This window comes from Narcine bancroftii, chromosome 9 (assembly GCF_036971445.1).
Source record: "Narcine bancroftii isolate sNarBan1 chromosome 9, sNarBan1.hap1, whole genome shotgun sequence".
Taxonomy (NCBI): domain Eukaryota; kingdom Metazoa; phylum Chordata; class Chondrichthyes; order Torpediniformes; family Narcinidae; genus Narcine; species Narcine bancroftii.
This window is the reverse complement of record NC_091477.1, coordinates 25,416,803-26,570,235: the sequence shown is the minus strand read 5'-3', so window position 1 is coordinate 26,570,235 and position 1,153,433 is coordinate 25,416,803. Positions and strand designations below refer to the sequence as shown.

General features: G+C 39.4%; 15 protein-coding genes, 5 long non-coding RNA genes, 1 other non-coding gene and 1 pseudogene across 59 annotated transcripts; 12 read left to right on the top strand and 10 right to left on the bottom strand.

Moving 5' to 3' along the window:
- The first annotated feature begins 5,836 nt into the window (after positions 1-5,836).
- clk4a (CDC-like kinase 4a) lies at positions 5,837-21,785 on the top strand. 3 transcript variants are annotated; one of them, XM_069898548.1, is made up of 14 exons: positions 5,837-5,964; positions 12,157-12,352; positions 12,578-12,729; positions 12,809-13,061; positions 14,184-14,274; positions 14,781-14,847; positions 17,034-17,144; positions 17,573-17,739; positions 18,528-18,622; positions 18,710-18,839; positions 18,918-19,000; positions 20,211-20,290; positions 21,075-21,165; positions 21,316-21,785. In XM_069898548.1, exons 2-14 carry the CDS (start codon positions 12,269-12,271, stop codon positions 21,466-21,468), a joined length of 1,557 nt encoding a protein of 518 aa, XP_069754649.1. In that variant the 5' UTR covers positions 5,837-5,964; positions 12,157-12,268; the 3' UTR covers positions 21,469-21,785. The 3 variants fall into 3 exon arrangements, with proteins under 3 accessions (XP_069754649.1, XP_069754650.1, XP_069754651.1); XM_069898549.1 differs by lacking the exon at positions 12,157-12,352 and having other exon boundaries at positions 5,838-5,964; XM_069898550.1 differs by lacking the exons at positions 5,837-5,964; positions 12,157-12,352 and adding an exon at positions 7,155-7,636.
- An 11,330-nt stretch (positions 21,786-33,115) lies between these two features.
- LOC138743336 (collagen alpha-1(XXIII) chain-like) lies at positions 33,116-145,168 on the top strand. 10 transcript variants are annotated; one of them, XM_069898535.1, is made up of 18 exons: positions 58,280-58,393; positions 65,624-65,668; positions 81,042-81,173; positions 82,253-82,395; positions 86,208-86,256; positions 86,765-86,791; positions 87,728-87,775; positions 101,594-101,620; positions 104,794-104,820; positions 106,995-107,084; positions 128,895-128,984; positions 130,300-130,380; positions 133,894-133,947; positions 135,171-135,197; positions 137,765-137,818; positions 139,451-139,537; positions 142,246-142,284; positions 144,275-145,165. In XM_069898535.1, the coding sequence occupies exons 7-18, from the start codon at positions 87,758-87,760 to the stop codon at positions 144,275-144,277; spliced, it is 597 nt and encodes a 198-aa protein (XP_069754636.1). In that variant the 5' UTR covers positions 58,280-58,393; positions 65,624-65,668; positions 81,042-81,173; positions 82,253-82,395; positions 86,208-86,256; positions 86,765-86,791; positions 87,728-87,757; the 3' UTR covers positions 144,278-145,165. The 10 variants fall into 10 exon arrangements, with proteins under 10 accessions (XP_069754634.1, XP_069754635.1, XP_069754631.1 ...); XM_069898536.1 differs by lacking the exon at positions 81,042-81,173; XM_069898530.1 differs by lacking the exons at positions 58,280-58,393; positions 81,042-81,173; positions 82,253-82,395; ... (1 more) ...; positions 86,765-86,791; positions 87,728-87,775 and adding exons at positions 33,770-33,906; positions 44,397-44,466 and having other exon boundaries at positions 139,429-139,537; positions 144,275-145,167.
- On the bottom strand, positions 40,007-58,387 carry LOC138743338 (uncharacterized). The gene is made up of 4 exons (XR_011344819.1): positions 57,585-58,387; positions 47,277-47,375; positions 43,639-43,745; positions 40,007-40,059 (listed from the first exon to the last, which is right to left on the bottom strand). It is a non-coding gene; the product is annotated as an uncharacterized lncRNA (long non-coding RNA).
- On the bottom strand, positions 143,929-175,127 carry LOC138743335 (heterogeneous nuclear ribonucleoprotein D0-like). Of its 5 annotated transcripts, none has more exons than XM_069898526.1 (8): positions 174,819-175,127; positions 174,277-174,445; positions 171,072-171,230; positions 169,216-169,347; positions 169,036-169,141; positions 168,773-168,946; positions 168,443-168,531; positions 143,929-144,060 (listed from the first exon to the last, which is right to left on the bottom strand). In XM_069898526.1, exons 1-7 carry the CDS (start codon positions 174,986-174,988, stop codon positions 168,461-168,463), a joined length of 981 nt encoding a protein of 326 aa, XP_069754627.1. In that variant the 5' UTR covers positions 174,989-175,127; the 3' UTR covers positions 143,929-144,060; positions 168,443-168,460. The 5 variants fall into 5 exon arrangements, with proteins under 5 accessions (XP_069754627.1, XP_069754625.1, XP_069754624.1 ...); XM_069898524.1 differs by lacking the exon at positions 143,929-144,060 and adding an exon at positions 163,440-163,781 and having other exon boundaries at positions 168,429-168,531; XM_069898523.1 differs by lacking the exon at positions 143,929-144,060 and adding an exon at positions 163,440-163,781.
- Positions 175,128-204,912: 29,785 nt separating this feature from the next.
- On the bottom strand, positions 204,913-237,908 carry LOC138742859 (uncharacterized). Its single transcript, XR_011344457.1, has 4 exons — positions 237,771-237,908; positions 231,428-231,553; positions 231,195-231,241; positions 204,913-205,056 (listed from the first exon to the last, which is right to left on the bottom strand). It is a non-coding gene; the product is annotated as an uncharacterized lncRNA (long non-coding RNA).
- Positions 206,453-209,182, top strand: LOC138742921 (protein Wnt-8-like). The gene is made up of 5 exons (XM_069897801.1): positions 206,453-206,482; positions 206,866-207,004; positions 207,111-207,236; positions 207,399-207,541; positions 208,619-209,182. Exons 1-5 carry the CDS (start codon positions 206,468-206,470, stop codon positions 209,180-209,182), a joined length of 987 nt encoding a protein of 328 aa, XP_069753902.1. The 5' UTR covers positions 206,453-206,467.
- A 476-nt stretch (positions 237,909-238,384) lies between the features above and the next one.
- trnav-cac (transfer RNA valine (anticodon CAC)) lies at positions 238,385-238,457 on the top strand. Its single transcript has one exon. It is a non-coding gene; the product is annotated as a tRNA-Val (tRNA).
- Positions 238,458-241,668: 3,211 nt separating this feature from the next.
- nme5 (NME/NM23 family member 5) lies at positions 241,669-250,096 on the bottom strand. Its single transcript, XM_069897777.1, has 5 exons — positions 249,800-250,096; positions 248,353-248,558; positions 247,820-247,920; positions 246,215-246,333; positions 241,669-243,218 (listed from the first exon to the last, which is right to left on the bottom strand). Exons 1-5 carry the CDS (start codon positions 249,926-249,928, stop codon positions 243,072-243,074), a joined length of 702 nt encoding a protein of 233 aa, XP_069753878.1. The 5' UTR covers positions 249,929-250,096; the 3' UTR covers positions 241,669-243,071.
- Positions 250,097-251,582: 1,486 nt separating this feature from the next.
- On the bottom strand, positions 251,583-260,135 carry rack1 (receptor for activated C kinase 1). The gene is made up of 8 exons (XM_069898515.1): positions 259,922-260,135; positions 258,060-258,231; positions 257,727-257,874; positions 256,757-256,852; positions 256,003-256,113; positions 255,280-255,420; positions 252,069-252,179; positions 251,583-251,716 (listed from the first exon to the last, which is right to left on the bottom strand). Exons 1-8 carry the CDS (start codon positions 260,028-260,030, stop codon positions 251,651-251,653), a joined length of 954 nt encoding a protein of 317 aa, XP_069754616.1. The 5' UTR covers positions 260,031-260,135; the 3' UTR covers positions 251,583-251,650.
- A 36-nt stretch (positions 260,136-260,171) lies between these two features.
- LOC138743334 (uncharacterized) lies at positions 260,172-265,252 on the top strand. The gene is made up of 2 exons (XR_011344818.1): positions 260,172-260,610; positions 264,963-265,252. It is a non-coding gene; the product is annotated as an uncharacterized lncRNA (long non-coding RNA).
- An 11,867-nt stretch (positions 265,253-277,119) lies between these two features.
- On the bottom strand, positions 277,120-307,884 carry LOC138743332 (thymosin beta-12-like). Of its 7 annotated transcripts, none has more exons than XM_069898517.1 (3): positions 307,701-307,884; positions 277,995-278,102; positions 277,120-277,750 (listed from the first exon to the last, which is right to left on the bottom strand). In XM_069898517.1, the coding sequence occupies exons 2-3, from the start codon at positions 278,092-278,094 to the stop codon at positions 277,713-277,715; spliced, it is 138 nt and encodes a 45-aa protein (XP_069754618.1). In that variant the 5' UTR covers positions 278,095-278,102; positions 307,701-307,884; the 3' UTR covers positions 277,120-277,712. The 7 variants fall into 7 exon arrangements, with proteins under 7 accessions (XP_069754618.1, XP_069754622.1, XP_069754620.1 ...); XM_069898521.1 differs by having other exon boundaries at positions 277,995-278,099; XM_069898519.1 differs by lacking the exon at positions 307,701-307,884 and adding an exon at positions 291,459-292,010 and having other exon boundaries at positions 277,995-278,099.
- fam13b (family with sequence similarity 13 member B) lies at positions 297,594-390,745 on the top strand (the record flags this gene model as incomplete). The annotated part of the gene is made up of 20 exons (XM_069899021.1): positions 297,594-297,696; positions 319,771-319,942; positions 321,483-321,621; positions 324,465-324,607; positions 328,905-328,946; positions 335,899-336,064; positions 338,972-339,075; positions 339,637-339,694; positions 341,837-341,984; positions 352,422-352,487; positions 359,460-359,676; positions 361,166-361,304; positions 363,698-363,779; positions 371,670-371,899; positions 372,305-372,388; positions 373,027-373,116; positions 379,971-380,054; positions 384,070-384,239; positions 387,417-387,518; positions 389,362-390,745. Coding segments are annotated over 20 exons (2,469 nt in total), but the record flags the coding sequence as incomplete, so codon positions are not given.
- A 5,174-nt stretch (positions 390,746-395,919) lies between these two features.
- LOC138743330 (polycystin-2-like protein 1) lies at positions 395,920-452,265 on the bottom strand. Of its 5 annotated transcripts, none has more exons than XM_069898509.1 (16): positions 452,042-452,263; positions 447,003-447,098; positions 442,871-443,001; positions 440,028-440,278; positions 435,789-436,010; positions 433,990-434,218; positions 433,037-433,207; positions 430,742-430,923; positions 426,245-426,365; positions 418,844-418,942; positions 417,579-417,694; positions 413,616-413,655; positions 407,257-407,384; positions 405,121-405,253; positions 399,426-399,483; positions 395,920-396,146 (listed from the first exon to the last, which is right to left on the bottom strand). In XM_069898509.1, the coding sequence occupies exons 1-15, from the start codon at positions 452,103-452,105 to the stop codon at positions 399,442-399,444; spliced, it is 2,025 nt and encodes a 674-aa protein (XP_069754610.1). In that variant the 5' UTR covers positions 452,106-452,263; the 3' UTR covers positions 395,920-396,146; positions 399,426-399,441. The 5 variants fall into 5 exon arrangements, with proteins under 5 accessions (XP_069754610.1, XP_069754615.1, XP_069754612.1 ...); XM_069898514.1 differs by lacking the exon at positions 452,042-452,263 and adding an exon at positions 444,012-444,194 and having other exon boundaries at positions 447,003-447,092; XM_069898511.1 differs by lacking the exon at positions 447,003-447,098 and having other exon boundaries at positions 452,042-452,264.
- Positions 452,266-452,339: 74 nt separating this feature from the next.
- On the top strand, positions 452,340-491,624 carry LOC138743329 (uncharacterized). Of its 2 annotated transcripts, none has more exons than XR_011344817.1 (3): positions 452,340-452,415; positions 467,012-467,085; positions 491,439-491,624. It is a non-coding gene; the product is annotated as an uncharacterized lncRNA (long non-coding RNA). The 2 variants fall into 2 exon arrangements; XR_011344815.1 differs by lacking the exon at positions 491,439-491,624 and adding an exon at positions 476,567-476,747.
- Positions 468,484-541,757, bottom strand: LOC138743328 (myotilin-like). 5 transcript variants are annotated; one of them, XM_069898503.1, is made up of 17 exons: positions 541,552-541,757; positions 530,527-530,716; positions 526,452-526,508; positions 525,064-525,193; positions 524,515-524,580; positions 510,953-511,094; positions 508,816-508,839; positions 502,581-502,700; positions 500,791-501,052; positions 485,476-485,620; positions 483,970-484,071; positions 476,666-476,721; positions 476,041-476,176; positions 473,506-473,713; positions 472,024-472,189; positions 471,139-471,272; positions 468,484-469,595 (listed from the first exon to the last, which is right to left on the bottom strand). In XM_069898503.1, exons 3-17 carry the CDS (start codon positions 526,457-526,459, stop codon positions 469,441-469,443), a joined length of 1,854 nt encoding a protein of 617 aa, XP_069754604.1. In that variant the 5' UTR covers positions 526,460-526,508; positions 530,527-530,716; positions 541,552-541,757; the 3' UTR covers positions 468,484-469,440. The 5 variants fall into 5 exon arrangements, with proteins under 5 accessions (XP_069754604.1, XP_069754607.1, XP_069754606.1 ...); XM_069898506.1 differs by having other exon boundaries at positions 485,476-485,617; XM_069898505.1 differs by lacking the exon at positions 530,527-530,716.
- A 14,257-nt stretch (positions 541,758-556,014) lies between these two features.
- LOC138742857 (neuropeptide Y receptor type 1-like) lies at positions 556,015-557,049 on the bottom strand. Its single transcript, XM_069897776.1, has one exon. It carries the CDS (start codon positions 557,047-557,049, stop codon positions 556,015-556,017), a length of 1,035 nt encoding a protein of 344 aa, XP_069753877.1.
- A 71,420-nt stretch (positions 557,050-628,469) lies between these two features.
- LOC138743327 (heterogeneous nuclear ribonucleoprotein A3 pseudogene) lies at positions 628,470-629,637 on the top strand (annotated as a pseudogene).
- Positions 629,638-632,517: 2,880 nt separating this feature from the next.
- On the top strand, positions 632,518-802,132 carry LOC138743325 (kelch-like protein 3). 4 transcript variants are annotated; one of them, XM_069898500.1, is made up of 15 exons: positions 632,518-632,682; positions 689,600-689,719; positions 691,276-691,382; positions 702,348-702,469; positions 716,484-716,646; positions 739,374-739,483; positions 748,268-748,384; positions 750,389-750,538; positions 773,488-773,605; positions 775,148-775,345; positions 775,544-775,645; positions 777,051-777,179; positions 786,213-786,353; positions 786,719-786,862; positions 796,138-802,132. In XM_069898500.1, exons 2-15 carry the CDS (start codon positions 689,667-689,669, stop codon positions 796,164-796,166), a joined length of 1,683 nt encoding a protein of 560 aa, XP_069754601.1. In that variant the 5' UTR covers positions 632,518-632,682; positions 689,600-689,666; the 3' UTR covers positions 796,167-802,132. The 4 variants fall into 4 exon arrangements, with proteins under 4 accessions (XP_069754601.1, XP_069754599.1, XP_069754602.1 ...); XM_069898498.1 differs by lacking the exon at positions 632,518-632,682 and adding an exon at positions 675,530-675,998; XM_069898499.1 differs by lacking the exon at positions 632,518-632,682 and adding an exon at positions 676,169-676,262.
- LOC138743326 (heterogeneous nuclear ribonucleoprotein A3 homolog 1-like) lies at positions 650,800-652,029 on the top strand. Its single transcript, XM_069898502.1, has one exon. The coding sequence runs from the start codon at positions 650,849-650,851 to the stop codon at positions 651,827-651,829; it is 981 nt and encodes a 326-aa protein (XP_069754603.1). The 5' UTR covers positions 650,800-650,848; the 3' UTR covers positions 651,830-652,029.
- A 3,274-nt stretch (positions 802,133-805,406) lies between the features above and the next one.
- Positions 805,407-834,548, top strand: LOC138743324 (methylsterol monooxygenase 1-like). Of its 6 annotated transcripts, none has more exons than XM_069898492.1 (8): positions 805,407-806,277; positions 810,616-810,764; positions 812,316-812,442; positions 813,538-813,692; positions 818,521-818,671; positions 823,768-823,905; positions 827,429-827,606; positions 834,066-834,548. In XM_069898492.1, the coding sequence occupies exons 1-6, from the start codon at positions 806,029-806,031 to the stop codon at positions 823,840-823,842; spliced, it is 906 nt and encodes a 301-aa protein (XP_069754593.1). In that variant the 5' UTR covers positions 805,407-806,028; the 3' UTR covers positions 823,843-823,905; positions 827,429-827,606; positions 834,066-834,548. The 6 variants fall into 6 exon arrangements, with proteins under 6 accessions (XP_069754593.1, XP_069754592.1, XP_069754594.1 ...); XM_069898491.1 differs by lacking the exon at positions 834,066-834,548 and adding an exon at positions 832,134-832,414; XM_069898493.1 differs by lacking the exons at positions 823,768-823,905; positions 827,429-827,606; positions 834,066-834,548 and having other exon boundaries at positions 818,521-822,972.
- Positions 834,549-835,465: 917 nt separating this feature from the next.
- On the top strand, positions 835,466-866,952 carry LOC138743323 (uncharacterized). The gene is made up of 3 exons (XR_011344814.1): positions 835,466-835,618; positions 864,496-864,587; positions 866,645-866,952. It is a non-coding gene; the product is annotated as an uncharacterized lncRNA (long non-coding RNA).
- Positions 863,196-1,153,161, bottom strand: spock1 (SPARC (osteonectin), cwcv and kazal like domains proteoglycan 1). Its single transcript, XM_069898490.1, has 11 exons — positions 1,153,000-1,153,161; positions 1,055,879-1,055,924; positions 967,842-967,956; positions 957,750-957,882; positions 931,823-931,937; positions 905,899-905,952; positions 894,497-894,616; positions 882,997-883,218; positions 878,555-878,617; positions 874,534-874,671; positions 863,196-865,443 (listed from the first exon to the last, which is right to left on the bottom strand). The coding sequence occupies exons 1-11, from the start codon at positions 1,153,159-1,153,161 to the stop codon at positions 865,271-865,273; spliced, it is 1,341 nt and encodes a 446-aa protein (XP_069754591.1). The 3' UTR covers positions 863,196-865,270.
- Between the last annotated feature and the right edge of the window lie 272 nt (positions 1,153,162-1,153,433).

Genomic DNA, 1,153,433 nt, shown 5'->3' with positions numbered 1-1,153,433 from the left:
AGTATGAATGAAATAAGGAATACTGGACTGAACTAGAGGAAGTTAAGTAAGTGCTGAGTAGGGATGAATTCTGATAAGAGTGTGAGGAAGGGTTACGCAAGTATAATAGAATAAGGGTCTTATAGAAAGAATTAGCAAGTTCTGCATATAGAATTAGTAAGTCCTGGGGGTTGAGATGTGTGAATAAGGGCAAAGGCAGATTCATGAATAAGGACAATGACATGATGGGACCCAGACAGGATACCCCATGGTCTTTCAAGTTTACAGAACTGGACTTAGCCAGACAGAATTACCAAATGCCAAACCAATCCAGGAGGCAGAAGAATGTTAGGGGGGGGGGGGGGGGAGGGTTCCTCTACACTGAAATGAACTGTATAAAAGTTGGGTGAGCCCCAGTATGTGTGTGTATTCCCAGGGTAAGGGGAAGCACCCAACTTTGCACTGTTGGACAATAAATGTTCTTTGTTCTCAATTTTTGTCTCGAGCGAAATCTGTGAAGCTACTTCTGTTTCTCACAAATGGGGCTCGTCCGGGATCGCACTCACTCCATTGACAGAGTGCCCGACGACAGGGGTAGGTGCACCCTGGCTGATTCACCTGGACTCCCGGACGACGGGTGACTGCTCAGTGGACGAAGCGAGTGATATCCGAGAAGAGGCATTGAGAACAAACGACGGGAGAACATTAAGGAAGTGCGCTAGGAATAGCTACTGGATCCCGGTAAGAGGAATTTTATTTTCCTGCTAGTATGGGAGGAGTAAGTAGCAAGGGAAACAGTCCTAAAGAAGGACGGGAAGATCAGATACCTAAACATAGTCCGTTAGGATTAATGTTATCTGATTGGGGTTCGGGGAAAACCCGTGGAAAAGATAAACAGACCATGGTCAGGTATTGCTGTCCAGAATGGGTTAAGAATCCGATAAAAGGGAGTTCGGTATATTGGCCAAAGTTTGGATCCGACGAGGACTGGATGTGTCAGGCATTGAACATTCCCTTTCTCCACCTTATGTTTCCCCTGTGCCGGCTCCTATCTCCCCCCTCTCACCTACGCTTTACCCTTCTTTACCTTCCCCTCCTCCTCCACAGTTAGAGAAAGAAGAAAGTAGGGGTGGTATGATGACCTGCTCACAGAGTACAAGATTACCGCCTCAATTGACACGAGAGGGAGGAGACTTTGATTATGAGGGTCATTGAGAACAGTGTGAGACCCTTCGGGTGGGAAGGGCAGAACCCTTGGCAGTCAAGGAAGTTGTGGGGGGACAGCAGAGAAATGTTAGGAGCTGTGTGCCAGCTCCTGGACGTTGGGAAGAGCGCCAGGAGTGGAGAAGTAGAGACCAGAACAGAGGCAGGGGTAGAGGAGAATTCCGGGGACGACGACCATTCCCGGGACCCCGTGGAGACCCTGGTAGAAATTGGGAACAGGAGCATTAGTTTGCTATTATTGTAAAAAGGAGGGACACTTTAAGAGGGAATGCCCAATGCGAGCCAGGGAGACGCGATCTTATGCATTGATGGAGGCAGATTATGAATAGGGGTGTCACGGTTCTCAGTCAATACACACCGTGGGGCTGCACGGAGAACCATTGGTAAATTTAAGCATAGGACCCCACGGTGACGAGATGACTTTTCTAGTAGATTTTGGGGCAGCCCAGTCTAGTATTTTACAACAGTCCGAGGGTGTTAAAACAGAAGGGACAGTGATGATTTCGGGAGTGGGAGGACGAGATTTTACGGTCCCATACTAAAGAATGTAAGGATACAAATGGGAGAAAAGATAATAACAGAGGATATTTTACTAGTCCCCAAGATGGAGTTTGCTTGTTGGGACGGGATTTACAGGACTAATTGGCTATCAGTACCAGACCACAGGGATCAGGTATCGGGGTTCAATTTTATGTACTAACAGAGGAGGATCGGGAACTAATAAATCCTAGAGTATGGGCAAAAAGAGGCAATAGAGGAGGGTTAGATGTTCCTCCCCTGCAAGTTACTTTAAAAGACCCTGACCAAGTAATTAGACGAAAACAGTATCCAATTCCTATGGCTGGCCGAAAGGGGCTGCAGCCAGTAATTGACCAATTGGTGAAAGATGGTATGCTCGAACCTTGTATGTCACCTTTTAATACCCCAATTTTAACATGCCGGAAGGTGGCTTACTGATTCTAGAATTTTAAAGTATGAAGCGATTCTCATGAATAGGGATGATTTGACACTGATTATAAACAAAGAACAGAATCCAGCCGCCTTCTTGGTTTCTCCAGATTCTGATACTGTCCTCAATGATTTAGAGCATGCATGTTTAGAAATGATAGATTTACAGACAAAAATTAGAGATGATTTAAGTGATGAACCTTTACGGGAGGGTGAAAGATGGTTTATTGATAGCTCTTCCCGCTGCATTGACGGCATTTGGTATAGCGGGTATAGTGTAGTGGAAGGGAATGAAGGAGTTGTGATTGAAGCCGGTCGTCTTCCCGGTCATTGGTCGGCACAATCCTGTGAATTATATGCCCTCTGAAGAGCTCTCCAGGGTTTAGAGGGAAAGGTGGGCACAATCTATACTGACTCAAAGTATACTTTTGGTGTAGTGCACACCTTTGGAAAGATTTGGAAAGAGCAGGGAATGATAACTGGGAAAGGATAAAAGTTGATCCATGAAAACTTAATTGTTCAATCCTTAGATGCTCTTATGTTACCTGAGGAGATAGCTGTAGTTCATGTACGGGGCCATCAAATTATTGACAGTCCTGAAGCACAGGGAAACAGACAGGCAGATGAAGCTGCCAAACAGGCTGCACTCACAGAAAAATAGACATGCAGCTGTTACTTCCCACCCCACATGAGGTTAAAAAGACTCCCATCTATTCACGGGAAGAGGAGGTTTATATGAAAGACCAGGGAATGCGTAAAACTGCCGATGGGCTGTGGTGGACGGCAGAGGGACGCCAAGTACTGAACAAAGCCTTGGCTCGTCAGATTATTGATCAGCTCCACCAGCAGACACATTGGGGAACACAGGCACTTGTTGATGCTTTTGTACGGTCCTTTAATTGCTCAGGAATATACACCATAGCCAAGCAAAGTACTCGGGGCTGCTCAATCTGTCAGCGAGTGAATAAGAAAGTCATGCGCCAGGTAATGCCTGGCGGTCGTGATATAGCCGTACGCCCGTTTCAACGAATACAGATTGACTTCACGGAATTACCTAAGACAGGGGCTTATAAATACCTTCTGGTGATGGTGGATCATTTTACTCGATGGGTTGAGGCTTTCCCGACCCCTAATGATCGTGCTAGCACCGTTATCCGGATATTACTAGAGTCTGTTATTCCATGTTATGGCATTATTCAAACAATTGACTCAGATCGAGGTACACATTTTACCTCTCAGGTACTCCAGGGTGTGTGTAAAATCCTGGGAATAGATTGGCAGTTACATACCCCATGGCACCCCCAGAGTTCAGGCCGTGTTGAACGGATGAATCAGACCCTGAAAAATCAACTCACTCGACTTCATGAGGAAACTGGCCTCTCCTGGATGAAATGCTTACCCTTAGGTTTAATTAGGACTCACACAGCTCCTCGTAAGGACCTTGCTGTCTCACCATATGAAATGATGTTTGGTCTTCCTTACATGGGATTCCACACTGATACCCCTACCCCTGAGGCTAATGACCAGTACATATCTAAATATTTACAGGGACTTTCTACTTCTCTGTATGACTTAAGACAGAAGGGTTTATTAGCTCAAAACCCACACGTGGACTATCCTATTCATTCTGTTAAACCTCCAACCTGGTGATTGGGTATATGTAAAAGCATGGCAAGACCATAAACTAAAACCGATATGGGACGGCCCTTATTGTGTACTTCTGATTACAGACACTGCAGTGCGAACAAAAGAAAAGGGGTGGACTCACATACAACGCATTAAACAAGCTAATCCATGAACTAAAGACGTTGATAATATACCCTCCACCTGCTATGCAGTCTCGGATCCTTCTGGTCTTAAAGTTATGCTACGCCGGGAAAAAGTGCTGTAATGTTATTATTATTTGCTGTATTGTTTTTCTGCTGGTTCCCAATTTTTGGGAAACCACCCAATTGTACACAATGTATTAAGTCCTCCTGGAATAGGGACAGCAGAGGTGATAATTACTTTGAAAAATGGACAAGTTTACCTTTAGAATGCAGACAGGGCACAGGTATAGAGTGTATTCATAGTGGGGTACCTTATTTAGTATGGTTTAATTTAGGATCCCAACATGGACCAGGGAAACAGAACTGCCCTAGGGGAGTGGATTGGGTTTGCGTCCCGGCCTCTACAGATATTAAAGAGATGAGTGCTAAAAATATGGTACAAAGAAGATGGTGGGAAAATGATAGGCAGAACATTAGTCAGGGCTATACCTGGAGTAGGGCTAAAGGGGGTATATATGCTAATGCTCACAGACAAGCTGCTACTCACAGGTTAGGTAACAATAAACGCCCCCCAACTTGGCATCTTGTAAATCATCCTTTGGGTCACGAATACATTCGGAAGGCTAAAGGCCATCACTATAAGGGGGATTCCAGTTGTAAACGGCTCAAGCTGCTCCAGAGTACCACAGCTGTTTGGCATTTAAACCGTTTAATCAGACTTCAGGCAGTTTTGGAGATTATCACCAAACAGACAGCGACAGCCTTGGATTTATTGGCTGAAGAACGACAGATACGAGCTACAGCTTATCAAAACCGCCTGGTTCTCGATTACTTGTTGGCTGCTGAGGGTGGCGTTTGTGGAAGATCGATTGATGACAACGGTCACAGTGGTCAAGCGGCTGAACTTTTTACTGGTGACTTATAGCAGTTGGACTCGTCATTTTAGCCATCATGATACTTCCCTGCCTAATGACTTGTGTGCAGTGTTTAATTCAACGGACCCTTCGTCAGATCACTACAACCCAAAGGACGTATGTTTCCCAAGCTCCGCCTGATGATACTGAGATTGCAGTTCGTTTGCTGACTCGCTGGGAAAAAGACCAAGCTTCCAGTTGAGAATTTACTAAGCGTAGTTAAAGAAAAAGTGTGGATTGTGAGAGATAATAGAATATAGGAAGTAAAGCTAGTATGAATGAAATAAGGAATACTGGAGTGGACTAGAGTAAGTGCTGAGTAGGGATGAATTCTGATAAGAGTGTGAGGAAGGGTCTTATAGTAATAGAAAGAATTAGCAAGTTCTGCATATGAATTAGTAAGTCCTGGGGGTTGAGATGTGTGAATAAAGGCAAAGGCAGATTCATGAATAAGGACAATGACATGATGGGACCCAGACAGGATACCCCATGGTCTTTCTTCACTTAGCCAGACAGAATTACCAAATGCCAAACCAATCCAGGAGGCAGAAGAATGTTAAGGGGGGGGGGGGGGGGGGGTACCTCTACACTGAAATAAACTGTTGGGTGAGCCCCAGTATGTGTGTGTATTCCCAGGGTAAAGGGAAGCACCCAACTTTGCACTGTTGGACAATAAATGTTCTTTGTTCTCAATTTTTGTCTCGAGCGAAATCTGTGAAGATTCTTCTGTTTCTCACAAAACGACAAAGGACATCTTTGGAATTGCTATCAGGAAATTCTTGTCCTTACAGCACATTCACTAGAAAAGTACAACACAGGTTCATACTATTTTAAAAATTGAGTGGACAGAAACGTGACGAGGCGCGATGCCGTTGGACATCGATGCCCGAAAAGAGGCGGCTTACCTTCTCGCCCGCAGGGACGACTCACCTCTGCAGGCATTGGTCCACGGCCCGGACCCGAGCTCCTCCTCCCCCCTCCCCTCACTCACCAGCCGGAAATTGCGTCAGAGGCTGCTGAGCCTTGCTGATTGTTCTCTCGCCGAAGCTGCGGTCACCATTTTGTGCGGAGCGTCGTCTTTTATTTAAATTTGTGTGCCTTTATTTTATGCGAGTTGCGGTAGTGTTGAGGTAAGACCGGCGAGAAAATGTATTCTTTTGGTAATACCGGCTGACTTGAGGGGGTCATGGTCTAATTTTCGCCGGCTGTTCCTACAATTATTTAATACGGGAAGTCCCCCCCCCACCCCCACCGGCGGTACGCTTGATTAAGTCGACGATTACTCGGCCTTGACTGGAGCAAATATTTCTGACATGACCTAGATGTACCGAGAGATGTTCCCGCCGGTGTCTGGTATTTAGTTGCGTTGTGGTGGGTGGGAGTGGGGTTTTAATGTGAGCACAACTCGACAAAATGGCGGCGAGTTCATCTTGCGCAGGATCTCCGGGGAGTGGCTCGTCAGGCGCTTCTTTCTAATCGTTGGTTCAGTCGGGCCTCAAATGAGTTCTAGTTTGCAGTATCTTTGAAGGAGTTGGTATTAAAATGCTCTTCATTGTTGCGGGGGCAATTTGGGGAAGTGGCGGCGGGCGATGCAATGCAGAACGGGTTTCCTTTCCCGGTAGTTGATTTAATGTTTCCCTATCATTTCCATTAAGAGCCAGCAAATAGCGCCGTATTTCTTTTTAAAAGTTTGATCCCATTTCGCAATGTTTATCGTTCTTTGGCGACCTTTGCAGGAAAAGACAGCATATGGATTACTGTGTAAAAATTTGCCGTTCGCGGACGACTTCCAAATAAACATTGCACAACATTTTCAGGTGTAATTTTTTGATCCGGCATGGGAGTTTCCTCCACTATTTATCATGTGTGTTAACGACTGCATAGTTACCCTGGTATTTGCAATTGGTGTGATATCTCGATGAACCAGGAAGGTAGGCCAAGGATAGACAGATGATATTTGACTCGGAGGGTTGTGTGCTGTTCTTTGGTTGAAAGGATAAACCAGTGCTGAAGTTAATATGGTCCCTGAGAGTGTTGTAGATTGTAAAGATGTGGGGTAGTCTGGTAAATCTGTCTTCATCAGGCCCTTGAGTGCAGGAATGTGGATGCCGTGTGACAACTGCAGAGGGTGTTTGGTGGAGTCACACTCGGAGTATTGCGTGCTGGTTCGGTCACCTAGCAAAGGTGAAAGGCTGCAGGGGAAAAAAAATCACAAGTGTTACTGGGATTGACTCACCAGGAGAGGCATTTTAGGCAGGAACTTTTTTCCCTGGAGTGCTGGCAACTGAGGGGGGGAAGGGGCTCTTATAAAATCATGAAGGACATGGGTGATGTAATTTTTTTTCATGTTAGGGGAATCCAAAATAAAAGCGTAAAAAGGGGAAAGATCTTTTTCACCTAAGATGGTATATGGAATGAGCTGCCAGAGAAAATGGCAGTGGATGTTCGATGACGACTTCCAAATAAGCATAGTTTATTTATTTGAAACGTATAAGACTTTTGGACAGGAATAGTTGAGATAATGGATTACTCCCTTGGTTGGCATGGAAACGGGCTAATTGGCCAGAGTTGTCCATGGTGTAAAAGTCTTGACTGAATGGGAACAACACTTATTTCTGATGCTGTATGCCATTGGCCACATCTATTTTTCATTCCTGTTACATATTTACTTGCTTTACCAATTAAATATCCCTACTGCTTACCTTTTGTGACTACACAGTTCTTGTTATCCTCCCAAGTATTACCACTGTGAACTTTGTGCAAAGAGAAATGAACTGAGTGCTACAGCAATAGTGACAGAAGGTAAGGGCTTGTGCACAACTGATGATGAGAAAACTGTTTTCCAGAGTTTCTCTGATCAGAGATACTTAAAAGCAATCAAAAACTTTATTAAAATATTTGCTTGAAATGTGTTGAGGATTTGGCTGACCTCTCACCCAATGTCACCAAAACCAAGGACTTCAGGAAGGAAAAACCAGAGGTGTATGATTGAGTGATCATTGGGGGATCAGAGGTGGAGAGGGTAAGTAACTTTAAGTTTTTGGGAGTTGCTATCTTTGAGGATATTTCCTAGACTAATGGCATTGTGAAGAAAGTAGTTCAGTGCCTGTACTTAATGGTGGAGGTTCGATGATATCAGAAACTCTGGCAAATTTGATGCAGCCCTAGACTCTGTCTTTTACTTTGAAAGCTGTGTGACCAGCTTTTTTTCAAGACATTAGTATGCTGCACAGGACCTTGGCATCTGCAAAAAAAATTTTGTTTGTCTTTTGAAACTGCACAAAATGCTCCAGCTATAGCTGGTGTAAATCTAGGGAGTCACTGGAGGTATTTCTGTCACATTAGTCGAGAACTGGTATTGGCTAATGCTAATTGTTATCTGGCAAAGATCCTCTACTGTTTCTGGCAAAGTATCGGGGGTATTCTTTCATTTAAGAACATTTGTATTATTTGAAAAACAAGTGAACATTCCACATGTCTTTTGGTATCAGTCATGATTGTGGTCTTAGTTTTAATCCAATCTCTTGAAGTATGTAGCATTGTTTATTCCCCATTACACACAGCTGAAATGTTTTGTGATTTGCAGCAATTTCATATATTGCAGTATTTATTCACCGGGACGTTGTTAGTAAATGTTTTGAAGACTTCAGTTTCCCTGAAGCTTGGTTTCAAATTTGATATTTTTGCCCATAGCTAATTTTTGAGTTGAAATGGATTGTGACATCTGCAACAATTTTTATCTTCAGTTGCATTGCTGCCACTTATTTTTACAATACTTCTATCTGCATCTGAAATTAAATTTTAAAAACCAAAGAACATGCACCAAGTAGCAATTCAGAATCTGGTTTATTGTCATGAAATTTGTATTGTGCATTATAGATGCAAAATTGCTATAAATTAGAGTTATATAGATATAAGATTTTAAAAATAAAAAATGAGAAAATAATGAAGTATTGTCTATGGGTTCATTCAGAAATCTGATCGTAGAGGGGAAACCTATTTTTAAGACGTAGGGTGTGCCTCTTCAGTCTCCTATACCTCCTTCCTGATGATAGCAGTGAGAAAAGGAAGTGGTCTGGGGTGCCACGGTCATTGATGATTGCTTTCTTGAAATACTGCCTCTTGTAGATGTCCTTAATGGAATGAAGGTGAATGCCCATGATAACACAGGCTGAGTTCACATCTCTCTAGCATTTTTCTGTTTTGTGCACCTCCAAACCAGACAGTGATGCCACCAATCAGGATGCTCTCCACAGTACACCTGTAGAAATTTGCATCTTTGGTGACATACCAAATCTCCTCAAATTTCTAACGAAATATAGCTGGATACATGCCTTCTTTATGATTGCATCGATATGATGGCCCCAGGATAATCAAATATATTGAAACCCAGGAGTTTGAAGTTCTTTACCCTCTTCACTGCTGACCCATAGATGAGGACTGGTTTGTGTTCTGGGTTTTTTTTTCCTGTAGTCTAGAATCAATTCTAATGTTGAGTGTATTTGTTGGAAACTCGAGAATAGAGTGGTGAAGAAAACTTTTGGTATACTAGCCTTTATAAATCAAAGCATAGAATATAGGAGTTGGGAAATGATGTTCAGATTATTCAAGGCATTGGTGAGGCCAAATTTAGAATACTTGTACAATTTTGGTCATCAAATTATAGGAATAAGGTACAGAATGTGCAGCAAAGATTTACTAAAATGTTATCTGGATTTCAGAATCTAGATTACAAAGAAAGATCAAGTGGTTTGGGTCTTTATTCATTGGAGTGTAGAAGGTGGGGGGGGGGTTGATTAAAGGTATTTAAAATTGAGAGGAATAGAGAGAGTAAATGTGAATCAGCTCTCCCTTGAGGGTAGGTGAGATTCAAACAAGAGGTTACGAGCTAAGAGTTGGGGGGCAGAAGTTTAGAAGTAACATGAGAGGGAACTTCTTCACTCAGAGAGTGGTGGCTGAGTGGAATCACCTTCTGGAAGAGGTGGTCGCAACAGTCAATTTTCCTTTATCCTGAACCCTTGGGGGACAGTGTGTTCCGAATTTCGGATTTTTCCAGATTTCGGAAAGCCCACCCGAATTGTGCTGCCGTATCCACCCCCACCCGCTTCCAGTCCCTCAGCCACCTCCCCCGGCTGCCGGTCCCCACTTGCCGGATTTTGGACCTTTCTCGAGTTTAGATGTCCGGATAAAGAATTGTGTACCTGTATATGGATGAGAGGGTTATGGGCAAAGTGCAGGTAGGTGGGACTAGAGATCACTTGGATCACTATTAACTCGAGGGGCTGAGATGGCCTGTTTCCGTACTGTAATTGTTATAAGAATTAATTTATGTCAGTACAAACAAGTTCATACAATCTTTTGCATTAGTTTGATGTTCCTTCTAAATGATTCTGAACAGCAAGGTATGAGCAAAATAGACAGACATCTGAATAAAAAGAGGAAGGGCAGGGGGTGGAGTGCATGCTTACATTCATAAATGGGAGAATAGAAGAGAAAAACTTTCAGTCCAAAGAATGAAGAACTTGTAATTGTAGAATCTGACCACATCTTTAAAATGAGTAGCTTCAAGAAAAGTTGGAAAGTCACTGCCATAAAATGGCTTAAGTAAGCATCACGAAGTTTCACACAATTCTTGGATTTGGCAAGTTAATGTGGTTGTTGTTGTAGGGCTAGGGCAGAGGTGGGCAACCTTTTAATTTTTAACTTAGATATACAGTATGGTAACAGGCTATTTTGGCCCATGAAGTCCGTACTGGCTGTGTAGGTTAACTGAGTGGTACTCATGGGCTGAAATGGCTGGTTACTGTGCTGTATGTCTAAATTAAAAGGTTTCCCACCCCATGGCTAGAGACTGATGAAGTAATTACTAGTAGCATTGTAACTAGGCTGATGAAGCAATACAGCACAGTACAGGCCCTTTGCCCTGAAATGTTATGCTGACCCATATATTCCTTCCCTACCCCATAACCCTCTATTTTTCTTTTATCCATTTATCTGTCCAAGTGTCTCTTAAATGCCCACAATGTTTCCGCCTCCATCACCATCCGTGGCAAGGCATTTCAGGCACCCACAACTCAGTATTTTTTTTTAAAACAACCCTGATGTCTCCCCTAAACTTCTTCTCTTTGTACTTGTGTCCTCTGGTGTTTGCTGATCCTGCCCTGAGGAAACAGTTGCTGGCTGTTCACCCTATCTATGCCTCTCATAATCTTGTAGACCTCTATCAAGTCTCCTTTAATCTTTCTACAAAGAGAAAAGTCCCAGCTCTGCCAACCTTGCTTTCCAATCCAGGCAAAATCCTGATAAATCTCATCTGCACCCTCTCTATAATTTCCACATCCTTCCTATACTGAGGTAACCAGAACTGAACACATTACTCTTGTATGGTCTTACCAGAGATTTGTAGAGTTGCAACATGACCTCTACCCCTGAATTCAATCCTATTAATGAATCCCATAGCCCACCTTAACTATCCTATCAATCTGTATGGCGACCTTGAGGGATGTATGGATTTGAATCCCAAGTACCCTCTGTTCATCCACACTCTTAAGTAACCAACCATTATCCCTGTGCTCAACCTGGTTTGTCCTTCCAAAATCCATCACCTCACATCTGGATTGAAATCCATCTGCCACTTTTCTGCCCAACTCTGAATCCTTTCTATATCCTCTTTTAACCTTTGACAATCTTCAGCTCCATTTACAACTCCTCTAACCTTCATGTCATCCGCAAACGTACTGACCCATCCTTCCTCCTCTTCAGGTCATTTATAAAGATCACAAAGAGCAGGGGTCCCAGAACAGATACTTACAGTACTCCACTAGTTACTGACCTCCAGGCAAAATACTTTACTTCCACTACTACCCTCTGCTTTCTTCCTCCAAACCAATTTTTTTTATCCACGCAGCCAAGGTTCTACTAATCTCATGACTTTCTGGATGAGTTTCTCGTGGGGGACCTTATCAAATCCCTTGCTAAAAATCCATGTAGACTGCATCTACCGTCCTACCCTCATCAATTTCTTGCCTCAAAAAGACTCGATTAGACTTGTGAGGCACACCCTTCACTTGACAAAGCCATGCTGACTATCCTTGAGTAGACTACTTCTCCAAATCCTCATAAATCCTATCCTTAAGAATCCTCCATAGGTTTGCACACTACTGACATAAGACTCACCGGTCTATAATTCCCAGGATTCTCCCTATTACATAACAAGGGGACTGCATTTGCCATTCTCCAATCCTTCGGCACCTCCCCTGCAACAAAGAAGATTCAAAGAACATAGTTACTGACCCACCTATCTCTTCTTTCACTTCCCACAGCAGCCTGGATTATTATCACATCCAGCCCCAGGAATTTATCAATCTTGAAGAACTTAGATGATAATTTGTGCGTGTGTGGTAGAATTTAGATGAACTAATATTTATCGTGGATATGAGATCATACAGAGATTTTTCGAATTTGGAACTGTATTGGATAAGGACTTCAGCTTCTGATGGGTTGAGGGTTGTCTTTAAGGTGAGGTCTACCTCATTATAAACTGAGTGATGGATATTTAGAGTCCAACAATGCAAGTTTTGATATGCCCTGCATTTAAAGGCAGGAAGTTCTCATTTTTACACGGTAGAAATTGTGTTAATTTAAAAGAATGTCAAAACCGTAAAGTTTTTTGTAAATATTTGAATTCAGTTTGTCAGCAGCTAAGTTTTGATATTGAATGGAAAAAATTGGCACTGTTTGTAGATGCCTCATTTGAAGTGTACACGAAGTTCGGATTGGAGCAGTGGAGAAAGTTTGGAGCACCGAGACTATTACAGTAGTCATAAACGTAGAAAACGATCCCATAGCAGTGAGAGGGAATACAGAAGGCATAAACGCTATCGTCCTTCAGACAAGTAAGTAATGTGTGCGTACAACCGGTGAAGTCTCTGCAACAATAGTTAAGATTGGTAATTTAGTAAGTTTTTTTTATAGCCATTACTTGGAAACAAAATCTGTTAATGAGCACATGGATTACCATGACGGAAAGCATGAATACAGAGATGGGTACAAAATGGAATATAGGAATGGCTGTCACAACAGAGAATGCCGACATCAGCGCTACTGCTATAGTCATCAAAATTACAGCAAGTCAGGCAAACCTGATAGTGGAAGGAGTGAAAAAAGTAGCCGGGAAAGACATAGGCCTAAAAAACATCACTCTGGTTCAAGTAACCATTCGCACTCGGTAAGAACAAATTTATTTGAAATTGACAGATTTGGGGGTACTTAAGTACTGTTTTCTTATAAGAAAATAGGCATGAGGGATAGGGCAGGAATCCCAGTTAGTTTTGAGATCTGGGTTGTTAAAACTGTAGAAAGAGAGCAATTTAGGAATAATGTTCTAGTAAATTTGAAAATTTATTCATGCATATAGTTATTGGCAGTCTTGATAAAGTTGTTTTTAAAATTAGAAAAATCTGATTTTGAAGATTACTAGTGTTTTTAATGATATTGCTTTAATGTTAGGAAGTCCCCAGGAATAAGTACAGATTATAGAGCCCATTTAGATGATTAATATAGTTTTTATCTTGATACAATCCATATACCAATCATTCTGAGGAGGAGTCATTTAATTACAGGCAATTTGACTGGTGTTAATGATCTGTGTATCATAACTGCTGTGTTGCTGTAATCTGGCAGTATGCTGTTGAATTAAACATTATTCTGCCATCCGGCTCCCTAAGACTATTCCATGCCATTTAAAGTTCTGCTACTCCAGAATTTTAAAACTGATTTCCACACTGGCCATTTATTTTTATTTTTGAAAATCGGATTATTTTAATATAGCTTTCATTTATAACCATTTAATGCTATTTAAAGATAACATAATTTTCCTTGCAATTCAGATTTGAAAATTTTGCAGATCTTCCAACATCCCCTTCACCACTCCCCCAGCAATACTAGTTGTAACCACATATTGCCTCCAATATGTGCAATGTTTTCAACCCCTCAGAATGCACTTTTCCATATTTTATTTGTAATTCCCAACATGTTTTGAACTTGATGTCTTTATTAACTTTAATTTGGAGAATTTTGTATTGATGCATTTATTGCTTTGAAATTTTTAAGAAGCATCTTATCTTAAAATCTGTTCCTTGCCATGTTTTTCTTCTGTAACATACACTGTGTGCCATGTGAATTTCTGGGGATTGAATTTGAATTTGCACCCGTCAACCTACCGTGGCCTTTCGTGGATTGGCGTGTATATGAATACCTGAATCCTCTCCTGGGGAATGGTGTGTTCTGTTCCGAAATACTATCCTTTTTCAATGGCTGGATGATGTTGCTGACTACTTATCGTGTACAGAAGAGTCACCGCCAGAGGAGAACCAAGAATGTTGAGGATGATGAGGAGGGTCATCTGGTATATCACACTGGAGACAAACTGAAAGCAAGATGTATAGAATATTTTTGTAACACCTTATTACAGGGAGCTTTAAAGGCATAGTTTGGGAAATAGAGGGGGGGTGGGAGGAGGAAGAGGACATAAATGTATGGGGGGGTGGTATCCATGAATATGTATTCTGAAGCATGTATTTTATACTTGGAGCCAAAAAAGTAATTTTAAAAAAAAATGTATTCCAAGCTTAGTTTTGTTATTCTTAAATTAGCCTATTAATCTTGTGCAGAAGACAGTCCAGACCTTCAAAATAGTTTCTAGCTTTTGGTGAATGGTGGGTGGCATTTTTTTTTCCACTTTTAATTGAAGTATGGGTTGTTTATTTTGTAGATTTGTAGTATAAGGAACAACCTTACCATAGTATTTTTAAACCTGATTTTTAATTTAAAAATTAAATTTAATGTCAGTCACAGGATTTTGTAATTTTTAATGAGATGTGCTTATTCCTGAATGAGAAATTAATTTTTGCTTGCATTCTTAAACGTCTTTTTCTTTCCCATCCAGATGAAATAATCTGTAATCTAGGTGAAGGAGCTTTTGGAAAAGTTGTCGAGTGTTTTGATTTAAAAAAGTAAGTTCTTGCATCACACCTAATTTACTTTTAACTTGTTAAATGTAATTCATTTCCCATCACAATGCCACACTTTAGATTGCGACATTAGCTTCTTTCACACTGGCACCTTGTCCCAGTAATTGATGGCCAATCTACCAGTTAAGAGTCCAGTGTGAAAGCTCTTTAATTGGCACGCAGGCGTCATCAGATAAGTAGGTAGTATCCCGAAGACTGATGACACCTGTGTGCTGATTAGCCCAGTGTGAAAGGGACATTGGGTATCCTGGGATAAAGTAGTGATGCGTTGATTTAGTTTTTGCGTGAGTTCAGGAACATGAAGGAAACAAGATTAAAAAGGTATAAACTTTGCTGACCTATATAAACCATTTTAAATGTCTAAAGGACTGTGGGAAAGTCGCAGATCTGCCATCACTCTTTCCTATGGTCTTTATATTTTGTGCACTATTGCCTCTAGGACTTTCCCACGGTGTTTAAAAATTGAGCGTCTATATATTATACAACTTTCCCAACATAAAGGTTTATATTGATCAGCGCAGTAACAGAGCTGAAGGCCTCATTTCAGTGCAAGATCATAATACATTGATGAAGATATAGGATAGGTCCAACATTGCTCGATGCGTCACTCAGACGTCACTGGTGGATGCCTTGTGATGTGTGTGAAAAGACAGAAAACTAGTTAACAGTGGTCCAGTGTGAAAGGCAAAAATGGCTTCCTGAACCATTTCACTGAGCGGCCAATCTACTGGTTAGCCAGTGTGAAAAGGGCTATTGAAAAGATTAGTCTAGAAGGAATTCAGATTCTCCAGTAAAATCTGAGCCGTTAAAAAAAATCTTTAAAGAAAAATTTCTCTTTAGAGTTTTGTTGGTTATTCAAGCGCAACTTGGATTCATTTGGTGATTTGGCAAGCACAGTTAATATAGTGCAATGGTTCTCAACCTTTCTCTTTCCATTCACATGCCACTTTAAGTATTCCCTATGCCATTGTGCTTATAGTAGCATGTGGGTGGAAAGAAAAAGTTTGAAAACCACTATTTTCATTGTACCTTATTATGTGGACTGTTTCAAAGCTCCAAAGGAAATGAGCCAATGACTTATTTCAGTAATGATTGGGTCTAGAACAGTGATTCTCACCCTTCCCACTCACATACCACTTTGTAATCCCTTACTAATCACAGAGTATTTACTATATAGGGATTACTTAAAGTTGTATGAGTGTAAAGAAAAAGTTGAGAACCACTGGTATAGGGCTTGCCACAAAAGTATTTACAGCGCTAGTGTTTCATGTGTTATGGTTTCCTCCAAAGTTACAGTAACATATGGGATTAGTAGGTTAATTGGTCACATGGGTGCATTAGGGCGGTGTGGGCTCATGGGCCGGAAGAGCCTATTTCTGTGCTGTATCTCCAAATTAAAAATAAAATCTGCTTGCTCAGTTGCATAGCAACAACATTTTCAATAGTGAATATTACTTGTGTATTTAATCACTTGCAGTTCTATTGCATCTAAATATTTTTATTAATGTCCCTTTTGAAAATTTCTTTTTAATAACAAAATCCATAGCAGTTGGGTTGATTAAGTTTGTTTGCATGGCCAGTTATGAAGTGAGAAGGTGAAGTGAAGTTTCTTTTCTGTCATTTATGGAGTAAGTGTGTTGTAGCTAATGATCTATAATCATTTGATTCATAATTCATGAATGTTATTGCTTCTTGGAATTGGTTATGGTTTTGACTTTGATATCATAACTGCACTTCAAATCATTCTGACATTTGTGATTTTTGACATTGTCTGAATTTATTTACGTCATTATTTTCTCTTTCCTCTACAAATTAACATTTTCCTAATCTAATTTTTTCGTAACGTAGAAAATGTTTAATGTTCTCTCAACTTTAATTATAAAATTAATTTGTATTTGTAAAAGGAAAAATTATCAAGTTTTTAAAAATGAAGCTTGGGTTTTTTTTAATGTATTTAGATTGAAAAATCGGTATCTTAATGTTTTAAAGTCAAATTTTGATTCAAAGAATTGTATGCAAGCAGTCTACATACATCTTGAACCTGGCTCACATCACTCAAAACTGGTTCTTAGTCTGCTAGCACATTTTGTGTGTGTGTAGTTGGGGGGGGGGGGGGGTGCGGGGGAGCATTCAGCCAATTAACATTTTAAATTGCATTGCTGTTTTAGGGGCGTATATGTTGCATTAAAGATCATAAAGAACATTGCTCGATATCGTGAAGCAGCTCACTCTGAAGTGCGTGTACTTGAAGAAATGCATAGTAGGGGTGCTGGTACACAGTAAGTGCTAATTTAAATTAGCATTATGAAATTAGCCATATTGTTTACTGTTTAGTGTTTTAGCATTGATGTTTTTGTATGCAATGCTAAGGAAGCTTGTTTGGGAGGATTGTACATCTTTCTCTGCATGATAAATTGTCTTGGGCTGAAGATATTTCACACCCAGAATACCAAAAAAAAACTAAATTCAACAAAAAACTAGGTTTATTTCTTTTTGTCTCTGTGTACTTGTCTGTTTGCTTGAACAGAAACTTGATTTAAGATGTACTCTTGCTCTTAAAACTTTTCTACTTTTAATAATGTTTTACTTAATAAAGATGCTGCCGTATCCCAAATGTTTGTACTTTGATTCTCCCCCCCCCCCCCATTGCTTGAAATCCAGAAAGTGGGGATTTTACTGTTCTGATGTGCATTTTTCTGATTTGCAGTGGATGTGTACAAATACTGGATTGGTTTGATCATCATGGACATATTTGCATTGGGTTTGAACTACTGGGACTCAGTACCTATGATTTCTTAAAGGAAAACAATTTCATGCCATTCCCAATGCATCACATTCGGCATATGGCTTATCAGATTTGTCAAGCCCTGAACTGTGAGTATAACTTGCATTAAATCAAGGTTGGTGGGTGGGAAATCATCTGTGATATAAAATGCTGTGTCCTTGATTTGAATTGGATACTTGTCTAAGCCTATATCCTATGTATACAAATTTTCTTTGTCCAGGAAATGTTTATTTATCTGTGATACGCATTGGGGTGAATGCTTTGGTGACCAAGTTAATAATGCTTAATTCTATTTTAGCCTTTTGGATGTGATCACATGCTCTAATTGAGTTGTTAAATTTTTACGAGTTATTATGGAATTGAAATTGGAACCATTCATTTTGAGATGTGACTTGAAGATCAGTTATGATTTTATATTTTAAATTACATTAGTCAATATCTGTTGATATTCTCATTTTGAGTTAGTCATTTAATACTCCATATTGGGACTTGAAACAATGCTCTTGGAATGTCCAATAGGATTGCAGCTCTGTTAAGGGGTGTTGCATTTAGAATTTAAGTAGAGGCGAATTCATTATTTGAAGAGCAATTTTGGTTTCTTGTCCAGCCATGAAGGAAAAAAATGGGATTGAAGGTCATTTATCTGTAACTGTTAGGTACAAATATAAAATTTACTTTTTACTGGTAGTGGGTTTAGAATTGTGAGAACAAATGGTTATTGACTTCATGTTATGCTTTTAAATGATACTTTTTAATTTGTGAATGCTGACTTTTCCAAGCAGCTCATTTACCTTTATAAAAAATATTTTTGTGAACAATTTTAGTTTTCTAACAATGTTGCTCTCTAAACTTGATCCTTCTATATGTTCTCTCTTAGTTTTACATCAGAACAAACTTAGCCACACAGACCTCAAACCTGAAAATATTCTCTTCGTAAATTCTGACTATCATATAGAATATAACAGTAAAACAGTAAGTTATATCCTTTATTATATCCTACATTATTTAAGATTTTTGTTTTGCTTCTGCACATGATGCTTTATAATTCCTGTATCGTAGAAACACGATGATAGAACAGTGGTAAATCCAGACATCAAAGTTGTGGATTTTGGAAGTGCAACGTTTGATGATGAACACCACAGCACTGTGGTGTCCACCAGACATTACCGTGCCCCAGAGGTTATACTAGGTTAGTGCATTAGGAAATAATCTTCAAATTTGTTAAATATTTTTATCTATTGCTAATTAAAGATTCCTCTCTTTCAAGAATTAGGATGGTCACATCCATGTGATGTCTGGAGTATAGGATGTATATTAATTGAATATTATCTTGGTTTGACATTATTTCAGGTAAGAATTTTTTAAAACTTTTGTGGTAGTATATTTCAGTTCGCCTTGAATTGTTTTGTTCTTTAGGAGGTCCTTCTAACGTATCTTGTATAGAAAGACATCTATGAGTTCATGTAGGTTTAAAGCAAACAGGCTTTTGTGTATTTAGCGTTATCTGTAGCGAAAAAATGTATTGCTAGTGCGTGGAAAGATACAAATATGATTGATATTAATAGATGGCATAATGAGATGAAATATTGTTTAATAATGGAAAAACTACATGTTTCGCGTGATAACTATAGTTTTTTAATTAATGTGGTTGTTATATTCAGAATATTTACATTTTGATTTACTTTGATTAGATCTCAATATGTATGTTTAATTGTTCCTTAATTTATTTTTCTTTCTTTATGGCTCTCCTTAGGAGAGTTGGGGGGGGTTCTTTTCTTTTTTTTCTATAAAATATAATGTTCATGTTTATGGTTAATTGTATATATGTTATTTACTATTTGTATTTTGAATGAATAAATAAACTTTTTTTAAAAAGCCAACAGGCCATCTGAACCAACCTATCAATATTGATGCTGAACTTGATCTTGCATATTTCCTGTGTTAAGCCCAGAGCAAAGTTCTTTATCATTTGTCTGCTAGTCAGCCTCCTTTGTGTATCCATTCTATTTGCTTCAATTTGCCCAGTGTTTCTCTAATTTTGAGTTCCAATAAAAAAAATGTTTTGCTTTTCTTTAACTTAATTGTGTGAAAAGATGTAACCTGGTGTATCATTGCAAAGTTGCTTCTTATTTTTAAGTTTGTCTCAATAGCTGCAGAAGAAATAACATCTGTTTAACACCATGCAATGTAGCCAACTTTGCTGATTAAAAGGATGAGTACAGGAGCAAAGACACCTGCTAGAATTGAATGGGACTGTGGTGGAATGTTATAGATTTGGCTTTGTTCAAGGAAGGTTGTACTTTGGGGGAGGGATGCAATGAATATTTAAGATTGATTCCTGGGATGATGGCTGTTAAGAGATGTTTAGAAGAATGATCATGACCCTACAAGATTGGGGTATTTGGGTGTCACAGATTCATGAGTTCTGTAACCATGTAGTATGTCTATTTTTTTAATTTAAAATTAAAGCAGTACTGAGATTGAGATCAGCCATGATTTTCTTTGAATAACAAGAGAAGGCACAATGATTCACTACTATTTAATGTTTTCTCTCAAACAGACGCATGATAGCCGGGAGCATCTTGCTATGATGGAAAGAGTTCTTGGGCCCATTCCAACTAGTATGATTAATAAAACACGGTAAGTATGTTTATAGTTTTTTGTCTGAAGTAAATATTTGTATGTCAAAAACATTTGGGGAATGTCTCTGATTTTAGTATCTTGATATGTTTCATTGTCCAGTGACTTTTCAGAAAAAAATGAATTTTCCTTGTTTTTTTAATGTTTGTATCAAGTCAAGTGAATAAATTTACAAACAACTAGCAAAGGATTAATTGAAATTTGTGTGCTTTTGAAATACATATGTGTCAATGAAGAAGGTTGGTCTGGGTATTTATTTAGAGCAATGGAGTGAAGCTTTTGCATTAATAAGAACTAATTCAATTTTCTTACTGATTGTTGGAAAAGGTCTATCTTTTAGTCTTTTAATATGGAATCTTATTCTTGCCCTAAATTTTTAAAAATTTCCTGTTTAATACTTGCACATGTTAAAGAAGTTACGTTTCCTTAACTTTTCCACCCATAACAGAATCATCATGTACACCAAATAGTGTGTTGTAAGGTGTGATTTTTTTTTGGTGGGGTAGTCATAGCTAAACCTGGAGGACAAAGTTTGCTAGCATTCTTGGAAAATTATTGAATGTTCATAAGAAAAGAGGTGCTTTAGACTGATTTCAAGGAAATTAGAATGTATGTGCATAAGTAATTCGATACAGACTTGTTTCACACTTCCCCCCCCCCCCCCCCCCAAAATGCTTGTGCTGCATCTGGTTATCTTACTGATTTCAATTATAATCAATACAAATGAGCAGAGTTATCAGGCTCCATATATGATTATGGCATATTGACAGTAGCCTTTCCTTAGGAAATCCAGATATTTCCGTCATGAGCGGCTAGATTGGGATGAAAATAGTTCTGCTGGGCGATACGTTAGGAAACGCTGCAAACCTTTGAAGGTAGGAATAGTTGAACTATATTGCACTTCTATAAATGGCCTATTCTTTATCTGCAAATGCAAGTATATTTGTTGCCAAAACTTTCGATTGGCTTAGTTAATAGCCTCTATTTGAGATTACATCTTCAAATACTAATTTTTTTTTTTACAGGAATACATGACTTGCCAGATCTCTGAACATCAGCAACTTTTTGACCTGATTGAAAAGATGATGACGTATGAACCTTCTAAAAGAATACGGCTAGATCAAGCATTGCAACATCCTTTTTTTTGCACATTGAGAAAGCCATGTGTTACAAAGTGAACTGTTTTGTATAACGTAAATTAATTTGACATTTTGTATAGGACAATGACTAGACTGTGTCAGTCTTTATTCTAATTAAGCATTTTGTAATGTTTGTAAAATTGTCAATACTGTAAAGATACAAATTTAGTAAGATGCCATTTTATTTGGTGGAGTTATGTGGGCATGTGCTGACTTTTTGGAACAACTTGCTTTACACAGTACTGCAATTCTTGGAAAGTTTGGCAAGCATTTTCTTAAACTGGAGGATTTTGTATTATACTACCTCATTAATTGTAATGTAAAAATTGTGCAATAAAGTTGCAATTTGTATTGTATTTGGATTTGTTTTCTGTTTTATGAAGTTGAATTCATTTGGTTCACGGGGGAAAAAAATCAGTATTATTGATTTGCTGGGATGACCTAGATTGGACCTATTTGAAATTCCATCGGCAAATTTCTATTGTTGAACTGCTGTAATGCAGGGTTCACATTATCTCTCGTCTTATGAATCCTCAAATTGAACAGTGACATTAGTTCATAAGTAGGCAGTGGTTGTTACAGTGCAGAGATTGAAAAGCTTTTTTCTGTCAAAAAATGTAATTGAGTTTTTCATCTGATTTCACACACAACCTTTTGAAGTAAATTCAAAACTAAATACTTGAAAATTGCTTGCATGTGTTTTTAACCCTCTGGCTCAATACATGACCAATACCCCATATTGGTGAATCAGATACTGCAGCAACTGAGGACCTTGTCATTTGATTTGGAGAACATAATGATGGGCTGGATAATAATGATCCTTTCTGATAATTTAGAACATTTAAAATCAATACCAATTCCTGATTGAGACTGCATCCTGCTGTTGATCATTGTTTTACCCCAGAGGCTTTTCATTGAGTTTCTATAGCAGTTTGTTTTTGCTCTTGATGCAATAAATTTGGATTTTCAAATTATTAGTGGTCATCTGAAGATCATTACACAAAAATCAGGGATTTATAGAATTGTATTAGTGGTTTGATTAAAATTAAGTATTTTTGATTGACTGTGGCTCAGCACAAAAATAAACTAATGCTACAATGTAATGATGCACCAAATAATTTAATCCAAAGTACTGAAGAGTTTATGATCATGCCATTATTTTCCATAAAACAATGAAGCATTAGTTATGTATAGTCCAGTATTGAATAGTTTCACAAAGTTACTTTCCAATATATCCAGAAAAAAAATTATTATACTAGCGGCTGGTGAAATGGGTCGGCTTATCAAAAGTGAAATTTGAAAGTAATGTGAATTGATAGTACATTTTCTCATTACTTTGGAAAATACAGTAAAATCCCAGGTATCTGGAATTCAAGCAACCAGAAAAAAGTTGAAGAAAATACTTTTTTTAATCTATTTAATTTTTAAAAGATGAGTTAAAAATTGTAAATATTCTCTGAAGTAACAAATCTTTGAAGATGGGAGCAAATATTCAGCCAGCAGTGTTCTTTGGTTGTGCTTTGTTCACAGCAGCTGTTTGAATAAAGTTGTGTGAAATTGCAATAGCAACGTCCAGGATGAAGTGATAGTTGATGCTTGCCATTGGGGTGACCTTGTCCCTGCTTAGCAAGAGTTGTCCTGGTCAGGCACTTCATCTGTAACCTTGGGGGAGGAGAGTTTAATTATAATGTTACTGTTTGTCTTTCAGCCAGGTCAATGGAGGAGGAACAACCTGCAGATGCAACAACAGTTAAATGTTTTTTCAAGAATTAGTAAAAAAATAAAGTTAACTGCTTTTAAGTTTTATATATTTATGCAAATGAAGTTTGTTCAGTGTTAAAGTATAGTATTTTGTCTTTTTTCAATTATTTATTCTTGATTCAGCTGTATTAGACATTGTAAGAGTGAGTCTCAAATGGAAAATGTACTTATCCAGTATAACCAATCCCCATAGGTTCAGATACTAGAGGTTTTACTGTATGACACAGGATTGAAGGGGATGTAGGAACTAAGTAATAGGTACACAAGTATGTAGGACAAGATATTAACACAATTGCACTGCTGAGATTTGCTGCATCGACTTGGTGGGATAGCCAAGTGAATGGTGGCATTTTCTGGGTTATCAAGTGGGTGCCCTCCTTCCTCAGTGTTTGACCCATAACACCTCCAGGCTCACTTGGGGGCCCAGATGGAATCCTTTATTCTCTTTCAGAGCCACTAACTACCCTTTTTGGTAGCTCTAGAGGGATCTTTGCTTGTTGGTGTATCTCCTCACATTCCCAACTCTGGGAGTAGCCTTGATGTCGATGTGGCTAAATCCTCTGCAGCCTATTTCAACCACCCTTGCTTTCCAGCCACATTGCTGCTGTACCTCCATTTCTTGTGCTCATGGGCCACTGCATCCTTTCAGGGCACTGCAAGCTCGATGATGTAAATGAGATGGGAGTGAGGCCAACCTCAGCACAAGGTCTGGTCTGAGATTCGTTTCAGTAATTTCATTTGGGAAGCAGAGCCTCTGGTTGCAATCTGCCACCATCTTCCAGGGTCAAGCTGGAATAGCCTGGAGTCTGATCCTGATATGGCTATTCTGCCTTGAACCTCACCTTCCTGGACATGCTTGTAGCAGCCAGCGGGATGAAGGGGGAGGTAGAGCGTTAACACTCGCCAATTTTCCAGCACTGCTGCAAAACACTTAACACCCGATTGTAATACCAGGTGTATTGGCCTTGAATGAGGCTGGCCTTGCAGCCCACCAATTTAGTGTTGCTGAAGTCAGGCAAAGGGAGAATGTATTGTCCTTGCCATACCACTGGCTGAGATTCGTGGCAGATGGCAAGACATTGTATGCAGTCCTGATGATGAAGCTTGCTCTGAATGTCCCATCTCTAAAGATTATAGAAAAATAAAGTGAGACTAAATTTTAAGATAGATGAAATATTTCAATGCTTATTAATGCTCTGGTCACAACTTTAGCTCATCACTGCTGCAGAAGACATGTTTGAGATTATTAGAAAAGTATAACCAATAAAAGGACTGGGTTATGTGGAAAAACTGGTGAATTTTAGATTCTTAGATGTATTATTTTTCTCATTAAACTTTATCAGCAATAGATCAGTAATCAAAGGACAAAGTTTTAAGGTATTGGAGATAGATAAACTTTGGAAAAACCAGGAAAATTATAACCAAAGGGATTGATTCAGCACAGGCAGATTTGAGACCATGATCAATCTGAATAGCAAATAATGTTTGATGGGTCAGGTGGCTCACCCTGCTCCGATTTACTTGTGTTCTTGCAAGGCCCTTGTGCATATCTTGGCTTTATTAGTCTTCCCAAAATACATAAACTTCATGTTTTCCAAGATTAAATTCTGTCTGCATTTTATTCAACAGCGATCTGTAATCAAAGATCGCTCCCAACATTCATGTCATACTGTGAATCCTGCATTTGTATCCAGAATGTTAAGTTTAACAAATTGCAAGGATCCCAGCACCAATCCCTCCAATACACTACTTGTCATAGGCTTCCAATCACAAAAGCAAGATGCAGTCAGGACATGGGGAAACAATTCTCAAATAAGCCCCAATATGCACGAATTTTCCTTGATCCCGGTGTAAGTTTGATAAAAGTAAGCAAAAAAAATTTTAAAATTTCAAACACATTTAATATTGTAAAAATTGTACAGTATGATAAAATTATTCAAACTCAATTTTTAAAAATTATATTAATCTATGAATTTATAAGAGATGTGAGTGACCAGCAAAAGGAATCTTTAACATGATCTTAGCAATCCCACATGAAATTAATTATATAATATTGCATTGGCAGACACCATTTTGGCCTCACATTAGTGATTTGTGACTTTTAATGGATACAGATTTCCTGCACATGTGTAAGGGGAAAATAAATGGATACATTTTCAGAAAATATTTGAGTAATGTAGAGAATAAAAATGACACTGGAATTTCTGCTGGTATGCCAAAAATAAAGCAAAAGGCCAATTAATGTGAGGGGAGGAGCACAGGCTAGCAGGTGGGAGGGGAAGAGTTAGGAGCAGAGGAGGAAACAGTGCTAGTGTGATAAATGGGAGGGGCTAAGGGGCAGATGGAATCAGTGTGGAGTGAGATGGATGGGTGCCCTTCAGGACTGCTTCAACTGACTGGCACATGTTTTAAGGAGGCAGCAATGGAGATCACGTCGTTAGAAGAGTACACGGCAACAGTGATCAGCCATATTAGCAAATGCAACGATGACATTACCGTGCCCAAGACCATCACTACTTTCCCCAACCAGAAGCCTTAGATGACTGCCAAGGTACGTGTGCTGTTGAGGAACCATGACTCATCCTTCAGAGGAGGCAACAAGGCAGCCTTGGCCAACACAAAAGCCAAGCTGTCCAAAGCTATCAGGGAGGCAAAGAGGGCTCATGCCTGCAGGATTCACAGTCACTTCTGGGACGGGCATCACACGGTGCATGTGGGAGGGCATCCATACCATCACCAACTACATAGTTCCACCAGCTGCCTGTGCCGGGGATGCCTTTCCTGGATGCTTTGAATTACTTCTACACGCGCTTCAAGGTGAAAAATGACATGGAGGCTTGGAAGTCCACACCTCCATACGAGCAGACACTGTGTCTCACAAAGTCTGAAATGAAAAGGACGCTGCTCAAGGTCAACTCTCATAAGGCTGCAGGACCAGATAACATCACTGGCTGGGTGCTCACAGACATCTTCAACATCTCCCTGAGCAGCACTCTTGTACTAACATGCTTCAAGGAGGCCACTATCATCCCTGTGCTGAAGAAGCCCTCAGTGTGCTGTCTCAACAACTACTGTACTGATACACTCACATCCACTGTCATGAAGTGCTTCAAGAGACTAGTCATGGAGCACATCAAGACTCAGCTGCTCCCCTCATTGGACTCTCTGTAGTTTACATACTGTCCCAACCGAGGTACAGACGACGCCATTGCCACCATACTCCACCTGGAAAATAAAGACTGTATGTTCAAATGCTATTCATAGACTTCAGCTCAGCATTCAACACAATCATACTGCAGCACCTGGTTAGGAAGTTGAACCTGTTGGGCCTAAACTCCTTTCTCTGTAACTGGATACTTGACTTCCTGACAGTAAGACCTCAGTCAATCCAGATTGGAAAAAGCATGTTCAACACCATCACACTGAGCACATGATCAGCTCTCTGCTGTTTACCCTGCTGACCTACGACTGAGCAGTGAGAGACTGTCTAATCACCATCATCAAGTTCAATGATGACACGACCATGGTAGGGCTCATCAGTAAGAACTATGAGTCATCTTACAGAAAGGAGGTGCAATCATTAATGGACTGGTACAGAGACAACAATTTATACCTGAGCATCAACAAAACAGGAGATAGTGGTCGACTTCAGGGGAACCTGGGTGGACCACTGTCCATTGATGGCTCCATCATTGAGGTAGTCAAGAGCACAAAATTCCTTGGTGTGCAACTGGTGGAGGATCTCACCTGGTTCCATGTCCAAGGCCCAACAATGTCTTTAATTCCTGAGGAATTTGAGGAAAGTTCAGCTTCTACCCTCCACCCTCATTACACTCTACAGGGGATGCATTGAGAGGATCCAATGTAACTGCATCACTACCTAGTTCGGGAACTGTACCATCTCAGAACGCAAATTCCTACAGCAGATAGTAAAGACTGATGAGGGGATTATTTGGGTCTCTCACTCTCTGCCATGATGGACATTTATAATGGCCGTTGTTTGTGGAAAGCCATAAACATTGTGAAGGACTCCACACACACCTCCTGCAATCTGTTCCCCCTCCTGCCATCCAGGAAGAGGTACAGAAGCATTCAGGCCCTCATGACCAGAAACAGCTTTTCTCCCAAGACATGAGGCTTCTGAACTCCAGGGACATAATATTTATGTGATATGTTATTTACAAGTTTCTGAGTTAATTTATCCATGTAAATCACCAGTTCCACAGTCCGGAGAAACACTCCTCATTTTTCACTGTATACTGCAAGCTTTATGGTATGAACAACAAATAAGTGTGATTTGACTTGTTAAAATACATTTGTGGCTTTAAATTGTTCCTCTGTTTCAATGGATGGTTCAGGCCCTTCACATTCCAGCTCAGAAAATTAATAGAAATAGCCATACTTTTCCATTGATTAAAAAAGGTTGATTGGTACAAATAAAATTAACATTACAAATATTAATCCAAAAGTAGGAGCTTGTGCAATTAGCACAATGTTCAAACACTAGAAAACCATAAGGTTAGGAATAAATTAGCTAAAACACACACTAATTAAAAATATGATAATAAAAATATGATAATAAAAATGAAAATAATCCCTACATCACCTCCGAAGGCTGTTGGATAATCCAACAACATGCTCAACAAAAATTAATCTAGCAAACCCAAACATTACTTCCTGCTTGATAAGGTGTTCCAGCTCCAATATTGTTTATGAATATCCTCAATGATTCTAAATAATTTGAACTAATAAAGAAATCTTATTTAGCCTACATCACAGTACAGAAAATGGTAAAACAATTAAAACTTCTCATAGAATTCTAAACAGCATATACTGAAACTAACATTCATTTTTGACCTTTTTTTAAAAAAAGAATGTCTAATAATTCTTTCATTAAAAAAACATTAAGTAATACAGTAAATTAATTATGAGAAGAAATGTTTACTTAAGTTCAATCCAAGTTCATCAAGTTCCTGATATATTACATTCTGAACTTTTTTTTCTTTGGCTTGGCTTCACGGACGAAGATTTATGGAGGGGGTAAAAAGTCCACGTCAGCTGCAGGCTCGTTTGTGGCTGACAAGTCCGATGCGGGACAGGCAGACACGGTTGCAGCGGTGGCAGGGGAAAATTGGTTGGTTGGGGTTGGGTGTTGGGTTTTTCCTCCTTTGCCTTTTGTCAGTGAGGTGGGCTCTGCGGTCTTCTTCAAAGGAGGTTGCTGCCCGCCAAACTGTGAGGCGCCAAGATGCACGGTTTGAGGCGTTATCAGCCCACTGGCGGTGGTCAATGTGGCAGGCACCAAGAGATTTCTTTAGGCAGTCCTTGTACCTTTTCTTTGGTGCACCTCTGTCACGGTGGCCAGTGGAGAGCTCGCCATATAACACGATCTTGGGAAGGCGATGGTCCTCAATTCTGGAGACGTGACCCATCCAGCGCAGCTGGATCTTCAGCAGCGTGGACTCGATGCTGTCGACCTCTGCCATCTCGAGTACTTCGACGTTAGGGATGAAAGCGCTCCAATGGATGTTGAGGATGGAGCGGAGACAACGCTGGTGGAAGCGTTCTAGGAGCCGTAGGTGGTGCCGGTAGAGGACCCATGATTCGGAGCTGAACAGGAGTGTGGGTATGACAACGGCTCTGTATACGCTTATCTTTGTGAGGTTTTTCAGTTGGTTGTTTTTCCAGACTCTTTTGTGTAGTCTTCCAAAGGCACTATTAATACAGTAAATTAATTATGAGAAGAAATGTTTACTTAAGTTCAATCCAAGTTCATCAAGTTCCTGATATATTACATTCTGAACTAAATAAGACACAATTAACAGTCATCTCTCTGAAAATATTATGAAACAAATATTAAGACTTTTCAAAGTAATAATACTAAATCATCAGGTTTAATAATCCAGTTTTTTTTAAAATGTCACACATGGTGAGATGAGGAAGAGGGCTTGATAATGCATTCCTGAACCACATCGACGGAGCGCAGCCATTTATTTTGCCAATTAGAAAGAGTAAATCAAAGATGAACAGGATAAGGCAGAGAAGGTTTAAGCCAAAGAGTATATAATTCCAACATCACTTCTTAAAAAACAGCACATTGATGCATAATTTCTTTAATGATCCTACAATGATCGTCAAGTTTTCCTCTCTGATGGGTTTCATGAATTAAAAGCTCTTTTGTTTGACATCAATGTAACCAAATAACAATTGAACAGGGCTTCTGTCCAGGTGCAGGCTTTGACAACAACAAACGGTGTGTCTGTCGATCACCGGGGCAGAGGAAAGCAGCACCTTTCCAAATACAGCAACAAGCAGATCCGAGAACAATTTTGTAAGTTGTCCTTTCTCTGTCGACTCAGCTAAGCCCAGAATGCGTAAGTTTTGATGCCTACTCCTACTTTCCAAATCATCGTTATCATTATTATCTGTTAACGTTGAGTAAGTGTTATCCAAATGCCGAACTCAGCCACTTCGATAGACAATCACCTTGTTCCTTAACAGAAAGGCAAACTTGATTGAGTTTATTGTCAATTTGACTTAGCTGAGTATGTTGAGTTTTGAATTCCTTGGAAATCAATAGTTTGATCTGAGCAATTGGAGATAGCCTCCAAGGATGGAATGGCCAGCATTTCCTTCCTTCTTTCCAGTCTTGTCACTTCTTGTAGTAATTTCAGAATAATATATATGCAAGAAGATTAAATATGAAATCTGACACCCTTAGAACAGAGAAGTAAAAGAATGTAAATTATGCAGGAGTTAGTGACTGAAGCCCTTATTCCTGCATTATGTCTTTAGCCACGTGTTAACCTACATTATCCTCCTGTTTCTAACCTCACCAGTGCATGGCATGGGTAGCAATCTTGAGATCACAACCTTGGAGGTCCTGTCATTTAACCTAGCATCTAACTCCATGAACTTTCCTTGTCGGACCTCCTCACCCTATATGGCTTGTCTCTGGGAGGTCATCCACTCCCCAAAAATGTACACAGATATACCCTGCTTTACAAAGGTAAGGTGTTCCTGAGAAGTCATTTGTATGGTGAAGACCCATTGACTACTATTGGAGGGGATTTTTGTAAAAGCAAAAACCTATTATAAACCCATTATAATTTCTTTGTAAAAATGAACATGGGTTTCTTGATATAAGTGAATTTTTGTAAAGCGGTGTATACCTGTACTTGTCTTTGAGGGGAAGGCTGTGGGGTGCCCTGCACTGCTTTCATTTCCCCTTTCCCTCTCATGATTGTCACCCATCTACCCTCCTCCTGCCTCCTAGGAGTAATAACGTCCCTGTAACTCCTGTCTATCACCTCCTCTCCCTCCCGAATGATCTGGACTTCATCCAACTCCAGCTCTAATTCCTCAACTTGACATGTCAGGAGCTCCAGCCGGATGCACTTAAATTTTTTAATTTTAATTTTTAAAATTTAGACATACAGCACAGTAATAAGCCATTTCAGCCCATGAGTCCATGCAGGCCAATTTACACCCAACTAATTTACACTCCTGGTACATTTGAATAGTATGAGGAAACCAGAGCCCCCAAGGAAAACTCACATAGACACGGTAAGAATGTACAAACTTCTTACAGACAGATTCGAACTCTGGTCCCGATCGCTGGTGCTGTAAAGGTATAATGCTATCCTCTATACCAACCGTGCTGCACTTATCGCAGACCAAGTTTTCAGGGATACTGCTGTCTTTCCTAATATCCACATTCTACAAGAGGAGCAATTCCCCTGCCTTGGCTGCCATTCCCACTGTTTATGACTAGAGGAAAAAACCTGCCCTTACCTGTTTCTACCTGCTGAATCCTCTTTGCTCCTCGAATAGGATAGCCCTTTCTTACTTCAACTCCTCCACCATCACCTCAGTCCCTACTTGCTGAAGCCCCTTGAATCAAAGCTTTTCCACTCTGACTCAGCCAACTCTGTCCTTTCAGCTTCCCAAGTACCTTCTCTCTGGTGATCATGAGTGTAATCACCTCTCTTCCAACTCCCTTGATCTTTCACCTTTACTTTGGCTTTGACTTCTCTTGTCAGCAACAGGTGTTCCGTTTTTCTAGTAAAATCTTTCTTCTTTTCTGGAATATACCTGTCCTTATTTCTCACCAAAATTCCAGCCATCTGCTGTCCTCCCTCCTAGTATGCCTTTCCAATGAACTTTTTCCAGTTCCTCTCTCATACCTCTGTAGTTCCCTTTGTTCCACTGGTGTACTGACACTTCTGATTTTAGTTTTTTTCCTCTCAAACTGAGGGCCTATTCCATCATATTATGATCACTGCTTGCTAAAGGATCCCTTACCTTCAGCTCTCATATCAACTCAAGACGATGCACAATTTTCTTTGGCTTGGCTTCGCGGACGAAGATTTATGGAGGGGGTAAAAGTCCACGTCAGCTGCAGGCTCATTTGTGGCTGACAAGTCCGATGCGGGACAGGCAGACACGGTTGCAGCGGCTGCAGGGGAAAATTGGTTGGTTGGGTTTTTCCTCCTTTGCCTTTTGTCAGTGAGGTGGGCTCTGCGGTCTTCTTCAAAGGAGGTTGCTGCCCGCCAAACTGTGAGGCGCCAAGATGCACGGTTTGAGGCGTTATCAGCCCACTGGCGGTGGTCAATGTGGCAGGCACCAAGAGATTTCTTTAGGCAGTCCTTGTACCTTTTCTTTGGTGCACCTCTGTCACGGCGGCCAGTGGAGAGCTCGCCATATAACACGATCTTGGGAAGGCGATGGTCCTCCATTTTGGAGACGTGACCCATCCAGCGCAGCTGGATCTTCAGCAGCGTGGACTCGATGCTGTCGACCTCTGCCATCTCGAGTACTTCGACGTTAGGGATGAAAGCGCTCCAATACCCAATCCAGAAATGTCATTACCCTGGTCAGCTTAGCCACAAGCTGTACTAAGAAGCCATTTGAAGGCTTTCTACAAATTCCCTCTCTTGAGATCCACTCCCAACCTGGTTTTCCCAATCCACATCGTGTTAAAATCCCCCATGACTACCATAATATTGCCTTTTCTATTTGCTGTTGTAATTTGTTGTTCACAAGCATTTAAGGGTTTCATCGATTCTGGCAGAGGGAAAGCCACAATTGCAGGAGAACATTTAAGAATCTCTGGAGTAGAAGACAGATGCAACAGAGATATAGAAATTAAGAAAAAGGTCAGGAACCCTTTCAGGAAGAAAGGTGGAGGAGGTGTAGTTGAGGAAAATGAGGGAGACAGTGGGTTTATCGACTGACCACAGGGCACAGATTTCAGGTAAGTTTGCCAGAGATTTAAAGGAAATTAAGGAAGATTATTTTCCATCTAGAGGGTGGCTGATATTCGGAATCACTGGGTAGCAAAGACAGATACAACATTTAGAAAATCATTGGATGAATACTTTAAATCTCGGAAAAATTGTGATTTCTGTCACGAGCAAGGTGAATCAAAGGTTTCTTTTGTTGGAGGCTGTCAAATGGAATATGACCACTGAAATGGGTACCATTTGGCGGCGCATGTGAAGATGGACAGACAGATTAGGATGGGGGGCTGAAATCGGTGGCAACTAATCGCAGGCAGAACCGAGCGGAGCAATCAGATTCTACCGAAAAGGCTCAACCACGTGAACACCCTGTGGCCTCCTCTGTCCGCAGGCGATGGATGACCGAGAGTGATCTCTTGCTCTCCGAGGGCCGCGTGGGAGGGTGACTTCGAGCCGTGAGATCGGCAGCGCGCGCGGATGGAATGCCGTGACCACGTGGCGTTTTAATTGTGGGCGGGGCGGTTGTTACATTAATGTGGCATTAACGTTGTCTTCGCAGTGATGACGCAGTGTGTGTGTGTGGGGGGGCAATAACGAGAGGAGGGAGTCGGCAAACCTGGGCTTCTTTCTGCGCTGGACGTCAACCCAACTCAATGCAAGCCACGTGATGCGGCTGGAAGGTGCGCACTGATTTCGCCGTGACTCAAATGAGGGCAGTTCCTAAAAGCCATGACTTAGTTTCGGCAGTTGGCAGCACTTTGGAAGTTGTTTCCAAAGCCACAATTGGATTCTCGCCCTTGGTCAACGATGGAAGTTGATGCACTTTGGCAGTGAGAGTATTGAGTTTTGACTCGAGTGCCAACACAAAGTGGGCGTGGTATAATTTCTTTCTGGGAAATTAGCTTCGCATGTCAATATTCTCCATCTGGCCAGAGGGAATCGAGGTGGGGAACTTATTCTTAGCGTTGACTGATCGCAGGCAAGTCGTTTGTTGCCCGAACTTGACAAACTTAAAACGACCTTTCTTTAATTGAAACGGCCTGCTTGACCGCCGTTAACGACAAGTGGGGACACTGAACCGTGTAAAGTGCCGGCAAACTTCTATTTGTGATTAGTTTTCTACCGACGGAAATTCTTTGCTTTTGGGGTGGTTTTTATCACCTGAACAAGCATATCTATGTGGTGCAACAGAAAGATGGCCAAGAATCAGCTGACCCTCAAGACTGGAGAATGTAAAAAGCTAATGGTACCCATTTCAGATCCTACTGCCTGTTTGATGACCCTGCCAACGCTAGTCAGCTTACTGTTATCAATTGCATCTGTGGGATTTTGTTTGTTGTTAACTGTTAAGATAGCAGTGTTGCAAGATAAAGTCAAACTGTTGGAAAATCAAAAAAGAAGCATTTCATTGCAAGCAGCGCGAGACAATGCAGATTTGTTGTTTGTGCTACAGAAAAGAATCGACCAACTTCAGGAGGTAAATGAATGTATTGTGTCTGTCAAGCCACTGGCGGTGTGGGAGCTGTATCTCGTTACCAGGACGTCAACAGTGCATGCCTTCTTTCTACTTTCACCGCGCAACTCGAGTAGAGTATTTCGTTCTTGGACGTGCGTCGTGTTGCATTTCATTCAAATCTCTCCAGTTAGTTTCAAGAAAACAAAATGCTTTTTTTTATATAAAAAAAATATGTACAAACGTATCTCATTAAACTTACACAGTGGTCTTTTCTCCCCTTTCCCTCCCTCTCCTCTACACACCCCCCTCCATAATCCATAAATATTCAACATATACAATACAATAAAACCATAAAACAATTATCTTCACACAAAGGAAAATAAACAAGAAAAATGCGTCATCTATTTATTACACACTGAATCTAGTCTTCTTATCATTTTCGTTCTCATTTTAGGGGATGGAGGTCGTAGGCAGGCTCTCTCTGTTATGTTCCATGTGTGGTTCCCAAATTTGTTCAAACATTGTGACTTTATTTTTTAAATTTTATGTTATTTTTTTCCAATGGAGTACATTTATTCATTTCCATGTACCATTGCTGTATACTCATGCTCTCTTTCCATTTTTCAAGTTGACATTATACATTTTTTTGCTATTGCTAAGGCTATCATAATGCATTTTTTTTTGCTCCAATTTGAGGCCTAATTCTCTACTTCTTATGTTACTTAAAAGAAAGATCTCTGGTTTTTTTGGTAATTTTATTTAGTGTCTGATTTAATTCTTCCCAAAACGTATTATCTTTCGTACATGCCCAAGTTGCATGTAATGTTGTTCCCATTTCCTTCTTACAGCGAAAACATCTTCCTGATAATGTTGAATCCCATTTTTAAAAATTTTTGAGTAATATATACCCTGTGTAACCAGTTATACTGTATCATGTATAACCTTGTGTTTATTGTATTCTTCATAGTTCCAGAACATAACTTTTCCCATACTTCATTTTTTATCTTTATGTTTAGATCCTTTTCCCACTTCTGCTTAGGTTTATTTCATTTTCCTTATCTTGCAGCTTGATGTACATGTTGGTTATAAATCTTTTAATTATCACGTATTCAAAGCTGTTTCCTTCAGGTAATTTCAAGCTGTTTCCCTATTTATCCTTTAAATACGTTTTCAATTGATGATATGCAAACATTGTACCATGAGTTATTCCATATTTGTACTTCAACTGTTCAAATGTTAATAAATTATTTCCCAAAAAAACAGTTTTCTTTTTTTTGTGATTCCTTTTCTCTCCCATTCTCTAAAGGAAAGGTTGCCTATTGTAAAAGGGATTAGCGAATTTTGCGTCCATAGTAATTTTGGTATTTGATCATTCATTTTTTTCCTTTCTAAGTGGATCTTCTTCCATGTATTAAGTAAATTATCCAGAACTGGTGAGTTTTTATATTGCACCAGGTTTTCATCCCACTTATAAAGTATATGTTTCAGTACCTTTTCCCCTATTTTATCTAGCTCTATCTTGGTCCAGTCTGGTTTTTCCCCTTGTCTGGTAAAATTCTGATAAATACCTCAATTGTGCGACTCTATAATAATTTTTTAAATTTGGTAACTGTAAACCACCTTGATTATACCTCTCTATTAATTTATCTAATGCTACCCTTGGATTCCTCCCTTTCCACAAGAATTTCCTTATTATTCTCTTCAGTTCCTTAAAGAATTTTTCTGTTGAGGGAATTGGTAATGTTTGAAAAAAGTAGTGTATCCTTGGGAACACGTTCATTTTAATGCAGTCTACCCTCTCTATCAACGTTAGCGGTAATTCCTTTGTTCTAAGTCTTCCTGCAATTTCTTTATTAGTGGCTGATAATTTAGTTTCTACAAGTGTCTTAAGTTATTATCTAGCCTGATCCCTAGGTATCGGATTGCTTGTGCTTGTCATTTAAATGGTGATTTTTTTTTAACTTTTGTATAGTCTGCGTTACTCATTGGCATCACTTCACTTTTATTTGCATTGATCTTGTACCCCGATATTTCTCCATATTCCTTCAATTTCTTATGTAATTTTTTTACTGATACCTTTGATTCTGTTAGGTATACTATGATGTCATCTGCAAATAAACTGATTTTGTACTCCTCCTTTATTTTTATCCCTTTTATTTTATTTTCTATTTTAATCAGTTCTGCCAAAGGTTCTATTGCTAAGGCAAACAGTGAAGGGGATAGTGGACATCCCAGTCTAGTTGACCTACTTAATTTAAAGTGACTCGATACATATCCATTTACTGTTACCTTCGCCAACGGTCCATGGTACAATACAATTTAAATATTTTTCTGATAGATTGAATTTCTGTAATACTTTAAATAAGTAATTCCACTCTACTCTGTCAAAGGTTTTTTCTGTGTCTATAGCAACAGCCACTGTTGGTTTCTTATTTCCTTGAACTGCATGAATTAGATTAGTAAGTTTGCATACATTGTCCGCTGTTCATCTTTTCTTCATAAATCCAGTTTGATCTTGTTTTACTATTTTTGGTACCCAATCGGCCAATCTGTTTGCTAATAATTTTGCTATTATCTTGTAGTCTGAGTTAAGTAGAGATATTGGTCTTTATGATGCTGGTGTAAGTGGATCCTTCCCCATCTTTGATATTACTGTAAATTATTGCTGAATTACATGAATCTGGCAAGTTTTGTGTTTCTTCTATCTGGTTCATTACTTCCAGGAGAGGAGGAATTAATAACTCTTTAAATGTTTTATAAAATTCTATTGCAAATCCATCCTCTCCTGGTGTTTTATTGTTTGGTAGCTTTTTTAATATATCCTGTACTTCCTCTATTTCAAATGGTTTTATTAGTTTGTTTTGTTCCTCTTCTTGCAATTTTGGCAGTTTAATTTTAGTTAACAAATTCCTCTATTTTATTATCTTTCTGCTCATTCTTGGTTTCATAAAATTCCTTAAAATTTTCATTAATCTCTGTTGGATTATATGTAATTTGTTTGTCCTTTTTCCCTTGATACCAGTATTGTTCTTTTAGCTTGTCCTGTTTTAAATTACCAGGCTAATATTTTGTTTTTTTTTCTCCCAGTTCGTAATACTTTTGCTTTGTTTTCATTATGTTCTTCTCCACCTTGTATGTTTGTAATGGTTTGTATTTAATTTTTTTGTCTGCCAGTTCTCTCCTTTTTGTTATATCATCCCTTTTTACTTATTCCTTTTCTGTACTTGCTATCTCCCTTTCTAACTGCTCTATTTCCCAATTGTAATCCTTTTTCATCTTAGTCACATAACATTATCTGCCCTCTAATGAAGGCTTTCATTGTGTCCCATAATATAAATTTGTCTTTCTGATCCTGTGTTTATTTCAAAATATTTTTTAATTTGGCATTCAATAAATTCCCTAAATTCCTGTCTTTTAAGTAGCATGGAGTTTAACCTCCATCTATATGTTTTTGGTGGGATGTCCTCCAGTTCTATCGTTAATAATAGGGGTGAATGATCTGATAGTAGTCTAGCTTTGTATTCAGTTTTCCTAACTGTCCCTTGAATATCGGCTGACAACAGAAACCTATCAATCCTTGAGTAAGTTTTGTGCCTACTCGAATAATATGAAAATTCCTTCTGTTGGGTGTTGCCTCCTCCATATATCCACAAGTTTCATTTCCTGCATTGATTTAACCACAAATTTGGCTACTTTATTCTTTTTAACTTGTCTTTTGTCCTATTTTATCTAACATTGGGTCCAAATTAAGGTTAAAATCCCCTCCTATCAATATATTTCCTTGTGTGTCTGCAATCTTCAAAAAAATATCCTGCATAAACTTTTGATCCTCCTCATTAGGTGCATATATATTGAGCAAATTCCAAAATTCTGAGTATATCTGACACTTTATCTTTGCATACCTCCCTGCCGGATCTATTATTTCCTCCTTTATTTTGATTGGTACATTTTTGTTAACTAGTATGGCTACACTTCTAGCTTTTGAATTATAGGATGCTGCCATTACGTGTCTTACCCAGTCTCTCTTTACTTTATGTTCTGCTTCAGTTAGATGCATTTCCTGCACAATTGCTATATCTATTTTTTCCTTCTTCAATAAATTTAGTAGCCTCTTTTAATTTGGTTATGTATTCCATTAATGTTTATAGTCATATAGTTCAACATGGCCATCTTGTATCTTGCATACATCTCTTTTCCACTTCTTTGCCACCTCCATCCTCCTTTTCCCCATTTTCATCTTAGTTTTCTGTTATTACACTTAATATACGACAACATATTTAAGACATAAAGTAGCCCCCACAGTTCCCACATCCACTAATACCTTAACCCCAAAGTGACGGCTATTCCCCCTCCACACAGCCCTCTCCAGAAAACACTTTTTTTTTTAAACAGATATCACAAAGCTCTCTCTTTTTTCCCCCTTATTTCCCTTCTCTTTTCCCTCTTTAGTTCTTGTACATTGTTTTTACATCTTCATATATATATATATATATATATATATATATATATATATATATATATTTTATCGCCATTCTTCACTCTTGTTGCATCTCTTCATCTCCTGTCCTGCAAACTTTCTGCAAATTCTTGCGCTTTCTCTGGATCCGAGAACAGTCTGTTTTGCTCTCTGGATATTAGTATTTTAAGCATGGCTGGATGTCTTAATATGAATTTGTAACCTTTTTTCCATAAAGTTGATTTCGCTGTATTAAATTCCTTCCTCCTCTTTAAGAGTTCAAAACTTATGTTTGGGTAAAAAAATATTTTTTGACCCTTGTATTCCAATGGTTTATTATCTTCTCTAATTTTATTCCTTGCACGTTCCAGTATATTTTGTTGTATATCTAAAAAAATTTTTCTAAGATGAATCTTGATTTTTGATGTACCTGTGGTTTCGGAGCTCATGCTCTGTGCCCTTTCTATTTCCATTTCTTCCTGCATTTCTGTCATTCCCAGAACCTTCGGGATCCATCCTTTCTTCATGTCTATGCCTTCTTCACCCTCCTTCAGGCCCACTATTTTTATGTTGTTTCGCCTACTATAATTTTACAACATATCAATTTTCTGAGATAACAACTCTTGTGTCTGTTTATTTTTGTTGTCACTTTCTTCCAATTTTTCTCTTGGGTCATTCACTTCCATTTCTACAGCCGTTTCCCCCTCTTCCACACTCTCTACTCTTTTCCCTATTTCTGTCATTACCAGTTCTAACCTTTGCATTTTATCTCTGTTCTTTTCATTTTCCTTTTAATTGCATTAAACTCCAATGATGACCATTCTTTTAGTGACCTCATTTGTTCTTCAAAAAAGACTTTATCTATATTCTGTTCATCAGTTTTACCTTTTATTTCTCTTTGTCCATCACTTTTACCTTCTATTTCTCTGAAGATCTTGGTCTTATTTTTCTGTGTTTGTGTCTTTGTGTGTGTGTCTCTTCTGATGAGCTGCTTGTATTTCTTTATCAGGCCTCTTCTTGCTGGGCCACTTGTTGCTGTTCCTCCCTTCTTGGGCTGCTCGTCTGTTGTGCTTCTTGACGTTGGTCTTCTTGTCGATCTTCCCGCCGTCTGTCTTCCACGTCTGTTTCGTCAGACCTTCTTCTGCTGTCTTTCTTATCCTCCAGCTGAGAGCCCTGGTGTCGGGTGTCTCTCAGCTGCTCGGTCTGTGACGGCCCGCTCCTCTGCTGAGCCCCCCTCCCACCAGCGTCCTCATTCTCCTCTGATTGCTCACTTTTGTTATGGCTCAGAGAGCCATTTTTGTAGTACACTGGCTGGTGGGTCACAACTCTGCAGGGCAGGTACTGACCTCAAGGGTTGGGCACTCCTCGTCACCACAGTGTCCTGTTCCTTCCTGCAGGTAAGGCCTTCTTCCTTCTTCTCTGATGACTTTTTTACTTCTTTTTTTCCCAGCTGTTCTTACTTTCTCCTTCTTGGAAGTAGTGGCCAGTTGGGAAAACCAGCCCTTGCCAGGAAAATAGAAAAAAAGTCAGGAAAAAGGCAAAGCATAACAGAAATAAAGTACAAGAAATAGAAGATAAAGATACAGAGAAGAGAAAGAAGATTCTTCTATTTCTTGTACTTTATTTCTGTTATGCTTTGCTTTTTCCTGACTTTTTTTTCTATTTTCCTGGAGAGGGTTGTTTTTCCCAACTGGCCACTACTCCATCCCGTGACTCCTCTAATAAAACAAAATGATTGATGTAACTCTTGCAAATTTAAAAGTAATAGCAGAGTTTGTCCATTTAACTCATGTCTTTGTGTTAGTGATTTGTTATTCGTGACCATACAGGGACATTGGTACTAATTTCATAGAATTGTTGATTTGTCTAAATATACATGATTTAAAAAAAAATGAAACACCAAGTACATAATTCATTTACTAAACTTTTGTTCCATTGTTTCATAGTCTGGAGTTTTAATGGGTTAGAAGATTATTAACTTTCTCTGAAGAATCTTGATATATGTGTTATGCTGTAAACTAACATGAATTACTTGTGGAAGTAGATTAATTTTCCTACTTTTCTGTTCTATATCATTTGTGTAATACACAAATGTGTTGGAGAAACTCAACAGGTCGCACAGCATCCACAGGAGGTAAAGGAATGTTTAGGATGAAGGGCCCATAAAGAATGAACAGGCGAGGTCTTTTTAAAAAAAAACATTGAGAGGTGACCCCCATTAAAAGTTAAAAATTCCTTAAATTACACATAATTTTTTTCTTTTTTATGGGAGTCCAAAACAAGGGGCCATAAGTATAAGATGGTCAGTGATAAATCCATTGAGGAAATTCTTTACTAAATGAGTGATTAGAATGTGGAACTCAGAATGGTTGAAGCAAGGAACACCGATGGATTATAGGTATGGTGATGTACACAAAGGACAAAGAAACTGAAGGGAAAACTGATGTAGTGATAAGGCAAGTTAAACCAAGGGGAGGGTGCCCTGGAGTTTTAAATCCTATCATGGGTTTGTTGGACTGAATGGACTGTTTCCAATGCTTAAATTGTATGTTAAACTCCATAGCAAATGCATCATATATTAGAAATACATGTAACTACATATAAATGTTTTATGCAAAACTCAATTTACTGAAGGAATTCAGTGAGTCATACAGCCTCTATTTGAGGAGGAATTGATGTTTCAAATTAAGAGCTTGCATCAGGATTAAGAATAGAGAGGTTAGATAACCAGTATTAAAGAGAAGTTGTAAATTGGGGCCACTGAGGTGATAAGTAGACTGGGGAGGGAATGAAGGATGATGGACAGATGGAGTGGGAAGAAGAATGGAGTTCAGAGGCAGGTGTGTGTGTTAGGTGGAAGCAGACAAAGGGGAAAAAGAAAAAGCAGATGAAGCCTTTTGAGAGAGAAGAGAGTGATGATGGAGTCAGTTGGTGGAAGGTGATAATAGGAACAAGAGGGAAGAAGTGAAGGCAGATGGGGGAAGAGATTAGGTGGGTAAATGGAACCGGGGGTTTGTGGGGGTTGAAAGATAGAGGATGGAAGTGGGCATGGGAAAGAGAACAAAAGTGGGAGAACTGGAGATGGATTAGGAGAAAGGTTTGTCAGTAATCAGTTAAAATGCTGGAAAACTCAACAAGTCAGACAGCTTTGTGTCCTTTTATCAGAACTGGAAAGAAGGAAGATGTAGAAACAAAAGGTTGCATGTGCTGCAATCAGCAGTGAAGAAAAAAGAACTCAGCAGGTCACGGAGCTTCTGTGGGGGGGGGGGGGGTGAAGGAAAGGGATAGTTAATGTGTTGGGTTCTGACCGATTAGGACTGGGAGTGTAGAGAGCAATTTTCTAGTATAAGGAGATAAGAGGGAGAAGAAGGTAGGTGATAGTGGAACCAGGTGAAGTGGGGAGATGATGTGTAGATGGAGTGAGGTTGGGGAGGGGCAAAGATATTTGTTCCCATTTCTTCTGACACTTCCATTGCTGGTTCTTCAACGATCCATCTTAAATGAGGGTTCCCATATAAATCTTGAGAAGCCATCATGTCCAGCTTCTAAGGTGTATGAGTGGACTAAATATTTTTCTGATACCAGGTGAGCCAATGACTTTCCATGATAAAGGTTGCTTAATTCTTTTACTTACCTTTACACTGGCCTCAACACAGTTTTGTGCTAAAATCCTCACCCATGGATTAATGTGAAGGTAGAATTCTAATAGTTTACTGGCCAACCTTCTGTCATCTAACTCCTTGAATATGTCCAAACCTTCTGCCTCATCCTGGACAGTCATCTTTGTAAATTTTGGCCCATTACGGATTCAGTGGCTTTGTGTCACCTCCACAAAATCTAATTATCAACCTTGTCTTTGCTGATCTTGACTCAAATAATTTAAATTATCGTTCTCATCCTTCAGTTTCTTCATTGTCTTATGTCCTTCATTATTGCTATAACTTACTTTCTTCTGTACAATATTCCAATTGTCTTCTCCCCCTCACCCCCCACCATCCCTTCCATACATAATTAGAAGCTGTGTTTACATTTTCTCTCAAGAATTAGTTCCCTAAAATCAACAGCCTCTTCAACTTTGCTTTCCCTGTGAAAGATTTAGGTCACTCCTCACAGCCCCTGTTTATCTTAGCGTTCATGTACATCTGATTTAAACCTGTGTGAGAAACAATGTTTTTCTGTTTATAGATCCTATTTCATGTTTGCTTTGGTTTGGAATCTCTTTAATATTGTGTCTCTGAAGGGTCTTGGCACTTTTACAGAAATAAATTCCATATTTCCAGGTTGCTGATAAATTTAAATTATTGGGTCTGTTGGGACTCCCTTAATTCCATGTCGTATTCAGGTTTTTCATTAACTTTTGGTTTTAATCAGTACTTTGTAGATATGGTGAATTCAGCCACATTAATTGGTTTGATTTGGTGTTCAAATGATTATTAAATGATAATGACTTCAGTATTGAGTTGGATGAGATTTAAGCAAGACCCCAGTTGCTCACCATAGCAGAAGATTCCATGTCACTATTTTAAAGAATATTGGTGGTGTTAATCCTGAGATTTTGGCTAACATACAAATCTCAACCAAAATCAATAGCATCTCTTGGTTCTTTCCAGTGGCAATCAGGCTCCTGAACCTCCCATTGTTTCAGTAATCACGGACTGCTCCAACAGCATAAAAAGGACAGTCTGCAGTATTGTAATGCCCCTTTTTTATCCATATTAATTGTGAATCTTAATAATTCATCTCTTTTGTATTTATTATCTTTTTAGTGTATACTATTGTAGCTTTTTATGAACTACCTGTTTAGCTGCAGCAAGAATTATGTTGCACATATACATTGCACAATGTATAGGACAATAAACTCATCATTATCATGCTTGCCAGCTTTATATTTGTGCCATGTTTCCTACCTCATAATTGTCATTCCATTTCAAGGGTTCTTTTTGGTTAAGGCGTACATTGGAATGCCTTGTTGTTCAAGTGGCAAGACTATGATTTCATTTTTTTAATTCCTAACTCACTAAAAATGGAGAAGGCATAGAATATTCTAGTTCAAAGGCTAGGTTGCTTAGAGGGAATTCTGACGTATGAGAAGAGGGTAGGAGATTGGTCCACTTGTGAAGACCGAAACAGTAGGAATAAATTTTAAAGAATCATAAAAAATGTTATTTGCCCAACAATTGCACTGTTATACTTTTTAAAGTGCCAATAAGTCCCATGGTTAAACTGCAAAGCGCTGCTGATCAATACACTAAAAATCTAATTGGTACAGTATTTAAAAATCTGGTTGTAATAAATACCTGATCCTGACACTTGCAGGTGAAAAGCTGGACAGTAACAGAGTAGCATTTTGCTGGTTTTGTGCATTTCCTTGGTCTGCTGTTTAATTTGCTGCCAGTCAGTAGTTCTGTGGTACATATGCAGTTGGAACATGAAACAGAGCTTCACACAGCAATTTTTTTCCACATGGCTTTGTTGCTAGTAACATTTATCTTTGCAACTTGGTCATCTTATTTTTTTTCTCTCAGCTGTTTAGCAATAATAATAGATTGATTGCACAACAGGAGTGCAAAGGGATGAACATTTAAAATTTAAAAAAAAAAAATTCAGATAAACGGCATGGTAACAAGCCCTATCGGCCCATGAGTCCATGTTGCCCAATTGCCCTATTTTTTTTTTTGGAGGGTGGGAGGAAACCGGAGCACCAGAAGAAAACCCACTCAGACACTGGGAAAATGTGCAAACTTCTTACAAACAGCATGTGATTCAAACCCCAGTCCCAGTCATTGGTACTGTAACAGTGTTGTGCTAACTGCTAATGTGAACTGTGCCACCCTAGATGAAGATGGGGGAAAAAAGCAAGATGAAAAAGATTTCTGGTGTCCGAACATCTAAACAGTGTAGGAATCTGAATTGATTAGCACATGCAACCTGTCTGATTTATCACAATAAACCAGACCCTTTGGTTTAAAAATTTGTGATTCAATCACATATAATCCTTGAATTTAATTGTAAGTGGATTTTACTGTATCACTAATATACAACATTATTTCTTCAGGAGTTATCAAACACAGTTGGAAAAATCAGGACAGTTAGAGAAGTTACACCTGAATGTCTCTGTCCACCAGGTGAGTGCATTTTTCTTCTGCAATATTTACTCAGTCTGACTATAATGCATCACCCTATGTGAAATCAGATTGATGTTCTTTTAGATGGAGTTGAAACAACACAAAGTTTCCATCTGACTTTTAAAATGTTTCACTTTCCATCTTCTTGGGTCTCTTGACATGCTCAATAACCCTCAATTTCTTGCTGCCAAAAGGACAATGTGCTTGTGACTACAGCTAAACTATGAGACAAGGAGATTGGAACAGAGGAAGATAAGGAGTCATGAGCAGGCTTTCTCCAACTTTTGTATGTCTTGGAGCCAGTGACAGAGTCAAAATGACTATTGTTTAGGGTTGTGAAGAAAAATCGATCTCTATCATTTTTTTATATAATTACTTTTGTTGCTTTGTAGATAAGGGGCTTGACAAGAGCATTCAACATTGTTTTCATGAACTAGATGTCATAATTGAAAGATAATTTTGTTTGGAATATAGTAATATGGTTTGACACATAATATTTCAAAAGTGTTGAGTAATCAGGTTTCTAACTGAACAGTAGTTTGTTGATTCACTTTGCTATGTAAAGGAGAGAATAGTATCAGTAATTATATCTCCATTTAATTAGAAGCAAAAATTACTGATAATTTTTATTTTTTAAAACAAATCTTCATTCAAAGAGGATGTAAATAATTAAGGTGAAATAAAAATACAGTAACTCGTATGTATTGAAGATTAAGAGTATATTTGCTTCATTCTTTATTTGGTTTCTGCTTCCTGAAGGTTTTTTTTTAACTAACCATGAAATCCACTTCCATCTCTGACTATGGTCCCACTAAAATGATAACCATTGAAAATCATTCTCTGCCCTCATACAAATGTTATCAGAAGACACCACCCTTCCTTGTATTGTATCCCATTGCATTAAATTGCTTGTATCATTATCTCTCTCAAAAAATCTACCCTTAACTCTTTAGTCATTGCAAACCAGAGCCTCAGCGCCATAATTTCTATTGGGCTCATTGAACGAGTTTTCCTTCCCAAACCTATGTTCGCCTTTGTGCAACACACAAAATGCTGGAGGAAGTCAATAGGTCAAGCAGCATCCATGGAAGTCGATAGATGTTCACGATTTTGGGCTATAACTTTTCATCAGGAATCAACTCATTGATTTTCTCTTCCCCCTCCACAGATGCTGCCTGATCCCACTGAGTTCTATAAGACCACAAGACTTCGGAGGGGAAATTAGGCCATTTGGCTCATCAATTCAGCCCTGCCATTTCCATCATGGCTGATTATACTGTCCTTTTCAACCCATTCTCATGCCTTCTCCCTGATTAAGAACGTATCTACCTCCAACTTAAATATCCCAAATGACAGCCTCCACACCTGTCTGTTGGCAATGAGTTCCACAAATTCACCATTCTCTGGGTAAAGAAATTCCTCCTCATCTCTGTTCTAAAGGGGCGTCTTATAAGACCTCCAGAATGAGATGTTGCTTCAGTTTTCCAGCAACTACAGTCTTTCTTGCTGGCCTTTGTGCATCTGCATAACCCATTTTTTTTTAATTTCACTTCTTGGCAGATACCATTATAATTGTATAAAAAGAAATGTCCAAGAGAAAGTAAATATTTAAAACATAAGCCAGGACGATCCTCTTTGTGAACTTTGTACACAAATCAAAGGTGGAACCAATTGTGATCCAGATGCAGCTTAATTTTGACATTGACGATGATTTACTTTGATAATCTGTAATGGGAATGGTATGACTCAAGTTTGAGGGGGGAAAACCCATATGTAATTTCTAGCCATCAGCACTTTCCCATGATCCTCACAAAGTTCATGCACCTCCCCAACTTCATTGCTGTAACTTGGTTGATATATGAATGATTTGACTTCAAGCAAAACTTGAAACCAACAGTTCAATGATATTTGATCACATAATGAGAGCCTTGGGGTGTGTTGATGTAAAATGGAAAATAATTGGATAGGTTTAGTGCTTGCTAATAAAGTTTTTGTTCTGTTGAAGCAATGAAGAAAAAACATAGGGTGTACTGTGTTACATCAGTGAAAGGAGGAAAAAAAGGTTAGATGCTGTACATTCCATGTCAACAGGTTTTGCATTTATTTATTTCTTTAAAAATGAACAAAATATCCCAAGAATGCAGTTATACTCGGGATATTTTAAATATGTGGCAGTATTTAACTGGTATTAGCTTGGTGGCTGAAGGTCATTTTCCAGGGTAATTCAAAATGCTAGTTCCTTCTGAACTGCTAAATGTTACAACATGTGAAGGTTGTTCCTGTAATAAATTTTTTACTCTATAATCTATGAACTGGCTATTGACACTCTTTCAATAATAAGCTTATTGATGCACAACTTAACCATAAAAATAATTTAGGCTGACGGCCAACACCTACATAGGCTTGTTCTTCTCCATCCTCCACCACTGCTCACAATGACCATATTGACCAGCACCTTGGTTGCAAATCTTTCTGATAAACATGAACAGGCCTTTACTTACTAGGTGCAGTAGTTGGCTTCAGGAGACTGAATTTGTTGCAGACTTTTAGGTGTAGGAACATTGTTGTTATTATTTAAGTCTAGGAAGATAAATTTAAACTTGCGTTGTCAGGCTTAGGCCACAGTAAACACTTGATAAAGATGATCAGTTTGTTGTCATGAACATTGTACACTAATTCCAGCAGCTAAACACCTTGGGGGGGGGGGGGGGGAATGGGACAGGACTGTATAAACCACAATAAAAGACTATAATTATATACTTAATTGAATTTGACAGCTAATAAATGCAAATAAAAATATTCACAGTTACCCTAATACAGGGCTGACTTGTCAATAGTGCACAGTCCTTTGGTGGTGTCATTGCAGTCCCCAATAATAATGAGTTTGTTGACATGTACATTCTTTTTAGCTGCAGTTGAATAGATACAATAAATAGTATACATAATTGAATTAAAACAGACAATAAATACAAAATATAGATAACATTCACAGTTATCCTATTGCAAAAAAAAAAGGTGGCTTTGCAATAATGGAGACAATTCTTTTGTGGTATCAGAGCAATCCATGATTAGTGTCATAATGGGAAGTTCAAGGACCCAATAGCTTGCAGCCTAAGGTCGTGCAGACTGGATATATGGTAACATTGACAATAATTTGGTTCCAAATGTGAGATGGTGAAATTCCACTTGGTTTCTCTTGGTCGTGGGACGTTTTGAAGAGAAGGGCCTGATTGCTGTGTAACCACCAAACACAGGTTTTCTCAGTGCTTGGGGTTCACTTCCGAGCACAACCAATTTTAACTTTGCTACCTTTCTCTATGGATCATCTTCACAAAGAAACAACAAATCCAGATCTCCAGTGGCTCTTGTTTCTAGATGATCAGTTCTGTCAGTTCAATCAGAGCGCTGGAGACTGGATGCAGACTGAGAGATCACTGAGCACCTTCTATTTGTATCAATGACAGGGATTTATCTCCCAGTGATCAACCATTTCAATTCTGAGCCACACTCCCACACTGGCATGTCTGTGCATGGACTCATGCACTGTCAAACCAAGACCACGCATAAATCAGAGAAGCAAGACCTAATGTTCCATCTGGGTTCTCTCCAACCAGATGGCATTAGCATCGACCTATGGTTTCTGCTGGTCTACTCCCTGTTCTCCCTCTCTTTTCTCAGTCTTCATTCCTCCAGCTCTCCACCCCCTTCCCTCTTCATTCAAAGAGACATCTCCCCCCCCACCCCTCCCAATTTGCTGTTGTACCCTCCCTCCCTTATCCGCCTGTGGGACTGTGCTCACCCTGGCCCTCCCATCTCCCACCATTTTGCTGGGTGCCTGCCTACATTTTGCTCATAAATTGATGAAGGGCTCAAGCCTGAAATGTTGGCTATATATTTTAGCTATATAAAGAACACTGTTTGAGCTGCTGATATGCTCCAGCATTATGTTTTTACTTTACTATCTCCCTCTTCTGGTTATTTCACTATCCAGTTCCATTCTGAGCTTAACTATTCATCAAGCCCCTTTACCCTCTTTATTACCTTGCCAATAAGGGTCATGCAACACAACAAGAAATCAATGAGCACGATCCATTGCAACACTGATTACTATGACGATCACAACATGACATAGGAGCAGATTTTTCTTTTTGAAATGAAAACCAGCTGTGCTTATCTTTTCTCTTCAGAAAATAATTGATGTGGTTCTGCCAGATCTGATGATAGATTGTCTGCCAGATGAACTCCAGATTAAGCAATATCAATGTAAACTAGTCCAAGTACCCCAAGTTATATACTGTTGGAGATGTAGACAACTGAGAGGGGACTTGATAGAGGTATTTAAAATTATGAAAGGAATAGATAGACTAGACATAAACAGACTCTTTCCCCTGACAACAGGGAAGGTTGGAACAAGAGGCCATGAGTTGAGGGTAAGAGGGGAGAACTTTGAGAAATATTAGAGGATGCTCTTCACTCAGAGTGGTGGCAAAATGGAATGATCTTCTGAATGAGATAATTGTGGCAGGGCCCCTTCTGTCATTTAAGAAAAGGTTGGATGTGTACATGGAGGTGAGGGTGTTGGAGGGATATTGGCGGAGAGCGAGATGATTGAGCTAGTAGAGTTGTTCTAGTAAACCAGTGTGGACTTGAAAGGCCAACATGGCCTGCTTCCGCTCTGAAAATGGTTATATGTATAATGAGGTAAAGTTGTAAGTAAACTTAATTTAACATTAGTTGCTCTTTTACTGAGCACTTTTATTAGCCTTGCCTCAAATGAAAAGTAATCAATACCGAACAATTTTCCCTTAGATTATCTCGAACATTAACTTGATATAATGTAAAAATACAATGCTGGAGAAACTCAGCAGGTCAAACAGTGTCCTTTATAAAGCAAAGATAAACATTTTGGGCTTAATTATGCATTTTCATCTTTATTTTATAAAAGACACTGCTTGACCTGCCGAGTTTCTCCAGCATTGTGTTTTCTCTTCAACCACAATGTCTGCAGACTTGTACTCAGCATTTTGTTGATTGAATTATTTGCCTGTAGATTTATTGTTGCTAATCATCCTGTACATAATATGCAAATATTAAACACATTTAGTTTTGTGTATTGAATATGTATGAAAATTGTGTTAGTGAGGCCATAAGAAAGTTAATTTAATAAATTATTAATGTTTTCCTTCGTGGCATCTATTAAGACATTATTGCCAGCATTAGTTCCATGTATTAAATTACAAACAGATAGTTAACTTGTGTTCTGAGGGAAAAGTTTTTACTGCGGCGAAGAGGAGGATCAATATTCTTTCTTTTTCCTTTACTTTTGTTATTGGTCTAAATTATATAATAGAAAGAATATTGCATCACTATTTTCAGTGGTCTCATGGAGCTTTGCTTGATTGCCATTAGGGAGTCAGGAAGGAATTTTTCGAGTTTTTTTTCCTGAAACTGGCCGCAGGTTTTTTCGCCTCCACCAGGAGGCTCACTACCAGTAGGCAGAGAGTGGTTGAGGGAGTTGGGGGGGGGGGGGGTAGAGGGAGAGTGTGGCTAGCGCAAGGCAGTGGAATTCTCCTCTTGTTGGATGTGGATTGTTAGGAAAGTTGGTAGTTTCCCTAATGACTACAAATGCGAGAAGTGAATCCAGCAGATGCTCCTGGCGAGCCATATTTAAGGCTTTGGAGCAGGAGTTGGATAAACTCGAGCATTCAGGAAGCAGATGATGTGATAGATAGGAGTTACAGAGACAGTATTACACCTAGGAGACAGAAAGAGGGAGAGGGGATAAATAGGCAGAGCAGGGCCCCCCAATGGGTGTCTCCCTGAAAAACAAGTACACCATTTTGGATACTGTTGAGGGGGATGACCTACTGGGTACAAGCTATGGCACTCGGGTCTCTGGCACAGAGTCTGGTGCTGTGACTAAGAAGGGAAGGGGGAAAATGAGGCAAGCTGTAGTGATAGGGGATTTCATAGATAGGAAGACAGATGAGAGGTTCTGTGGAGGAGATTGAGAGTATGTTGCCTCCATGGTGCCAGGGTCCAGGATATCTCAGATCAAGTTCACGACATTCTTAGGTGGGAGGGTGATCAGTTAGATGTTGTGGTCCATGTGGGGACAAACAACATAGATAGGAAGGATGAAGAGGTCCTACAGGAGAGTTCAGGGAGTTAGGCACTAGGTTGAAGAAGAAGACCACCAGGGTAGTGATCTCAGGATTGTTTCCCATGCCACATGCTGGAGAGGTTAGAAATAGAGGATAAGGCAGCTTAACATGTGGCTGGGGTCATGGTGTATTAGGGAGGGTTCAGGTTTCTTGGTCACTTGGCTCTATTCCAGGGAAGGTGGGATCTGTACCGATGGTACATATTGCATCTGAACTGGAAGGGGATTAATATCCTTGCGGGTAGGTTTGTTTGTCTCGTCCTGATGGGTTTAAACTAGATTTGCAGGGGGAGGGGAACCAGAATGTTAGAGCAGTTAATGAGAAGGAGGATCAAGATCATGTGAAAAATCAAAGGTTTGTACATGATAGAAATGTTCTCAGGTGTGTTTATTTTAATGCAAGGAGTATTGTTAGAAATGATGATGATCTTAGGGCATGGATTTACATGTGGGATTATGACATTATTGCTATTAGTGAGACTTGGTTGCAAGAGGGGCAGGAATGGAATCTTAATGTTCTGGTATTCTGTTGCTTCAGACATGAAAGCGGGAGGAGTGGCATTGCTAGTGAGGGAAAATATCTCAGCTGTGTGAAATCTGGACGGCCAGGAGGGTTTGTCTATAGAGCCCATATAGGTGGAGTTGAGGAACAGGGAAGGTGTGACCACACAGATAGGGTGTATTATTGACTACCCAATAGTCAGAGAGAATTGGACAAGCAAATCTGTAGAGAGATAGTAGACCGATGTAAGAAATAGAAAGCTGTGATAGCAAGAGATTTTAACTTTCCAAATATTGACTAGGACTCCCATACGGTGAAAGGACTGGGTGGCTTGGAGTTTGTGAAATGTATTCAGGAAAGTTTTCTGTCAATATATAGAGGCACCAGCGAGAGAGGATGCAGTATATGACCTCCTATTAGGGAACAAGACAGGTCAGCTGACAGATGTATGTGTTGGTGAAAATTTTGGGTCCAGTGACCATAATGTCGTTAGCTTTAATTATGGAAAAGGAAAAGTCTGGTCCTCATGTTGGGATTCTAAATTGGAGAATGGCAAATTTTGTGCAAATGAGAAAGGATCTAGAACGAGTGGATTGGGATATGTTGTTTTCTGGCAAGGATGGGTTCAGTAAGTAGATGGCCCTCAAAGGTGAAATTTTGAGAGTTCCTGTTACGATTAAAGGCAAAATTAACAGGCATAGGGCACCCTGGCTTTCAAGGGATATTGCTGATTTGGTTAAGAAGAAGAGGGCGGTGTACTGCACGTATAGGCAACAAGGAGCTAATGAAGTACTTGAAGAATACAAAAAATGTAAGAAAATACTCGGGAAGGCAAAAATAAGATGAGGTTGCATTGGCAGATAATGTAAAGGTAAACCCAAAGGGATTCTACAAGTATACTAAGAGTAAAAGAATAGTAAGGGACAAAATTCCTCTCCTAGAGGATCAGAGTGGCCAACTATTTGTGGAGCCTCAAGTATTGGGGGAGATCTTAAACATTTTTTTTTTTGCATCAATATTTACTCAGGAAACTAGCATAAGGGAAACAAACAGAAGTGTCATGGAATATATGGAGATTAAGGAGGTGTAAGTGCTTGCTACCTTACAGTGAATAAAGGTGGATAAATCTCCTGGACCAGATATGATATTCCCTTAGACCTTGAGGGAGACTAGTGTAGAAACTGCAGGGGCACTGGAAGATGTATTCAAAATGTCCTTAGCCACTGGTGTGGTGCCAGAGGATTGGCGGGTAGCTCATGTTGTTCCGTTGCTTAGAAAAGGCTCCAAAAAATAAACCAAGTAATTATAGGCTGGTGACCCTGACGTTAATATTAGGTAAATTATTGGGAAAAGTTCTGAGAGACAGGATATATAGGTATTTGGACAGCCATGGGCTGATTAAGGACAGTCAGCATGGCTTTGTGAATGGTAGGTCATGTTTAACAAATCTTGTAGAGTTTTTCAAGGAGGTTACCAAAAAGGTAGATAAAGGAAAGGCTGTGGATGTTGTGTTCATGGACTTTAGTAAAGCTTTTGACAAGGTCCCACATGAGAGGTTAGTTCAAAAAGTTAAGACACTAGGTATTCATGGAGAGGTTGTAAAAAGGATTCAAAATTGGATGTGTGGGAGAAGACTGAGAGTGGTAGTGGATGGTTGCTTCTTAGACTGGAGGCCTGCGACTCATGGTGTGACTCAGGGATTTGTGTTGGGACTATTGTTGTTTGTTGTGTATATCAATGATCTGGATGATAATATGGTAAATTGGATCAGCAAGTTTGTTGATGTCACAAAGATAGGAAGCATGGACAGTGAGTAAGATTTTCAAAGCTTGCAGAGGGATCTGGACCAACTAAAAGAATGGGCCAAAAAATGACAGATGGAGTTTAATGGAGACAAGTGAAGTGATTATATTTTGGAAGGGAAAACCAAGATGGGACATAGTAAATTTTAGGGCACTGAGGAGTGCGGAGAAGCAAAGAAATCTGTGAATACAGATACATTGTTCCCTGAAGGTGGTGCCATAGGTGGGCAGGATTGTAAAGAAAGCTTTTGACATCTTAGCCTTTATTAATCAAAGTATTGAGTATAGGAGTTGGGATGTTATGTTGAAGTTGTTTAAGACATTGGTGAGGCCAAATTTGGAATATTGTGTGCAGTTCTGGTTGCCTAACTAGGAAAGATTAAACAGGTTAGGACTTTCTTCCTTGGAGCAAAGAAGAATGAGGGGAGATTTGATAGAGGTGTACAAACGAGCCTGCAGCTGACGTGGACTTTTACCCCCTCCATAAATCTTCGTCCGCGAAGCCAAGCCAAAGACAAGATTATGAGAGGTATAGACAGAGTGGATGCGAATAGGCTTTTTCCACTTAGATTGGGGGAGAAAAATACAAGAGATCATAGTTTTAAGCTGAAAGGGGAAAGGTTTAAGGGGTATATTAGGGGAAAGTTCTTCACTCAGAGTGGTGGGAGTGCAGAATGGGCTATCATCTGATGTGGTGAATGCGGGTTCAATCTTGAGTTTTAAGAATAGACTGGATAGATGAATGGTCTGGAGGGTAATAGAATGGGTGCAGGTCAGTGGGACTAGCGGAATGATGTTTTGGCACAGACTAGAAGGGCCGAATGGCCTGTTTTCTGTGCTGTAGTGTTCTATGGTTCCATGGTATACTAGTAATATAGGAGATGGATACTTAGTCTTGTGGACAAACTGCTAGATACTAGTTCCATAACTTCTATCTAGGCAAGAAAGTGAGTCTGAGTTTTATAGCTTGGAAGCAGCCCCTACAGCCCAACTTGTCATTGCTCACCAAGACACCTATCTCTGCATTTGGTCCATATCCCTCTATACTTTTCCTATCCATGTCCATGTCTAAACATCTTTAAATCTCTTAATTGTTCTTTTCTCTACAGCTTCCTCTGACCGCTTGTTCCACATATACACCATCCACTGTGAGAAAGTTGCCCCTCAGGCAACTTTCTTTTAACCTTTCTCATCTGAAACGTATGCCTTCTAGTTTGTATATCTTTACAAAGTTATCCCTCAGCCTCTAATGCCCCAAGATTTAAAAAAAATCAGCATATCTCATCTCTCCTGATAACCCAAACCTTCCAGCCCCAGTAGACTCCTCTTGAATCTTCTCTGCATTCTTTCCAACTTAAAGAAATCCTATAGATGAAGATTTAAATATCAACCAAATTTCAATAATAGCCTTTTCCTATCAATGGGAGATGACTAGGTTCCCTTTTGCTGAAAATGGTCAGTTTGGTTTACCATTTATCAACTTAAATTAATTAATAGACAGCAAATGACCAGATATGAGAACATTCCCAATGATGGGCTCAGGCCTGACATATTAATTGCCTTTTATTCATTATGGATACTGTGTGACCTGCTGAGCTAACCCAGCAGTTTTTGCTTCACAGCAGATCTCTTGAAGTAATATCCTGGTGATGAAATGATTGGGATCCAATAAATATCCTCCTGTGTTGCTCTTTCTCCTAACTGCTGAGAATTCAGTTTTATTCGGACACTTTCATTGCATCTGAAACTAAATGTTACTTTCTCATCTCACCTCTTTTGAATATAGGTAGTATCTGAACACAACAGGAGAAGGTAATTAACAAGTAAGAAGGATTGTTAATAGTTCTTTCTACTACTTTGCTGTTGGTGGTGAAGAAGCTGAAAGGATAGAAAATGTCCTAGTGGGATGTAATATGGTTTTTACAGACGGGGCATACCTGGTCAAATTGCCTGCCATCTGGCAGGAGTACTGGAACAGCACAACTGTGCCAGTGTGTTCAGTCTTTTACTATCATGGGAACTGAATAAATCTGGCTGAAGACTAGTATCTGAAGAGTGAATGCCACGATGAATCTAGCTTGGGATAGAATTAAACAGTTGAGAATTGTCTTTGGTACTTGTATTATGAAGTGAGTATACAGAATTGGGGATGTTCATGGAACAACCTCCACCTGATGGTTGCTTAATTGTCCTACACCATGTAAAACTTGACATGTCAAGCTTTTTGAAGGTTGATCTCATTCTTTGCTTATATTGTAGTAGGCTGCACTGATCCACAAGCAAACCGGGTCACAGAGGTGCAGGCTCGCACTGGCTGAGATCACAATGGTCCTGGTGAGAAGGGCCGAAAAAATTCACAGGAGTGGTGCTAATAAACTCGCGGAGAGTTCCATTGAAGTCAGTAGATTGGTTCATCTCATTCACAGCTTCTGTGTTTTTTTTTCCTTTTGTTCACTGCACAAAGGTGCAGGCCTTCTTCAAGCCCACCACCACCTGGTGGATTTGAAAGGGTGCTGTCTGGTTAATTCCAGGACCTTCCAGGCCTTCACCCTTTGAGAAGCAAAATTCCAAGCACCCCGGGAACTCAGTAACCTTATTGGGCAATGAGCTTGCCAAATTCCTGGCAGGATTCCCGGCCGTTATAATGCCACAGTTCTCCACTGTGGTCCCAAAACATGGAAACCAGTACCATGTCCCCACTCAGGGTCCGCTGCTACATGCCTGGCATGGAGGCTTCCACGTGACAAGCTGTGGCTTGCCAAGGAAGAATTTGGGAAGACTGAGGAGATGGGAATTGTTTAGCACTCAGACAGCCCATGGGCCTCTCCTCAACACATGGTGACAAAGCCTTCTTGGGGATGGAGTCCTTGTGGGGACTACCGCGGCCTCAACGATACCACAACAGCTGACCGGTATACGTGGTTCCCCACATCCAATCTACATGGAGCGAGGACCTTCTCAAAAATTGACCTGGTCCAGGGGTACCACCAGATCCCCGTGTACCCCAGTGACATCCCGAAGACTGCTTTCATCACTCCAGCCTTTTGAGTTCCTCCACATGCCATTTGGCCTCAAAAATGCAATGCAGACTTTCCAGAGACTCATGGACCTGGTGGGGTGTGGCCTGGATTTCATTTTTATCTACATAGACAACATCCTCATTGCTAATCGTTTAAGACAGAAGCATATAATACACCTGCAGCTGCTCTGTCATCCTCTGAGCCAATACAGCTGTCAATTGGCCTGACAGCCATCAATTTCCTTGGACACCACATCGATTGACATGGGTTGTCAAAGGTTGAGGCCATTTGTAAGTTCGTTAAGCCAACTATGGTCAAAGGTTTGCAGGAATTTGGTGGGATGGACAACTTCTACCATCGATTCCCACCATCAGCTGCCAGGATCATGGGGTCTCTTTTTAAACTGCTGTCCAGTCAGATCAAAGAACTCGGATGGGACGCGGAGTCTTTGGCAGCTTTTGATTGGGCCAAAGATGCTCTGGCCAATGACACCCTTCTAGTGCATCCGTGCATTGATGTGCCCACCGCCTTTACAGTCAATGCACCCAAAACAACCAATGGCAGCATCCTGGAGCAGCTGATTGATGGACATTGGAGACTACTCACTTTCTTCACCAGAAACCTGTGGCCCCTGAAACAGAAGTATAGTGCATTTGACAGGGAGTAGCTAGCCCTCTACCTTGCCATATGCCATTTATGCTATTTCCTTGAAGGACAGGATTTCACAGTCTTCACCGATCACAAGCCCCTCACTTTTGCCTTCTCTAAGGCATCGGACCTGTGGATGGCAAGGCTTAACTCTCTTATAACTCCGAGTATTCAACAGCTATCAAGCACATTTTTGGCAAGAACGAGCTTTTGACTGATGGTCTGATTTGTACGTCTGTCCTGTCTGTTCACTCCCTGTCCCACGGAATCGACTACAGTGCTCGCAGAGGCCCAGCAACAGGATGGCGAGATACCAGCCTACTGCACTACAGTCCCATGGCTGCAGCTGGAAGATGTGAATTTCAGGCCATCTAAAGCCTCACATCTCTGTGTGTTAACTGGCCAACTTAGGCCCATTGTTCCCACCGCATGGAGGCATCGCATCTTTGACATGTAACATGGGTTGGCCCAACCATCCATCCAGGTGACAACTCAACAGGATGCAGACAGTCCTGTGGCATGGCCTGCATAAACAGGTTATCCACTGGGCCAGAATTTGCTTATACTGTCAGACATCCAAGAAATAGAGGCATGTGAAAGCCAAGATATAGAGGCATGTGAAAGCCAAGATATAGAGGCATGTGAAAGCCAAGATATAGAGGCATGTGAAAGCCAAGATATAGAGGCATGTGAAAGCCAAGATATAGAGGCATGTGAAAACCAAGATATAGAGGCATGTGAAAGCCAAGATATAGAGGCATGTGAAAGCCAAGATATAGAGGCATGTGAAAGCCAAGATATAGAGGCATGTGAAAGCCAAGATATAGAGGCATGTGAAAGCCAAGATATAGAGGCATGTGAAAGCCAAGATATAGAGGCATGTGAAAGCCACTCTTCAGTCCTTCCTGCTGACACACATACAATTTGACCACGTCCATGTGAACAACATCAGGCCAATGCTGCGTTCCAGAGATGCCACTTACCTGTTCATGATGGTGGACAAGTTCACTAGATGACCGGAAGCTGTCTTGCTCTTGGACACTTCTACGATGCTGTGCCATGGCCCTCATCGCCATCTGGATAGACTGTTTCAGCCTTCCTTCCAATATCATGTCGGACAGGGTGGGGGGTGTGGGGGGAGAGCACCGTTCACTTTTGGCCTATGGGCAGTGCTGGCACAGCTCCTAGGGACCCAGTTACATCACACCATGGCCTACCACCCACAGTCTAATGGCCTAGTGGAAAGGTTCCATCGGCAGCTGAAGATGGCCCTCATGGCATAGCTCCGAGGTCTGGATTGGATGGATGAGCTGCCTAGGGTGCTTCTTGGCATCCAGACAGCACTGAAGGAGGATTTGGCCATATCCTCTGCTGAGCTTGTCTATGGGGCCCCGCTGACAGTCCCAGGAGAGTTTATGCCAGTGGCTCGTGGCCAGGAGTAGAGACCTACGGCACTGCTAACATAACTTTGCAAGAAGGTGGGCACCTTGGCCCCCATCCCAACCTCATGCCATGGTCCAACTCCATCCTACATCCCGAAGGATCACAAAGACAACGGCTATGTCTTCATAAGGAGGCACGCACCGGACACCCCTTCAGATCCATACGAGGGTCCATACAAGGTATTATGACACAATGGGACTTCATGCCTATTGGACATCGGGGGGTAGGTAGGAAAAGTTCACAGTCGACTGCCTCAAACTGACACATCTTGACCTTGACTAGTAACTGTTCCAGCCCGTGAAGGAGAGCTCAGCCTCCCAAACATAAAAACTGTTTACGAACAGTGAAGGTACCTTCGAACACCAGTTTGGGGGGGGGGGGTGTGGGGGTGTGGGGGGAGGAGTGTCATATAGCGAGCTGCACTGATCCACAAGTGAACTGGGTCATGGAGTTGCAGGGTTGCACAGGGCTGACATCACAGTGGTCTTGATGGGAGGGGCCAAAAAGGATAATGGGAGTGGTGCCGAAAGCTCTCATAGAGTTCCAGCAAAGTCATTTGATCAGTCCATCTCACTCACAGCTTCTGTGTTTTAAAAACATTTTTTGTTTGCTGCACAGCCCACCGACCACAATATGAGTGTTCAGGTCTGTCTGTAGCATCCTGCTACTGTTATTCAACATTTGTATAATCTTTTGTTGTAAATTCAAAATTATTTTCATGGAAGTCTCCATTGCATTCTGCTCCATTATTCATTGAATCAATGTTGTACACGTTTGAAGGTGACGCGAATGTAGGAAATGGCATGGCACCATGATACGCTGCTGCTGCTGTTAGCCCACAGTTTCAAAGACGCCAAATTTAGATGTCCTGTAAATCATCTAAGAATGGTAGCATCACTATCAAGGGGTTCAGTGCCCTTCTTTTGCAAAGCTTAGAGATTTGTTCTGGTCATGCATTTTTTTTTACAAATTTGATGGACTTGTACCATTATATCAATAAACAGGATGCAGATGTATAGCTTGCACAGCTCTTCACAAAAATGTTGCTTATGCACTTTCATGTGTGTAATGCATGTGCGTGCAAAACACTTGGAAACTATGAATGATCTTGATCATTCCTCCCTGCGAGAAATCATGCCTTCCTGTGAAAAAGTTTTATATACAATCATGTAGAAGGAAGGGTGAGCCACACATGGGAAAGCATATCTGAATAACATCTGCAATTAGAAAGGATCATTAATTACCTGAAGGTATTTTGGACAGTCAGTCAGAGATAGATCATTGCATTTCATGGTATTGCTGACACAAGAACCTCAGAAATGAGAGCAGGAGTCAACCATCTGGTGCATTGAGAGTTCTCTGGCATTTAATAAGATTATGGCTGATCTGGCTGTGCATTCGGCTCCACTTATCCACCTTTACCCCATAACCCTTACTTCCCCTTCTATGCATTTTTTTTTATTTGCTTAACTTCTATCCCTAAGTATCCTTTACAATAGTTTTCCTACCTTGATGTGAGGTTTACTGGCCTAACGTTTCCCAGATTATTCTTTTTTCCTTTTGCTGAAATAACTTTAAAAACATTGTTTAACATGAACAGAACAGCAATGCCTTGGGGGCAAGCATTTGCAAGAAATTAAAATTGATCCCTTTGGATGGAAGCAGGAGAGTACTTTAACAGAAGTCAGAAAGCTGATCAGTTTTTTCAGAAATATTTTTCTACTCTTTTGTAAAACTTGGTATTACTAGGAATAGAAGCCAAACAAACTCTTGTTCCATTGTTAAATTAGGTTTTATTCATCTGTAATTTAATGCATTGATTTAATAATGAGGAATTAACAATTATACTTCAGGTTCACTTAATATGTCAAAAATTGATAGAAATGTGGGATTAGTGAAGAATTTCAATCCAAAGCACATGTAGAAAATATTCAATTAATTATCATTCACAATCATGTTGCAATCAAGCATTGAAGTTCTTGAATCACTTGGACATTCTCAATTTATTTAAATTTCAAGTGCACTTCAAGTGACTTCATTATCAAAAACTCTCTAAAAATTTGGTAATATAGAGACCCTCGTGCTACACTATTTTAGAGGTATTCAGCCAGTCCTCCGATCTCCTAACTTTGCTGTCTGATTTACTCAGTGTTCCCATTCCTGGAATGTATCCTAATTAGAGTATCTCTAAAAAGGAGACATTACATGTATAGCTTTATTTTTTTTTAAAAAAGCACAAAAGACTGCAAACACAGTGGTTGAAGTAACTCAGTAGGTCAAACAGTGTCCTTTGTGTAGCAAAGTTAAAGATATAAAATCAATGTTTTGGGCTTCATAAAGGGATGACATGTAGGCAGGTGCCCTGAACAAAATGGTGGGGGGAGAGGCAGGGGGAGGATCACAAAGAGGTGGATAAGGAAGAGAGGGCACACTAGCAGACAGGGAAGGTGGGGGGGGGGGGGGGGGGGGGATGACTCTGTGAGGGAAGTAATAGGAAGGAAAGAAAAATGGAATAGGCCAGCAGAAACCAGAGAAGTTGACGTTAATGCCATCAGGTTGGAGAGTGTTCAGACGGAAAAGTAAGTGTTGCTCATCCAATTTATGGTTAGTTTTGGTTTGACAGTATACGAGGCCGTGGATATACATGGCAGCATGGGAGTGAGGCACAGATTTGAAATGGTTGGCAACTGGAAGATCCCCATCACTGATGCGGACAGAGTGAGGGTGCTCAGTGAAGTGATCTTCCCGCTCTCCGACGTAGAGAAAGCCTCCTGTGTATCTTTATTGGCCAAGCATCAATGGCATAATAGGAAATCCTTGGCTGAGTACACTTGAACAAAATTCAACAAATTAGTTTTACTGTGGGATTATGAGCATAATGAAAGATCATGACATGGAATTGTTGGGATGAGAGGTTGTTCTGTCACAAAATAGATCTGTGCTCTTTACAGTTTCGAAGAAAGTACATTGATCATCATGAATAATTCTCTTTTAAGGGAGCACAGCAGGGTAGATGTTACAATGTTTCCACTCAGAAAGGTCTTAAAGTAACTTTGGTAAAAGGGGCATTCATTTAAAACTGAAATTTGTAGTAATTTCTCCTTGTAGAGCAAAGTGACTCTAAACTAGATCTCTGGAGATATTTAAATTGGATGCAGATAATTCTTTGGGACATTTGGGGAAGTGAGGGATGTCTAAAATTAGTCGATTAAAAGTTAAAGCCTGAGACAGAAAACCCAATGATTACATTGGCTTTTGGTGCAGGTTGAGGGCCAGGTGATCTCCTCCTCCTTTCTTGTGCTCTTGTAGAAATTTTGATGATTTTATTCTCATTTTTGTTTTTCAGCTTTTTTTTCTTTCTGAGACCTCAACTACTTTGTGCTTCACTGCACAGTGCTAAGCAGCAATATAGGGAAGTAGGTTGTATCACTTTCTCCACCCTTCATGCTGCAGTTGTAAATGTTACATTTACCACCAACCTTTGGGAGTGGCCATTTCTACTACATCAGAGAGTCTGAATTATTTTAAAATTGTATAAAAGCATTTTATTGTAAATTAATTTATTTAATTGGCTCCCTGCATCTAAATACTCCCGATGCTTGGTCTTTGTGTGATAGCTATGGCCATGATTGATGGCTAAATACCTTTCCGACCACAGCTAGGAAGATTATGATCCTCACAGCCTTCAGCACATATTGTTGAATAATTCTTACTAATTGCCTGAATCTTCTTTGCAAATCGTAATGTTTTTTAATTAGATTAAATTCTGAATCTAATTCATTTGATTTGTACTGAAATCATTCTGCATTATTTTGAAAGTGGCATATATTTTTGTGGCATCATATATTTTTGCAGCTGATTGTTAGCTACTGCTATACACTTCTAATTCATTTTAAGTAATCCTTGGGAGTACAAAAGCAAAATACAATATGTACATATTGTCTGTTAATTGCATGTCCTGCATTAGAAATTTAGCAGTCTCACAATATCCAATATCCAAAGTAAATCAAAGGCTATCAGCATTTCAGACCTGAGCCCTATACAGATGCTCCTCTACTTACGTCAGTCCAACTTGCAATTTTTCAAAGTTACAATGGTGCAACAGCGTGACTGTCATTGTATACCTTCGTGTAATATGTTTAAGGTCATCGCAACCATCCAATAAACGTTGATATTTCCTCTAAGGTGAATTCTTTGTAGCCTCCTTGATCAAATCACTTTTAGTTCTGTCTGAAAACTTGCAGGGATGGATACAGCACTATCGGGGGAGAGCGTGGCTTTGGGATCAGTGTGGGGATTGATACAGTACTGTTGGGGAGAGAGTGGGGTAGTGGGATCAGTGTGGTCTGATACAGCACTGTCAGGAGAGCGGGGCAGTGGGATCAGTGTGGGGACTGATGCAGGTCAGTCAGGAGAGAACTGGGCATTGCGATCAATGTATGACTGATGCAGGGCTGTAGGGATCAGTGTGGGGACTGAAACAGCGTGTTCAGTATTATACAAGGTATACCCGTGTTTTCTTTTTCAACTTGCGATGAGTTTGGCGGAAAGCAACCCCTTCGTAAGTAGAGGAGTACCTATAAATGCTGTGATCTTTTTCTTCAGTATTTTTGTGCATTGCATAAGCCCCCAGCCTCTGCAGATTTTTTTGCTTACCTCCAGCATTAAAAATAACTTGATAAATTTTGGCAACAAAATACTTCTGAATCAGTTGGAAAATAATAAAGACGATTTGGCCTATAGTGTGTTTTATCTTTTACCCCATCAGCCTCCACATTCATTGGTCCATCTTTCCATAGGTTCTGTTACCTTAAAGGTGATGCCACTATAAAGCAGATCCATCCACCACATCACCTTTAATGGTTCAAATGGAACATTCCATACACAGCATTTTTTCCAGTCTCCTCTCTATCATAATGCTTCAATTCTCATGACATTTTCCCAAGCAGTTGCAAGAGATGTGACATTTCCTTTTATCTCTTCCCTTTCCACCATCCAGGGACTCCTTGCAGGTGAAGTAGCTAGTCACCCCTTCCAATTCAGTGTTCTGTAATGTGGTCTTAACAATACAAGGAGAACTAAGCACAGACAGAAAGATGGTCTTGCAGGACATGCCTACGAGGGTGGCTGAGTTTCTAATGACTTTCAATTTTCATCCTACCTTTTACTCTGATTTCTTTGCTTTTTGGCTTATTATGTTTGTCTTAAATGAAGCTCATCTTCTGACTTGGTATATTACAGTCCCCACTACTTTGAATCCTTGAAGCTTCACTCCATCTCGCTCAAAGCAGCCCATTTGATTAGCTGCCCATCCCACTGCCCTGAACCTTGATTCCCTCCTGCACAGGTACTCAGCAGGTGTCTTGCGAAGTAAAGACGCAATGCTTGAGAAACTCAGCAGGTTAAACAGTGGACTTCATATTGCAAAGATAAAAATACAGAACCAGCATTTTGAGTTTGAGCACTTCAAGGTATGAGCAAAATATAGGCAGGCACCTGAATAAAATGGCATGGGGGAGGAGCACAGGCTCACATGCAAAAGTTAAATGAAAAAAAAAATTAGACCATCAGCACCGTGACAGGACATTTCAACCCATGAGCCAGTGCCACCCAATTAACCTATATCCCCGATACATTTCAAATGGTGGGAGGAAACCGAAGCCCCCAGGGAAAACCCACACAGACACGGGGAAAACATACAAACTCCTTACAGACAGCATGGACTTCGCACCCCAGTCCTGGCCATGGCCGCTGTAACAATGTTGCTCTAACTGCCTCGCTAACCATGCCACCCTAATAGGTGGATAAGGCAGGGAGGGCACAAGAGAAAATGGGGAGGGCGGATGGCTCTGTGAATGGAGAGGGAAGGGGGTGGAAAGCTGGAGGAAAGAAGACAGAGGGATGAGGAAGAGAGAGAGAGAGAAAACAGAGAGTGGTCTAGCGAGAAACTGGAGAAGTCGATGTTAATGTTCAAATAGTGGAGGGAACCATCTCCCCAACCCATCAAAACAATTATAAAGTTATGTCTGTTGTTGAAGTTAAATGAAAAGCAAGAGTAAATAAGAGTTTAGATAGCAAAGTATAAAATTGTGAAAGGGTTAGATAAGATAGGCAGGAAAGTTGTTTCCACTGGTTGGTGAGACTAGCACTTGGGGACATAGCCTCAAGATTCAGGGGAGTAAATTTAGGATGGAGATGATGAAGGATTGCTTTTCCCAGAGAATGATGAATCTGTGGAATTCTCTGCTCAAGGAATTATTTTTAAGACACAGGAGGGGAATTGAGGATTATGTGGAAAAGGCAGTTAGTTGGAGGTGAGTCCAGGGTCAGATCAGCCATGATCTTATTGAATGACGGAGCATGCCTGATAAACCGCGTGGCTTGCTCCTGCTCCTATTTTTTATGGTCTGTAAGTGAGAACTTTGAAACTGGAGTTCATAATGAGACACAAGCGATCAATATTTGAAATAATTGGCAAGGTTAAAATTTAATGTATCAAATTCTGTAAGACTATTGGAGAAACATCAACAATGAAAGGAAATAAAAGTGAAATAGCCACACAAAACAGAAATAATTAAATGCAAAAAGTCCTCACCTGTGCACCAATCAAGTGAGAATTCACAAAATGAGACAGAGGCTGACTTTGGGTAACCCCCACATGCCATTTGTATTCCTGTGCTTTTGCTCTTTGTGTTTTCTCCTTTTTCAGGGAAATAGGGATTCCCAGTGGAAAATTAGTTATAATTTCATTGCCAGTGAAATGAAAAATTACTTCCAGAGAGTGGGTTTGCAAATTGCTAGTGTGGCAAAATAATTCAACTAATAAACTTCAGTCCATATGGAATATGAACTTGCATCATCTTGCTGTGAACCTATTATTGTTTGGGTTATATATTCTGCATAGGTGTTCAATAATAGGTTTTAGATGAACACCATATGGTGGCAAAGGGGTTCAATGGCTGCGTTCACTTATGTAGCTGAGAGTAGATATCTGCACAAAATCATGTCACATTGAGCATAGAACATAAATGATTGATTAAAAGAAATTAAAGCAAAGCTAAATTGTGAATAATTTGTTACTGATGAATTAACTTCTACTGGGAATAAAGTGGAATTTCAATGCCAAAAGGTTCCACTTACTATGCCCAGAGAAATTTTTATACCTGATGCCACTATTTTTGTACATTTGCCAGAATTGCAATGGACAGAAGCATTTCTAAGGAATTCCCTGGTTTGTGTTGATGGAAGGTGGAGCAAATTAAATATTTCCTTTGTGAGATAGTTTAATTTATAGATAGCAGTAGCTATAATTTCTATATTTTGAAGTTTTCAACAATTCTTCATCTTTGACCAAACTTGCTTGTAATAATAATAAACTTTAACCAAAATTCCTTGGATGTGCAGTTAACAGGAACCTCCTCTGCAGTCTGCTGAAGGGGGATGCATGTAATGCAAGTAGAAAAGTTTCAGTTCTGATGTGATATATGATGCAACATAGTTTTATAATGGAATTAAAGAAAATATTCCTTAGATCCAATACTGAACAAATAAGTTGTTTGTTCTCAATTTTTACCCTTAGGTCCCCCAGGGAAGCGAGGCAGAACAGGAAGAAGAGGAGCTATTGGTAAGTTTTATATTTGAATTACTGTTATTCTTAGCATTTCACTGCAGTACTATCTAGTGAGCTGAATGACTTTTGTTGCCATTCTCACGTGAAACCAGCTATGAATCTGATTTTTCCTCAAAATGTCAGATACTTCTGTTCAATGCAAGCATATACTCATTTTAGATATAGCCATTTTTTTTGATCCTTATCCAGAACCCATCCTGTGATCACTTAGGCATCTATTGACTTAACATCCTGTGTTTATAACCTTAATCTGCTTGGCTGTACACTTGCAGCACACTATAGGTAAGCTAGAATGAAAGAAATAAATTGCTGCTGCTAAAGTCACCTTTTCAGAATGAGTCATTTCACCAATTGACATTTTGTCTATTTCCTCCCCCCCCGCCCATGGCAATTTTTTGTGGCTGTAACTTCATTGTGTAGCTAAGGCAAACAATGGCGAAGGTTCCATTATTGTCACATTATACTACATTTAGAATGTAGCACACGTGAAATAGTTTAATTTTTGTCTACTGTAAGGCAGACAGAGAATTGCCACTTTGTCCAGTGCCCCTCACAATGGCCAGGTGATGTTCAAAGAAGAGAGTGCTGCTACATGCTATTCCCACTCCCTCCTAGCTATGTCAGCAGCTGTGGTATTTCTATAACAGGCCCCTGGTTCCTGCACTCCCTTCATCTCACTGGGGCCTTGGTTCTTGCACTGACTCACTGGATCCCTTTTATTCAGTGGGACCCTGGTTCCAGCATTCCCTTTGACTCACTGAGGCCATGGTTCTAGCACTCTCTTCCCATTCACTGGAGTTCCAATAACTACTCTGCTTTCTACTCAGAGGACCCTGGTGTTTCATCCCTTCACTGTGGCATGCTAATTTGGGCAAAAATTTGTGGTGATGGGCCTAATGACCAGCTGTCCAAGAAGAGTAGTGTGAGCTGCCTCAACGACTACCACCTAGTAGCACTAACTTCTATGGTGATGAAATGCTTTGGCGGGTTGGTCTTGGCCAGAATTAACATGTACCTAAGCAAAGATCTGGACCCTCTGCAATTTGCCTTTCATCACAATCGCTCTCCAGCAGATGCAAGTCACTGGCTGCTCTTCATCGACTACAGCTTGGCCTTCAATACCATTATTTTCTCTGTGCTGGTCAAGAAGCTACAAACTCTAGGCCTCAACTGGATCCTTGACTTTCTCATTAGAAGACCATAGTCAGTTCAAATTGGAAACAATGTCTCCTCCTCACTGATCATCAACACAGGCGCACCCCAAAGATGCGTGCTTAGCCGACTGCTCTACGCATTGTACACCCATGACTGTGTGGCCGGGCACAATTCCAATGGTATCTGCAAATTTTCCGATTATACCACAGTTGTCGGCACAACCACAAACATCAAAACCGAGGAGATGATGTGGACTTCAGGAGGAAGTCAGGGGAACACGACCTAGACTTCATTGAAGACTCAGTAGTGAAGAGGGTCAAGAATTTCAAATTCCTGGGTGTCAACATCTCTGATGATCCGCCCTGGAGCCTCCATGTTGATGCAATCACAAAGATGACTTGCCAGCAACTATACTCTGTGAGGTGTCTGAAGAAATTTTTTATGTCACTGAAAATTCTCAAACTTCTGCAGTTGTACCGTGGAGAGCATTCTGGCTGGTTGCATCACTGCCTGGTATGGAGACGCCAACTCTCAGAACAAGAATAAACTCCAGAGGGTTGTTAACTCAGCCTGCAACATCACAGATGCCAGACCTCACTCCATTGAGGACATCTACATGAGGTGGTGCCGTAAAAGAGCAGCCTCTATCCTCAAAGATCCCCAGCACCCAGGCCATGCTCTCTTCACTCTGCTACCATCGGGGAAAAAAGGTACAGGAGCCTAAAGATAAGCACTCAACAGCACAAGGACAGCTTCTTCCTTATACAGATTCCTGAATAATCAATGAAGCAAGGACACTGCCTTACTTTTCAGGCACTATTATTTTTTAAAATTTATTTATAGTCATGTTGTAAGATGGTTATATTATGAATGTTTGCTCTATGACGCTGCCGCAAAACACTGAATTTCCTGACTTGTTCATGACAATAAATTCTCATTCTGATGGCTCTGACATTCACTATTATGAACTACTTTGAGAGGCTGGTTGTGGTTCACATGAACTGCAACCTACCAGCCTCCCTCAACTAGCTCCAATTCTCCTAGTGCTGTAGCAGATCCACACCAGGTGTTGTCTCCCTGTCTATGCTAAGCCTGCAAAACTTGAATAGCAGTGTCACCTACATCAGACTTCTATTCATTGACTACAGCACTGTCTTCAGCCCAGGAGTACTAAGTAAACCTCCCTAAATTCTCCGCACCCTCTTCCACAATTGGATCCATGGCTTCCTATCTCACAGGCAGCAATCAATGAGGATTGGTGACAGCACCAACTCCACCATCATCCTCAACCCTTGTGCCCAGCAAGAATGTGTATTCAGTCCCCTGCTGTACTTCCCTGTACACCCATGACTCTGTGGCCAAACACCACTCCAACTCCATTTATAAATTTACGGATGACACTACCCTTGTGGGCAAGGTCACTATCAATAATGAGTCAAGTGTATAGAAGGGAGATGGAGGAACTAGCAGCTTGGTGCCAGGACAACAACCTCTCGCTCAAAGTCAACAAGACTGAGGAGCTCTATAGACCTCTGGGTGTAGAGCCTAGTGTAGATCTACACCAAAAATGCTGAGGTGACTGCTTTATGTTCCTGGTAGTAAACATCTCCAGAGATCTGTCCTGGTCCACCCATGTCAGAGCAATGGCCAAGAAACTATGCTACCAGCACCTCTACTTCCTCAGATGCCAGATGAAATTTGGCAAGTCACTTGAATCCTTGATTTTTGTCAGGATAAATCACTGGGATGTATAGGGACTACAGTAGACTGCAGAGGCTTTAAGTTAAGTTCTTGGGAGTCACCATCTCAGAGGATCTTTCTTGGACCCAACACACAAATGCCAGATGAAGAAAACAACTCAGCACCTCTTTTTTCAGTTTTTCTGGGGTTTGGGATGTCATCCATAAAACATGGCAAATTTCTACAGGTGTGTACTGGAAAGTATGCTGACCAAATGAATCAATCACAGACTGGTATGGGGACACCAATAACCCTGAGCAGAAATCTCTACAGAAGATAGTAGTCACAGCCCAGGACATCATAGGCAAACCCCTCCTCACTATTAAGAACAGGGAACGCTGTTGTCAAAAGTAGCAGCAATCATCAAGCATCCATATCATCTGGCACACGCTCTGATCGATCTCACTGCTACCAGCAGGAAAGAGTTATAGGTGCCACAAGACTCGCACCACTAGATTCAGGAGCAGGTGCTACCCCTCCACCATTAGACTCCTCAACAACAAACTCAATTAGGGACTCATTTAAGGATTATTTTGCACCTTATTGATTTATTTTCTCTCTGTAGTTTGTTGACATTTCTTTGTGTTTACATGTGTAGGCTGAGTACAATTTCTTTGCATTACCAATAAGTGGTAATTCTGCCTCATCCGCAGGTAGAAGTATCTCAGGGTTGTATCTGATGTCATGAATGTACTCTGACAATAAATCTGAAATCTAATCTAGGCTTGTAAACACTTTCTCCCCACCCTCCCCCCTTTGCCACCCTTCTCCATCGATACCTCTTATTGCCTTGGAAAAGCAGCCAACAAATTGAAAGACTCACACCACCCTGCCCACACTCTCTTCAACCCCTCCCATCAGAAGAAAGTTCACGAGTGTGAGATTGCACATTAAGAGATTCGCAAAGTTCATTCTCACCATTATTAGACTCATGAATGAACCTCGATAGTAAAACTTTGTTCTCTTTGCTCCAGTCCAACTGCCTGCTTTCTGTATGTCTACACTTCTGTTTCTTGCTGAACTGTGTACATAATGGCTTGATGGACTGCTGTGCACACAAACATTATCAATTCACCTTGGTCCATGTGACAATCAACTTGAACTTGTCATCACACGTTTTATATTATCACTTTTTCAAAATGTTTCCTGGTTGATTTAATGAAAATCTGCAAGTAATAAATTTGATTTACATTTAGGAATCAGTGACAATGACTTTTAGGAATCTACCCAGTAAATGTAATGACTATTTTCCCCTTCTGCCTTGCTTCCTGCTTAGTCTGCAGGATGTCCCAGTCTGAGCCTATAGATATCTCCTTATAACCTGATGACAACATAGAATCTCCTAGTAGGAGATTTGATCCTGTCAGTGTCATTTTCCTGTCTTCGCTTCCCACCATCGAAGCATCCAAACATTCTTTCTCATTGAAGCAGCAATTCACTTGCACCTCATCGAACCTAGTGTTGTGATGTTGGTATTCTTGTTGTCATCTCCTTTACGTTGGAGAAATCAAATGTATATTGGCTGATTGTTTTGTGTATTTCTGTGATCAATCTGCAGAAATGACCTTTATCTTCCAATTGCCTACCACTTTAATACCCCATCACACTCTGATCTATCTGTTTGTGGACTCTTCCCCTATTATAACGAGGCCCAATGCAAACCAGTGTCTCTATTTTTGTCTGGGCATTTACCCTCTGGACTTTACAAAGTTCCCCAACTTTATATAACTCAGTCTTTAGGCCTGAATGGGAACTTGCCATTTTGCTTGTCATCAGTTTGTTTTTGTTTTTCTTTTTTGATTTGTATAGTTTAGCCTGCTGTGTCTATCCGATAGCTTTGCTATTTGCAACACATTACACAAAGAAGCATAATCTGATTCTGCTTAGTATTAACTGTTTGTATTAAGTAATTTGTTCTCCAAGATGTCCCCAGTGTGATCTACTCCCGCCTTCACCTTCTTTGCTTCTGAAAGCTAACTTGTTTTCATCTCTTTTCCAATTCTGACAGAATTTCTCAAACCTGAATGTTTAATTGTTTCTCCACAGATGCTGCCTGACCTACTACTGTAAAAGTTTCTAGTAAACTCCGTGTTTATTTTGGAATTCCAACACTTGCAATTTTTTTTAATTTTAATTTTCTTTCTGCCTTGCTGAATGTCCTCAATTTTGTGGATCCAGCAAACTTGCAAATTGATTCTAAGGTTAGGCATAGGGTTAATTAGGATTTGCTGAATCTTTTTGAAACTTTAAAGATCTTTGCTTTATCATGGTGAAGGATGCCACCTTTGTATGGAATACTTCTGAGGTTTTTTTTGAGGTTAATATTCTCATTACCCAACTGTGTGTCTAGTTTTCACTGAGCCTGGCAGGTGCATCTATTTGTGCTGCAATAAAGCTGTCAGCTCAAACTTTGCACACAGGCCTTTCAGTGCAACGTAAATCATCTTTGGCAGGGTTCCTGTCATCACTGATACAATTTACCATTGTAGATTTATTGGACCTATTGCCCAGCTCTAATCTGTTTTATTTGTGCCCGGAGCCGTCTTTCTTGTGTGTAATTGTTTTGTTCTGTCTGTCTGAGAAATCCTTGAGCATAAACTCCTGTAGCCAATTAGGAAATGTAACACCACCCTCAGCCATTTATAATGACATTTCTGTTACCTATTATGATGCCATATGATTCACATGTATCAGTAACAAAGAAAACAAGAAGGTTGCCTGTGTTAATGACATTATTCATAAAAATGTCCCCATACTAATAGGTTGTGCAGAATATGCATATTAATTTCTATTTAGTTATGACCATGCCAGTTACCAGTGAATTTGGAATATTTAGTTTTTTAATAATTTTCATAAATATCCTAAGTCTTCATTATTCATGAGAGACCGGGCAAAGATTTTCCATAGACAATTTTAAAAATCTATGGTTTCCACTAGGTTTGCTGTCAATGGCATTAACGCTGAATTGACATACAACACTTAATCCTGCTGTAGATATAACAACCGACTTTCAGTTTATTAGTGTCTGGTAGTTAAAACAAGTTGAATGTACAAACACTGGTGCTCCAACCTAACCAGATTTATGACCAACAGTGTTCCCTTCCTTGATCCTGTCATCCATGATGACAGCTTATTGACTACTTGCCAGCACAAGGGAGAAAATCCAATCCCTGTCTTAGCAAAAAAAAAGACTGGACACCACCAAAGAAAGCTCGGGTGGAAGGTGCTATATTTACTAACATTCCAGTTTTTGTATATATTGTAGCCACGTGCTAATTGAAGGAAGACACACGCGCGCAGTGTAGTCAGGTTAAGCTGTGCATTTTATTAGGGGGCTCAGACCTGACTTTTATACTTGCTGCATTCCCACCGTTTCCCTCTTTTTACTCAAATCACGACCCGCATAACAAAAGCGAGTTTCCTGCGCACTGGTACCTTCTTGCACAACAATCCCTTCTTCCCCTCGTGCTGTCCCTGAATGTTGGCTGTGCAGCTGGCCTTTAAGCTGCCCTTGCCATTTGCCCGCTGGTTCGCTTGTTGGGGCCAGTGCCGCTGCGTGGGCTGCTGGCCTTTAGTTGCGCTCACTGCCTGGAGTACTGGCTTGATCGCCGTCACAGTGTGATGCCACAATATAAGCATACAATCACACATACACCTGTAACGAGCCAAAAACTTCTCCCTCCCCAATCAATTCTCACTTTTCTTCTCTCCTATCGTCTTAACATATCCAGTTAACCCCTTTTGTATGTTGTTCTATACTCCCCCCACCCCCCCCCCCCATTCTTCGTTTTTCACCGGGCTTTTAGTATAGTCACCCGCATTTTGCTCAGATCTTGAGGAAAGATTCAGGCCTGAAATGTCAGTAATTTATCTTTACTTCCTATGGACGCTGTGAGACCTACTGAGTTCTGCATTTCTGTGTTTTGACTATTCTATTGTTGCCCTGATTAACCTGTACTGTATGGATCCTTTTATACTTTGCCCATTGAATGCCTGTCCAGAAATATTTTAAACATAGTGATTGCCTCTTACTTCACCATCTCCTCTGACAGTGAGTTCTGGACATTAAGCAGGATCACTGTGCATAAAATAAAAGCCTTTAAATCACATTTTCTTAAACTTGCGTGTCTTGTTCTTTCCGTAAATCTACCATGGAAACAAAATTCTATCTATGCCTCTTGTAATTTTATGTACCTCTATTAGGAAACACCTTGATCCTCTTTGCTCTAGGATAAACAAACCCAGTCTATATCCAACTATTCCCCATGATTAAAATCGTCCATTGCAGACGGAATCCTGCTGAGCCTATTCTAAACTCTCCAGCAGGTCTAGGACATTTTGGTGCTGGACATTTTGGCCTCCACAGTTTGGCGTTGGACATTTTGGTGCTAACAGTTAGGTGGATTTCACTGCGGGGAGTGCGGAGATGTTATTCCATTATATTTAATTAAAATTATAATTAATTAATAATTTTATATTTATTATATTTAATTTAAAATATGACTAAATGCCATGTCTGTCGCCAAATGCAAGCACCAAAATATCTGGCACCAAAATGCGGATGTTAAAATGTCCAATTCCACTCTCCAGCACAACCACTTTCTCTTTATGGTGTGGCAACCAAAATTGCATAACATGCTCCAAGTGCAGTCTAATCAATGATTCATAAAGTTGCAACTTAATATTCTATGCCCTGACCTATGAAGGTAAGCAATCCATATGCATCATATGCATTCTTTCACCACGCTGTCTACTTGTGTCGTAACTTTTAGGGAAATGTGAACTTGAACGTTATGGTCCCTCAGTTCATCAACATTCCTCAGTGCCATATACCATACATGTCCTATTGTCTTCCCAAAATGCATTACCTTCCACTTGCAGGGATTAAATTTCACACACCAATGCTTATTCCAACTTTCCATCTGATTCATATTGTGTTTTAACTTTGAACAACTTAAGCTCACAATCCACAAATTCACCAACCTTTGAGAGATATGCAACCTTGCTGATCATGACTCCTCCATTCATATTGCAAGTAACAAAGTTCCTACAATCAATCTCTACAGTGCACCACTGGGTCACAGATTTCCAATTGGAAAAGTATCCTTCTGTGTACTATCTCCAAGCCAAATTGGATTCAAATAGCTACATTGCCTTGGATCTAATATACCTCAAAACCTTCCTTCTGGATCAGTTTAGCATGTGGCTAAACATCTGTTTACCATCTTGTTTCCATCAATCTATTTGTTTAGCACTTCAGGACCATGCAGATTATCCCTGATCAGCCCATTCTTTTCTAATGAACTTAAATGAACTTAGAACATTCTCCAATAATTTTCCTGCCATTGATAATATAGCTCACCAGCCTGTAGTTTTCTGGCTTATCCCTGCCATCCATCTTAAATAGATGAACAACATTAGCTATCATCCAGTCTAATGGTTCCTCACCTGCAGCAACTAAAGGTACAAAGATATCCATCAGTGTCCTAGCTCTCTCCTCTTTTGCTTCCCATGGCATCCTGGGATTTATCAACCCTATTGCACTTCCAAACATCAAACAGTCCATCTTTGTTAATATCAACCTGCTTGTCTGTAAAACTGAAATGTCACTTTTATTTTTGCACTAACTGCAACTCAGTTATTTATCTATTTCACGGTTATTTTCTCTTTTTCTGTCTTGGCATATTGTGGTAATTAATTTATACTGTTGTCATTGGTTTACCTTGCCTGAAGCAAGAAAGAATTTTGGTATATGTGTACATTGAACTTATGGATATTACAATAAGTTCTCATCTTATATCCTGTTCCTTTCCTGAACTCACTATATTGGGGTGAATGCAGATGAGGTATTCATTTAGGGCCTCTCCAGTATTGCCTGGCTCCATACTAGATGATAAAGGAACTCCTAAGGGAACACCCTCTCCCTGGTGCTCCTGCCTTGTTATCAAAGGCACCCTGAAGGCTGCAAACATGCATTGAGCAGAAACATCCCACTGTAATTCATCAGCTGTGTAACATAGCCAGTGCAATGGTCAGTGAGGAGAGGGGCTGTTAGGTGCAGGGAGTTGGGTCGCCGGTTGATTGACATCAGCCCACCCCCTAGCAGCTGCTTTTAGGTTGCTGCTTTCAGGTGCCTCGGGGGCTGCTCAGATGCGGAGATTATACCTCCCCGAGGAGAGTTGGGTAAATTCTCCTTGGGGCTGGGTTTTACGCTTTCAGATGGCCTCCCGATAGCCACGTTCAGGTAGAATATACGTCTTTACATCGGGGCATTCTGGCTATCTGAAAGTGGCTATAGTCTGTTTTATATTGTTGCTTTCTATTTATAATTAAAAGCTCAAAAGTGACACCTTTGTAGGCAGTCCCTTTAAGTCATGCAGAAGCAGGTGTGTAACAGATTTATGTTATTATTAATCTTTAAGATAAAATATGCATATTATTTTTAGTAAAGGCACTTTGTGGGTTGGAAACAGGGAAACACACACACAAAGACACTTGCAAACAGAGATGCTGTGTCTGCTATAGCCAGCTGTAAGCAGAGCAATAAAAACTGGAGTGATTGTCCAGTGAAATATTAAAGACAATAAATGTTTGCTCAGAGACAGTTTGACTGCTATTTCAGAGCATTAACCAGTTTGATTAATGTTATCCATTGAAATCTCAGACAATGATGTTTAACTCAGAAAGACACCTCGTCAAACAAGCAGCCATTTTGTTTGATAGCTGTTCAGAAAAATCAGAGGCATTTTCTCGTAAACCTTTGGAAGAGAGGATCTTCAAACGCGCGCGCACATGTTAAATTTAGAGTTATGTAAGATTTTATATAAAAATAATTGTTTTGAAGATGCCATTATGCCATTGTCTTGGTGAATTTCTATTGCTGCTTGTCTATGTTGCAACAAGGCCTCAAAGACACTGAAAGATTATTTTATCATGAATGGCCAAGATGCAAATATGAAAATTGTCCAAATGGCTTCAGTGAAAAACAAAAGTCTTCAAAATTGAGGACTTCATGATGGTTGAACATCCTATATTTGTTCAGGTCCTTCACATAACTAATGAAATTTCAGAACTTTTGCTTTTTACTGTTGGTACGTGGAGCAGATTAAAATGTGGCTCTTCTTGATCCAGATGTAGCTATTTATCTCTATTAGTTGGTTTTGTTAATGTCAACATTCCAGTAATGACAGCTACAAGTATCATTAGGTTATCATAATTGTTACAAGTACTGAGTAATGGTTTTGATTGAAAAAATTTAAAGTAGTCTGTCTTTAAAGTAATTATTCATGTGTGGCAGAATGACAGAAAAAATTGCGACGTAATGAATTGATATGATTGGTTTCCATTTTTAGAATTAAACAGCTTTGGGTAGGAATGGGATAATTACCTTGTTCTTCTAAAAGTGGCCCCACTTTCTTTCAAAACTCCTGTTATTACAATACCCCGCCCCCCTGAAAACCAACCATTAACCTTTACATTTTTGAAAAATACTCCTCCAACCCTCCTATCCCTTCCAAAGCCTTTGATCATCCTGTCTGCCCCCACATCCATCTCTGCCCGAACTATTGAACTGAATGGCTGCAATCAAGATTTTCACATGCATCCAGAACAAAAACAGCCTCGTATGAAGTGATTAATACATGACTGCTGCAGTATATCCCTTCTTGACCTCTCTCCAATCTTTGATGTAATTGACTCTGGCATCCTCCTCCATTGTTGTCCAGCTGGATAGAATTGCACTTGTCTGGTTCCATTTTCATCTCTCCACGTGCACACTTTTACCTCTAGTGTAAGCCAAGGACTTACCTTTGCGGTCCCCTTTGTAGTCCTGTTATGATTTCTATATACTATTTTTATGTTTCATTTCCCTTTTTAAAAATGTTTGTCTCCTTTTGAACACGTCTCATTTTGAGCATACCTGATCTTTTGGGAGTCACATAGAGAATGTAACCATAGTTCAAACTATACTCATAGTTTGTAGAGTTAATCACAAATATAAATGTGAGATACCCAAAGTCCATTGGACTTTGTTTTTTTTAAATGTATACTGATGACGCTGTCTACACCACAATTTCTCGCCCCTTCTCTGTCTCTATATTGTCAGGATGGTTACATCCACCATCCTGCAGTGGATGATCATGAATTTTTTTTAGCCATGAACAGAAAATTGAACCTTAGTTTCCAACGAGAGCTCTATTCCCTTATAAATGACTCTGTTCCTTTCCCCGATTCTTGTCACAATTGGCACCAGGTAATAATATCCATCACATCAGTCAGTATCCCACTTTCTACCTCTGTTATGTGGCTGATTCATTTTATTTACTGCTGAAACACTTATTCATGCTTTGTAACCTCTCAATTTGACTATTTCAACCTTAGTCAGTAGGCTCAGTTGCCCATTTTGTAACTTGTACCAAGTCCTGTGGAATCATTATTGTCTTTGTTTTTCTGTGTTGGCACTGCCTTGACTTAGAAATTCTTAGCTCTGTGTAAAGTTCAAATTGTCTTCACTTGCCCCACTTTTCTGCCAACTTCAATCCCAACAAATTCATTTGGTCCATTTCTATCAAAACTCTCCCTTTCCTCGATCTCTCTGTCTCCATTTCAGGAGAAAAACTCTTGACAGACATCTTCTACAAACCCACCAACTCCCATAGCTATCTCAACTACACCTCTTCCAACCCTGTAAGGATTCCATTCCATTCTCTCAATTCCTCCATCTCCTTTGCATCAGCCCTCAGGATGAGGACTTCCATGCCAGATCATCAGAGATGTCATCCTTCTTCAAACAATGTGACTTTCCCTCTACCACCATCAACTCTGCGCTCACCCACATATCTTCCATTACCCACACATCTGCCCTGGCCCCCTCCACTCTCACACACAAGAAGCACAGGATTTCTCGCCCCCACTACCCTCCACATCCAAAACATCCTCCTCTACCATTTCTGCCACCTTCCACGTGATCCCACCTTTAGACACATTCTCCTCTTCACCTTCTGTAGGGTTTGCTCACTCTGTCACTCACTTCTTCACCAATCATCCCCTTGGTACCTACCCTGTGACCACAGGAGATGCTTCACTTGCACCCATACTTCCTCCCTCACCATCATTCAGGGCCCCAAACAGTCCTTCCAAGAGAAGCAACATTTCACTTGTGAATCTATAGGGGCCATTTGCTGCATTCAGTGCTCTCGTTGTGGTTTCCTCTACATCAGAGAGACTAGGCACAGTCTGCGAGATTGCTTTGTTGAGCATCTCGACTCCATCCGCTGCAATAGCGTGGCTCTCCCAGTGGCCACCCATTTCAGCTCTCCATTCCATTCCCTTGCTGACATGTCTTTCCATGGTTTCATGCACTGCCAGACTGAGGCCAGCTGCAAATTGGAGAAACAACACCTTATCTCCTGACTAGGCACCCTCCAACCAAATGGCATTAATATATGACTTCTCTGGCTTTCATTAACTCCCCCCCCCCCCAACCCCACCCTCCTCATTCCTTCCCCCAGCTCTGTCTCTCCCTTTTCCCTGTCTCCTTTTGCATAGACAAAATCAATTCTCACCTCTCTCCTTATTATATCCAATTGTTGGTCTGGACTCCTCCCCCAGCCAGCATTGTCTGTATTCTGAGATTTCCTGCTTTTTGATCATTCTGCTTATTCCTTAAAGAAGAGCTTAGGCCCAAAATGTCAGCAACGTATCTTTGTCTCCTATGGACGCTGAAAGACCGGCTAAGTTTCTCCATCATTTCGATGTATTTTTACTACAATCACAGTATCTGCAGACTTTCATGTTTCATTGACTTACCCCACCCTTACATAACTCGACAACAGAGGTTTCAAACTTTTTCTTTCTACCCACATACCACCTTAAATAATCCCTATGCTATAGGTGCTCTGTGATTAGTAAGGGATTGCTTAAGGTGGTATGTGAGTGGAAAGAAAATATTTGAAAACCACTGCTCTACAACCTTCTAATGAACCTGTTATCTTCCAATTCTTGTCTCGAGCATTCCTAAATATAAGCAATCCACTGTTAATAGCAAGGGCACAACTACCTAACCCATAAGCTCTGAATTTCCCACCCTAAATTTCTCTGCATTTCAACATCTTTTCCCTCCTTTAAAAAGCTCTGTAAACTCATTTTGTGGCTCTTTATATGGAATGGCATAAATGCTTTCTTCTTTGTTAACACTCTGAGAAGTGGCCTCTAACATTTTTGCCAGAATAAAGATAATTCAGGAATAAATAAATTAAATTTATTGGCCTCAGTTGTGCAAATTTATTTTGATTTAGCATGTATTATCTATCAGGAGAAAAAATATTTCAAATTTTTGCTTTGTGTGAAAGGATTCCTTTCCTGTGCAGTTACGCTAAGATTATGTCCCCTTCATTTTGCATTCCCTAGCTGAGGAAATAATTTTTTGTATATGTAAGCTGTTGAATTCCAATATTATTTTAACTCCATGATTAGATCACATACAGTCGATGAAATTCAGGGCATATCAAGTTTATGTAAACTTACTTCTTAATTAATCATTCAATGTGTAGCTTATACTTTGAGCTACAGAGCACAAACTCAAATGCAGTATTCCAAATGTGATCTGAATATGGTTCTACAAATCTAAACCACAGTCGCTTGCTCCTGTTTTCCATAGGCTAACATTCTATTTTTGATTATTTTGTGTCCCGATGAATTCTGAAAAGAACATCTAAAAGATTTGTTCTTCCATAGCGACTAGTTTCCCACCATTGAGAAAAAGTTGCAATTTGTCCTTCTGTGTTCTAAAGTGAAAAGTTTTGCACCTGAACATTAGAACTAAATAGGGCAGATCTTTTATTGCTCCAAAAATTGTTGGCCTCAGCTCCTCAGCCACAGTTTGTCCCAATTTGCACCAACCCACTACCCTTACTCACCCCAGCACGAGGGAAGTTTTCAACTAGTTCAGCTGCTAGTATTTTGACTCTACAAAGTGTACCACAGACAGCAAGCTGACTTTATTGAATCCCTTTGAAACCCAGAGGTGTACTTGAAGAGTGAAAACAAACATCAGCGTAGTTGGGGTCACTCACAGTTGGGGCTTGAAAAAATATAAACACATAGCGCACACTCACACATCACAAACTATTAAATTAAATCATTAGATCTAACCTAATTCAGTTAATAAAAACATAACTACATTGACACCTTTTGCTTGGTGTCAATGTCTCCCCTAAACTTGAAGGGGGTCTGCATGTTGGCAACACCCTCAGGTACAGATTGTTTTAAACCTGAGAACTAGGAAGATTATACATGCTGCTTGAGCTCCATGAGAAGCCACACTGGGACTGACAGCTCTACAAGCTACAGAGTAGAAGGTGCCACAACTTAGTCCAAGATGAGCACTGGAAACTGGGGTCAACCAAGTAAATGTCAACATTAGTGTGATCACTAGGATTAAAGATCTGCTCCATTCTTTCAGTGTCAGAGAGAGATTAATCCATAAAAAAGAGGAAGTTAGGTCATTAACAGTTGGGACTTGAAAAATGATGTTAAAATAAGCCTCAAGATCCTTGAGTTGAACATTAGCAAGACGGGAGCAATCAATAATGGATAACTTGGAGTATATGACAAAAGATAATGGATAAACTGTATGGTGCTCTGAGTGGACCTTGTTTAATGCAAACAGTTGTGTTAGCAAAATGCAAATTAGAGGTGCAGAGAAAAGGTTATCCAGATATTAGGAATGGAGGCTTAAGAATCTATAAATTTGTCAAGGGTTCGAGTTGTTTAAAAAAAAATGGACAAAAGATTGTAAACCTGGATTCATCTGACAGGTTTTCTTGAATATCACATTGTCAAAACCAATAGTGCCAAAACTGATCATCTAATCAGATACAGATTCTATTTATTGTCATGTAATAATGCAGAAATGTAAAATTACACAAAATTGCCTTTAGTCTGCCATAAGGCAGACAAAGATTTGCTATTAGTATTAGCAATTGCCAGGCACCCCTTACAGATGGAGAAAGGAAAGCAAAAGAGAACCCCCTCAGAATCACCGAGTGTTCATGGATTTGCCTTCAGTGCCTCTGCAGCCAAACAAGTCTCCTGTTCAGTCCAAATAATTGGCAACGTAAGCCCAGATCTAAACCTTCGACACACGGGGCCCTTTGGGAGCTCTTCTTGCCTTCATTATCCTCTTGAATCCAGGTTCGATGCCTGGTAAGTCTCCAGCAGCCCACAGCCTGGTCTGATATTCATTTAAAACAAACTCCCAATGGAATGCTCGAAGATGCATATTCATGCCAGTAGGTAGTTGGTGCTGATGTACACAATTTACTTAAATGCATAATGATAATTTATGGATTGAATAGCAGAAGAATGTATTAACTGAGGAAACTATTTAGTGTCACAATGAAGAAGCAATGCTTGAATCTTTTTGCTTTCTAAAGCCATAATGTTCTCACTCACCATTCTCTTCTGAAATTAGTGCAAAGCCTAGTGTCATCAATTACCAAAATCTCCAACTTCAAAGAACTGTATTCAACACCTAATTCCTAATATCCTGTTAACCATGTGGAACATAGAATTACTCCCTTGTAAAGGAAAGAAAATTCCAGGGGTATGTATGCATTTTGTTAAAAGTACCCCACTTTCTACAGAGAAATATAATAGACTCAGCAATAGGTCAGTGAGTTCAAATTGGTCAGAGAAACAAATAGCCCAGAGGAAACATTTGAGATGTTGGGGGTGTTGATTCCCCACTCTTTAGCATGACTTGGAAAGGTCAGACAGTTCTCAGGTCATTTGAAAGTTGCTGCTGCTTCCAGTGGAGCCATTCTGATACGTTCTCATAATTAACATCCCTCGAGTGGTACATGTATGGGGGGAGGCCTTAGGTCCCTGTGTTGTGAAGAAAACTGATACATAAAGAAAAAAGTCAGAGAATTTGATGGAAGAAGTACTTTGAAATAAAGGACTGCCTTGGATTTTCCTTGACCTTGGGTTCACCACCACTTATTTGTAATTATTGCTGTTTCTACTGAGAATGTTCAAATACCTCTTGAATTATTGAAGTAGTTTAATGACCTATCCAACTCACCATTTTTAATCTCACTTTGTAGTACATTCTATCTATATTCAAAATTATTATTTTCCTCCTGTATATTGAATTGGTATTCAATAGCAGCAATTTGGAGAATTGGGAAGGCACTGGCAAAGTAAACTGCATTCATTGAGAGCTTTCTTTTGGATGGTGCCCTTTGAATGATGATTAAAATGGTAATCTCTTTTGTATGTTTGCTTAATCAATACTGGCATTTCCACTTCAGGGAAATATGATCTGATTTTGCTCAGTTAATATTTTACAAATCAAAAACAACCCCTGAACTCTGCCAAATTCCACCTCATTCATCAGTAAAGTCCAAAGTTATGGAGGTAACAACTAAACTGAGCAAAGTAATTAAATAATGATTTGTAATTAGTTATACTTAGTCAACAAAAAGAAAGTTGGAGAATCTTGAAACCGGTTGGACTGGATTCTTGAGTCGCTATTTGGATTCTGAAGAATTGAACTCTTTTTCAAGTTTCCCACATCTGATGTTTCTGCTCTTTAAAGCATTAAATCTAAAGATGATGCTATGTAAGTATTTTGTAGTCAGCGGAGCAGTGCTCAGTCATCACTCTTGCATTTGCCTACAGGCTTAATAAGAGCTTTTGTTCCAGAAGTTGTGAGTGGTAAGTAATTATTGAAAGTGAACCCACTTTCAGAAGAATATCAAGGGCGTGTGTGAGTGAAATCAGAAGAATTCTTAGTGAAGGAGAAAAAGTGAAAACCAGGAGAAGTAAGTTAGTTAATTCAATAGTAAATATTGTACAGAGCATGAAATATAGAGACAAAAATGAGTAATAAAAATAAAATGCTTCTTAAATGATATTTTTATTTATTTTTTAAATATTCCCAACAGAAAGAGATAAAATCTGCAGGAATGAAAATATACACTTGTTTAAGTTCCATTTCAGTTCAGACAGTTGTGTGATTGATTATTGCTTGATTAAAAAATGGACTTGCTCTGGAAATGATAAAAACTTACTTGATGGTATCACATAATAGCAAGTTTTGTATTATTTAATGTGTTTCAATGGAGGTCTCTTGGTAAGGTACTTCAATCGTGCAACTTCTGGAGAAGCAGGGTAATAAGGCGAGGAATTTCCTGATTTTGGTCTAACTCTATATTCAATCAGTGAGAAATGCTGTTCAATTTATTGTTGGAACTGAAAATGTTTTGATTCTGCAAACTTGAGTCATAATGCTAAATGTAATTGTAGGGTGAATAAAAGGAACATAATTTTGTAGCCAGTTTTGAATTTTTGAAGTACACATCCTTCTGAAGTAAAATTTACCAAATTACCATACATTTAATAACAGAGCAACCAATTAAAATCTCTATCTTTGAATGAAGTTATTTCTAGTTTTACATTCATTATTGGCATAAGTAGAAAGAGAGTTTAAGTGATCACTGGTGAAGTAATTTATTTGGGTCAGTGTGGTATATTTCAGACTTGATCACTCAGATGGAATGTGATGAAAATGTCACATCTAGCTCCTGGAATGACTCCATATTGCTGACATTGTATTGTGCCCCATCATGCCTGGTGATGAAAGATGAAAATAAATTGTGAAACTTTGTTTCAGGATCAAGAATCAACAACTCTCTGCAGGCAGAGGGTGTAAAGTTTCCACAGAAAGGAGGGTGTGAATTTTTAATCTCTTATCATTATCATAAATTACATCTGGGCAGAGTGCACTGAATGAAAATTAGCTGGCAAGAATCTGTGATAAAAGGCAAGTTGAGGAGCCCTTTTAGAGGCATGCAGTACAGGAGTCTAATTTTCATTTAAACCACCTTTAAATTGCAGCAAATTAATATATTGTGAGGAAAGACATTCAAGTGAAACGCCAAAATTGTTAAAATATTGTACTGACCTGTAACAAATGAAGAAAGCAAAATATAACAAAATTGCTTTAAGAAAGTTTAGTCAGCATTTATAACAGCAATCCCATTGTAAAAATACAACTTGAACTAAAGAATTTGCATTCTGTTTGGTAACACCAGGGTTTGTACACTGCGGACATGATTGCCATAGCTCTAATGAGGTTCTGCTCATCTTAAGCGCTGTCTTAAACAAAACTCATATTTTCTTTGCATATTTGACACTGTTCACCAGGCATGCAAGCCTGTTGTCTTCATTATACAACCACCTATCAACCTGACTTGAGACTTTTAGTTGAAGGTTCAGAGGAAATAGAATATGTTGATAAGTAAGTAAGTGGATTTTCAGAAAAAAAGTTGAAAAGGGAATTGTTACTAAAATCCTGATTTATGAAGTTAAAATGCCTAATACTTTAATCCAGATAAATAGCTATTTTTTCTTCAGGAACGTTGGATGTTAGGTTCAGGAATCTGTGCCGCAATAAATAGCAAAATTGTAGGAGATAAGCAGAGTGACCAATGAAATTCATCGAAGAGAACAGTGAATAAAAGTAGTGGTTAATATTGTTCGTGGACTGACAGGACAGAAAGGCTGAGCAATGCAGATATCTAAATATTTTCAAATGTCTGGTTGCAAGTTTTAAAAAATATACACACAGACCGTACTGGATTCCAACCCACATTGCAGGCACTGTACCAAAAAGTTTTTTAAAATTTTTTACTTATAAATTAACATTTATTTTGTACTTGATCAACATGTTGAAGTGTTGAGAGTGGTTGAGGAATCCAGAAGAAGAAATAATTTGCATTGAATAAATTAGATGACAGAATATCTAATCAGAAGAACCCAATGGACCAAAGACTATAAAATTAATTAAGAAGGAACTGGATAAGAATTTGAAATAGAAAATGTAGAAGGATGCAAAGGAGTTCAGATAATTAAGGTTAGAGTTCTTGTCTCTATAGTTCAAGAGCTAGCAAACATGATTTGCTGAAGGGCTTTCATTCCATAAAAGCAGAGAGCATTTCTTGAGTGATTTTTACACATCTTCCTGATTATCTTGGTTTTTTTTCTCTCTACAGTTCCACCGACTTGGTTTATGCCCTCCATGACCTTCACAGAATGTGCTGCTCTGAGTTGAAACACATGAGCCACATTATCATTGTACTTTGTTTTGCCACCTAGTGTCAGTTGTGTCTTTAGTGGAGGGATTTGATCTCCAAAATGACACATTTCATGTTTCTCTTTGCCTTCCCTTCTTTAGTTACAGATGAGCAGGTGCTGTTACTGAAGGTTTTGCTCACTGTCACTGTCAGTCTTGTCCTATTATGGTGGGTAGCTTCATGCTTTGTCTGTGGAGATAATGCTCTTCATTTGCAAGATCTGCTTGTGAAGTGTCACTGAAGCACAATCAATCCTGGTGATGAAAGTAATATTCATAACTTGTATGTTCGCAACTATAAGAAGCAAGTATTACAAGGCTATTAAGGACTATCCAAAATAATTGAGAACTTTGATGGTTTTAACATTCATTTGAAATGGGAGAAGTTTTAATCTTTCGAAACAGGAAATTGCATCCCCATTCTTAATAGTTTTTCACTGATTTTATGTACAGGAATATATATTACCACCTGGGAGGCACCACATCAGACTTCAGACTATTTTCTGTTCAAGCATGGTCCTATGTACTATTTCCAGATTTGTTTTGATCCATCAACTGTTCCACAGAAATACATTTAAACTTAAAGCTAACTTAAACATTTTAAAATATTATTGATATAAATTTAAGCATTTCAAATCTTACAGAAATTGTAAGGTTATTGTCATTGTGAAATTGATATCCATGCTTAAATAAAGTTAGTAAACATTGAAAAATATAATTACTTAAGCTTTTTACAAGGAATAAGTTGTTATGCAGAGTGGAATTCAATTTTCGATTTATGTGTTCAGAATTGCATGAAATTAGCGCGGGAGTGATTTATTAATGACGGCATATCATTAAAAGCTTTATATAAATATAAATGGTTATGATACATGATAGATGCGACTTGCTTTTATTGAGGTACCAACTTGCACTGGTGCTGCTGCTGTGTTCTAGCAGCCTCGGTGCCTCTGACCCCAACGTCCATCTCTAGTGTTTCATGAAAGTATGGGGTTTGTGGGGCTGGCCTTGATGACTCATTTCCTCAGCACCAAGTCGAAGGAGGATGAGACCTTAGTGTATATCAGTGTCTGTTGGCCCATCACACTGCCATCTTGTGCTCACTAGGCAACATTTAGAGTGGCTTCTCGTCCTCAGTTGCACCACCACAGAGCAGGCCAAACTCTCCTCCAAGGTTCCAATCTGTTGCACTGACCTTCCATCCAGCAGGATTATTGACCTGCTTGGATTGCCTGACTTGTACTTTTGCTCCATTCTACTTATAATTTATGGAAATATTTTGAGAATATGTGTGAGAGTACAATATCAACCCTGTTGTGTTATAAAAACTGGGCTACTATGGTCAGATTCAGCTTACAAATGATTCTACTCTACTGTCATGTATGCTTTCTTACCCAAGTTCTTGTCAAATAGATTTGTGCCAAGTAGATAATAAAAAATAGCAGAAGTAAGAAAGTTGTGATATTTTGATTGTTTGTTCTCCTTCTTTGTATTTTTCAGGATTCCCTGTAAGTGCTTCAGACGCAACAGAGTTGATTAAATCAACTGAGTTAAGGAAACACATCTCCTTCATCTATATGTGTTTTTTAATCTGATATTTGTGTTATTAATTGTATATTTTGTTTAGAAAATTAATAACAGATGTTTATTGCCAATTATTATTGAAACACTATGCCTAATTTGTAACCATATGCATTTACTAACTAAACCTTCCACTCTCGCATGCCTTGAAGCTGAATTGTCCAACCCAGCGCTCTTGTTCCCTTGACTCTTGGCAACCTAGTTCTCAGCATCTAAGTAACTCAGTCCTGTCAGTGACCCCAATTTTATGTGTTGTTTAAATTTTATGGATCTGATCCTTATGAAAGGAGTGTCTCAACAATGTTGCCAATCTGGTGAATAGGTGCTAAATCACAACATCAATATTTAGTTAATGTTTATAATTAGAGATGTGTAATGGGAATATTTCTCATTTGTCAGTTAACTTTGCCGAATTTTAATTTTGAGTTTGCATAAAAAGTTTAACTGTTTTCTTATGATTAATTCCCCAATCACAGGGAGAACCAGGAAGAGATGGCTATCCGGTAAATGAGTGTTGTTTATGTTGGTGTTATATTCTCTGCATTTGCAATGAAATTGAAAAAAGATGGTAGCATATTCATTTTCAAACTAACAGGACTAATATTCCTGTTCAAATGAACACAGTTTAATATAATCTTCCTTATATAATAGTGAATAATCCTCTAGATAGAGCATATAAACTGTTAAAAAACTAAAATTGATAATAATTGTGCTTCATTACCTATTGCCCATGATTGATCAATGTCGATTTTTGACTTGGAGTATTGAACAAATATCTTGGATGAAGCAACTCTAAAAAAATTTTTTAGTGTCTCCTCCTTGTGTCGAATGTCACTGAGATGCACCAAAATTGCAGGTTTCCCATAGATTCAGAGAATGATAAACGGCATGATGTGATCCAGACTTTCTTATTAACCTATTCATGAACGACAAAACTTGTTCAATCTGAATGCACTAATGCAGTGGTAAGAAAAAGGTTGAGAACTGCTGCACTAATGTGACCGCTGCAAAAAATAATAAATCTGAACGGTCACCACCATAGATCTGGAAATGACATTTGTTCCTGAGACAGACACTGAGTGACTGGCTGAAATAACATAATATAGGTTTCATATACTACAGTGAAGGTTTCACTTCCTTACATAAAAAAGCCATTCTGCCTTTTGCTGAATTTTAAATAGGGTTGGCACAGGTCTTTAATGCACTCTAATTGTCTCCATGGTACAAAAACACTGAAGGATGATCTATTGCCACCCCCAAAACCAGTAACTTTTTGCTGCAATTCAGCATTGCTGGAGAAAAATGAGCAGTTGTCATTGAGTGATGATGAGGTGTTCTCTAATCCACTGACAACTTAATTTGAAATATATTTTCTCTTTTCCATTTGCTCGATCACTCTCTAAATTGGTGACGACTCCTGTCCTCCACCGTGACTGCAGCAGTGGATCAAGAAGCCAGTGCAGGGGCAAATGGGCATGAGCCAGCATGTTAGTGAGTGGTGATTGGATTTAATGTTAAGGGAAAATGGCGAGACTTCCTCTTGAAGTAAATGTCGCCGCTGATGCTTTCTTGTTCCTTCTTCTCCTTCACTTCCTCCTTCATGCTGCTGGGCAGTGGAAATGGGCAGTGCTCTAAGAGGCATTGTTTCTTGAGGACCTTCCAAGCAATCTTCACAAAGCTCTAAGATCCATTCACTTGTCAATGAGAACAAAAAAAAAGAGAGAAGGCCAATCCTAACAGTGAAACACTTGCCATCTTTATGTTTATCTTACTGATTATTATTGTATCCTCTTCTATACAAATTATGAAAGATTGAATCAAGCAATTCAATATGCCACACAATTTTCTGCATCCAATCAAGTGCAAAGCCATACAATTCCACTAACCACCTTTGCATATTTTTTTCTGTCCATCTTCTGTATGAAATAAAAACAATCAGCAAGTCAGGCAACAATTGTGGAAAGAGGCATCGCTACAGTTGGCGTAGCGGTTAGCGCAATGCTTTTACAGCACCAATGATCTGGACTGGGGTTCAAATCCCGAGCTGTCTGTATGGAGTTTCTACGTTCTCCCCATGTCTGCATGGGTTTTCTCTGGGGACTGGTTTCCTCCCACCATTCAAAACGTACCGTGGATGTAGGTTATTTGGGGATAAATTGGGATGCACAGACTCGTGGACTGAAATGGCCTGTTACCGTGCTGTATGTCTAAATTTAAATTTTAAAAATTTAAAGTCTCTTGTTGAAGACCCTACATCAGAACTGGGTAAAGTCAGAAATCAGTCATGTTTAATATTGCAAAAAAAGTTGATAGGGAAAACCAATGAAAATTTGAGTTAGGGTGGAGACTTCCAGGGACTATGGTAAATGGTTTCAATTGATGGTGGTGCTAATGCTAAACTGTTACAGGTTGACGTTGTTCACCAGAACTGACCAAAGTAGAAAGGTGATTATCTGAAATTACCAAATTCTGTGTTGAGCCCAAAAAGGTGTTCCATCTTCAGTGAAGATGAGAAGGGTATTTTTGGATTTACATTGGGCTTTTCTATGAAATGTGGAACATTGTAAAAGCCAAAGACAGTGAAATCATAGAGTGAGTACGGTGGACAATGAAACTGAATCCAACCGCAAGCTGAGATTCACACTTGCAGACTGAACACAAGTATTCTGCAAAGTAGTCATCCAATTGGCATTTTATTTTCTCCAATGGAGAGGAGATCGTGCTGCGAGGAGTACACTGAATTGGAAGAAATGCAAATGAAGTAGTTTTGTATCCCTGGATGGTGGGAGGGAATAGGATAAAAGTTAAGTGTTGCAATGTATTTGGTTGCATGAGAAGGGGAGAGGATGAAGTTGGAAAACATAAGGAAATCATAGTAATTGTGCTTTTGAAACAAGAGGGAACAGATAAAAGTGTTCAGTGGAGGTAGTCAAAATTAGAGAATGTGGAGGCTGGTGGGTGAAGGGTGAGGACAAGAGGAACCCTATCCTTTCTCTGAGAGATAAGAGAGGGGAGTGAGAGCAGACACATGCAGGAAATGAGTTCAAGAGCCCTCTCAACAAGGCTGGAGGGGAAATCACAGTTAAGGAGCAAGGAAAGCATGTCGGAGACACCCATGTGGAAGGATGATCAATATGATGGAGGTGGAGAAACTAGAATATGGATGGAGTCTGTGGGGTCTAAATGGATATTGGTTGCCAGCCTATCTCCTGAGATGGAACTGAAGGAGTTAAGAAAGGGGAGAGATGGACCAGAGAGACCTGTTCGGAGTAAGGGCAGGGTGGAAATTAGCAACAAATTTGATGAAATTTATTTACAAAAGCAGAAAGCATAAAAAGAGGTAAGAGAGATCCATCACCACTTAAAGTGGAGAAGTAGAATTTGGAAAGGTATTGAAAACCTCAAGACTTTCTGTTGGGGGCATGCAAAGGCACTGTATGTGGTGGAAGGAGGTTGCAAACTACCCACCCAATCATGGAGGAGACCAGATACGCATTCATTGCATAAGAAGCCACAACTGACCCTTGGGCAGCACAGTCAGTGTAGCACAACACTGTTACAATGCCAGTGACCAGGGTTTGAATCTGGCACTGCCTGAAAGGAGTTTGTACATCCTCCCCAGGTCTGTGTGGGTTATCTCTGGGTACTCTGGTTTCCTCCCACCATTCAAAAAGAACTGCGGATGTAGGATAGTTGGACAGCACAGGCTTGTGGGCCAAAAGGGCCTGTTACAGTGCTGTATGTCTAAATTAGTTTTTGAAATTATAAAAAAAAAACTGGAGTGGAAGCAAGTCACCCTTGATCCCAAGGGGCTGCCAAAGGAGAAGGAAAATATTTTTATGTACTACTTTGTATAAACTTGTTAAAGCAGTTTTGATCTAATTTCCTTATTAAAAACATGCATTTTTTTCCCGTTTCTCTTTATTCTACCTGCACTGTCTTTAATCAACAGCAAATTTGGCATGAGAGTGAGCAGTGTACCCTTGGGGCTGTTATGTAACAAGGTCCAAATGAAAGATATATAAAAGCCATCTGGAGCAATTTAACTTTTGTATTCCTTCACAAAATAAATAAAACTTGCAGCCTCTTCAAGATAGAAATTCATTTTGTGATGAAATTAATGTAAGTGCCCTCATATTTCTTTGGCTTGGTTTCGCGGACGAAGATTTATGGAGGGGTATGTCCACGTCTGCTGCAGGCTCATTGGTGACTGACAAGTCCGATGCGGGACAGGCAGGCCTCGTATTACAATGTCCCTAATACTCTTTCAGAGTCCACAAAGATTTGTGAAATTGGACGAAAGATAGTCAAGCGCAGCAATGTAGCATTTTGCACAGACTTGTGTGCTAAACTAAGATCTGTGATAGAGATCTGTGACTAAGATCCAAGATAGTTAAACCCAGCAATGTGGCATTTTACACAGAATTGTGTGCTAAACTAAGACCTGTGTGCTGCGCAGTAGGAATTGCAAGATCTTGCGTCCGCTGCCTCTTTACCTCACTGACTCTTGAGAATCATGCCGGTTAAAGGAACTGTCCTCATATGAGCCACAGGCCGCAATGTGGATGTCAAGCTTAATTAACTATCAGGCCATGAGTGGCCCCCGAAATACCGTGCGATGTGGGCTGATCGAGCTCAACTCTGATTTAAACAAAAACCTGTGTAAAGTGGAGAGAGCACCAGTGGTGCAGATTCCATAATCCAAATTGTTAGAAACCGAGGCTGATGGATATGTGTGCAAGACATTAATGTCACAGTCCAAACCCTTTATTTGCTATCTCTTTGCCAAGTGTTGAATGATTTATTCATGAGGGATTAATGAAGTTCGTCCATCACACTCAAAAGTTTCATTAATTCCATTCAATGCAGGAAATACATAGTGAAATTCAAGGCATTGACAACCATGAAGGTGTCTAAGCCAATTTCTCAATGAATATAATTTTATCAGAAATTATCATGAATCCAAACTAGCCAAGGTAAATCGGTTTCTATTTGTGATTTGTAAAACAAAAATGTACACAAATGGATTCAATTTGTAGGCTTGAAACTCTGCCTATTTGGACCCAAGTTTTAGTCCATCGTATGGTGGGGGCGGCAGGAATAATCTTTGGTTATCTGAGCTAAATTAATGCATGTATCTCAGCCATTCTTATCCACTTTTGTAGCCAGTTATTTTTCACTGAGCATTCAATGTAGAGTTTATTTTTCTACATTCTACCACTTGTGTGCTGGGTGTCCGTTCTGTGAATGCTTTGGATGCTTTCTGCACTGTGGAATCAGAATTTATTGTCATGAACAAGTCACGATATTTGGTGTTTTGTGGCAGCATCAGAGTGAAAACATTCATAGAAACCACCCTTACAACAATAAATTTAAAGTAAACAAAATAATGCACGTAAAGTAAGGCAGTATCTCTGTCGTGATTAGCGCTGTCCTGTACTGACAGCTGGTCCTGCCTCACAACCCCTCCCCCCCTGGTTTCCCGCCTAAACCCTGAACCCCTCTGAAGCCTGCTCATGAACCATTCCCGTGTTGTAAGCTAATAAGCTAATAAAAGCGTTAGTTGTCCCTCCAGTCAAGTTTTATTTACACTACTATCCATTGATTATTCAGGAATCTGATGGCAGTGGGGAAGAAGCTGTCCTTGTGCCGTTGAGTGCTCATCTTTAGGCTCCTGTACCTTTTACCCGATGGTAGCAGAATGAAGAGGGCATGGCCTGGGTGGTGGGGTCTTTGAGAATAGAGGCTGTTTTTTTAAGACACTACCTCATGTAGATGTCCTTGATGGAGTGAAGGCTGGTGCCTGTGATGTCGCAGGCCAAGTTAACATCCCTCTGGAGTTTTTTCTTGTCCTCAGTATTGGCATCTCCAGACCAGGCAGTGATGCAACCAGCCAGAATGCTCTCCACGGTACACTAGTCAGTTTTTCGACTTATCGAATCTCCTCAGACACCTCACAAAGTATAGCCACTAGCGAGCCTTCTTTGTGATTGCATTGACATGGAGGCTCCAGGACAGATCCTCTAAGATATTGACACCTAGGAATTTGAAGTTCTTGACCCTCTCCACTACTGAGCCCTCGATAAGGTCTGGGTCATGTTCCCCTGACTTTCTCCTGAGTTCACAACAATCTCCTTGGTTTTGCTGACGTTGTGCGCAAGATTGTTGAATTACACCGTTCAACGAGCTGATCTATCTCCCTCCTTTACACTTATTCATTGTCATTTGTGATTCTGCCGACAATTGTGGGATCATTGGCAAACCTGTAGATGGCGTTGGAATTGTGCTTGGCTTCACAGTCGTCGGTGTATAGAGCGTTGGGCTAAGCACATATCCGTCGGGTGCACCTGTGTTGATGATCAGTGTGCAGGAGACATTATTTCCAATTTGTACTGACTGTGGTCTTCTAATGAGGAACTCAAAGATCCAGTTGCAAAGGGAGATGCAGAGGCCCAGAGTTTGTAGCTTTTTGACCAGCACTGAAGGAATAATGGTGTTGAAGGCTGAGCTGTAGTCGATGAAGAGCAGCCATATGTATGAGTTGATGTTTTTGAGGTGATCCAGAGCTGAGTGCAGAGCCAGTGATATTGCATCTGCTGTGGAGCAATTGTGATGATGGGAGAATTGCAGTGGGTCCAGATCTTCACTTAGGTACGTGTTAATTCTGGCCATGACCAGCCTCTCAAAGCATTTCATCACAGTAGAAGTTGGTGCTACTGGGTGATAATCGTTGAGGCAGCTCACATTACTCTTCTTGGGCACTGGGATGATTGATGCCCTTTTGAAGCAGGTGGCTGCTGAATCAAGAGGTTAAAAATGCCCATGAATGCTCTGGATAGTTGGTTGGTGCATATTTTTAATACCCTGCCAGGTACGCCGTCAGGGCCTGACTCCTTGCAATGGTTAACCTTCTTGAATGATATTCTGGCCTTGTCCTCAGAGACAGACATCACTGTGTCCTCAGCCTTTGCAGGGATTGTAGTAGGCACTGTTTGGTTCTCCTTCTCAAAGTGGGTATAGAGGTGTTCATTCTTCAGGTAATGAAGCATCACAGCCATTTATGGTGTTCGCCCTTGCTTTGTAGGCTGTTATGGCCTGCACTCCCTGCCATAGCTGGCGTGTCTCTGTCTCTAGCTTCCACCGGAATTGCCACTTTGCTTCAGAGATGGCCTTCCACGGGTCATACTTGGACTTCCTGTAGTGATCTAGATACCTCCCCCCCCCCCCCCCCCCCATCAGATTGTTAATCCTCTGATCCATCCAAGGCTTCTGGTTGGGGAGCACCTGGTATGTGCGTGTGGGCACCCACTCAACCACACAGGTCTTGATAAAGTCGGTAACACCTGCTGCATATTCATTCAGGTCTATGGATGAATTCTTGAATGTGTTCCAGTCCACCGAGTCAAAGCAGTCCTGCAGACACTCCTCCGCCTCCATCGACCAAACTTTTGCCGTCTTCACTACTGGTTCTGTGGTCCTCCGTCTCTGCATTGAAGGTATACGTTTACTGTTGTGTCTTGTGCATGAACCAAGCTAGTACGTTACTCCACAAAGCGAAATCATTGCTTACAAGAGCTAAGCATCCTCAAATGAGGATTATGTATTTGGAGTTTAACTCCCTTTAAGCATCCAGTGGTTCAAAGAAGTTAACAAACCCATTTTAAAACTGTAACTTTTGGAAGATAGCTGTTTTACATGCAAGTATATAGGTTTGCCTGCTGCGGGGGGTGGCTAGATACCCTGCAGGATGAAAATCAAGACCTGTCAAAGGGCGGACGAACCTTCTCGTAGGATCAACGGCCATCTAGCAAACACATGCTGTGAAGCGCGGAAAGGGCATCCCTTGCATTGAAACCTGGTCTGGTCATTCAGTGCAACAGAACTTCCCCCAGCCTTCTTGAACCTCACCATGCCTCTGGATCCAGGAGGGGATGTCGAGAGGGTGGGTCTGGACCTGTGCAACCCCCTACTCACCTAAAATCCATTCATGCTCATGCTGCTCCTTTCTAAGGAATGGGGAATAAACACCACAAACTGACTGAAAGGAACCATAATCATCCTACAGAATGGATAGCCAGAAGAATATAGACAAACATAGATCTTGCTCCTAAAGAGCAGGGTTAAGCTTCAAGCTTGGCAGAAAACAAAATGCAAATCAGAGCAATTCTTAGATTTGTGGTTGCATAGAAAAACCATGTCTGATCCTGCAGGTTAAGTGTTATCCTGGTCATGAGCCATAGAAATTGGACCAAATTTTCGTTTAGTTATTCTTAAAAGCTGATCCTGAGATACTTTCCAATTCAGGGTGCATGCATAAAAAAATAAACATTCACAATGAACAATGGGGAATTGATGCAACTGCATTGCCTGAAGGCAAAATCTGGAACAATGGGTTTAATTTGATTATGCAACCAACAACCCATTTTAAATTTCTTGAATTATTTGTACAACAATCTATTTGTTGTAATATTTTAATTGAGAATAATTGCTCTCAATGTTGAAATGCGAGATTTTTGAAATTATTGCTCAAGGCCAAAATGGCCTGTTTCCGCTCCGTAAATGGTTATATGATTAAGAAACTTATAGGATCTGTACAGAAATGTGCTAATTGTGACATTGATATAAAATATTCAAAGCAATTGGATGAGGATTTGTTTACACCATGGTCACAAGTCAGTTACACCCAATTTACACCCAATTAACCTACAACCCTGGTGCATTTTGAATGATGGGAGGAAACCAGAACCCCCAGGGAAAACCCACGCAGACCCAGGTGAGCACGCAAATCCTTACAGACAGCGTGGGATTTGAACCCAAGTCCCGATCACTGATGCTGTAAATGTGTTGCACTAACTGCTGCGCCAACCGTGCTGCCCCAATGTTCTCATTGAACGTCCAATGCAAGGTTTTCTGTTGTGTCAAGTAGAACTTGTCTTGACATAGAACAATACTATATATTGAACAGGAATAAATCGTGAGATAGTGGGTGAAAATTTGGAAAGGGGCACTTTAATCTGAAGGATATAAGCTTCCTATAAGATCTTTTTTATCCAGCCATTTGAAATCAGTGGGGAGGCTGATAACTCTAGATGAGGACAATTTCCTGTTCTGCCACAACTTAATATTAATGCAGTTGCACACTATCTCACCGGTTCTTTCACCTGCAGCTATTTTTTGTCCACTTTAGTGTCACAATTTATTTTTCTTTTATAATATTTTCCAGAACAGTGCACAGTTTTTAGTCAGGAAGATGAGTAGGCAATTTGCCTTTTTCATTCTTCCATGCTCCACTTGGCTTGCATGGAGACTCCTTGTCAGACACTCAGATGTGCAATTAATTATAATGAAGATTGCATCTTCCACACATTCTAAAATGTCAGGTTATAAATGCATTAATCCAAAGTAACCTATATACAGTATGTTACTGGATGAGAAGCTGTTGAATTTATTAAGTCTCCATATTACTGTTTCAAACACATTGAAGCTATTGCAACAATCTTGTGTTGTGCTCTCCTTGTTGTCCTTCAATTTTAACTCTTTTTCTGCCACCTTCTGTCAGTTATAACCAAGTCAAAATTTGGAAATTCACTCAGAGTTCACTTTTGTTTAATGACATTTCATATACCACCTTTTAAAGTTGTAAAAATGCTTTTGGACTCTTAAAATAACATTTTTGTGGCAATGCACGAGGTATTAAAGGGGAATTGAGGAGTTTCTGCCATTCATTGTATTTGGAATCTGTTTCCTGAATCAGATTCAGAATAACTTTCAGATGAAAATTGGATATCGATTTGAGAAGAAAAAACTTGCATTGAAATAAGGAATAAATAGGGGAGTGGGATAATTGGCGACCTCGTTTGAAGGGCCTGCATAGGGCATGATCTCCTGATTTTTCATAATGAAAAATATGGGTGCAAAGTTGAAATAAAATAATCTAACCTATTCAGATCAGCCAGCTATTTCCAAACTCCACGTTGTCTTCCTAACCCCCTCTGAAAGTATGATAGGAAGAACTCATCTTCCTTTCTGAAATAAAAACACGTTTGCAAGGTTCACAAAGTTATAAGGCATTTTTTTTAAAATATAGACTGAGCTTGATGCAGGTGGCATGACTACAGTTTATTGAATCTGTCTATCTGTGTAATGAGACTAATGACTTCCCAAGAACTAGATCTACCAGACCCCGGGATAGGCTGTAAAGTACCAATTGGCATTTAGAATAATATACAGCACAGAACAGGACTTTTGGGCCTTCTCTTGACATCTAAACTTTCTCACACCTATTATTCATGTACAATAGCTTGGTAGAGGGGCTCTGGAGACAGAAGTAGGTTAAAGTGGAAGACAAGTTCATTTCACATCAGATTCATGCATCTTTACTTAGGTGTAAGGAACCACGGGAAGGTCGTTAGTCTTCAGAAACTAAGCCTGATTTTACTGACAAAGTCAAAGGCCTGGAAGGAAGATCCAAGTGTTCCTGAGAATTACATACTTGGGCCATTAGCACCAGTGCCACCTAGTCTGTCTTTGGTCTGTAGATTCTTTGTTAGAGGTCAGAGAGAAATTCATAAACAAGACTGAGTTTAGTTCTGGTCCTTGTTCATTGTTCAGCAATGTAAGGGAGGAGATATAAAAGGAAAAAGGCATAAATGTATATTATGAGATAAATGGGCTTAATAAACTGTTTGTGATTTTGGATGCCTGCATGTATATGTGTGCATAATTCCCCTCACCCCTTCTACTTGAAACGATTACCATCTGCCATTGCATCATTCAATGGTCTTTAGAGTGGTTTTCCCTCTATAAACCTACTCAGCTTTCTTTCCTTTCTTCATACCAAGTACCTTCTCACATTCTTCTTACTTTCACAACTACTTACTCCCAATGCATAAACAGAATAAGTCAATGTGGATTTGTTTGATACATTTAAATGGTTTGAAAGCTTGTCAGTTTAAGGGATATTATTTTTGACCTTAAGTGAAAACACAAAGCTGGAAAAACTCACCAGGTCAAACAGTGTCCTTTATATAGCAAAGGTAAAAACTACATTTGCACTTTTACTTTTGCCTTATAAAGGTTTTTGTGTTTTACTTTATTTATGATCCAATGGGCAGTCATTAGATTGCTAATTCCTTTAACTGGGTGTCCGTGCAGTGATATTCTGTGCTGATATCTCGAGATTTAGTAGAATTAAATATGCGTACCTTAGGTTTCCCTGCTCTGGCCATCCTCACATCCCAAAACCATCTTGGACTTCTATATAACTAATGCCTAAAGAGAGATAATTCAGGGCTTGGGAGAATCAGCTTAATGCAGTGGTGAGAAAGTTGGACTTGTCACCAAAAAATCCAGTCCCGAGACCAGCATTGACGGGGAAGATGATAAATACAATTCTCAAGAGAAAAGGATGGAGTTAAAATATTATGGAAGTTCACCTAGAAACTGTACTCTGCTGTTGTTTGCATAAATTGACTGTATACACACTCCATTCTCACAGTACTCCACACTATCCTGGCCATTTGTCTTCTCTCATTCTCCTGCTTCAGTATTTGATACCAAATTTATTGTCATGCATGTAAGTACAATGTACATATGCCTGAAATTCTTACTTGCTGCTGCCCAACAGATTGTGGGGGAAAAACAATTCCAATGGCATACATGTTGCAGTATAGAGAGATAACAAATATGAAAGATGGTTAATAAAAATATTCACAATTACAGTGGTGTAAAAAAAGAAGTGGTTTTTTAGCAGTGAACAAACAGTCTCCTCATCTCTTTCTGCTGGAGCAGATTGCATACAACACATTTTTTGAGTATCACGGGCAAAGAGCAGCTCTGGCCATTACTTGCAAAGAGAATGATAAGCACTGGTGGTTTACCCAAGCCGTGTATAAAAAAGCAACTTAGTCGAAAAATGTAGCATTCTGAGAACTCTTGTTGGGATGTGAATGTGGGCAGTAGCTGTTCTTAAAATAAATTATAACTGATAGTATTACTGTTGACATGAAAATTTATTTTTGATTCTGGGTACTAACTGAGAGCTAACTATCAATATTAAGATTCATGAAATAAGGGTAAATTCTTGAAAATCAATGCCTGTTTAATTTCTAATTCTGTATGACTGCAGGTTCCTTTAATACACGAAAAGAGACAAAATGAAAGTGAAAGTTGCATGCGATTTTTTTTAGTTTAGATAGTTTTGCAAATTTTCTAAATAGCTTCCGAGTTTACTAAGTGAATAGCTAAACCTTACTGACCCTGGAAAAGAACCTGAATTAGTTAACTTCATATGAATGCTTGCAGGGAGTGAGGTTACAAAGGGAAAACTGGTTTACCTTTGTTAGAAATCTGTAGGCCCTTTCAAACTACCATGTAAAACGGGGTTAACCAAGCAATTTGAACAGTTATTGACCTAGGTGATTTGAAAGGGTTCAACTGGGTCAACCCGATCAGAATCCAACCGAGTCCCTGATCTATCTCAGAGGTGGTCAGGGAACCCAGTAAAACATACCCGGGCGTCCTGCTCTTGCGGTTTGAAAGGGGAAATGGCCAACCCGGTTACTCTGGTGACATCAGCACTTGCATGCATGCATCACAGAGAAACCCCTGACTGAAGTGCCACTGCCGTGATCAGGGGGAGATTGGCTGCTGCGATCGGGGGGTGGGGTCCGCGATGTGCCGCTACTGTGAGCGCCGCTCCGGTTTGTGGCGATGGCTTAATGAGGGAGTGCGGGAGCAATGACCATCTTCCTTACCCGTAATCCCACAGGCAACTGGAACTGCTCTGCCAGTGCCAGAGTAGTTCCAGCTGCATGGGGGTTTATGGGTAAGGAAGATGGCCATTGCTCCCGCACTCTCGCATTGAGCTGTTGCCGCAAACCAGAGCAGCACATTGCGGCAGTAACCACACCCCACCCCACCCCGTCATTCGCAGCAGCAGCCTGTTACTGGGGGGGGGGGTGATGGATGGTGGGGGTGTGGCAACTGATGAGGGGGCTACTGACGACTGGTGGGGAGGGGATGACTGACGGCCGATACTTCCAGTGAGTGCGTGACACATCACTCACTGCGTCATTGCGGGGCGGGATTTTCCTTAAATTGCTGGGTTGGTGATTTATCAGGTAGGACTGGCTGCAATTTGAAAGGTTTATTCTGCACCCATGACCCACTAATCACACCCAGGTACCAGAAGGGCTGTCTGGTTGCTGCAATTTGAAAGCACGTTATGTGAGGATGTCTGGTAAGGTGGGAATGTTCTGAGCAGTAATGGCCCTTGAAATCAAATACACCACAAACTCTTGTATCAGCACCTAGCCATTAACCATGACCAGTTGTGAATTGCCAGAGGGCAATCACCAAAAGGCTTCACATATTTTCTAGATTTTAATATTTTGAAACAATTCTTTTATAATAAATGTGCTTGTGTACGTATTGAATTTTGTACCTGAGGTTAGGGCCGGCAAGGTTGGCATAGTGGTTAGCGCAGCACCTTTAGAGTGCCAGTGATCGGGACCAGACCAGGGTTCAAATCCCTCTCTGTCTGTAAGGAGTTTGTACATTCTCCCCGTGTCTGTGTGGGTTTTCTCCGGGGGCTCCAGTTTCTTCCCACCATTCAAAATGTACCAGGTTAATGGGGTGTAAATTGGATAGCACAGACTCATGGGCTGAAATTAATATTTCTATTCTAATGGTTAAAAGTGTCTCATAGATATTTATTACTTGCTGAGGCTATTATTCTAGCGTTGCAATATTTCGACTGGAAATATTTCAGCAACTAGAGAAGGAAACCCATAGGGTGGTGAAGAAGGTATTTGCTATGTTGGCTTTCATAAATCAGAGTATTGAATACAAGAGTTGGGATGATATGTTGAAGTTGAATAAGGCATTGGTGAGGCCAAATTTGGAATACTGTGTGCAGTTTTGGTCGCCGAATTACAAATAGGATATAATCAGAATACAGAGTGCAGAGGAGGTTTATGAGAATGTTGCCGGGGTTTGAGTTACAGGGAAAGGTTGAGCAGGCTGAGACCTTATTCCCTTGAACGTAGACGATTGAAGGGTGATTTGATAGAGGTATTCAAAATTATCAGGGGGGCAGATAGGGTCAATGTGGATAGGCTTTTTCCATTGAGAGTGGGGGAGATTCAAATAAGAGGACATGGATTAAGAGTAAAAGGGGAAAAGATTAAGGGAAACATGAGGGGGAATTTCTTCAAGCAGAGGATGGTGGGTTGTGGAATGAACTTCCGGCAGAGGTGGTAGAAGCGAGTTCAATGTTAATATTCAAGGAAAAGTTGGATAGGTATATGGATGGGAGAGGTATAGAGAGTTATGGGCTGAATGCAAGCCAGTGGGACTAGGTGGGAGAAATTGTTCAGCATGGACTAGAAAGGCCGAACTGGCCTGTTTCTGTGCTGTAAATGGTTATATGTTTATGGTTATATGAAACTTGTATGTCTCCAATTGCTGGTGCTTTAGAAGAAACGAACAGTGTTATTTGAGGAGATAAATAGAAAATAGTTGTGATATTACAGTTTTTTGAGAATGTTTAGTGCAGGAAATGTATAAAAGAAATAGAGGTGTTCTTAAAATATTTTTGAACTGGTGCGCTGCAAATCAAGATTTTCAGTGAATTAATGGTACTATGTATGGCTTTACTCTGAGAACATGAGTAAATTCTTTATTGGTTCTTACTTTCTTTTTGGCTCAACTGACTTCTGAACACAGTACTGTATTAGTGCACAGCTGACAATTCTGTGTCTTTAGTCAGAGTGAAAATGGTAGGAATTTTGCTGAACATATTTATCTCTCGTTCACTTGCTCAGTTCTCAGACGGTTGGTTACAACAGATCATTATCCCTGAATTTGGTTCATCTATGGCAGTCTGCAGATCCTCTAAAAATCAGAAGACTCCATTCAAAATGGTTAATTGTTTTACAGGCACAATAAAAGAACAGTAAAAAAATTTCATTTGATGCTCATTTTAATAACATTTTAATGGAGTTACTCCCACTTATTGATCATTATGTTGTTCTAATATGTGTCAATAATACCTTTCTATGCAAGTGTTGTCTTTTAAATACATCTACATGAATTTTCAAACTGAATTTTTTGGAGTTTTTCACATTGAATTTTACTGACTGTATCAATTAATAAAGTACAAAACTGAAAAATTTCATTCATCATTTGTAAATCAAGGAATATACCGTAGATTCCAAGTTCTCTGTGTACTTAGCCATGTTGATATATTCTGACAATTTAATAATCCAATCATCCTAATTTTTTGTTTTGCTTTTGGATTCTAGGGCCCTCTTGGATTGGATGGAAAGCCAGTAGGTACCTTCTGGTATATGTGTTCAAAAGAATCCTGCTTTATTTTTCTGTTACCTGCTATTGGAAAGAGTAGACAATAGAAAAATACAATTTTGTTTAAATAACTAAAGATTAAAGCCAAAATCAAATATTTTCTTACTGAAAATTTCCATTTTGCAGGAATAGGTTTTCGTTGTTTACTAGAAATTTTGCGAGTTAATATTAATCTATTGTTGTAATTGTATCATTTTAATGTTATTCATTATTTTTTTAATTTCCCTGTATAAAATGTAGTAAACTTTTCTTAAATCAAGATCTTTATAACTAAACATAAACTGATTTTGGTAAGTGTTCAAATTTCAAGCACATTGGAGCAGACTTTGGTACTGTTGATTTCTCAATACATTTCCTTTTCTTGTCTGTTCTCTTAAGACCTCCCTGAGTCCCTCACTCCAGATTTAAATTTCTTTTTATGCTTCAAAACACAAGAAAATGTGTTGTAAGTAGATCCAACACTTGAAACTATTTTTAACATCTTTCACCCTGCAGAGAATACAATTGAGTTTCTGGGGGGCGAGGGGTTGTGTTATGGAGGGGGGGTGGGATGAAAGATGTATCAGGGCTTTAGTCCAGTGTTAGATCAGTGAATCAGAGGCTGAGTTGGGAGAATTTAAGATTGGGACTAGAGCCATTGAGACGGAGGATGATGGGAACTTGATAGTTGAACCTGGATCTGTTGGTAGTCAGGTAGATGTGGGCATTGTAGCTTTTACAGTCCAGTGCTAATTTGGGCACACAAATCTTCCAAACAATTTTACAGAATTTTGTCTGGGCTCATTTCTCCTTAATTCTCTCATTCAGAAGCTTGTTAGTGGTACTGCAGTAAACTTGTGTTCCATCTGAATCCGATAATGTAAAAAACTGCAGTGAGCTAAACTTTAACATTTATTGTTGAGCATCAACTTGGAGATTTTGGAAAGTAAAATGAACAATCTAGCCAACCTCCACATTTAATGGGCCACATTACTCAGGAGCAAGGCATCTCATGGCTTATTCCATGAGTTGTTTTTTTTTAACCTATAAATTTTCTGGAAAAAGGCAACAATAATGTTAGAGCAGGACAACTGGGATTTTGGTGAACAATTCAATTAAATCATGTACTGCCTTATCAATGAAGTATTCACATTGAGAGATTAAAAGAGGAAAGGTTTAGATGAGGAGTGGATGAATGCAATATCCTAGGCAAAGACATAAAAATAAGAGAATGGATGATGGATTAAGGGAGTGATAGAAAAACCAGGGAAACAAACAAACCACCATCTTTTCGAAGATCTGATCAACAAAGATTTGAATGGACTCAACATTTCCCTTTCCACTACCCATGTACTTCCCCGATGTAACTTCACAGACCTTATTTTCAAATTCAATTTCACTTGGAACGTTTTCTGGAAAAGCGACTTAATCCAGAAAATGCAGCTTCAATGACTGTTATATGTTGTTTGGAGACATAAAAGACTACAGGTGTTGGAATCTGGAATAAGAATTTGCTAGAAGAACTCTGCAAGTTGATGGCTATCAGTTGGATATCAAGATTTAGGGTTAAAACCATTCATCAAGACTGATCATGGAGAGAGGAGATAACCAGTATAAGGAGGGGAGTGTGGGAGGGGTGAGGCAGGGGCTAGAAGAGGATCACCTATCAATCACCTGCCTCTGTCTCTCAACTCTACCCCTCAGCCTTCTTATCTGTCCATCATTTTTCATTCCTCCATCGTTCACCATCCCCACTGGCTATATAATCCCCCTTCCCAGACTCTCCTCCTTCTGACCATCTCCCTTCTCTATGATCTGTCTTGCTTGATGAAGTATAACCCAAAATATTGCCAAATTCATTCTTCTCTCTACCAACCACCACCACCACCCCCACTCCCCCTGCCCCCGGCCCCAGCGGTTGTCACTTGACTCAACAGATTGTTTTTTTTTGTTTTATATGTTGGCTGTTGTGTAAATAATTAGTGATATATCCCTAACTTCATAAGTTTGTTGAGAAAATATTATTCAGAAAGCTAGATGTGCACTTATATTGTAAATGCACATTTGTGCATTATAATTTTTTGAAGCTGTTGTTCTTTGCCAAGGGCTAAAATTTCCATTTATTCATAAATAATTTTGCTTATTTAACTAAGTAGCTATTTTGTCCATTAACTAATGAATTGTTAGTGTAAATGATTTACCATTATTTAACTTGCCTGAGAAAATAATATTTTCATTACCTCTTTGTTTGGAGAAATGTAATGTTTGATAAATGAAGACATGCCTGCTACGTGCCACTGAGCTAGAAAACACCTTCCTAATTGCAAGTGAACATATCCCATTGAAAGTGTTTAAAATGTAAATAATGGAAGTCTGGGGGAAAGAAAAACAGAAAATGGTGGGAATGTTTCTGAGAGGGTGATGCCAGGGTTTTGTAGCTCCAATTAAATTTAAGGTTAGCGATTTTAGCCAATTACCACCTTTAATCTGGATTTTTAACACAGACTATCAGTGTGGTATCTTATAGCCGCTGCACGAAGATGAAAACAAAGATACCTTAATCCGGCACTGATAACGCTACACTATATATGAGGAAGACTATATACAGCTCCAACACCCCTTGAGAACAAAAAAACAGCAGTATTCCATTACTTTCTGCCTCACTATTCCTCATTTTTGTGTATTGGGTAATCTACAATATTTCTGTTTCTTAATTCTGAGCTCACACAATTGCAGTGTATCTCTGATTCAAAATTGTACACCTCTCACTTTTCCACTTTAAAATCCATCTGGATTAATTTATCCTTGTCCTTTTAGGGTCCCATTTACCTAAATTACTGTAGCTCTTAAATTCTTGTGTTCCTTCATCCTATAATAAATATATATGCTGGAAAGCAAATTAAATTGTTCTTAATCCTTGGGGAATATTTACTAATTTACCCCAAATCTCTTTCCAGTTTCCTAAACAAATGGCGGAAGCATTACTGTGCATGTAACATTGCATCTGAGGAAATTGTGACTGGGTGGCAAAAAGGCTAATCTATTTAATTTTTTAGGTCCCAAGAGCTTAATCTTGTTGATGGTAAATAATTACCATAAGGCATTCAAAAAAGGAATCAAGTAAAATATGCATTAATACAAGTGTTATTTTTTTCTCTAGGGCCTTCCTGGACCAAAAGGAGAAAAGGTAGAGAATTTTCATGTGTGCAGTATTTATACTTATTTAATAAAAGGTTTCAATTTGTCATTTGTCCTTGTTGCTCAGATTCCTTTTTTCAGTTGTTGCCCTAGCACCCAAAACATCACCCTGCACGTTCTATCCTTTGATGCTCCAAAACCTCTTGTCTATTCCATATTTCAAAAAGCTGAATATTTTTATCATAGAATAAAAATATTTTAAATGTTCATAGATGAAATGCTTTTAGTATTTCAGTCTACTTGTTCTTTATGGTGATAAGAATGTGCTGCTATAAAAGTGGATTAATGGCTGTCTATATATATGTCAAAAATAGAATGTCATATTTGAACAGAAAATGTGCAGTATTGAGGTGGTTTCACAAAGTTGGAGGTTCTCTCTTTGACATAGAACATCAAGCCTAACCTTTGCTCTCTTCCTGCCATAGCAATGTCATGAAGACCAAAGACTTTATCCATGTTGTTCTATTTAAAACTCATTCTTCAGCTTCACTCAAACTGATTATCTAGCATGGTTAGCATTACATTTTAGAGATCTTACTGTGTATAAATTGATTGCCATGTGTTGTGCATTGCCATTGTTACAGGTTATATTATATATTATATATAGATATGTCTTTAAAAAAGATAGATTATGGGGGTTTAGTGTAGGTCACTTCTCAAACACAGTAACACTTCACAAAAGACATCTTATTTAAACTTCAAGAGCTTTGCTGAAGCCAGATATTTTGGCCCTGGTTGGCTTTGCAAAAGACAATGGAACTGCTTTGGAAAGAATTTCAAAAGCAGGTGCAAATGGAAAAGTCCAGGCTCAAGTGCTGATAAGATCTTTCAACGATTGGGTTTGGAGCCTTGGTTTTTACAAGCAGAAAGAGGAAAGAACAAACAGGATTCTTCTCTAAGAAAGAGAGAGAGAGAGAGAGAAGTCAGTTCTATAGTAGCAGTTGAGGCTGAAAAATGGCAAGCTGGTTGGCTTATTGAAAAACCCCATTCTGAAGACGGGTTGTGAGTTCTGAGTTCAACCTGTTCAAACCCCTTGTAGTCCTTACAAGAGGAAATTAATGGCTAGGGTGTTTCTCCTGAAATAAGGGAAGCAAGAGGAACTCTGTGGTGACCTGGAAGAAGAGGTTATCATTTGGAAAACCCACGATGGGGCAAATTTCTTCAGCAAGATACTGAAGTGACTGATTGGAGGAAATCAGTTTGTGTGTGTCCAACGAGCAACAAATCTCTCTCTAAAACCAACAAAAACCTTCCTGAGTGGTAACCATTTAACTTTAAGCACCAAAGCTTGTTGAAGAATCATAAATGTTATATTCTGTTCACAGTACAAGAATTGCCTGATACTGGTGAATTTGGAGGAGTGAGAAGTGAATGAATGGACTGTGAAACAAAGAACTTTCCTGAACATACACGTGTGCTTAGAATTAGAAATTAAATTAATAGTAATAATTTAAAGATTGATCCTGTAATTATGTTTAAAGAAAATTATAAGCAACTTTTGATTAAGTAACCATTGCCTTGGTGAATTTCTATTGCTGCTGGGTTTTGGAGTCCTCTGGGCTCATAACACTATCCACACTTCAGTCGATTCTAAACCGCTTTGGGACATCTGGAAAGGAAAGTGAACACCTTAAATTGTTTCTCTATTATCTATTCTCTATTATCACTTAAAATATTTTAATTATTTAGAAAAATATATTAATTTCATTTTGTTAATTTTAAATGTTTTCAATGGATTAAATGCTATTCTAAGTATGCTGCCAATTGCTGGGTCAAATCTAAAGCCTTATACCCTTCCGTGATGCGGGAGTCAGCTTTATCACCAGTTTTTAAAGGGCAACTGAAAAAGGAACTAAATCTGGTCTTCCCAGTGCCACCCAGATCGCAAGTGAATAAACAAAAGACTTTGCCCAGAATGAAGTCCAGAATTAAATACCACAAAGAAGTGTAAATGATGTGGTCTAAAGTCTTGTCTTAACTTCCTTGAATTTGTACTTTAAGCCTCAAATAATAAATCTAAGGGCCTCATTTCCTCTTTTAACAGCTCTCCATCTTGTCTGCCAGATTGAATGATTCAGGATACTCTGATGCTACATCCACTTGTTAAAATATTATCTTTTATTAAATATTACTAAATATTACCTTTTTTGAATTATTGTGCAGGGTGATCAAGGTTACTCTGGACCAGCAGGTTCTCCAGGTGCTCAAGGAATTTCAGGAAAAGATGGTTCACGTGGATTTCCAGGAGTTCCAGTAAGGAAGTTTATTACAAAGCAGATATAAACTAAGTTCACTATTTTATGTAATTAATTCTTACTTGTCAGATTTTATTTTAAATGATTACCAATGAACAATAATTGGGGGGTGGGCTTCACTAAGGCATGGTGACAAAAGCACTTGATAATTAACCAGCAAATACTAGATACCTTCCTGATTTTCTGGTTAGACCAGTGGCAGCCTAATTTGTGCCAGTGTTATTAACTGTATTTCATATTCATCCATGGTCATTAAATAATGACTCTAAGCATTACAAGAAAATGCTTAGAATCCACATTATATAGGCAAGAGTTTTCACCATGTAACATAATTGATTTGATTTGATCACAGGCACTTTTGTCTAAAAATTTGTGGGGAAGTAGTGGGACTTGGGATTGGTTGGGTGGTAGATAGATGCAAAATGAGTCAGCAAGATCCTGTGCAGAAACCTGCATGCTCCTGTTTCTATCATCATTCACTATCTGCTCATCAATAAAAAAGTAATTCTGTCGATAAATTCTCTGGCTAGGGTTTGGGCACCTGAAGCCAACTTGTGTACAGTCAATGTTGAGGGATGCCAGTCTCTATATTTTTCAGTATTCATGGGAAAGTTGAGAATTGAAGGATCGGTATTTTGATGGTGTGTTAGAGTGGGGATACATGACTATACATTCCCAAAGTTATTTTGAAAGGAGCCATTGGAGAGATTCAAACCTGTGATGACTTTAGTAGTACTTTAGCAGACCTGATCTTAGGAAGCAACATGTCCTGTCACAAGTGGCTCTAGAGACCAAAACAACTTCCTTAGGGATTACAGACCAACAGATCTGAAAATGACGGGCCCAGTATATCTCTGTGCTGAAATTATCTCTGTTCCTATCTGTTGTCTTCTGAAAGGCTGACTGATGTAGAGCCTATTCCTTTATTCAAAATAAACCAACAATGGTAGAAGCAAACTGATGCCGATAATGCCAAAGCGTGTAGAAGGTGCAATATGGAAACTTGTCAATATGGAAAGTCTCCTAGAAAAAAATGAATCAAGGATATTATTATTTAAGATTCGAGGAAAAACATAAAGCTTGGACTGAACAAAATATCTAATGTAAATATCTAAAAAAATGTCTATTAGAAAGATTAAATTTGGCTAATAATTGTTCAGAAGAGGCAATGTTAGCTTGAATAAAAGGATCCTATAACTTTGGATACCTAATCTATACCATTCCTTGAAACCTACGTCCAGCAGAGACAGCTGAAAAAGATGATTGTCTAGAATGGGACCAGACAGAGAAAAATTATTAAGCCCAAAGAAGTTTCTAAATTGAGCCCCCTTTCTCAATAACACATTATGAGTCAATTTAGAAAATGAAAATTATACAAAAGATCCTAAAATTGCCATCATAGATTTTTTTCTGGCAAACTTCAGATCTATTTCTACCTAGGGTTGATTCACTAATTTATCAAAATGTAATAATAAAAGTAAATTATCTATATTAATCACCCAATAATATAATCTAAAATTTGGAAGTGATAATCCTCCATTCCTTTTAGTCTTTTGAAGATGGGTTTTATTGCTTTACAGTGATTTATTGGATTTAAAATCAGACTCATTGGTTGGGATTAAGAATGATTGGGAATGAGATTTTAACATAATATTTTCAGCTGATGATTGGTTCTCCACTCTTAGCTTGATTAATGATTCTTCATTTTGTGCAAGGCATTGCTTATTACATTTTAAGGTGGTACATAGAATACATATGTCCAAATCTCATTTTTGTGCAAATATTGATCTACTATGTGAGAAGTGTAAAATTTTTTGAAGCTTCACCAATCCATATGTTTTGGGAGTGCCCAAATTTAGAGAGATTTTGGAATGACTCTTTCCAAACTTTATCAACAATTTTTAAGATCAAAATAGAACCATGTCAATTAATTGCTTTGTTTGGTTTCCCATGTGAGCCAGATATATTTCTGTCTGCAACCAGGAGAAAGTTTTAGCCTTTACCACGCTGATAGCCAGATAAGCAATTCTATTGAAATGGAAAGATGACTCTTCATCTACCCATACACAGTAGTTACATGATGTAATATCCTACTGAAGCTTGGAGAAAGTTAGATACAACATTAAAGATAAGAAGTTTCAATTTGTAAAAATGTGGGGTCCATTCATAGAATACTGTCATGATTGCAAGAATTAAGAATTTTGAATGTTTGAAGATTCTCTGTCCGATGTCTGGAGATCGCTATCCGATCCACAATTTTCCTTTTCTTATACGAAGGTTACCTTGATTAGACGGTGGGGGTAGATTTAGTTTTTAGGTTTTTTTCCTTTTATCAATTTTTATTTGAATTAATTTGGCAAATATGGGTTTCAACATGGTTATCATAGATTAATTCAATAATTTGTTTCTCATGTGGATTAAGGAACTGTCTAATGAAGTTCCATCCATTTTTTTGTACTTATCTATATATGAGATGACTTGTTATATGTTTCCTTAAATTTTTTATGTAAGTTTATATGTTAAACTCAGTAAAAATATTTAAAGGGAAAGTCTCCTATAAAATCAAAACTGTGAATAAAATTTGCTGATCTACTGGCCTGGAGCTAGTTATAGAGCCCAAGGTCTCAGTACAAGCTGTGTTTTCAGATAGTCTTGGGGGTCTTTTTCCAGCTTTGGCAGGCACCGCTTAAATCATAAAACGGTGTAATTGGGATGGCAGCAGGCAGTAGTATCCTGGGAGTGCAATACATCACATATCTGTTTTGTTCTAGTTGAGTTTGCAGGATTGAATTCAGGTCTAATATAAATAGCACAATTTTATGACTTGCTTGCCACACTGTACTTGTATTCTTGAACTTTCAATTCTGTACCCTCACACATCTGAATCATATTTTAAAAATATATCCTGCAGAAATAATATAATGTAATTATAATGATGCTTTGGAAGTTTGTTAACTGAATGAAACAAACTGTTTTTGAAAGATTTGTTGACTGGTCACAGTGAAGCCTAAATTAAATACAGACTTGCCTGTTTTGTGGCTAATTCTATTTCCGTGCCAGATTTTGAGATGATTTTGAAAGTACTTGCAGAGATACTGCAATTTTACTCAAAGCCTAATTATGGAAACAATTGAATCACACCAAGCACGCACTATCTTACAAGCTTGATGTTTGCGATTCAAGCGCATTAGAGGCACTCTGCTTTTATTATTTTTTCAAGTGTTGCAAATATTCAGCCTCTGCTTCAATAATTTACTGTAAACTGCATCATTGGTGTAAGAAGAAAATGCTGACAATCTTTATTGTTAGATGAGTTTAAGGAAGATCTTGGAGAAGAGAGAATAAATACTGTAACGAGGCCTGGCAAAACCCAAACTGAGCATCAGTGACAGGTTATTAGAGAGTAAATACCACTTCAAAACACTGTCCACAGCCCCTCTATCATTTTGCAGATAATTGAGAGTTGATTGATAAGGTTTAATTACATTGGACTGCCTCACCTTTTGTGGACAGGACATGCTGGGTGATTTTCCACATTACTGAGTAGATCCCACTCCAATAGCTGTACTGGAATGGAATGGCCAGAGGCACAGCTGGTTCTGAACTCAGGATATTGTGGGGTCTCTAACTTATGCAGTATCCACTGCTGGCAACTGTTCCTTGCTATTTATTGTGTGCCATGGATCACACTGGCTTCTTTGGCATTGGGACCTTCAAGAAGAATTGAAGATGTTAAAAGTTTCAGACTTGTCTTTATCTTTCATTGACTGGTTTCCACCATTGTCATGGATCAGAATCATCTTGGAGGTTGCAGTGCTAGAGGACATTGAGATCACAGAAGAATTTGAAGACATTGGATGAAAGTCAGAGTTTTGTTTGACCAAGAGTGAATGTAAGCCAGTAAGCACAAAGGTGGTGCTTGAAAAGCACTCGGTGCAAGTGAGAATACAGGCAGCATAAATAGTTTCAAGTATGGAGAAGATGAAAGAAGGGAGACAGATTAGCAGTTTGGAAATCCAGACCTAGATTTAACCAAAGCATTAATGAGAATTTCAGCACCATTTGGGAGGTGTACATCTAGTTCAAAACTATCTATTTTTCATCCCATTTTTACAGCACCTCTATGATTTCAGTGGTTTCAGTTATATTCTTCCTTCAGCTTTTACAAATTCATTCCAACTTTATGCATTTGTCTCAATGTTGAACAGCAACACTTTAGAACTGAAGAGTAGGAAATGTACAAATGATAATGAAGGAAATTGTAATTCCAATCCTGAATGAACATTCAGGACTGATTGCATGGATTGTGAACCAGTAGAATCAACAAATATGCATTTTTTAAAAATATATATATAGCAATATATATATATAGCAAGCAAAATTACCAATGTCCAGCATAAGCATTGGAATGAAATATAAATATCCAAAAAAAAACATCACAGCATACTGTTCTCCCTCACCATCAATCAATACATATAATTTTTTTTTGTCTTTTAATACCATTGTCATTTTTTTTTACAGTACTTCACTTTCACTTTCACCCATCACCTCTGCTTTTGCTGTCTCAAAAGCCTGGGCTTTGATGTCATAGTTTTGCCCAACATAACCAAATGCAGTTACCAATCACCTATTGGTTCAACTTTGTGAAAAGAGCATAATTATCCATTCACTTTCATGGTGGAAGAGAATTTTGTCTTCAACTATTCTGAAGAGATTTATGAGTTCTATTTTATTATCCTCCAAAATTTCATACTAAAACATAAAAAAAGCTTAAATATGAGAAACTATTGTAAAGATTTCTTTGCGAGCTACTGTAAAATTCCTGTTATCCGGAATTCAAGCAACTGGCACCCTCAAGCAACTGACAAAAATAATCGCAGAAAATAAATGGGTTAAAAAATATGAAAGTTTAAAATTGGTACTCTTAGTGATCAGTTCATCAATCAAGCAACATGCAATGTCAAGCAACCAGCAAATTCATTTATCCAGCATTTACCAATCCCCTTAGGTATTGTTTACTGGAGGTTTTACCTATTCATTCCTCTGGTTGTGGATGTAATGTTTAAATTACAACTTGTAATTTACGAAGTCCCATCTGCCATCATTGTTCAGTGCTTGGATTTCCCTTTGCATTTGTGCAGACTTCCCAGTGTTTCCAGTATCATAGATTGCTAGACATTTGTCGGCTGATTAAGAGAATAAGTTTTTTTTAAATCTGAAGACAGAGTTCATGTTGAGGCTACTAGGGTCATTCCCTCTTCAGGCTCCACTCTTGCTTTGTTGGATATAAGCTTGCTGAATTCTCAAGATATGTTCCCAGGAAAGAGCGCTATGGAATAAAAACATAGAAAATGGGAGCAATAGTGAATGATTCAGCCTTTGAGTCTCCTTCCCGTTCAATGCAATGGCAGCTGATCATCTGTCCAGTACCATGTTCCTCTGCTTTTCCCTTTGAAAATTTATTAATTTCCTCCCCTTAGATAAATTCAGCAACTAGTTCTCCAGGAGGAGGTAACAGGTTCAACAGATCGATCTTTGGGATGATGATACTGCCGTATGAATAGAAATTAGTTCAAGTGTGTTTATAGCCAATAGAATTTAAAAGGACAAGAGAAAATCTAATTGAAAATTACAAATTTCTAAAAGAGATAGACAAACTAGAATAAAGTTAAAGGACAATATTTAGGTTAATTTAGGTTTTCCTGGAGGACAATATTTAGGTTAATTGGTTTTCCCTTGGTGCATTCCATTAATTATGTCATCAAAAAAACTCCAATAGGTTCGTCAATCATGATTGTTTTCCAGAAATTAACATTTAATTTGTTGAATCCTGTTGCTCTTTTCCAAGTGTTGTGCTTTTTTTCTCTTTGAGCTTGTATCTAGCAATTCCCCGACGAATAATGTTACATGATGAATATAGTATTGTATGTAGAGAGATGCATTAATGGCAGTAAAGGAATCTAGCATGAACCCCTATTCTCCTTGCTGCTATGCTGAGAACATAGTTAAGGGATCAGCCTTTAGCTGCTGTTCCAGCAGTTGTTGCTGAAAGGCTCACTGAGAGTGAGTCACTGAAGCAATGGCTGCCTGTGAGGGCTGGTTTTGGATTAGAGGTTATTCACAGCTTCACCGCCAAACCAAGGCTACCTGCACATTGGAGAATCAACACCTAATATTCTGCCTGGGCACTCTCCAACCACACAGCATTAACATCAGCTACTCAGTTTAACCCCTGCCCTGAGTGTCTCTCTCTCTCGCTCTCTCTCTGTCCTCATCCCTCTTTGTCCTATCCTCCAGCTCCCTACTTTTTTTTCTTTCCCTCGTCATTCAGAGCTACCTCTCCCCTACCACCTCTGCTTTTTTTCTCTTCTCCCCTCCCACCCATATCCATTTATGACCTGTTGTCCTGTACCCCTTCCTCTCTCCTCTCCTCCCCCCACCTTTTCATTCATGCACCTGCCTCTTTATTGCTCATTCCTTGATAAAGGTTGGTTATCCCTTACTTCCTATTCATGCTGTATGACCTGCTGAGTTTCTCCAGCAATTTTGTGTGTTGCACTACAGCCACAGCATCAGACTTTCCTGTTTAACCCTGATCAAAAGGTGTTACTGCTCAGTGTTGAGATATGAGGTCTGCAAGCTAGCCAACTAGATGAGTGTGTGCTGTTGCTGAGACTGGCAGCAGCGTCTCCACATGTTGATCGATCATGTGGATCCTGCAGCCTCTCACAACCCCTAGCTGAATAAAACGGAAGGCATTGTTTTCCCCTCTCTTTGTACAACTAATCAGCACACCCCAGCGACAACCATTGGACGTTATCAAAGTGTTAGGGGGCTGCCCACCATTCAGCCTGACCCATCCCACTCCACATTGCCTGAGCAGTTCATTCCATTCCAAGCTGAGTGGGTGAGATCAGTGCTGCATTGTGGTGGGATCTCCAGCAGTGGGAAGAAGAATGCACACCAGGTTTCTGGAATGGGGCGTACAACCAGTGCACTTTTTTTTAAAGTATGGTTGGGATGGGTGTGTGCTTATGAATGCCAGTATTCTGTCAGGTAGTTATTGAACCCGAGCTGTCCCTGGCAATCAACGTGGCAAACTTGGACAGAAGCACAAATGGCCAGGCTTACTTCAGTTTCACAATTTGCCACGGTGGAGCATGAACCTTCAGCAGGTTTTTTTCTCCAGTGCATAGACCAGCACATTTCTGCAGCAAAAAGAGCTGATCATAGAAATTAACTGAACTGCCTTGTGAAACATTATGAAAAATCTGTAGCTGCCTCAATTTGTCAGCTCCACATTTCTGGGCAAATAGATCAATTTGCCAAAGACCCCATTTCATGCTTCCCGAGTTTTGTCACACTATTATGTTTTCTTGTCAGGCAGATGTTTTATTATCTTCCATGTATTTCAAGAGCTGTAACAATTTTTAAAAACTAGCTATCTTTAATACAGTTAATCTAGTTCTTTAAATTAACACATTTACCTCTATGTCCAGCAGTGATCAAACAAGCTTAGAACTGCTGGTATTAAGTGCTGGGATGAGTTTGTGTTGAAAATTAAAATGAGTAGAATGTAAGGTTTTTTCACAATTGGTCTTAGTCAATGAAGGTAACGTAAAATTCATTTTCCCTGTTGTCACTTATACGTTAAAATGTTGCCAAGTTTCTTGCATATTTATTGCTTTAAAGTCAGTTTCTATCCTCACACTAGTTTATTATGCTGAATAGTAAGGTCCAAAATCCCCATAGCTTGTTATCTCTTTTCTATCCAATTGTATTTATCAGTGTGGTTTTGATTTAAAGAGTTCAGTTGCCTGCAGTTAGCCTTTGTCTTTGCAAGATGTTTGTGCTGTTGGATCCAATTTTCAGGTAAATAAAGCACAGCTGTATGGAATTAATCAATCTCTCCATCATGTTTACTTGAAAAACTCTCAAAGTGATTTCAGTTTGTTTGGGAAGAAAATGTTCAGAAATCAATTCAAAATGGGAATGATACGTAAAAATATATTCTATAACAAATATTATTTTCAGCTTTTTTGTGCCTTGTCCAAAGGAAAATTGCACCATTGGACATGCATTGCAATGAATCACAGACAAAGCATCCTGGTGTCAGGGAAGTTATAGAACAGGGAGGGAGTAGGGGAGATAGTCATCTTCAAACTTGCTGTTGACACCACAATCATAGGGTGAGAATGAAATAATGATGAGACGGAACACATAATGGAGATTGAAATTCTAATCACATGGTAACAACCTCTTTCTCAACGTCAAGATAAAGGAGATGATCATATAATTTGTGATAGTACAGATTCTGTCACCAATGTGTACATGTACATATGTACAGATGGTAGTGTAGGATGACTGTGATTGGCTGAGAGTGTAGCCACACCTACTGGCAGGTCTTAAAGGATTGCTCCACCCAGACCAGGTCATTCTGGACTGGTTGACCTACTTGTGATATGCTCCAGTCTTTTAGTTAATAAAAGCCTTGGTTTGGATCAACAAGTCTTTGGTTCTTTCGACGCGCATTACAATTTTATTAACTAAAAGACTGGAGCATATCACAAGTAGGTCGACCAGTCCAGAATGTCGACAACGCCGTGGGGGAATTGAGCGAAGCAGTGGCCGCACCCAGCGACACGACTCCGGCGACCCCTATCCCGGCATCACAGCGGTCATGCCAGATGGTCAGGCCCCCTGACAGGTACAGCCCCTAACCTCCATCCACCCTGGGGTCGGCTCAAAGAAGGGGTGAATGTGATAGTACAGATTCTATCACCAATGTGTATATGTACAGATGGTAGTGTAGGATGACTGTGATTGGTGTGTAGCCACACCTACTGGTAGGTCTTAAAGGATTGCTCCCACCCAGACCAGGTAATTCTGGACTAGTCAACCTACTTGTGATGCTCAAGTCTTTTAGTTAATAAAAGCCTTGGTTTGGATCAACAAGTCTTTGGTTCTTTCAATGCGCATTACATAATTTAGATGAGGGGCAGATCTGTCCCTGACTACATCAAGGACACTGAAATGGAGGGAGTAAATAGGTCTTGGGAATAAACATTTCCAATGACCTGACAGTCAGGAGAGCACAGCAATCCCTCTACTTTCTTAGAAAACCAAGGAAGTTCAGCTTTTGAACATCTTCTTGAGGTGCACCATCAAAAGCCTACTCGTCGGACTCACGATAGTATGTATGGGAGTTGCTTTGCCTTATTGGAAGTTTCAAAAGGTGGTGAATGCTGCCAAGAAAATCATGCAAACTTCCTTCTTCATACATCTATATCTCCCAATGACTTGGTAAGGAAGCAGCATACTAAAGGACCATCACTCCTAGGACACAGTCTTGTCCCCCTCCTCCCATCAAGGAGAAAAATCAAGAAATCACACACCAACAAGCTCAAAGACAGTTTATTCCCCACAGCCAACAAGCTCTTGAATGAACTGTGCAATAGTGCTCCCACACTGGCCTTACTTTGTATTAGCTCACCTTTACTATTTGAACTCTGTCCTCTGAAATTGTGCTTTTTCCATTCTACTTTATAAGGCTGTATGAACGGTAAAGTTGACAAAGTTCGGTTGTTCACAGAGAGCCATTCTCATTGTACCAAGGATATGTGACAGATAAGTTTGGACTTGAAAATGGTTATTTTGCAAATATAAGTAAACTGCCTAATGCTTCTTTCAGACTTGGACAGGAAAATTATTTGATTTTCTTTCCCACATTAAAGACAATGATTTTTCTTTTTGAAAGTCAACTCATAATTCATAAAATGCCAGTTAGCGCATGAAAAATAAATACTGAATGGGTACATCTAGAGGATATTTAATTGTATTAAGTCTAAAAAGTTGCATGTGTATTCATTTCATATGGAATGTTCTTTAACTCTAAAACTCCCAAAAATTAATTATCTCTAAAATAATGATGCATAATATATCTCCCCTTGCTGTCTTCTGCCTTTACTTTGAGAGAACATTTTCTATTCAGTCAACTTGGAGTTCATAAATTGGATGGTAAGAAAACTTGTTATTTTAAAACTTGAATTGCATAAATTAAACTCGTAAATAATTTGTAAATAGGTTTAAACATAATTTCAGACAATTATTTGTGTCTTGAGTACAAATAATTTCCTATTAATGTTTTTTTTAATTTTTAGAGATACAGAACGGTTACAGACCCTACTGGTGCATGAGCCCGAACTGCCCAAATATTGCCTACTCATAATCTTAACCTACTAATTCCATAATTTTTTGGAATGTGGGAGGGAACTGGAGAATCCAGGGGAAATCCATGCAGACATGGGGAAATGTACAAACTCTTTACAGAAAACGCTGGATTTGAACCCACTGTTGTGCTAACCACTACACTTCTATGCAGTCTTGTCAATATATTCTGATCTGTCAAAAAGAATGTTATTAATTGAATCTAAATTGTGAAAATATAGAAACATTATTTTTGATAAAATTATTTATCTAAGCGTCTTCAACTTCCTCAGTTTGAAGATGTATCCTAAACACAGAAGTGGTGGAGAAACTCAGCAAGTTACACAGCATCTATAGAAAATAAAGAGTAACCTTTACCCAATTACATTTGGAAGGATGTTTATAAACCAGCTGAGTTGAAAAGTTGGAGGTTCATTCAGACAATGGAATTGTGATATTGAGGTTTGGTTTCAGATATTGAATGTTAGTGTCTTAACCTGCTGCATTTTGATCTGGGACATGTTGGATGATGATTACAGGAAAGGTGGATGGGGAAGTACTTGAGATATTATTCAGGTCAGAGTTTAATGTTGAAGAGCTCGAAGGAGGCTTGAAACAACAGCAAAAGCTTAAAATGGATGGGACCTACAGTGTTCTCAAAGACACTTTTTTTCTTTATTTTCCCCTGTGCTCCACCATTTTAAATTTGTAACAAACAATTCACATGTAATTAAAGTGCACATTCCAGATTTTATTCAAGGTTATTTGTATACATTTTGGTTTAACCATGTAGACCATGTCAGGGCACCATTAGGTTTGGGACATAAGCAATAGTAGTAGTCGTGTTTAATGTTTTGTTGCATATCCCTTTCATGCAAGTCTGTGATTCATAGGCAAGGTGCTGAGTATCTTCTCTGGTGTTGCTCTGCCAGGTCTCTACTGCGGCCATCTTCAGCTCCTGCTTGTAACAGGGGCTTGTTCCCTTACATTTTCTCTTCAGCATATGGAAGGCACGCTCAATTGGATTTAAATCAGGAGAATGACTTGGCCATTCAAGAATTTTTCCAGTTTTTAGCTTTGAAAAACTTTGTTGCTTTAGCAGTATATTTGGGATCATTGTCTGACTGTTGGATGAAAAGCCATCCAATGAGTTTGGAGGCATTTGCTCGAACGAGCAAATAAGATGTTTCTCTACACTTCAGAATTCATTTTGCTACTGCCATTATCAGTTACATCATCTAATATCTGTGCCAGCCATACATGCCGAGTCCATAACAATCCCACCACACCACAGCTGAGGTGGTAAGCTTTGGATCTTGGGCAGTTCCTTTATGCCTCCACACTTTGCTCTTGCCATCACTCTGATACAGGTTCATCTTGGTCTCATCTGTCCACAAGACCTTTTTCAGAATTATGCAGGCTCTTTTAAATACTTCTTGACAAACTGTAATGTGACCATCCTTTCTGTGGCTAACTAGTGGTTTGCATCTTGCAGTGTAGCCTCTGCATTTCTGAACATGATGTCTTCTGCAGACCGTAGTCATTGACCCGTCCACACCTGTCTCTTGAAGAGTGTTTCTGATCTATCAGACATACATTTGGGGATTTTTCTTCATTATGATGAGAATTCTTCTGTCATCAATAGTGGAGGTCTTCCTTGGAATACCAGCCCCTTTACGATTACTGAGCTCACTGGTACGCTATTTCATCTTAATGATGTTCCATCCTGTTGATTTTGGTAATCGTAAAGTGTAGGCAATATCTCTTACTGTTTTATTCTCATTTTTCAGCCTCAAATGGCTTCTTTGATTTTCATTGGCACAACTCTGGTCCTCATGTTGGAAATTGGCAACCACAAACTCCAAAGGTGATCAAAAGTTTAGAAGCAAGCCCAGCTCTCTGATACCTGACCAATGAAGCCATTAAACATACCTGAGTATTCACAAACATCTGTGAAGTCATATGTCCCAAACATTATGTTGCACTGAAGTGAGGGGACTATGTATAAGAAAAACTGCTGTAATTTCTACATGGCCAAACTAAAATGGAAACAAATAACTTTGAATAAAATTTGGAATGTGCACTTTAATTACATGTGAGTTTTTCAATTACAAGTTTACAAATGTGGACCACAGGGGAAAATAAAGGAAAGCAGTGTCTTTGTCCCAAGCATTAGGGAGGGCACTGAATATGCTGGTTTTGAATACCACAGTTTGACCAGACAGATCATCAGTTACCTTCTGTTTTTATTAAGGTAATGCAGGGTGTCGCTGCTGAAATTCAGTGGGGCTCATCTGTGGAAAATTACAGTTTTTCTCATTGGCGTGCAAAGCCAATCAAATGAAAGGACATTTTGTTTTGACAATAACTACAATTATTTAAGACCATAAGACTTAGGAGCTGAATCAGGTCATATTATGTAATGCTTATATGGTTGATGTATTTTTCCTTTCAACCCCTTTATCCTCCCTTCTCACCATAACCTTGGACACCTTTACTGACCAAGAACCTATCAACCTCTAATTTACATATATCCAATAACAACTGCCACAGCTCTCTGCGGTAAGATTCACCACTCTCTGGCTGAAGAAATTTTTCCTTGTATCTTCTCCAAAACCAGCACATCTCCTTCCTCAGAAATGGGGTCCAAAGCTGTTTGCAGTATTTCAAATGTGGTCTGATGAATGCCTTTATAAAGCTGCACCATTACATCTTTGCTTTATACTTTAGTCCTCTTGAAATTAATCCTAACATCGCATTTGAAAATAGTCCACACCTTTATTCCTTTGACCGAAGTGCATAACCACTTCCCTATGCTTAATTCTAACTGCCATTTGCCCATTCTCCCAACCAATCCAAGTTCCTCAGCAGACACCTTGCTTCCTCAACACTACTTACCCTCCACCTATCTTCTTTCATTCACAAAATCTGAATTTATTGTCATGAACAAGTCATGAAATTCAGTGTTTTGCGGCAGTATCACAGAGCAAACATTCATATTATAACCATTTTACCACATTACTATAAAAAAAATTAAAATAATAGTGCACGAAAAGTCAGGCAGTGTCTTTGGTTCATTGATTATTCAGGAATCGATGGCAGCGGGGAAGAAGCTGTCCTTGTGCTGCTGAGTGCTCGTCTTCAGGCTCCTGTACCTTTTTCCCGATGGTAGCAGAGTGAAAAGGGCATGGCCTGGGTGGTGGGGGTCTTTGAGGATAGAGGCTGCTCTTTTAAGACACTGCCTCATGTGGATGTCCTCGATGGAGTGAATTCTGGTGCTAATGACATTGCAGGCTGAGTTAACAACCTTCTGGAGTTTATTCTTGTCTCGAGGGTTGGTGCCTCCATACCAGGCAGTCATGCAACCAGCTTACGAGAGTCTTTGATGACCTCCCGGTACCCAAGAAAAGTAATGTGAGCTGCCTCAACAACTACCGCCTAATAGCCCTAACTTCTGTGATGAAATGCTTTGAGAAACTGGTCATGGCCAGAATTAACACGTACCTTAAAAAAAAAATCTGGACCCACTACAATTTGCCTGATGTCACAATTGCTGCACAGCAGATACAATATCACTGTCTCTCCACTCAGCTCTGGATCACCTCGAAAACAGCAACTCATACTTTCAGCTGCTCTTATTCGACTGCAGCTCAGCCTTCAATACTATTATTCAAGAAGCTACAAACTCTAGGCCTCTGTTTTTCCCCCCCCCCACCCCCCTCCCCTCCCCCCACCAACTGGATCTTTGACTTTCTCATCAGAAGGCCACAATCAGTATGAATAGGAAACAACGTCTCCCCCTCACTGATTATCAACATAAGCACACAGGCTGATATGCAGAAAGATGTTCCGTATAGCAGGAATAATTTATATTGCTTTCTCACATCAGTCTGAAATGTTTCACATCTTATAAAGATTGACAACCATGTAAGCAAATGCATCAAGATGTGGTGATATATGAAACATAATCCATGTTATTTTTTTTAATACAGAAAATTTCAGTGTATCATAATCAATCTATTCTGAAAGATATTCTGCTTTTCTGTTCTTCATTGAAGCCCTGTAACTGATATCCTTCTTAAATATTTATCCAGTGCACTCCTAAAAATTATTGAATCTGCCGCCACAATCCTTGCAGGCAACGCAGCAAAAGGTAAAATCGTGCACAGAATAGGCTAATGATATCATGCTAAGTCTGTGTGAGAAACAGCTGGTCTTGCATGCTAATCCAAGGTCAGATCACTTATAGAACTAATTAGTACTCCAGGCTTTTCTCCTGAAAGCCAAAGGTAGCAGCTGGACCTCATCAACCAGTGAAAAATCACTGATTTCCTGCTGTGTGCTTGATGTATTACTGCAAGAGGAAAGGGAATAGCCCAGTAGATACAAAGGTATGAGATATGAATTGCTGTGGCCCCATTGTCTTTTGGGAGCTGCTTCACTCCCTTTCCTTGCTGCATTTGGTCCATTTCTTCTTCTTGTGGAGCCATTTGACCATGGAGATATAGAGGCTACCCTCACCACATTGATTTTTCGATACTGTCTAATCATTAGACACAGGCGGTTAAGCGTACTAGTTAGCGCAATGTTGTTATCGCACCAGCAACCCAGGTTCAAATCCGCCGATGCCTGTAAGGAGATTATTTGTTCTTCCCGTGCCTGCGTGTGTGTCCTCTGGGTGCTCCAGTTTCCTCCCACCGTTTAAAACGTATGGGAGTTGTAGGTTAATTTGGGTGGCACAGGCTCGTGGGCTGGAAGGGCCTGTTACCATGCTGTATGTCTGAAAAATGAAGTTAATTTTTAAATTATCACTCCTAAGTTACAAATTTCTATGAGAGATGAGAAAGATGAAGAAAGAACATTAGTTAATAGACTGTGATGGAAAGGTTGAAGAAGCACTCCAGGTAGTGATTTCCTCGTAAGTATGAATATCAAATTCTATATTGCAATTTGGAGTAGGTGAGAGGAGATTTCTTCTAAATGTGACCAGATATGTGCCGTAAACTTTGAATGCATCAGCATTTCTCAGCCTGTGATACTAGTGATCTTTGGGTTTGCTACTGGATGGGTTTGTCTCTAGCAAAGGCAAATATTACTGATATAATAGATAAATAATTATGTGAAATAAAGGTGTAAATTTGACAAAAAAAAGGAAGTTCTCAAAATCTTCTCAACAATACAAAATCCCTTTTAGCAATGCAGATCACACTCACCTCCCTCCACTACACTAGTGGTCCATGGGTTCCTTATAGATGGTTGTTGGCAAGTAAAGAAATACTTAAGATGACCTGATGGTGAAATAAAAAGTTGAGAACTACTGTTCTCCATCAGGTGATCAAGACGGATTGTTTGCTTTTCTTAATGACCTCGTGTTTCTAAAGCCTCTTCCATTTACTGATAGATTCCTTTGTCAACTTTTGCTTGTGTTAAAGGTGCACAAAGGCACCACTGGCATGGCCTGGTACTCCCAATCATAATAGGAAAAAAAGCGAGAGACACTGAGTGTCTGTGGATTCTCTTCCAAAGCTCCTGCAGCCTTTTGTTTGATCCATTGGCAAACCTGAGCTCCCAGATCCAAACCTCTGATATAATCAGGTTTTCAGCACCCTAAGTCCCTTTGAGAATCCCCTCGAATCCCAGGCCTGATACCTGGTTTCCATGACCCAGTCTCCTGCAGCCGGTGTGGTTCCTTCAGCCACTGAGCCCTTGATTGTCCATTGCCATGGTTTCATTCCCTGCAGGGGGACCCCTAGACTTCTCCTCAACTTGGGAGTGTCCTCCTGCTCTGGTGCCCTAAACTGGTCCACTGGTCGCCTAGTGTCATCAATCTCTCATGGTCTGCTGCCAAGCATGGATGCTGCCATCATGGGCACAGACCCCTGTGGTTTTTAGATGTTTAAAAAAAAGCACCATCGGCTCCTTTAACAGGATATTCAAACCCTTTACAGGGCTGTGAACATCATGGCCAGGCAGTAGGATTCTGCAAAGGAGCTTTGTGTCTCCACTCCCCGTTCTCCTGGATCTGCATCAGCACCAGAATACTTTGTATTTTATTTTTTATCATTGTGGATGTATATGATGTAAGCATGATATTCAGGTTACTTCAGCTAACTCAATTAGATCAAGGTAAATAAATATCAGTGAGGTTCCATATCTCATAATTATCAATCTGGTTTACAAGTCAGGGTTTTATGCGACTTCAATAACACACATGACAGTGTGATACAATGTCCTCCATAATGTTGGGACAAAAACACTTTTTTTCCTCTTTTAAATATATATATATTTAAATTTAGACACACAGCACAGTAACAGGCCATTTTGGGCCATGAGTCCATGCCACCCAACCTACACCCCCCGATACATTTTGCCACTCTACTCCACATTTTTACATTTGTAATCAAACAATTCACATGTGATTAAAGATCCATTCTGTCCTATTGTTTGTTAAAGTAATTTCAATATGCAAACTACTAAGCAAGTGTCCTCGTTCAAACTTGAGCACAGAACACAGAAGAAACAAAGGGGAGTATATGATAATCATCACATCTGAACTTTGTAACTGCCAAAGCACAAGCAGCTGAAAACCAGTCCAACTTCAGTAGGAGACAGGCGAATCTACATATGCTGGAATCCAGGGAACAAAAAGAAAATGCTGGAGGAACTCAGTAGGTTAGACAGCATTCATATTGGGTTGAAATGTTGATTCAGGGCTGAGAAATGAGGGGAAGGCAGGCAGTACTAAAGAGAGGGAGGGGGTTGATAGGTGAATAAAGACAGAGGAGGGGTGAGGAATGACAGAACTAGGTGGGCTGGAGTTGGGAGATGCTGATAGGTTGGCCCAGACAAAAGCCAAAAATGGGGATGAGGGTAGAAGGGGCCAGGAGGGTGATGGTGAAGACAATTGCTGAAGAAAGGAGATAGCTGGGACCATGGGAGTTCGTGGTGAAGTTGATGAAACTGACAAGTTCCACATGAGGCAGCACCAGTGCAGTTCCCAATGTAGCAGAGGAGATGGTGGTGGTGCCAGAGTAGGTTGAGAACAAGGTCTGCCTCATGTTGCTGATGAAAAGGCAGATGTATTTGGGGCCTATGACTACATCTTTGATCTGAAGAAAGTGGGAGGAATTGAAAGAGAAGCTGTTTAGGCTGATTTAAAAGTTATGGAAGTGTTCTGATACCTTCTTGTTCTTTGCTTATGCCTTGAAGAAGGACTCAGGCTGGAAGGACCTAAACCAGGCCTTCACAAATCAAGACAGAGGAGGGAGTCAGACCTAGGAATAACGATTGATGAGCAGTGACCTGTATCAGACCAGCATGACTGCAATCATTAATGTGCGGTACAGGCTGTACTTGACACCTTAACAATTGAACAGATCTAAACTAGAATTATCAGACCAATGCTTCAGATGTGGCATTGAGACAGGAACCTTAATGCACACAACATAGATATTATCAAGGTGAGACCCTTTTGGGTGGAACTGGGCCAAGTCCTAGGAAAAATTATCAGTAAGGAATTGTTCCTGTTGGGAAACATAATGGACATAAGACTTGCAATGAATCTGGCCAAATTTCAAATCCAATTCATAATGATTGTATTGGCAGAGGCCATGAAGTGCATAGCAGTAACTTTGAAATCTAACTCCTGCCTGAGCATTGCGCGCTGGAACACAGAAACACAAAGCTGCATGTCCCGAGAGAAAATTACTTACAACTCAAAAAAGAATCAGAGGGCCATCATGATGGGGGAATAGACATGTACGGGTCTTTTTGTATTTGGTAAAAAGAGAGGCAGAAGTCAGGGAAGTTGTAAAATGGAAGAGAGTGAGCAAGGTGTCCTGGATGTCAGTCGGAATGAGCTGGACAAGAAGGTACAAGGAGATAATGGAACATTTTTGCTTACGATAAAGCAGATGAGAATATCAGAAAGTGGAAGGGGTAGGTAATTCAGCTGCTTTTCAATGTGACAGCGGCTGATCTGCTCTGGGCCTCAACTGTTCGTCTTTGTCAACTCCTGATTTTTCAGATTACTTGCATATTCTTTAAATAGCTGCGAAGATCTAGTTTCCACAGCTCCCAGGGACAGAGAATGCCAGCGATTCACCAGCCTCCACAAAAAGAAATTCCTGTGCACCTCAGTTCTAATCTTGTAACTGTATCCCTTTGACACTCTCCCAATAATGAAAACTAAGATATCTAGTCTGTCAGGTCCCCTGAGGTTCATTAAGATCATCCCTCATTCTTCTAAAGAGTGAAGAATTTAGATTTTATTTTTCTTCCTCTTGTGATAGGACAGCCCTCTCATCCCAGGAAATAACCTCACAAACCTCTGTGGGACTGCCAAAAATGACAGCATGTACTTTCTGAAATAAAAGTACAGGTACCACAAGGGTACGGAGCAGAGCAGTTGTGGCCTCACCAACACCCTGGCCAATTGTAATAGAGATTTCCTATTTCTAAGCTACAAAGCACATGATCCAAAATGGAATTGAAATGTCCTTCATAGAAAATATGGTTGAAATTGAGGGGGCTGATATGTGTCTGCCCAAAATGAAGCCACATGAGAACAGAAGAAGCAACCTTACCAATGGAAATAGGCTCCAATACATGTGCGACTTTGACAGGGCCTGCTGGCAAAAGCTGTTGCTTCTGAAAAGAGATTGCAGAATCACGTTAATTCACCAATTTCCAAGATCAGAGAAAATTACAAGTTTGCAGCCAGAAACTAAGGCCAGATGAGATCTTTTGTGAACTTATAGTTTTGCTGAAGAATCTGCCTCATTGCAATTGTTTTAGTTCCTTCCTGAAGCAGTTCCACAGGACAGATCCCTGTGCGGTTTAGCAAATTTAATGTAAATTATGAAATGTACAAAATGTAACACCCAAGCGTGAAACTAATCCAAAAATGCTAAAAAAAAAACTTCAGCTGAGCCTAATGTCAAGGCTATATTTGGGCAAACTGCAATATGAGTAAAAATGAAGGATAAAGCATTTGCGGTCATCTCCAGTCCCTTCATGTCCCCACCATCAGAAAAGCCAACATTTAGCCTATTTGGCCTATCAAGAAATAGCTGACAACATTAGGTGGAGCGAAGATTAGGCTTGATGAGGATGTGTGCCTTAGTGAAACAAACCTCTCGGCCCCAAGCAACAACACTGCCATCTACTGGCCAGTATGGAAAGTACAGTTCACACAGCCATGAAAATTCAAGAGATACACGGGGTTCTGGAATCTGAAGGCAGACATTATCAGATGGACAAACTCAGTGGATCAAATAGCATCACTCAGAGAAGAAGAATGGTTGATGATTTGAGCCCAAACTCTTCATTACTCGTGAAGGAGAGTTTGGGTTCAAAATATTGACCATTTTCTTCCACTGATGCAGCTTGACCTGCTGACTTCATCCAGCCATAATAGTGTTGCGCTAACTACTACTAACCACATTGTACAAGTTGGCTAAAGCAAATAGGTTCTAATTCAAAAATTATCACAAGGAGAAAAATTAATTGAGAACATATTAAATAATAAAAAATAGTACATGTGGTTTGAAGTTCCAGGGGGCATGTCCACTGACCAAGATGAAGCAGAGCAGAAATGTAGCAGATAACCTGATGTTAGAAAATCCCCTGCAAAAGCATGGATCTCCCAGTGGCATCTTATTTAAATTCCCCACTCCATTCCCTTGCCAACAGGTCTGTCCATGGTCTCGTGAACTGGCATACTGAGTCCACTCATAAATTGAAGAAACAACATCTTGTATTCCATCCGGGCATTCTCCAACAAGATGGCATTAACCTCGACCTTCAGTTTCCATTAGCCCACCTCCCCCACCCCCACCCCACTTCTTGTCTCTTTTCCTCTAACTCCATCTCTCTCTTTTTCCTTCTGTCTCTTTTCACAGAGCCAAACCCCACCCTCCCCCAATCAATTCTCACCTTTCCTCTCTCCTGTCATCCCATCCACATCCTAATTAACACCTTTTGTCTGTGGGTCTGCACTCCTCCCCCTGTCATTCTTCCCTTCTCCCCAGCCTTTCAATTCAGGTACCTGCCTGCTTTTAACTCACACCTTGAAGAAGGGCTCAGGTCCAAAACATCGGTTATATATCTATGTCCTATGGACACAGCGAGACTTGCTGAGCTCCTCCCAGCATTTCTGTGTTTTTATGACAATCACAGTGTCTGCAGACTTTTCTATTGCACTCTATTAGAAATTGTAGGTTTGGAATCCTTGACAAACTCTACATCACCTGCATGGAGACAATAGGGATCTTGACTGGTTAAAGAGGGGCCTGTTTCTTCCAGTCATAGATTTGCCTTGACTCTAAAGGAACTAAGAAGTTATTTGCTGACCTTTCAGGATTCATTATCTGTTCCCTCTTAATCCCTTGGTTCTTTCAAATGGTTCTCCTACCCTCACATATGTAATCCAGTCTGCTAACAGCCTGCTTTCTTGTCCATCCTGACATCAGGCCTTCTTACTATGAGACAAAACCCACTGGACTGCTCAATTTATGAGTAGACCAGTTATTTTTGGGTATTTGGTATTTGCAAATGGTCTACAAAATTTAAATGAGGATCAAATACAAAAGTAGCACAAGAAATGAATCATCCCCAGATGGAGACTGAAAACTTGGCTGAATGGTGCACTAACAATAACCTTGCACTAAATGTCACCAAAACTAAAGAAAGGAACTGATTGTTGATTTCAAGGAGGGAAAGACAGAGGTATACAATCCTGTGATTATTGGGGGATCAGAGATGGAGAGAGTGAGCAAATTTAAGTTCTTGGGAGTCACTATGTGGGAGGATCTTTCCTGGACCCAACACACTAATGGTATCATGAAGAAAATATGTCACAGCCTCTTCTTCCTCAGGAGTTTGCAGAGGTTTGGTATGACACCAGAAACCCTGGCAAATTTCTACAGATGTTTGGTGGAAAGTGCGCTGACTGGCTTAATCGTGGTCTGATATGGGGACACCAATACCCCTGAGTGTAAAGCCCTCCAAAAGATAGTGGACACAGCCTAGAACATTACAGGCAAAACCCTCCTCATTATCGACAAGATATACAGGGAACTCTGCAGTCGAAGAGCAGCAGCAATCATCAGGGATCAACATTTCCCAACACATGCTCTGTTCTCGCTGATCCCACAAGATTCTCACCACCAGTTTCAAGAATCTCTACTGCCCTTCCACTATCAGATCCTCAACAACAAACTCAATTAGGGACTCATTTAAGGATGCTTACTTGTGCACTTTATTGACTTTTTAATTATCTCTGTACTGCACAGTCAGTTTCTTTACATTCATTACCTGTTTACAGTTCTTTGGTTGTTTACATGTGTACACTGTGTACAGTTTTTTTTGTACTACCAATAAGTGGTAATTCTGCCTCACCCACAGAAAAAAGTGTTGTATGTGATGTCATGTATATACTCTGACAATAAATCTGAAATCTTATTTTGCAATCTTTGAGAGAAACCAAAATTCCACCGAATGTTCTTGACATATATATGTGTGTGTCTTCTTTGTGCAGGTGGTAAATGTGAGGTTTCCATTCAGGTATTGTGTTTCTTGAGTATTGATACTTATATTTTAGGGTTTAGTTGGTCGTAAAGGAGATTCAGGAGTCCCCGGAATTCCAGGAACGAAAGGCAACAAAGGAGAGACCGGATCCATTGGTCCTCCTGTAAGTATCTATGCTAATTTCTTCCATTTCCTAAAAATGACAGTGTAACTTGTGCTTGAGTATCTAATAATGAGGCTTCTTTCTTTGGCTTGGCTTTTCGGACGAAGGTTTACGGAGGGGTATGTCCGCGTCTCCTGCAGGCTTGTTGGTGACTGACAAGTCCGATGCGGGACAGGCAGGGATGGTTGCAGTGGTTGCAAGGGAAAATTGGTTGGTTGGGGTTGGGTGATGGGTTTTTCCTCCTTTGTCTTTTGTCAGTGAGGTGGGCTCTGTGGTCTTCTTCAAAGGAGGTTGCTGCCCGCCGAACTGTGAGGCGCCAAGATGCACGGTTGGAGGCGATATCAGCCCACTGGCGGTGGTCAATGTGGCAGGCACCAAGAGATTTCTTTAAGCAGTCCTTGTACCTCTTCTTTGGTGCACCTCTGTCTTGGTGGCCAGTGGAGAGCTCGCCATAGAACACGATCTTGGGAAGGCGATGGTCCTCCATTCTGGAGACGTGACCCACCCAGCGCAGTTGGGTCTTCAGCAGCATGGATTCGATGCTTGCGGACTCTGCCAGCTCGAGTACTTCGATGTTGGTGATGAAGTCATTCCAATGAATGTTGAGGATGGAGCGGAGACAGCGCTGATGGAAGCGTTCTAGGAGCCGTAGGTGATGCCGGTAGAGGACCCATGATTCGGAGCCGAACAGGAGCGTGGGTATAACAATGGCTCTGTACACGCTGATCTTTGTGTGTTTCTTCAGGTGGTTGTTTTTCCAAACTCTTTTGTGTAGTCTTCCAAAGGTGCTAGTTGCCTTGGCAAGTCTGTTGTCTATCTCTTTGTCAATCCTTGCATCAGATGAAATGGTGCAGCCGAGGTAGGTAAACTGGTTGACCGTTTTGAGTTCAGTGTGCCCGATGGAGATGTGGGGTGGCTGGTGGTCATGGTGGGGAGCTGGCTGATGGAGGACCTCAGTTTTCTTCAGGCTGACTTCCAGGCCAAACATTTTGGCAGTTTCCGCAAAACAGGACGTCATGCGCTGGAGAGCTGGCTCTGAATGGGCGAAAACCAACTAATAATGGGTAAGACGTTTCTAAACCACAAACTATGGAAGGTATCAATAAGCTTATGAGTGAACTGAGCACAAAATGCTAGATACTCAAATCTAATTGCAGTCCCTCTTTTTTTTAAAAGATCATGAATTAATTGTCATGTACATTGTATGATGTGCATATGCACCAAAATTCTTTATTGCTTCAGCTGAACAGATACTTCACAAAACAACGGAACTCAACGCAGTATATCAATAAGACTATTTCTGCTTTCTGTTTAGGGTGAACCAGGATTACATGGTAATAAAGGTGAAAAAGGCCATGCTAGTGAAAAAGGTGACAGAGGATTCCCTGGCATAAAGGTATGTGAACAAATTTATATCTTTAATCAATGGGAAAGCTGAGCTTTACCTGAACAATGATATTTTGGTAGAATAGTTATACAAGAGGTGATTATTTAGGCTTATAGGCTCTCCACTGGCCACCGTGACAGAGGTGCACCAAAGAAAAGGTACAAGGACTGCCTAAAGAAATCTCTTGGTGCCTGCCACATTGACCACCGCCAGTGGGCTGATATCGCCTCAAACCGTGCATCTTGGCGCCTCACAGTTTGGCGGGCAGCAACCTCCTTTGAAGAAGACCGCAGAGCCCACCTCACTGACAAAAGGCAAAGGAGGAAAAACCCAACACCCAACCCCAACCAACCAATTTTCCCCTGCAACCGCTGCAACCGTGTCTGCCTGTCCCGCATAGGACTTGTCAGCCACAAACGAGCCTGCAGCTGACGTGGACATTTACCCCCTCCATAAATCTTCGTCCGCGAAGCCAAGCCAAAGAAGAAGAAAGGCAACTGTAAGTTTAATTTGACAATAATTCAGTGATTTTAATGTGTGGAATTAAATGAGTTGGTATGGGTAAGCATGTAAAAAATGTAAAAAGCATGTAAAACATAAAATTCTATGTTTACAAGGGAGCACTTCTTAACTGACAAGACTATCAAACAACTTTGTTAAGGCAACGTAATTCACATGCTTAGTCTAGAAGCTTCTGAGCACAAATGGCAAATACTCAAAATATATTATTTCTATCAGAATATCGAGGAATAGTTCTCTGGATACACAAATAACCCAAATATCGATGAGCAGAAAATGTGACTATGTTTTACATGCCAAGTCTCAAAATAGAATATTCTATGGATGGTGACTGTCACCTGTGACATCATCCCAAATTGTTGATCTGGTCTCGTCACTTTTTCTTGGCTAATGATGTCTGATGCCTGGTTTGGTCAGCCAATTAGCATAGCTATAGTGTCACTATATCTGGTCAACGTGCATGTGAATGTTTTATAGTCATGTCATGTTCCAAACCATATGTTTTGTGGCCTCCACTATGAGCCAGGAGCAGGCCTTCTTCACAGACTATGGTGTTTATTCATGTAGCTGTCCTATCATTTCAAAACTGATTGCTGCTTGCATTGGTTATGTTCAAAATTGCTTGAAAACTGGGTGTTGTTCATATTAATGGCTTCTATATCCTACACTTTGTACTTTATAGCCTATGATTGCTGTTCCCCAACATGAAGAGGCAGAGGATATATTAACATATTTAATTGGGCACGTTTCTCATGCTTTTGTCATGGTTTTGAATTTCATGGCTCTAGCGTGCTTGCTATACATCCAGTGAAGTAGAGTTTGAACCCCTGATAGCTCCAAATGAAAATAAATCAGGACAAATTTGGTTTCTGAGTTCCCTGTGATCAAAGTGCTATCAGATCAACAATTTGGGATGATGTCACAGGTGACAGTCACCATCCATAGCAGGAGCATCATGATGCCTGTTCTTTTTATTCCACTGATGCTGTTTGACCTACTGAGTTCCTCTAACAATTTGTGTTTTTTATCACCAAAGTCCCGAGTCTGCTAGGTTAAAATGTTTTATTACAGTTTAATTTGCTTGGTGTGCCTTTCATTGAATAAACCTCTACTCCAGGTTTGGAGTATTGTGTGCAGTTCTGGTCTCCAAATTATAGGAAGGATATAAATATGGTTGAGAGGATGCAAAGAAGGTTTATGAAAATGTTGCCTGGATTGCAGTATCTTGAATACGGAGAAAGATTGAGTAGACTGGGACTTTATTCACAAAAAAACGTGAACTCAAAGCAGTATATTGGAGCGTAGAAGGTTGAGGGGGGATTTGATGGAGGTATTTAAAATTATGAAGGGAATAGATGGAGTAGATGTGAATAGGTTCTTTCCCCTGAGGGTAGAGGAGTTTGGAACAAGGGGTCATAAGTTAAGGGTTAGGGGGCAAAACTTTAGGAGTAATATAAGAGGATGCTTCTTCACTCAGAGAGTGGTGGCTGAGTGGAATGATCTACCGGAAGAAGTAGTTGTGGCAGGGTCAATTCTGTCATTTAAGAGGAGGCTAGATGAGTACATGGATATGGGGGATTGGAGAGTTATGGGCATGGGAGTGGGTAGGTGTAACTAGTGGAGTTTCACGTAAATCGATACGGACTAGAAGAGCTGATACGGCCTGTTTCCGTCCTGTAAATTGTTATATGGCTATATTTAATTGCATTGTTTTCCTGTTCCTATTTTGTAAATGTTTTTCTTGAAAATCTTAATGGGAAGATTCGTGACTGGTCCTACAGACAGATGTATTGAGTCAGATCATACTATCAGCTACTCACTGACTATTGTCTGGATACTTACATCCTCAAGATCTGATGTTCCTTCACCTCCCAAAAGAGACCCCTTGCCTGGCAAAACACATCTGATGCTGAAATGCCCTGAGTGCACTGAAGACAACTTGACTTGTTTTCAGGTGCTGTTGTTAAATTAATTTTCAGAGGTTGTTCTGTGAATTGAGTCGCTTTGAAGAATTGGGGTTTATACTTGCATAGAGCTTGGGGAAAGATATATTGAGGGATTTTTTTGAGTTATGTGTACAGAGAACTGAGACTGAAGCACTTTAAAGGGTTCAGGGAATTTGAAAATGGTGTTTGGGGGGATTGTAACTGGAGCTGCTTGGAGCAAAACACATTGAAGGATGTAGAGGGATTGTATAGATTAAGATAGGAAGGACACAACTATTTGTAAGTACAATATCCACAGAGATATTGGAGAGTCCCAGCAGTAGGGTTGCAGTTTTATATACAGAGAGAGCCAAGAGAAATGCAGATTGAGGGATATGATGTCACATTACATACTGAAAGCTGGAGAGAGACAGTAAGGGCTTCAGAGATTATAAGATATGCAGAGCGATCATAGCATACTTTCAAAAGGTGCTTCAGACATCTAATATCACCTCCAGTGAAACCTTCTCCCCTCCCCCACCTGTCCTAGCCCAAGATGTAGCTCCTGTTCTCATTCAGTAGAGACCTCCCATATTTAAGCAATTCAGTTTCATCAACAAAGTCTCAGGTGCCGCCTACATTTCCAGTGGCAGCAGGCCACCTCTCCATTTATAAACTCTATAGCAACTCAGGGACACAGCAGGAGACTGTCGGAAGATCATTGTATGGCTCCACCAAGGCACCCAGATGATCTGGCTCAATTTCTCCCATGATGCAAACTCTTGTGATTTTTTTATAAGTCAGAAGAGCAAACAAGATTTTAACTCTTGCATTTAGATTCCTTTGTTGGAGGTGGGATGTGCCTTGGTCATTAAAAGGAGACTGTTAAATACACTTTAAAGGAATGCACATGAAGCTAAAATTGTCAGTAGCCTCATTACCATAACTAGCTGAGACGTCTGAAAATGTTCTCGGTAGTGCTGATCATAAATTAATTGAGTAACTTAAACATAATTGACAAATTGTAGAAATTGAATGACAGGCTAATTAATGACTTTGTGGCATGTCCTTTTTAAAGGGAAATCCTGGTTCCATGGGCCTGATAGGTCTTACTGGTCAGAAAGGAGAAAAGGTAAGAATTCAAAATGTTTGATGCAAGAATTTAAACAGCCTAACTTTACATTTTTAAATTGTTCCATTTTCTGTGCCTCCACCTTCTAACAAATTGTTCTCTTCTCTGGTCAGGCAAACCTCTACCAGCCGTGAAATCTTCATCAAGGCTTTGCATGTTATAACCTTAATGTTGTTTTCAAACAGGAGATTAGCTCCCAGCATTCCATTATGGACAATGTTGGGTCAACACTTGTAGGTCTCAGAAATTTGGTGCAACCAAACAAGGTGTTATCCAAAAAAATCTCCTGCAAGATTAAAAAAAAATTATATATGCATGCGCGCGTGAGCGCGCGCACACACACACACACACACACACACGCACACGCACACAGACAGACAGACAGACAGACACACACACACACAGACAGACACACACACACAGACAGACACACACAGACAGACAGACACACACACGCACACACAGACACACACACAGACACACACACACACAGACACACACAGACAGACACACAGACACACACACAGACAAGACACACACAGACACACGCACACAGACACATGCACACACACAGACACACACACGCACACAAAAACACACACACAGACAGACACACACAGACAGACACACACACAGACACACACACACAGACACACACACCCACACACACAGAGTTTGCATTTGTTATTTTTGCAGTACCTTTCAAATGATATTGTATTGCAAAAACAACAAATGAAAACACACTGTATACATATATGCCTATGACCATATCCTCCTTTGGAATGGCCACCCTATCACATTGAATGGTGGAGCAGGTGAATGGCCGACTCCTGCTCCTATTTATATGTTCAACTAGCATATACACATTCAGGGACACTTGACTTTCAGAACCAAGTAATGACATAGAACCTTTCACATAGAATTGCATCACAGAGACGATATCAAACAAAATTTGATACTACTAACATAAGAAGATGATTAGGTTACTGAACAGAGGAATCATTTTCTTCAACCTGAATTTGTTTTGGAATTGAGCCTTCTCTGGCAATGTTTGATTAATGAACTTGCTCTGATACATACGACTGTTTAGGACTGTTGGTGTTATTTAATTTTAGTTCTGACATCTGGTGTGGCATGGTATATTTCTTATTTTAAGGCAAAGATTAAGTCTGGATATCTGGCACTGAAATTTAGCATTTGCTTCCTTTCTCTTTTTTATGCAGGGAAAACCTGGTGAACCAGGGTTAGATGTAAGTATATTTTGGCATTATGTTCAAAATACTCTTCTAAATTGGAAGGCAAAATTGATAATTAAATAGATGTTGAAAATCAAAACAACCTGAGATTACTATATCAAGAGCCTGCAACTGTACAGATTTCTACTTCAGCATCATCTATCTGGCAAAAAATAATCATATTTTCTAGAACATGTAAACAGAAGATGTTATGAGGATACTATTTATAGAGATAATTAATACACATGATATTAACAGTGGACACAAAATGAATGTTCACTGACAGAATCCCTAAGGTTTGTCATTTTAGATTCAGATATGTCATTACCCAGTAAAAGACAAATTGCAGTCATGCTTCATGACAGAAACAGATCATCTTCTGTATGGGAGATTTTATAATCTGAACGTCAGTATTTTCCAAAATGTTCTCTTTTATCTTTTGTAAGCCTCTCACCAAAACATCATAAAGTGTCTCATAACCAGGATCTGGTGTTGATATTTTTGACCAAAAAAAGTTATGTAAAAATTAAATACAGTAGGTTTAGGAATCTGAAATACAAATGGCATTGATTGGAAAATGGCTGTCTGCATTCTTTCATTGACCTGTCCCTCACATTTCTGCCTGTTCATAGAATCATAGATCTTTACAGCACAGAAACGGGCCCCTTTGGCCCTTCTAGTCTGTGCCAAATCCTTTTTTTCTGCCTTGTCCCACTGACGTGCACCCAGTCCTTATCCCTCCACGCCCCTCCCATCCATGTACCTTTCCAAATTCTTCTTAAATGTTAAAATTGAGCCTACTTCAACTGGAAGCTCATCCCACTCTCCCACCACTCTGTGTGTTCTCTCTCATGTTTCCCCTAAACCTTTCCCCTTTCACCCTTAACCCATGTCCTCTGATTGGAAATTTAAATTGTCCTGGAAGACCAATTTTTCGCTCAGTAGTAACTGCCAGTGGCACGTACAATTACATTAAAAACATGGATAGGAAACGTTTAGAAGAACATGGGCTTAATACAGGCAAATGGGACTAACAAAGATAATTTAGTTGTCAAGGGCAAGTTGTGGCAAAAGGCCCTTTTTTTGTTGTGCAACTCTATAATAACCAGATATTCAATGAGGCATGAAGGCCAGAATCTTATCGTAAACCATAGAATTCTACAGCACAGCACTACCCTTTGACCTAATAACCTTCTGTAACAACTGCCTCAGATTTCCCTATTACATAACCCTCTTTTTCTCAGTTCTCTTTTGATTTCATGCAACCAGTTTCTCAAGTTCTTAAATTCACAGCAAGGAAATGGGATCTTCTTCCCAAATTGTCCATGCTGACCAAGATTACCACCTATGTATCCATTCCATTTTCCTTTATTTATCCCATATCCCGCTAAACCTTTCCTATCCCATTTTAATATTTCTATATACAAACTGTGAATATAGTTTGTATGTGTGTTTCAGAGTGTTGCACAAAGGACTGAAGAATGCTGTTTCGTCGGGTTATACTTGTACAATCGGATGGTGATAATCTTGAACTTGAACTGCAAATGTACTTTCCACTATCACTTTCTCTGGCATCTCATTCCATATACTTACCATCCTATGTGTGAAAAGCTTGGCCCCAGATCATCCTTAAATATTTTTCATATCACCTTGATCCCATGCCCTCTTATTTTAGACTCCCCTACTCCAGGGAAAAAAATTGTGACCCTCTAACACACCAATCAATTGTATAAACTTTAAGGATAACCTTTGCTCCAGGAAAGAAGTAGGCCTCTTGTGCGGCACATATATTTGTAACAGCGAACCGCCTCCACTTGTTAAGTGTGGTCAGCAGAGCAGCTGCGGCAAAGATGGCGTCACAGGTCCTTCTCTTCCAGAACAGACCAGAAGTATGCGTACACGCTTACATCAGCGTGACGTGAGTTCTGGGATGTAAGCGTGGGCTCCAGAGGGTCTTAAAGGCTGCAGCGCAAAACTGGAAGTAAATGAGTTGTGCTTAACAAGCTCACAGCCTGCTGTGCAGGTCTTCTCTCTGCGCTTTTCTGTTACCTGATGAGAATCTGTTGACCACTATTTAAGTAGGGATACTTGAAGAATATTCCATATTATTTTTGGTTATACACTATTTTTATTAGCAAATTAGAGTTCCCAAGTGCCTGAAATTTTCTTTAGATTTATAACACGAGCTCCTGCCGCCCAAATACACCAATTAACTTATAAACATGTTTTTTGGAGGATGGAGAGGAAAGGGGAGAACCCAGAGAAAACCCGTGCAGGCACAGGGAGAACGTACAAACTCCTTACAGACAGCCCAGGATTCGAACCCAGGTCGCTAGTGCTGTAGTAGCGTTATGCCAACTGCTATGCTAACCATGTTTCTGAAGAAAAATTCCAAATAAAATGAATATTCAAATGTTTTACTGTATAAATTTCTGTCACATGCATTTGTAATGACTCTGAACATTTGTACTAGATTACATTTGTATTAAATTACAATTTTCTGAGAGCTACGTTACACATATAAGTAACATTGCCACATTGAATGATTGTATACAAATATTTCACATTATTATTGATTGTAGGGCTTTCCAGGACTCAGGGGACACAAAGGGAACAGAGGAGAAAGAGGAGACAAGGTAAAATATATATTAAAGCCAGAAAGAATTATAACTTGAAATTAAAAAGAAAAATTATAAAATGTATGCCTTTTATGTGATTATAACATTGCAGCTATCAGTGATAATGAGTTTATTGTTCAAAGTTCTTTTTATTGAAGGTTCCTTTTATTGTCATGTAATAATGGAAAAATGTAACATACTGTGCATGATATGCTTCAACTTTTGTCTGTCATAAGGCAAACAAAGAGTCTCCATGAGCATTGCCTGGTGCCCCCAACAATAAGAGAAAGAGAAGCAAAAGAGAGTCTCTTCAAAGTCACTTAGTATCCATGGATTCCCCTTGAGCGCTCCCACAGTCTTTACAGCTGCACGGATTCCTGTTTGATTTATCAGTAAACCAAGCTTAAGGTCCAACCTCCAATACAGTCAGGAACCCTTCACCACCCCAAGCCCTTTGGGAGCTCTTCTTGCCCTCAGCACTCTCTAGAATCCTAGTTCCAATACCTGGTTCCCATGAGGCTGTTTCCCGCAGCCTGGTGTGAGTCCTTCAATCACTTCACCAGCTGCCTGTCCTTCCACTGCTGAACTCCTTGCTGATTGCCTGCCTTAGTTAACATCCCTGATGGGTTGTCTCCCATGCTTCTCCTTTTCAACATGGGGAGGGGGAGCATGTGCTCCCTGTTTCTGATGCCCTGTGCCGGTCAGCCGCTCTCCTGGAGTCTGCATCGCTCATGGTATGCATCCCAGCCCAGGTACTGCCATCTTGGTTCTGGTTACCTCATTACAGGAAGGATGTGGAAGCTTTAAAGAGGGTACAGAGGAGATTTACCACGATGTTGTCTGGATAAAATAACTTGTCTTATGAGGCAAGGTGAACAGAGCTAGAGCTTTTCTTGTTGGAGCAAAGGGTGAGAGGCCACAACTGAAGGCCTTAAGCTGCCAGACTGTGTATGGGGCAAGTGGGATAGACTTGACTGCTTAAAACTCAACACCCATTAGCAACTGTGAAAAAGCAGCATCAGAAATGTACACCATTATAATCTGTAAACTCATGGCCCTGGCATATGCCATTTGATTAAGCCTGGTTCTCTGAAGCATTGGCCAGTTAGAATTGTCAAGTTGATTATCCTTCTCAGTGGCTTCAGAGGTATCCACCATCACCAATTTACTTTACTCTAGATGATAATCAAGAACTGGATGAGAGCATTAGATGCACCGGACAAACTGTTTGTGTTCAAATAGCACATCAACTTACCCCTGACAATATAAAAAAATGCCCAGGTATATTGTACAAATAAAATACTATTTTATTTTCAAAATGTTGACATAATACAAATAAACAAATACAGAATTCACAAATGTGTTTTGGCACACTCCCAAATGCTTCAGTATTTTTAAAAAATGGAAAGAGAGCAAAAATTCCACATTGGTCATTTTACTGAACCACCAATTCTGTGCAAATCTGAACTCTATCAATTGGGCCAGAACTAAAAAAAATCACCATGCTGCAGACTACTGAAAATTATATAATAGAGGAAAAATATAATTATAATTGGACTCAAATATGTATATTTAAAGAATGCCAGTGCACAATAAATTACAAACAAGTTGTCTTTTTATTTCCTAAGCCCTCCACGATTATCTTCACAGGGCGAAAGAAGTCACCCGGGCAAAAGAGGACCAAAGGGGCAGAAAGGAGATCAGGGCCCTCCTGGATTAGATCAGCCTTGTCCAGTGGTATGTGATGTCTGCATTGTTGTATTGAAAATTTCACATTAAGTAATTATACTCAAAGGAAAAAGCACATTTTAATTTAAAATATATATATTGTAAAATGTTGGCAGCACTCGAATTATTCTGCCAGATAGGCCATTAGAAAGGAAATAGATTTTTTCACATGGAACTCCATCATTGAAATGGTGTTCAGATTTAAGATTTATTGTCAGATTTATTGAATGAAGGGCTCAAGCCCGAAATGTCAGTTATGTATTTTTACTTTTGTAAAAAGGCACTGCTTAACCTGCTGAGTTTCTCCAGCTTTGTGTTTTTACTTCAACCACGATGTCTGTGATTTACATTTAATTTACCAAATGGATTTATTAGTAACTACAGGTATCTTGTATCTACAACCCCTAAATCTCTCACATGTGAAAACATTCATTATTGAAAGATTTCTTTCAGATCACTTTTGTCTGAAAAATGTCTGAAACTGCAACCATCATTTTCATAAAGTGTCTTTGTACTTTGCCCAGTGCTTCCCTTTAGTACAGGAATATATTTGATACTGACTCACATTAAGAAGTAATATGGCCAATTTTAGTATTGTCTTAATTTAATTTAATTTAGACATAGAGCACAGTAACAGGCCATTTCGGCCCACGAGTCCGTGCCACCCAATTTATACCCAGAACAAGGCTGGCCCAGAAGGTCAACAAATGAGATCCAAGGTGTGTTGGCATAATCGATCCAAAGTAGTGGTCAAAGCATGTTTTTCTGACTGGAAATCTGTTACTAATGGTGTATCGGTGTTGTTTGTCATTTGTATAAGTGGCTTCAATGGGAATGTGGGAATGAGAATGACTGATTAGTAAATTTGTTCATGACACAATAAATAGTGGAGAAGTTAGTGAAAGGATACACAGGGGACATTGATCAATTGTAAAATTGGATGAAGTGGTGGCAGATGGAATTTAATACAGACAAGTGTGAGGTGATTAAATAACAACAGGATATGCGTTGTAAACGGCAGGAACCTCAGGATTGTTGATGTGCAGTGAGGCTTTAGTGTGTAAGTTCATAGCTCATTGAAAATGGTGACAGAGATGGACAGCATAATGAAGAAAGCATTCGGGCAGTTTGCCTTCATTAGCAAAAGAATTCACTAAAAGAGTTAGCACATCATGGTGCAGTTGTGCAAAATTACAGGCCAAATTTGGAGCATTGTGTATACTTCTGGATGCCATACTACCAGAGGATGCAGTAGCATTAGAAAGAGTGCATAGAGATTCACCAGGATGTTGCCAGGAATGGGAGGGATTTACTTATGGATTAAATACGCTGGAATGTAGAAGGCTGACAGGTGAATTTATAGAGGTCTATAAGATTATGAGGGGGTTAGATAAGGTAGATAGTCAGAGTAGTTTTTCCCCTTGATTGGGAGAGTCTAAAGCTAGAGGTCATAGTCTTAAGGTGATAGATGATTAATTTAAAGGAGATATGTGGGATAGGTTTTTCACACAGAGTAGTGATTATATGGAACATGCTGCCAGAGGTAGTGGTAGATGCAGATACAATTCCGATGTTTAAAAGCATTTGGACAAATACTTGAATAGGAAAGCAGTAGAGGAATTCAGGTCTGATGTTAGGACATGGGATAAGTGCAAATAGGCATCATGGTTGGCATGGATGAGTTGGACTGAGGAGCCTATTTCTGTTTTGTACAACTCAATGATTATAAAGGCATCTTGTAGTAGGATTGATCTTGCACAGGGAGCTTTCTTCCATTGTTATCAATGGAGGATATTAACTGGAAGGAATCCTTGTTAGTATTGGTATGTTTGGCTTTTATTAATTGCTTGAATTTATTTTTGTATTTTAGTTTTTAATGCTGAAATTATTTTTAATAGCTCTGTCATCTTCAATAGTTTTGAATTTTCCTGAACACTGGAAGCATTTAAAGTCTTTGGCTGCTTGATGAGGGTCTAGAACTGTCCAAATATGTTTCAATAATTTCATGGTAATATTTGTATGTCTGTCAACATTCTATCCCATCCCCACCGACAACTAAAAATGTGATGGGTTCCCATGACACAAGGTACTGCCTTAAAGCCATGCTGTTGAAGATTTGTGCCTTTTTCTTCTCAGCTCACTCTTTCCTAATTGTCCTATGAAGGGCAAGTACGATTCTCTTGCCCATCAGTGGCATGCATAGCTGGTCTGTTGAATACTGCATAATCAGGCCAGTGTTTTCTGATATGTGAAAGCTAATGCTCAAACCGCATATTTACCATATTCTTCATAGCACAACAATTTTCAACTTCCCTTCTTATTCTGCTAAGAAGTGAAACATTAATACTCCTCTTAAACAAACTCACAATTTAGCCAAGTAAGTCAAAAGCAAAATGCTGCATTTGTTACAGATCTGAACACCCGTCACACTCATCCTCTGCCAAGAAAATATTGGCAACAGTCAGCAGATCTGGGAGTATCAATGGAGAAAACAGGCAATTGAATGCTGCAGTGCTGGGCCTTCTGGTTCTGATAAATATTAAAAGTAACAGTTACAAGCATGATCAAACTGCTGTCAGCAGTTTTTGTTTACCTTGAAGATTTGAACATTCTTTTGCATGCTTTTCAAACAAAAAAATCATCAAGAAATGGTGTTACTTAATCGGGATCAATCAGTTTGTTCATTCCTTACTCTAATGTATCTGTGTTAATTATAGGGCCCTGATGGTCTGCCGATTCCAGGATGTTGGCACAAGGTAACACTGTTGAGTTTCCTTAATTCACATGGGAACATTCAAATCACAAACAGATTTCTTTAGTTTCTAAAAGTGAGCTTACTGACTTAAACAAATGTACAAGATTTGTTCAGGAGAAGAATGCTGGACAAATTCAGTGGCTCAAACAAAGAGAGAGAGAGAAAGAGAATGCCTTGCCAGGGGTGGTGGTGGAAGCTGAAACATTAGGGGCATTTAAGAGACTCTTAGTCAGGCACATGGATGAAAGAAAAATTGAGGATGACAAGGTAGGAAGGGTTTCCTGATGGATTGATAGGACAGTTTGAAAACCTCATGCTGTGAGATATTGTGAATTAATGTTTTAAACTGAAAACCATGTTAGGGAAATAACATAAGTTTACTTCATCAACCCAACAGCACAGATATGACCAGCAACAAGTAACATAGTTTATGGGGCCTGAATCAACCAGGTGGCTGGAAACCTTTGTCTTTCCATTGGTTACTTTTGTCAATCCTCCTTTAAACTAACCATTGTGTCACAGATCCACCCAATAGAGTTCATTTTTCTTTCCACTTAGATACAATTTAATGCAAGATTTATTTTGATAAAAAAGCTGCTTGCACAAATTGTTTGTGATTTACTTTATTTCATCACATGCATTTTTCACTTCTTGTTTTTTGACATTTTGAGGTTTACTCATTCACTGTGACTTAGTGAATGTCTGGGAAAACAAGTATTTCTGTAGACAAAATGCTAATTACTTCATGGTATTTTCAGATATATCTTTTTAACAAACTGAAAATAATTTATTTCTAACCTTGCCCTTTGGACCTTACCTGGCTGTTTCCAATGAGTTCTCTTAATCAGATGTGGACCCCTCACAGATATTTTGTTTATCTTATCTCTTTATCCTGATCAGCTCTCAATAAAACACACCTTTGTCTCTCAACCAGCTCAACTGAGTTAACAATGTGATTTTCAGTAATAAAAGAGTTAGGCAGCTGTAATAGTCAGTTTAGCACTCAGCTTCAGTTTAAGATTTTAAATCTCCATGCCCTTTAACTTGTAAAAGCAGTAATTTCTTACAGTGCATGAGCCATGTAGGTAGGCATTGTCCAACGGTTTGCTCAGATCTTGAAGCCCATCCTTTACAGCATAGGATTAGAGAGGCAATTCCATTAATACAAAGCAACGAAGGGAGGTGAGGGGTGGTCTACATAGTGAGAATTATATGGGGTAGAGATCATGGCAGAAATCAAGGGATGGGGAAAAGATCTGGATGAGATGGGTTTTGTGATCAGAGAGGGAGAGTGATTTGGACAGATATCAGGATTCTGAGGAAATCATCAGGAGTTGGGGAATACTGGAGCAGATCTCAACTCTGAGGTTAAGGGCTGATTTGAAATCACATGCCCTGCCTGCATGGAATAATTTCAGTCCCATGTTAATGGATCACTTGCTGCTCTTTGACAGCGCATGCTCACCAGCCTCCAGATGATCAAATGACATAGCCCTTATGCACACAAAGCTGACATTTTTCATTTGAAATACTGTATAGCAGAATTTCTAGGCTTAATAAGTCTATTTCATCAGAAAAAGTACACATAAATCAAAGTTTATGTCAAATCATGGCCAGGATTGTAATTTTTAAAATGGGATTCTTTTTTTACCATATTTCTGAGATTCCTTGCCTTCTAATCCAATATTGCTTGAGCGGTGGTTGAATGTTAGCAAATTGTCTGTTGAATTTCTTGTATTAGTGTAGTGACTAAAAGTCAGAAATATTTTGTGATGTCCTGAAAGGAATATGAAAAGGAAACACATTAATTCATTTTAAGTGCTCAATTTGGTAAGATAAATCATCTGCAAGAATTGAACCTAGAACCAAATTATATTGTTTTGTATTACAAAATTACTATGAATCTTGAGTGAGTGTTTACACCTTCACTGGATGGAGGGGTTGAAATTTGCATTTATAATTATAACCAATTATTTTGTGTTCTTTTTCAGTGATCACTCATCAGCAAGGAGTTTGTACATACTACTTGTTCTTCATCATGTTGTAAACAAACAACTGATAACATGTCAAGCCTTGCATATTGGACAAGGATTGAGTTGAATGGAACAGAATATAATTACCTATTTTTATCCATTTTTTCTTAAAAAATTGAGGAAGAAAAGTAAAATGAATTAGCTATGATAAATTGATGAATGAATATATCTCACAATTTCACTTGTGGAATTCAAAGCACCAGATATAACAAGTAACATCAGTTGGATACTAGAATAGTAACTTCTGGAAGTATCCTCTCCATTAGACATTGTGTTAGCTGAAAGTAAATAATACTTTTGGTAACATCATTTTACATGTAGCTGGTATTAAATCCTTCAGGCTACAAATATGGTAATTATACAGTCTTCCATCCTATATCATCTGTACCCACTACCCACTCGGGCAAATCCAGGAATGCCTGGAGACTTGCCTGAGTGCATTTTTAAAATTCTGTTCAGTTGCCCACTTCAAGCCATATTTATCAAAATGTGAGCCTACTCCAGAATATTATAATATAAACCACAGTTAGTGCATTGGTACATATTAATAAAGATCAATTCAGACACTAATTTTAAATAAACTGATTTTGCTGTGTTTTTAAAAATTCAGCTAACAACACTCACTTCTGTAATAACTCTCCTAGGCATCAAACATTTCTGGACTAACATTAAGTCAAAATTGTACAGCCTTTATGTTAAGTCTTGGAGCTACTTCATTGAAAATTAAATATATTCATCATCATTTACAATATATGTTATACATTTAAATGCTTTAAAAATGCAGAATATTAATGTTTGGAGTCGATGACTTTTGGTCTTGAATTATAATCTGAAATAGCAAAAATAAAGATGTTTTTCCCCAAAAATGTGTATTTATAAATAATGTTTGCATAGTAATTGATTTTTATTAAAAATTGTTAGACCATTTTCTGAAAAAGTATATTGAAATGAATAACTAAGGCTTTCAATTCTGTTAATTAAAGATGTGAGTAATTGTGCAGTTAAAATATTAATTGTGTTAATTGCAATTTAAATTGTGAAATATTGACAAAACTTTATTTTTAATATAAAGCAATCAAAAATCATTTAACATCTCAATTATGAGTGGGAGTGGACCACTTAAACCTCCTCTGTCATTTAATGAAATCATTGCTGATCTAGATGCTCCTAGTCATTGAAGTAAAATGCACATTACTGGAGAAATTCAGCAGGTCTTTATAGAGCAAAGATAAAGATACACAACCAACATTTCAGGTTTGAGCCCTTCATCAAGGTGTGAGAGCCAATAGATTAGAAATGGTTGTCATCAGTATACATGAAGAATTGTTAAACAGTTTTGGAGAATGGCATTGCAGACCTTCACATAAATGAAGAACTGGATGGATGAGAATTGATCTTTGGTGAGTCCAAAACAGGCTGGGATTGGTTAAGCCATTGTTAGAGCTATTGCTGTGTAATTGGATGGGAGAGATTGAATCTGAGTGAGAGTGATCCCAGAAAACACAAGGGGAAGGATATTTGAAGAGCAGATTAGGAGCTCAAGAGGATATAGCCTAACCAGAGTTTGAGTGCATCATGAATATTTTGATCAGGCCACAGAAATGATGGTAAGTCAACATTTAACACAGAATGTTTAGCATTGGGAGTTAACAACTAATAATCTATCAGCTGTAAGCAATAGACAGTATTTACTGAGTTGCAGAGCTGTGTGAGTTGCTATTAAAAAGATGTGGCATAAAAATGTTTAAAAGTAATATATGGTGATGAATTTGAGAATTAAGGAATAGAAGATTTTGATTCGAAACAATTTTTTTTTTGCTCTGATATTGTAACTCTTGAAAGCCTGAGCCAGTGTTTAAAATGTTGTCTGGTACAAAGATGGGAAATTAATTGGTTCTGATGAGTAAATACACATTTTTGAGTCAGTTATTTTGAAAGAACAGTGTTCCAAAATTATGTTTAAGTTGAGAAGAATGTAAGTGGTGATATTTAAAGGAAGATGAAGAGTATCTAAGAAGAGGGATCAATTTACAATATTAGCAGAGAGGCTGTGAGGGAAATGGAGTGTAAGCAGTTTAATATGATCCAGAGAGCATAAAGAGGTGGGCATGACTAACAAGAAGACCTGATTATGGAGAGAAGGAGCAAGAGTTAGTTCAAGGCTGAGGGCTAAGGAAGGAAATGTGTTTAAAAGTCCATGAGCTCATACTTATTGAAGTGTTTGGAGATTTTAAGGAAATTATGACAATTTGGGGGGGGGGGGGGGGTTACCATGGAGCAAGCTTGTGGAGTAGATAATAGGGCACACTGTAGATGGAGTGTGAAGTTGGTGAGTTTTGGCAAGTTGTGTAATTATTGGATTGAAATTTGAAGTTTAAACATTGCAAGAAAACCTGCAATGTGTTAACACTTAGCAAATTGCTTGGCAGTTGGTGATCAGCTGAAAGCAATAGGCTGTAATTAACGAGCAATCTCTGGGCTCCTGCTCCCAACTTAAATATTTTTCACAATTAATTGTGGAGTCCATTAATGAAGTTTTATCATGAACCAAGTGTAATTTGAGAATAATGAAATTGAATTTGGGTTCAGAGGGAGGAGGATATGTGCTGTTTCTTGTAAGCTTGAGGGATTTAAAACTTTGCTTAGTACAAGTAGGTAAGAAAAGCGCTAATAGAGGTGAAGATGGAATTTGATATGCCTCCTTGGTAAGGACACTAGGAAGAGGAGTTAGGATGTCACATAACAGCTGTACAAGATGTTGATGATTTACATAGAGAATTGAGTGCAGCTCTGATCACCCAACTAATGGGAAATATGTCTATAAGCTGGAATGGGTGCAGAAAAGATTTGTGAGGATTCTATTGGCATTGGAGGGCTTGAATTGTAGAGAGATGGATAGTCTGGTTCTTTACTCCTGGAATGTAGGAGACCAAGGGATAACCTGTTCTGAGGTGTATAGAATCATGAGGGAAGGTAGGTAATGAAAAAGCATTGGTACAAAATATAAAAATGATGTGAAATCCTTCAGGCTCTTCTTCTTTGGCTTGGCTTCGCGGACGAAGATTTATGGAGGGGGTAAAAAGTCCACGTCAGCTGCAGGCTCGTTTGTGGCTGACCAGTCCGATGCGGGACAGGCAGACACGATTGCAGCGGTTGCAAGGGAAAATTGGTTGGTTGGGGTTGGGTGTTGGGTGTTGGGTTTTTCCTCCTTTGCCTTTTGTCAGTGAGGTGGGCTCTGCGGTCTTCTTCAAAGGAGGCTGCTGCCCGCCAAACTGTGAGGCGCCAAGATGCACGGTTTGAGGCGTTATCAGCCCACTGGCGGTGGTCAATGTGGCAGGCACCAAGAGATTTCTTTAGGCAGTCCTTGTACCTTTTCTTTGGTGCACCTCTGTCACGGTGGCCAGTGGAGAGCTCGCCATATAATACGATCTTGGGAAGGCGATGGTCCTCCATTCTGGAGACGTGACCCATCCAGCGCAGCTGGATCTTCAGCAGCGTGGACTCGATGCTGTCGACCTCTGCCATCTCGAGTACCTCGACGTTAGGGGTGTGAGCGCTCCAATGGATGTTGAGGATGGAGCGGAGACAACGCTGGTGGAAGCGTTCTAGGAGCCGTAGGTGGTGCCGGTAGAGGACCCATGATTCGGAGCCGAACAGGAGTGTGGGTATGACAACGGCTCTGTATACGCTTATCTTTGTGAGGTTTTTCAGTTGGTTGTTTTTCCAGACTCTTTTGTGTAGTCTTCCAAAGGCGCTATTTGCCTTGGCGAGTCTGTTGTCTATCTCATTGTCGATCCTTGCATCTGATGAAATGGTGCAGCCGAGATAGGTAAACTGGTTGACCGTTTTGAGTTTTGTGTGCCCGATGGAGATGTGGGGGGGCTGGTAGTCATGGTGGGGAGCTGGCTGATGGAGGACCTCAGTTTTCTTCAGGCTGACTTCCAGGCCAAACATTTTGGCAGTTTCCGCAAAGCAGGACGTCAAGCGCTGAAGAGCTGGCTCTGAATGGGCAACTAAAGTTGCCCAATCCTTCAGGCTACAAATGTTGCAATTGTACAGTCTTCCATCCCATATTGCCTGTACCCACTTGGGTAAATCCAGGAATGCCTGGAAACTTGCCTGAGTGCATTTTTTATTCTGTTCAGTTGCCCACTTCAAGCGGTATTTATCAAAATGTGAGCCTACTCCAGAATATTATAATATAAACCACAGTTAGTGGATTGGTCCATATTAATGAAGATCAATTCAGACACTCATTTAAATTGATTTTGCTGTGTTTTTTTTTAAATCCGCTAACAGCACTCATTTCTGTAATAACTGTCCTGGGCATCAAACACTTCTAGACTTTTCAGAGTTTACAAAAACTGGAAATACTGCTCGTTTACAACTCAGTTAGTACCACCTCATTGCTAATCTCTGCAATTCTGCATGAAACACCCTCAGAATTAGGAATAGAGTTCACCTTTAAATTATAAGTATTAAATACGCATGAGCCATCAAATGTATTCACAATGGCACTTTTGAGTTAATTGACATGGGGAAAAGTTCTGAACTATTAGTGCTTAAAGTGAGCCAGAAAAATCAGCAAACGCCATTCATGAATGTTTTTACAAAAAATATTACTTCAGTCTGCCAAGGTTTAAGAACTCTTAGGTTTTACTCCTGATCTTAGCTGCAATTTCATTAAAATAGGAACTACTGTACGCTGAAAGTAATAGTTCAGGTCAGGAACAGGCTCTAGCCTGGTGCACTTCAAAACAGAGGAGATGAAATTCTCTGCATCTTTCTCTACCAGACTTAAAAGTGTATTTCATGTTTCCATTCTTATGACATTGCTTTATAGCAATAAAAATATTCACTATTAAAAACACTTCCACCTCACCTGCTATGAAAATGAATCAAGATCCATGATAGTGAAGTTCTTCACAAAGCTCACTTGGTAAGCAGAGATTCTCTGCTCATCAAGATACAATAATAGTCAGATAAAAAGACTGCTGAAAGTATTAAAATCCATCTAAACTAAAATTCATATCTATTCCATCATTAATGAGATTCCACACAGGTCTTGGAGACTTTAAAAATTTAATTTTGTAGATGTGTGCCAAATTTGTAAAAAAAAATATATCATTTTTTCCTTGTATGTCATTTTCTCAAGGGGGACACAACTATACAATTCCCAATTCCATCATTCCAAATGTAAATCAGATTTTACACCAACGGCAATGCTCTTTCTGGCCACTGCTAATGCAATTTTAACAAATTCTATCTGATATCTCGTTAATTTCAATTTAGGTCTTATCCCTATATTACCTAATAAAAATAGTTTTGGATTTTGTGGAAATTGGACTCCTGTAATTTTTTTTTTTAAAAAAATGTCCTAATTCCAACCATAAATGTTTTACTTTATAACAAGATCATGTTGAATGTTTTTTTCAAAAAATTCCCACCTCTAAACACCTTAGTGGGGAGGATTGTGTCCACTACCTTTTGGAGGGCTTTACATTCAGGGCTATGGGTGTCCCCATATGTAGCCAGTCAGCTCACTTTCCACCACACATCTGTAGAAATTTGCCAGGGTTTCTGGTGTCATACCAAACCTCTGCAAACTCCTGAAGAAGTAAAGGTGCTGATGTGCTTTCTTTGTGTTGGGTCCAGGAAAGATTCTCCAAGATGGTGACTCCCAAGAACTTAAATTTGCTCTCACCCTCTCCACCTCTGATTCCCAATGATCACTAGATTGTATGCCTTTAGCTTGAAGTCAACAATCAGCTCTTTGGTTTTGGTGACATTGAGTATAAGGTTGTTGTTGGTGCGCCATGCAGCCAATATTTCAATCTCACTCTTGCATGCTGACCTTCATACAACTAAAACATGAAGGTCTGCAGATACTGGTTGAAGTAAAAATACAATGCTGACAGTACGAATTAAAAACAATGTTTCGGCCTCACTGAAAATCAACACAGGCGCACCTCAAGGATGCGTGCTTTTACTCATTGTACACCCATGACTGGTAGTTAGGCACAATTCAAATGCTATCTACAAATTTGCCGATGTCACCACATTTGCCAGCAGAATCACAGATGGCGATGAGGAAATGTACGGGAGGGAGATAGATCTAGTAGTGGAGTCACAACAACAATCTTACACTCAACGTTAGCAAAACCAAGGAGATGATTGTGGAATTCAGGAGAACACAAAACAGTCCTCAAGAGGTCAGCAGTGGAGAGGGTCAAGAACTTCAAATTCTTGGGTGTCAACATCACTGAAGATCTGTGTTGGAGCCTCTGTGTTGATGCCATCATGAAGAAGGCTCACCAGCGGGTATACTTTGTGACGAGTTTGAGAAGGTTTGGTACATCACCAAAGACTCTTGAAAACATCTACAGATGTACTGTAGAGAACATTGTATCACTCTCTGGTATGGAGGTTCCAATGTTCTGGACAGGGAAAACAAAACTCCATCAGGTTGTTAATTTGGGCTGTGACATCACGGGCACCAGTCTTCACTCCACCATTGACATCAAAACATACTGGGGGTGTGGGCTAATTGGGTGTAAATTTGGCGGCATGGACTTGTGGGCCTGTTACTGTGCTGAATGTCTAAATTAAAAATCTATGAGACCGTGTTAAGAAAACAGCTTTTATCCTCAAGAATCCCCACATCTTCCCCTCCACCATCAGATTTCTGAATGAACAATGAACTACAGACTTTGTCTTTTTCTTGCACTATTTATTTGAAATGTGGTTTATAGAAATGTTTGCAGTGATGTTGCCACAAAAACAACAAATTTCATGACAAGTTCATGACAAATTGAGATTCTGACATGTTTAAACAGTTTAAAACAGTGGTACAGACTGAGGGAGACCGATAAATTGCTAGATTTGTTTTGGGCACTTATCACTTTATCCTAAACTTGATTAAGTACTGGTATTTGTGCTGCTTGAAGTTTGAAAGAAAATAGAAAATGTTGAAGCATGCCAGCAGTTCAGGCAGCATCAATGAAAAGGGAAAGTTAGTTAACCCTAACACTCTGTGAGAACTTGATGCTGCTGTGCCACCGTGTACCTGTGGTGCAATCTCAGAAGTGCCAGAGATCAAGCCACCCATGAAGACGACATTCCACTTCCATCCCCTCAGTTGTAGGTGCACCTTTAGATACTGCCTAACCTGCTGAGCTTTTCCAGTATTTCCCTGAACTCCAGCTTGGTAAGTGAATTTCATCGAATGATAGAAATTACCATGCAGTAGAGCTGTCCCTGATCCAAAATATAAATGTGTACTGTTAATGTTTACTACCTCTTCCAATATCCTCTAAATTATTTCAAGAAGTGCATTTTTGTGTATTTTTTACATTTGGTTAAATTAAAAACTGTGGGCATTATTTTCCATCTCTTCACCCCAAAAAATCACATCCTGAAATATTATAGTTTTGCAAATGAACAACAGTGCAGCCCACTTTACTGTGGTAACTGAGATGCAGTGTGGCTTCAGATATGTGTTCTGTCCTACTTAAATGTGAGCCTGTGACGTTACTGTGATTGGTATGGTCAGGTTGATAGTAAAGCCAGAACCGAATGGTTTGCTGTGAAGTCAGGGGGGCTGATGCCAAGGACAGATTCAGAGTTGGACAATTTTTCAAAGGGTCCTTCAAGTGGGCAGACTGTCTTTCTGCCCTTGATATGACCTCTATACTTGCCCCTCACTGGTATTAACCCTTGATGTTTGACCAAGTTGTGGCCTTGACAGTGTCATAGTAATCACAATTCATCTCCCCCCCCCCCCCCACCCCCCCACCACCCTCTCCATTCACAGAGTCATCCTGCACACTTTCCCTGCCTAGCATTTGTTTTAGATCTAGAGTTTTGCAAAGACTTTTTGGCCTTTGGGTTCCTATAGAACTGCTCTTTTTTTCTTTCATGAAATATGGACCTTCCAGAACAGGAATGCATCACTTTTCATTTAATTAAATCCTGGATCTCCTGTTTCTCACACACTAGTCCTAGTGGTTAGAATGAGACCCAAGAGATCACTTGCTTTAAGATTTAAAAATGCAAAGTAAGACCATTTGGCCCATCAGGTCTAGGCCAGCTGTTAGAACAATCCCATCAATTCCTTTCACTCCTCATTTTCTGGTTACCTCCTCCCTTGTGTGCCCATCTATTCTTCATGGATATTTCAGTGGAGTAACTTATTCTTGAGAGAATGCCAGCCCATAAAGACAAAACTTTCACTTGGCTAACTCGTCCTGGTGAAGAGGCACCCACTGCTTTGTTCTATCAGCTGGTTGTTGCCTGCCCATTATTCCACAGAACAGTAACGTAAAAGTGTCAGTTCCTTTGGCACAGTGGAGTAACAGCCAGGCCTAGGGCTCCCTATGAAAGTCAGGTCTCTGCTGGGGTGGAAGTTTCCTATGTGTGCTTTCAATGCACACAATTACCACATGGATTTGGTGAAGCAAGATAGATGATCCAAGAAAATAGAAGACCAAAGCCACTATTTAGACATTAACATGTGTATGGGTGAACATGTGTGCATACGTGTACCTCATGATTTCCCATATACATGTTTCCCTTGCTGACTCATCATTAGTTATTTTCCACTGCCAGGTCCCTGTGGCCAAAGAGTTGCTCCTCAAATTGTACTGCGAGTTTTATCCATTTAGATGCATAATGGACATTATCTTCTTAGTGCAGTAACTCCAGGAAGTATGCAGAAAGCAGCATCAAGCACTATAATATGGGTTTGTTGATTTTGCAAAAGCCTTTCTCAACTGAGAAGGTCTGTGGAACATCCTCCTCAGATATGACTGCCTTATAAATCTATCCCCATCTTTGGTCTGCTTCACATGTGTTTATAACTGAGCCAATCTCATTGCAGGTCGGTGCTAATCAATGCTGTATCATTTCCCCACACTATTCTTTTCTTTAATGCATATCATTGGAGTTATTGTTGACATTCACAACAGCTTATGAGAAAATGTGGCTGACTCTTATCCAAGTCCTTTACCAAATTGTCCCTTACTATTTACAACACCATCCTTAATAAATGTCCTCCACATGACTTTGGAAAATAACCCCTATCTCAGAAGAAATCTCTTGGTGTCGATGGCTATCTTTGGCCTAAATACTTTAGAGCTATCCCTACTGAGAGCCAAGAGTGGAGGTAGAATTAGTGGTGATGGAGACGGCCACTTATGACCATCAATACTGTCTCCACAAAATAACCCAAATACATTAGGAGGATAAGCATATTCCTCCCTTGCTCAATCATCTTCTCCAGCCTATGACTGTTATCTGTGATCCTCTACTATTGGTCTTTTGTTGCTCCATATGTTGCTTTGCTTTCATCTAGCTAAGCCTTGGGTTCTGGGATTTCACACTAAATGCCCTCATCTTATACCTCTCATTCCTTTTAATTTAAAATTTGACCTTTCCCAAACCAACAACACCAACACTGGGGCCCATAATTACACTTCACTGACTAGGTTCAGCATGACACTTGGTTTACACACCTAACACCATACTCCTGAAACAAATGCTTTACTCTGAGTTTTATCATGGAAAGAGTTTATCAGAAGGGCAAAAGAAAACATGCCAGTATATTCTTTAAAGTGCCTGTGGAAAATAGTGTAACATCTCCATCAACTCTGCCATTTATATGCTCAAAATGGAGAAGAATTCAGAATAGGATGAAAACCCTTGAGTCTGTGCATTGGGAACACGTGTAATGCTGGCAATAAAGGGAGTATGTCATGTCCCAAACTATTTGTGGCTTTCCTTGTCAAGCACCTCACCTCAATGTGTTTGCAGGTCCAACAATGGCCTCATCAAGCCTCCTCAATCCCTAGAAATGAAGTGGAAGCAAATCATTCTTCATTCTGAGGGACTACCTAGGAATATCATTCAAAATAAATGAGATTCTGCAATGTGAATGGCTCCATTGAATTTCATGACTATTTGCAAACTTGACCTTGAGATCCACCTCCTGCTCCTTTAACCCTTTCCCCTCTATCCTACTGGCTGTTCAGCTTCCCTCATCTATTAGCAGGGACTTTTAGTGATTCTCTCCGGTGGACTCCCCCTTTTGCTACAAATCTCATTATCATCCCTCTCCTTTAGAAGACCTTGAGCACAACCACCCCCCTCCCGGCCTATTATCATCCCATCTTTCTTCTCCCTTGAATCTATTGTAACCTACCAAACTCTGGTCCCTGAACTCTCTTCAAATTCCTCCAAATGAGTTTACAGCCTTGGCACAATAGCAGAGCTGTTTCTAGTCACATTGACTGTCCATGTACATCCAGCTGGTAGCAAAGGCAATCTTATTCTCCTTGTTCACTTCTACCTGATACTGGGGAGATAGACCTGTTCCATCATAATCCCCCTTCTTCTCAACTGTTTTATACTGAACCAGTCTGTTGGCACCTTAAGATGCCAATCTCCATCTATGATATCACACATTTCAATTTGACTGCTACTTAAAACATGAGACATTCAAAGCAACTCTGCTGCTCTGCCTGATTACCAAGCAACTTCAGCCACCCGCAATGACCCAGACCAGCTCCCAGTTAAGTATTGACATAGCTTTAAAATTCTCTTCCTTATTTTCAACTAATTTTCTTGCTTATCGCTTTCTATCTCTTTCATTTGCAAACCCCTTAAAGTTCTCCAATTCGTTATTGTACACAATGGTAAAATTAATGACCCTCCCCACCTGCCCCCTCCTCTTGCACATCATCATTAGTATCCCTACAAATAGCATAGCACTAAGCTCTCAAATCCATTCTAAGCACTCCCATTTACTCCTTTTGGTGTCCTTAATTATTTAGAATGTATTCATTGAGCTGCATTTAGTTCTGTTTGGTTTAATTATGTAATGCAAAACAAATGTTGAGCTCAAGACTAATATGTTGGATGAGGTGGAAAGAAGATACTTGGACTATATTAACAATGTTGTTCATGATTTTTTTTTTAAAAAACCTTGTATTGCAATGTGGCACATCTGTAAAAGTTGCATATTAATATCTAAAAAATTTGGGGCAGTACAGAGCAAGAAAATCTTGGGGATAGCCTAAGTGCTTTCGAAGTTGTCAGTTGTTTGCTGGAGAGGTGACGAGGCTGCAATTGGTGTTGATATCTCAGATCCACAGGATAGGCTGTCTCCAGTAACATGCATGAAAAGTGAGTTCTGAAGGTTTGGTTCTAGTGCACCCTTGTGTTTGAACAGCTCCCTGCAATTGATATCTGAAGGAAATTATGCTTTTTGATATTGCCCTAAAAAAAAATGCTGATTTGCTTACTTTAGCTAAGGTACCTTGCCTTGGTCTGTTGAAGAAGCATTATTAGTGCCTTTCTCTTGCTAAATAATTGAAGTTTCCCAGGTTATGTGAAATAAACTCTCTTGATGATGATGGTAGAATGTTGTTTTCAAATACCTGTGGGGGAAAAAAAATATGCAGCATAATCCAACCAAATTGAATTTTGATTATTTGAACATCTGCAGTGTGTCGTCACCTAATGAAGAAATCAGTGTTGGGTGGAAGTATAATTTAATCATCTATAACTTCTCACATTCCTGTTATCTTCATATATCGGTAAAGTAACAAATGACCCTCCCATCAAAGAATTTTGTTCTTTCAGAACCTTTATTTGAATTTGCTATATGGTTAATTATTTGTGGTGAATCTAATGTACCACACTATCATCCAGATCAATATATATGACAAACAACAATGGGCACAGTACCGATCCCTGAGGCACTTGAGTCACTGGCCTCCAAGGTGACACTAAGATTGGTAGTGTGTTGGACAGTGAGGAATGTTTTCAAAGCTTGCATTGGGATATAGGCTGGTTAGAAGAGTGGGCTGAAAGATGGCAGATGGAGTTTAATACTGACAGGTGTGAAAAGCTACATTTTGGTAGGAATAATTAACAAAGGTCATACACGTTAAATGGTAGACAACTGAGGAGTGCAGTAGAACAGAGAGATTTAGGAATTCTGGTACAGTTCCCTGAAAGTGGAGTCACATGTAGATAGGGTGATGAAAACTTTTGGCTTTCATAAATCAGAGTATTGAGTACAGGATGTCATGTTGAAATTGTACAAGGCATTGGTAAAGTCAAATTTGGAATAATGTGCAGTTTTGGTTGCTGAATGAAAGAAATCAACAAAATGGAGAGTGCAGAGGAAATTTACAAGAATGCTGCCTGGGTTTCAGGGCTTGAGTTACAGGGAAAGGTTAAACAAGCTGGGACTTGATTCCCTGGAGTGTAGAAGATTGAGGGGGACAGATAGTCAATGTGCTCAGGCTTTTTCCATTGAGAGTGGGGAAGATTCAAACAAGAGGACATGGACTGAGATTGAAGGGGGAAAGTTTTAGGGGGGAAATGAGGGGGGATTTTTTTCACTCAGAGGATGGTGAGTGTGGATGAGTTTCTGGCTAAAGAGGTAGATGTGAGCTAGATTTTAATATTTAAGGAAAAGTTGGATAGGTATATGGACGAGAAAGGTATGGAAGGTTATGAGGTGGGTGCAGGTAATTGAGACTAGGTGTTCAGTATAGACTCGAAGGGCCAAACTGGCCAGTTTCTGTGCTATAATTGTTATATGGTTGTATCTTGCATCAAAAATGCTGAATGCCCCAAAAAGGAACAAAAGAATTCATGATAAAATATTAATTATTAGTTTCTTCAATTTATTTTGATTGTTTTATATTCCTACTTCTACTGTTCCATTTTTCCCACCAATGCATCTTCTCCCTTTGACATGTACTATGACTCCCATGTTGCTTTTACTTATGTTTAAATTGATTTTATTTCTTGCCAATCTCTCATCCCTTTTTCCTTCCAGTAGTGCACAATCTGATGCAAATAAATCCAACCTGCCATTCCACAATGACACAAGAAAATAGGAGCAGGCAAGCCACCAGGTCCCTTTAGCCTGTTATTCAATATGGAGATAAGGGGAGTAAAACGTGCAAGTCTCCAGACACCATGATTGGAGTTAAAACACAAACCTGGAAAAACTCAGCTGATCAACCAAAGCATTGTATATAGCAAAAGTACATTACCAATGTTTCGGGCTTGAGCCCTTCATCACAGTATGGGCAGCTAGATATGGCTTCAAGCTCCAAATTTTAATGATGATTTTTTTTATCTTTGCTACATAAAGGACACTGTTTGACCTGCTTAGTTTCTCCAGTATTGTTTCCTATCACATTATACCATCCCACAACAAGTAGGCATCTTTTAACTGATCTGTCTAATTCTATGATATTTTGAACTAAAATCAGTATTATTATCCTCAGTCTTGCTTTTCATTTGTGGTCCCAACTGTTATAATATTTTAAATCCCACATCATCTGTTGAAATAATCAGATTTCATGGTCAACTGGGAATTGAAACCAATTGCTGCTTCTTAAATAATTTAATTGAATTGTTTCCAGTAACCTTTGTTGCAAATTAAGGTACATATTTTTAATCAATAGGATATATTGTACTGCCAAATACCAATTCTGAAATGAATAAAAATATATATTTAGTCTAACTCTAAGAGGTCAGAAGTTGCATGTAAACACCCTGATCAGACTGGAGCAATTCATGTGGAATCAAATAAGAAGTCTGGAGTCTCTCTCTGGGATATTTTGCCCTCTGCAGCTGAATTGATATCCATATAATCTTTAGGGAAGGAAGTTCAAACTAAATTTCATTCAAGACATTTACAATTACATCAAGGTCACGAAGTGAAAGCAGACTATATAGACACTGTGCTCCTGCATACTTCCATCATATAATTTTATCAAGACTGCAGGTTTTGGAGTATATTTGACAATATGGCAAATAAGAGACGTTGGTATTGGTTAACTATCAGGTCAGATAATCCTGAATAACAGTGCTGTAATATCCACATCAAAATAAACTTCATGCAAAATGATGTAGGAGCACAGTAAGCTTACATTGTAAACTTCCATCTTATGACCTAACCAAATTATTCCCTGCAATTGTAAACCTCTCAAGATTTAGCTTTATCTCCAAGAACAAAACCTTTCTTATTTATAACATTTGAGACAAATCTTAAGACGATTGCTTCATGTGAATGGAATCTACATTGTAGGTGTATGACTACCAAATGAAAATTCTGTATTAACGCATTTAGATTCACCACAAATTAATTAACCATATAGCAAATTCAAATGAAGGTTCTGAAAGAACAAAATTCTTTGATGGGAGAGTCATCTGCTACTTTACGGATATACGAGGATAACAGGAAAGTGAGAAGTTATAGATGATGATTAAATTATGCTTCCACCCAACACTGGCCTCCAAGTTGACAAATTCTTTTCCACCACTATTCTGGCATCTCCCAACTAACCATTGCTGAATCCATTTCACTACATCAACATTAATGCCTAATTGAACCTAAGAACTAACCTCTAATGCAGATGACCTGAATAAACCACTGCAGTCCTGATGGTGAAAATCTTCCCATTGGGCCACTGATGCTTTCTCTTCAATCTCTTGACTTCCATTTTATCAGAGTGCCTTGGTGCTCCACTATGTCACCTCACCTCTGGAATTTGGCTCTTGGGTGCGTGTTTGGACATGAATTATTCTGGTAAAACCCAAACTGGATATCAATGATTAGTTATTGGTATGGTTTCCATCACTCTGCTAGTGATTGACAGTAGATGCATTGAGCAGTAGTTGGCCGTCACTGGATTTTCCTGGTGGTGAGATGCTTAATTCTGTCTGATCCACTCTTTGTAGCATGAGTACTAGTGATGACTTATTTGGCTGGTTCCTCAGTGTTTTTAAGTAGGTTTGGCACTTGCTTCTGCCAGGAACCAACCTGATTCATTGCAGAAGCAAGTCAATTGTTACACAAGAGATTTTGATAGACTTGTGGATAGGAATAACCAGGCAAATGGGACCATCGTGGTCGAAGACCATGTTTCTGTGCTGGAGAACTTTGATGCCAAGCTGCTCTTGTATAGTTACAACCAGTGCATGTGTCCAACAATGTGCAAAGAAGGGGTGGGTTGGGTGTCAAGTCTGGATAGGGTAGATGTTTATCCTTGTGAGAGAACCTGAAACCAGGGGTCTCTGCTTAAAAATAAAATCCAGACAAGGTGAAGTTTTCTGTCTGAAGTCTATGAATCTTTGGAATTATCTTCCTCCAAGTACAATGAAGGCGGTGTCTAATATTTTGAAGGAGACAGAAAAGTACAGGATCGGCAGAGACGGTTACCTCCAGTAAATGACAATTTCATATCGGCCTACATCAATTGCATTGCAAGTTCTTGTAACTACCTGCAGTAACACAACAGTTGTATTGTGGCACCCTAGCACTTGAATCCCATAAAAATGGTAATCTTGCATTGTGGGTTCCCAAAATGGTAATCTTTGACTTTCTAGTGGAAACTTGGCACAATCATTTTCAGTGATACTGACTGTTCTGTTGATGCATTCAAAATCTTATGGCTGTCACCTTGAGGGCCAACCTTTAAAGGGACACACGTAAAATCCAAACATAACTTCTCCATCGACTGGATGCTCCCAAGAGTTTATGGGAACCTGGACAAGTAGCTAGATAGGAGTTTTCTTTATGAAAGTGGACTGCAGAAATTATCCAAGGCTAAACTTGGGTGTTAATGGCAGAAGGCTGCCAAAGAGTTTTCTGCAGGGTGCATTCAGTCTATGAATGCCTACACTTTGGGAAAGCCCACAGTGCAAGAAAATACCTGTGCTAACTTTGGCTACCTCTCTAGGCTGAAGGTAAAGTAGATAAAGCCTTACTCCTTGAATGTAGAGCTTCATTCCAGTGCATTTTTAAGCGCTTTTCTTCTCGTTCCAATTCTCACCCTTCCTGACGAGAGAAATCATTTTTCCCTTTTTGCCAACGTAAGAGGCATATTTCCAACTCTAAAAAGATGTGCATTAGATGTAGCATGCTTTGAGGAAGCCTAGATGTGTTGATTGTGATGCAGGGTGAAAAAGACTGAATAACTGAGATAAGGAGTAGGGGATTTGAAGCAAGGGTGAATGGCAATTATATAGGTAAATATATAAGATGAGCCATACACAGTAATAACAGGAGCACTGTTGCTTCATTATAGATTGCAATATATTCTGTGCTAATTATGTGAAATTATTATTGGTAGCTGTTAAAGTGCATTTGCTATTCTTCAATCTACAGGAAATATTGCAGAATATACTTGAAAGAAAGATCAAATGTCTTTCAAAATCCTTAAATTTAGATCCTTGGAATTTATCAGCTTTCAGCCTATCAACTAGTTTTTTTGGGGAAAAAAAGCCTAGTTCTTTATTTACTCATTCTCACTAGCTGCTTTGTTCTCTATTGGTTATTTCAGAAAAGTTTTTTTAATTATATTGGTGTGTTGGTTACACACCAATACAAATTCAACTTTTGCCAAAAGTAAGCCCACATTTGCTCTCAGTTCTATCCCTTTTGCATATCAATGGAATACTAGAGAAGAACTGATCACCTTCAATAGCTTTGCCAACTTTTTTCTTCTCCTGCTTTTAAAATGCTTGGTCCTCAGGACTACTGCAATTTTAACTACTTTATAGTTAAAATTATTCCACAACCCAAAGTCAGACCACTTTTTTTGATGGAATTTTTAGGTCTAGCTTTCCTAATCAAGCATAGTCAATTCTCCTCTCAAGTCTTCATTCTATTTAGATTTTAATATCCTAGTTTTGGATTGTACTATTTTTACAAAATGCATATATCCAATTGATAGTTGATTGGATTGTAAATTTGGCCTATCAAGAGCACCTCATTGGAAACACTCAGACTAAATGCCATTAATTTCTCTCACTCCACTCATCACCTCCTCAGGAGGTGTTCCCCAATGTCAAAAGCTGGAGTGTTGCTAATATGATAGAAAATTCCAGAAATAATGTTAGATGATCTTGTATAATAACTAATGAAATCTTATTGACCTGTCTCTTTCCTAATTCTACCCATCTGTTCAGCATTTCCAATTCTACACTTCCCTGTTTTTGCTTATATACTTTTAAAAGGCATTTAAATCCCTTAGTTAGTGTTTAAATAATATCACATCAGTTTATCAGGAACATGTGGTGAGTTAAAACTCTTGAGACCAGCTATTCTGAACACCTTTCTGTCAGAATGGGAACTGTTTGCCTCAAGAATATGGCAACATGTTACCCACTCATCCTCAACCACTTTTTCCAAGATTGCCAAGACTCACATTTACATGCTGGTGAGTATATGCAAGTAAATTCTGGAAGAGATGTTCATTAAGAAATAATTCAATGATGCTTGCAGCTCTGTAACAGTTATCTTTAAATATAATTTGCATTATAGTGATACATCTTGTTCAAAATAAAGGCCAACAAGAAACTTTACTGACGATAACTGAGATCCAGTGCAGTACACAAGAGCCGGTGAAACAGGATCAATCCTAGTACTAGATTTCCTTGTGTGGATTTAGCCACAATGGCTAGCATGGTGAGAGGCCAAATGGATTGTTGTAAAGTCAGCAAATGTCAGTTACTCAGATTCAAGTTCAGGCCATTATTTTAATAAAACTCTGCTTCTCTATTTTTGGTATGATGGAAAACAAGTAAAAATGGTCAAAAGATTTAAATAATAGTTATGGTTGAGAATGTAATTAGCAATAATGCCATTATTTTCTGTCCAAAAATATGGAACATTACTATAATTTTTGCATGGAAGGAATGGGCCAAAATTAGAAGTTTAAAAAAAAAATCCTTGTTCAACTGTTCATACTAGCATAAAATGTTTTTTTAAACATTTGAGGAAAGAATTAAGACCAGATAGAAATGTCAAATTTAAACCCCCAATGTACTTCACCATAAAGGATACTCAATTTCTTGTTGAAAATATTGACAGGTACTTACTGATAAGTATTTGAAATAGAAGTGAGAAAATGTATTGTTATTTTCCAAATATAAGTGGAGTTTGCAGATTAAAATCAATTCTGCTTTTCATGGATTTACAGATCTTGTAAGATTGCCCACACTAACAAATGTTTACACTTCATCTTGAGCATCACGAATCAAAATTTTGGTATATGGCATGACCATCTACTCCCTAAATGTTTTTGATGGGTAGAAAACATTGATTTAATAATTTTTATTCTACTCAGTGGTTGGGTCAAGACAGAATTAAACAGCGAGTGCCACCAGGAAAGTGCCCTGACCATTCATGTACTGTGTTGGGAAGTGTTAAATTTTAATACCAAAATTCTAAATTAAACTGGCTGTTATTAAAGCTGTTTAATACAATTGGTTTGAGCATTCAAGCATAAAGAATTTCAGAAATAATTATTGCAGAAAAGGAGAAGACTGGAACAAATTGAAATAACTGAACTAGCAGAGTTCCAAACCTCTATGAAAAGAGCAACATTAGAAAATGGACTCACCAGCTCATGATGGTAATTCTAAACATGTTTAACTCCAATATCCTTTGCTACTTTGTACAATTTCTTCACTAAAATCACATTCTATTTGTAAATATGATTTCAGGTGCCCTCCTCATCTTCATAGTTTGATTCAAATAGAATCTAATTTTTATTTACACTTAAAATGCAAATGTAGATTGCACATTGTGACAGAAGGCCATGGTAATTAATTTTTTGGCATACAGCATAACAGGCCCATGCTGCCCAATTACATCCAATACATTTTGAAGGGTGGGATGAAAACCCACGTAGACACGGCGAACATACAAGCTCTTTACAGACAGCGCAGGATATCACGGTCCCGATCGCCAGTGCTGTAACAGTACTACTCAAACTACTGCAAATAATGAACCATTTGACGTTTTCAGACTTATTTAAATTGAAAACAGCTTCCACATAAAAAAATTTCTAATAAGTAGTGAATTATAAACTACTGTATCACTCAACTGCAATCTACGTGCAGCTCAAGATCTGTCACAATCATACAAACCAATTACAAGTGCCAGAAGAAAGTTTCCCACAAATTTAAAAAAGAAAGGTTGCTTCTTTGGTGCCCGCCGAGTTAATATCTAACTTTTTTAAATAGCAGTAGTCAGAACTCCTTAGTAAGCTAAGTGAAATAAACATCTGAAAACAAACAATTCATGCAATTCAAAATGCACAAAAAAGAACTTTATTTCAGGAACTTTGACTGCTCCATTAAACAAGTCATTAATGCAATTCCAGCAATTTTATGTAAAATACAAACTTACATAATACATTATCAGCATCCATTGGGCACCAAAAAGTATAGTTTAAAAAAAACATTTCCATCACAGGAAATGCATGACACAAAGGCAGACTACAAAATTAAAAGTTGTGAAGCTTCCCTAAAACAATCTGCTCTGTACATTTAGGGAGTCCTCCAGAATGAAAACAGTTCAAAGAAATTGGTCCCCAATTGCAACACAGTTGCATTGAGAGGACCAGTAAGTTTTTGCCAAGTTGATGACCTGAAAGAGCACAAAGAAAAACCATCAGTGCCCTCAAATTAATAATTTGACACAATAGGGATGTCTTTTGTATGCAGTGAATATTTTTCTTACCACATACCCAAATTGAAATAACTACTGTATATTTCACCGTATAAGTCAAGTCTTGAAGCCCTCAAAAATCAGGATCAACTTCTATGCCAGATACAAAAATGAAACCTTAAATTCAACTCAAAAAAAAAATCATAATGTTGATTCAGCATACGAGACAACCCTTGAAACACCAAAAAAGAACCCAAGCTACAACAAATTTTCTTACAGCAGCAGTCACTGGATTTCTTGGCCACTTCTATTACTTGTAACTTAAAACTCGTTTTGCTGGAGGCTCCATGATAACAAACACCTTTCGGCAATGCCATTCTTGGAGGTCCACCTATACACCCAATATGATAAAACCATGAAAATTAGGGACCGACTTGTACGCCAAAATACACAGTATTTCCATATTCCCCCACTGCTTCTCTCTCCACTCCCCATAAAAATCTATAATGCATATTTAAGCCTTTTGTACAATAGTATTAAGGATCTATTTTCCAAGATAAGAAAACCTTTTAATCCTGCTAATGCAGCAATAAATGGAAATAATGAAAAGAATTTTAAAACCTGATACACTGAGTGCATACAATTAGACACCTCTGAAATTATAAACACCTGTGCAATCTGAATCTTGGCAGTCTGCAAATTATTCCAGCTAGATATAGCAAATCAATTAACACATATTGTACATCTTCATAAAAGCAGCATTATTTGCAACTTCAGAACAATTTTACTGATCTTGCCTCACTTCTTGTGGGCCTTATTGGTGACAATTTCTCAATCGTTCCAATTTGTTACTAATCTGGAATATACCAGCATTACCAGCTCATCTAGAATAGAGTGAATGCAATGATTTAGTCAAAAATCACAACACATCCAACAGTTTGGATTTTGAGTTTGCCCAATAAAGGCAGATCAAACAGACAAACAAACAGTCCAAATGCTTGAAGTGACCAGTGTTTTTGCATTTTTCAACCATTTACTTACACACTGATCTGATTTAAGAGATTTCTCTCCTTTACCTTGCTGTGGATGAAATAGTTGACAATGTCCACAAATAATGACTGTTCTTTGAATGTGTCTTTCAATGGAATTTTGCACAGATCCTTATCCCTTTATCTGCGATATTGGAAACTGATCTTTTTTTAAAAAACTGCACTTGTAGTATATTTTCAGGTGTCTAGAGAGCGGCCCGAAGAACGTGGAAGCCCAGCAGGAGTTGGAGCCCGCCAAGCAAAGGGACCCAGGTGCTGAGCTCCATGGCCCAGAGACACGAGCCAGCACCAAGGAGAAGCTGGGGGACGCCCGGGAAGCTACTGATCCTGAGCAGCAGCAGCAAGAGACAGGCCCAAGGGAGGAGCAGGTGACAGAAAGGGATCCTTCCCCCCCCCCCCACCCCCACCCTGGTGCAGATGATGGGAAGCAGCCAGGCCGGAAGGAGTCAGACAAGGGCGCAGTGGAGCCCAGTGGGGTGAGCTTTTTTGTTTTAATGCGAATTCAATGGCTGTCTTCGTTACCCATAATCTCCCCACACAGCTTGAACCCCTCCACTTTTCCCAGACTGGCTCAAGCTGCGTAGGAAATTATGGGTAACAAAGATGGCTATTGTTCACTGAGCCCACTTCAATGGACAATGCTCCATGAAAAGGTTTTGCGCAAATCTGTACCGCCGCCATTTTAATTCCATAATATGGAATAATCCGAAAACAAAAATGTCTGGTCCCAAGGGCTTGTAGGGTGACCCAAGAGGTCCCTGAGGAAATGAGAACAGAGGATAAATACACGATCCCCCAAAATGAAGGAAGACAACCAAGAATACGAAGTGAGAAGGGGAAAAAAAAGGGAAAAAGAATGAAGAGACAGGACAGAGAAAGACTCACTGTGTGGTGGGAAGTGGAGAAGCCGATCTTGGCCTGCAGGCACTCAGCAGTGCTGGCAGTGCCTACGGTGCCCCGAAGCATCCCAAGGGAACGAGTCTTGCTCACGAGGGAGATACAGGATGGCCCTGATAAGGTTGGATCTCAAGAGGGCTGGGGTAAGGACGCAACCGAAGTGGTGAGAGTGCTGTCAGGCACGGGAGAGGCGGAGGCTCAAGGTCACAGGGGCAGCTGAGGCAGGAAGCAGACAGCGAAGGGAGTGCTTTCGTGCAGAAAGTAGAAAAAAGTAGTTAAAGACAAGGACAAAGAGGTCTGGTCTGAGGCATCAGGCCTGGAGGACTCCAGGAGCAGTGTGGATTTCGCAGAAAAATAGCGTGGCAGGATAGCCTGGAGTCAGAAAGTGATGTGGAGGAGTCGGAAGAAAAAGAACATTATAGGAAGGTGAAAGACAGATAATGGGGGAAGAGGGCCTGATGCCCTTTGCCAGAGAGATACTGGAGGCCACTGGCCTGATAAAAAGAACTTTGAAGTCACTGGTGGCAGGGTAGGGGGCAATCAAAGAAAGGCTGGAAAATCTGACAGATCTGAAATAGAAGAGAGAATTGAGAGAGTGGAATAAAGATTTGATAAGAGAGAATAAAATGGATGTCTGGGAAAGGGATAGGGTAAAGATGTGGGAGTAGATACCTTAGAAAACATCAGCAGGATGAATACAGATAAAATTGTGGGGTGAAGGAGGGGGAAGAGACATGGTGGAGTTCCTGAAAAGTGGATCCCAGATACATTGGAGGAAGGAACAAATTGGAAATGATTCAAGAATAGAATGGGCCCACCCAGGGTCAAACCAACAGCCTTGCTCTCACCCCCCTGCCCAGGGCCAAATCAATGGCCACACTCTATCCTGGCACAGCTCCTTCGCTACCAGGAAATAGGATTTTTACAGGCGACGGCAGTGGGTGAGAAGGCAAAGGGAGGTTATATTCTATCCGGACATAAGTGCGGCACTATTGAAATGCAGGAGGGAATTTGACCCAGTTTAAAAGAGCCTTAAACAAAAAGGAATTGAGTTTACCCTCCTTCACCCGACAACACAAAAGATAGCAAGGGAAAGTGTTTTTTAAGGATCCAAGGGAGACAATGGACTTTGTAAGAACCCTGCCACCGCTTCAGGATGAAATATAAATAAGGTGGAAAGAGGGAATCAGGGCAAAGATGGACTGTAAATATTTTAATTGTGAGGAATACAAGGGGGATGTTTTATTCCATAATGTTAATGTTTAAAGATGAATGTATATTAGAACTAAGAATGAATATGGGGAGCTCAAGGAAAGGGAGGGAGACAAGTGGTAGATGGGTGCATTAGGCACATCCAAAATGGCAGGGGGTGGCACCAATAGCTTGGTTATTGTTGCCCAGGGTGTAAAGATAAATTGGGGGGGGGGAGAAAATATATGGGGTTGCTTTTCGTTTTGCTATCGAGGTAGTTGAATTGATGGTACGACTGTGGTAGAAAAATCTTTGTTTGACGAGTCTGTGAAAATTAAAATATTCAAAAAAATGTCTGGTCCCAAGGATCTTGGATAAAAGGATAAGCATCTGTATTACCAAACAGCTGAAGACAGATTACTCTTTCATTTCTCATGGGATCACGAATCCAATTCATGGTACTTGAAGCTATCGACTTAATCTTCATGTAACTTTTTTTTTAAATCTGGAGAGTGGTGTAGTCTTTCATCCAAATAGTTAGAAAAGATTTTAAAACCTAATTGTGCAGAACAGATCAGAAGTTAAATAAGAATTGTGAACCCAAGATTTAAAAGCTAGTATTATTTGTACTTCTCACTTGGATTCTTTTAAATTGTTCTGAGCACAAAAAAAGCATGGTCTACAACGTGCTACAAGTTTGGCAGTGTGAACTTTAGTCATTAGAAAAGGTCAAATGTTGGCATTGTGTTATCTGCTAGACCTTGAAATAGGCAAGCGCATGCAAACATATATGTTTGATTCATACCAAATTACTTATAAATTGTAAAGTTTAAAAACAATTTAAAAAATCTAGTCAACAAAATATACTGCAATGCACCCGCAAGTTTGTGGCTACACTATACCTAGTACACAAAGTCCCCGACTTACGTAAGAGTTCGGTTCCGGAAGCCGTTCCGCAAGGCGAATTTTACGTAAGTCGGACTTCACTGGAGCCATATGCACGCTTACTATTTTATACTTTGGTGGCAGTAGGTTCCTATCCTATCATGTTATATGCACTGCATGAATACACAGTATTCTGCAATAAAATGAAAAAGAATCATGGATTAAGTAGACTGTGATGGAAAATGTAGCCACACATTCTACCCGTGGCTGCAAATAGTTCCCAGTTACGTTCATAAACATTTGTGCAAGTCAGATTTTTTTTTCATAAACAAAACTGAATTTGCGCCAAGTGTTATGTAACCCAGGGAGGACTGATAATAATCAAGTCTTGAAGCAGATAATTAATTAGACTCAACAGATTAGGGAAATGCACATAAACTAACTTTCTTCTCTCCCAACAGCCCAATCCAGAGGCATTCAGGACCATGTGTTCTAAGCATCATTCAGCTGGAATATCACATTTTTTTTAAATTAAAATATTCTTTAAATAAAATGATGAAGTTTTAAAGCGTCAATGTCTTATAGACTCAATATATTCCCTTACCAGTATTAACATACCTGCATTCACATTCCATTTTAATATGGTTTGTAGCTACCTTGAGCTGCTCCGCGTCTTGGTGCTTTCCCATAATTTCCATTACTCTGATCTAGTTAAGAATAAGCCATGTTAAATGTCTAAATCTCAGTTTTACTTAAAAAAAATTCTGAAAGCCGGTAATGAATTGCGGCCACTTTTTAAAAAAATTCACAACGTACAATCTTTTAATGGAGAACTAACAATGAAACGTGCATCATTTCTAGCTAATCATTTGGAAACGTACAAATCTACCAGTTTCTTAAACATTTGAACTTCAACCCTCACTTCAGTGCAGCTATAAAAATACTCACTGTAGTCATATCCTTGTCCATATCCACCATAGTAACTACTATTGTAGTTATAGCTAGTATAATCATAGCCTCCGTAAGCACCATAGCCACTTTGCCCGCTGTAACCATAACTGCTGCTGTAGTTTGGATTCCAGTAATTATTGCTGTATCCTTGACTCCAGTTCTGACTTTGACCTTAAATTTATTAAGGACACAGGTAAGCACCGAAAGAAAAACAGATGGTTGTATCCCTCATTTTTAAATATTGTAAGCAAGCAACTCACCAGTTCCACGACCACCACCTCTGCCCCTTCCTGTGAAGCTGCCTCTGCCTCCCCACTGTTGTTGTTGCTGATAAACTTCTTTAGGCTGAGCCACTTTAATTTCACACTGTTTAAAACAAACACATTAATGCCCAAAAATACCATCAAAATGTCCTCGAAAAACATTTTGAGCTTTATTACCTTGCTATTTCCAATATCGTGGTACTTCTTCTCCAAGATCTTTTTCACTGGCTCCTCTTCTTTAAATGAGATGAAACAAAATCCTCTTCTCTTGTTGGTTTTACTATCCATTGGAAGTTCAATTGATTCCACCTAGATTCAAATGCACAAGAAAACAATGAATGAAGGGACAACTGATATTTCCTCACATCTGCATGAACTTGTTAGTACAGCCACTACAATTAATTCCCTAGTTGCTGTGTGTGTGTGTGTGTGTGTGTGTGTGTGTGTGTGTGTGTGTGTGTGTATATAAAAAGGTACATCAATTTCAGATCCAGCCCGGTTAGGGCAGAGCACTAATAGGCAAACTGGCTGTTTTGTCAATTGTTACACGTTTAGAATCTATACCACTCATACAAGGGAAATGTATTTATTTCAAATGCAAAATCTGCACCACAAACACATAGCAAAAACAAGTGAATTGGAAATATGGAAAATAGGATATTCATCCTTGTCCCTTCTCCAACATTTAACACTATCATGACTTCAGTACCCTGTTCCCAATTTCTCCCTGTATTTTTGAATCCTATAGTGTTAAGAAATACAGCTACCTTCCTGTATTTAATAATTAGACTCCAATGATCGAGAATATAGCAGGTTCACCATATTTCTCCTGATCTTAGTTCTATGCACCCTGCAGCTGTAACCTGACTCCAGACTGCACCTCTTTGTATCCAGTCTTCCTAATCCTGCTAGTATTTGATGTATTCCTTTCAAATCCCTTCTCACTCTTCAATAATGAACATAGACATAATCAACTTAATGCCTTCTTGTGTATTAGTTCAGCCATCTGAGTGATCAGCCTTGTAGCATTGTGTTGCATTCTCTTCAAAGCAGGAACATCCTTCTCAGATGATGAGAACGCTGCTCAAATTCTAACGTCTCAGAACGATAGCCTACAGAAATAACTTCTCTAGCCCACCTTATCCTTACTAAACATTAATTCCCAGTTATAACCATCCTGTTTTCTTAGACTTGGTCCATACTTTCTATGCCATTACAATTCAAATGTTCTCTAGATACTTAAATCTTAAGGGTCTCAGCATCCACAACAATTCAGGCAATGTATTCCAGATTTCAACCACCCTCTGGGTAGAAAGAAATTCCTCACAAATCCCCCTCCAGATCTCCCACAGGCCCTACATTGTTGCAGCTAAATATCCATGCTCTTATACTCTTCCTCTTGTGATGAAAGTCAAGAGAAAATTTGTGTTCCTAACTGCACTCAGCAACTGGTGTACAAGAAAACCCAAATCTCCTCATGCCTTCCCAATCTATCACCATTCAGATCATAATCTGCCTTTGTTTCTGCAATTTTTTTTACAAGATAGCCTCGTGTTAAATTACTCAAATCACATTGGTGCCTTTTTACATCATCTCACAGTGGATATTTCCCATCCATCCCCAACTTTCCCTCATCTCCAAACTTAGAGGTTACATTTAGATCCCTAGGTTTATCAAAAATCAAACCAAAATCATTGTGAATAGCTGATGCTCCAATTACTGTACCACAAGTCACAGCAAACAGGGGAAAAAAAGACCTGAAAATATCTCCCAATGCCATTAGAGAAATATCAGCTATTCTTACAAAATATCTAGTTGCAGTTGACCGTCATGTAATCCAGAAGCACATGATGAATCACAACAACCCTGTCCAAAATAATTCTATTACAAAATTGAAAATTTGATATAATGTTCCACCCAATAGCCTGTTAGAATACCTATTAAGCATTCCAATATCCTGAAGGTCACCTCAGTTGATTTAAAGACAGTTTTTATTACATACCAACATTGATATTATATATCAAAATACCAACCTCACCAAAGCTTCCAAAGTACTCTCTGATCTTATCCTCTGGAGTATCTGGATGAAGGCCTCCAACAAAAATTTTCTTTACAGGTTCTTTCTTCATAGCCATTGCTCTTTTAGGATCAACCACTCTGCCATCTAATTTATGTTCTTTTTGTTCCAAAACCTATTTTAAAAAACTGTATTACAGGCAAGAAATTTTGCTCAAAGGTTTTTGAATTAGAATTGCAAAAGCAATCAAAACAAACAAATAAACCTGCAAATACAGTAAAACCCCTGGTATCCAGAACATATGGGGATTGGTAGATTCCAGATACATATATTTTCTGGTTGCTCAAGACTTACTCTTACAATGCCCAACTAATACCTGCATTAAGAATAAACAGTTTTAAAGACCAAAGACAAGAATACTATACTTTCACGGAATAAACTTCACTTGCATGAGTATGTATGTACATCTTAAAGCATTTTACTTTATTTTCAGTCACATTCTTTGAAAAGATTCAACCCTCACTGCATCTGCAGGTTCTTCCCCCTCCATGAAGCCACCTGACAGACAAGCAATAACATCTTAATTAACCTCCCACTCCCTCAAGTTTACAAATAAAGCCTCTGACTGGGGCAACTATTACTAAGCAGGGATAAGGAGACAATTTAAGAGAGTCATCCTAACAGCGAGCAACATCAACCAGCTCTTCATCCTGGGCAACTGCATTTTATTCAAACAGCTGCTGCGAGCAAAACACGACCAAGTCACTCCTCTGGCTAAATATTTGCTCTGACTTCAAAGGTTTGTGTTTCTTCAGAGAACATTTACATTTATAATTTTAAACATATTTTTTACCTTTTATTTTATTCCTTTTTTTAAATGTATTTATTTTCCTCTAATCCAAAATAAAATCATACAATTCTGGAAGTTCTGAAAAGATCAAGCTGTATCCATGGGTGAGAAAAGATTTCAGCTAAAGATTCAAATTTTAAAACTGTTTAAAATGAACACAAAACTTCTTTACATCACTTTACACTTAACATATAAATTGTGGTAAAACATTTAATGCTGGCATCCATTTGCTGATAAGTAGGGCAGGGAGAAGCTTATGTGGCTCAATGTGGTGAAGTAGTACAGCGGGCTAAATCAAACAATGAGGTGAGGGCACCATGGAAATTTAAATTGTCCTGGAAGACCAATTTTTCACTCAGTAGTAACTGCCAGTGGCACGTACAATTACATTAAAAACATGGATAGGAAACATTTAGAAGAACTAAGATCAAGAGAACATGGGCTTAATACAGGCAAATGGGACTAAGAGATAATTTAGTTGTCATGGTGCAAGTTGTGGCAAAAGGCCCTTTTTTTGTTGTACAACTCTATAATAACCAGATATTCAATGAGGCACGAAGGCCAGAATCTTATCGTAAACCATAGAATTCTACAGCACAGCACTATCCTTTGACCTAATAACCTTCTGTAACAACTGCCTAAGATTTCCCTATTACATAACCTTTTTCTCAGTTCTCTTAAAATATACTATTGTACGTACCTCCTCCACCATTGCTAGTAGCGCATTTCAGTCACCCACCACTGTGTGTAAAACTTACCTGTACTTATTCCATAGTACCTGTACCTTAAAATTATGTTCCCTCATCTTAGCCATTTCAGCTCGAGGAAAATGCCTCCGGCCATCTACACAATCTTATACACCTCTATCAGGTCACCCCTCATTTTCTGTCACTCCAAGGAGAAAAGACCAAGTTTACTCAACCCATCCTTATAAGGCATGCTTGCCAATCCAGATAGCATCCTTCAAAATCACAGCAAGCAAACTGGTTAATAGTTTGTATTCAACAAAATCATGACATTTAGTGCTGTAATAATATTAGAACATATAGTTGTAGCTTTATTTGGAAGGAGGTGAAGTGTCCAATCCCAATAACTTGCTTTTTGGCATATTGGCCAAATCAAAGTATTGAGTGGATAAGTTAGAATGTTATGTTAAAATTGTACAAGACATTGGTGAGGCCAAATATTGGAGAATTGTGTGGAGTTAGTTCACCTACATATATAAAAATACAAGACTGAGAGAGAAGAGATAACCATAAAACAAGATATCTGCATATGCTGGGGTCTAGTACAATACACAAAAGTGCCAGAGAAACTGTAGCATCCATAGAAAATAAAATAGACAAAAATAATAGATGCCTGAATAAAAAGGTGAAAGTGTAGGGGGGGCTCACAGAGACTTCATATTGGAGCAATCAATTTACAATGATGCTGCCAGGACTTAAGGTGCTGAGTTGTAGGGAAATGTTGAATAGGACTTTATTCCCTGTGGTGTTGGAGAATGAGGGGAGATTTGACAGAGATATACAAAGTTGAGGGGTATATATTTTTCCAAAGAGATTTTGGCAAGACAAAAACAAGAGGACACAATGATGAAAGGTAAAGTGTTTAACAGGTACATTAGGAAGAACTTTTTCACTCAGAGGGTGGTGCGAGTGTGAAATAAGAAATAGGCGCAGGTTTGATTTCAACTTTTTTTTTAAAAAAAGAATTTTTTTTTTATGTCCATGAATGAGAGGGGCATGCAAGGCTATGGTCTGGGTTAGGTCAATGGGACGAGACTGGATGGGCCTGTTTCTGTGCTGTCATGTTCTAGGATTCCATAGAAGGTTTTAAACAATGAGCAAAGAACAAAGCAGCTTTCGTTGGGGAGATTTAATTGCACACAAAATGGACAAGGGATCTCAATAAATCCTCTCACTTTGCTCTATCCCCATAAGCAAAGGGGCCAGAATCCAGGGATACCAATTTAAACCGAAAGATTAAATAAAAATCACAAGAGAGAAGTGAAAATCTTATGACAGAAGCTGATAGGAATTTGGAACACGTTACCCAAAAAGCTGGATCAAAGGAATTAAAAAAAACCCTTTGAATAGACATGTAAACATAACGATAACATGCAGTGCTGAGGACCTATTGGTGAAAAATTGAATGAGGCCAATGGCCTTTTTTCAGACAACATGGGACATTCTGGGGCCCCTTTTCTGCATCTCAAACTTCCAATCATTTTTCGGCACTTCTAACATTCTGCTCTACGACCTACACAAATGAACGTGAACTTAAAAAAAATTGCATTTTTAACCACGATTTCTTCAGCGACTGGCTGGATAGTTCGAGCAAGTGTAAAATGTAAAGCCCATCTCAACCTTACCCTATCGGCGGATGAGCAATCTTTGAAAAGGATAAATCCAAACCCCCTCGACCTTCCCGTTGCGGGATCCATCTTAATTGTACAGTCCACAACTTCGCCAAATTTGGAAAAATAATCTTTCAGGTCCTTTTTGCTGGTGTCCCAGCTCAAGCCTCCCACGAACATTTTCCTGTGGGGTGGGGGGAAGAGGGAGAAAAGACAGGGCTTTGTCAGCGTGTGCTGCTCCCCTCCCCCAGATGAAGAAAGCACATGGCGCGAACAAAGATGTAGCCCCGAGTGAACAAAGAGGCGGCCGCCGGCCACACATGGACTGTCCGCCGCTGCCTCACGGGCGGAGACCGGCGCCCTCTCCCGCAGCTTTGTTCAAACCGCGTGGAAACGCACGAAACCCGGGGCTCCGGCCAGCGCCTTGGGCTGGAAGGCGGCCGGCGGGCCTGGAACACCATTGCCCCGCCACCGGGCCGCGTGCGGTGGGCGGCAGCTCCGCCCGAGCCCCGGTGGAAACTCGGCTGTGCTGGGCTGGGCTGGCGAGGCCTGCTTACCCAGCGTCTTCTTCATTCTTACTGGCGTTGATCTTCGAGCCCTCGGTCTCGGCGCTGGCCGCAACTACCGCTCCGTCCGCCACCATCTCTTCCCCGCCATCCGGCCCCTCGCCGTCGTCGTAATGGCCGTTCTGGGATCCCTTGGCGTGCTGCTGTTCCACGTCGGTCATTTTCAAAGTCGCGGCCTGCCTCGGGATGATATCCTCGTCGTTGTTTGAATTAGCTCATAAAACGACCACCCTCTCGCCCCACTTCCAACTGGTAACGCGGTGCGGTTTGCGGCCTCCTATATAAGGATCAGCACGTGTCACGGTTCAATAAACACGGCTCTCATTGGTTCTACTGAACAATAATTCAACATCACGTTCTTCTATTCGTTGAGACATCCCGGTTCTCCTTCCCTCCCTCGCTCCCGGACTCTTTATCGGTATTGGATCAGGAGTTTATGGTCAGGCACAGTGCACCGAAATCCATCCTTCCTGCGGCCGAACAGGTTCTTCATGAAAAAAAAAACTACAGTAGGCATAAAGTTAAAAAAAAAATGGATTGTGAAGTAATGCAAAGGTAGTTAATAAATATTCAGTGACAAGAGAAATAAGTGGCTCTACAATAGTGAAGACGGTCGTGTTACAGAAGGAGGTTCAAGGATATTGTAATGCAATTTCTGGAGCGATAACATAAATAAAAATATTCCTCTAAACCATATATTCTTATTTCACTATATTTCTATCTGGTTTACCCTCCGTTTTGTGTATCTATCTCTCCATCCATCCATCCATCCAATTTCCTCAATGTTATTCTATTTCTTCATTCTCTTCCTACATCTCCTCTAGTTGCCTTTTGCCCTGTTACTTAAGCCACTTTCAGGTGGAATAGTTGGGAGAATGCTGCTCCAGAGCCGGCTGCGGGTGTGTGCGAAGCGACATTCGGGTGGCAGCGCTGAAGGCGCCGTTCTGGCACCTGAAAGGTCCGCAGCAGGGAGAGACGCCGCGGAGCAAACGCCGGCTCCTGTCGACTGTGGCCGGGGTCCCGTCCGCTTTCTCTCATCTCTATTTCAAGCCTCCAGTTTCTTTCCTGCTTCCTCAGCTCTACATGCTTCTAATTCTTGCTCTATCTTCTTTCTTTCCCTCTCAGTCTGCCTCTGCCCATCTAATCTGTTTTTTCTCTCGCCAGCTCATTCTCTCTCACACTCAATTCTATTTTTTTCTAATTCCATCTCTCTCAGCTTTAACTGCTGCTCAAGAGGTCTATTCAAGAAATTGTTTTAACATAATCGCTTCAAAAATATTCTCTTTTACATACTCGTCAGTCGTAATTCTTTTAATCACAATTTTCCTCATTGACACTTTTAACTCCACAAGTTTCAACTCTTTAGCGATAAGCAACAACTCCTTTTGTAAATCTGAAAAGTTTGGTGATTCCAAAATCTTTTTAATATCCATTGCTGTTATTTATTCACACACACAATAAACCTTTTAATTTTTTTGTACAATCACAAATGTTCCCCCAATTATATTTCAAACTAATAAAATCTTATTAGTACCAACAAAATAACAGCAATGGAAGATTCACCAATGATACATTCAAAATAGTTTTTATTAAACTATTAATAACATTACATTTCTTACTTGTCTCTAAACTCAACATTTAACCCCATTATGCGCAAATGTAAATGTGTGTGCATTAAAGTCCAAAACCCTGGTGTGCTCCACACCAGGGTCATGCCTAGCGCGGAATGCCACACTGACCACCGGCTGGTTCGCTGCAAGCTCAACCTTCACTTCAAGCCAAAGCCCAGGAACAATAAAGCCCCCAGAAAGAGGTTCAATGTTGGAAACCTGCAGTCAGACGAAGCGAGAGGAAACTTCCAGGCAAACCTCAAAGCAAAGCTCGACGATGCAACCCGCCTCACGGACCCGTCCACTGAAACCCTCTGGGATCAGTTGAAGACTACCATACTGCAATCCACTGAAGAGGTACTGGGCTTCTCCTCCAGGAAAAACAAGGACTGGTTTGACGAAAACAGCCAGGAAATCCAGAAGCTGCTGGCAAAGAAGCGAGCTGCCCACCAGGCTCACCTTACAAAGCTGTCCTGTCCAGAGAAGAAACAAGACTTCCGTCGCGCATGCAGCCATCTTCAGCGCAAACTCAGGGAGATCCAAAATGAGTGGTGGACTAGCCTCGCCAAACGAACCCAGCTCAGCGCGGACATTGGCGACTTCAGGGGTTTCTACGAGGCTCTAAAGGCTGTGTACGGCCCCTCACCCCAAGTCCAAAGCCCGCTGCGCAGCTCAGACGGCAAAGTCCTCCTCAGCGACAAGATCTCCATCCTCAACCGATGGTCAGAACACTTCCAATCTCTTTTCAGTGCCAACCGCTCAGTCCAAGATTCCGCCCTGCTCCAGCTCCCTCAACAGCCCCTAAGGCTAGAGCTGGATGAGGTTCCCACCCTGGATGAGACATATAAGGCAATCGAACAACTGAAAAGTGGCAAAGCAGCAGGTATGGATGGAATCCCCCCAGAAGTCTGGAAGGCTGACGGCAAAACTCTGCATGCCAAACTGCATGAGTTTTTCAAGCTTTGTTGGGACCAAGGTAAACTGCCTCAGGATCTTCGTGATGCCACCATCATCACCCTGTACAAAAACAAAGGCGAGAAATCAGACTGCTCAAACTACAGGGGAATCACGTTGCTCTCCATTGCAGGCAAAATCTTCGCTAGGATTCTACTAAATAGAATAATACCTAGTGTCGCCAAGAATATTCTCCCAGAATCACAGTGCGGCTTTCGCGCAAACAGAGGAACTACTGACATGGTCTTTGCCCTCAGACAGCTCCAAGAAAAGTGCAGAGAACAAAACAAAGGACTCTACATCACCTTTGTTGACCTCACCAAAGCCTTCGACACCGTGAGCAGGAAAGGGCTTTGGCAAATACTAGAGCGCATCGGATGTCCCCCAAAGTTCCTCAACATGATTATCCAACTGCACGAAAACCAACAATGTCGGGTCAGATACAGCAATGAGCTCTCTGAACCCTTCTCCATTAACAATGGCGTGAAGCAAGGCTGTGTTCTCGCACCAACCCTCTTTTCAATCTTCTTCAGCATGATGCTGAACCAAGCCATGAAAGACCCCAACAATGAAGACGCTGTTTACATCCGGTACCGCACGGATGGCAGTCTCTTCAATCTGAGGCGCCTGCAAGCTCACACCAAGACACAAGAGAAACTTGTCCGTGAACTACTCTTTGCAGACGATGCCGCTTTAGTTGCCCATTCAGAGCCAGCTCTTTAGCGCTTGACGTCCTGCTTTGCGGAAACTGCCAAAATGTTTGGCCTGGAAGTCAGCCTGAAGAAAACTGAGGTCCTCCATCAGCCAGCTCCCCACCATGACTACCAGCCCCCCCACATCTCCATCGGGCACACAAAACTCAAAACGGTCAACCAGTTTACCTATCTCGGCTGCACCATTTCATCAGATGCAAGGATCGACAATGAGATAGACAACAGACTCGCCAAGGCAAATAGCGCCTTTGGAAGACTACACAAAAGAGTCTGGAAAAACAACCAACTGAAAAACCTCACAAAGATAAGCGTATACAGAGCCGTTGTCATACCCACACTCCTGTTCGGCTCCGAATCATGGGTCCTCTACCGGCACCACCTACGGCTCCTAGAACGCTTCCACCAGCGTTGTCTCCGCTCCATCCTCAACATCCATTGGAGCGCTTACATCCCTAACGTCGAAGTACTCGAGATGGCAGAGGTCGACAGCATCGAGTCCACGCTGCTGAAGATCCAGCTGCGCTGGATGGGTCACGTCTCCAGAATGGAGGACCATCGCCTTCCCAAGATCGTGTTATATGGCGAGCTCTCCACTGGCCACCGTGACAGAGGTGCACCAAAGAAAAGGTACAAGGACTGCCTAAAGAAATCTCTTGGTGCCTGCCACATTGACCACCGCCAGTGGGCTGATATCGCCTCAAACCGTGCATCTTGGCACCTCACAGTTTGGCGGGCAGCAACCTCCTTTGAAGAAGACCGCAGAGCCCACCTCACTGACAAAAGAAAGAAAAGTCCAAAACCATTACATTTTAAGCTTAAATCTGAAAAAGTCCATTTTAAACTCCAATTTCAAACATTTTGTTCACTTCAGGATCTTTTTAAATTGCAGTTCAGAAGTAATTGAGAAGTACTTTTAAACATTATATTTTCAGATCTCTTTAAACTCAAGTCTCTTGATGAGCTGTCTTTCAGAAATATTATTCATGAGTGTTTTCACGTTCCCCTTTTTTTTTGTTAAGAGTTGCCAAACTGTGATCTTCACGACAAAGTTATTTCTTAAACAGGAGTAACCATTGTCTGTGCACATGAGGTTGCCTCATTTTTCTTAAAAGTGGTCTTACTTATTTAAAAGCCACTTATGTTGTGTACCTCCTATAATAAGGATAATGCAAGACCTGTTTTTTCAGGAGGTCAAGTGTTTCTCAGTCTTCTGATGAAAATGTCTCTGCCTTCCATATACAGTTTGCTGATATCATATGACATTACATCATCAATGAGATCAGTGTAAATTCCTGGAAACCATGTGACCTTCTAATTCTTGCTCTATCTTCTTTCTTTCCCTCTCAGACTGAGTCTGTTCTCTCCCAATCTAATCCAAGTTTTTCTCTCTCTAGCTCATACTGTTTATTGTCATTCTCTCTCACACTCAATTCTATTTTTTTCTAATTCCATCTCTCTCAGCTTTAACTGCTGCTCAAGAGTCTATTCAAGAAATTGTTTTAACATCACCTCTTCAAAAATATTCTCTTTTACATAATAGTCAGTCATAATTCTTTTAATCACATAACTCTGGCTTGCAGACATCATGTCTCTGAAAAATGCCCTCAATTCCGAATGTATTGTATGGGTATATGTAACCATGTTCCAATTCCACTACATTACCCAAGACATATTTATAGGAAATATAGCTTAACGTTATCCTAAATATTATCACAGATCGATTACAAGTCCCTAGAACCATAGAATACTACAGCACAGAAAACAGGCCGTACAGTACATGTATTCATGCAATATAAATAAAGAACTGAAAGAAATTAATTTTCAATCCCAGGACATCACATTTAACAAGTGTCCCCTCCCTTGCCCTTTCTGCCCCTACACCCCCAAATGGACATCAGCTCGAGGTGACACCAGAGGACAGAGTGCTTCAACACCCACACTGTCCGGCCACCCTGACATCACCCTTCTGAGGTCTGAGGTCTGCGCTCTAGGCGGCTGCCTAGTTGGCCTAATGGTAGGACTGGCACTGCTGTCATCCTTGCTGCACACTATCTTCACTTTACTGCCGTTTCCCCTTTCTGCAGCCCTAGCACTCTGGTCCTCATCCCCTGCCAAATTAGTTTAAACCTTCCCTAACAGTTATATTAAACCTGCACACAAACTTATTGGTCTCCTTTGGCTTCAGATGTAACCCATCCTTTTTGTCTAGGTCGTATCTTCCCCAAAAGAGATCCTAATGATCCAAGAATCTGAAGCTCTGCTTCCCAGGCATAGTCCCTCCAAGGCCCTATATAAATACTGTAAACCATCTTTACTCCTGTACCTAATCCTTTCAGATAACCTAACTGCTTCCTGCACCTGCAAGGACATCAAATTTCCTGTGAACATCAATATTTGTCAATCTGTCTGTTTAAGAAATACTCTGTTTTACACATTTAAGTGGACAACTGGATCTGCCTCAATATCTTTTTCAAGATCCATGGTAAATAGGTCCTGAAACATCTTTGCTTCACTCATTCTTTTTCTCCTCTTTATGATGGTCTTTAAAACCTTGTTTTTCTGTAAACATTCAAACAGCTGTTCCAATATCTCTTTACAGACCCTGCTGCAATTTTTCTATAATGCTTCCATGAAGAGCATTGGAACATTTTGTGACCTTCTGAATAAATGGAGACATTCAGAGAAAAAAAAATCACAAGGATGTTATTAGACTTAAGAAATACAACTATCAAGAAATATTAAAGAGAAATAACGTAGCTCTATGGAAAATTCAATGAAAAAAGGGAGAATACCCAGGTGGTGACAGAATGAAAATGATTAAAACTCTAAAAACATTTTCAGAGGACTGATGTGTTCAAAAATGTTTAAGAAAAACTTTTTTTTTTCTCCCAACTACCCATTCATTTTTCAGAAGTAACAATGGAGATATTTTTGAATGGAGGGTGTAAGAAATTTAGATCTTGAATTCTCTTCTGCAAATAATGGCAGATCAATTGTTAACTTTGAATCTGAGATTGATAAAATTTTGTTAATCACAAGTATTAAGGGGTTTGTTCCAAGGCCCATTTATCAGATTAGATTGATCAGCAGATCAGGTTTGAAGATTAAAGTGGACTATTTCTTGATCTTATGTTCCTATTTTCAGTGCATTATAAAATGTTTAAATGGACAGTTTAAAAAACATCAACCACATCATGGAAGTTTACATTGGAATTTCTCCTGGATTGATACTATAACTATTGCTTTTTTTTTTATAAACACAATTGATTTGGGCTTTGGTGTAAAGAGAATAATTTCTAATCTTCCATACAACCTGAAACTGCAGTGAACAATAAGGATAAGATAGCAACAGAATTCAAGACTGGTGGAATGGATGGACAAGTATCAAATGAAATTTAATCCAGAGAGATTACAAGTGTTATGTTTTGGTAAGAAGAATGAGGGGGGAAAAAAAACAGCATAAACCAGAAGGTAACATTCTAAAAAGGATACAAGAGGAGATCTGGAAAAACAGGACAGCTAGAGGAATTATCTAGCATCCTGAACTTTTATAAAAAGAATGTATATAACATATACATTCATAATATGCTGGTTTAGCCACAACTCACTTATTGTATCCCATTCTTGGTGCCACAATTTAAAATATTTCTTAAATACTCAGAGGGTGCAGTAGACTTTCAGGAAAATTGCTCTCTGAATATTAACTGATTAGATTGGAGAAGCTAGGGTTGTTTTTTCTCCAACAATCATACAGCCCAACTTGTGCACACCAACCAAAATGCCCCACCAACATTAGTCCCACCTGTCTGTGATTGATCCATATCCCTCTAAATCTATCCCATCCATGTCCATGTATCTGTCCAAATATTTATTGAACATTGCAATAGTACCTGCCTCAACCACCTTCTCTGGCAGCCCAATCCAGACCCTCACACACTCTGGGTAAAGGTTACCCCTCAGGTTCCCATTAAATATCTCCCCCCCCCCCCCCTCACTGTAAACCCTTTGGTTATTGATTCCCCTACTCTGGGCTAAAGACTCTGCCTTCACTTGATCTATTCCTTTTGTGATTTGAAAACCTTCATGAGATCACTCTCATCCTTCTGTGCACCAAAAAATAAAGCCCTAACTTGCTTAACCTCTCCCCATAGCTCAGGCTCCTGAGTCCTGGCTACATCATTCTAAATCTTCTGTTCCCACTCCAACTTGGCAACATCTTGACCAAAACTGAACACAATACTCCAAACAGTGTAACTGCAACATGACCTATCAACCTCTGTACACATTACTCTGATCGACGAAAGCCAATGTACTGCAAGTTTTTTTTTGACATTCCCATCTACCCATTTCTCCACTTTCAAGGTACTATGTACCTGTACTCAGAGATCCCTCTGCTCTCTAATACTCCCCACATTGCTCTGCAGCACTTCCCAGATCCTAACTATTCACTGTGTAGGTGCCACCAAAGTGACCTTTTCTCTACCCACTTGTTCAATCGTTCAAGATCCTGCTGCAATTTTTGGCAACTGTCTTCACTCTCTACAATATCAGGCACTATAATGTCATCTATAAACTATTATGTCATATAAATTTTCATCCAAATCATTGTGCTGTATTATGAGCTCCTGTTTCATTTAGTGTGAGTATCCCTTTAAGGGCTAGTACAGCCTGCAACCATTCACAGCATTGGAGAGACTGGGTGGCATCAACTAGTACAGGCTGTACCCAAATTCGTTACTTTGTAGAGGAGAAAGGACACTAGTGATTTTTCCATGGACACAGGTGGTGAAAGGGTCCTGTATGTAGAACACTAAAGGAACAGCACTTTATGACCAGTGGCCATATCATTAAAAATGGAGTAGAAATGGACTGTATGATAATGGACAATTTGGCTGATTGTCCCTGCCAGGAATTATTGAACACCACTGTGACCAAAAGAAAGGACACTTTGATGGACCTGTACCTGGGTTTTGGAAGCATCGTGGAAGTCACGTGTTTCATTTTCCCTACGCAAGGAAAAATGGAGTTGTGACAACCGTTCATACGAAAGGATATTCCTCTGGAAGAAAACTCGACGAGGATTTGTGAGCTTTTGGCAGACCGATTACTCAGTCTCTTCCATCTCCTTCGCGATTATTTCTGTGCATCGGTTTAGAAGGCTGCATTTCAACAATGGATTTCTAAGACTGAACTTAAGAATTACTTTCCAGAATTGTGCCTAAGCTGTAATGGTTTGGGTATCCCACATACATTTGCACATAGTTGGTATTGATTTGACTAATGTGTAATATTACTAGTAATTAATAAAGTGTTTTTAAAAAAAATAATAACACTGCCTTGGTGAATTTCCATTGCTGCTGGTCTGCGACATATACAATGGATACCAATGGGGCCAGCACTGATCCCTCCAGTCTTCTGGCACATTACCAGTACTTAATAACAACTCATAAATCTCAGCTAGGGCACCTGCAATTTCCTCTCTAGCTTTGAGAGAGTTTGAGAGTATCCTCCAATATATCTGATCAGGCTCAGGACTGTCTAGCTTCATACAAATCAAGACTTTCAGCTCCTCAACTGTAATACTGACTGTCCTCAAGGCACTACCATTAACTGCCCAAGTTTCCCAGTCTTCATGTCTTTCTCCACTGTGAAAACAGGAGAAGTGCTTGTTGGGGACCTTGACCATCTCCTGTGGCTCCACAGCTGACCATATTGATTCCCGAGGGGTCCCATTTTTTTCTTTAATCTGGTTACCCTTTTTCCCTTATAAAATTTCTTGGGATTATCCTTGAAGCTACCTGCCAGAGCTACCTCTCATCCCCTTTTGCCCTCTTGATTATTTTATAACTTGATCCTCAGTTCCCAAAACTCCTCCAGGTATCCATGCTACAAGGATCCTCAACTCTTCCTCTGCTATATTGAGGACTACTTTGGTGTTGTCTCATGCACCCATGATTAGCTCATTGACTTCATCCACTCTGCTGGCAACTTCCACCGTGACCACAAATTCACTTGGTCCATCTCCAGCAACACTGTCCCCTTTCTTAATCTCTCTCTCCAATGTCAGGAGACAAACTCTCATGCACATCTTCTACAAACTCATCAACTCCCACAGCTACATCGACTGCACCTCTTCATACCCTGTCCCCTGTAAGGATTCCATTCCTTTCTCTCAATTTTTCTGTCTCCGTTACATCTTCACCCAGGACGAGATCTTCCTTACCAGATTATCTGAGATGTCCTCCTTCAAAAAAACAAAGGGGTTCTCCTCTACTACCATCAACTGTCTATCCTTGTATCTCCTTTCCTCTATCTCTCTCTCTTTCCTTTTCCCTCTGCCTCCTTTCCCCCAGCTCTACATTCATGGAGCCAAACCCCCACCTCTCTCCCAATCAATCCTCTCCATATCCTAATGAACTTCTTTTGTCTGTTGGTCTGTACTCCTCTCCCTGCCCATTCTTCCCTTCTCCCCAGCTTTTTAATTTAGATGCCTGCCTACTTTTGCTCATACATTGAAGTAAGGCTCAGGTTCAAAACGTCAGTTGTACATCTTTACATCTTCATGGATGCTGCAAGGCCTGCCAAGTTCCTCCAGCATTTGTGTTTTTATTACAATCAAAACATCTGCGGACTTTCATAGACTTTCATGTTTCAGAGGTACAGGATACACTTCATCCTAGCTGCTCACATCTGCACCCTGCATCTTCCTTGCTATTGACCAGAGCCTGAATTTTCCTCATCGAGCATGCCTCCATATGCTTACACGTCTGAAACTTCGGTCTAACAGAAACATGCATACCTCAATTCTTGTTAACTCACTTTTAAAAACATTTAATTTTCTTAATGTTCCTCTTCCTTCAAACACCCTGTTCCAATTAGCTTAGCTAGTTCTTGTTTTATACCGTCAAAGTTGGCCTTCAGAATCAGAATTTTTTGTCATGAACATCATTAATTCCAATTCTGCGGCACCATCACAATGCAAACATTCACATTCACATTATGAACTATCTTACAACACTAATATATATATATATATATTTTTTTTAAGTAGTGCATGAAAAGTAATTAGTTATTCCGGGGCAGCAAAACAAACTATTCTCGGATCCGGAAGAAGCACAAAAATTTACAGAACAACTACAAAACAGACAGAGAGATGAAAAGATGTAACAAGAACAAAAATGACAACAAACTATATGTATGTGTGTATGTAGGTGTATATATAGATATACACACACACACACATATATATATATATATATATATATTTCTTTGGCTTGGCTTCGCGGACAAAGATTTATGGAGGGGGTAAAAAGTCCACGTCAGCTGCAGGCTCGTTTGTGGCTGACAAGTCCGATGCGGGACAGGCAGAAATGGTTGCAGGGGAAAATTGGTTGGTTGGGGTTGGGTGTTGGGTTTTTCCTCCTTTGTCTTTTGTCAGTGAAGTGGGCTCTGCGGTCTTCTTCAAAGGAGGTTGCTGCCCGCCAAACTGTGAGGCGCCAAGATGCACGGTTTGAGGCGTTATCAGCCCACTGGCGGTGGTCAATGTGGCAGGCACCATATATATATAAAAATATATATATATATAAATATAAATATATATATATATAAATATATATATATATATATATAAATATATATATATATATAAATATAAAAATATATATATATATAAATATAAATATATATATATATATATATAAAAATATATATATAAATATATATAATTTATATATATATAAATATAAAATATAAATATAAAACTACTGACATGGTCTTTGCCCTCAGACAGCTCCAAGAAAAGTGCAGAGAACAAAACAAAGGACTCTACATCACCTTTGTTGACCTCACCAAAGCCTTCGACACCGTGAGCAGGAAAGGGCTTTGGCAAATACTAGAGCGCCTCGGATGCCCCACAAAGTTCCTCAACATGGTTATCCAACTGCACGAAAACCAACAATGTCGGGTCAGATACAGCAATGAGCTCTCTGAACTCTTCTCCATTAACAATAGCGTGAAGCAAGGCTGTGTTCTCGCACCAACCCTCTTTTCAATCTTCTTCAGCATGATGCTGAACCAAGCCATGAAAGACCTCAACAATGAAGACGCTGTTTACATCCGGTACCGCACGGATGGCAGTCTCTTCAATCTGAGGCGCCTGCAAGCTCACACCAAGACTCAAGAGCAACTTATCCGTGAACTACTCTTTGCAGACGATGGTGCTTTAGTTGCCCATTCAGAGCCAGCTCTTCAGCGCTTGACGTCCTGTTTTGCGGAAATTGCCAAAATGTTTGGCCTGGAAGTCAGCCTGAAGAAAACTGAGATCCTCCATCAGCCAGCTCCCCACCATGACTACCAGCTCCCCCACATCTCCATCGGGCACACAAAACTCAAAACGGTCAACCAGTTTACCTATCTTGACTGCACCATTTCATCGGATGCAAGGATCGACAACGAGATAGACAACAGACTCGCCAAGGCAAATAGCGCCTTTGGAAGACTACACAAAAGAGTCTGGAAAAACAACCAACTGAAAAACCTCACAAAGATAAGTGAAAACAGAGCCGTTGTCATACCCACACTCCTGTTCGGCTCCGAATCATGGGTCCCCTACCGGCATCACCTACGGCTCCTAGAACACTTCCACCAGCGTTGTCTCCGCTCCATCCTCAACATTCATTGGAGCGACTTCATCCCTAACATCGAAGTACTCGAGATGGCAGAGGTCGACAGCATCGAATCCACGCTGTTGAAGATCCAACTGTGCTGGGTAGGTCACGCCTCCAGAATGGAGGACCATCGCCTCCCCAAGATCATGTTACATGGCGAGCTCTCCACTGGCCATTGTGTCAGAGGTGCACCAAAGAAAAGGTACAAGGACTGCCTAAAGAAATCTCTTGGTACCTGCCACATTGACCACCGCCAGTGGGCTGATATCGCCTCAAACCGTGCATCTTGGCGCCTCACAGTTCGGCGGGCAGCAACTTCCTTTGAAGAAAACCGCAGAGCCCACCTCACTGACAAAAGACAAAGGAGGAAAAACCCAACACCCAACCCCAACCAACCAATTTTCCATATGTGTGTGTGTGTGTGTGTGTGTGTATATATAAAAAATAGAGTATAGGTAAGAACTAAGAAGGGAAAGAAAGGGAAGAAAGGAAGTAAAGAGGGAATTAAGTGACCTTTGTTATATATGAAGATTAAAATCTTTTCTGGGGGGGCTGGGTGGGGAAGAATTACAGTCACTGCGAAATTAGTTGACACTTGCGAGCGGATTCGCAAATCCAAATGGAGAGGGGAGATGTGGTTGCCCGACAAGGGACAAAGGGCAACTCAGAAAGGGGGGAAGGGACTATTGGGGTTAAAGGAATTTTAGATATGAGAATAGTGGAAATATTTTATGTTTTAGAAATGTTGTCTTATAATGTGTTCAAAAAAAGAAAGCAGAAATGGATAAGAAGGGAAGGTGGTGATGAGGAAATGGAAAGGAAAGATAAACAAAGTATGAAATGGCTATGTTGAACTATATGACTTTAAATATTAATGGAATACATAACCAAATCAAAATGAAGAAACTGTTAAATTTACTGAAAAAAGAAAAAATTGATATAGCATTCGTACAAGAAACACATCTAACTGAAGTGGAACACAAGAAATTAAAGAGAGATTGGATAGGACATGTAACAGCTGCATCATATAATTCAAAAGCCAGAGGAGTAGCTATATTAATCAATAAAAATGTACCAATCAAAATAGAAGAGGAAATAATAGATCCAGCAGGTAGATATGTAATGATAAAATGTCAGATATATTCAGAATTTTGGAATTTACTCAATGTATATTCACCTAATGAAGAAGATCAAAAATTTATGCAAGATATCTTTTTGAAGATAGCAGATACACAAGGGAAGATACTAATAGGAGGGGATTTTAACCTTAATTTGGACTCAAACATGGATAAAACTGAAAAAAAAACTAACAGAAAGAACAAAGTAACCAAATTTATAATTAAATCGATGCAAGAAATGAAACTTTTGGATATATGGAGGAAACAACATCCAAAGGAAAAGGAATATTCATACTATTTGGGTAGACATAAAACATACTCAAAGATAGACCTATTCCTGTTATCAGCCCACATTCAAGGGAGAGTTAGGAAAACGGAATATAAAGCTAGACTATTATCGGACCACTCCCCCTGATATTGGCAATAGAGCTAGAGGACATCCCACCAAGAATGTATAGATGGAGATTAAACTCCATGCTACTTAAAAGACAGGATTTTAGAGAATTCATTGAACGACAAATTAAAATGTACTTTGAAATAAATACAGAATCAGTGAAAGATAAGTTTATACTATGGGACGCAATGAAAGCGTTCATCAGAGGGCAAATAATAAGTTATGTAACTAAGATGAAGAAGGACTACAATCGGGAAACAGAACAGTTGGAAAGGGAAATAACAAATATAGAAAAAGAATTAGCAATAAAGGAAGATACAACTAAAAGAAGAGAATTGGCAGATAAAAAGATAAAATATGAAACACTACAAACATATAAGGTAGAGAAGAACATAATGAAGACAAAACAGAAATATTATGAGCTAGGAGAAAAAACGCACAAAATTCTAGCGTGGCAGCTTAAGACAGAACAAACTAATAGAATGGTATTGGCATTAAGGAAAAAGGACAAACAAATTACATATAATCCAACAGAGATCAATGAAAACTTCAGGGAATTCTACGAGCAATTATATCAAACTGAAAACGAAGGGAAAGAAGACAAAATAGATGAATTTCTAACTAAAATTGAACTACCGAAATTACAAACAGAGGAGCAAAATAAATTAATAAAACCGTTTGAAATAGAAGAATTACAGGAGATATTAAAAAAAACTACCAAACAATAAAACACCAGGAGAGGATGGATTCCCAATAGAATTCTATAAAACATTTAAAGACTTATTAATTCCTCCTCTTCTGGAAGTAATCAACCAGATTGATAAAACACAAAGCATACCAGATTCATGCAAAACAGCAATAATTACAGTAATACCAAAGACAGGGAAAGATCCACTTGCACCAGCGTCATATAGACCAATATCTTTACTTAACACAGATTATAAGATAATAGCTAAACTATTAGCAAACAGATTGGCCGACTATGTACCAAAAATAGTAAATCTAGACGAAACTGGATTTATTAAAAAAAGACGAACAACAGACAATATCTGTAAATTTATTAACTTAATTCATGCAGCAGAAGGAAATAAAACTCCAACAGTAGCGGTTGCTTTAGATGCAGAGAAGGCCTTTGACAGAGTAGAATGGAATTATTTATTCAAAGTACTACAAAAATTCAGCCTACCAGAGAAATATATTAATTGGATTAAAGCATTATATAAGGGGCCATTGGCGAAAGTGACAGTAAATGGATATATATCAAAACAATTTAACTTAAGCAGATCAACAAGGCAGGGATGTCCACTATCTCCCTCACTGTTCGCGTTAGCTATAGAACCACTAGCAGAACTGATAAGAACAGAAAATAAAATAAAAGGGATAAAAATAAAAGAGAAGGAATATAAAATCTGTCTATTTGCAGATGACGTTATAATATACTTAACAGAACCAGAAATATCAATAAAAGAATTACATATGAAATTGAAGGAATATGGAGAAGTATCGGGGTACAAGATCAACGCAAATAAAAGTGAAGCAATGCCAATGAATAATGCGGATTTCACAAAGTTTAAGAAAGAATCGCCATTTAGATGGCAAACACAAGCAATGTGATACCTAGGTATACAACTAAATAAAAACCTCGGCCATCAATATAAACTCAATTACCATCCATTAATGAAAAAATTACAAGACGACTTAGAGCATTGGAAAGACTTACCACTAACACTGATAGGAAGGATAAACTGTATTAAAATGAATATTTTCCCACGGATACAATACCTATTTCAGTCATTAAGAATTATTATAGAGCCGCATAATTAAGATACCTATCAGATTTTTATCAAAGAAGGGAAAAACCAGATTGGACCAGATGAGAACTAGATAAAATAGGGGAGAAGATACCTGAACATATACTATATAAATGGGATGAAAAATTGGTGCAACATAGGAATTCACCGGTATTGCATCATCTGCTCAACATTTGGAAGAAGATTCATGTAGAAAGGAATAAAACAAATTACCAACTACCAAAATTAATATTGATGCAAAATCAGCTAATCCCTTTCACAATAGATAACCTTTCCTTTAGAGAATGGGAGAGAAAAGGGATCAAAAGTATAGAAAATTGTTTTTCAGGAAATAAATTATTATCCTTTGAACAAATGAAGGATAAATATAATATAACTCACGATACAATGTTTGCATACTACCAACTGAAAACCTACTTGAAGGACAAATTGGGAAACAGTCTGAGGTTATCAGAAGGAAGCAATTTTGAATATGTGATTACAGACACAATGATAATTAAAAAGTTTATAACAAACATGTACATCAAACTGCAAGAAAAGGAGAATGAGGAAACAAATAGTAAACCTACACAAAAATGGGAACAAGATCTAAACATAAAGATAAAGAATGAAACATGGGAGAAGCTATGCTCCAGAACTATGAAAAATACAATAAACACGAGGTTACGCATGATACAATATAACTGGATACACAGGCTATACATCACACCTCAAAAGTTAAATAAATGGGACCCAACAGTATCAGACAGATGTTTTCAATGTAAAAAGGAAACGGGAACAACAATTCATGCAATTTGGACATGTGAGAAAGTGGAAAAATGTTGGGAAGATCTAAACCAGATATTAAATAAAATCACAAAAAGCAATATACTAAAAAACCCAGAGATCTTCCTCCTAAGTAATATAAGAAACAAAGAATTTGGACTTGATTTGGATGGAGCACAAAAAAGATTTGTTATGATAGCCCTAGCTGTAGCAAAAAAAATGCATCATGTCAACCTGGAAATTAGAAGACAACTTGAGAATACAACAATGGTATATGGAAATTAATAAATGTATTCCATTCGAAAAAATAACATATAATTTAAGAAATAACATTACAATATTCAAACAAATATGGGAGCCATACATGAAACACAATAGAGAAATCCTACCATGGACTTCCACCACCTAAAATAACAGAAGGAGAAGATAACGAAAAGAACTGACTCAGTAAAATTTCTTGTTTATTTTTATTAAGTGACAACATTGTTTAAACGGGTTTAATGTATCTTATAGATTGAACTTTAAATAAATGGGGAAGGGAGTGAGGGAGGGAAGGGAGGGGGGAAAAGGGGGAGAAAACGACACTGTATATATTTAAGAAGAAAAATGTCTGTATGTATCTTGGTCAATATAGTTTATAGTGTGAAAAATAAAAAAATTTAAAAAAACCATTTGGGGGACTGCAGTACAATCTCAACAAGTTGATCACATCTTACTTGTTCCTCAGCTCTACCCATACAGCCTCACCAACCGATCCGTCTGTTATAACCATATAACCATTTACGGAGCGGAAACAGGCCATGTTGGCCTTTTGAGTTCGCACCAGTTCACTAGAACAGCTCCACGAGCTCAAGCCTCCCGCTCTCTGCCAATAACCCTCCAACCCCCTCACCTCCATGTACACATCCAACCTTTTCTTAAATGACAGAAGGGACCCTGCTGCAACTATCTCATTCGGAAGCTCATTCCATTCTGCCACCACTTGCTGAGTGAAAAAGCCACCTCCAATATTTCTCCTAAAATTTTGCCCCCTTACCCTTAACTCATGGCCTCTTGTTCCAACGTCCCCTGCCCTCAGGGGAAAGAGTCTGTTTATGTCTAGTCTATATATTCCTTTCATAATTTCAACCTAGAAAAGATTCATCTTTTGCCTCAACATCCTCTGGTGTTCCAAAGATTCAAAAAGTGAATGTATATTTCTTTATATTTACAGTATTTTAAATGGGTGATCTCTTACTTTGAAGCAATGCTTCCTTGTATGTCAGCATCTAGAATGTCATCCCCTCCAATCCATAACTGTTTCAATAAATACATATCTTATTATTTTATGCTTAAATCAGCGTAGGCTTAAGCAGCTCAACTGTTTCTCATGAGACAACTTTTTCATCCCAGGAATAAATTTAAGAAAAAAAATTGGAAGATTAAAGATACGACTTAGAAGGCAGTGAGTTCAAGTTCAGCTCCTGGACTAGACTACATCACCTCGACGGATTCTGATGATGGCTCACTTATTGGTGCATGTGTTCTCACAGACAACAGCTATCATTTCCTGAGAACGATCTCAAGATTTCTGTGACATCTTCCTTAGCCAATAATGCAACACTCCCTCCTCTTTACCCCACTGTCAGCCCTGCTCCACCTATAACTGTAATGATTACCACACCCCAGTCTCATGTTTATCCATGCCTTAAATTTATCTGCCTTATCTGATAAGGCTCTAGCATTAAAATAAGTACAATTTAAACCAACAGTCCTTCCTTGCTCCCTGCCTTTCTCCTGCCCACTGAACCTTATTCCATCAGCCTCAATGCCATCTTCTAACCTCTAACTTGCATAGGAACCTACTCCCCTGCCAACCTAGTTTAAAACCAGCCCTGCAGACCAGGATATTGGCCCCTCTCTGCTTCGTGCAACATTGAAAGGTCAGTCCCTCCCAAGAGTATTCAATGCAATATGCCTATTAGAATGGGGAATGTCCACAAGATAATCCTTTACTGTGTGCTTACTCCACTTGCCTCTCCTGATGGCCACCCATCTTTCTGCCGGCTGTCCCCAAACGTTTGAGCACCTAAGGTGAAACTCTTGTGTGATGCTGTCAGCATCATATATGATCTCAAGTGCATCCAACTGTAGCGCCTTGACCATGTTTGTTAGGAGCTGCAGCAGCGTACACTTCCCACAGATGGAACCAGCCGGAAAAGCACAGGGATCCTGGACTTCCCACATCTGGCAGGAGCATTCCACTGCCCTGACTTCCAGGCAACCTGGCTTTTGTCATCAAAATATAGGACTTGAACTTATTTCTTTCATAACTATTTTAAAACAAATAATAACCATCAGTGGTCCCAAATTCTTCCCCCACTGACACTTCTATCACTTGTCCAGCCTCATTTCCCAATACGAGGTCCATGTTTGCCCCGTCTCTAGCAAGGTCAGCAACATATTGATTGAGAAGACTTTCCAGGACACCCATCCAAGCCCTTAGCACTATGGCAGTCCCAGTCAACATTAAAGTTAAATTTCCTTCTCTTATAACCCCACCATTCTTACAGCTATTTGCTGCTCTAATTCCACTGACAATTGGGGGACATTTAGTAGGGGTGCCTACAGTTCCATCCCATCAAAATTAATCATTTCCTTCTTAGCCTCAATGGACAATCCCCAGGAATATATTCTCTAAATACTGTTATGATGTTCTCCATGATTAAAAAAAATGCAACTCTCTTCCTCTTTTAACTCCATATCTATTAAACCTTTAGCATCTGTAGCCTGAAATATTGAGCTTCCAGACCTGCTTCAATTAGGTTTATGTAATAACTACAATATTCCAGTCCAATGTACCTCTTCATGCCCTATGTTCATCTGTCTTACCTACCAGATATTGAAACAAATGTAGATTAGTCTATCGGAACCCTGCTTTATCACATCCACTGATCTTGCTTGCTTCAGCTTCTATATTTGCCTCAACTTTCCCATCTGCCAATGTACTGCTTTGGGGTGCCACCTCACAGCCAGACTAGAGTTTTCTCAAGTTTCTGCTTGATGCTACACGTTTTCCCAATTGTGCATTTTTTTTGACATGGTCTTAATTGTTAACATAAATTATGAATAACAATGCTCAAAAATAATGAATGACAATACCTCAACAGCCACGAAACACAAAAGTCTGTAGATGCTGTGATTGTAGTAAAAACACAGAAATGATAGAGAAACTCAGCAGGACTCATAGCATCTATAGGAGGTAAAGATACAGAGTTAGTAGGTTTGTAGAAGATGTCTGTCGAGAGTTTGCCTCCCAAGATGAAAATAAAGAGATTGAAAAAGGGGAGAGTGTTCCTAGAGATGGACCAAGTGAATTTGAGGTCAGGGCAGAAAATGGGTGCAAAGAGCCTGAGGCCAATAAGCTCATCAGGGTTGCATGAGGCAGCACTAAAGTAGTTGTTGATGATGTAGTGGAGGGTGTGTTGAGAAGTCTTGGCTGTGCAGGCTTGTAGCATTGAGTGCTCCAAGTAGCCAACAAAAATGCAGGCATAGCTGGAGCCCTTTGACTTAGAGAAAATGGGATGAGACAAAGGAGGTTATTGTGGGTGATGACAAATTCTGTCAGCCGAGGAGGATGGTGGTGGTGGAGGAGGAGTGGTTGAGTCTGTTGTCAAGAAAAAAATGAAGGGCTTTGAGGGCTTCAGTATGTGGGCTGGAGGAGTATAGGGATTGAATGTCTGTGATAAAGATGAGGGGGTTGAGTTCAGGGAACTGGAAGTTGTTGAATTGATGGAGGGCCAAAACAACATTGAGGTAGGCAGATACTAGTTTGGTGTTGCAGAAGCGCACAGAAATGATGGGTGTAACAAGACAATTGGGTTTGTGGATCTTGGGAAGGAGATAGAGCCAGGCAGTGCAGGGTTGGGAAACTATGAGGTTGGAGACCGTGTGAGGAGATGACTGGAAGTGACAAGTTCAGAGATAGTGTGTAAGACAGTAGTTTGATGAGTTTTAGTGGGGTCCTTTTGAAGGTACAAGTAAAAGGAGGTGTCTAAGAGTTGTCGTCTGGCTTTAGCCAGATGGAGGTCAGCGCGCCACCCTTGTCGAAGGGCAAGGTTAGGATTAGTGCAGAGAGAATGGAGGGCCAGGTGTTAGAGGGGGTGAGATTGGAATGAGTGAGGGGAATGGTGAGGTCAAGACAGTTGATGTCTCAGTGGCAGATGGAAATATAAAGGTCCAGAGCAGACAGAAAAGTGGAACAAGGTGTCCAGGAGGAGGAACGTTTAAGGTGGAAGAAGGGGTCTGCAGTAGGGGGCGGAAAAGCCTGTTTGTAGAATTGGGCATGGAGCCGGGATCAACAGAAGAGTTCAGCATCATAACAAGTGTGGAACTCATTCAGGTGTGGGTGAAGGGGGATGAAGGCCAGGCCGAAACAGAGGACAGAGTGTGCCGGCTTCGATAGGGGAAGGTCGGAGGGGATGGTAAGGACCAGACAGAGTTTGGGGGGGGGGGGTGATGGTCAATGGCTGGGGGGGGGGGGAATAAATGAGGAGGATGAGAGGATGAAGTGTAGGAACGATCCAAAGGAGGGAAGGGTTGTGGAAATCAGAAGGGGAGGGGGGAGTGGGGCCAGGGTGCGTTTGGATCAGAGGCTTGGTCCTGTAGGTCACCAGGGCAACAGTGGTTGTCATTAAGCTGACCCTCCACTCTGCATTAGATTACCAGATCCACAAGAACACCAATGGAAGGCAGTTCTTCATTAATTATAGCTTAGTATTTAATAGAATCATGCCAGCAAAACCAATGATCAAATTCAGGGATCTGGAACTCTGTTCTTCCCTTTGCAATTGGATTGTTGACTTCCTCATCAGAGACCCAAATCAGTGAAGAGTCAGCATCACCTCCTCCTCTCTGACCTTCAATACAAGCACCTCAAGGCCGTGCACTTAATCTCTTGATTTATTTCTTCTATAGTCACGATTGTATAGCCAAGTTCAGGTCCAACACAATATATGCATTTGCTTTTTTTAAAAAAAAATGTTTAATTTTATTTGCTGGTTCAAATCACATTCCTTATCATGTTTGCCCAAAGTAGTTGGAATTTGATAGAAAGAAAACCAACAAACAACTTGAAAGTGTAGGCTGCTGGCATCAGATTGATTGAGCCAGTGTGCGAATCTGGTGAAGAAGACATTAAGTTTAATCACCCTGGCTAGGACGGTTTCTGATAAATGGCTTGTAAAATGCATTTGTAAAAAAGGCCCTTTATACAATAGCAGATCATTTGTACATGAAAATGTGTGCATCCATTTTGTACACACTAGATTGCATCAGCAATCATTTGCAGAACAGTTGGGGTCCACTGGAAAAATCAACATGGGGTTTAGTAAATACACAAAAAGTGCTGGAGAAACTCAGCAGGTCCCACAGTGCCCATAGGCAGCAATGATAACCAACGTTTCAGACCCAAGCCTTTCAATTCTGCCTCCTATGGCCACTGTGGAAGTCTGAATTTCTCCAGCATGTCTGTCTATTTACTACAATCACAGTATCTGCTAACATTCTTGTTTCATTATTATTCACTATAGCAAGTTTCAGGTTTGTCCAGCAGCAGACAATGGCGCAGGTTTTGTATTACGTTCTTCTTCCAACGCCAGCAGAAATTGGAGCTTTTGGGGGAAACACGTGATTTTTGCTATTAATTAAAAAAAAACCTTGGGGCAAATAGTGCAGGCTTCAGGAATGAGACAGCAGATAGAGAACATTCACAAGGGCGCTCTCCCTGCTGCATTACTGTGGCTGCAGTGGAAAGTGTTCTTTCACCTCCAAATTGCTTCCCACCAATCAGTGAGTTCTGCACAAAGGTCTGAACTGGAAATGACAGTGTCCCATTTTAGTGTCTGATATCAAATGTTGTATCTCTATTTTCCATGTGTTTTTCCCAGTTTTGGGAATATTTTTAGGAAATGCATTGCCGCAAAAACACGTGGCCAGCATACGCCTCCCACAGCAAAAAAAAAGACAAACATTTTGTGATTAATATACTAAAACAGTCTAAAGCTCTTCACTAGTGTGTTCTTATATTTAACCATTAAATCACATGGGTAAATACTAGGCTTATGACCAAAAATACAGCTTTTATTTTGAATGTGAAGAGGTTCGGAGAAAGAATTCAACAACTTAGGAGCCTCTGTTGAAGATGACATGCTAGTGGCATCATTAAAATCGGTAGTGGTAAATATGCAACTCCCTCCCCCTCAGAATGTACCAAAAATAAAAAAGTATAAAGAAAAAGTCTGGAGAATGTCAAGACACAACACCTTAATACTAATAATCGAGTTACCAACAGGACAGGCTTTCAGAGAGTCCCTCAAATTTTCAAACCAACATATTGTGAATATGGGCTCCATATTTTCCAAAAATATGGATATTTATTACATAAATTATCTTCTCAAGTGGAATACAGCTACATAGTTCAGCATTCCATCTTTCCATCCCTAAATCTGTATCTGATTTCCAAGCAATGGCTACGCATTTCCTAGAAACAACTAAAGCGACTCGTAAAAATTCAATTTGATACATAGTTAATCTCAATTTAGGTCTAATCACTTTTATATTACAGAAAAAAAAATAACATCAGATCCCATGGGAGTTTAACCCTATTATTTTCTCCAAAAAAATTCCCTTCCTCTAACCAAAGAGGATTTACACCAGGACACTTCCAAATACAATGCAAAAAAAAACTTCCTGACCACATCTATATCATAAATCTGATAATGTTGGGTTCAATTATTTTTATTTTTGGGGAGTTAAGTATAATTGATGCAAAAATTATATTGAACCAATCTATACCCAACGTTAATAATTTTCTTCATATTTTCTTCACACAATTGCATCCAAACATTTTCATCGATTTGTCTATTTAGATCAACTTCCCTCCCATCTTTCTCAATTTATGCATTTCTAATTTAGGAGCTTCTTTTCAAAATAGTTTATAGATTATCAAAATAAACTTATTCGGACTGCCCTTAAAATTAATCATTCTGTTTAGGTTAGTGGTTCTCAACCTCTTTCTTTCCACTCACATACCACTTTAAGTATTCCCTCTGCCATAGGTGCTCTGTGATTAGTAAGGAATTGCTTAAGGTGGTAGGCGAGTGGGAAGAAAAAGGTTGAAAAATCACTGTTTTAATTGTACCTAATTGACTCATTAAGTGCATGGTTTCATAACTCCAAAGGAAATAGAACAATGAAAATTTTTAATCAAGCAAAATATTTCACTAACATTTGGGTCTAGAGCAGTGATTCTCAATTTTCCCTTCCCACTCGCCTACCACCTTAAGCAATCCCTTACTAATCACAGAGCACCGATGACATAGGGATTACTTAAAATGGTATTTGACCTCTTAAATATACTTTCAAAGCATCCCACAAAATAAATTGATTATCCACTGAATTCTAAAAATTCTTGAATTTATTTCCTTATAAAATGACAAAAATCTACCCTTTTCTACAATGTAGAATTAAATCTCCATCTAAAAAGTGATTTTCTTTTTCAGAAACTAAATGTGTCATCAAAAGTGGTGAATGGTCTGACAAAATCCTAGCTTTATACTCTGTATGTATAACTCTTCCTTGTAACTGTGCTTATATTAAAAACATATCTATTGTCGAATAAGAGTCATACCTAAAAGAATAAAAAGAATCCTTTTCCTTCAGATTTAATCTTCACTGAATTTCTATCAAATTCAAATCCTTCATCAAAGTCAAAATGCCATCTGGTTGGAGGGTGCTCAGACAGAAAATGAGGTGTTGATCCTCCAATTTGTGGGTTGTCTCATTCTGGCAGTGCATGAGACCATAGACGGTTATGTCAGCAAGAAAATCAGACAGGGAATTGAAATGGGTGACCACTGGGAGATCCACACCATTGTGGTGAACAGAGCCAAGGTGCTCAACAAAGCAATCTCCCAGTGTGTGCCCAGTTATACCAAAGTGAAGATCTGGATCAACTGCAATTCGCCTACTGTCACAATTACTCCACTGCAGATGCAATGTCACTGGCTCGCTACTCAATTCTGGATCACCTAGACAATACATAGATCAGTTTACTCTCCAACCAGATAGCATTAACATCAACTTCTCCAGTTTCCATTAAACCCTCCCCCCACCTCTTCTTCCCATCACTTTTCCCCCAGCTCTGTCTCTCTCCCCTCAACAGTCTGCTTTATTCTGATGTCTTCCTGTCCTTTGCTTATTTCTTGAAGAAGGGCTCAGGCCTGAAATGTCGGTAATATATCTCCATCTCCTATGGATCCTGTGAGACTGGTTGAGTTCCTCAGCATTTCTGTATGTTTTTAACTACAATCACAGGATCTGCAGACTTTCATGTTTCTTATGAGTTAATTCTGGCTATGATCAACCTTTCAAAGCATTTCATCACAGTAGATGTGAGCGCTACTGGATGATGATCATTGAGGCAGCTCACTCTGCTCTTTTTGGGCACCAGAATGATTGATAACCTTTTGAAGCAGATGGGAGCCTCCAACTGCAGCAATGAGAGACTGAAAATGTCCATGAACACTCTGGCTATTTGGTTGGCAGAGATTTTCAGTACCCTGTCAGGAATGCCATTAAGAGCCGACACCTTGCAACGGTACACAGCCTAGAAGGATGTTCTGACTTTGGCCTCGGACACAATCCTTCTGTTAACATCAGCAAGATCAAGGATCTTATTGTGCATGTGAAGGAGGGAAGGCAATGGACCTCACACCTGTCTTCATTGGACAAGTGAAGAAGATTAGTACCTTCAAACATCTGGAGTCCACGTCTTGGAAGACCTCTTGTGGGCCAGCACATTGAGGCAACTTTGATATGATATACCAATGACTACTTTTCAAGGAGTCTGATGATATTCAGGACATCACTGATTGATCATACTTCTACAGGTACACTTTGAAAAGTATATTGGTATACAATTAAAATTACAGACACAGGGGTCTTGTGCAGTACACAAAAATGGGGGAGGAACTGAGCAGGTCACGCAGCATCGTTAAAGTAAAAGGTTGTCAATATTTTGGTTAAAACTTTGATAAGACTAATCTACACTAAAAATAATTCAAATAAGAAAATCCATAATTCATAATTCTTCTATATGGAAATCTCCTGGCATTCTGTTGCATATCAGCAGAAAGCCAAAGACAACCCCCCTCCTCCAATCAATTCTCATCTTTTTTCCTCACAGTGAAAAACACAGCCAGTAATTTGTATGTTTTGTATTTTCAAAAACATTACTCATCTAGTTACATTGGGTTAATATAAATCATGCTTCATGTGAGAGTACCATTAAAACGGATACAAGTTGCCAATCTCCACAATTTTAAAAACGTGTGCGTCACTGCCAAAAACATTGCCATGCCCTCTCTTGCTGGATGTGGACAGTGGAGGACAAGCATAAGATTCCACAATTCCAACATCTGAAGTCTCAACAAAAGACCCTTCTAATCCCCCTCTATCTCCACCCTCCTCCACTTGGCAGAACTTGTCCTCACCCTCAATAACTTCTCCTTTGACTCATCCCACTTTCTCCAGGTTAAGTGGGTAGCCATGGGTACATGCACAGTGGGCCCCAGCTCTGTCTGCCTATGCTACAAGCCTATACAGCAAGGCTCCTTAACTCTTCCTCTGCTATATCAACGACTACTTTGGTGTTGTCTCATGCACCTTGATGAGCTTGTTGACTTCATCCACTTTGCTGCCAACTTCCATCCTGACCTCACTTGGCCCACTTCTAGCAATGCTCTCCCCTTTCTCGATCTCTCCATCTCAGGAGACAAACTCTCACCAGACATCTTCTACAAACCCACCAACTTCTACAGCTACTTCGACTACACCTCTTCACTCCCTGTTCCCTGTAAGAATTCCATTCCTTTCTCTCAATTCCTCCATCTCCCTCGCATATGGTGCTCTGTTACAGAGAAACTGGTCACAGACTGAGATTTCACTTCCTTGAGCACCTCAGCTCTGTCCATTCCAATAGTGGGGATCTCCCAGTGGCCATCCATTTCATACAAGGTACCCGTTTCTTCCATGACCGGTTGACCTCCTTTCTTGACCTATTGTTTGCTTTCAATTATATATGGCGGCCACGAAGGCCAGGTATCACAAAACCACCTTGTTGCCATTTTTGGTAAGTTCCAGCACCTAAAAAATTAACACTGTACCCCTGACTCCACCCCTTGCCCATTCCTCTTTGCCCCAACCTTTTAATTCAGGCTTCTGTCTGCTTTTTACTCATACCCTTTACGAAGAGCTCAAGACTGAAACATCGGTTTTATATTTTTACCTCCTATGGATGCTGCTGGACCTGCTGTGTTCCTCCAGCATTTGTGTTTTACTTGCAGAGTCTTGTGTCTGTCACATGGAGTCGCTGTTTAACACCTCATCCAAACGAAAGCATCCAACAGCAATATTGTAGGTAAAATCCTCAAATGCTTACATTGGGTCTTAAACTTGTGATGTTAAAACATGTACCGAGTCTCCGAACTCGTAAATCAACAAACCCTAATGCCTGGGCTGGACAGGAAACTGGATAAAACAAAAATATGGCTCCAAAACGGAAGCAACCCCAAGCCAGTTACAAGCTGCAATGCTGCTGAGAACCTATCGACCACCCATTCTTTTCCTCATACTGATCCCGCTTGACCTGCTGAGTGTTCCTCCAGCAGATTGTGTTTGGCTTCAGATTCGAGCCATCTGCGGGCTCCTTTAATATCGTCATGACCCGACCACTTTCTATGCATAATACTATACAACTACGCATATTGTGTTATCTATAGCTGGAGATGATTGTTTGATGGTCTCTTGAGAAAAACAATCGGCGGATAAATTCATTATTACCTGTAGAATCTAACAGCAGCTGGATGGAATTAAAATAGTTCAGCATTACAACTCATGTTTGAACTCTTGGATCTTACTTTTGAATATTCAATAATACTAGCGACAGACTTTTTATAGATATCGAAAATATTTAATGAATTATTAATTTGAGTATTTAACTCGTCAAAATCTGAATAAAATATAAAAGAATACCTATCAATACTTATTAACATTTACATTTTACCAATTCAAATGTTGGGACAGACCAGTCAATGTACGTTGCAGATTCGTTCTCCGCAAGAACGCAATTCTTCGTGTCTTTTATTGAACTTAACTACAAACAGAGCCAGCCCCGCACAATCAATTTGGAAAGATCCGGTAGATATCTATCATATTTAAATTCAGTTGTTTGTATTCTGTCCATTTGTCCCTTGACTCGTTTGAACAGTTTATGTTAACGTCGAGAGAATTTCTTTGCTTTAACAGGATTAGAACAGAAAATTCACACGTTTTTTTTAAAGTGTGGTTTGAGACACATTTGGGCCTTTCAGGATCTACAATTCGCTTGATGCCCTGAAGGCTTGGCGTCTCTAATTAGTTTCAAACGGCGAGTTCCTCGCCGACTTGTAATTGACCCTCACAATCAAAGTAAGTGCCGAGTCTCGTTCAAAAAAGGTATCAATAAACTCTTGTATACCAATATGGAAAAATAATTAGAATTTTAAAAGCTTGGAACAGAGGAGTTTCAATTACCAATTACAAGTATCAAAATCGAGTAATTTAAAACGAAAATGACTTAAAATTCAAATCAATCACCATCGTCTTTAAATTGACGTAATATCTTGCAACGGAGCTTGAATTAAGTGTTTACAAAGATTAACCACAAAATGCTGTGGTGGAAAATAACATACCGATAATTCAAACAAATCGAGGGTCCATTGTAAAATTTGTTGGAACCGTGCAGTTCATCATAATTAATTATGGAATGGGTTTATAGTTTTTGTTTGATGTGGTGATTGTCATTTTGTTTTTTTATAAATTACTGGAATCTGCTGTACTGGAAGCACATCCATCCCAACTAGGTTATTTATCCATCTTTAGTGAAACATTCTGTCTAAATTTTAAAATCTAAAATCCATAATTTCTGTGTTTCTAAAAAAAAATTTGGAACCCTGTACATTCAACGCAAAGGCGAATCTTTCCTCATTCAACCTCAACACGAGGTATGCATTTCATCTGAACTGGAGTCAGCTGCGTGAACCCGCCCCTGCACATTCAAATTTCAATGCAAGTTATTTGCCTACTTTTAAACCTATGAAATAGAGTCTGGGTCCACTCAGAAATGCGAGCTGTTTGACAATATTGTAAGCTTCTAAAACATTTTTTCTGCTCTTATCTCAAAGCCTTTTTACTCTTAATTAATCTTGATACTATAACTGATAACCAGTTTAAGGATTGTTTTTAAAAAGACAAGCTAATAAATTATGTGCATTTAAAGGCAAGCATCGCTTATGTCTGATCAAAGTGGTTGACGACTACCCTAGAAAGGTGGAATGAGTGTTTCAAGACCTGGGTGATGTATTTTGCCCGACAGTGGTTATGTGTTGAAATATGTTTTTATCGAATCTAGTGACCTAGCGTTTGGAGGCGTTTTCGTAGTTTGAACGTAGTTCTATTATAATATTAGGAGATATAGCTGTTGAGTACAGTGAAATCCCATTGAGATAGTGAAGCAGCGGGATAAACTCGGCGGGACTCATTATTTCTCCAGTTCATCATATGGTTACTTTGGATCTTAAAGGGGATGGGACCTCCAGTTATTTGAAAACCCATGTTCATAAGTGTCTTGGTCCTACTATTTGAGAAGTGATGGGGTGAAAGTAGGATGAAATGGCATAGATTAAGTCTGAAACCAGACTATAATGGAAATGCGGAAACTATTTCTAATGGCGGATTTCGGGTTTGAAATTAAATGTGCACACCTGCTTGTAATGAAAGGGAACCTGGATCTTGTTTACTTCGGCAGCATCTTGAACCTACAAGAAAACTAGCTTTCTGTTGAAAACTGTGGCCCGTCAACGATCCGAAGAATTAATTATAAAGTTTTTCAGTAAATAACCCATAAATACGATGACTTCCAAATTGATATCGTGTAGATAATCTTTGGCCAACCAAGAGGTCGTCCAGGTGGTAACTTTTGTCCTTCTTGTTCAGAGTACAAATTCTACTGTGTAGAAGGAAATTCGAGTCCTAATAAAGGCGTTATTGGTTTACCTTGAGGTAGATAATCTGAAGGAAGGACTATTTTGAATTAGTTAGATTCAATGTACAAATATGACATATTCCTTGAGGAATGACGCCAATGTTTTGATCCTGAATTCAATTTTTCACCATGCGATGCAACCTTTAAAAAAAAAAAGAATTAATTTCCTTTGGCCTTCATTGGATTTGATTTAGAAGTTGACGGAAGTGTGGCAGTTAGTGAACATTTTTTTCAAATAAAACTTGAAACATGTTTGGTATAATTTCACACTACGTATTTTTTTAAAAGTCAATTTATTGTTAGTGGTAAGATATTTATCTGCGGTAACTTCCCCAGTATATATTTATTGTTTTAAAAATCCATCGTTTTCATTACATTTATCAGAATTCTAAACTAGTTTCTTTTGGAGGTTCCAATCAAAAATAGAAACTTTCAATAACAGCTTATTTGAAGTTACAAGTCAACGCGTTTCCTTTAAAAGTAAAGACGTTTCTTGAAGTCTTGTGTTGGATGTTGAAAACGCAATTTACGTCAACCCCCTTGATAGGGGTTAATCTGGGTGTTGTGTGTGTAAAAATGACACGAAGACTAGACATAGTATGATCACAAGTTGGTACTCTCGGTGGTTGAAGGAATTGAAAGCGAGTATGTTTGGAGGTATATCTTCGAGGGACGAGATCCCGGGAGACGGTTTATCAAATCAGCGGCAGCCTGACGATGTATATCACTGCTAACCTAATACCTATTGAAATGCCATTCGTATTTTCAGAAGACCAGGTGCGGCCGATCTTTAACAACTCCGAAAAAAAATGTAGATGGTCTTAGTTTTCACGAAACGAAGCATGTTAACCCATTAAACCTGCCGTCCCGCTACTCATTGTTCATAGTAGAAACATGATAAGAGTCTGCAATTTTATTAATTGTATAGCGTTTTAATTGCTTTCATGTGAACCACAGTTATGTGGAAGCCAGCGGGAAGTCAAATTGTGTGAGACTACTGCGAATAGTCTCGCCCCGCTTGCTAAAATTTAAATCGCATTTGAAGAATCTTAGATATAAGCAGGTCGGGCAGTTTCTGTGGGGAGAAGCAACAGTGATGAGTCAGGTCGATAGTCTTTCATTGCAATCCTTGAATTATCTTGGATAACCATTATACCTTAATTCGTCAATGTATTGCCATAATGATGAGGCACCCATATGAAAAATTACAAAAGTGCATGGCATATCTTTCAAAAATGAGAGCAACTAAACCATTGATGTAACGTTATCTTCTCAAAGTCCCGAAACTCGCAACCAAATTTTGGAAATTACATTATCAGTTCCTTAATGAACAGCCAATTGCTTTATTTTTTGATTGGGGAAAAGTGTTCGATCCCCGCATGCGGAAATCTTTTAACTGAGCTATACGACGATTGAAATTCGCTTGAATAGACAAACCAATTTATCCGATATCTTGGTGCTACATTCTGAATACCCCTGTTTGGCACCAGATTCTGAGTTGAATGCTTCAACCATCTAAAATGGGCCTTTTTTCAGGAAATTATTGCAAAATGTCGATATTGTATTTGGAAATTCAATATTTTCCATTCAAAATAAGCTTGTGTAAAGGATTAAACCGGAAAATATACAAAATTCGAGCATTCTGCTTTAGTCAGACGGTAGTATACTATAATATAGATTTTTTTAAAAAGCGAACTGCCGGAGGAACTCAGCGGGTTTCTGCAGCAGTTGCTTTTTTGGCCGCAGATTCCAACTTCTACAGACTCTTGTCTCTAATGTAGATTCCCAAATCCTCTTCGGTAGAACAAAGCCGTTACAATGCCATCGAAACTGAAGCAAGCGATTCACAACTCCACTCACTCGCCAATACAATTCAAATGAATCGTCTATGCGCTAATTCCCAATGAACTATATTTCTAGTAAAGTTAATTAGGAGAAAGTAATGTGTAAATTGTGTATCACTAATTGACACGATTAAGATATTTAATATATATACAAAACTACAATGTTTTAAGGTTGAAATAATTATCTCTCAATGATTAAATACGAAAGGCATAAGGTTAACTAAATTCAATATATAACTATTGGCGCAAACAACAGCTCTTTTGAAATTCATTATTCCGCCTTTCTAGTCTACCATTGGTTGCAGTCTATGTTTACACAGTGCTCGGTTCCGAACTGGTTCATTTACAACAGAAGTATTTCGACTAACCCCTTATAAAGGGTGCAGCAACTCCCTCCGAGTTGAATTGAGTCTCGAGGTATTAAAAGTTAGTGAAACTACGGGCACCGTTATTATGGAATTCGCACAAGTAATTGCTTGTTTGGTGATTGTCTGCAATACTCCTTCGCCAACCGCATCGTGGTAAGCTTATTTCACAGGAAGTTAACGTTTTATTTCAACATGTGAGGGGACGGTGTAATATTCAAAGTGACCCGCTTCAATGTTCTCATATTCTCGTTATAGGTCGGTAAGCAACTTCTTGATGACCGGGCCGAAGGTGAGCGACGTTATTTAACAGATCAGCATTTTAAAAATTCGTTTAAACTTTAGTTTCTCTTTAGTGTTCGTGGTTTTTTGAAAGTTGGTCATTTGTACATGTGTCCACGTTGAAACAATGTGGCATTTGAACCCGTATATTCACAGGTGCAGCCACATTCCACTAATTACTGGCGACCCCTAACGCTTTGATTTTTAGTTAGTGAAAGATTCTCCACAATACAAGTAACTATCGATTGTTTAGGTTTCTTGCAATTTCTAAGAATTTAAAACAAAACCGAGTGGAGTATCTGTAGTAATTCTCCCAGAAGCTATTGTCTGTAGAACTTCACAGGGTGTTACTAAATCATTAGCTGAAATATCTGTGGATCCTTTTTCTTTCAGGCGTTTCTGACCTATTCCAGCAGTGTGGCTGTTGGAGCGGAATCTGGGATTGAGGAATGTAAGCACCAGTTCGCCTGGGACCGCTGGAATTGTCCAGAGAGCGCGCTGCAACTCTCGACACATAATGGCCTTCGCAGCGGTAAGGACCGTGTACCCACCGCGTAGTTCTCGGGGAAACTTTTTTAAAACCGATAAGGACAGTTAATTAGAAAATAAACGCTATCAATTTAATGCCCTTTTATTAGCCACGAGAGAAACCTCTTTTGTGCATGCGATAAGTTCTGCAGGTGTCATGTACACCCTGACAAGAAACTGCAGCCTGGGGGACTTCGATAACTGTGGATGCGATGAATCGAGAAGCGGACAGGCTGGTAGGTTGCCAACCCTTGAAGAATCTTTAAATTGTTTGCGTCTGAAATTCTTCTTGAGGAAGAAAGTGCCTGCTTTTAACACACTTTCGCTTAAAACCAAACAAAATGCTGAAAGGCTATTTTGTATCGATTTCAATGATGACGTGCCTGCATATTTTTCAGGTGGTCGGGGCTGGATTTGGGGAGGATGCGGTGATAATATTGAATTTGGGGAACGGATTTCCAAACAGTTTGTCGATGCCCTGGAGACTGGACAAGATTCCAGAGCCGCCATGAACCTCCACAACAACGAGGCGGGAAGACGAGTACGTATATGGATAGAGTGAACCTATAGTATTTTCACAATTTTAAAAATGTTCCACACAAACGGAGTCGTGGAGGTGAGTGAGAAATTCAAGCCATCTGCGGAGGCGTGTATTCCGTTGTACTTCCCCCAAAGCTAGGAAAAGTGTCCATCCTTTCTACTGTGATCCAATCTGTTAACGAGTGATGGATAGCCTGTACTTAAGCATCAATAACAATGCAAACACAACGGGATTTAGACCCTCTACGTGAGGAATGGTCATTTGTACTGTTCCTAATCGGGACAAAAAAAAACAATGCTTTGGAGAAGTTGGAGGTGCGGTTTCATCCTCTCTTTCTGGACCACACGTTTTCACAATATTCCACTCTCAGCATTGTAAAATATACCTACTTCTCTCCACCCTCCTTGCATAGACGCGATCTTGGTCACTCTCCCTCCGTGAGAGGAATATCCGCGAGCAAACGGCAGCGGTTGTTCTTTGCTGATTTACACTGTTGGACTTTCCACGGTCTTGGAAGGGAAAAGAAAACTTGTAATTTTTTGTTGTCTTAAGCCGTATTACACAACTTTTTTTTTTAAACTGTACCATATTCAAAATATTTTTTAGTGATCAGTCAGCAGTGTCCGAATAAAGTTCTTGTGCTTCTCTTTCCACGGACCCGTTGAGCATTTTTAAACATTGAATTCCGCAAGACCAGATGGAACCTCCAGTCTGGAGGTCCGGGAATTTGGAATAAAGGTTTGCTGAGGACAAAATAAGTTGTCCACAGGGTTTCAATCGTTTATTGGATCCATCGAGCACTGATCTAGAATTGGGATCCAGATTGATCGCTGCGTCATGGGATGAATCATCAAATCGTGTAAATAATATTCACTTGGTAAATTACTACGCATCTTTTTGGTCAAAATGAACATTCCTTCGAAGTAGGCGACTAATTGTCGGAATTGATAACGTGCTGTATTCAGGGCAGGCGTGAGATATGATGTCACTAATATTAACCTAATGTGGGCACTGATGACACAAACACAACTGGATACGAATTGCGTGTGAGATTTAATTTCGATGTTGATTCTGTAGGCTGTCAAAGAAACGATGAAGCGAACTTGCAAGTGTCATGGGGTGTCGGGGAGCTGCAGCATCCAGACATGTTGGCTCCAGTTGGCTGCTTTTCGAGATATTGGGAACTTCCTGAAGGTGAAACACGAACAAGCTGTGAAGATAGATTTGGAAAAGCGGCGGATGAAAGGCGGGAACAGCGCAGACAACCGTGCAGCAATTGCGGACGCGTTCAGCGCAGTGCCACAAACAGAACTGGTCTACTTGGAAGTCTCGCCAGATTACTGCGTCCGTAACGCCTCGCTCGGTCTGCAGGGAACAGAAGGAAGAGAATGTCTCCACGGTAGTAAGAACCTCTCCCAATGGGAGAGGAGGAGCTGCAGACGGTTATGCGGAGAGTGCGGGCTCCGGCCGGAGGTGAAGAAAACGGAGATAATAAGCAGTTGCAACTGCAAATTCCACTGGTGTTGCACAGTTAAGTGTGAGCAATGCAAACAAATCGTAACTAAATATTATTGCTCCCAGCGAGAAAAAAATAGATCTTTCAACAATAATAAGCGTAAAAATCGAGCTAGGAGTTGGTGAACGAGGCGTAAACTCTCCACCGATTTAATAGACTTTGTAATTAGCGAATTGAACAAATGGGATGAACATCTGGAACTGGTGTATTCATATCTTAAAACTTGAATCAGTTTACACATTCTTGTAAATCTTTGGCACCAATATTTAGGATTTTTAATTGAGAAACGTTCAAACCCGGGATTATTTAATTGCATACGAGTAACTTTGTGGATATTTTGTCTTCTACATGGTTAATAGTTGCATATTTGAATACTTTGAATTGAGCAGTTTTTTGTGAAGGTAGAAGTAGAATTTCAAAGAACTTGTTTCTGCACGTTTTATGCACTTATAAGTAACTTTTTTTGCACTGGTTCAGAAACGTTTGCACTAATGGAAACTGCACATAAACGCCTAACTGATCAGAACTTCTGATGCTTGATTCTATAGAGCGAAGGAGATTATTCTCACTTCAACTGATTTGTTTGACTCCCGATCACTGGCACTGCTATCTTTAAAATTGTCCAATTTTGTAGTGCGCATGTTCCCAACATTTAATGTAATAAGATTACCAATGTATCCAATAAATCTATTTTATTTCAACCAACTTGCCTAGATCTGTGACACTTCGATCTGCTTGATGACATTTGAAATCTGAAGAAAAAATATTATTAATTTCCAGGAAATTACATTATCTGGAGTGCTGCAGAGTAGGGCACATTGGCTTTCATCAGTCAGAGTGAGTATAGAAGGTCATGTTGCAGTTGCACAAGACGTTGGTGAGACAACATTTGAAGTATTGTTCAATTTTGTAGAACTAAATGTTATCAAGCTGGAGAGGGTGTAGAGAAGAGTTACCAGGACTGGTGGGTCTGAGCTATAGAGAGAAGTTAGGCAGGTGCATGAAGACCAAGCTCATGGAGGTGAACAAAATCATGAGGAATAGATTGGGTGAATGAGTAGACTTTACCCAGAGTTGGGGAATTGAGAAGCAGAGGATATAGGTTTAAGGGGAGAGATTTAATAGGAAACTGAGGTGTAGACTTGAACAACAGCTGCTGGGTATGTGAAACAAGCTAAAGGAGGAGGTAATTGAGGCAGGTACTGTTGCAATATTTGAAGAAATATTGAATACATGGATGGGATAGGTTGAGGGGAATGGGCCAATGCAAGCAGATGTGGGTGGGCTATTTTGGGCTGAAGGGCCTGTTTCCATGCTTTATGACTACTTAGTGAATAATAATAAAACAGACCAGTAGCAATTCCCAAAAGCTTGTTGGAGGTGGGATTTAATAATATCCTGGCACTGGATTGGAGGTGAAAGATTGGTTAAGGATGTGAATTTTGGGGTATTACTAAGTCTGGAGATGTGTTCTGCTCATCAAGTGATGAGAGAAAGGAATGTTGTCAGATGAGGCTGCTGGGGTTTGGGTGAACTGGTTTGTTCTGGGTACCCGTTTATCCTAAAATTTAATTTTTTGCACCAACTATTGTATTTGATTTAGATCTTGTGATTTAAATTACTTCAGGAATATGTAGGACACAAGGAAACCTGTTGGTTCATGCTGGATCTCATACACCTGCCCATCAACTACCCTCTCATTCTTCCCACCATTAAGGATCATCAAAGTGTTCAATTAATGTTCCGGTGTGCCTTTGGGATTTGAGAAGACCCAAAGGGAATGCAGGAGGTCAATAAACAGATGCTACAGTTTTCTCCCATCCTCAAATGTATGAGGTTGGTAGGTTAATTGGGTGGAAATGAGTGGCACAGATTTCAATGGTCATAATCAACTTCTCCTGTACCGTAGATTTTTTTAAAAATGAATACCTGTGATGCCAATTTTGAGAGTTTGTGTATCTATAGTCCCAGATCCTTCTGTTCTGCTGAACTCAATTCCCTACTGCTTATCATGCAAGTCTTATCCTGATTTGTCCTCCCACATTAAATTCCATCAGCCTCTTTGCATCCTATTTTTCCAGCTGGTCCTGGTCATGCTACAAATTTGCTGATCCAAATGACTACATTATCATCCATATAATTGATGTAGGTGACAATCCCTTAGCCACACTACTAGTCACATGGCTCTCAGAGAGGCAATCCTCTATTACCACTGATTGGTTTTGCAGAAGTCAATGTTTAATTCATCCTGGAAACCAAGTGACTGTATCTTCTTGACCAACCTCCCATGCAGGATTCTGCTCAAGTTCTTACCAGTCCATGCAGTACAGAAAACATGGTAACCACCTTGAAAAATTCTAAATTGATTAGACAACCTTCCACACACCAAGCCATGTTGATTTTCTTGATCAGTCTAACCAAGTACTTGTATACCTGGTCTCTTAACTGTCAAGGCAACTGGGTAAATAAAAATCACACACGCCTCTATTTTCTGAAAACTTGGAAGCGATTTGGGATGTTGTCAAATATTCTGCAGTTGTACTGTGGAAAGAATACTGACTTGAAAACATAAAATGCTGGAGAAGTTCAGCAAGTCAAACATTGTCCTTTATGTAGCAAAAATACATAACTGACATTTTGGGTTTGAGCCCATTAAAGTGTGAGAAAATGCTGGCAGGTGTCCAAACAAGAGTGGTTGGAGGGAGGGGGTGGAGTAAGGAGGGAGGGTTCAGCAGCAATAAAGGGGAGGAGTGGGAAGACTGGAAAGGGTGAGGAGAAAGAAAAGGCAAGCAGGTTTAATGGAAAGCAGTAAAGTCAAATGTTAATGCCATCTGGCTGGAGAGGGCCATGTAAAATAGGGTGTTCCTCCAATCTGTGGGTGGTCTGGATGGGATAGTACACAAGGCCAAGGACAGACACGTGGGCACATGAGTGGGCTCAGAGTCCTGACCTCGCTACTGGATCCCACTTACTTATCCCCTTCACTACTCTTTCCCTATCCTCTTACACCTCTCCCTACTCCATCTCCTCTCCTGAACCCTCAGATCTCATCTTTCACGCTCCCCGACTACCCCAGACCTTCCCCTCTACCTCCCCCTCTGACTTCCTACCTCTGATCTCCCCCATCCCCCTCCTCTGCCAACACCCCCTTCCTCCCTCAAATTTCCCTCACCTTCCATCTCCACCCTCTGACCTCCCCAACCCTCCATAATACCGATCTCCACTCTAACCCCTACTTGGATTTTACTATCCCCTCTGACCTCAGTAGAGGCCTCACCTTCATTCCCCCTCCGCCTACACTTCAATGAGTTCTGCTCACACCACGATACCAAACTCTTCTTCCATCACCTCTGCCTCCAGGCTCATTTCCATGGCTGTAACTCTCCATTCCACACCCTATATCTTTTCTCCCGCTTCAAGCAGTCTTCCTCTTCCTGGGCAGATGCCCACTCTGGACATTTTTATTTCCAACTGCTGCTGACACATCAACCATCTCAACTTTACCAACCCCATCTCATATTCCAACCTCACCTCATCAGAATACTCTGCCCTCCACTCTCTGCAACAATCCCAACCTTGCATTAAACCCACAGACAAGGGTGTTGCAGTTGTGGTCTGATGTTCTGACCTCTACCTTGCCAAGGGCAGTTGGCAGCTCTGACACCTCCTCCTATTGATCCCTCACACAGGACCCCACCACTCCATATCAAGCCATTGTCTCCAACCTCATCATCTCTCGTCACCTCCCCTCCATGGCCTCAAACCTCATTCACTCTCACCTTGACACTGCCCGTTTTTACCCTCTACCCAAGATACACAAACCCAACCATCTGGGTAGACCCATTGTTTCTTCTTGCTCTTGCCCCACCAAACTAGTTTCATCTTGCCTTGACTTTATCTTCCCTGGTCTAAACCCTCCCCACCTACATCTGTGACACCTCACATGCCTCCATCTCCTCAATGACTTCAAATTCCCCGAACTGGACGGCCTCATCTTCACAAAAGATGTCCAATCCCTTTATATTTCTATCCCCCACACAGGTCTGAAAGCACTTCACTTCTTCCTGGACCAAAGACCTGACAAATCACCCTCTACCAATACCCTCCTCCATCTGGAAGAACTTGTCCTCACTCTAAATAACTTCTCCTTTAACTCATCCCACTTCCTCCAAATCAAAGGAGTAGCCATGTGTACCTGCATGGGTCCCAGCTATGCCTGCCTGTTTCTGGGCTTTGTGGAGCAAACCATGCTGCAAGCCTGGAAAGACCCCTCAATTCTTTCTCTGGTATATAGACGACAACATCGGGGCTGCCTCATGCACCCACAATGAGCTTGTCAACTTCATGGACAACCCTGATCTCAAACGTCGGTGGTGGGGAAGATATTGGAGTCTATCATAAAAGGAGTAATAGCAGAACACTTAGGCAGAAATAATAGTATAAGGGCTAGTCAGCATGGATTCCTTAAGGGTAAGTCATGCTTGACTAACCTGGAATTTTTCGAGGATGTGACAAAGAGGGTGGACTTGGGAGAGCCAGTGGATGTGGTGTATTTGGACTTCCAGAAGGCCTTTGATAAGGTACCGCACGGGAGACTAGTGGGGAAGATCAGGGAGCATGGTATTGGAGGTAAGGTGCTGACATGGATAGGAAATTGGTTAAGAAATAGGAAACAAAGGGTTGGGGTAAGCGGGTCTTTTTCAGGATGGCAGGATGTGACGAGTGGAGTGCCGCAGGGATCGGTATTGGGTCCTCAGTTGTTTGTAATTTATGTAAATGATTTGGATGAGGGGATTATTAATAACTTGAGCAAATTTGCAGATGACACAAAACTGGGTGGCGGTGTGGGGTGTTAGGAGGATGTCAGGAAAATGAAGAGGGACTTGGACAGGTTGGGGGAGTGGGCTGCTGAATGGAAGATGACGTTCAATGTAAGCAAATGTGAGGTTATCCATTTTGGGGGCAATAATAGGAAAGCTGAGTATTATTTAAATGGAGACAAGCTAGGGAGTGGGGAGGAGCAAATGGATCTGGGAGTACTTGTTCACCGGTCACTGAAGACTAGCATGCAGGTTCAGAAAGCTGTGAAGAAGGCTAATGGCATGTTGGCTTTCATAAAGAGGGGATTGGAGTATAGGAACAGAGACGCCCTTCTGCAGTTGTACAGGGCCCTGGTGAGACCCCACCTGGAGTATTGCGTCCAGTTCTGGTCTCCAATTTTGAGGAAGGACATACTAGCTATAGAGGGTGTGTAGCGCAGATTTACAAGGTTAGTTCCAGGGATGGCGGGGTTGACGTATGCTGAAAGGCTAGAAAAACAGGACTTGTATCCGATGGAGTTTAGAAGGATGAGGGGGGACATGATTGAGGTATACAAAATCATCAGGGAGATAGACAGGGTGAAGTCGGATTACTTATTCCCAATGATGGGGGAGACGAGGACTAGAGGGCATAGTTTAAGAATACAGGGTAGGCCCTTTAGGACGGAGATGAGAAAACATTTTTTTACCCAGAGAAGTGTGAATCTGTGGAATGCTCTGCCACAGAGGGTGGTAGAAGCAGATTCGCTGATTATGTTCAAAAGAGAGTTAGATAAGACTCTAGTGGGCAAAGGAGTTCAGGGTTATGGGGATAAGGCTGGAAAGGGGTACTGATGGTAGTGATCAGCCATGATCTGTAAAATGGCGGTGCTGGCTCGACGGGCCGAAGGGCCTACTCCAGCGTCTGTTGTCTAAACTCACCTGATCCATCTCCAATGACACTCTCCCCTTCCTGGATCTCTCTGGCTCCATCTTGGGAGACAAGCTTTCCACTGACATATACTTCAAACCCTCCAACTCCAATAACTACCTGGATTACACTGACCCATGCAAGGATTTCATCACCTTCTCTCAATTTCTCCATCCCATGATGAGGTCTTTCAGTCTAGATCTTCTGAAATGTCTGCCACCTTCCACAAACATGGCTTCACCTCCACCACCATCAACTCAGCCCTCACCTGCATGTTCTCCATTTACCACTCATCTGCTCTGGCCCCTCTACCCCCAGCCACCACAAACATAGAATCCCCCTCATCTTCACCTACCACCCAACCAGTCTCCGCATTCAGCACATTATCTGCCAGAATTTCCAGCACTTACTACAGGATCCCACCACCGGACACAATTTTCCTTCTCCTCCCCTCTTGGCCTTCCACAGGGACTGCTCCCTCTGCAATTCCCTCAGGCACTCATCCCTCCCCACCCATTACACCCCCAGCACCTTCCCCTGTGCCCACAGGAGGTGCAACACTTGCACCCACACCACAGTCTGGGGCCCCAAACAGGCTTTTCAAGTACATCCAGAGGACTTATCTACTGCATCCAGTGCACCCTTTGTGGTCTTCTCTACATCGGAGAGACCAGTCGCAGATTGGGAGATCGTTTCGCTCAGCACCTCCTCTCTGTTTGCATCACAGTGACCTCCCAGTGGCCAACCATTTCATTTCCAAGTCACACTAACGTGCCCACATGTCTGTCCATGCCTTGTGTACTATCCCACCCAGACCACCCTCAGATTGGAGGAATAACATCTTATTTTCCATCTAGGCACTCTGCAGCCAGATGGCATGAACATTTGACTTTACTGCTTTCCATTAAACTACTCACCTTTTCTGTCCCCTCCCCCTTTCCTGTTCTATCCGCTCGGGTATCTCTACTCCCCTTCATTGCTGCTGTCCCCTCCCTCTTTTCCTCACCTACCACCTATCCTGCCGGCCCCCCACCCCACCCCCCACTCTTCTGTTCGGACACCTGCCGGCATTTTCTCATACTTTGATGAAGGGCTCAAGGCCAAATCGTTGGTTCTGTATTTTTACTTTTGCTACATAAAGGACATTGTTTGAGCTGCTGAGCTTCTCCAGCATTTTGTGTTTTTAATTCAACCACTGTATCTGCAGATTTTTGTGATTTACTTCAAAGTATACTGACTGGTTGCATCACAGCCAGGTTTGGTAATTTCAATGCCCGGGAATGGAGAAGGCTGCAGAAAGTTGCAAACATTGCCAAATCCCACATGGGCTCTGACCTCCCATCCACTGAAGACATCTACTGAGGCATTTCTTCAAGATGGCAGCCAATATTATAAAGGACCCTGGTCACAATTTATCTCTTCTTGCTGTTACCTTTTTGAAGAAGTTGCAGAAACCTGAAGGCCAGCATCTCCAGGTTCAAGAACAGTTGTTTATTTGTCAGGTTATCAAACCTTCCCTCACTACCCTAACTATAAACTACTCCCAGACCTCAAAAATAGCTGCTGGCACCATTGACAGCTGCTTTTCTTGTATTAACTAACTGAATATTTATCTGTCCATCATATTTATTACCTCTCTCTATACTGGGATAATTTAATGTATACAATTGTAGTTGGTATATCTTATTTACCTGTTTGGCTGAAGCAAGAAGGAATGTTAGTGCAAATGGACATTGTTCTTAATGCATGACAGAGGATCTTGGCTTCAAAGTCCATAAATCCTCAAAGTTGCTGTGCAAGTTGATATGGTAGCTAAGAGGATGTATGGTGTGCTGGGCCTCATTAGTCAGATTACGTTCAAGAGCTGCGAGATAACATTGCAGCTGTTAGACCACATTTTAATGTATTTTGTTCAGTTCTGATTGCCTCAGTATAGGAAGATTATGGAAGTTTTAGAGAGGGTGCAGAGATGATTTGTCAGGATGCTGCCTGGATTGGAAGGAACGTCTTACAAAGAATGGTTGGGTGAGCTTGAGCTTTTTTCTTTGGAGCGATGGACAATGACAGGCAACAATAGAGATGCCCAAGATATGAGAGGCATAAGTAAGTGGACAGACAGCACCATTTTCCAGGGCAGCAATGGCTAACACCAGAAGACATTTGTTTAAGGTGGATGGAGGAGTTAGGGGAGACATCAGAAGATTTCTTTTTAATTGAGTAGCGAGTGCCTGGAATGCTTCACCAGGGGTTGTGGTGGAGGTTGGTGCAATAGAAATATTTAAGACTCTTTGACAGACACGTGGATGTAAGAAAAGTAATGCTTATGGGCTGTGAGGAGGGAAGTGTTAGATTAATGTGGAGTAGATTTATACAGATCGGTCCAGGATTGTACACTGTTCTATGTTCAGTTCTAAAAACTTAAGCTAGAGTTGGGGAAAAATATGTGGAAGCACATGAATCCAAGAGAAATTGATTCAAAATCTTCCCTGTGACAGGGAATAAAGGGTAATAATTGGTGTTTTTGTGATCAGAAACAATGAAGCCTCACAAGAACCAGTACTTTGTCTCTTATTTGTTCAATATCTTAATGATTTAGGCTTGAGTGGGGGGGGGGGTCATTAAAAAATGTGCTGATGATGATTGTGTGGTTGACATGGAGGTGTAGAATGAAAGGATGCAGATGGTTTGGCTATTTGGGCTGAAAAAAATGGCAAATGGAATTTGAGATAATGCATTTGAGGAGATGGACAGGTGAGGGAATATGCTGTACAATGAATGAGATAGTAAGCAGGGGTGTGGAGCAGAAGGGAGCTTGGAGTGTACAATAACTGGTTGTTGATGGTAGCTGGAGAGTTTGATAAGGTGATTACAAGGTGCTTGGATTTGGAGCAAATAACAAACTGCTAGAAGAACTCAAAGGGTCAGGTGGCTTCTGTGGAGGGAAAGAGATGATTGACATTTTGGTTCAAGACCCTGCATCAGGATTCTGATCGCAAAAGCATACAGGATGTTTTCCCTAATTAACTGAGTTATAGATCATAAAGCATGTTAATTAAACTGGAATGGTACACAGTGTTGTTCAGACACCCCTTGGGTACTGTATTTCCAGACCATAATTACAGGAAGATGTTATTGCAACAGAAAGGGGACAGAGGAAGTTTTCAAGGATGTTCACAGAACTGGGAAAACCTTAGCCTAGAGGAAAGATTAGACTGGATTGGTTCCTTTGGAAAAGAGTTTGATGGGACACTTAATTATGGAGGTCTAGAGAGAGCAAACTGAAGGACCAATTACCCTTGGCTGAGGCATCGAAAAAGTGAAAATAACAATGCATAAAGAAATTGGTGGAGCAATTAGAAGATGAACATTTTGCCCAGTGGTGGAATGCATATAGAACCTATTGCATGAAAGAGTGGTAGAGACAGATACCCACATTGCTGGATGTGCACTAAAAAAAACATGAAATACAGGAATATGAATCGACCACTTGACCAGTACAATTGCCCCCTCCCTTCCCTCAATGACATATTTTCTATGATTCTACATGTTTGGGGGAAAACCTATCAATAAAGCCATTAGTCTTGTGAGCAAGGACATGGCTTGGAATCCAGCAAGTGGAACACTAGTCAGCTTGCAATTAATTCTATTAATTAACAAACAAATTACCAGTAAATTCATTTTGGATGCATGGATGTGATATTTGTGAAGCAATGAATTACTTTTGGAGATTAATAAATGAATATGCCGAATCCAATTTAACAGCAATGTAGTAGGTCAGTCCACAAATAATTAAATCTAAATAAATACAGTCAAACTTCGGTGGGCTAACTGCCAATGAATCATTTGAATAAAAGTTGTCAAAATCTAATAAACATTTGGGTGAGAATGTCTTTCGAACTAATTACAAAAATAATTTCATCTATAAAATGCAACTTGTGAATTACAAATCAATGTTTAAAAATTGAATTGATGCAATCACAGTTTTAGGACAACTTGCCAACTTCAATTTAATGAACGAGTTAATTGTTTCTTTGATACTGCAGCTATATGCTTTGGATTTCCAGTTGGTAATGTAATGGGTGATGCCATAGTGTTGAATCAGCATTATTATTTTAACTGTCTTCCAAGTCATCAGTTGTATTCAATCTACTTATTTTGGATCCTAGGGTATTAGCATGGACTAAATAAAAGTGACTATTCTGAGCCTTCACCTAATTGGCCAGTGGGGAGTTTTACAATTATAATTACTTTATACAAGGTATCAAGATTGAAAATCATTAATTATATTCCATGGACTGACCTAATCTAAATGTAATTTAAACATTTTTAAATGTTGCTTTTCCTTTTTCCCTGAGGTTTCATACCCACTACTTGTTGACAGGAATAAGGATTATCAATCACAGAAAATAACAAATGGCACATTCCCTTTTATACAAGTGCCATGAGGGCTTTTCATATGTATCCCAATCAATTGGTCACACAGTATTCCACCTGTCACAATTTTTAACCATGTTTAACTTCAACCACTTCTTTTGAATTGAAACAAAGAGAATGCTTCCTTTGATTTGTAAAATCTCTTCCTTTAAATAACAATAACAAGAGGACATTAATCAACACTTTTGGGCATGGTGTTAAACCTGACAGTTGTACCTCTACTCTGATACTGCAGTAATATTAGCCATTTTACTCTAATGTGGATCAGGACCAGATGAAATGATTGAGCAAATGGTATTCTTAAATGGATCAGAAATTGTTTTACTATATTGTGCATTAAAATTTTTCCTCAGCAAAACATTGACTATAATATTGTGATTGTGATCAGTATATATGAAGGATAAAACAGGAGAGTTAAAATATCTAATTTACCCTATCCGCTATCATACATACAACAGTATGTAGAAGAAATAAAATAATTTAGCCACATTTAGTTAGGAAATATGTCTGTAAATTGTTAATTTTTCATTATTCTCTTCATTGATAGGCACCATCACAACTTGGTTTTGAAGGCATGAGAGAATGCAGATGCTAGGAGCTGGATCAACAATCTGCTGGAGGAAGACAGTGCATTTCAGGCCAGATTGCTTCATCACTGCAAGACTCGCTGAGTTTCTCCAGCAGATAGTTGCTTCTACTTGGTTTTAATTTTATTCCATATTTTGCCAAAGCTTTAATATCTTTATTCCTACTTTGATCAAAGAAGCAACATCAGTGGACTTTCAAGGTTCTGTAAAAGAAATGTTCCACAACAAACTAATTCTACAAGAATGATTTGTTGTATAACATGCATATTATTTTACTTGATTAATGATAATTGCTTTAAATATCTATGATTTGGACTGATTTAGTTATATCCCTGAAAATATTAAATGCAAGTTTAATGTAGATTATCTATACATATGTGTTTCCATCAGAACCAATAGGAAAATAAGAAACAGGAATCGGAGGAAATGTTATGACTCTTTAGCAACTATGAAGATAATGACAAATCATGTGGCTCATCTTCACTTTCCCATCCAGACTCATTCCTCTGTTTCTTTAGATGTCCAAACATATATTTATGTCCATCTTGAATGTTCTTAATAACTGACCTCTAAGGTGAAGCATAGACATACTTACTCTATGTTTAAGAAAAGGTTTCTCTCAACTCTATGCTTAATACCAACACCTCTAGTTCTATATTTTCCAGCTACAGGCATCTATCATGTCAATTACTCTGAATTTTTCTGTCTCCATATTTTCACTTCCCAGTCTTGAAAAATGTGTAAATCCAGACAAATCATAACTCCAAAGGAAAACCCCTTCATCCCAGGAATTAGGCTATTAATTCAAAATGCATTGGGTTCTACCACATAGCCTTCTTAATCAGGAGGCCAAAAACTACAGTCCGAATGAGACTTCACCAGTGCCCTGTGCAATCTCGCTAAGATTTGCACTATCTAAGATTTATTTTCTGGATCCACAATAATCAGCTTAATTCCTCTGTATACCAATTACCTACTAATTTATTGGTTAATTAAAATATATTATATTCATAATGTACCATTTTGCTGCTGTTCAAAGTTTAAAATTAAAAGGTATTTAAAAAATAAACTGCTAAATAATTACTTCCTATAATCATCCATTGAATTTCAAGTACTTTCCCTACAGAACAAACTGAAAACTTTGTTTTCCACTAACATCTGAAAATAATTACAACTAGATACCTTCAGCTAGCTTGTTAGTTTTAATTAAAACAATATTAATGATGCATATAATTAAAAAACAGAAAACTAGGAAATTTGAACTGTAGAAATATGTAAATTTGTAATAGGTAGGTCATGGCTAATTAACTCAACTGAAATGTGAGGAAATAGTGGTAAACAGGGAAAAGTCTTTGAATAGATGTCTATGTTGAAAAGGATGAAGCTATTTGCCACAATTAAAGCTGTAAAATATTTTTTTAAATAAATGATGAGAGTGGCTAGTCAGCAGAAAATAGTGTTGGCGTAAGGCTAAGAAAAGAGATAGTCCAAAGAGATTTTGTGGTCCATGCAGAGTCATCTAAAAATATCAGGTGCGTGAATAAAATAAAAAAGATAATTGGCATGATAAACTTTACAACTCGAGATTTTAAATACAATGCTGAGGAACTTTTGCAATAGCTCGACAAAATCCCTGGTTTGTTCTTATCTAGAATTTGTTTAATTTCCAGGCAGTGAGACCAAGAAAGACTTCAGAGAAAATTCACTAGACTGTGTTACCAGGCCTCTAAAAGTTATGATTACAAGGGAAAATTGCAGAAAGTAGTCTTCTACTCTTTGAATGAAGAATATAGGAAACAGGAGCTGGAGTGTGTATCTTTGGATGTTTAGCTTGCAGCAGTTTTCCTCCTTCAGACATGACTTTGTTATGCCCAAAATATCATACCTGCCAATTTCTAACTGCATTTTAAGCTCGTCTACCTTGTTTTGTAAACTACGTGCATTTAAATACAACACCTTCAGTCCTATATACAACGCCCTTCTTCTCACGCTTGTCTGACATTGCCTGTGGTTAAATTCTTATCCCTTTCTGATGTTTCTGACCTCTTATAGAGACTTCAGTAACCTCCCTGTGCTTCTCTTTCCCTTTATCTATGATTTCCCAATCTGTTGAACCCTATCCCCTACTATTTAGTTTAAAGCCCTATCTGCAGGCCTTTTCTATTGTATTTCATCAACCACCTTCTTGCATATAAAAGCTTAGGGTTGTTATATTTGGAGAGTTTTGGATTTTTGAAATAAATTAATCAGGTAGATAGAGAGAGAACTTTTCTTCCTTGGTGGGGATTTAATCTTAAAATCAGAACCGGCACATGAACAAGGAAAGAACTGAAACAGAAAGTGTGGTATTTATGTGACAGCCTCTCTTGCACAGAAAAATTGAAAGATGCTGGCTCAATTAATAATTTATGTGTTCTGATTAATAGCTTCTTGTGAGCCAGGGATATGAAGACCAGTGGATCCAAGCCAATTGAAAAGAGTTGGGACACAGCTTATCTATGATCTCATTGAGTAAAACAACAGACTCCAGAAGTTGAATAGCCTACTTGGTTCATTCTAAGTCAGATAGGTTTGCTCCAGTATGGAGTAAAACACTTAAAGTCTGCAGATGTTGTGATTGTAGTAAAAACACACAGTAAAGCTGGAGGAGCTTAGCTGGTCCAGTATGGACATGGCTTCATAAACTTTTAATGTGGATTTTCATGCTTATTTTGAATAGAATTTACTAAGTTTTAACAGTTTTTATTTCCTTTGAATTTGTATGTCATAAAACACATTTTGTTGTTAGGTACAAAAGCATGAATGAAGTCCAACACATCTAAGATTAAGAACTTTTTTTTTCCCCCAAGAGCTATCAGGTTCCTGAACCTTCCAATAGCTCAGTGATTAGAGCACTGATTTTGCAAACCAGGGGTCACGAGTTTGTCCCTCACTGGGGCCTCATTTCAGTGAGGAGTGCTGGACAAAGTGGCGACTCTCTGTCTTCCTTATGGTAGACAAAGTTAAAGTATTTCATATACATTATATTCTAAATGTAGTATTACATGGGAATAATGGAATCTTTACATTTCAAAACTCTGTGGGTGAGAGGGTTGGTTGGTCACATGGATATAATTGGGCAGCATGGGCTTGTAGACCAGAAGGGTCTAATACTTGTATATATAAATTAATTTTTTTTACATTTATAAATATCATGTATGATGATAAATGTGTTATCATCTCATAGCGAAAATGTTTCTTACTCCCTATCTACGTCTCTCATAATTTTGTGTACCTCGGTCAAATTTCAGATTCTAATTCAAAGTCTGAGATTATTTTTCCTGAGGGGGAATCCACAATCCTCACTGATTGTGGTCTGGGGGTAGGAAATCAAGGATTCAATTACACAGGCCTCCCCTTTGCTTTCTCCACCCCAAGGAAAACAAATCCAGGCTAGCCACATCACTGAAATACTCCAAACAGACAAAAGCACAAATAATAAGAGTGGGAGTAGACCATCTGGCCTATCAAGCCTGCTCCACCATTTCATAGGATTTGATTTGATTTTCCCCAAAACCTATCTATCTGCATTTTAAATATATTCAATGAGGTAATCTCTACTGAATTCCTTGGCAAAAATTTCACAGATTCACCACTCTGCAAAAAGCAGTTCCTCATCATCTCTATCTTAAACCTTCACTCTGAATCATGAGACAAATTTTCCCTTGTTCTAGTCTCATTTACCAGTGGAAACAACTTTCCAGCCTTTATCTTATCTATTCTTTCATAATTTTATATCCTGCATTTTAAATTCCTGGAGAACCTCCTCTGAACATTTGCCAAAGTAACCACTTCATTTTTATTGCAGGGTGACCATAGGTGTTCCTAGTACACCAGACACAGTTCATCTCGTACAATTCAGCTTATACAGTTGTACCATACCCTTCAAGTTCTTACTTTATGCCTTGGCTAAATTCAGAGAAGATTTACAAGATTTCTTAAGAGGTCAGGCTGGGCTTATATAAGCTGGAGTTTAGTAGGAGAGATGATTGAAACATGCAAGAGCAAAGTTAGGAATAAGCTTTAGCGGTTAAACTATTATAAGAACAAGGAAGCAGTCATAAGATTGAGAAAACAAAAGTCAAGAAGAGTTCACGAGAATTTTATGGTAGTGAAGAAAAACAAGAAAGGATGGCATGTCAGAGTAAGAAAAATCCTAAGCTATTCTACACGTACATGAAGAACAGAAGGATGACTAGAATGATGATAGGACCAATTATTGATAAGGGAGGAACAAAGGCCTGGAGGTAGTGGAGATACGGGAACTCCTAAATGAATACTTTGCTTCACTGTCCATCAGCAAGAGGGGCCTTGGTGAGTGAGGTCAGTGTAAACTAGGTTAATGTACTGGAGAATGTTGAGGTTAAGGGTAAGTACTGGATCTTCTGAAAAGCATTTGGATATAAAAGACCCTGGGACTAGACACGATAGACCCAAGATCACTACAGGAAATTAGAAAAGAGATTCAAAGTTCAAAGATTACTGGGGAGTTGGTGATGATCTTTGCATTCTTCCTGGCCACAGGCGAGGTACTGGAGGATTGGAGCATCAGCTGCCTTAAAATATTCTTATGCAACTTGCTATAGTTTTTCTGTTTGATAATGCTAGTTAAGTACCTCACTATGCTTTTGTACTATTGGGTTCACTCTACAAATGCCAATTGTTTTTGTTGATTATGAATTTAAACATACAGCACCTTTTGGCCCATGAGCCTGTGCCGCCCAATTATATGCAACTGATCTACAACTCTGGTATGTTTTGAACGGTGGGAGGAAATTGGAACACCCGGAGGAAACCCATGCAGACATGGGGACAACATTTAAATTCCTTACAGTCAGCACAGGATTTTAACCCCAGTCGCTGATGCTGTAACAGCATTGTACTATCCATGCCACCCTCGACATGAACCATATGCATTAAAAAATATCAATATGATAGAGGGATCATTGCAAAAGATCTCCTGCAGAGCAATATGCCAAATGTCACAGTTCAAAGATTTAACACTGAATTTCACAGATTATTTGCTAGTGGGAGGAAAAATTCACACAGTTTTGCTTTTTTTCACAATCAAGTGTCATTGCTATTGTTTCTGTCTCCAAATTAAAGGCTATCTCTATTCAATGTCTGGTTTCACAAGTTATAAAGGTAATGCAAAATTCTAAATTGATAGAGAAAATCTCTGCTGTAACTAAAGGCCATTTCGTGTCGGGCCTCCGCCTTGAGACCAGTTACAGAGTGGATGGAAAAATGGGAACTTACCTTTCAGACAGCAGCCCTAAAAGGCTGCTCCAGCATCTCATTCATATCCAGAGGCACCTCATAGAGCTCTCCGGATCCAACGGAGGTGAGGTGACTGGTGCCATAGCACACCCGTCATAAATACACGGCAGAGCGATGGTCGTCTTCCCTACCCATAATCCCCCACACAGCTAAAACTGCTCTATGGTTCCCAGAACAGTTCCAGCTGTGTGGGGGATTATGGGTAGGGAAGACGGCCATTGCTCTGCCGCAGAGAGAATCCCCGAAGGCCAAAGCAGCCCAGTGTGGCTGTCCCAGCCCGCACCGGCCACTCCCTGCCGGTTCCCGCTGCCCCTTGCTAATAGTCCCCGCTGCCCCGATAGCCCCCATTGACAGCTCCTGCTGCCCTGCTGGTCCTCGCTGACAGCCCCTGCTGCCCGGACGGTTCTCGCTGATAGCCCCCGCTGCCCCGCCGATCCTCACTGACAGCCCTCGCCGCCCCTGACTTGGAGGGAGAGGGGTGAGTGGGGAGATGGGTCGCAGGCTGACGCATCATCAGCACACCCCTACATTCAGATTGATCAGCGGATGGCTGCGCTGTGGAGATTATCACTCTCGGAGTGGGGTTGGAATATGCAGCTCGGAGACCACCTCCGCACATTCAGAAAGGTAGGCATTTTGGCGGAGTTTCTCCACCTTTACATCTCAACTTTTGGGCTATCTGAAATGGCCTTAAGCCAAAAGAAGAGGGGGGGGCACTATCTTCCACATTTGCCAGCATTTCTGATTTTGCATTCACTTCAACCTCAAAACCTATATTCCTCTTACAGAGAAATGTCATACTTTTTCTGTTTACTGTAAATGTTTTCAAATTATCCATGTTTTTCATATTTCCACAGTTCAGCATTATAAGCTACTTTGACACAAAGAGGTACAAGACAACTTATCTAAATACATAATGTAATACATTTAGAGAAGGTCAAGAATGACTCTATGACGTGAAGACCTTTAATCATTCTTATAGCATCACAGGGATCCCTTTATTTGGAGAATCTGAAAGGAAATGTTTGCAGCTAATGGTATCACCCTTAGAACTTCCAGATCTAGATTAAACAAATGCACGTTTGTTTTGGCACATGTAAAAGGGCACTTGTGGCATTAATCCATGCAATCCAAATAATTAATGCTTCCCCAACAATAGTGACTCGTGTATTCAACTATCACACTGGTGGATGGACAGCTCAAACAAACTCGGTATCTATGGTATTTGAAGGGAATTATCAATTATTTAGTAGTTTATTGCGAAAGACATGTAGATTTGATGATTTTGTGGTGAGGCATACAGAAACCTAGAATAGCAGAACTTTGTGAGCATTTGTAATATTGAAATGATGAAACCGTCTCCACATTAGATCATTCCGTTGTTCTATTGAACTTCCAGCATGATTAGGAGCAGGGAGAGAAGGCCAAGAGGGGAAGACAAGGAGCACCTCAGCTGGAAAAGGCTTTGATCCTATTGGTCTTCTGTAATTCATACTTTGGAGTGATTTTGTCCTATCTACCTGAAGCGATCTGGCACCTACAATTTTCTATGCTAATAGCGACAGAGCTTCAGTTACCCATGCCTATACTGCTCTGCCAGTTAAGAATCAGAATCTATTGTCATGAACAAGTCACAAAATTCATTGTTTTGCAGCAGCATCTTAGTCCAAACATTCATATAAACCACCTGACAACAATTTTTTTTAATAGTGCATGAAAAGTAAGGTAGTGTCTTTGGTTCATTGATTATTCAGGAATCTGACGGCAGTGGGGAAGAAGCTGTCCTTATGCTGCTGAGCGACTCATGTATCTTTTTCCCAATGGTAGCAGAGTGAAGAAGGCATGGCCTGGATTAAAGTTAAAGGTTACCATCACATTGAACTTCTGTATCCTTCCTTATGATGCAAGTGATGTATGCCAAAATTCTAATTTGTAGTTCTCAACTAAAGATATTGTTCACAGTTACTCTGCTCAAAGGGAAATTCATCAGGCACAGGGACAAATTGTGGACATCCCTACATTAGTGCATTTTAATTTCAGTTCATAATCTTTTCAGCTACTCTGCCCTTCAGAAAAAAAATTGCTTGCAATCATAGACAAAAATATGGGGGAAATTGAGCAAATGCCCATACACCTGCACTTTCCTGGGCTTGACGTGGAGCGGCAGCCAAGATAACTTTCAACCTTGGGAATTTTATGGTGAGGCATACTGGGAATTCAACAGCCACTATCTCGCAGCTGGAATACTGTTCAGGGCCCCCTACCCCAAGAGGTTTATGGAACACTAAATAATTAAATAAAATAACATTTAAAACAATGAAATTAGTTTCTTCTTAATCCTGTTCCAAGTTTGGCTGGTGTGGAGTCACAGAGATAGATTCCCCAGACTAATACTGGAGAATCTCAACATGATTTGAAGCTGCTGCGCCACATGGAATCCAGAAATAAAGCAGATGTTTTGATGGAAAAGGTTCATATAGGCCCATACTGTACTTTAGAACGTGGTTTGTCCCAAAGTCATAAGAAGTGATTTTTCAGGCACATGTGCCAGTTTTGGCTCTTTTGATGGTACACGTGGTCTTCTTGAGCCTCCTAGTTTACTTTTTTGGTTGACTTCAGCAGAGAAATATGTGATGTATGAGAGAGCATACAGATATCTTTGGGATGCAAAGCAGGTTTTGTTTCCCAAAGTCAGAGGAAAATGTCCTTCTTCCTTTCATTTGAAGCTTCCAGCATTTGTGAGAATGCATTGATGATGTAGTGTGTTGGTTGCATGTTAGACTTGGGAACATAAGATTTTCACAATCTCAGCAGGGTGAGTTAGTGAGTTGCCACCACATTAACTCATTCTTGATGGCAAAGCTCACTCCTTGAAGATGGATTTCCTCTTTCTTTTCCTATTTTCCCATCCAGAAGAAGTTGTGCCCATTGCCTTCTTCTTTAAGATAGCCATCTTCTGCCTAACAAGCCTTCCTCAGTGTGGCAGACTGGAAAAAAATGGATTACATTGTACATAGCAGGAGTTATTTCTTGGTGAAGAGAGACATCAATGATGAAATTCACCCCAACCTTTGTTTTGCTGGTACAAACTTTGTTCCATTAAGAAAGGGCACAAAACTCATGGTCCAAAAGGCAGTAGTGATCCCTAACAACACAGAAATGCTGGAGGAACTCAGCAGGTCTTGCAAGGATCATAGGAGTGATCTTTGCCCTCCTATTTCTTCTAAGATCTAGATGACCTACAGCTGGTATTTCAAGGCACTGGAAAATATCAAAACTTTCTCTATAAAATTCTCCTATGTCAACATCACTATATTGAGGCCCTAGTTTTTCTCAGTCAATTATTGGGCTGGCCAAGTTATTTGCATGCCTGTCCACAGATACCTGAAACATATACTATATTCCAAGCTGTGTCATTAATGTAGATTACCAGGTGAACAAAGGAAGAAATTCAAGGATGTGCTCGAAGTTTTTCTGTAGTAGTGAAACATCTAGTTTGGTCCATTGTCACAAGTACCAATATTTTATGAAAAACTTTGTTTTGTGTATTATCCAAGCAGTCAACCCATACTTAAATGCAACATACAGTGTAAAATAACACAAAAGTGCAGAATATAGTGCTATGGAGAAAAGGTTCCGTTAAAAGGGTATAATTATTTTACTCATGAGAGGTCCATTCAATAGTCAGATAACAGTGGGAAAGAAACTGTCCTTGAATGTGGTGGTGCATTCTTTTCAAAGTCATGCAACTGTTTCCCAATGGTAGGAGAGAAGATCATGTGACTGAGGTCCCATGTCCCATTGACCCCCTCCCGTCCCATCTCTGGAAGAATCTGGTATCCAACATTGGCCTCATTAGCCACTTCATAACCCATAAAATCAGATTATCATGAAGGACTACCTAAAAGGTGCTCAGATGCCCCCTGTATATAATTACAGTAATTTGTTCTAATACAATTCATTTTTAAAATTAAAGAAACTCTATACGATGTCTTCTTATCACTGCAATGATCCATGCATAAGATAATTATCACATGAAGTGCTTTGAGATATTTCTGATAGTTTTGATAAATACATCTCTCTGAAATTCTTTTTCAACTTGAAAAATTAAACTACTTCCAAAGTATTTTTTTCCATCCAGTCCCAATTTATTCACTTACAAAAGTAGCAATTTTTTTTTGTATGAGCCCAGACAATAAGTAACACTATGATTATCAATGTGTCTTCTCCATTTCCTTAAAAGTATATGCTTGGGAAATTAGTTTATTAACAAAGTCCATTTAAGGGGGAACAACAAAGAAGATGTAGTTCAGTTGGTTGTATTCCCATATTTAAAACATGTGAGTGAGGATTACAGACTTATTATTACTTAAATATATACTCTGGATATATATTTATTACAATTGTCAATTAAGCTTTTGGTTCAGTTAAGTGGGTTATGATAGACGGTAGAATCATACAAGGCCATATTCAACATTTATGATCTGTGGTTAATTAGCAATAATAGTTATCCATGATAGAATAAGCATTTTGATTTGTTCTCTAAATCTCTATCTCTAAAGCATTAGTTTGAACATCAAGTATGAAGAAGTGAAAAATAGTCAATGCAGCAAAAAAAACAAGTGGAGAGAATGAAAAAAATGAAGAAAATAGCTAAGATTGCTTCCTGATGTTGTTTATACTTGTATTGTCCCTGTGATTGTCTTAGCCTTACCGACATTATGTTAGCTAAGATGAAAGTTTAAGATTGATTCACAGCAAGGAAGTTACCTTGCCATAAATCTTAGGTTTAGTCTAAATTTTAATTGTGAGTATAATCAATCACTGTAAATTCTGAAGATATTGACACTAGCAATTTGTAGTGAGTTTCTAAAAGTAGTGAACAAGGTTGCCAATAGAAGGTATCATATTAAACTCCCTGCAGTGTGGGCTCCTGATGGAAATGGGATGCATCGTGAGGACTTGTAGCAAAATAAATGGTGGTTCTCGACAAATGATCCCTGCAGTGTAAAAGGTTGGGCTCAGAGACAAACATAAGAGGAGGGTGATAATAGAAATCCAGCAAAACAAAATTGTTTATTTACTTAGCTCAGCAACGTATCTCATTAATTTAGATTTAACATTAATTAATTTATTTCAGCAGAATCAATCAAAAAAGTTTCCATATCAGCAAGCCAGCTAATGCATAATAGATTCTAGTTTAAAAACTTTTAAAAGCATGTGCTGCAAAATATAATCTGAAGAAATAGTTCAATCTCTGGGACAGTTTTTAAATTTGTTCTTGTGATGAAAATGCCAATTGTTCATCACTGTTTGCCCTAAAATTATCATAATCGACTTTTTCATTGAAAAGTCAGTTTTAATGCTACTCTCACAGTTTCTTCAGATCGAGAATTCTGGGTTATTGGCCCATGCGCAAGGAAGCAGGGTGGCAATATACATCTAAATAAGGCAACCATTCTTTATTAAATGAATATAAAATAACTTTGACTTCCACTATCCAAAAAATATGCACATATGAATGTGTTGAATAAGCAAGGGACAGCTTCTACAGCAAAATAGCTCACAACAATCATGTCTGAACTCACATAATGACTCTGTAAGGAACAAGGAACTAATAATCATTGAACTACATGCCTCCTTTGACAAGATAGGATCATTTATTTATATCTATTTTATAATTGCTGTAAATTTGTGCTACAGCATTTCTACAAACCCAATTATAGTTTACTTATTTCCATCTAAAAAAACCATCTTCAAAGCTGAAAAATAAAAGCAGATCTGATGTGGTAATTTTACTAGATATTTTTAGGGTGAATAACCATAATAATTTTACAGGTACAGTATAACAAAATATATTTGGTATCAAAAGACAAGAAAAATCTGCTTTTTAGCTCTGACATCAATTACTTCAATGTATATCCCAACAGATTTAATTAGCTTAGCTTCTTTGCCTTTGTGGAAATTAGCCATAGTGTTATTCAACAAGTCAGCATGATGTCTGATAACTCATGACATTTGTAAAACAAAGAAACACAATCAAATTCAGTTGTCTGTCAAAACTCACCCTAAATTCTTCTGAAAACCCTGAAGCAAGTAATCCAGAGAAACACACTGAAAATAAACAATTGCATAAAAAAGTCTATCACTTATATAGTCCAAAAGCAGTAATCATACTTTATATTTGTTACATATAATACAATATGTTTGGGATTTAGGTATCCCTGGCAATGATAAATTGTTAATCACCAGCTCATATTTCTTAATGGTTTTTAATGTTTAAAAGTTTAAGGATATTACCTGGCCATTTTACAGGATAATGTGCCACACTTAAGGATCAGGTGTAAGTTCATGTAAGTTGGGAAGCTGATGTCAGTAAACACATGTTCTAACTGGAGATGACAGAATACTGGTGATCGGGACCTTCTGCAGTGGGAGTGGAGAACAACACACTGTTAGACATCCTAGCCTGACCAGAATTATGTTGGATCTATTGGATGCTTCTACCACCCCTTCTGATGAATGCCTGATTTTCCCAATATCCAGTGAATAGTTTCACAGTAAATGTTTAATTCCAAATAATCCTCATAGGAGGAAAGGAGGGAAAGGTTATACAGAAAACAGAAAGTGGACTTACTGGTTGAAGAAAGGGGATGGTGGAAGGGAGAGATGCAAGGAAGCAAAGAGAATTGGTGCAAATGAATGTGTACAAGACATAAAAAGTGATAGGAAAAGGACAGCCTAATGGGAATGAATCGGACAGGGTATGGAAAGAAAGATGGAGTAGGGGACAGTGGGTATGAATGAAAGGTTAGGAGAGCAAAGGTTGCAGGAAAAATGAGAGGGCACTCTTGAAGAGAAAAAACAGGGTAAGAGAAAGTTAGGCATATGGGGGAGAGAGGGTTTTGGGAATCAGAGAAAGACCATCATCAGTCTATTGATGATCTCACTTTCTCTCTTATTCGCTTCCTCAAAACAATTTAAGATCAAATCTGGGGCGATTCACTGGATTTCTTATTCCTGTTTCCTTGAAGTACCTCTGAGAACAATATATGCTTATTGCAATGTTGGTCATTTGACAAGCAGGGAAACCTTCCTTCTCTTTTGATTAGCACAGTCCCAACATAAAAATATGCTGAAATATTCAGAAGTCTCATAAGCCCCAATATAAGTGCACAACAAAATTCAGTTCTTGATTTGCAAATTGACACTATATCATAAGAAAATGAACACTTCAGAGATACACCATGACAAGGCCTGATATGTTAGTGAATATTATTATTTTTTTGTCTACCAGTTTTCCTTGTGTGAAATGTGAGGTGGCTAATGTGAGTGATCTGTGTTCTCGTGCATCAATTACAAAATAATTTAGGTAGTTAAGAAGCAAATGGCATGTTGGCCTTCATTGCAAAGGGGTTGGAATTTAAAAACAAAGTGATTTTGTTACATTTGTACAGGGTAGGTGGGGGCCATACCCAGAAGTTGTGCACAGGCTTGGTCCCCATCCCTAAAACCTGTAGTTGCATTAGAGAGAGTCCAAAGAAGGTTCACCACACTAATTCCTGGGATGAGAGCTTATCCTACCAAGAAAGGAAGGACAGTTTGAGTTTGTTTTCCTTGGAGTTTAGAAGAATGTGAAGTGATCTTATTCAATCATAAAGGTCTTAAAGGGGCTTGACAGGGTAAATGTTGAGATGTTTCCACTAGTCATGAATAAGAGGACATAGCTACAAATATAAGGACCATTTACTTAAAACTGTACAGGGCTTTAGTGGCCAAGTGGCCTACTTTACTCCTAATTTCTTGTGTTGTACATAAAAATTTGTGCAATTCTTTTCCTTTGCTGCTTGTGGTGGTGGTGTGTGCAATTCACTATCCCTTGGACACACACACACACGCACGCAAGCATAATCCTCAGTCAAAATGCAAGCTCAATTTGAAGTAGAAATTCAAGATAGGAATGGAAGAAGCAGCTGTTAATGGCTCCTCAGACATCTGCCACCCACTGAGAGGTAGCCCTGAGATTATTTGCATGAAGAGACCTGCATGGATTCAGCAGGAAGGAGCAGGAAGGCAGCTGGAACAAGTTGTGCTGAGCAGTGAAGTAAATTTATAGTAAATTCTTAAGCATAATCCAAATCATCACTCCATTGGACTTTTATTCCACAAGCTCATTTGAACCAAAGTAAATAATTTAGACCAATGTTTCATTGCAAAACTGCCTTTTCTAATGATTGAACTTAATTTTCACTTTACTAAACAGAAACACCAAAATGTGAACATGCACCAGTTTAGTAAATAATCAGATTATCAAAAGTATGCAATCTAACTGGCTGCACTGATGTTACTTTTAGGACATGTAACTGTTAAATTGGCATACTGTATACAAATCGCAAAACATTCCCAAGTTTTATCTGTTTGCAAATGGGAGTATAGAACAAATTATGTTTTAATTGTTGTGTTTTAAAATTAAATGAATTCTCACTGTCTTACAAAATGAAGATGCATGCTAAACCCATTGATAATAATGCCAATTTGTAGAGTTGCAACTCATTATCTCACTGCATGTCAATAAGTTGGAATATACAGCACATTCCGGTTCCACCCATCCTTCCTCAGCTATGCATTTTTAAAACAACAGGCGATGTTCCCTTTAAACCAGATGGCCCAAAGAGCAACAAATTTTATGGGTTAGCTTAATGGGAAGTTACTGACCGGAGAAAGTCAATATGCTAACATATTCTCTGCCTGAGTGCACAGAAGAATTATAGAAATGGATTGAAATGCATCCAATGTTTTAAACAAGGAGTGTGCTATAGTTATAGGCATGGGCAAACTAAAATGGAGATCATCTTTTGCACAATGCCAGTCTCCAGCTATTTGAAGCATCTTCTGTGTGAAAAAGATACACCAGACCCCTCTTAAATGTCTTCCCTCACCTTAAATTCCTTCCCTGGGAAAAAAAAGATTCCGACTATCTATCCTATCTATTAAATAAAAACATCTAAAAGGTCACCCCTCAGCCTCCTTGGCATTGAGATTAAACCCAGCCTTTCCAAACTTTCCTTTGATTATAGCCAATATTTTGCTGAATCTCTTATGTAAGCTCCCCATTGCTACCTACCACATCCTTCTCATAGTGTAACAATTGTGATATTCTGGAATGTTTCGTTCAGCTGCAAAATGACATCCCAATTCTATTATTCAATGCCTCAGCTGTCTGGCAGCTCTATTCCTTCCCGTCCCATCATCAACTCCCCCATCCCACCCTCTACTCCCCTCTTCCAGTCAACAGTGGGATAGGAAAGCAGCTGCTGTGAGCAGAGGTTGAGGCATGGAGCGGTCTAACCTTTGCGCTGCCAGGTGGGGCCAGGGTTTGCCTATGGCAACTGACAGGATGTTTGCTGCTGCCAGCTCCAGCTCTGTCCTGGCACCTGAATGAGGTCCTCATTGGGACCACCTCCGGTCTTTTCTACCATCTTGCTTCCCACCAGCCAGAGTATCTTGGACAGACATCCTCCTTCTGAGGCAGGCCATGCATTATTGGACTACAAGAAGAATACAGATTATTGGAAAATAAAAAGCTAAGATATAATACAATAGAAACATATAGAACAGAAAAAGCTCTATTAAAAACTAAACAACAATACTATGAGTTAGGTGAACGGGCACACAAAGTTTTATCTTGGCAGATGAAAGCAGAGGAGTCATCAAGAATGATAAATGCTATAAAAACAGACAGAGACTCTAACATTTAAACAAAAGAAAATTAATTACATTTTTAGACATATTACATGAAATTATACAAATCAGAACTACTAGGAGATGAGATGGAAGAATGTTTGTCGAATGTTGAACTTACAAAACTAGAAGAGAGAGAAAGGATAGAAGTTGGCACTCCCTTTACAAGGGAAGAAATTGAAAAAGGCACCTGAGTTTTACAGGCAATTTAAAGAACTTTTAATGCCCCTGTTAATGGATGTTCTGGGCCAAGCGGTAGAAATACAGACCCTCCTGGAATCATTCTCAACCGCAACTATTACAGTGTTACCAAAAAAAAGGACCCATTAAAAACTTTGTCATATAGACCAATATCCCTGTTAAATGTTGATTATAAGATACTAGCAAATGCATTGGCTAATCGGTTAGGACAATATTTATCAAAATTAATACATACAGATCGAACAGGATTTGTTAAAGAAATAGACTCGCAAGGTTATTTGATATAATACACATGGCAAAATTCGAACGGAATCCAAATATTATAGTCTCCCTGGACACAGAAAAGGCATTTGACCATTTGGAATGGTCCTTTCAATTTAAACCAATGGAAAAATTTGGCATAGGCAGAACATTTATAAACTGGATAAAAACCTTATACCATAAACCTCAAGCTAAAATTATATCCAATAATCAGACCCCAGCAGTGTTCCCCTTGTGTAGATCAAGTAGACAGGGATTTCCCCCCCCCTGTCCCCAGCACTCTTTATTTTAGTGATTGAACTGCTGGCGGAGATAATAAGAGGGGGATCCGGATATAAAGGGCTTCAAAGTTGGACAAGCAGAACATAAAATTGGTCTATTTGCTGATGATGTGCTACTATACTTATCAGACCTAGATAAATCTTTGGATGTTATATAGTCAAGATAATGCGAACTATTTTGTAACCGCGTAAGAATACACCCTTCTCACTGAAGTAACTGTAGTCCACCATTGTGGGGCATATGTATATATGTGAGTGTGTGAACAGTTTCCTGAGATGGTGGAAGGCATCAGTAAGTAAAGTCTCTTTTGTTATTTGAATCTTGCATCTCTAAGTTATTTAAGAAGCTTCCCAAGTAACACAGAGACATAACAGGAAGGTTGCTTTATGAGAAAAGGTTTGTCAATTTAAAATTTACAGGTTGGGCTTCAATCCACTGGAGTTTTGAGGGGAGGAAACTTAACTAAATGGATGTGGAAAGAATGTTTCCATTTATTTGAGAATTTGAAAGTGGCAGCCCCTTTATAAATACAAGATTTCATCTTTTTATGATGGAGTCTTTTTTTCTTTCAAAGAATTTTTGGAAATTTCTTCAAAAAGCATTGTCTTTGAATATTTCAAATCAGAGGTGGTGAGATACTTGGCAAGGAAGAGGATAGATGGGAATGCAGAGTTAATTTTGCAAGTCTGAGTGGTCCATTAATTCTTCTAATTTCTTCTGATTCCTTTGGTTATATCTCTCTCTCCTCTCTGTCTGCATGATTTTTAAAATTTATCTGTATACCTCCTGTCATTTTCTTTGTTTCTTCTCTAGTTTCCCTTTCTCTCTGTGACTGTTAATATATTTATTCTCCTTCACTTTTTCCCCCTTGTTATCTCCCTCATACCTCATCCCACTAATCGACAAGCATTTAAACAATTTATAATTAGAAAGTAAGGTGCATTACTTTGGAATGAAATATCATAGGATACATAGGGCAATCGTGGTTCACAAAGGGTCAGCATTAATAAAGGTAGAAGGTAGAGTGAAAGGAGACATTAATAATATTTGCAAAAAAACCCAATACTTTTGAGAACTCTGATTTTGAAAAGTACAGCCAAGCAACTGATGGAGAAAGAAAATACAATATTAAAGTAAACAACTAAGATGTAAAAATTTTACCAAGGCTGTGTAAAATGAAAAAATCAGCTACAACTATAAAGCATGCCAAAAAATGTTCGAAAAATTAAATGCAAGCTACAAATCATGCATTTAATCATTCAAAGATCTATCACAAGTGAAAAATTGAGATTTGTAAAGTATTCAGAGAGTGACGAATGGGATTAAAACTCAATAAATGTACTGGACATGTCAGCCTATATCCTGAGCATTCAAAGGAATCTCCTCAGGGATAATTCTTCGATTGGTTTTAATCTTCACTTAATCCTTTAACAGAGAATGCTCCCTTTGGATTGAAAGATAAATATATCCCTGTCCTTCAAGAAAGAAGGCAATGTGTACAACAGAACCATGTTCATTAGCCTCTCCAGAAGTATGAGGGAAAATGTTGGTGGCAATGATTTATGATAGATTTGGTACCAAAGCATTTATATTAAAAAAATATAATTTGATTGGGAAGAATTAGTGGATTTAAGAAAAGGAAGTTGTGTTTGACAAGCATTTTGGAGGAGGTTCTGCAACCAAATGTAACATTCCCAAGTTTGCTTGACACAAAATTGAGATTGTGAATAATAATGAGAATGCAAAGAGGTACGAAGGAACAAAGAAAAGTTGAATCTGCAGGCAGATGGAGTACGTGGAAAAAGTGTGAGGGACTGCGGGTTATTCGTTATGGTAAGAAAAACAGAAATGCTGAGTTTGGTTTAAGTTGTGAGAGATTGGGAAATGTTGATAGTTAAAGGAATCTGTGGAGAGAAGTCACTGGACATGTGGGCAGTGAGGATTAGTGGGTGTTTTGAGTCAGGGTGAAAATGTTTTCTTACCCTTTCATGTCAATTAAAGAAATCTGGCATGCAAGGCCTCAGTTTTTAAGAGTCTGGAAATTTCAACCAAGTATATTTAGAGGACTCCAGCTGGAGTCTCGAACTCAAAGTTAACATCTCAAAAGATGGGATAGGCCATTTGAAATGAGCAGAAATATATTCACTTAAAAATCCACCTCGCAAGGTTTGAGAGGCCCAGTCATGAATGAAGATGCTCCCTTTCTGGAGTTGGCGGGATACCAGCGGCGTAGGCACGGATGGGGAAATGGGAGTGAGCCGGCCCAGCCCTCGATATCATCCCACCGCCCGGCCCCTGAGGAACGATCACGGGGTAGCTGGTGTGGAGGTTTCCGTAGCGTAGTGATGATCACGTTCGCCTCCCACGCGAAAGGTCCGCGGTTCGAAACCTGGGTTGTCAATTGCTTTTTATTTTCATGTAAATTCCACATATAGAGAAAACCTACGACTTTTGGAAGTCGGAATAATTTAATAACCATAAAGTCAGACCTCAGGCTGCAAATCGCTTTAATCTTAAAGGAAACGGCAAAGGAATAAATAAGGGAGACTTGCAGATGCTGGGACCCTAGTGAAGAACACGAAGTGTCGGAGAAACTCAGCAGGTCATGCAGTGAATGAAAAGTATTATCTCTGTTCTCTGCGAAGACCATTTGGTACAGAATCATTTTGAACTACGGTCACAACACAGTCATGACTTCCTATCAAATAATAAACTTGAATTCTGACAGCAATACTCGACAAAAGAATTTCCAGCACAGTTTTAACCATGACGGTTTCCGTAGTGTAGTGGTTATCACGTTCGCCTCACACGCGAAAGGTCCCCGGTTCGAAACCGGGCGGAAACACGTGGCTTATTTTTTTTAAATCTTGGCCTATATGCACAGCAACAGGCCTTTTCAGCCCACGAGCCTGTGCAACCCAATTCCCACCAAATTGACCACCGCCAGTGGGCTGATATCGCCTCAAACCGTGCATCTTGGTGCCTCACAGTTTGGCGGGCAGCAACCTCCTTTGAAGAAGACCGCAGAGCCCACCTCACTGACAAAAGGCAAAGGAGGAAAAACCCAACACCCAACCCCAACCAACCAATTTTCCCCTGCAGCCACTGCAACCGTGTCTGCCTGTCCCGCATCGCACTTGTCAGCCACAAACGAGCCTGCAGCTGACGTGGACTTTTACCCCCTCCATAAATCTTCGTCCGCGAAGCCAAGCCAAAGAAAAAGAACCTACAACTTGGTACATTACAAACAGTGGGAGGAAACCGGACCCCCAGTAGAAATGCACGAAAATTGCAAACACATAGAAGAAATTGCTTTACCAAACTTTCCTTCTGGTCTAAAGTTGCACGATAATTATGAATGGATCGGTGGTCCATCAGTCAATTTAAGCATTCCCTTTCTAAACTGAGAAGGGATACGAATATGTGGAATAATTTGCTCATTTTGCACATAAATCTCATTAGCTGCCGGCAAGCATGGTTTATTAGCAGCTTGTTACAGCCTTTTTTTAATTCTCTGGAATAATGATGCCGACGATGTGTAGGAAGGCGCGCCCCAATCTAATTTTATCCCTTATTTCAGCCGATTGCAACTCCCTGTTGAAGACAATGTTTCGACTCAAAATCTTTTTTTTATATTTGATTTTTGATTTTCAAAGACCCATACATATCCAAACAACCAACACCCTCTCTTTCAACAATAATATATAACATATAGTCTATTTTTCTCCCTACCCCTCTCTGCTCCCTCCCATACGCTAATACAACATAAAATAAACAAATACAAATAACCAAATATCGGTAAAGTCACAAACCTAAAATAAAAAAAATACAAGAGCATGTAATCTGCACCACAACCCACTTCATTGATTGCAATCATTTCACTATTGGACAGGATTGTTACATTTCCTTTATTCAGATGGGGTATATTATATCTTTTTAGTTGGAAAAATTTCTGCAAGTCCAATCTTTCCATCAGTTCAAACGAACCAGTTATGAACCCCTCAGCCATAACAAAGAGATTCACACTTTCTGGGCCTTTCATAGTCTTGCTCTGTTAAATCTCCCCTTATACCTCCTTGTACCAAGGATAATGACCTTAGCTGAAGAACCCTTTCATGGGTTTAATTCTCTGGCCTTGGCAATCTTCTTCTACATCTGGTAGTTTAGCAAGAAGATATAAACAAAGATACGTAAAACAAAGATATGTAAAACATTAACATATGGAGAATAAAGAAATAGCAAAGAAATCAAATGCTTTCATTGGAATCAGAAAATTCCTCAAAATAGTGGAAAAAGTTATCCCCAGTGAATGAGAAGTTCAAAAAAAGCATTTGTAAAAAGAGAATGCAATTGAATTAAACCCTCAGGGTTTGATGGCCTGCATCATACCCAAGGTTTTGAAATAAAATCTGCCTGGATGCCCTGGTTGGCATTGTCCAAATTGTCATAGATTCTAGAATATAGTAAAACACGAAAGTCTGCAGATACCATGATTTAAATAAAAACACAATGCCTCATAAAGTCAAACAGTGTACTTTATAGAGCAAAGATAAAAATACCTTACTAACATTTCGGGCTTGAGTCCTACATACCTTGATAGCTCAAGTACCATTTTCTGCCTGACTAACCTCTTGGTTTCTTTATAATCGAGAAATCTATTAATCTACATTTTGAGTGAGATTCCACAACCCTCTGCTAAAGATCAGCTACGAAATATTTCCTTGTTTCAATCCAAAATGAACCCTAGTTCTAAACTCCTGAGCCAGGGGAAATGTCCATCCCAAATCTAGACAGCTCAGATCATAAGATATAGGAGCAGAAGTATGGACCAGACCTCATGAATTAATTATTTTTTTTCCATCAATTACATTTCATTATTCCAAACAGAGTAAAGCTTCGCCTCGATTCTCCTGCCTTCCCTCATGTGACAGACTGCCATCCTAGATGTAAGATGCTCAGCGGATGTGTCAGGAAGTTCTTATGGAATAGTAGTGTCATGTAAAAGTTGACTTAGGACTATAAATTGTTAGGTCTGAAATTGCCAGATTAAAAAAAATATTACTGGGCGGCCCAGTCGTGGTTTATCACCTCACTCTTTGAGGGAGGTGGTACCCCCTCCTGGGCACAAATTGGACTATAGACAGTAGGAGAAAAGATAGCAGGAGAGTTTATATATAAGTGGGACACTAAATTGATATCAAAGAAATGGATAATCCCATACTAAACATGCAATTCAGATGTGGCAAAAAATAAATCAATATATTGGAATAAAGCTGGGGATATCTCCTAAAGTGCTCTTGACCCAGAACAAATTAATCCCCATGACTCTGGATAATAAGATCCTGGACACCTGGATCAGGTGTATCGAGCAAGGCCAACTTATGTCATTCAAACAGCTAAGGAATAAATATGATTTGTCAAGTAAAACTTTCTTTTGCTATCTTCAGCTAAGATCTTTCTTAAGGGATAATTTGGGACTGTCTATGGCCCTGCCCGAGTGTAGTGACATGGAGATTCTAATTCAAATGGAGAATGCACATAAGTTCATCTCTATGATATTTCTCCTATTCCAAAGTGAAGGCCCAAAGCTGGGCTTACGCAAGCCTTGGGAAAGGTGGGAGACAGAATTTGGCACAACAATCCATAAACGGTGCTGGTCAGACCAGTGTCAGGTCAGCATGACAACAATTATTAATGCAAGGTACAAATTGGTGCAATACCATTTTCTGCATCAACTATACCTCACAGCACAAAAATTACATAAATCTAAATCAGAAATGTGCTTTAGGTGTGGAGATTGGAAACTTTATCTATTCAACCTGGCTGTGTACAAAGGTGAGATCCAGAATTGTATCTTCTGGGTAACATTAAGGATATGAGTTTTAAAATAGCCAGATACCAAATTCAGTCAGTAGCCAGGAAGTGTATAGTGGTCACATGGAAGTCTGACTGCCAACTAAATATTACACGATGGATTAAGGAAATGCAGAGTTGTATTCCCCTGGAGAAAATCACGTACAATTTAAAGAGGAAATATGGCACATTTGCTAAGGTGCGGCAACCCTGTCCTGAAACACATTGCCTCAAAGGCAGAAAGATGCAAAAACCCTCAATATATGGATTGAACCAAACTGAGCATCTTAAGAATTAGAAGCTAAAGGACTATAGATTAATAGTTCCAAATGCAGCCAATTATAAATCTGATATGTTTTGCCTAGTGTCATAAATATTTATGACTCGATGATGATGAAAACTGGCAGAAGTATTCAATATTCACTTACAAATCTTTTTAAAAAATATTTACAATGACTTATGTATTCGACACTAACAAGCATTAACTTTAGGTCTGTGGACTAGAACTAGATGCATAAAGGTGTTTGGAAGTGGTATTTTATTTTACAAGGCTCATTGGAATGCAGAATGAATTATCATATTTTTGATAAACATTGTTGTGAATCACAAATGAAGAAAACATTTCACATTTCTTGAGCAGAATGCATACAAGGAAGGTGGAGACATCAAAACAATATCCTTCAGGGGTTGTTGCTTGAGAAGAATCACAGGACTATCAGTACAATGATGGTCAGCTTGGCAACCTCTAAAATGATTTTAAATATAAATTTTAGCACAGAAATCTCGTTCTAACAGCTGGGGGTTTTTTTGAGATCATCTGAAAATGTCATTAATGCTTAGTAACTTTTCTGTATTTGCTATTTGTGGTGAATATAAGTTGATTTTAAAATATTAACAGCATCAAAACCATTGAATATACAGTAAACCCCCACCCCAGTATTTGGCACCTATAGTGACTGATAGATGCGGGATATACAAATTTTCTGGTTGCCTGAGACTCACTCTTACAATGCCTAACTAATACACCAGCATTAAAGAATAAACAGTTTAAAAGACGAAAGACAGTGAAAAATGTAAAGTGATTTGAAAAAAAAATCAGTATTGTAGTCCTTAATTATAGAAAGTTCATTTTAATCTAGTAATTCCTGTAATTTACACTAACCATGCCACCATCATAATTAACCCGCCCCCCTCAAGTTTACGATAAAGCCTTACTAATATACTTATGGTGATAAAGACTCTTACTAAACAGGAATAAGGAGACACTTTAAGAGAGCACTCCAATGGCGAATGGCATCAACCAGCTTTTTATCCTGGGCGAAGCCATTTTATTCAAACACATCCTTATTCGAACAGCTGCTATGAGCAAAGCACAACCAAGGCACTCTGCTGGCTGAATATTTGGACCCATCTTCACCAAAGAAAATTTACTTTTACAATTTTAAACTTTCATTTACATTTGCACTCATTTTAAAAATTTAATTATTTTCATTGAATTTTTGCTGATTGCTTAAGGTTGTCAGTTGCTTTAATTCTAGATAACAGGGGTTTTGCTGTAATAAAATTCAGACACTTGTTGTTTCCATTGACCGAATTGCACCTACAATTAATAATTCCTGGAAGCGAAATTGCTTTTCATCTTTCCAAATTTTTTTAAGATGCCAGAATAGTTATTTTGAGGCTCTTCTGAAAAATCCATATGAACTCTTGGTTTATTGGGATTGTTTGCAATCAGCCAGTCTGCAAGCCAAGTCTGAAAGAGAATACATTATAAGATTACAATGAAAGTAAATTATTTTTTAAAAACAAGTAATTTTAATAAACTTTTCCTTTGCATCAGTGTATTGAACACCATTGGTAGAAAGAGGAGTCATATCATCTCTGATCACAAAGTTTTAAACATTCATTTCTCCAATTGATTCTCCATCCATTATTCTCTAATAATGCAATTCAGTCCAATCTCAGTGCCTTGTCACCTGCTGTCCCATCCTGCACGCTAGTCATCCTCAATGGCCTTCTACATGAATGACAAATTGTGATCATGGTCATGCAAGTACATTACAATCAGGATTTGGTGTTCCGGAGATTTGCTGTATCACTCACCAAATGCTCTCTAAAACTTCCACAAGGGTACCGTGGAGAGAATTCCGGCTGGTTGCATCACTATCTGGTACAGAGATTCCAACGCTCAATCAAAAAACTCCAAACTGCTGTATATGTCATATATTATTTGTTTTTTGAACGAATAAATAAAGCTTTTAAAAAAAATCAAAAAGGGAGTTTTTACTTCGGCCTACGACATCACGAGTACCATACCTCGCTCCATCGAGGACATCTACAAGAGGTGGTGTCTTAAGAAAGCAGCCTCTATCCTCAAGGACCCCCACCACCCAGGCCATGGTCTCTTCACTCTGCTATCATCGGGGAAAAAGGTGCAGAAGCCTGAAGATGAACACTCTGCCACACAAGGACAGCGTTTTCCCCTCTGCTAACAGATTTCTGAATGATCAGTGAACCAAATACACCACCTTGCTTTGACTTTTTGTGCACTATTTTTACTTATTTTTGTAAGGTGGTTTATATGAAAGTTTGCACTGTGACGCTGCCTCAAAACAACATATTTTGTGATCTTTTTTCATGACAATAGATTCTGATAGGTTTGATGAAAAGTTATTGTTCTGCAATAGTAACTGTGTTTCAACCTCCTCAAAGGCTGTCTCAACAGTTGAGCCCTTTCAGTTTTTAATCACAGATTTTCAGAATCTACAATATATTCAAAAGCATTATAGTATACCTTTCTCTCTTTACAATTTTATGGCATTAAGGTCAAATACACTGATTTTAGCTCTTCTGAAATGTAAAAAATTTTTTGTAACGTCTTGAGAATGTGTCTACGAGCTACAGTAAAAAATATTTTCAGCGTGATGCTTGTGACCAATTTGATTAGAAGTCTCAAGACACAAGACACAAGAGAAACTTGTCCATGAACTACTCTTTGCAGACGATGCCGCTTTAGTTGCCCATTCAGAGCCAGCTCTTCAGCGCTTGACGTCCTGCTTTGCGGAAACTGCCAAAATGTTTGGCCTGGAAGTCAGCCTGAAGAAAACTGAGGTCCTCCATCAGCCAGCTCCCCACCATGACTACCAGCCCCCCCACATCTCCATCGGGCACACAAAACTCAAAACGGTCAACCAGTTTACCTATCTCGGCTGCACCATTTCATCAGATGCAAGGATCGACAATGAGATAGACAACAGACTCGCCAAGGCAAATAGCACCTTTGGAAGACTACACAAAAGAGTCTGGAAAAACAACCAACTGAAAAACTTCACAAAGATAAGCGTATACAGAGCCGTTGTCATACCCACACTCCTGTTCGGCTCCGAATCATGGGTCCTCTACCGGCATCACCTACGGCTCCTAGAACGCTTCCACCAGCGTTGTCTCCGCTCCATCCTCAACATCCATTGGAGCGCTTTCATCCCTAACGTCGAAGTACTCGAGATGGCAGAGGTCGATAGCATCGAGTCCACGCTGCTGAAGATCCAGCTGCGCTGGGTGGGTCACGTCTCCAGAATGGAGGACCATCGCCTTCCCAAGATCGTGTTATATGGCGAGCTCTCCACTGGCCACCGTGACAGAGGTGCACCAAAGAAAAGGTACAAGGACTGCCTAAAGAAATCTCTTGGTGCCTGCCACATTGACCACCGCCAGTGGGCTGATAACGCCTCAAACTGTGCATCTTGGCGCCTCACAGTTTGGCGGGCAGCAACCTCCTTTGAAGAAGACCGCAGAGCCCACCTCACTGACAAAAGGCAAAGGAGGAAAAACCCAACACCCAACCCCAACCAACCAATTTTCCCCTGCAGCCGCTGCAACCGTGTCTGCCTGTCCCGCATCGCACTTGTCAGCCACAAACGAGCCTGCAGCTGACGTGGACTTTTACCCCCTCCATAAATCTTCGTCCGCGAAGCCAAGCCAAAGAAAAAGAACCTACAACTTGGTACATTACAAACAGTGGGAGGAAACCGGACCCCCAGTAGCCAAGCGAAGCCAAGCCAAAGATTAGAAGTCAACATCGTGAATGCTCTGCGTGGACTTATTGTCTGTATTACTTACTTTTTCAATTTTTTTTTGGTTTTTATAGGAAATACAATATCAATGAAGAAAAGGGAATGAAACTGAAAATACAATATCACATATTAATGAAAAAAAAATCAAAAGTATTGTATAAAAATCCCCACCTACCCTACTCCAATAAAAAAACTAACAAAAAAACAACTGAGCATCTTAACCTGAGGGTTACATATATTTTGTAGTTTATTTTTCCTACTGTAAATCTAAAAAAACAAAGGTAAGACTAAATCTCATCTGGAAGAGTAAATACATCAAATCACATTAGATTACATCATATGAAAATAAGACATAAAAGGTCACCATGTATCTTCAAATTTAACAGATGAATCAAATACATGATATCTATTTTTTTTCTAAACTTAAACAAGGCATAATATGAGAAAACCATTGAAACACTGTTGGAGGTCTGGAATCTTCCTCTTTGAATAGATATTGTCTGCATTACTATGCAGGATGGAGCAAGTTCTTGGAGATTTGTAGCAAAAATCTGATGCTATGAATGTGACTACATTAAGAATAAATTTAGATTATTGAAGATAGTAAATAGGGTGAGTTTATGAGCATTTTCCACAAATATTAAAATACAGCATTTAATGAAGCTAAATTACTTACAATAGAATCTGTGGGTTTCTTCTTGCAGAGTTCAGTCAGTCCTGATAGCAAAGTGGGAATTACATATCTACTGAGGTAATCCATTGCAGATTGTGTGAAAAGCATTAGATCAATGGGTTCTGTAAAATATTAAGTATTCAGAATTTTGCCTCAAGATTTTTTCAAACTTAGAACAAGATTTTCCAATGAATTTTGTTTTATTTTTTGCTCCCCCTAGTGAAGCTACAAAGAACCTACAGTCCCGAGTGTGTAGTGATCATTTTCATATATCGGATTCAATTAATTAATCTGCTTTAAGAAAGCTCGATTAAAATCAAGACTTTAACCTCAAATAGAATGTGCAAACACATGTCAAATAAATGGCATTACAGGTCAATCTTTATGATAATGGTGTATCCACTATAATAAAGCTTTTAACAGAATGATAATTTATTCTGTTGCTTGTGCTACAAGACAGTAGACACTAAAAAAAATGTAGATTTTGCAGATTTTGTTTTGAGAATAATTGTGATTAGGGTCAAATTAATATACATTGAAGCAATCTTTAATTCAATATTAATATTTTGCTCCAGTAATAGTTAATAAATACAATTTTGGAAGTGCAGACAAATTTGCAAATAAGTGGTAGGTGCTTGGAAATGTCCACCAGCAGTGGTGGAACCAGATATAAAAGTAGCATTGAAGAGGCTTCCAGATCAACACATTGAAGGAATAAAGAGACAGGAATCATGTGCAAGCAGCAGAGTTTAATTTGGGCATCATGTTCACCACATGCATCATGGATTGAAGGGCCTGTTCCTGTGCTGTACTGTTTAATGATCTACGTTAATATGTTCAGCAATGTTCTTGTTAAATTGTGAAGCTAGTTTGAGTGAACAAATAGCCTACTTCCGCTCCTAATTTGTAAGATCATATTTTATTCAACAGGTCCTTCCTCGCATTCGAGGTCCCCTTTGAAAAATGTTTTATATTTCTTGTGCTTTTTCTTATCCTACTCCCATATTTATGCCAATTATGTTTTACAACCTATACCAAGGAGCACCAGAGTAGCTATATCTCAGGATTTTAGGCGTCACTTGAAGACTGGCAAATATTTTGCTCTTCTTTCTTCAGGTCACATCAGTGCAGTATGCACCATTTTCTGTAAAGAATCCAAAATGGTTTCTTTGTATCTTTTTAAAGGACAACTGCTGTGCACAAAGTTTTTTTGACATTAATTGAAAGAGAATAGCAACGCATTTCTACTCAATTTATTGGTCACTTGTGCAAGATGAACTGTCTTTTGAAAGGTCACTTATATTTGCATATAATTTAGATGTTTGCACAGATTTTACAGCACTAACAGACATCCAAAATGTGAAGCAGAACCTGAAAAGCTGCAATTGAAATTTATTTTCTGAATGGGCACCAAGTGAATTGGAGAAACTCTACAATTATGGTTTTATCAGATATTCTTCATAATACTGTATTGTAATTTTTTTTATTGCAAATGAAAATCATGAATTTTGTCATTTTTGTATCACCAGATAATAAAAACACATAAAGTGAAATTACTCTTCATTACATTCATTAAGAAAAAGTAGCACTTCAAAATTAAAGACTTACCATCAGGAAAAATAATCTGAATTTCCTTTATTGCTTCAGTAAAGGTCTCACTGCCATGTACAGCATTCCTAAGATTATCCGTCCCATACAATGCCCTTAAACTGGAATGGTCATTGATTAAAAAAATGATCATTGTTCTACTGGCTTTTCTCACATTAAAAAATGCAGAACATTTTAATAGCAAAAATAAAATGAACTAAGCACATTTTGCCAGCTACAGTGATTATAATAAAGTTGTCTCCTCATAATAAATGCAAGGATTTGAATTTCACAGAATTTAATGGAGGGGCTACTAAATATAGACTACCCAAATAAAAGAAAACTATGTCTTCATTTGGCCTCTATGTACTGTTTTTCTAATCAGGGAGGAGAGGAAATTTAACCTCTTCCACCAAAAGGGAGATTGATAGGATCAGATTCATTTTATATTTCCCAATACTCAGCAAGATTTCCTATCATATTATGTTCCACCATTATTTCCTGACAGAACTAGTGGAAGAGAGCAAATATCTTTATCGCTAAGAAACACTCACCTCTCTGGATGTGTTTCTTTTGCCTTTACACTATCTGCAGGTCCAATCAACTCATTCCAGTATTCAACAGCTTGATCTCTCACAATAACCATGGCAACACTTGTCCCAGAACTCATGAATGCTGTTAAACTGGGAAAGAACATTTTCCCATAATGCGCTGCATAAAAGTCACTGCATATCTCTGGGCTCAAACACACTTTCCTTTTCTGCAATGGGTTAAAACAAAAATTAAATGAAATATACCTGAGGTTTCTGTGCACAAAGAGAAGGGGACAGACAAAAGGGAAGGAAAGAGAGAAATAAAAATAAAGTGAGAGAGAGAGAGAGAGGGGAGAAAGGGAGGAAATATAAAGATATTATCCACACAAAAAAAAACTGTCAGGTCTGAAAAGCAAAATGTATATTAATAAGGAAAAATGCAAAATTTCAACCCACTATTAAAATATTTTGTTTCTGTAATCTATCATGCAATATTTAAAATGAAATTAATACTAGTAGTGTAAGCCATCTCCTTTAAAATTATTTCATTTTAAAACCCATTTTTGCAAAATAGTTATTTTTTATTTAAGTCACAAATAATAAATGATAGAGAACAAAAAAAACATAGGCACCAATTGTTTTTAGTAATCAAATAATGAAATGTCTTATTTTTTCAGGAAGTGTGCATTCCTGCACACATTTCTACTGACAATCCCACTCTACAAGTGAAAAAGCAATTAATTTCCTTTAGTCCTTACTTTTCACCCCACCAAAATCTACCGCTAACACATCACCATCCATCGTTTTTGTTAGCCCCATCACTATCCCACCACCTCATCTTCCACTCTCCCACCTTCCATAGGATTCCCTGGTCCACTCATCCCTTCCCAACCTGTTCCATCCTGAGCTTTTGGTGCTCTGGATAGGGGCTCCTTTACATTAAAACCAGCTGTAGATTTGTGGAACACCTGTGCTCTGCAAGGAACTTCTCAACCTTCTAAATGAACGTCAGTGTTTGGCAATGGAGTGGCCAAACGCAAAGTAGATGAACAACATCTCAGATTCTACTGGGGTAATTTACAACTCGATGGATTTTCAATTTACAAACCATTGAATTTTCCACTTGCACCCCAATGCTCTCCTTCCACACACACCATTCACTGAGTTTTCTTCTTCCTTCATGCTGTCACCAAATTCAATCTGCCCCCCCCCCCCCCAAATCTGGCTCCATCCATTACCTCCCCCCCCCCCTTCCCATACTACTTTATACTGGCAAAAATCAGTGCCAACATTTATCAAGGACACTGGAAGAAAGTTTGATGACAATGGGACATCATTGCCTTCTCCAGTCAAACAACAGGTGAAGTTTGAGAAAAGTTGCAAACAGGTCATTGCACCAATTCTCAGCCGCATGACACTGAGCGTTGAATTCGCACGGACAGCATCCCGGATTTTGGCCAGGACAAACCTGAATAATGGTGAACCCAGATCCGAGAATGAGCTCTTCAATTTCGTCGGCCTTGTCGATGGCGTCGGGTTTAACCAGGGCCAGCGTCCTCTCCACGAACACCTCGGCTGCAGACGCCGCTCTCTCCATGAGGCGCCCTCCCCGAAGAAAGCTCGACGCTGTCCTTGTTGCTAAGGTCTGCTGATACAAAGCAGAGAGAGGCGCCAGGAGGCTTTCGCCCGCCTTGTTCGGCCTGCCTCACTCACAGCTGTTGCCAAGAGACGTGTACTTGTGCCAGGACACTCGCCCAACATCAGTAATAGGAGGGGGGGGGAACATTCAGCGACACTTGGCTGAGGGGAGTCGCAAACTCCCACTAATTTCTGGAAGCTCCAGCAAATGCTCCAGATTGTGCCGCCCATGCACTTGTTAGCTTAGCTACCATTATTTATTCAATACATGTTGGAGGTATTGCGGAGGCGATGCTTTTGTTTTGGACAAATTAAACGTACGTGGAGGGAACCAGACATCTCAGCTGTCAGCTGGATCCACTAAAGCTACAGTATTTCCAAAAGCAGATTAGAGGTTAGGTATGGTCCTGATACTGATTGCCCCCCCCTCCCCCTCCCCCTCCAGCATCAGAAGTGGTAGAGTGCTCTCCATTTGCCTCAAAAACTGCTGTGGCCACAATTCTTACAAATTTCAATACCATTTTAAATATTAATTTCCTCCACACTGTTCTCTACAAAATACATATTTGTCCACACTAACAACTCACAAATATTGCATGCCTATCATGGTTAGATACAAATCCTGGAACTCTGCTTAACCGTATGGTCCAATAAACTGTCCATAATCCTGAAAACACCCAAAACTAATGCTATGAATTCATAGCTGACATTTTTTCCACAACACTGAACTCCATTCAGATAGATTATTATTGCCTGCTCTCTGCATTTTATGGATGGACAAGTGCAATGTGAAAAGTGCTGGACTACTGGAGCAGATTACTTGTCATGTAATACATTGAAAATGTTATATAACTTCTGTCTGCTGTAAGGCAAATAGTTGCCATTAGCATTGCCCAGTACCCAATGGGAGAAAGAGCAGCAAGAATCAGAGTGCCTGTGGTTCGCCTCCAGCACTAACACAACTGCACAGACCTCAGTTCAAATCATCAGTAACCCAAATTCCAGATCCAAACCTTCTGAACCAATCAAAGCCTTCAGCACCCAATGCCCTTGCCCTTCTTGAGAACTCCTTGCCCTCATTACCCTCTCGAATTCCAGCTCCTATACCTAGTTCCCAGTTTCCAGCAGCTGGTGTGGGTCCCCCAACTGGAAGTTGACAATTTAGGTCCCATTGGAGCTGGTAGTTAGTCCTACAACATCTCAGAGACCCAAAGTTCTCATACTATGGAACGAATCACATTTTAGGAATTTGTGCAATCCTAAATTTTTAAGGCTTCAAAGATTTGTAGTAATGGAAGGGTGTTCAAAGTTGAATGCAGATGAATAAGCTGATAGGAATGACATTCAAGCATTGAATCAAGATAGGAATGTCAAGCAATGACATTATAACAATACAAAATGCTGGAAATACTTAACACAGCAGACTGTTTCTATGGAAAGAGAAAATCAACTTTTCAGGGCAAAAATCTTTCAACAAAACTTCAATCTATAGAATACTGATAAATGTGAGAGTGAGAATGTAGATTGCAGTCAGTATAGTCACACTTTGCCAGTGATGGAAGGAAAGAATGCTCCAAAATCATGACCAATCATTTTCAGGCAGCAAAAAAGCATTCTCTACACAGAGTGGAATATTTTATTTTAAATCATGGCAGACAAAAATCTTCTTGCAAAAAGCATTTCATCTTGTTCCAATGGTGACCTGCCAGACTCTGATAAGGTTATCTGTGTAGCCAGCAAACAATGTCTGAAAAATACAAAACAATTAAATCTTAATGTTGCAGATTTTTTTTAATATAAATTGGAAAACAATAGTTTTCTAATGCAGCGCCTCTGGGTTGCTTGATTCACAAATAACTAAAACAATTCACTAAAATTACAAGATATTGTTGACAGCCATAAAAGATATTGAACTTGGATATAGCACACTGATTGACAACAGCAATGTGTAATCATTACCGCAAATGAAAATTCCAGGCTTAAATCCCTCATATTTGCAGGACTTGTAATCATCCCCACAAAGGTCAGATACTTGTGTGAATGAATATAATCACTGGGATACTGGCCATATTTCGACATGTTAAGTAAATAAATGGTACCTGTCCATCTGCAGACCAAGCCAGGCAGGTACACTGTGGAGGTTCTGCTTTACTGCTGGTGCTAATTACTTCCTGTCGCAATTCATCCACAATGATTTTTCCTTCCAGGTCCTATGAACAATTCAGAAATACATTCAAATTTCATCTAAAACAATTAATGGTACCTACACAGGGGAAAATTTCTACTAAATAGGAATCTGGTTAAAGTAAATATAATTGTGTTTTTTTTTAAGTGATTTTTAAAAACAACTATGACCTTCCAGGGTACACAAAACCAGCATTGATCAAGCAATGCTTAGTTTCAGCAAAAGAGAGAATTGCCTACTTTTCCTTTTTGAGTAAGAAGCTAAATAAAGAAATTCTGCAGATGCTGGGGTCTAGTCCAGTATACAAAAGTACTGGAGGACTTCAGCAGGTTTGGTAACATCCATAGGAAGTAAAAGGACACCAGAGTTTCCATCCTGAGCCCTTTATCAGCAAAGCCGAAAATCAGGCTCATCTACTGCTAAGTTGGCACCACCACAAATTGGAGGAACATTAACCATACAGCAATATTGACTTCTCCAATTTCCATACTACCCCCCCCCCAACCATTGTCTTTCTCTATCTCTTCCCCCCGCTCGCCAACCCCATCCTTTCCTTCTCCCATCAAAAGATATAGAAGTAGTGCTGTTGGCCCTACGAGTCACTCCGCCATTCTAATCATAAACGGATCCGCCGTCTGAGCACCCTCCAACCAAATGACATTGATTCTCTGGCTTTTGTTAAATTCCTGCCACTTCCCCATAGCTCTGTTTCTCTCCCTTTTCCCTGTTTCACTTCACACTGACAAAATCTATTCTCACCTCTCCCTTTATCATATCCCGTTAATACCTTTTGTTGGTCTAGACTCCTCGCCCAGCCAGCATCGACTCTATTCTGAGATTTCCTGGTTTTTTGCTTATTCTTTGCCCATTCCTTGAAGGTGTCAGGCCCGAAACATCATCAACATACCTGTATCCCCTATGGACGCTGCAAGACTGGCAGAGTTCCTCCAGTATTTTGGTATGTTTTTACCTTTTCCATGCACCCACTCAGCCCCACTCCCTGGCTTTCTCCCCATAATCCTGATGTCCTGACTAATCAAATACTTGTCAAGCTCTGCCTTAAATACACTTAACGATCTTCCTTCTACAGCCACTTGTGGCAATGTTCCACAGACTCACTACCCTGTAACTAAAGAAATGTTTTTTTTTGCAGTATTCAAAATGCCCCTATGAGATCCCCCTCAACCTTCTGTATTCCAACGAGTACAGTCCAAGAACCGATAATTGTTCCTCATATACTATTTCATTCCTGGTATCATTCTAGTAAATCTTCTCTGAACCCTCTCCAATGCTAGCACATTCTTTCTCAAAAAAGGTGTCTAAAACTGTACCCAGTATTTGAAAAGAGGTCTCACATGCACCCTATAGTCTCATTATATTCACCTTCTTCACCACCAACTCAACCTGGAGGTCTACCTTTAGGGTTATCCTGTACAAGGACTCTCAAATCCCATTGCCCCTCTGAATTTTGAATTTTTCCCATTCTATTTCTTCAAAGTGCATGACCATACACTTTCCAACATTGTATTTCACCTGTCACCTCTTTGCTCATTCTCCTAATCTATCCAAGTCTCTCTGCAACCATTTGTTATCCTCAGCACCACCTCCTCCATTGTATTATCTGAAAATTTAGCTACAAAGCCATCTATTTCATAATCCAAATCATTGGTATTCAACACAAAAAAAAAGCAGCCCCATCACCAACAATTGCGGAACACTACTGGTAATCAGAATAGGATCCTTGTTTTCCTGGCAATCAGCCAATGCTTTATCCATGCTAGTATCCTTCCTGTAATTCCATGCTCTGATCTTGTTTAGCAGCCTTTTGTGTGGGCACCGTGTCGAAGATCCTTTCAAAGTCCAAATACACATCCACTGCATCTCCCCTGTCTGTCCATCCTACTAATGATCTCTTCAAAAAAAGGAAACCATGCTGACTTGGAGCTAGCTTTGCATGCACCTCCAGGTATTCCGTAACTTTATTCTTGACAATCGAATCCAACACCTTCCCAATCACCAACCTCAGGCTAATAGGTCTAGTTTCCTTTCTGCTGTCTCGCTTCCTTCTTAAACAGCGAAGTGACATTCGCGATCCTCCAGACTCCATTGATTCCTGAAAGATCATTATCAATGCCTCCACAATCTCTACAGCTACCTCCTTCCAGAGAGCTATCTTTCCTATCCCCCCCCCCAATCACTTCACAGCTTTCTCTTCTACCATCCAACCTGTAGTGACCTATTACTTCTTGCCATTTAGCCTATGCTCTTCCCCATCCCCTCTTTTCAGACACCTGTCTGATTTTTGGCATTCCTGATGAACGCCTCAGGCCCAAAACATTAACCATCTTTTACTTCCTATGGATATTGTGCCACCTCCTGTTTCTTTTTTTTTGTAAAAATATACTTTATTTCACATGTACATCATTGCACAAATATACCTGAGTCACCAAACAATTACCATAAACAAGACAACTATCTAGTTGTATTAAAATATTGCCATCCCTGTCAAGGATGATGTACACATCCCACGGTGCCCAGCGCTCCCAAAACCCCTCCATGGCTCCCGTGGACAACGTGTGCTCTTTTTCCCCAAAGAAACCCGGGCGCGAACATACCCCCGGAAGATGTCCAGCGCTAGATTGCTGGGTGAGCCCTGAGCCACTTGCTTCCATGAGCCACGGATGGTCAGTTTGGCCAGGCCCAGGAGCAAGGCAATCAGGATATCTCCCTGCTGTTTCTCCAGCACTTTTATTCCTTGAGTAAGCAGGACTGGTCGAGGAAGCTCCTGCTACAGTCATTTGCTTTGATTTTCCTACTGACTTGTATTTTCTATTATACATAGTTGTAAATTATTGTGCTATCCGAAGTGGACTATCTACAAACCAAACAAAGATGCCAGACAGCTACCTCCAGACCACAGGAAAATGACAAGCAAAACAGAATTGAGCAGCTTGGTTCATGCACCGATCACTTCCTGAACAATCAGAGATAACTATTGACACAAGATTACAGAAGAAAACAATATATTTTAATATAGAGTAGTTGTAACACCATGCTAAAATTAGTGACACTAAAATTTATCTTGGAAACAGCTTCACTTTGAAGTGTTCATAAGAAAATCTCACCCAAATTTTAATGCTTGGTCCAGTGGCAGCACACAGCCAATACCTATTAGGGCTGAAGCACAAAGCATTGATGATGTCACCACCATCCAAAGTATAGAGATGTTTTCCTTCATTGAGATCCCACAACATGGCTTGTCCATCCTACAGAACAGAAAATAGAAAACGTCAGGTTACATATACAGATTGAACCTCTTTAATCCGGCGACATCGACACCTGGCCATTGCCAGACCATAGAAAATGACCCCAAGGGAACCCCCTATATAAAGATATCAAAGTAGAATCTTATAGACCTCTATAAAGTCTCCTCTCATCCTTCTTCGCTCCAAAGAGAAATGTCCCAGCTGCCTCATAAACATTTTCCAATCCAGGAAACATCCTCAACCCTCTCCACATCCTTCCTATAATAAGGTTACCAGAACTGAACATGATATTGTGTGGGCTCACCAGAAATTTATAGAGTTGTAACATGACTTGTCGACTCTTAACTCAATTGCCCCCCTCCCCCCCATTTAATGAAGTCCAGCATCCCACAGGTCTTCATTACTATCCGATCAACCTCCACAACAACCTTGAGAGATGTATGGATTTAGATCCCGTCCCTCTTTTCCTACACAAATCCCATTTATAGTTGATTCAAATATACAATTGAAAAGGAAGTCATTATTATTAAATTTAGCCATCTAAATCTTATGAAAAAATGTACATCAATCAAAAAGGATTACTTTGCCCCCTGAAGCACACAGGGATCCATCAGGGGAAACAGTAACAGTGTTCAGGTAACCAGGGTGTCCGATGTGATTTGTTTTCAGTTTGCAGTTAGCTAGGTTCCAAACCTAGAAAAAGGAAAAGAATACTCAATTTAAAAAAAATTCATCTATTACATCTTTATGAACCAGAGAACTTAAAGCAATCATAGTGGGTAATAGTGATACAAGCAGTATCTCAACAGCTCCAGAATGGTGTTGATACTGATCTTTGTAGCTATGTGGTTCAAACATTCTCCATCACATCTCCCCAAATAATCTGTTTTCCTCCCACAACCCAAGACATGTTAGTTAGTAGGTTTATTGGTTACCGCAAATTACCCCTAGGGTCGAATGGGTGGTAGGATGATTAGAGTGGAGTTGATGGCCATGTGAAAGAAGTCTAGGATGAGGGTTAGGTCAGAGGGAAACAAGAGGTAGGATGGAATTGATGGGTAAGTATCACAGTGGAATGGGGTGGAAATTAACCCATCTTATTTATAAACATGATCCTTCTGCACCACAACAAATTATAAAAGGCAAGCAAACCTCAAATTGAAATGAACAAGAGGATTTAACACAAAAATCTTAATCAAACTACATCTTAAAAATGCTGTATTCAACTAATATACACACACGCACAATGAACTAATAATTGGATGCTAAAAATTCTGGTATAACACTTGCACTGAAATTCTAATCTGAATCTACCACCTGCCACATGCTTACTTACCTTAACCAGCTTATCCCAGCCACAGGAGACAATGATGGGATTGCTGCTATTTGGTGAGAAGCGAACACATGAAACCCATTCATTGTGGCATTCATCCTATAGAATTACAATGGATAAAAGGTTTACAAATTTAACAAAGTAATTATAACAAAATTCACCATTTCACCTCTTTCAAATTCTTACCGCAACAGTGCATCAATAACAAAGATGGCATCTAGAAATGTGAACAAACCTGATTCCATATAATTTTGTGTAACTCGATTTAAGTCTGCCTTCTGTTTTAAATAATCAACCTCATAGCCAAAATTTTTACAAGAAATCTCCATGTGCTTTCCAGTACAATTATATATACAGTGAAACCCCTGTTGTTCAGAATTTAAGCAACCGCCAAAAAAAGGTAAATAGGTTAAAAAAATACCAGTTTAAAACTGGTATGCCTCATCTTTCACCAAATCATGCCACACGCAATCTCAAGCAAATTCACTTATCTAGCATTTACCAAACACCAAAACTGCCGGGTACCAGGAGTTTTACTGTACATGTAAAGCAATGGCCAGAACGGCACACAGTATTCAAATTGTCATACAATTAAGTGCATATAGTTGTAGCATGACTTCCCTGCTGTTATTCTGTGCCTCATCTAATAAAAAGAATTTAGTAATCAAAATTCTTTCAAGGATCTATGTGAAAACACTCCAGGTCCTCTCTTTATTCTTCCACAGCTTTCAGTATCCTTCCATCATTTGCACATTTAGCTGTGAAGAGTTCCATCTGGTACACTTAAGCCTGACTGTTCAGACCATCTAGATCTTCCTTCAATCTAAAGCTTTCCTCTTCACTGTCCACTATTATTCTTTTCATTTTCAAAATGCAACTTGCTTTCTGGATACAATCAATTTTATTGATGTGTGAAGACCAATTTTTTAAAAAGACTACACAGAACTGTAAAAATTTACAGCTTTAAAGTTACCTGAATGGTGTATTTGCAAACTCCCAATGTGTTCCACAGTTTAACAGTTTTGTCACGGGAACCAGACACAATCTGGCGATTATCTGCCGAAAAGGCAACACTCAGTACATCCTTAGTGTGACCGACAAATTGGCGGGTGGTTAAACCTCTGGAAAAAAAGTGAAATTGGCCTCTTACCTAATCCAGCAATTTGCAGAAAAAAAATGCCATTTATTGTAAATAAAGATCTAAATTCTGCAATTGGAAATAACTCGCATTTAAAATAATTTTTTTGAAATAAATTGTTCCACATAAAATCAACGATCTCAAAATAGTGATTTATCTGATTCTTACGTCGTCAAATCCCAAAGTCGCAGGGTTCCATCCCAGGAGCCAGAAAGGGCAAATTGACCATCAGAAGAAATAACTACATCACTAATAAAGTGAGAATGACCAGTGAGAGAACGCTGAGGCACACCATAACTGGTTTCATCCCTAGTTAGTTTCCACATGATGATACTTTTATCTGAAATAGAAAAATAATGAACACAAAAAATTAAGATTGAAACTTACCCACACCTCATTTTGACACAAGTTTTTGACAGCATATGTACTAAATTAAAGGTTGAAAAAAAAAATGGCTGCCGCTGGTGTAGACCCAGGAAGAGCTGAGACAGAGCGATGCTTTGCAGGGTCCTACTGTCTGATCCTGATGCCGACAGCTCTGAACAGGAGCCAAAGGTGCTTTATTAACATCTTGTAACCATAGACCTCTGCAGCCAAGAGAACAGTGCCTGTGCTTGGCAGCGGACCAGCGCGGGGCACCATAACCAGGGGAACACTCCACATTGAGGAGAAGCCTGGAAGACAGGAAGGTGACCAGAGCAGTGTATCAGCGAGGAGCTCAACAGCAGAAGGACCCACACAGGTTACACAGGCTGTTGGCGACTTGGGGTTAAACAACCCACACCAGGCTGCAGGAAACAATACTAATGGAAACCAGGTATCAGAACCGAGCACAAGGCAAGAAGGGTCCCTGAAGGGTTTTGAGCGCTGAAAGCCTCCTGATTGAACAGGAATTTGCGTGGCTGCAGGAGTGAATCCACAGACACTCAATGTCTCTTTTACTTCTCTTTTCTTACTGGGGGCATGGGCAATGCTCATGCCGACCCTTTCTTTGCCTTTATAGCAGGCAAAAGTTGAAGTACATCGTGTATTTTTTTTTGTATTATTATTATTATATGAAAATATAAGGAACCTTTATTTCCACTTGATAATTGCTAATACAAAACACTTGAAAGGTACATACATCACTGCTTCTTCCTCCCCTATTTTATTACATTGAAAATCAATATAAAGGGGCAAAGAAATCTTGCTGGAATTGTTCAGAAATCTTGCCAATTAACCAACATTCGAAGCACAGTGCAGTTATGCTCACAATACTCTAGAACATACAGTACCTGCATTGCAAACTGCATAGTGAGTGTGGATTTACTATATTGTTTCTTTGAATTATAGGGACAGGGATGGCTTTATAAAAGTTTTAAAGGGATTGCCCATACTTACTTGCTTAGAAAAATAAGCAACCATGGGAATCTAATCAACACTGGCAGGTTTAGGTTCCAAAATGGAGAACCTACAACCAGAGATCTAAGAAACAAGCAATTTGAGGATTTAAAAAAAAACAAAATTCGTGCATTGCAACTTTTGGCAATCTCTGCTCGGGAGCATCTTAAATGCTTCAAAACTGAGGACAACCAAATATTTGCACAAATGGGGATATGGGAGAAACATCAACTTACTGAAAAAACACTGCAACGATAGAGCCTCAACAGTGCCTCCTACTTCTTAGTTTTCTTCATTAAGTTGAAAGCACTTTTGATTCGTACAGGTTTTGATAGATTTTTTTTAAGATGCAAAGATATTGTGTTCGTTTCATTTTACACAGTTTTGATTTTTAAACAATCAACCTTAAAAATATGCCGTTCTCTCCCACTTTTTAAGGCTACACGGAGTTAAGGTTCTGCCTCACCGGCGGATTCAGCACACTTCCTGAGTTAAATGTGGCAGCCGGCTCCGCGAGTAACTCAATGGTTCCAAAAAAAAAAGTACGACCAAGGGAAGGGCGAGCAAAATGAAGTGCAAGAAGGCTGCTCCGCTCGTCCCATACTGCCAACACCGCGGGTTGGATGCCTGCCCGGTCCGATGTGGCCTACCTCGGGACGCTGACAGAATCATGTCTGGGAATTGGGGGGTCGTAGCGATCTGTGTCACCCAGCCATTGTGGCCCTTCAGGGTCCCACGAAGGGTCATCTGTTCCGTCATTTCGACTGGAAATGGAGCGCCCTCGAGGCCGATGGAAGCAGATTACGGCGCAGCCTTGACTTCAGTCAGCCGCCTTCTGCACGGCCCCAGAGAAAGAGGAAGCGGCTCGCCGCCTCCCGGATGTGACGCAAAGGCGCAGAACCCGCCGGCCGGGTCGCTGACGAAGATTTGGTGGGAGCTGGTTGTCTCGGCTGGGGGCGGGGTCATCGTGTAGAATTAGATTTCAGTTGGCAGTTTGTTGGAAAACATGAAGTTGGGTGAAAATGGACTCGTGCGGCATTCTCCCTCTTAGTCGGAGATCCTGCCGCGTTCGCCTAGTGTCGTCACTTCATTTCCGTTTTACGGATAACTGGCATCTCAGTAATTTCCCAACAACAATCTCACGAGGTAGAAAATGAAAACGCGCAAGGAGTGGGGAGAATGACCCTAGAACAGCCACTGGTTTACGGCCTCCATCGCAACCAGCGTGAAGCACATCGAGAGCTCTATAGATAGAAGTTCTTTTCGCCACGTACAGCAATAATTCTTTTGTGCTGGCACCTGTGTCCTCACAATAACACAGAAAACACTGGATGAACAGGTTAGATAACATTTGGGCCGAAAGTTGGAACTTTTCTTCGAAGTTCAGGTCGACCGATGCTGCCTCCTATTTCTAATTTTTCTGTTTACATTTTCATATTTCCAACTTATCGTTTGAACTTTTCAATTAAATGGTAATAATTAAAATAATTGTCATGGATAGGAAAATGTGATTAACAATTTGAGACCAAAAACTTAAGCTTTTAAAAGTTTTAATCAAAAAAAAACATTGCAACTGAAAATAAACCCTCCTCAAATACAAGAAATGATGTAAAGTTGTAATAAAAACAGAACGTGCTAGATAAACTACTGGTCTGGCAGCTGCTCTGGAGAAAATAAGTCAGGTAATATTTTAGGTTGATCTTGTATGAGAAGCCAGGAAAATGTAAGCCACTAAAACATTAACTCTTTCTTTACCGGCTCTACTCAACCTGTTGAATATTCGCAGTACCTCGTGCCTTTCACATTTTTCAGCATCTGTAGATTTTTTTTTGTTGCAAATTTGAGTTTTTAAAAATGTTTTATTTGCTGTCCCCAGTTTTTATACACACACTATTTGCCGCCTTGTTCCTTTTCATGGTAATGACACCTCACATTTCTGGATTTTAATGTTTTTTTTTAAATGAGAAAGGTAATAATTGGTTTACTTGATTACCGTAATCTTTCTGAGAAACTGTTAATGAGGGTTGACTTGGTACTTTAGTCAATAGAGCATCTGTGATTCCACAGAGCTCAGAGCTAGGTCCTTTTGCTTTTTATTAAATAATTGACTTTGATGAAACCAAAATTGATACTTTAATATTAACTTTCTCTTAGAATTATCTCAAAAGTAAATACCAAAAAAAATTAATACCCTTAAATTAACTCCATGCCTCAGGAGGGAAGAAGGAAAGAGGGGCAGTTAGCATCACATCAGGTGTTGGTAAATTGCTGAAATCCATCAATCAGTATATGGTAACAAGGTGATTAGAAAATCACAGTATGACTAGACAATGCCATATGTTTTTATGATTGATAAGTTTAGTGTCCATGTCAAAATTAGTTGATCTAATGTATTTGAATATCTGAAGGTACCAAACAAAAGATTGGTAGAAAACAAAGACTTAAACGTTGGTTGGATGGGTGGGGGGGGAATGGGGATGTTTGTGTGTGTAAGAGATTGGAATGGAGAAATAAATTAGTCTATTTTGAAATAATAGGATAAAACATTTTTAAAATTGCTGCTGATTAAAGATATGTGAATTGAGAAAGATGTAGAATGTTCGTAAAAGAACACATACAGATTAAACACAAGGTAGTTTATAATGTGAGAAAGCGAGATTCTGCATTTTGTTTTTACAAAGAATATTTTTCCAGTGGTGAAAGACCAGCAAATCCCCAGTTCCCTTAAATCCCTTATTACCATGGAGTATATGCCACTTGGTCTACTCTGACCATAAAGCACCCACTAATATTAATCCATTTATCTTGCTATCCTATCAAGTCCACTGAGGGCAAACCCATCAACCTTTGGAATGTGGGAGAAAAACGAAACACTTCAAAGTCATGGAAAGAATGTATAAACTTTATAAACTGTTTAGTTGAAAACCAGATATCTTTGTCATGTCTGTCTTAATGTAAGAAACAGCAACAGGATTAGATTCCGTAAGATGGTTCCAGTGCCTCAAATCTACTTTCCTGGCTGACCCCATTAGCCTCTTACGTTTAATTATCAGTCCATTTCAGTCAGAGAACACAGCAGTACAGCATAGGAACAGGCCCTTAGATCCAAGTGTTTATGCCAAAAATGATATTCAAATTAAACTAAAACTCTGCCACTTGCACTAGGTAGATATCCCTCCATCCCCTTCATATTCATGTGTCTATCTAGAAGCTTCTTAAATACTACTTCGAAATATCAACTCTTTAGAGTCCTGCCATTAATTCCCATTGTAAAGTGAAACACCTCACACTGGGCTAGATTAAACATCATCTGCCATTTCTCTGCCCATATCTGTAACGGGTTTATATTGTGTTGCATTATTTGATAGCCCTCTTCAGTGTCCACAACTCCATCAATCTTTGTATCATCTGCAAAATTACTAACCAACTCGCCTACTTTGTCATGTAGAATACAGAGGTTCCAACACCAAATTCTACAGAACACCACTGGTTGCAGGCCGTCAACCCAAAAAACAGTTGTCCACCACAGTTTGTCTTCTCTGGGTCAGGCAAATTTCTATTGAACTCACCAGGAATCCTAGTCTTCAAAGAACTAAATGGGAATTCACTGCATTTGGAGAATTCCAGACATTTACAGTTCTCCCAAGTAATTTGTTGTCATGTCAGCCTGACTTGACCAACATCTTGTTCTGAGACTATATCCCCAGTTCTATATTCCTGATTCTGAGGATTCATGCCCTCAGCATGTATCTTACAAATCCTTTTCAGAACTACTTTATTCAAAGAAACTGTCTCTTATTCTTTCTATACTGGTGTGTTTACTGGTGTCTTTCTCAGGCACTTACCATCAACAATCACTCATCCCAGAAATCAATTTAGTGGAACTTTACTATAGTGCCTCCACAGTATATGTATCCTTCCTTGGGTATTGATGCAGATACTGTGCACAATAGTTCAAATAATGTCTCATCAGAGGCAAATGACTAAAGATTTCCTTGTACCATTTCCCTTGCAATCGTTGCCTTCCTGATTGTTCTCTGTACTTGCATGCCAATTTACTACATCTCAAGGACTTGGACACTAGGATCCCTCTGTAAATCAATATGTATTTGTTTCTTACCATTTTTTTAAAAATCCAGTTTTTTTGTTCTCCCAACCACAGTGAATATAGTAACTTCACATTTTCCTACATGTCAGTTTCATTTCAACTTCTTTTCCACTGAGTATTTTATTTGACTTTAGAAACACTCTCTGTCCACACATAACTTTTCCAACCAGCTATGTTGTATTGTCTGCACATCCTTTCTTAATTAAATGAGGAGCCCAAAACTGCACGCAATACTCCCAAAGTGAGATTTCAACAGTGCCTTATAAAGCCTTAATATCACATCCCTGCTCTTATATTCTATTCTTCTTGAATGCCAGCATTGTATTTGCTTTCTTCACCTCCATCTCAACCTGCATTTACCTTCAGGCTATTCTACATGAGGACACTCAGGACCCTTTGCATCTGGTATTTCAGTTTTCTCCCCATTTAAAAAAAAAGTTTGCTTGTTTAATTTTTTAACCACTGTGAATTACATATACCTTCCAACATTGTATTTCATTTGCCACTTCTCTGCCCATTCTATTTTTTTGTGTAAGTACTTCTGTAGCCTCCCTGTTCCTTCAACACTCCTCCACCTACCTATATATAAACTTGACCACAAAGCCATTCGTCCTATAATCCAAATCGTAACTAGCAACCGGCAAACAAGAGTATTCTGACTCTCTGCTTCCTGCCAATCAGCAAATGCTCTACCAAAGCTAGTTTCCTGTTTTACCATGGGTTCTTGTTAAGTAACCTCACGTGTAGCACCTTGTCAAAGGCCTTCTGAAAATCCAAATACACAACATCCACTGCATCTGCTTCATCTAGCCTGCTTGTCCCTTCTTTAAAGAATTCCAATAGGTTTGTCAAGCAAGATTTTCCCTTAAGAAAACCATGCTTGTTTGGCCTTTCATCTTTCTTGAATAGTGGAGTGACATTTGTGATTTACCAGTCCTCCAGGAGCATACCAGAATCTGTTGATCCCTAAAAGTTCATTACCAATGACTCCACATTCTACGGCTGGTTCTTTCAGAACTCGCAGGCACCATCCATCTGATCTGGGAGACTTATGCACCCTTAAGCTATTCAGCTTGCTGAGCACCTTCTCCCTTAAAATAGTAATTGCAATCACTTCCTGATACCCTTCAACATCTGGCACACTGCTAATGCCTTACTTTTTTAAACATTTGTATAGAGTTTAACATATAAACGGACATAGAAAATTTTAAGGAAAACACACAAGTACAAAAAAATGGATGGAACTACATTAGACAGTTCCTTCATCCACATGAGAAATGTTATTGAATTAATCTATGATAACCACATTGAGCCCATATATGCAAAGTTAATTCAAATAAAAATTGATAGAAAGAAAAAAAACCCACAAAAAAAACTAAATCTAATCTACACCCCCTCCCTCCAATCAAGTTTGCCTCTGTAAAAATAAAAGGGAAATTATGGATCAGATAGCGACCTCGGACAGAGAATCCCCGGAACATCCAAAGTTCTTAATTCTTCCAATCAGGATAGTGTTCTGTGAATGGGTCCCACATCTTTACAAATTAAAACTGTCTTTAATGTTGCATCTCATTTTCTCCAAGTTTAAATAGGACATTACATCTAGGGGTGAGCTTTGGATACCGAGATTTACTGCTGAACCCCTTAGAGGTGTCGTGGGTCTATCAATGAAACACTGAGGAAGGAGAGCGCCCACTTAATAACCCAGAAGATGCCACCAGTCGATTGGCTACTCCACAGAATCCAGGCAGCAAGTCTCAGGAGTGCAATAAAGGATATTAACATCTTGTCCTATATAACGTACCATATATCCACTGTGTATGGGTAGGTGAAGAGTCATCTTTCCATTTGAATAAAATTGCTCATCTGGCTATCAGTGTGGTAAAGGCTAAAACTTTCTCCTGGATGCAGACAGAAGTATATCTGGCTCACGTGAAAAACCAAACAAAACAATTAATGGATTCAAAGGCATAACAAGATAAGGAATGAAACAAAGTATCCCTTTACACAGATGATTATTGTTTTTTTTTATTTCAAATCCTGAGGTTTCTATACCAAGCATATTTATTTCCACAATTTAGCCAGTTTTCAGGTTATCAATTAAATATACATAAGAGTAAACTTTTACCCTTAAAAGGATCTTTTGCAAGCTATTCTAATTTCCTGTTTAAAATAGTGAAAGATCAATTCCAATAATTAGGAATTACAATTATGAAAAGTTACAAAAATTTAGTGACATAATTTTTGGTCTTACTTAATAAGATTAAACTACTATTATCGGGATGGTCACCCTTATCTATTACAATGATGGGCCATTGTAATTTGAATTAAATGAATATTTTACTTAAATTTCTGAATCTTTTTCAAGCTTTACCAATATTTATTCCTAAATCCTTTTTTAGCTCATCAGATTCAGTTATTTCTATTTATATATGGCAGGGGGGAAAAACATGTATAAATAAAGCCTATCTTCAAAAGACTAAAAGGAATGAAGGATTATCACTTGCAGATTTTAGATTCTATTATTGGGTGATTGATAGACATAATTTACTTTTATTATTACATTTGGATAGAAATTATTACATTTGGGTAGAAATGGAATTGAAGTTTTCCAAAAAAAACTTTTATGTTGGCAATTTTAGGATTTTTTTTTACCGTTTTCCTTTTCTAAATTGACACATAATCTGTTAATGAAAATATGGGCTCAATTTAGAAAATTCTTTGGGTTTAATAGTTTTTCTCTGGCTGGTCCCATTGTAGATAATCATCTTTTTCAGCTGTCTCTGCTGGACATAGGTTTCAAGGAATGGTATAGATTAGATATCCAAAGTTATGAGGATCTTTTTATTCAAGATAACTTCACCTCTCAAACAATTCAGCTAATGTGAATCAGTGAAGACTGATGCAAAATACTCATTTAATTCCTCTGCTATCTCGTCTCCCATTATTATTTCTCCACCATCATTTTCGAATGGTCCTATATCTGCTTTCACCACTCTTTTACTCTTTATATACTTGAAGAAGCTTTTCATGTCCTCATTGATATTATTTGCTAGCCTACTTTCATACTTCATCTTTTCCTTCCTTATAAGTTTTTTAGTTATCTTCTACAAGTTTTCAAAAACTTCTCAATTCTCTATCTTCCCACTAATTTTTGCTTCCTGGTATCCCCTCTGGTTTTTTTCATGAAACCAAATGTATTATGGGAAGCTGAGAAATACAATAAATTGTGCCTTTCACAATTCCAGAATGCCTCAAATTACTTCACAACAACAAAGTATTTCAAAATGTAGTTAATGATGCAAGAATAAGCAAGCTCATTTGTACACATTGTTGAAAATAAATGGCCAGATAGTTTTTTGAAAAATCAATTGTTCACCACACCATATTCCTAGAATGTTCTGTGAATTTTATTATAATGTAGGAAATAAAACAGCCAATCAATGCACTAGATTCCACAATCCAGTTCAGAACTTAGAAAACAATAAAGTTCATGCCAGAGCAAGTAACATTCATGAAACATTATTGCTTGACAATAACTATCTCAAATGATATTCAATAGCATTTTCATGGCCAAGTTCCCCCACCATAATATTGGAGATCACCATTTAGCACAAACTCAACTGGAACAAGTAGAAAAAGAATAGAGCTGCAAGAGCAGGTCAGAGGCTTGGTATTCATGGCAAGTGACTCACCTCGACATTATCTCTTAGTGACAAAGATCGATGATTAATTTATTGTCATATACATTGTATATGATCAAAATTCCTTCTTGCTGCAGCTGAATGGGTTCTTTGTTAAAAAAGAAACTATATAAACAAAACGTAACTACAATAATGTACTTTATTGAATTAAAAAGAGAATAAAGACAAAACGTAGAAATAGTTAAACCTAGTACAAAAAAGTGCAACACTGCAGACGATCCTTTTGCAGTGGTGGAGCAGTCTCTGCAAGGAGAGGTTCAAGACCTATGATATCCTAGCTGGTATAAATAGTAGTTTGAGTGGATAGGGTAGAGAGGTTTAAAGAGGGCTTTGGATAATGGAGAAAAGGAACCTGGGACTTTTTCATTCCAGGGTGATTCTGGGTCAGTTTTTTTGCGGAGCAAAGGGGAGTCCAATTGTACTTCATGCAGCCTAAGCAGATCAGAATGAAATAATTATTTTAAAATGTATGTTCACCATTAAGATTATCAATGGAACTGCAACATTTTACATCACCAACAATAGAGTACCCAATGCAACAATAATCGAGATATTGTCTGGTTGAACCCTAAAGAGTAATCTAATAGAATTGTAATACAGAAAGACCTTTATTCAACTTGGAACTGCAAATACTAATGAATAAAAATACCTGGTAAGTTATCATTCCAACAGCATTTTTAATACCATTGCACTCAATTACTGAAAATTATTCTTCCACCTGGGAACTAAATAAGCACCGTCATGCCAGGAATAGCTAAACAGACTGTCTGCTTGGCACAGACATTGATGCTGTCAGCTGACTGCCTTTTCCAGACACAGTGCAACAGTACACACACAATGCAGCACACAGAACTAGATCATTGTTTAATACTCAAGTATTCACTGGGTAGAGGAGTCACGTGATGGAGTAGTGGCCAGTCGGGTAAAACCAGCCCTCTCCAGAAAAAAAGTCAGGAAAAGACAAAGCTCAACAAATATAAAATACAAGAAATAGAAGATAAAGTTACAGAGAAGAGAAAGAAGATGGCACCCAAGAAGGAGAAAGTAAAAACAACCGGAAAAAAAAGAAAAGTCACCAGAGAAGAAAGAAGAAGGCCTTATGTGCACAAAGGAACAGGGAGCTGTGGTGGCGAAGAGTGCCTGATCCCCGAGGTTGGTGCCTGCCCTGCGGAGTCGCGACCTCCCGACTGGTGGACTTCAAAAATGGCTCTTGGAGCCAAACAAAAGTGCGCAATCAAAGGAAAAAGAAAACACCGATGTGAGAGGGGCTCAGCCAAGGAGCGGGCAGCGTGACCAGCTGAGGGACGCCCGTCACCGCCCTGGCGACAGGGGAGAGAGCAAGGAACTAGTCGGGAAAAAGACGGCGGGGTGACCAACAAGAGGATCAACAGCAGGAGGCCTGACAGACGGACAGCCCAGGAGGGGAGGACCAACAGCAAGATGCCCAGCGAGGAGGCCCAACAAAGAGATATAAGCAACTCATCAGGAAAAACAAAAGAGACACAGACACAAAGAAGAGAAGAAGACACAAACACAGGTACAGACACAGAAGAAGAGGAAGAAGAAGACCAAGATCTTCACAGTGAAATAGAAGGTAAAACAGATGGACAGAATATAGATGAAGCCTTTTTTGAAGAACAAATGAGAGCATTAAAAGAATGGTTATCATTAAAATTTAGTGCAATTAAAAGAAAAATGAAAAGAGCATAAGATAAAATGCAAAGTTTAGAAATGGTCATGACAGAAATAGGGAAAAGAGTAGAAATGGAAGAGCAGGAAATGGCTGTAGAAATGGAAGTAAATGACAAGAGAAAAATTGGAAGAAGGTGACAAAAAAATTAAAGAGACACAAGAGTTGTTATCTCAGAACATTGATATGTTGGAAAATGATAGTAGGCGAAACAATATAAAAATAGTGGGCCTGAAGGAGGGTGAAGAAGGCACAGACATGAAGGAATTTATGAAAGGATGGATCCCGAAGATCCTGGGAACGACAGAAATGCAGGAAGAAATGGAAATAGAAAGGGCACACAGCACTAGCTCCAAAACCGCAGGCACATCAAAAACCAAGATCCATCTTAGTAAAATTTTTGAGATATATGACAAGACAAAATATACTGGAGCGGGCAAGGAATAAAGTTAGAGATAATAAACCATTGGAATACAAGGGTCAAAAAATATTTTTTTACCCAGACATAAGTTTTGAACTCTTAAAGAGGAGGAAGGAGTTTAATGCAGCGAAAATGATTTTATGGAAAAAAGGTTACAAATTCATATTAAGACATCCAGCCATGCTTAAAATACTAATATCCGGGGAGCAAAACAGATTGTTCTCGGATCTGGAGGAAGCACAAGAATTCGCAGAATGTTTGCAGGACAGAAGGAGAGATGAAGAGATGTAACAAGAATGAAGACTGGCGATAAAGTATATATAATGATGTAAAAACAATGTATATGTAAAGAACTAAAAAGGGAAAAGAAGGGAAGGAAGGAAGGGGAAAAAAGAGAGAGCTTTGTTATATGTGTAAAAAAAAAAAGTGTTTTCTGGGGGGGCTGGGGGGAGAGAGAATAACCGTCACTGCAAAATCATTTGACGCTTGCGAGCAAGATCGCAATCCAAATGGAAAGGGGATTTGTGGTTGCCCGGCAAGGGATAAGGGGCAACTCAGAGAGGGCGGGAGCATTTGGAGTTAAGGTATTATTGGGTGTGGGAATTATTGAAGTATTATGTTTTGAATGAAACATAAAACACCTGTTTCAAAATTACATTGAATTTAAAAAGGGAAAACTAAGAGATGAAAATGGGAAAAAGGGGGATGGAGGTAGTGAGGAAGCGGAAGAAGTGTAAGCAAGATATAAGATGGCCACATTGAACTATATGACTATAAACATTAATGGAATGCATAACCAAATTAAAAGAAAGAGGCTACTAAATTTACTGAAGAAAGAAAAAAATAGATAATGCATTTTGTGCAGGAAATGCATCTAACTGAAGTGGAACATAACAAATTAAAGAGAGACTAGGTAGGACACATAATGGCATTATATAATTCAAACGCTAGAGTGTAGCCATATTAGTTATCAAAAATGTATCAATCAAAATAGAGGTGGAAATAATAGATCCAGCAGGGAGGTATGTAATGATAAAGTGTCAGATATACTCAGAATTTTGGAATTTGCTCAATATATATGCACCTAACAAGGAAGATCAATAGTTTATGCAGGATATTTTTTTGAAGATTTTAGATACACAAGGAAATATATTGATAATATAGGAAATATAGGGATTTTAACCTTAATTTGGATCCAATGTTGGATAAAACTGGACAAAAGACAAGTAAAAAGAATAAAGTAGCCAAATTTATGGTTAAATCAATGCAGGAAATGAAACATGGATATATGGAGGAGGCAACACCCAAGAGAGAAGGAATATTCATATTATTCAAGTAGGCATAAAACATACTCAAGGATTGATATGTTTTTTTTTGTCAGCCCATATTCAAGGGAGAGTTAGGAAAACTGAGTATAAAGCTAGACTACTATCTGATTATTCACCCCTGTTATTAGTAATAGAACTGGAAGATATCCCACCAAGAACATATAGATGGAGGTTAAACTCCATGCTACTTCAAAGGCAGGAATTTAGAGAGTTTATTGAATGCCAAATTAAAACATATTTTGAAATAAACACGGAATAAATGAAAGACAAATTTATATTATGGGACTCGATGAAATTAGAGGGCAGATAATAAGTTATGTAACTAAGATGAAAAAGGATTACAATTGGGAAATAGAGCAGTTGGAAAGGGAGATAGTAAGTACAGAAAAGGAACTAGTAAAAAGGGATGATATGAAAAAGAGGGAATTGGCAGACAAAAAAATAAAATACGAAACATTACAAACGTACAAGGTGGAGAAGAACATAATGAAAACAAAGCAAAAGTATTACGAACTGGGAGAAAAAACACACAAAATATTAGCCTGGCAACTTAAAACAGAACAAGCTAAAAGAACTGTATTGGCATAAAGGAAAAAGGACAAACAAATTACATATAATCCAACAGAGATTAATGAAAAGTTTAAGGAATTTTATGAACAATTATACCAAACTGAGAACGAGGGGAAAGATGATAAAATAGAAGAGTTTTTAGCTAAAATTGAACTGCCAAAATTGCAAGAAGAGGAACAAAAACTAATAAAACCATTTGAAATAGAGGAAGTACAGGATATATTAAAAAAGCTGCCAAACAATAAAACACAAGGAGAGGATGGATTTCCAATAGAATTTTATAAAACATTTAAAGAGTTATTAATTCCTCCTCTCCTGGAAGTAAATGAACCAGGTAGAAGAAACACAAAACTTGCCAGATTCATGTAAGACAGCAATAATTACAGTGATACCAAAGACGGGGAAGGATTCATTAACACCAGCATCATATAGACCGATATCTCTACTTAGCTCAGATTATAAGATAATAGCGAAATTATTAGCAAACAGATTGGCTGATTGTGTACCAAAAATAGTAAAACAAGATCAAACTGGATTTATGAAGAAAAGATGGACAGCAGATAATGTCTATAAACTTATTAATCTAACTCATTCAGTTCAAGGAAATAAGAAACCAACAGTGGCTGTTGCTTTAGACACAAAAAAAGCCTTTGACAGAGTAGAGTGGAACTACTTATTTAAAGTATTACAGAAGTTCAATCTACCAGAAAAATATATTAATTGGATTAAAGCATTGTATAATGGACCGTTGGCGAAGGTAGCAGTAAATGGATATGTATCGAACCAATTTAAATTAAGTAGATCAACTTGACAGGGATGTCCATTATCCCCCTCATTGTTCACCTTAGCAATAGAACCATTGGCAGAACTGATAAGAATAGAAAATAAAATAAAAGGGATAAAAATAAAGGAGAAGGAGTATAAAATCAGCTTATTTGCAGATGACATCATAGTATACCTAACAGAACCAGAGATATCAATAAAAGAATTACATAAGAAATTGAAGGAATATGGAGAAATATTGGGGTTCAAGATCAACACAAAGAAAAGTGAAGTGATGCCAATGAGTAATGCGGTTTATAAAGAATTTAAAAAAGAATCACCATTCAAATGGCAAGCATAAGCAATCCGATACAGATTATAACTTAAGCAACTTGTACAAACTAAATTATCAGCCACTAATAAAGAAATCGCAGGAAGACTTAGAACATTGGAAAGAATTACCGCTAATGTTGATAGGGAGGGTAAACTGCATTAAAATGAATGTGTTCCCAAGGATACAATACTTATTTAAAACGTTACCAATTCCCTTAACAGAGAAATTCTTTAATGAACTAAAGAGAATAATAAGGAAATTCTTGTGGAAAGGGAGGAAACCGAGGAAAGCGTTAGATAAATTAACAGAGAGGTATAACAAAGGTGGTTTGCAGTTTCCAAACTTTAAAAATTATTATAGAGCCGCACAATTAAGGTATTTATCAGATTTTTACCAGACAAGTGAAAAACCAGACTGGACTAAGATAGAACTAGATAAAATAGGGGAGAAGGTACTGGAACATATACTTTTTAAGTGGGATGAAAAGTTGGTGCAATATAAAAGCTCACCAGTATTGCATCATTTACTTAATATATGGAAGATATACCAAATACCAAAATTATTATTGATGCAAAATCCACTAATCCCTTTTACAATTGATAACCTTTCCTTTAGAGAATGGGAGAGAAAAAGAATCAAAAGAATAGAAAATTGTTTATTGTGAAATAATTTATTAACATTTGAACAGTTGAAGTATAAATATGGAATAACTCATGGTACATGAGTTATTTGCATATCATCAACTGAAAGCTTATTTAAGGGATAAATTGGGAAACAGACTGAGATTACCAGAAGGAAGCAGCTTTGAATATGTGATTACAGACACAATGATAATTAAAAGATTTATAACCAACATGTACATTAAGCTGCAAGATAAGGAAAATGATGAAATAAGCTATAAACCTAAACAAAAGTGGGAAAAGGATTTAAACATAAAGATAAAAAATGAAGCATGAGAAAAGTTATGTTCTGGAACTATGAAGAATACAATAAACACAAAGTTACGCATGATACAGTATAATTATTTACACAGGGTATATATCTCTCCTCAAAAATTAAAAGAATGGGATCCAACATTATCAGATGTTTTTGGTGTAAGAAGGTAATGGGAACAACAATACATGCAATTTGAGCATGTACGAATGTGAATATGTTTTGGGAAGAACTAAATCAGATATTAAAAGAACTTACCTAAAAATCAAGAGGTCTTTCTTTTAAGTAACATAAGAAGTAAAGAATTAGACCTCAAATTGGATAAAGCGCAAAAAAGATTCATTATGATAGCCTTAGCAGTAGCAAAAAAATGTATAATGTCAACTTGGAAAATGGAAGAGAGCCTGAAAATACAGCAGTGGTACATGGAAATGAATAAATGTATTCCATTGGAAAAAATAACATATAACTTAAAAAATAAAGTCACAATGTTTGAACAAATATGGGAACCATACATGGAGCATAACAGAGAGAGGTTGCCTTGGACCACCATCCCCTAAAATGATATGAAGACAAAACGACTTGATTCAGTGTGTAAATATAGATGATGCATTTTTCTTGTTTATTTTCCTTTGTGTGAAGATATTGTTTTATGGTTTTATTGTATTCTATATGTTGAATATTTATGGGTTTTGGAGGGGTGTTGGAAGAGGGGAGGGAGGGGAAGGGGGAAAAAAGGGAGAAAATGCCACTGTGTATATTTAATGAGAAATGTTTGTACAATGGTTGATATGGTTCACAGTGTGAAAAATAAAAAAATTATATAAAAAAAAGGCTACTACCGAATCTATCTAAATCATAAAAGCCGAACAAAAACATGTTGGGGTAAAAAAAGTGGTTAACTTTAATAGAATTTTCTTTAATTTTATCTGAGGGACAATTTAAATGCTTATTATTAATTTCCAGGGACAGTCTGGCCTTTGCGCAAATTAGTCTGTACTATTCAACAAAGACATCCATTGCCTTGTCTGTTCCTCTGTGGTGCCAGCTGTTCCAAGCTCAGAGTGTTCCAAAATCAATTGCCCATCTGTTATCTGACTCACTTTGCCTAAATTGGGCTCTTTGCTATTTACATAATAAATGTTAGCCCTGACATTAACAATACTGAATGTGTTTATAGTGTTTAGATTTTTTTGTCATAAGAGATGATTTTATTTCCTGTGGATATTAATATCAGTGAAATTGGAAATGTTTTACTTCAGATTGTGTATAAACACAACAGAAGATTCAGAGCACAAGAAATATGTTCTTGGATGTCAAATAAGTTAAGTTCATTTAGCTTTTATTCAGAAAGCTTATGTTTATTCTAAAAACAGTGCCACTAAATATGTCATTCTTAATTTTGAAAACCATGTAGAGTCTGAACAAAGAAGTAATTAGATTATATCTTTAGTACAGAAATTGATATTATGATATAATGCAAACTTCACTGTATTTATTAAAACATAAACATTATAATTTTGCTGCTTAGACATATTGTAACAAAACCAGAGCTATGTTCAAACCCAAAACAAAATTATTTTTGCATATTTCAGGAAATGATATTCTTTAAAACATTTAATACCCAATCTGTGCCAGTCATCGAAGGCATTGACTTGTAAAGAAGATAAAAAAAATGTGATTAGATATAATAGGGCTGGCAAAAACTGAAATCTAAAAAAATCCTTTTAAATTGTGCCCATACTGTCAAACTACATTTTTTATTGGGTTAATCAGTTAGTTTATATAAAGAAGACCTTTTTATTGGCAAAAATTTTTAATCTTTCAAACAATTGGTGGTAAAATTTAATTTATCCAAAATTCAATTTCTTTAGATATTTACAAATTATATTATATTTACATTCGATAGATACTTTGTTCAATCTCAAATCCCTGATTTTCCTTGAATTCCTGACACCTATTTTGATCTACAATCTTCCCATAGATGCTTAATATCTCATAATAATTTGGATGATCTAAGACTAGCTCCTCTAGTTAAAATCAAAAACACCTGGAAGCAGGATTTGAATCTTTCATTGCCGATGAGGTTTGGGACTCCATTTTTAATTTGATTAATACTACTTCCTTTTGTACACAGCATTGTTGACTGCAATTTTAAGTGCTACATAGTGTACATATGGCTAAAGTTAAATTGTCTCATTTCTATCAGACATAAATCCTCTGTGACAAATGTAAAATAGGTGATGCTTCTTTAGTTCATGTGTTCTGAACCTGCCCTGGCTTAAAATAATTTTGGAAAGATGTTTTTCAAACACTATTGGAAATTCTTAAGTTAAAATTGGAATCTTGTCCTTTATTTACTCTTTTTGGATTACCTCAAGATGTTGATGTATTACTGACTTCAATTCAAAGCCAAATTTAATCTCTTACATCATTGTTAGCCAGACGAGCAATTTTGATAAAATGAAAAAGATACTTAAGTAGGCACAATGGGTAAGAGATATTATGGCTTGTTTAACTCTAGAAAAAAATAAATATGCTATCAAGGATTCAAATGTTAAGTTCCAAAACACATGGGCCTATTTATGGACTATTATCATAATCTTAAGATTTAAGGTTGTTCTGGAATTTTGGCGCTGTGTTCTCCTCTCCAAGTTGGTGTCATTTTAAGTCAACTTTCAACCTTGCTGAGAGGAAGGGGTTTTGAAATTTTTCTTCTGGTGTTTTTTTTTTGTTGTTAAATCTTATTTTATTGTTATGATTGTACTCTGTGCTCTCTCTAGATTTCCTTATTATGAGAATATTGTATAATGTTTTAATTTATTTTTCTTTTTTCTGAATCTTGTATCACATTGTATAATTAAATGTTCAATTGGTTATATTGTAAAACAGTAATAAAAATATTTTAAAAAGGAAATGATATTCTTAACATTTACATGAAGTAGGGTTAGGGATGAAAAGGAATAAATCCCTTTGTGAATTTGAATGTTAAAATTTGTAGATTCAAGAAGCAATCTAAAATTTGTATGCAAATCAATATTGTATTAAAACTAAACAATCCAAACACATTTTTCAAAATGAAAGTGATGATATAAGTCAGCATAATATTCACAAACAAGCCTCGATATTTGTCAATTATGGGGTCGGATATAGTGGAAGGGTCATCCCAAGCATCTCAAACTTTTACCTACAACTTCTCTCTTCCCCAGTCAGGCAATGTTCATCTGCATCCACATAATGCTGATTTACAGGCCATTCAGAATCTACAAATTATCATTGCAGTTGACAATTATATGAAAAGATAACATTACAGACTATAACATATTGCAGCTGTGACATTTCATAGGAAACTATTGCAAATATGTTCTCATAAAATAGTTTTTACTATCTGATTTGATGTTTATCTTCTGGGAGGGCAGAGAAAAAAATCAATCAAAATTGACTAGCTGATGGTTAGTAACAGATCATTCATCATCAATTTATACTTAAAATTGGTAATGTAACCAAATTATCAACTAAATCAAGAATGAAACACGAAAATGGAGACTTCTAAATGATGCAACTTCCATTTATTGTAATCTTTTAAACTTATAAAATGGCTAATTAAAAAAGTATTCTGTAGAGCATTTCTTTTTTCAAAGTTTTATTTTCTGAAAAAATTAAATTTAAAATATTTTTTAAATAAGAATAAAAATTAGCTATTATAATAATTACACTTACGGTTGAAATGTCCTTGGTTGGCTGCAACGTTCAACTTTGATTAGATCATTCACTGGGGATACACATGTCAATATCTACCAAATTAGAGTAATTTATGTTTTAATACTGGATGGCAGGTACTCTCAAAAAGTACATACATTTCATAATTGTGGGTACAGATGAAAATTAAACAATTATAAATTCCCCATGATCCTGGAGAGATTTTTCATTAATACAAATGTTGATAACTATGCACATGAATTATAGATTTGTGGAAAAATTACACTTAATTGCACATATGTATTAATAATATTTATTTTAATAATTTGACAATTTCAATACCAGTGACAATGTTAATACAAGAGACGCAAAATGTTACAAGCATTTACAAAGTTCATTCAATTATTCTTTCAAGAATGAGTGAATGAACAGTTTACAGATGCTGTATAGCAATTGCAACTTTTTTAAAACTAAAAATGCATTTTGCTAGTATTCCGAAAGCATTTGAGGTAAGAATGGCAGGAGAAGGGAAAAAGAGGTGGATGACAAGAATGAAAAGAAACAAAAAGTCTAAACTATTCCACACATTTCCTTATTTAATTGGTTTTTATTTCCTTTGTAGCATGTTAAACAGGTGAATTTAAATATACAAATAAAATAAAACTGACTTTACATATTTAGTGGACAGATACATTGTTTCCTTAGACCACACAATCCAATCACCATTATATTGATAATTTGGTCCCTCAACATTTTACAGGAAGTAGCCCCCATCTTGAGTTAGGAGTGGATGTCCCAGTCCCATCAATGAGACAGCTGTAAGAATTTTGAAACTAAAACCAGTCAACTTAAAAATAACACATTTAAACGTTGCATCTCCTCCATTTCACATTCACGAAGTTGATTCTTGCCTCTTTTCCTCTTCAATCGCTGGAACACACACACAAAAAAAAATCAGCCATTTAACAAAACAAACCAATCCAATTTCAAATATCCAAACTAGGATTTCTCCAAGATAGAGTTAATATTTTAAGCATGTCACATTAATCCTAAATATTCCAAAGTAATTTGCAACATTGAAAAATAATGCCAAGCTGATACGATTTCATGCCAAAATCAATACTATTGCACAGGTCAACAGTCTGAAGATTGTATTAAGCTTTAGTATACTTACTCTCTTTTGTTGGCAAAGGATTTTTTTCTTGGGTTTCTATCTTCTTCAGTTTTTTCTTATCAAATTTTATGATTTCACAAAGATCTGGTTTGTCTGACATGGCGTCTACTGCAAAATAAAATCCCAATCAAAGCCTTGTCCAGTGCAATGCGGCATTTAAATACCTTACTACGAATACAAAGAAAGTACTGGGTTGAAGACATAAATCAAAAGAGTTCCTTTTTATATTTATCAGAATTTTCACAAATAAAAACTCCCGTCCTGTTAAATGCTAAACATGGCAAAATCATACAAATGTAGAAAATGACAAATTGTTCACATGAAAATATATATTCTAACATAGTCTACTAACATTCCTAGTCTCTGGGTCTGCAGATATTTTTCTCCCCAACAATGTATTAAGACCCCACAGTAGTGAAAAGGAGCCGCCCGACTGAAGGGCATTATCAAGTACAATTTAATCAAATTAATGAGTTGAATTTCACATACTGTTTAGTTTTAAATGTAGCATTATGGAAGAAAACGTTCCAAATTTCAAAATGGATAGTTGTGTTTGGGAGGATCGCAATTTTCGCAAATCCCTCATAATTCAATAAAACCTTCCTACAATAACACTGTTTAAAAAAAGTGATGTACACATTTATCCAAATAAATCAACATTTTGTTCACTTATTAATTACTCGTGTTTAAAGAGGTCCTAGCTTCTCAAAACGGTCAGAATGTAGAAGATCAACAGATTTTAAATCCAAATACACGTAAATGCGTGGTACTATAAATATTCCCGATGTTAATTGCAAAAACACGATTAAAAGAGAGTCCAGGAATCCTACTTAACCGTTATCTTTGTCCTGCTCCACGAAAGATTCAAATAATATCCTCTATCTGCACTGCCTGGGCGTGGATTAAAAAGCGCAGAGCTTCGCGTGATTAGCATAAATATCTGACACAGCCAGGACCGCCTTACCGGATATCAACCGAGCAGCAAATGGCATTGCAGTGTTCCTGGAGATGGTGATGGGCATCGGTGGAAAACCGATGCAAAGGTTCGGTTTGCAGAAGCCATTTCTCCGGACTTAGGTGGCAAACAAATGATCGTGATGACGAACAGTTCAAGTGATCGTTTAAATAACGAGAGAGGTTTATTTTCCATAGTGATATGTACACACACCAAAATGCAGGAGCACATAGATACTAAGCTGCAAGGAATACACGACGAAGTCCAGGGTAGAGATTCTCTGCTGCCGGGAGACATATTCGCCCATTATTCGGAATGCAAAGCCGGGGACACACAATACTATGAACTCTCAATTTTTCTATTGACATCTCCTCGCGAAGCACACATAGCAATTTCGTAACCTTTTAACAAAATAAAGGACTCAATGTTTTTTAAATCCAAAGTGTTATTGGTCGCTGTCAGAGCAACACCACAATGGTCCAAGCCTTCGCCTGCTCAGATCCAACAAAAAGCGTAGTGAATAATGTAACTAAGGAGGATGTGGTGAGAATGAAAAATCTTGGTGGCTGCTTTTCAAGCTTTACTCAATTGTACAATTACAGTTAGAATTTAGAATTATTTAGAACCATCAAGAATAACTTGGTAAAATTGCATTCTTCCCTCCTAAAATAAAACACTAGCAGTATCAAGCAACACTCTACAGGACCACTCCCATTCATACTGATTAGGAGGTTTTGGTACACGACCAATCTCCGTAGTTCTTACACTATGGCATGTCATAATCTTCCTCCTCCTCCTCCTCCACATTTCTTTTATCTTGTTCCACAAAAGGAGATGTAGGAATTGCTTGGGCTTCTGGACAAGGTGCCAGACTCCCGTCCAGTTGAATACCTGATGCTTGCATATGTTGGATTACTGTCAAGGAGTTCAACATGATCTACAAGTGGTTCGTTCTTGTTACTTCTCACAGGCCTTATTAGTAGTTGTAGCGCAATCAATGACTACCCACAGACAAAAAGCAAGCAGCCAACGGCTTTATTTATCAGAAAACTCAGATATGCCTCGACATTGATGCTGGCTCACATAAAAGGCAGGTATGAGGGAGGAGACTAAGGCTCTCAGCCTTTATTAGGGGATCTTATGGGGAGGGCTACAGATACAGAAGGTGGGCCAGCCTGCCCAGCCCAGTGAGGACATGCCCAGTCATGGCTGCAGTACCGTGTTTCACCACAGCAGTCTGGGTCCAGGGGTCATTAGCCAGGAGGGCAGTGAAATTTCATGGGATGAGCAGCTTTGGAATGCAAAAAAATGTTCATGGGGTGTAGTATCTGTTGCTGTACACAACAGCGATCTTTGGGAGTGTATTACCTCAGGAAGCACCAGTTCCCATTGCTTCTCAGGCAGGTTTCATGATCTAAGGGCCAACGGACTGCCTTCTATTTGATGCAGTTGAACCTCTCTACCTGTCCATTCCTGATTGGGTGGTATGGGGTAGTATGACTTGTGGCAGATGCAGATCCTTAGACACTCAATCAGACTGTATGTAATTTGGGATTTCACAAAGACTAAATAGCAGATCCAGGCATCTGATCACTGTTATAATATGCATATTGAGAAATGGAAAGGCAAAGGGGAAAGGTAAGTATTCATCAACTACTGTAAGTATGGGTTATGCGATGCTGTAAGAAAGGGCCCTTTGAAATTAATACTAAGCTGTCAGCCAGTATATTTTGTCTTCCTTCTGCTGTTTAAAAAAATTCTTTCATAAAGGCTTTATCATCATAATTTACTGCATAGATGCTTATAAACATCCATGATTTTGCATAATTTTACAATGTGCCAAGACAAATCTTTTGGCTTGGCCAGTCAGTGCCTCTTCTATTATTATTGGTATATTTTTATTAATTAAAATCACTACACCTCTTGCTTTTGAGCCAAATGAAGATGATATTACTTGTTCCACCCATTCTCTTTTTAATTTAGCATGTTCCGATTTGGTATGGTGCATTTCTTGTAGAAAGACTTTATTTTTTTTTGGTGTGCCAAGAACTGCCTTATCTTCACCATCCCATTCATCCCATTAACATTAAAATTAATAAATTTTAACATTCTATCCATAATGATTTTTCAAACAAATATTGTTTAACAATAAAACCTTTTTGATTGTTTAAATTGTAGTGATCATTCCCCTTTAAATTATGCATACAATGTCCCTGCCCTGATGGTGACATAAACAGGAAACCCCAAAAGCCCGCGAAAAAAGCCTGCGGAATCTCTCAAGGAAGAAGTACTCCTCCCTTTAGTGCCATCTTTTATAGATACTCCTTTCTGGGAGCTATTCTCCCCTTAGAAAGGAGTCTCTATCTTGCTTCTATTTTTCCTAAGTTTTCTCTCTTTTCTGAGCTCTTTGTGATCATTTCATTAAAGTTTACTTTTCAACGACTACTCCAGTTGAGTATGACTAGCACCAGACATAGTGCTAGTCAGCAAAGACACGTTAATTTGAACTTGCCTCCACTTTTAAATGCCTCCCAGCCTGGAACTGGAATTGACATCACCCTGTGCCTGCCACTCACCTGCAAGGCTCATGTTTTAAAATAAAGTCGACGGGAGCTCCGCGCCATCGTGAAGATGAGTGCCCAACTCTCCAGTGTACCATGACCCAGCCTGCAGTGCTGTGCACGGCCCCCTGGTCAGGTGAGTGAGCAACAACCAGGCCCACTGCGCGATGTGGCCACTGGGCCCGCTACAAGACTTTAAAAAAAATACAACTTTTACTTAGTCCCATTGTAGACATTCTTCACACTCTTCCTCTTTGGCAGCCTTATCATTTTCATAATCCTTGCAGGAAGTCTTCCACTTCGTTCTTAGTCTTGAAAAATCCCCGATTACCTTCTGCTACTTCAACCCTCAGAGTTTCAGGGTATATGAAATATTTCAAATTTTTGGAATTCAATTGTCTTTTTATTTTCCTTCCTTCCTTTGCTTCATCAAAGTAGGCCTAGAATCTTGAAAATACAGCATTTTTTCATGGTCAATCTCAGGCGGACCATTATTTTGCTTAGTATATTCATACGCTGCTCCCAGAATTGTTTCCTGCTCCCAGTAACTCAACTTTTACCACTCACAGTTAAACTCAGACAAAGGTTCTCAGTATTCAAATTTCACACTCAGATGCTGACGCTGTAAATCCTGGCCAAGTATTAAGTCAGAACATAGGTCCTTCAATACAACAAATTGTGTGGCAGCATATGACTGGCTATTAAGACTAAGAGTTAGGACAACAACAACATATCCTTGGGAACTAGTGTGTAAAGTTTTCTGAACTATAGTAATGTCTCTACTAGATGGGTGAACCTTTAGTTTTAGTTCTCACGTGACCTTCTTGCTAATATAACTATCAGTGCTGCATGAATCCAATAGACCACTTAATCTTTTACCATCGACAGTCACAAAGGTTGCGGTTTGAGCGAGTCCTTGTGGCACAATAGTATGTGTAGCCAGTACCTGAGAATTGACCACTATTGCCACAGAGCTTGGTGAGGCCTTGGATTTGCACATCTGGGCATAATGTCCCTTCTTGGCACATTTAAAACAAGTAGGCGCACATGCTGGACAGTTATCCCATGAATGGTAAGAGAAACATTTCCGTTTTGTATTATAAGTGGCAGCCACAGCAGGTTTCTCAAGAGCAACTGGAAGTTTATCAGACAGCCTTGCTAAAGAATCCTTCTCACATACCTGCAGCTGAATGGGCCACCAGGTGGGTAGCATATGCATCATTATTATGTAGCTATGTATATCTATGTATATCTAAGCTATGTAGCTTGGATACAAACAGTCTGTAAATCCAGTTTTTTGTTTTGTAAGAGATGCTGGTGTATTGCAGGTGAGGCAATGCCAGCGATGAACATGTCACACATTGTCTCGTTTCCACACTGCTCTGCACTATGATCTCGAAAATTACAGTTTCTCTTGAACTCCAACTCCCTGAAGAAATCATCTAACGATTCTCCTGGCTTCTGCCACCTGGTAGCCTGGCAAAAACCTCATTAGGAATCTTCACATATAAACTGTCCAACTTAGAGATAGCTGAGTAAAAATGTTCACATCCTTCTATATATTCAAAAACGTTGCAAGTCACACAGCCTAATAGAGTTCTGTACTTATTGGTATTTTGTCCATGAAAAATCGTACGCCAGTGTCATCACTTCTTGGCAGTTGTCGGTGAGCTGGGGTCAGTGTCTAAGTACTTGGGCCTCCATGCCGTCTCCATGCTTGTTAATTAAGTTGAGTAAATAGCTGTGAGAATGAAAAACTTGGTGGCTGCTTTCCAAGGTTTACTCAACTTGATTGTACAGTTACAGTTAGAAGTATAAAGAAAGGCTAGAAGTTGATTGGAGGAAGAAGAATTAAGAATAACTTTGTAAAGTTACATAAAGTTTATACATTCTTTCCATGACTTTGAAGTGCTTTGCTTTTCTCCCACATTCCAAAGCTACAGGTCAGTGGGTTTGCCCTCCGTATATTGTCTGAAAATGCAGATGAGTTTGGTAATGGTATAGAATCTCAGTGGACTTGATGGGAATGTAGGCAAGATAAATGGATTAGTGTTAGTGGGTGCTTTATGGTCAGAATAGACTACTTGGCGTATACTCTATGGCAATAAGGGATTTAAGGGAACTGGGGTTAATATCGCTCCATTAACAAAGATTACCTTGGGTACAGTGGTACCAGTACCACCCCTCAACTGATCAGAGGTCCAAAAGCATGCACATACCCCTGTGGGTACAGTGGTTTCAGATACACCTCCTCATTCAGGGGTCTGGAAAGGTGTGTATAACCCCTGTTTATAGTGAGCAAATGTCTGCATCACCTGTGTGCATTAATAATTGTGTACTGTTTAATGTTCTTCCCTGTTTGGTTAATTTTTTTTCCCCCACACTCCTTTATAAATCGTGTGCATATGTTCCCACGTTTCCTTATAAATAGTGTACATATGTTTCCACACTCCCTTATAAATTGTCTCTCTTATTAATTGTTGTGTTAATAAAATTAGGTTTGATTGCAAACCCTTGTGTCCAGACTTGTCTCTCTTTGAACCCACTGAACCTAACACTTCCTCAACAAAACAACTGGCGCTGCAAGCAGGGTTCAAGGAGCTACAATGAGACAGTCATGGAGTTTTAACCATGTTGGAGTGGGAGACTGTTTTATTTTGAATATTTTATTTATGATTTTCCAAACTTAAACATTATCAGTGTCAATGTTAACAGTATCAGCATTGACTACAATTTACAATGATCAATTCTATACAAAGTTTTCTGCAGTGTTCAAGGACTTTCCATCCCATCCCCCCCACCACCAATATTTAACACTTAACTAACCACAGTTACACACGTGATTGAAGACACTCACAAGGTATGAAACAAATATTAGGGGTTTATGGGTTTGTTATGGCACGGCAGCAAGCGCTCAGGCTGCTTTCTTTTCTTGACTTTTCCTGGTTGTGGTGGGATGGACCCCCTCCCACGATTCAGGAATAGACGAGGAAGGTATGGCAGTGAGAGGGAGATTGTTTTAACTGTGTAGAAGATTGTATTGATTACTGTGTGTGTGGGTGTCCTGATGGGTGCATGGTTTATTGTGTACCTGCTCACTAACAAGGGTAGCAGCAGGTGACCCACAAATAGAAAAAGGACCCTGGGGTTGGAGTATAAAATTCCTGGGTGGACCGATAACCATCAGGGATTCAGCCATTCCACCTGTTCCACCTTTATAACATCTTCCATTGATATGAAATACTACCTCAATTTTCCTTCTCCATAATGCTGGTTAACTGTCAAATATTTTAAAATATTTATATTTTAAATAAATATCTTGAAAATTTTCTGGCTTAGCTTCAGATTTCGAATGACCAAAACATTTGGTTTTGTTTTTGTTTCACATGGTTGGGTTTTGATTTAAATACAAATTCAATCCCCTGTGTGGAAGTAACTGTTCTTAACAACAGCTGAAAGTGTACCTCAGGATGCCAGTAAAATTAAAAAAAAACAAACATAGCAGTCATCGCAAAACTGTTAATATTCATTGTCTCTACACATGAAACTGCCACCAGTTTTTTGAGAATGCTTTGTAAAAATACAGAAGAGTAGTTGAAAATTGATTATGGAGAAATATTGGGGTACAAGATCAATGCAAATAAAAGTGAAATGATGCCAATGAGTAACGCAGACTATACAGAATTTAACAAAGAATCACCATTTAAATGGCAAGAACAAGCAATCCGATACCTAGGTATCAGGTTAGATAATAATTTAAGCCACTTGTACAAACTAAATCATCAGTCACTAATAAAGAAATTGCAAGACTTAGAACATTGGAAAGAACTACCGCTAACATTGATAGGGAGGATAAATTGCATGAAAATGAATGTTTTCCCAAGGATACAATACTTATTTCAATCGTTACCAATTTCCTTAACAGAGAAATTCTTTAATGAACTAAAGAAAATAATAAGGAAATTCTTGTGAAAGGGGGGAAACCAAGGGTAGCTTTAGAAAAAATTAACAGAGAGGTATAACCAAGGTGGTTTGCAGTTACCAAACTTTAAAAATTATTATAGAGCAGCACAATTAAGGTATTTATCAGATTTTTACCAGACAAGGGAAAAATCAGACTGGACTAAGATAGAACTAGATAAAATAGGGGAGAAGGTACCGGAACATATTCTTTATAAATGGGATGAAAAGCTGGTGCAATATAAAAGCTCACCAGTATTGCATCATTTACTTAATATGGAAGAAGATCCACTTAGAAAGGAAAAAAACGAATTACCAAATACCAAAATTGTTATTGACACAAAACCCACTAATCCCTTTTACAATAGATAACCTTTCCTTTAGAGAATGGGAGAGAAAAGGAATCAAACAAATAGAAAATTGTTTTTTGGGAAATAATTTATTAACATTTTAACAGTTGAAGTACAAATATGGAATAACTCATGGTACAATGTTTGCATATCATTAACTGAAAGTTTATTTAAAGGATAAATTGGGAAACAGTTTGAGATTACCAGAAGGAAGCAGCTTTGAATATGTGATTACAGACACAATGATAATTAAAAGATTTATAACCAACATGTACATTAAGCTGCAAGATAAAGAAAATGATGAAATAAGCTATAAACCTAAACAAAAGTGGGAAAAGGATTTAAACGTAAAGATAAAAATGAAGCATGGGAAAAGTTATGTTCTGGAACTATGAAGAACATAGTAAACACAAGGTTATGCATTACACAGGTTACATATCACGCCTCAAAATTTAGAAGAATGGGATCCAACATTATCAGATAGATGTTTTCGCTGTAAGAAGGAAATGGGAACAACAATACATGCAATTTGAGCATGTACAAAAGTGAATATGTTTTTTTGGAAGATCTAAATCAGATATTAAATAAAATCACAAAAAAATAACATACCAAAAAATCCATAACATAAGAATAAAAACTAACATAAGAAGTAAGGAATTAGGCCTCAAATTGGATAAGCGCAAAAAAGATTTATTATGATAGCCTTAGCAGTAGCAATAAAATGTATAATGTCAACTTGGAAAATGGAAGAGAGCCGGAGAATACAGCAATGGTACATGGAAATGAATAAATGTATTCCATTGGAAAAAAATAACATATAATTTAAAAAATAAAGTCACATTATTTGAACAAATTTGGGAACCGTACATGGAACATAACAGAGAGGGCTTGCCTCGGACCTCCACCCCCTAAAATGATAAGAAGACAAAACGACTTGACTCAGTGTGTAAAAGTAGATGACACATTTTTCTTGTTTATTTTTCATTGTATGAAGACATTGTTTTATGGTTTTATTATATTGTATATGTTGAATATCTATTGGTTTTGGAGGGGGGAGGGTGGGAAAAAAGGGTGAAAATGCCACTGTGTATGTTTAATGAGAAACGTTTGTTATATTTTGGTTGATCTGGTTCACAGTGTGAAAAATAAAAAAATTACTACAAAAAAAGAGTAGTTGAAAATTATGCATTTTACTCTCTGGTTTGCTATGAGAACCCTTCAGTTTGCTTGGCTGCTAAATCATGCTTTATGACATCAGATAGGAACTAACATCAAAATGGGGAAGTCCAATTGCAAAGATTGTTCTGTCTTTGTGAGCAGCTTTGTTTGAAAAAGTGGTGTTACTGCCGCCACTGACTGCCAAATCTGGAAGTTGGTCTAGGTGTGGTTTAAGAAGTTCTTTTGCCCCATATTTTTCAGAACAATGTGAATGACCATATTCAAATCCAATCCCTATGGATCTGGTTATTAATTGATTCATATTTATTTGCACTACTTACAATGCTGTTAGTTTTTGTTCCATTGGTTGGTTTATTTATGTTCTCATTTATGATCTTTTTAAATATGGTGAATTGCTATGTGCCCAACTATACATATACAACCAGGTTGAACAGCAGTTCTCCAAATAGACACACATAATACGCAGTGTCACATAGTCACATATACACATGAAAATATAATTTAAAATAAAAAATATATATAAATATTTTTTGGATTTACTTGGTTAAAGGATATTGTTCATCAAACTCTCATCCTGTGGGAAGAAATTATTTCCTAGCCTCGTGATCCTGATTTTAATGATCCTATACCTCCTTCTTGATGATACTGTGTGCTGGATGGATAGGGTCCTTTTCTTTGAGCCCTATTTAAGCAATGCTCCTGGTAAATATTGTCAGTCGAGAAAAAGGAGCACAGAGATCTTGGCCATTTTGATGGCCCTCTGTATTGACTTCTGGACTGATGGTTTGCAGTTGCAGCCAGAGTACCACACAATGCAGGGAGACAGTATACTCTCAATTGTGCTCCTATAAAATGCTGTCAAGCTCAGGGCTGGTAGCCTTGCTCTCCATAACCTCATTAGGAAATGTAGGCACTGCTGCACCTCCCTAGAGTGTTGTGGATCCAGGATAGGTCATCCTTTGCATGCACACCAAGGGACTTTGTGGTCTCCATCACGGAACCATTGCTGTGTATTGGAAAGTGGTTGACCTTCATCCTCCTGAAGTCCACAATCATCTTCTTTACCTTGTCCACATTGAGACCCAGATTGTTGTTCTCGAACCATTTTAGCGAGACGCCCAACTTCTTCTCTGTAAACAGACTCATCATTGTTGCTGATGAAGCCAAATATTGTTGTATTATCCACAAACTATGATTCTGTTTTAACTGAATCTGGCAGTAAAGTCATGGGTCAGCAGCATGAACAGTAGAGGGCTGAGCACACAGTCCCACGGTGCACCAGTGCTTAGCATGATGGGACAAGTTTTGCAACCAACCTGGACTGTCATCTTTTGGTCAAGAGTCCAGAAGAAAGTTGCAGGGAAGAGTGTTTAGTCCCAATAATAACAAACTGGAATGGGTTCAATGTTGCTGGAAGGTGTGATTTGATGTGTTCTTTTACCAGTCACTCAAAGGACTTCATGATCATAGAGGTCAATGCCATTGAAGTCATTTAATTAAAATAAAAGACACAATAAATACATAAGATTGAGAATAAATATTCACATTTATCTTGGTGAAAAAAAGGTGTCTTGCAATAGTGCAGATATTCCTTTTGTGCTGTTGGGATAGTCCAGTGAACTTGTCTCCTCAGATTTCTTCACACGTAGAGGTGTTGGCATGCTGGTTGCCTCAATGTGTTGGCTCAATGAAAAGTCTTCTGAAATATGAACTCCCAGGAACTTGAAGGATCTGATTCTCTCCATTGCCTTCTCATTAATGCAGATGGGTACATAGTCCCTTGGCCTCTCCTTCCTAAAATCAACAACAAGCCTCTTGGTCTCAGTGATGTTGAGAGCAAGATTGTTTTTCTAGCAATACCCTATCAGTTTCTCAAATCTCCATTCTGTATTCTGACTTAACATTTCCAGTTTTTTGGGCAACAACAGTGGTGTTGTTTCATCGTCAGTGAATTTGTAGATTGAGTTGGAGATGAAATTTGCTACGCTGAAGCTGGACAAGATTTAAGTATTCAAAGTGTGTTTTGAAAGAAAACATTGATGCTCTTTTGGTAAATTTGTGCTCCCAGTTTCTGAGACTGACATGCAAAGGATCTTCAGAGGGGTGAATCATCAGAAAGTGTGTGGTCAAAATAGAGTACCTGGCCACATCCTTAAGGCCGCCAGGGACAACTGTCTGGAGTTTTTGTAGACATTGTCAATCTCTTACTGCTATGATGTGAGGTCCCCACCTGCTTCAAAACAACATCATACCTGTCAGTGCCCAAGAAGAGCAAGGATTCCTGTCTCAATGAGTATTGGCAAGTGGCACTTCTGTCTACCATGATGAACTGCTTCGAGAGGTTGGTAAATGAACAAATCAAATAGAGCAAATCAATTCCTGTGTCAGGAAGGTCCCACTTCAATATGCCCATTGTCACAGCAGGCCACCTTGATGGCCCTCCCCTCTGCGTTAGAATACCTGAACTACAAGAACATCTAGGTCAGGCTGTTGTTGATGACTACAGCTCCATGATAATGCCATGATAATGATGATAATCAGATTGTCATACATATAAATGAAATATTTTATGCTCCTGTTAATAAGCATCCCAAATTCCTTTTCAAACTGTTCTGTAATCTTTAAGTATTTCAGCTCCAAATTTCTTCTGTTCCACCCACAATATTCTGTATTCACACTTGGCTTGTAACAACTCCCCAAGTACATTATTTCACACATCCTTGGATTAAATTTAATTTACCATTTTTCTGTACATCTAATGACATCATCAATATCAACTGACACTAAAGATTTTTTTCCTCATTGTCAACCATGTGGCTAAATTTTATATCAACTGGAAATTGCTTTATCATGCCCATATCAAAAAAAAGTGACTGAACCAATAATGAGTTTTGTGAAACTTCACTGGCAACAGTTGTCTAGTTACAAAAAAACTTTTCAACTCTCAGTTTCATGCTCTGGAGACAATTTTGAACCAATATGAGATGATTTCTTGGATCCAAGAGCTTTTACTTTTTTAATAAGCTATGTGGGACCGAGTAAAGGTTCTGTTAAAATTAATGTAGACTAAGTTAAATGCATTACTCTTCGTTACAACAAAAAAAATGAGACTCTGAAACATGTTCTGCTGTTAATCCACAATGAATGCCTTTAATTAATCTGTTCCTTTCTTAAATTAAGGCACCTCAGAAGGGATTCCAATAATTTGCCCACAATTTGTTGAAGTAACTGACCTGGTTTATCCCTTCCTCTCCTTCTAAACAATGGTACAATGTTATCAATTTCCCAGTCCTTTGGGTCAAAATTCAATAATATTTCTGAAAGCATTATTGAAGTATATACATTGCTCAGACAGCAGGAATTCAAGGGCAACCTGGATGAGTAAATAAATGGTGCTTTGCCAGGAATCCCATTTCCCAAGAATAAATGGATTTTAGTTTTCCATTGCAGTTGCTGGTCAATTCATAAATATCATTGCCAAATGCTGCTCTAAAAATATTTTTTTTTGTATTTTCTCAACTGGATTGCCTTGTTTAAATTGATGCATACAGTTATGAATATTTCAAAGGTAACCCAAAATTATTTTAAAAACTGACAGTTTTCTTCAGATTTTCCCAGTTCATTGTAAAATTAGAATAATGATTACTCTATTTAAGCAAATTCTTTTTCTATATTTAAATTTTAGCATAATTGTACCATTTTATAGAAACATCTCTCTCACTGCACAAGTAGTCTTGTTTCTTCAGTAACTATGAATTATCTGTTTTACCACTGTTATCACCTGCAAATCCTTATATTCATAGAATTGTTCAGCACAGAAACAAAGTCTTATGTCCCACCTATTTATGCTGACCATAGTGCTTATTTTCACCAATTCTCTTTGCCTATATTAGGCCTATATCCTACTATGCCTTTAAATTTGTTTATCCCATTATGCTTCATACTTCAGAAGAAGGATTCTTCTGCAAGCAGTCTAACAGCTTAACTCTTAACATACATAAAGCCAAAGAAGTGGAACAGAGTATGGATGCAGAAATAAATTGGATTTTGCTCTTTGGACAACATCTGTACTATCATTTCAAATATGGAAATTTGCTCTGATGGTTTTTCTTATCAGGCAGCACATTACCTCCACAACCATACAATAAAGAATTGTCAAGGGGTAAAGTCCTGAACACTGCTGATTTTAGAGCCCTCTCAGACTAGATCTTATTACAAACTCTGGACTATTACATTGCCAGTTTTGACTGAGTCACTGCAACATTTCTGTACAGACTAATTCCAGCGTGCCCCTGATTTCAGTTTGACTGCAGCCATAACCTACTCTCACTAGAACAATTATTACCTTCTTTCATAAGAATGAGTTAACTATAAACAACGATAGTAGTGATCCATAACTATTTAATTGACTGAACATATTACATTTTAACAAGCAAAATAATAAAATGGAACTATTTACCGCTTTTATTCAGACGAATAAACAAAACTAAACGTACATCTGATTTATTTGCTCAAGGGTGCTTTTCTAGGTCCATTTCAACCCAGAATTTCTGAACCCACCACTCCCATCTCCGGCACCATAGTAACGAACAACCTGACAGCAACCATTTGACGGTGACGTAATTGGGCAGCTTGTCTGTCAATGGCTAGCATGGTCAACCAGGTGACGTAACTTCCTGTAGCAGTTCGGTTGGTGACGCAGTGTCGTCTAATCATTAGCGAAGAAAATATACTGGGTGGAATAAAAAAAGTCGAAACGTAAAGAAAGCAATTCTAGAAGAATATTAGATTGCTTGAATAAGTTAAAGCAGAATTTTCCGACGTGACGGCTAGAAATAGACGATCCCGGGGTTGTCGGTGCCGAGCTCCGTCGCTTGGGCCCGAACAAGTAAGTGCGGAATCGGCCTGAGTTTGACTTCAAGCGGTCGCGATTTTAATCCCCGCGAATGGTTTGCACTGAGCATGTGCGGGCGGGCAGGGAGAGCAGGCACCGCGCCTGCGCAACGGTCGCAATCAGCTGTGGTCCGCTGCAGGGCTGCGGGGATGGAGCATTGTTGGGAGGGTTGTCACTTTTGAAATAAACAGTCAACCCTTTGAAATAAGAATTGCTGCACTCAATCACGACGTCCTGTGTAAACATTCTCAGATAGCCGGCACATCACTGGTTCCTAAACAATCGTACAAGTCTTTCTCTGTAATGGTATTTTAAAATTGTATGGTCAACCGGCAGAAAGTGAGCACGGAATTAAAAGTTTCTGCGGAATTGTGTAACTTGCGCCCTATTGTCGCAATCGACCGAGAAATGAACGTTTCAGTTCGGACAAATGTTTTGGTTTCTGTACCAGACTTTTAACAGCGCCGTGGCTCTCTGGTTTTGTTTTTGGGTGGTGGCAGAGATCGTATTTCGAGATTTAGATTTTTCTTGACGTTAAACTACGCAGCGTGTATGGCACTGTTTTTTAGGAAGTTTCTCTGTATTTTGCGCCCGTGCTGAGGCAGCGGAATTTGGTATTTAATCGCCCCACCTTAATGGCTGTGGGGGGTTGGAGGACCTTTGACCATTACAATGCACTATTCGTTTTTTTCAAAAAAAAGGAAGTACGGACGAAATATTAGAGATGGTCTGTTTCTGATTTTATGCGCTTCTGGAGGTGTTCGTTTCCTCACAGAATACTCTTCTAATGGAAAATTCTGTAGTTTGCCAACTATTTATTGAACTCTGTATATCATTTAATCATGAGGATTATTCTTAACCCCCCGCCCCACCCCCATCGTGATTCTTTTGGGCTTAGACTTTTCAACAGACTGTCGCCCGAAGGATTCTATCAATCCATTATAATTCCCTATTAAACTGGGGAGTTCATCCAATGCTTGTGGTATTTTAGGAAGATAGCGACATTAGGGATCAATCGTGAAAGCTTGTTGCTTGACCCTCCTGCATTCAGCCAGCCTGATTCAGATCATCTAATTCTTCAGAAAACGTTAGTCAAACCTTATCGAGGCTGTTCAAGATGTTTACTTTCTTGTATTACATTAATCCTAGTGATATAAAATTTTGCTGTTCTGTTTTTATTTGTAAATTGGTCATGATTAATGATAGTTGCACGTTAACTAAAGCTTTAATTGTAATAAATTACCATTATTTTAATTTTGATCATTTCAAACAGTTTTAATAGATAATTATTTTGAACATCAGATGCTTAGAAAAAAATGGTTTTGATAGGAGCCTAACAGTCATTTAACCCTCTGAATTTGGCCATCTTAAGTTTTTGCCAGCAGGTTTATGAGTGAGTGATGACAATGACTCAGCAGAGTCATGCCATTGATGATTTCCAATGGCCATTTGATAGTTTCTGGGGATTCATGCTAAGTACATATACTGCAGTAAACCTGCACGATTACGGTACTGATTTAAAGTTGCTTAATTTTGAGTTGATTATCGTTGTAGATAAGCTAAGAATTTTTAGTAGTTCAAGAAATTCAGCACAAATATTTGTCTAGCAAAAGGTGAACTTGTGAATTGAAAAGGATTTGGCCAAGGCAAGTTGCAATCTCAGATTTACTGAATATTCTAATGAAATAAAAAAAGGGTCATGACTGAGTTGAAACTAGATGTACATTTGATAACCAAAACCAGATGTTTTTGAATGAAGATGATATTTGCATTTTGGTCACCACAAAAATGTAATAAACTTTAATTTTCCTCTTTTCCAATATTTACATATACAGATCTTTGACAATGCCATGAGATATCCATTGTTCAGTCCTATCCATACAATAACTGAACCTTTCATTTCCTGCACCTCAGTTTGACTAAACAGTATGGGTCATCATCAAATTTTCTAAAAGCATTTGAAAACTAAGGCTTCTGCATTCAATGATCTCATCAGGGATATTTTCAACACACTTGCTATTTAATACTTTGTTTTCCATTTTTGATATTTAGTTTATTTACAGTTGTCAGTTACCTTTTTTCCTCTGTTAAGATGTTGGGCATTAAGGAAAAATGGTGTTTCATGGATTAATGTGAAGACAGTAAAACTTTTGAAAATGAAAGATCATGTTAGACCTTTGGAGCCATCTTTCAGGACACAGCTGCAGTTTCATAAATGTAATAATGAATGATGGCAATTTGTGATTCCTTGTTGTATAGTAAGGTCTTTAGAGAGGATATTGCAAGAGAACTGTTATATGAGTCAGTTTGGATGGAAATCAGGAACTAAAAAGTAGTCACATTGATGAATGCATACTGCGGGGCACCAAACTGGAAGCTATAGGATCAAATATATTAGTGATGTCTGTAAAAATAGCAAGCTGTTATTGTAGGTGATTTCAACTTTCTCCAACATTGACTGGGAATGCCAAAGTGTTAGAGGATGGGATGAAGTAAACTTTGGCATGAAGTATGAAGTATGTCCAAACCTTTCTACAGCAATTTGTGGATAGACTACAAAGGAAGTGGCAATGTTGGACCTTGTATGAATGAAGCTTGTTATGTATCAGTAGGGGAAGACTAAGGACCATTGATCACAGTTCCATTAGCTTTAAGATTGTTATGAAGAAGGATACACTGGTTCTCAAGTTAGAATCCTTAATTAGGGCAAGGAAAACATTGACAGGTTTCGGCAGGAGTTAGCAATAGTTGACGCAAATATGAGAGAGCAAGAGCACAACTGCCAAATGGGAGGCTTTTGAGGGTGTGATATAGAAGGTCCAGGATGGACATGTATCAAGGTAAAGAAACCCTTGTTTATGAGCTGTTTATAGAGATTCTAATCAGCAAATCACTGATCTTTCAAAAGGAAGCATGTAACAGATGCAGGCACACAGGTTTGAGGGAATCTCTTGAGAAATGTAAGGAATGAAGGAGCATAGTGAAGAGGGAAATAAGGAGGGCTAAGAGGTTTTAACAGACAATTTAAAGGAGAATTCAAAACTTTCCCAAATATATTAAGAACAAAAAAGGTCAAGAGGGAAGTAATAGGTTCCCTTAAGGATCAGGAGCAGTGCTTTTGTGTAGGACTGAGGAGGTGGGAAAGATTTTAATGTATATTTTATGAATGTGTTTATTGTGGAGCAGGAGTGGGTGGTAACTAAAAATGGCCCGTGGCAGTAGTGGTGTTAAGTCTTGGATTGTATCAAGGTAGATGAATCTCCAGACTAGGAGCATCCAAGAACATTGTGGGAAAACCAGATGGATACTGTAGGGGGTGTGACAGACATTTTGAAGTCATCAATGAGGACAGAAGTTCCAAAGAATGGCAATGTGGGGCTGCTGTTTAAAAAGCTCTGTAAGAGTAATCCAGGTAAAAATAGACCTGTTGGTCTAACATTAATGGTTGGGAAACTGCTGAAGAGGATTTTTATCAATGCCCAGATGGCCAGTGTGAATTTGTGGGTGGGAAATTCGAATCACAGATGATGGAGTTTTTAGAAGAGATGATATAGAGTGTAGATGAAGGCAAAGTTGCTTATGTTGTGTTTGTATGTCTTTTAGTAAAGAGTTTGATTTAGTCCCATGTGGTACATTGGACTGGAAGATTAGGGCAGATGGGACAGAAGGTCAGCCAGTCAATTAGATTTAAAAAAAGGCTTTGTAATGGGAATCAGAGAATGGTTGTAGAGGTCATTTTCTCAGTCTGGTGTGTTTCGGTACTTCAGTATGAGGACCCCTGTTTTTTTGTCATGTACATAACTGATTTGGACAAGAATGCTTGTAGCAAAGTAACAAGTTTTCTGATAACATGAAACTTCGTTATGGTGGACAATGAAGAAGTTTGTGTGTGTGTTTACAACGGGATTTGGATCAGATTGGGAACTGGGCTGAGGAATGGGTGATGCAGTTCAACTCTAAAGTGTGAGGTGATCTATTTGGGTAAATCTAACTTTGCAGGACTTGTTCTTTCAGTCACTTCTGTTAACAGTGAAATGGAGCAGAGGGACCTAGAGAGGTCCTCTTTAAAGATGGCAACAAATCTGGACAGAGAAGTGAAAAAAGCTTTTGGGATGCTTGTCTTCATCGGTGAGGGAATTGAATACAGGTGATGTGTCATGTTGAAGTTGTACAAGACATTGGTGAGGCCACTCTTGGAATATTGTGTACATCTTTGGTCACCTAGCTATAGGAAGGATATTATAAAGTTGGAAAGGGGGCAGAAGAGATTTATGAAGTTGTTGCCAGGATTAGTGGAGCTGAGATGAGAGACTGGAAAAACTAGACCTGTTTTCCTTGGAGGTTGAGAGTTTTTAAATTGAGGCCTGTAAAATTATAAGGGGAATGGAGACTCTTTCCTCGAGAAGGAAAATCTATACGGTGAGGGAGTCTGATTTAAAAGGGATGTGAGGGGACAGTTATTGACTCAACGGTGGGTAAATGGAATGAGCTGCCAGGCAAAGTGGTATGAACTTCTTAAAGAAACATTTGGATATTGAAGGAGTATGTATGTTATGCAGTTGAATAGTACATTGTTTGGCATGGAAAAGCTCGGCCTGTTTCCATGCTGTATGACCCTGACTCTGAAACCGCAAAATATTTTCTTTGAATTATTTTGTATTTTCGCAATTGTATTCACAAAGAGAAGCTGAATAATTCTACAAAAATTGTAAATTTAGCCTTGACTTAATTTAAAAATAAATTAACGGAAGTTAATCAGGCCATTGGATCTATGCCTGCACCCAATTCCTTTTTGATCATTTTTGCAATCAATCTCCACTAAAGGGTACTCAATTAACTTAACAGCTAGTATTTGGAATGTTAGAAACCCACATTAAAAAATGTAAATTCTGCACAGATGCGCTATTAGCCTTTTTTAAGAGCTGGATTTGGAGATGATGATGCTTTCTACTGACCTTGAAAAAAGGTATCCCAAATGGGGTGGGTGGGTATATGTTTTTCTGTTAGCTGATGTCAATTTAAGAAGAGCACAGCATTCAAGGGTTGTCATTGATGTGGCTGTAAGGCAAGAGAGCTTGCTCATCAGCAGTTGGTCTCTGGATTAAAAGATTATTCTTTTATACTGACAGTTGTATTATGTTATGGAGATTGAATACTTTCTTGACAATCCCACCCACCCAAGAAGAAAGATCAAATCATGAGCTATCTATTGGCCAAAGTGTTAAATTTTCTCTGAAGAAAGTTCTGTGGGATTCTCTCTCACTGCTCCCTTTCTTGTGTATCTTTATCTTTGCTATATAAAGTATATTGTTTGACCAGCTGAGTTTTTCCAGCATTGTGTTTTTAGTTCAACCATGGTATCTGCAGATTTTTCAGTTTTACTTTTGAATTTGATCTTTCTGCTTCCTAATATGTAGTTGAAAATTCCTGAGGGAAATTTGTGGAATAAATTTTTTATGAGTGTATGCATATCTTAGTTGGATGTGATTAACCAGATTTCTCGAGTATTTGATAATAGTATCCACATTGTTACTAGTTAGTTTAAGATATGAGTTCTTTATAGTTATCCCTTCAGTACCTTTTCACAAATTTTTTTGCATTGCATATTAAGAATGTTATCTGTTTTCCCTTTTCAGGTTAATTGCCAAGAAAGATTGGACAAATTCTGTGTTTCTTCAATGAGGAACTACAGGTTGATCTTTTGCCACAATCTCAAGCAACCATAGCTGGCTAAAAAAATGCTTATTCACTAAGGGTGATTGGTGTATAAGTTATTTTTTTCATTGGGTGTCTGTGCTCAAAGGTAGGTTTCCAGATTAGAGCAATATATTTTTTGATCAGTTGACTCGGCTTTTATAAAAACTCTGAAAATCCTTTAATAATTTATTACCTGGTACTTGGTGTGTGTTTTGATGTGTTTTTATAGAATTTTCCGAAGCTATCTTTTTGTGAGATGATGTTATAGAATATTTATAGAATATCCTTGAAAAGTATACTTGGGGAAAATTTGAAAGGAGGAAACCCTGTGGAGTAGACAGAAAATTAATTGTAAAATATATTTTAAAAAAAAGCTTCAAAAAATTGATGTTTTAAATGAGTGATACCTTTTTTAAAAAGTGTACTTTAAATCTAAGTGTCAACTTTCATGTATCCTGGATGCTTCTGAGTTTCTAAACCTGCTTCTCATTTAGCAGCTTGTGCTAATGTGTGCATCTGCAGTGTATTTTTTTTGTCGATTTTGGAACCTAAATAATAAATGTTTCTATAGAGAATTGGGAGTGTAGTACTTAATTTGCAACTCTAATAAGATTTGGGAATCAAATTTATGAAATATTGTGAAAATTCCAAATTGGATAGTAAAAATGCACAAAACTGGTGGTTGCTTTGAATATGCTGTGGATCTTAATGCATTGTTACTTACCATGACATCTCTATTATTACAAAGAAGCTAACTAAAAGTGAGCAACACAATAGAAAACAAAGTAATTTTGTTGCTCTCCTTTGTGCTCTCTCACATAGATTTCTTAAGTGTTGCAAGCCTGAATCTAATGTGAGGATGCTTTTTTTTTAAAGACCTAAATGGTTAAATTGAATTTAAAATGAAATCCTTGAATGTCTTTTATTCCAGAGAGCCGATATTTGCACAATTTTATTTTGTCAATTATTTTAAAATAACAAAGAGCTCAAACAATGCAGATGGCTTAAGCTAGAGTGGCAGATAGTCTTGGTTTCAGTTTAGACTTTGAATTCCATCCTTGCCCATGGGATGGTTCCTTTATTACTAAAAATCAAGGTCTGGAAATGTTCTTATGGAGAATTTTCTTCACAATATCAGAGTTATTGCTACAACATTTTTTTTTTGCAAGAGCAAATTAAATATTTATGGTATCTAAAGAACTAGAGGTAAACCAGAAACATTTATGTATTTAGACATACAGCACGGTAACAGGCCATTTCAGCCCACAGGTCCATGCTGCCCACCCCAGTATGTTTTTAAAAGTGGGAGGAAACGAGCCCCTGGAGAAAAATACATGCAGACATGGGGAGAACATACAAACTCTTTACAGACAATGTGGGATTTGAACCCTGGTCTGGTCCTAATTGCTGACTCTGTAAAGGCATTGCACTAACTGCTAAGCCAACTGTGCTGTACCTTGCCAACCGATGCTTGGGTTTGGGATGGGATCCAGTACAGGAATTTGAATATTTTAGACCCTCAGCTGGCAGAGTGCGAGTTTAAAAACAAGGCTTGTATTGGATTTCATAGTAACAATGAAAAGTTGGTGACAAACTGTTTTCTTTTAGCAGTTTTGTTAATGCAGGAGAAAAATTTTTGGGAGCTTAACTGTCTATTGCTGGCTGTATTTTTGCCCTCCCCCCACCCCTCTGCCTCTGTTGCTTTCTTTTAGAAAGGAAGGGTCTTCAATTTGAACTGTTAAATGTTTCCCTTTCTACAACTGCTGTCTTGAGTTTTTTTAGTATTTTATTTTTTAAAGATGATGTTCTAATTTAAAACTATCACAATAGTAGATTTGGGGTGTACAGTTTCTAAGATTTTAAGGTTGTTTTGAAACAAATTGGTGAAGGGAATTGTATTTTTCTTTGGCTCTTATTCTAGACAAAAGTTTTATTTTGGAAATCCAAAAGTCTATGACAAGTACAGAGACACAGGGCTGGTTAGAGAAACTCAAATGGAAATGCATGATTTTCTTCTCTCTTCCCATTGTTAAGTTTCTTTTAATCACTTGGCAGTCTGAATTTTCATTATCTTAATGTTTATAGTATACCATCTACTCAATCCAATGTTGTCAACAGCATCTTGTCTTTGCATAATAATTCAAAACTCTGTGAGCTGTTCCAATACCTGCAACTGTTTTCCCCATTCTATCCTGAATATACCACCACCTCTGTAATCTGCCGAGCTAAGGCCTTACCTAAATTGAAATACCATAGAAATTATGATTCTACAATATCAGACCTTTATTGCAGATGGCTGGAATTGTCTAGCCAGATTCAAGGTATCCTGGTCTCCATGTTGGGTACTCTCCATCTTTCTGATCTCTCATAGCCATTTCCAAGCTACCTGTACGTCCACTTAATCCTAAACCTTAGACTTGCTTGTTTCTGCTGCAAACCAAATCAATTATATCTTTTAATTTAATTTTATTTACAGCAGGATAGAAGCTGATTCTGGGCATTTAAACGTGCCACCCAATTACACCTAAATTGACCAACAATCCCTGTACGTTGTAGAGGGTGGGAGGAAACTGGAGCACCTGTAGGAAATCCCATGCAGACATGGGGAGAATGTACAAACTTCTTGCCAACAGTGCTAACTTTAAACCTGGGTTTCTGGTGCAGGGATGCTGATTGGGGGTAAAAAATGAACAACTGGGGCAAAATGATCTAATGATATTATTTAAAAGGTTTTAAATTATAAGAGTTAATATTTTTGAACCAGAAACAAGTGAACCAACTGAAATTTGCTAATTACTTTCCATTTAAGTTTGTGCCTTGACTGTAAATTTTAAAAGTTTATCATATGATTTTGGTGGCTTTATTTTATGAGGCCAATTTTATGTAATGACAACAAATGTGAAAGATCACTTAAAATAGTCTTCTCTACATCGGAGAAATTGGGCACAGACTGGGAGATCGCTTCGCTGAGCACCTTTGCTCTGTCCTCACCCGTGACAGAGACATCCAGTAGCCAACATTTTAGTTCTGTGTCACACTCCCATACTTGCATTTCTCTCCATGGTCTTATGTACTATCCCACCAAGACCACCTGTAAGTTGGAGGAACAATGCCTGATTTTCTGTCTGGGCACTCCAGCTAGAAGGCATTAACATTGACTTCTCTGATTTCTGCTAACCTACTCTCCATTCTCCCTTCCCTTCCCCCGTCTTTTTTCCCTCAGCTCTTCCTCCTTCCCTCTCTATTCACCCAATCATCCCTCCTCTCCTTGCTTGCTGCTGTCGCCTCCCTCCCTCTCTTCTCCACCTATTACTTCCTGCCTTTGTGACCATACCTTCCCCATTCTTTTATTTGGACACCTGCCAACATTTTTCCATATCTTGATAAATGGCTCAAGCCTGAAAAGTTGGTTATATATTTTTACCTTTGCTATATAAAGGACCTGCTGAGTTTCCAGCGTTGTGTTTTTACTTCAACCACAGTGTCCACAGATTTTCGTGTTTTACTACTTAAAATCATAGTTGGATAGTACAGTGGAGGCCCAGTAACCCACTGGGCACAGGCCCTTTGCGGAGCAATTTAGTAAGTCTTATTCACTGCTCTTTATTTGTCTTCCTGTATTTTAAAAATATTTAAGTATTTATCCAGTTCCATAATTTTCCCTTCACTGCACCTGTGGTTAGCACATTCCAGATCATGGCCTTTATGTATTACTTGTACAGTACTTAAAATTTTGTAGGTTGCCTCACCATCTTTTGCTTGTTGCTATCATTCTGTCTTTGCTGCTTGATACTTCAATCATACTATTTGCCCTCTCTGAATTCATCAAGATTTTGTACATCTCTCTCTCTTCACCCTTCCTCATTTTGTCTGGAAGTGGTTGAATTTCTTTAGTTCTAGATTTATCAGATATTTATGGAGGTTTAATCGCATTTGAGCTGTTAGCCCATTTTTACAACCAGTTCTGCGAACATCAAGACTCCAGTCTCCCTGTTCCTGCACCCATTGGAAAATTATTTTGTAGTGGCCCACAGAAGTAATCGCAGACCAACACAAGATGGCAATTGAATGGGCTGTATGAGGCATCAGGAGTGTGTTCCCGTGGGCTGCTGCAAAACGGGCTCTGCCAGCCAATTGCCGGCGATGGATCACGGAAGGGCCAATTGGCGCCTAGGGTGACACAAACCACACTCATTGATGAGGCTGCAGCAAAATGGTCCAATCCAGCCAATCGCCGACAGTGGGTCGTGAGAACACCAATCAGAGCCTGAAGGAACACCGATCATGCCCGTAAGTCACATGGCAGCCAAGGACACCCTGACTATATAAGAAAGCAGCCAGTTCATTTACTCAGTGTCAGCTGCACTCCTTGTGTGTGACTTATTCCGAGCTATAACCTCAAGACATGCCACAATTTAATCTCTATTGCCTCTTGTTTGTTCATGCTGAACTATCACTTTGTGACCTTCAGCATTGAACTTCATCTGCTCTTATTGTATTCTTTTGAAGTCTCCAGCTATTTTCAATGTTTATCCTGCAAACCCATGTCTAAAATATTTCACATCAATCAAAATTGGCAAATTGACCCCCAGGGAATGCCACTATGTACTGGAAGAGCAACCGCTTACCATGACTTTGCTGCCACTGGCTCTTGGTCCGTGGGTTTCAGTTTTGTAAACAAAACCTGTCTTGCTTTATTTCCTACTGTTTTTGAAAATTCAAATACTATGACATCTATTACATTTTCCACATGAGCACTATTTGTTAGCTCATTAAAATGACAAATTGGGTTAGTTAAACATGATTTGACTTTAACAAATTCAGACATGGTCACAAGAAAAACCGTGACAAATACAACTCTATAATTGCTTTAAGAAAAGCAAGCAAATGGCCTTTTCTGTGCTAGTTATGTACTGTATGCAAGAAGGCCACCAGACCAAGGACTGTGCAGAGAGCAAATGCTGCAACTTGTGTGGAGAAGCACATCTCTTCAAAGCCTGTCCAAAACGTGTCACCACCCACGCACAGGCAATACAAGGGTAAACAGTCAACATCAAAGTGAGGTCAACATACAACTACGGCAGAGACCCCAGTACAGATAGAGGTCAGAGGAGTAAGGAGGTGCCAAACATGTGCAGTTCCAACCTCCAGTCCCCAGTCATGAGGCTGGAGGTCCTTCCTGAAGATGCAATGTCGATGGAGAAGAGAATGTGGAGGAAGAATGGCAGATTATCAGGAACCAAAGGGAATTACACCAAATCCAGACTGACCTCTTTAGGCAGTTGAGTGGAGTGGATTTAAGAGGAATTTGGAGGAAATAGTCTTTTAGGATCATCTTCTGATCTGGAGTCTGCACAGTGGAGCAGGATGAGACATGGTCACCCTCCTTCCAAAAGATTCACTGAAGGTGATCCATAGCCTAAAGGAAGAGGATGACTGAGTCACAGTCTTGCAGACTGACATATTGAGAATTAGTAGATCCTTAAATATGGACTGCATGACACGAAGGCCACAGGCAGCACAGCCTCGCAGAACTTCCTGTCTTCTATCACTGAAGTCTTAGATGATTTCAAGCGGGAGAGTCTGGACCAGCCAAGGACCCTGGGAGAGCTGACAAACTCCATTTGTTCCTTTTGGTTAAGTAAATTCCTAGAAGCGATAGCTTACCCACTAAGTTGTACACGGCTCTGTGGGACTGGGGGGATCAGGATCTTCTGGAATGTACAACCCTATGCTGCTGGCAGGCAGTATATCAGACTCCATGAGGAAGGGCATCATCACCCTCCTCTTTAAAAGGAGTGGGAAGAAGGAGGGTATCAGGAATTGGAGACTCATATCATTGTTAAATGTTGACTACAAAATCCTGTCCAAGGTCATTGCCTGTTCTCCTGTCTTGTGTTCTGCTTAGAGGCCTTTGCAGAATCCATTGGGAAGGATTGGGGTATTAGGGGGTTGGGTGATGTTGCCAGATAGTGGAGGGATTCTGGTCAAAGCCTCCCTGAAAATTGATGATGTTGCTGCCTTCTATTCAGGCACATGATTGGTCTGCAGACTGATCAGCATCTGTCCATAGCAGGAAGAAGACTGAGGCAATACTGTTCATTAACTGATCTGATCAGTCTGCCTTTCCCTTGTCATTAAGATCTGACCACATGAAAGTGCTGTGGATCTGGTTTGGAGAGGCCAAAGCGTGTAGAAAAAAAAATGGTTGGACTGATAGCAAAGATCCACCAGAAGTTGGTTATGGGGAATGGTGCTCCCTCTCAATAACAGGGAAGAACCTGATCATCAAGTGCAAAATGCTCTCAGTATTGCTGCATGTGGCGCAGGTGTGGCTCATTCTCTGCACCTCTGCCTTGGTGGTCACCAGAGAGCAGTTTCTTGGTTTATAAGGGTCCAAATGGTAACTATGTACAAGTGATCAGACATCAGGGGCAAGGGCATACTAAATGTGGCCTTCATCCTGATGATCAAATTCATGTGTGGCTGCATCAGTCTGTGTGGGGAACCAAAATACAAGGGTTATGTGCTGAAGTTCTCAGATACTGCGAAGAATGGGTCTGGCCTCATTACTGCACAATATCCCAGTCAGCTGGACATTTCCACACTACCTCTCTTTCATGGAAAAGATTTTTTCCAAAAAAACACCTTTGACTACAAGTCTATCAGACAGTGATCAGCACGGATCATCCTGCAGACACTGAGAGTCAAGGACTTGACTGTGGGGTGTTTTCCTGAGTAGACTCTCCAGGTCATCTGGCAGAACGCTTCATTGCTAGAGCTCTCTAATAAGCACCAGGACTTAGCCTGGCTGGCTGAGAGAAGACAAATTCTTCCTTTATAATAGAAATATCACCCACAATGCACGTTGTCTCCAAGGTGACTGTGGAGACAGTCACCTACCTCTTTGTAGGATGTGGATTTCCTTAGAGTGTGTGAAGAAGGATGCAAGAATTCTTGTCACAATTTATATCTAAAAAACAGTGTGACAAAGGACTTTGATTTGTGAGCTGTTCTCTGGGATACACACAACGACAGTTATCCAGAGCTGCTGGAAGTTTATTAATTCTATGAAAGCTGCTCTTTGGTCTGCTCAAACCTTCTTGGCCTTGGCAAACCAAGATGTTAGTGAGGGAATGCTGCCGACTGGCACATTCCAGGCTGCAGGAGTATGCGCTGAGAGATGCATTGAACCTTGGTGCAGCCAACACAAGGGTGTTGTGGTTTTCAAACTGCCCCCGTAAACTCACATTCCACCTTAAGCAATCCCTATGCCATAAGTGCTCTGTGATTAGTAAAGGATTGCTTAAGGTGGTAGGCGAGTGGGAAGAAAAAGTTTGAAAACAACTGTTTTAATCGTACCTAATTGACACATTATGTGCACATTCGTAACTCCAAAGGAAATGGGCAAATGACATTTTTTTCTCAAGCAAAATATTTCAATAACCATTGGGTCGGTCTAGAGGAGTGATTCTCAACCTTCCCTTCCCACTCACATTCCACCTTAAGCAATCTCTTACTGATCACAGAGCACTTATGGCATAAGGATTGCTTAAGGTAGAATGTGAGTTTGGGGGGGGCATTTTGAAAACCACTGATCTAGAACATCTATTCTCAATGTGGGCCATACAGTCCCCTGGGGCCACAACACATTTAAAGGGGGGAGCCCACTGTCTGAAATCATAAAATGTATATTTTATGTTTTTCATGTAGTTGATAGGAGAGCAGTACAGAAGAAACCATCTGAACTTAACTGCCCATAAACTTTGAGCAGGGTCCTAAGTGGACCATAGCCATAAAAAGATTGAGAATGGCTGATCTAGAGTCCTTCTGAAACTGGGCATTAAGGGAACTAAAACTGAGGGGAAGGCCCTCAAACAAAAGAAGGGGTGTAACTACAAGGTGCCTCAGTGCTGACAATAGTGCTAAATAAAGAATGAATGTAATAAAATACAGTGATGGAAAAGGGATCCCGAAGGGCCTCTAGCACTGAAAGCTGCCTGATTGGGATGCCAATGTTTTAAACAGGAGTCTGTGCATCTGCAGAGGCTGTGGAAGAGCTGGAGGTGAATCCATGGACACAATGTCTCTAAAGGGACCCTCTTGTGCTTCTCTTTCTCATATTGTTCATGGCAACTCTTTGTCTCACGACAAGCAAACGTTGATCATGTATATTACATTTTTGTACTATTATGTGACAAAAGGAACTTTGAAATTTGAAATGTAGTGATACAACACTAAGGATTTAATAGGATTTGTATTTTCCTTTTGTAAATCTGTTGAAAATTGTTTATTTTTGGGAAAAGTATGATTTCTATAAGATTTGAGATCCATTGCAGTGTATGTTTGTGATGGAGGAAGAGTGATAAATGTAACACAATTAATTCCTGGAGTGGTGGTGGGTGATGATGGTGTACCCTACTAATAAGGGTTATAAAGACTGATCTGAAAGAGTGTAAAAGTATGATCAAAATGCAAAGTTCTTGGAGCTTGACAGAGTTGATGCAAGAGCAATATCTCCATTTGTTTGGGTGTCTAAAGTTTAGGAGTTGCAGTCTCAAATTGAGAATTTTGGTATTCAGGGGTGAGATGAAACTAACATTCTTTTTTAAATTTTTAAACATTTTTCACACTGTGAACCATATCAATCAAAATACATACAAACATTTCCCTCTTAAATATACACAGTGGCATTTTCTCCCCTTTTTTCCCCCTACCTTCCCTTCCCCCTTTTCACCCCCCTCCAAACCCATTAAACATTCAACATATACAATACAATTAAAGCATTAAACAATGTCATCACACAATGAAAATAAACAAGAAAATTGCTTCATCTACTTTTACCCACTGGATCAAGTCATTTTGTCTTCTTATCATTTTAGGGGGTGGAGGTCCGAGGTCCAAGTACGGTTCCCAAATATGTTCAAATAATGTGACTTTATTTTTTAAATTATATGTTATTTTTTTCCAGTGGAATACATTTATTCATTTCCATGTACCATTGCTGTATTTTCAGGCTCTCTTCTGATTTCCAAGTTGACATTATACATTTTTTTGCTACAGCTAAGGCTGTCATCATAAATCTTTTTTGCGCTTCATCCAGTTTGAGGCCTTATTCTTTACTACTTATATTACTTAGGAGAAAGATCTCTGGATTTTTTGGTATGTTGCTTTTTGTGATTTTATTTAATACCTGATTTAGATCTTCCCAAAACTTTTTCACTTTCTCACATGCCCAAATTGGATGTACTGTTGTTCCTATTTCCTTCTTACAGCAAAAACATCTATCTGACAATGTTGGATCCCATTTTTTTAACTTTTGGGGTGTGATATATAACCTGTGTAACCAATTATACTGTATCATACGTAACCTTGTGTTTATTATGTTTTTCATAGTTTCAGAGCATAAGTTTTCCCATGTTTCATTTTTTAATCTTTATGTTTAAATCTTTTTCCCACTTTTGTTTGGGTTTATAGCTTATTTCATCCTTTTCTAAGCTATATCATACTCTGGGGCTCCATAACTAAGTTGCCCAGACTTTATCAGCTAAATCTAATCTTTTCTGAAATTTCTGTCAACAGCAGCAGCAAAATATTCTCTTTCTTGCCTACCACAGATATTTTCTGAGCATATTTGTATTTTAGACTCTATTCTGAGGTAGTCAAGAAGTTTCAGTGCTTACTTCAGCAGCAATGTTCAAACTTGCATAGAAATACAGAATGACTGGAATTAATTGCTTATTATAAAGTCTGGGCAACTTAGTTATGGAGCCCCAGAGTATGGTATAGCTTAGAAAATGATCTTTAGCTCATTGTGTCTGTGGTGGTCCTTGTCTTTGCAATAGGACATTGAGCTCATTAAGATGGCTGTATACAATTCCATTCAGTATCTTTCTGCATCATCACAAAGTACTTTAAGCGGCTTGCCATGGGGAACATCAAGCTCCTGTTGCCCCCGTCACTGGACTCCCTGCAGTTTGCATACAGATCCAACTGCTCTACGGGTGATGCCATTGCCACTGCCCTCCATCTAGCCATGACCCAAATGGAAAATAAGGGCTTGTATGTTTGACTGCTGTTTATCGACTATGGCATTCAATACAATCATACCTCAGAACCTGATAAGGAAGTTGAGCCTGCTGTGTCTAAGCACCTTCCTCTGCAGTTTTGTTCTTGACTTCCTGTTGGAGACTTCAAGCAGTCCGGATCGGAAACAGCACTTCCAAGACCATCACTCTGAGCACAGGGGGCCTGCGTGCTTAGTCCACTGCTGTTCACTCTGGTGACCCACAACTGCAGCTAAACAAAGCTCAAACTACATCATCAAGTTTGCTTATGACATGACTGTGGCAGGCCTTATTAGTAAGAATGAGGAGTCAGCATACAGAGATGAGGTGCAGTCACTAACAGACTGGTGCAGAGCCAGTTTAGCCAGTCTATCTGAGTGTTAAACAAAAAAGATGGTTGTTGACTTCAGGCAGGTGGGCCTGGGTTGGGGGGGAGGGGGGCACGTTCTGCTAACCATTGATGGCTCGACCGTTGAGGTTGTCAAGAGTTCAAGTTCCTTGGAGTGCACTTGGTAGAGAATCTCATCTGGTTGCTTAACACCAGCTCCATGGTCAAGAAAGCCCAGCAGCACCTCTACTTCTTGCGAAGCCTGAAGAAAGTTCATCTCCCACCCTCCATCCTCAGTACATTCTACAGATGATGTATTGAGAGTGTCCTGTGCAACTGCATCACAGCCTGGTTTGAAACTGTTCCTCATCGGAGTCCAAGACCCTGCAGAGGATAGTGAAGTCAGTGGAAAAGATAATTGGGGGCTCTCTTCCTACCATGAGGGACATCTACAGCACCTAATGTAGGCAAAAAGCAATAAACAATATGAAGGACTCCATAGGAAGATCTTTGGTAGGTGCAGAGAGTGGTTTGTTGGACACACAAACTGATTCCCTTCAATCAGCAACTGGTGTCTTTCTGAAGAAATGTGCCTTCTTCCAGGTTACCACAGTAGAGTTCTTCTTTTCCCCTATTTCAGGAAAAATGCAATAACCAGCCACTACAGAGATTTCAAATAAGATGAATTCAGAACTCCAAACTCTTCTTGAAATGGGGTCTTTAGCAGGCTTTTCACTTGCCAGTCTTTCACTGACTGCTGGAGCTTTTATCTTCCTCGCTTTCTTTTTGCCTCTGCTTCTGAAGTGTGATGTTTGTTTGTGAAAAGTTACCTAAACTACCTAATTTTATTCCCCCTTTTAAACATTTTTATTAATATATTCCTTTACATTTTAATAAATGGGCTATTATTTGTCAAAATAACAACCATTTTTCCCCCTTCCAAATCCTTGTGTTTGTTGCAAGGTGCAAAAATGTTACTATCTGAGCATTCAACCATCATGCCCACTACCAGCAGTAAAATTGTAGTTTCTAAATGCAGTACACAGGGCCAAACAGCCATAATTTTTAATCTTTATAGTTTCAGTACAGTACAATTTTATTCATACTGTACTAAAAAAGTCTGAGATGAATTGGCAATTAGCTAATTTTGTAGCATCCCTGCAAGACTACTTTGGATTCTTTCTGCAAATTATGAAAGAAGCTTTGGGTAGCTTATTTTCCATAAAATCTATATTTTTTTCAGTTTAATTAATTGTCCTGTTAATTCTTTAGGATTTTTGTTTTTGGCAGTCATGTCCCTTGAGATTGAATTTGTTTGGCACCTCAATGTTCCCCTTACAAGTTAAATATGTATCCAGACCTCTGTGCTCAACAAGGCAATGTTTTGTTTATGTCAATCTCCAAAATCTTTTGATATGTGAAAAGATTATATTCTTATTCCACACTGATTTCTACCCACTTGTGCTTTTGATATTTGTGCTTATTTTTTCCTGTACTGCCTCTGACTCCTTGACATGTCATCTCTGAGAGGAGAACCATACCTGTGGACATGTTAGGTGAGCAAACAGAGTATAGCACATTCTAATGACTATCTATTATTTTTAACATGTTGGAACATACCAAGGCACCATTGACCAGAATATCATCCATCAATTTTGATGCTGTGTTTGAAAATGAAGCTTCATGTCATGCCAGATAATTGAGGAGGTGGTGCATTTATAATGGACAATTTTATCCAGTAAGATTACTGAAAAATTGCTAAGTCGGGTTTCTGCATGAAGGGATGAGTTACCATTCAACACATTTAGCACAGTTATCACAGCGATTAGTGCATTTCTGTTACAGCACTTGGGATTGGGAATTCCATCCAGCCTATAATGAGTTTATACATTCTTCCTGTGACTTTATGGGTTTTCTCTGGGTACTCCAGTTTCATTCCACCCTTCAAAATGTACCGGGGGTTTTAGATTAATGGGGTGGCATAGGCTCGTTGGCTGAAAGGGTCTGTTACCATGCTGGTTTTATTTTTGGAAAACTTTATTTAATAACTTGCAAAATACAATATAATAAAACAAATACAAAAAATACATAAAAACAAACAAAAACTATAAACTACAACCCCTCCCCCCTACTAAACTTTAAAAAAAAAACCCCAACTCACCCTCTCCCTTCGGAGCCTTAAAAGAAGAGTATTGAATATTCTCTGTTTGGTGTGCCATTTACTTAAATTCTATAGATATATATTTTAAATACAAGCTCCATGTATCAACCAAAAAAAATAATTATTTTGTAAATTATATGGGTTTTTTTCTAAATACAAACACGACTGCAGTTCATTGTGCCATCTTTGCAAACTCAATTGTACATCATTTTTCCATATAACAGCTCTACATTTTCTCGCTACTGCTAACCCTAATCTTACAAAAGCTGAGTACGGTTTAATCATTCGTAACTCTGTAAAAGGCACATTAATATAACCCATTAAACACATCAATGGATCCAATTGCAAATCTATTTTGAACAAATCTCTCAAAAACTTTATAACTTTCTCGCAAAAATATTTAACTTTCTTACATAACCAAACTGAATGTATAAAAGTACCTTTCTGCTCTCACATCTAAAACACAAATCCGTTAAAGTAAATCCATCTCTTCAATTTCTCAGGCGTCAAATATAATTGATGTAAAAAATTATAATTAACCATATTATACCAAACATTAATTAACTTTGTAACATTCTCCACACATATTTTTGACCATTCTTCCCATGTCAAAACAATGTCTAAACCATTTTCCCATTTCTCTTTAGCCTTATTCATATCTACCTTTTCTATCTTCTCCTGTAACAACCTATACATAACTGAAATAAAACCCTTTTAAACTTTATCCGCAATTAATAACTCAAATTTTGTTTGACCTGGTAAAATTAATTCTGCTTATAATTCTTCTTCAAAAAATTATGAAGCTGATAATGAGCAAAGAATTTGACAAAATACCATATCTCTCCTATAATCTTTCAAACAAACAAAATTTCCCTGCCTCAAAACAATCCAATATATTAACTATTCCTCTAGTCTCCCAATCTTTAAATAAGGGTTATAAAAAGAAAAAGGAATTTATTTATTTTGATATAATGGTGACTTTATAGATATTATCCCTTTAGAACCTATAAGTAAATTTCGATTGTACCAAACATTCATTATATGTTGTAAAACAGGTAACTTAAATGTTTGTAATAATAAAGGGTTTCATTTATAAATAAAAAAGTAATATTATTTTCAGAAATCTGATCCATCTCTATTTTTTCCCATCTAGGGCCTTGTTCAATATCAAATAACCTATTAATAAACTTCAACTGTCCTGCTTCAGAATAATTCTGAAAACAAGGTAACTGTAAACCACCTAACTCATAGTGCCAAGTTATTAAAAATAACTCTTGAATTCAAAAATTCAAGATTTTTTGAATAGAAACTCTTGACAATTTACCTTTCTATAAAAATAACCTAATTACTTTATTTATTTCCTTTAAAAAAGTTTTGGTATTACATGGTATTGATTGAAAAAGATATTGTATTCGAGGGTATAAATTCATCTTTATACAATTAACCCTTCCAATTAAAGTCAATGGTAAATCTTTCCACTTATTTAAATCAATTTTAATTTTATTCATTAAAGGTACATAATTTAAATTATATAAGTCCTGATATTCTTTGTTTACAACTACTCCTAAATATTTAATTTTACTGGACCATCTAAATTTAGTAATTTGCCTATAATCTGTATAATCTTCATCAGCCATTGGTAAAATCTCGCTCTTTTCCCAATTAACTTTATATCCTGATAACCTACCATATTGATTCAGTAAATCTTGTAATGACTTCAATGAACTTTTTGGGATTGTTAAATCTATCAAAACCTCATCTGCAAACAAACTAATCTTATATTCATTTCCTCTCACTGTAATTCCTTTAATATTAAAATCCTGCTGAACAGCTTCAGCCAAAGGTTCTATTACCAAAGCAAACAAAGGAGGAGAAAGAGGACAACCCTGTCTTGTAGAATGAGATAAATTAAAAGAATTTGAGATCTGACCATCATTACTCTTGCTATAGGTCCAGCATACAAAGCTTTAACCCAACCTCTAAATAACAGACCAAAATTAAATCTTTCTAATACTTTAAACAAAAATTTCCATTCAACTCGATCAAATGCTTTTTCAGCATCCAAAGATACTATCATTGGTTGATAAAGTTGCTGTTTTGCTGCGTTAATATTGTTAAATTGATTTCATTAATTATCTGCTGAGTATCTCTTCTTTGGCTTGGCTTCGCGGACGAAGATTTATGGAGGGGGTAAAAAGTCCACGACAGCTGCAGGCTCGTTTGTGGCTGACAAGTCCGATGCAGGACAGGCAGACACGGTTGCAGCGGTTGCAGGGGAAAATTGGTTGGTTGGGGTTGGGTGTTGGGTTTTTCCTCCTTTGCCTTTTGTCAGTGAGGTGGGCTCTGCGGTCTTCTTCAAAGGAGGTTGCTGCCCGCCAAACTGTGAGGCGCCAAGATGCACGGTTTGAGGCGTTATCAGCCCACTGGCGGTGGTCAATGTGGCAGGCACCAAGAGATTTCTTTAGGCAGTCCTTGTACCTTTTCTTTGGTGCACCTCTGTCACGGTGACCAGTGGAGAGCTCGCCATATAACAGGATCTTGGGAAGGCGATGGTCCTCCATTCTGGAGACGTGACCCATCCAGCGCAGCTGGATCTTCAGCAGCGTGGACTCGATGCTGTCGACCTCTGCCATCTCGAGTACTTCGACGTTAGGGATGAAAGCGCTCCAATGGATGTTGAGGATGGAGCGGAGACAACGCTGTTGGAAGCGTTCTAGGAGCCGTAGGTGGTGCTGGTAGAGGACCCATGATTCGGAGCCGAACAGGAGTGTGGGTATGACAACGGCTCTGTATACGCTTATCTTTTTGAGGTTTTTCAGTTGGTTGTTTTTCCAGACTCTTTTGTGTAGTCTTCTAACAAAACCTACTTGATCAATATGTGTCAATTTTGGCAAATAATTTGTTAATCTATTAGCTAAAACCTTAGCCACAATTTTATAGTCAACATTCAATAATGATATCAGTCTGTGTGAAGCCACTTTTAAGGGATCCCTATTTTTTTTGGTATAACTGTAATCAATGCTTTTTTTAAAAAAATTTTTATTTTTCACACCTTAAATCACAATAGCCATGATATACACTTTTTCTTTTTCACACATTTACAGTGACTTTTTCTCCCCCCCCTCTCCTCCCAAGCCACCCCCCCACCCCCCACCTCTCATCCATTTTAGGTATACAATCTAGGTTGCATTAATTCAGTCAGACAATGTTGTCATTCAACAAAAATACACCAGATATTCTACAGAGTCCATTCTTTTCTTTCCTTCTCCTTCCATCAACTTAGGTAATGTTTGTCCCCGGTAGGTTTTCGCTATTGTATTTAATGTAAGGCTCCCATACTTGTTCGAATATTTTAATATTATTTCTTAAACTATATGTTATTTTTTCTAATGGAATACATTTATTCATTTCTATATACATAATCTGGACATGTGAGAGAGTAGAAAAATTTTGGGATGATCTCAATCAGATATTAAATAAAATAACAGAAAACAATATACCAAAGAATCCAGAGATCTTTCTCCTAAGTAACATAAAAAACAAAGAATTTGGAATTGATTTGGAGGATGCACAAAAAAGATTTGTTAAGATAGCCCTAGCCTTAGCAAAAAAATGTATTATGTCAACCTGGAAATTGGAAGATAATTTGTAATCAATGCTTTTGAAGAAGATTCTGGAAATACACCAATTTCCGTGGCCTGTTTCAATACATCTTTATATAGCAGAAATAACAAATCATTAAATTCTTTATAAAACTCTATTATAAATCCATCCTCTCCAGGAGACTTCCCATTGGACATCAAATGCAAAGCTTCCTTCAACTCTAAATCAGTAAAAAAAAAGCATCTAAATCTTTCATATCCAGCTCATTCAATAATGGCAAATCTAATCTAAAAAAAGAGTCAATTTGATCCATCTCTTGATCACCCTCTGATGTGTATAAATTTTTATAAAATTAAAAAAATTCCCCATTTATATCCTCTCGTCTATAAGTAATCTCACCATTTCTCTTAACAGCATTAATTGTTCTCGATACTTGCTCAGTTTTAAGTTGCCTCGCCAAAACTTTATGGGCTCTTTCACCCAATTTTTAATAACATTGTTTAGATTGCAAAATCATTTTTTCACATGTATATGTTTGTAAATTATTATAATGTAATTTCAATTGTGACTTATCATCTTCAGTACATTTTCTCTGTAATTTTTTCTCCAAACTTTCAATTTCCTTTTCCAAACTTAAACTTTCTGATAAATACTGCTTTTTAATCCTTGCTGTATAACTAATAATTTGATCCCTCAAATAGGCTTTTAAAGCATCCCATAAAATAAGTTTACTCTGTACTATACCTTCATTCATTTGTAAATAAAAAAATTATTTGATCCCTTAAATATTTAATAAATTTCGGTCTCTTTAATAACATCTCATTAAATCTCCAACGATAAACCGTCTCAGTTACTTCAGCACCTAAACATTTGACTAACAACAAAGAATGATCCAACAATAATCTACTTTTATACTCTGCATAATTAAATCTCCCCTGTAACTGCGCAGAAATAAAAAAAATCTATTCTAGAAAAAGAATTATGTTGAGCTGAGTAAAAAGAAAAATCTTTTTCAGTTGGATTTCACCTCCTCCATATTTCCATTAAATTCAAATCTTTCATCATCTCAAGTAATCTTTTTGCTATTTTTGTTCTTTTTACAGTTTTTGGGGATTTATCCAAAAAAGGATCCAAACCATTAAAATCTCCTCCTACCAATACATTCTCAGTTGACTGATTCAAATTTAAAAATACATCAGAAATAAATGTTTCATCATCTTCATTTGGTGCGTATAGATTCATTAATGTCCAACATTCAGAAAAAATCTTACAATTGACTCCCAAAACTCTCCCTGCATTGGCAGTAAAAAAAAATCCAAACTGAACAAAACCTTTTTATTTACCAATATCGCAACCCCTCTAGCTTTAGAATTATAAAAAGAAGCAATTACGTGTCCTACCCAATCACTTTTCAACTTCAAATGTTCTTTTTCTGTCAAATGAGTTTCTTGCAAAAATGCAGTATCTACTTTGAACTTCTTAATGTAATCTAAAACATGTTTCTGTTTTATCGGATGATTTAACCCCTTGACATTAAAAGTTGCAAAGTTTAAAGTATTAATTATGTCTTACCAAATGGCACCCAAACTTATACAATTGGCTCCGTCTAAAGCTAATTCTAAAAAAAAACCCTTAACAAAAAAAAAGCCTTATTAACCGGGTGTGGTTAATACCAACAGTGGCTGACGACTTCAGATTTAGCTGGGTCATCATCTTCTCTCCAACCGGACAAAAAAAACCCCATCAGGTATTAGATACTTCCGGAAGTTCCTCTTGCTGTTTCATCAATTGTTCAGCTTCCAACTGTTTTTCACCTTTCCCATTTCCAGCTTTATTCAGAGTTACCAATGGCTTCGAAGAGAAATCCTGTATCAACTTAGAATCTGGTGAAGAATTAGCAAAAATTAATGCAGCCTGTGGATTTTTTTAAAATTGGGACGGGTACTGCCCCTAAAATATTTTTAAAATTGCTGGGTATCTAAAAGTAGATCTATACCCTTTCTTCCATAAAACTGCTTTAGCAGCATTAAACTCCTTCCATCTCATAACAACCCCCTGACTCAAATCTGCATTAAAAAAGACCTTAGTATTCTGTACTATCATTGGACCATTCGTACGAGCCTGTAAAACTGCTGCACGCAAAATCATCTCTCAATCATGATACCTTAAACACCTCACCAAAATTGCTCGAGGTGGTTGATCTGGTAACAGTTTTTTCCTTAATGCACGATGAGCTCTCTCTAACTCCAAACCCTCTGGAAAATACTCTGGACCAAAAATTTCAACAATCCAATCTTTAAAAAACTTTGCAGGATTTGTTCCCTCAAAACCCTCTGGTAACCCTACTATTTTTATATTATTCTGCTGACTTTGATTTTCCAATGAATCCACCTTCTGCAAAAGATTCTTCTTCTCAATTTGCCATCCAGCCACCGCTTTTTTAACTTGATCCACTCTGTTTTCTACATTCTTAATTTTATTTTCAACCATGTCAACTGCTGTCAGACACTTATTGACATCCACCTTCATTGAAGCAATCTCACCAGACATATCAGTAATTTTAAGTCTAACATCAGCAAGTTGTTGATCAACATTTTGAAAACTAGTGGACTTTCATTCTGCTTAGTTGTTGTTTCTAACATTACCATCATATCAGAGGCAGGCATAGGGCTTATTGTGCTCGGAGGCTTATAAGGTGAAGGTAAATTTAAAGCTGTAGGGGTACCTTCCACTTTAGCTGCAGCGAATAAAAGTTGACTATCTTCTTCCAAATATTGTTCCAGCTCTTTTTCCACTTCCTCTTGTATTAGGTTGACTCCTCTGGACTGATTGCGGGTCTGCATTCCACTCCACTTTGAGCTGAATTCCTCAGCCTGACATTGAGCAGCAACCCCTGCAGCCCTCACCCGTTCGAGTGTCTCGCACACGCGTACCGCTGCGCGAGTCCCGGCAGCGATGGCAAAGCGTGGATAGGCTGACCCCGACCCTTCCCCAGCGTGCTGCGTCAAAGATGCTGCCGTTAGTGGCGCATCACGTCCTCCGACCCCCCCTGCGCTCGGCCATGCTACCTGACGCGCTTAGCGCAGCGGTCTCCCGCATGTCGTGCGGGTCCCGAAGTGACACCAGGGACATCGTGGCAGTGCCATCTTGCGCCGATCTGCACATAGAGGATGCCGCCGCTACATTCAGTCTTACTGAAGAAGATCGTTGAATTTTCGGGTCCATCTGTAATTGATGTCGAGGCTCCAAATTTTCGGTAGGCACAAAATTTTCATGACATCCAATTTGGATTTTTTTTTCACTTGAGCATAGAAGACTGAGGGGCCACTTGGTAGAACTACATAAAATTATTATAAGGCATAGATGGAGCATGTGGTCAGAGTAATTTCCATCCCCCCACCCCAGTTCAAAACATTAAATACTATAGGGCATAGTTTTGAGGTGAGAGGAGGAAAATTGAAAAGAGATCTGAGGTTTTTAAATAAAGTAGGTATCTGGAAGGTGATGCTGGGGGACATTGGTAGATGCAAGTATGATGGAAACATTTAAGAAGTATTTAGACAAAACAGAAGAATAGGCAGGAAATAGAAGGGTATATAATTTGTACAAACAAATAGGATTAGTTTAGATTGGTTATTAGCACAGTCCTGCTCGGCCAAAGAGCCTGTTCCTTAGCTGCATTGTTCTATGATCTCTGAACACTTGAATTATTTTTCCAAGTACTATTTCAGTTCATTTATTAAAACTTGTTTTTTTTCCCTTATTTACATCAGAATTGATGATTTGGGTTGCTGGACATATTCCACAGCTCTGCTATTAGCAACACTGTTCAAAGAAGCTTAATGCACTTCTAACTGTTACATTAAAGCTTCTGGAGTTGCCGTCACCGAGATATTGTCTTTGTTTTATCCTCCTCTGTTGATGAAAATCAGTTTGTTTTGTCTTCACCAGTTCTGACAAATGTTCTTGAACTGAAACTATTATTATTCTTTCTGTGGATGCTGCATGATCTGTTAAGTATTCTGCTTTTATTTGTATTTAAAAACTGCATGAATTACCCCTATTGTCGAGTGTCTTTTCCCAGAGGACCCCAAAACCCAGCAGCAATAGAAATTTGCCAAGACAAATTATTACTTAAACAAAAGTTGCTTTTAATTTTCTTTAAACATGAAAACAGGATCAAACTTTAACTTATTACTATTAACTTAACCCCTTTCTAATTCTAAGTGCATGTGTATGTAATGCGCACAAGTTTGGAAAAGCTCTTTGGTTCTCAGTCCAAATTCACTTCTCACTCCTCCAAGTTCACCGGTATCAGGCAATTCTTGTACTGTGCACAGAATTTAACAGTTATGAATTTTCACCAGGCGCTGGTGCTTAAAGGTAAATGATTACCACTTTGGAAGGTTCTGTTGGTTTCAGAGAGATATTTGTTGCTCGTTGGACACACACAAACTGATTCTCTCCGATCAGCCACTTCAGTGTTTTGCTGAAGAAACTTGCCCCATAATGGGTTTTCAAAATGATAACCTCTTCTGCAGGTCACTACAGCATTCTTCTTGTTTCTCTTATTTCAGGAGAAACACTCTAGCCAGCCATTTCCACTTGTAAGGAGTACAAGGGTTTTGAACAGGCTGAACTCAGAACTCACAACCAATCTTGAAAATGGGATTTTCAACAAGCCTGCCAGCTTGCCATGTTGGAGCCTTAAAAGCTATTGCAGAACTGACTTCTCTCTCCCTCGAAGAGAAATCCTGTTTTTTTTTTCTTTCCTCTCTCTCTGCTAGCAAAAAACCAACTTCTCCCAAGGCTCCAAACCCAATCCTTGAAAGATCTTTATCAGCACTTGAGCCCGGACTTCTCCATTTGCACCTGCTTTTGAATTCTTTTCAAAGCAGTTCCATTGTCTGCAAAGTCACAGCCTGAATGTCTAACTTCAGGAAAACTCTTGCATTTTAAATGAGATGTGAAGTGTAAGTATTTGTTTGTGAAGTGACCTACACTAAACCCCCCACAATCTATCTCTTTTTAAAATATATTTATATATAATGTATAATATAACCAATAACAGTATCATGCTGCAATCCACTGTCATACAATTGCATTATGGTCTGTGCCTCGGAAGCACTACTTTTGCTCTTGAGTGCATGGACTTTCTTGCATTACCATTTTAGTTCTAAGGATATCTTTTGGGGTTGTGATACTTTCCTGTTTTCAGCATTTTGTAATTGTTTGATGGACAAATCCATTCAATGCTTAAGCTATTTTTGCACTCTTGTGTTAATCAATTTGTTAGATTGTTTCTTATAAGCACTGAATAATTTCTGATCCAACTACATACTCAAAGGACAAAGTTCATTACATGTTAATTGAAAGTTAAGATTAACAACTGAGCAAAGCTGAAAACTTGAGATTTATCTATTGGATAGAGTGAAATGTTAAACTTTCTTTCCTCAGGTACTATTTTGACATTCTGAGTGTTTATCACTTTCTCTTGTAGTTTACTCCTCTCAAACTTTGATTTTTCTGACTTGAGGCTGTTGGAGTGTGGTCAGTGTGAAATCCATCTTTAGGAGTTTTATGTTGGCTATGCAGGCTATAAATTACATGCTATAGATATAGTTTGTATCAATTGTATGATGTAAAGGTGCTCTAGATGCTGCTATTTTTGTGTCCTCTGTGTTATTAGCTGTAAATGCTGCTAATGTTTTTTGATTCTGTAAGCATAAAGCAACCCATGAAATGCTATCTATCAGTGGCACACTATTTTAACTTTTAATATTCTGATATCCAGCACTTTTAACATCCAAGTATTCCAGTGAATTAGTGACAGATTATTTTTCAGATTAAATATTATGAAACATTGGCTATTCCAAATGGAGAAAGGAATCAAGTATAGTGAATTACTTTGATTGGCACTAGATTGGAATTTGGCTTGAAAAAGTTCAAATCATTATTATAGTAATTGTATTTTGCTGTCAACACCCTTCTGTCAGATTTGTTGTTTACTTTTTTTTTCAGGGAATATTGAGGATGAACTTAGGAAGTTGAAATGCTTCTTGGATGAGTTTTCAGCTGTTAACTACGATCTCCTGAAGTTCTTCCTTAGATTCCTGGTCAAGGTAGGATTCCAAAAGAAAGAAAAGTGGACCTCAAGGAATCTTTCTGCTGTATTTGACTTGGATGTTTTCAAGTAAGCACATTTCATTTTTAGACTGATTACATAGTGTTAAAATGTATCTATTTACATTATTTAAATTGCTTCTGAATGTTATTGCAAGCTGCCTTGGTTTGATGTGACAAAGAAATGCATGGAATAAGAAAAGAAATATTAATTTGTTTTTATTGATGAGCAACTGAACAGAAATTGTGCTAATTGTAATGAAACATTCATACTAACTGCAGAATTCAAATTACATTTGCTAAACAAAATGAACACAATTGTACTTAAAACCAGAATCCTATTCATTATTAAAATAGTGCTTATAAAGTGATGATAAAATCTCTAGCTTAATTACACATGTAACCAGAAAGGAACAATCACTTTGGAGCTAAATAATAGCCAATGGAAATTGGAAGAGCAGATGCTCAAGAATAATAGTGTAGTATTATTGGGAGATTTTTAATTTCTTTATTAATCACTAGGGCACCCGTAGTGCAAATCCCAACCTTGCATGGGATGGATTGTTACATGACTCCAAGAAAGCTTCCTAAATCGATGCACTAAAGGCCCTATTAGAGAGAGTGCAGTGTTGGATGGTGGGGATCCTTGATGATTACTGCTGCTCTCTGATGGCAGTGTTCCCTGTAGATGTTCTCAATAGTGGGGAGGGTTTTGCCTGTGATGTCCTGGACTGCATCCACTACCTTTTGCAGGGCTTTGCGTTCAGGGGTATTGGTGTCCCCATACCAGACCATGATGCAGCCGTCAGCACACTTTCTACTACATTTCTGTAGGGATTTGCCAATGGTGTCATACTAATAAATCTCTGCTTTCTTCATGGTGCCTTTAGTGTGTTTGGTCCAGGAAAGATCCTCTGAGATAGTGACTCCCAAGAACTTGTCTTTCTCTGAGAAAGAAAATATTTTGACTGGTTATTTCATGCGAAAAAAAACCCCAAATTTTGTATCTGTTGATTTGAGTCATAAGGCATGGGGACATGCTATTTAGCCCATCAAGTTTATGCCAACTAGCACCCATGGTGCTTCATAAACTATTTTAGCAAATTTTGTGTGCCATCATTTTAATTGCATTTGGAGCAAGTTCTGCAGTATTTTAAAAAATTTATTTTGACAGTGTTACCTAAAATGACCTTGCTCCGTTTTCTACAGTAAAGTTAGCTTTAGAAATTCCTCCCTGGGAGAGAACAAAGTAAAGACAAATATCCAATTTCTGATTACTTAACCTGCGTAATAGCATTTGTGTACCCACAACATGATTGCTTTGGGCTGTCATGGAACAGATTTTTTTTGAATTTTTTTTGGTGTACAGTATAAGCTTTATCACTTTCAGTGGAGCAGCTTTGCAATAGTAATGGATCTTTCAAATGATTTTGCATCCTTTGTTTTTAAATGTAGAAACAAATCCATTTGAGGCATTCTTTTCTGACAAATGCACTCTCAAGAGTCAAACATTAACTGATGTAATGTCTGGAACTTTTGGTGCTCTAGATGTCCAATATTAAAAGTAGATTTACGATTTTAGTAAACTTCATTAAATGTTTATTTTACAGTATTTACACAAATGTGGAAGATATGAAAGAACAAGAAGCAGCTAACAATATAATGTCTGAACTACTGGAAAATTACAGTGATTTCTTTGGTACTGAAGAGTTTCTGTCCACAGATATTTCAAATTCATTTTGCGTTGAGGTAACTCAGTTTGTTGCATCTATTCTTGCCAAGCATTTCATATTTACCAAGCATTTTGCATTTACCAAGGCCATATGTCACGTCTTGTGTAGTGTCCTGAACTTTGCATTATATTAGAGAGAATCCATTCATTTGCCCTGCTATTGCCACATTTCTTTCAAGCATACGCTATCCTTTGCTCCTTTATTTAAAATTAGTAGTTAAATGGTAAAGCAGCCAAACTACCATTAAGGAGGAGGCTGATTTGCATATTTGGTTCTTGTGATCTAATCTCTCCCTTCAGCCGCTATTACAATGCAGTCAAGCAGGAATTTGCAAAGTGATTAGGCTATTGTCCTGTATTACAACTCCTTATTGATTGTTGAGTACATTCCATCATTTTAGCTGCTGCCACTAATAATAGTTGTAACATTTTCAATCTATGGGGCTAGAGCACACTTATTTACTTTATTCATGAGAATACAACTGTTGTGCGGAGAATTGCTGACCGATATCCTGCTTGTTCCTGGCATCCATGCCTGCGTAATGCAGCACGGGTGTCAGGAATAAGCTGGATATCAACTGTTCTACACGAGTCTGTCTCTTGTGCCTCTAGGCTTAGTCCTGACTCAGTCTTGCCAGACACTTGACATCTGTATATAGTATATCCTCATTCATTTAAATGAAGTTTGAGTTTGCTTGGAATATTTAATATACTTGATTATGTTTTAATTTTTTAGCCTTTATTGTATTTTAATTGTTTAAATTCATTATTACTGTAGTTTTATTTTAGTAAAAATATTTCAGCACTTTTTTCCAGTTGATTCCTAATAAGCTGTCAAGGATGCTTCTATAGTGACTTTTATACAGGCTCTGCATTTCCAGTATAAAATAAATCAAATGATTGTTTATGAATTCCTTTTAAGGCTCTTTTGTCTCTGCATTTTCTTGCAGCCCCAATGTTATCTGCTTTTAATTATATATATATATATATATATATATATATATATATATATTATTATATATACACATTGAGAGAGATCTAATTCCCAGAATCCATTGAGATTATGTATTTATTCAGATACAGATACATAATTTTGTAAAAGTGGCATTACAGGTAGATTGTGTCAATACAAGAGTTTTTGCCATGTTGACCTTTATAAATCAAAGTATTGAGTATAGGAGTTGGGATGTTATAGTAAAGTAGTCTAAAATGTTGGTGAGGCTAACTTGGGAATATTGTGTGCAGTTTTGGTCACCTAATTACAGGAAAGATTTTAATAAAACTTAAATAATGCAGAGAAGACTCACTACGATGTTGCCGGAGCTTGAGGAACTGAGTTTTAGGTAAAGGTTAAACAGGGTAGGATTTTATTCCCTGGAGCATAGAAGATGAAGGGAGATTTGATAGAGGTACACAAAATTATAATGGGTATAGACAGAATAAATACAAGTAGGCCTTCTCTACTGAGATTGGGTGAAATACAAACCAGAGGACAAGAGTTAAGGATGAAAGGGAAGAGGTAGAGGGGGAACATTAGTGGAATTTATTCACACAGAGTGGTGAGAGTATGGAACGAGCTGACATCTGAAGTGGTGAATGTGGGCTCAATTTTAACCTTCAAAAAAAATTTGGATGTATGTGGATGGGAGTTGTGGATGGATATGGTATAGGTGCATGTCAATGGGATAAGGCAGAATAATAGTTCAGAACAGTCTAGAAGGGCCAAAGGACCTGTTTTCTACACTGTAATGTTCTATGGTTCTATTCTTTTGTATATTTTACCCTTCTATGTTGTCTGTTACTGGCAGAATCCTTTAATAGAACCCATCTTAATAGAATCTTCTCCGAATTTCTCCATTTTAAAAATGTTTCAGCAGCTCATTTTTTTGTCCAAATTTTTCTTTTAATTGTTCTTTCAGTTACTGGTGCCTGATGTCTCTTTCTATTTTGCCTATTTGTAAATAGCAACAGTTACTTTTGGTCCTTCTAATGTACTGAATTGTTCCAAACACAGACATTGTTTAAATTATAATAACATTCAAATATTACTGCAATAATAAAAAAAATTATTTGGATTAGGTTGTATAAAGGGCTCCACCAGAACACTATTCATCAATGTTTTCTTCATCTGAAGTAGTTCTGATTCATAGACTTGTGGAGACATATAGCATGTAAACAGATTCTTCAGCCCATCGAGTCCATGGTGACCATCAACCAATCATTTACAGTAGTGTTATATTAATCCCATTTTTATTCTCTTCAGATCCCTTCCCAATATTCCACAACTTGCCCGCAGACCAGCAGCAACTTTGTGGCTATTTAACTTGGCAACCCACATGTTGGAGGAAACCAGCACCTGGAGCAAATTTACATGCTCACCAAGAATTTGCAAACTCCACACACGTACCCAAGATCAGGTTTGAACTCTGGTCTCTGGCACACTGGAGAAATTGCTTTACTCACTGCCCCATGGTGGCACCCCAAAGTAATTGTGACTGATCATTGAATTTTGTGTTCAAGATAGGACTTGGTTTAATGGTCAAGGACTTGAATCACTATTATTCTTGAGTTAGCACTATATTTTCTGAATTTCTTTCCTGAATGTTTTTTCTTTTGGCTGACGATCATAAGAGGTTCTGTCATGAGGGTAATGTCCTAGTTTAATGTTCAAATAAGGTGGCATTCTGTGATTAAAAAAAAAAATTCTTTCCCTCCCCCCCCCCCCCCCCCCCAAACCCAGCAGAACGCGAACATCAATATCCTGTTATTTTCTTTTGTTCTGTGGATAATAAACTCAAGATATTACTGAGATGGCCTTGTTTTCTCCTGGATGCTGATGTTAAAATGTTTGTAATTTCAGGTGACTGAATCATGTGAGGAAAGCAATAAAACAGCACAAACGGACGAACTAGCTAAAGACAGGATGTTGTTGATGGTGAATACTGAGCACTTGATGATGACCATGAACATAACTGAAGCTGACAATATTGTTTTGTCTACGAGGTAAATTGATGTCTGTTAACACGGAACAAAGTTCAAACAAAGGTGCAATCTCTTGTTCCAAGCAAAGGTCCAGCTCCAAACTTGAACATATTTGAAAAGTACCTTTATTTTATGCTTTTGTTTTGGTTTTCTGCCTCAGAGTTGGAACTATTGGACTCTTCAGTTTCCTGGAAAGAGTTGTACAGCACAGGAACAGGACCTTTGCCCCGTGTCAATGCTGATCAAATTGTCTATTCACACTAATCCCCATTTCCCTGCATTCGGGCAGTAACTTGTGGCCTTCTCAAAATTTTGTCATTTTTGTATGTATTTGAGGTTGAATTACTAAGATCTTTGGATTTGTACTATTTTCCAGGTGCAGTAAAGTAATATCCTTCCTCTCCATGCAGTGCTTATATTAGTTATACAAGATATTTAATGGTTCAACTAGGTGCACTTTGATTTGGTGCTGTAAACACTCCAGTTTTAAAGAAAAATAGTTTAGAATAAAGAAGCAGAATTTTGTTACTACAGGTACACAATCCTTTATATCTGGACATCTAAAATCCGGAAAGTTCCAAGATCTCGCAAGTGGGGAGAAAGATCAGCAGGGTGAGTCGGGGGGAGGAGGGGGAGACCAGAAGCGCAGGTCGGGGGGCGGGGGAAAACTGGCAGCGTGTGTCGGACAGGGGTGGGGGGGGGGGGGCTTAAATCTGGTTTTCCGAAATTCAGAACATACTGTCCCCCAAGGGTTCCGAATAAGGATTGTGTACTTGTATTTGTATTTTCAAGTGTTCCTTCAGGATTTAATAAAAATTATTTGGAATGTTGCCTTAAGTTAATTCATGAATTTCATCAATATTAATATGTGACATTCCCAATTGTAAAACTTTAAGAAGCTCTTTAATGTTAAGCTAATTCTTGATTCTTAATGCACAATATAAAACTTTGCTGGAAATAGTTAAATGTGATAAATGTGAGGGCATAATGTTGTAAATGTTCAGTAATATTCTGGTTAATTTGCAAACTATGGGTGGTGACTAACATTGCTCCAATGTAGATGCTTGCTGATTTAGTGTTTTCAAGAGGTAGTCAAAACTACTGTTGGTGGCTGAGCAAATTTGAATATTCTTCTTTGAAATCTGAAAGCTGCTTCATCATTCACTGGTGTTTCAGGTGGTTAAATTCCTCACATTAAAAATCTTTTTTAAAAAAAAAAAGACCTACAGGATGGGAACAGGCCCTCTCAGCCCATGTGCCCATTTCACCCAATTGACCTACAATTCCTGGTACTTTTTGAAGACTGAGAGGAAACTGGAGCACCCAGGGGAAACCTATGCAGACATGGGAAGCATGTACAAATTTTTTACAGACAGCCCATGATTCAAACACCGGTCCCAATCGCTGGCACTGTGAAAGCAATGCACTAACTGCTAAGCTGTGTCGCCAAATATCCCATAAATACTTGTACTGTACTTTCTGTTTTGAGTGGATGATAGAATTATTTATTATATACTATTAATTTCTGTACGTAAAGCTGATTTTGGTACAAATATTTTAAAGGCTTGGATGGATACAGACTGGGCTCACACGTAAAATTTTGAGGAGTCGGGATGCTGCAATTAGGAAGCATTGTCTTTCAGAAAAAATCAAAGCTCAGTTGATTCTGCCCCTTTAGAGCCTACGACAATAACTTAAACAGAGCTTGGAACTTCTCTTTGTCTGTGTTTATTCCTCAGTAAATATCTAAAAACAGATGATTTAGCCATTTGTTCTTTACAATGACACTGGACAACAAATTTTTTCAAAGTTTGCTTCCTGAACAAAAATTGTGGATTATGATAGACAACTTCAAGCTAAACACAAAGATAATTTCAGATTTGCTGAATCATATAGGAAGTTGGAGAAACATTAGATTTAACATTTATTCAACTTTGCATTAAGTGCATACTTGCCACAACTGTAACAGAATGTATGGCAGGTATTGTGACATTGACAAAACATTTTTTGCTGCATTGAATCTTCCTGAAGACAATAAATGTTGTTGTTATGAACACTCACTATGCTATTGCCTGAAGAACATGTGCATCAACATGTGTTCAATCTATATCAATGTAATGCGCATTTGTACATGCGAACTGCTTTTATAGCTTGTCTGCATCCATCCTGACTAAGCGTGCCCAGGCCTCAGACAACATTTTCATAGCACCTGTACTGGGTGCATGCCCAGGCATGCTTGGACATAACCAAAACAGCTTACTTTGTAGGCCATATATTAGTAGACTTAAAATATGACAGGAAATCACAAAATGGGTTCCCGTATATTTTGGCGTATAAGCTGAGTCGTGAAACCCCAAAAAAACCTCAAAAAATAGTGGTCGACTTGTATGATGGATATAATTCTAATACCTTAAATTCAGCTCAAAATCCAATCCACACCAATTCAGCTTATGTCGACCCACGAAAAACAGGTTCAGTGTATGTTGACCCTTGAAAAACCAAAAACAATCCCGACTGTGACAGATTTTAATTGAGATTTTTATTTAAAACAGCACCACAATAAGCACCCTTCAAAATCGCTATCATTGTTTGAAAACAACTCATTTAGAAACCTTCGAAATCACTCTCACTGTCATTCTCTGAAGCAAAGATGGCAGTAAGCACATACATACTCTCACTGTTTAAAGTCATCATATAGATCCTAGTCTGATCTGTTGAGGCAGTTTTGGCTTCGTTGTCAGTGTCGTATAACAAATCATCTTCCGTGTCATCAATTGCAGAATTTTATCACAGTCTCTACTTTAACTTTGTCCCATGCCTTGAGCACGAAGTTACACAGCACATCAAGCAAGGCAGCACGCATTACCCTGCCTTTTGTAAATGACTTTTCTGCACTCGACATCCATGTATTCCATTTCTCGCGCACGTGGTCTTTGAATGGCTTTTCAAGCAGACATTGAGAGGTTGCCATATAGACGTCAAACTACCCGTGATAACCGCCATGTAAGGATTATAGTGCTAATCTACTTTTAGTGTTCTCAGTGAAGTGGCTACGAAACTTATCCCAGACCAGCAAACTCTTCTTCGCAACAACCGCCTGGGTGCCTGCTCCACATATTTGTATAGCCATAGTTTCACACCATATCTGCAGGGAACTTTATTTTGTGTTTAATTTTGCATTTGAAGATTACCATGCATCTTAACTTTGTCCCATAGGCCATGCACGGTAGCAGCATGGTAAACCTGGTCCTTTCATGGCCTGTACTTGTGGTTTGCACAGTTTTTACACTGTTCCATCCCACTATTCTATTGCCTATCATGTCAAAATTCATGGGAGTTTCATCCATGTTTCCAACATTTGCCAATGCAAACTGGTGTTTCTGCCAGTTGCATATAATAAACTGGTAAAAACTAACAACTTCATGATCAAGATCTTTTGGTAGTTTCTGTGCAATTTTTGTTTTTTGTCGTAATACCAGATTTTTCCTGTTCAGAAAACTATTACACCAGCCGACTGTAGCCTCAAAATCTTTATTGAGGTCTGGGTGCGACTTGACCCACTGCAGTGCAAATGCTCTTATTTCAGGTGACTATGTAGCAATCTTGCCTTTGTTCACGTTCCCATGCTGTGACATGATTTTCCAACCCTGGCCAATGAGTGATTCCTTTTCTAAAGTATCTTGTTTCTTCCTCCAATCTCTTACTTGCTTTTCATATACATCAACAACTGTGCTGCTGCAAGAAAATGTGGTTTTCTTGGCCATTTTTATAATTTTCAACTTAAAATTACTTCATTTTTTCATCGCGACTTGCATTGTGCCAATGGACCCTTCATCACCTCCAGCCAACGCCCAGCAGATCAATCTGTGCAATCTCTGGGGGGGTTGACTTGTACGCTGGTCAACAGGCCAACTCAGGCATCCCGAAAATTGGGGTTGACTGATATGCGGGAAATACCATAAAATTTTTAGAATGAGGCTGAAAAATGGGATTGACTTGTACGCCAAAATATACAGTATATATGTGATAGGAAAATTTTGAAATATACCCAAAAGTGTTCAGTAAGCAACATTTTTGTTGTCCGGTGTAATGGATTCTGTCCCTAAAGTGTCTGCTGAATTTTCATCAACAAAAAAAAACCAAGAGATTTGCCTTACTCAGAGACTCACTAGGATGACCAAAGGACATGAGAAGTTCTATAAAAATTGAACCTTTTTGTCTAAAATATACTTGTAATATATTGAGGTTCTTTTGTAAATTACAATTGCTGTGCATACTTTTGCACTCTTTCCATACTTCATGTACTTTTCTCTTGCAGTGCTCATGGTTCCCCAGGCAACCAAGTGACTGTACCTGCAGAGTAAGTACCAGCTGGTTTAGGTACATAAACACCCCTAATTGCTAAAATAATTTTTGACTTTTTAAAAAATTCCTGAGGAATGAATGGTAGAAATTCCTGGCTCTCTATTTAAAATGACACCATTGTTTTTTTAAATTAATACCCTGTTGCCTCCTTAACTGAAATCGGCTGCTAAGAATGTTTGAACCTATCATTTCTGATTTGGTACAATTTAGCTCTTTGCATTGTAGGAACCTGGATGAATATTTTGAAATGCTTTTGGAAGAAAATATTTTTATAATTGACAAATGATTTGGATGAAATCACTGAAATAACTCTAGTAAAATTTAGATGAGACGGAGTGTGAAAGTAAGTTGAGAAGAGGACATAATGAGTTATTGTTTGAGTGAATTTTCAGAGGTTTGGCAGATGGAGTACAATGAAGAGAAAGTATCTAATTGTACAGCTTGATAGAAAAAATATAGTACATTACCTGATAGTTTGAGATTTTAGAACTCTTCGATGTGATTCTCAAAGTTGTAATCGGTGTGTACAGGAAGTGATGAAAGATTTTTTTAATGGGAGAATTCATTTCAGCTCCATAGGGACTTTGCTAAGGAACTGGAGCTGCCACTTGATGACTTACAGCTCATTAGGGAGAATGAGTAGACAGGAGCTACGGGAGTTTGTAGAGAATACCTCTGTATCCACCCCCCACCTCAGCAACTGGTATATCATCCTGGATAGTATTGCTGAGGATGACCTGATGGAGGACAAGCATGGTGACCAGGTCTCCAGCAATTACTCTGGCACTATGACATAGAAGGTGAAGAAACTTGGTTGTGATCGGCGATTCTATCATGAGGAGGACAGAAAAGAGATTCTGTGGGTCTGATGAAGACACCTGGATGGTGTATTTACCCAGGTGCCAGGGACGTGATGAACAATCAGGCGTCTTAGTACATGTTTGTACCCATGACCTAGGAAAGATCAGTTGGGGAAAATATGACCTATACAAAAAGGATGAAATACACCTAAACCCAAAGGGGTCCAGTGTCCTGGTAGGCAGGTTTAATATGGCTGTTAAGGAAGATTTAAACTAATTTTGCAGGGGGTTGGAAATTAGAGCTCATGAAGGGTGAAATAGAGATAAACCAAGGATGGTGTGCAGTGAGGATGACAAGCAGGTGATGGGACAAAATTGTAACTGGGAGGATGACAGAGACACAGTACATACAAAAACTGGTCTAAAGCTATTATATACTTAAATGCACGCAGCATTAGAAACAATGTAGATGATCTTCTAGTACAGTTATAATTTGGAGGGTATGATATTGTGGCCATTACTGAGTCATAGCTGAAGGATGGGTGTCATTGGGAGCTGAATGTCCAAGGATAAATGGGGTATCAGAAGGGTAGGCTGAGGACATAGTATGGCTCTGCTGGTAAACAACAGCACAAATCATTAGAAAGAAGTGTCATAGGATTAGAAGAGGAAGAATCCTTGTGGGTTGAGTTAAAGAATGGTAAAAGGACCCTAATGGCTGTTTTATATATCGGCCTCCAAACAGTAGCCAGGATGTGGGCTACAAAATACAACAGGAAATAAAAAAAACATGCTTGAAGGACAACATTACAATAATCATGGGGGATTTAAACATGAAAGTAGATTGGGAAAGTCAGGTTGGTATGGGATCCTAGGAGGGAGAATGCCTACAGAATGGCTTTTTGGAGCCACTTGTTAAGCCCACCAGGGGATTGGCTATTTTGGACTAGGACCTATTAAATGAACCAGAGGTAATTAGGGACCTTAAGGTAAAGGGACCCTTAGGAGACAGTGCTCACAATATGATTGAGTACACTATGAAATTTGTAAAGGAAAGGCCAAGCTCAGATACATTAATTATTTCAGTGGAGTAAAGAAAATTACAGTCGCATGAGAGAAGATCTGGACAAAGTCGATTGGGAAAAGCCCACTATTAGAGAAGACAGCAGATCACCAATGACTGGAAGTCCTGCAAAAAATGAGAAAAGCGTACGAGAGGTACTTGCCAAAATGAAAGAAAGTTGTGAATAGAAAAATGAGCCAATTACAGATGACCAGGGAAGTAAATGCAAAAGAGAGGGCATACAATTAAGCAAAAATAATTGGGAAGATAGAGGACTGGGAAACTTAAAAACAGAAAACAGCTATGGTGATTAGAAAGGAAAAGAGAAAAGGAGAGCAAATAATAGAGGATTCTAAAAGCTTTTAAGTATATAAGGAACAACCGAGAGACCAGGAAATGGCAGAGGAACTGAATGAATATTTTGGATTATTCTTTACGTGAGATGACATTAGTAGCTTACTGGACTTCAAGGGTCTCTGGGAAGTGAAGTGAGTGCTGTCAAGATCACGAGAGAGAAGATGCATGGAAAGCTAAATGTGTAGATAAGTCTCCTGGACTGGATAGAAAGCACCCTTGAGTTCTGAAGAGGGTTGCTGCAGAGACTGTGGAGGCATTGGTAATGATCTTCCAGGAAGAATACTAGGATGGGTAGAACATTGGTTAATGGGCAGGAAACAGAGTGGGAATAAGGAGATCCTATTCAGATTGGTTGCTTATTATTAGTGGTGTTCTGCAGGCTCAGTGTTGGGGTCGCTCTTTTTCACATGGTATATAAATGATTTGGATAATGGAATAGGTAGCTTTGTGGCTAAATTTGCAGTTGACATCAAAATACCTGCTGAGGACGTGGAAAGGATTGCAGGTTGGAGAGGTTAGGAGAATGGGCAAGAAGATAGCAGATGAAGTGCAATGTTGGAAAGTGTACAGTCATAAACATTAGTGCAGGAAATTGGGCAGACTATAATTCAGGTGGGGAGAAAATTGAAAATTTTGAAGTGCAAAGGGACATGGGAGTCCGTGTGCAAAATACCTTAAAGGTTAACCACTAGGTTGAGTCAGAAGTGAAGAAAGCAAATGCATTGTTGGCGTTCATTTCTAGAGGAATGGAATAAAAGAGCAGTAATGTAAGGATGAGACTCTGTAGGACGCAGGTTATACCTCACTTGGAGTACTGTGTATGGTTTTGGGTGCTTTGTTTCAGAAAGGATGTGCTACTTTTGGAGAAGATTTACTAGAATGATACCAGGAATGAAAGGTATATGAGAAACATTTGTTGGCTCTTGGACTACTTTCTGGAGTACAGAAGGATGTGAGGAGGACCTCATAGGACATTTTCAATGCTGAAAGGCCTCAACAGAGTAGAGGTGACAAAGTTGTTTCCCATGGTCACAATTTCAGGATAAAAGGGTGTGAATTTAAAACAGAAATGCAGATAAATTTCTTTAGCCAGTGGGTCGTGAGTCTGTGGAACTTGTTGCCACAGGCAGCAGTGGAATTGACCGGTATTTATTTAATTCAGGGCATTAAGGGTTATGGAGATAAGGCCAGGAGGTGGGGCTGAGTGATAAGGATCAACTTGTGATTAAAAGGCAGAGCAGGTACGACAAGCCGATTGGATAACTTCTGCTCATATCTTTTGATTATAAAAATATAGGTTAACCACTAGGTTAAGACATTAGTTAGACCACATTTGAAATATTGGGTCCAATGTAAATGGTCTCATTTATTAAAGGATGTTGAAATTGCAGTGTAATGTGCATGATGCAAAAAAAAGTACATTTGAGATTTTGGTGCTAGGTTACTGGATATTACTCTTTTAATTCATTTTTCAGTATTATAGCTTTTTGTCCTCAGTTAACTCTGGGATATCTTGGTCAGTTGAAAGGTAGTGTGATGTGGGCCCTTAGTGAGAAGAAAGGGAGAGTGGAAATTAGGGTCCAAATAAGTTGAATAGTAACAAAGTAAACACAATCTTGTGAACCAGGTGTGAAACCATCAGGAGCTCCAAATCATTGGATAGAGTTTTTTGGATTTGCTCCATACCATGGATAATTTTAACATGAGCTTTGAGTGAAACACTGAAGTCTGCAGTTGCTGTGATTGTAGTAAAAACACACAGTAAATACTGGAGGTACTCAGCTGGTCTCACAGTGTCCATAAGAGGTAAAGATATATTACCAACATTTCAGCCTGAGCCCTTCAAGGTATAAGCAAAAAGCAAGCAGCTGTCTAAATAAAGACTGAGAATGGTGGGAGAGGAGTCCAGACCAACAAACAAAAGGTGTTAATTGGATATGATGAGGAAAGATAAGAACAGATTTTGGCTCTGTGAAAGGAGACTGGGAAAAGGGAAGAGAGAACTAGAGGAAAGGAGACAGGGATGAAGATTTGTGGGAGGAATGGGGAGTGGTTTAACAGAAACTAGAGAAGTTGATGTTAATGCCATCTGATTGGAGGGTGCACAGATGGAAGATGATGTGTTGTTCCTCCAATTTGCAGGTGGCTTCAGTCTGGCAGTGCTCAAGACCATGGATAGACATGTCAGCAGGAGAATGGGGCAGGGAATTGAAATGAGTGGCCATTGGCAGATCAACACTATTGCGTTGGACAGAGCCGAGGTGCTTAATGAAGTGATCTCCCAATTTGCGCCCAGTCGCTATGATGTAGAGGAGACCACAAATGGAGCACTGGATGGAGTAGATGACCCCTACAGCTTTACAAGCGTTGCTTTTGGTGGGTAGGGAGGAGTGGATGAAGGAGTCACTCCTGCAGAAGGCAGAGAAGGGACATGTGTCTGCAGGTGGCAGAAATGGCAGAGGAGGATATGTTGGATGCAGCAGTTGATAGGACAAGCGGAATCCTGACCTTGTTGTGCATGGGGGTGGAGGGAGCCAGGGAAGATGAGCTGATAATGGAGGAAATATGTGTATGTGTCTAGTCGAGGGAAAGCCATGTTGTTTGAAGAAGGATGATGTCTCTGAATCTGGCATGGAAGACTTTGTCCTGGCAACAGATGTGATAGAGAAATTGAGAGATAGTACTGGAATCCTTACAGGGGACAGGGTGTGAAGGGGTAGCTGGGTGAGTTAATGAGTTCATATAAGATGTCTGTCTAGAGTATGTCTCCTGAGAGTGTTGCTGGAGATGGGCCAAGTGAATTTGAGGTCTAAGTGGAAGTTGGCAACAGAGTAAATAAAGCTGGCAACCTCATCATGGGTGCATGAGACCTTACCAAAGTAGCTCTAGATGTAGTTGAGGAAGAGTTGAGGGTCTTCTCTGTGTAGCCTATAGCATGGATTGCTCAATGTAGCCAACAAAAATGCAGGCACAGCTGGGGCCCATGTGGGAACCCATGGCTACCCCTTTGACTTGAAAAAAGTGGTATATCAAAGGAGAAGTTATTGAGGGCGAGGGCAAGTTCTGTCCTCTGGAGGAGGTGGTGGTGGAGGGAGACTGGTTGAGCCTATTGTCAAGAAAGAAACTTAGGGTACTGCCTGTTTCTACCTCCTACCCAAGATCCACAAATCCATTTGTCTCTGCAGACTGATAGTTTCTGCATGCTTTTGCCCCACCCAACTGATATCTACTTGCCTTGACTGAAGGAGGACTCAGCCAGAACCATCAAGAATATAGCTTTACCTCCTATTGACACTGCGAGATAGGCTGAGTTCTCCAGCATTTACTGGGTGTTTTTAACATGTGCTTGAAGTTGAGATTAACCAAACTTCCATCTTGGGGGTGTATCTCTGGTCCATTTGAAATAGTGATAGAATGAAGCATATTGTATTAACGTTGTATGATTGCTGAGAAGGTTTAACAAGTAAAAGATTTGAATGGGTTTTCTCTTGTTAGGAAAATTGGAAAGGCTTTTTTAAAAAGAAATCTCCCTTGTGTTGATAAGTTCTTGTTACTTTATTCTCTCTCAATATTAGAAGCTATATGGCTGATTTGAGGCTCTTCCAGTTCCCAGAGCAATTCCATTTTCCACTTATTTCATTGCCGAAGTCATTTTTTTTTTGCAACCTGAGAATGATTATTTGCATATGCTGTGGAAAGTTTTTCCCTGCCAACAAATGAACTTCTTCATTGCTTAAATATTCTGGGAAATATATATTTTTAAAAATTTAGATATACAGCGTGGTAACAGGCCATTTTGGCCCATGTGCCCCTGCTGCCCAATTTACACTCAATTAATTTGCATCCCCGGAACTTTTCGAAAGGTGGGAGGAAACCAGAGCTCCCAGGGAAAACCCACACGGACTGTGGGAGAACGTACAAACTCCTTGCAGATAGTGCGGATTCAAATCCGATTGCTGGCGTTGTATTAACTGCTACGCCAACCGTATTTTTTATATATATTTTGACGTATATATTTAAAGATGAGCCTCAAGCTATTAAGATACAAGTCAAAATAAATTGTGCATGGTAAATTTTTTTAACATATAAATAAAAACATTGGTTATTCATTTGGCTCCTTTAAGCCAACTTTGCCATATATCAGGATCATGGGAGATATTCTATATCAGTGCCACTTTCTTGCACTACGCCTTTTATAAAATTGTGAAATGATTTATCTGTTTTGTATGAAATTGAAAGTCAGATTTGTACTTTGATAAATTGTGATATTGTAGAAATTTTGATTCTTTTCTTAAAATTTGAATGCTATTAAAATGCTTCATAATTTTGCATAGATTTGTATGCTTGTAAATGTCTTTTCTATACTTCATATTTCAAATTAAACAGTTCTGCTAATCAGTCATCAAAATATTGAGTGATGTACCAACCAAACTGGAGAAGTCTGTGTCAAATTAAAATGTAAAGGAATTCTTAACTATTTCACATTTGTTACAATTTAAAATTCTTCCCATCTCTAGAACTCTTTCCATAGAAAACTGGGATAAATGTCAAATTAGTGAATCTAAAATAGAATGTCTTCAATCTGCATTTGCACCAGTGAAAATAGTTTATCAAGTCTCCATGATGGTGATATTCTGCAGATTTGGGAACAAATTGGATGCCTAATTTTAAATAGCAGCTCTCCATTTACTGTGAAGTTGACTGCAGTTTATTTTTTTTAATTTTAGAGAAGAGTTCACTGAAGAGAATATTCAAAATGCAGGTGTTGACAAAATAGCCCATTCAGAAACTTTGCAGAATGCAGATAGTTTGGAAGACAATGATCAGGAGAATTCACTACATAATTGTACTCTGGAAGTACTAAGAACTCATTTGCACCAAAGTGTTGAAAACGTAAGTAAAATGATAAAGATCAGGTATGAAATGAAATTGAAGAATCTAAAGTAGAATATTAGAAATATTTAGTAGATCAGGCAACCTTGTTGAGAGAGAAAAATAGGATTAAAATGTCAAGTTTGTATTCTTGTCAGGATTGGAGAAAAATGAGTTAAAGTGGCACCTCAGACTTGGAGGGGGGGGGTGATGGGGAGAGCTATAATATTAATTGCTAGAAGTTGAGAAATTATCCCGTCCTTTTGCTGAGAATTTCTGAGGATGAGATGAGCAATTTCTGACAACACTTTACCTCAGATACCTCTCAAATCATAGTGTAGTTTCTGTCCATCTGCAAAAACTATGGACATTACCTTCACAGTGTGACAACTAAAAAGAAAATTGGAGGTGGTGTTATCAGCTGCTCTGTGTGGCCTTATTTAACTTTAAAAGCATTTAATTCAGTCAATTAGGGACTCGTGGATAATTTTCAAATTTGGCTTATTGCAGGAATTTGCCTCATTTTTATATCCAGATGGTTTTACAAATGAATGTACAGCGCACTAATCTAGGTGCAGACTGGTGTCAAGCAAGGCTGTGCAATCACGCCAATGGTTTTCAGTATTTCTCACCACATTGCTGCATCTTGTCTGTAGCAAGCTTCCTTCTGATGTGAAGCTAATCTCCAGGACAAATGCAGAAAAGGTTTTCCCACACTACAGAACCAAGATCACCTCATTTGCAATTACTATGCTGTATATGCAGAAGACTTGTTCACTGAAGTATGAGATAAATCTCTCTCACACTTAACATCTACAAAATAAAGGTCCTTTACCAATGATCCACTACACAATTCCATCGTTCCATAATAAAGTCCATGGCATGTTTTTAGTAAATATGGACTGCTTCCCATACTTCTGCTATCTTTCAATAAAGGTAGACACTGCAGATGAAATTCACCAATGTCTTTAGTGTTCCATTACAGCCTTCTGTCAATGCAGCCTTTTGAGGAAAAGTGCCTGAAGATCCTGGCATCTTTTAAACTTGGCACAAAGCTTGGATCAGTAGGCGCTTTCAAATTACAGCACCCAGGTAGCCCTCCTGGGACTCATGTGAGATTACTGGGTCATTTGTGCCTCCTGCACCTTTCAAATAGCAGCCTAACCTAACTGTTAAATCGCCAATCCAGCCATTTAAGGGGATTCCCGTCTCTGTGATGACGTGGTGAGTGATGCATCATGCAGCCACAGGGAATTCCATGTTTTATTTCTGTTCTCTTTCTGTTTAAAGTTCCAGAGTAATGGGAGTTATTTCCCCTTTCAAATAGGCGGAGGGCACCCAGGTAAGTTTTACTGGGTTCCCTGACCACCTCCATTTCGGCCCTTTCAAAGACCCTGTACCTAGTTAATTGTCCAGTTAGCCCTATTTTACAATTTGAAAGGGCCTAGTGGTTCCTGTTCTCTATTATTCTGTGACATGAACTATAGCAGGCAACTCTTAAGCAGTGGTGAGATAGTATTAACATGTCAAAGCAAATACCTCCTATTGGCAAGATCAGTGAACTAATCAGACAGTAGTTACTCCTCAGCCAATGCCCTCATCATTGCAGCCAACTGATTGTAATTAAGCCTCATTGGTTAGATTTAAGAAATGTACAATATTCCAAGCTGTGTCACTGTAAGTGGTTTACATAGTGAAGAGAGGAAAAATTGCAAGTATGTTCTCTGAGCTACCTCTGAAAATAGAGAAGGAACATTCAAGTTCATAAGTAACATGAGTATACAGCCTCCCAAACTTTGCACCCCATTATAATTTACCTGCTGTTAGTAGCAGAGCATTTGGTGTAACATTGAACCTATAAAATCGGAATGGAAATAAGCCATCCTCATTTCTGGGAGTTGTTTGCAAAAGAGGAGATTTGTCTTGTTTACTTTATATGTGTGAGTGTTTTCAGGTTTATTATTTAGCTATCATTTCATAGGTCAAGGTTTTGCAGGATATTTTAAAGCAGGTCTAACTTCCTGCCTGTGTTCTGATTTGGGGGAATTTTGCCAACAGATAATCTGGCACAGAATTTTTAAAACTTATATACTGGAATGTGGGCTGTATTGCTTGAGGAAGAAAGGTAAAAATGCAAGTTAAAATTTTACCATAATAATTTGTATGCACTTTCATGTTTTCAGTACTTTGAAAAATTTCTGATCTTAAACAATTAAATGTTTTAATTGTATACTTTTAAATGAACAGTTGAGATATTCAAAAGAATTTAAAAACCATGCCTCCATGGCCAAAAGGATAGATCAAGGCATTGTTCTCTTTAGAGTTTTCTGGGCAGTGCTTCTTGTAGACCACTGTATCTCCAAACTGTTGTCTCCTGAGCTTCTGTATCTGAGTAGTGAGTCAAGAGTTTGCCTTTAGCTTAGCAAGGTTGACCTTCTAGAACCAGGGTTGGCATATTCGAGAGGAATAATGAATGTAAATTGGGTTGCGTGGGAAAATTTTTCAGTTTAAAAAAAAAACGTCTGGAGTACTTGAGCCTTCTCCAAAATTCTTTCCAAGAATAATCACGTTAGTTACCAGTAGAAAAAGAATGAGACTTTCTGATTTATCATTCGGTTTTTATTTTCGTGTAAAGTACAGAACTCCTTTTCGTTTGATTATATTAAGTAGACTTTTTGTGATTAATGTTTCTTGGTGGTTCAGCAAATCTTAAGTAGAGAAAATTGTGACACTTTTACCTATTTAATAGAATTGTACAAAAGTGCATCTTTTAAAAAAAATTATTTGTGCATTAAATCAAATGTGAGGTCTGAAGCAAACAAGCTCACAACAACGTGTAATTTTTTTCTAAGAATACCACATCTTTCAGATTATGTACACATCTTTCAGATAGACCTGAATAGTTTATTTTATTTTTGGATCTTGTAGGATGTGGAAAACCTTTCTGTACCCAAAGTTCCACTTCTGGATGTGCCTGAAGAAAGCCTGGACAATGAACCAATCATACATGAAGAAAACAATAATAAAGAAAGGTGCTCTTTTTTCCATTGGGAGAAAAAATGATTCAATTATATTTATTAAAATACAAAAGTATTCTTTGTCCATTTCATAATCACAAATATAATTCAATCTTAAAATGCAGTCTTTAAGTTCATGAAAGAGATGATATTCTGCTTATATTATCTGCAGATGGTCAAATTAATTATTTTGGAGTAGCTTATAAGTAAAAGAAAAACATATGAAATGTGTAAAAGGCATCTTCTGAAGTATATTTTTGAAGACTTTTACCATGCTTTCAAATAACTTTAAAGATGTCTGGTGATAAGAAAATTGGTAACCAAGTTATTTTATCTTTAAATATCTTGGACAATGTAGTGGTACTTTTGTACAAGTTGTATTAGTATTTATATTTATTTTATAATGTCATATCTTAAGTGTACTTCATTTCTTGAATAATATATTTGAGATGAATTTTAAATCTTACGTTGGCCCATATTGATTTTCTGTGAGAACATATGGAAAAGGCCCATGTATGGAAAACACTTTGAAAATGAGCCAGAGGCAAAATATGAAATGCATTTTCGTTTATGCAGGAAGGAATGCACTTCAGTTTCTGAAATTGGCATGGATAATTCTTCAAAATTAACTTTGGTGAGTAAGAACACTTTGACATTCATTTAAAAATCTCAAATCTTCAGAACAGGGTTACTCGGTTACTCTGATCTACATATAGTAATTAGTTAAATATGACATGACCTGCCTAAATCTTTACTGCATTTGCCAGTGGAACAGCTACTATCCAGATACAGTAAAATCCTTGTTATCCAGAATTCAAGCAATTGGCAGCCTCAAGCAACCAGCAAAAAAAATGTGGAAAATAAATGGGTAAAAATACGCATTTAAAATTATCCCCCCCAGGTCAGTTTGCCAATCCAAATAGCAGCCAATCTCAAGAAATTGGCAAATTATCTGGCATCAAATAGTCCCCATAGTTGGCATATATATTTGTTTTAAAATTATCTATTTAAATAGTAACAAAGAGAGGAAATAAAGCTCGATTTACCAAAGTAGGTGAGAACATAGTTTTTAGGAATATTATTAACTAGAGATTGTGTTTGTTTTTGTTTTGAAGGATGACAAAGATTTGATTTTAGATTTAATCTTGGTGGAAATGGAAAATTGCTTGTTGCAGCAGACATGAAGAATAACAACATTGTAACAAGAAAATAGTGGTTGCGCTGTTTTTAAAAAAAAAAATAATTAAGTGTACACAATCTTGCATGCTTCTTCAGGAATAGAAATTAGTCCATGGTCATTAAAACAAGAAATGCAATACCATAGCAGTAGAGTGATGTATTTATTTTCCAAAATTAAATTATTTTCATTTTGGAGTAATTGAATTTTTGAAGGTGAGTGCAATGTCTATACATTGTTGAGCATTTTGTTCAAATAATTTTTTTTCTCTAAAAGATGCTTTTCTCCTAACTCGTACTTATATTTCCGGAATTAGGTCTTCCACTCCAGGGCATCCAAAATGTTTTTTTTTATATAAACGTGCATTGTCCTACTTTCATTAATAAAGCCCATACCCAGAATTACTCTATTTCCTGTACTTTCAGCCTCACCTACTCCCACCCCCCCCTCGACAAAATTAGTTTAGGATCCCCCACCAATCTCTGCATCTGACTCTCCTGCACATTCCCACCCCCAACCATATCTTCCAATCCCCACTCTTGTCATCTTTTCACAGGAATTTTTTTTCCTGAGAATCCATGATTTGCCTTTCACCCACCTACCCTTCCACCTCCTTCATCAGTTCCTGCTGTCATTGCAGAAAGCACAAAACTCGTCCCTTCATCTCCACATAGGGCCACAAGCTGACATTCCTAGTGAAGCAGAGCTTTGCATGCACAGAGACCAAGCACCAATTGAGTGACCTCTTCACTGAACCCCTGCATTCTATCTGTGGGTCTAACCTTGAACTCCTGTATCCCACTCAACATTTCACACAGACATGTCTGTTCTCTACCACATGCGCTGCTCGAATGAAGCCAAATGTAAACTTGAGGAAAACTCATTGTATTGCTCCTGGACAACGTTCAACTTAACATCGTTTTTTTTTTAAATTTTGGATAACCCTCACCTCTATCTGGTTCCATTGTTTCCAACTCTACCTACTCCTGTTATTTTCTCTAACATTTTCTGTCCCTACCATTGATTTGTCTCTCCCTGCTCTTGCCTTCTGTCCAATACTCTGTCACCTCTTAGCCCCTCTCCATCTTTTCTTTCAACCGCACCCCCAGCACTATTTTTTCCCCCCTTGATATACTTGATAACACCCGTTCTTGTAGTCTCAATAAAAAAATCCTGATCATATCTATTCAACAGGGCTGCCTGATCCTCTAAGTTTTCTGGCCTCTCCTTGTTTGCATAATCTACTGTTTTTCCCACTATTACAGTCAAGTGCTGTGAACCTGGGTACTTGTGCAGTAATGATTTGTCCCAGACCTCAATATAGAAAAGCTGCCTTTGGGTGGCTGGGATATAGTGAGTAGGCAGCTACTTTGCATCCTGGGGGTATTTCATTATTAGAAAGGAAGCAAGTTGCTAGCCATTTTTTTAAAGCATAAAGTATGTACCTGTGTATGATAAACCAAGTGCACTGTAAGAAATCAGAGCAGCTCTGAAATCTTAATATTTTTCTCAGAAAAATGCTGACTACCATGTGAACATTGCAGATTGTTAACAAATTGCTAATAGTTCATGAACCTTTTGTCCCATCTACTCTTTCAGAATTTGTGTTCTGGGACCTATGATCTAAACGCTAATAAAGAGTCTGATGTACCAAAAAGTCTAGAGGTTTCAACTCGAGATAACAGAATACGCCCAGAAATTGCTCGCCTTGATCTGAAGCAGGTGACTGAAACAAATATCTGGGAAGGTAATTGCATATTCAGAAAATTTAAGACTTAAAATGATGGGCACAATGGATTTATTTGAGTTGTTCTGCTGATTACCTTGTTTTTGAAGTTTTCATTGGCTTGTTGTCAACTGATTGGGGGGAAAAAAAATGACAGCTTCCAAATTTCATGTAATTATTGGCTTATTCAAAAACATGGTTAAATTTCTGCTCAGATGTATGTTTGCCCAATTGGCTTAATTTGTACTTTGGTATGTTTTACCTACCTGGGGAAAATACAAGCAAGACTTTCATTCATCTGTACATTGGTTTATTGTCATAGCCACAAGTACATTCATTTATTAATGCATTAAATTTTTGCAAATAATCTAAGAATTTCAAGATTAAAATCATATTGAGCCTCAGTGTTTCGGCAATCTTTTGTCATAAAAGCACAATCCAGTGAAAGTAGCTGTGGCTAGATAGCTCACACCTCCACCTCCATTGCACCAGCTAAGCCTTCTGAGGAGTTATTTTTAAAATTATAATCTTCAAAGGATTAGGCACCTTTTGAAAAATCTTTTTTTAGTTTTAAATAAATTTTCCAAGTACAATATTTGTTGCAACTCAAGAATCTAGTAACTGGATCTTAAATGTTATAAAATCAGTTTGGTTTGAGGGTGCAATTAACTAAATCAATATTTGTCCATTATTAGTTACCCTTTAAATTCAGTAACTTGCCACTCATTGTTTCTGGTACAAAATCTTACTGATGTAAGGATGGTCGATTTCCTTCTGTGGTTAATTAATATTTTATAAGACAGGAATTAAATTATTTGATTATTTAATTTAAATGCTCCCCCTACTATGAGTGAATTTGAATTCCTGTCTCTGGTTCATTATTCAGACCTCTACATACTGAAAAAGGGGACACAGATTAATTTTAGTTTACCTTTGAAAGAAACTGTGGCTGGTGTGTGATCTAATCTTGGGGAAGATAGCTTAAGTTCAGTGAGGAGCATTTCAAAGATGTTAACCATAAGTGGTAAATATAAAGGTAGTTATGAAAGGGAATTGGGTGGTCTGGAAGATAAGGCCTTGAACTGAAAGAAGGCCAACTTCAATGATATAAGACAGATCCTGACAAAGTCGACTGGGAACTATTCAGGTAGGTTTGCTGACTAATCATTACATGTGAAATGATGCATTTGTGATGAATCTGTTCCTGCAATGGTGAAAGGAAATGAGAGCAAGTCCAGGAAATCTTGAATATCAGGGGATATTAAAGACTTGGGGGGAGAAAAAAAACACAAGCATATAACAGTTGGAAATTGAAAAGGGTCTTTCCTGTTTCGGGGTATATAAAGTTTAGGGGGCTACTGAAAAAAGAGCACTAGTGGGCAAAAGTAACAAAAATCCCAAAGATTGTGCTCACGTTCAGGTCTGAAGATCCCTATGTTCAGTTACTCTGTTGCCCATGAGGCTCAAGACACTGGCATAGACTTTGCAAAACTAAATGCTCTCACATTTTTCTTTGTGGGATATGATGGGTTGAACAGTATCTGTGATGGTGTGGGGATTGAAGAGAAGTTGTGGTGGAGGTTGTAGGGAAGAGAAATCTCAGATTATGACAGTAGTAATATTTCAGATGCAAGACGCGGAGTGGGATGTTTGAAAAATTGTAAATTGGGTGAAGCTGTTCAAAGGCAGGTGGGGAGAAAATTGGACGTTGATAGAGTCACTGTTTTGGGTTGGGTTGTTTGAGATGCACACCATTTTTAATTTAAATTGGAGCTTGAACAATGATCCATCAATGCACTGTAAATACAATGTGGCTAAGTTAACCTGCAAACAGTATTTTACATGGAAAAAATGGCAGGGATGCTGTAATGACAGAGCTGCTCCTGGTGCAGACACATGAGAGTTAAGACAATGCTCTGTGGTGTCCTACTTCCCGATGTTATGCTGATATCCCCATACAAGTTTTAAACTGCCTGTAGAAGGGGCCAGTGTTGTGGTTTTTTTTAATATCTGTGAACCCATGGAGGTCTATGCCCAAGATGTTGTCTGTGCTTGGTAGTAGACCTCAAGGGCTTGTAGGCTTCTGAAGATCAGTGGATTAGTTCAGGGTATCAGAGTGGGAGAACACCCATCCATGCACTCCCCTCCCCGCCCCCTCAACTGAGAAGCTGCTTCCTGGGAGAGGAAGGAGTCCACAACAGTGGGCTTAAGGCCAAATACATTACACCAGACTGGGCTGCTGGAGACAGGCTTGTGATAATCAAATATCAGGATCAGGATTTTTGAGCCGATGACCAGAAGTGTTTCTGGATGGCCTTGTTCGCTGATCGGGTTCATTGATGGAATGGACAGGATTACAAAGTGAATCCATGGACATTGTGTCTCTGAAAGGACTCTCATGTGCTTCTCTTTCCTTTGATGAAGGTGCTGTCTAGTGGCACCTTTTTGTGCAGGGTAATTAAAAATTAACAGATTTTGTGTATTGTGTACATGACCATAAAGGAATCTTGGCCCAGATTTTGATGTCTTTCTCTGCACTCTTGAAGTGGAAATCATGGAAGAATTATTTATTTTTTGACTGAAAAAGTCTGATTGAATTTGAGTGATGCAAACTGACTTGCACAGCAATCATTATGTTTCACACCAGAGAATAAACAAATTTCATTTGCTAAAGGAGTTATACAGTTCAAATTTTAGATGAATCAATTTTTGCAAAAATGAACTATGAAAGTCAGATCTTTCCAAATAGATTTGTAGTGTTTGCCAAGACAAAATTTGTACAACAGGACATAAGAAGATTTGGTTCTTGTTGAGGTTTTATATTTAATGTTTTAAGGTATTATTTGAAGAGCAAAGAGCTATTTGGATATTCTAATCTAGTTGGTAATTAAAAACACCAATTAACTGGATGTTCTTGCAGTCATCCTGATTTTTAAAAAAAGATCATTTGTTTTTGATGGAGAATTCTTGAATGTGAAATTTTCAGTACATTTCGGTGAGACCAGTAGTAGTGTATGTTTGGAATATTTAAAATCTTGTACAACAGATTGTTAAACAAAACTAAGGATTTTAGATTAACAGTGCCACATGAGCATGGTTTGAGGATTGGTTAATCACTGTAGCATTAGCATGACGCTATTACAGTACCAGTGACTGGGATTCAAATCTGGAGCAGTCTGTAAGGATTTTGTACATTCTCCCTGTGTTTGCGTGGGTTTTCTCTGGGTACTCTGGTTTCCTCCCACCCTTCAAAATCTTAGAGTTTGTGGGCTGGAATGGCCTGTTACTGTGCTGTATGTCAAAATTTAAATTTAAAAATCATAGGAATATTTGGCCAATTTTCAGTATGGCAATGTATAATTAGTGAAATTCTGGAAGGATCTAAGCTATTTATCATATCAGTTACTTCAATGGGACAATAAATTTAGTTATATTTGCTTTATGTTGTACATAGCTCTATGCTGTGAAGACCTAAAGAAAATAATAATTGAAAAGGATTATAGGAGATGAATAGAAAAGTATGTGGGAATAAATGAAAGTAACCACTTAAAAGGGAAAAATTCTCAGAATTAAACAAGAAAGTCTACAGATGCAGGGGTTGAGTGCAAACAAATGTCCAGGAGAAACTCAGCAGGTCACACAGCATCTATCAAATGGTAAACAATGTTTTGGGTTTGAACCATTTGGCAAAGCTTAGGCCAGAAATGTTGCTTACCCTTTGCTTCCTATGGATGCTGCATGAGATCCTGATTTTTTTTTTTCTCCAGCACATCTCTTTATTTAGAGTTTTCTATTTACCCATGAACACATCAGAAAGTATGATGCAATTAGTTCATTATGTATTTGTCTTTATTGCAATGGAGTTGATTAAGAATAAGAAATGTTAAATGTTTATCAAAGCACTTTTTGTCATTGGGTGATTGTTTTCAGTGCAAATGTTACCTTCCAAATTAAAATATAGTATAACATTTGTGCTCATGAGAAATTTTGAGCATTCTTCTACTTAGAGCAGTAGTGTAGTACAATTTTTTAAAGTAAACTTGTCTTTTAATTTGCCTTTTAATCTTAAAACATTTATGTCAAATTCAAAACTTGGACCTGACATGGGAAAAGATCTTTTGAGTGGAGCACACAGATTAGTCAAGTGAAATTTGTTGTTTGTTGAGGGTGAAATTAACATATGCCTATAATTTGGATGGTATGAAATTTGGTTTGAAGGAAACTGAAAGCAAAGAAGATCTATCATGGTGTTGCCAGTCACAATTACATCTGATATGGTCAACAAATTGAAAACACTGTTCATTGGTTAGAACTTGGTGCTTGATTTGGTCTCTTCTGGTAAATTTGCTTATTGTTACATCTGATGCTTACTGTATCTATTTACACGAATATTTCAGTGTACAAGTCGGCTCCCCATTTTCAGCCTCATTTTAATGGTTTTATCATATGTGTATAAGTGGATATTTCCCCCCCCCCCTGCCAAAACACCACAAATTTTCTGCAAGAAAGATACCAAACGGTGCTGGGTCCAAGTCTTCACCATCGGCTGCAGCCTGAGTTGGCAACTCCATTCTCAACATTGAGGGCAGTGCCGTCCACATTGAAGAAGTCACATCACTGCCCAAGTGTGCTCAGTGCAAGAATTTCGGCTACATGTTGGCTCCGGCAGGAGCAGCGACCTTGGGCACTACAATTGTAAAATGCAAGGGTGGGTTATGGTGACGCCCAGCAGTGGGGAAATGTCAGGGAGCGGCAGTGTCTGTAATGGATCTGTGTTAATATTGATATTTAGGTTAATGTTAAGCTATATTTCATATAAAAATATCTTAGTATAAGTCTTCTTCTTTGGCTTGGCTTCGCGGACGAAGATTTATGGAGGGGGTAAAAAAGTCCACGTCAGCTGCAGGCTCGTTTGTGGCTGACCAGTCCGATGCGGGACAGGCAGACACGATTGCAGCGGTTGCAAGGGAAAATTGGTTGGTTGGGGTTGGGTGTTGGGTTTTTCCTCCTTTGCCTTTTGTCAGTGAGGTGGGCTCTGCGGTCTTCTTCAAAGGAGGCTGCTGCCCGCCAAACTGTGAGGCGCCAAGATGCACGGTTTGAGGCGTTATCAGCCCACTGGCGGTGGTCAATGTGGCAGGCACCAAGAGATTTCTTTAGGCAGTCCTTGTACCTTTTCTTTGGTGCACCTCTGTCACGGTGGCCAGTGGAGAGCTCGCCATATAATTCCTGCTTTGCGGAAACTGCCAAAATGTTTGGCCTGGAAGTCAGCCTGAAGAAAACTGAGGTCCTCCATCAGCCAGCTCCCCACCATGACTACCAGCCCCCCCACATCTCCATCGGGCACACAAAACTCAAAACGGTCAACCAGTTTACCTATCTCGGCTGCACCATTTCATCAGATGCAAGGATCGACAATGAGATAGACAACAGACTCGCCAAGGCAAATAGCGCCTTTGGAAGACTACACAAAAGAGTCTGGAAAAACAACCAACTGAAAAACCTCACAAAGATAAGCGTATACAGAGCCGTTGTCATACCCACACTCCTGTTCGGCTCCGAATCATGGGTCCTCTACCGGCACCACCTACGGCTCCTAGAACGCTTCCACCAGCGTTGTCTCCGCTCCATCCTCAACATCCATTGGAGCGCTCACACCCCTAACGTCGAGGTACTCGAGATGGCAGAGGTCGACAGCATCGAGTCCACGCTGCTGAAGATCCAGCTGCGCTGGATGGGTCACGTCTTAGTATAAGTACGTTAGAGTTAAAAATATTTCGAATGCAGGAAATGTGGGCTGAATACTGGGTCTCAGGTCACAGCACATTTGCCAAAACACCACTGCAATAAGAGAGAACTCAGTTGGAGTCTTGGCAACTGGAAAATAGAACCACAATAGTACTGGTGTTCTTAATTGAAACTCAAGAACAATGAAGTATTTGCTTTATGAAAAACTCAAGTAGTCAAGAAGAACTGCTGAAGGGGGCTATCTGATTAAACAAAACAGGTTTGTGTTTGTGATCATCAGACTTCCTAGAATCTTAAAACACTTTCGGTACTTGAATAGAGATGAGGTCAGAGGTTTTTATGGATATGGAGTAGTTTTGAAGAAAGGCAGGAGGTTTTGGAAAAATGAAACTAAAACTGTGGTGATGTCAAGTCATATGTTATCAGAAGACGGAAGAAACTTGACATCCTGGAAAGACAGGACTAGTACAATAATCTCTATAAAGTGAGGGAGATACTGTTCTGTATTGTATTATCCTTATTATAGAGATAAACAACATAAGTGGCTTTTAAATAAGTAAGACCACTTCTGACTGCTCTTTGAAGAAAAGAGAGGCAGCCTCATGTACCCGGAAAAAATAATTTATTGTGAGATCACTGTTCTACAACCCTAACAAGAAAGGGGGAAACTTGTGAAAACACTTGTGAAGAATACCTCTCTGAAAGACAGCTCATCAAGAGACTTGTAAGTTTAAAGAGATGTGAAGATATAATGTTTAAAAGTGCATTATAATTACCTCTGAACCACAATTTAAAAAAATCCTGAAGTTTAACAAGAAGCTTGAAACTCGACTTTAAAATTGACTTTTCAGACTCAAGTTTAAACTGAAATAGTGTGGACTTTAACACACCCACTCACACACAAAATTTAAGAGATAAGTAAGAAATGTTATTAATACTCTAATAAAAACAATTTTTTAGGATTGGGTGAGTTTTCCATTGCTGTTCCTTTGTTAGTATTAATAAGGTTTTATTAGTTTGTAACATGCTGGCGGTGGGGTGGTGCTTCCAGGGTCATATTATACACCAAATCTATGTTGAGAGGTTTTTTGAGTTGAATTTAAGGTCTTAAAAGTATATCTGGAGAATGTCAATCCCTGATTTTTGAGTGATTTTTTTTGAGGATTTCAAGACCCTATTTATATGCTGATATATATGGTAATCCAAAAAAACTTTTTGCAGGTATGTTTTTCAGCAGAAAAGTCTTTTAAAATGAGATTTGCCATTATATTAAAATATTGTCTCAGCTGTGTGGTTGTAATTTTTAGAGAAAGAAGAAAAGGATATGGATCAATCTTTAGTTCCATGAAATTAATATTGTGGCCTCTTTTAGAAAGGAAAAGCAATAATTTATATCATGGTTACTACTTAATTTCATGTTTTAGAAACATTCATTTTTCTTTCACCCTGAGTATATTTCACTTTCTCTGCAATTACTTAAGTGTGATTTGTATCTCTTTTTTGTAAACTTTCCAGTATTTAGAAATTTTTTTGTTGGATTGCCTGACTTACCTGTTCTACTGCTGCATGTTGCAATTCTTCTGTAGAAAGTGCCTATTCCAAGTGGCATCAGAACAGACATCCACATGCTCTGTAGGATTTGTAAAAGCTTTGTGGGCAGCTTTTTAGCCTGCTGTCTCACCAAGGATCAGAGTGAACAATTTAAAATGTAAATTTAGACATACAGCACAGTAGCAGGCCATTTTGGTCCACAAGCCCATGGTGTCCAATTTGCACCCAATTTTAACTTCTATGTTTTTGAAGGGTGGGAGGAAACCGGAGCCCCAGGGAAAGCCCACACAGACACAGGGAGAACATACAAACTCCTTACAGACTGCATGAGATTCGAACCCTGGTCCTAATTGCTGGCGCTGTGAAGGCGTGCTGCCCTATGTTTCCTTGTCATTGACCATATGAACCATTTTAATTTGGAACTAAAATCCTTCAGCCATTCTAACGGGACTTGTCTCAACATCACAACTAAGATTTCTATTTTTCAAAAGCCGTTAAGATTGGCACTGGCCTATTTTACTTGATGAAGGGCTCAGGCCCAAAATGTTGATTACCCTTTACTTCCTATGGATGATGTGTGACCTTCTGAGTTTTTCCAGTGTGTTTATGGAGTGCATGATTCTAATGTTTTACATTCATCACAAAAATATTACCAGGCTATGTGAACTAGGTTAGGCAAATCATTAAAAGGGAAAGTTATATTATAAATAAGCTAGTATCTGAACTGCATGAAAATGCTAGAGAAATTCAGCAGGTCACACAGCGTCCATAGGAAGTAAAGATATATAACGAACGTTTCAGCCTGAGCCCTTTGTCAAGGTACGAGCAAAAAGTCAGGCAGGCGCCTGAATAAAAAGTGGTGGGCGAGGGGAAAGAAGGAAGAATGGGCAAGGTGAGGATCATAGGCCAAGAGACAAGAGGTCGTAGGTGGAGTGAGACGGGAGAGAAAAAAAGCTGAGGTGATGGAGGAGGGAGTAGATCTCTAAATGGAGAGGGGAGAGGGGAGTGGGGAACTGGAGAAAATGAGGCAGGGTTAAAGAATGAGTGAGAAAAAGGGGAGGGACCTTATAGAAACCGGCAAAGTTAATGCTAATACTCTTTGGTTGAAGAGTGCCTAGACTGAATATTAGATGTTCCACCAAATTGGAAGTAGTCTCGGTTTGGCATTGCTGTTGTGGAGAAAGAAACATAGGGCTTTAACACCTTAAATAAGGGGGACAGAAATTGGATGCTCATGATTAAAAATGAGGTGCTTGAGTTCCAGGAACTGGGAATTGTTGAAGTGATGGAGGGCATGTGAGATATTATGGATATGGGTAGGGAGGGTCTGGACCAGAGGCGATTAAAGTGGAGTAAGATGATACCAGTTTGGTGGGGAAGAGACGACAACACACCCAACCAGTTCCCCTCCATCACTACCCTCCTCTGCCTGGCAGAACTTTTATAAATTCTCCTTTGACTTGTCCCACTTTCTCCAAGCCAAAGGGGGAGCTATGGGTACCTGCATTGGCCTTAGCGATGCCTGTTATTTGTTGGCCATGTGGAGCAATCCATGCTAAAAGCCTAAACTCTTCCTCCACTATATTGTCGACTTCAATGATGCTGCCTAATGCACCCATGATGAGCTTTTCAACTTTTTCTACTCTGCTGCTAACTTTTACCTCTCTCAAAGTCATTTGGTCCATTTCTGTCAACACACCCCAATTTTGATGTCTCTTTCTCCATCTTGGGAGACAAACCCTCTATAGACAATTTCTACAAAACTACCAACTCTCATAGTTACATTGACTTCACCTCTTCACACCTAGTCCCCTGTAAAGATTCTATTTCTTTTTCTCAATTCCTTTGTCACATCTGCTCCCAGAATGAGTTTTTTCATTTCAGAACATCTAAGATGTCCCTCATCCTTCATAGATTGTGGCTTTCCATCTCCTGCCATATACTTACCCTGGCCCCCACCACAACAAGGAGAGAATTCCCTTTATCTTCACCTAACAGCTTACTGGCCTCGGCATCCCATATATTATCTTCAGCAATTTCCATCACCTACAACATGATCCCACCACTAGACTCCTCTCCCTTCCCCTCTCTGCTTTCCATCCTTCCATGATTCCTTTGCCCACTCATCCCATCCCATAAATCACTCCCTCAGTACCTATCTGTAACCAGAGGAAATGCTACACTTGCACCCACACCTCCTCCCTCACCACTATTCAGGGCCCCAAACAGTCCTTCCAAGTGAAGCAACATTTCATATGAATCTGCAGGGATCACCTACTACATCCATGCTCCTGCTGTGGGCATCTCTACACTGGATACAGACTGGGAGATCATTTTGTTGAGCACATTCCCTCTGTGCACTACAACAGTGGCCATCTGTTTCAATTCCATACCCATTCCCACATCAACGTGCACTGTCATACCTAGTTCTCCCGCAAATTGGAGGAACAGCATGTAAAATTCTGCCTGAGCGCTCTCCTGCCTGCTTTTTGCTGAAATATTGGTTGTATGTCTTTGCTTCCTTTGGATGATGTGTGGCCTGCTGGGTTTCTCCACTACTTTTGTGTATTATACTACATTTCTCAGTATCTGCAGGTTATCTGTTTAACTCCACTATCTATGCTTAAAACTGGATTTAAAGAGAAATGCGTGTAGAGAAATGAACTGCTTTAGAGTTTCCAAGGAAGTCCCTCTAATGTTAGAAGATGTGAAGTTGTTCATGCTTGAAATGTAAAGGTATATTTAGCAATTATTTTAAGCACTAATTGTTCCATAAGAATGCATGTACATTATTTGAAATATATGCAATTCTGGTTAGGATGATGGGAAAAGGGGATTTTGTTTTAAATGGCTTTGTGGCTTTCAGAGGAAAAAGTGATCATTCATGCAGTATTTTACTTTTATGAGGTCCATTCCCCAAAGAAAACTGATTTGATGCAAATTGCAATTTATCCCAGTGATTTATATTAATGTAAATTCATATCTTAATCTTCTTAAATACCTTGCTGTCTTTTCATCAGTTAACTTGTGGTATATGTTTACCATAAAAGCAAATGCTATTTTGACTTGGATATTGAATTAATTTTAATTGTTTTCTGTTTTATGGGTTCTGTCTGCTTGCTGCTCACACTAGTGTTTTTGCCATTTTTTTTGTTCTATTAGCGCCATGTACAATCACTTTTCCCTTCATTGATTTCAAAACAATGCATCTGCAAAGAGATGGGGTTGGTAAGTATGCTTTGGCATCAATCTGCATTCAGTCAGCCAACATTAGAAATAGGAATTCTTATTGATTTGGCTAGTTTAAAATCACTCATGGGAAATGGAAGCTTTTTGAAATTTAATATTTAATCCTTAGAAAACCGGTAAGCTGCATAATTCATTCTGTAAATAACACAATGGAAGATGTTTTGTGATGTTTTTCACTTGCACTGAACTAATTTTTAAATTATACACTCTTTGAATAGTCACAAATCAAAAATAGTTTCTAGTTTATACATTTGATTATTTTATGTATCAAATTAAAAATTTTTGCACATATATAATCAGCATCTACTGTATTCACAACTGACAGATCTTTTATCTTTTTGTTTAGGTTATAAAGTTAATGATTAGCACCAGACAAATTGGTAATTGGCAGAACCATTCAATGCCATGTTTGTTGATTCTAATCTGCTTGATAGATAGGCTGCTTAAATTCCTCCCATCTCGATGACAGAAATGCTCAGAATCCTGATTACTATCCATTGACATCTAAAATAGGATTGTCTGGACCTAGTTTGATTGTAATAACACTACACTTATGCAACTTTACCCATGACTAATGTGCATTGGAGGCAAGGTGGTAAGAGAAAGGGAATTTGGAATGTGTGACAGCACTAGTGAAACTGTTGAATGCCAATATTTTGAGCAAGGGAAAAGGAAAACCCACTTTTGTAGGACACGATTACAATAAGGAAAACTTGTCACTTTAAAATTGGCCCCTTTGTTGTTGAGATTTTATCATGAAGTTTGATTGTCACATTTGAATGATGGCTTAATAGGCAGTAGTTAAAGTTTTTTTATTATAACTTGTACTAAGTATTCAAATAAAAACACAAAAGGCAAATGTCTCCTACTGTATAGTTAATTTATTCACTAAATGTAATAAAATTTATTCTTGTATTTGATTTACTTTTATTTTTAATGATTTAAATGTCAACGTTTTTAGTTAGTGGTATGATACAGAAAAATAGCTAATAACTTTGAAAAAGGTATCTAATTTAGTCAAAAGTTAAAAGTAAATGCCAGCTCTGGGGAAATTAACTAAAATAACACATGGTAGATTGCTCCTTTAAAATGGACTTATTTGTAACTTTCCCTTTACCTGTTAGTGGTAAAATATTGAAAAAATATTTTCCATTCATTTATGATTAAAAGCAAAAAGCTTTCAATGGATGCAACAAAGCCAAGAAATAATTTTGTCTAAAAGGTGGTTTTGGTTTGGGGGGGGGGGGGGAGGTGGCGGGGAAGAGTGAGTGCAAGGAAAAGGAGAAATGCTGCATTAAATTAGAAGGCTTAATATTCAGTTTTATTTTTAATTATTTAATTATCTTGATTTTTGCAAACTGTACATGTGACCACCAACTCTAAGGGGTGGGGGGAGGGAGATCGCATTTCTAGACAACTGTTCCTACTGGATTTTAGTCTTGCATTCAACCATTTTATTGATGATAACAGGTTGTTGTTATTTAATAGCTGAGGCCAACATTAGACTTGGTGGGGAGTTAGGAGGAAAGGTTGATAGGCCCATTCAAAAGAAACTAACATCTTTATCAACGTTTAATTTTTGGCACTCTGTTCTGTGCGGTGATTACTTTTGTATGATGACACTGCATCAATTGGATTTGTGGTGACAGCCGAGTCTCTCCTTTGCCACACGTTATCCATTCTGATGACAAGGAGAGATGTCTGAATACAGTACTGCTAAGCTCCATCTGTGGGACATTTTCTTTAATATGCAAGGATCTTGAATTAGGAAAGGGTTGAGGAAATTGGAGATCATTGGAGAAAGGAAGTGGAGAAAGAGTTCCAGGGGGGAGGGGTAGTGTGTTGAAATAATGGTTTGAAGTACAGTGACTGGGTGGAAATAGAATAAATGGATTTCTTTAAGGAACTGGCCATGCCCACTGTGGCTCCCCACAATGCAGCACATATTTATTTAATTTTGACTCAAATTTTGCCAGTATTTTTTCATTTGTATCATGCATTTTTAGGTAGTGATTTGCAAATGACAAGATGATGAATTTTCATAATGCAGGGTCGCCTTTATGATTTTGCAAAAACTATTCCAAGGATGTAATTTTTGTGAACCCATCGAGAACTGAAGTACTGATTGTAAAGGCAAAAGTAATTTCTTTGGTCCTATGTTTCCATGTGTTTTGTGAGTGAGGAAACAAGTTTGGTAGGTCTTCTAGGCAAGGACTCTGAACACAGTTTTGGTTGGGGAGGCAAGTGTGGGAAATGGTAACTGATGCAACATGCATACACGCACACAACCATGGGAAAAAAATAGCAGACAACTAACAACAAATGTGGGTAAAATAGCATGGGAACAAAATGTGCACTCATGCTCTCAGAATTGGTACATACAGTGATCAAAGAAAAATCACTATGATGCCCCACTCAGTGCAGACATGGCTCTAGGCTACAAGGGACACTAATTAAATGCTCCCAACCCTTTTAACAGTGCACATCTTACCAAGTTTCTCCAGTGCCCTTCTACATTTCTAGGCCTGGAGTGAAGCAGGGTAGTCCCAAGCTGGCAAAGAGAGGGAACAAAGAACACATGGCACCTTTATAGTGCTGGAGGGACAAGCCCAGGTCGTAGCAGAACCAATTGCTCAGTGCCAGGAGGGTTAATCCAATTACAACAGCCAGTGGCCCAAGGCCAATCACAGGCAGACTGGAGAGTCCAGTCCAGGTAATTTACATGGATTCGATGGCAAGGTGTGCACTAAAAGGTGGGGTGGAACCAAACTGATTGGCAGCTGGTGTGTCCTCCAACTAGGTAGGAGTCAGTGTTGGCACATGACAGCCATAACCCTTCCCAACACGTGTCTGAATATTTGTTTTTGAATTTTCAATATTAAATTTGATTGTATTATTACAAAATTTGAGTAGCATGTAGTTAGTCTGCTTGAAAGTTGTTGGGGGTTATTCTTGTGCAACAGTTTGAAATATTAATTTATAAAAATATTCCAAGTTGGATCACAAATACTTTTTGGAGAGAAGAGTCAAAGAAATGTATTCCTTTCAGCATAAACCACAACCCAGCTGCAGTTTGCAATTTTTCAAAACTTGATTGTCCCTTTGTTTCATCTTCCAAATTGCTATGTGCTCTTTCTATTTAAACAGAAACTCTTCAGAACTGAAGGTATTTAAACCTTAGTTACTATAGTTTGTCACAGATCTTGACATCAAAAAGGTCCTCGCTATGTAGTAAATGTCATTGCTATGACATCCCAAGATACCATAATCATTTAATTACATACAACTCCAATAATCCAAAATGGTCGGGACCTGGTCTATTTCGGATAAACAATATTTTAGGATAACTGGTCATTTAAAAAAAAAGCCCAGTAGCAAAAGCAAATCAATTGTAACAGTGTTTAAACAACAGCAAACAACAAGGGAAGGCTTTTTAAGCCTTCACTAAAAAAAATTCTAAACAAAATAAGATGAATGCAACTCCAAAAACTTGAAATTCTACTCAAAGGTTTTTTCAAAATATTTTCAACCTGTGACATCAGTTCAGCTCCAAAAAATCTTTTGGATAACTGAGGATTTCTAATTGTTTCGTATATCCTCATTTATCTGAAAATTTTTAGAGGTGAAATTACATAATTTTGGCTTCAAAATTTTTTGGACAACTGAGGATTTCTGATTTTTTTCTGATAATCTGATTTCAGATAATTGGAGTTGTACTGTATGAAATGTGGTCATTTAAAAGAAAAACATTTTCACACAGTAAAATCCAAGGAACAGTTTTACACAATTAATTAGGGTGTGTCTATTTGTGCTGTTGGTTGAGGGATGAACTCACTGAAAAGTGCCACAGGACATTTATTCATATGAGAAGATTAGTAAAAGATGCAGCTCTAATGTAGAAATCATTAAAATTGTATAGGTATTTCTGTCCAAGATGTTTTGACTAGAATCTGAAGGAGAATCTCCATCCAAAATTCCAGTTATTGAATATCATGGATTCTATTTTTATCCACTGTATTTCTCTGAACTTGTGCCGTTCTGTTTTGCGTGCATTCCAAATGTTGTCTTCTCTGTAAGATGTCACATTCATCCTGTTCATTGTTGCTGTCAGCTTTTGATCCAATCCTCCACTTGTGTATGAATGACATTTTTCCTTCATTTGAATTTTGGTTCATGTTGCACTCAATTGTGACTATAATGGGTAGCTCAGGTTGACAGTTAAACAAGAAAATCCACAGATACTTGAGTTTAGCGCAACACAAATGCGCTGGAAAAGCTCAGCAGGTCACGCAGCATCCATGGGGAGTAAAAGGTAACCAATGTTTTATTTGGTAGTTCACCTGTTTTTATTTATTCCTGATGATTGACTCAGGTCTGAAATGTTGGTTACAGTTTACTTCCTATGGATGCTGTGTGACCTGCAGTAACAGCTGGGACTGATGTCAGAATGGAAAATTGAAATTGGAGTTGAAAATGCTAAAATCAATTTTTAAAATAACACACTGTAAAATATAAGGGTAGTGCTGCTTAAAATCCAAATTTATTTTGGATACTTGCAAACTATAGAAGATGTTTTAATCTGCAGGCAGTTCCCGGGTTTTTTTTAAAAAAGTCCTGTTTACAAACAGCCCGCAGTTATGAACTGACAAGTTGACCGGAAGTAGAATGGCATCAACTTCTGGTTTGAGCATTTACGGAGTCATAATTCTAATAGTAATGATTAAAAATTGTTAAATTTTATTAGTATTGTGTCACCAACAGTCACAGCACTGGTCCAACAGCCCCCCACCAGCCCCCACACTAACTTTGTGGGGGGGGGGGAACTGGGGGGAAGAAATAGAAGCAGCGGCGTTCACCATTGTGGCGCTGCTGTGAGACTGCATCGCACTGGCCTGAACAAAGCAGCAGGCGGGTGAGGGGATGAGCAGCCTGGCAGGGGGGAGGAGGGAAAAGAAGCATCAGCATGCGCCATCGCGACGCCGCTGTCAGACTACACTGCATGCAGCCTGGAAAAGGCAGTGGGTGAGGGTATAAGCAGCCTGGTAGAGGGAAGGGGAAGGGAGGGAGTGGGGGGGGGGGCGCGAGAAGAAAAAGCAGCAGCAGTGTGTGCTGTTGGACTACACCGCATACAGCAAGCAGGTGAGGTGCCTCTGAGGAAGGGGGGCGGGGGCAGAGTTAGTAGCGAGCGAAGGAGCTGAGCATGGATCGGAAGGAGCAAAGATGCGGGAGGGCTGTGGAGTACCCGTACTGTCGCCATCTCTCTATCATCTTTTATGTAGTTACTTTTATTATTGTGTACAGTACTATATTATGTACTGTATTATTACCTGTATTATTATGTTTTAGTATATAAGTACCTGTTCCGACTTGCATACAAATTCAAATTATAGACAGACCTAGGTAAAGGAACTCTGTTTTAACCTGGGGACTGCCTGTATTGGATCACTTTATTCCCATTCTGGTTTAATGCAAAGTTTTCATATCTTTCCCTTCAAGGTGCAGAAAAAATACCTTGAAAAATCTCAATGGTATGAATAATTTGAAAATGGTGTAGAATTTATTAAATATGGTGTCCCTGATGTTTGTGCACTAACTTGAATAACTGCACCTCCATATTATTTCTCTGAAGGAAGAGTTTTTTGGAAGGTTCCAAATTTATCCCATTGTGTAGTTGATTCATGTAGATTGTATGTAACCATACTGTGAAATATTACTGATCTGAACCATGGTGGTGGCAAATGATATTATATTTGATATCAACCCAGACTTCTGATTCTGATTGAAATCTGGGGCTCTTGTTGAAAATGTTTTGTTTTGGAACTGTGGGATTTTCTAGACAGTGAAGCTTCAAAAACTAATTGATTCAAGATGAAAGAAAACCATCTTTGTCAAGGGAAATGGAGAGGTGAAAATGCCTGAAACAATGCTATAAGATTCTGAAAATGTACATCTATTTATCAGAACAAGAGTTAATGATTTGGATGGGACTTCTGAATAACTCTTTAAAAAAATTTTTTGTTGGATTATTATCCATATTAAATGGAAATCAAATCCTATTTTTAAGAACATTTCCTTGACAGGTGTCTTGAGCCTGTGGGCCATTCATGCAAAATCTTCTTTTTGTCTGATTTGGATCCCATTGATGATCTGGTGACCACTGACTAAAACACAGATCCTGAATTACTTCAGAAGTCTTGGTTGCAGTAATTTGATTTGTGTTCCTGAGCCCTTTGACTTATTACCAGTTTTACTGCAGTTTCTTAGCAGTTATTCTGGCAAATCAGATTTTGAAATTCCACCAGGTTAGTCATAATATCAGATGAGTAACTTTCATTTCTGTGGAAAGATGAACAGTTTTGACAGAGATGGGAATGTTTTGGGTAATTTACATTTTTGAATCATTTTGCATTTATTGATTTAAATGTATTTAATTTTTTTAAAGAAGATCATCCTTCTCCAGCTGACAGCCTCTTAGGTTTCAAATTTCTTCTTGCTTATTATTGTCATCCAAGGTTATAAAGTTTCGATCTAACTAAGAATTATCATTGTCGAGTCTTGTGTTCTGGTAGGCAAAAGAAATTCCACCTGAGGCCATGGTGCATAACATACTACCCAAATGAATCAAATTGTTGTCATAAGTAAGCAGGGGTGGAGGAGTAGCAAGCATTGTTGGCTTTTGCTTCCTGAAGCAGGTTGGATGGAGCCATTCCATAGTCTGGATTTGGCATGTAAACTCAATACTCCTTGGCTTCCAGGTAAGGTAGAATAAACATCAATTTGAGAGGTGATATTTTAGCATGCACCAAGACAAGCAATGACTGTTTAATGAAATAGAATAATGACATTTTTGGAACTTCTAATCTTCTGTTAGAGCTGTTGGCTTAGTTTTTACTAAACTTGCGTGGTGTTGAATCTCTATATTCATTGGCTTTTCTTTTGTTATTTGTATAGATCCTGTCCCTGCATTTAAATCATGGCAGGATGATTATGAACATGAATTGGGAGAGGCACAACTCTCACCACAGGCAGGAAGACTGACTAATCACCCACTTGAAGAAGACTCACAACATATGTTATGCCGTCGTTACCTTAATTTTGGTCATAGGCAGCGCTTTCTAGATGAGTCTGATTCAATAACTGCCTCACTGAAAGGATTTTCCACCTTTAGGTAATTTTTTAATATAATTTTCCTCCTTTGTACCTTTTTCATGATGCCAATTCTTCTGTGAATTTTTTTGGAGCTTTATTTCTTTCAGTGTGGTAACCAGATTGGATTTGGTCCTTGAACTGCACATCTTTCTGTACAATCACTTGCCATCAGAATTAAGCATTTGACCTCTACTCCCCACCAGGGAATAAGTCTATTGCCAAATCATTTAATAAGTTAACAGAGCACTTGATAATTTTGTAGTGTATTGCAATCTCATGAATGGTAGCCAGGCCTGCAGTTTTAATAGTAACTCACAATCATTTATTGTTTCATCATGTCATTCTGGTTTATAGACCTGTGCCCATTTCAACTGAATTGAAAATTGGGATTGATTGTCTTGATCTCTTGGATCCCTTTAACCAAAGGTGATTGTAAAAATCCTATAGTCATCCTTTGCAAAATGAGATAATTTTGAATAACCAGTCTTATTGTCCCAACTGTTTGAACTGGGCCTTCTGCCCTCCATGTCTGTGCTGAACATGAAGCCAAATTAAACCAAATCTCTGTTCCTCGCAAGTGATATATTTCTTTCTATTTCCTGCATATTCACGTGATTGGATAACCTCACTCTCTCAATCATTTTATTTCTGTTCATTTTTAATTGCTATTGTTAAATCTTTCCACAATAATCTGCATTCAAGTTATGATTGTTCCGGTATTTGACAGCATATAGGACTCCCCTTTCCTTCCCTTCCCCCCCCCCCCCAATTTTAGCATGAGATTTCAGGGAAAAATTTGTTTTAATGTATTTACCTCCTTCATTTTGCTCGGGGGTCCCATTGTTCGCTTGCTCCCACAGTACTTTGAGGGGAGCACTGGGCCTCAATGATCAGGACCCCCCCTCCCCCGAGCAAATTGAATGAGGCGCGGGGGCAGGTGACAGTGAGAGAGCGACTGGCTGCTCACTCAATGTCACCCACCTCTGCGCCTCATTCAATCTGTTCAGGGAGCTGTGGTCATTGAACAAAGCTTGATCATCGAGGACCAGTGGTCCCTCAAAGCACTGTGGGAGAGAGGGAGAAAGAGTTGGCAGATGGGAAGAAGGGAGGGAGGGAGCCTTCTTACCTTAGGAACTGAGTGGTGGCAACTCAGAAAGCATGGTTGTGTAGTTTGAGAGCTTTCCTCTGTCACCATCTTGCAAAATGGTGGCACCGAAATGTCACCTTCACATCTAGGACCCAGAGTGGTTTTGAGGCAATTTCTTTTTGGGTTGGGGGCGGGGTGGGGAATGGGGTTCCTCTATGCTCAAATACAGTATTTAAAATAATGTACCGAGGGTATAGGTTAATTAGGTAGCATAGACACATGGGTCGAAAGGGCCTGTGTGTCTAAATTAAATTTGATGGCAAGCTCCTTGTAATGAGTGGTGAGAGATTTTACATATTTTGTACTTCTAAGTGTTTAAGTGAAAGTTTTATTTCCTTAAATATTGTAATTGGTTCTCAAGGCCTCGAAGATCATCATTTGATTCCAAAGATGATGAAAAGGAAGAGCAGATTCAATTGCAGTTGTCTAAAAAAATTCAGAATATCAAAAAGAAAATAAAGTTATTTGAAGAACAATTTGAAAAGGATCGAAAGTACAAGGTGAGCTTTTGAAAACTTTAAATGTTAATTAGCATAACGGATTGCTGATTAAGGTAAACACTAGAAATATTTTTGTTAAATTTCCCTTCGTTAATTGAATAATTGATCCTTGTTGGAAATTTTGTGAAGCATAAAATATTCAGCAAGCATCTTGGCATCCTCTGGCAATGCATAATTTCCTGCCCATGTTCACACACAATAGTGAGACAGACATGTTTGTGATGTTTCTACATACTTGGTAAGTATTGAAAGCACCAGTGATGAGAATTTTCATTAACGTGTTTTATGATCATGTTGGACAAAAGTTCCACCAAACACAAACGGAATGTGGAGCAAATAAAAATGAGATTACTATTCAATGGCTGATGCAGTCTCAATGGACAGAACAGACTGTACATGTTGTATCTTGGACTTTCTAATGGGAGAAGAGAACCCTTTTTGTGCAGCACGAAGCCAGTAAATGCTTGTGCTGAAACATTGTTTTGCTTTCTGCGTGGAGTCATTTTGAAAAGTTGATGAGATGCTCCAGTTCATTAACATTTTTTCCCCCCAGTTGAACTATTAAGATGTCTCTTTTGACAGATTATGGGTAGTTATCTTGATCAACTATTACAGAGCAGTGGCCTTGGGTTCTTTGGTTAATGAGGAAGAAAAATTTACTATCCTTGCTGCTTTCTTAGTATCTTCAGTAGCCCCTGTGCTTTTAGAAATAAGTATACACAAATTCTTCAGAATTTTCAATGCGGTTACAGGGCAGTCAGGTGTTAATCTAATGCATTTTTAGGTATATTGGGTGATACAGGGGAAAAGATCAAATATTGTTGAATTTCTTCATTTTGGAGGATACTAAAAGTGATAACTCTGTAATTTCATGTGGAACTTTAAGATCAGTTAATCTGTATATCATAAAATATTACATTTTATAATGTAATAAGTCTCCTAAAGTTCAGGTATTTTCATTGTATGAAAATTATCTCTGATTTACACAGTCATAAGCCTATTAGAATATTGAATACCTTTCACCAAATTTTTTTAGATAATATGCAGCAGATGGAAGGCTCGAGTTGAGAGCAGAACTCATTCTGGGACTGAATTTCATCTGCCACTTCTACTTCATCCCCAATGTTGGCACTTTTTAAAGTCCATTTACGAAACAATAGATCCAAATAATTTTGGCTCTGAATTCTTCTCCATCTTCTACAATTTCACCTCTCAATTTGGCAATCTGGGGGATTGCCAGGATTATAATTAGCAGTTTTGATAAAGAAGGAGCATGCATTGTATTTGGATTTTCAAAAACCATAAGGGGCTAATGGCCATTATGACTGATTAACCCCTGTGAATTTGTGGCTAGGTATTGGCGTGCTTGAGTGATTTGTGGAATTGTTACTGCTTTTGGATTTAAGACTAAATGGTTGGATGTTTCAAATTTGTATTTAATCCTTAGCTATTTATAAATAATGATTTGGTTGAAGGGACAGTTTTTTTTAGAAAAGAAGCAAGCATGCTACTGCAGCAAAACCAGGTAGAAAACTTGAGAGAAGAACAAAAGATTAGAATTAATATACCCTTTGTACTGTACTCGTGTATTAGTCAATCCCATGTAAACATCGACGATCCCTACGCCCTTTTTTGGCCCAAAAATTGCATATTTTCTGTATGTTGCATGTTAAATGTCGACCCCCCCCCCCCCCCCATTTTTGACCCCAGCTGCATGCTTATCTGAGTTCCTGATGCCCCAAATGTGAACCCTTGCCACAGCTGCCCATCTCCAAACTTCAGATGCCCTGAACACGGACTTAGCACCCGGTCCCAGCCATCAGAGCTCCCGATGCCTTGAACAATGCAGCTACTTACGACAGTAAAAAGTTGTATCCATGTAAAAGTCCACCCTCAATTTGACCCAAAAAATTGGTCCCCAGAGCTCTACTATTACACTAGCATATGCAATAGATCTGTTGTGCAAGTGGGTCGAGATTTGTCTGACATAATATAACAAGAGAAATATAATGAGTTGCATTTTGTTAGTAAAATAGGTGAGAATTTTTGAGCTTCTGATTTTAGGAAATGTTTTTTGAAGGTGGGGATTCCAGGTTGTCTTTGTATGTGATACAAGTGGTAATAATGCAATAAAACAAAGAACCAATTTGCAGAGCACCTGTACTCTTTCTCCCTACCATGCCGCCCTCCCCTCCCCACCCTACAAAGAGGCCATGCTGAGTTATTTTCATTCTTTTGGAATTAAATTTCATAGAAAATCAATATCTTGTGTAGTATGCCTGCACGCAATAGCCTGTTAAATGTGACTTTGGAAATTTGGAGGTAAAAGTTTTGAAATTATATTTTTGTGCTAATGCTTTAATTTAATGGTAAAATGTGGTATTTTCTTCTAGCCATCTCACAGTGACAAAGTAGCAAATCCAAAGGTTTTGAAATGGATGAATGAATTAGTCAAGTTACGCAAGCAGTTTAAAGGTAAAAACATTTTGGCATCATTGTTGTAGGGAGGATACTGACACAAAACGTTGACTGGCTCTTGAAAGTTAATATCTCTTGTGGAGATGTCAAGTAGAAAACTATTAACTGGAAAACTGAAATTAAAAGATACGCTCTCCTTATGAAAGCATCTTTGACAATTTTTTAAATTAGTTTTGCACCCAATGATGTCACAACAGAATGTCACAGAACTTGTTCTTATTTTACTGCGAGTATTATGGATGTACTACATTTCACAAATGGAAGAACTTACTCATCTGGTTAACATGACCACTTCATCTCCATTCTCCTCCAAGATGCTTTGCTGAAAAGAATAGCTTCCTTTAACTTTGAAAAGTGGATTTAATTTGGTAAAGCTCATGGCAAGTCAAGTTGTAGCTTTCAAGAAAAAGAGCACTGTAACCAAATCATGGTATTCTGATAAGTTTGTCCTTAAAGTATAATAATTTGGTAAACACACTAATGTGGTATGGACATTTGGGTCAAAGATGTTATGAAAATGAGGATACACCATAGCATCAAACAGTGTCATAGTCATAAATCATTAAATGAGCCCTTCAGATCACCAAATCCCTGCCAGTCATCAGTCACGCATTTATACCCATCCTGCACTAATCCATTTTATTCGATTGAGCTGACGCTTCGGGTGGTGAGCGAAGCCCACACAGTGGCACTGACCCCAATAAGCGAACCAGTGGGTGAATGGCAAGGGCAGCTTAAAGGCCAATGACCCCAAAGTGGCGCTGGCCTTGCTGCGCAGCCAACAAACAGGGTCAACATATGGGGGAAAAAGGACATTGCTATACAGGAAAGTACCCACGCACAGGAAACCCACTTTTGTTATGCATGTTGTGACATATTTCAAGGGGGACCATGGCAGGAACAGTGCAAGTGTAAAAGTTGGGCCACTCAGGAAGGTTCTTGTCAGTTTTCAGAGAGAGAGTTGTTGTTCCAGGACATCCACAACTGATGTCACCTCAGTGTCTTGCAGATGAAACATGCCTATTCAGGGTTCTCTAGATGATAACCTCTTTCTTTCAGGTCACCACAGAGTTCCTTTTTGTTTTCTTATTCCAAGTGAAATATTAGACAGCCAGTCCTCTCCTCTTGCATGAACCACAACGGCTTTGACTAGGCCGTCTTCCAAAAGGGGCTTTCCACAAGTTTGCGAGCTTGTCCTGTACCAGTCCCGTCTGCTGGCTATAACACTGTAAAAATGATCGCTCGCTCTTTCTCTCTTTTTTTCCACCCCCCCCCTGGTTTTACTCTCTCTGCTTGAAAAACCACATGATCCTCTTGGAACAGCAAGTTCCACTTCAGACAGCCTACGGTTCCAACTAGTTCTTGCATCTGTTGCAAACAACAATCCATTAGTGAAGTCTCTTGGGCACTCTCCAAAGCTTTTGCAAAGGCTCTTGGCGCTGGACTGTCTAGCATGAGCAGAGCTTCAGTATTTAAAATTAGATCTGTTTTGAAGTGTTTGTGTGTGACCTACACTTAAAAAAAAACCTGTCCCAATTTATCTCCCAAAAAAATATCTGGACAGGACCACAGCATTCTCCACTCTAAAACACAAGGTTCTAGGAGCAACACATATTCAATGGACCAAACTTCCTTTTACAACCTTGGACAATATACAAAGTAATCTTCAATAAACAAGAGGAAATAGAAAATACCAGTTATTGGTTCCTGAAATCTGGCCATTTTTTGGAAGTACTCCAATTTTGAAGAGATGCACTTTCAGATAAACAGTCTAAAGGCAATATTCTTGGCTAAATAGTACTGTAAACTTTGTATTGTTCACAGGAATAATTTATGAAAAGAACTACAAAATTTCACAGGTGAACTGGAGCTTTATCTTTTAGACAACTTTATTGAAATAAGCAATAATTTAACAAAATTCCAAATCTCATTTGTTAAAATAGCCTTAGTAGTGGCTAAGAAATGTATTGCAATTACTCTCCTCTACATTTAGCATGATGGATTGCAGAGATGAATAGTTGCATACCCATGAAAAAAATTACATCCACTTGAAGAACAAATATGGCATATTTGTGAAGATATGGCAACCATATTTGCATATAGGGGCCCAATTATAAATACAATAAGAAAAAGCTGCTATAGTACAAATACAAGCGACTTCCCCATTTATTATTTTTTTTTAATGGTTAATATAAATGTGAGCCCTGACAGTGTGTGGATTTATATTACAAAAAGGAGGGGGGTTGGGGGGGGTGGTTTGTTTTGTTTTTTGTAAGAAAAAATGGACTGTGAGAGCTCCGGATGCAGGGCAAGCACACAGCCTGACGGCTGACATCAAAGGTCCCAGGAGTCGCAAGCGTTATCAGGTTCTGAGAGATTTAAGTGCATGTGAGAGTTCCATTAAAGTCAGTTGGTTCAACTCACTGCGTGGTTCTTTCGCTTGCTGCATGCCTAGTACGATCCCTATGGCCCAAACAGCATTTAGACCCAATGATGACCGACCCAAGCACACAGAATGTAGTTTCACTGAAACTGCCGACTTTCTGGACTCACAACCGCAGGTCTGGTTTTAACAGGGTGAAGCCCAATTCCAGGTCAGGCAAATTGTCTAGGACACCACAAGGTACTACTATGCAGTCAGTTCACTCGACCAGCAAACAGCAGGCCACATCATCGACTTTCTACACCAGCCACTGGTGTGGACAGGTATGAAACAATCAAGGCACTCCTGATCTGTATTTTTGGCCTCTCCCACTGTGAGCGTGCAGCACTGTTGCTGCACATGGACAGCTTAGGCGATCATGTGCCATCAGCCTTAATGAATGATATGCTGGCACGAGCAGATGGCCATAAGCCTTGTTTACTGATTGAACAAGTCTTTCTCAAGCAGATGCCAGAAGATATCCGCCTCCTCATCGCTGACGACGATTTCAGTGACGCACGCAAAGTAACAGGCCCATGCAGATATTCTGTGATACGCCAAACAGCATGGCGGGAACTCCATCAACTAAATTGATGCATTACGCCCTAAGGCACAGGCCTTCCCACGCCAGCAATGTAGCCGGTGATGCCTGCATCAGGATGCAACTCCAGTTCGGACCGTTGATGTTTTCATCCATCAAAAGTGGGGTTCATGAGCCCACCATTGCTGCCCACCCTGTTCTTTTCCAGGAAACCCCAGGGCCAGCTGTCACTAATGGCTATAGCCTCCTTTATCTATGGGATCGACACTCCAGGCGAAAGTTCCTCGTAGACAATGGGGTGCAGGTTAGCATCTTTCCCCCCTCAAGCCACAATACCTACAACGTGAAGTCAGGACTGGTGCTCACCGCTGCCAACAGCAGTATTCACATTTACAGCACATGAACTATCCATGGTGTACAGCACCACATTCCCACTCAAGGACTACAACTACATGCCTGAGCATGCAGGCTCCCGCCTGACAAACTCCACCTCGCTGAGCAGAGGTTCAGGAAAATGGAGGAGGTGAGGAATCGTCTAGCGCACAGACAGTCCATGGGCCTCTCCACTGCACATGGTGCCCAAGTCAGCTAGAGAATGGAGGCCATGTAGCAACTAAAGGCTCAATGATGCCACCACAGCCAACCACTACCCAGTGCCCCATATTCAGGACTTTACAGCCAATTTGTATGGGGCACACATCTTCTCCAAGGTTGACCTGGTTTGCAGGTATCACCAGATTCCCATCCACTCCAGTGATATCTCCAAGACCACCCTCATCACCCTGTTCGGCCTATTCGAGTTCCTGTGGATACCTTTCGGACTCAAGAAGGCGGCACAGATGTTCCAGAAGCTCATGGATTCAGTGGGGCGCGGCTGGATTTTGTCTTCATCTACTTAGATGATATCCTGATTGCCAGCTGCTCACACCAAGGGCATTTGACACACCTGCACCAACTCTGCTGCTGCCCTGCGAGGTGCCAGTTCAGGTTGTCAGCCATTGATTTCCTTGGGCACTGTATCGATCTGACATGTAGTGGTTCCTTTGCCAGTGAAAGTTCAGGCTGTATGCCAGTTTTCCAGGCCCAGTAGTCAAGGGCCTATAGGATTTCTTGGGCGTGATCAATTTTTACCACCAATTCCTATTGTCAGTGGCCCGAATCGTGACCCTTGTTCAGCCTGATGTCCGCCAAGGAAATCACCTTGGACACAGAGTCAGCAGTGGCTTTCAAACAGGCCAAGGATGCCTTTGCAAAAACCACCCTCCTGGTGGATGTGCCCACAGCCCTCAAGGTTGACACTTCCAATTCAGCAGTTGGCAGCGTGCTGGAACAACTAACTGAGGGTCAGTGGAAATCACTTGCGTTCTTCACAAGACAAAGGAACAGAAGCAGGCCACTAGGCCCATCAAGTCTGTTCTGTAAATCTACACTAAGCTACTCTACACTAGTTCCAATTTCCGGCCTTTTCCCCATATCCCTTGATGCCCTCACTAATGAGATACTTGTTTATTTCATGTTTAAATACTCCCAGTGATCTGGCCTCCACTGCTGTATGCAGCAGAAAGTTCCACGACCCTCTGGCTAAAGAAATCATTCCTAATCTCTGTTTTATATGGATAACCTCTAATTTTCAGACTATGAAAATTCACCCACCAAGGGAACATCTTACCTGCATCCACCCCATCAAAACCTTTCAAAATTGGAGTACTTTTAAAAAATGGCCAGATTTCAGGAACCAATAACTGGTATTTTCTATTTCCTCTTGTTTATTGAAGATTACTTTGTATATTGTCCAAGGTTGTAAAAGGCAATTTGGTCCATTGAATATGTGTTGCTCCTCGAACCTTGTGTTTTAGAGTGGAGAATGTTGTGGTCCTGCCTAGAGCAACTAGCAATCCCTCAGCCACAATTGGAGTTCAACTTTGGCAACTAATTTAAGAGTTCCTCTCTTGATTCTTTCAGTTGACTTTAGTTTCATTAGGCTCCTGGGTACTAGTTGTTTCAGAACTAATATTCTTATTTGGCCTATGGAAATAACTTTTTGCTCATGTTTGCTTCAAGGTTGTTGTATGGACCTTATAAAACCCAAGATGAACTTGAGCAGATTATTGGTGACCCAAGTCCCACTTTATCATGGGACATCTTGTTGAACTGTTACCTCATAGCTTTAGTGTTCTCAGTTCTGCAATGATCTCCAATGCTGCCTATGAAGAGTTTGCATATTTTCTCAGTGGCCATGTGGGCTTTCCCTGGGTTTTCAACTTTCCTCATAATCCCAGGAGTCCCAAAGACATTCATATTGGTAGTTTAATTGGCCATGGCAAAGTGCAGCTGAATGGTTGATTCTGGGTGGGTTTGAGGAGTTTGTGGGAGAATCAAATAGGATGTGTAAATGGGTACTTTATGTTTGGCATGAACTCATTGGACCAAAGGGCCTATTTTTGTGCTGTATGATTCTGAGCTCTGTCAACTTCCATCACTTTACCTGTGGTTGAGTAGGTGATTTTTATCAAGACAATTTCCCAATTTGACTGCAAGATGCCAGTTTGTACCTGTTTAGGAATGGCTGGGTTTCTGCATCTTCGTATTCACTTCATGATATCACTCAATGAAGATTGCCTTATGTAACAACCTCAGGGAAGAATGGGATGAAATATTCACTCTGCATTTTTAGCTAAACATAGATGTAACTTTTCATCCTTGTTTTTGGGATGTCTTCACCACATTTGGGGGTGACTTTTTTTCTTGCTACTTCAGATATTTGACTCTTTTGGGTGGAGGTTGAATAGCCCTTCATGTGTAATGTGGCTGTGTTGGTACAGCTACGTTTTAGTTACAACACAGGTAGTTGTGTGGCAGAATCTCAGTAATGGAAGGCAATTGTTATCTGTTGATCAGAAACCCTGAGGAATTAGCTTCCTGAATATAAATGACAAAACAGGTAGAAATATTCTAAAGGCTTCTTTAAAAAAAAACAAACTAAGATTCTTCATAGTAAAACTCCTGGTATCTGGAATTCAAGCAACTGGTAAAAAAATTGAGGAAAATAAATAACAGTAAATAAAAATTGGTAAAAATACACAAATTTAAAATTGTCAATGATAATGTTCTCTTTATCCCTGCTTAGTAAGAGTCACCCCGGTCAAGGGGTTTAATCTGTAAATTTGGAGGGGGGGGGTGTGGTTAATTATCTGTAATGTTATTGTTGGCCTTTCGTGTGACTCAGTGGAGGGGAGGAATCTGCAGATGCAGCAATGGTTAAATGTTTTCAAAGAATGTGACTGAAAATAAAGTAAAATGCTATAGGGTTTACATATTCATGCAAGTGAAATTTGTTCAGTGTAAGTACAGTATAGTATTTTTGTCTTTTGTTTTTTTTTAAAAGTGTTTTTTCTTAATGCAATAAACACTTACCCAGTATTTACCAATCCACAAAGGTGCCGGATACATGGGGTTTTGCTGTAATCTGAGAGTAATTTGCCCTTCTCAAAGGAGCATTGGACTGAGCCATATTATCCATCTTCACAGAAGCTCAGCAATTAAGATCTTGTTTCAAGTTTTAAAAATTAAGCAGAATAGCTCAGTAAAGAGATCATGGCCAAGGTGCTAGCAGCAAACAATGAGAATGAATGAAAAAAAAAGTGAACACCAAGACTGCTGCATCTGGTGAAGTAGATCTTGTTTGTTATGCATATGTTTGTTTGGTACTTACTACACAGCAGCTGTAGGATGACCATCTTGATACATTAGTTGATTTGGAAGTAGAAGGCTACAATAACTGTAAGAAGCTGTTTGGTTAAAGGATGCTAAATCACAGACAAACTTCCATAAGGGACAGGTGGAACTGAGCAAAGTAGTTTCCTACAACCCAGAGGAAGGTGTGGGAAGGAAGTAATCTGTATGGGAAGATTTGGTCATGGTTTGATGTGCACATTTGCTGGGGGAATGGTAAAGGCTCCAAGAGGAACTTAGAGCTTGCTGCAGTGTGGAGAATTGGCAGGACCAGTGTACATGGCAGCAACAGTTGGGAGCCATGTCAACTGACTACAGTTGATCAGAACAACATTATGTGGAGAAGTTGATGCCGCAGCGCTTCATGATTGTGAGGCAGAGTTGTGAAGATAAGTTAACTCCTTGTCTCTTTCTGGGAGTTGATGGGAATCTATACAACCTTGCAACACAAAATAAACTTTGAATCAATGTTTCTTGGAAGAAGTGTCATAGTTAAAGCAAGAAGGAACAAAATTAGACTGTGTTACATAACAGTTCATACTATTTCACCTCATAACCCTCAAATGACCTGAATGCTTCTAAAGTTTCCCTTTTACATTAATCATCCATAGCTTCATGGTGGTCTCTTCTAGTATATTGCCAGGCAAGTGCTTTCCTGTCATGTTTTGTAATTTCCACAATCATCCTCATCTTGACTGCCAAGTTCTTAAAAAGTATATTATTAGGTTGACATTTCTGTGGAATTTTCAGTATTCTTCATGCTTTTTGATATAAATTTTCTGTTATAGTCTTTGATAAATGTGCCTTTCATCTTTTCTGAGTCATGAAGCAGTTTTTTGAGGTGATAGCTGCATTTGACAAAGTTCTATTTATTGATCAGTTATTAATTTTAAATGATCATGTCATTAATTCTAGTTAAATAAACTTGTAATTGGTCAGTGTACGTTCAACCAGAATTGCTTTTAATGACTGCTAGCTGAGCTAACTCATGCACAACTTCAACAATGTAATTCAATCTCCAGGAAAAAAAAACTAGATTTATCAAATGATATTCAATGCACAATTTCATTAACATATTCTGTTCAAAATGTAGAGATCACAATAAAGTGGAAATTTTTGATTGGAATGACAATCTATTTTTGTGAACAAGTGAACTATCAAGCACCAATATATTTTTGTACTTTCATAATAGAGATGAAATATAAAACTTCAGAAAGTGATTTGGAAACTTTACCCATAGTACGTCCAAGAAGCAATACTCTTCCAAAGAGCTTTGGTTCTTGTCTGGAACATGAGCCAAGAGATGTTTATAAGGAAACATTTGAGAAGGAGAAAAAGCCATCTATGGAAACAACAGTAGAAACAATCTTAAAAAGACTTAAAGAAAAACGAGCTGAAGAAGACTGGCCAGAGGACATTAAGGTATTGCTCAGCAACCTTTTCTCTCTAGTTTTTAATTTATTCAATAGAATATTCCATTGTTTCTTGTTCCCATTTCAACTGCAAGGATATTAACAGTTTTTACTTTTACACTTAGTGTCTTTTCATACATTAAGTGGGTAACACATTTATTTTGGTCAATATTGGATCATAGTGTAAAGAATAAAAAAGTGGGTTACACATTTGTTGCTCAGTACTTTGGATATACTGCAGATATAATGTGAAGTATGTTCTTCATTTTCATTGGTCGACATAGAAAATCTGAATTGATGACGTGTGCATGGTGCTGAAGAGACACTTCATAAATTAGTTCACAACATTTGCTATTTGAGAGTTACTATAATAATTATTCTGATTAATTTATTGTATTTAATATCTTTTTATCAGGAAATGAGACAAAATCATTTAACAGCAGAAAAAATTGCCCTTCAGAAGAGTCTGCTACATTTTGAGAGCATTCATGGACGCCCGGTACATACACTTTTGTTAGGACTTTAAAAAGTAAATTTGTAAATGAAAGTGTCTGTCATTAAATTCACTTAAGCATGTTGTTTATTGCAAACTAAGATATAGGTGTGTGTTAAAGTGGAGTAAAACTAGTACAGGTCAACAGTAAAATATTTGCAAATTGACTGGGGAGATGTATAAAGTCAAGTGTAAGTCTGGAGTAATAGGTGTTAATGAACATTCAGAACCTTTGAGAACTGTATTCAGGTGAAATTAATATTTTAGGATTGAAAGCAACTTTAATGAAATATTAAAGGACTGACTTTCAAGCATTAAATTTTCATGAAAACTAGGGATCAGGTAGCGTTAAAAATTGTCAGTGAAGATAAAATTGTTTTATGATTTCTATCTGAAACAAAAACCTGGATAAGACTGTAGTCTTTATCCTATTTTCTTTGAATAATTCAATTGTACAAAATATTTGTATAATATTTGAACATTCAGTGTATTATGGTATCTGTTTAATGTGGATGAATCAGCTAGACTATCCAAGTAGTCCTGCCTTAAATTATCCTGTGAAAGTACAGTACATTTTAATATTCCTAGCAGTTTGAGCCTTTAATTAATATTCCATTTTTAATAAGGCTTATTTAATTTTCTAGGTCACCAGGGAAGAAAGGCAGTTGGTGAAGCCTTTATACGATAGATACCGACTTGTGAAGCAGATGCTGGTCAAAGCAATACCACTTATTGTAAGTGAAAAGCTTTACTTAAATATTCAGATGAACAATTTTTCTATTTATGATGAAAAGTGTCAAGAAATTTTAGGAGTATGATCATATAAAATATGAAAACAAATCTCAGGAGGATAGGTAATCAGATTTTTTGTCAAAAAAATTGATTTGAGGTTGAAGATATTTCCTGACTTCAAGAACTAGAAATCTGAAGGCTTGGAATGAAGAAAGTAGGAGATGATGAGCGCATGAGAATTGGAGAAGTCGTAGGAAAGGCTTGTTGAAAACATGGACTAAAAATAAGGATAGATTTGAATATGGGGATAAATTTTTTAAAATGAAGCATGATGAAGGGCTTGAGAACTTTGTATTGGTGAGCATGGGGGAGGAGTAAGCAGGAATTGAAAAGTTATGGACTGCAAAAATTTGTAAGAGCTGAACTTCATGGCAGATGCATATTATAAGGGAAACCAGAAATAATTGTATCCCATCAAATAAGATTTCAGAAACAGATGATGTTATGGAGGCAGAAATTAACAGCCTTGGTGATGGAGAGTTAAAGTAATGACAATCAAGTTAATTGTCAAATTGGTCATAGATTCTATAAATGCCTTTGTTTTTCTGAATATGCCTAAAGAGGAGATTGAAATTGATGAGTAGGCAGACTTTGGACTGAAGATTGCCTTTTTGTCTGGTTGGGAGGGTATTTGCACTTAGCCTGGCACGATGCAAATGGTCCACCCTGACGCACTATAAATCGTAGTCAGTGACGTTAACCTGGCCTATCTTAAGAAAACCCTGTCCAGTTACCACCAGCATGTAACCTGCTGTACCAGAGGTCTCATCATACTTGATCACCACTATACCAAGTAAAGAAAACCCATGGATCTTTTCTAAGATTGTATTTTGGCAAGTCAGATCACCTTGCTGCTTTCATACAGCTTAAAGCCTCAAAAGAGAGGCTCCAGAGATCATGACAGCCAGAGGGTGGTCATGGGAGACTAAAGAATGGTTACAGGGCTTTCTTGAGTCAGTGGATTGGGCAGTGTCAAGAACTCAGCTGAGGATTTTAATGATTACACCAGGGCCATTAGAGACTTTATCAAAACAGCTGTGGACAAGTGCATCCCCACCAAATCGTTCAGTTTTCCCCAACCGAGAGCTTCAGATGAATAAAGAAATCTGTAACTTCCTGAGAGCCAGATGACAGGCATTTGAGTCTGGAGATCCAGAGCATTATACAAGGACCAGGTGCAACCAACAAAAAGCAATCTCCTAGGTGAAGTGGAGATTCCAGACTAGAATGGAAACAACAAAGGATTCCTGACAGCTGTGCAGAGCCAAAATGACATAACCTGCTACAAAACCAAATCTGTTGCAGTAGCTCCACTCCCAGATGAACTCAATGTCTTCTACCCTGATTTAATCACCAGAACAAGGAAGAACCACTACACACCCCATGTCTCCTAATGATCCTCTACTATGTGTATCTGAAGATGTCATGCAGGCTACCTTAAGGAGAATAAATCCAAGGAAAGCATCTGGCCGAACAGAGTACCAAGTTGAGTTCTGTAAGCCTGAGCTGATCAACTTGCCAATGTATTCATGGATATCTTCAGCATCTTACTCTGGCATGCCACTGTTTCAAATGGGTCTTAATCCTCCCAAGAAGAGTGTGATAACCTGCTGAAATGACTACTGACCTGTGCATTCATATCCACAGTGTTTAAAGAGGCTGGAGTTCAAGCATATCAGCCCTTGTCTGAGCAATGACAAGGATCTGTTCCAATTTGCCTACTGCAGTAACAGGTCTATGGTAAATACCATCTCACTGGCTCTATACAAGGGCATAGAACACTTAGACAGCAAAGATGCATACATCAGGATACTTTTTTTTATCAACTGCCATTCTGCATTCAACAACATCATTCCCTCAAAACTGATAAACAAACACTAAGACCTGGGCCCTAATATTTCATTGTGTAATTGGATTTCCTCACTTCCAGACTACATCACCTCCACAATCTCCATCAGTTCAAGAACACCACAGGTTTAGTTTCCTGCTCTACTTGCTTTACAACTACATTGTGACTGTGTGACTCAGTATGACAATAACACCATTTTCAAAGTTATTGACAATACCACGGTAGTGGGTTATTAAAAAGGAGCAATGAGTCAGCATACAGGAGGGAGATTGAAAGCTTGGCTGGATGGTGTACTAACAACAACCTTGCACTCAATGTCACCAAAACCAAGGAGGACTTTAGGAGGGGAAAACCAGAGGTGTACATTCTAGTGATCACTGGGGGGAATCAGAGGTGGAGAGGGAGTCACTATCATGAGGATCTTACCTGGACCCAACACACTCATAGCATTGTGAAGAAAGCACATCAGCACTTCTACTTCCTCAGGAGTTTGTGGAGACTTGGTATGACATCAAAAACACTGGCAAATTTCAACAGATGTGTGGTGGAAAGGGTGCTGATTGGCTGTATCATGGTCTGGTATGGGGCACCAGTACCCCTGAGCATAAGGCCCTGCATAAGGTAGTGGACACAGCCCAGTACATCATAGGCAAACTTTTCATCATCGAGGAAATCTATATAAACGCTGCCATCAGAGAGCAGCAGCAATAATTTTATATTTACTCTAAATCCAGATATATTCTTATTGGGGAATATAGAAGGAACAAGACCCAAGATGAAATTATTAGTATATCAAATGAAATTTGTTAAAATAGCATTAGTAGTAGTAGTAAGGAAATGTATTGCAGTGACTTGGAAATCGGATTCACATTTAGGTATGGGAAGATGGAATAAAGAAATTCAAATCTGTATCCCTTTAGAGAAAATTACATATAATTTGAGAAATAAATATTGTATTTTTGCGAATTTGGAGTCCGTGTATGCAAATTTTAGGTATAAATACATAGAAATATTCTTCCAGCCTCTTAAGACTTGTGATGACCACACAAACTCTGTGGAATTCGTGTGTTGAGGGGCAATAATCTGGAAAATCCTTGATATTGTTGGTCTTTCCTATTTTATATTGCTATATACATCTCTATAAAGGGGAGGGGTTATAACCATCATGTAATGAAAGAAATTCTCTTCAGCTTAAACTTTATTATATGATGGTTTATTAGTTACAAGCATATAAACATTTTTTAACTAAAATAACAAAAAAAAAGAACAGCAGCAATCATCAAGGATGCACACCACCCAGGTCATGCTGTGTTCTCACTGCTGCCATCAGTAAAGTGTTCGGTGATGTGGCTGGTGATGAAGTGCATCAGCTCCAATCTGAGAGGCGACATGGATATGTTCCATTTTGCCTGTCGTAGCAACAGGTCTACGGTGGATGCCTTCTCATTTGATCTACACAAAGCCCTGGACCACCTGTGCAATAAAGAATTATATATCAGGATGCTTTTTATCAACTACAGTTTGGCATTAACACCATCATCCTTTCAAAACTGATTGGCACACTCCAAGACCTGGGTCTCAACACCCCACTGTGTAATTAGATCATGGATTTCCTTACCTCCAGACAACAATCAGTGAAGATTGGTAAGAACTTCTCCACAATCTCTTTCAGTACTGGAGCACCACAGGGCTGTGTTCTTAGCCCCCTGCTTTACTGACTTTACACTTACGACTGTATGGCTCGTTATGATATTAACACCATCTACAAATTTTCCAACAATACCACTTGGCTGAATGGTACACCATTGACTTCAGGATGGGATAACCAGAGGTATACAATCCAGTGATCATTGAGAGACCAAAGGTGGAGAGGATGAGCAAATTTAAGATCTTGAGAGTCACTATCTCAGAGGATCTTTCCTGGACCCAACACATTAAGGCATCGTGAAGAAAGCATGTCAGCACCTCGACTTCCTCAGGAATTTGCAGAGGTTTGACATAACGTCAGAAACTCTGGAAAATTTCTACAGATGTGTGGTGAAAAAAATGCTGACCAGCTACATCATGCTCTGGTATGGGAGCACCAATACCCCTAGAGTAAAGCCCTGCAAAAAATAGTGGACACAGTCTAGAACATCACAGGCAAAACCCTCCCCACTTTGGAGAACACCTACAGGAAACAGAGCTGTCAGAGAGCAACAACCATCATCCAGGATCCACACCACCCAGCACACACTATTCTTGCTGCTGCCACCATGTTCAGTTATCGCTGCTCCCCCTCCATCATCAGATTCAACAACAAACTCTATCAGCAACCCATTTAAGGACTCTTTCTTGTGCACTTTTTTGAGATTTTATTCTGTTTGTCTATCAGTTTGTTTACATTCATTATCTGTTTACAGTTCTTTTTGTTTGTGTATATGTATGTGCTGTGTATAGTTTTTTTTGCACTACCGGTAAGTGGTAATTTTGCCTTGCTGCAGGAAAAAGAATCTCACCTTATATTTTATATAGCAATATAAAATAGGAAAGAACAACAATATCATGGATTATCCCCCCTGAACACAGTTGTGTGTGATGTAATGGCAATAAATATGAAATTAGCAAAGAGATTTGGATGTCACAAGACTCATACCACCTTATTCAGAAACAGTTGCTGCCCCTCCACTATTAGAGTCTTAAACAACAAACTCGATCAGAGAATCATTTAAGGACTCCTACTCTGCACATTTATTATTGAATATTTATTTTCTGTATTGCACAGTCAGTTTGTTTACATTTATTTCTTTCCCTACTCTTTTGTATATGTATCTTGAGTAGTTTTTTTTTCCACTACAATAAATAGAAATTCTGCCTGGCCTGCAGGAAAAAGAATCTTTGGGCTATATGTGATGTTAAGTATATATTCAGACGATAAATTTGAACTTTGATCTTGGATAGTTAATCCGATCCCATGACTTCAAAGGTGCACCAATGAGCATTGCAATTGTTATTAGATGGATTATTTGTGTTAATTGGAAGTTCCATATTTTAGAAAATCATTCTATTAATTTTCTTGGAGTCAATCATCACTCTAAAGATGATAGACGGTGAAAAGGGGTAAATAACCTATGAAGTAGAACTTTTTTGACTTTAGAAATTTCAGAATTTGTCTTGAACACATGAGTGAAATTTATTTTGCAGCCCCATTACAAGGTCCACACATCATTACCTTAGTGTTCATTGACTGTAAATTTACATTTGTCAAGCAGCCTGCAGCTTTGGAATATACTTCAGTTGAGTAGATAGAAAATTGTTAATAATTGCCGTGTAGGGATACCACATGAAGACTTATTTTTGCAGGGTTGAAGAATTATAGATTATGGGGAAAAAGCATGTAATGGAGTTGAGTCCATGGCCAGATAACTCATGAACTAGTTGAATGGCAGAGTGGACTTGACAGGCTAGATGACCTACTCCTGTTCCTATTTCTTATAAATATAGAGAGGATTCAGTGTTGCCATTGGTAAGCAGCTGTGAGCATTTGACAGCTATCATCCAGCTAAGGGAGATCTGATCTATTTCAGATCCATTAGAGATTGTATATTCCACATGCCAGAAGACTTGTACTCCTTTTATTCTTCCTTCACTCTTCCTAGAATTGTGATGACCAATCCAAAATGTAACCTCTTATTAAGAGGTCTATTAACTATTTGGCCTGATGAACATTGTAGTGAAAAAGAAACCACTCAAGTACTGGGGTCTGAGAATGATTGAGAAAGAGTCTGAAACATTGAATAAAGGAAGTGAGGCTTGGCTCTTAAATTAGGCACAGATTGTACTTTGTTGAACTTGAAAAAGAACAAACTTATTGTAGCAAAGTCCATAGGTAACTAATCTAGAAATTCTTCATAGAAATTCCCAGAATACCAACATACAAATTCCCAGAATAGCAACTCCACAAAATCTAAACATTTGGTGCAAATGTTGCAGCAATTGGACAGTAAATTTAACAAATAGTGTAATATGGTAAATAATGATGTCCAGGGCAGCACGGATAGCATAGCAGTTAGTGCAATGCTGTTACAGTGCCAGAGATCAGGACCAGGGTTCAATTCCCGTGCTGTCTGCAAGGAGTTTGTACATTCTCTGTGTAGGTTTTCCCTGGGTGCTCCACCTTCCTCCCACCATTCTAAAACGTACCAGGAGTGCAAGTCAATTGGGCAGCATGGGTTCGTGGGCCTAAAGGGCCTGCTACTGTGCTGTATGTCTAAATTAATGTTAAATTAAATTAACAGCCAAGATTTCCAATCATTGTGAATTAAAAATTTCTGGAATATTTAAAATCAAGTGATTTATTAAACTGTTTGTTTATAAACAATTTTTTGCAAGTAGATCTATTTTTGATTTTGGGCGTACTACTGTAGTTGACTGTTACTGCCTCCTTAGTTCTAGAGCAATCAAGGATAGGTTCCTATCCTCGAAACAATTATATATTTTTGCCGAAATTTTGCTGTCATGGGCGAATCATCACTGCATTCTCTCAATGGATTTTAAACAAGTAAAATAGGGAAAAAAAAACTTGTATTTACAATGCCAGCCAATTTCAGAATTTATTATCTTGGGAGCATTATCAATAATTCAGTGCTTGTGGTATTCATTTGACTTAAATTTAAACCATACCACAGGTTACATTAATAAGCCTGTTGTCAAGCCAGTCATTATTTTGAAAAAAAATTCACTTGCATAAGTACGTTTGTTAATTCTTTACTTCGGTGGATGTGTTCTTGAAATTAATATTACATGTAAGGATTGCAGCTTTATTTGTCTAGAATCAATACATGATGCTACTTGAAAATATTGTCTCTTTTGAAATAGCATCCGTTTTAACTTAAGTTTGATTTCCTTGAAATCCCGATTACTTGTGCATTTACCTTGATTAATGGTAAATCCATCATTTTCTTCCAGGGCTCTCCATCAACCAAACGTCGTGGCCAGACATTACAACCAATCATTGAAGGTGAAACTACCCAGTTCTTTGAGGAAATAAAGGTTTGGCTTTAATCACAAAATCCTCATTTATTTGTTAGTTTTGCAGTTTTTCAAATTGTTTTTAAATTTCATTGACTATTTTGTGGATGGTGCAACAGTACTTATTTGAGATCAAATTGTAGTGGGACGCCACGTTTATACCTCGAGGTATAATGTGGTTATAGTTCAAGGTTAAAGAAAGAAGAATCTCACACGAAGGGAGTGTAATCGACACTGACATTATTGGGCTGCAGCTCTGTCTTTTATAGGCAGCCGGCCACATCACCACTGAGGCGTGGCTTTAGTGGGGCTGACTGCCGATTGGCTATCCCAGATACGTGGGCCTGGACTTGACCCCCTGCGATCCACTGGCAGTGATTGGTCAATTTGACTGCTATTACTGCAGCCTATGGGAGCGGGTCTCTCATCCTGCATGCTGTTTACTCGATTGCCGCGTTCAACAGCTGTTTCCTGTGTTGGCCCACTACACGATCCCCCTGTCTGCCCCCACCACCGAACCGCAATCAGGTCACAGAGGCCGAACCCTGCGTCGTGAGATCGGGTGAGTGACTAGCTGGTTAAAGTCCGAGTGGGCCAATTTCAGCCGGTCAAGCGAGAAAGTGCCTTCCCTGCTGTCAATGTCCAACATGCAGGTGGAGCCGTTGTGTCTGATGACGTGGTATTGGCCCTTCACAAGACCACTGGAGTGGCCGGTGAGCCCCGTGCCGGACGAATACATAGTGACAGTCTGCAAAGTTCTTTGGAACAAAGATGCTGGCTTGAACGTGGGCTCTGAGCTAAACTGGGGCCAGTGTGCCCAGGCACTCATGCAGTCGAGACATTGTGGCTGCCGGGAGCTCCCCGATATTCTCGGAAGCAGCCACGAATTTGTCTGGAATGACCAGGGGTGTGCCATAGACCAACTCGGCAGATGACGTCTTGAGATCCTCCTTTGGGGCGGTACAGATGCTGAGCAGGACCCAAGGGAGTCCATTGGCCCAGTTTGGTCTGGTGAGTCAGGCCATCAGGGCTGTCTTCAGGTGCCTGTGGTACCTCTCCACCAACCCATTGGCCTGCGGGTGGTATGCTGTTTTATGGTGGAGTTGGGTTCCCAGAGCATTTGCTAAGGTGGTTCACAGGCTGGAAGTGAATTGGGCTCCTCACCAGATGTTAAGTGTTTGGAGACTCCAAAATGTGCTAGCCAGGTGTTCAGTAATGCCCATGTACGTGCCTCCATAGAGATTTCAGGTAACGGTACCGCATCTGGTCAGCTGATGGACCATGGTCAACAGATAGGTGCACCTCTGGATATAGGTAGAGGACCCACAATGTCTATGTGTGTGTGGCTGAACCAACGGCATGCTGGTTCTGGAGCTTGGATGCTTGGCCCTGAGTATGTTTTGGCCCACTGAATGACCTCTTTATGGAGGCCGTGCCAGACATAACTGTTGGCCACCATTTTAGTCCTGATAGCGGGGTGAGCCAAATTGTGGATCAAATTGAAAACTTGCCTGCTCCATGTGGCCGGAATGACAGGGGGCATTTGCTAGTTGAGGTATCGCAGAGCAGTGTACGGTTACCTGCAGCAATCTGGATTGCCTCGAGTTGAAGGCTGATAAGTGCTGTCTGGTACGCCGGTATGTCAGGTCCACCTGCTGCACTTCAGCCAGGGCCACATAGTCAATACCTGGTGCAGGGTCGTGCTCCACTAGATAGCCGGACGGGATAGAGCATTGGATTTGCCAACGACGTGTTCAATATCTGTCGAAAATTCAGATGTATAGGACAGGTGCCGCTGTTGCTTGGTTGACCACGGGTTTGTGGTCTATGTAAATTTTGAACTTCCTGCACTCCAGGAAGTAATGGAAATGCCGAATTGCCATATAACGTTAACAGCTCCCTATCAAAAGCACTGTACTTGAGCTCTGATGGCAGAGATGTTTACTGAAAAAGGCCAGCAGCTGCCTTTGTCTGTTAACCAGTTGCTCAAGTACACCCCCGACCGCTGTGTCAGATGCGTCTACCATGAAGGTGGTCAGGGCGTCTGTCCTGGGATGCACAAGGTGCGTGGCATCGGCTAGGGTGTCTTTGGTAGCTAGGAAAGCCTTGGTTGCTTCCTGTGTCAATTGAATGTCTTCCCTGGGCCCTGCCATGAGGGGAAATAAGGGACTCATGATGTAGCCTGCTGTAGGTATAAAGCAATAATTAAAAAAAATTGACCATGCCTGCAAACTCTTGCAGGCTCTTCACCATGGATGGTCTGGGGAAGGAACGAATGGCGTCCACTTTGGTGGGCAATGGCCTCGCCCATCTCGATCAATGCAATGGGCCAAACTGGAGTTGAACTCACTTAGCCTGGAGAACAATAGTCTTAAGTTAGTACGGGTGTGGCTGGCTATTAAAATGTCATCGAGGTAGATGAAAGTGAACTGTAGATCCCAGTCCACTGCGTCCACCAACCTCTGGAAAGTCTGAGCCGCATTTTCAGCACAAATGGCATGCAGAGGAATTCAAACGATCGAAAGGGTTATAATGGCAGTTTTTGGAATGTCATCTGGGTTGAATGGGATCTGATGATAACCCCTGATGAGGTCCATCTTGGAGAATATCTGTGCCCCCTGCAGGTTAGCGGTGAAGTCCTGGATGTGGGGTGAGAAGGCTGACAACAGCGCAAGAGGTGCAGAAGAACCCATTCGCCATCTTACCATAAATATACAAAATATTTTTCTTAATATTCCCAGTTTTAATGTGGGAGTTGTATGCCCGTTGGCCTTGTATGCCATCAAGTACGGTAGTTAAATGATTAAAATAAATCCTGAAAATACTGTGACATGATGGTCATGCTGAATGACCAATAATTGTGCAGTGTTGGAAGCCCAGAGGATTCCAAAAACCAGCAACAACTTCAAGACAATAGTTACTTAAACAAAAAATGTTTTTAATCTTCTTCAAACATAAGATCAACATTTAACTTATTATTGCTAACTTAACCCCCTCCTAATTCTAAGCGAATGTGCTCAGGAAATTCCTTTGTTTCACTGTCCAATCATTCATTTTTCATTTCTCTTAAGTTCACTGGCATCAGGCAATTTTTATACTATGCACAGAGTTTAACATTTATGATCTTCGTCAGGCTCTGGTGCTCTAACTTAAAATTGTTACCGCAAAGGAAGGTCTTTGTTGGTTTCAGAGAGAGAGATATTCGTTGTTCGTCGAATATGCACACAAACTGATCTCCTTCAATCAGCCGCTTCAGTGTCTTGCTGAAGAAGGTTACCACAGAGAGTTCATTTTCCACTACTTCAGGAGAAACACGTTAACCAGTCACATCCTCTTGTAATTGACTACAAAGGTTTAGAATAGGCTGAACTCAGAACTCCAAACCCGTTTCAAATGGGGTCTTGTAGCAGGTCTGCAAAACTTGCAGTTTCCAACACCTCTTCCTGCTGTAAGCTGAACTCTCCCACTCTCTGGCATTAGTTTTAATAGCAATAAAAGACTAATTGGTTTCTGAGCCTGACACTGTTCAAACATGCTGATCCATTAACATCTACTTGTAAAATGCTTACAAATACTCTCCCATTGTATCAGCATAGCCAATTCTAAACATGTCCCTCCTGCATAGCACTTGAGATGTTTGTTTGTGAAATGTAACTGAGATGTTTGTGAAGTAACCCCCACAATCTGTACCTTTTTAAGATCTATTTTATCCCATAATTGTATTAATTTATTCCGTAACAGTAGTTAATAAAAATGCCTGCAATTGAAGTAACGTAGCTTGTGAGATGTGCAACAACTCTTAAATCAGTAAATCTCTGCATCTTGGTTAGAAATGTGCATGATAGTTTTGACCAATCACAATGTATTAAATCAGTTATTAAATATGGCTCGTTCTATGAATTTTATAATAAAACATAGTCTCATCACCTTCACGTACTTAAGCTCTGAAGGTTTAAAATTTAGTTGAGCATTTAATATTCACAGCATTTATCCTTGCAGAATGGTTGACTAGAGGCTTCCAATGTTTTGTTTCTAGGAAGAGGAGCAGGAAGAGGATTGTAACATGGCAGCTGCATCAAGGCCAGGCTTCCATGCTGGGAATTTTTTGGATCATTTGGATAATGATCATAACACAATTGCATCCACTGTAGAGGAGACTAGTCTGAGGCTTGACTTGGGAGTTTCAAGCACACATGCTGCATCAATGTAAGTATGTGATTTTAAATACTGCAATATCAGATTTCAATATGTAATTTTAATTTAATTGACTTGGAGATTAGAGAAATAGAATGCCTTGCATGGAAAAAATGGCGGCGCTGCCAGAGTTGCGGCAACAGCGGGGAACAAAGTCAAAGTGCTCCCCTGCACGGTCCAACTGCCCAGTCAGGCTGCCATCAATTCTGAACAGGCTTTAAATGGCCTGTTAAAGGAACTGATGGTGGTTCATTTTTAAATCCTGCAACCACGGGGTCTGGGCCTAGATGGTAGCACCCATGGTTGCCGGTGTCCATGAGGGGAAGCAGAAGAGTAGGTCACCAGAAAATAGGGATACAACCCATAGGATGGTGACCCCAGTGATAGCCCAGTGAGGGGATCTGAGGCTGAAGAACACGCAGCTGAAGAACACGCAGGCAGCGGGATGTTGGTGACTCGGGGTGAGGAACCCACATAGGCTGTGGACTGCTGGTGACTGCAGTCAAGGGATTCGCACCAAGCTGCGGACTGCTGGAGACTGGCTCAAAACAGGCTGAGGGGGTACCAGGTATTGGAACTGAAATGTGTGAGGGTGCCTAGGGTATTGGAAGCTTCTTGATTGTGTCAGAAGTGTGCTTTGTAGCTCAGGTTGCTGATGGTCTGGACTGAAGGCTGTGTGGCTGCAGATGCACTGGAGGAAAATCGGTGTCTCTGGGGATGGGGACTCCCTCTTTTTCTTTTCTTTCTCTGGCTATAAGGGACACTAAGCAATTTTGCTGATAGAGAATATTTGTCTGCCTTACAGTAGACAAAAGAAATTATATATATCATTTTCTGTTTTATTACATGACAATAAAATGTTCTTGAATCACCTTTCTTGTTTTCAATTTGAGTATAATTTTGATATTCTTAGTGTTATGTCTGTACATATTATTATCACATGGAAACACTTGCAGTGTTCAGAATGGCTTTAATGTACAAATTTAGCTGAGGCATGCCTCTATAATCCAAAATTAATGGAAATTCATTTGGCAGCACAGTACAGTGAAGGTGCATTTGTACTGTTTAACAAACATTGGTACCTGGCCTCCAAGAAAATTAAAGGCTGATTCTTAATCCTTTGACCAGCTTTTTATCAATCACAAAGTTGCATCTTGCAGGTCAATCTTAAAGCATTCTGAAAATATAAATGGACAATCATGACTGGGTTAATTAATGTTGCCTAGAAACAATGGCAACTTAAAAAATTTCAATTAGATTAGGTTCTTCTTCAACCTCCGATTTCTTTTATTTACCAAGAAATGGACAATTTTGTTTTAATCTAATTAGCAACTCTTATTTATCATTTGACAATTTTACACATGGACCATACACTTTGCGTAAATTTGGATTTTCGGCTGTACTAATCAAGCTGAGCCAAGTTAACACTCACAAATAGATCAAGGGATATATTTTAAAATAGTATACAAATAAAACTGTGGAAACTACAGGGGTATCTCACTGCTGTCCATCACAGGCAAGATTTCCACCTGCCACCTCCTGAACAGAATCTCCAGGAGGTGCAATGCGACTTTCGGCCAGAACAGAGTTCAGTGGACGTGATATTTGCCGTGAGACAAGTTCAGGAGAAGTACATCGAGCAGAACAAACCTCTTTACTCTGTCTTTGTTGACCTGACAAAGGCATATGATAATGTAAACAGGGAAGCTCTCTGGACCATCCTGAGTCATTATAGATGCCCAAGGAAATTTGTCAAAATGATTCAGCTGCTCCATGCTGGAATGACAGGGCAGGTCCTCTACAGGGGTGACATATCAGCTGCATTTGTCATTTCTAGTGGGGTGAAACAGGGCTGTGTACTAGCCCCAGTCTTGTTCAATCTGTTCTTCATTTACACGTTGTCACATGTCTGGAGGAGGGAATATACATCAGATACCATCTCTCTTTGACCTTCGCTGCTTGAACGCACGTTCCTCTACACCGTCATTCAAGAAACTATTTTTGCTGATGAATGTGCCCTCTTGGTGCACAAAGATAATGATCTACTGTTAATGCTGAACAAATTCTCAGACACTGCTATGCTCTTTGGCCTGACAGTCAACCTGAACAAGACTGAAATACTCCACAGGTCCATGCCAAACACCAACAGCATAGAACCAAAAATCACTTGACAACACCCAGCTGACCAATGTAAACAGCTTCAAATACTTGGGGAGCATCATCTCGAGTGATGGATCTTTGGACAAAGAAATTGACTCCAGGATCAGCCAGGCTCTGGGGAGGCTGTGTACCAAAGTGCTCAATCAACACAATGTCCACATTGTCACAAAGCTGAAAGCTTTGTCATCTGTGGTCATCACTTCTCTTTATGGATGTGAGACCTGGACTCTGTATCAACGTCATATTGAACAACTGGAGAAACTGGCATCTGTTGGCAAGATTGTGTCTCCAACCTGGAGGTCTTGGGTCTGGCGAAGTCCATCAGCATCAAGACCCTGATCATCAGAGCCTAGATGTGGAGGGTGGGACATATCATCAGAATGGATGACTACTGTATGCCTCTCCAGCTACTCTATAGTGAACTGAAGACCAGAAGGAGACCTCAAGGTCATTCACGCAAGTGCTATAAATACGCTATGAAGAAAATTCTATGCTACTATGGCATCCTGCCAAAACAACTAGCAGCTGTGGCTGCTGATGGGTCCCATTGGCGAGCCCTGTGCGATAAAGCCTACTCCAGTTTCGAAGACGGGTGCTTCCAAAATTAGGTGGAAGGCTGTGAACAGCGTTGCAGAGCAGCAGCTACAGTTATTACAACAACAGACTTCCAGTGCTTCCATTATGCTAGACTTTGTACTTCCAGACTGGGGATGCAGTCACCTTCATATCCAGAGATTACAACAATGTGTTTTCTTCGAACTGAAGGATGACCAATATTTTAGTTAGATAGCAAACAGTAGATATTGCAAGTTCTAGATGGATCTTTCTTTGAAAATGAATGAGTGGAAATTTAGGAAGCTGAGAAAGACTTTTTATTCAATCATCAGATGGCACAAATCAATGTGAGTTGGTGAATCAGTTGTAAATGATGTCAGCCAATACATTTTTTTTGATTAAAGATGCATTTGAGATTGCAATTGCTGCTCTATTCCTAAAATGTGCCACTAAGTTTTTATTTACATCTTTAAGGCCTGAACTACTTGAACAACTCTGGAAAGCAAGAGATGACAGGAAGAATTTGCGTAAAACTCTGCGTGAGTTTGAAGAAGAGTTCTACCAAAAAAATGGAAGGTTTGTTCTTATTCGACTTTAACCAAAAGACCACAAACTGAGGAAAAAAATCAGACAAAATGCCATTCATTTGATTTTCAAAGATAAGTTCGAATCTTCTTTCCACAGATATTATGGTAACCCTGTCACCACGAAGTTGTGTAGCTACTTTGTAATATACCTGTATGGCCCTTTTTTAATAACTGAATGATTAATTGATTTGCATTTTGAAAGAATCAGAAAGAGCTATGTCGGCCCATAAACATAGTTTCCTCATCCATATTCTCTATTATTCAACCTTTAAAATTTTTTAAAAAAAATTTGCTGCTTTTCCATATTTTTAATCCTCTTCAATTTATTATTTTTTAATTCAACAATTCCAAAAATATTGCTCTAAAATCTTATGTGGATGAGTGCTTTCAAAGTTGAGTGAAGCCCTTTTCAGTATCATGTACAGAGTTGCTTATGGTATTGAGTGAAATGATTTTATTTTTATTGTCTTCAGGTTCAAATTGTAAGTTTTTGGGGTATGAATAGTTTAATATTACCAAATTCTATTGAAGAATAGGATACCTTGCAGTTAATTTTGAAACACTAACAGGCAGTTCAGCCCAATAAATTTATGCTGTACACAAGTCTGTCAGCATTCTGGAGTTTTATCTGTATTGAGAGCATGACTGATAATAAATTGGAGTAACTGTAATGTTTTCACCTGTGAGCTGGAACGAAATGATTCAATCAGAAAAGTGCTAAATGCCAGCATTTAAATTTGGATCAGTTTGATGATCATCTTCCTCTCACTCCCCTAATCTTTCATCTTCCATCTGCCTTGCCTGATAGTTATCCTGCTGAATACATCTATTTGTACCTACAACTGCTGTACTTTTGATTGCCTGTGTAAATGCTGAATATCTTGAGATTATGATATGTTTACTTTCATAAACATTATGTAATGTACATGTCCAGTGCAGCTGAACAGGTACTTGTAAAGAAAGTCAGGAATAGTGAACTAATTGAATTAAATTAAAAGTCAAATAATATTCAAGTGCAGACTAAATAAAAAGCAACTTGCAACAGTGCAGCCGTCTAAGGGGAATGTACTAAGTACATTCTGTAAACAGGGAGGCTGTACTAATGTACTAAGGGGAAGTTCAGGAGTCTGTCTCTGTTGGCTGCTGCCTTGACATAGATGTCTGCAAAGGATGAGAGTTCAGAGCCTATACTGACTGTCTACTATCTTCTGCAGCCTCTGTGTTCCAGGGCAGTCAAACTGATGTTACTGATTCACACTGATTGTAGTCTGTCAATAAGGAAGTCACGATCCAGTTACAGAGGGACAGAGAGAGAGTCCCAGATCCTTTAGCTTGGTCTTCTATTTTACTGGTATAATGGTGTTGACTGCTGAGCTATAGCCAAAGAACAGCCTGATGTAGGTCAGACCTTGTTGACCTTGTCAGTAGGTTGGAGCATTGGCATTTTCAGTCCCTATGGGGCATCGTAGATGCTTTTTTTAAAAACGAGGTTGCCCATCTCTTTTTTTCCCACTCACCCCACCATGCCCCTTTCCTATTGATTAAGATACAAAACTCATTTAAAGCATCAAAGAGATTTTGATGGATGAACTGTGAGCTGTTTCAGGACTAAAAGCAATGTCCAATCTTGTCTCATATCTACAAGTTCTCTACTAGTTAGATGTGAATTTAATTCATGCTTTGAAACATTAGAAACTTGTTCATTATGTCAGTATTGGAACTTTATAACTTTTAATAATGATTTAGTTCATTTTAAGGACATAGTATATATCAGTTTAATTAAAACTGCCATACATGCTTTTCCTGATTTATAAATGTTTTGATTATTCTAGAAATGTACAGAAAGAAGATCGTGCTCCAATGGTTGAAGAATACAGAGAATATAAACGCATAAAAGCCAGAGTCAGACTTTTGGAAGTTCTTATTGGCAAGCAAGATTCTGCAAAATTTAAGTTGGTTTGATGTTACGATGTTACTATCTTCATCAGGAGTAATGTGTTGAATATTTTATCTTCTGGACCTGGTGCTTACCTCTTTTTGTAACATTGCCTTGCCCAATGCCAATATGTGCACTTTACACTGGTGCTTCTGACAAAGTAATGAACTAAGGGTAAGTTTATATCCCAAGGTTGTTATGAATAGTAGATGGCTCTGGAATAATAAAATATCTGATTAAATTAGTACTAATATTTTATTAGGTTGATGCAACTTGTTCTGAAATGAATGGTTATACTACATTGTAAACGGGGGGGGGGGAGTGGAGGGGAATTGGGATGATGAATTTTGAGGTATGATGATGAAAGCAGCATGGATTTCAAGAATAATATTCTCTCAGTTTAAAGGCAGATTGCAAACTATTTATTTTGTCTCCAAATGCGCTTGCTACGTGTAGCTGTGCACAATGATTTTTGATTCCTCATAATATCAAAATGTTTGGTTTTAACTTTCAGAGCAGTATGGTTTTCAGTAGAATTCTTCTTAAATCATTCATACTCATTTTGTGAAGTGATCAGATTCTGAGCCAGAAAGTGGAGGTGTACACTTGTATATATCTGAAGTTGTTTGATATTTGTAGTTGTCCACAATGGTACAGAAAGCACTAATAAACAGTGTTTACTAAATTGATGTTACCTTTAATAAATGTATTAATATTTTGAGATTTTCCTGTAAAATTAAATATTTGGCAGTGTTCAATTTATGAATGTGTTTTAATGCAAAATACCTGCTTTCATTATAACTTGTCACCTTGTGCCACTTTTTACTGCTGAAGATTGATCAAAGTTCAGAAAAGGTGTTTGTGCAGTGACCTTGTGATTTTTAAAGAAACACTTTTTTTGGAAATATGAAAAATGTTTTTGAGAATCCTTGTCATTTGAAGAATATGATGGATGTTGCCTTATACTATTTGTGAGTGATCATTGCATGCACCTACTGTATGTCATTTAAGCAGTTAACATTTATTTTTGCATGATTTTAATTAGTAATTGCAAAAACATCTGAATGTAAACATCACAACCCTTTGAAAGCAGAGAATTATTAAGATTGAATAATGCTGCATCTTAAAATCAATCATTTTTGTACATGATTGCATTTGCTTTTGTGTAACAAAACCATGCAGTTTTTGGGCATTGTATGTGTCGACACTTCATTGTTGAAAATGACAATATTACTACATTACTACTACATGAAGAATTTAATAAATGCATGGTATCAGCACTTTCTGGTGTTTCAGTGTGTACATATGTCAATAAGCTGGTGCATTTTGTAGTCTTGAATAATTTCTACGCTCCTTTTTATGAAAAGTTATCCCCGTATATTTTGGTGTGTTGAGATTTTAATTAATCTTGTGTCATCCATATTAATTTTGCTTGAAGGTTAAATCTGTTGAAAAATCTGAGCAATAACATTGAAAGAACATTAATTGCGCAACAATATTCTAATAGATGCTTAAAGTAAGTTTTGTATAGCATTCTTTATAACATGTACAATGCAGAAATTAATAATTTTGCCATCTTAGGACAGGTTTGCAGTGATCTGTAAGATTTGCTATAGTACATATTTCATAGAGATAATTTATCTTGGAAGTTTTATGCAATTTCCCTCACTTGCAATGTCATTTACTTCCCTACCATTGCAGTCTGGCATGTAAAACAACTTCATGAGATAAAAATTCCGATAATATTCAAATAAATACCCTGCTTGTATAAATCTAAAATTAGTGCATGTAGTTTGGTGTGTTCATTCGTCCATCATATTTTTATCATGTACAATAAAACAGATGTTTGATTATCCAATTGTTCAGAAATTCTGATAGTTTGGCATCGAGTTCTCAAATGGTTCTGGTTCCTCCGTTCCCTTTGACATTGTCTGTGGTCCTGGTTCTGTTGCTCCCTTGAACACACCAGGGCCCTGCTTCCCATTCTCCCTTTGCGCACACTGTGTCCCTCTTTCCCTGTAAGATCACTGGATTTGCTAGAAACTTTATTATGATGCCATCATGTAACTTTTTCATTGTGTGTTGGAATATTCTAATAACATATAATAGAAAATCTGCTAGTCCAACATTAGCAAAGTACCATGAATGCAGATTAATGGAGTTTTACTGTATGTGGGATTATTACTTGCTTTAACCTATTCTGGATTGAAATTTGATTTTTCAAAAAGCCTTGGCCTGTTTTGGAATATATTAGGCTTAGAAGCTGGTGCTCAGTTTCTTTGATAGAGCTGGTATCAATCTTTCAACCTGCATTCTCCCCTTGTACCCAGCTACTAAAACTGGTATCAATCTTTCAACCTGCATTCTCCCCTTGTACCCAGCTACTAAAACTGGTATCAATCTTTCAACCTGCATTCTCCCCTTGTACCCAGCTACTAAAACTGAGTAACATTTTCAGTCTGCCCATGATTCAGTGTTAATAGATTTTCTGCTCTGTATTGTACCAGAAGAAAATAGCAATGGGACAGGAAAATGAACTTAGTGTAGAGGTTCAGCTTTGATCTTATTGAATAGTTTAAAGCTGATTTGAGTGACCATTTGGCCTATTCCAACTCCTATTCTTTGTTTTGGTGTCATATGGAGTATAGTGAGAAGGGTTCATCTGTGAACAGACTAACAGGTTATCTCTCTTTGGCTTGGCTTCGCGGACGAAGATTTATGGAGGGGGTAAAAAGTCCACGTCAGCTGCAGGCTCGTTTGTGGCTGACAAGTCCGATGCGGGACAGGCAGACAGATAACAGGTTATCTCTAGAATCCATGTAACCATGAAAGGAGCACTGGATTGGAATGTAAAGATCAGGTATCACCAAGCAAGCCCAGCAGGATGGTATTGTGGGGGTAGACTCAGGTGCCTGATGACTATGGGGAAGAAACTGTCTTTAAGCTCATTGGTGCTTGCTTCTCTCCAGTGGGAGGAGGGAAGAAGAGAGCATGTCCAGGGTGTGCTGGGTCCTTCAGTATGTTGGCTGCCATTCCTAGGGAGTGGTTTCTGATCTTCATCAGAGCAGCTGCTATATCACTGATATATCCAGCAAGTGTATTTTTGATGGTGCAGCTATAGAGGTTGTTGAGGACAAAGGGGGTATGTTGAACTTAATTTTCAAAGAAAGTAGAGTCATTGCTGTGCTTTCTTGGCTAATGTCATCATGTTTATCCCAAGTCAGGTCATTGGAGATGTTTTTGCTGGTGGATTTGAAGCTATCTATTTTTTTACACTTCCGCACCATTTATATGGATTGGAGTGTTGACTCTGTCCCATTCTGCTAAAGTCAGTGATCTACGCCTTGCTGTTGTTGAGAAAGGTTGTTATCCATCCCACCACATTTTAATTTTTTTCCCGTATTCTGTCTTGCTGTTATTTGATATCTGGTCTATTTACTGTGATGGCGACACATTTGAAAATGGAGTTGCGATGGTATTTAGCTGTGTAGTCATGGATGTAGAGGGACGATAGAAGGAGACTGAGTACACATCCATGAGAAGAACTGGTGTTACATAATTGTGGAGATACCTGTATTATCAATCTTTCCTAATTGCAATCTATTAGACAGGATGGCAAGGATCCAGTTGTAGAAGGAGGGGGCTGAGATCCAGGTCCCATAGTTTGAAAATGACTTAACTAGGGAGCTGTAGTTTATGAATCGGTATTCCAGAAATAAGTGGAGACCCAATAAGATGGTGTCTGTTGTGGATCTATTTGTGTGGCAGGCAAATTGATGTGGATCAAAGCTGGCAGGTTGGCAATAGTTGATAAGAGACATGACCAGCCTCTTGAAGCACTTAAAGATGGTGGATGTCACTGGTCAGTTGTCATTTTGGCCCAATATTTATGCTTTTGGTATAATGTCGCCTTCTTGAAATAGGTGGGAATTACAATGTTCTGTAGGGAAGATGAAAGATATCTCTGACTATGTCTTCCAATTGATCAGAGGAGGTTGCAAGGTCATATTCTGGGATTCTGTCTTGGACGGTTGCATTCTGCAGGTTCACTGCAGGAAGGCTACCCTTACTTCAGCAGCAATGATTAAGGGTGCGACATCACTTGTAGTAAATTAGGGGTCTCCAAAGTGGTCAATATCGACCCCTAGGGGTTGAAGACAATCCAAGGGGTTGAAAGAATTGTAGACCCCAAGGTCCCCATTCCTGCTGGGAGTCCAAGGCGATTTCTTCGATGCAGACGGCACTGTACCCATTGTTAAGAATGGAGTCATTGTTGATGTAATGAGGAACGAATAGCAGGATGTCGAACTCCCCCAGAACTCCTGGACCAGGAGAATAAAAAAAAGTTTAAAGGACAAAAATAAGCACCAAGAACAAAAACAAATAAAAGTTCTTACCTTGCAACAATGGGAAAGAAGAGCATCAGCCAGGAAAAGGCAGCCAGGAAGGTAGGAGGAACGGTCGGCACCCGATCCAGTCCACTTTGAGGAGGCCAAGATGACGACGCCAAATCCAGGCCTGAAGCCTGGGAGGCCCCATCACTGGAGGGCCAACTTGGTGAGGATGACCGAGGCCGACATCGGGAGAGAATTGCAGGTAAGTCCTGGGACCCATGGAGGGAGCAAGATGGCATTGGCAAGAGGGGGAGGGGGCACGAAGCCCTCATTACAAGATATTTGCAGGCCATGGAAAGAATGGAGAAGGGACTGGCCAGGGACTTGAAAGAAAAAATACAGGAGAGATATATGACAAAATGGATAGATGGGAGAATGTCATAATTGGATTGTCAGGAAGGGTATCTGAAGAACTAGAGATAATGAGGACCGAATAAACAAATTAGAAAGAGGTCGCTGCAAGAGAAGTGGAAAGGGGTCACCTCTGGCAGAGGATCGACACTTTAGAAAATCATAGCCAGAGGAACACCATAAAGATGGTGGAGTTGCCAGAGAGTAGAGAAGGGAGGGATCTGTAGCATTTTTTTCAACACTGGTTCCCATAAGTCTTGGGAAGGGAGAAATTGGGGGAATTAGTGGAGTAGAGAGGGCCTATCAGACCCTCTTACCGCACCTAAACCCTGGTCAAAAGCTGGTGAAGCTCTTGCGTCTCCAGGACCGCAAGAAAATTTTAAGGACAGTGGTAATCAGGGTGAAAGCGAGATGCGGTGGGGGGGTGGGGGGGTGGCTGATGGAGCTGGAGGGGGGAAAAAATCTTTTCTCCCCAGTCATAAGTGTCTTTAGTGTTGCCTGATGCCCCTTACAGTATGAGAGAAAGAGAGTTCCTTCAGGGTTGCTGTGTGTCTGTGGATTTGCCTCCAGCTCCCCCACAGCCTCTACAGCTGCACGGACTCCTTATTCAGTCCATTGGCAACCCAAGCTCCAGATCCAAATCTGATATGATCAGGAAGTATTCAGTGCCCGAGGCCCTTCGGGAGCCTTTCTTGACCACAAGACCCTCTTGAATCCTGGTTCTGATAACTGATTCCCATGGCCCCTTCTCCAACAATGCGTAGCTTGTGTGGGTCCCCAACTGCAAGTCATCCACAGACTGTGTTCTCCCCATTTCTGCTGTCCTGTACCGGTCTGCTTCTCTCTTGGAGTCCACAACTCTTTGTGGCAGCTGCTGAGTACAGGTCCTGCTAACTTGGGCATAGACCTCCACTGTTGTAGAAATTTAGTTCAAAAACACATGGAAGTCCTCATCTTGGGTGCAGATGCAACAGAGATGGAGGAATTGAGAGAATGGAATGAAATCCTTGCAGGGGACAGGGTGAGAAGTGGTGTAGTTGAGGTAGCTGTGGGAGTTGGTGGGTTTATAGAAGATGTCTGTCGAGAGTTCATCTCCTGAAATGGAGACAGAGAGATTGAGGAAAGGGAGAGTGTTGCTAGAGGTGAACCAAGTGAATTTGAGGTCGGAAGTTGGCAGCAAAGTGGATGAAGTCGACGAGCTCAGCAAGGGTACATGAGGCAGCACCAAAGTAGTAATTGATGTAGAAGAGTTGAGGGGCCTTGTCTGTGTATGCTTGTAGCATAGTTTGCCCCATATGGCCAAAAAAATAAGGTAGGTATAGCTGGAGCTCATGTAAGTACCATGGCTACCATTTAACCTGGATAAAATGCGATGAGTCAAAGGAGAAATTATTGAGAGTGAGGACAAGTTCTGCCAGCTGGACCAAGGTGATGGTGGAAGGGGACTAGTTGTTTTATTGTCCAGAAAGAAATGAAGGGCTTTGAGGCCTTCATTATTGGGAATGGAGGAGTATAGGGATTGGATATCCATGGTAAATACAACACAATTGAGTTCAGTGAATTGGAGGTTGTTGAAGTGTCCCGGATGAAAGTGGGTAGGGACTGGACCAAGGGGGGGACAAAACAGAATTAAGGTAAGCAGAGACTCAGTTTTTATATCCACTCTTTTCCTATCCTATTTATCCTTGTAACCTATTAATTATTGAGACTTGTTTAAGAAGAATAGTGGTATCAACCCAACTATTTTTTATTAATTCATTCTTAGTGAGATATTTTTAAAATTATGAATATTATTAAACTCATTTCTTTTGCTTATGTTTCTGTTCCCAGCTGGTTTACTCTATCTTCCAAAATTAGAACAAAAAAAGTTGTTTTTTTTCCTCATCAAAGGTCTCTTATTCCTCTTCAGAAATCAAGGTTTGAATTATAATTCAGACTGGAGAATGAAGGCAAAATATTATTGTTAATAGCTTAAATATTAAGTGCATTTCAGCTAAAAAGAACTAAGAATAAAAATCTGCATAGTTGTATTGTCAATCAATAAATATTCCTCCCAGGTCCCTGATATAAGAAAATAATAGTAAATTCTGTTGGTATTAACTCTGTTCCAGCAATAGAGATCTTATTGACATTGTGAAAGGAAATGCATTCATTTCAGCCTTCAGTTGTAAGCCTTGTTCATGAAGGGAGAACTGAGATGCGTTTTAAATAATGCAATGACCATTTATTATATTATAATACCCCTTATCATACTTAAAGTTAATAAAAATAGGAGACTACTTAAAAATACTAAAAATCAATTTTCAATCAAATTAAGATTCCTTGTTCTTACCCAACATAGAAAAAAAATGAACCCTTCAGCTCACATATACCTTAAAAAAATTCAGTATTTGCACATAATTAACTTCTTTACAAATTAATAATTTAACAAAAATGGTGGAAAGACTGAAAAAAAATAGAGGAAAAAACCCTATAATTTAAACTCAGAAATAAACTTAAAGGGGGGAAAAACACTAGAAATCTCCCTTCTCCTTGTATCAAAATCCATCCATTTCAGAATGGATTCAATTCTTACAACACCACTTATTTCAAACTCATTTTATATCCGGTGAAACTGCTTCTCCCTCAGTCAAAATTTGACTGGCTTTGATCACTGACTTCATAAACGATCCTTAGTCAAGCCAGAAATAACAGTGCTGGTTTTAAACCTTGTTTGTACAAGTCAGCCATAACTTTTTAGAAATTCTTCCGCATACCAACTACCTCTGGGCCATAATCTTCAACCAATCAAATATTCTGTTCTCGGTATGATAAATGTTTCTTTTTGCGAGCTTTAAAGATGATCCCTTTTTGTTGAAAATAATGAAAGTGAATGATCACCGGTCTTGGACAGTCCACTGAGGGTTCCTTGGAAGAGATTGTTAACTTTCCATAAAGAAACTGGCTATTGTTTGTATTTAATATAAGGTAAGTAATTCCTCACTGCAAACCATTAAGTCAACACCTCTATGTGAGAAACATTCTGGTCCTTTAGCATACAAACCTTTTTCTGTAAAGATGTTTTCTCAGAGCATTTAAAATATACTCTGGACTTTATAGAGGCAATTAAAACCACCATTCACATATAAAGGTGGTCCTGGTTGCAGCACACAGGGAGGTTATTTGGCTCATTTTTTCACAACTTCCTATGCAAGATCCCTACTCACCCTGGTTTCTTTTCTTGTCTTCATAGTTCTGCAAATTTGTTCCTTTTAGATATTTAGTCAGTTTTATTTTGAACTCTACATTTGTATGTTTCCCCCACAATTATCTCTGGAAGTCCCATCCAGATACTAACTACTCACTGATTTAAGAAAAATGTGTTACTTTACATTCTTTTACTTATCAATTTAGTTTTAAGTCATCTTGTTCTTGACATCTCTATTCCATCTGCTTAAAATTTATATGGTAGGACTTGGTCCTTCTTTCTATCTGTTGAAATTAACCATAACCCCTGTTGTTCATTTCCTATGGAACACTACAGAACAGAAATAGGCTCTACTGCCCATCATTGTCTATCCTGCAATTTAGAATCTTAGTCCAAGGAACAGATCTATCTTTTTCCATAATTATCTTGAAACTAATGGCATTATGATCACTAGTTCCAAAGTGTTCGCTTACAAACACTTTCATCACCTGCCCTGTCTTGTTCTCCAATAGGAGATCCAATATTGCACTCTCTCTAGTTGGATCTCTTCCATTTATTAAGAAAACCTTCCTGAACACACATGACAAACACTAACTCATTCACCCCTTTTACATCATGGGAGTCTCAGTCAATATGTGGAAAGTTAAAATCATCTGCAAGCACAACTTTGTGTTTCTTGCAACTGTCCATCTCTCTACAAATTTGCCCCTTCAATTCCTGCTGACTATTGTGTGGACTATAATATAATTTAATTAATGTTATCATCCCTTTATCATTCCTTAGTTTCATCCCTATAGACCAGTAGATGAGCCCGGTCAGTTGTCGACCTCTCTTTGCAGTACCATGATATTTTCTCTAACAGTGTCAAAATCCCCTCCAGAACTTTCTGCAAATGCTCAATTATATCCTCAGTCCTTGAATCAAGGAATCAATTCCACAAACACAAGATGTCTGCTCCCCTGACTATAGAATCCCCTAAAATTATTGATGTCCAGATATTTTTTCCTCCTCTTTTCCACATGCAATGAATCTCCCATCAGAGGTTGGAGCTGCATACTTGTTACAGAAATATTTCCTTTTTTTTTAATCTGTGCCATTGCAAAGAGCACAATCACAATTTCTAACTTGCCCCAATTTTCCCCAACTCCAGTGACCCAGCCTCAGTTCTAAGCTCTGATGCTGGTGTTTCCTTTTTCACTGTGACTGCACAAGTTTCCTCAGTGTGCCCTGGTTTTCTGTTTGAAAAATTTGTATCTCAATTCATAAGATGAAATGTGATAACTATTACTTGAAAACACTATGGTCTGTATTGTCAAGTGAAATTTCCTTATCAAAACCCTACTCATAAATTTGCACAAGGCAGCATGGATAACATAGCAGTTAGCACAATGCTGTTACAGTGTCAGTGATTGGGACCAGGATTCGAATCCTGCACTGTCTGTAAAGAGTTTGTATGTTCTCCTGTGTCTGCGTGGATTTTCCCCAGGTTTCCTCCCACCATTCAAAACATACCAGGAATTGTAGGTCAATTGGGTGTAATTGGATGGCACAGGCTCATGGGCTGAAAAGGCCTGTTACTGTGCTATATGTCTAAAAACAAAGCTCAACTCCTGACCTCATTACAACCTTGGCCCTAACGTGCGGAAAAAAAGTTGAATAAAAAGAGTAAGATGTGAATGAGAGCCCTTAACATCGAGGCAGTATTTGACCAAGAGTGGTGTGAATAAACATAGTAAGACAAGAATGGATAGCTGAATTTGGAGAAATGTTGTTTCCACTGGATAGAGCTGTTCTATGGTAAAATGGAGGCCAATTCTCTCAGCTCAAGAGTTTCCGCAAGTTACAGAAATAAGTGTTTAGAACCATAGAACACTACAGCACAGAAAACAGGCTATTTGGCCCTTTTCATCTCAAAATACTATTCCACTTGTCCCATTGACTTGCACCCAGTGCATAATCCTCCTGACCCCTCTCATCCATGTAGCTATCCAATTTATTCTTATAACTTAAGAGTGATCCCACATTTACCATGTCAAATAGTAGCTCATTCCACACTCCCATCATGTTCTGAGTGAAAAAGATCCCCCTAAAAAAGGAATACATGAGGGAGGTGGAAAAATTGGAACAGGAGAGTACTTGTTTAGAGAAGGACTTTCAAAAATCCGGATTCGAAGAATAAAAAACTGAAATACAATACGCTTCAAATATATAGTATAGAAAATGCCATAATGAGGTCAAAACAACAATATTATGAATTGGAGGAGAGACCCCATAAAGTCTTCTCCTGGCAATTAAGGGCAGAACAGGCCTCCAGGATGATCAATGCTATACCAACCAGGAATGCCGAGATCTCATACAAGTCAAAATAAATTAATGAGACTTTTAGGCAATTTTATGAAAAATCTATAACAGAATTGGCAGGTGGGGTAGATAAAATGAATGAGTTTCTGTAAAAATTAGAACTACCAAATTTAGACCTAAAAGAACAGGAAGGGTTAATTTCCCCTTCACAGAGGAAGAAATAGGAAAGGCATTGAGTTTACTACAGACTAACAAATCTCTGGAGGAGGATGGGTTCCCACCTGAGTTCTACAAGGAATTTAAGGATTTATTGATACCTCTTTTTATGGAGGTGGTAGACCAAGCAATTGAGACCCATACCCTTCCAGAATCCTTAACAACAGCAATTATTGCAGTCATTCTCAAAAAAGGCAGGGATCCACTGAAACTGTCCTCTTATAGACCAACCTCACTATTAAATACGGTCTACAAGATACTTGCCAAAGCACTGGCAAATAGATTGAAAAAACATACGTCAAAATTAATAAATAAGGGTCAAGTGGGCTTTGTGCAAAAAAAAAAGGAATGCAGCAGACAATATAAGCAGACTGCTGAGTATAATACATCTGGTACAATCAAGGGATGAAAGAAGAGTAACTGTAGCCCTGGATGCAGAGAAGGCATTTGACAGACTGGAGTGGGATTTTTTTGTTGAAGGTGCTGGGAAAATTGGGGCCAGTGCCAACGTTTATAAATTGGATAAGGACTTTGTTCACAACTTTAGCCTTGGGTGCATGAACAAATTTCTTCAGCCTTCCCACTGTCAAGATCTAGTAGACAATGGTGTCTTTTATCTCCAGCCCTATTCATACTAGCTATGGAGCCAGTAGCTGAGGGCATTTGGCAGAATCCAGACATTAGGGGATTTAGGATAGGCCAGGAGGAACACAAAATTAATTAATTTGCTGATGATGTGCTGATACATCTGACAGATGCAGTAAACTCACTGGCCAGGCTGCACTCTACTCTGGGTATAAGATCAATTGGGGTAAGAGCCAGGTCATGCCACTTACTAAAGGGGATTACAGTCAATATCAAGAGAATAGTAATTTGAAGTAGCTACAGAACAGGATCAAATATCTAGGAGTTACGGTGGTTAATAACCTAAATAATTTATAAGAAGCTAAACTATACCCCCTTGCTCAAGAGAATTGAGGAGGACTTCATAGGTGGTGGGCAGGGTCAACTGTATTAAAATGAATGAGTTTCCAAGGCTTCAGTACCTCTTCCAGACTCTGCCCATGGTGTTGCTCTGGGAATTCAGAACTTACATTCACAAGTTATAAGATTTATGTAGAATGGCAAGGTAGCCAGGGTCTCTTTGAAAAAATTAACTTGGGACTTCAGTCTGGGCAGTTTAAGGTTACCAGACTTTAAGTAATATTAATCAGGGAGCCCAGCTGAGGTATATCCCCTCACTATTTGAGGGGTCTGCATAAGCTGAGTGAAAAGATAGCAGGAGAACTTTATTTATAAGTGTGATATTAAATTGTTATCTGACAAAAAAGACAGTCCCATATTAAAACACATAATTTATATATAGAACAAAATTAATCAATATGTATGCTCTAAAGTGGGGCTGTCCTCAAAAACACCCCAACTCCAAATAGATTAGTTACATTAATGGTGGACAACAAGATCCTGGACACTTGGTGCCAAGAGAGGGTCAGATGTATCGAGGACTGTTACAAGTGGGGGAAACTAATGTCATTTGAGCAACTCAAAAGTAAATGTGACTTGTCAAATAAGACGTTCCTCTGCTACCTCAAGATAAGATATTTCTTGAGGGACAAAAGGGGAACACAAGGAAGTTCACTGTGGCAATGCATTTCTCGCTCAAAGCGGAAGGCCCTAAACCGGGCCTTCACAAATCAAGGCAAAGGTGGGAGTCAGACTTGGGAACAATGATTGATGAGCAGTGCTGGTCAGACCTGTTTCAGACAAAATGACTACGATTATTAATGTGCAGTATAGGCTGATGCTGTATAATGTTCTCCACCAGCAATATTTGACACTGCAAAATTGAATAGGGCTAAACTAGAAATTGCAGACCAATGCTTCAGATGCGGCATTGTGACAGGAACCTTTGTGCAAGCAACCTGGACGTACCAAGGTGAGACCCTTTTGGGTGGAACTAGGACAAACTCGAGAAAAAACATCATAGGTAAAGAATTCCCACAGGACCCAGAGCTATCCTATTGGGAAACATGATGGACACAAGGATTAAGATGAAGCTGTCCAAATTCCAAATCCAATTTATAATGATCACATTGGCAGTGGCCAGGAAGTGCATAGCAGTTACCTGAAAATCTGACTCCCTCTTTGGCATTATGCACTGGAATACAAAAATGCAAAGCTGTGTTCCCCTGGAGAAAATTACCTATAACTTAAGGAAAAAAAATACATCTTCCTTAAAATTTGACAACCATATTTAAGTTTCATAGGAGTACATTTATACTGTGGACCAGCGTATCTCACTGCCCTGCCTTTCCCATCTATCCTTTTACTGAGGGAGGGGTGTCCATTCAATCTCAATCAAGTAAAGTCAAGAAAAATGTAACAGCCTAGGTGCCAGCTGTTAGGCCATGACAAATTCCTGATATGTTCGCTACCTTTGTTGTGGATGTCTTGAATGTTGTGGGTAACTGTGGTCTGTTGAGTGTGTAGAGGGAAGGGGTAAAATTGGTGCGAATTTGACAGCGAATTTTGTATATAATTGATAACTGTAATTTGTGATTGATTACTGGAAACTGTTGGAAACTATTTTAAAAAAATGTTTGCCCTAATGCTTCCCTTAAACCTTTCCCCTTTCAACTTAAAGCCATGTCCTCTTGTTTTATCTCTCCTGATCTAACTGGAAAGAGCTGATTTGCATTTACTCTGTCTATACCCCTTATATTTTGTAAACCTCTATCAAATCTCCCCTCATTCTTCTACGCTCCAAGGAATAAAGTCCTAACCTGTTTAATCTTTCCCTGTAACTCAACTCCTGAAGACCTGGTAACATCTTAATAAATCTTGTCTGCACTCTTTCAATCTTACTGATATCCTTGCTGTAGTTAGGTGACCAGAACTGCACACAATACTCCAAATTTAGCCTCACCTCACTAATGTCTTATACAACCTCACCATAACATCCCAATTTCTATTCTCAATACTTTGATTTATGAAGGTCAAGATGCCAGAAACTTTCCTTACAACACTATCTACTTGTGACACCATTTTCAGGGAATTGTGTATCCTACCAAAATGCAACACCTCACACACTTGTTTGCATTAAATTCCATCTGCCATTTTCTGTCCCATTTTTTGTTTGTCCAGATCCCTTTGCAAGCTTTGAAAGCCTTCCTCACTGACAACAACGCCTCCAATCTTAGTGTTATCAGCAAATTTGCTGATCCCATTTATCACATTATCATCCAGATCACTGATATAGACAATCAACAACAATAGCCCCAGCACAGATCCCTGAGGCACACCACTAATCACAGGCCTCCAGTTTGAGAAGCAATCATCCACTACCACTCTCTGTCTTCTCTCAAACAGCCAATTTCAAATCCAATTTACAACTTTTCTGTGGATACTTGGTGCCTGAACCTTCTGAACTAACCCCCTAGAAGGAACCTTGTCAAAGACCTTACTGAAGTCCACGTAGATAACATCTACAGCCTTTCCTTAATTTACTTTCTTGGTAAACTCCTTGTAAAAAAAAAAATCGGTAAGATTTGTTAAACACGACCTACCATGCACAAAGCCATGCTGATTATCTTTAATCAGTACTGTAATTTCCTGGTTTACTTTTTTAAACAAAGGAACAACATGAGCTACCCTCCAATCCTCTGGCACCTTACTTGTGGCAAAGGACATTTTAAATATTTCTGCCAGGGCCTCTGCAATTTCTACTCTAATCTCCCTCAAGGTCTGAGGGATTTATCTACTTTTATTCACCATAAGACAGCAAGCACATGCTCCTCTTTAATCTCTATATGTTCCATGACACCACTGCTGTTTCCCTTCATTCTTTATACACTGTGCCAGTTTCCTGAGTAAATGCTGTTGCAAAAAAAAATGTTTAAGATCTACCCCATCTCATAAGGCTTCACACACAGACAACCACTTTGATCTTCTAAGGGACAAACTTTGTCCATTACTATCCTTTTACTCAAATATACTTTAGAAACTCTTCAGGGTTAACTTCATATTATCTGCCAAAGCAACCTCATGTCTTCTTTTTGGCTTCCTCATTTCCTTCTTAAGTATTTTCTTACATTTTCTATACATTTGCTTCTTGTTTGCATATATCTGCTATACACCTCTCCCTTCTTAACCAGATTCCCAATATACCTCGAAAACCAAGGTTCCCTATGCCTGTTAACTTTGCCTTTAATCCTGATAGGAACATTCCAACTCTGCACTCTCAAAATTTGACCTTTGAAGGCCTTCCACTTACTGAATACATCCTTGCCAGAAAACAACTTATCCCAATCCATTCTTCCTAGATCCTTTCTCATTTCCGCAAAATTGTCCTTTCTCCAATTCAGAATCTCAACTCCAGACCTATCATTATCTTGAAACTAATGGCATTATGGTCACTGGACCCAAAATGTTCACCTACACATACTTCTATCACCTGATCTGTCTTTTTCCCCAAATAGGAGATCAAGCATTGCATCTTCTCTCATTGGTACCTCAATATATTGATTGTTGAAAACCTTCCCGAACACATTTCCTATTTCCTATATTCCAAAATGAGTTCTTTGGCTACTTAGCTTTTTGATGTGTAGCAGTTATTGTAAAAAGGAAATTAACTTAGAAAATAGAAATTAAAAATGGTAGAAGGCTTTGTTTCTTGGATCATAAACTTGTTCCACTGCTTAGACTACTTTAGTGTGTCCATTAATATTGACTTATCGAAACACTAGCTAAATCCAAGACAAAAATGTGCAGTGGTAACTGTTTATGGCCACCAACAAAATTCTGTAATTGGGGAAAAATGGTAGAAAGAAAAAAATGAAGGCTGTGTATGTTAGTGTTTACAATGATATTTTAATAGGCTTCATTTTTAAATGTTTGAAAGTCAAATTAAGCAATGATTATTAGATTTATATTTATTATTTTAGTACTCTTGATTTTTTTTAATCTTGTGTGTTGTGCTCTAGTTCAATCTTTTAAATTGGTTTTGAACATGTCAGTTTTTAAAGAATTAAAGTGAAGATTATTCTTGTATTATCATTAATTTAGACAGTTGATAATCAGAATCATCCATATACAAAGATTTATTTTATGAAAAATATAGCTCTAGATTGTAAGAGAACACAGCTATAGCAGATTTAAGAGAAATAATATTGTAAAATGTTACCAAACTGTAACATTGCCTACCTACCTTTACAATATCAGATGTTACCTGTTTCCCACTCTGCACATATCTTTGGTTTTCAAATTGTTCCATAATCCAGTCTATTTTTGATGACATGTCATTCATTCTCTCTTCTAGTTGATTTGTGCGCATAATAAGACTAAGAGAAAGTTGCATTTAAATAATTGAATCCCATTAATCCACGAGTTTCAATGTAATGTTTGATAATTATAGGAACCTTTTAAAATAGCAATTATTTTCTAGTCAAGCTCAGTCAGTCAGTTTGCTGATTGAAAGTGGAAAGATAGACACCCACCCATCTCCATGACTCCAAATACATAATTGTTCCCAAAACAATGATCTCACCTGCAATTTGATTATAGTTCCTTTCTTATTCTTTCTCTGCCATATAAATTAATTACCTCACTTTATCCCACAAAATATTAGCAAAGTGGATATCAAGGTAAAATCTTTAAATATGGAATATTCATATTTTAATATTTAATACCTAAAGTAGTTTGGTAAACAAGAATTATGGTAAACATGTAAATTTGGATTTACCTTTGAAAATAACTCCCCTCATTTTGGTTTTCACCTGACACTTCAGTAAAATTGGGAGAGAAGTTTCAGCAGAAATGAGGAGATACAAGACAAAAGAAAGGATACTGTTTTGAAAGGAGTGTAGGAACAGAAGGTCTTGGAGCTGTCTGCACAAATCATTAAAAGTAATGGACATGTTATGAAAGTAATTCATGAGACACATGCAATGTATCAATAGAGGCACGTGTTATAAAAGTATTAGAAGTTATTCTGATACTTTATAAAACATTGGCCCACATTAGCTGGAGTATTTTGTTCAGTTCTGGTCTCCACTCTATAGGGAGGTGTTGAGATCAGGCAAGTGTGAAATGGGCAATTGCATTACAGGCATTTCCTATTAAAGGTAGAACAGACAAACGCTAGGGATAAACCCTTGCAAGTGTGAAAGCATTCAATGTCCTGATTAAGTGGTCTAAAGTGAAAGGCCAAACCCTCATTCCTATCCAGAAAAGAATTATGAGTACAATTTCTAGACAAATGGACCACAATTACAAGGATAGTTTAGAGGCTTGAGCTTTGGAGGAAAAATGTGATAAAAGTAAATGTTGGAGGGATTGAATGGGAAGGGATTGAAGGCTGGAGATCATGAGAATTAAGAATGACATGAGGAAAAACATTTTATACAGCATTTGGTTCAAATTTTGAAAGTGCTGCCTGCACACAATGGAGGCAGATTCCATATAGCCTTCAATGGAACTGTATGATTACATGTGAAGAAAAAAAAATGCTGAGGAGAAAGGGATATGAGGTAGAGCTATTGAGGTGGAGCTGATGGACGTGTGATATCTGTGAAATGGACTATGAAATCAATACATCCACAATCTCCCTATCCATCTCTTTCAAAACTCCAGGATGCAGGTTATCATAGGCTGACAGTTGATTGGTTTTCAGTTCCATTAATTTCTTCAATATCATATTTCAAATGTTTCTTGTCATAACCTAATATGGTTTACAGATCTTTTCAGCATTTCACATTCTTTAGATATTCTATTCAGTTGTCTCCCAATTGAGAAATCTTCATTTCTTGAGCCCTTTTCACACTTGCCAGTGTTCCCAGGAATCAGACGCCAATCGCCTTTAAAGAGGCAAGTGTGAAAGCAAAATCTGTTCAATGCCAGTGTCAGATGACGTCATCTCACGCCAGGAATTGCCAGCCTCAACCCCTAGCACAATCCCCAGCGTCTGCAGATGCCGATGTTGAGATCAGACAAGTGTGAAATGAGCAATTGCATTACAGGCACTTCCTATTAAAGGTAGAACAGAAAAATGCTGGGGATAAACCCTTGCAAGTGTGAAAGCATTCAATGTCCTGGTTAGGAGTGGTCTAGTGTGAAAGGCCAAACCCCCATTCCTATTCCGGGACACTGAACAGCCAATTTACTGGGATGCAAGTGTGAAAGGGGCTTTGGACTCGATGACTACTGGCTATCAAAGACTAATAGTGCATTAAATAAATTGTAAATACTTAACCACTTGTATCTTTCAACAACTCTGTGAAACTAGCATTTCATGTCAGATTTTCTTTGCTCTAACACCAACAGTTAAAATAATTAAAGAACTTACAAATTATTTTTAGCAGTAGTTTCTCTATTAGATTTCTTTATAAGATTGGCAGTGACAATTTCAGGTTTTTGCTCAGGCTCAGTGTAATAATACTGATTTGAAATCTTTTGTCGATGTTGTATCCGTTCCTCAAAAACAAGAAGAATGGATAATTGAGAATCATGGACTAAACCACTTCAATGATAAATTATATTTGTATAACTTACAAGTGACAAGAAATGAACTGCAGTCATGTGGAATCAATGGAATTTGAGGCTTACTTTATTTTTTTCAAATATACATAGTTACTGTCATCTGTAAACTGGGAAATTTAATGTAGCTGCTGATGGCTGTATATTTTAAAATTTGTAAGAGATACTTTTTGCAAATAATATAAAATGAATGTATGCATTTCAAGACAGAAGAATAGCTGGTTTTGACAATGTTAAATTAGATATTATGAGCTCCCATTTTAGTAAAATTAGATTATCATTGTAAGGGATAGTATAGACAGGAGGAACTGAATGGTCACAGTTAACATTTAACATTTCATACAAGCACCATCACAAGTCACTGCCCCGTGACAATTCGATACATTGGAAGAACTGAGGGAAGGCTTGTCACAGTCTTTTCCAGATTTGATACATTTGCAAAGACATTGTGATTTTGCAAGGGAGAACCATTCTGATTGCTAAAGAGAAAACAGCTTTTTGAAGCAGCTCTTGTGGCCAGCCATTTTTGTGGAATTCAGAACAAAGGATATTCTGTGAATGACTGGGCCTTTTTGGTGGATTGATCTATGCCAGGAGGGCTTTTTGGGAAGCAAAGTGCTTCATTTTGATTGTGACTAATGTCGTAGTGATAAATAATATAGTTTGGTTATCAACTATAATGCCTTGCATGATAATATAGATTGGTTATTGACTGTAATGGCTGGCATGTTGTGCAGGACCATGGGGAAGTGAAAAACAGTAATGATGGAATAAAAACTGAGCATATTTGAACTCAACCTAAGAGTGATGACTTTATTTGACTTCAGGATTCGACATTGGCAATGAGGATGAACTGAGATTCTTGATATTTAGCTACACAGAAGAAAATATGGCATTTGGAGGAATTGAAACCGCAGGAATGAAAGGTTTGTCTCCATTAGATTCGACTGGAGAAGCAAGAATAGTTAGTGTTTGCTGGGTGGTTGGTACGAGGATTTCGATTCATATGCCAACAGCTTGGAACTGTTTGTTGATGGGACGACGCCAGCAGAGCTCATCGGAGGAGAGCTCTACTCTTGTATATTGGTGGAGCAGCAGGGCAGGAGATTTTCAGTACGCTGGCTGACTAGGGGAACAAAGCTGATTATAACAGGGCTGTTGACACCTTGAAAATGCATTTTGTTGTGGAATCAAATGTCACATTCCAACGCCATATCTTTTGACAGATCAAACAGAGGGACATTGAAAGTGTTGTGCAATTGGTCACATGACTCAGGAAGGTGGCTGAAGGTCGCAATTATGGAGCAGATTTGGAAAACCAGATTCAAGATCAGGTGGAACAAAGTTGTACATCAAGCCACTTGAGATGTAAGTTGTTGGAGAAAGGTGCAACACTCACACTGGCAGAAACATTAACAATAGCAGCATCATTTGAAGCAGTGGAAACTCAGTTTCATACTATGAAATTGGATGGTCCCCCAGCTGGACTTGATGGTGCAGTTTCTGGTCAAGTTCATAAGATATTTACTGCCCCAAGCAAAGGACAGGAATCTGGTAAGCACACTAGTTATTTGGAACATGGTCGTGAATGTTATTGATGTGGCAATATTGGACATTTTGGCAAGGACTTGTGCTGTACAGCCAGGGGTCAAGTGTCCAGAAGCTGTGGTAGAAAGGGCCATTTTGCCAAGACATGCAGAGCCCCAGTCCAGGCAAGAGATGAACCCGGACATGCAAATAATTGTGGAGGAAGAAGGGGGATGAGAGACGGACATAGGCCAAGGGGCAAACAAAATGTATGTCATGTTGAAAAAGGTTCATGTGAATGTGAATGTACATGTGATGATGATCAGGGAAAACAAACTGAGACAAGATATGCTTTTGGCATTAACAATAAACATGCAAATGCAAAGGTGCCAGTAGTGATTGGAGGTGTGGGTTGACATCATGGTGGACAGTGCGAGTGACACCAACATGATAGACAGAGAATTGTGGGAGGAATTGAAAAAGGTAAAATGAACAATCAGAAGATTTGAGAAAAAGTTGTTTCCATACACCTCATCGAAGCTGCTTCAAACAATTGGATGCTTTACAGCGAAGGTGTAGGTCGATGTCCAGAGTAATCTTACACCACCTACCACAATGGTAGAGTTTGTTGTCACAGAGGAATTAGGGGAACCTCTACTGAGTAGGGAGACGGAACAGGCAATGCGTGTATTACGTGTAGGCCTGAATGTGAACTCCGTCCAATCCTATATTGATCTGAAGGAGGAATTCTGGTCAGATTTTGAAAGATTTGGAAAACTAAGGAACAGGCAGATCAAACTGAAAATAGATCCAGAGATCAGGCTAGTAGCACAACCCATGAGAAAGACACTGTTTGGGCTGAGGGAGAAGGTAGAAGCAAAAATATATGAACTTATCCAATTAGACATAATTGAACCAGTGGAGGAACCAACACCTTGGGTCAGCCCAGTCATTGTAGTCCCGAAACCCAGTGGAGATAATGGAGAGATCAGACTATGTATTGATATGAGGAGAGCAAATGAAGCAGCACTGAGGGAAAGGCACCCCATTCCTACAGTGGATGAAGTCTTACAGGAACTATTGACGAGCAAAGCCTTCTTGAAGTTGGATTTGAAATGGGGATTCTACCAGCTAGAACTAGAATTAGAGCCAGAGTCAAGAAAAATCTCTACATTCATCACACATTGATACAAGAGGTTATTATTTGGTGTAAACGCTGTTCCAGAGATCTATTAACACAAAATTTACTAAGTGCTCCAAGGAGTTCCAGGCACAGCTAACATCTCAGATGTTATCATTATCCATGGTGCCATACGTGAGGAACATGATGAAAGACTTAGACATTAGCCCAGTTGAGAGATGCTGGATTGATAATGAATACAGACAAATGTTTGCTGGGTGTATCTGAGATGGTGTTCATGGGTCGCAAGCTGATTAGTGAAGGTATCAATCCAACTGAAGATAAAATCAAGGTAGTTGCAGAGGTTTGAGAACCAAGGAATGCAACAGAAGTGAGGAGCTTCCTGGGCCTAGTGAAATTTTGTGCAAGGTTCATACTAAATCTAGCATCTATTGCAGGACCACTGAGGAGGCTAACAAGGAAAAATGCTCACTTTGTGTTCGAACCCGACCAAAGGAAGGCATTTCAGAAATTAAAAAGAAACCTGATGAGTGCATATTCATTGAGATATATTGATCCAAAGGCTCAGACACGTCATAGCTGATGCAAGTCCAGTGGGACTAGGAGCAGTCCTAGTTCAGAAGCAAGGGGAACAATGGATGGTGATTGCATATGCAAGCAAGTCACTTACTGATGTTGAAAAATGTTATTCACAGACAGAGAGGGAAGCCGTGGGACTTGTATGGGCCTGCAAACATTTCTATACTTATCTATGTGGCATAGAGCTCCAGCTCTTAACTGATCACAGACCACTGGAAGCCATTTATTTTCTGAGATCAAAGCTGTGTGCTAGAATTGAAAGATGGATCCTGAGACTACAACAATATCGCTACAGGGTGATTTACATAGCACGGAAAAACAATATTGCCGATTCACTATCAAGGTTGCTGAAAGACGATAGGGTAAAGCACTCAACACTTGAGATGGACGCTGAATCATTCGTGAGATTCGTTGCAGTGAATGCACGGGCAGTACAAACAAGGGAGAGTGAGGAGGAATCGTGCATGGACCCAGAACTGATGGACATTAGGGATCGGATTAACAGCAGTGATTGGAACAGCTGTCAAAACAAATCCTATGTGGCCATCAGAGATTAAATGTGCACAATTGGAAGATATGTACTCAGGGGAAACCAATTTGTCATTCTACAGAAATTGAGAGGGAGGATGGTAGCACTGGCTTACAAGGGATATTTGGGAGTTGTTGAGACAAAGCAAAACCTCCATACAAATATTTGCTGGCCAAGGAATGGAAAAATATGTGAGATCATATCATGGGTGTCAGGTGACAAGCAGACCTAACCCACCTGAATCAATATGAAGCACACTGCTACCAGTAGGACAATGGGAGGATATTGCAGTGGACTTCTTGGGCCCATTCCCAACTGGAGAGTCGATTATGGTGGTTGTTGACTATTACACCAGATATTATGGGTATGACATAATGAAATCAAAAACAGCAGAAAAGACTGTCGCAGCACTGAGGGAGACCTTCACAAGACATGGCTTACCAGTGACTTTGCATTTCGAGATATTCCAAGAATTCATGAGAACAATTAGTGTAGACTACCCCAAGGTTACGCCAAAATGGCCACAGGCCAATGGAGAAGTTGAATGTCAGAATCAAGCAGAAGGCAAGAACTGGAAAGAAGCTCTTTTGACCTTCATAGCAGAAAACAGAGCGACACCACATAGTACCACAGGAAAAAGTCCAGCATAACTCTTGTCGGAAGAAAGATCAGAACCAAAATACCACTGGTCGTTGACATAGTGAATGATCAGGAAGTGGAAGACCATGATGTTGAAAGAAAATGGGCAACAAAACTGTATGCAGACATGAAAAGGAATGCCAGACCTTCAGATGTAATACCAGGGGATGAGGTACAGGTGAGGAAAGAAAGTCAGAATAAAATGGACACAACGTTTATTCCCCAACCATATATTGTGGTGTCCAGAGAAGGAAATCAGGTGACAGTCCAGTCACTAGAAGGTGACTGAAACACATCACATGTGAAAAAGTATTATCATCGCAATGCTTCAGTGATGTTGACATCAGACAAAACTGCGTAAGAGCAGAACTGAGATGACCAGCTTGATGGACCTGGAATGCACCAGCTGGAAAAAGAAACTACTGGAAACCAGCATCAAGGCGGTAGACAAACTGAGCTGGATATTGCAGTCAGCAGTCCAGAAGTGGGCTTACAATACCAGGAGATAGACCACAACGTCAGCAACGACCACCTCGGAGATTTCAAGACTTTATGGAGAACTTTGTATTTTATGGTTTGGAAATCTGTGGTTTGCAAATCATCCAGGAAAATATATGATTTGGAAATTGAATTTGATATTGGTATTGAAAATAATCAGCATCGAAAGTTGACTGTTTTAAAAGTAGTTTCAGCATTATTCATTTATTTGATGAACCTTTTATTTGATAAGATGGTGTTAGCATGTTGTGCAGGACCATGGTGGAGTAAAAAACAGTAATGGTGGAATAAAACTGAGCACTTGCACTCAACCTAAGAGGGTTGACTTTATTTGACCTCAGGATTTGACAACTAACTTTGGAGAGACCAGTGTCTTGGAAGCTTCATGGAGGTCGCCTAGTTCAAGTCTTGCCTATAAAAGGACCAGGAATGTTATGACCATAGCTCGTGTGGATGCATATTTTTTCAAAGGCAACACAATGAGAATTGATGAGCCTGTAACAGTCACAACTCCAGTCTTCCCATCAGTTCATCATTAATTCTGGGCATCACATTTCAACGGCCTACACTTCAACACTGAATTGAAAAGATTTAGAAGTAAGCCTGCAGAGACACACACACACACACACACACACACACACACACACACACACACACACACACACTTTAAGAGTAAGAAATAAATTTAGTGTTTTAAAATTAGACACTGTCTGGTTCATTATGTGAGGTTCGATTATGTGTGGTTCGTAACATAGAACAGAATTAGCCATTGACCAAAATTGAATGAATAGGTGCACATGATTGGAAACAAATATTAGCATTAATTTTTTTTGGTAAAGTGATATTTATTCATACCTCCTTTATTTCACATCATTATTAATATGGTATATGAGACATGGCAATATTTTGTTCTGCTACTGCCTCAGGATGTTTTATATGTTATTTACAGCATTTTCTGATTTATTCCAGATTTCCCAGAACTGCATGCATTCACATTATCAAATGCTTACTGAGATCTTTAAAGGAATTATTTGATGCAGAATTATTCTTGCATTACATTATAACAATAGGTAAAAGACTATAAACCACTGAATAGTTTATATTCTTTGATAACTTTACATATCCTAAATATTTTGATCAAAATTGGGCCTGAATTTTGATTAAAAATTCAGATTTATTTACTTCAAATCTTCTTTGTAGAGATAGTCATTTAGATAATTTTTCCATTTGTGTTTTTATTAATGTCAAATCTCACCTTTATAGATTCTGTAAGATCAAGTTCTTCATCTTCATTCCTACAATAATTATTGAAGGATAATTAAGCTTGCATCAGTGTTTTCTCTACTAATTTTAAATACATATTTTAAAATTTATTAGGTGGAAAAACTTATTTTATCTAGCAATTAATGAAATAAATTACTATTGGAATCATTGATGTCAATGCTAATTTACAAAATAGCATGTTGAAGTCTGTTTTGGTATGTTTTCACAAAGTAACTAAGATAATTTGATAGTCAATTTTTATTTATTTATTTTTAAGTCTTTATTGGAAACAATTCATGAAACGGCATGACAGCCCATCTATATTTTGTTATTCTGTATCACAAAGTGTTCACTATGCAATTCTTAAAGGAAAAGCATTTGACTTGTGGCCGCTGTGTGATTGTTATAAGATTACAACACCAGTCTTCCAAGAATAATTTTGCCAACTGTCTCCACTTGCTAATGCTTCAAGTGCTATAAAACTGTATCTGAAAGACGGAGATCACAAATACCTATAGATAGACTTCCAACAAATTTTGTGCAAATATACAGTAACGACATAGAAAACATCAGGAAAGTAAAAGGTTCTAGTCCAATCACATCTTCCTAGTCAAGTTGTGGTCCAACTATTCTAGTTTGACTTATCTGCTCTAAATTCTTTGTCTTAGCTAATCAGGTGAGGATAAAGGGAGTCCTGTCCTTGTTGCACATGGGGGGCTGGTGCCAGACTATTTTGTGCCCTAGGCTAGGGGTTGGGAGGGTGCTAGATGGGCTGAGCGGTGGATGCAATACCTGATGTGATATTTGACGTGCGTATATCACTTCCTCCCTCTGTCTTACCAGACTAACATGCATGCTTATAGTCGTTAGTCAGAACCACCGTCATTCATGATGCAGAGCAGGGCACAGCCAGACTTTAACATTAGAGGGAGTGAGAGCACATAAAGTCGTATATGCACACGCAAACATTTTGCAACTTGCACTCTCTCACTCACATACACTCTCACACTGTAGGGGGGTCTCCCTATTATGTGGATGGGAATAGGTTATTAAATTAAAGGGGGAAGCTTGTTATCATGATGTCTGTGCAGTTCGTAAGACTAGAGATTGCAACAAGTTACCCAGAGGTTCCATTTCGGCTTCAACCCTCTCTGACCAGCTTGGCCACAATAGAGACACTGATCTTTACCCTCATCTCTGGTTGGTTTGCTCTCTCATCCTGGCATGGACTGTCCCTGCTTTGTGGAGCCACCTTGCTGCAACATAAACTGCCCCTAATGGCTAAATTGTCTTTTGTTGAGCAATCCTGTTAACAAGGGAGGCAACCACTTCAGTGTATCCCTGCTGTTGCCATATTAAAGTACCTAGAGTGACCCGTGAGCCCAGGCAGTTTAGGAGGATCTGTATTGCTGAGGGAACACCATCAATACCGGCAGAGGATTCCCGAGTATTGTGGAACCGGAAAATAAACTTAGTTATGATTTCTCCTGAATTTTTTGCCTCAATAAAGTCATGATGTTGAGAGACCATGCCTTGACCATTATCACTTTGTGCCCAGTCTCCCGCTATTCCTCTTGGCATACCAGCTCCCTTTCACAGTGCACCATACGCCATCTCCAATAATATTTGAACATCCCTTGTAAATGATTATTTCCCTTATTAAGGATTATATATCTCAGATATTTAAACCCATCATTGTTTAAAAATTGGGGTGGGAACATCCTGTATCAATCCCCAGACTTAGAAGGGGTCAATGGTCGGGGATATTGTTCCCTCTCTCTTCATTCTCCTCATCTCTCTCCTTAGGTTGTATTGGTTCCTGTTTTCTTCTCCTCCCATCATAACTTTGGAAATTATATTTATTGTCCCTCTAATTCTCAACTGCCTGAAGCACTGTTAATTTCACTGTTGTGTTGGACCACCCACAGGTGGGTTGACTGGTGAATTGCCCACATCTGCATGAGCAGTGTACCTTGTCTATGGCACTGCCATAGTTCACCCTGATACAGGGCTGGATGGGAGCTCCGGTGTAGGCTAAAGGGAGGGTTCACAGTCGGGACTTGGGTGTTTGGAGTCAGGCATCAGGAACTCCTGGCTCTGGTGACTGGAGCTCCCGATGCCCGACTCCGAACTCTCCTCTTGGCCTACTACCGCACAGACACATCGGACTCCAGTGTGCATGTGTGGTAGGCCAAAGAGACGGGAGGGTTCAGAGTCGGGTGCTTCGGTTTAGGCCGAGGGGAGGAGTTGGGTGCCGGCAGCTCCAGTCACCGACTCCGAACCTCCCCTCGGCCTATCCGAACTGTGGGACACAATTTACAAATCAATTCAGTTTTAAAATAAAACAATAATTTTATTCACAGCTCTTGCCTTTTGGGCTTTCACTCTCCAATTTACTGCTCGAACATCAAACTCAATTTCTTTTCGCACTTTGCATTGCAGCAATTCACGCATGAATGACACGCAATCTACACCAGCTAATAGCCCAGTCATCAGGGACACACACAAGGAGATGGCAGGGCAGATCAGTGGCGACTGCTTTGGAAAAAATGTGCTCAGGGGAGCAGTCACTTCCCCTGCACCCCCCTCCCCCACCCCAGCTATGCCTCTGATACAGAGGTGCCAGAGCTGTTGGAATCTCTCTTCAATAGCGCCTCTCTGAGGACTGTGCCCTAGGTGGCAGATATATGGGTGAGGGCTGAGTTGATAGTGGTAGAGGGGAAGCCACGTTTTTTTGAAAAATGGGGACACTTTGGATGATCTGAAATGGAAGACCTCATCTTGGGAGCAGATGCAACAGAGAAAGAAGAATTGAGGGAAAATAATTGAATCCTTGCAGGGGATTGAGAAGAAGTGTAATCAAGGTATTTGTGGGAGTTGGTTGGTTTGGAGAAAATGTCTGTAGAAAGTTTGTCTCTTGAGGTGGAGATACAAAAATCAAGAAAGGGGAGAGTGTCACCAAAGATGGTCCAAGTGAACTTGAGGCCAGGGTGAAAGTTAGCAACAAAGTGAATAAAGTTGAAAGCTCATTGTGGATGCATGAGGCAGCATCAATGTAGTCATTAATATAGCAGAGGAAGAGTTAAATGGCCTTGCCTGTGAAGGTTTGTAGCATGAATTGCTTCACAAAGCCAACAAAAAGGCGGGCATAGCTGTGACCCATTCATGGATCCACAGCTACCCTTTTGACTTGGAGAAAGTGGGATGAATCAAAGGAGAGGAGGGTGGTGTGGAAGGGAACTGGTTGATGCCAATAATTCATTCAAGAAATCCCTATTGTGTTAATATCATGCACCAGAATCTGGCACAGAAGTTTAATCAGTTATGTCATGCCTTCAGGCATAATTTTCAAACTCCTTGCCAGCCATTTCAAACCTTTAAATAATTGCTGCCACAAGGGAAGCATACTTTGTTTAAAGACTGGTCAACTCATGTAAATTTAATAGCCTGTCACAAGGGAATAATTGCTGCCACAAGGGAAGCATACTTTGTTTAAAGACTGGTCAACTCATGTAAATTTAATAGCCTGTCACGTAACTGAGGTGAGAAAGAAATTTGAACTCCAATGTTTCTCGTTCAAAACAAAAATATCACCAGGGCAAGAAATCATTCAACTGATGTTGTCCCATCACTCAATTAAATACACACATTACAACTAACTTTAAACCCATTTTAACTTTGGAAACAGTAGGGGCAAGCATACCAGACAATTTTATACTGTTGCCCTCATTTATATTTATTTAAATTATGGTCTGGTTATATCCATTCTATTGGACAAACTTCACGAAAAAAATGCAAAATTGCTGGCATTACTCTACTACTTCAAGTTCTGGAGCTAAAGCAATTCTAAGGTGATTCCTTGTCATATTTGCCTTCAGTATTCTTGCCTTGTTAAGTCTATCAGAAGTGATATTGTAAGTGGATAGAAATATATCTAAGTCGATATGTATTATACCTCTCAAAATTATGCCGTAGAGCTGCCTGACTTCCTCTTTCATCTTTGAGGCCAGGAGATTGATGAGCTCCAGTTTGTTTGTTTTTTAGATTGAATTTAAAAAGACTATTGTAAATCTGTAATTAACATTACAAAATAATCTATTAAACTGAATGTTCACATTAGAAATCCTATGAATTCTTTAGAATTTTAAATTATATCATGATCTTAGAAGACACACATTCAATACTTGTCTCATATTCTATTACAAACATAACCTTTTATCTTCATCAATTCTTGAGAACAAAAAATGCAATAATTAAAGTAACCCTCTCTGTATAAACTGTTCATTTTTATTTATATTCCAGTGTTGGAATTAATGCAACAAGGAACTCAGAAGCCAATATTATGATGAATTTCCTTGTCATTTTTGTCACTGGTCAAAAAGCAAATTAGATAAGTAATCTTTTTCTCTAGGAAAATAAGACTGAATCTGCTTGTATTTTTGCTTTAATAAAACTCTACGACTTCAAGATCTGCTGAGAAATGTGGAAGAACTCCTTAACTTGAAGAGATAGAACTTCTACAGCGTAATTATTATTCTATCTGTACAGATCTGGATATATCTTAACAAAAGTAATCAGAGTACTGTATATTAAAGTTACTAAGATAGTAACAGCTCCTCTATGGGTAATCATTTTATAGAATTTATCTCAAGATGTACTACCCAGCTCCCCATATAAAATGCAGGAAGAACATTAGGCAAATATTTGAGATATACAAGTAGATGTGTACAAGAGTGTATCTAATAGCTGAACAAAATGAAGATTTGTTTTCCAAGATGGGAAGACTGGCATTCATATTTATGTAGCACCTTTACAATGTCAGGAACTCTGAAGAAACTTGTGAGCAATTAAGTAATTTTGGAAATGTGGCCATTGTTGTTAATGTACTAGAGATAAGAAGTGTAGTTATTTTATTATCAACAATGAGTTGATTGCAGGACATTTTTTTCACATACTGGAGGTATAAAACACTAAAGGACATAGGTTAGGGTAACAGATAAGTGATAGAGGATATGAAGGGAACCTGAGGGTGTTGAGCACCTGAAATACACTGTCTGAGTGGTAGAATCAGAGTTGCTTACAGCATGCAAGAAGTGTCTGGATGAGCATTTGACTGCATCAGCATAGAACTTTCAAATGAAACATGTATCAGAAAGTGTAATATAAATAATAATTGAAAGTTTTTATTCTAAAGAATTGAGGTTATGATTAATTTCCTACCTTTCTGACCAGATCGTAAATATCAAAATCTACTTTTTGTAATGTTTTGTCATCCTTGACTTCAGAATAGGTGTCATTAATGATAGCCAAAAACACATTCTGCAAAGCAACATAAAATGGACAGAAGTAAAAATGCAGAAATGCTCAATTGGAAGGTACACTCTGTGTCTGCACTATATACAAAAGGTCAGGAGTAAGATTATTTGTATTTAACAATGTTCATGCTAAAACAGAGTTCTTATAAAGCATCACTTACATAATTAAAACCCACATACACTTCAGTCTTAGGTGATGATTTTCAGTTAAGTTCCAACTTCTAGGATTTGGTGATAGGCAGCAACCTCCTTTGAAGAAGACCGCAGAGCCCACCTCACTGACAAAAGACAAAGGAGGAAAAACCCAACACCCAACCAATTTTCCCCTGCAACCGCTGCAACTGTGTCTGCCTGTCCCGCATCGGACTTGTCAGCCACAAACGAGCCTGCAGCTGACTTGGACTTTTACCCCCTCCATAAATCTTCGTCCGCGAAGCCAAGCCAAAGAAAAATATAGCATGGATAGCATTGAATCTTAAAGACTGGATCCCCATCTAGTGCACACGGTTTGAAGTGCATCCAAGGTTAGAAAAAGATCAGATGCTGCACCACTGTGATGCACAATTCTAATGCTATTCATATCTTCATCATATGAACTAATCTGCTGATAGTCATGACATTGCACATGGACATCCAAGAGTGTAATGTGGACACAGATAATATATTCACCATGGAAAGAAATAATTTCGATGGTCTTTTAAAGAAAATATGCTCTTTTCATTTTGAGTCATTTGAAACATGTTTTTTAACTACATTGCTCCGCTGTGCATTTAATGCCAGGGCAATTGTTTCAAGCTCAATATTACTTTGAAAAAAATGTTCACTTCTAACAATATCCGAAGATTTATCTCCTCTCTGGATATTAAAAAAAACTGCTTCTCTTTTATTGCAACATCAGTAACCAAATTATGTGACCTGCTGATAGTCACAGGAACTCTAGCTCTAAAGGTCACCTTCTTAGCTTTTTTTCAGTAAGATCATTCCAGATGGCTGTCGGTGACATTAGCTAGACACTTACCAGACAGTCATCTGCATGTTTGCCAGGGAAAATCATGACATTAATGCTGTCTTCACTGACTGTGAAGGTTAGTACTTTCAAGTTCCCTGGGCTCTCCTAAGTCCACTTCAACACTTCTACATTCTAAGAAGCCTGAGATAATTTGGCTTGTCGTTGAATATTCTATCAAACTTCTTCAAGTGTACTGTGTGGGAAGTACACTGACTGGTTGCATCACAACCTGGTTTGAAAACATGACTACCCAGGAACACAGAAGGCCACAAAAAGTGTCAAAACTACCTAAGACCATCACCAACAGTGACCTCCCATTCACTGAAGACATATTTTTGAGACACTACCTCAAGAAGAGTGTCAATATCATAAAGAATCTCCAGATTGCAGTCACAATCTCTTCTTGCTTCTCTCTTCAAGCAGAAGGCATGAAAGCCTGAACTCCAGCACCTTTTGGTTGGATTCCCCCCCCCCACCCCCCCAACAACTATCAGGTTCTTGAACCTCTCCATACTACTTTAATCCAAACCATAAACTACTCGGAAACCACTGTCTGCACTATTAAATCGTCACTTTTTCTTTCACTATTATATATTTATTTTTTCTGTCTTGACATATAATAGTATCATTTAATTTATTCTATTGTAGTTGGTATTTGGCTGCAGCAGGTAAAAATTTGCATCTATATATTGTATTTGTGTAATGACAAACCTTCAGCTTCATTTATTATTTTGGAAGAAAAGTATCTTTCATTTAGGAGGATTATTAATGGTCATCACAGAGTGAACAGATGATTGTTGGGAGCAGTGGTTCATGTATCCAAATATGAATATGCACACAGCAGCAGAGCACAGATCTGCTCAAAATATGCCACTCTCTAAGCTTCTCTCAAGCACGTCTTTAGCATCCTCTATCATCTTTTCACAATTCCCTGACTATCCTTATAATCTGCCTGACCACCACTCCCCTTCACCCAACTTTTTGATCCACACTTCTCTGTCAATTCTTTCACATTATTCATTCTCTATTACCCAGCACACCCAATGTAACTTTTTTGTACTTTCTCTGTTCACTCTGCAAGTGTTTACCGGTAATCCTTGCAGAAAGAGCATATTGTATGCTCTTGCACCAGGTCCAGTATTAGAAGTGGAGGCCCTCCAGTCGGACAATCCATAAACTATTTCAGGTCAGGTTTCTGCAGGCCTCTGATGAAAACTCCCTGAAGTTTGTAACTTTTGAGTTTTGAATACTCTGCAAACTTTGAACTAATCACTCTGAATATCCACGTTGTAGTTTACTCTCTGCGGAAGCATTTTCCTTTAACCACTTTGCTTTCATGATGTATCTAATGACCTTAAGAAATCTCTTGGTGCCTGCCACATTGACCACCGCCAGTGGGCTGATAACGCCTCAAACCGTGCCTCTTGGCGCCTCACAGTTTGGCGGGCAGCAACCTCCTTTGAAGAAGACCGCAGAGCACACCTCACTGACAAAAGGCAAAGGAGGAAAAACCCAACACCCAACCCCAACCAACCAATTTTCCCCTGCAACCGCTGCAACCGTGTCTGCCTGTCCCGCATCGGACTTGTCAGCCACAAACGAGCCTGCAGCTGACGTGGACTTTTTACCCCCTCCATAAATCTTCGTCCGCGAAGCCAAGCCAAAGAGAAGAAAGTTCAGGTGTCAATTAATTAGGAAAGTGAATCATAATTCATAAAACTGAAGAAAGTGTTTTTAATCACTTCTCTGCATAAAAACATTTTGCCTAGGCTTTGATGCAAGATTAAATGCAATTGAAAAGTCTAGACAATTGGAAACTCAACTTCATACTTTTATTTAAAAGTACCCATCTCCGTATTACATTGAAAGAGTACTTTTCAAATCTTTGAGTTTATTTGCAATCCTCATACCAGGCAAAATTCTAGAAAATCTCTGTTGTAACCATTGCGAAGAATCAAGGAGAAATTATGTGGTTGGAATTGATTTGCAGCCAGATGCAGAAATCTTTTTAAAAAAAATCCACTTCTACTTTTGTCTGTTTCAAACCTGACTCATGCTCATATTTGGAGACACAGAGGAGACTGCAGATGATAGAATCTGAAGCTAAACATGCACTGCTGGTTTGAGCAGCATTACTGGAGAAAAAGAATGTCTTTTAAACCTTTCCCCTCACCTCAAATCTATGAGTGTTGATGAAGAGCTGTAGCCCAAAACATTAATCATTTTTTTCTCCCACTGATGCTGCCCGACAATATTCCCTCTAATTTTTAGTAGTCGGTGAGTGCAAAAATCTTGCATTGTGCAAATTCTTTCCAGTGACAAAAATATGTGGGCACTGAATGCTAGTATAAATGTAAACTTGAAATTGTTTCAAGATCATTTTTGGCAGACCCTATCTCTCATGGCTAATAAAATTGTATTGGCATGTTTTAATATAATACAAGTATGATTACATTCTTTAAAGTAATGTAGTTAAAATTTTATTCTGTACTTTGAACTACTTTGTTTAGTTTGTTTAAATAAAACATCAATGAGTATTTCTTATTTTTATGTGATGCAATGTCGAAATAAATAACCACCCATCATGACCTCGAGCTTTCAGTGTAGCAGTTTCTACTATTTTGTTAACCAATTCAACTTCAAACACATTTGCAGTGGTTTTATGCTTCACACCCTTCGCTTCTTTTGAATTCGACATAATGAATCAATATTTTTGTCCATAAAAACTCAATAAGCTATCTGTAGTATTTTAAACAAATCTTTGTAAACTTTACAATTGTGAACACCGACCATCAAACATGGCTGCAGCCCATGCTGCAGCTGTACAAACTGGAACAGGAAAAGTAAGGTAAGGGGCGTGGCCATGTGAAGGATCGGGATAGAAGTGTCTTGGATGAGCTCTCCTTGAAGAGTATTTAAAAAAAAACGGTTTAAAATTAAGAATTTTTTCACTCTGAAAGAACAAGATGAACACTAAGAAGCCAAGACAGCAAAAAACAAAATTGGAAGAGACACTAACTCAACCAGGAACATTGAGTGAACGCTTGAAAGGGAGTGGCTCAAGAGTGGCCTTGGGACCTGCTGAACCCAGCAGTGCTGGGCGGGGGGGGGGAGTGGGGGAGCCAGCGTGAGACCTGAATAAGATTGAGACTTTATGCAATCATTTCACAGGTGTTGAAACCACATTGAGAGATATGTCAGAGAAGATGACTGATTTTAAACAGGCAATTGAGGATTTAATACCATGAGTGGACCAAGTGTAAGGTGAAATGGTTAAAATTCAAGAAAAGCTGAAAGCTTTAGAAGAGGACGCAAAGAAATGGGACTTGGATTAACAAGTAATGTTTGAGTGCTGATTATAAGATACTGGTGAAAGCGATAGCTAATAGACTGGGACAATATTTACCTAAGTTGATACATACAGATTAGGTTGGATTTGTTAAAGGAAAACACTCTTCAAATAGTCTGGGTAGGTTATTTAATATAATACATATGGCTAAATCAAAACTGAATTCCACTATAACAGTCTCCTTAGATGTGAAAAAAGCATTTGACTGCTTAGAATGGGCTTTTTTATTTCAAACATTGGAGAAATTTGGAATGGTAGAATATTTATGAATTGGATAAAAACTCTCTATCAGAAAACGTGTGCCAAAATTATAACTAATAGTCAAATGTCACTGGTTTTCCATTTGAGTAGATTGAGTAGACAGGGCATCCTCTGTCCCCAATGCTTTTTATCCTTGTGATTGAACTGCTGGTGGAAATTGTAAGGAGAGATCCAAATATTAAAGGCTTCGAAGTTGGACAAGAAGAACATAAAATCAGCCTATTTGCTGATGATGTGCTATTATATTTATCTGACCTGGTTGAGTCTCTGGAGAAATTACAAACAACACTAGAAAAATATGGAAGAGTTTCAGGTTATAAAATTAATATGGATAAAAGTGAGAGTGCCAGGAACTTTGATTATGAAAGATATCAAAAAAGAAGTCAATTTAAATGGAAAAAATATGGAATTAAATATTTAGGAACAATGATTGACAATAACCTACAGAATTTGTACAAATTAAATTATATTCCCCTCTTAGGGAAGATAGAAAAGGATTTTAAGAAATGGAAAGACTTGCCAATTACTTTGATGGGAAGATATAATTGTGTCAAAATGTAAGTGATGCCAAGATTACAATATCTTTTTCAACTGACGTTAATCCTTTACTGAAAAATTTCTTTAAATTATTAAATAATTATATTAGGCAATTCCTATGGAACAATAAGGTGCCAAGAATATCACTGTAAATATTAATGTGAGATTAAAAGATAGGAGGACTTAGGTTACCAGATTTTAGAAAGTATTATTTGTCAGCACAAGCCAGATTTCTTTCATCTTTCTTTGAGGAAGGTAGCTCCTGTCTTGGATTTGAATGGGATTATACTCAATGAGAGGGCAGTGAAGGATTTTATTTATAAGTGGAGTGTTAAGTCAATAACAAAAGATGGATAATTCTATATTAATACGTATGATTACAGTATGGCAAGAAATCAATGAGTGTATTGGAAAAAAAGCAGGGATATCATTATGTAAGAATGTGTTGTTGCCTATTAATTTAGGTAACAGAATATTAGACTGCTATACAGAGGGGAATTCTTATGTCTTTTGATCAACTAAAATAGAAATATGAAGTAGCTAATGGGACTTTCATCTGTTTCCACCAATTAAGATCGTTCTTGAGATAAAGATGGGGGCCAATGTTGGTCCCACCTGAAATTATTGAAATGGAATGAACGATCTGGCTGGGGAATAAACCTAAATTCATAACAAAAATGTACTATGTTCTCCAGAGTGAAAATGCAAAACTAGGTTCACAGAGGTCGAGGGAGAGGTGGGAGTCAGATTTAGGTGTTGTAATATCAGAAAGATGTTGATCTGATTGGTGTTTGGATAGTATGACATCAATTATAAATGCAAGATATGGACTGGTTCAGTATTACTTCCGACACCAATAATATCTTATGCCACAAAAGCTACATAGGTCAAAATCTGAAATATTGGAGATGTGTTTAGATGTGGGTTATGTGGTCGTTTGTGAAGGTGAGGCCTTTTTGGCAGGATATTGCGGAAGTATTAACAAGGATAACAGGGGTGGCTTTCACAGATGACCCAGAGCTTTATCTTTTGGGTAATTTTATTGAAATAACTAATAAATTAACTAAATTCCAAATTTATTTTGCCAAAGTGGCTTTAGCAGTGACTAAGAAGTGTATTGTAACTACTTGAAAGTCTGATTCTCCATTACCGAAAGCACGATGGACTGCAGAGATGAACAGTTATACCTGTGGAGAAAATTACATACAATCTTTAAAATAAACAAGTATGACATATTTGTCAAGATATGGTAGCCATATTTGGATTATATAGGGGCTCAATTATAATAATGATAATAATGAATATGGTTATAATATAAACAAATGTTATTTCCTCACATAGATTCTTTAAAGATTTTTTTATGGATAGTATAAGTGTGAGCTCTAATAGTGTGTGGTTTTATATTTTGTAGGAAGGGGAGGGGGCTTTTTTGTATGAAAAAGTTTAATATACTGTGAAATTGAAGATTTTACGATGTATATTTATTAAAAATGAAAAATAAAATATTCAAAAGAAGGCGAGGAGACGTAAATTAGCAATGTGCAAATGTGGTATTTGAAAAACGGATTTAGTTAACAGAAACAGTTAGCTAAGAGATTATTTTTAATAAGTATAATTATTAATTACTACATTATTTTAGTCACTAACTTTTTGTGTGCTGATTACAAAATGTGTGCGTGTGCACAGCTTAGAGGGAACAGAGCTGCTCGACCTGCTGGGTTCCTCCAGCAGATTGTGCTTAGCTTCATATTCACATTTTATCATGCCTTTTAAAATTAGATTTCCTATTAAATGCTAAGTGTCACATCTCATTGGTTTTTGTGCCTATTTTAGGCATTTGTTGAAAAACATTTGCAATTCCATTTTGGTGGTCTGATACTTAAATCTTTTTGATGAGATTGCAGGATGCAAATTACTCTCAGAATTTATTTATTCAATAGTGTAGATATTTCACATCTATAGAGTTAATAACTTGTCAGTTACATAATTCCACACATAGGATAACAAACAATGCTGTCAGTGTTATTTCAATGCCTTAAATTGCATGCCCTTAGCAGTATTAAGCCATGTTCAATGTAAAATCACTATGTTAACTGCGATTAACTCTACCATCCAGAATGGATAGTTATCACTGAAAATTTAACACTCACCAACAGAACAAAGAATAAACAGAATACAAATGTGATGAAGTAAATAGGTCCAAGGATGTGGTTTGCTTCTTCAATCTCATCAAAATTAAAATCTCCAAGAATAATCCGGAACTGGGTAAAACTGAAAAAAAAAAAGACTCCCATGAACAAAAATACAAGTTGACTGAATGTTAAAATCTTTCAACTAACTATTAGAAGGAGCATTGGTTGAGAACATAGTAAAAAAAAAGAGCTCGAAAGCATGTAATATTGAAGTGGAAAGAGACTATTATTTAGTTCTTGGAAACGTTCTTTCACTGATTTTTCAAGAATTTTGAATTTTGATTAGTGTTTGTGTGTGACAATACATGAACTTAGAAGTTGTTCAGAAAGAAATATTGCCCAAAGCTCAAGTTTTAAGGTGTAGCAAATCTTTGCTGATTCAATGCTTTGTATATTTCTGTTATCAAATGTTTTGTTCATAATATGCCTTCAGTCTTTGCATCTCAAATTAGGGAGTAACTAGTTTCTGATTTATATACCTTTCAACACTGCAATTTGTGCTCCATTATCTCATGAAGTTTACTGGTTGCTGATTCATTAAAATCTGTGACGTTAAAAAGTTATAATGAAATAAAATGCAAGAGTACTGCAAGTACACATCTGCCAGTCAGTATATGAAAAAGGATATTGCTAAATGATAGAACATTATAACACAGAAACAGGCCCTTCAGCCCTTCTAGTCTGTGCTGAATTATTTTTCTGCCTAGTTCTACTGAACTGCACCCAATCCATGGTCCTCCATATTGCTCCCATCCATGTATCTCTCCAAATTCTTCTGAAATGTTAAAATTAAGCCTGCATTTGCGACTTCAGCAGGCAGCTCATTCCTCACTCCCACCACTCTGTGTGGAGAAATTTCCCCTCATATTCCCCCTTAAATTTTTCTCCTTTTGCCCTTAACCTAGTGGTTCTCAACCTTTTCTTTCCACTCACGTACCACTTCTAATCCCTATGCCATAGGTGCTTTGTGATTAGTAATAGAATGATTAAGGTGAATGTGGGTGGAAAGAAAAAGTTTGAAAACCACTGTTTTAACCATACCTAATTGACTCATTATGTGCATGCTTTCATAACTCCAAAGGAAATGGGCCAATGACAATTTTTCTCATGCAAAATATTTCAGTAACAATTGGGTCCAGAGCAGTGATTCTCAACCTTCCCTTCCCACTCACATACCACCTTAAGCAATCCCTTACTAATCAAAGAGCACTTATGGCATAGAGATTACTTAAAGTGGTATATGAATGGAAAAAAAAAGGTTGAGAACCACTGCCTTAAACCATGTTCTCTGGTTTGTATCTCACTTACCCAGCAGTGGGAAAAGCCTACCAATATTTGCTCTGACTATATCTCTCATAATTTGAAATACCTCTATCAAATCTTCCCTCATTCTTCTATGCTCCAAGGAATAAAGAACAAACCTGTTTAGCCTTTCCCTGTAACTCATTTCCTGAATTCCGGGCCATACCCTAGTAAATCTTCCTTGCACTCAATCTTATTGATATCTTTTCTGTAATTATGTCACCAAAACTGTGCACAGTACTCCAAATTAGGACTCAACAATTTTGTATACAACTTTACCATAACATCCTAACTCCTATACTCAATACTTTGATTTATGAAGGCCAATATTCCAAAAGGTCTCTTTACAATCCTATTCACCTGTGATGACACTTACAGGGAATCATGTATTTTATATTCCCAGATCCCTTTGTTCAACTGCACTCTTCAGTGCCATGTACATCACTTTCTTGGTTTGTCCTTCCAAAATGCAACACCTCCTTCTGCCATTTTTCAGTCCATTTTTCCAGCTGGTCCAGATCATTGATATAGATGAAAAACAACAATGGTCCCAGTACCAACCCCTGAGTCACACTATTAGTCACATGTCTCCAGTCTAAGAAACAATCATCTACTACCATTCTCTGACTTCTCCTGTTTAGCCAATGTCAAATCCATTTTACTACCTCACCATGAATACTGAGCTCCCATTTAGGAGCCTGTCAAAAGCCTTACTATAGACAACATCCAAAGTCTTTCCTTCATCAACTTTTCTGGTAATCTCCTCGAAAAAGTTTGGTTAAACACAACCTACCACATACAAAATCATGTTGACTAACCCTAATCAGTCCCTGGCTATCCAAATACTTGTATATCCAATCTCTTAGAATACTTTCCAATAATTTACCTACCACTGATGTCAGGCTCACTGGCCTATACTTTCTAGGGTTACTTTTTGAGCCTTTAAAAAAAAGGGCAACATGGGCTACCCTCCAATCCTTTGGCATAACACCCATGGCTGAGAACATTTTAAATATTTCTTCCAGAGCTCCTGCAATTTCTGCACTGGCCTCAATCAAGATCAATAATTTTTCACAGGAATTGAACAAGGAAGCTTAAAGAATCTGACATATGGGTTTACTTTATAGGTCTCAGCTTTTCCTTATCCAAAACCATCGTAAATTGAGTCAAATTGGTCCAGCAGAAAAATCTCTGACAGCCTTGTAATGCTCAGAGATACCATTGCCTATGTCAAGGTATGACAGGGGGTAGACACAGGTACATGATAAACATGCTCTCCAAAATAGGTTTTGGGTATGGAATTCAGAATTGAATTAAATTGAGCTACATGGATATTCATCGCACAGTCCAAATCAATGGGTTGGAAACAGATAGCTTCCCCATCTAGTATGGAGTCAGGCAGTTTCCCACTCTCTTCAGTCTTATTTGTGTGCTGCATAAGAGGCCTTGGCTGAATCCATCAGGAAGGATGAGAGCATGATGGTACCAGACAGTGGAGGCACTCAGGTCAAGGTACATGAATGATGTTATCATCTTCTCCTCAGACACATGATTGATCCACAGATTGATCAGTATCTGCAGACAATTTGCATCTGCATCATGCACCAGGGTAAACCAGAAGAAGAATTAGGCAATGCTCTTCAGTAACTGGTCCAATCTGAATCAGATCTGACTACCTGATATTGTTAGGGATATGGTTTTTAGAGGTCAAGGAGTACGAGAAGAATTGGTCAGAGCAGATCACAAAAATCCACCAGAAATTGGGTCTGTGGTGTGGTGCTCCCTCTTAATAACAGGGAAGAAGCTGGTCATCAGGTGTGAGGTGCGTTTAGTACTGCAGTATGTTGCCCATCCCCCACATACCCACCCTGACAATCATCACAGCAGTCTTCTGGTTGATATGGGGATCCAAGATGGAAAGTGCCCTAATGGTCACCAAGTTGCCAGACAACGGGGGGGTGGGGGGGGGGGTGGATGGGGAAAAGGGCCTTATCCTGATGACCACCTACAACAGCCTGTGCGTAAAACCAAAGTACGAAGGGAATGCTGCTATGTGCTGAGGTTCTACCTGTCCCGTATGTTGCAAAGGATAGCCCTGTTGTTACACAATGTCCCAATCAGCTGGACTTTTCCAAGCCACATGTCTTCATGAAAAGGTTTTTCCAGACCAACACCTTTGACCACTGGGCCATCAGGCAGTGGTCAGCATAGAACATCCTGCAGATACTGAGAGATGAGGACTGGATGGGCACAGTGAGGTGGTTCCCTGAGCTGACCATCCAGGTCATCTGGCAGAATGCATCATTGCCAGTGCTCACAAACACCAGGACTTGGCCAGGCTGGTAATTAGAAGAGCCATCCTGGTCAGATCCTTCCGTACAACCAGAATATTACCCACCACGCACATTGACCTTGAGCTGACTGCGTTGAAGAGGAGACAGTCACTTTACTCTTTACAGTATGCAGATTCAATAGGAGTGTGCAGAGAAAGATGCAAAGGTCTTTGTCACGGTTCATTGCCAGAAGCAGCATGACAGAGAACTTTCTGATTTACAGGCTGTTCCTGGGGATGAACATAGAATCAGACATCCAGAACTGATGGAAGTCCATCAACTTGGTGAAAGGTGGTCTTTCAGCACACGGAGATGTCAGTGTTGGAATGCTGCCAACTGGCACTTTCCCGGGTGCACGTGTATATGCTGAGGGATATACGAGGCATGGTGCAGCCAACGTGAGGAAGGACAACAGTCCAGAATCCTCTCACTACTGGGCATTGAGGGGCTGAGACCAAGGGGAAGCTCCTGAAACAACAGAGGGGGAAAAAGTGACAAGATGTCACAGTAATGGTAATGGTATAAATAGAAATGAACGTAACAATGTTTCGTAGTGAAAATGTATGGATATGAAACTAAGGAATTTGAATGGTTTTGCCTTTGTAAATAATTTGTTGTGAATAAAGTCCATTTTTGGTTAAAAAAAATCTGCTTTTCTCAATGGCTAGATCAGAGAACTGCAAACACTTTATATTTCTACCAGTCAATATTTAAGACATAGCCAAAAATATGACCATTCGATCACAGAAATTCAGAAACAGAATTTATAAGCTAGGTTCTATAACTATTCTGTGCAATTGAATGAAATTTTAATACATACATGCAGTCACCAAAAGTGTGAAAATCTTCCACTTGGGTTCCAAAGATTAGGTAGCCTAACTGAGCATATCCAAAAAACACTATAAAAAACATAATGGCAAATCCAACAATGCCTTTGGCACAGCGAGAGAGGGTTCTTGATAGTTGCGTCATAGTCATATTGAAACTAATGTATTTGAAAATCTAGAAAAAAAATTAAATATTCTAATTGTTGCATCTTTAAATTGATATAAAAAAATTAAGTTTAGATATACAACAAGGTATAGGCCCTTCTGGCCCATGAGCCCGTGCTGCCCAAATATCCCAATTAACCTACAACTCCTGTACATTTTGAAAGGTGGCAGAAAAAAGGAGCACCTGTAGGAAACCCACACAGACATGGGGAGAATATACAATCTCCTTACCCAGATTTGAACCAGGGTTGCTAACCAGGCCACCCATTTTTCTCTGTGAAAAAAATTAGTAAAAAAAAATCCTTCAAATAATATTTATTATCATTTGCAGACAATGGAAGTAAAAATGTTTGTTTTGTTGTGTAAAAATGGAAAATCTAGATAATGGGAATTCACTAGAGCAATTTCCCACTTTATCACATGTGAAAGTTCATGTGGTATTTTCCATGTCACTTTTAAAAATATTCATATATTGGAGATTATGGATGTTTCCAGAATTGCTATGATTTATTGTTCATCCCTAATTCCCTTGAATTGAGGAGCTTGGGATGAACAATAAATGTCAGCAATCATGTGTCTGGAAAAGAATGGTTACTGTTAATGAGATTCATTCTCTAAATTCCAGTTCCATTAAATTCCCTAGGTGCCTTGGTGGGATGCCAACACATATCTCTGGATCAATAGTCTACATCACTGGCTACTGATCTAGTAACTTAACAACTATGCTATCATACCCAACATGATCATTAAACCAGCCAGCCTCAGCGCTATTGCAGTATTCTTATCTCTGAATTGGAAAGTCCTGAGCTTAAGTTCTCTTCCAGTAATGTGAGCACATAATTTTTGCTGATATATTAGTTCCATACTTAGAGTGTTGCATTGTCAGAACATTTTTCCTGAGGTTAAAGTGTTGAACCAAGGATTTTTCAGACATCTTGGAACCCAAAGAACATCTGAAAAAATATCTGGTTTTCACCAATCCATAAATAGGACATTATATCATGTAACCACTGTGTTTGACTAGGTGTAGAGTCATCTTTCCATTTCATTAAAATTGCTTGTCTGGCTATCAACATGATAAAAACTAAAACTTTCTCCTGGGATACAGACAGAGGTATATCCGGTTCATGAGAAAAACAAAACAAGGCAATTAAAGGGCATAGTTCTATTTTAATCTTAAAATTGTTGATAAAGTTTGGAAAATGTTTTTCCAAAATTTTCCTAAATTGGGCACTCCCAAAACATATGAATCAATGAAGTTTCAAAAATTTTACACTTTTCATGTAATAGATCAACATCTGCATAAAAAAAGAGATGTAAGCTTGGGGAAATCAGATACAACATTAAAGACATAAAGTTTTAATTTGAAAAGATGTGGGACCCATTCATAGAATACTATCATGATTGGAAGATTTAAGAACTTTGGATGCTCTGGCGGTTCTCTGTCTAGTTTCTGAATGTCATTATTTGATCCATATCTTTACATCCTTTTCTATTGATTAGAGGGAAGGGATAGATTAGATTCAGGTTCAGATTTTTTTGTTTTTCTTTTTATTCCTTTTTTTAGATGAACTTGTTAAATATGGAATTGAATAGGGTATCATTAAATCAGACAGGTTTAGATCAAGGGATTGTCTAATCCAGTTTTACTTATTTTCTATTCACAATTATTGTAAAAGAAATACTGTTAAACAACTATGGATAGGTTTTTGATTTATATTAATTTGTTACTTGTTTAATTAGAAGGATTTGTATGTTAAAATCAATAAAAGAGAAAGCATATCTGAAAAAAAATAGCAAGTGAGCTTTAGGTTTTCTTTTATTCAGCAGCAGTGACCATTTCAAAGCTGCTTCATGGGCAGTCGTGCTTTCGGACATGCTGTTCATGAAAGCAGTATACTGAATACAAGTACTTTACTGATATAAAATGTAATAAAATCAAGCTAGTCATTTGTTTCAGAGCATGAAATTTATAAGCACATTATGTGATCTCTAATTGAACTTAGATTTTTCTAAGATAGGAGCAATCCGAAGACTCGTCAGGATAAAAGGATATTAAATAGGGTTAATGATACTAATAAGCAATAGTATTTGACTATTAATTTGTAAATCATTTGAAATACCTTTATCCAGGCAATGAAAGCAGTAAACGCAATAATGATATTGTATCGGTTCTGCCAGAAAGCCAAAAAGTAGAGGTTGGGATATGAGCCAGAGTTCTTCAGAAGGTTTTGAAGTAATTGGCTTACTTTTATCGTACGAAAGATGTTGTAAAAAATGGCTACTAAAGAAAACTGTGGGAGAGAAAAAGTGAAATAATTTTAACTATGACTTCAAATTAATTGCTTTTAATATTATAAAATTATTATGTCCCAGACTTAAAATAAAATGTTACCTGCCTAGAGCACAAATTAGGACTGTATTACTGACCATTTTCAGAAATAAGAAAATTAATGTTACAATATCATTGAAATTGTTTTTTTGATATTCAATAGGATAAATAGCTAATGGGCAAGGTTCTTAAGGTTTTTATTATGATGATAATACTTTAATAGGGAAGAAACAAAAAGTATTTTATCTGGCCAGTGTATGAACTCAATAAGCATCAAAGTGTAAATATTTCAAGATTTGAAGAAAGATGGTTATGGCAGTTAGAGGTCAGTCATCCCAAGAACATCAATGTTGGAGTTTATCATGCCAGTATCCTTGCCTCAACCATCTTTAGCTGTTTCATCAATAGCTTTTCTTCCTTCACTTGGAAATATAAAACAAAAACAAAAAATTCTGCAAATACACAGCAGGTCAGGCCATATCTATGGGAAAATAAATAGTGTGAACATTTCAGGTCAAAGGGAAGGAAGTAAATGAAGCTTATGAAGCTATAGGATGAATAGGGAAAGGGATGTTTAAAATAGAGTTAAACCAGGCTAGCCATGGGGATAATCTTTCTTCCTGAACTGAGGCTGCCCCTTCGCCATTCTTCATACAACTTATCCTGATGCTCACAGCTTGTTGGGTCTGATAAGGTAGTAGAATAAAGGACTTATTTTATTTCAGATCAAATAGCAATACCGACCAGAACAATTAAAAAATCCAGGCAATTCCAAAAACTCTTGAAGTATAAGAACCGACTGGAGTAGAGCTCTATTCCTTCTTCAATCATATAGTTGAAGATAAAGAAACAAAACATAATTTCACAGGCAGCCAGAAAGTAGTCAAATTTAGTAACATATCGTAGGAATTTGACTGTGTAAAACTCAGATGAAGGGATGGCTCCACCAGATGCAGGGAATTCCACCAATAGCCTAGTTTGCAAGAAAGAAAAAAACATTTATTTCAAATTTAGATTTATAATAATTTAATGTAAATACAAAAGTTTTGAATCCTGACATTCTTGCTGGTAAATATTGGGATTTATTCTTGTTATATATTAAATTTAACTTAGTATTTGTAGATTGGGTTTGAGTTCAACAAGAACAAGTGTAATTTACAAATAAGTATTTGTTATGGAACTGTGTCCACAAAGTAATTACCATAAAGAGAACAAAAACAGAGGGAGATTGGCCTGGAATTTCCTTGGAGCTGTAAGCTGTTTATGTTCACCAAAACACTAGGTTCCCATTTACCTAGACTGATGCCCAAGGCCATATGGGGTACAGGGTCAACAATTCTATCAAGGCATATAAAGGGTAAGTGGTGCCCTTGGGCTGCCACTGACATTGGTGCTTCCTGTCAAAAAAATGCACAAAAAACCGCCACTACACACATCGGTTGTGACTAGTTGCGACTCTACGAAGTAACATACTTATTCTGTACTTTGAATTACTTTGTTCAATTTGTTGTTCCATTAAATAAAACGTCAATGAGTATTTCTTATTTTTAGGTGATGAAATGTCTAAATAAATTAATAACAATAACACCCATCAATTCACAGATTGTTTATTCAGCAAGATATTAATTGGAAAATCTCCCAGGCAGCCAGGGTGTGCGGTTGGCGGGGGAGTCAGCAGGCATTTGGGGTGGAACTGCTCTGTATTTCCCTGGCCAGTGCTGGCACTGGCAGAGTGGTTCCAGCTGTGTGGGGGATTATGGGTAGAGAAGACGGCCATTTTTTCCCATTGAGCCACCATCAGGCATGCTGGAATGGCCCCAATGCGGCTTGATGAGATGCCGGCTGGGAGCAGCCCTCTGGGGTGCTCAAATGAGCCCCAGCAGCACAGCACTGTACTCCTGGGAGGGAGATTAATTATTGGGTGGGTAATTATTGGACAGTGGTGTCCCCTGCAAGTGGTGCCCCGGTTCTCTGCCCCACCTGCATACCCTAGATACGCCCATGCACATAGTGCTCCCTGAAAAGCACTGATAATCAGTTTAGCTGAACCAGTTTTCAAAGCTACACAAGCATTTAAAAGCTATCAAAGATGATTTATAATTTAAACATTCTAATTAAAAAGTTTAAAAGCAAAATGGAAAGATTAAAGTATCCTAAGCATGAGACAAATTTAACAGATGAATAGACTTAAGTTTGTACCAGTAATTAAAAATTGTAAAATTCTTTAAAATTATCTCTCTTGATCATAGGTGTTTCTCTCCTTTGAAATGGATGGAGTTGCTGAAACTCACCTAACTTAGTTCTGGGATAAATTTCTGAGCTAACTATTGGGAAAATAGTGAAAATCAGGACTTCATCCCATATTCCCAAAAGGAGTTCATTGTTGGAATACAATTGGAAAATTTGCCAATATTTCTCAGAAAATTTGGTATGATGAAACTTATTAAAATTGGCTGGAAGTGAATTGCACATGACATAACTAATAATATACATATAATTTATACATAAGTGAACATTAAATAAAGGAAGTAAATTTCACAAACCTGACAATACAAAACAAGTTTACATTTGCATTGTAGACAGTAAAATCTATGAAGACAGCTCTACTCCCATGGTCTAGCCAAAGCTTTGATTTGAAGTACTTGATTTTCTTGGCACTTGCATCTTTATTTTTTCCTAATTCAATGATGTAACCACCATTGCTGTATGTACCAATTCTACCCCAGTGCCACAGTTCCAATTCACTATTAGCAACATATTTCCATCTAGCAAGAAATGTGAAAAAGACATAAATCAACAAATCCAATGAAACAATACAAGCATCTCTAGAGTTGCCTTGATGATCTCGAGAATAACATGCAATTTATACAGTGTCCTCCATAACGTTTGTGATAAAGATACTTTTTTATTTATTGTGCACCACAGTTTTAAAGTAATCAAATAATTTGCATGTGATTAAAGTGCACATTCCAGATTTTATTCAAGGTTACTTGTACACATTTTGGTTTGACCATATATAAATTACAGCACTTTCCCCCCATTTCAAGGCACCATAATGTTTGGGACATTTAACTTTACAGGTGTTTGTGATTACTCAGGTATGTTTAATTGCTGCATTGGTGCAAGTAAAAGAAAGCTAGGCTTGTTTCTAACTTTTGATCACCCTTGGAATCTGTAGTTGCTATTTTTCAACATGAGGAACAGAGTTGTGGCAATAAAAGTGAAATAAGCCATTGTGAGGTTGAAAAACAAGAATAGAACAGTAAGAGGCATCGCTCAAACCTGAAGATTACCAAAATTAACTGATTGGAACATCACTGAGAAGAACGAGTATAGTGGTGAGCTCAGTAATTGCAAAGGCCCTGGTAGGCCAAGGAAAACCTCACTGCTGATGACATAAGAAAATCGTAACGAAGAAAAATTCCAAATGCCTGTCCATCAGGTCATAAACATTCTTCAGGAGGCAGGTAAACAGAAATATGGAGGTGACAATGCAAGTTGCAAACCACTAGTTAGCCACAGAAACAGGATGGCCAGATTACAATTTGCCAAGAAGTATTTAAAAGAGCCTGCAGAATTCTGGAAAAAGGTCTTGTGGACAGATGAGACCAAGATTAACCTGTATCAGAGTGATGACCAGAGAGAAGTGTGGAGGCATAAAGGAACTGCCCAAGATCCAAAGCATACCACCTCATCTGTGAAACATGGTGGTGGAAGCGTTATGGCCTGGGTTTGAATGGCTGCCACAGGTACTGATGCACTTATCTTCAATGATGATATAACTGCTGATTGCAGAATCAAAATTAATTCTGAGGTGAATAGAAACACCTTATCTGCTCAAGTTCAAACAAATACCTCCAAACTAATTGGACAATACTTCATTCTACAGCAAGACAATGATCCCAAACACACTACTAAAGCAACAAAGGAGTTTTTCAAAGCTAAAATCTGGAAAATACTTGAATGGCCAAGTCACTCACTTGATCTAAATTCAATTGAGCATGCCTTCCATATGCTGAAGAGAAAACTTCAGAGAACAAGCCCTGAAACAAGCAGAAGCTGAAGATGGCTGGCAGAGCATCACCAGAGAAGATACAACTGGTGATATCTATGAATCACAGACTTCAAGTAGTCATTGCATGCATTATTTCTTTAATATACATACCATAACTATGTCCCAAATATAATGGTGTCCTGAAATGAGCGGTCTATGTATAAAAAGTGCTGTAATTTCTGCATGGTCAAACCAAAATGTATACAAATATGTTCTAATATAATCTGGAATGTGCACTTTTAATTACAAATTTAAAACTGTGGTGCACAGAGGAAAATAAATGAAAAAATGTCTTTGTCCCAATTACTACAGAGGGCACTGTAAATGTGCTGGAAATATCTCAGGATCTTCAGATTTTCTTGTTAAACAACATGCAGTATATTACTGGGTTCTAATAAATTGTCAGAATACATGATAGGAATGAATCTGGATTGCAAAATAAACCCCCAGAATTTTCCATGTGAAAAAATGTTGTGAACATTGCTCATTGCAAGGGTGGAGTCCTTTTAGAGTACATTCTTTCTTGGCATGGATATAAGGAAGGACCTATCCTGGAATCACAAAACCTCCTCATTAATCAGGAAGGCACAGTAACCTCTAAGGAGGCTGAGGAGGGCAAGGCTATCGGCACCCATCTTGACAACATTTTACAGGAGCACATTTGAGAGTACTGTCTGGCTGCATCATTGAGTGGTATGGTAGCTGCAAAGCATCAGACCAGATGTCTATGGGAAGGATCATTAAAACAGCCAAGAGGATCACTGGGTCTCCCTTTCCTCCACAGATCACATTTTTTGGGAGTTCTGTCTAAATAGAGCTCAAGAAATTATAGAAGACCCTTTCCATCCAGTATTTTCAACCCACTACCATCAAGAAGGAGAGGAGCATCAAAATAAGGACTGCCAAGCTAGGAAATGGCTTCTTCCCACAGACTGTGAAATTAATGAACAGTATCCTTTGACGGAGACATTCATTTAAATATTTATATACACTTATTTTGATTATTTTTGTGATCTTTATGTACTGTGTATTGTGTGTTTTTATGCATGTACTATGGCCCAAAAAGACGCTGTTTCATCATGTTGTATATGTACAATTAGTTGATAACAAACTTGAACTTGAATTACTATACAGTATTTTGTAATTCAATTGTTTTTATCGACAATTTCCCGGTTGTCCACTGGGTGGACTGTTGCAACATTACGATATTAATCTTTAATATTAATCTTAATCTTCAAGTGAGAATTTTAACTGTTTGTAAATATTTTGCATTCTGATTGTACAAGAAACCTGATTTTTTGAAATAAAGTATGACTGATTTTAATGCACTAAGCAATAATTAATGCTTAACATTTACTCTAGGCCTTAAATCTTTTTATGTGACTTCTAATTATTTCAGGGATGTGTGTGCATCTCCATATAAATTTGTATATATATGTTTGGGTTCTTAAAAGATGTATGTGCTTTGATGATGAGATTTTCCACACAACTGCCTTTTCCTTTAACTCTGGGTTTCCTTTTGGGACAGCTGACAGGGTTCTCATGTCTCATCTTTGTCTCCTCTATGTCATGCATTTTTACTCACATCCCATCTTATCCCAGCCAGAACATAGATAGCTTACTCTTTCCCACAAGCTTGACCCATCAGACTCATTATGTAACAGGTTGTCTCAATAATTTGTCTTATCTTCCATAAGTTTCAATGATCATTCTCCCTTCCCCTTTTAAGTATTCTAAAAGGACCATTCCCTCTGTAACTCCCTGCTCCACCACCTATTCCTCTTCCTATAGCACTTTTCCATGCAACCATGGAAATAAAATACCTGATTTTATTTCTTCCTTTCCAAGCATCCTGGGACCGAAACAGTCAATCCATGTGCAGTAATTCATGTACATTTTTTTTATAATTTACTGTAACACATTGAATTATGGGCTCCAATACATTGGAGAAAACAAATGCAGTGCACAAACAATATTCTTTTTTTTGTCACCTGTCACTTTAATTTACTGTCTTACTCTGACCTCTCTGAGCATGGAATGTAATTTAACAATTGCAGATAATCTATCTCTTTTTCTCTCCTTCCTAGATTTAGCAGTATCTTTTAGCTTCAGTGTTTTTTAACCTCTTCTGTTAACTGTCAGTTTTTAAACCAATTGTTACTGTGAAAAATTTAGTCTTCATCTTCTCATTTAATCAGTTCACCTGTCCATCCGCTCTCTCTTTGTAATAGTAAACACATTTGTTTTTTCAATTTTCCATTTCTTATGCAGCATTCTTGACTTCATATATGTTAGTTCTGTTTCTTGCAATGGTTCCATTTGATGAGTGCTTCTAGCTTCTCTGTTTTTGTTATGGCTGCATCAACCACTGGGTCACTGAAAATATTCTTAATTAGGATTGATAGAGTATTGTTGAGCAAGAACAAAAAGCTTTGTGGATTAATGTTGCAATACTGGAATGGAAGTATAGATAAGTCAATGAGGCTGCATGACTTGGTGGTATTCCTGTGTTTCTTTAGCTTTGTTTAAATGATCATATCTCTATGAAGCACATTGTGTAAATGTTCCATACTAAGTACATTGAAACCTTTACTATGCTAAAAACTTGCTTAAAAAACATGATTTTACACTTGTTTTAAAATCACTACATAAACAACGGCTCTAGATTTTTTTTACAGATGTAATATTTCTCTGTAATATGAAAGAAAAATATATGTAGTAAACTTACTCTGATCCAGTTTTAAGGCCAAATGGTGATTGATCCTCAGTTCTAAAAGAATATTCATCATAACAATCTTTAATCAGATCCTTAAAATACTCATGAACAAAACATGTGTTGTTGCGTACCCTCAGCTGTCTGATTTGAGGGCGTCCTAAAAGGATATTTTCATAGAAAATGTAGCTCTGGTCTGGGTTCAAGGGTTGACCATTGTACCATTCTTTCCAGTATAGACTATTTAACAATGAATCTTCAGCAAACTGTAAATAATAATTTATGAAATCAATAGATTTTTGCTTTGTATACTATCTCACCCTAATCTTCTATACATATATCTCCATACAGTGGTTTTCTAATTCCAGAAGTAGTCATTAATAATTATAGAAAGATGCAGCAAAACCTTATTAAGAATTATTCCATTTTTGGTGTGGACCTACTGTGTAGTACATAGGGAACCTATTCCTTGCATTGACCAGATGAAAACACTAGGGATCAATGAGATTTTCATTACTTAGTTTAATAAAATAGAATTATAGAGTTGGCAAATTTAAAGTGAAGTCATTTTAAAGCTGGCAACTTCATAATTCTGCCTGTTCTTAACATGAAAATACTGAAAAGCCAGTCACTATACAAAAGGTAACCAATTCTCCATGAACAAATAACCATTTTTCATTGATGAATATGGAACACTGTATTCTTCATTTTAGTTTTATTTTTTTACTACCTGTTGTAAGGGAAATATTTTCTTACCAGGACTATAAAGCAAAAATTCTTCATATCACTGTACAATTTTGCACTGCCAACTTCACTTTCACCATTATCAACCCTTCTTTCCTCTGCTCTTCCTTGAATAAAATCAAGCAATTAAATGAAACCTATTTGTTTTCACTTAAAATTTTTGTAGTGGACTCATCCAAAGACTGACTGCTTCGCCTTTTCCTCATTGCCTGAGATGTTTTTCATACATTGGAAAGCACTCAAGACCATACATGCCAACACAATTTTGCATCTTCATAGAAACAGAATATTCTGACTTCAATTTATACTTCATATATCTCCTCTAAACTTTTACACAATTCTTTCACCAGCAACTACCATTTATTTTTCTCTCACCTGTGTATCTGGCTTCTATGATTCAAACAGAACATCTTTTACCTTCCCTAAGACCTCTGTTTTCTTATGACAATTTGGAGACTAGAATGATAGTCAATATTCAAGGAGTCATTTGATACATCTCCTAATTAAGTATAATGTATCCCAATTATAACCTTATAGTGGGCCATTAATATCTTGTTTATTTTTCTTAGTCTCTTAAAGTATATCCACCAACACACCCTCCTCTTCATTTGTCAGAACTAATTTTAGCTTAGGTTCCCTCTGTGTCTGTTTCACAAGAAATGTATTATAAAGGAAGTTCATATACATAGTTTCCTATGAAATATTTCAGCCCATCAGGTCTATGCCAGCACAGAGCAATCCTATCTCTCCTCCAGATCTGTTCTACCCACAGTCTCATCCAATTTGCCAGAGTCTAACACTCACCTACATAATAGGGGCTATTTACAGTAACAAATTAAACTGTCAATCTGCATGCTTGTGGAAAGAAATCAGTAAACCCAAGGGAAACCAAGGGCAAACTCCACACAAACTGAACCAGAGATTAGGATTGAATCTGAACTACTGAGAGGCTGCATTGCCATGCCATCCACAGAAATATTAGTAATCTGCACTGTTATTTTCCCAGTTTAAATTAGGAAAACTGGTATGCGATTGAAATTTTGAAACTTTCTGACATTTTTTTTCCTCCAAATGAATTGACTATTTGGTATATTTAAGTCAGTAAATATATTTAATAAATAAAATGTTAGTTGTATGAAGCTGATACTTAGAATTGCATAAAATATCTTCTATTTCCCTGTTGGAAATTTTGAAATATCACTGTGTTTTTGTGGTGTATGGGGAAGGATGGTATATTTATTTTCCATTCATCTTACTATATGTTTATTTCAGGTGCAACAAACTTGATCATTTTTCTTACAGATATTAGCATATATCAAGACAGAGTATAAGGAGGCATTCTATTTCTCATTAGGGAACAAATGAGAAACTATATAAAATATCAATGACATGCACTAGAACCTTACAAAATCTCTAATGTCTTGTGAAATCTCCCTAGAAAGTATATCAAGATAAACTTTACAAGGGTTGGACCTTAAATCTATATCCCTGTCCCTTCAGACTCTATTAGGAAAAAATCAGCTTCCTGATATACTGATCCTCACACCTCTTGCAGCCCAAGACTGAGATGACTTCCAGTCATGTGTGGAATTTGCATGTCCTCTATGAATGTGTGGGATTTCCCTAAGGTTCTCCAGTTTCTGATTCACTGGCTTTCATTTTATTTCCATCCACACTGAACAAGAAAACAAATAATTCACTTTGCTTCAGTGTGAATTTATTTTCTGTTGCTCCTCTCCATATGTTAATGTCCTCCTGCAATTTATTCTTTCTCACACATGCCCATCAACTCCCTTTTGATTTTTTTTTAACTTCACCTTCAGTAAAAGGTAGTTTATGCTAGCCAATTAATTTACCAGTGGGATTGAGTAGAAAACCTAAGTATCCAGACAAAATCTGCCTTATATGGAGAGAAATTGCAAATTCTGGACAACCAGTACCTATAGTCAGAAATGAACCTGGGTCCCTGGAACTGTGAGGCAATAGCACTAATTGAGCCACTGTTCCATTCTCTTCTTCCTAATTAAAATATAACCAAAAATATTGTTTGTTCTACTTATTGATGCACTATCGAAAGAGCAGAGACAAAGGACATTTAAGAGACATGTTGATACCTCCCAGAAATCTGCCATGCTGTTTATTGACTTGAAGTTTATGCCATTGAGAAAGGAGGTGCTTTTTAGAAAGAGCTCAGACATAATGTGGGTGAAGAAATACATATTATAGTTTACCATCCCGAAGGTCACTGCAAAAAAAAAACAACTGTGAAACTATGATAGCAAAAACATCTTGTATATCAGTGCAAATATTAAGATAACTGAATATGTGTTATCTATATATCTTTTGTATTTATCATCTCTTTTTAATTCAATTATGATTTTTTTAATACAAACTAGCTGTTCATCTTCAGAATTAAGAATTTCACTGTATATGTACATGACAATAAACTCAATATCAATATTATGATTATCATAAAATAATTCAAATCTACCATATAACACCAATTAAATGTGCTTTTTTGATTTCTACAGCTTTTACCAATGGAGTATTCTAATCTCTGATCACCAAAATAACTAGTATTTTTAGCTTGAACAATTGAAATCCAATCCAAACCAAACTTTTCTGTGTCAGTAGTCATTTCTCGTACATGCTGAGCTCACAATTGAAATCATGAGAGAGCCTGGATTTTCCCAACAAAAATAAACTGCAGACTAAAGGCACCTGATGAACTGTGTGTATTTAAAGGGGGAAATGCCTAAAAGGCAGCAGGAATCCAAGTTGTCATTTTGCTGCCTGTTTTCCTGAGAAATACAGATCAATTGACTGGCATTGATAAGACATGCCTTTGCAGCTTGGGAAACTTGATGAACTTTACCACTATTACTTAGAAAAACTAAGCAGCATTTAATTAAACACAGCAGTTTTCTTGACAGTTTCTATCAATTGCAAAAATCTCAGTGTTATTTTGAGACCAACACTGCACTGCAAGGGGAGAAATTAAACCTGACAGTCATGAAACTAAGATACCTCATAAGACTGTCCATTTAAAGTTGGATATAAAATGAAGGATCTCTCATTTGAATTAAATAAATGTAAAAGGATTTGATAACTCGTCAACAATACTGTGGTAGTTAGCTAATGGGAGTTAGTTGAACCTCATTTTCTCTTAAGATAGATATTTTTTTACCAATAAACAAAAAAATTACACCGACTAATTAATAAAACTACATTGTGAGAAAAATCTCCAAGTGGCACCTTGTGATCCATTTAATATCTGGAAGGTAAATAGATGGTGGAGCTAGCCAGTTAGTGACAACATCCTCATCTGGTATAAATCCAAAATTATTTCTCCCTCTGTGAATAGTGGCTCAATCTTCTGAATAATCTTCCTAGGTGTCCTTCATATATTTCAGATATAAACAAAGTTCTTGGATTTTGCTACAAGAACATAGATATTACTATAGATTGAGAATGTGAACAGAGAATGAGAATAAAGAACATACAAATTCCCTTTTTTTGCAGAAAATGAAGAAATTTTAACATGCAAGTTCAGCAAACAATTTGGAAGGCAAATATTTTTTCATTGCAAGGTGGCTGTAATTATGGACTAACTTATGATTCCAGAAGAGAATATAGTAAACCATTCTGTATCTCCTTCACAATGGGTACATTTTATCTTGATCATGAAGACCAGCTTTGTATAACAGCAAGACCTTCATGTTATTATGCTACTTTAGCAGCCCACACCTCAGGCCAACACCAGAAATGGCCATCAAATATGGCTGAGACACCCGTTTCCATAGGCTGCCATGGAACAGCAAAACTGGCCCATCATCGCCGGCAGATCCCAGGGGCCCAATCAGGGTCCAGATGCTGGAACTGACCAATTAGTGGCCGTCCCACTCAAGTCACACCCTAGTAGTGACGCGGCTAAGCTCATTATAAAAGACAGAGCTGCCCCTGAATAAACTCAGTGTTGAATACAGTCTACCAGTGTGCGTCTTCTTTCTTCTATGAGCCTTGAGCTACAGTTCAGGAGCTATAAGTGTAAGCCATAACCTGGCTGTAGCAGTAGCCGATCCAAACAATGTTTTGAACCCAATGATGGAGCAACAACCTGAGATCAACGCCTTAGCATTGAAGCTATCCTGCTTCTGGACCGCTTAACCACGGATGTGGTTCCAGCAAGCCAAGGTGCAGTTCACCATTCGAAGAATCTCTGAGGATGACACGCGCTACATGGCAGCCCGGATTATTGATTTCCTCCAGCAGTCCCCGGAATAAGAAAAGTACGTAACCATCAAAGAGCTACTAACCCACACATTAGGGCTCTCAAAGCGTGAGTGCGCAGCCCATCTGCTGCATATTGACGGCTTGGGGAACAGGGCCCCATCTGTCCTCATGAGTGAAATGTTCACTCTCCACGATGGCCACACCTCCTACATGCTGTTCCAGCAAATATCCCTGGAGAGGCTGCAAGAAGACATTCAGCTTCTCATCGCAGAGGATTTTGAGGACCCCAGGAAAGTGGTCACCCGAGCAGTCATGCTACAGGTGGTGAAGAGGGACGCCTGCTCTTCAATCGACCAGGTGATGATACCATGTCAACAGTGCCTGGCCTTGAGGAATGCCGACCAACCGTCCATCCGACCAACCAACCAAATGAACAAGACACCCCACTGGTGAGCTGTACTGTTATTATCATCAATGGTGGGGTTCCAATGCCCAGCAATGCTGCTCCCCCTGTGCGTCCCAGGGAAACACCAAGGCTGACCATCATTAATGGCTGTGATGACCAGCCAATTGCAAAGTCTCCTACATATCCAGGACTCACTGTCAGGTTGACGCTTCTTAGTGGACACTGGGGCACAATGTAGCATCATTCCACCCCCCCCCCCCCCACCCCACCACCAGCCTTAAAGCTCCCTGCTGCAAAATGGGCCAAGAACTCCGGGCAGCAAACAACTCCAGTACTGGACTTTCAGCACCCGTTCTATGCCCTTCTGCTTCAGGCACCGCTGGTTCACATGGAAGTTCGCTGTGGCAGCCATGCAGCAACCACTTTTAGGTGCTGACTTCCTGAGAGCCCACACCCTCCTGGTGGACATCAAGGGGTGTCGACTGGTAAACACATGGACATTCCAAACACTCTCCCTCGACGGTACCAAGCTTACTAACCCCCACCTGCACTCAGTGAGTATTGCCACCAACGCGTTAGTCAAGATCCTGATGGATTTCCCATCCATCACCATGCCTCACTTCCATTCAGCAGAACCCAAATGTGGAGTGAGGCACCAGATCACGATTGAGGGCCCTCCCCTCCATGCCAGGGTGTGCTGCCTCCCCCCTGAAAAACTTAATTTGGCCATGGATGAATTTAAGTAAATGGAGGAACTGGGCATTGTGCAGTGCTCTGATAGCCCCTGGGCCTCACCCCTCCACATGGTCCTCAGTTAATGGTAGACCTTTGTCTGGTTGAGGAGGTCCTGAAATGTGTGAAGATAGACAGATATTTTTGGCCTGATCAGATATATTGGAGGATACTGCAGGGGGTAGAGAGGAAATTAAAGGTGCCCTGGCTGAAATTTATTACTTGTCATTAGATGAGGTGCCAGAAGACTGGAGGGTGACAAATGTTGTACCTCAGCTCAAGAAGGGCTGCATGGAAAAGCCTGGGAATTAACTTAATATCTGTGGTTGGTGAATTACTAGAGAGTATTCTGAGGGAGAATATATATGCACACTTAGATGGACAAGTGCTGAGAAGGGATAGTCAGCACAGTTTTGGAAGTGGGAGGTCACACCTTACAAATCTTATTGAGGTCTTTGAAGATGTGACCAAGAATATTGACGGATGGATGAAGATAGATATATGGATTTCAGCAAGACATTTAATAAGGTTCTGTATGGTAGGTTGCTCTGGAAGGATAGATCACATGGGATGTAAAGAGAGATGGCAGAATGGATAGAAAATGGTCTTCATGGAAAAAAAGCAGAGTGATTATGAAAGGTTGCTTTTTGGACTGGAGGCCTGTAACGAGTGGTGTTCACAGGTTTTGGTGCTGGGTCCATTGATATTTTTCATCAATATCAATGATTTATTTGAATATATAAATGCATGATTAACAAGTTTGGGGACTGAAGACGATTGCCAAAAAATCTTCTGCCGAATCATTGCTGATTGAAAAAAATCTCCCACAATCTAACCCAAATTAAAATAATCATTAGAATATATCTGTTACTTACATATGGATAGATCCAACAGAAAAAATAAATAGAATAAAAACTCTTGCAGTGTAGATTTCAAATTTGCCTCCTTGTCTTGAATCAATTTAATTCCAGCTGCATATGATGAGAGAGAAAATATTCTGTTGGAACATTGTTACAATGTTGTGCGGAATGTGAAAGAAGTGAGCTGCAGTGAACCTTTAGCTTCTAACTCAAAACTTTTGTGCCACATGTTCCAGGAGTATTTCATTTGACTTTTGCAATGTATGCTTGAATCCACACCAACCCCATGGATTAAATTTTTTTTACTAGATTGGATGACATGCTACCATGAGGATATTTGAACTGTAACAAGAAGCTTATGCAGACAAAAACATGATAAATAGAGTTTAATGTGGCACTGTAAGGTCAGATATTATGGAAAGAATCAAAAGGCAGATTTATTACTTAAATGAAACACTATAAATGAGTAGAGTGCAGAGGGATCTAAATGCTCTCGTGGATTGAAACACGATCTTAGAGCATGGATTGGCACATGAAATTAAGACATTGTGGCCATTAGTGAAACTTGGTTGCAGGAGGGGCAGGACTGGCAGTTCAATGTTCTGAGCTTCCATTATTTGAGACGCATTAGAGTAGGAGGGATGAAAGAGGAAGGAGTGGCATTGCTTGTCAGGGAAAATATCACACTGCATTCAGACAGGACAGACCAGAAGGCTCATCTACTGAGGCTATATGGGTGGAACTGAGTAATGGGGAAAGGTATCTAGTCATTCCATGTCTCCAGTCATTCCATGTCAACCATACTCTCTGGGAGGACCTCGCAAAAAATTACACTGCATGGCGTTCTGCGATTCGCAGTGGCACATTACAATGAGCCAACAACTACAAAAAGTTCTGTGAGGGCAGAAGAGCTACACGGCACCATGTTCATCTTCGCTTGTGAAGGGATGGGCCATGATAAGTAATGGGGAAAGGTATGACTATACTCATGGAGTTGTATTATAGACTGCCCAATAGTCAGTGAGAATTGGAGGGGAAAATCTGTAGAGAGATAGTAGACAGCTGCAGGAAACATAAAGTTGTGATAGTAGATTTTAACTTTCCACATATTGACTGAGACTCCCATCCTGTAAAAGGGCTGGATGGCTTGGAGTTTGTCATATATGTTCAGAAATGTTTTCTAAATCAATATATAGAGGTACCAACTAGAGAGAGTGCAATACTGGATCTCATTAGGGAACGATATAGGACATGTGACAGAAGTATGTGTAAGGGAACATTTTGGGCCCAATTATTATAATGCCATTAGTTTCTTTTATTTTGAACTTAACTTTTATTTCCTTTTGGAGACATATCATGTGAGCAAATAAACAAAATATATAAATCACATAATAGATGTATACTGTGCATCAATCTATCTTATTCGAGTTCTGTTCATAGAGGTATCACAGACTTAGCCACTCAATTAACCTCATTCTAACCAATATGCAGTCACCTAATATTTAACCATACACTTTTTCATATGCCCATCGTGACACTTTTGAGCTTAAAGAGGAGAGGGTCAGAATAAATCTTATTGAATTTAACACTGTGTCATCACTATACAAGCACTTGCATACAATCACAATCTTATCTGTAAACATTATTCCAATTACATGTAGAGTGCATCAGTTGAACTCCTCCCCACCACTGAGATTACAGAGAGGTTATATCGTTAATCAATCTCGATAACTGTAGTATTACTGGTGACCACTATAGTTGGAGTTTAGCTTTTATACTTTCCATCAAATATACACTTTTTAATCTTTCCCTCCATTGTTCGACAGTTAGTGGTTTTACATTTCTCCATAATATTGTAATCATCTTCTTTGCGATCAACAGCAAAAACCCAAGTAAACATGCCTGGTTTTTGGTATCTATATCCTCTGGAGTCACTCCCAATATAAAATATGATGGACTCCAATAATTTGCTTAATTTTCACCTGAATATCTCTCCAATGATATAGTTTGTGACAGTCCCAAAAAATATGGGTGTGATGCCAATCAACCCACATTCTCTCCAGCATATTCTGAGGTGTTACTGTATCTCGCCAAAAAACTGTCTCCAGGTAGGGCTACTTGTTAAATTGTGACCGTCAAGGTATGTCTTTTCCCACATTTAATCTGTAATACAAATATTCATTTCTAATTCCCATTTCTGTTTTATTTCCATAGTGTTTCCTGTATGTTATCATGAAGTTATCTGTATAAGAGACTCTCATGTTCTTCTTTGTCACTCCTCCATAGTCAGCATGAAAATGGTATTTTACATATCTGCTCCCAATCTCCATGTGTCTGTAAGCAGTGTCGCATTTGAAGAAATCTAAAAAAATCCATCCCTGACAAACCAAATTCTTTCTGTTGATGTTCATATGATTTCAAAATTTCCTCACAAAAAAGCTGATCCACAATAGTTAGCCCTTTATCTTCCCATTTTCTAAAGCTGTTGGAATTCTGGGATAGCTACTATTTTTAATGCTCTAGCTATAGAATTTTAAATGTTTAGTTGTTTTCTAATAGCCAATCAACTTTTCATTGTGAATTAAATCCATTCATTATCTATTTTTAATTTCTTCCAATTTGTGGCTTAGGAATGGTAGCCCTTCCAGAGAAATACTGAGGCATGAATTCAGTTCTATACTCACCCAACTCATTTCCATATTATTTGTTATCCATGTTATCAGGGTCCTCAGCTGTGCTGCCCAGTAGTAATACAGTATTTAATGTTGGGCAAATTAAGGCCCCCCTTTTTGTTTTGATAATAATACATCTTAAGTCTAACTCGAGGTTTAGACAGTTTGAGTCCTTTGCTCTTCGATATGTGCTGAGAGCCACTTGCTGAAATTATTAGGCAAAAGGGTTATATAAAGGGTATAAAAGATGATAGAGGGGTAGAACATAAGATATCCCTATTTAAGGATGATGTCATGCAGTATGTGACCGACCTATTTCTTCAGTACCTCACATGATGTAAGTTTAAAAAGAATATGAAGTAATATCTGGTTATAAAATTAATGACTCAAAATCAGAAGCAATGATGCTGTCAGGTATGTGGCCATCACAATTAGATAACCAGGTCAGGTTTCATTGGTCTAGAGAGGGCTTCAGATACCTAGGCATTATTATCACTCCCTCCATCTTAAAACTGTATGAAGCCAGTTATGGTAAATTACTGAAGGAGATAAAGGCAGATATGCTCAGATGAGAGATTCTCCCATTATTAATTGGTAGAATTGAAACTGTCCAAATGAATCTTTTGCCCAGACTACTTTTTTTTATTCCAATCTTTGCCGGTAGGAATTCCTATGATAGCATTTAAAGTTCTTGAAAAATTGATATCAAGATCTGTATGGCAAAATAAAATGCCATTAATTTCAAATTAATTATGGAAAAAGATTGGTCTGGGCCTTGGTATGAGATTATAAATTGGAGAAAGGCTAATTTTGAGGAAATGAGAAAGGATCTAGAAAGCATGGATTGGGATAAGTTGTTTTCTGGCAAGGATGTGCTGTGTAAGTAGAAGACTTTCAAAGGTGAAATTTTGAGAGTACAGAGTTTGTCTGTTTCTATCAGGATTAAAGGCAAAATTAATGGGCATAGGATAGGGAACCTTAGTTTTTGAGGGATATTGGGGATCTGATTTGGAGGAAGGGAGAGGTGTATAGCAGGTATAGGCAACACGGAGGAAATGAGGTACTTGAGAATAAAAAATGTAAGAAAAAGCTCACGAAAGAAATCAGGATGGATAATAGAGGACATGAGATTGCTTTGGCAAACAATGTGAAGGAAAATCCTAAGGGTTTCTATATGTATATTAAGAGTGTGACAGATTATAGATATGCTTTTGGGAGATAGATTGAGGCAGGTTTTTTTTAATGTACGTTACATACAAACACTTTAAAACAGTTCTTATTTAAAAATGTTGGAGCTCCACTCATGCTAGACAGGCTGGCATCAAGAGCCCTTGCAAAAGCTTTAGAGAGTGCCTAAGGGACTTCACTAATGGATTGTTATTTACGAAAAGGCAACAGATGAAAGAACTCATCAGAGCCACAGGCTGCCTGGAATGGAACTTGCTGTTCTAAGAGGGTCATGTGGTTTTGCAGAGAGAGTAAAACAGGCCTTCTCTCTGAGAGAGAGAGGGAGAGAGAATTCAGTTCTGCAGTTTTACAGACAGCAGCAGCAGCTGGGACTGGAACAGGACAACCTGGCAAGCTTGTGGAAAACCCCATTTGGAAGATGGGTGGTGACTGTTTAGTTCAGCCTGATCAAAGCCCTTGTGGTTCAACCAAAAAAAAAAATCAATATCTGCACAGAAGTATGAGAGGAAATGCATCCAGGAAAGATTTGAGGACTGGAGGCAAAGTCATCGATCTACAGTATGTGAATTAATGTGGTCTGGTCTGGTCTACATCGGAGAGACTGGACACAGTCTGGGAGATCGCTGCATTGAGCATCTTGGTTCTGTCCACTGCAATAGCATGGACCTCCCAGTGGGACCCATTTCAGTTCCCCATCCCATTCCCTTGCTGAGATGCCTGTCCATGGTCTCATGCATTGCCAGATTGAGACCACCCACAAAATGGTGAACACCTCATCTTCTGACTGGGCACGCTCCCACCAGATGGCATCAATATTGACCTTGAGCACCCTCTCCACCCCCACCCAACTTGCCCCCATTCCCCCTTCCACCCTCACTTCCCCTGACCCTCCACCTCCCACCTCTGCCCCCCAGACTTCCTTCAGATGCCTCTCCCTTTTCCCTGTCTCCTTTCACAATCAATCTCACCTCTCCCCCTACCATAACCCATTAATACCTCTTGTTGGACCTCCCCCAGCCAGCACTGCCTCTATTCTGAAATTTCCTATTTAAAAAGAGTTATTCCTTGAAGAAGGGCACAGGCTCGAAATGTTGTCGAGAAATCTGTGAAAGTTTCTCCAGCATTTCGGTGCTTTTACTACAATTACAGCCTTTCGTTCGATTTAATATAGTTTACCAGAAGACAGACTCCCACCTCTTCTAGCCCTTTTTCTTGGGATGTTTTTGCCCAATAACTTGATTGCTCCTTTTAACAACATTATCTCAGCTCAGTTGTCTTAAATGCTGCAATATTAATGATCACTTTGATGTCGTGAACCGGTCGAGTTTGATGCGTCCGTTATTTTGAGGGACGAGGGTAGTAGGGTTCATTGAAGTTAAACGACTTTTGTCGCGGTCGCTCGTTTTAAACCCGATTGGCTGGCTGGCCGGCGCGCGCGCGCGCCCGCCCGCGGAGGCAGCGCGTGGTCTGAAGCCACGGCGCCGCGCCCGCAGAGGCAGCGCGCACCCGGCGGGCGAAACTGCTGCAAACTGCCCGTGCTCATCAAGCTCCGTGTTGAACGGCTGAAGGTGAGAATGTCCCAGTGTATGAGCATCACAGATTTGTAGAATTATTTCACTAACTACTAGACAATGAAGGGCAGGTTAACAACAATGTACTTTAAGGAATAATTTTCCCCTTAAGGGATCTTCCACTTGACCACAGTTGGAGGTTCGGCAGGAATATCCTTAAGGAGGAAAAATATTTTTAGGAAGGAGGGGAGGGGTGAGTAGTGGGTGCTGTTGGCAGGTATATAACATCAGAATCGGAATTTATTGTCATGAACAAGTCACAAAATCTGTTGTTTGGCTGTAGTATTACAGTGCAAACATTCATATAAACCATCTTCCACCAATAAATAACAATAGTGCATGAAAATTTCAGTCAAGGAGTGCCTTGGTTCATTGATTGTTCTGGAATCTGATACCCTTGTGCCTTCTTTAGACTTCTGTACCTTTTCCCTGATAGAAGCAGAGTGAAGAGGGCATGGCCTGGGTGGTGGTGGGGGTCCTTGAAGATAAGAGGCTTCTTGTAGGTGTCCTCAATGAAGTGAAGTCTGGTGCCCATGATGTCACATTGAGCATTGGTACCTCCATATCAGACAGTGATGCAACCAGCCAGGATGCTCCACAGTACACCTGTAGAAGTTTTCGAGAGTCTTCTGTGACATACCGTATTTCCTCAAACATCTCACAGAATATAACTGTTGGAGAGCCTTCTTTGTGATTGCATCAACATGGAGGCTCCAGAACTGATCATCAGAGATGCTGACACCCAAAAATTTGAAGTTATTGACCCTCTCCACGACTGAGCCCTTGATAAGGACTTCCTCCTGAAGTCCACAATCATCTCCTTGGCTTTATTAACATTGAGTGCAAGATTATTGGCGTGACACCACTCAACGAGCAGAATGATCTCCCTCCTGTATGCTTTCTCATTGCTGTCTGTGATTCTGCTGACAACTGTGGTGTTATCAGCAAATTTGTAGATAGCTTTGTGATTTCGCCTGGCCACACAGTCATGGGTATATAGTGAGTAGAGCAGTGGGCCAAGTATGCATCCTTGAGGTGCGTCTGTGTTGATAGTCAGTCAGGAGGAGATGTTTTTACGATCCATACTGGCTGTGGTATTCCAATAAGGAAGTCAAGGATTCAGTTGCAGAGTGGGGTGCAGAGGCCCAGGGTTTGGAATTTCTTGACCAACATTGAGTGAATAATGATGTCAAAGGCTGAGCTGCAGTCTATGAAGGGCAGCTGGAGTTGTGAGTTGCTATTTTTGAAGTGATCCAGAGCTGAGTGGAGAGCCAGTGATATTGTGTCTGCTGTGGAGCGAATGAGATGATGGGCGAATTGCAGTGGGTTGAGTCCTTTGCTTAGGTACATGTTAATTCTGGCCATGACGAACCATTGCAAATTTGTAATAGCTCCTCCAATATTCTGGAATTACTTCCTCTTAACATACTTTATCTCTTTTAAAGTTCAAAGTTGAAATTTATTGTCAGAGTACACACACGACATTGCATACAATACTGAGATTCTTTTTTCCTGCGGTTCAGGTAGAATTTCCAGTTATTGGTAACTAAACTATTCTTGAGAAGAAAGTTATGTATACAAAAAAGAGAAATATAAAGAAAGAAAGAAATGTAAACTATTACAAGCTCTTGTTTCACTTTAGGGATTGGTGCAGGCTGCAAACATTCACAGTTTTCACTACATTCACAGACGGAGTGGCACGTTTAAGTATTGGCTATAAACAAAATGACGCTTGGAAGAAGAATCAAGAACAATAGTTGTTTATTCAGGAAAAACAGTGAGAGAGAGAGAGAGAGAGAGACACACACACACACACACACACACACACACACACACACACACACACACACACACACACACACACACACGATTATGAGTCATGTGATTGAGACACTTAAAAAATTTAACCAGCCATCTGAAAACACAGAAGTGGAGTGACTTTGTGTGAAATGGACAATTTGGATGATTCTCCCTGTCAGAGGAGCTATTGTAATGGTAATTTTGATTGACCCATATGTGGGTAATGGAGCAGGTTGACCATTGTGATGGTCATTTTGACTGTCCCGTGCCTGGGTTTTGGAAGCATCATGGAAGTCACACGTTTTGTTTTCCCTATGCAAGGAAGAGGGGAGTTGTGACAACCATTCGTATGAAAGGACATTTCTCTGTAAGCCACTTGTCAAAGATTCGTAAGTTTTTGGCAGTCTGATCACTTCGTCTCTCAGCTCCTTCATGATTACTTCGGTGTTTCAGTTTAAAAGTCCGAGTTTCAACACAGGATTTCTAAGACTGAACTTTGGAATGACTTTCCAGAATTGTACCTGAGCTGTAAATGCATAATTGGAGTTAAGGTAGCTAAGTTGTTATATTATTAGTAGTTATTAAAATATATATTGTTTTAAAAATAAAACTGTCTAGGTGAATTTCTAATGCTGCTGGTCTGCGATGTAACAACACAAAAAAAATGTACAATACAGTAATAAATAATGTGCAAATTAAAAGTCCTTGAATTAATATCTGATTGAGTTTGTTGTTGAGGAGTCTGATGGTGGAAGGGTAGCAACTGTTCCTGTACTTGGTGGTGCAAGGTTTGTGGCACCTATGCTTCTTTTCTGTTGGTAGCAGCGAGAACATAGCATGTGCTGGGTGGTGAGGATCCTTGATGATTGCTGCTGCTTTCCGATGACAGTGTTCCATGTAGATGTTGTCAATGGTGAGGAGAGTTTTCCTGTGATGTACTTGGCTGTGTCTGCCATCTTTTATAGGGCTTCTGCTCAGAGGTATTGGTGCTCTCCATTGCAGAATGCAACTGGTCAGCAAACTTTCTACTACACATCTGTAGAAGTTCGCCAGGGTTTGTGATGGCATGCTGAACCTCTGCAAATTCCTCAGGAAGTAGAGGTGCTGATGTGTTTTTTTCACGTTGACATTAGAATGTTGGGTCCAGGAAAGGTGCTCCAAGATAGTGACTCCCAGAAATTTGAATTTGCTCACCTTCTCCACCTCAGTACACCTCTTGTTTTCCCTTCCTAAAGTCTACAATTAGCTCCTTGGTGTATTGTAGAGGGTAATGTCTGCCCATTACCTGATCAGAAGACACCTGCTGCCAATCAAGGTTTTTCTCCGCCCCACCCATAAGTGAATACCTGACAATTGGCCCTTTTAAATACCCTTGTACGAGGCCTTGGGCTATTTGCCTTTGTAATCAATTATACCTTACTGGTATTGAGTCTCTGTAGATTATCTGAGCTGGACTCCCCAGCCTTCTAGTGCTATAAAGGGTTCCATGGTGCTTGTCTCTTCCTCTTTGTTATCTCCGAGGGACCACCCTGCTTCACTCCAGGCCGAAAACTGTGGAACGGCACTGGAGAAATCATTTGGTAAGGTGTGGACTGGTAAAGGGTTTAAGAGTGTCTTAGTTAGTGTCCTGAGTAGCATAGACCTGTGCCTGTACTGAATCAAGGGGTGGCAGGTATCGTATTGTTTCTTTCCCTTGTTGGTATGTAACAGCACTGGTACTCTAGTTCATTGTTGTGTGCATGTATGCTTTATCCCTGTTGCGATCTTCCCATGTGGGTTTTCTATAAGACTGTGTTCAGAGTCCTTGCTTTTGAGACCCATCGAACCTGTTCCCTCACTCATAACAATTGGCACTGTGAGCAGGGTCTCAAAGGCCTTGGCTGAACATAGGCATGGGGGGATGTTTTGGATTAGGTGTAAGAGACCCAATGTAGGCACTGAGGATAGGATCCCTGAGTGGACCGACAAGAGGGAGGGATTTGGGAGTTTGGCCAGCATGCTGGCGGACCTTGGTAAACCAGTAGATTGGTCCAAGCAGTTAGACCTGTGTGGGAGAAAATGGGGAACCATGTGGTTTTCCTCCTTAAGAAGTTAGGGTTTCCCAAGGCTTTTGGCTGTTTGTGTCCTTCCTGAAATGCCAGGTTAGAATTACCGGTCAGATACAGTATAAGTGCGACTAAAGGATAGGGAGAGAGAGGTGCGCCAGCAGCACTGCTGTACACTGCAGGAGGCAGTCCAGGTTGCCCACACCTGAACCAATCACCTCGAGGCCAGAGGTACCAGGGTTACCTGTAGGTTGGTCAAAATGTAGCAGACACAGAGAGCCCTCTCGTCTGGCTGGTATCTGGACCTGCTCAAAATTCTAGCCCTAGTCTGGCACGGGGACAAGCTGGACGAAAGGCTGGAGAATGGGGATGTGTGGATGGACAATGATGAGGAGGAGGTGCCTGAGGAACCTGAGTCTCATCACAACACGCCCTCCCCCCTACACACCCGAACACCTGCAGGCTTGAATTGTAGTCACGTGGTCCTGGACATGCCATGAAGGCACACCCAAACCCCTGCATGCTCGGCCCTTAACCACATGGTCCCAAACCTGCAATGAGGACATCATGCCCATCCCTCATAAAGGGGAGGGGGGAGGGGGATGAGGATGAGGAGGCCTCAGGGGAATGTGCCCATGATCACTCTTAGACTACAGAGACCTGGGACTTCTCAGCCAAAGAACTGACTCAATTGGCAGATCAGTATCGCCAGTGGCTTGGTGAGAATCTGGCTGCATGGCTGCTCCAACTGGGATGAGGGTGTCCCCAACATAAGTATCTCTCACCGGGAGGTCCCCAACATAAGTGTCTCTCACCGGGAGGTCCCCAACATAAGTGTCTCTCACCGGGAGGTCCCCAACATAAGTGTCTCTCACCGGGAGGTCCCCAACATAAGTGTCTCTCACCGGGAGGTCCCCAACATAAGTGTCTCTCACCGGGAGGTCCCCAACATAAGTGTCTCTCACCAGGAGGTGAGTGCCCTGAGGAGCCTTTCAGACCAGCAGAGTGTTGTGCCCTAAGGGTACTGCAGGAAGGGAACTGGGACAGCACTATCGGGTGATGATTGAGTGGGATTTACATGGTCAGTGAGGGCACCAGGGTCATTAGGGAGTGGGCCCTGGTGAACGGCATATATGAGGGAGCCCATGATCATAACTTTTTAGAGAACACCAGGGTTACCAGCGCGTTGGTAGGATACTTGGTCATGACCGCGCACCCTGATTTGAGGCAGGTGGTCCTACCTCTCATGGGACTGGCTAATGGGAGGACCAAGCAGGATGCCATCACCCTCCTGGAAGGGGTAGAATATATGCAGCGTTGGGGGTTGGGGAGAAGAGGGGTAGTGTTCTTAAGGCACAGATGAAGGTTGGAGACCCAACCTCTTGTTTCATGTGTAAATAGTTATACCTGGACCAGGGTGGACCGCCCCAACATCGATGGGATCTTGATCCCTGATTTTTACGCACTATGGAATGAGCATTGTGGGAGAAATCTTGCCAGGGGAAAACCTTCACCCACCCTTGGATCAAGCCTGACAAAGAGGTTGCCCTCCTAACTCTGGAGCACGTGGACTGCTCCCGCCAACACTGACACAGCCTCTGCTCGTCCCCCACTCGAAACAATCTCTCCTGCCCTTAAGGCCGGGTACAGAGACCCGCTGAGACTGGAAATGTCCCATCTCTGCTGGCAGGAAACTTCACTCATGGGATGGCATACCTCCAACCCCCTCCCATAAGGATAAGAAAGGCCCTGGCGCATCTGTTCCATTGCCCTTTCCTGCCTGTGGGACCTGAGGCCACACATACTTGCAGCTTTATGTTGGGAAAGGAGAAACATACAGAGGTAGATGACACTCGTCGACATAGGTGGAGAACACACCATCATCTCAGGCAACCTTGCTCATTGGAAAGGAATTAAGATGTATATAGACGAGATGGGGGGTTTCCTTTTTCCTACGAAGGAAGTCACGCTTTGCATGACCATCAAGAACCAACCTCCTCGACCCCTAACAGTCTTAATAGCAGCACCGCATGAATATATTCTGGGGATCAATCTCTTAAAGGGCAAGTTCACATTCAGGGTCACACATTCTACAGTCGTAGTCGGGGCAGTTAAATGGGAACCAGTTGTTGTTCTTCCTTTCCCCCCCCCCCAAAAAAAAAAGTAAATCACAAAATTCTGTAGACACCGAGGTTGAAGTAAAAACACAAAATGCTGGAGAAGCTCAGCAGGTCAAAGAGTGTCCTTTATGTAGCAAAGGCAAAGATAAATAACCAATGTTTCTGGCTTGAGCCCTTCATCAAAGTATGAGAAAATGCCAGGAAGCATCAGAACAAAGAAGTCAGGGGGGTGGGGGGGTGGAGTGAATAATCTCCCAGTCTGCGGTCTCTCCGATGTAGAGAATGCCACAAAGGGTGCAGAAAATGTCCTCTGGACGTATAAATGAAGTATTGCTTCATGTGAAAGGGCTTTTGGGGCCCCTGACTGTGGTGAGGGAGGAGGTGAGGGTGTAAGTGTTGCACCTCCTGTGGGCACAGGGGAAGGTACCAGGGGTGTGATGGGTGGAGAGGGATGAGCGCACGAGGGAATCATGAGGGAGCAGTCCATTCAGAAGGCCGAGAGGGGAGGAGAAGGAGGTGGTGGGATCCTGTAGTAAGTGCTGGAAATTCCGGCAGATGATGTGGAGGCTGGTGGGGTGGAAGGTGAGGATGAGGGGGGATTCTATGTTGATTGCGTTTGGGGGCAGAGGGGTCCAGGGCAGATGAGCGGGAAATGGAGGAGGTGCAGGTGAAGGCTGAATTGATATTGGTGGAAGGGAAGCCAAGTTTATGGAAGAAGGCAGATATTTCGGAAGTTCTAGACTGGAAGACCTCATCATGGGAAGAGATGCGGTGGAGATGGAGAAATTGAGAGTAGGGGATGGAATCCTTGCGGGGGCAGGGTGTGAGGAAGTGTAGTCCAGGTAGTTGTGTGAGATGGAGAGTTTGTAGTATATGTCAGAAGAAAGCTTGTCTCCTGAAATGGAGACCGAGAGATCCAGGAAGGGGAGAGTGTTATCAGAGATGGACCAGATGAGTTTGAGATTGGGCTTGAAGATGGACGTGAAGTGGATGAAGTTGACAAGCTCATCACGGGTCCGCAAAGCAGCACGATGTAGTCATCATTATACCGAAGGAAGAGTTTCGGGGGGGGGGTGGGGGTGGGGGTGGGGTCCTTGTCTATGTAGGTTTGAAGCATGGATTGCTCTGCAAAACCTACAAACAGGCAGGCATAGCTGGGACCCGAGTAGGCACCCATGGCAACTCCTTTGATTTGGAGGAAGTGGGATGAGTTGAAGGAGAAGTTATTTAGAGTGAGGATAAGTTCTGCCAGGTAGAGGAGGGTGGTGATAGTGTCTTTGGTCAAGGAAGAAATGAAGTGCTTAAGATGCAAACAAACTACAGGCACTTTAACAAGTCTGCCCCCCCCCCCCCCCCCACACCTTGCTGCTGCCCTGCCCGATGTAGTCACTGTAGTGGAGGTTATTGAAGGGCATCCAGATAACTCTTGGTATGCAGTGGTGAATATTGCTAATGCCTTCTCCATACCATTCCATCCCAACTCTCAAGAGCAATTTGCATTTACTTGGGATGAGGGACAATATACATTCTGTTGCCTCTTTCAAGGGTATATTCATAGCCATAATATTTGCCATGGTTTAACCTCAAGCGATTTGCAAAGCAATTTGGTGTCAACTACTCATTATAGCCTCCTACAAGACCAATGTCTCAGAGGCCCTTCATATGTTAATCTTTTCCTTCAAGGAGTGGAGCTGGACAATTAATATTGATAAAGGTGCAGGGCCCCAGCCAGAATGTCCTGTTCCTCGGAATACAATGGCACTCAGGCCAAGGAGATATTCCTGAGACTGACAAGAATAAGATTTTGAATTTTGCCGTACCCTCAAACAAAACTGACACCCAGAGTTTTGTGGGCCTTCTAGGTTATTGGCGCCAGCGTTTACCACGCCTTACTATGCACCTTAGACCACTCTATAGGGTCTCCTGAAAGAAGACCACATTCTTAAGGGGACTGGAACAACAGTCTGCTTTTGAAACAACAAAGCAAGCTGTTGAACAAGCACTGTCTCTTGCCCTCTGCCAGGCAGGTGTCCCTTTTGAATTATAGGTCTCAATCAGTGAGATGGTCACCGAATGGAGCCTCTGGCAGAAGATCCAAAGGCATAGTCCTGATCGATTTCTGGACTAGATCTCTGCCTGAAGCCGTCACCCACTACAACCCTTTTGAGTGCTAGCTGCTCACCTGCTATCTGGTGCCACTGAGCATCAAACAGACACTGACCCTGTTGTCCTTTACCCCCACCTGCTTATAATGTGATGGGTCAAGTCTCCCGATTCCACCCACAAAGCGGGCTGTAAAATGGAAGTGGTATATCACTGCTCAAGCAGAACCTGGTCCAGAAGGGATCAACCGCCTCCATGAGCAGGTCCTGTCATTCCAACAGGCCCAAGACCCAGCCCCAGATATACCCAGAAATTCGACCCTCCCCTGTGTCCTGGATCAACCTTTCGACTCCCTTGACCCTGAGCAAAAATTGCATGCCTGGTTCACAGACGGCTCCAGTCCCTGGAAAGAAAGTAAGCAATATTGGAAAGTGGTGGCACTTTATCCCGCCTTGGGGAAAATTGTAACAAAAGAAGGGGTGGATGGGTCCAGTCAACTTGCTGAGCTGGCAGCAGTAGTGCTTACCCTATGGGACACCATTGGACCAGCCCACATGTATACCAACTCTTGGGCAATGGCCAAAGTTATAGCAATGTGGATGGCAAAAGATGGAGTGGGAAATTCATGGAGGCCTACCTTCCCCCCCCCCCCCTCCCCCCACAGCCCCTGGGAAATGAACACTGGCATTTTGGGATCAGGCAACGCAGAGGAAAATTTTGGTACACCAGGTGGATGCCCAAGCACACAAAAATACGGATAAGGCTATACATAATGCCGCTGTGGACTAGACTGCCCAAATATGCTGTGCCACCGCTTCTCCAGATTTAATAAATATTTTCAAAAATAAACCAAACACTAGAAAATACATCTGGTAGTAGATTAATCAAAAGAATATCAATTGTTAGAAATTTGCATCTTTCCCACTTGGCAATTCCTTTAATTGAACTAAATAGTGCTTGTGAACTTTCAGTGATTGAGTGCAAGTTCAAAAAATCAAAATTGTTGAAACTAAAACTGATTTGGTAATTTATCCAGCCAAACCCATAGCATTTACCAGTATATCGTAATAGCAAAGCTTTTGCTGCTTATTTGATCTGAGGAGTTATAGAATACTGAAGTTAGAATCTAAAGGCACTATCAGGTGGCCAATTGCCCCACATGTAAAGCCGCATGTTTAGGCAATATGCGGCTGTTTTGAGGCCACCTGAATGTGCAGGAGGCGCTCTTGAGGCGAGCTAAGTAACCCTCCTCCGAGAGGGATAATCAGCTGAGCTCAGTGGCTCCCCCAGCCACCTGACATCAGCTGGCTGAAAGCGAATGTTAAAGGGTCAGACTGCTGATCACAGCTGACACTGGGCAGGAGCCGAGTGTGCTCAGAGCTACATCCTGTGCAGCTGTGTCCTTCAGGTGGCCAGCGTTGCGCTTTACACGCTGCCACCTGAACGGCAATTTAAAGGGCCGCTTCTGCTTCTTCAGGCGCATTCTTAGCGTAGAATGCACCTGAAAAAGCCTTAATTGATACGTCCACTTGCCTATATTCCTTTGACACAGAACAAGATGAATCCTTTTCCAATTCTAGATATAAACCATAGAATGCTGCAGCACAGGAATGGGCCCTGAGGCCCACATTGTCTCTGCTGACCATGATGTCAAGTTAAACTAATCCTATCTGGCTGTACGTGATCCATATCCCTCTATTCCCCAAACTCATGTGCCTGCCTAAATGCCACTTAAATAATACAATCGTACCTACTTCCATTTGCACAACCCAGGCATCTACCACTCCACGTATAAATACTTGCCGACCCCTTTTCACCTTAAAGCTGTGCACTGAATATTTGACACTTCACCCCTGAGAGAAAAAAAATTGCCAATCTACTCTGCATCTCATAATAGTATAAACTATCAAGTCTCCGTCAACCTCTGACCAAGTTTGTCCAAACTCTCCTTGTAGCTAATGCTCTTAAATCCAGGCAATATCCTGTTGAGCAACTTCTGAATCCTATCCAAAGCATCTACATCTTCCTGTAAGAAGGCAACAAGAACTGCACACAATATTCCAAGCATAGCAGAACTTCCCGATTTTTATACTCAGTATGCCAACAAGTATCATATTCAAATTTCAGAGATGCCAATTTCATTTGAATTCCTTATAAAAACGTTCTTATTGAAGATAACACAAAGATTGGTGGAGTTGTGGATGCTGAAGAAGGTTATCAAAGAGGTGTCATATGATGCTGAGGAAGGAGTAGGAGGGAAAAACCGGAGCTCCAGGAAAAACAGAGGGAGTTGAGGAAAAACAGCCAACAAACTTTAAAACCTAAAGAGAATATTGAAAGAAACAGAGAAACTACAGAAATGGGGAATAAGGACAAAAAGATTGCCTTAAAAGAAATCTCAACGTCAGTCCCCTGCGAGGATCAAGAATGGTGGTCTTGTGGCGGGGAAGATGGTGAAGCCCGCCCAACATATTCAGAGGCAGGGGAAGAAAAGCCGGAGTCGCAACCCACCCAGCAGGTTGATGGACCGCCTGGATCGCCTGCCCAAGACCCCGAAAGAACTAGACCACGCATGCTAATGGGCTCGGGAAAGAGCTCCAGAGAGGGTGAGCCCCACATGCAGAGGGAGAGAAGGGTGGAAGGCAACGGGATTACTGGCGGGGCAAAGGGAGGCACAGGAACAACGATCCCATGCCAAAAGATCAAGGGGGCAGGGAAAGCATCGGGGATGTGGAGGCAATGTGGGTGACTTTGAGCCAGTGAAGTGGGCATCAGGGAGCAGCAGCGGGGGAAGCAAAGCAAAGGAGGAGGAGGTTGACCTGTCAGCGATGACAGAGAAGAAAAATCAACCTGACCTTGGCAAGTGTGGCAGGTGATTGCCCCAAATGTTACTTCTGTGGGCAGGGTAAACACCTGAAAAAATGCTGCCCTGCCAAGAAGGAGGTATACACTAGATGCGGGAAAAGGGGACATTACGCAAAAGCCTGCCAGTCTAACCTGCCCATGAAACCTAGCAGCTCTGCATGTGGACAGCCGCCACCCAAGACAGCGTGATCAGCGCCATCCCCTCTGCAGAACAATGATGCCACGTGCAAGTCACAGGAGCTGCCATCTTCTCAGGCCTACAGCCCTGTGGGCGGTCATCTTGGGAATTCAGGCCCTCATTGGACTCAAACAGTGAGTCCATATTGGTCTCCATCACCCTGAACCAAGAGGGACCACACGAACTTGCCAGGTCCATGATGGACATCCAAGTAAACGGGCGTGTAACGAACTGTTTGATAGCGGAAGTTCCGAAAGATATTCACCCAATACAGCTAAGTGCCTATTCCTTGAAGTGTGGTCAGTCAGCCATAAGATATCATTCACGCCCATGGGTCCTGTACGGTGACGTTGACTGTTGGAGGCACAGTTTACAAACACTTTAGGCTCCTTGTCATGCTGCGCTCTGTGCCCCCTTGCTACTGGGACTGGAATTCCAGTGCCAATTTAAGAGAGTTACACTGGGGTTCGATGGGCCCATCCCCACCATATGGCCCTCTTGTGCACAATCTGTGGGTTCTCAACTCTCAAGGTGACTTCCCCCACCGCTTTTCGCGAACTTCACCCCGAACTGGCCACCGGGAGTAGGTGATACTACACCACAGACAGAGCGTTCATCGTCAGAGGTGCAGTATTTGTTGGGCGAAGGCATCATCAAGACTTGCCATAGTCCCTGGAGAGCCCAGGTGGTCATGGTAAAGAACAAGGTGAAGAACAGAATGGTCATAGACTATAGCTAGATTATAAAATGGTACACACAGCTTGATGCGTGCCCCCTCCCCCACATATCCAATATGGTTAACCAGATTACACAATATCAGGTATTCTCCATGATTGACCTAAAGTTGGCCTCTCGCCAGCTCCCAATCCTCCTGGAGGACTACCAGTATACTGCTTTCAAGGTGGATGGCCCACCTCTACTACTTCCTCCAGATCCCTCTCGGTGTCACCAATGGGGTCTTCATTTTCTGGCATGAGATGGACTGCATGGTGGACCACTATAGCCTCCAAGCCCCCTTTTCATATCTTTACAGTGTGACCATCTGCAGCCACGACCTGTAGGACCATGATGCCAACCTTTGAAAATTCCTCTGGCCTGCAAAATTCCTGAACCTTACTTATAACAAGGAGAAATGTGTGTTCTGGACAACCTGACTAGCCATTCTCAGCTGTGTGGTTGAAAACGGTATCATTGGTCCTGACCTGGACCTCATGCACCCTCTACTGGAACTACACCTTCCCCACATCCTCAGAGCCTTTAAGAGATGCCTGGATTTCTTCTCATACTATGCTCAATGGGTTCCCAAATATGCGGAAAAGACTAGCCCACTGGTCAAAGCCATCTCTTTCCCCCTGTCAGCAGAGGCCCTCACAGCCTCCAGCTGTATCAAGGATGAATCGCTAAGGCAGCGATGAATGCGATAGATGAGCCAACATCTTTCCAGGTGGTGAGTAATGTGTCTGACTGCACCCTGGCTGTCACACTCAATCAAGCGGGCAGACCCTTTGTCTTCTCACATACCCTCCAAAGTCCTGAAATCTGCCACTCCTCAGTCAAAAAGGAGGCCCAGGCCATCGAGGAGGCAGTATGACATTGGAGGCACTACCTTGCTGGCAAATATTTCACCCTCCTCATGGACCATTGGGCAGTCGCCTTCATGTTCAACAACAGCAGAGGGGCAAAATCAAGAATGATAAAATTTTCAGGTGAAGAATTGAACTGTCCAACTATAACTACGTTATCATGTACAGGCCTGGCAAGCTTAGCAAGCCCCCAGACACCCTCTTCTGCAGGGCTTATGCCAGTATCCAAATGGACAAATTGCAGACCCTCCACAACAGCCTCTGCCACCCTGGAGTGACTAGTGTTACAGGGTAGAGGACCCAAAACTCAGCAGCAATAGATATTCACCAAGACAAATAGCTATTTAAACAAAAGTTGCTTTTAAATATGAAAATAGAATCAAACTTTAACTTATCACTATTAACTTACTTAACCCCCTTTTAATTCTAAGCACACATGTATGTAATGTATGTGTAAGTTCAGAAAGGTTTTTGGTTCACAGTCTAATCTCACTTTTCATTCCTCCAAGTTCACTGGTTGCAGGCAACCATTCTTATACTGTGCACAGAATTTAACATTTATAAAGTTCACCAGGTTTTGGTGCTTGAAAGGTAAATGGTTACCACTCAAGAAGGTTCTTGTCGGTTTAGATAGATATTTGTTGTACGATGGACAGCCAGCCACCTCAGTGTCTTTCTGACGAAACTTTCCCCCTTCTAGGTTCTCCAGATGATAACCTCTTTCTTTCAGGTCACCACAGAGTGCCGTTTTGTTTCTCTTATTCCAAGTGAAACATTAGACAGCCAGTCTTCTCCTCTTGCATGAACCACAATGGCTTTGACCAGGCTGAAATAAGCACTCACAACCCATCTTCAAAATGGGGTTTTCCACATGCTTGCCAGCTTGTCTTGTTCCAGTCCCAGCTGCTGTTGCTGGCTGTAACACTGTAGAAGTGATCTCTCTCTCTCTCTCTCTCTCTCTCTCTCTCTCTCTCTCTCTCTCTCTCTCTCTCTCTCTCTCTCTCTCTGAGAGAAAGCCTGTTTGACTCTCTCTGCTTGTAAAACCACATGACCCTCTTAGAACAGCAAGTTGTCTTCCAGACAGAAGGTGGCTCCGATAAGATCTTTCATCTGTTGACTTTTTGTAAACAACAATCCATAAGTGAAGTCTCTTGGGCACTTTCCAAAGCTCTTGCAAAGACTGTTGGTCCTGACATGTCTAGCATGGGGCATAACTCCACTATTTTAAATAAGGTCTGTCTTAAAGTGTTTGTATGTGACCTACTCTAACAGACCTTTTTCAATTTATCTCCCAAAAACATATCTATATACTCTGTCACATTAGTTCCATTTCATTAAAGCACAGTACCTACCATACTTCATGAAGTATGACCAAAACAATGACCAAAACAATGACCAAAAACTTCTACCATCCAGACAAGAAGCACCTGATCAAAGCGACTCGCCCTTTCGAGTGCCTGAGCATCGACAAGGGGCTTCTCCCTTCCTTGAATCGGACTGTCATCAATAAGTATTCCTGCTTCCCTTTCGACATCCCCTGCCCAGACATGACCATGGCTACAGTCATCAAGGTCCTCCACAATATCTTCATGTTCTTTGGGTACCCCTGCTTCATCCACAGTGACCAGGGGACATCATTCATGAGCGATGAGTTGTGGCAGTACCTGCTGACCAGGGCAACACCATGAGCAGGACCACCAGCTACAATCCCAGAGGGAATGGGCAGGTGCAAAGGGAGAATGCCATGATCTAGAAAACCATCCTCCTGGCCCTGATGTCACGGGGCCTCCCATCTCCAACTGACCTGACGAGGTCCTCCTAGACACACTCCACTCCGTACACTCACTTATGTATGACCACTAACAATACATCTCATGAAAGTATGTTTGCCTTCCCTAGGAAATCTATGTCATGGACTACGCTGCCTGTCTGGCCGAACAACATGGGACAGATCCTACTTCAAAGCACGCCAGGTAATCTAAGACTGACCCACTGGTCGAGATTCTGCCTCCTCTACGCAAATCCCCAGTATGCCCTCATAGCTTTCCCTGATGGACACGAGGACACCATCTCCAACCGGGATTTGGCACCATCAGGTCCCCCTCTGACTGCAATCGACCACCAAACAAACAATCTTCCCCACTGCCATCTTGGGGGTCCCTGAACCTGTTGCTGACCACACTCCATTTCCAGCAACTGTTGTCAGCCATGATGCACCAGCACCACACTCTCTCCTCCCTTCACCTGTCCCTTCCCCCCAGCAAACTCTAACTGGTGATGACAGACCAGTCACACAAACTGCCCAGGGTGCCACTGCTGGCCCGCAATCATTACCATGTTGTTCACTGAGGAAGAGGAAACCCCTGATAGACTTGACCTGTAAAATATGTATGTGTATATATTTGCTTCGTTTTTTTTCTCTCACCCCACCGGACTCTTAAAAAAAGGTGTTATACTATGATTGGCTACTGCGGCTGGACATGCCTCCTGAGACTGATCCTATCCATTACCCTTTGCCTGCTCCCCAGTCTTCCTGCCATGATCAGTCGATGAGGTTGGTTGGTGCTTCAGTCTATCGTCAGTAAAAGCCTATCAGTTTCACAACCTCATTCTTTTGTGGTAATTGATGGTGCATCAATGATCAAACCTCCAATTCCTACTCTAAACTTTCTAAAATGATATATTGTTTTTTTAAAAAAATATACTACCTTTATCATGTTCTTCAGATTAGAACCAGTTTACCTGGTCCCAGCCTAATGGGACACAAATATTTCAAAATTTAAACCCATTTGGAACAATATGGATTCAAAATGAGTTTCAGTTTTGTATCTGGACAGACTACTGATTGACTAAATAATTGGTATTGATGTCCTCTATTACAGAGAAACTTACATTGGAACAGGCAATGCAGCAACTTTGCTGGCAGGTGCCAACAGGTTCTATTGCAGAGCACAATGTAATCAGATGAGGAAGTGTGACTTTTGAGTGCATTTCTCCCCAAACATTGTCTAATTTTATGAATTTTGAAGGTGTGTAGATTCTTACAGATCTCCACTTTCTGATGGCTTATTCTGCAGCTCAATTTGCTGTATTATTTTGCTCAGATTGCGATTCCCTTGCTCCGCTTGTAACAGTTGAATTTCCAGAGGACCCCTGTGAAGTCAGTATTCCCTAATAGTTGAGAAATTTCTGAGGTGGACTGGAAATTGAAAATAAATCTTCCAAATATCAATATCCACTGAAACTTTGTATAATTTTACTTGAGGCCTGCTAAGAAAAAGGCAAAACTAAATTATTCTATTACATCTATTATGCACAACAATTGTGTTTTTCTTTCAATGCTTTAATTAATACAAAGCATTCAGAAATAATTTCAATAATTCAGGTTATTTTAATGATCATTAACATTTTAAAACTGAAAAAAGTAAACATTCCAACTTTAAAATTTGTATAAAATTGTGAGGGAAATTTCTTTGACTGTCATTTTTCTGCAAAACTGAAAATTTAATCCTGCATATCATTATTAATAACCAGCAACTAGAATGGCAAATGAAGCACATTTAATTACTGTTACTGCTGATTCTGATCAGCAAATAAATTGAAGCTTCTTGAGAAAAGTGCCAATAGAAATACAAACTGATTCTTTACAAAATAGTACACTAATGATTAATAATTTATAACTTTATCTAAATTTCTTTTAAAAATATTGAATACTTGTAGAATTTTACTATTTGAATCTTTGTGTTATGTGATAGATGAAATTGAAATAGCTGTTGATAGGATCATTTCCCTCTACACGACAAAAGAAATATAATATTTTAGGTTAGATAGGAAGGTGCTCAAAAAGCCAGGATTTCTGTGAATGGACGAATTCTTTGCCCGAAAAGAAGGCCAGCAAATTAAAGGATAACATGTTTCTACTCTATTTCTTCAAAGGTTATTAGAAACTCGGATTTGCCATATGTTTAAAAAATTATTTGGACTTTGATCTCTCTGCATACTGCTATTTAAAATAATTTGCTAACATGTTTTTAGTCAAATCCAATACCACAAACTTGTAAAGTGGCAGTATGCCATAAAATATTTTATACACAATTTATTCTGCTTATTAATTTTAATTATATTCTCACCTTACTTAACTTAACTAAGTTCAGTGAAATGGTACCATATGTACATGAATTAATAATCCTTAATGTGCAACACCTTTGGCTGAATATCACAACTAAATGCAAATTTTAATGTGCACAAACATTACTTTCTTTACAGTAAAGTGCAGATAAAGCATATATTCAGCAAGCTGAAAAAACTGCCATTGAAGTATGAAAATATCACAGATCTTCACTTTCTACCAAGCCAGGGTAGGATGCGGTACATTGATAGTCTGAGTTCTCCAGAAAACCCTGGCCATTAAGCACTGAATAACGGCTAAAAGTTGGTCGAACCTTCAATGACCTTGTGTTTGAAACGTGTTTCACTGGCCAAGCTATTGGGATAAAATAAAAAATATAATTTAATCTTAAAGTCATTTTGAAAAAGCATAATTACTAAAGAGATAATCCCCAGTTTTTGTTGCTGTTGGCAAGTGCCTTCTACTTGCATATTCTTAATCAGCGACAAAGCTACCTTCACAACTTGCTTACAAAGCAAAGTGTTGCAGGTTCTGGAAATTGAAAGTTAAAACTGACAATAATGTCAATGCTCAGTAACTGAGGCAGCATCTTTAAAGAGAAGAATTGTCATTTCAGATTGAAAGCATTCTAACAGTTATTTTACATTTCACAAATACTGCCCATTCTTTTCTTAATTTACAGAATTTTCTGTTTCATTACATCCTTTATCTTTACTCTTTTCCAACTTCACTTACTTTTGTAGACATCGTTTGAGAAGATCTTCTGTACAATTTAATGAGATTTGAAAATCTCAACTGGCTTGGCTGTCTATTCACACCTATCAACCTCTGTTCCCGTTGATAGGTTCCTATCAATTTTGGGAGCTCTCCATAAGTCTAAAGGCCATCCCAGAAAGTTAATGCCATTACCCATTTCTTTTCAACATTGTCTACTTCTAAAAAGCCACTAAACTGAGGAAATAGTTTGGAGTAGATCACTTTAGTGGGTCAGGCATCACAAATACGTAAACCTGGAATAACAGCAGATTTCCTTCTCTGAAATACATGAGTGAAACTGGATTAATTTTATAATAGTCTGGTAGTGTCATGGCTACTATTACTAAGACCAGCTTTTCTTAATACAGGTTGTACTTCTTTAATCCGGTTACATTGGGATCTGGCCATTGCCAAACCACAGAAAATTCTAGAAAACAGAAATTGACCCCTAGGGGATGCTTATTAGCACTAGCACCATCTTCTGCACCTCTTGGTCTCTTGGATGGCATCCTGAAGGCCTAAAATACAGCTGAATATAAGAATTTAACAGGACTGTATCACCAAAACACTTGGCTGCAGTACAAACAGATTTTGGCACATTAGCTCTGCTAACAGCACCGCCCTGATTGGCAGATCCACAAATTAATGGCGGCATTGTTGGACCACGGGAGTTGCCGGACCACAGAACTCCAGATTAGAGATGTACAACCTGTATATAGATTTTGTTTTTCAGAAAACTGCAGCTACCAAAACTCTGAAATAAAAACAGAAGATGCTGTTCTTGTTTCAGATTTTGTAAATTACTGTTGCTGTGTGGAATTTTATTTGTATCTCTAGATCAATGAGGCAGAACTTTGGTTGCTTGTCCAATAACTTAATTATTATACTATTGTGTCCTCCTGAACAATCACATCTATTGATAAGTCCAAGGAGATCATGAACTTGTTTTTGTGTGTGTGCAAATAAGGTGCTTGGCATTTGCTCAATATCCTCTTGAACATCATGTAAGTTGTTTGCCATTTATTAGATTATCACTTCAAGCAATATATAGAAAACAATATTTGAGCAAAGAATTAAATAGTCTTTTGCAGGTATTTCTGAATTCCTTGTACTTTGCAAGATGTCATTGATGGCAACTCACCAGCAATATCCAGTCTTGCTGTGCAGATTGTTGATCCAGCTTCATTTTGGGCAGACACAGTATACCATCCACCATCACTTTTATCAACAGGAAAAATTTCAAGGCCAAATTTACCTTCATTGGTATGGTATATCCTACCAACAAACAAAAAAAACCTTGTTCAAGTTGCCTTTTGTTAGTGAAAGATGTCAGAGATATTAATCGGTGAAATAAATGGGTAAAACTGTGGCAAATGGATTTCATTGCAAGTATACATAAACACCAATGTAGTCATTAATGTCACAGTGGAAGGGTTAGGCAGTGTTGTTGGATTAGGTTTGGAAAAAGATCTGTTCTACATAGCTAACAGAAAGAGAGGCATAGTTGGGGCACTTAAATTGAAGGCTGTGGTGTGGAGATCTGATGTGATGAGATCTGGGATAATGGGGGAGACAGTGGCCTAGTGTTTGTTGGTGTGGTTGTGGTCCAGGAGTAGGTATGAGGAGGAACCCAGGTGTTGATATCTGCAAGGTAGAGGTCAGTGCATCAGACCATTAGGGCACTCCCCTTGTCTGCAAGTTGATAACAAGGTTGGGGTTGGTGTAAAGAAAGTAGAATGCTGTGTGATTGGAGGGGTGAGGTTAGAGTGGGTGAGGGGAGTGGAGTTCGCGGTGGTTAATATCGCATTAACAATTAGAAATGAAAAGGTTAAAAGAGGGTAAAATCCACGTTCCATAAGTACATTTGACAATATTTGCTATAGTGGGATGAATGTTGGCAAAAAGGAGAAACCTGTATGCATTCTTACAAACAATCTACAGTAGGGAAATGGAGATCAGACCTAAATGTGCCTATACCATTTCTGACTCTGCTGATCTAATGTGGATAACAGAAATTTGTAGTTACCTGATCCTTTCTGTGCTGTGCTTGATCATTTCATGATCTTTTCTCCAGAAGATTATGGGCCGTGGTTCTCCAGCCACCTGACATTCCAGTTTGACATTTCCTCCTTCGACAGCTCTAGAATTCTGGAGTTTGTAGATAAATTCTGGTGCTTTTACTATTCCTCTTACTTTAAGGAGAAAATATATAATATGAATCATTTATCAATTTGATCTTTGTTAATTTTAACTAAAAATTAATAATCTACAAATGATTAAATTCAACTGATATTACTGATCTTCCTGGGCCCTAAACTCCATTTTGTTTCATCTGGTGCTGAATCATCAACAGAACCAAGTTAGTGGATAATGTTGCTTTAATCCAATAGGTGGGAACCTAATGGGTTTGAGTCATATACCTGTACTATATTTCATTTGATTTTACTCTTCATTGACTTCTGTAGAGGATACAAATTGGGTCCAGATGGCTGACGTGTTCGCATCAACTTCTTGGCAGGCTGGAGCAATTAAAATTATCCACAAATGTCATTAAGAAAATATAATTAATTGCCTGACAGATGTAAGAAATACTCAAACCATTTTAATATAAATATCTATTTAGCTAAAAAGTAAAAACCTATTCAATAAAAGATTTTGCAATTGACAGAAAGCCGATTGACACAGGACAAGGCTATTCAATCACCTGAGTCTGTCAAGACTAATTTATATCTTAACTTCCCTCTACACACCATAATTCAATTATTTTTCATACTTTGTTTAATTAAAACTGTTCTCAGCCTGGAAATTTTCAGAGGGCCTGAGTCAAGAGCATTTTGGGGGAGTGGTTACAGATTCCTATTAATGATTGGGTGAACAAGTGATTCCTGAAATTAACACTGAAGAACTTGGCTCATATTCTGATCTGGTCCATTATTCTTCACATCGTTCTGATTAAATGCTCTATCAAATTCATCTTACAAATAAGATAACTCTTTAATTTTATACACTTGGTGGAATACAAGCCTAATCTGGCCTCAACATTTAACAATTTTAATTCATATACCATTATGGTGAATGCACACTATATTCCTTCCAGGCCTAATATTCTGATATTATTCCCAAACTTAATACAGTAGAACAGGTATGAGAAGGGAGTTAGTGTGTGTTTCCAGAAGGATTTATACATGTCAATATTCCATTGATAAAGTCTTTCAATTCAATAATCTTGACATTTCATGATATGATACAATTATTCATATTTTTCCATTAGTTTAATTTATTCTTAATGGTATTGAACTATTTTTCTAAAATAGTGGGATGAGGAATTTTGGGCTGAATTGTTAATATATGAAGGAGTAAACTCGGAATCTGGGTTTCTTAGTACCAACAAATGTAAGATATGTCTTTTTTTTCTTGATTTGTCAAGAAAGATAATTTTCCATTTATTATAAAAATATTTAATATACAATGATTTTGTGTTAAACAAGCCTTTAAAGAATACACACACCTTTTACTTCAAGATGCACTGTAAACCTGCTCTGGCCAGCACGATTGATGGCTATACATTCATACTGTCCAGCATCACTTGCTGTGACTGCATCAATAATGAGTGAATGTACACCTTTTCCTGATACAAGCATTTTATGACCCATATCCTGTTCAACAGGTTGTCCATTTAAATACCACATAAGTTCAGGAGGTGGCAATCCACTGACCTGCAAATGCAACAAGAAATGTGACAATTAAAGTTCTGAAATACATGTAAAAGCTTTCCAAAGTTGACAAACCATAATGTAATAACCACCAAGTGAGAAGCTATTTAGTTACAGTTGCAAGCATTAGCAGAATATCTAGTTAATAGAATTGTGAGCGTTGGACTTTTTTTTAGTGTCTGTCTCATTAAGCAAGGAAGGGAAGATACATGATCCCACAGACATCGACCTGAAACTTTCATTCAGATTAAAATACTAATTGTAAATAAACCTTAAATTACAAAGTACAAAGTACTCAATAGATAGTATCTGTGAAGAGAATAGAAGGGTAGCACTTTTATCTGTAATGTTTCTGTTGAATGGTCAACACCTAAAATTTGCTTGTTTCTTTCTAAAAATTATTTTTAATATGTCAGTATTCTATTTTTGGTACAGTTTTCTAGTACTAGTTTCTAGATTTCTAGTATCTGCATTTTTTAGGTTTAAATTTCAAATTGTGTTGCGTTTCAAAAATGTAAGTACATACACATAGTCTGGATGACAACTTGTACATTGCTCTGCCGTGGGTGTTCCAGTTTCCTTTCAGTCCCAAGGATATGCTTTTTGTTATGTGTATTAACTACAGTAAATTTCCTTGGGTGGTAGTAAAATGCAGAATGGAAGAGGTTGTTAATGGATATATGCGAAAGAATGGATTGCAGGAAATAAATGGGGAATGAGATTGTTGGGAATTTTCTGAGATCCTGCATTGACTGTAAATAAAAGGACAAAACTCAAGAAGGTCAGACTTTTTAGACTTCCTGTAGGTTAGTGTGCTTTGTTATGATGGAGCAGAAAGCCACAGGTAGATAGGTCAGAGTGGGATGGAAAATTAAAATGGCCAGCAGCAGAAAATTCAGTTACTCCTGCAGACTGAACATGAATGTTCTACAACGGTGATTGCATTCAGTATTTCTCTAATTAAATAAGACTCATTTAAGTGTTCAAAATGGGGAATTCAGCCTGATATCAGTAGTAGAGAAAATGCTGGAATCTATTATTTAGGACGTGTTAAAGGTGCAGTTCAAAATAATAATAGTATTGGGCAAAGGTCACATTGATTTATAAAAGGGAAATAATTTTGGCAAATCTTTTAATAATTTTTGGTTGCAACTGGTAGGAAAGGGTAAATCTATTGATGTAATATTTGGACTTCCAGAAGACCTTTGATAAAGTACCATGTAAGTGGTGTTGAATTGTAGGTTAGCAATCTGGATTGGTTAATAGGAAATACTAGGAATAAATGGGTCATTTTTAAGTTGGGTGACAGTGACTAGAGAGTTTTGGTGATACCTTAACTGTTAATTATCTATCTATGATTTGAGGGATCAAGTTTGGTGATGACATGGAACATGGGCTGTGAAGAAATTTCAGAGATGTTTGGGTAATATTGACAGTCAAAGTGAAGGTAGAAAATTTAAAGTGGAAAAAATATGAAATCACCCATTTTAATATAAAAGTAAAATCCAAGTATTTTTAAAATGATGGGATATTATAGGTATTGCGACCTTAATGATTTTGTACCCCAACCATGGAGGATTAATGTACAAGTACAGCAAACAATTAGGAAGGCAAGTAGCATGTTATCTTTATTGTAAGAGGGTTTTAGGGCAAGTGTAGAGATGTTTTGCTCTAGAAAATAGAGTGCTGCTGAGGGTGCATTTGGAATGCATTTGGAAAATTTTGTACTCGTCTCCCTATCTAAGAAGGATATACTTGTGAGAGAGGGAATACAGTAAAAATGATCTCTGAGCTTGTGGGTTTGTTTTATGAGGACAAATTAAGGAGATTGGGCTTGTGCTTTCCTGAATTTAAATGACTAGGAAATTAACTCATCGAAATGTTGGAAATTCTTAAGGGGCTTGACAGGTAGATACAAAGTTGATGTTTTCCCTGGCTGGGATATCTAGGATGTTGATGTGGGGCTTACTGTCTCAAAATAAGGACTTGGCCATTCAGCACATTTAGACATTTCTTTATAAAAAGGACTGTCAATCTTGTTTTCACTATCCAAGAGGGCTCATGGGGGCATTGCTGTTGAATAAATTCAAAACCAAGATTAATAGGTTTTTGGATTCTATTGAGCGTGGGGTCATGTATAGGTGGTGCCAGATAAAAGATCAGCCAAGTCCTTACTGAATGGCAGATGAGGTACAAGAGGACAAACTATCAGACCTAAATTTAATAAATTCCAAATTAATAATAGTGCATTCTCGATGTTTGAAGCAGCTCCTTTCTTGAAATAAAGATCATTTAACTTTTTTCTTATACACAGAGTTTATAAATTGTACCTTGCAATCAATTCTACATAGTCCATACTGTTGAATTATCATATCTTCATCTGGTTTTTGTAAAAAGCGAGGAGGGAAGAGCTTCTCTTGGATTGATTCATTCTCATTTTCATAATCTCTGGAGCTGATCCTTTGTCTGCAGAAAGAAAAGGTTTTTGCATTACAGTATTCGGCTAAAGCATGTCGTTATCCCATTCATTTGAATGGAATTGTACAACTAGGAACAAGCTGTCGGTCACTGAGGATCAATTACAGGTGCAAAAATGAATCATAATATTCATCTTTGCAGATTATAGCAGGGTGGCTATATTTGATTGTCTAATCCTGATTCATTTTCTCCCAAATATCCTGTGTAGATTTTGTATTCTTAAACAGTGAGATTTGTTGGTAGATTGCTCCATAGGTTATTTCAAGATATTAACCAAGTTGTTCTAAAGTATAAAATAGGTTAACTTAATCAGAAGTATTCAGGTTATTTTGTATGTAAATTGTTGTATAGTATTTGCCCCTTCTTGTTCTATTTCAGACTGACTACAAAAATTATGGAGAACAAAAAAACTGATATTTATGTACTGGGCCAACATTATATCAAGAATAATATGTGAAGATTGTGCCATTACATTACCTTGCTGATGGTGATTGGTGTGCCTGCCATCTTTGGCCATCTGAAGAGTTTTTTTGCTGAAACAAAAACAATTTAGATGATTTTCGAGATTTAATTTGCATCCTTTCTCATTCTTTAAATTAAAATTTAAAAATAGATCTGAATACAGTATTTATAAGTGTCACATACAACATTCTTGTTTTTGACAGTGTGAAAGGACTAATCCTGGGAATCTGACCCAATATCAATAACTATATGAGCCATGTTCGAATCAGGTTATCTTTGAATTTTGATAAAGCAGCTGGCAAGTTCAGTTCAGGCAAGTTATGGATTGACAATCAAATACTAATTAGGTACCACACGGATCAGCGCAGGTCCTCAAATATTTATAATCTATATTTTTTTCTGTTGTTAAGAGCTTCACCTTTATTTTGAGCAACGGCCTAGAGACATGTTTCTTTGCAATGTAATTAATGACCTGCAAACCACATTTCAGAGTTTAAAGATTTGTCAAATGTGAATTCTGAAAAATAATTCAGTTAGCAGCATTTAAAAAGCCATCAATTAATCATGAGGCCCCTACAGTAAAACTGAATGATGCACTTATATTGGAATGGAGCGATTATCTGCTCCTTCAAGTTACCACTTGGTTTCAGAAGTTCAAATCAATTCTTGATATTTCATTAATACAGTGAAAAAATTTTCATTGGCTTAGGGAAACTTGGGAAAAGCACCATAATAGCTATACTATTTAAAAAGAGAAATTATGTCACTTCACAAATATAATTAAAATAAGAAAAGAGATAATTGCAGTTAAAAATTAATTTAAGCAACGAAAAAGTGTTAGCAAGGCTGCAGCAAATAGAATGGTATGAGTGGAAATAGTTGAATTCTGCATATTATACACACTGGAACAAAATAAATAATATTCAGTTTGAGTGCTTTGAACATATCATTGCTTGTCGATTCCAACTGGCCTTACTTTAAAGATAAAACTTTTATTTAACAATAGAGGACAACAACAATTAGTAGGTCATTTACATTTGCCAAACTAAGGCAAAGTCCTGGGATTGTAAAATGATGTAGCAGTAGAAAGTGTGACCATTGGTCTCTTTGTTGCGTTGTAACCTCTCCTGCTCTTTAAACCACCCCAATGGCCCTTTCCACTACCTGCTGCTGTGTTAAGTTGTAGCTTACCTCTGGCTGAATTGTCAGTAATGTGTGATGGTGCATGTGGATCAGCTATACTTCAGGGGTGAAGCCTTGTCCTCTAAGATCTAGCTGCCGTGTGTTGATTCTCTACTCTACTACCTCTTTCCTTATCCTTGTGGCACCTGAATCCGCCATCCATCTCCAGTGATAAGGTTTATTGTCTTTTACTTGTAATGAAAAAACTCAGACTAAATTTTATTGGAAAGTTATCATGGATTTCCATGTGAAATGCATGTTAATAAATTGTTGGAATTCTTCAGTCTATCCATATGGTAGATCCAGTTGTTCAGATTTTAACTTTTCCTGATCATTTAGTAGCATCATTGGACTATGCAGGATACGATTTTAACTCTGTTTTTACTGTTTGGAAATTTTCAATATTGTCAAGTGAAGATGCAGAGGGATTGAACATCCATGGTGAAAATGAATTGGTTCAGGCAAGGGAATGGATATTATTAAAGTGGCCCCAGGTGTTGGAAGTGTTGTGGCTGTAGACAAGATGAGATTTGACAAAGGAAAAATAATTTGAGTCATGGGATTGTAATGGATACCGGTCACTCTATGCAGCATTCCTGAAGATAAATTGTCTGCGGATTTAAGAAAAAGGCTAAGTTACCCGACAAATATATTGAGCTTTCAAAGAAACAATGAACATATTATAAATACCACAGAATCAAATGTGTAAGAAAAGGTATAAGAATTTAAAAATAAAATTAGTGATTATTGAAATACCCCAGAGAAATCAAATCACATGAAACAGTAACAAATCCCCTAAAACTAAGATTATAAATTCAGAAGATGCATCTGCAGAGACAGTGGAACCATCGATGATTTGCCCAACAAAATTATCCAGATTGTAGTGGACATGAAATTTTGTTAGTTGGAAAAAAAAGAATAAGAAACCTGTCAGCTCGATCTCTGTTACAGGAATACTTCTGGAATCCATTATTAAGAATGTGGCTGTAAGCACTTAGAAAATTATAATATGATTAAGCAAATTAATATAAAAGTGAAATAGTGTTTGACAAATTTTAATAGATGCTGGGAGGATAGATATGGAGGATAAGATAAGGATAATTTTAAAGACTATTTGATAAAGTTCCACACACAATTTTGTCAAATACATTAAGGGTCCCTGAGATCACATATTAGCATCAATAGGGAATAAAAACAGTGGGAATAAATAACTCATATTTAGGTCAGCAGGATATTGCTAGTTGAATGCCACAGGGACAGAGAGTAGGACATCAGCTACTTTAAATCTATTTCAATAACCTAAATGAGAAGATATAGACTGTGGTGCATTCAAATTGATCATGGTACAAAGTTGGATCATAAAATGTAGAAGTTACAGAATCTGCCAAGGGTGGATGGCAGATTACGTAAATGAATAAAAAGATTTCAGGTATAGTAAGATGTTAATCATGTTAGAACTCTTTTAATTGTGCAAAATTAGTAACTTGATACATAGAGATTGGTGAATCTTAATAAGGAGTATACAGAAAGTTAACATGCAATAAATAATTTGAATGCTACTATTACGAGAGGGCATGGAATCCAAAAATAAGGAAGCCCAACTATATAGGACTTTGGCAATACCAAATCTGAAGTTATGTGTATTTTGGCCCTTTTCTTGATGATAGACATGTCCATAAGCATAGATTCATTTATTTATAGCATGAGGGGAAGTAATAGTCTGAAGAGAGATTAAGAACAGTCACTGGAATGCAGAAGATCAATAAATTATCCAATCAAAAGAGGTATAATTTTGAGAACCTCACAAATATTGCAGATGCTAGAATCTTGAGTGAACAAGAAGCTGGAGGGACTCAGCAGATCAGACAGCATCATTGGAGAGAAATGGTCAGTTATGTTTCAAGTCAGGACTCTTTATTGAGACATTTTTGAGAATGACTGATATAAGGGGATGTCTCCCCTGGTGGGAGAATCTGGAAGTAAAGAACAGTTTCAAGTAACATCAATGAAAATAAATGTTTTGCTTAGGCTGTGAATCTTTGGCATTTTCTACAGCAGATGGCTCTGGATAACCATTCTCCATATCAGCAGTTCCTTAGCATTCATGTAAAGGTGACCTATCCTGGACTTGCAACTCCTCCTCATTAGATAGGAAGATGTAGCAGTACACTTCCTAACAAGGCTGAGGAGGGCAAGACTCCATCTTGACAACCTTTTACAGGAGTACAAATGAAAGTGTCCTGTCTGGCTGCATTGTGTGGTATGGTAGCTGCAAAGTGTTTTATCTTGTATTCATTTGTGTGAGTTCTTAGACAACACATGAATGAAGGAAAAAGTTCTTTACTTTAAAGTTGTTGTTAGAAGCCACTATGAAGTTTTCAAACCTCCATTACAGATCTCTCATACAGCAGTGTCCTTGTCTGTGTGAGCCCCCTGCTGACAGCCAAATATAATCAAAATGAACTATGATCTTAGTAGCAATGCAAACATGATCACTATCATTACACAAAACATCAGACCAGAAGTCTATACAGAGGATCACTGGGATCTCCTTTTCCTCTATTTGCTGGGAGTGATGTCTAAATAGGGCTCAAGGAATTATATAAGTCCCATTCCATCCAGTGTACAGTATCTTTAGGCTCTTTCAAGTGGCCAGAATATCTTAATGTAAAGCTGCATATTCTAACCCTATGCGGCCCTCAGGGTACCTACTTGAAAGAGCAGGAGGCGCCTCAGAGGTGCACTTTCTAACCCTCCTCTAGAAGGGATAATTGCCGGAGCACTGAAGTCCCCCGAGGAGCCTGAAAGCAACTGCTAAGAGGCGGGCTGATGACAATCAGCCGGCGACCCAACTCCCTGCTGCCCGACAGCCCCCTCCCCTGCTCCCCAACAGCCCCCGGCGTGGGACATTGGGGCAGGGGTGGCCGGCGTGGGACATCGGGGCATGGTCTGGAAAGATGCTGTTTCGTTGGGTTGTTTATGTGCAATCAGACGACAATAAACTTGAACTAGTTGAGAAATAGACTGAGATTGATGGATGCTGAAGGAATCAATGAATATGAGGATTGGATGAGGCATAATCGTTTAAGATTTTAATGAATGACACAGCAGGCTTGAAGGGTTTATGGTGTCTCCTAGTTATTTTTCTGGTGGAACAGCTGTTCACTGCACCAGTGACCTGTATCACATTATACTACAACTATAAGAAGGATGTGGAGGCTTTGGAAAGGATGCAGAAGAGGTTCACCAGGAGGTTGTCTCAATTGGGTCATATTAGCTATACAGAGAGGCTATATAAATTTGGATTGTTTTCTCTGGAGCTTTGAAGGCTGAGGGGAAACCTGATAAAAATATATAAAATGATGAGACATAGATAGAGTAGATAGTCAGACTCTTTTTCAGGGAAGAAACATCAAGTACTAGAAGCCAAAGGTTTAAAGTGAGAGGGAAAACTTTTTGTTTTTATTTAGAGTGGTAGGTACATGGAGGGCACTGCCAAGTTCAGTGGTCGATGCAGATCTGATAGCATGTTTAAGAGGCTTTTAGACAAACACATGAACAGGCAGGAAATAGAGGGATATGTATCATATGCAGACAAATTTGTTTAATTGGCATCTTGGTTGGTGAATATGTGATGAGCTGAAGATCGTCATATGATTCAATCCTAACCCTTGGGTGTTTTCTGTTCATACATTCTCCCTGTGACTATGTGTCTTTCTCTCAGGTACTATCTGTTGTAAGGAAATATGGAAAAGTGATATCTAAAATATAACATGGAGCATACAAAGCTGTCCCCCGCCCCCACCTTGGATATTCAGACCACATATCCATTCTGTTAATCCATTCTTACAGATGTTAACAAACCGTGCATAACGAGCAGCAATAAGCAATGAACCAGACAGGGATTAATTTTAAAACACTAATTTTATTTCTAACTCTTAAACTATAGTCTTAACTTTTAAACTATCCTTAACATTAAATCTATCTCCAGCTATGCACAGGTGTGTGTGTGTGTGTGTGTGGGTGGGTGGGTGGGTGGGTGGGTGTGTGTGGGTGGAACTTATGGGAAGACTGGAGTTGTGTTCAGAAATTCTTATGTTTCTTTTGAAGAAATGTTCATCCACACGAGCTGTGGTCTCAACACTCCTGGTCCTTTTGTAGGCAAGACTCAAACTGGGCAGGCTCCACAAAGCTTCCAAGACCCTGGTACCAGTCTCTCCAAATAACTTCTCTGCTAATCATACTTAAAATGAAGCAGTGTCTCCAGGTGACCTCCACTGTTAGTCACAATCAAAATGAAGCACTTTGCTTCCAAAAAAGACCCTCCTGGCACAGGTCAATTCACCAAAAAGGCCCAGTCATTCACAGAGCATGCTTTGCTCTAAATTCCATAGACTGTCTGGCCACAAAGAGCTGTTTCCTCTCCAGCATTCAGCATGAATCTCCCTTGAAAAATCACAATGTCTTTGCAAATGTATCGAATTCTGGAACTAAGCCTTCCCTTAGTTCTTCCAATGTAACGAATTATCACTGGGCTGTGACTTGTGTTTTGCTTGGTGCTTGTGTTAAATGTGACCATTCAGTTCCTTCTGTCTATACTATCCCTTACAGTGATAATCCTATTTTACTAAAACAGGAGCTCGTAAAACTACTGATAAAATTAGTCAAATCAATTCACAAGGAGATCAGGACCTGGCCAGAGGAAGCCACAGCAGTGCTGAAGTTTACTTTGAAACCACAGACTGGAGTGGGTTCAGGGAGGTGGCCACCTACAATGACCACATCAACATTGATGTATTAAGGATGTCATGGTAATCAAATGCTACACAGCCAGGGAAAACATAAACCATAGCTAGATGCAGATGTTTGTGTATGACTTAGAGCTCATGATGCTGATTTCATGTCAGGAGATAAAATAGCATCAAGATCAGCAAGGGCTGAACTCTTCTGTGCAACCACATAAGCAAAGCCTGGGGATGCACAGAGAATCCACAGACACCAGTGTATCACCAGCAATATGAGGCACATGTGGCAGGGTATTCCAACCATAAATGAGTATGTCCACCTTGAGAGTCAGCAATAATAATGTCTCCCTTTCCAACAAATTCGTTACCTTCTACAGCTGGTTTGATGAGGTAAAACAAGGTGACATCAAAGAAAGCCTCAGCTTCCCCTGAAAAACCAGCATATTGCATAGCTGCAGCTAAGGTGAAGAAAATCCTATCCACACAAAGCAGCAGTTCCAGATAACCTACCTGGTTGGGTGCTGAAGGTCTGTGCGCCAGCTGTCGGAAGTCATAATGGACATCTACAATGTCTCACTGTATCAGTCCACTGTGCCTGCATGATTCAAGGCAGCCACCGGTGCCCAAAAGAGTGATAGTAACCAGACTAAATGACTACTGCCCAGTAGCACTGATGTCCACGATCGTGGTGCATTGAGTGGCTAGTGATAGAACACATTAAAGCACACCTTCCAGTGTCATTGGACCCATTTGAGTTTGCCTATCGTCCAAATGGGTTCACAAATGTTGCAATAGCCTTGACCCTCCATTCTAATATTCTAAAGAGCACTTCATACCTCATACACCAGGCTGTCATTCAGTGACTACAGCTTGGTGTTCAACATACCTCAGAGGCTGGTGAATAAACTGTCCTCACTGGGACTCAGCTTCCCTCTGGATTCTGGGTGTCTTGACTGAAAGACCACAGTCTAACCAGTTGGCAGTAAAACCTCAACCTTCATCAGCGCTGGCTGTTTATTCTGCTACTATTCACGCTGCTGACTTACGACTGCACTGCCAAATTCAGTTCTAACAGAATCATCAAATTTTCTGATGATACAACAGTAGCTACATAGAGTCTGGCAAGCTCACAAGGTGGTTCTTTCGGCTTGGTCTGCCCTGTTGAGCTGGGTATTACTGTACTGTGCTGAATTGAGGTAAATGTAGATCTCAATTAAATTTGATAAAATTGTATTGTCTAAGTATACAGAATACAAATAGTAAGCAAATAAACTACAGAACATTCTTTTAGGGTTAAAAATTAATTTCTCTGACAATCCAATCGAGTAGAATCTTTCTACGTACCCACCAAAATCAAACCCTAGATGAAAGGAAAAGGACTGATTGAATTACCTGATTGATTTGTTCATTTTCTGTCATTTGAAAGTCAAGGACAGAGGCAGCATTCTCCGGACCTAATAATCTGCGAGCCATCTTTTCCTCGTATGTTAATCGCTGGAATAAAGTTTGGATTGTATTTCAGCTTTGAGGGTTATTCCTGGTTTTCCACATTCCAAAATCAAGTACAACTTCCTAAACTGAGCAACAGAATTTTATTGTTCTGTTTGTTTATCCCAGACAAAAATGTCAACAATTTTTCTCTTCAATGCTATTGATGCCACAAAAACAAAGTTGCTGTGTTCATCAATAAGCTTGTTCTTAATTTCATTATTGCACAAAATGTGTAAAATACACTTAAAATAAATGGCAGAAGCTATTTCACTGGCTTTTTGAAAAATGTTTTTAAAAATGATTAAAACCATGTTCCCAAAATGGCACAGAATTTTTTTTTTCTGGAAAAATCATTGTTGCAAAGAGCCATTCAGCAAAATGTGTTACATGTTTTTTATGGTGTTATTTTCAGCATGTTTGGAGAAAGATAAATTTCCTTTGTTGGGAAATAGTGATAGGTTCACTATTTCAGTCACTGGGAAAAATCATCAAAGTTAGTTAAATCCCAATTATTGGCTAATTTCAATTATTCCCAGTTTTGAACATTGTGTCCTATTTAAATTATCTGTGAGATTAATAAATAACATGACTGTCAAGTAAGAAATGCATGAAACTGCAGTGATTCATAGACTTTGGAAGCAACAATTTCCATAGCTCTTACATCACTATTTTAAGTGGGGTTGTGCAAATATTTGGTTTGTTTGTTGAAGAAAGTGTTAATGATGTATTCAGTGGAACAACTTGGAAGAATTATTGTGCCCCTCACTGTGAGGGGAATGAATGAATATTATTATAGATGTAAGCATTAACATACTTTGTCATGCTAATAAGCCACATTTAAACTCAATGCCCCAGCAATTCCTCCTAGCTAATTTCCAGATAAAATGGGTAGCTTGAAAACCTTAAGCTTTGCTTTTTGATTATCAACTTATCTTCAATTTAACTGTTAAATCTCTAGCCACTCCCAAATTTCCAACATCTGAGATTTGCTCCATATTAATTAGCGAAGCACCAAGTTTATAGATGGAGTAATATATCGAATAATTAGAACTGTCAAGTTGGCAAAATAAATTTAAAATATTCTTTCGATTTACAGAAACATCAGAATAAAAATAAATAGCTGCATCTTGTTGAATAATATCTCTCAAAACTACTTAAATTTGAAATAATAACATCAACTCTTGGCATGACTCTTCATTTCCCGAGTAGCATATTGAATTGATTTCCTGGACTATGTTAATCCTGGAATAGGAGATGATGATATACAATTACTAACTAATGTTAATCTTAATAACTCCAAGTCAAACAATGACCTCCAATTTTACCAAGAGCTGAGAATGTGGTTTAGAAATAGTGCAAATAAAAAAAGTGCATTCAGACTTAACAACTATCATTCCCGTTGTGCACCTGATGCCCATCATGCAGGTGCTCATTCTTGGACCGTAATTTTCTTTCCAAATCTTGAATTACAGCATTTTTAGAGCCTTGTATCTGTTCATCACTGGTGGGCTTTGGAGACTTGATTTTCTTTCTAGAGTTGCTGGGGTATCTACTGCCAATTAAAAATTTAACAGCAATGACTAAGGGCAAAATAGATTTTTATTTCTGAGGTCAATAACTGAGTATTTAAAATATGCAGACATTGTAAAATATCAGATACCAATGAAATCTTACAACAGGAATTTTAAATCTTGCCAGATTGATCATTTCGAGGCATTTCATACTTACTTAATATCATCAGTAGGCAGTTGCATTTCTGTTTTTGGAATAGGAGCAAATTGGGATGGAAGCACTGAAGTGAGAAAGGCAGCAGGATTCTGAGTAAAAGAAGGGGAGCATTTCTGTTTAGAGGAAGTGGAAAGAAATGACTGGGGGCAAAAGGAGGATCGAAGGGTTCTTGATAGAAATGGTGGAGTTGACTCTCTATTAGAGATAAATGATGAAAATGCAGTAGAAACCGGCGAGCTTAATGCTGGTGATAATGCAGATATTTGCTGAGTGTTTTGGCTCTTTGATTGCTGAAAGGCGTTGGAAAATTGATGAACGGTGAGAGATTTTGTTTGCATTGCAGGGGGATGCTGAGGTAATGGACTACCAGTGACCTCAGATGTCAGAGATATTAACTTTGGTTGGCACTTTGTCTGTAATTGAACAAAATCACTTGGCCGCTCATAGTTGAAACTTGATCGAAGTGCTGTTTCGGAGGAAAGCTTAGCCACACTCATAGCAGTTTCTTATTGGCTTGTCTCCAACTTGGGCTGAGGTGTTGGATCAGAAGATGTTTGTTGGATAGAAACTGATAGGTATGCCACCAAGAAGGATGATATTCTGCTTTTGTCAGATGCCCTTTAGTGAGGGTGAGAATCTTGCAAATTGGAAGGAGAATGCTGCTTGATATTCTGCTGTACTGGCTGACTAGGCAGAAGGAGGAAAAATAAAGTAGCATTTAAAATATTGATTTTAATGCAGATAAATTCAGGAATACTTTACAACAGAAAATTTATGCATGGTTAGCTTTACAATAAATTGGTATTTTTCATAATTAGAGCAGAGTTGTCTTGAGAATTTCACTCCTGGGGCATTACCATTCCAAAGAAACTGTGTAGGTATGTTCCATGTTTTCAAGATGGGAAGAACCATTTGGTTTTTCCCAGGTCCCTTCTTTGTAATAAGAGATGCCCAGAATGATTTGCAGGCCCTATTGTTAATTCAGTGGAAAGGGACACAAATGCCTGCAGTTGCACTGCACTATAATTTCTGGGGGAAATCTTCCTCTCTTGTGGTATTGAGAAAAATCTTTATTAAATCATTTAAACAATTCCAAGAAAGTCTTGTGTCCTAGAAACGAAGCTCAGGTTTGTTCTAACAGTGATCAGTTTTCCATGTGAGGAACAAATTCAACACCTTCCAGAACTTTTTAAGTGAATGTTATGTTTGTCAAACTATCATGTTTGCAATTACTTACTTCTAAAATGTGTGAAATTTCCACTCAGAATTTCATAGCTCAGCAGGTCAGCCAATATTTTGTGGAAATGAACAGATGATCCAGATAAAGTTGAAAGTTCAAATTTATTGTCAGAGTGGGCCAAAATGGTCTGTTACCATGCTGTATGTCTAAATTTAAAATTAAATATTTATTTACATACATAATATCACATACAATACTAAAATTATTTTGCCTGCAAGTCAGGCAGAATTTCTTAAAAAATTATTTAAAAATTTAGACATGCAGTACAGTAACAGGACATTTTGCCCACGAGTCCATGCCGCTCAATGTACACCCATTTAACGTACACCCGTGGTTTTGAACGGTGGGAGGAAACTGGAGCCCTTGGGAAAAACTCGTGCAGACATGGGGAGAACATACAAACTCCTTACAGACAGCGCAGAATTCGAACCCCAGTCCCGATCGCTGGTGCTGTAAAGGCGTTGCAATAACTGCTGCACAAACCGTGCCACCCATTATATTTATTTGTAACTAAACTGTACTCAAGAAAAATTATGCATACACAAAAGAAAGAAATGTAAATAAACATTGTAATACAGAAAAAAATAAATTTTCAGTAATAAATAATGTGCAAAGTAAGACTCCTTAAATGAATCTCTGATTGAATCTGTTGTTCAGGATTCTGGAAGGGTAACAACTGTTCTTGAAACTGGTGGTACGAGTCTTGTGTCACTTGTACCTCGTTCCTAATGATATAAAATTTCACCCAGAACACGTCCTGGGTGGTCTAGATCCTTGATGATTGCTGCTGCCGCTCTCCGGCAGCAGCATTTCATGTAGATTTTCTTGATGGTGGGAGATTTTTGCCTGTGATGTACTGTAATGTACTACCTTTTCAGGGCTTTCCACTCAGAGGTATTGATGGCCCCATAGCAGGCATGAAATGCTTCTTTATTGGGATTACATTGAAAGATCGCAATTTAAATGCTAACTCTATTTGCCTTTTCACAAATAGTGACTGACTAGCTCACTATTTCCAGGACTTTTATTCCAGTGTCTGCAGTTTCTTAATTTCTACCCACTCCATTCATATCATGGCTGTTGATTTCAATTTGCAAACCATTACACAACTCTCTCTAATTGGCTTTCATCTCTCAATGGTGGTTTAGATTTTAAGAGCTCAAGCTGTTTGCCATTGTTGTTTATTGCATTTACGATAGCAGCATTAAAAAAAATTGCAAAAGCCACAATTAAATTTTGCTTGTCCAACCTTCAGGTGCAACAAGTGAATAAGGGAGTAAATGGCACATGAGCATTTATTCCAAGAAAATGTGAAAAAGTGAGTTAGAAAGTAATGATTCAGTTGTATAAGGGCACAGCAAAGCTGCACTTGGTTTCTTTTGTACACTTTTAGTCTCATCACTTAAGAAAGGATATGTTTATCATGAGGGAGTGCAGACTGGTCCCAAGGATAGTGGGACTGCTATCAACCTATAATTACTAAGCTATCTGCATAAATTTGCTATAAATATTTTGCTGAATGAATGAGGTGTAACTAAGTTTCTAACGCCACATCAAATTACAGTACATTTAAGAATGTATGCTAAGCACTGCCTTGAAATCTATTTGAATGAATGAGAAGTAGAATGACTGGTCTCTTTTTATTGCATCTGCAACCTGAACTTAATCTTCTCCAACACTTCTTCAGGAGACAGGAACCATTAGGACGAAGGGGCATCATTAATGAACATGTGTTTTCTGTTTCATGATTACATATGGAATTTTGTCAACTGCTAAAATATAACTTGTATTTTAAATTAATGAAAACATTTTGCATCTTGCTCTGAAGTAGAAGTTGAATATAATCATCCGATATGAATATCTGATTTATCCTTCTAAACTTATATTTTTACTAAAATAGCAACCTCCAAATGGGCTTCTTCATACATCTGTAAAATAAAGAACTGGCTTTTTACTTAATTCCTTATATTTAGTTCAAATTTGAATGGAAAATAATACATAGATGCCTGACCCCTGAGGAAAAGAAAATGTCAAAAATATTTTTTTGTTGAAAATGCAAAATCATTTTAAGGACTGTTAAATTTTTCTGAACTCACCAGAGCTATAATCTAAAAAAATGTAATTGAAAAGCCATCTAATAGGAACAATATCTAGACCAAGCAATCAAAAGTGACCAAAATTGTAAAGAACTGATTGTTAAATCAATGTGTCAAGATTAACATTTAAATGATCTAATGTTAAATTAAATACTTAAAATTAAAATCCTTAACAATATTTATTGTACTTGTGCTCTCACCAAGTAAAAATCAGTTTGTTAATCTTACCTTAAACTGATTTTCTCATGGAGTGTAAGGTACTTTGATACATGCACATGAAAGCTCTTTTAAGATAGCTATTGACAGAGAAGCTAAACTTTGAAAGTTAGTGCTGTAAGGGGAGGGGGTGGGGGTGGGAATGATGACGTTTGTAGAATGACTAATCTGTCAGTACACCACTATATCATTTACTCCTTAACCAAAATAAGAGTCTCTCTACTAATCAGTTTGTATATTAAGACATACTGTATGACCTTGAATATTGGTATATTCAATTGATTTCTTTAATGTATAAATATAGGATCTCATCACTTATAATAGATTACATTTTTGGATTCTATCCCAGTACATTTTCCTGCTCTACTGGTTTCTCTTTTGACTTGAATTTCACAGCTTATGGCTTTATATACTCTGTTGTTATGAGCTAATGCAGAGGTTATGGAAATTGCTCAGACTACATATATTTTGACTTTTCTGAAAGCCATGTACCAGTAACTATTCTACTCAACTCAGGTGAATTTAATAACTGTATGTGGCAGTGCTTCTCAACCTTTTTCTTTCCACTCACATACCACTTTAAGTAATCCCTATGCCATAATTGCTCTGTGATTAGTAAGGGATTGCTAAAGGTGGTATGTGAGTGGGAAGGGAAGATTGAGAATCACTGCTCTAGACCCAATTGATACTGAAATACTTTGCTTGAGAAAAATTGTCATTGGCCATTTCCTTTGGAGTTATGAAATCATGCACATAATGAGTCAATTTGGTTCGATTAAAACAGTGGTTTTCAACCTTTTTCTTTCTACTCACATGCCACCTTAAGCAATCCTTTATTAATCACAGAGCACCTATAGCAGAGGGAATACTAAGTGATATGTGAGTGGAAAGAAAAAGGTTGAAAACCACTAGTATATGGAGATCTACTGCTGCAAATCTCTTTTGCAGATTTCTCCAAATATCTCTGCACCCGCTATCTATATTTTAAATATATACTGAGGAAAGCTATTATAAGGATTCTTTTAAAAATTGTTGTTATGCATTCAGTGAATGACACATCCATTCATTTTACATCACCAGGCTGTTAAAGGTGTTGACAGTGTAAGTAAAATTCTGCAACTGTGGGGTCTATGCTCAAGATGATGGCGCCTTTGGTCAGCAGCGGCCACACGCGGTTGCAGACTCCAGGGGGAGCACTGGGCAGATTCAATGCACCAGAAACTGGGAGAACGCCCCTCTTTGAGAGGGAGAAGCAGAGGAAATTACCCTACAGGGAAGGTGAGCACAGCAGTGGAGCAGCAAGGGTGTCAGTAGTTGAGGGACCCACACAGGACAGTGACCACAGCAGCAGACCAGCGAGGGGCACAGTGCCTGGTGGACCCACGTAAGCTGTGGGCAACTTGCAGTTGGGATACCTGCACGAGTTATCGGCTGCTGGAGACCGGATCGTGGGAACCAGATATTGGAGCTGGTATTAAAGAGAGTACTGAGGCCAAGACAGTTCCTGAAGGCCCTCTGTCACTAAAGGCTTCCTGATCATGTCAGAGGTTTGGATTGGGTTGCTGATTAATCAAATGGGTGTCTGTGCAGCCGCAGAGAATGCGGGAGTGGTGGAAACGAATCCATGGACACTCAGTGATTCTGAAAGGGCCCTTTTTTTGCTGCTTTCTTTCTTACTTACTTTATAGGGGACTGGGCGACAGTAATGGCAACTCTTTGTCTACCTTACAGTAGGCAGAATGCAATTTTGTATAATATTAAATTTTGTACTATTAAATGACCATTTATATATTGGCAATTCATGTAAAGCTAAGCATCAAGTATATTTTAAGAGTGTCATCCTTATTAGAATATATTTTGATATTGTATTAAATTTACTTTTTTGTCATCACATTTGCTTTCACTTTTAGTAGATTTGTGGGTTGTTTTTGCTTCTAGCAGCTTTTAATGGGATGCTTTTCACAAATCATATTCAAAATTATTTATCATTTATTAAATGTATACATTTTATCTGGTATCTTTAACAAATTTACTATTTATCCAATAAACTTCTTGCGCATGTAGTTTTATTATCACATATATTATTGTAGATTGCAGTTGGGTCTTCAGCAGCATGGATTCGATGCTTGCGGACTCTGCCAGCTCGAGTACTTCGATGTTGGTGATGAAGTCATTCCAATGAATGTTGAGGATGGAGCGGAGACAGCGCTGATGGAAGTGTTCTAGGAGCCGTAGGTGATGCCGGTAGAGGACCCATGATTCGGAGCCAAACAGGAGCGTGGGTATGACAACGGCTCTGTACACGCTGATCTTTGTGTGTTTCTTCAGATGGTTGTTTTTCCAGACTCTTTTGTGTAGTCTTCCAAAGGTGCTATTTGCCTTGGCGAGTCTGTTGTCTATCTCTTTGTCGATCTTTGCATCAGATGAAATGGTGCAGCCGAGGTAGGTAAACTGGTTGACCTTTTTGAGTTCTGTGTGCCCGATGGAGACATGGGGAGGCTGGTAGTCATGGTGGGGAGCTGGCTGATGGAGGACCTCAGTTTTCTTTAGGCTGACTTCCAGGTCAAACCTTTTGGCAGTTTCCGCAAAACAGGACATCATGCGCTGGAGAGCTGGCTCTGAATGGGCAACTAAAAGCGGCATCATCTGCAAAGAGTAGTTCACGGACAAGTTGCTCTTGTGTCTTGGTGTGAGCTTGCAGGCGCCTCAGATTGAAGAGACTGCCATCCGTGCGGAACCGGATGTAAGATTAGTGTTTTTTTGTTGCTGCAATTCAAGGTCAGGGTATGATTGAACATCATTTCGCCAGACCAGGTATTAAACAGAGTTTAATGTTAAAGTGCAATACACAAATGTGCTGGAGAAACTCAGCAGGTTATGTAGCATCTATATGAAGTAAAGGGTAACCAACATTTCAGGATAAAGGACTCTGGCCCTAAACCTTCATATAGATGCTGTGTGACATGCTGAGTTTCTCCAGCAGATTTATGTATTTCACTTGACCCCATAATCAAAAGACTTTTTTTGTTTTACCCTGTAGTGTTAAGGGGTTAAGTTTACAATTCTGCTAGATAGTGTCTTAAAAAAAAGTTTTGGTTTCAAATTGCAAGCATTCATTACTGTTTCTTAAATACTTAAAATGTGCAACCCAGGAGTTTAGCTCAGCACAAATAATATGTGCAAAGATCTTTTTTGGAAATATGAACACAATCATAACTATTTTGAATTAATGGTGCATTGTAAATATAGACTAGGATGTCTATTACCATGCCTGGAATTGCAACTTTACTGAAAAAGCAGGACATCTTATGTTGCTGAATTTTTCTTGGATTTCTTTTTAACTCCAGCAATTATGGAAATAAAAAGGTTTTAAAAGTATGCCATGATGTCAAATCATGTCAGTACTGGACAAAAATGCTCTTATTTTGAAATGTGATGCCTTTTTTTTTAGACTGCTCATTGAAATCTTCCAACAAATGTGGCTCAATCAATCTATTCACTGGCTCCTTTGTGACAGCTCCTCCCGCTTCTTCTCACTTCAATTGCTTTACTCATTGTATGTTGCTATTTATTCTCAGAACATTCCACTGGCTCTTTACAGTTCCAAAGAAGTATTTTCACAATATCTCCAACCTTTTTTGCACAGTCTTTTTTTAGAAATAATTACAATTATAGCAGTTCTGCTCTAGGAATACAGGATTACTGGTATGCCTGTCATTTACTGACCTTTATTATGAACAGCATGCTGATCATTGATAGATTTCAATTTAATGATGTAGCTAAGCAAAAATAGAATGACATAAACCATACTCTAAGTTGAAAGAAAGTTATGTTGTAATGTAATTGACAATGAAATAGGTAAATATCTAACCCCTTTAGTTATAAAAGATTTGAATCTGTTTAAGTTTATAAATTAACATAGTTAATATGTTGGATTAGGATTAGATTTTAAATAAAATTGTGATCATTTAAATACCTTCATAGTTTCAAAGAATTGGAGACCTCGTCACAGGAACACTGCATCAGGCTGTTCATCGACTACCAGTAAAACTCATTATCAAGCTAAAGGATCTTGGACTCTGTTCATCTCTTTTTTGCCAAGTATATTTAATGTTATTGCTAAACTGTTCTTCTCCTGCACCCCTCAACCCCCTTACTCTTGAATTCATTCAATTTCTTGTTTTCCAAATGTTGTTTATTTCATTGCTGGAATATTACTGTTGATTATAGAACAAGCTTAAATAACAATAATCACCATCAGAGCTATGGAGCATTAGAAGTAAGTAACAAAATCTCTGGAAAAAAAAATTGCAAAGGTTATAATGAGCTCCTACTTGTCAATATCGTATCGCAAGGATAAAGCCACAAGAAGAATAAAATCTAGTCTGGGGGAGGCACTGATGACCATCTCTGCTTCAATGACATGCAGTTTTCTCAAACAAATAAATCAAAATTAGAAATTACATTTTAAAAAGGTTAAGCATAAGACAGTTTAATTTTATGACAAGATTACTTAAGGTCTTACACCTCAGGAGGAACTGCATTGTAAATGTCCTTTAAAAACTCATGGGAAGCATAGGAAAAATAGAGATTAAAGCAAGTTTATTACAGAACTGATGAAATTGACTGAGGGGGTTAAAATGCTCTGATGGGTGATCAGAGCATTGCAGTTATGTCAGCCATAATCTTACTTGGGACAGTAAAATATGTGAATGTAAATGGGATGCTAAGAGAGGGCTGGGATTATAAATAGACTGATAACACCATGCAAATTGGAACAGTAATTTTTTTCCATACAATACATCCTGACTATTTACAAAGCATTGAAAAGACAACAATCTACAACACAATTAAAATCCATGCAATTGAAATAATTTCACATGATCTGGAGCAACACAAAAATACTGGAGGAATGAACTCAGCCGGTCAGGCAGCATCCATGGAGGGTAATAGACAGTCAACATTTCATACTGAAACCTTTCACCAGGATTGGGAAGAAAAAAAGCAGAAACTAGAATAGGGAGATAGGGAGGAGGATGAGCTGGCAGGTGACATTAGAATGCAGGTGCTGAGGGAAGAGAGTGAGTGGAGGAGGAGGGAAAGAAATGGGAATAAAAGGTTAAGAGGTGATTAGCTGCCTGACCCACTGAGTTCCTCCAGTACTTTGTGTGTGGATCCAGTTTTCCAGCATCTGCTGTCTTTCTCTTTTGCACATGATCTGAATGCAATACAGCCTGGTTTGTTAATTCGAATGTCCAGGAACCTAGAAGGCTGCAGAAACATCACCAAGACCATCATGGGCTCTGTCCTCTCATCCACTGAAAAAGTCTATTTGAGTTGCTGCCTGAAGAAGGCAGTCAACATCATAAAGGACCCCCAGCACCTGGTCCAACCATTTGTTGCTGCTACTTTCAGGAAGAAGGTATTGAAGCCCAAAGTCCAGCACCTCTAAGTTCAAGAACAGATTTTAACCTGATGGCTATCAGGCTCTTGAAACCTCTCTTTACTACTCTAACCATAAACTACTGTGGCACCACAAAATGACCTGCCTGGACTATTAAAGTGCCATTTTTGTTTCTTGCACTATATGTAACTATGAAAATTTATTATTTATTATAGGTTTCCTCCCACTTTTCAAAATGTATAGGAGTTGTAGGTAAATGGGGTATTTGGGCGGCACAAGCTTGTGGACCTCAAGGGTTTGTATGTTTAAATTTTTAAACAAGTTAAAATCTTTTTTCATGCTGGGTCAATTTAATATATTCTATTGGAGTTGTTTTTCTTCCAAAAGTACCTTTTGGCTGTAGCATAAGAACTTCAGTGCATATTGTGACAGATTATAGATATGATTTTGGGAGATACATTGGGGAAGGTTTTTTAGTGTAGGTCGCATACAAACACTTCAAAATAGATCTCAGTTAAAATACTGGAGCTCTGCTCATGCTGGACAGGCCGGCTCCAAGAACTTTTGCAAAAACTTTGAAGAGTGCCCAAGGAACTTCACTAATGGATTATTGTTTTGAAAAGCAACAGATGAAAGAACTCAGAGAAGTAGGTTTGGAGCCGCAGGCTGTCTGGGAGTGATGCTTGCTGTTCTAAGAGGGTTTTTGCAAGCCAAACAGGCTTTTCTCTGGGGGTGGGGGGGGGGGTGGAAAGAGAGAGAGAGAGTGATCAGTTCTACAGTATTATAGACAGCAGCAACAGCTGGGACTGGAACAGGACAAGTCAGCAAGCTTGTGGAAAATCCCCATTTTGGAAGACGGATTGTGAGTTCTTAGTTCAGCCTGGTCAAAGCCGTTGTGGTTCATGCAAGAGGAGAGGACTGGCTGTCTAATGTTTCACTTGAAATAAGTGAAACAAAAAGGAACTCTGTGATGACCTGAAAGAAAGAGGTTATCATCTGGAAAAGGGGCAAGATTCTTTGGTAAGAGACTGAAGTGGCTGATTAAAAGGAATCAGTTGTGGGTGTCCAGCGAACAACAAATCTCTCTCTGAAAGCCGTCAAGAACCTTCCTGAGCGGTAACCATTTACTTTTCAAGCACCAAAGCCTGGAGAACTTCATAAATGTTAAATTATGTGCACACTATAAGAATTGCCAGCAACCAGTAAACTTGGAGGAATGAGAAGTGAGATTGGACTGTGAATCAAAGAACTTTTCTAAACTTACACACACATTACATATGCGAGCACTTAGAATTAGAAGGGGGTTAAGTTAGGTTAGTTAATAGTGATAAGTTAAAGTCTGATCCTATTTTCATGTTTAAAGATAATTAAAAGCAACTTTTGTTTAATTAACCATTTGTCTTTGTGAATATCTATTGCTGCTGGATTTTGGGGTCCTCTGGGCTCGTAACAATATGTACATTGTACTTCTGTGTATGACAATAAATGTATTAACATTATCATTATCTAGTTTAATTGAATGATTACCATTTGATCTTTAAAGGAAGGAATTAATCTTTTAAAAAAATTTCCTATATTGTGTCTTACTTAGAAAATATTTACATTGAATTATATTTTTCTTAGCAGGTGAGTTGATTTAGAATAGAACATCTTGTGTCCTTACAATCTAAGCAGAATTAACTCTGGATAATATAATTGCTGCAGTTTATCAAATAGAATCACGTGGAAGCCATTCCAACAGAGGTTTACAGCGGTATTTGAATGCAAGGACAGATTGGTAATTCTCTGTCTGAAAAGGCAATTAGTGGAAGTTCAAAATTGATCAGGCCAGTACAGATACTGCATGAGAAGCTTGATTCTCTGCCTCGATGATTTGGTGCAGCCATATTTTAGATAATCATTTGTGGGGTAGCCGTTGTGTTCATTCTTCTCCATGAGCAGCAGCAATCAAGGACCTTGTCAGACTCCCTGCTCAATTTCTGACTCTCCTTCTGGGCTTCATCTTGGCTCCAGCCCGACAAAATGACAGTGTTAACCATGAAATGATTTGGAGGAGAGATAATGTCTGGGTGGCCTATCTATAGGGCAATGTGGCAGGCAGTCAATAGGGCAGCAATCAAGTTTTAGATGATTGCTCAATTTTAGGCATCTCTCACTTTTTTTTTCTGTCCAGATGCTAATTAGAGTAGGTCAACTCTAATTAATTGCGACATCATTGTACATCCACTTCTTATTGATCAAAAATCTATTTGAAATGTTAAGCATCTTTATTTGGTGGGCCTTTGGAAGATGGATTCAGAATGTATGGTACACAACTTTTGTGCATCGATGCAAAACTTTGCAAGATAACAGGTATGGTTCCACATCATCAGAAGCCTAAAGGTTAACAATGATTCCATAACTGCAACATTTAATCATTGGTACTATTGCAAATGGGAAATACAATAGTAACACAAGACCAATCCACTTTGCCTTGAAAACATGGCATTGGGTCTTCTGAATAGATGGTTGGAAGGAATTTCTATGGTTTCAATCCAATGAAGCGGTTTGAAGAACAGTCTCTTGCTTCATTGGTTCTTGTTGCAGTATGAGTGGAATCTCTTTCATTTGACAAAGGTTGGTGGCATTATCAGAAGAATACAAATAACCAAAAGGGTCAATCACTGACTCAAACATTAGAGAATGGTGCCTTAAATAAAATCACCAGTTACAACCATGTACACAAACTACCATTCATGAAGTCAGCCATTCTTCTTGGCTATTGCTCCTGCTGCTGTCACAGATCTTCCCCTCATAATTTTTCTCTTTTTCTTCTCTGAAATATAATTTAGTTGTAGCACCATTGCATGCTGTATTTAATGTATCAATAACTTAAACTGATCTGTGATTCCAAACAACAATTGAGTTGCAACATGGTTCTGTTTATCATCATTGTGACACTAGTTAAACCTTTCAGTTTCTTGGAGTAAGCTCAAGATGAATGTGAAAACAATGTTTGGAAGTCAGTGTGAAGGAGCCATCAAATTAAGATTGTCAGAAAGAGAGCAAAGAAAAAAGATTAGGAGAAATAGCTGATACATGCGTTTTGCTAGAGAGACTATTTGAACTAGTGAAGATCAAATAAATGTTGAAGCAGAGAAAGATATAAGCAATGGAAAGAAAGAGAGGAATTGGAATTGTTGATCATTGCTCCATTGTGGTTTTTTTTTTAATGAATTGAAGTTGTGGGGAATGTAATTTAATTTTGAATCTTTAGAGCAGGACTTATGCTGAATGTGTGATGTTCTCATTATTAAAACAGATTTGCATGTAAAGGGAAAAGGAGTGAGGCTATTAAGATCATTATGTAATCTGTGGTTGCTTTGTTAACTGTAGATGGGTGGATAACAAAATAATACAGTTATGTCTTCCCCTCATCTTCTGGGGTGCCAAACACTTGTGTTCCATTTTACCTTTACTAAGCTGGTTTGTGCTACTTGGGGTGATAGGTTCAGATTCTCTTAGTAAAAATGTAAGTATTACTACCAACTGATGTAATACAAGTGGATCCTGGTCACCATAAAGGACCAGAGGCTCAAAACCAATAAGATGGCTGTAAATGAGCTGTAAATTGTTTAATGGTTGTTTCAGAGAAGGTCCACACTCTTCTGCACCTTTGACATTTATAAGGAGTATAATTATTGTCTTCAACTTTTAGAAACTTTTATACATACCAAACAATTTGCTATTTATCATATAAACATGGCATATGCTTTACAAGCCAATCCAAATAATAGATTATTCAAAAAAATAGACAATTATTGACTGCATGCATGTATCTGTGCAGAACCCAATGGCATTCTGTAATTGCAAAGGATATCAATTTTGAAACATAAAATTGAAAGTGTGTGATCTAAATAAGTAGTTAATCCTACATATAATGTCTTGTAAAATGAACCGTATGCAATAAATATATTTAGGACAAAGTATATCATCTACATCTGTAAACACTTTATATCACAGTTCAAGTTTTGATTTGGACATTTTGAAATATGGAATGGGCTTGCACATATTGTAATAGCTGTGAAACAGTAGAAGATGTGCTTGAATTTATGTAGCATCTTTCAGTCTAAGTTATGTCCCGTATCTCTTTAGTGTTGTAAAGTGCAGAAATGTAATAGCCAATGTATGTATAGCAAATGGCCCACAATATAATGAAGAAAATATCCAGATAGTTTAAAAAAAACCATGTACAACTAATGTAAAGGCAAGGTCTTTGCATGGCGTAATATGCAATATTCACTTTAAATAGATTCATTTGAAGAACCAAATTTGGACTTGAACTTGAAATGTAGGATTTTTCAGCCAATCTCTTATCTGTAATCTGTATATTAATGTATCTAATTATAATCCAGAACATTTTAGCCTTTTTAAACAAGTTTTTGTACTTTTGCTAGACATTTAGGGGTTGGCTCTATTTCTTCTTTGGTATTTTACATCTTATTTCTGAAGTGATTGTGATTAGGTCAAATCGTGGCACTCTAGAAATTTGACTTGGCAGTTCCATCTGAAAATCATAGAGACATTAGGGATTACATTATACACTGTGAAGCTTCTTAGGACATTTTGCTTTGAAAAATGATGCCATATAAAGGCTGATGATTGTTGTTATTGAATTTCTTTTTGACGGATTGGCTCTGAAATGACTGATAAACCTGTTTATGTGATATTTTGTTAGATATTTAATAAAAAAACTAATTTAAAGATACATAAAATAGTACTTCAAATAAAAATGCAAACTTCCATAAATACTTCTGCAATTGTATACTGATACTTTGCAAAACAATTTCAGTCTCTGTTACTAATACAAGATCCAGTGGATAAGAGAATATTATTAAAACACCTTGTCCAGTCTGTCATTCACCTGCCTCAAGAATTAATACCATATCCATTACAAGCAGAGATTTACCAAATACATTTCAAAACCTGGCATGATTTCCAGTTCCCTGTACAAATTTCATGAATCCATAACTTGAAATTTAAATGATGTTTTATTTCTAAGTTTCTTTCCATTACTTTGACTATGCTACATTTGCTGTTACAAGAATCCAATGAGTAATGCTCATGTCTTTCTCAATTGTTGTTTTCAAAATGAGTGAAAATCTTAAAAATCCTCACCCTTCTGAAATTCAAAGAGTAAAATCCCCATGATCTTATTTTATTTTCATTACTATTTTCAATAGAGACCAATTTGTTCTAATAATTTTACTTAGTGAACATTAAATCTTCTACTCCAGCTCTCACTCTCATCTGTACCAGATGTAATCTCACCATCTCAATTTTTGACACTTTAGTAGCACATCTAATGATCAACTCAAATTTATTATTTATTTCTGTGACCATCAGTGGCCATTAAATAGAAAGCTTCAGCAAATTGCCTGTACTCCCATCTTGATAATTGTCTCCACCACTGAAATCACAGGAGTTTTTGATACTGTCTCCCTTAAGTTCATTGTAATCATAAAGATATATTCCAGATTTGCAGCATTTTCATTGATGCTACTATTATATTTTGAGGAGTCTTTTTTACAAATAGTAGTAACATTTTCTACTTTTTAATTCCAATAAACTTTGTGATTTTCTTTGTCAATTTCACCAGTCCATTGAGATTAAAATGATCAGAACCTGGAAAATAAATCACTCAGTATTTTCCTTTATGATACCAAGAATTTCATCTTTGAAATGCAAAATTAATTTCAAAATAATAATTTTGTAATTCTATCACATTCTGCCTTCATTCTCCATTTCTGATAATTTCAAGCATCTGTTCTATTACAATTTTGATTTAAATTTTAATAACTATGGTTATTCAACATCTATTACTCCTTTAATCCATATTCTTTCTTCATTAGTTAAAAGAAAATATGTAATGTTTTCACTTGTTTAATACAAGAAAAATATTCATCAAATACTGCACCTCAATGTCTCTTGTGCATAAAGATCATTGCATTCTGTGTTCTAACAGTGCATTTTGCAGCAACTTACATCAGTGTACTCACAGTTCAGGAATGAGATTCAGTGCTTGTGTTTTCTTTGATGGAGAGGTGTTTACATCATGGCAAACTCCAAAGGTCTGAGCATCTGCACTTGGGGTATCCATGTATTTATATCTACTTTGCTTTGAGTTCTCCAATACAGATTGTTTACTCTGCTTTTGCATAGCTTGTGTTTTGTCATTCACAAAGCCTGGATGTCTCATGGAATTCTCTGAATTTCTTTCAGTGGTGGATATAAAATCTTGATCTTGAGTTTCCTTATTTTCTATTAGGGAAAAAAAATCATATAATTAATTATAATAATGTTTAAAATATAATAGGTAAAATTTAATTCACCTAAGCAGAACTGATTAGATAAAGCCTTTTCCACAAGCTGTTCATAATCACAAATCACCTATTACAAATCTTTAGGATCTGTGCTTGCATTGCAAAATATATGCTGTAGTTCTAAGCATTTATTTAGAAATTAATTTGTCCAGGAATTCTGTTGTTATATACAATGTTGATAAGCACCATGTCTTTCAATTTGATTGGGAAATTGATTACTATGTTTGATTTGGGACTTTGTATACACACACTGGGCTTCCAAATATCCAGTCACAATCTTTGCATGCATGAGATGCTTTTGCACAGGGACTGGTCATCGAGGAGGAACTTTTATCAATGCACAGTGCATGGGAGATGTCATTTTCATGATTTTGAACCACTGAAATTCTCTCAATAAGGACACTGGCATTGAATTTTCTAGCAGCCTTTTCACAAGATACCCTATTCATGTATCTCTTAAATGGTCTGAAATCATGAAGCCTCCGGTGATGATTCAGGAAGCGATTATTCTTTCAGGATGAGCTATTCTTGCTCCAGAAAAAATCTTACCTTTCTATTTTTTTAAAAACTCTTGATAACTGTTACTTTGTCCAAAGTACCTAGCATAATGATGCAGCAACCCCCCCCCCACCCCATCCCCATTGTGTCCTTTGTCATAGGTCACATTGGTCAAATCTTTAGGCCTTCGATTTTAAGCCATAGAATAACGTGACACAGAAGAAGGCTACCATCAGTATCTACATACAGACTTACTGCTCGGTAACAGGCCCTTCTGACCCACAAGCCTGTGCCACCCAATTACACTCAATTAACCTACAAACTCTGTTACATTTTGAATGGTGGGAGGAAACTGGAGCTCCCAGGAAAATCCCATGCAGACACAGGGAACACATACCAAATCCTTACAGGCAGTGCAGGATTTGAACCCTGGTCCTGATCGCTGTAAAGGCATTGCACTAACCACTATGCCAACCATACTGCCGTCTCAGTGATATTTTCCATGGATAAACTAATGTACTACATTGCTCCATTTTTTTCACATTTGGGACAGAGGTTTGAGTCCACTCTGTTTTATGCATTAAAATTTCTTGTGTCTGGTTAATTTAAGATTCTAAGCTTAGACTCGTGTAGGTCCAGCTGAACATGTAAACATGCATCAACTCTTCAATACATCATCACAATGATAGCCTAACAAAAATGCCAAGAGTGTGACTATTGATGAAAAACTGTTACTGTAACAATAACTCTGAACTATTTGCTTCTCTCTCCACATATGCTGCCCAATAGCATCTATAGTATATCTTTCCTAGTTAAAGCCACAGACAGCAGTCTTCCATCAAAAGGGATACTTCACTTTCTCAATACCTGCAATTAAGCTTAGAAGTTTTTGTCTTATTTTGCCATGCACTTTTATTGAATCTTTAAAGTTTGGTTGACAGTCTCTCAATAGAGTGTAGATTCCGTACCTGAAAAGACAGTGAGCTGGCCACAACATGAAGTTGCACCATTTCTGTTGGTGGCAACACAATTGTACAAGCCTGAATCTTCTGGAAAAGCTTCTGTAATTACCAGAGTGCAAACCTCTTCTATAATAAATACAAAATTTCAATAATGAAATTTTTGTTGAATATTTGATGTAAAGCAGAAAATGATACTACAAAATTTTTGGCACTCATTTTATACATTGTCACATAGCTGTGCCAGTTCATTACAGAATATCCTTTTGAGCAATCTTGTGACATTTTCAAAAGTTAAGTTTGCAAAACCAATATTATTTGCTATTGCACCCTTTTAACTTTTAACCTGATTATTAATGACCCGCATCATGGCAATTAAATAATGTCTTGATTTTAAAATTCCCGTCCTTGGTTTTCAAATCCCTCTGTTGTTTTTCCATCTGAAATCTACTCCATACCTTTCATCTTCCAAGGTATCAGTGTAAGCAATATGATCAGAATCATATATCAAACCCCTCAAACTTATTCCTGTTCTACCATTCACTTGTATTAATGGTGATATGGTCAGCCTCTGGTTCACTTTCTTGTTTGTTCCAAATACCCCTTTAATTCAATATTACTGTATGTTGTTATGTTGCAGACCAGCAGCAATAGAAATTCACCAAGAGAATGTTATTTTTAAATTAATATATTTATTAATAACTACTAATAATATAACAACTTAGCTAACTTAACTCCAACTCTGCGTGCGTGCGTGCGTGCGTGCGTGCGTGCGTGCGTGCGTGCGTGCGTGCGTGCGTGCGTGCGTGCGTGCGTGCGTGCGTGCGTGCGTGCGTGCGTGCGTGCGTGCGTGCGTGCGTGCGTGCGTGCGTGCGTGCGTGCGTGCGTGCGTGCGTGCAATACCCAAACCATTACAGCTTAGGCTCAATTCTGGAAAGTCTTTCCAAAGTTCAGTCTTAGAAATCCTGTGTTGAAATTCAGCCTTTTAAACTGATGCTCAGTAGTAATTACAAAGAAGATGAGAGACTGAGTGATCAGACTGCTGAAAGCTCACAAATTCTTGTCAAGTTGCTTCCAGAGAAATGCCCTTTCATATAAATGATTGTCACAACTCCCCTTTCCTTGAGTAGGAGAAACAAAACATGAGACTTACACGATACTTCCAAAACCAGTCAGTCGAAATGATCCAATGCAAAAGTTCTCCTGTTTTGTTTACCCATATATGGGTAAATCAACATGACTACAGTGGTTCAATAATTCACCTGACAAGGAGAATCAGCTGGAATGTCCATTTCCACACAAAGTCATTCCACCTTGAAGTTTATCGGATGGCTGGCTGATCAGTACTGAATTCTGTTTCTTTAAGTCTCCCAATTACATGACTCGTAATGATGTGACCCTCTCTTACCATCTATTTTTCCTGAATAAACAATCATTATTCTTGGTTTTAGTTGAGAGCATCAACCTTGTTTATAGTTTGGACCTGATGGTGCCATACAGTCTGTAAATGTTGTGAAAACTGCACCAAAGTGACATTCACGAAATAAAACAGGAGCTTGTAATAATGTTCAAAATTTAAACTCCAAAACACTCTTAGCTGGAGATTTCCAAAGATTTATTCCCCCTCCAGAGAAGAAAAGTCCTCCTCATCTCTACCATAAGTGGATAATGCTTTATTCTTTATTCCTTGACCATACATTTCTCCAGGAGAGGAAACATTGCCAACAGCTTTTAGCAGATATCCGTTCTCTTATTCTGAGCGCTTGAGAATCCACAAATCTATTTCCTGCTGACCATCATCCAAAACTACATGCTGTAGAATTGTTTCTTTAATCTCTCATCCTTTAAAGTTGTCACTTGCAGTCTGTTTCTTTGATCTAGATTTGCCTTCTGAACCTTAATGTGGATGACTCAGTGTAATAGTTGTGTTTAATAATGCTTCTGTGAAAGTATCATGAGATACCTTTGGAAAGTTAATCTGCTATCTAAATAGATTTTTTCTTCTTTTTTACACCATTAATAATTTAAGGCCCTAAGAGAAGGATCAATCTAATCTAATAATTTCCCAATATAATGGTTGGTTATTGTCCATCCTTTCTAATGATCTTTTTTAATGACAGGGTAATTAATCAACAGTTTAGAAATGACAGCACTTATCATATTATACCATTAATAGTAAGCATTGGTTAAGGTTTTCTGCCAAACTAATCTTGCTTAATATTACAATGTTACTGGTTTAGTAAAGATTAGTAAGAATCACGAGTTATAGTTACTGCTTCTTTCACTCAACCGACTGTCCTAGCACAAGGGATTAGAGTCCATTTCTTCAATGCTTTCTTAATTCAGTAAAATACTGGAGGAAAAGTTTGTGCTGTTCCATTTAGCATGCTGAGGAAGAAAATGGATAGAACAAATAATTATCCCTTAAAGCAGCTGATTCAGAAAAGATGTATCAAAGTGTTTCAGAGTAGCTTTTTTAGGTCAAAGTCCCTGCTTCAGTGTCAGAGTCAGTATTATATCTCAAGCAACCAGCTAAATCGCATTTATTAAGATTAGAAAGCATACGTTCTAAGTGGACATACAAGAAAGGCAGCTCTTAGTTAATTTTAAAAAGATTTTCTAAGTGATTATCAATTCAAATTCCCAAATATTTTATCCCACTGTCCGGCCATTTGAATTTCACTGAGTATAATAACCTAAAGTCAAAGGCATAATTTCATTTTTGTCCCAATTAACTTAATATCCTGAAATTACCCCATATTGTTCTAGTCACATATATAATTTATTTAATGAATTTACCAGATCTGTCAAATAGATAATCACATCATCTGCAAATAACCTAATTTTATGTTCCTCAGTCCCTTTTTTAATACCCTTAAGATCTAAATCTTTTCTAATACGTTCAGCTAGTGGTTCAATCACTAATACAAAAAGAGCTGGCGATAATGGGCAGCCATGTCTTGTTGATCTTGTTAATTTAATATAGTTGGACATAAACCCATTTGTTACTACTCTTGTTCTTTGTAATTACATTATCTACCGATTTTCTTTTTTTATGAATCTCGTTTGGTTCTTGTTGATTAGTTTCGGTAAGAAATTTCCCAGCCTATTCGCTAGTAATTTAGCCACCATCTTATAATCCACATTCAATAATGATATCGGTCTATAAGATGATGGCATTAATGGGTCTTTACCTTTTTTTGGAATTACTATTATAATTGATGTCTTAAAAGATTCAGGTAAATTTCTAGTTTCTTCAGATTGTATTAAAACTTTCATAAATACAGGAATCAACACATCTTTAAATTCTTTATAAAATGCTGATGTAAATCCATTTTCACCAGGAAATTTGTTATTCTGTAAAGAAGCTATAACTCTTGCAACCTCTGCGACTGCAAAAGAAGTTCCTAATATTTTCTGCTCTCTCATAGTTAATTTAGGTAAATTTACTTGAGTAAAAAATAGATCAATTTTATTATCATCCTGTCCAGATTCTGATTAATATAATTTCCTATAAAATTACTGAAACATTTATTAATATCCTGAGGTTTATATGTGACCCATCTCATCTTTAGTTGCAATAATAGTTTTTGGATCTTGTTCAGTTTTCAATTGCCAAGGCAAAACCTTATGTGCTAGTTCCCCCAGTTCATAATATCTGTTTATTTCTCAATCATTTTTTCAATCCTATAGGATTGTAATGTATTATACTGTAACTTTTTTTCCTCTAGAATTCATTTTTCTTCTGTTGACTGCTTATTAATTCCTTTTGTAAGGTCAATATTTCTGTTTCTAAATTATTAATTTGAGACATATACTCTTTTTTAACTTTAGAAGAAAAACTTATTATCTGACCATGAATGTACACCTTCATTGCATCCCTAAGAACAAATTTATTATCCATAGAATCAGCATTAAGGTCCAAGAATTGATTTATCTGATTTGTAATAAACTGACAAAAATCTTTCTTTTTCAACAACATACTATTAAACCTCCACCTAAAACTCATATCCTATTTATATTTTGAATCTAAAGCTATAAAGAAAAGGAGAATGATCTGATGTAAGCCTTGCTTTATATTGAACCTGCTGTACCCTACCCTGCAGTCTTGCTGATAGTAAAAACATATCTATTCTTGAATATGAGTCATGCCTATTAGAATAAAATGAATAATCCATTTCTCTAGGATATATTCTTCTCTAAATATCAACCAAGTTCAGAGCTTGCATTAATGACAGAATTATTTTTGCTGCCTTGGATTTTAACACACTCTTTACAATCTATCCAATAAAGGGTCTAAACAAAAATGGAAATCTCCACCTATTAAAAAAAATTAATTAGCTTCTCCCATATTTAGAAAAGTTTCATGTATAAATTTACCATCATCCACATTTGGAGCATAAATATTCATTAATGTCCATTGTTCAGAAAAAGTCTGACAATTTATTAAAACAAATGGCCAAATGGGTACAAAACCATATTATGTATTTTAATTGGAAGCATTTTATTTATTAAAATTGCTACTGCTCTAGCTTTTATATTAAAATGTAACAATATTACTATTCCAACCCAGTCCCCTTTTAATTTTTGATGTTCCTTTTCAATTAAATGTGTTTCTTGCAAAAAAGCAATATCTACTTTCAATTTTGAATATATGTTAGTACTCTCTTTATAGGGGTTTGAAGCCCGTTTACATTAACACATAAATTTTTATCCTTTACTTATTGGAAAAAATTAAAAATTCTTGCATGTCCCTTTTTTCATAATTCTCTTTCGTCAGTTCCCGACTCTTCACCAATCCCTTAAGTACAAGTACAACATAAACATTAAATCCAGTAAAAAAAAAGATAATTGATTGTATATTTGAAAGAAAGGAAAGAAAGAGAAGAAAAAAAAGATAGCCCCCCCCCCCCCCCAGAGCATTGTCATAAAGTCCCCTGACAATGGTTTTCAGGTTGCGACTAAAGCCGCAAAACAACGTCCATATTTCAGATCACTTCCAGATTTCTTTCACCACAAAAATATCACTTTCTACCTTCATGTGTCCACTCTGTGAGTCAGCTCTTGACATATGTTTGGTAATCCTTCCGCCTACTCTTGAGCATGGTCTGGATTCATAAAAAATCTACTTGGCCCTCCTTGAACAAAGACTTTCAAAGTTTCAGGGAAACACAGAATAAAAGTGTATCCCTTCTTCCATAATATATTTTTAACCAAGTTAAAACTTTTCCTCTCTTCAATAACTCAAAGTTTATATCAGGATAAAAGAAAATTTTATTTCCTCCATAAAGATAGAACTGAAGTTAATATGAGTGGCCAATAATCTTTTGCATGAAGAAAGGTCACCAACTTGAAACATTAACCATGTCTCTGTCCACAGGTGCCTCCTTGCCTCTTGAGTATTTGAAGCATTTTCTTTTTTTATTGTTGAAATACAGCATATTCAATTTATTACTTTTAGATTACTAAGGTATTTGAAAGATACAATTAATACCCTAAGCTTGGTGCCCAGCTATGCAAACATCTATCAATTCAATTAATTGAAGTCAACAAGCAGGATGACATCCACAATTAACTATACTATAGATTCTTTAAACCTGAATCATAGAGAAGACAAAGCCAGTCAGTATAAATAATGGAAGAATTGGGAGATATTTTCTTTAGTCTTACTGGAGATGTATGGTCATGACTGGTGTATGGAGGGAGAGTTTATCATCCTCCTCCAGATTGATCCAGTGTAGCTTTTGAAGGGCTAACTTTTGGATGTCCTGAGCACTTACCTGAGCCTTTATCCATCAATGAACAAATCAACATCCAATCTTGTACATGGAACCTAATTGCCATACATTAAATGGTACTGGATGTATCTTCAGAAGGCACTTTGGTTAGCGTGGACAAATTAAGCTGTTTCCACGTTGTCTTATGCTATGACTCCAGTTACATTAAAACACTAATTATTTTAACATTAAAGAGCACAGCAATACTAATTTCATTGTAATAGATACACAAGTTGTTACCTCTCAACTCTAGCAGTACGTGTTCATCATTGCAATCTTCTGCGATTGTGCTTTGAACTGCTGCTTTAACACCAACCAGGTGGTTATTATACAGCTATTCATTTTGATTCTAGTGGTGGAATAATGTTAGGTACAAAAATAAAACTCCAACCAGGTGGTTATTATACAGCTACTCATTTTGATTCTAGTGGTGGAATAATGTTAGATACAAAAATAAAATTGCTTACCAGGTACTGCTGTTAAACAAGCCTCTACGGGTCAGATACATGATTGAAACAGAAAAGAAACATACAAATTTTATTTTCCAGTAAGTAAGATTCTGGACATTCATGAAAATGACAAACTGTTTAGAAATTGTACTGACATGACCGTAATCAACTAAAGTATACTGCTTTAAATCATAATTAGTGAGACAGACTGCACAGTGATGAAGAACAGCATTTTGTAAAGCATTCATTATACTCATACCTTTAGTGGTGACCCACATCTTTTCTAGAGCTAAATTTAATTGTGCTGCTTTACATTAATAATAACAATTATTTCAATCTTTATAATATTTTTCAAGTACATGACTCCAATACACAAAAACTCTCCATGGTGTTGACTGTATATTTGGGTCATTGACAGTGATTTCACTATTTTATATTTAGCTTAGAATGCACTAATTCAGATGTGTCATTCTAAAGGTAAAGATTCTATTATTGTCATGTAATACTACATTTAGAATGTAACATACCTGAAATACTTTAACTTTTGTCTACCTTAAGGTAGACAGTCACCACTTTGTCCAGCACCCCTCACAGAAACCTACAGCACTTGGTGTTCCTAGGCAATCTTCCCCTCCAAGCACTGACCAGGCCTGAGCCTACTTAGCTTCTCAGATCAGACAATCTCAGGTGTATTCAGGCTATTAGGTTTCTGGTGAATATCATATCCTTGATCATAGTTTTTGTTCACCAGAGCACAGCAGGAATATATATTGTAATTGTTATTGGCCCAGATTTCCCAAACAGGTCAATTTGGTTCTTCTGACCTTGTAACTGATAATTTACTCCAAATTTACTTGCATTGCCAATTGAACTGCATATTAAGATTAGCATAAAATTAAATTGCTAACAGCAAATTTAATTACACCAAATGGATTATATGGATATAATTGTTAACGTGAAGAAAATTTAGTACTTTAAATTAAATAGTTATTAAATGGGAAGACTCAGTACTATTCCAATTCAACTTCAAACTGGGAGCAAAATAGGCAATGGTGCAAAATTCTGGAGACTTGAGAATTAAATGTATATGTTATAAACATTAACAATTATTTTCCAGATGCAAAACTTTTGACCAAATACCTCAGCTAAAGTTGATTATAAACTTTGAATCAGCACCAGACGAGTTTAAAGGGTCTGATCAAAGAACTCAAGTGATAAGATTTTTAATAATTACATTTATTCTTGAAATGTAACCCCTTTTCTGTATTGACTGACTTTGATACTTCAAGCAATAATTTTTATTCTTGATCAGTTAATAATCTGTGAATAAGAATTTACATGCACATTATAGATCCAATCAGATTTTCTTTCTCGTATATCTTTTTAAAATGATCCATTTCATTTTCTTCTATGTTACACATCATTGTTTGAAAATTGAACAACAATATTGTTTTTGTGCTAATTGGGAATCTTGTTACAGATTGGTTCTAATTTTATCTCCTCTTGGCTAAAGTTTGATATCTAACCAAGCTCAATTAGTCCTAATTTAGAAACTCAGTAGATAGTGTTTATGACTTTTGTTCACAATTCCATTAAATATAATATGTAGTTTAAAATAGTTAAATTTTAAAATGAATATCATTGAGTCAAGTTTTTGAACCAGCAGTCAAGAAAATCATCTTTATGCTCAGAGAAATAAATGTTCTTTCACTGTGTAATAATGTCAAAAGTAGATTTTTTTCATATTTTAAATCCAAATGGAGTAATTAGCATATTTAAAAAATGATAGAGATTTATAAGAGATTATGGTTATTATATACTTATTCTTTTTAAAGACGTACAAAAAGTTATTAAAAAAAACACTTTTTACTCCATATCCAATCTTGTGATCTCTTCTATTTTTGAAATTGTGGTTTATAAAATATAGCAGGAGATAAATCTTTAATTTGAAGATTATGGGTTATAGCATTCACAGCATTTTTTGAAGATAGTTAGGAAGAATTTGCCTTTCCCATGGAGGAGGGCTGACTGAATTACTAGAGGACTTATTGGTATAAATTCCTTACATGGTCTAATAAACAACACAAACATTAAAAAATCCCCAAGCACTTTTCACTGATTTTTAGAAATAGTTCTTTAAAATGAGCTCACTTACTTTTTCTTAAAATTCGAAAATCTGCAGAATCCTTAATTAGTGTTTCTTCCTTGTACCACTGCACACTTAAAGGGGAGGAACCTTGGACTCTGCACTCCAGAACCACCAGCTGACTCTTTGGTGATGTGATGTCCTGCAAACACTGCAACAAGTAGACACATTATTTGACTTGATTATTATGTGTGTACATTTGTGCACCGTGGTCTGGAGGAACATTGTTTCGTCTGGTTGTATATGTACGGTTAGATGATAATAAACTTGAATTTAATTATAAACCAAACAGCAATATCTATTGAGCCTTAAAGAAGTGGTGTTTGAATATCAATTTTTGATACAAAAAAACTGTATAAGCTATGATTCCAAAACAAAAGCAGGAAATGCTAGAAGCATTCAGTGGGGAAAGCAGCATCCGTGAGGAGAGGAATAGTTAACATTTTGGATCAAAGTTTTGGATAAAATTAATCAGAAGTGCAAAAGTAAGGCAAACATTTTAACTGTAGATATAAGGAAGGGTGGAGAAATCATCAAAGATACCATTGGAGATACCATTGTGGAATGGAACCATGTTTTTTTAAGCTTGCTTTAGAAAGAAAAGAACCAGTAAACGGATGAACCTCTTTTGCAAAATGTACTATTGAATTTAACATTCCTCTTCTCCTATGACAATGTAGTTTTGGAATGCCATCAGGATTCCTTATGAATCCTCTCCAACAATACTTTTCAGTTGAATTGGGTTTTTCCCCTACTATTGTTGATGGTTAATTGTCCTCAAGATGGCTAAACAGTTGTAGATAATTTGTTGGCAACTTCTTCAAGCATTCTAGCAAATATTTTGTGATTTAATATTACATTTCATAAACAACAAAAACCGGTAACTAATATTGTAGGACTGCATTTGCATTGAAATATTGGTTGTTTTGCAAACAGTATGATTAATGAGATGCATTATACATTTACATAGTAATAAAATAACTCTGGCTGCTTGCCAAAGGTTATCTAAGATTCCAATGTTTTCCTTGAACTCCTTATATTATTTTAAAACCACTTCAGAAATACTTTCACATGGGAGAATTTGAAGTCACTTCACAAACACTTACCCTGTTTTTTTTAGTAATATTGTTTTAAAGCAAATAGCAGTAATGTTCACACAAAACATGTTTAGATTTTCAAGTTTTAAGGGTCACTATTTTTCTTACTTTCCTTATTTAATTACAGTAAATGCTCAAACTTGACCTTTGCAGCACATTGTGCCAGGTAGACGTTACTGAGATAAGTAGTTATGGGAATAATAATCACTTAACTCCTTAAATCATAGTAACATGTGCCAATCTAAATTGTAAGAATCTTGAGATTATGACTGTGCTGAGTTACCCTTTAATTTTTAGAGTTCAATGTGTGAATTCTCCAGTACTCCAATGTATGATAAAATCTAGTAACTACTTTAGCCGCTTTTAGGTGCTTGGACGCAGATAATGTGCCGGCAGACGCGGCTTGGGGAGTGCAGCTGGGACAGTCAGGTGGCCATGGAGAAGACTCCTTTCTGTCACCTGAACGTGCCAGCTGAAGGAGAGCCGCGTCTGAGCGAACACTAGTTCCTGTGGACTGTGGCCCTAGTCCCACTGCTGCTTTCAGGTGCAAAAGGGGGCTCTCGGAGCTGGAGATTATACCTACAGGAGGAGGGTTAAGGCATTTTCAGGTGGTCAAAATACCCCGATGTAAAGCTATATATTCTACCCCATGTGGCTGTCAGGAGGCCACCTGAAAGTGGAAAACCCAGCCAGGAGGAGCACTTACCTAATAGTGTATCAGGGACAAGCCCTGAAACAAGCAGTAAAGGCCTGACAAAGCATCACCAGACAAGATATTCAGCACCTGGTCATGTCTATGAATCACAGATTTCAAGCTGTTATTGCACACATGGGATGTGCAACAAAGTTATTAAAAGTGACTATTTTAATAAACATATCATTGCTTTATCCTAAATATTTGGTGCCCTGAAATGAGGGGACTACGTCTAAAAAGGGCTGTAATTTCTACGTGGGTAAACATAAATTCATAAATATCTTTTAATATAATCTGGAAAGTCCATTTTAATCATAAGTGAATTGTTTGATTACAAATGTAAAACTGTGAATCACAGGGGCAAATAAGGAAAAAAGTGTATTTGTTCCAAACATTATGGAGGACACTGAACATGGGATGCATGAACTGCTGCAATTATATCTCAAGAACAATTTGGGATGGGCCTTGTACTCTGCCCTTTTCAGTGATTTCACCTCATGAATAAAAATAGCAGTTTGAGCTGTTGAGCTTACAACTCCTTTTGGAGTTGTTGACTGACTAGTATCAGCTTTAACCCACAAACTCTCGAGTTCTTGGCATCCTTAGAGTCCAATGAAACTGCAAGAAACAGATGTAGAAAACTTTCCCTTAGGCAGAAGTGGGAGCCATCAGATTCTTAAAAGTGGGCTACCTAGACTGGAGTTACTAGACGACATGCTTTTATTATCATAAGACTAGACACATGCTCCTGTTGCTGGGCCGATTCCAGAATTCGTACTGAGGGAAGGACTTGGGCATAACAGCCTTTATAGGGGAATTCCAGGGAGAGGATTTACAGAGAGGAGGTGGGGCAGATACAGTACCAATGGCATAACAGCACCACATTCACTCCCTCTTTTAAAAGAAAGTGCAGCAGGGTAGAGTGGGTTCAGTCTCTATAACAACTTCAGCTGGTCCGGTGGTCTTCTGTGTCTCAGACTACCATCGTGCCGGCTGTGGTGCAGCTGCCGATTCTTGGCTGATTTGGAGCATGTCGGCAGTTGGTGGACCTGGTGATTGGGGAAGGGCAGATGAGGTGGGGATTGGGGTTGGGGCAGGGTACTGTGGGTTGGCCTTGGTGTTCAGAGTAGCTGGAGTGTGGGTCCAGGTAGGATTCCCGGGTATATAGTGGTGGTAGGTCTTACTGGGTCACTGGTGGTCTTGGGATCTCCTGTGCATGCCAGGTCCTGGACAGAGACCATTCTTGCCCATCCAGGTATGACTCGAAGCCATATTGGGGATTGGTGTGGAGGAGGTGGACCTTCTTGACCAGTGGATCGGTCTTATAGCTGCGCACATGCCTCCAGAGAAGGATTGGCCCTAGAAACATTGACTAGAATAGGACCATTGTCCCTGATGTTGACTTTCTGGGGAAGGAAAACATTCATTCATGTGGCGTAGTGATGGTGACTATACGCAGGAGGGATCTAATTGTGTGGATGACCTCATGCCAATAGATTGAGATGTATATAAATTAGAATAAAAATCATTGAATGAATCATTAATTTCTTGAGGTTTATAAGTAATCTTCTTAGGATTTTTTTTAATAGCATTAATTGATCTAGAAGTTTGTTCTTTTTTTAACTGCAAGGATAAAACCTTACGAGTCCTCTCTCCTAATTCATAATACCTTTGTTTAGTTCTCTCAATTAATTTTTATGTTCTGTGTCTGAATCATATTATAAGTTTTGTGTTATTAAAATTTTTCCTTTTCTCATCAGAAACTTTCCTTTGTAAATCTTTTTCTAAAGCTTCTATTTCCTCTTCTAATTGACCAACCTTTTTCATATAATCTTTCTTAATTTTTGCCATATAACTTATCTGACCTTTCAAAAATGCCTTCAAAGCATTCCAAAGATCAAGTTTATTATCCACTGAATTTGAATTTATCTCTAAAAAATCTTGAATCTGTTTCCTTATAAAATCACAAAAATCTACGCTCTTCAACAAAGTAGAATTAAATCACCATCAATAAATTGATTCTTCATTCTCAGGAACAAGTCATGACATCAGAAGTGGATAATGATCAGATAAAATTTTAATTTAAATCAGTAAATATAATTATTCCTTGCAGTTGTTCTGAAATTAGAAATAAATCTATTCTCGAATAAGAGTCATGTCTATATGAATAAAAAGAATAATCCCTTTCCTTCAGATTTAACCTCCACCAAATATCTCATAATGACGCTCTTGAAGTAGCACTGGAAGTCCAACCCCAGTATCATGGGCGTACAGAGCTGTGGCATTACTAACAGATAGGTTGTGCCGTGTACGGTCAGTGTCACCATGTAGTAGCCACAAATCTCTACTGACTGGGGACCTGGAGGCCATGGAGATCTTGCAATTTGTTGTGCTCAACACGAGAGAACAGTCTTGCATGGCATCGGGATGTACAAAGCTCTCTGTGCTCCTGGCATCAAATAGACAGTTAGATGACCGTTTACTTCAATCTCCATCATCAAACGGGTGAGCTGGTGGCGGCTGTCCTGGTCAAGTATATTCGATGCCAGTACCTAGTCATTGTTGGAGTCACTGTCTGATTCAGGCAGGTAAGATGGTGCCTGCGACCTGGGCTGGTAAGATGGTGGCCTCCATGGTGCGCATACAGTACTGTTTCTCGGGGCCAGAAGTGATGCTGTCCAAGATGGCGATCTTTTTGGCATCCACATGGTGTTGTCACTCAGGGGCGGAAGTGTTGCTGGAAATTATGCTGGCCAAGATGATGACTGCCCCCACTGCCTGTACATGGTGCTGCTAGGGAGAGGAGAAAGTCTGGAGTTACAGACTTTGTCATAGTGTCCCTTCCCACATCCTGAGCACACTGCTTCCTTGGCTGGGTAGCCCTTCTGAGGGTCCTTCTGTTGACTGCAGAATTAGCACTTCAGGTGCTCGGTAGCAGTGGAAGTGAAGTCAGGGTGCCCCTGCGTGGAGGCGGCCTAGGACCTCTTGTCCCAAGATGGCATGCCTGCATTCCCCATGAGGCGATCGCATTGTCGGAGGAGAACGAGTCTGTGTTACAGAGGGCTACAACCAATGTTTTGGACACCTGGAAGGCTTTCTGCAAGGTCATTTTGTCCAGTTCCAGCAGCCGCTGGCAGATATAGTCTGAACAGATGCCTGCTACGCAGGCATCCCAAGTGAGCTCATCTGTGTAGACCACAGCAGTAACGTCCCTGGAGCTGCTGGCTTGACTGAGTTCATGCAGGAATTCCTTGCAAATTCCTCAAGTGGCTCACCGGGTCGTTGCTTGCGAGTGGCCAGAAATGTCTGGCATAGACCATGTTCGTCCTGGGCTTTGGAGCTTGTTCATGGCCTCCTCATACGCTGTCCAGCCCCTGATGATTGTGTAGGCATGGTGGCTGACCCACAATTGTAGCAAGGGTAGCTTGTTGGCTTTGGATCCCACGACTTGAATGGAGGCTTGCAGAAAGTTGTTAAAACAGAGTAGCCAAAGCTCGAATCAGTCTGTGGGTTTGGGTGATTGTGGATTAATGTCTAGCTTGTCTGGCCTCAGTAACTTGCAGTTTAAAAAAAAGCTTTATGGTAATAAAATTGATATACTATCAATAATACCAAAAGACTGAAGTTATTAGACAACAGGCTTTTATTACCATAAGACTGGACACATGCTCCTTTTGCTGACCCAATTCCAGAAATAGTACTGAGGGAGGTACTTGGGGGTAATCGCTTTTATTGGGGAATTCCAGGAGGAAGAGTTACAGAGAGGATGCAGGCCAGCCATATGCAGAGATACAGTACCAATGGCATAACAGCATCACAGTGGTATCACCACAGTCCTCTTAAGTCTTTTTCTTCAGCATATGGAAGGCATGGTCAATTGTATTTAGATTGGGTGACTGACTTGGCCATTCAAGAATTTTCCAGAATTTAGCTTTGAAAATCTTATTTGTGGCTTTAGCAGTCTGCTTGGGATCATCATCTGCTGTAGGATGAAGCACCGTCCAATGAGTTTGGAGGCATTTTCTTGAACTTGAGCAGATGAGATGTTTCTATACACTCAGAATTCATTTTGCTACTGCTATCAGCAGTTACATCATCAATGAAGGTAAGTGTGTAAGAACCTGTGGCAGCCAATTCCTGCATGAACTCAGCCTTAACACACACCACTATGTTTCATTGATGTGCTGGTAAGCTTTGGATCTTGCGAAGTTCCTTTATGCTTCCACACTTCTCTCTGGTCATCACAATGATACAGGTTAATCTTGGTCTCATCGGTCCAGAAGAAGTTTTTCCAGAATTCTGCAGGCTTATTTAAATACTTTTTGGCAAACTTTAATCTGACCATCCTGTTTCTGAGACTAACTAGTGATTTGCATCTTGCAGTGTTGCTCTCTATTTCTGTTCATGAAGTCTTCTGCAGACATTCGTCATTGACACATCCACATTTGACTCCTGAGAAGTGTTTCTGATCTGTCGGATAAGTGTGTGGTGTTACACCACTGTATACTGTTACTTGGTTACTGGCATTGTGTATATGTTTGGTGTATATGTTTAGTTCATATGTATGGCTGGCCCGTCTTCTCTTGTTGACTCCACCCCTGGAATTAAGTCCTGGGATCAGGCCAGAACAGGAGAATGGTCCAAGTCTTGTGGTATTAAAAGCCTATCGTCCTGTAACTCTGGTCTTTTGGTATTATTGATAGAGTATCAATTTTAATACCATAAAATTTTGCAATGGACAAGCTGCTAAAGCCAGACAAACTAGATGTAGATCTGTAAACGCCTGACGCCCCAGACCAATTTGAGTTCTGTCTAATCTGTTTCAATGACTTCTTGCACGCCAGCATTCAAGTTGTGACTAGTGACGTCAATAAACTACACTTATTGTGATCAAGGTTTACACCTTCATCAGATGCTGCATGAGGTTCGACAAGGCCATGAGTAAAGTCCAAAGCAGGTACAGCCCCAAGACTAACGCAGTTTACTCCAGGCACCTCCTCGCTATGTGGAAGCAATGGCCCGATGAGCCTTGAAGAGTACGTTTGGGCCCTGCATGAACTCCAGAGGGCCTGCGGCTGTAAAGATGTAACTGCAGAAGTCTATACAGATGAGTGGATGCCTGTGTAGCGGACATCCACTCAGACTATATCCAACAGTGGTTACTGGAGCTCAATGAACCAACCTTGGAAAAGACTGTTGAGGTCACCAAAACAACTGGATGTACCCCTCCATAACTCGGACTCTTTCGTAGCCAACAACACGGCTGCCTCACGTGGGATTACGAGCCATCTTGGGACACCGTGTCCCACTCTGCTTCTGCGCAGGGTCGTCCTGACTTCATTGCTGTCACTGCCACCATTGAGCCCCCAAAGTGCTACTACTGCAGCCAACCGAAGCACCCCTGGAAGCGCTGCTCAGCTAAAGAAGCATTGTGATCAGAGTGCAGGAAGAAAGGGCACTACACTAAAGTATGCAAGTTCAGACCTTCCCTCCCAAGCAGTGCTGCATGCAGGCAGTGGGGGCAGCCATCTTGGCCAACGTGATTTACGCTGTCACTTTTGTCCCCAGACAATAGCAGTGCGTGCATGTCAAGGAAGCAGCCATCTTTCCAGCCCAGGCCGTGAGCGCCTTCTTACCAGTCTGATACCGACAGCGACTCCGACTACACCTGGGTACTGGCTTCTATTACACTCGACTAGCACAGCCCTCACCAATTCATTTGCTCGATGATGGAGGTCAAAGTAAATGGATACCCCATTACCTGCCTGTTAATAGCAGCAGCACTGAAAGTTTTGTGCACCCTGACGCAGTGCAGGACTATTCACTCACTGTGAGTCCATCCAGATGCAAGATATCCCTGGCATCCAGGTCACAGTTGGCTGAGACTCTGGGCTACTGAAGGGTATCACTAACTGTATAGGGCACTACTTTTGACAATTTTAAACTGTTGGTCATACCCCAGCTCTGCACCCTGGTAATCCTGAGGCTAGACTTCCAATGCTAATTAAAGACTGTCACTTTGGCATTCATTGGGCCCCATCTTTCCTTTGCTGTCTGCAACCACCAATTTTTAAACTACCTACTCTCCCCTCCACATGTGACCAATTGGCACACCGCATCCTACTTACAGCATCTGACCTGTGGGCTATCCACCTGCTGGGTACCCCCCCCCCGCCCCTGTTTGCTAACCTCACCCCTGGCTTCAAGCCAATTGCCACCAAGAGCAGGAGATACAGTACGAGGGGTACATTTATCATTTATCAAGTCAGAGGTGCAACGGTTTTTGGCTGAGGGGATCATAGAACCGAGCACAAGCCCCTGGTCAAGAACTGGGAAAAACTCTGCATGGTTGTTGACTACAGTTAAACCATAAACCGGTTCACGCAGCTGGATGGTAAATCAGATCACCCAATGCCAGGTGGTCTCTACCATTGATTTAAAATGGGCATATCACCAACTCCCCATCTGCCAGAGGACTGTCAGTATACTACATTCAAGGCAGACAGTCTCCTCTTCCACTTCCTAAGGGTCCCTTTTGGGGTTACCAATGGGGTCTCCATTTACCAAAAGGAAATGGACCGGATGGTGGACCAGCACAAAGTCAAGGCCACACTCCCATACTTGGATAATGTGACCATTTGCGGCCATGACATGCAGAACTATGACGCAGACCTGGAGAAATTCCTTCAGTCGGCCAAGGTGCTCAACCTCACATAACAAAGCAAAGTGTGTGTCCCGCATCACGCCTGGCCATTCTTGATTGCGTTGTGGAACACAATGTCATTGGGCCAGACCTCGACCATATGCACCCCTGATGGAAATCCCGCTGCCTCACAACCTTAAAGCCCTGAAGAGGTGCCTTGGATTTTTCTCTTATTATGCCAACAAAGCCCAACGCCTAGTGAAAGCCACATCCTCCCCACTCCCGGCAGAAACATCGTGGATTTCATCTTCATCAAAGGAGACATCACCAAGGCCACAATGCATGCCGTGGACGGGTCCATTCCTTTCCAAGTGGAGAGCGTAGCCTCTGCTTTTGCCCTAGCGGCCACCTTAACCAACCGGGCAGACCGGTAGCATTCTTCTCTCACACCCTCCATGGCCCTAAGGTCCGACATTAAGAATGAGGCCCAGGCAATCAATGAAGCAGTGAGCCACTGGAGGCACTACCTGGCCGGTAAGCGATTTACCCTGGTGACTGACCAACATGCAGTCGCTTTCATGTTCCACAACAAATAGCGGGACAAAATCAAAAATTATAATATCCTGAGGTGGAGGATAGAACTCTCCACCTATAATTATGATATCCTATACCAGCCTTGGAAGCGGAACAAGCCCCTGGATGCCCTGTCCCAGAGGACAGGGCAAGCTCGCAGTCCAACTGGCACCATTCTCTCCACGATGACCTTTGCCACTATGGGATCACTAGGCTCTTTCAATTTGTCAAGGTTAAAAACCTTTTCTACTCCATTGATGACATCCAGATCCTGAATAGAAATTGCTAGGTTTGCACCGAATGCAAACCATGTTTCTACAGGCCCAATAAGCCATATCTGATCAAGTCTACTCGACCCTTTGATCTCCTGAGCCTGGATTTCAAGGGGCCCCTAGCCTCGTCCAATTGAAGCCTGTATTTCTTCAACATTGTTGATGAATACTTCCATTTCCCCTTCGCCATCCCCTGCCAAGATATGACCACAACCACTGTTAAAAAGGCACTACACGGCATCTTTGCACTATTCAGGTTCCTGAGCTACATCCACAGTGATTGGGAGTCCTCTTTTATGAGTGATGAGCTGCGACAGTACCTTTTGGCATGGGTCATAACCAACAGCAGAACTACGAATTATAACCCCCAGGGGAATAGACAAGTGGAGTGGGAGAACACTATGGTATGGAAGGCAGTTCTACTAGCATTAAAGTCCAGGGGTTTATCCATCTCTCACTGGCAAGAAGTCCTCCCGATGCCCTCCACACAATCAGATCCCTCCTGTGTACTGCCACCAATGCCACGCCTCATGACAGACTGTTTTCCTTCTCCAGGAAATCAGTGTTGGGGACAATGCTACCATCCTGGCTGACATTCCTGGGCCCAGTCCTGCTCAGGAGGTATGTACGGGACCACAAGTGACTCACTAGTCGAGAAGGTCTACCTCCTCCATGCCAACTCCCAGTACACTTATGTGGTGTACCCAGATGGACGTGAGGACACTTTCTGTATGGGACCTAGCCTGCACAGGAGACCCCAAGACCACAACTGACCCATCACCATCTCCCACACTGACCCCCTCTTCCCCCACCTGGGCACCCTACCCCAACCCAGGCACCAGCTGCTGCAACTATCACAGCCAATCCCCACCACCCCTCCCTGACTCCTGCACTGTCCAACTCGCTCTCGCCCCTGCATACACTAACTGCCAACATACTCCTAGCTGACCAGGAACCGGCAGCTGCACCACAGCCAGTACCACAATGGTCCACAAAGAGTAGAAGACTACCAGACAGGCTGAACTTGTGATGGACACTGGACTTTTCCCCACCGAGACTTTTCTTTTAAAAGAGGGGGTGTACATAGTATCTTTTTTCTTTGGCTTGGCTTCGCGGACGAAGATTTATGGAGGGGGTAAAAAGTCCACGTCAGCTGCAGGCTCGTTTGTGGCTGACAAGTCCGATGCGGGACAGGCAGACACGATTGCAGCGGTTGCAGGGGAAAATTGGTTGGTTGGGGTTGGGTGTTGGGTTTTTCCTCCTTTGCCTTTTGTCAGTGAGGTGGGCTCTGCGGTCTTCTTCAAAGGAGGTTGCTGCCCGCCAAACTGTGAGGCGCCAAGATGCACGGTTTGAGGCGTTATCAGCCCACTGGCGGAGGTCAATGTGGCAGGCACCAAGAGATTTCTTTAGGCAGTCTTTGTACCTTTTCTTTGGTGCACCTCTGTCACGGTGGCCAGTGGAGAGCTCGCCATATAACAGGATCTTGGGAAGGCGATGGTCCTCCATTCTGGAGACGTGACCCATCCAGCTCAGCTGGATCTTCAGCAGCGTGGACTCGATGCTGTCGACCTCTGCCATCTCGAGTACTTCGACGTTAGGGATGTAAGCGCTCCAATGGATGTTGAGGATGGAGCGGAGACAACGCTGGTGGAAGCGTTCTAGGAGCCGTAGGTGGTGCCGGTAGAGGACCCATGATTCGGAGCCGAACAGGAGTGTGGGTATGACAACGGCTCTGTATACGCTTATCTTTGTGAGGTTTTTCAGTTGGTTGTTTTTCCAGACTCTTTTGTGTAGTCCTCTAAAGGCGCTATTTGCCTTGGTGAGTCTGTTGTCTATCTCATTGTCGATCCTTGCATCTGATGAAATGGTGCAGCCGAGATAGGTAAACTGGTTGACCGTTTTGAGTTTTGTGTGCCCGATGGAGATGTGGGGGGGCTGGTAGTCATGGTGGGGAGCTGGCTGATGGAGGACCTCAGTTTTCTTCAGGCTGACTTCCAGGCCAAACATTTTGGCAGTTTCCGCAAAGCAGGACGTCAAGCGCTGAAGAGCTGGCTCTGAATGGGCAACTAAAGCAGCATCGTCTGCAAAGAGTAGTTCACGGACAAGTTTCTCTTGTGTCTTGGTGTGAGCTTGCAGGCGCCTCAGATTGAAGAGACTGCCATCCGTGCGGTACCGGATGTAAACAGCGTCTTCATTGTTGGGGTCTTTCATGGCTTGGTTCAGCATCATGCTGAAGAAGATTGAAAAGAGGGTTGGTGTGAGAACACAGCCTTGCTTCATGCCATTGTTAATGGAGAAGGGTTCAGAGAGCTCATTGCTGTATCTGACCCGACCTTGTTGGTTTTCGTGCAGTTGGATAATCATGTTGAGGAACTTTGGGGGACATCTGATGCGCTCTAGTATTTGCCAAAGACCTTTCCTGCTCACGGTGTCGAAGGCGTACATAGTATACACAATAGTATACTTGGTTACTAGCACTGTGTATATGTTTGGTTTATACGTATGGTGGGCCCGCCTTCCCTCGATGATTCCACCCCCTGGAATCCCCTAATAAAGGTGGTAATGCCAAGACCCTCCCTCAGTATGAGTCCTGGGATCAGGCCAGAACTGGAGTATGGTCCAAATCTTATGGTTTTAAAAGCCTTTCATCCTGCAGCTCCAGTCTTTTGGTATTATTGATAGTGTATCAAAGTGTTTGAGGATTTTTTTCATTATGATGAGAATTCTTCTGTCATCTGAGGTGGAAGTCTTCCTTGGTCTACTAGTCCCTTTGCAATTACTGAGCTCACCAGTATGCTCTTTCTTCTTAATTATGTTTCAAGCAGTTGATTTTGGTAGTCCTCAGGTTTGGATGATATCTCTTACTGTTTTATTCTTGTTTCTTGGTTTCATAATGGCCTCTTTGACTTTCATCTGCATAACTCTACACATCTTGTTAAAAAATGGCAACTACAGACTCCAAAGGTGAACAAAAGCTCAGTAATACCTGAGTAATTACCTATGAAGTCAAATATCCCAAACATTGTGGTGCCCTGAATTAGGGTGACCATTCCAAAGGAGGACATGGCCAAAATATACATACAGTGTGTTTGCATTTGTTGTTTTTGCAATAGCATTTAATTTAAACAGTATTACAAAAACAAGAAATGCAAACACTGTATGTATGTGTGTGTGTGTATGATTATATACGTGCGCGCACACTCAAACACACACACTTTATTTGTAACCTATGACCATGTCCTCCTTTGGAATGGCCACCCTACCTGAAATGGGGGAACTACAGTATGTATAAAAAGAGCTGTATTTTCTACATGGTCAAATCAAAATGTTTACAAATAACCTTGAATAAAATCTGGTATGTGCACTTTAAGAACATGTGAATTATTTGATTACAAATTTAAAACTATGGAGCACAGGGGCAAATAAAGGAAAAATGTCCCAAACATTATGAAGGGCACTGTATTTCTGGAAAATTAAAATTAAAAAAAATCTACAACTGCTAGAATAAAATAAATAATGCTGGAAATATTTAGCTGGTCAGAGAGCAACTGTGCAAGAGAAGTAAAGTTAACATTTTAGGTCCAGAACTCTTCATTAAAATCTGTTCTGATGAGGGTTTGTGGACCTGAAAAAATAACTCTGTTTTCTTTCCACTGATTTTGCCTGACCTGCTAGATATTTTCAGCATTTTTGTTTCTATTTTATACTTTTTACATCTGCAGTTTTAAAATATTTTCATGTAGGTGGATGATCTAAAATAAAAACAGTTGACGCTGAAAACCAAGAACATCTGCAGAAAGAGTTAAAATTCAGTATTGTACAGTTCTAGTTCAGTAGTTCAGATTATTTGATCTGAAATGTTAATTTTATTTCTCCTTCCACTGATGCTGGCTAACCTTCTGAGCATTTCCAGCATTTTCTATTTATATTTCAATATATTTCCATCTTAACCATTAGATAGGGTGTTCATTTTTGAAGATGATGATAAAGGCCTTGCTTAAAATCTACAGGCATGTCTCAAGGCATACAATCACAACAGAAACACAAAGTAACCTTATATGGTCCAAATAATTTTCTATACATCATATAATACTCCAGTTCACTACAATTCTCAAGATCATTTGAAGCCACAAATACATGTGACCATCAAAATACTAAGGAGGGACATATTGAGACAAGAAGAGAATTAGTAAAGGATTATTTTTCTCTACAGGTTAATAAAATGTCCACAAAATTGCATAAAAATGTAGCATGAATGGTAAATTAAAATTAATGAATCCTTTTTTATTTACCTTTGTAAATACTGGTGCAATTCCTGTTGATGATCCTGAATAAATGGAAAATTGGGGTCTTTGAGTCTGTAAAAAGCAAGTTAATTAAAACGTAGCTATTTCACTAATAAAAGGGGTGTGGGGGTATTTTTTCAAAAATGTACATTTTCATCCTTTGAACATTAGAGGCAAAAAGAATTTCATTAAAGTTTTCAATAGATTTGACGTGGTATCATTGGTTCAAAAGCAGTCTAAAAATATTATGAACATTCTTCTGATATTGATTTTTAAGGTGGTTTTACCTGATTGAATTGTATTGTTCTGTCTAATATCATTTACTTGAGAATTTAATTTGGTATTATCCAATTGAAAGCAAATCATGCCAATTTCTAGTTATCCATTTGTCGCTTTAGACAGCAGTTGATGTCTAGCCAATCACTGTTATTTAACATTGCTTTTCTTCTACAAATGTTACTCCCTTTCATTGAAACATTATCTTGAAAGTGAAGAAGACTTCTCGAAGCCTTTCTACAATCATTTAATTTTAACAGATGCATTGCTGTTCACTACCTGTTGGGTATTGTCGGATGATGTCTGAACCAGCTTGGTGCACATTTGAGGCTTTGCAGAACGTGCCGAACCTTCAATTCCCGAAGAAGAGGCTAAAGTTAATGACACCGTTGCTGCTTTCCTCTGTACCCTGATGAGAAGAGTCATTTCATAAAATGGAAATTAATAACTTTGTTTTATGGAAATGTCAATATTTGAGGTTTATCCTATTTTTATCAGATTGAATTATTGGATAGCATTGGATAACAATCTTGCTTTAAGTTAAAAAGTTAAAATTTGAGTTCATTATTTTGGTAAAATGTGGTTTTGGGGAGGATTTAACATGCTGTAAGGTTCTAAGATTTTTGATGTTTGTAAAAAATCTCATGCTGCTCTTTTAGAGAACAGCAGAGACATCCCGCTTGATTCTACTTTATCAATCATCTTTAAAAGCTGTCAGTCTAGGTTTGTGGTTCCTTGGTGTGGTAAATTAGAAGTTTCAGAGAAACCCCTCAATTGTTACTTATTGAGATTAACAACTTATCCTCAGAACTACAGTGTGACCCAGTCACTAAATCAATAGAAACAGTTGGAGGTGACAACCATAATATGTTAGTGATGGTAGATGAAACTTAATATAATGATATTTGAAGTTTAGAAGAAAAATGGACAATGTTCTAAATGGTAGATATGAATAAGGGTCAGATATTTTTTTTAAATTTAGACATACAGCATGGTAACAGGCTATTTTGACCCATGAGCCCAAGCTGCCCACCAATTACACCCAGTTAACTTACAACTCCTGGTACGATTTGAATGATGGGAGGAAACTGGAGCCCCTGGAAAGAAAAACCACGCAGTCCTGGAGAAAGCTTACCAACTCCTTAAAGACAGCGCAGGATTGGGACCCCAGTCCCTATCGCTAGTACTGTACCAGCGTTGTGCTAACCGTGTCATTACTGGCTGTTTCAAGTAATATATTCAATATATTACTTTAAGCAGCCAGTAACTATGGAGAAGTAATTAAGAAATAGAGTGCTATGCTTTACAGCCAAAAATTTTGACCATACTGAATGATGGCTAGATCACATTTTCTCCAGAAAATGTTCAGACACATAACAACTACTGGCATTCTAATAAAACAGTGTAATGGTGTATCCCTCCATTTGAGGTGTATTGTGGGAGGTGGGGGGGTGGAGGGGAACAAATAATCTTTCTCTTTTTATGCTAGGATGTGAAAAATAAATTGTTAAATCCTCACATTGCTTTAAATCATACCACAGCTCAAGGTTAGCAAGCTTAGGTTATTACCAATCTTTCAGAAAAATTGTGAGATTTTGGGTTCCAGGTTTGAAAAATAAAATCAAATGTTTTACTGAACATTTTTAAACAAGTTATTCCATACTTACTGAGGCATGATGTTTCCTGTGGTTCATGGATCTGAAATGTTGTTCTTTCTGTCAAATCTGTATCAACCAAAACAATGGAATTTAATTAAATCAATTTAGAACTAACATCATAATTTGATATTTAAGTCTGCTCAAGCATGGGTTGACGCACTGATATAAATCAAAATATTTAAAATCCATTCCAACACAAAATGTTGACTATGAAAACTGTTAACACTTTCAGTTACTGTATATACACTTTTGATTAAATTACATTGCATCGTTGTATTTCCTTTTTATATAAATGGGATGTCATGACTAACACAATGCTACTACAGCACCAGCGATTTGACAGCGGTTCAAATCCAGTGCTGTCTTTAAGTTTGTATATTCTCCCCGTGTGGGCTTGGGTTTTTCCTGAGTGCTCCAATTTCCTCCCATCCTTTAAAATATATAGGGTTATAAATTGATGGGGTGTAATTGGGTGGCATGGTCTCTGGGCCGGAAGGGCCTCTAACTAATTACATCTAATTTTGAAAAATTTGTTGTATCTTATTAAGATGGGAGTTTTTTCCAATAAATAATGTGCTTATTTTGTTTCACTGCCTTCAGGTTTCATAGTTATCTCACAATTTCTAAAGACATTTAGCTACAAAAGCAAAAAAAGGAAGATGCTGTAAATCTGAAATTTAAAAAAAAAACCCAGAAAATGCTGAAAAATGTGGAGAATAGGCATTAGGAGTCTGATTTATTTCATGCTCAACTACTTTTCCACAGAGGCTAAAATAATGACACCTGTTAATCTGCTAAAATTGGAATTCAGCAACAAGGCAAATCTAAGTGTATTTTCCTTTTCTCCATGATTGTGTACCCCAGATGATTGTTCAGTGTGCCGATATAAATGCATACCTTCATAACAGTTCATATATTTAATACACTTAAGCATGGTATTTTGCAGAATTATTTTGATTTTTATTCTAACCTTTCACTGTTGTTGACTATCATTAATTGCATAATTAAAACAGCAAACAATGCCAGTTAATGCTGCTACAATTTGTGCAGCTCAATGCACCACACTAAGTCGATGCAAGCCTTATCTCTTTCTCTGATCCTCTTCTATAAGTGTTATGGTTGTCAGGGATATCTGTCTCCAACCTCCTCTTTCTCCTGCTGCAGGAGAATTTGCTTGGCACTTGGTGTGTTTTGAATTTCATTTCTAAATGTAAGAGTATTTAAGAATATTTCTAAATATAACAGAAATCTTTTGTTATAAAGCTCTCTAATAAATCACTGATATGTAGCCATTAAAGTGTAAATGAAATCATATGGACAACTATTGCTTCTAACAATCCCCTCATTTAAAAAAGCCTTTATATGTAGCAGTTAATTTATTTTTTCTCTTTGCTGCTATGTTTTAAACATTTATTATAGACTGATTTTCATTACATTGTTAAACTCGGTATTATGGTATATTCTATTTGCTTCGCATGTAGAGTATATAAAAGAATCCCTTCAGAAAATGTGAAAAGGACAGAATTTGATCCTGTGTATCTGGAAGCACAATCACAGTAACCTGATACTAGTTTAAAGCCATTAAATTTTGGAGATGTTAATCATGAAAAATAGAAAAAAAGAATCAAAATATTAGAGAAAAAAAATTTGCAGAATTCTAAAGTCCAGTTAATTAGTGGAATTTTTCGCTTATCTTACCAAATTCCCTCTATGGCTATACAATATCTAATAATGGAACACAAACTCCAGTTTGGGAATTTTGCATTTTAATTACTTACATATTGTTCTATCCAATGTGTTAATTATCAATAATATTTGAGCCAGAGCCAAAGTTAACTGCTTCTCATTTTTCGTGGACTTTACTCTGGATCAGTCAGACTCAAGAGGACTGCTTATCATTATCATGTTATATATAAAATTGGGCATCTGTCAAATAATATCCAAAAGTCTTTTTGACTTGTTATTTATTTACTCATATTCATGTAACTCAAATGAACAATTGATCATTAGGAGTAATTGATCACAAACTGCAGAAGCTTCCCATTCTGAATTTGGTGTTAATATTACTGATGTTTCTGTAATTCAACCAAATGTTTCCCACAATCCAGGGTTGTTTTGAAGAGAGGATCTTTGGCTCAGCACTTGTTAACTAGGATTTATCATTTATCACTGTGTGGTCTCCACAACACCAGTGTGGGAGTACATCTCTAGTAATTCTGGTTGAAAAACCTTGCATAAACTTAATTAACTGTATTTGGTTAAGTGAACAATATTACTTAAGGTTCTATTTGCATTTGCCAGAAATATTATTATTCCCTTCAATGGTTGAGACAAGAAAGTTTTTTTTGTGTTACGTCAAACTCAAATCTGTCCTTGAGCCATTCTCAGACTGATTGCGCAAATCATTAGTACAATCTTTGCCAAGCTCTTTCTTTCTTACCTTTGAAGATCCTGATGTTATATTTTATATTGTATATAGATATGCTTTTGCAAGATAAATTGTGGGATTTTTAGTTAGGCAAGCGCAGATACAAACACTTCAGAACAGATCTCATTTAAAATGCTGGAGCTCTGCTCAAGCCAGACAGTCCAGGCTCCGAGTGCCTTTGCAAAATCTTTGAAGAATGCCTATAAGGACTTCACAAGTAGGTGTTAATTGGACATGCTGTGAAGTAATGTATTATTGTTTTGGAAAGCAACAGATAAACGGATTCAGAAGATTGGGTCTGGTGCCGCAGTCTGAGTGCAGTTTGCTGTTCTAAGAGGGTCATGTAGTTTTCTCTGTGTGTGTGATAGAGAGAGAGAGAATTCAGTTCTACAGTTCAGCAACAGCAGCTGGGACTGGAACAGGACAAACTGGCAAGCTTGTGAAAAAACCCCATTTTGAAGACAGGTTGTGAGTTCTTAGTTCAGCTTGGTCAAAGCCCTTATGGTCCATACAAGAGGAGATGGCTGGCTGTAATTAGGAAAACAAAAAGGAACTCTGTGGTGACCTGAAAGAAAGAGGTTATCATCTAGAAAACCCTGATGGGACAAGTTTCCTTGGCAAGACACTGAAGTAGCTGATCAGAAAGAATCAGTGTGGGTGTCCAACGAGCAACAAATCTCTCTCTGAAAACCGACAAGAACCTTCCTGATCAGTAACCATTTGCCTTTCAAGTATCAAAGCCTGGTGAAATTCATAAATGTTGAATGCTGTGCACAGTATAAGAATTGCTTGATACTGGTGAACTTGGAGAAGTGAGATTGGACTGTGAATCAAAGAACTTTTCTGAACTTATACACACATTACATACATTAGAATTAGAAGGGGGTTAGGTTAAGTTAATAGTGATAAGTTAAAGTGTGCTTCTGTTTTCATGTTTAAAGATAATTAAAAGCAACTTTTGTTTAAGTAACCATTTGTCTTGGTGAATTTCTATTGCTGCTGGGTTTTGGGGTCTTCTGGGCCTGTAACACTGCTCTCTGGTAGACAATCAGCTGTATAAATATCCTTCAAAATTCTTACACCAAAGCAGATTTTAAAAAGGAGGGAGTTTTTGTTTGTTCCTGAAAATGAATGTGATGGGGAATATTGATGAATCATTTACCTGTGCCCATTGCTTCTGTTGTAGCCAACAGGACACCTTCACGTGTCTGACTTATTCTCAAAATTGGTGTATAATCCAGGAACTATCTGCAAGTTTATTGGCTGAATGTCTTAGCATGGAATCCTTTATAAGTGGCTAACATCTACTAAAACTAGATTATACCAATGGGAGAGTAGATGGTAGTGGTCATTGCGAAACACTGTTGTAGAGATAGTATTACAATCATGAAATATGGGTGAGAGGGCCCTGTGAATTTTAGGCTTTGCAAAGGTAGCAGAGATGCTAAGTAGAAGCAATCTGATTTATCTGCAGGATAAGGAGGCTGTACAGACTCTCATTTCAAAGGCAGATGAAAGTAACTCTGGTAGTCAATTTCAGCATTCAAGTTCTGATGACGAGAAGCAACACATATAAAATTCAAGTTCACACAGCAGTCAGTGAATGCTTCTCCATGTATTATTAATGACATTTGAAGTGCCAACTGCACCACTAACCTCAAACCTTGATCATCCACTAGTCAGTAGTCTCAATCAGGATTGAAATACCAACTATTCTCATCCATGATTGGAGCTTCACATAATTCATACTGCTGGACACTTTAAAAAATGCAAGGACAATCAGCTATTCAATCTTGACAGATCCATTCCCCAAACACAATCAAGCACTTAGTAACATGGTCTTGTCCTGAAAGGGATAGGGAAGTATGCAAACAAAATAATGGGGCAATGTTAAGATATGAGTAGTTACAGAAAACATAGTATTTAAATTATTAAATAACTGAATCAGATGACAATAATAATGGTCATTGTATTATCATTAGTTGTGTCTTAAATCGCAAGTAATGGAAATCACCTGGCTCCAGTGTTTACATGCTCAGCACGTGATATCCCAAACGAATATTCTACTGTATTCTGAGATCTATCATAGTAATAAGTTATCAGAATAACAGGTGAAATTGTTCAAAGATGTTCTCAAAATCTTCTTTTCAAAATATGTCTCATCCTCACTGACCTATGGGAATTCCTGGTCCATGTCAGGTCAAAATGGAGAAGGGGTATCTAAGATGACTCCATGTACTCTGAGTCTTTTTTGGAGCACTTGAAAGCCCAGCAGAAATGGATGAAGTGCACCATCGTAGCCACCCACCTGTTCACCATGTTCAAGTGCCTCCTGCTCCACCTGTGCCAGTCTGCAGATCTCACATTGACCCATCAACCTAAGGAATCACCTCACAATCCATAGGACTGAATTGAATTAAATTATTCTGGACTCCAAGGGATAGGTGAAGAATGGGAAGAAGTGTGCCTTCACAGGAAGTACTCTATTGGTTTGATTGGTTCAAGAAGACAATCCTCTTCCATCTTATCAAATACTTAAAGATGGGTACTAAATGCTGATCTTGCCATGACTATCCTTGAATTTCTTGATGGTGAAAGTCACTAATATGGAAGATGGATAAAATATCCTTTGGCGAAACATCTTGTAGGTGAAGCAGACTGAATCCACATTGTCACAGGTTGGAGGAAGTATGCATCAATCACTACATTCAGTGCTCCCACTACATCAGTGTGACAAAGTGCAGACTTGGGGGCAATTTTGCAGAGCAACTGTGCTCGGTTGACAATAGCCATCCTAACCTTTAGATTACATCCCTTCAGCTTCCCTTCCTGATGCCACACTGACCTGTCCATCCTTGACCTCCACTGCCAGAGTGAGGCCCAAAGTAAACCAGAGGGTCATTACTACATATTCTGCCTGGGCAGTCTACAGCCCAGTGATATGAACATTGAAGTTTCCACTTTCAGATAATGAGTCCTCTCTCTTTTTCTGAACTACTTCCATTCTTCCCCCTTTCTTCTCTCCTCCCCAATTTTAGACTGCTTTACCACCCACCCTCCAGCCATTATCATCTCCCTCCCTCTTTAATTCCATCAACTTCCACCCACATTTATCCAAGTGGATTCTTCCCCCTCTCCACCCTCCCCCTTTTGTTCCATCTAGTTATACCCTTATCATCACCCTTTTTTTAAAAAAAATCCGATTCCTGCACTCTCCACATCATCCTCCCACACACCCAACTCTGTATGACTCACCATCCTCCACCTGAATTCTTTTTCTCTCTTGCCCCTCTCACTCCCTTTTGACTGGTATCTGCCTCTGTCTGTCATCCTTCACCCTAGTTCACCAATCTTCACTGTTCCCTGTCCAACTCCTCATTATTATACTAGTTATCTCCCCTCTGCACTCTTGATGAATGGTTCTAGCTCTAAATATGGACAATTATTTTTTCTCTTATTTATGCTACTCAACCCACTGAATTCTTCCAGGAGATTGAGTTTTGCTCCAGATTCTAGCATCTGCTGTCTCTTACATGTCAAATGGAGAAGATTACATTGTCTCTTGCAAGATCTGGGCATTGTCTGGCACTTGTAGGGATGAATGTAATTTGCTACTTCCCCACCCATGGCTAAATTTGTGAGTTCATGACTCAATTCAAAGAGCTGAACATAAAAATCTAAGATTATTCTCCAGTGCACTGCCATAGGAATGTTACACTGCTAGAGATATCAAGATTCAGATGACATTAAGCTTAGATAAAGATCCCACAGCACATTTTGACAAAGTTTGGAGAGCTTTATTTATCTCTTGTGCAAAAAATGATCTTCAGTGACAAACCTACAAATTGGAGGAACACCTCATATTTCATCTGGGTACTCTCCAACCAGATGGCATTAACATCGACCTCCAGATTCCATTAGCTCCCACCCCCATCTCCCCTTCCCCTATCCCTATTTCTCCTTTCCTCTAGCTCTCTCATTCTTTTCCTTTCCCTCTACTTCTTCATTCACAGAGCTGCCCCCTCCCCAAATCACTTCTCACCTTTGCTTTCCTGTTGATAAGTTATCACCTTTGGTCTGTTAGCCTGGACTTCTCCACACTGCTCTTTCTTCCCTTCTCCCCTAGCCATTTTATTCAGTTGCCTGCCTACTTTTTGATCAAACCTTAAAGAAGGGCTCAGGCTCAAATTAAAAATGTTGGTTATGCATTTTTACCTCATTTGGACACTGAAACCAGGGTCAGCGCCAGAGCGAGTGTTAGTGGGGGTATTGGGTAACCGTGTGGGAGCACACTCTTCTGCTCTATAACTCGTTCAGTGGGGGGAGGGGTGGGGTGCTGGCAGCGCCAACCTGCCTCCATGTGCTATTGCGGTTGCATTCCCACTGTCCCTATTAAATGTGGCGATGCATATGATGTCACATCCGCATGCGCATTACAACACAACTTCCCTTCTGATGTTACGAGCATAAGTATTTTTCCTTTCCTATTTCTGGTGTATTTCATTTAAATTCATTTAGAGAATAGGTAAGTTGGTAAGTTTTAATATTAAAAATATATTTTAATGAAAAAAAGTTTTGTTCTAAAGGTTTAGCCTGGGGGTGGGTGCGTCACCATGCATGGTTAGAGGCAGACACCGAACTCAGTTGAGGGAGGGGTGATGCATGTGATTGCCCCCCCCCCCCCACCTTGGCACTGACACTGGCAAAATCTGCTAAGTTTCTCCAGCATTTTTGTGTTTTTACCACAATCACAGCATTTGCAGACTTGAGTGTTTCACTTCAGATACCCTAAGGCAACAGTAAGTTTTAATGATATTACAAAGGTGTGAAAAACCACGTGGGACATTTCTGAACAATCTGGTCCAATTTCAGACAATTGTCAGGGTGAGGAATTGGGAGTAATTAGGCTACTGAATGGATTATGGCAAAGAACATGGAGTCTCTTGGCCAATATTTATCCTTTACTCAATTTATCCTTTACTCTGTTTATTTTTTTTCTTTTGTTTCCTTTAATATGCTCCTGTTACCCAACTTAATATTTTTTTATGTGGCTCAGTGCAAAGTTTTGTTTGATAATGCACCTGTGTAGTCCCTTTTGTCATTTTGCTCCATTCAGGGCAATTTGGAAAGGCAATTTTGCTGAATGATGATCCTACCTTGTAGCTCTCAATATTATTTTTATACTTTAATCATATTAAATTTAGAGGAACTCTGAGAATGTTTTTGGTAAAGCTAATGTTGATGTAGCCAGAAAATTTAATATTGATGTGCCCATTGAAATCAAGATAAATGATATTGATCAAAAATTCTGTACTGAACAATTTTAGAAAAAAATGAGGTATAGTTGAAAAAAAATAACAGAGCAGCCTCTTTTGATGTTTGGCTATAATTATGCTTTAAGTTTGCCAAGGAGTGTCACAGATATTTGTAACAGCTGCAGAGGTCATATGTGAACTTCTCTTGGATGTGAACCAGAGAGAATACATATGGCAGTCTCTAGTGTGACTGTAGCAGCAGCTAAAATCTGGTTACTTTGTTATCTAGATTTATGAAGCATGCTTTCTTTACATTTCTGTGAAGGTAGATTTTTGAATCTTTGCTAAAGCCTCGTGTACAAAATATAAACTACTTCTGAGGCTCAGCCATTGAGTTCATTCAAAATGAGAATGATAAGTTTCTGGATATTAAAGCAGTTGAGGGTTTTGGCAAAAGTGGAAGAAGAGCATTGAGATTTTAAAAAGTCAGCTATGATCTTGATGAATAGCAGAGCAGACTTGAAGGACTGATGGCATTTTCTTATATTTATTCTACCATCTTCTACCCTTACATCTCAATCTTGCAATAGTAAATCCTTTTTGTAAACTACTGCATTTTTTATGGGCTGTTTATCAATTATAATAAGAAACAGGAGCAGGAATGGGCCGTCTGGCCTGTGGATGATCAGCCTGTACCACCGTACAATAAGATCATGGCAGATCTGGGTGTGGACTCAGCTCCACTTGCCTGCCTATTCCCCATAACTCTTAATTCACCTACTATTAAAGTATATATCTTGGACACATTTGATGAGACTGCCTCTACTGCTTCCTTGGGCAGACAATTCCACAAATTTACTCCTCTTCAGGAGAAATAGGTCCTCCTCATCTCTATCCTAAATCCACTACCCTCAAATTTAAGTCTATGTCCCCTAGTACTAGTCTCACTTGCCAGTGGAAATAACTTTCCCAGTCTGTCTTAACTATCCCTTTCATAATTTTATATATTCCTAAAAGATTTCCCCTCTTCTAAATTCCAGCAAGTATATCCCAGTCCATTTAATCTTTCCTCATTGGAATCAACCTGATGGTCAACTTTTTATAAATTAAATAAAATTCAGCTTTATACTAAGATTGACATCTAGTTGCATGTGTTCACAATGTTATGTAGTATTCCAATGTTATGGTGGTGCAACTATTTCCAAAGGCAATCTATTTCTGTGAAGTCAGAGTGCAATTATTAGCATGTATGTCTTAAAGCTAGTTACGGGTTAATCATTGATGCACAATTTCCATTTTGACATTTATTTTAAATCTGGCAACTTGGAAGATATAAATTAGTGCTATTTTCCCATATACATTTATAACACATGGAAATGTGATGCTAATTACAGATGTATTGTTCTCCTGTGTTCCATGTGCTAAGATGGAGAATGATCACTTTCGAATTGCTATTATTGCTTTTTTTTTTGCTGTCTTCCTCTTGTTTTCTGATCCTAAATCATTAACTATCCATGCTACTCTGCTCTTTATTTTGCTCTTTATTTTATTTCCATTTTAGTTGAAAGTGATCATGAAATGAAGTAGCATGAAAGGGAAAGAAAAACAGTTGTATGCCATCAGAGTGATAAATTTGAGAAATGTGGCTCTTAACAATCTCCCTTTCATCTCCCCCAATAATTGGATAACATTCATTCTCACTTCTGTATCAACCATCTACCCCTCAATTTATAATCCTTCGAATTCAAGGCAGTGGAGTGCAGATTCACTGGTTCCTGATAAGAAGGTGGTCCTTTAAATGGACCAATAAGCAATGGACTGTAAAAGGAGAGGTGATTTTTGGAATATCAAAGAGTTCAAAGTTCCTTTTATCATCACATAATAATACATTAGAAATGTAACATACATGATATACTTTAACCATTTGTCTGCTGTAAGGCAGACAAAGTGTCACCATTAATACTGCCCAGTGCCCCTTTCAGTATGAGAGAAAGAGAGGCAGAAGAGTTCTTATAAAGTGAGATGCTGAGAGACTATAGCTAATCATAGGGCTTAGGAAGCATATAGTCAAAATAAAGGAAGAGGCCAAGACAAGGTGAAATATCTCTGTTTTTAAAATTCTCTTTCTCCGAAGGTGCCTTAGACTTCATTGAAGTATTCAGTGTTGAAATTGATAGACTTTATTATATGGTGAGGGTAGCATATTTGATAGGGGACATTTTAATTAAAAAAAAATTTAGACATACAGCACAGTAACAAGCCATTTCGGCCCATGAGTCTATGCCGCCCAATTTACACCTAATTAACCTACAACCCTGTATGTTTTGAATAGTGGGAGGAAATCGGAGCCCCTGGGGAAAATCCACACAGACACAGGGAGAACATACAAACTCCTTACAGACAGCAAGGGATTTGAACCTCAATCCTGATCGCTGGGGTTGTAAAGGTGTTGCACTAATCGCTATGCCAACCATGCACAATCTATAACAAATTGTAGAATAGGTTTGAGAGGTGAGGGAGGCAAATGAGAGTTTGCTTTGGGTCAATTCACACTTTTTACCTTGATATGAACAAGTGGGGACACGTTAGAATTATCTACAGGAAGAGGAAAAGTTTGAAACTTCATTTCTGCCAGCAGAAAGAGGTCAAAGTGAAGATAGCTGAGGTTCTTGGCTTCCACAAGGTTGAAAAGCCTACAAAATTATTTCAGGGGACCTAAAAATGTAGGTCAGGACAGAAAATTGCAACATTACAAAGAGGAAAGTATGACAGATTGTGTTGTGTTTGTATTGTATATAGATATGTTTTTGGGGAGATTAATTGGGGCAGGTGTTTTTTAGTGTAGGTCACATACAAACAGTTTAAAACAGTCTAGCTCATGCTGGACATGTTGGCTCCAGAGTCTTTGCAAAAGCTTTGGAGCGTGCCCAAGAGACTTCACCATAGGATTGTTGTTTTCAAAAAGGCAACAGATGAAAGAATTTGCCAGAGCCACAGACTGTCTGGAGTGGAACTTGCTGTTCTAGGTGGGTCAGGTGGTTTTGCAAGCAGAGAGAGTCAAACAGACTTTATCTCTGAGTGAGAGAGATACACACAGAATTCAGTTCTGCAGTTTTACAGTCAGCAGCAGCAGCTGGGACTAGAACAGGACAAGCTGGCAAGCTTGTGGAAACTGCCATTTGGAAGATGGATTGTGAGTGCTTAGTTCAGCCTGGTCAAACCCCTTGTGGATCATGCAAGAGGAAAGGACTGGCTGTCTAATGTTTCATTTGAAATAAGTGAAACAAAAAGGAACTCTGTGGTGACCTGAAAGAAAGAGGATATCATCTGTAGATCCCTGAGGGGGCAAGCTTCTTCAGAAAGACACTGAAGTGGCTGATTAAAAAGGAATCAGTGTGGGTGTCTAGCGAGCAACAAATCTCTCTCTCAAAACTGACAAGAACCTCCCTGAGCGGTAAACACTTATTTACCTTTCAAGCACCAAAGCCTGATGAACTTCATAAATTTTAAATTTTGTGCACAGTATAAGAATTGCCTGCAACCAGTAAACTTGGAGGAATGAGAAGTGAGATTGGACTTAGAATCAAAGAACTTTTCTAAACTTACGCACACTTTACATATGCGTGTGCTTAGAATTAGAAGGGGGTTAAGTTAGATTAGTTAAGTCAATAGTGATAGATGATGGGATGAAAATGAACAGATCAAGTTAACAAACAAATTAGAAATGTTCTAAGGGAATGATGGACCATTCTTAGGAGACTTCTTGTGAACCAACACCTAGGCACACTATGCACTTTGCTTCTCTCTTTCATTGCTTCTTCTATGATTATTATGTTGTAGTTTGCTCTGGATACATTATTTTATATTTACACAATCTTAAAACTGCATTGCAGCAGTCTTTATATTTCTTATCTTTCACAAAGTAACATGAGAGGTAGATTATTTAAATAGCTATCATGGCTGTCACAAATCTGTTTTCAAAATCTCCAATGAAACACAATTCGCTCAGTGGTTTCCTGTGTCTGAATAGCTGTATTTGTAAAGTTGGTGCCAAATATCTGCCCTGGTTGTTTGCTCTGAAACCTGCTGACAGTGAATCACTACATTTTTGGCTCTACCTTCTATCAAGTGTGAAAGGGCTGCATATAATCAACATGAAACATCAACTGGGCTTTTTTGTAATTTCTAGTTATTCTGTTTTTGAGATGAAGACTTGGCCCCATTGATAGGCCAGGTCAGCACAAATGTCACAAGTGTCAAAATTAGACAATTATCCACAATTATTACATTAGAAAAATGACGTCCAGGTGGCATGTGTTCCTTAACTCTTTATTTAAACAAATTTAAAAGATAAAATAACCAAAGAACAAAAGAAACTGCAATGCTAGAATCTGAAAATGAAAATAAATTGGGTTTCAAGCTGCCAATATTCATCCAGAGGTGAAGGCACTATCTGGAAGTGGGGCCCTGAATCTCATTGACATAAATCCAATGTTTGTTTGTTAAGGCATTGGAACATTTTTCAAGTTCTTTCAGGATCTGGCTCACATGTGGGAGAGAAGAAAACACTAGTGGAATGACTGACTACGGTATAGTAATAACTTTTCACCTCTTCCTTCGTATTAAGTTTAAAAGAACAAGTAAACACGACTGCCCTTTGGTGATTTTGTTTTTCTGCATTGGTTTTGGGGTCCAAAATCTAGTATTTGATATTTGATCCAAGGAGCTTTAATCAGCTGTCCCAAAGCTTGCAGATTAGCATGAGTATGGGATTTGAACTTGGATATGGGTCCCTGCTTCTAGTTTCTACCCTGAAATCACAACTTGGAGACCAATTTTTAGAGCAGTTCCGGGACATGTCAGGCAGTGTTTAGATGGAGCAGGAGCCGGTCATCCATTCCTCCACCTCGCTCCACTCAGCTTACTTTCCAACCATATTCCTTGACTCTTGATTTGCCAGTCTTGCTTGCATAACTGACTAATGATAGTTTTCTTACCCATTTACTATGAAATTGCAAAAGTTTGTAGTTCGAGAGAAATTTCAATACCTTGTTTTGAGTTATTTGGGTAATTGACAAAATCCCCAGAAAATTGTGGATTCTGCATTCCTAATTATGTTAGTTTGTATATGATATTGGCATTTTGTGGAATTTGTCCTCCAAAATCCATGAAAGGACCTGCTACTTGAGATAACAAAAAAATTAAAGAAAATCACACATTCTTCAACCATTCTTATCTCCAACCACTAAAATTACTAATTTCATGAATGTGCAAAATCAATCCCACTTGTTGGCAATTCTGATAAAAGCTTTAATAAATGTTTAATCCTTTCCTTAACCCTTTGGACTCTGGTCATTTTTAACCTTTCATAATATATACTCGGGACTGGGTTCATAGGTAAATTACAGTATGAACACCAGTACGAACCATACGTTGGGTATAAAATCAGTCCTGGAAAATGGGAACACTGAGTATATGCCCTTGTTGGTTGTCCCTAAAAACAGGGACACAGTCCAAAGAGTTAAATAAACCAAGGAGGTTCTAAAAATCCATGGTTGACTATAATATATGCTGAGTGATATTGATTACTCCTTTCAATTACCAATGAATCAAATTGCATTTTGAAGTCAGATTTTAAGTATCAGCTATTTATTTACTAGATCATCCCTTCTTGACATTGAATGTTTAGATGTGCAATTAATATATTGATTTGGATATTCAAATCAGCTGCTTGAAATTCTTGGATAATTTTAAAAGTTTCTGTAATGTTATTTGTGTGCTTGGATTAATTAATCTGATTATCTAAAATTACCCCTATCCAGGTAATTAACATCACCCTTATCACCAATTCTTCTGCTTCAAGGTTCATTCAGTTAATGAATCAAACATCAACACACTGTTGCAGTTATGATCATGATACATTTGACCTTCTGAAAAAATTAATTTCTTTTTGGTCAGAGTCTCACAATTAAATATGAAGTTCTCCTTTATGATGTCTGGTTAGGTGCCTGATTTAGTGAAAAAATGAAATGGTAACCTAAAAATAATATTTCATGTAGCATTCTGAACCAAGAGCTAATGTAAGATAGCAAACAGAGTTGATGGGTGATCAGCATTGATCACTTTGGAACTTTGGAAACGTTCTGACTCAAATATTCAGTGATGTTTCGGATAAGTTAACATTCATGTCTATGTTTAATCTGCAGTTTTTAGTTTTATTGTGCAATATAAATGTCCCACATTATTTCATGAATTGCAGAAAAATGTTAACTTCTTGAGATTCCTTTCTTTGGAGTTAAGGACTTCATATAAGATGACAACCTTTAGCATTATTTCATCACACCTTCTCTCAAATTTTCCATTGCCACAAGTTAATCATGTTTTTTGTCAACATCTTGCATAAGATGGAGAGAATATCAAGGCTTTATTCTCTCACTTTTAAATGTTTTCTTTTTGCCTTTATTGTAAACTCTGCTTGTGGCTGATCAGATTGTTTGGAGCCATGGAAATATGGAATCCATATCTTTTTTTTACTTCAAGAGTACTGACTTCCTCCTCTGTGAAATTACTTGCCCCTGTCCTTGTGTTAGGCCCTGAAACTCACATTTTGCTTTGATAAACTCCAGTTTTTTTTCTTTGCTTCGCCCCAAAAGATTCTGATCACTCAGCTTTCATAAAGCAAAAACATCTCAGCTGCCTTCCTTCACCTTAATGCCATTCAACGTAGACTTACAGAGCTACATTGGCCCTTGGTCCAGTAATGCTTCAGAATTAAAATACTTACCTTATGTTCAAATTTCCACTGGCCTTGTTGTCCCCTCTCTGTCATCTGCACCAGCCCCACAACCATTCAAAAAATATTATTGCTACTTTGCTGGCATCTTCCAGGACTTCCTTCAGTTGCATAGGTACTAAGTTTGGCAATCACCATAAATCAGTATTCCTTAAAATTTTTCTACTTGACCAAGTTCTTCATCATATACCTAACATCTTTTTATGTAAGCATGAGATATCAAATGAAATAAACTGTTGCAAAATGTCTTGAGATGCTATATTAAAAGCACAGATATTAAAAAGGGAGGAAATAAACCTCTACAAAGGTGTTTCTGTGGAACAAACATATTCTACTATAGTTTTGCAAAGTTCTAATTTTTTAGAATCAAGTTATTTATTTTCCATTTTTATAATATTAATCTTCAAGTTGTCATGAGATTATCCAACATTAACATCTTTGGTCTTTGGTTTAGTTTGGAATTCAAATGCATTTGTATGTATCACAACTTATCAAAACATTCTTTACACTGAAATTAATTAACAGCATCACAGTTAAATCAATTAGCAATTACTTTTCTGTTGGACCATACTATTCATAAATATTCTATCAGAGACCGCAGGTTATAATTGTAATACAGATAATTCCTCTTACCAGTATGTAGTAGTGAAAGACGTAGAAATTGAGCATTAAATCCTGCAGACTGGAAGCGTTTGTTCACTAATGTGCAAAGATTTGCTCCTTGTTTTGGAATTACTAAAATTTGTCAAAGTTCAAATCAGAAGTTATATAGGGAGCGAAAAATGGTTGTAGTCCATCATATAGTGTTAACTTCAGAAATCTACAGATTGATCTTACAGCCAGGGTTTATCATGAATGTTTCTAAGGAATAAAACTAGGAAGTGATCTCAAGCTCATCTCAGATTTCCTGGCCATGAACCAGCTGTTTCCTACTTGCTTAGTCAAGAAATACTAAAATAAGAGAAGCATTAAAACCGAGCCTTCTGACCATCTGTGCAATGACACATAGTTTATTACTTAGTTTTATGTGAAATGAAGGAAACCAAAGTGAAACCTGCAGTTACAAATTATTAGACATATTTTCAACACAAACTATTTGAAAGTACATGAAAATCTTTTCAATCCCTATTTCAATTTTTGTTGCATCGTCTCATTTAATCTGTTATTTAAGTCTCTATTTGTAACTGGAAAATGTATTTATGTTTCTTCTGTTTTCATACTAATTGTAGATGCCTTTAGTTATTAATAATATATTAAACATTGAAGATAATTTTTTGAATCAGTGAAGATTGTATTTATTGCAAAATCCTATTTGTCTTGAGTAGATAAAACAGCACAGTGATGCAGTTAATAAAGTTTCTGCCTCACAACACCAGTTGCACAGGTTCAATCAGATGTCTGTGTGAAATTGCATCTTCTCCCTTCATAGCACAGAAAAAAGGCCCTTCAGCCCATCTAGTCTAACCCAATATCCCTCCTTACCCTTCACATCCATATACCTTGCAAATTTTTCTTAAATGTTAAAATTAAGCCCGCATTCACCACTTCAGCTGGCAGCCCATTCCATACTCCCATCGCTCACTGTGTGAAGAAATTTCCCCTAATATACCCCTAAACTTCTCCACTTTCTCTCCTTAACCCATGTCCTCTGTTTCCATTTTGGAAGATAAACTATCTTGTATAATTAACTGATTCCCACAGTTACCTTGATTACACCTTCTCCTATCTCCTGCAAGGAATCTACTCCTCTCTGCTGCATCTGATGCCAGGATGAGGATTTCCAATCCAGGACATCTAACATGTCTTCCTTCTTCAGTCAATGTGGCTTCCCCTCCATTGCTATTAACTCAGCCCTCTCTTGTGTCTCTTCTACTTCCGACACATCTGCCCTAGCTCCATCCCCCCCATAGGTGCAACCAGGACAGGCTTTCCTTCATCCTCACCGACCATTCCACCAACCTCCACATCCAATGCATTATTTCCCACAATTTCTACCTCCTCTATTGGGATCCCATCATCAGACACTTCCCTATCCACTTACTATAGGGATTCCTTTGTCCATTCATCCCTTTTCACCAATCGCTTCCTTATTACCTACCCCTGTGATCATAACAAACGCTATACTTGCACTTCTTCCTCTTCTCTCACCATTATTTAGGCCCTAAACTGTCCTTCCAAGTGAAGCAACACTTCACCTGTGAAGTTGTAGGGGTCATTTACTACATCTAGTGCCCCTGATGTGGCCTCCCCTACATTAAGAAGACTGGACTTAGATTGTTTAATTGAGCACCTTCACTCTGTCTGCTGCAACAATAAGGATTACCACTTCAGTTCCACTCCCCATTATTACACTGGCAAGGTCCATGGCCTTCTCTACATCAGAGAGACAGAGCGCAGACTAAGAGATCCTTGGCTGAGCAAATTTGCTCTATCTGCATCAGTGACAGGGACCTCAGTTTTCAGTTCTGCATCGAACTCCCATGTTCACAGCTCTATCTTTGGCCTCATACTATCCTACCAAGACCACTCATAATTGGGAGGAATAACACCTGATTTTCCTTCTGTGCACTATCCAGCTGGATGGCATTAACATTGATTTCTCCGGTTTCTGCTAACCTACTTTCCATTCTCCCTCACTTCCCTTTCCCCTGTTTTCTTCCCTTCAGCTCTTCTCCTTCCCTCTCTATTCACCTAGCCTTTCCTCCTCCCCCGCTTGCTGCTCTGCCCTCTGTCCCTTCACCACCTATTACCTCCTGCCTTTGAGACGATGCTCCTCCCACCACCCCTCAACCCCTTACCTTTTTGTTCGGATGCCTGCTGACATTCTATCACCAGACACTTGAGGCATTTCATAATGGTGGAGGTCACTGTCACAGGGCAGTATTCATTAAGGCCTGTTATTGTCACCCTTTTGGGTACTAGGATGATGGTGGCTGTCTTGAACCCTGTGGGAACATTGGACTTCTGCATTGAGGTGTTGAAGATGTCCTTGAAGACCTCCGTAAATTGGCCTGCACTGTCCTTCAGTACACGACCAGGTATGTTGTCTGGTTCTGCTGCCTTATATGGGATAATCTTGGATAGGGTTCTCCCAATCTCGGCTGTGTCTATTCATCAGGGGGCCTCTGGGCTTTCTTTGGTGTCATCCTATTATTCTCATCAAACCGTGCATAGAAGATGTTCAGTCTGTCTGGAGGGGAGGTGTCAATGTCCTTAATTTGTAAGGTTAACCTGTTGGCTGATATAGTCTTGATCCCTTGTGTTGCCGGTGTCACACAGTTGTCTGGATCTTCTGTTGCGTACCCCTATATTGCCTTCCGGATTGCAGAGGAGAGTTCAGTCCTGTGTGGTTATTTCTTCACCATGGCTGTGACAAAATCCTGTGCTGGCAGTGGTCTTGAGGGGTTGCAGGCTCTGGGGGACCAGCAAAACAGTGCAGGGAACCATAAACGGGAAGGACACCCATTCACCTCCCTAACCCATTGAGAAGGAGAAGGAGAGGAGACAATACTCCAGGGAAGGTGACCTCAGCAGTGAACCAGCAAGGGGCTCAGTGGTTGAGGGACCCACATGGCTGAGGGCTGCTGGAGATTGTCTCATGGGAATGAAATAAATAGAACTGGGATTCAAGAAGAGTACTGAAGGCTTCCTGATCATGTTGAAGGTTTGGATTTGGAGCTTGGTTTGCTAGTGAATCGAACAGGAATCTGTATGGCTAATTCAATAATCGATTTGAAATGTCAGCTGATTCCCTCTTCATGGATACTGCCCGGCCTGCAGAGAATTTTTTTTAAAGATTTATAGAATCTAGTATGTTGATTTTCAATATTGGTTGCTAATGTTTTAGATAATTATCATTCAAAAGAATAATTGGTAAACAAGTAAAAAGGTCATACCATTTACTTCTGAAGATTAGATTTATTTGATAAAGAATCCTAATTGTTCACAGGTTGAATTTCATGTATTATTTTCCCACTATTTGTTAATCATGGCTATATTTTTTATAGTTTCAATATAGGGCTGAAGCAGATAACTTCTGTGTTTATTATTCATAGATATATATATAATCTTGTCTGAGAACTAATAAAAATTTCACCATTAAATGCTTTTAAATGAGGCAGTGTGAAACAAATAATCTTAAGTTAAGACTGTTTGAACTTTCGAATGAAAGTGAGCTTCCTCCTTCAATTTTGACACAGATTTGTACTATTTTGTGATCTTACATAATGCTTCTGTAAAGACATAGAGCTTTTTAAATGTCACCATTAGATGTTCTGAAAGCTGCCATTAGTTTTCGTAATATTAAAACCTGACATTTTCATTGCAGTAAAAAGCCTTTGAGAGATAGCAAAAAACTTTCTCTTCTTGCTGTCCGTAAACTTTTTAATGATGCTCAAGACATCCGATCATATTTACACAGCGAAAATGGTCAAATGCAAGTACTTAGTACACAAAATAAGATAGCAATGAAATATTCATTTTAAAGGAATATTTTGGAAAGAAGGAAAAGGAAAACAAAGATATATAATTGTCCTATTAATTCTTAAAATGATAAATTCTATGATCATAGGTAATTTGATTTTGATGTTCTTTACTTTAATTTGAAAGTTAAAGTTGAAAACTTTCTTCAAATATTTTGGTACCCCACATGAACTATAACTGAGAGGACAATTTCTTGACCAGGAATTTCCTTGAATCTATTCCCATTCCTATTATTGTAATTTCATTTACTGCATATTTTGTCGTATAAGTCAAGCTTTGAAACTCTCAAAAATCTCTCAAAAATAGGGGTCAACTTATATGACAGGTATACTTTTGAGACCTTAAATTCAACTCAAACAACTGTTCGACGCTGATTCTGTGTATAAATCAACCCTTGAAAACTGATTTGGCATATAAAGTCGACCCTTGAAAACAAAGCAAAACAGCTACAATGAATTTTCATTGAAAATTTTATTTAAAATAAAACACACTTAGAATCCTTCAAAATCACTATCACTCTCATCATCTGAGGCAAAGATTGTAGTGAACACATCCATAATCTCACTGTTTAAACAGTCATCATACAGGTCTCTGCCTGTATCTGATGAGACAGCTTCAGTTCAGCCTCTGCTTTCACTTTATCCCATGCTTTGAGCACAAAGTCACACAGCACATCAAGTGATGCAGCACGCACTGCCCCTCCTTTTATGAACGATTTTTTTGCCCTCATCATCTATGTATTCCATTCTTCACGCACATGGTCTTTGAATTGGCTTGTTCAAGCAGACATTGATAGGTTGCCATAGAGATGTCAAACCACCCAGGATAACCGTCATGTAAGTATTATGTAGTGCTAATCTACTTTTAGTGTTCTCAGTTAAGTGGCTATGTTATGGGCCCAGAGGACTCCAAAACCCAGCAGCAATAGAAATTCAACAAGACAAATGGTTAGTTAAACAAAAATTACTTTTAATTTTCTTTAAACATTAAAACATGATCAAAATCTAACTTATTACTATTAACTTAACTTAACCCCATTCTAATTCTAAGCACACATGTATGTAATGTTTGTGTAAGTTCAGAAAAGTTATTTGATTCACAGTCCAATCTCACTTCTCACTCCTCTAAGTTCACTAGTATTAGGCAATTCTTATACTGTGCACAGAATTTAACATTTATAAAGTTCACTAGTCTTTGGTGCTTGAAAGATAAATGGTTACTGCTCAAGAAGGTTCTTGTTGGGTTTCAGAGTAAGATTTGTTGCTCGTTGGACACAAACTGATTCCTTCCGATCAGCCACTTCAGTGTCTTGCCGAAGAAATTTGCTCCATCAGGGTTTTCCAGGCGATAACCTCTTTTTTTTTAGGTCACCACAGAGTTCCTTTTCTGTTTCCCTTATATCAGGCGAAACATTATACACCCAGCCATCTCCTCTTGTATGGACCACAATGGCTTTAAACAGGTTGAACTAAGAACTCACAACCCATCTTCAAAATGGGGTTTTTCCACAAGATTGCCAGCTTGTCATGTTCCAGTCCTAGCCACTACTGCTGAACTGTAAAATTGAATTCTCTCTTTCTCTCTCTCTCTCTCTCTCACACACACACACAGAAAACCACATGACCTTCTTAGAACACCAAACTGCATTCAGACATACTCCAGCACTGGACCCAATCTTCTCAGTCTGTTTATTTGTTGCTTTCCAAAACAATAATCCATTACTCCACAGCATGTCCAATTAACACCTACTTGTGAAGTCCTTCAGCAAAGCAGTTTCCATTGACTTTACAAAGGCATTGGGAGCCTGCACTGTCTGGCTTGAGTAGAGCTCTGGCATTTTGAATGAGATCTGTGTTGGGAAGTGTTTGTGTGTGTTTGTGACCTACACTAAAAAAAAAACAATTTATCTCCTTTAAAACATATCTATACATAATATAAAATATAACATAATCTGAAACAGCTACAAAATATATCTAGACCAGCAAACTCAATTCCTTGCGTAAACCACCTGGCCACCTGTTCCACACATTGTCTATCCATAGTTTTACACCATTTTCATCCATCCATCCATCCATCCTTTTTCATGAATAAATACAAAAATATCTGCTGGGAATTTTATTTTAGGTTTAATTTTGCATTTGAAGATAACCATGGGTCTTAACTTCATGCACAATAATGCCACCATAAACCTGGTCCTTTTATGGCTTATACTTCTGGTTTGCACAGTTTTCACACCTTTACATTCCACTGTTCTTTTGCCCATCATGTCAAAATTCATGAAGGTTTCATCCATATTTCTGATATTTGCCAATGCAAACTTCCATATAATAAACTTGTGAAAACTTACAACTTTATGATCAAGATTTTTGGTAGTTTCTGAGTAATTTTTTTTGTCATAATACCACATTTTTCCTGTTCATGAAATCGTTGCAGCAGCCTACTGTAGCTTCAAAATCTTTACTGAGGTCTGGGTTCAAATGTTCTTATTTTATTTCATGTGGCTATGTAGCAATCTTGCCTCTGTTCACGTACCCATGCTGCAACATGATTTTCCAACTCTGACCAACAAGTTATTCCTCTTCTCATCGAACATTGTCATTTTGGTATCTTTCGTCAAGTCTCTTGTTTCTTCCTCCAATCTCTAACCAACTTCTCATCCACATCCAATTTTCTTCCAGCAGCAAAGTTGTTGGGTTTCTTGGCCATTTCTAGCACTTTTAAAACTCGCTTCATACTTTAATCATTTTGTGGAGCCTCCATGATAGCAATCACCTTCAGCCAACATCCGACAGCTCAGTCATCGCAATTTTTGTGGGTCGACTTATATGCCAGCTAAATTCCAACAGCAATTTTTGAGGGTTGAGTTATATGCCTGATATATGATAAAACTATTAAAATGTGGCTGAAACTGGGGGGGGGTTGACTTATCTGTCTGTTAACTTATATGCTGAAACATACGGTATTTATTTATTTTTATTCATATAAATGATTGTGTGGTGAAATAAGAATCTGGTTCTTTAGCATAATGGTAGCTATGGTAAACATTTGTCACCCAATTCTTTAAAATTGGTAGTCAATCTTGATTTGAAGGATAGTACAGATATGCAAGTTATTTATTTTTCTCTAATTTCATTTATGACTTTAATTAGTTTCTAGTTGCTAACGGTATTTGGTGGTAATGGAATAAATATAAATAAATGTAACAACTAGCAGTGATGAAAATGTATGGATATGAAACTAAGGGTGGGAAGAAACTTTGAACAATATTCCTTTTGTAAATCATTTATTGTAAATAAAGTCTATTTTTGGTTTTTAAAAAAAGCAAATATATTCAGTCAACTCCTGTGTTACAGAGGGTTTACATTCCTAGAAAACATCCATATTGTGATTATCTGTAATGGGAATCACTTTTTCCCTACTGAATTCCATATTATGAGCAGATTTACAATATATTTCCATAGCATGTTAAATGATTTTCTGTGTGATGACAAGTGACCAATCACTATTATTTAATAGCTGATACCAACATTAAACTTAGGGAATAGAGAAGGCTCGTACAAAAGAATCACTAAATTTTGTCAATTTTTATTTTTAGTTACCCAACACAAGATTTGGATATCACATCACCACATTGATTGGGTTGGCAGTTGGAGCTGAGTCCTTTCTTTGCCATGCCCTCTCCAGTCTGGGGACATATGAATAGACATCTCAGTGCACAGCATCGCCATGCCCTCTATCTTTCAGGCATTTTCTCTGATGTACAACTCATGGATTAGGAAAGGATTTAGAAAATGGGATATCAGGGAAAGGGATGGAGTTCAAGGATGGGGAATCTTGGGAGAAAGCTGGTGTCGTAGGATTTCAGTGGAAAAATGCATTAGAGCATGGTTACTTGGTGGAAATGTCAAGGGTTTACTTTAAGGAATTGGCCATGGCCACTGCAACTCACTACCTTGCAGTGAGTTAGAGAAAATAGCTTGCACAAGAAGAGTGCGGCAGAGGCTGGGTATCCTGCAGCAAGTAACTTACGTCAGGAGGGGAATGGAATGTCCTCCACTTGCCTGGATAGGTGCAGCACCTACTATGCTGAAGAGGCACCCAAAGTAAAGCAGTCAGTTTGATTGAAACCCCATCCACTATTCTAAGCATTAATTCCTTGCACTTTGGGGCATTGTGGATTGCATATAGGCTATGTGTGTGCATCATGGTCCGGAGAAATGCTGTTTCATCCAGTTGAGTATATATGAACTTGAAGTACAAAGTGCAACACAGTTGCTTGAAGGATGTGTCACATGGGAACACCATGGGAACATTCATTCCTTGCACCTTGGGGCATTGTGGATTGCATGTAGGCTATGTGTATGCATCATGGTCTGGAGAAATGCTGTTTCATCCACTTGAACTTGAACTACAAAGTGCAATACAGTTGCTTGAAGGATGTGTCACATGGGAACACCGCAACTACCAGGAGTCCCTCCAAGTTGCATACCATCCTGACTTAAAAATATATTGCTGGTCCTTCATTATTACTATAAATTCTTGAACTTCACGTAACAGTATTGTGGGAGTAACGTCAACAGAAGGACAACAAATATTCCGCAAGGTGCCTCACCTCAAACTACACATGTAGAGATGGCCAGTTAATACTAGCTTTGTCAGCATTGCCAGCAGTCCAGAAAAAGTATGTTTAAAACTTGAAAGGTGGAGTAGCGAACAAAAATTTATGGATCCTTTTTACTTCACTTATATTCAAAGCAAGCTGTCGAAACAAGCAATTTTGATTAACATTTTTACTCACTGCCTAATTCTTTGTTTTGCTGGATTCAAATAAACTCTAAACTTTGAAAGAAAGTACCAGAAGTAGCTTTGGAAATGGTGATTCTTCAGTTCATTGATAATTTAAAGATTTTTTTCTTTAACTTTTTTTTCTAAGCTATATTTTTATGAGTTATATTTAACTTCTTCCACTTTATGACACAGGTCTGAAACTATTGTGGATTTATTTATTTTTTTGCTGCTGAGTGATCAAACCATAATGATGCGTCATTGTTTTTAGAAACATTCTTCCAATGACTTCATATTGCCTCTCATGCTTTTTTCAAAAAATTGAAGGTAGAAGAAATTATGTATTAGAAGAGTTTTTGTTAAGTAGGTGCAAGGGCAAGATGAAATGGATTTTATAAAGTATGTAGCATGTGAACTCTTTGAATCATCCATTTATTCTACTTTAGGTAAAAAGTCCTTGCAGTTTGATTGGGTGTATGATGGGACTTTAAGTGTCTCTGCTTTTGCCCATAATTTCCCACAACTTCAAATCTTTTATTCTGTGATCCTGATGCAAGTGAATGAATTTATCTATATGATATTCTGAATAGTGAGAATTTACTGGATTGGAATCATTCCTTGACTTTTCAGATATGAACATTCTGGAATTACTGTGTCCTGTATCTCTGATCTCAATTTTTAATTTCTCATTGCTGTACATTTAAAAAACTATTTTATTTTTTGTTTTCCATCAATAAACAAAGAGATAACATCACAGACTGTTACAAAATACACAGCTATCTCCCAACAATCTACATACATGTGGTGTTTCTCCCCACACCCCCCACCCCCACCCCTCCTCTCCTGCCCTCTTAATAAAAGGAAAGAAAAGAAAGAAAGGCTGAGTGTGGTGTCGGCGCTTCTGGCGAGTGACCATAGAGGCTGTGGAGCCACCCCCTTATGTAATTTCTTTTGTAAATCCATCTATTGGTAAATTTTGTCAGGATGTGGCTACAGTTGTGGTCCTGTGTATGTCAGATATGGCTACCATATTTCAATAAAGGTGTCATTTTGGTTTCTAAGATTATACATAATTTTTTCCATGGGAATACAGCTGTGCACCTCAGTAGCTCACCTACTGATAAGAAGAGGGGAGTCAAATTTTCAGGTCTTTTTTTGATATGGACAAAGCAATAAATATGAATTGAATTTAGAATTTGGTTAATTTGTAGCTTATGTCCATAAGGTTCCCAAGCAGATACAATGTTGGATCAGGTGAAAAGGTTACTTTTGTTATCCTAGTTAGTATATTGGCCAAATCCCGCCAAAATGGGGCTACATTTGCGCAGGACCATGTTGCCTGAAATGTGTCTCCAGCACCTCTGATTTTGCCTTGTGAATCTTTTGTGGTGTGAGGCAGAGCTGGTGCAGAAAGTTGTATTGAACCAGTCTGTATCTAGAACTGATCACTGTTGTCACACTGTTTCTACACCAATCCGACCAGCATCTCTCATCAATTATGATGCCTAGGTCTGACTCCCATCTCTCTCTTGATCTGTGTGGGCCTTGCTTGGGGCTTTCACCTTGAAATAAATTTGGGTGCATTTCCCAGTGCATACCTTTAACATCGCTAGGTGTATGGGGGTCATTGCAGGCCCCCACCTATCCCTTAGAGGATAACAATGAAAAGTCCTATAAGACAAATTGTATTTACCTTTTAGCTGCTTGAAGAATATAAGCTGCCTCCTTTCATAGCAGTCCTCAATATATCGGATCCCTTGCCAATGCCAAATCTCCAGGACTTTATTACTCATGTTCATGGGCATAAATTCATTGTGAGTCAGTGGGGTTTTAGGCAATATCTCCACTTTCTCTCCAAGACACTCATAGATCTCGTGCCAGATTTTAATCAGATGTTTCAGTATGGGGTTATCCATTTTTTTCCCCTATTAATTTGGCATCCCATTTGTATATGAAATATTTCGCTGTTCCCTTCCCCACTGCATGCAATCCCATTTGGAGTCCTGGCATCATCTTTTTCTTTATGCAGTTAACTCACCAGGCTGGTGAGTCTGACGTCAGTAGTAAGTAAATTATTGGAGGGTATTCTGAGAGATCAGGTATAGTAGTATTTGGACAGCCAAGGGCTGATTAAGGCTTTGTGCATGGTAGGTCATGTTTAACAAATCTTTTTTTGAGGAGGTTACCAAGAAAGACTGTGGATCTTGTCTATATGGACTTTAGTAAGACCTTTGACAAGGTCTCATAAGGGAGGCTAGTTCAGAAGGTTCAGACACCAGGTATTCATGGAGAGGTTGTAAATTGGATTTGAAATTGGCTGAATGGGAGAAAACAGAGAGTAGTAGTGGATGGTTGCTTCTCATACTGGAGGCTTGTGACTAGTGGTGTACCTCAGGAATCCGTGTTGGGACCATTGTTGTTTGTTGTCTATATCAATGATCTGGATGGTAATATGGTAAATTGGATCAGCAAGTTTTCTGATCACACTAAGATTGGAGGTGTTGCGGACAGCAAGGAAGCTTGCAGAGGGATCTAGACCAAATGGAAAAATGGGACAGGAAGTTGCAGATGGAATTTAATGCAGAAAAGTATGAGCAGTTGCATTTTGAAAGGACAAACCAAGGTAGGACATTCACAGTAAATGGTAGGGCACTAAGGAGGGCGGAAGAACAAAGGGATCTGGGGATTCCGATACATAATTCCATGAAACTGGCATCACAGATAGGGTGGTAAAGAAAGATTTTGGCCATCATAAATCAAAGTACAGGAGTTGGGATGTTATGGTGAGATTGTATAAGACTTTGATGAGGCCAAATTTGGAGTATTTTGTGCAGTTCTGGTCACCAAACTACAAGAAGGATGTCAGTAAGATTGAAAGACTGCAGAGAAGATTTACTAGGATATTGCTGGGTCTTCAGAAGTTGAGTTACAGGGAAAAATTAAACAGTTGTCGGCAGAATCACAAACAGCAATGAGGAAGCATACAGGAGAGAGATAGATCAGCTCTTTGAGTGGTGTCACATAAACATCCTTACGCTCAACATTATCAAAACCAAGGAGATGACTGTGGACTTCAGGAGAACACAATCCAGTCCTCATCGATGGCTCAGTAGTGGAGACGGTCAAGAAATTCAAATTCATGGGTGTCAACATCTCTGAGGATCTGTGCTGGAGCCTCCATGTTGATGCAACCATGAAGAAGGCTTGCTAGCAGCTATACTTTGTGAAGTGTTTGAGGAGATTCAGTATGTCACTGAAGACTCTCAAAAATTTCTACAGGTATACTGGCCAGTTGCATCACTGTCTGGTATGGAGATGCCAAAAGAAAACTCCAAAGGGTTGTTAACTTGGCCTGCAACATCACCGGCACCAAACTTCACTCCATCGAGGACATCTACATGAGGCAGTGTCTTTAAAAAAGCAGCCTCCATCCTCAAAGACCCCCACCACCCAGGCCATGCTCTCTTCACTCTGCTACCATTAGGAAAAAGGTACAGGAGCCTAAAGACGAGCAGCACAAGGACAGCTTCTTCCCCGCTGCCATCAGATTACTGAATAATTAATGAACCAAAGACATTGCCTTACTTTTCATTCTCTACTTTTTTATTTTTTAATATTATTTTTGTAAGATGTTTCATAATATGAATGTTTACAATATGTTCTGCCGCAAAACACCAAATTTCGTGACTTGTTCATGCAATAAATTATGATTCTGAGGTTAGGATTTTATTCCTTGGAGCATAGAAGAATGAGGGGATATTTGATAGAGATTCACTAAATTATGAGGGATATAGACAGAGTAAATGCAAGTAGGTTCTTTCCACATAGATTAGGAGAAATAAGTACAAGAGGACATGACTTTAGGGTGAAAGGGGAAAAATTTAGGGGGAACTTTCACTCAGAGAATTGCCATCTGACGTGGTAAATGCAGGCTTACCCTTAAGTTTTAAAAATAAATTGGATAGATTAATGGATGGGAGAAGGTTATAGAAAGGGTGCTATGATGTTTTCAGCAAAGACCAGAAGGGCCAAATGGCCTGTTTTCTGTGCTGTAGTGTTCTATGGTAACCTCCTTAAAAAACTATAAGATTGGTTAACCATACCCTACCATGCACAAAGCATGTTACTATCCCTACTCAGTTCCTGGCTATGCAAATAATTGTATATCTGAACTCTTAAAACACCTTCCAATAATTTACCTACTATTGACATCAGGCTCACTGGCCTATAATTTTCAGGGTTACTTTTGGACCATTTTTTAAACAACCGAACTACATGGGCTACCCACCAATCCTCAGCACCACACCCATGACTAAGGACATTATAAGTATTTCTGCCAGAGCCCCTGCAATTTTTACACTGGCCTCTCTCAAGGTCCAAGGAATTATCTTGGCAGGCCCTGGGGATTTATCCACCCTTATTTGTTTTAAGCCACCAAGTACTTCCTCCTCCTTAATCTATATAGGTTCCATGCTTTTTTCCATACTTTCCATGACTCTGTGCCCATTTCCTGAGTGAATACTGAGGAAAAAAAAAGCATTCAAGATCTCCCCCATCACTTTGGCTCCATAAAAAGTCAACCCCTCTGGTCAATTTTGTCCTTTACTATCCTTTTACTCTTAATATACCTATAGAAACCCTTATGATTGTCCTTCACATTCTCTGCCTAAGCAACCTCATATCTTCTTTTAACTTTCCTAATTTATTTATTGAGGGTTTTCTTGCATTTTGTATATTCATCAAGTACTTCAGTTGCTCCATGTTGCCTATACCTGCTATACACCTTCTGAATCAGATCCCCAATTTTCCTTGAAAACCAAGCTTCCCTATACCTGCTAACCTTGCCTTTAATCCTGACAGGAACATACAAACTCTGTACTCTTATCCCAATCCATGCATTCTAGATCCTTTCTTATTTCCTCATAGTTAACCTTTCTCCAATTTAGAATTTAAATCCAAGGACCAGACCTATCCTTTTCCATAATTAACTTGAAACTAATGGCAATGTGATCACTGGATCTTTGTAATTATCCAATATTCATTGACTACAAATAAAGACACATCATAATGATCCCAAAATATAAAGTACATTATTAAAATATGATCTATAATATATGCAAGGTAGACATATCTTTCACTTGGCCCCTGGTAGTGGGAACCAAGTCCTGCCCATGGACTATTCTGATGGTTCATATCATCAAAAGGTTTTTTCTGTTATTTCTAAATGTCTCTGATGATTACCTCCCACAGGTAATTTAGAGCACGGAGCATCTTTTAGTGGACAAACAGCTACAGGAAAATTAGAATAATCAGGCTTTTTTTTCATTTGAAGGATGTGATTTTAACCTTGAAAGTATTGTAAGAATAACTACTAATAACAAAACTCAATGAAATACATGAACTACATTAGCATGTCGGAACTTTTAACTAAATTTCTTTGACAATATAAAAATTTAGAATGTTGGAATGTAATAGTATGATAGAAATAAAAATATTAGATTTATCTTCTGTGTATATAATATAGAAGCATCAAGATGTAAATGGAAAGATATTCAATGGTCAGAACAATTACCGTAGCTTTACGATTAAATAATTTGTTTTCTTTAAAAAATCCTTTCATTAACACCATCTTATTCTATTGTTACTTTAGATTTGGACAGTTTTCAAAATCATAGATAAACTAATTTTATAAAAATCCAATGTAATAACTAATTATACAAGTATCACTGTAAAATATGATTAATTTGTAAGTTATACATTTGGGGAGGAATTGTTTAATTTCAGTGAACATTTGGATATATCTTTGTGTATGGCTGAAAGACCAATGTGTTATTGTTCTTGGGTCAGTTGATATTTGCAGTGAATTAGCATATTTAAGTCCTTCTGAAAATTCTTATTGAGAAATCCGTAAAAGATGGGATCAATGCAGGTCGACACCATTGCTGTCAAATGACATAGTGTAAATACAAGATTATACTGGCAATTCATCAAGGCATCATGATTCCAATCATAGACAACATTGAAGATGTTCAATGGCAGCCAGCAGATTGTAAATGCCACTACAATTGAAACCAGCATCATATTTATCCTTTTGCTTTCACTTAAACGATTTTCATTTTCTCTCATCTTATCTGCCATGCCATTTCTTTTCTTTAGGCATATAAATATTTTTAGATAGCACACAAATATAAAGCAGACAGGAGCAAAATACTGAAGTATAAGGAGACAGGTGGTAAAGACCAGTCTATCTGTTTCTGAGGGCCAGCTCTCAACACAGACAAATTTATCTTTGTAAAATTCTGAGTGTGATGAGACATTTCGAAAAGGTTCATCTGTAAGCAAATGAAATGTGATAAAGGGAAAGGAGATTATAAAAGATATGAACCAGATCAGTACAATCCCATAACAAGCATGGGAGACATTGGGTTTCCAACCACGTGGGTTTACAATTAACTGGTGTCTTTCAATAGCAATCAGAACTAATGAAAATATAGACACAGTCACAGATACACACTGGACAAATGAGTTTGCTTTGCACATGACATCTCCAAAAATCCAGTAATCCATCAATGTGTAGGCAATAGTGAAAGGAATACACATGACACAGATAAGAATATCAGATACTGAAAGATTCGCAATCAGGATATTGGTGACATTCTGATTTTCTTTCTGTCTTGTTATGATGAAAATAAGACAGAAATTACCAAAAAGTCCTACTATGGTTACTGTACCATATGCAAGAATTGACAGAAACATTACTGGAGAAGAAGCTTGGCATGAATCAAAATCTGCAAATTGGGGCCTGGTACCTTCATAGATAAATTCAGAAATATTCACACTATGATTGTATATTGATTCTTTCATTTTACTTGCTTTTATAATTCAGTTAGTATATTTACAAAATCACATCAATTTGGAGAACACATTCACAAGATAATTATTTTCACTTCTTGATTTTTATTCAGCTTTGCTTGACTGGTTCCTCATAACTTATCCTGCCAATAAAATAACAAAACAATATTAATTTACTGTACATGCAGGTAATTTTTAATTTTAATTAAGCTTTTAGCATTCCATTCCTTTATTGCAGTGCAGACATTTTAAAGGAAATCATACTTCATGAAATGCATTTGGCAGAATAAAAAGTTAAAAGATCACTGTCAGTTACAATATGATATTCATTACTGTAGCAGGTTTTGTCAACAAAGGAAAATGTTTATTGAAAATTATTCATAAAATTCAAAGACTTAGTGAAAGATATTGTCTTCACAATATTTATTTTTCACCTTACTAACACAATTTTTAGGCACTAATCAAATTTTCATTCATGATATCTCGCCTTCATTTGAATGTGTTTGCCTAATATTTTTGTTGATGAAAATAATGAATGTACTTTGTGATAGGTATATTGAATTATATGTGCTTAATCAAAAAGATAATAGTTTTAGGGAGTCTAAAGATGTAAGTTATCCTTATGGATGATATAACATTTGGCATTTGTTAAGTCACAAATCATTATGGAGTGAGACAAATCAGAAATTGCTCTAAATGGAATATACCCAGATGCTATTTCTCCCTGTATTTTCACTGGTAATAATATCAAGAGATATTCCTGGGATTAAATTAATTAACCAGCTATCACTTCCCTCATAAATTAGGTTATTCTGTTTTCTATAGTTTCTAGAAGGAAATTAAATGAATTATGGAAGTCACACATCTCGCAGTCCGCAGTTGTTTCCACCATTTAATGTTAGACCAGTAATCCAACTGGCACGTAAATGTCACATGCAGACTTGGACTGAGACTTCAGGAATACCACCTTCTAGAGTGATTAACGAGTGCCAGCAGCTGTCTTGGTTGCACGCAAAATCTAAATAGATAAGCTTAGCTCACAGTACCATGACCGATTTATTTCAAGGGCACTGTTTCAAATAACTGATACCATCATGGTTTATAATTTAGCAGCAATTTAACTTTTGTATTAAATATAACATTACTTGGACATTATGCATAGCGATGTTAGAACAACTTAAAATTAGAAACTTAAACAATCCAATAAACAAAAGCTGCTCATTTGTCAGTATCTCCACTTCAATGTTTTGAGATGTGGAGCACAGCCAGACCACTGCACAGTTTTATAAACTCACAGAGGAAAGGTTGAAGGGCAAGCTCAGGTATTCTAGGCCAGCCACAGTCATTGGTGTCAGCTGTTCTTACATCTCCCCTTTCCTACTCCTTTCACATTCTGTCCAGAGCAATTCTCTTCTGCTCCATGGAAACCATCTGGCTGTGATCCAATGGAATCTTCTACCAGATGCCCATAGAGTGGATTAACAGTACTGAAATCAGTAGTCAGTCATCCAATCAGCTACTGTTCCTCTCAAACCAGTAGCCCAACATTTCTTCAAGCTACAGTGAAGGTTCAGGTTTACTTCCATCTGAATGAAATTCAATCTCACAATCCATATCTACCTGAAGTGCATGTTGCTTGGAGCCATGGCAGCAGCTAAAGCAGACAAGGTGAAGCACATACAGTATTTGAAATAAAGATTTACCAGATGTCCTTGCTAATACTAACATGTTCTCAAGTTATATTAAAACAATATGAAGAATAGTTAACATTGCTATGTTAGGATACATTTGGAGATGCTAAGGCCATATTCAAACTGTCCAAAGCCTATGAAATATCCAGGAACATGGAGAATCTAACTCAACTTTACTTGGAATCTGGAGTCCACTCTTACCCTCACAGAAATGGTAACCAACTCCACATTAGTGCTTGTTAATCCAGTTTAAATTAAGCACCCGTTGGCAGAGGTTATGTTATTCATGGCAGCACATGTGCCCAATGTATTACTGCTGCTCAGTAAATCTAACCTGCCATTAAAGCTCGGCTTTCCATCATCAGACTGCTACCATCATGCAAAATGTACTGCTCTCAAGATTCAAGATTCCTTTATTGTCATGTAATAGAACAGGTGTAATATGACACAAAATTGACTTTAGACTGCCTTAAGGCAAAGATTCACCATCAGCAGAAATTGCCCAGTGCCCCTTACAGTCAGTGAAAGAGAAGCAAAAGTGAGTCCATGGACTCACTTCCAGCATTCCTGCAGCCTCCACAATCATGCAGACTTCAGTCCAAACCATTGGCAACCCAAGCTCCAGAACCATATCTCCAACACGATCAAGAAGCCTTCAGCGCCCTCAGCACTCTCTTGGTATCCTTTCAGCCAGTCACCTGCTGTCTGGTGTGGGTCCTTTGATCACAGTCGCCTGCAGCCTGTAGGGGTTCCTCACTTCTAGTCCCCGAACAAATCACTGCTTGTGTGTTCTTCGGCCACAGAACTCATCACTGGTCCGGCACCATGGTCACTGTCCCATCGGGTTGTCTCCTCTGCTTCTCCTTCTCAACAGAGGGCAGTCTCCCTGTTTTCTGGTGCCCTGTGTTAGTACTCTGCTTCCTAGGAGTCTGCAACCCCTCAAGTCTACTGCCGAACACAGGTGCCACCATCTTGGCCCAAACTCCACAGTCATAGAATTTCAAAATAAACCAGCATCTGCTCTTTAACAGGCTATTTAAAACCTGTATGGAGTCATCAATAGTTGGTCTGGGCATTAGAACCCTCTGGTGAAGCACCCTGTCTCCCCTCCCCACTCTCTGCAGGTTCACAACAGTGGCAGTGCTGCCGCTGAAGCAGCTCCAGCAGTGCGTCATTTTTTTTGCCTGCACAACTGAGCATGGTTGTGTGTGGATGGTGAGTCAGCTGTCCATTCTCAGGATGATAGCATTTCCCACCTCCAACCCCAGGCATGCTGAGAATGACTGCTTAATCTTATCAGCCAACTATTCCAGAGTGAAATTGCTAATGACAAATTGTGCAGTCCATGTTCCAAGTTCTCCACCATCAACATTCTGGAGGCCAGATTAAACCAAATCTCATCTGGATCAGACACATGTACTGTGGTGGAATGAAAAGCCCATTTCTGCACTGAACAATAATGCAAAAATACGATGGCTTTAAGACTGGGTGTCCTGTGGTGATTGACTCACTTCCTAACTTGCCAAAGCCAGAACAAAGACACAAGAAAGTACTGTGATGGAATATTCTACAGCTTATTTGATAACAATGAAGATTTTACTTCCTGAACACTTTTGGGTATATCTATGGACCTTTGGCTGCTAATCACGAACAATCATCTTAAAAATTTTACTATCGTGTCCTGTCATAAATTAAGCCTACTAGTATATTCCCCACAATGTAATCTGTTTGGAGGGGTCGGGGGAGAACATCACATGATGCTGTAGGATCGACACGTAGGCACCTGACTCCTGTCAGGTGAGAACCTGTGAGTGAACCGCACATCCAGGAGAAGTCTCGTGTCAAAACCTAAAGCACTACTGGGAGCGCATCAGTCCCTTGGAGAAAAGACGAGGGCTTCGACTTCTGCACTGGAGGAGGAAGAATCAGGCTTAAGTGGAGGTTCTTCAGCAGAAGAGGAGGTAGAGGAAATTAAATTTTGGATCTTATATTTAAAAAGAGGACTTATCCATAATGTTAACAGAACAATTTAAAATAATGAAAGGGGAAATGAAGGAAGGATGAAATAAAATTAAATCTGAGATTAAACCTGAAATTAAGGAGATGAAAGAAGAAAAGTAGTAAATAAAATGAAGAAGGAATTAGAGAAAATGGAAGAAACAATTACTAAAGTGCAATATGATTTACAACGAATTGATGACAGGGTGACTAATGTGGAAGATTCAACTAATGGTTTAATTACAGTAAATGAAAAACTTTCTGCTAAAGTGGATATCTTGGAGAATTATAGCAGAAGAAATAATATTAAAAAAGTGGATCTGTCAGAAGGAAAAGAAGACTCAGATGTGACTCATTTTTTTCAAGATTGGATTCCTAAAATATTTGGAGAAGATAATTTTGAAAATAAGATTGAAATTGAGAGAGCTCATAAGGCCTGGAGACCTAAACCATCTCCAAGTCAGAAACCGTGTTCCATACTAATACATTTTCTGCATTACCAAGATAGAGAGAAGGTTTTGAGTTTGGCTGTGAAAAGAGCAAAGGAACAACAAGGTCCTTTGTTATGGTAAGGGAATAGGATCTTGCTTTACCCTGATTTGAGTAAAAATTTGTTGGAGAAGGAAAGAATTTAGTACTGCTAAGAAGATGTTTTATGAAAAAGGTTATAAGTTTGTTTTTCGATATCCGGTTATTTTGAAGATCTTTGTTCCAGGACAATAGAATATATTCTTTACAAACTTTGCTCAAGCGGAAGAATATGTCCAGAGTCTTCCTCAAGCTTAATTACTACAGGCCTGATGCAATGATGCAAGTTCTTTTTTCTTTCTTTTATTTTGATTTCCTAAATGGGATGGAAGAATTTGGTGATTTATTTCTTCCTTTCTATTAATCAATTGAATTAAACGATTAAAGCTTAGATATTGAATATACCAAGGGAGTTGGGAGGAGTGGGAGGTGTTGGTTTCTTGGTGCGAGTTCGTGACCTTGGTCACAGCCCGTAAAATGGAGGGAATTAGTGTTGTTTTAGGCAACACTTGTTGGGAGGGTTTTTCTTTATATCATTATAAGTACAGTTGTGTGTGTGTGTGTGTGTGTGTGTGTGTGTGTGTGTGTGTGTGTGTGTGTGTGTGTGTGTAAATTAAAAATAATATATATATATATAATTTCTTTGCATTATTGTTTTCCTTTTTCTGTTTTGTTTGGATTGCTGGAGGAGGTGTATGCAGATGCATAGATTCTTTTTGTTGGATTGTGAGGAGGTCTGCGGGACGGTGTGAGGGAGAGGGATTAATTAATATTTGGTTTGATGAGTAAAGAAATTAAGTTTGTAAATTTTAATGTTAATGAGTTAAACAGAAGAATAAAGTGAAAGAAAGTGTTAACATATATTAAAAAATTGGGAGTGGATATAGCTTTTTTTTCAACAAAAAACACATTTAACTGAAAAAGAACATATGAAGTTAAAAGAGATTGGGTAGGATATGTGATGTCCTCTTCATTTAATTCTAAAGCAAGTGGGGTAGCAATTTTGATTTAAAAAATTCTCCCTATTAAGGTTCAATATATTATTACAGATCCTGCAGTTAGATATGTAATAATGGATGGTCAAATTTTTTCATCAATGTGGACACTTTTGAATTTGTCTGCTCCAAAGATACCCTTTTGAATTTAGCAGAGCCACATAAAAATATTTTAGTAGGAGAAGATTTTAATTTTTATTTAGATCCTTTGTTAGATAGATCTATTTATGTAACAACAAGAATGAAAGCTGCTAAAGCTACTTTGGATCTGATGAGAGATTTGAATTCGATTGATGTATGGAGAAGAATTCATCCTGGAGAGAAACATTTTATTTATAATAGGTTTGATTCTTATTCTAGAATTGATTTGTTTTTAGTCTCAGCTCAAATACAAGCTTGAATTTTTGAAGCAGATTTTAAAACGAGGATTTTATCTGATCATTCGCCTTTGTTAATAACTATGGAAATGCCTGATAAAAAGAAGTCGATACATAGGTGGAGATTAAATTCTCTGTTGTTGAAAAGGCAAGATTTTTGTGACTTTTTCAAATTCATATTAGAATATTTTGTAATACAATTTTGAATTAAATAAATGATAAATGTATTATATGGGATGCTTTAAAAGCATATTTGAGAGGGCAAATTTTGTTCTACATCTAAAATTGAAAAGGATTATATGAATGAAGTAGAGCAATTAGAAAAAGAAATTACAGTTTCAGAAAAAGATCTTCAAAAGTCAGTTTCTGAAGACAAAATACAGACAATTAATGAATTAAAAGCTTCATTATAATACATTGCAAACTTATAGGACTTTGAAAGTTATTATTAGGACGAGACAGAGATACTATGAATTGGGTGAGAGATTGCATAAAGTTTTGGCTTGGCAATTAAAAGCGGAGCAAGCTTCGAGAATAATTAATGCAATAAAAAAGGATACTAATGTAATTATATATAAACTTCAAGAAATAATTGAATCTTTTGGGAATTTTTATATGAAATTATATACTTCAGAATCTTTAGGAAATGAAACTAAAATAAACGATTATTTATCACAGATGATACTGCCTAGGTTAAGTCCAGAGCAGTGGTTCTCAACCTTTTTCTTTCCATTCACATACCACTTTAAGTATTTCCTATGCCATAATTGCTCTTTAATTATAAGGGATTGCTTAAGGTGATATGCGGGTGGAAATAAAAAGTTTGAAAACCACTGTTTTAAGTGTACCTAACTGACTCATTATGTGCAGTTTCATAACACCAAAGGAAATGGGCCAGTGACAATTTTTCTCAAGCAAAATATTTCAGGAACAATTGGGTCTAGAGCACTGATTTTCAACCTTCCCTTCCCACTCACATGCCACCTTAAGCAATCCTTTACTAATCACAAAGCACCTATGGCATAGGAATTACTTAAAGTGGTATGTGAATGGAAATAAAAAGGTTGAGAACCTGGTTTAGAAGAACAAATTGAACTTGATGCATCATTTACTGAGGCAGAAGTAAGAGAAGCAATAAATTCTTTACATAGTAATAAATCTCCAGTTTCCCATCTGAATTTTATAAAGAATTTAAGGATTTATTCATTACTATATTAATGTGTATTGGATCAAGCTTCATAAATTTCTACTCTTCCAGAATGATTTGTGATAGCAATAATTAATATGATTCCTAAAAAAGACAGAGATCCTTTGAAGCCTTCATTATTAAATGTAGATTATAAAATAGTAGCAAACGTTTTGGAAAATAGAATGAATAATTTGTTGCCAAATTAATTAATATGGATCAGACAGCGTTTGTTAAAGAAAAAGACAGTCTTTGGAAAATGTAGCTAGATTGCTTAGCAAAATTCATTGAGCGCCAAAGAAGAGGTGATTTGAGTATTGCAGTGGCTTTAGAAGCAGAAAAGGTATTTGATAGATTAGAATGGGATTTTTTGTTTAAGGAATTAGAAATATTTGGATTTGGATTTTTTAAAAATATAATAGTCCTAAAGCTAAAGTAATGACAAATGTACAGGTATCTATGCCGAATGGCCATACAACACCATGGACCTGATCACCAATGAAGACACAAAGTTTTGGCACGTCGTCGGAATGCTGGATGCCACTACAGCAGCTAAGGTGAGCAAATTTATTTGCCACCCCCTGAATGACTGCCACGTAGTGGGCTGAATCGCAGCGCACAGGGCAGTTAGGGACTTACGCATAAGATGGCATGGAGCTCCCGTCGTCTCCACTTAAAGCCCTGCACTCTTCGCGTGTGTCATGGGGATGTGATGATGCCACTTCTGGTCCCAGATGACCAAGCTGGAAGTGACTTAAAAAGAGAGGCAAGTTTGAATAAACTGTGGCGATTGCAGGAGCTGAAAGAAATCACTGCTGCGACACCGAAGGTAGTTAACGACCATTTTTATTCAAATTCAGTGCGCCCCTTTAAGGACAGCATGAGCTCAGTCACCTGGTGCATTGTGACATTATAATCGCTGTCCAGGGTGCATGCTGGAAGGGATGCTGGAGTCAGAGAGAAACCTCTGATGACCCCATTTCCCCATGCCTGCCCCGCCATGTGGCGATACAAGCAGGGCTGGTTCACCATGAGGATGTGCGCCGCCACAAAACATCATTTCTGATTAACTTCTCTGAAGCATTGACTTAGTGACACTGCTGCAGCAGATGCTACAGTTGGTGATCCCATCTGTAAGATTCAGCCGAAGCTTGAATCCACAGTTAACATGCATGCAACGGCAGCTGCTGCTATAGCTGCAGTTAATGCAATCAGCATTCATCTGCCCCCTTTCTGGGCACACCAGCCTCATGTATGGCTCAACCAGGCTGAGACCCAGTTCTTCCTCTGTGGCATAACTGCTGAAGACACAATTTTGGCACTGGACACCGCTACACAGCTTAGGTGAGCCAATTTATTGGCCACCCCTCGGCAGAAAATCTGTACACCAGGTTCCAGCAGTTCCTCCTGCACACCCTGAAATTAACTAGGCATGAACATGGCATGCGGCTCTTGAATATGGAAGGGCTGGGCGACAGAAATCCATTCGATTTAATGGATGAAATTCTCGCACTAGCAGACGGCCATTCCAATTGCTTTCTCTTTGAGACCCTATTCCTGGCAAAGGTCCAAGGTCTCATCTCCATACTGATAGTGAACATAGATTTCAGCCATCCCCATGATGTAGTCCGGGACTCTGCTGCATACCAAGGCAAAGATTCACCCGTGTACAGCCCATGTTCTGGGCAGAGACAGCTCCCGTGCCCTGTACACTGCCGTTAGCTGTGGTACAAACAAAAAAGGATAAGTGTACTGATAGGTGTTGAGAATGGTTTTTTTTAACCACTGCTGGTGGGGGAAAAATGCCCACAGACGCATGCCCCCATGAACCTACCATGGCTGTGGTGCCAAGCCTGAAAATTCATTGTGAAATGACAAAGCCAGTACCAATAGTGGCCTCAGTGGCTGGCATGAGCTCTGGCCTCTTCTATCTCCACAACAAAGTTCATGAGTGCAAATTTCTCATAGACACAGGGGCCGAACTCAGTTTATTCCCACCCACATACTTTAAAAAGACACATAAGTGGCAGGGACTCACCCTTCAAGCTGTGAACGGAACTTCCATCCTCAGCTTTGGCACGCGACACATCACGATTAAGATGGGGAGGCAGCGTTCCATGGGGATTTCATTTTGGCTTCTGTTGCACAGCCCATCTTGGGTTCGGATTTTCTATGGGCCATGACCTGCTAGTCGTCATTAAGTGAAAGAAGCTAGTCAATGCCACTACTTTCCAAATGTACCCTCTGACAAGCAACAAACGATGAGTCTTCCTACTCGGGGTGCATACCCTATGCATTGACACCTATACTTCCCTGCTCAATGATTTTCCTGGTGTGCTCACTCCTAACTTCAATTCCTCAAAAACGGCCGATGGTGTGGCCCATTACTTTGACACCATGGGCCCGCTGATTTACGCCAAGGCTCATCGCCTCCTGTCAGATAAACTGCAGCAGGCCAAGGCAGAGTTTACTACCATGGAGGAATTAGGTATCATGGGCATCACCATTACATATGGTGTCCAAGAACACCAGTGAGTAGAGACCCTGCAGTGACTACCGCAGGCTCAATGATGTAACTACGCCTGACAGATACCCTATTCTGCACGTCCAAAATCTCGTTGCCCACCTGCTATGTCTTTTCCAAGGTTGATCTTGTCAAGGATAGCATCAAATCCCAGTCCATCTGGATGACATTCCCAAAACAGCGATTATCACTCCTTTTGGACTTTTTGAATTCCTCAGGATGCCATTTGGTTTGAAAAATGGCGCTCAAAGATTCCAATGGATTATAGATGACATCGGCAGGGACTTTGAATTCACATACATATACTTAGATAACATCCTCATCACCAGTCAAGGTGAGCAAGAACACCAACAACACTTATGCCGCCTGTTCCAGTGGCTAGATGAATTCGGACTTACCTCAACCCTGCCAAATGCCAGTTTGGCAGAGCGACCATTGATTTCCTAGGGCACAAGATCACAGCAGAAGGTGCATTTCCTTTATCCACCAAAGTGGATACCGTACGTGCTTTCCTGAAACCTACCACAGTTAAGGGAGTGCAGAAATGTTTGGGCATGAATTTCTATCACCACTTCATTCCCGCATCTGCCAACATTCTCGGCCTGCTATTTCAACTCCTCACCAATAAGCGCAAGGAAGTTATTGGACTGTGGAGGTGAAGTCAGCATTTGCAGCTGCCAAAGATGCTCTGGCCAATGCACCAATGCTGGCGCATCCTAATCCCACTGCCACCCTGGAACTCACCACAGACACCTCTGATACAGCAGTGGGTGCAGTTCTCAAACAGTTTGTCAATAGCCAATGACAACCCCTGGCTTTCTTCAGCCACCACCTATAGCCACCAAAATGAAGTACAGTGCATTTGATCGAGAGCTGTTGGCCACACAACATTTCTGATATGTTTTGGAGGGCCACCATTTCACTACTTTCATGGACCACAAACCACTCACTTTTGCCTTTAGCAAGATATCGGACCCGTGATCAGTTAGGCATCAACCCCGCTTGTCATTCATTTCCGAGTTCATTATGGACGTGTGCCATGTGTCGGGGCAAAAAAAATCTGGTCGCTGATGTGCTATCCAGACCGGCAATGCATCATATCCAGGGTGGCGTGGATATCTCTAACTTTGTGAGAGCACAGGCCATTGATCCAAATGTTCATGCATACAGAACTGCCATCACAAGCCCGGACCTACTACATGTGGCACCGCAATCGGGTGAATTACAACATGTCTATGGGGTGCCCCAGGCCAGTAGTCCCTGCACCTTGGTGGCGGTGCCTTTTTGATGAGGTTCACAACATGTCCCATCCCCTCCATCAGAGCAACAGTCAAGCTCATGGCAACCAAATATGTATTAAGAATGACGTAAGAAAGACGTCGCGCAGGGGCCCAAACATGTACCCATTGCCAAACTTCCAAAATTCAGAGGGCGCCTCTCCATTCTTTCCCAGCAGTGTGCTGAGGTTTTGAGCATGTGCTTGTCGATCTGGTCAGACCACTGCCAGTGTCTCAGAACATGAGGTACATCCTCACAGTCATAGACTGATTCATACGATAGCCGGAAGCCCTCCTAATGCCATCCAGCGATGCTGAGACATGCTCTAGAGTGTTCATTGCCAACTGAATCGCAATATTTGGAGTTTCCACACACGTCACCTCGGACCGCAATTCACCTCCGCATTATGGACTGCCTTTGCGTGCTTTTGTGACACACAACTGCACCACATCACAGCGTACCACCTGCAGTCCAATGGTCTAGTGGAACATTTCCACCGCCAACTCAAGGCTGCACACAAAGCCCAAACTTACAGGCCCAACTGGGTAGATGAGTTGCCATGGATTCTGCTGGGAGTGTGTACCACCCTGAAGGAAGACAAGCTAGCGTCGTCCGCAGAGATGCTTTAAGGTTCAGTTCTCTCTGTTCCGTGTGACATTAATTTGTCATCCGACTACTGCCCTTCTGATCTGGACAAGCTTCAGCAGCTTCGACACCATGTCGCAACAAGAAAGCTGATTCCAACCAAGTGGCATGGACTCTCCAAACAGCATGTGCCTCCAGCCTTCCTCGACACTGAATTTGTCTTTGTGCGGAGACAAGCCCCAGGAACTCCATTGCAATGGCTGTATAATGGCCCTTTCTGTGCGATCAAAAGGAATGGGGTTGTGTACACTTTGGACATTGGGGGACATTCTGAACTGTTTACCATGGACAGATCAAACCAGTATATTTGGACTCGTCCATACCTCTTCACTGCTTACAGCTCGGTAGACGAGGGCGTCCACTGAAGGCGCGCACAGCTGGTTCATTTCCTTTGGGCGAGGATTCTGGGGGGGGGGGGGTGTAGCAGGCCAAGTGGCCATGTAATGTAGCAGGCTGAATTGCCGCCCATGCAGCCGGCTGAATAGCGGACGAATTTCCACTTGCGCAGCTGGCCGAATGGCCGCGCAACACCGCGGGCCAAATCGCAGTGCACAGGTTATGGACTTAACCATAAGATGGCGTGGGGCTCCCATCATCTCCACTTAAAATTAAAGCCCTGCGCTCTTCGTGTGCGACACAGGGACATGATGATATCACTCTGGTCCCAGATGTTCAGGCTGAAAGTGACTTAAAAAGAGAGGCAAGTTTGAATAAACATCATTCCTGACTAATCCTTAATCTGGACATCTAAAATCCGGAAAGCTCCAAAACTCGGCATTTTTTTCCTGGTGCTGGTACAGCGGAGGAAGAGAGAGACAGCAACGTAACTAGGTTGGGCAGTGGGGGGGGTCGGGCAGGTGGGGGGGGGGAGAGAGACAGCTGCGCGACTTGGGTGGGCGAGGGGGGAGAGAGACAGCAGTGCAATTCAGGTGGGCTTAAATCTGGGGCAGCTGGCTTTTGTTCTGAAATCTGGAAAAATCCAAAATTCAGAACACACTGTCCCCCAAGGGTTCCAGATAAAGGATTGTGTACCTGTACTGTGTCTGCTGCATTGATTTAGTGGCATTATTGTCACATAATACTACATATAAGCTGCTCTGATAGCATTAAGGACAAGGGCCAAAGGAACATCACTACCTGAAAATGCCCTTCCAAGTCACACATCATCTTGATCTGTAAATTTATTGCTGGGCCTAAAACCTGGAATTCTCTATTCAAAAGCATAGTGGCAGTGATTCAAGAAGACCATCATCTTCTCATGAGCAATTCAGAATAGGCAATACACTTTGGCCATATGAAATTAATAAATTAGAAAAGATATTCCTAGCTGGTGATATTGACTTCTCTTCACGTTCAACTACAAACTTCTCCACTGGGCTGTGGATGGGTCAGGGAAGGGAGAGTCTCATTGAAGACAAAAGGCAAGTGAGGGCATGTGGAGTACAAAATAATGATATGACACTGGGTGATTAATCAGTATTAATCAAGGTTTTGAATGTAATTAGAGGTATAAAAATGTCTGGCATGGTTTGGCTTTGATAATAATGTGCGTGGTTAAAGAGGTAATTAGAATTTGAGAATTGAAAATATAGAAATTGTGCTAAAATGTGAATTCCTATATTAAATTCATATGCAAAATAGTGTTTGGCTCAAAGTTATGCAAATATTTTCTAATGTGTTCTTTCTATTGGAATTCCCCAGCTATCAGTATTGGCAGTCTTGCTTCTCTTTCATTTTGACCGTAAGTAAAATTGTATGCATTGTGTATTTTCTCTCTACCAGTTGAACAAATACTGACAGTTGTTTATTATTTAATATGGTACATTATTAAGTTTTGGGAGAGCCAATGAATATGACTTTGAAATTAGGTTGTCTCTTGATATGCAGAATATTTGATTCCTTTTTATATTTGGCCTTTAAGAGTTTGGGAGGCTCAGTTTACATATGTTGTTCGATGTCTGTGCTGTGTTTGTTAACTGTTGTTAATACAATCCCAATCTCTTTGTATTGTTCTTTGATTTATTAATCTGAAGCTTAATAAAAAGATTGAAAAGAAAAGATATGCAGAATATTTGCACAAAATTTAAAACACGTCCATTTTCTCTTTCTGAATAGTATTTCAGATATTATGAACATTATTTATTACTTTTTATTTATTAGACAGAATGTAAAAGGCAAAATTTGGAAAGATAAGGAATGATTCATCCTTACCAGAGAGAAATGGTTCCCACTGAAGTGACTATTGTAAATAATCTCTGTCACTGGATTCTGGAGTTCCTGAAATAGAATGGCAGAAAGATTTATAAAATTTACACAAAAACTTTAGAATGTAAATAGCTCAAGAGTGAAAGAAATATGGACTGTCATTTAGTTGTTGGTGTTGATTATTTGTTACAAAATGTGGAAGGCAGGAAAAAAATAAGGAAATGTGAGGCACAGGCAATGAGGCAGATCTTCCTATAATACCTGTGGATCACATGGACTTGCAGAAGTATTGTGAATGCAATTGTCAAGAAATTGGATTGCACGATTTTTCATTGTGTTGTAGTCCAGAACCAGCTTTATCTGGACATGTGTGAGCATTCATTTCTGGCTGAAATCATATTATTCACAAGGTATTTGTGATTGTAATGCCAGTTATCATATTTGCTAACTTGTTTTCCATCCCCTTATATGATCTCACAGTGTGAAATAATCTTTCAACCTCCTGCAATACAAGTTGGAGTTCACAGATCCATAAAATGTCTGGTGTTGAACAGTTACAACAAAGCAAGAAGTGAAATACATTTCATTGTTCAATTTGATTACAGGCATATCCTGTATAACTCGGTTTTGTAGAGCATGGATTTTGATATAACATGGTTTATAATTTTAATATAGTAATAACCAAAAATTGTTAAATTTTATTAAATCCCGATCTGGGATTTGAAACTTTGGACTGTGACCTCGTGAACTTTGATGATGAAACTTTCATTGAAATGAATCAACAATGTTTATGTGAAGAAGAGCTGCAAAATAAAGATGTTAATGAAGTACCAATGAAAGAATTCACCTTAGAGGAATGACCGACGTTTATTGGAAAAGCCAACAATGCTTGCGATGACCTTATGGATGTAGAACCAAATACTGAGAGAAGTATTAGAGTTCGGCAAGAATTGCAAAATGCTATTTGATGTTATAAAGATAAACATAATGAAGAAAATAAATAAAGAAGTGCAAAATACATTAGACAACTATTTTCTATTTTCTTAAATAATGTTCATTTATTGCCAAAAAAGCTCATTGTAATTTTTCAGTTTTATATAGCCCTTTTATATATTTTATGCATGTTTGCATAAGAGTTCTAGGTAAAAGAATGAATAATTATAGAATTGGAGCAATTTACATTAAAGTGCATTGTAATAATGCTTTGAACAGTGTGGTTTTCCATAACACTGACCTTGCTAATTGGACAACCTATTTACAGTGGAGATAACTGTATTCATAGCTAAAAAACTAAACTTTTAGTCTCATCATGACTCAGTGGTCGAGAGTCCCAACAATAAACTCCGGTTTTTTTTCTGTACCAGTGCCCCACAGGTGGAACCCACTTTATGCATTCATTTCTCCAATCTAATTTCCCTACGTCTTTTCGCATTTAACTGTACTAATGCTGTAGCACTTTTGTTTTTATCCAGTTTCTCAATTCGATTGGGAGTATGTGGTATAAACACTAAATGTAAAGATATTTTAGTGCACCAAAGTAGGTGCATTTCATTTTCTAATCAAAGCTTTTTTAATACATAAATGATGACATAAAGAAGTTTATTGTCATCGGTCCTAAGCAATGGAACTGTTTCTAGGGCGTATGCACATAAAGAATGCACCAACATTTTTGAACCTGTTATCTTTACTATGTTTATGCAAATTATTTTATAGGATTATGGCTACCTTATTTTAACTGTACAATTATTTGCATTTCCTGATTACAGATCAAAGTAATTTTCAACTGTAATATTATAAGTCAGCCATTGGAAATACCTTTTGCCTAGAAACTGTATTGCACAAGGCCAGGTTTTGTGCACTGCATAAAATTGCATTCCAATAAAAAATAAAAATTAAACATAATGGAAAACCATGCCTTTATTGTTAACTATTTTCCATTTAGGTTGTCCATGAGCCTAATGTGCTAACTCAGTGAACTATAAAGACATGCCAAGTAGCTTTGTTAAACTAGTGAGGGTTTAATCAGTATAATCAAAAGAGATTGAAAGCAAAAATTGCTGGAGATACCCAGCGTGTTTGTCAGCATCTAATTTAACCTCTGAGTATATATTGTTTTTATTTCAGATTTGTCGTTTTCTGGGGTTTTTTCTTATTATTGCTTTCTTAAAAGGAACCTTTCATAACTGGTATTGGACTGACAATGGAACCTTAGAAAAGCTTCCTTTAAGGAAATCCTCTCCCTTAGAAACTACTCTGAAATATAACCATTTACCAAAATGAAAGAAGATAAACTTCTCAGGGGATTTTCTGGTTAAAAAAAGAATGAATTATACCAGTAAACAATCTTCACTTATCTGCTTGGGAGAACAGTTCAGAATGCATTCCCGTGGCTCTCCAAAATGTGTGTTTGAAGATCTCATCTGATCATTAAAAATAATCGAGGAGTGAGACAACAAAACACTGTCCTTGCAGGGGCAAGGACCCCTTTCTATAATTTCATCCTGAACTTACTAATTGAAAGACCACAGATTGTCTTGGTTGGTAGCAGAAAATCAAACACCGTCACGCTGAGCACAGGTACACCTCAGGGCTGTGCGCTCAACCCGTTCCTGTTCACGCTACTGTCCCACGACTGGATCATCAGATCCAGCTCCAACAATGTCATCAAGTTTGTAGATGACACAACAGTCGTTGGCCTCATCAGCAACAACAATGAGTTGCACTACAGAGAAGAGGTGGAAAATCTCGTGAAATGGTGTGAGAATAACAATCTGAGTCTCAACATTGTCAAAGACAAAGGAGATGATCGTGGACTTCAGGAGGACCAGGAATGACCAACCTCCCCTACACATCAACAACTCTGTAGTAGTGTGGTGGTACACCACCAGCCTACTGCAGGGGCGACCTCTGTACCTGCAGAAGACCACGGGGGACAAGGCAACACCTGGCCGGCTATCAATCAGCTGACCTGAACGGACCGAGCCCCACTCAGTCGCCTGTCAATCACCCTCTGGGATATAAGGCAGATCCAGCCCTTCGAGGACAGTCTCAGAGCTTGCAACATAATTCCTCACAGCCAGCTCTGTGGAAGTTTATGTTGAATAATAAAGCCTGTAGACCAGACTTTATGTTTTGTGTGTTTGCTTTTGTTCAATAGCGCACCACAAGAAGAGAGAGTGGAGAGCACCAAGTTCCTTGGATTTCACTTAACTAGTGACTTATCGTAGACACTCAACATCTCCTTGCTTGTCAGGAAGGTGCAATAGTGACTGCACTTCCTGAGAAGACTGAAGCGGGCAAGGATACCGGTCACCATTATGTCAACCTTCTACAGGAGCTGTATGGAGCACATGCTGGCCGGTTGTATCAGTGTGGTGTGGTAGCTGCTGAAAAATGGATCAGAGATCCACAAGGCTGTAAGAGTGGCAGAGAGGATCACTGGAGTCTCCCTTCCCCCATTGATCATTATCTGAAGAGGGCATGCAAAATCAATGAGAACCCCTTCCACCCTACACACAGCATCTTTCAGCTGCTCCCGTCAGTGAAGAAATACAGGAGTATCAGAGCCAGCCCCACCAGGCTGAGGAAAGCTTCTTTCCATGGGCAGTGAGAACACTGAACAACCAATGGATCTGCTCACACGAACCCTCCGAGACTCATTTGCACAAAACAGTATTTTTAATTATTTTTGTCCTGCAAATGTATTATTTGTCTGTATGTATGTTATGTCTAGTTGTGTGTTTGCATGTTTTGCACCAAGGACTGGAGAATGCTATTTCGTTGATTTGTGCTTGTACAATCAAATGACAATAAACTTGACTTGATGTAACGCCACAACCTGAATTTATCTGTTTTATTTAAGTTGTCAACAGGCAACTAGATGTAGAAACTATACATTGCAATGTTCCTATGTAAACACAACACACTTGAATTTAACTTCACTATATTTGTTACCACAAGATGATGAAATTGAAATTATTACAACTAATCCAAATCTTAAACACTTTAGAGCTATAACGTATCTTTTAATTCGAAGAGAAGCTAAGAAAAAAGACTTTCATAAATCAAAGCAGAGGTGGGAAGATGATTTAGGCATAGTTATAAGTGATAAAAATTGGGCCCAGTTATGTCATGATAGTATGAAAAGTATAATAAACGTTAGATATAGAATGGTTCAATATAATTTTTGCATCAGTTATATATTGCAACTCAAAAGCTTAATAAGATGAAATTAGACTTAACAGATAAATGTTTTCAATGTAAACACGACATTGGTACTTTTTTTATAATCCGCGTTGACATATCCTAAATTGAATTAATTTTGGACCAAATTGATCAATTTCTTACCATAGGTAATAGGGACTCCACATCCACGAACCCCTATGCTATTTCTTCTGGGAGATATATCAAAGATTTATCCAGGGTCTAATTTGGATTGGTCTCAGAAGGAGTTTTTAAAGATTGCATTGTCAGTTGCGAGAAAATATATAGCAGTTTCATGGAAATTGGAAACAGACCTAGTATTATAGCATTGGCATAGTGAAATTCAAAGTTTGGAAAAAAAACATAATTTAAGGAACAAATACGGAGATTTTTTTGTCAATTTGGTTTCCATATATGCAGAAGATTTATATTAGGATTATTAACTAATTTTGGGGTAATCTGTCACTCCATGGCCTCATCTTATGCTGTAATATGCTTATTTTATATTATAAAATATATTTTATATTATAATTTTTGAAATTTCTATATATCTTATCGTTAGGTTGTGATTAATATATTACATAGCTTTACAATAATATCCAGTATTATTATTAAATTAGTTTAGTTCTCTTTTTTCTTTTTTTCTTCCTTTTTCTGTTTTCTTTCTTTGGGGTTTTTCTGTGGGAGGGAGTGGGTGGGGGGGGGGGAGAAAAATGAAAAAAATAGCATGGATTTTTTTTCTTGACTAGAATAACTTTGAAATACGTATGTAATTTTGAATACGTGTTAATAAAATAAAATTTGAGAAAAAAAAACACAACACACTTATATTTCATTATTTTAGATAGGTTAACCAGTTTATAATAACTGAATTTAATCATTCTTGCCTGTCACATGAATTCATTTATTTTAAACAGCATTACTTAGATACTGTTTTAATGCAGAAATATTTTTAGTTGTGATTTCTGAAATAAGGATCTCCTCCTCCCTGCAATGGAAAAAAAACATAATTATCACCTGAACTAAAACAGAAAATGTCAGAACATGCAGAATCTGTGGAATGTGAAAATAGTTAATATTTCAAGTCAAAGACGCTTTATCATATCCAGAGAGATCTGCCCATTAATGTTGCAAATAGCAATGTTAGATCTGTAAGATAACCTGTAAACTGTAAACCAAACATTTCTGTTGGACTCAGTGTGCACCAAACATGGTTTTTGAAATATTGTCATTCTCACCTTCAGCTAAGAATGGCAAAGCTGATTCGCTCTGAAGTCTTTGGTATGATGATGTTTCAAGCAAGCTTCCTGGAAGTACATAAAAGAATATAATTCTTATATTTGGAGAAAATTCAATAGATTAACAGCATCAGTCCGTGTGCCATGACTGGGATACTTTTGCAGTAACAGGTATAGATTCCCAATGTCTATTTCCTTCCTTCAATTGTTAAAAGAGGAGGTGATTAGCATTAGATAAATAAATGTGAGAAAATACATCTATCAAGCTATTACAATCTCTCCAAATAAAATTCATATTACATGACTCAGATAAAGATCTTTAATATAAGATGAGTGTATATCCCCAAGGAGGCAATAGGGATGATGTTCTAGTTATTGCACAAAAACAGAACCAAAGAATAGAAGCTCTACTAACTATGGCTCTGTAAATTTTTCTTTGGCTTGGCTTCGCGGACGAAGATTTATGGAGGGGGTAAAAGTCCACGTCAGCTGCAGGCTCGTTTGTGGCTGACAAGTCCGATGCGGGACAGGCAGACACGGTTGCAGCGGCTGCAGGGGAAAATTGGTTGGTTGGGGTTGGGTGTTGGGTTTTTCCTCCTTTGCCTTTTGTCAGTGAGGTGGGCTCTGCGGTCTTCTTCAAAGGAGGTTGCTGCCCGCCAAACTGTGAGGCGCCAAGATGCACGGTTTGAGGCGTTATCAGCCCACTGGTGGTGGTCAATATGACAACAGTAAATTCTTATATTCATTTCAGATCAGGGGTTTGCATCTGTTTATTCAGTTGGCTGGCTTCTGTAATGGAAGATATCCAGGAGAGGTATTAACTTGGAGGTTCCATCCCTCCCTGCAGAACCCTGTCTATGTATAGTGAATAAATCTGTGCTTTTCTGTGGAATACCTGGATTCTATTACTTACTTGATAAATGCAGGTACAACATAGCTCATACATAATTGCCATCAGTGTAGTAAAGTCTGGATCATGGGAGGCCTCAGCACCTAAAAGATTTTGCAAAGGATATTTCTCTGCTGCTATTTACAGTTCACATTTCTGTGTCAAAAGTTAACCCACTTCCTACATTCACATGTACTTTCTGAACATTTGAATACTTCCAGATCCTAATAAAGCAACCCTATCAATTCTATTCAAATTTTCTTTTCCCTGTAGCCCCCTCAATTTATTCTCTCACATATCTCTTTTGATTCTTTATTAATTACTGACACAAAGGGGTAGTTTACAGCAGCTGATTAACCACCAGCACAACTTTTCTATTTTTCCTTCTGGTTTCAGCATCCATTGTTTTTGTTTGTCATTATCATTTAGGTCACTTATGCAGGTGCTTGTTACCTGAAATTCTATTTACTTTTTTTTTCTTTTCTTTTTTTAAACCCACAAAAAAGGAAAAAATACTATACCTCCCTCAATTGTGTGGGAGTGACCAATACCACAAAGTGTCTAATAAAAGGGTCAGTAGTCAAACCCACCCCCCGAACAGAACAAAAAATTAATAATCAACAAGTCATTTCAGGTATGATCTGCTTCGTCCAGATCTCTATTAACTTGATCAGCATCAATGTCAATTTCAACCAAATGCTGAGATTTCTTCTCTCGCCTTCAATTCTTCTTCTCCTTCTGGACTGGTGCAGGTTGTTGAGAAAAACTTTCGTGTCTTTTCATCTGTTTATTATCTGGTAAAGAATTAGCAAATGTGAGAGCTTCAGCATCATCCCTAAAGAACTGAGATTGAAAGTCTCCATAAAAAATTTTAAGGACAGCAGGATACGTCGTTTAATTACAACTTGACTCAAATCAGCATAAAAGAAAACTCTATTATTCTTAACCACCAGGGGGCCTTGATTACTTCTCGCATTTTTAACTGCAACTCTTAAAATCAATTCTCTAGCTTGATAACGTAAACATCTCATCAGGATAGAACATGGAGCTTGACCAGGAAGAGGTTTCCTTCTTACCGCTATATGAGTTCTATCCAATTCCAAACCATACAGAAAGTATTCCTTTCCCAAAACTTTGGAACTCCACTTCTGGAAAAATTGAACTGGGTCCAGACCCTCAAAATCTTCTGGAAGACCAACAATCATAACATTGTTCCTTCAACTTTGATTCTCCAACACGTCAATTTTTTTCAAAAAATAATTTCCCAAGCAGTGAATGAATCCTCCATCTGACCCATCTTTTCTTTACATTGTTTCACATCATCCTTACAGTCACGAAAATCTTCTTTAATCTTCTTAAATTGATCTTGTACCTTATCCACCAATTTCACATACTTTACCACATCCATCTTAATAGATGATATCTCCCTCTTCATATTAACAAGTTGTTCCTTCATAGATGAAAAACCTTGACCCATCTGACTTGCCAAATCTTCTATCTGTTTGGATATATCAATTTGACTTGCTGGGTCTGAATAGTGAGGGTCAGATTTAAACTTCATTGAAATTTGTTTAGGAATGGGCCTACCCTTATATATGAGTTTCTTCCTTCTCTGTACCTGGATAAATTTCCTCTTCTTCCAGTCCCCCTTCGATGTCACCTTCTTCCTCCTCCATCGATGCTGATGGCACTTCAGCCCGACTGTGGGTTTGGATCCTCCCCTCCTGTCAGTCCAGCATCGCTGGGCCTAGAGAAGTCGGGTCCCCCTGCAGTTCGGGCTGAGCTGGGTATAGTGCGGTTGCTCTTCATCTTCGGGCTCTAGTGCCATCTTCCGCGATGCTGCATGGAGTCGGTACCGGAGTCAAATGAGCCTTACCCAGGGACTGCTGTTGGGGTCTTGGGTGAGCAGGAATCGATTCTGCAGGCCCCATTTCAAAGGTAGGCCCAAGTTCTTCTGTACTTGATAACTGTTTAGAAGTTGTTTTTTTTTTTTTACTGCTTGTGCTTTTGTTTTCTTCATTGTTGCTTTCCAGAGTGTATCAACTGTATATCCAATATTTTCTAAAAAGTTATAAAAACTTTAAAAGTTGGGTTTTTAATAGTTATGCCAGGGGAGGTGTCTTTCTATGTCTTCTCCCTACGCCATCATGCCACCTGAAATTCTATTTACACACTTCAGTATGGCTGGATTTTAGCAAAGAATTTCATTCAGAATGATTCTAAGGCACTGCTGTTCAGGTTGTCCTCAACCATTAAACCTATGTGCATAAGTTTTTGTGGGAAATTCTACATAAGATTAGATTACAATAAGATTACAAAGCTTAATTTCTAAAATATTATTATGTTATCAATTAAAACAAAATATTGGAAATGTTCAGCACATTTTGGAGTATGTATTATTTTGTTTATTCATGATGTCTCTTGGTTTTATTTCTTATTTCCTGCATCTGTCTTTCAAATGCTTCTTATAGGCATTCTAATTATGGCCCTTAGAACATTTAAAATAAATACAGTTAGAGAATAGTTTAGAAGTATATATTCACAAATATCTGCTATTCTTCACCATGAGCATGGTTTTCATGACAGATGTGGTAGTCTTCTGTTTGTCCTCATATTTACAGTACTTGGAAAGTGGGATCAGGCTGTTATGTTTATTGTTATTGCCTTAGTCCCAACAATTGATCACACACTGAACAATTAGTAGCTTTCAGACATTTTATTAAGTTAAAAATGCATTTTGCCTGCAGATAATACAAGTGTAATTATTTTTTGTAATGCTCGTTGGTTCGCTAATATGAGATCCCATCTGCACATGTGCAGCCAATTAATCTGTTTGACTTGCAGCACGCAGCACGGGCACCATTTTGAGCGCCGACAAAAGGTTGAAAAAAGTCGGTAAATTGTGTTTAAGACAATCCGACCAATGTATGGAAGCCGAGCACAAACCCCAGAGAGGCTCTCCCTCAAAGGAAGTGAGCAAAAAGCGATCCATGGCAGCCAATGGGAGGTTCCTGGGCCCTAAGGTGTGGGGAGGAGCGCAGCAAAAAGGCCTCAAGCTCACAGAGCTCCTACAGTGCAATCGAACTGCTGAAGAACCAGCGGGCCTGCCGGGAAGCAGTCAACCTGCTGAGAAGCAGCAATGCCGACCTACCTCCATTGGGGGTTGGGTAAGGGCAAGCTAATCTACCTCAGTTGGAGGTGGGATCAGGTGACAGTGGCCTACTCTAAAGGAGGGTGGGTCCCAAGTCTGGTTGCACTGACCGAGCTTCACTGAAGTTGGGGTCCGACGTGTCTGACAGTGATACAGAAATTCCGCTGCAGGAGGTGAGCTCAATGAGGGCCTGTCTCCTCAGTTCTAGCGGCAGTGAAGAGGAGGTGCCTTCATTTAGTAAGATAAGGCCTGGCCGCTCTACGGCCCACTCGACGGGTGAGGACAACCACCAGCTGCACAAAAAGCCTGAGAAAAGGCAACTTATGTTGCCCACCGACACCCATTCGATCAGGGTCTGTCACAAAAACCTGCCAGAGTGCAGAGCCTATGACCAATGAGGAGATCTTGCTAAGACTAAACAAGTTGGAAGGCATGATATCAGCAATCGTGAGTAAACCACAAGTGCCTTCTGAGCAGAGGGAGGAATCTTATTTCCAATATGAATGGGACGACATGGAAATCGAGTCCCCCAACCCCCAATACACTACTCTCATTGGTCAGGATGAGAGAAAAATTCCATCAATGCAACAAAAGTTGCTGTACTGAGGGGCATTGTGGGGTCACTATCTAATCGGGTATCTAATGCCTTCGAAGAGACGGTGCTGGAGGACTCAATTAAGAAATGCCCCTGCCCAGCCAATTGTCTTCTGCCGGATGTACCAAAAGTAAACCCCGCAATTTGGAACAATTTGAACATCCCCATGAGACCCAAGGACATGAAGCTGCAAAGATTACAGGGCTCTCTGGGTAAAGGTGCATTTGCCCAGACACTGTTGTCAGATATAACAGAGACACAACAAGATGCGCTTGTTGCAAACTTAATGCCTTCCAGAAAGAGCTGATAAAGCCTGATCTAAATGTTCGGTATTTTCATTTATGTAAACCTGCTAATCCTGTCACTAAATTTCTCTTTGGTGATGATCTGAGTAAACAGGTGAGGGCCCTGAATGAGCAGCAGAAGGCAGCGGCTGGAGTGGTTAGAGGCTTGAGAGTACAGGCGAGAGCAACTGCTATGTTTCATCCCCATCGCAGGTACACAGGGGACTTTAAGGAGGATATCCCTCTCAGGTGGCACCGCCACGTAGGCATTTTTAGGACAACACCCTCTGTGGAGACAGCAGCAGCAGAATTTTCCCACCTAAAACTCTTTGGAGAGGTCGAGCCAGATTGAACAGCCACGCCGGCCAAGCATTCTGAAAAAATGAGCGGCAGCTATAGACAGCTGAGTGCATTTTCTAATTATAATGATAAAATTGTGGGCAGTCAATTAACAATGTTCATTGGTGTAATCTGGGCATCAAATTGAGTTTGATCCACAGAAATTCCCTCTGGTTAGGAGCATATTATATACGCAGCCCCCCAGCTCATGGAAGCTACACATAAAGTGATTATGGCTTTCGAACGCAAAAATGTAATAGAATGCTGCTGTCAGGAAGAGAACGAGTTCATCTCAAACATATTCACGAGACCCAAGAGAAGTGGGGGAACGAGAGTGCGCGATTCACTCCATTATGCCATTATTTCGCAAGGGCTATCTTATGACATCCGTGGATTTACAAGATGCTTATTATTCAGCATCTATACACCTGCTCTCTAGAAAATATCTGAAATTTATTTGGAACGGCAAATTGTGGCAATATAAGGCACTATCTAATGGACTTAGTTCAGTGTCCATAAAATTTACAAAATTGATGAAACTGGTTTTCTCCCGGCTCAAAAAGGAGGGATATATGGTGATGGGTTACTTGAATGACACCATTATGATCGGCAGGTCCATGGGTGAAACACAGAGAGCAGTGAATGCCACTATGGTACTGCTGCAGGGACTAGGATTTATTATACACCCAGAAAAAAATCAGTCCTCAGCCCAACCAGAGAAATTAAATTCCTCGGGTTCCTCTTTATATACAGAATCTATGAGAATAACCCTGCCAGAAGATAAAAAGGTGGAAAATCTTCAGCCTTGTGCTTTGATTGCAGAATCACATCTATCTATATGTAAAGTAGCAAAAGTAATTGGGAAACTGATGGCTGCTTTCCTAGCCGTTCAGTACAGTCCACTAAAATATAGATTCCTTAAAGGCCACCAAGGGTCATTTTGATAGACCTATGAGCTTATAGCAAGAACCTGCGTGGTGGTTGATAAATGTATCTCAGGGTTATGCCATGACAGCTTATAAAGTTTGATATGGAAAGCTGATCAGATGCTAGTGGTAAAAGATGGGGTGCCACAGACTTAAATACCTCTGCTGGTGGCAGATGGACTATTCAAGAGATTAGACTGGTATCAGCATCTGGCATCAACTTCCTAGAAATGTCGGCAGCTCAGTTGGCACTGAAGTCATTCTGTGCAGAGAAAAGGGGTGTCCATGTGTTGATGAGGTTAGCATACCTGAATAAAATGGGAGGTTTGAAGTCCCCATCATGTAACTGGCTCACAATACTGATGTGGAGTTGCCGTATCAAAAGGAATATTTGGATTACATCCGCGTATTTGCCAGCGTATCTGAACTAGCAGGCGGATTTGATGTCTTGAAAGTTCAATGATAGAACAGAATGGATGTTGGGGGAAAAGTTTTAATCTGATAGTACAAAATTATGGGTTGCCAGAGACTGATCTATTTGTATCTCGTTTAAACGCCCAAGTACCGAGATTTGTATCCTGGTTGCCAGACCCCCAGGCAGAAGCCATAGACGCCTTTATGATTGATTGGGCAGAACTGGATTTCTGTGCTTTTCCCCCCCTTTTCATTAGTAGCTAAATGACTACACAAAGTTCAAGAGGACAGGCCAAATTGGCCTTCCCAGTCTTAGTTCCCAATGCTGAATTAGATGCTGCTAGAACGGTCTTTACTGTTGAGAAAATGCAAAGAACTGCTAGTTCAACCAGTATCTCTCCTTCCCTGTCCTCTCACTCATTTCGGTCTCTTGCGTTGCAGGATTGGTGTGAAAAGTTTGGCGTAAAAGGATTGCAGCCGAAAATGGTGGACATTATTTGTGCTTCATGGAGAAAGTCAACTCGTAAGCAATACGCCACTTATGTTAACAAATAGCAACTATTTTGTTTTAATGAGAGTTTAAATGTGAATTACATTTCAGTTTCAGATGTTTTGCATTTCCTCACTGATTTGTTTTACGTTAACGTAGCCAGTTAGAGTGCTATCAATACAGCCAAGAGTGCTTTGGCGACTTCCCTGACTCTACAAGACACCGAGCACTCTGTTGGGAATCATCCCCTGATTTCAAGATTCATGAGGGGAGTATTTCACTTTCATCTACCTATGCCACGTTATCACGCTATCTGGGATGTTAAAGTTGTGGTGGATTTGTGGCGAGATTTGTCGCCAGCGTACACTTTGGACTTACGGGACAACTCTGAAATTTTTTGTGCTTGTGGCTTTGACTTCGGCCCAAAGAATACAGACTTTAACTTGTTTATACTTGGACAATATCATTTGGAAAAATTATTTTGTTGAATTTCATGTTCATGACTTGTTGAAGCATAATAAAGTTGATAGTGTGGGAACAAGGTTAAATTGTACGCTTATCAAGAGGTTGAAAGATTATGTGTTCTGCAGTATTTGAGACAAGATATTGAATGTACTCGTGATATCATCGGGGGAGAGATTCTTGTTTGACTGTTACAGGAAACCGCATCAGCAGGCATCCTCTCAGATCTTGCCCAAATGTCTAAAGAGGACCTTGAGGTTAGTCAGAATGGATACCATTCAGTTTGGGGCTCACTCAAGCAGAGCGCCAGCTACGTCTACTGCTAGTAGAGCATAAGTGTAGACACCTTTAAATCAGGTACTAAACCATAGGGTTTGTCTCCTAGTTCTCAAAGCTCAGGTAGATATTACATTTTTTTCAGGCATGTTTCCTCTTAGGGGAGATTAAAAGAAATGAGAATTTGCAGTTGTTCATAAAATACGCTGTAAGATTCAAGTGACATTTCAGTTGATCAGATGATACCTTCATTTAATTATTAGATACATTAGCTGAGAATACTTGATTGGGCTGAGTTGTTGTAATGAAGTGAATGGAAGGGTATTCCAAGTTCAAAGTGAAAATTATCACATACAATCCTGAAATTCCGTTTCCTGCAGGCCAGGCAGAATTTCCTCTTATCTGTAGTGCAAAAAACTGTACTCAAGAAAAGATATGTATTCAAACAAGAGAAATGTCAACAAACTAAATGTACAATACAGAAAAACAAAAAAATCAGTAATCAATAATGTGCAAAGCAAGAGTCCTTAAATGAGTCCCTGATTGAGTTTGTTGTGGAGGCGTCTGATGGTTGAGGGATAGCAACTGTTCCAGAACCTGGTGGTACGAATCATGTGGTACCTCTACCTCTTTCCTGATGACAGCAGGGAAAGCAGAGCGTGTCCTAGGTAGTGCGGATCATTGATGATTACTGCTGCTTTTCTGCGACAGCGTTCCATGTAGGTTTTCACCCTGCTGTGGAGAGTTTTGCTTGTGATGTACTGGGCTGTGTCCACTACCTGTTGCAGCGCTTTCTGCTCAGAAGTATTGGTGCTCCCATACCAGGCCATGATGGAGCTGGTCAGTGCACTTTCCATTATACATCTGTGGAAGTTTACCAAATTTTCTGATGTCATACCAAACATCTGCAATTTCTGAGGAAGTTGAGATGCAGTGAATACAGTGTAAAATGCATTCAACTGACATGGTCACATACACAAAGCTTTGAAAGTACTTTAAGGAATTTTGAGTAGGATGTAATTTCTATTGTCCAGAAAAGCTTGGCATGCTACATGAATATGGACTCATTCCTATACCATAAGTACCCTAGGAAAGGACTGAACTGTTTAAACTGTTGCCACCTATACTTCCATACACTGGAGAGGAATCAATAGCGCTGTGATTATCTTCTCTCATTCTATCAAGATTGCACTTTATGGATTTCTCTTGCACTCACTACCAATGCAAAGTTAATTGTCAACGTGATGTCCTTAGGGAAGATCTCTTTGGTCTCTCCACTTCGTGATCTCTTTATTCTTAAATATTATTTCACAGGAAGCTATCATATTTTACAGAGTGCTCCATTCTAGACTCCTGTCTGTTTAAACTGTAACAACACAGCATTTCACAAGCTCAGAACAAACACGTTTCATCCTAACACCAGTTCGTGACTAGGTGTCCTTTCTGAACTATGATGCCTTTTTATGTGATGAGTACAGAAAATCTGCATTACCAATTCAAAGGAAGTACTGAAATTATTTCAGTTCCTAGCTATAAAATGTGGATTTATCTTAATATCACCAGAACATTAAAAAGCAGCATATTTTACAAAATTACTTTTACCGTCATCTGATACTATTTTGAAACTGTGCAGGGATACACAATAGTTTAGTTCAAAGGAACAATGTGCAATTGATAAAAACTCTGACATTTTACCCCAATTCTGGTCAGCTTATTTTACTCACATATGTTGGTATCAAGAACATTTTACAATTGGCCTTAATGTTTTTTGTGTTGCATGGATAAAAATTCTCCATGTTTATTGATTTTGATTGTTTCTGAATGGCAGTGAGGATTAAATGAACAAATATCAGTAGCTAAATAGTAAAGTAAGAAAGAGCATACAACCAATTTGTGGGCATTTTTGAGAGGATTGTAATTGCAAGTGCTGGACATTCTTAACTGGTGTGACCATTTTGAGAATAGTAAAATCAGTATCAATATGTTTAGACCACAAATGCTAAATTTCAACTCATGAGTGGCCTTTTTAGAATGGTACTGAACTCCAACCAACAATTATAAAATTGTACGAAATACAAATCACTATTTTCAGATTTTAAAGTGCAAGGATTAAAAAAAATTCAATGGTGCCACCATATAACAGAAGCTTTGAATGTTTAAACAATGGGATTGTCAGTGGGATAATCCCCATTCTATCAAATAGCTGATTATAGGATTTCTGTCAAATTTTCATCAAATTGCCCACAAGGTGACATGTATCTGAATTTGTGATATATTTGTGTGGGGGGGGGGGGGGGTGAGGACTTCGCCAGATCATGGATTAAAATAATACCATACCAGGTATACAGCAACAAAGCTAGTAATCCATTATATATAATTATATATAAATTCATAAGAAATATTTTCCTATTTTCAATTTCACAAGTAATATTTTGAAAGGAACTTTATATAATATTTGACAAAAGGTTAAATCAAATACACACTATAATCACATAATTTAAATATGAACTGAGAGTAAAACAACAACAAATAATTAGACAATAAAGGTCATTGGTTTTATTTAAGTTATGAAAGGAAGGACTCACAATTCTCCCAAAGAATGATTGAAATGAGTGTTTCCATATAGCCATTTTGGCCTCAGTACAACTGAACAAATAGCTGTATTTTTTGATGATGTTGATTGAGGAAGGACTAGTGCCTCTTACTGTATATTAGTGAAACACAGTCTAATTTCAAAGAGTGGTATGGGGTTTTTAATATCCACCTGATGTTAAAGCAGAATATCCACAATTGTCTCACTTGTCTGTTTTATACTTATGTTATTCTTGATTTCTTTTTCTTAATTATATTGTGAAACGTAATCAATGTCCTTAACTGTGAAGCCCATCAATTTAACCAAGCCAAAAAGTAACTATAGTAAATGACATTTTTCAAGTATCAATAGCAAGCAAAATATCACCGAAACAGTTAAGCAATAATTATAAAAAGGACAAGTGGGTTCTCAGCAGCAGCAAGAATCAGCAACATTACCAATTGTTATTTGGTTTACTTTCAAATATAACTTGCTCAAAAACATTCCTGTATTTGTCTAGGTACATCTCTTTCATTGTTTAACCAACATACTGAGCTGTACATTTTAAACATTATTTTAAAAATATATTGGTTACCTGTTAAGGTAAAATATTTTCAGTTTCATGGTTTCTCCACTTTTCATTGGGATCCGAGAGAACATTGCATTTCAGGACATTCAATTTTGCAAAACATTTCTTTCAGTTTTCTATTATAATTCCAGTGATATTGCACTATAATTGCACAAGATGATGCTTGAAGCTAACTCTTTTCTTTGTGTGCTACGGACTCTGCCCAAATCTCGTCACTGAGTCCTCTGACGTTTTATGGTTGACAATGAAGAAAACGCAGAGACAACTTGGAGTCTTAACAATAATCAAAAGTAGGACAAGTGCTACAGACCAGCACCAATCAGCTCTGTGCAGAATGGGATGGGGTTTGCTTTTGTTATTACAGGACTTGCTGCTACCTTACAGGATTGTGATGACTAATGAAAGATAGAGCTGTTTTGTATGTTGATATTAGCAAGCCTTTGGCTGATTTGTGTGATTCTCCAACACCATCTTGCAGCTGAATTTCAGAATTTATGGAACTTGAGATAACAACAAATTAGAAAATAGTGCTAAGATCTATATGTTGGCAACATCGGTTTTTATTATATTGTTTTAAAATATGGCATAAAATAGTTATCTAAAAAATCATCAAAAATATGAAGACCATTCTAAATGAGTATGTACCATTAAAACAGCATGCTCTGTTTTGCATGGAAGATTTCAAGATGAACAATGTTGTTTGCAGTACTAATTTAAACATTAGTAAGTATACATGACCCTATTGCCAATTTGCTCAGTGGAAGATATGTAAAGTTTTTTTTAAAAGATGATAAAATCTAATTTTAGCAATTTACTGAAATTAATTTTGCTTCTAACACTCATCTTATGAAAGATTAATGTGCTTCTTATTTGAATTTTTTTAGCCATATTCCTCATGCACTCAAATGCTTAGCTTCATCAACACTCCGATTGCAATTAACATTTCCAATTTATCTCAATCCCAACACCACATCTGTTCTTATGAAAATACTGTAGTACTTTGACTCAAATTCTATTACACTTTCAATCTGCTGATATAAAATTAAGGAAACAATTTCTTTCTCTTGCTCAGTGTTCATGTGCAATTTAAAACTTCAGTGGCCTATTTGTTTCATATCCATTAAACTCAAAAATAAGAAAGCCTAAAATATAAAACTTTAAACATCCAACTATATAACAATTACTGTACAGAAACAGGCCATCTCGGCCCTTCGAGACCATACTGTAATTCCATCTATAGCTACATCAGACATTATTCATTGTTTATAGTTTCATCTTCAACACAGGAGTGCCAAACAAACTCATCTCCAAACACCATGACCTTGGCTTCCACCCTCTCCTCTGCAAATGGATCCACGCAAATGGATCCACGACTTCTTATCCTGCAAGCTGCAATCAGTGAGGATTAGTGACAACACCTCCTCCACAATCATCCTCAATACCTGGGCCCCGCAATGCCATGTACCATTATAGGCAAGATCTCTTATAATGGCAAGTTGAGTATAGAAGGGAGATAAAGGGACTAGTGGCTCAATGCCAGGACAAAATCCATCCTCAATATCAGCAAGACCAAGGAGCTGGTAAAAGACTTTCTGAAGAGGGGCAGAGCTTACTCACCAAACTACATAAATAGTACTAAGATGAACATTATAGATGACTTTTCATTCCTAGGTATAAACATGTTTAGTGATTTGTCCCGCTCCACCCGTATCATTGCAATGGCAAAGAAAGTTCATCAGCACCTCATTCTCAGATGCCTGAGGAAATTTGGTGCACTATTCAAAGCATCCTGTCAGGGTGCATCACTGCATGGTACAGGAACTCCTTTGCACAGAACCTCAATAAACTGCAGAGGGTTCTGAATGCAGCTCAGACCCCCTCCCATCCATTGACTCCATCTGTAAATCAGCTGCCTTGGAAAAGCAGTCAATATATTAAAAGATTCATCCCATCCCAACCACACACTCTTCATCCACACACCCGTCAGGAAGAAGATTGAGATCATGAACACCAGATTCAAGCAGAGTTTTTGGCCTGCTATTATCAGACGCCTGAATGAACCTCAAAATAGTGAAATGATGCTGCCATTTTTTTGTCCATCTGATCTCTCTCTCTATACTCTGCAATTCTATAATATCTTTACTCATTGTACACCTATGAGATGACTAATTAATTTTAATTTTTTAAAAATTAAATGTAGGCATACAGCATGGTAATTGGGAGGCATGGGCTTGTCCAGCCTACAAGCCCATGTCACCCAATTACACCCAATTGACCTGTAATCCCAGTATGTTTTGAAGAGTGGGAGTAAAGCAGAACACCCAGAGGAAACCCATGCAGACATGAGGAGATTGTACACAGACCAGCAATAATGGAAATTCACCAAGGCACTGTTATTTTTTCTGTTAAAATACTATATTTATAACTATTAATAATATAACGGGGGGGGGGGGGGGAAATACCCAAACCATTACAGCTTAGGCACAATTCTGGAAAGCCATTCCAAAGTCCAGTCTTAGAAGTCCATTGTCAAAAAGTGGGTTTTTCAACTGATGCACAGAAGTAATCACAAAGGAGATGGGAGAGACTGAGTGACTAGACTACCAAAAACTCATAAATCTTTGTCGACTTTCTTCCAGAGAAATATCCTTTCGTACAAGTGGTTGTCATAACTTCCCTTTTCCTTGCTTAGAGGAAGTGATACTTCCACGATATTTCCAAAACCCAGGTACGGGCCAATTGAAATGACCATAACTTTAGTCACGATCCGATGCAGCAATTCTCCTTTTACCATTGGTCACAGTGGGGATTCAATAATTGCCCTAACCACTATGCTAACTGTCCACCCACTGTTTGCCAAACAAACTCTCATTGTATTCTTGGTAAATGTGACAATAAACTTGAATTTGTCCATTTTTGGCTTGGTCAATTTTGAACTTAGCTCCAGAATGGAAGTGGAAATCTGAGTTATAATTGTAAAAGTTGTGGCGATCCGATTAATTAAGCAGCATCTGGCCATTTTGATATTAAGTCCAATCCAAATCCCAGAATCAAGGTTAATACTTCATGTTGATTATATTAAATTATTATTTTCTCTCTTTCCCACCCCACCAAAAAACATACCAGTGGTGCAGGTTAATTGGGTGGCACGGACTCGTGGGCTGAAATGGCCTGTTAACGTGCTGTATGTCTAAATTTAAATTTAAAACTTAAAGTAGCTTTGCAGGCTGACAATAATGGAGCTAACATGAATGAAAAAGCTCTTTTGAATAGATGTCAGTCAAGGCTATTTTATTTTGTCTCCAACAGGTGCCTGGATTGGCTAAATTGCCTCTTGAGAGATACAGTAGATGGTAATTGAAACCATTTTCCCACTGAAAGGTGCTCATACACACATCTAAATGGTATCATTAAAATATGTGCATGGACTACTATCCATTAGCTGAATGGCTCTTTAAAAGTACTTCAGTCATCTCATGCAGTACCTATTTGGTTGGTTACTTAGCACCTATAAATTGTTCTTAGTGTATGTAAGTGGTAAGAGGCCATGTAAAAAACAATACGTTGCAGGACACAGGGAACTAAAGACAAGGAGGATGGGACTGAAGTAAATACACAATACTGGAGAAACTCAGCAGGTCAAACAGTGTACTTTATGTAGCAAACTTGAAGATACATAACCAACATTTCAGGCTTGAGCCCTTCGTCAAGGTTTGAACAAAATATAATTGTTCTCCATGGAACTAGCATTAACCCAATAGGCCAAATGGCACCTTCAGTGTTGGAACAAAAAATAGTTACTCATTTACAGCGTGCAAAGAAGCAAATCAAAGTGATCAAGTGTTTCTTTTCTTTATTACTTGAAACTCACCAGAATATCAGCAAATATCAATGGAGCAATTGCTCAGTTACCTGCCAGTGATTATGGGAAACAATCTTTCAGAGCCTAAATTAGCAGAGGCAAAATGCCAGGCTATTCCATCAGGTGCAAAACTTTTATCAGTTGCAATGAAAGCTAAAGCTGCTATATGCAGCGATAGCAATAATTACTATTACACCTTATTTCATTTATGCCACAATAATGTTCTTCTGGGAAAGAATAATAAATTATAACGAATTACAATTTTCTCATTAATACCTCATGCAGCTCCACCTAGCCTTCAGTGGTCATCAGACTGAGAAAAAGCATTGGGCTGCTGTGATAGTACAGATTCTATCACCAATGTGTCTATGTACAGATTGTAGTGCAGGATGACTGTGATTGGCTGAGAGAGTAGCCACGCCGACTGGCAGGTCTTAAAGGATTGCTCCTAGCCAGACCAGGTCTGGTCTCCAGATATCCTCCAGTCTTTTAGTTACTAAAAGCCTTGGTTTGGATCAACAAGTCTTTGGTTCTTTTGACGTGCTCTACAGCTGCTTTATCAGCTGTTAGCTAATCTGTCTTGCATTAAATATTACCACTTCAACAAGGCCTTGTTCATACAGGATTGCAAAGAATAGGAAAAGGTCTGAATTTATTCGGCTCCGAATCATGGGTCCTCTACCGGCACCACCTACGGCTCCTAGAACGCTTCCACCAGCATTGTCTCCGCTCCATCCTCAACATCCATTGGAGCACTTACACCCCTAACGTCGAAGTACTCGAGATGGCAGAGGTCGACAGCATCGAGTCCACGCTGCTGAAGATCCAGCTGCGCTGGATGGGTCACGTCTCCAGAATGGAGGACCATCGCCTTCCCAAGATCCTGTTATATGGCGAGCTCTCCACTGGCCACCGTGACAGAGGTGCACCAAAGAAAAGGTACAAGGACTGCCTAAAGAAATCTCTTGGTGCCTGCCACATTGACCACCGCCAGTGGGCTGATAATGCCTCAAACCGTGCATCTTGGCGCCTCACAGTTTGGCGGGCAGCAACCTCCTTTGAAGAAGACCGCAGAGCCCACCTCACTGACAAAAGGCAAAAGAGGAAAAACCCAACACCCAACCCCAACCAACCAATTTTCCCTTGCAACCGCTGCAATCGTGTCTGCCTGTCCCGCATCGGACTTGTCAGCCACAAACGAGCCTGCAGCTGACGTGGACTTTTTACCCCCTCCATAAATCTTCGTCCGCGAAGCCAAGCCAAAGAAGAAAAGATATAGCATACAACAATTACATACTTCTATTGTGCTATAATCTAAGAAAAATAATAGACAAAATTATCTGATGAATTCATGTACTTTCAGGATGCTTTTCTTTAACTTGATGTACATAATTTGAATTTTTTTTATATTTGACGATTAAAAGATGCACTTCAAGTGATAAATGAATGGAGCTAATATTTAAATAACTTGTCGACTCAATCTAAAATAAAACATTATTTATTGAATAGTTCGTGGTGCTTGGTCAGATGTAGATTCAGTCAATGCCTTTGCAAGAGAATAGTAAATTTATAAGTTTTTCTAATGGCAATCCTCCCATGAAACAACTTTTTCCCAGGTTGTTTCACAAAATGCACATTATTGGGAGTCATGACATCTGAAAAAAAGTATCTTCAATTCAGAATTGCTGAGTTCGAGTAGGAGATTTAGATGCTGTGATGCATCAGGAACACGAAAATGTATATTTGTTCAAAGAGCCAGCCACATCCTTTAAAGTAAGAATTGCAGAACTTGTCAGTAATGAGGAACAAGGAGAAATGTATCGAGTGAGTCAAGTTTGGGAGCTCTGAAGATACTTGTTCAACAGTATCTGGTAGCCTGTGTAGTGAAGAGTATAAATTGGAGTGAAAAATCAGTAGACAGGCTAAAGTTCTGGTAAATCAAGAATTTGGAAGAGTGGAAAGAAATGTGATATTGATTGGAAATAGTATAGTCAGAAAAAATAGCTACTATGCTTTTGTGGCTATGAGTGTGATCCATGAAACCTGTGTTACCTGCTTCATGCTACAGTTCATCTCAGCAAGGATGGAGAGGAATATGGAGAGAAACTTGGACACCCAATGTTTCAGAAGGGATTCTCTTTTGCTTCTCTTTCTATTCTTGGTGGGGTGCTGGACTAGTTGTGCCTCTTTATGGGCAAACAAAAGTAAATAAATTTTGTGTGTATTTGAGAATATGATAATAAAAGAACTTTGAACTAGAAGATATAGCTTCAAGATTCTGGGAGTACATAAGGAGGAACTGCTTCTCCTAGAGAGTACTAAATTGGTGGAATTCTCTGCCCAAGGAAACCATAGAGACTGCCTCAGTAAATATATTTATGATACAGATAGATAGATTAATACCCCTAATCTGCCAACAATCTATCTATCTGTGGCATTAATCACTTATATGAAGGAAAATCTCTCTGAAGGATAACTCATTGAAAGAATTGTGAGTTATTGTCACATAATACTACATTTAGAATGTAACATACATGAAATTCTTTAATTTTGTCTAACTTAAGGAAGGCAGAGAGTCGCCACTTTGTTCAGCGCCCCTCACAAAAATGAGGCCCCAGTGAGGAACAAACTCGCTACCCCAGTTTACAAGGCAAGTGCTCTAGCCTCCCACTGAGCTACTGGAGTTTAAAGAGGCCTGAAGATATGATGTTTAAAAGTGCTTTATAATTATTTCTGAACTGAAAATGTAAGAGCTTCAAGCAAGACCAAAATGATGCTGAAGTTTTAAAATTGATTTTTCAGAGTCTGGGACTTCAACACACACACACACACACACACACACACACACACACACACACACACACACATTTACATTTGTGCCTCGTGGGGGTTTAAATTTAGAGCTTAGGTTTGAGATAAGTAAGAAATGTCATGTTATTATAGTTTAATAAAAACTATTATTTTGAATTTACCATTGCCTGGTGAATGTTTGTCATTGCTGTTCCTTTGAGAGTGCTAACAAAGTGTCTTTAGTCCCTAACAAAATTGAGAGGGCTGATAGTTCATAACAGTCATTCAGTAATGTTGCTGTATGTTAACAAACTTTTGACTTAAACAAGTTTACAAATTTGTGGTGTACTACTGTAATGTAAACAATTGTTTAAAGTTGGAACACATTTAAAGAATTATATTAACAGAACAAATCACACAACAAATTAATATTGTGAAGTCAAGGAAATAAAATAATTTAAAAAAACACCTTAGCTTCGTGTCATGTTTAAAAAGCTATTAAGGACAATGCTATTGTATAAATTGGCTACACAGTTCACTGACGCCATCTAGTGTGGAGATTCTCCATTATTTTGACCAGATTTAGACCAGTGGTTTTCAAACTTTTTCTTTCCACTCACATCCCACCTTAAGTAATCACTATGCCATAGGTGCTCTCTGATTAGTAAGGGATTACTTAAGGTGGGATGTGAGTGGGGGGGAAAAAAAGGTTGAGAACCACTGCTCTAGACCCAATTGTAACTGAAATATTTTGCTTGAGAAAATTTTTCATTCGCCCATTTCCTTTGGAGTTATGATTTATTTATTTTTATTTATTCAGATTTATTGTCAGAGTACATACATGACTTCATATCTAACCCTAAGATTCTTTGTTGCTGTATGTGTGGCATAATTACCACTAATTGGCAGTGCAAAAAAAATGTACATGGCGTAAGCATGTAAACAAACATAGAACAGTAAACAGATAACAAATGTAAACAAACTGCAATACAGAAAGAACAAAAAGAGAATCAAGAAGTGCACAGTCCTTTTCTTTTAAAATATCTTCATTGAGTTTAGTAAAAAAAACACACACATATTGATCCAATATATGGGCTGAAATATAAGAAAAGACAGATAATTTGTACTTCTCAAAATACTTTAATCGTACATGGTATAAATTGTGTGTGCCATTCTCAATCAAACTAATTTTGTCAAAATATCGCAAAAGAAAAAAAAAGGAAAAAAGTAACCCCCCCTCCCCGCATAATTAATCAAACCCCTCCTTCTATACATAGGAAATGAAAAACAACATTTGGAAAGCAGACAATGCTGATCAGACCATCCATCACCTTAATTCTTTAACTTATAGTCATACTCCATGTCTTGTAAAAGTTCACCTTTACATCTTTAACTTTATATCTGATTTTTTTCTAAACTTAGGAAGGACATGACCTCCTGTAACCGTTGAATATGAGTAAATGGAGTGATGTCTTTCCATTTCGTCAAGACTGTCCGTCTAACTATCAGTGAGGTAAAAGCTAAAATTCACTTCTGAGATAGAGACAATAGTATTTCTTCTTATTAAGAAAAAAACAAATAAAGCAATTAAGAGGCATGGTTCTAATTTGACCTTAAAAATGACTGATAAGGTTTGAAAATATTTTTTTCTAAACAAGGGCGTCCAAAACATATGTATCAATTAAGTCTCAAAAATTTTACACTCATCACATAACGGATCAATATCAGAATAAAAGTGAGATAATTTAATTTCTGAAATATTTATCTATGCACCCCTTTGAATTCCAACAATGTATCCAGAGGAAGCTCACATGGTCACAGGATCAAATTTATTGATCAAATTTAGAACAATATCCCAGTCCTCATCTATAGTGACAAATCCAAGTCATGCTCCCAATCACCCTTGATTTTAACTAGTGAAACTATTCTCAAGTCCATCAAGTTACTCTAAATAATTGATATTGAGCCTCTGTGAGAAAATTGACAGTCACAAAGTAAAGGAAGAATGTTTGTTTCGTTTTTATTAGGTAATGTTAAAAGGTTGAGTTTGATTTTGAGGTTGACTAAGTATCAAATTGCATTTTTAAGGTTGGCAATGGTAGTAGCAAGGAAATATATAGCTATTACTTGCAAAATTAGATTGATTTGGGTTTGCATATGGATAAGAGGTGGCATATGGATAAGAGGTCGTATTCCTTTGGAAAAAATAACATATAATTTACATGATCTTTTTTTTTCTAAAGTATGGAGCCCCTATTTGGACTATATTGGTTTAAAATTTTGAATTCCCTGAAGCTCATCATGGTGGTGTTGCTTTGGACCATGGTAGTTACTGTATTTTTGATGCTAAATCTCCATTTTCTTTTTCTTTTCTTTCTTTGGGGGTGGGATGTGGGTGGGCGTGGGGGTTAGATATTGTACATTTAAAATTTTTAATAAAGTATTCAAAAAAAATTATTTGTTTCAAAAATCTGTGGAAAATCAGAGAACTTGGACTGAACAAAATGTCTGACTTATAGATATCTGAAAAAAAATGACTTGGGTAATTTAAATTTTACCGTCAACACCACTCCCTAAAACCTATATCTGACAAAGGGTCCTTAAGAATCTTTAAGAATCCCTAAATGAGTCTCTGATTGAGTTTGTCATTGAGGAGTCTGATGGTGGAGGGATAGCAGCTGTTCCTGAATCTGGTGGTGCGAGTCTTGTGGCACCGAGACCTCTTTCGTGATGGCAGCAGCGAGAACAGACCATGTGATGGATGGTGTGGGTCTTCGACGATTGCTGCTACTTTCTGACGGCAGCATTCCCTGTAGATGTAGGGCCAGTTTGCATCCTAGGCAAGGCCAACTACTTGCACCCCCCAAAAAAATTGCCAATTTTGATTTTCAAAAACAGATGTTTTGCAGAAAAAAATGAAAAGCACAAAACTTGAAACTGCTAAATTTATTTAAAATTGCAAGAATAAATAATACATCAATCTTTGATTATCTTTCTCAAATACGAAAGAAAATATTTTGGCACACAAATGATTTTGAACTAAAGTGCACTCGGTCAAATGCATACCTCCACTAAGGGCAACACAACATTAAAACTTTTTACTTCACACATCTTTAAGTCAATATACCTTCCAGTGTCTTGTTTTCCACGAAGATGATGCAGTATGAAAATGCCCCTTTGGACCATCAAGTTTGCTCTGACTTTCCCGTAACCATTTTTACAAATTTATGCTATTCCTTTTTTTAATTTTCCCACATTTTCATCAATTTCCCCCAAATTCTACAACTCACTTACACACTGCTGCAATGGCCAATAGTCTTCCTGTCCTCATCTTTGAGATTTGACAGGAAAATGAAGCATCCAGAGGAAGCTCACATGGTCACAGGGAGAATATCTGCACACAGTCTGTATGTGCCAGAGTTCAGGGCAGAAGCCAGATCGCTGGAGTTGTGAGGTAGTAGCTCTATTTATTGCACCACTGTGAGGCAGCATCAACTATTGCAATAATAAAGTTGGTTACATGTCTCTTTAAGGACTGCCTGGAAGGAGAGGGTCTCCATATAACACAACAACTGTGAGAACTTGCAATACATTGATAGAGAACCCTGAGCAAAATGTAACTATACCATAAAACCACAGAATACTACAGCACAGAAAACAGGCGATACAATACATGCATTCATACAGTGTAAATAAAGGACTGAACGTAATGAATATTCACTTACCCCCTGCAAAGTCCACCATACTACTCCGCTCAATGTTGACTGAAGTGCTGCTGTTCATGCCAGAACTATGCACCTGTGTTAAACATTCTCCCATTTGCGGGCCCATCGTGCATCCGCCAACTGACCTCAGTAATTAACCCGCCCCGCACGCACCGGCTGACCCCGTTACTCAAATTCATCACGCATCCACCAGCGTATGCGCACAAGAATAAAGATGGCCGCGACCAGCCAATGGACAAAATAAGTACACTTTTGCACATTTGGTTCCTACAACACTCCTACATCTAGCCACCAAGACTGTGCCCCTTGGGGTCTGCACCCTAGGCAGCTGCCTAGTTCGCCTAGTGGTAGTGCAGGCCCTGCAATAGTGGGGAGGGTTTTGCCTGTGATGCCCTGGGCTGTGTCCACTACCTTTTGGAAGGTTTTATGCTCAGGGGTATTGGTGTCCCCATACCAGCCGGTCAGCATGCTTTCCACCACATCTCTGTAGAAATTTGCTAGGGTTTCTGGTGTCATACCAAACTTTCACAAACTCCTAAGGAAGTAGAGGCACTGATGTGCTTTCTTCACGAAGCCATTGGTGTGGTGGTCCAGGAAATATCCTCTGAGATAATGACTCCAAAGAACTTAAATTTGCTCACCCACTCCACCTCTGAGTCCCCCAATAATCACTGGATTGTTTACCTCTAGCTTTCCTTTCCTGAACGCAACAATCAGCTCCTTTTTAGTTTTGGTGACATTGAGTGCAAGGTTGTTGTTGGTGCACCATTCAGCCAAGTTTTCAATCTCCCTCCTGTACGCTGACTCATCCCCTTCCTTTATACAACCCATTACTGTGGCATCATTGGCAAATTTGTACATGGTGTTATTGTCGTACTGAGCCACACAGTTGTAGATGTAAAATGAGTAGAGCAGGGGGCTAATAACGCAGCCCTGTGGTGCTCCAGTACTGATGGAGATTGTGGAGGAGAAATTCTTACCAATCTTCACTGATAATGGTCTGGAGGTGAGGAAATCCATGACCGTGCACATAATGGGTCAATTAGGTATGATTAAACCAACGGTTTTCAAACTTTTTCTTTCCACCTACATACCACTTTAAGTAAACCCTTACTAACCATAGAGCACCTATGGCAAAGGGATTACTTAAAATGGTATGTGAGTGGAAAGTAAAAGTTTGAAAACCACTGATTTAGACTAATAACAAGGAGTATATTATACAAATGAGAAATTCAAAATTCCAGTAGAATACAAAAGGAAAAAGGAAAACAGCAATTTATGGAAGAAAGGAAATCTTCATGTTTCTGTTCCATCCTAAAGTGTGGTCCAAATTCTAGTTAGGATTGAATGCATATTCCACTCGATCTTACAAAATGACATTAGGAGTATTTCAATGAGTTTGCTGACTATGCTAATATGTTGGCCCAAAGGAAGTTCTATAAGCTCAATAATAGGTCTTCCATGTCCCCAAAATAAACTCCCTAATAGTGGTAATCGATCAGAAGAGAAGTTAATTATGCTAAAATTCATGATCAAAACATTTCTAGAAATTACGAAGGCAATTTATCACTTTTTCCTTTGGCTATTAAACAACTAGGATGCCAGAGTGATACGCTGACAATTCATTCAGAAATCTGGTGAGCATTGGCTTGTGTCCATGCATCTGCACACTGCACACTATAGTAATTCAGTTGACTTCATTAAGTAGAGTGCTTACTCCTTGCATTTCCAATCTTCAAAATGCAGTGAACAATCTTTTCATATATTCATTTTAATATACAAACTTATTGTATATCTATTGTACATCTGTATTGTTATTATTATGTCATTATAAATATTATTAGATATTTAAATCAATTTCTATTTAAAAGTAGTTTTGGCCTCCCAGAGAATGAGTCATCCACGTATGGTGAAGATATGGAAGAGGATAAAAAAAATTAAGGGTCAAAGTGTAAATAACATCTCAATATGTAAGTAAAATGAGCGAAGTCTCCAGGATGTGCAAAGTGGAAGAATGGACTTTATCTGTGAGTTCTATCTTTCTTTCATATACTGGCAAGTGCAATAAAAATCAAGTTAATCATAACATGGTCAAATACACCTCTTTTTCAGTCATTTGCACTTCATTGTACTTGCTCTCTTTGGCTGAATAAAGCAGGCATCCAAAGTTGGTTGGCTGTCGGGATTTGGAGCCCAGTCTTATGAGATGAACCAACAGTTTAGAATTTATTTCTCACCTGCATGCGAAGAAATTTTATCTTTTTTCTTACCAACTTGGTCATTTGATAATAAAGTAATTTTCTGGAGGACTTGAAGTTTCCCCTTTTTGACAAAAAGCTTGATCATGGTTTCATTTTCTTTGAAGAAGAGGTGAAATTATGAGCTGGCCAGACAGTGAAACAGGTGAGGGATATTAATGGACCTCAAGCCAGAATATTAAGTAACGCATGAACTTACTAACATTTTCAGAGGATCTATGCCTGCAATGGTTTTACTTTAAGCTCTATCACCATTTTCACTTCATTACCATCTGCTCTTGAGGTCACAACCTTGCTTCATGTTTGTGCTTTGTGATCACTTCAAAGATATCGTTTGAGGTCTCTATTACATTTGTTGGTCAGCTTTGTTCAGATCTATTACTGTAAGCATGCTTACTGGACTGAAAATTCAGTGTGCAACTACTTCCATCCTTTATGGGTTTTATTATCTACAGATTTTCTATGTGCTCAACAATTCCCGAAATTTTATACATGATGCCTGCGGCATGAGGCCCTAACGGTATACCTGACAGGGTTCTGAAAAGCTGTGCCAACCAACTAGCCGGAATGTTCAAACAGATAAGGCCACTCCACGCTGTCAGCATCTTCCCTTGTTGCACTAACCAGAGACTGCTCTGACAACACAAAAAAAATATTATTGTAATACCACTTTTTTTTGTATACTATTGTATTTTTATTTTGTGAAGTAACTTGTTCGACTGCAACAAGTAAGATTTTCATTGCATATGCACATTGTACAATGTATACAGGTATTCCCTGACCTACCACCTATGCAGCTTACAGCCATCCATACATACAAACTAAAATTTTAAAAATAAATAAAGAAAAAAAATTACGCTTTTACAGGTGAAAATAGGGACCCATCCTTGGAAAATACGCCCACGGCATGGGTGGCAAAACTCTCAGAAGAGCTGGCCTTGGTGACCACCATATTGTATTTGACAAACGATTAACACGGATACAGTGAATTTCTGACATACATCTATTTTAAGATATGATCGGTCAGTCAGAATAGAACATGGACATAAGTTGAGGAATACCTGTATGACCACAAGCTCATTATCATTTGTTAACACTAGCTATCACATATGTCCCTGGATGCCACATGAAATCAAATTGTTAGGTAGTTTAGACCTAAAGTGATATCACATGCACTGCTATTTAATGGAAAATGGTTGTGCTACTGGAACTGGTGTGGACCTGCGGAGAGCAGGGAGAAGAGACAGTGCTCATGTGGGGTCCAACCGTTCAGTCTGATTGCTCTCAGTTCTGCACAAACTTTAAATGGCCTGTTAATGGAGCTGACGGTAGTCTTTTCAAAAATTCTCTGACCATGGGGTCTTCACCCAAGCTGGTGGCACTTATAATCAGCAGTAGCCACAAGGGGTTGCAAATTCCAAGGAATTAGAGGACTGGCGCCGGGCACCAGAAAACAGGGCGACCACCAGCACCCTCCCCCCCCACCCCTCCCCACCATTTTTGATAGGGAGAAGAAGAGGAGATGACTAATGGAACTTTTACCATGGCTGCAGGCCAGTGATGGGTTCTGTGGCTGCGAACCCATGTCGGGCGTGGGCTACTGACGACTGTGCTCGAGGGATTCATACCAGGCTGTGGACTCCTGGAGACAGGCTGGAGACTGACTGAAGGGGTACCAGGTATTGGAACTGGGATGTGAAAGGTTGCCAAGACCACCGAAGGTTTCCTGATTGTGTCGAAGGTTCAGATCTTGAGCTTGGGTTGCCAATGGTTTGGACTGGACTCTGTATGGCTGTGGGGTCTGTGACAGAGCTGGAGGCGAATCTGTGGAGTCTCGGGAACTCTGAAGGGACTCTCTTTTGCTTCTCTTTCTCTGACTGTATGAGGTGCTTCAGGCAGTTTCTGCTGAAGGCAAATCTGTCTTCTGTATTATATTGCACTGCCTTTATTACATGACAATAAATAAATCTTGAACTGAGTACACCTGTAATACCTGTAGCAAAAATAGTAAGTGACCCAGTTTCTATTTAGTACCCAATTCATGATTTGATGGATATGCTACAATATGATATTCTTTCCCTTACCTCATTTGAAACACAAGTGATCACCCAGGGTAATGATGATATAGGATACATGTGCTGATAGCTTTTGATATACAGAAGATGGAACTGATTCCTTCCACTAACAATGGCCTTGATTCTGAGACCTCAAGAGAATAATTGCAACAAGTCATTGACATCTGAGTTTTGAATAAAATTTTTAAAAATTGATTACCTTCATAAGAACATAAGAAATAGGAGCAGGAATGGCCGTCTGGTCTATTGAACCTGCTCAGCCATTCAATAAGATTATAACTAATCTGGCCATAGGCTCACTTACCCACTGTTCCCCATAACCCTTATGTAAGAGCCATAGGCTTGGTCCTTATCTGTTGCGGATGCGGATGTCGGCGGTGTCCACCAGGGTCCATAGGCCTCTTCCCATCAGCGCATGAGCGAGGGCCGGCACTGTTAATGGAGCCAGAGCGTGGCGGAGCATGCGCAGCTGGCTTGACCCTGGCAGTGGTGCTTTCAGCCAGGGCTGGCGTGTCCGGCAATATGTACACGCCATGGAGTGGGGTGATGTATGTACGGTTGACTCCAACTGCACCATGGAGTATGGTGATACATGCATGCTCAGCTCGACCCCAGCGACGCAGCGCTTGAAGCTAGGTCCAGTGCACCACACAAAGGAGCATGCACAGAGGTTATGCACATCGACAGTTGGCGATCCGAGGAGGGTGAGTTAGATGGCAATAATATTTGTCGACCGCTTCGCTTCGATATGCTACGTTAACTTACAAGTTACTGTACATGGACTGTTAAATAGAATGTTATAGGGATGTTAGAAAGAAAATTATTTGTTAAAGATTAATCGGTATTTTACAGACGTTAGCCCTTTTGTGTTTATTATATTGTTTGAGAAAATTCAACTGGGCTTCGTTACTGATTTGTGCAAGAAATGTGTCAACACACAAATGCCTAACTTAACATCCAAGAGACAATATTTAATTGGAGGAAAGTCGCTACATTAAGTTGACAGAAATTAGTTTTCTTGAAGAACATTTGGACAGCTGTAAATGGAAATTGAATGGCATTGAAAGCAGAACGGCGGCCATCTTAGAAATGTGGAGTTGCGTTGCAGTTTGCAATCCACATCCATCGGCCTGAGTAGTGCCCAGAAAAAGAATTTGAAACTTCTAATCTGTTAGAAGAATATTTTGTTGACATCTTGGTAAAGCCATTTATTGAAAAATAGTAATATTATAGACAGATGCTGTGGTGAAAACTCGCAACAGAGGCACATTCAGAAGCGGTGGGATTTGTGGCAAGTTTTGAACACAGTTTGGATCTGGATTTGCTGCCGCTAGTCCACTGGGGACTGTTGAATTGGCTCGTGTTGAGCTTAAGCTTGAAGGATGGTGAAAGAAATTAGTAAAATGGCCGCAGCTGCTGCCAGCGTTACTGTTGATGAGCAATGTAGTGAAACCTGTAAGAATGCAGATCTTGAGAAAGAACTGAAGTGACAGAGACTAGGTACAACAGGTGACAAAGATGTTCTTGTCACTAGACTGAAGCTGGCAATTATAGAAGTTGAGGCAGCTTCAGTTGATGAGAGTAAAGACTCCGTGATAGCATTGCGGATGACATCAGCTGATTCTAGAGTCAGTGGTATGGAAATGGATAAAAATGAGTCACAAAATGTCAACGAAATGATGGAAGAAAACATTCAATTCAAATTTGAAAAGGAGACAGATTTCCAGGTATCAACTGACGTACCAGAAGTAAATCCAGCAGAAAACAGTGTTATAGCTTTGGTTCAGATGAGTGATTTTACTGGGGCTGGTAAAGATAACAGCAAACTCTCAATAGTGCCTTTACAGGAATGCAACAGTAAATACACATGCATTTCTTGAATCAGGCAGCAGGAGAAGCAAAAGAAGTTACAAAGTGGGTTCTGCGACTTCCCTTGTTTCCATTGTTTCATCTCTATGTTTAAAGCTAAGGCCAAGTTGGCTGCTCTTCAAGCACAAATGGATGTGCTTGATGAGAAATACGCCTTAGAGGAGTAGCTAAGGATGCAGCAAATAAAGTGGCCAAGGGAACCAGAGAAGTACTAAGGAGGTAGCAAATGGACCAAATAAAGTACCAAATAGGACAGGAAAAACAGCTAAGGAGGCAGCGAAAGTACCAGATGAAGCAGCAAATGTTGCTGAGAAGGATGAAGTGAGGTGCTCTGTGACACAGAATCAGACACACACAAGGTAAAGACTATACAACAGGCTTTAATGCACAAAGACTTCCACAGAGCCAGGCTGGCTATGGCTGCAACAACTCTGAGAGAGGCCTCGGGAGGCCGGCGCAGGCTTATATCCTGGAGGGTGATTGACACCTGACCGAGTAGAGCTTGATCCATTCAGGCCGACGTCCCCTTACACTCCTGCAGGTACAGAGGTTTCCCCCTGCAGTAGGCCGGTGGTGTACCACCACATGAAGTGAAGGTATAGACAAGTTTAAAAGGGTCTGTTTGAAGTGACCTATCTAAGAGGTCTGATGGTAAGAAGTCATTGCATCAAATGAGAGCATTTAATGCTAACACAGAACCTTTTGCTCCATGGTCACAAGGCATGAATATACATGGACAAATCCTCCTGAGCATGGTGTTGCCGGTGCTCGAATACCAATAATAACCCCCTTCAATAGAGATGTCAACAGGATTTATGTTGTGAAACTTGATGAGATGTGGAAACAGCAAAAGACTGGAAATAAGAAATTCACTTTTGAAGAAAAGAGAACAGAGCAACATGAAAATAAATCAAAGGCATATAAACCAATATTGAAGCAATTATTTTCATTAACAATAGATGAAAATGAAGTACTAGAAGATACTGCAAATATTGCTGGTGATTATTCCTGTGTAATTGAATCTGAGGCAGGACTAAAACAAATGACTGAAAACAAATCTGAAAGTAGCTTCCATAGCCCAGAGGTTACAGCAGACAAAGTTAATAAAGAAATCTCGCAACATGCTGCAAAACTGGCAGAAAATTGCGCTGATGGAATAAAGGAGCATGTGACTGACAATTTGGTGCAACTGCCTTCAGAGAACAAAATGTTGAAAAAAGGACAGAAATATTGGATAATCAGAGAACATTAAACTGTTGGCATATCTGGGGTATGGGAGCCAGGGCGCGTGCCCTGGACACCACATGAAGGGGCACCACTGTCCTCACCTTGCCCACCCAATATCGAACTCCTGAGCCTAAGACTGATCCTCGCCTTTCGGCTCGTGCTCGTCGCATGCTGACCTGACCGCTGATCTTGCCCCCACTGCAATGCTGCCCAAGTAAGCCTGACATCTAACTCCCGAGCCCGATGCGATGCATGACCACCTCGCTGATCCTAGCCCCAGCTGTCTGTCACTCCCCCCCCCCCCCACCTCATCTAACTCCCGATGCCTGACCGTCTCGACCACGCTGATCTTACCTCTCCCCCTCCCTCTCCCACCCTGCACAGGAGTCATATATTTTATTCCCTACAGCAGGGAAAGATCCCCCTGCCTCCGTGCTATGTTGGAAACTGATGCCTAGAAACGATCCCCTGGTTAGAAGATACCAAGGGGAGATCTGCGGCACTCGGCAGCGAGTCAAGCGATGGTGGACCTGCCCTACCAGAATTCCATGTGGCAGAGAACCCCCTGTGCATACAGCCCTTTCATTATGCCAAGGCACACTAGGGCACGAGGACTTTAAAGGAAAAGGCGGCTAGTTCACCAGTGATGGGGGGAGGGGGTCAGATTTTTGTGGTTCATGAAAGTGGTGGGGGGAATAAAATTTGCAATAACGTGAATTTTATGCATGCCAAATAAAACCCATAGAGTAAAACCATTAGTTATTATTTATGAAATTAGTTGATCAAGCACAGCTTTTAAAAAGTGGTGTAGTGAAATGAAGTGCAGAGTGAATTTACCACAAATATTGCTTCCCACCCCCTCGCCTCTTTCAACATCCACACACATCCAGTTCTCTCAATCTTAGATGCACTTCATTCACAAAAGAAAAGGCAGTACCAGGACCCCAAGTAGCCAGTCAGGGGAGTTTGTCCGCCTGTAAGAGGGGGAGGGGAGAGTCGGCGACCTTCGATACGTTTAAAACAAATTGGGTTGATTAACACCAGTGGGCATTTGAGTGGGGAAAATAGAAGACAAAGCCAAGAACTACACAATATACATCAGTGCCCTTCATTTAATATAATCACTAATATTTTTATTTGCAGTGTCATTACTTTATAGATACCCTTAACAGTCAGTTGAAGGATCTTAATCAGGTTTTTTTTTAATTTTTCACACCATAAATCACATTAGCCATGATATACACTATTTCTTTTTCACACATATACAGTGACTTTTTCTCCCCCCCCCCTCTCCTCCCAAGCCACCCCCCACCCCCCCCCCCCTCATCCATTTTAGGTATACAATCTAGGTTGCATTAAGCCAGTCAGACAATGTTGTCATTCAACAAAATTACACCAGAAATTCTACTGAGTCCATTCTTTTCTTTCCTTCTCCTTCCATCAACTTAGGTAATGTTTGTCCCCGGTAGGTTTTCGCTATTGTATTTAATGTAAGGCTCCTATACTTGTTCGAATATTTCAATATTATTTCTTAACCAATATGTTATTTTTTCTAATGGAATACATTTATTCATTTAAATTTGGTAGTTTCTTCCTTTTAATTTGGTTATGTATTCCATTAATATTTAAAGACATATAGTTCAGCGTAGCCATTTTATATTTTGTTTATCTTCTCTTTCCGTTTTTCCATCATTACCTTTCCTCCTTTTCCATTTCTGTTTTCATATTTTCAACTCTTTATAAGACAACATTCCTACAACATCCAACATTTTCCTTATTCTCCTATTTCTATCTTATTTATCCCCAATCTCCCCTTCACCTCCTGAGTTGTCCTTTATCCCTTGTCGGACAACCACATCTCCCCTCTCCATTTGGATTTGCGAATCCACTCGCAAGCGTCAACTGATTTTGCAGTGACCGCTATTTCCCCCCACCCCGCCTCCCCCAGAAAAGATTTCACTTTTCATATGTCACAAAGGTCACTCTTTTAATTCCCTCCTTATTCTCTCTATTCCATTACCTTCCCTTATTAATTCTTGTCTATACTATCTATATTTTCCTCTAAGTACAGATACATTCATGTATGCTCATTGTCTCTATTCACTCTTATACCTCTTTACCCGCATACATATCAATCGTGATCATTTTTACTCTCATTACCCGTCTTCATCCCTCAGTCTATTTTTGTCTTTACCCACATACATATCAATCGTGATCATTTTAACTCTCATTACCCGTCTTCCTCCCTCAGTCTATTTTTGTAATTGTTCTGCAAATTTTCGTGCTTCTTCTGGATCCGAGAATAGTCTGTTTTGTTGTCCTGGAATAAATATTTTCAATACCGCTGGATGCTTTAGTATAAATTTATACCCTTTCTTCCATAAAATCGCCTTTGCTGTATTGAACTCTTTTCTCTTCTTTAGGAGTTCAAAACTTATATCTGGATAAATGAAGATTTTTTGCCCTTTATACTCCAGTGGTTTGTTGCCCTCTCTTACTTTTTCCATTGTCTTCTCCAGTACCTTTTCTCTTGTAGTATATCTTAGGAATTTTACTACAATAGATCTTGGTTTTTGTTGTGGTTGTGGTTTAGAGGCCAATACTCTATGTGCCCTTTCTATTTCCAATTCTTGCTGTAGTTCTGGACATCCTAGGGTCTTAGGGATCCACTCTTTTATAAACTCCCTCATATTCTTGCCTTCTTCATCTTCCTTAAGGCCCACTATCTTTATGTTATTTCTTCTGTTATGGTTTTCCATTGTATCTATTTTTTGAGCTAGTAGTTCTTGTGTCTCTTTAGTTTTTTTATTAGATTTCTCCAATTTCTTTTTTAAGTCTTCTACCTCCATTTCTGCTGCTACTGCCCGCTCTTCCATCTTGTCCATTTTCTTTCCCATTTCTGTTAAGGTCATCTCCATTTTATTTATTTTCTCTTCTGTGTTGTTTATTCTTTTTCTTAAATCCTTAAATTCCTGTGTTTGCGCACTTTTACTCGGCTCTGCGAGCCATTTTTGTAGTCCATTATTTACCGACCTGAGGGAGCGGGTTTCTCTCTCCGCAGCGGGCCTCTTCGGACAGGTAAGGCCTTCACCTTTTTCCTCATTTGTCTTCTCTTCCTCTCTTCTTACCGTTGCTTTCGATTTTTCTTTTTTTGTCGCCATCTTCTTTCCACCTTTATACTCACTTTTCTGTAACTTTTATTTCTGTGCCTTTGTGTTTTCTCTTGTTTTTCCCGACTTTTCTGGAGAGGGCTGGAGTTCACCGTCCGGCCACTACTCCATCACGTGACTCCTCCCGGATCTTAATCAGGTTGATACTGAAAAAAAACAGTTCAGAAAGAGAGAAAAAAACTGAAGCAGAAAATAATTTCAGGTAAAAGCGGTTATGACCCAGCTGCAGAGTTCATAAAAGTGACAGGATTATTGTCATAATACCATATCGAGCAGATCACGCTTCAATGTGGTGCATCACTCCCTCCCACCCCCTTCCCCCGAGACACGGGGTTGGCGGAATGAAAGGGCAAGGGGCACGTTGCGGAGAGAGGAGGGAGCAAGGACAGGTAGGGAAGCCAAAGTGGGTGGCGTGGCTGCAGCGAGGAATTGTTGCAGAGCGAAGGGTTGAAGTAAGTAAGTTTTAACGACGGGGGTGCAATTTCAGTGCTTGCCGTAGGCACTGTTTTCCCTAGATAAGCCACTGCAGTGAACAGAAGCTTTTAATTTTGTACTTGGAAACAAAACTGGATTTCAAAAGGATAAGAATGAATCCAATGATTCTTCAGTTTCAAAAGTGACCCAGGGAAAGGATGAGAGCGGTGGACAAGAGTAGAGAGCTAATTGTAGGTAGAATTTGCAAAGCCAGAAAGTTGAAGAAATGAATAACTGCTGAAAAAATGAATATAGTTAATGAGGAAAGAGATTCAGTTTTATTGAGATGCAAAAGGTTGGAGGAGGAGATTCATTTTTTGAAAGTGAACAAGTCATTGGTTAATAGCACAAGACAATAATGATGCAGAAAGAAAGAGATATTTCATGTAATGTAAGAAGCAAAATGAAGAAATTCAGACACTTTTGAGTTTACTTTTGCAGGGATGAAAGCAGAAATACCAATGCAGCACATGAGCTTTTAACTCCAGATCAAGTTTGTGACCTCTCAGAAGATAGTGAGAGAATTATTTTCTTATTGAAACAATTAAATGCAAACGGAAGCCAGAGTGGTTGGAAAGGCTGCAGTTCTAGTTAGAGATTTGTAGGAACCATAAGTGGAACCAATCCACTTCTTTAAACAGGGATTCTACAAATGGTGTGGCTGCTAATAAGTTTGAAGAACTGTCATTTGAATCTTACCTTATCTATGACCAACTGCAGAAAAGAAAGAAAAGATTAACAAATCTGTTGCAGGGAAGGTTAAAAAAATCTCATTCATTAAAATTGAGAGGGTCAGATAAGTCTTCAAAATCTGGTTCTGAAGGTTCAAATTATTACTGAGAAGTGGAATGTTGTAAAAAGGAAGAATTCCAAACACACTGAAGACGTACCTCGTTAAACTTAAAAGGAAAACTGTGTCTATTCAGTCTGAGGAAGGTCTGAGGTTTGCAGGTCGTCATTTTGGTTCACGGATTGTACAGTAGATGGAGAAACTATAATGTTCAAATGGACTTCGTTGGATTTTGTGTTTTGCGCTTTGTCCACTACACAGACTGGTGGTGGTAAAGAAGACATGCAATAACATTTTGAATGTTATGTAGTCAATTGTTATACAATGGATTATAATTATGTAAACATTATTAGAGACATTACATCTCATTATAATAATTATAGGCCAGTGTAAGAGCCATAAGCTCAGTCCTGCACAGATTATATGGACGGGCAAAATAGCGCATCTGCCTCTACGCTGGCCTTTCCTGAGATGTGTTCAATGGCCGTCATGAACTTAGAAATATATGAAAACTGTCGCTGTTGACGAGCAAACCATGGATTTGATACCTTAGTGAAAGAAAATGTAAGTGGCTTGACGTCCGTAAAAGCCGTGAAATGCCAGCCTTCTAGAAAGTACCTGAAATGTCTGATAGCTAGGTACAGTGCCAACAATTCTCAATCAAAATCACTGTACTTGAGTTCTGGTGGTCTTAGGTGCTTGCTTAAGAAAGCCAATGGTTTCCAATGCCCATCGATGTACTGTTCAAGCATCCCCTCCTTCTACCATACTGATTGCATACAGGCGGTCAGGACACCTGTTCTTGGGTGGACCAGCAATGCAGCATTAGCCAGTGCTTCCTTGGTGTTCTCAAATGCTGCCCAATGATTCTTCATCCCAAGTGACATCTTTTGCCTTGCCTGACACCAGGGTAAATAGGGGGAGCATGATGCGAGCCACTGATGGTAGAAACCGACAATAAAAGTTCACCATTCCAACAAACTCCTGGAGGCCTTTAACTGTGCTGGGCTGGGCGAATGCCCAGATTGCCTTGACCTTTGCCAGTAGTGGCTTTACTCCACGTTTGTCAATTCTATGGCCCAGAAAGTCGATGATCACTAACCTGAATTGACACTTAGCCGGGTTAATGGTCATCCCAAACTCATTTGAATGAGTGAAAAGCTTGCGCAAGTGCGACAGATGTTCCTAATGACTGTGAATAGTGATAAGTATGTCGTCTAGGTATATGAAGGTAAAGTCGAGATTGCATCCCACTCTGTCCATTAAACATTGGAAAGTCTGCGCGACATTCTTGAGCCCAAAAGGCATCCTTCTAAATTCAAAAAGGCCATAGGGTGTAATAATAGCCATTTTTGGAATGTTATCTGGATGAACCAGGATCTGATGATACCCCCAGACCAGGTCCATCTTGGAAAAGATGCAGGCTCCCTGCAGGTTGGACGCGAAGTCCTGAAAATGTGGTACTGGGTAGTGATCCAGTGCAATAACCTCATTCAACCTGCGGTGTCCACCTGTGGCCTTGGGTACCATGTGGAGTGGGAAGGCCCAGGAGCTATTGGACCATTGTGTAATACCCATGTCCTGCATCCTTTCAAATTCCTCTTTGGCCAAACAAAGTTTATCTGGAGGGAGGTTGTGAGCTTGGGCATGCAGTGGTGGCCCTTCAGTTGGTATGTGGTGCTGCACCCCATGTTTCAGCATTGCCAAAGTGAATTGTGGTGTAATTATTGCAGGGAATTCTGCCAACAATCTGGTGAATTCATTCTCCATAAGAGTAACAGAGTATAAATGTGGGGCAGGCAACTTGGCCTTACCTAGGGTAAAGGTCTTCGTCCCTTTAGATCAACCAGCAGGCCATGTGCTCTGAGAAAAATCAGCTCCCAGTAACAGTTGTGCCACCACGGCCAATGTGAACGTCCACATGAACTTAGTATTGCTGAACTACGTGTGATAAATGTCTGGATAGTACTGCAGTTTGCGGCTTTCAGTGATGGCCCAGGTTTTCTGTAACATATGTCACGTCCCGAAGGGGGAAGCACGCTGATCTCAGCCCCTGTATCCACCAAGAAACGCTGGCCGGAATGTCTATCCCAGACATATAAAAGGCTGTCTTGATGGCCAGCCGCTGCAGCAATTAGCAACGGTTGGCCCTGGCATTTTCCCTGAAACACATAGGGAGGTCAGCAGCGGTGAGCTTTTGCACCCCATCGTTGATGGGAGAAACACCAGTGGGTGCTATCTTCATCCCGTTGTCAGATTGGCGGTCTGATAATGGATTTGATTGACCCTGTTGCCAGTCTAATGTTGGAGATGCACTGTCCTGCTCTTATGAATGGGATCTGTTGACCTGTCCTATGGATGTCACACTTTCTTGCTTTGCCCACCATAATGTCAGCACAGGCTGGGACTCTCCATGGGTCACTGAAATCCTCAATGGCCAGCAGCATGTGTATATCTTCTGGCAACTACTCCAAGAAAGCTTGCTCAAACAAGGTAGGACTTATGCCCATCCACTAGTGCCGCTAGTGCCAGCATGAGCCATCCAAGTGAAGTAAACAGGCCACTTGCTCACCGTGAGAGGCCAAAGGTATGGATGAGCAGACTCTTACTTTCCCTCCTCTGCAGAAAATCAGAAACTCAGCATGCTGTCTCTTGATCCAAAGCACTTACTATATAGTAGATGCTATCTGCCTCAACTGGAATTGGGCTTCTGCTTGGTCAAACCATACACGTGGTTGTGAAGTCTGAAACATTGGAGGTTTCAGAGCCACAGCATGCATTGAAGAAAAAGTTTCCATGTTGGGGTCCAAATATCATTTGGACTGTTGGAGTCACCAGTGGAGCGAAGTATTCTGAGCTACTATAGATGTTGTGGATCACTACACATGTCAGGTCGATGTACACGCCGTGGAGTTTAGTGCAAGACTTACTCCTCCAGACTTGCATGCTGGGCTTATATACATCACTGCTTCTATCACATGGACAGGAAGTGATGTCATCAGTGATGTTATCAGCCCAGATAAAAACCTGTGTTGGATGCAGGTCAATTTCTCATGTTTTACACAGCATGCCCACCATTTGGGGAACCAGTTCACTTGCTAGTAAGTGGGTCACCACAATACTTTATTTTAATGTTATGGTCAAACAAGTATCAAGAATTAACCATTCCAAATACATAAAATTAAATGAAAAGAAAATCAGTGATACAGGTTGTCCATATTTCCACACAGCCCCATCCCTCTTTCCCCCCCAAACAAATCACCAAGACAGAAAATAGAAAACAAAGAAAAAGAGAGTGAATAAGAGATAGAAACAGAGAACAGAAAAAGGAAAAAAGAAAAAGGAATTGTCGGGATCTGGGATCCATTTCAGAAGATCAAATTCTTTTCTTGCCTCAATCTCAAATAAGGGAAAGAACAAGGATGTAAAACTCAGGAACAGAATAAGTTTCTTAAATATTCAACCCTTCATTGTGCAAATCTGGCTGCCATACCTACAAAAACATGTTATACTTATTCCTTAAGTTGTAAGTAATTTTCTCTAGCGGAACACAACTATGCATTTCTACATTCTATCAGCCAATGTCCAGAAGGGAATCAGACTTCCAAGTAACCACATTTCCTCACCACCACCAATGCAATTTTAAGAAATTCTAATTGGTACTTAGGCAGCCTCATTTTAGGTCTTATGTCCACAATATTTCCTAGGAGAAACAATTCTGGACTTTGTGGCAATTGTTCCCCAATAATCTGGTCTAATAAAATTCTTAGATTTTCCCAAAACGGTTTCACCTTAGGATATGATCAGGTGTAAAAAGGTTCCTGTTTCTTCCCTCCATCTAAAACATATATCAGATATATCAGAATTTAATTTATGGAACTTCTGTAGGGTAAATTATAGCAAGAGCAAAATGTTCAATTGCACCAATCCTATAACTTACATTAATTGTATTGGTCATGCAATCCTGGCATAAATCGGACCAATTCTTATCACGAATACTAATATTCAACTCTGATTCCCATCTTTGTTTTGATTTATATAACTCCCGCTTAGGAGTGCCCAATTGGAGTAATGAATACATTATTGATGTAAACTTCCTTGTGTTCCTGTTTCAAATCAGAATCTCCATTTCACTGCACTCTGGTAACATCATGTTCAGTCTTAATTCAACTCTTAAAAAAAACTCTTAATTGAAAGTAGCAGAAGATTGTATTATTAAGAATATTATATTTATTTTTTAACTGTTCAAATGATATTAGTTGCCCTTGCATATAGCAACCTTCCACATATCTAATCTCTTTATGGGACCATGAATGTCGAATTTTATTATCCATTGCTAAAGGAATTAATCTATTTTGAGTTAAGAACATTTTTGGAGATATTTTTCCTTTTGATCCAATTAAGTTATTCAATTTACACCAGATATTCAAAATGTACGTTATTAATGGTACTTCTTTTCCACCAGAAATAAATTTAGTATCCCATTTATATATAAGGTCTTTTGCTATTCTCTCTCCGACTTTGTGTAGTTCAGTTTCTTCTGTCAAAGAGAGAAGTGACAAATTTCATCTGGGCCACCCAATAATAATATTTAAAATTTGGGAGTTGCAGACCCCCCATATGATATTCCCAAGTTAATTTCTCACTCCTTTATTAGGGCTGGAAAGGCTGATTGACTGAGTCATCCATATGAATAACAATAGCGGGTGGGAACGTCCAAGCATATGAATGCCCTTCTTCCCCAGCCTGTTTCTGCTGAGTTAGCTGGGCAGCTTGACCAATGCTATTTTAGGGCTGTTGGTCTGATGCTGCCCCAGCTTCTACCCCCGCCGGTTCATTGTCCTGGGAGTCGCTTTAGCGATCTCTGTCCGCGTCTGCTGCCACACGATGTGCCAGCCCGATCTCTGCAATTGTGGGCCACCACATGACCCCCCCCAGAACCGGCATTACAGTCTATAGTGTCTGTAGGTATAGTCCCCAAAGTCTTTTGTGGTCTGTCCCTGCATCGAGGTGTTGGTGTCCCCATGGATCCTGCTGGGTCTGTGTGGGCAGACTTGAGTCTATCTGTAGTGAAGACCTTTGGTTTACCTCCAATGTCCAGCTTGAAGGTGGCTCCGTTGTTCCGGATGACTTGAAAGGGACCTTCGTTTGGCTTCTGCAATATTGAATGATGGGGTCCTCTGCGTACAAATACGTACTCACAGACATTGAGTTTTTGGGGATGTTGGACTTGGCTTGCCTGTGTCTGGAGGGTGGGATTGGAGCCAGGTTACCGACCTTTTCGTGCAGCCTGTCCAGAAAGGTGGTTGTCTCCTCCTGCTGTCCTCTGGCCTGTGGAACAAAATCCCCGGGAACTGTGAGTGGGGCTGTGGTGAATGTCTGCCAAGCTGCCTGTCTCCCCTCTGGTGAACCTTGCTGTACTAACATTGGCTGTGCATTATCTCTACTGTTAAGGACACTCCCCTTGGGTATAACTGTATATGCACCTATTGCCTTTCATTATTATTCCACGAGTTTCTGCTAATAAAAGCCAGGATTATTGTTTGACCACATCGTCTTTGTCTATTTCATCAACTGGTACTTCAGGGGCTCCATAGATGAGTTCAGCGGATGATGCGTGGAGGTCTTCTTTCGGCGCTGTTCGGATGCCCAGTAGTGCCCATGGTAGCTCGTCCACCCAGTTGGGGCCTTTGAGTCTGGTCTTGAAGGCGGTCTTGAGGTGCCTGTGGAAACACTCCACCATGCTTTTGGCTTGTGGGTGGTATGCCGTTGTATGGTGTAGCCGAGCGCCCCATAGGTTGGCAATGTCGGTCCACAAACTGGACGTGAACTGTGCACCTTGGTCAGAAGTGATGTGCTGCGGCAGTCCCGACCTTGCAATCCAGGACGAGAGGAGTGCTTTCCAATGTGTCAGCCAGGGGGATTGCTTCTGGCCTCCGGGTGAAGCGGTCGACCACTGTGAACAGGTAGCGAAAACCCTGAGAGACTGGCAAGGGTCCCACTATGTCCACGTGAATGTGGTCAAACCTGCGTTCCATTGGCTCAAAAGGCTGTGCGGGAGTCCTTGGTGTGTCGCGCTGTTTGGCATTGCGTACACACCTTGGCCCAGGAATTGTTTCTGCAATCCATGCTACACGTACTTGCTGGCCACCAGCCGGACTGTAGTCCTGATGGATGGATGTGCCAGCCCGTGGATAGAGTTAAAAACTCGTCGCCTCCATAACGTTGGAACAATAGGTCGAACCTGTCCGGTGGCCACGTCGCAAGGGAGGGTGGTAGTACCTGTGCCGACTGGAACGTCCTGAAGCCAAAGCCCTGTGACAGCAGTTCTGTACTGCAGGATCTCACCATCCTGCTGCTGTGCCTCTGCCAGTGATGCGGTCCAGACCAATGACCAGGGAGTGGATGCTGTGTCTTGACAAGGCGTCCGCGACCACGTTGTCTTTGCCCGAGATGTGCTTGATGTCGGTGGTGTAATCCAAGATGTAAGACAAGTGTCTCTGTTGGCAGGCTGACCAGGGATCGGAGATTTTAGCCAGGGCGAAAGTCAATGGTTTGTGGTCCATGAAAGCCCTGCCCTCAAGAAAGTACCAGAAGTGGCGGATGGCTAAGTACAGCGCCAGCAGCTCTCTATTGAAAGCACTGTACTTTAGTTCAGGGGGTCGCAGATATTTGCTGAAGAAAGCTAGTGAGTACCAACTTCCATCTATCTGCTGCTTCAGGACTCCACCGATCGCTGTTCCTGAGGCATCGACTGTAAGGGCCGTGGGTCTGGGGTGGGTCAGGAGTGCAGCTTTGGCCAGGGCTTCTTTGGTTTCCACAAATGCATGACATCCCAGGTCCTTACCGGAAATCAGGATGAACAGAGGGCGCATCACTCAGGCAGCTGCTGGGATAAACCTGCAATAAAAGTTTATCATCCCCACAAACTCCTGCAGATCTTTGGTTGTACTGGGCTTCGGGAAGCTGTGGATGGCCTTTACCTTGACAGGTAGTGGTGTGGCCCCGTCCTTTGTAATCCTGTGGCCCAGGAAATCGATGGTGTTCAGGCCAAACTGGCATTTGGCCAGGTTGATGGTGAGGCCGAACTCCTGCAGACAACTACAGAGATTTCGGAGGTGCTGAAGGTGTTCCTATCGGGCACTACTTGCCACGAGGATATCATTGAGGTAGATGAAAGTGCCATCTAGGCCTCGGCCCACTGCATCCATCAGTCTGGAATGTCTGTGTCGTATTTTTGAGCTCGAATGGCACCTTCAGGAACTGGAACAGCCCAAATGTAGTGATGATGGCTGTCTTAGGGATGTCATCAGGATACAACGCGATCTGGGGATATCCTCACACGAGGTCCACTTTAAAGAATATTGTAGCCCCGTGCAAGTATGCCGCAAAATCCTGCATGTGTGGCACGGGGTAACAGTCTGGAGTGGTGGCTTTATTGAGCTGGTGATAGTCACCACATGGTCTCAAGCCCCCATTGCTCTAGGCATGATGTGCAGGGGCGAGGCCATGGGCTGTCTGACCGTCGAACAACACCTAACTTCTCGAGCTTGTGGAACTCCTCCTTAGCCAGTCGGAGCTTCTCCGGGGGAAGCTTGCGTGGAGATGTGGGCCCTTGGTCAGGATGTGATGTCTGACGCCACGTCAAGGCATCTCCACTGTGAACTGAGGGGAAAGGATTGCCGGGAATTCTGCTAGTACCTTGGAGAACTTATCTTCCAAGCTGTGGATGGAGTCTAAGTGCATTGCCGGAAACCTGGCACCCCTCAGTACGATGGTATGGTAGGTCTCGATGTGGACAAGTCACTTACCCTTAAGGTTTACTAGGAGGCTCTGGGCTCACAGGAAATCCACTCTGAGGGGTGGTTGTTCCACTGCAGCCAGCGTGAACTCCCATGAGAGTGACTGCCCCCGAACTGCAGCTCGGCCCTATGAGTGCCATAGGTCCGTATACTGCTGTTTTTGGCAGCCCTCAATGTGGGTCCCGCTAGCCTGCACCTCGTGTCCAACCCTGTCAGGGGTATCACTCTGACCTCTGCTCCTGTATCCACCATGAAATGTCTGCTGGACAGGCGGTCCCAGACGTACAGGAGGCTTTCTTGGTGGCCAGCCGTCATGGCAATCAGCGATGGCTGGCCTTGTCATTTCCATGGAACTCACAGGGGTACTGGCATTGGCAGGCCTCGATGCCCCATCTCCAGTGTTAGAAGCACCATCTGTCGCTGGACTTGCTCCTGCCTCTCATCTGCATTTCCTTGCTTGGGACAGCTCTGGTCTGATTGCGGGACTTCTTTACGAGCTCCACGGTAGCCGAGCACTGCTGTTTCTGTTTCCACAGAATGTCTGCCCGTGCTGCGACTTTCTGGGGGTCAGAGAAATGTGCATCCGCCAGGAGCAGTTGGATGTCTTCAGGCATCTGTTCCAGGAATGCCTGCACAAACATGATGCCAAGCTGCTCATCTCTCAGGAGGACCAGAATCTCATTGATGAGTGCCGACGGGGATCTGTCTCCAAGCCCATCCAGGTGGAGCAAACGTGCTCCTTGCTCTCGCCACGAGAGTCCGAACGTCTCAGTTAATAGCTCTTTGAAGGCAGTGTAAGTGCCTTCTGATGGTGGCCTGAGGATAAAGTTGGCCACTCAGTCTGCAGTCTGCAGATCCAGGGTGCTGACCACATGGTAGTACTGGGTGGTCTCTGCTGTGATGCCCCGAATCTGGAACTGAGCCTCCGCCTGGTCGAATCACACACCGGGTCAAACTGTCCGAAAGGTCGGGAGCTTCAGGCCGACTGCGCTGTCTGCTGCTTCGTTCTCCATCGCTAGGTTTAGATTCTTTCTAAACTGTAAGGGGTCACCAATTGTAGTTGACCGCTACATAGAAACACACACACACAGTGTGGCAAATTAAGCTCACTCCTTTATTAAGGCTGGAAAGGCTGCTTTTATACTGTTCATGTTCCAGCCATTTTTGCTGATTGACTGAGTCACCCATATGAATAACAATAGCGGGTGGGAACGTCCATGCATTTGAATGCCCTTCTTCCCTACCAACACCATTTTAGGTCTGACGGTCTGATGCTGCCCCAGCTTCTACCTCCACTGGTTCGTTGTCCTGGGAGTCGCTTTAGCGATCTCTGTCTCTGTCTGCTTCTGCTGCCATGCAATATGCTGGCCCGATCTCTGCAATTGCGGGCCGCCACAGACTTGAATTTAATAGGTATGGAGAAAAATCAACCCGAGAGAGAAATAACTTTTTTATTCAAATAGATATTATTCTTAGTCAAGGTTAGATTTACTTTTTAATATTGAGGCATCTCCAAGGTAGAATTAATTAAGTTGATTATAAAGCAAGAAATTTATCAGTTCATTCACCTTTATTAATGATAGTTACAATGTTAGATAAAGAAGAATCAAATTATAGATGGAGATTTAATTCAATGTTATAAAAAGGCCAGATTTTTGTGATTTGTCAGAAGGTAAATTCAAATTTTTCTTGAGACTAATTCTAATTCAGTTAATAATAAATTTATTTTATGAAATGCGATGAAAGCATATTTAAGAGGGCAAATTATCAATTACACTTCTAAAATTAAGGATTACTTGAAAGAGGTAGACCAATTGGAGAAAGAGGTAACATGTTTAGAAAAAGACCTGCCAAGGAAAAATGTAGAAGACTTGTTAATAAGAAACTTCAGTATAAAACATTATGAACATATAGAACTAATGAATATAGAATAATGAGAACTAAGCAGAGTTGTTATGAGTTAGGTGAGAGGGCTCATAAGGTCCTTGCTTGACAGATGAAAGCAGAACAAGTTTCAAGATTAATTAATACAATTAAATTAGAGATGAATGAGACTACTTATAAATCTTAAGAAATAAACAAAGCTTTTATTTTGTTCTAAGTTATATAAATTGGAGTTGCAGAGAGACGATAACAAAATAAAAGACTTTTTGTCACAAATAAGGCTACCAAAGTTAAGTTCATCCCAATAGAGGTGAAGGAGGCATTGAGCTCATTAAAAAGTAATAAATCTCTAGGAGAAGATGGTTTCCTGCCTGAATTTTATTTAAAAAATTAAGGATTTATTGATTCCTCCTTTTATGGAAGTATTAGACCAGGCAATGGTAACACACAGTCTCCTGGAATCTTTTTCTACTGCGATAATAATGGTAACATCAAAAAAAGATGGAGATTCTTTAAAACTATAGTCATATAGACCTATTTCACTGTTAAATGTAGATTTTAACTAATATATTGATTAAATTTTTACCAAAGTTGATAAACATGGATCAGACAGGGTTTGTTAAAAAAGAGACAATCTGTGGACAATGTAACTAGATTACTTAGTATGATGCATTTGACACAAAAGAGGGAGATTTAAGTGTGGCTGTGGCTTTAGATGCTGAAAAGCATTTGAGAAACTAAAATAGACTTTTTGTTTAAGGTGTTTGAAAGATTCGAGATGGGACAGATATTTGCAAATTGGTTTAGAGCCTTATATAATGAACCTAAAGCTAAAGTTGTAACAAATACGCATGTATCAGCACCATTTCAGTTAACTTGATCTAGTAGACAAGGATGTCCATTATCACCTGCTTTATTTATTTTAGCAATAGAACCACTTGCAGAACTGATTCGATCTGATCCTGATATTAAAGGATTTAAAGTTAATCAAGAGGAATATAAAATTAACGTATTTGCTGATGATATTTTGATCTACTTGACAGAACCAATAGGTTCATGATGTAAATTATATTTAAGACTGAAGGAATATGGGAAACTATCGGCTTATAAAGTAAATTGGGATAGAAGTGAAATTATGTCCCTCACTACAGGGGATAATACTCAGTGCCCAAAGGTACCAAATTTAAATGGCCAATGAATGGAATAAAATATTTAGGGATACAGGTAGATAATAAATTAAATAATTTAATTAAATTGAATTATTTACCAAGAAAATTTGAGATTTGAATAAGTGGATGAATCGCCAATAACATTATTGGGTAGAGTTAATTGAGTTAAAATGAATATATCTCCTAGAATACAATACCTATTTCAACATTGCCAATAATGTTCCACAAAAGTTTTTTCAAGAGTTAAATAAATATATAAGAATGTTTCTTTGGAAGAGTAAGATGTCGAGAGTTTCTTGAGATAAACTGACATGGAAATTTGAGTTAGGAGGTTTATAGTTACCAAATTTAAAAAACTATTATAAGGCAGCTCAAATGAGGTTTCTAGCTTCATTTTTTTGATGAGGGAGAGAAGCCAGCATGCATTAAAATAGAAATTGATAAAATAGGGGAGAGAATATCGGAAGACTTTATATATATATATATATATATATTATATATATATATATATATATATAGGAATCAAAGTTAATATCAGTGGCAAGGGAAACACCTTTGTTGAAACATTTAATTAATATCTGGAGTAAGATAAACAATGAAATTAGAATGGGGGGGGGTTAATCCTACCCAAAATGCCTTTGATACAAAATTGATTTATTCCATTCTCAGTGTACAATCAATTTTTAAACATTTGGTCTTGGAAAGGAATTAGATATATAGAAGATTGTTTCAAAGGAAAAAAATTAATGTCATTTCCACAATTAAAAAATAAATATGGGTTACAAAATAATACACTTTTTTGTTATTATAAATTTAAGGGCTTATTTAAGGTATAAATTAGGTCCAGCAATGTTATTACCAAAATGTGGTGTTATGGTAATGCTCATTTGCAATAGACATATAAAGAAATTTATTTCAGCTATATACACCTTATTGCAGAGGGGACTCCCAAACAGGGAATACATAGGTCCAAACAACAATGGGAGATGGATTTAAATATTAACATTGATGAACAAAATAGGACAGAGTTATGTTGAGATCGTATGATAAACACTACAAATGTTAGATACAGATTAGTTAAATATAATATTTTACATTAATTATAACTCACACCACAGAAGTTAAATAGATTGAAATCAGACTTATCAGACCAGTGTCTTAGATGTGACCAGGAGATAGGTACTTTTTTACATTCTACTTGGTCCTGCCCTAAACCGAGACTTTTAGAACAGGTTACAGAAATTAAATTCCCACAAAACCCAATGTTATTTTTATAAGATAATACTGAAGGGATAAGACCAAAATTAAAATTATCCATATATCAAAAAGAATTTGTAAAGATTGCTTTGGCAGTAGCAAAAAAATGTATAGCAGTAATATGGAAATTGGACGCCCATGTAGGTATGGAGTGATGGAACGCTGAAATACATAGCTGTATTCCTTTTGAGAAGATTACTTATAATCTGAGAAATAAATATGATGTCTTTTTGAAAATTATGGGAATTAATTTATAGACATTTTCCCTAAATTTTGAAACTTCATTAACCTCCTTGGAAGTATTAAAAGATACAAATGGTCAGAAGGGTGTCCTCTGGCAACCAGGTTTCTATTCTTGTTTTTCTTTATTACTTTTTCTATGCTTTTTCTTCTGTTTCTTTATTTTCTTTGGGTTTTAAGGGGGTAGGTGTTAGGGGGTTGGGGTTTTATGCCATTATGTATAATGGAGTCAATATTAATATTTGATTATTTTAAATAATTTTTTTTAAAAATCTGTGCAGACCAACTTGCCAACATCTCACTCCAGCAGGGCCTGGTACTCACCTGCTTCAAACAGGTGTCTATCATAACAGTGACCAAGAAGAGTGAAGTAACTCCACTGTGTAATTGGATCATAGATTTCCTCACCTCCAGACCACAATCAGAGAGAACTGTTAAGAACATCTTCTCCACCATCTCCATCAGTACCAGAGCCCTACAGGTCAGTGTTCTTAGTCCCCTGGCCTACTCACTTTACACCTACGACTGTTTGGCTCAGTACTACAGCAACACCATCCATAAATTTGCTGATAATACCATGGCAGTGGGTTGTATAAAAAGGAGTGATGAGTCAGCATACAGGAAAAAGACAGAAAATATGACTGAATGGTGCACCATGAACAACTTTGCACTCAATGTCACTAAAGCCAAAGAGCTGATTGTTGATTTCAGGAAGGTAAAACCAGAGATAAATGATCCAGTTATCATTGGGGGATCAGAGGTGGAAAAGGTGAACAAATTTAAGTTCTTGGGGGTCACTATTTCGGAAATGGTATCATGAAGAAAGCACCTCAGCTTCTCAACTTCCTCAGGAGTTTGCTTAGATTTGGCATGACATTGGAAACCCTGGTGAATTTTTACAGATGTGTGGTAAAAAGTGTGCCAACCAGCTGCATTACGGTCTGGTATGGGAACATCAATACTGCTGAGTGAAAAGCCCTGCAAAAGGTAGTGGGCACAGCTCAGGACACCATGGGTAAAACCCTCCCCACTATTGTGAATGTCTACAGGGATCGCTGCCATCAAAGAGCAGCAGCAATCATCAAGGACCACACCGCCAAACACATCCTCTGTTCTCATCAGGAAAGAAGTATAAGTGCCACAAGACTCACACCACCAGGTTCAGGAACAGCTACTACCCTGCCACCATCAGACTCCTCAACAATAAACTCAATCAGGGACTTATTTAAGGATTCTTATTTTTGTTTTCTCTGTATTGCACAGTTGGTTTCTTTACATTATTTGTTTACATGTGGGTGTTGAGTCCATTTTTTTGCACTGCCAATGAGTGGTAATTTTGCCTCACATGAAGGAGAATCATGTCATGTATATACACTGACAATGAATCTGCATCTGAATCTATTATAAACTCATCTTTCTTATAGTATGACCATCATAACTGTATGCAATATTCCAAGAGCATCTTAACCAAGGTTTTGTACAACTGCAACATGGCATGTCAACTCTAATTCTCAGGGCCTCTGCGTATGAGGGCAAACATGCTAAAAAGCCTTCTCCATTACCCTATCCACCTAAGTTGCCATTTTCAGAAATACTTGTCTGGATAAAATTGCATCAGTCACTGCTTTGCTTAACTTTCTGTCTGATCTAGGTGCCTATGTTTCCTTTCATAACTTTCTTTGGTGTCTACTATTTCACCAATATTTGTGTCATCAACAAACTGAAAAACCAGTACACCTACATTCTGTTCCAAGTCAGTTATATGTATGACAAACAACTCAATGTTCTCTGCACTAGCACTTGCAGTTAGATAAACACCCTTCCATTACTATCCTCTGCCCTCTATCGCAAAGCTAATTTTGCCAACACACCTTGGATCCCATGTACTGTAATTTTCTGAGACTTTGTCAAACGTCTTGCTGAAGTTTATGTTTCTTCTTTCTTTGGCTTGGCTTCGCGGACAAAGATTAATGGAGGGGTATGTCCACGTCTGCTGCAGGCTCGTTGGTGACTCACAAGTCTGACGCGGGACAGGCAGGCACGGTTGCAAGGGAAAATTGTTTGGTTGGGGTTGGATGTTGGGTTTTTCCTCCTTTGTCTTTTGTCAGTGAGGTGGGCTCTGCGGTCTTCTTCAAAGGAGGTTGCTGCCCGCCGAACTGTGAGGCGCCAAGATGCACGGTTGGAGGCGATATCAGCCCACTGGCGGTGGTCAATGGGGCAGGCACCAAGAGATTTCTTTAAGCAGTCCTTGTACCTCTTCTTTGGTACACCTCTGTCTCGGTGGCCAGTGGAGAGCTCGCCATAGAACACTATCTTGGGAAGGCGATGGTCCTCCATTCTGGAGACGTGACCCACCCAGCGCAGTTGGGTCTTCAGCAGCATGGATTCGATGCTTGCGGATTCTGCCAGCTCGAGTACTTCAATGTTGGTGATGAAGTCATTCCAATGAATGTTGAGGATGGAGCGGAGACAGCGCTGATGGAAGCGTTCTAGGAGCCGTAGGTGATGCTGGTAGAGGTCCCATGATTCGGAGCCGAACAGGAGTGTGGGTATGACTGCGGCTCTGTACACGCTGATCTTTGTGTGTCTCTTCAGGTGGTTGTTTTTCCAGAATCTTTTGTGAAGTTTTCCAAAGGCGCTATTTGCCTTGGCGAGTCTGTTGTCTATCTCTTTGTCGATCCTTGCATCAGCTGAAATGGTGCAGCCGAGGTAGGTAAACTGGTTGATTGTTTTGAGTTCAGTGCTGGTGGTCATGGTCATGGTGGGGAGCTAGCTGATGGAGGACCTCAGTTTTCTTCAGGCTGACTTCCAGGCCAAACATTTTGGCAGTTTCTGCAAAACAGGACGTCATGCGCTGGAGAGCTGGCTCTGAATGGGCAACTAAAGCGGCAACTTCTGCAGAGTAGTTCACGGACAAGTTGCTCTTGTGTCTTGGTGTCAGCTTGCAGGCGCCTCAGATTGAAGAGACTGCCATCCGTGCGGTACCGGATGTAAACACCGTCTTCATTGTTGAGGTCTTTATTGGCTTGTTTCAGCATCATGCTGAAGAAGATAGTAAAGAGGGTTGGTGAGAGGACGCAGCCTTGCTTCACGCCGTTGTCAATGGAGAAGGGTTCGGAGAGCTCATTGCTGTATCTGACCCGACCTTGATGGTTTTCGTGCAGTTGGATAACCATGTTGAGGAACTTGGGTGGGGGGGGGGGGGGGCATCCGAGGCGCTCTAGTATTTGCCAAAGCCCTTTCCTGCTCATGGTGTCAAAGGCTTTGGTGAGATCAACAAAGGTGATGTAGAGTCCTTTGTTTTGTTCTCTGCACTTTTCTTGGAGCTGTCTGAGGGCAAAGACCATGTCAGTACTTCCTCTGTTTGTGCGAAAGCCACACTGTGATTCTGGGAGGACATTTTCGGCGACACTAGGTATTAGTCTATTAAGGAGAATCCTAGTGAAGATTTTGCCTGCAATGGAGAGCAGCGTGATTCCCCTGTAGTTTGAGCAGTCTGATTTCTCGCCTTTGTTTTTGTACAGGGTAATGATGATGGCATCACGAAGGTCCTGAGGCAGTTATGTAAACCACATCTAACACACTCCCTTCATCAATTTTCTTAATTAAATAAAAATAAAAACAGAAAATGTTGGAAACATTCAGCAGACCAAGCAGAATCTGTGGTAATAAAAACAGGTTTAACCTTTCAGGTCAAAAACCCTTTACTTGACAAAAGGTGTTCTGACCTGATCTGCCCTACCAGACCTATAGATGTAAAACAATCTAAAAAAAACCCTGCGGATCACAATTCAAGTACAATTAGAGAAGAGTGCTGCTCAGATTTGAAAAAAATATTGAGACTTTTTAAAATTCCAGATTACAGTTGAGGTCCAAAAATCCGGATGTCAAAAATCTGGACTACCCGAGAATCTGGACTTCTTGAAAACTCTCAAACATTTTAAATTTAGCGGGCTTTTGTGTGCTTACATACATGCGTAAGTGCCACAGATGCATAGCGGCAACAAGCAACCACGTGTAATAGAGGTAATCTTGTCACATAGAAATTCATTTGTATACTGAATTTTTACTTTACAATGTTCATTTTTAAACATAATTTCAAGCCTTACAAGCTTTTTTTTGTAGTGAAAAAATGTATCTTTTGATGTGTTGATTTTATTTTTTTTTTAAACTACTCGTTTTGATAAATGAAGCATGATGTCTTTGCAAATCAATAAACCAGCAGAATTTGCCTGTTCCTCTCTCCTTTATTCCTCTTTAAATTTGAATTTTAAAAGTACTGTCTGAAAATCTAGAAAATCAGGACCAACCCAAACTCTGAGCATTCCAAATTTTTAGGACATCTACTGTATTGAACTAGCTAAATTTAAATCCTCCAGCTGCCAAAAATCTGGACTACCCGAGGATCTGGACTACCAGTCCAAACTGGATTACCAGTCTGACAATCTAATGACTGATTTCATTGAGAAGCTTGTAATCTTCTGGAAGAGACAATGAAAAAGATTGATTAAACCAATACAGGAAAACATTTCCTCTTGTCTATCATGCAAGATGACTGGCCTGTTAAGCAAACCTGTACCTGGCAAGGATTTAGTTATGATTCATGATACTAAGTGTTTATTGTCATTAAAAGAACAATGTACAGATGCACTGAATTTATGCTTGCTACAGTTACACAGGTATGTAAAATACAAAAAATTTAGAATCAGAATGTATTATTATGAACGTGTCACAAAATTTGTTGTTTTGCGGCATCATTACATGTGCAATTGCTTAAAATTAAAATTTTTAAAATACATATATTAGTGCAAAATAAGAAAAAAAGTGAGGTTCATTGTCCATTCAGAAATCTGATAGTAGAGGGGAAGAAGTTGTTTTTGTATCATTGGGTGTTCGTCTTTCCCGATGGTACCAGTGATGCAGATCGGTAGCAGGCGCTTCCAACTAATGAGCCCATGCTGCCCAAATTCACCCATGTGACCAATTAATCTACTAACTCCATATGACTTTGGAATGTGGGAGTAAACTGGAGAACCCACAGGTAGTCACACGGTGCACATACAAATTCTTTACAGACAGTAGAAAATTCCAACCTGGGTTTCAAGCGCTGTAATAGAATTGCGCTAACCACTACGCTAATGTGCCACCCAAAAGTATACATTAAAGGAAAAAGGATAATAAATATAAAAGGGTACCTAAATATTCACAGTATGATTCACAGCAGCAAGTGGAATAGATTCCTTCTCTCACCTAAATCTTCTTGATATTAAGGGGAAGCACAGATAGTAATACAATTCAGTAAATGAATTATGCAAAAAATTTGTTTTTGTTTGTGCTCTTATGACCAAAGGCCCAATGTTGAATCAACACGCATATACAGCTCTCAATTACACTCCTATTCTCTCAACTTCCTATCTTCTGAAGTCTAGCCTTTCTTTTAAAACTTTATTTTAAAAAAGCAGATCTGTGGTTCAGATCTGTTCCTTTCTTTGCTGAGAATATATGGAACAACTGATCACCGTGAAAGTTAATTCTGCTTAGCTGATCAGCAGCTAACCCTTCTAAGAAAAGGCACATTAAAGAAGTCAGTGCAACAATTACTTCATTTTTTTGTACATCTATTCATGTAAATTTGTCAGCAAAAGCACATTGGAGCTCAACTTTGTAATTGACTGCATTGTAGATGAAAAATGTAAAATATTCAAAAAAACAGGGTGGGGTGAAAAAACAGTCTCTGGATCTAATACTGGTTTTGGAAGAGATTGCATTGTACATGAATTTACATGATTCTGTGAAAATAATAAAAATATGTACATTTGATGGTATTCGTTATACTTGAAATTTGGTGTGAAGTACTTCAAAACTGTCAGGCAGAAATGATTATTGTTTAAACCAAACTCTTTGATAGGTTTTCTTATACACTCTTGTACCTTTGCTTTGTCTGAACTTGCATTGTCATTAGGCCATGTATCTGGGTAGAGTGGGTGAACAGAAATAACTCGATAACCATGTATTGAATTCCCTTATTCAAACAAGATTAATAATTTATTGAACTGTATATTCATTTTTCTCTTCTTTTCATATGTTTTGTGTCTATAGACCCTTACGTGTTAATTAGATTTAAAAGGCTGTGTGTTTCATCTTCCCTGGAATCAGAAGGAAGATTATCATTGGACTTGTGTACATGACCATTAACTTCATTCATTCAAAACTGAATGCTTTTTGGGTTTTAGGTTCAGAGTTAACATTCCAAGAAAGTCTGCAGACGCTGATTCCAGTTCATAGGCAAAAAATGCTGGAGAGACACCTTTGTGTCTGGAAAAAAATTCCAGAACAAACTGAAACGAGTCGTCACCTTGGAAAAATATAAATTACTCTGATTGAAGGTGCTTCTAACATGCAATGCTATAAAAGTATCACTTTCTTGTCGGTGGAGATGAATGAACCCAACATTTTTGCTGATAGGTACTTCCCGTGATTAAACGGTGTTCGGTCGGTACGAGCGAAGGCCGTCTCCCACTCCCGGCGAAACCTTTCTGGCACCACATGCCCGCAAGGTGCCCATTTTGAAGTGAGCAGACGAGCGCCGCGTGGAGCCATTCCACAAGGCCTCTCAGCAGGCGCGGGAAGATCGTGCCGCCAACGCGCTCGAGAATTCCCTCGAAGGGATTGGGCCTTGGCCATCGGCATGCAAATTAGCAAGGCCGCATAACTGGAGTCGGGATCAGTTCTGCCCGATGCGGCGATAACAATATACAGTAGTCGGTAAAATAAAATTATTTATTTTGTAAGGAGCCTGAGTGAATGTTGCACCGAGGCGATCGGTCTGTCCCTCTTTCGGGTGAGGACAATGGAGCGGATGGGCTTGAAACTGCAGCGCAGAATGGGGCTGGGGTTACCTAGCAGCCAGGAGCGGGCCAATCAGAGGCTCCCAGCAAGGGCGAAGTCACGCCCCTGCCGCTGCCGCTTATATAGAGCTCATTAGGCAGGCAGTCAGTCTCCTGCGGTGTGTGGCGAAGGCGGCTGTACAACATGGCGAGGGAACAGCTCTGTAAGCTATTTGTTGGCGGGCTCAGCTTTGAAACGGTGGAAGGGAACCTCCGAAACCATTTCGAGCAGTGGGGCAAGCTAACTGACTGTGTCGTGGTACAAGATACGATCACCAGGCGCCCGCGAGGCTTCGGCTTTGTCACATACTCTTCCCCGAGCGAGGCGGATGCTGCAATGGCTGCTAGGCCTCATATTTTAGATGGCCGCACGGTAGATCTGAAGCGAGCTGTGCCGAGGGAAGACTCGAACAAACCGGGCTTCAACATGAAGGTGAAGAAGATTTTCGTGGGCGGCATCAAGGAAAACCTTGACGAGAATGATTTGCAGAGCTATTTCTCGGATTATGGGTTGATCGAGAAAGTGGATGTGATCTGTGACCGAGACACTGGCAAGAAGAGAGGTTTCGCCTTTGTGTACTTCGATGACCACGATTCTGTTGATAAAGCTGTGATCCAGAAGTACCACATGATTAATGGCTACCGGTGCGAAGTCAAGAAAGGGTTGTCGAAGGAAGAGATGCAAAGCGGAAGTAGACCTCGCGGTCGAGCTGGCAACTTTCCCCAAAGAAACGGCCGCAGCGATGCGAGTTTTGGAAACTCTGCCGGGTACGGGCCCCAAGGCGGCGGAGGAGGAGGCTACTACAATGATCGAGGAGGTCGAGGAGACCTCTACGGTGGCTATGGAGATGGTGGACATCCCCGACGTGACCGTTCCTTTTCAGGAGGAAGCTATGGTGATCAAATTGGGAATTATAGAGGCGGCGGTGGATACGATCGTGGTAACTTCCAGGATAACTATGATAACTTTGGGAGCTATTCCCCTGAGCCGTCCTACTATGGCCCCGTGAGAGGTGGGGGTGTTATGGAGAAGTATGCTGCTGGACGCTACAGGGGAGATTATGGCGTTAGTAGAAGCAGAAACAGAGATTTTGGTGGATGTGCCTTTTAGTTTGTTGTTTTGAATGAGGGGGGAAGGGTGAGGAGCTGGGATTGATGGTTTAAAAATAGGGGTTACATAGCTACAATATGTATTCAAGTAATGCACACCAAGAAATCTGCATACTTTTGTTTTAACTTTTTTCGTAATAAACTACATTGAATTTATCTCTTGTCTGTAGTGTCTCTTTCTGGGTAAAGTTTACCTGAAGATGCTGAGGGTTTTAACCCTAGGACTAAGATTTAGTTAAAATCTAAATCCAGATGCATTAAAAAATACATGAATTATTGGGACTTTTTGAGGAAAATTATTTTAAAATGAGGGTAATTGGAGCCTTTGAATATTTTTCTCCTGTGAATTTGGTTTCTTATGAAACTATTTTGGGGAATATTGGACATTTAATTACTTACATTCTAAAATCAGCTTCATTCTCTTCAGGACACCTATCATCTCTTGGCAATATGCCAGTAGTTGAGGAATTTTTATTTCCCATTCTGAATTGCTTGCCCACTATTCCCCTACTGATCTATTTTTCCTTTGAAATTAAGTATTTGTGATCTCACTTTTGCTTTTCTGCAGAGGTGAAGTAGTCACTTTGAATTGTGGGTTCATACTTGTGCATGTGATTGGACATTATCTGCCACTGATGTTTTCTTCAATATGCTAGAAAATTCAAGGAAGATTGCTGGCTTGAAGTAAATTTGTTCCCATCCTAACAACTCTTAATCACCACTCCAGCATCATTGCAATTTTAATTAATTGAAGATGTGAGGAAATGTTATTTAGTCGCTTCTCATTGCTTTGTCTCCTTGAAGTCCTAAACTAATGTCATGAATTCCTGTACTGGAGAAGTGTTAGTAGTTTGCTTAGCAAAAGTTTTTTTTTGCACGGACTAGTGAACATTTTTATATTTTTGGGGTCATAACACTGGAACTTTTTATTCCTCTGATTTACTTGACAAGCTGCAACAAGTATCTTTTTTCCCCCTCCATTCCCACATCAGTTACATGGTCAAAAATTGATGAAAAGCTGTACCTGTTCTTCAGGTGTTGGCAATTGCACCATAGAAAGCTGTCACTAAAATATACTAATGTTTGTATGTTCACACTACATCAGCTTGTCAATATTTAAAAACTGGATTTTAAACCTGAGGATAATAGTACAGAGAAAACATAACAGAAGTACCAATTCCACATCAAGAAGTGTGGATATAGAATCGGTAAGACTCATTGCAACCTTGACCTTTGTTTGTTTTCATATACACAATTAATTTGATTGGGATTATTTTAATTTTAAGGCTGTTGTCTAACAGTGAAGTTGAAATTAACCAGGAAGCAAAATACAATCACAATTTGGAGGGAAAACAGATCTTTAAAATGTTTAGTTGTTCCTCACCATTAATGCACCTTTTGTTTCCATTTGTGAGCATTGTACTTTTGCAATGTTTGAGTTTGTTGGGTAGGTGCCTAACTAAGAAATTAGGACTCCAGCGATGACATTGACTTTGAGGAGGAAGAAGTTGATGTAGCTGCATGGCTGAGTAGGTCATAAGCAGGAGACATTATTTGGTGTGGTGGGGGGGGGGGGGAAATGAGTGGAAGCAAGGTGCGAGAGGTGTTTAAAAGTAGAAAGTAAACGTAGGAAGAGGTGAAAAGATTTATCCCAATTTAACTCGTTTAGTTGAAGTATTTGAGTATGAAGATGTGAACATTTGTCACCTGTAATGTTTCTTTGGAGTTCCAAGTGCAGTTTGTAGCATTAATTTTTAAAATTTTTAGAGATGCAGCACAGTAACAGGCCCTTCTGGTCCACAAGCCTGTGCTACCCAAATACACTCATGTGACCAATTAACCTAACCCCGAATATCTTCGGAATGTAGGAGGAAACTGGAACACCCAGAGGAAACTTTGCAGACATGGGGAGAATGTAGAAACTCGTAGATGGTGCCAGAATCAAATCTGGGTTACATGTCCCAAAGACTGACCAGATGGCAGGGGAATTTACATAGATTTTTAGGAAAATAATATAATTGATTTTGCATGGAGACATAAAATATTGATACGAATAGAAGGCTGGTTGATTTCCATTAAGGGGATTCCAGGAGAATGTTTATCTTGGTGTTATTTAAAGAATATAGTGCAAGGGATTAGGGTTTTATAGTTCAAATAGTGGCACAGAATCTTTAATCTGTATGAACTCTAATCATTTGGAGAAACAGGACAAGTCTGGTCAATCTAGATATTCATTCCAGATTGTAAGGTGCCTTTTGCATTTAGAAATGTCCTTGGGGCATTTATGCGTTAATTTTTTGTGCTCTGGGGAAAATTAAAATAGCCTAGTCTGTAAATTGTTGAAATACCAGTAATGAATTTGTTCTGGTTTGCTGCTGTTTTATAGTGTAAGTGAAAACAGGCCTATGATTTTGCAGTTGTGATGCAATGTTTGTGGCAAAATAGGTGTGCTATAGAAAATCAGGAAAATGTGAATGGAATTGATTGCTTGACTTGGAGCTGGCAAGGATTTCAATGGCAGCCTCCTGTGTGATATTCTAGGCAAAGCTGAATGTTCATATACCTGTTAATAAATGCTCCTATATATTAACTGTAATGGAGAAATGGCAATCCATCCTGCAGGAATCTACTGTGAATCCTTTTCAACCAGTGAAAACAAATTCATTGGCTAAATAAAATTTTCTGCTTCATTCAATGTTTTGCTTCAGTTACTGGTCTACTAAGCCATAACATCATAACAACCTTCACTGATCCCTCAGTTTTGTCTGGATGGTAATTTGTCAAAATCGACTGTTTAAAAAAAAAAATGTAATAATCAAGCCCTTGATCTTGGATGTTGTCTACAAATAATCTTTGTCCTTGGAACACATTCTTTGACAGCAGTATAGTTTGCTGGATCTTTAGAAGATTTAGGCCAATAATTGCAATTTGTTTTGCTGTTTATTGAGGTTTGTTGTGGCTTTCCAACATATAAAAGGAAGCCTTTTAAGATGTTGAGAAGAATATGGAGATTTCGTATTTGAATTGCTTTCTGGATGTCTGCTACAACGCTAAGCTGACTTCTCAATGAATTTAATGCTTCACAATTAATCACATCCTTTCCCTTCTAGGTCATTAATTGCACACTTCTCTCATAACCCTTCAGCAGAACAGTGGGCTATTTTCAATCATGAGCTTCTCCACACCTATCATCTGATAAAGGTGAGCATCTGCAGGGATGAATCTGCTCTTGCTATTGGTCACTCTATTGACAAATGTTGTATAATATTCTGGTGCCAAAAAAATCTTGTCACCCTAAAGTGATCAAGCAATCACTTCCAGCAAGAAGCATTGGGAAATAAAAGGGCAAAATTGCAAACTTCATTGGAAATTCTATTTTATGTTTGGATGTAATTTGGCCAAACCTGTTAGAAGGAAGAGAGTTAATGAAACTCTTATTCTGATTGGTGAAATCAAAAGAACAGCTAAGAGTCATACGAAGGGAGGGCAGGAAGTTGAGACTAGAATGCTGAAACAGCAATAATGGAAGCCAATCGTGGCAGTGCATGATGTGATGGAAATCTGATGGCCAGAAACCAGTATTTAGATATCTGGAGGCTTAATTTATCAATTTTACTGGTGTCTGTAACCATGATTCTTGTGAAAATGTGCCACCTAATTTGTATAACTTGGAGGGGGGGGGGGGAGTAGGAGGACAGATCTGTATCATTGTCTTGGGAGGGGAAGGGAAGAAAATTGATGGCCAGAAAATGGTTGATGATCTTCATACCACATTGTCATCAGTATTAAGTGGCTCTCCCTGTGTTGAGAAGGAAATCTACCCACAATACTGATGGATGATCTGGCCACATGGAGTGCTATTAATTGTATAATGGATAGCATGAATGTTTTTTAAAAATTAGTTTAAATTGGATATACAGCACTAACAGGCCAAATTGGCCCGACGAGTCCATTATGCCCAAATTACACCCATAACCTACATGGTACATTTTTTTGAAGGGTGAGAGGAAGCCAGAGCCCTTGGATAAAAATGCAGACATGGAGAGAATGGACAAATTCCATGCACACGGTGGAAGATTCAAACCCAGGTCCAATCCCGATAGCAGGTGCTGTAAAAGTGCTGTGGTAACTGTTATGACAACCATCTGCCCTTATTATTCCTCAGTTGTTCACTTGGAAATCACACAGACCCAGCGTGTGGGGAGAGAAAATTAAAGTTTCAATGGAGCTGCTGGTCTATGAACACAAAAGTAAAAATATGGTCTATTAACACTCTTGATGGAGGTATAGAACACAAGATTTTGCTAGTCCAGTAGCCTCTGTGGAAAGAACAACCAGTTAACAATTTAAGTCAGTGTTTCTCTTTCCACAGATGCTGCTTCACTGAATTCTTTAAGCATTTCTGCTTTAGTTTCAGATCTGTAGTTTGTTTTCTGTGAATGGTGTTGATCCATATTTTTGTAACCATAGAACATTAAGGTCTTGACTCCATTCATCTAAAAAAGTTGTTCCTTGATGATCCCATCTGCACCTTTTCTGTTGGATTGCAATAGGAAAAGAAACTAATGTTTCATATTATTAAAACTTACTGCATTGCTAAAGACCTTTGCAAATGCCCAAATGGCTAATTATTTCCTTAATTTAATGGCCATGTAAAAGAGATCCAGAAAAGATGGTAATCTGATTCAGATATTATGGATTTTCATCTGGACATTACCTGTTTTCATTACTGCACAAAGGGGTAAATGCTGATCTTTATTGGATGAGATTGCTGAAACACATCAGAAGTGCTTTCAGGAGCTTGATCAAAGCCTGTGGGAAAAGAAGTTTGTGTTTATTTGCTACAGCCATTGTTGATCTTTAAACAATGTTTCTTAATGTTATGATCATTTAAATTTTATGGTATAATTCAGACGTCAATGAGTTCTATTGATATCAAATTTCTTGTAACTCCTATGGCCTCTAAACTTTGCCTGGTAATGGTCAAGACTTGGTTCTCTGCTGAATATCTGCATAATAGAGAATATTGATGTGAAACAATCAATCACCAGTTGAAGTTCTCAACAACAAAAAAAATCCAGAACTAGAACATAATTCAATCCAGAAGAAAATGGCAGATGCTGGACTCTAGTCCAGTACATGAAAATGCTGGAGAAACACTCCGAAGAAAGTAGAGGCGATTGACATGTCAGGCCTTGAATTCCAAAGATCAGGCAGATGTCTGAATTTTTAAAAAAAAAAATGAATGGGGGTTAGCTATGGCCCAACTCCTACCAGTGTTTTTTTTTTGTCATCTTCCCTTTATCTCTTCTCAGCTGCTTTATCTTCTACCTATTACCTCTTGTGTGTTGGCCTGTTCTTTCCTTTTCTACTGCCCCTTCTCCAACTTTTTACTTGAGAATCTGGTTGATTTTTTTTGGACACTCCTACAGAAGAATTCAGGCCTATAATGTTGGCTATTGAGTTTCTCCAGAACTTTTATGTATTGCAGCAAAATTATGTATGCCAGATGAATTTCCCTGAAAGTGATGCCCATCACACTGATGCAAAGCATTTCACCTTCAAATGTTTTGGAATGGAGAGAATAAGGAATAGTTGTACGAGTTAGGCTAAAGTGCTGTACGTTCCTCTGGCTAGGACTTCACTCTTGAGGAACCAGGTACAGAACACTGCCTTATTCCTGCCCTATGGCTTAATAATTATAGAAAATTTCAATCAAATGTAATTTTGTTGCAGAAGCTTATTGGGTGACAAGTCCACAGTTGGGTTGTTTGTTTTTTTAAAAAAACTGAAGTAACATGAATAATGCATCTAGAATCAACATTTCTAAAGATACTATTAGCTCTAATTAAATATAGAATCAGTAGGTCAACTTCTTTTAAATGGCATCTCTACTTGGGTAAATTAAGGCCTTATAACTATTTCAAATTAATAATTTTTAAAATTTAGGCATGCAGCACGGTAACAAGCCACTTAAGCCCATGCCACCCAATTAACCTACACCCTGGAAAGTTTCGAACGGTTGAAGGAAACCAGAGCCTCTGGGGAAAACCCACGCAGACATGGAGTGAATGTACAAACTCCTTGCACGGCATGACATTCAAACCCTGGTCCTGATCATTGGCACTAACCACCACACCAACCTTGCTGCCCCATAGCTGCCTACTTGCCTATTGGTGGGGTACAGGAAAGTACCTGTATTTCCAAGCTAAATTATGATCATGCTTCAGGTTGAAAGCAATGGAAGGATTTTAATTTCTTTCCTGGATAAATTTCTGTGGACTTGAGCATCTTGAAATTCATGAGCACCAACTTGTACACATCACAAATCCTAATAAACCATCTGAATCTTTATTTGATGCCAATACTTGTTCAGAGAAATGACTAAATTTGTTATCTAATGAGGAAACTGGTAGATTTTGTTCATTTGTTGCTTGTTCTAAAGTTGTCTTAATACTGTAAGATGGTTGCATATGCTAACGGGCAACTTCTGATTCAAAGATTTGAGATTAGTGGCAGGATAATTGTCTCCACAGTTGGGCATCAAGAAAGTTCAAAGCTGGTGAATCTTAACAGATTTTAAATGCCTATTCGTAGCAATAGATTTAGTAAAGTTGTAAGTTCCTCTCTGAACATCAAAAATGTATTTTGGCTGTTTGGCAGACTGGGTGGCTTTTCCATCCCTGGGAGTTTTGAGTTCCTGTCCCATTTTAGGCCTATGGCATGGTCATAGGGTGAATTATTATTTTGGGACTTCCAATGGCCTGAGTAAAGGATTCCATGACAATATTTTGAAGAGCAAGTAAATTTATTCTGAAATCCTAAATACTTGTCTTGCAGTCTACAAAATTAATATTTTTTTCCTGTACTTATTAATTACCATATTCATCTATTACAAAGGTGATTGTAATTCCAAAATGCTTTTTTATCTCGGGGTAAAATATTATGGGTCTGCGAAAACTCAATTTTTATAATGAACGTGTGCGGAAAAGTTCACTAGGTCAAGCAGCTTCTGCAGTTGTAATTGACTTAAAGGGCCTTGATTGAAAACTGGAAAAAAATTTGTCACAATATACACAGTACAGTGAAGTTAGACAAAGTAAACTGTCTAACATACAGCTCTGTGAAAAGCCATTATAGTACTGTATATAGAATAGGATGGCATTGAAAAGAAATATTATTTGGCACCAAACAAAGAGCTTGTCCAAGATTTGTTGTGTCCTTCAATATGTTTGCTTCCTTTCTCTGGTAGGAGGAGATAGGGAATGTGTGTAGGTGTAGTTTGTATTATAAGCTTCATTTGCTAGCTTCTGGAGCAGCTATACCATAAAACCAGCTAATATGCTTTTGATGGTGCCCCTGTAGAGGTTGAGGGACAAGAACAGCATGCTGAACTCTTGATATTTGAATAAACTTCTTGTGCTTTCTTGAAGATTGCATCAACATATTTATCTCTGGTGATTGGAAATATAAGAACTCTATCCTTTTGACTTCACTGCCATTAATGTGAATGAATGGAGGATATGGACTCTGCCCCAGTCCCAAAAGATGTCTTTTCATCAACAAGACAAAGTAGAGCCACCAGACTTTCAATATCTTTCCTGCCTTCTGTCTCATTATTTGATAAAGCTGTTTGCTGCAGTAGTATCAATAAGTTTGAAGATGGAGTTGGAATATTTTGTTAGCAAGAGTAAATGGAGTGAATCTTTAGAATGGGATGTTTGTTCAGGTCATATCAATACTATAGATAAGTACAGTGTGTGATGGCATATCTGGCAGAAATAATTTTTTGAAATATTGAATTTGCCTGTTCTTTCAGTGCTTAAAAGTTTGTTTAAAACAATTGCAAAGCAGCATGTTCTTTTCAAAAACCAAAATAAGTCGAGTTTACTTTGTATTCTCAAAATTTGTATCATGCAAGTGTTGGATAGTGGTACAAGTGAATCAAAACAAGATAACCTACCTTTGCCATTGATATATTAACTTGCTTTAATAATTTCCATTCCTACTTTCCTAGATAAATCCATTATTAAATACCTATAGTGGAACAAAAAGCACTTAATTCATCTAGTATCATTAATTTCTACAACAGATGAGTATCAGTTTCCTTATCTAACAGCGTAAGTTTTTGAACAACTCAGCAAATGTCTGTTTTTAAACATGGATTTTGTCATTTTTGTATTTGTAAATATCTCTTGCGTATTTCTGTGCATCTGTTGAGAGATGGGTGAAAAACTACAGCATGCTGTTGTGCAGAGGGACTTGGGAGTGCTTGTGCATGAATCACAAAAAGTTAGGTTGCAGGTGCAGCAGGTTATTAAGAAGGCAAATGGAATATTGGCCTTCATCACTAGAGGAATTGAATTCAGGAGTAGGGAGGTAATGTTGCAACTGTATAAGGTACTGGTGAGACGCACCTGGAGTACTGTGTCCAGTTCTGGTCTCCATATTTGAGGAAGGATATACTGGCTTTGGAGACAGTCCAGAAGAGCAAGTGCAACTAGGTTGATCCCTGGGATGAAGGGGTTGACTTATGATGAAAGATTAAATCGTCTAGGATTGCATTCGCTCTAGTTCAGAAGAATGAGAGGAGATCTTGTAGAAACATATAGGATTATGAAGGGTATGGATAGGATAGATGTAGGAAGGTTTTTGAGCTGGCTGGGGAAACTAAAACGAGAGGACACAGTCTCGAGATTCGGGGGAGTAGAATTTGGACAGAGATGAGGAAAAATAGTTTTTCCCTGAGAGTAGTGAATGTTTGGAATTCTCTAACCAGGGAAGTGGTTGCAGCTGCTTCATTAAACATTTTTAAAATTCGGTTAGATAAATTAGGGGATATGGGGAGAAGGCAGGTAGGTAGAGTTAGGTCATAAATTAGATCAGCCATGATCGTATTGAATGGCAGAGCAGGCTCGGCTCAATGGGCCATTTTTGGCCTACTCCTGTTCCTACTTCCTATGTTCCTAGATGATGCATAGCAGCATTTCACTTTGTTTACATGCACCTAAATTAAGGTTCGGCAAGATTTTCAATTACCATGGTAATTTAAATTTAAAATTGGCCTGCGTTTTCTAGTTGTGAAAATTGCAGAGCATCAGTTTACTTCTGAAAGACCAATAAAAATAGAAATTTGCTCAGAAGGTCAGGCAGTACCTGTCAGGGAAAGTTGATCTGTAATTTTTCCACCACTGTAACTAGATTTCAATGCTGATATAATAAACCTGTCAGTAACTTGTATATACTTTCAAGGTGTAGGTATATAGAAAATTCAGACTTCATTGCCATACCTAATTGGTCTTGAAGACCTGTTGTCTTCCACCAATCTAATTAGCAAGAGAAGCTTCTCTATTAGAAAAGGCTAATTTTGTGAAGCTCTAATTGTGATTTGGCAAAAATGTTCATTAAACTGTTGATTTTAAGTTTTTTAAAATTTTGAGATCCAGCATGGTATCAGGTCCTTTCATCTCATGATCCCGCGCCACTCAAATACACCATTTAACCTAAAACATTCTGATTTAAGGATGAGAGGAAGCCAGAGCATCCTGAGGAAACCCATGTAATCACAGGGAGAACTTGCAAACTCGTTGCAGACCATGTGATTCAACCCTGGTTTGCAGGCTCTATTATAGTGTAGAACTTCTTTGGCTTGGCTTCGCGGACGAAGATTTATGGAGGGGGTAAAAAGTCCACGTCAGCTGCAGGCTCGTTTGTGGCTGACAAGTCCGATGCGGGACAGGCAGACACGATTGCAGCGGTTGCAGGGGAAAATTGGTGGGTTGGGTGTTGGGTTTTTCCTCCTTTGCCTTTTGTCAGTGAGGTAGGCTCGCGGTCTTCTTCAAAGGAGGTTGCTGCCCGCCAAACTGTGAGGCGCCAAGATGCACGGTTTGAGGCGATATCAGCCCACTGGCGGTGGTCAATGTGGCAGGCACCAAGAGATTTCTTTAGGCAGTCCTTGTACCTTTTCTTTGGTGCACCTCTGTCACGGTGGCCAGTGGAGAGCTCGCCATATAACACGATCTTGGGAAGGCGATGGTCCTCCATTCTGGAGACGTGACCCATCCAGCGCAGCTGGATCTTCAGCAACGTGGACTCGATGCTGTCGACCTCTGCCATCTCGAGTACTTCGACGTTAGGGATGTAAGCGCTCCAATGGATGTTGAGGATGGAGCGGAGACAACGCTGGTGGAAGCGTGGTGCCGGTAGAGGACCCATGATTCGGAGCCGAACAGGAGTGTGGGTATGACAACAGCTCTGTATACGCTTATCTTTGTGAGGTTTTTCAGTTGGTTGTTTTTCCAGACTCTGTGTAGTCTTCCAAAGGCGCTATTTGCCTTGGCGAGTCTGTTGTCTATCTCATTGTCGATCCTTGCATCTGATGAAATGGTGCAGCCGAGATAGGTAAACTGGTTGACCGTTTTGAGTTTTGTGTGCCCGATGGAGATGTGGGGGGTCTGGTAATCATGGTGGGGAGCTGGCTGATGGAGGACCTCAGTTTTCTTCAGGCTGACTTCCAGGCCAAACATTTTGGCAGTTTCCGCAAAGCAGGACGTCAAGCGCTGAACTAATCACTAAGTTATATGAGGCTTTCAAGAAAGTGGTTCTTTCTGTGGTAAGGTGGTTGGATTTTGTTCAGTGAGGGTTCATATGTTCTGCATGGACAGGATTCCTAAATTTGGAGCACTGAGGCTATTGAGAAATAGAGTTCAAGGCAAGGAAGGTTTTGGCCTACCAAGAATTCTGCTGCAGAAACCTTCGAAAACGTTTCTAAATTGTCACCGTGAGAGCATTGGTTGCTATAGTTTGAAAGGAAGTCACAGTTCTAGTGGGTGCAGGACTGATTTTAGCCAACTAGAATAGACTGAAGGAACTTTATTCAAGAAAATTGTCAGCAGGTAATTTGAAAAAATGTAAAATTGAGGGATTTGGAGCAGAAAATTAAAAGGATGCTGTTTGAATTAGTGATCAAAACTAAAGATCAGTAATAGGAGAAAAAAGATGCAAGAGCAAAGTGAGGATTTCCATTAGTGTTGATTTTGCGTGGAATCTTCACTGAATGGTGGTGGAAGCAGTTCCCTGCATAGGGAAATATCTTTAGGGGTTAAAAACGGCAAGGGAATGGGATTAATTGCTCTGACGAGTGGAGTCTGCCACTCGTGCTTTGATTCTGTGAAAATGCAAGGAAAGCAAGAGGGCATAAAATGTTAAAGTAATATTAAAGGTAACCTACTTTATTATAGAGGAAAAATGAGTAAGGTGAACCTGTTAGGTAATGTTGGTGTGTATGATGTCAAAGGTATGTGTATTAATGTGTATGTCTTGTATGCAAAGTTGAAATCCGGATAATAACGGTGAGTAATCCCAACAGTGATAATTTTCACTAGTATCATTTCCATTTATTTTGGGGGCTGGTAGCAGGCTGTCTGGGGTGGGGTGGCAGGGGGTGGTGGGCTGTCGGGAGACTCTCCTGTCAGTCCCTGTGCTGGTCCTGCTGCCCAACTCCCCAACAGTCACACCGTTCCCTCCTGCCACCAGCCCCCACCCCACACCAATTCCACTGCCCTGTTCCCTCCTGACAGCCCCCATACTGATCCCACTGCTCTGCCCTACCACCCTGGGAGGGAGCAGGTTGGCAGGATTGACAGCAGCAGTTTGTTTTTATAAAATGTTTTCTGCTATAACTAAGCTACTTTTGTTTTCTCTTGTAAAATATTTTTCCTGCTGTCCTTGTTGCATGTTTTGTCCTTTTTTTGCTATACTGTAGCTACTGTACAAATTGCAATAACATTAAATGCTTGCCCATAAATACAAACATTTTTCTTAATTTTCCCAGCTGAAATGGGGGGCCTTGTATGCTGTCAAATACAGTAATTATGAAACTGGATATGAGTCCTGATGGAGATTTTTTTCTGGAAATCTACAGATGTCATATTGAGATTTTGCAATCCATATTTCCTCCGATGTTCCATGCTAGTTGATGGATGGCTTATTGTACATTGTAGAGGAAAAGAATTGGGAGGTAGGTAGGATTTGTGGCAGTGATGCAAAATTAAAAATTAACCTGGAAAATAAGTGATAGGATTGGCTCTGCACTAGGATAGATTTTGGTCTGAATAGATGCCTTTGTCAAAGGAAACTTTTTAAAGTCTGGGCCCTGGCCCTTTTCCATTCACTTTTGACAAAGGATTTCAATACTAATGTGATATTTCCATTTTTTAAAAAAAGACTCTGAGCAAGTTTGTCCTAACCTTGGGTGTGGACAAGGTACGGGGAAAAAATGTAAATTGGTATTTTTTTTTAAAAAAAAAAGAAAAATATAAAGAATAAATTAAAAGGACTCTCTTGATTCAAAACTTGTGAGGTGGCAACAAGAATTTTTTAGAATTTGTATTAAAGTTTTACTTGGTTGACGAGACTTGATGAGATGCAAAAGAAAATGACTATGGTTAAAAACCCCTGGTGTATGGAATTCAACTGGCAAAAAAAAAATTAAAATAAGAATAAAATAATAGTTTTTAAAAAGCAAGTTTAATCCAGTGTTTTCTCTGGGTTTTAGTTGTGCAACAACTACAACAAGATACAAAATAAAATTGATTCAGAGAGAATCCAAGGGCCTTAGAAATCTTTTCAAAGATTTCTGAAGCCAACAGGTCGTATCAAAAAGTTAAGATGGCAATCAGACACAATGCAAATAATATCACGCAAGAATTGCATAAATTGAAGCTAATCCAGAATAGTGTTCTAGTCTGGCTGTGAAATTACAGGAAAATACAAGAGATTTGACAATATTGGGGCTGGAGAATTTTGGTGGGAAAACATTGAAGAGCTTTTGCTCTTTTCTATGGAACAGAATTCAAAAGGAAGATTTGATGGATATGCATGAAGTGAAGGACAGGGTGTAGTGGATAGGATCAATGTCTTTTGCTGGAAATGTACAAAATTAAAATGTAATTAAAAGAATAGTTTAAATTTAGATATACAGCACAGTAACTGGCCATTTTGGTCCTTGACTCCATTCTGGCCAATTTACATCCCTGGTATGTTTGGAACAGAGGAAACTGGAGCCCCTGGGAAAACCCACACAGATGTGGAGAACCCCTTAGCATAAGATTTGAACCCTGGTCACTGGTGCTGTAAGGGCATTCTGCTAACCACTATGCCAACTGTGCTATATAGATTGTAGGTTTGTCAGAATCACTTGATCATAGTTAGGCAAGATGCATTTTTGGGGTTTAAAAAAAAAATGAAAGCTTTTTCCTGTGCTTCTATATGAAGGATTGCAATACAGTAGTGCAAGCTAAACAATTAGCAAAATACTCAAGGACAAGGCCTTGAAAAAGTTGCAGAAGTTGTTTTGAGAATGGTGGTATGGATGAGTTTATTTGTAGGGACCAGAGCAGCCATCCCCAACTTTTTTAATCAGCCATGTGCTCTACCCTGAGAACTCTGCTCTGTTTTGTGACTCCCTTCTATCCAAAGCTGTTGAGGTTTGATTTCTTCTGTACTTTTGTCCTTCTGACTGCATAAAAATCCTTGAGGTGAAGAGGCTTTTGCTTAAATGTCCTGTTTCCCCCAGAGGGGGTGTCAGGCCCCTGTTGAGATTGGCTGGTCTGGAGCAGGGGTGGCCAACCTTTCAACTTTTAATTTAGACATATAGCATAGTAACAGGCCACTTCAGCTCGAGTTAATTGGACTTGTGGGCCGAAATGACTTGTTACAATGCTGTACGTCTTAAGGTTGGCCACCCCTGGTCTAGGGCAATGTTATTTGCTTAAAGGCATTTGAAGCAAATTCAGCTATTGTATAGGACACCTTTTGAGGCTTTTTTTGGGAACAAATCATTTCTTGCACTGCAAGTATTAGGGAAAAGGCTAATCAAGTGAAAACTAACTTAACCAACAGAAACAATGAGATCAAAGGAATGCACTAGCTCCAGATCCTGTTCTATATAAATGGCGTACTGAAATTAAAGCTAAATAAGATCTTTTAATGTATTCAATTGAAGGCCTCCTTTTTAAAGCAAAAATTCAATTTTGTATCCATGGAGATAAAACAGGTTAACTATTGGCTAATCAATTAAAAGCTTTAGCAGCCAAATGTCAAATTACAGAATTTTGCAAAGCTAATGGTGATATGACAACTAATCATTGAGAAATAAATTATATCTGTAAAGAATTTTATTCTGAACTGCATAGTTCCAATTCTAAAGATAATGTAATGAATAATTTTTTGGGTAAGTTAACTAATCAAAAGCAATTTGATCAACCTATTTCCCATGAAGAAATTGTCGAGGCTTTTTCCTCATTACTTGCACCTTGGATATGTCCTGTTCTTTCGGAGTCTTTTGAACTTGGTGAGCTTCCAGTCTTCTTTTAAGGTTTCTATCCTTGCTAATAAACATCCAGTCAAATGCTCTTGTAGGCCTAATTCTTTACTCAATGTTGACACTGAAATTCTATCTAAAATTTTGGCTCACAGACTCAAAATATTTTGTACCTATCAGACTATTTATTAAAAATCAGCATTTGCATTTCAATATACACCATTTATTAATATTTTACACTCTCCAAAGGAGGTTTCAGAATGTGCGATATCTCTGGATTCAGAGAAGGCTTTTGATTGGGTAGAAAGACATTATTTAAAACATTAGAAAAATGTTTTGGGGCTGGCTTCATTCAATGAATTAAATTACTATATTTATCCATGTGCCTGTGTTCTTACTAATTTTCAGAATTCTAAACCATTTAGACTTCACCACGGAACCAGACAAGGATGACCTAGAAGTCCTTTGCTTTTTGGCCTGGCATTAGAACCCTTAGATGTGGGTTTTCAAGAATCTAATGTTATTACTGCCATTTTAAGAAAGGGTAAAGCCCACAGTTTTGCTTTCTATTTCTAATCTTCAGACTTCATTGCCTTCTCTGCTTTCTTTAATTTCTCATTTTAGTCAATTTTCAGGTTATAATTTAATTAAGAGTGAACTTTTTCCTTTGAATAATTTGGCACAGATAAATAGCTTTTAAAATTGTAAGAAAGCAATTTACCTATTTGGGTGTAACAATTATTGGTACTAAAAACTTTCAAAGAAAATTTTCTCACCTTAAACATATGAAAGGGATGTTGTCAAATTGCTCGCCTCTTTGTCATTGGTTGAATCAACTATCAAAATGAATATCAATTTTTATACCTTTTTCAGTCTGTATTTTTATTCATTTTTTTTATTCCCTTGATTCAATCTTGTAGGTGGAAGATAAACATCCTTGTCTAAATTAAAGTCCATTGGCAAAAAAGGTTTAGCCTTACCAAACCTTTGGGCAGTCAATATATAAAATTTTGCATTTTGGTTATATGGGTCTCTTTTGTTACAAAATTCTCTTATTTCTCCTCTTCGATCCTCACTTATCTTTAAATAAATTAACTAGCAATCTGGTGGTTGAACATTAAGGATCTGGATACAATTTAGAAAATGGTTTAATGAGATATTTAATCCTATTTTTTCTAATTATTTCTTTAAACCTAATAACGTAGAATGGTATAGATTTGGCATTAAATGTTTAAGATTTTTGTCATTGGGAATTCCACTTTTTAATAATTTTCATTTAAATACGGACTACCAGATATTCATTTTATTGGTATCTACAGATTAAATTTTAATGATCTCTCATACATTTCCTAAGAGGACTGATAAGAATTTAATTTAATTTGCAACTTTTCTATAACTGTTCAATATCCAAGGTTTATGATGTTCTTGGGAATAAGAGGCTCTCTCGGGTAACTTAAAAAAAAAGCCTGGGAACAGATCCTACAACTTTTAACTTCTGAAGAAACTTGGATTTTCACATTGGTTAATACCTCATCTTTATGTGCCTGCAATTTAAAGTAATCCTTGAGTCTCATGTCCAAATTCAAGCCATCTAATTTTTATGCAGATGTATCTCCTTGTGATAAATGAAACAATGGATATGCTTCATTAATTCATGTTTTGGACATCTTAGTCTTGAGAGATATTAGAATGAAGTATTTCAAACTTTTTTATTTCTCTCATGGCTAGACGGGCAGAGTTGCTCAGGTGGAGGGATGTCATGTTTAAATTTAGAGAATTTGTGATTTTAAGTGTAATGTATATTCACTTTTAACATGTATCCTTTGTTTTATGTAATTTTTGATAAAAAATACTGAAAAAATAAAAACAAATTCAAATGAAATTTGAAAATACTTGATGTACAATCATGGAAAAGAGCAGGGATGAGGATATGTGGTGGTAAGAGCATGGAATAAAACTTTTTCAGTCCTATCAACTCAAGTTTTAAAAAAAAGTTGAAAGTTATTTTCTAATTTGACAATATTGTGGTGAATGATTCAACATAAAATCGGGCATTTTCTTTGGTATTATCTAAACTTTTCTATCTAATAACTAATAGGATTGTATCAATATTCAGGAAGACAGGTTATTCATATTTTTTGATAATTAGTGAATAATTTAGCACAAGGTCACTCGTGTTTGATTTTCAAAAAAAAATGAGCAAGAGCAAAAGTATCAGGAAGAGCCAACAAGTGAGAAAGTGTACCAACTCGAGCTGATACAATAAATCTGTTCAAATTTGTTGTCCGTGCATACACATTGAATACAACCCTGAGATTTTCTTCCTGTGGGCCAGGAAGAATTTCTACTTATTGGGAGAAAAATGTATATAAAGAAATGTAATAAACTGCAATGCACAAAAAATATTCAGTAATAATGTTGAGCCCTTAAATGAGTGAGTTTGTTTAGGTGTCTGATGGTTGAGGGGTGGCAACTGTTCCTGAACCTGGTGGTATGCATCTTGTGGCACCTATACCTCTTTCCTGGTGGCAGCAGCAAGAACAGTATGTCCTGGTGGTGTGGCTCCTTGACAATTGTTGCTGTTCTCTGACAGCAGTGTTCCATGTAGATGTTTTCAATGTGTGGAGAGTTTTCCCTGCCTGTGATGTACTGGGTTGTGTCTAGTACCCTTTTCACAAATTTCTGCTCAGGGTATTAGTGCCTTCATTCCAAGCCATGATGCAGCCAGTCAATGCGCTTTCTACTAAACATCTGTCAAGTTTGCCACGGTTTGCTCACCCTCTCCATCTCTTCCCCACCCCCATGATCGTTTTTTTCCCTTTCTAAAGTCTTGCAATCAGTTCTTATTGAGTGAGAGGTTGTTAGCACATAATCTGGAAAATTGCATGAGCTCCATTCGGGTATTTTGCAGATTATATTGCGGGGGATTTGAAGCACTTTATTCAGGAAGAGGGAATGTAAATGGATTTTTAAAAGATCTGGCATGGTTCAAAGAGGAATTTAATACCTTGTAGCAAGATCAACGATTAAGTAACCAAAACAGATTCCTTTCCTTGATTAGCTTCCATGATGTTTTCAATTAACTATTTTACCACTGTCCCTTGATTTTGATCTTAAAATTGATTGCTTTCTTAGGAATTGGACTGTTTAGCACTGATGTCTAGAGCCATAACCCAAAGTGGGATATTACCAATCAGGTTATTGGTGAGTAGACACTTTGCACGTAGAGTAGTTTGGGGACATTTATATGATTTGTAATTGGACAGTTTTGAGCTGCATTCACTACTTTCTGGAGCTGCTTCCGATTTTGTGCCAAGCAGCTTCTTTTTTTAAAAAAAGACATTGAGACCTAAGTAAGGCATAAATCTTGAACATCAAATAAATAAATCTTTAGTTACAATTTGTTGTCACCTGAAGTGGTTACAAAATATGAAATTAAGGGTGATAACTGGGTACTTGGAAAATAATAAAATTGGGCAGATTCGGAATATTTGACAAATCCCAGTGTTCTAATCAATAGATGAGGGAGTAAGTAATACTGTTTTCAGGCTTGTTGAAGATGCTTAATAAAGATGATTAAATTTAGGATGTGAGATTGGGAGGGCTGGTTAACAGAGTTGGGACATGATAATGAGGGTACTGAAAGGATTGGTTCTGAGGGCTAAATTATTTAATACAAAGCGTGAATTGAGGTGCTGGCAGAGGATTCTTGATTTATATTAAGTGATTGGATGAAGATTTTGCAAATGAAAAATGTCATTTACTTGCATAAAAATAGAAAAGCAGTGTTTTTTAAATGAGATGGTATTTGCACTCAGGAACTTGGTTATTCTTGTCTGTGAATAGTTGGAAGTTGATGTGCAAGTTCTTCATGCAATTAGGATGCAAATAGAATGCTGATACTTAAAACCAAACTAATCTGATAAAGCCTTAATGACAATACACTTGGGATATTTACTCCTCCTTAAAGTTTACTGCCAGTATATGGAATGCATCGGATTCACAAATTGATTTCCTGAATGGAGTTATGCATGAAATTTCCCTAAAGGTAGATTAAGTAGGCTGGGTCCATTGGTTAGAATGAGGTGTAATTGTATTTAATATGCAGAGGTGTTTAAAATCTTAATTGCGGCCTTAAAATAAGGGTTGTCATTCAGAACTAGGATATTTTGTCAACCAGAAGATGGTGAATCTTTGGGATACTGTACTGGAGTCCTTTCAGTTCTTGAGTACATTTAAAACATCAATAAATGTTTGTATTCGAGGAAATGTGATGATAGTCACCATTGATATTGAACAGTATGGCAAGCATGAAGGGGCAATTGATGTGTTATTTAATTTTGTATTCTCTGAGCACTTTCAGAAACCTGGATCCAAAAGTGAGAAAGAAATTGATAATAGCAGAATAGGTGTGATAATTGGAGGAGACTTGTGTCAAATTTAAATTGTCACTATTGATCCAATAAGCCTTTAATAGCTGAACTTTCCATTTACTTTTTCCCCCCCCCTCAAAGTAAAATTAAAAGTTCAAATTGTTCATGTTAGAAACTCTAGACCCATTTGATCTCTAGTATCCTCTACATCTTTATCTGAAAATGTTTAATGAAAAACTTATTGTTGCTATGACTTTTGAGTGCCTGGAATTGTGATTTCTCAGTTCTGCCATGACCTGTTGTCATAAGTCTGTTAGCAGTGAAGATGAGATAGTAGATAATAAAAGCTTAAAAGTTGCCAAATCAATTTTGGAAATTTATTTTGATATTGCTTCTTTGGCTGATCAAATTACACATTCTAATTATGTGGAATAGGTACCAACTCAATTTTTATTAAATCCAAATCTTTTTTGAGAAGGGTTCTTTTCATGACTACATTCAGATCAGTCACTTGTGACTTGCAGGGAATTCTATAAAAGTTGCTGGTTGCAGCTTTGTAATTGTGTGGCATGATGTTACTCACTTTTATGCCTGTTGACCTTGCATCATTTTCATTGTATTTTCAATTTGTTTGTTTGGTAAAAATCCCATTGATTTAACAATTTAATAGAATAGAATGTGAGTTTAGAGCCATTGAGGTGATGGTATCTGGATTAATCTTTCACTTCAAAACCTACCAATTCCCAATCATTCATTCTAGGCTTTGATATGATCTCAGCCACTCCCCTTGGTTGTATTCTGATTCAGCATTGCAAACAGGCGTTAACACTTTCCCTTTTCCTGCCCAATCTTGGGTCCTGCCCACTTTATTTTATGGTGTATATTTTAGCAGTTCTTGTTTAAAAAACCATGATTGATTGATCTTGGCTCCATCTGGCATTTGCAGGTGACTCTTCCCCCCACCCACGGAAGAGTTTTATGGACGGTGTTGTAGCTTAAGGTTTTTGAATGTAATAATTATCGAAGACGTTATGGGACTAAAGGGCTGAGGTTGGACAAACAGGTTGTTTTCTCTAGTGTGTCAGAAGCTGAGGGTGACATGGTAAAAGTTTATGAAATTGAGAGGATAGATTATCGGAATCTTTTTCCTCAGGATAAAAATATCACATGGAAGACGCATTTAAGTTGGGGAGAGGCAAGTTGAGGGAATGTGTAGGGCAAGTTTTAATTTTAGGCTGATAGGTGCATGGAGCCAGGATTAATGGTGGAAGCAAATACAGCAGTGGCATTCAAGAGTCTTCTGGACGTACATGAATGTGGAGGGAATTGATGTAGTGGTTCTCACCACTGGGCTCTGGGCCATAGTGTGCTTCCAAGTGGGGTTTTTAAAATGTTCAATAAAATGTTTTCAATTAGAGTTGCCTTTGACTTAAATATTGGTCAGTCATTGACATTAGTGGGTCATAGCATGTTAGGCTGGAAGCCAGATGGGCCTCAGACTGAAAAAAGTTGAGAACCACTTAATTTTGACTTTGGGATATTCAGCACAGGCATGTGGGCTGAGGGGCCTGGCTCTGAGCTCTGTTCTGGATGTTTTGATGGTGTATCTGAAGACTTGTCAGACTTCCTGTTGAAGTGGATGTGAACACCAGTTTGTGTATTTTTAATTTTCTTGCCTCTCCTTCATGATGGATGAGTTTTTCTTGAGATTAACTATTTCAGATTGATTTCTGAGTAGAGCATAAAATGCTTCCTGGATATATTAAAATGATAAGCTTGTGACATTAGTTAAGGTTACAACTCAAATCTTTGCCAGTGAGACAAGTGGAACAAATCTTTTGCAAACTCCTGAGAGGATTGCTTATGTTAATTTGGATACTGCTTCAATGGAAGATTGTGTGGGGACCAACTTTTGAAGATGGCAAACTATTGACAAAGTTTTGACTTGGGACTGATAGTGAAGAATTTTGGGAGAACCATGAAAATTGTAGGCAGATTGGAAAACAAATGCGTACATGCATGGAAAGCAATACTGCTAAAAAATCTTTCTGGATTATACACAAAAATTGCATCAGATGTTAGAATTCGCTAATATGCTGTTATTGCTTGAGATTCTAGATCAAAATTGATTTTGCATGTCGTTTTAAGAGATCTACGCTGTGGGATAAATACAGTTTCTATAAGCAATAGCACCTGCTTTTATCTGATCGATTTACGTTTATTAGACAATTAATTATCACCTAGCTATTTGCAAAGTTGGTCCAAATTGATCAAAGGTAGTTATGCAATGATTTTATGCCACTCATACCCTTTGCTTGTACTGCTTGATCCAGGAAAGACGAAAGTTGAACAAAGGAGGAATGCTAATTAAAAATGCAGAACATTTATTTAAATCTGAATCATTAAGTCCACTCGGTGCAAATGTTAGCATTCATTCGGATGAATGTTGCACCGAGGCGATCGGTCTGTCCCTCTTTCGGGTGAGGACAATGGAGCGGATGGGCTTGAAACTGCAGCGCAGAATGGGGCTGGGGTTACCTAGCAGCCAGGAGCGGGCCAATCAGAGGCTCCCAGCAAGGGCGAAGTCACGCCCCTGCCGCTGCCGCTTATATAGAGCTCATTAGGCAGGCAGTCAGTCTCCTGCGGTGTGTGGCGAAGGCGGCTGTACAACATGGCGAGGGAACAGCTCTGTAAGCTATTTGTTGGCGGGCTCAGCTTTGAAACGGTGGAAGGGAACCTCCGAAACCATTTCGAGCAGTGGGGCAAGCTAACTGACTGTGTCGTGGTACAAGATACGATCACCAGGCGCCCGCGAGGCTTCGGCTTTGTCACATACTCTTCCCCGAGCGAGGCGGATGCTGCAATGGCTGCTAGGCCTCATATTTTAGATGGCCGCACGGTAGATCTGAAGCGAGCTGTGCCGAGGGAAGACTCGAACAAACCGGGCTTCAACATGAAGGTGAAGAAGATTTTCGTGGGCGGCATCAAGGAAAACCTTGACGAGAATGATTTGCAGAGCTATTTCTCGGATTATGGGTTGATCGAGAAAGTGGATGTGATCTGTGACCGAGACACTGGCAAGAAGAGAGGTTTCGCCTTTGTGTACTTCGATGACCACGATTCTGTTGATAAAGCTGTGATCCAGAAGTACCACATGATTAATGGCTACCGGTGCGAAGTCAAGAAAGGGTTGTCGAAGGAAGAGATGCAAAGCGGAAGTAGACCTCGCGGTCGAGCTGGCAACTTTCCCCAAAGAAACGGCCGCAGCGATGGGAGTTTTGGAAACTCTGCCGGGTACGGGTCGCAAGGCGGCGGCGGAGGAGGCTACTACAATGATCGAGGAGGTCGAGGAGACTACGGTGGCTATGGAGATGGAGGGTATCCCCGACGTAATCGTTCCTTTTCAGGAGGAAGTTATGGTGATCGCATTCGTGATTATGGCTTTCCAGGCTATGGCGGCGAACGAGGTTATAATAACGACGATTTTGACGATGCCTACGACAACTTTGGGAGCTATTCCCCTGAGCCGTCCCATTATGGCCCCATGAGAGGTGGGGTTGGTATGGAAAATTATGCTGCTGGACGCTACAGGGGAGATTATGGCGTTAGCAGTAGGAGCAGAAACAGACATTTTGATGGATATGCCTTTTAACATAGCATGAATTCAATGTGTAAGGGGGAAAATATTTGGTCATACACAAATGGTTATGAATCTAAAAGTTAATTGTGTGTAAAATGTGTAAAGGGGCTGTATTTGGTATGTACACAGAAGTAGCTGCAAAGCTGCCTAATGTATTCGACTAATCAAGATAATTGTATACTTTTTTTCACAATAAAAAACATTTCGGTTTACTTGGCAATCCTGAAGAATTACTGAATTTTCATTAGGCATGTGTATTTTAATCAGCCAGGAAGATAGCTGGCTAATAGAAGAAAATAGGACCACTTTTTCCACAGAATTTTGGTTCTTTAGACTGAAATCTGACTTTTACATGTTTTTATTAATTTTCAAAGTTCAAAACTAAGACACTTGATTGGAACCTATAAACAAGTGGTTAGATCAACAGAAGAAAAGAACAGGAAGTTCATATAATTGGTTGCATTCAAATCTGAGGTTCTAAAGAACACCAAGATTATTTGATTAGTGAAGCTGATGTCAAGTAACTTAAAATTGCAAATGAAGTTAATCTTTGGGGGTTGTGGAGTCTAAAGTTTTGGGTGTTCATTTGATATTGGCCTGGCATTAGTTTATACATTGATTAGGTTCTGCCATAGGATAGACCCAAAACCATCTTCCACAAGTTGCTTGAGTTGTTCACTGCAAAAATTAGATGCAATGGGTTTCTGTTGCCTTTTCCTCAAGAATACCATTTCCTGAGCTCAGCAAACTGTTTTTAAAATATTGTTTGTCCTTGCTGATGATCACAGACCAATGGAAGCAAGCCCTAACAAGATCAATCCTGTATTCAAGCTGTTCTTTCTAATCTGATGTGCAGTCATATATATTCAATCATCTGGTGGTCACTGAATTCCTACACAAATATCGAGCTGGAAGTCGACCTAGAATTTGTATAAAAATGCTGGAGGAACTCAGCAGGTCTCACACCATCAATAAGAGGTGAAGATGCACAAGAGGGGAAGAAGAACTCAGGCCTGAAAAGTTGGTTATATGTCTTCACCTCCAATGGATGCTGCACAACCTCCAGCACTTTTGTATTTTTACTGATCTGCCTGCAGACTTTGGTTTCACAAACTTTTAAACTACACCCCAGTCTCCATTTGAACCATCTGGGATTAGACTTTTTTGGTTGAGGCAGGAACACATCTTTGCTTTGCACCCGTAAATTGTGCATCTAATTTTCTTCAGCTGATGCGACGGTGAATTCAATATCAGTCTTTGTCTCAGCACCCAATGACAACAGTAGGGGTTGGTAAGGTGGAGCTAATGTACTTGTGGGGCTGAAAGTTGGATTAGTGTTGAAATGCTAATACATACCTTTGCTCCAATATGTTCTTTGCATCAAGTCAATCCAGCAATTACTACCAAACTATTTTGCCTGCTGTTCTTCATTTTATTTAGGTTCCTTCATCTATCTTGTAAGAATTTCTCCCTGTCATAGTCCACCAATGATTTTAGCCATTGTGGATAGTGAAAATGTATGTTTTCACCTCATCCTTGAGTTTCTCATAAGATTTTCACATCTTGCCCCCCCACTCCTTAACCTGGCTCAGCACAGATTCTGGATTCTTTACTGCCTTTTTGATCTGCATCAGTTTTGTCAGCTGGGTTCAGTTTCTTCCACATTTTCTTCCTTATAAAGAGTGCTCATTTCAGTCACAGCTTTCCCAATCTTTGCATCCAAATACATCAAAGTTTAAGTGTTGGATTTTCAGAAATGTAATTGTTGGACAAAGATATTACAAACAGCAATGAGGTAAAGATTTCCTGAATAAAGTTCCAAGCTTGAAACATTGATTACTCTTATGGATGCTGTATGACCTGCTTAGTTTCTCCAACTTTAATGATTCTGTACATCTGCCTACTTGAGTTGTCAAAGAGCCTTAGTTCAATATACAAAAGGCTGCATTTCTGTAGATAACACTGCCCTAACATTGGTCTAATATCTCTGCTTGGATGTTTGGAATGTTAGTTTTCCTGATCCAATAGATCATTTCTAACCTTTCATTTTAAAATGCTGAAATATTATCAATCTTTTTATTTTTAATACAGATATAAGGAGAAACTGCTTCCAGAGGTAGTGAATTTGTAATTAACTGCCCAAGGAAGCAGTAGAGGCGCCCTCATTAAATATATTTAAGACCATTTTAATGTGGTAGGGAATTGAGGGTTATAAATAAAAGGCAGGGGGATGGAGTGGAGTCATGGCCAGATCAACCATTATTGAATGACAGAACAGGGTCAATGGCATACTGTTTTGTGTAATCTGGTTTTAGTCTTCAGTTGACTCCTTGTATGGAATTTTGTGCTTTAATCGTGTGCAAGATCAACTCTAGTCCTACCAATGCTGCCATATTCTTTAACACTGACAATTTTTAAAAAATCTCTATAGCAGCTCACTGGTAAGCTTCTAGCCATTTGTAGATCTCCATTCTTTGTTTCTACCTTCAGGTGGAAATTTTACCTTGCGCAGCTCTCAGGTGCTGGTCTTGCAAGGATTCTGGTTTCAATTTTTTGAATTTCTCATGAATTGCATTTTTTTCATTTGTCATATCTCTGCATACATTGCTCTTCAGTTGACCCACCAATTGCTTAAGAGCTTATAGCTGTCATTTTGCTTGGTTGAGTGGTACATTTGTCCAATCCACTTAAATAGCAGCACTTTTTCCTCATGTTAAAAATCAAGTTTCTAAGAGACTTCTAGACTAGAGTCTCTGGTGTGTCAGGAATGCAGTGAAAAAGTTTGTTCGGCTGAAGGATTATGGAGATGTAGTTATGGCATGCCTTCAAGATGAAGTTTCTTACAAGAATTAATGGATAATATTAATTCACTGATGTAAATTAGCTATAATATTGAATGACTTTTTTTTTTGAATGGACTATTGTTTTGCTTTTATTGACTACAGGAAGAATTGCCATATAAAATTGACCAGATAAAATTGTCTTTGTGGGAAGGAATACATAACTTTTGGATTGAAGAGGAAGAGATTGAATTGAACTAATTTGAGAAGGTGGAGAGGACCTGGATGTGGCATAGACTGCAATCTCCCAATACCTGGATTAATTTGGAAAATGTCCACAATTATTCAGAATTGACAATTTAATAGAGTGCTAGAAGCACTGGGTAACATGGAAAGGCATTGACAATATTGAAGATTGGTTACCAATCATCAGAACAGGAAAATGTAATAAGGAAAAGTAAGATGCAGTGAAAGTTGTTTATAACATATACCAAATTGCCACAATTTGTTTTCTGAGGAATCCAGTCAAATATCTTCTAGATAGTAGTGTGCACTCAGGTGAGTGGGAAGGAAAAGTCTTAAGAATTGAGAAGGGGTGATGCAAGGTAAAAATAGATGTTGGAGACCAAAGATTAGTCAGGAAAGATGCAAGTAGCACTTGCATTTTTAATTCCTTTTTTTGAAGTGGATAGTTATCACTGGCACACCAAGTATTTGTCATTCATAGAGAAATGTGAGTCAGGTCCTTGAGCCACTGCAGTCTAAATGCTCAAGGCATTCCTACAAAGTTAATATTGGAATTCCAGAATTTAAACTAGGTGACAATGAAGGAACACTAATCTGTTTTTAAATTGGGATGGTGTATATTTGGAGAATTTTGAAGTGGTCACTTTGCCATACACCTCCTGTCATGCATGCTGGGAAGTTGTGGATTTGGGCTCTGGTGTTGGTGTGACCTAGGTGAGCTAGTAACCTACTTTCTAAATGATGCATACTGCAACCCTGGTGAAATGGAATTGAGGTTTGAGGTGAATAGTGCTAAGTGTTCACCTGCATTCATTTGTGCATGTAGTTTTCCATCACATCCTGATGTGGCTTGTTCAAAGGCTTTCCCTGGATACCAAGATTCTTATTTGCTTGTGTAACCATAAATGTGATGATCCAATTGAGTTTCTAATAAAAGCTAACACCCTCCCACCACCCTCATTCCCTTGCTCCTTACAAACATGCTGATAGTGGAGGACTTGGCTAAAGTAATTATGTTGAAAATCATGTGTAAATTCTTTGATATTGTCTGGCACTTTGGGTGCTAAATCATTTTGTATCATGCATTCCTGAGTTACTTCCCTCTGACTCAATTCAACAATTGCTCTGAAACTCAGTTGATCAGTGAGGCACTTGAATAACATCCCACACCCAGTAAATTTGACTGCAACTTTGTGCTCTTCATATTTGTTCAGTATGAAGGAACATTAATTTAGGAGCTGAATGAGGTTGGAGAAAGTGGATGGAAATTTCAGTAGAAGTCTTTGAGCCTTGATGTCTGTCTGAAATCAATGGAGGATCCCAAGAACATTCCCTCCCTTAAGACATCACTTATTAGAAGCCACACCAGAAAAAGACAGTGTGGCTCATGTCATGAAGAATATTAATAATGTTTTTGATCAAAAACCTGGTAATCATCACATTACTAAGATGTTTTTAGATTTTCAAATTGGTTAATTGTATTTTCCATAGCTATTGTGAGACTTGAACTTGCACCTCTGGATTATTAGTCTAAAAAATGGATTGCATGTCCACTAACCTCCACTACCAAAGTACCTTTTTATTGAGATTTATACCAAATGGATGATTTTCAGTAAATGGGTAGAACCTGGCCATAATGCTGTTTGGCAATTAACATTAAAAGAAATTTATTGTTAACTAATGAATGTGTGTAAATGGGCTGAATGACTTTTCTAAAGTTGACATTTCTAGATTTTGTTTAGATGGTGCAAATATATGTACAATCCTAAACTTGGGGAAATCACAATGGCCTTGTAGAGCTGATTCCAATAAACTGAATGTCTGCAATCAAAGAACCTGACCATTCGTAATGATCTTGATCCTCTGGAGAGGAAATGAAAGGCCAGTGTACATGTCATTTCTTTGTGAAGAATAAGCAAATCAATTGGACGATAGCCAAAAATAAAAACTGCATTGCATTTGTCTCAAACTTTTAATTTGGGCGGCAGTTAGTGTAGCGGTTAGTGCAACACTGCTACAGCGCCAGTGATTGGAGCTCTGGTTTCGAACCCCTGTGAAGAGTTTGTATGTTCTCCCCATGTCCGTGTGGGTTTTCCCCAGGGGTTCTGGTTTCCTTCCACTGTTCAAAACTTACCAGGTGTGGGTTAATTAGGTGTAAATTGGGCAGCACAGTCTCGTGGTCCAAAATGGCCTGTTACTGTGCTGCATGCCTAAGTTTAAACCCTGTCCCAACATGCTTTGCCGGAAATGAAATATTGCAGCTGCAGTGTAGAAAATTAACCTGATTTATTTGATGTTGAGGAACAAATTGGCTAGTTCATTGGTACTATCCAAGTTCTAACCAAAACTGTATGGGATTAAGAACATAGAATTCCTCTGTACTGTACAGGCCCTTCAGCCCACGGTACTGACCTTTTTTTCCCCATGAACAAAAGGAAAGGAAGAATATTGAACAGTATTTGAGCCCTTTTTAAAAAAAATCAGTATATATTAATTAGTGCATTTGAAATTGGCCATCTGTATGTTTGGGATTCTATGAATGTCGTGCTTTAATAATGGTGAGGCTTGGTAATTTTTCAATTTGTATCATCAATATACTGTTTGGTGTGTAATGATTTTAATTATATTACTGTCTTTGTTTTGCAATGTATCAAAATTGATCTTTCCCCTTATAAAAAAAATTTCCAACCCAACAATATCTGTTGCTTTAATTTTTTTTGTCGACATCTGGGTTTCAATTACATTGGCAGATGATGACTGAGGAACAGAAGTTTGAGCTAACATGAGAACTTTTGCTTAGTAAGACTAATGGAATAGATTGCATCAATTGAAAGCATCCATTGTTTTCAGAATTTAAAACTGTCCACTTGACCTTATAATCTTAAAGTGTAACTTCAGTTCAGCTGTAATTTCTTGGCTTCAATTTGATTTTAGTAGCAATTTTACCATTTAGATGGCCTACTAAAAGCTTAGTAAATTTATCATTTGTTGAAAGAAAATGTACCAGTGTATACAAAATATTTTGCATTTCTAATGCATTTTATAGAATTGGCTGTTGGGCTAATTCTGCCTGGCCCCAGGGAAAAACATTTTCAGGGTTGTATGAAATATTATGCATGTACCAACAATAAATCAGAACTTTGACCATTCAATGAGTGGCTTCTTAATGATTTAACTAACTTGATCACTGGTAAAACAATCCGATTTAGAAGTGTGGCACAAAAAAGTTGCAATGGAATAGCTAAAAATGCAGGTTGCTTTGTGGTGTACCAGTTCAAATTTTTAAATATTGCCATCTCTGGATGTGCATTCACACACTTTAAGTAGGCGTTATACCTGAATAAGAGGTGGATCTGGTACCACTATCCACAGGAGAATACGCATACTCTTGAACCCTGATTAATTGAGAGGCAAGGGTACATGCATGCTGTCACACCCCTGGCCAGTTGAGAGCAGTGGCTCTACTGCCAATATTGATCTATAGTGATTTGAGCTATAACATCACCACTGCTCAGCTTCGGTGCAGTGTTCACCTTGCATGTGACCCTTCCAAGTGAGGTCTGCAGTAGCAACCTGGCATGAAGTGGTGTCCAGGTCAATCACCACAAGGAGAGAGTGAGTGTCCTCTGTGCTGTTGCTAAATACAGAACTCTAGCCAATAAGGATGCTAGGTGTTTTGAACCAACCAATGGCAAGGTCTGAGCCCAATCTTAACTGACACTCCTCCTGAAAACCATAACTTTGTCTACAATTTGTAACTTTTAAGTAAAATAAAAGGTACACCATGTGATGTGACTTCCAAATGAGTTTCAAATGGGGAGGCCACATGATCACCAACAATAGGCAGGGAGGCCATGCCTCCTCCACACACTAGTAACAAGGTAGGGTTTGTGAGACTGACATCACCTTTCATCTCAAGAATCCAATAAAAGTGGTAAGTCCTTGAATATGGAGGTGGTGGTTTTTCAACTTCTGATCAAGTGGAAGAGAGAAGTATCATCAGGGTGTGATGGTTTCTTTCAATGTTTTCTGCTTTCCTTGTGTAGCTGGAAATGTTGCTGGAGACAAGGTTGGTTTGCATGATGGCCTGAATTGCATTTGTAACTGCAATTGCTTGTGATCATGGGCAGTCGTTTCCATACCAAGATAGATCTAGATTGCTGAGATACAATGGGACTTGCTGAATTTGCTTAATTTTTAGGAAATCGTGGGCATTTAGTGTATTTTCTTAGCTAAAGCATAAATATGAGCCAACAGTATTTGTGCATAAATGTAAGGTGCTTTTATCTGCAGTTGAACACCACCCATACAGATGGGCTTGTGCTCCAACCTGCTTTCTGGAAGTGGTTTAAGGCTTTGAGAGTCATCCTTGATCTCTATTACATCAACTAAATCCTTTGCAACCCTCCAATGTCTTGGTAGTCTTTATATTGAAGGCTAAATTTGTCTAATGTGTTTGAGAGGCTCTGAACAAGGTAATGTAATTCTGCTTTATTTCCATATATGTGGAAAATATAATTGGATCAGATAGCATGAGAGGTAAAATTAGTTGTGGTGAAATAACTTTCCAGCTGAGTCTAGCATTTTTATTTTATTATCTTGTTTCTTCCTTGTTACACAATAGAAAACCATTCAATTTTTGGAATAGTGGCCACGATGTTCCAGTGTGGCATGATGTGGATCAGCCATTCTGAATGGGGGCCATACACCCCCCACCCCCTCCCCAGGGTTGAACACATTTAAGGAGGACCACGGACTGGAATAAAATCTTTTTGTTTTTGTAATTGTTGAGAGGTACTGAAGAAATCCATTAAACTGGACTACTTCACAAGGGGATCCATGAACTTTGAGCAGAGCCCTATGGGGGGCCTTAGCAAAAAAGGTTACATATGGCTGAGGATGGTGGGATTAAACCTTCCTCAGACAGCAACACTACTTGTCCCAGTCAGTATTTATCTCTACCCTATCAGACATTCCCTTTGCTGCCTTCACCCCTCTTTGCAACTTAAAACCTGTTAACAATCCAATAATGAGTCAGCATGGTGTTCTAACAACTCTATGAATTGTTACCTTGTGATGGAGAAACGTGTGGTCCTGAGATCCTGAGAGTGATGCCATCTGGAGCTATGCTTCTGGTAGGGTCAACCATGTCAATAAAGTAGAGGGTGAGGTCCCTGACAAAGAACAATCCAACCAAGTCCTCAACAGTGGAACAAGTGAACAAAGATACTTCAAACTCAACGGCTGTGAAGGTAGATGTAGGCTGCAACAAATCCATTAGCTCCAGTCATCATCGTTTTTATGCCATTGGTACTTGTTGGTTGATTTGTGAAGTGCTTCTGGGAGTGCAACATTAAGTACATACAAATACATGCACAAGCATCTTTGCTCTGTGGGCCACTTTCCAAGATTGGACTGGTAAGCCATTTGAGTACCCAACAATGGAACGAAGACCATCATCCTCAACTTCGAGGGCTAGCCATGATGACAATGACTAACAACCTTCCACTTGTTATCTCCAAAACTAAGGAGCTGATTGTGGACTTGAAGGGAAAAGCAGAGGTATACGATCCAGGGATCAGCGGTGGAGAGGGTGAGCAAATTTAAATTCCAGGGAATCACTCTTTGAGGACTTTTCCTGGACCAACAGACTATTGTCATCATGAAGGAAGCACTTCAGATTTGGTATGACATTGCAAACCTTATCAAACCTCCAAGGATGTGAAGTGGAATGTGTGCATCACGGCCTGATAGTGGGGCACCAATACTTCTGAGTGCAACAGTACATCACAGGCAAAAACACCATTGAGAAAATCTATAGGAAATGCTGTATTCAGAGAGCAGCAGCAATCAAGGGTCCACATCACCCAGGACATGCTCTGTTCTCACTGCTACCGTCAGGAAAGAGGTATAGGTGACTCAAGATACCACCAGGTTCAGGAACAATTGGTACACCTCTGCCATCAGACTCCTAAACAACAAACTCAGAGACTAGTTTAAGGATTCTTACTTTGCACTTTACTTAATACTGGATAGTTTTTTTTTCCTGTATTGCACACAGTTTTCATTTCTTTGTTAACATTTTTCTTTTGTATATGTATTTTATCTCGAGTACTTTTTTTTGCACAACGCATAAGTAAAAGTTACCTGGGCTGTATGAAAATTAAGGAGTTGTAAGTGATATCATGTATGTACTCTGATAATATCTCTGAACTTTGAAAATGTTGGTCCAACTGGCTTCCCAAGATTGTGTTATATGGCGAGCTCTCCACTGGCCACCGTGACAGAGGTGCACCAAAGAAAAGGTACAAGGACTGCCTAAAGAAATCTCTTGGTGCCTGCCACATTGACCACCGCCAGTGGGCTGATAACGCCTCAAACCGTGCATCTTGGCGCCTCACAGTTTGGCGGACAGCAACCTCCTTTGAAGAAGACCGCAGAGCCCACCACACTGACAAAAGGCAAAGGAGGAAAAACCCAACACCCAACCCCAACCAACCAATTTTCCCCTGCAACCGCTGCAACCGTGTCTGCCTGTCCCGCATCGGACTTGTCAGCCACAAACGAGCCTGCAGCTGACGTGGACTTTTTACCCCCTCCATAAATCTTCGTCCGCGAAGCCAAGCCAAAGAAGAAGAAGTCTTAGTCTTTTGACTGTGTGGAACACAATCATAGAACTTCTGGTGACAACCCCGTCATTTCTTCTAAGCTCACATTACTACTGTCTTGGTATGTCCAGTGTATTCTCTGGCTCACAAAGCACTTGTACTTTTGAGATGGTCCTATTGCACCTGCAGTCTGTTCTCATGTAGAGCAGCATGAATGCTTGAGCATAATGTGACGGAGATGCTTGTTGAGATTTGATTCAACTGGTTAGCTAATGTTTTCCTAAGCATAGCACCTACTCCATCTGATACTTCTTCCCAAGTGGTCTCCCAACCTGTTTGGAGCATACTCTCAGCTATCCAGCATCCAAGGGAAATGGTGGGTGAGAGCTGCATGAATATGCCAGTTGAGAATTGTTTAATAGAAATCAATGTGGGAAGAACAAAATCATGGTTTAAAATTTGGTGCTGTCTATGTAGGAGCTTGTACATTCTCCCAGCGTCTGCATGAGCATCCTCTGTAGGCTCGGGTTTCCTCCCACCATTCAAAAGCATATGGGGATTTGTGGGGCCTGTTACCATTCTGTATGTCTAAATTTAAAATGTAAAACATTTACGTATATTACACACTTTATGACTAAACTTTCAAATTGTTGAAATGTTTTATCACTAAATTTGCAAAGCACTGAGGCAGTGAATCCTTAAACATGATGATTTTACTGTCTTTCACATTTCTGTCTTCTGTTTCAATGTCAGGTCAGGTTTTCACTTTGTACTTTTTGCTGCGTATTTCTAACTGACATACTGAAAAGATGGGAGAAATATAGTAGTTTGAAATAAATGGAGCCACTTTAAAACCAGTGAAAGGGTCTGAGGGACTCCTCTGCTGTATACTGATGCAAGATAGCAAATGAAAAAAAATGCATAAATACTGGATAATTAAGAGTACCACTAGATGACCTCTGTTTACCTGGATAATCTCAGACTGAAGAATGCAAGCTCTTCACTGCAGTTACGGTCATTGTCTCCAAAAACGAACCACATGCTGCCCTCTCCGCTTTCAAAACGACAGTGTGGCCACTAGAATTGCAGTGGAAACAATGAAATAACCACGCAAGGCATTTCCAGAGTGAATCAAACAGATTTACCTTTCATCGCCCACGCAACCTTTTAAAAGCCAGAATCACACGCTCAACATGCACTGACGTCACATGGCCAGTTCGATGCCTCCTGGGAGTTGTAGAGCCACCATAGCACTGCTACAGCACCCCCCCCCCACCCCCCCCCCCCCACACACAGAACCGGCAGAAAGGTTTGTCTGTCTTTTAGGTTGTCGACCTCTGCGACAGACTGCTGCAGTGGAGAAGACTTGTCCATATGAGCTGGTTAAGCCTGTCAATAGTGAAAGACTGTGGCTTCCCTCCAATGTCCAAAATACAGGTTGTCCTTGTTTGTCTGATCATCCTATAAGGTCCTGGAGTTGGAATAGTAGGGGACAAACTCCCTTGAACCACCAACAGTACGCTGTACACCAGCTCTGCAGATGAAGCTTGGAAGTCCTCCTTTGGAGTTGTTCTAATACCCAGGGCAGCTCTTCAGCCCAGATTAGGCCCTCTAACTGAGCCATCAAGGCTGACTTGAGATGTCAATGAAATCTTTCAATCAGCTTGGAGAATTCATTTACTGGTTGACTTAATGTTTAAAGGCACAGACTAAGGGTATAGGTGTCTGGCAGAGGAATAATCTAAAAAGTAGTTCCATCTATTAGCCAACACCCTTTTAAGTTGACGAGGAATGATTGAGGCCGAAGAAGATCTGCACCAAGCAAAGGTCAGGATATTGCTGCTATAATAAATGGCCAAGTGTAGAGATGATTTTTGAACTTGACATTCATCTTCTTGGTGCCAAAGGTCAGAATGTTGGAACTGTTAACTGCTCGTAGTTGCAGGTCCGGGGTAGGATGGTGTGTGTCAAAACTGGTGGGTGGAAATACACTAATTTCTGAACTCATGTACACCAGATATTTTCGATGGGGCAACTGGTCCCATACATATAGTAGGCTTGCAGGTTTCTTGCCAACTGCCATAGCCCCTACTGGTGGTTGGCCTGGGCATTTCCTGCAAATTGACAGGGCGGAAGGCACTTACTCCCCAATGCCTGTAATAATAACACCAAGACAAGGTGTTCACAGGGTGCTTGCTTGTCTTGGAGCATTGCCTGCTTGTAGGGAGTGATATGCTAAGAGCACTAGAGTGTGACATGGGGTCAGTATCAGAGGGGTTGGTTGTGCAGACTTGTCTTTCCTTGCTGTGCTTTTTAGCCAGCCATAGAATGTCTGCCTTCGCCACTACTGCCCTTGGGTCTTCAAATGAACACTTGGATAATGAGAGCCTAATATCATCTGGCATTCGTTCTAAAAAGAGCTGCTTGAATAACATATTGGGCCTTTCACCAGCTGCCAAGAAGAGCATTTCATCCATTAGTTCTGAAGGGGCATAGTCTCCCAATCCATTGAAATGTAGTAGTTTAGCTGCCCTTTACCTATGAGGACGTACCATATACATGTAATAAAAGTGCTTTTAAAGTGTCATATTGCTGGTATGTGGTGGATCACATAGTAATACTGATGGTAATACTGAGTGGTGTCCAATTCATCTTTGTGAAGGTGAAATTGTTCTTCAGCCTGTTGGAACCACAGTTCAGGCTCAGCTGTCCAGAAAGGTGGCAGCTTCACACCAACAGCTGCAGAGTCTGTTTGTCCAAAAAATATTTTTTTGGACTTGTCGGGGTCACGAATTGTCACCACTGGAATTACAGTTTTTAGAGTGAATCAAAAGGATTTACTCTTAATCACCTGCGCAACCGTTTAAAAGCCAGAATCTCGCGCTGACGTAGTCATGTGCTGATTCGATGGCCTGATTCACATGGCTGGTTCGATGCCTCCTAGGAGTTGTAATGCCACCATAGTGCTGCTACCACAGCACATTAACTCCCCACCATGACCCTGCAGTGTACAAGGCTACCCCCACCCCACCTTGGAATCTTGGACCATATTTCCATTCTGCTAATCCAGCATACTGACCATTGATGAGATGAGTCAAATCAGTTTGCAGGGAGATCAGAACTTGGCTGGGAGAAACTACAGCAGAGCTGCAGAACTGCCTACAACAACTGCATCAACATCAATGAGTATACAATGAGACCAGCTACATCGGTAAGTGTATGGAGGATGTCATAGTTACCAAACACTTCACAGTCAAGGCAAACCATACACCATGGCTAGACATGGAGATCTGTGCACTACTTAAAGCTCAGGATTCTGCTTTTTGATCCAGGCGATAAGATGGCACTAGGACAGCAAGGGCTGAGTCTCCTGAGCAATCAGGAAGGCAAAGCAGGGTACACGCATAAGATCCAGATAACTGCAACACTGGTGACACAAGATGCATATTGGCAAGGTATGAAAACCATAATAGACCACAAGCCAATCTTATGGGTCAGTGGTGATGATGCCTCCCTTCCGGACAGGCTGAACACTTTCTATACATGGTTTAATGTGGAAATCAACTTGCCACCAGGAAATTCTCTCTCCTCCCTGAGGAACATGCATCCTGCATGGCAGCAGCTTATATAGGTGAGGAGGATCCTATCCAGGGTGCACCACAAAAAGCAGCAGGACAGATAACATACCTGATTGGGTGCTGAGGATCAGCTTACTGAGGGTCTAATGGACATCTTCAATATAGTATCTCACTCCAGCAGTCCATTGTCCCTGCAGGTTTCAGGTCAGCCATCATAATCCCAGTGCCCAAGAGAGCAATGGTAGCTGGACTAAATGTCTACTATCTAGTGGCACTAAGCTTCATGATCATTAAGTGTTTGGAGCCACTGATAATGGAGCGTATCAAAGCGCATCTACCAGTGACAGTGGACCCATTCCAGTTTGCCAAACTGATCATCACATGATGCATTAGCCCTGACCTTCCATTCTGTCGTGACTTACCTAGAGAATGATGCCTCATACACCAGGCTGTTTTACATTGTCTTCAGCTTGGCATTCAACACAATCATTCCTCGGAGGCCGACAGATAAACTGTCCTTGCTGGAACTTTGTACCTTTCTTTGCAACTGGATCCTGGACTTGATTGAAAGACCAAGGTCTGTCTAGATTGGCAGTAAAACCTCAAGTCCCATCACACTGAGCACTGGTGCACCTCAGAGCAGCATACGCAACCTGCCACTGTTCATGCTATTAACTCCCAACTGTACTGCCAAGTTCTGCTCCAACAGAATAATCAAGTTTGCAGATGTTTGGCCTTGTACTGTGGTGCAAGAGCAACAACATAAGTCTCAATGTGGGCAATACAAAGGCTGTGATTGTCGACTTCAGGAGGAACAAAGACCACTCCCCACTACGTGTAAATGGCTCCATCATTGAGACAGTGCGGAGCACAAAATCCCTTGATGTCCATTAAAGCTACTTATCCGAGACTCACAACAGCTCCTCATTAGTCAGGAAGGTGCAACAGCATCTACAACTCTTAAGGAGGTTTAGGAGGGCAAGACTACCAGCCACCATCTTAACAGCATTCTACAGGATGCTGAGAGCGTCCTGACTGGGTGTGGTGGCTTTAAAGCATCAGATTGGAGGTCAGTACGAAGGGTGCTTAAAACTGCTAAGAAGATAATTGGGGACTGCTGAGAAGATCACTACGCTTTCCCTTCCCTCTATCGATGACATCTACACGGAGCAGTGATTAGAGGGCTCTGAATCATTGAAGACCCTTAACATCCAGCCCGCAGTATCTTTGAGACACAATCTTCAAAGAGAGGTACAAGAGCATAAAACCCAGCACTACCAGGCTGGGAAACTGCTTCCTGTAGGCAGTAAGACCGTTGAACAATTTTAGAAACTTGTTAAATTTTATTTAACAAGTCACTAGAGGAGTCAAAAAAAACCTGCAATGTCAGAAATTCACCAAGACAATGGTTACTTAAACAAAAGTTGCTTTTAATTTTCTTCAGACATAATAATATCAATCTTTAACGTATTGCTATTAACTTGACCTAACCTAACAACCCCTTCTAACTCTAAGCTCACGGGTATAAAATGTGTATGTGTTCAGGAAAGTTCTTTGTTTCACTGTCCAATCATTCACCTTTCATTTCTCCAAAATCACTGATATTGGGTAATTAGCAAAATATGCACAGAATTGAACATTTATGATCTTCGCCAGGCTCTGGTGCTTTAAATTGTTATCACAAAGGAAGGTCTTTGTTGGTTTCAGAGAGAGATATAGGTTGCTAATTGGACACACACACCTCCTTCAATCAGCCACTTCAGTGTCTTGCTGAAGAAATTTTCCCCCTCTTGGATTTTTCAAAATATAATCTTCTTCCAGGATACCACAGAGATTTCTTCTTTTTCCCCTATTCCGGGAGAAATACATTAACCAGCCACATCCTCTTGTAATTGACTACAAGAGTTGAGAATAGGCTGAACTCAGAACTCAAAACCCGTCTTCAAAATGGGGTCTTATAGCAGGAGTGCCACTCTTGTAGCCTCCAGCACCACTTCTGCTGCAAATCTGACTCTGTGTGTCACTCTTTCCTTTCTCAAGAATCACGTTTTTCCTTTTTTCTGTTTGCAAAACCACATGACTCCTCATAGAACAGCAAACTTCAACCAGTCGAGAATCATTTTCAGAGTCAGGACATCTGTTATTTAAAACAATAGTCCATGTTTTCCATTACTTCAGTCCAATTAACACCTCCTTGTCCTTTCCAAAGCAGTTCTATTTGCACTTCCAGGGTTTGACCCTACCCCCTTAATGCAGTTTGCACATTTTCTTCATAACCACACATTTCCCATGGGTGCTCTGGTTTTCTCCCATATTATGCTAGCATATTTGATGTCTAGGTTGTCTCTTAATATCAATTAATACGTGAAAGAATCAAAGGTGAGTTGATGGAAATGTTCAAGTTGCAGGGTTATAGGAAAATAGGGGGAATGGGACATCCTCAGGGAGCTAAATGGTAGCTACCTGTGTCATTACAAGAGTATATTTTTATGGACAAATACAAACTGCAGATGCTGAATCTTAACTGAACTGAGAAGCTGAAGTGACTCTTGGAGCCAGGAAGTATCTATGAAAATAAATGGTCAATATTTTGGGCTAAGACCCCTTTACCAAGTTTGGATATTCATGAATCTGTCAACAATATTTTTTTTCTTGCCATTGGCCTAACTCTGCAACCTTATTTCTCATCTTCCTGCTTTTCTACAATGCAGACCAAGAGAAGGTAGTTCACAAACATTGATGACATTTTCTATTTGCTGGAATGCTTTTGGCTCCTTTGAGGTTTCAGAATCTTGATGGGCTTGTCTAATGCAAGTCCATTCTTTTCCTTTCTACGTGTAGGAAAAGATGTGAAGAGCAAGTCGTGAGGTCTTGATGTGCAAATGGTGATTGCAAAATTGTTTTTATTATTCATTTATTGGATTGCAGAAGCATTGAATATTGTCCATTGTCGTTGTCCATTTTGCAAATGCTGACCCTCTGAAAGAATCTTGTCCTAATTGACTTTTTCTTCAACAGCTTTGTTTCTGGGGGGACAATCCTCCAACTTTTTAAATAAATTGCAGCTTTTGCTTGCATCGTATTTCAGTAGCCTTTAAGAACAAATATGTTAAATCAGAAGGTTTAGTAACTGCAGGTGATGCTTTTGGGTTTATGTCAGAGGGAGAAGCATTATAGAGCAAATTGGTGTTGACTATGCAGAACCTTTCCTCGTGAAGTACCAAGGAAAGTGGCAAATGTGTTGAACCAGTGCAAAATTTCCCACCTGTGGGAATGACAGTTGCTTAATTGGAGATTGTAACACTTGATTGTACATTACATGCCAATTTGTTGATACAATGCTTATAAAGCACAGAGGATAAGACTGACATCTTAATTTTCAGTGATCAATGAGAGATTAGTTTCAGAAACATTTGATTAATATGAACAAGTCTGCATTTTAAAGGAACGGCATCATTGGCCCCGACCTTGATAGGATTCACCCCCTGTTAGAGCTCCCCCTTCCCAGGATCATGAAAGTTTTGAGGAGATGCCTGGGGTTTTTCTCATATTACGCCCAGTGGATCCCTCAATACGCTGATAAGGTTTGACCTCTCATAAAAGCCACTTCTTTTCTCCTCTCGGCCGAAACCCAAACGGCTTTTAACTACCTCCAAAACCACCTGGTGAAAGCTGCCATGCAGGCGGTGGACGAGAATGTACCTTTCCAGGTGGAAAGCGACGCTTCGGATGTGGCCTCAACAAGGCAATCAGGCCAGTTGCATTTTTTTCCTCAGACATTGCAAGGCCACAAGCTCCAAAACCCCTCTGTGGAAAAGGAGGCTCAAGCCATTGTAGAAGCCGTGAGGCACTGGAGACATTTCCTGGCTGGTAGGAAATTAACGCTCCTCACTGACCAGCGCTCTGTCGTATTTATGTTTAATAATGCCAAGAGGGGAAAAATCAAAAATGACAAGATTGCTAGGTTGAGGATCGAGCTCTCCACCTACAATTATGACATCGCCTATCAGCCAGGAGCCCTTAATGACCCTCCAGATGCCTTATCCAGAGGAAGCTGTGCCTCTGCACACACTAGACAACTGTGGTCTCTGCATAATGAGTTCTGCCATCCAGGGGTTACCCGCATGGCTCATTTTGTCAAGGCGCACAATCTGCCCTACTCCATGGAAGACATCAGGGAAATGACCAGGTCTTGCCAGGTCTGTGTGGAGTGCAAGGCACACTTCTACCGTCCTGCAAAAGTGCACCTGATTAAGTTATCCAGGCCCTTAGAATGGCTCAGTGTTGATTTTAAGGGACCTCTCCCCTCCACGAACGGGAACACTTTCTTCCTCTCTGTCATTGATGAGTACTCCTGCTTCCTGCTTGCCATCCCATGTCCAGACACATCCACTTTGTCAGTCATAAAGGCCCTAGATTCCATTTTTGTCCTGTTCAGGTATCCCAGCTATATACAAAGTGAAGAGCTGCATCAGTACCTGCTGGCAAAGGGCATCACATCCAGCAGGACTACTAGCTACAACCCTTGAGGGAATGGGCAAGTTGAAAAGGAAAACGCCACGGTCTGGAAGGCTGTCAAACTGGCCCTCAAGTCAAGAGGCCTTCCAGACTCACGCTGGCAGGAACATCTTCCTATGGCACTCCATTCGATCTGTTAAGCAAGTTTGGCCAACCCTGACTGATGGGGATTGGTAGATGCTGGATGTTTCAGTTGCTTGAAGCTTACTCTTACAATGCCCAACTAATACACCTTCATTAAGAATAAAGTTTAAAAGACAAAAATACTACACTGTACTTGCACTGAACAAACCACTTGCATGAATATATGAACCTTAAAGCATTATATTTTATTTTCAGTCACATTCTTTGAAAGCATTTAACTATTGCGGCATCTGCAGGTTCCTCCCCCTCCACAGAGCTACTTGAAAGACAAATAAGATTGTTGATAATTAACCCCCCCCCCCCAATGTTTACAGATAAAGCCTCTGACAGGAGCGACTCTTACTAAGCAGCAAAAGGAGACACTTTAAGAGAGTGTTAGGTCTGCTTTGTTCATGAATGAGTGAGACAAACACCAGACTGAGTCGAAATCAGGGTTCTTTGTTCTTTATTACCGGATTGTAACACTTGCGACTAACCATATTAGTCGGAGAATGCATTCTGCCGTTATCAGCAAAATGGTGATTTTTTATACCCTTGGATATGTGCTTAGAACATCATCATATCATTACTTGTCCAATGACTAAAACTGTTGCTATCCTTTCCCTGCTAGCTTCCTGCCTCTCAATCCATCAATGTCTCTCTTATCTTGTAAGTACAAGGATGCATTCACATCTTGTTACAGCCCTGCACATTCCCATCTCATGATGTTTTACCTTACAAGAGTCACCCCAATGTTGAGCGGCATCAACCAGCTCTTCATCCAGGCGACATCATTTTATTCAAACAGCTGCTATGAGCAAAGTTCAACCAAGGCACTCTGCTAGCTGAATATTTGCACCCATCTTCACCAAAGGGTTGTGTTACTTCAGAGAACATTTACTTACAATTTTAAACTTGTGTATTTTTACCTATTACATTCTTATATAATTTTTAAAATTAATTTTTCTTTTTTTTTGCCAGATGCTTGAGGCTGCTAGTTGCTTGAATTCTGGATACCAGAGATTTTACTGTATTTGGATTGAAATATTTAAGACAACTTAGGCCATTGACAATCACTTGTTCATAATTGCCAACAAAAATGAATTATTGGGACGGAATTAGTGAGAGATGTGTATTTTGTAGATTAGATTGAAAATTCAAAATAAAATCTGGGTGCATTTTCCTTTCCTGTCACCTACCAGATGTACATAAGCAGCAAAACTCAGTGTGTTTCATTGGGATTGATGGTAAGGTGAGGGAGATAAATGGTTGAAGAAAAGATGGAAAAAAAATGATCAGATCTAAAAACTATTCCTAATAAAAAAATAAATATACATTGGAAGGTCTTTTCATTGCTATTTGTTGTATATTGTTATTGTTAACCATTATAGCGCATTCTTCCACACACTCTTAACAAATCCATTGTCTGCAAATTGGTGGATGACTCATTAGGATTGATTTAGGGACAGATTGATGCAAGTAAATGGGTCTTGGTACCCAGAATGATGAGTGAATGTGAAAAAGGAGTGTTTAAATCCACATGAAAGAAATGCTTGTGTTTGGAGCATTTGTAGGAAGGAAAATACTAATTGTATAAAATTAACAAAATCAATGGGAACAAGATTAAAATGTGTCAACAGGAATATGTGCTGGAACAGTTTTATATGTTAAACTAAAATTTTTTGGAGGAAAGCATGAATATTGTATTAAAATTGAATTGTGTAATGAGATTGTATATGGGGAATGTTGCCTTTCTAATGGATGTGTCTGTGCATGTGTGTATTACAATGCAGTGTATAGTCACTCTAATTTTTAATTGAACAGTTTTGTTTTTGTTTTATATCACTGATTCTCAGCCTTTATTCTCTGTTGAGTATCTCTTACTGCAGACCACCTATAACAAACTTACAGACCACCCCAATGTGGTGGGGATGCTCAGCCCCTTTTCCACACCACTGGGAGCTTTTGTGATTTTGTATAGTATGGTAACAGTCCCTTTCAGTCCAGGAGTCTGTACTACCCAGATATACCAATTGACCTGCAAACTTTGAACATTTTTGGAGGGAGGGAGGAAACTGGAGAACCTGGGAGAAACCCTCACAGACACAGAAAGATCGAACAAACTCCTCACAGACAGTGCTGAATTAGAACCCAGGTTGCTGGTGCTGTAATAGTGTTGCACCAACAGCAATGCTAAACGTGCATATTATCAGTGGTACTTGTGTTGTTCTCTTTTGTGCATTCCCCCTTATTCCAGTATGTGTTCTAAATAAATCTTTTATTTCAAAACATGCACATTAACTCACCTTCCTTCTTCTAGCTTTCTGGATCATTGCAAAGTTGCAGTGGGAAACTGTGCAAAAGGCACGACTCCAAATGGTGACTGAGAGCTGCTTGTAATAGAAGCCTCACTGACAAAAGACAAAGGAGGAAAAACCCAACACCCAACCCCAACCCACCACCAATTTTCCCTTGCAACCGCGCCTGTCTGTCCCGCATCGGACTTGTCAGTCACCAACGAGCCTGCAGCAGATGTGGACATACCCCTCCATAAATCTTCGTCCGCGAAGCCAAGCCAAAGAACGGGGAGAAACTTGTATTCAGTATTGCCCTGACTAAAAATACAACTTTATCACCAAGTTGAGAAATACTACTTTAGATTATAAATTACTTCAAATTTGATTGCTTTCTCTTGCATTAACTTGAGGCAGCATTTTATGCTTTGCTCGGTATTTCTCACTTACTGACACTCAGTGACACTTTACAACACCATATATTACATTAAGACCAAATATTACGTTAAGACTACTTGTATGCTATTTTGCTAGAATGGCTTGCTTAGTTTTAGCTTGTATTATGTTGAGCATGGTCTATTTTGTTTCTGGAGTATTGTCCATCACTCCCACAGAATGAGATCAATTTGTTTCCTTATTCCATTTGGAACACTAGATGGCAGATGGCTCCATAATATAACCACAAAAATAATGCTAATAGTAGGATTTTGTTTCACATCTGCAAATTTATTCTCTGGCTTTAAGATGTTTTGTCCTCTTTTACCTTTGTTGTTCCTACTTTACAATAAGGAACAGAATTGAATTTTTGTCACTGTTTGGTAATCATCATTTTGTTAACCTACTAGGAGACTTTTACGGTTTTTAGTTTTTGAGAATTGATTACAATAGACTAGCATTGATTTTTATCAATACTTTGTATTGGAAACTATGCAATTGGATTTGTGTTGTAAAATGCTTTGAGGGTGGCAGTAAATGGAGTGCTTGTGGCGGCATGCCACTAGGCAGGCGAAGCGGCCCCGCTTGTAATCCACACGGCGGGGCAGCCGGCCAAAATGGCGCCATGGGGGGGTGGTTTCCCCTTATTCTCAGCACCAGGCTCAGAAGCTGGGGGACCACGTGACGCCTGAGTGACGTCGGCGCCCCCCAGCGCGGTTCTCAGCCAGGTCTGGGCTGGGCGTATAAGTCCAGCCCGGCAGCCAGCAATTAACCAGTTTTTCTACTCACTGAGCTCAACCCATCTGGTTATGTGTTCTTTCAGTAGCAGTGTAGCTGCCGCTACATGCTAATACATTCAATGTTAAATTAACCTTTATTTCAGTCAGTCAGACAGCATCTATGGAAAGAGAAAGTTAACATTTTGTGTGAAAGACCCTTCAGAACTAGGATGTTATTTGCATTTCTCACAACTTAAGGGAATTCTATTGATTGCTGCCCAATTCAAAGCATTCTAAGTACTTTCTCTTCATCCAATTCAAAGAAAGAGTCGTCATTTTTTGCTTGTTGATACCAAAAATCAAAGTTTTCTTCATATTTATTTATTCAATTTTGCATTGGTTATTATACTTTTTCTTTACAAGTACCTGTTCAGCTGCAGTAAGCAATAATTTTGGTGCATGTACATTCTGCAAGTATGTATGATAACTAATTATCTGATCTGCCAATTTTTAAATAAGGTTTTGACAAAATGATGGGGAAATTGTATAGAAAGGAAGTGATAGCTGGTTAAGGATTTAGGGATCTTAAAATGAATGGGAGTTTTACTGAACTTGTACTTGGAAACCTGATAAAGCCTTGGCTTCATTCAAATTCTTGATAGACACTCCTTCCCTGCATAAAAGCCTGTGATTATGCCCCTCATTATTTTGTATACAGTGGAACCCCGTTATGATAGTTGGGGTCCTAAAAAATCGCATCGTGAAAAAAGTGGGGTCGCACATTGATCAAGGTAGCACTCACCACCCCCTGTTTACGGCAGCTCTCACCTCCCTCTGTTCATGGCAGCACTCACCCCCCCCCCCACTCCCCATTCGCGGCAGCACTCACCCCCCTCCGTTCTCAGCAACATACACCATCCCCGAACAATGTGATGAATTTCCCACCAAGATAAACATTACTGTACTTCCTAAATCATTTTGATGTGCCACTTCTAAACATCTGTTGCATCTTTTAAAATGGGCTTAATGTCCTATCTCAAAGAATGGAACGTGGACATTATGGAATCCAATGACTCATCGCATTATATCTGAATTCACATTAAATCAGGGTGCATTTAATTGGGGTTCCACTGTACCTTTTTAAAGCCACCCTCAGCCTCTAGTGTCACTTGAAAAAGAGGTCCCAACCTATTCAGCCTCTCTTTGAAATTTGGGCCCTCTAGTCTTGCTAACATCTTTGTGAATCATCTGTGCAGAAAAATGCTAGAGAAACAAGCAATATGTATAACCAAAGTTTCAGGTCTGAGCCATTTGTCAAGATATGAGCAAAAAGGGAACAGGTGCCTGAAGGAAGTGGGGAGATGAGGGAAGAAGGAGCACAGGCCAGCAGGTCCGAAGGTGGATATTGGTGTGTGAGCAGAAGGGGGGAGAAAGATGAGACGTGATAGGGGAATGGGGTAGCTCTTTAAATGGAGGGAAGAGGGTGGGGAGCTGGAGGAAAGGAGACAAAGGAATAAGGAAAAAAGAGGTGAGGGGAGGCACCTAACAAACTGCAGAGGTTGCTGTTAATGCTATCTGGTTGGATAGTGTGCAGATAGATTATTGCCTGTTCCTCTAATTTGCAGGTGGCCTTGGTCTGGCAATTCATGAGGCCATGGACACTCATGTTGGCGTGGGGATGTAGTATGGAATTGAAATGGTTGGGCACTGGGGCGTCTGTTATTGCAGCAAGCAGAGCAAATCAATTCTGCAGTTGATATTTACATTAAAAAAAATATAAAACGGATATTTGATGGTTGAGGCAGATGTGATTTGCCAAAATTCTTGATTTCCCTGCTTCACTAACCAATATAGTGTTTTGGTTGCCCTTGGTATGCTGGAATTAATACTGCTTATTTTTGACAATGTAACTTTTCTCTGCTTTTCACGTAGTGGTTCTCAACCTTTTTTCTTTCCACTTTAAATATTCCCTATGCCATTCATTGGTGCCCTGTGATTCGTAAAGGATTGGTTAAGGTGGTATGCGGGTGGACAGAAAAAGTTTGAAATCGTTCCTCATTGACTCTTCATGTGCACGATTTCATAGCTCCAAAGGAAATGGGCCAATAACCATTTTTGTCAAGCAAAATATTTCAGTAACAATTGGGGCTAGAGCAGTGATTCTCATCCTCCCCCCCCCCCCCCCCCCCCAAACACTCACATACCACCTTAAGCAATCTGATGGAATTATTTAAATTGTAGCGGAAAGAAAAAAGGTTGAGAACCACTGAAGGCAATAATGGGTTGTGGTTATAAGTGCATGCTTTTATTGCATTCCTGCCATTGGCTGAACTACCCTTAATCTCACTCATTGCATAACTAGACTGTAACCAGGGAAGTTCCCATTTCAATGATTCCACACGGACGGGGACAAACGCTGTCGGCTATTTGCAATACAAATGTCGTTCCAGGAAAGGTCGACAACCGGAAATTAACGTAAACATAAATTCTCACGTTCTTTCCGCAAACTATCATAACTTGACGGGGAGGTCTATGCAAAGGTTATTTCTCCTTCATGACTTTTTTCAGTGATATTTCCAGATATGGAATAGGTTTATCAGTTCATATCACCTTCTGGAAATAACTGGATTGGCTCCATCAAATATTGACTTGAACCTTGCCCACACGAGACCCCTGATTGTTGCTCGCATCGTGGGTGATGATTGCAAGCATTTCCAGCAGGACTGAGCCGTCGAAACTTTAGCTTTCGTGATTGCGACTGGAGTGGGGGGGGGGAAATAGGAGGACAAACCGCGCCACCTCCCACACGGAGACCTGCATGAATCCCTGCAACTCGGCGAGAAATGCTGCGGACTCTCGCAGCGGACGATCCCAAACCAGGTGAGCGACCGACGCGACCGGACGGAGTAACGAGGTGGAATCAGGCGCCGTGGCGGGGAGCTAAAGACAGGGGTCCTGTGGGCGGGTGGGTGGATGGACAGGCGGGCGGGAGCCGTCCTCGCTGTCACGGCGTCAACTGAGGCTGCTGCTCCCCCCCCCCCCCCCCCCACACTCCCTCCCTCCCTCCCTTCCTCCTCGCTCTCGGAATCCGGGCCGAGTGGGTGCGGGCGGCTCAGGTCCGACCGCGACGATGGTCGAGAAAGGGTAGGTACTGCTGAGACCTTTTGGCCTCTGTTGCTGCACCTGGTGCTTTAACCTCCAGTGTCCCTTCAACTTTAAAAAATAGATTTAATAGACACATTATTTACAAAAGGAAACCTGTTGAAAGTCTCCATACGTTTCCATCACGGTCCCTGGTCCGAATTTCCTTGCCCCACTGCTGTTTTGCCTGGTGCTTGTCCACACTTGTTTTAAAGCTGTCAGACCGCTTGCCCAGTGCGCATGTGCAAACTGACCCACACTGCCCCAAAACCATTTTCGTTTGAAGCGGCCTCTTTAAATGCTGGGCACCCTGCACAGCCGAGGAGACACTGTACAGTGTCCATTGCAGTAATAGACCCTCCTCTTTCCACCTCGGGTGTTGATTTCGATTTGATGTGAAGCAAATCATGTCCACGAAGACTTCCTTGGTCATGCTGACTTTACGTATTTGTGGCGTTCGTGCATCTGAGTTGCAATCACAACAGTCCAATCATCGCCAAAGTCTTTTGAACTTCGTCAATAGTCTAATAGAGTGTGATAATTAAATCTTCCTAATCTGGTGACTAAACTGTTTCTTTTGGCGTGGTTGCCTGCACTTCAAGCACTTAGCTTGTAAAGTTGCATTTGTTTCTTGTTCAATCTGTGTCAATTTAGAGGAGGGAGTTGATGGGAAGACGCACCTTTAGTTTTGTTTTAAAAAGTTTAGTTGCCAGGATATCATGTGATGCTGGTAAATCCCGAGTTGTACAAAATGCAGAAATTACTTTTATGGTAGATGTTGAAAGTTTTTCTCCTTTACAGTACATAAATCCAAATAATTATTTTTCAGTGCATTTAAATTTTAATACACCAAGGATTAACCTTGGTGAATATCACCTCATCTGATATTCTGCATTCTGCTATCAATATCAATATTAAGCTTGAGCAGTGATTAACCTTGGTGAATATCACCTCATCTGATATTCTGCTGTCAATATCAGTATTAAGCTTGAGCACTGATTGTTGGCAGTGATATAAACACATTTTTTCCTGTTATTCTTGAGAAATTTTTGTTTTTCCACGCCAATCTAAGCATTGTTTGGATATTTTTACCTTTTGAATTCTCTTTCTCTTGAAGAATGTTCACTGTCACAGCATGTATATAATTTGAAGGTATTAATTTCACTTATGAATGAAGGCTGAAAGGTGAAGACTGTAGAATTTTGTCCAATGCAAGAAAGGGAGGATTAACTTTTTAAAATTTGTTGAGGAATTATGCAAGTTTTAAGTGGTGTTCATATTAGAAGTTGTTCTTCTTTGGCTTGGCTTCGCGGATGAAGATTTATGGAGGGGGTAAATGTCCACGTCAGCTGCAGGCTCGTTTGTGGCTGACAAGTCCGATGTGGGACAGGCAGACACGGTTGGAGCGGTTGCAGAGGAAAATTGGTTGGTTGGGGTTGGGTGTTGGGTTTTCCTCCTTTGCCTTTTGTCAGTGAGGTGGGCTCTGCGGTCTTCTTCAAAGGAGGTTGCTGCCCGCCAAACTGTGAGGTGCCAAGATGCACAGTTTGAGGTGATATCAGCCCACTGGCGGTGGTCAATGTGGCAGGCACCAAGAGATTTCTTTAGGCAGTCCTTGTACCTTTTCTTTGGTGCACCTCTGTCACGGTGGCCAGTGGAGAGCTCGCCATATAACACGATCTTGTTAGAAGTTGTTACATCAGCCGTAAAAGTTAGATGGGAACTGTATGATCATTCAAAATATAGGGATGAAAATTGGTGCTTATTGTACACTTCTTCACTATGCCATTTTATTTGTATCTGTCTCTTCTAAATATGTATGCTTTATTGGGCGTAGCAGCAAAAGTCTGCAAGTTACGTTGCACAAAATTTTGGATGTTCTTTTTAAAGGTAGTATTACAATGTGTTGCAGGATGAGAGACACCCAGAAATGGATGTATTGAAGTACATACAAGGCCATTCATTAATTAACAGTTGCCTCCTGTATAAATTTTCCCTTTTGTGTAATGGTGTCAAATCACAATGCCACTGTAATATTTTTGTATTCACATTGTAAAGGATAAATTCAAGTTACATTTGAATTCAAGCTCACGTACACTCTTCATAATTGAATATTTTCTCCAGTTGCCCAGTCAAATTTGGAAATTTACTTAAGTAAGAGGGATGTCCAGAATTGGGGAACCAAATACAAAATGGTCATTAATAAAGTGGTTTTAGGCATTACCTCTTTTCGAATGGAGTGTTGAGAATGTGTAACTGGGGATGTCACTTGATGCAGTAGAGTCAGGACATAGGAACCTGACCCTCCTGGGTAAAAGTACCCTTTAAGCAAAATTTAAAAAGCCATTTGAAGGAAAAAACAGTATTAGAACTGTGCAAGAGCACTTAAATATGTCAGCAAAAAGAAAGGACCCTTTACTTGGAACGCAGTGACTGAAGCAAGGAAATTGTGATCAGAGGCCTGCTGTTCAAATGAAGCCTGGGACTAGCATGCGAACTGCCTTCCGGGCAAGCCATGCGCCTGTGAGGATGTCTGCAGCTGCGCCTCTGCCGCTGGATCGATGAGATGGCGTTCAAGAAGAAGATTCATTGCACATGCACAGGAAATCTTGCATGTGTGAATCAAAAAGCCGCAGATACAGACCTCTCCAGCAAGAAATCTGAGAGGAAAGTGACAGTGAAGAGGAGCAAGAAGTAATACAAGAAAAAGCCAAGGTTTCTGCTAAAGGGAAAGGAAAAAAACTTAAGAATCAAATTGAATATTCTAATGTAGACGTTGAGAGAACTGAGAGGAAATTTAAAACTGAGATTTATTGTGAATAAGATGCATAATATGGATGAAAGAATCAAAAATGTGCAATATGGAGTGAAAGATGTATAGGATAGAGTGGGAAAAGTGGAAAATGAAACACTTGCATGGATTATGGAAAGAAAAAATCTTTGCGACATCAGCAGAAGTTCCCCCACCAGGATCACTCATCCAGGGAGTAGCTTGGATGCTAACTCCCTGCTTCTGACTTGTGATAGGCCTTGTATCTCCTTTGGTCTTCTCTTTGCATGGGGCTCCATGGCAGTAGCTGCTTTATCTTTCTTTGGAGGCATTTTTATAAAATTGTAGCAGTGTTTAAATGTACTTTAAAAGTTTTTAATAGTTTAAAACATTTCTTACTCAGCACATTTTTTACTAATTCACCGGGAGGGTTAGGCTCCTACGTCCTAATCCTACAGTATCACGTGATGCCCCCCTCGAGTGACTAATTTAATACAATATTGTTTCTTTTGATCCAACTCCCCAGTTTTACCTGGTTCTGCTGGTCCCATCGCCATTTTTGCACCAGTCCCTTTCGGACTTTCACCTGAAGTTCCTGGTTGAAGAGTAGCTTCTTCAGTCTTTGTTATCAATTGCATTGGCTTCTTTGTGCTAGCTTTATTCATTTTTAATCAAGTAAATCTTGATTTTCAAGTTTTAACCATCTATTTAGCACTCTTCATGAAGAGCTCGACCAAAATACGTGTGTCTAGGTCCTTCGCATGGCCATGTCCCCATTTATAGCTATTTTTGCATCTTTAATTCTGCCACAAAGCAACAAATTTTGTGACACCTGTTCATGACAATAAATGCTGAATCTGAAATCTCCTCAGACTTGTCCCACTTTCCCAAATGCCTCTGAACTGACTCCAAGAGGGGTCCTCCAATATATGAGTTCCCTTGAACATGTACTAACTCTCTCTGCTACTATTCCATCAATTAAGACATGTGCGTGGGCTTTTGGCCTCCCCTTCATAGAGTCCACGAGAAGCTTCTTGGTCTTAGATACAAAATTGGCTTGGCAATGGTGGTGGTGGGATTCTTTTTCAGACCAGAGTTGTGTGACAATGTGCCACAGGGATTGGTGCTGGGTCCATTCTTTATCATAATTTATAATAATGGTCTGGTTGGGAATGTACGTGGCATGTTTAGTAGATTTGCAGATGACACCAAAATTGGTTGCATAATAGAGAGTGATGAAAACTGTTGAAAATTACAATGGGATTTTGTTCAACTAAGTCAATGGGTCAAGGAATTGTGGATGGAGTTTAATTTTGGTAAGTGCAAATATTTGCATTCTCTGAAGTTGAACCAGGGCAAAGCTTGCACAGAAAATGGTAGGGTCCTGTGGAGTGTCATAGAACAGAGAAAGCTAAGGAAACAGATAAAAAGTTACTTGAAGGTGGTGACACAGATTGACAGGTGATGAAGAAGGCATTTGGCACACTTGCTTCCATTGGTCAATGGATTAAGTACAGGAGTTGAGACATCTTGTTATGGCTGTACAAGATATTGATAAGACCACATTTTGAACATGTTCCAGTTGCCTAGCTATAATTAAGTGGAAAGGATGTGAAAAAGATTCACGAGGATGTTATCAGAATTTGAGTTGGAAGGATATACTGGGACTTCTTTCCTGGAGTCAGAGAGCTGAGTGTTAACATTACAGAGATGTACAAAATCATGAGGGGCAAAGCATTGTCACAGGCTTCTCCCTAGAGTAGCAGAAAGGGCAGTGGGGAGGAGATTTAGAAGGGAACAGATGGGGAACATTTTCCAGAGGATGGTGTGTGATAGAGGTGGTACAATTATGACATTTAAAAAATAATTGGACAGTTCATGGATATGAATTGATTAGAAGGATGTGGGATGAACTTAGATAGGCAATGGTTGGCATAGATGAGTTGGGCCAACTTACTGTGAAACTCAAGAAGTTGTTGAGATAGATTTCCACTTGACTCTTCTGACATTATGTGGCTAAGGATGGTTCAGCCATTTCTTTGCAATTTGTGACTCGGTTCCACCATTGTTGAGATGTACATGTTGCTGGAGCTGCCTCCAATTATTTTTTAATTTTATATATATGTGTATGTGCATATGTGTATATGCGTGTATATATTTATATTATAAATTAATAAGAACAAGAAAAAATATACTGTATAAATACAAAGTAATTACAATGTATCCTGGAATAAAAATTTAATATCACAACTAATGATAAACAAACAGACAATTCAAGATTATATCTCTTGTTTCTGCAGGAAAAAAGATTGTAACTAACTTATCCTAAATTTATAACCCCTAAATTAAAAAGAAAAAGTAACTAGGATGCCTTAAACTACCAAAAGGGTAACAGTAACGGTACGTTAGTGAATTGTCTTGAATGTAAATAAGTAAGTTCAGGAAGAGATTATCAATGTTTTGTATGTTATATACAAAATAGTAAACCACTGTTATTCATTAAACACTAAAATATTCCATAAAAGTGTGCCACATTTGATCAGATTTCAGTTTTCAAAATATTACATTAATCTTCTCGAGGTTCAAGCATTATTATGTTTGGATCATCCATTGTGCATAACTAGGAGGGATAGAGTCTTTCCATCTTGGCAAAATACATCTTCTAGCCATTAAAGTGGCAAAAGCTATTACATGGCAACCTGACACCAATAATTGACTATTCTCTATCACCACACCAAATAAAGCTGTAATGGGATGAGTTTGAATAGTAACTGAGAAAATACTGGAAACTTCATTAAAAATTTCCTTCCAATCATGATTGAATGCTGTACAGGATCAAAACATATGAAATAAGGAAGCAACCCCCTTACGACATCTGTCACATAAAGGGTTGATACAGATGCCTAACCTCTTATCCAGAATTCTGAAAACTGGCAACCTCCAAAAACCCAGGATTTTTTTTGGTAGAGGACATCTGCTCATCAAAGATGGAGTTTGGCACCAAACATGACCAGACACAACCCTAGCTCAACTCCTGTGTATCCTGTCACATTCTGCTACTTTATAAGCACCTCTGAATCATCATATACTGACACCCTTCTGGCATCATGGCACTTTCAGTTGGCCTGACGGCGGCTCAATGGTTGCCATCACTACCCATAATCCCCCTCACAACTGAAACCGCTGAACCACTGCAGGGGAACAGAGTAGGAGGCCGTTCCCCTGGCACTGGTACAGCGGGGGCAGGGGGAAGAGAGAGACGGCAGCACGACTCGGGGAGTGGAGAGAGACAGCAGCACAACTCAATGGGTGGGGGGGGGCTAAAGAGACAGCATCATGATAAATGCGGTTGGGGTGGGGAGAGAGATGGCAGCGTGACACTGGTGGGCTTAATGGGAATAGAATCAAAATGATTCCAAAATCCAGAAGATTCCAAACAACAGCCGGTGTCCAGTCCCGACGATTCCGGATAAAGGGATAGGCACCTCTAGTAAGAAAAATCTTAGCTAATTGATCTTTGAATAAACGTGTTCTATGTACTATCTTGAATTGACATGCACAAATGGAAGAGGAATGGACCAATTTTAAATACTTGGTCCATATATCCTTGGAAAGAATAATTTGCAAGTCACTCTTCAAGCACTCTCAATTTTATTCATAGAAACACAATGTATTTTAGAAATTAATCCATAAATTAATCCTATTAAACCCTTTTGACAAGGATTTAACACAAAAAAAAGTTGATACAATTAATATCATGGGAGAACGGAGAAGTAGTAACTTGGTTTTGCATCCTGTTATCTATTTACGTGTTATCCACTATTACGAGATGTAGCAGGACTGTTGAGCTTTGATCTGATTTGTGGTTGTAGGATTTCTTAGCTCTATTGGATTTTGCTCCTACTGTTTAGTCCAGTGGTTCTCAATCTTTCTCTTTCCACTCACATACCACTTTAAGTAATCCCTAAACCATAAGTGCTCTGTGATTAGTAAGATTGCTTAAGGTGGGATGTGAGTGGAAAGAAAAAGTTTGAAAACTACTGTTTTAATCGTACCTAATTGACTCATTATGCGCACAGTTTCATGACTTCAAAGGAAATGGGCCAATGACAATTTTTCTCAAGTAAAATATTTCAGTAGCAATTGGGTCTAGAGCAGTGATTCTCAACCTTCCCCTCCCACTCACATACCACCTTAAGCAATCCCATACTAATCACAGAGCACTTATGGTTTAGGGATTACTTAAAGTGGTATGTGAGTGGAAAGAAAAAGGTTAAGGATCACTGGTTTAGTATCTTGGTGGCGTGTTGTCGATATGGCAGCTTGGCGCAATACACTGAGGTGCTGGATAAGCTCGGCAAGTCATGCTTGGCATCATAGGAAGTAAATGGTTACCAACATTTACAAAACCTCCGTTCCAATGACAATTTGGCACCTACGTGTGGGATGCCTGGTGCTACTCCTGGCTGATCTTCTCATTCCCATTTAGCCAGACTTAATTTCCTGTCTTGATAGCAATGGTATAATAAGCTGTATGATTATTCATTTTCTGTTATTGATTCATAGTATCTCCTGAATGGCCAGTTTTGAGCTGCCATTTAATTTTGGAATTAAAATTTAAGAAGACTATGTTTAAGTTAATATGTTCCAAAATAGCAAGTAGAATGAGGAGAGTTCATCTGCGAAAAAACTAGCAGGTTATCTTTAGTATTACATACAGCTGTGTATAGAGTACAGTTTAGAGTGTAGGATTACATTGAGAAGGAAGATAAATTAGTACCGAGCAAAGGCAGAATGACGGCATGTTATGGGTTTCATTCATAAGCCTGATTGGTGCAGGGAAGAAATTTTCTTTAAGCATATTGGCGTATGCTTTCACATCCTTAACCCTTCTCACGGAATGTATCTGTGATTTGATGAGTCTTTCAGTACATTGGGTGCTTATTCAAGGCAGCAGGAGATGTAGATGGAATCTATGGAGGGGAGGGAAGATTTTGATGTTCTGAGCTGCAGTACCTTCTCTAGTTTCTTCTGATCTTGAGCAGAACATAGAACATTACAGCATAGTATAGGTCTCTCGGCCCACAAATTCTAAACCCACTCTACAATCTAAACCTTTCCTGCATCACACCAATTTTCTTGATTTTTCTTGTGTCTATATGCCTGTCTAAGAGCCTTTTAAATGTCCATATTTCTACCAGCCTCCACCACCACCCCAATGCATTCCAGGCAGCCACTACTCTGTGCAAAAAAAAAACGACCCTTGACATCTCCCTTAATCTTTCTTCCTTTCACCTTAAACAGGTGCACTTTGGTATTTTCTACTGTTGATCATGGAAAAAGGTGTCGGCTGTCCACCCTATTCATGCCTCTCATAATTTTGGAAACTGTTTTGTCATCTCACATTCTTCTTTGCTCCAACAAGAAAACCCCTAGCTTTTAACTTTGCTTCATAATTCACATTTTCAAATCCAGACAAGATCCTGGTAAATATCCTCTGCACCCTCGCCAAGGCTTCCACATACTTCCTGTAATGAGACCAAAACTGAACACAATATTCTAACCAGAATTTTAAAGAGCTGCAACATTACTTCACAGCCCTTGAACTCAATCCCCCTGATTAATGAAGGCCAGCATATCATAAGCCTTCTCAACTGCCTTATTAGGCTGGACAGCAACCTTTAGGATTTGGACCTCCTTCCCACTGCTCTTCCACACTGTTAAGAATCCTGACATAAACAATGTCGTCCACCTTTAAGTTCGACCTTCCAAAATACATCACTTCACATATAGCTGGTTTGAACTCCATCTGCCACTTCTGATTTATTGTCAGACATGCATGACATCACATACCACCTTGAGATTCTTTTTCTGTCGGCGAGGCAAAATGACCGCTTATTGGTAGTGAAAAAAACTGTACACCATGTAAACGTGTAAACAAATAAAGAACTGTAAACTGATAACTAATTTAAACAATGACTCTGAAATGCAGAGAGAATAGTAAAAAAATCAGTAGAGTGCACAAGTAAGAGTCCTTTAATGAGACCCTGATTGAGTTTGTGGTTGACTCTGATGGTGGAGGGGTAGCAGCTGTTCCTGAACCTGGTGGTGTGAGTCTTCTGGTACCTACACCTCTTTCCAGATGGCAGCAGCAAGAATGTGTGCTGGGTAGTGTGGATCCTTGATGACTGCTGCTGCTCTCCAACGGCAGCCTTCCCTGTAGATGTTCTTGATAGTGGGGAGGGATTTTCCTGTGATGTTCTGGGCTGTGTCCACTACCATTTAGAAGGTGTAACACTCAGGGGTATTGGTGTCCCCATACCAGACAGTGATGCAGCCGGTCAGCACACTTTCCACCATACATCTGTAGAAATTTGCCAGGATTTCTGGTGTCATACCAAACCTCCACAAATTCCTAAGGAATTATTGGCACTGTCGTGCTTTCTTCACAATGCCATTAGTGTGTTGGGTCCAGGAAAGATCTTCCGAGATGGTGAATCCCAAGAACTTAAATTTGCTCATCCTCTCCACCTCTGATTTCCACCCCCCCAATGATCACTGGATTGTAGACCTCTGGCTTTCCCTTCCTGAAGTCAACAATCAGCTTCTTAGTTTTGGTGACATTGAATGCAAGGTTGTTGTTGGTGCACCATTCAGCCAAGTTTTCAATCTCCCTTCTGTACGCTGACTCATCCCCTTTATTCAACCCACTTCCGTGGTATCGTCGACAAATGTGTAGTGGGTGTTATTGTCGTACTGAGCCACACAGTTGTAGGTGTAAAGTGAGTCGAGCAGGAGGCTAAGAATGCAACCCTGTGGTGCTCGGGTACTGATGGAGATTGTGGAGATGTTCTTGCCAATCCTCACTGATTGTGAGCTGATATGCTTTAACACCAGCCTTTCAAAACACTTCATCACTGTTGATGTAAATGCTACTAGCCAATAGTCATTAAGGCACATTACCACACTCTTGGGTACCAGTATGATTGACACCTGTTTGAAACAGTGGGTACTACACCCTGCTGGAGCGAGATATTGAAGATATCTGTGAATACATTGGTAAGTTGGTCAGCACAGATTTTTAATACTCAGCTAGGTACTCCATCCGGGTGGATGCATCCCTCAGATTCTCTCTCCTGAAGACAGCATGCACATCATCTTTATCTTTTCTCTCTACATCTAAAGATGTTGCCTTTTTACTGGGTATAGTTTAACAGATGAATATATAAACTCTAAATATGCCCTCTGCCTTATTTTCTATGTTCGTTGATATTTAATGAGCATTGCATTAGTATCTGGTACATTGCTAAATGGTTATTATTCTGTTTGAGTGTAGATTGCTTGGGCTATATTTCAATGATGGGCTCCTTAATGTGATTAATCATATTATTACAAGATTCCTTTATTGTCATGCACTTAATACACAAAATTTGTTAACTTTAGTTTGCCAGAAAGGGATACAAAGAGGCACCACTAGTCTGGAGACCCCATCAATAAGAGAAAGAGAAGTGAACGAGAGTCCCTTCTAAGACATTGTCCATAAACTATTTATGGCTTATCAGAAAAGCAAATGCTCACTGATTTTTGCACCGTTGCTACTCTAAATTAGCTTTCTTAAATCTACCCAGACTGCTTTTATTAGTGGTATTTCTTTTTCAAAGATTCACTGTTCATGAACTGAGTAATAGTGTACACTTTCCACAGTGCCACTTTGTTCAAAGTGATAGGCATTTCCAAATACTGCACTGTATAAATATGTACATTTATACGTGGGTTAAGTAGTAGAAAGGATGTATCAAAATTACTTCATTTTTTAACTTTATTTTGGATTGAGCTACCTGAATACAGTATAATATAGTATACAAAGAGTAAAAACTGAATTTTCTTGCTTTAATTTTTAAAAGATTTTATGCACTGACTTCTATCTTGATACAAATTCATGCATATCTTTCAAGTGCACAATTTCCAATCTACAGGAATTCCAATTTGAACAGAATCTTGATTCAAACATTAACATGGCAGGTAAATTATATTAATGTTTGTTAGGATGCAGAATAGAAAAGGAAATTGAAATTTCAGCATGTTCACTTGGACAATAAGCTGCTTATCAGTGTATGATTTTGAGCATTTGCAAATATAATTGTAGCTGGTTTTAGTGAAAATAAATTCTGAATCCAAATTTAATTACTGGTACTTGGAAAATTCCACTTGCTTAGAATTGGGTATCTTTATTGGTTTTAAAAGTAGTGCAAGTTGGATGTACTTTGAGAACTTGCTTGAAAGGATGCAGTTATAGCAACAATGTAGATCAGTGGTTCTCAACTTTTTTTTCCACTCACATACAACTTTAAGTAATCCCTTACTTAATCCCATCCTATGCTGAGGTACTCTCTGGTTAGTAAGGGATTACCCCCTCCATAAATCTTCGTCCGCGAAGCCAAGCCAAAGAACTTAAAGTGGTAAGGTAATGGAAACAAAAAGTTGAAAACCTCTGCTCTAGATGTTTAATACATTTCAGGTAAGACAGTCATTTACTGGCACTTGAAACATAAAACCAGAAATGTGAGTATATCTATTGGGAAAAGAAGAAAAGACTGGAACTCTGTTCTCTTGAGTTGAGGTGTTACTAATGAGGTCTTTAAAATTATGAATGGGTTTGATTGAGAAGATTCAGAGAGAATGTTCCCACTTCTGAGGCAGACTGTAAGTTGTGACTGTTAATGTAGGATTGTCACCCTTTATATTCAATAGGGAATTTGAAAAGACTTCTTCCCATACTTTGTTGAGAATATGGAGCATGATGCTATAAAGAGTTGATGAGATGAATAGTATAGATGTATGTAAGGAAGGATGGGCAAATAAATAAAAGGAATGGAGGGTTACACTCATAAATTTAGATGAAGAAGGTGTGATATAAATTTTTGTGCAGACTAATTGGACAGAGTGCCCTTTTTCTGTGCCATTTATCCCATGTAATTCATTCAATTCTTCTTCCAAAAGCTCAGATAGATGCAGTAATTACTGTTTTAAAATTCTTCACCATTGAAGACCAGGGCAGTAGTTAAATTTTCTAAATTTCACATCATCCTGATTTGGAAGTTGATCTTGAGTCTATTAAGCTTGCTGAAACTGAATCCATTTTAGTGCACACTCATCATATACATTGCAAGAATTCATGAAGTCTCCAATGCCTTCTTAAACACAAATGGAAAATAAATAAATGCAAGAAATACTGACCATTTCAATAATGTCCACAGACCAAGAATAAGATAATAGTCAGTTGTGGTAGAAGGATGAACATTTTGAAATTTTGGACAGATATCTAAAATAAAAGAATGAATAGAACCATAGACCAACTACAGCACATAAGTAGAAGGCCCTTTGGCCCATCAAATCTGTACTGAACTGTATTCTGCCTAGACAGTAAGGATAGGGACAGCCAGCCTTGGATAACTTGAGGAAATAAAGGAAAGCATCAAATTAAAAGCTCAAACATAAAAGTCGCCAAGAGCAGTGGGAAACTAGAAGATTTGGAAAACTTTAAAAAGCAACAAAGAACCATAAAGCAAGTAATAAAGAAAAGGAAGGTAGATTATTAAAAAAGATGAGCTCAAAATATAAAAACAGACAGTCAAAGTTTTTCTAATTTTATAAAGCAGAGAAAGGATGGCTAAGGTGAACGCAAGTCCCTTGAAGGATAAGAAGGAAGAATTGACATTGCGTAATGAGGATTTGAATGGCTATTTTGTGTTAATCTTCACGATGGAGGATATGTCTACTATGCCAAAGGCAAAGGTTATGGATTCGATGGGAGGTGAGGGTTAGGGTTAGGGTTCTTATATTCTTGGTCTTATTTACCTGCACCTGGACCATTGCCTTCTATATCTCACTCATCCATGTACCTGTCCTGATAGTTAAATATGACATGTAGCAAAAGCTGTTTTACATTCCTCTCTCTTTAATAAAGTGTCCATGAAAAATTTGCAATTTATCTATTCTTCAACACTTGGCTTTCCACCCTACCAAGGTTTTGGGTGTGATTTTTGGCAGAGTCTGCAATTCATTTCATTTCCCCTGGGTAAGGTAATTATTTCCATTTGTTTTCCCCTCTAAACTGTGGATTGAGGCCATAACAACCCCTATAATATTTCATTTGTAACTTCAGAAGTCCATATGGATAAGTTTAGAGTGATACAGTCTTTCTCCATGACCTAGTCTGAACAAGGAGTCAGTATTTAAGGGAGACATAGAGGCAAAAGTGCAAAAAGGGCAAAAAAGTTCAATGAATATGCTTTAAATCTGCAAAAAAAAAATTGTTTTTTTTCATATTATCATTCAGCAGGTACGCATTATTAGTTTGCTGGCAAATTTAACGCAAGACAAAAAATCAAATGCATTTTGAATATCTCATGAATCTGCCAATTTATTAATAAAATAAATACATCTAAAAGATGAAAGTCTATTCACCTTTGTAAATATCTGTTCAATGCACCCCACCTTTGTGAAAAATGTAATATTTTATTAATTATAATAATTATATTCTCATTAATTTTCATATTGGAATATTCAACAGTGCTAAATCCTCCCCAGCACGGACTGTGGATCTCAGTGAAGATGATAAGGATCAGGCACCGGTTACTATGAATCCTCTTCACATGATAAAAGCCTTCAAAGTCATGAATGACCTACGCAGGTAGATTTTTTTAAAAAAAAAAGACACTTTTCTTTAAATTGCTTATTTGTCACATTTTGCTCTTCTCCACTTCGCTCTCTGTGATAGTAATGTGCTATTAAAGGTTAACTGGCTCCTCTGTGAGCTTTCCTGGTTATTTTCAAGTTGTATGCTTTAAAAATCTAAATGTTATTTTTTTTTCTTGGCGTGGAAAGTGTTTAAAAAGCTCTGTTATTGTTCCACCATGTCAAAATTTCATTGTGGCCAAGGCCTGATGGGAAGGAGAGTGATGCCATTGCATGTAGTCATTAGCGACGAAGTCAATATAGTCTTCTTTTGAGATTTGGGAGTGAAGAGGAGATGGTAGTGGAAGTTGGAGAATTGGCACTTGCACAGTGGGGAAGGAGGTAGGGAGAGGATTGTACTGGGATTTATGAAGAGGAGATGGTAGCGGAAGGTGGAGAATTGGCACTTGCACAGTGGGGAAGGAGGTAGGGAGAGGATTGTACTGGGATTTATGAAGAGGAGATGGTAGCGGAAGGTGGAGAATTGGCACTTGCACAGTGGGGAAGGAGGTAGGGAGAGGATTGTACTGGGATTTATGAAGAGGAGATGGTAGCGGAAGGTGGAGAATTGGCACTTGCACAGTGGGGAAGGAGGTAGGGAGAGGATTGTACTGGGATTTATGAAGAGGAGATGGTAGCAGAAGGTGGAGAATTGGCACTTGCACAGTGGGGAAGGAGGTAGGGAGAGGATTGTACTGGGATTTATGAAGAGGAGATGGTAGCGGAAGGTGGAGAATTGGCACTTGCTCAGTGGGGAAGGAGGTAGGGAGAGGATTGTACTGGGATTTATGAGTGGATTTATGATTAGCCTTTTAGTTAGGAATATATGTTGAGATTGGGAGAGAAAAATAGAGGAACTAACAACAGACTGTAAATGAAGAAATGAAAGTAACATATCCTGGAAATACTTAGTAGATCCAGCATCATCTTTATGGAAAGAAATAATATGTCATCAGGAGCAAAAAAAGCCATAATACCCTACTTTTTTATTTCCAGTGGCTTTGATAAGAGAAATAATAAAACTAAGTGTGTGTTATTGTCATAATGTTATGTGGGAACTTACTGTGTGTCATGGTTTCAGTATTGCAACTGTGGTTATACAGGCACACCACCCTTTATCCGGAACCCTTGGGAGGGACAGTGTGTTCTGAATTTCGTATTTTTCTGGATTTCGGAAAGTCCACCCGAATTGTGCTGCCCTACCCATCCCCACCCCCTTCCAGTTGCCCGGCCACCTCCCCCAACCGCCAGTCCCTCGGCCACCTCCCCCAACCGCCGGTCCCCACTTGCCGGATTTTGGACCTTTCCGGATTTTAGATGTCTGGATAAAGGATCGTGTACCTATACTTCCAAAAAATAATTAATTGATTGGAAAGGTCCTGGGACATCCTGACATCATTAGATATGATAGTATCTCTTCTTTTTAATCCTCAGCATAGTTAATCCCAAATGCCATTGTAGTCTATGGTTTTCTTAATATGACTGATAGCAAATGTTTTGTTTAACTTGCAGTAAAAGCACTTTGTGTGATGTGACCATTGTGGCGGAGGATGTAGAAATTGAAGCTCATCGTATTGTCCTGGCAGCATGCAGTCCTTACTTCTGTGCCATGTTTACAGGTACTTATTTGTTTTCATATATAATTTTTTAGTTTCTGTTGAGAATTGATAAACTTTGTTTTCTGTGTCCTGCTTTGATTTTTTTTAAAAAGGCAGCTGGTTGTTAGCAGTAGATCTAATTGCTGGATTCTATAATGAACCTGTTGCATATGGTAAAACTGACTATAGAAGTGGTCTACTATTCTTGTATTATATGCCTTGGAGGATAATAAACAAGAATATTGTGATCAGTAGCCAGTGATTTTGGTTGAGTTTCCTCTGCTCTCAGTTGCCATGCCAATATTTTGAGTTTTTTCACCTCGTTCATAACATTTTTGTTTGGATTTCAAGAGTATCTTTTCCACTCTGTATGTTTGCAGAGTATTATATTTAAGTTTCTTGTTTTCCAATTCCCGATATTTCTCATTTGATCCTGAATTTTGGTATTCTTTTTCGAATTTTGTGATCTGTTTCAGTGTCTCTAACTGCCTTAGGTATTTTCTTTTGATACTATTGATGTATGAAATTATCTGTCCTCTTAGGTAGGCCTTTAGTGTATCCCATACTAAAAATTTGTTATCCGTTGAGGGGCAGTTCATTTCACAGAACAAGGCAATCTGGCCTCTTATAAAGGAGCAGAGGTCTGGATTTCTCAACAATGTCGCAGTAAAACACCATCTATATGCATTTTCCTGCTTTTCAGGCATTGTTATCTGTAAAGTTAACGGTGAGTGATCAGATACTAGTCTTGTTAAGTGTTCCAATTCAAGGACTCTGTTCTCCAACTCGGAAGACATAAAAAAATAGTCAATTCTTAATATATTGTATCCCTTGTCAGTGCCAAATCTCTTGTTGCCCTTGTTCATGGGCATCAACTCATTTTGAGTCAATGGTGCAGAGTCAATGGTGCATTAGGTGAAATTTCTATTTTTTTCCCTGTGCTTTTGATAATTTCCTTCCAATTTTTGATTGGGTGTTTCAGTATGGGATTGCTTGTGTTTTTTTGTTATTGATTTGGGATCCCACGTATATGAAATCTTTCACCGGCTCCTCCCCCATTGCATGTAATCCCATTTGCACCCAGGTGGGTGTGTCCCTTTCTCCAAAGAAGGATGTGAGGAACCTTGACTGGGCTACTAAATAATATTTCTTTAAATCAGGCAGTTTTAACCCTCCCAGGCTGTAGTCCCATGTCAATTTCTTTAAGGCTGTTCTAGGTACTTTCCCATTACAAATAAATTTCCTTATCCTTATATTGCCATTCAGTGTTTTTTCTTTAAAGATTAGGGAATGGAATTGGCAATGATTGGAAGAAGTATTGAAGACCTGGCATCACCTTCATCTTTTATGCAGTTGGCCCTCCCCATTAGAGTAATGGGCAGGTCCCTCCATCTCGTCAGATATTCATCGATCTGCTCAAGCATGGGGGGGGGGGGGGGGTAGTTAATTCTAGTGTGGGTATCATGAGGTTTTGAATAAAAGGAATAGTTCCTGGCCTGTGGGTTCATCTTTTAATTTTTTTTCATAAAGGCCAGTGTTGTTTTTGCTGCTTTGGTCCTTATCAGTGTTTTTGTCTTATCAAGAATGGGGTCTCCACCCATCAATGTATTCTGCCTTCCCTCTGCCACCCTCAGGAAGGCATTTTGCATAAACTGCTCATCATCAAAGTTTGGTGCATAAAGGTTTAATAGTGCCCATGGTTCTGAATATAGTTGGCAGTGCACCATTACAAATCTCCCGGCTGGTCTGTAACCTCACCACTCACCACCATCGGGACCCTTTTGTGTATTAAAATAGCTACCCCTCTAGCTTTGGAACCAAAGGAGGAGGAGAACACCTGTCCCATCCATTGCCTTTTAAGTTTATCATGTTCCTTTTTAATTGAATGAGTTTCCTGTAAAAATATCTTATCTGCTTTTAGTTTTTTTAAGGTGAGCCAGGACTTTCTTCCTTTTTATGGGGCTGTTCAGGCTATTCACGTTAATACTGATCAATTTGATAGCCTTATTCGTTTATGTTTCTATACTCATTTCACCTTCACAGCACCCTTGTTTGATGGTCATGAGTAACGCTTTCCTTGTGCCTTTCCGTTGTTCGTGGCCTCTCCATGCCGACATCCACAACAACCAGAAAGAAAGAAAAAAGATTGAAGATAAACACTTAGCATATCCCCGCCCCCACACAAACTAAACTAGATAGAATGAAATAAACTTTTAAAAACCCCTGTCTATCAAAGTTAGCAAAGAAAACACTCAAAGTAATCCCATCTTCTGCTTTTGCACTGCTCCTCTTTTCTTCTGCGCCATTTCCCCTCTTACTGAGAGTCTTCTTATGTACCTTTTTTTTGCTCTGTGCTGCAACCTTGTGCGATCTCTTCCGCCTCGAGCTCCTATTATTTTTTCTACTTAAAAATTTTTGAAACAATGGAAGATAAAAAAATATTCATTTCCCCATTCCCCCAACCAGTTACAGAACTTTGTCAAGCCGGTTACTTTGTCCATTTATGTCCATAATAATTGTAAAACTGTAGTGAGCCCCCATTGTCTTGTGGCTACTTAGTTCTTTAATCTATAGTTTCTTCAAAGGGTGTAGTTTAGCCTCTGTTTTGGAGGCCTACACATTTTCTGGTAGCTCTCGTGCACATCACATAGCTTCCCGTGGCTCCTTAAAATGCTTCCTTTCCCCTCCAGGCAACACGAATTTTAAAATAGCTGGGAACAACATTGCATATTTGACTTTTTTGTCTCTCAATATTTTCTTGGCCTGGTCAAACCTTTTCTTTGTTTTAGCAGTGCAGAGCTTAGGTCAGAAAAGAACATCAGTCTTCTCCCCTGGAATTCCACTGGCTCTCCTGTCTCCCTTGATCTGGTCATTGCTGCCCTTAGCACTGTTTCCCAGTCTCGGCTACTGATGAACCGTATCAGAACAGTCTCTGTCGTTGATTTGGGTTGGGGCGGGGACCAAATGGTTAGAGGATCCCTGAATCATTCCTTCCCCAACACCTCAGGGATCCCTTGCTACAAGAACTCGACTGGTCCTTCCCCTCCCTCCCCCCCTCTTTCAGGCCCAATAGTCTAATATTTTTACGCCGATTATAATTTTCTAAGTATTCCAACTTCTCTATCAGTTGCTTTTTCTCGGCGACCCACCCGTCAGCTGTGTTCTCCAGTTTTTCTTGCCTGTCCTAGACGTCCTTCATCTTGTCTTCTAGGGTGCCAACACGATTCGTCAGGGTCCCGATTGAAGCTCGCAGGTTGAGCAGACCTTCAGAGGCTTCTTTCAGTCTGTTGTCCAATTGCAGTGCCAGACCGCTGATCTGGATTGCCAGTGACTGTACTGCTGTCAGGATATCTTTGTTGGGCGAATCCAACATCCCAGGCTTTGCCTTTGAGCCTTTTGCTCTAGGCCCACTATTAGCGCAGGAGCCTGTAGATTGTTAGCGTCGAGTGAATTTTCACTCAGTTTCCAGTGTTTCTGGCTAGTCCTGCTCCTCAGTCGCCTGTCTCCTGCTTTTCTTGACGATGTTGCCTCAGTGTGGGCAAGTTAAAACCTTTTGTTTGGGCCAATTTTCCCTGTTTTGAAGCTTTTTAACAGGAGCTCTTCAGGGCACGTCCTCCCAGCTTTACAGCATCACCTGAATCATGACCCTGCATTTAATCTTTTTCACTTTTAATTATGGACACTTGTCCAAGATTGAGCATGAATATTGTGCATCCAGCTTGAAAATTACTCAACATAAATATTATACTCTGATTGAAATATAGTTAATTTTCCAACTACCTAGCAGAGAGTTGCATTCCAAACTGGCTATAACGTTCAGTTTGTTTCACTGTACTAAAATACTTTACTTTATTGCCTTGAGGCAGAATTCTTATCCTATAGAAGATGTTAATATGCTGCATGTATTAGATTCAAGGCTCACTTTAACTTTGAAATAGCAGTAAATTCAGAAATCTTCAATTTTCTGTTGTATTGCAACTCACAATGAGCTGTTTTACAGATTTAGAAATCCTGACATTAATATTATATTTCTTGATAAGCTTATTAAAATTAAGTGACATTTTTCTATTAAAGAGCTAATAATATGTGTGGTAACTGCATAAAACAATTTTTTTTAAAATGCAAAGGCAGACACTTTTTAGTTACACTGAAAATAACCTCAGATTTCAGTAATGATATATATAGTTATTAGCATCTGCTGAATAAAGTCTACGTGTGATAATGAGACGAGGTAACGTATAGGAAAATAATTGTAATAAAGTTGTAGTAAAACATGAGTGTTTGCAGATGCAGTGATTGTAGTAAGAGCACAGAAATCCATAGAAGGTTAAGATATATAACTGATGTTTCATGACTGGGCCCTTCAAGGCATAGGAAGAAGGTATCAAGGTGTAATAGAGTAGTACACAGGATGCATTTGTTACTCTTTCAGTTTCCCTTTACTCATCTGACACCAACACGGCACCCTACGTTCTTGGACTTGGGGCAATGCAAAGGAAAATAAAATGGCTGGAGTTTAATTTTGCACCTCGTGTAGGATCTAACTTGGATGAACATTTATTGTGGTGTGATTAGAACTTTTGCCAAGAATCCATCAGCAAAGCTGTCAAAAGAATATTGTCTCTTAACTAGGGCAATAGTGAATTAGAAGTTGACTTCAAGATTCACAAGTTTTTGTAATATTTAGCTGTTTGACTATTCCCTAAGGATAGACTGATTTAAATGGTATTTAGACAACTCATCCTATTGCTCTTTTGTTTTTAAAAAAAATTATTTGTTTGCATCATTACAGGAAAAAAATGAATAGAAAATTAATCAAATATCCATACAAAAAAAGTACTTTTATATATTTTCTCCCCATCCCCCCTCCCACCCAAAATTAAGGAAAGAAAAGAAAGAAACACCTACCATTTAATATACAATAATATTAGCAAAGACAATAATTAATTGTTATTAAAAATTACTAATTTTCTTCATCAATTGTATTATACTCCACATGTTAAATTATTCAAATCAGTGTTTTCGATGTGCAAAAGAAATAGGGACTTCTTTTGCATTCAGTGTGGTCTTGTGAAAAAGTGGAAAGGTTTTGGAATGAACTGAGTTTATTATTAGGGCAAATTATGAAGATAAAGATACCAAAGGATCCAAGAATATTTTTACTTGGAAATATTTATGAAAAGGATATAAAATTGAAATTGGACAAATACCAAGAATTTTTTTAAAGTATTGCAGTAACAACTGCAAAGAAATATATAGTGAGATCATGGAAAAATGATAGAGAAGTGTTATTAAGAAGATGGTATAATGAGATGCAAAATTGTATATCTATTGCTCTTTTGTGTTTTGCCTTGCTGATTTGTGCTTTGATTAGTTAACGTAATTTCATTTGTAAAGCACCACAAACTTGTTCTGTACATATTGAGGGTTTTTGCAAATTTACCCTGGGTTGTGAAATTTTATCTTTTTTGCTTGCATTTTTGATATGTTGGATCCCTCCAGTAACACAACAGGGCAGTATGTTGAAAGGCTATGAAATCTTCATTTATTCTCCCTTGTCATTTCTCCATCCAAAAGGAATCTTCGACCTCAATGAGGTCAGGGTCACTCGCATCTATTTGGACTACCTTTTGATTGCTTTGAAAAGAATCACAACTTAAATATTTGATATTCATATTGTAGATCTGTTTATTTATCGCACTGATTTGATCTCAGTTTGAAGCGATACTTGCTGTTGAGGAAGGAATATGAAATAGTTAAGAGTCCAATACATTGGAAGCATTTCCTTGGTCCTGTAGGAAAGTAGATCAATTTAAGTGAAGGTTTCTGTTATCCAGGTTTGGATTGTTCACATGATTAAATATCTTGTGTCATAGACCAGTAACAATAGAAATTTATCAAGACAATGGTATTTTAAAACAATATTTTTCTTAATAATAAGTAATAATATAACATCTTAAATATAAACTTAACCCTAACTATGAGCAAATGTGTGTTCGGAATACCCAAACCATTATAGCTTAGTCACAATTCTGAAAAGTCCATTCAGAGTTTAGTCTTGCAAATCTTGCGTTGAAACTCAAAATCTTTAAACTGATGTTCAGAATTAATTACAAAGTAGATGAAACACTGAGTCATCAGACTTCTCAAAACTCACAAATTGTAGTTGAGTTGCTTCAAGAGAAATGATTGTCACAACTTCCCTCTTCCTTGCATAAGGGTTATGAAACTTGTTAACTTCCACAAACCCAGGCAAGGGTTAAACAAAATGACCATTAGAATGATCGTGATCCGAATACAGGAATGATCCTGTTTCCTTTACCCAGACATAGCTAAATCAAAATTACCATTACAATGGTCACAGCAGATGATTGTTTACCCTGACAAGGAGAAAACAGCAGCAATGTCCATCTCACATAAAGTTGCTTCATTTCTGTTTTCAGATGACTTGTTAATAACACTGAATGTCAAGTGTCTCAATTACATGACTTGCTTGATCAATACTGGTTTCAGTTTCAATTTCCCTAAAGCATGATTCATAAACATATGACCTTCCCTTCTCACCAGATTTATTTTTCTTGGGTAAACAATCCATTGTATGGTCGTTAGTTGAGAGCATTAATTCTGTTTACAGCTTGGATTTGGGCGCCTCTGCGTCTATTCAAAATGTTGTTATGAAATCTGTGAGTGTCTTGCACCCTGTTCCAACCCCCCACAGTTCTTTTCTTTTCTTTGGCTTGGCTTCGCGGACGAAGATTTATGGAGGGGGTAAAAAGTCCACGTCAGCTGCAGGCTCGTTTGTGGCTGACCAGTCCGATGCGGGACAGGCAGACACGATTGCAGCGGTTGCAAGGGAAAATTGGTTGGTTGGGGTTGGGTGTTGGGTTTTTCCTCCTTTGCCTTTTGTCAGTGAGGTGGGCTCTGCGGTCTTCTTCAAAGGAGGCTGCTGCCCGCCAAACTGTGAGGCGCCAAGATGCACGGTTTGAGGCGTTATCAGCCCACTGGCGGTGGTCAATGTGGCAGGCACCAAGAGATTTCTTTAGGCAGTCCTTGTACCTTTTCTTTGGTGCACCTCTGTCACGGTGGCCAGTGGAGAGCTCGCCATATAATACGATCTTGGGAAGGCGATGATCCTCCATTCTGGAGACGTGACCCATCCAGCGCAGCTGGATCTTCAGCAGCGTGGACTCGATGCTGTCGACCTCTGCCATCTCGAGTACCTCGACGCTTCCACCAGCGTTGTCTCCGCTCCATCCTCAACATCCATTGGAGCGCTCACACCCCTAACGTCGAGGTACCCCCCACAGTTAATCACTAAAAATATAACAGAAGCCTGCAACGCTTAATAGTATTTGCTGCCATGTTTAACATGTGTATAAATGTATTGCTGAAAGTCCTGGACAATTGTAAGTATAGGGAATGTCTTTGGATCAAAATTTTTCATATCATTTTCTTTGTTGATTATTTTTCAAAGTGAAGCAATTAAATTTTCCTCAAGTCAGAAATTTTAACTAAGCATCAGTTAATTTATTTATAAGCAGTGAACAGAAGGATGAAACAGATTGCACATATGCCTGTGATACATCCTCATGCTGCTTGAAATTGAGATTCCTTTGTTTTCCTGAACATTGCACAGATTTAATGTCAGTAATTTCTACTGTTAATTTGTTTATCTGTACCTGAAATACCATGCTCCAGATATTCTCAAGCATAGCACATTTTTGTGTATTCTGTGAGCTTTATTGACCAATTGATGTATTAAATGTTTTCTATAAAGACAGTACACTTCTAGAAATTTAATTATGACACCCGTACTCCCATACTCTATAGATATAAAGGTCTGCTGGGCATGGAAAATGACATAAATTTAGCACACATTTCATTTTTGACATCATTTGTATAACTTTTAACTACAAATTGTTACAAGATCAAACCAGCAACCACAGAGAAGGCATATCACACAGGGGTAAAGATGAACAATTACTTTATTAACAAAAATTCACCTTCAAACTTTAATTCAAAATCCCCCCCTTTTATAACAATGTCCACTGGTTACTATGCAAATTTCTATAACAGTGTAAAACTAATAAATTCCCCAGCCTAAATATAACATATGTAATTAAAGTCTAAGTTATATTTCCAACCAGCCCACAGAAAAACTTAGACACAAGCACACACGACTCACAAAACTTTGATCTCAACTGAAGCAAAGATCATAAACAAAATTCAGTTTGCTTGGTAAACTGAAGCCAAAAGATCTTTGAGAGAGAAAGAGAGAGCACAAAATTCGAAGTTGTCTTCTTGTGTTGCTTGCAGAGAGAGGAACAATGGCTTGGTCTGGATCCTTCTGGCTGCCTTCGGAATGTTCATCCCTTTTTGAAATGCCAACATTCTAAACTGTCCCCCAACCATGACTCATGCTCTCGGCCTTCTTCCACTCTACAGCACCCCCAGTGGTGGTTTATCATCCAAGTCCAGAAATGTTTAGATAATTTTCTGCACGTGGCCATTCCGTCTCCCACTCTCTCAGCTATCCACCTTCACCTTGGCTCTTAAAGGCAAACTGTCACTTTTTAACATAAAACCACACAACACATAGGCCAATACATACAGAACTCTGTAACAAAGTATATTTCACAAATGTCATGGGCCTTGAAGGCAGGAATAAGTCTTTAACTGCAGGGCGGAGATCAGCTTTGGCTTTGGTCACCTATATGAACCAGGGCTTTGGAGTCTGAAGTACAATCTCTTTAAGCTTAGTTTAAGATTTCATCCAGTGTGATCACTCTGCACCCGAACTCCACAATTGGTGCACATTTCTTGCTAATGCTTATTGTGGCCTTATTCATTCTTTCCCTGACCGTTCCTAATCTGGTTTCTCCATAATCTTCTCATTTGCACCATATTCTCCACAGTGGGAGACCAGGAAAGGAAGGAAGGCCAGTTATACAATGCAGATTTCTTTGTGGCTCGTAAAATATCATGGCTTTGCCAAAGATGTGTGGAAAACATTTACTGGAAAGTTTCTCTGCACTCTTGTAATATAATTGCATCTCACTTCCTTCAGTCAGATAAATTTCCCGAGCTGATTGAAGCTGGTGTAAAAGGCAAAAGAGTATTGGGAATTGCTCCTTGTGGGATTAGTATTGAACCATGATAGAACCAATTTGAAAAGCATGTAGATTGCTGGTGCACATTTTATTAATTTATGTAGAAAGAGAGGAAAGGGTGCAAAAAAAGTTGTAAAGAATGCCAGAAATGTGAAATGAAACATTTTGGAAAAAGATTGAGCAGAAGGTGTCTGAAAGAAGAAGCTGAATACGAGGGAGGGAACAAATCGGTAATAATCTAAAAATAGAATGTGCCCACCGATCTCTTGCCCCCTGCCTGGGGCCAAATCAAAGATCACATTTTAGTCTGGTGAAACTCTTTAGCTACCCAGGATAGAGAGAAGATTTTATGAGTGGGAGTGAAGGCAGTGGGGGGTCTGGCAGAATATGAGGGGAGAGAAGGTTTTATTCTATCTGGACATGTGTGGCACTATTGAAGTACAGGAAGGAATTTTTAGGGACCAAAGGGAGACAATGGACTTCGTAAGAACCCTGCCACTGCTTTGGGATTAAATGTAAATAGGGGGAAAGAGGAATGATGGACTCTAAATATTGTAATTGTGATAACTACGAGAGGGGAAAGCTTTTTTCATAATGTTATTGTTTAAAGATGAATGTATATTTCAAGTAAAGAATGAATACAGGGATCTCCAGTTGAGGGTGGGAAGACAAAACAGTAGAAGGGTACAATGGGCACTTTTCAAAATGGCGGGGGAGTTAGTGCCAATAGCTTGGTTATCAATGCTGGGGTGGGTAGAGGTAGAAAGGAGGAGGTGGGTAGTTTTGGGGTATTTAATATATTTTTTTGAATTGTTGGTTTTAGTTTTTTTTAGTTTTGTTTCAAGAACGGATGTCTCCGTCAGAGGTCAGCGGAAAACAAAAGGGATGAATTATAAGTGGCAAAGGACAAGAAGAAAGAGGGTGGGTTAGGATATTGGGAAAATCCTGAGGTAATGAAATAGATTAATTCCCCCTTTTTAATAAAAAAGAATTAAAAAAGGAATAAGGTAACTCCCTGTCACGATAAGGTGGGGAGTAGTGCAGACGACGTGCTTTCTTTCAGGTTTTGGTTGTTGGAAAGATTGAACGGTTTGAATTCTGAGATCCATATAAAAATCAAAAATAAAATATTCAAAAAAAGATAAAACTGAAGGTTGATATAATTAAATACGCAGAATTATAGATAGATTTGATATTATTTTACCATTAATAGGGAAGAGCAGAACGAAAGTCCATCTATATGATTAGGCACCAGAAAATCAAATTAGAAATTCAGAAGTTGAGAATATTAAACTTCCTGGCACATAGAATAGTTGAGATAATTAGCATAACAGAAGAAAATAGGAGCAGGAATAAGCCATCAGACCCCATCCTCAACATTCTTTATGAACATGGCTCAACACCTCTTTGTGCCGGTTTCCAATAACTTTTAATTCCTCAATTTGTCAAAAATTTATCAATCGCTACCTTAAATATATCTATTGATTTATCCTCCACCACCTTTGGGAAGTAGAAAATTCTAGAGATTGACTACTTTATGATACACAGGGAAAAACTAGTTAATTGTGAGAAGGGAGAGAATATAACGCTGAAGTAAAAAATGAAGAACAACAGGAGGAAACTCCATGTCTCCATGGACTTTGTGAATGAAATTATTTGCTTCTGTGCTTTGTAATTTGTGTGCTACTGTCTAAAATAGGTACAAATAGCTTGCTAATGGTCTTGCTTGCCTGTGGAAGGCATTTTGAATTCATTGACTTTTTGCAGTTCTGCATAAATGTCCATCTAATTGAGCTTTAGAGTGTGATTTGGTAAAAGTATATTTCTTTTGAAAAGCAAAGCTTTTAAGATTAATGTTATTTTCTTTATTTTGTAGGTGACATGACTGAAAGCAAAGCAAAGAAGGTTGAGATAAAGGACATTGATGGACATACACTCAGTAAACTAATTGATTATATATACACAGCTGAAGTGGAAGTCACTGAAGAGAATGTGCAGGTAAATTGTGCCTCTATGTTACCATGAAGTATTTATTCATCTGTTATATAACTCAAATAGAACACACACACACACACACACACACACACACACACACACACACACACACACACACACACACACACACACACCAGGTTAAGCTCGGAGATTTATTCGGGCCCAGGCTCAACTTTTATACTTGCACTGTCCCCGTCGTGGCCCCTCTTGGCTGACGTCACAACTTGCACAACAAAATAGGGTTTCCTGTGCATGGGTAATTTCCTGCATAACAATGATCTTCTTCCCTGCGCACTGTCCCTGTCTGCTGGCTGTGGAGCAAGGCGAGCACCATTTTGGGGTCGCTAGCCTTTAAGCTGCCCTTGCTGTTCACCCGCCAGTTTGCATGTTGGGGCCAGTGCCACTGCGCAGGCTGCTGGTCTTTGTTTGCTCTCGCCACCTGGTGTGCCGGCTTGATTGCTGCCATGGCGGGTGCCACAGTGTAACATTTCAATAATTGACTCTCAAGTTGGAGAGAAGGTGGGGGGGGGCTGGATGAAACAAAGTAGCTCTGACTGAATAAGGCTGGACTTTTGTACAGGTAATTTTGTTTTGAAGTTAATGAGGGTAGTTAGGGAGCAAACGTGAACCAAATTTTTGAAAGAATGAGAATATCAAGGAGCTGAAAATTGTGAAATGCAATTTGTCCCATGCTTATTGAAAAAGAAAACCAGGGTTTTAATATCAGAGATGGGTGGTAGTGGTTTATTCTGGAAGAAGCATTGCAAGAAAAGTTGTAGACTTCTGATGACCTGAAGTTACAGAATTCAATATTTAGCCTGGAAGGCTGCAATGTGCCCAAATGAATGATCAGGTGCAGTTCCTCAAATTTGTGTTGGTTTCGATATAATTGCATGATAAATGCATTGCGAAAATGGATTTTGGGTGGAAGTCAGGGGTGTCAAACTCAAATTCACGGAGGGCCAAAATTAAAAACTTGGACTAAGTCGAGGGCCGAACTAAATATTTATTGAAAATTTTCAACAACATCTGCATGTTTTCTCTTCTTTCAACATATGTAATGTTAAACTTTTTCTTATTAAAATAAATGTTTAATAATAGTTTTGGATAAACTCTTTCCAGAAGCATTAACAAATGAGAAATAAAATATTCAATAAATAATATTTCTCTATAGAGGATTTGTCAAATGTTGCTAGTGTGCTGTCGAATAGTAAAATCTGAGGGCTATTGAGAATGTGGGAGAATAACATGATTCCTGAAACAATCAAATGGGTGACTGATTGTGGGCATGAACTCTAGCAGGGTTATTTGCCATGCCCTTTTTCCATTGGTACAGATATCCTTTGATTTACACACTTTTCAAGTTTTATGCCTAATGAGCTTGTATCCAGGTGCAGGACCATTTTTAACCAGGAATATATTTATCACTGTGACATGAAACTATTGGAAGATTGTTTTATCCTGAGATTAAAGTTCATAATACTTACTCAGGCCTGTGTGCGAGAGGGCGGGGTTTGCGGGCGATCGGGTTGGACAACGACAGTGCGGGGGCATCGGCTCTCGCTGCAGGGCGGCATCTCGGATCAGCGGCCCCGTCACCGTGAGTCGCGGGTCGGCCTGCAGCAGGGAGGGGGAGTGGGCAACGGTCCTGGCGAGGTCAGGCCCCCCTGAGTTTCTGCCGGACCCTCCCTTGACCTGCTGAGTTTCTTCCGGACCCCCCTTGACCTGCTGAGTTTCTGCCGGACCCCCCTTGACCTGCTGAGGTTCTCCCGGACCTCCCTTGACCTGCTGAGTTTCTCCCGGACCTCCCTTGACCTGCTGAGTTTCTCCCGGACCTCCCTTGACCTGCTGAGTTTCTCCCGGACCTCCCTTGACCTGCTGAGTTTCTCCCGGACCTCCCTTGACCTGCTGAGTTTCTCCCGGACCCCCTTTGACCTGCTGAGTTTCTCCCTTCTGGTGTTTTTATGAGAACCACAGACTTTCGCTCATACATTGATGAGGGGGGATCAAGGGCCAAACATTGTCAGGTACCTCTCTGCTGGATAAAGGATATGATTTAACCCGCTGAGTTTCTCCAGTGTTGGGTTTTCACAAGGTAGAGTCAAAGGGCCGAAGGGCCTGTTTCTGATCTGTAATGTTCTACGGACCCTGCTCTCCTTTCCGTGCCAGTGTCCCAGGACCTTTCCAGGGCAGTCTCCGTGCTCAGGACCGCGCTGGGATCCCGGTCAGTGGTGGAGGAGCAGGTGAGCGCGGCTAATCCCGATCCAGCCCACGCCACTCCCGAGATTGGCGGGGGGTTCCACCCTACCTGCCCAACTAGCCTCGCTCTCCACGTGTACTCCGGGCACCCGCCGCTGGTCCGGTGGGAAGGCGCAGGGCGGCCGGCGCCCCCATCGCCCGGCGGGGAGCCCCAATCTTCCCTCCGGCGTCCCGACTCCATCTGCAGTTCCAAGAAACGCTGTGCCACTGGGGTTCCGGGCGCTGGGAAGCGACCTTGGCTTCTCTGACACCGGCCAGGCCGCGCTGCGGTGGGGGGGTGGGCGGGGGGACACGGCAGCGTGTTTATAAAACCACCCACCACTACTTTTCAAGGACCAGGATTTTTCTCTCTCTCTCTCTCACCCTGGGACACAGCGGTTACTGTGCATGCGCTATACTAGCGTGGCGGCCAGTGGGCCACCTCTAATACATTTTTGATACGATCTTGCGGGCCAAATATAATTATATCGTGGGCCAAATTTGGCCCGCGGGCCAGAGTTTGACATGTATGGTGTAAGTCATGTACATTTCAATGCACCAAAAGAATTTGGTAACACACCTTTATAGCTGTTTTATAGTTATCGTAATGTGACTACATTGAACAAAGTTATGTTTGTGACAAGTGAGACACTGGAATCTCAAACAATTTGGTGAAGGAACTCAGCAGGTTGAGCAGCAGTTGAGTAGAAAACGAACTGTCAATCTTTTGAGTCAGACTGTTCATCAATATTTGGTCCAACTCTTCATCCAATACAAAGCAAAGGAGGCTCAGGATAAGCAAGTTTCACTTGCCATTCCCTCATCCCAGACTCTCAGTTGATGTTGCAGTTTAAAACCACTGAATTAAGGTTATTCTTTTGAGAAACATTTCTGCATTTTTTCCAGTGGAAGCAAGTAAGATTGACAGCACTCCAGTTATGTGTTGGAGTCTCCAAAGTTGGATACTCTGTTCTCTGACATAGAGAAATTTAGGAGTAAATTCCCAGGTGTGTTTTCCAATAAATAGTTTATTTCCATATTCAATATAATTGAGGTATCTCAGAGTCATTCAATCTCAGTTAACACAGCTCATGAGAAAATGGTCCATTAAAAGGTTAGGTGTGTCAGGAACTCCTAGTGAGAGAGTGATTGTGGAGCAAGAGGAGGCAGGAATTCTGATTTAAAATATTCAAGAATATATCCAGTTTGAGTTTGCAACCCATGTATAGGCTGCCAATATGGATAAAATTTATTTGAAGGGAAATTGTTTTTGTTTGAGAAGGTCTGTTTACAGAAGAAATGTTGGGAACACAATTATGTTCTTTCCTGGAGGGACCAGAGCAATCCAGTATAATTTTAATTATTTTTTTGGGCATATTAACACTTGAGGTACAGATGGATTCTCATCTTACATCTCAAGAGTTGAGATCAGAAAGAAACAAAAACTCTGCTGTTTGTAGAAAGAAAATTAAAATACATTACTACTACAATTATCCAAAATGGTCAGGCCTATGTCGGATAAACATTTATTTTTGGAGAACTGGCCATTTTTTTCAAACAGCCTAGTAGTAATGTAACAGTGTTTAAGCAACAACAAACAAGAGAAGGCTTTTTAAGCATTAAAATAGTTTAATTTTCACAAAAAAATGCTAGCGGCCGCCGATCACTGGCATCTCCCCACTGAGTCCCTGCTCCTACCTGGAGCCCGACGTTCTTGCTGCTGCCAGGAGGTCACCCTCCTTGATGATGCCAGGACAAGGAATTCTTCTGACCACTTGCGGCTGGGAGACAGTGGCACGCAATTTGAGAGGGAGAGTTAGAGAGAAAAGTCAATAGGAGTAGGAAAAGAAGAAATGGAAAGAGAGAGCAAGGGCGTAACCTGAAATGAGGACAACGTCATTCTAATTTTATGTCGACTGAATTTTTTTCAAACTGTGAGGTCAGTTCAGTTCCAAAAAAATTTCGGATAAATGATGATTTCTGATTTGTTTTGGATATCCTTATTTATCTGAAATTTAATTTTTTTTTGGATAAATTAGGATTTCGGAGAATCTGATTTCAGATAATTGGAGTTGTGCTGCATTTGAAAGAAATCTTTTCTATTCACAGTATAACAATCACATCCATGACATCTTGATCAGATTGATTATACTTTCATCATGTTTGCCTTCTGCAAGACTGTAAACTGATAAATATCAAAAATGTTTGACCATTTTCATAACAAAGGTCGTTTGGGGGTCAGGGTGCCAAGTTCATTCGCATTTTGAAAAATTGGTGAATCATTTTGCTTTGAGCGATGATTCTGATGTTTAGCACTTTTGAAGGTTGTTGGGGAGGGACCAAATGTGCTCTAACTATATTTGTACTTTGTGAATGTTAATTGAGAGCCACTCCACAGGGTTTCAGAAACGTTTTTGTTTCAATATGCCCTTCAGCTGAAGCTTATTTGAATTGTATAAAGAAATTACTTATACCAGAAACAGACAACAGGCATGAATTACAGAAAAAAGCAAATCACCGCCCCCCCACCCCCACGCCATCTCTCAAGTGCATGTCCCACTTGCAGTAGAGTTTTTGAGTCCTCCTTTGTAGGCTTCATTGATCCCAAGTGACTGGCCAAAGAGACTGAGTAATTGCTTGACCTCACACCAAGATTTCCCAATGCATCCCACATTTTAAAAAAAATGCAGTGACCAAATTTCCCTCATTCTTGTGGTGACTACACACATTCTCAAAGTGAACCAGGATATCTATTCTGTGGTGTGTTTGTATCAGACCTTCAAAAGACCACGTGGTTTTGAAAAATATTATCAAAAAATATTATTTTGTCACTTTAAAGTCAAATTTCCTGCTAGATAATATTCCGAAGCAGATTTTCTAGTTATGAACTATTTTTTATCAAACATTTCTTTCTGGAATACATTTGTCAAAAACAGGAAATTACATTTCATTTGGGTTATTTATAAATTTGGCAGGTTGTAAAATGAATGGAAATGTAAGTGACAAAAATCTTTTCTGGAATTTACCTATTTACATGTCATTTAAATTATATGAGCCTGAAAATACTATTCAGGCTTCCAGATTGCCAACAAATCCTGAGTTTGTTTTGCTTCATACAGCTTGATGTCTGGCAGGGCACTTCCTTTAACCTCTTAACGGAAATGAGCAATTTACTGTGGGATATCCTTTGCCATTCTGATATATATGTGTTAAAGTCGTATTCCTGTGAAGATACAAAAAGTATAACCAAGCCACACAGTATAATTCAAACAGACTTTATTTGAATAAGACTAGTGGGAATGAGCAGTCTCTTCTGTTGGATAGACAAGGTCACCTCACTAAGACTGGTCTCATTCAAAGAACACAGTCACAGGGTACAATATATAATGCATTTTCCTGCACACAAATTGGATAACATTTCTTTGAAGGTATTGCTAGCTTTTTACATTTTGCATATCCTCTCCCTAAAGACAGGGAAATGATTTGTTTTTTTTTGTTATTTAATCTCATGTACGAGTTATAATTAAGAACATTCCTTCTGGAATAACAAAAAATCAACAAGTCTGGTAGGGTTGCTCACAGTACACATCAGTATCTATTTACACATGTAAATAGCTAGTTTCATAGTAATCTTAGATTCTTGAAGTTGGCAATGGTGACCAAAACTTCAGCACTGAAACCAAGGCATTCAGGGAGTGAATGGTGCTAGATGCTTATTACAGCCAGCCTTTTTAGATTGTGTTAGAGAGATCAGGCAGGCAGGATATGGCTAAGTAGAAGAGGTGAGAATTGATTCCTGTGCCCCACCCTCCAGCTTACTGGTAAAGTCTGTGCTATGGTTTCTTCATCATAATTCCCATAACTAGATATTCTATAGCTAATATTCGAATACAAAATCTCAAAAAAACCTCATTAATGTAGCTAAATATTTAATTATCTATTTGATGTTGATCCCCAGGTATGATTGCTGTTCCCTGATCTCTCTGGCCCTTCAGTCACCCTCCATTCTTTTTAAAAATGTTTCATTCCAGCCTTGAAATGTAAATTAATTATCAGGATATGATTTTTCTTATTGCAACAGTAATTCTGGTGGAAAAAAATTATTTAGGGAAAAAGGAATAATTTTTTTCTAGATTAAGGTGTGAAGTTAGCTGAAGGGTTGCTCAGCCATAGAGTCCTGGAAGACCTCTGGATGGTTCTGGATTAACTGATCAGTGTGGGATTTAAGAGTGCTGCAGTTAACATTAGCCATTAGGTTAAAGTGCAATGTTTAATTATCATTTGGTGTAAGTCATCAATTGAGCTGTGCTGGTTAGATGAGGATAGGATCATGTTCGACTATAACACCTCTTGAATTAAATACCAGGAGGATATTTAAAAATAGACAACTATTGAGAGGAATTACTGGAGGCTACCATCTTCAGTATTTCTGCTTTCAAAAGAAGGAAAAAACATTCATAGAAAGTAGTGTCTTTTTAAAAGGGATTCACTCATGAAGGCTACTCTATTGGTGCAGTGTGGATGGAGCTTTGCTCTTCGTATATGCATGCTGTACTTGGCTGAGATAGTTTTCTGTTAACAGAAGGACAGAGAAACTTTATTAACTTATTATAATTATCCCAGGACAATCATTTTATGGTTTCCAAATTATGCCTGAAGTATTTGCATAAAATGAAACTATACCTCAGCCTTTAAAGTTGAAATTCAGGATGTGATAAGAAGAGATTTGCTAAGTGTCTAAAGGTGACTTTTTTTTCTGACAAGATCACTGGACATTGTCCCCTTATTAAAAAGGACTAAGCTGAGAAATTAAAAGCCAGTGAGGCCTGTATCAGTGGTAGGGAATTTGTTTTCACCTGGAAAGATGGAATCACATCAGAATTTATTGTCATGAATAAGTCATGAAATGTTTGGTTTTGCTGCAGCATCATTAGTGCAAACATTCTGTGGTTGAAACTACTACTGTATATGTAAATGATATGACCTTTTATGTTTGACCCTCTCACTGGTCGGCTCCTGACTCCTCCCCTTTATCCCCTATTAAAGGCTGTCATGTCACAATCATGCCCCCCCCCCATAGTCTTATTCAAGTGCTACATCATGTACATTTCTCCAAAATCAAACTTTCTCAAATTTATTCTGATATTAGTTCACTTTGTGACAAATGTAAAATATTCAATGTCTCTTTGTTACATATGTTTTGGACTTGCTTTAATTTGCAAAAATATTAGACTGACATTTTTAGAACTTTTTCAACCATATTTAGATCACTTTTGATCCATGTCTGTTAATTGCATTATTTGGTTTTTCTAAAGATATAAATATTATTTTATCCTCTAATCAAAGACAGGTTATAGCATTCACCACTTTATTAGCAAGAAGAGCAATTCTGTTAAAATAGAAAGATGAGCTCCCACCTACATGTAATCAATGGCTATTAGATATTTCTAAATCTGGAGAAAATTAGACGTAGTGTCATGAAAAATCAAGATTTCTTTTGATAAGACGGGGCCATTCATAGCTCACTTCCATAATTTGACTATTTAGGTGTGAAGCTGGGAGTGCTTGTTTGGATCCCCTGAGGCCGCTTGTTCGGATTTAACACTGCATACAATATGAATTTTAACCTTGATTGCTGTGGGTTTGAATTTTTTTTTCTTTTTATTTTTTTCCTACTTATTTCTTTTAATATTGTATGGACTACCAGACGTAGTATTCCTACTGTTACCATGTTATTATTTGTAGATTTGCAAAGGTTTCATTGCAATTGATTTACTACTTTTTTGTTTGTTTTTCTGATAAAACTCAATAAAAATAATTTATAATTTTTAAAATAACCTTGTATAATTTTCTTTCACAGTCCAAAGCGATGTTATTTGACTGATCCAAGTTCACTATGTCCTCTGTGATGTAGATTTTTCTGGTGAACAATGATGATTTACAAAACCTCATCTGCATAAACATAGGATGACTGATTTTTGAAAACGTGGGCCAGTAGGCAAAAGCAACCCTGCAAATGGAGACATTTCTAAGGGTAGTCAACTTCTAAAGCACAAACAAAATATTAACATTCTTTTGAATCAAGACGACAGAAATCAGTATCTTGTTCTGAAGCATTTCATGTTTGTATAATAGGAATGTGCAAGTGAAACCTTAAATCATTGCCTGAATTGCATTAATGTTTTCCATCACTAACATTGTGTGAAATTAAAACTTTGAAATATAAAAATACATTTAATTAGAATACTGTCTGTAGTAAGCAAGTTTTACTGAGAAAAGAGCTAGGTTTTAAGTCAGATTAGTAATGTTATACGTGGGGTGGGGTGGTAATAGTACTTCAGGGTTCTTTGCATTTTAAAGACTTATTACATGGATGAGTGGTGCATTCATCTCATTTGCTGAAAATGGCATGCCTTTACTTGACATTCTACATAACAAAAGAATAATTTAACCATTTAAGCCTCGTGATATTAAAGCTTCTGGTGATGAAACCTTTCAACACGATTTAACAATTCAGCAATGAGAATCTTTGAAAGAAACAGTGAAAATTTTTTTAGAAAGTACCTGGTTTTATTTTCATTTTTTTAAATCTTAAACTCAAAGTCAAATTATGTTTGGGGATTAGTGGGGAGAAAACAGGGTCTCTAATTTGCTATTTTTTCTTTTCTGTGAAACAATAGAAATCCGTTGGTAAAACTGTATGAAAGGAAATCCTTTGTTAAATTAACCATGGGTTTTTTTTCTCCTTGGCAACATCAGTCTGAAATATCAAGTGATTTCAATACATGTTGCAAATGTTTTAAAATCTTCATAACAATATATAGAATATCAAAAGTTTTGTGCTAATGTTTGCAGTACTGTATGGCTTCTCTTTTGCTTTTATGCTGTCTTTGACTTCCCTCATCAGCCATAGTTGCCTCATCTCTTTAGAATGCTTCTTCTTTGGGAAGATATGATCCTGCCCTACAATTGTTGCTCCACTGTCATCCCTGTTAGGGTCCCTTTCCAGTCAACTCTCTCATGCCTCTATAGTTACCTTTACTCAATTGTAATGCCAATATATCTAAATTTTACCTTCTCCCCGTCAACCTGCAGAGTGAGTTCTATCATATTGTAATCTCTGCCCCCATTCACGTTTTACTCCTAAGGGTCCTTTACTTGAAGTGTTCTGATGGAATATGACGGGCCCCACCCCTCCCTCATGGTCTGTGATGACCAACATTTAAACCACCCACCTGACTCCCTGAACACAGCCAATCCTTTCCAACCACTTCCCCTGTTTGAAAACCTCACTCCTGACTGTAAGCCTGTGGCAACTAAGATCAGGCGATAAAGTCCCTGAACCTTTATCAAGGCTGAGGATAAGCAAACTCCTGGCATCATAGAGCCCAGAACCAGCCCTTGGAGAGCATAGGTAGTGGTAGTAAAGAGCGGAGAGAAGCAAAGGATGGTCATAGACTACAGCCAGACCATCAACAGGTTCACCCTCTTGGATGCCTATCCCCTCCCTCGCATAGCCGACATGGTGAACAAGATTGCCCAGTATTGGGTCTTCTCTACCATTGACCTTGGTGGCCTATTACCAACTCCCGATCCACCCAATGGACAGCCCATACATGGCATTCAAGGCGGACGGGCACCTCTACCATTTCTTCAGGGCCCACATTAATCGCTATAAACTTACAGGCATATCTTACATGCTGATGGCCCGATTCCAAGGCAGTACTGAGGAGAGGAATGGGCAGTACCGCCTTTATTAGAAATCTTGAGGGGGAGGAGTTACAGTATTAGGGCCGGGCCAACCAGTTCAATGCATGTTTTACAGTGGAGTTTCGGTTTTCCAGAGGGAGAGGGACTGAATGGTGGACAACTATCAACTGAAAGCCATGTTTCTCTACCTGCACAATGTGACCATCTATGGCCATGACGCTAACCTGAAAAATTCTTCCAGACAGCGAAAGCCCTGAATCTCGTGTATAACCAGAAGAAATGCATGTTCTGCACTTTGTGTCTGACTATACTAGGGGGTGTGGTGGAGAATGGAGTCATTGGACTCGATCCTGAGTGTATGCTGCCTCTTCTGGAGCTCCCACTCCCTCAAGGCCCTAAAAAGGTGCCTGGGGTTCTTTTCATACTACGCACAATGCGTCTCTAATTATGTGGACAAAGCCCACCTCCAGTAAAAAAGTACCTCCTTTTCCCCATCTGCAGAAGCCCAAGTGGCCTTCACTCACATCAAAGGCGACATTGCCAAGGCTGTGATGCACACCTTAGGCGAATTATCCCATTCCAGGTGGAAAGTGATGCGTCCAACTTCACCCTGGCTGCTATGCTGAACCAGGCAGGCCAGTGATATTTTTCTCCACTACCCACCAGGGGCCTGAACTCTGGCACTCAGCCATTGAGAAAGAAGCCCAAGGCATAGAAGAAGCTGTGTGCCACTGGAGGCATTACCCAGCCAGTAAACCATTCACCCTGTTGACTGACCAACATGCAGTTGCAATTATGTTTAACAACAAACAGTGGGGAAAGATCCTGAGGTGGAGAACTGAACTGTCAACCTACAACTATGAGATCTTGTACCGGCCCGGGAAGCTCAACAAGCCTCCTGATGGCCTGTCTCAGTATACCTGCAACAATGCGCAAGCAGAATGCCTCCAAGCCCTTCACAACAGCCTCTGCCACCCCAGGAACACCAGGTGCTATCACTTTGTGAGAGCCCCCAACCTCCTGAACTTAGTTGAGGATGTCAGGGTGCTGACCCATAGCTGCCCGGTCTGCACGGAGTGCAAACCACACTTCTACTGGCTGGAGAAAGTTCATCTGATCAAGGGCACCTGCCCCTTCAAACATCTAAGTATGGACTTCAAGGGCCCCCTCTCCTCCATGAACTGGAATGTGTATTTTCTCAACATTGTTGAGAAATACTCTTGTTTCCCATTTGCATCTCCTGTGCAGCTATGTCTACAGTCACTGTTAAGTCCCTGCGTAATCTCTTCATGCTCTTCAGATTACAGAGTAATCCACAGTGACCAGGTGGTCATCATTCATGAGTGAGGAGTTGCACCAATTCCTTCTGGCCAAAGGCATAGCCATGAGCAGGATCACCAGCTGTAACCCCTGAGAGAATTGCCAGGTGGAAAGGGAGAATGCCATCATTTGGAGGGCAGTCCTGGCCCTCAAGTCAAAAGGGCTGCCTGTCTCCCAGTGGCAAGAGTTCCAACCAGAGGTGCTCCATGCCACCAGGTCCTTCCTCTGTAGAGTGAAAATGCGACCCTACGTGAAAAATTATTCTCCTTCCCGAGGAGGTTGACGTTGGGAACCACACTACCAGTCTGGCTGATGACCCCAGGGCCTGTTCTACTCCAGAGACACACCGGAATGAAGCAAACCCCCTGGTTGAGAAGGTCCACCTCCATGAGAATCCCCAGTATGCCTATGTGCATTACCGGGATGTGCAGAGAGACACTGTCTGGGACCTGACATATGCAGGAGCCCCTGCAACTGAGACACTTGCTGAACTGACCACGATCAACTAACCAGCACCGCCCACTTTCTCACAACTATCAGAGACACGGTCAAGAATCCAACCCCACCATCGGCACCAGTTGCACTGCCCAACCCTCCCCAATCCAGCCCCAGCTGATTCTGTTAAGCCAACTGAATTGCAGCCCGTCACATAGAGCACTACCAGGAGCCTACAGCTACATCACAGCCAGCACTGCGACAGTCAGTTTGATGGAAGAATCCACCAGACAGGTTGAACCTGTAAATAGACTCTGACACTTCATCCCACCGGGCTTTGTTTCAAAAGAAGGGGTGAATGTGGTGGAACACTGTAAAACATGCATTGAACTGGTTGGCCCGGCCCTAATACTGTAACTCCTCCCCCTCAAGATTTCTAATAAAGGCGGTACTGCCCATTCCTCTCCTCAGTACTGCCTTGGAATCGGGCCATCAGCATGTAAGATATGCCTGTAAGTTTATAGCGATTAAAGCCGATTAATCTCAACTTCTGGTTTGTTGGGTCTAATTGATAGCGCTACAAGCACATTAAACTAAAGTGCTGGAGAAACTCAGCAGATAGTGAAGCATTGATAAGAAGAGAAAAGTAATCAACATGTCAGGGCTGAACTCTTCATCAACGTATGAGCAAAAGCCAGGCAGGGAATAGATTAAAAAGATGGGGGTGGGGAAGGGCACAGGCTAACAGGTAAGAGGATATAGGTGGGTGAGTAGAAGGAGAAAAAAGCTAAGGTGAAGGGGATGGGTTTTTAATCTGAATGGAGAAGGAAAGGGGAGGGAGCTGGAGGAAAGGAGGCAGGGAGGGAGAGAGAGAGAGAGACTTGGAGACTGGAGAAGTTGATGTCAATGTTGTGAAACATGAAAGTCTACAGACGCTGTGATTGTAATAAAAACATAGAAATGCTGGACCAACTCAGCAGGTCTTGCTGTGTCCATAAAAGGAAAAGATATGTAACTGATATTTTGGGCCTGAGCCCTTCTTCAGGATAGGAATAAAAAGCAGGCAGGCACCTGAATTAAAAGGTTGGGAAGATTGGGTAGGGGGAGGAGACAAAATGTGTTGATTGGATATGGATGGGGAATGGGGAGGAGAGGCGAGAATTGACTGGGCAGGGGGTTGCTTTTATCTTTTTTGTGGAAGTAGAGTTGGGAGAAAGGAGACAGAGAAAAGGGAAGAGAGTGACTGAGCTTGTGCCTTCTGATTTGAGTGCTCATATGGAATATCAGATGTTGTTCCTCCAATTTGCACAAGGTCATGAATGTGGGATTGGTTTAGTGGAATTAAAATGGTCAGTCATTGGGAAGTCCCTGATATTGCAGTGATCTCCCCATCTTCATCCAGTCTCTCCAATGCATTTTTGAAACCTAAGTATGTCCCAAAATGGTCTAAAACTAATAAAGGCAAAGTTGTGCAAATAATGTTTTAGTTTTGATTTTAATTGTCACCTTGTTCCTAAAACAGTTTAGGAACTGTGAAGGGTTATGGGGATAAGGCTGGAAAGGGGTACTGATGGTAGTGATCAGCCATGATCTGTAAAATGGTGGTGCTGGCTCGACGGGCCGAAGGGCCTTCTCCAGCTCCTATTGTCTATTGTCGAACTGGTTAACCCAAACATTTAATACACCTGTATAAAGTTGAAGAATAAGAGCATTATGACAGAGGTTAGAGTTGAAAAAAACAATTGGTACCAAGCAAGGGCAGCACGGTAACACTGTTCTGGAGTTCTTTCGGGCCCTGATGGCTGCAGGGAAAAAATGGTCTTTAAGCCTGCTAGTGTGTGATTTCATATACTTGAGCCTTCTCCCCAGTGGGAGGAGGGAAAAGAGAGTGTATATTGATGGGTGTTTCAGTATATTGGCTGGTTTTCCTGGGCAACAGGAGATGTAATGACTAGGCAATCTGTTTGCGGGATGTCCTTAGAGTGCTGACTGTTAGTGAGGATACAGAGGATAACTATCTTGCTCTTCAAATTGAGAATAAAGACGAGCTCAGTTTTGTGTCTGATCTGAAATATTGGACTGTGCAGCATTCCCTCAGTGTCTTTCTGGTGTGTTAGCTTCAGCTTTTGTAGTTAATCTCTGTAGTGGAGGGGGGGGGGGGGGAGGCTTGAAACCTTAATCTTTCTGATGGAGAGAGAAGAGCATTACCCACTGACTTCATTATCTGCCAGAATTGAGACTTTTAAGGCTGAGGCTACACAACGAATATAAATTAGATTTTGAGCTTTATTTGCTTTCCACCTTTTGTCTTTAGGTATTGTTGCCTGCAGCCAGTCTGTTACAACTAATGGATGTAAGGACAGCTTGTTGTGATTTTCTACAATCCCAGTTGCATCCAACCAATTGTTTAGGAATTCGGGCATTTGCAGATGTTCACACATGCACAGATCTGCTGAATGAAGCCAATGCATATGCAGGTAGGCAGTGTTTATTTCAATTCTCTTTGTTAAAACAAACTAAAGCTCAACAATAAAGTGTAACTACATTTAATGTCATGACAGCTAATAATGAGATCACAATAGGGCAGGTCTTCCAAAATTGTGCTTGCAAATATAGGTATAATTGCCAGCACTTAATGACTTCCCTGCTGAGAGAGTCAGCAGTGCTGCTTAGGCACATGGAGTACTGAGATAATTTATTGCACTTCAGTGCCATTTGACCTTTGCTGCTCAAAACTGCCTCTTCAAGATTCATAATATCTGGGGTGCACACAATAATCACATCGATGTGATGGAGTGATTAAATGGCTTTAATTACCAAAAACCTGAGCATTACTGATACACTACTTGGCCAAATTCCAGGTACAGGACCAAGAGGGGGTAAGTCCAAAAATGCCAGCCTTTATTGGGAAATCTGGGGAGGAGCCAAGGGAGGGGTTGGAGAAGGTCAGGCAGATTTGGACTGGCCAGTCCATACATCTATGCCAATGCCTTTCACCACATTCACTCCTTCTTTGAAATAAAACCCTCTGGGGTGATCTGGTGACATGGAGCACATACTGTACTTTATTACATATATATATAGTGCATCTTGGCGCCTCACAGTTTGGCGGGCAGCAACCTCCTTTGAAGAAGACCGCAGAGCCCACCTCACTGACAAAAGGCAAAGGAGGAAAAACCCAACACCCAACCCCAACCAACCAATTTTCCCCTGCAACCGCTGCAACCGTGTCTGCCTGTCCCGCATCGGACTTGTCAGCCACAAACGAGCCTGCAGCTGACGTGGACTTTTTACCCCCTCCATAAATCTTCGTCCGCGAAGCCAAGCCAAAGAAGACATAGTTCACAGTGTCCATCACAGGTTCATTCAGGCTGTCAGGTGGTCTCGTGATCCTCTGTGACTTCCGAGGCGCTGGGCGAGGCCCCTGTTGTTCTTGCGCCAAGCTCGCAGGACAGTGTACCTGTGTGGAATTTCGGTTACAGAGCCCTTCGCTGCCTGTTGGGGTGGGCTCCTTGCTGGCGAGATCTTTGTGGGATCGACCACCGCAGGTGCTTGACTGGTGCTGGTGGGGGATGTTCTATGGTTATCTGGAGGGGCGGGAGTACTTCAAAACCCTGGGACATGGGTGGGCGCTTATTGATTGACTGTCTAGTTCTTCTGGGGTCACCTGATCAATATTTGTGTACCCTGCCTGAGCAAGTCTTGTACTGACATTGTATCCTCCGTCTTGTCCTGGTACCACACTAATGTGTATTGAGGGTTCACGTGTACCAGATACACTTTTTCAAACCAGGAGATTTGTCTTGTGGGGTCTAATATGTCTGCAAAGAAGTACTGGCCCTGGTGTCATCAGCCAGACCCTTGAAGTCCATACTAAAATATTCAAAGGGACTGGTTGCCTTAATCAGTTGGGCTCTATCCTGTGTGTAAAAACGCGGCTTGCATTCAGCACAGACTGAGCAGTTACGGGACAGTTCCCGAATCTCCTCAACCGAGTAGGGTTAATTTCTAGCCCTCACGAAGTGATACAGCCCTGTGACCCCAGGGTGACAGAGTTTATCATGCAGGAACTTCAGATGATCCGCTTGTGCGTTGGCACAAATTCCCCAGGACAGAGCATCGGATGGCTTATTAAGCTTCCTGGGCTGGTCAAGATCTCATAATTATACGTGGAGAGTTTGAATCTCCATCGCATGATCTTATCATTTTTTAAATTTTACCCCTCTTTGTTGTTAGACATAAATGTGACGGCCCTCTGGTCCATCAGCAGGATAAATGGTCTACCAGCCAAATAATGCCTCCAGTGGCGCACAGCTTCCACTGTGGCCTGGGCCTCTTTCTCAATTGCCAAGAGCCTGAGTTCCAGGCCCTGGAGTGTTCTAGAGAAAAATGCCACTGGCCTGCCTGCCTGAATCAGCGTGACTGCTAGGGCAACATCAGAGGCATCACTTGGCACTTGGAATGGGATGGATTTACCAATGGCCTGCATCACCGCCTTGGCAATCTCATCCTTAATGCCCTCGAAGGCTTTACAAGCCTCCATGTATGAACTGGCCAGTTTGAATCTGCCTGACCTTCTCCAACCCCTCCCTTGGCTCCTCCCCAGATTTCCCACTAATGGCCGGGCCTTGTCCGCGTAATTGGGGACCTAGTGGACATAATAGGAAAAGAATCCGAGGCACCTTTTCAGGGCTTTTAGGTTCTGGGGCAATGGGAGTTCCCTAAAGGGGCGCATTCCTTCGGGGTCTGGGGACATGATCCCTTCCTCCACCACGTACCCTAGTATGCCAGCCATGAAGGGTGGAACATACACTTCTGATTATACGTCAGGTTTAGGGTTTTTGCTAAGGCGAGGAATTCCCTTAGATTTGTATCATGTTTTTCCATGTCATGGCTGCATATGATGACGTTATCCAATTATGGGGACGTTGCCTTTAGTTTGTGATCGTCCACCAAGCGGTCTATCTCCCTTTGGAACATTGATACCCCAGTCGTCAGACCGAATGGCACCCTGTGGAACTGATAAATTTGGCCATTGGCTTCAAAAGCCGTATAGGGCCTGTCCTTTGGGGGGGGTTGGGATCTGATGGTATGTTGACAAGGTCTATGGTAGAGAAGAGCCTATATTGGGCTATCTCGTTCACCATGTCGGTGATTCAGGGTAGGGGCTAGGCATCCAGTAATGTAAATCTATTCACAGTCCGCTGTAGTCTATTACTGTCCAGTTCTTCATCCCTCCTCCTCCCCCACTTTTACCACCAGCACCTGCGCTCGCCAGGGGCTGTTACTGGGCTCAATGATGCCTTTGGCCAACAGCCTCTAGATTTTGATTTTAATGAAACGTCTGTCCTCTGGACTATATCTCCTGCTTTTGGTGGCTCTCGGTCTGCAATTCTCTGATGTGCTCAAATAGTGGAGGCAGAAGGACCTGAAGGGTGGAGAGCCCACACATACTCGCATTCAGTCTGCGCTGAATTCCTCGTTCTGCATCATGATCGAGGGGTGTGGACCATCAACTACATCGTTACACCTTCCAGCTCACACTGGAAGTCTATCCCCAGGATAACCGGCGCACAGAGTTTGGACATTACCATGATGTTAAAATCCCTGCACTCTCTGCCCCACACCCTTGTCTACCCGTTAATACCCACACGGCTCTGCGGACTGGGCTTTAGATGCCAAGGATATTCGGCACTTCTCTGGAGACACATTCGGTGCATAGCGCTTTATTAAGTCTGGGTGGATAAAACTTTAGGTGCTCCCTGTGTCAAACAAACAACCCGTAATGTGACTGTTCACCTCAATGTTCATCATCGATTGCACCAGCTGGTGAAGCCTGTTCTGATCCAGTGTCATGGAGGCCAGGGTTAGGTCCAATTCAGAGTCAGGATTGCACCATTCCTGTCGGTAATATGTCAGACTCGATGCCTCAGAAGATGGCCGCCCCCAGTACTCACACATGGCTGGAACTGGAGGTGAAGTTAGCGTTTGCTGATCCAAAGCCATAATTAACGTCAGCAATCATCGTCTTGATGACAGCTTTGCCCCCCAAGATGGCAACCCTTCCTCAGATTGCACGTAGCACTGCTGGTAGTGGGCTAACTCCGGCACACTTTCACATAGTGCCCTTTCTTTTTGCAATTTGAGCAGGATTTCTGGGGGTGCCCAGCCAGCCCGCAGAACCTGCATTTCCCAGCCCCAGCTGTCGCTGCCATTGTTGCCATATCCCAACATTGTGGCGCCCTTGTTCCCCATGAGGATGCCGGACCGCTGGCGGTCTAAGCTGTACAGCTTTGCACCGCAATCTCCATTGCCTCCCCCAAATCCAGTATTTCTTGTAACGTGCAGTTACCCTTTTCCAGAAGTCTTTGACAGACCTGGGTCAATAGCATGTTTGTCAGCAGTTCGTCCCGCATCAGCTCGACGGCATACTCGGAGGCACTCACCGCAGTACACCTGCAGGCTCTAACCAGCTCTCTCATCGCCCACACGAACTGTGCGAAGGGCTCCCCAGGGACTTGACGCTGGGTCATCAATTTGTACCTCGCATACATTGGATTCGTCAGGGTCCCATATTGCTTCTGCAGCAGGGCCATTGCCTCGTCATATGTTTGGCAGTCTCTAATTATTCAAAACGTCTGATCGCCCACGGATGCAAACAAGAGATCATCCCTTAGGTTGTGGCGGCGCATATATGTCTGCATCCTGTCCAGCCACCTCTCGAAGGTAACGTCTGTGTTGAGCTCCCTGGGTTCAATCGTGAGCGTAGTCGGCCGTCAAACTTCTTCCATTACCTGCTGCAGAGTTGATGCAGACCCCAGGGATGTAGCTGAGTGACTGGACATCTTCCTGATCTCTGCTGCTTTGTCCTGTATGCTGAGCTTCCATGGCTTCTGTTTTGATAATTAAATTGTGGTGCACACAATAATCACATCGACATAATGGAGTGATTAAATGACTTTAATTACCAAAAACCTGAGCATTTGTGATACACTACTTGGGCAAGTTCCATGTACAGGAGCAAGATGGGCAAGTCTGAAAACGCCAGCCTTTATTGAGAAATCCAGGGAGGAGGCAAGGGAGGGGTCAGGGAAGGTCAGGTAGATTTGTACTGTCCAGTCCATATATCTATGCAAATGCCTTTCACGACAATACACAAAATACACAAAATGTGTTTCCCTTGTTGTCCTGAAAAGGCACATAAAGAGGCTCTACCAGTCCAGTGCCACTATGAAGATGAGAGAGAACAAAAGAGAGTTCCTTCAGCGACATTCATAAATCCTGGTCCTGATGCCTGGTTCCCAGAATCCAGTCTGAGGCTTCCAAGATCTACGCTTGTCCCCTGCCGTGATCAAGACTTCTCCTTGGTGGAGGGGAAGGGAGAGTTCTCCTCACTCTGGTGTATTTTGCTGCTGATTCGCTGCTTTCCTGGTGCCTGCAACCCTGAGGTCTGGGCTATTGAACATGGATGCCACAATCTTGGGCACCAGATTCTGTGACTCTTTGGTGTTTGTATTTTAAAAAGAAAAATTCACTGCTGGCACCATTCTACTGAATTTTAAATCATGGGGTCTTCAGGCAGGCAGTAGTGTTACAGAGTCCAGAGGACCCCACAAACCAGCAGCAATAAATATGCACCACAACACAGGGTTATTTAAACAAAAGTAGTTTTTAATTATATTTGAACAAGAAAACAGAATTAAACTTTAACTTATCACTTAACCTACTTACTTAACCTACCTAACCTAATTCCACCGCCCCCCCCATAATAAGTGTAATGTGTACTTAAGATTAGGAAAGTTACTTGGATCACAGTTCAATCTCACTGGTTACAGGCAATTCTTGCACTGTGCACAGAAGTTAGAAGTCACCAGTCTTTGGTGCTTAACCAGCAAATGGTTACCATTCAGGAGGGTTCCTGTTGGTCTTCAGAGAGAGATTCTTTTTTGTTCCAGGACATCCGCACCTGATTCCTGTTTAATCAGTCTTGCTGATGAAACTTTCCCCCTTCAGGGTTCTCCAGATGATCCTCTTTCTTTCAGGTCACCTTTCAGACAGCCAGTCTTCTTCTTTGACCAGACAGTCTTCCAAAAATTTGTCCTTCTGGAACTGATTTCTGTCTCTTTCTCTCTGTTTCACACCCTCCCTCTCTGAGAGCATAACTGTTCTTCCCCTTCCGAAGACCGTACCACCGGTGGTGCTGCTATAGAGCAGGTTCGATATCTTTGACTCAATTACATTCTTCACGCAACTGTACTCAGTCCTGGCAGTGTTAAACTGGATGCCAGGAGCACCCACAGCCATTCCTGGCTGTTTTGTCCACAGTGAGATATAATTGTTCCAACCTCTTCCCACCTCACATCCCATTAGATTCCATTCATTCTGCATTCCTATTTCTTTGAGAAGCTGCTGTGACCGGAATCTTTATTACAGTGTGGGGAATAAGCTTTTTTGTGGCCTTGTATTCCTTCCTCCCCTACTAAGTATAATGCAAAAACCCACTCTAAATATACCTAGCAAAAAGTGGTACATTGTGAGTATAGAGAGAAAAGGGTAACAACAAGTGAGCAAGGTATAGTTATTCTTCCAATGGGGATCAGCTGTAACAGAAGGAAGAAGCATTTCAAAGAGCATACATACTAGGCAGTGTATTCATAACCAATGCAGAAGGTGTGCAACAAAGATCTGAATTTTCCATAGGAACTGCAGTGAAGAGGACACATAAAAAAGACATCTGGAAATTTTTCAGAACATGTATCATTGTAGTAATTATAACAGTTGCTCCATTTAATTCACAAACCAAGATTTTAGTGTCATACACCATGGAACAAGCCCTTCTGCCCAATTTGTTCATGTTGACTAAATTGGCATCCTGGGCTGGTCCCATTTTGGCCATACCTTTCCAAGCCCTTCCTATCCATAAAACAGAACAAAGGTCTTTTGCATCTCAGAATGTGCCTGCTTTTACAGCTTCCTCTGGCAGTAATTCCACATATGGACCCTCTCAATCAAAAAGTCACCCTGCTGATTCCTCTTAAATCTCTCCCCTCTCACTTTAAACCTATGCTCTCCTAAGTTCTAGAATAATCCACCCCAGGAGAGACTGAGCATTCACTTTATCGATGCCCCTCAAAAATTTATAAACTTCCTATGCTGTAGCAGCCTATCCAACTTCTCCCGATAACTTAAGCCCTCTAGTATCAGCATCATCCTGGTGTATGTCTTCTGCACCTCTTGCGATTTATTGATGTCTGTCCTATAGTACAGAGTATCATGTGGCTCCATGCAAATACTTCCATGTTGATTTGTAATTGGACTAATTCTCTCCCTAGACACTCTTAGGATTTTCTGTTGTACTGTTTGACAGCTACAACTTATGTCCCTTTTGAAGCATACTCCTACATGTACTCATTCTGGGCTGCTCAAGTCTGACATATGCCTTCTTTTATTTCCTGTCCAGAGTCTCAATATTCCTCATCAACCAGGGTTTCTTAAACTTGCCAGCCTTCCCCTTCACCCTAACAAGAAAATGCAGTCCTTGGTCTAGACTTGTTTAAAAAATGAACAGTTTTACTAGTCTGTTGAATGCTCCCTGACTGTATCCTGATTCTGATCCACAATGACTTTTCGCCGTGTTCTCACTCTCGTCTTGCATTAACTTTAGCCATCATCACCTCTTCAGCCCATTGTTTACTCCCCTTCAGTCTTCATTTTACTCAGCCTCCATGGTTCTTGGTTGGAACTTTGGCCCTAGGATACAAGATTAATCTTGTTCAGAAAATGACTGTGGATGTGCTGCAGTTGACAATAGCCTTTTCGTATGAATTATATACCAGTGTTTTCAGTAAGATTTGTGATCGTATTCAAAGGAGATTTGGATCACTTGAGAAAGTAGGCAAATGCAATATAAAATTGATAACTGTGAAGCTACCCACTTTATTAGGCAAAAAAAAGGAAGTTAAGGTAATTAACTGGTGATAGATTAGAATTTGTTGATGTGCAAAGAGATCTTGATGTCCACACAGAGAAGTTGCTGAAAGAACTGAACTGAAAGTAAACATGTAAGTGTAGCAAAATAGTTAAGAACCTACATTGTCTTCAATTTCAAGTGTTTTTTTAAAGTGTGTGAACAAGAATGTAGACTGCAATTATATTTGGGGCTTGGTGAGCTTATATTATTCTGTGCAGTTTTGCTTGCATTAAGAAAGGATAAACTTGCCATGTAGGAGTCTAATAATGATTCTCCTAAATCCTGGGATGGCAGAACCATTTTGTGAGGAGAAATTAAATCTTTATTCACTAGAGTTTAGAAGAAAGGAGATCGCATTGAAAGGTATACAATTTTGTTAGTGTTCAACGGACTGGATGTGGGAAGGATATCTCCTTGGGTAAGGAAAGTGGTCTTCAGAACCAGGAATCCCAGATTTAGAAAAAGGAATAAGATATTTAGATGAAATCAGGAGAAATTTCTTCAGAGGGTAAAGAGCCTGTGGAATACTCTTTTACAAAAGTCTGTGGAGTGAATGTGTTTAAAAAGGAGAGGAAGACTGCAAAATCTAAAAGCTAGAGGGAGCATACAAGAATTTGATACTAAGATGGGAAATTAGCCCTGATTGTATGGAATGTTGAAGGAGGCTGTAAAGGCACTAATGACCCATTCTGGATTCTATGTTTCCCTTTTAATATTGGCTTTCACATTTTGGCTGAGAGAAATTAAAGTGGTTTAATGTCTTTTTAAGAATGGAGGTTGCGACAAGGGTGGTGGGGCAATTTGTCCAAGATGTTATCCTAACATCTCAGGCACAATTAAACCATGGAAGTGTTGTGAAATGTTCTTGGCTATTTTTCTTTGTTAAAGGCTTCCTAAAGTGAAGGTTGTTTTATAATTTGCCAAAATGGGTTGGTGGTAAACTGTTATGATCCATTTGGTTATTGACATGAGTTCTACCAGCCCTAATGCAATATAAGCTTGTAAAACAAGAACAAAAATTATGTATTCGATAATTTTAACTGATAATACTGAAGTTCTTTTTTTAATTGTTTTATATTATGTGAATTGTATTAATTATAATGGATTGGTTGTGAATGTTCACATGATGAATAATTGAATTTGTTTTCTGAAAACTACTTAGACGGACTACTGGGCTCGGAGGAGGAAGTCCACAAGGTGTACCTGTTTGTGATTGAATTCTGCATGGCATGATATTCTGTACCTCTGGCTAATAATCCTTTCACTACAATAACTATCAATTCATGCTCTTGTTTTTACATTATTAAATGTTATGATGTTCAATTCAGCCATAACATTTTGTACTATTTCAATGCAGTGTAATATAATTTTAATGTGTCCGAAAAATGGATGATATGTCCCACAAACATCCTACCTTTGCAGAACACTAAGGTGTACGATTTTATATGTTTCACTGAAAAGATGGCTTGTATTCATGTCAAGTGACTTGCCACCAAACAATAAATTTCTATTTCCTCATTAGAAGGCCAAGTTAGAAAGCAAAGTCACACATATCGGTTGTGAATTCTATGGTACTGTAGGTCAATATTTAAGTTTCTTCTGTAATACCTAATGTTACAACCAATGTAATTAACATTCTTTGAATTTTGTCTAAAAGTAAATTAGAAATGTTAGCTACATTACTCTCAAAGGACCTTGAAAGGACTTTTCCTTTCCAAAATTCTGCAACTTGTCACAATGCAGATACCTTTAAGGGAAACTTGATCTGAACCTAAAAGAGGAATTCACATTATTGCTAGCTATGGATTTTTTTTTAGTTTTTTTCATATTTTGGGATGAAGGTATGGCTGGCAATCCCAATGTTATTATCCGTTCCTAACTGTTCTGAAGAAGGTGGATAATGAGAACCCTAATTGCTCTTTAACTGTTGCAGTTCTTTTGGTGAAGTGTTCCCACAATATTGTTAGGTAAGGTGATCCAGGATTTAAATCCAGCAACGATGAAGGATCATGTTATTTTTCCAGGTCCAGATGGTATGCAACTTGGAAGGAAACCAACAGGTAATGTCCATGGCCTCATGCATTGCCAAACCAAGGCCCCCGCAAATTGGAGGAGCAACACCTAATATTGCGTCTGGGCGCTCTCAAGCCAGATGGCATTAACATCGACTTCTCTGGTTTCTGTTAGGACCCTCCTCTGCTTCCCTCTCTTCCCCATCCTTCTGACTCCTTTCCTCAAGCTCTCCATCCCTTCCATCTCCATTCAAGGAGTTATCCCCTCCTTCTATAGTTTCCCAATTAATTTCTCTACTGCCCTTCCACCCATATTCACCTATGACCTCTTTCCTGTGGGTCTGTGCTCCTCCCTGCTCCTTCCCCCACCATTTTTATCAGGTGCCTGTCTGCTTTTTGCTTATACCCCTTAACAAAGGGCTCAGACCCAAAACGCTGATTGTGTGTCTGCTACATAAAGAATGCTATGTGACCTGCTAAGTTTCTCCAGCACTTTTGTGTATTAAATGTACTTGCTGCCCTTGGCAGATTTGGAAATTGATGTTGGAGCAACCTTAGTCAATAACTAAGGATTCCCCTGGTGCACACCAGCTCTAAGTCAACCGTGTGCGAGCCATCAGCCAAGCACAGGCATCACAGCTGGGGTACTCTACAGGAAGAGCCTGGTGCATGTCCATAGTCAAGACTTGAGGAACTGAGTTATAGGGAAAAGTTAAATAGGTTAGAACTGGAGCATAGAATGAAGGAAGATTTGACAGAAGTGTGCAAAATTATGAAGAATATAGATAGAGTAAATGCAAGCAGGCCTTTTCCACTGAGGTTAAGTGAGACAAGAACTAGAGGACATGGGTAAAGGGTGAAAGGTGAAATGTTTAAAGGGAACATGAGGAGGAATTTCTTCATGCAGAGAGTGGTGAGAGTGTGGAACAAGCTGCCAACGGAAGTGGAAGTTGGGAAAAAGATAAATAAGTATTAGAGCAAGAACCAGAACCACCAGGCTGAGGAACATCATCTTCCCACGGGCAGTGAGACTGTTGAACTGCTAAAACAACTTTCCGTGACTCTACTATTTATTCATAACATTTGTTTTTTTATATGTATGTGTGTGTATATATATATATATATATATATGTATGTATATTGTCTGTATTTGTATTATGTTTGTACGCATATTTGCACTATGGAGCGGAGAACAAATAAAAGAATTTGATAGTGTTGCATTATTCAATGCTCCTGACTTGCACCTTATGGTGGAAAAACTTTGGAGTATCTCATGGTGAGCCACTCAGAGCAGGATATTCAAACTCTTGAGTTGTCTCATCAGCCAGAGTATTTATGTGTTTAGTCAAATGAATTTCTAGTTAGTTGTGACCACCTTCCTCCCTATTCCCCACGATGTTGATGCAGGCAATTGACCTTTGAATTTAGAGGTGGTTGGCCTTGATGTTCTTTTATGAGGAAAACATTTCATCTCTTAGCCTAACCTAAATCTGAGTGCTCTCTCGATCATGCTACATGCAGGCAACATTTGGTGAATTATTTCTCCATTCATTGGAATATTTTGTTTTTGATTCTCATGAACTTCATTGTGATTTGCTATCATAGGCAATCAGTCTCTCACCTGAACTCTAGTATTCAGCTCAAAGTCTACAAAGCTCAAGTCAGGATTGTGATAGAATATTTTCTGCTTTCCGGGATGAATACAGTTTCAACAACATATAAGAAGCTCAATACTCTACGGGACATAGCAAGCTGCTGATCAGCATCCCACTCGTAACCATTCCTTCATTCCACCATTGAAGCACAGTGGCAGCAATTTGTACCATCTACAGGATGCACTGCAGCACTCACCAAGACTCCACAGATAGCACCCTCCAAGCCAACAACCTGCACCTGCTAGAAAGAAAGACAGCAAAAGCATGGGAACACCACCACCTGGAATTACGCTCCAAGTAGCACGTATCCTGACTTGGGAATGTGTTGCCATTCCTTCATTGGCTGGGTCAAAATCTTGGAACACTCTCCTGAACAGCATTGTGGGTGTACTACACCTCAGGGATGGTAATGGTTCAAGTATGCAGTTCACCACCATCTTCTCAATTGGGAATGGGAAATGAAATGCTGGCTCAGGCTGTGAAGGTCACATTTCTACAGTGAATAAAAAAAGACAGAGAGAGAGAGAAAACAAGTTCATATGATCTTTACAAAAAGTCCAGAATCGAACTGAGGAAGGCTAACTCTGCAACAATGAGGCAATTTCAGAGAAAGCTACAGACAGACAGCTATGTGCTGAGTAAGGTAGGGAGTCCAGGCCATTAAATTCTACAATATGATGATGAACACCATCGATGACTGTGATGCTTCATTACTGATGAACTGAACACCTTCTATGCCTGCATTAAGAAGGAGAACCCAACAATGCCTACAAAAAACCCTGCAAAGGCTGAAGACCCTGTGATATGTCTCTGAGGCTGGTGTCAGAATATCATTCAAGAGGGTGAAGCCTCGCAAGGAGCAAGGCCCTGATGGCATACCTGGCAAGGTACTGAAAATCTGTCATCCAACTGGAATGGACATTTTTAATCTCTCACAGCTGCAGTTGGAGATTCCTACCTGCTTCAAACGTGAACCGTACATGGAACGCAACAGAGAAGTCCTACCGTGGACCTCCACCCCTAAAATGACAGAAGGAGAAGAAGACGAAATGAACTGACCCAGTATGTAAAAGTAGAAGACACAAATTTCTTGTTTATTTTCATTGTGTGATGACATTGTTTAATGGGTTTAATATATCATATATGTTGAACGTTGAGTGGGTGGGGAGGGGGATGAAGGAGAGAGGGCGGAAAAGGGGAGAAAATTACACTGTGTATATTCACGAAGGAAATGTTTGTGTGTATTTTGATCAGTATGGTTCATAGTGTGAAAAAAAAAGTTAAAAAAAAAACCCATCCATCAATCACCCTGGTGCCCAAAAAAGCAGAATGAGCTGCCTCAATGACTATCACCCAGCAGCACTCATATCTACTGTGAAGAAATGCTTTGAGAGGTTGGCCATGGCAAAAAATAGCACATATCTAAGCAAAGGACTGGACCTACTGCAATGAGCCTATCATCACAGTAACTCCATATCAGATGCAATATTACTGGCTCTCCACTCAGCTCTGTATCATCTAGAAAGCAGAAACTCATATATACGGCTGCTCTTCATTGACTACAGCTCAGCCTTAACCATTATTATTCCCGCAGTGCTGGTTAATAAGGTCCAAACCCTTGGTCTCTGCACCCCCGTCTGCTTCTGGATCTTTGACTTCCTCATGAGAATTCCACAGTCAATATGAATTGGAAACAACATCTCCTCCTCACTGACGATCAGTACAGGCGAACCTCAAGGTTGCATGCTTAACCCATTGCTATACACCCATGACTGTGTGGCCAGGCACAATTTCAATACTATGTACAAATTTGCTGATGACACCACGGTTGTCGGCAGAAACACATTGGCAATGAATAAGTGTACCGGAGGGAGATGGATCAGTTAGTTAAGTGGTGTCGTACCAACAACCTTACACTCAACAACCTTACGCTCAACATTTTCATCACCAAGGAGATGATGGTAGACTTCAGAAGGAAGTCAGGAGAACCCAAACCAGTCCTCATCAATGGGTCAGCTGTGTGGAGAGGGTCAAGAACTTCAAATTTCTGGGTGTCAGCATCTGTGAGGATCTGTCCTGGAGCCTCCATGTCGATGCAATCACAAAAAATCCTGTTACTGTAGACTCTCGAAAACTTCTATAGGTGGAGCGCATTCTGGCTGGTTGCATCACTGTCTGGTACTGAGGTGCCAATGCTCAGGACAAGAAAAAACTCCACAGAGAGTTGATAACTCAGCCTATGACATCACGGGCATGTCTTCACTCCATCGAAGACATCAACAAGAGCTGGAGTCTTAAGAAGGCAGCCTCTATCCTCAAGGACCCCTACCACCCAGGCCATGCCCTCTTCACTCTGCTACCATCGGGATAAGGGTACAGGAGCCTGAAGACGAGCATTCACCAGCACAAGGAAAGCTTCTTTCCCTCTGTCATCAGATTCCTGAATGAACAATGAACTACAGATATTGCCTTACTTTGACTTTTTCTTGCTCTATTTTTTTTATGTATTTTGTAAGGTGGTTTATATAAATATTTGTTGCAAAACAATGAATTTTGTATATGTTCATGATAATAAATCCTGATTCTTTGGTACATTGTTAGCTCTGATCACCCATTTATGATTATCCCATTTTTCTAATTTTCTCTATTGTCATGAACTCTTGCTAGATTTTACCACTCACCTACATATTAATAGAAATTTACAGTAATCAATGAACTTACCAGCCTTCAAATCCTTAAGGTGTGGGAGGAAACTGAAGCATCTGGAGGAAATGATGTGGTCACAGGGAGAAGAGATGCAGACATCACCCAAGGTGCCACTGTGCTGTCCTTCAGTCTATGTTTGGACTAAAGCTGTGATGTCTGGAGGAAGATGGATGTGGTGAAATCCAAATAGGGCATCCTGAATATGTTAAAATTTTGCTTTTGCTTCCTGAACACATTTGGATGTATTTTATGAATTTTGGTTTGCTGATCATGAAAATCACCTCAAAATTTTCCTATTATGTAATATTTTTTCAGATTTCACTTATTTTTGTGATTTCCCATCATTAAGTCTACTAGTATATTGCCCACAAAGCAATATATCCCTTATACCCCTTGGACAGTCAGTCCAAGCATGCCTGGTCATGCACTCAATGCAGGTGCTATGCAAAGTTGTCTTAGGCCTGGGTAGGCTTAGTCAAAATAGATGCAGACAGGCTATAAAAGCAGTTAACATATACAGTTGCTGTACATTACATTGATTATAGATTTTATGCATGTTGATGCACATGTTCTTCAGGCAATAGCATAGTGAATGCTTCACAATCACGTTTATTGTCTTCAAGAAGATTCAACACAGCAGAAATGTCTCGTCAATATTGCAACAGCTGTAATACATTCTGTTACATTTGTGGTGAGTATACACTTAAGGCTCAAATACGCAGCATTACTGCGCTTATTAAGAAAGCCTATGAGCTCTACTTTAGTTGTAAAATTGGTGACCAAGATAAACCCTGGGTCCCTCACATTTATTGTGGAGCATTTGCAGTCAACCTTAGAGCTTGTGTTAGCATCATTACACAATTAAGCATGCTAAATTCAATAAAAGTTAATTTAATGTTTCTACTGCAAATCTGAAATTAGCTTTGTGTTCATTTTGAGGTTGTGCATCATAATCCCCAATTTTTTCAGGAAGCAAACCTTTTGACAAATTGTTGTCTTGTGATTGGAGGACAAATTCCACTGGATAAAACTGTTAAGGATTTTGCTCATTGAGAGCAGATTGATTGGACAATTGGAGGGGTTGGATTTGACCTGCTTTTCTCCACATTGTCAATTACATGTCATTCCTCTAACTGTACAGGATCATCTTGTCTGAAGTTGGGTTCTCACTGTCATGCCACGATGTGGTCTGGTTTCCATTACTTGCTTTACTTGCTTTCACATTTGTTCAGGGGAAATCATCTGCATGGTATCAAGAACTCAAAGGTGAGGGAAATATCTGTTGTTATGCACAGATATAGGAATATTAAAAAATTAATTAATTCAGTTTGAAAGGTTTAAGGGTCTATTTGCTTGACAACAAAGAGATATTTAGCTTGATAGGCATGTACATAGATTGTGTACAGGTTCAGTTTGCTGTTATAACCATATGCACATAAACCATACAACTTAGAGCGGGAAATGTGGTTAAAAACCCAAGGATTTCTTTGTGTTGAATTGAGGGAGGTGGCAATGCTCTTTGGTTGTTGCTCATTTTAATATTTGTTATATTTCCCACTATCAACATTTAAAACGCCTGTCCTTATGTTGTTAGAAATATTCTAATAATATATAAATGATGGTAAGGTTTCCATTCAACACATTTGACCTTTAACAATATTGAAAACTAAGGGTCAATGATTGTTTTTGTTGAACAACATTATTTATGGTTTTAGAGGGTAATTTATCACTGGTTCTGGCAACATTGCATTCAGGGGTATGCTGTAGCCATTTATTTTATGGAAGGAGAGTCATCCTGTTCTGCTAAAGTAGAATATTTTGGTCAGATAAACTGAAATAAGTGCAGATTGTAATAATATCCAAGTTGAGACACAAGAGACTGCAAATGCTGCATTCTAGAGTGGAAAAAACAAACTGCTGGATGAACTCAGCAGGTTAGGCAACATCCATGGAGGAAAATGGACAATTGACATTTTGGGTTGAAACTTGTCAGGATTCGGAAAGAAGGAAGACAGGTAGGAGTAAATATATTGGGAAGGGTCTATGAATGATAGGTGGACGAAAGTGAGGTGAAAGATGATGTACAGATGAAGGCAAATAGGGTGGAGTTGGGAGTCAGTGATAGGTGGAAGCTGACCAAAGGGAAAATACAGGTGAAAATGAAAGTAGCTGCTAAAGGAAGGAGATTGGCGGAACCATGCAAGGCAGTGATGGTGGACTAATAAGAATAGTGGGGGAGAGGATTTGATGGGAGGTGTGGTGAGTCGGATAAGAAGGTGGGGAAGGGGAAAAGAACTGTATAATAGGGACAAGGGGATTGGAAAGAATGGTGTTTGTGAGATGACCTGGGTCAATTCGAAAGAGAAAGAGACTTGGGGATGGGGGTGCGGGGTGACTTACTTGAAAATGGAGAATTCCATTTTGATGCTTTAATCCAAAGGAATTGCTCACATTAACCTTCCAAGACTCTAATATTCACTAAACAAAATTATTTATTTCTTTTTATATATGTATATTTATCCTGTGTATGTATAGTTTGTCTGTATGTGTATTATGACTGGTTGTGTGCCTGCATGTTTTGCACCGAGGACAGGAGAACAGTGTTTTGTTTGTATTTGTGCAATCAGATGATAATAAATTTGAACTTGTTGGGTTGCAGTACTGCTCAGGAAGACTACGAGGTGGTGTTCTTTAAATTTGAGTTTGACCTCCCCCAACAATGGAGGAGACCAAGGCAGGACAGGTTGGCGTAGGAATGGGGAAGGGTATTAAAATAGCTAGCAACTGGGAAGCTCCTGCTCTCATGTTTGGATAAAGTACAGGTACTCTATAAAGCGATTGCCTATTCTAGATTTGGTCTCACCAAAGTAGAGAATGCCCCATTAATAATACCAAATGCAGAAGAGAATGTTTTGGAGGGTGCATATGAAACCTTGGAAGGGATTTTTTGGTTCCTGGATGGAGGTGAGGGGTTACAGTCAAGTGTTAACCTACTATATTTTCAGTGGAAAATATCAGTGGAAAGAAGAGTGAGCAAGAGAGTCACAGAGAGAGTTTTTCCTTTGAAAAGCAGAAAAGGGTAGGAAGTGAAGATGTGGCTGGTTGTTGGATCAAGTTGTAGCTGGCAGGTGTCAAAGAATGATATGCTAGATGTGGATGTTGGTGGTATGAAAGGTTATGAGTACAGAAATTTGATATATTTTGGGAGGAAAGTGAGGTGAGAGCTAAAATATGGGAAATGTAGGAGATCTGGGTTTGGGCTTTATCAAAAACTAGAGGTATGGGGAAGTCACTTTTCCTGAAAGAGGAGGGAATTTTGGATGTCCTGAGGTGGAAAGTCATCTTCTGGACATATGCAGCGGAACAGAGAAGCAGAGAGAAAAATTGTCATTCTGACAAGACACATGCTGGGAAAAGATGTAATCATGTTAGTCTGTGTTTGTAGCTAGCTTTGGTTTGCAAACTTTGAAGTATTTTCTACTTTAATACATTTTTCTTCTTTCCGTTGTTTCTTTGAAAAGTGTAGACAATTGAAAATTCATGGATTATGTAAAGTGCATAATTTGGGCTATATACTTTTGTATAATTTCTAAAGTGCCCTTCAAGGTAAATTTTCCTTCACATAAATCCAGCTTATTGCTATGCCTTTGGGTTTCACTGCCCATTGCATTTCCAAGATTACTTTGCAAACTAAAATGAACACAACCCACAAAGCTTAAGCATTACTAAAATGGTTTCTTGTAAAAGATATTCTGGTTCTTTCAGCATTTTAATTTTTTTTTCTATCATTAGGCCAAAGAAAATTCTAAAGATTATGTTCTCTGATGGAGTCTTAGAGGATACAAGGAAAGAGGCCAGTGAAGTTGCACTGACCATAAAGCACTTTTACATAAATCCTACAGTAATCTCTTTTTTTCATTTTCCTGTGGCGGTGTGACCAGTGGAAGAAACAGAGCCACCACGTTGAGGGTCGTTAACGACTGTTTTTATTCAAATTCACCATGTCCCTTTAAGGGCAGCATGAGCTCAGTCACCTGGTGCATTGTGACGTCATAATCGCTGCCCCAGGGTGTGCGCTGGAAGGGATGCTGGAGTCTGACGACGCCATTTCCCCATGGCTGCCCCGGCACGTGGCGATACAAGTGGGGCCAGTTCGCCATGAGGATGTGCACCGCCACACACCCACATTTTCCTTTACTCTCCCTCAGATTCTACCACTCACCTATAGGATATTTAGTGGCCAGTTAATATAATTTGCTTCTCTTTGGGATGAGGGAAGACACTGGAGCATTTTGACAAAACAAATTGTTGTCACAGGGAGAATGCAAACTATAGGGAGTTTCTCCAACTGTTATAAGTTCCGTATTCAGTCTGAACCTATCTGTGTGTGCAAAATCAGATGAGGCTCGGAGTAGCACAACTTGGAGTTCTCAAACTGTTTATTAAAACCCAAGAAGAGCCTTTAAATATTATAATTGCAAACACAACAAAGGATGATATGCAAAATGTTGCATGAAATTGCTGAAGGTATGATATACTTGCAAGTGATTGCACTCTAATTCTTTGGCTTGGCTTCGCGGACGAAGATTTATGGAGGGGGTAAAAGTCCACGTCAGCTGCAGGCTCGTTTGTGGCTGACGTCTGATGTGGGACAGGCAGACACGGTTGCAGCGGCTGCAGGGGAAAATTGGTTGGTTGGGGTTGGGTGTTGGGTTTTTCCTCCTTTGCCTTTTGTCAGTGAGGTGGGCTCTGCGGTCTTCTTCAAAGGAGGTTGCTGCCCGCCAAACTGTGAGGTGCCAAGATGCACGGTTTGAGGCGATATCAGCCCACTGGCGGTGGTCAATGTGGCAGGCACCAAGAGATTTCTTTAGGCAGTCCTTGTACCTTTTCTTTGGTGCACCTCTGTCACGGTGGCCAGTGGAGAGCTCGCCATATAACACGATCTTGGGAAGGCGATGGTCCTCCATTCTGGAGACGTGACCCACCCAGCGCAGCTGGATCTTCAGCAGTGTGGACTCGATGCTGTTGACCTCTGCCATCTCGAGTACTTCGACGTTAGGGATGAAAGCGCTCCAATGGATGTTGAGGATGGAGCGGATACAACGCTGGTGGAAGCGTTCTAGGAGCCGTAGGTGGTGCCGGTAGAGGACCCATGATTCGGAGCCGAACAGGAGTGTGGGTATGACAACGGCTCTGTATACGCTTATCTTTGTGAGGTTTTTCAGTTGGTTGTTTTTCCAGACTCTTTTGTGTAGTCTTCCAAAGGCGCTATTTGCCTTGGCGAGTCTGTTGTCTATCTCATTGTCGATCCTTGCATCTGATGAAATGGTGCAGCCGAGGTAGGTAAACTGGTTGACCGTTTTGAGTTTTGTGTGCCCATACTGTATCTTGAATGTTTTAACCCAATAATCTACATTCTTCAGTCTTACATCTATCACATTTTGACAAGAATTTAGAATTAAATTTAGCCAATTGAACTTTGGAAAAGTAAGCTCGACGTACTACTTTAAATTGCAATAATGAATGTCGGGTGCATAGAGAAGATAAATGAACCTATTTCAAGATGGAATCCCAAGAAGCATCAGAAAATTCTTGTTGAAAATCTTGCTCCCATTGATTCTTAGTCTTGGGAGGTGCTCAAGACTAAAGACAGTTTCCGTTGCCATGCTAGTTTTGATGATGCAGCTGTATAAGAGAAGAAAAGTATTTAGTTGTAAAGTACGGAAGTCAGCAGACACCATGATTCAATCAAATATATTTGTGTTTGTCCCTTTGATGGACAGCAGTCAAAAATAAAATTATTAATTTACAAACTGGAAAGACAAATTGTATTTTAAAATTGTATTATATTTCTCTGCATTTGCATTATGGAGGTACAGTATTGAATCTTTCTGACAACTGAATTTGTTCTGAAATAGATTTATTTTGTTCTTATTTTATCTGTCTGAGAATGAGGACAATCGTATGCTTTATTTGCCCTTTAGTTTTAAAATGGGCAATGTTCGTGGTTTAAATATTTAATATGTACACTCTAAAATTTGAAATTTAGTGAGCGTCTTGCAGTCACAGACAGTGGAATAACTTGAACATATTACATTTATTCTACATTTTAGTCATGAAGCATCAGTGAGTCTGGTAATTCCAGTGCTGTTTAGTTTCCTGGCTGCTGATGGTCTGTGGAGCTAAACTGACCATGTTAACTTGAAATTATAAAGTGTGTTTAATGTTGAGGGGAGGGGGTGGTGGGGGGGGGGGCACCCAACTCACTTTAAGTAGGATGAGGATATGCAGATAGATTTTCAAGGATGGGATGCTAAAAGTTTCGAAACTCATGGTTTAAAAAGTTAGTTTTAACATCAGGGACTTTTAGGTGGCCAAAATCCCCCGATGTAAAGCTGCATATTATGCCCATATGCGGCTGTCAGGAGGAAGCGCATGCAAGGTGAACTTTGTAACCCTCCTCCGGGAGGGATAATCGCCAGAGCACTGAGGTGATCCACGGCACATGAATGCAGCTGCCTGAAAGCGGCCGCTAAAGGGTGACAATCAGCTGGCAAGCACCTGACAGCCCCCCCCCTCCCAGCTGCCCCTTCCCTCAGCGCGGGATGTCAGCCCTGGGGCTGTCCCCATACTGATCCCACTTCCCCACTCTCTCCCCACAGCCCTATATCAGTCCCCACACTGTAGGGCGGCTGGCGCGGGCTAATGTGGGGCTGTGGGGAGAGAGTGTGGCAGTGGGATCAGTGTGGGGATGCCCCATGTGAGACGTCCCCGCACCGGCTGTCCCAGCTCTGACAGCCCGAAGGGACAGGAGCCGGAATGCGCTCCGAGATGCCTCACGTGAAGCTGTCCCTTTCAGATGGCCAGCGCTGTGCTTTCAGCGCTGCCACCTGAACGACCATTCCACAGGTCAGAATCCACTTCTGCAGGCGCATTCTTGGCGGAGAATGCACCTGAAGAAGTCTATTGAGAGTGTTTGGGAGATAGTGGGGTGTGCAGTTTTATTCTTGTAAAACAAAATACTATGAGGGGAAAGCACATGCCAGTTTTAATATTTCACGACACCAGATATTGTTCGTGACACCAAGATCTCCAGGCAAGTGCCTGATTCAGAGGAATAACTTGCCCACAAAATCCAAAAAGGAAGAGTCCAGAAAGGGAAAAAAAACTTCCATGTAAAAACAAAATCTGTAATTTCTGCAGGTGGATTTGGGCATTAGATTAGATTCAACTTTATTGTCATTGTGTCAAGTACAATACAAAGCAAATGAAATACAATTAACTTACAACCAGAAGTTTAAAAATAGTGCTATATACAAATTACTACATGTGAAAAAAATCAAGCATATTCAGCAGGCAAACAATTAAAAGGATCTGTTGGTAAACGAAGGTGGAGGTCATCTTCAACTAAGTGGATTATCACAGGTGAGAATAATGAAATGGTTTTGGAGTATGGGCACTATTGTAATGTGGAATAAGCTGATCAGCAACTGGAGTGAGATTGTTGGAAATTGGGGTACCTGAGAAGATGGAGAGAATATTGGTATCTCAAACCTGGGGTTGGTCAAGATGCTAAAGGCACTTTCAAACAGGGAAAACACACATCTGTAAAGGCAGAGGTTCTTTGCCCTTGTGGCTAAAGACGTACCTTTCTGAATGTGCCGTGGTCGGCTCCGAGGCGCCGATTCCAACCCTTCTCGGGGAAGGATAATCGGCAGAGCACTGCACTCCACCACCTTATCTGAATGTACAGCCCATCTCCCCACTCACCTCTCTCCCTCCATGACCCCCTCAAGGCAGGGGCAGTGGGCGGTAGCTGTTGGGGCAGCGGGAGCCGTCAGTGAGAGCCGGCAGGGCAGAGGGAGCCGTCGGGAGCGGTCGATGCTGGCTGTGACAGTCTCACTGGCCGCTTCGGCATTTGGGGCCACTTTGTGGCAGAGCAAAGGGTGTTTTCCCTACCCATAATCCCCCACGCAGCTGGAACTGTTCTGGGAACCACAGAGCAGTTCCAGGTTCGTGGGGGATTATGGGTAGGGAAGACAGCAATTGCTCTGCTGCATATTTTTGACAGGTGGCGCTACAGCATCAGTCGCCTCGTCTCCATCAGCTCTGGAGGGCACAACGATGCACATCTCGATACGAATGGGATGCTGGAGCAGCCTTTTAAAGCTGCTGTCTGAAAGGTAAGTTTTAGATCTGCTCTTGTAGCCGGACTCCAGGCAGAGGCCTGACATGAAACCTTAAGATTACCTGTCTGAAATAATGATCAATAAGTGGCCTGGAGTTTGTGATGGGACTAAATACAAACATCACATTTTCCAGACATTCCACAGGATGTGGACTACAGTAGAATATTTTAAGTTTGTTGAGAGATCAAGTCAGATGAGTTTGTTTTCCTTAGATGTGAGAAGGCTAAGGGGAAATATGAGGGTCACAAAATTGAGAAGCAGTGAGGGTGACAGTAAGAGGTCTTTTCCTATGGCACATGTCTAATGCTAAAGGGAGTAGGTTTAAGATGAAGAGTAAAAACTGGAATCTGAGGAAGAATGTTTTCACCAGAGGGTTGTGCAAAAGGTGGTCAAAGTAGGCACTCCCACAACATTTAAGAAGCATCTGGATGAATATTTTTATTGCCAGTCTTAGTAGATACAGATCAAGTGCTGGAAAAGTGAATTAGTAATGATAGGTACTCGATGGTCTGCGCAGTCACTGTGGACCAAAGGGACTATTTCTCTGCTGTTTGACTTTATGGTTCTTGGGTTACTGGATTATTTATGGCTCTGAAGAGAATTAACACAATTGGCTGTACTTGAAAGCCACTTTGTTGTTTGTATCTTATTTTTGTTCTTTTTTTTGAACAGAACAGCATTTTCCTGATGTTATGTTGGGTGAAGAATTTCTCACTCTGAATTTAGATCAAGTGTGCAGTTTGATATCAAGTGACAAACTCACAGTTGCCTCAGAAGAAAAGGTATGTTTATCATTTTTGATGTAAGAGTTTAAATAAAAGTGTCAATTGCACCCACAATCTTTAATTCTATGGTAGATTAAAAAAATTTACAATGGAAGAAGTTAGAGTATTCTTTGCATTCCAAAGTGCTTTCACTGAAGAGTTTGGCAGTTGAAAGCAAGATTTGATATGGCTTTTTAATGTTCTAACTGGTGATGAATGGCTAAAGAAATGTATATGGATTTTGGTAAGCCATTTGACAAGGGTCCCCACTGCAGGATCATCTTGAAAGTCATGAGGCATGGTGGATTGGGCTGTGTGGATATGGAATTGGTTTGTCCACAGAAGGCAGAAGGTGGTAATAGATGAAGCATTTTCTGTCTCGAGGGCAGTGATTAGTGATGTTTCCTAGGGATCTGTTTTGGGACCCCTGCTATTTGTGATTTTCATAAATGATTTGAATGAAGAAGTGGAGGGGTGGATCTGTAAATTTGCAGATGGAGGTAGGAGGTATGGATAATGTAGAAGGTTGTCAGAGGTTACAGTGGGATATAAACAGGATGCAGAGTTAGGAAGAGAAGTCTGGAGTTCAGCCTGGAAAAGTGTGAAGTGATGCACTTTCGAAGGAACTTAAAGACAGAGTGTGGAGGAACAGAATGGCAAGATTCTTAACAGTGTGGAGGAACAGAAGGATCTTGGGGTTGATAGATTCCCTCAAAGTTGCTGCGTAAGTTGTTAGGGTAGTTAAGAAGGCATAAGGTGTGCTGGCCTTTGTTAGTTGGGGGGGCTGAGTTCAAGAGCTGCAAGAATATGTTGTAATCTATAAAACTCTGATTAGACCACATTGTGTATTGTGTTCATTTCTGGTTGCCTCATTATAGGAAGGGTGTAGAAGCTTAAGTGCAGAGAAGAAATACCAGGAAATTTCTTGGCTTGGAAGAAATGTCTTTTGAAGTGAAGTTGATCAAGCTAGGACTTATTTTTAGAGCAACAGAGGATGAGAAAACACATAATAGAGTGGTACAAGATTCTGCAAGGCATAGATAGGGTGGACAGCAAGTACCTTTTTCCAAGGACAGCAATGGGCAATAATAGAATATATATATTCAGCAAAGTGTAGGGGAGACATTAAAGATTGGATTTTAACATAGAGTGGTGGGTCCCTGGAATGGGGCTGGTACAATTGTGATATTTTAAAAAAAAAACTCAGGTAGGATAAAGAAAGTTATGGGTTGTGAGGTTGGGAAGGGTTAGATTGAAGGTCAACACAATATTGATGCTGTTCTATGTTCTGAACCTTGCACCATATTCATTTTTTAAACTCTGTCTTTCTTGGAAGGAAACAGAGTGAAAACACAGCCAATCAAGAGAATCATCTAGCATTTTTGGGTGAAGATCATAATTTTAATGGGGCCCAGGGCATTCATTAAGCTGAGAGGTTCAGTAGATCAGTAGGTCCAGAAATATTTTGAGAACAGAGAGCCAAATTCTAAACAGACCTAAAATAATTGGTAGAAACTTTTTTGTAGATTAAGCACGGTGAAATATTGGAAAAAGGAAGGGATATGCATGCAGAGGAGAGTAGGGAAGTAATTGGAGATGGCTTTGTCTGTGATTGACATGATTAAAGTAGATGGGTTGGTGTACAGTGTGTTTTATATGGAGGAAAGGTCACAGGAAGGTGATAAATTCAGAACATGATAAGTTGAGATAGAAATTCCAAAGATAATATGTAGATGTTGAGTGAGACATTGTGAAGGTTTCTTAGTCAAGAAAATAAGATATTTGGCAGTAGAGAATGAAGATTTTAAATGAGAAATTAGTGGAAAAGAATAATGTCTAAAGAAAAAGTGAAGATGGAATAGGGAACTATATCACCACCATGGTGGTCCGAATGTGGCACGTATGACTAGGTAGATGATTTTTATTTTATGGGAAGAAATCCTCAGTTGGGTGTCTGTCACACATGTAATGTAATCTTCCATGATGAAATAGGACTTTGTTAACAACGTAGATAATTTGGAGGGTTAAGAGGGAGGTGGACAGTTATATTAACTATTCACAGGAGGTCAACACTGGAGAGGTAGATTAGATAGGAAGGTAAAAACAGGAATGCTGGAGGAACTCAGCAGGGCTCTCAGTGTTCATAGGTGATAAAGATATATAACATTTCATACCTGAGCCTTTCTTCAAGGTATGAGTAAAAAGTAGGCAGACGTCAGAATAAAAGTCTGGGGAGCAACACTTCACTTGTGAATCTGCAGGGGTTATCATCTGCATCTGGAGCTCCTGTGATGGTCTCCTCAACATTGGAGAGACTGGATGCAGACTGAGAGATCACTTCGTTGAGCACCTCGGCTCTGTCCACCACAATAGCAGGGATCTCCCGGTGGACACCTATTTCAATGCCCTTGACAACATGTGTGTCCAATGTCTCATGCACTGCCAGACTGAGACCAGCCACAAATTGGGGGAACAACACCTCCGAACTACCAACTGCGAATCCTCACCCTGACGCCATATGAGCTACCGATGCCCCAACCGTGAACATATCATCTGGTCCTGGCCATCTAATCTCTCAATGCCTTGAACAACACAGGTAGTCATGAGGCCAAAGGTTTGACCCATGTAAAAGTCTACACCTCCCCCCTTTTACGAAAAAGTGGTCCAAAAAATTTGACATAAAATGAATAAAGCATAGAACACATATCTCTTTACGTCCTCCTGTTTGCTCTAAATTAATTCAAAGGTGAAATCAAATACAACATGGCGCCATCAAAGCCTGCTCATGCAAGTGGTTGGCCAACACTGCCATTCGCACTATTTTTTAATTGTCCCCCCAGCATCATCAACCCCCCTCCCCCACCAGCGTTATCGACCCTCATTTGACTCCCTGCATTTATCAACTCCTTGGATGGTCCCCATCCTGGGGTCCATATCGACACTTTGGCATGTCAAAAATATGTTTCCATAAAGGATTTCTGAAAGTTTATATTTTCATATCTTGCCAATGATTAAGATGGATGCTGCTATGGGACAATGTTTTGTGTGGATTACCCATGTTGTAATCTAGGAACAAAATTTGGGAAGAATAGAGACAGGTCATTTAGGCAAGATCAAGAGATTTAATTTAAAGATTTGCGGTCAATGTATACTTGTATAAATATATATTTAACATATCCCCTAGATGTTATCCTTGGATAGATGTACTTAATAGTTTGGATTCCAATATCTACCACGTTTGTAGTTTTGTATCTTATAATAATGGGCTTGTCTAAACTGCATCTAGCTGATTTGGTCTTGATTCGCCACAACCTGATCACTGAGGTGTACAATATTTTCACTCATATAGTGCGCACACGCATAAACGTGCAGAAAATCATAAATTGAGTAAAAATATTTCCATAGAGCACACACCCACATATACCATGCAGGTGTAGTATTCTACATTCCGACTCAAGAGCAATTTGAATTTACTTGGGAATGAGATAAAACACATTCCAAAATCAAACTTTCTGCTACAGTTAATCTCCCGCGATCTACACCCCTTCAACTTCCCCCAGAGCTTTGACTCAATTAAATAGATTGACAGGCTTCAGAGTTACGAAGATTTTAATTCTGTCATGATTTTAAAAAACCTTTCTTTAAAAGAAACCTTATCTTATTAAAAATAGTGTGCAATTGAAAAATGTATGGCTTGATTTGTTTAAATGAGGTTAAACTGATGCCATCGGGCAGAATCATCCTAATGTTGTCTCAGATCAGAGGCATTTAATATGTTAATCTCCTTCCTCAGGGGACAAGTCTGGGCAGTTAATAATAGGTGCTTTCAAACTGACTTGTAAAATGGGGTTAACTGGTCAGCATCGTCCAAAGTCAACTGGGTCTCTGCCCTACCTCGGAGGTAATCAGGGAACCCAATTAAACTTACCCAGGACGCTTGAACAGCAAAATGGCTGACCCAGTTACTCCTGTGATGTCAGTGCTTACGTGCTGGTGTTACAGGAAAATCCCGGCTAAAATGTCTGCCAGGGCCTGGAGTGGAGAAGAGGTGGAGGGGGGGTGGGTGGTGAGAGGTTGCTGCCATGAGGGAGAGAGACAGAGGCTACAACTGGGGGGAGAGAGTTCGCTGTCATGGGAGGAGAGGTCGGTTGCTGGTGGGGGAGTGCCACAATCAGTGAGAGAGGGGTCGCTGCTGTGGAGGAGAGAGGAGAGGGCTTGGCTGCCATGGATTAGTGGGGGGAGGAGGGGGATTGACGGTGGGAGAGAGACTGACAGCTGGTGGGGGGAATGGGGGAGACTAGTTTGTGTGACACATCACTTATTGTGTCATCGCGGGGGCGGGATCCCCCTTAAATGGATGGTTGGCGATTTACTGGGGCTATCCCCCTTCAGTTTAAAAGGTGCTGGAGGCACCTTTGCCCCACTAATCACACCTGGGTCCCAGGAGGGCTACCCGGGTGCTGTATTTAAAAGCACCTAATGATAAGGTGCAGTGCCCTAGCCAGAATATCCTGTTTCTTGGAAAACCATGGCACTAAGGCCAAAGAGATATTCATTCCTAAGATCAAAATTTTGAATTTTCCCATTTTGAATGTACCCAATTCCCACACTCGCTATGAATTGTATGCGTTCTTTCATTGCTGCTATTACATTCTACTGCTCGCTATAATTGCCTGTGTGACTTTCCCACACCTGCTAAAAATTGTGTGCGTTGTTTCATTGCCACTATTACATTCCTACGCTTGCTTTAAATTGTGTGCATTCTTTCATTGCTGCCTGCTATTACATTCCCACGCTTACTATAAATTGCTGGTGCAACTTTCCCACACCCGCTATAAATTGTGCATGTTATTTCAACATGTAAAAATATTTTCAAACAGTGCACAATGCATATAACGCTCGGGGGTTACCTGATTTGTAAAAAAAATGTAACACGTGTTTAATAGGCGTAGAAATACGGTATAATGAGATTGCTTAAATTATTTCAGCAAAAGCAGGTTTTGCTAAAGGAATTTCATTTTACAGCTAAATTCACTTTAAAAGAATCCTCCATTCAGACCTTCCTATTACTTTAATAATTCTGCTGGCTGCCAGTAACTAAGACTGAACCTCTTTTATGTAATTTGTAGGTTAATGCTTGTCAACATCATTGGTTCAAAGGTTCCTTTAATCATCACATAATGATACATTAAAAATGTAACATACGTAATATACTTTAATTTTGTCTGCTGGAAGGCAATCATAGAGTTGCCATGAGCATTGCCCCACACCCCAAGAGTAAGAGAAATAAAAGCAAATGAGGGTCCCTTTAAGACTGTCCATGGATTTGTCTCCAGCACTCCCGCAGCCACTGCAGCCACATAGACTCCAGTTCAAACCATCGGCAACCCAAACTCCAGATCTAAACCTCTGATACGATCAGGAAGCCTTCAGTACCCGAGGCCTTTCTTGCTTTCAGGACCCTCTTGAATCCCAGTTTGGATATCTATTTCCAAATGGATGACTACCAAAGAATTATTAAAAAGGACCAAGTGCGAAGCCTTAACTCCTTTTGATTGTTGACATATTATAACTGCATGATGTGTGCTGGAAATTAAACCACATTAAATAAGAAATAATAATAAATAAGGATATGATTATATATTCTCCCCAGAAATTTTGAGCTTGTGAAATTACAAATTCAAAGAAAGGTTTGCATTTGTATGGTACCTTTTGACACTTTTCAAAAAAATGTTGCAATTAAATTTCAAGTGACGAAGGATGGAAGGTGATTTAATAGAGGTATATATTATTATGAGAGGTGTAGATAGGGTGGACAGCAGCACCATTTGCCTGGGGTGACAAATAGCAAATATCAGAGTACATCTTTTTGAGGTGAGTCTGAGTGGAGGAAAGTTTAGGGGAGACGCAAGGGGTAATTTTTTTTTATCTACAGAGAATGGTGGGTGCCTGGAATATATTGCTGCAGGAGGTGATGGAGGTTGGTACAATAAAGTCATTTAAAAGGCTCTTAGATGGGCACGTGGATGTAAGAAAAATGTAGGGTAATCGGTGTGAGGAAGGGAAGGATTAGATTGTTCTGAAGAAGGTTTATATAGGTTGACACAATGTCATGGGCTGAAGGACCTATACTGCAAAGTTCGGTGGTCTAATAACTCGCTTAAAAAAAAGTCATCCATTGTTTTAGATCCCATAGTTCCTTGACTCTTAGTTGGCTGATGACTTTGGCCTTGTGACAATGCTGATATGCACCTAGCTACTAAAGTTGATTGATAGCAGCCAGGATTTATTCTCTTTTTGAATTTTCAGAGAATTCGTTAAAGTTGGCATACAATCTACTTTAGATGAAAGTGGTCATCTCCAGAATATTTTCCAAATTCTAGCTTTATTTCCTTTTAAAATAAAAATTGTTAAATATGATCTTTAGCTCACAGTTAATTTGCATGAATTGAGGTAGATATTGCAAAGAATAAGTAGTAAAGGTGAATCATTTAGGGTGAATGTTATCTGAGCTGCATAGTGTTTTTACAGAAACCAAGTTAATCTTTACTTGGAATATTAAAAAAAAACAACCGGAAGGTCACAGCTAGTGTTTTAAGCTGCTGTAAGCACTAGGAAAGTTTTATGATTAACCAAGAAAAAGTGATCAGTGTGATTTACTGTGGTTTCCAAAGCATAATACCATTTAGGTTGTATCATTAAATATAGCCATGGGGACTGTTCTGTTTCACGTATATTTGTGCTAAGTTCAAGGGCGAAGAAATAGTCACATTGCAAATGCCTTATTAGCACAAGTTTTAAAAGCAAGTAGCATGTATAATATGATCCACAAATAAAAACTTACCGGAATATTAACTGTTCAAGTTACAGTCTTAAAAGATCATTATAAGGAAAAGAGATATCAAATATTGCATTTCTAATTCTCACAATAAAAGTGGTTCTAAGTATTGGATGAAATCTTCAAGAATGCTTCCAGAGGTTTTTCAGCATCTGATAGAATCTGTGTAATAGTTTGTAGCAAATTTAACATTTAGAAATACTCTGACAGTAACACAGTATAATTATTTTAAAATTTCTTTTTACTCCATTCACTTTAGAGCACATAGATATTCACTGTTTAGTTTGATGTTTTTTATTGTTTGATTACATTCAAGGTATATACAAAACTTTATTTCTCGTGAAAAATTTTGACAGGTTGAGCAATAAACAGCTGTTCTGTTATGATTCTGATCTCCTTTTCCTGTAAAAAAAACTAAGCTAACATTAAACAGTTAGGCAAAAAATAACTTCAAAACTAATGTTAGAGCATTGATGCAGAAGGAATGCAACCAAAACCCTATTTATGGACAGTACTCCTTAGTTTACTGGGGTTCTTTGTTGGGTATTGCAAGTGAATGTATAATATAATTGATGATGAGTAGAACATTTTTAAAAACTTGGGGAACAAGGTGGAATAAGATCCTTATTTCTGAAAATCACAGGGCCAATTTTCCCCATAATTTTTTTGAGTTTCTAGCTAGCATCATTTTCATCTTTTGCTGAAGAGTGTCCACTCTGATGTGATTCCATTTACGAGTTTTGACAGGAAATTGGAGGCCACTGAAGATTTCAAAATATTACCATGGATTACTTTTGAGGCATTTTACCACCTTTAAGGAGCTACATTAAACAAGTTGATGCCAAAGTGGCTTGAGAAGTGATTTGGTAATGGAAAGCACAAAGAAGTTGCCTCAGGAAAAAAGGGCTATAACATTCCTTTTAGATTTTTTTTGGTACCTTTGTTTCATAAAAATCCACCGAATTTCATGACTTGTTCATGACAATAAATTCTGGTTCTGATAAACCCTCAAGGTTATTATCTCCAGTGGGGCTTGGAACAAATTGCATAGAAACGTCTAACATTTTAATGTGGATAAATATAAGTTAATAGATGTATCTTCCATTAGCTGTACATAAATGTATGAAAGGTAAAAGCCATAAAGGGTTTGGACATGATCAAGCTTAAAAATACCAGGGTAAGAGAATTCCTTAACTGACCTCAGAAGATATATGCTTTGGAACTAATTGAACTCTTGTATATGTAGGCCTAAAGGTATTTTTGTCTCTTGAGTTATGGATATAAAATTGTGATCCCATTAAGTTAGGAGTTAACATGTGCCAATAGATGGTTTGACATTGGTGGAGGTACAAACCTGCTCTTGTCTGTTATATTCAAGTAGTAGTAAGAAATAGGAATACTTCTGGGAAAAGGATTGGAATCAAGGTCTGCATTTTTGAAAATCACAGGGCCAAACTGACCCTTCACTTTTTAGAGCTTCTAGCTAGCATCATTTTCACCTTTTTGCAGAACAATGTGCAGAGTTTAGCATGGATGTGCACTCCTCTAAGGTAATTCTTTACCTTAAGTCTTTCATGAAACAAAGGTACCATGGAAAGAAGCCATTTCACCCACCATATACATGCCACGTGATCAATGATTCTTAATTTCATCCATTTCTGCCCTCTGAGTAGTGGTGAGGAGAGAAGATGAATGTCCAATCTGTTAAAACAACTGTTCTCCTTGGATTTTTCTTCAGATCCCTTTTGCTGAGTTAACAAGAAATCACAAGTGAGGATAACTGAGCATTTGAGGCAAAGGATATTTATTTTTAGTCTACATGGTCAGGTTTGGACTAAGAGCCATAGGCATGAGATTTGAATAAGATTAGACGTTTGAACCATGACTATGGTTTTGATTACCAAAATACATGCATGTTTCGTTTCCTTCAGATTTATTTGTGTACTTTTTTTGGTTTCTGGCAGGTATTTGAAGCAGTGATCTCGTGGATAAAGTATGACAAAGAAGCACGTCTAGAGCACATGGCAAAATTAATGGAAAATGTCCGTCTTCCTCTGCTTCCACGGGACTATCTTGTACAGGTTAGCATTAGTGCTTATTTCTGGATTAAAAGCCTGTGCTTAGATTGAGACTATCAAGATGATTACAGTGTTGTCAAAGTGTTTCATTGTCAGACTGAAATAAGAATAATCATGCAAAATGGTCATTGCAATTTTAAGGAAATGGAAATGTAACCAAAAATATTAATCTTGTAATGGAATAAAGCTTTATTAAGGTATAAAGTATTCAGGATAAATACTCTAATTTTCAAAATAAAGGACAGCAATTTATGCAAGTTAATTTCAATTGATATGCCAATTCTTTAAAAAATAGTTGTCATGAATTCAGAAAGATTAAAGAAATAAAAATATTTTTGTTTTAAATAAACAAAATGTGTCAATATCAGTAAGTGTTAGTGAAGTTTACTCATTATAGAAATATTGCATAATATTCTTGAGGTAAAAATTCCTTCTAATTTCAAGAATGTGAATGATGGATCTTGGTAATAATTTGAGCATTGTTAAAATATCCATTAAAACTAAAACTTAATCACTTTAAGGAAAATAGATGAGAACATTGCATGTGTCCCAGCTATCATTTTTTTTCTGTTTTCTTTGTGGAAATCGACCTTTCAAATTGTGAAATTGTAAACATGCTCTGCTATTTGGGTAGGTGAGGTGGGGAAACTAGTGAATTATTCATCAGAGAGCCTAACATCTTTTGGGATATGAATGTATAAGAACATTGTGTCTGAACACCTGGACAGATTTTGAAAAGGGGATTCCATACTGGAGTGTTAATTAGAAATGAACCTCAAGGAATTATACAGTTTCTAGAACTGGTTAGGAAATTGAATGAACAATTGAAATGTTATAAGGGTTTTGGCAGAAATTCAAATTGGTAGGATATGACAGTGTTGTCCCACAAGAATTTTGGAGCATGAACTATATACTATAATGATATAGAATGTTTAATTATGGAATGACCGGTGGCATTGCAACCAGATTAAAAGGGCATATTAAATTATAAAGCACTGCTAATATATTGAATGAATAGAGCTGGCAAATGGGCATCTCTGTTGGTAAATATGAAGTCTGCTTCGGATCAGAGAAGGGTAGGATAGAGTACTTTGGAAGGTTAAAAGCTGGAAGAGTGAAATTACACAAGTGGGAGAAGGGAGAAATCCATTTAATGGTTCATGTGTATATCACAGAGTGGTATAAAAATATTATTTTTTAAAAAGTCATGTATATTTTTCAAGAATTCCTGAATACCAGGTTTCTTCAAATGATACCTAAATTCTAGATTTCAAGGAGAGATTGAAGAAATTGAAGTTGCAGACTTGGTGCATGGATTGATCAGGGGTGACATGATTAATTTTCAAGATACTAAGTAAAACCAGGATGTATATGGAGAGAAACTTTCCACAAGTTGGGAAATCTTTGACTGGAGGGAACAATTAAAATTCTGTAGTGCATTTAGCAGAATTATATGCAAGCAGAAATTTGTAATACACTTCTACAGATGGTACTTTATGTTAGGTTATGTGTTAATTTTAAATCTGAGATTGAAAGAGTTTTGAATAAAATTATGAATCCAGGGGATAAAGGTAGATACCTTTATAGATTTGGTCACTTAATAGTGGAACAGGCAAGCCTGTTCATTGTAGTTTCTATGTGTGTATATATTGAATACACTATAATCAATTCCTGGAATAAGTTCCAAGCAACTTTGTTTTGGAATCAGATTGAAAGTATTTGCATATTTTAGCAAATCTAATGTGACCCACTTCACAAAAATACACGTAGAAGACAATGTGGTGCTTGCCCAAAGATTTTGCCTTGCATTCAGTTTTAGAGAACCATTTGGATTTGGAGAAGCTGCACTATCGGTTTCTTTATTTCTATATGTGGATGATTATAGTTTATTTTAAATGAGGCATATTATCTTTACAAAGCACCATTTCCAGTATTTAAATGTAAAATCATATTTATTAATGTTTTTTGCTGATGTGACTCACATATCTGTATCCCTGCTGTGTGCAGACAGTAGAAGAAGAGGCTTTGATAAAGAATAATAATACTTGCAAAGATTTCCTAATAGAAGCCATGAAATACCATTTGCTTCCTCTTGATCAACGGGCAGCAATAAAAACTATACGCACAAGACCAAGGACCCCAATCTGCCTACCAAAGGTAGGAATGCCTAGGGCATTTTAAAGTTTGAAATAAAACAAATGACTCCTTTTTTTTATTTTCTGACCAGCAGTTTTGCTAATGTGCCCTCTACAGGTATGAGTGCAGACAGCTAACATATTCTAAAACTAACACCCGATGCTGAACTAAGAATGGTCAGAAGTAGCTATGGAAAATTTTCTGATGGCATATCTTTGGCATGGAGCTACGCCCATTGTGAACACTAATCAGAAATTATGGGTTGCATGTGTATAGTTTCTTGATGTGCAAACCTATCAGGAAAGATTTCATGTAGCAATGAGTGTATGTAAAAGTTACCATTTTAATCTGAGGAGAAAGAGACAATCGGTGCTTTACTAGATGTGAGGTTAGTTTGGAAAGAGCTGTCAGCTATTGATGCTGGAGGCCTAGCTGTAAGAATAGTACTGCCCATTTTTGCAATATTGAGGTACTGTTTACATTTGTTTTGAGAGTGATGCTAACATGTCTTGTTTATTGATCATACTTTGGTGTCATGAAAAGGAGGTGGTAGGTTATCCTGAAGTACTGTAGTCAGGGGTTAATGAAATTCCTATGGTTGTGAGGTGGGAACCTTGCAATGAAATAGCAGTATATTCCCAGGATAACTGGGGGAGTGAAGGTGACATTGGGGAATGATGGGAGAGGATGAGCCTGCAAGTGGGGGGAGAGGTTATGTTGCTGAGGGCTGCTGTTGAGATGAGCCTGGAGCTGTAAGGCAAGTTCTCAGTTGGCATTCAACAGGAAAGTCTGCAAATGCTGGGATTGTAGAACAATGCTTATTGGCCCTGAGTCCTTTGTCCATTGTCATGACAGAAGACTTGATGGAAATATTTCTCAGATACTCTGCATCATACTGCAGTGATGGTAAGGCACTGGCAATTGGTGAATTTGGAGGTCTTGCATGCATTTTAACTTATGAAACATAATCCCCAGTAAGGCCCACAATAAAGGAATAAATTGCAGTCAACTAAAAACGGCTTTTCAAAGGTCATATCTTCAATTTAACTGAATTAGATAAATTCCTAAATTTCAAAATTTTCAGTAGTGTTTTGGAATATTACCATAATTCACCCACGAAAATAAGTATGTTATGGGATTTAGACTTAGTGCTTTTTCTAGTCTCATGCCAATAGCCCAGGAACTGAATTCAGGATGAATTGGAAATTGCCTTTTCTCTATATGCACAGGAAAGATGAACATGACATGTCTACATCACTTCCCTTCCCACCAATCGCTCCCTTGGCACCTACCTTGTGTTCGCAGGAAGTGCTATATGCACCCACTACAACCTCCCTCACCACCATTCGGGACACCAAACAATCTTTTGAAGTAAAGTAACACATTTGTGAATCTGCAGGGGCCATCTGGACCAATTGTGGTCTCCTCTACATCAGAGAGACTAGATGCAGACTTGAAGACTGCTTCATTAAGTACGGCAACTGTGTCTGCAGCAAGAGTGGGGATCGCCCACCGGCAACCCATCTCAAATCCTCGCCCCATTCCTATACCGATATGTTTGTCCATGGTCTTGGGAACTGCCAGCCTGAGATCACCTGAAAATTGGAGGAACAACATCCCATATTTTGACTGGACCCTCTCCAATTAGATGGTTTCTATTAGCCTTCCTTTCCTATATCTCCTTTCCTCTAGCTCTGCCTCTCTTTCCTTTTATGTCCTCTCTCTTTCCTTTATCCTCTTTCTCCTTTCCTCCAGCTCTACATTCACAGAGCTACCTCCTCCTCTCTATCAATTCTCACCGTCCCTCTCCATGTCCAATGATCAACTGTAGTGTGTTGGTCTGCGCTCCTCCCCCACTTTTTCTTTCATTCTCCCAGCCTTTTAATCTCACTGGCTCTACACAAAGCCTTGAAGCACCTGGACAGCAAAGATGCATAAATCAGGATGCTCTTTATCGACTACAGTTCGGCATTTAACACCATCATCCCACCAAAATTGATCAGCAAACTCTAAGACCTGGGACTCAACACCCCACCATTGTTGTACTTTTTTAACACTGTGTAATTGGATCCTGAATTTCCTCACATCCAGACTACAATCAGTGAGCATTGGTAAGAACATCTCCAGAATCTACAGCATTACCGGAGATATTGCCCGCTATATATCTATGACTGTGTGGCCCAGTATGACAACAATACCATCTACAAATTTTCAAGATGGAGTGATGTAGCATTGCTTGTCAGGGAAAATATTACAGCGGTGCTTAGGCAGGATAGATTAGAGGACTCTTCCAGGGAGGCTGTATGGGTGGAATTGAGGAATGGGAAAGGGGTAGTCACACTTATAGGGATGTATTATAGACCACCTAATGGGGAGCGAGAACTAGAGAAGCAAATTTGTAGCGAGGTAGCAGATATTTGTAATAAGCACAGGGTTATGATAGTGGGAGATTTTAATTTTCCAAATATAGAAAGGGCTGGATGGATTGGAATTTGTAAAATGTTTGCAGGATAGTTTTTTAGAGCAATACATGGAGGCACCAAATAGAGAAAGGGAAGTGTGTTGGGGAGCACTTTGGATCCAGTGATCATAGTGCCATTAGCTTCAATGTAATTATGGAAAAGGATAGGTCAGGGCCTAAGATTGCAGTTTATGAGTGGAGAAAAGCTAGATTTGAGGAGGTGAGAAAGGATTTACGAGGAGTGGACTGGGACAATTTGTTTTATGGGAAGGATGTAGTAGAGAAATGGAGGTCTTTTAAAGGTGAGGTTTTGAGGGTACAAAATCTTTATGTTCCTGTCAGGATAAAAGGCAAAGTTTGAGAGAGCCAAGGTTTTCAAGGGATATTGGAAACTTGGTTCATATAAAGAGGGAAACCTACAATAAATATAAGAAACAAGGAATAAAGGAGATGAGTGGAGAATACATGGAATGTAAAAACAAACTTAAGAAAGAAATAAGAAAAGCTAAAAGAAGGTATGAGGTGGCTTTAGCAAACAGGGTGAAAATATATCCAAAAGGTTTCTATAAATATCTTAACAGCAAAAGGAGAGTGAGGGATAAAATTGGTCTATTAGAGAATCAGGGCGGACAACTGTGTGTGGAGCCAAATTAAACGGGGGAGATTTTGAACAAGTCCTGAAAAGCAGAGGATAATTATTGGAAAATGTACTGATTAAGAAAGAGGAAGTACTGGAGACTTTGGTGGATAAGTCTCAAGGTCCCGACAGGATTTTCCCAAGGACCTTGAGACAAGTTAGTGAAGAAATAGCAGTGGCTCTGACAATGATTTTTCAAATCCCATTAGAGACGGGTATCGTGCCGAAGGATTGGTGTATTGCTAATGTGGTTCCTTTGTTTACAAAGGGTTCGAGGAGCAAGCCTAGCAATTATAGGCTTGATGTCTGTAGTAGGTACGTTAATGGAAAGTGTTCTTAGAGATAATACATACGTATCTGGAGGGACAGGGTCTGATCAGGAATACTCAACTCGAGTTTGTGCGTGGAAGGTCAAGTTTGAACAATCTTTTTGAATATTTTGAAGAGGTGACTAGGAATATAGATGAAGGGAAAGCAATGGAAGTTGTGCATCCTTCAGTAAGGCCTTCGATAAAGTTCTGCATGGAATGTTAGGAAGGTTCAAGTGCTTGGTATTAACTTTGATATAGTCAAATAGATTCAACAGTGGCTGGAAGGGAGATGCCTGAGAGTTGCAGTTGTAACAATGTTAATATTTGGGGAGATTTTATAAGATTTAGAGTAGGTCACATGCATACACACATTTTAAAACAGATCTTATTTGAAAGATTGAAGAATTCACAATACAGGATCTCTGGAGAATGTAAGCATCTTTCACAAGTAGGTGTTAATTGAACTGACATCATAAAATGCTTGACCATTGTCTTGCTGGAGTCATGCTGTCTATCAGTACCCTTTCTGCAAAGTGCTCACAGAAAGGTCAATTCTGGATTTTTGCTGGAGAAGGTGGAGGTTTTGCAAGACATGAGTCACAAGCTCTTTTTGGAGTTTCAGTTGGAAAAGAGAGTTAACAGCTCAGTCAGTCAGTGTGTGGGACACTGACAAGTAACTGAAAAGTGCAATCCAGGGAAAACTGTTTGAAACTGATGAAAGCAAGTTCCAGAGCAGTAGATGGCTGAAAGTGCTATCTGTCTGATGTTCCTCTTGAAATAGAGGAAGGATTGGAACTCTGTGGTAGTTTGAAGAAAGAGGTTACCATCTAGAAGACCCTGATGGGGCAAGTTTCATCAGCGAGACCCTGAGGAGACTAGTGGTGGTACCTCAGTATTGGAAATCCTGGAACAACAAATATCTCTCTCTGCAAACCCTACAAGAACCTTCCTGAGCAGTAAACATTTACCTTTCAAGCTCCAAGCCTGGTGAACTTTATACATGTTAAATTCTGTGCACATTATGGTGATTGCCTGCAACCAGAGAACTTGAAAGAAGGAGAAGTGAGATTGAACTGTGAACCAAAGAACTTTTCTTGAATTTACACACACATTACATACACGTGTACTTAGAATTAGAAAGGGGTAATTTGGGTTAGTATATAGTATAAGTATAGAGTTAAGTTAATGTTTGATTCTTTTTTCATGTTTGAAGTTGATTAAAAATAACTTCTGTTTTGAAAGCCACTTGTCTTGTTGAATGTCTATTGCTGCTGGGTTTTGAGGTCCTTTGGGCTCGTAGCACAGTGGATAACTGTTTGTCAGGCTGGAGGCCAGTAACAAGCGGTGTGCCTCAGGGTTCTGTATTGGGTCCCTTGCTGTTTGTCATTTACATTAATGATCTGGATGATGGGGTAGTAAAATGGATAAGTAGATATGCGGATGATACTAAAATAGGTGGAATTGTGGATAATGAAGAAGGGTTTCAAAGATTGCAAAAGGATTTGGACTGCGGAGAAAAGTGGGCTGAAAGATGGCAGATGGAGTTTAATGCTGAGAAGTGTGAAGTGCTTTATTTTGGAAGAAATAATCAAAACAGGACATATGTAGTAAATGGGAGGGCATTGAAGAATGCAATGGAGCAGGAAGATCTAGGAATAATGGTGCATCGTTCCCTGAAGGTAGAATCTCATTTGGATAGGGTGGTGAAGAAGGTTTTTAGTATGCTGGCCTTTATAAATCAAGGCATAGAATACAGGAGTTGGGAGGTGAAGCTGAGACTGTTTAAGGCATTGGTGAGGCCAAATTTGGAATACTGTGTGCAGTTCTAGTCACCAAATTATAGGAAGGATATCAGCGAGGTAAATAGAGTGCAGAGAAGGTTTACGAAAATGTTACCTGGGTTTCAGAATCTAGATTACAAAGAAAGATTGAGTAGATTAGTTCTTTATTCCTTGGAGCATAAAAGGTTGAGGGGGGATTTGATAGAGATACTTAAGATTATGAGGGGGATAGATAGAGTTAATGAGGATAGGCTTTTTCCATTGAGATTGAAACAAGAGGTCATGAGTTAAGGATCAAAAGTTTAGAAGTAACATGAGGAGGAACGTCTTCATTTAGAGAGTGGTGGCTGAGTGGAATGAGCTTCTGGGAGAAGTAGTGGCGGCAGGATCCATTTTGTTATTTAAGGAAAAATTGGATAGGTATATGGATGGGAGGGGAATGGAGGGTTATGGGCAAAGTGCAGATAGGTGGGACTAGAGGAGAGTACTTGGTTCGGTGCAGACTAGAAGGGCCCAGGTGGCCTGTTTCTGTGCTGTAATTGTTATATGGTTATATGATATCACAGTCGTGGGTTGTATAAAAGGGGGCAATGAGTCAACACAGAGGAGGGGGATAACTTGGGTGAATGGCACACCAACAGCAACCTTGCAATCAGTGTCAGCAAAACCAAGGAGCTAATTATTGACTTCAGGAAGGGAAAATCAGAAATTTATGATCCAGTGATCATTGGGGATCAGGGGTTGAGAGGGTGAGCAAAACTAAGTTCGTAGGAGTCACTATCTCTGAGGATATTTCAGGACCCATTCACTAATGGTATCATGAAGAAAGCATGTCAGTGGCTCTACATCCTTAGGAGTTTGTGGAGGTTTGGCATGACATCAGAAACCTTGGCAAATTTCTGCAGATTTGTGGTGGAGAGTGTGCTGACAGGTTGCATCATGGTCTGGTATGGGTACACTAATGCCCCTTAGCATAAAGCCCTGCAAAAAGTAGTGGACATAGCCTGGGAGATCACAGGTAAAACCCTCCCCACCATCAAGAACACTACAGGGACTGCTGCCCTCGTAGAGCAGCAGCAATCATCAAGGATCCACACCACCCAGCACATGCCGTTTTCTCACTGATACCATCAGGAATGAGATATAAGTGCCTCAAGGCTCACGCCACCAATTTCAGGAACAGCTACTATCCCTCTACCATCAGATTCTTCAATAACAAACTCAATCCGAGTCTTACTTAAGGATTCTTTTGCCCTTTATTGATTTTTTTTTTCTCTGCATTGCACAGAGTTTGTTTACTTTTTATTTGTTTACGTATCTACGTTGAATCAGTTTTTTTGCACTGCAAATAAGTAGTAATTCTTCCCCACCTACAGGAAAAAGAATCTCAGGGTTGTATGTGATATCATGTATCATAACCCTTCCTAAGAGGAAATTTTACATCATCAGAGCTTGCTTATTGTTACGAACTAACAAATTTTGTTATGGACTAACAAAGGAACAGCAATGGAAATTTCGCCAGACAATGGTAAATTCAAATAATAGTTTTTATTCAACTATTAATAACATAACATTTCATACTTAACTCTAAATTTAACTCCACTATGCACAAATGTAAAATGTATGTGTGTGTGGCCAAATCATAAACCATTATAGTTTAGGCATAATTTTGAAAAGTCAGTTTTAAATTTCAGCATCAAACATCTTATGTTGAACTTGGAAGATTTTTAAGTTGCAGTTCAGAAGTCATTATGAAGTTTTTTTTCTTTTTAAATCTTTTTAATTGGTTTTTATAAGAAATACAGTACAATGAAGAAAAGGGAATGAAACGGAAAATAGAATATCACATACATGTTTATATCTGTATAAAAACTTCAAACATTATAAACTTGGCCCCTCCTCCACTGCAAAAAAAATCAAAAATAAAACTAATAAAAACCAGCTGAGCAGCTTATACTGATATATTTTGTAGTTTTTGGATAAAAAAAAACAAGGTAAAACTAAATCTCATCTGGAAGAGTAAATACATCTAATTACATTAGAAACATTTACATCATATGAAAATAAAACATAAAAGGTCACCATGTATCTTCAAATTTCACCGATGAATCAAATACATGATATCTAATTTTTTCTAAGCTTAGACAAGACATCATATGAGATAACCATTGAAACACTCTTGGAGGTTTGAATGGGACGGTTTTTCTAGCCAACAATCCATTGAAAAGGTACAGAAAAACTCTGGGTCAATATCTCTGAAAATTTGGGTCGTAGCTCCACCTGGAGTATAGTTGAAAAGATATTTAAAAAATTTCTTTCCATTGGTTTTCTAAGGATGAACAAGACCAAAACATGTGTTAATGCAGCAATATCAGATTTGCATCTGTCACAAATAGGGTTAATATTAGAAAAAATACTAGCCAGTTTATCTTTGGACATGTGATCATGAAGCACCACTTTGAATTGGATTAATCAATGTTGGGCACATATAGAAGATCTATTTACCAGTTTAAAAATCTTGTCCCATAGATCCTCAGATAAGGGTCTTGCAAGTTCCAGTTCCCAAGTCTTTTTAATCTTGTCATGAAATACTGGATGCAATTTTAATAATCTATGTATATGTTACAAGCCCAAAGGACTCAAAATCGAACAGCAACAGAAATTCACCAAGACAATGGCTACTTAAACAAAACTGGTTTTATTTTCTTAATACGTAATAATATCAAAATTTATTACTATTAACTTAGCCCCTTCTAATTCTAAGTGCATGTATATGTAAAATTTGTGTTCATGAAATTTCTTTTTCACTGTCTTATCATTCACTTTTTACTTCTCCATTGGTATCAGGCAATCTTCCATACTGTTGCCCAGAACTGAACAAATATTATATTCACAGGGCTCTGGTGCTTTAACTTAAGTTATTACTGCTTAGGAGGGTCTTTGTTGGTCTCAGAGAGATGTTCGTTAGACGGACAAACTTATGCCCTTCAATCAGCAACTGAACTTTCCCCCTCTTGGCTTTTTCCAAAAGATAACCTCTTCTAGGTTACCACAAGGAGTTCGTATTTTTCCCCAATTCCAGGAGAAACACAATAACCAGCCACAAGCTCTGCAATTGACTACAGAGATTTAGAATAGGCTGAACTCAGAACTCAAACCCATCTTGAAATGGGATCTTGCAGCAGGTCTGTCACTTGAAGCCTTCTCACGAACTGTTGCAGAATTCTCTGACAATCAATGGATGTTTTCTCTGTGTTTGCAAAACCATGTAGCTCCTCTTAAGACAGCAAACTCCAACCAGACATTTAAAACTCTAGCACCAGTTTAGAAGCAAAGGAGTTCTCAGTTCTTGAGCCTGGACATTTCAAACATGCTGGTCTATTAACACCTACTTGTGAAACTCTCACAAGCACTTTCCATTGAGGAAAGTTAACTGTAGACACAAAGCCTACTCCTTGCATATCTTTTGCATGGCAAATGAGATGTTTGTGAAATGTGACCTGATAACAAAACCTCAAAATCTTACCATTTTGAGATATATTTTATCATAATTTTATTAACTTATAGTGCGATCAATGACCACTCACAGGCACGAAGTAAAGGCCAAAGGCTTTATTAATCTAAAGATCCAAGCATGCCTCAGCATGCTACTGGCTCAAATCCAAGGGCAGGTATGAGGGAGGAGACTTGGGCTCTCGGCCTTTATTAGGGGTCTTAAGGGGAGCAGGCAGACCAGCCTGCCCAGCTCAGAGGCGAACGTGCCTGCAATACCATGTTCCATCACATTCACCCCTCCCTTTTAGATAGAGTCTGGTGGGGTGATGCAGGGCACTGTCTTTATAGTCCCATGAGTTGGACAGCAACGTTGATAGGTTTAGTCTTTCCAGTGGTTTTACCCTTCGTTGGGACCTCCACAGTCCACTGGCTATGTTTCTTGCTTCCGCAGCCTGAAGGCTCGGTCACTGGGCTGGCTGTTGGGGGGGGGCTGAACCATGTCAGTGTCTCCCAGATCTGTGGGAGTGGGGAGGGAGGGAGGGTTAGTCAATAACCAAGGAGGGGAATCCTCCAGTGGGGGGAAACATTGGGGAGGCTGTGCTGGGGTGGGATCTCTAAGTCCTCAACCTGGGTGTTCCCTGGGGCTGGTTGGTCGCTGCTCAAGAGTATCGGATGCATCTCCCATGCTGGGATGACTGCTTGCGCCAGGTCCCAGATGGATACTGTGTTGTCCTGTCCATCTGGGTACCTTACCAGCGCATTCTGGGGGTTTACATACAGCAGGTGCACTTCCTCCACCAGTGGATCCATCTTGTGGGTTCTAACATGCTTCCGGGGGAGCACGATCCCAGGGGCCATCAGCCAGACCACCAGCATGGTCCCTGACGCCGACCTCCTAGGAAGGAGAGCAATCTTTCATGGGGGCATTACATTTATAGCAGTACAGAGTCGGGACCTAATGGCATGCAGCGCTTCCAGGAGTACCTTTTGCTTTTAGGACCAAGAGGATTGCCCTCCAAATGGCTCTTTTTTCCCACTCTACCAGGCCATTCCCTCAGGGGTTGTATCTGGTGGTTCTACTCGCCGCTACATCGCACTCATAAATGCTGAACCCCGCTTGTTATGCATGTATGCGGGGTAGCCAAACAGTGAATATGGTGCATAGTGTTTTAATGACAGTGGCTGTGGTCATGTGTGGGCAGGGAATGGCAAATGGGAAGCGTATTCGTCCACAATGTTCAGGAAATAGTTGTTCTGATTTGTGGGAGGGGCCCCTTGAAGTCTATGCTGAGATGTTCAAAGGGGCGAGTGGCCTTAATGAGATGGGCTCTTTCTGGCCTGTAAAACTGCAGCTTGCATTCCGCACAGAGTGGGCAATTGTGTGTCAGTTTTCTGATTTCCTCCACCGAGTAGGGAAGGTTACAGGCCCTCATGAAGTTGTAAAGTCTTGTGACCCCGGGGTGGCAGAGCTATTGTGGAGGGCATGGAGGTGAAGTATTTTGCAATTTCAATCACCATGTCAATTTGGGGTAGAGGGTAGGCATCCAATAGGGTGAACCAGTTGATGGTTTGACTGTAGTTAGTCACCATCCGGTTCTTTTCTGCCCCCTTTACCATCAGTACTTGTGCCATCCATGGACTATTACTGGGCTCTATTATGCCCTCCCTCAGCAACCATTCCATCTTGGACTTGATGAATCCCCTGTCCTCCAGGCTTTACCATATACTCTTAGTGGCTTCTGGCCTACAGTTTGGGGTGAGGTTTTGGAACAGTGGGGGTGGAAGGACCCATCGGTTGGTAGCACTGTCCAACCTTCAGGTGCATGATTGGGTCTCTCCAGGAAAGGGGGCAGAACCTCCTGGAACTGGTTGTTCCTGCCTCTGAGCGGAGGATGGGAGCTGTCAAACTGCATCAGCACCCCTTTTAGTTGGCACTAGAAATCCAGTCCCAATTTGATAGGGGTGCAGAGATGGAGCATCACCAGCAGTCTGAAATTTTTGAACTTCATTCCCCCCATGGTTAGGTTCACGGAGCACTTCCCGTGGATTTCTGTCAAGAGGGTCTTGGAGGCTAGTGAGGGGACATGGTCAGGGAGTAACGTTTGGCGGAGCTCAGGAGCATGAAACTCTCTGTGCTCCCCATGTCGAATAGGCAACTTGTGATGTGACCGTTTACCTCTATATCCATCATGGAACCTCCCAGCTGGTGTGGTTGACTCTGGTCCAAGATGATCAAAGCTAATGTCTGACCCGCTGCTGCCATGAGTTGAGTTGGCAGCTGCCAAGATGATCGCCCATGAGATCGTGAAGATGGCCGCCCCCATGGATCGCACGTGGTGGAGTTGGAAGTGCAGCTGGCAGTGATGGCCCTCCTTGTCGTGACGTGGACCCCAAAGTTAGTTTCTCCGCAACTGGAAATCATGACTGGAGCTGCTCAGTCCAAAATGGCAAAGCAGGTCGTGAGCCGCACGCAGCACTGCTCACGGGGGGGCTTATATTGGCATACCCTTCCGTAATGCCCTTTTCACCAGCAGGTTATGCTACATACAGGACAGTACTTTTGTGGATGCTTGCTCTGGCCACAGTAGTTGCAGCTTGTGTGCCTGGCATTTGCGGTGGCAGTCAGTGACAGGGGCCCTGAATCCCAAAATGGTGCCACCCATTCTGCATATCTGGTGGCTGCGTAACCCATGGCGTAAGCCTCTGCATTCTTTTGGGCTATTTTCATGGCCCAGGCCATCTGCATGACTTCCTGTTGGGACCGGTTGCCCTTCTCCAGGAGTCATTCGTGGATGTGCTGGGAGGGGAATCCACCAACCAGCCTATCACGGGTGAGCTCCTCCTGGTACTCTGCTGCTGTCACGTCCCGGCACCCGCAGTCTTGTCCCAACTCCCACATGAACTCGTTGACTGACTCACCTGGGCCTTGGTGTCGGGAGCCAAGCTGGAAGTACGCATACGTGGCGTGGCGTTCCTCAGTGCTCTGTACTGTTGCCGGAGCAGGGCCATCGCCTCTTCATACCCCATGCAATTGCAGATCAATTGGTACGCGCGATGGCCTACTGCTGCGAATAGTAGATCATACTTATCGCTGTCTGCTGTGACTTAGTGGCGTCTCATGTAGATCTTCAAGCAGTGTAGCCACATGTCGAATTTTATGGAGGCCTCTGGGTCTTTCAGGTTGATCTTCACCTTCTCCAACTGAATCACCTAGTCCATGGCGCTTAAAATTTTAGATCAATAAATTGTAGCATGATCAATGACCACTCATGGACACGAAGTAAGGGCCAAAGGCTTTAATGATCTAAAGATCCAAGCATGCCTCAGCATGCTGCTGGCTCAAATTCAAGGGCAGGTATGAGGGAGGAGACTAGGGCTCTTGCTTGGCCTTTATTAGGGGTCTTAAGGATTAATACTTTCTGATATGGATTCAATTGAAAAATATCATCTAAATCTGGTGGATATCAAATGGAAAATCCTGCAAAATGGTATTTAAGAAATTTCTAATCTGGTTAAAAAGATTGAATATTTGGTAAGTCGTATTTACTTGCATACTGTTCAAAAGACATTAAACAATCTTCCTTAAATAAATTTGTATAAGAAACAATATATTTGCTTTTTCATATAGAGGAAGATTGATCAATGGTCAAAAAAAGTAATTGAGAGATAGCACTAGTTTTTAAAAAAAATAAATCCTAAATTGGAACCAGATTCGCAATATATGTTTGAGTTTTGGATTAGATATATTCTTATTGATCTTGAAAAAGCTAATGGAAGAGAGGCCCCCAATAAAGAGGACACTGAATACTGCTGTATAGATCTCAATTCTAAATCTGTCCATAATGGACGATCCAATTTATCAGAATAAAAAACTCCAAGAAGTTAGATAATGAATATTAATAGCCTAGCAATAAAATCTAAAATTTAATAGGGCCATACCTCCATTTTTTTCAATTTTTTGTTCTAGGGTTTTTGTTCTTCCAAATAAAGGAAGAAACTTTTGAGGATGAAAACTGGAATTCCTTGAATAAATATAAAAACTTAGGTAATGTTATTATTTTAACTGCATTAATGCAGCCTATTAAAGATGATGATAAAGGAATCCATGTAGGAAAAAACAATCTTACATACTCAAATAGAGGAGAAAAATTGAATGTATATTAATCAGAAAAAGTCCACTTTCATGGAAGTTTATATTCTGAGAAAGAGCTGAATCGAGAAAACACAGATAACATAACTGGAATAGATCTTTCAGGATCTGAAATACAAACTAATGTCATCTGCATATAAAGAAACCTTACGAGTTACTCTGATTCTGACAATCCCTTGAACCTCATGATGATCTCTAAGGGCTATTGCCAGAGGTTCTAAAGCTAAATCAAATAGCATGGGGCTAAGGGACATCCTTGTCTACTGTAGTGAAGGGGGTGTATAGATCAATTTAATCCATGATATAAAGCCCATACCAAAACTAAATCTCCTTAATGTTTCAAATAAATAGTTCCACTCCACTCTGTCAAAAGCCTTTTCAGCCACTAGAGATATTACACATTCTGGAATTGTGTCTGAAGGGGAATACCCCATCTCCATTTCACAAACCTCAAATTCCATTCTATGTTTCTCTAGCTCACCCTGTTCCAACTGTAACTACTGCTTAAGAGGTTTACTCTCAGAAAATTGTTTTAACTCCTTCTCTTCAAAAAACCTCTCTTTTACATATTGTTCAGGTATAATTCTTTGGATTGAGGCATACGCACCAAGACGAATGTGGAAGACACACACACGAGGAGTTGAAATTGATGACTGCTTTATTGCACTGGCAGCTCTGCTGATATTGGCCCCTGGCACTGACGTCAGGGCCTCACATCATCGGAGTGCCGACTTCGGGTTTGCCGGCATTTCCACCAGAGTTCCTGTCTTCCTGCTGTGTGGAGGTCATCTGGGACGACGGCCATTGTCAACCCCAGGTCCATGCAGTTGCCATGTTTGTTGGCCATTTTGCGGGCCGGTTCACGTCTCCATGTATGGGCTGCTACACGACCCCTCCCCAGAGCCGACGACCAGGCCATTGTCCATAGCCTTTGGTGGCTTGCCCCTGCGTCGCAAGGGCGGAGTGGAGACCAGCTCATCACAGTCCAGATATGCCGGTTTGAGGCGGTTTACAGTAGTTTCCTCCTTACTGCTGTTGTCAAGGATGAAAGTTGAGCTATTGTCTCTAATTGTAGGCCCCTTGTAGGGTCATTGTAATGGCAGTCTATGCACACCCCTCCTCACAAACACATACCAGCAAGTCCTTAGGTCAGTCGGGACGCTATGCTTGGGCTGGTTGTGCGGTTGGGGTTGCCGCAGGACCAAGGACCCCAGTTTCTGCGGCAGGCTCTCGAGGTTAGCCGCGAGGTCTTCTGGGCATTTATTGGGGGCCAGTAACTCCCCAGGGATTATTAAAGGCGTGCTGTAGACCATCTCTGCTGCTGAGGCATTGAAGTTCTCCTTTGGCACGGTATAGATTCCCAGCAGGATCCAAGGCAGTTTGTCCGCCCAGTTGGGACCCTTCAGCCAGGCTATCAAGGCTGCTTTGAGATGCCTATGGAAGTACTCCACCAACCCATTGACCTGTGGGTGATACGCCACAGTATGGTGGAGTTGCATCTCCAGAAAGTTTGCCAGCTCCACCCAGAGTCTGGTTTTTTACCCTGTCTTTTTTTTAAACTTTATTTAAGATTTTATAACATGAATAACATATAGGATTACATTAAAAAGATTAAGAATAAAATAATAAAATTACAATACAGTATCAGTAATCTAAATAAACTATACCCTCCCCAATAATTATTACACATTAATAACCCAACTCAAATTAGTCCAACCCCCCCTTTTTCCCCCCAAAATAAAGAGTGAAGAATTAATAAAGTTAATAATATATGTGAGAAAAAAAACCCACTTACAAAAAAAAACAAAAACATAACCGATTAAAATACTAACAAAAAGAAAAGTAATTAATACTAAGATATCAGACTTAAAAAACATATTTAAATCAAACTTAAATGCATATATTTAACAAACAGAGTTAAGATGAAACATATATTTAACTCAAACTTAATATAAAAAATTAGTAAATTTAATAACATTGTCTATCAAAAATTCTTAAACAATAATCAATTCTTAAAAAAAGATTGTAGCATGAAAAAAAAGATGAAAAATAACTTTCTCTATAGAGATAAACCAAATATCTACTAACTTCACATCTATCATCATATTAGTCACATAAACCACCATCTTAAAACAAAATTCAAACCTCATTAAGCATTGTACAATTCAATTTTAGTACTCTTCCACCATTTTTCCCTTTTACTCTTGAATAGTTGTCCAATAAAAGCTCCAATACCACATTTAAATATCCCCAATCATTACGTTAAAATTCAGATATCCAAATAATAAAAACACATCTACAACGAAATCTACATCTTCAACAGATGGAACCTAAACCACAAACAAAATTCAAGCCTCATTAAGAATTGTACAATTCAATTTATAACTTTCACCATTATTCCCTTCGTTCTATAACTAAAATAGCAAAATAATATACACCAGAATTACCACTCCTTTCATCTTAAAGTTAAAGAAAAAATATTAAAAAAAACTTATCCATCCTATTCACATTAAAATTTCAAATATTCCTTATCTACTGAATAAACTTTACAAAAAAACCACATCAATTTTTAGTTTTTTAAACAATCAAATACTTTCTTATGCTTTTTTTTACATAAACAAAAAAAAAATCCCTTCACTCTTTAATCTAATAATACAAAAAAAAAAGGAAAAAAAACGGGTAGGAGGTTAAAAATACCCCCTCCCGTCTAAACCGCGCAATGCGGTAACTCCCAAAAAAAAAATGGGTGTGAGATAACTCACATGTAGCAGATGACTTTCAGGAAATGAACTCTCATTTCATCTTAAACTAACATCATCATTATTTAATATCCCTTTTTTAAAAAAAAAATTAGAAAAAAAAGGACAACTCTTCTTTTAATCAGCTCCAACTGCCGAGTCACCATTACGACCATTCCTTCTTGGAGCACGGCTCTTTTCTTCCATCTCGTGTCTCCTTAGAGATCGCGGCGGACTACTTCTCTGTTGAAACTGAGTAATTGGCGGCTCTTGAGCAAATGCTATAGCTTCCTTTGGAGAATCAAAGAACTTTGGTTGGCAACCATCTTGAAAAACCTTCAAAACAGCTGGATATCTAAAGGTTGCCTTGTAACCTTTCTTCCACAACAAATCTTTAGCAGGATTGAATTCCTGTCGTTAGAACATAACTTCTTGACTCAAATCCGCATAGAAGAAAACTCGATTATTTTGAATCATCAAGGGTGATTTTCTCTGTTGTGCATTTCTAATAGCCACTCGTAAAATTATTTCTCTGTCGTAATAATTCAAGCAACGAACCAAAACAGGTCTTGGACTTTGACCTGAAATAGGTCTTCTACGCAAGGCTCTGTGAGCACGTTCCAGTATTATACCTTCCGGGAAATGTTCTTGACCCAGCACCTGCGGAATCCATTAAGTAAAAAATTTTCTTGGGTCTGGTCCCTCCATACCTTCCGGCAAACCAATAATCTTTATATTGTTCCGTCTGGATTGGTTTTCCAAATAATCAATCTTTTTCACCAAATTTTTATTTTGAGTTTGTAAGTCTTCAACCATTTTGGTCACATCAAGAATTTGATCCCGTATTTCGTCTATATCTTCTTCACACGAATTAAATTTATCTCTCACTTCAAGCTTAAAAGCTCCAAACTCAGCCATCTGTTGAGAATGTATTTTCACCAGGGTATTAAACCTAGTACCAAGTTCAGTCATAATCTTGGATAATCCCTGCATTGTATAACATAATTTAGATTCAAGATTCACAAGAATCTTTTCAATTGGAAGAGATTCTGGCTCAACAGATTCCTGCTTCTTCTGCATAACCAAAGGATCTTCTGTTCCTTCCTTCATTCTTGTTGACTTCCTTGTAGTGTGACTGCATGTGGAAACTCCAGCCACAGCCTCTCCAGCAGTGACTGGAGGACGCTGGCCGGGGTTTTCCCCAGTCCATAATGTATTAAGTTCTCCCAGTACATCAAGTTGTATAGGTTCTTGTATCTCAAGAGGTGCAGTTTGCAGCGCCACCACTACAGTTGACAAATGCCTTTCCCCAGCCGGTGTTTCAGCTGGTAATACTTCAGCTGATGATACTACAAGCGGTTCATTCATAACATTGGTGTCAGATGCTACTGCGCATGTGCGAACCTGAGTAACTCTTTGTTCTAAAGGCTGTTTGGCGCCCTCTTTAGGGGACTCTACCGATGTAACATAGAGCTCTGCATCCGAACACTGTACCTCTCTCCTGGGATCCATTTCACGCTGAGTCCCGGTGTCTTTCCTGTAGGTAGGCTCCAAAACTTGAACATTTGGAAAATGTAGTTTTTTGATGATCTGTTGTCTTTTTTTTTGCTCTTTTCCACCAATTGTACCATCATAAGTTAAATTAACAGCACTGAAATTATCTAAACTTTTAAAGAATTTTAACGGGCATTTCTAGACAAAACAATAAGATAGAGTCAGGAGAGGACTGGAAAGCACGTCTGATCCTTACGCCATCTTGCCACGCCCCCCAAATGTTACCCTGTCTGAGGTGAGGTGCTCCAGGACCCCAAATCAGGACACCCACATGTCAACGGGTGCCCTGGCTCAGGTTTCTGAGGTGGTATCAGCCAGTGGGACTGCCTCCAGCCACCTCCTGGAGCGGTCTACCATGGTCAAGAGGTATCTTACCCCACAGAAATCTGACAATGGCCTCACTATATCAATGTGTACATGGCTGAACCTGCACCGCACCAGCTTAAAAGTCTGTGTGGGCTCTCCAGTATTAACCTGCACTTTGGAGGACTGACAGTTCATGCAAGTCTTGCCCCACTGGCTGACCTGTTTACGGAGGCCATGCCAGACAAACCTGTTAGCCACCATTTTGACCGTGGCTTGGATAGCGGGCTACGCTAGGTTGTGTATAGCCTCGAAAACCTGGCATCTCCATGCAGCCGGGACGATAGGGTGGGGGCTGCCGGCAAAAACATCACACAGCAGTGTCAGGTTACCTGAGCCAAACGGGATGTCCTTCAGCCTGAGACCAGAGACAGCTGTCCTGTAAGCGGGGATCTCAGAATCTTGTTGCTGTGCTTTGGTGAGGGCCATGTATTTGACCCCTTGGAATAGGGCATGTATCGACTCGATCAGGGGCGTGACAGAGTGTCAGCTACTGCGTTGTTTTTTCCCCGTGATATATTGAATGTCCATGGTAAATCTGGTCATGTAGGTCAAGTGTCTCTACTGTTAGGCCAACCACAGGTCCGAGACCTTATGGAAGGCGAAAGTCAGCGAACACCCTGAATTAATGGCCTTCCAAAAAGTAACGGAAATATCTTACCACCAGGAACATCGCTAATAGCTCCCAATCAAAAGTGCTGTATTTGAGTTCTGGTGGGGTGGGGGCGGAGGTGCCTGTTGATAAAGGCCAGGGGTTGCCACTGGCTCTCGAAGAGTTGTTCTAGCATGCCAGTAGGGGTATTGTTGTGCTGGAGGCATTAACAGAGCACCTTTGGCACTCTGGATTGTCTTGGAGGATTCCTTGTCCCAAGCAATGTCTTTTGCCTTGCTGGTCATCAGCGCAAAGAGAGGGTGCATGATGTGTGCCACTGCTGGTATGAACCTGTGGTAAAAGTTTATCATACTGGTGAATTCCTGAAGCCTTTTCACCGTGTGTGGTTTAGTGAAGTGCCAGACAGCCTCAACCTTCTCTGGGAGGGATGTAATCCTGTGCCCCAGGAAGTTGATGGTGTCCAGATTGAACTGGCACTAAGTGGATTGATGGTCAGCCCGAACTTGCTCATTTGGGTGCACAGGTATCACAGGTGGATGGTGTGGACTTTGCAGCTGCAGCTGGCGATGAGGATATTGTCTAAATACAGGAACACAAATGGGAGGTCCCGGCCCACTGCATCCATCAGTTGCTGGAAAGTTCTTGCTACATTTTTTAAACTGAAGGGCATGCAGAGAAATTCATACAACCCAAGAGGGTTTGTAATTGCAGTCTTGGGATGTCCTTGGGGTGAACTGGGATTTGGTGGTACTCCTGGATGAGGTCCATCTTGGAGAACACCCATGCAGTTTGATGGCAAAGTCTTGGATGTAGGGCATGGGATATCTATCAGGCATGGTGTCCTTGTTGAGGCAGCGGTAGTCCTCACGTGGTCCAACTCCCTGCTGATTTGGACATCATATGGAGGAGAGAGGCCCAGGGACTGTTGGAGGGTTGTAAAATCCCAAGCTCCTTCATATTTTTGAACTCCTCTTTCACCAAGCTGAGTTTGTTGGGAGGGAGTCAACATTGCCCTGGCATGGAGTGGGGGGTCCTCGGTCTGTATGCTTTGGCTCAGTGGTGGAGAACTGTGGCACCATTGTCAAGGGGATCTCTGCCAGGATGCAGGCGAATTCAATGTCTGAGAATGTTATAGAGTCCAGGTGGGGGGCAGGTAGATTGGCTTCTCCCCAGAGACAGAGTCTGAAAGGTTCTGACATGCATCAAGCACCTCAGTTAAGGTCGACTAACAAGCAGTGGACTTAAAGGAAGTCGGCCCCAAGGAGTGATACGAAGATAAAGGTCCATGTAAAGCGTCTGTTGCCGAAACGAAGGATGGTGAGGGTCCCGAAAGTTTGAATGCAGGAGCAGTTGACTGCCCTCAGTGTTGGGCTCTTCCCGCCGCTGCGGATGTTGAGGCCTGCAGGGATTAGGACATTTATCTTGTCGCCCGTGTCAACCAGGAAACGCCTTCCCGACTGAGTCTCAAAAGTGGAGGAGGCAATCACACAGGCCAACTGCTGTAGCCATTAATGATGGTTGACCAGGTCATTTCCCGAAAACCCACAAGATGGGCGGCATAGAAAGGCCTCAGCACCCCAACGCTGGTGGTAATAGCAGACTTGTTCCGGAGTGTTCACCTGCCTCTCTACTGGCCTTGATCTTTCTGGGAGCTGTTCATAGGTCTTGCTGATGTGGTCTATGATGCCATTGGTGTCTCTCCTTGCTCTCCAGAGCATGTCTGCCTGGGTGGCGATCCTCTGAGGGTCACTAAAGTCCTCGTTTGTGAGGAAGAGCCGTATATCCTCAGGCAGGTGCTTCAGAAGAGCAGGCAAGGCTTGCGGCCCTTGGTTAACGCAAGCATCTCACTTATTAGGGCGTATGGGGCCCTGTCCCCCAATCCATCCATGAGCAGCAATCAGGCGGCACGCTTATCCTGGGAAAGCCTGAAAGTGCAGGTTAGTAGTTAGTATGTTAGTGGTTAGTAGTTCTTTGAGGGCTTTGTATTTTCCTTCCGTAGGAAATCTACGACCTTTACTGCTGTGTCCTGATCAAGGGCACTCATATCATAGAAGTAGCGGGTGTCGTCGGTGGTAAAGCTGGAACTGAGCCTCGGCCCGCTCAAACAACATATGCGGTTATGACACCCAAAATGTCGGAAACCTGAGAGAGACCACATGGATAGTCACTGGCTCCATTTGATCCGTCATCTTTGGGTCCAGCTGCCGGTTGGACCTGTTGGGGTTACCAATGCAGTGTATGCCCTATGATGAGTGCAGAAGGAAGACACGCACATGTGGAGTCAAAATCAAAGATTGCTTTATTGCACTGGCAGCTCTGCTGTTATGGGCCCCTGGCACTGACGTTAGGACGCCATGTCATTGGAGCGCCGACCTCGGGTTGGTCGGCGTTCCTACCAAAGTCACCTGCGACGATAGCCGGTGTCACCCCCAGGTCCACGCGTTGGCTGTGCTCGTCAGCCATTTTGTGGGCTGGTTCATGTCTTTGTGCATGGGTCGCCACAGGATCTCCATATTTTTAATTGATGATTTTACCACCTCAGTTTCCAACTTTTAGGGTATAGTCACTGAATCATTTCTTCTGCAATCCTGCAGAGGTCGGTGATGCCAAAAACTTACCTAAATCCATTTCTGCTGTCTTTCCACACACAAGCCTTTTAATTGGCTTTCAAAAAGAAATTTAACCAAGCAAATCAAATATTAATCGATCAAATGAGCTCTCATTAAGCTCCAATTTTGGTTAGATCCCAGACACGAGCCCTTAATTTTGTTATGAACTAACAAAGGAACAGCAATGGAAATTTCACCAGACAATGGCAAATTCAAAATAATAGTTTTATTAAACTGTTAATCATCTACTATGCGCAAATGTAAAATATGCACATGTGGCAAAATCCTAAACAATTACAGTTTAGGCATAATTCTGAAAAGTCACTTTTAAATTTCAGCATCAAACAGCTTGTGTTGAACTTGAAGATTTTAAAATCACAGTTCAAAAATAATTACGAAGCATTTTGAAATATCATGTCTTCAGACCTCTTTAAACTCACAAATTTCTTGATGAGCTGTTTTTCAGAGATATTTCTTCAGTCGAATGATTTCACAAACTCCCTCTTATCTTGCCTAAGAGTTACGGAGTTTGTTTTCCATGATGATTTCTTTCTTAATTGAGAACGACTCTTCCATGGACCCACAAGCCTGCTCTCTTTTAAAATACCACTTTTGGTGTTTTTTTTACGGAGAGTACAGCCAGGTTTCCATCTCTAAAGGAAATATTGCTGCTTTCTCACTCCTGTATCTCACAGGATGGCCAAGTCTTCTTCAACTGACCCAAAATATCTCTGATTTTGATAATCTATCTTTGAAGTTCTTCTGAACCTTTTAAAATCTTCATGCTAAAAAGCATAATTTAATCTTTGTCTTCTCAAATTTAAAATCAAAGTAATTTTCTGTGTTTGATATTTATCTCCTACTTCTGAGCTGTCTGGTATGGACCAGCAAAATGGCTTCTCAAGAAAACAGTCCATTGTTCTCTTCTCAAGATTCATCTTAAACTCTTTTTCATCTCTCTGCTTCAAATGCAAACAGCAGACTTTCTGAATTTCAAAATGGTTTCTGTGTGTAATTATGTTTAAAATGCAAAAAAAAAGTCTCTGTTAATAGAGGCCAGCTGCCATCTTCAAAGAATATCTCTGTGTTTTTAAAATGCAAATGTGTGGTCGATGTGCCCCTGAAACCAAACCCACAAAATAACCTTACTAAGACATGTAAATATGAAATATAGTTTAACATTAAACTAAAGATTAATCATGGCAGAATTTCCTCACACTTAATTCTTTCCAAAAAATGTACTTTTGTGCAGATCATTTTCCCTATAATTTTAACATGGAATCTTTGGTACACTTGCAAATTAAGTTATAATTATTTGTCCCACTGTAACCTTTTTGCATTCTGTACATGAGACAATTAAATACAAGCTACCAGGGGAAGTGATGGTCCTGAGAACAATTATGAGATTTAAAAGACATTTCGACATGGATAGGAAAGGGTTAGATGATAGTAAAGGGTTAGATGACTATGGGTAAAGTGCAAGCAAATTGAACTAGCTCAGAAGGGCATCTTGTTTGGCAAGGATGAGTGAAGCCAAAGGACCTAGAATTTGTATAACATGCAAAGTCACTTGGTTATTGAGCCAAATGTCAAATTTTAGGAAATTAATATGTTCAGTCTGCATCTTATTCCACAAATGATTTTACATGCTAATCAATGTTCCTTAGAAAGTCCTGATTGACTTTTCTGCAACTCGTGTAGACATCATTCCCACTCCCATCCTCTGTATTTTTGGCATTTTTTCTTTAAATTTGTATCCTGTAATCATTGATAACTTCAAAAACTTCTGAATATCCAGAGCTGCCATGAATTTGAGACCTGGATGTTGGAACTGAGTTAATAGAACCAATGAAGTTCAGTAGGAGATTTGGGGACGCGGGGGGGAGAGGAGCGGGGGGGAGGAGGGATAGTGGTGGTGTGCAGTGGAGGAGAAGTGGAAATAATTTAATTTGGTGATTTTTTTGTGAAGCTAAAGCTTTGGTTATTTATAATTATTTTTCATACAAACAATTTGTGAGTCAGGTTTTTTGTGGGGCTATTGATCGGCATTTCTGTGTTTTGCACTTTGGAATTAATGATGAAATATTGTTGGATATTGCCTGCTAGATCTCTGCTGATTTATGTAGGATTAGGATACCATGGGGTTACATGTATGAGAATTTAATGCATGAAATACATTGCTACAATTATTCTGTCCACAAGTAAAAACAATGCTTCATAAACTCTGCAGTATATTATTAATCTATTCTTGATTGCAGGTTATGATAGTAGTTGGTGGTCAGGCACCTAAAGCTATCCGAAGTGTGGAGTGCTATGATTTCAAAGAAGATCGTTGGAATCAAGTTGCAGAGCTGCCTTCCAGAAGATGCAGAGCAGGTCAGTACGTTTATTATCAATAAACCGAGAATTCTGTTCAGTCGAGAGCAATGTTATGACTGCATCTATAATTTTATTGAATGTCCTGAGGCATAAGTAATTGCTTCTATGCTATAATACTTTCATTATATTTTCTTAAGTCATGGTGGGGAGCTGGCTGATGGAGGACCTCAGTTTTCTTCAGGCTGACTTCCAGGCCAAACATTTTGGCAGTTTCCGCAAAGCAGGACGTCAAGCGCTGAAGAGCTGGCCAGCCCCCCCACATCTCCATCGGGCACACAAAACTCAAAACGGTCAACCAGTTTACCTATCTCGGCTGCACCATTTCATCAGATGCAAGGATCGACAATGAGATAGACAACAGACTCGCCAAGGCAAATAGCGCCTTTGGAAGACTACACAAAAGAGTCTGGAAAAACAACCAACTGAAAACCTCACAAAGATAAGCGTATACAGAGCCGTTGTCATACCCACACTCCTGTTCGGCTCCGAATCATGGGTCATCTACCGGCACCACCTACGGCTCCTAGAACGCTTCCACCAGCGTTGTCTCCGCTCTATCCTCAACATCCATTGGAGCGCTTACACCCCTAACGTTGAAGTACTCGAGATGGCAGAGGTCGACAGCATCGAGTCCACGCTGCTGAAGATCCAGCTGCGCTGGATGGGTCACGTCTCCAGAATGGAGGACCATCGCCTTCCCAAGATCGTGTTATATGGCGAGCTCTCCACTGGCCACCGTGACAGAGGTGCACCAAAGAAAAGGTACAAGGACTGCCTAAAGAAATCTCTTGGTGCCTGCCCCATTGACCACCGCCAGTGGGCTGATAACGCCTCAAACCGTGCATCTTGGCGCCTCACAGTTTGGCGGGCAGCAACCTCCTTTGAAGTAGACCGCAGAGCCCACCTCACTGACAAAAGGCAAAGGAGGAAAAACCCAACCCCAACCAACCAATTTTCCCTTGCAACCGCTGCAATCGTGTCTGCCTGTCCCGCATCGGACTTGTCAGCCACAAACGAGCCTGCAGCTGACGTGGACTTTTTACCCCCTCCATAAATCTTCGTCCGTGAAGCCAAGCCAAAGAAAAGAAAGAAGAAAAGATATTTTCTTAAATTAAGCCTGTCTTATTTAGACAAAGATTTATCTGTCTGCACAAGATTTATCTTGCACTGTATTTAATGATTTGCATTTTAAAGTGACTTGTTGCAAAACATTGTAAAATAGTTCTGGAATGAGATAAAGCTCTGCGTGAGAGCAAGTGTTTTTCTGTTCCTTTTATACTTTTATCGTGCTATTAATTCACTGTCGTTGTAAATTTATGTAATCATAAAATTAACAAAATAGGTTGCGTTATGTACAGGTCTGCTGAGAAACAGTAGATGCATTAACTTCACAATTAAAAATATAGTTTGGACATCAGAACAAACATAAAATGGAGAATATAAGACAAATTGCAATATCTTGAGAATGCATAGAGAAACTGCAGTGTTTTATGTTCAGCATGTAGTTTATTTGCTCTCCTATATTTTTGGCTTCCGTAGGTGTTGTGTACATGAGTGGTCGTGTTTACGCTGTAGGAGGATTCAATGGGTCTTTGAGAGTTCGGACAGTAGATGTATATGATGCAGTTAAAGATCAGTGGACATCCATTGCCAGTATGCAGGAGAGACGGAGTACTCTTGGAGCAGCAGTGTTAAATGATCTACTCTACGCTGTGGGTGGATTTGATGGGAGTACAGGTAAAGCTGGTTATCCTTGAAATAACGTCAGGGATTGTTATTCCACCATTTAGTATATTCTTACTTTATAATTCTATTTAATGATTAAAATTACATATCTTGTTTATAATGAGTGGTATGGAGTAAAAATATTTTACCTTTTGTGTTACTACTATTTCTGAAAATAGGGTGATAATGCAATTTTTTCCCATTAACCAGGGTTATCTTCAGTTGAGGCTTATAATTCCAAAATAAATGAGTGGTTTTTTGTGGCACCCATGAATACAAGAAGAAGTAGTGTCGGTGTTGGAGTTGTGGAAGGTAAGAAAAAAATGAGTTTGTTTTATAGATCTTTGATTTTTAAACTGATTGCGGGCCCCACTGTTACACACCAAATAATGAACAACTCAGTGCATATATAGACTAGATATATGAGTCTCAAATACAATTTTCTATAATTTGACAAACGAATGATTAGTACAACTAATTAATCTTTTTTGGAAATTTTAATCCTTATGATGCAAATTCAGGTACTTATAATAATTTATTTAATAGAAAATAAGTTAGTTTATTTACATGAAAATTGAATTGAGTGTGTTGATTGTTGCATACTAAGATTGGTTTACATAAATATTATTCTCTTCACAGTTTTTTAAGGGGCCTGTTCTCCTGATGGCTGTAAGTCATTGTGTGTGGCCTTTTCTGTTATCACATTGTTTTGCATGATAATGATGTGCTTTACTTTAATGAAGATTGTTTCTGGGTATTTTCTCACTGGCATGCTCATGCAGAAACTTCAACGTGTGTGGTATACGGAACGTCTCCATACACTGCACCAAAGCAGTTGAAGAAAACCACTTACAACCTTCACAAAAAATTGATCTGATATATGAGGATGTTCAATAGTGTATTAACCTGGAAGCATTAATTAACGTGTAATCTTGTGTTTGATGTTCCTTTCTCTTAAAATATCTGATACCTTCTACATTCTTAATTGTTTAACTTCCACATGCTCTCCAATATCTTTCATCTTTTAGCTGGAGACGATGAAAATCCATTCTCTCCCACATTCAGCGACTCAGAGGTACCAAACCTATTTGTGGGAAGTGCAGAAAGCTTTGTTTTTAATGCAAATAATTTGTAAGAGTTTAGTTGGAGATGGTTGTAATAAAAATTGTAATTGTATAATGTACATGTCAAAAACTGCAGCAATTTACTTTTACCAAAATAGGGGCAACTTTTTTATTTGCAGGATTAGAATGTTCATTTTCACAAGGGACATAACTAGCCTGTTACCAAATAATTTAAACCATGATGAGACAGTATTGAGATAAGCCTCATTATCCAGGAATCTTTTTTTGTAACTGTTCTTTCTTCTTGATTGTTACTTTTTTAAGCTAGCAACATTCATGGCTTTATGAATGCTTTTGGCATAAATATCTGTCAGCTTTTAGGTTTTGTTGTTTGGCTCTGGACCTATTGCTGGAGAGGAAGTAATAGAATTTGTAGTCAAAATTCACTGTGCAAATCACCCATGCATATTAAATCTCCTGATCTCTGTATCTCTCTCTCTCTCTCTCTCTCTCTGCTTAATTCTCTCTATTTAGTTCCTCTCTCAATCCTTTCCTCCACTTTAGGTAAACAGTACTGAATGTGAAAAAAACATACTTTTAACAATGTTCCACCTGTGCATGCGTTTTGATTGTTAATGCCCTTCTTTCTCCAGGCAGGTTGTATGCAGTAGGTGGATATGATGGAGCATCACGCCAATGTCTCAGTACTGTTGAAGCTTATAATCCAGTCAGCAACGAATGGACGTACGTTTCAGATATGAGCACACGTCGCAGTGGTGCAGGTTTGAATGTTTCTTTTAAAGATTATTTGATGATGAATTTATGGTCATAAAGTACAATGTATATAGACACCAAAATTCTTCTTTGCTCCAGCCAAAAAATTCTATAATATATATTACCATACAGAAAGAGATGATGAATATATAAATATATATAAATATTCACTGTGACAATAATGCAAGAATACTTAATATGCATCTATCTTTTACATTTTGACAATATTTAATATTCTCCCTCCAAATTATCAGTGACCCATTGGGTTACCCTGGACAAACAGGCAAATAGGACTAGCTTGGATGGCAATCTGGCTGGCATGGATGAAGTTTGCTGAAGGTCCTGCTTCTGCACTGTATAAAAGCTCTGAAAATGGGAGTTGGGAAAAGTCATTCAGCCCTTTGACCCTGCACCACCATTCAATCAATCATGGCTGATCAAATATTTGAAGTACTTTATTCGTTTTCTCTCCAAACCACTTGATCCCTTTAGGCTGTAGGGGCATATCCAACTCCTTTTCAAATGTCTTAACAACATGTAGGGAGATCTACATATTTACAGTCTCTGAGTGAAAATGTTTTCTGCTCATATCAGTCCTATATGGTTAACCTCTTAAACTGTATCCACCTCTTGCCTCCGCTGATTTTCAGATCTCCTCAGGAAAGGCCTGAAATGTCGACTGGATTTTATTTTCTACAGATGCTATGTGGCCTACTAAGTTTCTCCAGAACTTTAGTGTACTGAACTAGATAGCAGCATCTGCAAATTTTCTTATTAAATCAATTCACTTGACTGCCATTTCCTATTATTAATTCCCCTGATTCTGACAGCAAAGGGCTTACATTTGCTTTGCTTCTTACATGCCCATAGAAGCTTTTGGAAGCAGTTATGTTCACTGCAAATTTCCTCTCATACTCTATTTTTTCTCTTCTAATTAGACCCTTTTCTTCCTTTCTCTACTGAATTCTAATTTTTCCCCACAGACATCAGGTTTTCTGCTTTTCCTGGCCAATTTATTTGGCCCTTCTTTGGTTTCAGTTCTATTTCTGATTTCCCTTATTAGCCACAGTTGCACACAGGCATGTAATTGAAGATCCTTAAATACCTGCCATTGTCTATCTAATATCAGCCCATTGAGTGTATTCTTCCATTCTATCCTAGCCAATTCACGCCTCATATTATTGTTGCAACCCTTCTTTAAGTTCTGGACCCAAGTCTGTGAATTAACAGTGTTGTTCTCCAGCTCAAAGAAAATTTTCACCATATTCACTCAGTCAAGGATTGTCTGCTATCTGCTTGGTTCCCTGATATATTGGTTCAGGAAACAATAGGCACTTTCAGGTGGCCAAAATCCCTGATTGTAAAGCCGGGAGGGATCACCGCCGGAGCACTGAGGTCTCCCCTGCACATGAATGCAGCCGTCTGAAAGCGGCTGCTAAGGGGATGACAGTCAGCTGGCGAGCACCTGACAGCTCCCCTCCCAGCTGCCCCTGCCCCCCGGCACAGGACGTCAGGGCAGGGGCAGCCAGTGTGGGGACATCCTACGCTGATAGCCTGTGCCGGCTGTCCCAGCTCTGACAGCCAGCCATCCCAAACCTGATAGCCCAAAGGGACAGGAGCCGGAGCAATTCAAAGAGCCGCTTCCACTTCTGCAGGCGCACTCTTGGTGGAGAATGCACCTGAAGAAGCCTAATTCCTGACACTCCAGGAATTCCTCCTCCACCATGTTGCAACCAGTTTGGTTTTCCCAATCTACATCATCTATTATAACTGCTGCAACTTTATTCCCCACATCCCTTATTTCTTGCTTGATGCCATCCTCAATCTCATTCCTACTGTTTTGGTGATATGTAAACCACTCTCATTAATATCTTCTGCCCTCTGTTACTTCACAATTTAACTGATCAAGATTCCTCTTCATCTAAGATTATCTCCTTCCTTTAAATTTCCTCAACTTTATCTTGATAGAGTAATGCTTTCACACTTACTTCACCTTTCAAACTGCCCTTGTTAAATGTTGAGTACCCCTTCAAATCAAGCTCCTAACCCTGGTCACCATGACACTATGTCTCAGTAATCCTAATCAGGTCATAAATATTATCAGCTATCTCTGCTGATAACTAAACTATTGCAGATGCAATAGTTTGAGATGAAGAACCTTCAAGCTAGTTCTTTTTTTAATACCCATTGTCTTTTTAGAATTAGGTTGGAAATTGGTCTATTTTGTCCCTTGCTTTGGATTTTTCTGTCCTTTAACTTTTATTACTTTCCTGATCCCATCCCATCACCTCCTCCTGCTGCTCTGGTTCCCACCTCCCTTCGACTCTAAATCCTCCTGAGTATCACCAGCAAACCTTATCGAGAGGATATTAGTTCCCCTCCAGTTCAGGTGTATCTCATCCCTCTCATACCTGTCACACTACTTTAGAAGAGTGCCCATCATCAAAATATCTGAATCTTTCCCATCTTCACCAGGTCCTTAGTGACATGTTACCCTGGTTATAAATGAAATCTGTAAGTCTGCAGACACTGTGATTGTAGTAAAAACACAAAAATGCTGGAGAACTCAGCAGGTCTATATAACCAATATTTTGGGCCTGATCAGAAAGTAGGCAGGTGTCTGAATTAAAAGGCTGGGGAGAAGGAAAGAATGGGCGGGTGGGGGGGGGGGTGGGTGGTGGGTAACAGACAAAATTTGTTAATTGGATATGGATGGGAAACAGGAGAGAGGAAAGGTGAGAAGTAATTGGGGAGCAGTTGTTTTTGGCTCAGACAACAGCTGGGGGAAAAGAAAAAGACCAAGAGGAAAGGAGTCATAATGAAAGATTGGGCACTGGGGATCTAACAGAAACTGGAGGTTGATGTTCATGCCTTGTGGTTGGAGGGTGCCCAGACAGAATATGAGGTGTTGCTCCTCCAATTTGGTGATGGTCTCAGTCTAGCAATGCATGAGACCATGGACAGACATGTCAGCAAGGGAATGGGGTGGGGAATTGATTATGGGTAGACACCTGGAGATTCCTGCTATTGCGGCGAATAGAGCTGAGGTACTCAATGAAGTGATCTCCCAGCTGCGTCCAGTCTCGAATGCTGGTAAGGGAGGAGGTCTGGGAGCAAGCAGAGCACCTCCTGCAGTCACGGGGGTAGGTACCAAGGGGCGATTAGTGGGAAAGGAGGAGTGGATGGGGGGGGGGTCACAGAGGGATACAGAACAATTGTGCAGGAAATGGAGAATTTGCAGGTGATAAACGAGTTGATGGTGGCAGATGGGAAGTCATGTTTTTGGAAGAAGGAGGACATTCTGGCATACAAGATCTCTTCCTGGAAGCAAATGCAATGGAGTCAGAGGAATTGAGAGAAAGGAATGGATTCCTTACAGGGAACAGGTTGTGAAGACATGTAGTTGAGGTAACTGTGGGATTTGGTAGATTTATAGAAGATGTCTTTTGAGAATTTGTCTCTGGCATTTTAACTTGCATCTAGCTTCTTGGACTCATTCTTTAAGACCACATCTCCCTTCCTGGCTTTGTCATTGGTACAAAAATAAACTGTATCCTGGCTGGTGTCCCTCATCTCTCAGAATGTCCTGTATCCGATCAGAGACATTCTGGACCATGTCATGACTCTATCATGGACTCTTGCTAGCGCCCACAGAAGCACTTATCTTTGCCCCTGATTATACAATCTCTTATCACTGCTGCTGTATCTAATTTTACCCTTCTCCGCTGATCCTAGGAGCCAATCATGGTTGCTGCTGCTGTCCTCCTTTCAATTATTCCCCTTTTACTTTTAATCCATGCCCTCTAGAATTAGACTCTCCCACCCTGGGAAAATGTCTCTGATTAACTATCTATGCTCCTCATAACATTATATTCCCAAATAAGATCATGTCTTCGTCTCTTGTATTCCATTGAAGTTTATTCTACCCAACATATCCAAACTCTCCTCAAAAGTAAAGCTGTCCATTCTAAGCAACGTCCTGGTCAATCTCTCCGCACTCTTTTTAATGGTACTGCATTCTTCCTGTCGTGTGGCAACCAATATTGTCCACAATGCACCCAAGAGTGACCTGAGCAATGTTTTATAGATCTGCAACAGGATGTGCCAGATCTTTTAGTTAATGCAGTGGCTCTCAACCTTTTTTTTTCCACTCACATACCACTTTAAATATTCCTTATGCCATAGGTGCTCTGTGTAATGATAGTGATCATGATTGCATGGCCATTAGCAAGGCCTTGATTATAGTTCCTATTTGATTAAACTTGGCTGCCAGCAGGGGGGCTGACACAGAGCAGGAGACTGTATGTAAGATCTGTAATGGAGGCTTGCAGCCTCATGGCATGCCTCATGGGCTGTTTACAACAACTTTAAAGTAAAGAACCTTTTCCTTCATCCATGTGTTGTCTAAGAACTCACACATATGAAGCATGGTGTCAGAAGTGGATTAAGGAAATTAAAAGGAAATACTTTAAAATAAAAATCTAAAGTCAACAACTAATCAGTGAAGTGAAGCTAACAAAATGAAAAATGGAAGGATTACATCTACCAGCAAAACTTCAGGTGACAGGTAATGTGGCTGAAATTGGAACTGAATCAATCAGCGTTTTGGATTGTATTTAGCGGCAGTCGGAGCTGATGAGAAAAGTGATAAAGTGAAAGCACCCTTTTTCTTACATGTCGTGGGTGATGAAGCCCTGGAAGTGTATAATAACTTCACATTTGCTGCTGAAGGAGACAAAATGAAATTGGAAAAATAATGGAACAGTTTGACGCATACTACATACCTAAACTTAACGTGACATTTGAGAGGCACAGATTTTTCATGTGTACAAATAAATGGAAGAAAGTAAATGATCAGTATGTGACTGAATTGAGAAAATGAAGAAAAGCTTGTTAATTTGGCGGACTGACTGACTTGCTGATATAAGACAGATTTGTGTGTGGTATTCCAGATAATAGTCTAAGGGAAAGACTGCTAAAAGAGGAAAATCTAGACCTGGAAAAAGCCATAGCACTCTGTAGGGCTACAGAAACTGTAAAAACGCAGGCAAAAGAGCTGTTCAGTGAAACTAGCTGCAATGTCGATGCAGTGAGCAAGAACGGACATAAACAGTTTAACAAAAAGCGCCAAAGTGGAAAGAGAGGCGTGTCCAGAGAACAAAAATGAAAGGGACAATCGAAGCCATGCCGTGGATGCGGTGCACAACACCTACCAAAAAGTGTCCAGCATATGGTAAAACATGCTATATGTGCAATAAAAGTCATGGAGCAAACTAAAGAAACTGCTCACAGAGGAACCAGTTCTGAGGTTTTTCGACCCAGCGAGACCCATCAAGATATCATCAGACCCATCACATAGTGGCCTTGGTGCAGTTCCTCTGCAAAAATATGATAATTGGCAACCCATTGCATCATGCTCAGTGACAGATGCAGAGACACGATACGCTCAAATTGAAAAGGAGCTGCTCAGCATCACATAAGCCTGTAAAAGATTTCATCAGTTTGTGTTAGGACAAGCAATCAGGGTAGAGACTGACCATAAGTCCTTGATTGCATTGTTCCAAAACCCATTAAATGAATATCCACTTAGAATACAAAGAAAGATGATCAGGCTTCAATGTTATACACTGAATGTGGTGTACAGGGGTGTGGCCATGCTGGGTGGCTGAGCAGACATGTTTTCCTGAGCTCTCCGAGAAAATCCTATAAAAGACGACCAAAAAGTGATTTTAATGAAAAATTTTCAACTACAAAAGTGTGGATACATATTTTAAAGATTAATATTGAAGAATGACTGGATGATTCCATGGGAAGAAGCCATAATCTATGATGGAAAAAAGATCAAGCCTCGCCAGTCACCTTGACGGAAAGTGCGGGTGGAGATGCCTCCTCCTCTCAATGAACATCGGACTTTGAAACTCTGCTGCAAGAGCTTGGAGGTCTGGGTCAATGTTTTACAAGTGTGGAAAATGTCATTAAAGAGCTTACCACTACAGTGAGAGATGTGGGTGAAACTATTAATGATTTAAATGAAAGAATGAACAGAGCTGAGAAAGAACTTGGCAAACACGATAAATAATATGAAAAACTAAACAAACAACTCTAACAATGGGCAACAGATAAGCAGTTTCTTTTGGACAAATTGGATCATATGGAGAACCTCAGTCGAAGGAACAATGTGCAAATTGTTGGCCTGAGAGAAGGTACAGAAGGCAGAGATGCCGTGAAATTCTTTGAGACTTGAATCCCTTAAATTCTTTACACCGATGAACTCGGTGATCGAGTGCACATTGAATGTGCTCGTCAAACATTGGGACTGAGGAGAACGGGTGAAGCTTGCCCTCGACCCGTTCGTGTGAGATTGCTGAGCTTCAAGGATAGAGAGACGATCCTAAGAGTTGCTTTTGAAAATACTCAAATCTCTGGATCTCTCTTGAAATGGGACAATGCAGAGATCATGTATGTATGTAAATTATACTTTTTGTATTTTTATAAGAAAAAAAAGGTTTATATATTTGAAAGTGATATATAGATTATTTTGGTGTATATATATGTAAAGAATGTATAAGTGATACGTGTTTGATAAAATAAAATATATTTTTTAAATGTGGCCTGCACTCTGGGTAAGCTAATGTACACAGCAGACACATTGTCTAGAGCTGTTGACATGAGAGAGCCTGCAAACACAAAAATGGATGAAGACGTGAATGCCTTAGTGGACCTGATTACAAGTGCACTGCCCATATCAGATGCAAAAATGGAGCTCATAATGTCAGAGACAAACAAAGATGAAACACTGAGACAACTCAGAAAAAACATCTTGGAAGAATGGCCCAACACGAAGCAGGACTGCTCACCTGACGTTTCAGAGTACTGGAACTGCAGGGTGGAACTATCAGAAGTTGAAGACATCATCTACAAAGAAAGTAAAATCCTTATCCCAAAGTGTCTGAGAAAAGAGATGCTAAAAAGGATCCATGAAGGACATCTCGGAATCGAAAAGTGTAAGAAAAGAGCACGAGAGATGATGTACTAGCCAAGAATCAACAATGATATAACAAATGAAGTGTCAAACTGTACAATATGCTGGAAATATCAAGCAAGCAATCCTGTAGAACCACTAAAGTCACACCCAGCACCACACAGACCTTACCAGAAGGTAGGTGCTGACCTATTTGAATGTCAAGGGAAAGACTATCTTGTAGTCACAAACTATTACTACCTGTATCCAGAGATGTGTAGACTGAACACTACCACTGCAGATTCTGTAATAACAGGTATGAAAGACATATTCTCCAGACATGACGTAGCAAGCGAGGTCTTCACTGACAATGGACCCCAGTTTTGCAATTCAAAGTTCTGACATATTAACAAAGAGTGGGACTTTGTACACACCACAACAAGTTCTCATTTTCCACATTCCAATGCTCTAGTGGAAAAATCGGTAGAGACAATGAAAAGATTGATGAACAAGGCAAAAAACAGTGGAATTTACTTCTACCAGAGCATGCTAGTATACCGCACAATGCTGCTCGAGTGTGGTATGTCACCAGCACAAATTCTTATGGTATGTAGGTTAAGATCAAACCTATCCATTCAGGAGAACCTCCTAAAAACAAAAGAGGGGGAGAAAGTGAGGAAATTCAAAGAACAACAGAAAGAAAAGCAAAAGTATTACTTTGACAGAGGAACAAAAAACCTACCAGAATTCTACACTGGTGACTAAGTAAGGCTAAAAGTCAAAATGAACTTATGGACTCAGAAAGGAACTGTAGTGAAGTCCAACCAAGATCATACACCATTCAGACAAATGAAGGTGCTGTTCTCTGAAGAAATAGTCGTGATCTTAAAATGGGACCAGCCACAGTAGATGGAAAGACGGATTCTGTTGAACAACCTGAATAGACAGCTGAGAAGTCATCGTCTGAGGCAACAACTCAGATTCAAAGACACTCAATCAGGAGGATTCATGTGTCTTGATAATCTCCTATGAGACTCGTAGAACAAATTTAAAGACTCCTGTTATGGAATGAAGTAGTGCTCTTCAAGTTTTAATGTACGTAGCGAACACACAAGTTTAAAAAATGTTAACAATGTTGATAATAATTAAAATCTAAGTTAGTTCAAAGTAAGCTACTTTTGTTTTAAGAAAGGGAGATGTAATGATAGTGATCTTGTTTGCATGGCCACTAGGAAGGCCTTGATTATAGTTCCTGTTTGATTAGACTTGGCTGACACAGCAAGACACAGTATGTAAGATCTGTAATGGAGACTTGCAGCCTCATGGCATGCCTCATGGGCCGTTTACAACAATTTTAAAGTAAATAACCTTTTCCTTCATCCATGTGTTGTCTAAGAACTCACACATATGAATACAAGATGAAACACTCTATGATTAGTAAGAGATTGCTCAAGGTGGTATGTGAGTGGAAATAAAGTTTGAAAACCATTGTTTTAATCGTATCTAATTGACTTGTTATGTGCACGGTTTCCTAACTCCAAATGAAATGGGCCAATGAAATTTTTCTCAAGCAAAATATTTCAGTAGCTATTGGGTCTAGAGCAGTGATTCTAGCCCTTCCCTTTCCACTCAGATACCACCTTGAGCAATCGCTTACTATTCACAGAGCAATTATGGCATAGGGATTACTTAAAGTGGTATGTGTGAAGGCAAGCATGAAGAAAGCCGCCCTCACTACCCAATTCATCATTCACCATTTTCTGAGAGCATTGATCTTCCACATCAACACTGCTGAAGTCTTTGCCATTTATATAGTATATGATATAAAATGCATTATCTCAACTTGCCTAGATTAAATTTCATCTGCCGCCTACAGTTGCAAGTTCATAGCTCTAGAAAATGGCACAGGTGGCTACAATAGAAAAGACTGCTCATTTTTTGTGTATGTCAAAATGAGAGAAAGCATTAACTCCATTTAACTGCTCTCTTCAGACAAGCTGGTAGCTTACTAAGTTTGAACATGGATGTATTTTGCAGAGATGAGAGTGAATATTTTAGTGACTCTTTGCATTTAATGCAGGGGTTGGTGTGCTAAATGGTCAATTATATGCAACAGGAGGTCATGATGGACCTTTGGTGAGGAAAAGTGTGGAGGTATATGACCCATCCACAAACACTTGGAGCCAAGTGGCGGACATGAATATGTGTCGGAGGAATGCAGGTAGGTATCTGTATTTAAGTGTACTTTATCACAAGACTATAAGGCAAAATATAGGCCATTCAATCCATTGACTTTGCCCTGCCATTTAATCATGAGCTGATTCATTTTCCCATAGCCCCACTGCCCGGCCTTCTCCCCATAACCTTTGATGCCTTGGCTAATTAGAATCTATTGATATCTACCTTAAATACATCCAATGTCCTGGCCTCACAACCACATCTGGCAAAAAATTGCACAGATTTACCACTGAAGAAATTACTCTGCATCTCTGTTCTAAGCAGACGCCTTTCAATCCTGAAGTTGTGACCTCTTGTCCTAGACCATCAAAGTAAATTATATTTAAAGCTAATTAAAACATTTTACAGGTGTTTGTGCTGTAAATGGATTTTTGTACGTGATTGGAGGGGATGATGGCTCCTGTAATCTAGCATCTGTGGAATTCTATAACTCCGTGATGGACAAATGGACACTACTGCCAACCAATATGAGTACTGGAAGAAGCTATGCAGGTAAATTTGTCAAAGATTCGTAGCTTAGACTCTTCTGGGCAGAGTGGTGTATGATGTTGTCTTGGGTAAACTTGTACCTATCACTTTGTTCATTTTAGATTGGTCACAGTGTTCAAGCTACTGAAGAAAATAGACACACACCGAGAGCAGTTCAGTTTATACAAGTCTTTATTACTAAATCTAAAGCTGAATTCACACTACAACATGCAAGCCCTTCCCAATTATACTTATCAATGCCTGGACTGGTCCCAACTGCCAAAGCGAGGTGACGACTGCACACTTGTAGTAGGTTGTCTGGAAGTTCTTCTTGCTGAGAGATGTTGCCACCTCTTGGAGAGTCTCAAACTTCAGCAGTGGGACCATGGCTTATATTACTCAAAAATTGTTTACTTCAGATCTTATCTCTTTGAACAAATGATTTAATTATCTTCAATGTCTCCTGACAGTCTGCGACCAACAAAAGACAACTGCATCTCTTGGCCTCATGGTGGAAGTTGGATAATGTCTACTGATTCATATGCATCCCTGGGCCCCATAGTGTAAATTTAGATAATGTCTTCCTATTCAACTGCATCCTGGGCCCCATGGTGCAATTTAGATTATGTCTGATGCAACTGCATCCCTTATTGCATAAGCTGGTCTAGGGCCCCATGATGGAATTTAGATTATTTCTTCTGATGCAACTGCATCCCTTCTTGCATAAGCTGGCCAATTGTCTTGGGTAAACTTATACCTCTCATTTTGTTCGTTTTAGATTGGTAGAGCTACCGAAAGAAAATAGACACACACCAAGAGCAGCTCAGTTTATACAAGGCTTTATTACTAAATCTAAAGCTGAATTCACACTACAATATGCAAGCCCTTCCCAATTATACTTATCAACGCCTGGACTGGTCCCAACTGCCGAAGCGAGGCAACGACTGCACACTTGTAGTAGGTTGTCGGGACGCCAGTAGCAGCTTCTCTACCTCCCTCGACCGGAACGTTAGCTGGACTCTTGAAGTTCTTCTTGCTGAACTGATTCTGCTTCACGCTGAACAGAGTGGCGTAAGGCTGCGGCCAGCAGCCAAAAACCGTCCATCAGCATCCCTTTTTTAACAGGAAATTTACTTTCTCGAAGGAGAGCAGCAACCCGCTCTCCCAGAGGTGCACTTGATGGATCTAATTTCTCATCCCAACTGAGGGGTGGTCCCAACAAAGACAGGGTATTGGCCAACATGCCAAACCCATCGTCTTTGGAAGTCCATCCCGGAATCAAGAACTGCTCAGGGCTCACCTCTTTCTTTCGGAGAAACATCTTGAGACCAATCCTGCTGACTACGCCATTTGTCTTGGGTAAGCTTGTACCTCTCACTTTGTTCATTTTAGATTGGTCACAGTGTTCGAGCTACCGAAATAAAATAGACACACACCGAGAGCAGTTCAGTTTATACAAGTCTTTATTACTAAATCTCAAGCTGAATTCACACTACAACATGCAAGCCCTTCCCAATAATACTTATCATTGCCTGGACTGGTCCCAACTGCCAAAGCGAGGCGACGACTGCACACTTGTAGTAGGTTGTCTGGGCGCCGGTAGCAGCTTCTCCACCTCCCCAGACTGGGACATTGGTTTGGAATCTTGAAGTTCTTCTTCTTGCTGAGAGATGTTGCCACCTCTTGGAAAGTCTCAAACTTCAGCAGTGGGACCATGGCTTATATTACCCAAAAGTTGTTTACTTCAGATCTTATCTCTTTGAACAAATGATTTAATTATCTTCAAGGTCTCCTGACAGTCTGCGACCAACAAAAGACGACTGCATCTCTTGGCCTCATGGTGGAAGTTGGATATGTCTACTGATTCATATGCATCCTGGGCCCCATAGTGTAAATTTAGATAATGTCTTCCTATTCAACTGCATCCTGGGCCCCATGGTGGAATTTAGATTATGTCTTCTGATGCAACTCCATCCCTTCTTACATAAGTTGGTCTAAATCCTCCATTTCAGATGTATAAACTAGGGAACTTTACAAATTTTTATTTTTTCATTAGTTCAATGTTAAAAGTTGCTTTTAATTAGTGAACAAGTATATAAACACCTAGATCCATTGTACTACTCTGATCTAGATTCAGAAGAAAAATTGTTTTAAAAATCAATATACAGCATTTGAACAGCTTTATGCCAGCTTTGTGTGAGCCTCTGATACCTATTACAAGCTCCCATTTCATTTGGTGTGAATATCACTTCAAGGGCTAGTACAGGCTGCAACCATTCATAGCTTTGGAGAGACTGGGTGGCATCTGCTAGTACAGGCTTGTGAGAAACAGAAGTACCTTCACAGAATTTGCTCGAGACAAAAATTGAGAACAAAGAACATTTATTATACAACAATGCAAAGTTGGGTGCTTCCCCTTACCCTGGGAATACACACATACACTGGGGCTCACCCAACTTTTATACAGTTTATTTCAGTATAGAAGTACCCTCCCCCTTACATTCTTCTGCCTCCTGGATGAGTTTGGCATTAGGCAATCCTGTCTGCCTACGTGCTGTTTCTGTGAACTTGGAGGACCAGGGGGTATCCTGTCAGTGTCCCATCATGTCATTGTCCTTATTCACACCTTCCCGACTCTCAGGACTTACTAACTTCTTATATGCAGAACTTGCTAATTCTGTCTAAGGCTTACTAATTACATATGCGGAACTTGCTGACTCTCTCTAAGGCTTGAAGACCCTTATCTTATTCAGACTAACTTTCCTACATTCTATTATCTACCCTTATCCTATTCATACTGGCTTTATTCATTACACATATATCCATACTAGCTTTCTTCATCTCCTTCATCTCTCATATTTTCATATTAGTTTTACTCATCTCTCACAATCCTCACTTTTCTTTTAGCTACGCTTTGTGAATTCTCAACTGGAATGTATTACTTGTAAACTTGGTCTTTTTCCCAGCAAGTCAGTAAACGAACTGCAGTCTCAGCATCATCAGACAGAATTTGGGAAACCTACATCCTTTGGGTTATAGTGATCTGATGAGGGGTCCGTTGAATTAAATACTGCACACAAGTCTTTAGGCAGGGGAGCACCATAATGGCCAGAATAGCGAGTCCAGCTGCTATAAGGGCTGTGGGTATCAGACTCCAGTTACCAATAAAAAGTCTAGTCCATCCCACACTGGACCAAGGTTGCCAAGTCTGAACCTGGGCATGGGAAGATTTTCGAACTCCTGAAGAAATGTCTTTAACCGCCTGACTGTTGTGAGCATTGTCATTAACCAGTCTTTCACAAACGCTGCCTTCAGCAGCCAACGAGTAATCGAGAGCCAGGCGCTTTTGTTGAACTGTGGCTCGTATCTGTCGTCTTCCTTCAGCCCATAAATTCAGGGCCATCACTGCCTGTTCGGTGATGATCTCCAAGGCTGGAGTCTGATTAAATGATCTGGAGCAGCTTACATCGTTTACAACTGGAACTCCCCTTACAGTGGTGGTTCTTAACATTCCGAATGTCTGTGTGACCCAAAGGATGATTTACAGGAGACCAAGTTGAGGAGGGGTGTTTCTTGTCACTTAACCTATGAGTTGCAGCTTGTCTGCGAACATTAACATAAGTATCACTGAACCTGTGAGTTGCAGCCTGTCTGTGAACATTAGCATATGTATTCACTCCTATCTCTGCTACATGTACAATCCTGACTAACATTCTGTCTGTCATTGTCCCACCATCTTCTTTGTGCTATATCTTTGAAACTCCTCTTTTTAATATCTGTAGAGGCCGGAATACAAACCAAATCTACTCCCCTAGGGCCGTTCTGTTCCCCATGTCCATGTTGGGATCCTATATTAACCCATACTAAATATAACTATGACTATATACCTGCGCCCTGTCTGCATTCTAAAGGTAAATAATTGTCACCTCTGCTGCCCCTATTCCAGGAGGACTTAATACAATGTGAGCAATTTGGTGATTTCCCAAAAATTGGGAACCAACAAGTAAACAAAACACCAAATGGTAAAAACAACATTACAGCACTTTCCCGGCGTAGTGTAACTTTCAGATCAGAAGGATGAAGGACAGCACGCCCGGTGGAGGGTAGATTATCAATGTCTTTAGTCCGTGGATCAGCAGCTTGTTTAATTCGTTCTATGTGAGTCCACCCCTTTTCTTTCGTTCGCACTGCAGTGTCTGTAATCAAAAGTACACAATAGGGGCTGTCCCAGACAGGTTTTAGTTGGTGATCTTGCCATGCTTTTACATATACCCAATCACCAGGTTTAATAGAATGAATAGGATATTCCAGGGGTGGGTTTTGAGCTAATAAACCCTTCCGTTTTAATTCGTATAGAGAGGCAGAAAGTCCCTTTAAATATTTGGATATGTACTGGTCGTTCGCCTCAGGGGTAGGGGTATTAAAAGGTGACATACAAGGTTCGAGTATACCATCTTTCACCAACTGGTCAATTACTGGCTGCAGCCCCTTTCGACCAGCCATCGGAATTGGATACTGCTTTCGTCTAATTACTTGCTCAGGATCTTTTAAAGTAACTTGCAAGGGAGGAATATCTAACACTCCTCTATTGCCTCTTTTTGCCCATACTCCAGGATTTATTAGTTCCCGATCCTCCTCGGTTAATACATACAATTGAACCCCGATACCTGATTCCTGTGGTCTGGTGCCGATAGCCAATTGGTCCTGTAAATCTCGTCCTAACAAACAAACTCCAGCTTGGGGAACTAGTAGAATGTCCTCCGTTACTATCTTCTCTCCCATTTGTATTCTTACATCCCTTAATACAGGGACCATAAAATCTCTTCCCCCTACTCCCGAAATCATCACTGTCCCCTCTATCTTAACACCCTCGGGTGGTTGTAAACCGGGCTGCCCCAGAATCTACTAAAAAGGTCATCTTGTCACTGTGGGGTTCTATACTTAAATTTACCAATGGTTCTCTGTGCAGCCCCACGGTGTGTATTGACTGAGAACCGTGACCCCCCCCCCCCCCCCCCCTATTCATAATCTGCTTCATCTGTCGGACTCTGGCTTTACCCTACCCTTAATTTAGTCTATGTGTCATCTGAGTCCAGCATGTTCGTTAAATGAAGTGATAGGAGAAGGTATTCGGTTCAACGATCAGTTTATTACACAGCACAAGAATAAAGCTTAACAGAGCTCTGGTTCAGTCGTTAGTTCATAGGTCACCAGCACAGTGAGCTATTCCCCAAGACTGACCTCTACTGTCCAGTCTCTACAGTTTATATAGCTCAACCTTATCATTCAGAACAAAAGTTGGCTTCCTTTGCTAGATTTCATTATCATACAGAACAAAAGTTGGCTTTCTTTGCTAGATTTCTTGCATAAGATTTATAACAAGTAATTTCCTGCTCTGCAGTTATCTGGGGTGTAGAGCTCCCATCTTAATCCTCAAGGTCAGAATATCCTGTTGTTTTGATCAGAAATCAATTCATACCCCAGATATTTCTAATTATTTCTTTGTTCTCATCTGGCCATATTCTTCTGTTCGATTCAACAGCTCTTTCTGTCTTAGCCTTCTTACTGATTCCATTCTCTTTGTTTCTGACAGTCTCTGTCAGGATTCTTTTTGTTTGTGCTAATCAACACCTCCTTTTGCCTTAACATTCCTACTAAATTGTTTCATACATATCCTTTCTTTTGTATTTGGGGAGCAGACAATTCTAAACCTACTGTAATCAGCCAACTTTGCTACATACTGTGGCTGCCCCTTACTTACATTACTCTTTCCCTTCACCATGAGGTAAATATTAAATTGTTACATAGTACTGGATTCATGTATACAAACTGAATAGTACATAAGCATATATTCTACATATTTTCTATGATTAATTAACCCCTATATTCCAACACATCAGTGCGTAAGATCGCATCTCCCTGGCTCGCATTGGGCATTCTCTCTTAAAATGTCCCTCCTTTTTACAATGGTAGCAAACTAATGCTCCTGTTTCCCAATTCCTACCGGGATTACCATGAGGTCCCGGGAACGGTCGTCGTCCTCGGAATTCCCCTCTACCCTTGCCCCTGCTCTGGTCTCTACTCTCCCACTCCTGGTGCTCCTCCCAATGTCCAGGAGCTGGCACACAGCCCCTACCCTTTCCTTGCTGTCCCTCCATGACTTCCTTGACTGCATGCATCAAAATTTTAGCCTTTCCTTTCTGTTTATTGGGCATTCTCTCTTAAAATTACGCACCTCCGTACTAGTCAGGGGCACATTTACGAAACCGAGACCCCCTCCCATGGGAACTTCCCGTAAAGGTCTCATCCAGTTAATTTCTGGCTTGTCCTCTCCTTTATAATGTCTAGATTCCTGCTCTCCGGGAAACGAATCAAAGGGTTCTGCCCTTCCCTCCCGGAGGGTCTCACACTGTTTTGAATCAAAGTCTCCTCCCTCTCTTGTCAATTGAGGTGGTAATCTAGTATTTTTCTCACACTGTTTTGAATCAAAGTCTCCTCCCTCTCTTGTCAATTGAGGTGGTAATCTAGTACTTTGTGAACAGGTCATCATACCACCCTTACTTTCTTCTCCTTTCTTTAGCTATGGGGGAGGAGGGGAAGGTGAAGAAGGGTAGAGCATAGGAGAGAGGGGAAAGATAGGAGCTGGCATAGGAGGAGCATAAGGTGGAGGAAGGGAATGTAACACATCCCATCCTTGTGTTTCAGAGACAAAAGGTTCCTCATCCTTCTTGTCCTTACATTCCTTTTCATTCAAAACCAGTTGATCAACCGATCCACTGAGCCAGCAGGCTAGGCTGCATATTCTCTGCTCTCAATATTATCTCTTTGATTTTGATAGAGCCAGATGTTCAATGCCTGACACATCCTGTCCTCATCGGATCCGAACATTGGCCAATATACCGAATTCCCTTTTATCGGGTTTTTTTAACCCATTCCAGACAGCAATACCTGACCATGGTCTGTTTGTCTTTCCCACGGGTTCTCCCCGCACCCCAATCAGATAGCATTAATCCTAATGGACTTTGCTTAGTTATCTGATTGTCCTGTCCTTCCTTAGGACTATTTCCCTTGCTACTCACACCTCCCATACTAACAGGTAAGTAAAATTCCTCTTACCGGGATCCAGTAGCTATTCCTAGCGCGCTTCCTTAACATCCTCCCGTTGTTTGTTCTCATTGCCTCTTCTCGGATATCACTCGCTTCATCCACTGACAAGTCACCCGCCGTCCGTGAGTCCAGCTGAATCAGCCGGGGTTCACCTACCCTCGTCGTCGGGCACTCTGTCAGTGGAGGGAGTGGGATCCTGGACGAGCCCCCATTTGTGAGAAACAGAAGTACCTTCACAGAATTTGCTCAAGACAAAAATTGAGAACAAAGAACATTTATTATACAACAATGCAAAGTTGGGTACTACACCTTACCCTGGGAATACATACATACACTGGGGCTCACCCAACTTTTATACAGTTTATTTCAGTATAGAAGTACCCTCCCCCTTACATTCTTCTGCCTCCTGGATGAGTTTGGCATTAGGCAATCCTGTCTGCCTATGTGCTGTTTCTGTGAACTTGGAGGACCAGGGGGTATCCTGTCGGTGACCCATCATGTCATTGTCCTTATTCACACCTTCCCGACTCTCAGGGCTTACTAACTTATATGCAGAACTTGCTAATTCTGTCTAAGGCTTATTAATTACATATGCGGAACTTGCTGACTTTCTCTAAGGCTAGAAGACCCTTATCTTATTCAGACTAACTTTACTTTCTACATTCTATTATCTACCCTTATCCTATTCATACTGGCTTTATTCATTACACATATATCCATACTAGCTTTCTTCATCTCCTTCATCTCTCATATTTTCATATTAGTTTTACTCATCTCTCACAGGCAGTACCCAAAAACGCTACTTTGGAGAGGAAAGAACAGTGTGTGCTTTTTCCAGGGACACAGGTGGTGGGAGAGTCATGTGTTCGGAACACTGAAGGAACGGCACATTTGGCCAGTGGCCATCTCATTCAATTCAGACAATTCGACTGATTTGCCCAGTCAAGGGAATTGGTGAATCCCCACCACGATCAAAGGAAAGGTCATCTTGATTGGCCCATATTTTGGTTTTGGAAGTATTGTGAAAGTCACGTGTTTTGTTTCCCCTAAGCAAGGAAAAGGGGAGTTGTGACAACCGTTCGTATGAAAGGATATTTCTCTGGAAGAAACTCGATAAGGATTTGTGAGTTTTCGGCAGTCCAGTCACTCAGTCTCTCCCATCTTCTTCATGAATACTTTCATGCATCAGTTTAAAAGTCTGCATTTCAACAATGATTTCTAAGACTAAACTGTGGAATGAATTTCCAGAATTCTTCCAAAGCTGTAATGGTTTGGGTATCTCACTCACTCACTCACTCACACTACATTCACACATAGTTGGGTTTGATTTGACTAATGTGTTATATTATTAGTAATTGGTGAATTTCCATTGCTGCTGGTCTGTGATGTAACATACCAAAATTCTCTTATACAAAGGTATCACTTATGGAAAAGGCCTTGTCATCATGGAGTTCCGAATTCAATTGTATAGTGGGTTGCTAGGGAGGAAGAGAAGGGGGTAGTTTTAGTTGCAAAGAAAATCTAGGTTGGGAGAAGATAAAGAGGAAAGGTGGTCAGTGACTTATTGGGTTCTGCTTGATGACATCAGTCGTCAAGTGGAATTGGTGGAAGCCAGTACGAGGTGAACTATCGCTGTGATCTATCTGCAAAGGCAGTTGGTGGTTTGGTTCTAGTGAATAGTGAAAGACCAGTTACATTCTGCTTTGGTATTGTCAGTTTGCACCTGGTGGCCTCTTGCTGGAACATGAACAAATTTCCATGCTTAGCATATTAATTTAAAAATGATCATCATGTAGATGAAACCATTGTACCACACAAAGGAATATCTAGGCTTGTATGTTTAGTGTTAATACTGTTTATTCTTCATTCTGTAGCTTCTAAATAATTTACCAGCCAAGTATACAAAACTGTTTATTGTCATTTAAAAACTGTTCCCATTTACTTTTAATTTTCTTATACTTAAGCTATTTAAATGTGATTAATTTTATTGTATAAAAAGTATTATAACTTGCATTGTTTGGGGAACCTAATACAAAATTCAGATGAGATGTAAAATGTGGTGCCAATAAAAGTTAAAATTTCCCAGGTCGTGTTTAAAGATTGAGAAAGATCACACAGATTTTCTGTTGATACTATATATTTTTTTAAATAGTAATGAGCATTTTTCATTGAATAGTTTCTTTTCCTTTTAGGTGTTGCTGTAATTGATAAACCACTATGACGTAACTCTTGAGCAAAAGTTGGACTGAAGTTAGAATGAAAACCGCTTAGCATTCTGCTGAAGACTGACCTAGAATTTAAAAAAAACTATTTATAATATTTGGAATTATGGTATACTGTGAGAGTAAAAGCTCAGAACCCCTGTGAAAAAGATACTAGTTCTAAAATATGCATTTTTAAATTAAATATCAATTGCTAATTGGAGGGTGTTTTGAGCTAAGGGAACATGTTACTTCCACTACCAGCACTTCAAAGGAAACAAAGAAAGTGCAAGTTAACTGACATAATTTATCAAATTGCTCCTGGCAAGTGATCTGCCTTGATGTCTAGTGTTGAAGTATGTCAGCTTTCAACAAGTCCTATTGACTGGAGAATGTGAAGAAGCTTCTACTGTAACATGTCAGTTACAGCAGATCAAGCTGCTGCCTTTTAAAGCACAAATGTTGGGATCTGAAATTAAACAGTGAATTCTGGCACTGTCACAAAATCAACAAAGAAAGGATAAAAGAAAATCAAACCTTGTGTTCTTCAGTGAACAGAAAGATACTTGTTATAATAGTTTATTTATGTTGACATGAGCTGCTATTGATATTTCACAATGAGCAATCCCTCTCCTAGATTTAGAATTAGATCCCCCTATTTTGAAATGTGAGTAGACACAGGATATGAAGTCCCTGTTGAAAGCAAATACTAACTTTGGCCAGAAATCCTTATTGCACCCATCAAACTTTTTCATGAGTACTGAAATTGTTTGGAATCTGGAACCATTTTTCCACAGTTTCCATGTACAGAGTCCAAATCAAAGCTGATTTTAATTTCAGCGTTCCTCCCTCAAATTTTTTATTCAACAGTTTCTTAATGATATTCATTAGTTACCAATTTAGCTAGAGTTTGGAGTTTTTAAACACTCTTGGACATTCTCTTTGGTAAAGTGTAGAGATTTGAAAACATATGGGTTGAAATATCTGCCCCCTCAGTTGATCATGGGGATGTAGGTGCACAGATAAAGTTATAAATGTAGAAAAAAACGTTTTAAAGCTATCCCATGGTAGGATTATGAAAATAAACATACCATTAAGAGTTTCTATTCCCTTTCTAAGTTTGTAGATACAAAATATGGCTATTTTTAGTGAATATTGCCATCTAGTGAAAATTCTGAATAATACTTTTTTAAAAAGATACTATAGTTACTTTTTAATTACCAAATGTATTCAGTTTCTTTTTGTCTATTGTTTGGTTTTTATATCTGTTAATACTTGGTGAAAAAACAAATCAATGGTCAGAGGCTACACTGGCATTCCTGCTCTGAGCAGATCTACCTGAGAGGTATGTTTTAATAAAACAATGTATATGGTTAATTCATTAAGCAGGAGTGGCCTCAACAATTTTGGAAAAACATCTTTGTGGAAAAATTAACTGCAAAAATCACCAATTTTCACCATAATTATTTTTTAAATTTTCCCTGATTTCCATTTACTTCATTCATACTTGCTTTGTGTTTGCTGCCTACCTTTTTTAAAAAAAATTGTACCTTCCTTTCCTCTTGCTTTCTTCTCATATTTAATAAACTGTCCTTATCATTATTTCTCCAATCCTCTGGCACCTCCCCTGTGGCCAAAGAGGATTCAAAGATCATAGCTACTGCCCAGGCTGTCTCTTCTCTCACTTCACACAGCAACCTGGGGTATATCACCTCTCGCCCCGGGTCTTATCAATCTTGATGTTTTTAAGAAGATCCAACACTTGGTCTTCCTTAATCTCCACATTGTCCAGCACTCAGGCCTGTTCTTTTTCGACCTCACCCTGATCAAGGTGTGTTTCTCCTGTGAATACTGAAGGAAAGTGTTCATTTAGGACCTCCCTAACTTCTCCCACATCCTTTATCCTTTAGCGGCCCCACCTTCATTCTTGTCATCCTCCCTGTTCTTCACATGTGCATAGAACGCCTTGGCATTCTCCTTACTCCTACATGCCAAGGCCTTCTCATGCTCCCTTCGAGCTTTCCTAAGTCCTTTCTTAAGCTCCTCCTGGTTACCATATATTTCTCATGAGCTCCTCCTGTTTCCTATATGTAGCATATGCTTCCTTCTTCCTATTGACTAGTTGCCTCCCTGTTTCATCATCCTTGATTACCTTTTCCTGCCATCTTTTCCTTGGTCCAGTTGGACAAAATTATCCTGAACCCAGCTCGAGGTCTCTAAACTTCCACCACATTACTTTTGTGCTTTCACCCTTGAACATCTGTTTCCAATTTACTCTTGCTAGGTCCTGCCTCATCCCTTCATAATTAGCCCTTCCTCAGTTACGCATTTCCCCATTTTGTCTTATCTTTTTCCATAGCTATGTTGAAACTAAGGGAGTTGTGGTCACTCTTATAAAAATGCTCCCCCACCGTGAGGTCCTCCACCTGACCAGGTTCATTACCCAGAACTAGATCAAGTATGGCTTCTCCTCTTAATGGCCGGTCCACATACTGTGTCAGGAATCCTTCTTGAACACGTCTGATAAATTCAGCCCTATCTATCCCTCTTGATGCCAGTCAATATTAGGGAAGTTGAAATCATCCTTAACTACATCCATGTATTTCCTCCACCATTCCAAAATCTGCCTGCTTATCTGCTCATTGGTGTCCCGAGGGCTATTTAGGGGCCTATAGACTACTACCAGCACAATGATAGCTCCTTTCCTATTTCTGACGTCCACGCACATTGACTCAGTGGACATTCCCTCTGCAGCATTCTTCCTTTCTATAGCAGTGACACTATCCTTGACCAGTAATGCTACTAGCCCTTCCCCCCCCCATCACCTCTCTTCCTTATTCTTTTAAAACACCTGAACCCTAGCATCTGCATCAGCCAATCCTGCCCTTCCTCTAGCCAAGTTTCAATAAGAGCCACAACATTGTAGTTTCACGTAGAGATCCATGTTCTAGGTCATCCCCTTTAATCCTAATACTCCTAGCATTGAAATAGACACATTTCAACCCCTCTAACTGGGTACATGTATGTTTTGTCCCCTGCTTGTCCTTCCTCACCAACTCAGAACACATAGCATTATGCTTTAGTCCTACCCTAATCTCTACACTCATATTCTAATTCCCACCCCTCCTGCCAAATTAGTTTAAACCCTCTACAACTGCTCGAGCAAACCTGCTTGCCAGGATATTGGTCCCTTTCTAGTTTGGATGCACTCTGTCCTTTTCATACAGGTCAGACCTTCCCCAGAAGAGATCATAACGATCCTGAAATCCGAACCCCTGCACCAACCCTTCAGCCACACATTCATTTGGCATAACTTCCTGTTCCTACCCCTTCTGACGTATGGCACAGGCAGCCATCCTGAGATTACCACCCTTGAGGTTCTGCTTTTTAACTCTCCAAACTCCCTATATTCCCTCTACAGAACCTCATCCCTACTCCTATCTATGTCATTTGTCCCCATGTGGACCACGATATCTGGTGGCTTGCCCTACCGCTCCAGAATACTATGTGATCAGAGGCATCCCTGTCCCTGGCACCTGCGAGACAACATACCATCCAAGAGCTTCGATCTTGCTCACCAAATCTCCTATTTGCTCTCCTAACCAATGAGTCCCCAATTTCCTTAGCTCTCGTCTTTCCCCCCGCCCCTTTTCTGAGCTGAGGGGCCAGCCTGTGTGCCAGAGACGTGACCACCATGACGTCCCTGGTAGATCGTCCCCCCCCATGATAGTATCGAAAACACTATACTTGTTGGTTGAGAGGAACAGCCACAGGGGTACTCTCTACACTGTCTGACTCTTCCCCTTCCCACTCCTAACAATCACCCAGTCACTGCCTCTGCCTCCCGAATGATCTGGAGTTCATCCAGTTCCATTTCCTTAACTCAGTCTCCCAGGAAATGCTGTTGGATGCATCAGGGACAATTGTGCTGTCCTAGATTTCCCACAACCTGTAATTGGAGCATTCGACTGCCCTAACTGCTGTCTCCATTAACTCTTTCTAATTTAAATTCAAAGATCTTACCTTACTGGAAGCGAGTTCATCTTCAGCTGCCAAAGCCGCATGAGCCGAAGCCTCTGAGTCCCACTCTACCCTGAGCAACTCAGACCTTGGCCACTCTGCTTTTTATTTGTTACTACCCCTTATCTTAATTACACCTCCCACCAATCACTGTTCTGTTTCACTCTTAACGTGCTTCTTAAAGGCCCTCACTTCCAGCTGGCTCCCGATAATCCCAGCTCTCTTGAGTCCCAAGCGAGAGAGAACTCGGCAGGTCATGCAGCATTCATAGGAAGTGAAGGGTAACCAGGCCCTTGCCTGTTTATTTTTATACATGATGAAGGGTCCAGACCCAAAATGTTGGTTACCCTTTACTTCCTATGAATGCTATGTGACCTGCTGAATTTCTCTGGCGTATGTGCATATTGCATTTCCTTATTTCTTTTATTTCTACATTTTTGGCTAATTTATTGTTTTTTTTTTCATTTACATGATTTTTTTTCCCTCTACAGTTTCTTTTCTGTACTGGAGCTTATTGGTTGGTAATCGTGTTCCAAAACACAAAAGCTTGTCAATTGTTGCTCATATGTGGTTTCCCACAGCCTGAGATAGTAACCAGGGAAATGTACAATGCAGTAAGAAAATATTAACATTTCAGAGGCCAGTGGATTTAAAGTCACAAATGATCAGAAAGGATAAGGCCAGCAGATGTTCTTCACTGAGTTGTATCAATGGACCAGGTAGGTTTTCACAATAATCCAGTAATTTAATGCTCAGTTTAACTGATGCTAGCTTTTTTAAAATTTAATTTGAGTGTTCAATTAACTAACTTAAATTCCACAATATACATTGTGATCTGAACTTGTGTCTGTGAATTGTTGGTCTCAGACTCTAGATCTCAAGAAATTACCAACACTGTCACTGTTTCCATTGTGAAATGTAATGCACCAGTTTTGGGTCTTATGGGAAGCTATGAAGAAGATCTGAGTCAAATTAAGTCAACAAAAACTGCTTTTCAAAACAGCTGATTTAAATGTGTGAATTACAAGAGATGCAATGTCCATTGTAATAGTTTATAGTTTTTTATATTTTTTGAGAATTTTGATTATTGTTTTTCATTGAAATAATCATGTTGATTTAAATATTTTTGCCATCCTCATAATAAACAGAAAATTGTTCAATTGCGATCAAAAGTCTTGGTGCCAATATGATCTAGCCATTGGGTTCATGTTAATGAGCTCAATAGCAGTTGCACTTCTAATGTCAAATACTTATTGATTCAATGAAGTTTAGATATGTCTTTTTCTGTTGTAAGCAGTGTTACAAATAAGTATCCACAATGGTGTCACAAAGCATAATTAGGATGTAATTCTGTAGTATAATATAGACTATAAAATCAGATCAAAAAGTCATGCTGTAGTGACAGAGTATGACATCAGGGATTTAATGTACTATTGCACTCTACTGTCATTTCGAACAGTGTTTGATTTTTTTTACTATTATTGCAATGATTTATTTGATATGTTCCTGTTGTATTTGTGGAACACAAGACTGTCACACACTCCTGACATTTTTATTCAAATTGTCAATAAAGTGATGGAAATAATTTAAACATCAATTATTTATTATGGTTGGTTACAATACCTGTTTTTTTCATGTAACCCAGTGGTTCTCAACCTTTCTCTTTCCACCCACATATTATTAATCACAGAGCACCAATGGCATAGGTGAGTGGAAAGAAAAAGGTTGAGAACCACTGATAAACCCTCATTATTTTCTTCCTTTATTAAAACACTGACTGCTGGAGCTAGTGTTCTTTATACAGTGTCATTGTTAATTTTAATTTCTGTATGATTTTTCAGTGTGGCCTTGAGTGTAAAGTATTAATAAGATTTATGGAAGGAAGAAAATGACACACACTCACAACAGTGATGAAAGTACAAGCAAACAAATCAGATCCTGAAAAGCTAGACATGTTTCTAGTAAAAAATAAATTTGTAAATAATTTTGAAATGACTTGTTTCTACTGAGTTCAGATTTGTTATAACTGTGTGTAATTTAATCTCTAATTCACATAGATGTACTTGGTTAACTTGTGCCAATTATTTTTAGGAACATTCCGTTAACAAGGAAGTTGTATTTATAAGGATGGGTGAGTTATAATATCTAATATATTTGATGTTTCTTCTTTTGTCAAACAAATCTTTGCTTCTCATATTTTATTTCTACCTATAAACAAAATTGGGTACCAATAAGCACTCAATATTTGTTGTTATGACTTGAAATTATTAGTCCAATTGTATTAATAGATCAGAAATCAAGATGAAAAGATCCACTGTTACAAAAGATGTCTGCACATGTGCAATCAAATGCATGGAAATACAAATGTTCTTGCATTATTTGCAGAAGCAATTAATGCAGGATGAGTGATGTCATTAACATTTTCACTTGCTATTTTCACTGTAAATATTGAAAACGTTAGATTTTCTTACTGGAGGTATGATTTAAGTAATCATTTTTTTATGTGTAAATTAATTCAAATGCATGACGATGAAGAGCAGAAATCTAAAAATACAAGAGGTCAAATCTAATATGATGCAATGTCTTTTGACCAAATACTGAACCATCCAGCATGTTAGTGACTCCCAATTTCACACAGCAGTGCTGAAGTTAATAAGAGCAAATGTAGAACTGGCATTTCTGAAATTGTGAAAATGCATGGTATTCTATTTTCCAGATTTAATTACTTAAGCAGGTTCCAAAGTTTCTTCTGCTTTGATTTAAGGTTAGAGAAGTTGGTACATTTTCCTTTATAGTTTGCTGAATTTGAGAATTTGGATTGATCGTTCAATTAGCTTGATTACATACTGAACTGCATAGAAATCTTATAAATTGCATATCACATTAAAAAGAAAGGAAATATTTCTGCAAGATTATTGGTGATTCAGTTAATATTTAAATATCTGAGAATGCTTTTTATTGTCTCATTATTTCTGTTAGGCCTTTTTAAAAGCCTACATGAAATGAATTTTCCACCATTTAAATTTTATCAATGAATTTTTAAAAAATCTACCTGTTAGATCTTTATTTATTTGATTAATTTTCTCCTTTTGTGATCGGGAATGAATTTTAACTTTCTGTGAAGCACCTTGGGAAATAATGCAACATTAAAGAATCTGAATGTCCATGTTGTGCTCTAATGTTAAGTGTCTTGTAAGATCATTCCTTTTAAGTGGTCAGATTGTTGAATAGGGTATTCTTGATATTGATTTGAGTTTTGTATGATTCTTTATTAATTGTGAATAGAAGGTCATCTGATTTTATCCAGGCAGGAGTATAGTCAGGGAAAAGTTACACTTATATAGTTTATGACTATCACATTTGGAAAATGAAACTATTCATATAAAAGCACAAACAACATTGGATCAAACCAATAATGCATTATTGTTTCTGTGCAGTCAGATATCTATTTATTTTCTGATGCAGAAAGTCTTCAAATCTGCAATTTGATGATGAGATTTATGTTTAATGGGAAGATTAGTTACTATTCCAGAAGTTGGAATTATATCCTTTGCATGCATTTTAAGCTATTTGCATGAGGAGAAATTACAATTCTCATTCAGCTGAGCTGAAAGAATACATAGGAACAATGTGCAGTATAAAGAGTTAAAACAAAAAAATACTCTAAATTATAAACAAGTGACATACAAGGTAGGGTGAGGAAAACTAGACAGAGGTACTACTCAAGTCTCATTGGCATGAATCTGTCCATATTCCCTTTGAAATGATTTGTTTTTGATTAGCCACGCTTATTTTGCATGTCACTTGTTTTTTGTTTTCTTTTGGTGACTCTCCTGCATATAATTCAGTCTTCATTTTGTTAATATGGCTTTGCATTCTTAAATTTTATACAGCTGGTTGCGTTAACTGCTTTGATAGCTGGGACAGCATGATTAGCATAGTAAATGCAATGCTATTACACTGCCAGTGATCGGGACGGGGATCAATTCCCACACTGTAAAGAGTTTGTATGTCTCTCCGTGTCTGCATGAGTTTTCCTCTGGGAGCTTTCGTTTTCTTCCACCCTTCAAAATGTACTGGGGTAAAGGTCAATCGGGTTTAATTCAGCGGCATGGGCTCGTGGGCCAAAACAGGTTGTTACCACGCAGTTGTTTATGTATGATTGTAGGTCAAAAACATTTACTTGGAATCAAGTTGAACTATTCATAAACTTATTTACTTATGTCTTCAGTTTGGAGAAGTGCTTTGTTCCTTGCTCTGAACTTTTAAATTCTGGAATGGACCTGTAGCATCTTCCTTTGTCAACCCAATAGCTACACATGCTGGAGACCAATGTCTTGGTCTCCTATGCAGTACCTACATTTTTAAAATGAGGCTAGTTCATTAAAAAAAATATAAGCAGATATTACTGGTCAGGTAGTATTTGTGGAAAGAGAAAAATAGATCTATTTAGAACTAATTTGGAAAGGTTAGAAATGAAATATGTTGAGAAAGTGGACAAATGGAGATCAGGAGACACTGAATGAGAAATGAAGATGGTGTTGATGGAAAGAAGGTAATGAAGGCATATTAATCACAACATCGAAGAGGAGATGTAATTAATAATAAATAAATGAGAACTGAGAGGAAAGTAAACACTCCTGGAATTATGAACTGTTGTTTAGAAGCATTGAACTGATATTTTAAGCAATTTGTTTGTTGAAAATCCAAGATATCTCTTCTGCGCCAACATGTCAAGCCTTTCCCTATATTAGTCCACACTGACTTTCCATCTATCAATACACTAGATTCCCCTCAATATGAAGCCTTGGCTTCTGCATCCACTTAGATCATGGATTAACAAATCTTTTTAAAAACTTGAAAGTAGAATGCTGGCCAGATGCAGCATCTGTGGGGTTAAAATTTCAGGTTGATGATATTTCATCAAAAATAGAAATGTGAGAAAACAATAGTATTTAAACTGGAGAGAATGTTATATGTAGAAAACCAAGATTAAATGAAGGTGCTATATATGAGAGGGTGACTAATAATTGATCATTATAATTGATCTCTGGTGCAGAGAAAATAGGGGGAGAATGGAATACTGGAATTGCGAGATGCAGAATATTTACATCTAACAATTGTTGCATTCGGGTTTTGGAGGACGAATAATTTAAAATCATCATTCATAGTGTTTCATATTGGCTCTTCTACAACATGACGTGGTATTTCTTGATCAAGTTTTCAGGTTTGATTGTTCATCGTTCACTAAAGTTGGGATTCAATTAATATTAAAATATCCTAAGTCGTTAATTGTCGTCTACAAAGAAGAATTTGCATGGTCGGAGACACGAAGAATGATTTCAATGGTAATAAAGACACAATTGCAGCAAAACAGAAATTGCCGGAGGGAACTCAACAGAAGTTTTCACAATAAACATTCCGGCCGGAATTCCGCCGAGATCCACCGGCAGTTTGTGTTCTGCTCAGTTTTGGTGAAGTTAGCTTGTCATTCATGTGGGGGAAACGGACTTATTTATTACTCGTGACTAAATTCAACTGCTTTCGCCCCTTTCCAGTCCGAATTACCAGTTTGTGATGACGTCCTCTCCCGATATTGTGTTGCCGGCGCAGCGCAACATCAGTCCACCGCCTCGACCAATCAGCGCGCGCCGATCCACATGAGCCGAGGTTTGTTTCATCCTTTAGCGACCCAGGACGCCTTCCCTTCGCAGTGATTGGTGGTGGCAGTTAGATCGCTCTGTCACTCGGCGCATCCTATTGGTCGGCTCCTCATGGAAAAAAGTGGGATGCTGGCTGAATCAGGGATGCTGTGTTTTGCCGCCCCTCCAAATTACACCAATATTCGGAACGGCGTGAAAGATGGAAGGGAATAGCAGTATAATTACTTCTGCCATCCTGCTAATAGATTACGTTGATTCTTTGCTCCCACAAAATCCCCTACAAGAACCTTTTAAAAATGCTTGGAACTATATGCTGGATAATTTTACCAAATTTCAAATTGCGACTTGGGGATCTCTGCTAATTCACGAAGGCGTTTATTTCTTATTTTGTTTACCAAGTTTTGTATTTCAGTTTATTCCAGCCATGCAGAAGTACAAAATACAGAAGGTAAGGATCGTTTGTCGTTGGACTTGTTTATATTGGGGATTGAGATATTATTCTATAGCATTCAAAGAAAATGATTGTGCGGTTCGCATTGATCCCTTTGCAGAATATAAGTGAGCCAACAACCAAAAGTCATTCATGAATTTCAAGTATTTATTTACCACGTTACATTGAGCTCATTGGTGTTTTATCGAAACAAATTGTAACTTTTACGACGACCATTAAACGTGTTTGCAGAATGAAGTAAAAATGGTAACTTGAAGAAAAAATCACTAAATCTTAGTAACTTCGTAAAAAAACCAATTTCAGTATCACAAACACGGTAACGTTGATGATCATTGTCAAGCAAGAGTAGTAAAGAATTTGAAACTTTATGTTCAAAAGAACATTTAAACATTTTAAAGCCACCTGTCGGTGTGTTTGTGGGTGACATTAACCTTGCCATGCAGTGTAACTTGATTACTTTTTACATTCTTTTGGGCTCGTGTCGGCGCTGTTTTTACTCCAATATGGTAAGTAATAATGGTCAGGGCCGGCGCCAAACTATTTCCCTCCCCCCTCCCCCCCTACAAAACTGCCAACTTAGATTTTCAAAACCGTTTTATAGAAAAAATTAAATGCACAAAACTGGCTGGTGCCTTATCGATTATGGAAAAGGCTTGAGGAGACTTTGATTAGGTGTTTTTTCACACGTCTGTATGTTTTAGTTCAGCAAGATTCTCGTCTAAGTACTGGAGAATTTGGCAATTTGCAGTACCATCAAAGAGTAAGTGTTGTGAGAGAGTTCTCTTGATGTCTCCTTCAATCACAGGGGATTACAGGAGGGTTAAATTGCAGCTTGAATTCATCTTGTTTGTGAGCAGCACACATAGCTGGACAATTTTCCATGGAAGAGCTTGTTAGAAAAATAGTACGACTGATGACACTATAATGAGAGATTGTAGGATTCATCACCTTTGAAGTGCAAGCAGCTATTTTTTTGTTGGGTGAACGATGGCAGGGAGTTCAAGAGTCCTGGCTCCTCCATTTTTGAAGGAATACATGGTGACCATAGTGGTTGGTGCACAAATTTTGACTTTTTGTGCCCCCATTGCCAACCTCTACCACTGAAAATAAGAAACACATTGGGAGCCAGGTCCTATTGGTTATTTAGTTGTGCACCCCATTTCACTACTCTTTGTGACAATGTTTTGGATTGATTTTTGGCTAAGTTATGCTGAAATCCTGCATTTGTGCTTCATAAAATCATCATTTTATTTTTTTAGCTCTGTGGCAGCTTGGTAAGCATTGGTTTTACACTTACTCATTTTTAAACCCACTTTTTACGACACATTCTTTTCCTACACCCACCCTGGATTGCTCTCCAGCTAAATAGAATTGATGAGTGAGAGTTGTGCTGGATTATGAGGCCAGACATTATGATGTTATACCTCTTTTGGTGGTTTAATATCACTTGAACTTGCTATATTCCTAACAAAACTTTTGCAATTTTGAGTTGTTATAACTTTTGAGTTTTTCCCAATTCTTCAGATGGTGTCAGAGAAATTAATGAAGTTTGTCATTGGTAGTTAAGGTTGCTTAACTTGGGCACAAAAATTGTGCACTGGTTGATCCAACCATAAGGAGGCATCTAAAGTAGACTTCCCCCTTATGTTGGTTCTCAAGCCATTTGGCTGTCTACCACTCATTTACATTCAGTGGTAGGGTTACCAAGACACTCTTGGTCATGTAAATTGCAGTCATCAATAGTGAGGACATTTTGTGGTCTTACCACTGACAATGGCTTCTAATTAGTGATCAAGAGGGAGGAATGATAATTAAACATCTGAAGTAACATGGAGTCCACAGTTAACATTTGAGACTTTTGTACTTTTTCCTCACACTTGTATTTAACTCTGCCTGTATCTCTGCTTGGTCACTCCAACTAGAGGGGCAGAATATATCTAGGAATGTTAATGGTGGAGCCTAGGGTATTAACGGAAAGATATGACCAGTGCATTTGTAAATTGAGAAGTTGCTGTAATTGATTAAAGTTGGACAATGGGATATCCAAATAAGAACAAGACATTGGAACACCTGCATCTTCCCCTCCAAGATCCTCATACTGTCCTGGTAGGATATTATCAGTATATTACATCATTGGGTCTGAAACCTAGAACTTCCTCCCTTAACAGTATCATGGAAAAAATCAGGAAGACTGCTCATTGCAAACTTCTCAAGGGAATTGAGGGATGTGTAATAAATGCGCTTTTTCTAAGAATTCCTTACTGGATTCTACCACATCCAGAAAAGTCCATACAAGCAGTAAATGAGGTACTATGATTTGTTTTAAATTGGGTGGAATTGGGAGGTAAGGAAATTGTTTGAATCTCGGTTAGCACGGAGAGGAGCTACAGATATGAATTACAAAAGTATCACCACTAAATGTATGGAAATGTATATCAGCAAAGATTGAACAAAGTGACAGGATGATATACAAATTTTTTTTGAGTTTTAAAAAGTAGACGCAGAATGAATGTTTTGATTTGTAGGGAAGATTGTTCATAACCAGATAATCAATAAGAAATCCAGTAGATTTCAGATTTATTGTCAAAAGAGTACATTCATGAGTACATTCATGACATCACATACAACCTTGAGATTCTTTTTTTACTGCGGGTGTGGCAGAATTATCACTTATTGGTCGTGCAAAAAAAATTCCACAAGTGTATACATGAAAACAAATAAAGAACTGTAAACAGATAACAAATGTAAATAAACTGTGCAATACAGAGAGAATACAAATCAATAAAGTGCACAAGTAAGAGCCCTTAAACGATCCCTGATAAAGTTTGTGGTTGAGGAGTCTGATCTGATGGTCGAGGGGGTAGCAGCTGTTCCTGAAACTGGTGGTATGGGTCTTGTGTCATCTATACCTCTTTCCTGATGGGAGCAGCGAGAACAGAGCATGGGTGGTGTGGATCCTTGATTGCTGTTGTTTTCTGACGGCACCAATCTCTAGAAGTTCTCGATAGTGGGGAGGGTTTTTTTTCTGTGAGGGCTTTATGCTCAGGGGTATTGGTGTTCCCATACAAGACCATGATGCAGCTGGTCGGCACACTTTCCACCACGTATCTGTAGAAATTTGCCAAAGTTTGCCAGAGGTGTCATTATCAAACCTCTACAAACACCTGAGAAAGTTGAGATGCTGATGTGTTTTCTTCATGATGTCATTAGTGTGTTGGGTTCAGGAAAGATCCTGGAGATGATGACTCCCAAGAACTTGCTCGTCCTCTCCACCTCTGATCCTCCAATGATCACTGGATTGTACATCTCTGATTTTCCCCTTCCTGAAGTCAACAATTGGCTCCTTGGCTTTGCTGACACTAAGTGCAAGGTTGTTGTTGGTGCACCATTCAGCCAAGTTTCCCTCTCTCCTCCATGATGACTCATTGCCCCTTTTTATACAACGCACTATCGTGGTATCATCAGTGAAATTGTAGATGGTGTTGTACTGAGCCACACAGTCATAGATACAAAGCAAGTAGAGCAGGGGTGCTCTGGTAAAAGTGGAAATCCAGAAAAGACCCTCCATGATAGTGACTCCCAAGAACATAATTTTGCTCACCCTCTCCACCTTTGATCCCCCAATGATCACTGGATTGTACATCAATCAATCAGCTCCTGAGTTTTGGTGACATTGATTCCAAGGTTGTTGTAAGGAATTCAGAACAAATTTCTTTGCCCAACATAATGTGAATGTAAGATTCACTACCACAGAAGGTGGGTGAAATGAATAGAATGGAAACATTTAAGTGGATATTGCACAATCATGTGAGGTAGGGAGGTGTGTGGAGCAATTCACTGTTGTACTGATTGAATTAGTAGAGGATAGACAGAATGAGATTGGAATGGAGCATAAATGCTTTCAAAGGCAGGAAGTCAACTCCCTTAACGATATATTAAGCAAAACCTTTTTTTTCTTAGTTCTACAGAATTCAGTGGAACAAACAGAATTGTTGGGAGCTAGAATTCCACAGGTTTTGGAGTGCTGATTACACAAGTCATGTTTGGACTCAGTTTGTAAATAATACCAAACCACAGACAAAGGAGAGCCCTTGTGATAAGTGTTTATGTAATAAAGACAATCACCTCTAATCACAGGTGGGAAAATGGGGATGGGGTGGGGGAAGTCAAATACATTCCACTTGTTCAAACTAATTGTATCAGGAATCGAGTTTGGGAAACTAGTGGTGTGATTCCTCAGTGAAAAAGAAAGCTACAATGAGGTCTGAATTTGTTTTGTGTATTTGGTTTTGTAAAGTGCAACATTGTAAATTCTGTTAATCTTTTGGAATGTAGGACAAGCCAGAAAGTCTTGAGAAACAATGGAAGTGTTTCAAAATTTTATTGTTTAACCACTTCTGCATCCAACTACCAATGATCTGTGGTACCCACTACTTCACTGAATTCTTCAACATTCCATATCATTGGGAGAAGATGCCACGATGGTAAGATGGCTGAATTTCACTCTAGTGGACATAAAACCTTATGTCATAGAGTTTTAATGTTCCAAATGTCAGAACTCCATACAGGATCCAATGCAAATTCCAATTCCTACTTCGCCCACTGGTAGCACGTCAAGCTACATTTATCCTGAATATAAACTAGAGACAATTCAGATGCTGAAAAAGTGGGAAAGCTGGAGGATCTTGACTGATCAAGCAGCTTCCACGGAGACGAGAGATGATCAATCTTTTGGCTGAAACACTTCATCAGGAATAGCAAGAAATGAGCAGATGCCCGAACAAAAGGGTTGGGAAGGGGAGGAGTACAGATTGGCTGGTGATGTGATTACAAGTTGGTGGGGAAAAAGAAATAGAAAATAAAACGGGAAGCTCAGACCTGGAGGGCTGAGAAAGATGCACTCTGATTGGAGAAAGGAAGGCAAAGGGGTGGGGAGCTGGAGGATTACATCGTTCCTTCTCTTCCCTTTCCTGCCCTCTCTGAACTTGTTAACTACGCCTTCCTTCCTACAGCTCCCCACCCCTTCCCTTCCTTCTATCAGAGTGCACTTTCCTCTCCCTTCTGTCTTCAAGCTTTTTTTCCATTTCTTCCTGCCCTACCCTCTCCTACCCACAAAACCTGGATTCACCAATCACCTGCCAACCTGTACTGCCCCCACCCCCACAGCCTTTTATTTGGACGTCTGCACATTTCTTTTTATTCTTGACAAAGGGTTCAGTCTGAACCATTAACTGTCTTTTACCTTCCATGGATACTGCTTGACCCACTGAGTTCCTCCAGTTATACTGAATATGGATAAATTATTTAAATATTTTCTAATTCAGGTGGATCACTATAGTTGAGTCTGGATTTTTAAGTTTATCTTGTGAATGTTTTTTTATAACCAGCACCAGAATGAATCCATGCCCCAAATTATTAATTCCAAAATTAAATCCTTCGCATCCCCATGATGAACTGCATCAGCTCTTGAGCTTAGTTTGTACTTTCACCTTTTTAAGTTTTCAGTTTTTTTTTAAATAGTTAAATACTCATGAAATCCCTGAAATTGTAATATCCCTTCTCATCTTCAAACTCTTAAACTGTTCCCTAATTTTTAAATCCTGCTTCTTACCTGATCTGATGCAGTTAAAGGAAGTGCACAAGTACAAATCACTCTCAATATTATTTGTTACTTTAAAAAAAAAAGTAAACTTGATTGAGAAGTGGAAACATTAGAATTTTTTTCTTAATTTCATGGGATTTCCAGGAAATAGTATTTCCGTTGTCACCTTTTATGGTACTGCTGGGATTTCTTGACACTTCATATAAGAAAGTCAGTCATATAATGTGATGAATTTCCAGGCCATTGATTTTTAAATAATTGCAAAGTCATCAGAGATTATGTGCTGATGACCTTCTGTTGTGTGTTATTGGCATACATGTCTCCCAACAACAGCACTGTCAGCATTTTTTATTAAATATGGAATACTTTACACACAACAACAAAAGGTAATGATTCTATTAATTGTGTAATATTCAAAATCCTTTTGTTGCAGGCAGGTAATTGCAATGCAGTGTTTGGGTTGTGCTATTATTGAAGATGCTTGGCACTACTTTCTACATAGATTGTTGCATCATAAGAGAATCTACAAATATATTCACAAAGTTCATCATGAATTTACGGTGAGGCAATCTTTTTCATAGATCTTGAGAGGTGGGGGATCATTTTAAGTTTAGGCACAGAGTGAATGATTAATACGTGATCAACTTACCATCCAGTTTTCCTTTCCATTCCACCCACCACAACTTACCAAAGCTAAGGTATTTTCCTAATTTTCTGCCTTGCTGTCTGAAATGTCTGCATGTTAAGGATAGTGTATAGATTTTAGGCCTCAATATTAGGGTCACACTTCAAATTATTGTAGTACAGGTACACGATCATTTATCTGGACATCTAAAATCCGGAAAGCTCCAAAATCTGGCAAGTGGGGACCAGCGTTGGGGGAGGGTGGCCGAGGGACCGGCGGTCGGGGGAGGGTGGCCGAGGGACCGGCGGTCGGGGGAGGCGGCCGAGGGACCGGCGGTCGGGGGAGGCGGCCGAGGGACCGGCGGTCGGGGGAGGCGGCCGAGGGACCGGCGGTCGGGGGAGGCGGCCGAGGGACCGGCGGTCGGGGGAGGCGGCCGAGGGACCGGCGGTCGGGGGAGGCGGCCGAGGGACCGGCGGTCGGGGGAGGCGGCCGAGGGACCGGCGGTCGGGGGAGGCGGCCGAGGGACCGGCGGTCGGGGGAGGCGGCCGAGGGACCGGCGGTCGGGGGAGGCGGCCGAGGGACCGGCGGTCGGGGGAGGCGGCCGAGGGACTGGAAGGGGGTGGGGGGTAGATAGGCAGCACAATTCTAGTGGGCTTTCAGAAATCCAGAAATATCCGAAATTCGGAACACATGGTCCCCAAGGGTTCCAGATAAAGGATTGTGTACCTGTACAAAATTTAGAATTTACTATTTAATGTACATTCCTTGGTGTTAGAGTTCAGAACTTTTGGAATACAAAATATTTAAAATTGGCACATGACCAAAATATAGAATTGGTTCATTAATCAAATAATTGTCATCTCTACCAACTTTTTGAATTTAGTTTCATGGTAATTGTTTTAACAATAAGGTAAAATTTCTCATTGCATTTTCACTGGCCTTCTGTGTTTACTGAGTTTACTTTCAATAAATGTTTCCTGGTGCCAAGTCACTTTCTAAAAATATACTTTCTAATTTCTCTATTGTTCAGGCTCCATTTGGGCTGCAAGCTGAATATGCCCATCCAGCAGAGACCGTCATCCTTGGCGTGGGCTTTTTTATTGGCATCATGATCTTTTGCAATCATGTCATCCTCCTATGGGCTTGGGTGACCTTTCGCCTCTTAGAAACAATAGACGTACACAGGTAAAGACACTATCTAAAGAGAACCATAAAACATACTTTTGCGGCTTTTTGAAATTGAACAAAAGAGAAAATACAGGAAAAAATGTCAGTTTGCTACTATGTCCTTACTGCTAAAAATTAATCCTGTACATATTATTCTGTACATAATCCCAAATCATGATCATTTTTGGTATTGGTGACTGATGATCTTCTTTAACAAGGTGAATCTCATCAATAAACAATAGAAAAAGGTATAAAAGTGCCTGAGACAGAATTGAACTTGTGGTTTCAGATGACTTTGTATTTTATTGCTGTTTAAGTCTCATTTTGGAAACCTGGTGTTTGCATTGCTAAATTCAATAAATTTATCTTAGCAACAGGCGCACAAATGTCAGAAATTAGCAAGAATAAGAGACCTAATTCACAAGTTACTGATTTTCTGAAATCCTAAATTTAAAAAAAAAATTAGTAAAACAAAGCAAATTCTGCTTCACTTTTGGAACGTGGGACAAAGAATTGTATCTCATGATCAGTGGCTAAATGTTTCTAATACCCATATCATTTTACCCAATTAATTTTGGTTTTGATTTCTATCTCACATAAAGCAGCATAACTAACATTGAAATAATAAACTTTAATAAGTTATTAATTTGTATATGACCCCTCAAAATCCCAATTAATAGTTATATACCACAGAAAAATAAAGCAATGATGTTTTTTACATCACAGTAAAACCCTCTGATCCATTGGGAAGTAAATTTTTGGTAAGACAGCCGATAAATTGTGAAATAAAAATTGCTCTGCATTTTCTGTTCATTAGAAAGGAGACAGCACTTCCTGCTGACAGTGGAATTTCAAGCTAGAATATTTAATCCTTACACAGCAACTCAGTAAGATGAACTTTCTAAATTTAATAAACATTAATTTTTTTTCAGAATAGTAAAAAAGATAGATCAGAAATATGGATTATAAATTGAGATGCAAAACAATTTAAAACCTGAGTTTTGATATCATTTGAGAATTCGATTTTACACATCAATGATCTTTTCAGGGCCAGGGAAGTTTTTCAGCAGTAATTACAATGGCAGTTTGTTAAAAGTTGCAACTTATTCAACAAAGCATAACAGTTTGTGCTTTTTTATTCATGAGTATTCATTTAAAAATAGCCATTTTGCTACTGTTACAATAATAGTTGCATTGGCATTAAGAGCATACCCTGTCTAAAAGATATTATTAACAGTGACTTCTGAATTTCACACAAATGTACATATTCCAGCAGATACTTTTTAGATTCCTCCATTACAGTGGTGACAACTTATAATCTTACTGTAAATTAATAACCATTGTCAAGACAAATTCATACTAAGCCCCTTAGTAATGATAATATTGGTAAACTAAAATTTGAATTGTATAATGTTAAAAGATGAAATTAAAATATAATTCTTTTAAACTTAGAAGTGTTTATTTTTCAAGAAACATTTTGGATTGTTATTAGTTAGTCCTATCCTAAGTAATTCTTCTTTTAAATCCCTTGTTCAAGATATTTGTTTTTATCAACTTAGGCACCCGATCTTTCTTGAACCTTTTTAATTGACCATAATCTTGCCTCTTTCGAACAGCTATCTGTTAAATTTAATATACCCAGACACCTTTCTTGTTATTTACAGGTTAGGAATTTTTTTGAACTCGTTATCTTTGAGACTTCCTCAGGACTTGGGAGTTTAATGATATAGGGAAAATATATAAATTTCAACCAGACCATAAATGGCTGTGGTCAACCCTGTATGAACTACTTTTACTATCTAAGGATAATTCACTGGATGGAATTAGAAAAAAAACTATGGGAACAAGATTTCCAACAACTATTATCCAAAACTACATGGGATTCTATTTCGAGACGTATTCATTCATCTTCTCTTTGTGCTGGACACTCGCTATTGCAATTTAAAGTAGTTCATCATGCCAACTATTGGCTAAATTCTATCCTACCTTATCTTCTAAATGCAATAAATGTAAAACTCAAGATGGTTCATTGTATCATATGTTTTGGTTATGTCCTTCTCTTTCAACTATTGGGAAAACATATTTTGTACACTGTCTTTAGCACTTAATAATAATTTGGCTCCATCTCCTTTTATTACCTTGTTTGGAATGAGGGCCCAATGATCCAATATTGAATTCTTCACAATACCATGTAGTAGCTTTTGTTTCTCTGATAGCCAGAAGGGCCTTAAGGAGTTCATTCCCAAATTTGTAAGCTTAACTAATCGTTGATTCTTGATTTTTTTTTTAAAACATTATCAGATAGTGGACTATATATTTTGCCAACAGCCTCTGTAGGTAGGGGGTAGAATTTGTAGATTAGAAAAAAGTGTTTATTTTAAAAAAAATTGCAAGGTGCTTGCTTCAGTATTCAAGAATATTTTAGTAACTTTGTTGTCTTCAAGAGGTAAGTGTTAAGTTATGAAAGTTTGAGTTTTTTTCCCCCCACATCCAGTGTTTGTATCAACATAGTTGAAGTATGTTGAGGTCCCCATTTTATGTGCAGAACTACTGTAATGAATATAATGGAAGAGATAGTGTGGTGAGCATGAAATCCTGAACTCTTTTCTCCCATTATGTAGAATGTTCACCATGTATGACATAGAGCAGGAAAACAAATGTGTAGTCTCTTTACACACTCTCTCTTTGTCTTGCCCCAGCATTCCAACTCCTTCCATTGGAAGGACAGTGAAAACTTCAGGGTATTTGTACCTGAAACAGGTGCAACCAGGATAAATCTTTGCTCTCTGTAATGTCTCAGCCATTATAATTCAATGATCAATCTAACAATCTGATGATGAACCAAGCTTGAATTATTGAGGGCTTACTGAATTATTGAATGTCTGTCCACAAACAGCTCATCAGTTACCATCACCTTAGACATTCCATGAAATGCATTTTCCCAAATTGCCTGGTGTTTTCCCTTACATTTTTGGAAAGTTTACATTTCAACATGAGTGAGTAAAGCAGAAATCCCAAACTCAGTGACAAGTGACTACAACAATCCCATGAAGCTAGAAGTAGCCTTCTCACTATTGGTTCAGTCTGTCAGCTTTGATTGATAATCAGATTGCTGCTGCCACTTGACCTCTAACTATTACCGCGCATAAAGGGAGTAAAAAGGATGGCAATTCATAGTATTGAGTTCTGCTGCCCTGCTGATGAGTGATGATGGTCCACAGGTCATGGTAGAAGATGTTGTCCAGCCACAACAGCACATGTTACACCCCCAGGGTAACATCACACACGATAATGTAGGTTTCATGATACCATGTCTTCATGGTATCTTCATGGAAGTATTCTTCTTTGGCTTGGCTTCGCGGACGAAGATTTATGGAGGGGGTAAAAAGTCCACGTCAGCTGCAGGCTCGTTTGTGGCTGACAAGTCCAATGCGGGACAGGCAGACACGGTTGCAGCGGATGCAGGGGAAAATTGGTGGGTTGGGGTTGGGTGTTGGGTTTTTCCTCCTTTGCCTTTTGTCAGTGAGGTGGGCTCTGCGGTCTTCTTCAAAGGAGGTTGCTGCCCGCCAAACTGTGAGGCGCCAAGATGCACGATTTGAGGCGATATCAGCCCACTGGCGGTGGTCAATGTGGCAGGCACCAAGAGATTTCTTTAGGCAGTCCTTGTACCTTTTCTTTGGTGCACCTCTGTCACGGTGGCCAGTGGAGAGCTCGCCATATAACACGATCTTGGGAAGGCGATGGTCCTCCATTCTGGAGACGTGACCCATCCAGCACAGCTGGATCTTCAGCAGCGTGGACTCGATGCTGTCGACCTCTGCCATCTCGAGTAATGGAAGTATTAACACTGCAAAAATGTCACTTCTGACATACATGTTAGTACTGCTTGCTCTTCTACTCCTTGGTTTAAATGCTTAAGCTTTTAAAATCAAATTGATGCTTTTGATTTTGCAACTTCATCTACAATATATCTTTCTCAAAGCTACGTCACCAGAAATATGGCATCACTGTTCAGGTTCGCGATTCCAAGTTGTAAGGACAGATGGAGACTGAAATTGAGGAGTATTCATGTAACAGGTTGGGAAGGGCTGAGGAAACTTATAGAGGCAGTGGACTCGTGAACAGCTGTGCCTGCATACCAATGCAGTGGCCCACATGTGGTGGATTGTGTAATATTAGTATTTCCTGATAACCACCAGTAAAGAAGTATTATTTGGTGTTGGCAATTATTTGCCAGATGAACACTGATGGAAAAGGATAATTTCTCTGCATAAAAAGTGAAATACAATTGCAACTATTCCCATATCATTTCATGTTTACCTGTTAAATGCACAGCTTTCAGAAGCCAGTCAAACATTGACAACTTGCAGGACTTGTATGTCAAGAGCCCTTGGTGTTACTTCATTTCCTATGTGGATCTTGCTGACCTGGGGATGCCTGGATAGGGTGGACATACCAGCACAGGTTGGACAGGGATGTCTTGAAAGTAAATTACTCCTCATCATCTTGCATGAAGTGACATTGGGTGAGGCAGGTACCAACACTACAATTGCCCTTGTATGCTGACAGCTCCTTTTCCCCCTCTTTCCCTACTTCTACTCTTCCTCTGGCTGCTCAGCAACTGATTTTGAATACCCATGTTCCCCTGCAACTACAGCCAAATTATGATTTTTTTTTTGATTGTGATTTTTTTTGTTCTTTTGTGCCCATCCTGACCCTAGGAGTTGGTCTGCTTTTCCTGAATCTTATACTAACCTTGCACTTTCTAGGTATTTATTCCAGAATGTAATTAAAATACACAATATAAACTTGGGTTTGCTAATAGTATTTTGTCTTGTGTTCTCAGTGGTTATGATGTTCCATTGAATCCTCTGCATTTTATTCCATTTTATGGTGGTTCCCGTTTTCATGACTTTCATCACATGAACTTTGTTGGGAACTATTCCTCAACCTTCACTTGGTGGGACAAACTGTTTGGAACAGATTTACAGTTCCAGGTATATAATGACAAAAAGAATGAGAAGCAAGATAAAAAAGACTAATGGAAGGAACTAACTACATTGTGTTTCATAATATGTTGTTCCTGCTGTGGGTTAATTCCAAAATCTGTGTAGCTGCAGTAAGCAAGAATTTCATTGCATCTATGCATTGTACTTGTGTATGTAGCCATGTTTCCACATTGGATTTTTTTTTTAAAAAATGAAAACTTCTGCAACTGTGTAATAGATGGACCAGCAATGCCAAGTTTAACATCATACAAAAAAAGATGCCAATTTTCCTCTTGATTTTCCTTCACCAAATAAAGTGATTTGAATTCAACCTAAAAATGCTTAAAACTAACTTTGCAGTTCATTGTAAAGAAAATCATGTGAAATACTGTGTTTACTTGTTTCTGTAACTTTCATATTAGACCTACTAATTTTGAGATGTATTTTCATTTATAATATTTCCATCTTTTAGAAGTTGCATGTCCTGAAGTGTACATATACAAATTATTTCTGAGAGTTATGCTGGAATAATAGTTTGTAGTAATGACAGTATTATTTCAAGCATTTTGAAATGTTCATTTTCTTATTGTATTTTTGAATTGTAAAGTGACACTTTGAATCATTACTTTTGGTTACACAAACATCATAGATTTAAAAAATATCTAGTGGGGCCATAGCTATATTTGGAACTAGATATTGCAAGATCTTAGGTTCTGGAAACAAGATGGATTGTGAGGTAATATATTGAAGCAAAAGAAATGTACAGAAGCAACATGGACTTAAAAGCTCAGTTTGAAAATGTGTACTAATATTTTTAAAAGGTGCCAGGGCATACTGGTAGAGTAGTTAACAAAACAATTTGGTCCTTGGCCTTCATTAATAGAGCCTTTGAATACAATCCTTTGTAAAACTGATTCAGCTATATAGGGAGTTAGGAAGGAAGCTAAAAGCAGGACCTCTAGGTTGGTAATCTCTGGATTTCTGCCTGTGCCACATGACAGTGAGGGGAGGAATGGGAAATTATGGCAGATGAATGCATGGCTGAAAAGTTGGGGCAGGGGTTCAGATTCATGTATCATTGGGATCTCTTGTAGGGAAGGTATGATCTGTACCAATAGGATGAATTGGAGAAGGACCAATATCCTTATGGGCAGGTTTTCTAGATCTGTCAAAATGAGAGGGCAAAGTATAGAGTAGATAGTGGAAAGGTTGATACAATGTGTAGTGAGATTGTGAGAAGGATAGACTGTGGAGAGAGCATCAATGTAGACAGTTGGAGGGTTTGAAATGTATTTATATCAAGAAATATGAGGAATAAGCAAGATGAATGGATCAGCTTGTGGAATTATGGTGTCATGGTATTGGTGTTTAGATGTGTCAAAATGGATTGAATTGGAGGTTAAAAGTCTTGAGGGCAGGGGGAATGGTGCAACATAACTAATCATTGATAGCACCACAGCTGGAGAAAGGAAAAATGTGTGGAGGTACTGAGTCAGTGTGGTTGGAAGTGAGAAACAGGAAACGTGTGATCATTCTTTTGGGAGTAGTCCATATAGGCCCTTAAATAGCCATTGGGACACTGAAGATCAGATAAGTAGGCAGGTCTTGGAATTATGCAGAAATTACAAGGTGGTGGTTGTTTGGGAAGATGTCAACTTTGCATTTTTTTTTGTGAGGCTAATTACAATTCCACTGCTAATAAATTTGTCCTTTGGGATACATTAAAAGCATATTTGAGAGGTCAAATTATTAGTTTCTCCTTCAAATTGAAAAAAGACTGCGCAAGGGAGGTAGAAAAATTGGAACAGGAGATAGCGTATGAGAAAAGGAGCTCAAATAATAACTATCAATTGTTGATGAGAAAGTAATTTGAGTATGATACTTTGCAAACCTACAAGTTAGAAGAAAATGATAATTAGAACAAAACCGAAGTATTATTAATTGGTGATAGAGCTCATAAAATCCCCTCCTGGCAGTTAAAATCAGAACAATCCTCCAGGATGATCAATGCAATTCAGACAGAGAAATGACAGGATCTCTTATAAACCATAAATTATAAATAATTGTTTTAAAGACTATTATTCTCAACTTTATAAATCTGAATCATTAAGAGACTGAAGAAGACTAGATGATTTCCTGTCAAAACTGGATTTGCCTAATTTAAAACTTGAACAGAAGGAATTAAATGCTTAATTTTCTAACAAGAGATGGTGAGGGCATTATCTTCCTTACAAAGTAATAAGTCTCTGGGAGAAGATAGTTTCCCATCGGAATTTTATAAAACTTTTAAGGATCTTCTAATTCCTTTATATATGGAGGTTTTAGAACAAGCAACAGAAACTCATACTATCCCAAAATCTTTCTCAACTGCACATATTACAGTGATTCCCAAAAATGCATTAAACTCATCATCTTATAGACCAATCTCTCTGTTGAATGCAGATCATAAGATTATAGCTAAAACTAAGGCAAATAGATTATTAAAAGATTTGGCACAAATAAGAGATGAATTAGGTTTAGCTGTGGCTTTAGATGTGGAGAAAACCTTCGACTGATTGGAATGGGATTATTTGTTTAAAGTTTTAGATAAATTTGGATTTGCGGAAAATTATATAAATTGGATTAAAGCACTTTATTCCAATTCTAATGCTAAAGTAATTACAAATGGTGAAATTTCAACATCATTCCCACTTTCCAGGTTAAGTAGACAAGACTGTCCGTTATCTTATCTCTTTTTGTCTTGGCTACAGAACCATTGGTAGAATCAGTCCGCCTTGATCTAGACGTCAAAGGATTTAAATGGAGATTCTGGGTGACATATTCTTCCAAATAAATATTCTTACATACTTTAAAAAAAAATTGATGTGGCCTTTTGAATTGGAAGGATTGCAACTCCCAAATTTTAAATTATATTATCGGGCAGCCCAATATAAATTTGTCACCTTTTTTAATAGAGGAGACAAACACTCATGGATAAATAAAGAGCTGGATAAATAAAGAGTTGGATAAAGTTAGAGAAAAGATAGCAGAAGACATGATAATGGAGAATAAAATTAAAAAATGTGGGGAATAATAAGACATTGTTAGTAAAACATATTAGTTAATGGTTACAAAGGAAATGAATTACAAGTCTCATTGAAAATGCCTTTTGCTCAGAACAGACTCTTACCATTCCAATATGACAATAAACATTTAGAAAATTGGTTCCACTGTGGGATTAAGTATTTGGGAGACTGTTGTGAGCAAGGGGTATTTATGTTTTTGATTAATTTAAAAATAAAATTTGGATTTCACAAAATATGTTCTTTTGCTATCTTCTACTGAGATCTTTTTAAGGGACATATTAGATCCAGAATTAATTTTGCCACAGATTACTGGATTGGAGATTGTGATTTACGAGGGAAGAAACTTATTCTGAAATTGTATCTTCTACTTCAGGAGGAATCTCCAAAACCAGATTTGAATAAATCAGAAGAAAGATGGGAATCAGATTTGGGAACTGAAATTGATCCTTTTTGCTGGTCTGACATTTGTTAGGACAGTATAAGGGATATAATTAAAGTTTGCTATAGATTAGTTAATTATAAACTTATTCATCAATTGTATTTAATGCCACATAAATTAAATAAATTTAATCCAAATTTCCCAAATTATGTTTTTGATGTGGCACAGAAATTTGTACTGATCACGTACCAAAGTGACATCATTTTGCAAAGATGTGAGCAAGTTTTTGAAACAAGTCATAAAAATACATTTACCATTAAAACCTGAACTTTTTCTTTTGGGAAAGGTATATGATTTGGAACACCTAATGAAGTTGTCAAAATATAAATTAAAAATGTTTTATAAGTCGCATTGACAGTGGCCAGGAGATGTATAGCAATTACATGGAAATCTGAATCCTGTCTTAAAATTGATTGTTGGAAGAGGGAGATGCAAAATTGTATTCCCTTAGAAAAGGTGACTTACAATATTAGAAATGAGTATAATATATACTTAAAAAAATAAGGAAACCATATTTAGATATTATGGGTTTGGATATCTAATGTTTTCTCTTCTACAGCTCACCACTTTTTTTTAATCTTAATGTTTGAACCTTATCATGTTGGTTTAATTCTACTATTTTATTAATATCTTGTCTTTCTTTTTGGGAGGGTTGGGGGAGTTAGTTATCACAGTAGCTTTGCACATATATCTGTATTTTTACGCTTTCTCTCCTCACTTTTATGTACAGTACAACCATTTATTTTTATTCTATTTTGATAATTGTAAATGTTGTTTGGATACAATTCTTATATTGTACAGTATATAAACCGAGAAATAAAATACTTCAGCTTCCCAAATATTGACTGGCACCTCCTTACTGCAAGAGAGATGAGGCAGAATTTGTCTGGTGTGCCCAAGTAGAATTCCTTACACAATGTGTGGAAAAGTTGACTCGAGAGGCTATACCAGATCTAATACTGGGTAATGAACCTGGTCAGGGGAAGCATTCTAATGAAAGTGACCACAATATAGAATGGCTATGCACAAGGATAGGAATCAACCAAATGGTAGTGTTTAAATAGGGTTTGGTTCGTATGATGGGGTTAGGCAGGAAATGAGGAGAATAAATTGGGAACAGATGTTCTCAGGAAAAAAGCAAGTGAAGTAATGTTTAGTTTCTGATGTAAACCAGTTTATCTTTTCCTCTGCTATGCACCATTTCTACTTGACCCTGTGTAGCCAATACAATCCAGCTACTTGTGGATGATAAACCTAAGAATTCAGAGCAGAAGTAGGCCTGCTCCACAAATCAATAAGGTCATGGCTAATCTGGCCATGGATTCAGCTCCACCTATCTGCCTTTCCCCATATCCATTAATTCCCCTACTATGCTAAAATCTATGTGTCTTAAATATTTTTAATGAGGCAGCCTCTGTTTCCTTGGTAGTGAATTTTTCAGATTCATTGCATTCTGTGAAAAGCAGTTCCTCTTCATTTCCATCCTAAATATATTCCCCTGAACCTTGGTTTAGATTTTCTGCCTCTGTGGTGTTTTGCTGCAATTTTTGCCACCCAATTACATGCAATTAACCTACACCCCTGATGTGTTTTAATGGCAGGAGGAAATCCATGCAGACATGGGAAGAATGTACAAACCACTTATAGAGAGCGTGGGATTCAAACCCCGGTCCTGATCGCTGGTGCACTAACTGCTATGCTGACAATGCCACCCTATTGAAGTTATCTTGAATCTTGAGGTAATGTCCTTGAGTTCTCAGCTATCAATGGAAACAACTTTCCTGCCTCTATCTTGTCTATCCCTTCCAGAATTTCATGCAGCAGAGAAACCTCCCCATGAGTGCTCAGTGTATGCAGCCCTTTCTCTGTTGCACAGAATTCTGGGAGGGCAGGTCCGCCATTGCTTTTTCCCCATAGTCTTTATAAATTGTGTGCGATAACACTACTAACTCCCACGCTGTTTTAAAAATTGTCTACAGTCCTTTGTAAAGATTTATATAGGTCGGCACAACAAAAACAGGAGCTGAAGAGCTCATACTGTGCTCTACGTAAAGCTTAATTATGTTATAATTAGGCATGATTAATTTTGTTCAAATACAAGATCATAATACATTGGTCAGGATTTAGGGTAGGTCGACCATCACTCATGACGTCACTGGTAGAACGTAGAACAGTCCTAACCCCGGGGATGGCTCCTTGCAAATCTGAACGCGTGCAGTGTCCCAGTTAAGAGTGGTCAAGTATGAGCAGTAAAAACATGATTTCTATTCGGGGGACACTGAACGGTCGATTTAGTGGGATCCAGGTGAAAAAGGGGCTCTCATTCTACTAGGTAAGGAGGGCAGAACTACATGTGGTATTCCAGCTGCGGCCTCATCAGTACATTGTTCAGCAGAACCTCCCTCTTCTCAAATTCATTCCTTTGAGCAAAGGCCAACATTCCATTTGCCTTCTTGCTAACCTTTTGCCAACCTTTTGTAGTTCATGCACAAGCACTTCCAAGTCCCTCTGTGCAACAGCATGGGGCAACCTTTTACCTTTTAAATAATAATTTGATATAATTTTTCCTTCCAAAGACATCTAGATGAGAGTGGCATCAAGGCACCTTAATAAAGCTAATTATATGCATCAAAAAAGGATAATGCTCCAAATGCTGGAGTCACACCCTACTCAAAGGAGATGTTTATGGTTATCCCAGCCCTAGGAAGACATTTCAGGGGTTCATCAGGGCTGCGCCACAGATTCAAGCATCATCAGCTGCAAATGAAGCAGCCCACGCCTGCTTACAGCAAGATCTAGACAAAATTCAGATAACATTAATGCCACAAAAGTGCCAGGTGATGTCCATGTCCAACAAAAGCATTTCACTCACTAACCATCATCAATATCCCAGCCATCTCCAACACTCCCCTAACATCACAATCCACAATCTATAAGGCAGTGTGCCTTGCCTGGATGAGTTCAGCAAGGAGAATTCTTAAGAAGCTTAACACCATACAGTACTAATCAGGCACCTTGAATATGGTACCCCAACCTTCGTCCTAAATATTCTTCCCTTCAACCACTGGCACATAGTGGCTTCAGTCTGTTCGAATTATAAAATGCACTTCAGACACCCAGATACTCTGACAGCATTTCTCAAATTCACATCCAATTCTGCAAAGAAGGACAAAAGCAATGGACCATCACCAGCTGCAAGTTCTTTTCAAAGTCACTCATCATCTTTACTTGGAAATATATTGCCCATCCTTTCTTGTTGTTGGGTTTAAATCAGTGGTTTTCAAACTTTTTCTTTCCACTCACATACCACCTTAAGTATTCCCTTTGCCATAGGTGGTCTGTGATTAGTAAGGGATTATTTAAAGTGTTATGTGAGTGGGGGGAAAGGTCGAGAACTACTGCTCTAGACCCAAATGTTACTGAAATATGCTTGAGAAAAATTGTCATTGGCCCATTTCCTTTGGAGTCATGAAACTGTGCACATAACGAGTCAATTTAGGTACAATTAAAACAATGGTTTTCAAGTTTTTCTTTCCGCTCACATACCACCTTAATCACAAAGTGCCAATGGCATAGGGATTACTTCAAATAACATGTGAGTGGAAAGAAAAAGTTTGAAAATCACTGGTTTAAATCCTGGAACTTTCTCCTGACTTTGATGATTCAACCCCCAGTACTGCCATTTTAAGCCTATACCCCTTTATTGCATCACAGTCAAACCTTCACGAGGCCCATCACTCTCCTTTGCCTTTAACACACAATTCATCCTTGTTCCACCATGTCCAATGCTGTTGAAATTCCCATAATATATGGCCCTTCTTCACTATTCAACATTGAGACCCTGATAAATCTCTATCAAAGATTTTGCATGTACTTCCTAAAGAATTAATTTTTATTAGGCTATATGTCCATGAATCCTCTGGGTGATGTATTTGTTTCTTAATGAGGCAATTAATTGCGTTATTGCTGATTAAAATAGTGAGTGGCACTGTTAGCTTAGCAGTTAACGCAACACTATTACAGCTCCAGCGACCAGAGTTCGATTCTATCATTGTCTGTAAGGAGTTTATACATTCTCCCCATGTCTGTGTGGATGCTCCAGTTTCCTCAGACAGTTCAAATTGTAGGTCAGTTGGGTATAATTTGGTGGCTCAGGCTCATGGGCCAACATGGCTTGTTACTGTGCTGTATGTCTAAATTTAACCCTATAGACTCTGGCCATTTTTAACCATTTACAATATATACTCCTAACTGGGTCCATGGGTAAATGACAGAATGAACACCAGTATGAACCAGCTGGTTGTTGGGTATAAAACGAGTTCCAGAAAACGTGGACATGGAGTATATGCACTTGTTAGTAGTCCCTGAAAACCAGGACATGGGAGTATACGTGCTTGTTGGTAGTCCTTGAAAACAGGAACATGGAATTCAAAAGGTTTAAATTTAAACAAAAATGCCTTCACCTGATGATATGATTGCAATAGAAATAACTTTCCACTTGATGGCAGAGTGCACCATTCTCAATGATTTTTATATTTTAAAAAATCCCTTAGATTCAGAAAATAACCACAATTACCTCCTGTGTTTACCCCCACACAATGGATTGGCAGTCATAGGTTGCTAACAAAAGCATGATTTTCTGCCTGCATTGAAAGTAGGACAGACCTTTAAGTTTAAGGCCTAGACTACAGAGGTAGAATTAAACAAAATGGAGGCACTGCCAGAGCTGCCTTAATGCCACTGTTGCTGTGGGTCCACAGAGATCCCCTTCGAGTTCCAACCATCCAGTCTGACTACAGTTGGCTCTACAGGCTTTAAATGGCCTGTTAAAGAAGCCATCAGTGGCTTTTTAAAACCATTTGTAGCCAAGTGCGGAATAGAAATACAATTATAATTTCTGTGGAGCCAAGTAAACACTATTTGGCATCTTCCCATCACACATGCAATTTTTTTCCTTATCTTTTATGTGTTATCTTGCCAACCCTGAATTTACTACATCTGACATATTATTCCCAGAAAAAAAGATCAAGCAACTAAATTCCTTTTAAGAGTTTCCTCAGGCAATTTTTCACTGGTTGCAAGGAGTTTCAGGAGTTCAATTTATTTTTCATTTAGGATAGTTTGCTGCAGGAGGTGTGGTGGAGAAGTCCTTGGGTGACAAGATCACAGAAAGATTCTTAATCACAGTGCTCTGACCATTAAATTTCATGAGAAATGTACATATCACTTCCATTATTCATGATAGCTTGTCATTTCTTTTAGTGAGTAAAGCCACATCAGCATCAATATTGGAGCTAAATGTAAAAATGGACATGTATTCAAAATAATTCAGCTCCATTTGTAATTTCCTTGCATCTGTTACTGAATGGAATTCCCCTACAGTTATTTGTAGTACGTCTCCTCTCATTACAGTTTGTGCAACTGACATCCTAAGTATGAGGTAAGAAAATTATTTTACTATAATATTTATTCTCTCTATTTTTTGTACTTCTGTTATGGTTTTGCACCTCTTTCTTATGCAAACATGCAAATTTTATACCATCAACTAGAATATTCTGGAGCAGGAAGCCCTTAGGAAGTAGATATTTGCAGGTTAAGTACGGACACAAAACAGATAGGTATAATTTCTGCAGGAAAGTTTTAAAATAAATGCAGGGAAAAGTACAAATCTATTGGTATTTTATCTCTCAGAAGCACTTACCTTAAAAAGACCTGTGAGAAGATCTAAAACTGTCCGAATTGCTTAAAAAAACTCAAAACTGTAGTAATCAGTATGAAGAAAACTGCAACATAGAATTATTCAGGAACCAGTACAATTCTTTTTATTAATGATACAAAGAGATTGAACATGCTCTTAATCTATGCACTCAAGTCTGCACTAAACATGCTTTCAAATCGACATGTTCAAATAACCTGAAAGAATTACTAGCTCGGTCCAGCTAGATTGTTTTTCCAATGAAATGTCCATTCATTGAATCCAAATAATTGGTGTTTCGGTTGCAATTCCCGCAATAGACACACTCACAAATGGAAGTTATGAGAAGTGGGTAAAGATTAATCAGTCTATCCACCTATTTTGCCAGAAGCTCCTCAATGCCTCCAAGTTATCCCATTTATAGACTTTGGGACTATTTGCTAAAAGTTACAGGAATTTGAGAGTTTGGTGACAGATGATGTGGTTGCCTCAAGGGCTGTCATGCTTTTACAAGGCTATTGATCCAGAGACACATCTCTATGAGATGTACTCAGAGACGGTTAAATTGTTTTTCCTAGGCATTGACCCCTTCACCTGTGTGAAGCCATAGCCAGCTGACCTTCAAGTGATCCATTAGTAGGCGATATTTCCGAAAATGCACCATTCAACTTTCTCTAGTTAATTCAAATTGGAGTATTTCTGCAAAGGTTTTTAAAAAAATCCATTTTTGTTATCTTCATTCCTCAAATGATTGAATTGAAGATCTTTTGGTTTGTTATTGCAATGTTATGTTGTAAATTTGGACTTTGCTTTTATATTTAGAAGCATATTTATCAAATGCCACTTTTATTTTATTATATGACAACCATAAGCAATTTAACCGAGTAGTTGTCAGCCTGAAAAATTTAACAGACCACAGGAGAGATGATGAAATGTAATAGCATCAACAAAGGTTTAGAGAAATGCTTTTGGACTTAACAGAACAGACATGAAAAATGATAGATTGAAGTTAATAATTAAATTTAATAGAAATGGCAGGTAGCCAAAGGCAGTTAAAAGAAAAACTATCAAATATACTGGTTCTTTTAAAATTTTTTAAAAAAAGGTCTAAATTAAATTTATAATAAGGACACATATGTTTGACCTTTCTACATTTAAATCACTTAGAATTTCATTTAATCAAATTTATTGTAATAATTGATTTCTATTTCCTCATTTCTAAATCATAGAATCTGATTTATTTAAATTGATTCATATGAATTTCATATCAATAAAGAAAACAGGCATTCTTTTTTAACCCTTAGAATGCTAGCAGGCAAAGAAAATTCTACTTTCCTCCTGCTGACTTGTGTATTTCTAACTTTTCAGAGACAAACCAAGGTTCATATGGAACAGCAGCTAAACTCATTATCATTCAGATATTGGAGGGAAAGTGCAATTCATCATTGTATATATTGTAACAGATTATATTTTATATTGTATATAGATATGTTTTTGGAGAAGATAGATTGTGGGTTTTTTCTTTAGTGTAGGTCAAACACAAACACTTCACAAAACAGATCTCTGCTCAAACCAGACACTCCAGGCTCTAAATGTCTTTGCAAAAACTTTGAAGAATGCCTATAGAGACTTCACAAGTAGGTGTTAATTGAACATGTTGTGGAAAAATGGATTATTGTTTTGAAAGCAACAGATGAACGAACTCAGAAGATTGGGTCCGGTCTCGCAATCAGTCTGGTTTCAGTTTGCTGTTCTTAGAAGGTCATATGGTTTTGCAAGCATACAGAGAGAGAGAGAGAGAGAGAGAGAGAACTGGTTTCTGCAGTCATGGCAAGCTGGCAGTTTGCTGAAACCTCATTTTGAAGATGGGTTGTGAGTTCTGAGTTCAGCCTGTTGAAAACCCTTCTTGATAGGAATTGAAAAAGAAATCTTATTTCTAAGAGCCTGCAGCGGTTATTTTGCTGTGAGCTTAGTGGCTTCTTTCTCTGTATGTTTCTTAAAACAAGAAAGAATTCAACACAAATCCTCCCCTCCCACTACATGATGCCACAACTCCCCTTTCCACCTTCCATAAGGTTCACTCCCTCTGTGACTCCCTTTCCCCTTTCTACCATTGCCTCCTTGACTCCTTCCTATGTGACCACAGGAAGTGCTACACTTGCGCCCACACCTCCTCCCTCACCAGCGTTTAGGACCTCAATCTACCCTCCCAAATGAAGCAACATTTCACTTGTGAATCTGCAGAGGTCATCTACTGCATCCGGAGAGGCTGGATGTAGACTGGAAGATCGCTTTGTTGAGCACTTTGGCTCTGCCGCTGTAATAGCATGGATCTTCCAGTGGCCACCTATTTCAATTCCCTGCCCCATTTCCATACCAAAATGTCTGTCCATGGTCTCATGCACTGCCAAAATAAGACCACTGGCAAAATGGGCACCCACCAACTGAATGACATTAACATCGATCCCCATCCATCCATTTTCTCCTTTCCTCTAGCTCTCTCTCCTTTTCCTTTTTTCTCCTTTCCTCCAGCTCTGCATTCACAGAGCTACCCCCTACTCCGATCAATTCCTCTCCATGTTCATGTTCTATCCACATGCAATAATTTTTTCCAAAAGGTTTGCTTCCAAAAAAAATTGGGGTTTATGATAGACAACTTCAAGCCAAACAGAAGGACAATTTCAGATTTTCTGTACCATGCAGGTCTTTAAAGAAACATTAAATTCACTTTTATTGAATTTAGCATTGGCATTGACTTCCAAGTACCTCTGAGCCAAATTCTCAGTTTGACTGCACATGTTACACAACAAATGTGAGGAGCCCAAGGTTTGTCTTGGTTATCAATTATACAACCCAACCAGAGCTCATAGGTTTTTTAATAAGTGCAGTCATGCTGCATCTTTGAGTTTTAATCATATACTTTCCACAAATGTAACAGAATGTATTGCAGCTGTTGTGACAGTGACAAAACATTTCTGCTGCACTGAATCTTCCAGGCAACAATGAATGCTATTTTGAAGAACATGTGTATCAGTATGCATTCAATCTCTATCAATGTAATGTACAGCATCTGGATTATGTGAGCTGCTTTTATAGCCTGTTTGCATCTATCCTAACGAAGCATTTGCATAGCAACATTTGCATAACAACATTTGCATAGCACCTGCACAGACTATATGTCCAGATATGCTTGGACTGGCCAAAACACCAATATACTAGTAGACTTAAAATAAGACTGGAAATCACAAAAATAGGATATATCTGAAAACAGTACATGATAGGAAATTTTTAAGGTGATTTTCATGATCAGCAGCTTGAAATACATAAAATACACCTAAATGTGTTCAGGAAGTAAAATTTTTGTTGTCTGGTGTTATCACCTTTTGTCTGTTGGTCTGTGCTCCTCCTCCTGCTCTTTCTTTCCTTCTCCCCAGCCTCTTAATTTAGGCACCTGCCTGCTTTTATTCATACCTTGAAGAAGGGCTCAGGCCCAAAACGTCAGTTATACATCCTTACCGATTATGAATGCTGTGAGATCTGCTAAGTTCCTCCAGCATTTCTTGTGTTTCTACATAAATCCACAGGTTTTGATTAGATTTATTTTGCTTGAGATGATTCTTCTTGAATTCTCATGTAAGCTCATGGTTTCAAGCCATGGTAACCAACTTCCACAAGCTAGCTAATAACACCGCCACAAACAGGAGCCAACAATCAGAAAAGATTCTAAACACATGATCATCAATTGATTGGCTCAAAACTCTCAGGGATAATCACCTTTTGTATCACTGATGGCAAATGAATATCAAACATTTACAGGTGTTATCCCCAGAAACGATAACAGGCCTGTGACATGCAAAAGCTCAAACAGCCTCAAGAATGTATTAAATTCAGAATTTTCCACCATATAATGGAACTTTTATCCTTTGTATTCTGCTGGGTGACATTTCTAATGTAGCGAATGCCACAGGGACCAAGTTTCTACTCTGTTGCTTTTCTATTTTCTTCTCTTTCTCATTTTGCTCATCTATCCAGAACTTCCTTTTTTTTTGTTGCAGCAGGAAGAACTTCTCAAACAGCTAATTGCAATTCAGAAACCTCTGCCTTAATGGTTAATAATGGTCTTCAAACATCTCTAACATGACCACTTGATTATGTAAAGTGCTCCTTGCTAAAACATTGTGTCTAATAGAGGGTCTTTTTAAATTGAGACATACTTCCTTAATGAGCAATCACTCAGACACCTGAATTAGTATCTCTGGTGTTTTCTTTCAGTTACAAAGATGAATCACTCAACCACATTGAAAACAATAAGCAAGAAATGCAAAATTTTGAAATACAATGACTTACTGGGAGCCTAAAGATACAAGCATTACCTGGCAAAAAAAAGTCTGAATAAAAACGTTTTAAAATTATAATTGCACCATACATAATTAATGTATGCTTTAACTCTATTTGATAGATTCTGTTGGCCTCTCAATGTGTTTAAATTACATGGCTGTCTGGATCCTTTACTCACAGATTCATTGTGCTTTCATAGATAATTGAGTATAATAATTTTATAGACAAAATGCATTGATTTAAGTATTATCTATGACAATAAAATCTATGCAGCTACAACTTAATAAAACATCTTTAAGCTTATAAACAGATTGCATACATTGGTACTGTATTTTCAAATATGCTACAGGTTGAGTGTCATGTATTTGATGTTCAGAAAGAACTGCATGTGGAGACGTGATGCTTCAATCATTTGTTTAATGATTCCCCCAGTACACAGTATATATGATTGACAACATCATCATGGCAAATGGGCCCTAGGCAAGGCCAACTTACTTGCAAACCCCCCAAAAATTGCCAACTTCAATTTTCAAAAACAGATGTTTCATACAAAAAATGAATTGCAAGAATAAGGCAAAATTTACTGACCTCAAAGATTTTCACAAACTTTGCAGCTCTATTATATTTATTAAAATATATTAGCTTAAAAAGTATTATGCATTAACAGTTAACAAAAGATAAAAACAAGAGTGTATAAAATGCAAAATACATCACTAAAAACCAAAGCTAATATTGAAACATTTAAAACGTTATATCTTATATCAACAACCATTGAAACTACTCACAGGCCTGACTACTCAAAGTGATAGCATTTATCTGCTGTCGAAGCCAAGTTTCCTGAAATTTAATAAAGAGATGTGTTGTGTCTTAAGTGTGTGTGGGTACTCCGCAGACTCAACACAGATATTGATTTCACAACAAACATATAAGCAGAAAGATACTGATAGGGGAAGACAGGTTCTATTGCGCTACTGCTTGATAGCAAGGCAGACACGATTACTCGTTCCCACGCGATGTGTGTGCATGGTAAGCATTGTGGCAATTGTGAGAAGAGTGGGAAAAGATACTTGATATTTTTATTTGTTTGTGCAGTCACCACAACAAGATACATATAACAAATCAAACATAAGTTGGTTTCACTTACCTGCATTTATTTCATCTGCATTAATATTTTATGTATCTTTAAATATTAATATTTTGTACAAAAGGATCCCTCCTTGACTATTTATAATATCAATATTCTTTACTAAGCAAAGGGATCCCACCTTTTCCTCCACCAGGGGAAGTAGGTCCCTCCCATAATCAAAGGCCTATGTCAACTGGCCCACCTTCTGTTCCAACCTACCTTCAAAACCCACCACCCAATTCTCCACTCGACATTGTTTGAACTGCTGTGGCTTCTGCCGATTACGCCAGAAATATGCACTTGAGCATATCTGTGCTAAACATTCCCCTGTCTGCAGGCCCACCACACATGTGCCTGCTGGCCATGGTTCTCAAATCCACAGTACATATGCTAGCCAGCACTCGAACATGCGCAAAAGAATAAAGATGGCATGCCCAGCCAGCTAACAGATCAGGGGACACGCCCCTCTGAGGTCTGCACCCTAGACAGATGCCTAGTTCACCTAGTGGTAGCACCAGCCCAACACCCAACCCCAACCAACCAATTTTGCGCTGCAACCGTGTCTGCCTGTCCCGCATCGGACTTGTCATCCACAAACGAGCCTGCAGCTGACGTGGACTTTTTACCCCCTCCATAAATCTTCGTCCACGAAGCCAAGCCAAAGAAGAGCACCAGCCCTAAGTACCCCGCATCCAAAGTTCCAAAAATATCCAAAATCAACATTTTTTTTGTGCCCACAGGACGTCACAAGTTGAAAATATTCACCACCTGAGTTGACCATGTGGGCTCTGACAGTCTGTTGCTGCCAGTTTGGTAGCAACAGAGCTCTGGTGCAAAACAAAATCTTTGCTTCTGGCCAGGAAGATGACAAATGGAACTGGGTCCAAGTCTTTAGCATTGGCCGCAGCCGGAGTTGGTGAGTCCATTCTCAACATCGGGTGCAACGCCGTCCACATCAAAGAAGTTGCCTTGGGCTCTTGGGCAGGAGTGAATACCTCGGACTCCAGAGGAGGAGCGGACACCGGCGGCAACGGTGGGGAGGGTTGTGTTTGGTGCTTCATTTATCTTCTTTTGGAAACTTTTTTGATAAGTACTAAACATTATTAAATGTGAATTTTCAACTTGTGACGACATATTGGTGCTCAAAAAGCCTGCTGTTGTTTGTTGTTGTTATCTAATTGCTATACGGGTATTCAGCTTAGTTCCATTATTCTGAAAATCAAAAATTGAAAAAAAAAACCAAACAACATCTGGTCCAAAGCATTTCGGATACTGTACCTGTATTTTAATTTAACAATGATGTAACATAACCAAGAAGTAAACTGAACATGAAATTGTAAAAAACAAGCAAAGTATATTACTACACAAAGACTATGCAACAACTGCAATTGACTGTATCAATTCAATCTTTCTGCAGGGGACAGACAGCATGGCCACGGTAAATTCTTCACATCTGATTTTGTTGATAGCTTTATTTGAGTGGAGAATCACACAAGATTATAATACTAATATTTTGTCCAGAGCAAAATCAAGCCTGCTCTCCAGCAAGAAATATATCAATAATATAGAAAGATTAACTGGGATGATACCCAGACTTCAGGAACTGAAGTTAGGACTTTATTTCCCTGGAGCATTGAAGAAAGAGGGGAGATTTGATAAGACAGAATAAATGTAGATTGGAATTTTCCATTATGGGTAAGTGAGATACAAACCAGAGGACATGGGCTAAGAGTGAGAGGGTATGTTTAAGGGGAACTTCTTCACACAGAATGGGGGGAGTGTTGAACGAACTGCCAGCTGAGATGGTGAATGCAGATTCAATTTGAACCCCAAACAAGAATTTGGACAGGTTCATGGATGGGAGCGGTATGGAGGGGGGGGGGGGGGCTATGGGCTGGGTGCAGTTCATGGGACAAAGCATGTAAAAGGTGTGGCACGGGCTACAAGGGCCAAAATATTTAAAAAGAATATATTCTTGATTGAACTGCAGAATATTTGTTAAATCAATTCCTGCATGCTCTGATAGGATAGCTCATGTTAAAGCACACTCGGCTCATGTTTGATTCATAATTCCAAATAAATCAAAATATTCGTCCGCGAGTCTTGGGTCGAAGCGGACGATGCGCAGGCGCGGGGCGGGGCGCAGGCCCTGCCCCAGCTCGCAGCTGCGTTCGACCTCGGCCGGAGGGAGACGGCGACACGTGCTTCACGAGGCGGCGGGGAAACAAACATGGCGGCTGGCGAGGAACTGAGAAGGAGCGAGCGCGACGATGGAGTTGAAGTCAGGCTGGTGGTGAGTCTTTGGATGGGAACGTCGCAGTGAGGGGCATTAGTACTGTTCGTGGTCCAATCAGGATGCCGACAGCACTGGTGAAACGAAGGCGTGTCGCGACGCCCCGTGAGAGCCTTATTCCCCCGGCCCCTGTCCACCGCCGCCAGCGAATTAACTAACCTCAGTCGCAATTCCACTCTATTTCAAATCCGGGTTCTGACTTCCTGGAGCATTGGGTGTTTGAAAACTTTACCTGAATCCAGTCGCGCATTGTACACTATTATAGTTATAATGAGAATAGAACATTCTGGAAACACTCAACAGGCAATACGGCATCTATAGAGAGTGAAGCAGATTTCGTCTTTCTGGCATTTTCTGTATTTGTTTCCTATTTATGGTATTTAGATTTAATTTTTTTATCATATTGCTAATCTAATACCATTGTTTCCTATTTATGGTATTTGGATTTAAATTTTTTAATTATATTATTAGCTAATCTATCCCACGGGTTACATAATCAACACTTCGTGGACACAAATGCATTTCCCTCTCCCAACCTCTTCCCAAACACATCACCTGCAGACCTTGACTCCAAATGGAGATTGCACTATCAGCCCACTTGCTTCAATGGTTGAGAAAGAATGTTAGGTGTAATCGAGAGGTTTCAATGCTAATTGAATTTAAATTACACAGATGTATTCTGAGACCTACACTTTAGTTTTGGATTGCTAGTCTCATCCCATCATTTCGTTTCTCGTCGCCACTGTTGTGTATGCACTTACGCAATGAGAATTCGGAGACATGGTGCTTTTCTCATTCCTTAATACCATCAGACTAACATGGCTACTGACATACAGAGATATATACGTATGGGGTGGGGTGGGGTGGGGTGGCTGTCATGATGTCCGGAAGAGCAGGCTTATACACAACACTCCAGGCTGCTGGATTATTAGTCTAATAATTAAAATAACTGTGGCATCCTAATGCCAGACATTTACAGAGTTCAATTCCACTTGCAAATCTTCAACAAATAAAGCTGTCCATGCTGACATCCATCAAGACACAGACTCTGCTCCATTCAGATGTAGCAAAGCACCCTGACTCCTCTGTTGTCTAAAGTGAATGAGCAGAGTTTGGTTGATGATTCTGCCATCAGGTGTTACAGGTTGTGATGGGTTCCAGTCAACTAAACATCAAGATACATCAAAAGATCTCCGAGCACAATTTTTCTCTTCAGTGTTCCATTAGATGTCTGCAGTAGTTGTTTTTCCTCTTGACCTGCACCAAATGGATGCTAAACCATCTTGTCAATATATTGAAACTAGTTGTCATCCTCAATGGTGACTAACAAATGCATTTTTGATTTGAAATGTGCTGATATCAGTGAAAAACCTCTTTTGCATTTGAACACAAGTCCTCTTGCAGTTGCAGTCATTTATCTTGGTTCTACACAGACGTTTTGCTAAGTATCCTCAGCAGTAGAATAGGAATGGCTGCCTCCCTGAACTAGGCAGTGTGCATAAACCATGAAGCTGTATATTCAGAAGGTGGTGTGGGCAATTGAATGGTCCCTGAAGCACATCCAGAGAAGTCCCCATCCCTTGGTGCAGTTTGCCCTATAGGAACAGCACATTTTAAACTCTGAGTAAAGGAATCAACTGCTGGAGAAACGTGGTAGGTCAGGCAAATCTATGGAGGCATTCAGCCCTTTCTATCCATAGATCTATCCAAATGTTGTCAGAATTGTATTGCCTTCTGCAGTTTCCTCTAGCAGTTTGTTCCAGAGACTCTGCATCAGGATTTGTATTTCATTGACTAGTATTCATCACAGCCTGGGAGAGACTGGTGCCAGGGTAGTCAGCCAACCTCATGATAAGTACCTCCAGCACTTTGTTATTTTTTGCTCAAGATTACATCAACAATCTCTTTTGTCTCATTTTAATTCCGAGTCTCTGGGTTAACAGGAGTAGGTTCTGAGTTGGGAAATCACCAGGGTTCTCTATGGAAGATTGTAGAAGTTTGTGCAAATTGTATGAGTTGCTCTTTAAATTAGAGCTGCAACTAGTATGAATTGAACAACAGGATAAAATTTCATCTAAGTTGCTATGAATGAGAGATGAACTAGTTAAGGTGTCTGACCTAATTTCTCAGGCAGTATTATTAACTTATTATACATTTAATCACAGTGTACTTTGCAAAAGATCAATTTTCATTTGTTCACCTGGAAAAATATTAAAAGGAAGAATTCTGAGGCGAAGTCCCACTATGCTTCAAAACTGTAGGTGGGGGCACCCTTTCATGATATGGTGCTGTAACGTGGCACTTTTACTTAAGTTCTGTTTTACAAATTCTTTTGGGTTGTAGTAGGTGGAACTACTTTTCACCTTCCATTCACTATAATTCTCTGTGAGCCAAAAGTTATTTCATAAACTCAATGTGCTTTCAACTTTGCTGATAAGCCTGTTAAGTGGCTTCTAATCAAAACTTCTTGTAGCCTCCATCTGTCAAATTGATTAAACATGTTCTTTTCTTAATAAGCCCTTGCTTTAATTATCCATTTTAATGGTTCATAACTAATGTTGGATCAATGTTTCTAAAAGCTTTTAACCCCTGAGGTTAGTGACTAGTGATTACTGTGCATGTGATTACACTCTTTTGGTGAAAAACTATTATACTATTCCCATATCAAGATTGCTGAAAAATCACCAGATATGCCTCTGTGATTTTTAAAAAAATTAGACATACAGTACAGTAACAGACCCTTCCAGCCCATGAGCCCATGCTGCCCAATTACCCCCAATAGACCTACACCCTGTTAAGTTTTGAACAGTGGAGGAAACCGGAACACCTGGAGGAAACACATACAATCTCCTTACAGACAGCACCAGATTCAAACCTCAGTAGCTAGCACTGTAACAGCGTTGCTCTGTTCACAACACTAGCCATCTTCCTGTGCATCCCTCAAAATTTTAGGCTGCATTCCATCTGGACTTGTGACTTGCCACCTTTTCTAAAATTTTCAATGTGTCCACTGCCTCAGCTATCTAATCCATTACTTTATGGCGAAGATGGATGCATCTAATGTAATTTCTCTTGTCTTTCCTTAATGCTCTACCTTTTGCATGCCTGCAAGGCAGTTTTAAATTCACATTTAGAGTGTCCACTTTGCTTTATTTTCATTTTCACTTATCCTATGATACTCTGGTAATTAGCTTGATTCACACTGGTATTTGCAATGTTACATTTGTCTTATGCAGCCTATCCTTGCTTTTAATATCTCTGAATCTCTGTCATCATGATGGAAATGTGATTCACACATTCCTGAATCACCACTTCTTTTTAGAATATTTTTATTGAGGTCAACATATAAGCATAAATACAGAATTGACAATTACATAATAATTCATTTGTATACAGGTAAGCAAGCACAAAAAAAAAGCCAATGAGAAAAAAGTAGATCAAATTACATCAATAATTGCTTATACCTCAAAAACATTTAATTGAAATGATCTATGCAACCATGTTAAACCCATTTGTTAAAATAACTTGTATAAAATAAAAGAAAAAAATCTAAAACTATGGTAAATCTAATTATCACCTCCCTCAAATCAAGGATATCTAGTAAATTAATTTTAAAAAATTAATAATGTGGAAGAAACCTGTGACCCTGGATAACAGGTAATGAACCTTTGGAACATACAATAATTGTTAATTCTTTCAATTATAAAAAAAAAGATTTTAAGAATGGGCCCACAATTTCATAAATTGACACTTTCTATCTTTCATTTTATATGTGATTTTTCTCTAAACTTAAATAGGACATTATGTCATATAACCACTGTGTATAAGCAGGGGGTGAATCATCTTTCCATTTCAATAAAATTGCTTGTCTGGCTATCAATGTGGTAAAAGCTAAAACTTTTTCCTGAGATGCTGATATAAGTTTATCTGAATCACAAGAAAAGCCAAATAAAGCAATTATCAGAAAAGGTTCCAAATTGATCTTAAGAATCATTGATAAAGTTTGGAAAATGTCTTTCCAGAATCTCTTTAAAATTGGGACACTCCCAAAATATGTGGATCAGAGAAGCTTCAAACTTGTTACATTTCTCACATAATGGATCAATACAGTACAACTCAATTATCTAATCCTCATTTATCCAAAAAACATTTTCGGAGCCAAATTGACTGGACACATCGGCGGCAGTGGGGTCCTCAAGCTCCCAGGCAGGAGTGGGACTCTCAAGCTCCCAGGGAGGAGTGGGACTCTCTGGCTCCCGGCATGAATGGGGCCTCGGTGGGGAAGTGACAGTGATCAAAGGTGCCCAGCATTTTTTTGGGTGAGAATTAAATATTTTAATGCTTTAAAAGCCTCACCTTGTTGTTTGTCATTGTTTAAACACCTGCTGTTGCTACTGAACTGTTTTTTAAAAATTACCAGTCCTCTGAAAAAAAAATTATCCGAAATGGGCCCAGTCCCAACCATTTCAGATAATCGGAGTTGTACTGTATCTGCATAAAAACAAGATAATTTAAGTTTGGATTTATGATTTCTGTGTACTACCTTAAATTGTAACAAGCAGTGTCTCTCACAAAATGAGGAATCATTAATTAAACTGAGAGTAGAGTACCAATCTTCATCTGAAAATGTTAAGTTCAAATCTTTTTCCCAATTGCTCTTCATCCCAGCCATGGGAATGGAATTTAAATCCAATAAATTATTATAAATACATGATGTTAAAAAACACCACAAAAATAAATATCTAAAAAAAAAGTGTCTATTGGAAAGATTAAATTTAACTGATAATTGTCCAAAAGAGGCAAAATTATCTCAATTTGAGTTCATATTTTGAATACCTATTTCATGCCATTCCTTGAAACCTGCATCCAACAAAGAGTATTGAAAAAGATGGTTATCTATAATAGGACTAGCCAGTGAAAAACCATTCATTCTGAAGAATTTCCTAAATTGAGCCCAAATTCTCAGCCTATTTCTCATTAATGGATTATGTGTTAATTTGGAAAAGGAAAATGGTTAAAAAAAATCCTAAAATTACCAACATAGAAGTTTTCTTGGAGAATTGCAATTCCATTTCTACTCAAGAGGACCAATTCACTGACTTATCCAAATGTGTGTCTTGGAGAAAGGCCAGATCTGCTCCCATTTTTTAATGTGTGCCAAGATTCTTTTTCTCTTCCTCATCCTGTTTAAACTATTAACATTAAAACGAACGTAATTTATACTTTTAGCCATTGGTCCAGAGACTCTCAGGCTCGTGTTTCCCCCATACCTCCACCACCCTGTGTCCATTGTTCGTCCAACATTTTTCCTTCAGCTGTCTGCTCCAGCCCACCAGGCCCGTGGCAAACTCTGGGAAGATAAAACAAAAATGAGGACACAAACCCAAAAAGGACAGATAAGAAAAAAAGTTCAACAAAAAAGAAAAAAAGCAAAACTAACACAAGATACAACAACAAACCCCAACCCCTTACAACCTGCTATTAAATTTACTTACCACCCCATACATTCTCCCTCTCCATCCCTTCACAGATGTCCCCCCACTGAATTCTCCACGTCATCACCATTCCCCTCTATTTTAAAGGTTGTGCCTTTTGCACCCATCTCCTCTCCACCCACCTTCCCTGAGTCTCCAAGGCCATTTTCCTCATTATATTTCTCCCCCTTTCCACTTTTACACCCGTTCATTATTTCATGAGGATTATTCCTGTTGTTATTACTTATTGCCAGTTGTTTCCTCAAACCCAAAAGAAGCTCAAAATTTGTAAACTTTTCCTCCCTCCTCCCAGCATTACTATTTTCAGGTTTGCCGGGTATCTGATTACACAATCATACCCCTTTTCCTTTGTCCCCCTTTTCAGTGGTTCCAATTCCTTCCTTTGACGCAGGAAGGTCCAACTGATATAAGGATTTAAAAAACATGTTATTGCCCTCCAGCTCCAAAGGACCACCCCTTGCTTTTGTCCCCATGACTGCAACTCTTTTAAAAAAAAATTTTTCAGTCCTAGTGCCGCAGTACCTCCACCACTTCCAAGCGTGAGCTTTGTCTGGGGCCCAGGTGCGCAAAGAAGAACCGATGTGCCTTCTTGATCTCCACTGATTTCCCTCAAGCTTTCCTTCCCCAAAGTGTCTGGAAGCTCGTGTTGAAAGAAGACTATGGGTTTTCTCCCTTCCATTCCTTCCTTTAACCCCACTATTTTAAGTGTGTTGTGCTGGCAATGGTGCCAGCATCAGGGTTTCAAATTAAAATTTTGTAAATTATGGAGATTAGATGACAGTACTGAAAGCAATTTTCAAATTACATTTTGCCGACTTTTGTCTTATAAATGGTGTATTAGGTATTATAAGAGTGAGTTTTAGCCAGTTGGAAAATTTGCATTTTCAGCATTTGCGATCCCTTTAGGTGCCAGATAATGGGGATTTTACTGCAATTAGTCTTTTAATTTTTTTTTGCACAGACTTAATATTTTTATGTGACTACAATTTAATTCAGTTTTCAGTATTGTCAGCTTTTCCAGGAGTAGCCTTTAGCTTCTACAACTTATTTCTCTGTACTTTTATAAGTTTATCATTTCTCAAATGTTTCATGGAAAATGATGATTCTGTAATTAAATGGGTCTGTTGCAAATGGAGGGAACTCTTGTATTTTTCAATTAAAGTACTAGTCAGCTTTATTACTGGATTATGTGAGTTTTGGATTGGTGAATATATGCTTAATTTGCTTATCTTTTGAACTAAGCAAGTATAATTTGCAACAAAACAATAGATTGCTAGAAGTGCTCATTAGATTGGATTAGCGTGGAAATAAATGGATTCCAGGTCAAACCGTTTCACCAGAACTGGAAAAGCAAAAAGTCATATCTGTTTAAAGTTCTAGGGAGACAAAAGTAGTGAGCACAGAGGAAAAATAATTTGCATTTTGTTTGCTGTGATCACCAGTTCACACAGATCCTTTAACAAGAGAATAGACATACTGACTATCTCTTATTAATGCATTGTTAGCTCTTAGCATTTTATGTAGTTCTCATCTCTGAATTACAGATAATTTACTTCACCTTTCTGAGCTCAAAATAATTTTCTGCAGCCAATTCATTGTAGAAATTGGTGATCCTTGATACCCATTGGCTTTGCATGCTTTTCGCTTCACGCCTTGATAAATCAGTTCCACCAGCATTGCATTTATTTGCAGTTCTGTATAGCATTTCAATTTTTAAATTGTCTGATATTGTTAAGTCAATCATTCATTGTCCTTTTGCTTTGTGGGTTGCCTGAATAGTGATTAAGAGAGGGCCAGTACGGAGAGTTCCTTCCCTGGCAGGTGCTGCATTTTAAATTCATGCTTTTGGATTTTTAAATTTGTGTTCTGCAGCCATCTGTGCCACTCAATTACACCAAATTAACCTATAATCCTGGTATATTTTGAATGGTGGAAGGAAAATGGAGCCACTGGAAGAAACTCATGCAGACACAGGTAGATCGTACAAACTCCTTACAGACAGTGTGGGATTTAAACCTAGGTCTCGATTGATGGTACTGTAACAGCGTTGTGCTAACCACTATATGAACCATGCTTCCCCAAGTTAATTGAGTTAATTTCTTTAACTTGTTTATTTAATCCTTAATTTTGACCCTTCATTTTGATACGTATGTGGAGAAAGCAACAAGAAGCTGGAGGGACTCTGGGCAAGGCAGCAACTGTGGATAGAAGTAATAAGTCAATGTTATTGATTGCCTCTTTGTTCAAATCCTTTTTGTGAGTTAAACCTCTAGTTCTGTAACATTACCTGTCCATTTTTCTTCAGGAATGCAGCCTAATCCACTGAGTTCCTCCCGCTTCTCTTTGTTTACTCAAGTTTCACTCTGTTTTTGATGTGAAAATCATGGAGCACTCACCTACTAATGACCCTGGAGAGTTAGTAATTGATAGCTCCCAGTCTTTGAAATCTATCATTGATTGATTTCCAATTTGACAATGTGATTAGTGGGGTCGTGGCAAGATGGCGTAGAAGAAAAATGTGTATTGCACCTTTCCCCAGCTGGATTACTAAATACCCAGTTTTTAAAAAAGCATAAAAGTGGTTAAAAACAATATTTATAGTTGTTTAAATAACAATGTTTTATTATGGCAACTAATGTGAAAAAAATCTAAACCTCAACTTCAGAAAAAATTACCATACAAAAGTGCAGAAGAACTGAGGCCTACCTGCATAGCTGAATCCATGGAATCCTCATTGGAAGCCTCCAAGCCTTAGAGGACTCCAGCCTGTTTGAGTTTGACCTCGGCGCCGATCCTGCCTCCGCAAGATGGCGCCGACACTTTGGTGAGTTCGGCCGTTGCCTACCCGCGTTCACGTGAAGCCGTGCATGCGGGTGGCACGGCCGACAAGGGAACCCGTGATCTTGCTGGGTGGCCTGAGGACGCGCAGTGTAGCGTCGGAGGATGCTCCTGCACGTCTGGCGGCTTTGCCTGGCTTGCGTGGGGCATCCTGGGTCCGAGAATTGCTGGACAAAGTATGGGCTGTGGGGGTGCCTGAACGTTAATATCCCGAAGAGGTCGGGGTGCCGGTGTCGTGTGTCCAGACCCGCAGCTGTTCAGCTAAAGGATTTACGATGACTGAGTAAGAAGAGAAACTTACCATATTGGAATTTGTCCAGGAGGAGGAGCCTGTAGTTAAAGGAGGTAGACCTCAAAAAGTGGAGGTGGAATCTGGAATTGATTCAGTGTTCACGTTTTGGAAGGGATTGCTTGTCAAATGTACAATATGTCAAAACAAATATCAACTCAGATGAATTAAGGATTTATGGAGATGAAAATAAAAATGAATACCTTGTGTGATGAAATGTCAACTATGAAACAGGAAATGACTGTAGTTAAGAGTGATATTAATAGATGTATAAAATCAGTTGATAATGTGCAAGATAATTTTAAGAACATTGAAATAATCTTTTCTGAGTGTCAAAATCAGGTGGAACGTAATAGAGAAAAAATGCAAAAAGTGGAAGGTTCTTTTGTAGATTGGGGGATTCAAAGAAGAGACTTATTGAAGAAGATTGATTTGTTGGAAAATTAAAGCCGAAGGAGTAATGTGAAAATAGTTGGTCTTCCAGAAGACATTGAAGGTTCCGATCCTATAAAATTTTTTAAGCATTGGATCCCAGAGGTGTTGGGTAAAGAGCTTTTTCCTGAAGGCTTGGAATTGGATCGGGCTCATAGAGCTCTGAGAAGAAAAGCACTTCCAAGACAAACACCGAGGGCATTCTTGGTTCGTTATTTAAAATACCAAGACAAAGAAATGTATGGTGGTACAGAAAGCACGGCAGAGTCAGTCTCTATTAATGGTTCAAAATAACAGAGTGTTTTTTATGCCAATTTGAGCCAAGAGGTTATTAAAAGACGACGAGAATTTAATACGGCTAAAGATGTTTTGTGGCGAAAGGGCTACAAGTTTGCTTTTTGTTATCCTGCAATTTTGAAGGTTTTTTATGGAAACTTTCAATCTCAATTCTTTGAGAATGATCATGATGCTTTGGTTTTTGCTAATTCTTTGCTGGAACTGTGAAGAAATGGGAGTTTCCCCCGTTGTCTCCTAAGAGGAGGGGAAATGGAAATGGGTATATAAAGAATGGAAAGAAAGAAGAGTTGAAACAAAGTCTTCTTGATGTTGAAGATCCGGAGCAGTCGATGGGTTTGGAATCATTGGGTTGAATATATGGACACTATTTGATTGTGTTTAATTAAATAAATATGTATCTGGCTGGGGAGGTGGGGGGTGGTATATGACACTGAAAACTTTGATAGTCATCAGCCGATAGTGGGTTTACCACACCCAGATTTTTAGGGTATTACTACCTTTGGCTGGGTTTTTGTGTTTTTTTTATTGTTTGGGTGGGGGGGGGGGGTGCATTTCTTTCCCCTTTTTTTGTTGAAGAATTATAGAGGGGAGCATTATTTTATAGTGTGTAAATATATTAGTAGTTAAAAAGATGTCTAAATTGAATATTGCAACTTTTAATCTTCAGGGATTAAATAATCCAATTAAGAGAAAGAGAATATTGGCTTTTATTAAAAAAAAATTAAAATTCGCATTTTTTTTTACAAGAAACACATCTGACTGAAAAAGAACATTTGAAATTGAAAAGAGATTGGGTTGGTCATGTTTTTTCTTCTTCTAAGGCAAGAGGAGTAGCGATTTTGATTCATAAAAATTTACCATTTGAATTGGAATCTTCAGAGGGGTATGCTGGCAGAGTATTAAGAGTGAACTGTAAAATTTTTGCTGAATCTTTATGGCCCTAATATAGACGATGAGCGGTTTATTTCAGAAGCTTTTTTACTGTTAACTCAAGCGAATGAAAATGTCTTAGTTGGTGGTGATTTTAATTGTGATCTGGACCCTTTATTGGACAGAAATCCAAAAAGTATAAGGAAATCAAAGATGGCAACTCAAATTAATGCGTTAATGAAAGATTTAAATTTGGTAGATATTTGGAGAAAAGTTAATCCTACAGAGAAAATTTTTCTTCTTACTCTTCACGACATAATTTGTTTTCTAGAATTGATTTATTTTTAGTATCGGCACATTTATTAGGTAGAGTATTACGAGCAGAATATAAAAGTAGAGTTATATCAAATCATTCATTATTACTTTTTTCTTGTGAAGGTTCGGAGGTAGTACGTCCATCATTTAGATGGAAGTTTAACGCAATGTTATTGAAAAAAAAACAAGAGTTTGTTACTTTTGTTAAAGAGCATATCTCTTTATTTTTGACTGAGAATGTTAATTCTGTGGATAGTCATTTTGTAATATGGGACGCTTTAAAAGCTTATTTGAGGGGGCAGATTATTAGTTATTCTATGAAAGTTAAGAAACAATAGATGGCAGAAAGTTTAGAGTTAGAAAATCAGATTGCTGAGTTAGAGAAAGATTTTCAGAAAGGTGTAACTGAAGATAAAAAAGCCGCATTAGCGAGGTTGAAATTATGTTATAATACTTTACAAACTTATCAGTTTGAGCACTTAATTAATTGATCTAAACCATGTTATTTTGAGTTGGGGAAAAGAGCTCATAAGGTACTTGCTTGGCAATTGAACAGGCATCTTGAACTATTAATGTTGTTAAGAAGAATTCAAAAGTTACTTATAGACCTCAGGAAATTAACGACCAGTTTTATTCATTTTATCTAAAATTATATACTTCTGAGGGGGAAACAGGATAATGGTTCTATTGACTTTTACTTATCTAAATTAAAGTTACCGGTATTAGATGGGAATGATGTTCAGGAATTGGAATCTCCTTTTACGGATTTTGAAATTAAGGAAGCTATTCAGGAAATGCCTAATGGAAAGTCCCTAGGGGATGATGGATTCCCTGTGGAATTTTATAAACTTTTTATGATGATTTCTCTAATGTATTTGGAGAAGTGTTGAATCAAGTTACTGAAGATCAGAAGTTACCAGAATCATGTTCAAGTGCTTTAATAACTGTTATTCCAAAAAAAGATAGAGATCCATTAAAAGTGTCTTCATATAGACCTATTTCTTTATTAAATGTAGATTATAAAATTATAGCAAAAGTATTAGCTAATAGACTTGCTAAATATTTACCCATATTGGTACATATTGATCAAACAGGTTTCATTAAGAATAGAAATGCATTAGACAATATATTTCGTTTATTTACTTTGGTCAAGGCATACCAAAAACATTAGATGCAGAAAAATCTTTTGATAGGGTTCAGTGGGATTTTTTTATTTAAAGTGTTAGAGAAATTTAAATTCAGCCTTTTTTTATTGGTTGGGTTAAGGCTTTATATACGAACCCGATTGCTTGGGTGGTGACAAATGGACAGATTTCTTTACCATTTAAATTGATTTGTTCAACTCAGCAGGGCTACCCATTGTCATCAGCCTTATTTGTGTTGGCTATTGAACCATTAGCTCAGGCTATTAGACAAACTGAAGAAATTAGAGGGATGAAGATTAAGAATGAAGAATATAAAATTAACTTAGTTACGGACGATGTGTTGATATACTTGACGGAACCGGAATTATCGTTGAAACAATTGCAAGAGTGTTTGTCGAAATTTGGAGAATTATCGGGATAAAAGTGAAATTTTACCAATTTGAGTGGGAGATTATTCTAAATTTAAAACTATTACAAAATTAAGGTGGACAAGTAAAATTAAATATTTAGGTGTGTTTGTGGATACTAATTATCAGTCATTACATCAATTAAATTATGTGCCTATATTAAGACGGATAAAAGCAGATTTGATTGTGGAAAGATCTTCCATTAACTTTGATTGGTTGGGTTAATTGTATTAAAATGAATATTTTTCCTTGAATTTTGGTTATATGGTTATATGGAATTCAATATTTATTTCAGTCAATACCTTGTTTACTTCCAAAGGGTTTTTTTCAAGATTTGAATGAAGCAGTGCGAGAGTTTTTATGGAAAGGTAAATTAGCTCGAGTGGAAGTATGCATTGGGCAGACTACAGTTACCACATATTCAAAATTATTATGAAGCGGCCCAGTTGAAGTTTGTTAGTAGATTGATGGATTTAGATCAGCCTCCTACCTGAGCTAAAGTGGAGATGGCGTGTATTTCTAGGGTTGAGATGCATGAATTTATATTTCGTTGGAATTTGATTTTATTACAGCAATATGATATGCCGATATTGAAACGTTTGTTAAGGATTTGGATTTAAAAAAAACAGGGTGTTAGGATCAAAAGATAAATGATCAATTCTAACTCCGTTGTATAATAATCAGCTTATTACTTTTTCAATGTTTAATAATCATTTAAAGATTTGGGACTCTAAAGGTATAAAGACAATACAAGATTGTTTTGAAGAGGGGCAATTTCTTTTAATCAATTGAAAGAAAGATTTGATATACCTGTAAATTCTTTGTTTGTGTATTATCAACTTAGAGCTTTGATAAAAGATAATTATGGTAGAGAGATGATTTTACCTACTTTGTCGAGATTTGAATCTTTGATTTCCTCTATACCGAAAAAGGGTTATATTACAGTTATGTATAATTTGTTACAAGATAGTATGGATAAGTCAGATTGGGAGAAATCTAAACTTGAATGGGAGAGTGATTTAGTATTTATTTTTCCCGAAGATGATTGGGCAACTATGTGTCAGGACAATGTAATTAAATTGACTAATGCAAGATATGGAATGTGTTAATTATTATATTTGACCCCGGAAGAGCTAAATAAAAAAATGTGTTTAGTAATTCAAATTCTTGTTTTGGATACAGCTCGTGTATTGGAACTTTTCTACACGCCGTTTGGACTTGTGTTAAAGTTCAGTTATTTTGGCAAGGAATTAAAGTAGTTTTGGAAAAATTATAAAATTTTATATTACCATTAGATCCAATTATTTTTTTGTTGCGAAATTTGCATTTGTTAAGGGGAATGGGATTGGACAAAATTCAAATTGCTTTTGTATTTTTGGTGTTATCAGTAGCACGTAAATGTGTTGCTTGTACTTCGAAAGATGATACTGAGATTAATATTATGCTGGCACAATGAATTGAAAGTATATATTGTCATGGAAAAAATTACCTATAATTTACATGATCATTATTCTTTTGTTAGTAAGTGGTCTCTGTATTTGAAATGTTATAAACATTTATAATATTTATATTATATATATATATATATATTTTTTTTTCTCCCCTTGAGCTGGCTGAAGGGGTGGGAGAGTGGGGTGGGGTTTTTTGTTTTTTTTTGGATTCTTTTTGTTATTTGTTTTGTTTTGTTTTTTATGTTTGTAACATTTTTTTGATTATTACTATACTGTATATCATGTTTTTTCTATCTTTTAAATAAAGTTTGGAAAAAAAAGACAATGGGATTAGTATGATGGTCCATGAAAGGTCCTCCAAGGTAGTGACTCACATAAATTTAAATTTGCTCACCCTCTCCACTTCTGATGCCCAGATGATCACTGGATCGTATACCTTTGGTTTTCTTTTCCCAAAGTCTACAATCATCTCCTTGGTTTTGGTGACATTGAGTGAGAGGTTGATGTTAGTACACCATTCAGCCAAGTTTTCAATCTCCCCCTTGAATGCTGATTAATTGCTCCTTTTTATACAGCCCACTATGGTGATATAGTTAGCAAATTTGTATGTTTACTTTTGAAAATGTTATTACATTTTTTTTTTAAACATGTAATCATAGCCAAATACAAAATAGAGTAGTGAAATATAAGGACCAAATCCATTTTACATGATTGTATAAAACCCCAACTCCCTCCCTTAAACAAAGCCCCCAAAAAAAGAAATAAGAAAAAGCATAGAAAAGAAAGATAAAGGAAAAAAAAAGAGAAACAAGAATAGAAACCTGGTTGTCTGAGGGTACCCCTCACCACTGATCATTTATATCTTTTAATATGTCTAAGAAGGTTAATGAGGTTTGAAGCTAGGAAAAACATCTATAAAGTAATTTCTGCAATTTGTAAGTAAGGTGGCAAATTTTCAAAAAAAGTCATATTTATTTCTCAGATTATAAGTAATCCTCAAGAGGAATGTAGCTATGCATTTCTGTGCTCCATACCTAGGAGGGTGTCCGATTTCTATGTAACTGCTATACATTTTCATGCTACTGGCAAGGCAATTTTTACAAATTATTTTTGATATATAGAGAATTTTAATTTTGGCTTTATCCCTTTAATATTACCTAATAAAAATAACATTGAGTTTTCTGGGACTTTAATTCCTGTAACCTGTTCTAAAAATTGCCACATTTAACCAAAAAGATCTCACTTTAGGACAGGACCAAATAGAATGTTAAAAAAATACCTATCTCCTGGCCACATCTAAAACACAAGTATGATAAGTCTGATTTCAATCTATTTAACTTCTGTGTGTGAGATATAATTGATGTGAAAAATTATATTGAACTAACCTGTGTCTGTATACTATCTCAACACAAGTCTGACCAATTTTGTTCATCAGTATTAATATTTAAATCCATTTCCCATCATAATCTGGACCTATATATCCCCTGTTTGGAAATCCATTTTTGCAAAAAAGTATACGTAGCTGAAATAAATTTCTCTATATATCTATTACGAATCAGCATTTCCACATCACTACCTTTTGGTAATAACATTATTGGACCCAATTTATTGCTTAAATAAGTTCTTAATTGATATTAACAAAAAAAGTATTATTTTGTATCTCATTTATTTTTTAATTGTTCAAATTACATTAAATTTCTTCATTTGTAACAATCTTCAATATATCTAATTCCTTTCTGAGACCAAATGTTTAAAAATTGATTATACATTGAAAATGGAATAAGTCGATTATGTATCAAAGGCATTTTAGGCAGGACACCCCCCACCCACCCCATTCCAATTTCATTGTTTACCTTATATCAAATACTAATCAAATGTTTTGACTGCTTCACTTCCCCAGATATTAATTTTGATTCCCATTTAATTATAAAGTCTTCCAATACTCTCTCTCCTATTATCAATTTATATTTCAATCCATGCCATCTTTTTTCCTTTGTGACAGATTATGTTATATTTTATATTATATATAGATGTTTTTGGAAGATAGATTGTGGGGTTTTTAGTTGTGTGATACACAGATACAAACACTTCAGAACAGATCTCATTTAAAATGCCGGAGCTCTGCTCAAGCCAGATTCTGAGTGCCTTTGCAAAAACTTAGAAGAATGCCTATAGAGACTTCACAAGTAGGTGTTAATTGGACATGCTGTGGAGTAATGGATTATTGTTTTGGAAGGCAACAGATGATCAGACTCAGAAAATTGGGTCCGGTGCCGCATTCTGTCTGAGTGCAGTTTGCTGTTCTAAGAGGATCATGTGGTTTTCTCTGTGTGTGAGAGAGAGAGAATTCAGTTCTACAGTTCAGCAGCAGCAGGACAGGACAAACTGGCAAGCTTGTGAAAAAACCCCATTTTGAAGACAGGTTGTGAGTTCTTAGTTCAGCCTGGTCAAAGCCCTTGTAGTTCATGCAAGAGAAGAGGAATGGCTGTCTGTGGTGACTAGAAAAAAAGAGGTTATCATCTGGAGAACCCTGATGGGGCAAGTTTCTTCGGCAAGACACTGAAGTGGCTGATTTAAAAAAAGAATTAGTTGTGGGTGCCAGCATACAATGAATCTCTCTGAAAACTGTCAAGAACCTTCCTGAGTGGTAACCATTTACCTTTCAAGCACCAAAGCTTGGTGAACTTTATAAATGTTCAATTCTCTACACAGTATAAGAATTGCCTGCAACCAGTGAAATTGGAGGAATGAAAAGTGAGATTGGACTGTGAATCAAAGAACTTTTCTGAACTTACACACACATTACATACATGTGTACTTAGAATTAGAAGGGTGTTAAATTAAAAGTTAGATCAATAGTGATAAGTTAAAGTGTGATCCTGTTTGCATGTTTAAAGATAATTAAAAGCAACTTTTGTTTAAGTAACCATTTGTCTTGGAGAATATCTATTGCTGCTGGGTTTTGGGGTCCTCTAGGCTCGTAACAGTAGAAACTGGAATAACTAGTTGGGGGGGGGGGGGAGTCAAACTGATCAGTGGATTGCAGTGAACTCAATGCTCATGCCCTGGGGCGGTCTCTCCGATGTAGAGAAGGCCACAGAGGGTGCACCAGTTGCAGTAAATGAATGCTTTGGAGGTATAGGTGAAATGTTACTTCACTTGAAAGGTCTGTTTGGGATTTCGGACCATGGTGAAGGAGGAGGTGTGGGTGCATGTAGTTTTTCCAGTTCCTACTTCCTTTCTCTCTCCACCTAGCCTAGACTCCTCCCCACTTCGTGCAGTCCCCCCCCCACCCAATCTATCATCTCTCATCTCACCAGCCCCCTCCCCCCTCCCCTTTTGTTTGGAGATCTCTCATGTGCCCCCACACCTTGATGAAGGGCTCAATCCTGATGTATCTTTACCTTTGCTACATAGAGGCTCTGTTTGACCTGCTGAGTTTCTCCAGCATTTGTATGTTTTTTCACTTAACCATGGTGTCACAGAATTCTGTGTTTTACCCTGTCAATTTTCTTTTCCCCTTCACATCTACATTTAGCCTGTTAACATTAAAACTTAGAAAACTCAATATATATTTAATTTGGTCCAAATCTAGTGAAATTTTTCCTTCACTTCTCTCTTTGCACCTGTTTGACTATTCAGATATTTATTGTCTTCCGTGTTAAGGGATGTCCTCTTTGGCAATCCAGGTAGGAAAAAGAAAGAAGAATTATACATAATCAATTTAACATAATAATAAGTTAAAAAAGGGAAAAAGAAAATAACAACCCCCCCAGCAATTAATATTGTTTAAATAATACACAACATTACCCCCCCCCCCTCCATTTTACAGGTTGCTGTTTGTGCCACAAATACACACGAGTTGATAGTAGTGAGTCCATAACCGGATGTTTACCATATATCAATCTCACATATGTAGAAAATAAAAATTTTAAAGACCGCTTTTTATTAATCAAAGCATTTTCAAACTCCCTCTTGCTGATTAATTGGCAGTGTTTTAACAAATTCTTCTGCGCAGACATGATCTGTAAAGAATTTGTTCTGTACTCCTTGTAAGAAAATCTTCAAAGTGGCAGGATGGCGCAAAATAAATATGTAGCCTTTTTGCCAAAAAGCGTTCTTTTCCATATTAAATTTTTTCCTCTTCTTCAGAAATTCCAAACTTGTACCAGGATAGAAAAATATTTTGGTTCTATGAAATTCCAATGGACCTTGTCTCTTTTGGCACCTTGTGCTGCTAGAGCGAATATTTTTCTCTCGGTCTTGATAGCAAAGACATTTTGTCAGTATAGACCTTGGCTTCTGATCTGGTGGAAGCCAGGGTCTCAAAGCTCTATGTGCCCTTTCAATTTCAATAATACTTTCAAATTTTATCCAGTCTGGAATCCATTGTCGAAAAAAACTTTAACGGATCGTCACCTTCTTCAACTTCTTTAAGACCAACAATTTTAATATTATTTCTTCTACTAAAATTCTCTAGTAAATCAATTTTTCCCCAAAGTTGGTTCTTTTCAGTAGATCATGCATCATTCTCATTTTCCATTTTCACCATTCTATCCTGTACCTCCTCCGTACCAGCCTCTGCAGTTTTAACTTTCATCTATATTATCTAATTTATTTTGCAATTAATGTACAATAGCAAAGTACTTCATCTGTTTACCTGAATTTTTCATGTCTACTCTCCTCTCCCTCAGTTCTTTTAACAGCCGAGCATTTGTGCAATCTTTTACCTGTAGCATTTTTAATTTCCTACCTTTATTTTTGGAAGCTTATCTGCTTTTTTACTTCCTCTTCTTCATCGCTGGCCTGTGAGTTTTGAAATAACATTCAGTATTTATTTGAGCTTGCAAAAATGCTGCTGGCTCCAGTGACATCTTGGAGCTCTTCTGGTCTGCGCAAGCATGTCTTCCTGAGCATGCACAGTTCGGCATCTTTCTCTTCGATGCCATCACCCCAAAGAAGCGTTTATGATGGTGCTGTGGAGCCACAGACACCCCCTGTAGGGCCCAACTTGTCCGAGGATAAGCTCTCACCTCAACTCCTGGATCCATCGAGACAGTAGGCCTTATTTCTTCGTCATTGTTCTGTCTGTATTCCCGACGGGCCAGCGATAGTCTTTCCTCTTTTAGAAGACATAGATCATTGTAAAGTAGTTCTTAAGCACTTTTAACAATTTTGGTTAAATGTACTTTTCTTATTTAGCCCTTTTTAAACTAATTCCAGGGAGAGTCAGATTTCCACTTTCTGACTCTACCACATCACGTGACGTCCCCTGCACATTTGCATATTGTGATGTTCGTACCGAGCCACACATTCATAGGTGTAAAGCAAGTAGAGGGCTAAGTACACAACCTTTTGGTGCTCTGGTGCTGATGGAGATTGTGGAGGAGAAGTTCTTATCAATCCACTTTGATTGGGGTGTGGAGTGAGAAAATCTAGGATCGAATTGGACAGTGGAGTATTGGGTCCCAGGTCTTGTTTTCTGATTAGTTTTGAGGGGATGAAGGTGTTGAATGTTGAACTGTAGTCAATAACGAGCAAACTGTTGTATTATCTTTGCTGTCCAGGCGTTCCAGGATTTTGTGCATACAATGAGTTGACATCCGTTGCTGCGGTAGGCAAATTACATGCTTCAACACCAGCCTCTTAAAGTACTTTATCGCTGTGGGTGTGAGTGCCACTGGTCGATAATCATTTAGGTAGCTTATAGTTTTCTTGGGCACCAGTGCAGATAAAGCCTGTTTAAAACAGATAGGTACCACACCCTGTCAGATCGAGATGTTGAAGATATCCAAGAATGTACTGGCCAGTTGGTCAGCACAGGTTTTCAGTACCTGGCCAAGTAGTCCATATGGACCAGATACTTTCTTGGATTCACTCCCCTGAAAGCAGACCACATGTCATCTTCGTATACTGACAGTAGAGGTTCATCAGAAGCTATGGGGGAAATGTAGTGATCACTCCTTAACTGTTTCTGAATTCCATCCACATTCAGTAAATATTCCCTCCACAATGTTCTCCTTCTGCATCTGTGATACTATCTCTGATTAGCAATGCCACCCCACCTCCTTTTACCTCTCTCCCTATCCCTTTTGAAAAATGCAATATTGTTGCATGCTCAGACAGCTCACTAAGATTGCTATATCCAAAAATGCAACACCTTAATGGGCACTGAATGGCAGCAGATGCTAGAAAAGTTTTTTTTTAAAGAATTCAACATGGTGGAAGTCTGTGCCACCTAATTACAGCCAATTAACCTACCAACCCCAACATTTGGAGGAGAAAAGGAATCCAGAGCACCTGTGGAAACCCACACAGGACACGGGCAGAATGTACAAACAGACAGCACCGGATTCAAATTTGATCGCTGGTGCCGTTGCAGTTCTCATCAACATAAATTGTTGGATCTTCATGGGCAATTTCTTGGGGATCAACAGTGAGGTGTGACTGCAAAATCCATGTTAATATTTTGTTTCTATTGCTTTCCATCTCATCAATGTGAGCTGACTAGTGGACATTATTGAAGGAGCTGAGGGAGCAACAGGATGCCCAGTTCTAATGCCAGTGGTTCTCTACAGGTTTTAAATGGCCTGTTAAAGATGTTTGTGAGTAAAATTCTGCAACCATGAGGTATGTAGGCCCTGTGCTCAGCAGTGGCCATGAGGGGTTGCAGACTCTGGGAGCAGAGGGCTGGTGCATGGTACAAGAAATTGGGAGAACACCCTCGTGAGAAAGAGAAGCAGAGGAGATGGGCCTAGAGGACTGTGATCATGACAGCGGACCAATGAGTAGGTCAACAGCAGTAGACCAGTGAAGTTTTCAGCGGCTGAGGGACCCTTGCAGGCTGCTGGACACTGGCTCATTGGAACCTGTATTGCAGCTGCGATTCAAGAGGGTGCTTAGAGCAAGAAGTGCTCCCGAAGGGTATCGGGCACTGAAGGCTTCCTGAATGTGTTAGAACTCATGTTGCCAATGAATTGAACAGGAGTATATATGGCTGCAAAGGCTGTGGGAGCACTGGAGGCAAATCTCTTTTGCTTCTGTTTCTCTCATACTGTAAGGGGCACCAGGCAATATTTATAGCGACTCTTTACAGGCAAAAGTTAAAGTATATTGCATATGTTATATTTTTAATGTATTATTACGTGACAATAAAAGGAACCCTGTGCATTGTAACAAAATGTATTGCGAGCTAGCTTTCGGGCAGAAAGCAGAGAACGTAATGAAAGAGTACTAGTTTTGTATGATATTTGTATGATATTTGCTGGATTTACTGCTGTTCACAATTTACAGTAAATCATTAATTTCCATATTTGCACATGATATCAAATTGTGAACAGAAGAATGTTCCAACATATTTCAGGAAGAAATTAATATACAGTTCATACAAAATGGGCAAATAAAGTTCTGCATTTAAAAGATTAAACATTTTGGAAGCAGCATCAGAACTCGAATTAATTGTCTTGCATCAAACAATTAATGTAAATTTTAAAAAAATCACAATTAAGATAATACTTATGACGTTAGGTTAAGATTCATTGGGGCAGAAAATCAATTTTGAATCAGCCAAATTTTAGAGAAAAATGAACAGTTGGAGACAAAGTATTTTGGGTTATAATCCCTCAACCTCATCAGTCACATAAATTGGCCAGCCACCAAAATGAAAATTGGTAGCTTTTACCTATTCAGGTCACTCATCTTGCCAAGTATCAATCATCCTAAATCTAAGCCAGGGTTCAAGTTCAAGCTGCAGCACAAATACCCTTAAATTCACTATTAACGGCTGATCCAGGAACTCAGTGGCAGAACCAATAGTGCCGAAAAGTACATTTCTTTTCATATTCTCATTTCTGTGGAGTAATGAAGGGCACTGGTGCTTCTGCAGCCCCACCAATGTACAGTATTACGAGAGGGTGTTGGCCTCGGACAAAGAATCTATCCAGCTCGTTGCACTGTTGTTAATACTGTCAAATTATGGGGTGGCCTGTTTGGCGTGGTAGTTAGCACAGCGCCTTTACCGCGCCAGTGATCGGGACCAGGTTTTGTATCCTACGCTGTCTGTAAGGAGTTTGTACGTTTTCCCCAGGGGCTCCGGTTTCCTCCCACCGTCCTAAACAAACCGGAAGTGTAGATTAATTGCGTGTAAATTGGGCAGCATGGACTCATGGGCCGAAGTGGACTGTAACTGTGCTGTATATCTAAATTTAAAAAAAAATTAAAATAATACATTTAAATTATGAATATTAGTCAATTACTTTTAGAGGAAGAGGATAACAAATTTTTGTAACTCCATGTTTTCAGTAGGCTGCATTCCATATTTAGAAAAAAAAAATGATCCTGGGCACTGGGGCTAATTCTGCTTAGAAAAAGATTTTAAAAAAGTAAGCCAAGAATGAAGATATTTCCTTACTTAGAAAAATCTGTCACCCAACAGTGAAAGAAGGGTATTTTCCAAGCACTTACACAGTCTCTTCATCATAAAGCAGGTTATGGCCAATGACTGTATTTAAAATGTTGTTAATGTTGTAAAACAGGGTATAAATAGACGTACCGAAAGCTTATTCAAACATCAATGAACTAATAACCCAATAATGTGCCTTGGCAATGTAAATGTAATGATAACATTAGCCAGGGAATTGGGGAATAAACTGTATTCTTCACACTACTTACGTGGGATGTTTTTTAAAAATCGCTCACTGTCAAATTGGATGTGCATTAATTTAATATCTCATTCAAAGGCAATTTCTCCAAGTCATTAGTGATTAAACTGGGGCCTAATAAATTAGGGGCTGGGAACCAATGTCAGCAATGGCATTGGTTCCCAACCCCTAACTTAATTTTCAGAACACTATCAGTCCAAATAATCTTGACTTAAAATTCCAACTGTCCGTATTTTCCTCCAGAATTTCGTTTCTTGCTCTAGATTCTAGCACCTGTGACTTCCTAATAATTATTGACCACATTATGGACAAGGGCATGTTTGTCTTAATAGAGTTAAAAATTCCTGTAATTCTCCTGATCTGAAGTAAAATATTTTTGATCTTGTCCATGAAGTTAAGAAGACAATTTATCCATTAATGCTTCCAATTTAGACATTAGCTGAAGGTAGAAAACTGGGAATTTCTCACCATTCTACCAAATATTGGTAAAATCATTTTGGTAATTATGAGATTTCCTGCTTTGCACTGGTTCATTAACTCGATATTATGACAATGGCCCTGCCCGTGTGTAGTGACATGGAGATTCTGATTTGAACACTCAAGTTCATTTCTATGATGTATCTCATATTCCAAAGTGAGAGCCCGAAGCCAAGCTTACACAAGTCAAGAGAAAGGTGGGAGACAGATTTGGGCACAATAATCCATGAGTGGTGCTGGTCAAACTGGTGTCTGGACAGCATGACAGCAATTATTGATGCCAGGTCCAGATTAGTGCAATACAATTTAATGCATCAATTGTACCTCACACCACAAAAAGCTGCACAAATCAAAACCAGAAATTTCGGAAATGTGCTTCAGATGTGGTGTGGAAATTGGAACCTTTATCCACTTCAACCTGCCTGTGTACAAAGGTGAGATCCTTCTGGGAGGTCCTGGGGGATATTCTGAAAAAAATTACAACTGTGGATTTTCCACAGGATCCGGAATTGTACCTCTGGAAAACATTATGAATATATGAGTTTTAAACTATCCAGATACCAAATTCAGTTAGTGAAGGTCACCTTGTTGGTACCATGGAAGTCCGACTCCAAACTAAACATTACACAATGGAATACAATTTAAGGAGAAAATATGACACATTCATTAGGGTACGGGAGTTTTATCTGCAACATATAGGTATGCAGATGTAGTTATACCTCGTCTCAATAGAAGAAAGGTAAAAATCCGTACTAATAGTGGAACGATTGCGATCAATGAAGTGGGTTGTGGCACAGATGATGTTCTCTTGTTTTGTATCTTTTTCAATTTACTTTATGTTACTTTGGGTTTATATTTGGTTCCTTTAAGGCTTTGTGACTTTCTAGATGTTTGGTTCTTCATGTTTGTTTAATTTACAAAATCTTTTCCTTATGGTATTTGGGTATGGGAGGGAAGGGAGAGGGCTGGTCAGGGGGAAAATGGACTCTGAATGTAATATATCATTGCTAAGAAATTGTGAGTCTTGGAAAATCAAAAATAATATATTAAAAAAAAATATATATACTATGGCACCAGCTGCAATGAGAAACAAGAGCCCTAACCATGCCACAATTTCTCAGTGTATTTAAAAAAGTATCTCACCAATTTGTTGCTGCTTTTCAATTGCTGAAATTTGGTTTTGCATCCTGCATTTTTTGATCCATTTGTCTTTCAAAATTGTGCATTTTTAGAATTTGTTCTCACCACACAAGTCAATGAAAATAATTGCATCAGGATTAGTTTGAACTGAGCTTATCCTATGTATCTATAATTTATGGAATGAAATCTTTTTCTTGCTGGAGCACTTAATATATTTAATATCTGTTCCATAATTTCAGAGCAAATTAAATGCAAATCATATTCAACTATAGCGTAAGTATTTGAAGAAGATGTGACATAATTGGATTGTTTTACCAATATTAAAAAATCAAACCTGTAAGCTCCTCTTAACAAAATCATCTGGTTCCCTTTTTCCCCCCACCATGTCCATTTATATTCATGTGAGCTTCTAATCAAGCTGACTAAACTAAGGTTTAGATGTAAATAAGCAAAAACTCTAACACCAAATTATTAAATATTTTAAAACAGATTCACTGGAACCCTTCTACTGATATTCTGAAACAAAGTATTGTAATTATGTATCAAGAAAGCCAAAAAGATTAGGTACAACTTTTAAAACAAAATCTGCTATTTTAATATTTTTCTTAAAAGCATCTTACAGAATTATTTGTTCTTCAAAAACCTCTAGGAGTTGTCAACCAAATAGTCCTGTGCTAATAAAGGTCATGACTTTATGCAGTTCCATCCCAGAGGCTTTCAACTTTTTCCCAGAATCATTTTGCTATCACTTGCTCCATTTATAAATAATTGTGTGCACAGTATTCAGTGTAAAACTATAGTGTTCACGCTGTAATCCCGTGTGGCTTTACATTGTGTTGCAAAACAGTAGCTTCTGGTCACCAACCAGCACCACCATATTCAATGTGCATGGTATGTCTGATGTATTTTTCAAGGAGAAAAGGCAAACCAATACAAAACCTTCAATGATAGGAAGATAATTACTGCAATTAAACATCAAAAGTAACATATTAAATCTTATCAGCTATTCGGTGCATTATTTTATTTCTGAATTACTTCCTTTACTTTCAAGACACTGAAGTGCAATTCAAAGAAATTTTAATCTCACTATAGTGGGATCTCTCCACAAATGCAAAAGACTGACAACCATCATTATTTTATTACTTTGAGTGTTTTTTGCCTGTGTATTCTTTCATTTACCCATTCTGAGTCTGAGCATTTGGAGAATAGTTTTCTTGCCACATCGTGATTTTCTGCACCAGAATGTAAAAGTAGTAAATAAAAAAGTCCCAAGTTTTATTTGTTTTAGTCCATAAATTAAAATTGGTTCTTAATGAAATATAATTAAAACTGATATTGTACCTTCCATGAATCACTGGATATGGAGTTAATGCGGGAAAGTGGTGCTGAGATAAATAATCAACCACAATTTTCCTGACTGGCAGAGAAAGCTCAAGGAACTCAATGGTCCACTACTACAGCTACTACTTGTGCGACATCAAAAAAGAGCAATAGCCAAGGAGAACATCTCCATGTGCAGATTCACCTCCAAACTACACATTCCCTCCACCACTGGTGTACAGTGGTCATAGGGTGTAACAGCTACAAAATACTCCATGTTACTTATCTAGGTTAATTTAATTCAAAGGTTTTCAAACTGCCCTCCTAGACTCACACTCCACCTTAAGCAATCCCTATGCCATAGGTGCTCAAGGGATTGCTTAAGGTGGTATGTGGGTGCGAAGGGAAGGTTGAGAATCACTGCTCTAGACCCAATTGTTACTGAAATATTTTGCTTCAGAAAAATTGTCATTGGCCCATTTCCTTTGGAGTTATGAAACCGTGCACATAATACCGAGGGCTAGAAGGTTATTTTCTTTATGACACTTAAGAATCTCCAATGATGTGGTTTTTAGTATAATTCTAACCATGTTGGCATAGCACATTTTCAATTAATTGGAAAACTAGTTTTCCAGCAAGCACCTTTTGTAGACACAAAGGTCCTAAATAAAATATGAAATTGACTTCACATTATACATCAAGGCAATGGCTGGACCTGTCTGTAATGTGACATAATTCTAGATTTATCAATATGTTGCTGTTTTACAAATGTAATACTTAGGAATATTATCAAAACATTTTGGGGATTATATTACCATGATCTCACAGAAAAAAGTAAATCAGTCAGAAAGAGATCAAGATGTATGATTTATTTGAGACAATCAACAAAGAATCAAAAACATGTTAACTAGTCAAAGCACACTCCTTTTGTACTGAATACAGAATAATGAAATATATTCAATATGATAGTCTGTTCAATATATATACAAGGCAGTAAAAACAGATTTAAACTAATTACTGAGATAGAATTTTAAAATAAACCAGAATTTGGACTTGAAAATAAACCAAATGTTTGTCTTTACAACTACTGAGGAAATAACTCTGGCTGTTGTGTTGCTGCTACAGTTTTTGTTTGATTGTCAACAAGATGATTAACTGTATTTTTTTCCTTGATATTTTGACTTAGGCCAATTCTTCAGGAAGATTGGTGGCATGGCTGAGTCATTAAGCACAACAGCCTTCAGATATGCTACATATTGGGCTAGCATAATACAGTAAAACCCCTGGTATCTGGAATTGAAGCAACCATTAATTTAAAAAAATTAAACTCAATAAGAATTAAATAATAGGTTAAAAGTAAATGTTCTTGGACATTGCACAAAAACCTTTGGTGAAGATGGGAGCCAATATTCTGCCAGCAGAGGGCTTGGTCGGGCTTTGCTTGTAGCAGCTCAGCTGTATGAATAAAGTTGTGTGAAACAGCAATGGTGTCATCCAGGATGAAGAGCTGGTTGATGCCACTTGCTGTTGGGATGACTCCCTCAAAATGTCTCCTTAGCCTTGCTTAAGAGTCGCCCTGGTCAGAGGCTTTATGTGTAAACTTGGGGGTATTGATGATCTATCATGTTATTGTTTGTCTTTTGGATGGCTCCATGGAAGGGAAGGAACCTGCAAATGCAGCAAAGGTTATAAATGAAAAAGTAAAATGCTTTAAAGTTTATATATCATGCAAGTGAAGAATATTCAGTGTAAGTATAGTATTTTTTTGTCTTTTAAACTGTTTATTCTTATTAGTTAGGTATTGTAAGAGTAAGTCTCACCTAGCATCTACAAATCTTCATAGGTGCTGGATAACAGGGGTTTTACTGTATGTGGTTGTCGCATGCAAAGAGACCACTGGGCTTTTCCAGCTGGGATATTATTCTTTTGCAAGGCATTTGCTAGCCCAGAATCAAAATGTCACTGAATTTTGGATATTTTCACCAGATTGTTCTTATTACTACCATAAGTGTTTAATTATACCGTATTCTGTATATCAAAACTTACAACAATATGACTAAAACATATAGCAAAGATGTTCACCAATGTTAGGAACTTGGGTTTGAACTGTTTTTTTCTTGACCAACATGTCCTAGACAGACTGAATTAAAACATCCTTGAAGTTCCCACCAGTAAAGCGATACAACCTAACCTGTATAACTAACAATCTATCTCCATAGACAATTTATGCCTTGTAACTAGAATAAATACATAGCAACAACATCACAGAGAAATATTCAAACTTTAAAGTGGATATCTAAAATGCACATAATTAGAAAAGCAGCATCAGAATAAAAGCAAACTGTAATTAAGTACTTGTTTAACATTTATCAATCTACATTTAAAGATGTGAAAAGTATTTAATTTTAAGTTCTCTGCTGAGACAGTGAATGTGTGTTTAAAGTTTATTATTCAGTGCTTCTTAAACAGATACATTAATGATTGATAAAGAATTCTTCAGTTCCCTTATTAGCCTGCTAAAAGTATTGAAATTGTTAATTTCAACATTCAAGTTACTCTTTGATTGTAGCAATGGATTGATTGGTTTACACATACAGTACTTGAGAATTCATAACTGCATTTACTATTTTTGAATAAGAAACTGCACAATTTGCTTCAATTTTTTCTACAATGTTAGACAAAGTAACTATAAGAAAAAATGTTTAACACAAATGAGCAAACATTACTTGCCATCAGATTTATTGTTCATTGAGCATCTTCACTGCCATTCCTTTCACCATATGAACTACAAAATGTAAAACCACATAACTAAGATCCAGTCTCACCAAGTTACAAAAAGGAAAGGCAATTAATTATTTTTTTGTGTCAATTTTCTCCTCCTTCAATCCTTGCATATGTGTACTACGCATTTCAGTAGCAGGGCTTGATTAAAATCAAATCCATAGTCTATGTAACAAAAAAATTGATGTATTAAATATTTCCATGCTCATCTATGTAAAATATTATGGTTAAATAAGCACTATTGTAAAGAAAAAGATTTTGTCCTTTTTACTTGTATCTGTATATCATACGTACCATTCATCCAATTTAAATCATGGGTCCATGATTTGTTGCATGGAACCAGATGTTAGAACTTGGCTGTTTAAAAACTTTTGATATTATACATCTACCTTGACCTACGTTGATGAAATTGCTTTGGAGCTGATACATGTAGTGCTAGAACAATCCCTAACCATAAAAATACTTGTATATGTCAAATCTCCTTATGCTCGAGAAGCTAGCTATTCTGTTCAAACTGCCTGTGCAGAATCTCATTGGTCCCTTTTTCCTCCATTATTTAACTTTAAACTATTCTTTGTCATCGCCCTCTACACTGGAGGTTTACAGTAAACAATCAAACTACCAGCATGCGATGTGATAGGAAATGTGCGGATCCAGAGAACCTTGGTGGTCACAAAGAGAATGTACTGAACTTGACTCTGAGCTGTATACCAGCAACATAAACTGGTGCTCCACAGCACTGCTTCTACCGGCCCCAGATTGGCCAAATATTTAAAGGAGTCAATGTTTACCCAGTGCTTTTGATGGTTACTGACATTCAAACATCACAAAAAAAAGCTGTTTAGAATGAAATAAACATTTTAAAATTGTTAAACTTTTTAAAAAAAAATCACAAAATACATTTAAATAGTGTTTGTAACAAAATGTATGTTGCCTTATTCTTTTCTTTTTTCTTTGTAGCTGTAACTGAAGATCTGAAATCAGAATTCCAAGACTCTTTGTGGAGTTCAATAACTGAATTCTATCAGTAAATACCTAGCAGAACTCAGTAGGTAAGTTTAAGACTTAGCTGACACTTACAAGGGTAAATTCAGAGAGGTCAGGTGCACAACTGCTAGAAAAATCTTTCTGTCAACAAAGATAATTCAGCAAACATCTACATCATGTTATCCAATCAGTATTAATTTCATAATGCTCAAATTAAAGCCACTCTTCCTTGAATTAGTGTCCTAGCTGCATTGGCCTTTAGTGAGGTTAGTGTGGGGTTTCATGTTCAAGTACAATGCAAGTGTATATAAATATTTTTTTTAAAACAAACTTTCAAGTAAATATCAGATTTAAGGTAAATTAGTTTGTATTAAGATTACATTTTCTGCCTAAATATTGATGTTAAGAAGGAAACATAGTTTAGGATTAAATTCTTTAAAAAACCAAATGTTAAAGGTGAGTTGAGTGTTTTACTGCTCATATCCAGGAGTTCTGCTGTAAATCTGAACTACTTTTCTGAACACTTAACATTTTGGTGGAGGTACACATGGTCAAAATGTAATTTGTGACTGAGCATGCTCAACAGATTTACTAAATGGTCCCAGTTAGATCAACATTTTATATCCATGTTATTTTTGTTTGTTTTATCTAAGACACAACATAACCTCAGAACTGTGTACAAGCTGAGGTAAGAATGAAATTGAACAGTGTGCAAAATATGACAGTTCTGGGTAGAAATACAATAAAACTACCAAATATAGCCAATGTCGTCATCTTTGTCATCTTCACTGTCTTCGTCATCTTCATTGCTTCCAATCTCATGTACTTCTTTTTCCTTTTGATTTTTTCTTTGATCTTCTTGCTCATCAATTACATGGAGCCCCCCACTGCCAAATTCACCAGAAGTCTCCTGATCATCTTCTAAATTAAAATAATAAACAATCAAGACATTGCCTTCCAAACAAATCTCATTTATACTGTTTAGGCATCAAAATGAGTTTAGTTGTTAACCCAGAATGTTAATAGTATTAGTTTCCATTGTAATCAGCAGAGGGAAAATGTGTCTCTGAACAAAGAGAAAGAAACATTCACACTCAAAGAGTCAGTATGCAAACTTGTTAACTTGCCACCTCTGTGGTCTTTGAACATTTTGGAAGAATAAATCAACTTTGGTTTATAACTAAACGTGTTATGTATTGGCTATGTATTGAATGTCATTCCATACATAGGTGGCCAGAAATTGAATTGGATAAATTTTAGCATGTACAAATCATGGCTGCATGTATTACTTACTCCCATTAGATTTCCTACAAAAATAAGTCAAAATCTAGTTTGAAAATACCATTAGGGTAGTTTAAACCCAGGCTGTATGCAGTCATTGACAAGACCATGTTAATTTGAATTCTGTTGCTGGTATTTTCAGTGTAGCAATCGCACAAGCATGTCAGCCTTTAAAAGTCACACTCACTATGGCAACCAGACAGCAATTCTTTACTAAAGGTAGGGAAGAATAAGAGTTTTATGATTTTCTGAAAGGTACAATTAGTCTTTTCAATAAGGCAGATGCCAGCAGAGATATTTTGTGAATATATTGGGTTTTGGGGAGACCACACCTGCTAGGGCCTCAGAGAAACTTGGCAGAAAATGGTTCAAGCGATGCTGCAAAAAAAAAATGGTGATCTTGTAGTTATGTCAAGGTAAGCCACACATTGCTACTTAGACTATTCCCTTGAATGAATATGCTCATCAGACAATCAAACTCTCATGCATACTGTTACTTTATTGAACCCCTCATCCCCTAGAGGTAAAGCTTTCAGAGATAGTGAAGTGAAAAGGTTCATCAAATTTCCTACATCCCTTCCATTCAAGACAATGCACTGAGAAATAGGAAGGAAGCACTTGAACAAACAGGCTCTCAACCCACTGAAGGTGGCTATTCAAGTTCTGGGCCAGGAGAATATTAGAGATCTGCAAAGTCTGCTCAGTAATAGTGTTTTATTGTAAGAATTACTTTCCCTTTGATTTGATCTGTACAATACTTCCTATTAATGTATATGCTGTTGTATTATCAAAAAGATCTATTGGGCTCAGCTTATAAGTGCAAATATTTTTGTTTTTGCAGGGCATCAGGAGCTGCATGTGGTTCCTCCTCTGGTCTAAGCAAACATACTGTAATCATAGTACAAGGAACACAAGGGTATGCCAGATGGGAGAGAAGAATGATAATTGTGCCTGATCCTCCACTGCACCACCTCAGAGAATGACACTGTGAAGGATGAGCAGATGAAGTTGGGGACAGGATATCATGGGGAGATACATCACACATTCCCTGACAGTAGATGTGGGGAATTTTGGGTGCAGACTCTGATCTTAGGCCCATCAGAAAGAACTATGGGAAACTAGAATATGAGAATAAACAAAACAAATGCAGAGTGTAAAAACTTACTGATCTTTTTTTAAAGCAAAAGTTAAAGTGTATACCTGAGGCAGGAGAAAACATATTGAAGAATTAAGTATCTTGTCTGTCTTTGTAGAAATTTGAAAACCTCCTCAAATAATGAACAAGAGACCTAAAGTGAATGTGGAGTTGAAATAAATGAGCATCAGTTTTTATTGGAGAAAGTAATGGGTTGGAAAGGCCCAGGACGTAATGAATCATACCCCAAATTTCAAAAGGAGTGGCTGTGGAGCTTCCACAGGTTATCTCATGGATTGGTGCCAGGGGCTGAACTTTTTACAATCATGCATTTGATTTGGATGAAGGCACTAAGATAATGGTTTCTAATGATGCAAGGTTAGGTTAGAACCAAGTTGTGATGAAGACATCAAGATGCCACAACATAAGAGGGCAACGATCTGGCAAATTCGATATTGTCTAAAGCACAGAAGAGCCATTCTCTGGATGGTGAGAGATTGCAGAACTCTGAGCTGGAGGAATTTGCTAGAAGGCTTGAATGAAGTACAGTGTGTAATAATGAATGCAAATCAAATGTTTTTTGTGGCTGGAGATGGGATAAAGTAGGGAATATATGCTTCAGTTAGATCAGACTTTGGTGAAACCATGTCTAGGTTATTGTGTTCAATATTAGTCTCCTTTTTTAAGGAAAAATATTTGAAAGTTTAATCGATTAATGCTAGAATGGGTGAATTGTCATTAAGATTTAATGGCTTGGAGTTTATAAAAGTGGAGGGATATTTTAACACAAACGTTTGTCCTAGTTAAGATGCAGATAATTTTTTTTCTCTTAGAGAGTCATGAGTTTTTGGAACTCTGTTTCCTCTTCCCTTTTAAGGAGGAGTCTGAATTTTTTCTTTAAGGCCGAGGTACTTAATAATCAAGGTGACCATCATGTAATTATTTGACGGAGCAGGCTTGAGGGCCTAAATGGTCTACTTCTAGTTCATATGCAATGTTTGAGAGAGATGGGAGAGAGAAAACAGAAATTACAGACCATTTAGTCAGTCATTAGGGAAATGTTGGATTCTATTAAAGTGTTAATAGGGAATTTTTCAAATAGTAAGAATCAAGGAGAGTTGATGTGGATTTATCAAAGGAGACTATGTTTGATTAACCAGTTGCAGGTTTTTTTTAGTTGCAGCATGCAGAATTAGTGAAAGGGGTGGATGTGATATGCCTTCAATAAGGAGCCAGAAGCAGCAAGTAAGTAAAACAAGATCACATGGAACTAGGTATCACATAGAACGTGGTACTGCTGTGGATTGAAGTTCAGTTAATGGGAGAAAAGAGTATGAATAAATGGGTCATTTTCACATCAAGATGCTGTCAAAACAATCAGCCCTGTTTACAGTCTAAATCAATAATTTGAATGAGGGAACCAAATGTAAACATAATCAAAGTTTGGTGATGGTCAAGAGAAATGGCATTGTGGGCTTTATGGATGATATGACAATGTAATATATGTGGGAAAAAGAAATCATGCATTTTGGCAGAAAAGTATTTTCTAAGTGGTGAGAGGTTGAATGGAGTTAGTATTCAGAGGAACTTGGCTGCGTCCTTGTACACAAATAATTGAAAACTAATGTGCAGATACAGCAAGCAAATGGGAGGTCAAATAGTGTGTAGGGCTTTTATTGCGAGGATTTAAGTACAAGAGTAAAAATGTTTGACTACAATTATATAGGGCTTTGGCGATGCTGCACATGGAATATTGTGTCTAGGATGAAGGCAGGATGTATAGAGGAAGCAAAATCAAGGTTTTCTGCTGTTAGTAAGGGATATTTATTTAAGGTGATATGTGAGTGGAAAAAAAGGTTGATCCAGAAGCCTTGAATATGACTATTGTGTCTGCTTCTGCCACACTACCTTTGGCATCCCATGGCAGGAATCTGCCACTCTAAAAAAAAATTGCCCCACACATCTTTAAAGATCCCTCACCTTAAGTGTATGTTCTCTAGTATTTCACACTGAGTAATAGATTCTGTCTGTCTACCCTATCTATGCCTCTCATAATTTTATAAATTTATATCAGGTTTCCCCTCTGCCTCTGACCCTCCAGAGAAAACAGCCCAAGTTTGACCAAGCTTTCGCTATAATTCATACCCTCTCATCCAGGCAGCATCCTGGTAAATCTTTATCTTTCCAATCCTTTCTGTAACATAATGGTTGGTGTGGAACCAGGAGAGTGAGAGGAGAGTCGCTGGGAAAACTGTAAGTAGTGAAGTGTTTTTGAATTTTTATTTTAAATTGTAAAGGCTAAGGTTGGGTAAGGGATTACTGCGCAGATGCATGACATTAGATAGTCGGGTGGCAGATTTAAAAAGGTAGGGCAGCTTACCTTCTTTTCAGCTGGTTTTGCAACCATTAAGGGTTAAACAGTTAAGTGATTTATTGCTGTTAAATGTTGAGGCTATGATTGGATAGTTGAATACAGGTGTGAGAAATTGTGTCACTTGTCTAGGGCTACACAGTAGTTGTATTAATAGACTTAAGGTTACATAAAAGGAGGAACAGTCTTAGTAGCAGCTAGAGAGGCTCTGGGACAGAGGGAGACATTGAAATTGTGCCTGAGGAGAGCTGCTTGCTTGCTTGAAACTGGGGAGGTAAGAAAGTTTATCATACAAGTTAATGGAGTCAGCTAAGGCTGTAGATAGCTCCAGATATGGAAGATCTGGGACAGTATACTTGCCCCAGACAACCACACCTGCAGAAAGTACATTCAGCTCTGGCTAATTGCAGACTGAGTTTGGCAACTGTAGCTGAGGTTAGATGAACTGTGGATTATTCAGGAGGCTGAGGCAGTAATAGAGAAGTTACAGGGAGGAAAAAGGAAGACACAGGTAGTGCAGATATTCCCACTGACAGTGGGTATACAGTTTTGGATAGTGTTGGTTGGGATGATCTACCAAGGATAAAGTCAAGATGGTCAAGTCTCAGGTACAGGCTGGCACCTTGGCTCAGAAGGGAAGGGCTGAGAAGAGAAAAGGTTTAGTAATAGGGGACTTGGAAGGCAGATGGGAAGTTTGTTGGGATGTATTGAAACTCTAAGTTGGCATGTTGCCTCTCAGGTGTCAGGGATTGACTCAACAGCATTCTGGAAAGAGAGGAGGAGCAGCTGGATGTTCTGGTCCACGTGAGGAGTAGAGATGAGGTCCTCAAGAGAGAATTTAGGGAGTTAATAAGTTAAAAGGTAGGACCTCAAGAATAGTAATCTCGGGATTGCTGCCTGTGCCATGCATGAGACAGGGTACAAATAGGAAGTTATGGCTGATGAATGTGTGGCTGAAGAGTTGGTGCAGGGGGCAGGACTTCAGATTCCTAGATCATTGGGATAATTTCTGGGGAAGGTTAGACCTCTACAAAAGGGATGGGCTCCACCTGAACTAGAAGGGGACCAATATCCTGGCAGGAGGGTTTGCATTAGTTTGGCAGGTGGTGGGGGGCAGGAATCAATATGAGAGTGAAGAGGCGTTATGACGGAGAAAAGAAAAGTCAGTAAATGATGACAAAAAGGAAGGGCAGGCAGGAGAAAGTGCTGTTCAATAGGAATACAGTAAAAATGATATCAGTAGCGGGTTACTTAAATGCACATAGCATTAGAAAGAAAGTAGATGACCTGGTTGCACAGATTCAGCTTAGACATGATATTGAGCCATGTTTCAATAATGGCCCAATAAGGCATGCAATTGGAAACTCAATATCCAAGGGTACAGGAAAGATAGGCAGGTAGGCAGAGGTGTGGCTCTAGTGGTAAATAATAGAAAGAAGGGACATAAGGTTAGCAGTGGTAGAATCATGGGTTGACTTAAGAAATGAGAAGGGTAAAAAGACCATATTAGCAGTTAAATATAGGCCCCCAAACAGCAGCTGGGTGGACTATGAACAGGGGAGGGCATACAAGGATACATGGAAGCTAAATTTAGTGGGAAAACAGATCTGGGAATTTTTTAGAAACTTGCAGAAAGTCATTAGAAAAATGAATTATGAAAGGAGATTGTCAAACAATAGATATAAAAAAACCTAAGAGTTTTAAAAAATATATAAAGAGTAAAAAAGAGATGTGTAGACATAGGACCAGTTGGGGGAAAACAATGCTGGGGAATTGTAAAGAGATAGCAGAGGAACTTGATCAATGTAACTCTTCACTGTGGAAGACATTAGCAATACCCCTGATAGACAGAGGTAACATGGAGTAGAATTAGATGCAGTTAGGTTACTAGAGAAATTGTGCTAGGCAAGATGACTGGATTAAAGATTGATAAATCTGGACTGGATGAGGTGCACCCACTGGTCATGATTCCAGAGGATTGGAATGTTGCAAATGTGATTCTGCTATTTAAGAAAGTTGGGGGTAAAAAGGAAACTATAGGCCTATTAGTCTGATATCAGTGGTTGGGAAGATATTAGAGTCGATCCTCAAAGACGTGGTTATGAAATACCTAGAGATATAGGACAGGATCGGTCGAAGTCCGCATGGTTTTTTTTAAAGAAATCTGGTAGGATGGACAAAGGGGAGGCTATGGATGTTGTATATTTGGATTTTCAGAAGGCTTTCGATAAGGAGCTGCATGTGAGGCTGCTTAATAAGGAGAGCCCATAGAATTACAGAGACGATATTAGATTGGATAGAAAATTGGCTGATAGGCAGGAAACAAAGGGATCGTGTTCAGGTTGGCTACCTTTAAAAGCGGTGTTCTGCAGGGGTCAGTTTTGGGGCTGCCACTGTTTACAATTTATATTAATAATTTGGATTGTGGATTGAATGATTTTGTGGCCAAATTTGCAGATGACCCCAAGATAAGTGGAGGAGCAGGAAGTGTTGAAGAAACCAGAAAGTTGCAGAGGAATATAGACAGCTTAAGGGACTAGGCAAAAAAATGGCAATGAGATACAATGTTGAGAAATGTACATTTCTACATTTTGGTAGTGGAAATAAACAGGCAGAGTACTCTTTGGATGGGGAGAAAAATCAAATCTTGGAAGTGCAAAGGGATCTGGGCTTCCTCATGCAGAGAAATCTAAAAGTTAATGACCAGGTTGGATTTGTGGAAGTCCTTGCTACAGTGGAGGCCTGATCACTGGGAGAGTTTAAGCAGGAGATTTGTAAGTATCAAATTGGTCAAGACATCCAGGGATATGGGGAAAAGGCTGGTAATTGAAACTAGGTGGGAGTATAGTTCAGCTTAGGGTACACTTGTGGAACAGACTCGATGGGCCAAGTGGCCTACCTCTGTTCCTTTATCTTCTTGTGAACTAGAATTGCACATGGTATTCCAAGGGCAATCTACCAAAGTTTTGTATAACTAACATGACTTCCTTGCTCAGTGCCCCATCCAATGAAGCCAAGCATGCCTTTTGGCTTTTTTTTAAACCACCCTATACCTGGTTACTTTCAGGGAGCCAAGGACTTGGATCACCAGATCCCTTTGACAATTAATACTGTTAAGGGACCAGCCTTTGTACTTTCTCCTTGCATTTGATCTCTCAAAAGGCAACACCTCACAGTTGCATTAAATTTCATTGCCAATATCTGTAAGTGATTTATATCCTTTGTATTCTTTGATAGCACTCTGTACTGTCCAGAACTCCAAGGCTTAGTACCAAAATCAAATTTACTAACCGACCCATCCCTGCAGAACACTGTTGGTCATGGCCTTCCAGCTGGAATAACACCCTTTCACCACTATCTCTAGGGGCAAACCAACTCCAAATCATCAATTCACCATAGATCCCATACATCTTTACAATGAAGGACCTAGACAAATTCCTTACTTGAAGTCCACCACCCTAGTCACCAACTCAGAAAGACACCAATTATCTCAGATGAACATGCAAAATCCCTTCCATGGGGTATCCAGAACTGATGGAGAGAGGGATTAGGACCTTCAACAGATTATTCCCTCAGTGCTGGTCAACAAGTTCCAAACTTGGGCCTTCATCCCCCGAAATATGGATGCTTAACTTCTTCATTGTATGACTACAATCAGTGCAAATTAGAAACAACATCTTATCACTGATGATCAACATAGGTGCACCTCAAGGATGCGTGCTTACCCCACTGCTCTACTCATTGAACACCACGACTATGTGGCCAGGCACAATTCAAATGGTATCTACAAATTTGGTGATGACACCACAGTTGTTGGCAGAATCATAGATGGCAATGAGGAAGAGTACAGGAGAGAGATCGATCAGCTACTTGAGTGGTGTCACACCTGCAACCTTGCACTCACCATTAGCAAAACCATTCACCATTATGGACTTCAGGAGGAAATCAGCAGAACATAAAGCAATCCTCACCGGGGAGTCAGCATATCTGAGGATCTGTCCTGGAGCCTCCATGATGATACAATCACAAAAAAAATTTAGTCTATCACCAAGACTCTCAAACTCCTACAGGTGTACCGTGGAAAGCATTTTTGCAGTTTGCTTCACTATTTGGTATGGAGGTGCCAATGCCCAGGACTAACCTAATCCAACATTTGTTTGTATATACAGTAAAACCTATGGTATCCAAACAAATGGCAAAAACGTTAAGGAAGATAAATAAATAACAAAAATTGTAAAAGTTCATGTTCTCTGAAGTAATAGAAATATTTAGCCAGCAGCGTGCTTTGCTTGTAGCAGCTGTTAGAATAAATTGGGATTGCCCAGGGTGAAGAGCTGGTTGATGCCGTGCACCATTGGGGTGATTCTCTTAAAGTGTCTCCTTAGTAAGAGTTTATTAGAACAGTATATAAGGTTTTTATCTCTAAACGGGGGCGGGGGGGGGGGGTTTAATTATCTATAATATTATTATTTGTCTTTTGGGTGGAGATTCAGTGATGGCTAAATGTTTTCATTGAAAATAGTTAAATTTTTGTCTTTTAAACTGTTTATTCTTAATGCAGATGTATTAGGCATGGTAAGAGTGAGTTTCAAGCAACCGGAAAACACCCTTATTCAGTATCTACCAATCCCTGTAGGTGCTGGATACCAGGGGTTTAACTCTATTTATATTAAATACGTTTTGGTAAGAACTATTTTCTGAACTCTCAAAAATGGAGAAATACTTAAGATTGACAAAATTAATATTCATATCATTAAATCCATTTCCTAGGTTGTGTTCACTTTTTACCATCAGCAACAAAATGAATCACCAGAGCCATAAAATCTTTTACAGAAGATTGTTTCATGCATTATTGTACATTTTGCAATAGGAGCTTCTATTGATCTGCTTAAGTTGTCTCAGCAAGTTCACATCATGCAATTTGCCATGCTTTTAATGATTTATTATACTTCACTTATTTTGTCCCTCTTGTAAAACAAGATTCTTGAAAGTATGTGAGCTAAACTAGCAGATTGAGCTCAGTGAGTCATTCCGTCTATACCTGATCAATGATAATTTTAACTGAAGGATGGTGATAAATTCCAGTGATCTTCAAAAGATTCATACCACTGATTGCTTTCTGATCTGGGGCTGGCAATATATTTGAAAAGTACATTTTCCTTTTGCTATCTCATGAAAACAACACAAATGAAGTCTATGCTTTATATTGATTGGTTGGTCTTACCACATATGGGAGTCCCTTGTATCTGTGAACCTATGATTTCATTTCCATATCTGTCAACACACCAACACTGCCCTCTGTTACTATGACATTGGATTGGCTTGTAATATCCATCCTCAGTGCATCTTGGTATAAAGATACCTAAATTAAACCAGAAACAAGAAGAAAATAGTATTAATGTTTAGCTTATTATTTCCAAAATCCATGACATTAACATGCAACTATTAGTATTTATCATGTTTTACATAACAAACATGCCATGCTGCCAGGCAAGAGAAAGTGAGCATAGAATTAAAGTTTTGAATTCCACAGAGAGCAAGCATAAAGACAGTAGGTTCATTGTTGGAGTGGGCAATCTAGAAAGGTGGGGGACATTTGGAAGGAGACCAGAGTCTGAAGAGTGGATGGTACAAGTTGGCACATGGAGATGGTGTGAAAAATTAGAGTGAGGATTTGAAGTCTGATAATATTGACGTGTGTGGAATCTGCATCTTACTGATCAGGATCATAAATGAATTGGGAATTTGGGTAAGTTCTCTGTGTCCATAGGTAAAGGTATATAACTGTGTTTCGGGCCTTCAAGGTATGAGTGACAGGCTCCTTTTTTACAAAGAGGTGGGCTACAATTTGTGTACCATATAATGAAGTTAGAAATAGAGAATAAACCGTCTCCAATGAAAGGAGAGTTGGGATTGAGGAAAAAATAAAAGCATTTAAGTTGTAGGTTACATGAGATGTAGCACAGAATATAAAGTTGAGGAATTATTGACTGCATTGGATCAAGTAGAATGGAACTAACAGATTGAAGAGGCATGAGGATAGACTGCAGGGAAAGGTCAGAGAAAGATCAATGCATTCTTATTATCCTTGGTGAGATTGTCAAAAGAATATTCTGCATCACAAGGTTAAGTTAAGTGGATACAAAACTTTGGAGAGGGGAAGAAATGAATGTGCAGGAAATGAGAGAACAGTTCGCATGATTTAACAGGAAAGGAATAACTGAGGAAATCTTGAGACAAATAATTGGCTTGAGAAATTTGTTCATGAGAAGGAGCGCATAACCTTTTAAATACTGTAGGATGAGTTTTATGCTGCTTGAGTTGAATGATTTTTTAAGAGTGAGTTCTTTACAGTTTTAAATCCTTTTTTTCTCCCCAAAGGTATTGTTGCATAGGACTTTAGATCTAGGAATGTTATTATGTACACTACAAGAATTTTTTTCAGTTAATGTATGTCATAATTACTCAAATGTATTATTTATTGGCAGATATGTACATTTCAAGAAGTCAGTATCCAAATGTGGGAAATCTAACCTGTTGCTTCTTCCCTAATTCTGGGATGCTAAGATGAACAGCATTCCTACTGTCATCAAATTGTGATTAACTAATTAAACTGTGACCGAGATCTTGAAAGGCTGATACTGTCCAACAAATAAGACTATTCCAGATTGTTTTTGTGTGCAAATTGCTGATAATAAGAGATTTACCTCATATTGTTTGAGCATTACTTCTCATCAGGAGTAAATCACAAAGTTCTGTAGACACTATGATTGAAGTAAAAAAAAACCTACACAATGCTGGAGAAGCTCAGGAGGTGAAACAGTGTCATTTATGTAGCAAAGGCAGAGAAAGATATATAACCAACGTTTTAGGCTTAAGCTCTTCGTCAAAGTATGAGAACTTTTTTTCACAAAATTCTGTAGATACCGTGGTTGAAAAAAATTTCTCATACTTTGAAGGGCTCAAGCCTGAAACATCAGTTGAGTATCTTTACTTTGCTACATAAAGGGGGTTGTTTGGCCTGCTGAGCTTCTTCAGCATTTTGTATTTTTTAACTTCTCATCAGGAAATTTTAGCCTGGTACATTTGTGTGTGTGAAATTGATTTTACTTAGCATGACTGACACTTGCCAAGCTTCAGTTTTAGACATAATGAGATTTCAGGTTGTGCAAAACCCATTTCTTCCACCTCTGGCCTCAAGTTTGAGTTTTGTTAATGCAATTTATGATGACCTTTCACAGAAAACCTGCTTTGTGCATGGATTGGAAATGAGATGCCAGTTAAATAATGTGCACCGTGACCTTCACTTCTTGTAGAACGTCTGCCTGCCATTGTTTCTAATGGTCGGCAGTATGGTAAATCTGATTCTTCTTTCACTGAACACAACCTCTTCATGCAAACAAATCCTTGGTTGGGGTATAGGAATAGGGCAAACAAGTGCAATGACTCCCTTTTCCTGGTTACCCTCACATACTCTGCAGCCTTTTCTATAGCTTTATAATAACTGGCGGAGTGAGAATTCTTTAGGCATTGACTGCTCTGTACAAGATGCCAAAGTCACAGTGCCCACTGTAATCTATTTTCCAATATATGCATCATGTGCTCCCATAAACTAGTCAACACAGCAAAGATGCAAGAGCTTTTATCAGCTCCCGCTGGGAATCATAGCTGCCAATTTGGCACAGGATTCTTTAAGCTAAATATTATACTACTGCTCTTGGAGAAGTTTTGGAAGATTTGGCTGGGTGCTAACATTATTCAAACAATTTTCTTAGCATTTTAAAAGACTGAAATTCAAGTGCTAGACATTGTACTGAGTGATCTGTTAAGAATCAGATTAAAACATTAGCTTCTCCTTCCAGTTTAAAGAGCATGCTTTTATCTACCTTTTTCTTGGAGCACAATGAGGAGAAAAAGGGAATAGCCAGAAATATAACAGAAGTCATTGTGATCTGATTTATATCAAGTGTTGCAATTCTTTATTAATGTGAACAGTGAAAGCATAAGATACTAATTATTTTAAAAGGGATGTTCCAGTATTGAACTTTCTTAATTTCATTCGACAGATTAATCATATGGCAGAGAATGAAATTACAATTTGAAAATTAAGGTATATGTGCTCCACTTGGGGGAAAATACTATTTTTCTCTAATGAACCTTCAAACCATACATCACTGTTATCTGTCACTAACAAGTCAATAGCTGAAAATCTCACTGGCCTTCCACTCTGAATTTGATCACCTGGACCACAAGAATACCAACATTGTTTATTGCCTGCAGCTTGGTTTTTTTAATACCACCATGTGTGCAAAATCAAACTCAAGGATTTGGGATTCTATTCCTCCCTTTGCAATTATTTCTTTGCTGATCACCAATATGGGCAACACAAAGCTGTGTGCTTAGTCCTGGGATCTATGTTTATTCATCTCGTTGGCCAAAAACCAGGCCAAATCACAATAATGGATGGAGATTATTGTGGACTTTAGGAAGGGGCAACAAGTGACCATGCAATGCACCTGTCTTTGTTGGCAGAACAGTTAGTATATTAACATTCTTGAGCATCTATATATCGAGTACCTCTCCTAGAACCAACACATCAAGGCAACCATGAAGGCACATTCTGACAACTAACTCTCCAAGAAGTCAGAAGATTTGGCCCGTCTTCAAATGCTCTATCAATCCTCTACAGGGGTACTCTGTAAAATGTATTGACTGGTTTCATCACGACCTGGGTTGGAAGTTTGGATCCCCAGGATCGCTGAAGGCTGCAGAAAGTGGCAAGTCTAGCTAAGTCCATCACAGGCACTAACCTCCTGTCCATTGAAGACATCCTTGTGAGACACTGTCTCAAAGCAGCAGCTAACATCATAAACCCAATCACACCCGTCAACATTTTTTTTTTGCTTCTACCTTCAGGTAAAAGGTACAGAAGCCTTAAGTCTGACGCCACTAGGTTCAAAAATATTTTTCTCCAACAGCCAATCATCAACTGCTTTGGAGACCCAAAATATTTATGTGCCCTATTGAAACATCGCTTTCTTTTTTCACTTGTACTAACTGCAACTGAATATTTATCTGACTTGCAATATTTTGGTAATTTAATTTATATTGTTATTGGTATTTCTTAAAACTTGTTTGGCTGCAGCAAGTAAGAATTTTGGTGCATCTATACATTGAGAGTTTATTGTCATATACACAAATACAAACTGAATTAAACATACTATCTTGAATTCACCATTGCTTACCTAAAAGATGTTTCCCTCTATTCTGTCTTTGAATCTTATTAATTTCTGCTTGACATGGGAGACCTGAAACAGAATATGAAGTATATTCTTATTGATAAATTTGACTTGTGTATAGACAGTACTGGATTTCATTTTTACACTTTAGTCTCTGAAGGCAATCCATGTTTACACAAGATGGAACAACAGTCAATTTTAAAAAATCTTTTGACAAGTTTCAGCAGTGTTTAAGTACGAGCGACAGATGCTACCTCTACCTCTCCTGAGATTTTGCATAAAACCAATAAATCACTGGGATTAAAGCTATTTTGTAACTGTCACTGACCATTATGAAGTAGTGATTGGACTAACTGTTCTCTAATGATGGGCAATCAATCTTCCGTTTTTATGACAGTTAGAAGTACAATTGGATAACCTTTAAAAATTATCAAACAAAAATTGAATCCATCCCAGCCAATATTGAGTCCAAGCATTCTTTAATCTGAAGCCAAAAGAATAATCATAGTTTAATGTTAACCATGGTCAAGGTCTAAAACAATGTAGAAAATTTCTTTAAAGCGATGCAGATTCTATAATCATACATTCAGGATACAGAGATAAAGCAATATTGCTTTTTTAAAAAAAAAAATGGTGCAAAAGCAAAAGGTTGGAAAGACTCAGCTGGTCAGGCAGCAATGAGGAAAAATGTATATTTCATCAAGCTGAAATGTTAATTTTGCTTATATTTATAAATATTGCTTGACCATTTTCTATTTCTTATTTGAAGTGCTTTTAATCAAAAGGAATCTGTGTGTTTAGACTTACTGTCCTTACTCAGAGTGCATGCGTGGTGATACAACCACTACTTTGGTTGCACTCCTACCAGTCTACTGCAGGGGGCAACACTGTACCTGCAGGTAGGAGGCCCCACCTGCCAGCTGTCAATCACCAGCCCCTTCGGAGACAGTCGGACACGTGGAGCCTGCAAAGATACTGAGACTTGTGTGTACAAGTTTAAAGCCTGTTGTACAATCTGTGGACTTAGTGTCAATTATTTGCACAGCAGTGCTCACAATTTAATTCGCTTAAAACTAAAGGACATGGAGAAGTTCCTCACCAACAAGAGGCTGGATATCGACCCTCAATGCCCAGATGCTCCAGCATACTTGAGATCTGGAAACATGCGATTGAGGCGATCATCCACACACAGGCTGAGGTCATCAATACTAACCAGAAGAGACTCATGATACTTAGCACCAAGCTGGGCCAGCACATTTTCCAGGCTATCTGAGACTGCACGGATTTTGAACCAAGGATTGTCGTCCTGGAAGGCTTGTACTGGCCCTCGACGAACATACTCTACACCAGGTTCCTGCTCAGCAGCCAGGCGAGATGGTAGCCACTTACCTGAGGGCACTGAGAGAACAAGCACACCCGTGCATGATTGAAGCAGGGGAGGTAGAGCAACTCATCCAAGATGCCTGCGTGTGAGGGTTGCGGTCGAGGGTGACATAACAGAGACTTAGAGGAGAATAATACCTCCCAAGAGGCTGCAGCTCACCATATAGAGGCCTTCAATGCTCACCTCCCCCAACCTCCGGCCTGGCTGACGCCAGCATTCACTGAAAGGCCCCACATTGGATGAGATGATAGCCGACACAGTCTGCCACCAAGTCCTGATGTGGGTCAGACGTGAGCTCACGAAAGAACTGCCCTGCAAAGAACTCATTGCTCCTCATGTGGCAAGAAAGGCCACTTTGCTAAAATGTGCCTCACCAAACCCACTGGGAGCGCTGCGGCCCTCTGCGACCAACCAGGAGCATCTTCCAACTCTCTGGACACCCCCATGTGCAGATGCCAGGCAGTGCCATTACTCAGCCTCGCCGTCCAATCATGCCACCTCCATGTGCTCACCACAGGCACCACCATCTTCTGCCCACACTGATGATGTCACTTCTGGCGGAGTTGCCCAACCACGTCAATGCCATGAGCATCTCCTGGGTGCTGCCATCATGGGTCAACATGCGCACGTGCAAAACTGTGCACTTGCCGCACCCCACGATCCAAAAGGCATCCACTGGCCGCTACTCGCCACAACCCTTGGGGAGCAGCAACTTGGACCCTAAGGTAGTCCTAGCATCCTCCATGCTAACAGAGAACATTCCCCACGGTCTCAGCCGCTCAATGATGGACTTCGCTATCAATGGGAGGGTAATAAAATACTTGTTTGATAGCGGTAGTACTGAGAGCTCTGTGCACCCGAATGTGGTCCGTACACTGAAACTCAAAGTATACCCAGTGAACTTCACTATTGCCTTCATGGCCCAGGGCCACTCCATCACGGCACTAGGATGCTGCTCGGTGAACTCGATGGTGTGGGGGCGGGGGGGGGGTGGGGAAGAGGAGACATCAAGGGTTCAGGCTCCTGGTATTGCCCAAGCTCTGTGCCCCAGTAATCCTAAGGCTAGACTTCCAGTGTCATCTCCACAGCCTCACCCTTACCTTCAGTGGCCCACTCTCCTCAATAACCATCCACAGCACAAAGTCCAGCTCCCTCCATCCCTCTTCAACTACCTGACACCAGATTGTTCCTGTGTTCTGTATTTCCTTAAAATTTAAAAATATTTTAAAATAATTAACCTGCTTCGGAGAGATGGCAAGAGTAAAGTGAGGAGACATACTCAAGATCTAAAGCATACCACCTTTGCCATGGTTTGCATCTTGCAGTATAGCCTCTATATTTCTGTTAATGAAGTCTTCTGCAGACAGTAGTCATTGACATACCCAAACCTGCCTCCTGAAGAGTTTTTCTGATCTGCTGGACACAAGTTTGAAGATTTTTCTTCATTTTGAGGTCTTCCTTGGAGTACCAGTCCCTTTGTGATTACTGAGCTCACCAGTAAGCTCTTTCTTTTTAATGATGTTCCAAACTGTTGATTTTTGTAATCCTAAGGTTTAGGCGATGCCTCTTACTGTTTTATTCTTTCGGCTTCTTTGACTTTCTGGTCTTCATGTTGAAAAATGAAAACTACAGACTCGAAAGATGATCAAAACTTAGAAGCAAGCCTATCTCTCTTATACCTGCACCATAACTGAGTTCTCACAAGGGAAACACTAGGCTGCAGACACCATGACTGAAGTAAAAACAATGCTGGAGAAATTCAGGTCAATCATTGTCCTTTATAATACCTTAATGAAGGGCTCAAGCCTGAAATGTCAGTTATATATTTTTATCTTTGCTCTATAAAGCGCACTTTGACCTGCTGACTGTGTCCAGCATTGTGTTTTTACCTGAGTCCTCACAAACAACTGTGAAGCCAAATATCCCAAACATTATGGTGCCCTGAATTGAGGGAACAATGTACAAGAAGTGTTGTAACCTCTACATGGTGAAACCAAAATGTATATAAATATCCTTGAATAAAATCTGGAATGTGAACTTTAGTTACTTGTAAATTGTTTGATTACAAATTTAAGACTGTGGAGCACATGGACAAATAAAGGAAAAAAGTGTCTGTCTCAAACATTATGGAGGGCATTGTACATGACAAACAGCAATAGGTCAAACGCCAAACCCTGTGTCACACCATTACTCACAGGCCTCCAGACTGAAAAACAACCTTTCACCATCTGCTTTATACCATGAAGTCCATTTTCTTTCCAGTCTGCAACCTGACTTTGGAATCCATGCAATCTAACCTTTCAGAGGAACCTTCTGTGCAGGACCTTATTGAATGCTCCCAAATTCCAAAACTTGAGAGGGAGGATTTTGCCTTTTTACCTTCCAACAGAGAAGGTGCAGGGATTTGGCTGCATTACATCCATATCCAAAGTATTGTTCCTGATGAATCACAAATCATGCAGTATTATTCCTTAATGAACCCTCCCTTGGAATACTTTGCAGGCACTGTTCTTCAGTTTTCCATGTCTCTAGTAGCATTATTTCACTTTACTCCCATCTTTGCAGCATCCATTTATTAAGGTGCATAATTTCTCAGCAGCTGGAAGGTGTTGCTTTACATTATCTTACCAGTTGGCTGCAAGGTTTAATGCTAGAAGCTGCAATAACGTGATAAATAAATGGAAAAAAAATACATTGAAACTGACACAACAATGTCACTCAAGAAAATTCAGCAATTACTATACATCGCCTGTCACTCATTGCTTTAATCTCTCCAATCATTTTCATCACTCTTACTATTGATACTTTTGACCTTACGGTTTCTCTATATGTCTGTTTCTCTCTCCACCCATAACTTAGCTTCTCTTGTGATCTCAGTTCCTGTTTGTCCAAGAATAGATGGATCAACAAGGAACATTAACTGTTAGTGATTTTCCACAACGAGGCAGATTCCCTCACACTACCCCACCCACAATCCTCTTATTCATTTATACAAAAGGCAAAATGTCAGGAATTAAAATAGTCCTTATATTGATGTTATTTTTAAGATAAAAAGTATACTCACCTCCTTGCCCCTGGAAACAGTAGCACCATTCATTGTTTGAAAGTTTTCCATCTCTAAATGTGTCACAGGAGTTGAAAAGTGGTATAATACATTGCTCGTATTTATCAAGATAAATGGTGCCCAATTCTGATTGGTCCAGCAAAAGATCATAGTTCGTGTCCAGCTTGTTGAATATCCAACCTAAGGAATCCTTGCAGATTGGTAGAATGCTGGTATCAAATCCTATTAAAAAAATGTCCACATAATTTCAGTGCAAAATATGGAGAGTAAGAATTAAAAATTTTGATTAAAATCTAAATTAATTCCTGACTCAACTATTTCACCTTGCCTCATCTAAGTACATTGGTGTAGAAGATAAATTGGGATCCTAGCCAATACATGTGTTCGTAAGTTTTCAATCATAATTTAATCAAATAATTTCATGAGTTCATTACATAGTCAAATAAGATATGAATAAAATGGACAATTTTAATCACTAATTCAATTGGAAATAAATTCCCTAATTTATTTCCTTGATGTTTATTTGAAGTTCATTTTTTTCATCTGCTCATACTTTAACTCCTTGATTAATCAATAATATTAATTCTGATTTATTAAAATCGAATGATCTTTGGCAATTTAAACTATGAATACACTTTTGAGTCATCAGTTCATTTAGAAAACATATTTTCGAGGGATATTCTTTAATAGCTTATTTTTTTAAAATGGTTTTAAGCAAGTTAGTAAAATACATGTTTGATGTGAATAATTATCATTAGAATTTCCCTGGTGATGGAAATTATTGTCATAGTTATCAATATTTCTTGATCTCAAAAATTATATAATTTTGAAAACAAACTATTTTGAGAACTGCAGAGTATTAAAGGTAATTGGATCTATAATATGCAATTCTTAAATATTCAATAAATATTGTCCAATAATTATTCTAAGAATTCATAATTGGAGAAAAAAAAGTATTGATTACATAATGGCCTGGATCTTCTGCTTTAAAGCAGCAGTCCCACTCAGCTGATTGTTGGTCTCAGAACAACTGTGCTCTTTGAATACAGTCACAGAGTCTGGAAGAAAAACAGAAACTTTCACATCATTCCCAGTACTTTAGTTGGAAAATCTACTCAATAACCTAGTCATTTGAATGGGATGGAATGATGTAATGGAAGATTTAAACTGTTTTTTACTTCTGCAGCTGCAAGGCTGAGAACCTGCTTGTTTTTTAGAATCAGCAGACATAATCTTAATTTACACTGTGGGGCCCAGGATGCATATGAATCAGTAGACATTATCCAACTTCCACCATGAGGCCCCAGAGATGCAGTTTTCTTTTGTTGGTTGCAGACTGTCAGGAGACCTTGAAGATAATTAAATCATTTGTTCAAAGAGATAAGATCTGAAGTAAACAACTTTTGGGTAATATAAGCCATGGTCCACTGCTGAAGTTTGAGACTCTCAGCAAGAAGAAGAACTTCAAGAGTCCAGCTAACATCCCAGTTGAGGGAGGTGGAGAAGCTGCTACCGACGCCCCGACAACCTACTTACAAGTATGCAGTCGTTGCCTCGCTTCGGCAGTTGGGACCAGTCCAGGCGTTGATAAGTATAATTGGGAAGGGCTTACATATTGTAGTGTAAATTCAGCTTGAGATTTAGTAATAAAGCCTTGTATAAACTGAACTTCTCTCGGTGTGTGTGTCTATTTTCTTTAGGTAGCTCAAACACTGTGACCAATCTAAAACGATCAAAATGAAAGGTATAAGTTTACCCAAGACAATTGGCGCAGCGAGCAGGGTTGATCTCAAGATGTTTCGCCAAAAGAAAGAGGTGAGCCCTGAGCAGTTCTTGATTCCGGGATGGACTTCCAAAGACGATGGGTTTGGCATGTTGGCCAATACCCTGTCTTTATTGGGACCACCCATTAGTTGGGATGAGAAGTTAGACCCATCAAGTGCACCTCTGGGAGAGCGGGTTGCCATTCTCCTTCGAGAAAGTAAATTTCCTGGTAAAAAGGGGATGCTGACGGGCGGTTTCTGGCTGCTGGCCACAGCTTTACGCCACTCCGTTCAGCGTGAAGCAGAATTAGTTCAAAGAGAAGTAGAATCTCAGCACAAGAGAGAGCAATTAGAGGAGGAGCTAGAAGCCATGCGACAACGCTGTTCCATGATGAGCGAGATTGTTTGCACCAAACACGTCAGGACCGAGCCAAAGAATGGGAAGATAAGCATGTCCAAACGATGGGCCGTAATATTAAACTCCGGCAGCAGCTCTGTGCAGATAAAAAAAGGTATGGAGTAGAACCCGATCCACACCGTATTCATGCCATGATAAGGAATGGCAATGATCCTGATTTAATTGATGAATGGGACGGGAATATTTGGAATGATGACCATGGTAATAATGCAGATACTCCTCAGCATGTGCCTAACATACTACCCTTTCCACCTGCTGTTCACGCCCGCCCCATAAGGCAGCAGACTTCCCAAACGGACGGAAGGGGTGATGATGTAAGGGTAGAGATTGAAGGGATAGATACCCCGATCTCCCAAGCGGACCCAGTGGAAAATACCCGAAACCCTGCTTATGCTCTATGGCCCCTACCCCCTCTACGGGAAGGCCTAGGCCTTGTCCCGTCCACTGGGCAAAGGACCCTGCGGGCCAAAGTGGGAGCAGAGGTCAAAAGCAGTCAATGATACGTGACTTCTCGATAAAAGAGCTGGCTGCCATTGGAGATCGATTTAGGCAAAAGGCGGGAGAAACTCTGGCAGCCTGGGTCCTGTGTGTTTGGGAGCAAGGAGGGGGTAATGTATATTTAACTCCTGAGGAATTGTTGGGATTTGTTGGAATCTAGGGGTTAAAACATTATGAAAGAAATGATTAATTAATAAGTGTATATTTACTGCATGGTTCAGGGGAAAAGAGGAATGTGATTAAGTGGCAATCACAGCATGGAGCAAAGTTGGCTGAGCAAAATTGTCCGCTCCCAAAATACAGGGAGAGGAAATGCATAAAACGATTTAGGAGGAATGCTCCAACTGAAGGAGGTGGGGAGTAGCACAGGAGACACAGGCCAGACCAGAACAAAGAATGGCCTGCAAGAAACAAAGGGAATGGAAAACCAGTCTAGGAGGAAGATTAAGGCAGGAGGTGGTGTTAAAGAGAACAGCAGAAATTGGCCAGACAGGAACAGAATGGTGATTAGAAATATCTGGGGATGAATTAATTTCTGATCAACACAACAGGATAGTCTGGCCTGGAGGATTAAGATGGGAGTGCTACACCCCAGATATCTGCAAAACAGGAGATGACTTGTGATAACCCTTATGCAAAAAGATCTAGCAAAGGAAGACAACTTTTGTTCTGTATGATAATGAAATCTAGCAAAGGAAGCCAACTTTTGTTCTGTATGATAAGGTTGATCTATATAAACTGAGCCAACTGGACAATAGGGGTCAGTCTTGGGGAGTAGCTCACTGTGCAGGTGACCTATGAACTAACGACTGACCCAGAGCTCTGTTAAGTTTTATTCTTGTGCTGTGTAATAAACTGACTGTTGAACCGAATACCTTCTCCTATCACTTCATTCAAAGAACACGCTGGACTCAGACCACACAGACTAAATTAAGAGTAAGGTAAAGCCAGAGTCCGACAGATTAGGAACATTGACTACTGATATCCGGGTCACTACTGAGCTGCAGGGTAGAGGAAGAGAGGTGGATTGCTTACTTGCCACTCTAGGGGATGCCCTGCTACGAGTATACCCATCACCAGTAGATAGGGATTTACATTTACAGAACAATTGGGGCACCCCAGAGGATGGTATAGCAGTAATTTGTCAACAGGTCCTGGTCTCTGCCTTGTATGCAGGGCATTTGAGGCTGTGGGTACATGGGGGGAGCCCTGATGAAGAGAGATTCACGGCCGGAATGCATAGCAGATTGTTTCGTTCCGCCCAACCCACTGTACGGAGACTTGTTCTGTCCTTAACTAGTCCACTAATTGGGCACCCTGTTTCTGAGGCGGTGCACGCCTTATCTGGGCTTAGAGAATTAGAGTTGGGAGGTAAAATCCACTCACGTACAACCCAGGTTAAATCAGACAAGCAAGATGGAAAGAGAGGGACTGCTGGTAATAACGGACTGTCTAGAAAGGACCTTTTTCTAACCTTGTTAAAGTTAGGCGTACCTAAAAGTGATATTGATGGGAAACCTACTGTGGTTCTTTATGCCCTTTATAAGAGGAAAGCAGGGGAACATCATCCCCAGCTGTTGAATCCTCCTGGTCCAGCTGTGCCTTCTGCTCCCACTCCTGCTCCTATCGAGACAGCTTCTCCTGCTCCAGTTACCCGTGATGAGATACAATAAATGGTTAAAAAGGCTCTTATGGATAATAGTGGCATGTGGGCCTGGAAGCCCCCGAACCTTACTAAAGCATGAGGGTGTGGGCAGGGCCCCTGTGTCTACTCTATTGAGACATGGCGGATACATGGGGACCCCGCGGCCCTACATACCGTTAACAATCCATTGGGGTGGGGGTAATGACTGCCAATATTTGGCCATGGTCGACACCGATGCAGAGCACTCGGTGATTCCTGGTAACCCCGACCTCTGGACTAGACCCTCATTTCGAATAGAGGGGATGGGAGGAGCGATCACCCTGGCGAAGGAAATAAAAGTCCGCGCCACAGTGGGTGATGGCCCTTCTCCTATATGGTTACATGCCCTGGTGGCTGCCACTGACAAGTGTATCCTGGGTATTAATATGTTGGCCGGTACAGCCCTTAATACTAGCCAAGGGGGTTTTGCATTTGGAATTAGGACTATTACTGAAAGACTAGTAATGGGTCGCCAAGCCAAAGAAAAAAAAAGTAATGGGTCGGGCTAAGTGGGATCCTGTGATGGTGCCTCCCCCACCACCCCCCCCGAAACCAGTATGCATTCCACAATATCATCTCCCTGGAGGGCAGGAAGAGATTTCTGCCACCATTAATGCTTTGCAAGAGAAGGGGTAGTGAGGCCCGCAACGTTGCCCTTTAATAGCCCCGTTTGGCCAGTCCAGAAGCCGGATGGCTCCTGGAGAATGACAGTTGATTATTGTTTCTTGAACAAACATGCCCCACCACTTGCTTCGGCAGTTCCGGACATTGTCACTCTTATTGAAAACATTGCTACTGGGAACTCAGGAACATGGTATACTGTCATTGATCTCGCTAACGCCTTCTTCAGTATTCTTATAGCTGAGGTCTCACAGGATCAGTTCGCCTTTACCTGGAAGGGGCATCAGTATACCTTCACCTGCCTCCCTCAGGGCTATGTACACTCTCCCACTATTTGCCACAGCTTAATTGCCCGTGATTTGGAGACGGTGACAGTATCGCCTTCCCTCTCAATTCACCATTATATTGATGATGTGATGATCCAAGGGGCCACGGAAGAGATGGTATAGGAAGGTATGGAGAGTGTCCAAGATATCCTGATGCAAAGAGGGTGGGCCATTAACCCCGCCAAGGTACAGGGCCCATCCCAGACAGTTATCTTCCTTGGAATTCAGTGGCATGCTGGAGAACACGTGGTTCCCGATAAAGTTTGCAATAAGATCGCAGTCTTGGCCACTCCTAATAACAAAAAAGAGACCTAGCGTTTCCTGGGGTTATTGGGATACTGGCGACACCATATTCCACACTTGGCATTACTTTTACGTCCTCTATATAAGGTTACCCGAAAGAAAACAGACTTTGTATGGGGTGATGATCAGGAAAGGGCGTTCCAGTCCGCCAAGCAGGCTATTCTTCAGGCCCTGCCCATTGCTCCCTGCATCCCAGATACCCCCCTATGAACTACAGGTCTCCGTTACTGATGATGTGGCATCCTGGAGCCTCTGACAGAAACAAGAGGGCCGCCGAGTCCCACTGGGATTCAGGTCACGTACCATGCCCGAGGCTGCCACTCATTATTCTGCTTTTGAACAACAGTTACTAGCCTGTTACTGGGCCCTGCTGGAGACTGAAAGAATGACAGGCGATGCAGATGTTCAATTACGACCTGCACTTCCAATAATGAACTGGGTCCTGGCTAATGACGCTAATCTAAAGATCGGGCGGGCTCAGCAGTCTTCTATTGTTAAATGGAAGTGGTATATTCAGAGTCGTGCAATCAGAGGGTCTGAAGGGGTGGGCCGCATACACGAACAGGTGGCTGATCTTCCGTCTCGTCATGAGGACGTTGAACCCGCCTTGCCCCCTCCCCTACCCCCTTCACCAGTTCAGTGGGGTAAACCATATGATTCGCTCACTCCAGCAGAACAAGAGGATGCCTGGTTTACTGATGGTAGCAGCCAGTGGGTGCAAGGAAAGCAGAAGTGAAAGGCAATGGCTTACCATCCCAGGTCAGGAACTCGCTTATTGGAGGAGGGGGATGGTGCCTCCAGTCAGTATGCTGAGTTGAAGGCGGTCACTTTACCACTAGACCCCCATGATCACCCTCTTCGCTTGTTTACTGATTCCTGGACTGTGGCTAATGGACTAATGGTATGCATGCCTGATTGGCAAAAGAATGACTGGCTGATGCATGACCGCCCAGTATGTGGCAGCTGTTGTGGGATGCTTCCCATCATTGTGAGATAACCGTATATCACGTTGACGCCCATACCAATGCGACGACGAACATGGCACAACATAATGCAGTAGCAGATCAGCTTGCCACTATCAGCCGTGCCGATAACGTCCTACTGGCTCGATGGGCACATGAACAGAGTGGCCATTTGGGGGAGAAGGGATCAGCTATAATAGCCCGTACACATGCCTTACCCGTCCATCAGGACGATGTCCGCATGGTCGTGAGTACATGCCCAGCTTGTGAAGTCCCACACCGTTCCTCCTGGTCCGCATGGCTGAATAAGACGGGGAGCTTGCTCAGCTGCAGTCTGGCAAATTGATTACAAAAGCCCCATGCCAGACTGTATGAGTAAATGTTACGTCCTAGTAATGGTTGACACCTTTTTGGGCCTGGTTTTTGCTTTTCCCACCAAGACGGCTGACCAAGCTAGCACTATCCAAGGACTAAACCATTTAATTTCTCGTTATGATGTACCAGAGAAATTCAGTCTGATAATAGCTCGCACTTCTCCGGGAAGGTAATCTGTGATTGGGCAGCTGACAACAGTATCTTATGGGTCCACCATATTCCTTATTACCCACAGGCTGCCGGGTTAGTTGAACGAATGAATGGCTTACTGAAGGAACAAATTTGTTTGTTAACACCACTGGGGACCCTGAAGGGGTGGTGCCATGTGCTGCAGCAGGCAGTCGACAATTTGAATCATCGCCCTTTGAAGGGAGGCACACCTTTCCACCGACTTCTTCACACTTCTGAACTACAGCCTATTCCAGAGGAAAAACAGTCATTGCCCCCCCATTCCCGAGCTAGAGAATGTCGGACAAAAGGTATGGGTGGCACCACGAGGTAGTGGCCCTCCCGTAAAAGGGGAAATAGTGACACATGCCCAGGGTAACACTCGGTGGGTAGCTATTGAGGGACAGGATGATTTAGTTTGTTTAAATACTGAACGCTTACGGCATCGTGAGCGACATAAGTCAGGTTTCTTTGTTCCAGATCCTCCGTCTTGTGCTCCTGCTGATCTGGCTAAACCGCTGCTTTGATGCCAGCAATTGGATTTGTAATGTTGAGGACGTTCCGAGGGAGTTGCTCGTGGGGGACATGGCCCGATGTATCCACTAATATATGTGATATTGTTCAGCAAGTTTCAAAATCTGTTTGTGAGCTTCAGTGTCTGGGTATTGTGGCCCACAAGGATAGTTTGAATCCTTTTTCATGGTTAAATGGTACATTTGGGGGATTGGGCCACAATATTCTCCGTTGGTTGCTCGCATTATTGCTAATTTTTGTGCTTATTATAGTTTTAGTTTCTCTTTTTCGCTCCTTCTGTACTCTTATGCTTGTTAAGTCTCGTGTCTGACAGCCTGTGACCAAGGGGTGGAATGTAATGGAAGATTTAAACTATTTTTTTACTTCTGCAGCTGCAAGGATGAGAACTTGCTTGTTTTTGTTTTTTTTAGAATCAGCAGACATATCTAATTTACACTATGGGGCCCAGGATGCATATGAAATCAGTAGACATTATCCAACTTCCACCATGAGGCCCAGAGATGCAGTTTTCTTTTGTTGGTCGCAGACTGTCAGGAGACCTTGAAGATAATTAAATCATTTGTTCAAAGAGATAAGATCTGAAGTAAATAACTTTTGGGTAATATAAGCCATGGTCCCACTGCTGAAGTTTGAGACTCTCCAAGAGGTGGCAATATCTCTCAGCAAGAAGAAGAACTTAAAGAGTTTTGTGTAAATTTTACTGCCAATTGTTCAAAAGATGCAAAATTGTTGCCAATAAAAAGGTCTTTAAAACAGTCGTCAGATGCAGTGAATATTTTTTAATGGCATTCAGTCTCTTTGACAGTGGGAACATAGTTGAGCTGGCTGTTAAAGTAATAGATCTCCATCCTATCATATTCCCTTTGTTCACTTCTCCCCATACACTTGCTACAACTTTAAACATACGCCCTTTTTTTCTCACTTTTCTAGGTCTGGGGATCACTGACTCAAAACATTAACTGTTTCTCTGTCCAAAGACCTTGCCTCAACTGTAGACATTTACTGTTTTATTTCAGTTGTAAGGCATCAAAAGTTTTTTTTCTAGATTTTCAAACCATAGATCTGTTTGGATCTCAACCATGGTTAACTTACTCATCCATCAGGTCTCAAATTGATTACAATCAATTGAACTGAAATTTCACATGATTGCTCATTGATTTAACTTACTGAAGACCCTTATAGTCTAAACTAAAATATTTACTAGGCCATCGATTGGTGTCATAAGTATAACTGCGTGTTTTTTAAAATTATTTTAATTGTGTCATGTTATTAATAAGCATGCAAAACTAAGGCCTCATCCCAGATTTTCACAGAGCATTTGTAATTACTTCCCTCTAATTTTGGAACATCTCTACCTTCTGTCTTCCTCCACCTAACCAATATCATCCAATTCTGTAATATATTATCATTTCTATGTATTTTAATTCTAATAAACAGATTTTTTTTAAATTAAGTCTTTTAAAATAACTTCTGGCAGTCATTTAAAACTATGTCCATATGGTACCTTAGTCATTTGCCACAGAAATTTTATTTTTCATTAAAAATGACATGCGCATGGAAAATCCATGTTGACTTGCTCTAATCAGCTCAAATTTATTTTAATGCTCAGTTGCTCTCCCCTCAATTATGGATTCCACTAACTTCCTCACAACAGATGTTAGACTAACAGTTTCATAATTTCCTGGCTTTTTTCTCACCTTTAATAAATAATGGGGTTAATTTTTTTAATTTTAAAAAGTAAAGGAATAATTGCTAGATCCAAGGGAATATTAAAAAGATTATGAACAAAGCATTTTCAAAAGTCTGTCACTCTCAGTTGGTACAACTAATTCTAACACTTGACTAAATGTTTGGCTCAAGGAAAGTAATGATGTATGTACTGTAACAATTGGTACAAGGATGTGGTTGTGGAGTTGTGATAATATTTATGAATGCTGGAATTATTCAGTAGGTCAGGCATCTTGAAACATTAAGTTTGTTTCTCTCTCAGATGCTGCTTTTTACGCTGGGTATTTCCAGCATTCCTCATTTTTATTTCTGATTTGCAGCATCAACAAATTTTAGCTTTTCCTTTGCAGAGTTGGCTGGGAGCCAGAGTTTTATATTGGCCCCTTTCAGGTGGCAGCCCTAAAAGACTTCTGCAGTGTTGCCTGGTCCACCTGAAAGGGCCTATTCATATCCAGAAGTGCCTGGTAGTGCCTCTGGATCTGATGGAGGCGGGACAACTGGTGCCGTAGCGCCACCCATCATAAATATGTGGCATAGCAATGGCTGTCTTCCCTACCCATAATCCCCCACGCAACTGGAACCACTATGTTTCCTACAACAGTTCCAGCTGCGTGGGGGATTATGGGTGGGGAAGGTCACTATTGCTATGCCGCGTTTTAAGCCACAGAGAGTGGCCCAGGTGCAGGAGCGGCCAGCCGGGCTGTGGCAGCTAGTATCAGCTGCTCCCCGATGTGCCCCGCCAGCCACCCCTGCCCAGCTGTCCCCTAGTGAGGCAGAAGCTGTCAGGTAGCGGGACAGGGGGCTGTCAGGCAGCAAGGCGGGGGGGCTGTCAGGCAGCGGCTGCACTCCGCCAATTATCCCTCCCGGAGGAGGGTTGGCGTTGACACCTCGGAGGCGCTTCTGCCTCATTCAGGTGAGTATGTCTTTAGCCGCAAGGGGGGAGATTATACGGCTTTACACTGGGGTGTTCAGGCTTCCTTTTGAGAGAAAAAGGAAGGATTTTGCAGTTGGCAATTCTTGTAATCATGTTGAATCAGCAGTTAGGCCAAAAGGGAGGGTATAATTCAGCAATTTGGCAGCGTACTGGTGGGAAGCGTTGGATGGAAAGTTTGTATTGAGTGATATGTGCCTGGAGAGAGGTGTGAGTGAGAACTTGGGTGATCAGTGAAAAGTTGAATGAGTAACAATTGTGATACAAGGGAAAAGTTGGAGGTTGGTATGGTGGGCCATTGAAAGTTAGAATTGAGAGATTGTTATCTGGGGAAGATGATTAATGGATGTTCTAGATGAGTGTCAGTTGTGTTTGGTATGGGGATGAGAGTGGGTTGGAAGTCTTGAAGGAGTCCAGTAGTTGAATTACCTAAAGACACACTTGAGTTTAGTTCTAAGTATTAGGCTTGAACCCGATCAGAAAGAACCCCTGTGAATAATACAATTGCAGAGCAAGCAATGCTCCAAAAACCTAGTTGCACGGTGAACGACAAACAATGAATATGTGTTGAAACAAGGTAACTTAATTTTATCGGCTAAATGACCATTGCATTGTGATTGATACTTTGTAAGCAAATTTTAATCCTGATATGATTTTCCTGTATTATTTTCTATTTAGTTTTTATTTATTTATTTATGATTTAGTCCTTAACTGTTTTTGAAAAGTCATTTGAAAGAAAATGGTATTAGAAATTATATGTGTTAATGAATAGCAAAATGTAACAACAAAGAGTATTGGTTCTGCATATGGAACACTGTTGCAAACTGGGGTTGTTTCGCTCCAAATTAGCAGTTATTGTTTGAGGCAATTTTAATCGAGAGAGGGAAAAGGAAATCTTATTCCATTCAGCTTAGAGTCACCTTGCACCTTCTGGTGAATCACGCTTGACAAAGCCAAAATAATTTTGCAGAAAAACTGAACTTGAAGTGCACACACCACCAGCCTCATCTGTATAAAACTTAACTGCTTTTTTACTGAGAATTTTTTAATGTCATGTAGTTACAACACAAAAGTTTAAAATTCCTTATAAATCTAATAAATATTTTGGTTGACTGTGAAAGTATTAAAAACTCAATTTTTCCTTAAAGGAAAGTTACCTTTTAGTTCTTATAAGAAGAGGTTTACTTACGTTTCTGTTCTGATTGCTTGACTGCTTTAACCTTTATATCATGGTTGGCATCAGCATGTAAAGCCCCAAACCAGTCTTTCAGTCTGGAAGCCAGATTTCTCAGTTCTTTTTCATTGCATACTATCAAACAACAGACAACAGTTACACATTACAAAACAATAAATGTATAGACACAAATTTCAGACAAATGGTTTTATTGCACTTTGGTGTATTGTAATGATGACACTCCAAGAGAACCACATAAAAATTATACTATCTTGGGTGTCCCTAAAAGGCCTTATGGATCTGTTTTCTCAAAGATCTGCAAACATTAACCTGAAAAGCTGGATAATTCCTGTGAACAAGACAGCACAGAACACAGGCTATACACCCTTCTATGCTGGGTCAAACTAACCTGTCACCAGTGCACATCTCGCCGTACCTCTCCCATCCACCTACCTGTTCAAATTTTTCTTAAATTTTAAAATTGAGTCTGCATTCATCACTTCAGCTGGCAGCTCGTTCTATACCCCAACATGCTCTGGGAGAAGAAATTCCCCCTAAAGTTCTCCCATTTCACTCTTAACCCATGTCCTCTAGTTTTTAATTTCACCTAACCTCAGTAGAAAAAGCCTACTTGCATTTTACTCTAGCTATACCCATCATAATTTTGTATCAAATCTCCCCTCATTCTTCTAAGATCCAGGGAATAAAGTCCTAACCTGCTTAATCTTTCCCTGTAACTCAGTTCCTCAAATCCCAGCCACATTATAATATATTTTCTCTGCACTCTTTCAATTTTATTGATACGAGTCCAGAGGAACCCAAAAACCCAGCAGCAATAGAAATTCACAAAGACAAATGGTGACTTAAACAAAAGTTGCTTTCAATTTTCTTTAAACATTAAAACACGGTCAAACTTTAACTTATTACCATTAACTTAACCCCCTTCTAATTCTAAGCGCAAGTGAATGTAATGTGTATATGTTCAGGAAAGTTCTTTGCTTTAATAATCCAATCATTCTCCTCACTTCTCCAAGTTCATCAGTATCAGGCAATTCTTAGACTGTGCACGGCATTTGACATTTATGAATTTTCACCAGGCTCTAGTGAAAAGGTAAATGGTTACTGCTCAGGAAGGTAAATGGTTACTGCTCAGGAAGGTTCTAGTTGGTTTCAGAGAGAGATTTGTTGCTTGTTGGACACACACAAACTGATTTCCTCCAATCTGTACTTCAGTGTCTTGTCGAAGAAACTTGCCCCATCATGGGTTTTCCAAATGATAACTTCTTCCAGGTCACCACAGAGTTCCTCTTGTTTCCCTTATTTTAGGAGAAACACTCTAGCCAGCCATTTCCTCTTGTAAGGACTACAAAGGTTTTTCAACAGGCTGAACTCAGAACTCACAACCCATCTTCACAATGGGTTTCAACAGGCTGTCAGCTTGTCATGCTGCAGCTTCCAAAAGCCACTGCAGAACTGTCTTCTCTCTCTCTCTCTCTCTCTCTCTCTGCAAAACCACATGACCCCTCCTAGAACAGCAAACTGCAACCAGACAGATTGCCAGCACATAAATCAGTTTCTGCCTGGGCATCTGTTGCTTTAAAGACAATAATCCATTTACTCCACAGCATCAGTCCAATTAACACCTACTTGTGAAGTCCCCATAGGCATTCTTTCAAGTTTCTGTAAAGTTACAGTGGACATGAAGTCTCTCTATTAGCAAAGGTCTTGCATTTTTTAAAATTTTTAACATTTTTATTTTTCACACTATGAACCATACTAACCAAAATACACACAAACATTTCCCTCTTGAATATACACAGTGTCATTTTCTCCCCTTTTTCCCCCTCCCTTCCCTCCCTCCTTCACCCCCCCTCCCCACCCACTCAATGTTCAACCTATATGATACATTAAACCCATTAAACAATGTCATCACACAATGAAAATTTGTGTCTTCTACTTTTACATACAGTATCAGACAGATGTTTTCCTTGTAAGAAGGAAGCTCTTGCATTTTAAATGGGATGTCTTTTGTGAAATGATCTCCATGAAACCCCCACAATCTCTTTTAAAGACATATTAATATTTAATATGATATACTCCATAACAGACATATTTCCTGTAGTTAGGTGATCAGAATTGCACACAATACACCAAATTTGGCCTCGCCAAAGTTTTATACACCTTTATCATAACATTCCCATTCCTATACTCAATACTTTGATTTATGAAGGCAAATGTGATAAAAGTTCTTTTTATGACCCTATTTACCTGTGATACCACTTTCAGGGAATTATGTACATAACTGTATTCCCAGATCCCTCTCTTCCTGTGTATGTCCTTCCAAATTGTAACACCTCACACTTGTCTGCATTAAATTCCATCTCCTATTTTTCCAGTTGGTCCAAGTCCATCTGCAAGCTTTGAAAGCCTTCCTCGCTGTCCACTATACCTCCAACCTTTATGTTATCTGCAAACTTGCTAATCCAAATGACCACATTATCACCTAGATATTTGAAATAAATGACAAACAACAATGGACCCAGCACCAATCCTTGAGGCACACCACTAGTCAGGCCTCCAGTAAGAGAGGAAATCACCCACTACCACACTCTGGGTTCTCCCATAAGGACAACGTTGAATCCAGTTTACTACCTCACCTTGAATACCGAGCTAATGAACCTTCCTGACTAACCTCGAGTCCATGTAGACAACATCCACAGCCTTTCCTTTATCAATTTTACTGGTAACCGCCTTGAAAAACTCTTTTCAACTGATTACCCAATGAAGCCTTACATATTTCCTCCTTCCTTCAAGGAATTGAGCAGCACAGCTCAAAACTAAAGACCCTAGGGATCATTTACAATTGTAAAAATTATTTTCACGCTATTTTTTGATAGGATTACTACAAAGAACAGCCATTCTCTACCACCGCATGCAGTTAAGATTGTTTCTGTTGATAAACAAAGTCTTTTGAAATCCTTTTAAGTGCAAACTCAAATACATTAACATTTCAAGTTGTCACCTTTATTTTTCGTTCATACCATGCTTGCGTGGACCACAGAGAATTTTTATATAACTATAAGTTAGAATAGTTAAACACATTGTAATATTAAAATATTAAGACGCTGCTGATCTTTGTCTAAACTGGTGTGACGGTTGATTAATTTGCAGTAATATAAATGATTAATTGGGTGCTTTAGAGCCACTGAAGAGGTGCCAATGCTCGAATAATTGGCAGAATTTTGCACCAATCTCAGCAAAGCTGCCAAGTTACATTATTGATTACAGAGGGAGCCTGCAGGAAATGAAACAATGAGATAATGAAGATACCACAGGATGATAATTGTCAGAAGGTTGCCCACACATTCAATAACTATCTATGAGTTCAGATTGGCATGACATAATCAAGAGTTGGCTGGGAGTTGATAATAATGATGAGTTTATTGCCATATTCATTGTATGATGGGCTTATGCACAGAAGTTTTTATTTGCTCTAGTCAAACTGGTACTTGTAAAGAAAAATAGTAAATTAATTAAATTAATAGAGACAATAAATTAATGAGATCGATCATAAATATTCACAGTAATCCTTGTGCAAAAAATGACATTAGAGTGCAGACAGTCCTTTGTACTATCAGAGTAGTCTATAGTGTACCAAGGGAAGGTTCAAGAGTGATAGCTGTTGCAAAGAAGGTATTCTTGACATGCTGGTTTTTAGGCTTCTGTAACATCTGCTCAAAAATATCAGTGAGAAGAGACTAGGGTGATGGGGGTCTTTTATGATGTCAGCTGCCTCCTTGAGGGAGTGCCTAGCATATGTAGGTATCTGCAATGGATGGCAGGTTAGAGCCTATGATGGATCTGGCTATGTTTGGTACCTTCTGCATTCCTGGGCACTTGAATTGACAAACCAGGTTGTGATGCAACTAGCCAGTATTCTTTCCAGGGTGCACCTATAGATATTTGCTGGAGAACCCAATGACATGCCACATCTCCTCAGACTCCTTAGAAAGTAAAGGTGTTGGTGTGTCTTCTTCACAATTGCCTCCAGGATGGAAAGGTCTAAAATATGGACATCCAGAAACTTGAAGGTTTTATCTCTCTCTCTCCATCTCTGTTCGTATCAATGCTGACAGCTGCCTGGTTCCTCAGCTTCTCCTTCCTGAAGAGCTTTCTGAGAAGCAAGTTTCTGTTTCTCTACTTTGAAGATAGGAATACAAGAAAAAGCATTAAGTGGGAATGCCATTGACCTAGTTACATATTTTCAAATGTTTCCCACAACTAAAAGGAAATTTCAGAGTCAAAAGCCAATGGTACCTGGTATTTCTCGCAAGTTGTGGTCTTGTCATTTACCCTCCCAATAAGAAAGTTAGCTGTACTTAACAACTGGGATATAATAGGCAACTCAAGTCGTAGGATGACCAATACAGTGGCTGAGCATGTACAAACTGAAATAGCATACAAGCCCTTACAATGTAAAACAAGAGAGTTGGCAGATGCCGGAGCCACTCAAAAGGTCACGAATAGGGGGAAGGGGATTAGTGAACTAAGGAATGGTAAAGGATGACAGAAAGAGGTAGTTGATTGGCAGATTCCTGACACAGAGACAAAGGGAAGAGAAACAAAGGGGTCAGATGGAAGATGAGCCATTTGGATGGAGTGTATGAATATAAGTACTTCAGAAGTAGTTCAGAAGAGAGAGGGGACTCATTCCCTGAAAATTAGAAAATTCATTGAGCTGCAGCATGCCCCAATGGAAAATGACATATTGTTCCTCTATTTAAGTTGAGCCTCTCTTTGGCAGTGGAGAAGCTCAAGGATGGATAAGTTGGTAGAGGAACCAGAATGGCTATTGTGGAGAGCGTGTAGATGCTGTCTGAAATGTCCCCAAATCTGAGCTTGGTCGCCCTGATGTAGAGAAGGCAGAATGCAGTAGATGAGGATAGAGGAGCTATCTGTGAATCTTTGCCTCCTTTGGATGTGTTGTTTGGGACCCTAGATGATGGTTATGGGAAGTGGTGTAAGTGCACATGTTCCACTTTTTGTGGTTGCAGGGATCACTGTAAAGTAGTTGGGAAGGAATGAGTGGATAAAGAGGTCATAGAGGGAACAATCTTTGCAGAAGGCAGAAAGAGGTGGAGAGGTGTAGATGGGTCTAGTTGCAATATCAGGACATGGTTGGACATCAAATTAAGTATTCATTTTAGTTCTCCCGAAGGATCTAGTTTTTGGTAGGCGGAGGAGATAAAATTACTATTGATGTGTTTTAGAACCAGCAAGGAGTAAAATAGTGATAAATCATGAAATGTAATCAGTTAACAATTTGCCTGCAGGCAGTGATTTTACTATGAGTGGATTTTATAGTAAGGCTTAACAGGGAATAAGTATCATAAACTAAAGTTTAAAATATAATTATGATAAATTATATTTACATCAGCTCTATTGAGAGCGTTCTGGCCAGCTGCATCACAGTGTGGTACAGTTTCTGCAGAGAAATAGATCAGAGGCCAATCTACAGGACCATAAGAGTGGCAGAGAGGATCACTGGAGTCCCCTCCCTGCCATCTATGTGATCTACCAGGATCATTGAAGAGAGCGCACAAAATCTTTAAGGATGCTTTCCTCCCCACACACAGCATCTTTCAGCTGCTCCCAACGGGAAAGATAAAGGAGTCTCAGAGAACCAAGCTGAGGAACAACTTCTTCCCACAGGCAGTGGAAGTGCAGAACAACCACAGAAACTGGTTACACCAACAATCTGAGACTCTCATAGTCACGAAACAATATTAATTTATTTATTTGCCCTTGTCCTTCATATGTATTGTTTGTATGTGTATTATGTATGGTTGTGTACCAAGGACCAGTGGGGTTATACTTGGGCAATCAGATGACAATAAACTTGACTTGATTTGAAATAAACTGATAACAGCAAGTAGGGCCAATCTGCAAGCAAGTAAACCTACTGATCAGTTGTGAATTAATTAAATACCAGAATAGGGCTGATGGTCTAATTCTACTCCCAGAGAATGAATAATATTAGGCCTCTTAATTGGTTTCTGATAGAATCTTACAGAACTGGCAAATATGTTAAACTATGAGCTAGATTTTCTTTTCCAATAGTTGGCAAATTTAACACATTTAGATGAAAACTTGTTTGTTTTGTAAGTGTATATGGTTGCAAACTTGATTCAGTCGCAATTAATAGAGAATATTTCACACTGCAGGTGTTACTGACAAGACCAGAATTTTTTTTTAAAATCAGCCTTAGAACATAGAACACTATCTTGAGAAGTTAGTGGAAATTCATTGAACTGCTGTAAACAACTGTGGAGAAGGTACTCTCACAATGCTGTTGCATGTTGAGCTCCAGGATTTAGACTCCATTCTATTTTGTATCAATTGCAAATGAAATATTTCAATCCAAGAATATAGCTTTCAAATCAAAAGGCATCATTTTGTTCCATAGTAAACCATGCATAATCCCAAACATTCCATTATATTTGTGAAATAAACTACAAATGCATTACACAATTTTCAGATTTATCTGGATAAATTATGGACCTCTGGAATTCATTGATGAACCAGATAGCTCCCAAGAGGTAGGAATGTGAATTGCCAGAGGAAAATCAGATGGGAATGGCTGAAACTAATGATTGCAGTCTGCTTCCAATGCACTGGTTGATTTTTCATTGATGGTCTGGGGAGTACATGATGAAGTTCTTGGCAGTGCATTCACTTCTATTATTTTCCTCTTTACAGCTTCTCCAAATGGGAATCAACAGCTGTGTCATTCTTATCTGGTACATTTGTTCTGATGACCTATTGTGCCAAGTATTTGTAGCAATGGCCATCTCTAATTACCTTGTCACTGTCTTCAGGTGGACCATAAATAACAGGAAAAGCCTGCTGATGTTAAATAGACTTCTCTATGGACTACCTGTCCATTGGTCTGAGGGAGATGCACAATATCTTAAAACATAAGATATCAACCTTACACGTTTTTTAAAAAAATCTTTAAAGCATTCCTTAAATAATTGAAAGATAGCTTTAAAGCAAATCATATGATCAACAGAAATTTTATAACTCAAAAGGCTGGGTAAAATTCATTAAGGGAATTTTTGATACATTGTGTTCCATGGACATTAATCATATAACCATTATAGTGAAAAATAGGTTTATACATCAAAACTATGTACTAATGTGCCAATTATTGTAAATGAAAACTTCAAAATATATCATTTGCAACTCAAGGAATAAAACTTGCAATATTTTCACATATACAGTTGCTTTGATAATGTAAATAAGTAATTTTCAAACATTGACATTGTTGAAACCCTTCTTGCCTTGGTCTTTGAAGGTTGTACCAGATTGTGGTTGAAAGCTTAGCAGCAACCACAATCTGCCTGGCTAAATTGATCTTCAGTGGATGCAGCTGTGTTTTGAGTGGCAACATGCAAGTCACAAATAGATGTGACCGGCACTGAAGACAAGTTTATGCAACCTGTTCTCATGATTCAGTCTGTTAACCCTCATTCTGTAACATCAGATCTGTCTGATACATCAAAACATATAGACTTTCTGGTAAAGCACAGTGACCAAATTGCATGTCATAATCATATAGATGAAATAAGGCCTACTGAGCACATGATAATCAGTGGATATCAAATATATTAATCCCATAGAGTCATACAGCATGAAAAGAGACCCTTTGGCCAAACTTACCCACACCAACCAAAATGTCTCCTGCACACTAGTTCCATCTGCCAGTGGTTCTCAACCTTTTTCTTTCCATTCACTCAAGTAATCCCTATGCCATAAGTGCTCTGTGATTAGTAAGGGATTTCTTAAGGTGGTATGTGAGTGGGAAGGGAAGGTTGAGAAGCACTGCCCTAGGCCAAATTGTTACTGAAATATTTCGCGTGAGAAAAATTGTCATTGGCCCATTTCCTTTGGAGTAATGAAATAAAGCACATAACGAGCCAATTAGGTATGATTAAAACAGTGGTTTTCAACCTTTTTCTTTCCAACCACATACCACTAATCCCTTACTAATCACAGAGCACCTAGGGCATAGGGAATACTTAAAGTGGTATGTGAGTGAAAAGAAAAAGGTTGAGAACCATTGCTCTAAACTCATCCTAGCCATTTACAGGTGTACCCTCTATTAACTAGATTTCCATAATGACTACCATATCCCAGTTACCTGTGTTTATCCATTATGGTGTTCACATGCCTCCAGTATTAAAATAGGTGTACTTTAATCCAATATCCTTCACTCCCTGCCTTTCACCTGTCCACTAAACTTTATCCCATCACCCTCCAGACCAACTTCTAACTTCTCATCTGCCTCTGTCCTGCATAGAATTCCACTCCCCTGCCAATCTAGTTAAAAATAGCAGTGTTGATGAGGATGAACAGGTTGCCTCTCCCCAGAACAGATCCCAATGATCCAAAAATCTGAATCTCTGCCTACTGCACCAGATCCTCAGCTACAAATTCATCTGGCCTATCTCCCTTTTTCTGAACTCACTAGCATGTGGCACCAGTTGTAATCCAGAGATCCTGCTTCTCAGTCTCTTACCTAACTGCTCGCTGTGCAGGACCTTATCCCTTTATCTAAGTCATTTGTACCAACATATACAATGACCTCTGGTTGTTCTCCCTGGCCCTTGAGAATGTTCACCAATCACTCAATGAAATCCTTGACCCTGGCATGTGGGAGGCAACACGTGATCCTGATACCTCTTTCCCACCGAGTCGCTTCAAATCATCTAAACATTTCTTAAATGCTGTCAGTGACTGCTTCCACCACTCTCTCTTGCAGTGTATATCAGATACTCACCACTCTCTGGGATTAAATGGGTCCCCATCAGATCTCCTTTAAATCTTTCATCTCTTGTCTTAAATTTACATCCTCTGGCATGTATTACTCCAAATGTAGTTTGACCAAGGCCATGTATGAATAAATCAAAGTTTCCATACCTCTGAATTTCATCTTTCTGGATATAAATGCGAATATGCTTTTAAACTTGTTTTTGTACCTGTAAAACAGCTTTCAGTAATTTGTGTACAATGCCACATAAATTTCTGTGTTTCTGGACAGAAACACAGAATACATTTGTATTTATTTCTTGAATGGAAAATGATTGACATTAGGACTCGCCAACTTTGAATTCTATGAGTCACCATTTTTCTTGCTTGCTCATTTAATCTATGTGACTTTACAATTTACGGTACTCAGCTCTACAAATGAGTGTGCCTCTCCTACTTCAGTGGCATTCATAAACTTAAATGGATATCTTTTACTCCTTCAAACAGGTCATTTGGAAGCCAAGCTACCTCTTCAGTCTTGACCAACTATTGACCCAATAAAAATAAAACATCCTCCTTATGAACTTGCATATTCCATCACATTGGAAGTAATACTTTATATGAACACACTTCCACTGTGTAAACATCTTTCCTAAATTAAGGAGACTGATACTGTAATTGAAAATGAGAGAATTTTTTGAAGAAGTAATAGGGAGGGTTGCGTAGAATGGCTCATGCAAATTTTAAGAGCTGTTTAGACAAGATCACATTCTGTACACTGATCAGAGGGTATGCTTGAATTTAATATGAACGAAGGTGAAACAAATACAAATGGTAGTAGTTGATACATATTGTAGTTCATGAAAAGGTATTTGCACTGAGGCTCTACAGCGTTCTGTGCTAACTCCCTTCTAATGGAATACATCAATAGTTTAGATTTAAATGTGGGAGGCAAAATTAAGTAGTTTTCAGACAATGCATAAACTTGATAACAAGGAAGTAAGTCATAAATTGAAGGTGGACATTAATAAGCATTGAGCAAAAGAAACCAAATGGAATTCAGTCTGAAGAGGTGTGAAACAATATACTTGTGGAAGTTAAAAGAAAATGCCAGGATTGTGAGAAATGAAGAGGAACAAAACTACTTGAAGGTGTGAACAATATAAAAGTATGTGGGATACTTTCCTTTCTGCAGATATAACTTAAGTACTCTGCAGAAAATGTTGGGAAGCAGATTGCCTAATCTTCATCTGTCCATGATTGAACACTTCACATAACTTGCCTTTGGGTAGAATTGCAGTTCTACCATGTGATGCTTTAGATGTCAAACACAATAGAGCCACCATTCTCTGAAGGGGCCCTATGCCTCTCCCTGCGCACTCCCCTCCCCCCAGCCATCACCCGGGGCTACAGCACATTGAAGTAAAGCCTTGTTTTCTTTTCACTTCTCATAACATGTGTGGCTCAGTATGACAACACCATCTACAAATTTGCTGACAATACCACAGTAGTGGGTACTATAAAAAGAGGCAAGGAGTCAGCAGACGGGAGCGAGATTGAAAACTTGGCTGAATTGTGCACCAATAACAACTTTGCACCCAATGTCACCAAAACCAAGGACCTGATTGTTGACTTCAGGAAGAGAAAGCCAGATGTGTACAATCCAGTATCATTTGGGGATCAGAGATGGAGAGGGTGAGCAAATTTAAGTTCTTGGGTGTCACTACCTCGAAGGATCTTTCCTGGAGCCAACACACTACTGGCATAATGAAGAAAGCATGTCAACACCTCTACTTTCTCAGGAGTTTCAGAGGTTTGGTATGACATTGGAACCCCTGGCAAATTTCTATAGATGTGATTTGGAAAGTGTGCTGACCGGCTGCATCATAGTCTGGTTTGGGGACACCAATAGCCCCAAACGTAAAGCCCTGAAAAAAGTAGTAGACACAGCCCAAGACATCACAGGCAAACCCCTTTCCACCATCGAGAACATCTATGGAAAACACTGCTGTTGGAGATCAGCAATAATCATCAAGGATCCACATCACCCAGCACATGCTCTGTTCTCGCTGCTACCATCAGGAAAGAGGTGGAGGTGCTACAAGACTCACGCCACCAGGTTTAGGAACAGCTGCTACCCCTCCACCATCAGACTTCTCAACAACAAACTCAATCAGGGACTCATTTAAGGACTTTATTGTTTTTTTTTCTTCTCAGCACAGTCATTTGTTCACATGTGTACCTTGTGTACAGTTTTTTTTGGATTACCAATATGTGGTAATTCTGTCTGGCCTGAAGGAAAATAGAATCTCAGTGTTGTATGGAATGCCATGTGTTTACTGTCAATAAATCTGAAATCTAAATGGTTTTTATGTAATTGGTAGGAAAGAAGTATGGAAGAAACCAAAACTTGACTGCTTTATAGGGGAGGGGCCCATAAACTTTGAGCAGAGTCCTGTGTGGGGGGAATATAAGCCAAAAAAAAGGTTGAGAATGACTGCTATAGAGTATCAGAACTTTGCAATAAACTGAAGTTCTTGCACACAGATTGTGAAGCATTCATGGAAAATTTCAATCCCACAGTCCTTGCAATTTCTTCATGTTACCTTGTAAAGTTGAATGATTTGCATCTCTTCCTTCTGGTCTAGCTTTGATCCTGCCTAATGTAAAGGAAAAGAAAATATGAATATAAAATAGACGTGTAAAGTTAATTTCAAATTATCAAAGGTTCAGTTTTCATTGAAATACATAGCTTCAGCTATTTTTACCAAAATGGGGAGTCTACTTAATATGGAGAGAATAAACTAAAAAAAATTAAATACATGTTCACATTATAAAGCATTTAAAATATTATATACAACTATAAAAGATGGCATTTTTTGCATCTACTTAATAAGGCAAAATGGAATGCTCTTGAAATATTCGAAAAATGCTTGAAACTAGTAACATAGAAGAAATTTAATTTGACTTTTATTCCCACTGGGAGATTATGAACTTCTCAAATTGAGATTGTACCTCCAAAGTGTCCTTTTATCTCTCAGGTCACTGATATTATTAGTACTAACTATCATGGTGGAATGAACACAATTGAATTAACAAAATATTCTAATAAAAATCCAGATTCAGTTCTTCCAAACTGAAGATGTTCCTCACTTCTAGAGATGTAACCCATCACTATTTTTGATTAGTTTACTTAAAGTACTCCAAACCTAAATAAAAAAAATAATTCTTCATCCTTTATTTTACATCAACTGTTGTAAATATAATGCATACAATTCCAGTTTTCACAGGATACACCAATCTTGCTTGGCTTAAATATATTCATTGTGGCTTACTAAATGTTGGAATAAAGCAAAAAAGATAACAATTCCTATAATTGATTTTCATATTGCAATAGATTCTTTATGTTGTGAGGCCATGTTGCAAATGTTTATGGTTTCCACCAATAGCCATTTCAAGGTTATCATCACCTTATTCAGATTTACAAGTAGCAGTAACCATTTAACAAGCTGATTTTTACTGTTATTGATGCATTTATGTGTTTACAATATCAATCAATAAAAAGCCAGCATGTAATTGAATTGATCAATGTATTGGATTAAATTTTGCTATTGCAAGTCTTTGGCATATTTAGAACTTTTTTTTCTGTTGTATGTTACTGAAGGTGTGAGCTGCCAACATTGCAGTTCATCTGAGATCTTGGTAAATTAGTACTCAACAGGCCATAAAAATGCAGAAATACTGGAAGAACTCAGCAGGTCTCTCAGCGTCCATACGACATAAAGATACTGTTTATTACTGACGTTTCAGGCCTGAGTCCTCAAGGTACTCAGTTGCTCCATCCAACAGCCATCTCTTAAATCAATTTGAAAGATTGTGAGATGAATAACACAAGGGCTGAGGACAAATATCAAATAATGTACAAAAAAAAGAAGTGAAATAAAAATAATGAATTTGAATAAGAAAAGGGATCAGAATAGAAGTAAAAAGAAATACATTTTAAAATCTTCAACTATTATAGAATTAAGTATTGAGATTGTAGCCGTTAACTTATTTTTAAATTGCCAGAGAATCTGACTTGACAGATTTTTACATGGGTAAATGCTGACTGTTCCATTTCAACCATATTCTGAAGCCTCACTCAGTATAGCACCAATAATATTCAATAGACTAAGTGATCATATAGACAGTTCACAGTAGAAACACACCAGCCACTTTCACTCGATTAACATTAAAAAAAATATAAATTTTATTTATAGCACGATGGAAGCATATTCCGGCCATTTAAACCCGTGCTGTCCAATTACACACAAATTAACCTGCAACCCTGTATGTTTGGAGGGTGAGAGGAAACCAGAGTAACTGGAGGAAACCCATGCAGACGTAGGGAGAAGATATAAATTCCTTAAATGTGATTCCATATAATTCTGTTTGTTATATTGGATGTGTATTGGACAGTATTACCACAGAAGGATATGGATAAAGTGCAGACAAATGAGACTTGCCCTGAATGCTAACTTGGTTTACACAGACTAGTTGGGTCAAAAGGAGTGTTCCATGCTGTACAACGCTAGAAGATCTCTTGAAGATATGCACATTTAAAATTGGTATTTCTGAATAAGATTATGAAATACAGCCACTACCTTCTCAAATGGACTTTTAAGCATTTGAAAGTGCCATAAAAATTATCGTTACTTGCTGAGTGGAGCTTCTCATTATAAAGAAATACAGGAGGTTTAGAAAAGGTACTTGACTCTGACCTATGAATAATTTAAAAATAAACTTGAAAATGAATGGTTGACGTATGAGTAATTAAACTGAAAGTGAGGTGCTAAACTCTGCATGGATCTTGAATACCCTAACTACTGTGCAAGAGAATCAAAATATGTCTTTCAATGTTCAGAGAGATTAAAAGAACAAGCTATAATCTACAAAACAAAAGACAGACAGCAGCAATTGTTCAGGAAAATTGAGATGATTCCTGGCAATGCCAAATTTCTGATAACAGAGTTCCAAATGTGGTGGTTGGTTCACAAACTGAAACTAAGTCGACTTTTGGTTAACATATTATTTTGCAAAGGAGTTTTGTTTTGAATTGTTCAACACAAATTAATTGGAGAGTACGAGCATATAAATCAGGGGAAGGAATGGGTCATTTGGACCCTCAAAACTACTCTAATATTTAATGAGATCATGGCTGATCAACTCTACATGCCCATCGACCCCTACCATCTTCTGCTTTCTAACCAAGTATCCATCTATTTTTGCCTTAAAATATTCAGACCCTGCCTTTGAGGTAGACAATTTCAAAGATTCATTACACAATGAAAGAAAAGCAACAACTCTTCTCTTAATAATCAATTCTTTAAAATAAAAATCCTATTCCTGGTTGTAGATTTTCCTTCAGCAGTTAACATTCTACAAACATTTATGCTGTCAAAACTCCTCAGAATGATTTTATGCATTTTAACCAAGTTGCCTCTTGCTCTTTTAAACTTCAAAAGCTACAACCCTTACCTGTTCAACTGTTCTTCATAATTCTAGGTATTTGTCCTGTAAACTTACTTTGAACTAAAACCACAGCATTAAAGGAGGCAAATTCCATTCAAACTATTCCAGATATACTCTCACCATTGTCCTAAATAAATGAAAAAGAAATTAAACCGAATCACATGCCATACTCGTTTCTTGCAATACTGCATTAGGCCCTCCTTGGGGGCTTATTTGATTTCAATTCACCTTTTGCTAATTTGCTAAAATGCCAGCATTTTGTTTGGAGCAAACTTGTTAGCCATGTATTCCCCAGTGAATGCTTCCAAGAAGCAATAATTCAGAATGTGTTCATCCTTCAATTCCTATATCTTTCTCCTTTAATGGTTTTAAAGTTCCCTATGGTAGTGTTGCACATCGAATGACCCAAAGACTTGTTGACTCAAACCAAGGTTTTTATTAACAAAAGACTGGAGCGTAGTATATCGAGGTCGACCAGTCCAGACTGACCTGGCTCTGGTTAGGAGGAGTCCTTTATGATTTGCTCACTTACCAGGGCAATGGAGGTAGTCCACTCTCTGGAAGCTGCAGCTCATCATGCAGAGGTCTTCAATGCCTATGGCTCTCAGCCAATCACTATTACTATATGTAAATATATACAAATATATAGATTGGTGATAGTATCCCATACTATCACAAGGACCAACTTTTCTTTTAACTACTTCCATTTTCATACGGACCATTGGAACTTTTTACAACGCTTACATTGATTTACAAGCATCCAAATTCCTGAGGTTCAATTTGTTTTTCGCTTAAAACAAATTCACTTAAACCAAACATGGGCAGCACTGTTAGAGCAATGCTATTACAACGCCAGCAATCAGGACAAGGGTTCGAATCTCGCACTGTCTGCAAGAACTTTGTACGTTCTCCCCGTGTCTGCATGGGTTTCTTCCAGGGGTTCTGGTTACCTCCCATCATTTGAAGTGTACCAGGGGTTGTAGGTCATTTGGATGTAATTGGGCAGCATGGACTTGTGGGCCAAAATGGTCTGTTACCATGCTATATGTCTAAATGTAATTATAAATTTAATAAAACATCAATGTGGGTTTTGGATGCCAGACAAGGGAAAAGAGGCAAGAAAAAAAAAGCGGGTCAGGTGAAGGAAGATGAGCCATGCAAAAGGGCTCCAACCCAACATGCTGACCATTCAGTTTCTCCCACTGATGATGCTGACTTACTGAATTTCTCCAATTAATTGTCTTTTGTACACATATCGGAAGATTGACTTCAATCCATAGCAGACAACTGAGATGAGCTACCAAGGGGCCTTGAAATAGCCAAAGCCTGAATTATCTTCACAATCAGTTCTCAGCTAACAAGTCTATCTGAGCCTTCACGACTAGAAATCTGATAACTTCACCAAGGAATCCAAAAAGGGAGCTGAGGTGATCCTGGAGATGGATCATGACCAATCAAGATAAGAGGCACTGGCTGGGGTGGAATTATATTTTTTGCAGCTCCTCAAGACACATCAATGTTACTAGTTTATTTTACTAGATGAAAATCTGTTGATTTATGTCTCTGTGATAAACAGGGTCCTGTAAATGTCATAGAACCCAATGAGTTGAATGAGCTGATATGACTGTTTCACGCTAGCCCCTAGGCTACCCACTTCAAAGTCTATTAATATAGCAGCAGGAAAGCCATTGTAAACGGTTTACTATTTTCATTGACTGCTGTTCAATTTCTGCCTTTGGAGGAAGAAGTTAATGAAAAATTGCTGCAGAAAGAAAGACTTCTTACATGAAAGGAGCATGAACTGAGTCACAATGTTATTACATTATCCACACATTGAAAGTGTAAAACATATTGAAATGTAAATGAGCACATGTAGGCAATAGGCCAAACCCATAACCCAAGAAAAGGCAAAGATGTAATAAGAATAGCAGTGATTGCTGTAATGAAATGCTGTTGATTTTGAGTCTGAAATTGAAAGTTGAGATGAGTATTCTGTTCAATAAAATAAATGCAACTTTGAGAGAAATATCAATCCAAATTTTGAAGCTGAGAAAGCTGAATCTAGAAATAACTCAAAAGCAAAAATAAACTGAAGAAATTAGTAACTCAGTTTTTCAACATATGGTCAGAATTTTCATTCCCTGTTATTCTCAACTATCTACAAATACTTGAATTAATAAAACTCAACATTATTGCAGTCAGCGGCCAGTGCCTTCCTTCTGGACTGTGGGCTGCATCGGGTGGGAGATTGGGTATGCACCCATGTTGACCACGTCATCCCGTTGATGTGGTGCGTGTGTTGTGGCAGTCAAGGACCAGCTGGCCCAAGATGGTGGCACCCGGTGGACAAACGGTGCATTGGATCAGTCGGGCAACCCAACCAGAAGTGAAGCCGGAAATGATGTAATCTGTACAGGCGGAAGTTGTCCAGAGGAAGATGGCGGCGCCTGGGGTAAGCATTCTGTAGCAGTGTGGGTTGGTGGCTGGGCCGGAAGTGATGTTGGCAGTGAAGGTGGAAGTGGCGGGGCGAGTAATGGTGTCGCCAGGTTCTTGCACATAGCGGCGTCTGGGAGGGCTCCCAGCTGTTCGCGGAGGGCTGCAGCACTCCCGACAGGCCTGGAAAGGCACACTGGTGAAATGGCTTTTCTTCCCGCATCAGGAGCAATGCAAGTTCCTTTGCAGGATTGCCTGTCTCACCCACACCAGGACCTGCAGTACTTACAGGGGTGAGCCGCACTGGTGGCTGCGATTGTCTCCTCCACGTAAGGCCCCTTGGTGATGGCAATTATTTGCATCTGCCAGGCAAGAGGTTGGGGGGAGTCAGGCATTGAAGACCTCTGTATGATGAGCTGCAGCTTCCAGAGAGTGGACTACCTCCATTGTCCTGGTAAGTGAGGCAATGTTTTCCTTCAGCAGCTTCTGTTGGGTGCTCCTCGATCACAGCCCTCACATGCAGGCATCCCGGATCAGTCGCTCCACTTCCCCTTCGGTCACCCAGGTCTCGATTAGGCACAGGCGAGCTAGCTCACGCAGGGCCCCCAGACAGGAATCTGCCGTCTTACCTGGCTGGTGAATCCTAATGCTGAGGTACCTGGCGTAGACCGCGTTTGTCGGGGACTTGTACATGCTCTCCAGGATGGCCATTGCAGGTTTGTAGTCTGTGCAGTCTCTGATGGCTTGGAAAATGTGTGGGCTCAGCTTGGTGCAGAGCACCATGAGTTGCTTCTGGTTGGTGTTGTTCACCTCACCCTATGTTTGGATGATCGCCTCAATCGTCTATTTCCAGATCTCAAAGTGTGGCAGGGCATCCGGGTGTAGGGGTCGATCTCCAGGCTTCCAATCATCAGAAACTTCTCCATGGTCTCTCTTTAAAAATTTTAATGGATTAAATTGTGGGGCAGCAAGCAAACACAAAACTCAGCAAAAACTGTTCAACAGGCTTTAACCCATTAAAATCTGTCCACCAGTTTCTGTCCAGATGGCTCCACAAGTGACTGGCCCAGGTTTATATTCAGGTCAGTTGATTGACAGCTGGCCAGGTGGAGTCAGCCCCTTGGGTGGTCTTCCTGCAGGTACAGAGGTTGCGCCCTGCAGGAGGCTGGTGGTTGTATCACCATACAGATGAAATATTGAATTCTACAAATCAGATAATTCTGTATCAGAAATAGCCATTTCCATTGTGAAGCTCACTGTGATAATGTTATGTTTCTCCATATCTAGGTGTGCTTCTCTCGCCAACAGCACAACTTGACCTACTGGCCATGAACAATAGCCTGATAATTTGCAGCATTTTACACTCTTTTGTTGGTATTATTAGTCTCTAATTGCTGTCATTTTTCCATTCCCTCAAAACCTTGGCCTCCTACTTTCATAGATATTCCCTTTGTCCTAACTACACCTATCCCAACTTCCCTGAAAAGTTCTCTGCCCCAGTTCTGAACAAACATTTTAACCATTTTCCACAGATGTTTTATACTTCCAGCAACAGTGATTCTTTTGATTTCCATTCAGAATTTTTGACAGATTTTATAGATGGCTAAATCAAGCGCCTTGTTTAGCCAACAGCCAACATTTTTTCAGTAATATCCTGGATGAAGCATATACTGCCATCCCCCTGCCATGTGACCCATATGACAGAATAGTGATCTGCTGGGCTTCACCATTAATGCTATCAGACTGGCTTGGGAGCACAAGTGGACAATGGCAAATCCACATGTGGTAAATTTGTATTTACACACAGTCAGTGGTGAACACAAGCCCTTGCTGTCCAAATTCACAGTTAAAGCATTTTCACCACATATCTGGTTACATTCTATGGAACACTTGCCATTTCCTAACATTTAACATTACAAACATAGAGGTCAAGGACAAAGATAAATACTACTTTTATCTTAAAACATAAAGCAAATTATGGTGAGAAATTATGGGGGAACTTACTGAGAGAAAATATTGATACTTATACCCCCATATGAAAACAAATTTATCAGTTCTTTGCAATAATGTATATTTAGGTTATCACTCATTCAAAAGTAAGCCATGAATAAATTTATAATGGCAGATTTTGAAAAATACTTTGTCCACTAGTGACATAATCAAATCTAATTATACTCGCAATTAAGTAATCTATCACAATATGTTTTCTACAAATAATGTATCATTAAAGTTGGATAAAAATATACCAATGGTATATTTTATTGCTATCTAGATGTGTGAATCTATGTTGTATTAATATATTAAAATTCCTACATAAACAGTCCACTATTAGTCCACAATAAACTTACTTCCCGTTTCATAATTATTGATTAATTGAGTTTAGACTTGACAATTTAGATACATTCATGGCTGCTTCACACATCAATTTGAAGTCATCAATGGTCCTGCAGCCTGTCCACTAACTGTCACCAAAGCACATTCATCCATGATCTCCCGATCACTAGGAACCACAGCAATGTAACCTGCCTACTATTTTGTTTCTCCAACCATATATGAATGTTTTCAAAATAACTTTTGTCATCTTTTATCCTTCAGCTTTGGGGCATCTATATCATTTGGTATAGATTAATGCCCAAGCATTTCCATGAAACCAGTACCAAAAGCTTTTCCATCTGAACCTTCTATACAAATTTTATACAGCCTTACCTTCTGAAAATTTTTGTTCTCTTTGTAGATGAGTCAATAAAATCTTCCCAGGCTGACAGACATAGCTAACTATCATATGCTCCAAACTCTCCTTGAACAAAGCTTCATGAATACTTCTCAAAGCTGTGTTAATAAATATTTTAATTTACACAAGAGGGCAGATATTCTCCACTTAATATTTCACCCAAAGACAATGAATTTTGATGATGATGTTAGCTGGTAGCCAGTGATCTCATGGTTACAGGTGTATTGATTAAATTTGGAAAATGTTTCATGCATTTATGCTGAAATAACTTTTGACAATATAATTCTAACTGCTCACTATTAATTGTAAAACAATTTCCTCTTCAAATATTGTAATGAATGTGGAAGATAATCATTAATTTGTAAGTTTGATGACTTGTTACCCAAACTTTCTTCCAAACATTTCTAGAGGCATATTTCTGATTAAGTAGACTTTGGAAAACTCACTACCAAAGTATGATAATGCAGAATTTATGAATTACATAGTGTGGAGAAAGTGTTGTTATATTTTTAAGTAACATGTAAGATACCAGATATAAGGGGAAAAGACTAGAAAAGTATATTGATATAGATAAACATTAAATATTGTGGAGCATAGTCACAATGATATAACTTCGAGGCATTTCCATATAACTTATGTCAAAAGGATTAAAGAACATATATTGTTTGAATGGCTGAAAACATTGAAAGTATAACCATATAACAATTTACAGTACGGAAACAAGCCATATCAGCTCTTCTGGTCCGCACCGATTTACGTGAAAATCTACTCGTTCCACCTACCCACTCCCTTGCCCATAACCCTCCAACCCCCTCACATCCATGCATTCATCTAACCTCCTCTTAAATGACTGAATTGACCCTGCAGCAACTACCTCTTCCGGAAAATCATTCCATTCAGCCACCACTCTCTGAGTGAAGAAGATTCCTCTTATATTATTCCTAAAGTTTTGCCCCCTAACCCTGAACTTATGACCCCTTGTTCCAATCTCCCCTACCCTCAGAGGAAAGAGCCTATTCACATCTACTCTATCTATTCCCTTCATAATTTTAAATACCTCTATCAAATCCCCTCTCAACCTTCTATGCTCCAATGAATAAAGTCCCAGTCTATTCAATCTTTTTTTGTATTCAAGATACTGCAATCCAAACAACATTTTCATAAACCTTCTTTGCACCCTCTCAACCTTTCTATATAAAAAGTTGTCTCTACATTATCATTGAAAGAGCAAAAATGGGAGAATTTATCTTCAATTCCTGACAGCTTTTTAAAAATTATTTTATATTTTTTATAAATATACATAATAAAATCTTCAATATCACAATATATTAAACTTTTTCATACCAAAAAACCCAAAGAGAAACCCCTCTCCCTTCCTACAAAATATAAATCCACACACCTTCAGAGCTCAAAACTATACTATCAATAAAAAAATCTATGTGGGGAAGTCACATCTGCTTATATCTGTTATTATTATAATTGGGCCCCTATATAATCCAAACATGGCAGCCATATCTTGACAAATATGTCATACTTTTTTTAAGGATTGTAATTTTTTTATCCATAGGTAATCTTCAATTCTGCAGTCCATCGTGCTATGAGTAAGGGAGAGTTGGACTTCCAAGTAATTGAAATACACTTAGCTACTGCTAAAGCTACTTTGAAAAAAGAAATTTGGAATTTAGTCAACTTATTACTTATTTCAAAAAAGAAAATACCCAAAAGATAAAGCTCCAGGTAATCTGTGAAAGTCACGCACGCCCGTTATCCTTGTTAACATTTCTGCAATATTCTGCAAAAAGTTCTCACCTTCACACATGACCACATAGCATGTAAAAATATTCCTGTTTCAATCCCACATCTAAAACACATCTCCGATATTTCCAATTTTGACTTTGTAGCTTCTGTGGTGTAAAATATAATTGGTGCAGGAAGTTATACTGAATCAGTCCATATCTTGCATTTATAATTGATGTCATACAATGAAGACGCTGTTTACATCCGGTACCGCACGGATGGCAGTCTCTTCAATCTGAGGCGCCTGCAAGCTCACACCAAGACACAAGAGAAACTTGTCCGTGAACTACTCTTTGCAGATGATGCCGCTTTAGTTGCCCATTCAGAGCCAGCTCTTCAGCGCTTGACATCCTGCTTTGCGGAAACTGCCAAAATGTTTGGCCTGGAAGTCAGCCTGAAGAAAACTGAGGTCCTCCATCAGCCAGCTCCCCACCATGACTACCAGCCCCCCCACATCTCCATCGGGCACACAAAACTCAAAACGGTCAACCAGTTTACCTATCTCGGCTGCACCATTTCATCAGATGCAAGGATCGACAATGAGATAGACAACAGACTCGCCAAGGCAAATAGCGCCTTTGGAAGACTACACAAAAGAGTCTGGAAAAACAACCAACTGAAATACCTCACAAAGATAAGCGTATACAGAGCCGTTGTCATACCCACACTCCTGTTCGGCTCCGAATCATGGGTCCTCTACCGGCACCACCTACGGCTCCTAGAACGCTTCCACCAGCGTTGTCTCCGCTCCATCCTCAACATCCATTGGAGCGCTCACACCCCTAACGTCGAGGTACTCGAGATGGCAGAGGTCGACAGCATCGAGTCCACGCTGCTGAAGATCCAGCTGCGCTGGATGGGTCACGTCTCCAGAATGGAGGACCATCGCCTTCCCAAGATCGTATTATATGGCGAGCTCTCCACTGGCCACCGTGACAGAGGTGCACCAAAGAAAAGGTACAAGGACTGCCTAAAGAAATCTCTTGGTGCCTGCCACATTGACCACCGCCAGTGGGCTGATAACGCCTCAAACCGTGCATCTTGGCGCCTCACAGTTTGGCGGGCAGCAGCCTCCTTTGAAGAAGACCGCAGAGCCCACCTCACTGACAAAAGGCAAAGGAGGAAAAACCCAACACCCAACCCCAACCAACCAATTTTCCCTTGCAACCGCTGCAATCGTGTCTGCCTGTCCCGCATCGGACTGGTCAGCCACAAACGAGCCTGCAGCTGACGTGGACTTTTTACCCCCTCCATAAATCTTCGTCCGCGAAGCCAAGCCAAAGAAAGAAGAATTGATGTCATACTATCCAAACACCAATCAGATCAACATCTTTCTGATATTACAACACTTAAATCCGACTCCCACCTCTCCCTCGACCTCTGTGAACCTAGTTTTGCACTTTCACTTTGGAGAGCATTGTACATTTTTGTTATAAATTTGGGTGTACTCTCCAGCCAGATTTTTCACTCCATTTCACTAACTTCAGGAGGGACCAACGTTGGCCCCCATCTTTTTCTCAGAAATGATCTTAGCTGGAGAAAACAGAAGAAAGTTCCATTAGCTACTCCATATTTCTGTTTTAGTTGATCGATAGACACAAGAATCCCCCCCTTCAATGTATCTTATTCCTTTGTCACACCAGGAGTTTAATATTCTGACTGTGGATAGACAATGGAAAGCATTCACAGATCTAATGGAGAAATTGCAAAAATCGTTTATACCGGTCTGGCATAAAAATAAACCAAAAAAGGTGACTCAACCGTGGATAACAAGGGAAATTAGAGACAGCATTAGGCCCAAAGAGAGAGCATATCAATTGGCCAAAAAAAGTACTACAACCGAAGACTGGGAGCAGTTCAAGATGCATCAAAGGAGGACAAAGGGATTCATCAAGAGAGCAAAAATAAATTATGAAAGTAAGCTTGCGGCAAATATAAAAACCGACTACAAAAGCTTTTATAAGGAAAAGATTGGTGAAATCCAGAGTAGGTCCCTTGCAGTCGGAATCAGGGAAATATATAATGGGGAATAAGGAAATGGCAGACCTATTAAATTCTTATTTTAGTTCTGTTTTTACAAGAGAGGATACAAATAACCTCCCAAGGATGTTGGGAAACATAGAGACTAATGCAAGGGAGGAACTGAAAGAAATCAGTATCTCTAAGGACATGGTCTTGGGGAAATTGATGGGATTGAAGGCAGATAAATCCCAAGGGCCTGATAATCTACATCCTAGGGTACTTAAGGAAGTGGCCATTCAGATAGCAGATGCTTTAAGAATTATTTTCCAGAACTCGATAGACTCAGGATCAGTACCCATGGATTGGAGGGTAGCTAATGTTACCCCACTATTTAAAAAGGGGGGTAGAGAAAAAGCGGGGAATTATAGGCCGGTGAGCCTTACATCAGTAGTGGGCAAAATGATGGAATCCATTATTAAGGATGTAATAGTGGAGCATATGACTAGCAGAGAAGGGATCGGACAGAGTCAACATGGATTTACAAAAGGTAAATCGTGCTTGACAAATCTATTGGAATTCTTTGAGATGGTGACAGGTAAAATATATGGGGGAGAGCCAGTGGATGTGGTGTACCTGGACTTCCAAAAGGCCTTCAATAAGGTCCCGCATAAACGACTGGCTTCCAAAATCAAGGCTCATGGGATTGGGGGAAAAGTATTGATGTGGATTGAGAACTGGCTGGCAGGTAGAAGACAGAGAGTTGGGATAAATGGCTCGTTTTCTGAGTGGCAGGAGGTGACCAGTGGGGTGCCACAGGGATCTGTACTGGGACCCCAGCTGTTCACAATTTACATTAATGATCTGGATGAGGGGATTGAATGTAATATCTCCAAATTTGCAGATGACACTAAGCTAGGAGGGGTTGTGTGCACGGAAGAGGGGGTCAGGAAGCTCCAGTGTGATTTGGATAAATTGAGGGACTGGGCAGAAACATGGCAAATGCACTACAATGTGGATAAATGTGAGGTTATCCACTTTGGTAATACAAACCGGAGGGCAGATTACTATTTGGATGGCAATAGATTAAGAGATGGGGAAGTGCAGAGAGACCTAGGGGTACTTGTACACCAGTCTCTGAAGGCGAGCATGCAGGTACAGCAGGCGGTTAAAAAGGCAAATGACCTTCATATCAAGAGGGTTTGAGTATAGGAACAAGGATACCTTACTGCGGCTGTACAGGGCCTTGGTGAGACCATACCTGGAGTATTGTGTGCAGTTTTGGTCACCTGATCTAAGGAAGGATGTTCTTGCAATGGAGGGAGTGCAGAGGCGATTCACCAGGCTGATACTTGGAATGGCAGGAATGACTTATGAGGAAAGATTGCGCAAATTGGGATTGTACTCGCTGGAGTTTAGAAGATTGAGAGGGGATCTCATAGAGACCTATAAAATTCTGGCAGGACTGGACAGAATGGATGCAGATGGGATGTTTCCAGGGATGGGAAAATCCAGAACCCAGGGCCATAGTTTGAGGATAAGAGGCAAACCATTTAGGACCGAGATGAGGAGGAATTTCTTGACCCAGAGGGTGGTGAATCTGTGGAATTCATTGCCACAGAGGGCAGTAGAGGCAGGTTCATTAAATATATTTAAGAGGGAATTAGATATATTTCTTCAGTATAAGGGTATTAAAGGTTACGGAGAGAAGGCGGGGACGGGGTACTGAACTTTAAGATCAGCCATGATCTCGTTGAATGGCGGAGCAGGCTCAAAGGGCCGAATGGCCTACTCCTGCTCCTATCTTCTATGTTTCTATGTTTACTTAGATTCAGAGGCAGCAACACATTTTTACGTAATGGTGCCCTAAATGATACATAACCATGTCACCATGTACGGAGCTGAAACAGGCCATGGTGGCCTTGCGAGTCCGCACCGGTTCACTGAGTTTGTGTGCCCTCTTCAGGCATTGGTCCCAGTAGATCTTCATTCAATAACGATGGATGAATTATCCCTGCTTTTTTTCCCCAATACACCCATTGATTTCTCGCCATATTCTAATCATATAGAGTAATATAGGATTATCTGTCTTTTTTGTTACTGACAACATTCCACATAAATAAAATCCTTCACTGCCCCCTCTTTCATTGAGTATAATCCCATTTTAATCTGGGGGGTGGGGGGCTGCCTTCCTCAAAGAAAGATTAAAGAAATCTGGCTTGTGCTGACAAATAATACTTTCAAAAATCCAATAACCTAAGTTCTCCTATCTTATAATCTCATATTAATTTTTCCAGTGAAATTCTTGGTACCTTATTATTCCATAGGAATAGCCTAATACAATGATTTAATAAATTGAAGAAATTCTTCAGCAAAGAAACAGGCAGTAATTGAAAAAGATATTATAATCTTGGCATCACTTTCATTTTGACACAGTTAACCCTTTCGATAAAAGAAATCGGCAAATCTTTCAATTTCTGTAAATCCTTCTCTAACTTCTCCAACAGGGAAGTATAATTTAATTCGTACAAATTTTGTAGTTTATTATTGATCATGATTCCTAAGTATTTAATTCCATCTACTTTTCATTTAAATCAATTTCCTTGTCGATATCTTTCATAATCAAAATTTGTCAATGGCATTATCTCACTTTTATCTATATTAATTTTATAATCTGAAAGTATTCTATATTTTTCTAGTGTTGTTTGCAATTTCTCAGAGATTCAGCCGGGTCAGATAAATATAATAGCACATTATCAGCAAATTGGCTGATTTTATGTTCTTCTTGTCCAACTTCGAAGCCTTTAATATCCAGATTTCTCCTTACAATCTCTGCCAGTGGTTCAATCACAAGAATGAAAAGCACCTGGGACAGGGGACACTCCTGTCTACTTGATCTACTCAGAGGGACATTTGACTATTAGTGTATATAGTTATAATTATGGCTTATGGTTTATAATAAAAAGTTTTTATCCAGTTTATAAATATTCTGCCTATTCCAAATTTCTCCAATGTTTTAAATTAAAAAAAGGCCATTCTAAGCAGTCAAATTCTCTTTTTTTTTTTAGCTTCAAGGGAGACTGTTATACTGGAATTCTATTTTGATTTAGCCATATGTATTATATTGAATAGCCTACCCAGACTATTTAATGTGTGTCTTCCTTGAATAAATCCAACCTGATCTGGAGGTATCAATTTAGGTAAATGTTGTCCAGGTCAACTAGCTAATGCTTTCGCCAGTATCTTATAATCAGCACTCAAAAATGAGATAAGTCTATATGATGAGGTTCCTGTTTTTTTCCAGCAACTCAGTAATATTAGCTGTTTAAAAAGTGTCTGGGAGAATCTGAGTCTCCACTGCCCGGTCTAGCACTTCCATTATAAGAGGTAAATTGTCTATAGAACTCAGACAGGAACCCATCCTCCCCCAGAGACTTATTAGCCTGCAGAGTGTTCAGAGCCTTCTCAATTTCTTCTCATATGAAAGGAGCGTCTAACTCCATCTATTCTCTCACGTCTAATTTTGGAAGCTCAATGTTTGCTAGGAGCTCGTCCATTTCATTATAATCCGTTAATAATTCTGATTTATGTAGTTTTGTATAGTATTGTCTAAAATATTATTAATCTTTTTTTGGCTGTACGTTAAAATATCAGCTTCTGTTTTAATTGTATTTATCATCCTTGATGACTCCCCTGACTTCACTTGCCAGGACAAGACCTAATTCATAATATTTTTGTTTAGTTTTTAAAATATGTTTTTTTTCCATTTTATATATTTGTAAAGTATTATATCTCAGTTTTTTTAATTCTCTAAGAGCCTATATTTTTCTTGTAAACCTGTCCCCGATATTCTTTTTCCAGTTCTGTTATCTCTTTCTCCAAACCATCTAATACTGCATTATCTTCTCTTTTAAGATTTTTTGTATAAGAAATAATTTGCCCACTCAGGTAAGCTTTAAACGTATTGCATATCAAAAAGCTCTTATCAGTGGAAGGGAGATTTGACTCATAAAATAGCTCTATCTGTCTCCTAATAAACTCACAGAAGTCTGTTCTTTTCAACAATGTGGCATTAAGACACCATCTGTACACATTTTCTTGTTTTTCCACAATCACAATAGTTAAAGTTAATTGTGAGTGGTCTAACAGTAGCCTCACCAAGTATTCCATTTTTAACACTCTGCTTTTTAACTGTGCAGACATTAAAAATAAATCAATCCTTGTATGTGAATCATGGTCCCTTGAGTAGAACGAGTAATCCCTCTCTGTGGGGTAGAGCTGCCTCCAGATATCAATCAGATTTAAATCTTTCATAAATGATCGCTTTTGTGGCCTTCGCCCTCATTACTGTTCTTGCTGATTTATCCAATTATCCAATAATTAAAATCGCTTCTAACCAAAATATATTTTGTCTACCTTCTGCTGCTTTTAAAAAGATAGCCTTCATCGTCATAATTTGGAGTGTAAATATTCATAAATGCCCAGTTTTCTGCATAAATTTTACAATGTACCATTACAAACCTTAAAGCTTGTTCAATCCATATATCTTCTACTGTGATAGCCTGAAAGAAAGAAGTTATTATCTGGAAAACCCTGATGGGGCAAGTTTCATCAGCAAGACATTGAGGTGACTAATGGTGGAACCTCAGTTGTGGAAATCCTGGAACAACAAATATCTCTCTGCAAACCTAGAAAGAACCTTCCTGAGCGGTAAACATTGACCTTTTGAGCACCAAAGCCTATGTTAAATTCTGTGCACAGTAGAAGAATTACCTGAAACCAGTGAACTTGGAAGAATGAGAAGTGAGATTGAAGTGTGAACCAAAGAACTTTTCTTAAATTTACACACACATTACATACACCTGCGCTTAGAATTAGAAGGGGGTTAAATTGGGTTAGTTAAGTTAATAGGAATAAGTTAAAGTTTGATTTTGTTTTCATGTTTAAAGATAATTAAAAACAACTTTTGTTTCAGTAACTACTTGTCTCGGTGAATTTCTATTGCTGCTGGGTTTTGGGGTCCTTTGGGCCATAACAGAAGGGAGAGATCACAATGATGAGTTCTGAAGTGATAGGAAACATAAAAGGGAAGGAAGTTATAATGCATGTAAAATTATGGTTATTGCTCGACTTGCCTCACAAATGTAAAAATGACAAGGAGCATTGAGCAGTGAATCTGCAACCTTTCGCAGGAGTTTTCTTTCCAGTCTGAGAGTGTTATGTAGCATTGACAACCCCATGGTGGGATGGCTGAGGGATCAGGATTCTGCTTCCACTAACATAATGGCCATTCAAAGATTTTGCAAATTCATTAGAACTTGTTTTGGTTGTAAATACAGTCCAACAGAGGGGGAAAGTATATAGAGGAGGGATGGAGGGAGGAAGTATTAAAGATAGAGAACTCAATGCAGCAGGAGAAAGGGGATGGGGGAGTAATAACCATCATGGCAAGAAATACAGCCCAAGTCAGGAAACCTGGGTTATGGTGGCAAAATAACCTTTAAAGCATTATAAAGCAGAGTAGACTGCAGCTTTAGGAAGGGATGCGATGGTGAATGTAAGTGGAGCCAGCGGAGTGGTTTGCTTTTGGGTTAGAGAAAATTATTAAAAATCAGTCTGAAATGGAACATAAAGCCAGGTGAGTGGGTGAGAAAACTGAAAGGCTGGGAACAGCCAGTTCCCCTTTGTACACATAAATATACCAGCATTTTTAGTTCATGGATGGTGATTTTTATTTGCTGATGTGCTGAACACATCCAACACCACTTTCAACTCAATCTCATCAATATGAAAGCCTTCCAGGTTTGGAGAACCCTGTATCAACAAGAACTCTCTGCCAAACATTTGCCAGAGGGAAATGAGAGATCAGCTCCAGTTGTATTAAATAGGCTTAAATTCAGATCACAAATCACATGTTTAAACAAGATGAATTATGGCTGGGTCTCACCTCAACTTGTGTCACCAATTTCCCTAGCTGGGGATTTAATTTAGATTTGTAAAAAAAATTAAACACCTCATTATCATCCCCTTAAGACTAACTGCAGCAATGTGTACTCGCCTTACTGTACAATTTAATACCCTAATTTCAAAGAGTAGTTCAATCTTTTGGAACCCAACACACCTTTTCAACCTAGACAAGAATACATTGGAGCCAGGTTGCAGTGGCAATCCACAAATTAATTACCACCCACCTAACCTCATCACCCATACTTGCCTCAATATAATTCCCAACCTTTTCTTCAATGAATTGTCCAAAAATTGCCTAAAGAACTATAAAAATTGCCCGACTCTATGTGAAAAGAGTTTACCAGACACATTGCTCATGCACTGCAGAGATGACCTAATGCTTCATACTTTATAGCCTTTCTTTTTATGACCATCACTAATTTGGGGCCAGTTCCTGCAAACACAGGGTCTGGATCAAAGATGGCAGTGCCTATGCTCAGCAGCAGCCACAGGGGGTTGCAGACTCTGGGGAAGCAGAGGATTGGAACAGGGCACCAGAAAAACCAGGAGTCCAAACTCCTGTTTGGGAAGGAGAGCAGAGGAGATGTCTCAGAACAGTAACCACAGTGAAAGCATGTGAAGGGCTCACAGGCTGAAGAACACACAGGAGGTGAACTGTTGGTAACTCGAGGCGAGGAATCTACGCAGGCGATGGTCTGCTGGAGACTGGCTTGAGTCTGGCTGAAGAGGTACTAGGTATCAGAACTGATATGCAAGAGGGAACCGAGGGGGCTGAGAGGTTCCTGATCGTGTCAGAGATTTGGATCTGGGACTGTGGGGCTGCGGAAGCTACAGGGTCACTGGAGGTGAATCCGTGGGTGCTCAGTGATTCTGGGGGTGACCCTCTTTTGCTTCTCTTTCTCTGACTGTAAGGGGCACTGGGCAATTTGTGCTGATGGTGAATGTTTGCCTGACAGTAAACAAAAGGAAGTTTTATGTAATATCACATTTTCTATTTTATTACATGATGATAAAAGAATCTTGAATCTTGAGATTTGTAATATAAATGAAGAGGTTAACATAGAACAGTACAGCAGTGGAACAGGTCCTTCGACTCACAATGTCTGTGCTGAACACAATGCAAAATGAAACTACAGGCAGACTCTGTGTTATGAGCGTCTGACTTACGGACAACTTGTACTTAGGAACCGACGGTTCCCTCAATTCATGTGTGCAAGATATCAATAGAAAAAAAATCATAGGACCAATTTGAAGAATAGTAGAGGATTTCTTCCTAAGATCTTGGCCCATCTTCAACTAAAATCATTGAAATGTATTAGCTAGTCATTATTATAAGGTCATTTCTTGAATCCTACTTTGCACTTGCTCCATAACAATGATTACAGTTCTCTGATTACCATTGTTGGTACAAGAACAAGAGTTCAAGATTCATGATTCCTTTACTGTTATGTAATATTACACAAAATATGATTTTAGTCTGCTATAAGGCAGACTGATTCACTATCAGCAAAAATTGCCGGACACCTCTAACAGTCAGAGAAAGAAAAGCAGAAGAGAGTACCCCAGAGTCCCATGGATTTGCCTCCAGTGCTCTCATAGCCTCAGCAATCACACAACTCCAGTCCAAAACATCAGCATCTGAGGCTCCAGATTCAAATCTCTGACACAATCAGGAAGCCTCCAGTGCCCTCAGCATCCTCTTGCATTCCAGTGCTGGTTCCCCTTCAGCCAGTCTCAAGCTAGTCTCCAGCAGTCTGCAGCCTGGTGTGAGTCCTTCGACTGCATTGCATGGGTTCTTCAGCTGCAGAGCCCTTTTCTGGTCCACTGCCGAGGTCACAGTCCCCTGGATCATCTCCTCTCCTTATCCTTCTCAAAGGGGGGAGGGGATGTTCTCTCTCGTTCTTGTGCCCTGTGCCAGTCCTCTGTTTCCCGAAATCTACAACCCTTCGTGGCTGCTGCCGATTATAGGCACCACCAACTCAGGATTTTAAAATAAACCACATTGTTTCCTTTAACAGGCCAATTAAAGCCTGTACAGGCCATTGGCAATTGGGTGGGGCAGAAGAACCCTACGGAGGAGCGCTGTGCCTCCTCTCCGCGAGTCTGCACCAGCGGCAGTGCTGCCCCATTGGAAGTCTCCTTCACTTATTTTTGCACGTCCTCATTGGAAAAAAAATCATCAGCCCAGAATGTGGATTCAACTCTCCATTCTCTTTCTTTGCAAATCACAGAGAAAAGTAATTTTCCCTGCGATTAACTGCACTAATGGCCACATCAGAAAATTAGCCTGTGATTTTTGTTCAGCACATATTGTGCACCTAATGTTCTTATCATGTACACAACAGCCATTTCTGTGATTACCTGATTAAATTGGAACACAGAGGTCCAGCCCACTATCTTCCCACATCAGTCACAGAAAGGCAAAGAGCAAATCCTGCAGTAGACTGGTGAAATAGCCTCCAAAGTGAGAGTCATGTTTAATGACAGCCATTGCCAGATTCTATTTTCATCGTTCTGCTTTTACTGTATGCAATATTGTGTTTCTAGACGTTTATAGCACCTTTTCGTTTTTGCACCTATCCAAGATGCTGTAACATCTGTCAAACTGATTAGTCTGCTCCTTGCTGTGGTGTCAGTCAACTTGTGACACTGATCAAACTTTGCAGCATTTTGAGCATAGCCATAGAACCTGGAGATTTCTGCTTTCCCTTTGCCCCTTTCTGCAGCAGAAAGACTCTCTAAGGTCTGATTTTTCTCAGTTGTTAGCACAGCGAGGTTACCATAGCTGCAAGCTCTGCATAGAGTTCCACCCAGATCTTCATTAGCTCCTGTGGACAGAATGCTAGAGTGATGTTTTTAACAAATTGTACTCAAACTTTAAAAATTTTTTTAGGGGACCCGACAGCATTTTTAATGCATTAAAAGAGGTAGAATTAAATTTCTAGATAAATGTTTTCAACAGAACACAATGCATCTTAAATTATCAGTATTTATTATACATACTCTATTCAACTCGTAACATTTAGGAGGTGGACAGATATTCTTTGGTGATTGAGCAGTAGGAGACCGAGTCCAGAGGACCCCAAAACCCAGCAGCAATAGAAATTCATCAAGACAATGGTTACTTAAACAAAAGTTGCTTTCAATTTTCTTTAAACATAAAAATAGGATCAAACTTTAACTTATTACTATTAACTTAACCTAACTTAATCCCCTTCTAATTCTAAGCACATATGTATGTAATGTGTATAAATGGTTACCGCTCAGGAAGGTTCTTGTTGTTTCAGGGAAAGATTTGTTGCTCATTGGCCACACATACTGATTTCCTCCAAATGATAACCTCCTTCTAGGTCACCACAGAGTTCTCTTGTTTCCTTTATTTCAGGAAAAACACTCTAGCCAGCCATTTCCTCTAGGACTACAAGGGTTTTGAACAAGCTGAACTCAGAACTCACAACCTGTGTTCAAAATGGGGTTTTCAACAAGCCAGCCTGCTTGCCATGTTGCAGCCTCAACTACTACTGTAGAACTGACTTCTCCCTCTCTCAGAGAAGAACCCTGTTTGTTTTTTCCTCTGCCTGCTTGTAAAAACCAAATAACCTCTCCCAAGATTCCAAACTCGATCTTTGAAAGATCTTATTAGTACTTGAACCTGGACTCTTGTTCCAATTTGCATCTCCTTTTGAAGTTCTTTCCAAAGCAGTTCCATTGTCTCTGCAAAATCAACCGGAGCCTTAACATCTAGCTTTAGCAAAGCTCTTGAATTTGTGAAGTGACCTACACAAAACCCCACCCCCACAATCTATCTCTTTTAATGATATATTTATCCATTACTAATAACAATATAACCCATAGCAATAGAAACAGTCCTTTTGCCCACCATGTTCTGCTAACCATTGTTAGTCTTTGACACGTAGATAGGTTGTCCCCATTCAGATGAACTTCCATAACAATAATTCTGCTTTCTTAAGTTATAAATCACCAATCAGGAACTCTGCTCCACTCTGCCCTGTGATACAAAACAATTCTGAACTCAGTGACAAGTGCAATCATTTCAGGAGTGCCTAGCAAAATTAAAGTATTCAAAGTTCTAATTTTCAAGTGGTAGTCTTACATAAAATTTAGAACTTTGTCCAAAAGGCAATTTCTGATTTAATAAAATGCAAAAAATAGTGTTTGAAAATTCAACCCTTGATCACTATATTAGCTGGAGCACCATGAATCATGGAACTAAGATTATTCAGTGCCTGCTCATTTGTAATAAAACTTAGTATTGTATACATTGGATTGCATCCAAATCAACCATATTAATAGGTTAGAAATTCAGGAATCTCTAAAACAATCCTTTGGGATTTCTTTAAGTAATAAAACATTTGGACCATTATGAAGTTAGCACTCAGCGATTTTTAGCAGAGTTGGGCAAAATCTCCATTTATGTGCTGGGTTATCAATCTGACAAAAAAAAATCAGAGACCCCTTTAATCGCAATGGTGAATGGGATGGGATGCTAAGTAAATGTTTCATGTAATTTAACTTAATTTTTTAATGACTTCTATGACCTTTATTTTTTTATTTCTTGTTTTCCCAAAAACATTTACATTAACTTTAATAATTTTAAAATGTCTCTGAAATTTTGGGGTCCACTTTGGAGTCAATGAAGAAGGTAGTGACAGATGTTTGGAATTTACTTTCACAAGAATGGCTAAACACTCTGTAGATTTGGCCCTGCACACTTAAAATCCCTAAGTAAAAACTTTATATGTTTTAAATATTTTATGGACTAAAGTAAAATATTGATAAGAACATTAAATGCTAGAAATACTCCACAGGACATGCATTATCTGTGAAGACAGAAATATAACTGGGGAAATTTTGAAATATATCAAACTTAAGTTCTGTAGAAAGGTGAAAAGGACAAGTGAAAACAAAAGGGAGGTCTCTATGATAGGTTGAAGGCAATGAGAGATTGAATGATGGAAGTGAGCTCAGCTGAAAGAATTTGATAAGGAAGACACAAAAGAAATCTGAAATACCATGGACATGTGAAGTGAATGATAATAGGAAATTCCAATGCTGAATTCTGAAAACTAATTTGCCATATCAAAAGATAAAGAGTAGTTCTTTGAGTTTTGACATAAAGTGTGAGTTTTACTTTTGCTCATTATCAAGGTTTGGGGAGAAAGAAGGGCACAAGACTCAGATTTTACCATCCAAGACCAACTCATTGTTTGGACCTCATTGAGTGTGGAACGTCAGCAAGACTGTCCTTCTGCTTATGAATGAACTAAGTGTGGACAGTGTGTCTGAATGGCAGGCTGGATCCAAATAGATCCAGTACTTTGCCAGTTTGTGTCATATCATTGTATCTTAAGCCTGCCATTCATTTTTCAGGGAACAAGAAAACATGCAATTTAACATTAAGACTTGTGCTAAAGGATCATTCTCTTCCATTGGTGACAGAAAGCATGGCATACTAGATTAAGATAAGAACCTGTGGCAGACATGGGCCATTTAATTTCCCAAGCCAGTAAAATATTTAACGGATAACGAGCTTCATCCATGTAGCAGTGTCCGTCCAAAATTTCATAAAATCTTTGGTTAATGATAAAAGAATTTGAATTTCAAACTGATCTTGAATCCATTGACATTCACAGTTAGTGTTTCTTATTTTTATTTTTGAAAGTTCTAGCTCTATTTTCTACATTATATATCATAGTCAACTTCCCTAACCAATGGTAATATTTTCTTTTCAATCTATCCTGTTATTTCCACCAAATCATTCAGGGAACGTAATTTTAGATTGTTTAAACTTCCTTAAATAATATTAGGATTTTTGTTTGATCAGATTATTTATTTCTATTCCTAACTTGCAATTGTTATAAGACCCAGTTTTCACCATGTGCTCAACTTTCATTCCAAGCAATAGCTGATGAAAGGTTTATTTTCTTCATATGGAATTAAATATTTATAAATTACAATTCAACTTGAAGCTTATAAAATATTGTTTTGACTTTGGTTTAGTGCTGTTCTCCAAGATTAATGTCATAGCTTGATTCAAATCATATCACTTTCAGAATTTGAGAAGTATGCCACATTATTTTTAAACACATATGATCAGGAGAGACCTTTCAAGGCTGTGGTGATACAACCACTACATTGGCCACACTTCTACTAGCCTTCTGGAGGGGGAAACCACTATACCTGCAGGTGGGAAACCTGGGAGGCTGGCCCCACCTGCCAGTTATAGAGACTCAAGCTGGCCCATTTAGACACATGGAGGCAGCAAAGGACAGTCAGACACACGTGGAGCCTGCAAGGATACTAAGACTGGTGTACAAGTTTAAGCTAATTAAAACCTGCTCTACGGTCTGTGGACTTTGCATCAGAATTATTCGCACAGTAGCGCTCACAAATTAATTAAGTTAAAGTTAAAAGGACCATGAAGAAGTTCCTCACCATTGAGAGGCTGGATATTGACCCCCAATATCCGGATGCTCCAGCATACTTCAAGATCTGGAAGCATGCTATCAAGGCGATTACACAGAGGCTGAGGTCATCAACACTAACCAGAAGAGACCCATAATACTTCGCACCAAGTTGGGTCTGCACACTTTCCAGGCTATCCGAGACTGCATGAATTTTGAACCAGCGATGGTCATCCTGGAAAGCATGTACCAGCCCCCGACAAACATGCTCTATGCTTGGTACCTGCTCAGCATTAGGGTTCAGCAGCCAGGTGAGATGGCAGACATTTACCTGAGGGCCCTGCGAGAACTAGTATGCTCATGCACGATTGAAGCTGGGGTGACTGCTGGGGAGGTGGAGCAACTCATCCGAGGTGTCTGCATGTGAGGGTTGTGGTCGAGGGTGACTCAACAGAGACTGTTGGAGGAGAATAATGCCTCCCTTACCAGGATCATGGAGGTAGTCTGGTCCCTAGAAGCTGCAGCTCACCACATAGAAGCCTTTGATGCTTGCCTCCCCCAACCTCCACCCTGGCTGATGCCGACTATAGCAGTTGCTGAGGGGACCCACGTGGAAGAGACGATCACTGCCACCGACACAGTCCATTGCTGTAAGTACTGCTGGTCCAAGTGTGGGTCGGACAGGCGCTCCCAAAAGAACTGTCTGGCGAGGAACTCGCATTGCTCCTGATGCGGCAAGAAAGGCCACTTCGCTGAAGTGTGCCTCTCCAAACCCACTGGGAGTGTTGTGGCCCTCTGTGACCACCTGTCCTCCTTCTGACTGTCTGGACACCCTCATGTGCAAATGCCGGGCAGTGCTATTATTCCGCCTGCTACTTCCACCTGCACTGATGTTACTTCTGGCCCGGCCATCCAACCATGTTGCCACCACATGCTCTGCCATCTTTCATCGTCCAACTTCCACCGCACTGATGACATCACCTCCGCCCACACAGATGACATCACTGGCGTCACTTCTGGTAGAGTCGCCTGACCGTGCCAATGCCATGTGCATCTCCTGGGCGCAGTCATCATGGACCAACTAACCCCCGACCACCTCAACTTGCCATCTGAATGATGTGGTCAACACGCGCATGTACAAAACCGCACACTCTGAAGGGCTCGGCAGCGCTCACAAAGGCATTAGGTTACAAGAACTAAAACATTTTGCAAAATGTAGTGATTTATGTTGTCACATTTTCAAGCATAAAAAAAATATCAACAAGGAATATAAAAATATATGGGGAGGAGGCAAAAAAATGGAATTGAGTAAAATAAGTCTCCAAGAGAGGACTCAATTCAACAATGGTAAGAGATAATTGGCCTCCTGAGATTGCTATCTTGGTACAAAAGAGCATGCCAGTAAATAAGTTGATTTACTCTATTTGGCTAGTACTAATGCTTTTCAGTTTATGAGGCCACAGTTACAAAAGAATTCTATTTCATATCCTTTAAATTAATAACAACCTATTTAATTGTATAACTTAAAAAGCAATCTTTCTGATTTACATTTATCCTCTAATATTAGATTTTAAATAAGCCCTGAGATATTCCTAAAATCAATTTGAATCTTTTATTTGACAAATAAAAGTCTAATTGTATTGAAAAGTAAATTGCATTTTGAACGCTTAAATACCTCAGATTTCTGCCATCATGTTTGTGACTTACCTGCCTTTTCAATTGTAATTTTCACAGTTTCTTGACCTGGAAGACAAGGACAGGGTCCTCTGCACCTCAGGGTGATCACTTTAGGTGAAGAACAAGCTTGGTAATCCAATTTACACTGTAATTAAAAGAAATAAAGGGAACGTTATGCAATATGATCCATTTTGATATCAACTGAACTGACACCATATACAAGGATGGGTTAAAAATGTAAGACTGCCTAAAGACAAGCTATCAACTTCTGAATCTGATTGGCTTCAGACCCATTTAATTCTTTTCTTCCTTTCTCTCATCATCTACAGTGTTAGAGCCATACAGCATGGAAACAAGCCTTTTGGCCCAAGGTGCCAACACTGACTAAAATGTCCCATCTACTGGTGAACTGTGAACACTTTGAGGAAACTCAAGGCAAATTGCAGGTGCAAAAGATTGAAGAATCGAGCTGTTGCAATATCAGCTCAGACCTTCAGAGGTCCTTAATGGGCACAAAAAGGTTTTCAAAAGGAATGGCATTGGTGGCCTGGAATGAGGAGGATGGGGGTGGTGACCAGGGAATGGTCCGGAGGATCACCAATATACTGCCTTTGAGGCAGATGGCTGCCTCTACCATTTCCTGAGGGTTCCCTTTGGCATCACTAATGGGGTCTCGGTCTTCCAGCAGGAGATGGACCGCATAGTAGACCAGTACAAGCTGCAAGCCTTATTCCTGTATTTGGACAATGTCACCATTTATGGCCATGATTTTAATCTCCAAAAACCTTATATACAATAAGGATATGTATGTGTTTTGGATGACTCGCCTCACAATCCTTGGCTGCATCGTAGAGAATAGAGTCATTGGCTGCGATCCTGATCGCATGCACCCTCTTTTGGAAATCCCCCTTCCCCACAGTCTCAAGGCTCTGAAAAGATGCCTGGCCCCCTTGTCCCAATATGCCCAGTGGGACCCCAATTACGTGGAAAAGGCCCGGCCCCTTGTCAAATCCACCTCTTTTCCCCTGACATCAGAGGCTCCTGCAACCTTCAGCTGCATCAAGACAGACATTTCCAAGGCCGTGATGCATACGGTGGACGAATCCACTCTGTTCCAGGTGAGAGTGATGCGTCCGACTTTACCCTGGCCCCCATCCTTAACCAGGCAGGTAGACCCATACCTTTTTTTCCTGCACCTTTCAGGGCCCTGAAATTTGACACTCCTCTGTCGAGAAGGAGGCGAAGGCCATTGTTAAGGCTGTACGGCACTGAAGACGCTATCTTACCAGCAAATGATTTACTTTGCTTACCGATCAACGTGCAGTTGCTTTCATGTTCAACAATCAGCAGTAAAATCAAAAATGACAAGATATTGAGGTGGAGAATCAAACTTTCCACCTACAATTATGATGTACTGGCCCAGGAAACTCAATGATCCTCCAGACACCCTCTCTTGGAGAATGTGTACCCGCGACAAATAAACAGGTTATAAACCTTCCACAATGACCTCTGCCACCCTGGGATCACCAGATTCTTTCACTTTATCAAAGCCTGCAACCTACCTTACTCCATTGAGGAGATCAGGACCATGACCAGAAATTGCCAGGTCTGTGCGGAGTTAAAACTGCGCTTCTATTGACCAGACAGAATGCATCTGACAAAAGCTACCCGCCCCTTTGAACACGAGCATTGATTTCAAGGGGCCCCTCCCCTCTCCTAACCTCAACATGTACTTCCACAACATCATTGATGAGTACTCACATTTCCTGTTCACCATCCCCTGCCCGGACATGACCAACACCACAGTCATCAAGGCCCTGCGCAATCTCTTCACCCTGTTTGGGTACCCCTTCTATATTATAGCAACTGGGGGTCCTCTTTTTTGAGTGACAAGCTGCACCAGTACTTGCTGGCCAGAGCCACTGCCACAAGTAGGACCACCAGCTACAACCCCTGAGGGAATGGGCAGGTGGAAAGGGAGAACGCTACCTTCTGGAAAGCCATCCTCCTAGCCCTGTGGTCTAGAGATCTTCTAGTTTTCCACTGGCAAGAGGTCCTCCCCGATGCACTCCACAATCAGATTGTTCCTATGTACTTCCACCAATGTCACTCTGCATAAAAGGATGTTTTCCTTTTCCAGCAAGTCTGCTTCAGGGACCACTCAGCCATCCTAGCTGATGTCCACTGAGCCAGTCCTACTCTGGAACCTTGAGGAGCCATAAGTCTGACCCACTGGTCAAAAGGGTCCATCTCCTCCACGCCAACCCCAAATATGCCTAAGTGGCGCACCAGAATGGGCATGAGGACACTGTCTCTGTTCGGGGCCTGGTGCCCTCAGGAGTCCCTGGGACCATTGCCAACCACCCCACACACCCTTCATCTACTGCTATCCACGATGAACCAGTGTAATGGCATGTTACCCCTGCCTGCCCCATGACATGTTGGATCTGGTGCCATGCATCCATCAAGCCAACGCTGACAGCAGCATGCAGGTGTCCCAGATAAACCAAGATCCAACACCTGCATCACAGCTGGTACTACAACAGTTGCAGCGGCAGAGCAGATTACCCAAAAGGCTCAACTTGTAAGAACATTTAATTAATTTCACCCTGCCAGACTCTTTTAAAAAGGAAGGGGTGAATATTGTAAACCACTGTATATATGTTTGGATTTGTTAGGACATATCCATTGCTGACTTGTGCCTGAGACTTCTCCCACTGACCCTTGAATAAAGGCAATTGTGCCACAGACCCACCCCCCCCCCCCCCCCTAGTCCAGGACAATCGACCAGCATGGATCCACCTCCATTCTGTTGTGAATAAAAGTCTATCAGTTGCTCTACAACTTCTAGTCTTTGAAATTATTTATGGTGCATCAGGTAATAGAGGTTCAGCCAGTAAAACTGCTCTCAGCTCCAGAGGCCTGGGTTAAATCCTGATCTCAGTCACTGTTTGGATTTGCATGTTCTCCCCTATGTCCACATGGACTTCCATGGTGTTCTGGTTTCCTCCTGATTCTAAAGATATCCAGGTTGATAGGTTAATTGGTAAATGTAGATTGCCCCCAATGTGTAGATGAGATGATGGGAATGTAGTTTCAACTCAATCTACAGATTTGCTGATGACACAAACATCAGCCACGAAACTGGAAATGATGAGTCAGAATACAGGATGGAGATCGTGTTTGGGTGGTGCCTGAACAATAATCTTGTTCTCAACATCATCAGTAACTGGGTTGATTTTGCCAAGGAAGCATACATCTATCAACATTGATGAGACAGGGGTGGAGAGGGTTACTATCTTCAACTTCCCGGGAGTCCATATTCCTGGAGTCAGCACATTGAGGCAACCGTGAAGGTGGCACACCAATCCCTCTACTTTCTAATGAGTGTGAGGAGATTTGGCGTGTCATTGAAAACTCTGATACAGGTGCACTGTGGAAAGGTTGCATCACTGGCTGATTTCGGAATTCAAATGACAGGAACGTTGAAGTTTGCAGAAGGTAGAAAAGATAGCCAGATCCATTACAGGTTCTCCCATCGTTCAAAGACATCTACAGGAAGGCAACCTATATTATCGGACCCCCATTGCACTGGTCACTGCTAGGTGCAGAAGATACAGTAGGTTCAAGAACAGTTTCTTCCCAATAGCTATAATGCTCTTTAAACTCTTCTTGTTAGACTATTGGCACTATTTCAAAGTCACTCTTATTTTTTCTTGCACTAGGATAACTGTGAATATTTATTATTTATATTTTCTATTTATCATCTCTTTTTAATTTAATTGATGAATACCATTGTAGCCTTTTTTATGTTCAGCTGGAGCAAGAAAGACTAACACAAATTCTCCTTAACTACTACCAAGAGCAGTATCCAACCAGAATCTACCTTGTTATACCACACTTAAGGTGGTCATCCTTCAAATTATGCTAATACCCAGTTATTGAAATTGTTGCCATTTTATTACTTCATGGCTTTGTTCCAATTATGGAGGTTTAAATGCAAGAATTAAACCTTTATTAAATTTTATATTAAGTGTATACTCACCAAATGTAACAGAATGTATCGCAGCTGTTGCAACATTGAAGATTTTGTATTGAATCTTCCTGATGCTATTGTTAAGTACACTCACTGTGCTAGTGGCTGAAGAACATGTGCATCAACATCCGTTCAATCTATATCAAGTCAAGTTCATTGTCATCTGATTGCACAAGTATAACCCGAAGAAACAGTGATCTCCAGTCATCAGTGCAAAACATGCAGTCACCCAACCAGACATAACATTCACGCAGGCAAACAGTTTATAAGTAGGACAAGCAAGTACTCATACATATAAATAAATAACCATATTATTTCATGAATCTGAGAGTCTCGGGTGGTTAGTGTTAGTGTAAGGCACAGCATCTATATATGTGAGCTGCTTTAATAGCCTGTCTGCATATATGCTGACTAAGCATGCCCAGGCCCAAAACATTTGCCTAGCACCTGTACTGACTGCATGCCCAGACATGCATGGACTGACCAAAACAGCTTGCTTTGTGGGCAATATACTTGTAGGCTAGGTTATATCTAAAAAACAGTACATGATAGGAAAACTTTAAGGTGATTTTCATGATCAGCAGTCCAAAGTCCATAAAATAAACCAAAAGTGTTCAAGAAGCAAAATCTTCATTGCCCAGTGTAATTTGAGATTGAATGAGAATGATGGAAAGAAGATGCTAAAAGGAGTTAAAAATGACAATTTCTGAATATATTTAGGGTTGTACAAATTTTAGTGGAACAACATTTACAGCAAAAATGTGTTCATGGTTGGCTTCACTAAATACACATTTATGGAAACCGTTGTGTGATATCTCATTCCAAAATTTGCTTCCGTTCTTTCAACAACCAGCTTGTATGCAAGTTTACCATGTGACTAAGTATAACTTTGTGGTCCATTGGGTTTACAATTTCACTGCTTCAAATGTATTAAATTTGTAGCTGCACTGTATTATAAATTAATACAGTTCAGAACCTGTGCTCTGATTTCTAATAGTCCTATATTTTCTCAATTTAACATCATGGCATGAACAAGACTACCACAAAATAGGAAGCCTGATATGGTTAGCAAAACTAGATTATTTTACAAGAATTACACCTTGCACTGATGCTTTGCAATTTTAGGTGCAATGAGTAATGGAATCTGATGCCCAATGAACCAGCTAAAAGCTTTTCAAATATTGTATGATGCATTTAAATATTAAAATGATTTGCCAACCTTGTCACACAACCTTAACAAGAAAAATAGTTAACAGGAAGATTGGAGGCTTACACATACATAAGTATGTGGAGAGTACTGCTCCTATGGTACTTCAGTGTTTGTCAGTCTGTAATCACACTGTGATACTGCTAAGGCCTAATACATCCGAAACAACTAGCATATTCCAAAATCTTAATAGATTCTTGCAGAGCAACTGTAGCCTAGCTGATAAGACCGCTGAAAATCAACCTTACACTTGGAATGATGCAAAGGCGTCAAAAATTGAAAATCCAACAATACCATGGAAATAAAAACCTCAGCAATTCTCAGTGGACCAGGCAACATTTGTAGACACATTGCCCAACATGATTAGTATTGGCAACTGTTTCTGTTTTGTTTTCAGATTTTAAGCATTTCAATTATTTTTGCTTTCATGTTATTGTGGGAATTTATTTTTACAACATTTCAAAGAGTGTGTTTCATCCAAATCAATGTCAACAGTTACTGCACAAGATGAAAAGGGTGCAGAGTTCAACAATTTAAAGGTCCTGGGAAAATTAAATTATCACAGCAGTTTGCAGAATAAGCTTTAATTCTGATGCCATGAGGGGTTAGAAAACTCTCTCAAAAAGTAAGAATATTGATCAGGTCTCTTGTGTATTAATTAGGTTTTTGATAGAGTCAGCTAGGCATGCTTTGCATAAGCCGCTTTGTACAGAAATATAACTGCACTGAGTAATCAGCTGCTACAGGTGTCAGATAAGATCTTTTCATAATAACCCAGAATAGGTAGTGGAGATGGCAGCAAGGGCTCTGGTATACCCCAATTGCAGGATGTGGGAAATATGAGAGAGCTCGTGTCCTTGATAACTACACCTGCAAGAGGTATATCCAGCTGCAACTCCTTACCGACCTTGTTAGGGAACTAGAGCTGGATGAACTCCGGATCATCTAGGGAGTGATAGAGAGAAGCTATAGGAGATAGTTACACCCAAAAGGCAAGAAGCAGCTAGCTGAGTGACTGTTAATAGAATGAAATGGAATAGGCAGTCAGTGTGGAGCACTCCCCTCAACAATAAATATACTGCATTGGATGCTGATTGGGGGGAGGGGTGGGGGGGGTAAGATTAATAATTTACCTCTGGTACAGAGTCTGGCCCTTCAACTCAGAAGTGAAGGGGAGAGGAGAGCTATGGTGATTGGGGATTTGATAGGAGGTTCTGTGCACAACATTGACACTCCCAGCCAGAATGTTGCCTCCCAGGTACCAGGGTCAAGGATGTCTCAGATTAGGTCCACAGAATTCTCAAGGGGGAGAGTGAGCAGCCAGATGTTGTGGTTGTCATTGGTACCAATAACATAGAGCTGAGGTCCTGAAGAGGGAATATAGAGAGCTAGGATCTCAAGGTTGGTAATCACAGGATTACTGCCTGTCCTTGCATCTGTGAGGGCAGAAATAGGAAGTTATGGCTGTGTAGAGCACGTCGAAAGAACCAAAGACTTGTTGATCCAAACCAAGGCTTTTATTAACTAAAAGACTGGAGCATATCACAAGTAGGTCGACCAGTCCAGAATGACCTGGTCTGGCTAGCAGCAATCCTTTAAGTCCTGCCAGTAGGTGTGGCTACACTCTCAGCCAATCACAGTCATCCTACACTACAATCTGTACATATACACATTGGTGATAGAATCTGTTCTATCACAGACTGCATGCCTGCAGAGTTGGTTCAGGATCCCAAGGTACAGATTCATTGAGATTTCTTCGAAGGACGGCATGACCTGTACAAAAAGGACAGGTTGACCCTGAATGGAAGGCAGACCAATAACCTGGCAGGCAGGTTTGCTAAGTCTGTTGGGGAGGGTTTGAACTGGTTTGGAAGTGGAATGGGAACCAGAATGAGAGGGCAGGGAATAGAGCAGATGGTGGAAAGGTTGATGCAATGTGTAATGAGATTCTGAGGAAGGACAGGCAGTGGAGGAAGCATAAATGTAGTCAGCTGGAGGGTTTAAAATGTGTTCATTTCAAAGAAAGGAGTATTAGGAATGAGGGAGATGAACTTAGAACATGGATCAGTAATGTGGAATTTATGATGTTGTGGCCATTATAAAGACTTAGCTGACACAAGGACAGGATTGGCTGATGTAGTTACCGGGGTTTAAATATTTTAAAGGAGATAGAGAAGTAAAAGTTGGGTGGTTGTTGAGTAGCATTACTAATCAGGGATAATATAACGGCTGGAGAAAGGGAAAACATTGTGGAGGGATCATCTACTGATTTAGTGTGAGTGGAAGTCATAAATAGGAAGGGAGTGATCACTGTATTGGGAACGGTCTATAACCCTCCAAATAGGCCTTGGGACACCGAGGAGCAGACAAGTAGGCAGATTTTGGACAGGTTGCTATGAGAGATTTCAACTTCCTAAATATTGACTGGCACCATGTATATCTCAAGGTTGCCACGCAGGATAATAGGGTAAAAAAGAAGGCCTACAAATGCTGACCTTCATTAGTCAGGGGATTGAGTTCAAGAGTTGTGAGGTAATGGGGAAGCTCTATAAAACTCTGGTTAGAGTAGTGGGTCCCTGGAATGCATTGGCAGGGGCCCTGGAGGAGGCAGGTACAATAAGGACATTTAAAAGACTCTTAAACAGGCACATGGATGCATGAACAATTGAAATTTATGGATGTGAAGTAGTGAGTGTTTCGTTTGTTGAGTAGGTTTGTATAGGCTAGCACAATATTGTGGGCTGTAGGGCCTAACTTGTGCTGTAATGTTTTATCTTCTAAAAGCTTATGGAAAAATGCAATTCGATTATAATAGGTCAATGAAAGAGAGATCCCAAAAAGACACAGAGATAGAGAAAGGGAGAACAGAGGATAGTTGAAATAAATGAATAAAGGCAATGAGATTTTTTTTGTGTTGTCTGTCAATTCTGAAGGTAGTGCTAGAAAAATATCAAGATATGTGAGCAATATTCTTAGAATAGACAGTAAAATATCAATGAATTGGTTCCTACCATTCTATCTGCGAAAAGATCCTGGAAAATGTCAGACAAAAACCAGAACAATGGTTTAACCCACATATCAATTTGGCTTATTTTTCATATAAACAAGCTGAGTGAGCTAATTTTTACTTAAGGAATTTATTTACATACATCATTTAAAACTACCAGACACACCATTATATCTCATTACGACAGATTCATGAAAAGGTGCAGATCCATGGAAAGCAGAGAGCGGAGACACAGCGCTACCTCATGGGGTCCAGCTGCCCAGTCAGACTGCCATCACCTCGGTACAGGCTTTAAATGGCTTGTTAAAGGAGCCAACGGTTGGGTCTTGGCCAAAGATGGTGGTGCCAAAGTTTGGCAGTGGCCTCTTGGGTTTGCAGGGCAGCAAAAAAATGGGGAAACCACTCGCTGTTTGAGAAGAGAAGCAGAGATGTCCCATGGGATGGTAATTCTGGTGGCAGACCAGAGTGAAGCTGGTAAAAAAACACAGGCGACTGTTTCTTGGTGACTTTACATGAGGAACCCACACAGGCTGTGGGCTGTGAGTAACTGCAATCAAAACTGTGTCAGGTCTTGATGGCGTACCTGGCAGGGTATTGAAAATCTGTGCCAACCAACGAGCCAGAATGTTCTTGGGCATTTTCAACCTGCAGTCAGAGGTTCCCACCTGCTTCAAAAAAGGCATCAATCATCCTGGTGCCCAGGAAGAGGAGAGTGAACAGCCTTAACGACTATTACCAAGTAGCACTAACATTTATTGTGATGAAATGCTTTGAGAGGTTGGTCCTGACCAGAATTAACATGTACATAAGCAAAGGACTGGACCCACTGCAATTTCCACAGCAGATGCAATTTCATTGGCTCTCCACTCAGCTCTGGATCACCTTGAAAAGAGGAACCCATACATATAGTTGCTCTTCATAGACTACAGCTCAGCTTTTAAAACGAGTGCTGGTCAAGAAGCTCCAAACCCTGGGCCTCTGCACCCCCCTCTGCAACTGGATCCTTCCTCATTGGAAACAACGTCTCCTCATGATTATCAACACAGGTACACCTCAAGGATGTGTGCTTAGCCCACTGCTCTACTCACTATAGACTCGTGACTGTGTGGCCAGGCACAATTCCACAGCAATCTACAAATTTGACAATGACACCATGGTTATTGGCAAAATCACAAATGGCATTGAGTAAGTGTACAGGAGGGAGATAGATCAGATCATTGAGTGGTGTCACATCAACAATCTTTAGCAGAATGTTAGCAAAACCAAGAAGATGATTGTGGACTTCAGGAGCAAGTCAGGAGAACATGATCCAGTCCTCATCAAGGGCTCACTTGTGCAGAGAGTCAAGAACTTCAAATTCCTGGGTGTAAAGATCTCCAAGGATGTGTCCTGGAGCTTCCATATCGATCCAATAAAGAAGGCGGCTCGCCAGTTGCTATACTTTGCGAGGTGTTTGAGGAGATTCTGTATGTCACCAAAGACTCTTGAAAACTTCTACAGGTGTACCATGAAGTCTATTCTGGCTGGTTGCATCACTGTCTGGTATGGAGATCCCAATGCTCAGGACAAGAAAAAAATTCCAGCTTGGCCTGAGACATCTCAAGCAACAGACTTCCTCCATCAAGGACATCTACAAGAGGTGGTGACTTAAGAAAGAAGGTAGTGTCTATTCTCAAGGGCCCCCATTACCCAAGCCATGGCTTCTACACTCTGCTACCATCAGGCAAAAGGTACAGGAGCCTAAATAGAAGCACTCAGCGGCACAAGGACCGCTTCTTCCGTGCGGCCATCAGATTTTTGAATAATCAATGAACCAAATATACTGCCTTTCTTTGACTTTTTAGTTACTGTTGTCAGGTGGTTTATATAAATGTTTGGACTAATGACGCTGCTGCAGGACAACAGATTCCATGACTTGTTTATGACAATAAATTCTGATTCTGAGGATTCAGATCAGGTGGCAAACTGGCCCAAGAATGGGTGAAGGTGTACCAGGTATTGGAACTGAGATTTGAGAAGGTGCTGTCAGTGCTGAGGGCTGCCTGATTGTGTTAGAGGTTTGGATCTGGAGCTTGGGCTGCTGATGGTTTGGGTTGAAGGTTGGGCGACTGCAGAGTTTAAGGGAGCACTGGCGGCAAATCCATAGACACTCAGTGACTCTTTTGCTTCTTTTTCTCTAACCATAAGGGGCACTGGGCAATTTCTGTTGATGGTGAATCTGTACCTTATCTGTATCTGAATCTTATGGTAAACTAAAGGAAATTTCATGTAATATTACATTTCTGTCTTATTACATGATAAAATAATCTTGAATCTTGTATTAACTGGAATGAAGCTTTAACAGCAGCAAAACAATCTATGATGGACATTTGTAATGATGAAAATTCACGGTGCATTTAATTCTTGAATAAGAATGGATGATTGAAAACTGAGAACATTTGAATCCAACAGGTATTTAAGATGATAAAAGTGTCCAAAAGAATATTTGATTAAGTCATAAATTGGTCTCTGAGAGCCTTTTAAGTATTTCAAACACTCTTAGATAGTTGCATCATCTTTAATTTAACAAATAATTTGAAAGCAGATGAACTTTGCATCTTTTAACATTTTTAAATTCAATGACTTCAAGTTAGTGTTGAAGATAATTTTTTCATACTTAATTAGCTGTCAATCAGCCGAGCTTTGAAGGATATATCATGCTCAAGGAGCAGCAGAAAAAAAAAATTATTAGCTGTGAAATTTTATTCACTTTGCAAAGAGCAAATCTGATTCAATCATGGACATCTATATTTGCTTTATTTTTTGAGATAATTTTAAACCTGACTATTTAACAGGAACCCAGAGGGTATACAGTTTCTCTGGATTCTTTGGTTAACTCCACCCAGTCTGGACCGAATTGTATTTTTGCAAACAAAAGCAGTTTAACAGAAGTAGAACCATGAAACAGAATGAGCCTTAAAGAATGGAAACTCACAATTAAACTACAGCGTCTGATACAACAAAGTATCAACACTATATATGATACACTCAATGTTTCTTCTTTCTTTGGCTTGACTTCGCGGACGAAGATTTATGGAGGGGTAATGTCCACGTCAGCTGCAGGCTCGTTTGTGGCTGACAAGTCCGATGCGGGACAGGCAGACACGGTTGCAGCAGTTGCAAGAGAAAATTGGTTGGTTGGGGTTGGGTGTTGGGTTTTTCCTCCTTTGTCTTTTGTCAGTGAGGTAGGCTCTGCAGTCTTCTTCAAAGGAGGTTGCTGCCCGCCGAACTGTGAGGCGCCAAGATGCGCGGTTTGAGGCGATATCAGCCCATTGGCGGTGGTCAATGTGGCAGGCACCAAGAGATTTCTTTAAGCAGTCCTTGTATCTCTTCTTTGGTGCACCTCTGTCTCGGTGGCCGGGGAGAGCTCGCCATATAACACGATCTTGGGAAGGCGATGGTCCTCCATTCTGGAGACGTGACCTACCCAGCGCAGTTGGATTTTCAGCAGCGTGGATTCAATGCTGTCGGCCTCTGCCATCTCGAGTACTTCGATGTTGGTGATGAAGTCGCTCCAATGAATGTTGAGGATGGAGTGGAGACAATGCTGGTGGAAGCGTTCTAGGAGCCGTAGGTGATGCCGGTAGAGGACCCATGATTCGGAGCCGAACAGGAGTGTGGGTATGACAACGGCTCTGTATACGCTAATCTTTGTGAGGTTTTTCAGTTGGTTGTTTTTCCAGACTCTTTTGTGTAGTCTTCCAAAGGTACCATTTGCCTTGGCGAGTCTGTTGTCTATCTCGTTGTCGATCCTTGCATCCGATGAAATGGTGCAGCCGAGATAGGTAAACTGGTTGACCGTTTTGAGTTTTGTGTGCCCGATGGAGATGTGGGGGGGCTGGTAGTCATGGTGGGGAGCTGGCTGATGGAGGACCTCAGTTTTCTTCAGGCTGACTTCCAGGCCAAACATTTTGGCAGTTTCCGCAAAACAGGACTTCAAGCGCTGAAGAGCTGGCTCTGAATGGGCAACTAAAGTGGCAAAGAGTAGTTCACGGACAAGTTTCTCTTGTGTCTTGGTGTGAGCTTGCAGGCGCCTCAGATTGAAGAGACTGCCATCCGTGCGGTACCGGATGTAAACAGCATCTTCATTGTTGAGGTCTTTCATGGCTTGTTTCAGCATCATGCTGAAGAAGATTGAAAAGAGGGTTGGTGCGAGAACGCAGCATTGCTTCACGCCATTGTTAATGGAGAAGGGTTCAGAGAGCTCATTGCTGTATCTGACCCCTCCTTGTTGGTTTTCGTGCAGTTGGATAACCACGTTGAGGAACTTTGGGGGGCATCCGAGGCGCTCTAGTATTTGCCAAAGCCCTTTCCTACTCACGGTGTCGAAGGCTTTGGTGAGGTCAACAAAGGCGATGTAGAGTCCTTTGTTTTGTTCTCTGCACTTTTCTTGGAGCTGTCTGAGGGCAAAGACCATGTCAGCACCCTCAGGACCTCAGTGCGAAAGCCGCACTGTGATTCTGGGAGAACATTTTCGGCAACAGTAGGTATTATTCTATTTAGGAGAATCCTAGCGAAGATTTTGCCTGCAATGTAGAGCAGCGTGATTCCCCTGTAGTTTGAGCAGTCTGATTTCTCGCCTTTGTTTTTGTACAGGGTGATGATGATGGCATCACAAAGGTCCTGAGGCAGCTTTCCTTGGTCCCAGCAGAGCTTGAAAAACTCATGCAGTTTGGCATGCAGAGTTTTGCCGCCAGCCTTCCAGACCTCTGGGGGGATTCCATCCATACCTGCTGCTTTGCCACTTTTCAGTTGTTCAATTGCCTTATATGTCTCTTCCCGGATGAGGACCTCATCCAGCTCTAGCCTTAAGGGCTGTTGAGGGAGCTGGAGCAGGGCAGATTCTTGGACTGAGCGGTTGGCACTGAAAAGTGATTGGAAGTGTTCTGACCATCGGTTGAGGATGGAGATCTTGTCGCTGAGGAGGACTTTGCCGTCTGAGCTGTGCAGCGGGCTTTGGACTTGGGGTGAGGGGCCGTACACAGCCTTTAGAGCCTCGTAAAAACCCCTGAAGTCGCCAATGTCCGCGCTGAGCTGGGTTCATTTGGCGAGGCTAGTCCACCACTCATTTTGGATCTTCCGGAGTTTGCGCTGAAGATGGCTGCATGCGCGACGGAAGGCTCGTTTCTTCTCTGGCCAGGACGGATTTGCAAGGTGAGCCTGGTGGGCAGCTCACTTCTTTGCCAGCAGCTCCTGGATTTCCTGGTTGTTTTCGTCGAACCAGTCCTTGTTTTTCCTGGAGGAGAAGCCCAGTACCTCTTCAGTGGATTGCAGTATGGCAGTCTTCAGCTGATCCCAGAGGGTTTCAGGGGACGAGTCCGTGAGGCGGATTGCATCCTCGAGCTTTGCTTGGAGATTTGCCTGGAAGTTTCCTCTCACTTCGTCTGACTGCAGGTTTCCAACATTGAACCTCTTTCTGGGGGCTTTACTGTTCCTGGACTTTGGCTTGAAGTGAAGGTTGAGCTTGCAGCGAACCAGCCAGTGGTCAGTGTGGCATTCCACGCTGGGGATGACTGTGGTGTGGAGCACATCTGATTTGTCTCTTTCTCGCACCAGGACGTAGTCAATGTTTAAACTCAATGTTTAAAGGTTCCCTAAAAGACACATCTTCACATTCAAGAAAGAAGTTAACCCATACAAACTATCAATATGTAAACATATGAAGTCACAAAAAAAGTTAGCATGTACTGAAGTGTATTTGACACCTCTGAAGTGTCCACTTGCAGTTCATTCGATTTTGCTGGATCACCTTCTCTTGTTTTCCATCTGAGTGACAATCTCATGTGCTGTAATGAATGCATTAAAAAAAACTGCCCTGAAACTCATGTTCTAAACATTATCTTCTTGGTTGTCATCCACATCATAATTTATCAGCATGTAATTCCTGACTTGCAGAACTTCCCTCATTTTTCCATCACTCTGCTTTGATGATAGTCCATTATCTGGTGGTTGACGATCCACTTTTGATGCTGCTCTCCTGTGCGGACTCCTTTTGGTTCCTCTCTTCCTCCAAGCTAGGTACACCAATCTCAACTACATTTCAAATGTAGTTGTCATCATTTTAGATCTGGGATATGTGACGACAAAATGCGGAGTGATCCTACATATGTGAAGAGGCAAACAAGCCAAGAGCTCATGGCCTGCTTGGATCTCTTAACCATCAATTGCAATTTTCCTTCACCATGTGAACAGGGTCTTTTAGCCTTCTCAATGATGCCCAAATCATAAGGGGGGGGGGCTATTCAACTATGCTGGATTCCATTGGAATGGAGCTATGAACCACCTGAACTGTGGACCATTGTCAGAAATGGATCTTGGGGACCTGATCAATATTCTTTGTGGCCCAATCTGTAGAGGTATGAGGCCAAAACACTAACCACTTTGATTTGGTGCAACACTCGCATTTTCAAACCCCTCCAATTCTCCCACCAAGAAGAAATGGTCCATTTCCAATGTGGGAATGAAAAATTTAACATTTACCCTCTGGCCATCCATGGAATTACAGTGGAATTACTCGCACTTGTAGCCGTCATTCCAACACATTAAGAAATACTTCATCAATGTATTCATCAATCCCAGGCCAGCTCCTCCTCAGTCTCTGTCCACTATCTTCACATGTAGACCATGTACATCTTTCACTAAGTACTGTATCTTTGTAATGCATTAGGAATCACTACTCAGAAATACATTTGCAATTGGCAACTCATTGCTCTTAACCACAGAATCTGAATTTCCTTTTGTATGGCAACATGTGAATTTAGGAGAGATATTGAAAAATTTAGAAGCATCTGAGGAAGGAATGAAGCTCCATGTCATAAATCATCTATCATAATGAACAAAACAGCCATCTTCTCCCAAATGTATCTCTCCCCCCATTCTTGTTTTCTGAATCACAGATAGACATATTTACATTTCCAAATTAAACACATTCCATTTTAGCTGTACTTTCTGCTTCAGGAACCTGCTATTTATCTCCCCCCCCATCCCCCAAATTCATCAAATAACGTGTCTGTATCAACGAGGTTATCTTCTTGATCATGCAGACATCTTGCCATTCCTTCTGGAACCTTTTTCCATTACTGCCAAAGATCTTCATGAACTTTTGTGCACAGAACAAAAAAAAAACAGGAGCAAGAGTAGGCCTCCTGGCTCCTCAAGCCTACCCACCATTCAATATAATTAATGGTCATCTGTTCATGCCTCAGCTCTTCTGTGTTAATTCCCTATCACCTGGAACTTCATGAACATTCAAAATGTTCATACCTCCTCTTTAAATATCTCCAAATGATCTTGCCTCCTCAATCCTCCAGGATAGAGGATTCCAAGACTGTGTGCAAGAAGAAATTATTTTGTATTCCTGTTTGAAATGACCAGCCCTGCCATAGTGTCATTGTCATACTTTCCTAAGTGTGTAATGATGATCAGGTAATATTGATTCGGAATTCAAGCTCAACTGTGCTTGGACACAAAAAAGATCAAACATGGTAAAGTACTGAAAGGCCAGCAATTCCAGAGATATATCCTATGAGGTCGGCAGTTGATATTGCCCATTTACTATGGTTCAGTCTGGGATGAATGAAGTGCAGACATGCTGTGCAATTATGAGGAGAACAAAGTTCAAATTTATTCTCATGTTTCAAAAATACAGTGATGTTTTCCAAGCAGACCAGTGGACTTCTGTTATACGTGGATTTGTGGAGGAACACGTGGCCTCCCTGATGGAAACATTGTGAATTGCAGAGGGTCACATGACCTCTCCACTTGAAACTTATTCAGAAGTCACATCACCTGCTAATCAAGGTTGGACTCTGGCCACCCATTAGTGCACACTTTACCGTCGGCTCATTTCAGTGACTCAATGTTATTGCTGGCCAGACGCCCAGCTCAGGACAGCATAAAACATCAATGCCTACCACATTTTTCTCTCTGCCTTTTGGAAGAGATGTGAGTAAGGTGTGCACACCACACTGAGCCATAGTACTGCAATAGATCAGTGCTTGCAGAAAGCTGCACCCCCATTAGTACAGGGAATTGGGAGTGTGCTTGTAAGTCCTTGTCTCTGAAGTGTGTACATGTGTGCAAGAGTGTGGTAGGGTAAGCAGCCACTGGTATCAGTGTCCCTTGTGCCTGAGGTGCCTGCTTGCAATGTTATAGTTTTTGTCACGGCCACTGGTATCGGAGTCCAACCTGGGTTAGATATCAATGTCCATATTCCCCCTGTCTCCGTCTGTTCAATAGTTACTTTTGATTGTACCACTTTAGTCCAGACTCGTCTCTCTGTGAACCTACTGAACTTGACACTTCCCAAACACATCTCATACTTAGTGCAAAAAGACACAGAACTCATATGCAGAGTTACCAAGAGTAATCAATTGGTACAGAGCAATGACAACACCATTTTATGATTTTGGGATTCATTCAAGGGTCTGTAGCAGCAGGAAAGAACTGTCCTTGAATCTAGTGGTGCATGATTTCGTACCATTGAACCTTCTTCTTGACAGGTAGGGGGTGAAGAGAGCATGACCAGGTCATGATGATTCTTTCCGCATGCCGGCCTTTTTTCTGAAGCAATGGGAGTTACAGATAGACTTGATGGAGGGGAAGGGAATGTGTATGATGGCCCGTGTCATGATCACAACTCTCTTCGGTTCCTTGTGGTCTTGGACAGAGCAGTTCCTGTCAGTTAGGATTCTTTCAATGATGCACCAGTAGAAGTTAAGGTAGCATGTCAAATTTCCCTCACACCTTTGAGGAAGTAAAGATCCTGGTGTGCTTTCCTGGCCATTGCACTGATAATGGTGGACCAGGAAAGTCACTGGAGATGTTTACACATAGGATCATGAAGCTAGCTACTCTTTCCAGCTCAGCAGTACTGACATGGACTGGAAGTGGACTATGGTCCTCTTCCGGAAGTCTTCCTTGTCTTACTGACCTTGAGGGAGTGATTGTTATCCAAACACCAAGCCACATATCCTTCAATCTTCATCTTGTACTTCAATTTATTGTGAGCTATCCTGCTTAGGACAGTTGTGTTATCCGCGAACTTGCAGATGGAGATGGAGCTGTATTGGTTACATAATCACAGGTGCACAGTGAATAGGGGAGGGGAATCAAGTATACCGCTTTGTGGGGTCCAGATGTTGAGGATGATCACCAATCCTCATTGAATGTGGCCTGTGGGATAGAAAGTCATGGACTCAATTGCAAACAGGGATGCTGAGCTCAAGGTCATGTGGCTTGGATATGAGTTTGTTTGGTACTTTTGTGTTGTAGATGAAGCTGTAGGCAATGAATAGTAGTCTGACATAAATGACCTTGCACAGGTGTTCTTGGGTTGAATGAAGGTCTCGGGAGATGGCATCTTCTGTGGACCTGTTTCAGTGGTATGTAAACTGGAGTGGATCAAGGGTGTCTGGTTGGCTGCAGTTAATGAGAGCCATGGCCAAACTTTTGTGATGGTGGATGCCAGAGTCATTGGCTGTTACCCACTTGAAGTGTCTTTGCCTGTAGTTGGTCTTTCCCTTGAAGGCATGGTAGTTTGGTGGCAAGATCGAGAGTTTTGGACTTCTAATCCAGAGATATGAGTCTGCAATGGGGCAACTGGAGAGTTTACATTATAATAACTAAATATATCTGGAGCTTGAAAAAGGCTGTCTGAACCATTGACCATGAATCTGATAGATTATTTTAAAATCTAATTTGTTTCACTCATCTGCCATCCTTTCCAGCCTAACTAGACTCAGCAATATGTTTTATTCTTAACTGTCATTTTCATACTGATGGTCAAGCTGTCTCTCTGACAAAGATTGTCTGTCTTCCACTCTAAACAGTTATGCTAAAATTCTATCACAAGCTGATTCACACTCTAAATGATCTCACAATGTCTTAAGATTCTTGAAAATGTATCTTTACCCTGATCAGTTCATTGACCATTTATTTTGATCCATGATGAATTGTTGTTGAATATCTATCAACTGTTCCTTCAAGGTTTTTAGCATGCCCTCATATGGGACTTCATCTGAAGAATGTGGTGCTGGTTAACTCATCAATCTCTGGTCCTAACACCAGTAACAACATTTATTTCTCTTTCTTAATTACAGCCATGCTACTCATTTCTGAGTTGTCCCTGTGATTTGATGATATTATTTGCCTTCAAAAGAATTTCCACTCTTTCCAAGGCTGGGTCATGCTTTCACCATGTATCCCTCACAGACATTGGCTGACATTGCAACTCTTCTGCTTGGGGAACCTTTTTTTTGGTTTCCCTCACATTAGGTTACTGTTCTGCTATTTTCATTAAGCAGAACATCTCATTCTTGTCACTGATGAAGGAAATAGTACAACAGTAAAAACTATCTTATCCAATTTTGAAATATCAATAGCCACTTTGGTTATATTCTTTTATTGTACATTTAGAAAAAAAAATGTTCAATGTAATTATAACTCGCCTATATTACTTATTCCAATGGCTTTCCTTGAAAAAAGAATCTCAGGGTTATATGCAATGTCATGTATGTACTCTAACAATAAATCATTTTAACCTTATTTGCTCTTGGGGAATAGTAAATACATCCTTTAATCTTGCTAAGTTCAGTTAGAATGCACTTAATTCTCCAACCAGATGGCATCAACATTGACTTCTCCTGTTTCCATTTGGTCCCTTCCCTGTCTCTTTGTCTCCTTTTTTCCAGCTGCCCACCCCTTCCCTCTCCATTCAGAGATCTAGCTCCTACCCCATCACTTCTCAGCTTTTTCCTCATCTGCCCCCCACCCCCCCATTCATATTCACCTATGACCATTTGCCTGTTGGCCTGTGAACACCACTGCCTTTTTTCCCCCCTCCTCTCCTCCCCACACCTTTTCATTCAGATTCCTGCCTGCTTTTTGCTCATGCCTTGACAAAGGACTCAGGCCCAAAATGTTGATTATATCTTTTGCTTCCTCTAGACCAGTGGTTTTCAACCTTTTTCTTTCCACTCTCATACCACCTTAAGCAATCCCTATGGGATAGATGCTCTGTAATTAGTAAGGGATTACTTAAGGTGGTATGTGAATGGGGAAAAAAGGTTGAGAACCACTGTTCCAGACCCAATTATTACTGAAATATTTTGCCTGAGAAAAATTGTCATTGGCTATGAAGCCATCCACATAACGAGTCAATTTGGTATGATTAAAACAGTGGTTTTCACCATACCACCTTGTAATCCCTTACTAATTACAGAGCACCTATGGCATAAGGATTACTTAAAGTGGTATGGAAGTGGAAAGAAAAAGTTTGGAAACCCATGCTCTAAGATGCTGTGTGATCTGTGGAGTTTCTCCAGCACCTTTGTGTATTGCAGCTCACATTTTCATCTTTGTTTTTGTTCCATTTATCTATTATTCATTGCATTGGATACCTAAACAATCCAAAATTCTTTTGAACCTTGTGATATCATATTAAATTATTGAAGACTTCAAGATTTTGGACAAAATATCCATTTTCATGTCATATCTTCTATTTTGGTATTATCTTCAAATCTGGATAAATTTATTACTATTCTTTAGCAGATCTGATAACAAAATATATGAACTTGTAAAGGATATTTGTCCTGATTCAGGAGCAAATTATAATCTTACTTCAGTGTAATTATTGCTAAAGCTTATGTCCTCTCCCATCACTGCTGGGATTGCAATCCACATCAGCGCTACTCTCATTGGATCCACAGGGCCTTTCACACTGGCTTTGGGTCTAGTGGCATCTTTGCCTTAGGTAGCACAGCAAAGAATCCCCAGCCCTGTTCCTTATAGCTAGCAAAGCCAGGGGTGCTGTGAAAGGTGTGAATGGAAAAGGCTTGTAAATTGCTTCTGACAATCAGACATTGTAAGGAGGCAAACATTTAAAAAAAATTTCCTGCTATTTTATAAATTCATACCTTCTCCAATGTAACCTACTCCATTGACCCACAATCTGCATTGAAACCCTCAGAGAGTGGCCCACATCACAGGCCGCTAGTCAGTGGAACTAAGTGACATGTTCAGCCTTTCAAATCTATCAGAAGTCCTGGATTTTTGCTTTTCACAACTGAAGTGTGGTGAGCCGGGATTTACAGCTGAGGCTAGCCACTTTGAGTTGAATTTCCAGCCATACCATGCATGATCTAGTAACGTGTCCAAATTCTTCATTTAAAACTCTAGAAACAGTCATCTTTCTTCCCATTATTCTGCAATGACATACCTCAGCTTCAAGTGAGGGACAGTATTAATATTTTGCCGTTTCCCACCCTGGCCTTCCATCACTGTCCTCTCTTGGTGCAAGATTGCAAATTTAATGCCAAATTCATGTTGAGGGAATGTTTTGGTGAGGACCATTTATTTATTTATTTATAGGAATACTCAAACTGAAGATTGTGCTAAACAACTGAACTGACCTCACAGGTCAGTTTTTGGTAACTCAATACCGTGGAAATGACATCAGGGTGTTAATTTGGTTGGTAGTCACAATTAAGTCCCTCCTTTCCCACACCCTCTTCAGACTGCAGATACGAATGGAAGTCTCCCCTGAGTTTTTAAAAAATGTAAAGTTTCCTTGAGAATCAAAAATCTTCCATGTGAACAATACATGAAACACATTAACAATAATTGAAGAGCTGAATATTAGGTGGATAAAAATTTAGAAATGGTTAAGTACCCTATATATACTGATTATGTAGAAATTAAAGTTTATGTAGCACATTAGACATTGTTAATTAAATTAATGAATGCAAGTAAAATCCTTTGGACAAAATCTGGCTGAAAAATAAATGGCATACATTGAAAACAAATAAATAATGAGTACAAATAGTTATAGTTTTATACTCTACTAAATATTGAAAACACCTAATACCATAAAATGAAAGAAAATGCAGAACAATGATAGCCTGGCAAGATTTCACAGCAATGTGGCCTAACAATCACTCTAGGAAATAACATGTTTATACCTTGAACAGTACAAATTTATTAAAGCTCTTAGAAGCAAAATAGGTAGAGATTTTAAAACAGAAAATATTCTGGAGTTTAAAACATGCATTTCCAAAACAGTTAAGTTGTGATATTATGCAACACTCCAAACCAAATCAAGGCAAATGTTCAATTTTGAGTTCCAAAAGCTTGCCAAGCATTGACAGGTCATTATAATAGAATAAAATATTTTTCTCTGTGCAAATGCAAAAGTAATAATTAATTTGCATTTCTTTGAGGCCAATTTTCTATATCTGCAAAGTTGGATCTATCTAATTAACCATGCCCATTACAAATTCAGAGGAATGTCTTGCCAATGTACAAAAATATTCATGAACAAATCCCATTTGATGAACTAAATAATGCTAAATTGGCTTCCTTAATACATTCTGATGGCTGTTGTTGCTTTCAAACAGGTTGTTGTGTGAATGATTAGAGTCCATATATGATATAGAATTTATCTCACTAACTTTATCCATTTGTAGAATCACTCTTTTATGTGGACAACTCCGATTATTCAAAATGGTCGGGACCATGCGGAAGATAAATGTTTTTTTTTGGAGAACTGGCCATTTTTTAAAAACAGCCCAGTAGCAACAGCAAATCATTTGTATTAAGGTTTTTTTTAAAAATTTTTTATTTTTCACACCATAAATCACATTAACCATGATACACACTTTTTCCTTTTCACACATATACAGTGACATTTTCTCCCCCCACCTCCTTCCAACCCACCCCCCCACCCCCCCCTCCCATCCATTTAAGGTATTGTATTAAGGTTTAAACAACAACAAAAAAACAAGGGAAGGCTTTTTAAATATTAAAATAATGTTTAATTCTCACCAAAAAAAAATGCTGGCCACTGCCGATCACCGAGACAAACCCAACATGCCCACCGATCACTGAGACCACCCAATTGCCGCTACCAATCCCCGACACGAATCGACCGCTGCCGCTGATCCCTGGGGAGACTTCCTAGGCTGGCAAAACACTCACTAGCTAGTCGGCGGGCTCCTGTCTTCCTGGCCGCTGGAGTTCCAACTCCAAATCACACACACACGCACTATGGAAGTAGGCCAAGGGGCAGATTTGGAGTCAGCGTCAGGAGCTCTAGTGTGCTGAGGAAGGAGGGAGGGAAGGGGATAGGAGAGGGTGTGATTGCTACTGAGCCCGAGGTCCTGCTCCTGCCCAGGAGGCTGCTCTCTTTGGTGGCACCAGGACAAGGGATTCTTCTGATTGCTTGTTGCTGAGAAACAGTGGCATGCAGTTTGAGAGGGAGAGTTGGAGAGAAAAATCAGTAGAGGAAGATAAGGAAGAAATGGAAAGAGTGAGGAAGGGAGTTACCTGAAACGAAGACAATTGTTGTTCTAATTTCACGTTGAGTGATTTTTTTTCAACCTGTGAGGTCAGTTCAGTTCCAAAAAAAAATCAGATAAATGAGGATTGCTGATTTGTTTCAGATATCTTCATTTATTTGAAATTTAATATTTTTTCAGGTAAATGAGGATTTCGGAGAATCCTATTTCGGATAATCAGAAATGTACTGTACTTTGGTTTTCCTGCTCATCTGTTTCCAGTTAAGATATTTCTGTTTGGAAAAAGAAGTAATTTACAGTGCCATCTACAAAGCCCAGACATTCCACCCTGAAGGTGCCATGATGGTTGCTGGTGACTTCAATCATGCCAACTTGAAAATAGTCTTACCACAGTCTCAACAGCATGTGGAGAAGAAAACACCCTGGATCAGGGTACACCAACATCCCTGCTCCCTGGTGCACCTCACCCCCACATATCCATTCTGTTAACTCCAGCGTACAAACCAGTGGCAAAGCAAATTAAGTCAGTTTTCAGGGAGATCAGATCGTGGCTGGGGTCGAATCAGATTTTGGTGATCACAGTTTGTCGGTGGACATTTTGATGCTTGCATTTTGTCAACAAATATTTTGGCGGAAAAATATGACTTTTCTAGCCCTTTGGATATTTTGGCACCCACATTTTTGTGCTGGACATTTTGGCCAGGCTTCCCGCCCACCCCACTCACCATCTACTGGACAACCTTTCCCACTGCACTGCTGAACCACGGCATGGCAGAAAATCCCTCCCCCCAGCAAACAAGGAGTTTTGGTAAATTATAACATATATTTATCATATTTATTATAATTTTAATTATAAAAATATTGCTAATTGAAGGTAATTTTAATTACATATTATGGAATATACATTATGTATAATAAGTGATTACCTGTATAATCCCAGTATGAGACAATCAATTCCAAAATACTGTTGTCCTCTCCCCTCAGATGCAGACTGAATTGCTGATTGATTCCAGCATCTGTTTAAGCTTCCCATCTTCATGGGGGAGGAATAGCATTACTCTGGGAAGGGGGTGTTACTGGGGGTTATAATCTTGATGGGGGAAACACTACCAAAAGCCTTTGTTTGCGGCGGAGTGGTTTCCAGGGGGAGGGAGTTTCTGCAACGCCAGTGGTTCAGCAGTGCAGCAGGATGGAGTCAGGCAGCGGACAGTGAGTGGGGTGGGTGGGGAGCTGGGCCTGGATACAGTCTGCGCAGGGAGATCCTAACTTGTTCCAAGCTGTCACACCAGCGCCAAACTGTGGGTGCCAAACTGTGGGTGCCAAAATGTCCTAGATCCTGGCTGGGGCTGGGGGGTACAGCAGTGCTGCAAGACTGTTTTGGGACCATGGAATGGAGATGTTTCAAGGAGGCAGTCATCTACTGAGGTCATTAAACAGAGGAGTATTTGAGCTCAGTGACTCGCTATATCAGCAAGTGCATTGAGAATGTCACAAAGATCAAATGGTTAACCAGAAACCATGATTGGATGCAGAGGTCCGGGCCTTTCTCGGTGCTTGTGATGCTGCCTTCAGGAGAGGATGCAGGATGGCATTAGGATCAACCAGGCTAAACTCCCCCGTGCAATCTAGAAGGCAAATGGGAGTACGCACAGAATATTCACAGACAGCTGTGTGACAATGGCAACACGAGATGCATGTAGCAATGGAGCAAGACTATAAGAGATCACAAATCAACCTTAAGGACAATGACACCTCCCTACTGGACAGACTGAACATCCTCTATATGTGGTTTGATGAGAACAGGATGTCACCAAAGAAAGCTCCATGTCCCCCTGATGAACTGACCACCTGCATAACCATGGCTGAGGTGAAAACTCTATCTAAGGTGAACCCACACAAGGCAGCAGGACCAGACAACATACCTGATTGAGTACTGAAGGACTGCGCAGATCATTTGATGGAGGTCTTCACGGACATCTTCCACCCCTCACTGTATCAGTCTATCATTCCCGCAGGGTTCAAGACATCTACCATCATCCTGGTACCCAAGAGGGCGACAATAACAGCACCCTATGGGACTGACCTCCACCATTATGAAATGCTTCAAGTATTGGTGATGGAATGCATCAAAGCATATTTCCCAGAGATGCTGGGCCCATTTCAATTCATCTATGAAGAAGATGTTCCACAGACAATGCTATAGCCTTGTCCTTTCACTCCATCCTGGCCCAAATGGAGAATGATGACTCATACACTAGGCTGCTGTTCATCGACTTCATCTCAGTGTTTAATACGATCATACCCCAGAGGCTGGTGGAGAAGCTGTCCTCGCTGGGACCTGACACCCCTCTCTGTAACTGAATCCTGGACTACTGTCTGTCTGGGTCAGTTGAAGAACGTTAAGCATGTGTGTGCTCAGTTTGCTCCTGTTCATGCTACTGACCCATGACTGCATCACCAGATGCACCTCCAACAGTGCCATCCACAATGATGAGTCTCACTACAGAGAAGAGGTGGGAAATCTCATGAAATGGTGTGAGAATAATAGCTTGAATCAGGACAAGACAAAGGAGATAACTGTGGACCAGGAGGATCAGGAACAATAACTTTCCACTAAACTTCAACAACTCTGCAGTAGAGAGAGTGGAGAGCACCAAGTTCCTTGGAATTCACTTAACTAGTGAACTATTGTGGAAACTCAGTATCTCCTCACTTGCCAGGAAGGTGCACTTCCTGAGAAGACTGAAGCAGGAAAGGCTACCCCTACCATTATGTCAGAGAGCAATCCGTAGGACCAAAAGTGTGGTAGAGAGGATCACTGGAGTCTCCCTTCCCACTATTGACATAATCTACAGGGATTGTTGTATGAGGAGGGTGCACAAAATCATTGAGGATCCCTTTCACTCTGCGCACAGCAACTTTCGGCTACTCCCTTCGGGGAAGAGATATGGGAGTATCAGAGCCAGCACCACCAGGCTGAGGAACACCTTCCCACAGGCAGTGAGAATGTTGAACGTCCAAAGGAACTGCTTGCACTAACCATCTGAGACTCTCACATTCATGAAACAATATTTATTTGTATAGATGAAGCATTTGTTCTGCATATGCTTTGTTTGTCTGCATGTGTTATGTCTGGCTGTGTGTCTGCAAGTTTTGCACCGAGGACCAGAGAATGGTGTTTGGTCGGGTGGCACTTGTACTATCAGATGACAATAAACGTGACTTGACTAATTGTGAAGCTCCTCCAAAGTATCTACCATCATTCAGAACTTCACACAGATCAACTTTTTAACATATTACACCTAAATTTAGAAGCATGTAAAAGTTAATAATTTCATTAACATTGCCATGACTAGAGCAGTATTTTTCTTTACCTTAGAAGAGTAAGTGTGTCCATCAGAACCGCAGACAGAACTGGTTTGCACCCCAGTACAGGGCCTGCATTTGACCAGATTGGCTCCTCCGACCCAGTGTTTACGAGGAAGGCTGTCCTTTTTCTGCCTGACACTGCAAAGTGAAGTAAATATAGACACACTAAGTGACAAAGCCAAAGTATTCTACTTTGTAAATCTTTATTTCATCATTTTAAAAGTATGAGATTACAGTACAGATTCAAAACATGTTTGAATATACAATGCACAGCATTAGACCCATACAAGGATAAAATAGTTGGATGTTTGTAATTTGTGACATGTTATTCCCTCCACTTCATCAAGCCGTGGAAGGTAAATTAGGCAGTGGTGGCAAATGGGTGCAAAGACTGTGATACATGATTAAACAATGCCTTTTCAAGCCCATACAGGCAGCACACAATCTTCATGTTGCCACTCAGAAGATTGCAGTACCAGCTAGAAGTAATTACTGAGAGTTTACAGGCACTGTAACAGGGTTGGGAGCATGGAGTTATAGTCATCGAGTCACACAGCACAGAAAAGTGTCTTTCACCCGTCCATGTCCAAGCTGACTTTTTGCCCATCTTCACTAAACCCATCTGACTCTATTTGGACCTTCTAGCCCTTGCCTATTTAAATCTCTTTCTTTTTAAAATATTTTTATTGAGTTTAACAAAGTCCTTTTACACAAGGTATAATAATAACATAAATCAAATCTCATCATTAACATATCAATTGTAAATTAGAAGCAGAACCATAATTATTAACATTTCATTCAGAACATCAACTTCTATAATTACAATAATTTAAAAAATAAATTATAATTCATACTATGTCCAAAAATAATATTGAATGCAAAAATTATACAAATAATGCTCATAAAATTCCCTTACATATTTTATACTTCTCTGATGTGATCATGTTGTTCTGTGATATGATCTGTAATCTTTTGTTAAACCCCCTTTACTTGTTTGTCTTAATAACAAAAATGAAAAAATTCCCTAGTAATCTACCCTCTCCCTCTAAACAAGGTTATCTGTATATATTGTAAATATGAATCGAATAATGGCCGCCAGACACCAGACAGGGAATCCCTGGAGCATCCACACTATTTATATCCTCAGATTATGATGATAATCATGAATGGGCCCCACATCTTATCAAATTCAGACTTTGCATCTTTAATATTATATCTATTTTTTTCCAAATTTAAATAAAACACGATATCATGCAACCAGTGAATGTGAGTGGGTGAAACATTATCTTTCCACTTCATCAAAATTGCTCGTCTAGCTATCAACTAAGCAAAAGCTAGGATTCTCTTCTGGGATGAGGACAGAGATATATCCTAGTCTAGAGAAAAAACAAATAAAGCTATCAAAGGGCATGGTTCTAATTTAGTCTTAAGAATCATTGATAAAGTTTGGAAAATATCTTGCAAAAATATTCTAAGTTCGGACACTCCCAAAACATGTGAATCAATGAAGCTTCAAAAATGTTACACATAACATAATGGATCCATATCAGGATTAAAATGAAATAATTTAACATAGACATATGTATTCAATGAAACTCCTTAAATTGCAACAATGTTGGGTACAAAATTAAGACTCGTTGATCAAATTAAGAGTTGTGTCCCAATCCTTGTCTGAGAATGCTCTATTCAAATCACTCTCCCAATATTTCTTAATCCATTAAATTATTATAAATATTTGATATTAATCCTCCATGGGAAAAAATGCAAATCAAAAAATACATCAAGAATATTCACTTCAGAAATTCAAGAAAAATTGGACTGAACAAAATGCCTAGTTTGTAAATATCTAAAAAAGAATCTATTTGAAAGATTAAATTTTGCTGTTAGTTGTTCAAAAGAAGCAAAATTATCTCGAATAAAAATATCTTTATAACTTTTAATGCCTAATCTATACCATTCCTTAAAACCTGTATTTTAAATGTCTGTCTAAATGTCTCTTAAATGTTGTAATTAATTCCTGATTACACCACTTCCTCTGACAGTACACTCCAGGTATCAACTAACATTGTGAAAAAAAAACCTACCCTTCATATCCCCTTTAAAACTCCTTCCTCTCACCTTAAATCTATGCCTCTTATTTATCGTCACCCTCCCATCGGTAAAAGATTCTGATTTATTTTGCTACCTTATAAACCTCTATCACCTTTGACTCCTGAGAAAACAAACCTAACTCAGACAACTTCTTGGTGAATCTCAGGTATATGTCAGGTTTTCGGTTGAGCTTGAAGTATGTATAATGTTTTCATACAATGCAAGGCCTGGCAGTAAATTCCCATCACCAAATAGATATTAGTAAAATAAACAGCTTTTATGCAAATATGTCACTGCCTGGTTTGAAAGCTGTACCACCTCAGTCTGCAAGACCCTGCAGAGGATAGTGAAGTCAGTGGAAAAGACCATTGGGGAACCTCTTCCTAGCATGGAGGTTATCTACTGCACTCAATGCAGGCGGAAAGCAATAAACATGGCAAAAGGCTCCATACATCCTGCATGTAAACTGTTCTCCCTTCTGCCATTGGGCCCTTACATCCAGAGTGGGAAACAGCATTTTTCCCCCAAGCCATTATGTTCTTGAACTTCCAGTACAGATGTGCATAGTTCGAGGTGGACTTTCAGTGTAAACATTTTAATACCTTAATAGTTTAATGTATTAACTGCTTTCCTAACTTATATCTATGTAAATATGCTCTGTGGTCCTGGAGAAACACTATCTCTTCCTACCATGCGAGTGTGGTATGAACAATAAATAAAGTTGACTTGAGTTGCATGAAATTAAAATAGTTAACCACTTATTCCACTTTTAGTGTGTAGGACCAGCTAACATTCTTTGCTCGTTGTGCAGAAGTAATGAAACAGAAAAGACCTTGCTTCACAGTCAGATTAACTCAGAAAGTGAGCTGCCCAAGAATCTTAAATGAAAAGGATTATATAGCAAATGACATGATTTCAGGGCACTTACACCAAAAATAGTATAATCAAACTTAGCAGCAATAAAAATGGTAATATCATAGGCAGATTCTCCAGGACAGCTGATGCTGATACATTCATTTATTCCAAGGCAGTGCAGTCAAGGCTTGAAGAGTTAATATTTACGCAGGTTTTCAGAAAAGAAATTTAGAGGTAAAGTACAGCACAACAAGAATCTTGTCCACAAAATTATGAGAGGCATAGATAGGGTGAACAGCCAGTGCCATTTTCCTAGATGAACAGTTACAAATACCAGAGGACATCTATAAGGTGAGGGTAGGAGAGTTTGGGGAGAAGAAGCATTAAATTATTTATACACAGAAAGTATTAGGTGCCTTCAATTCATTGACGGGAATGATGGTAATGGCTGCTGTGATGGGGACAATTAAAAGACTCTTTGACAGGTACATGGATGCAAGAAAAAGAGGTGTGATGTAGGGAAGATTAAGATTGTTGAGTAGGCTCATATGGGTCAGCACAAAATTGTGGACTGAAAGGCCTATACCGTGTTGTATTTTTCTATGTTATGGGAGTGGGTCTATAAAAAGAGACAGAAGTTTGAATTTCATATCTGGTTTATAAGCACGTAGCATTGAAATAGTTGATATAAAATGGATGAATGTCTTAACTGTGCAATAAACAGGAGTAAAGCTTTGCTATAATGACAACAAAGAGCAAACCTTTGCCAATCGTATTTTGAAAGTTAGGTAAACATTATTCCAAAAAGTAAGAAAATAAAAATGTAAGGAAAAAGAGCAGGATAGACCATATGGCTCATCAAGCTTGCTCTGCCATTCAATAAGACCATAGCTGACCTGGCTGTAGATTCAGTTCCACTTACCTGCCATTCCCCTTAATTCTCAATTCCCCATTATTCAAAATATCTGTCCAAAGTACATTTAATAAGGTGGGCAGAGAATTTCAGATTCACTCCTCTCTGGAAGAATCCTTTCCTCCACAGGCCTTGTCTTAAATCTCCACATCAAATTTCCACCTCAATGAATTAAATCTTTTAAAAAATATTTTATTTTAAAAGACTCAAGCAAAAATATGCAAACAATATAAAACATTTTCTTATCACACAATATAGTTATCTATATAATAAAATAAAGTATTTTTACCCCTTCCCCAGATATCAAATAAACCATAAAAGGCAAGAAAAAAAATAAAACTAAAAATTAATACACATGTTATCTGTACACAACTTTAATCCAGTTTCTTATTGATCTGTCAGGACAGTTTTTATCTTAATTTTTTTTTGGGGTGAGTGAGTATAGATCATATCTGGGCACCTATGTGCCTTAAATCTTAAGGCAAAGTCCCATCATTCTCATCCTCACCTGCTTCTATATTATCTATTACTTTTATAATTTTATTAGGTTTCTATCAGATAACCCTTTAGCAGGATAAAGGGTTACTCCATTGAGTATTGTCCCAGTCCATTCCATCTCTCCTTACAAGATAATCCCCACATTTCTGGAATCAATCTGGTGAACTGATCCCCAAGGAATACCATAAACCATTGATTTCCAACCAGAGAACCACCCATTTTCCCCAACTGTCTGCTTTTTATTGGTTAATCAATCCTCTGTCCATGCCAAGTTATTACTCTGAATTGTGTTGATCCAGATCTTGTGCAGACGTCTTTCGTGTAGCAGAAATGGAATTTATCCATCGATCAAGACAATTCTGACTAATACATTCAATCCAATGCACTCCATGGCTAAGTATACATAGACATACAATAAAATCACCAATGAAATAAACTGTCATTTTACAATGACAACAAAATTGTTATCTTATAGAATTTGATGTCTGTAGATCATATTACTTATGTTTATTCAGCACCTCATTTCTCAATTTTAAGTTTTTCAGAGTCTAAACATTAATTGTATTAATAGCAACTAGAAAATTTTAAAAATTCTGTAACATCATTAATGGGATCTCGTCCACGTGTGCCATCTCTAAAAGCATTAGATTAGAGAAAGTGGATTGCATAAGTGCCACTTATTAATGTCCCACTTTATTGAAGGTAGAAAGACTTTCAAATACTTATTTGATTTATTTTGATTTCAGAACATACTAATCCATACACTATTGAAATTTCTGTCACTTTACAATCCTAGCCTCAGGAAAGATGCAGAGGCATTAACAAGAGGAGATCTAAAGAATACACAATTACACCTGTGCAAGAGCAGTGGACCCAGCAGAAATTCAACCTTTTTTTAATATATTACAAAATTTATACCTTCTGGCAAAAAAAAAATCCTTTACAATCACATATAAGCAAATTTTCCACTGGGTCATAAGCAATTAAAGTCTATAAGGCCAATCGATTGAAAAAAAGTTCTATTTTATCATTTAGCTTCCCACCCAATTTTACATTTTGTATTAGTTCTCAGAGTGTATAGTTATAATTAACTTACAATTAATTATTTACAAGTCTACATAATTTGTGTTGTGGACTTTGACCTTACTGAAACAATATTTTCCACTCCAGAAAATAAAAATAATTTTAAGTTTTCCAGCATTGAAATTACTTCAACCTTCTTTGTCTCTACTTTGTGGGATGGCTGTGTATTTTGCTGTGGGCAAAGGATAAAACAAAAAAAAAACCCAGGATCAGGAGTAGGTTTATTGTCTTGAAAATGTGTCACAAAATGTGTTGTTTTGCAGAGTCATTGTTGTGCATTACAGGTGAAAAGAAATTCTATAAATTACATTTCCATAAATAAATTAGTGCAAAAGATGCAAATAAAAAGAGCGAGGTTGTTTCGGAAGGAGATGATGTAAAATTTTCCCTTCAAGTTACACATCTGAACATGTTGCTTAAAGACCTAATTTGGCAATATTCTCTAACAAGTAATATGAAGGTGACAAACAAGATTCAATGATGATTTGCCTGTGGACCATTTCCAAACAAATAACATTACATTGATAAAGGGAATCTTATTATGTCAATAGTGTTTTACTGAATAAATTTAAAATTGGAATGTAGAAATTGGCTGTAGTGTCCCTGATGATGGTCTGTGGACAAATCTTCTGGCGCTTGTAAATAATGGCTATAATCTACTCTAGAAAACACAGTTTCAGAACAAGGGTGTGTACTTTATTACTGACCAATAATTATTACATGTGCTTGCCACAAATAAAATTAATAACTTAACAAGATGTCTAAATACTCATTGTTTTCAATCTTTGAAATAAGGATTTGCAAATATTTTTTACAATTCTATTGAAGTTACAATCTCTGTTAATTGGCATTTTTAGAAGCTGAGACCATGTTTTACTTTCTGGTGCTTAGTTAGTTCTTATATTGAAGAATGCTGGCATCAGACTTAACTCACTGTCAACTTGTCTCTCCTGTAATAGCCATAGGCTCGGCCCTTACCTGTCGCTGTTGAGGGCGTCTGAGGTATTCACTGGGGACCGTAGGCCTCTTCCCATCGGCGCATGTACGAGGCCCTGCTCCATTTACGGAGCCAGAGCATGGTAGTGCATGTGCGTTTGGCTCGGCCCCAGCTGCATCATGGAGCATGGTGATGCATGCATGTTTGGCTTGATGCTGGGAGCACATCAGTTGGAGCCGGGGACAGCATACCACACAAAGGAGCATGCGCAGGGATTATGTGCATGGAATCAGAAGGAGGGTAAGTTAAGGGTTGACAATTTCTGTTGAATACTTTCAGAATCATTTAAGTATCTGTTGAACATCGTTTAGGTCTTGTTAACCTTTATATGAATATTTTGTTGTTAAGAATCTGCTACATAGTATATTAGAAAAAAAGTTTACAAATTTTGCATGTTACAATATAACTGAACTGGTATTGAAAATTATTGAAAATGCGTCGCAGACAAACACCTAATTTAGCCTCAAAGTGACTAGGCAAGTGCGTAGGAAGGAAGTCGCTGCATCTCCTTTGCAACAGTTTTTTTTGTACATCCAATTCTGGAATAAATTTATCTTTGACTTATTTCATCATTATCATTTCCCAATACCTATTTTCACATAAGAGCACATGAATTCAGCACAGGGGAAGGTCCCTAATGCCTTGAGCCTTCTCCTTCATGATAGATCTGACTACAATCTTAACTGTATCTCCTTGCACTGGCATTCAGTTTTCACCTACTTCTTATGAAAAATGTATCCAGTTCTTATTAAATATACAAAAACTCTACTTTCACCATCCTTTGAGGAATGGTTCCAAATACTCATGATCTTAAAGAAAGATAAAACCCACGTTATCTTAAATGCACAGCCCTTATTTTTTTAAAAAATGACGATGTCTAAATTCTCCCTCTCTGATTTACCCTGTCATGATACCTCAGAATTTTTCATGTTTCAATCAAATTGTGTTTCAAATCCCTCCCAATCTTCTAAACCTTGATTTGTAATAGATTTATTAAGGAATTTTTATCAGCCATGTATATATTATTGCAAAAAGGAATTTAAAAGCAGGAAATTCATAGATCTAGACAGAGATGGGACACAAATTTAAATATTATTATTGGGGTGAAAAATTTGTCAGAATATGTCTAGATATTATAACAGATACAATAAATGTTAGATATAGATTGGCTTAATTTTTTTTTACATCAACTCTATCTTACTCCACAAAAATTAAATAGATTGAAGTCAGATCTTTCAGATCAGTGTTTTAAATGTAGCCAAGTACTTTTTTTTCCAGTTAACTCTTGGAATAAATAAAGGTAGTGTAAAAATTTAACATTGCTGGAATGTAGTCAAAAGGGAATTAGCTCAAATTCTGTCATGATAGTTTGGCGATACAAACACATGTTTGAAAAAAAAAGAGCTAATAAAGTAGATTCAGTGTTTGTGACCATGCAGCATATAGGCTGTTAGTTGAAGTAAGACAAATGGAGAAACCAAACTGCTGAACCAGAAATGTGAACAGATGATACCTGGTCCACTGAATATTTACAGATTTTCTGATTTTATTTAATATTTCCAATACTTGCAGGTTTTTAAAAATATTTCATTCACATTAAAACTGTTGCAGTATTAATGTACTCGGTTGACAAGGAACAGGCATTAAATCCCAATAATATCTATACTTAAAAATTACCTTTCAAGCATAAACATTTAGATGCATTCAATTTAGTCTAGATTCCTCCACATGATGGTTGTAAATAGGCTGCTGATACGATTCAAATTGTCCTTGTCTATAAGGCTTTAGAACGAATATTTTAAAGTAAATTTTTAATTTAAAAAAAAGATTTAGACATACGACATGGTAACAGGCCATTCCAGCCCACAAGCTATGCTGCCCAAATACTCCAATTACCCTACAAACACTGTACATTTTTGAAGGATGGGAGGAAATGGGAGCACCTGGAGGACACCCATGCAAGCCACAGGGAGAATGTACAAACTTATTAGAGACAGTGTGGAATATGAACCCAGGTTGCCAGTACTGTAACAATGTGTGCTAACCATTACACTACCATGCCACTGTAACTGGTGGAGTTGAATTTGTTTCCCATGAACTTTTATTTATAATGATGGTTCATTTTAAATTATAACAAATTCAGTTTTAAAAGCAATATAAATTGCTTTTAACAATAACTGGCTTTTTGAATTTTACATTGAAATGTTTACCATTAATTTGAACATATTCCCTCTTTATATCCTGTTGCATTGCACAATATTCCTCAAGTGGAAGCCATACAAACAAGCAGGAAGGAAGCTACTCAGATTATCCTTGACCGTCTCAGTTCAAGCAGCCCTCCTCTTCGTAAATGCTGCAAGAACTTGATAGTTTTATGTTCTTCACTAAAAATATCAGGCTGAATGCAAATGCACTGCCACAGTGACCAGCAGTACCAAAATGGATGGACTGGTATTCAACCATATGGACAGGAGTTAAGTCCCAGATTGAAGGGCATCCACTGGCTTGTGATTTATTTCAAGAAACAGAATTCATCATTAGGCTTCATCACAGAATTTTATATGGACTGCAGGAGTAGGATCCAATTCTGTTGGGATTACCCAGGAATATCATGCGAAAGTTAGTGTCCAGGATTCTATGAACTTGGCACTGGAGCTGAAACTCCATCAATTTCATCTGGGATTCTAGGCCTGCAGATTAGGAGTGAAAATGCAAGGCAAGTTTTTTTTCCCTTTGATTATTTTGCTTTAGCTTACTGTTTTCTAAATTATTTCTAAGGTTTGTATGTGTATTCAATTAAATTATTCTTTTAAGAATGTTTTAAATATATTTTAGAATTTAATAGTTCTTAAATGTCAGAGACAACTAATGCCAGTGACAGCTGTCATGAGATACAAGCCACCTCCTCGTGTTTTTCCATCTGACAAAGGTTGTCAGTGTGCTCTGGGGTCAAAACACAGAAACACAGGCCTGAAACATCGATAATATACCTTTATCTCCTAAGGATGCTGTGAATCTGCCCAAGTTCTTCCAGCATTTCTGTGTTTTGTCCACCATCACGTCTGCAGACTTTTGTGCGAGTTCTAGGCTCCCAGTTATTATATTTACACCAATGACGCAGACATGCCTATGAGATTGGATCCTAGCATCTGGCCTTGATAACTGCTAACATGTGGGGACCATGGAGTGCAATTTCATCAGTAAGCCTACACTATCAATGAACTACCAATATGCCATGAATAATATTTTTTAAATAAATATGATTTATGTTTGCTTTACATGTTCCTGTGCTTCCCCTTGGTGAAAATATTCAAGCATGACACAAGGGGATAAAATATCCAGTGGACTATTTTTATATATACATTCAGAGCATACATTGCAAAATGGTTCACGACAGATCATGTTATTCACTTAAAAGAATTCAGTTTTATTGGATGAAATGCATGATTTTGCGGTGGAGTGGTATAGCAGAATATTTATTGCCAGTTTCCCATATCTACAGGAACAATATTCTGGTGTATTGTCCTGTCACTTCCCTCAGTCTATTACATCTCTTCTTCCCACTAAGTGTCCAGTTTTATTGATCCCATGAGTAAACTATTAACAAGGTGTATTTGTAAATTAAAGATGTTTTCAGAGATGTGACAAGTTATTTCTTACCTGTGCATGAGTTGCCTGTGACTAACACAAAATGCTGTTTGGTAGTCATGGGTCACACAGACCTTGTCTTGTCTGCATTTCACCTTCAGACATGGATCTTTTCTTGGATCCAGAGCTAAGGGTATAACATGGAAAATACATTCAAAATACATTCAAAATTTTCAGACTATTTCATTTTAAAACATATTTTTCAAATATTTACTGCGATACACTCCTACTTTTGCTGTATAAAATACAAAGGTACTGGATACCAGCACCTATGGGAATTGGTTGATTGCCAGATAAATGTATTTTCTGGTTGCTTGAGACTTTCTCTTACAATTCCTAACTAATACACCTGTATTAAGAATAAACAGTTGAAAAGAAAAAATCTATACTGAATTTACACTAAACTTGCATGAATATATAAACTTTAAGGCATTTTACTTTATTTTCAGTCATAGTCTTTGAAAACATTTGAAAACATGTTGCTGCATGTCCACCCCCAAAAGATGAACATAACATAAAAATAACAAAAAAACTGTAGATAATTTATCCCCCCTCCACTAAATTTACAGATAAATCCTCTGATCAAGGATATGGAAACACTTTACAAGAGTCATGAATCAGTTCTTCATCCTGGCGAAGCCATTGGTGTTTCACACAACTTTATTCAAACAGCTGCTATGAGCTGTTTGAGGTCACCTTTGTTGACCTCACCAAAGCCTTCGACACCGTGAGCAGGAAAGGGCTTTGGCAAATACTAGAGCGCATCGGATGTCCCCCAAAGTTCCTCAACATGATTATCCAACTGCACGAAAACCAACAAGGTCGGGTCAGATACAGCAATGAGCTCTCTGAACCCTTCTCCATTAACAATGGCGTGAAGCAAGGCTGTGTTCTGGCACCAACCCTCTTTTCAATCTTCTTCAGCATGATGCTGAACCAAGCCATGAAAGACCCCAACAATGAAGACGCTGTTTACATCCGGTACCGCACGGATGGCAGTCTCTTCAATCTGAGGCGCCTGCAAGCTCACACCAAGACACAAGAGAAACTTGTGCGTGAACTACTCTTTGCAGACGATGCCGCTTTAGTTGCCCATTCAGAGCCAGCTCTTCAGCGCTTGACGTCCTGCTTTGCGGAAACTGCCAAAATGTTTGGCCTGGAAGTCAGCCTGAAGAAAACTGAGGTCCTCCATCAGCCAGCTCCCCACCATGATTACCAGCCCCCCCACATCTCCATCGGGCACACAAAACTCAAAACGGTCAACCAGTTTACCTATCTCGGCTGCACCATTTCATCAGATGCAAGGATCGACAATGAGATAGACAACAGACTCGCCAAGGCAAATAGCGCCTTTGGAAGACTACACAAAAGAGTCTGGAAAAACAACCAACTGAAAAACCTCACAAAGATAAGCGTATACAGAGCCGTTGTCATACCCACACTCCTGTTCGGCTCCGAATCATGGGTCCTCTACCGGCACCACCTACGGCTCCTAGAACGCTTCCACCAGCGTTGTCTCCGCTCCATCCTCAACATCCATTGGAGCGCTTACATCCCTAACGTCGAAGTACTCGAGATGGCAGAGGTCGACAGCATCGAGTCCACGCTGCTGAAGATCCAGCTGCGCTGGATGGGTCACGTCTCCAGAATGGAGGACCATCGCCTTCCCAAGATCGTGTTATATGGCGAGCTCTCCACTGGCCACCGTGACAGAGGTGCACCAAAGAAAAGGTACAAGGACTGCCTAAAGAAATCTCTTGGTGCCTGCCACATTGACCACCGCCAGTGGGCTGATATCGCCTCAAACCGTGCATCTTGGCGCCTCACAGTTTGGCGGGCAGCAACCTCCTTTGAAGAAGACCGCAGAGCCTACCTCACTGACAAAAGGCAAAGGAGGAAAAACCCAACACCCAACCCCAACCCACCAATTTTCCCCTACAACCGCTGCAATCGTGTCTGCCTGTCCCGCATCGGACTTGTCAGCCACAAACGAGCCTGCAGCTGACGTGGACTTTTTACCCCCTCCATAAATCTTCGTCCGCGAAGCCAAGCCAAAGAAAAAAATTCAAACAGCTGCTATGAGCAAAGCACGGCCAAGGCACTCCGCTGGCTGAATATTTGCTCCAATCTTCACCAAATGTTTATGAATTATTCAGAGAACATTTAATTTTACAATTTTAAACTTACATATTTTTTACCTATATTATTATTATTATTTTCGCTACAAATACATAATCAAGCGCGATCTCCAGTCATTCCATGCCAATCATACTGACTGGGAAGGCTTCACAAAAAATTGTGAGCAAAAATTCCATGATTCGCAGTGGCACATCACAATGTGCCAACAACTACAAAAAGTTCTGTGAGGGCAGAAGAGCAACAAGGCACCGTGTTCATCTTCGCTCGCCAAGGGATGGGCCATGATGATGATATTATTATTATTCTTTAATTACATTTTAATATTTATTTTCCTCGATTTTGTTTGCCGGTTGCTTGAATTCTAGATATCAGGGGTTTTACTGTAGTACAATATTTTGATTTTACTGGTCTTCTTCAATGATGGCTAATAAAAATATGCACTTTAAATCTGTATTTAAATTGTAAATAGTCACCAGTGCATGTATTCTGAGTACAAATTGTTTCCCTAGACACTGCTTCATGTTTTCGTTTCAACACATCTGGATCTAAAAATGGCAAATGCGGGCACAAATTCACCAGGCACCATGAGCGGGAAGCTGTAAACCAGTTCGATCAATGATGTTCCCAGGTCTTCCTTAGGGGCTGTGTGGATGCTCTGTAGCACCTAGGGGAGTTCGTCTACCCTTGGAGGCGTATCATCAGGGCTGATTTCAGGTGTCTGTGGAAACATTCCACCTGGTCGTTTGATTATGGATGGCATTCAGTTCGTCCATTGGAGCTGGGTTCCAAAGAGCTGCACCAGATGGACCATAGAGTTGAGGTGAACCGCACCCCACTGTCTGCAGTGATGTGGGCAGGGAGCCTGAACCGCACCACCCAGGTTGCATTCAGAGTCTTGGTGCACATCTCCGCAGTTGTATCAATGATTGAGATGGCTTCCGACCATCTCATGAATCTGTCCACCATTGTAAATAGGTACCTGCTCCTCTTGAGACAGGCAGTGGGCCGACAATGTCCATGTGCTCGAACCTTCTATGCGGTGGCTGGAAAGGTTGCAGTGGTGCCCTTAGGCGGCTCTAGACTTTGGAGGCCTGGCAGTGTGTGCACATCCTGGCCCAGTTCCCAACCTGTATGTGCAGGCCATGCCACACAAACCGATCTGCGATCAGCTGGACAGTTAGCTGGATGGAAGGGTGGGCTAAACCACGTAAGGTATCGAAAACTCTGTGTTTCCAAGCAGCCGGGATGATGTGCCAGGGTTGCCGAGTTGACACGTCGCAATGGAGCTTGCTACCTCTGGGTCCAATGGATACGTCCTCGAGGTTGAGTCTGGTGACTGCAGTTTTTATGCAGGTATTTTGCTGTCCACCTGCTGTGCTTCTGCTAATGCTGTGTAGTCTACCCCTGGAGACAGAGTGTGTATCGACTGGATGGATGTCCGTGACAGTGCGTCGGCCACCATGTTGTTCTTCCCGGAGATATGCTTGATCATGGTGGTGAATTTGGATATGTATGACAAGTGGCACTGCTGGCGGGCTGACCATGGGTCGGACACTTTGGCAGTGAAGCAGCTGTAACCAAATTTTTAGGGGGTAGTTCTCGTGCCGTAGGTGCAGGTGGTGCTGCTGTGAGCAATGGTCGTGACCTTCTGGCTCAAGGGGTCGGGCGGGGGGGGAAGTAGGTGGATTTCCGCTCCCATATCTACCAGGAATCCACGTCCCAAGTGTGTGTCCCAGACATATAAGAGGCTATCATGGTGGCCAGCCACCATAGCCATCAGCGACGGCTGGCTCTTTCGTTTCCCTGGAACGAGCATAGCGGTCGGCATTGGTGGGCCCCAGATCCCCACTTTTCATGGTAAAAACACCAAGACTCTGAAATGGTGTCATCTCTCAGTGTAGGTGTTGCAGATTTTGCCTCTGGGACAGGATTTCAGCTGTATCACAGCATTGATTCCGATGCTGGCTCCATCATTTTGTTTGGTGTGCCATAGAATGTCTGCGCGAGCAGCCACCTAGTAGGAGGAGGATGCCTTCTGGCATCGGCTCCAAAAAGATGTGTCTGAAGAGCAGATGTGGCTTATGGCAATCTGCTAGTGCCAGCATGTCACTCATTAGGGCTGACGGTGTGCGATTGCCCAGGCCATCCATAAGTAGCAACTGCTCATCCTGTTCGCAGCGTGAGAGGCCGAGCGTGCCGACCAACAGATCCTTGAGTGCCTCATATCTGTCAGCCTCTGGGGTTAAAATCAAATGAGGGACTGGGTGGTCCAGAAAGCTGGCAGTTTAAGTGAAACTGTGTTCTGATGAGCTGAGTTGTTCACATTGTCCATGTCAATTGTATCGATTGTGTTTGGACCAAATACTGTTGGATCTTCAGGGTCACCAATGTGGCTGGTATGCCACTGCGAGCAAAAGAAACACTGAGTTGAGCAGAGCTTCAGTACAACTGATTTACTAATTCAAAAATCGCGCACTTAAGAGTCCCACGCTTCCCGGCGACCCTTGCGCCCTGTGGGGTGGAAATGATGAGTCCCCGTGGATGCCGCTGGCTGCGGACCCACTGATATCTGCTGGAGCCAGTTCGCTTGCCGCGTGGGTGAGCTGCCACATGATCTTCTTTCACTACCAAGCCCTCATCCACTGTTCATCCTATTTTCCTCTGCTTCCTACACAATGGCAGAATGAACTGAGGAGAGATTCTAGGTTTCATAAGCTAAAGACGTTTAACCAGTCAGCCCTGGGGAAAAAAAAATTGCCAACCTCTTGCACGTGCTCTACCAGCTGCCAGTCAAGGGCAAATTATCTTCTTGGGGGTTTTGCTGAACAATTATTCTCTATGTGGATTCTCCAATTACTCTTCTCACCCAACCTCCCAAAAGCACTAAATTATATAAAAATATAAATCTTTGATTGATATTTGCAGTAGTTTATTTTCCCATACTTATTATTCCATTGGGAGATCCATATATCTTAAAGTTATTGCAGCCAAAGCGCTGTCCTGGATTCTGATTCATTAACAGAACATAGCACTTCAGGGCTGTTTATATTGCTGCAAATTTGCAAATAGTCTTTGACTTACCACAGATGACTTGCTGTCGTATCTATTATACTTTACATCACAAGTAAAAAAAAAGATGACATGGGTGGCCTTGTTACAGAACCTGTATCTCCACCATAAAGATTGCTGAAGCCTGCAGGCTTAATTTTGTCACTTGTCAGCCTTTTTAAATTGCAGAAGTCAAGGCAAAAGCTGAAGGTCAAACATCAGGATACAATCAGTTGGGAAAAACAAAAAAGGCTAATAATGAAGTAAATACTGGATGATACAAAGTTTCAGTTTAAAAACAAAGTTAAACAAAAAATTAAAGTTTTAAAGAAAGGAAAAGCTGAGGTTTGAGTGCAGTGAGCTCCACTTAATTGGGGAAGAGTTTAATGAGAATGGAGTCTTCATGGAGGCAAAAGAAAGAGTGTGTAAGACATTTAGTTGGAGTTTAGGGCAAGCATGATCATAATATCCCCATCAGAATAAACCGGAGGGAAGGAAGCAGTACCAACAATATCAGTCTTTTCAATGAAATAAAGAGAAGTAGCTGTGGAAAAGAGAGGGGGAAGGAAGTGGCCGTGGAAAAGAGAGGGGGAAAGAAGTGGCCGTGGAAAAGAGGGGGAAGGAAGTGGCAGTGAAAAAAAGAGGGAGAAGAAAGCGGCAGTGGAAAAGAGAGGGAGAAGGAAGTGGCAGTGGAAAAGAGAGGGGGAAGGAAGTGGCAGGTATAATCATAACAGTTAAAAAAGTGTTGCGCAGAAACATGCATCTCAAATGTTTAAAAGGGATATGCATGCAAATTGGACCAACTCAGAAGGGAAACTTGGGCAGCATAGAGGAGATGAGCTGAAGGGATTGTTGCAAGCATTTCCTGTTGAAGAATGTAAGAGAAATATCAGAGGAGTTTTTCCCAAGCAAAAAAGTATTATCAAATAGACTTATCCTGGACTTTTGTGGGAAGCAAGACATACAACATGGTAACAGGCCCTTTTGGCCCATGAGCCTATACAACCCAATTACACCCAATTGACCTACATCCCCTGTATGATTTTGAACGTTGGGAGAAATCCGGAGGAAACGCACGCAAATACGGGGAGAGCATACAAACTCTTTATAGATGGCGCTGGATTCAAACCCAACTCGCTAGTATGGTAGCAACTTTGCACTAATGGCTCTGTTTGAGTTCAGTATAATTTTGGCATATAAGGTACTGCTTTAACTGCCTATATCTTTTCTGTAAAAACTACCATAGCTTCTTCAATGTACTGTCAACTATAAAAAAAAATTCAGTAATTCTTTAGAAGTCAGTGTAAAGGTTAAAACCTTGTGTTTTTGATTTGTAGATAATTTTGTGCCTGTCACTTTAAGGAAAATTGTTATTACGACTATGATGTCATATGTCGTAATAGCCGAGCGGACCAGGAACTTGCTTTCATTCTTTGAAGAACGGTGACAGAGTTGTAAGCTCTCGAGATACTTTTCTTTGAATTCATCTTATTTTGTTTATTTCTTTTATATCTGTTTAAAGTTGAATATCGTTATTATACAGTATGATTTGTTACTCATCGTTATGGAAATCTTAATGCGAAGTTATGCAAAATGTTTATCTATTTTTATCAATGATTTAAAGCTGTTTACAGCTGCAACTATGAAGTTTGATTTATTAAATTAATAAGATAGTAATTCAAAATATTGATACTTATGTTTCTTTGCAGATGACACATTTTGAAATTGGGAAATACTACAACTTGGAAAGTATTGTCTATAGTTAGAGGAGAAAATTATATCAAAACTGTTGGCATATGACAGATAGTGGGAGATAAGAGTCGACCACTGGATTCTGTATCACTTGATTTTTAAGTGCTGTGCAATCCAAAAATTGGCTTTATATGGAATAACACACATCAAATTGTTTTGGTCATGAAAATGAACAAGATCATTTTCAGGCATGACCCACTTTCATGCTCCTGATCTTTTCCCTACATCAGGTGTGTATCTGCGCACTTTATTATTCACACAAAGCCCATTTTCACCCCTCTGACTTCCACGTTATGATTGTCATGGAGCAATATCAGTATGAACAGAAGCTTTCCTCAGTATTTAAAAGGAACAGCTGCTGACATCAAGACAACTGACTAGGGAGTTTCACAACTCACAAAAGGCTGTTCAGACACCTTCCAATGTCCATAGACATGATTAGATCAACAGTGAATGTCATTCATAATATTCAATTTCATTTGTGAATTCCCAGCAAAATAAATGCATGAGTAAAAACATTAAAGTTTGCAGATGCCAGCGATTGTCAAAACACAATGCTGGAGAAATTCAGCCAGTCAAACAATGTACTTTATATAGCAAAGATGAAGATACATAATCAATGATTCGGGCTTGAACTCTTCATCAAGGTGTGAGCAAAATGTAGACAGGCACCCAAAAAAAAGTGGGTGGGGAGGTGCAGGGGGAGGAGCACAGTCCCACAGGCAAGAGATATTAGGTGAATAAGGGAGGGAGGGCTCACCAGCAAGCAGGAGGAGGAGGGGATGGCTCTGTCAATGGAGAGGTAAGGGGGTAGATAGCTGAAGGAAAGAAAACAAAGGGAAGGGCTAGCAGAAACCGGAGAAGTTGATGTTACTACTGTCCAATTGGAGAGTGCCAATTTACTGGTGTCCTGGGTTTGATAGTACATGAGATCATGGATGGACATGACAGCATGGGAGTGGGCCGCTGAATTGAAATGGTAGGCCACTGGGAAATTCCTGTCATTGACGTGGTCAGAGAGAAGGCGGTCAGAGAGAAGGTGCTCAGCAAAGAAATCTCCTAGTCTGTGTCCAGACTCTCTGATGTAGAGAAAGCAACAACAGGAACACTGGATGCAGTAGATAAATCCCTCAGATTCACAAATGTTGCTTCACTTGAATGGTGGTGAGGGAGGAGGTGTGGGTGCATCTGTGGCCCCTCTTGTATCCCCAGGGGAAGGTGCTAAGGGGGCAATTAGTTGGACGAGGGAGTCACGGAGGGACATTCAGCAGGGCAGGCAGCAAATGTCAATTCAGGTTTAAAACCCTTCAAAAGGGGAAAGAGAAAGAACAAGTTATTTTAGGTTGCCTCTCTGCACTTAAATCTCATTTATATTCTCCCTTTCCTAGTTCTGATCAAGAGTCTTTGAACTGAAACATTAACTGTGCTGCCTGATCTAACACATTAGCAACCTATAAATACTGACCAAAATAATCCAAAACCTTCCCTACCTCATAACCATGTCTTTCATCCACTTGCATGTCTAAGAGTCTCATAAATGCCCCCATTGTTCCAGCCTATAACTTCACACCTTGCAATGCAATCCAGGCACCCATAACTCTCTGTGTAAAAAAACTTAGCCTGATGTCTTCCCTAAATTTTCCTCCCTTCACTTTGTACAGATACCCTCTGGTGTTTGCTGCTAATCTTATAGATCTCTGTTAAGTCACTTCTCATCCTTCACTCCAAAGAGAAAACTTCAGATTGTTCTTACAGCAGATTTTCTTGCTTTGCTAACCTTGCCTCATAAAAAATTTATTTTCCAATCCAGGCAACATAGAACCATAGAGCATTACAGCACAGAAACAGGCCCCCTTGGCCCCTCTAGTCTGCGCCAAAAACATAACAAACAAACAGACAAACGATGCAATGCAATAAAAGTATATTATCCATACAAAAAATTATATTTGGAACTCGGGTGAATTCTCGGTAAATCTCCTCTGCACCTCTCCATAGCTTCCACACCTTTCCTGTAATGAGGTGACCAGAACTGAACACAATATTCTAAGTGTGGTCTCATCAGAGATTTATAGAGCTACAGCATTACCTCAAGACCCCTGAACTCAATCCATGACTAATGAAAAACAGCTACCATAGGCCTTCTTAACTGTCTTATCAATTGTGCAGAAACCTTGAGAGATCTATGGATTTGGACCCCAAGGTTTCTCTGTTCTTCAACATTGTGTAATGAACTGGGATTCACTAGAAGTGTGCTGTACTAACGACTGGTCCTGCCTCCTGGCTCCTCCCCCGGAGGCTCTTATATAACCCTGGTTTCTCGCCTAAACCCAGAACCCCTCTGAAACCTGTTCATGAACCTTACCTGTGTTGTAAGCTAATAAAAGTGTTAGTTCTCCCTCGAGTCGAGTGTTGGCTTTTATTTACGCTACACATTGTTAGGTGTCAGTCCATTAATCCTGTACTCTGCCTTCAAGTATGACCTTCCAAGATATGGGCTGAATGGTTAGTGTAGTGGTTAGAGCAACACTGTTACAGGGCCAGTGATCGGGACTGGGGTTTGAATCCCACCCTGTTGTACGGTGTTATATGTTCTCCACTTGTCTGCATGGGTTTTCCCTGGGGGCTCTGGATTCCTCCCACATTCCAAGGAGGTTGTAGGTCAATTGAGCGTAATTGGGAAGTATAGGCTCGTGGGCTAAAATCACCTATTAATCTGCTATATATCTAAAAAAAATTTAAATTTACATTTCTTTATTTAGCTAGAATTCCAAAACTTAGTGATAAGGATCAACCAAAACCAAAAGAAAGTCACATTTTCATGGCAAGGATCCACTTAAAGATTGGCTTCGACTTTGTCAATGTACAGCAGTCGTTTGCAACTAATTAATCATTTATAAGCTTTCATTCCATGCTGTAATTATAAGAAAACATATAGTTTAACAAAGAGTCATTAATATACCCCAATTGTTCTGGAAAGTCTTATTATGTCCTGATGATTATGGTATTATCTAGCTTTTTCAGTACAGAAAGTGTCAGAGAATTTAATCTTCAATTTTTATTTAACAATGCCATTAATTCCTGATAACAGCTGGTTTACTTGTTTCCCCAAAGAAAATGATTTAGTTGCACTGCCTAATTCTATTTATAGGTAAGGAAGGAAAAAAATAATATGAATTAGTAATTCATACCAGCATCATCAGCACAAAATAAACACCTCAGAAAACAATTGAAAACAACCTGTAGGAGGATCACAGTGGGTTGAATAGCATCAGTGGGAGAAAAACAATTGTTATCATTTTGGGTTAGAACCCTTCATCAAAACTTCTGATTGTTCTTACAGCAGATTGTTTTTTGCTCCAGGTTCCAGCATCTGCAGTCTTCAGTGTGGCTCCAGCTCAGAAAATTAGCTTGAATATGGTATGTGTGGAAGTTAATTCAGGGTGGTTTGAGAACAGATTTTGTGGTTGAATGGTTTTTCCATAGGAAATTAATGTTTAAATAAATCCTTGCAGATGTTGGAAATCTGAAATAAAAACTGAAAATGCTGGAGAGACTCAGCAAGTCAGGCAGAGTCTGTGGAAAGAGAAACATGTAATGTTTCAGTCTGAGATCCTTCATCCTTGAGGTGCACCACAAGATTGGTGCTAGGACCCCTATACGCTGTATACATTGTATATGTTAATGATTTGGACATGGGTATAGGAGGTAAGGTTTATAAGTTTGCAGATGACATAAAAATTGATGAAGTTGGTCAGATCAGATACTATTTATTGGCATGTAATAAAACAGAAATATATTATACAAAATCATCTTTAGTCTGCCTCTGCCACAGATAGACAAAGATTTGCCATTAGTGTTAGCCGGCAACCCTTACAGTTAAAGAAAGAGCACCAAAAGAGAGTTCCTGCAGAGTCATTGAGTGTCCATGGATTTACCTCCTGTGTTCCTGCAGTCTCATAGGACTCCAGTTCAGTTCATTGGCAACCTGAGCCCAGATCCAAAGCTCCGACATGATGAGAAAGTCTTCAGCACCCATGGCCCTTCGGGAGTCCTTCTTGCCCTCAGCACCCTCTTGAATCCCAGTTCCAATACCTGGTCCTTATGAGCCAGCCTCCAGCAGCTTGCAGCCTGGTGAGTCCTTTGACTTCAAGTCGTCAGCATTCTACTGCCTGTGTGTGCCCTTGCTGGTTTGGGTCATCTCCTCTGCTTCTTCTCAATGAGGGATTGTTCTCCCCATTACTGTTGCCTTGCATCAGTCTGCTGGTTCCTCTGAGACTGCATCCCCTCTTGGTTGATGCTGAACACAGGCTCAGCCATCTTGGGGTCAGACACCGTGGTCACAGAAGTTTAAATTAAAAAAACCATCAGCTCTTTTAACAGGCTGTTTAAATCCTGTATGGAGCTGCTGGCAGTAGGACTGGGTGGTAGGAGCCTTCTGTGCAAGCTTCCTGCTCTGTCCCTGTGCGCATCAGCAGCGTGGACATTTTTATTATTTTAAATCAGCTGCAGAACAATATTGATCAGCTGTAAATTAGGCAAAGCAGTGACAGATGGAACTTAATCTTGATAGATGCAAGGTTATGCATTTTGGGAGGTCTAATGAAGGGTGGGGCTGCAGTCAAGTTGAGGAATGGTGGGACCTCGATATACAAACACACAGGTTCCTGAAGGAGGCAGGATGGTGAAGAACACAAACCAGTGCTTGTCTTCATTAGCTGGATACTAGCATCTAAAAGCATGGAGGTCAGAGTACAACTTTATAAAACTTTGGTCAGATGACAGCTGGAATATTGTGTGCAACTCTAGTCACCAAATAACAGGACTAAGACTGTTGCCAAATTAAAAAATAGAGAGAGAGAGCAACAAGAGAAGCAAAGGGATGAGGTGGAGGAAGTGGTCTGCATTTTATCTGGATGTGACTTGTGAGGACATGCCACTTTTCCCTATATTATTTGGGAAATCTCAGTCTTGGAAGGCCTTTCCTTCTGGCTTGCATCTTACTGCCCATGAATTGTGCTCTAATTTTGGTGAATGCAAGCTTGTAACTGATGGGGGTGGGGAGGAATAGCCATAGTGTGTACAGCTGTTCAGGAGGTGGGACTTTAAAGGTTGACTTCCTTCTCTGGTTTCTGTTGAGACCTGTGATGCAATGAACAACATCCATTGGGAGAAGTGCAAATCCAATTTTGGTGATTCTCTCTGGGTGTAAACCACTGAACACTATTTCACATTGCACTTTGTCTAATTTTGCAATGTTTTTTTCTAGCAAGACCCAAGTTGGCAATATAAAAAGGTGCAATTCAGTTTCCAACTCAAGATCTGCAATTATGATGTTCAGAAGACTATTATTGGGTTTTCTTGAATAAAATTGTATTGGATTCAACTTGGGAGATTCCATTGATAATTTGTATGTTCTCATAGTTGGCTGACTTTTTGACTGGCAATTTGAATCTCTTGAGACAACTTTTAAGTGGACTAAACACAGTATAAGCAACATTCTTCCATTCTTCTCCTGATTGAATGGATACTACAATGATGAGATAAAGATGGGAGGGTTCTTTCAGGAAATCGGCTGGTGAAGAACAATCTTATAGGGAGTATTTTTTTTGTTCGAAGAGATTCTCTAGGATTACCACCTGGCATTCCTTGTTGGATGTGTCTAGGTACATTGCAATCGTGGTCTCCAGCAAGTCCTATGAATGTCTGCACTTTTTGCAAGTGTGGAATTCAGACAATTTTTTATTCTGTGTTCTGTAGTCTTGACATTTGAAAGGATTTAAATTTTCCCTTGAGTGTAGGGTTTGGTAGCCAATCTAATGCAGTAGCAGGCAGCAAATTGTAACATCTGCAAACATTAAGTGCAGCCTGGAATAATCTTCATGATCATAAGCTGAAAATAATCTTAATGGGCAAAGCATTCCAGATAGAGCTGTAAACTTGCACTGACGCCTTCGAAGGTCAGAGATCTCATGGAGGGTACAGAATAAATTTGAGCATTGAGTCCTTTACTAGGATGGTTTCAGGTGAAATGGGGTGAGGAAGACCTGACTATTCTCTTCCTGTCATTGAGGAGTCAAATTTCCAATGGGAACTCAGACACCCTGATACATTTGTGGTATTGCTGCATCTGAGCTAAGCCCATTTTCAATTGCACGGTAATTTTTTAATTCGAGTTACATAAAAGTCACAGTATAATTAAATCCTTGGAAAACTAGGAGAAACTACAATGGGATATTGATTGGATAGGGCATAGGTGAAAAAAACGGCTGATGAAACTTCACGTTAGTAGGTCTGAGAATGATAAACTGCACTCTGAATTTAAGTTGGAGAAAAGCACAAGGACTTTGGGATATAGATTCATTGAGCATTAAATTTAGCACTCTAGGATGACAAGGCCATTAAAAAAACAGCCAATAGAATTTCAGGTTTTATCTCGTGAGGTTGGGGTATAAAAGCCAAGTTTTATATAAACGCTAAGATCAGCTATCGTGGTCTGTGCAGTTTATTGATCCACACAGTAAGAGTACTGAATTTAAGAAGAAAAGGTTGCAAAGGCCCAAAATGCTGGATTGTTTTAATTAGATTATAGAAAATAATGCAGGATGCTATGAAAATTATGAAAGCATAGAACAGAGTGAAAGTATCTGATTGCTTTCAGTAAATGAGGATCAACAGCAGGGACTCTGTGCAAGCAAAAATGAAATGCAAGGTATTTAAGACAATGAATTTTCTGTTATTATTCAAAATTTCCTCACATAGGGAATTGCAAAGTTGTGGAATTCACTTTCAAGATTAGTGATTCACACCGATGTTGTACCCTTGGGATGAAAGAGGCTGGGGAATAATATACCAGCAGAAAAAACAAGATGGCTGGTGGGCAGAAATACAAATTCATGCAGGAGATCAGCCCCTGGGAAACTCAGGTTGAAGTTTTGCTTTTGGGATCTTTATTTTCCAGCGAACAGGAGTTGGAGTGAGAATGTGTGAGAGCAGGACAGTTGAAGTAAGTGAGTACTGAGCTGGAGAGTTTCTTTTCCATCAAACTGGAGTTAGAATGAGAGTGTACAAGAGCAAGGCAATTTAAGTAGGTAAAAAATATAAGTGAAGCAGTTGAGGCTTTGGCTCAAGAGGCTTTGGAAAAAAGAGGCGGAGACTAAGATTCTGGTAGGTTTATTATTATTTATTTTTTGACCTTGTATTAGTGCCAAGGTGGAATAGTCAAAATGGCAACAGGGTTAGTGGAGTGCTCATCTTATTAGATGTGGGAATTCTGGGAGACCTATCAACACTCTGATAGCTACATCTGCACAAGGTGCTTCGAGAATATAGCTCATTACACACAATATTAGGGAAATGAAGCTGCAGCTTGATGACCTTCTGGTAGTATGGAGGAATGAGGTAATCACAGATAGGAGCTACAGAGTGGCAGTGACACTGAAGCTGCAGGAGGCAGGAAACTGGGTAACTCAGGAGAGGGAGAAGTATAGCTAGCAAGCAGGTAGTGGAGGGTACCCCTGTGGCCATTCCCCTCTTTAATAATAATACTTATTATTACCACTTTGGATACTGCTAGGGCGAACAATCTACCAGTGACCGTGTCTTTGACACTGAGCCTGGCCTTATGGCTCAGGAAGGAAGGAGGGAGAAAAGGAGAGCAGTAGCAATAGGTGATTCCACAGTTAGATGAGAAGACAGGAGATTGTGTGGACACAGAAAGAGTCACCTGAATGGTTTGTTGTTCCCAGAAGCCAGGGTCAGGGACATCTTGGATCAGGACCATGGCATCCTGAAATGGGAGGGTGAGCAGCTAGAAGCCATGGTACACATTGGATTCAATGTCATAGGAAGGAAAAAGAATGGGTTCTGAAGAGAGAATACAGAGAGCTAGGTAGGAAGCTGAAAGACAGGATCAAGGGTACTAATCTCAGGATCAAGGATAGTAATCTCAGGATTGCTCCCTCTGCCATATGCTAGTGAGGGTAAGAATAGGATGATGTGGCAGATTAAGGTGCGGTTGTATAATTAGTGCAGGGGGCAGAGTTTCAGGTTTCTGGATCAATGGGATCTCTTCTGGGAAAGGTATGATCTGTTCAAAAAGAATGGGTTGCACCTGAATTGGAAGGGGATCAATATCCCGATAGAGAGGTTTTCTCGAGCTGTTGGGGAGGGTATAAACTAGTTTGGCAGGGGAATGGAAACTGCAATGATAGGGCAGAGAATAGAAGAGATGGTAGAAAGGTTGATGCAATGTGCAATGAGTTTGTGAGGAAGTATAGGCATTGGAAGGAGCATAAATGCAATCAGTTGGAGGGATTGAAATGTGTTTATTTCAATGCAAGGGGTGTTACAAATAAGGGAGATAAACTTACAGCATGGTTCAGTATCCAGGATGAATCCGTATAAGTTAGAGGAACTAGATAACATACTCGGTTGGGTGCTGAAGGACTGTGCTGTCCAACTGACAGAGGTCCTTATGGACACTTTCAACATGTCATTGCAGCAGTCCATCATCCTTGTGGGTTTTAAGGCAGCCACCATTATCCCAATACTAAAGAGGGCAAATGTAACAGGCCTCAATGACTATTGCCCTGTGACACTGACCTCCACCATTATGAAATACTTTGAATGTCTGGTGACAGAACGTATCAAAGCGCACCTCCCAGAGACGCTGGATCCGTTTCAATTTGCCTACAGTTAGAACCATTTGACTGACAATGCTATAGCCTTTTCCCTCTACTCCATCCTGACCCACCTTATACGCCAGGCTGCTGTTCACTGATTTCAGTTTGGCATTTAATGCAACCATATCACAGGGATTCAACACCCCTCTCTGTAACTGGATTCTGGGGCAGGGGGAGTGGGAAGAGGGGAAGGGGGAAGTGGCGAGGGAAGGGGGAAGGGGGAGGTGGTGAGGGGGAGAGGGAGAAAGGGGAGAGGGAGAGGGAAAGAGAAGGGGGAAGGGGAGAGGGGAGCGATGCGAATATGATGCAATGCAAATTCCATGTGATGCATTACAGGAAGAATATGGAAGCTTTACTGAGGGACCAGAGGTGATTTACCAGGATTTTACCTGGATCCGTGAATGTGTCTTATGAAGCAAGGTTAACAGAGCTGGGTTTTTCTCGTTGGAGTGAAAAAGGATAAGATGTGACTTAATATTGATGTACAAGATTATGAGAGAGATAGGTAGGATCGACAGCCAGCACAATTGTCCAAGGGCGACTGATGTAAGCACCAGAGAAACTAGGTTCTGCGGAACCCTGGGGTTCCATAGAAAGGCGTAGGGTTCCACAGAAGAAATGACAAGGAGTAATAACGATCTACCTGTTTTTCTTTAAATCACTTATTACCTCTGACTTTAATTCAATTTGTTTCTGGGACAACAGCAAACAGTGCACTCAACCTTAAGAAAACAAAATTAAGTCATGAGGCCTAACATCAGCAGAGCAGGGGTCAGGCCTGCACATCATTTTAAACCAATGAGAATCCAATTTCTTTTGGCATGAAGCTGGCCAAATTTTAAAGATATTCCATGTGTGCAATATCAAGAACCATGGATTGTCGGATTAAAAAAACTAGGAGACAGGATAATTCATCTGAAGAAAATATTGAGGTGCCACCATTTTTCATGGAGATTCTTCAATTACACCTATATTAGAAAAATCAAGTGTTGTAAAGAAACAAAGATATGATGAAAATTATTTGTCACTTGCATTCACCTCAGGTGGGAATAAAGAAGCACCAGATGCACAATTTTCATATCATGCAGTAATGAAAACAAAATACAGAAACCGACGATGCCACTCCTGGCGTAAGGATACAATTATCTAATATTGTGGCCAACATTAAGAAGATCTGTGAGGACAGGAAACAATTTCATTCATGTAGTTAGAGGTTACAAGTGATTTCAACATGGAGAATGGTGATTTTATTTACTTTCTTACTATGCTAAACTGTAATTGGGGTTCTGCAATTTCCAAGAGCTCCCCAAAAGGGTTCCATGAACTTAAAAAGTTTGGGAATCCCTGGTAAAAAGGGGAGGAAAGTTTAGGGGAAACATCAGGGGTAGTTTTTTTTTCCAACAGAGAGTAGCCAGGAATGAATTGCCAGGATTGGTGGTGAAGGCTGGTACAGTAGGAATATTAAAAAGACTCATTCGATCCAATGATTTGTTTCAACCCTCTTTGCATGATTTTGCTTTTCATGATTGATACAAATTGAGAATTGAATGTTTCAAAGATATTTTTATGGACAACAGTTTTGCGTCATTAGAACAGCTTTCTATAAAGTTCAATTTACCAAATACTCATATTTTTCAGATATTTGAAAATCAGGCAGTTTCTTCAATCTCAGATATCTGATTTCCCTGGGGCACCTGATGAGAACATCATTGATGATTTTTTTTTAAGTTACAACTTGCTCACAAAAGTTTAATATCCATTATCTATGATAAGTTGGTAGGTTTAAGACATGCCCCTCTAGTTAAAATTAAAAATGCCTGGGAACTGGATTTAGGGCTTTCATTATTGGACGAGGGTTAGGATTAAATTATTAAAATGGTAAATACTAGATCTCTCTGTGCCGGTCATTGTTCTTTACAATTTAAAGTTGTACATAGGGCCCATATGTCTAAAGTTAAATGATCTTGTATCTATTCAGATGTAAATTATTGTTGTGATAAATGTAAGAGAGGCTTCTTTAATCCACATGTTTTGGATGTGTCCTAGCCTTGAAAAATACTGGAGGGATTTATCCTGAATTTAATTCTGGAGCTTAATCCTTTGGTTGCTCTTTTCTGTATAACTGGAGAAGATGATGTTCTTTTATCTCCAATCTAGTGTCATACTCTGTCTTTTGCCAGACGTTCAATACTGCTCAGATGGAAGGATGCTGCCTTGTCTACTCATGCTCAGTGGCTCTGCGACATTATGACTTGCTTAAATTTAGAAAAGATTCATTAATTTCAGTACTTTGCCATTTTACTCCAGGAATGAAGTACATTAAAAAAATTTTAGCCACTTGATGTTGGTATGGGGATGGGGTTTAGAGACACAGCTATTTGAGATAAAATTATTAGATGCGCTTTTGTATTATGGATGTGCTCTATGTGCCTTTATATTTTGCTGAGCTATGAAATCTGTCACTCTTATTTTGCATTCCATAAATGTTTTGTACATATATGTCTATTTGTATAAAACCAATAAAAATATTAAAGAGAAAAGACAGGCAGATGGGTGCAAAAATAAAAGGGTTATGGGTGCAAGGTAAGGAAGGTTTATATTATTCAGTAGGTTTATATAGGTCAAAGGGCTCGTGCTGTGCTGTGATCTGCTGCTGCATGATTGTTAGGGCTTACAGCGGTTTCCAACCCATGGAAGGGGGAAAAGGACATATGCCATTTTGCATCCAATGTAGAAAATACATTATTAGCACAAGTGCAATTTACAATTGTAGAATTACCTGTCCAAATTACTGAAGTGGCAGGGTTCAATCTGGAAATGCAATCTCCTTCCATTCAGGAAATAAGTAATTTCACTTGCATGACAGTAAAATGCAGCAGTTTCTGAAAGAATTTCTGAACCATATAATTTATCACAGATAAGTTTGGCCTGTGTCTTCGTCACATGTATTTCTCAAAAGGGGATTAAGTAAATCTTCTCCCCAGAGCAAAAATTCCAATATATCATCCAAAAAATTCTTGCCTTATAGTGGATGATCCATTTGTTTTGAAAAAGCAAACAAAAGACCCAGATTTTCAAACTGACATGCATACCTGAGCAGAACATAGTGTCAATATTTTCTATGACACATGGTGACCTTCAACGGGAAAAAGCATGAGAGCTTTAACACATCATTTATCATCATCACAAATGGAGGATTATGATAAATGATGTGCAGAAAAATTAGCCAGAATCTTTTAACTATTTTGGAGTTCTGGCCTATGTTCATTAATCACAAGTAGCAGTTTGTTGCTATGACAGCAAACAAAACCTGTAATATTCTTCTCATATACACATTTCACAGCTCGGTTTTCTTTAACCAAGCCTAGTGTTCAGACTTTTGCATTTTGCTTAATTCAGCATATTGCCAGTATAAAAGCAATGCCACATCAAAAACACTGATCTAGATTTGAAATTAAACCTCAGATTTTAAAATATATTGACTATTAAAATCTATAAAAAGATTAACATAATTTAGAGCAGAATAGAAGTTATAATCTATGATTAAGAATTAAATTAGGAAGTTAACCCAAATCAAATGAAAAGAAGGACATCAAGTATATCATTTAAAATCCAATTAATAATTGATAAACTCTCATTAGCAGAGTATTGTTATTCTTGTGTTGCCATGTACAGAGATAAAATTTGAACATGAAAATCTGTACACTAATATATAGAGATACCGTATTATAGGCCTATTCAATCTAATCAAGAAGCATCTAAGTGTAGATGTAGGAAAACAAACAATAGCTGCAGGTCAAATAGGAACTACTGCTGAAATATCTTGTATGCTTTCATTCCAGATTTTGACTGTCCTGTTTTCAACATTTTATGTAAACAAAAATGTTAATTTCATGCCTGGGTTAATTTAATTTTTGATTCTTAAAGTAATATAAGATTTTTGGATTGCTCTTCTGTCATAAAAAAGTTTTCATTTTCACTAACTCCACTAATTTCAACAGAAATTTATACTTGAGAGTTTCCAATACAAACTGCATGGCTGTTTCAAGCAGATATAATGTAAACTGAAAGATTTGTTATTCCTCTTCTCCAAATTTCACTATTCTTATGACCACCTGTTTGACCACACATCCTCTGGCAACTCAGTTTATTCAATCAAAACACAGAAATACTGGAAGAATTCAGCCAGTCTTGCAGTGTCCGTAGAAGGAAAGATATATTACTGACATTTCAGGCCTGAGGCCTTGCTCAAGGTTTGGAGGCTGAGTTCCTCCAGCATTTCTGTGTTTTAACTACAATCAGAGCATCTGCAGACTTTTGTGTTTCACTTTGTTTATTTCATTTTCCGTTGTCTATAATTTATCCAAGTGGCACTGTTCTCCTTGTACTTGAGTCACAAAACAACCTCATACAGTGTGGTGCACTGTTAGCCAGAATCAGACACACACAAGGTAAGACTGTACAACAGGCTTTAATCCACAAAGACTTCTACAGAGCCAGGCTGGCTGTGGCTGCAGCATCTCTGAGTGAAGCCTCAGGAGGCTGGCGCAGGCTTATATCCCAGAAGGTGATTGACACCCGACCGGGTGGGGCTTGATCCATTCAAGCCGACTGATTGACAGCCGGCCAGGTGTTGTCCTGTCCACTTACACTCCAGAGGTTGCCCCCTGCAGTAGGCCGGTGGTGTACCACCACATACAGCTTTCTAATTCCCGTCAACACAACTAAAACATGAATTTGAGTAGTACCTTGAAGGTAGTGAAACATCCTAATGCACATCATGGAGCATTATCAAACATTTAGCTACAAATTACATTTGGATATGTCACCAAAGCTTGGTAAAGATATTGTATTTAAGGAGTGGCAGAATGGAGAATAGTAGCAAGGTACTGCAGTTCGATGAGAGGGAAATTCTAGAGTTTAGGAGCCCATGGTTGTCAGTGGTGTATTAATGCAATTCTATAATATGTGGAAGACCAGAACTGGGGGATTTCAGAGATCCCATGAGGACTGTTGACCTCAAATCTCTATTTCCTTGACCCCTGCCTTGTTCATCTCCTATTTCCATTTTCTTATTAATTGCATGATCAGCCACAGCAACCTGATCTCCCCCTTCACTTCATTAAAACCTTTGATCAATGCCTGTTCTTTGCCTTTGTGTTAGGATTATGTTTGAAATGTGCTGCATATGCATCGTGGCAAATATTTAATGGTGCAGAGTTCCTCTTTTGGAGCCCACTGAATTACCTCTCTTCAGTGCCCAACATAATTGAGAGTCAGATTAATAATGCTAAAAGGTTATGCCATTATCATTGTGTACTGCTTTAAGTCTCATTCCTCGATAAGAGATCTCCAAAATACTTGTGCAGTGCAGAATAGACAATGCTAGTGAAATTCAAGCGCAGCTTCTTTTATCAAAATCAGATAATGTCCATTTCCTCAGATTGGATGAAGGAAAACTATGGGGGCATAGATTAGGAATCTCCAGATTATCAGGCACATCCCAAAAGACCAGAGGACAACTTTCTAATTGGCATCTACTGACAGGTTCTTTCACCCCCTCCATTTATTGCTTTAAAACTAGAGCCATGGAGTTTTACAGCACAGAAATAGGCCCTTTGGCCCGACTTGTCCATGCCAATCAAGTAGTCCACCCAAGCTGATCCCATTCGCTAGTATTCAGGTCATATTCTTCTAAAGCTTTCCTATCCGTCTTCCTTCCCTAAGTGGGCAGAACCAATTATGTTTCTCATGCACCAGTGCACTACACATTGAGAAATACAGCATTAATTAGTTGTTGCTGTCAGAAGGCAAGAGATGAATGGTGATTATGCCCACCTCTGCAGGATTTCCTCTCCATTTCAGCAGAATGAACTGACAACTGAGCCCATTTCATTTCCCTGTGCTTCTTCCATTATCCCTCCTCAGTTATATTTAGTTTCTCACTGATCCAAACGAACAACCATCAGCTCTTTTTTCTGCACAATGTTCTCTATTATTTCAGTCATCAAGCATCGAGTTAGACAAGCAGATCTTTGATCATTGTTGGCAATTACAAATAACCTCTGATGTGCCTTTTGGGTGCTATACATTTCCAGACCTGATTCTTTCCACTTTGATCCACATCATTTTGCCTCTCCCTCCCTGTTCCAGTTCCCTCCCCCATCTAAAATTGGAAGAACATTTAAAATTTAAGAGTCTTCTGATTTGAAAAATAAAACTCATTGGACAAGGAATCTTGGAATACTTGTTGTTAACCAATCCAGCACAGGGAAAAGCCATTCAGCCCATATGAATCATTCTGGCCCTCAGAACCCCCACCCCCAAACTATTTGCCTTTCTCCCTCTTTTTCATGTTCAAAAATCTGCTGGAAACATATTTCTGCAAGAGTGTGTTTGTCCACTTCCCTGATTAATAACTAAAGTATTTTGGCACATTTTTTATTAATGAAAGCTGCTATATAAATATATTGTGTGCCAATATTACTTATTTGAAAATGAATGCATTTCCATTATGGTAATATAACAACAATAACTAAACTGGTTTGCTCTATTAAGCAGATAATTTTAGCTTTGGGAAAATTGTTGACATTTTGATGTTTCAATAAAATGTACAACATTCAATAATAATGCAAGAAAATACACTGCTCAATAATGATATACTCCAATAACTCTTATCTAATTCCATTCTTTATATGACTGGCAAAAACCCATTCATTTCCAGGTTCATGCTTGATTGTCTGCAAACTATTCATGTAATAAAACACAAGAAACAAGTGCATAATTAAACCAGATTAGATCACTTTGCCCTTCACACCTGCCTTCTCATTCAACATGATCATGACTGGTCTGACCAGGCATTGCAACCTCTTCAGTGAAATAGCCATCAATTCACTGCTCTTGCAAAACAAAATCTTTGTAAATATCCCCAATGACATAAATGATATAGCATTCATCACATTCAAAGTTGGATTCTTACAGAGATTCACCATTCTATGTGAGAAACTTCCATGCACCTCAGATTCAAAATGATCAGTCATGGTTTCCAGTCATGTAACCATGTCCAAATGAAAAGGACAACAGGTTATGCAGCATTCATTGGAGAGAAATGAACAGGCAATTTTCAAGGCGGATCCTTTTCTGAGACTACAAGAATTATGTCCGCTTGTTTGAGATTTTCCTACTCATAGAAACAGCTCGGAGTGTACTATCATGCTCTCAGAATCTTATATGTTTTGATAAGATCAGATCTTGGTCTCCTAAATTCCAAAGTAATAGGACAAACTTTTCTTCCCAGGAATTAGCCTTGTAAACTTTTTCCAGAGATGGAGACATTACAGAGCTTCCACTTCAGTATATTAAGTAAAAATAGTTTGTCGAAATCAGCATGATCTCCATGTACTAACAATTAATCAAGAAATGAATCCATATTTGATTTATATAGTTGTTTTTTTCCATATTATATAATACATTTCTCAATAAATGTATCTGTAATTAAATGTTCAAATTGACTCTGTTCTGGCAGTCTTAAACTCACACCTAATTTCCCTTTTAAATATATTTTAAGTTCATAGTATGAAAAACTTGTATTATTTGGCATTTCATATTTCTCTTTCATTAGTTCAAAAGTCATAAAAAAAGAACCAATAAAAACCAATCTTTCATTCTCTGTATACATTTACTGTACCAAATATAAAAAAAAGGATTATTCACATTAAAAGGAATAAGCTGATTTTGTTTTAACACTACCTTTGGTATTTGATCATTTTTAATTCCCCTTTCCATATGAATTTCATTCCATACATTCAGCAAATGCTTTAATATTGGTACATCTGTTTTCTTTTTCAATAACTCTAAATATACAAATTCAAGAAGTTTGGTTAAGTTTGTGCCAAATACAATTAATGTTAGATATCAAATGGTACAGTATAATTTTCTACATCAATTGTATTATATACTCCATATAAATTCAAAGGATTAAACTCAAATTATTCTGATAAATGTTTTAAAATGTAATAAGGAAGTTGGGACCTTTGTATACTCCATTTGGTCCTGTGTTGAAGTGGAAAGATTTTAGAGAAATTTGAGTATATTATTAGGACAAATATGAAGATAAAAATACAAAAAAAATCAGAGAATATTTTTACTTAGTAATATATATGAAATAGATGTGAAAATGAAGTTGGATAAATATCAAGAAAAATTTCTTAATATAACAATAGCAATAGCAAAAAATGTGTAGCAGCGACGTGGAAAACAAAAAAATTTATAATGATGGACTGATGGAAAGCTGAAATACAAAATTGTATACCATTAGAAAAACTACTTATAATTTAAGCAATTAGATTGGGAACTTTTATAAGATTTGGGAACCATAAATGGAATTTGTTAATAAAAATCCATTCACATCTCCCACTCCTTTCAAATTAATAATCAGGAGGTACAATAGTTATAATCAAGAGAATATGATTAATATATAGCTTAAGTGTTTTTTTTTCTATTCCTCCTGGGGGGAGAGGGGTTTTTGGGGAAAAATATAAAAATTCTTGCATCATCCTGTATTGAATAATATTGTATTATCTATATATTAATTGAATAATTGGTATTGATACAAGTGATAAATAAAAATTAAAAAAAAGAATCCATATGTTATTTTTGCTTATCAAAAACATCAAGTTTTGAAGATGTTTGAGTGACTCGCCAGGTACCACGTAAGGCATTGGTTCTCAACCTTTTTCTTTCCACTCAAGTACCACTTTAAGTAATCTCTATGCCATAGGTGTTTATGATAGGAATCACATAAGAAGACAATTTCAGATTTAATCCTCAATTTGATTTAGATTTACTAATTTCAGTCAGAGGCAGTAACAAATCACAATTAGTCATAATAACTTGATATTGAAGGGGTAGTATATTTAGGTCTGAGATGAGAATACATTTTCTTCACTTATGAGGATAGCAAGTCTCAGGGGTTTGGAAATGTGTATTTTCAGGGAGGTTTTGATAATGTCCTTCAATTATCAACTTCATCCACCTATTGTTGCTTCCTGAGGCATTATTTGGGATACAGGGCCCACCCTATGAACTTGGTGATGGACAGTGTCAATGTTGGTTCATTTATATAGCCTGTGAATTGTGAGGATTTTGCTGAGACCACATTGGTGCTAATATTCCAGTGCTTTAAATTGTTTCCCAAAAGTAAACGTGCCTCAGAAATGTACAGGAAGGTTTACTTCTATCTGGTAAACCATACATTTTGTGCAGCTTTGAGGTTTTGATCTTCATGGACTCTTTTCCTCAAACACCAAAGACTACATGAGTTATGCACTGAGGGTGATGATGAATTTCATCATCAATATCTGTAACATTGAAAGTGGCCCACCATTTCCAGATTTTTACTATGGACTTTTATTGTTGGAGGGCTGTGCCCATACAACAGGGAAATAAAACATACTCTAGAACTGCAGCCACCTCAATATCAGACAGAGTAATGGTAAAGACTTTAAAATAGTAATGGGGGAAATATAGCTAGGCTTCGAGTTTATTGCAAACAAGAAAACAGATGGTGTACAAAATAAAAGACAAAAGTAACAATAAAATATCTGAAAATAGTAAAGCAACATCGGTGGAAAGTAACAGGAATAAAAATGGAGACAAAAGTAAAACACATACACAAAGTTTATACACAATAATAGAGAAGATGTCAAAGGATGGGCTTTAGATAAAACTTTGAAAATACAGTGTGGAAATACGAATAAGGAACATGGCAGAATATTTTTAAAAAAGAATATTTTGGAATATGGCTACAAAAAGGAAAAGCAAGAGAAAAGTGCAGGTGACACTAAGAATAGAAACATTCTGCAGATATTTATATATTTTGTTGAATAAAATAACAATTATAAGAAAGTCTTGTTGGATGTGAGAATAATGGAAAGGAATGTGAAAGCCCCAGAAACAACTCAAAAGGTATGTTATCGCAGATGCATAGTAGTCCATATGTTAAGAAAACAATAAAAAAGGAATGATTTGGAAGGGCTGACTTAAGGAATGAGGAACAGAAACCAGAGGAAAATGAGTGGAGGTTTGCATGGATCAGTGTCAGACCAATCTGGATAGCTCAAATGACTTTTTTTCCCCCGTGTTGTGGATTGAATGTCATTCTACAAAAGCTTTGATCTTGTGTTGCAAAATCCTAGTGTGGGGTTTTTTTTGCAGTTGCATGAAGGTTTGGAAGAATGATTTACTGAATAAAATTAAATTTAACATTGTCATTGCAGAACTTCAGTTGTTGGTAATCTCAGCCCTGATGGTTTTTTGGTAATTACTGTTTCTACAAGTTAGGACCAATCAGCAAATTTCATTACTGCATTTGATGACAATTATATCACATTATTTGAAATTTTTTTTGTGTTGGTTGGATTTTAAATACATATAACATTAATTTAGACCAATACATATCTTGTCATTTTGGTATTTTGAGTTGGCCAGAGTAAAAATACTTTAGATGGACCATCCTGAAAAGGGAATTTAGTTAATGTACACATCAGTCTCTTTGAAATGACCATGTTTTAATTCTTTTTTATCACTTCATACTTTCATTTCTACTTCAGAGAATTTTAATCCCTTCAATAAAATATAAATCCATGTTGGCTCTCGTTCATTCAAAGCAAATTCGTTTCCCTGGATTTCTCCTTGTGCAATCCAATTTCACACCTGTGCAAATCTGTTCCCACATTGCACTTTCATGAAGACCAAAGGAAAATGATTAAAAATAGGATCAGTCAAGCTTCAACATCACCTTCATGTAAAAGACACAGTCTAGTGTAGTGTAACATAAATAGAGTGTTCCAGGTAAAGGAGTCAGGAAAAATAAGCACTATTTAGCCTAAATGAAATCTTTAACTACATCACTGCCACCCCATAGACGACCTCTTGAATTATTGTACCATGGTGTTGCACATGCATGCTTCTGACCAATAAAATTATATACACAGAGCCATGGCCCACAACAAATTATGTGCAAGCTTTGCTGTTTCCAGTGGTTGAACCTCATCCAACAACTGACATGCGGTGGATAAGAGTGGCTTTGGGGAAGGCCAAAAACATGGGGCCAAAATAGAAGGGTTGCAGCTGGGATTTCTCCTCTGCAAAGCTACCTTGCAGCACAAGACTCTCTTCAAAAGAAAATCATAGGAAGCCACACATTAGAACCATAGAACACTAGAGTACAGAAACAGGCTTCTTTGGCCATTCTCGTCTGTGCTGAACCATTTTTTTTGCCTAGTCTCACTGACCTGCACCCAGTCCATAGCCCTCTGCATCTCTCCCATCCATGTACCTGTCCAAATTCTTTTTCAATGTTACAATTGAGCCCATATTCACCATTTTAGCTGGAAGCTCATCCCACACTTCACCACTCTCTGTGTGAAGAAGTTCCTCCTCATGATCCCCCTAAACCTTTCCCTTTTCACTCTTTATCCATGTCCTCTGGTTTGTTTCTCACCTATCCTCAGTGTAAAAAGCCTATCGACATCTATCCTGTCTATCCCCCTCGTAATTTTAAATGCCTCTATCAAATCTTCCCTCATTCTTTCACGTTCCCAGGAATAAAGTCCTAAACTGTTTAATCTTTCCCTGTAACTCAGTTCTTAAAGTCCAGGCAATATCCTAGTAAATCTTCTTCGCACTCTTTCAGCTTTTATGTTTACAAGGCGTGATATAAGATCATGTAGACAAACTTTATGATGCTGGTCACCTGAGATAGGAACAGAAGGACATCTGTGAATTAACTAGAAGGACTGTGGTGGAGTAAGAAATTATAGCGAAGGTTAAGATAAAAGGAGGCAGAGTATAGGCGTGAGGAATCAAAATTCAATGAAAGCCACGGTATATTTTATTCAACTGAAAACTAGGTCACCTGGATCTTCAAACCCGCTCCACCATTCATTGAGATCATGGTTGATCTTAGTTATCAACAGAATTTTTTGAGCATTTTCCTGATATTTCTTGATTCTTGTAAAGTTCAGAAATATGTACAGCTCTCTTTTGACTAAACACAATAACTAAGCTCTATGGCCTGAAGTAGAAAATTTCAAAGGTTCAACATCTGAGTGAAGAAATACTCATCTCAATCATAAATGGCCTACCCTTATTATCAGTTAAGCAAAACTGGAGACACTGTGATTGTAGTTTACACAAACATGCTGGAGAAGGAAAAAAAAAATCAGCAAATCGGAAAAAAAAAATCAGCAAATCATGCCACATTTTTTATAAAGCAAAGATAAAGATACAAAACCAGCCTCATGCCCTGCCAAACCAAGGCCAGCCACAAACTGGAAGAGCAAAACATAATATTCTCTCTTGGCACTCTCCAACCAGATGGCATTAACATCAATTTCTCCCGTTTCCATTAGGCCACTCCCCTACCTCCCCCATCCCTCGTCTCCTTACTTCCAGCTCTCCACCCCATTCAGAGAGCTATCCCCTCTCCTCATCACCTCAGCTTTTTTCAATTGAGCCCTATGACTTCCTCCCCTCCTCCCCTGGCCTGTACTCCTCCCCTCTGCCTCACCCCCACCATTTTATTCAATCACCTGCCCGTTTTTTCCCCTTACACCTTGATGAAGGGCTCAGGCCCACAATGTTGGATATGCATTTTTACTACATAAAGCATGCTGCATGACTTGCTGAGTTCCTCCAGCAATTTTGTGTAAACTACCCTTATTCTCAACCGTGCTCTCAATCCAAGAGTTCAAGCTTTCTCTTTCAAGGAAAACACTCACCTGCATTAAATTGTCAATATATTTTAAGAATGTGTGCTTTTTCTTGCCAGATCTCCTCTCATTCTACTAAGCTCTCACGAGTACTATAATCTACTCGTCAATCTCTCCTCAAAAAGGCATTCCCAGAAGTGGTCTAGTGAAAGCTTGCTGCTCTCACTCTTTGGCAAGTATACCCTTTCTCAAGTTCAAAAACCAAAGTGAACACAACATATGACAGTTCTAATTGAACAAATATTTAGAGGTTATTTTACATTGCCTCCCAACATCATTTCTTTACCAATTTCACTCTGCTAATCAAGCATTGAGCCAAACAGCTTAGAAACAGTCCCTTTGGTGTAATGAATCTACATTGGACATCAAACCATCATTTACACCAATTCCATTTTTATTCTCTGAATACTCCCATCAATTGCCTCCAGATTCTTGCACTAATTTACACTATGGGCAAATTCACAGCTGCCAGTTGACTTACTAGGTCACAATCTTTGCGATGCTTGAGGACACAGAGTAACCCCTGTAGTCACAGGGGGATCATACAAATTTCACAGAGTGCTGGGAGTCAAAATTGAAGCTGGATTGGAGGAGCAGTGAAGCAACATTTCTCCTAGCTCCACTACTGTGTCACCTGTTGTTAGCTGACCCTAATGTCAAGAATTATTCATGCTAATTAGCCAGACAATGTGTTGAGGTAAATGGCAAATTAGTAAATAAAATACTATCAAATTGCTGAGGTACATTCATTTAAGCTAATCCATAAATGTGCGTCTACACAAGTTATAAGCATTATGTTTGCAGCATTCCTTTGAGTAGGAACCTTTAAGAGTACCAAGGATTATCATAAATAATTTGGGTGTTTGCGAATTCTGTCTTTCAAAGTTACTTTTACTGTCATGCAATAATACATTAAAAATGTATGTTTAAATTTTGTCTGCCATAAAACAAAGGGTTGCCAATAGTATTGTCTGGCACCCCAAACAATAGGAGAAAGAGAAGCAAAAGAGAGCATGCATGGATTTGTCTACAGCACTCCCACAGCCTCTCCAGACGTATGGGCTTCTGTTCAATCCATTGGCAACCTGAGCTCCAGATCCAAATCTTCGACACGATCAGGAAGCCTTCAACACCCAATGGCCCTTTGGGAGCTCTTCTTGCCCCCTCTTTAACCTGGCTCCGATACCTTGTTCCCATGAGCCGATGTTCAGCGCTCCATGGGGATCCCCCTACCATAAATTGCCTGCAGCCTGTGTGGGGCCCTTAACTGCTGTCCCTCACGTTTCCACTACAGTGGTCACCTTCCCTGCAAGCCCCTCACTGGTCCACTACTGTGTTCACTGCCCTGCAGTGCCATCTCCTCTGCTTTTCCTTCTTAACCTGTTTTGGGGGGGGGGGGGTGAGGGGACTGTCTTCGTACTGTTTCTGCTGCCTTGCTCTAGCCCACTGCTTCCCCAGATTCCACAATCCCCTGTGGCCACTGCTGAGCATAAATGCTGCCAACTTGAGCGCAGACCTCTTGGTTGCAGGATTTTAAAAACAATTTTGGCTCCTTTTAAATCTTGTATGGAGCTGTCGGCATTAGGACTGGGTGGTTGAAACCTTTGGAGCAGTGTTGTGACTCCACTCTCCTGGGTCTGCACCAGAGACAACAGCACACCACTATTTTATGTCAAAAGATATCTTGGAAATTTATATTGTCTAAGTAAATCATGGTTACTTTGTCAAATGATGCTTGATATAGTGATGCATGGCAGATTGATTAACATTGCTAATGTCCCTTTTGGTTCCTTGCTGAGGCAAGAAATTGTTCAAAGCTGGTCTGGTTGCTTCATTTTAGTTATCACTGTCATTGTTCCCATGGGGAACTAGTGCCTTTGAAGATCTTTGTTAGGCTCAGTTTATTCATTTGTGGCTTATATTATCTGTTAGTACAGATAGCAGCCAGATACTTGTGCAGTCAGGATCCAAATTCAGAATCCATTAAATGGTGCGAGCTAAAAAACTTTACCCCATCCTTCAGTGTTTGAAAATCACTAGCCTCAGCCCTATAAACAGGGCCAGCAGATATTGAAACAATGTTTTGCAGTTGATTTTTAAGTGAACATCTTTTATATTTGAGAAGTTGAGATGTTAAAAATACAAGACATAAAACAGTTTAAGTTTCAGAGACATAGACGCGTTACCTTTGAAACAGTAGGATGATTTCTTGAAAGGAATGAAAAAAGATAATTTAAAATGCAGGAAAAATAATTTGGTGCCGAGTTGTTTAATATTGTTCAAAGAGAAACAAAATTTAAGAAAAAAATTCCACAGCTCAATTCACATATTTGTTACAAACTTTCGAGATAACTTACTCATGCAGTTGAGTGAAACAATGCCTAATGTAAACATATTATTCTATATCAATTTTTCTGTTAATCCAATTGTAATTAATTCACTTATTATTTTAAACACCATTTTTTATTATGAATGAGATCTAGAGAATGTATAGTTCAGTGGTTAACACTATTTATATGATAGGGTATGCTTGCCATGTTACTGAATTTATCTCCACATAAAGAACCTTGTGGGAAATTATTAAATTGGGGGGAGGGAAAACTGACATGATTAACAGGAGCTGCTGAGTTAATTGATTGCAGGTGTACTCGAGCAAGTCCATAAATGATGGAGCAGTTGTTTAAGGAACAACTAATTAAAGTCCAGGACCAGCACATTTTAATCAGAAGGAAGGTTAAGGATGGCAAAGTAAGAAAACCTTGGATGACAAAAGAGGTTGTGAATTTAGTCAAAAAGGTGTGTGCAAGGTTTAAGAAGCTACAGTTAAACAGGGTCCAGAAGGAATATAAAGATTGAGATACTAAATGAGATCTTTGGTTCTGTACTGTATTTACCAAGGAGAAGGACCTGGAGGAGAGTGATAAGGATCATGATGTGGAGAATGCTAATGTGCTGGAGCAAGGTAAATTGGACAAGTACCCAGGATCTGGTGAGATATACCTGGCTATTGAAATAGGCAAATGTGGAGATTACTTGATCTTTGACCAAGATATTTGCAACCTCGCTAGCCACTGGAGAGGTCCCAGAGAAATAATGAGTTGCTAATATTGTACTTTTGTTCAAGAAAAATAAAGGAATATTTCAAGAAATTATGGGGCAGAGAGCCTCACATTAGTGGTACAAAAACTAATGGAGAGGATACATCGAGATAGGATTAATGCAATTTTGAAAGGCAAGGCCAGATTTGACTTAGTGGCCATGACTTTATGAGAAACCAAGTAATGTCTTACCAATTTGATTTGAGTTTTTTAATGAGGAAATGCAAAAGGAGGTAGATGAGGATAGGGTGTTGTCTATGTGGGTGTAGTAAGGCATTTGACAAGGTCCCTCATTGTAGGTTGATCCAGAAAGTACATATTCATGGAATCCACAATGAATTGATAGTTTGGATATGGAATTAGCTGGCTCAATGAGGACTGAGGGTAGTGATGGAAAGGTGCTATTCTGGCTGGAGGTTGGTGACCACAGATATTCCACAAGGATCAGTGTTTGGACCTCTGTTGTGTGATTTAGGTAAATAACTTGGATGAAAAAGTAGGTAGCTGAGTTAATAAGATTGGTGGAGCTGTGGAGAGTATTGAAGACCATCAAAGAATACAGATCAGTAGATATGGGCCAAGAAATGGCAAAGATTAAGGAAATTGAGATTTTGTAATGGTTATTGGCAGGAGGGGATGGGAAAGTGCATTTGGATGTTTGTAATTAGGGGCAGAGGAAGGATGTGACTGAAAGTTGGTGCAATAGATTGGGTGATCAGGAGTCACGGGATTACAGAAGGTTCTGCACATTAAGGTACATGGAGGTATTCACCTTGTATCATGATGTAAAAACATGATTGCTCACTGAGTTACTATTGATGATTAATTAAGACAGTCCTTGAAGTCAATTCAATTTCCCATTCAACATTAAATGACAGAAAATACTGCCAACTTGTTATTGCATGCAGTTATGAATTTTTTGTCAAAATGGACCTATTCGGTGAAAAAATTGTCCAGCAGAATCTAACACCCAAGCTCAGATATTTTATTTCACATATAGTACTTTTTGTTCTTTTCTACAGAGAACCTAGAGGAGGATGTCAGTGAAAACATGCTAATATTCTATTACACAACTCTAATTTTGATGAGGTGAAAGTATTAGTAGATGAAACACTATCCATCCAAAATTCAAATGATTAACAATAAACATTTAATTCCTGGAGGAGTTGTCCAATCAGTGTTGCCTGTGGGATCCTCAGGGTCCATTTGGTCAGTGAGAGGTTCCAGAGACTTTCAGTTCTCAGGTTGGAAAACCAACTACTAAGCTTGTAGCAGAAAAATCTCATGTTAGTATTGTAATCCCATTGATAGCAATCTGGGAAATTGGCTACTGGGAGAAAAAAATGAAATAGGTTTCTAAATTTAATTTAACTAAGTTAATTATATTCATTGTTTTAGTTGTATATTTACATATACTTTTTAAAAAATGAAGTTAAATAAGTCCATAATTTTAACTATGGGAACTGCTGTAATGGCAGCACTGCCGTGGACCCATGGAGAGCAGGGAGCGCTCCCGTAGGGTCCAACTGCCCTCTTCATATGCTATCAGCTCTGATTAGGCTTTAAATAGCCTGTAAATGGAGCCAACAGTGGTTTTATTTAAAATCCCACAACCAAGATGATTGGCAGCAGTCATGAGGGGTTGCAGACTCCAGGGAAGCGGAGGACTGGTGGAGGACACCAGAAAATGGGGAGATCATCCACCATCTGAGAAGGAGAAGCAGAGGAGATGGCTCACAGAATGGTGACTACAGTTACGGACCAGTGAGGGGTTCTGCAACTGAAGAACACAAAGGCGGTGGGCTGTTGGTGACTCAAGGTGAGGAAGCCACACAGCCTATGGGTTGCTGGCGACTGCGGTCAAGGAATTCACACCGGGCTGCAGAATGGTGGAGACTGGCTGAAGGGGTACCAGGTATCGGAACTTGGATGTGAGAGGGTGCCGAGGGCGCAGAATGGTTCCTGATCGTATCAGAGGTTTAGATCTGGAGCTAGGGCTGCTGGTAATTTGGATTGGACTCTGTGTGGCTGCAGGTGAATCCATGGACACACAGTGACTCTCTTTTGCTTCTCTTTCTCTGTCTGTAAGAGGCACTTCAGGCAACTTCTGCTGATGGCGAATCAGTCTGCCTTATGACAGATGAAAACAAATTTCATGTAACATTACACTGTCTTTATCACATGACAATAAATTAAATATTGAATCTTGAAACATTTTGTTTTTACTTTTTGACAGTTCATATGTGAGTGTGAACATTTGAGAATGTTAAAGGTTCATCATCCTGGGAATAGGGCTCTCATGAGAAGACTATGCCCTGGACATGCTGAATGACACAGCATGGTCCAGATGCAGATGACAACAATCTCAAGGTATTCATCTAGACCAGTGGTCCTCAACCTTTTTCGTTTCACCCACATACCACTTTAAGTAATCCCTTACTAATCACAGAACACTTATGGAATCGAGAATAGTTAAAGTGAACTGGGCTTCTCCTCCAGGAAAAACAAGGACTGGTTTGACGAAAACAGCCAAGAAATCCAGGAGCTGCTGGCAAAGAAGCGAGCTGCCCACCAGGCTCACCTTACAAAGCTGTCCTGTCCAGAGAAGAAACAAGCCTTCCGTCGCGCATGCAGCCATCTTCAGCGCAAATTCCGGAAGATCCAAATTGAGTGGTGGACTAGCCTCGCCAAGCGAACCCAGCTCAGCGTGGACATTGGCGACTTCAGGGGTTTCTACGAGGCTCTAAAGGCTGTGTACGGCCCCTCACCCCAAGTCCAAAGCCCGCTGCGCAGCTCAGACGGCAAAGTCCTCCTCAGCGACAAGATCTCCATCTTCAACCGATGGTCAGAACACTTCCAATCTCTTTTCAGTGCCAACCGCTCAGTCCAAGATTCCGCCCTGCTCCAGCTTCCTCAACAGCCCCTAAGGCTAGAGCTGGATGAGGTCCTCACCCAGGATGAGACATATAAGGCAATCGAACAACTGAAAAGTGGCAAAGCAGCAGGTATGGATGGAATCCCCCCAGAGGTCTGGAAGGCTGGCGCCAAAACTCTGCATGTCAAACTGCATGAGTTTTTCAAGCTTTGTTGGGACCAAGGAAAACTGCCTCAGGACCTTCGTGATGCCACCATCATCACCCTGTACAAAAACAAAGGCAAGAAATCAGACTGCTCAAACTACAGGGGAATCACGCTGCTCTCCATTGCAGGCAAAATCTTCGCTAGGATTCTCCTAAATAGAATAATATCTAGTGTCACCGAGAACATTCTCCCAGAATCACAGTGCGGCTTTCGCGCAAACAGAGGAACTACTGACATGGTCTTTGCCCTCAGACAGCTCCAAGAAAAGTGCAGAGAACAAAACAAAGGACTCTACATCACCTTTGTTGACCTCACCAAAGCCTTCGACACCTTGAGCAGGAAAGGGCTTTGGCAAATACTAGAGCGCATCGAATGCCCCCCAAAGTTCCTCAACATGGTTATCCAACTGCACGAAAACCAACAAGGTCGGGTCAGATACAGCAATGAGCTCTCTGAACCCTTCTCCATTAACAATGGCGTGAAGCAAGGCTGTGTTCTCGCACCAACCCTCTTTTCAATCTTCTTCAGCATGATGCTGAACCAAGCCATGAAAGACCTCAACAATGAAGACGCTGTTTACATCTGGTACCGCACGGATGGCAGTCTCTTCAATCTGAGGCACCTGCAAGCTCACACCAAGACACAAGAGAAACTTGTCCGTGAACTACTCTTTGCAGACGATGCCGCTTCAGTTGCCCATTCAGAGCCAGCTCTTCAGCGCTTGACGTCCTGTTTTGCGGAAACTGCCAAAATGTTTGGCCTGGAAGTCAGCCTGAAGAAAACTGAGGTCCTCCATCAGCCAGCTCCCCACCATGACTACCAGCCCCCCCCACATCTCCATCGGGCACACAAAACTCAAAACGGTCAACTAGTTTACCTATCTCGGCTGCACCATTTCATCAGATGCAAGGATCGACAAAGAGATAGACAACAGACTCGCCAAGGCAAATAGCGCCTTTGGAAGACTACACAAAAGAGTCTGGAAAAACAACCAACTGAAAAACCTCACAAAGATTAGCGTATACAGAGCCTTTGTCATACCCACACTCCTGTTCAGCTCCGAATCATGGGTCCTCTACCGGCATCACCTACGGATCCTAGAACGCTTCCACCAGCGTTGTCTCCGCTCCATCCTCAACATTCATTGGAGCGCTTTCATCCCTAACGTCGAAGTACTCGAGATGGCAGAGGTCGACAGCATCGAGTCCACGCTGCTGAAGATCCAGCTGCGCTGGATGGGTCACGTCTCCAGAATGGAGGACCATCGCCTTCCCAAGATCGTGTTATATGGCGAGCTCTCCACTGGCCACCGTGACAGAGGTGCACCAAAGAAAAGGTACAAGGACTGCCTAAATAAATCTCTTGGTGCCTGCCACATTGACCACCGCCAGTGGGCTGATATCGCCTCAAACCGTGCATCTTGGCGCCTCACAGTTTGGCGGGCAGCAACCTCCTTTGAAGAAGACCGCAGAGCCCTCCTCACTGACAAAAGGCAAAGGAGGAAAAACCCAACATCCAACCCCAACCAACCAATTTTCCCCTGCAACCGTGTCTGCCTGTCCCGCATCGGACTTGTCAGCCACAAACGAACCTGCAGCTGACGTGGACATTTACCCCCTCCATAAATCTTCGTCTGCGAAGCCAAGCCAATGTCATATAAAGTACACAGTGTACTGTGTGACCTGTTGAGTTTCTCCAGCACTGTAGTTTTACTACAATCACAGCGCTTGCAGACATTTGCGTTTAACTTTCATGGATAGATTTTATCATCACAATATTGAAGCAATAAACCCAAATAAACAGAGAAAGTATCAGATTTTTAAAAAACTTTAAGAGATACAGCATGATAGCAGGCTCTCCTGGCCCATGAACCCATACCAATGAACCTACAAACACTATACATGTTTGAAGTTTGGGAGGAAACCAGGGCACACTGATAAGGAGAACTTACTAACTCCTGACAAACATTGGCAGATTCGCAGATTTGTAATAATGTTGCGCTAACTTTTACACTAATCCTGCTGCTTTCACCTTTCTATTAGAAAAGTGTTGAGGAGACCATGGTCTTTATATGTGTTTAGTATTCTGCTCTTTCTTCTGTTCCATTTGTTTGTAACAACTTTTCTTTAGTGCTTATGATATTGGAAGAAAAAAAACCCACTTAAAGTAATGAATAGTCATAATCAGTTTTCTGTTTATATCAGTGGTTTTCAATCTTTCTCTTTCCACTCACATACCACTGTAAGTAATCTCTATGCCATCGGTGCTCTGTGATATGTGGTATGTGAGTGGGAAGGGAAGGTTGAGAATCACTGCTCTAGACCCAATTGTTACTGAAATATTTTGCTTGAAAAAAATTGTCATTGGCCATTTCCTTTGGAGTTATGAAACCATGCACATAACGAGTCAATTAGGTACAATTAAAACAGTGGTTTTCAACTTTTTTCTTTTCACCCACATACAACCTTAAGCAATCCCTTACTAATCAAAAAGCACCAATGGCATAGGAAATACTTAAAGTGGTATGCAAGTGGAAAGAAAAAGGTTGATAACCACTGGTGTATATCATGAAGAATCAGTAGCTTATGCTTCCTTTACTAGAAGGATAGAGACAAGTGAAACTAACCCAGATCCAAAAGTCCAAAACCACCATCTATCATTCCACCAGGTTTATAAAAAGTTAAAAAAAATTCCTTAATTGTCTCCAAAGCAGTGCTGTCTAAAAATTCATCTCAGGTTGATAGCACTAATCTTCCAATATACTAGTGGCTAGCAACCTTTATTGAAATTAATAAAGCTATATTTAAGATGCAGAGTAGAGTATGCAATTACCACATCATAGTCCAGCTGATTGGGTATGAATTTGTTGGCATGTGCCTGAGGGTACTAAAAAAAATTGATTTCCTCACAACTGTATCTCATGTGGAGTAAATCTGTTAAGAGAACATAAAATATCATTTTAATGAAGACATTTCAAAATATTTCATGTTTTCTTGAAGTTGTAAATTTCCACTGTGCCAGATGACCAAACAACGATCTTCATGCTGTCTAAAATAGCATCAGCTATTCCTATTGCTCCTTCATTACCAACATACTATGTACATCTCATAGAGTTTTTCAGCATTGGAACAAGCTCTTCTGCCTTCCAATCCAACACAGAAATAATCATTTGCACTACTTATTCTCCCCACATTCCTGCACTCTTCCCCTGCTCCTTTCACACAAATACACCAGGTGCACCTTAAAGTGGCCAATTAGCACACAACTGGTCAAGATATTGTTGCAATTTAAATGACATTTTCCTCAGGTATTTCAGCACCCTCACCACTATTACATTTGGGGCTCTATTATTAAAAACAATTCCGTCTAAGGAACAAATCAAGCAAGTGCCTGAATAGCCAGATGCATACATTCTTAAAGCTGATTCAACATTGTCCAGAACCAATTAACAATCATTCAAGTGCATCTTCCACAGGCCTGCCCATGGGCACGTAACTACATTATTTCAGGTCAGCCCCAGAACAGAATGAATAATGGAATGTATTTTTTCTTCCACTGTGAAGCTCACAAAATCTCCAACCAAACCTGATGTATTTTAAATTCAAGTTGACAATAGAAAAGAGAAAAACAATTAAAGGAAAATATTTATCCATTGCCTTTTTAAAAAAAAATCAAGACAGGACAGGATTGTTTTTCTTAGTTTGTGGTCTTTGACAGCTATTGTGAGTTCTATTTCTATAAAAAGATTTATTCTATCACAATATTAGCATTCACATTATGGGATCAGTGCCATTAATAAACTAGAAAAAAGATGTACACTTCTGCACTGAAAATACATCATAACTTTAAAATAGATTGGTCATATTTAAAGCATGTATTAATGCAGGGTCCCCTGATGGTTCTACACCTGTTCCCTGACAGTTTCCAGAATGTATATGTAATGACTTGCATTTGAATACTTCTCTTGAAGGACTGCCTCAATACAATTTACATAGAGTGGTGGTAAAGGCAAACTAGAGGCACAGCCAGATAGACAATTAAAACACTTTTTGCATCCTAGCCAATCTGTCCAAATGCCAATCCAAAAGTGTGAAGCCTCAGAATTCTGTCAACACTGAGTTGAGATTCAAGGAAGCAGCTTTGAATATGTGATTACCGAAACAACGATAATAAAAAGATTTATAACAAACATGTACATCAAGCTGCAAGAGAAAGAAAATGATGAAATAAGCTATAAACCCAAACAAAAGTGAGAAAAAGATTTAAACATAAAGATAAAAAGTGAAATATGGGAAAAGTTATGCTCTGGAACTATGAAAAATATAATAAATATGAGGTTACGCATGATACAATATAATTGGTTACACAGGCTATATATCACGGCCCAAAAGTAAAATAAATGGGATCGAACATTATCAGATAGATGTTTTCGCTGTAAGAAGGAAATGGGAACAACAGTACATGTGAGAAAGTGAAAAAGTTTTGGGAAGTTCTAAATCAGGTATTAAATAAAATCACAAAAAGAAACATATCAAAAAATTCAGAGATCTTTCTTCTAAGTAATATAAGTAAAGAATTAGGCCTCAAACTGAATGAAACGCAAAAAATATTTATTATGATAGCCTTAGCTGTCGCAAAAAAATGTATAATGTCAACTTGGAAATCAAAAGAGAGCCTGACAGCAATGGTACATGGAAATTAATAAATGTATTCCATTGGAAAAAATAACATATAATTTAAAAAATAAAGTCACATTATTTGAACAAATTTGGGAACTGTACACGGAACACAACAGAGAGGGACTACCATGGACCTCCACCCCCTAAAATGATAGAATGAGAAGGAGATGAAATGACCTGATCCAGTGTGTAAAAGTAGATGACACAATTTTCTTGTTTATTTTCATTTATGTGATGACATTGTTTAATGGGTTTATTGTATTGTATATGTTGAATGTTTAATGGGTTTGGAGGGGGGAGGGGGGAAAAAGGGGAGAAAATGCTGCTGTGTATATTCAAGAGGGAAATGTTTGTGTGCATTTTGATTAATATGGTTCATAGTGTGAAAAATAAAAAATAAAAAAAAACAAAAGAGTTGAAATTCAGTAAATTAGCAAGATTATCTGTTCTACATGTACAATATCCCTACCTCCTCTCCTTCCTCAGCTAACCACCAGTAAGACCTGTGTCTATTCTTTTGTTGCATACACCAACTTGACAATCCTTTGTTCTATCCACTACTCATGCTCTACCTGCTCTACAGGAATTACTGCACGATGGTCATTGTGTGGAGCTTTGGCATAGGCAGAAATATGTGTTCAGTGATTAAAAATATTTAGAGCTTATCTGAAGCCAAGGATCAAAATTTATAGTGATCAGAAGTGCTCAGTCATATAAGACAAATGACACGACTTCACCTGGAAATGTTTGCTAATATGATCCACTTTGGGTAAATTTGAATTTGAAATGTGTTGTATTGTACAATCATATTTTGAGGTTTTAAATGTTTGGATTAGATGCTTCCCTTTTTATTCTATGTCAGAAGATGAACACATGAAAGGAAGTTAACATTTAAAGCATACCCACTGTTACGGAGTCCAGAGGACCTCCAAAACCAGCAGTAATAAATATGCACCACAACACAGGGTTACTTAAACAAAAGTAGTTTTTAATTATATTTGAACAAGAAAACATTACTTAACCTACTTACTTAACCAACTTGACCCACTTAATCCCCCCTCTAATACTAAGCACAAGTATGTGTAATGTATATTTAAGATTAGAAAAGTTCTTTGGATCACAGTCCAATCTCACTGGTTGCAGGCAATTCTTGCACAGAAGCATTAACAGAGTTCACCAGTCTTTGGTGCTTAACAGGCAAATAGTTACCACTCAAGAGGGTTCTTGCTGGTTTTCAGAGAGAGATTCCTTTTCCTGGACATCCGCAACTGATTCCTTCTCAATCAGTCTTGCTGACGAAACCTACCCCCTTCAGGGTTCTCCAGATGATTCTCTTTCTTTCAGGTCACCTTTCAGACCACCAGTCTTCTCCTTTGACCAGGCAGCCTTCCAAAGTTTGTCAGCTTGTCCCTCTGGAACTGATTTCTGTGACTCTTTCTTTCTCACTCCCTCCCTCTCTGTCTCTGGTTGCAAAAATCACATGCTCTCCTAGGAAAGATACTTTGTGGCTCCTCTGCAAAAAGCACTCTGCAAAAGTCCTGCAAAAATTCTGTGTTTTAAAATGTGTGTGCAAGCAACTCTAGCAATTCCTCCCAAACCACCTTAAAATAGTCTGTCACAGTACTTATTCAGTTTCTGAGTCTATTTCATGCAATATTTTCATTTTGTGTGCAGCTACTGTATACATGCCTTTGATGGATTAAAAAAGATCAGAGACAACTACAGTAAACCCCTGCTATCAGTAATTCAACCAACGGCAAAAAAAATTGAGGAAAATAAATTTAAAAAATTAAAATAAATAAGAATAAAATTAGAGGTAAAAAATACAAGTTTAAAATTGTAAAAGTACATGTTCTCCGGAGTAACAGTGAAACCTTTGGTGAAGATAGAAGCAAATATTTAGCCAGTGGAGTGCTTTGGCCGTGCTTTACTCATAGAAGCTGTATGAATTAAGTTGTACAAAACAGCAATGGCTTCGCCCAGGATGAAGAGCTGGTTGATGCCACTCGCTGTTGGGATGATTCTCTTAAAGTGTGTCCTTATCCCTGTTTAGTAAGAGTTGCCCTGGTTAGAGGTTTTATCTATGAACTTGGGTAAGTGGTAAATATATATTATATTATTGTTCGTCTGTTGGGCAATTTCATGGAGAGGGAGGAACCTGCAGATACAGTGACAGTTAAATGTTTTCGAAGAATGTGACTAGAAAAAAAAACAGAAAATGCTTTAAGGTTTATATATTCATTCAAGTGAAATTTGTTTAGTGTTAGTACAGTATAGTATAGAATTTTTATCATTTAAACTGTTTATTCTTAATGCAGATGTAATAGTTAGGCATTGTAAGAATAAAGCTGCTTTCAGATGAGCACAATACCCGACTGTAAAGCCGCCTATTGTACTTCAATGCGGCTGGTGGGTGGCCACCTGAAAGCACCTATCTAACCCTCCTCCTGTAGGTATAATCTCTGGCTCCGAGAATCCCCAATGCACCTGAAAGCAGCACCAGGCAAAGCGGCTTGCAGCTTTCAGGTGCCTAGCAGTCCCTGCTGTCTGACAGTCCCCCAGCGCGGGATGCCCCAGACTCCCAAATGTCAGGCTTCAAGCAACCGAGCCTACCTTTAGAGGTTTACATACTGTAGAGAAAGAATCAATTGAATTCAATTTCTTTAACACCTTCTTAATATTATTATATGCCTTACCAAGATTATTAAAACATTGTCAAAATGTAATGTATATCCATTAGTGGAAAAATATTTTGATACATAATGCAGATTGCTACAAAATGCAGATTGCTACATTCACGTTCATTGTGTATATTAATTTCTATGTATTCTTCCTAAATGTTGTGTTTTTGCTATTTGCTTTTATATTTTCATTGCAATATTTGTGTTTTTATTTTTAAGATATCAAACTATAAGTGGAAAAGCATTGCAGACCGGAGTATTTGACCGGAGTATTCTGGTGCAGAATTCAGGACGTTGTTTACATTTAGAAGCAAGGAAGAGATACTCAGCGTTTACATGTTGTTTCTATTATTATGATTTTTTTTCATTGAAATCATTGGTTTTAGTCTGTTTAAATAGACAAATTACCAAGTAACCTTCATAAATATATAGCACGTTAATACACTCGGAACTATTCTTCCCCGAAGCACTTTAATGCTTACATTAATCTTAGTTATTTAGTACATATTTAATGCAGTATTGTTGTACAAGGAATGTTATCCGTCAAAGGCGGTGATATTTTATACATTTGCACTGTATTAATACACACAAATGCGTATATAGATAGATAAAATAAAACTGTTTTGCTATACTATACATCTTTCAACCCATGTGTAGCCTTTGGGTGCTCAGAAGGTTTACTTGCACGTTTTGACTTAATTACCTGAAAGGTAAAGGCAAGGTAATGGATTTTGCTCGCTGTCTTTTCTTGCGAACTGACAAGAACACAGTCCACATTCAGTTCATGTCACGACAGACAAACCAAACCGAACATTAAACAGAAAAGACAAATGTAGCAAAAATATGGCAACCATGGGAAAGCCTCAATACTCTGAAAAGGTATAATACTATTTAAGAGTAGCTGTGGTGGAGACAGATTTAACCGGCAACACTTGAAGAGCAAGGGAAATTGAATTTGTGTATGAATGAAGGGGCAGATCATAGTGCATTTTCAACAGGATTCCTGCAGAATCACGAGAATAATCAAAACGTCCCTTTATCCAAGTCAATCTAGAAAAAAAACTGCCCATAATTTTATCTAAATCAGCAACGTGAGAAATAATATTATACAATGGCTATTAACAGAATCTTGACAACCTACTTTAGAAAACCAACTGTAAATTCGCGTGGCTGAATATGACAGGCTTATCTATTTTAACAATAGGAAGTATTTGCTTGTCAGATATCCAGATCATCAACTACCAGCACTCGGGCTCTCTTATTTACAGCCAGACGAATGCCCAGACTCAGGAGCCGGCGTTTGCTCCGTGGCACCTCTCTCCCTGCTTCGGACTTTTCGGGTGGCAGAACACCACCTTCAGCTTTGCCATCTGAAAGTCCCTTCGCAGATCCCCGCAGCCACCCCAGAGCCGCATTCTCCAGGCGATTCCACCTGAAAGTGGCTTAAGTCTCAAGCATCCAGAAAATTCATTTATCTGGTATCTACCATTCCCCTTAGGTGCCTGATACCAGGGGTTTCACTGCATCTATATTTGAGGTGGAAAATACAACTAAATAAACCTGTGACAAAGAATAAGCTTTTTAACCAATGCTTCAATCTCAATTCAAACAGGCTGATTACTTAAATATTTCTAAGCATTATACTCGAACTGGAAACTATTTCCACAGGAAATGTTTCTTCACCAGTGGCCATTAGGTGTAAATTTGTGGACAGATATCTTAATTCATCTGTAGTGTAGTAAAGATTAATTAAATGTTGTCAATGGTCAATTGCCTTTTATAGAAACAGATGTGATGTCCAGAAGTTCATACATTTTTATTACTATTTTAACATTATGATGCATCATGTGCCCTAAATTTTAAAAAGTATTTGACAAATCATCATGTTTTACGAAATCCCAAAGCAACCAATCAGAAGCAATATAACCATGCATAGATTCAAAGGAAAAGCAACTAAGCAGTAACTGAAAAAAGAGCCATGAGGGAATATGTGAATGTTTCAGTCAAATTCAGTGGAAGAATTTGTTGTAATTCAAGTCTATCAGTCTTTGCTGCACAATTAAATGGAAGTGTGGCATTATTATACAGGTATGCTGTAGATCAGTGGTTCTCAATCTTTTTCTTTCCACTAACATACCATTTTAAGTAATCTTTATGCCATCAGTGCACTGTGATTAGTAAGGGATTACTTATATGTGAGTGGGAAGGGAAGGTTGAGAATCACTGCTCTAGACCCAGTTGTTACTGAAAATATTTTGCTTGAGAAAATTTGTCATTGGCCCATTTCCTTTGGAGTTAAGAAACCGTGCACATAACGAATCAATTAGGTACGATTAAAACAGTGGTTTTGAAACTTTTTCTTTCCACCCACATACCACCTTAAGCAATCCCTTACTAATCACAGAGCATCTATGGCATAGGGAATACTTAAAATGGTATGAATGAAAAGGAAAGGGCTGAGAACCACAGCTGTAGATAGAATAAATATTGCTTATCATGGCCTCAAAGCCCTTCATTTCTTTCTGAACAATAGAACCAACCAGTTCCCCTCTAACACCACCACCTTCCTCAGGCTGGCAGAACTTGTCCTCATCCTCAATAATTTCTCCTTTGATTCATTGCACTTTCTCCAGGTTAAAGGGGTAGCCATGGGTTCCTACATGGGCCCCAGCTATGCCTGCCTTTTTGTTTGCAACATGGAACAATCACAGGCAAGGTCCCTAAACTCTTCCTCTGTTACATTGATGATTACTTTGGTGCTGCTTCATGTAGTCATGAACTTCATCCACTTTGGCGCCAACTTCTACCCTGAACTCAAATTGATTTTGTCCATCACTCTCCCTTTCCTCGATCTCTCTGTCTCCATCTCTCGACAGACACCTTCTATAAACCCACAGCTACCTCAACTACCACCTCTTCCCACCCAGTCCCCTGTAAGGATTCCATTCCATTCTCTCAATTCCTCCATCTCCTTCGCATTTGCACCCAGGATGAGGACTTCCATGCCAGATCAGCAATGTCCTCCTTCTTCAAAAGATGTTGCTTTCCCTCTACCGCCATCAAATAGGCACTGTCCTGGGTAAACGTACCTCTCACTTTGTTCGTTTTAGATTGGTCACAGTGTTTGAGCTACTGAAAGAAAATAGACATACACACACCGAGAGCAGTTCAGTTTATACAAATGTTTATTACAAATTCAAAAGCTGATTTCAAACTACAATATGCTAGTCCTTCCCAACTATACTTATTAACGCCTGGACTGGTCCCAACTGCCGAAGCAAGGCAATGACCGCACACTTGTAGTAGGTTGTCGGGGTGCCGGTAGCAGCTTCTCCACCTCCCTCGATCAGGATGTTAGCTGGACTCTAGAAGTTCTTCTTCTTGCTGAGAGATGTTGCCACCTCTCGGAGAGTCTCAAACTTCAGCAGCGGGACCATGGCTTATATAACCCAAAAACTGCTTACCCAAGCATCTATTCCCAGCACAGTAAGAAAGATAAGTGAGCAAGCTAGCATGCCTAGTCTTCTATCGAATAACATAATTTTCAGCTTATCACTTTGAATACAATGGTTTATTTTGCATCAAGGCTAGGCCTCTGACAGTCTGTGACCAAAACAAACAGGAAGATTAAATGTTGTTGGTACACAGATGTCCTTTTGTCAGATAACTGCATCTCTGGTCCCTCAGTGGAATTTAGCTTATGTCTGCTGATTCTAAAAAAACAAGCTGGTTCTCAGCCTTGCAGAAGCAAAGGCTGCAAAAGTAAAAAAACACGTTTTAAATCTTCCATTACAGGCACCCACCTGCTTATCCTCCTCCATTAGCCATACATCTGTCCTGGCCCCCTCCACCCCCACGTGCAACAAGGACAGGATTCCTCTTGTCCTTATCTACTATCCCACCAGCCTCCGCATGCAACACATCCTCCTCTGCCATTTCTGCCACCTACTACATGATCCCACCACTAGAAACATTTTCCCCTCTTTCCCCTCTCCACTTTCTGCAGGGACAGTTTCCTCTGTGATTCCCCTGTCCACTCCTCCCTCCCCACCAATCGTTCCCTGAGACTTAGCCCTGTGACTGCAGGAGATGCTCCACTTGCGCCCACACCTCCTCTCTTGGCACCATGCAAACAGTCCTTCCAAGTGAAGCAACAATTCACTTGTTAATCTGCAGGGGTCATCTACTGCATCCGGTGCTCTCATTGTGGTCGTACTTTGTTGAGTTCCTTGGCTCTGTCTTTCCCAATAGCATGGTTCTTCCTGTCGCCACCCATTTCAAATCTCCATCCCACTCCCTTGCCAAGATGTCTGTCCATATTCTCAGTTCCAGCAAGACTGAGACCACCCATAAATTGGCGGAACAACACCGCATCTTCCGACTGGGCATCCTCCAACCAGATGGCATTAATACAAACTTCTCTGGCTTTCTTTAAAACCCATCCCCACCCCCTTGCCCCATCATTTCTTGATTCCGTCTCCTTTCGCACAGACATGATCAATTCTACCTAGTCCCTCATCACATCCAATTAACACTTTTTATTTGTCTGGATTCCTCCCCCACTGCTTTAATTCTGAGACTTCCTGAGATACTGAATCCTGCTTCTGCCTTTCCTGATTTTTTTTTTGCTCAGCCCGAAACATTGGCAATGTATCTCCTATGGATACTTTAAGACCAGGTGAATTCCTCCAGGATTTCGGTGTGTTTACTACAATCACAGCGTCTGCAGGGTATTGTATCTCATTCAACTGTAGTAAAAGTCTGTCATAATAAACATAATTGGAATGCTCTCTAGCTTGTATGTAGAAATCTGGACATTGGCATTGTAACATTTAATAGACATGAACAGAATCTACAATTTCATCTAAATGGAAAATAACAAACAGTTATTTTATTGGCATGTACTTCCCTATTTTTTTTAAAATCCTCCTGCTCTTCATGCCTCCATTGGCAAGAACTGCCTCTGGGAAACCCGGAGGCCCACAGATTACATTAAAAGACAGTTTCTATTCTAAGCATTGCTAAAGAAACCTATAATGTAAATATATGAATGAGAACAGACTGTGCACTTCTTGAAAGATAAATTACATCTGCACAATCTGATCCAATTATTTTGAGATCTTTTCAACTCATCTGGAGAGTATTTCCAGCAATTTCAGTTTTAATATCTTGATATCAAACACTACTTCATTTGAACACATCACTTGACAATGTCTCTATAAATTTACTGATATATACATTTCTCTCACCACTTAACCAATTATAACTATATTTTCCCAGAACATCACTGCAAGTAGAGAACCTGAAACCGCAGATTGGCCATTAGCCTCTGCAAGAGTGTATTAATGAAAGTTTCATTATGATTGATGGTGTTTTCAGACATTATTGAATCATAAAACAGCAATAACCTTTGACAGCAGAATGGGATATTTCAGATTTTATATACTCCATTACATGGCAGTATATGTGCTGCAACATCACATCTGCTTTCTAAAACAGTGAAAGTTCAGGGACCGCTTCATACAAAAGAATAATTAACAATGTAATGAGAATTGAGCCAGCCAAATTTAAGCATAATTATTTGCTCAGTTTTGCACCTTAAACCTTATAGTAATTACAGAACTATCAGGACTCTACCCATTTCTCTACTCAACTTTTACAGTGCCAGTAATCGGGTATGGTCTCAGTGTCTGTGTGGGTTTCCTCCAGGTGCTTTGGTCTTCTACCACCCTTCAAAAATGCGGAGATTGTAGGTTATTTGATGTGTTTGGCGGGCACGGGTTTGTGAGCCAGAAAGGCCTGTTACTGTGCTGTATCCCTACATTAAAAAAAAATTAAATTCTGGTATCAAACTGGTGGAGTGCTCCAGTCAACAGAATCTTGCAAATATTTTGTTCTGCCTGCCCATTGAAGGCAAATACCACTTGGAATGAAGCTAGAGACTTCACTCTGACTCATTTAGAATCCAGCAACAAATACTGCTTAGATATGAGGTTTAATAGCAAAACAAGAATTTTAGCCCGGTAATAGAGTCAGTGGAGGTCGTGAAGGAAAAGAAGGTGTTCTGCAAGACACTCTCTCCAAATGTTTGCAAGTCCCAGTTCTAGATATTTGAGACTTGTCAGTATCAGAGAGCTGCTTGCATTAACTAGTTCCATCTTCCAGTGTGGTCAGAGTTTGGGGTATCAATGGGCATGTTTTAGCCATAATTGTAAAAGATGCAAGCGGGAAAAATCTGTTTTTGTTTTTGCATTCTTGATCAATTTTGAACATCTGAGTAGTTATACTACAAATTCAGAAGCTGCATGCTGTTCAATTAACATTTTATGACATTGGATAAAAACCTACACAAGGAGAATTTTAACCTAAAAAAAGGGTTTGTGTCTGGGTTGAATGGCAGTTTAAAATATTGAAAGTATAATACCCAGTCTCAACCTGATTTTAATGTGAACATGATTCATTGCAGGAGGAGAGTTGGTGATTTGCATATTTTAATACAGCTATATACAACAGAATTAAACAGTTTTTCAAATTTAAGCCCAGCTAGCTAACTTTTGTACACTTGTCTTTTATACATTCCACAAACCGTTAATTTTAATTGATGACTATCTTCCACACAGGTCATTTCTTCATAGCTCACGATGAGGATATAATATTTCCTTTCTTCATTGAGATAGATGATTGAATTTGTAGAGCTTTGACAAAGATTAAAAAGTCTAATTTATTACCACTCAGAAACTGAACCAAGTAATGTATTTTATATTAATGTATAACAGAACTAAAACACGTGAACAGTCAAGGCCAATGGCACTTTCAAAGTCAGGACTTGAATATAGAAATGTCAACATGTATCAAAGCAAGACAGGATTACTGAAGGCTGGCTGGCATTGCTCAGAATAGAAGTTGTAAAAATTCACTTTTTCATCTTTAACATTATATCTGATTTTTTTTTCTGAACTTAGGAAAGACATGACCTCTTGCAACCATTGAATATGAGTAGATGGAATACCGTCTTTCCATTTCATCAAGATTGCCCGTCTAGCTATCAATGAGGTAAAAGGTCTAATTTGCTTCTGAGATGACAGACAAGGTTCACAACGCTTTTGAGGAGACTAAAGAGGCCCTGGCCCATACAACGATGCTAGTCCACCCACGAATAGATGTACCGACAGCCCTCTCAGTCAACGTGTCAAACATAGAAGTAAGCGTTGTCCTGAAACAGCTCATTGATGATTCATGGAGACCTCTTGCCTTTTTCAGTTGCCACCTGCGAATACGTGAATTGAAGCACAGTGCGTTTGACAGGGATCGTATTATATGGCGAGCTCTCCACTGGCCACCGTGACAGAGGTGCACCAAAGAAAAGGTACAAGGACTGCCTAAAGAAATCTCTTGGTGCCTGCCACATTGACCACCGCCAGTGGGCTGATAACGCCTCAAACCGTGCATCTTGGCGCCTCACAGTTTGGCGGGCAGCAGCCTCCTTTGAAGAAGACCGCAGAGCCCACCTCACTGACAAAAGGCAAAGGAGGAAAAACCCAACACCCAACCCCAACCAACCAATTTTCCCTTGCAACCGCTGCAATCGTGTCTGCCTGTCCCGCATCGGACTGGTCAGCCACAAACGAGCCTGCAGCTGACGTGGACTTTTTACCCCCTCCATAAATCTTCGTCCGCGAAGCCAAGCCAAAGAAGACTGGCCCTCTACCTGGCCGTACGCCATTTCTGCTACTTCCTGGAAGGGCGTCCGTTCACAGTCAAAACAGCACAAGCCACTCACTTTCGCCTTCTCAAAGTCCTCTGACCTGTGGTTATGCTCAATAGCAGAGCCTCTGAATTCACCATCACTATTCAACATCCAGGAAACACAATGTGGTTGCCGATGCACTCTCCAGGCCAGTTGTCAATGCAATGGTGCAGGGCATCAACTACCACTATCTGGCTCATGCACAGTGAGATAACCCAGAGACACTCAGTTTCAGAATTGTGATCATGGGATTGCAGCTCCAAGACCTCCCACTTGATGCCAGTGGCACTAGGCTCCTCTGTGACATCTCCACAGGCCAACCCTGACCATTGGTCCATGCCTAATAGAGGAGAACTGTTTTCGACATGATCCTAGTTTGTCACACTCCTCCATCTGCCATCAGTACAGCTAGTGTCGGCAAAATTTGTTTGGCATAGCCTACGTAAACAGATCATAAGAGTGGGAGAAAACCTGCACAGACTGCCAGTCTGCCGAGGTCCAACAGCACACCAAGCAGTTCAACGCACCAATCTGCAGGTTCCAGCATATCCACCTCAACGTAGTTGGGCCCTTGCCAATCTCCCAAGGGTCGCACTACCTGCTTACAGTGGTGGACAGGTTCATTTGCTGGCCAGAGGCCATAACCATTCCAGACACCTTCACCGAAACATAAACCAGGACTTTCCTCTCCACTTGGGTCTCCTGTTTTGGTGTTCTGGCAGACAAAACGTTTGACCTGGGGCGCAGTTCACCTCTGCCCTGTGAACAGAACTCTCTAAGCTCCTGGGCACCCAGCTGCATCACACCACTGCTTACCACCCCCAAGCCAATGGGCTAGTCGAGCACGGGCATGCCATCGCCACCTCAAATCAGTGCTGGTATCATGCCTCGAGAAGCCTAACTGGGTGGATAAACTACCCTGGGTTCTCTTAGGAACATGCACAGCACCCAAAGACCATCTCTGAGCTTCCTCTGCCAAACTAGTCTATGACGAAACCATAGCAGTCCTTGGCCAATTCCTCCCTCCAGTAATCAGTCAGGACACTGACACGGCAGTCGTCCTCTAGAGGTTATGGGACAAACTGGGCTCACTTGCACCACCACTGCAATTGCAACACGATCAGCTGCCCTGCAACTACCCCCCAAACTTATTCTCCTGTGAGTATGTATTCATGCAAAGGGGCACGCACAGGACTCCCCTTCAGCGACCTTATGAAGGACCATACAAGATGCTGCAAAGAAACGCGCCCATGTTCACACTTGATATTGGGGGAAAGGTGGAGTTATTCACACTGGATTGTCTGAAACCAGCCCACCTGAACTTGTCCCTACCAGTACAGGTCCCCCCACTGGTATGTAGGGGTCAACCACCATAACACACCTCATTGCAAGACCATCGGTACCAGTTCTTTTGGGGGGGGGGGGGGGAAGGGACGTTGTGTGGCAATGAACATCTATACCGACTAATCAGCCCCGCTTGTCACACGCGGCAAAAATGATGTTGCAGAATAGTCTCTTCCAGTCCAGACCGAAAAGGCACATGCGTGCGGACTGGGGCTCCGCTCAGCGCCATCTCAGCCGATGCCTACCTCCTTCTCACCACAAGGCGATCCTCTCCCATTTTTTCTTCTCTTCTGGTTCAACAATTTTCATTTTCTTCCCATTTTCTTTTGCATCTTTATTATTTCCACGATGTCTTCTTTCTTCGTATAATTTTTTTCTTAAAGGGGATTTTTTTTCTGTCTTTATTCTTCTTTATTCTGAATATCTCTGCCTTGCTCCTTCTGCCTCTCTGATGCCCTCTTGGAACCCTGCAACCCATATAGTTCCTCAAACCTTGATAAAGAAAATTCGAGGTGTCCAAATGGGTAATAACATTTGTGACTAACCAATCAACAGTAATTGTCAACTTTTGGAGGAGGAGGGGAAGAAAAAAAATGAAGTTTTGTCCTCTTTACTTCAAAGAAGAGATGTTTCTTTCAGATTACATCTAATAATAATAGCCTCTCCTGTGCTCTGCATGGTCATCCACGAGGCTATTAGGGGACTACAATGGCTCAGTGGCAGGCATTCTCTTCATGCAATGAAGCTGGTCATGTGCTGTTGCAAAGGAAAGCTCGAGGCCTGTACATTTCTGAAATATATATTTACATTGCAATACTCCAGCAGTAATCATACCTGGCATACCTACTCAGCCCCCACCTTGTGCAAGCCTATCACATTCTTGGAGAACCACAATTCACATTTTGCTCACATTGAGAGACCAGTCATTCCTGGTAATGAATTCTGTTGGATAGCTCCTTGTTTAACATGCAGTACATTGATGGATTTTATCTGACATGCTGCCTATCTATTTTAGTCATTGTGGATGCTTAAATGGCATTCTTAGAAGCAAAGTGGATTTCTCCCATGGACTGACTGTTTACAATCAACTGATACCAATAAAATAGAGGAATGGCTCTCACTGTTTGCTCAGCCTTGCCATTCAAGTTAATTGCATATTTCTCAACAAGCAATTACACTTCAAAACTATCTGGGAAAACCACAAAAATATCTGTGCAATATAATGAAATGGAATTGAATAGTATAAATAATGATGCTAGTTGATGGGTGGAATTAGTTTTGAAGACTTCTTTTTTGGACATTTTAACTCTTATCTGTACAAAAAAAAATAAATTGGAAAGCAGCAGTCAGTGAAAAATTGCAACCAGCAGGGCCAACATTTAAAGGTCAACATTTAATGTTAGTGCAAACAGTTTTGTAAACCAAGATTTTTGAAAATAAAACTCAAATAGCAGGTGACAAATAGATTTGTTGACTACAAGGAAGCAGAATGAATAATAACTCACCAAGGAATTACATTTTGTTGACCAGATATTACTCTTAATATAAAATAACTGGTATGGGGAGAACGTACAAACATCTTGCAGCAGCGCTGGATTCGAACCCTAATTGCTGGCGCTGTAACAGGGTGCCAACCGCTACACTAACTGTGCTTCTCTTCATATCTATTGCCGATCACAACTCATTGATGACTATATTAAAATAAAAAATGTAATTCTGTTGTGCCCTCCCTCTCTTATCAAAGCCACCTGTAAATTGGAGAAGCAACAACTAATATTCCATCTGGGCATTCTCTAACTAGATGGCATGAAGATCTCCTTCTTCAATTTCAGCTAGACCACTTTACCCTTCTCCCTCTCTACCCGATCCATGTCTCCTTACCTCTAGCTCTCCATGCTCTTCCCTCTTGATTCACAGACCTAGCCCTCCTGCCCCCCCAGGTTTTCAGTTGTGTCCTCCCTTCCTTATCTATTATCTCTTGCCTGTGGGCCTGTGTCCTCCCCACCTTGCACTTCCCCCACCATTTTATTCAGGTGCCTGTCTACATTTTGCTCATAATTTGATGAAGGGCTCAAACTCAAGACATTGGTACTGTATCTTTCTTTTTGCTATATTAAGTATGCTCTTTGACCTGATGACTTTCTCCAGCATTGTGTTTTTACTTCAATCACTGCATCTGCAGTTTTACTACATTGATAACTATAATGCTGTGAGTGAAAGGCAAAACATTTAGATGCTGGGTCTGAAGGCAGAGAATATTAGAAATACTTAGTTCATTAGGCAGCATCTGTGGGGAGTAAAATCGAATTAACATTTTAGGTTGATAACCTTTCACGAGAACTCATGAAATTTGGAATACATCAACTTAATAATGATTTCTTTCCTTGGAGACCTTTGTCAATACACCCTGACTTAGTGAGAGATCATTGATTTGAAACATGAGTGTGTTATTATCTCCGTCAGTAATGTGATCTGCTGAGTGTTTCCAGCATTTTTTTTTGGTCTGAGATCATTTTATCACTCCGATATTGTCAGTATTCCACAATCATCTGGATTCAACAGGGAACTCAAAGCCCTTCTCCTACTTCATGAACAGTTATTGTCTATTGATAACCAGCTTCCCAAAAATGAACAACCAAGTCGCATTGTTTCAAGTGAATATCGTGTTCCTGTGGCATCTTTCTTCTGAGATCCACCAGTTTTCCATAAAATTAACTCAATCCCAACAAAGTACTAATTAGCATAGCCTTATGGAAAAAATATAATCTTGCTCTTAAATATGGATTACAGTGCAATGGTTTCCTTTCTTAAAATCTTTCCTTCTTCTAAAATTTCACAGTGAGCATATTGCCTCATACATCTCTGGTTTTGTAGAATTGTAAATACTAACCGATTGCATACAACCTCCTGACTACCAAAGGCCACATTTTTCTCTGTATCCTTCTCAGTCTTTGCATCAAGAGGCTGTACAGTTTCAGGATAAGTGAATATCTTGTCTGCATTCAATTCAATTGCAGCTGCTGTCTTATTAAAACTGGACAATTAAGATTTTGCTTCCTGAACACTCTTGGGCATATTTTAATGAAGTTTGGGCTGCTGATCACAAAAAAATCACCTTAAAATTTCCTATTGTGTACCATTTTCTTTGAGATACAACCTATTTTTGTGATTTCCCCGTCATATTTTAAGTCTACTTCAAGCTACAAAAACCTGAAGCGCAACATGTCATTGAAAATTGATTTTCTGCAATTGCACTTGGACGTCTTCCCTGCTGATCTCGTTGCAGTCAGTGACGAACATAGTGAAAGGTTTCACCAGGACATTGCAATTATGGAAAAGCGATATCAGAGCAAATGGAATTGATCAATGCTGGCCAACTATTATTGGACACCAACACAAGAGGCATCAGATGTTGAGTTTAAACAAAAATCAGAAGCAAAACATTTTTAGGTCAGTTGAACGAACACATTGTGTCAGCGTTATTATACAATTAAACATGCTCAATTCAATAAATTCAACATTAATTTAATGTTTCTCCAACTTCCAATGCAATACAGCGTATCTGAAACTACCTGTATGTTCAGCTTGAAGTTGTCTATTATAATCCCCATTTCTTTTCAGGAAGCAAACCTTTTGAAAGCATTTGTTATCCAGTGTTACTTGACCATCTAGGAAAGTGACTGATATATTTTAAACCTTCTTCAAACTCAAACTTGAAAGGGCAGAAAGGTTAGCGTAGCAGTTTGCACAACAGTGTTACAAAGGCAGTGACCGGGACCAAGGTTCAGATCCCGGGCTGACTGGAAGGAGTTTGCACATTCTCCCCATGTCTGTGTGGGATTCCTGTGGGTTCTTCAGTTCCCTCCCACCATTCAAAACGTACCAAGGGTTGTAGGTTAATTGGGCAGCATGGGCTCGTGGGCCAGAAGGCCCTGTTACTGTGCTATATATCTAAATTAAAATTTAAATTCATAAACTGCCCACAGCTGCTGGGAAAAACTATGAGACTATTTGCTATCAGCTGCAGCTTCTTATTAAAATTTATCGGTTATATATTCCTGATATAACTTCTTTGAAGATCTTTAGTCAATGCATCCAACTGTGATGGAGTGAAGACTTTCTCTTCTCTGTACATATATATCCCTACTCTTAGTTACATCAATCAACATAGCTGTCTAAAGGAATGAGAGTGGAATGTTGCATAATACATAACCTTGCTTTATTCCATTCATGATTTGGACAGGTCAATCAATAAGCAATCTAAACATAACTCAAGGAACTGATTGAGAACCAACAAGAACAAATGATTGTACAACCTCATTTCTTTACAAGTTTCAAGCCAACTGATTTGGTTATAGTACTATGTTTAAATTGCAGAATTATACAGCACATGAGATGGCACTTTGGCACATAGTGCCTGTACTGTACAACCAATTTCTCTACCAGATTGTTTTCAATTTATACATTCTTTGAAATTTAGTGAGCAATGAAAATATTCTGCAATTCCTCACCATCATTTAGAGCTGTCCTTGAAATTAAAAAGAGATTTGACGATTGTGAGATGCTTAATAATCTTGGTTAAGCAATCCTGGCCATTCAATAGTGTTTGTAAAGGTACACACGAGTCAAAATATTTTGAGTCATTTCACATTTATTTATTAGTCTCTCTTGATACTGTTGCAGTACTCTGGCCTAGAAGTAATTAATATAAAAATGGAGCATCAAGCCTGCTCCACCATTCAATAAGATCATGGCTGATCTGATCATGGATTCAACTCACACCTACCTGCCTTTTCCCCATATCCCTTATTTCCTTTTTCTATGTAAAAATATATCTAACTGATCCTTAAATATGTTTAATGAAGTGGCCTCAACCACTTCCCTGGGCAGAGAATTCCACAGATTCACTACTCTCTGGGAAAAACAGTTTTTCCTCAGAGGCTGTGCCCCCTAGTTCTGGTCTCACCTACCAGTGAAAACAATTTTCCTGCCCCTATCTTATCTCTCCCTTTCATAACTTTGTATGTTTCTATAAGACCTCCTCTCATTCTTCTGAATTCGAGTGAGTATAATTCCAGATGATTTAGTCTCTCTTTGTAGGCCAACCTCCTCATATCCAGAATCAACCTGATGAACCTCCTCTGGACTGCCTCCAAGGCCAGTATATCCTTCCTCAACTATGGAGACCATTATATGATGCTGCTGTTACATGTCCTATCCAATCTCTCTTTAATTTCTTGTGTTCCACTTCAGTTAGATGTGTTTCTTGCATGAATGCTATATCAATTTTTTCTTTCTTCAGTAAATTTAACAGCTTCTTCCTTTTGATTTGGTATTTATTCTGTTAATATTTAAAGTCATATAGTTCAACATGGCCATTTCATACTTTGTTTATCTTTCCTTTCTGTTTCCTCATCACCACCTTCCCTTCTTATCTATTTCTGTTTTCTTTTCTTTTTTTTTCTGTTAACTACTCTAGGAGTAGCTATATTAATCAATAAAAATGTACCAATCAAAATAGAAGAGGAAATAATAGATCCAGCAGGGTGGTATGTAATGATATATTCAGAATTTTGGAATTTACTCAATGTATATGCACCTAATGAAGAAGATCAAAAATTTATGCAAGATATCTTTTTGAATATCGCAGATATGCAAGGGAATATACTAATAGGAGGGGATTTTAACCTTAATTTGGACTCAAACATGGATAAAACTGGAAAAAAGACCAACAGAAAGAACAAAGTAACCAAATTTATAATTAAATCGATGTAGGAAATGCAACTTTTGGATATATGGAGGAAACAACACCCAAAGGAAAAGGAATATTCATATTATTCGGGTAGACATAAAACATACTCAAGGATAGACCTATTCCTGTTATCAGCCCACATTCAAGGAAGAGTTAAGAAAACGGAATATAAAGCTAGATTGTTATCGGATCACTCACCTCTGTTATTGGCAATAGAGCTAGAGGACATCCCACCAAGAATATATAGATGGAGATTAAACTCCATGCTATTTAAAAGACAGGATTTTAGGGAATTCATTGAGTGACAACTTAAAATGTACTTTGAAATATATAATCAGTGAAAAATAAATTTATACTTTGGGACACAATGAAAGCATTCATCAGAGGACAGATAATAAGTTATGTAACTAAGATGAAGAAGGATTACAATCAATAAATAGAACAGTTGGAAAGGGAAATAACAAATACAGAAAAAGAATTAGCAATAAAGGAAGATACAACTAAAAGAAGAGAATTGACAGACAAGAAAATAAAATATGAAACACTACAAACATATAAGGTGGAGAAGAACATAATGAAGACAAAACAGAAGTATTATGAGCTAGGAGAAAAAACACACAAAATACTAGCATGGCAGCTTAAGACAGAACAATCTAAAAGAACGGTATTGGCATCAAGGAAAAAGGACAAACAAATTACAATGGACATCAACGAAAACTTCAGGGAATTCTAAGAACAACTATATCAAACTGAAAACGAAGGGAAAGAAGACAAAATAGATGAATTTCTAACTAAAATTGAACTACCAAAATTACAAACAGAGGAGCAAAATAAATTAATAAAATCATTTGAAATAGAAGAAATACAGGAGATATTTTAAAAAACTACCGAACAATAAAACACTGGGAGAGGATGGACTCCCATTAGAATTCTATAAAACATTTAAAGACTTATTAATTCCTCCTCTCCTGGAAGTAATGAACCAGATTGAAAAAACACAAAACATACCAGATTCATGCAAAACAGCAATAATTACAGTAATACCAAAGATGGGGAAAAATCCACTAACACCAGCATCGTATAGACCAATATCTCTACTTAACACAGATTATAAGATAATAGCTAAACTATTAGCAAACAGATTGGCCGACTGTGTACCAAAAATAGTAAAACTAGACCAAACTGGATTTATTAAAAAAAGATGAACAACGGACAATATCTGTAAATTCATTAACTTAATCCATGCAGTACAAGGAAACAAAAGTCCAACAGTAACGGTTGCTTTAGACGCAGAAAAAGCCTTTGACAGAGTAGAATGGAATTATTTATTCAAAGTACTACAAAAATTCAACCTACCAGAGAAATATATTAATTGGATTAATTAAAGTATTATATAAGGGACCATTGGCAAAAGTGACAGTAAATTCCAATATACTTCTCCCAACTCCATTCATCTGCATCTTATTGATAAGTCTCTTGTGGGGTACCTTATCAAACAGCTTCTGGAAATCCAAATATAGAACATCAACCAATTCCTCTCTATCTACTGCACCCATTATATCCTCAAAGAACTCCAGCAAGTTTATCAAACAATACCTGTCCTTTCTGAATCCATGCTGCGTCTGCCTAATGGAACCCTTTCATTCTAAATGTCTCGTTATTTCTTCCTTAATGAAAGCTTCAAGCATTTTCTTGATTACAGACGTTAAGTTAATTGTCTTCTGCCTACATCCCTTTTTAAAAAGTGGTGTGACATTTGGTGTCTTCCAATCAATCAGGACCAGTGAATTTTGGTACATGACTACCAACGCATCATCTAAAACTCCCGCCATTTCCTTCATTGTCCTTGGATACTTGATCCTATCAGGACCAAGGGGATTTGTCCACTTTCAGTCCCATTAGTTTGCTCATCACTATCTCTTTTATAACAATTATTTTATCAATGCCCTCTGTAGACGACACTTTTCTTATTCAAAACACAAAATCAAAAACACAAGGTTTTAGTTTTAACCTTTACACTCTCTCCTCCCTTGGAATCCATATCACCACTCTTTGGCATGCTGGATGTGTCTTCCACAGTGAAGACTGACACAAAATATTTGTTCAATGCCTCGGTCATTTCCTCATTACTCAGTATCATTCTCCCTTTCTCATCTTCTAAGTGTCTATATTGACTCTAGCCATCCTCTTCCATTTTATATATTTATAAATTTTTTTGCTAGCTGTTTTTATATTTTGTGCTAATTTACCTTCATAATCCTTCTTCCCTTTCTTATTTCCCGTTTAGTTGTACTTCGTTGCCTTTTAAAGTTTTCCCAATCCGTAAGTTTCCCATTACTCTTGGCTAGTTTGTACACTAACTTTTAATTTTATATTTTGCTTAGTTAACCAAGGCTGGCTCTTCCTTTTCTTATTGCCCTTATTTTAACAGGAATATATTTTTGTTGAGCACTGTGAAAAATCTCTTTGAAAGTCTTCCAATGTTCCTCAACCTTTCTGTCAACTAGACAGTGCTCCCAGTCCTTGCTGACCAATTCCCCCTTCATCCTGTTGTAGTCTCCCCTGTTCAAGCATAATACACTCATTTTAGATCTAACTATTGCACCCTCCATCTATATGAGAAATTCAATCATACTATGATCGCTTTTTCCAAGCAGGTCCCTAACTACTAGATTGTTTATTTTACCTATCTCATTGCACAATACTAGATCTAAAATAGCATTCTCCCTTGTTGGTTCCTTCACACGATGCTCAAGAAAGCTATTACAGATGAATTCTATGAAGTCATCCTCCAGACTCCCTCGACCAACTTGATTTTCCTAATCTACGTGGAAGTCCTCATGACAATTGCTGATCTATTCTTACATCCATCAGCTATCTCTTGGTTAATTGTCTATGCCACTGTGCTATTGTTATTTGGTGGGTGATAGACAACTCCCACCAGTGATTTTTTTCCCTTTACTATTCTTAATCTCTACCCAGATGGACTCAACATTCTGTTCCTTAGATCGTCTCTCATTATTAACCTGATCTCATCTTTGATTAAGTGTCACCCCACCACCTTTACCATCCTGTTTATCTTTTCATACTACCTGAACCTCTGAAAGTTTAATTTCCAATCATGCCCATCCTGCAACCATGTTTCTGTGATGGCCACTGAATCATACACCTGAGTACTGATCTGTGCCTTAAGTTCATTAACCTTGTTTCTAATACTACAGACATTCAGATAAAGTGCCCTTATGCTCATTGTCCTTTTAGAATCTAGTTACCTCTGTATCCTTTGCTTTTGATTTTTCTGCCCTCTATTTCCTTTCTCTTTCCTAACTCCACCTTTGATCTCTGTACCATCTTCCTCATTCTTTCTTTGTAGGTTCCCATCCCCCATCCCCACCCCAACAGCACAATTTCTTTGTAGAATTGACATTCATGCTTTTTTTAAAATTTGGATTTTGTTCATTGCACATTGAGGGGGGGGGGGATGCAGTTCTGCCACATCATGCAAATTAGAAACAAAAGTCAAATTAAAATTTGTTGCTGAGGGAGAAAAATCTATTTCAGACAAATGTTAAATTGTGGAGGAAAAAAAACACCTTTTAAAGCCAAAAGCCAGCCTGTTAATGGATGTGCAAGCTAATCAAGGTCTTTTGAAGAGGAGAAATGCAAGGTTTTCAGTGAACCCAAAATGCAAATGATAATAGAAAATTCTCATAAGAATCCAGGACAATGCAGCTTTCAAGGATCCTTTCAAGGGAGCACTATCAGCTGGCTACACCTGTTAAGGTTTAATTATGCAGCCAGGGACGGTTAATATTATTCAGCTCTGGTTACATTTTTCAGACAGATTAATACTTATGGTTCCCAAGAATTATTCTGACTTGAAGTAAGCCAACTTTTAGTCATAACATTGGTAAAAAGAGAAGCTCCTTTTCAAAAATGTCACTGCATATTTTAAATGTTTTAAAACATTATTTGAACTGTCAAGATAAAAAGTAGGTAAATCAGTTGCTTATGGTATCAAGGCAGATAAAAATAATTTTTATAGTCTTCTAAATATCATTTTTTAATAACTCTGCTCATGAGGTTACACATCAAAATGTGGAACACTGTATTGTTTTAATCCTACTGTGTGCATAAGCCGTTAAAGAAGCTGGATTAGGCAATAGTAAAAACTAAGGTTCCTAAGAAATGAGCATACTCTGTGCTACTTCGAACTTAAAAGAAATTGAAAGACAATGATTACTCAAGTCTGAATAAACAATCAACACAAGCATCTTGCAACTAATTGCTATGAAAATGACTCAAATCTATTGGTAAAGACAATAAATCAATTCCATTTGCAAGGGTTGTTGATAATATTGTAAATACCATGTTCCAATCTTATTACAATTATAAATAAAATGCATTTGTGAACAAATATATTTACTAGTCATCATTAATGAGTTCATGCTGCACAAATATCAACTGGATCCACAATCCTTCTGCAAATTATTTCCTTGACACAATGAGTTTAATTTCAGTTAAATGTCAAATGTGCTCTTTTACAGCTGTGTCGTGATAAAAATAATTTATAGTCCAGAAATAATTAATTCCTTCCTGACAAATGTTATTTCTTTATACTGACTTTTTAACATCATAGCAAAAGATTTACATTTGCATAGGAATAACAACATTATAATAAAGGTTGCATGCATAGTATAAATTTTAAAGTACAGGTTGCTGTATCTACAAAATACAAATATCTGATGAACTGTAAAGTGCTATAAATACTGGTCATGTCCCAAAGTTCATCTGCAACCAGCTGTGTTATATTGTGGATTTCTCACTTAATTAGATACATTGGTTATGGAATCTTCTGATTCACTCCCTATTTGCTTATTGGGACGGAAATCTGCTTGTGAGTTGCAATCATACCACATAATACTGAATGGTATTCCTTGTAAAATGTGGCAACTTCCTTTCTGAATGGTACAATTTTCTAAAATTCTAAAAGTTTAAATTAATAAACTAACTTGCTCATTGTTGCATTTTTGGAATTCTGATCCTTTTTTCTGTATTGAAAGGACTTGATAATGTTTAAGAGAAATATTTTAAGACAAGTTAACTTCTCACCACATTTTTTAAAATGTCAGGGGCTGCAGGTAATTTAATTCAAGGTATTTTAGTTTGTGAAATGCTATGGTTTGCTTTACTTCAGACTGATAGAATGAGAAATCTTTTTTTTTCATTCCATACAAATTAAGCGAGGATAGCTTGAGTTAAGCTTGGGAAAAGCACACTCTTCTGAAAGGTTCTGGAATTCTCTTCAGCTGTAGCATGGTCCATTGTCACAGTAGACAATTTGAAGAATTCCATGTCTTGCAAAAACTGATTTCATATATTTGATCACATAAGCACCAGACATGTTAGGAAGCAGGATAGTTTGATAGATAATCAATAACCAGCAAGTAATTCTTTGGATCCATGTGGAACAGATCAGTCCTAACTTTCTGCCATGATTCTGCTAGTACATCATGAATTCCTTTGCCTGATATTTCAAACAGGTCTCATAGCTGGAAACCATTCTGTCAATGTCAGCTTTTATCCCTGGCCAATAAATAGCAGTTCTGGTCCTCCTCTTGCATTTTTCTATTCCAAGGAGCCATTTATACACTCTTTTCAGCATCTCTTTTCACAGTGATTAAGGAATGATGATTCTGCTCTTTCTGAGTAGAATCCTATTGACAACACTCAGCTCAGATGTTGTAGTATGGGTGACAAACTAGGCCATCCTTCATTCAGATTCTTGATTAGCTTCTCTAGAACTGTGTCCTTTTCTGTTTCAGCTGCCATCTGCTTGGATTCCATGCAAGATGGGAAGAGATTCAGTGATCAGATTCACACGGAGATCCACATCCATCTCTGAGGAACTCTCATTGCATGCTTCACTCTGCATTGTTGCCCTAGATAATGCATCAGCTAACACAGTAGGTTCCCCTAGTGTGTACACCCTCTTGACTAGATTTAAGTTTTCACATGCTTTGTCACCCAGCACTGTTAACCTGAGGTGGTGCTCTTTATCTTTAACTTTCACCTTGAGTGTCGATGCTCTGTCCACTGTAGGCTTTGAGTTGTACAGGATTTGCATGGATGTATGGCTTTATCTTCTTTACCCTGATGTTGCAGATCAAATTGACCTTTTCCTCTGTGTCCATCTTAAAAGGAATATTTGTTCCATTTGTAATAACACAGTCCATTTTTTCTGCTCAACTCTGTTCACACCTGACTGCTGGTTTATAATCTTCCTGGACTACCATGCCAAACAAAAGTACATCACAGAGCAGTTCCTTCTATAGTGTGTACAGAGTGCACGCTTTTACTTCTGTTTTGTTTCCCTTTGGAAAAACATTAATTTGCATAGTGATTCTTCCCTTTGCACTTGTTACAGACTTTTCCATAGGCTGGGCATTGTTTTGGTGCATGTTGAATGCCACATAGTTTGAACTTGAATATCTCTCCATCTTTTTGTTGTTTCCTATATCTCATTTTTCTTTCACACACTGTGGCTACGGTTATGCTTTTGCTTTCACCCGCCCTTGCACTCTCACAGAACGTTTTTACATGCTGCAGAACTAATTCACTGATGTGGCATATCTTCACAGCTTCAGCTAAGATAAGCTGTCTCTCACGCAACTTTTTTCTCACTTTCGTATCACTAATCCCGAACACAATTGGATCACAGATCATTGAATTTTGCAATGACTCAAAATTTCATGTCCTTGCTTTTAATTTCAAGTCCATCAAAGCTCTCTTCTTGCAGCTACATGTATGGGCAAAGCACATACCTTTTGAACGTTTCATTTTTCTTTGGTGAACAGTTTTCGCCTCTAGTGTTTGAGGCTTGAGGTCTTGCCATGGTAAGTAGCAGTGCATCTTCCATGCATCAGGTTTGTTATCGAGTCCAATGGCTTGCAGGTACAGCATGAAACTTTGTTTAAACAACCTCCACTCGCAGTCAACATTTCCAGTCTAATTTACAGCATCAGGGGCATTCACACTTTCCATTTCTCTGCTGCTATTGATTGATTCTCACTCCTGGTACCATGTCGTGTTTCTTTTTTGTAATAAAGAAACATAGGTTATTTTAACACAACTGTACCTTATTAGCTAAAGTACACAAGACCATGTATAGGCATCTATCTTGAATTCCAAGCTGCCACAAACTAGTTTCTGACTCCCTCAAGTGGTCAGGAGGATCACTAGCACTCTATCATTACACATAGTAGAGGAATTAAGGGATATGGGGAACAGGCAGGTAGTTGGAGATGAGCGAGTAATCAGATCAGTCATGATTTCATTGAATGGTGGAGCAAGTTTGACAGGCTGGATGGCCTACCCTTGCACCTATCTTTTATGTTCTTATATACACAAATGCTCAAGCAGTTTCAGTCAGTCCATGATGTATAGCAGGTGACATTCTTGATTTTCTACAACAAATATATGGTCCATGAGCGGTGTTTAGGCCATGCATAGATTGGAAAGAGTAGAGGAGTACATGAGCTCATTGACTGGCTACATCAGAAAGTGCTACTCAACCAGGGCTAACCAAAAACTATGGTTGGATACAGAAGTCTGGCAACTTCTCAGAACTTGTGATGCTGCCTTCAGGATAGGAGACAAGTTGACACTAAGATCAGTGAGGCCACAACTCTCCCATGCAATCCAGAAAGCAAAGGGTGGGTACGTACATAAAATCCATAGACAGCTGACACTGGCGACACAAAACACATGTGGCAATGGATAAAAAATATAACAGACCACAAAACAACCTTGCATATCAAAGACAATGACACCTTCCTTCTGGACAGACTGAACTTCTATGCATGGTTTGACAAGTACAGGCTAACACTGAAGAAAGCTGTGTCCACCTGATGAATGGGGTGCCTACATAACCACGGTTGAAGCAAGGAGGACCCTATCCAAGGTGAACCCACACAATGTAGTGGGATCAGACAACATAACTAGTTGGATACTGAAGGACTGTGCAGACCAACTGACAGAGGTTCTGAAAGACATCTTCAACACATCACTGCTACAGTCCATCATCCCCATGGGTTTCACGACAGCCATCATCATCCTGGTACAAAAGAGGGAGACAGGAACAGGCCTCAATGATGACTGCCCTGTGGCCCTGACCTTCATCATTATGAAATGCTTCGAGCATCTAGTAATGGGACACATCAAAGTGCACCTCCCAGAGACATTGGGCACATTTCAATTTGCCAACTGATGAGGCAAAAACACGATACTGGAGAAACTTAGCTGGTCAAACAGTGCACCTTATATAGTAAAATAAAGATACATAACCCAAGTTTAATGCTTGAGCCCTTCACCAAGTTATGAAAAAATGTCAGCAGGCACCAGAACAAAATGATAGTGGGGAGGGGCAAGAGCATGGTCCCAAAGGCATGAGGTAATAAGTGGTAAAGGGAGGCAGGGCACACCAACATGCAGAGGGAGGAGGGATGGTTCTGTGAATGGAAAGTGAAGGGGGTGGAGAGCTGGAGGAAAGAAGACAAAGGGAAAGGAGGGAGAACAGAGAGTAGGCCAGCAGAAACCAGAGAATTCGATTTAATGCCATCCAGCTAGAGAGTGCCCAGATGGATAATCAAATGTTGTTCCTCCAATTTACAAGTGGGTTTGATGGGAAAATACGAGGCCATGGATAGATGTGAGCGGGGCGCAGAAATGAAGTGGTTGGCCACTGGGAGATCCCTGTCACTGATGTGGACAGAGGGAAGGTGATCAGCGAAGCGATTTATCAATCTGTGCCCAGTGTCTCTGTTATAGAGATGTCCACAAAAGGAGCATCGGATGCAGTAGATAACTCCTGTAGGGGATAATGTATCTAGTAGTGGGAATTATGAAGGATAATGTGTTTGATACAGAGGCCAGTGGAATTATAGGTAAGGACAAGAGAAATCTTATATTTGTGACATCTAGGGGGAGAGGATGACTAGGGCAGATGAGAGGGAAATGAAGGAGATGTGAACAAGGGCTGAATTGATGGTGGTGGAGTAGAAGCCATGTTTGTGGAAGAAGGCAAACATTTCAGATGATCTGGACTGGAAAAGCTCATCTGGATACAGATGCCGCGGAGACAGAGAAATTGCGAGAAGGGAATAGAATCCTTGCAGGGGAATGGGTGTGAAGGAGTAGAGTCAAGGTCATTGTGGGAGTTAGTGGGTTGGTGAAATATGTCTGTGGGGAACTTTTATCAACCAGTGATGTTGCTATAGCCATATCCCTCCACTCCATTCTGATCTACCTAAAGAATGGTGCCTCATACACCAGCTTGCTGTTCATCAACTCAACACCCCTCTCTGTAACTAGAATTGGGACTTCCCAACAGAAAGACCAGTGTCTGTCCAGGTGGGTAGCAGATTGTCAAGCACTATCACGCTGAGTGCATCTCAGAGCTGTGTGCTCAGCCTGCTCCTACTGATGCTACTGATCCATGACTGCAATGTCCGATCCAGCTCCAACACAGTCACCACTTTTTCAGATGACACAACAGTCGTTGGCCTATATTCCCATTTTTCCTATATATGTAAGAATCCCACACTTTGTAAATGAAGTAAAAAATTGACGCCACTGGCAGAGCTCCTGTAATGGCAGAACTAGCACTGGTGTGAATGTGGGAGAGTGAAGACACAAAGCTGCTCCAAAGGTTTCAACCACCTGGTCCTAACGCTGACAGCTCAAAGGTAATTGTAAGTAAATACTGCAACAGAGAGCTCTGTCCCCAAGATATCTGCACCTGTGCTTGGCAGTGGCTAGGAGGGGTTGCATACTCCAGGGAGCAGCAGACCAGCGGGGGGCACTAGAAATGGGGAGAACATCCCCGATGAGAAGCATGGGAAATCCTGCAGGACAGTGACCACAGGAGTGGACTAGCAAGGGGGTCAGTGGCTGATGAACCCTAAAAGGTGACCATGGCAGCAGACCAATGAGGAACTCAGCTGCTGATGGACTCACACTGGCTTAAGGTGACTTACAATTGGGGGAGCTGCATGGATTGTGGGGTTCTGGATGCTGGCTCATGGGAACCAGATACCAGAGCCAGGATTCAAGAGGATGCTGAGGGCAAGAATGGCTCCCAAAAGGTCTTGGGTATTGAAGGCTTCCTGATTACATCAGAGGTTTGGATCTGGAGCTTGGGTTTTCTAATAGTTTGTACAGGAGTCTGTAGGCCCTTTCAAATTGCCTAGAGCAATTTACTAGGTTGAAGACCCAGGTACAGGGCTATTTGAATGGGCCAAACCAGGCAAACTCAGTCAAAATCCACCTGGGTCCCAGACCTACCTTGGAGGTGGTCAAGGAACCCAGTTAAAGTTACCTGGGTGTCCTCCTCCCCTTATTTAAAAGGGGAAATTACTAACCTAGTTATTCTGGAACTTTAAATAGAAAGGGACAGAGAAAACCCTACAGGGAACAGGGGAGTCCCTGTGGCCGTGTGACGCGTCACTCACCAAGTCACGGCAGGGGTGATATCCCTCTTAAATGGCCAAGTTGGTGATTTAACAGGTAGGTTAGGCTGCTATTTGAAAGGTGCAGGAGGCACAAACGATCCAGTAATCTCACACGGGTCCCAGGAGGGCTAGCTGGGCGCTATAATTTGAAAGCGCCTAGTGTGGCTGCAGGAGCACTGGAGGTGAATCCACGGACACCCTTTTATTTTTTCTCTTATTGTTAGGAACGCCCAGCAACTCTTTGCTTGCTTTAAGGGAGGTTGAAGTATATCAAGTGGCCCAAATATCTTTTGCCCATTTCTTTTTTGCTATTTGTATCTTATTTAAAATGTAATCAGATGCACCATGAAATAGGCACTTGATTACATTTGGTTTTCTGACGTGTGATTTATATGTCCAGGGTGATGCAATTAATTATCTTGATACTTCACTTTATCTTTGAAATCATTAATGTTTCAATAAAAATAAACCATTATTCGACACATTATTGTGTGGTTTGACGTAATTTAGGTCAGATCAACTCCGACCTCAGGCAGTTACAAAAAGCAGCTGTTAATCTAATATGCCACAGAATAGAAAGAGATAGTTTAAGTAATTAGACTTCTCTGCAGCTTGGATCTTTATGTAAATAATAAATCAGATTTTTTTAAAATAATGAAAATCCCAAAACAACCAATGTTCCAAATTGATTAGGTTTTAACTTATCTCTGAATAGAAGAAGCCAGAAAAAAAAAAGATTGACAAACTATATCAAAAGCAGATCACCAGTCAAGCAAATGCCGATTGTCAGCTGAAGTCAGAATTCCAATCCCCAGGTCTCCTACTGTGGGGGGAATAAATTTTAAATTCATATTCAGAGGAATGAACATCAAATAATCCAAATGTTAAATTTGGAGTATTCCACACCAATCTTTTTACCACTAATATTTGTGCCTGAATTCCATTTCATCAGCTGATGCCTTCATTCATATTTTTGCTTGATCTCTTCCAAGGAGATGAGTGGAATTTTTAAAAACTCATTTGCTGTGATAACAAGCATCTATTGCCCATCACTAATTGCCACTGAGATGGTGAACTCCCATCTTGAACCCTAGATGTCTTTCTGTTGAGGGTACTCATTCTAATATGGATAGGATTTTCAGTATTTGACTCAGCCTAAGGAAGAACTGGTGCTAATACTTCAAAGTCAGAACAGCATGACACTTAGAAGGTCGCTGCAGCTGGTGGTATTATAATCCATTTACTTCACTTGAAAAAGAGGTGATAGAGGTCATGGTTTTGGAAAGTTCTGTTGGACATCTTCTGTTGAAGATGGTGCATACAACAACTATTTACATTGCTTGTGGAGGGAATGAATGTTTCGGGGAGTGGCCCTAATGAAAATGAAGTGGGCTGCTTAATCCTGCATGATATGAAGCTTTTGAAAGCAGTACATATCCAGACACATGGAATGTATTCCATCATCATGGTGTTTTGTAGACCTAAGGAGTTAGGAGAAAAGTCGCATGCTGTACAATACTTGGTCTCTGAGGTGCTATTATAACTATGGTATTTATGTGTCTAATTCAGATCAAAGGTGAACCTCATCCTGAATGGAACAGTTAAATTTCTATTATTAAATTAAATAAACAAATCTTGTTTCTACCAATTGACGTTGATGGTATGCATATATTTTACATCCTCAATGCCCTTTTGAAATATGCACATGTTACTGCTCTGTTTAAGGAACTTGCTGTGGACACATTACTTGCTGAGTTTCCTACACTTCAAAAGTACTTCATTTAAATGTAATAACTTGAGGCCACGAAAGGAATGGTATAAATGGAAGTTCTGATAAAGTTCATTCACCTAAAATGGTAATTATTTCTCTTTTCACAGGATGAGCCTGAATATTTCCACCATTTTCTGTTTTTATTCTTTATAAATTTAAGACCATTTTCTTTTACGGCAGTAATTCATCTTTCTCTCCTGAATCAGTGAGTGTTCTCTTGACAGTTGGCAGGTGGCTACGGGCTTGCTTTTCATACTAATGAGAAAATGCAGAAGGTGTAGGTTTTCTGCTACTTCATCCTGTGGATTTTTTCCCTGATTAGATTAACAGTAGGTTGCAGGTCCTAATTTGTTAAGATTGAGGGAATTTGGAAAAATTTTGCTTTCTCTATTCAGATACCCAACTGTGTTTTCTCTGGCTATATAAGCAATGCCCACTGAAGCCAAGTAGAATCATTTTGGTGTGGTGATATCCTAAGACCACAAACCTTTAAGTAGTGTAGGCCATGATTTCTATAAGAATTTCTAACATCCAAAGAAGGACATCTGCAGAATCTATAGACAACTATACATAACATACAAGGTCCTCAAAACAAAGCAAGTTCTTTTCATTCAATGGCTCATTATAAACTGCATATCTGGAAGCTTTTATAAATATTAAGGTGGATCTTCTGAATCACAGACCTGAAGTTTTCCTGGAAGTTGGCCAGAACTTGGCATGGTTAGGTCTTATTGCAACAGCAACCTGGGTGCAAATTTGGCGTAATCTGCAAGGATTTATAGACAACTATACATAACATACAAGGTCCTCAAAACAAAGCAAGTTCTTTTCATTCAATGGCTCATTATAAACTGCATATCTGGAAGCTTTTATAAATATTAAGGTGGATCTTCTGAATCACAGACCTGAAGTTTTCCTGGAAGTTGGCCAGAACTTGGCATGGTTAGGTCTTATTGCAACAGCAACCTGGGTGCAAATTTGGCGTAATCTGCAAGGAGATTATATATTCTCCCTGTGTCTACATGGGTTTCCTTCAGGTGCTCTGGTTTCCTCCCACCCTTCAAAACATACTGGGGTTGTAGGTCAAACTGGGTGTAACTGGGCAGCACAGGTTCCTGGGCTGACAGGGCCTGTTACTGTGCCGTGTCTAAATTAAAAAAAAACATTAAAATTTAAAAACTCCAAAATTCAGAGGAGATCTGTGTAGGCCACTCACTGGCAAAGAGAGACCTTCTCCACACAGCAGGGAGTTTAATTGCCCAGGTTGTGTTTCAGCAGGGAGCCATTTCTTGCAGTGACCAAGCTTTGGTGAGTTTTTCAGCGTATCTAGATTGCTGAGTGGTGGGTAGCCGCTGACTGAATGAGATCTTGGGGCTGTTGTGGAGGTGGTGTGGTTTATTGGATCCAAGAGTTCAGTGAAGTCCAAAGGAGAGCAGAGGGATGGAGATCTGGGGGAGTAGGGATTTGCAGGAATACACTGCTGAGCTTTACCATTTTCTTTTTCTTAAGAACTGATCTTTGGCACGGATGAACAACTTATTTATAAAAACATTGCAGAGTGAGTAAACGATAAAAGCTGTTTCATATTTTATTAATGTAAAAGTAGTCAGACATTATTTAAAATTAATTCAGGTGACATAACAACAGACATAATATAAAAATTTACGTATTAAATATACATCTGGTGAAATACCACAATTCATTTGTGCAACAATGCTCATGAATTATGCAGCCATCAATATAAAAGTAACTCCCTTAGCTTGTTAACATTGGTAAGAGATTGTTTGACAGGATAATAGATTTGGTTATTTTTAGAACTCTGCAGATAATATTCCAGCTCAATACATGTTTCTCTTTAACTTGAGGCACCTTACAGTTTTACATATGGTCTCCTGCATATCATACAAATGGCCAACCTTTGTATGAAAGCTTCATCAAAGAATACTGGCAAGCAGCTCGACTGTGGAGAACAACATACCCTAGGCACATATTCCCCCTCTCAAACAAACAAGTGAGACTGTTAGACAACAAACAGAAGCAGAATCCTGGTTATTCCTATTCAGGAACTATCCAGGATAGTTGAGGAAAATGTCACATATAATATAGTATCTGAAGTGATCAGATATGATACATCCTGAGAATTGAACTCAAGATCTTCCCGATGATTAATCTATAAAGAAGGTCGAGATCCACTTGGATCTGTTCGTTTTTTTATTCACACAAATTAATGTCCTACTTAGTAGGAGCTGTTTTGGTGCTGAAGTATATGTTATAAATGTGGCAAGATGTCCGTGAATTCTGCCCTGACCCATCAGAGTCTCCTAATCAGCAATGTCATCACTTACATTACAACAGCAATCTACTTCGTTGCGGGCACATTCTGAAGGTGACGACAGTAGATAAGAAAGTGAATCGCTGAAAAAAAACTCCTTCACTTAGTGGTCAACTTAGGTTTCAAATTCTATCACAATACAGTTTACAGGCTTAAACAATTCTACCACAAAACTGATGGATAATGCCACTTTCACAAATGTGGTTGAGAAATTTCATTCTGAACCTCTATGGATGATGTACATTTGCACATAGATTGCTGAAGCATTTGAGGGATGCTGAATACATCTCCTCCTCATTGACAATAAACACAGGTGCACTGCAAGGATACATGTTTAGCCCACTGCTCTACTCTCTACACCCATGACTGTGTGACTAGGCACAATTAAAATGCCACCTACAAATTTGCCAATGACATCATGGTTGTCGGCAGAATCACAGAGGGCAATGAGGAAGGGCAGAGGGAAACCTTAGGAAAACTAAGGTACTGATTGTGGTCTTCAGGAAAGGGAACTCAGGAGAACACAAACCAACCCTCAGTGGAGAGGGTAAAGAATTTCAAATTCCTGGGTGTCTGCATCTCTGAAGATCAATTCTGGGGTCATAATTTTGATGCAATCATGAAGAAGGCATGCCAGTGGCTACATTTCGATAGGAGTTTGAGGAGATTTGTATGCCATTAAAGATTTGCAAATTTCTACAAGGTACAATGGAGAGCATTCTGACTGCATCACTGTCAGGTATGGAGATGCTAATTCACAGGGCAGGAAAAGGTCAGAAGGTTGTAAACTCAACCATGGGCATCTTCACTCCATTGAGGTCATTTTTAAGAGGCAGTGTCTCAAGAAAGCAGTTTCCATCATTAAGAAACCTCATCACCCAGGCCATGCCCTTTTCTCACTACTACTAAGGAAGGAATAACAGGAACCTGAAGACGCACACCCATCATTCCAAAAACAGCTTCTTCCTCTCTGCCATCAGATTTTTGAACTGACAGTGAACCTATAGACACTACCTCATTTTTCTCTTTTTGCACTAATTATTTAATTTTAAATATTCTATTTGTGGAACCATAATTTATTCAATTTTGCATCTGTAATTCACAATACTGCTGCCACAAAAGAACAAATTTTGTGACACGTGGTCATGACAATAAACCCGATTGTGGTCAGTGTGCAAGGCATCACTCATGTTACTATCAAATTATAGACTGAAGATGTGGAGAAGGTGTGGAGAAAAGGGGCAACTCCTCACCTTCAAGGATACAATGTTCCATCAATCAGAAACACATGGCACTCATGCCTACAATTATCCTGCCACTCAAGGATAAACCTTTTCTAAAAGTGGTCTGCACTCATTAACTTCTTCATTCTAACTTTTATGAACTTCAGCTATGATGGGAGATCAGGCAGAAAAGATTGTAATTCTTGTACAACTTTGTTTCTGACACAGGCTTTATGCATAAGGGCTCAGGATTTGTAATTCCCAGGGAGAACTTTGCAAGAAAATTGTTTCCCTGCAGCCAGATACAAAACTGGCATGTCTCTTACACCAAGATGCTTTAATAAGAACAGTAGAAGCAAGGAAATTGACTCAGCTTTTTGGCTCCTTGAAGCTGCTGTGCATTCAATAAAATGATAGCTGATTCAATCTCGGTCTCAACACCACTTCCCCACTTGGGTATATCTGTTGATTTTGTTCAACAAATTCAAGTGAAGATTAATGTAAATGGACTCCATCTTTATTGCCTTTTGTAGAAACATCTAGAGATTCAAAGCCCTCTGAAAAAAAGTATTTTTTCTTCATCCCTGCATGAAATAGGTGAACCCTTATTCTGAAACTATGTTCCCTACTTCTGAATACTTTCATAGGAGAAACATTCTCTCAGTACCTATTCTATTAACAAGAACCTCGCTTGTCATCTTTTGAACACTTAAGTATTGGTTATGCCTGCTCATAAACATTCTTCACATGTCAACCCCTTCATGCCTGGAATCAGCCACATTAAACTTCTCTGCACCATTTCCAAATCAACCAAATCCTTCCCTAGAATGGAGGCCAAAAACTATGCAGTGTATCCAAGTGTCTACAGCATCCTGTTAAGTTGCATCACAGCTTCAATACCGTTTGAAATAGAAGCCAACATTCCATTAACCTTTTTAATAACTTCCTGTAGACAAACAAAAGACTGAAAATCCTGGAATCTGGAGCAATAAACAATCTGCAGGAGGAACTCAGCAGGTCAAACAGCAGTGGGAGAATAATTTGTAGCCTGCAGTATTTTTTAACAATTAGGTTTTCATTTAAGTTGAACTCGCACTTACTTTTCTGCTAACTTCTAAAGAGTGTTTACTGATGCTCCATCCCTTGAATATTAATAAATGTAGTAGGATGATGCAGGTGTTAGCTTTGTCCTGTTTCACCTGCCATCCATCCTTCGTTCAGATTCTTTAGGGATCCCACTCAAATGATTGTAGTAAGCTGATAAATATCTGAATGTTTTTCCCCAAGTGATATCTTTACCAATTTAAAGCCTGTGAATATGCATTAAGCAAATTATGCAGTTGTTCCAATCCAATTCTGCAGTTATTTCATTACTTTGTGAAAGACTAAATTGAATTGGAAGGCCTGCTGCTCCAAAGAAAGTGAATCTTCAAAAACTACAAAATATAAACTAACATTGCTATTGAAAAGGTAATTAGATTTGGAGAAAGAAAATTGGTAATCTTCAAAGTAGCACTAATTGACTTTGTGACTTATTTTGGGATGGCTGAACATTACTGTTCAAAATAAGTGTGCATAAATTCATTTTATTCAATGGCATCCACTGAACGTACAAATTTTCCAGAATGCCAATTACTAATCTTAGGGCTATAATTTGAAGGCTATAATTAATGGGCTATAATATAAATCTGACTTCAGGAGGGAGTCAGGGGAACACGACCCAGTCCTCATTGAGGGGTCAGTAGTGGAGAAGGTCAAGAACATCAAATTCTTGGGTGTCAAAGTCTCTGAGGATCTGTCCTGGAGTCTTCATGTTGATGCAATCACAAAGAAGGGTCGCCAGTGGCTATAATTTGTGAGGTGTCAGAGGAGATTTGGTAGGTCACCAAAGACTCTCATAAACTTCTACAAGTGTACTGTGGAGAGCATTCTGGAATGGAGGTGCCAACTCTCAGGACAAGAATAAACTCCAGAGGGTTGTTAACTTGTCATGTGACATAACAGGCACCAGACTTCACTCCATTGAGGACATCTACATGAGGTTTCACTCCATGAGGACATCTACATGAGGTTTCACTCCATGAGGACATCTACATGTTTCACTCCATTGAGGACATCTACATGAGGTTTCACTCCATGAGGACATCTACATGAGGCAGTGTCTTAAAAAAAGCAGCCTTCATTCTCAAAAACCCCACCACCCAAGCCATGCCCTTTTCACTCTGCTACCATTGGGGAAAAGTTACAGGAGCCAAAAGACAAGCACTCAACAGCACAAGGACAGCTTCTTCCCCGCTGCCATCAGATTCCTGAATAACCGATGAATCCAAGACACTGCCTTACTTTTTTGTGCACAATTATTTTAATTTTTTTGATAGTAATGTCATAAGATGGTTATAAGAAATGGGATTGGGAAATTTTTAAAAACTTGCAGAGGTTTAACATTTTGTGGCATATCCCTTGCAGACTGTTTGAAGTCTGTGATTCATAGACATCAGGTGCTGAGCATCTTCTCTGGTGATGGTCTGCCAGGCCTCTACTGCTGCAATCTTCAGCTCCTATTTGTTTTAGGGTCTCGTCCCCTTACATTTTCTCTTCAGCACATGGAAGGCACACTCAATTGGATTTAGATCAGGTGATTGACTTGGCCATTCAAGAATTTTCCCCATTGTTTAGCTTTGAAGATTCTTGTCACTTTAGCAGTATGTTTGCGATCATTGTCTTGCTGGAGGATGAAGCGCTATCCAATGTTTGGAGCCATTTGCTCAACTTGAGCAGATGTTTATATACACCTCAAAATTCATTTGCTACTGCCATAAGTGCCAAGGCCATAATACCACCACAGATGAGGTGGTATGCTTTGGATCTTGGGCAATTCCTTTATTTCCCCATACTTTGCTCTTTTATATATTTCTTGGCAAAACTGTAATCTGGCTATCCCATTTCTGTGACTAATTAGTGACTTTTATCATGCAGTGTAGCTTCTGTGTTTCTGTTGATGAAGACTTCTGTGGACAGTAGTCATTGACACATCCACACCTGCCTCCTAAAGTGTGTTTTGATCTATTGGACAGGCATTTGGGGATTTTTCTTCATTATGATGAGAATTCTTCTGTCATCAGCAGTGGAGTCTTCTTTGGCCTATCAGTCAGTCTCTTTGTGATTACTGAGCTCACCAGTAAACTCTTTCTTCCTGAAGATGTTCCAAACTATTGATTCTGGTAATCCTAAAGGTTTGGGCAATGTCTCTTACTCTTTCCTTCTTGTTTTTCAGCCTCATAATGGCTTCCTTGACTTTCATTGGTACAACTCTGGTCCTCATGTTGAAAAGTGGCAACTACAGACTGCAAAGGTGATCAAAAGCTTAGAAGCAAGCCCAGCTCTCTGATACCTGCATCAATGAAGCAATTAAACATACCCGAGTACTCATAAAACCTGTGAGGTCAAATGTCCCAAATATTATGGTGCCCTGAAATGGGGAAACTATGTATAAAAACTTGTAATTTCTATATTGTCAAACCAAAATATATACAAATAACCTTGAATAAAATCTGGAATGTGCACTTTAATTACATGTGAAATGCTTGATTACAAATTAAAGCTGGAGAGCACAGGGGAAAATAAAGGAAAAAAAATGTCTGTCCTAAACATTTTTGAGGGCATGGTATATTAATGATTTAGATTATGGAATGAATGACTTGTGGCCAAGTTTTCAAATGAGAAGGTAGGTGAACGAACAGGTAGTGTTGAGGAAATGAGAGCTGCAGAAGGACTCAGACAGTTTAGGAGAATGGGCAGAGAAGTGGCAAATGAAATAAAATGTCAGAAAGTATGTGGTCATGCACTTTGGTTGACTAAATAAATGAGCAGATTATTTTCTAAATGGGGAGAAAATTGAAAATATTCCGATGCAAAGGGACCTGGGAGTCAACAGGCAGGATAGCCTGAAAGTAAACTTGCACGTTGAAGAAGGCATATGCAATGCTGACATTCATTTCAAGTGGAATAGTGGAAGAGTAAGGATGTGATTTTGAGTTTCACAGGTGAGACATCACAGAGTATTGTTTGGAGTTTAGGGCTCCTCATTTAAGAAAGGATGGACATTGGAGAGGGATCAGAGGAACTTGACAAGGATGATCAGAGGAAGTTTATTATCAAGGTGAATGCATCCAGGAACAGCTCAGAAGCTGTACCTGAGGGGAGAAAATCTGAAATACTGTGATGTTCCTACTAATTTCATTTGTTTTAAATACTGTATTTATTTTTTTAAAGTATGTACTGTATTTGAAAATTGGTGTGTACAAATATTTTCCATGCTTAAAATAATGGGGCAGTGGATCGTAAACAGCACCACTGAAAGTAAACTGGAGAAGTGATCACCATTTGTGAATATAGTCAGACTAAAAGGTTCTGGTTGAGTGAAAGATGAAGTCAGAAGCTGCAATTTTTGGAAGGGAATGCAGAAACCAAGGTCCGATTTGAGAAGAACTCCAGCCTTGCATCTTTGATGACTGGATTCAATCCTGACCTGTGGGGTTTATGCATTCCCTGTGACTGCCTGATCTCTCCAGGAGCTCTGATTTCCTTCCACATTCCAAAGGTATATGGGTTGGTAGTAAATTCCCCCTAATGTGTAGCCTCATGGTAAAATCTGGAAGGAGAATAAAATGAGTTTAGTTTAGAATGGGTATGAGATGTTTTGCATGGGAGTTTGATTTTTTTTCCTGCTTTTGTACTGTAAGGTCCATGACTATAAATACAATTCTGCTTTATTGTAGAATGGTCTATGACTAATTTCAATCTTGTTGTTCACAAGATTTGTATATAGGTAGTGCTCAACTTATGACTGAAATTGGGACTGAAGGATTGGTCATAAGTTGGATTCGCATGTCTTAACAAGGTACTAAGCAATTTTTCCAAAAAGAATTCAGCAAATGATCCTTTAATGAAGAATCTCAGCATATTTACCATATTTTTAAAAATTTTGGTCCTATGTGCTGGTGGACATAACCTGCGTAGGTCATAAGTTGAGAACTACCTGTGTACAATAACATGCTCTAACTTGGTGGCAGCAATGAAAATACCAACCTAAAATGCTTCTTCATTGGTACATTTGCAAGATATAGTTCAAATAATCTCCAAATATAGTCACAGAAAGTACTTTAATCGATATTCCTGTTCTGTAGCAAACAACTTTTCAAATATAGATGTTGAAATGCATTTCTTTTAAACATTGTTATAATTATGCATGTTTAATGCCATGTTTCCCAATAATGTCCCTCAAGGTGTAAATGCTTAAAAAAAAATTTGAGAATTACTGCTGAGAACTTAAACTGATGATTTGAAATGCCAGCAGAGCAGAGAGTGGTCATGGACGACCTTTTCATTTTGACATTTATAGTTGAAAAGTTGCTTGTTGCAGAGCATGGTAAGTATTTTCTCCGACTGTATTTGAAGACTATTGAAATTGTATCTTGTAAATGTTCACTCTCTTTTAAATTTAAATTTTAGCATACATCATGGGAACAGGCCATTTCAGCCCACGAGGCCATACCACCCAATTTACACGAAATCTACACCCCCAGTACGTTTCAAACATTTTTTGCTTTATTTGCCATTAGTGAAATCTGTGATACTCTGACAATACCAATAACTTACACTATTTCTCTGGTTTTTTTTATCTAATAAAAGGTTTCAACAATAATCACATATTAATCAAATTTCATAATGATCCATTTATAATCAAGTATTCTAACCACAGGATATTATATCCCATTTATAATCAAGTATTCTAACCACAGGATATTATATCCCATTTATAATCAAGTATTCTAACCACAGGATATTATATCCCATTTATAATCAAGTATTCTAACCACAGGATATTATATCCCATTTATAATCAAGTATTCTAACCACAGGATATTATATCCCATTTATAATCAAGTATTCTAACCACAGGATATTATATCCCATTTATAATCAAGTATTCTAACCACAGGATATTATATCCCATTTATAATCAAGTATTCTAACCACAGGATATTATATCCCATTTATAATCAAGTATTCTAACCACAGGATATTATATCCCATTTATAATCAAGTATTCTAACCGCAGGATATTATATCCCATTTATAATCAAGTATTCTAACTACAGGATATTATATCCCATTTATAATCAACCATTCTAACTACAGGATATTATATCCCATTTATAATCAAGTATTCTAACCACAGGATATTATATCCCATTTATAATCAAGTATTCTAACCACAGGATATTATATCCCATTTATAATCAAGTATTCTAACTACAGGATATTATATCCCATTTATAATCAAGTATTCTAACCACAGGATATTATATCCCATTTATAATCAAGTATTCTAACCACAGGATATTATATCCAATTTATAATCAAGTATTCTAACCACAGGATATTATATCCCACTTATAATCAAGTATTCTAACCACAGGATATTATATCCCATTTATAATCAAGTATTCTAACCACAGGATATTATATCCCATTTATAATCAAGTATTCTAACCACAGGATATTATATCCCATTTATAATCAAGTATTCTAACCACAGGATATTATATCCCATTTATAATCAAGTATTCTAAACACAGGATATTATATCCCATTTATAATCAAGTATTCTAACCACAGGATATTATATCCCATTTATAATCAAGTATTCTAACCACAGGATATTATATCCCATTTATAATCAAGTATTCTAACCACAGGATATTATATCCCATTTATAATCAAGTATTCTAACCACAGGATATTATATCCCATTTATAATCAAGTATTCTAACTACAGGATATTATATCCCATTTATAATCAAGTATTCTAACCACAGGATATTATATCCCATTTATAATCAAGTATTCTAACTACAGGATATTATATCCCATTTATAATCAAGTATTCTAACCACAGGATATTATATCCCATTTATAATCAAGTATTCTAACCACAGGATATTATATCCCATTTATTGCTTTTTCCCAACTTTATTTCCTAGATTACTTATGAGATACTTATTAGGCCAGTTTTCAGATAAAATAGTAATTTTTAAGGAATTTTTTTCTGTTGTCATAGCTGATGTGAGTAAAAATGGTAAATTAACTCCAGAATTATCACATGACAAAATATCAATCTGGTTATTCCAAAGACTTGATTTGAATAGTTGTGTTTTTAAAAAAAAATGTTCAGTTAAATTTATACTGTGAGGTTTCAGTATTCAAGCATTTTTTCATAAAGTTGTTTTAGTTTATCTTATTCCAAATGAATTATTTAAATATTAGCCATAACTTTTTGGAAGTGCCTCACCTGCGACACTAAACCCAATGGCTGCATTGTCACATCACCTTCCAATAAACTGAAGTTCCATCTTTCTACTTGGGTGGCGATTAAACTATATCACAACAAAATGTTAAAAATAAGGATGTTTTTCTGTTCCATTCCTAGGTAGGCTATGGCAATCCTACAGTGCTCGAGTTAAAACATAAAAGATCCTTTGCCTGTCACATCTATACCATCCATCGTGCCCATCTATGCTAACCCCAGTCACCTGCATTAATTTTCTATCCCACTCTGCCTTGCTCATTCTCGTACCCATCTAGGTGCTTTTTAAATGTTGTTACAGTTCCTGCCTCCCTCACCACCTATGGCAGCTAATTGCTGATACAAAATACTCTGTGTGAAAAGTATTTACCACATTAATATATATTATTGCCCACCTGTATGTGCTGCACTCATTGCTTAACTGTTATTAGTGATCAGTCATTTGGGTGGTGCACAGTTTATAGCCAAGCTGAATGATACCTTCATTTAACAAGAAATAAAAATACTGAAAATGCCCATCTAGCAAGATATTCTTATTTTAAGCTGATTAAGTCAACAAATACAGTTCATTTCCGATTATCTGAAATGGTGATATTTCTTCTATTACAATAAAGAAACTTGGGTTCTTTTTAAAACAACTAGATTAATTACAAAGCAATTCCAGAATACAGGCCAACAGCTTTCAAATACCCCTCATATGGTAACCCATTCATTTCTGGAATCATCCTTGTGAAGTTCCTCTGATCCCTCTCCAATGTCCATTCTTTCTTAAATGAGGAGCCCGAAACTGCAAACAATACTCCGTGATGTCTCACCAGTGCCTTTATAAAGCCTCAAAATCAATCCTTACTCTTACATTCTATTCCACTTGAAATGAATCAACTTTATCAGTCACCTCATAACCCACAAAACAACAGGTAAACAAATCATCTACAATCACTCACAGAGAAGATTCAAACTGTTATTTATATTCTCAGTGAGACCTCCTGTAATCTCAAATGGATTCATCTTCATGCGCCTTTAATTAACAAAGGACAGGGTCACGACCACTTCTTCAGTCTCAGGACCATTCCAGGTTGATGCTGCTGACCTCTGACTCACTTCACTGCTCCTTACTGCTACTTTAGGGAGGTCGTATTCAAGGCAAGGGGCTAATTTATTCTTTCTTCACACAAGCAGCAGCGTTGACACATGCATTTTTGTACTTTGCTGGTTTCTCAAAGTGCAGACTTTATGAATGTACTCGAGCTGTTCCTCGCCCTTCCCCCTCCCTCCACCCCCATAAATTCCTGTGTTGAGCATCTGGCTGCAGTCTGAACAGTCTCCATTGTTGTCCTGAATGAAGATATTTGGAATGGAAATTGTTTCTCACCAGCTTGAAAAGGTCTCTCTGATGCTCTGGAAACACATTTTTAACCTGATTTCATTAATGATTCATTCAGAAGTGATATGTTGTTTTGTGCTATATCGCTTTAAGATTGCAACCATTGGATTGTATGCTACCAAATGCAAGAATTTGAAATAGTGCAATCACATCAGTTTCAGTAAAGCAATGAACAGTTTAAAAACCCAATGCTATTTTGCGAAACTTGCAATTGAAAATTCTCCCTGCAGTGCTTTAATGCCAAAAAAAATGGCATGGAATAATACTGAAAACAACATTTTAATGTAGTTCTGAAAGTATTTGCTGTGGCTAAAAATACATTTTGGCTCATTGTTATATTGTTCCTCATTCACTAACAATTTACCATAAATTAACAAGATCTATAAAGTTTACTATAGTTCCTTAATAACTCGGTCATTAAGATGCTGCATTCTGTTATATACTATTTTGAGCCTTTGCTTTGCATCAGGAGGAAGTATTTGTTGTTTTTTTTAACCATGTATGAGAAAGTATAATTCAATTGTATTCTGTCAATTACTATCATTGATTTACATAAATCCATTTTTAAAATGCAACCTTCCACAAAATGTTTGCCAACATGTCTAAAATCTAGCCCGACTTGCAAATGACTGAAATGAGTGATTCATGGAGAAAGCAAGTTAATGAGTGTAATTATTCTCAAGTAGAACACCTCCAATGATCATCATTTATAGAAACTTGTTTATTTGGGATACATTAATTCTATTTCTCCTTGCTCCATCACAAACAAGTTGATTCAGCCGTGACTTTGCTTCGAAATGGCTGTCAGACATTTATGGGTTGAATGCTTCCTCCACAGACTCTGAGAACAAAAATTGAAGCTGACATTTCAGTGCAGTCCAGAGAAAATGTTGCCTTCTTGGAGAACTTGTGTTCACATCATTAAACAAAGTCACCATCTGATCACTCAAGTGAATGAAAATGATATCACAGCACTGTTTTGACAAAGAGTGAGGGATTTATCATCAATTATCCTGACTAATGCTCATCTTTCACTCAATATTACCAAAACAAATTACCTATTCCTTTGCTGTCTGCAGGGGGTTGCAAGGCATACAATGGCTGCGCTCTTTCTGGATGTTTCCATGGGTGCAGAGTGTTCTGGGATGTGAAAAATTGGAGAGCTTTTTTCTGTATCATAGCTTTTCCAAATGATCTGAGGATGTGTGAGGTTTTTGAATATAACTATGGATGGAACATTGGCTAGTTTTTAGTACCTATAAATTATTCAAGGACCTATGACAGAATATAGATATGTTGTTGGGAGATAAAATGGAGCAGGTTTGCTCGCATAGGTCACATACAAACACTTTAAAACAGATCTTATTTTAAATACTGGAGCTCTGCTAATGCTAGACATGTCGGGGGTTCAGAGCCTTTGTAAAAGCTTTGAAGAATGCCCAAGAGACTTCACTAAGGGATTGTTGTTCACAAAAAGGCAACAGATGAAAGAGCTTGTTGGAGCTGCAGACAGTCTGGAGGAGAACTTGCTGTTCTAAGTTTTGCAAGAAAAGAGTCAAACAGGCTTTCACTGTGTGAGTGAGTGAGTGAGTGAGAGAGAGATCAGTTCTGCAGTGTTACAGACAGTAATAGCAGCTGGGACTGGAACAGGACAAGCAGGCAAGCTTGCGGAAAACACCATTTGGAAGACGGGTTGAGAGTGCTTAGTTCTACCTGGTCAAAGCCCTTGTGGTTCATGCAAGAGGAGAGGACTGGCTGTCTAATGTTTCATTTGGAATAAGAAACAATATGCACTCTTTGGTGACCTGAAAGAAAGAGGTTATCATCTAGAGAACCCTGAGGGGGCAAGTTTTGTCAGCAAGACACTGAAGTGGGTGATGGAAGTAAATCAGTTGTGGGTATCCTGGAACAATGAATCTCTCTCTGAAAACTCACAAGAACCTTCAAGCACCAAAGCCTGGTGAACTTTATAAATGTTAATTTCTGTGCACAGTATAAGTGGGGCCCTATAATGATCATCCTGACATCACACGAGCCCCTTTTACACTGGCATCTTGTCCTAGTAATTGATGGCCAATCTACTGGTTAAGGGTCCAGTGTGAAAGCTCCTCAATCAGCACACATGCTGGAGATGATAAAACCTAGGTAGGTAGTATCACTCCCGGCATCCGATGGCATCTGCATGCCAATTAGCCCAGTGTGAAAGTGACACGTTGATTACATTTTTGTTTGAGTGCAAGAACATGAATGAAACAAAAGATTAAAGAGGTATAAACTTCTAAAGCACTGTGGGAAAGAAGCAGTGGGAGAGATCTGCCATTCTAGAATTCTGCACAGCAGAGAAACCCCTCCACGAGTGTTCCTGCCATATGGAATTCTGGGAGGTAGGTCCTCCATCACTCTTTCCCATGGTCTTTATAAATTAAGTGCTATTGCCGCTAGGACTTTCTCACGGCTTTAGAAATTGTGTGGCTATATGTTTTATACGACTTTCCCACGCTCATACTGAGCTGCATATAATGCTTAAGTATATTATAATTAGGCATGATCAATTTTGTTCAAGTATAAGATCATAATACATTATTCAGGAGTTGGGGCTGGTCCACCATTACTTGATGCGTCACTAAGTCGTCACCAGTGGAGGATAGAATCCCCTATACATGGGGATGCCTTGTGATGAGTGTGAAAGGTTAACAGTGGTCCAGTGTGAAAGGCAAAAACGGCTTCCTTATCTGCCTCACTGAACAACCAATGTACTGGTTAGCCAGTGTGAAAAAGGCTACGAAGAGGCCCTTCTTTCAACACTATTTGCTACTTCTTCCCACTGATGTTTTTACATCATCATTTTAGTGAGACGAATGTCGGACGTGACAAGCAGAAAGCACCGCTGCTATTCTTTGGTGTGGAAATGTAGATCTTTGTGTTCCACTGAGAGGAACTCCACAGTGCAACAATCTCTCAGTACAATGTTCAGCTTCACCTTAAACCTATTTCAAATTCTCTGCTGTGGAACTTCATTTTATTACATTCAATCTTGGTGAGGAGATTGCCACAAATCACAGCTGATTGGATATATTTTACAAGTAGAAAATACAGATAATTTACAACTCTTATTAATTTCTTTGGTTGGAATTAGAATTTCCAATAAAGCAAACTGTCTGGTGAATACTGTCTACTCTCGCAAATTACCACCCATGTAATGTGAATAAAAATGTACATGCTCAGCTCCAATATCAAAAACAATCTATTAGCTTTGTTTACATTACAATCCAGTAGCAATAAAACAATAATCCCATGGCTTCCAGATGATAAAATTTGCACTTGTAAGTAACATTAATAAGTAAATGATCAGGTTAAGATTGCTCTTTTTCTAAATACTTTCACCTGAGAGAAAACATCATTAAAAAAGTGGAATCAAATCCAGTGTTCATTGGGACTCCTGCACTGCCATTTCTTTTCTTACTTCAGAAAAAAAAACAATTACATAGATCTGCTATCTTTCAAAATTTAACAGGTACATGTAGTTGATTAAATCATATTTTGAAGTGAAATTAATACAAAAACATTTGCTGTAACTTTATATCAGGGGTTGGCAATTTTTTTTAACTCACATTCCACGTCATTCCCTATGCCATAGGTGCTCTGTGATTAGTAAGGGATTGCTTAAGGTGGTATGTGGGTGGAAAGAAAAGTTTGAAAACCATTGTTTTAATCGTACCGAATTGACTCGTTATGTGCACAGTTTCATAACTCCAAAGGAAATGGGCCAATGACAATTTTCCTCAAGCTAAATATTTCAGTAACAATTGGGTCTAGAGCAGTGGTTCTCAACTTTAAGCAATCCCTTACTAATCACCGATCACCTATGGCATAGGGATTACTTAAGGTGGAATGTGAGTTTAAAAAAAGATTGCCCACCCCAGCTTCATATGACAAAACCATCATATAAACGTTATTGCGAAGAAACCATGACAGTGCCTCTACTTCCTCCAGAGTTTGTGGAGGTTCAAGTTTAAATCTATTGTCAGAGTACATGCATGGCATTACATACAACCCCAAGATTCTTTTACCTCTGGGCCAGGCAGAATTTCTTCTTGTTGGTAGTGTAAACTCTTCTCAAGAGAAATAAACGTATAAAAGAGAGAAATGTAAACTTAATGACTGTGCAAATCAGAAAAAAATCTGGAAAGTAAGAGCCATTAAATTAGTCTCTGATCAAATTTGTTGTTGAGGAGTCTGGTGGAGAAGGGGTAGCAACTGTTCCTGAACCTGGTGGTACGAGTCTTTTGGGACTTATACCTCTTTCCTGGTGGTTGAGGCAAGAATAGAGCCTGCCCTGCATGGAGAGGATTCTGTGATGATTATTGCTACTCTCCAACAGCAGTGTTCCATATACATTTTTTTGATGAGAGGGAGTTTTGCCTATGATGTATTGGGCTGCGTCCACTACATTTTGCAGGGATTTCTTCTTAGAGGTACTGGTGCCTCCACAGCAGGCCCACTTTCCATTTCACATCTGTAGAGGTTTGCCAAGATTTTTGATATCATACCAAACCTCCACAAACTCCTGAGGAAGTAGAGGCTCTGACATGTTTTCTTCCCAACGACATTAGTTTGCAGGGTCCAGGAAAAGCCCTCTGAAATTGTAGCTTCTAGGAATTTAAATTTGTTCGCCCTCTGATTTTCCCCAATGATTGTACATCTCTGATTTTCCCTTCCTAAAGTTTACAATTAGCTCCTTGGGTTTGGTGACATTGAGTGAGAAGTTGTTAGTACACCATTCAGCCAAGTTTTCAATCTCCCTCCTGTATGCTGATTTATCGCTCCTTTTTGTAAAACCCACTTCCATGGTATCATTAACAAATTTGTAGATGTTGTGGTTGTCGTACTGAGCCACACACTCAAAGGTGTAAAGTGAGTAGATCAGGGGGTGAAGTACACAGCTCTGTGGTGCTCCGGTACTGATGGAGATTGTGGAGGAGGTATTCTCCTGATTGTGGTCTGGAGGTGAGGAGACTAAGGATCCAATTACACAGTGGGGTGTTGAGTCCCTGGTCTTGGAGTTTGCTGATCAGTTTTGAGGGGATGATGGTGTTAAATGCCAAACTGTAGTCAGTAAAGAGTATCCTGATGTGTGTCTTTGCTGTCAGGTGTTCCAGGGCTTTGTGTAAAGCCATAGACCTGCTACTGCAGTAGGCAAATTGTAATGTATCCATGTCACCACTCTGGAGCTGATATGCTTCAACATCAGCCTCTCAAAACTCTTCTTCACTGCGGATGCGAGTGATTTAGACAATAGTCTTGCTTAGACAATAGTCTAAATAGTCATTTAGACAAGTTATCATACTCTTCTTGGGTACAGGTACAATTAAGGCTTGTTTGAAACAGATGGATACTATGCACTGTTGGAGTGAGATGTTGGAGATATTCATGAAAACACAAGTTTTTGGTACTCAGTTCCTTGGGTTCACTTTCCTTAAGGCAGCCTGCAAGACATCTTCTGATACTGACAAGGGGGTGTGCTGTGGCTCTTCCTTGTTCTGGTGGTCAAATCGGGAGTCGAAGGTATTTAATTTCTCTGGGAGTTAAATTTTGATGTCTCCTATTGCACCAGATTTGGTTCAGTATGTCATCGATATGTCACATGTCATAGATATGTGGTGGAAAATGCTTTACAGCCTGGTATGGGTGCACCAATACCTTTGATTGGACAATGCTGCAAAAGGCAGTGGACTCAGCCAAGTACATCACAACCAAAAATCTCCCAACTTATTGAGTGTACTTATTAAGAAAGTTGCTGGCAGAGAACAGCATCAATTATCAAGGATCCTCACCACCCATGTTAAGCTCTTTCTCTCTACTGCCATCAGGAAAGAGGTACAGTTGCCTCAAGACTCAATCCACCACCATCAAGAATAGTTGCTACCCCTCAATTATCAGACTATTGAACAATAAGGGAAAACTATACTAATTTAGCGTCTCATTTAAGGACTTGCATGCTCATTTATTGCTGTATATCTGCATTTGTTCAGTTCATTTAGTTACTGGTTTATAGATTTGCTAAGGCTGGACTTCAGGAAAAAGAATTGCAGGATTGTATGTAATGTCACATACCCTGACAATACATTTTAATTTTGAACTTTAAAATAAATGCTTCTGAATTATTTTTGTGCATTTATTGGACATAATGCAAATTCTAAATACAAAATTTTCAACTTCAATTCAACTTGGAATGACCTTCAGAGATGCCATTTCTGAATATTACATTCACAGGGGTACAAAATGCTTAAATATTTATAATTGCTAAAAAATCTATTTCATTATGCATACAAATTTAGAGAGGCTTTAGATAAATATTCAAACCCACACAAAATTTAACCAAGTTTTAATTGTACCCCACAGTAAAAAGTTCCAAAATCTTAAAAGCACGTTTGTATAGGCATCATCTAATATTATCACATACATCTAATAAATCTCTAATAATATTGAATGTGAAGGAAATCTCTGATTTGAACATTATATATAGATTTTTTTGTTTTAGAGGTTGATAAGGACAGTTCTACTTTTTGGAAAGAATCTATATTTTCTTCAACTCAGTATAGCATTATTTCAAAAGTTGCTTAACTATAGACCCCAACTGTGGATAATACATGCATCCAGTTTTACAAATAAAAGAAATCATACCTTGATCAAATGGCTTGCTAGGATTCCAACTTCTGAAATTATCATCCTAAAATAATAAAATGAAAATGTTTTGTTACATCAGTTTCTTTAGATCGAGTATAAATGACAAAATGAAGAAGAATGATGGGAAATGCTGTTATAGTGCACCATGAAATATCATTGAACAAAACAGTAACATTACAACCTAAAGGGAACATTTGAAAATAAAATGGAATCCATCAATTTCTCCTAAATTTGGGCAGTGCTTGCAAGGCTAGCCTCTAACTAGCCTTGAGAAAATGGTGGCGAGCTCCATTCTTGAATGGTTGCACTCTTTATTGAACTTGCTGTGGGTCAGGGAACTGCAGTATGTAGAGCAAGTGAAATATTTTCAAGTCAGAATGTATTAGAGAGCAATAAGCAAGTGGTGGTGGTTCCAGGTGTGTGCTGCCCTGTCCTTGTTGGTGGTAGAGGTCGAGGCTTTCAGAGGTTCTGGGGAGTAACTGCAAGACATTTTGAAGATGGGATATACATCGAAGCCAGTGTGCATCAGTGATAGAGGGAATGAATCTTTTGGTTAGTTGATGCAATAACAAGTAGGCTGCTTTGATTAGGATGGTTGGCGTTGCTTAAGAATTGTTGGAGCTACATTCATCCAAGTCAGTGGAGAACATTCCATCACATTCTTGACTTGCATCTGGGGCAGATGGTAGAAAGGTTTGATAGAGTCAGGAAGAAAGTCACTCATCACAGAATACCCAGCCTCTGATTAGCTTTCATAATTACATCATTTGAGGCTGGTGCTGTCAAGTTTCTGGTCAAATGAAGAAATAATATTCCAGCAAGTTTGCCTTAAAAGTTAAATTTTGCTTGCCTGAAACAATTAAGAGACTAGATATTCCAACAAGTAACTTTGTTGATCTGAAAGTAGCATCTTCTACAGTTTTCAGTCATCAAAATGTGGGCTGTAGAATTTGGAATACTTTGTGGGGGCTGGATGGTGGGGGTTGTCCATAATAGTGTGACCTTGAAGATGCAGCATAAAATGACATTTGTTTCAATGGATTTAGCCATTTAAGTTTTGTTAAGGGCTCATTATGTCATGTTGTAGCGACCCATGGCCTACTCCGCAGGCCAACACAAAATGGCTGTCGAACGCGGTGATCGAACAGACGACATGAGCTGAGTGGCCTGTTACCATAGGCCGCAACTGTAGAGGCTAAATTAGCCAATTGCCAGTAGCAGATCACAGGGGGTCCAATCCAGGCCAGCGAATCATAAGATGACCAATCAGCGGGTGGCAGATCACAAGCTATGCCCGGGATGATGCAGCACTCAGCCTATAAAAGGCAGAGCAGATAGCCGAATAAACTCAGTGTCGACTGCACTCTCTCAGTGTGAGCTTCTTTCTTCGAGCAATAATCCTGACCTATAAATGTAGTAGTGTGCTACAAAGTTGGAATTTTTCTGCCAAATATTGTGTTTCTATGTTAATGGATGGTCCACATTCCCAGTATTTTAAGCTGTGCAAGAGACATACATACACACTTTCATCTGCAAACATGATTTCCAGGAGCAAAAACCCTCATCTTACCTGTGCGAACCATTTCTTATATTGACAGTCAGACAGCTATGGAAGTTAGGCATTTCAGTAATCAGTGTGCTGGTGAACATGTACTAAGACCATATTATACATTCAAAGAGAAAGCAGCAGCTGGGGACAATTGCCAGGCTGATGTGATGACCCTCTTCTGCATTACATTAAAATTTGAGGAATCCAAATGCTTAATGTTAATAACCTTTTCTTATACATCTCAGCAACAAAGAAGCAATCCAGAGAAAGCTTGAGTCAGAGAAAGACACCAACCAGCTATGGCAGGAATTAAAGGTCATTATATCCTACAAAGCAAGGGTGAACACCATAAATGGCTACGATTCGCTACCCAATGAGCTGTATACCTATGCTTACTTTGAGAAGGAGAACTCAATGCCCACAAGAATCCCAGCAAAGGTTGATGATCCTGTGATATCTGTTTTTGAGGCCAACATCAGTCAAGAGGGTGAACCCTGACAAGGCATCAGATACTGATGGAGTACCTAGCAGGGTACTGAAAATCTGTGCCAACCAACTGGTCGGAGAGTTCAGACATTTTCAAACTACTGCTGCAGTTGGAGGTTTTCACCTGTTTCAAAAGGGCATCGATCTGTCCAAGAGCAGCATTGTGAGCTGTCTCAATGACTATCATCCAATAGCACTCACGCCTACTGAGCTGAAATACTTCAAGAGATTGGTCATGGCCACAATTAACACTGACCCAAGCAAAGGTGTGGACTCACTGCAATTTGCCTACCATCACACAATATCACTGGCTCTCCACTCAGCTCTAGATCACCAAGACAACAGCAACTCATACACACAGCTATTCTTCATTGATTATAGTTCAACCTTCAACTATTTTTATTTATTTTGAAATATGATCTATGGAAATGTTTGCACTGTGACGCTGTCACAAAACAATGAATTTTGTGACATGTTCATGATAATAAATTCTGATTCTGATACATTAAAAATTAAGAGATTAGTAACTGGCAAACTAAACTAAGATCTCTTTTGTCAGATACACTGAAATCTGGTTAAACTTTTTGTCCAAAAACAAAATGAGCTAGAAGTACAAATGGTCATTCTTAAGCATACAGCTAATAGGAGACAACTTGTGCAGAACAAATAAAATGAATGAATGTTATATCATCAATGTGCTAAACCATATAACCATATACAGCACAGAACAGGCCAGTCTGGCCCTACTAGTCCATGCCGGAACAAATCCCCACCCTCCTAATCCCACTGACCAGCACCTGGTCCATACCCCTCCAATCCTCTCCCCTCCATGTAATTATCCAGTCTTTCCTTAAATGTAAATAACATCCCTGCTTCAACTACCTCCGCCGGAAGCTTATTCCATATCCCATCACAATTTGCGTGAAGAAATTTCCCCTCATGTTCCCCTTATAATTTTCCCCCTTCAATCTTAAACCATGGCCTCTGGTTTGAATATCCCCCACTCTTAATTGAAAAAGCCTATTCACGTTGACTCTGTCCCTTTTAAAATCTTGAAAACCTCCATCAAATCCCCCCCTCAATCTTCTACGCTCCAGAGAAAAAAGCCCCAGGCTGTTCAACCTTTCTCTGTAACTCAAACCCTGACATCCTGTCAAGATTCTTGTGAACCTTCTCTGCACTCACTCTATTTTGTTTATATCCTTCCTATAATTTGGTGTCCTTGGGAATACTTGCTCATACTTATAATAAAGTAAAATTGTTAAATGTGAGTACAATTATATTGTACACATTTTGAAAGTTTAATGCAATATTCAGTTTTGGTAACATAATTGTCTGCTTTGTTCACCAAAAAAAAGTACACAATCATTAATTGATTAAAAAAATTAAATAGGTTTCAAATTTAAATGATATACAAACCTCTACTTCCTTTACAGGTAAGCAGAAAAAAGAGAAAGAGTTACATTATTAAACAAATACAATTAAGTATTTAGAATAATTTGACGGGAGCATTGTTCCAATGTGCTTTGAAAAACCTGTCTGATAAGCTCCCAGACCCCCGGAAATTACGTCAAAACAGAGTTTGAAAAATAATTGCTGATTGTATTTCTATCCATCAGTTTTTGGGCAGTGTAGTCCAAGAGTTTGAGAGTTTACATACGTTCACAGTTATGTTGAGTTTCCCTGGGGACTTTACTTTCATCCCCCTTATCAAAGATGTGCAATTTGGGAGGATAAATGGCGACTACACATCACCTTGTGATGGGTGGGTGTTCCTGGACATGTGACAGAAAATAGGTTGCAAGGAAATAAGTGAAAGAATGGGATTGATGGGATTTCTCTGACAAATGACAGATTCTATGGGCCAAATGGCCTCTTTATGTCCTACTGAAATACAAAAATATCATAAATGTGCATAGTCATTTTTCTCTTGCATTATCCTGGTTTTTTCCATCCTTTGATTTTCCATATTCTCCCTTTACTCAATCTTAAAACTTATCAGGACTTTGAAAAATACAATCAAATCTCCCCTCAACATTCTCTGCTGTAGGTTCAAAAAAAGTTTTTTTTCCCCCTTCACATTAATCAGCAAGGATTGATTATCCTTTTGTTGCTAATAGATTAGTTCCCTCGGTAATGAATTGTACCTATGGTGCAATTGATGTTTCTGATCGTGCGCCTTTGAAACTCTCTTACAATTTGTGATGTTATTTCCAGAGCTCAGTAATGGAGGCTTAATACGACCCTACTTCAAGATGAAATATATGTAGACTTTATTAAGGAGCAGACCTAATTTCTTCTTAACAAATTTAACTGAGGAAATGTCGAGTTTAACTGTCTGGGATAATGTTTAAGGCATACCTTCAGGGACAAATAATTTACTATTCAGCTGGGTTAAGAAAATGAACAAAGGAGGAATTATTATTATTGAATAATAGGATTAAAGAAATTGATAAGAGAATATTCAAGGATGCCCAATGCTGATCTTTATAAGGAAAGGGTAGAACTTCAAATGCAACACGATTCACTTTTAACATACTCTATTGAAAGCCTGTAGAGCTCGTCGAAAGAACCAAAGACTTGTTGATCCAAACCAAGGCTTTTATTAGCAAAAGACCGGAGCTCTTCACAGGTGGCCGACCAGTCCGGAATGATCCGACCTGGCTAGGGACACAACCCTTTAAGGCCCAAACAATAGGTGTGGCTTAGCTCTCAGCCAATCGCTGTAAGCACAGTCTAGATACAGTAACTATATACACTATGTACATTGGTGATAGATCTGTACTATCACATTCACCCCTTCTTGGAGAATTGACCCGGGAAAAAAAAACAAAAACGAGGGAGAGAATGAAAAGGAAGGGGTAGGTCAAGGACTGTAGCGGTCAGGGGGTCTGACCATCCGGCGTGACCGCCGTGGTGCCGGGATTGGGGTCGCTGGAGTGGTGTCACCAGCGGGCTCATCGGGTGCGACTGCTCCGTCGCTCAATTCCCCAGTCGTTTTGTCGGCAGGGTGGCCCGAGTCATTGGGGTGCTGTTGGTCCTTCTGTTGCGGCACGGGGCCTGGAGCATAAGGAGTTGGGGGGTTTGCTGGGTCTACCGCGTCCTGAGCTAGGTCCCGCACCGAAACAGTGTCCTCCCGCCCGTCTGGGAACTCCACGTATGCGTAATGTGGGTTCGCGTGGAGTAGAGTCACTCGGTCGACCAAGGGGTCGTTCTTTGAGTGCCGGACGTGGCGTCGCAAAAGGACGGGGCCAGGGACGGTGAGCCATGCCGGTACAGTGGTTCCCGATTCGGATTTCCTCGGGAAAAGGAACATCCTTTCGTGGGGGGTGGCATTTGTTGCAGTACATAGGAGGGAGCGGATGGAGTGTAAGGCACTAGTGAGAACCTCCTGCCAGTGAGAGGTGGGGAGACCTTTAGACCGGAGAGCCAGTGTAACCGCTCTCCATATGGTGGCATTCTCCCTCTCGACCTGGCCATTACCGCGTGGGTTATAGCTCGTGGTCCTGCTTGAAGCAATACCACACTCCAGAAGGTACTGTTGCAGCTCTGCACTCATGAATGAGGACCCCCTATCACTGTGGATGGAATTGGGGTACCCGAAGATGGTGAAAATACTGTGAAGGGCCTGTATCACTGAGGTGGCAGTGGTGTCTGGGCAGGCCACAGCGAATGGGAAGCGGGAGTATTCGTCGATGGCCGTAAGGATGTAGGTATTACGGTTGGTCGACGGTAGGGGTCCCTTAAAGTCTACGCTAAGACGCTCGAAGGGGCGGGTGGCTTTGATGACGTGGGAGTTATCCGGACGGAAGAAGTGGGGCTTGCATTCGGCGCACACCGAACAGGCTCGGGTCATGGAGCGGATCTCCTCAACTGTGTAGGGTAAGTTGCGCGCCTTGACAAAGTGAGCAAACCTAGTGACCCCTGGATGACAGAGCGCCTCATGGAGTTTCCGTAGTCTGTCCATCTGTATGCTGGCGCACGTCCCCCTGGAGAGCGCGTCAGGCGGGTCGTTGAGCTTACCAGGCCGGTACAGGATGTCATAGTTAAAGGTGGAGAGTTCGATTCTCCATCTGGCGATTTTGTCGTTTTTTATCTTACCACGCTGGGTGTTGCTGAACATGAAGGAGACCGCGCGTTGATCAGTCAACAGTGTAAAGCGCCTCCCAGCGAGGTAATGTCTCCAACGACGTACCGCTTCAACTATGGCCTGGGCCTCCTTCTCGATCGAGGAGTGTCTACTCTCCGGACCCTGGAGGGTTCTGGAGAAGAAGGCTACAGGCCGACCGGCCTGGTTCAAGGTGGCTGCCAGGGCGAAGTCGGATGCATCGCTCTCGACTTGAAACGGGACAGACTCATCGATCGCGTGCAGCGTCGCAGCAGCGATGTCAGATTTGATTCGATCGAAAGCCGCTGTGGCTTCGGTCGAGAGGGGAAAAGAGGTGGTCTTGATAAGAGGACGTGCCTTGTCGGCGTAGTTTGGAACCCATTGGGCGTAATAAGAGAAAAGGCCCAGGCAGCGTTTGAGAGCTTTCTGGGTATGTGGGGGGGGTAAGTCCATTAAGGGACGCATGCGGTCAGGATCTGGCATGACTATCCCGTTTTCCACCACACAACCTAGAATAGCGAGTCGTGTGGTCCGGAAAATAAAATTGTAGAGCTCGTCGAAAGAACCAAAGACTTGTTGATCCAAACCAAGGCTTTTATTAGCAAAAGACCGGAGCTCTTCACAGGTGGCCGACCAGTCCGGAATGATCCGACCTGGCTAGGGACACAACCCTTTAAGGCCCAAACAATAGGTGTGGCTTAGCTCTCAGCCAATCGCTGTAAGCACAGTCTAGATACAGTAACTATATACACTATGTACATTGGTGATAGATCTGTACTATCACAAAGCCAACTTCTTAAACTTTAAAGTCAATATTATGAACATGGGGATATATCAGGTAAATTGTTAGCTGGTCATTTAAAATCAGCTATGGCTAAAAGACAGATTACTAAGATTCGTAATAAAGACAGCAGCATTGTATTTGGTTATATTGAAATTAATAAGACATTTTAGGAATTCTATTCTGATTTATACAAATCTGAGTTCCCCAACAATTATGTTTCTGTGGATAGCTTCCTGCAATGGTTGAATATCCCCAAAATTTCTCCTAATGATCAACTTTTATTGGAAGCTCCAATTTCAGTTGAAAACTTTAAAGGCAATTTCTTCCCTTCAGTCTGGTAAAGTGCCAGGTCCGGATGGTTAGAAATTGCTGAGTTTTAAAAAAAAATGTTTTGCTCATATACTTACTCTTCCCCTCCCCTCAGCTTTTTAATGTATATTGTGATTTAAATCTTTTTAGAATCTTGCCACAGACATTTTATAAAAGTGTCAATTTCCTTAATTCCCAAAAAGGACAAGGACCTTTCTGATTGTGCTTCCTATAGACCAATATTATTATTGAATGTTGATTCTAAAATCCTTTCCAAGATTTTAGCTAATAGATTAGAGATAATCTGAGGAATATTTTCCATAGACTAAACAGGATTTATAAAGAATCAATATTCACACTTTAATATCCATAGATTAATGAATATCATTTATTCCCCATCATTTAGAACTCCAGAATGTGTAGAAAAGGTGTTTGATAAAGTAGAATGGAAAAATTTGGTTGAAGTTTGGAAAAGATTGCATTTTGGCCCTGTTTTTATCTCTTGGATTAATTTGATTTATCAAGCTCCAGTTGTTGCTGTAATTAAGAATAATCAAAAATATTTTTAGGTTATTTTGAGGAACTAGACAGGGTTGCTTTGGAACCCCAAGCAGTCACAATTCTGGATTCCAATGACATTCGGGGAATTAATAATGGAATTCACAAAATATCTTTAGATGAGATGATATTTTAGTATATATTTCAAATGCTGAAACAGCTATTCCTCTAACTTTGTCTTTGCTTTCCCAATTTGGTAGCTTCTCTGGAAATAACTTGAATTATTCCCAATAAACATGTATGTACCTGTTTATAGTCATGTATCTTTTACTGATCTTGGGGTTAAAATTACTAAAACATTTAAAGATTTATATAAATCTAACTTTTTTCCTTTGATAGATTTTGTTAAACAATCTCTTTCTAAATGATCTCCATTGGTTTTTATCTTTACTAGGTCTTATTAATCTTAAAATGACAATATTACCTAAATTTTTGTATTTATTTCAAGCAGTCCCAGTTTTTATTCCAAAATCCTTTTTTTGACAATACTGACTAAAATATCTTCATATTGTGATAGTACAGATTCTATCACCAATGTGTATATGTACATATGTACAGCTGGTAGTGTAGGATGACTGTGATTGGCTGAGAGTGTAGCCACACCTACTGGCAGGTCTTAAAGGATTGCTCCGAGCCAGACCAGGTCATTCTGGACTGGTCGACCTACTTGTGATATGCTCTAGTCTTTTAGTTAATAAAAGCCTTGGTTTGGATCAATAAGTCTTTGGTTCTTTCAACATGCATTACACATATATTTGGAATAAAAAGAATTCCAGATTGAGTAAATTCTATTTGCAGGAATTAAATAAAGATGGTGACATGGCTTTACCTAATCTTAGATTCTATTAATGGACAGTTAACATCCGCTATATTATTTTCTGGACCTGCTATTCTGATAAATTTGAATGCCCTTATCAGGTAGATTTGGAATTGAATTCCATGTAGAGGTATTCAGTTGTCTCTTTATTTGGAGCAGCTCTTCCTTTTACACTTTCTCAGCTTTGTAGACATGTCTCAACCCAATATTTAAACATACATTACAGATTTGGTTTCAATTTTGGAAGTTCTTTGACTTGAAAAAATTTATTTTATCTAGCACCATTTCTCTTAATTATTTTTTTCAACCATCTATAATTGATCAAGCCTTCTCTTTTTGGAAAGTTAAAGGAATAGTTTATTGTTTAGATTTTCTTACATATGGTAGCTTAATGTCTTTTGAACAATTATCTAATAAATATAATGTACCCAAGTCAATTAAAAAAAATAGATACTTCCAAATTAGAAAGTTTCTGAATTCTTTACTGCCTAACTTTCCAACATCGTATCAACTGGATTTAGTTGATACTTTTTTTTTCCATTTTAACCATTCTCATAAGGGTTTAGTAGGCAACATTTATAATAAGTTTTAAGATTGCAATCAAATTCTAATGACAAAATTAAAAGGGCCTGGGAAGAGAATCTTCAGTTACTTCTTCCAGAGGAATCATGGGAGAAGATCTTTGGATTTGTTAATATCTCTTCAATATGCACTTGTCAATCTTTGGTTCAGTTTAAAGTGGTACATCAGGCTCATATGTTGAAAGACAAATTGGTCCGTATTTTTTCTAACATTAGTCTTATTTGTGATAGATTTAAATCAGAAGTGGCTTCTCTAACTCGTATGTTTTGGTCATGTCCTATGTTGGAGAGGTATTGGATAGATATTTTTAAGACTTTATCACCTATACTAGATGTCAGTTTGCAACCTAACCCATTTGGAATTATACTTCCATAAGTGGGACGAGTTCCCACTTCCACATATCGGGTTGTAGCCTTTTCTACATCACATTGGCTGGAAGAGCTATCTTTTTTAAATGAAATGATTCTAATCCACCTACTTTGACTCAGTGGAACTCTAAAAATATGCCATGTTTAAGTTTAGAGAAAGTTAGGAGTCATATATTTAATACTTCTGTTAAATATGAAGAGATTTGGCAACCTTTTATAAATTATTTCTACATGACTTAGTATAATTATTTTCCTTCTGGACTATACTTTATTTCTTTTCTCTTTGTGGGTGAAGACCAGTCAATTAAATTTTATTAATAAATTCTTAGGATCGGTTGTCCAGTCATTTTTTTTTTAAAGATTAGGTGGTGCTTTATATAATAAAGTATTTTTTTTTAAAAGATTCAAGAACATATTCATTAATTGTGGTGTAATACAATGTTATATCATATGATGTCATATAGTTTTTTTAAATTATGTACTCCTTGTCTCCTCATGTATTATTTACCTATAATATGATTAATAAAAAGATTGAAAAAGTTTGATTTATCATCCGATTGTACCAGTACAACCCGACGAAACAGCGTTTTCTAGTTCCCCAGTGCACAAACAGTGCAAATGCATAGACAGACATGTACACAGAACCTTTCTACATGTCTGATGTACACATGTTAAAAATAAATATTATTAATGAATAGCAGAGTCACAGGGAGTTCAAGTGGTTTAGCAATCATTCGATAGTCCCACTGCTTGTGGGAAGAAGCTGTTCCTCAGTCTGGTAGACCTGTCTCTAATATTTCCTGACAAGAGTAGCTGGAAGATGCTATGTTGTGGGGTGGTAAGGGTCCTTACAGATTTTATGAACCCTCTATAAACAACAATCCTGGTAAATCACATTGATTGGGTGAGGGTGGCAAGGGGAGGGAGTCCTCAGGGATCCTCTCTGCTGCTTTTATGGTCCTGTGGTTTGACCGCCGATCCGAAGCTCTACATTGACCGAACCACATTGTGATACAGCCGACCAAGTCGCTCTCGTAGAAAGTTGACAGAATAGTTTCCGGTAGCTTTGCCTACCTCACTCTTCCAAGGAATCTGTTGCTATTGTGTCTTTCTGACAAATGAGATGTTTGCTGTAACCATGATAGATAATTTCTTAAGTGGACTCCAAAGAACTTGCTCTCTTCTCTCTCCATCACTGGACTATTAACGTGTAAAGGAAGGTAAAGTAGTCCCCCCCTTATCCACAGGGGATATGTCCCTCAGCAAATGCCTGAAACCACAGATAGTATCGAATCCTATACAGGTTATGCGTCATTCTGATATTGGGTGTTATGCGATGTGGCCATTGTGCAAGCACCATGTTATATACCGAGAAAGTTATATAGGATACTGTAGGGTACCTGTAAACTTTTTATTTGTAAATAGGCATCAATGTGGGGACCGACACCAGTGTGTAGACCACTGTCAAAAAGAACAAGCTGCATGGTATCTCCTCCCCCTCCCCCCCAAATTGCAAACCACAGTCAGGTGCACTCACTACTGAAGGCAGGAAAATAGCTTACAAGTCAGTCATGGGTTAGCAGCTACTGCTACCAGCCATCGTTCTGTCAACCCTATACAAGAAAAACAGGTTCAGCTTGCGCAAGGGCAGAGTAATGCATTGTTCCCTACCATACTCCTTGCACACCCATGACAGCATGGAAAACATAACTTGAGCTCCATCCTTAAATTCACAGATTACCCTACCATTGTTGGCAGGATCTCTAACAACAACCAAGTGGAGTACAAAAGAAATGTAAAGGGATTTGTGGCTTGGTTCCAGGACTACCTCTTCCTCAATCTCAGTAAGACCAAAGAACTTGTTATAGGCTTCTGAAGGATCAGAGCTCACTCCCCAGTCCTGAGGTGGGGTAGTCGACAGCTTTAACATCTCCAATGACTTTTCCTGGTCCATCCACTTTGATGCAATAGCCACAAAAGTGCACCAATAACTATACCTTTTCAGAAGCCTAAGGAGATTTGGCATGTCACCAGCATCCCTGAACAACTTCTACAAGTGCACCATTGAAGCCATCCTACTGGGTACATCTCTGTGTTTCAGGAACTACTCTGCTCAAGTCTGAAAGAAACTGCAGAGGATCATGAATAGGTCTCAGGCCATCATGCATACCCTCTTTCTCATCATCGACTCCATCTAATACCTGCTGTCCTGCATAAGTAGCCAACGTGTTAAAAGACCCCCAGCTGCATTATCTTCACCCATCAGGGAATGGATTCACAAGTTCAAGATCAAGCATCATTAAATTCTAAATTTAAATTCAGATATACAGCACAGAAACAGGACATTTTGGCTCACAAGTCTGTGCTGCCCAATTTACATCCTATTAACTTACACCCCCGGTATGTCTTGAAGGCTTGGGGGAAAAGAGAGAAAGAGAATTGGAGCCCCCGGAGAAAATCCACGCAGACGTGGGAAGAACATATAAACTCTTTACAGACAGCATGGGATTCAAACCCCAGTCTGGTCCCGATTGTTGGCACTGTAAAGGAGTTTGTGCTGTTATGCCAACCATGCCAGTTTTTAAAAAATCCTGCTAAATGATCCTCAAAATAGTAAAATTGTGTTGCTTTTGTACCATATCAACTTATCTCTATCTGTAACTCTACTTTTGTACAGTGTCTAACTCGCACACCGCCCAAGATGTCTATTTCTATCCTCGTAAATCCTCTATCCCTGCATCTTGGGACAGGTGAACTTGACCCTAATTTCTAGCAAATCCCTGCTGCACATTTTTAAAGGCCTTGAAAAATTGTTAAAACATCATTTTATTTATGGTCACAATAGTCACAAGTTAGAAATGTTGATTACAAAGGGCGGTACAGTTAGTGTAGTGGCTAGCACAACGCTGTTACAGCGCCAAATACGAAGACTCAAATCCTGCAAATTCTGTAAGAATTTTTGTTTTCCCCATGTCTGCACAGATTTCCTTCAGTTTCCTCTCACCACCAAAATGTACTTTAGGTCAATTGGGTGTCATTTGGCGGCAAAGGCTCATGGACCGGAAAAGGGCCTGTTACCTTTCTGCATGTCTAAAAAACCTCATGGAGTGTTAGCGCACAAGTCAGTCAACATTCCTCCATCCAGATCACTAGTTTTGTTCAATTCTCCTTTCTCAGAATAAAAATAAAATGAATAATAAAAATTTCACTGCTCAGGAAAATGGATAAGATGAAAGAAACAAACAAGAGCAAATGTTAGCAAAAAATAGAAATAGCAAAAACAAGGAGAAGGGTTTTTGAGAAAGAGAATTAAGTCCCAGAATCAGAGTTTTACAGCACAAGAGTTGGGCTTGTTCATGCCAATCATATTTGCCTGTGCATGGCCCACATACCACTAAATCTGTCCTATTTAAATGCCTTATGAACTTTACAATTGCTCCTGCTTTTACCACTTCTCTGGCAGCTCATCCCATGTACCCTGTGTAAAGAAGGCACCCCTCAATTCCCTTTTAAAACTTTCCCCTCTCACCTTAAACCTGTGGCCTCTAGCTTTAGAGGCACCTACTCTATAGAAAAAAAATTGTGACTTTATCTGTACACTTAATAATTTTATAAATCTCAATACATTCCTTCCTTAACCTCCTTTTCTTCAGGGAAGTCTCAGACTATCCAGCCTTGCCTCTCCTTATCATTTAAGCCTACTAGTCCCAGCACCATTCTCTACTATACATCTTTTCCAGCATAACAATATTTTTCCTATAGCTGGATGACCAAAACTGCATCCAATACTCCATGCGATCCAATGAATGTCATGTACAGTTACTTGCTCCTTCACTCGTTACCCAGTCCGATGAAATCAGCATTTACTAACCCATCTATCTGTGTCATTACTATTGCAAAGTAACTATCTGTACCCCAAAGTGTCTTTGTTCTAAAAAATTTCCCAAGACCCTATCTTTCACCCGGCATGTCCTGTCCTGCCCTGGTTTAATCTACCAAATGCAACACCTTGGCACCTATACCAAGTTAAATTTCATTTCCCACTCCTTGGGCCATTTTCATAGTTCATCTAGATCAGCAGCTCTCAACTTTTTTCACCACTCACGTACAACCTTAAGTATTCCCTTAGTAACAAGGCATCCTATGCCACGGGGCTTTGTGGTTAGTAAAGGATTATTAAGGTGATATACGAATGGAAAAAAGATTGAAAACCACTGTTCTAGATCCAGTTGTAATTCCAGATAATCTGCCTTACATCCACTATATCACCCAATTTGGTGTAATTCTCAAATTTGCAATGACATCCAAGTAATGAAACAATGAAAGGTATTAATGAGTAAAAAAAAAGGGTCAGCATTAGGAAACATTAAATATGGATTGACCTATTAATTTGTACAATCATTTCAGTGAAATACAAGTTTTATATTTCTGTATTTTATTCTATATTTGTCATATCATTGCAACTTCACATTTCAAATTAATGAATCAACAGTACTGTACTATATATAAATGTCATTCACATGCTTTTATGTAAATTGGGAATTAATTTTACAAAGGATCGGCTGAAAGGTTATGTCCTTAATTAGAACACTGGTTTTGCTGAGCCACAGCGAGGGAAAAAAAGAATCTGACTTGCGTAGCGTGCAGTTGGACACATGCACACATTTTAAACATTCTTCCCAGGAACCCCTATGCACCACGGGGTGGAAATGACATCATCTTCCAGCCCACAATTTGCCCCGCAGTCAGAGACCTCCTGGATGCTGACGTCAGCGGTCACCTGTGACTTTCTGAGCTGGTTGTAACTGCACTTAAGCGAGCTGCCTCAGCATGTCCTTTTATCCAGCTAATGCTTTTGAAACCATCCTATTGTGATGGGATGCACATCTCCTATCTGCTGGTTGTAAGGCTTCCATTTCGGCATTTTTGAACAGAATTTAATACCTGATCATTTAATAACATTGGTGCCTTGCACTTTGCTCCAAAATCTATTCCACAAAGGGGAGTGTTGACATATATAGAGAATGCAGAAATGGCATGAATTTTTAAGTCATTCATGCTTGACGTTCACATGACTTTATCATTGGGAACGCATCAGGTTGCTGAAGCCTTTATATTTCATCTGCCATAAAGCTACAGGGATCACACTTCAAAATACCTTTTTTTATTGCAAATTGCTTTGGGATATTTGGAGGCTATGAAAAGCATGGCATACATGGAATATTGTTTCTTTTATATTCTGATGGCAAAATAGATTTACATTCGGCTATTAACATACAAAATAAAGAAAATGCACACACTCTCCATGACTCCAATACCAGTGCACTGAATAGAATGCAATTGTTAACAGTACCTTGGTGCTTTGAATATTTGTAAAGTTACTATGTGGGATTCTAAGATGAATTTGGAAAATTGAACTAGGATTTTAGTGTTTGATTACTTCTTTGTCACTTGTAAGTTTATTTATTTTAAACAAAATTTGAGAACTACGTTGCTTTTGTTGCTGTGTTCATGTTCCCCAAAATAATTTATATTTAATTTACTCTGCCTTATAAACTGGTTAAAAGTTTAAGAACTTTCATTTTGTCAATTTATTTTAAATTGTCAATGTTTCCTACCAGCTTTGGAATACTATTACTATATCATTCAACTGTTGCAGAAACACATTTATATTTTAACCAAAAAAAATTAAACTTTCACACATCACTGGCTTCTCAGAAAATTTAAAAAGCTTTTTGCTCACGATAACTTACTGAAAATTAAAAATACTCCAACTTCAAGTGAAATTGAAGATTGTTAAATTTAATGCCATCTTGACTTCAGAGAAAAGAATCAACTTGCAAAGCTAAGAAATAAAAAAAACTATCAAATAACTATGAAGAAAGTTAATGAAGTTCACTAATTTCTGAAATTGGGTAAAATTCACATTCAACATACTTCTAAATAGCACTTGATAAATGTACCATAGTTATAAATTGATCTGAATATTTTGACATTCAGAATACTCCATTATGTACATTCAAAGATTCATGAAACAGTATCTCAACCTTAACTCCATTGTGACTTACAGAACAATACAATTGTCTGAATGCAATCCAGAATTTATGATAACCAATCAGAGACCTTAATTCAGCAATTGGTTTGGAAAATCTTTCACAGAATAATTTGCATAATTCAGTCAAATTTGATTGCTCTCAAGTAATCTTTCTTGAGACTCCTGGAACACAGAACAATCTCATTATTTTGGAGCTAGAAAACATTGTTGACAAATTAAAATTATAATTTCACTCCGAAGAGATTGCAGATAAAAGAGTTCAAAGTACTCTTGAATAACCACCATTTGATTTACCAACATGAGTTAGCCCTTTAATATCTCAAAGCATCATACCATCAGTTAGGACGCTCACAAACCAAGCTTAAAATACCACCTCCAGAATGTTGTCTGGCATTACAGCAAGCGAGCACTGGAGTAATTGTACATATGCACTGAAAAATTGTACTGCTGCAGATGAATACATATTTTTAAAATGAATCTACATTAAATATTAAAGATAGGTAGAAAATAAATATTCAGTTAACAGTCTAATAAATTGACATTACAATAGTGTAGACAGCCTTTTTTGTGGCAGAGTATTTTATGATTAGTGCAGCAAAAGGAGGTTCAAGAACCTGATTGCTGCTCCAAAGAAACTGCTCTTGAACCTAGTGGTATTGGAGTCAGGCTTCTGTACCATCATCCCAAACGCAGCAGCAAGAAGAGATTCTATTCAGGGTGAACAGGGTCCATAATGATGTTGGCTCATTGAATGGGAGGTAGGAGCTCATAATGGACTTGGCAAAGTCCTGCAGCTTTCTGCATTCCTGGGAACTCAAATGACCAAACTAGGTTGTGATACAATTAGTCAATATACTTTCCACAGTGCACCAGTAGAAGTTCAATAGAGTCTTCAATTTCATGCCAAATCTCCTCAGATTTCTTAGCAAGTAGAGGTGTTGATGTGCCTTCTTCAGCAACCAGCTGTCTTCTGATGCATGCACTCCAAGGAATTTGAAGGTATAGTACTAATCCTCTCTACCTCCATCCCATCAATGCCTTCCCAAGATCAAGAATAAGTTATGCAGACTTGATGTTGAAAGTAAGATGGCTTTTCTGGTACCACCCATCATGTATTCTGGCTCATCGTTTCCAGTTATTTCACCAACAATGGTGTTATCTTAAGTAATCTTAAGTATTACGTTGGAACTGAACTTTGCTATGCGATCATGGACATACAGGGAATAGAGCAGGGGACTCAACACATAGCTCATTAGCATTATTAGAGCATGAACTGTACAATAATGGTGCATTAACCCAAGAAAAGGTACAAGGACTGCCTAAAGAAATCTCTTGGTGCCTGCCACATTGACCACCGCCAGTGGGCTGATATCGCCTCAAACCGTGCATCTTGGCGCCTCACAGTTTGGCGGGCAGCAACCTCCTTTGAAGAAGACCGCAGAGCCCACCTCACTGACAAAAGGCAAAGGAGGAAAAACCCAACACCCAACCCCAACCAACCAATTTTCCCCTGCAGCCGCTGCAACCGTGTCTGCCTGTCCCTCATCGGACTTGTCAGCCACAAACGAGCCTGCAGCTGACGTGGACTTTTACCCCCTCCATAAATCTTCGTCCGCGAAGCCAAGCCAAAGAAAAAAAAACCCAAGTGCAGAAAGAGTGCATCAGCTAGGTACAATAACAGTATATTAAAAAATAAACTTTTTATGCTTCATTTATTTAGGACTATTTACAATCCAGAAGGAAATAGTATATTTTTCACAATGGAGGAAAAAAAGTGCTTGAATGGTTTCACCCACAAAGCAACTTTTAAAAAAAACATGACAGTATAACACATGTTGCATTTGTAGCATCTTTGTGCATGAATTTTCTTCGATATCTAATATATTGAACCAGTCCCACAAGTGAGGCCACCAAATGCTGTCCATACATCTACTGAACATGAGAAGAACAATAAAGGCAAATGGAAGATTTAAATGCCAAAAACACAACTGGGGAAAAGATGACACTTTCAGGAAGCACGAAAAATCCTTGAACTTCCATTTTAACTTTTACTGCATTTCTAACCCTATCACACAATCTAAACTTCCTTGCAGTTCAGAACTTTTCGATGAATCAATCTTATGAAAGATGTTTGAGATCCATGCATATTACTACTTACGTTATAAAATTCCAGGATAGGCACTCCATTCCCAGTTTTTAACGAAATGATCCATAGTATTGAAATATTTAGTCATTAATCAGTTCCTTATAACCAAGTGCACAAAAATGTACACTTAAAAACATGATTTTTCAACAATAATGACAAAAAGCCAACAGATTTACAAGGGCCTATACCCAAGATCAATTAAGCACAATTTTCTGCATTTGATGTGTTATATTTTAGTAACAGTGAAATTCACTTGCCCTTTGATTTAAAAATAAATTCGGCACCAACACTTGGGATTGGAAAACATACAAAATTTTCTGATCAGTGATGCTCACACACAGATGCTAAATGTGCTTGCACTGCAATCCTGTTTTCAATGTTGAAGAGAAATAAGCTTGCACAAAATTGATTAGATTTGCATTAAAATAACACAAAATTCTAACTCGTGTTCACTGATTAAATATAAACCAGGGCAGATAAAATTAATTTGGCATTTCAAGAGACAAATAGGTTTCCGATTAATTCCAAAATTTTTCCTTTATGCTGTTATTATTTTCAGTAGTCAATGTAGAGATGATCTCTTATTGACCACTCTTCATCACAAGCTCCATCATATTAAAAAGCTTCATAATGGGGAAGATAGCTGTGGGGAAGAAAGGTGATTGAAGCTGGCTCTGGACTGGGGTGGGATAATTAATTTGGAGACAGTCATTTCAGTGAGGAGGCTAGATCAGGGTCAGGTAGCATCCATGGAAGGAAATGGACAATCAATAGGATAGGGAAGATGGGCAGTATTAAGGGAGGGTGGAGGCAGAATCAGAAATTCATAAGTGAGCAGAGAAGCAGTAAAAGATGACAGACTGATGGATAGTGAGGGAGGTTTAGGCATGGACCTTGGCGACAAAGGCAAGTGATGGGGAAGAAAATTAGGGAAATAAAAAGACAGATGGAACCAGACGAGTGAAGATCAAGAGAGCTGCTGAAGGAAGATGGGTAGAACCACATAATAGAATGGTCAGATACAAACAATGAGGGAGTGGATAAGGTGGCGAGGGCATCAGCCACAGGCAGCTATAGAAGTGGAATTAAATTAGATAGCAGGGTGCTCAGGAAGTGGAGAGGAGGGGGTTGGGGAAGTGTGGTTGGAAGGGGTGTAGGTGGATGAGGAGCAGAAAAAGGGGATAGAGGGAGAGCTAGTTGTTTAAAATGGGAGAATTCAACATTCAGGGAATGATAATGCTCCCCAGCAAGGAAAGGAGCCTCTCAATCCAAGCCATCCTTGCCAACAAGGCTACCCATCTGAGCTGGTCACCTATCTATCCAATCCATCAGCACAGGAGTTGGGACATCATGTTACTACTGGTCAAGATGTTGGTGAGGCTACTTTCAGTCTATTGTGTGCAGCTCTGGTTGTCCAGGTATAGGACAGATTCAAAAAGTTGTTCTCAGTACTAGAGGGCTTAGATTGTAAGGAGAGGTTGGATAGACCTTTATCCCCCACAGGAATGCAGGAGGCTATGGGGCAACGTTAGTGATGAACAAAATAAAGAGCATGCATTAAGGGGCACGCACAAGGTTAAATAGTTATAGCCTTCACCCCCACTCACCAGAGTAGGGGAGTCAAAAACAAGGACAGTTTCAGTGCACCGGTACAGTTCAAGTTTGCATGTTGCATGGCTTGGCAATCTCAAGCATCTGAAAATACACTTATGTGAGATCTACCAATACCCATAGATGCCAGATACCAAAAGTTTCACTGAATTATGATTCCAATAACATAGTACCCACAATGAAATTTGTAGTTGGGCTGTTCTTGATTGGAGCATTTTATTTAATGCAAATTATAAACCAATTCCATTTTAAACAGGAGGTATTTGTAAAGTTGGATCAAAAGGTTCATCCACAATAGAAGTCAGACACTTTAGCCATCGTAAATGTCAAATGAAATCATTTCAGCAGTTTTGTGCCATCAGCAAATTTAACAGTGACATTTGATCCTCAGCCAATTGTCAAAGCAGGTTATGAATTGTTGGGGTCTAGGCACTGATCCCTGTATGGCCACATCCATTTTTGACATAAATTAGAGCTCAAGCCTCTAGTCATCAATGCAATGTGAGTGAGCTATAGTGTGGCAGATGCAGCATGGTGTGGTAAAATATGAGTTTATTCATTACTATTAATTTCTTATGTTCTTGCTTTATTTCTTGCACATCGAAGGATCAAAGAATTGTCTTATTTGAACAACAAGCATATTTCATCTAAATGTTTTGTTATTTTCCCAATAACTATTGACATCAGAAAACTGGTCTGGGCAATTTGAGAGACTAGTTAAAGATTCTGCAGAATCCACTGAGTGATGCATTTTTCAATATTAATCTGATGAAATATCCCATAGATGCCACAATAGTAATATCAACGGCAGCATCCCTTTAAAGCAAATAACATAGTGCCTATGAGTGCACATACAGGAAAGGTCACAGAATTCACTTCAACAGAGTATTCAGAGATACTAAATCTTACCCAGAGCTCTCCAATGAATAATATAAAACTTAGTAGGCTCAGTTTTCTCCAAAGAAGTGATATTCTTTGACAACGATGTCATGCATGGACTGCTCTCCCTCTGGAGATCTAGATCACAGGATTATTTCAAGTAATACAGAATATCATGCATGCCTCAAAATTTTCTGCCCACTGTTGCATTAAAGAGTGACACAGGTACTGTGTCAATTAGGATTTTGATTCGAGGAAGAAGCATAATCTCTGACAGTGTGATTCATCAGCATCGTTAGCTTCCCAGAATGCAGCCAGATATTGGATGCACTAAAATATCAGTACTAGCTGATCTAAATCACCCTATACCCTGAAATGATCAGGAAAGTATTTTGCTCTCAACATGCATGCGACTCTCCAACTACAACGGCTGAAAGCAGATACAAAAGAGCCATCGAGATACCACTAGTGGAGAATACCTTATCTCCTTGTTCCTAGAGATGTTATTGCATTCACTTGTCTCCAGTTGCCTTGAGGTACACAGCAAGCAGATGTGCTAACTTCATTGTCACGTGGCACATTTTTTTTGCAAGATTGCCAATGGAAGACAGCAACCAGCAAAAGAGGAACATAGTGACCAGAAGAATGAGGACCACAAGACCAAGCAAGGATAAAGCAGCAAGAGAAGCGTGAGGAAGAAGAGTACCATGGGAATGATTTTCTGCATCCATAGCCTCTCCTTCTTGCTGATCATTAGTAGATGTTTGTTCCTCGGGATGCAATAATTTTCTAAAGAGTAATGAATTTCAGCATCAACAATGCAAACCAAATGAACACTCATCCTAAACAGTAACAATCCTCAGGGAGAGCCCAGATGATGCCTTAAATCCTAATGTCCAGGTTCTCCGACATTGAATAATTTCCTCACACCAAGACTTCATCAATTTGATACAAATTCAGTATTTCCTCATGAGAGGCATACTGCGTGGGGTGGACAATTGTGACCAATGCACAAAATATCCATTTTCATTTCACCGCCAATCTACAGGCACAAGGATTGGTTCAGATTAATCCTTTGGACTCCTGCTCACATTGATGGTCAATGATCAGCAGTTCAGAAATAACACTGGCATCCACTGGGTAGGAAAATACATTGCTAACATTTAAAACCTCTCATTTGGCAACGAAAAATCCCTTGCAAGATCAAAAGTGAGATTTATTTTAAGTAATCATATCAATTGGTTATTTTTAGGGGCAAAACTAAGGATATTGCAGCAGGACCACATTCCGCTCATGCAACGTCCCATTTTCCTGCACAAGGAGTAGTCACTCAACAGTATTTTTGCATCTAATTCTGTTGCTTTCAACCTCAAACAATGAGTCCTTCTAAGAAAAAGGCTGATATACAGATCTCACCATGCCACCTTTCTCTGGTAGGATCGTAGAAATGGAGCAAATAATGACATGCGTGGCCAATCATTTTTTTTTGTCGTTAAATACCCCAGTGTCTTCCTAACACATCTTCCCTGTTTGGCAACCTTGCAGGTGAGATTGCTGGCTCCCCTCTGGCTTCAGTCCACCCACCTGCTCCATAAAAGATGCTGGTGTCCCAAATGACCTGCTTCAATTCCTGAATAATAGGGAATTCCTATTATTCCTCAGCCTTTCATTGTAGCCCCTCCTTCAGAGATGGCCATGAAATATTAAAAGAGCAGGATGAAATATTAAAAGAGCAGGATGAAATATTAAAAGAGCAGGATGAAATATTAAAAGAGCAGGACAAAATTTACAGAAAAATGTTGGCTTAACTGAGCATGCTCTCTGAGAGGGTGTGGTGAGGTATGTATCTGCACGCCTGGCACGGTATCAGGAGACAACAGTACAATGATCTTGCACCCAGACAGTATGCACTGTTTAAGGTTGGGACTCGGGGTTCATTTGTCAAGGTCCCAAATCACAGGTGCCAATCTCTTCACATGTTCAATCTCCATCCATTTTAAGGAGAGGGTCTGAGGGTGAAGGGATGGTACATTTCTGCTCCTGCAGGAATGGGCGAGTTACCATATGCAAAAGCTTTTCATGAAGGAAAGCAAAGTAATCTGCTTATGTGTGCCGCCTATCTTCCTACGCAGGACATCAATTTTCTTCTGTGTAGCTTCTCTGCGTTCCTCACCATCTGAAGAATTTGGCTCGACACACCAATGCAGATCCACATCAGTTTTGCCACAATGGTATCCTAATCATAGTTCACTGGTACTACACAGGTGTAGATTTTTGCTCTGACAATTCCCTGGATTCTAGTGCCACTGCAGCCTGACATTGCTTGCTGCGTCTCTCTGAATTGTGTCCCCCAAATGATGCTGCTCATCCCTTACCGTAGCAGCATCTGAGGAGGCGACATGGGCTCAGTCTCACTGATTCAGATTGGACACGATCAACGTCATTTTCCCCTTCCACATCATTCTCCAGTCTTCCTTCCAGCTGCTCTCCTCTTGGGGTTTATCTCAAAATGAACTAGCAAATGGTTCATTTACAATTCTGAAAATATACAATGCCTAGTCTAGTCGTTTGTGCATTAGAATTTCTAGACATGGATCTTATCATTCTATTTGCATTTGAACAGATTAGGTAAGTAGGTGATACTATTACTAAATTATAGGTTATACCAGATATCATGTGGTTGGTGTGGACAAGTTTGGCTGATGGGCACATTTCCATGCTGTAGTTCTCTATGCTTCTAAATAGAGATAGCATTAGAAAATGGGCACGAGTTTCACAGTACAAAATAATCTCCACCCAAATTCATGCTGCCTTTTCATTACCATCATTTTCACAATCTTCACTCTCATTTCAGCACAGGGTCCAATTTAATTTGTGGCCAACATGTTTTCCAGTGAGCTTATGGCGAATAAAGTCAGTCTGCACCTTTCAAATGGAAGCGGTATTGTCAAGAAATCACTCCAGTAAGCATTGCAATTTGCTGGCAGCAAAAACAGAACAAGGGCAAGAGCAGATAGCCAATACATTCATCTCTTCAGAACCTGGACATAAAACTTGCAATAACATTAATGACCTAAAACATGCTATAGGTCAACAAACTAAAACACTAGTTTACCTTGACACTACCTGCGCCTCGTTGTTTCCTTTGCTCTATACTTTGGCTGCGCTGCCAGAGCTGTCGCTGGTGCAAACCCAGGAAAGCAGGCAGAGGAGATACAGGGTCCTGAAGGGCTCAATCGCCTGGTCCTATTGCTAACAGCTCCAAACAGGCTTTAAATAGCCTGCTAAAAGAGCCTTCAGCATTTTATTTTAAAACTCTGCAACTGCAGGGCCTGTGCCTAAGATAGCGTCAACCATGCTCGGCAGCAGCCATGAGGGGCTGCAGACTCCAGGCAGCAGTGGACCAATGTAGGGCACCAGAAAAGGGGAGAACACATTCCCCCCACCACCACCAGCTCATGGAAACCGGGATTTGAGGGGGCACTGAGGGCAAGGATTCCTGATCGTATAGGAGGTTTAGATCTAGAACTCAGGTTGCCGATGGATCAAAAAGGAATCTGTGCGGCTGCAGAGGCACTCGAGGCAAATCCAGAGACACTCAGGAACGCTGAAGAGACCTTCTTTCACTTCTCTTAATGTAACACTAATGGTGTCTGCCTTACGGCAATAAAAGGATTCTTGACCATTATTACCCTTAAGGCATGAATCTGGCTGTAATAATAAAAATTGCCTGCCAATCTTTATCAGGACTCCTCCTTGATATTCATGTGCATCTCTTTGATCTTGCACATATTATTCTAAAGCTGGAAGAAACCACTCCAACTATTAAACCACTTCAGCAATTAAAAAAGCAATCAGCAATCAACCATAATACCAGTATTGTTCAAACATCGTCCCCAACACTCAAAAACAAACAACTCTCTCTTGTAGGAGAAGCTGGAAGAAACCACACTAGCTATATCAACTGGTAGGGGACATATGCATCTGTGACATTTTATCCTGAAGAGAGTGCTGCCTGTTAATGAAGCAGTCACAAATGAGTTTGTAACCAAAAGCATGGATGAGAGTAGTGAAGATACTGTACTTACACTTGTTCCTACTTCCCTTACATCGCACAATCTGGCAACTGGCATATGTATGCCCTTCTCACTTCCTTACCTTCACCCCTCAACATTACTGAGGGTCCTTCTCCTCACAGATATTCATACCATTTAATTCAGCAGGGAGCTGGTGGAAGTGGTGGAGCAAGAATTTTAAAGCACATCTGGAGTGCACTGTTAGTGAAATTGGCGCATGATGAGTTGCAGGACACAAGCAGGATGCAATCAGACAACTCCACAAACACCATCAGGCAGCATCAGATGGCAATGTCTTGCTTCCATTTCAGTACAGACTGAATACTCCCAATATCAGGGTGCTGCAATGGATGGACAAGCCTGTAAACTCTTGACAGTTCTCGAGTATGGACACCAGAATTTAAAGGCATTTAAAGAAGTCGTATAGATTCAGGAATTTGTTCTCCCTCATATGGCTAAGGTTGTTACTGTATCACTGTGTGGACAATGGTAATACTTCTGTGACAATTAAAAATTCTATCCTCTGTCCTAGATGATGACATTTAGGATGTCATCTCATTGTCAGATCATTGTCACAGCAACTGTTGCCTGCAGATTAATCAGTACAACCGAGTGCAGACTGAATCTCTCAAAATTGTACAAACTTGCATCAGTTTATCCTAATCTGATTTCTGGGCATAGTTCTGCGTCTGAAATGATGAAGCCATCAAGGCTCTAGAACAGATCACACCTGACATCTAACACATTTCTTTCCAGGAAGAGTTACAGAAATCAAATTTTTTTTGCATTAGTGGAGAGGTGAATAAAAGTTTCTAATAGAAGCCATTAAGAACTCTTAAGAGTTTACACAATTGAAACCTAAGGATTCTATTGACCCAAGAAAGAAAAGTTTTAAAAAAAGGATGAAACTCTGGAAGGGGAAGGAGCGTGGGGAAAACAAAAATGTTTTTGTGGTTATTGTTTGGAAATCAACTCAATAACATTTGGGTTAGCTTTGCTTAGAATTCCAGAGTTAGTTTTTTGAAAAAATGAAATGGTTGTTCCATTCACATATCTGCTTATTAGGATAGAAGAGAGATTTGAAAATTATTAAAAGCTCAAAATCCTGATGTATTTTACAGATGTAAATAGGTGATGAGATGGATTTTCATTGTCATGCACACGTTCAATGAAAAAATGCACTGCCCCAGTGATCAGGATTAGCCCTCTATTAGTACAATATCCATCCAAATCCTATCTTCGAGCATTACTCCAGAACTGCACAATGTGATGACATTTTCTGCCTCTGACATTCTTTTAAGCAGCATGTCAAAACCCCATCTTCCCTACCAACGCACCCAACCAGCACCTCTTAAAGCTACCAATTTATTTACCTTGATATCCACTGGTGTTTGACTTCTCAGAAAAATATATTCTTCTATTCACTCACCCCACATTTATTTCAGACACGGCAAAAAATAAATCAATGTATTGGAATAAAGATGGAGATATCTCCTAAAGCACCCTTGATCCAGAACAATACTCAAGACTCTGGATAATAAGATCCTTGACACTTGGTGCATTGAGCAAGGGAAGCTTATGTCATTTGAACAACTAAGGAATAAATAGGATTTGCTTCTGCTATCTCCAGCTAAGATCTTTCATAAGGTATAATTTGGGACATGTATAGCCCCACCTGTGTGTGGTGACATGGAGATTCTAATTCAAAAGGGGATTACGCACGTTCATCAATATGATTTATCTCCTATTCCAAAGTGAAGGCCCGAAGCCGGGCTTGCACAAGTCTAGGGAAAGGTGGGAGATGGACATGGGCACAACAATCCATGAGTGGTGCTGGTCAGGCTGGTGTCTGGACTGTATGACAGCAGTTATTAATGCCACGTAATAGATTGGTACCATTTCATGCATTAACTATACCTCACACCACAAAAACCACATAAATCTAACCCAGAAATTTCAGAAATGTGCTTCAGCTGTAGTATAGAGATGGGAACCTTAATCCACTCAACCTGCCTGTGTACAAAGGTGAGATCCTCCTGGGAGGTCCTGGGGGACATTCTGAAAAAAATTACAAAAGTGGATTTTCCACAGGATCTGGAATTGTACCTTCTTGGAAACATTATGGATGTGAGTTTTAAACTGTCCAGATACCAAATTCAGTTTGGAAGGTCACCTTGTTGGTAGCCAGGACGTATATAGTGGTCACATGGAAGTCAGACTCCTAACTAAATATTGCATGATGGAATACAGAGTTGTATTCCCTGGAGAAAATCACAATTTAAGGAGAAAATATGACATATTCATTAGGGTATGGTAGGCTTATCTGCAACATATAGGTATGCAAATATAGTTACACCCCTTCTCAATAGAAGAAAGGTAAAAATCCGTACTAATAGTGAAACGATTGCGATAAATGAAGGGGGTTGTGGTACAGATGATGTTCTCTTAACTTTATGTTGCTTTGGGTTTATAGTTAGTTCCTTTAAGGGTCGGTGACTATAGAAGTTAAGTTCTTTGTGCTATTGAGGTATGAGAGGGAAGGGAGAGGGGAGGGTGGGGGGGAAAATGGACTCTGAATATATTATTGTTGAGAAAGATTGAATTGGATTTATGAGAATCTTGGAAAATAAAAAATATTCAAAAAATCTATAAACTTCAACAGGGCTGGAAGGCAACTCTGAAGGGTGAAAGAGACCAGAATTAACATCATTTCTGAAGTAGATAATTGACTCCAAATAAATGCAAATAGTCCTCACAACCTCAAGATATCAGAATGCCATTTACAGCTAATTGATTACTTCTTGAAGTGTCTGTTGCAATGAAGTGAGTGTGGATCCAATTCACAAACACCATGCTCCCACAAAAAGCAATGCGATAATAATCAGATAGTCTGATATGCAGCTTTAGTGAAACTAATGAAGGATAGACCAAATCACTAAACAAGTCCCCTGCCCTACACGAAAAAATGGTATGGAATCTTTGACATTCCAAGATGTGACTGTGCTGAAGAGCGTACAAAGGAGATTCATCAGGATGTTGCATGGACTGGAGCACGTCATTCATGAGAGTGGATAGGGAGGTGCTTTTTCTTGACTTGATGGAGGTATATACAATGAGAGGATTAGATAGGAAGAATCTCCTCCCCCCCCCCCCCCCCCCCAATCGCTGGGGTCTCTAAGAGAAAAGTATGAGAAGCTATTTAGAGGGAATCGAATGGTGCATTTTTCATGCAGAGTACAGTAGTTGGGTGTGAGTGGAGGTGGGTACTCTCATTACATTTAAGCAGCATCCAGCCAAGCACCGGCATTATCAAAGCACAGAAAACAATATCTCTAACATGGATTAATGTGATTGGTACACATGGGTTAGTGCAATGCTGTTACACCGCCAGCAACTGAGGTTCAAATCTAACGCTGACTGTAGGAGTTTATACATTCTCCCAGTGTCTGCATGGTTCCCTCCCACCCTTCAAAACATACAGGGTTGTAGGTTAATTGGGGGTAATTGGGCAGGCCAGGCTCATGGGCCAGAAGGGCCATGCTCTATGCCTAAACTTAAATTTAAAATTTGGGTACAACAGAGAAGAAATCCTGATTTAACAACTCACACCAATTATAGCATTGCCTTCAGTACCCGATGGGAGCATCAGCCAAGATTATCCAGAACAGAATTGGATCCCTATCTGCCAATATAAAATGCAAAATTTCTACCAAGTGAGCTACAACTAAGGCCTTTATCGTCTTTATTTTCTTGGTACGTTCATATGACAGCAGTGAAAGACTGTTTTGTGACCCATAACTAATGGTTTGCTGCAGCGATGCTGCTTGACTGACTGAGTTCCTCCAACAAATTGTTTTTGCTCCAGATTTGAGCATCTGTAGACTCTCATACATCTCTAGACTTGAGGGTAGGAGTACATAGTTCTCCAAAAGTGGGATCATCGGCAGACAGATGGCATGCTTGCCTTCAGCACTCAGAACATTGAATGCAGGGGTTGGAATGCCAAGTTATAATTGCAAGTAACAATTGCCAACAACACATACCATAATGGATACGGTTAAGGAGGACAACCTGGATCATTGGGCTCTCTTCCAGGATAGGTGGAACCTGTATTGGTATATCAGTTTGCATCTGAAGTGGAAGACGACGAATATTTTTACAGGAGAGCTTGCTAGTGCTGCTCTAGAGCAGTTTTAAATTAGCTTGGCAGGGGGATTGGAACCAGAATGAGAGGGGAAAGAATTGAGTAGGTAATGGAAAGTTTGAAACGATGCCTAGCAGAGTTGGTCAGAAAACTGGCAGATAAAGTTCAATCCGGAAAAGTGTGAAATTATGTATTTTGTAAGTTCAAATTTGAAGGCAGAGAATATGATTAATGGCAGAATTCTTAACAGTGTGGAAGAACAGAGGGACCTTGGGGTCCAAATCCATACATCTTTCAAAGTGGCCATGCAGGTTGATAGGATAGTTAAGAAGGCTTATTGTATGCTGCCTTTCATTAATCGGGGGATTGAGTTCAAGAGTTGTGAGTTAATGTTGCAACTTTATAAAACTCTGGTTAGATCACATTTGGAATATTGTGTTCTGTTCTGGTCACCTCATTACAGGAAGCATGTGGAAGCTATGGAGAGGGTGCAGAGGAGATTTACAAGGATATTGCCTGGATTGGAGAACTTGTTTTATGAGGCAAAGTTAACAAAGGATGAGAGATAATTTAAAGGTCTACAAGAGGTACAAAAGCCAGCACCTTTCTCTTGTGGCAAGAGTAGCAAACACCAGAGGACATCTCTAGACGTTTAGGGGAGGAAAGTTTAAGGGAGATATCAGGGGTAAGTTTAAAAAAAATGCATAGTGGTGGTGGTGCAGGCCAGTGCAATAGGACATTTAAAAGATTTTTGGCACATGGCTGCAAGAAAGAGGGTTATGGATGAGAGGTAGAGAAACTTCATCACAACATCACAGGCTAAAGAGCCTATATGGTGTTTTAATGTTCTATTCAGACAGATATAATCAATAAGAAAGATTTAGAGGAAGATGGGACAAATGGGACGTTGGCCAGCATGGACATTGGGCCAAAGAGACAGTTTCCATGCTGTACAGCGATGACTCTACCACTTATCTAAACTTTAAACAAATACCAATTAAATGCTTTACTAAATTATTGAACAAGAAGCAGATCATTCTGCTGGAAGGATGGGAAATCTGAGCATTTCTTCAGTTTGCACTTTGCATCATTTTTACAGCATAATTTATGTGATTTGTTGACCTCAGCCAGGGTTTGGCAACATGAAAACAGACAACTGAGTCAAAGACCAGTTCCCAACTCATTCTTGTAGCAACAGAGAACTTAATTTAGAGGTCAAAGGCAGTATTTACATGGCACTGCACAAAATGAATTGCATAACAAATTCCCAAGCTATGTTTTATAGAAGATAGGAAGAAACGAGCATTTGTATTGTCGCAGAATTAGTAATTCCCATTTCAGACTCATTCAAAAGATCAATAGGTTCTGGACAGAATGATGTGGATGAACATATTGAATCCCAAGTTACTGCAGTGAGCTGGAGCTCATCACATCAGCTGTTCCTTCTGGCCTGCTGCAGATCCATATCCCATTAATCTTTCTTTGGCAACATTCCATCCTGACAAAACAGGCAAGTGTAATCTACTATGACTGTAACAGGGTTGGTTGTTGAATGCTCCACATATTTTTGACATGAGTAAACACCAAAAAATCAATCTAATGGGGCTTGATTAGAATGTTATCTTGATCAAAGCATGGATCTACATACGTGAACCTTTAAACATCAGTACAGACAGCTTCAATGACAACAGTAATGGACAGACAAGACCTGCATTAAAAACAAGGTTCGATACTTCAAATATTTTAATTAGCTTCACCTTGTTTAAACTAACCCACACGTGACAATCATTAACTTCTTCTTTGGCTTGGCTTCGCGGACGAAGATTTATGGAGGGGTATGTCCACGTCTGCTGCAGGCTCGTTGGTGACTGACAAGTCCGATGCGGGACAGGCAGGCACGGTTGCAAGGGAAAATTGGTTGGTTGTGGTTGGGTTTTGGGTTTTTCCTCCTTTGTCTTTTGTCAGTGAGGAGGGCTCTGTGGTCTTCTTCAAAGGAGGTTGCTACCTGCCGAACTGAGGCGCCAAGATGCACGGTTGGAGGCGATATCAGCCCCTGGCGGTGGTCAATGTGGCAGGCACCAAGAGATTTCTTTAGGCAGTCCTTGTACCTCTTCTTTGGTGCACCTCTGTCTCGGTGGCCAGTGGAGGGCTCGCCATATAACACGATCTTGGGAAGGCGATGGTCCTCCATTCTGGAGGATCATTAACTACTCACAAGGAAAATGGTGTATGATGTGCAACAATGTTGAAGAAATACTCACTTACCCTCCTAGGAATTTCATGTATTCAGATCATATTGTAATACCCTGACTAATTTGTTTTCATTGTCACCCCAGAGAGCACACCCTTCAAATGGGTCAATTATTATAGAGCTACAATATTGACAGCCATGCAGCACAACAATCACAGTTTTGAGCTACATGTCACCACCGACTCCCAAGGCTTTCAACAGGTGGGGAACATGTTCAGTTAGGTTCTGTCTTTAGTAGTCTGGAGAAAGTTGCGGGTCTTCACAGGTTGTAGCCTTCAGTTGGAGTGATCTGTACCAGGACAAGGGAGCTGCTGGAGATCAATGAATAGAGCTGGACCTTCATTGGCCGAGGTTTGTAAGTTTATGGGGAAGGGTAGGCTGAGGTTCAGTAAGATGGGAGGCCAGAGGAGGAAGACCATGAAATAACAAAGGGAACCATTAAGTCAGCTGAATGATTTGACATGGAAAGTGGTTAACAAGGTCACTTCCAAATTATGCTGCCATAGAGCAAGTCATGCTATTAAGCCTGGTTGAGCTTTGGCATATCTGACATAAAAGTTGAATATGCCCAACAATGTAACAGCATGAAAACTAGACCTTTGGACCACTGAGTTGCCCTGAACCTCAAGCATCGATTTATACCAATCCTTCACCAACCCCATTTTATTCTCCCCTCATCTGTTTAGACTCCCTCAAAATTCCACCATTCAGATATGTAGGTAGGAGCAATTGATCATGGTCAATTAATCTATCAACTCACATTTTGGGATGTGGAGCATTCAGAGGAAACCCATGTAATAGGGAGAAGGTGCAAACTTCAGAATGACAGCATTGAAAGTCAAGATCAAACCTTGTGCCGCCACTTGAGCTGTGAGGCCTCTGCAAGAACTGTGGGGCATGGTTTATGCTGGAAGCATTGTATAGGAGTTGGACTTCAGGAAGCATTGACAGGCATACCCAGTACCAATTAAGAAGTGCGATGTGATTCAATTTCTTTCCTGTTTATCCCTTTTGTAGTATGGATGATTTTCCAACACACCTGGCTTTCTAGAATACTTTAATCATTAGTTATTACAGATGCCATTTATTAAAGCTGTAAACCCCCTCAACACATTTAATCCAAAGTTAAGCAACACATTTTCTGACATTACTGCCATATGGTTATATGGTTATGAAAGTACATACAACCCTGATTATCCAAAATTGGATTCTCCAAAATCCACATTTATCCAATTTTTAAAAAAAGATTCACATAAATAAAGATATCCAAAACAAATCAGATATCCTCATTCAACCAAAATTTTTTTTTGGAGCCGAACTGTCCTCACAGGTTGAAAAAAAAAATTCATTCAACACAAAATTAGAATGATGATGGTCCTCATTTCAGGTATCTCCCTCCCCTCTTTTCATTTTTAGAGCCTCCCCTATAGATTTTTCTCTCCAACTCTCCCCCTCAAACTGCTTGCCATCACCTCCCAGCTGCAAGCGGTCAGAAGAATCTCTTGTTCCTGGCATCATCAAGGAGAGAGGCCTCCCAGGCAGGAGCAGGACCTTGTGCTCACTGGTGTTCCCTCCCCTTCTATCCACTTTCCTCTCTCCTCAGCACACCAGAGCATCCGACGCCGACTCCTACTGCACATCCTTAGTGTGTGTGTGTGCAGTAGGCCTAGGGGAGGATTTGGAGTCAAGTGACCAGGGAGACAGGAGCCCACCAACTTGCTAGAGAGTGTTCAACCAGCTCAGGGAGCTTCCCTGGGGATCAGCGGCAGTGGTGGTGAAGTGTTGGGGATCGGCAGTGGTGAGTTGGGAGGTCTCGGTGATAGGCGGCGGTGTTGCGGCCAGCATTTTTTTTTGGTGAGAATTAAACATTATTTTAATGCTTAAGATGCTTTTCCTTGTTGTTTGTTGTTGTTTAAACATAGCTACAAGTGATTTGCTGCTGCTATTGGGCTATTTTTAAAAAAAATGTTTATCCGACATAGGCCTGGTCCCGACCATTTTAGATAATCAGAGTTATACTGTAAAAGGACAGTTAAGTGAAATGCTGCTCAAGATCTTCAGCCATTCTCAGGAAAGGCTCACCATATCATTCTGAGATACATCACCCAAGGTCGCTGCGTGCCTTCTGGTTCTATAGGATTACAAAATACTTGTCACCAAAGACTGAGCTGAGGGAATTTCTAGACTTTGTGATCAGAGAGGAAGATGAGAAGCTGAAAATGGATGAGAAATCAGAAGAATTTGCAGCTGAACAGAAAGAAAGTAAATGTGTACAGAGCAATTCTTTCTCTCAACAGTACTGAACAGATAGAATGATATTCTACCAGTTCTTAGAAGAAAATTATTGGTAGTTTCAATCCCACAAGGAGTCAGCGCATCACATCTTACATCCAAACTTGTAGCCAATTTCCGCAGATGTACAGCATTGCCAGTTGCTGACCATTGTTTTGGCTATGAACTTTCTTGTTCCATGCTCCTTCATGGTATAATGAGGCACATCAGTAACCTCAATCAGCCTGCTGCCTATGAATTGATTAGATGGGTGACTGCTGCCATGTTTGACAGAGCAAATGCATTCATCACTTTCCCCAAGGACATCATCAGGAAGTACAGAGAATCTGAGTTTTGCATACATATCAGGATTTCAGAAGTGAGCTTGCTGCAATTCATACAAAAAAATTGGCTTCATGAATTGCAAAGGATTCCATCTTATGTCCAAGAGGGATGATAAAAAGAAACACATTCTCAAGGTTCCTCCTTTCTTGCCAGCTGCCAAAATGATTTTATGTTGTGTGAATTTCCTATCTCTGTAATTTCTTGAAATTTAGACATTGCACGGTAACAGGCCATTTCTGCCCGCGAGTCTCTGCCGGCCAATTTTTACCCAATTACATCCCCAGTACGTTTCGAACGATGGGAGGAAACCAGAGCCCCCAGGAGAACATACAAACTCGTTACAGACAGCTTTATACCATCAGAAATTCAAAATCAATACATTTATACAAGTAATGAAATATTCTTTGTATTTTAAAAAAGGAGCATTTAAACTCTTTTTACAAGATGCAAATCCATCATTTCTAAATTATGCATTCAACAACATATAGTTCACAATAATAACCCTTGAACTATATATGTGATAACTGTTAGTCCAGTAGATAGAAAATAATTAATCCTCTTATCATTTATAGCAGAATGATTTTTAAAACTTAATTTTTTAAATTTAAGAAAAAGGCTAAATTTAGGTTTTGTAAATAAAGTAAAAATATTCAAAAGCAAAGGTCAAATCAGTGCAGCATGACGGAACTGAGTACTTCATCGTAGTGCAGAGATCATATAATTTTTAAATTTAATTTTTAACTTAGATGTTCAGCATGGTAACAGATCCTTCCAGCCCACATGCCTTGTACCACCCAAATACACACAACCTACACCCCTGTACATTTTGGAGGGTGGGAGGAAACTGGAGCACCCAGAGAAAACCCACACAGATGGGGAGGACAACGAAAAACTGCATACAGATAGTGTTGAATTCGAACCTGGGATGCTGGCGTTGTAAGAGACTTACTCTAACCATTTTGATAACCATGTCCCCATTGATTAATATGATTAATGGCTTTTTGATTATTAAAACAAGTTAGAATACTATACTCCAGTTAAATCTGCATGGGATTTTCAAAATTTGATGGTTCCTGAAAATATATAAAAAATGTTATAAATAACTTTAGAACATAGAATAGCACTGCAAGGGAACAGGCCCTCTGGCTCACTAGTCTGCATAGAATATGATGCTCAAATCAAACTAAAAATCTGTGGCTTGCACCTGATCGATAACCCTCCATCTCCTTCATATTCATGTGTATCTCCTTGGTAAACCCGATGCAAAGTACTAATTTAGTACCTTGCTCAATTCTTCCGACTCCAAGTATAAATTCCCTCCTTTGTCCTTGAGCAGTCCAATCCTCTCCCCAGTCATCCTCTTGTTTTTAATAAAGTACAAAATACCTTGGGATTCTCTTTGCTCCTTCTCACCAACAACGTCTCATGGCCCCCTTTGGCCTACCTCATGCCCCGCTTGAACTCTTCCCTCCAATTAAAAAAAATACATTTATTCCCAAATCTTAAGTGTGCCTCCTTTTTCTTCTGGACAAGGTTAATAACTTTTCTCATCATTCAAGTTTCTCTCATTTTGCCATCCTTGTGTTTCATTCAGTTTGAAATATGCTGGTCCTGTTCTCTAAATAGTGGGTCCTTAAACAACTGTCACATGTCCCTGTGGGCTTGCCTGATAACAGCTAGTGCCAATCATTTGTGCCTAGTTCCTGTCTAAATGTCACCATTTGCCCTCTCCCAATTTAGTACTTTTCTACAAGGCCCAGGCTTATCCTTGCCCACAACCATCTTGAAAGTTAAGGAAGAGTGATGGCTGTTCTCAAAATGTTCTCTGATTGAAACTCATTATCTGGCCAAGCTCACTTGCCAAAACAGCACCTTTCCTGGTTGGGCTATCTACATGCTGCTTCAAAAAACTCTCCTCGACACATAGCCTCTTATACAGAAAGTTCTGCTCAATATCATGAAAATTAAAGTCTACCACTAAGCAACCCTGTTGCTTTGACAACTTTCCTTAATCTGCCTACATACACATTCCTTCACCTCCCAGAGTTTTGGGAGGCCAATAGTATAGTCCTATCAGTGGCATTTCACCTTACTTATTTCTGACCTTGGTCCACATTGCCTCAGTAGTTGAACCCAAGATCAGGTTCTCCCTGAGTGCAGCAGTGACACTCTCCCCGATTAGCAATGCTACATCTCCCTCTTTTTACCTCCTCCTCTACCCTGTCTAAAATAAAAAACCCAGGAACAATGATCTGCCGATCCTGTCCTCCTTGCAGCCATACCTCAACGCAAATTTTCCAACACCAACATATCTACTTTCCAAGAAGCATTTTGTTGAATACTCCAATTTCTATAAGTATACTGTGCAAAGTATACAGTCAGGTTTCACCACAGTCTGGTTTTGAAATACAAGTGCCCTAGGAACATAGAAAGCTGCAGAAAGTGGCAAATCTAGCCAAGTCTATCACAGACACCAACTTCCTGTTTAATGTAGTCATTTATGTGAGTAGCTGAATTTTTTTTTGACATATAGCATGGTAACCGGCCCTTCTGGCCATCAGCCCATGCAGCCAAATTACACCTGATTAATCTACAACCCCCCAGTACATTTTGAAGGGTGGGAGGAAACCGGAGTACCTGGAGTAAACCCACGTGGAGAAATCATACAAACTCTTTACAGACAGCACCGGATTTGAACCTGAGTTGCTGGCACTGTAATAGCGTTGCACTATCTGCTCTGCATTGCTCCCCACTACCTTCAGGCAGAAGCCACAGAATCTTTAGATCCAGCACCTCTTGGTTCAAGAACAGATTTTTTGCTCTCCAATGTCTATCAGGCCCACCATCTGAAGATCTGTCTGCATACTGAAACATCACTTTTTCTCTTGAGCCAACTTCAGCTGTGAATAATAATTATCCATTTATATTAATTAACTATTTTTCTGCCTCGGCACATTGTGATGAGTTTATTCAAACAATTATAGTTTGCATATCTTCACTTCATGTGGGGGCACTGACGAAGAATTTTGGTGCATTGCATCTGTACATTGCACTTATGGATATGACAAACTCTCATGTCATCATATCCAACTCAGATGTGCATTTCCATGAAAGTAAGAAAAATAGAGCCGTAGGTGGTGCCACCTATGGCTCCTAGAACGCTTCCACCAGCGTTGTCTCCGCTCCATCCTCAACATCCATTGGAGCGCTTACATCCCTAACGTCGAAGTACTCGAGATGGCAGAGGTCGACAGCATCGAGTCCACGCTGCTGAAGATCCAGCTGCGCTGGATGGGTCACGTCTCCAGAATGGAGGACCATCGCCTTCCCAAGATCGTGTTATATGGCGAGCTCTCCACTGGCCACCGTGACAGAGGTGCACCAAAGAAAAGGTACAAGGACTGCCTAAAGAAATCTCTTGGTGCCTGCCACATTGACCACCGCCAGTGGGCTGATAACGCCTCAAACCGTGCATCTTGGCGCCTCACAGTTTGGCGGGCAGCAACCTCCTTTGAAGAAGACCGCAGAGCCCACCTCACTGACAAAAGGCAAAGGAGGAAAAACCCAACACCCAACCCCAACCAACCAATTTTCCCCTGCAACCGCTGCAATCGTGTCTGCCTGTCCCGCATCGGACTTGTCAGCCACAAACGAGCCTGCAGCTGACGTGGACTTTTTACCCCCTCCATAAATCTTCGTCCGCGAAGCCAAGCCAAAGAAGAAGAAGAATAAAAATAGAACAAGCTACCTTTTTGGAACCGATAACAAGGGGATTTATTCAACCCCCATCTCAAATTCATAGGAACACTCACTCTTTTATTTTGTAAGACAATCAGTTGAATCAGAGACATTAGCAGGTTTTGTAATCAGCTAAAGTGTCAAAGAAATGATAGGCAGCCTTTGATTGCAGTGAATTATAAACATCGACCTTCAGCCCTCAATAGTCTGAGGGGAAACTGTAATATTACAAATACTGTATGTTTATTTGCTCATTTCAATTAGCCCTGCTCAAAATTTCACTGCCATCTTTAATACTTTCCATCTCAACAGCTAATTACAACTTTCTCTTTTCAGGAATGGTATTCTTATTCATTTACAAATTCGTAGGAAAAGGTAAAGACCAACAAGGCAAGAAACCACAAGTATTAAACACTTGGGAGGCAACCGAGTGACAGACAGGAGAGGAAACGGAAACAAGCAGGCAATGCAGGATACCCCGGTGACTATTCCCCTTAGGGACAAGTATACTCCTTTGGGTACTGCTGAGAGGATAACTTATCTGGGCAAGACAACTGCCAGACCATTAGCACTGTGGTCAGCTCAAAGTCTCAGAAGGGAATGGTGAAGTCAGTAGAGCGATAGTCAGGGAAACGGACAGGAGATTAGATGACTGCAAAAGGGAATGGTGAAGTCAGTAGAGCGATAGTCAGGGAAACGGACAGGAGATTAGATGACTGCAAAAGAGACTCCAGAATAGTATGGAGTAGAGTTGCCTCCAGGATGTCTCGGAGTGGGTGCAGAATATTCTTAAAGGAGAGGGTGAGTGGTCATAGTATATTAGCAATTACTCGACAGGAGTGGGGCAGAGGTCCTGCAAAGCAAGTTTAGGGAATTAAGAAAGAATTTGAAGAGCAGGACCTCGAAGGTGGTGATTGCTGGATTACTAAGCTAGGGAAAGTCAGAAAAGGCAAATAGTGCACACAAATGAGTGGCTGAAGAGATAATGCAGGGGACAGTGATTCAAGTTCTTGGATCATTGAAACCAGTTTTGGGGAAGGGTGACCTGTACAAGTGGGACAGGTTGCACCTGAACTCGAGGGGAAACCAATAACCAATATCCTGGCAGGGTATGCAGAGGAAGAGGCAGATGGTGCACAAGGACAGGCTGATAGGGCAAAATGGCAGCTATTGGGATGAGTTGTAATGCAATAGAAACATAGTCATAAAAAGTAACAAGTACAGGGCGAAGGATTTAAATGCACGTTGCATAAAAATAAAGAAATAAGAAATAAAAAATTATATTTATATTATAGCTATACATCGATAGATATGATGTCATGGCCATCACAAAGACATGGCTAAAGGATGGATATCATTGGGAGCTGAATATCCAAGGACACATAATGTATCAAAAGGATAAGCAGGCAAGTAGAGCGGACGACGAGGCTATGTTGATAAGGCATAACATCATTAGAAAGCAGGACCATAGAATACTACTGCACAGAAAGCAGGGCATTCAGCCCTTATAGTTTGTGCCAGAGGAAACCCACTTAGGTCATTTGAAGAACGTACAAATTCCTAACAGACAGCACCAGATTTGAAGCCAGGTTGCTGGTACTGTAATAGCATCATGCCACCCTCATGAAGGAAGCGATGAGGTGCTGTTTCAGATGGTTGCAATCCATTAGATGAAGAATATCTTGCCTTTCTGTTGGAAAGCAAATTCCATAATTGAGATCATGCAAAACCTGCTGAGTTCATCCATGTTGCAAATGCATTGGATGCTCCAGTTGAGAAGAGAAATATAATGATGATAATTATCTTATTGTCATACACATAAAATATACTTGGGCACCAAAATTCTTACTTGCTGCTGCCAAACAGACACTTTTGCTTAAAAAAAAACTTCTAGTACACACCAAATTACCCAGTATGGAAAGATATAAAAAAAATAAAAGATAGACAAGTAATAACACTCATCATTCCAGTTAGAACAAGAAAAAAGAAGTTTCAATAATACAGACAGGTTTTCTTATGGTGCAAGAGCAGTTTATGAAGAGGGTTTGGTCAAGGTCGCTGCTAGCCTTTAGGCTTCTGTACCTTCTTCCTGAAGGTAGCATTGAGAAGAAGTTGTATCCAGGGTAATGGATGTCCCTTTATGATGTTAGCTGCCTTCTTGAGGCAGCACTTCATGTAGATACCATCAATGGATTGGAGGTTAGAGCCTGTGATGGACCTTGCTGTGTTGGTCTTCTGCATTCCTGGGCAATTGAATGATCAAAAGGGCATGATGTAACCACAGTTCACCATTCCATATGACTATTGATGGAATCTATACACTGGCTGAATGGTTTTCAAATCAATAAAGCTGATATTCTGCTTTGTTCAATGGGAACTCTGTTTTTTTAGAAAATATGTTGCTACTGTAAATCTAAAATCCCTGCATTTCAGAAATTTGTTCAGCTCTATAAAGCCACTACTTAATTTTAAGATCCCAGTAGGTTTGATTAATTAAAAATAAAGGGAATGTAGATTGAATTATATTTGTACATCTATGGTACAGTTGATTGAAACGCAGGCCAATTTAAAGATTCATTTTAACACTGTTCTCTTTATAATCTACAAGATCTCAAAACCGGATGTTGATTTGTCTCAGTGAACAAGTTAACTGTAGATGGAAACAAATGGATAACTGATGATACGGCATGGTCTGCTGAGTGTTCATTGAATCAGAAGATGTAGAATCATTGATTTAAGAAATGGCAAGGTTAAAAAAGATACTAATGGCAAACTGTACAAACAGTAGCCAGATGTGGACAGAAATTACAATGACAAATAGAAAAGGTGTGTTAGAAGTACAATGTTATGGTAAGTCATGGGGATTTTAAAATGTAAGTAGATTGGGAAAACTAGGTTGGGAATAGATCCAAGAGAGAATTTGTAGAAGGCCTATGAGATTTTTTTTTAAAAAAAGAGCAACTTGTTGATGAGCCCACTAGGGGATTGGCTGTTCTGGATTGCATGTTGTGTAATGCACCAGAGGTGATCAGAGAGCTTAGGAGTACAGGAACCATTAGGGGGCAGTGATTACATATGATCAAATTCAATTTAAGATTTAACAAGGGGAAACTAAAGTCTGATGTGTCGGTATTTCCATGGAGTAAAGGGAATTACAGTGGCATGAGAGAGGAACTGGCCAAAATTGATTGGAAGGAAGCACTAGTGGGGAAGACTCCAGAGCAGCAATGGATGGAGTTTCTGCAAGAAATGAAGGTTCAGGATTAAAAACAAACCAAAAAGAGGAATATTCAATAGAAAAAAAATGTCAGAACTGTAGCTGACAAGGGAAGTCAAAGCCAATGTAGAAGCAAAAGAGAAAGCAAGCAATAAAGAAAAATTTAGCAGGAAGTTTGAGGTCTGGGAGGTTTTTAAACATTCGCAAAAGGAGAGAAAAGGAAGTATGAAAGCAGGCTAGCAAATAATATTAAAGCGGATACAAAAAAAAACTTCAATTATACAAAGAATAAAAGTGAGTAAATATAGGACCACTAGAAAATGATGCTGGAATGATAATAATGGGAGCAAGGAGATGGCAGAGAAACTAAAAGAATATTTTGCATCAGTCTTCTCTGTGGAAGACATTAGCAGTATGCCAGATGTCAAAATGTATCAATGAAGGGAAGTGGGTGTAGTTAATATGTCATAACATAACATAACAATTACAGCACGGAAACAGGCCATTAGCCCCTTCTAGTCCGCACCGAACCAAACACCCCTTTCTAGTCCCACCTCCCTGCACAATGCCCATAACCCTCCATCTTCTTCTCATCCATATACCTGTCCAACCTTTTCTTAAATAATACAATTGACTCCGCCGCCACTATTTCTCCCAGAAGCTCATTCCACACGGCTACCACTCTCTGAGTAAAGAAGTTCCCCCTCATGTTACCTCTAAACCTCTGCCCCTTAATTCTTAACTCATGTCCTCTTGTTTTAATCTTTCCTCCTCTTAACGGAAATAGTCTATCCACATCCACTCTGTCTATCCCTTTCATAATCTTAAATACTTCTATCAAATCCCCTCTCAACCTTCTACGCTCCAAAGAATAAAGACCTAATCTGTCCAATCTCTCCCTATACTCTAGATGCTTAAACCCAGGTAACATTCTGGTAAACCTTCTCTCCACTCTCTCCACTCTGTTTATATCCTTCCTATAATTATACAGTTATAATTTTGACCAATCATAAATTCACTATCCCTTAGTCTTCTCATCTGCAAAAAACAAGGGAGAAGGTGTTCAGAAAACTGAATAATTTAAGGATGGAAAAGTCTCCTAAACCAGATGGATTACACACTCAGGTTCTGAAAGAAGTAGCAGTAGAGATTGTAGAGGTATTAGTAATGAAACTTTCAGGAATCAATAGATTCTGGTATTGTCCTGGAGGACAAATGTCATCCCACTATTCAAGAAAGGAGGGAGGCTGCAGAAAAGAAATTATAGACTCTTTGGCCTGACATCAGTGGTTGGGGAAGATTTTGGAATTAATAATCAAGAATGAGGTTAGAGTACTTGGAGGCACATGACAAAGCAGGCCAACCAGCATAGTTTAAAGGAAAATCTTGCTTGACAAACCTATTGGAATTCTTTGAAGAACTGACAAGCAAGCAAGATAAAGTCCTTACAAGTGAAGTAACATCTGCATCCAGTGCTTCACTTGTAGCCTCCTCTATATTGGAGAGACTGGATGCTGACCAGGAGATCACTTTGTTGAGCACCTTCGCTCTGCCTGCCTCAACAGTGGGGATCTCCCAGTGACAAACCATTTCAATTTCCCACCCCATTCCCATACCATGGTCTCATGCACTGCCAAACTGAGACCTCCTGGAAACTGGAGGAACGAAACCTCATTCTGTAATAGGCACCCTCCAAACAGATGGGAATAACATTGACTTCCTCGGTTTCTGCGAGATGAGTACTTCACCCCCCCAAAAAAAACCCTTCTTTACCCTACCTCTGGCTCATTTTCTCTAGCTCTTCATTCAAGAACTCCCCCAGTTCCCCAATCAATTCTTTACCCTTTACCCTTCTTTACCCTTTTCTCCCTTTCCCCTCAGTCTCCTTTCCTCCAGCTCTTCATTCAAGAACTCCCCCAGTTCCCCAATCAATTCTTTACCCTTTACCCTTCTTTACCCTTTTCTCCCTTTCCCCTCAGTCTCCTTTCCTCCAGCTCTTCATTCAAGAACTCCCCCAATTCCCCAATCAATTCTCATATTTTCTCTCCTGCCCTATTTCCATCCATCTATGTGTCCTGGCCTGTGCTCCTTCACCTGGCTTTTCTTCCCTCCTCCTGTCTTTTTATTCAGACACCTACAGACATTTTGTTCATACCATGATGAAGGGTTCAGGCCTCTGAGGGTACTCTCTTTTGATTTTCTATCTTAGCTTGGTGACACTGGATAGGTGGCATCTCCAAGTGTCTTTATAAAGAAAAACAAATGTTGTATACTTGGTGTTTATAACTATAAAGGAATTGTGAATTCATGTGAGCCCCATTTCATGAAGGAGGTGAAGGATTTGAAAAGAGTACAGAAGAGATTTACCAGCATGTTGTCTGGATTAGAGAGTATAAGCTATGGAGAGAGGATGGAGAAACTTGGGTTGTTTTCTCTGGTGCATTTGGAGATTGAAGGAGTCCTGATGAGTTTATAAAATTACTAGGCATAGATAGGGTAGACAGTCAATTTCTCCCCCCCGCCTCCCCGGGTAAAATTGTTGAATAATAGAGTAGTGGAGGACACACATTTAAGATGGGGAAGTGTATAAAAGGAGAAGTATGGGCAGTTTAAAAAAAAAATGTACACACATAGAATGTGGTAGTGCCTCGAATGGGCTGCTAGGGATGGAACCAGACACAAATGTACAGAGAATGGAGGGTAAAGATCATGTGCAGGCAGAAGTGATTTCGTTCAATTGGGCATTGTGTTCAATGCAGATTTCATGGGATGAAGGTTCTGTTCCTGTGCTCTACTGTTTTAAAAGTTTTTTCATGTTTAGCATTCTCAACTGCAAAAGACCAACTAATTGAGCAGCTTTAAGGAGTGAATAATAGATTTTTGGAAACTACATTTAGGAAATTGAGTAAGTAGACCAGGCACAGTATCATCCTTTATTTTGCTGCCTCGCCTACCATGAAGGAGACACACCAGCACTTCTACATTCTCAGGAGCCTGAGGAGATTTGGCATGCTGTTGGATATTTTAATCAAGCATTTATAGATACACTATGAAAGGTAATACTAATGCAAGTGCTCAGAAAAGCTGAAGGGTGCAGAAGGAACAAAGAGAACCAGGTCAATCTTAGGCTCTGACCACTGCAGACATCTATGCAAGACACTGTCTCAAGAAGGTAGCCAATAACATAAGGGCCCTCATCACCCTGGTTATAACTTCTGCTTACCAGCAGTGTGATTTTTTTTAGGTAATAAAGAAACAGGTTCTTTTATACTAACAATATTTTATTAATGACTCATGACCTTGTGGTGCAGCCATTCATTGTATCTAATCCAAAGTGCAGGATTCACCTCTGATTTCCTCTCATCATCAGGAGTATCACTAGCACTCTATCGCCACATCCCCTTTCCTTAAGATTTTCAAGCTCGCAACATTAAATTTAAATGAATACCGTATTAGTATGTAAAGTTAAACACCAACAAACACAAATATCAGTAGCACAAAATTTTTGAGTGTGCAGCTTTTTCCTTTTAGAGATTTAGCCTGTCAGGTGCTTTGATAATGCATGTGGATCTTCTCAACACAGGTACATATGTAGGTTCTGCTGGTCCTCTACTACCTAGCATTGGTGGGGTTTCCTCTGTTGCTGTTCAGGCTGGATCTTCTGTATTTGTCTATTCTTGCAGTGTCACTTACGTTTTCAGCAGGCTTTTTCAATTCCTCCTCAGTATTTGACTACCCTCTGTTCTGACAGGGTAAGATCTTGGATTTACTTCCTCCAGAATAGTGGCATTCTTGTCAACCATGTTGGAATCTCTAAGTCTCATTGTGTCATGTTGTTCCAATGTCCCTGAGCATCTTGCAGACTTGTCCTAGTTTGCTTTTTATCTACTCTGCAGGCGCTTTTGTTTCTGTTTGACATCTATTCTTGTTTGGGTCTGCAGAGTAGAGATGTGTTGTGCATAGGCTCACAGATCAAATTGTCCAGTTTTAAAGGAATATCTGCTCAATTTGCATGCAATGACAAAGACCACTGGTCCTGCTCAACTTTGTTCACACTTGGCTGTTCAGTGTCTGTTGGTTTGAAATCTTCCTGCACCACCATGCCCATGAAAAATGCATCACTGAGGGAAATTTCTTTTGTAGCATGTGCACTTTCACTTCTGCTTTGTTTCCCTTTGGAAAAAAAACATTACTTTGCATAGTGATTCTCTCCTTTGCACTTTTAACAGACTTTTCCCATAGACTGGGCATTGTTTTATGCATGTTGAGAGCCCTATCATTTACAATTGAATGTCTCTTTTTTTTGTTGTTTTCTATGTCTTGTTCTCTGTTTATGTGTGTGCCCAGACACTGTAGCTAGATCTTTTGCACTCTCACCAAACTATTTTGTATGCTGCAAAGCTAATTCACTGGCATGGCACATCTTCACAGCTCTAGCAAAGGTAGGCTCTGTCTCTCACAGCAACCTCTCCTTCACTTTCTTACAAATAATTCCGAACACAATTTTATCTTCCATCATTGAATTCATGCAGCAATCTAAAATTGCATGTTCTTGCTTTCAATTTCAAGTCCGTTAAGAAAATATCAAAGCTCTCTGCCAGCTGCTGCTTGCACGCATAAAACACAGTTTTCAAACATTTCATTTTTATTTGGTGAGCAGTATTCATCAAAGATCTTGATAACCTTGTCAAATTTGTCCTGGTCATCTACCTCAGCAAAAATAAATGTGTTGAAACCTCTAGTACTGAGATCGCACCACATTAAGTAGCAGTGCATTCTTCCATGCAACCAGTTTGCTATCGAGTCCAATGGCTTGCAAATTCAGCATGAATTGTTTGAATAATTGCCACTCATGATCAATGTTCCCAGTCCAATTTACAGCATCAGGAATCTTTACTCTCTCCATGTTTCCTGCTGCTATCAACTGATGCACATTCCTGGTTCCATGTGATGTTTCTTTTAAGTCAAAGAAACTTTGGGTCTTTTATAGTATCAATGTTTCAGTAATGACTCATGGCCTTGTGGTGTAGCCATTTTTTGTATTTAACCCAAGAAGCAATATTCATCTCTGGTCCCTCTGGTGGTCCAGAGTACTACTAGCATCCTCACCAAAGACAGAATGTTTAAAAAAAAAAGCCTGAAAACCAGCATCTCTAGGTTCAAGAACAGTTTATTTCCAACAGCTAACAGACTCTTGAACAACGGGATTACTGAGAATACAGTAAAACCCCTGGTATCTAACCCCTACGGGGATTTGTAGATGTCAGATAAGTGAGTTTTCCAGTTGCTTAAGACTCACAATCCCAAATGAATGCACCCGCATTAAGAATTGGCAGTTTAAAAGACAAAAAAGAATCTGTACTTACACTGAACAAACTTCATTTGCATGAAATTATAAACCTTAAAGCATGTTAATTTATTTTCAGTCACATTCTTTGATAACATTTACCATCATAGAATCTGCAAGTTCTTTCCCCTCCATGGATCCACCCGATAGTCAAACAATATCATAATTAATCCCGCACCCCCTTGCCCAGGTTTACAGATAAAGTTTTTCTAATATACCAATAAGCAGGGATAAGGAGACACTCGAGAGAGTCAATCCAATGTCAAGTGGCATCAACCTTCATCAATCTTCATCGTAGGCAATGCCACATTGTTCAAACGCATCTATATTCAAATACATCTATATTCAAACAGCTGCTGGAAGCAAAACACGACCAAGACACTCCACTAGCTGAATATTTGCTCTCATCTTCAAAGGTCTGTGTTACTTTAGAGGACATTTACTTTTCCAGTTATAAACTTTTATTTAAATTTTTATTTATTCTTTTTCCAATCTATTTATTTATTTATTTTTTCCTGCTGGTTGCTATAAACCCAGATAACATTACTTTTTAAAAAAAAATTTACCATCTGTCTAATGTTTTTATTGTTTCTTTTCATTTAATTCCATTAGTTTACCATTATAGTTTTTCTTTACAAATATGACCGTAGCAAGCAAGAATTTTGGGCATATGTGCATTTTACAATGTGCAAGACAATAAACTCTTTACCAAAAGGTTTTTATGACTTACTCCAGTTTCTATTTTCAATTTTCTTACTTCATTAGTAATGTAGACTATTTTAAGCAGTTCTCGAGAATGACTAAAATCAGTATTGCTCTATTGGGGAATTATTGATGTTTCCCAGAAAATCTCCTGGTGCATTTCAGATGCACTCTTCACAACACCAAAGCCAATGGTCATGAAATACTTTAGTACACTTTGAGTGCTTTAAATCAATACCAACAATTTCATAATTCCCAATCAGCTAATTATTGAGACAATTAATCATTCATTAAAATGGTTTGAAGACTCCTAAATGAACATAACCAGGGATGCTACATATCAATCAGCTTTTGGAGAGCGGTAACCAATGGCAAATTAAATTGCTTTTCCATTATGGAATTTTTTGCTAAATGTGGGTTAAACCAGTGTTTCTGTTTAAAGGCTCCACCTTTAGAGTCAAAGGATTTTGGCAAAAATTGCCTCTGCAAGCCTGACAAAGGAAGTTAAGTCTTAAATCAAAATTGCTACAACTAGTTCCCACTTCCACAAAACATTATCTAAAAAGTGCCACAAAATGCCAGCCTTAAATATGTTCTTTTCAAATATATTTAATTTTCTGTATCATGCACACAAGAAATCTAATTAAAAGCCCACAAGGATGAAAGAGAAGTTTAATATATATCGATTATACGATTAACTAACATTTGAAATTAAGAAACAGCCGCAAAAGTCAAATGAGAAAGGATATGTAATTTTAGAAAAACAGCTTTATAAAAGAACATTAAAACATAAACTGATCAAGAGGAACCACAAATAGGGTGATTTAAAGATACATAAAAATGTTGATTTGGAATAAAAAAAAAGAATCATGTAGCAGGATTGAACAAGAAAACAGACAATGAACAAATAATCAGAGAAAATGGAAAAGAGCACTGCACACACAAATTCATATTATGATTGAGGAAAAAATTCATTAACCTAGTACACAATATTTTTTTGTTGATAAAATATTTTCTTTGGGACCTCACTCTTATTTCTACAAGAAATGAGGGAAACAGACTACTAGACCAGTAATCTGTTTTGCTGCTGTTCAGGTACTGGTGTATCTTCCACAAATCTGTTATCCCTTACATCAAAAAAACTAAACACTACTCAATTATATAGCATCAAAACACAAGGAAGGGCCTCCTGGTGCCTCACAGGAATCCAATCTCAAAAAAATTGATAAGACAAAGATATTGGAACAGTTGACTAAAGACTGTTTAAGATGGAAGTATTACCTCTAACATAACATAACAATTACAGCACGGAAACAGGCCATTAGGCCCTCTAGTCCGCACCGAACCAAACACCCCTTTCTAGTCCCACCTCCCTGCACAATGCCCATAACCCTCCATCTTCTTCTCATCCATATACCTGTCCAACCTTTTCTTAAATAATACAATTGACTCCGCCGCCAATATTTCTCCCGGAAGCTCATTCCACACGGCTACCACTCTCTGAGTAAAGAAGTTTCCCCTCATGTTACCTCTAAACCTCTGCCCCTTAATTCTTAACTCATGTCCTCTTGTTTTAATCTTTCCTCCTCTTAATGGAAATAGTCTATCCACATCCACTCTGTCTATCCCTTTCATAATCTTAAATACTTCTATCAAATCCCCTCTCAATCTTCTACGCTCCAAAGAATAAAGACCTAATCTGTCCAATCTCTCCCTATACTCTAGATGCTTAAACCCAGGTAACATTCTGGTAAACCTTCTCTGCACTCTCTCCACTCTGTTTATATCCTTCCTATAATTAGGCGACCAGAACTGCACACAGAACTCCAAATTAGGCCGCACCAACGTCTTATACAATCTCAACATCACCTCCCAACTCCTATATTCCATGCAATGATTGATAAAGGCCAGCATACTAAAAGCCTTCTTCACCACCCTATTCACGTGAGCTTCTACCTTCAGGGAACGATGTACCATTACTCCTAAATCTTTCTGCTCTTCTGTATTCATCAATGCTCTCCCATTTACCACGTATGTCCTATTCTGATTCTTCTTACCAAAATGAAGCACCTCACACTTATCAGCATTAAATTCCATCTGCCATTTTTCAGCCCACTTTTCTAAGCAGCCCAAATCCCTCTGCAATCCTTGAAAACCTTCTTCATTATCCACTATTCCACCTATCTTAGTATCATCTGCATATTTACTAATCCAATTCACCACCCCATCATCTAGATCATTAATGTATATAACGAACAACAATGGGCCCAATACAGATCCTTGAGGCACACCACTGGTCACCGGCCTCCAACCTGACAGACAATTATCCACTACCACTCTCTGGCCTCTCCCTTTCAGCCAATGTTCAATCCATTTGACTATCTCAAAATTTATACCTAAAGACTGCACCTTCCTAACTAACCTTCCATGTGGTACCTTATCGAAGGCCTTACTGAAGTCCATATAGACAACATCCACTGCGCTACCCTCATCCACATTCCTAGTCACCTCTTCAAAAAATTCAATCAGATTGGTCAAACATGACCTTCCTCCCACAAATCCATGTTGAGTGCTCCTGGTCAGACCCTGTCTATCCAGATGTTTATAAGTACTATCTCTAAGAATTTTCTCCATTAATTTATCTACCACAGACGTCAAACTTACGTCTTCCTCCTTGAACCCTTTTTAAATAACGGAACCACATGCGCAATGCGCCAATTCTTCGGCACTATCCCCATATCTAATGACATTTGGAAAATTACTGCCAGAGCCTCTGCTATTTCCTCCTTCACTTCTCTCAATGTCCTGGGGAAGATCCCGTCTGGTCCCGGAGACTTATCCACCTTTATATTCTTCAAAAGCATTAAAACTATACCTTTTTAATCTCTATATTCCCCATATTTACCCAATTTGCTTTTTTTTATCTCACATCTCCCAATATCCTTCTCCTTAGTGAATACCGAAGAAAAGAAACTGTTCAATATCTCCCCCATTTTTCTAGGCTCCACACACAGTTTTTCACTCTGATTTTCTAAGGGACCAATTTTGTCTCTAGCTTTCCTCTTACCATTAACATATTTGTAGAACTCTTTTGGATTAGTTTTCACCCTGCTTGCCATAGTTTCCTCGTACCTTCTTTTAGCTTTCCTAATTCCTTTCTTAAGATTCCTCTTACATTCAATGTATCTTTCAAACATCTCCTTAACTCCATGCTTCTTATATCTAATGTACGCCTCCCTTTTTCTTCGAACCAAGTTTCCAATATTCCTTGAAAACCACGGCTCTCTCAAACCTTTTGCCCCTCCTTTTAACCTAACAGGAACATAAAGCTTTTGCACTCTCAAAATCTGATCTTTAAAAGACTTCCATCTCTCTACTACATCCTGCCCATAAAACAAATTATCCCAATGCACACCCTGCAAGTCCTTTCGCAGCTCCTCAAACCTAGCTTTTCCCCAATCAAAAACCTCAACCCTTGGCCCTGACTTCTCTCTTTCCATAATGACATTGAAGCTGATGGCATTATGATCACTGGACCCGAAGCGCATGCCAACACTAACCTCCGTCACTTGACCCATCCCATTTGCCAACAGTAGATCTAACACTGCTCCTTCTCTGGTCGGCACCTCTACATATTGTTGTAAAAAACTATCTTGCACACATTTCACAAACTCTAACCCATCCAGTCCTTTCACAGAATGTGTTTCCCAATCTATATGTGGAAAATTAAAATCTCCCATAATTACAACCCTGTGCTTATCACAAATATCTACTATCTCCCTACAGATTTGCTCCTCTAGGTCTCGGTCCCCTCCGGGTGGTCTATAATACACCCCTACAAGTGTAACCTCTCCTTTCTTACTCCTCAGTTCCACCCAAATAGCCTCCGTGGATGTGGCCTCTAATCTATCCTTCCTAGGCACCGCTGTAATATTTTCCCTGACAAGCAATGTAACCCCACCTCCTCTTGCCCCTCCGACTCTATCACACCTAAAACAACGAAACCCAGGGATATTCAGTTGCCAATCACATCCCTCCTGCAACCATGTCTCACTAATCGCTACCACATCATACTTCCAAGTATCAATCCACACCTTCAGCTCATCCACCTTTTTTACAATACTCCTTTAGATTTTCCTGTCAAAGATTCAGAATGTTTCAAGGAGAGACTTATAGAATTCAGAGTCCAGTCATCTGAAATAATAATGTCCATGTTGGGTATAAGCCTGTCCTGCTGAACAGCATGACGCCCATACGTCTACATACACCCGAGTCCTAATTGTGCAAGTGCATACAGAAGTCCAATAACTCCTTATGATGTGGTTCCTCAGTTTTCCTTTCCCAACTCTAAGGAATGCCCATCTTTCTGGTATTCCTTTCTTGAATCTGTTCAATTTTATTTCCTTTCCAGTGTGTAATTGACACCAGTAAAATACAAGAGTAATCCATCTCCTTTCATCCTTCTATTCACTCTCAATCACTTTGTCATCCTCCATTGTTGCTTGGCTATGTGAGAAGGTCTTGCCTGTCTTCCAGTATTTCACGTTGGAGAATAATCTGCAATGGGTGCTCTTTATGTAGCTGCATAATTATTGATGCCATCATTTAAAGATGATACCTATGATACCCATCCCCTCTTACATTTTATCAGCAACCTGCTTCCTGTCCACCTCAACCACAAACATACAATCCACATCCATCTGTATACTGAAGGAACTAGTTCTACCTCACCAGTTGTTCTGCAACCCCTCCATCTTCTACATCATTGTTTATCCAACATTTACAGATGAACAGAAATTTCCTCCAAGTATAGAGAAAACCTATAACAAATTCTGTTCCCTAACCATCTATCCATTTCCCTGGCAATTGACAGGGCTTGAACCAAATTGCATTGACCCCCTAATGAGTTTCAGATCTTCAGGAATTTGCCAGTATTTCACAGTTCCTACTCTTCTCAGTTTTTATTCATTTTTCTCTAGTTACAATATTTGATTGCGTACAAGTCACCCCCTCCCATTTCAGAAGAGAATATTAAGAATTTTTTAAGTGTATTTACGGGTAAGTATTTAATGGTGAGTAATGCCGACAATAATCAGCGTCACTGCATGGCTCATGAGAATTACTGCCATCTATCATTGGGGATTGGCGGGGGGCTGTTAGGGTGAGTGGGGCTCAGGGAAGCATCTCCTGACAGTCCACCAGTAGCCCCCACAGTGATCCCAATGCCCAATCCCCCCCCACTGCCGACAGCCCGCCACTAGTACCCAAAGATACTAGTGATGGTAGTGAGCCACACAGCGACAATGATCACTGAGAGCCTTCTCACCATTATCACCCCAAATTCAACTTTTCATACAAGACTAGGAAATATTTTTGAGTCATTTCTTGAGAAAAATGTGGTATTATATGCCATCAAATACTGTAGCTCTTTGCCAGTCAGGTTCAACTCTAATCAGCTTTTACTTCCCTCTGCAAGTCAGAGCCAATACCGTTTTCACCAATTTCTCTTAGCCCGCTTTCATGGATATTCCCCCAATTTCCTTGCTCCTCTGCACATTTGTTTTCTTTTTCCAGTTCTGATGGAAGGTTGCCTGTGTTTTTCTGTCCACAGATACTGTCTTACGTGTAGAGTAATTCCAGCATTTTCTACTTTATTTTGAATTCACATCATTACGAAGACCTCAGATTTCCACTTCCATAAAACTGCTCAAGTCTGCCCTTGCCTCAGCTCTTTTGCTACTGAAACCTTATGCATTCCCTTGTTATACTGAGCAATAATTCTTCTAAAGCCTCCAAAAATCTGGTTAGTCAAAGTTTACTTCCTGAGAAATGTCTGCAAAAGGATTTCTCCATAAGTCATAAATGTCCTTTATATAGCTTCTCATATCTTACCGCTCAAGAATGATTCACTATAATTCTTTCCTTTAATTATTCACCCTAAAACTGCCTATGATTAAACTAATAGAATATGTACTGTAATCACTCATTAATGAGTACCACAAAATATTATTACCATCTTGAAAAATGCTTTAAAATATGGGACAATATGCATAAAGTCAGATTCCCATCAAGTCAGGTCATTTGTAGCCTGGGAAGACCCCGCACTTCTCAAGTTTGACAAAAGAGCTGTAAAATATTACAAAACAGTTTATGAAGTGGTAAACACCACCACCATATTGGATGACATTTACACAGCGTGTGCATCTAAAATCTGGTTTAACCAGGCTTCAAAAAGCCTTTCCCATCCCATTTATTATTTGCAATTGAGTTTAGCGCCAATTAACATTTCAGGGCACAGCCATCTTTGTTTGTTTGTTTGCAATTTATTTCACCAAAATAAAATGATAATATTTTCAGTTTGATGCAGATAAGAATCAAGCCATTAATAAATCAAACTCATTCCAAAATGTTCAGTACTGGTTTCACAAAATTCTGAAGAAAATTTTAGAAATCTGTTCAATCAACTCTGATAAATGCCAGTCAGAAATTAATGATTAAGATTTCAACAGCTAAATTAAAATTAAAAAAAATAACGTGCTGAAAATCTAACATTGAAACAGAAATATGCATGAAGTATTCACAAGGTCAGGCAGCACCCGTGGAAAGAGAAATGGAGTTAACATTTCAGATCAAAGACCCGGAGAACTGAAAAATTATCTTTGACCTTCAATTTTAACTCTTTCCCTTTCAACATATTCAGCCTTACCCATTGTATATCCAGTATTTTCTGCTTTTTAAATTTAGTTAACATTTCAAATCTGCTTTCCTGTGTACCTGTAACTATACAGATTAGGTGTCAATCATATAATCAAATTTGTGAGTCAAATTGTTCAGTAGTTTGAAATGAAAAACTTTCCTCTGAAAACCTTCAAACAAAACTCTAACAAGTCAAATTATAACACGTTAAAAATTTCAGTGGAATTTGAGCACAAAGTTATTGGAGTGCAAAATATTAAGTTCTTGTGTTGGCCTATTCTCATTTTGTAAAATGAAGCAATTTCTATCAAGGATTCATACAGCCATGCTGTTAACAGCATTATATTATTATTGGACAACAACAATCATTCCTCCTAACTGCGCAGTGTCAAGTAGATCCAATCTGAGTGCCTAGTGTGATGGAATCTTTAGTTATATATTTTTAGTAAAGTTATTTTATGGGTTTGGACATAGGGATACTCACAGACACAGGCCCTTACACACAGAAACCATTTTTGGAATGCAAAATCTGGTAAGCTACACCAATAAAACTAGAAGTGTTTGTTCATTGGAATATCTAGAACAATGGGGTTGTTCAAGGAGGATATCTAATTAAACAAAAGACTCTTGGCTTGTTTACCTATGTTAGAATGAAAATTCAGATGGCAGCTGTGTATGCAAGAAAGCCATTTGCTGGTTGGTCAGCAGACAGATCGGAGGCATTAGCTTGTAAAACTTTTGAAAGAGAAAGTCATATGCTTAAGTAACTTAGAAATAAACTTCAAATACAGCAATGATGTCATGTCATATGATTAAATACATTTTCAGAGAAGACATTACTCAAAACAGGGACATTTTGAGTTGAGAAGGTGCTTGACCATCCTGCAAGTCACACATGATTGAAGATACAGTAACCAGAAAGGTAATGTTACGTGTTACTCGTGGTCAAAGGAGAATGCAGAATAAGTGGCTTTCAAAAGAGAATGACCACTTCCAACTGTCTCTAAGAGAGGGCAGTTCTACTGTGTCCATTTCTATATGGCACTTCATGTAACCCTTACCTGGGTTAGTGATATCATCATGGAAGAAAAACAAGGACTGAAACCTTCATGCAAGAGGGGAAAATCATTCATATGAAGAAACAATTCTCTGAAAATGACTCTACAAGAAATATGAGAGTTTTGAGAAGTCTGATGCCTCACACCTACTCCATAAATGCCATTGAGCAACAATTTAAAGAATCTGAATTTTGAAAACAAAACTGACTGAACTTCTTCAAAATTAATTTTGAACTGTTTTGGTTTTGCCACACACACACTTGCACATCGTGGGTTCACGTTAGAGTTAAATTTAGATTTAAGTAAGATGTGTTATGTTATTAATAAAAAAGATTAGTTTTGAAGATATCATTGTGACTTCTATTGCTGCTGGCTTAGTACATAATACCAGGAATATGCATAAACCATCAGACTTGATTTGCTTTAGTGACTTCACACCTTTCCAAATACTTTTTGTTAAAATCCTAGACCTTCAAAATGTACCTTTGCTGCCCTTTTACAAAGCCAGGCCACACAGAATTTCAAACAACAGCACACATCCCATCCTCATTCTACACTCACTTCAAATAGGAGGCCAGTAAGTCTGCAGCTCCCACCACAACCTCCTGCATTCCTGCAGCCCCCACCATAACCTCCTGCATTCCTGCAGCCCCCACCACAACCTCCTGCATTCCTGCAGCCAGGGTCACTGTTGCTGATGTCAGACTGGCCTTCCAAGTGTGGACCTTCAGAAAGCAACTGGCCCAGAATGAGTCACTGCATGTGTCCTGAGAACCACTCAGACCAGCTGGCTTGAGTATTCAATCTCTCTCTTCATCAATATTTACAACTCTTAGGAAGCCACCATCATCCATCTGCCAAAGAGAAACATAAAAATGGGCCTTGATGACTTCAACCCAGTGCTTCTGACATCCGACATCATGAAGTGCTTTGAGTGGCTGGTCACATGGCACATCAACTCTAGCCAGCAGGACCCACTTCAGTTTACTTACTGATGCTATGTCTAATGCAGAAGCCAAATCACCTCTTAACATGGAATTCTAGAGAAGTTAGGTAAATGGTGTTGAAATGGATAGTAAATCAGCTATCATCTGAATGGCCTAATCTCACTTCTAAGTCTTACCATTCTAAAACATCATTATTTTTGAAGTAAGCTCATCTGATCTTTCTCAGGAACAGCTTCTATTTTACACCACTTATTCAGCCTAGTAATAGCTATTTGGTCTATTTGTGACTACATCTTGGTGCAGGTTATAATCAGTCAAATATTTCTGTGCTTACAATTTCTGCAGTATCTCATTTGGTCAAATAGGGAAAACGTGGTGTGTGCTTTTATCTAATTATTTGTCTTTGACATTCTCTCCCATAAAATTTGACTCTGGATACCTTGGTGAGTTGGTAGCATAACTAAATTCTGAAAGCCCTTTTAGCTAAATGATGGATTTTTACCTGATATGGATACCAAGATATTCAGAATGTACTTTCATCTTAGCTGTGCCTTATTGCTTTACTCAGCCTGTCAATTTCAAAGATGAGCAACAGAACACAGGATTAAAATTCATTTCAAACAAATCCCTCTATATCCTCCCAGCTTTTTTTGTTGTTCATTTGATGGATAATAAGCACTCAAGCCAGAAACATTTTTGGATGTTGCTCTGAGCTATACATACATCAACGTCGTTGGTGATCAAAGGCAAATACCCCTCTCTTTAGCTCTCATTAGATAAATAAGGATTCACTGAATTCTGCTTCATCTTTTCTTAAATGCAGTAATAAAAGTACTCTATCTCCATTATTTGTCCATCCAGTGTCCTCTAGGGCTAATCTATGCTCATTTGATCTGTGGCCATCATTCGCTCCATATTTATTTGACAGCTACACATATCAGCTCCTGTTCTTCTGAAAATTTTTTTAAGCTCAATCTTTTCCACTTCGCCCATTTCCCCATGTTTGGTTTTCATTACATCATGTTCTCAGGGATTGGAAACACTCATCATCTTTTTACAGTAATTACACTGCTGTTGTTAAACAAATAACCAGTTTCATTGAAAGTGGTACAGGTACTAAAAGATACACAATTCTCAATTTGTACTTGTAAGAAACATTTAATGTAGAATAAACTATTAGTAATATACTTGACACATTTCCTCACTAGTGTGTATGTATCTCTCTCTCTCTCTCTCTCTCTATACATAGATATAGATATCTATATCTATATATAGATATAGATATAGATATCTATATCATATACAGCACAGAAACATGCCAGTTTGGCCCTACTAGTCCATGACAAACTTCTCCTACCTAATACCACTGACCCGCATTTGGCTCATAACCCTTGACACCTCTCCCATCCATATACCTATCCAACCTATCCTTGAATGTTAACATTGATCTCACTTCTACTACCACCACTGCCGCAAGTTCATTCTATACCCCCATCACCCTCTGCATGAAGAAATTCCCCCTCATGTTTCCCTTAAACTTTTCCCCTTTTACTCTCAATCCATGCCCTCTTGTTTTAATCTCCCCCACTCTCAGTGGAAAAAGCCTATCCATATTGACTCTATCCATCCCCCTTATAATTTTGAAAACCCCTACTAAATCACCCCTCAACCTTCTATGCTCCAGAGAATGAAGTCCCAGCCTGATCAACTGTTCCTTGTAACACAAACCCTGAAATCCCAGCAACATTCTCGTAAATCTCCTCTGCACTCTATCTACACTATTTATATCCTTCCTATTTTGAAAATTTATATTAAATTACTATAAAATTTAATTGGCATGATTACAGTCAATAAGATCTGGGAGGAAGCTTTAACTTGCTTAGACAGCAAACTTTTATTTTTACTTGCTTGGTGCTAGTTTCCTGTGTGAGACTAGTTCAAGCAATCAAAGCTCAGCCCTTCATTTATTCTGCTCCTCTCTCAATGTGGTTTGGAAATTATCACACAGGTGTCCAACTTGAGCAAATATTATTTTGGTGCAGGTAGACTTCTATAATGCTATTCCTGCTTTTGAACTGCCTAATGATGACATCAGATTTCTTGCTTCAGGTCGCACACAGTCATTGACCAAATAAAGAACACTTGATACAGTGCCATGGTGAAATGAATGGAATTTGATTTCAGGAATAATGCAGAACATTGTTACTGATCCAAGGAACATTTAGTAATCCAACCAGGGATGTATGTCAATCTTAAAACACAAGAGTAGCCATTTTTTTTTAAATTTTAGAGACACAGACCCTTTTCTGAACATCCCCCTCTTGGTCACTTTGTTGCCCAATAGACAGACTGTGGGTGTGATCAAGGCAGTTACTTAGGAAAAAAGATGCTTTAAGAAACACCAAGGCTGCCGCTAAATTATTACTGACCACCAAGATTCAGCAAACCCCCAAGACCGACACAACCAAAATGTTCATTTATACTGATAATGACCAATTAGCCTTCAACCCCATAAACATTTCGAATGTGGGAGGAAACTCATGCTGACAAGGAGAATGTACAAGCAAATAAATGCTTTTGTTTATTTTCAGACAGGCTGAATTCTTTGAGAAGCAGAGTTTTCAGAGTTATTTTTCAATATGGACATTCAAAAATCAATTTACTGACTCCTAAACCCCATCCTTTCCTCATAGCTCTGCATAATTTTCCCTTCTAAATGCCTCCACTATTGTCTGGCAGTATATTCCAGGCCCTCACTACACAGACCATTAAGTTCATTTTGGATTTTTTTTTTACCCCCATCCTCTTTTTTCCTGTTCTCAGGTTGAAAGCCTTTCTGCCAGTTGGAACAAACAACTCTATTTTTGCTATCTACAAATCCTTTCATGGCTTTAAATACCTCAATTGTTTACTGCCTCAACCTCCTCTTGCTCCAAGCCAGCTTCTCCACACTATCCAAGTCCCACATTACAATAAATCCTTCCTTCTACGATTTTCTTGAGCTCTCTGCCTCTACTCTTAAAACCCATGATCCAGATATTTTTTGAAAAAAAGTGTCTGAATTTGTCCTGCCTACATACAATTTTTGTACATTAAGTAACTCGAGTTATTATATCTCCTTTATATTTGATGTCTATTTTGCATCTTATTCTTCATACCAAAACTTAACACCTAATACTTTTTTTGATAATTCTATTTTATCTAACTTGTGTCCAACCACTCCACCAACCCATGTATATCCTTTTCACCTATTACTATTCACTGAGTTCACTATCCTGGTTTTATGTTAATATTGAAATATGATTGTGACCAAATCATTCATGTATAATTAAGAAAAGCAGTGGTTCCAGTATCAACCCTGAATAACTCCATTGTACAGTTCCAAGTACAAACAATGATCATTCACACCACTCATCCATGCCATTTGAGTCAATTAAGCTGCAAATTGCAAAGGTTTTCCATATTTAACTGCACTGGAGTCACATTTGAACTGGCATAAACATGCCTGGGCGTGACTGAAATGTCTGGATTAAGGAATGAAAATCTGCATACATTTGATTTGGTGGAAACAGGATTTAGGAATCCTGGAGCATCAAAATGAAAATGTGAAACAGATTAACAATGCATTTAAGATCATTCTGGAATCCAAGTGCAATCATTGCAGTAAACACTTGTGAGTCATAGCTGGCTAGTGGTCAGAACAAGACTAGGTAATGTGTGGTGGGGGGGGGGGGGTAACCCAGCCTCATACAACCATCAATCATAAGCGACTGCATGCGCACAGTCTCATTCTAACCATAGGACTACCTCATCGCATCAGCAGGATTCAAATTTTGGGTGGCAATCCCACACACCTGTTGACAGGTTGTACATTTATCCCGCAACCCTGTACGCCTTTTCCTGTCACTGCCACTTGGCAGTACCCAGGGATCCTGTCTGATTCAATGCCCACCTACGAGCTGCACTGGAGGAGCACATCGTGTTTCTGCAAGAAAAGCTAGGTGTTTGCACCAGGGCATTGGCCACAGGTGGCGTGGCCCACTGATCAACAGCTGAAAAGAAGGAGATGGTGTAAACCAGAAGGCTCTTTCAACGTAGGAAAGTAAGGAAGCAGAGAAAATATTCAGAGAGTGGTGGGTTTTTAAAAAGGGGAGCAAGGAAGGAGCCAGGCCAAAAATCAAACAGATTGATTTTGAGTCATGGTTTTGGGGGTTAGAAGTTGAAAGGTTTTTCCCTCATGAAAGAATATGAAGCTCCTACTTAGAATAGCTATGCCAATATCCTCTTGAATTCATACTTCCCTTAAATTTTATTTATTCATGAGGTAATTCACAATTTTAGTATTTAATCACCATGCAACGTTTTGATTACTTATCCACAATATTCTTCTGCAACAAGATTAGTTTAGGTTCATTTTCACTGTGTAATTATCAGTAAAGTCAGATTCTATTGCATCCAGCCCTTTCACACCACCATGTACATGCGAGCTAACCCTCCAAATTGGAGGGTTAAATCATGGGAACTGTGCAATGTGAAAATAACTGAGCAGGGCAAGTCAATTTCAACAGAGTTGAGAGCCCAGCTGAGTTAACTCACCATCTGGCCTCTGGCGGTGTGCAAGAACAACCTGCTCTCACATTGCAACTGCTGGAGATGGAACGCCACTTAAAAACCTGAGTTGCAGCATTAGCTGCAAATAATGGTGCAGTGTGAAAGGATCCCATGGTCAGGTTACCCTGCAAATTTTCCTGTTTCTTAGGAGGGTTGGCAGTGAGAAAAGGGCTATAGAAACAGATTCATTTGAGGATATTTGTATGACCAGTCTACAACCAGGGTATTTTGCAAATATCTATCTCATCCCTTCCTTTCCAAGTACCTGCTTAAAGGTCTTTTGAATGTTATAACTGTCCCTGTTTCTGCCATTTCATCTGGCAGTTTGTTCCACTTGGGACCCTTTTAAATCTTAACCCCTCTTCCCTTAAATCTGTACCCTCTAGATTTACATTCATCTATTCTTGGGGGAAAAGGCTATGACAACCTTATCTATGTCTGTCATGATTTTACAAACCTTTATTAGGTTCCCCTTCATCGTCCTATGCACCAAAGAGAAATGTTCCTGCTTATAATGAAAAGTGATATGTCCTAGCAATATTTTTGTGCATCTTTTTTGCTTTTTTTTTTCTTATCTTAACAATACATTTCCTTTAGCTAGGTGACCAAGGCTCCACACAAGACAGGGAATAAAGTAAAACAAATTCCCATCCAGGCAATGAAATTTAATTGAAAAAAGAAATCTACCCCTTTTTCTAAACTTTCCCTCTGCCTCTCTCATACCTTCTGTCCTATCACCTCTAGCCCTCTCTTCCAGAGTATGTAATATCACCCCCTTCCCTCTAGTCTTAAAAGGTCTTGACCATGACCATTTCGACTCTGACCTGCCGAATTCCTCCAGCAACTACCTATTATAGGAATTCCAGTTTCTAGAACTTTTGATTTTCTCCAGTGAGTCCTATTATATATTATTCTGCAGACCCCTTGAATGACAGATGCCATTTGGCAGCATAGACTCATGGGGCTGAATTGGCCTGTTACAGTACTGTGTCTAAATTTAAAAAACTGTGGCAAATATAGCAAATGTAACATTCATCTACGAGTTCACAATAAAGGAATGTTGTGAACAACTGCACATAACTATTTAATTCAATGTTTCACAGAGTTCATCAAATTAACATGACACATTGGAAGTCTATTCCCTGGTCTTTCCCCATAACTGTCTAGCCAATCCTCTTTGGAAGACTTCCTTTAATTCTGTTTCCAGCACCTCACAGGCATTGAATTCTCAACTGCTTCAAAGCCAATTCAAAATGTTTTTTTTCATCTGAATATATATTGAGATACTCACAGCATGACAATTGAAAACATGGATTTCTCTGCAGGGACAAAAAAAGGGAAACCATGGGGGATGCTTAACAGCTAAGGCAGAGAAAATTCATAGCTTTAGTTTCAGGTCAATAACATTTCAAATTAAAAATCAATAGCATTATAAAATGAAAGGGAGGAGAAATAACGGAAGAACATCTGTGATAGGGTAGACACCAAAACAATTCAGTTGGCACAAATGATGTTATCATCAAACTGGTGATTCTGGCCAATAACATTTTAAAATCCACAAGGAAAGACAATCATTCTCAATTACAAGCAAAGTTTAAAAAAAACTATTTCCACAAGATCTTCTCTGATCTTTTTAAACTCCAATGAACCAACCTGTTCACCATTCTTACAATATGGACCATTTGGCTTTTTCTGTAATTTTCACGCACTATATATATTCATGGAGTTCTAGATTATTTTTACAATTTGATACAGGTAGAGACCATGCATGGATCTAGCAATGGCACATGTTGCAACTTACTAGCTAAAAATTCTGGAAGCCCATTTGTGCAAATCATGTGCTCTCGTTGATCTGGACTCAAAAGTTGAATTTCCCTCTGAGTAAAGAGCCTGTTCTGATGAATATACTGGTCATTTGCACATTCAAAAAAAATCTCAGAATCTTTTAAATTGTTCCAGCCTCCACCACCAACTCTCTGAGAAAAACTCTTGCCTATGACATCTCCCCTGAACTCTCTCCAATCACCTTAAACAGATGGCCTCTGGAATGAGCTCTTGTTGCCCCAGAAAAAAGGCAGTGGCTGCCCACCCCATCTACAATCTCTCATCATCTTATTCAGCTCTATTGAATCTCCATCACTCCAAAGAGAAAAACCAAAACTCATATCCCAAATGCAGACAACACCTTGGTAAATCTCTTTTGTAACTCCTCTAAAGCTTAAACACCAGAACTCTGTGTGATCAAACCAAAGTTTTATAGAACTGAAAGATTACTTCAGTTCTTGAACTCAATCCCGCCCCCCCCCCACTAATGAAGACTAGCAGACTATACACCTTTTTTAAACCACCATATCAACTTGTGCAATAAAAGATTTGTGATATTAAAAAATCAAATCTAGACTTACTGTTCCCTAAATTCATTCCTTTCACATTTATTCTTCTACTCTCTGTTCAACAAAGTGAGCTCCAGGTGCATTCAATCCCCCAATTAAGGCTCCTCATAATTATCACAGGTGTGAAGTTTACTCTGCTATTAACAACTAATTTCTTGTACAGAGCTCAAACTGAGACAAGATTCATACATGGCCTAATTCTGGATGGCAGGCATTGAGTCAGCAAGGATAATTGGTAACACTTCTGAACATAGTGCAGATTCAGTGCCCAGAGGACCCTAATACCCAGAAGCAATAGATATTCACCAAGACAAATGGTTACTTAAAAAGTTGCTTTTAATTATCTTTAAACATGATCACATTTTAACTTACCACTATTAACTTAACTAACCTAACTTAGCCCCCTTCTAATTCTAAGCGCACATGTAATGTGTATATAAGTTCAGAAAAGTTCTTTGATTCACAGTCCAATCTCACTTCTCATTCCTTCAAGTTCATTGGCTTCAGGCAATTCTTATACTGTGCTCAGAATTTAACACTTATGAAGTTCACCAGGCTTTGGTGCTTGTAAGGTAAATGGTTACCACTCAGGAAGGTTTTTGTTGGCTTTCAGAGAGAAATTGGTTGTTCCTGGACACAAACTGATCCCTTTTAATCAGCCACGTCAGTGTCTTGCTGAACAAACTTGCCCCATCAGGGTTTTCCAGATGATAACCTCTTTCTTTCAGGTCACCACAGAGTTCCTTTTAGTTTCTCTTATTTCAAGTGAAATGCCAGCCAGTCCTCTCCTCTTGCCTGAACCACAAGGGCTTTGACTAGGCTGAACTAAGCACTCACAACCCATCTTCCAAATGGGTTTTTTTTCCCTTAAGCTTTCCAGCTTGTCCTGTTTCAGTCCCACCTGGTGCTGATTGTGCTATTTCCACAAGAATAGAGAAAATTTAGAGGGCTATGGGTCAAATGCAAGGAAATGGGATTGGATTAGATTAGGTAGACAATTTGGTAGCCTAGAGGGCCTGTTCCTACACTGAAGCTCCGTGGCTCCAACATATTTGGTTTATTTCTAATGTAAAATATGTGCACAATAAAATTAGTACAATTTATTGGTTCAATTTAATGGATTAAATTTCCACACACTCAATTTGAACAATTATTTTTAATCCCAGTTTACCACATTTGTCTTTGTCTTGGAGGCTAGGTTGCAAAGAAGAAGAATGGTTTAAGTTTCAGGTCAATGTTTTTTTTGTGTGGCTAATATTTTGATAATATGTGCACCTCTGATTTTAGTGTTTCAAGCATGAAGGGCAAATGAGATTTATGGACTCATGACTTAGTGAAGTATTGGAGATTTATAAGACAACAAAATGAGTGGCTCCATGTTAACCTTGGGGATTAAGCTATAAGCCTCACCAAGGATTAAGAAAATTTAGATGAAATGAGAAAAATCCCTCCTGCCCTTCATTTGTGTGGTGCTCATGATGTTGAGAAACAATAGTAGAAGAGATGGAATAGCTTCCAGCTTCCATATTCCATCCTTTACCAAGAATTATAATCAGATATAAAACATTGGCCAGAAATGTGAATTCATCTTATAGCATCCTGACTATATACCTTGGGCCAATCACAACAACACATTCCTCCATCTTTCCATGTCAACCTTTGGTGTCCCGAACTGACTTCTTGAATTACATGATGAGTTATGATTTTGAAATGCTACTTTCCTGTGTTAGAACTTAGTGCTATAGTAGTGTTGGGTAGGGAATTCAATGATTCAATGTATTAGTGAAAAAAATGACAGATTATTTGCACTATAGAATGGTATGAGGTGATGTTGGGCATAAAATCATCCTTTAGTGAGATTTTAACTTTGCAGATCAATTTTCAGGCAATGGAACTCATTAATCAGAAACAGGACTTTTAGCTAAAATGACTCATCTAACAATTTTATACACCCTTATAAGCTCTCATCATTTCAAAGACATTAAATTATCTTTCATTCTTCCTTTGTGTCTATTTAGTCTTATTACTTGGAAGCATTTCTACTATTTTAAACCTGCCTATTTTCAGGATTATTAGTCATAAGCCCCTTTTGCACTTGCATCCACTAAATCGGCCGTTTTGCTGTTCACAGTTGACCACTCTTAACTGGGTCACTGCATGCATTCACACTTGCAAGGAGCCATCCCCAGGGTTAGAACTGTTCTACCTTATATCAGAGACATCATAATGCATCGAGGGATGGTGAACCTGCCCGAAATCCTGATCTATGTATTATGATCTTATATTTAAATAAAATTAATTGTCTAATTATAACATAATCAAGCTTTATGTACAGCCCTTCAGCCCCTGTCGTTGTTGTGCCGACCAATATAAACCTTCATATGGGTCCTTGGGTAAGTGCTAGCAATAAATAGCAATAGTGAACAATTTATAAACAGTGTGGGAAAGTTGGTTGTACTATTGCGCACAATTTATAACGACAATGGGAAAAAACGATGGCGGACCCGCCCTCCCTGAATTCTGTGCAGCAGAATTTTGTGCAGAGATAGGGTTGTATGCATGGTTGCATGCACAGAGTACTCCTGGAGGGGTTTCTCTGCCATACAGAAATTCCCATGCTGTTTATAAATTGTCTGCTATTGCTATTTATTGCTAGCACTTTCCTCTTCCTCTCTCTCCAACTGCAACTTCCCCACAGCAAAATTTATACCTTCATTTTAGTCTTCATCTTCCTGCGCTCACGCAAAAACTTGGGTCATTTCTGTCCTAGATTGCAAAAACAGCATCTGCATATACTGGGGATTCCACTAGGGGTCAAGACGGTCTATCCCTGGTGAGATGATGTCACCTCATGCTGGCATTGAGTCTATTTTCATTCCACACCAGACCCCTTTTAGGCCAATTGGCTATGAATTCCTGGGACCTCTTGCAAGAGTGAAAGGGCCTTCAGACCTCCTAATCTGGGAAAAAAAATGACTCGCTATATATCATATCCATGCCTCTCATGATTTTATAAGTTCCAAGGAGAAAAGTCTCAGCCTTTCCTTTTAAATCAAGTCTGCAAGTCCTGATAATGTCCCATGAATCTCTTGCACTTTTTCAGCTTAATGGCATCTTTCCAATTCCTGGGGGACCAGAAGTGCACACAAGACTCCAAATGTGCTCTCACCAATGTCATGTACAGTTGTAACATGACATCCTAACTCCTAGTTATTAATTATGAGGCATGCAATACATAGCTTTAGAATAGGCATCACTATTGTCAAAAACATAAAGCTTCATAGTGTTGTACAATGGACAGTATTATGAAAAAAGTGTGGAAGATTGAACTTGGTTCCCTTCCATGTCCATATAGCATAGCAACTCAATTCCTTCTGCAAAATAAAGAATTACAATTTTATTCAGTAACTTAGAATGCTCTACCTGAAGCAGTGGCATAACCAATTTTAGTAAAAACCAATTCTCCCTGAAAGTATCAGAAGGGAAATATTTAGTTGGCTGTATGCTCTACTAAAGGAAAAGCACGGGTACAATGGACCAGATGGCCTCTCTCTGTGCTGTATAATTCTATGAACTGTATTTTACAGCAGAGCCAATTTGGACGCTGATTGATTACCATTATTAATATCCAAGGACCTGGATTATTTATCTGCAAAAACAAATTTGAACTGAACACAGCAAAAGTCAGGTTACACAGTCAAGTAATTTATTAAAATGATTGGAAATTAAAAATAAGAGTCAATAGTAATCTACTGGCTTGTAAAAATTTATCTTATTCACCAATATCTTTTTAGGGAAATAAATCTGCCATCTGATCTAGCCTATGGAAATCTCAATGATGTCTTAGTGGGCTTGCAAATCATTTATTTTAGTGTTAAGGTTGGGCAAAATGTGCTGACCAAATAATGAAAAAGAATTAAGCTACAGTAGTCGTGCTCTGTGACAGTGAGAGAAAGAAGAAATCCGACTTGAGTGGCATCCAGTTGGAAAGCTGTTGACTTGTTCACACACGCACGTTTTAAACATTCCTCCCAGGAACCTCCACGTGCTGCGGGACGGAAATTATGTCACTTCCTGCCTGCAGTTCACTCGCGACTTTCTGAGCCGGTTCGAATTGCGCTTAGGCGAGCTGCCACACTACCAGATTTATTGATTTATCATTCTAGACAATATTGGTTGAATGTTAAACCCTAAATCATTGGATAAGTTTGACTGTTTATTTTTTAAAACGTACAAATGAAATAAACAATTAATATTGAAGCACTTTAAAGTGTCTGGGGACTCCAGGAGTACATTTATTTGTGAATTTGAAATTATTTCCATCATGTAAAGCCTATATATTTTAAGAAGAGGAAAACAGGTTAAAAGGAAATTTAAGCCCAGTGATAGTAGATCATGTCTATAATCATTAGTCACCAAGAGAAGTTCACATCACACTATCCTGCCCCTGGCAGTAATGTGTAACTTAGAAAACACAGGAGACCAGCAGTGACCTATAAAAAAATAAATTATAAACTCATTCTTGAATTCCCGGAGGAAAAAAGACTGAAGGGTCTGAAGAATTTGCAACAAACCAACCAAATGCATTGTGCAGCCCCATGCACAGACTGTACTTACAATATATGTCTGATGGAACTTAATTTATAAGTAAAGAAAGAAATCCAAAAGCAAAAGGGTTCAAAACAGACTCTCTGCCCATGAAAGGTCTAAACACCTGCTTGAAATCCACCTAAAAATTGGGCTACTCTGAATAATAATTGTGCAGGCCAGTTATTTTCATGATAATCCTTCCCACATCCTGCCTAAATACTGGACATGCAGAGACAAACTGACTAATGAGCATTATTCTAAATGAAGGAAATGAATCTGTATCATAGTTTCTGAAATCACTTTCAGATATTTAAAATCAGATTACTCAAGATGAGGGATTCGTCAAGGTTGACCAGGCATTCTTTTAAAATTGATTAGATTTCATTGATGAACCCACTTCAGCATTCATTTGCACATGTAGGCATTTTTAATGCATTGGAACATATTTTAAGTGACTGCCTGATTTTACTGGTTCATGGCAGAGTTTATGTTTGGTAATATGAAAATAAATTTGAATGAAAACTTAAGTAAAATTATCTCATAAAACAGCATACTTTGCAAAATGTCGTGCACGCATGCTTGGATTATAGTTTAGTTTATTTATATAGCACATTTAAAACAACTTGCGTTGATCATAAATTCCATCTCAACTAAAGCAGCCATTTAAAGCACAGTATAAAACAGGTACCCGAGGTTCAGAATTGTACATACAACATGGTAACAATCAACAATCACTTCAAAACGATTGCGAGTAAAAATTCAACCAGCCTGGATTTAAAAGAGTTGAAGGAAGGAGGTGATTTGATGGATAGGAGAATATTGTTCCATAGTTTAGGGGCTGCTATTGGGAAGGTATAATCTCCCGAGTTTGTGATTTGAACGCAGATTAACCAAGCCCCCTAAATTGGCCGATCTGAGGGGTCTTGAAGAGGAGTAGGGCGTTAGGAGATTAGTGATGTAGGAGGGGGCTAGTCCATTAATGGCTTTGTAGACAAGAATATATCCAAGGCAAAAATTGCATACCAGTGTACTGCTTTGGAAATCTTTTTCCATGTTTGATGAAAGCATTTCTCGCACACACCAGAAAGAGATTTGATCCCTCTACTGTCTTGCAGAAAATTCAAGAGTAACATGAAAACTATTAACCTTCACTGTCAAGTGTGACAACTTAGGCACAGGGTTATACACCTGATAAATTGATTAGAATATCTTGTGACTCAGGTTTAGAACACTGTTATTGATTGGAGATGCTGTTGGTGCAATCTTTGAGAATGAGGGCTGTTAGAAACCTTCCATTTTAAATAAAACTCAGTGAGCTCTTTTGCTGCTCTCCAAAGTGAGATAGTTATTCATTCCAAAATATTACATAACACTAAGTAACTAATACTGCAGTTTTTAACCAAAGAAATCCTAAAAGTATCTGTTGCAACTATCAACTTCACTCACATGACTGGCACTGGTTCTTCTGACTACAATGACTGGAGCACATTGCACAGATCTCTTATTGTCTCCTCAGTAAATCCAATTTTCTGCTTTTATGTAGGATCTAAATAATTTTGGTAGGCTCAATTTAGCTTGTAACTCAGAAATTTTGTGGTTAGATGGCCTTGAAGATAGTTTCTTACAACATTGTACATGGAATCACCTACAGGGTTGTTTTCGATCTGGTCCCATGTAGTGAGACACCATTAGATAATGATGGACCAATAATGGACCATCTCTGGAAGAGCGATTGTAAAATGATAGAAATTCAACAACAGTTTGATAGTGTGAAACTTTGCTCTAAAGTTATTTAGTTAAACTTTTTTTTAAAAAAGGCAACAAAAAAAAAAGGTATGAATGAGAATCAACTAAAGCAGTCTGGAGAAGTAAACTAAAACACAAGGCAATAGTCAAATAATGGGAAACACAAAGAAAATTAAGATTGGCTTGTGTCTCCAATTTAAAAAATCTTCAGAGTTGAGGAAATAAGAGCTTCCTAAAAACTGTGGAAAATCTAAGAGCCAAATGGAGGATGGATTTAAAGGAATGACTCAAGGAAATAAAAAAAACAAATAAACTAATGGGGCAAAAGCTGTCAGAGTCCCTGGACCTACGCTGTTTACATCCGGTACCGCACGGATGGCAGTCTCTTCAATCTGAGGTGCCTGCAAGCTCACACCAAGACACGAGAGCAACTTGTCCGTGAACTACTCTTTGCAGACGATGCCACTTTAGTTGCCCATTCAGAGCCAGCTCTTCAGCGCTTGACGTCCTGTTTTGCAGAAACTGCCAAAATGGAAGTCAGCCTGAAGAAAACTGAGGTCCTCCATCAGCCAGCTCCCCATCATGACTACCAGCCCCCCCACATCTCCATCGGGCACACAAAACTCAAACGGTCAACCAGTTTACCTATCTCGGCTGCACCATTTCATCGGATGCAAGGATCGACAACGAGATAGACAACAGACTCGCCAAGGCAAATGGCGCCTTTGGAAGACTACACAAGAGTCTGGAAAAACAACCAACTGAAAAACCTCACAAAGATTAGCGTATACAGAGCCGTTGTCATACCCACACTCCTGTTCGGCTCCGAATCATGGGTCCTCTACCGGCATCACCTACGGCTCCTAGAACGCTTCCACCAGCATCGTCTCCGCTCCATCCTCAACATTCATTGGAGTGACTTCATCCCTAACATCGAAGTACTCGAGATGGCAGAGGCCGACAGCTTCGAATCCACGCTGCTGAAGATCCAACTGCGCTGGGTGGGTCACGCCTCCAGAATGGAGGACCATCGCCTTCCCAAGATCGTGTTATATGGCGAGCTCTCCACTGGCCATTGTGAGAGAGGTGCACCAAAGAAGAGGTACAAAGACTGCCTAAAGAAACCTCTTGGTGCCTGCCACATTAACCACCGCCAGTGGGCTGATATCGCCTCAAACCGTGCATCTTGGCACCTCACAGTTCGGCGGGCAGCAACCTCCTTTGAAGAAGACTGCAGAGCCCACCTCACTGACAAAAGACAAAGGAGGAAAAACCCAACACCCAACCCCAACCAACCAATTTTCCCCTGCAACCACTGCAACCGTGTCTGCCTGTCCGGTATCGGACTTGTCAGCCACAAACGAGCCTGCAGCTGACGTGGACATTACCCCTCCATAAATCTTCGTCCGCGAAGCCAAGCCAAAGATACAGCCGAACAACTGTAGTGTATTTGGAGATACTGGTTGTGATCTTTACAAATTCTTACTATTCTCGAAAGATCCTAGTGAATTGGAAAACCTCGATAGCATTGTCTTCAAGAAAATGGATGCTATCGGTGATAAAGCAAACCAGCAAATACTTAGCATTGTCAGGCAGAATGGAGAAAAGCAAAGCTAATGATTGAGATGAATGACCTCTAACCAGAAAAAAATAGTTAAAAAATATTTTGAAGTTGCAGGAAAAGGTGGGTGGGGGTTGATATTTATGCTGAGAAAAAAGGGAATGTTGGACACCAAGAGGGATTGATGAAGGCTTTTGTATTACACCAGATGGCAGGTGATACAAAGAGTATGATGTTATTACAAAACACATTCCCCCACCCCCCCCCCCCACCAAGTTCCCTTTCAGCATCCCAAAGGGATTATTACCCCCCTCAACTCTCAAGTTTACATGTCCATTTCCTGCCATTATCCAACTCCTCTCTCATGGAACATAAAATATAGAAGCAAAAGTAGGCCTCATGTCTGCTTAATTATTAACAATGTAACCAATCATTTATCTCTGGCTTACTTTCCAACACTAACCCCATATTTCTGGATTCTTGTAAAATCTAAAACTCTATAAGTTTTAATTTAAATTAACTCACTGACTGAGCTTCTACAACCTTCTCAAACAGAAAATTCCAGATTCACCAGCCACTGGGTGGAAAAAAAATCTTATCCCCCATCTGGAAATGCTGACCAATTAATTAAGGAATGTGACACCTGGTTTTAGACACAGTTTTCAGGGAAACATCTTACCAGCATGTATCCAATCAAGCCCCTTTATGTTTCAACGAGAGGGGGGCTGGATAATGGGGTGGAGTTTTTTTATTCTTTGAAACTTCAAGAGTGTGTAGACTCAGATTATCCATAGAGGATAATCCCTAATAATTTACAACATTTTTAAAACCATTATAGATTGGTCAGATGTTTTACAACAAATAATTCTGTTTTACTACTTTTAGTATCTGAACATAAAACTTCACGTATCAAATGATGGGATTCAAATAATCTGTTTCTGGAATAAGAGAACACTTCAGATTGAATTGATCTTTCTTACCTTCCCTCCCCTACCATTGTAAATTTTAAAATCTACTTTCTTGTGCTTCAGTAGAAGATGAGTATGTCATTCTCCTGTGGAAGACATGCAGCCCACCTACAGATCTCATAAGATGTCATTGGAATCAGATATGAGATTATAGAGCCACAATGCTGTTTGACTTGACTTCCCATTTCCCACCTTCTTCTCTGACTTTCCTCCTCTAGCATGGAATTGTTTCCACTTGAATACTTGAGAGAAACTGCATTTATTATAAATTTAAGCAGTTTTGTGGCTGGGGCATGCTCAGCCATTTATCCACCACTACCTGCCCCTCCATGCCCTTACTAACACCACCATACAAAAGCAGAGACATCAGCGAAGCCTTCTATTGAAGCTTTAAGAACAATTTTGGAAAAAGGCTCTCACCAAAGAATGATAACTTCATCAAGTAGATCAGCAATGACCAGAATGCATGATAATACCTTCTATATTTTTGTTAAATGCATGTGATTAACATTCAAAAATGTAATAGAATAATTTACTTCATACTAATTGCATGCAAGTATTTCTCAGCTTTCCCTTTAAGCACATAATTCTTGCATCATTTACATCACAACTAAATTCAATTATTCTAAAATATTTGCAAGGCTATATCACATTTTATGAGCTACAACTTCCTAACTTTAACAATGAAGCATGATGAATTTTCTCAGAGATATGGTGGATGTTTACACATTCTCCCTGTGACTACAATGTATGACTCTGACCAACAAAGATGTGTTGGTTGTTCAGTTAAAACAGCCACTGTAAATTGAGTGATTGGAGAATTAAAAGGGGAATTAATGGATACGTGCAAGTGAATGATTAGTGAGGGAGGATCGGATTGCACCTGCATAGACTTGAGGGTCCAAATGGCTATTTTATATTATATGAATATTTATGTAATTTTACAAGAAAATAAGGTTGAATAACAAATTTATTGCAAATTCAGCTTTCGTAACCAAAGCAGAGGAAGCGGACAGAAATGGATGAAAAATATAACAGATTCAAAATAATTTTAAATATCTCCAATAATAAACTGCCTAATTAAATCATTAACCTGAAATATTAACTGATTTTCTCTCTCTACAGATGTTGAGCTGAAGAGTATCTCCTCCAGCTTTAATATATATTAAATAAGCAGTGGAATTTCCTTGACATTCATAAATATTCAATGACATTCTTAGGTATGGCAGTGATTCTTTTCTTAAGCAGTCCCTCAGGGATTGAAGATGACTCACTTCAATGCTAGATCGGTAGATTCTGACGTGGCTCCTGAGGGCAAACTCTGCCATAGACACTTGAAGGGACAGGTGGAAGATCCTTCTATTTTTTTTTAAACATTCTTTGACCCATCCTCAAGGACAAAAATATCTACAGACGCTTTAAAAGATGGAATAGGTGCCGTATTACTTCAGGCTGTGGGAGAAGACTGGAGGTCAGTCACATACACATCAAGGACGATGATCATATATGAATGTCAATATGTGCAGATAGATAAAGAGTGTCTAGGTCTGTCTATGGACTCATGAAATTCCACAGTTACAAGTATGGTTTACCAACATTTGTGGTAGAGACTGACCTCAGGCCATTAATATCCATAATCAAGAATAATCTCAATGAGATGTCACTACAAATCCCAAGATTGATGATGAAGCTACAACTTATGACATTGAATTGGTGTACACACCATAGAAACATATTGTGTTGGCTTGTGTTGGTCCAGGACAACGACACAAAGTGAAACATACAATGAGAGTTCCAGAGACAGATGTGAATCACCTTGTGGACCTGATCTCTCAATCTCTTTCCCATATCTGACACAAAACACAGGCAGACCATAGTGTAAAAGAAAAGGACACAATTCTACAGAAGGTCATAAAAAACCTGAACGAAAGTTGGCCTCGAGGTGAATGTCAGCCATACTACAACATCAGAGCAGAGCTGAGTGCTGTCAATGGATCTACTCAGACAAAGCAGAATTGTCATTCCTCAATCACTGTGACAAGAGATGCTGAAAAGGGTGCATGAGGGGCATCTTGGAATGAAAAAATGCAAGAGGAGGGCCAAAACTGCTGCATATTGGCCAGGAGTAAATGCTGACGTTGACAGGATGGTTTCAAGTTGTGAGACCTCTTTGAAACATCAGGCAAAGCAGCTAAAGGAACCCATGAACATAACTGACTTACAATCAGAACCTTGGGAGAAAGTTGGGACTGATCTGTTCACTTGGATAAAAAGAAATTCTTGCTGGTTATTGACCATCTATTGATCTATCCTGAGATGGCACTGCTTCCTAACATGTCTAGTGCTTGTGCAATCAATCTTTGCAAGACATTGAATTCCTCAAATCGTCTACAATGGCAATGGCTACAGTTGTAGAATTCCAGAACTTTACAGAAGAGTATGACTTTTGATTGTGACTTCAAGTTCTCTGCATCTCCAGGCAAATGGTAAAGCAGAGAAAGGAGTTCACATAGTTAAATAGCTGCTCAAGAAAGCACGATAGTGGTTCAGATTTTTTTAAAGCTCTGTTGAGTTACTGAAATTGTCATGGCATGTCACCTGCTGAGCTCCTGATGAGACTAGACTACACACACTTCCCTACTCTGCAGACCTGAGTAAGAACAGAGATGTCAAATGGAAACAAAAGCATCTGGAAGGGAGACAATAAGCAAATTATGACAAGTCAGCAAGAAGCTTATGGCCGCTGGCACAACATGACACAATGGGACTCAGAGATTCCAACACTTGGGACAAAAAGGCCACTGTTCTGCAGGAAGTAAATCCAAGATCCTACACTGTCAGAACAGAGGATGGTCAAATATGGAGGAGAAATCAAAAGAACCTGCTGAAAACGCAAGTGTCACTGCAAGAACAAACAAATGTAGAAGATCCAGCCTGCACAGCAACAGATGAAACACCACCAGTGCTAGGCAGTAATGGACCAGCAGAGCCAACACATGTACCTGTGTTGAGAAGATCCATGTGCATTATCAAAGCACCTGACAATTCTCAGGACAAGAATAAATTCCAGAGGGTTGTTAACTTGGCTGCAACATTACAGGCACCAGACCTCACTCCATTGAGGACATCTACAGGAGTCTTAAAAAAGTGGCTTCGATCCTCAAATACCCCCACCACCTAGGCCATGCTCTTTTCACTCTGCTACCATTGGGAAAAAAGGTACAGGTGCCTAAGGATGAGCACTCAGTGGTATAAGGACAGCTTCCACCCTGCTGCCATCAGATTCCTGAATCATCACTGCTTTAATTTTCATGCACTACTGTTTATTTTTTCATAGTAATGTTGTAAGATGGTTATAATATGAATGTTTGCTCTATGATGCTGCCGCAAAACACTGAATTTCATGACTTGTTCATGACAATAAATTCTCATTCTGACAGGCTGAACCTCTAAAATAAAAAGAAATGCACAGTTGGTGCTACTGACATTTGTACTTATGTTGGTCTTTAACTTGAAATTGAAATGAATACTATTAGTGTGTAATGTTGCTAGATTAAACATCTGAAGGAAAGGGGATGTGGTGATAGAATGCCAGTGACACTCCTGACCACTAGAGGGAGTCAGAGATGAATACTGCACCTTGGGTTAGATATAAAAAATGGTTGCACCATGTGGTTGTGAGTTGTTAATAAAATATTTTTAATACAAAAGAACCCATTATTAATTACTTAAAAGAAACATAATTCTCCTTTGAACTCCCCAATTCTTCCCAACCCCTTAGCCTGAACACCCCCTCATCTTCCTCATTCACCTCTGATCTCCCCCTTTCTTCCCACCCTCTAGTGCTGACCTCATCTTCCTAACTCCCCTGACACCCCCATCCTCCATCTCCCCCTCTGACATTCCTTACTGACATCTCCTAACACTCCACATCCCCTTCTGACTTCCCCAATCCTTCCTTTCCCCACACACCCTGTCCATACCCTACTATCACTGCTCATCTCTTTTCTTTGTGCCCTTCCACCCCTTTCCATCTATGACTTCTTGCCTGTGGCCCTGTGCTCTTCCCCTTTTCACCCTAGCCCCCACCATTTTAGTCAAGCACCTCCCTGCTTTTAGCTCATATCTCATATTTCAGGGCTCAGTCCTGAAACATTGGTTATGTATCTTTATCTTTCCTACATAAAGAATGCTGCTTGATCTATTGAGTTTCTCCAACTTTTGTGGAAACTATATTTCTAGCAGCCTAATTATTAATTTCAGCCTTTGCATTAAATTTTAGTAAAGTAGGGTTAATGGAAGCTCAAAATGGCTTTTATGTGAATACTGCATTTTGTTTCACTATTCATTTTATTCATTTCATTACCTTGACAGCTAAAGTTGAAAAATAATAAATCAAGAGAAAAACATCGCATTTTATACTTCCTATTTTTTTCATGAATCAGTAAAACTATGGACTGTATTCCAAAAAACTTCCTGTATTAACACTATTCAGGCTAATTTATATTGGCAGTAATTAAAAAATAAACTGTCAATCATCAGTATAATTCCCTGATTAGGCAGTATAGACAAGTTTAAGACCATTTTTACATTGTGGAAAAAAATAAATTATATACGCATCATTTGACAAAAACCCATTTGTTTTGGGATATATGATTGATTGACCAGTTTAAGTCTGGAAACTCATTTATTTTCAAATACCAGAAATTTTTTTTTTGTAAAACCAGTGACCAGATGGAATTCTTTAACAAATAAGGTCAATCATGTCCCCCTGTTTTCGGCAGTTGGTCATTCAAACTGACAGCAATTTCCCATGAAAAATCAAAGACAGATTGAAAGGTAATAAATTAACACAAAGTAGTGTTCCTTAAGTTAACAAATTCACATTTTCAGCAAGGATAATCTCTGTGCACAGAAGATCATTGGGTACAAGAAGAATACCAAAAACTGGCAGGAAATCTTCTAAATTATAGTTGCTTTCTTCCTCGAACAGAAACTCAAAAAGTCAAACAGCTTCTGTTGAAAGTTACAGTTCAGGTCAAAGACCCCTCAGCAGAACTTCACGCTTCTGCCACAATTATCAGAACTGACCTGCAACATGGGACATCACAGATTGACTCTATAAACTACTCAAATAGAATTGCTTGGGGTGAAAAGATTTAAATAAGTGTCGATGTGGATACTGCTACTCCTTTTCTGCAATTACTTGATGGACGTGATGGCAGTAGGCATCTGAAAAGAAAATTCGAGGCTGGAAGGTGTAAGATTTTAATGGAGGTAGAAGACCGCAGAGCCCACCTCACTGACAAAAGGCAAAGGAGGAAAAACCCAACCCCAACCCACCAATTTTCCCCTGCAACCGTGTCTGCCTGTCCCGCATTGGACTTGTCAGCCACAAACGAGCCTGCAGCTGACGTGGACATTTACCCCCTCCATAAATCTTCGTCCGCGAAGCCAAGCCAAAGAAAGAAAAAAAAAAAAAAAAAAAAAATATATATATATATATATATATATATATATACACACACACACACACACATCTATGACTGTGTGGCCTGGTAAGAGGGTGAGCAAATTTAACTTCCTGGGAGTCACCATCTTGGAGGACCCAGCATACTGATGTCATCATCAAGAAAGTACATCAGTGCTTCTATTTCCTCTGGAGTTTGCAGAGATTTGGAATTACATCAGAAATCTTGGCAGATGTCTAGTAGAAAGTGTGCTGACCAACTAGATTATGGCCTGGTATGGGGGACTAACACTGAGCAGAAACCCCAGCAAAAGATAATAGACACAGCCCAGTACATTACAGGCTAAACTCTCCTTATTTTCAAGAAAATCTCTATGAAATGCTGCCGTCGGAGATCAGCAGCCATCATCAAGCATTCATACCACCAAGGACATGCTGTGTTTTCACTACTGCCATCAGGAAAGTATGTGTAGCACAAGACTTGCACCACCAGATTCAGGAACAATTGCTAACTCTCCACCATCAGACTTTCTTTGCACATCATTTATTACTGAATATTAATTCTTTTTTGTATTGTGGTTTGTTTACATTTCTCTCTTTTTCTTGAATATTGTTTACAGTTACTGATAAGTAGAAATTCTGCCTTACCCAGAAGAAAAAAAATCTCAGGGGTGATTCATACATGTACTCTGACAATAAATTTGAACTTGAAATTGAAGTGGTTCTAAGCAGATATTCAAGTATTTATATTTCTTTTTACAAATGAAAGCACTGTTTCCTTTGGTCTATTCAGAGACAATTGATGCTACAATGGAACTCAATGCATGTTACCTGATAATTGATGTCACTACTTTGTGCAATTGTATACAAGCACAAGAAAGTGTATATTACAATGTTTTAAATATACATGTTCTAGATCATCTTCATCAGTTCATTCGACACAATTCTATTCCTCAGTGTTTACTTTCAAATTTAAATTTGTTAACAACACAGTAAAAGTCAATTCTGGCTATTTAAACCTGTGACACCCAATTACACTCAATTAATTGGCAATCCAGCAAGTTTTGGAGAGTGGGAGGAAACCGGAGCACCTGGGGGAGACACGGGGAGAAGGTACAAACTCCTTGCAGACAGTGCCAGATACAAACCCTGGTTTCTGGCGCTGTAATAGTGCTGCACTAATCACTATGTTAACTGTTTAATGCATTGTAATTCTGAACCACTTTTGGTAATCTTGATACACAAGTATTACCAAGGTATTTTCATCAGCTCCTAAGCAAACTTAACTTTGGTTTTTAAATGCCCATACAGTTAAACATGTTTGACATAAATCAGGTACAAATTCTATATCTGTAATCCTGTGAATCATGCACAGAGCTGCTATCGCCATAATTACGTTAAATACAGTGCAGTTATTCTGACTCAGTAAAATTAATTCCCCATCAGTAGAGTCTGAACTTCATTATATCGTTACGCCAGCACATTTTACTGAGTCACAGAAATAATTCCATCGACTTCATTGGATTGAATTTCGAAACCAAGAGTACAGCACACTGTTGGAATTACATCGTGCATTTATCACTCCTGAACAGGAATAAATTTCTAAGCCCAAGACTTCCTGCCAAAATGACTGATTAACTAACATTACTTAATAGAAAAAATACCAATGCACTTACTCTCAGAATTGCATTTTTATGTGGTTGGTTATTTTGTGAATTGAAACCATAAATCATTTACTTCAATAAGATACCTCTTCCACTTTTGAATCTCAATTCTAAATTGTGATTTGCTCAACTCTAAAAATAGGCCCTATTGTAAGTATCCTTGATTGTAGTAAGTGAAGATCTTTATCAGTCTAGAAAAAAAGAACATGACACCATTGTGTATACTTATAATTCTAAAGCAAGTGTAAACATTTTTAAAGTTAGACAAGTAATATAATGATAGCATCAGGCTATGCTAAATTTTACAAGAATTACAATTATGCAGCATTCCTGGCACAGAGGAGTATCTTCAGCCATCATATGCATTCCCTTCAATCTCACTTCATTTGGTTTTGTTCTTGTGTCCAATCTCATTAGGATATTATTAGTAGCTTTGTAGTTGTAGTTACATCAAAGGCACAATCTAATTTTAAGACTCAGTAATGTTTTCCCTTTTTAATTCATTGGATGTATTAGTGTGTAATGGAAAAACCATCATTAATTGTCCTCCCCAGCCCCCGCCCCCATTGCCTTTGAGAGGTTAGTGTCGAGCTGCTACCTTAGACTACTACATTCCTTATACGAGGGTTCTCCGACAAATGCTGTTAGACAGAATGATCAATGTCTGGTCAACTGTTCAAGCTCAACTCTCAGCCTTTCAACCAAATTGTGTTCTTTTTAAACTTTAATTTCAGGCATATCTTGATAGTCTCCTTGAAACACTGTTTTCTACTGTTACATTTTCAGCTTTTGCCCTCGTAAATTTGAATGTCTATTTAATGTTGCATATTTGAAAAGTGGATATTCTAGGCAAAAAAAATTTAAACTCCAGAAAAATAGAAGGAAATTTTTTTTAAAAAAAACAAACAGCTTAGAATATTAGCAATGTGGGAGGAGTCACGTGATGGAGTAGCGGCCGGTCGGGAAAAACAACCCTCTCCAGGAAAATAGGAAAAAAGTTAGGAAAAAGCAAAGCATAACAGAAATAAAGTACAAATCGAAGATAAAGATACAGAGAAGAGAAAGATGGCTTCCAAGAAGGAGAAAGTAAGAACAACTGGGGAAAAAAAGTAAAAAAAGTCGCTGGAAACTTTACCTGCACAAAAGAACAGGATGCTGTGGTGATGAGGAGTGCCTGACCCTCTAGGTCAGTGCCTGCCCTACAGAGTCGCGACCCACCAGTCAGTGCACTACAAAAATGGCTCTCGGAGCCAAACAAAAGTGCGCAGTGAGCAATCAAAGAAGAAAGAGGGCACCGGCGGGAGGGGGCTCAGCAGAGGAGCAGGCTGTCACAGAGCGAGTAGCTGAGGGACGCCCGACACCAGGGCTCTCAGCTGGAGGATAAGGAAGACAGCAGAAGAGGGAGCGTCGAGACAGACGGAGGGAAAGCATAACAGAGGGAAAGCATAAAAGCCCAGGAGGGGAGGACCAGCAACAAGAGGCCCAGCAAGAAGAGGCCCAACAAAGAGATACAAGCAGCTCATCAGGAAAAACAGAAGAGACACAAAGAGAAGACACAAACACAGATACAGACACAGAAAAAGAGGAAGAAGATGACCAAGAACTTCACAGAGAAATAGAAGGTAAAACTGATGGACAAAGAGAAATAAAATGTAAAACTGATGGACAGAATATAGAAAAAGTCTTTTTTGAAGAACAAATGAGATCACTGAAAGTATGGTTATCATTAGAATTTAATGCAATTAAAAGAAAAATGAAAAGAACAGAAGATAAAATGCAAAGGTTAGAACTGGTAATGACAGAAATAGAGAAAAGAGTAGAGAGTGTGGAAGAGCGGGAAACGGCTGTAGAAATGGAAGTGAATGACAAGAGAAAAATTGGAAGAAAGTGACAAAAAAATTAAAGAGACACAAGAGTTGTTATCTAAGAAAATAGATATGTTGGAAAATAATACTAGGCGAACCAACATAAAAATAGTGGACCTGAAGGAGGGTGAAGAAGGCACAGACATGAAGGAATTTATAAAAGGATGGGTCCCGAAGGTCCTGGGAACGACAGAAATGCAGGAAGAAATGGAAATAGAAAGGCCACACAGAGCATTAGCTCCGAAACCACAGACACATCAAAAACCAAGATCCATCTTAGTAAAATTTATGAGATACACGACAAGAGAAAATATACCTCCGAGGTAGGTCTGGGACCTGGGTGGATTTTGACCCGGTTTGACCCTTTCAAATAGCCCTGGATCTGGGTCTTCAACCTAGTAAATTGCCCAGTTATCCACATTTTACAAGGCAATTTGAAAGGGCCTAATGTTGAAATGCTCCAAACAAGCTGATCTTCCTGTTATGTAGGTTTCTAACAATGGCATCTAGACAACAATATGGAAAGGCGAAGGTTTATTTTGTTCACAAATTAGTTGGACACCACTAATAAATCTGCTCTCAATTTATCAGTGAAATGATGGGTCTCATTGATACAAGACTATTCAATTATATCTATATATTTCTGTTGTGTCATTCTGGAATGGATTAATTTCTCCAGGTTCCATTTTCTCAAGTTTTAACATGATCATTAGTAGGCTGAACATTTCAGACTAATGTTTTTGGTTTATCAACTAATGGACCTTAGCCTCATCAATGTATTTATAATTTATAAACTTTTGCTATTTAAAAGAAAGTACCACTCACTTTATCGTTTTTGTTCCCAACTCATTGCGAAGCTTCAAGCCTGAAATTATTGATTTTATGAAGCCTTTCACAGTGCTCCCTGTAAACATTCATTCATTAGGTTATTGCAATTTTACCCAAACATGTTGCTTCAAAACACATTACAGGCTATGAATTGGGATTAGTGGCAGGAAACTTGGGGAACTCTTTTTCCAAACAAACAATACGGAATCTTCACTGATATGAGAAGTGGAAAGAAAATGCAATTTTGAATGTGGAATTTGAATCAAACAGTCTTTATAATACAAATATTTAAATGCTGCTCTGATGTTTTGCATTCAAATGCTCAGTGTTTGAAACAATACAATTACAATAGTGCTTCCATTTTCTTTTGTTGTTCATTACAAATAAGATGAATTCGTGACAAAAGGAAAAGAATTCTGATTTTGCATACACAATTAAAAATAGGGGGAAAAGGCAGGGTCTATTGAGCAGTTAAAAGATGTAAAGTGCATTGGACGGAATAAGATTCGTGATTCTCCAGAGATCGGACTTTGATGGTTTAATTTGTAACCTGCTGTAGCTTCCAATTACCTTTATTCCCATTTCAATCTCTCTTTCTAGGAAAACGGCAATAGTAACTTTATCTTAGTTATCTCAAAACATAACCTGAAGCAATAGATACACAACAGCTATAAATAGTGAATGAGTTATACCCTTCACAACATACAGGTGAGTGAATTTTAACTTAGTCTGGCTGGAGGCACACAGGGCAATAGTAAATCTAAAATTGATTCTCCCTTCCTGGTTCTGTACAAAGTATGCATCCTCTATTTTGGTTGTTGCAGATCCAGTGATGTACACAGACTCCAATTATCATGGTGATTTTCAAAGAGTAGAGCATCGAGTAGAGCATCGAGTCCACGCTGCTGAAGATCCAGCTGCGCTGGGTGGGTCACGTCTCCAGAATGGAGGACCATCACCTTCCCAAGATCGTGTTATATGGCGAGCTCTCCACTGGCCACCGTGACAGAGGTGCACCAAAGAAGAGGTACAAGGACTGCCTAAAGAAATCTCTTGGTGCCTGCCACATTGACCACCGGCAGTGGGCTGATATCGCCTCAAACTGTGCATCTTGGCGCCTCACAGTTCGGCGGGCAGCAACCTCCTTTGAAGAAGACCGCAGAGCCCACCTCACTGACAAAAGGCAAAGGAGGAAAAACCCAACACCCAACCCCCAACCAACCAATTTTCCCCTGCAACCGTGTCTGCCTGTCCCCCATCGGACTTGTCAGCCACAATCGAGCCTGCAGCTGATGTGGACTTTTACCCCCTCCATAAATCTTCGTCCGCGAAGCCAAGCCAAAGAGCATACACTGTTTAATGCCTACATTTATGCAGCAGATTCCGTCCACAATGTTTGGCAGACAAGTGGCATATTTACCTAACTGCCTGTTTCCTAATGGCAATCAGAATTGGCCCTCAGAAGGTGTAGTTAAATTTGCAAAGGAAGATGTTTAGAAACGGTGTTCATTGTTCCTCTTTTTTGCTCTTTTGTACATCAATTTGGTGATGAAATGTTTTTCAAAGACCTTGTCAGACAAGCAGGGTTAGAACATAAAACATAGAACACTACAGGCCCTTCGGCCCTTGATGTTGTGCTGACCCATATATTCCTAAGTACTAAACTCATCCTACCCCCTAACACTCCTCTTTTCCTTCATCCATGTGTCTGCTTAAGAGCCGCTTAAATGCTCCTAATGTTTCAGCCTCCACCACCATCCCTGGCAAGGCATTCCAGGCAACTACAACTCTGCGTAAAAAAAACTTACCCGTTTTCTCCCCTAAATTTACCTCCTTTCACTTTGTATATATGTTTCTAGTGTTTGCTATTCCAGCCCTGGGAAACGAGTGCTGGCTCTTCACCCTATCTATACTCTTGTAGACGTCTATCAAGTCTCCTCTCATCCTCCTATGCTCCAAAAAGAAAAGTCCTAGCTCTGATTACCTTGTGTCACAAGTCTCATTTTGCAATCCAAGTAACATCCTCGATAATCTCTTCTGCACCCTCTCCATAGCTTTCACATCCTTCCTATAATGAGGTGACCAGAACTGAACACAATACTCCAAGTGTGGTCTTACCAGAAATTTATAGAGTTGCAACATGACCTCTCAGCTCCTAAATTTAATCCACCTAATGAAGCCCAGCATCCCATAGGCCTTCTTAACTAACCTATCAACCCATGCAACGACCTTGAGGGATCCATGGATTTGATCCCAAAGGTCCCTCTGTTCATTCACACTCTTAAGTAACCGACCATTAACCCTGTACTCAGCCTTCTGGTTTATCCTTCCAAAATGCATCGCCTCACACTTATCCAGATTGAACTCCATCTGTCACTGCCTGCCCATTTCTGCATCCTGTCTATATCCTCCTTCGACAACCTTCAGCTCCATCCACAATTCCTCCAATCTTTGTGTCATCTGCAAACTTAATGACCCATCCTTCCTCGTCTTCTTTCAGGTCATTTATAAAAATCGCAAAGATCAAGGTTCTCAGAACAGATCCTTGTGGCACTTCACTGGTCTGACTTCCAGCCAGAACACTTTCATTCCACTTCTCCTCTGCTTTCTTCCTGAAAGCCAATTTTTTTTTATCCATACAGCCAAGGTTCCACTGATCTCATTTCTAATGACTTTCAGGCCCTTGTCAAATGCCTTACTAAAATCCACGTAGACCACATCTACCACCCTACCCTCATCAATTTCTTTTGTTACCTCCTCAGAAAATTTAATTAGGCTCATGAGGCACAACTTTCGCTTCACAAAGTCATACTGACTATTGTTGAATAGACTGTACTTCTTCAAATGCTATTAGATCCTATCCTTAAGAATCCTCTCCAATAGTTTGCACACCACCGATACTCATGAATCTATAATTCCCAGGATTAAACAAGGGGACTACATTTGCCATTTTCCAATCCTCCGGCACCTCCCCATGACCAAAGAGGACTCAAAGATCATACCAACTGCCCCAGCTATTTCTTCTCTCACTTCCCACAGCAACCTAGGGTATATTCTTTCCGGCCCCAGAGACTTATCAATCTTGATGTTTTTAAGAAGATCAAACACTTCCTTAATCCCCACATTGCTAGCACACAGGCCTGTTCTATTCCGACCTCACCATAATTAAGGTCCTTTCCTCTTGTTCTTCCTTCAGTTCTTCCCATATGCAAAGAATGCCTTGGGGTTCTCTGTACTCCTACATGCCAAGTCCTTTCTTAAGCTCCTTCCTGGTTATTATATACTTCTCATGGGTCCTTCCGGTTTCCTGTATCTAATATATGCTTCCTTCTTCCTCTTGACTAGTTGCCTCACATGGTTCATCAACCACAATTCCCTTTTCCTACCATCTTTTCTTTGTCCCAATGGGACAAACCTATCCTGAACCCAGAACAAGTGGTCCTTGAACATTCTTCACATTATTTCTGTGCTTTCACCCTTGAACATATGTTTCCAATTTACTCTTGCTAGTTCCTGCCTCATCCTTTCATAATTCGCCTTCCCCAGTTAAGCACTTCCCCATTTTGTCTGTTTTTAATCCTTTTCCATAGCTATGCTGAAGGTAAGGGAGTTGTGATCACTCTTCACCAAAATGCTCCTCCACTGAGAGGTCCGCCACCTGAAAAGATTCATTACCCAGAACTAGATCCAGTATGGCCTCTCCTCTCATTGGCCAGTCCACATGCTGTGTCAGGAATCTTTCTTGAACACATGTGACAAATTCAGCCCCATCCATCCTACTTTTAGTCAAGAGGTGCCAATCAATATTAGTTGAAATCACGCACAACTACAACCCTGTATTTCCTGCACCATTGCAAAATCTGCCTGCTTATCTGGTCCTCTGTGCCCCAAAGGCTATTTTGGGGCCTATAGACTACTCCCAGCTCAGTGATTGCTCCCTTCCTATTTCTGACTTTCACCCACACCGATGAGTGGACATTCCCTCTCCAGAATTCTCCCTGTGATATTATGCCTGACCAGTAATGCTACTCCCCCCTCTCCCACCCTATTCCTTTCAAAACACCCAAGCCCCAGTACCTGCATCAGCTGATCCTGCCCTTCCTCCAGCCAAGTTTCAGTAATGGACGCAACATCGTAGTTCCTCGTACTGATCCACGCTGCAAGTTCATCCCCTTTATTCCTAATACTCCTAGCGTTGAAATAGACACATTTAACTGGCTACATTTATGTTTTGTCCATTGCCTGTCCTTCCTCACAAACTCAGAGCACATGGGATCATACTTTTGACCTTCTGCCCTAATCTCTGCACTTACATTCTGATTCCCACCCCACTGCAAACTCTCACCAACAGCTCTAGCAAATCTGCCCACCAGGATATTGGTCCCTTTCCAGTTCAAGTGCAGCATGTCCTTTTTCAAAAGAGATCCCAATGATCTACAAATCTGAACCCCTGCACCCTGCAACAGCTCTTCAGCCACGCATTCATCTGCCACAACTTTCTGTTCCTACCCTCTCTGGCACATGGCACAGGTAGCAATCATAAGATTACCACCCATGAGGTCCTGCTTTTTAACCTTTCCTAACTCCCTATATTCCCTCTTCAGGACCTCGGCCCTACTCCTCTTTATGTCATTGGTCCCCATATGAACCACGACATCTGGCTGTTCACCCTTCCCCTCCAGAATGCTGTGAACTTAATCAGAGACATCCATGACCCTGGCATTTGGGAAGCAACATATCATCTGGGAACCTCGATCTCATTCACAAAACTTCCTATCTGCTCTCCTAACCAATGAGTCCCCAATTACCCTATCTCTCCTCTTTTCCTCCCTTCCCTTCCCTGCTGAGGGGCCAGCCTCTGTGCCTGAGACATGACCACCTCAACAGTACCCAAAACAATATATTTGTTGTTGAGGGGAATGGCCATGGGGGTGCTCTGCACTGTTTGCCTATTCCCCTTTCATCTCCTAACAGTCACCTAGTTACCTATCTCCTAACTTTTAGGGTGACTGTCTCCCTGAAGCTCCCCCCCCTATCACTTCCTCCCGAATGATCCAGAGTTTATCCAGCTCCAGTTCCCTAACTTTGTCTCCCAGGAGGTGTAGCTGGATGCACCTCTTGCATGTGTAGTCATCAGGGTCAATTATGCTGTCCCACATTTCCCATATCCTGCTATTGGAGCATTCCGCTGCCCTAGTTGCTGCTCCATCAACTCTTCCTAACTTAAATTCAAATTTCTTACTTTACTGGAATCAAGCTCATCCTCAGCTGCTGCTCACCAAAGCCTCGCGAGCCAAAGCCTCTAAGCCCCACTCCTACCCTGAGACACTCACACACTGGCCATTCTTCTCTCCAAATTTTATAATAAGAAGACATATTCTCTTTGCACCTTTGATATTAAATTGGACATTTCACAGTTAAATCTAGCAAAACAAAGTTTTGCAATAGAACCAAAGATTTTGGGTACAGTGCAAAAATCTAATGTTCAATAAAAGTGATAGATGATTGCTTTAACTGAGGAAGATAATGTAAGGTAGTAATATGGTCACATCCTAAAGCTCCCACTCTAATCATCACAAAATCTATTTTTCATGGTTATCTGAATTAAACTCATTAATTAAGAGGTGTTAATTGGTTATCTCACTTCTATTGTCACCATTAACTTCCTCCTTACATCTGAAACACCAGATAATTAATTTTAATTTTTTTTAAAAAGAGTTGTATTGAGTCCAAGTCTTCTTAGCTAAAACTGAAACTCTGCAATATTGGATGCATGCAAATTTCTGGATCTAGGACAGGTACCAAACAATTTTCTGAACAATTCTGCATCTAATTTATTATTTATGAAAAAATGATACAATGGGATAAATAAAACTGAATTCCACAAACAGTCTTTGCCTCTCAACCAACATTTGGAAACTTTGAGTCAGGTGCGTGGTTATGAAAAGCAATACAGATTCTTTCTAAATTCACAATGAACTATATTTTTATGATCTACTTATTTTAAGTCAATATTAAGAATCAACATTGATATTCAATATTACTGAAAGGAAGATATCAAGGAAAATATGACATTTTTCACAAGAATACTGAACCCGTGGAGCCCATGAACATATACAATAGATACATATGTAGTGTCTGTAATCTCTCTCATGCTGTTGCTATTTAGAGATCATTCTTTATTGAAGGCTATGAGCTGCCAAGTAATTGCAATGTCTGATACAGTAATGGGCAAATTTGTGTAAGCATCAATGTAAAGAACTACTTACTTATCCACATGGAAGACCTGGAGTGTGGCACTACTAATGTAAACTGACAATGGTATCTCCAAACTGTATTCTATAATGCTGATTAACCCTGTACTACTGTTCAGGACATTCCATATGGGCCTGTGATATACTGGAAGTATTCCTGCTGGGTGCATCTGTTGAATCAACTTTATCCCTATTCCCCCTGCACCCACTAAAGTTGACAAAGGGTGATGTTTCCAACAAGGATAAATGATTAGTACATACCTGGGAGAGATGGTAAAGAGTAAGGGCCAAGTTGGCAGTGACATTGGTTTTTCATTGGTAGTGGAGCAAGATACACAATCTATTCTATGTGCAGTCAATTCAGAGCCTTATTCTGGGCCATTTGCAACCACTCATCTGTTAGGGTAAGAAGGATTCAGCAGGAAATTGCACTGCAGATCAAATGGCATTGGCTGGGAACTCATAGATATACTACCAGAAGATTTGAGGCAATGTATTAACAGCAATACCAGAAGATAGACCTCAGTTCCTTGCACTTCTTTTCATATGTAAATGAATAGAATTAAAAAAAAATTATGTTTGCATAAGCAGCTAAATATTTGTGTATTTTAGTTACACAATGAACTATTTACAGACATGGATATAACATAACATAACAATTACAGCACGGAAACAGGCCATTAGGCCCTTCTAGTCCGCACCGAACCAAACACCCCTTTCTAGTCCCACCTCCCTGCACAATGCACATAACCCTCCATCTTCTTCTCATCCATATACCTGTCCAACCTTTTCTTAAATAATACAATTGACTCCACCGCCACTATTTCTCCCGGAAGCTCATTCCACACGGCTACCACTCTCTGAGTAAAGAAGTTCCCACTCATGTTACCTCTAAACCTCTGCCCCTTAATTCTTAACTCATGTCCTCTTGTTTTAATCTTTCTTCCTCTTAACGGAAATAGTCTATCCACATCCACTCTGTCTATCCCTTTCATAATCTTAAATACTTCTATCAAATCCCCTCTCAACCTTCTACGCTCCAAAGAATAAAGACCTAATCTGTCCAATCTCTCCCTATACTCTAGATGCTTAAACCCAGGTAACATTCTGGTAAACCTTCTCTGCACTCTCTCCACTCTGTTTATATCCTTCCTATAATTATACAGTTATAATTTTGACCAATCATAAATTCACTATCCCTTAGTCTTCTCATCTGCAAAAAACTTCATCTCTTAAGAATCCACTTCAGTGGATCATTTCTCAGATAGGCTTCACATACATCTGATCTCATAACAGATTCAGCAGTTCTTGCTTCAATATAATCATCTTCACAGATAGAAGTACATGGAATTACGTATTCTCAACTCACAAAACTTAATGCAGGGCTAATAACTCTTCCAAACTATGACAGTAATTACAATTAACATTCTGTTTAATACATTACTAAATACCATTAGCTCAATAACAACTATCTTTATTTTGATTGTCTTGCATTTTGATTCTTGATTCTGATTTCCAGTGGACATCAAATCTTTCCTTTTCCCTTTTAAAGTCACCAAATCAGACTTTCCCATTTGAGATCATCTCTAGGGTTTTAATTATGCTGTAGTGAATAACTCCACAACCAAATGGGTTGAGTTCAGTGAGCAAAAACTGATTTTTTGAGGTCTGCCTGGCTGGTCTTATGCTCCCAGCCCGGACCTGTCTGAGAACCGCACCGTGGCGCCATTTTGGCCGGCTGCCCCACCACGTGTGTGACATGCGGGGCCAATTCGCCTGCCTAATGGCATGCCGCCACAATGCCATGATTGTTTTTAGTCTATCTTTCTGAGTGTGGTGCTAAGTATAGATATAATGACCCGGGGACTCCTTCGAGGCAGTCGGCCATTTTTACCTCTTCCTCCGTGTCCCTTTCAGAGTCACCGATGGGGTCTCTGTCTTCCAAAGGGAGATGGATCACATAGTTGATGACTATGGACTCAAGGCCACATTCCCCTTTCTGGACAATGTGACCATCTATGGCCATGATCAGCAGAACCACGAAGCCAACCTCTAAAAGTTTCTCCAGGCGGCCAAAAACCTCAATCTGACCTATAACCAGAGGGAGTCACGTGATGGAGTAGTGGCTGGTCGAGTGAAACCAGCCCTCTCCAGAAAAAAGAAAAGTTTGAAAAAAGAGCTCAATAAACAAAATACAGGAAGAGAAAGATAAAGTTACAGAGAAGAGAGAAAATGGCATCCAAAAGTGAAAAAGTAAGAATAACAGAGAAAAGGGAAGAAAGAAAATCACTGGAGAAGAAAGAAGAAGACCTTACCTGCACATTGGAGCAGAGAGCCACTGTGGAGAGAAGCGGCCGATTTCTGATGTTGGTGAGTCCCCAGAGGAGTGGTGTTCTCCCGACTGGCGGACTTAAAAAATGGCTCTCAGAGCCAAGAAGAGGTGCGCAAGTAAAAGAAAAGGTTAACACCAGTGGGAGAGGGACTCAGGTGAGGAGCGGGAAGCAAACAAGAAAGAAAAAGAGTGGTGAGAAAGAGAATGAAGGACAGGAAAAGGATGAGCGGCAATGGGGTGACCAACAGGGGGATGACCTGCAGCTGGAGGCCCAACAGCAGGAGACACAGCAGCTGGAGGCCCAACAGCAGGAGACACAGCAGCTGGAGGCCCAACAGCAGGAGACACAGCAGCTGGAGGCCCAACAGCAGGAGACACAGCAGCTGGAGGCCCAACAGCAGGAGACACAGCAGCTGGAGGCCCAACAGCAGGAGACACAGCAGCTGGAGGCCCAACAGCAGGAGACACAGCAGCTGGAGGCCCAACAGCAGGAGACACAGCAGCTGGAGGCCCAACAGCAGGAGACACAGCAGCTGGAGGCCCAACAGCAGGAGACACAGCAGCTGGAGGCCCAACAGCAGGAGACACAGCAGCTGGAGGCCCAACAGCAGGAGACACAGCAGCTGGAGGCCCAACAGCAGGAGACACAGCAGCTGGAGGCCCAACAGCAGGAGACACAGCAGCTGGAGGCCCAACAGCAGGAGACACAGCAGCTGGAGGCCCAACAGCAGGGATACAGAAGCAGCTCACCGGAGAAGGATGAAGATACACAGAATCAGAGAAGACAAGATATAGATACAGACACAGAAGAGGAGGAAGACCACCATGAATTTCAAAGGAAAGAAGGTAAAATAGAAGGACAAAATTTAGATAAAGCCTTTTCCGAAGAACAAATGAGGTCATTAAAAGAATGGCTATCATTAGAATTTAGTTCAATCAAAAGAAAAATGAAAAGAGCTGAAGACAGAATGCAAAGCTTAGAGTTGGTCATGACTGAAATTGGGAAAAGAGTAGAAAATGTGGAGGAACGAGAAGCTGCTGTAGAAATGGAGATAAATGATTTAAGAGGGAAGTTGGAAGAGAGCAAAAATTTTTTTTAAAGAGACAAGATTTATTGTCACAAAAAATTGGCGTATTGGAAAACAACAGTCGGCAAAACAACAAAAATAGTGGGCTTGAAAGAAGGCAAAGAAGGGTCAGATATGAAGGAATTTATAAAAGGATGGATCCCAAAGGTGTTGGGAATGACAGATTCACATGAAGAAATAGAAATCGAAATGGCGCATAGAGCACTAGTACTGAAACCACCACATCAAAAACCGAGACCCATATTGGTAAAATTTCTAAGATATACAACAAGAGAGAACATACTGGAGCAGGAAGGAAGGGTTAGAGAAGACAATAAGCTGTTGGAATAGAAGGGACAAAAAGAATTTTTTTACCTGGACATAAGCTTCGAACTTTTAAAGAGGAAGGAATTCAACAGTGGAAAGATGTAACAAACTGCCAGAAGAAGGAGTAGAGATGGGTACAATTGCAGCATTTAAAAGGCCTTGGGACAGGTTAATGGACTGGAAAGCTTCTGATATGGGCCAAGTGCAGAGAAGTGGAACTAGATCAGGAAGGCACCTTTATCAGCATGGATGAGTTGGCCCAGAAAGCCTGTTTCCATGCTGCCGAGTCGATGACTATTTCTTTTATAACACTCAAAATAAAAGCAGAGTAGCAATTCATCGAAAAGCCTTCATATGCATCAAGTGTTACATTGAGGTCTGTGTGCATTCTGTATTTATAAGAATCAATCTAGGCCATCAAACATGTAAATTTACTATAAACTAATTGACTTTAATTCCATTTCTTTTGGGGAGAATTCTATTTGGAAATATAGAAAATAAGATGCAAATGATTAACAATGTAATCTCCCAACATGACAGCACACATTGTCAATTTTGTCTTTGTAGGGATATCTACAGATGACACAACCATTGTGTGCTGGATCTCAAACAATGGCTAGACAGAATGCATGAAGCAGATAGAGACTTACGGTATGGTGTCAGTACAACAACCTCTTTCTTTTTTTTCCCTCTCTCTTTCAGCATCAGCAAAGCAAAGGTGTTGGTGATTTACTTCACAAGCACAAATCATTGGTACCTGCTGGAAGTATACTAGCAGGTGGATTGACAATAGAATTTTTTTTAAAAGCCAACAATAAATTGCCTGTAATACAATCACATTGTGACAAATTCTAATGTAAATAATTACAGTAATTTAGATTTTATGGGGCTCAACTATAATTTGACAAATTAGTCAAAACAAAAATGATGGAAACCACTGCAAATGCATTGTACAATTACTGGCAAAAATTATAAAAGCAGGACAGAAGGTACGTGTTTACTCAAATGGATAAATCAAAAGATGAACACATTATGTATATTGAACAAACAGATCAAAACTAACTAGCAATGTTTTGCAGCATTTTCTTTTATAGCCAATCCCCAGATACAACAGGCAGCTCTAGTTTGCAGGGTTAGATATTCCATCCACGCAGAGTAGGCACTTTTGTTTCTCCTTATCCCCCATTATCTGCAGCTAAGAAACCACAGGTCCATCCAACATTCCTCAACTGCTGTAATTGTTTTGTATTTGCCAGGAGGAGTACATAAAGGAGTATCCTGATCCTGGCCATTAACATTGAATTAGCAATAGAAGCCTAATTATCTGTGGCGAACCACTTTATTTTACATTAAAAAAAATACTTTATTAAAAAATTTAAAAATCATGATAAAGTTAAAAAATACAATGCAAAATATAAGTATATATGACATATAACAGAAAAACCCCTCTTTCCCCCCGACTCAGTAAACCCTTCCCTTTTATATACTCCTAACCTAAAACCACCCCTAAACTCCTCTCTAACTTCCTTCCAAAAAGAAAGAAGAAAAAGATACAACATAGATAAATATTGTGGATTGAGGCACTTCCACTACACCGAGGCAGAAGTATTCAAAATCTCAAACCCACATAATCCAAACTTTCTGATATAAAAAAATAATTATCTTGTACATTATATGTTATTTTTTTCCAATGGTTTTCAAGATCTCAATTCTGAATGCCATCTAAGTAAATTCAACTCTATATAATTTTTCCAAATAATCGTAACACATTTTCTCGCTACTGCTAATGCTAATCTCAAAAATGCTATTTGAAATTTATTTAATCTTAAGTAATACAAAAAAAAGGTTTGTTTGGAATTATCAAAAATATTGATGGATCCATTGGGAATTTAACTTTAAAAATATTTTGTAAAAGTTTTTTTTTTAAACCGCATCCAAAAAAGTTTCACCTTTTCATAGAACCATGTTGAATGTAAAAATGTTCCTTTATCTTTCTGACATCTAAAACATAAATCTGTAGAAAGTAAATTATATCTTATTAATTTCTCAGGAGTTAAATATAATTAATGTATAAAATTATAATGAACTAATTTAAATTTCTCCAATCCTCCTGAGTAATTTCTTTTTTCCATTTTAACCTATATTTTTGTAAATCTGGCTTAAACATTTTGTTCTGTAGTAATGCATACATTTTTTTTTAAATAAAAAAATATTTTTCCTACCCTCCATAATTAAAATTTCAAAATTAGTCCATCTGGGAAACCTCAAAGTATACCAAAATTGATCCATTAACAAAGTCTAACTTGATAATAACAAATATAATGTATTTGATATTTTTCCTTCATTCTTTGAAAAGTAATAAAATAACCTGCTTCATAACAATCTTGAACAAATTAAATTCCTTTCGGATCCCATATTTTCAAAAGTTGATTAATTAACCATAAAAGGAAAAAGTTTATTCTGATACAAAGGTGTCTTCATAGAAACTTTACCACATTCATTTATTTTATTCCATATTTCTATCAAATGTATCAAAATTGGTGAATTATATTTATGTAACAACTTCAAATTCCATTTATGTACAAATTGATCCCTCTTATTCTCATTAATTCAATATCTGCCCATACCAATCGACTTTCCAAATCAAACATTCTATTAATAAATTTTAATTGTGCCACTTTATAATAATTTTGAAAATTCAGAAGCTGTAAACTTCCTAAATCATACTTCCACGTTAATTTTTGTAAAGACATTCTTGGCATTTCATCTTTCCATAAAAACTTAACTATAAAATTCAAATCTTTAAAACATTCCTGAGAAACTTTACAAAGGATAGACTGAAAAATATATTGTAAGCTAGGGAAGATATTCATTTTAATACAATTAATTCTACCTATTAATGATATCAGTATATCTTTACATTGATTTAATCATTCTTAATTTTATAAAATAAAGGTAAATAATTCAATTCATATAAATGATTAAAATTTTTGTCAACTTTAATACCTCAATATTTAATTTGATCTGACCATTTAAATTTAACAATGTTCTTACAAGGAGTATAATCATCTTCAATGAATGGCATAATTTCTCTTTTATCCTGAATTAATTTTATAATCAGATATTACTCCATATTGTTCCAATCTATCATATACAAAAAATCTCAAGGATTCTTTTGGTTTTGTTAAATAAATCAAAACATCATCTGCAAATAAATTAATTTTAAATTCATCAGATTTCATTTTAATTTCTTTAATATTACTATCTTGTCTTATTAATTGAGCCAGAGGTTCAAAAGCCAACAAAAATAACTCAGGCTGAAATAGCCCTCAATCTTCCAGTTGAATGTTCCTTCAGTGTGTCATGCCTGTACAATTCACAGACCTTATAAAATGCAAGACAATTTTGGATGCGATTTCAAAAGGAGCATTGCAGCCCTTTTAATATTGGTGCATATGTCGAGTAGCCTTGTGCCTCCACAAACCACAATAGTTACACATCGAACTTCTGGAAGTACACAACGTGTGTGCAAGGTGCCAGATTGCATTTAGCACTTGTTTTTAAGTTCCATTATGCAATAGAAAGTCTAGGTCAATACTTCTTATTAAGCAGTAATTCTATAAAAGCTCCCATGGATTTGAGGCATCTTTAAGTTGCTGAATCAATTTCTGAACAACAGACACATTTAATGTAAAAATAGATGAGATAACAACCCTGAGCCAAGATTTCACTGGGCTTCCCTACCAGTCAAGAACAGCTCAGTACTCTGATAATATTTTTATAAAAATGAACACTAACTATTTTTCAGGAGGTATAAGGAAAGATTTTCTTTGGTTAGTGATTTTCATTTGTAAAATCAAATATAATTTTCTAATTAAATACTGTACATCATTTCTTCATATTGATGAGACCATCATTGGGTGTCATTAATTACAAACATAAATTGTAAGATGCTTTGTTAGGGGAGCCTGTAAACTCAAGGCATCCATTTATTGATGGACTTTGGTTGGCAAGTATACAAAAAACAAACTGAAATCAATGAAACCAAAACAAATAAATACAAAATATTTTATATAATTTTCCATTTAAAAATTGAAATTTCTATTATTTCAATGCTTATTTTGTGCTTTCATAATTTGTATAATGACCTAAACACAATTTTACAATAAATTACCCATTTATCACCTCATTTCCCTGTGGTTAAAATTATGCAATTAGAATTTTTTTGGTTATAAATTCAGCTTTTCCTATGTTTCATCAGGATTGAGAAGCATTTTTATGTGGGTTAATGTAGTTTTTCTTTCAAAATCACAGATAGAACCAAATGTAAACGATGACTGAACAAATACATTTTGGCAAATCAATCTAAAGCATTTAGATCTGCTCTCTTGGATTCAAATGAAGTGAGGTATTTATTTCTGTAGATCTATATTTTGAATCTCAATGTTTTGGCTGATAAAAAAAAATCTTCTATTACATCCTCCCATTGCTTGTTGTATTATACCAATACATAAAGAAACTTAGTAGGAACTAAGCAAAATCAACTTATTTTTTCAACAAGATAGAAGATGGATTAGCAATTCTTCCATTTGGGTGTCTACATCATACTTATTAATCCTGCTTTTGGTCAAGTATGATGTTCAGTTTACACTCAATTTATTTCATGCTAAAATCCCCACAAAAATCAATTTTTTTTAAAATTCCACTAAAAAATCTAAGTTATCTTACTGGTTACAAATAGAGTTTATTTGTATTCAGCCACTGTTTGATGAATATTAATTTCTTTCTTCCCAATTACATGAAAATTATTCATAAGCATTTTAGGTTAGTACCTCGTGTCATAAAATCAAATACAGATTTTGCTGGATAAATGTACAATGTATACTTGTGACACTGATAATGCTGAATGAACAAAAACAGCCAAAATCTGAGTTATGCAAAATAATGTAATTTCCAAGTTTCTGGAGAAAGAATAGCCCACACCATTAATCTTTTTGGGGCCAACTTGTCCTTAATCCCTTCATGATTTTTCAGAGTTCATATTCCAGTGTACCTCCAACTTCCCTTGTAAACAAATCTATCTGACTGATACTGAATAAAAATCATGTGTTGAAGTTGAAATAAAAGGTTTGGATTCACATTAAGACAGATGAGTAAACCTAACAAATCATTTTATCCTAATCATTATTTCTTAAGTATGTATGGCCTGCGTGATTTAACGTCCTTGATTAAATTGCAATATTTTAATTAGATGCAGTAACCAAGTACACATAGCTATATTAGATCATTTATTATTTTCTCCTCATCTAACAATATACAAAACATTGGAACCAATCCAGCACAAAAGCATTATCAAATAAAATCTAAAATCTGTAGATTAGAATTTTTTTCTTAAGATGTGTTCAGTGGAGAACCCAATTCTAAATTGGTACAAAGTAGAGCGCAACTGCTTCCAGGAGATTGTCTCAGTCAGCATTAATTGGGTGTTGGATACAATTGTGACACCTGAATTTGTCTGGGTAAAACATGCAAGTTCGAAACCACTTTGATTCATTGCCAGTCTCGTAATATTTGTACACTGGTAGAGGTATTTTAAGCTTCTATCCATAAATATATTTTTGTATGAATATTCTACCTTCATATTATGCCACATATGTAGTTTTTAAAACAGAAGATGATGTGACAAGCAGTGGTAGAGTTTGAAATTACATTAGCAAGACCAATTCAAAATCAACACATCAATTTAGTTTTCACATACACACTCAAGTCAATCTCAAGCACACTACCAAGACAAGAAATCTTATCTATATGCTTTCCATGGAATATTCCACCACATGACACTCCATGGGATAAGCATCATATTTCACATTTTCCACAAATATGCACCAAAGCCATTCTCTTGTAAGGATTTGAGATGAAGATTTATTTTTATCCATGTGACAGGAATATTTTAAATTTACTGCAAGGGTGCAAGTTACACATTTGACTACATCCAGAATTCGGTATTCCACACAATAGCTTTTGGCACAGAAAATGCATACAATGAAACTTATCCAGAATGAAGGCAGAAAATAAATGCTATTGTACACTTGGCAAGTGTACATCGGTTGTAAATTAGGCATCAGTTTTTTTTAACTAAATCAAAACTGAAGAAGCATAAAATGATACAATTCTAAGGTACTATAAATTATACTTACAATAGACTTGCCTGACAATAAAAATGATTAGCATGTTAGTTTTGGTTTATACAAAACTGTGTTCAAGTGCTTTATTCACCCTCTTCACTCCAAATGCATCTCTATTGTATAAACCAGCATAGCATGTGTTTACTCTATTAACATAGCTGTGTCCCGAGAAAATACAGAACTCCCACATCGAACATATTTTAAGGTACCTACATCTCGGAATTTGTTCCAGTATTTGAGCTCCTTATCGTATTGTGAGACAGTGGTCAACCATTCCTCATTATCCAGGAAACTGACAGCATTGGTCGCTTCTGGACGGCGGCTATCAACTTCGAAGGAAGCCGCGATAAAAAGACCCACCAGAGTAGCAAGCATCTGGAAAATAGAGGATTCGGTTTCAAGAGACAGCAGCCACCCCAAATACCGGGACAACGAACTCTCCGATCATTGATTCGAAAATAATCTTTGCCGCTCACCTTGTTGGCTGTTGCAGGGAGCGGGGCTCTTTCTGAGCGGAGAGGAAGACTGTCTGACTGGCTGCTTTGTGATGGTGCAGATGGGGTTGGGACTGATCCCCGCACACGAGACAGCGACCACTGTGTGTGAACGTTCGATGGGACGGCACCTCCCATCTAGCGTGTGTAATT

Excerpts from the sequence above, each read along its gene's own strand:
- clk4a (XM_069898548.1), top strand. The coding sequence starts at position 12,269 with ATGAGATCATACAGAGATTTTTCGAATTTGGAACTGTATTGGATAAGG. Across the intron at positions 12,353-12,577 it reads GGTTGAGGGTTGTCTTTAAG|ATGCCTCATTTGAAGTGTAC; the intron begins GTGAGGTCTACC and ends CACTGTTTGTAG. Across the intron at positions 13,062-14,183 it reads CAAGTAACCATTCGCACTCG|AAGAGTCACCGCCAGAGGAG; the intron begins GTAAGAACAAAT and ends TATCGTGTACAG.
- LOC138743336 (XM_069898529.1), top strand. The coding sequence starts at position 33,857 with ATGCAGATTTGTTGTTTGTGCTACAGAAAAGAATCGACCAACTTCAGG. Across the intron at positions 104,821-106,994 it reads CTGGACCAAAAGGAGAAAAG|GGTGATCAAGGTTACTCTGG; the intron begins GTAGAGAATTTT and ends ATTATTGTGCAG. Across the intron at positions 139,538-142,245 it reads TAGATCAGCCTTGTCCAGTG|GGCCCTGATGGTCTGCCGAT; the intron begins GTATGTGATGTC and ends TGTTAATTATAG.
- LOC138743335 (XM_069898526.1), bottom strand. The coding sequence starts at position 174,988 with ATGACCGACGTGGAACAGCAGCACGCCAAGGGATCCCAGAACGGCCAT. Across the intron at positions 169,142-169,215 it reads ACGATATTGGAAATAGCAAG|TGTGAAATTAAAGTGGCTCA; the intron begins GTAATAAAGCTC and ends TGTTTTAAACAG. Across the intron at positions 168,532-168,772 it reads TGGACAAGGATATGACTACA|ATCAGAGTAATGGAAATTAT; the intron begins GTGAGTATTTTT and ends ATTCTTAACTAG.
- LOC138742921 (XM_069897801.1), top strand. Across the intron at positions 207,005-207,110 it reads ACATAATGGCCTTCGCAGCG|CCACGAGAGAAACCTCTTTT; the intron begins GTAAGGACCGTG and ends CCCTTTTATTAG. Across the intron at positions 207,237-207,398 it reads ATCGAGAAGCGGACAGGCTG|GTGGTCGGGGCTGGATTTGG; the intron begins GTAGGTTGCCAA and ends CATATTTTTCAG.
- nme5 (XM_069897777.1), bottom strand. The coding sequence starts at position 249,928 with ATGGAGAGAGCGGCGTCTGCAGCCGAGGTGTTCGTGGAGAGGACGCTG. Across the intron at positions 248,559-249,799 it reads CTGGGTTCACCATTATTCAG|AAAAGGAAAGTGTGTTTGAG; the intron begins GTTTGTCCTGGC and ends AACCCATTGCAG. Across the intron at positions 246,334-247,819 it reads TCAGATTATTTTTCCTGATG|AACCCATTGATCTAATGCTT; the intron begins GTAAGTCTTTAA and ends AATATTTTACAG.
- rack1 (XM_069898515.1), bottom strand. The coding sequence starts at position 260,030 with ATGACGGAACAGATGACCCTTCGTGGGACCCTGAAGGGCCACAATGGC. Across the intron at positions 252,180-255,279 it reads GACCAAGCATTAAAATTTGG|GACCTGGAAGGAAAAATCAT; the intron begins GTGAGATTTTCT and ends AATTGTTCATAG. Across the intron at positions 251,717-252,068 it reads CTTGGTCTGCAGATGGACAG|ACATTGTTTGCTGGCTACAC; the intron begins GTACCATTTATT and ends TGTATTTTTCAG.
- LOC138743332 (XM_069898517.1), bottom strand. The coding sequence starts at position 278,094 with ATGTCAGACAAACCAGATCTTTGTGAAATCATAAAATTTGATAAGAAA. Across the intron at positions 277,751-277,994 it reads TCCTTTGCCAACAAAAGAGA|CGATTGAAGAGGAAAAGAGG; the intron begins GTAAGTATACTA and ends TGTGTGTTCCAG.
- LOC138743330 (XM_069898509.1), bottom strand. The coding sequence starts at position 452,105 with ATGTTGTTAAAAGGAGCAATCAAGTTATTGGGCAAAAACATCCCAAGA. Across the intron at positions 434,219-435,788 it reads AACTTGTTTTGTATTGTCAG|GCTATTGGTGGAATTCCCTG; the intron begins GTTTGTGAAATT and ends CTTGCAAACTAG. Across the intron at positions 417,695-418,843 it reads TTTACGATCTGGTCAGAAAG|ATTTACAATAGTCTTTTTAA; the intron begins GTAGGAAATTAA and ends TGTTAATTACAG.
- LOC138743328 (XM_069898503.1), bottom strand. Across the intron at positions 508,840-510,952 it reads TTTTCGAATTTTAAGAAAAA|AGGCTTGTTTAACAGCAGTA; the intron begins GTAAGTGAGCTC and ends TCTGACCCGTAG. Across the intron at positions 502,701-508,815 it reads TTGTTTAACAGCAGTACCTG|AAGAGGTTTGCACTCTGGTA; the intron begins GTAAGCAATTTT and ends TATTTATTATAG.
- LOC138742857 (XM_069897776.1), bottom strand. The coding sequence starts at position 557,049 with ATGAAAGAATCAATATACAATCATAGTGTGAATATTTCTGAATTTATC.
- LOC138743326 (XM_069898502.1), top strand. The coding sequence starts at position 650,849 with ATGGCGAGGGAACAGCTCTGTAAGCTATTTGTTGGCGGGCTCAGCTTT.
- LOC138743325 (XM_069898498.1), top strand. The coding sequence starts at position 675,937 with ATGAATCCCTGCAACTCGGCGAGAAATGCTGCGGACTCTCGCAGCGGA. Across the intron at positions 689,720-691,275 it reads GTCATGAATGACCTACGCAG|TAAAAGCACTTTGTGTGATG; the intron begins GTAGATTTTTTT and ends TTTAACTTGCAG. Across the intron at positions 773,606-775,147 it reads TTCCAGAAGATGCAGAGCAG|GTGTTGTGTACATGAGTGGT; the intron begins GTCAGTACGTTT and ends TGGCTTCCGTAG.
- LOC138743324 (XM_069898492.1), top strand. The coding sequence starts at position 806,029 with ATGGAAGGGAATAGCAGTATAATTACTTCTGCCATCCTGCTAATAGAT. Across the intron at positions 810,765-812,315 it reads TGGGAGAAGATGCCACGATG|GCAGGTAATTGCAATGCAGT; the intron begins GTAAGATGGCTG and ends CTTTTGTTGCAG. Across the intron at positions 812,443-813,537 it reads AAGTTCATCATGAATTTACG|GCTCCATTTGGGCTGCAAGC; the intron begins GTGAGGCAATCT and ends TCTATTGTTCAG.
- spock1 (XM_069898490.1), bottom strand. The coding sequence starts at position 1,153,161 with ATGCTTGCTACTCTGGTGGGTCTTTTTATCGCGGCTTCCTTCGAAGTT. Across the intron at positions 967,957-1,055,878 it reads TAGCAAGCCATTTGATCAAG|CTCTGGATCCAAGAAAAGAT; the intron begins GTATGATTTCTT and ends TTATACCCTTAG. Across the intron at positions 905,953-931,822 it reads AATTACAATTGAAAAGGCAG|GCAGGATCAAAGCTAGACCA; the intron begins GTAAGTCACAAA and ends CCTTTACATTAG.